A 1153433-nucleotide genomic window follows, 5' to 3' on the forward strand; every position below is an offset into this window, starting at 1 on the left:
TAATCTAAAAAATCTTTGAAAATTTACACAGCACACAGAAAACGAGATGCTAACGTATATATATATATTTATATGTGCTAGGTAGGCGAATTCATATATTTATAAAAATATTATTATAAAATTAGATCTAACATTCAAAAGACACGTACATAATTTTCACAGCAGGTGATGCAAGGCTTAGAATCAACCAAAAACAAGAAAACACGTCAACTTTGGCTGCACCGATAGCGTTTTCTTGAAAAATGATCTAACATTTGTAAAGATATCTTGTCAAGTAAAAAAGTTTTATATACAAGAACTTGATTTTGATCGATCAGTTGGTATGGCAACCATATCCAAATGTCCAACAAAGGAGCAGCTTTTTGTGTTAAAAGAATGTGCGCAAAATTCATCGTGGCACACTTAACTAAGGAGTATCTGGAGGCCGAAAAACGGAAATATTGAAAAAGGAAGCATGGTATTGTGTCATTAAGACAATACACAAATCAATGAAATCGTTAAAATATGTCAATTGGGCTTCAAATTGCTTTCTTATCCACCTTATCTGGCCTTCAGCGATTTTATCCTATTCTAAAATCTCAAGAAAAAAAGTTTCAAGAAAACGGGGAAAAACTTTTAATAAAAATCACGTGGTAATTACCGAGACGTGGGCCTATTTACAAAAAAAAAACACAAATTGTACTCAAAAAGATATTGAAAAGTTGTAAACTCGCTAAAATGGAAATTTAGCTAACTGCTTACGCCACTAGTCTTTATATATGAAGAAGGTCTCGGAAACAGAACGCTTCAATAGAGAATACACTATATAGATATGTGCGGATATAATAGGTCTATTAAAAAGAAATCCATCATTAAGCGGAAGGGATATTTTACATAGTTAGAATGATCCAAGTTAGGATTTTGTTCGATAATTTATTGTCATTTTGAAAGTAATTTCATATTGGCTAAAAGCTAGGGCAGTCGATTTTCACAAGCTTCTCTGGAGGCAAATTTTATACCAGATAGTAATTACTTAACGCCAGATCTGGACTATAAGGTGGATGCATATGAACTTCTTAACCAAGATCCCAGATCTTTTGACGAATAATTATTGATGTATATGGCCTAGCTTTGTCCGGATAAAATATAATGCCTGTCAATAGGATGGCTAAAGCGTCCGGCTTCGGAGCGATTACTTCCTTAAAGACGGTTCAATTCTTGACAGTCCAGGTCCGGAATAAAAGTTTGGTCGTAGGGGAGTCTACTCATAGTAGATGACTATCTGCCAGTCCCACCAAGCAGAGCGTGATGCATCCTAATTTGCGTTTTCGTTTTTATCGAAGAATAACTGTAAAATATGGCACATTTGCTCTTTGCTGGTGTCCATCCATGACGTGTGCTCAAACAATACTGAAGCAATCACCAAACTGTTAAAGAAGTTTTTTTTAGTAAGAAATCTTATCTTTCTAACGTCATATAGCGTAACCCGGTAGTACTTTCACCACGCGAGATACAGATTACTAAAGCCATCTATTACAAAAATAATGCTTTTTTTACTAGAACTTATATTATAACTAAAATATATAATATTAAATATTATTCACAATTATAACATTCAAAATTCTGGCTTGTGGAAACGAATGCTTCGGAAAAACTTCGGTAAGACCAACGTTCTCCAACTAAAATTAGAAGTGGGTAACGCCATTTATTAGCGGACAGAACAAAACGGAAGATTTATATATTGTTTTTAAGGAAATTATATTCAAATCATTAGATAAGAATAAATGCGATGTGCAAGCTGACACGTGAACTGCGTAGAGCGATAATTCAAGGAGAAAGTGTAAATGAAGGTTCATTCACACGTTCCTGCAAACATGATTTGTTAGTCTTTCTCAAATAATTAATTTAAACACATTCAATTAACGGCGATAAATATCATATTTACACACTTGGCAGACAGTCTGATGACGCAATGCAATTTTTTTTTGTGAAATTTTGTTAAATTTGTTGTAAAAACAACAAAAATTCCAGTGGATAACCAAATTGCGTCGATCTCTAGATCTTTGCATATTAAACGCTTTGTATGTGCTAAAATGATTAGAACGTGTTTTGTATAAAAAAATTTATTGAACTCCAAAATTAGTGCACGGTAGAAGACAATTATGCATGTATGTAGAATTTAAATTTCGCAATTGCAATTGTAAAACTTCTACTTCTGGCTAAAGGTAGCGTGACGAGATTGTAGATTAACGGCGGATTATAGATTTTAACAAGTTTACTTTATTAATTAGCTAAAACGCGCATGGAATACGTGCTCGTAAACGGGTGCCTCACGAAGTAAAATTGAGATTTGGTTTTATTTTTTTCCAATATGAATATAAATCTTCAACTAAAGTTATTTTTTGACCAAGAAAATATAAAGGTATTCATGTGATTGCTCTATGATCCAAATAGTTTCAAAACTCGATCATCTTCAAGCAGAGGAGCCTTACCTCAAACACATTAGAAAGTTGAAGCTGGTCTCACTTTATTTACTTGTGACGAAATAAAATTACTTCGGCAAGTTTTATTGGTGCAATAGTCTTTTTGGAAACTACTTAGTTGGTTATAATTTAAATAATTTAGTTGGCATATCGTAGAAGTCCATCTATTATCATCTTTGATATCTTATGGCATCTGTTACATAAGCTTCAAACAGTTATACATCATAAAATATGAAAAATAATAATCATAACTGAAATACTATGAATCATAATAATGTTTTCAATAAGCTCAATTTGCAAATTCGAAGGCATTATTTGCATTTGGGAGACTAATTTCATAAGGCGGATAAATCGCTTATTTTCTTATGCCTTAATGCTTCGAAAAAATGGGTTGGCTCCATCACCTATAAAAAATGTCGATTTCACTGGAAGAAACGGGAGATATTTATTTAAGATATTAAAATTTAAACACCCTGTATAATTGCAAGTTAAAAGCTATATTCGAAAATTATAGATCACTCAGTCGGCGCATGACAATTAAAGCCGAATACAAGATATGAAGTAATAAAACCAGCGCATGTCTGGAGATTATATTTGTTATGTATTGTACTAAAATTGCATATACATAAGTGCTTTATTGGCAATAATGTGTCAAATTCCACAAGTTACTCATACGCCGAGTTGGTCCAATAAAGATATTGGTAAATTAAACACACGGAATCTTTTAATGTTCAACGGAAAATCTAAAATAAGCCAATAAATGAACCAATTGAGTATTTGTTTTGATGGGTTTTTTGCAGCACTTAAAGGCGTCTCAGTACGAGCTTGGGGACTGCCCCAATAACGGCAAAGGTCTGCTTAATTGATTGTTTCTTAATGATATTGGCTTGATAATGCCGTGCGAATGAAGGAAAATATGTTCCGAAATATAGATAACATTCAAAGGTAGCTAATATCACCAAAGGTCGATATAATTTTTTATTTAAATGATAAGAGCCAAGGCAAAGCAGGCTCATTTGGCGACATTGTGATAGCTGAGAAAAACAAGCGGCAATTACCAAATCGAAGAAATGACTGCTACACTTTGGTGGTCTCGACTATAAAAATGCGAATCAAACCGCCATTTGTTTAAAATATACAAGTAAGGAAGGGTTTCGAGAATCACAATTACATACAATTTAATGTTATGGAAAAGAATTTTATTATTAAGATAAGGGTTCGTAATTATGTTTTTAAAATTATTTCGGATAGAGTAAACGTGGTGCAGAAACGATCCATAATAGCTCGAGTTACCGACTCTTTTTGGCGCTTATGTCTACCGAATATTGGATGCAACGGGCGATGCCGGACCATTATTTTGGTAACTGTTACTAAAGTATGCTAAAGAACATGTTTCTATTCAAATTTGTAGAGATAATTCACGCACTGACCGATATATTAGGCACTAAGTTTACGGGAATAATGAAAATCATTATACGTAGTATATGGGGGCTGGCGTTATTATTAGACCGACTTCGCTCATTTTCGGCATTAAACTATAAAAAATCCAGTCTTATATTTTAACTTAATTTCCTAAGATACCATACACATGACCGATATATACTACATAAAACCAACTGGAAGTCTAAAATATATATTAGATATACATATATACAATAAGACCTATGGGTGGTATTTTAGAGATTTTATCATATTTTGGTAATATGACATGTCGTAACCAGAAAATAATGCCCTCTGTGTTTCATTAAGACATCTCCACATATTGACGAAATCAACCTGATATTTGGAATGACAAATATTTAAACGATTTTATCTGTTTCAACACAAAGATAAAATGTCACAGTCATATATTAATCGATATACCATATGAGGTATAAGATAAACTGGAAGAAAAGTATTAACCAGATTCTACCCAATTCGGACAGACCGACATACCATTATCAGGAAAGTATTCTAACCGAGTTTCAATAAAATATTTCACAGATGGACCGATATTTTCGCCAAATTTTCATACGACCGCAGTCCACATATTCGGTATCTGGGGCTTGAACAGTTATAGCCCGATTTTGACAATTAGTATTCATCAGGAGGCAAGTGCGTGCATGTAAAACTCTTTCAGAAAGATGTTAGAAGTTATTCAGATCGAATCACTATAACATATAGGCCCCATACAAGCTAAACGATCATAAGCAAGTGCTTGTATGGAAAACATTTTCATTTCCCGAGATACCTTAAAGAAATTTGGTATTGGTTAATGGCCACAGCAATGCCACTTCTAAAGATATTGTTCAGAACGAGTCACAATAGCATATAGCTGCAATACAAACTGGCAGATCAAAAACAAGTTCTTATAAGGAATCTTTTGTATTTGTGAAGGATATTATAGTTTCGGTGCAGTCGAAGTTAATGTTTTTGTTTTGTTTCTATTTGTTTTCGTAACGAGATGTACAAATTCAATTCACCAATTTCAGTTAAGTAAATTTCGCAGATACTTTTGGAAAATAACATAATTTCTTCGGTTTGAATTAACAATAATTGTGAGATTTTCCACTTTTATATGTGTGAGTATTTACAAAAACACGCCATATTCAATTTGCGTATCAAATTGTTGAGAATAACGTCAAGGATTTATTTGACTAAATTATGACCAATAAAGGTCAGGGATTTACGGTAATCAACTTAAGCATTTGACATGCAATTGAATATTATATAAGAACCTCGTTTGTGAGAATAATAAAATGTACATACACCTATCAGTAACTACATATTTGCACAATGTATTATTTATGCAAAATTCAAAAAAAAATAATAATAATTTTAATAAAACTCACTAAAAATATACAGATATATTAATGTATCTGTGTAACTACACTCACATGAATATATTGCGAATTAAATAATAACGCCAATAAAGAACAATGATAGACAACCCCTTAGTTTTTGCGTCCAAATCACATGATGAAGGTGAAATAAATGAAATGACTGGTGAAAACAATCCCCCCAGAAACACCCCCACTCAAAGACAACGAAAGTTTTTCTATGAGTTTATACGTGCATACATACTATACATAAATATATTTATACAAGTACATATCTAGTAGAAATACCAGACTAGAGAATCATTTGCTGTATGTGGCATTTAAGTGGTCAAAGAAAGGTTCGTTGCTTCACATTCTCCTCATGATCAACTAATATCAAACAATCCAGGTTTTTTTTACAGAAGAATTCTGTTTTTGATGTTGTACCCGGCAAAAATCCGGGTGCGTTTCCGTTACGTACACCCGACTCTCGTGAGAAGAAGAATCCTCGTTACAAATGGCTTATACTCATTACTGCTAAGTGAAATTTATAAAAACAAAACCACATAAGAAATTGAGGTTATGATGGTTTAGTATAACTCTGTTTTGGTGTTTTTTCTTTAATGCGACACTTTCACTCGAAGATCGCGTTATATCAGATATCAATCTCTTCAGGCTTATATGAGCATCAAAGTCCCAAACTGCAACAACATGTCACGCGGATTTTCTAACACTAATGCAGACGCTTTAGAAAGTCGAAATATCCAAAGATACGAATGAAAACGTCCAAAAAATGTATCTGGTAATGCAAGCTAAACACTTAAGATCTTAAGTCTTCTATCGCAGAAGACTTCTGAGCAAAGCTCTTTACAATATATTATGAATTTCGTGGGACACTATTCACACCTTTTTCCATTCACAAAAAAAAGTTAACTTCGCTTGCATCGAAGCTATAATACACTTTACAGGTGAATTTCTTAAAGCACAAAAGTGTATAAAAAGATATGGTAAATAAAGTATTTATGACATGCTATAGTGGTCCGAACTGAACAATAATTGGCAGATTCTATGTTAGCTTTACCTTGGACAATAATCTATACCAAATTTCGTAAATATAATTTGTCAAATAAAAAAAGTTTTCCAAACAAGAATTTCATTTGATCGATCAGTTTGTATGGCAGCAATATCCTATAGTCGTCCGATATCGGATATCGGTTAAGATGAGCAGCTTTTTGGAGAAAAAAGAACATGCTCAAAATTTCAGAAGGGGCATGTTCGCGTATACACAGACAGACAAACGGTCAGACAGTCGGATATAAGAAATTTATATATACATAAGTATATACTTTATATGTTCTTCGACGTTTCCTTTTGCGTGTTACAAACTTCGTGGCAAACTTACACTCCTAATGCAGAAGGCTAATCGATTATAGTTGCCGTTATGCCTGCGTTCGATTGTTATTTGCGGAAGGCTACAAAAGCCAGTCTAATGGAAAACTCAAACTAATATAGACAACGAGTCTAGCTACCGATATTCTCTTGCAAAGTTCAATTTGGTATTTTGTTGCCGAATATCAGCTGAACTCGCGCAATTATAGATGAGGAATATATAGTAATATTATTTAAAATAATATTTCAAATTGATATACGTATGTGCACTGTTATTGTTCAACTCATGCAACTGATTTACCTCCAAACTGAAGGTGGACTTTTCATTTGTGTGTTGATTGACGCTTGCAATGTTTGTTGCCACCCCAGCACAATTTAATATACCATATTTATATGTATATGTATACAATACGGGTATATAATTATATAAATATGTATGTATGTAGATAACCACACGAGATTGTCTTTGGGTGTACTCAAATCGGCTGTGACAATAACAATGTTAAACGGTGGCGAAAAACACGTCACTGTAATACTCGTAGTTAGAGCAAGTTAGAGCAAAATACTTGATATATATTTAAACGTACGATTATTTTCAATTGTTTTAAACACGCAATCCAATTTACTGCTCACACAGTTTATTAGTGACCATTAAAAAATTAATAGCACATTATAAAATATTAAGATACGCCATACAGATATAGGCTCCCTTGACTTGTGCATAATTGAAATTCTTCTTACATACGAATTTTTTTGAAATAAGTTCAACGTTTTTGACTAATGTTGATACTGACTGTTTTCGGGCACACTTTTTTCTTTATCAGTATCATAAAATCAAAATCATTGTCGGAACGCACTTTGTAGTAACTTTTGCTAATGTCGCTGACGAAAGGTAACTCCAAAAACTGTGTCGAATTTTATACTAACTACGACAATCGACAGCTGGGGAGGGCTAATTATGATTTATATAGCATATAAATAAAATAAAATTTATACAAACATATGTACATAAAATACACCCATAACGGGTGTCCCAAAAAGGATGTATACAGAAAGTCTAGTGTGAAATTGAAAGAAATCGCTTATATTTTTTTCATATTTCGATAGTCTTATAAGCTTTTATTAAATATTTCAATTATTTTTTTACACTTACCGTTCAGTTAATCAGCTGCAGCAGTTTATCTTTAAACGCGATTTTCGTTTTTTTTTTCTTTTAATTTGATGCAGTGGTTACTCGGTGACAAATGATTCGACCACTAACAAATTTGTTGTGCATATTCTGTATATAGTTATTCACAAGTTGATTTGGTCAAAAATCGAATTTTTTGTAGCCAAAAATTACCACAATTTTAGGTAAATTTCAACTTTTTTTAAACTGCTACTGTTTTGTCTATTTTTCATTTCTTTTTTCGACCGTAGATCATTGTTCGGCAATATCTTCTAGTAGAATTTTTTTTAGGTTTCAACCACGAAGAAGGCCGGAATCACTGTAGCAGTGGAGGACACTTTTTGTTTAGTCTCGTCGAAGAGGCATAACTCTAAATATATAATATTTAATAGTTTACTTCGAAAATTGTAATGTGTATTCTTAAAATATCTTATTGTGTCACTTGTTTTTTTTTTATTAAATTCTTAAAAATCGCCTTTTTTGGCTTTCATATTAGGAGTGCCCTTCAAAATAAAATATTCAGCCCCTAAATCTGACCGATAGTTAACGCTGTCGATAAATGGGATTCGAATATCTTTTAAATCTTATGTAAGTTTATGAGAAGACAACAGAAACAAAATATAAGATCTAAAGAAACAAAATATAAGATCCCGTAACAGGAAAGAGCTTAAAATGCGGACAGATAGAAAATCTGATAATATAGAATATGTTAGAGATAATATCAATCCTAAAAATACCTATTAGAGCTAGATGCAGCAGTAATGTACCAAAAATTAATGAACCAAAAAATTAAATCATTTACTCGTCTATGAAAACAGGACGAATAGATAAGACAATCTTATTGTGTATGTAAATAAAGACATCAATTTCAGGTATAAACGTTTTCTAAGCCGATTTAGAAATGGTTCTGCTTCACTTAAGACCAGTAATCAAAGAGAAAATCGACATGAAAAAAACTACATTTAATGGATGTATTTATGGCGTATAAATAAATAAAATGAATTTGAAGGACAGACATTACATAAATATTTCATTCATTTTGAGCCGTTTTATTGATTTTGTTCATTTCGAAAAAAATTTGACATTTCAGCGTTTCGTTTTAATTCGATATTTATTGAAGTGCTGTGGGATACACAATATTTTTTGGTTTTTCAGCCGATATGGTGAGTTGGGCGACATTCTGCTCAAAATGAACCGAACATGAATTTCACAGTTAATGGCAGTGGCGCTATCTGTCGAAAATTGGTCGTACAAACTCAAAAACCTTCTTTGGCGCATGCACAACAATTTTGCTAAAGAGCATCACATAATCAAATGCATAGTTTACGATTCTATAAACGACATACAGACAAACATTAATGTTTATATATTATATAGGTATAAGAACATTTATCAGTGTTTACACCTTTGCTAAATTTGGACCGATCTTCTCTTTTCTTTTGTGATCTGCGACTTTATGATATCCGACCAATATGGCGTGCTAAATGCATTGAGCCGCCTCTTAATAACTTGCATTGTCTTTATAAGGATATTTTTCATGGAAGAAATACTTTCGGAGGTTTATCACTGTTTCATGTTTAACTATACGGGGATTTCAAATCGTTTCTAATAGTTCTAATTTTACTTTACAGAATTTCTATAATTGAAATAAGAGATAGAAATTGCTAGTCCAACATTTCGATGACTGAGGGATAGAAAACAAATATGTAGATGTATATTTTTGTTAGTAACAGAACTGGCACGTCTACAAATCCGCAAAAAATAAATTGAGTACGTGATGATATTTTACATGTTCTTTCAAATTTCTGAATTTTTTTTATAAATAAAACCTACCGATAACTACGCCCACTTTCTATTAAAATACCTACAATATACGGATAATTTACAATGTCGCAAATAAATACTAAAACAATTAAAAAAACGTTAACTTCGGCTGTACTGAAGCTAAACCCTTTACAGGTGCATTTCTTTTGTTAGGAGATTATAGCCTTGCCTAACTGATAAGTAAAACAGTTTTCCTCACCAGAATTTGATTCAGTTCGTGTGGCAGCTACATGCTATAGTAATCCGATCTAAACAATTGGTTCGGATATTATGGCGCTGCCTTGAACAATAATCGGACATATGATCAGTTATTTGGGGAAAAATGGATGTGTGCGATATCTCAGATGAATATCTCAAAAACTGAGGGACTAATTCGCTTATATACAGATATTTATATATATATCATATATATACTTTATATAGTCTCCGACATTTCCTTCTGGGTGTAACAACAGTGTTAGCAAAGTTAATATAAAAATAACTAAAAACATGTTATAATATTAATTTAAAACGTTAGGATAAACACCCTAACGATTTGATTTCAAATTCATTGAAACATATATCAATCACAAATAGAAATTTCTTTATAACCAATATATTTAATACTTATTTATTTTCATTTTACATTGTACATTTTACATAAATTACACTGTTTTGTGCCAGCGTACTGCATTACATTAGCATATAGTCGGGTATTTTGTAATTAGCATAAACACCGCTGAAATTTATAACCCAACCAGTGCCATCGTAGTTCAACGTTTTATGGAAGCGAATGCTGAGCGAACTGCGTGTGCTCTTATACATTTTGGGATTATCCTAAAAGAAGGTGGATTATATGAATATTATAAATGATTTAAATATTATACATAGATAATTTATGCAGCATATCTTACCCCGCCACAAAAGCGACGCACAACACCCTCCGTACCATCGTCATCGCGTTCGATAACCTCCAAGTAGTCGGAATGACAAGTGTTTTTGGTGCCGAGATCGAATTCTGTATTGAATTTTGAATAAATTATTTATTATATACTATTTTAAATTTCCACCACTTAGACACGTTTATTATACGCATGAGTGCCACAACTGGTTAATGATGCAATGATCTTGCGATGAACTGATTTTGTTAAACTGATGATGTGAAGTTGACAAAGTAAGATACATATTTCTTTTTAATTAATGAACAAAAAAACACAAGACGAAGGTACTTCTCACTCTAATCCATTAATCTAAAATAGCATAAACGCTCGCAATATTTTTTAATGTACTAATTTACCGATCCACAAGAGCAAACAAGATTTTTAGACGATTAAATTCATTGTAAATGTTGTTAACTGAAGTTGACAATTGTGTTGTCAGATGGATAGATGAAAATTAAAAAATAATGTTTCTAAAGTGGGCGTGGTTTTGGTCTAATATTATTTATATTAAAATGTGATAATTTTTTAGCAAAATGTGTGAACTCAATTTGGTAAATAAATTTTAAATTTGAGTACGATCGTATTAATGGCTTCGTTATTCCAATTTTTGTTAATTTAAAATACCTATCAATGGTGGAATATATCTTTGTATTAAATTCGTTCTTAATTCTCTTAAATGCTTGGTCTTGCCATAAATTACAATCGGACCACTGCCACGTCCACAAAACACCATTAATCGAAAACATATAAATTTTCATACCATTTAAGCTAAAATAACCAAAGTCGCTCAGAAGGTAAAGGGATTTGCGCTTAAGCCCCCTTACCGACAGTGTGAAAATGGATGTAATCTTAAGATAGCCCCGCCCACTTCCCATATAATAGTACCGTTAAAAGCTACTTAAAACGCGATAACGACCCACGAGATGGATTGAGAAGTCCTTATAGGAGTCAAATTGCACGATAGGCATCCACTTTTTGGTGAAATCACATATTTTTAAACCTGCTAAACCGATTTCAATCAGATTCGGTATATAACATTCTTCTGACATTCCTATGTTTCAATGCGAAAATGTGCTACAACTACGCCTACTTCCCATATAACACAGTATACAAATTAAGCACCAATGGATCTATCGGGATAAAACTTCGCACGAATAATGTCTGTAAAGCGTGCCATCTTATGACCAAAAATTGTTAAAATCGAACTAAACTACCGAAAATATCGGTCAATATGTGAGATATATAATTGAAATCAATAGAGGGTCCTTTCCTGATAATACTATGTCCGAATGTCAAAAATGGGTTAAAACGGATCAATACTTTCTTTAGCCCCCTTATACACAATATAAAGATTTTCGAACTTCCGGGTGAAAATGAGAAAGCGTGTTTTACTCATAATAAACTATCGCTGTGCCTGAAATGGATAAAATTGGGCGAAAGCTTGACCTAGCCTCCATATAACTATTATCAGGATTTTTGAACATCCGGCTGACTTTGTCCCATATGTGATGTGGTGATGGTATGTGAGGTAACTTAATAAAACCCAGGGAGTATTTTATTAGAATGTGGCATGTTAATGGTATGTGGTATTCGCAAAAATAGATGAAATCGGGTTGATACTACCCCCAACTCTCGTATACTACTTAAAATGACTTCTAACAAGTTTTATGTCGAATATGTCGGTCACTGAGTATTATTTATATATTGCTTCAAAATATGTCTTCGAGTATAGCTAAGCAATGTCAAAATTAATGCAATCAGCCCGTCCCCTTCTGTATCCCCAATATATCCTTTGATTCTTGCAAGTTGCAAGATTATAAAATCTTCGGTTGCACCCGAACTTAACCCTCCCTTACTTGTTTATTATAATTTGAATTTCATTGAGAATCAGTTCAGTGTTTGCTTTCGCTTATTCACAAATTAGGCTAAACAGATGCAAGCGGCTTCTCCAGTGGCACGTGGTTAACGGCGTTAAAAGTATGCTTTTTGCAGATGACAAAATATTCAGTATTTAAGAAGTTTTTAATAAGCTAAACGACAAAATCTACGCAAAAATGTTAGTCCAAGGATTCTACGTGGTCACCATCAAGCTGATGTAATACAAGTAGTTTGTTGTTGAGTCTCCTGTAAAGGCTTTACACTTCTTCTCTTCTGAGAAAAAGGGGTTAAAACTGGTGCAAAATATTTTAGAAGGCGGGGTAAAGCAATTAAGCACTCTATGATGGAGAGCATTGGAACTTCCAGCTAGATTCTGCTCCAGTACACAAGGCAAAAAACCCAAGGCACCCAGCAGTGGCTTAAAAGTAATATTTCTGGTTTTATATCTGCAGATGATTGGCCGTCTGAAAAATCAGATTTGAATCCAATGCACAATCTTGACTCGTATCGCATACGAAACGGTAATCGTTATGCTGAACCTTCAATATTTTGTAATTTCCATTTAAAACTTTAATCACCATAATATTTTGTTTTGTTATGAAATATGCTAAATATTTCGATTTTCCACTACGAACACAGTCAGTATACAAAACCCCAGTCTTTAAAAAAAAATCAATCTATTATAGCTCACTTCGATTTTTAAATGATAAATGAGTGCACTTAGAAGACTACTAAAATTGTATGAAAAACTTACCATCAAAGGATAATAGGATATGTAGATTCGTAGGCACGCGTATATTCCAACGGCAATCAGAGTTATTCCGCACATTATTCGGATAAAATGGATTGACGATAGTACCACGTGTATTATATATATTACCACCACAACCGGGGCCATCCTGGCTAGCCAGATAAGTAAACTCGAAGCGCGTATAGTAACCGCTCATTTTCAGATGCAAGCGCAAATTATTCGTATGTGAAAAAAGCGCCCTGTCATAGCCGGTATATGAGCAGATCTTTTGAAGTGAACTATTGGTGTGGGAATCAAACACTTCCACATACTCCTTAATACATTCATATTCAGCAAAAGTGACATCGCTGTAGTAAAGACTGAGTGTGTAATTTTGTGGTGCTTCAATGTACACATCACATTCATCCGTTGTATCGGCGATTTGCACGAAGCCTTGCGTGCCGGTGAAGTTGCGGAAACAGCCTGCAGAAGAAGAAGGAGCAAAGTTTTTGCATTTTGAAAATGCGTAAGTGTAGAGGTGTATAGCTACTGCGAGCTACTGTCTTTCCGTCCGTCTGTTACATATATTTCTTGGACCAGGCTCCAAATTAAGCTACAAATCTATAATCTAAATCTACAAAACAATTTGGTACAGAGGATCGCAGTATTAAGAGGTACCAGTGGGCAGGGCCCCGTCTCCTAATAGCTTTAATGTACATATTTATATCCTTGGTACCTCCTCAGGCGGTGCGAAAATGGGTGAAATCGAATTGTAACCACGCCCACTCTTCATATAATGGTTATGCTAAAAGTTACTAAATGCGCTTTATCTCGCTAAAATAATACGTCAGAAATATTAAATTTCACAACCAAGATAGTATAAAGAGCCTTCATAGTATCCGGTTTAAGGAAATCCTATATCAGGAACCACTTGGCCAATATCAATGAAATTCCGTACATACATCCTGACATCTTGTTCTAACAGTGTTCTTACATATTTTAAAATGGTCGAAATCGGACCATAGCTTTTCAAGATCACAGATACCGAACATGTGGACCGGAGTGCCTATGGCCAACTTTTTGCCGAAAGTAGTGGTCAATCTTTGACACAATGAAACTTAGAAAATGTCTTTACAGGTATAAATTGTAGTGGTGCTAAAAAAATGTAAAAGCTGGTCAACGCTTCCCACAGCCGCCATATACTTAATAAATTATTATTTAAAGTTCTGGTTGCCTTTATACCATATATTTCGGTCAATTTGTGATGTATTAAAATTAAAGTCAGAATCTTTTTCTGGTAATATGTCGTGGTAACACAAATGGATAAAATCGGGTTTACACTACCCCTAGCCCCCATATACCTTATATAAAATTTTCAAACTTCCGGTTTTCTTTATATCGTATATAACGGCCAATATGTGAGAAATCTTAGTAAAATTCAGTGTACGTATAAAACTGGATATAATAAGTAGTTTAAAGCCAAAAATGTGTGAAATCGGTCCACGAATTGCACCAGCTCCCATATACTACTTATAATGATTTTCGTTAGTCTAGCATATTCTATGTTACATCGAATATAACAGTCTATGGAAGAGTTATCTTAAATTTCTTTGGCCAACATACCTTCAACAGCGTAGGCATTCAAAGTGAAGCCTGTTTTTTCGATGTCATCGTCAGTTTGGAATTTAATAATCAGCGTATTTCCAGTGGAGTAATAGTCGTCTGGTAAATGGTTGCCGCAATAAACGTGATTGGCGGCGTAATTACTCCATTGATTGGCGCCGATTTGGCCATTGTGAATCATCTCACTGCTATAACCACGTTCCACTTCATATGCATCCTGAAATTAATAGAGCCAAAAGTTATGAAAAAATAGCGGTAGTAAATGTACACAAATTGAGATGTTACCTCTTTACTATAAATGCTCAGTGTATCGCCACCGCATTTGCCGGTGACATTTGAGCCTTCCAAATCGAAATGTTCGAACTTCAAATGTATTGTTTTTGTGCTCTTCAATTTCCACAAACAACTCAAATGTTTGCCATAAAGCTGTTGTCCAGCGTTTGGTGATTTCAAAACCATTTTCTGTGTAAACAGATATAAATTTGTCAAAATTTTGTATGTATGTCAGACGACCACTTGACCGATTAACGAACCCACCTCTTTACTCTTGACCTCCAATTCTATATCACCACAAATTTTCGGTAATGATGAAATCTTCAAACTAAAGCCAGCGCTTGTTTCCGCCGAATCGCTCACGAAACGCATAAATAATGTATTCTGCGAGGACATCATGCGTGTTGGCACAATATGCCCGCAAAACTGGCCAATCAGATCACCGAATGGACCACCACCATCACGCACTTCAAGGAAGTCATCTTGACACTTTTCGCTATCCTCCATATGAAAACTATTGAAATCGGCAAACAATTGGCGACCATGTGTTGTTGTAAATACATAAGCACAATCCAAGTTATTCGCATAACCATTGGCGTATTTCGTGAAATCATAGGTGGCATTGTTGACGTCCAGATGAATATTTTGATCGCAATTAGGTATGAAGGTAATTAAAGCTTTGAAGCCCATTGAATTTACGCTACGATCCGCATAAGTATGTATTAGACCACGATTGCCAGATATATGTAACGGTGGTATGATACCAGTAAGGTTACCGCAGAGCTTCGCAATACGCTCGTTTTCCACGGGATATAAGGACTTATAAATCCTTACGCCATCATATTCACAATTTGTATCACCCTCATAGTCGAAAAATTCAAACTTGATGAGTATTTTATAGTCGTCTGGCGCCGTTAGATTCCAAAAGCATTCGGTGTTCGGTGGAAAACTACCATCCGTAAATTGGCGCGGCGTCTCGATCACCGTTGTATTGTGTATGGTGTAGCCACAGACATTGGTGCTGTAGGCCAACTTGAAGCCACGCGAAGAAAACGAATGATCGGTGCGCAAGATCACGCTCACTTGATCACCACGAAAGCCATGCGCGCGCTGCGTACCACAATGTACGGTTTCCTCGATTTTACCATTGTTCTGCGTGTAAACGGTAACATTGTCGAAGAGGCAACGCGTAATTGGCGGTGACTCGATTTCGAAGTCTACGAAATCCACCAGCACACCAGTTTTGGTGCTCTGCTTTGGTACCACAGTGTAATTACAATTGAGATTGTTGGGGTAGCGCACCGGATAGCCGGGACTGACGATGTATTGCTGTTCGGCTGTGGCATATAGTATGCCACCACAGTTGCGGTCGAACTGCGCCGTGAAGCCATCACCCAATGTGTCAGCGTCTGTGCGGAAAATCAGACGCATCTCTGTGGTGGTGCTATTCACCGATTGTGGCGGTTCACGTCCACAATACCGGCCCAAATCTTCCCATGAACCATTTGTTGTCTTCTGTTGCACAAGTAAATAGTCTTTAGTGCAATTCTTACTCGATTCAATAAAGAAGCGATCGACGAAATGAAGGCCTATATGAAAACCAGCATCAGTCGAAAGTGTCCAAACACATTCGATGTTATTCTTATACTGGTCGCTAAATGTGATCGGTCTATATGGAAAAGTAAGTGTGCCACCGCAACCGCTGCCTTGTTTCAGTGTTAAATTGAATTTGGATTGCGTTTCATAGTTGCGTGTGTAGTATTCCACAAATACACCACGCTCCACCACCATATTCTCCATAGACGATTGCGTGCAAAAACGTCCGAGATGTGGGAAATTCTGATTTGGACCACCATATACTAACAGATATTGATCCTCGCAATTACCCTTGAAATCCGTTGACAATGAGACCTCGATTTGCGTGCCCGCCGACCAGTAATCCAGATCGTCCATATCATCCACACTAAATTCATGATCCGGCCACACGGCCCAAGCGCACTCCAATATACCACTATAGTTGGCCATTTGTGGCTCAGTTATGTTAAGTTCGTTGTAAATGGAGCGTATGCCGCCGCACTGATACATTTTATACTTAAGTTCCAAGTTAGTTAGACGATTGCGTTTATTGCCCATTAACTTCATTGTGACGGGGTAGGGTAGCCGTGCAACGGCATGCGTTTCATTTGTACACAGCAGCTCCGGCAATATCTGCTGCGTGTTCAGTTCCAATTTCAATGGCGACATATAGCCGCAGAACGACACATACAGTGCTGAGGTAACATTTTGTTCATATTTCTCGACTGCCAGCGTTAATGTTTGATTATCTTGCATTTGCAGCATATAACTGCAGTAGATGTCGGAATTATTGTTACGTCGGAAACGCATTACACCCTCGCCATTCGCTAAGTTGACATTATGTTGACACACCTGTGAGTCTTCATCGGAAGAGAAGCGTAGCCGGAAGCCACGATGTTGAGTGAACGAGAGTAGGAAGGCATCAATGGCCATTATATTATCGGTGGAGTAGACCGCGGCGGGTGGATCGGTAGTGACGCGTGCAATTATCGATTGCATTTCGAAGTCATTGGCAAAACTGAGACGTCCACGGAAAGCGCTGCTATGTCCGAATGAGTTGGTTACATTCAAGCCAACACCGATGTCAAAATCAAGTATTTCCACTTTGACACGTTTGCCCTTCGGTACGCGTATCTTCCAAGCGCAATGTGTGGGACGTGTAACGCCCTGTGGATAGCCGGGCGTATAGAGTGTGCCACGTGGTGCGGTAATTGTCTCGCCACAACGTGTACCGATTGCCGTATATGTGAGTTTGAATGTGTGCGTAGGTCTAAACTCCTTAATGTGATAGCGTATAACCAGTTTACTACTCTCGACGATGTAGTGTCTGCCTTTTCGATTGCCGCAGATGCGTAGAGAATCAGTAACATTATCTGTCCCATCATATGAAACGATCTCTTGCAATTCCAAATTACTATCTGCGCTGCAACCTTCAGTATCCGGCAATTCCATTTCCTCCACAGACAATTTGATCGTACTGCCACGCTCCATCTCTATTGTGTATATGCATTCAAAGTCACGTGCATCTTTCACTAGCGCATTATCGGGTGAAACGATTTCACCTTCAGGTTCATAATAAGAACCACCGCAGCGACCGATCGACACAATGGCCTTGAAGCCGACGTGAGGCTCCGAGATATCGGTGAAATATTTTACACGCAACACATTACCCGTCGTAAACTTCATATTTGGTTTTGTTTTACCACAAAACAGGCCGATCGTCGGCATCAGTTCGGTGGCGCCATCGTTCAACTGCACATATTCACGACCACAAGCGCCCGACGGACTGTCGGATGACACCAAATCGAACTCGTCTTTGAATTCAATTGCTATTATATGATGCATTGGCGCCGTCACACGCCATATACACTCCGAATGTGGGTTCGGTATGTTCGGATAATTTGGCGAATTTATTGTTTTCATACGGTCGGAGGGTGTATCTTCACTTAAAACCAACACATCCGAACACTCATGAGTTATTTCTTCGTAATGGAAAGCTGCCTTAAAATTTGGTCCGCGGCCATGTAAGTGGACTTTTATGAATGCACGGTTCGAAGTGGTCTCCAGCACATCTTCGATGTTATTCTCACAATATTTACCCTTACCAAGGAAAGGTGAATCTTCGGCCAAGCCATTGCGTACCAAAAAGTAACTGCGACAATTATTCACTTGATTATCTGTCGCCAAGTAAGACTCCAAAAATCGTATGCGTATACGGCGACTTTGGCGTACGTTTATCTTCCATACACATTCGGTTTGAAATCGATTGGAGCCTGATAATATTTCAGTGAGATTAACTAAAGCCTGTCTGGCAGTCATTACGGCACCGCACTCAACTCTTGCACTAAGTGAGAAACCAGTCTTATTTACACTTGAGTCGCTGACAAAGGATAGTCTCAGATATGGATTTCCATGGTAATCTTTAAATTCGTTTTCCTTCTTGTTGCAAAATCGTGCAGCCTCCTCCCAATTTTGCATGTCACTACTGGTCGAGATCGTAATGTAATCGGCCAAACATTCCGATATATCTTCCAGATCTACCTTAACTATTTGTAGCACGACATGTGTAGTGGGATTTTTCGGCATGAGAACCCACTTACAGTTGAGCGAGGGCGAGTAACCATTGGGATAACCAGGTGAATTGATATGTATAGGGTTGTCTATAGAATATGAATTCCTACCACAAATGGCTGCATTTTCTTCTAAGGTTTGATTATTTTGAAATTCTTCTTTTGAAATTGTTGACCACTCAATTTGGAAGGGTCCTCGATATGACTTGATATAAACTATATTTGTACTTGAGTGCACGTAATGTGTATTGGAATAATCGATTTGAAGTCCTATATCCGAATAGCCATCGTAGATCTGGCAGACATACATTTAGCAAGTAAATTTATAAATAATATTTAAAAGTAAGTTTGATTTATTTAGGCAGTTATATGTTTCTACTAAGCGGCTACTTTTAAATGGTCAATTATAACTGTTAGAAATTCATGATAACTGTATTTGTATTTGAATTTGAACAACACTGGGGGCAATGTTAGCTTAATTATAATAATTTCAATTACCTTAATAAATGGCATATCGACATCTATTATATGATTCAGCAACAGTAGGAGCACATAATCTTTGTCGACAGTAATGCGCCAAGTGTAAGGTTCATCTGTACGGAACTTGGTGGGATAATGTGGTGATTGTATTGTGCCATTTTTGCCCTTTATCTCATTGTGTGTTGCTTTAAAAAGATTAAAGACCTCAGTACTACATATTATAGTATAAAATTTCCAATTATAAACTTACCATAATTATAAGATGCGATAAAACCATTGCCTACACCATCATTATCGCTGCCGAATTTAATCCACACTGTTTGAAGCCCGATTATGGGTGATGGTATCTCATTGCCGCAGAACAACCCCATCAAACGGCCACTCTCCGTGGACTCACGCACTTCCAAGTAATCTTTATTGCAACCGTCTGAAAGTTCCGTATCGAAAGCTTCAATTGTGAGAACAATCGAATTGCCTTCACTCGCCACAATATACCATTCACAATCGAAATTCACCGGATATGAGGACGGATAATAGGGTGAGGCAAATTTACCGCTTAAAGACATGTAATAGCCACCACACCAATTATCCATCAGTTGGTAATATCCTTCGAATTCCGTTGTTACATTCATTGGCACCCTGATGGTAAGCGCATGCCCGTTGGAAATGACAGTCGAGGGATGGGTTTTGCAAAATTTGCTGCGCAGCGGTGCTGTGCGGTCCACGCCATCATATATCTATTTTTTCCGGTATTTTAGATAATTTGATTAGGTTTGTTAAAAATAACAGTATTTAAATATTGTCTTTCAAAAATGTACCTCAACACCTTGCTCCCTGCAGTCCTCTTCACTTATCGCCGACATAGATATTAAGGGACTCAACTGAACATGTATGGGTGTGAATTGTATATGTTTGTTGAGATCCTTCGCCACCAAATGCCATTCGCAAGTTTCATTCGTTATCGCACTGCGACTAATTGCTAAATAGCCAACATCATCGTCAACAATCAAAATATTCTGCCCACAGTTCTATGAATGAAATTACCCAATTATTTAGTCAGTATATATACATAAGTACATGTGTGCAGAGAGTGAATTTTTAAATTCAAAAATTTTGGATTAAAAATTAAATTTTAATGTCAATTCCAATTTTGAGATCAAAAATAACCTTTTTTGATTTTGGGATTAAATATTTAAAATTTCATCTTTTATTTTAGTAGTAAAAATTCAAAATCTAATTTTTAATACCAACCATATTGGATTAAAAATTGAGAAAATATTTGTTAATTTAAAAATTGGAGTAACAAATAAAAAAAAACTATTTTTAAAATGAAAAGAGTTAAAAAGAAAAGATCTACATATTTCTAACTGAAACACTACAATGAAAAGCAATTAAATTGATATTTTACTGAAACTAAAATTTAATTCTCAAATGATAAGCAAAATCGTAGTATAAAGAACACAAACGCTAAAAAGTTTAAAATCCAAAAAAAAAATATTTTAATTTTTTATTATAAACCCGGTATTGGGGATTAAAAATTTAAAAATTAATTTTCTTTAAAATTTTAATTTTTTATTAAAAAAAATATAACAATTCAATTATATTCCTAATGCATTATTTGCAACCCTACATATGTATAGATGATATTAAATAATAATTTTTATTTGTTAAATATGTAATGTGTTTACCTCCTTGTAGCTCAATTTGAAACCCTTCGCTTGTATGCTTTCATCACTTTCAAATCGCACCACAGCTGTATTGGTGGTGGTCACCCACTCGTTCTGCGTTGAATCAGATGCGCCACACTCCTTGAATAATAGCTTTTCTTCTTGCGCCGGCCGATCAATTTCGCTGTTGGCACTTTCGTACCCTTCTACAAAGTCCATTTCGCAAGAGTAATAGTTTTCCATTTCAATTTCTTCCAAAGTCAATGTGATGGTATGATGAACATTTACCTCGATGGTCCACTCGCACCTTGCGTCGCGCGGATAATTTAGCGGATAATTCGGTGATGTAATTACACCGGTTTTACTGGCCAACATACCACCACATTCTGTGAAAAAAAGGTTAAGTTACAATTGATGACACACCTGTGCTCTATTTTTGGTCTATAGATGAAGGAGGTCCTTGTAATTTTATGTGAACAAATAGGGAACTGCTTTACTTTAAAGAGAAACTCTTCCCGGTCGATATCATAAATATTTTTTTCATTTGTTTTAAGGGGACTTTAAACTTATGGGAAAAAATTAATATGCATATACGAAATGGGTGAATAAGTACAGTAAAAACAAAATCTTGAAATAGTGCTTACGTGACTTCAGTATCTTATAGCTAGCATTGAAGCCTTTTCCATTGTGCTCCATATTGCTAATAAAACGCACGAACAGTTGATGGCTCGAGCTCGTGATAACTAAGCTATCCTGTCTGCCACAATGTCGTTCTTTATAATTAGTGCTGTTCACATGACTAGATATCTGCAATTACAGATTAATAAGGTTAACTTTAGAAGTTCTACTTAATACCAATGAATACCAACACTTCGCTAACAAAACAGTTATGTGTTTTTAGTAACGTGGGAAAATAGCTGTTTTCGATCGCGACCTATGAAAAACGGAACGCAGAAATGTTGGCAATATACATTGTCAACAAGAAAAAACGTTAAGTTCGATTGCACTGAAGCTGTAATATTCTTCACATATAAAAAAGCAGCTACATGCTATAGTGGTATATAGCGGTTCCGACAAATGAGCAATTTCTTAGGTAGAAAAGGACGTCTGCGAAATTTCAGCTCGATATTTTAAAAACTGAGAAACTAGTTCGCGTATATGTATATAGACGGACCGACATCGAACCGACTCAGCTGATAATTTATATATATATATATATATATCTTAGGGTGTTCAACGTTCCCTTATGGGTGTTACAAACTTCGTGGCCATATACCAGGTTTGGGGTATAAAAATATGTGCAACAACAAAATGTACTAAAATCACATAGCTGTTTTTTGGAGCTGGACAAGCTTTTAAATGTGTTTTTACAGTTACTGTAAGCTGCTTTAACTCACCACCAACGCATCATTGGTGCAATTAACCGTTTCCTCAATATCCAAATCCGTTACTGTTAATTCAATACCTTGACCTAGCGTAGTTTTGATTTCCCACATACACTCCATGTCGTTTGGATACGGTAGTGGATAATTCGGCGATTTAAATTCACCTGTTGTACGATGGAACACTTGAACACAACCGAACATGGCATATTCCAAACGGAAATTCATCCAAGTAGTGTTCTGTATAATGTTAAGTACATTGCCCGTTGTAGTGTAGTTCTCATTTAGCGATACTAGATGGAATAGAGTTTCATTTTTGCCAGGCTCTTTGAAAATAAGATCATGACCTCCCTCACTCTTCTCATAATGTGAAAATTGTAATACAATTTTATTGCCCTTCGGCGCATGAATGGTCCAGGAACAATTGATGGGATCTTTAAAATAAGGATTACCGTAGTTTGGACTTTCGATAACACCATTAATATCGGTTATGGTTCGCGAACAATTTGCATAGTATGATAGGAGGAATCCACGTTCTCGTTGACTGGCGTCGGTGCGGAAACGCAATAGCGCTTCATTGCTCGTGGTATAAAACTGTTTGGGTTCATCCCTCTCTAGCTGGCATAATTTCGCTAAAAGTGGATGCGTGTCGGTGCGTCCATTGAATATTTCCAAGAAATCATAGTGACAGCTGAACAATTCCTCAATCGACAAATCTTCAATAGTGAAATGTATGGATGAGCCTTTCGGTACTTGTATATGCCAATCACATTCAGCATTGTGTGGATATGGATTGGGGTAGCGTGGTGAGGCGATTACACCGCTATCAGCATTTATATTGCCACCGCAGCCGTTCGAGTATACAGACCAGTGTATTTGGAAACCACGTGCATTGAGAAAATTATCGCTATGAAAATGTATGCGCATCTGATGGGTAAATGATGGTATTTGGCGTGGTATGAGGGTGCCACAGTATTTGTTTATTAGCGGTGATTTCTCGGAGCCACCGTTACTATAAGAGAAAATATACAATTATATAAAAAAGAACATCAAAAATTAAAAATTTTATTTTTTGAAACTTACCGCACCTCCAGCCAGTCATTTTCACAATTATCGCTCGCTTGCAGCTCAAACATATCGAAATCTAGTTTCATTTGCGTATTCTCTGGCGTATTGATTACCCATATGCAGTCCACACCATTTGTGTAGTTGGAAGGATAATCCGGCGAATAGATGCGTCCGGTCGAAGAGAATATTTCTCCACCACAATGTTTGCTAAGATCAAGAAACTCATAAGTGGCCTCGAAGCCCGCATAGCCTTGCGAAGTATCTGAGACGAATTTCAGTGTTAAAAGACGCGAATGGCTTGCGAATGAAGGCGGGGTTTCGCAATATCTATTAAAAAAAAACATAAATGATGGTGTTATAAACGTCGGCCGCACCAAAGCTATAATACTCTTCTTCTTATAGCATAAAAAGGGTTTAAAATGATTGCAATATTTATTTGGATCGGTCAGTTTGGATAGCAGCTATATGCTATAGTAGTCCGATCTGAATAATATGTTCGATGATTCTAGCGTTGCCTTGAAAAATAATCTATGCTAAATTTCGTGAAGATATTTTGACAAATAAAAAAGTTTTCTATACAAGAACGGGATTTTGATCGGTCAGTTTGGATAGCAGCTATATCCTATAAATATCCGATTTCGGTAGTTCCGACAAATAAGCAGCTTCTTAGAGAAAAAATTACGTGTGAAAATATTCAGGCCGATGTCCCAAAAACTGAGGCTCTAGTTCGGGTATATGCAAACGGACGAACAGACGGACATTGCTGAATCGACCAAGCTCGTCAAACTGATCATTTATATATACGCTTTATGGGGTCTCCGAAATTTCCTTTTGGCTATAAAAGCTTAAGAGACTGCTTTACATTCGTAAGACTCCCCAAATATACAATATCATTAAGAAATTACTATAAATTGAAATTCAACATCCGAATATATATAAATTTGCAAAAAATCAACACTTACCTGCCCAAAGGATGCTCATTATCAGCATTCGGCAAAGTATCAAAGATTTCCACATAATCATACATACAATCCATAGTCGTTTCCAAATGAAATGAATTCCAGTTGATCATAATACCTTTGCCTTCCGGCGCCATTATGACCCAGTAACATTCCATATTGTCCAAATACAAATCATTCTCGCCGGTGGGCAGACGTATTTTTTGACCAGGCTTCGTAAAGACGCCACCACAATCTGTTTTACCCATCGGAATGGAAATATATTCCAATTTAAAACCTTTACCCGATGTTGTAATGCCAGTTTTGAATGTCAAAATAAGCATATTTGCTTTAGAGACAAATTCAATGGGTGGTGTGCTATTGCCGCAGTAAGGACCCATAATATTTTGATTGAGACCATCGTTGATCTGTGGATATATACCTTAATATGTGTTTTAGAATTACCACACTCGCAATTACTTACTCTAAGCGAGCTAAAAGCGCAACCGCTTGCATCCACACTGCTATCTTTGATATCGAAATCCAAAAATTTAACCGATATATCGGTGTTTGGTTCTGTGGTAATTTTATAATTACAGAAACGATCAATATTACTCAATGCCGGATAGCCTGGCGACATCACAATACCATTTGGACTCTCATAAGTGTAAGAGCAATCTGTAATTGTGTAATTGTGTGATATATGTTGAAAGTAGCAGTAGTAAAGCCAATTGCCGCTCCACTTACCAGCTTCATATTTTAGTTCGAATTTACCACGTTTGGCAAAGTATTTAATACGCAGACCATTGTATAAGGAGTGTAGAAGGACTGGCGGATTAGAGTTATAGCCACCACAGTACTTAGCCTGCAGTGTGAGTTCGTGCGTACTCGGATTTATATCGAAGAACTAGTACATAAAAGTATATTATAAATACGATTAATAATTAACATAATTTTCACAGATTAATCAATTTTGAAATATAGCTTTTCTAACCTCTAAGCAGTCATCTTCGCCCAGTTCGACTTTTTTAAACTCGATTCTAATCGATTCACTCATTGGCATTTTTATATCATATTCACAAGATATTGAATCCACCAATGAATTCGGTGATGTGATTGTGCCTTGCTTGGCTGTATAAGTGCCACCACATCCTGGCACACGTTCCTCGGTCGAATAGTATATTTGAAAGCCAGCATCCGTGTCGATGTTGTCGGAATGGAAATGAATGATAGCCTCATTGGTAGGTAGCAATAGCGGTGAGGGTGCAGTTGAATTGCAATATTTCACAATGGTTAAGTCGGCAATGGCATCGATGATCTGGGAATTATAGAGATAGAGATAAGAAAATGAAGCGAGTCGAAAAAGAATCCACAAAAAGTTTTTATTAAGTAAAACTTTAAAATTTTCGTTCAAATAGTTAAGGATCATACGGCTATATAATATAACGCTACGCTACCTCCCATAGATATAAAAAATTATATATTTGACTCTTTCGTCTAAGCTTACGGTTACGAGGAAATCGGTCTAGACTATTATTATTTATCAGACATTATAACCGGTGCTAAATATAAGGAATAATAAACAACATGCAACATGTTAAATAGACACGATGGGATTTGCTTCGATGAAGCAGGCGACTAGTCACCCTTGATGTACAACCGATTCACTAACAAGATATGCCAAAATTTAACTTTGCTTCAAAATATAACGGACACTTACCTCCAAGTAGTCGAAATTACAACTATCATGCTTTTCGATTTGCAAACTGAAGAAAGTCAACTTAATACGTTTATTATTCGGCGCCTTCAATTGCCATTGACAATCACGATTCTTCGGATAGTTACCCGGCGAACCGGGCGAAGACACCGTGCCATGCGATTCGAGTTCTATAATACCGCCACATTGCGGCGGCACAGAATTCCAATCCAATTCGAAACCGGCCTTTGCTGTCGAATTATCAGATCTGAACCACAAATACAAGTCACTGCTGCTGGATATAATATTGCCGCCCCTCGGCTTGCGTGTGCCACAAAAGCGTCCAATAATTTGCGCAGCTGCACTACGACCATCATTAATCTGCAGCCAATCAAAACGACACTCAGTGGCGTCTTCCAATTCGAAGGCGCTAAATGTGACATTCAACACCAACGACTCATTCGTACGTATAACCCAAGCGCACTGAGCCATGTGATCATAAGCGGAACCTTCAGGATATTTCAAATGTCCCGTCATACCTGTCAGTATGCCGCCGCAACGACTAAAACGTGCATCACATAAACGTCCACGGAAACCAGGCGCACAACGACATTCGAATTGTGTGCCACCTGTGGAACGACAGCGTCCATTGTTGCGGCACGGGTTCGGTAAACACGAATTGGTGACATCCGTACATGTTGGACCGGTGTAGCCCATTGGACAGATGCAGATGAATTTGTCGCCAGATTCTATACAGGTGCCTCCATTCTATAATGAGAAAATAAAATAAATATATAAAGATATCATTATAAAAAACGGTAGACAGCAAGATCTCTCACCATGCACGGCAGTACATCGCAACGTTGATGTGTATTGTGCACGCAACCATTTAGGCCCACACCACTGCCCACCATGCCAGCGGGGCAAGAACAAACCACTGTGTTCGAGACTTCGGTGCATTTAGCCAGCGGATGACAGTAGTTACTGAGCGCACAGCTGGTCGCGGTAGCGCCGTTGCCATCGATGCTGCCGCTACGTCTCTCACAACTGCGGCCATCACCAACCCAACCGAGTGGACAGTCACCACAATGATAGGAACCCTTAATTGGAAATAGATTACAGAAAAAATGGTACGTCAAATCTTATCTACATGCTCTTCTTCCTGAGCACCTCATACTTACATAGGTATTTATGCACGCCACGCGTGGACTCATACTACAACCGCCATTTTGTGTAGCACATTCATCAATATCACGACAATTAACACCGTTACCGGTTAAACCGGCAGCACATGGACTGCATGTAAATGAACCGGGTAAATTGATACATTTGGTTTCGCATGGCGGATGCGATTCGTTGCATTCATCCACATCGACGGTACATGACGGCGTTAGGCCATTGGTTTTCCAACCCACATCGCAAATACATTTGTAGCCAAAATCATCGTTATTGTTTACACAGGTGCCGTGACCACAAAGCTCCCAAGAGGAGGATTGCATGCAATCTCCTTTGCGTTGCGTACAGTGTATGCCGTACCAACCTGCGGTGCATATGCAATTATAACCGCCATGTTGGTTCACACATTGACCGCCATTTTGACAACCCAAATCGGTGCCAGCGTAGAGAGCACACTCATTGACATCTTTCTGACAAGTGGCGCCCTAAAATAAAATTGAACTCTAGTGAATAGTTTTCTTATACCAATAATCCCAATTTCATGGAAAACCCGTTCGAGGTAACCGGAACGGAGATGGTGTTTTATCTTGCAAAAGACTGTCAGCTCGCCAAGATTCTACAAAAATATTCTCTTCTCTATCATTGAATGTACTATGTGTTTATTATTTATTGAGGGATCGTATCCGAAATCTCAAAACAAAGTCTCAAAAAGATAAACTCGAAGCGCACAATATATTTTTTACCACTGAATATGGCAAACTTAGGAAGGAACGTTTATAAGAGAAAGTGCTCTCGAATAACTTAGTACTTGGGTTGACAAACGAACACTCCAACAGTTTTAAATCGACTTCAGTTTATCTTCCGATTTATCTGGTATTTGGGCTCTATTATATACAAATTGGTGTACCAGTTAACGAACGATATAGTTAAGTTTACAGAAAACCTTCGAAGCTGCTAGTTCGACGATATATGACATTGTCATTCTCACAAATTTATCTCCGCCCCAAAGCGTATTTTTTACAGTGAAACCGGAACACAGAACGATCATACTTTGCCGCACTTCTGGATTTCTAAATAAATAATACCTACTCGTGGTAACGTTGACTTCCCAGTAAGCTTGTTTTGACTTAGCGGAATTGATTTTATTATGAACCAAGAAATGGAGCCCCTACTCTGGACCATAAGAAAATATTAGTGGCAAAATGTGTTCTCAAAATTGTTTAAACGAACCGACAATGATCAAATTACTAAGACTAACAATTTTCTGTCTTAATATATATTTACCCTCAGGTGCAACCAGTTTTTTCCTATTTATGACCTTTTGAAAATACTATGTTTCTCTCCCTCTATGATTATCTCCTATTCTGCCTATTACTCTCACAATTTTCCTTTTTCTCTTAATACATCTCTCTTCCTCTCTCTCTCTCTCTTACTTTACCTCTCTCACTCTTTCTGTTGCAAGTTTTAACTGATGCAAATGTATAGGGTTATTAAATGGATGTCTGAGAAAACGTGAACTGAGATATTATTTTTGAAACCTTAAAGTTTACATCTATACTTTTAAAGGATCTATATTAAATATACAATTTCCCATACATTATGCCATTTAATTAAGAAGTACTCTCACAATAAATTCTATGACTATGTTTCTTTCGACATTTTTCCTTAGGCGCTATCTGTCACTCTCAATTTGTCAAATTGAAATTGTCTCTCTTCCTCTCCTCTCTCGCTATCTCTCGTGGAAGTCTCTCAACTTTACTTACCTCAAAGTTTTTCGTGCACTGACAAAGAAAGCTTCCAAACATATTTATACAAGTTCCTCCATTATCGCAGGGATTACTCTTACAATTATCCGTTTCGAGCCGCTGTTGCAGGCTTTGTACTCTCCGTTCTACGCTCTGTAAACGAGTTTGGAAGCGTTGTAGCGATCGATTATTCATGCGTGTCCTAAGAGCGGCGCCAAAATAAGAAGGAGTTTACTAAAAACAGTTATGCGTCCACCGATCACCGCTTACCTATTCAACATCGTATTCAAACGTCTATTTAAACCATTTGTGCCGAACACATAGCTACGCAATGTATTATACTCATTGGAGAGTTGTAGCAAGTTATCCGCTTCGATGACATCCTTACGTTTTGACGAGGAGCCATTGTAACTGCCACTTACCAAAAGCAGATCCAACAAATCATATTCATCGTTGATATTAATGCGTGAGTTGCCATCAAGACGAAAGGTGATATTGCGATTGAGTCCAGACTCCACAATTAGATTGCCATCTTTGGTTATAATTTTCGGTCTGGTAGCGAAGAAAGCTCATTAACGCACTTAGTACTTTAAGGGGGCGTATAACACATATTTATTTCTTCATTTAACACTTACGAGTTAACAAATCCATCAACGGGATCCTCTAAATATATTATAAATATGATTAGAAGCACTAAGACGCGGCAGGATAATGTTATCCTGTTCAGCGACATGATTCTTCAGCACGCACTTTTCTTCGGCATCAACACTTTTACTGTTATATTTATTATTTTAAGTCACGGTAATCACGAAATATTTTGTTGCTGCTGCACGAGCTGCTGGAGCAATACTATGCAACTAAGTTCAATAGATCGCACGAAATAAATTCGGGGCGTTACATTTTATCGCAAACGTTGTAACGCCCCCTTAAATACCTGCACACGCGCAAAGACATGTATATATATATTTGTAGCACACATTTGTAAGTGAGATAAAAGCTTGAGATTAACTCGTACCAATTGGTTACATGGTCTTTTATCAATATCTGATTCCATTGAACAGGGTATAAGTAAAATGTAGTAAAAAGCAAGCTTCCTAAATAATCATACTTTTTACATCGTGCCCCCTTTTTCCACTCTATGTAAACGAAATTTGATAATTTCTCGAATAGCAGGGCAGTTCAGTAAGTCAGTGACTTTCTTTGACATGTAGAGTTTAGTCATATCCCATCAAAATATTAAATTTTTAGCCTAACTCATTTATAAAGTCATTCGAACCCGAACAGAGAACGATCTCGTTTTAAAAATTATTGTTATTTATTAACAAGTTTTATCTCCATGAAAATTTGTGAAAATGAGAATCTTAAGATTGTAGAAAATTTTACTCATCTCAGTCGTTATCAACCTATATTAAGGTCATCGAAGAAGGAGATGAAATTGTGTCTGAAAATTGTTGTATTACAATTAGAAACAAAATAGAAGCATTCAACATCTTACTCATGCTCAGAAGAGTAAGGCTCTCACCTTACTCAAGCTTAATTTACCAAAATTTCAGTAAATGCTTTGATGTGATGTTTCCCTCTACTCTTATATATACCATAAGTCAATGGAGAAGAGATCATTCAAGCAAGAGGTAATGTGTACAAAATCTCGCTCGAAACAGATAAAATGGAAAAATAGCAAACAGTTAAGGTAATCTAACAGATATAGTTTAAGTATGACAAGAAATTAATTTTCGAAGTGAAAGAGTTTTACTTGCTAACTAAATCACGTTAACAGAACATACAAATGTTAACCTATTGCAATCAGTTTAATATTGTTGAAATGACGTTACAATGGCGGTTTTGATTTTTTTTTTTTGAAAATCTCAAAAATTATGTTTTAAACGTGTATCTTTAAGAGAGAAAAAAGTTTAATTTAAATAAATAATGGAAAATAGGCCTTTTTTTACGACGAAGCCCATGTAACCCCTTAAATAACTCATCGTTTCATTATATAATACTTCAGAGTTTTGTATTAAAAATATTAACGTTAAGAAAAACGCGAATATTAATATGGGATAACATTATTTTAATAATCGCAATTCACACTCGGCTCCCCATATTCGGTATGTGGGTGCCTGAACAGTTATGGTCCGATTTTGACCATTTTTAGACTTGATATGTCATATCTTAAAAGCATTATTTATGCAAAGTTGTATCCCAATAACTTCATTGGTGCATGATTTTTATACCGGAAAGTGAAAGAATAAGATGAAATTTAAAATTGTGTTATATGGGAAGTAGGCGTGGTTGTGATTTGATTTAGCCCATTTTCACGCAGTAATATTAGAATGTTAGGATATTATGATATTTGTGATTTTACCTGTAAGTGATCGCTACCACGCATATTGTCTAATTTTATCAACGGCTCCTATTACGCCCTCTCATATCATCTCGGGTGTAAATTTTAATGTCTCTGAGGCATTGAACGGGGTTATAATCTGATTTCAATCAAAGCAAATTTAGTCGATTTGGCTTTAGTCGTTCGGCAGATACATACATATGTACATTAAAACTATTAAAGGGCGGAAACTCGCCCACTTTTTTCAAGTTTTCAAACCACAAATGCCCATCTATAATGGGATTCGTCTTACCAAATGACAGTCTTTTATCTTATTGTAGCGCTTAGTTATGTCACTTTATAGGTTTTCAACTAACGGCATTTAAAATTCCAACTTTTTTAAACGCCACCATTTTATCAATTTTAGATTATTTTGTTCGACCGTAGGTAATTGTATAGACAATATCTTCTTGTAGAGTTTTTCTTTTAGTGTCATCCACGGCGAAGGTCGAGATCAATGCATCAGGGGAGGACCCGTCGAAGCTCGTGTATAACTCGAAAAATATTTTAATTTTTTTTTCTTCAAAAATTGTACAGTGAATTCTTAAGGTGTATAAATACTTGTATAACATTTAAATTTTAAAACAATTGATACAGTAGTTTTTTTTCTAATTCCCAAAAATCCTCTTTTTTTAGACTGTCACACTAGGTGTGACGGTTAATATTCTTCCAATAATTTTCTGAAAATAGTATTTGTATTAATATCATTTTTCTGCTCTCATTGGGAACCAAATCGACAAATACGGTATTCTTTGAAAGATAAGGATTATCGCTATATGACAAGTATAGCCCTTTTGGACATATAATTTTTGGTGTAATTTTTAAAGTTTGTATTTTATCTAGCAATGTGTTTATTTTGAAAAAACAAAACGTATATATTTCATTTTCATATTTCTTTCGCTCATTTATTTCTTATTTTCACATTTTTACAATTCACACTATAACTATAATATCAGTAAATTATTTTCAATAAATATCATACTTATAATTCGAAAATTCAATAAAGCAATGCAATGAGTATGTATGTACTTATAAATACAGAAATCCATAAGTATGTGTGTATTTAATATTGAACACAATACTTGTAGTAATTACAGTAATTGTACAAATTTCAATATGGTCAAGTGTTCAAAAAGAAAAACAAAACAGAAAGAAGTGGCAAAAAATTTCTTACTAACTTGAGACTAATTACTAAAAAAATAATTGAAAATTAGTAAAAACTTAAAGAAGTTGCAACAAAAACTGTATTTATTATGAAAATTAACTCGCGAAAATTATTGAGTTTAACATAAGTACGCTTGCTGGTCCAAAGTTTGGATGCTTAAATCAAAGGCGATGAACAATAAAAAGGGCAAAACCTATGTTATTTTAAGTTGTAACTTATAATAACACTATATGCTCTGTTTGCAACTGCTCGAATGCATTAAGGAGAGATCAGCAATTCGTAAACGAAAACGTAAACGTAAACTTAATAACGTGCAGGCGATGTGCAGTTTTTACATACTTGTACATACATACACTATACGTAAGACATAAGTTTTGTATAGGTTTCTAAAACTATTAGTATTCTTAAGTGCTTGAATGTATACGTCAGGTATTTCCATATATATATATATTTATATATATATTTAATTCATAAATAATATACTTCACATACGTGTATAATATACATAGATATTATTGTATAATACATAATAAATTTGGCCAACTACACATTACGCCTACATTACTAAAAGTCATATAATTCTATTTGTATAATTATATTGGCATTAAATGTAAACGTAGTCAATATTGAACTAATATGCATTATTTTTTCAATGTTTTTTCAAATTTAACTTGCTATCATAAACGCTGATTTCAATTTTAATTAATATAGCTACTGAGAATATAAATTTCACAAATCAAAACGGTTTGCCTCTATTTACGGTAAATATAAATTAAATGACTGCAGCGCACATTGAGCTAAGTAAGGATGACATTTTTACTTAAATTTTAGTTACTTAAATCGCATATGTCTGCCAACACACGTTTTATGTGTGACATAAATATTCTTAACACAAGTACACTCTAGTTAAAGGGGCTATATCCACTTATGAAGTTCAAGAAATCGATTTTTATATGACGAATGTACATGTTTTAAAATATACTCTGAAAATTTTTGTTTAGTCCGGCAAATATTTTCAGAGATATGAGCGTATTTGTAAAATTTTTTAACATAATGTAATCGGCACTAAAATTTTTAAACGCGTTTTTCTGGAAACGCTGTTTTCAGAAAACGATCTCCGAATGATTGAAAGCATACGATTTTTGATAATTTCGATTTTTTAAGCCACTCTGGAGCGTAAATTTATTTTAAAAAATGACTTTTATGGAAAGCCACTGTTATGTCAAATATCAAAATTTTGATTAGTCTTTCGATCATTCATTACCTGTATTCATCTATAGTATTGTATTTTTTTTTTTTTTTGTTTTCGGATTTGAGATAATTTAAAGCAGCGAAATCTTCGTCACAGCCAGAAACCTTTTTTCAGAGGTCTTCCTGTAGATCGGTTTCGGGATCAGGGGAATCCAATATTTTTCAATACGAATCCCCGAATATTAACGAACATTAATTTCTGTAAATGTACATTATTTTTATATGCTTATTAAATAAAATGACTCTACAAAACAATTCACGCAAAAATGCGTTTTTTCAGACGAGCAAGTGGATATAACCCCTTAACCTCGATCTCTCTTCATGCATTATCAAATTTTTGAGGTTATTAAAATACGTCAACTTTAGATTGTCACTCTAAGCTTTGGTTTGTTAAAAAATACACTTGTGTTTTATATTTAATATCAAATTTGCATTTTTTGCTTCTTATTTGCTCAAATTAAACGTTTTTTTTACAATTATAGAAAATGTTTTACTTTTAACTTTGTTAAACTGACGTTTTAAGGGGATTTTTGAAATAATATTTATGAAATTAATACAATTCTCGCTTTGAATTGACATACGTCTGTTGTTTTTGGTTTTAATACTTAAATCCATTATAATTTGAAATTGCAGTACTCATGACAGCAGACATACATACACATCCACACACAAGCGTGTTTCTTTTTCTTTCTTTTATATAATAATTTTTCACTTTTTCTAAATTTGCTTTTTTACATTACCGCCCGCTTGTGTCCGCCTCAAGTGCTCCTGCTTCTTATAAAGGAATTTGTACTGCGGATGATCCTTGGTATAGCGCTCAAACTCATCTTTTACATGAAAAATAATATATATATGATTAATAAATAATAATAATGGTAAAACTTAGCATACTCACCAAATGAAATGCAGCCTTTATTCGTGCTATCGATGGCAAAGAATAATGCATCGCACTTTTCCGGCGTCATTTTACCTGTATGCCTCAGTATGCGTGCGAAGTTTTGACGTGTAATACGTTGTGTTGACTCCGCGTAGAGCTGGGAGGGTATAAATTAATATTACGCATCAAACACAGCGGGCTAACACCCAAAATATTTTATAACTTCAGATAAAGCAAATGAGTTAGTAATGAGAAATGTTTTTTGTAGGAGACTTATCGCGTAGTCGATCAATAAGCGCATGGTGCATATAAATGTGGTGAACATGAGTTAAGTGTTTCAAATAGTATTACACCCCACGTGGGGTAGTTATAAACATTGGAAGGCAACGGAGCCATGTTATTTATATTCATAATTCGAAGTTACACCAATTTAGTCTCAAGTTATGCTTAAACATGATACAAACATTCAAAACTTAAAAATAATCATATTTTGATGAAATCGTAGCAATCGAATGAAGGGGTAAATATCTTGACTAATCCATTCCTAACGTTATACGATTAAAATTAGTTTTAGAAGGTATGAAAATTAAGCGTGTTTTAATTTTAATAAATTAGAGTTAGAATTTAAGAAGTGGAACTGTTAAAAATAGCAGAGGATCGCAACATCTCCTATGCATCGACGCAACACTCGTTGAAGGCATTGATGGCCATCCTGACCTAGGCTTATAACAAGTGTATGGAAAATTAGTTTAAGAGGGGGTTAGGGTTTTTAAATTTTATTATTTTATTTTTAATTGAATACATAATAGTATTGTATTTCAAGAATTGGACCAAACATTTACAAAGTTACGAGTATTTTACACCTGTCTTATGACATGTTTAATCAAATTTTTAAATGTTCAACTCAGTGTAGAATGGGAAGCCTTTGGGAGTATGTTGATCGGTCGCGGCATCTGTCATTTTCTGTGAAGCGATATTCTCCTCTTTTATCGGTAAAATAGTACGTGGATTCGATAGAGAAGAGGTAGAATCGCGCTTTTGACGTTTCTGCCGTGACTTGACAGAGCGGACACTTAAAGAGGCACGAGTCGGTTTGTCGTTAAAAGTGGTACCACGTTCCAGCGGTTTTTCAATATATGTTTTACGATATTCATCTGGTGATGTTTGAATATACGAATCGCGTCTTCTAGATAGCATTCCACCCATGTTTAGAATAAATAAAATTTTAATAAAATTGCTAAAAAAATAAGAACGGAGTGGTTCTCGATGAGAACTTATGCTGTGAAATTTCTGAACCCAACTATGCTAACTTTTAAAAGTTTATTCCTTTTTATACAAAAATATTAGGATTTTTACTGGTATTTTTAGAGGTTAAAAACACAGGTAGCATGATTAACAAAGACACAACTTAATCACTTTCATTGTGCTTCCATGAAGATAGGTTTTGAATATTTTACCTGCGGTGTGTATATCGGCAGAACGATTAGAATTTAGGTATCAATTTTTAATAAGGCTTTCATAACAATTAGCATAATAATAGAAATTTCCCAGTAAAACTTCTAAACATCGCAAAAACGGTAAATCAGAATAAATGTATGTATTCTTGGTGAAATTATACATTTGTAATTTAAAGTATCTCAGAGATAAAGAATTCCATTAATCTCTTTCACCTAACAAATATACACAAGATTCTGTAGTATAGGTGAAACAACATATGACTTGAAACAATAAAATGTATTTTTACTGAAAATTTTTAATAAAAAGTTGATAATTTAATGCTTTTGGAAGTAAATATTATAATGGATAATATATGGTAAGCGCTAGATGTCGGAGAGTTAGTTATAGTTTTGTTAGAAAATTCATTTTACAATAAAAAGTTAGGCGATTTTTTCGCTAAAAATCGAGTTGTTCTCTTCAAACTGTTCTACAAAAATTAAAAACTGTACACACCAAATATGGGTAACAATTTTAAGGAGCGTCTCTAAAATCAATACGAAAAAACTACCGACAAATAAATGAACACACTCGTACAAATGTAGAAATAATGTGTCAATAGAGGTTAAATAAAACAAAATAAAAGGCTTTTTACTTACATTAGCTATGGCACGCAGAAACACGATAATCTCTTCATTCTTTAGTTTACAAAACTGTGAGCATAAAAGAAAACTCTTCAAATTGATTGTGTACTTGTGATGCTGCAAAAGAAAAACAGCGAATAATTCAAGATATATACAAAGAAGATATTTACAAATCTTACATGATCTAGTAAAGCAAAAAGCTGGAGAAGTTGCGAATTTTTGGGATCGATCCGCAGTAGTTCAGCAAAGGTAAATATGTCTAAACGGTCAGTATTGTTTATGCTAAGAAAATCCGCAACTAATTCTTGATCACGCACGGAATCTGGGAGTAAACTGTAAAAATGGAAATTAGGATAAAGCAAAATTAGCGATTGGTAAAAAAAAATGTTAATATATTATATATATTTAAATATAAAACGAAGGATTAAATTAAAAATTTAGAATCCGAACTTCCAAATTCAATAAAAGAAATATAGGGTAATATTTTTACTTGGGATCGTAACTACTGTAGCTTAATTCGAATTAAGCTTATTTGATATTTTGCTCAGAAATAAGAGTGATCATTATGTGATATACAGTTTTTTTTCATTCCTATTGAAAAACGACAAAGAATATAATTTGGCATGCATCTCCTTAAACTTACCCCAAATTGTAAAGCACCCGTTCAATTTCAATAATATCGCCAGGGAAGGGCACACGCATATCTTTGGCACGACTCATTGTAATCACATCTTCGAAAGAGTATTCTGACGTAGGCACACCAAGCGCTCTTTCGGTAGGATGAAAGATGAAAAGAAGAATTCAAATTAATGAAAATTCAAAATGTGCTAAAATAAACATATAACTGTTAAGTCGTATCTCGCACTTACTTAGCCATAACATCTCGCACATTATTCGCATATAAATTCGCATCAGCCTTTTCCTCCTCAGACGGTGTGTACACCGGTAAAAATTCGATTTCACAACGACTATAGAATTGCGACATTGTCATCCAAAGTAGTTTCAGACTAAAAAGTAACAAAATCAATTGAGTATACATATATATATATATATATATATAGAAAATAAAATAAAAAGGTAAAATGTAAACTAATTACTTATCAAATGGAGGATCCTGTAACTTTAAACGCCGTTTAGAGTGGGTGTTTTTTTTTTATGAAGAGCTTTTAAGTCTTAGAAATAAACTCGGTGGTTCGACCTATCAAGAAAGACCACCTCCATGAACTCTTCGTGTTTCTTGTTAGATTTGGTAAAAACAAATCGGGCTCACAAAAATATAATATTCTTTAAATATTTCCGACCAAAGAAGTCTATAGTTAATTAAGACATTATGTCAATGCCTAGTTAGCCTGAAGGATTGCGGAGCGAAGTCGAAGGTAAAAACAATAACCAAATATAACAAGAGAAAAAGTTAAGTTCGCTTTCCTTACGAGAACTTGATTTTGATCGGTCAGTTTGCATGACGTCTGTGTGCTATATGGTCCGATCTGTAATTCATGCCAAATTTCGTGAAGATATTTCTTTAAATAAAATGTTTATCTCAGCTATATGCTAGAATTATCTGAGGTGACCAATTTCTTCAGAGATTGTAGTGTAGCCTTCAATTCCAATTCAAAAATCTATCCGCACAAGAGCTTGATTTTGATCGGTATGTTTGTATGGCAGCTATACTTGTATGCTATAGTGCTCCGATACCGGCGGTTCCGACAAGTGAGCAGCTTTTCGGGGAGGAAAGGACTTCTGCAAATTTTCAGATTGATATCTCAAAAACAGAGGGACTGTTTAGCGTATATACAGACAGACGGATATGGCTAAATAGACTCAGGTCGTCACGCTGATCATTTATATATATACACCCTGTTCAGGAGACAAATATAATAAAAACCGAACTTTAAAATAAATAAAATATTTAAGAGTCAACTTACACGCCTGGACCGTCCCAAGTCCACGTGAATGAATCATATTTGTTAGGATACTTGAGCAATACTGGTTGTATAGGTACGCCTGGATAGAATGCACCAGGCTTAAATTTAATCAATGCCTTGCGATTGGTACACGTGCCCTCAGAAAAGATAACTACTTGTGGCCACTCCTCTTCAGAGCGTGCACGCTCTACAATCTCACGTATCGTATTCTGTCGAGAATTGGGATCCTCGCGTTGCACATAAATGGGTTGGGCGAAATTAATGATTTCTTAGGGATGTACAAATTAGTATATACGTATATATATTTCGTCAAGAAAAATACGACACATTTTAATGGTGAGATGTACTTACTGCCCAACAGAGGTATATCAGAGGTTTCACGCTTCGCCACAATCGATGGTGGACCAGTTGTTACCACAATGATCGAATCAACATACGAAGAGTGCGGCGCCACCACCATGATGGGTGCTTGCTTCGGTGACGCACGTTCGCCAGTCAATTTGACATGATGAAATGTTCCGGCAGCGAAGAGCGTACGCATGGCGCCGGAGGTTATGCGTTGAAATTGTCTGAAATGTGGCAAATCCGTGAAAACTTTAAAAATACATTTGTAATTTAGTGTTTTCGAAATATTTACCTTCGCCAGCCGGTTATGGGGCTCGCCTTTAAATCGTCGAGCGTCAAACCGTACAAGCCGATGCAGGCAAACATCCATGCGGATAGAAGTGAGAGAAGACAGCCGAATACGCGAATCGGCATCAAAAGCACTGTTAGCACGTAAATCTGCAAACAAAAAACAATAAAAATTGTATAAACAAAGTATAAATAAATTTGATTTGTTTGCTTATACCTAAAATACACTGAATGATTTACAATCAGCTGTTCGAAAGAGTGCTGATTATCGCGGAAGCAAAACATTTGTAATTAAAAGTGATTCTTAGAACACTCAACATCGATTAGATAATTTATTTTAACATTTTTACTTCAGCACTGAGAACCTACGGAAGTGTTTAGTTTTAAACCTTCGAACAGATCTTGTGAAAAGATAACAAGAATTATCAATTTCACTGTGCGGAGTTATGACAATATGTCAAAAATTATATCGTCAATTGGGACGACAATAGAACGCTGAATATACTATGAACAAATACCTGAAACCCATGATTCAATACTAATACTAATGAACATTTAACACGTTTCATACCTAAAACATTAACCAAAATGTGTTAAGTCGAGCCATAAAAGATATTGAGATCCTCTGCTATCTCTCTGATACAAACACCACGATTTTCAAGCACTGTTTCTCTAAGTTTGTTCTTTAACATGAGTTATGACCTTCACTGAATGCTTCGTGCCACTCAAATCTTTGTGTTCGTAATAAAGGAGACTCCCCAAAATACTTCTGCAACAAATTCAAATTTTCTGTATCCATGATTCGGTTTCGCGCACAGTTTAAATGGACCAGTCCGGCTCAAATTTTACCCGATGGTACTTATGTACATGGAGCAATATTTACAAACTTCTAAACTTAGAAAAGTAAAAACACCCCACACCCCCATCATTTTAGGAGTACACCTAGAGTGACTAGCTAAAAAAAGTTTATTTTTTTTTTTTAAGAAAACTGCTGCATGAAATGTTTTAAAATTTTGAGGATATATTTATATATGTATATGTAGTTAATGAATATACTTGTACATACTCAAAAAAGTTAAATTTTTACTGAGCTATTCGCTATTTTCCAAGTTACTTAAAAAGAACAGGTTCTCCACTGCTACAGTGTTTGCCGCTTTCATTGTGGTTAATGGCAAAAAATGGAAAAAGCTATTAATCTGTAAGGTATTGAATATGCAATGAGTGATTGTTAATAAAAATTTAAATTTAACCAAATGACAGACTTTGAAATTTTGTTTGAAAATTAGATGATTTTTGGCGAAAAACTGAAGGGTCCACTATATAGAGAATTATATACAAAATAAGCAGAAAAATCAAAGCGATCGGATGAATTGGATTTGAGTTAGAACTGCAGCCAATTTGAAACATGTGGTTTAGAATAAACGCATTTAAAAATAAACTGATCGAGCTGAGCAGCAAGGCGATAACTCAAAAAATATTTGAAATATTAATTGACAATTTGAGTATGTTATTTTTAAAAATATATACTATCGAAATATACAAAACATTTTTCAAATATCACATTAAGTGTGCCCCTTAAGAATATTAATAACATTCAAGAAATTAATAAATGACAAAACGAGCTCGTCAATGAGTGGGTGTATTTCGCATTTTTTTAAAATTAAATTTAACAAAATACGTATTAATAGCTATTGTACACGACCATACATGCGTTCGTAAATAAGTGAAAGAAATGAAAAATCATTGAGACAAAAACATTTTAAAACATATATACATATGTATGTGTGCACATGTATAAGTGTGTCTAAGTAATCACATATAAAAATATGCACAATTTTTTCCATGGAAAATTACATAAATATTCAACCACTGATTGCAAACCAAATTGCTTAATTCCTGAAAAAGAAAAATTACTCATCGATAAGAAATACATACACATTAGAGCGAGTTGATTTACAGGGAGCCAAATATGCGGGAGATGTACTACGGATCATTCTTAACAACTTTGCCTAAGAGAATATGGGTCTAAAACCGATTTCTCGATTTTTTAGTTGAAATTTATTTTTTGTATCCAAATGAAATTTAATATATAGGTGCATTTTAAAATTCTATTGATAATTTGTCGGAATCGGCCTGATCGGGCAACATATATCCCATACAACTGATTACAAAAACGAAATTTCAAGAAACGACACAAATACTTTCGAATAACGTGCAACTAAAGTTTGTTTGCTATTCTTTTTTTAAATTCAAAATATTTGAATACACGTATTTGGGGCTGTATGTATGCATATGCGTGATATAGGTGTACTCGGAAACCCAGAACCTTAAAATAATATCGAAATGCAAAATTCCCAAAAATTATTGTTATAATACGCAATCTATTTTCTCTCAACAGTGGCATGATTGACAAATGTTCTAAAAAATGTGGGTTTTGACTGCTTTCTCTCGAATCAAAGAGTTTCGTATAATGTCATCCTTGACAGCACATCAATACACATATTGTTTATAGACATGTGAATGCTTTTAAATCTGATTTCACTACCTCAAAGTTTATGTGTGTGCTTTCCGATATGTTTCAACATTATTACGTATGTATGTATGTATCTAGATATGAGTCTTAAAAATTTGTCATAAAAACACTTGCTCATGTATGTGCATTTCGGTATAGAGCATATGCGCGTGCAAAAAAAGTTTTAGAACACATGCACGTACAAATTATAAACTTAAAACAAGACAAAACGTTGACTTCGGTTGCACCTTCACAAATACAAAGGCTTCTTACAAAAACTTGATTTCGATCGTTCAATTTGTATGGCAGCTATATGATATAGTAATCCTATCTGAATAATTGCTTCGGAGATTACATTGTTGCCTTAGAAAATAACTCATGCCAAATTTCGTGAAGATACATCGTCAAATGAAAAAGTTTTCCATACAAGTACTTAATTCCGATTGTCCAGTTTGTATGGCAGCTATATGCTATAGTGATCCGATATCGGCCGTTCCGACAAATGAGCACCTTCTTAGTGAGAAAAGGACAGGTGCAAAATTCCAGATCGATAGCTTGAAAACTGAGGGAGTAGTTTGTATATATACAGTCAGACGGACATGGCTAAATCAACTCAGCTCGTCGGGCTGATCATTTATGTGTATATTTATAGGGTCTCCGACGTTCCCTCTGGCTGTTAAAAACTTCGTGGCAAACTTAAGAGCAAGAGAACAATTACTAAACTGCTTGGACACCTATGGTTTGGAGCTAGAGCAGTTATACTCCAACACTATCGACAATGAAGCCAATATTGTCAAGGCAAGCAAAATACTGCAGGATGTGCTGGAAGCTAGAATCTTGCAAGAGTCGGATACTGCTGTAGATGAAGAAGAAGTATTACAAAGAATAATTGAGTTCGTATTTTCCATAGTAATATGCGTAGCTCATATGCTACAGCTTGCTGCTGATGACTGAAAACAGTTGGTCCTTCATAGGAGGAATGTAGAACGCTAATAAAGCGAGTTCGTACATTAATTCGTGCGGAATGTAGCAATACCCAAATGCCTGTACTAGACGACTTAACGCGTTGGAACTCAACATATGTCATGGTTCCTTCCCTTCAAAAATCTAATGCACTGACATAGAAGATTTTCACTGGGATTTTGTATCGAATTTCGTTAAAGCTTTCCAACCTCTGGCATCTGTGCATGCAAAGCGAACAATATATTTTTTGAGATTTTTACAGAGATTGGTTGTCGTGTCAATTGGAGTGAAGTGATCTTGATACTACAGTCTCATACGCTGCACAACTACTTGATGCCATGAAAACCCGGAAACAACAACTAATGGACAATAATGCATTTATTACGGCATGATATTTATATCCGCGCTTTAATTTTCAAGGCTCTATTATGTTGACTGCACAAGAGAAATTAAATGCCGAGGTATAAAAGTTACATTTTTTAAATTTTTACTAACACAATTTTACTTATTTAAAATCATCTAATAAAAACTTATGAAAATATGCTGCGGCTGCAAGATCACATGCCGTTCAGTCCTCAAAATCGGAATCTACAGCATACTGATCGTTTGCCTTCTACATCAAGCCACTGCCCCGAAAGACATAATTGTGAAGAGCTGATGCAGACGACACGTGAATCGGAAGTAGTTCCAAATTTTCGACATGGGTTAAAGGCATTTGCGAGTGGAAGAAAGCTGTCTTTAGACACTGATATATTGTGCTACTGGAAGACATACTCCCTAGATAATGAGCTCAGAAAACTTGCTGAAGTCGTTTTAGCTGTTCCAGCAACCCCGGTTTCAGTGGGCATTAAGCGCTTTATCACTAATTTTAAGTAAACATGGTTCAAAAGTAAACGATGCTACCGTTAATAATGTACTTATTACAAAACTAAATTTCGATTTGTTGCACTTCACAGAAAATGATATAAATTTGGCTACTTCACATTGCAATTAGTGCTTGTTTTACTTTTATTATTTTACGAATAATAAACATTTCTAATTTCTTCTTATCGTTGAAGCAAAAAAGATGTTTAATTTAAGTTCATAATGTGCATGTGTATTTAATCCGAACATTTGTTAAAAACGCACGTGAGCAAGTGCTTTGTTCACATAAAGGATGTTCGTAACACCTAAACCTAAACAAGATAGTTATAGAGTTATATGTGTTTGTATATAATATAAATAATCAGAATGACGAAACGAGTTGAATTCCAGATTACTGTATGTCCGCCCGCCGGTCCATACGTACAAGCTTTTACTTGAATAAAACTTAAGATATCTTGATGAAACTTTCCTTCTTTGGCACTATAAAAAAAGTCGGTGCAGTAGATGGACGGAATCGGAGTACTGTCCTGCCCATAAAATGCCGTTAATCGAAAAACTTTAAAACGCCATAACTAAGCCGTAAATTAAGAGATCAAACTATAATCGCAGTAGAGAAGGGCATCTGTGGCTTGCCTGCCTAATAAATTTAATGTAAAGGGTGTATTTTTTAGACGTGTAGTTTTCTATGAGATAAATATTTTTTCGGAGTTGGTCCTTATGACAGTTATTTGATGATGGGGTTAGGGATACTCAGAAATTTCAAAAAATCCATTTTTTTGGCATTTTTGTTATGTTTAATATCTTGAAAATATTCTCTGAAAATCCGATAATTATTTTTTGAGTTATTCGACAAATAACAAAGAGCGCTTGGGCACTTCAAAGCGCTCGGGAACGGGTAGCTAGCACTTAAATGCGTTTTTCTCAAAACTATGTTTTTTGATGACAACTGTAACTCGAATACCGCTCAGTAGATTTTAATGAAATTTATACAGCTTTTAGAAAACATAATAAATTCGGGCCTGATCGAAGAATCGATAAAATAACATGATGTAATAGCAAAAACAATTTACTGAAAATTCTCATGTTGTCTTGCCTCTGACTACCCCGAACCCCTTATATTCAATTTGGTTTGTCATTTTATAATGAACAGACTTACCACGGAACAACGGTTGCAAATTGTGCAAATTTATTACCAAAATAATGGTTCGGTTCGCGCGCTAAGTCGGTAATACGAGCAACCATGGATTGGTTTCGCACTACATTTACCCCAGTGGATTAAGCGCAATTTCAGAGATGACGTACAGTGCTCGCCGAAGACGTTATTGCTGCTTTAGGCCATCCGCTTTGTGAAAGATTTTGCGGAAGGATCTTGGTTTGCGGGCTTACAAAATCCAACTCGTGCAAGAATTAAAGCCGAACGACCATTAAGCGCGTGGAAATCAATAGGAAACGCTATAGAGCCGTGTTTAATGACATTTTCGTGCCTGAATTGAATAATACTGATGTGGACGACCTTTGGTTTCAACAAGACGGCGCTACATGCCATACAGCCAACGAAACAATCAATTTATTAAGGGGAACTGTGAGCGCATTGTCTCACGTCGTGGACCTGTCGCGTGGCCGCCAAGTTCGTGCGCTTTAACACCGCTGGACTTTTTTTTTTGTGAGGTCATGTGAAGTCGCTTATTTGCCCGACATCATTAATAACTATATGCGTTTTATTTCTTCTTGAAAAACACATGTCTATAAAACACCATATACATATCTCACAAACTACTAAAGCTATATCAACTAAATTTGCCCTAGAGAATATTGAAAACTACTAAGTCCGATAAATCACCAAATAAAAATCTTCATAGTAGCCGTTTTCAAAGTTGGAGAATTCACCTTTAGGTTCCTATGTTTCATTAAATACGCTAACATTTTCAAATTTGGTGCTTGAAATTTCGAGATCCCGACGCTTTATGCTATACCATAGTGTGAAAATGGCCGAAATCGGTCTACTGCCACGCCTACTTCCCATATATAAAATTTTTATTAAATTCCTTTATTTTACAGTATTCTGGTTATATGTAGTAAAGCCAAAACTGTATATAATGGATCAATGCTACCCCTAGCACCTATATACCTGTATATAAGAACAAGAACTTTTGGCTGGATTCCGACCATATATATCGGTCAATATGTAAGATATTTTAATATATATTTCAAGCCTTATGTCTTCCAAATTGCGGGAGTATATCGCGACTGTTCTTGTTTTTTTGTCCAACACTGTATGTACCATACTTATATAGAATGTATAGTAGAGCTCTTGGTATTCGAATAATCGACAACCGGATTAACCGGATATGGCATTATTCGAATAATGTTCGGTTTGCAGTTCGGTTTCAAAAAAAAAAAAAAAAATCAATGGCTGCTTGAATTCCAAACAATTTTCTTTTATTAAAATGTTCAAAGCAGAGCAACTAATTGATGGTCGTAGTAATCAGACTATTCGAATAGTATTAATCGGTTAATATTCATACGAACGGTTACAAACCGGATATTCGAATAATCGGTTTTCAGGTTATTCGAATAATTTTAAGAGCCCTAATGTATAGCATATACAAGTACGTACAGTATTGAAAAAATAATAGAAAAAAGCTGGTTGAATTCACTGGCTTCAAATATTTTGTAACAAAATTAAAGTAATATTTATTTAATTTTTGTGTTTTAACATAGATATGAGTATACTTCATTATAAGGAATAAAGGAGTTTTTTAATTTTCTGTTAGCCTGTTTTTATAAATTATCTTATTAAAATTCATATGTAATTAATATTTACTGGTGCAGCCTTTATTTTTTATAACTGCATATTGGCACTAGTTGAGGGATCAATGACATAACACTCGCATTTTACCTTTTCCAAAGTTCTTCCTTATTTTTCGGTTTAAAGCCTCCGATTCTTTTTTAATATCCTTCACAAGTGTTCGGATTTAGGTCAAGGGATTGGGTTGGCCACTCCATTACATTAATTTTTTGGTCCTGGAACCTTTTCTTAATAAGTTTTGAAGAATGTATGGGGTCATTAGCCTGCATTAACTCCCATTTGAAGGCCATTTTTTCCTCAGCATATGGTAGCAGCACCTTCTCTAGTATATTAACGTAGTCTATAGAGCACTCATTTTTTCTTTTATCCAGAATATTGGACCAACTTCTGAGGCAGAAAAGCATCCACATAGCATGATATTAACTCCTCCATGTTTGACAGTTTTTATGGTGTGTTTAGGATCGAAGGCAGTATGAATTACTTTTTTTTTTTGACGTCTTACATATATTTTTCCATCATATCCGAACAAATTAATTATAGTTTCAGTTTCAGCACGTCATTCCAATTTGACGTATTATGTGTGTCCAAAGACAATCTTTATACGATATTTTTGTTGCTTAGCAATGGAACTTTTCTAGCTGAACGTGCCTTCACATACTTTTAAATTAGTCTTTTCCGTATAGTCAGACTGGACACTGATCCCTGCAAGGTATTCTTGAAGTCCTTTGATAAAAAAAACTATGTTTTTTGTACGATTCAAAAGGTCATCAAACTTCCTCGCTTCCTGTTCCGTTTCTCCGGTGTGTCTTTAAAGTGAACTGCAGAAAACACTTTTTAACAGAGCAGTGCATTAACTCAGCAATTTCCCTAATTTTTTTTCGTTTTTAAGTTTTTTTTTATAAATTCCGTACTACAACAATATGGTTTTAAGCACAGGTGTGGATGCTTCTGTTATTTTTTCCAACAGGGTATGTATTTATGTACCCAAAAAAATTGTTTTAAAAATAAAATTAAAAAAAAAGAAATATCAAAAGTAAATCCTATATATTTGAGCATATCTACTAGGCATGTGTACCTACATACATACCTTATAGACATGTTTAGTGGTTTAGCTCGTGGCACAGTAAATACATACATACATGAGTCTTGTTTTATTTTTAAAAATATATCAGACTATACTTATAAATATACATAAACATGTGTGTGCAAATTTTTCTTTCCGCTTCGTTCATGTCATGGTGGCATCGCAAAACCAGCCGGCATACACACGCGTAGATATGTATGTACGAGTATTTGCACATTTGCACAATCAATGTCGACATTGAAAACAGCAGTGAAAGACAAAAAGCAGAGACAAATTAAAAAATAAAAATAAATAAAACAAACTTTGAACTCAACGGAAAAGCCCAAGTTTAATACAGAATACCGCCTAAAGGTATGGTATTCGGTGAGTCCTCGAAGGGCTGCTATGTAACGTAATCGGACTTCAACATTACAACAACACTAGCTGAGGCGCTGAATGCAGACAAGTGCATTTGTCGTAAGCAAAGAAACTGGTGGATATTTGCATGCTTAATGCAAGAAATGTGGGTCAAATAAGTAAAAGCTATTTGTTTTTTTTTTCATTTCATTGACCGACATTTCTTATTGCAAACTTGGACTTGGATGCCTGAAGAGATCAAGTGGTTTGGTATTTTCGGCCACTACGAGGTCAAGATATAGAAATATAAACTCAAGGTGGGTACCAAACAAGACCAACAGATTTAATATACCATATATATATAAACTAGTCGCTCGAAGCAATAAAATTTTTTTCTATTTTATATTCGTGTGAAGTTTGATCTCCATATATCAATTAAAGTAAAAAGAGAGCTAACATCAAAAATACGGAATTGTTGAAAATGTCGCAGACGTGTTTTGGGGAGTTTACTTTATCATGAAAACAAGTATTTTATTTGAGTGGTACAAAGCACTCAGTAAGGTCGTGAAGTCGAAAAGGTTAAAGAAACAGTCCAAAAGTTAGCCTAAATCGAAAAAAACAAGCTTCATACAGCCGAGGTTTATAACAAGTGTATGGAAAATTGGATTAATTGCTATATATTATCTGCGAAAACTCTTTGCAAAGTGGGCAAGCTCCCAATCAACCAAAAATAGCAACGAATTTTTGACCTGGCTTCCAGCGACTACTTTCGCTCCTTATGTCTCAAAGGAAAAATAATAGGCAATCGTAGAGTAAGATTGTATGGCAGCTAAATGCTATAGTGGTCCGATATCGGCACTCCGACGAATGTGCAGCTTCTTGGCGAAATTTCAGATCGATATCTTAAAAACTCAGCTCATCACGCTGATCATTTATGTATATATTTTATATGGTCTCCGACGTTTGATTCTGGGTGTTACAAACTTCGTGGCAAACTTAATATACCCTGTTCAGGGCATAAAAAAACTGGAACCCCGACATGATGTTAAGTCTGCCCAGTCAGAACGGATTTTTATCCGGCCAAACACTGTCAACACTGGACTGGATTATCAACATATCTTCTGCCAAAAAATAAGCAGTATGTAACAAGTTATTAAATAAAGTATATGTTTTTTTTTATCGAGTATTTGACCATATTCTTCCAACTGTTAACACTAGTAACTACTGATACTATCATTTTTGTGAACTAAGCGAAACAGCACCAGAGTATATTATTAGCATTTTTATCGTAGACAACAGACTCACCAAGTGGTCTCACACTAGGTGGTCGAACAGTTAGTTCGTTTGTTTTGCTAAATTGCACGGAATTTAGGTGCTTTAGTGAGCTTACCAGATGTTACTAGTTTTGCTCTAAAAAACATAAATAAGCAAGAACAAAAAACGAAAGTGAAAACAACATGCAACAGAAAACAAATCGTATGATCTGATGATGCTAAATCTAATTTAAACACATTAGTGTTAAGCACTCACTTATTAGTAGTCAACGAGGGGTGGCACTTTTGTGTAAGCATGACGAAGTTGCTATATAAATTAACGGTCGCATTGAAGTCCGAGTGCGAGTTTATGATGTCAATGATAATGCAACTGGTGCACATTTGTATTCCTAGTATGAATTTGTCTACTAAATTTAATTGTACCAGCCATTGAGGAAAATATGAAAGTTTTCCTCATTAATTTCGAAATACTAAGATAAAATCGAAAGTGTTTCTGCAGGAATCTCTGGATATACAACAAATAATCAGATAAAGAAATAAAGACGATATGCAATAATTTCTTTCGAACAAGAGTTGAATAGAATACAAGCAATAATGGGTACTATAAATCTCAAAGTATAAAACCGGATTTTTGAGAAATGAAGTCTCTCTGAGACTCTTTGGATACAAGGTGCGTCCTAAAAATAGCCGCAGTTTTTGGCTATAGAATAAAATGAGCATTATACTACCTTTGAGAGTAATTATTGATTAAAAATGGGATCCACAAGACTCAATACAACGTTTGGCACGATCAATAAGAGCATGTAAAGATTTGCTTATTTCATTTATAGGAATGCTCTTCAGAACCTCGGTTACGGCAAGTTAATTTTAAGTTTTGGAAGAGAAAATTGCCACATTGTGATAGATCAGGCGAATATGGCGGATGGTTGATGATGGAAATCCGATCTATCACCAAAAACTCGTTTACTTTTTTGGTCTTCATTTAATTCTTGTGGAACAAAATAGAACAAAACGCGCACTTTTAGCCAAATCTTCAGTTTAAATTCGCCAAATAGCGTTTTTACTTGTATTTAATCCCTCAGCTAACATTCTGGAATTCTGGTAGTAAAATTTGCAGCGATACCAATAATTTCACGGACTTTTTACACCAATTCAGCACGATTAACAGCTGTCATTTAAATCCTCACGACCATTTTTAAATCGTGCAAACCACGTATAAACTTGAGTACGACTCATACACAACATAAACTTTTTTTTATCAATTCATATGTTTCAGCGAATTTTTATTTATTTATTTTTTTTTTACCTTAAAAAACATTTTATATTTGTTTTTGGTAAAAATGGAGTTGCGGTGCCAACCTCATACTATTCTAGTAAAAATGGAACAATTGCACACCTTTTCTTTAATTGAAATTGTTATAACTTTAACATTTGTCCAATTTAAATGACGTTAGGTGCGTTTGAAAGAAGATGAATGTATCTTTTCATCTCAATTTATATGCGGCATGTTGTATGATTTAAATATAAAGTGCGGTTATTTTTTGGACACACCTTGTAGTGGGAAGTTTTTTCCCACACTTTGAAAATAACTACATATATATGTTATCATTACTTAATTATACGTTTTGAATCAACTTTAATGTTATAATGTATATTTTTATATAAATTTTTTTACAAATTACAGAATATTTCTAAAAAAAAATGCTGCGGAATCAATTAACCGATGAGACGGGTTTCTTTCATATTTTAACATAAATTCCTTTCTAATGAAGTACAGCGAGTGGACTTTAATGTTTCACTTTCGTTTACAACTAAAAATAAACGCTAATTTCGCTGAATTTGACACTAAATTACATACAAATAGCTCTATTGAATATAAACAAATAAGAGGCGATGACTCAAATATTTTTTTAACACGCCACTTATGCATAGCATCAACCTATTATTTACTAAAATCTAATTAAATTATCCGAATATATCTACAAATTATGATTAACATTATTAAAACGTACTCACCTTTGCTAAATCGATGTTATTCTCGATTTGCAAACGATGAACAAATGGATTTATGTAGTTGTATCCGGTTGATGACCAAGCATCTTCCTCAGAGTCTGTTTTTTCCATAGTGTGATTTAAGTCTGCGTTATTCGCATCATTGGAAATGTGACCGTCGGCTTCGGCATCGTTGGATGCCGCGTTGTTACGCTTATTTTTAAATGCTGATGTTGTCATACTTTTGTGGTGGGGTCAGTGGTGGTGGGATATTATTTTACTTTACTTTATTCTTCTTTTTTACCGGAACAATGTTTCCTGTCACTTAATTAGTATATATTAGTAGAGCATAAACACACTGACTAGACCGATAGTAACCGAATAAAAACAAGTTTGCAGAAGAATTAAATACTTTAATTTGAATAAACAATTTTTTTTTTGTTTTTCTCAATTTCTTTGTTATCAGTTTTCTGTTAGTTTTTTTGCGACGCGTCAGCACATTTCACTTTACAGCATTCACTACCACGCTAATGTTAATTACTTTCTCATATTTATTAGGCAAAGCTGGCGAATAGTGATTCAACGGCGTCGACACGCCGACCGACTCTTGGATACTGATAACTTTGAATTGCGTTGGCGTCAACTCTTGCCAGCAATGTTATACTTGGTGAGCGACGCTTTGAGTATGTTGACTTCTGGATGGCGCTTGCGCGCTCAGCTATTGAGCGAGAAACACTGGATCTGACTATGATTGCTCACAAGTTTCGCACTAACTGAATGCTCCTCAGCTGTTCTACTATATCAGACCGTTAATCCCTCAGTTGATACAAACATTTACTCTTGCATTGATTCGTTCCGTTTATAATTTTTTTTCTTGGTCCCTGCGCGATTATTTATTCATATAAGTAAGTAGTAACGATTTCAAGAAAACAGCGTCTGAAATACAAAGAGGAATTATCATTGAGTTGAAATTATAAATAAATACAAACAATTCAAAACTAGATTTTTGATAGATATTTTGTTTAAGCTTTTCGAATCCTAAGACAAACCATTATATTCAGAAGGGGCCATTTCAAATTTTACTATGGCTGATATAAAATTTAGTTTTTCGGTTTAGTTTCATAGTTATAAACAATTTGGAAAAATATTTTCATATACAAAAACATGCCACTTTCATAGAAATTTTCTCCATGACGTTTAAATTTTCTCCACGACAATTAAAATCAAGAAAAAATGTTAACTTCGGCTGCACCGATGCTATGATACCATACCCTTCGCAGGTACATTTCTTATAGAATAAAAGGGTATACAAAGATATTTTATTGTTGGCAAACAAAACGCCAAAATTACGCCACTGGTGTTCGAACTAGAAATGAACCTCGAACATTGTTATTAACATCCGATTTGATGAAATGAATTATGCACCCTTAAACAACAATATGTCTGTCAAAAGTCACAAAAGAGTTGATAAGAATTTCAAATAGCGCGATTACCTAGACCTAAGTACGCACGTACTAAAATAAAAAATTATAATATATTTTCAAAATCTAGACAAATTCAGTAAAAATTTTATGCTCTCAAAGAATGACGACAGAGAATAAATGAAAAAAATTATGTTTTTATACATTTATTACGTGCAAATAACCCACGTTGTGCTACAAAAGCAGATTGTACTGTCAACAAAATATTTACAGCCACAAAATAAACTTTGCTAATTGCTATCTAAACTCACAGGGTTGATAAGCAAGCGCACATGTTTGTACAATTGTCGCTATAAGCTTTTCGTGCCTCATAGCATCGATTATTTGCAAATAAAATGTATGGCTTAAAAATTAGCCGACAGGTGCTATTCAGTCACCTCAGTGCTGGAATGAATTATGACGTCTTATTGGGAAATATATACTGATTATTGAATATATACTGATCAATTATACAATAATGCTGACAATTAGGTGACAAGAAAATTCCTTGGTAAACATATAAAAATCCAATGTTTACATTCACATGCATATTAAATTTTCTAAATTCAAAGCACATGTGGATAAGAAAATTACAAAGAAGCACGATATGCACTAATAAACACAAGACCATTTATTTGAATATTTACGATATGTGAATAACAAAACCGCAATCAAATTACTTGTATATGAATCATTTCTTTCATACACCTTAAATTCAATTTTCGCAAATTAAGAAAAAAGAATCCAACTCGCTATCGCCATTGTAGCCACAGCGTCGCCAAAATATTCCAACTTTATTCCAGAAAAATAACGATACTTAATTGTTATTTTTTTAAGGCTAGTGAAGTTTTTGGAACAGTCTAAATTAAACTAGTAATATCCACTGAACTCACCAAATTGTTTAATCTCTTCAATATGATTAAATTATGCTTTCACAATTTCTTCGCATTCTTTAAAAATCAAACACAATTTGCGACATTCCACAATTGTGCCAATCTTTTTCTTGCTCTTGTTCTACTTCTCGCGCTTCTTCCTTCTCAAATATTTGGTAATTTATGCGTTGCCACAGTATATAAGTGGTTAAAAAAACTCAAGTTAAGAATGAGTAATTATTATTTGCAAACTATGTAATATTTAGTATTATATAATGTATTATATATATAATATAGTATTATATAATATATTATATATTATATATATAAACGATGGCCACGTCAAATATTCTTATTTCGAATATTTTTTAGTTCATGAGTTTGTAATACGACAACATACAACACTGCGTAGACAAAACGGCTGTGCAAAAAGAAGAGGAAAAAATCAGTATTGGCAGAATTGTCAGCTGGTGGTGTATAGAAATAGTTGGATGAGCAAGTGGATTTGGGATTGTGTGAAATTAAGTAATTTATGAAAAATTTATTAACTGAGAATAAAACTTTATAAAAGCGAAAAAATTTGAGAAAGAATAAATCGCGAGCATTTGGACATTACAAAACGAATGTATAAAATAGTGGTATTATAATTTATCAAAATTAGACCCTTAAAAACGAATGATAGGAACTGAGGTGAATGTGTAAATCAGTGCTTCTGGTGCTAATTCCCTGTGTGATTTCACAAGAAAAAATTTGTGCATAGAACAACGCTATTAATTAGCTATTCAGCAAAAATTATCAATTGTGCAAGTGAGTATTACAAAAGAGCAACCAACGTTTTTAACCTCCTTCCACTTTATGTATCCGATGAGTGCACTCGACGAATATGCCCATCAATGCTACGTCATAGCTGAAGGTGGGCAACACAGAAACAAGGAAGGTTGTAGCTTATCCCCGTATCGATTGAATTTGTAGTCATTCGTGTTGCATTCTTGTTAAAATTTGCTGCTAATACTAAGGGAATGGTTTTTAAAAAACAGTTTTTACTTTTTGCTAACCTCAAAATAGCTGTGACTTTGTGTTATGGGAAATATAATTGCATTTGCGCTTTACTTGTGGTGTATGGCTTATTAACTATGCCACGCAATGCTTCAACAATTTTACTACGCATATTTATGTTAGTAAAGTCGTAATTTGTTTTCGCTTTGCCCTTAATAAATACCGTGATGAGACAATATGGTCCAATGTCTCAATAACCTACTACGCAGTTGGTTTGATAAATGCGTATAATTCAAAAACAGCAAACCAATAAATAAGAAATTGAAATTATGAAACATATTTAATGAAATTGCTCTTTTAAAAAGCAATACATTTTTTTTAATTTTCTCTTCTCGTTTTCGTTACATTGGTAATTCCCATGATTTATTCTGATCGCTTTTATATTTCCTTAGATTGAGTTTTTATCATCTGCTTTCAATTTCATTATCACACGATTCGATTATTTCGCAGTGTAATCAGTTCGTTTCCTTTTGTGTTGTTTTGCTGGTTCTATGTTTTTACCATCTCTTCTTTATGCTATATGTATGTATATTCGAATAAAATACATAGCTCTGTTAAGCATATGATGAACTATGTAAAAACTATAGTATTGGCTTTATAAATTGATTTTGCTTATTTTTAACTTATTTTCATTTATGCTAGATTTTGCGATTAATAATTACTTACATAAATATGTACTATTTCATAAAAATTATATGTAAATATTTCCCTTGTAATCTGATGCTTGGCAACCCTGACAAAACAGCTGCTCAAATGTTTATCTCCTGCAGTTCTACGCTTAGGCGCATTTCTGTTGTAACATTTCTGTTTACATCTGTTCAGATACATGCATACACCTATACACACTTGCATTTTTTCCAATTCCACCTCCAGCTGTTCTTTGGGTGCTATGTTGGGAAATTTGAAGCCCTTTTACTATATAGGTAGACGCATATGTAGATATGTACATATCTATTTACAAATATATGACTGTACGCTGTTGTTGTGCTCATTTTGAGCTGTTCCATGACTTTTGTTTTTGTTTATTTTTTTCTCTTTACTTCCACCTTACAAGTTTGTCCTTGGTTATTTGCTTTTCCGTCATTTCTCCAGTTTCCAGTATAGAATTGTTTTTATTTCTATTTTGTTTGCCTTTGATATATGTATGTACATATTTATGTATATACATAAGTAAGAAAGGTATCGTATGTATGTATATAAAATATGTTTAATGCCATGTAGGGAACTGTATAGTCTCTCAAGTTGTACTTTCGATCCATTTTGGAATAAGTTCTCCAACTTTTGCTCGTTTATATAAAAGAAAAGTAAACGCTATATTACAGGGGATAAAAAAAATTATCAAGCAAAGCTCTTTATGAGGAGTAATTCTTCAAGCACCATTATTTATGAACCGAAAACTATCAACTAGATAATATGAGGGCTCTTTAGTGAATCAAGGGGTTATATCCACTTGCAAGTCTGAAAATATGAGTTTTTTTAAATTTTTTTTTTGTTTATTGCATTTTATTTAATATATAAAATAAAATACTAACAATGACTTACAGAATTAATTGTACTTAAATAATCGGCGATTTATTTTGAAAAGTTTTGAAATTTTCATTGATACCGTAGCTGATCTACAGCAAGACCTCATAAAAAAGATGTCTGGCGGTGATCAAAATTTGTTTGCTTAAAATTACTGTAGATAAATATATATATATATATATATAAATATATAATTTTTGACAAAATTGCGGCTTCTTCAAAAAAGTCGTTTTATATAAAAAAAATTTACACTTCAGAGTGGCTTAAAAAATCGCAATCATTATTAGCAATCTTACTCCTTCTATTAATTACACGACAAATATGTATATCTAAGAAGTAGGTGTGAAAATTTTAAGATTAATTCGCCGTTTCGGAGCTATTTTCCTCACCGACTATGAAAAAAAATAAAAAAAAAACTTTTTGAAATTCACAAGTGGTACACCTTAAGTGTCACTGAAAATACGTACATATATTTGTTTTTCTCATGTTTGCCTTTAGTTTTCCCTACAGGGTATTTGCTGACATCCAAATTGTCAAACATATCTATATAAAAACATCTGTAGGTACAAATGCATGTACATATATGAGTGTGTGTGTTTGTATATGCATTCATATACACAAAATTACAGAAATATGGAGGTTTGGGCATACACAAAACGTTCAGTTGCTCAGCGCTGCATAGCAAAGTTCAGTTCAGTGTTTGCTGTGCATCGCAACCGAGTCGAGGTGAGTGCGATTCCGAGTCAGTGGATCCAGTCTAGTTTGTGCGCTCGCATTTTAAGTACCCACTGAAATAAATAAATAAGTTGTTTTGCTCTCTGCTCGGTAGCAAAAGAAGTGTATGCTATACAAAAAAGTAAAACAAAGAACTAAGGCTAGAAAATAAAAGCAAAAGCAAAAAGGTAAAAAAACATAAATTAAAATAAAATATATAAAAAAATAGTATTGTACGACTAATATTATCGAAATCTCTGCTGAAATTGCAATTTTAATTGTTGAAAATTAGATTTTAAGAAAATCTAAAATTTGTGTGTTTTGCTGACGTTTGCTTTGTTGCTGTTGTTTTGTATTTCATAAGTGCGAGTATGCAATCGAGTGATCCAAATTGTGTGATTGAGCGAACTGTCTCATATCTTGTTTGTGCGTTTGCACGTACGGACACACATACTTGTGTACATATGTATGTAGGTAAATTTGATAATAAATCCACTTACCTCACACGCATACAAACAGATACGAGTAAACGTATGTACATATGTACCTAACATACTTAGCTTTTCATATTGATACATGCGATTGTTGTTTTTATTTGTTTACGAATTTAAATCTTTGCAATTGTTGCTTTCAAATGCATATTTTACACATAGGCAAACATACATACATTTATTTTTAATTTTGTTGTATACTCAATAAGTAGCGTCTAATCTCGCTTATGTATACGTATACATGTACATTTGTCTATTTATTGACATTTTATTTGTTGCTCCCTTTTAAGGCAACGTTTATGATTATAAATATATTTATTTTAGGCCAGTGTCATCGTTATATTTGTAAGAATTGTTTAATTGCTTTGTCATAAGCAGCTGCATTGAAAACAATAAAATACAATTAGAACTAAAATGGTGAAAACAAAAACACAAAGTCATCAACACAAGTGCAAAGCCAATAAAAAAAAAAAAACAAGAAACAACAACAAAATCACACAAGTAGGGAAAATACACGAGTTGACCAACCCAACGATTAAGTAAAGTACAGGGTTGCCAATAATTGAAAATATTGTATATTCTGTGTCGACCATTACTGCTGCTTTGCAATGCTTTGTCAGAGTCAACAAGACTCACATAAATATTTTTTGTTTTTTCCAAAAATAAACGTACTTTGTACTTTAAATAAATAATGTTTTTTTAAAAAAGTTTTTACGGAAGTACAGAACTTTTAGGTCTAGAGAGTTATATATTACAACACTTATAATAGGTATTTTTTTATATCACAAATATTTGAACTATACCATCCGATCAAATTTGACCCGGACTTACAAAAAACATTTTAATGTATTTTAATACAGATCTTTATTGTCGCCTTTAAAATGGGCTTCTTTTGAGCCAATAAAAGCATGCCAACGCTAATTTTTGGACCGCTAGTCGCTAGATTGTTGCACAGCTCCGACGTCATTGTTATAAATCTACGACTCGTCACTATTAATGATGCGTTTGATGAATTTACGGTCCTCAGCTACGTTGTCACGCATCTCTTTTGCGAATCAATTCGGTTTTCGCGCGCTGCTACAAAGAGAGTAGTCCGAGTCAAATTTGATCAGACGGTATATACAATACTTGTATGAAAGTATTTTAGCCCCCATATTGATATGTATGTATGTCTATACCTGGCAACCCTACAAACTAATCAAACGCAAAATAATGTCGGTTCGACTGATTCTGATATTATTTTGGTTTGGGTTTTGTTTTGTTTTTGCTTCTTGTACATACATATTTATGTATATAAATCCGTAAGATCAAATGCATGCTGTTCGTGCACATATACACTCAGCGGGAGGGCATTTGTAGTAACTAGTGAGTTGCCTTAAACAAAACAAAAAACGAAAACACAAACCAATTATTATGGCATCAATTGAAAATGTATTGTAGAAAAAAGATACAACTAGGAAATATTACTTTTTTAATGTAAAACTATGCACAAACAAAATACCCGCTGATTAGTAATCGCATCAAATAAAACAAAAACACCAAGGCAGAGAGCACAAAGCCAGCATGAGAACGTACTAAACAGCTGAGTGTCAGTTAAAATAAAAATAAATAAAATAGATATATGTACTTAAATGACGAAAAACAAAACTTAAATATGTGAAATAATAAGTGATTAGAATAGAAAGATAGTAAATAATATAGTAATAATTGTTCTGAAATTAAATATAGATGACAATAAAAGTAATTTAATTGAACAATAACGTTTTTCTTCGCCTCTGTCCGTCTTTAAAACAAATCGTCTGATCATACACACTCCACACCGCGTACATAGTTGCACACTTGCTGGGCACTATGTTTCCCCCTGCATTGTGAGCGCGATTATTTATTTTTCTCGCGGCGTAGCTTTTGTTGGCGCGTGGGCTGTTGCGTCTGACTATTCAAGCGTGTAAAACGTGCCTTATTTAATTTTGCAATCGCAATTAAATATATAATTTAATTTCATGAGTGCATGAAGTGCTCATCCACAGCAAGATCTTTATAATATTCGTTAATAATAGAAAAATTATAATTGAAATCCAATAGTATACCTTATTTGATGTTGGGGCGAGGGGGATCCTCAAATTGTATTACAAATTTATAATTCCACATCCGATATACATATGTATATACATATTTGTATGTATATAATAAATTTTCGCTTGTGTGTGCGTGTCTGTCTGCTCTTCCTCCTTGCGCGTTGGTCAAATTGGTTCTTTGTTCGTTGCTTCTTCGCAATGCTTCGCATTTAACTCCACAACAAACAGTCTCTACAGCTGCTTAGCGACCATATGTATGCTTGTATGTTTGTGCATATCTATGTATAACATATATGAATTTAAACTTTTCTGTCTTTTATTATTTTGACTCACTTTTATTTGTTCCTTTTGCATTTAGTAGTGTTGTTGTTTTATTTTATTTAAGTATCTGTACCTTGTCAGCGGTGTGCGTTGTAGCATACTATAAAGAAAATGGGTGAGTTCAATCACTTTGGCCCACTACGCTGTCGGAACAGTGCCTCCGCAGACACGTAAATACTTTGGTATTCGTAAAAGTGTGTAGAAAAACACTCACACATACACATATATATATATGTATCTAGTTAGATGTGTTTGTGCGCAGTTAAGTTGAATGCCCAGTGGCGTTGCACTTTAAGAACGCAGCGCGTCTGGCGTAGCTCTTTCCATAATTTGAGGATTTACTACACCTTTATTGACAAACGACGAAGTTTTTGATTAAATATTATTATTCTTCTGCATTTCAACAGGAGCTTAAGTAAAAGGGCTTTCAATTTGATGATATTTTTTAGAATACGAAAGATTAACATACATCGATTTACCCCTAGCTGAAGCGAGAGAATTTTTTAGTAGTTTCTCTGTTAAGCAAACTGTCATTCCTAGATGTTTATGATTGAAAAAACATATATCGTTTTCATAGAGTATATATAATATATCGATATTTTTGAAATAGTATTTGATAATCTTACATATCGATTAGATTTTTATTTTAGTTTCCGTAAAATGTCGAAAATTCTTGCACTACTTATATCGATATCATGTTGCTCGATAATATAAAATATAATCGATAATTCGATATCATAATAAAAATCTTAAAATTATCTGTACATCGATTGACTTCTAGTTTAGTCGAAATAATTTATCGTTGGCTTCTCCGTTGAGCATAAATTTCTTCTTAGAGACTTATAATTGGAAAAAAGATATACATTTTGGAGTACTAATTAAAGTTACAGTACATGCATATTCATCGATATTTATATATCGAATTTGCAAATTTTACATATCTATTAGTAGTTTTATTTAAATTTCTTCGAAGACAAACGAATACACTATAAAGACTTCGAGTACTTACGTCTGTTTATCAATATCATGTTGATCGATAATATAAAATATCGATATTTAAGTTTAATTTTTTGTTTTAATTTTTTACATTTTGAAGTTTATCAATACTTCCAGTGTTTGAAAAACTCTTATTCCCTGTAGAAATGTGCTCCAAAGTCAGATCTCTACTGAAAGAAGGGCAATGCATAACAAGATTTGCACTTTAGGAGGTTATATTCACTTGTAAGTTTAAAAATAGTTGATGTTTTTGGCTATGTATCGAATGTACATATATTTGAGAATATTCTTTAAAAATTTTAAGTTGATCCAGCAAAAAGTTTCGGAGAGATGAGCGAAGTTGTATGAACTCTTACTTAATGTAATCGGCTCCCAAAACTATACTATTAAGTTTAAACACGTTTTTTTATAGATAGGGTGTTTTCAGAGTCGGTGAGGAAAATTTCTCCAAAACAGTTGGACTCAACTTGAAATGTTCTCACAACCTTAGATATATTTGTCAGTTTTAATCCACACTAAAGTGTTGATTTTTTTTGGAAAGCCGCCATTTTGTCCATAATCAAAATTTTTACTAGTCCATCGATCGTTAATTGTTTTTGGATTTTAGATAAATTTAAGGAAAAACAATTTTTCTCACCGATAGAAGCTTTCTTTCGAAGGTCGGCTTCAGCAGCAAGTATAACATAACCCCTTAAAAAAGTCTTGCATCTTATGGCAAGTCGTTTAAAAGATTTGGTTTGCTAAGAAGAGAGAGCTATAGTTGTAGACAACTCTAGGTCATCTCCATACTAACACTTCTAAGAACTCTACATATAAATTGTATGTGAAAATATTCATAAATGTAGTAACGCTGAGATAATATATGGACATATATACTATATTTGCATGTGTATATATGTACACATTTATAAGTGTGATATTTTGAAAAAGCAACAACTTTCTCAAGTACCGTAGTGCTCTTAACAAATTATCATTGTTGATTTTCTGTAAGGCTTAGAAATAAATTGCTTAGCTTCTTATTCATACATATATGTATATATATATGTACATACATACATATTTAAATTTACACACAGTTAATATGCAACTCTATGGATACGTCCAGATTGGCTATATAATATAATATGACTGTTTACTGCAAATACTGAAGAGTATTTAACCGCATTATTACACATGCTTTTTCTACATACATACAATACATATTGTAACATACATATGCCATTTGTGCGTAGAGTGGTAAGCGCCTATTATAGTAATTATCAACTTACCATTGTTGTTTTTCAACTACATCAGTAGTATGATAATATCAAAAATACACAGACAAGAACATTGTCAGTCTCAGTCTAAAGTTATCATGATTCATTATATAAGCGCTTACCAGCTCAATCATATTCCAGGCATGAGTGTTATTTGCTTAATCTTTTTAACTGCGCACTTATTTGTGTAAAAAAAAAAAATAATAACCGCAACAAAAGTTAAATGTTAATGAGTTAAAACTTCTTTGTTTGCTTTATTATTTAGAAAGGTAGTTCATGAATAAGCACATACAACTACAATTGTGAAAATAGGTATGGTATCGTTTTCGGTAAACAAGTGTTCTAATCATTACTATAAATATAATAACAGTACCATAATGCAGTGTTAGTTTTTAAGTCCTGTAATATACAACCAGCTATCCAAAATTGGTGCCACAGAAGATACACTCTCACACACGTAAATAACCCCACAACTTTTTTTTCGAATCAAAATCTGGACTTAAAAGCAGGAATTACCTGTAAAGTTAATTAAAAGTGATTGAAAATTTAAATAATTGCTGTAACTGGTTACCATGTCAGATCTTATTTCAGCCTTCTTGTGTTTTGCTGTCATCGCTCACTCTTCAAATAATAATGTAATAAATACAGGTATTAATTGGACTAGTAAAAATTTTTACTTTTCAGAAATTTGCGGTTTTCCAAACAAAATGTCGGTTTTTGTAAAAAATAAATTGTACTTGAAAGAGGCTGAAAAAATCGAAATTATTATCAAAAATCGTATTCTTTCGATCATTACCTGACAAATATATCTAAGAAGATCATGCGAAAATTTCAAGTCGATCAGTCCAACCGTTTCGGAGAAATTTTCCTCACCAACCGAACGCGTTTACAGTTTTAGGAGCCGATTACACTAAGTTAAAATATTCTTACAAATTTGCTCATATATCCTAAATTAGTTGCTGGGTCAACTTGAATTTTCGGTGACCATTTTCAAATATATGTAGATTTGATATATAATATATACAAAAATATTAATTTTTTAAATTTACAAGTGAATATAAGCCCTTAAAGAATATAAGTCTTTTAAGTGTTTTGCCATCAGGACTATTCGATTGTAAGTTACAAATAGAAAGTAGGATTTTTAACTTTCATATAAATATGGCAACCGCTGTAATCAGTTGATTTTAAGTTCGAAAACCGCTTTCTTCAAAAAGTAGTTTAAAAAGACAAATGAATTCAATCAAAATGTTTTATAATTCTTTATTAAAGATTCGATAAGATCAAGATGGTTATTAGAAAGAGAAGAAATAAACTGAAAACACTTCTGAAACTAATATTAAAAACTATAATGTTGCAATTATTCAACTCTACAAGTATGCCCGGGCTGTTAAAGTTGCGTTGTTTTTTTATTTCAAAATGTTGCCTTCTAACCTGAAACAAGTGCAGTATTTTTTGCCCTTTCCAAAAAGTAAGCGGGAGAGTTGCCCAGACAAGGTTTATTTTTCGGTTTTAACAGTTATTTTTTTAAATAAATTTTTTTTACTAATTATAATGAATTGTTCAGTTTTAAACATTTATATAATGTTGCCATATAATGAAGCAAATTTTTCATCGAGAAAAGAAAACGCTATAATAATCTTTATTCACTATGGGCTAAGCCTTAGTAAGTTTATAAATAAAGTTTCTTAAATAATATGTAATAAGTTAAAAAAATACAGTTATGTATATGTATCAGTGCGTATCAGTATATGCATATATACATAGTTCTTCATATCACTTCTTATTGTTTTTACTATCTTTCAGGTTAAATTTACATATTTCTGTTTATTTGTGTAAATTTATATTTCTCCGCTTTCATTTTGCTTTTTTTCATACTTCTTTTCTAGTTATTCATTTGCATTGTGATATTCTTAGACACGGTGTCACCTCGTGATTCACGTTGGCCAACAACAACGTCACCAACAATTTATTTTACTGTAACCGCAACGCGCGTTGATTTCATATTACAATTACACTCTAACGTACATACAGCCTACATACTTGCATTCGATGAACTAAATTTTTTTGTGGGCCATAAAATTTAGGCGCGTAATTTTCACAGAAATTATGTGTAAAGGATCTTTTACAAGATACATTTTCTTTAGAGAACATGTATATTATATGATATATATGTATTTATATTCTCTAAAGAAACTTTTTCAAATGCGTTTTAGAACCAAAAATAATTTTTCACTCTCAAAATATATGTATATTATATTATTGTATATACTATACTTATATAATATAATTTCACATATTTCCTATTTTCTGATTTTAAGGCCCAAAATTAAATGAAATTATAATAGTAATTGATTATGCTTTTTTTTATATAAAAAATGTGTTTAATAATTTTTGTTTACAAAAACTGCATATTCTTCGTCAATCAAGCTTCGCAGCCTATAAATATGCTTCAAATTTTATTTTTAGTTCTCTTCCTTCCCACCGATTTGCAGTTAACTTATAATTGCAGCTGTGTGACTTTGCAAAGTCAATCTTCTGTTTGTATGTATTGGCGTTTGCTTGCAGAGTTTTTTTTTCCTTTTTAATTTTCCTTTAACATGCATTCATAGGCATTCACACAGACTCGATTATATATATGTATGTGCAATTTATATACGAGTGTGTGTATGTACATTTACCAACAGCCATGCGCTGACATTTTACATAGAATTTGAATGCTGCAGATTTGGCCTCGTTGTAACAACGTTGTCGTTATTGTTGTTGCTGTCCTCATTTGCTTTTGACCCCATTTTCGAATGCTTAGCGTGCGTTTGTGTGCGAGTGTGTGTGTGCGTACTCAGTATTTCGTGCAACATGCGGCTGAGAAGTTTAATGTTTATATTTTATTTTACAGAATAAATAAATATATATTTTCATACATGTGTATGGTACATACATATGTACATTAGGGTGTTCCAAGGTATAAGGCAAATTTCTTTTTCCGAAAATTAAAACGAAAATAATATGTACATATTGAATTGAAATTAATATGTATGTATGCATATATATTTTTGTACCGGGTAAATAGAGAAATTTGTTAAAGGTTCTAACCGAAAACATATTACTATTAATACATAAAAAAGTATTATTCTTCAAATTTACTTTTTAAGTTTTGTTTGCCATCAAACACTGAAATCTTCTTCTTCGCATCATTATTTGGCTATAGGGACATAAATCGCCCTCGCTAGCCACCTGGCTTGGTGCATGGTACCTGCCTATAAACTGATCTTTATTTCCATAAGAAATAACTACCGGAAGACGCTCTTCTCTTGATTTGCGAACATCTAAAAGAGGCAATAATTTTTAAAGTGAACAATCACAAACTCTGGCATCTCATTTTGAAACCTTGAAACTCAATGGATTCCGCACGCTCTTTGCCTTTTTCGTTGCGAATTCTTTAAATTGAGAACTTAATTATAGGAAATTCATCAGCATTGTATCCAAGTGCTTTAATAGTAGCTTTAAGACCATATACGGTATCCCTCATAATTTAGTGACACATGTCTAGCGCCACTACTAATTTTGGATGATGTCTTTCCACATTGATATTTTGAGTTGCAAGCACTCAACCTAAGTTGAGCAATCTTCTTGCAACGATATTATGTCTGCGTTTGACTTAGATTAGTCTTCTTGTATAAGATCATATGATGTCGATGGTTGACTCCGCGATATGCCTATTTATATCGCCGCGATATCAAACAAATTGTCCAAGTTTCTGACAAACTCTGGTCTTGGGTTTTTGTGCATTTTTTTTTGCAAATTCTTCTAAACTTGATATAAAATCACAAGTTTGTTTACACTATTAGAAAAAGATTTTGTAATAATACGACTTTGTTCCCAATATATAATGCACTCGCGAATACTGATATTTTCATATTCATTTACAGTTAATTCCATTGACGAATCTCGTAGCATAAACTACTAAAACTTGTTTATTAGAAGGAAGTTTTGATCCCTTATTTGAGGTGTCGCATCACCTATTAAAAGTATATTAAATTGTACATTTTTTCACAAAAAACTCTTTTTATTTGTGAAGCCGTCATATTGTCAAAATTAATATTTTGACTAGTCCTTCGATCATTACCTGTATTCATCTGCAGTAATAAATTTTTGGTTTTTGAAACTGAGATAATTTTAAGTCGAAAAATCTTTCTCAACGCCAGACACCTTTTTATGGAGGTCCTTTTGAATATCGGCTACGAATCTTCGATTAATAAAGTACATTAAATTCTGCAAACGTACACTTTATTAAAATTTTTTGTTTATTTATTTATTATATAAAACGTCTTCACAAACGCCAACTTATTCAAATAAAGTTTTGAAGTAATATCAACATTTTCGATTTTCATAAATTGGATGAGAATTATAAAATTTGTTTATATGTGAACGAAATTTTGGTGTAGTATGTCTAGTTAGGTATCTTGGACAAAATGTGATGGGCTCATTCAGAGTTTCAATTTGAACTGATTTCCAATGTAATTTGAAAACCAGACCTTAATGTAATGTGGTATAACGAAATGCGTTATTAATTAATTTTTATTCTAAATAATTTATTGAATTAATAAATGTATTGACTTTTTTTATTAACCTCATAATAATTTTTATAAATTTTTCTAACCTCAAAATGTATTTATTAACCGCAAAAAAACGTATTGTATTGTACAATATTTTACTCATCATTGCACAAAGTATTTTACCATAACATTATGTTGTGTGCATTTTTTTCGCTAAGAAAGTTTATTTTTTTGGAGTATTTGAAGAGTCATGCTCTCTGGTCCGACAATGTAAACACCGTCCTAACGGGTCTTGCAGACGTACCTTATATTTGTTATATTCTTGTGTGCCAGTAGCAACCAAAACAATCACCCTAAATACAACACTTCTTCATACAAATTACTTTTTTCCACATGACTCCTTTCTCTCTTCCTCACTGTATTTGTTTGAATAATTTCGAAATTTCTCTTGACAAAAGTTTAGCATTTGGTTTTTTGCTTCAATAAGTAAACATTTCTCCATTTGTTTCATTGCAGTTTCAACAACAAAAATCAGCAAACTAAAACCATTACAACGGCAGGGCTTATCTGAGGCACGTGCTGAGAAATCGGTTGCTGTAGCTGTTGTTGTTTTGTCGGGACCACCAACTCATTGCACCGATTTCTCATTTTCAGCTGGAGCGGCAGCGGCTTAAGGCGCACTACTACACATACAGTTAAATAAATATTTGCGAGCTGTCACTCACAAGCCGAAGTCGAACACGACAACTGACGCACCACAACGACTTCCCCAGCGAACACTACTTGGCTGCTGAAATTAAATAGCGTTTCTGGTGAAGGCGACCTTGACATTTAGTGTAGACGGAGACGTGGAAGCTCTATAAAGTTGTTGTAAGATGTCCTCACCTAGCGCTGGTAAGCGACGCATGGACAATGACGTCATCAAGTTAATTGAATCCAAGCACGAGGTGACCATTTTGGGTGGCCTAAATGAGTTTCATGTGAAATTTTTCGGACCACATGGAACCCCTTATGAGGGTGGCGTATGGAAGGTGCGCGTCTACCTGCCCGACAATTACCCATTCAAATCGCCAAGTATAGGGTTCGTGAATAAAATCTACCATCCGAATATCGACGAATCGTCCGGCACTGTGTGTCTGGACGTGATCAATCAGGCTTGGACAGCACTTTATGATCTCTCAAATATATTCGAATCATTTCTACCACAATTGCTGACATATCCGAATCCAGTTGATCCGCTGAATCGTGATGCAGCGGCGTTGTACTTGCACGAACCGGAGGAGTATCATCGCAAAGTGGCCGACTATGTGCAACGCTACGCCACCGAGGAGGCGTTGCGTGCGGCGCAACAGGAGCGAGAGAGCAGCGACAGCGAGTCGAGCATGTCGGATTATAGTGAAGACGAGGCCCGTGATATGGAATTATAATATCGGTTTATGGTTAAGCTAATTATATGAATTTGAATTACATTTAAATAAACACAAATACTAAAATACAAAAAGAAAAAAGGAAAAAAAAAACAATACAAAAACATATACACACTCACACGCATACTACCTACTACGTAAACTAAAAACATACACACACACACACACATACATACATGCATACTACAATCCTACCTAGCAACTAAATTAAACGAAGCAAGTGAAAAGAAAATAAAATATACATACATACGTACATATATAATGGATTATGAAAAGGAAATATTACAATTTTGAAAACCGAAAACCGTTAAATGAGATAATGATGTGTATTTGTGTGCGTGCATGCACAAACATATAAGCAATAATGGAGCCTGATTGCCACGCGACAGGCAAAAGCAGCTTAAAGCGCTGCATAGCAACAATAGCAACAACAAAAACAATAGCGACGTGCAGAATTCCAAAACTTTGACATTGTCACTTATACATACACACAAGCCAGCCAGGAGTTGTGCCAGCAAGAACAAGGCCAATGTCAATGTCAAGCCGAATGGCTAAGTGCCTGCCTGGCAGTTAGTGGGCAGCGTGTGGCTACAACAACAACAGCAACAATACCAGCTGCGAAATTTCAGAATTCAATTTAACTGCACAACACGCCTCCCAAGAGAAGACGCACACATCAGAATTGCAGAAATGCAGCGCATGATCCTTGCTTTGGCCAACAAAAACAAAAACACGTAACTGCAATAAACAACAATAAAAACAACCGCAATTGCAAAACTAAGTGACTAGAGTCAGCAGACGATTGCTGCCGAAAGTCAGCAGCATGCGGAGTATGCAGCTAACAGTCGCGAACAGCAGCAACAAAAAAAAACATGGGAAAATAGCAGCAAAAACTACAACAATACCAATACATTTACAAATCCATACATGCATATATCAATCATCACATTGCGCACACAGAAGGAAATCTATGTTTTATGTCAAATTTGAATTCTATTCAATTGTTGTAAATTTAAGCACATTTGGAATATTGGCAAATTATATAATTTTAAGCTCTGATCCTTTGTAACTCGTAAGTCGCCATTCAAAACATTCATATTAATGATTTTAACTTGTTTTTCTTTTATTTTTGTTTTTGTAATCTAATTAGTACATTTTTGCATATATGATTTGGTATGTGTTTGCAAAATGCAACAACAACAACAAAGAAGAAAAGCATAACAAGATATAAATAAAACCAAACAAATGCAAAAAATTATTCTAAGTCTTTCGAAATAGATTAAAAAATAATTGAACAAAATTAAAAATTTTTGTTTGATGTTATTTTTTGTGAAACGCTGTGGATGCCTTTAAGAAGCACTAGGTTGTGGAATGTATTCAAACTAACCGAAAGTCCCTAGTTTTTCCATGATTGAAATTCAAGTTCAAAAAAAGGGAAATTAAAATAATTACGTTATACCCTAAAAAGTATTTCGAAAATGAAGAGTTGCCGCTGGCTTAATAATTGAATATACATACATATGTACATATACATACTGTATACATATATTATTTTGTGAGTACAAAATTCACTAACTTAACTTTTTATTAAAGAATATGATTTTTTTTATTAGTTTAACATTTGGTGTTCTAGAACTAAATGAACTAGAGCGCCTAAAAGATGCAATAGATAAAAATATTTTTATTGCGGTAGTACACAAAGAGCTTGCTATAGTAAGGAATACTTTTAGGTGCATACATTAAATTTTCCCGTATTTTTGCCATATTCCCGGATTTGTTATATATTGTGCAATTTCTACATAACGGACAATATCCTAAAAAGCACTGAACAAAAAGTTTGAAATAAAGTATAAATATGCGCATTAAGCTTTGAATATAAATTGGCCATATGTAGATAATTTTTAAAATACTTAAAAAAAAATTTGCGCCAATATTTAATGTGTATTAAAGCATCCACTGACTTCTTCTATTTTCGTTAAAATATAATTTTTTTACAAACATTTTTTTAATTTCAGTTTTTTATTATATATTTCTTATTATTATTGTCAAAAACCATCCATTTCCATTGATTTGTTCTTTTTCGTTCAAATATGATTTTTTTTTTACAAAAAAAAAAAATAGAAATAAAATAAGGCGAAAGATTTAATTAATACTATTTTTTTTGTTAATTTTATTAATAGACAGTTTTCCAGTTCCTGTTTTTTTAAATTTTTTAATACATTTTTGTCAATAAACATTTTATATTCTCACGCCACATATGTATTATACATACATACGTAGCCACGCCCAAGAAACAACGAAACAAATAAGTAATTTTCCTTTTCTTTTCAAAACTGCTGCTTAACATGGAGAACTTTTACATTTTTTTGACATTTTAATATATTTGTTTGAAATTTTTATATTTTATTATATTTTTAATTGAATTTTAATATTTTTTTTAGCCATTTTTTAATTTTTATTTAATATATTTTTTTTTTAATTTTTTCTTTTTCGAGTTTTTATCTTTATTTTGAATTTTTATTTATTTATTATTGGAATTTTTGTTTATTTAATTTTTTAATTTTGTTTAAGAGTTTTTATTTAATTTTTTTTGGAAATTTTATGGTTTAACGGCAAACCAGAAGACATAGCCAGAACTGGTATTAGCCGTCTCAACAAATTGTGAATGGCTTTGTCGATTTTTAAGGGTGTTATGATCCAGTACATGTACAGGAGCTTTTTACGTACCACAACGAACCGGCATTCACTATCTCAACATAAGCTAATCTATCCTAGTATTTGTTTGATTTAATTTTTTTTTTTAATAATGTTTTAACATGGAAAATCTTCACTTCCAAATATTGTCTTTCTAATGTTTTGGCGATGTTTTTTTTTATTTTTGAAATAATAGTTTTTTTGTTTAATATCTTTTTTCACTTTAATGTTTTAACATGAAAAACTTTCACTTCCAATTTTTTTTTGAATTTTTTTTGAATATTAATTTTTTTCTGAATTTTAATCTTAATGTTTTGTTTTTTTATTACATTAACATTACTAACATAAAACAACGCAATAATGATGATGACATCCTTTATCAACAAAGAAAACGCAAATCAAAACAATTAAAAAAACAAAAACAAGCGACTCAACGGGACAACACTGGATTAAAACAAATATATATGGGTGTATAGACATACATACTTATGTATGTATGTCACGCTCATGCGACTTAATATTAGAATTTTATTAATAACAATAATATTAAATACTTACATATACAAATATATTATAATTTAATTTAATTAATATTATTACATTGTGGTTTAATCATACACAGTTATAGATATTTATAAGCTTAAGAAACTTCAAAACACAGAAGATAATTTTAAAATACAAAAATAAAGAAGTTTTTATTTTTATTTAAGTAAAAGAAACAATAAAGTTAATAATAATTTACAAAATAAAAATAATAATGTAAGCAAGTTATTTACAGTTAGTAGAACCGCCAAATTGTTTAAGCGGAATATTTAAATTGCAGTAAAATAGAAATAGAAGAGGCAGAGAGAGCAAAAAAAACAGTTTTCAAAATAGCAATTATATTGAATTTGAATTTTATTAATGATTCATTGTACTAAAGGAGTACTGCATGTATTACAGATGCAGCCAAACCACACAAATTACAAATTACAACAACTACAGCAAAATACAAAAAATAAAACTCAAATACAAATACCAAAACAAAAACCACACAATACAATAAAACACAAACAGAATACAACAACAAGAAAAACTGAAGTAAATTTACAAAAAATAATAATTAAAATTAAATAAATAACGACATTATGAAAATGCAACATGAATACAAAATGGATGTAATAAGAAAGCAACAAATAATATATATTTAGATGTTAACTAACAGTTTTAGCAATTATATTTAATAAAAAAGTAATAATGAGAAACACACTCACTCACACAAACAAAACAATAAGAGCAAACAAAGAAATATAACAACAACAAAAGACAAAATAGCGAGCATAATAAAATATTGAAACGAAAATGCTAATTACAACAAATGTATAATGATAATAAGAAATTAATAAAAAAAAAAAAACAAAACAACTGTGAAACATACAAACAATTACATACATAAATGAACGAAAGTGGCGATAAATATTACAAACTGATATTTAAAAAAATATATAATTGAATAAAAATTGCAAAATTACAAAAAATATTTACATATATTAATTTTTTATTTATTATATAAAATATTTATATATTTTTTTATGCAATAAATTTTCTCCCTCTCAGCTCTTTTTTTTGTGCTTTCAAAATTTCTAGCGTAGCAATTAGCAGTAGACATTTTTGAAATGAGTTATCAAAACATTTAGATTTCAGAATTTTCTTGCTACTGAAAATATTTTAACATTTTCGAACGACACCAAAAAATGTTGTTGGTCAAGGACACATTCAGCAAGGTCTCCAGGAACTCCAGTCAAATTCAGCTTGTGGACCCCACTTGGCGACAGAACTGCGAAGAATTTTTACGTTGGTTGCGATTTTGCGCTCTTTCATTTTTACCGCTCATATTACAACATTGTAGTAGCTCTGTCCACCGCAATCTTTTTAAGGAATGTTGATATTTTCCAATGTTTTCCATGTCGGGCCTGCTAGTAGTTACGGTATTTTTATGTGTTTGGCTTTCAGCACTTATTCAGCTCAAAAGACTGATAGCTGAATTAAGTGCTGAATACCAAAGCGCCTGGAAAGTTTGTATTTATTTATACATACATGTACTTGTATATAAGAAATATTTGTGGAAGGTTGGTTTGTTATGAAAACCATTTCGTTTTGTCAATAATATAGCAGAGACAGGTCAGGTGCAACAACTATGCTCAATCGTTGCATCGGCATTTCCCTTTAACGAAGCATATCGACTTGTTGTCCTACCTTAACTCATTCAACGGTATATTATGCGAATGAAGTGGAAAAATTTGTCCTACTTGCCACAGTTAACATTACTTTTGCGAGTTTTTTTTTTTTGCATAAAATTTCCATGGAAACCGGAAAATTTGTTTATTTTACAACAAAAGTAGGGTTTCGCTTTGGTGTACCGGAGTGTAAAGGAATTTTTGTGAAATATCGAACTACGCAAAATGGGTGAGTTTGGTTGAATCAGTTAAAAAAAAAAAACTAAAAAAGTTAATACTTTTTGCTGAATAGTTACGTCGATTTTATAATAAAGTTTTCTGTGAAATGATTATTATACTGATGTGAAATATAGATCATTTTATTTTGGCAAATATTAAATTAAAGTTTTTAAAGAATTGGGCGAGTGAACTAACCGCCAGTGAAGGGATTATTGTGTGAATGTATGTGTCGAAAGTAAAAATCAATTTCATAAAAATAGTGAATATATTTACAAAAATCTGTCAAATGCAACGCAAACAAGAAAGCACGTTAACTTCAACAGCATGGACACAAACACCCTTAATAAGTCAATTTCTTATAGCAACTATATGTGAAACTAAATCTGAACACGTAAACATCCAACGGTTCGCATCCAACAGAAAGCTCTATGTTAGCTCTTTCTTGCCACGTTGTTTGATATAAACAACCTTCAGTCAGTTTGAAAGGCAGCTATATGCTATATTAGTACGATCTGAACAGTTTGTTCGGAGTTTGCACCTTTGCCTTCGACACTAATCTATGCCAAATTTCGTTAAGATATCTCGTTAAATAAAGAGTTTTTCCATACAAAGACTTCATTTAGGTCGACCCGTTTGTATGACAGCTATACGTATTCTATAGCGATTCGATGTCGGCGGTTCTGACAAATGATCATCGCACCCTAAATGCGAACACAGACGTGTGCAAAATTTCAATTCGATATCTCAAAAACTGCGTGACCATATACATACAAACAGACGAACGAACAAGAACGAACTAAATCGATTCAGCTGATCATTTATATACTTTATATATTTTATAGCGTATCCGAAGTTTCCAAACCTAATACACACTGTTCAGGCAAAGGCAAAGATTCTAAGATAAGTTTTCAGTAATATAGGATAAAATTAGAAAACCATGTTAAACATAAACAATACATTTTTAGTTCAGATCCCTCATTTGCTTCTCTAACATTTTCCGACATTTTTCTGTTACGTAAAAACTCATAGAGCAGAATTGCTTTGAACGCAATTGAATTTGGATCTGAAAGTGTTTTATTGCTTGACCAGTGCTTTGTTTTCTGTGCTTTTTTATAATAAAAATGGCGACTGCTGCTTGGCAAAGCGTAAAAGTTGAGAGTTGCCTAACATTTTGCTTAGCTTTGCTTTCCATCGCCACGAAATGAACGAAGTCATACAAAAGCATACATCGAACTTATCTGTCAAAGGGAATGTCTGAAGTAAAGCGAGGCAAAAGTTGCATTTAAATTAGCCATAAAGATATTGCTAGTGAAGGTATGGTTTTGGTCATCTGCTAGAAAGAAAAGTTCAATTTCAGACACTAAATTAGTGTTTCATTTTCCTTTTTGAAAGAATAATTTTTGCGAAATCTATGTCCATATTTAAAAGTAAAAGGCTTTGATTAAAAAACAGATAATAGTTGTTGACCCATTACAATATACAAACCACTTACTTTCTATTCGATATAATGGCAAATGGACGAGGTCTTACGGTAAAATATATGATCTACCTTTTTAGCCACATTATCTTCATTGATATTCTTTTGAACCACGCTCTCCATACAAATAACAGCATTCTAAAAACTCTTCGAACAGTTCCATAAAATCCTTTTAATTGATGTTATATTATAAATACCTAAGTAGGATACTAAAGGGTGAGGTTCAGTTATAAGGGTAAATGCTTGTAAAAAAAATCACTGAAACTGCTTTAGCTCCTGACGGTATCTTGAATTACTTACACGTTACAACAAATTTACCAGAACTTCGCTTAAACTGAATATTTTTACATTTAATAAACCAAGATTTTTTTCCAGTGTTAGCAAAATGTTTCTTAACTTGATTTTTCTTTGTTTGAGTGACGTGGCGTATGAGTAACTTTTAATTAGTTTAAATAGTTGGTGATAAAGTAGCAACGTATACGCCACGGTGTCTCTGCTCATATTACAGCTGATATACTCGTACTTACAAAACAACATAATTGCAGTGAAAAATACTTTTACTTTTAGTTTGCGCAAGAAGTTCGGTTTTATTAAAAGTTAAACAATATTTTCACATAATTTAACATCAATATAGTTACTAATAAAATATTAATTTCCTTTCATTCGATAAATCAAATAAACATATATACTTGTACAACTGTAAATAGTACTGTTTTATTCATTTCAGTTTATTTATCACATCCAATCTCCCCACTTACGCACACATACGCACATTTGCAAAGAAGTTTCCAAGTGATTTAATTAATTGTTAAAGTTCGCTAATTAGTTCACACACTCCTACTCCAATTGGACAAAACGTCATTTTCTAAAACACTTCCGACTGCTGTTTACACCGACTGTTGATAGCTTTATTCTCGTATAGTTGAAATTAGTTGCACAGAAAACAGCAAATTAAAAAGTTTAGTGAACCCTGAGTGCTAAGCTTGCCACCAGGTGATGGTGTTGCTGCTTCTAGAGAAGTTTCGAAACTATGACAGCATGAAACCAAACACTTAAGTATGTGTAGGGAAGTGTTTCGAGCAAGTAGCCGAGAAATTAGGCGAACTAATATTGATAAGCATTAGAGTGCTAAGTATTAGAGTATGTATGACTATGCTAGAGGTATAGGCCCAGAAATTAGTGAAGTTTAGTGAAGATACTGCAAGGTTGTCAAAGGTAACTTGAGAGTAAATATTTATATTTGCTTTAATTTGTTTCGTATGTTTTATTATAATATAAATATTTGCACATTAAAGCAATAAAAATAAGTAAACAAATTTTGTTACTTTATTTATTTTAAATTTTTTATACGAAAATTTAGTTATTATGTTGTAAATTTTATAATCTTAAAACATATTGAAATTACTATAAACTAAATAACCGTTTTTTATACATCAAAAGTGCAACATTTAAAAATTACTACAATAAAATTTTTTTAATTTTCTTTATAAATATAGCGAACTTATTAATAAGAAGCTTTTCAAAATGGAAAATATTTAATTCGATGTTATATTTTATAATTAATTTGAAATAGTTTTTATTGAGTTCTCAAAATGTAATTCCATCTTCAGAGTCGATCCGTCTTAGGAAATTAAATCAAATATACAACTCATCGATTGTTCTTTTTATTCGTCAAGTTTTGAAATATGAACTCGCTCGCTTATTTAAATTTGTAAAATGTGGCTTGAGGGTTCATAAGATATTATTAGGACCAGAAACACTTTTTTTCTGAGTAAAAGTATCTGAGAAAACGAACTGCCCTAATAATGCAAGCATATGTCTGCAGAAAATTTACATTTCAAGGGAAGTTTTTTTTTGGTACATAACAAAATTATTTACACACTGAAGCGATCACATGTGCATATGTACATACAACCATGTGTACAATCACTTGTCTGTGCATATGCTAAATGGTTACTTTTTTTCCTTTTCGGTATGAAATCAACAAATTAATAGCATTATTCAAGCACCCGCAATGCATAGTTTTAGGCGGCAGTAGCGAGCCTAGGGCTGTGACTTCTTTTCGTGAGTAGAGGTGCATGTGAAATGTATTCAATACATCCAAATATATGTCGACGGTTGGCGGAGAGGTGTGAGCACCAGCTAATAAAATCATTTACTTTTGCTGCCATTCAATCGTCACGCTACAGAAATGTCTTCATATGGAGAATTAGCATGCTATTTGAAGGAGGCGCAAAGCGGCTAATAGTAGCATGCATATATTTAACAGTTAGGCAGACAGACAATACACATGTGCATGCATGCAGGTATTTAGATAGAATTTGAGGCACTTAGTATGTTGATTAGGGGGGAATTTGTAGGCTGGCTGCTATAAAGGAAGTTTGATATCAATCAAGCGCAAATAGCGATACAATATAAAATCCGAAATATTCATACCATGTGTGGTGGTGTGTGCGGTAGAGCCTGACTTTTGCTTTTTATTGTAGGCGGTTTGTTGTCTGCTGTCATTATTGCATGATTGACGCGCATTTAGTCGATATTTGGTATTGTTTTTGTACATTACTTTCCTGACTTGTCAATTTTTATGCGATTTTTACTTCTTTTTTTATTTGTTCCCCTTATTTTCACTTACAACATAAGCGTATGCATAAATGTATTCTTTGTAACACTTTTTGTAATGTATTTTTTGTTGTTTTTCATTCCTGCATTGGTAACAAAAACAGCTTCAGGTGTGAAGGTTGCAGCTGGAGGTGGCGGTGGTGTCGCCACTGGTAATGGCAATAGCAACAGCAACGGCGCTGCACAACGCACACCAACCGGTGAGCCATCTAACGGCGTACGCCCACCACAGACCGTTAAAGACAAGTCGGCGGGCAAGGAGAAGTCAACACTACTCACCAGCAAATGTATACTGAGGACCATTACCGCATTTTTGGCGAGCAACAAACGCAACTCCTACAATGCACAAATGCGCGCCAAACAGACGAATAGACAACGTCGCCAGCGCAAGATGGACGAGTTGAGCGGCAAAATTAATCCGAAGTTGCTAGAGAATTTACGTAAAAAGACAAAGTTCAGCAAGTGAGTGCAAGTGCAGAGTTATAAAATTTAAATAACAAATTAAAAACATGTTAAGCCTCATTATTATAGCGAAAAAGTGTTTGAAGTAATATGTACTTAATTAATATGTAAAATTTAGGAAGTATGAGTAACTTTTAATTAGTGCAAATAGTTTGTGATGAAGTAGCAACGTATACGCCTTGTCGCTACGGATATTCAGTCAATTCAGGCAATAAAGCGGGTCGATTTACAGGGAGTCAAAAAAACGGAATCGCATATGTGATATTTAAGACGAAGTTTAGCTTTTAGGGATCATTAAAATTTGTTCGTCGGATTTTGAGATATCTGAATGAAATGTAATACATACATATACACATACATGCATTTCGATATTATATTTATCATTTGTCGGAATCGGTCAGATCCGACAACTATAACATATTTCACCCATACAACCGATTATTCAGATTTTTTATTTACTGGTATACTGCTTTTAATTAAAAAGCTAAGAGCACGTAATTTTGCTGAATTTTCCTCCAATACATACTTATCAATGACAGTGAAAATAAACAAAAATTGAACAACTATAACTTATTCCTCTTATACAACTGATTATTCAAATTTTAGCAGCTTTGAGTGTCGGAATAATGCTATAGAATGTAGTGCGAGCTACAGAACGATTAAAAAGTCAAAAAGATAAATGGATTCGGCGATTTTTGAAAACTAAAAAGTAAACTACTTATCAAATGTTTTAAAAATTTAAGGGTATATACGTATTTATATATTTTAGGAATACATATTTAAGATTTTGAAGAATAACATTAAATATTTTTTGAGTTACACTAACAAACAAAGTTCTCCGCTAATGCAGTGATTACAACCTTCTCCGTGGATGAAACTAAAAAAAAATTTTACAAGCAGATATTGTCCGTACAGTGACGGTTGCACCGAAGCTATAATACCCTTCACAGATACAGAGGTTCCTTACAATAACTTGATTCCAATCTAATTTCATGAAAATACCTCGTCAAATAAAAAAATTTTCCATGCAGGCACTTAACTCTGATAGTTCAGTTAATACAAGTATGGCAGCTATATGCTATAGTGATCCGATCTAAACCATTTTTTCGGAGATTACATTATTGCCTTAGAAGAGAACTCATGCCAAATTTCGTGAAGATTTCTCGTCAAATAAAACAGTTTCCCATACAAGTACTTTATTCCGATTGTTGAGTTTGTATGGCAGTTATACGCTATAGTAATCCGATATCGGCCGTTCCGACAAATGAGCTGCTTCTTAATGAGGAAAGGACAGGTGCAAAATTACATATCGATCGATAGCTTAAAAACTGAGGGACTAGTTCGCGTATATACAGACGGACGGACAGACGGACATAACTAAATTAACTCAGCTCATGATGCTGATCATTTATATATATATTTTATAGGGTCTCCGCCGTTTCCTTAAAGGGTATAAAAAAAAACCAAATATTGACAAAATGTCGTAAAATTGTGGTGATTTGGAAAAATTCAATTCTAGAGAAGATGCCTGGTTGGTCAGTGTATTTAAATAATATACAGAATGTGCAGAAAAACTTTATAATGATCGAATCATTTATCTCCGAGTAATCACTGCAGCAAATTAGAAAACTATAGTTTCCAGACAATCTCGAAAAACGGCTACATTTTAGAAGACTGTCAAAAAATAAATTAAATTCTAAACGCCTTAAGATTTGATCAATTCATTTGCTATCTTGTTAAATTGAGATGAGTCATAATATCGAGCACAAATGTTCCAATTAGTTTCGAAATTGAATCCATTAAATGCTGGTGACATCAAAAGTATTCAAAACAAGAGAATTTATTGCCGGAAAAGATATCCCTCATTTAGGTTTTTACATTATTTTCAATTTAAATTCGAAATATAAACTAAAAATTATAAATTTTTCCTTATGATTGCAAGATTTTGATTTCAATTGATGTTACATGGCGTATGAGTAACTTCTGTACGAATATTTAACCGAAAAACTTTTCAATAGACTAGACTAATCCAACTTTTTATTTAAGCTATCCATATTTAAATAAATCTCTTTTGCATTTCCTAATAAAATTTGATCAACTTTTTATTTAATTATTTGCAGAGATGAAATCGATGCTTTGTGTCGAATTTATCGCAAACTCGTATCAAATTGTCAATATGCAGCAAAAACGTTAGCAACCGGCAGCTCCAGTGCGGCAATAGTGAAACCGCATGCAACAGCGGAGGTAGAAATAATCAAAAAACAATTACAATTACCAAGTATAAGTTAAATACATTTTTTTTTTTTAAATTATTTTATATTCAATACTAATAGTCAAAAATGTTAGTTATTTTACAAAGTACTGAATATTATTATATAAGAATCTTATTATATTCTGAACTCCGACAGGGTATTGATCGCATTGTGTTCCGCGAGCTGCTGCACGGCACATTCGATATTGTAACCGAAGAAATTCTCATGGAACGCATCTTTTTTTGTTGGGATCGCGCGCACGAGGGTCTGCCATTGCGTTTGGAGGGTTGGTTGACCGGCTTGTCGATATTCCTACGTGGATCATTAGCCGAGCGCACAAACTTTTGCTTTCGCGTCTACGATTTGAATAGCGACGGGTTCATCACGAAGGATGAGATGTTTACACTGTTACGCAATTGCCTTATCAAACAACCACAAGACGAGGATCCCGATGAGGGTGTTAAAGATTTGGTGGAAATTGTGCTGAAAAAATTCGATTTGGACAAGGATGGCAAGGTAATTTACTGTCGATTAGTTAAAAAATAAACATAATATTTTTGTTATATTTGTATACCATTTTTTTCTTTGTGTTTAAAGTTTGTTTATGTATACGTGTATATCAAATATATAAAGAATTATAATTGGTTTATGGTTTTCAGGTTTCAATAGAGGATTTTATGGGCACTATTGGGGCCGAACCCTTGCTGTTGCAAGCCTTTGGACAATGCTTACCATCTGAGACGGCCACTGTATCATTCTTTTCAACATTACAAATATAAGTTTACAGTTATACTATTCAAATATTTTGAAACAATTGAAAATGTAAAACGAAATGTGCAAGAAACAATTTTCTTAGACTATTACTATAGAAGATAAAAAATGGTAGAGCATTAAAAAACATTTCATTCAAAATGGCAGAACTGGTTTAAAATTTGAAACTCGACTGAATGGAGGAACGAGAAAGAGAGGTATAATGTAAGGGGCCAGGTCGACTGTGGTTGTTTCGTTTTTTCTGCAATTTCCAAGAAAGTGGTGTCAATCTCCTTTCCGGCCGATAGGACAGCCTTCGTATTTTTCGGAGTAGGTTCGCTAGTTTAAGTTCATTGTTTCGACTGCTATTTGGTGTCTGTTCCTATTCCTGTTTCCTCGGTGTTCCCAGAAATTTTATCGGATTGCGTTTAAACAGTGCCACACACTACTGTATCTCACGATTGCGCTTGTTATCCGAAATTAGCAAGCACGGCAACTATCGCCGACAGCTTTCTGACGACCAATATTTCATATAAAGATGTATGCCATTACAGCTATCTCATGCACTTTCAATCGGCGGTCTGTCAATACGAGACCGAGCGCTCACATTATCCTCTTTTGTGGCCGCTTTCGGCGTACCTAGGCTTCGCTTATCAAAAGCAAACTTGCTGTGACGAAAATAAGTACTTGTCGTAGTTTAACCTCTTATTGCTTTATGCTTCACTTCAGTTTTTTTTTTATAGAATCACGAACATTTAATTTTAGTAATGTGTTATGGTATGGATTCGATCCAAAGCTTCCAAGCGGAGTTTTATCCAGTGCTAATCAAACAAAATACCGTAAATTAAATTTTAGATTGAATTAGTTGAGACACCGCATGCCTTTACAAGCTTTAGAAGATTCATGAAATGTTTGAAATTCGTTTACCTACCCTCATTTCATCACAGCTCAACCGGCCTGCAGTTTTTTCTCTATGGCTTAGGTTAGATTTGTTAAAAACAACCTAACCTAAAACGGAGAGAAACAACTTCAGAACAGATTATTTATAATCAAATCGAAAATAAGATAATTTTGATAGATAATCAAATTTTGTGAGATGGGATGAAAGGTTATGTCTATTTTATTATGTAAATTTCAGAATTTTAGAAATATCGTACAAATTCTTCACTCATGTATCGCTTACAATTCAAATAGTACAAGTATAATATTATTTCTCCGAGACGTTTTCGTTACTATTGTTAAGAAAAAAACCGTTAAATATACACCTATTTTAAATAACCAAACTACCAGTAACCAAAAAGTTCATCTGTGTCATCAACAGTTATGCATACTCATTCAACCCCGACGAAAGGCGGCATTGTTGCATGCGTCATGCAAAATAATAAGCGTCTGTTTCAGTGGGGCTGACAAACAACAACAAACAACAACACATAATAACAGCAATATACACGTAAATATTCAACTAGTTATTGCTACATGTGAACAAAGTGGCGCACTCAACAGAGATCAACAGTTCGCAGATCAACACGTCAGAGTGTACGGTACATACACGCCGGCACACATATACATATATGTAATTTATGTAACAATACTAGCACAACAAAGCGGCAAGCATGAATTATTTGTTTTTAGCGCTTTTTTACTACTTTATTAAAGTGTAAATGGAAATTGAAATTGAAATTATTGTCACCTCGCAAATACTTGGTTTCAGTGGGCACGTGCACCTGCATATACATATATAAGTAAATGTAAATGTATATATATATAAATATATAATTTTTTTTGTTTATACAATATGTATCTTTGTATATCACATGTTGCAAGTTCGTACCCAAATTTGTTAGTATGTAAGTATTCAAAATAACTTAGCATACCTCAAACAACTGTTTTGCGTACTTAAAAACATAAATACTCGCGCACTCACATCCATATGATCATATGTAGCAACAAATTTGTGCATTTGAATATTCTCCAAGCGCTTCTAAACAAAGCTTAAGGTGTCGCCGTTGACTGTGAAAGTAAATTTCATGTTAGTTTCACTACAAGTATATTGTTGTTGTTCTTTTTGTTCTTCCTCATCATCACCATCATCAAACCAATCAAAATAAGCGTCACATCAATTTGTTTCTGAATTAATTTCGTATGTACATGTGTGCATGTGTTCCTAGAATGAGCAACGAAAGGGACTTTGGACGCTTGGATTACTAGCCAATTGTTTTATGTTCAACAACAACAAATAGTGAAATTTTATAAAACAAAAACAAAGAAGAAAACCAAATGATTTGCTGCTGCATCAAACCAGATTCAATTTACAAACACAATAAGGCGCGAATATGGCACAACAAAAACAACGTATCAGTTGTCATATATTTATATGTAGGTGTGTATATTTATAGGTATGACTGTATGTCTATGAACATACTATGTACTTGTGTGTAACATGTGCGGCAAACTATTTATAATGCTTAGCATTTAATGGTGATGCAGCCCATTAACTGTTATTAAAAAGTCTGTTTGGTGTTCGCTATTCAATTATGTCACTCATATTCCCTGGGTACATATATATTATATAAGTAATATAAATATAACCTATATAGGCGGACTAGAATGTATTAGTGTCTGAGTAACAGTTTGTCGATTAAATGTTTGAAGCGCATAGAACATATCGTTTGATAACTCTATAACATGTGGTGATACCTAAGCCTCTGAGTAAAGTTGTATTATCAAGAAGCTTCTCATACAATTATAAATTTTCACTCCGATATAGAAACTAGGGTTCATGATTTTAAGCAAAGAACTGGGTCAAGTACCAAATAAAAAGGGAAAACAAGAAAAAAATTTAACTTCGGTTGGTAATTTGCATATATACAGACGGACAGACGGACGCCCGAAGAGGCAGACATGGCTAAATCAACTCAGCTCATCACGCACACAAGTGATAACGCTTCAGCCCTAATGAGTTCCGATTGGATGTCTAAGAACTATATTTGATTATTCTGTAGCTATGATTTTCCACCAACTTGGATTGTGATCGTAATCTTTTTTGTTCCTATTGCATCTTATACGCCTTAAATGGTCTGTAAAAAAACTATATATAGTATTTAAAAAGCCTGATAAATATTAATTTGATAAAATTTACTTTAATTCTTCACTTCACAATTTAATTTGAAGACTACCGTAATCCTTGGACAGATATTGGAGATTTATCACGAAGTCGGAATGCTGCGAAATGAATCGCAATTTCTTTTTGTTAAAAAACAACAGTTTTTTACAAACCCTTTCGCAGGTTTCTATGGAAAATTCCTTTACATCTAAATAAAGAGTATCAAAAGGTGATTCGTTATTATTTATTAATTTTGCAGAAATACTCATAGCGTCAGCTTAACTGAAGATTAAACAGCTTCGTTATACTTATTATATAGCTGTTTCTTCGACTAATACCAATAAATTAAGTTTATAATTAATTGATATATGTGTACTCCGGTAAGTCTTGATTTATGCGTCCTTAGTATCAATATGGATTTGGTTGTACTGTTTATGTATTTTGGTTTATTTTACCATTTTGAAAAATTTTAGATCAAATTCTAATTCCAAAGGTCATTTAATGTTGTTTAGGAGTATTCATTGAGAGCATTAGTACTACAACCAACAAGTTCCTCCTTCTTTTTCTCTCATTTTATTGAAGAAATGTGAGTTTTCTCTTATCTGCGAGTCCTTAAAGGATACAGCTAGTCTGGTTATACTTTTACAAATAACATGCTATTGTAAAATTCTAAATCGATATATCGAAAAGGTTATGAGCTACAGCCTTCTAAAGTGTAGCCACACAGGCGAGTCAGCTGCATCAGCTTATCTTTAAACGCAATTTTCTCAAAACTACATTTTCCAAATCTGCTTCAGTGATTACTACGAGACTAATGATGCGATCACTATCAAATTTTTTCTGCATATTCTGTACATCCAATAGCCTACCAGTTTTTTATCCGATCATAAGCTACAAACGACATATTTGTTAGTAAAATGCAACTTGTTTTAAAAAACGCTGCCATTTTGTCAATTTTTGATTTTTTTCGACCGCAGGTTATTGTACGGATATTTTTTTCCAGTAGAGAATTTGTTTTAGGTTTCAACCACAGAGAAGAACGAAATCCCTGCAGCAGTACCCCGCCGTCGGAGTTCGCGTGTAACTACAAAAATATTAATATTTTAATCGCTATTTTCCAAATTTTGTTCACTCTTTCCGCTATCTCTTCAAACCCAAGAATTTAAGAACTATTTATGTACTAAATGTTTCGACTTTTTATCCTATCAGTGATGAGCAACAAGTTCGTCTAATCATACTAAAGTTAATCTATTACTTAATTGTGATTATATTGGAATATTACTTGAAAAAAAAGTCGAGCTCCTTTCTCTTTCCAAATTTTTAATCATTCCTCAGCTTCAGCTTCTATACCATAATATTTAACCCTTTGAGGGTTTTGTCTTTTATGTCTTACTTTTCTGTTGATTAATTTTCAAGATAGGCAAAAGGTTTCTTCTCTTTTTAATAAGAGTAGCTAAAATGCTTCTCCGAAGATAAGTAAATATGTATTGTTCTGTTCCCACAGAATTGTCGATCTGTAAAACCATTTCAGGATGGGTGATAAGCCTCAAAATGATCGGCCGTATGCACATACATATATATTATTATTATATTATATATTTTTACTAATGAGTCAGCGAGAATGAAGTACAATAACAAATATTGATGATAATATTTCAAATACTTGTCTGAGAGACAAAGTACATGTTACTAGCCTCAACAAATATACATTTCGATATTCTTATCTCTGCGTCTACGTGTCTTTCCGCTTGTGAATCAGTGCATTTGGCACTTTTTTACCAATAGGCGAGTACATTTCTATAAAACGGGTGATTCAAATAAAGGTACTTTTTTCAATAGCCTTTTTTGACAGATAACGTGTGAGTCGTGTCAAGCTGTCATATTGTTTTTATTCAGTATTGTTTATCATTTCTTCATCGAATTACTTACTGCTAAACAACGTTTACAAATTGTTCAACTTTATTACAAAAATTCATGTTCTGTAAAGAATGTGTTTCGCGCGCTTTGCTCAACTTATGTCAACATAATCGGTATACTAAGCGTACTATTCGCAACACCATCACCCATCTTGAGACCACGCATTTATTATTGGATAAAACTCGACCGAATAGGACGCATCCAGCACGCAGTGAAAAAAATATGGTGGTCGTAACTGATAGTGCTTGTGCAAGAACTGAAGCCGCTCGACCTTCCCAAGCGACATCGCTTCGGTGATATCATACCGTTAGACTTTTTCCTGTGTGGATATGTAAAGTCTACAGTCTATGCAGGCATTCCCACTTCAATTCAGGCCTTGGAGCAAAACATCACGCATATCATTCGCCAGTTACCAGCCGAAATGCTCTAACGAGTCATCGAAAATTGGACTCAACGGATGGATCATCCGAGACGGAGCCGCGGCCAATATTTAAAAGAGATAATCTTCAAAAAGTAAATGTCAAAGAATGTTCTTTCGAATGATAATAAACATTCCCCATTAAATTTGAATTTTCTGTTTTTTTTTCTCAAAAAAAAGTAGGGAACCTCGAAATAGATCACCCTATAAAATCATTATAATCATACATATTTATACATTTATACGTCAAAACAAAAATAATATACCGCATATGCATATGCACACACGCATCTGTTGTATCCCTAAAGCTTTTTTGTCGGCTTTATCAGCGTCTAATAAACTTGGGCGTTCCGATTAGAAAACACCGCGAGACGGAAAACTAAAAGTAAAGCATCGCATATGTGAGCTAAATAGCACAATCATAACATACAAGTATATATGTAGGCATATGCACATATGTATGCACATGAAACATTTAAATTTGAAATAGTGCTTTGTTTTTCTAAAGACGCGCGCAACATGACGACAGCGCTGCCTCGTCTTCACACACACACAGAAATGTACTTGTATAAATGTTTATAGCGTCAATGTGCTCGAACGCCGGCTAGCAATGCGAAATGCCTGACATATTCTAACTAAACGCTGACGGTGAGTTATGTGATTGTAGAACTACGCCGCTGCGATAGCGTACGCCGACAGTGCTGCCAATGGTCGCTGCCTGAGCACAACTGAACTGTGTATATATAGACAAATATGTGGCGTTTGTGGTTTTAATTTGATGTGTGTGAGCGGTGCGCGCATTTCTAGATTTTCAGTAGGAATTCTGAATCGGCCGGTTACGGTTTATTGTTACTCTCATCTCTAGAAAATCCAAACATTTAAGAAGGACACGCGGTATCGTATTATCCTTGACGTTCGATCTATTATTTCTGATTAAAATTGTGTATTTAAAATGGTGCAACCGTCGAATTCTTTGAGGTGAGTGCCTGTGTGTGTGTATTTGGTTTTATATGGTAAAGTGTCCAGGGCGTATGAGTATTATTAACGCTAGTGACCGGTGTTCCAGTAGTATTAGCAACAGTGTAAGGAATTATTCATAATGTAGAAACTATGAACTTGAGAATCCAAACAGTTGCGAATTGTAGCTAAAGGCGTGAATAATAAATTATTATTTCACAGTACGCAAGTATGTGTGTTTATGCAGTGTAGTGCGTAAAATTAGATCAAGCGTTTTCATATACATAAAAATAGATGTATGTAAAAAGATGTACAGATATATTGATGTGCAGTTTGAATTATTTATTAGATAAAGCGGCATATGATATATTCAATATTTTTTCACTGTGCGAGATGTAGAAATATAATTGTTTTTGTCAACTGCTAGAATCATTAAAAAACTGAAAATACATACTTGCATACATAAAAGTATAAATATTTTTAATTTTAAATATACAGGTTGATGGAAAAGTTTCTACGCTCAAAAAGAAAAAATACTGTTTTTTGGTACGATATAAATATATTTTTTTATACTCTCGCAACTTGTTGCTACAGAGTATAATAGGTTTGTTCACCTAACGGTTGTTTGTATCACCTAAAACTAATCGAGTTAGATATAGGGTTATATATTATATATATAAATGATCAGGATGAGGAGACGAGTTGAAATCCGGGTGACTGTCTGTCCGTCCGTCCGTCCGTCTGTGCAAGCTGTAACTTCAGTAAAAATTGAGATATCTTTATGAAACTTGGTACACATATTTCCTGTGGTTGGTATTGCAGATGGGCGTAATCGGACCACTGCCACGCCTACAAAATGCCATTAATTAAAAACAAATAAATTGTCATAACTAAGCTAATAAGTTTAATGTGCATATCTACTATACCACTAAAGATATAACAACAAAATTCACTGGGAACAAATGTTTTTAGCATCTCTATCGACGGTGTGAAAATAGGTGAAATCGGGTGACCAACTCCCCATATAACGGTACTGTTAAAAACTACTAAAAGCGCGATAAATCAAGCGCTAAACAAGACAGAGAAATTAAATTTTATCTCTGGGATGGTATAATATGACTTTATAGGAACCACGTTCAAAATTAAATAGTGGGCGTAACACCGGCCACTTTTAGGTGAAAACCCATATCTTGGGATCTGCTTAACGGATTTCAACCAAATAACGGTGCATAACGTTCTTTTCATGTTTCTATGTCATAGTGCGAAAATGGGCAAAATCGGACTACAACCACGCCTATTTCCCATATAACACCATTTTCAATTCCATCTGATTCTTTCACTTTTCACTATGCATATCAAGCAACAATGATTATATCGGGGTAAAACTTTGCGTGAATAATACGTTTAAAGTATGCCACCTTGTGACCAAAAATTGGCTAAATCTAACCAAAACTGTTTAAGCCCTTAAGTACTAAATATGTGGACCCCAGTGCCTATAGTTGACCTTTTACCGAAAATATCGGTCAATCCATAAAGAAATCTTAAATGAGTATACCCTCTGATTTTGCGAGAGTATAAAATGTTCGGTTACATCCGAACTTAGCCCTTCCTTACTTGTTATTCAATATAATCTCCTCTAATGTCAATACACTTATCCCCCAATAATTTTCTACCATCCCTATAATGACTTTCCGAAAACTCTGTAAAAATACCCGTTTACGGCTGTAATAGCTTCTTTCAGGTTTCTGAAGAGGTAGTAGTCGCTGGTGAATACAGGGCATGCCCAAGCAGTTCGTACTTTAATTCGTGGAATTTTGTCATTGTTAAAACACCTTTTTGAGCAGGTGCATTGTCTTGATGAAAAATTATTTCTTTTTGTGCTGCAAACCAGGTCTTTTCTCACGAATTTTATCATCCAGCTGATTCGAAAGGCAGCAATAATATTCAGAGTTGATTGTTTTACCTTTCTATAGATAATCAATCAACAAAATTCCTTTTGCATCCCAAAAAACTTATGCCATAACCTTATTTGCTTGGGACTTCACCTGCTTTGGGGTTGAACAACCGGTTTCAGTCCACTGTAAACGTTCTTGTTGCAATTTAGCATCATAGTGGTAGATCTAAGTCTCATCCATAGTTATAAACCTACGCAAGAAATCGGCATTATTGTGCCTAAAACGCTCCAAACTATGCTGAGAAATTTGTTTTCGATCCAGTTTTTGTTGAATTATTAACGTGTGCGACACTAACTTTCCAAACAGCTTTTTTATATGCAATTCTCCATGTAAAATATGAAGTACTCATTCGTGTGAGATGCCTATGACATTAGCAATGTCACGCTTAGTCAAACTTAGATCTTCACTAACAATAATATGAACTTGCTTAATAATTTCTGGTGCGGTTGCGCCTTCGCGTGGAATTCACCAGCCCAAAATTCAACGGTGCGTTTTGAATGTGAGGTCCCCTTATACACTTCTAACAATTGTTCACAAATTTCCTTTGCTTTTAAACCCTTCAAAACAAAAAATCTAATCACTGCGCGATATTAAATTTTTTCATATTAAAAACCTCTAAACTCTTTAAAATTAAAAATAGTAATAATGCACGTAAATTTAGAAATAAGGAGTATAAAAATTATATTATATAATGTTGCCGTTTCATTTGATTAAATAAATGAAAAAATAATTCATTAAAAGTTTGCCTTAGTACGTGGTAACAAAATGAAAAGTTTTAATTTAGGAATTAATTGAGTCCTCTTCTACACAGTTCAGACTAATGGAGTTTCAAAAACCGATTATTATCAGTAAAAAAAAGGAATAAATACGAGGTATGTGGCTTCTCGACGGACTATGTACAACACGAAGCACATATATAATATTTCTGTTATGTAAAAGCCTCAGACAAAAGTATCGGCTAAAAACTCATATATAAGTATTCTCTAAGTGTTAGGTAACAACCATATGCAATTTTTCTTAACAATAATAATACAAAGGCCATCGAGAGGAAATCGGTTTTTCAACAAATAACAAAAGAACCTTTGCCCTATATATATGCACATATGCATAAAAAGCCTTTGCGTTAATAAATCCTACGAAGTTTTAACTACGAGTATTTATTACATTGATTATTTGCATTCAAGCGTTAAATAACTGTGTTCTCAGATTATTAATCAGATTAATATTGTTTAGTGACTTAGCTTGCATTAGTCTTATTTATTAATCTCAAGGGTTTTATGAAACCGGCCATAAAAATTTAAATTTATCTGCTTCGTACCATCATAAATCGCACTTAGTTTAGTAGTTGGATCAAATTCTTAACAACACGATCTCTACTAATAAGAGCAAAGCTTCAAATAAAAGAATTAAGAAAATAAAATAAATATATGCCTATAATAATAATAGAAAAAAATATGTATAACACATTTACGTCATACAAACAAAGAGTGTATATCGCATACAATATACAAGTATATACATATATTTATTTAAAATTTCCTAATGCATTTTTTAGTACATAATGATTAAAGTTGAATCGATAGCGACCCATTCAGTGCTGATATGAATACCTTATCAATAAATATTATTTTCGTATGAGAATATATGCAGTAAAATGTATTTCTGTGTTCAAAAATCGTAAGAGCTACGAGTTTTAGTAGTTTTGACGGGAGGTGTGCCGTTTGTTATCTCGCTCTAAGTGATCAATTTTTTAAATCAGCTGTTTGGAGGCAGAATTTATTTTACGTATGTCACGCTCCTGTGCTCTAAAAATGTGAGCAGTTCAGCCGAAGGCGTAGGCATAGGCATAGAGCGGTATATAATACCCAACTGGATGGGATTGTGAAGATCTGTGTACAAGTATATACAAAAATAATGAAAATGACATCGAGAGGTAATCGGGTTTTCAACAAATAACAAAAGAACCTTTCCCTATATATATCCACATAAGAATAAAAAATATTCATATTTCTAAATCCGACGAAATCTTAACTACGAGTATTTATTACATTGATTATTTGCATTCAAGCGTTAAATAACTGTGTTTTCAGATTATTAATCGGATTAATATTGTTAAGTGCCTTAGCTTGCATTAGTCTTATTTATTAAGCTCAAGGGTTTATGAAACCGGCCATAAAAATTTAAATTTATCTGCTTCGCCCAATCATAAATCGCACTTAGTTTAGTAGTTGGATCAAATTCTTAACAACACGATCTCTACTAATAAGAGCAAAGCTTCAAATAAAAGAATTAAGAAAATAAAATAAATATATGCCTATAATAATAATAGAAAAAAATATGTATAACACATTTACGTCATACAAACAAAGAGTGTATATCGCATACAATATACAAGTATATACATATATTTATTTAAAATTTCCTAATGCATTTTTTAGTACATAATGATTAAAGTTGAATCGATAGCGACCCATTCAGTGCTGATATGAATACCTTATCAATAAATATTATTTTCGTATGAGAATATATGCAGTAAAATGTATTTCTGTGTTCAAAAATCGTAAGAGCTACGAGTTTTAGTAGTTTTGACGGGAGGTGTGCCGTTTGTTATCTCGCTCTAAGTGATCAATTTTTTAAATCAGCTGTTTGGAGGCAGAATTTATTGTACGTATGTCACGCTCCTGTGCTCTAAAAATGTGAGCAGTTCAGACGGAGGCGTAGGCATAGGCATAGAGCGGTATATAATACCCCACTAGATGGGATTGTGAAGATCTGTGTACAAGTATATACAAAAATAATTAAAATGCCATCGAGAGGTAATCGGTCTTTCAACAAATTACAAAAGAATCTTTGCCCTATATACATATATGCACATGTGAATGAAAAGTATTTGTATATCTAAATCCGACGAAGTCTTAACTACGAGTGTTTATTACATTGATTATTTGCATTCAAGCGTTAAATAACTGTGTTCTCAGATTATTAATCAGATTAATATTGTTTAGTGACTTAGTTTGCATTAGTCTTATTTATTAAGCTCAAGGGTTTATGAAATCGGCCATAAAAATTTAAATTTATCTGCTTCGTACCATCATAAATCGCACTTAGTTTAGTAGTTGGATCAAATTCTTAACAACACGATCTCTACTAATAAGAGCAAAGTTTCAAATAAAATAATTAAGAAAATAAAATAGATATATGCCTATAATAATAATAGAAAAATATATGTATAACACATTTACGTTATACAAACAAAGAGTGTATATCGCATACAATATACAAGTATATACATATATTTATTTAAAATTTCATATTGCATTATTTTTATCACTATAAATGCGTTATTATTTAGTACATAATGATTAAAGTTGAATCGATAGCGACCCATTCACTTCTGATTTGAATACCTTATCAATAAAAATTATTTTCGTATGAAAATATATGCAGTAAAATGTAGTTCTATGTTCAAAAGAAAAGTAAGAGCTACGAGTTTTAGTAGTTTTGACGGGAGGTGTGCCGTTTGTTATCTCGCTCTAAGTGATCGATTTTTGATATCATCTGTTTGGAGGCAGAATGTAATGTATGTATGTCAGGCTCCTGTGCTATAAAAATGTGAGCAGTTCGGCCAAAGGCGGAGGCATAGAGCGGTACATAATTCAATTCCCACAACAGCCGGTTCTGCGATACCGGAATTGACCCGGATTTTATCCGGCCAAGGGCTGTTATTTCGACGATCTAACCCTGTTTGGATCGGTAAGTTTTAGATTAAGTTTGTCGTCACTGGAGCAACGCCTAGCAGCAGGGTTGCTCCGTATCCTCCTGACCCGTGCTGGCATCGAGTCCAACCCGGGCCCCGAGGTATTCTACTGCTGCGTATGCGCAAAAAGGCTCCATCCAAATTCCACCTCGGTTAGGTGCAATACATGCAATGGATGGAGCCACCTTAAGACCTGCTCGGGCCTTAAGACACACAGGGAGTGGACCACGAGTTACGTGGCCCCATGCTGTCAACGCAATAATGCGACATTTGCCTCAACGGCCGTGCAACCTGCACCTTGTTCGCGCACTGCGCTGCCACTCCAGTCGAGTGGCCAAAATAGGACCTCCACGGTCCTTAGGAGCTCACAAAGACAGCACAACTCCCAATCTGACCAACCTCCCCCCCCCCCACCTTCATCCAGCTCCAATCCCCGTGCGAGAACCACACAGCAACTCCTGGTTCCTCGCACAGTCTGTTCCGTGTGTCAGACCATAATACGCCGGAATGTCACATCAGTCAAGTGCAATTCTTGTACTGGCTGGTGTCACTTTCTGTCGTGTTCTGGCCTGCGCACCACACGAGAGTGGAGTGCGTTGTATGTTGCCCCATGCTGTGGGAGTCTGCCCCCGCAATCACAAACAGTGGCGTCGCCAACCAACACCATAGTGCGACAACCGCCCATGCGGATAGCACAGCTGCAACAACCACCACCTACACGCACCCCACTCACCCCTAGGATCACGACTGGACACCCGCGACAAACGCGACTCTTACAATTCAACTGCAACGGACTCCAGAGCAAGATCGAGGAGATAGTTGCATTTATGAGCCGGGAGCGCGTAACGATAGCTGCGGTCCAAGAAACCAAGTTAAACAGCCGCTCAGATCTTCTGAGTTGTGCAGGTTTCAACGTTTTACGTAAGGATCGCGAGCGAGATAATGGTGGAGGCCTAGCCTTCATATTGCACAACACCGTGCAATATCGTCTAATCGATGTTGACATCGACCGCAGGGACACTACCCTAGAATGTCAGGGAATAGCTGTCCGGTCAGGCGATGTCGAGCTCGAAATATTTAATATATACATCCCCCCAGTTACATGTTGCCCAACAGGATATCACCCGAATATAGATGCGCTACTTCGTGGTGAAAACCGTCTGGTGCTAGGCGACTTTAACGCGCATCACGATCTTTGGCATTCCTGCCTGTCAAACGATCGTAGGGGGATGGAGCTGGCGGAACAGATAGACGATTCGACATTCTGCACAATGAATGACGAAGCCCCCACCAGAATTATGGGCACCTGTAATAGCTCGCCAGATATTACCATCGCTAGCGGTGGTCTGATAAATAGTATAACCTGGCGACCTATGCTAACTCTTGCATCAGACCATCTGCCCATAATTATCTCGATCGAGAAACCTCCTGACTTTATTTCTGTGGATAACCGCACCTATGTTAACTTTAACAAAGCTAACTGGGTCGGCTTCACAGAATTTACTGAGAGCACCTTCAACGCACTATCCATTCCTACGGACGTCATCGTTGGCGAGCGTCAATTCCGCAAGGTGATCGCTGCTGCTACAGCTCGCTTCATACCGGCTGGAAGAATAGCGGAACTCCGCCCCAATTTCCCAGCCGAAGCAGCTGTATTAGCAAATGAGCGCGACACCTTACGCCATGCCGATCCCTGTGATCCCCGAATAAGGGATCTCAATTTGGAGATTCGGCACATGGTAAACCATCATAAGCGGACAAAATGGATAGAGCACCTGAAGTCCTGCAACCTCTCCACCGGTGTGAGTAAGCTTTGGACTACTGTCAAGGCCCTGTCAAATCCGAGGAAACATGACGATCGGGTTGAAATCCAATTCGATGGCCATGCCTCCTCGGACCCGAAGAAGTGCGCGAGCTACTTTAGCCGGCAGTTTATACTGCACCCTTCGACCGACAAGGCCAAACGATGTGTTACCCGACGGTTGCGCAAAATGCCAAAAGACTGCGCACCACTTACTTTCACCGATGAGGAGGTTCAGAATGTCATCAAAAAGGCGAAATCATCCAAATCCATCGGCCCTGACGGAATAAACATGCTGATGTTAAAACATCTAGGCCCAACGGGAGTAAACTACCTCACCAAGGTCCTCAACCTGTCGATATCCACTCTTCAAATACCCGATGTGTGGAAAGTCGGAAGAGTGGTCCCACTACTGAAACCTGGGAAACCCGCCAACAAAGGGGAGTCTTATCGCCCGATAACTCTCCTTTCCCCAGTAGTGAAGACACTTGAGGCCTTGTTACTCCCGTCATTCACCCACCACCTGAGCCTAGCAGACCATCAGCATGGTTTCCGTAAAGTGCACAGTACCACCACAGCACTTAGCGTCATAAACGCCCAGATAGTTCATGACCTGAACCAGAAGCCACCCTGCGAGAGGACGATCCTCGTAGCGTTGGACTTGTCAAAAGCTTTTGACACAGTCAATCACGCAACGCTACTTGAGGACCTGGAACAATCAACGCTCCCTCCAGGGTTGAAGCGGTGGACTATGAACTACCTGAGCGGTCGACACTCATCCGTACTATTTCGAGGTCAAAACTCCAAACTCAGAAAAATTAAACAGGGGGTTCCGCAGGGCGGTGTCCTCTCCCCGCTACTGTTTAATTTCTACATTTCGAAACTCCCCCAGCCACCAGCGGGAATTTCAATGACCTCGTACGCAGATGACTGTACGATATTGACGTCGGGCAATGGAATCGATGGCATGTGTTCAAAAGTAAACGGCTACCTCTCCGATCTTTCTCGCTTCTTTTCTGCAAGGAACTTAACACTCTCCCCCACTAAATCCACAGCGACCATCTTCACCAATTGGACGAAGGAGTACAGACTGGACCTGAACATTTCAGTCGATGGCACAAAAATTCCGACAGTAAATAACCCTAAAATTTTAGGCGTCACTTTGGACAGTCTGTGCTCTTTCACTCCTCACACGACCGCGATAACTGCCAAAGTACAGAGCCGCAACAAAATCCTCAAGTCGCTTGCCGGCAGCTCATGGGGAAAGGACAAAGAAACGTTGTTGGCAACATACAAGGCAATCGGCCGGCCGGTCCTCAATTATGCAGCCGCAATATGGTCGCCTGGATGTAGTGACACGCAGAATAAGAAGCTCCAGACTTGTCAGAACACTGCACTCCGGACTATCACGGGGTGCCTCTTGATGTCCCCAATCGAACACCTACACAGTGAGGCCCGTATGCTTCCGGTTAAGGAACATAATGAGCTCCTCTCCAAGCAGTTTCTGCTGGGATGTTTTCGCAGAAACCACCCCTGCAGACGCCTGCTTGCAGCGGAGCAGCCTCCTAGGAACATCAAGAGGTCCTTCCTTGACTACGTCGACGACATCAGACAGCACGTCGACCAGACTTCGGACGCAACTAACTTCAGACAAGCACTGACCGCCATTCACAGTGGAGCCATTAACACCTTCACCGACTCCCTTTCAGTGAATGGCGTAATACGAGTCAAACCACCACCCATTGCAGACACAGAGCTCGAGTTGCCTCGCGAATCTAGAGTGACCCTCGCGCAACTTCGTTCTGGATACTGTAGCAGGTTAAACTCCTACCTATCCAGAATAGACCCCGACATACTAAACACATGTCCTGCATGCAATGAGTCTCCGCATGACACTAACCACCTCTTTGCATGCCCTACAAACCCCACTCATCTAACACCCCTTTCCCTATGGTCCGACCCCGTCGAAACAGCTCGTTTCCTGGGCCTTCCGTTAGATGACCTCGACGACAACGAATCTAGAATTTATCACCCAAACGGGGATTAGATAATCGTTATAACAACAACAACAACAGCGGTACATAACACCCCACTGGATGGGATTGTGAAGGCCTGTGTACGAGTATATACTTGTACTCATCTTATATAGAGAACCTAATCTATATTTGTGACAAGCATTTATTAGATCTACATGTTTCAAGTTTTTACATACTTGTTGAATTGCAATTAAATATTTCGATATACATATGTACATACATATATGTATTGTATTTGTATTTACTGCTAAGTAATTTTATATCGATAACTTATAATTAGATCCACGCAAAACCTTCACTTGCCGCAACCAATTGCTTACATATGTATGTATGTACCCGTGTCTGTAGTTCAAGTTCAATACAATTTTAACGCGAAATAACAGTTCTCTAACAAAGCACTAAGCGCTAGCATTGACATTGGAAACCCTTTCCTTTTAGTATACAGTTTCCAATTACCTATTATTAGGTTTATGATTTTTATTTTATAACTAATATTATGAAACGAAATTGTTGCTGCTTAATGGACCGCGGCAGTGGCAGCAACAATTATATGGTATATAAGTTTGCATATGCAGTACGCAGGCGCCAAATAGCATGTAGACATGCACATACAACTATAATCATTTACTTATGTTTATAAGTTGAAATTATTGGTAATATAACTATTAAATTTAAAATGTGTCTGTAAATATATTTATCTTAATTATAAATATTCATGCTAAATACTTATGTTTGATTTATACTCCAATGTAAAACCCGGAAGCAGTATTACCGTTGGTTAATACTAAGTAGAAATGGGTTGTTCCCCTGCATATTTCTAAGTTTTGGGTTCAAACTTGGGTGATTAAGCGATCCTTCATACATATCATTGGAATAATATTGCCAGTCCGTTTAGATGTTCCACTTTTATCCAATAAGCCCCCTCTTATTCGCAAATATATTTACTCATCATCATCATGGCAGCTTTAATATCGATTAAGAATAAAGATGTGTTTTTTAATCATATTTTGACCAACCGAGAGTTTATCCAGATCTCCTCTTCAGGACAGTAAACTTCTTGTAAAATACTTTAACAATCATCAAGTTTTGAAGATGAAGTTGGAGAAGAAAGAAACACTATACTATGTATGAAGTATCTAGTTCGTAAGCAAAGCTATTTCTGTAAATTTTCTTAAGAACATTTCTTTATGCAAAAGTTTTCCATACAAGTACTTGATTCCGATCGTTCAGTTTGTATGACAGTTATATGCTATAGTGGTCCGATCTGAACAATTACTTCGGAGATTGCACCGATGTTTCGGACAATAATCTTGATTATGTATGAATCGAAGAATCAGTCGAATTTTTAATGGAATGACCCGTATATATTTTATAGGGTCTCCGACGTTTCCTTCTGGGTGTAATAAACTTCGTGACAAACTTAATATACCCTGTTCAGGATATAAGAAAAAAATAAAAGACTTGTATAAAGGAATGCATTTATCAGGGGTACCAACCACGATCTCACCACTCTACCCAACCAACAAAAGGGATCGACGACTGGACACTTTTTTTCGTTCGATCGCCATCGTATGTGCATCTTCCGAGTACTTTCTGCGCCACCCCGGAAATCTATATTTTCACATCGTTTTTCAACAACTTTATAGTTTCAAAGACTATAATAAAATTGCGGATTGGAAAATCCTTTATACATTTTTAACCATATTTGTTCTTATTTATTCGGGAGCAAGTGAAAGCGGTGAGTGTTTTGGTGCAACTTAGTACCCGCTTAATTACTTGGGTTATATAGTAAGTACACGACATAAACAACAAATGTATGATGAATAGTATATGTAATACATATACGTATACATATACATATTATGTATGTATATTATATAATTTATGATATTGTGTTGTGGCTTTAAATTAGCTTGTCGTGTGTGCAATGAATCGCTCGATATGACAGCCTCATGCGCTTGTGCGGCGATTTAGAAATAAAACAAGTTAATTGACACGATTTAATAACAACATGCTAAAGGTTAACAATAAACGATTCCGAGTGTGATTAGAACATATAAATCTAAAATTAAAAAGAGCTGGTCAGTTTTACTACAACAATAAATAGGCTATTAACTCTTAAATGACAAGCTACATGTAAATAACAGGTGATCCAGGCATAGGTACTTTTTTCAATAGCCTGTTTTTGACATAATAATAATCGCGTCCAGCACGCAGTGAAACAAATATAGCGACCGTAGCTGAGAGTGTACACGAAGACTGTGGAGAATCGATTCGGCGCCGTTTGGAGCAACTCGGACTGACGTATGGAACGACTTAACGCATTTTACGTCGTGATCTTAAATTGAAAGCGTACAAAACAGCGATATCGCCTTGCTCTATGGGCTCTTAAAAAGTTCCGAGAAGATTCGACGTTTTCGAGCCAAAGTTTGTTCAGCGCTGAGGCCCATTTCTGGCTCAATAGGTAATGTAAGCAAGCGAAATTGGGACGAAGAGCTGCCATTTCAACTAGAAAAAACGGTTTGGTGTGGTTTGTGGGCCGGTGGAATCATCGGTCCATATTTCTTCAAAAATGATGCCGGTAAGAACCTAACCGTCAATGGCGACCGTTATAGCGTCATGATAACCGACTATTTGACGCCTGAAATTGAAGTTCTTGATCTCGGCGACTTTTGATTTAAACAAGACGGCGCCACCTCCCACACATCATATCAATCAATAGATTTATTGAGAGAACACTTCGGTGAGCAGATAATTTCCCGTTTTGGGCCGGTCCATTGGCCACCAAGATTGTGTGATATCACACCGTTACACTTTTCCACTCCTGGGGATATGTAAAGTCTATGCGGACAATCTCGCTTCGTTTCAGGCCTTGAAGCAAAACCAGTTACCTGTCGAAATGCTCTAACGAGCCATCGAAAATCGGACTCAACGGATGGACCAGCTGTGACGTAGCCGCGGCCAACATTTGAAAGAGATAATCTTCAAGAAATAAATGCCAAAAAATGTTCTTTCGAATGATAATAAGCATTTCTCATTAAATTTGAATTCTCTGTAATTTTTTCTCAAAAAAAGTAGGAAGCTTGAAATGGATCACCTTTTATTATCAATGTTTAAAATTTAATTGCTTGTAAAAGCCTTATTTTTCTGCAAGTCACTGATCAAAGTCTTTGCGTTTATAAAAGGAGAAAAAAATGTTTTTATAAAAATAATTACTACTTTTTAATAACGATTTGTTTTTAAATAATTATATGTACAATCACTTAAGATAAGTGAAGTTGAAGTTAAAATTCTGAGAAGTAAGCTTAGTTAAATAACTTGAAATTAAATTGGTAATTGTTTTGAGATAATAAAAATTAATCTAATAGTTAATTATGTTTTGTCGCAAAACGGTCTAACGGACTATTATATATTTAATATAAACAATAGCAGTCGATATGATAAAAGGCAACAAATATTTAATATTATATATTTAATATAAACAATAGCAGTCGATATGATAAAAGGCAACAAATATTTATTTACAGAAATTAGTAACAAAATTCAATGAAAAATTTTATTATTTTTTATAGTCACAGTTATTATAAAAAAATGCAGTTTTTATTGCTTTTTAATGACTTGCGATTAACGATTATTATCACATTTTCTGATAGTAGCATACGTACAAAAACACGTTTAGCTTAGTTACGCTTATTACGTTAGAAAAAGTGCAGTATTATTGATAATGTATTAAATTCAAGCGGATTTTATAATTTTCAAAATAGTTGGCAACGTGTTCAAAAACCAAATGGCTGAACTTCTTAAGGGGTACAACTAATTTGACAACTTAAAAATGGACGACTTTTGGGAATTAAAAGAAAAACTACTTTAACAATTGTTTTAGAATTTTAATGGTGTACGAGGTTTGTTCAAAAAGTAACGGTAATTAAAATTTCGTTTGTTTGGAATGTCCAATTGATACAATTTTCAGTTGTATTCATTGCTTCCTTTGTCTGTAGGAGCCGCCAAGGTTAGACGTGTTTGCCGATTTTCGTTTGTTAAAAGAAATGAATCAAAGAATTTGTTTATGAATTCTATATAACGATGCTCTTGCCTCCATATTCGCCAGACATGGGCTCCGTTCAACTTTTTTTCATTTCCAAAAATAAAGAGAACTAAAGGTTCCGGACCTTAGTTTTACAAGATAGATGAAAATCGCTGAAAGAGCTAAAAGCTATCCCAAAAATCGAGTTTAAAAAGTGTTTCGACGATTGGATTGAGAAGCGCTAGCAAAAGTGCATAATATCGAATGGAGACCATTTTGAAAGCGGCAACATTAATGTGAGCAAAGCAGGGTTGCAAATTTTTTATTCCAAAAATTTGGAATTCAATTCAAATGTCAATTCAAGTATTTCTAATGCATTATTTGCATTTCTTAGACAAATGAGCAAAATTTGAAAAAAAAACGAAAATTTCCGTAATTTTTTTACACACACCACTTACTTATACATATTTTAAGAATACACAGGATCTGGACCTACTGTCAAACAAGAAAATTTTTGTTTCGAGCAATTCAATTGCTTCTTAAAGACGAGAAATTATTTCAAATACCAAACTGTTTATAATAGAAAACAGTTCAAGTTTTAATAATGTAAGCAAAACGTTGTCAAGCATATACCACTTAAGAGTCATATAACGTTCGAAGTGTGCAGAAAGGTTTATAGAGGTTACACCAAAATAGGTGTCGCATATCAAACAATCTTGTCATATTTGTTGCAATGAACAAATATTAATTATTGTGTCTAAATTTTACAGCTTCGAAGCTCAATAACTTGACAACGCTGTTTTTTTTTTTGCTGTGGTTTCTGACAATGTCTGCTATGTCAACAATACTATTTATTAAGTAGCTGATCAAAGTCAACTTAATGCTATTAATACTTTATTAGAAAACAAATTTACTTTTTAAACACATTTGTCAGACTCTTTAATGCATCAATTTATTACATAGTTGTTTATTATTACTGTAAATCGTTTTCTTTCTCCTCGTCACAGCGCCAATAGCTCCGGCAGCACTAGCAATAATAACAATAAGAACAACATTGATATTTACAATATAGTCACCTTGGTGTTAGACATAGCACTGCTGATATTTAAGTTCTGGATTTCGATATTCGAGTCGATAGTTAAAACATTTGTGCCACAAGAAATCGATGTCAAAGGTCAAACTGTACTGATCACTGGCACTGGACATGGCATCGGCAAGGAGCTCGCCTTGCAGTACAGCGCACTTGGCGCTAAGCTCATCTGCTGGGATGTGAATGAGGAATCCAATCAGCAAACAGTCAAGGACATCAAAGCTTACGGTGGGGAGGCGTACGCTTATACGTAAGTATAGTATTATTTACATATAAATTGCCCTAATTTAGATACAAATGTCTTCCTTTATAAAGGTGCAATGTTACGAAACGCGAAGAGATCAACGCCTTGGCTGATAAGGTCAAGAAAGAGCATGGCTTTATCAATATTGTTGTAAATAATGCTGGTATTATGCCCTGTCATCCAATCCTTGAACACACCGAGACTGAGATCAGAACTATGTATGAGATTAATGTGCTGGCGCACTTCTGGGTGAGTAGTAATATATAACTATTCCTCAAAAAAATATTTTCTTTACCTAACCAAATTGGAACTGTGCTTGATAAAAAATAAAACTGGGAGTTTTAAAATCGTATTTAAAATGATGGTTGACTTTGTCTTCCAAACAACTTTCTGTAAAATTGAGCTTAGCAGCGAGTGAGTCTAAACGAGTTTGTACTTTTATAAACAACTTGTTTAGTTCATAAATAAGTCTTTTATATGAAGTTTGAGTGCTTATAGTGTAAAAAATATATCGATTATCAACCGACTCATCTAGTTTGTAGACTATCCTTTCAATTATAGTAAAAGGGAAGATGGCTTAGTGCCTTCAAGTAAAGTTGCGCCTTACCTAAGATAAGGATCTGATTAAGTCGTGGCTTCCCATAAACAAACCATTGCTCGGTGAAGGCTTTAAGCATGTAGAACCTTCCAAAAATTTGCATAATATAAGACTAACTCCGTCCGTAGCCCTCGCCATTCTCACAACAGTTAGGTGTTTATAACCGGTTTTCCGAGCAAAAACTTTCAACTCGGTTGCATTCTTTTAAACTACTTCAGGAATATTTTCTGCCACTGCTACAACAACAGGAACTTGGTCAAAAATGTTTAAACATATATTTAATTTTTTTCTTACAGATCATTCAAGCCTTCCTTCCCGATATGCTAGCGCGCAATGAAGGACACTTTGTCGCTTTGTCATCGTGTGCTGGTCTCTTCGGACTGCCCAACTTGGTGCCATATTGCGGTACAAAATTCGCTGTACGCGGTCTAATGGAGGTAAGTTGTAGAATATAAGTTTTGGTTGGCCACTTTTTGATATTGAAGAAAGAACACTTTCAAAGTAACGATTCTAATTTTTGTCTACTTCTAGGCGCTGAACGAAGAGTTACGACACAAGAACCCTCAGAATAATGTGAGTACTCATTAAAACCAATGCGTTGACTTTTTCTTTAGATTATTTATATACCATATATGTTTTCTTCAGATCAAACTTACCACCATCTATCCATACATGGTCGACACCGGTCTGTGCAAACGGCCACGCTGCCGCTTCCCCAGCCTGTTTAAGCTTGTCAAGCCCACAGACGCAGCAGCGAGCATCATTCGGGCACAACGCACCAGCCTGGAACACGCCAGTATTCCACGTGATTATTTGTATATAGAAAAAATCGGACGTTTGCTGCCACGTAACGCTTTACGTTTAATTGATAGCTTCCTCGACGTGGGTGTAGACTCAGATAAATGAAAGAGAACGTTGGAACTTTTAAAAGTGATAAGTGATTTTTACGAAAAAAAGTAAAGTTAGGGCGCATTTGTATGCCTTTTTTTTTGTGAAATTACCAAAAATATAGACCATTAAATAATGTTGTACTTCATGGTGTATGTAAACACATATATACATAATTTTCAATTACATTTATAAATTGTACTCGAGTGCTGAGAGAAAAATAAAATAATAATTCTTTCGAAATACTTTCTGACAGCCATTTCTTTTATATTTAAAGATTCCTGAAATACATATAACAATGAACTTATTATAATCTATTGCCGTCCGATATATATTACAATTTTAAAGTTGAAATATTCAACTATAAGTGATATATATTTTTTTATAATTTATCAATCCACTGGCGGGAATACCAGCTATTTATGGGTGTCATCCCTCACCCGGGAAAAAGCAAGGATTAGGGATCAGAGAGAAGCCTTCTCCCATCTTTCTTACATAATAGGCCTTTTCCCTACACAGTTTTCAACCCGCATAATTGTTTTTGCATCGATGATAGTAGTTAAGCTTTATTTGCTCGGTTAACAAAAATGTTAAATACGAGGATTCCCTTTTATATTTTGGGATTTGAGAACAAAAACCAACATTAATAATCGACAATCGCTTTATTGTTTTTCAAGATATACTCCATTAAAATGTTAACACTTTTGCATACATTTCAACCAATTTTCGAAGCACTTTTGCCACTCTGATTGAGGTATCTCCAAAACATCCGTTCTGAAGACATCAACCGCCTTAACAGGTGTCGAAAAACAAAGACAATTAAAGAAGAAATTTGATGCGAAGTCAGCGAACTTTTTTTTTGCGATTGAAAAATTGTGTGCGCTCCAACGTGAAAAAATTTGTTTTACAATCAAATGTTCATGCAATATTGTATGTATGCTGGTCCCAACAATGCCTATAGTTGTCTCAATCTCACGATATGTCAAATGACAATGTTGCAATATCAGTTTGTGCACAACATCAATAGCTTCGGAACAACAACAGATTTTGGACGACCTTCACGAAATTTGTCTTGGATCTACGTCCTTGAATGAATTCAACATATCATCCATAAACACTGATCTTAATGAAACTTCATCGCCAAAAATTTAATTAAGTTAATCCACTTCGAAATCTGTAAAAAAAAATTCGTGCGGAAATGATCGCGTTTCAATTCCAATTTTTGTGCGAGATGAATATTTTAAGTTACTGTAAACAACACTAATAGCGCTCGTTTTTCAAAACGTTCTGAGTATGTATAGCATCAAACATATCAAACTTTACGATGAAGTTGTGAGTTACCAGATTGCAACAATACTGAAATATAAAAGGCAACCTACGTATATATTTTCATAAAAAGTTTATAATCAATTTTAAGTGCTGTAATTATTTATTTTAAAATTTACCTGAACTATTGAGGTACTTACTTAACTGTAAGGCTCCAGAAATTATCCGTAGTGCGTGGCAACCATTTTTCAGATTCATTTAAAGTTCAAATATTTTTCTTTTATTCAATGAAAATATTGAGAAGTTAAAATTTTGAAATCTATTGTTACTCACCTAATCTTAAGGCCTGCAGACCTGCTACCTGAACTGCTGTTGTCGGCCAACGATGTGTAATTTAGACGTTGTTGTACACATTAATGTGTGACAGATAGTCCGGAAGTGGGCTGATCTCTGAAGTGTAATAGTTGTCCTTTAAGTTCATTTAATGCAAAAATAACAAAATATTAAGATTATTTCTTCAGATTAATTTTCTATATCAGATTTTTTATGAGTTTGTTTTTAGCACTTATTCAGCTTATGAGAATGACTGCTGAATGCCAAAGCGACTGGAAGCTTGTATTTACATATATAATATATATCTGTAAGAAGTTGGTTAGTTGTGCAAGCATTTAGTTTTGTCAATAATACAGCAGGTGCAAAGCCGGGGCAGCAACTATGCTCAATTATTGCATCGGCATTTCCCGTTAACGAAACATGTCGACTGTTTGTCCTACCTTAACTAATTCAACGGTATATTATGTAAATAAAGGGAAAATTTTGTCATACTTGCCAAACTTATATTTACTTTTGCCCTGTTGTTTTTTGCATTAAATATCCATGGAAACCGGAAAACTTTGTTTATTTTGCAACAAAAGTAAGTTTTTGCTTTGGTATATCGCAGTGTAGAGGAATTTTTGTGAAATATCGAATTACGCAAAATGGGTGAGTTTGGTTGATTCAATTAGGAAAAGCTAAAAAATACTTTTCAACTTTTTGTTTAAGTGAGTATTCATGGCATCAAGATTATAATAAAGTTTTTTTAATTCATGTGAAATGTAGATACTTTTTGGTATTCAAATTTATATGCAAAGGGGAAAAAACGAAATGAGAATAGTTTAAGTGAACTAATCTTCAGTTGAGGGTTTAACGTATGAATATACATATATACAATCTGTGTGGGCTTGAACCTAAAGTCTTTAATTTAGCTACTCCAATATTGCAATTCATTTCACTTGCTGTTTCTTGGCAAATTTACTCTACAGTAGCAGTTTACTCTATTGTGTAAGTTAGGTCTTTATTTATACAATATGATTTTGTACATTTTGTATAAAATAAAAATATTTACCAAAAATACCTCGTATTCTTCTCGAAACGGGGTTTCAAATTTTAACACAAAATTTAACTTTACTTTGAAATAAAATTTATTTGATATATTATTTAACATCGACCGATTTTTTATTGCATAAATGAGTATAAAAAGGCATTTATTCTTATTTTGATCGGTAAATTTGGATGGCAACTATAAGCTAGAGTGGTCCGATCTGAACAATATGTTCGGTAATCGTAGCAATGCCTTTGATAATAATCTGTGCAAAATATCATAAAGATAACATGGCAAATAAAAGAGTTTTCATACAAGGACTTGAGATTGGCAGCTATATGATATAATAGTCTGATCTCAACAATTTCTTCGCAGATTGTAGCGATGCCTTGAATAACACTCTCTTTCTCTAAGATACCTCGTCAAATGAAAAAGTTTTCTATGCAAGCACTTTATTTCGATCGTTCAGTTTATATGGCAGGTATAAGTTATGGTGGTCTGATAGCGGTGATTCCTGACGTATGCAATATTTCAGATCGATATCTCAAAAACTGAGAGACTTGTTCGCGTATATACAGACGGACAGACAGACGGACGTAGCTAAATCGACTCAGCTCGTCACACTGATCGTTTATATACATATAGATTTTATAGGGTCGCCGACTTCCCTGTTCAAGGTATTAAAAATAGTTGTTGACACTTTTCGATAAACCAAATCAAATACTATCTATTTCATTCTTTAGAAAAAGAACGAGACTTTGCAATAAAAGATATGATTAACCTTCGTAGCCATGCCACTCCACTGAAAATCATTGAATCAGAAAAGTTTCTAAACTGGATTTTTAAGTGTTGGAGTAACGTGGCGTATGAGTGACTGTTAGGTGGTACAAATGGGGTTTCAAGTAGTAACGTATAGGCCATTTCTGCTCATATTACACATTTTTACATATATACAATAAGTTAATTGCAGTGAAAAATAGTTTTTATTTTACCAATAAAGCTAATTTCCTGCCAATCTTACAGAAAATGAAATAAAGTTATATAAAGTTATATAAATCATAAAAATAATTTTTTTTTTTTCACTTTTCAATTTAATTATTGCCACTAATCTCTATTTTTTTACAACCACATACACATATTGCAAAGAAGTTTTCATGTGGTTTAATTAATTGTTAAAGTTCGCTAATTAATTCACCCACTCTAGAGTCAATATGACAAAACGTCATTTAACAAAACACAATACCACTTCCGACTGCTGTTCACACCGTTATACCTAGTTGAATTCAGTCGCACAACAAACGGCAAATGAAAAAGTTTTACTGAACCCAGAGTGCTAAGCTTGCCCCAAGGTGATGGTGTTACTGCTGCTAGTGTAGTTTCGGAACTATGAAAGCACAAAACCAAACACTTAATCGCGCTGCACTAAAACATTTAGTATTGCTAGTATTAGAACGTGTGTAACATATTTATGAATATATAGAATAGATATATGTTCAGAAATTAGTGATGTTTAGTGAGAATGCTGCAAGGTAGTCGAATTTAGAAAACGAATATATAAAATGTATTTAAATAGTTGCACAGTATAGTCATGGAATCAATTGAAATATTTTGTTTTAGTTTCAATTTAATTATATATAAAAATATAAGGAAACTATTATTTCTTTTTCAATGCACAACTTTGTTGTATCTATTATATAATATATGAATATGTGTAAATTCTAATAATTTTTAAAAAATATAAATATTTAAAAAATATTTTGTTACATTTCAATTTTTAAAAAATTAAAAAAACTTTAATAATTTTACATGTCCTGTTTAAAGAAGTAAAAATAAGTCAATTAAATCATCGAAAACTTCATTGTATACAAAAAGTTTGCATTTATATGACAATCCTTTTTAAAAATGCTGAATAAGATTTTTTTTTAATTGTCTTAATAACATTTGGTATTTTATTTTAAATTTTTTAATTTAAATTGTGAAAAAATAAATTTTGTAATTTTCAGACTCGAGAATTTCGTTTCGTTTCGGTAACTGAAACAAAAAATACAAATCATTGTTTGTTTTCTATATTCGTCAAGCGTCAGTGCCCGCAATGAGCAGTGACAACCACCATGCGTTTTATTAGGACCAGTCATAAACCTTTTTTTTATACAACCAATTACCCTAATAATGCAAGTATATATCTGCAGAAATTTACATTTCAAGGCATTGAATTAATTTTGTACATAACAACATCGTTGGTAACCACACCGAAGGCATCATGTGTGTGAACATACAAATATACATATGCTAAAAAGTAGTTTTTTGTTGTAGATATTTGTTTACTTTTTGGAATGGAATCAACAAATTAATAGCATTATTCAAATACTTAATTTGTAAGCTTTTAGGCGGCAATGCTTTTCGAAAGCAAAGGTGCTTGTAGAACGCGTTCAATACAAACGTAGACATGTTTATCGACGGTTGGCGGAGAGGTGTGAGCACCAGCTAATAAAATCATTTACTTTTGCTGCCATTCAATCGTCACGCTACAGAAATGTCTTCATATGAAGAATTAGCATGCTATTTGAAGGAGGCCCAAAGCGGCTAATATTAGCATGCTTATATTTAATAGTTAGGCAGACAGACAATACACATGTGCATGCATGCAGGTATTTAGATGGAACTTGAGGCAGTTAGTATGTTGATTAGGCGGGAATTTGTAGGCTGGCGCGACTCTGATATAAAGGAAGTTTGATATCAATCAAGCGCAAATAGCGATACAATATGAAATTCGAAATATTCATACCCGATGGCATACATGTGTGGTGGTGTGTGCGGTAGAGCTTGATTTTTGGTTTTTATTGTAGGCGCTTTGTTGTCTGCTGTCTGCTGTCATTATTGCATTATTGACGCGCATTTAGGCGATATTTGGTATTGGTTTTGTACATTACTTTCCTGACTTGTCAATTTTTATGCGATTTTTACTACTTTATTTGTTCCTCATATTTTCACTTACAACATAAACGTATGCATAAATGTATTCTTGGTAACACTTTTTGTAATGTATTTTTTGTTGTTTTTCACTCCTGCAGTGGTAACAAAAACAGCTTCAGGTGTGAAGGTTGCTGCTGGAGGTGGCGGTGGTGTCGCCAGTGGTAATGGCAATAGCAACAGCAACGGCGCTGCACAACGCACACCAACCGGTGAGCCACCTAACGGCGCACGCCCATCACAGACGGTTAAAGACAAGTCGGCGGGCAAGGAGAAGTCAGCACTGCTCACCAGCAAATGTATACTGAGGACCATTACCGCATTTTTGGCGAGCAACAAACGCAACTCCTACAATGCACAAATGCGCGCCAAACAGACGAATAGACAACGTCGCCAGCGCAAGATGGATGAGTTGAGCGGCAAAATTAATCCGAAGTTGCTAGAGAATTTACGTAAAAAGACAAAGTTCAGCAAGTGAGTGCAAGTACAGAGTTATAAAATTTAAATAATAAATTAAAAAGATGTTATTTTAAATGAATATAGCGAAGTAATTTTATGTGTGTTGCGTGACGTGGCGTATGAGTAACTTATAATAAGTTCAACTAATTGGAGATAAAGTGGTTACGTACTTGTATGAACCTCGTCGTCACAGAAATTTACATTGGACAAAAATCGTTAATGCCTCATATGTAAATTTTAAATGACAGTGTAAAAAGAAACAATCATCTCTCCATCTAGGCATAGTCAATATCTTTATATCAGCGGAATTTATAGTTGAACTTTAAACAATGTTATATAATATTATATGTTATATTTTTTCGTTTAGAAGTCATGATTTCTGTTCGGGACGTTTATTTCCATACTTACACCGTAGATTCTAGTAAATTAAAATTTATTGCGCGTCATGTCTCCCAAATTTGAAAAATGTTGTTTCGAGAAAAACGCGAGAAACATCGCGGCCACATTTTAGAAGACTGTAACTCAAAAAATATTTTAAATATTCCTTTAAAATTTTAGTATGGAATTTGGAAGGGTATCGACTATCGTAATATGAAGTAAAGTCTAATCGCTTTAAGATGTGCGCAGCTCATTTGCTATCTTGTTAAGTTATTCAAAACAAGAGAATTTACTGCCGGAAAAGATATCCCTCATTTAGGTTTTTACAATATTTTCAATTTAAATTCGAAATATAAACTTAAAATTATAAATTTTTCCTTATAATTGCAAGATTTTGATTTCAATTGATGTTACATGGCGTATGAGTAACTTCTGTACAAATATTTAACCGAAAAACTTTTCAATAGACTAGACTGAAACTAATCCAACTTTTTATTTAAGCTATCCATATTTAAATAAATCTCTCTTGCATTTCCTAATAAAATTTAATCAACTTTTTATTTAATTATTTGCAGAGATGAAATCGATGCTTTGTGTCGAATTTATCGCAAACTCGTATCAAATTGTCAATATGTAGCAAAAACGTTAGCAACCGGCAGCTCCAGTGCGGCAATAGTGAAACCGCATGCAACAGCGGAGGTAGAAATAATCATAAAACAATTACAATTATCAAGTATAAGTTAAATACATTTTTTTAGAAAATTATTCTATATTAAATACTAATAGTCAAAAATTTTAGTTATTTTACAAAGTACTGAATATTATTAGATAAGAATTTTATTATATTCTGAACTCCGACAGGGTATTGATCGCATTGTGTTCCGCGAGCTGCTGCACAGCACATTCGATATTGTAACCGAAGAAATTCTCATGGAACGCATCTTTTGTTGTTGGGATCGCGCGCACGAGGGTCTGCCATTGCGTTTGGAGGGTTGGTTGACCGGCTTGTCGATATTCCTACGTGGATCATTAGCCGAGCGCGCAAACTTTTGCTTTCGCGTCTACGATTTGAATAGCGACGGGTTCATCACGAAGGATGAGATGTTCACACTGTTACGCAATTGCCTTATCAAACAACCACAAGACGAGGATCCCGATGAGGGTGTTAAAGATTTGGTGGAAATTGTGCTGAAAAAATTCGATTTAGACAAGGATGGCAAGGTAAATGAGAAGATTTGTTATATCTTATTAAATATAGATATGTTTTTGTAAAACTTTTTCGTTTGTCCTAAAAAGTTGTTTGGAAAACTTGTTGATCTGTATATTTTTATTTGAAATGTTGCAAAAAATATTAAACAATTATTGCTTTGTCATTTTCAGGTTTCAATAGAGGATTTTATGGGCACTATTGAAGCCGAACCCTTGCTGTTGCAAGCCTTTGGACAATGCTTACCATCTGAGACGGCCACTGTATCATTCTTTTCAACATTACAAATATAAGTTTACAGTTGTACTATTCAAATAGTATAATAGAAACAATTGAAAATTTATGAATAAACGGACAAGCAAAAACTATCTTAGATTGAAAATACTGTAGCCGACAGTTTGAAAGCAGAAAAAGAAACGTGATTTGAAAAAATAAAAAATTGAAAGACCTCTTCGTTAATAGTATATTTCTTTCAAAGTTCGTATAAAGTGAACTTGTTTCTAGTAAGTAATGGTGTAAACATTTCTAGTTTGATCATTTCGGTATGTACAGCTCTCACGCTTTCTGTTTATTATCGGCTCAGACATGCAATATACTGAAGTTGAAAGTCATATGAGAAGCTTCTTGAAAACAAAACCCGATTCGGTGCCTTAGATATCATCAGATATTATTAAAACAAAATAAATAATGATACGCTCTATAGGCTCCGAACATTGAACCAACAGATTGTTAGTCATGCATTTATGCGCTCTAGTGGCCGCCTTCATAGGTTATAGTATATACATACAGTATATTCGTACTATATATGTACGTAGGGCATATAAGTTGCAGAATTTAATCGCAAACACCGAACAGACTTTTTAATAACAGTAAATGGTAAGCATTCAAAATAGTTTGCCACACATGTTACACACAAGTACATAGTATGTTCATAGACATACAGTCATATATATATATACACCTACATATAAATATATGACAACTGATATCTTGTTTTTGTTGTGCAATATTCGCGCCTTATTTTGTTTGTAAATTGAATCTTGCTGCTGCATCAAGCAAATCATTTGGTTGTCTTCTTGGTTTTTGTTTTATTAATATCCACTTTTTGTTGTTGTTGAACATAAAACAATTGGCTAGTAATCCAAGCGTCCAAAGTCCCTTTCGTTGCTCATTCTAGGAACACATGCACACATGTACATACGAAATTAATTCAGAAACAAATTGATGTGACGCTTATTTTGATTGGTTTGATGATGGTGATGATGAGGAAGAACAAAAAGAACAACAACAATATACTTGTAGTGAAACTAACATGAAATGTCGGTAAATAGTTGTTTGAGATATGCTAGGTTGTTCTGAATACTTACATATAGACATAGTGAACACGAATTTGCAATATTTGATACACAAATTTATATGGTATATGTATAAACAAAAAAAAAATAATTATATATGTATGTATGTGTGTATGTATAATATATATGCATGCGCGCATGCCCACTGAAACCATGTATTTGCGAAGTTGCAATAATTTTAATTTACGTTTACATTTAAATACAGCCATAAAAAAAGAGATGAAAACAAATAACTCATTCTTGCCGCCTTGTTGTGCTATTATTGTTACATAAATTACAAATGTACTTGTATATGGTATATGTATGGAGGTGTGTATATACCGCACACCCATGCGTGTTGATCTGCGAACTGTTGATCTCCGTTGAGTGCGCCACTTTGTTCACATGTAGCAATAACTAGTTGAATATTTACGTGTATATTGCTGTTATTGTGTGTTGTTGTTTGTCAGGCCACTGAAACAGACGCTTATTACCTTGCATGACGCATGCAACAATGCCGCCTTTTGTCGGGGTTGAATGAGTATGCATAACTGTTGATGACACAGATGAACTTTTTGGCTCTTAACTATTTTTCTGCGGTCTTGTTGTTCGGCTTTTTAAAGTAGGTGGAGATTTAAAGGGGTTTTCTTAACAATAGCAATGAAAGCCATTTCAAGAGTTAGTCCTCCTCAGGTGCATTTCTTATAGCATAAACCCTACCCTACTATACCCTAGTATACAAACATCTTTATCTTGATTGATCAATCAGTTTGAAGGGTAGATTTATGTTATACTGCTCAGATTTGAACAATATATTCGGAGATTATACAGTTGTCTTGGATAATAATAATGCAAAATTTATTTTAAGAAATCTTGTTAAATTTAAAAATTTTCCCAGACTTTTTCGTGTCTACAGACAGACGGATGTGGCTAAATCGCCTCACCACGTCATGCTGATCATTTATATATATACATATATAGTATATTTTATAGGGTATCTGACGTTTCCTTCTATGTGTTACAAACATTGTGGCAAACTTAATACACCCTGTTCAAGATATAAAAATAGTATATAATTTTTAGAATAGTTCTCAAATAAATTATATTATTATACAGAAGTGTTGCTGCTTCAGCTCTAATGAGCTCCGATTGGAAGATTACCTCTAAACCTATCGGATCTTATAAGTCTTAAATTTAGTACCATTGAAGATAGCGATTACGAGTATACCACTTTAATGAGTTACCCTCAAACTCTCTTGTATCAATTCAGCACGATAACTTTGTTGTTGTTTTACATTTAAATTTTTTGACACTAAAGTAGCGAGCAAAGCTATCGTTCTTTTCCAAAATAATTTCACATTTCGATATTCTTATCTTCATGTCTTTACGATAGTGAATCATTTGTAAGACAAAATAGAAATAATACACTGTCATACATACATACACATTAGTGTGGCCAAAAAAACTTTTACTTTCTTTTTTATTGTATAAACATACTATTAAAATATCGTCTGAAATTATGAAAAAAAAAAATCTGGTAAAAATTGTGCTTTGATATTAATATTGATTTTTGATTTCCCATTTATTGTAAATAACACATTTTTTCGTCTTTTGTTTGGATTTTTAATGCATTTGAACAAATTATTTTTTAGTGAAAACGTAAACTTTTTTTTTATGTAACTTAAAGATCTAAAAAAATTAAATGGTTTTTGCTAAAAGATAATTGTTACAATTTTTTATATTACTTCCCAAAAAAAAGCCTCAAAATCATAAAATATATACTTTTTTTTTAAATAAATTTTGTTGTTTTTATTTGCTAAATTTTATGAAATTTTTTTTTATCCAACATGATCAAAAAAGACATTTGATATTAACAAAGTTGGAAATATTAAAAATATTACGAATTTTATAATGTTATAAAATTGATAATACAGTATCAAGAGAAAAAAATTAAAAGATATTTTTGGCCTACCCTAACAACAAGATGCAGTTATTGCCGTTTTTATTAGCAACTAAAAACTTGTGTATACCGATTAGAAAACACCGCGAAACGGAGGGCTAAAAGTAAAACATCGCCTAAGTGAGCTAAATATCACAAGCATATAAATGTATGCAAATGTGCATATGTATGCACATGAAACATTTCACACACTTTCAAATAGACAAATGTTTATAGCCTCAAGCCGGCGAGCAATATGAAATGTTCTAACTACATACACGCTGACAGTCAGTTCTGTGAATGTAGAACGGCGCTCTACCAACGACCGCTGCCTGAGCACATATATACGAATATGTCGCGATTGTGTGTGATCATTCATTTGGTTCGTGGAGCGGTGCACGCATTTCTAAATTTTGCATAGTTGGAATTCTGAATCGGCCAGTTACGGTTTATTGTTGCTCTGGTCTAGGGAAAGTCCACACAATTAATAAGGATATGCGTTTGCGTATTATTCTTGACGTTACAAATATTTCTTTAACACATACAAATATAATTTTTCATTAAAATTTGTGTATTTAAAATGGTGCAACCGTCGAATTCCGTGAGGTGAGTGCCTGTGTTTTTTTATACCCTGAAGAGGGCTTATTAAGTTATATAACCTATAAAATATATATTGTACATAAATAATAAGCATGATGAGTTGAGTTCATTTACCTATGTCCATCTGTATATATGTCGCGAACTAGTCTCTCAGTTTTTGAGATATCGATCTTAAATTTAGTATATAACTATTTCTCACCAAGAAGCTGCCCATTTGTCGGAATGGACAACTATAGCGTATATACTATGCCATGCAAATTGAACAATCGGAATCAAGCTCTTGCATGGAAAACTTATTCATTTGACGAGATATCTTCACGAAATTCGGAACGGATCATTATCTAAGGCAATAACAGAATCTTCGAAGAAATTGTTCAGATCGAATGACTATAGCATATTGCTGTTATACAAGCTGAATGATCGGAATCAGGTTTTGTGTTTGTGAAGGGTATTATAGCTTCGGTGCAACCGAAATTAACGTTTTTACTTGTGTTTTTTTTTTAATAACCGAAGAGGAAATCTTCTGAAAGATACTGCCACTAGTGGCAGCATGCACAATTCATACCCTACGCTTAGTGCACCTTTTTTGTGACTACGCCCGGTCCATATTATTTAATATGCGGAACTCGCAGGTTTTGACATGTTTTTTTCTTGCCTGTGTGTGTGTATTTGGTGTTATGTGGTAAAGTGTCCAGGGCGTATGAGTATTATTAATGCTAGTGACCGATGGCTAGTAGTATGACCAATAATGTAAGGATATAATTTTATTTAATAAAAAAAGCGTACATTTATCTCCAAATTTATCGGATCTTATAAGTCTTAAATTTAGTACCATTGAAGTTAGCGATTACGAGTATACCACTTTAATGAGTTACCCTCAAACTCTCTTGTATCAATTCAACACGATAACGTTGTTGTTGTTTTACATTTAAATTTTTGGAGAATAAAGTAGCGAGCAAAGCTATCATTCTGTTCCAAAAGAGTTTGAGGTAGTTAGAAACATTTCCAGATGAGTGATAAGCCTCAGAAAGCGATTACAGTGGCGTGATCGGTTGTATGCAAAGCACATTTTTACTAATGATCCAACAAGAAGCACCTTAACAAATGTTCAACGGTTCAATCATTTCATAATTTAAACATAACATAGTATATAAAATATTTCTATTAGAGACAAAGCACATTTTACAAGCGTCTACAAAAATACATTTGATATTCTTATCTTCATGTCTTTACGATCGTGAATCAATGCGATAGGCGCTTCTTTTATTAAGAGGCGAGTACATTTGTATATATAATCGTATATATATTATACATTTGTAAGACAAAATAGAAATAGTACACTGTTATACATACATACTAACTAGCGTGGCCAAAAAAACTTTTACTTTCTTTTTTATTGTATAAGCATACTATTAAAATATCGTCTGAAATTATGAAAAAAAATCTGGTAAAACTTTTGCTTTGATATTAATATTGATTTTTGATTTCCCATTTATTGTAAATAACACAATTTCTCGTCTTTTGTTTGGATTTTTAATGCATTTGAACAAATTATTTTCTAGTGATAACGTAAACTTTTTTATGTAACTTAAAGATCTAAAAAAATTAAATGGTTTCTTGCTAAAAATAATTTTACAATTTTTTATATTACTTCCCAAAAATAAAGCCTCAAAATCATAAAATATATACTTTTTTTTAAATCAATTTTGTTGTTTTTATTTGCTAAATTTTATGAAATTTTTTTTTATCCAACATGATCAAAAAAGAAATTTGATATTAACAAAGTTGGAAATATTAAAAATATTACGAATTTTATAATGTTATAAAATTAATAATACGGTATCAAGAGAAAAAAATGTAAAGATTTTTTTGGCCTAACACGTACAAATATTTATCGCTAATATGCTTAATGTAATTTTAATGACATAATCTAAAACTGTACACACATGTAAATATTATCAGTGTTTATAATTTAATTGCTTGTAAAAGCCTTTTTTTTGCAGTGTTTGCGATGATTTAAAGTAAAATGGAGGAAAAATGTTTTTATAAAATTTATTCCTAATTTAATTAATTCAAAATAAGTCTATGTACAGCCACCGATCTAATAAGTCGGTTTCTGAGGAATAAATTTGCTAAAAATTACCTAATATTCAATTAGTGATTGCTTTGAGATAATAAATATAATACTTCAGTTCATATATTATTTAAATATTTTCGAAAAGTTCATTTGTTTATTATGGGTAAATAAAAACGAATATGGTGTTTCGCTTGGTACTCTGAAAAATATGTTGGTGCTTAGATACCTCTATAAAAATCTCTCCAAGCATTATATAAAGGTCTTTCTTTCTTTTTTTTTTATTATCAGATAGAAAAATCCATATCTCGCTTCTAATTACAATACTTGAAAAATATTTCGTTTCATTAGAAATTAAATGTTCTACAAAATAGTATCTTACAATTTATTCATAAACCTAACCGTTTAAAAAATACTAACGGTTAAAATTTGTTTATTTTAAGTCCAGTTTTTTTTCTTATGAATTTTATAACTCAATGAAAAAAATCATTTTAAATTGTAAAACTTATAGTTTTGTAGGAAATTTGCGTTTACGAGATATCCATCGTCAAAAATCAACGAAAAAATAATAATAAAAAACAAGTAAGGAAGCGCTAAGTTCGGATATAACCGAACATTTTATACTCACGCAAAGTCAAGTGGTATACTCGTTTGACACTTTTTTTATATATTTTAATACTGTTGCCTCAGTTATTTACATTCACAGTAAAAATAGTTAGAGCAATTTGTAAACAAAATTTACCCAAATTGGGATTTTATATAGAATGCATTAAAACTAATTTAGAATATTTTTTGTCACAAGGTATCATACTTTAAACGCATTATTCACGTAAAGTTTTACCCCGATAGAGTGGAAAGTGAAAGAATCAGATGGAATTTAAAATGGTGTTATATGGGAAATAGGCGTGGTTGTAATCCGATTTCGCCCATTTTCGCACTATAACATAGAAATATGAGATATGGAGTTTCACCTAAAAGTGGGCGGTGCCACACCCACTGTCTAATTGTGAACGCGGTTCCTATAAAGTCATCTAATACCATTCCAGAGATAAAATTTAATGTTTCTGGCTTGTTAAGTGCTTGAATCTTATATTTATTTTCAAACTATCGATAGAGGTGCTAAAAACATTTGTTCTCAGTAAATTTCGTTATTATAGCTTTAGCTGTTAAGGAGATATGCATATTAAACCTATTAGGGGGCGGGAAAGGTTACAGCTTGCACAGACAACCAGACAGTCACCCGGATTTCAACTCGTGTCTTCATCCTGATCATTTATATATATATGACCCTATATCTAAGTCGATTAGTTTTAGGTGATACAAACAACCGTTAGATGAACAAAACTATTATACTCTGTAGCAACATGTTGCAAGAGTATAAAAATTAAAAGAAAGTACTGTTTTTTCATTTTAAAATAGAAGTTATTTTTGCTCTATTTATGAGAGGATCTAGAATTTTGGACCCCTCTATATAGTTAAAATGAACAAATTGGCCTTCGTACCCGAAAATTTAACACAGTCTTATTTTTCCGAGTTTTGAGTTCTGAGTACGAAATACACAAATACTTGCTTTCTCAACAAGAGTATTTGTTTTCTCTCTAAGGACAACGCGACGACTGCCATAACAAGTTTTCTATTATATATATTTGTTGATATGAATGAATATGAATTGTTTTATCTTAACTTGACAGCCCGAGACTCAACCGCTTGACAACCCTATTATCCATTTAAAGTTATTATTGTTTACTATGTCAACAATAGTGTTTAAATATGTTTTATATATGCCTGATTAGATTCAGTTAAGTTCTAATAAAACGATAAGGAGAAGACTTATTTACTTTTTTTCTAAATTTCTAAGTCTCTTAATCATTTTACTACATCTACAAAGGTTATGCTGTGTACTATAACTATAAATAATACGTTTATGGGGGTACTTTAGTGTTGTAAAAAAAAAGCAATTAATACTTTTACTCTAAATATTTGCATTTACTAGTTATTTATTACTATCAGAAGAATGCAGGAAAAGCAGTAGCTCAAAAAATTGGCATGTGACCATACCGACGATTCAGCCCTCCTCTCAATCAGAAACCAAAAAAAAAGAAATGTGGAAAACGGTTGGCCTCAAGGGCCATCCCTGCAACTTCCCGCTAATTTCATACGTTAACGTTCAAATTTCGCTTTTCTCACTGCTTTTAAGCTCTTCGAGTTTAATGGGAGTTTAATATAACACTATTTCCCAAATTTCTCAAAGACTAATCAATTTTGGTGATTTCTTTCGTTAACGATTTCTCGCAAGTAAATCAACCGATTTCGGCAAACGATGTGTTTTTTTAAGGTTTAGAACTGATTAGTTTTTGGTGTCGATCGGTCAAGTCGTTTCGAAGTAATTTGAAAAAAAAAACGATTTTTCAATATTTTTATTTTTGAGATATCTACTGGTCCGATTGGGTCCAAACTTACACGAAATTCAAGTGCAATGAAACCCTTTGGAATGCCGTTTAGCTTATTCAATTCGGTTGAGCCGTTTAAAAGTTATAAGAGGTTTACATATATCCACACACACACACATACATACAGACATACGGACATCATCGTAGAAATGTTCGGGGAAGCTTCCTCGACCCTCAGAACGTCGAGATCTGTTGAGAACTCGATTTTTGCAAAATGGGGTGAAACCAATATCTTCCCGATTTTTAGAAAGTTTTCAATTTTTTTATCGGGAAGTTAAAAATTATTGATCTAAAATAATGTCGCAATGTCTGGAACTACCGAGAAGTGTGAAAAACATTTTTTCACAAAATGACGACTGCTTTTTTAAAAATAATAAGACTTGGAATTTGAGGATATGGCTAGTTCCAGCCATAGAGTCTATAAAGCAGACGCCCTTAGAATTTCAGGTAAATCGGTCCAGTAGAACCTGAGAAATCGTGGGTATCGTTTTGAAAACGACAGTTCCAGCCGATCTACATTGGATGCCGGGTCAGCAAAATACCTACTTGTATATCTCCGAAAATAATTTGAATTTTGAAAAATCTTCTTGCAGACATATTCTTGAATAGTTAAACTTTAAAATTAAAAAAAAATCGATATTTTCTTCTAGACAAGAAATACCCCCTTAATCTACCTTAGCACACGATAATTTTACTCTTTTACTTTTTCCTTCCCACAATAGCTCCGACAGCACCAGCAATAATAACAATAAGAACAACATTGATATTTACAATATAGTCACCTTGGTGTTAGACATAGCACTGCTGATATTTAAGTTCTGGATTTCGATATTCGAGTCGATAGTTAAAACATTTGTGCCACAAGAAATCGATGTCAAAGGTCAAACTGTACTGATCACTGGCACTGGACATGGCATCGGCAAGGAGCTCGCCTTGCAGTACAGCGCACTTGGCGCTAAGCTCATCTGCTGGGATGTGAATGAGGAATCCAATCAGCAGACAGTCAAGGACATCAAAGCTTACGGTGGGGAGGCGTACGCTTATACGTGAGTATAGTATTATTTACATATAAATTGCCCTAATTTAGATACAAATGTTTTCCTTTATAAAGGTGCAATGTTACAAAACGCGAAGAGATCAACGCCTTGGCTGAGAAGGTCAAGAAAGAGCATGGCTTTATCAATATTGTTGTAAATAATGCTGGTATTATGCCCTGTCATCCAATCCTTGAACACACCGAAACTGAGATCAGAACTATGTACGAGATCAATGTGCTGGCGCACTTTTGGGTGAGTAAATATTATAAATAACCATTCGTTAAATAACATATGAAAGAATAAACTCCAGACTCCATAAGATCCAAAATAATAATAAAAAATTTTAAAAACGGATTTAAAACAAATTCTGATTTTTCCTTCCAAACCGCAACTGCTCTTAACATTGAGCTTTATAGCGAGCAACTCTGTCTAAAGACGCATCAATTTTTAGTAGAATGCCGGATATTTAGGATGTTGCGTTCGAACAAGGTCCATAGTAAAAATATTCCGAATATTTGAATATCACGAGACAACGCGGGCTTCTCACCTCCATGTAGAACATCCTGTCGGTTTGCCTATTTTTCTTCCATACCCTTGTTGTTCCTGGGGGATGGTTCAGTTTCAGGCAAGTGTCTGTGGGGCCGTTGCGTATATATGGTCTTCGCCGATTTCTTTGGTTGTTGCCAACAATGTTTACTTTTCTTGACCGTAAATGATGAGAGCTATCGGTTATAAGGATTTGTGCAGTCTATGTATTCACCGCGATGCGACCACGACCGTTTTCGCTTGACGTTGTCCTAAGGGATCCACTTTTCATCATCAGTAACCATCTGCTTTAGAAAGGGCGCGATTTTGTTGCGACTCAACAGCGATTCGAAGATGGTTCATGATTCGGATTCTTTACTTTAACTCGTGTGGCACTGGAGTCCATCTTTAACGGGTGCAACCACAAAACTGTCTGAGGAGTTTTTTTAGTACGGAATCTTATCTTTCTAACTCCATATAGCGTAACCCGATCGCGACGGGAGATACAGATTATAAAGACATTTCGTAGGAAAATAATATATTCCTTTTTAACCTTAGATATTTATAAAGTGTATGATGGAGTTAATCATACATAAGGTCTAGTAAAAAGAAATCGACTTTTTACAATAAAAATTTTTTGTACAGATTATTCAAGCCTTCCTTCCCGATATGTTGGTCCGCAATGAAGGACACTTTGTCGCTTTGTCATCGTGTGCTGGTATCTTCGGAGTGCCAAATTTGGTGCCATATTGCGGTACAAAGTACGCTGTGCGTGGTCTAATGGAGGTAAGTGGTAGAAGACAAACAAACGTAGCCCTACGTCGCCAAAGAAGGACAGCTTTTAAGTCATGCTTTTTTGTCTACTTTCAGGCGCTTAGCGAAGAATTGCGACACAAGAATCCACAGAATAATGTAAGTATTCCTAAAAACCAATACGTTGAATTGATTTTTTGTTCTGATTTAGTTTATATACAAAAATGTAAAATTTTCTTTTTCCGTGCATTTTCAGATCAAATTTACCACCATCTACCCATACATGGTCGATACCGGGCTTTGCAAGCGTCCACGCTTCCGCTTCCCCAGTCTACTCCACCTGGTCAAGCCTACAGACGCGGCAGCGAGCATCATTCGGGCACAACGCACCAGCATAGAGCACGCCAGTATTCCACGAACATGGTTGCATTTGGATAAATTCGGACGTTTGCTGCCACGTAACGCTATGCGTCTACTAACTGACTTCCTCGATTTTGGTGTAGACTCAGATAAATAAATGAGTGCGTTGGAAATTTTATAAAATATTGTAAATATTATTTAGTAACGCTGTAATTCGAGATATATGTACATAAACACATACGCACATAATATTTTATTACTTTCGTAAAATGTTTGATATCCGGAAGCTGAGAGTAAAATAAAACAGCAAATTTTTCGTAAAATGTTACATAAATGTGTTGTTTTTTTTATTATTATTAATTTATGTACATACAATGGTACATAACGGGTGATGTATGCCGTTGGCTCTCTATTGAATTTGGAATAACGTTTGTCTTTTGAACATGCAGATACATACATAAATTATTGATTTTGAAAACGAAAAACTCACATGTATATATTTCAATTATTGTTTTGTTTACATATATACATAGATTTGTTTGTATGTATGGTTACATATACAATAATATAGTATTTTGTGTTTTCTTTCGGCAACTTTTACGTTAACTTTCCTTTTGCTATGTTTTATTTTTAATTTTGATGTTTCCTTTTTATTACTATTCGGTTTAGTATTATTCGAGATGGTGGCTACATTCGGAAACTGTCAAACATACATACATATAAATATATATTTCAAAAACTGTCTTAGTTAATATTTGTGTGTAAAAGACATTTCTGGAAATCACAAACCCTCCACTTTTTAACAAAATCACTTACAAATTTAACGATTACGCTACACATACATATTTTAAATAATATCTTTTGCTATAATTTACTATAATGTTTATTTGCTTTTTGTATGCAATTATAACTAATCGCAGTTAATATGGTATTTTGTGTTTTTTGAATTTCTTACTTTCACTGACACCTATAACCTTTGGAATGTTATTATTTTGTTTGTATTTATATATTTCATTATTATTGCAATCCGAACTCTCGAAACTAATACTGGTTATTATTATATTGGGTCAGGGTCATAAAAATAATATCTTCGCATAGAAAATTGTCATATTTCATAGAAATTAATTAATTATCACTAAAAAACATTGATTTATAAACATATATGTACATGTACAAGAGATTTAATAACGGGTTTAAGCATAAATGAGTGTATGGTGGATGCAGTAAATAGGAGCAAAGCGCTTTGAATAATCACATTTTCTTAATATTACCACCTAAAAGTTTAAAGCCATATATAGTCACTTAGTATATACATACATTCATATACATATATTGCGTATATATAATGCTCTTAGAAGTAATATTGTATATTTTGGTTGTAAAATTGTTTTTTTTTTACTACTTTGGTGCTAATTTTGTTTCTTTGCTTGGTTTTTGTTGTTATTTTTTGCTTACAAACACTATTTACCATTGCTGGCGAAGTGATGTTGTTGAAATTGCAAAGGTTGTGGCTTTTCGTATGGTTGTGAGTATGTGGTGTGGAGCTGATTGTTATTACTACTGCCAGCACCGCCTGCTGCAGCCGCTGTTGTTGTTGTCGATGTGATCAAAGTAGTAGCGGCACTACTGTAGTTTGTTGTGCCCGCTGTCGCCGTTGTGTTGTGGTGTGCGCCGGACTTCGCACCAGGCAGTTTTAGCTGACGTATTTCGGGAAAAAATTCGATCATAAGAATTTCAAGCAGTTCCTGTAGTTGTTGGAGTACAAAATGTTACATAAAATAAGTTGCCTTTAAATGCATTTGGACTCACATAAAAAAGTTGCTTGTTGTATGTGGGATTTTGCATTGCTTCAAAGACTTTTAGCACACCATGTTTAGCCGTTTGTGCGCCTACTAGATTGCACAGCACCTCAGGTATATGGTCCATTAGCAAATCCTTTGCAGCGTTGCGTGTCATTTCCTTTATGTCGTCCGAACGTGCGGGATACGAAGAGGCCAGCACGCCACCGGGCCAAAAGGATTTTAATATGGCGGAGAAATAATAATGCATCATCGATTCCTCAAACAAATATGCCACCGATTCCCGAATTTGTCTGCAATGTCAACATTTAGTTTGATTTAAAAATATTGGAATTCAAATTTTTGTTTTAAAATTTTTTTTGTTTCATAAAATTTACGTTTTTCTTGTTTATTTTGTTTTAAAATTTTCTTATAATTATTTATTTAATAGAAATATTATTTATTTTCTTACCTATTTATTGTTCGGCCATAGGTGATCTGCACAAACGATATTAAACTCTTACGCAACCACTTGAAAACACCACCCATATCGAAAATTTCGCCCAACAAAGCATACAAAGGTTCCGCTATGGAATCTTTGCTATCTAAATCGGTCAAAAGTTTTGTGTCCACACTGGGATCCCCCTCCAGATAAGTGGAAATATCCTCCTCATCACGATGTAAGCCCCAGAAGGGATCATTCGCTTTGCTTAATTCACCGGCTTTCGCAGCGTCACTTTTAAACAAAGTTGATAATGAGAATTTCGATTTCTTCGGTGAGGGTAACGTCTGTTTGAGATGTTCTGAACTGGGGCTGAGGAAACTATAAATAGCTTCGCTGCCATTTAAATGATCGTCTTCCAGTATGAACTAGTGTTTCAAAAATAAAATAAAATTTTTTAAAATTTGGCTTTACAACAACAATAATGCTAGTTGTATTTACATTTAAAAATTTCTGTATTTGTCCTTTAGCCTTTTCGAGCGCATGGCGATCATTTTTCAGAAAGAAAAATTTAAAGTTTGTTGGCAGATCGAGCGATTTAATATTTGAATTTACATGCCGTAATTTGCGTTGTAATTCCTGTGAATATTTTTCATTATGCAATAAAAAAATTAATTAATGAAATTAAAATATAAATATCGAAATGATGGCTCATGACTTGCTACTCACATGCACTTGATTTAATGAACGCATCACGACCCAACCACTGGATATCGCACCTGGGCGGGCTTGCAGACCACCAGCTTTACCTGAACTGCTGCTGTTTTCAGCTGCACGTGGCATATTAATGTCCTCATCAACATGCACGAGTATCATGAATTGTAGAGACTCTTTTTCGTCAGAAATCTGTAATTTAACCGTTGTTGTACACATTGGAAATTAGTAACAGAAAATATGAGCAAAAATATATAAAAGAAGAATTAAAATTAAATTAAAAAAAAAATAAAATTAAATTTAAAAAAAAAATTAAATTAAAAAAAAATAAAATTAAATTAAAAAAAAAATTAAATTAAATTTTTAAAAATGTATAAAAATAAATTTAAAATATTTAAAAAATTTTAAGAAATATATAAAAAAAATATAATAAATATAAAAACTTTTATATAAACATAAAACATTATAAAATAAATATATAAAAATAAACATAAAACATTATAAAATAACTATATAAAAACATACAAACACATACATAAATATATAAAAAAAATATATATATACAAATATATAAAAAATTTAAAAATAATATATATAAAAATATATAAAAAATATATATAAAAATTTATAAAAAATATATATATCAAAATATATAAAAAAATATATATATAAAAATATATAAAAAAGAATATAAGAACAAGTAAAAACGAAAATATTATATAAAAAAAATATTTAAAAAAAACAAACAAATATTAAAAAAAAAACAAAAAAATTTTAAACACACAAAAAAATATTAAACACACAAAAATATACTAAACACACAAAAAAATATTTTAAAAAAATATAAAAGAAATGATTAAAAAACTATTTATAAAAAAATATAAAAAAAAATTTTATAAACTTTACAAATTTTTTTTTTTAATAAATAAAATTAGTAAAAAAACTAAGCGTTTATTTATACCCCGCGTACCTCCACGCTTTGCAGCGTCGCCTTCCACTTGCCCAAATGCTCAGTCCACGCATCTGTACGTTTCAGATGTGTCTCCGTTTGTCGTTTTTCATTTTTCAACCACTCCATCTCCTTCTCCAATATCTGCAACACCTTCGACTCAGGCTTCACTGAACATTTCAGCGCATCCAACGCTTGACTTTTCTTATCTATGCGCTCCTGCAGCTGTTCGAGCTTACGACGCGCATACGATGTATGCGCTGCCACATCCAATGCTGTATTAGCACCGTCTGCACCCTCAAGGGCAGTATTTGACTCGTCCGCTGTAGCATCGCTACCGTTGATTGTACGCAGCAATAAGGTGGGATCTTTAAAATCATCCGAGTTGAGCGCCTCACGCAGTTGCCGATATTGTTCGCTCAGCACAAATGAGGCGTAATACTTTTCTTCTAAGCTCTTCAATATATTCTTTTGTATATCATAAAATATATCGGGCCCAGTGTCGCCGAGCAGAAATGTTTCTATAAGTTTACGTTCATGTTTGTCTATCTGGATTTCTGGCTTTGGTACGCGTATGTAAGTATAGAAAATTTCTGTACCCAATTGATGCCAAGCAGATTTGTGCGAATGTTTCAATTCCTCTACGGCCAAATAAAAACCAACGAGTGCACTAGCTTTTAGTGGTTCCAAAAAGAGGGTTAAGTAACGGCGACCAACTGCTGTGCTTAAGACTTCAATGAGTGACAAGTCCTAAAATTGTTATAAAAAAATATATTAATGCCTTTGTGAGATGATAATGTTACTTTACCACATCACTGGTATAGTTGCCGTTCCAACCGTACTTGGACAAATTCTTTTCACACTGCGCTTTGGCGAATGTCAGCTGCTGTACATAACGTTTCAAACGCACAGCGGCATTCATTTCCGATTTTGACAGACTGTGATCGTCGGTGTCAGGATCAAGTCCTAAAAATACATTATATATAAAATATGTTATATATAAAATATATTATATATAAAATATATTATATATAAAATATATTATATAATATATAAAATATATTATATATAAAATATATTATATATAAAATATATTATATATAAATAAATGAATATGTATATAAAATAAATTAAATTTTTTATAAAGATAAATTATATACAAAATAAATAAAATTTTGTAATCACTCCACACACCTTTGGCACGTTGCAAATTTTGTATTGTTGTCGCATGCATCAGATCATTAACTATGCTTTTGCGTATTAGCGACAACTCCTCCAAATTGCCTGCATTGTTTATGATTTTTAAAAAGTCTTCAAAGCTTGCTGCATACTCATAACTGCGTTTACTAATGGCAGCCGCTGCCAGGCGTGTCTCAATATTTTGAACAATTTTTTGATTGATATAATCCGGCGATGTGAGCATTTTTATCAATGGAAAAAATACTGCAAAAGTGACGTCATTTGTTAAAATACTTTAAAAAAAAATTGAATATCAATTTATACAAACTTTTATAAGAGAGTATCTCGCTAAGCAGCATTTTAAGCGGTGGTAGTGAGTAGCCGCGTGGCAGTAACAGAATTATCATAATTTCACTAAGCCTGCGCAGAAACTTCAATTCCGTATCCTCATCCACCATATACGAATTGGTGGAGAACACAAGTGGACTGCCGGTTTCAGCGCTGATAAGGATGAACATAAATATTTATTAAAGTAAGTTTTTTAAGGTAACGTGTACACAAAAGTAGAGTAAAAAAGTAAAACGTTAATTTCGGTTGCACCGAAAATATAATATCCTTCACAAGGAAAAAGAACCGTTCCCACGACAGTCGGGTTTATGTAACCGGAACGGACCCAGATTTTTATCTGGCAACTCGGCAGAATTCTGCCGCTACAACAACAACAACATCCCCATACAAGAGCTTGTTTTTGATCGGTTACTTTGTATAGCAGCCTTATGCTATAGTGGTCGGATCTCAACAATTTCTTCAGAGTTTATATCGTTGCCTTGAATAATAGTTCACGCCAAATTTCGTGAAGATATCTTCTCAAATAAAAAAGTTATTTATATAAGAACTTGATTTTGTATTGCAGCTATATGCTATAGTGGTCCGATATCGACGGTTCCGACAAATGAGCAGCTTCATGGATGAAAAGTACATCTGCAAAATTTCAAGTCGATATCTCAAAAACTGAGTGAGAGTTTGCATATATATAGATAGGCGGACATGGTCAAATCGACTCAGCTCTGACACTGATCGTTTATATATATTTTAAAGGATCTCCGTGGTTTTCTTCTGGGTGTTACAAACTTCGTGGCAAACCTAATATACCCTGTTCAGGGTTTTGTCATAGTAGACAAAGTCGTTTATCAGCTCATATAGACATTAGAAAGTTGCAACTTACGCTCTTGCTTCCGCAATCCGTATTTTCTCTAAATGCACCGTTACACGATTCACCATATCCACAGCTATAATCTTAGCTGCATCAATTTTCAGGCCACGATTGTGTAACTTTTGTATCGCATTCCAAAAGTCTTCGCGTACAATATCGTTCATCAATTTCGGTTGAGTAACCACATGACTAAAGGGGTTAAAGTATAAAATTGCAAATATAGATTTACTTGAACCATAGCAGGTGACATATGTAACAAAGGTATATAATAAACAAAGAGCAATATTTAAAAGAACTCAGTGAAGTATTGAGTCATGCCATTATTGTTTTAAGAAATGTTGGCTCCAATGGCAAACACCGTCACGCTGTTAACATAGCTGTGTCAACCATTGGTATGCGAAAATATTAGCATGGAACATACCCCAGCCAATGGGTCATAAAGTCACGTAGCACATATTCAATAATCTGCTGCAACTGCAAGTCCACAGTTTTTCCAAAGATAAGCGGTAAATTTGATGCATTCTTAATGGGAATGGGTAAATCGAAAATGCTACTCCTGGAATTTAAAAAATATATTATAAATAGAGATATATGGAACATACTTCTACGTCTGTTTTTTTTTTTGTAAAATATGCACTTACTTCGTTGCATTGTAAAGAATATTTGTTGGTTCACGTTTCGGTGGCGGCACTTCTGTGCTCGTAAAAATGTAGTGCACGTAAACTGTGCCTGCCACAGCTGTAAATTAAGAAAATAATTAAATAAATTTTGTATTTTTCCAGTTTGAAGAATGTATGGTAGAAAACAAATGCCGTTAACTAGCAATCACTTCAATTCAATTTAAATATTTTTGATTTGATTGTGAAAGTGATATACATACGAACAGAACCGCAATCGAACAAAAGTACAATTTAATGCCGTGTAAAATGACTGATAAGCATGACAATTGATAGACTAAACAAAAATAAAACAAATAGGGCGTAGCAAAGACGTGTGAAAGTAAATCTACATACAAACATACATAAACTTGTAAATACTTTACACTCACCTGCTATCACTAGAAACGAGGAATAGATGAAGAATATGAAGAAAAAGAAAAATGCCGGGTAGTACCAAATGATGGCTAATAGCGTCAGCACAGCTGCGGAAGTAATTACCTTCCAATTCAGTTGTAGCAAACGTAATGCGCGCGTAGCCAAAAGGAATGCGTTGCGTGTGGTTAGTTTGCCGGTGCTTAGTATGTGCCATGTAGACAGTGGTGATGACGATGTCAACGATGTAGTTGTAGCAGACGTCGGCAGCGGATCGATGGGAAACAACGGCCGATCAAGAGTCATTTTAAGGCGGCGTTGCGTCAACGGCAGCTGACGTGGTGTGACTATATCACAGCAACCTAGTTGTCGGTCAGATGATTAATTGCTACGAAACTTTTTACTTTTTAATATTTGATAATGTTGATTGCACGCATTGTACAAAACGGCCTTGTCACTGTCGATTGTGGATTATAGCAGGTGCAGTGTCACACGTTCGTCTACTAACATATGTACGGACATATTTGCGTTTATAGCAGAACATACAGTAGCAGTATTTCAGCAGACGTTGTGTAGGTTATACAGAAGTTATTTAATTTAATAATCCTTTAACTTAGTAAAATGTAGCTAATGTAAGTTTTCTTCAATAATTTCTTTTAAAACAGTTAGATATTCGCAAGCACCTGTAGTAGGCAACAAGTTGACAACTTGGCACAAGCTGCCAAAACGTTTTGTGGGCGTCGACGCGGACAGCAGTTGTCGTTTGTATCAGCCTCACAGTGCCTCAAAGTAATTATGTACATTCAGATGTATGCATATTTATTATGTATTTATCGTATTAAGTTTCCTGGTAAATAATCTTGAAACCCAGCGCTGAAATATACCGTAAGAGCCAGCTTTACATACTTGGCTTGATTATCCTCTAAATTTTTTTTATTATTGCGTTTTAAATAGCCATTTACTTCCGCTTCCGATTAGAACATAGTTAATTTTTACGTCTAAAGCGTTTATTTGCTCTTTCCGTGTTGCACTTAGATAACAAATCAGAAGTGAATCATTCACTTATCGTCGCAACATAGGTTTTTTCACTTTATGTCCATTACTAGTCCGAATTTTTATGTGCGCACTTCTCTTTTCGTGGGAACTCGCCCAATGACTACTTCAGTGATTTCAGTTACGGATTTAATTGCCCTACCACTTAAAATTCTGATTGACTCCAATAGAAGACGGACTGAAAATTTTTTAGAATCAAGTGATTTGCGATGGACGTACGAAACAAAAACGATAAAATGCGAAAATGTAGTTAACAAGAAAATGTCAGAGAGCAGAATCGATGAGCAAAACGAAGAGCCCGTGTTTTTGTAAGAATTTTCTTTGCAGTCGGATTCGTAACTTTGGCGCCAATTTTCGTAAACGATTTATTTACTTAAGATGGCGCTATTGACCTTGTAATATTGCTTTGATAAGTTTCGTAAACAAGACTAAAAATGTGCAGAAACGGTTGAAATAAAAATTAATTAGATAGATTAGATTGAACCCTGTGCGAAACAATTAATTCTCCAGAGGGCAAAATCAAAATGCCTGGTTATTTTATGACATAAAACGTGTATATACATTAACTTATGCAATTCGACTTACACCTTGTTTCAACACATTCGTTCAACATTTTGTTCTTAACGAGCAATTTAATGCATGATAGCACTGAAAACAACCAATGCAAAAACACGCATAACAATTTTTCCAAGCATTGAAGTCAATAAAATCATATCAATACATATTGACCATAATCCTGGATCGCTTAATTGGTCATTTACTTTGCAATATTGATAGACTACGATCCATATCACAAAATACTTAAATAATTTGGAATTCGCATTGCGGATTGTAGATATATATTGATTGTATTGCCCATTTTGTTTTTAATTTAGCGATACGCTTTATTGCTGCTTTGTAAAAATTAAAAATCGTGGGGTTTTTATTAAAAATACTTTGATTATAAAAATTTAAATCGAAATGATTTTCTAAAGTTTACTTTCCTTTTTTCCATACATACAGCATGCTTCTTATTAGAAACCCCTACAACTCACATATGGGTTAATGTGCAAACATTCATTGCGAAAATACAAATCGAACAAAACTGCGAAAATTGAAAATTTGTTAACAATTATAACTTGCCGGGGAAACAACAAAAAACAATAAATACTTGTACATTATCGAAACTAACGCTATTTTCAACAAGATTCATTCTTTGAAATACTTAAAAGCGTTTGCATTTTATTTAATCCCTAACAAACTGGAAATTTCGCAAATCTGGATGAAACTAGCGAAGTTATGATTGCCGCCTCTGAACCTTTGGTGAGATGATAAATAAAGTAAAATTAATAAATAAATAAATGGAAAATGTTATTTGCGTACAGGAGTTCATTCCTCGGGGTCGACAGGCGGTTGAGGAGCATCCGGGTCCCACCGATGTAAAAGCGCACAATCATTTGTCCACAGAACATGTACTGCTACAACGCATGCAGAATGTGAATATTTCCGCATCGGATGAGCATAATGAATTTTGGTGTGTGCGTGAAATTTTCGAGGATTTGAATGAAGATTTAGCCGGAGTTCGTGGCAATCAGTTAACAAACGGACAGTGCGACAAAGACGAAGGTGACAATAAAGCATATTTGCAGCAGCAACAGCGTGCTGCATACGCGGACGTCGATTATATGTGCGAGTATCTTGTCAATTCCGAAGAGGAGTTGTATGTGAAGAAGAACACAGCAGTATGGACAAAAGGTGGTGGTGGTAACAATTAATTCAAATAATATTACTATTTCTTAATCAATGTTCAATTAAACAGGCATACTAGATGAGAATGGCGTTATGCCGCGTTTATGTTTCACCTGTGAGTCCCCAATCAAATTTGCCTTCTTCTGCAGTAAGTCATTTGTGATTGGTAAGCGGGATGCACGTAGCAAAAATAAAGGTTCTACCAGAAAGTCATATACGGAAGAGAAAGAAGACTTTAGCGCAATTTGCCTAATTGGTAGATAACCTCACATAATAAAAAAAGCATTGTTAGTTATATTTATACCTTTAAATATATATAGATCAAACCGCGCTCCACATTTACTGCAGTAATGGTGAGGATTATCTCTGTAATCTCGAATTTCCGGTGTCGCACGTGTGGCCAACAGCGTTCGGCATACTCTTGGAGAAGGTCGCGTCCAGCGCCATTGTACAGAATCACGCAATTTCCATGCCGCGTCTCTTTTCGCTCGCACATCCGTTACAAGAAATTTGTCCCGTAATCTGTAAAACGGCTACAAATATCGGTTATCTTGTTGAGTCCGACTACAATATAATATACACTTCGGAGAACTCGGAACTTGTGCTGTTATATGACAATCGAATAGGAAAGCAATTTATTTCACGATTACGCAAAGCAACCGAAGAGGAGATACAATATGTGGGCATACAAAATGAAACTGCACTTGGTGGCACTGTTGGTGGACTGCCACAACACTCTTTAAATCGCGGTGCAGGTGGTGGTGTTGGCGGATCAGGTTAAATAATTTAATGTATATATTTTAGTGTTTATATAAAGTTTTATTGTTTAGCTACGCCAAAACATAGCACCGCACACATGGGGCGTTCCAGCTTAGGTAATCCAAATTATTCCGCGCATATTGGCAAATTTTTGTCGAGTGCACATTCCTTGAGTGGAGCGTTTGGAAATTTAAAGTAAATATATATTTTAAATAATTAATTTTTGTTGTAATAATTTTTTTTTTGTTGTATATAGCCGTACTGCATCCCCTTTAAATCATCTGCAGTCCACAATAGGCCAGCACTCTATATCAATGCAAGATATACGAAAAGTGGGACAAGCCCAGCCTTCAAAACCCATAGTACCGGAATTGTGTTTGGAACATATTTGGACTGAGAGCACACTTGGAAAGTATGTTTATTTATTTATACTCTATTTTTAAAAATTTTTATGTTGTATATCTAGTAGCAATCGTGAATTTGGCGAAATCTCAAATCGTGCTTTTATACACACCGATTTGGTAGGTCAAATATACTTTTGCTATTTACTACCCTTCTCGTGCAAGCTACAGCTAGTGCGTCTGGTTAATTATGGCACGAAAGAGTTGAAAATATCGAGCAAAAGCCTAACCATACCAGCCAAGGATGCGGTGTCATTAGAGGTACTCGATAGTTTTGAAATTTTTTTATTTGAATTGCAATAATTTATGAATATTCGAACTGTAGCGTCTGCGCATGATTGCCGTTTTGGATCCATCCGGTAGTTTAATATTGTATACAGGCGCAGTTTTGGTGTCTAAAGTACATGTTGCCGCCGCAATGGGTAGTACTAGTGTATGCACGGGCAATGTGACGCCAACGACAAATGCAACAGCAAGCACGCTGGCCGGAAAATCACCAAACACATCGTTTCCGCGGTAAAATTTGTGAATTTAAGTGTATAAAATGCGGTTGAATTTAACTGCATTACGCTTATATCTTATATATTTTCAGACGTAGCAGTCTTCTGCCCACAATACAAAAACCCACCGATACAACTTTCGAAGAAGAATTACATCTCTTATCGCCTGTACATCCACTACAGCCACAATTTCCAAATCGGTAAAACTGAACATTTTTTGAAATTTGATAGAAAAACTAAAATTACTTCCTTCAGCAAAAACAGTAACATTTGCTTGAGTTTGCGTGATCCGGCTGGTAATCGGTTGACTTTAGTCTACCCATTTGGCAAAATGTATCGCATTGAGTTACCACAAATTAATGAAACAAAATTCATTTCCCGTTGTATGGGTGCGATGCGTCGCATTTTAAATAGAGCACAATTCATGCAACTAATTATCCGTTGGTATGGTGCACGCAATCCACCAGGATCGCGTGATTATAGCAGTGCACAAGAGTGGGAAATTTTCCGAAATGTGCTCATGGATCTCATGGGTTGCGGTGCAGCCACACATGAATTTACCACCAACACCTCATTATCCTACAATGCTGATGAGCCGAAGAAGCGGCGTAAAAACGATGAAATCACCGAAGGTACTGCTGCTGATTGGGAGTTTATGTTGGCTGTACTTAATGAAGATGGCAGCGGCTGTGTTAACGATGCCATAAAAATGGAAACGGAGCCTGTTGTTGCCGCGGCGTGTAATATTGATGTGAGCGCGTGCTTGTTCAGCAGCATACCGGCAATCTTCTATGGTTTACACATATTGTATGAAGACTTTAAGTTGGATGAAACTATGCATGATTGTTTGCTACATTTGGTAAAGGTTAGTTTTGTTTATAAGCGCATATATATTATTATATTCTGAACAGGGTGTATTAAGTTTGCCATCTAGAAGGAAACGTCGGAGACCCTATAAGAAACCCACATCCTTTTCTCCCCATGAGGCTGCTCATTTGTTGAAAACGTCGATATCGGAACACTATAGCATATAGCTGCCATACAAACTGAACTATTAAAATGAAACCACCCCTGCAGTCGTCTGCTTGAAGCGAAACCGCCATCCAGGAACATTAAGAGGTCCTTCCTTCATTACGTCGACGACATTCGACAGCACACCGACCAGACTACGGACGCAAGTCCCCGTATGACCCTAACCACCTCTTTGCATGCCCAAAGAACCTCACTCATCTAACACCCTTCTCCCTATGGTCCGACCCCATCGAAACAGCTCGTTATCTGGGCCTCAGGTTAGATGACGACAACAACAGTGAAACTTATCATTCAAGCGGGGATTAGATTAGATTAGAGGATTAGATAACCGTTACAACAACAACATCACTATGATATTCTTGTATGGAATACTTTTCAATTTGGCAAGCTATATTCAGGAAATTCGGTACAGATTCTGAAAATCTGACTGGTCTAAAACAAGTTCTTATATGAAAATTTTAATAGGTTAGGTTAGGTCAAACTTGCTGTCTGTCAACTAACTTCACCTTTATGCTATAGGATCGGACCACTATAGCGTACAACTGCTATAAAAACTAAATGATCAAAATCAAGAAACAATCCTTTTTTTTTAAGTTTTTTTTTGCTATAGGGAATCCACCTGTGTATGGTATTATAGCGTCGATGCAGCCGAAGTTGACATTCTTTCTTAATTTAAATATTATTTTACTTGTGACAGTTTTTGCATCAATTCGCGCTCGATATGCAGCTGGCAACTTATACATTTCATTATACCCTGGATTATCCACATTTGCTACATTCAACGAAGAAATTGTGTGAGTTTACCGAAGATCATGCCACACACATGAGCTCCAAAGAGCTACTGCAAAGCGTTGCGCCAAGCGTTTATAAGCAGTTGGAGCATATTTTGAGAGGAAGAGACACTGCACAATATACATATGTGGAGGGACTGAACGACTTGAGTCGAAATGTGCTACAGGTATGATTGTATAAAATTTGAAAGATGTACTTAATTCTTCTTTAATATTTTCTTCCAAGGTCATATCACTGATAATGCATGGCACAGAGAGAATAAAAGATTGGATCAAACCGTTAGAATTCGCTGACTCAGTGCATTCCTACTACCCGAAACGACCTAAACGTTTCATATCCACAAATGTACCGCGTGCCGAGCAAGTCATACAAATGCTCTTAAATATGAGTAAGGGTCATAATTTCAATATATATATCTACTTCATACAAGTTTCTAAGATTAATTTTATTACCACCAGATATCACACGTACTGACATCGCACGTCTACCGGTCGCGCTACACCTTATCATCGCCGAGTGTTTGGAGCAAGCACGTCTCTCTCCGCCTATCGGTTGCTCAGCTGCCACTTATGAGTTAATTTTGCGCACAGAACTAGTTGCACATGCGCTGTTGCAAGATAATTCATCATCCAACGGTGTAAGTAGACCTCAACAAAAGTCACATGTTGATGCCGAAGACTCATTATCAGCACGCTGTCCGCCAGCCACGAATGGCATATCACACATGGAAGCCGCACTCGACGACGGCATGGATAATATCGATACTAAGTTGCTGAATTTACGCTTTCCCGATGATATGCGTATTGCCGAAGTGCGCCGGCTGCTCACATCATCAGAACCTGTGCTCATAGATATAGTGCAGAAAGCCGGCATGACTGATCATCGTTTCATTGAGGAGCAGGAACGACAATTATTCGCTTTGTGCAAGCGCACAATGGCGCTACCGTTAGGGCGTGGCATGTTTACATTACGCACCTCCATACCGACACCCACCGAACTGATGCCTATACCGAAATTGTGTCTCTCAGGCAAGGAGCCCATCAAGGGCGCCACAATTGAAATGCAACAAATCGAATTGCCACCAAATATGAGCCTTTGGCCGTCATTTCATAATGGTGTTGCGGCTGGTTTGAAAATTTCACCAAACGCACGTGATGTTGACTCCACCTGGATTGTTTATAATAAACCGAAAGGTCAAGAAGATGTCTCCACAGAACACGCCGGTTTTCTTATGGGTCTCGGCCTTAATGGTCATCTCAAAACCCTTTCATTTATGAGTATTTATGAATATTTGGTGAAATGTGAAGAGATGACGAGCGTCGGTTTACTCTTGGGCATTTCGGCTACACATCGTGGTACTATGGATACTACAACAACAAAACTGTTGAGCGTACATATTGAAGCATTATTGCCCACCACGGCGCTGGAGTTAGATATACCACAGAATATTCAGGTGGCTTCGTTGATGGGCATTGGATTTTTGTATCAGGGCTCCGCGAAACGACATATAGCCGAGGTTTTGCTTCAGGAAGTGGGTGAGTGTTATAGAAATTGTTTTTTTTACTTCCGACTTTTCAAAGCTATATAAGCTAATTTTCAATATCTAATTTCCGCACCGATAGGTCGTCCCCCAGGACCAGAAATGGAGAACAGCGTTGAACGTGAATCGTATGCTTTAACCGCCGGTCTTGCCTTGGGCTTGGTAACTTTAGGTCTTGGTGAATCCCCGGCCGGTTTACTTGATCTACAAATACCCGATACATTGCACTACTATATGGTCGGCGGTAATAAACGACAGCTCACCGGCTCTCAAAAAGAGAAGTACAAACTGCCTTCGTTTCAAGTGCGCGAAGGCGACAATGTCAACATCGATGTAACTGCACCGGGTGCAACACTAGCGCTCGGTCTAATGTTCTTCAACACCGGCAATCGTGCCGTTGCCGAATGGATGAGTCCACCGAATACACATTACCTGCTCGATTTAGTACGACCCGACTTGCTCATGCTGCGCACTATAGCACGCGGTTTAATACTGTGGTCCGATATAAGGTCCGACGCTGATTGGTTATTCGGACAGTTTCCGTCAAATTTTAAAATAGATATTGAACGTCCCTACTACTGGGGTGATAAGTATGAAACGAGTGTTGATTATGAATCCGAAGCGTAAGTTCGATTAACTGATTTTGAATATTTATATAATTTTAAATGTGTCCTTCTATGCTTACAGTCAAGCCTGGTGCAATGTCATTGCGGGCGCCTCATTTTGTATGGGTCTGAAATACGCTGGCAGCGAGAATCAGGAAGCCTTCAAAACCTTACATAAAGCATTAAAAACTTTCATAGGCTTCCAAAGTAAGCATGTATTCGAATTTGCTGGCTATACAACTGTGGAGTGCTGCCTTATGGTTATTTTGATTTCCATATCCTTGGTATTCGCTGGTTCCGGTGACTTGGAAGTTTTACGCATTATACGCTATTTGCGTTCGCGCATCAGTTTTCGTGATCGTTGCCGTGTCAATTATAATCCAAATGTTACATTCGGCTCACAGATGGCTATACACATGTCGCTGGGTTTGTTGTTTTTGGGCGCTGGTCGTTATACCATTGCGAATACGCCAGAAGCTGTAGCCGCGTTAATATGTGCTTTTTTCCCGAAATTCCCAAACCACAGTAACGATAATAGGTATGTATAAGTTAGGAGCAATCGGTACTAGAAAATCTGAAAACTTGACTTGAGCGACAAATAATGTATCTATTTGAATTTTCAACCAAAAAAAAAATTTTATAAACTACATTTATTTTATTTGTATAAACAGTATTAATTTTTTTTTATAAACAATATTGTTTTTTTTTAAACAATATTGTGTTTTTTTAAACAATATTGCTTTTTTGTTTTTTATAAACAATGTTGATTTTTTGATTTTATAAATAATATTGATTTTTTGTTTTTATAAACAATGTTGATTTTTTGTTTTTATAAACAATATTAATTTTTTTCTTTTATAAACAATATTAATTTTTTTAAAAACAAAATTGTTTTTTTTTTAGACAATATTGATTTTTTTTATAAACAATATTGATTTTTTTATAAACAATATTGATTTTTTTCTTTTATAAACAATATTGATTTTTTTATAAACAAAATTGTTTTTTTTTTTTAGACAATATTGATTTTTTTATAAACAATATTGATTTTTTTATAAACAATGCTGATTTTTATTATAAACAAAATTGATTTTTTTTTTATAAACGATATTGATTTTGTTCTTACAATATATACAATATTGAATTTTTTCTATAAACAGTATTGATTTTGTTTTTTTATAAAGAATAATGATTTTGTTTTTATAAACAATATTGATTCGTTTTTTTATAAACAACATTAACTTTGTTTTTATAAACTATATTGATTTTCTTTTTTCATAAACAATATTGATTTTTTATATTCGTATTAGGTTACTTCAGAATTTCTTAATTCTCTTTACTCCTTTTCAGATATCATTTACAAGCATTTCGTCACTTATATGTGCTCGCCGTCGAGCCACGCCTCTTTCTGCCACGCGATATCGATACGAAAAAGTTGTGTCTCTGTCAGATATCAGTGCTGGAGCTGGGTAGCAAGGAGCTGCGACGCCTACCGATGGCACCTTGTATGCTGCCACCCTTGCATACTTTGCAGAAGGTGATTGTGGACGATGCCAATTATTGGCCGGTTTGCTTTGAGAAGGAGCGCAATTGGGCGCAGTTGCTGTAGGTGTCACAGTCCACTTGTATACCCTTTGCAATTAATTTTAAATTTTAAATATTTGCAGCAAAGCGTTGGAGAACTCTGCCTGTATAGACATCAAAAAACGTTCTGGTTGTCTTTCGCATCTCGAGGATCCCGATCGTCTGAAGAGTCTTTTTGCACAAACTCTCACCACCGAACAATATACATGTTGGCATGTCAACGCTACGGCCTTAGAGCGCTTCTCAAATGATTCATTCGTTACTAGTTTCACCGATCGCTTTCTACACATCGATGCAGAGATAATCACACAAGACGAATTGTTGAAAGTACAGCAGTTAACAATGCTCTTCTATAATGCTGTTATCAAGGATAAAATGCATGTGTTGCCCATTTATTTAACTACATTCAATGTGAGTGAAAATTTTCAAATATTATTTTATTCTAAAATTTTTGGTACATTGAAGCGAAGTGCTGAACAAACTAAAAGCGCATATAATACAACAAAAAAATCGTTAATCTTAGTCGCACCAAAGCTACAATATCCTAAACAAATGAAAAAAATGTCCATGCAAGAACTAGATTAGAGATTGATTGAGATTGCCTCGGACAATTATTTATGCCGAATTTCGTGAAGATAGCTTGCCAAATAAAAAAGTGTTCCATACAAGAACTTGATATTGATCTGTCAGTTTTTATGGCAGCTATATGCTATAGTGGTGAGTTATTGGCGGTTCCGACATATGAGAAGCTTCTTGAAGAGAAAACGACTTGTACAAAATTTCAGATCGATATCTCTACATGCAGACAGGCAGGCATGCTAAATCAACTAGCTCGTTTGATTATTGTTTTTATTTTTTTTATAAAAAAATTATTTGAACATATTTTACTAAAAATTTAGAAAAAAATATAAAATTCTAGTACTTCTTTTTTTTCTTTCAGCTCATTCAACGCGTACAACGCAAACCCGAGTGCAATGATGTCTGGCAAATAAAATTAATCGACTTGTATATGGAAAAGTATAGACAGCCACATCTACTCCTGACCAGCGAATTGATGGGTGCGCAACTGGAGAAATTTAAAGTGTTCATCGAAAATACACGTCGTGCAATGGCGCCCTTTTTGCGTAGCTTCATCAGCACCAGTGCTCTTGAGCCAAGTATTATTAGCGAATTGTCAGCGGTGGAGCTGGCACGCCTATATTCCGTGGTGAATTTCTATAATTTAACGCCGAATTTGTTGGTTTTAGTTGATCTTAGAGGTACAGTTAACTACCTAAGGTATTTATACGAGTTCAAAAAGCTCAACTTAGACGTGCAAACTATAAATTGCTTAATTAAAATATTACTGCAAACCAGCAGCAACGAAGCTACTTAAAAGTTCAGTGAATTTGAAAAGTAGCCAATCGTACACAAAAGAAAAAAATATTTTTATCAGTTCGAAGTTGATAACTTTTTTATATTCAAATATAAAAATTTATTGCACATATGTATACTCTGATTTTGCATAAAATCTGTCGCCTTGGGTTATACACCTAAAATTTTGGGCATAAAAAGCCTACTTAAAAGTCTTAACTAGCTTGGTCCCATAACTGATCTCCAGGGGAAACTCCAAGAGACGTGTCGGTGAAAAAATGTTTCTGCTTAAAAATCTAAAACATCAAAAACAAAAAAATATATATAAAAGATGAATACAGATAATATTGGAAGGACTAGTCAAGATTTTGATTTTTCACAAAATGGCGGCTTTCTACAAAACAAAAAAAAAAGTTTTTTTTTATTTACACTTCAGAGTGACTTAAAAAATCGAAATGATAATCAAAAATATTATTTCTTCGATCATTGCTTGACAAATATATCTGAGAAGGTCGTATATCAACTGATTCAGTCCTGCCCATTCGAAGAAATTTTCTTCTCCGACCGTGAAAGCAGTGTTTCGAGGAAAACGCGTTTAAAATTCGATATTTAGAAATTCACCCCAGTGCAGTGAATATAACCGATTAAGGGGTTACATGGGTTTCGTCAAGCAAAAGACGCCCTATTTTCAATAGTTTTTTCTTCAAATAAAAAATTAAAATTTCAAACTTTTTATTATTCCAAAGATACATATTTGATAAAGATTTTGTGAAATTTTCAAAAGAAAATATACAAAACTCGATCAATACGACATCATTTCCGGTGGTCCCTCGGAATAAAGGTGCTTCCGCGTTGACAGCAGAATTTCTGATAGGATCATCAAAAGTAAAAAATACGTGTTTGAACTTGAACGTTTGAACCATTAACTAGAAATTAACTAGGAGAAATCACCAAAGTGACAATTGTATATTTGGCAGACGTTTGTAAAAAAACATGCAAATTTTGGTGAAAATTTCTCGACGTTTTTTGATTTTTAAATCGTTGTAACTGTAAATTATATCTGAAATATCTGTGTACAATTTTCATTAACGTCGTGAAAAATCTTGACAACCGACTTTGAAAACACAGTTTCGAGAAAAACGCGTTTAAAGTTTTAAGTGATTATATAGCTGACCGCAATTTTGAAAACCGCATCTCCTACCACTATTACTGTCTTCAACTTTAAAATTTAGGACTATATTCTAGAGATGTTATATTGTAGAATTAAATAGAACAAAACACTTTTTTTTTTTGAAGCCGTGAAACCCATGTAACCTCTTAAGTGAACATAACCTTACCCTCTCTATAGATATTCTAAAAAATAAGTTGTTGCCTACATTTAAGCTGCTGTTGAATGAGTGTAAAGTTATAGAAAAACATCTAAACTTATATAAAAAGCGCTGAATGTTTTCTAATAAAATAATCTGTGTACAAAATACAAAATGCCGTAATAACAAATTAAAATAAATTTTTTTAAAGACAAATTGATATTTTTACATTTATTTTTCGCAACATGGTACCAAAACAAGTAGTAAATATTTTTGGTTATTGCAATTTGATAAAAATATTGCACACTTTCAGCTAAAGACAACAACATAAAAATAAAAATAAAAAAGACAGGTAAAACAAAAATTTTTGGAAGTACTTCAAGTCTCGCGAAGAATGCTGCCTTCGATTGAGTAACTAAATAGGAACGACTAATATCTATGTGTTGGTGTAATGGCTTGTTGTGACTCTGGCAGGCCATCTTTAATGCCACGCTCAGCACAACGCTTGTAAATATATAAGCCGAGCAGTGGAATTGGCGTTAATATAGCCACGGAGACGGGTATGACTGTGGTGAGATCGGCTTCTGGTTGCGGGAGACTGAAACGCAGTAAGAATATCGCTATGCCGGTGTTTTGGATGCCCGTCTCGATGGCGATAGTTAACGAATCAACGGAATTTCGACGAAGAGCCTTCGCCGCGCACCAAGCCAATATGTAGCCCGCCCAAGGCAACGCCAAACCGGCCACAATGATCTGCAAAATTTCAGAAGCAATTGTAAATAAAGCTAATCGTTTCAAAATTGCCACTTACCTGCCAGGAGAACAACTCAAACAAGTAGAGATTTGTGATGATCGCAAAGATGATAATAAACAGGATGAGACAAGTGGAAATCGGTTTGAGTAGACGCACCAGTACGCGTGTCAGCCGTGGCGACCAACGTTGTATGGCCAAACCGATGGCGAGCGGCACAACCAGCGATACCGCAAAAGTGGCAATGTTTTCATAAGGCACAGTTATATTTGCACGATTGAAAATCAGCTGACCGAGCGTAAAGATCCACAGTGGCATCATGCCGAAAGCGGCGAAATTGCTGATCGTTGTCATCAGCACGGAGAGATTAATATTACCACCCAATATCACAGCCCAGATATTCGATGCGCCACCACTCGGCGAGACGCCCGTAAAGAAAAGACCCAACTGTAATTCTGGTGAATCCGGAAAGATGAGCACACCCAAACCATAGCCCAGCAGTGGCATAATAATGAATTGCGTGAGAAAGCCAATGATGGGCGCCAATGGCCGCGCTAATAAACCGCGCAGCACTGTTACGTCCAAAGCGGCGCCAAAATTGATATACAACAATGATACAAGCAGCGCTACAGAGCCGGTGAATATGTAATCGATAACACGCGTGCGTCGTATAATCGTTAAACCGAGTGTGTTCTCGGCGCGTTCGCTGCTATTGACGCGGCGCACGTAAACTTTGGTGGAGCCGAGGAAGAGCGCATCGATAGTGACGTTGCCGCGCCAAGTGTGTGTAATGGGACTTATAACATCAGCGGGTATTAGATGCTCCACACTGGCAAGATGTGGATTTTCACTTAAGACCTCAAATGAGGCCTCCGTTGGTAGATCTGTAAATGTAAGTAGTAAATGGTTAATGAATGGTGTTGTCAATTCTTCGGTCTTTAGTGAGAGACAAAATAACGGCCCCTAAAAGCTTTTTATAATTTTTATGAATTATTCTACCTAATTTTATCGACTAAATTGAATCATATTATTATTTATATAGATATTTATTTCTAAGTTTGTGGGCATGTCTGTTTATATGTCTGCTTCTAAAACCTTTTGTGGTTAAATGTCTGCACCAAGGGGTTATATCTACTTGCAAGTCAGAATAACGCCTTTTTGAGAATTTTTTTTCAAGAGGCATTTTATTTTATCAATAAATAAAATTAAAATACATTTACAGAATTTAATCTAATTTAATAATCGGCAGTTCCTTGTGAAAATTGTTTGATTGCCTTGAGCCCGTAGTGTCTCTCCAAGAGGAACTAGAAAAAAAGGTGTCTGACGTTGAGAAAGATTTTTCTACTTAAAATTATCACAAACCAAAAATCAAACAATTTATTAACACAATATAAGTAACGATGGAAGAATTAGTCAAAATCTTGACTAATGGCTTCCCACAAAAAAATCGTTTTTGGTGAAAAAATTTGAACTTGATTGATTGCCGAAATTGATCGAAATTTTTATGAAAACTCTTATTTATTCGCACATTACCTGACAAATATGTATACAGCGTCTACTAATAGGTGATGGGATGTATGACTTGATTTTGACAGCTCGTGGCGGACATGTTTGTTTACGGTTTTATGTCAAATTTTGTGAATGGTGTCAGTAAGGCTTGTCATTTTATCATGTCGCGTTTCACTTTGGTACAACGCTTGGAAATTGTCAAAGATTGTTGCGCAAATTTAAGCTTTCCGGTGGCTACTATCATCTGAGATAAGGCCCATTTGTGGCTTAATGGCTTCGTCAACAAACAAAATTGTCGCTATTGTTGTTTCAGAAAACGCAATTGCATACCCAAAAATTGACCGTTTGGGCCTTTTTTCTTTAATAAATCTATGTTGACCGACTTTTTCCCCGGTATTTGATGAAATCGACGCGGACGATCTCTATTTTCAACAAAACAGTTCGCCGCCTCATGCTTCACGTCTAAACATGTACACATGGCGTGCAAAGTTTGGCTACTCGTTAATTTCGAAAAATGGCCCAGTTAAATGGCCGCCAAGATCATGTGACTTAACATTTCTAGATTATTTTCTTTGGTAATATGTTAAATCAAAGATTTACGCCCATCAACCAGCAACGCCCGAGGAGCTCAAAAACAACATTCAGCGTACTATAGCCGAAATGCTGCACCATCATCATCGAAAATTGGCGTAAACGAGTCGAGATATGCAAACGGAGCCGTGGTGGCCATTTGGTCGACATTTATTTGAATCATAAATGGTATAAAATTATCTGCATACCAAAAAAAACAGAACCAATTTAGAGTGGTTTATTTCATTTTAACATCACGTCGTTCTTGCTGGTAGACTCTTTATCTAAGAACATCGTTTGAGTTCAAGTTGATCGATCCAACAGTTTCGGAAAAATTTTTCTCACCGACTCTGATAATAGGGAATCACTCATATCTCAGAAAACTTTTGTCGGATCACTTTTAAATTTTCGGAGAATATTTTCAAATATATTTACATTTAATATAATATATGAGCAAAAAATAATAAATTTTTTGAAATTTACAAGTAGATATAACCACTTCAATTAGATATTCGGTATGCAGACCTATTCGAACTTCAGTTTTGTCGAAATTAATAATTGGTTAAAGAATCCTATATAAACCGGATATGATGCTGATTTTTGCTACACTTGCCTTCGCTACACTTGACTATCGAAAGAGTTTGATACAAATTAGACGTAATCAAAAGATAACTTCTAGTATCTCAAACTCTAAGCTTAGGGCTATCTAAACCTGCGCAACTGATGTTATTTATTTTTTGCTGCTTTTTCAAATATTTACATGGGTATTTATAAAAACAAAAACTGTAATTATTGTTATCTACTGTTTTTTTTTTACAATTCACACTTTCGATTATAAACAATTATACAATTATGTAATTTTTTTTTAACGGCTCGTCTTAAACTATCACATACCCGCGGTAATTCACTCATTCTGTGCCATACATCATATAAATATACGTATAAAATTGTACAATTTTAAACACACTCGTACCTGTCAGTTCCAACAACACTTCGGCACTCGTTCCCATATGCAATTGTAGTTGTTGGGGAGTAAATGTGGCATGCCAGCTGGGGGCTGCTGCCGACAAGTCGCGCTTGCTCTCCGCGCCCAATTTGTAAGGTGTAACTTGTTGCACTGCTGTGTTGGCTGTTGTTGTTGTAGCGAATGTGAAAATTGCAGCGAGCAAAATGCCACAAAAAAATATTGCATGGAAATACATCTTTTGCGCAATTTGATAATTCAACAGGTGATTTAAAGAGCTTGAAATTAAATACATACATACATATGTATATATAAGCACCGGTGTGCGAACAAAAAAAACAACACAAAAAATCGAAACGATCACTAATTCGTTAATTGTTACACTAAAAAGTTTTTAAAGACTTCAGTTGGAGGTGTGTGGGGATGTGTAGAATCACATATACATATGTATATATACCTGTATGTACGCACTGCTTATCACACAACGCAAGTGTTGAGTGGATAACTTGTAGATATACTTATTTTTTTTTATATTTCTTCACATTTCTCAACACTTCTACACCAACTACACAACAATTTCATATTATATACTAGAAAGTAAAAATAATAAATCGTATATAAGTAAAGTGGAGAAATTAAATCACAACACAAAATGCCGAAAAATACGAAACACAACGAAAATGTGTGCAAACACCGACGAAGCCAAGCTAAAGTCGCGACACCAGTAATTTAGTGAAAACAAACATTGAGCGCTTGTACCGCTTCACTGAGCCCGGATTGCGTGTGAGCGCTCGGCGCAAAAAACAAACAAAAAAAACAGTACAAAAGTCACGAAAACAAACTCAACAAAGTCTACTCGTGTCCGACTGCTCCAAGCGTATTTCATGCTCTTTTACTCATATCTCCATCGACCAGCAAGTAGCAGCAGTAAAACGCGAATGAAGGTCTTTGCTATGAATTATGTCGCCACTAAGTAAGTACAGCAGAATTTACCTATATATTATATTATATTATAAAACATTTCTTCGTCACTAATATTTCATGACCACTTAGAACTATTAGTTGCTTTAGTTTAAAAGTAGCGACATCTTCGTCGCGCAACTGCGATAAAACAGAATATATTTTTTCCCGTTCGTTGTTGTTGTATGTTTGCTCAGATAAGATTTTTATCTTCTTGGTCTATTTAAGATCGACAAATAGTATATGAAATGAAGCATATGGCACAAAAATAGAACAATAAATGATTAGGTGAAATTAAGCGCAATTATTCAGGCACACTTCTTCACTTGCCTTTGAACACCAGAGGTTAGGTGCGGATTATGTATTGCTAAAATTACAATAAATGTTTTATTATTGTAAATTATTGAATGAGTGTTTTTGAAAATTATTTTAAAACGATAAATATTTTAGGCAGATGCTTTTTGTCGTAAAAAAACTAAGAGAAACAAGAAAAAGCGTTAATTAACTTCGGCTGCACCGAAACTGTAATACCTTTCACAGGTACATTTATTATAGCATAAAAATGTAGAAAAAATATCTTTATATTGACTTTCATCTGTCAGTTTGAATGGCAGCTACATGCTATAGTGGTCGGATCTAAACAATGAGTTCAGAGATTGTTGGACCTTGGACAATAATTTATGAAAAATTTCGTAAAGAAATCTTGTCAAGTAAGTTTTCCATACAAGGTCTCGATTTTAATCGGTCAAGTTTTATGGCAGATTCATTTATACTACAGTGGTAGATGTCTTTTCAAAGAAACCAAAGTAATCAAAACATACAAATAATCAATATTTAGTTTTTTCGTAAAGCAATATATTCGAGTGACTACCTTTTTGGTTAGGGGAGAGTTTAAAACTGGAATTTTAAGAACTCGATTACAACTTGATTACTTGCTATTATTGTAATTGTACTGCAGGAACTTTTTAACATAAAAATTAATGATTAGTACAATTATTGTAATTGTAATCTGAAAAATGTAACGATTACAATGGCTGTAATATTTATAAAATCTGGAACTTTAAGATCACGATTACATCTTGATTACTTGCGATTACAATTGTTGTAATTGTTATTCAGAAAATTTTTTAACATTATAATTGTCACTGCCGAACAATTTTAATAATTGCGCTTACTGTAATTATAATTTAAAAATGTAATGATTACAATGTCGATAGTCCAGTAATCGTTATTTCCTTTTTTTCAATTATGATCTTTATTTTAATACTTTACTATAATATTAATTTGAAAAGTTTAACGGCTACAATGGCGGTAATCATCAAAGCACGATTACATCTTGATTGTTTTCGTTTACGTTTATTGCGACTGCTGAGAACTTTCTTGATTACAATTATTGTAATCGTAATTTGAAAATGTAATGATTACAATTATTGTAATCGTAATTTCAAAATGTAATGATTATAATTATTGTAATCGTAATTTGAAAATGTAATGATTACAATTATTGTAATCGTAATTTGAAAATGTAATGATTACAATTATTGTAAATCGTAATTATTGTAATCGTAATGATTGCAATTATTGTAATCGTAATTTGAAAAGGTAATAATTACAATTATAGTAATCGTAATGATTATAATGGTGATAATCGTAATTGTCTATATTTTATGTTTTTTTTATCTATGATCTATTTATTTTAATAAAAATTATTCTAAATATAAGTATGGTATTTACTACTAAAATTACAATTACATTACTCGTATTCTTTGAATTTGCTGTATTACAATTAAGGGGTTATATGCGTTTGTGAATTTCAAAAAATTGCATGTATATTAAATATTTTGGAGATATGAGCGTATTTGCAAAAAAATTTTAACTTAGTGTAATCGTCTATCAAAACTTTAAACGCGTTTCTCTAAACGCGCTGTTTTCAGAGTCAGAAAAGTAAAATTCGCCGAAACAGCTAGATCGATAGACCTTAGATATATATGTATGTTTAATGATCAAAGTAATAAGATTTTTAAGCCACTTTGAACTGTAAATTCTTTTTATTACAAAGAACCACTTTTTTAGTAAGCCGCCATTTTGTTAAATTTTAGACAAGTCTTTCGATCGTTACCTGTATTCATCTATAGTAATCATTATTTTTGATTTTTGGATGATATATAATTTTAAGCAGACTCTTTTCGGTGGTCCTCCTCCGAACGGCATCAAGGGAATTTTTAAAATCAATCGCCGATTATTAAAGTATAATAAGATCTGTAAATGTACATTATTATTCTCCATTTTTAAAAATTCTTATTTTTTGCATTGCTTGCATGTAGTAAATACATGTAATGTATGTATGTAGTTATAAACAGAAAACCGGATATTCGCTTTGCAATACTCGTACCAATCGTATAACGTTGCATATATTTAGGCGCCGCTGAATAAATATTAGATTAGAAAAAACAATATATAATTTTATAATAATTAAATAATGTAAATAAAAAAGTGAAATAAAATTGTTAGTAATCACAATAAATTTTAAACGTTAAGTAAATTCAACTGTTATCAAATATTTTTGTTAGTGTTAAATGAGAGGAAGAGATTAAATTCTAGAAACGCACATACATAGACATTGTTTCTAGAGAACTTCATATTTGTGAAGTTGCGGCAAGTGTTAAAAAATGATTACACCAATATGTAAATATTCACTTGGCTTTTATATAGGGACTGAGCGGGATGTTCTATACAACAGTATTCCGTAATTGTGGTTGCACATATTACATACATACATATGTGATTGCGTGATTTTTCCAAACTTCTGTTTGAAACGAGAAACGTGTTTCAAATCCTATAACAACAGCAACTATAAAAACGCTACAATTATTTTGTAGTAAACATTAATTTCTAAATCTCTTATCAATTACGAGACTGTCATCAAGATTTCACTCGTACACTTTATTTCATTAATATAAATGCTTAGCAACTCAAATTACAACAAAACCATTTATGTGTAAACAAAAAAAATTCGATCCATCTAGTATCTGTAGTGATCGGGTTTGAATGGACCAGTTTTTGGCACGCCCAAGTATTTGGATTGATCGTCACTCAATTTTGTTAACTTCACACCCAATTTCTCCAAATGTAGACTGGCGACCTCTTCATCAAGTATTTTCGGCAACATATGCACATCTACGTTGTATTTGTCAGCCTTGGTCCACAATTCGATTTGTGCCAGCACTTGATTACTGAACGAGTTGGACATCACGAAGCTGGGATGACCGTGCGCGCAACCCAAATTTACCAAACGTCCTTCAGCCAAAAGAATAATATGATTACCATTGGTTAGTGTATAACGATCTACTTGGGGCTTGACATTAATCTTCTCCTTGGCGTTGGCATTCAACCAGGCGACATCGATTTCACAATCGAAATGACCAATATTACAAACGATAGCATCGTCGGGCATGTGTAAGAAATGTGCGCCAGTAATGATGTCCTTGCAACCAGTTGTTGTTACGAAGATAGTGGCTTCTTTGCTTGCCTCCTCCATGGTGGTTACTTCATAGCCTTCCATAGCCGCTTGTAAAGCAATGATGGGATCGATTTCGGTGACAATAACTCGTCCGCCAAAACCACGCAGTGCTTGTGCACAACCTTTGCCCACATCACCATAACCAGCAACACAGCACACTTTGCCAGCAATCATTACATCGGTGGCACGTTTAATACCATCAATTAGCGACTCGCGACAACCATACAGATTATCGAATTTGCTCTGCAAATGTACACAAATAATAATTTTTATAATAAAAAAAACTAAGGTTGCTTTTATCCAAAAAAAAAATTATAGTAACCTTGGTAACAGAGTCGTTGACATTGATGGCTGGCACACCGAGACGTCCCTCCTTCACCATTTTATATAAATTGTGTACACCGGTTGTAGTTTCTTCGCTCAAACCCTTAATGTCCTTCAAATACTGTGGGAACTTTTCATGTACCAAATTGGTTAAATCACCACCATCATCAAGAATCAAGTTCAAGGGCTGACCATCTGGGAAAACTAAGGTCTGTTCAACGCACCTAAAAATATGAAAAATTAGGCAAGTGTTATTTATTAAAATAAATAATATTATTTTTTTTATTATTCTTAAGTTTGTCTCACCATAAGTACTCTTCGTCGGTTTCACCTTTCCAAGCATAAACTGGCACCCCAGTCTTGGCAATAGCTGCAGCAGCATGATCTTGTGTACTGAATATATTACAGCTTGACCACTGAACCTGAAAGAAAAAGAAAGCATAAAATAAATAATTTACGAACTGTGTCTAATGAATTGGTACCGATATGGCGACAACAAACAAGAGCATGAACGTAGCAACGCTTTGAACTCTTGGCCTCAACAGATAATCAACAAAAGCATACTTAGAAATGTATAAATACATATGTACGTGAGATCCTTATCTACGATATGTGTTATGAATGAGCGCAATTAGCCTGCACACTTAGTAAACGAAAACAGAAAACAATAGTGATAAGCATTTAAGATTTCCGGTTGAGGCCTGCCTCCCAAAATATTGTTTTACTTACTTCAGCGCCTAATTCGATGAGCGTTTCTATCAATACAGCGGTTTGTACTGTCATATGCAGACAGCCAGCAATACGCGCACCCTTCAGCACTTTTTGTGGTCCATACTTCTTGCGAATGGCCATCAAACCAGGCATCTCATTCTCAGCGATGATGATGGCTTTGCGTCCCCATTCAGCAAGACTAATGTCAGCTGAAATTAATTAAAGTAAAAATGTTAGTTTTGCCTTAATTTTTATATAGCAAGATTTATAAACTCGATTTCGATTTACAATTTGATCCAACAGCTGATAACTAACCGCGAAACTTAACCTACATTGCATACTTACCAACTTTATATTGTGGCTTCATTTTAATTTACGCTGTTTGAGTAAGACCTATAACAAAAGTTTAGTTAATAATTTATTCAGATTTATAACTATACTTTACAAAATATAGATAAATGCACAGAAACTGAGAACTTACTTGCAACCGGTACGAATGTAGATGGAGGAAATAGTGAATTTTTGAAAAGTTCGTCTTTGGCAAGGAACCCAGCACGCGTGTATTATAAATAAACGTACAGGGTTGCATCTGCTTATCAAATATAAACAAAAACTGGTATAAAACAATTATCACAATTATTGTGAAGTAATTTTTGTTTTAACAAATAAATAAACAATTTTAAATGAATGAGAATATAGCAAATAATAAAAAACAATACATGGAAATTATGTGATGACAAAACGTGCACTTCATTAGTAAATCATACCAATATATATACACATAAATTTTCTATTGAAAATCTTTTACATCTCTGGCACATTAAAAAAAAAAAGCTCATTAATAATTATGCATGCAATTAACTACGACACATTTTTATATGCTGTAGATATTAATTAAGCAGACTATGTGAATTAGCCTTTGCACTATTGTGATATCTGTTTATTTAAAATTTATAACAAAATCCTTAAAATTTCTATTTGATGACAGCAACGCAATATGGCAACGCTTTTATTCCAACTGAATTCAATTGGATCGTTGGACTGAGATTGGTGAATAGCAACTGGGTTGCTGTTTAAAATTTTTACAAGTGTTACTATATATTATATCTTATATAATTGACGGTGCTTCTATGTATATGCAACCAGTTTATAAAATGATAACATTTTGTTTTTGACTTTTAAATAATTTTATGATCATATAGCAGTTAGAAATATCTCGACATTATAAACTCACCACACCCAACTTTCAGTATTGCCGTTTTACCAGCAAAGTACTTTTTTTCATGCGCAACGAATTGGAAATATGCGAGCACAATTTGCTCATCCCTGTTTCGCAGTTGTGCGCGAGAAGCCGAATTGATGAGACGTGAATAAATTTTATTGGACGTGAGTGTAATTAGTGCTGGCTGAGCTGCTTTTATAAAATTCTCTGCAAGTAGTGGTAAATGGTTACCACTTTTTAGTGCGCTTGGATTTTTCAACTATTAACAAATCAAATAGTCAAAATTAAAGTGCAGTGTATTGAAATTAAGTTTAGTGAATAAATTAAGCAAACATGTTTAGGAACAAAGTCTGAATCTGTGAATATAACAACACATTTGGAAATAGCAGTTTTGTGTGTATCTTCGCTGCCGAAAAGATAGCTTTCGTTTTAGCCAGAAAGAAAAACAACAATTACACACTACGAAGGATGTGTGAGAAGTCATCAATCTTTGTTGAATATTAGAAAATTTTCGGGTAAATAACTTGTTTTGCTATTATTTTTACGTTAAATATGGTTGATATCCAGTTTTATAAAATATAATATCTGTAATTGTGCGCAGTTGTGTTAGTGTTTGTGGAAAAGCGAGAACAAAAAAGCATGCCCAAACTAATGGCTGTTGCAAGCACTATGCACTCCAATGCGAAAATGTAGCGGTTTTTCATTTCTTTATGTGTAGTCGTTGCCTTGTTGCATTTTTTTTCCAATGAAAAAAAAAATATGCTGACGTGCAATAGTAATAAATGTACAAAAGAACAATAAACTCGATTTTCATAACATAAATTGTATTTGTACGGTGAAACAAATTAATGCTGCAATGTTGGCTTTTATTATAAATTCTTGTTGCTGGTTGTAGTGGTTGTGGCAACAAGCAATAGTACAAAGTTATTGGATACACAACAACGACTACAATAAAATTTATTAAAAATTAAACAATAGCGCAATAGCAACAACGGTGACTTTATTAGACATTCGAGAGAACTAGCATTGCAACAACAACAAAACCTTAAGTATAATTTACGTGCGAAAACAGAGTACGCGGCAATAGAAATGAAAACAAAAACAGGTTTCCACATAAACGCCGACGCTGGCGTCACTGCCACGCTTATTTTGGCCGCTGCGACGACTACCTTTACTACTAGCGCTCTTTAGCACGTTGAATAGGTGGGGCAGCACGTTGCCAGTGTTGCCAAATAAGCTTACACTCTGACCGATACAGTTGCGCGCGCGCTCTCTTAAAAACTTAATTTTGTATTGGTCAAGTTTTGAAATGTTATGATTTGAAATTCAAATTGGCGGAAGAGGTATACAACAAATGTAGATATGGGAAGCATATTGGTGATAAACGAGTATGCCAACTACTGTACTAGTGAAAAAGTTAACTTTTTGTAAGCCATTGCTTGGCAGACAAACAAAAAGGGAGTAACCGCATACTATTTTGTTGACTGATGACGTCAGTTTTGAACTTCACTATTATGTTCGTATTGTTTTAAGCTTTGTTTCGCGTTTCTTAATTAAATAATGAAATGAAATATTAATGTTAATTAAAGTATGCTAATACAAATACAATGTTGAATTTAAGCAAACAAATATAGTTCTCTGTCTGAATTTATCTGCGTTTTGGAATCGATTTTAGTTGTGGTTCTTTAAAAATGTCACGAAAATGTAACTTGAAGAAACACTCTGTAATGTCAGTCCTTGGTGAGATAAAAATGTGATTTATTTAAGTTTTTGAAAATTTGTTTGTGGTTTATTCGTGTATATTATTTTTTATTTTAATTTCCAGAATTAAAAAAATGTATCTAGATTCTCGCAACGGTCTTGTGTCAATATTGCTGCAATTTTATTTTTTTTTTAATTAGACCCAAACAATATAGAATTTTAATTATTAATAAAACCCACATTTTTTTTTTATACATATCTATTAAAATACAAAAAAATATAATTCTGCCATTTTTTTTGCCCAAAATACAATGCATTAATATCTTTTTGCAATTCTTGATCCATTTTTTATAATTTTAAACGTTGTGATACATTAATTGCGAAACGCAAGAAATAAATCGAAAGATTTGCATTTGTTATTGGCTGATCGCGCTGACCTGTCAAACACAGTGGCACAATTTCTATGATATCACCAGTGAATTGTGTGCAGTTTTTGAAATATAAATATGTATATATGTGTGTACAAGTATGTAGGTATGTATGTATGTATCTGTATATTTCAATGCTTATTTGCCTTATTGGTTTAATTTTATCTGACAGTTTGTCCATTAGTTTTGCGTATTCGTTTGACAGTTGATTCTTTGCATGATCTACTTATGTACATGTGTACATTTATACAAAATTGTTTTTCAGCTTCAAACATTTACGTCTGTTTTGTATTTTTGAAGTGAATTCAATTGTTTTTATTTGCTCTTAATTTCCACCCTAAATCATTATTGCAAAAACAATGCAAACTGACAGTCGCCAGTCAGCAGTTCATCTGTACATATGTACATATAAACATACTTACATACATACATACTCAAAATCGAGCCCTTTGTGTCGGTGGCTGCAGCAGCTGCTATTTTCTTATTTATTTTATTTTAATTTTGAAATTAGCTGTTTCTTTTCAATGTTGTGCCCGGTTATTTCTACATTTTTGAAGTATTTTTTCGAAATTTTTTTTTTTAATTACTTAAAACATAGTATGTAAATACATTTGTACAGAGGTATATGCTACTTATTGTATGTATGTATGTGAGTATAACTTTACTTCATACAAAATCATAAAAAAATTTGAAATTTTGCATTTTTCGCAGCGTATTTTTCTAGCATTTTGTATTCATTCAAAAATAATCATCCACTTAACTTGAATCACAAAAAAAAATCATACAAAAATAAATTTCTTCACGCAGTCTATATATTTATAAGAATAGCGACATAAGTAAATATGTATAAAATACATACAAAAATGTGTTTGCTCATACCATAAGATACTCAAAAGATTCTTGATCCACACATCTCGCTGCGAATTTATTTTTATTCGCCACTTTATTTTATTTGTATATACACACATCTATATATACATTCGTATATAGTATTTTATTCAATGTCTATATAATTTATTTGTCAATTTAAGTATTATTTATTCACCTTCGTTTGAGTATTCTTTGCTTTACTTTCTAGTTTCATATCATTCTCGCTATTTGTATTGTCTTCTCTTTTTCGTTTGTCTCTTTTGATGTTGTCTCATTAATTTGTTTTTGTTCGGATTATTTATGAATGCATGTCAGTTTTGCTTTTGTTGTACAATTTTATTCGTACATTTCTGTAGATTTTGAGGTTTTGCGGTCGTTTCGTGTCGCAACTTTTATTTTTCGTCAGCCGTTAGCACACGCACTGGTCCGCGCGCTTTACCACAGCTTGTTTAACACCCGCGTTTGCGTGCCAAAGTGTGCGTGCGTACATGTGTGTGTGTGTGGTAGTGTTGGAGGCACTGGCGGATTACGTCATTTTGTTAGACATTCAGTTGCTTAATTTTAGTGCGCTCACTTGCTTACTCAATAATGCTCCAATGTGCTGTGTTGCTGGTCTTCATAGTTGTAAAAATGTTTTTTCTTTTCGGCAAGCTAAGGATTGAATGAGGCGTCGTGTTTTTGTGTTGTCCTTGAGTTCGCCATAATTTTTTGGTGAGTTGTGGGCACACTTTAAATTTACTTTTCAAAAATTTCCCAGAATCTGGCAGGATTTATTGCTATATAGAGTTGTTGCAAAATCCCGGTCGTCTTCCTGTTAGTTCTTTTCGTGGCTTTTAATTTTGTTTGCTGCAACAAAAAATCTGTTATTTTCGAGCGTATAGCAGTTATATATTTTTGAGAGCAGTTTTTGTATTGCTGCCTGTTTAGTTTTAATCATTCCTTCAATAGTTCTAAGACATTTCGCTGTTCGACATTTCTTTGTCGAAAACTTCGGTTGATGTTGTTGTAGCGACGGAAAAGATTTATCAAATAATTTTGAAGAATGCTGTGGAACCTGGCCGGCAAAAATCTGCGCCCGGTCCGTTTACGTAAACCTATATGTATGTCGTTGTAACGGTTTTTGGTCAAAACAAGATTATTGTTTTATTCATAGTTTCTCTGGGTTTCTTGACATATACATAAGTACACATGTATGTTAAAATAGTTCAAGTATATTTTTTAATGGAGATATTTTGTTTTGTTTTTGACCGAGTCCCTTCTCTATATGTACCATGCGTCTGAATAATATCCGATAATTGAAAAGTCGTACAGGTTTATAATCACCAACGAATATCTGTTGGAAGAATAATGATTTTTTTGTATTTGAAATGCCATCTGATTGAATTTGGCCCAGACTGACAAAATAAAATCGTTTTACGTATTAATACAAATCTTTATTATCGCCTTCAAAATGGACTAATTTTAAGCCAATATAAGCATGTCAACGCTTAATCTAATTTTTTATATACTTGTTACATACAAACCTCGGCTGGGATGGCCTTTAGTACCTTCAGCGAATTTTGGTTTTTTCGGTTTCGGCCCATTTTTGGTGCGCCATTCGCTAGATAGTCGGAAAGTTTCGACGTCATAATCATAAACCCTTGTCTCGGCACCGGTAATGATGCGTTTGATGAATGTCGGCTCTTCGGTTGTCTTTTGGTACGAGTCTAGCATTGACACGTTTTATAGCCTAAATATTAAACAAAACGCGTTCCATAAGAGATGTTGATCCTCTGCTATCTCTGATCTCAAGACGACGATTTTCAAGCACTGTTTCTTCAACTTTCTCGATGTTCTAGTCTTTAACAGAGGGGAATAAATGACATGCATGAGGCAAGTTTGCTATGACTTCACGACCTTCACTGAATGCTTGGTGCCACCAAAATAAACTGTTTTAGTTGAGAAATAATTTTTACTAGTGATCAACCTCTTTTCAAGTTGAATTAAAGATAATTATTATTTCATAATAATAATTCAAATAAAATTGTGCATCAGAAATTCAAAAACAGCGCTATGGACTCAAGATTTTTTCAATCAATAGGCTGCTTCATGATGATGAATCACATGGTTAGAATCAACAACAATACCTAGTCTAGAGCTGTCGATACTACTGCTGATTGCATGTGCTACTGAAGTCAGCACTGACTTCATCATCTTTAGCGGCAACCACAACCAGTTAACAGTAGATTCTAGAACGAGTAATAGAAACCGCAAGCGTTATAAAACACTGAGTAACAAAGTAATAAACCAAGAATAAAAGCAAGCCTAAAAATTATTATGAGTAATGGCATGAGCATGTGCAGTAATACCACTTTAAAACTATATTTTTATACTTTCATACATATGTATGTATGTATGCATGTATACATTTATGTTAGTGTAAGGAAAAGTCTCTAGCTTAAGCTTGACTTTTGTGCAGCGTTTACTCGCCACATCTGCAGTTTCTAAATTTGCACCAACCAACCGAGCGTGACGCGTCGTCGACTGTCAGACAGATAGAGCTAGAATCGGATACATACGACATACATACATACATCGTATATAGTATTCTGAAATGCTGCCAGTTACTTAATTGAATTCAATTCGCTTACATGAATCAAAAATCACAAGAATGAATGATGAAGTCAAAAGCGACGAAGAAGAATAATAACTAAAATTATAAAGGTAGAGCGAATATAACTTGTTGAACGGCTAAATAAGAAGAGAAATATATACATAGTTTACTCTCTAATTAGGGTGGGCCGAAATCCGTTTTTTTTAGAATTTTTATTATTAATACCGAAAATATTTTTCTTTGTTAAAAAAAAAATATTTTCAAGAAAACAAAAAATCGACATCTTAGGCTTGATAAATTCAGTTAAAGTTAAAAGTTTTTTGGAAATTTTCTTTACCTTTTTTTTCTTGAAAATATTTTTTTTTAATATTAACAAAGAAAAATATTTTCGGTATTAATAATGAAAATTAAAAAAAAACGGATTTTCGGCCGACCCTCCTATACATACGAACATATTTATAGATGGCATGAAGTCAGTTAAGGTTCTATTTATCTGGTGTGGTCTATGTTTTGCTATTCTTCTAAGTAAATAGAAATAATATTAAATTTAACATTGAAAGTGGAATACAATAAAAAAGTAATAAATAAATGATTGTATATACTTACATATGTATATATACTTGTATGTATAAGCACTATCTCTGCAAGTAAGCTGCCTTGAAGCTTAGTTGAAGTCAGTAGCGCTTAGTATCTTCTCTAAATAACTGGATGAAAAGGTGATGACCGATAATAACTGCGAAGATATTTATGTTTGTTTGTTTCTGACAAATACGATTATTTAGGTTTTATACGTTTATTATACAGCCAAAATTTAATTAGTTAAAAAATTTGGAAATAATTGAATGTTTGAACTTGAGATACTAGAAAACGATAGTTAAAAAGAAATAGTGATGAGTGCGGTCTACATTAAGGTAGATTAAATTTGGTATAAAGTGAACCGGAAGTTCGAAAATATTTATGTTAGGTTTATGGGGGCTATGGGAAGTGTTGACCCGATTTTAGCCATTTTTGGCACAAGTTATTGTTCGATTTCGACAATTTTTGAAGGTAAGATGAATACCTTGAGGGCAATATTTGTTTTTTTTTTATTATGATAACTTCATTGATGTTTGATTTGTTATCAGTAAAATGAAAGAATCAGATGGAATTTCAAAGTTTGTTGTATGGAAACACGGCGTGGTTATAGTCCGATTTCGCCAAGTAACATGGGTACCAAGTTTTATCACAATATCCCAATTTTTACTCAAGTTATCACTTGCACGGACAGACAGTTACTCGGACTTCAACTCTTCTCGTCATCCTGATCATTTATATATACATACATAACCATATATCTAACTCGATTAGTTTTCGGTCATACAAACAACCGTGAGGTCAACAAAACTATTATACTCTGTAGCAACATTTTGCAAGAGTATAAATATCTTTTTTAACTGTCGTTTTGATCTGCAGAAATTTAGTTTTATGTATAATATTATTTACATATTTTATTTTGACTAACGGTTTTTTTTGTTTGAAATTTATTTGATTTCTGTTATTTAAATACTTTTTTTTGTGATTTTTTTTTATTGTTTTCAATTATTTTAAAATTTTTGTATTTTTTTAATTTTGTAAAGACTAAATTTTTTTCTCATTTTTTCTTAAATATTATACTGAATTATGTTTAATATTTTAATTTGAAAATAATTTAAAATATAAAAAACACTCAAAATTTTCACTATCCAACAAGATCACGTACGATACACAAAATTAAAATGCCAGCTTTTAATACACTACAAATGAAATTGATATCGCATAAATCCAAAAATCAGCCGCCGAGGCAAGTAACTGAGACATTTGTAATATTTATTAGCTAAAAGATGGTAGAGTAATATTATGGGGGAGCATAAAACTACAGAAGCGAACAGCATACGGCAGCACAAGTGGGTGGGGAGCCAACTTGAGTGGCAGAACTTAGCATGATGTCACTTTCTATACGTGGAAAATCAATTTACTTTCATACATACATACCTACGTGTATATATGTATATGAACTAACAAACATCCACTAATGCCGGTGTGGCGTCAAAGGCGCCGGGCGGCAATGGACACGCAAACAAAGTATGGATTTCATATACATATGGAGATATATAGCTGCAAATAGCGCGGTAATATAGCGCTGCAGTGTTCGTTTGCGTATTCGTGTACACAACAAACTTCGAAGTGGAGGCGCACAGGCGGCAGGGCGTTACTGGCCGACAACATTTGTTCGCCTTAAGGAGAATGGCGAGAAGCGCCGGAAGGAAATATAAAGAAAATCAGCAAAATTTTTGTTAAACTCAGTATAAGTATGTATATCCGCAGTATATATAGACTTAATGTAAGCATTAAGCGTATTTACTAGTCGGTACCGGCTGCGTTTTGTATGTATGTATGCATGTCCGTGGAGTAAAAATCGATAACTCGGTTTTTCTTTATTTGTGCCATAACTCTGCGATGGCAAGCAGTGACAGGAGTAAATACGTCAAAGGATTTTAATTCGTGTTTTATTCACTTTTTCGTTCTTACTTATGTTTAATTCTGAATCCTTTGCTTTCTGCTGCTTGACTGCACACTTTTTGTTTGAGATTGAGTTCACATAACCTCAACCATATACATATAATCTGTTTATATATAACTTGTTAACGGTGTAGCATACATATACTTTCATAATGGAATACATAAAAATATTCAAGGACAATATTTTACGATTTTACCGGATATACATTTCTGTAGTCTAAAGGAATTTTGTGTATCACAAATGTTTTTTATGTATATGTATTATGAATGTACTATGTATGTATGTTGCATATATAATATAAAGATTTGATTGCGAAGGAATGGCCAGGCATTTCAAATGGCGTAGGAATTGTTACATTGCTGATGTCCTTCACTTATAGGAGCAGCTTTCTATTTCAAGACAGCACAAAGTTAGATGCATATTATTTATAAATGGAATTATATATTTACAATATTTATTTTTGTTGATTTATTTTCTATCTTTAAAAATCAATTTCTATGCGCTTGTTCGTCTTCCTTTAATTTTTTTTTTTTTGATTCAATTGCGTGATTAAAATACTAATAATAAAATGCAATACCCAGCGCTGCTAATAATATACACAACAACAAAAACAACCACAGCTCCCTATCAGTTCCCACAATTGGAAATGTGTAAATAAATGTTAGAAGGTTAACGTGTTGCCGTTGACTACTACTTACATACATACAAGTATGTACGTTAGACGGAGGGTTGCTCACACAAAAATAGAAATTATTTTCACTTTCATTTATTTTATTTTCTAACCATAGTAAATGACTAATAACCAGCTGCTGTGCGCTTTCCTCGCTTTCGCTCTTGCTTAGAATGTCTACTTTGTTTGCGTTACTACTGGCAGGGGCGGAGATGGGATTGAACGTGTGCTAAATGCGTAATTTTGCAGGTTTAGTGCGTTTAAAGTGGGTGCAATTGGGTGATACGTTATGCAAGGGTGAGGGTTATATTCTCATAGTAAAATGAAATATATTTTGTTCGATTTTTTTTTTTTTTTTTAATTATACCCTGAAGAAGGTATATTAAGTTTGTCACGAATTTTGTATAAACGTCTCTCTGTATATACGCCAACTTGTCCCTCAGTTTTTTTTAGATATCAATCGGAAATTTTCCACACACCCCTTTCTCCTCAAGAAGCTACTCATTTGTCGAAACTGCAGATATCGAAACATTTTGGAATTTAGCTGTCATACAAACTGAACGATCAAAATCAAGTCGTTGTATGGAAAAATTTTATTTGTCAATATATCTTTAGGAAATTTCGCCTAGATTATTGTCTAAGGCAACGCCACTGTAGCATATAGCTGCCATTCAAATTGACCGATCAAAAGATAACCTTCACAAAAGAACTTTTTTCCTTATTAAGTAATTCGACTTGAAGATTGTTTACAACAAATAACGCGGGGAAAGATAAAGATTTTTGTAATTACGTAAATCCTTATTTTTGGCAGTTCTCAACATTTTCACATTATACCCTCCTCCAAAGTTTGTTTTTTTTAGAAACATATATATTGTACATTAACTTATAACAACTTGCTATATTTATAATATATTTTTTTTATTTTAGGTTAATAATTTTAAAAATTACATTTTTTATTTAAGTTAAATTACTTTATATTTTTTATGCATTGTTGTAATTCTTTTTGTATTATTTACATAATTTTATATATAATTTCATTGTATTTTCTTATTTTCATTTTAATTAGTGATATTCCGATATAATTAAGCTTGTGTATTCAAATTTTTCCTTGCATTCATACCACTTTGGTTGCGTATACGCCCCGCAGCACATTCGCTTGAACGTCAGCAGCTAATCCCCTTCAAAAGCTTCTCCACAAATTCTTCTAACGTTAAGAAGCATAAACACAAACTTACCTAACTAACTGTTAATATGAGCAGCCACGCCCACTTCTTCTGGCCAGCACAGCACATTCCATGTGTTTGTTGCTGTAGTTGTGCTGCAGGTGGTTTGTTGTGGCGCAAACTTTTTCTCTGCCTGTGCATACCTTGCAATAATTTATTTAGTGTCGTTGTTGTTGTTTGTTGTGTGCAACCCTCCGAAAACCGCAATTCTATATACAATACATACAGACGCCTTTTTTCGCCCCAACGCCACGCAAACGCCTGCCATTATGCAATCGGCCCGCGCGCCAGCTTGCTTACACGTTGAGTGCATTGCACTTTTAAGTGCCGGCCGGTTTGTGCAGCGAGCAGCAGGTTGGCAAACGGGCTTTGGCGTATAGTTGGCAATTATATTGGTAAGCCAGCCCCCACCATCGTCCCTCGACGCTTCTTGCAACTGCCGCTTAGCGCCACATTTGTACAAACAACAAAAATAACAGCATTTCCTCACCACTACCAGTGGGCGGTTTGCTTGCAACATTGCTATTAGCTGCTTGTGTGTGTGTATATGTGTATTCAACGCTTGCCACTTTAGGTGGCATGCTAGCAATTACATGTAGTTTTATTATTTAATTTTACTTTTTTTTTTTATTCTTGCTTCTTATATTTTCGCACTTTTCTAGCTGACTGCATTCGTTCGCTCGCTCGCTCATTAAATTTAGCTTGAGTTTGTGCTGCTTGCTTGTTGCCTAGCGTGCAATTTTATTATAATATTCATGTGTATGTATGTATGGACTTTTGTTTTTTTCTTCTTTCTCTCCTAAAAGTAGGTTAGAAGTTTCTGCACTCACATGCAAATTCATTATTCAGCCTTGTTATTACCCCAATCCTGTCTACCTCCTCCATCCTCACCTCTTCGTTTGACAGTTGTGCCTTACTATACCGCTGCTGAAGTACACATCTCTGCGCCTGAATTGAATTACTAAGTGCAATGAAGCAGTTTACAACAAAAGTTATTGTATTACTTTTCATATTATATAACTTGTGAAAATGCTTAGCCTGAATGTGCTGATGGGTTGCAGGCTTTTGTTTCGCACTTACCGCGCTGCAAAGGGTGTTGAAGTTGTTAATACTTCAGCAAACTTTCACCTAGACTCGGGCGTGCTTTTCATTCATTACTCGGTAGTTCTTAGTTCGAGTGAAATTTTGGTTTTTTATTTGTTTTCATCTATTGTGTCACTTGATTTATTTTATATGCAACGCATGAACGCTATTCTTCAATGGTAAAGTTGATTCTCTCTCGCATAAAGTTTTGATTACATTTATTGTACACTAATGGGTGTGTCGATGGGGTGGTTTTATTTGAAGGTAGAAGCGATGTAGCATCTGATCAAAATTGATATTCGTCCTTTGCTATCTCTCTGATGCCAATACTTTTTCGATGTTATCGTCATTAACTGAGGTGGTTGGACGACTCGCATGAGACCAGTTTTCGATGACTTCACGACCTTCACTGAATGCTTTGTGCCACTCAAATACTTGTATTCGTAATAAAATTGAGTTCCCAAAACACTTTTCTATCATTTTCCATGATTCCTTAGCCGTGATTTCATAAGAAGCACAAACTTTTAAGGGATTACATCCACCTGCAAGACCAAAAAAATTCGTATTTTTGTGAATCTTTTATTGAAGCGGCATTTTATTTTACGACTTCAAAAAAAAAAAAAGAAGAAAATAAAGAGAATTTAATGTTCTTTTAGAGTCAGCGATTAATTTTTAAAACTATTGGATCCCCTTGTTCCTATAGCCGATCTCCAGAAGGATCTCCGGAAAAAGGTGTATGGCGGTAAGGAAGATATTTCGGCGTCAAATTATCTGAAACCAAAAACCAATGAAATTTAGTATTATGATAGATTAATACAGATAATGATCAAAGGAAAGTGAAAATTTTGATTTTTGAGAAAATGTCGACTTCCCAAACAAAAAAATTAATTTTTTGTGTAAAAATTTGCAACTCAAAGTGGTTTAAAAAATCGAAATTATTGTCAAAAATCTTATTCCTTTGATCATTAAGAATGTCGTGTGAAAATTTCAAGCCGATCGGTTTAGCCGTTTCAGAGAAAATTTCCTCACCGACTCTGAAAACAGCGCTTCGAGAAAAACGCGTTTAAAGTTTTCGGAGCCCATTTCACTGAGTTAAAAAATTCTTACAAATAAGATCATATCTCCAAAGTCTCCTTAAAAGTATTAGACAACTCAAATATTCCTTAATTGTTTCTTGCTATAAAGTGAAGTAATATTTTTAGATTTAACAAAAATTTTTAATTCAAAGCACTAAAAAATCACAAATTTCGTTTTTTTTTAATATCTAGAGTAACCTTAAGACCTTAAGAATATAAAGTTTTAACATGTTCATCGTTGAACAATAAACATTAAGAAAACATCACATGATCTTATGACGATCTTCCAAGTAATGTATAGAGGTTGGAATCCCTAATTTGCTTTAACAGAAATCTGAGCTGTAAAATTTTAAAACGTGGACTATCGATTATTCCATTTATTACATTCTCTACTAGAAATTGTAATCAAAATTTGGTAATAAAATTGTGTGTGGAACTTCTTAGACTCGCTTGAGAACTTAATATTTCATGAGAACTGCGATCTTAATGAAGCCTAAGTGTTTGCGAAGAAAAACGCGAAGACAACTTCTACGAGTACAATGGGCGCCTATACAGCGTGTGTGAATATTGACTTGAAGCGAGAAAAAGGCAAATGCGTATTTTCAGTAAGCGTTTGATTGTGGCAAGTGAATAACATACGCAACAGAGCATTGACACTGTTGTTCATTAAACTTGATGTTAGCACTTTTACACTATTTACAACTGTATTAATCTCTATGCTGTCAGCAAAATGGAAGTTATGGATGTCGACAGACTACCTCTAAGACCTCATTTTTATAGTTAGACATTTCACTATTGTTGCATGTGATATATGTATGTATGTATGTATGTTATGCATGCTAAGGTGGCATAGCTGATATGTAAGCCATGTGCTGACTTCTATACATATCATATGTATGTGTATGTGTGTGTATATTGAGTAACATAAATTTCCAAATGCACCACGAGAAACATTTACGCATGCCCCATATGTCTGTTTGCATGTGGGTTTACGACGGCAAACGGTAATGTTTACCTCACTAATTACAGTTAGTTACCGTATGAGTGGGAAATTATTATAAATGCCGCCATAATATGAAACACATTATTATTAACGACACTAAAGTTACGCATGTATTGTATATACATATTTTGTGTATGTGTGTGATTGTGAGATACAAACGCATTTTCAACAATTAAGAGCCAACACTTCAGTCAAACATAGAAAAGTACTAACAGAGGAGGTCGGATAATAACGGCACTGTGAACACACACTCATCACAGAGTGACAGCACAACCGTTCCCAAGTCAAAGATTGAGAAAATGTGAAAATATACTAACACACATATGTACATACATATATCCATATGTAAGCACACAAACTCTGACATCCCACCAACGTCGGCTTCAAACATATAAATTAAATTCGAAAACGTGCGTATACATAACTAACTCACTTTTGGTGGCAAGCGCAGTGCGGTGTTAGACGGCGGGCGAAAGCACAAAAAAAAAAAACGATTTGGCATTCTCAGGGCGTAGCCGCCGAACAACTCTCCTACAAACCGCATACACAAGCAAGCTGACTATAAATTCATAGATTGATGGCGGGAGCCACGCTTAGATGAGCAGAAGCGACATTCTCGACGGCCGCTCTGCGTTGCTGTCATTGCTGCTTCTGGCCGTTTAACGAACTTATGCGATGATCACTGTCGCGCTCAACAGTTTGCTTAGAATTTACGAAATTACTCATAATTTTTGAAATTTTGCGCTCAATTTGGAATTGTAGAGCGTCTCAAGCTAAACCGCTTGACTAACGTTTTGTGAAACGATGTTTGTATACAAGTATAATATATGCATGTGTGCAAGGGTGTATGAGTTCTGAGGCGTGTTTAGGCTGTCATTTTTAATTTTTATTTATTTCTGCTTTTTTCGTATTTTTTCACCATATTCGCAGTCATGAATAATTCTTCTAATTCCGATATCGATTAAATTTTGTTCGACAATTTTGAAGTTACAGTAAATATTAATTAAATGCAATCGATCTGACAGTTGACCACGCGTTAGTATTTCGTAGAGTGGGGCGTTTATTGTTTATGAAAATATCTAAAGATCTTTATTAATTAGTAATTAATATGAATTGAAAATTTTAAGAAGTGTTTACTCAGTTATAATTCATACTCAATTTTTGACACATGATTTAGACCTTACTTAAGATTCTGTGAATTTTAACTTCTTAACACTATGATTCTTTCTAAAATAACGTTTTTATCACTGAAATGTAAGAAGAAGAAGAAACTGATTATAATGGACTAACAAATGAGAAGGGTCGGAAGAAGTCGGAGTTCTATTAAGGGTTCACTTGTAATTGACACACTCTCTTGGCACTGCTTAAAGGGTTATATCCACTTGTGAATAAAAATAATCTACATACATACATATATTTGAAAATAATTTCGATTTTTAAGCCACACTGAAATATATTTTTTTCCCTTATCGCCAGTAATCTGGTCTTCCTGCAGCTCGGCTACGGGATCAAGGGAATACACAATTTTTCAAAATAAATCACCAATTATTAAAGTACATTAAATTCTGCAAATGTACATTATTCATTTATTAAATAAAATGCCTGTTCAAAAAAAATCACAAAAAACCGAATTTTTTCTGACTTTCAAGTGGATATACAAGTACATAACATTTTAAGAAGAATATAGCAACGATCGCCAAATTTCAAAATTTGGTATTTCTTATACAATTATCTTCGCGCCAATTGGAAAGGGTCTACCAACAAGAATACAGAACTCCTCGAACGTTGCTGGATGATTGGCGTAAACCTTTGATTTAACATACCCCTACAGAAATCTTGGCTGTCATTTGGCTGGACCATTTCTCGGAATTAACAAGGCGCCAAACTGTGCACGCAATGTATTTATGTTTAGACGTGAAACATGAGGCAGAGGCACCGTCTTGTTGGAAATAGAGATCGTCCGCGTCGATATCATCAAATACCGGGAAAAAAAGTCGGTCAACATCGTGTTATAATGCTCACTATTAATGGTAACGACATTTCCTGCCAATTAGCCAGAAATTGGACTTATCTGACAAGATTATTTTTCGGATTTTTGGATTTTGGGGAAAACCTGAATTGGCATTATAACTTTGAACAATTTCCAAACGTTGTACCAAAGTTAAGCGTCACATGATGAAATGAGAAACCTTCCTGCCACCAGTGACAAAATTTGACACAAACATGTCCGCCGCGTGCTGTCAAAATCACGTCATACCTATTGGTAGACCCTGTATATGTAATTCAGTATGTAATGCAAAATTCTTACAACACTAACTGAATAGTCTGTCTTAATATTAACGACACCTAGTATCTCTAACATCAGTAACATCATTTGTAATCGAATATTATATTAACCACAAACAAACAAATCTCGAAAATTCACTGGTAAAAACCAAAACTCTATAAAATTGCACGACACTTTTTGCTCTGGTGTCTGTTGAAAAGTAAAAAGGGCAAACTAAAACATCCAAAGTCAGATGCGAAATATACAATAACATCTAGAAAGACAGCAATTTGTTGTTGACCTTTTGTAGTGTTAATTGACAATTGACAACTGATGTAGTCAAGTAAAAATAGAACAATAATAAAACAAAAACAAGAAAATATTTCAACAAATGTGTAAGCACATATGCTATGTAGAGCATATTCATAGAGCTACTACAAGTAAGTGCAGAGATAGTCAGCCGCTTGGTTGCATGAGTGTGGTCGAAGATGTCTTTGAACGATTTGTACGATGAATATGTTCAGCTATTTCCAAAGCTTCCGTCGTTGACATTAGCGCCGAGCAAGTAATTTACATCAAAACATACCGGGTAGGAAAGCTTATTTTAATCACTTAAGGGACGAAGCTTGTGTGGCCGCTTAAGCAAATGAGATTTCTCGGATTTTTTTAAATTGCATTTTCAGCTAGTTATTCGCTAATTCTCAATTTACTAAAACAGGCCTCCCCTGCTGTAGTGTTTGCGGCCTTCACCAAGGTTAAAAACAAAAAGAAATTAAAGATTTTGTCAGGTATGACTTATACAATGACCTACGATAAGACGGAAATCGGCTTAGCTCATCCCGTTGATCATTCAGATATACATTTTATAGGGTCTCCGACGTTTTCTTCTGGGTGGCATCATCGTGGCAAACTTAATATACTCAGTATAAAAAAGCTGAAGAAATCAAAACGCTTAAATGATCTGTCTTCGAGTTACAACTGCAACCATTTTGAAAAATGTAGTTAAGAGAAGAACACATTTAAAGATAAACTGATTGATCTGAACGGCTACATTTCAGAAGACTGTAATTAAAAAAATTTTGAAATATACATTTATTATTTTAGTATGTCCTTTTCGAAAAATGCAAAAACAGAGAAATTGATTTTTTCAAAAATTCAAACAAGGTATGCCCCTCAAAAAGACACCACGATTTTTTACTTTCTTGGTACAATAAGATTCTCCCGGTTTATATTGCAACAGTTAAACAGTCGAATAATATTGCATAAATCATTGAACTCGGTTAATGGCCTGTCCCGGTTAATATCATATACATTTTTTTTTTAATAAATATTTACACGGGTGAGCGAATCTCATATTATTTTAAAGGTGTAAATGTAAATAGTTTACTTTTCTACAAGGCATGCTTTTGCTTGACACTTGAATGGTTGTCGGTTGGTATGAATGAGAATATTTTGAGCAAATAATCATATAGTCAGTGACGTCGTCAGAGTGTTTGCCAATATTTTGAGTCTGGCTTGGTGAAATAAAGTGTAACCAGGAGCGAGTTATACTATTTCGAACTCGAATTGGAATTTCGATGTGTTTCGATTAAAATGAAACATATGTTGACACTAATAGCTGAGATAAAGTCTAGAAACTGTAATTAATGTTACATATTTACTACAGTCATTAAATTTTGTTATCTAAGATGAGTGAAACACTCCACTACAAGAAGAACATTATGTTGGTTTTGATAAAAAATAATAATTTTAAGAGAGTCCTTTACTATTTTCTTATATACATTATATGTGCAATATTTTCAAAATGACATTGACCTGGAACTATCAGTGTCCCATTTATTGGATTTTTCGTTTAACAATATAGGCTCTACGGTATCTCCCGGAAATGATGAAGAATAATAATAAACACTATCAGATTCGAGAAATAGATGAAATCACATATTTCGCAAACAAATTTCATCTACATTTTTTCCCTTTATTCATTTTCTATTTAATATACTACAATATTCAGCATTCAAGCATTTTTTTCCGATGTTTAATATATCCGTATTGAATTTTTGTTGCTGGTGGTTTAAGTCATTATAGTGTACTATGGTATATTATATTCAACCCACCCCGCCTATACAGTTTATGATAAGCCTCATATTTTTTATATTGATATTCAATTTGTCTGCTTCATTGGAATTCCTATTGTTATATCTCCTTTGTAGCTAATTGCTGCAGCTGAGTCCTGAGCTGAGTTCTAAGTTGAGTTTAATTAATATGCAAAACAGCGAAATCTAGATAAATTTTGACTGAAATGGAAAGCAAATACGGTCGTATAGACTTGATAATTTAGTGAATTGCACAATCAACGTGTGCATGTGTGTAAATTTATATACATTTTCAATATGAAAATGCAAATTTGAATGATCTCTTGAAAAAATGTTGCAGATTTTTTTTACTACGATATTACTGTTTACTTATTTACATTTATAATTTTTAGTTTCTATACGTTTTCATTAAACTATTTATAATTATATATTTATATCTAATATTATAATTTTATTAATAAATATAATTATTAACGTCATATTTTGGAATTTAGACTTAATGTTATTGAAACAATTTCACTTTTGACATTTTAAAGCCTTAATTATTTTAAAATCTAATAAATTAAATTACATAATTTATAACTAATATTAATTATAATGAAAATAACTATGATTTAAATAAAACTGTTTTATTTAATCAACAAAATCTCAATACAATAAATTTGTATAAAATTAAAAATAATTTAATGAAAATTAAAAAAAAAAAATATAGGCTTAATTTTATTGAAATAATTTTACTTTTAACGTTTTAAAGCCTTAATTATTTTAAAATCTAATAAATTTAATTGAAGTAATTTTAACATATATTAATTAGCTATAATGAAAATATCTATAATTCAAATTCAAATTAATTTTTTAATCAACACAATCCTTAATAAAAAAAAACTATAAAAAAATGGAAAAAAAATTAAAACAAATTTAAAATATTAAAAAAAATAATAATTGAAAGTAATATTAAATAAAATTTATATATTGATTTAGTTAGTTTTTCGTTGCCTTAAACAAATTTAATGGTACCGCAAAAATAATTTTAATACCAAGCTTAGTTGTCCTGAATTTGCGAAAATATTCTTTTGCAATAAATTGTCTGCAATGTGCTCCTATTTTTTATTAATTTTTTGTGGTTTCATAAAAAAGATATTGTCTAGACTTAGTGCTCATAGACAGTTTGATGGGAAATAATTTGAAAATCAAGCAGTGACGTCCTTTTTCTTATAATAAATAGATATACATACCTATTAACAGCAACATTTAAATATTATATATATTGAAATCATAAACAAAGTTTTTTACTAAGATTTTTTTTTGATGTTTTATTTTTGTTTAATATTATATTATTATTTTTTTAAATTTTTTTATTTTTTCATTTGATTTTTTATTATTAATTTTTTTATTTACTTAAAAATAATGCTTTTTAAAAAATTTTATTTTATTGTTAATTTTTTTAAATTATATTTTTATATATATTCAGAAATGTATATTTTTCTTTTATTAAATTTATTTTTAAATTCTTTTTTTAATTTTTTTAATATAAAAAAACTTTTTTTTTTAATTTTGGTTTTTATTCAAACTTTTTTTTTCTAGAAAGAAATTACATATATTTTATGCTCCAAATATAATTTTATTATTATTTTTTTTTTTTTTTAAACTAAATAGCAAATATTTACTTCACATCAAAGTAAACATTTAAAATATTTTTATATTTCCTAATACAAATAGTTTATTTCCAATGTCTTGTTATTTACAGATTATGTTGCCATAGTCTTTTGTTGTTGCGTTTATTTTTCTGCTAAGGCGCCCAAGCAATCAACACAATTATTTCATGATTAATTTTTAAAATTAATGTGCTTTAATGTTGTGTAGACTCAAAAAGCCCATTGATGACTGAGCATTCTTATGCAATTAGTCACGAAAATTATTATTGTTTCTGTCGCATATAAAAGAAAATATATTTCTTTTTTGTAGCAAAGATTCAGACTTCACCGCGCTTCACCTCAAATTCTGCAATATTACTCACACACGCACACACACATAGAAAAGGCTATCGAAGCAAAACCGCAAAATAAGTTCTTTTTCTTAATGTGCCTCAGTTGCGGTAGCAAAAGGAATTCAAATTTTTCATTACAAAAGTGCACGAATCAAAGGCGCAGGAATCATTGCAAGACCTGCTTACCGCTTACTTTGCTTGGCTGATTATTATTTTACTTAAAGTTAGTGAAGCATAACGAGAGTTTCATAAGGCAAATAATAAATATTTAACTAAGAAAATGGTTGTAGTTGCCTTTGTGTCATTCGACTTCTCCTATACACAGTAATCGCTTGAATTGGCAAAACTTGTGGGAATTGTAACAAAATGACAAAAGCGTTGATAAAACAACCCATTGCAGTCAACAAACAGACTGGCACACCTTCGATTGCAATGCAAGTGGAAAAAAACAAAAACGAAGTAAAAATAATCTTAATAAAACGCAGAAATTTTAAATTATAACTGGAAACGACAGAAATGATCCTACGCTAGATCTAACTTTTGTAAGTTTTGTAGAAATGTTCAAAAGAGAGTGTATCAAGAGTGACCTTTAACTCGAAAAGTAGAATTCTATCTCAGAATCTAGCAGAAAACAATTCTAGGTGTTCCATAACCTCATCTAAGTTCCCCTATTTTCTAAGTTCTCATGATAGAGCACCCAGCCGCAATAACCTTTCATTTAATTCCAACATAATTAGGTATTTTAAAAAAATCACAATCAAGCAAAGCACACATACAGACCGGTAATATGCAACACTACGCCTTTTAATTAGAGTGGCATAACCATTTACGACAGCATAGCTTGTTGTCGGCACCTTACTCCATACCTTTCAATGGTCATTGAATTGCACGCCAAATAGAGAAAAGTTTCTGTAAACAAGCATAAATCACATGGGCAATCAAGTATAAAATGACAGCAAACGGTTGGAATTAATTAGTCATGTGACTGAGTGGCAAAGTAAAAGTGAGAGTAAAATGCGAGAAAATCAAGTCTTAAGGGAAACATGAAATCGTATCTATTATACATATTTAATAAGAGAAACTATATTAATGCAAGAATTACAATAATAAATAATAAAAACAACATAATACACAAAAAGAAATGCAAAAGAAATAAAATCCAGAAAATACAAAATATGTGAAATCGAACAAAAATTAAGAATATGGAAAAAGTTCTGGAGGTTAACCGAAAGCATTTCTTAAGTAACGATCCAAAACACCTCGGGGGTCGTTCATCCGCCGATTTATTTAAGAAGCTATAACCTCTTGTGAATTTCAAAAACTCGAGTTTTTTGCATATACTATGTACATGTGAAATTTTTACACGACCTTTTTAGTTATATTTGTTATGTAATGATCGAAGGAATAAGATTTTCACAATAATTTAAATTTTTTAAGCTACTCTGAAGCGTAAAACTTTTTACAAAAATCGACTTTATTTTTTGGGAAAACCTCCATTTCGCAAAATTTTAAAATTTTAATTCGTTCTTCAACCATTACCTGTATTCATCTATAGTAATAATAAATTATCTGATTTTTGATATGAGATACATTTTTCTTATCCGCCTTTTTTCGAAAGTTCTTTTGGAGAGCGGCTACAAGATCGAGAGAATCCATATATACTAAAATACAATTCATACAGTTCTACAAATGGACATTATTTTTATTTATTTATTAAACGCGTTTTTTGTGTACAAATCGATAGTAAAATAAAAAATTTCAAAAAAGTTCCAGGCCGGCAAATTGGGGACTGATAAAAAATGGCGTGCCCTGGTGTGCAGGATATCAGGACTCCTAGTAACCCGAAATAGAAATTGTTGAGTGATCCTTAAAGGGGAAGGATGTAGTTATAGCACAAGATAGGATTTTGGAAAAAATTTCACAAAATTGTGGCTGTTTGAAAAATATGTTTCGTTATTTCCCTACTTTTTTTGCCGTTCGGAATCTTTAAGAAATGAAAAAAATATGTTTTCCCAAAATCCTCTCGTAGTGCGTTAGAATAATGTATAAAGAAGCTCTGTATAAAATTTCAAGTAAATCGATTGAAAGAACTTTAGATATGCACACCGTTTCTAAAAAAAAGTAGTTCAGAGAACAATGACTTTAAAGCTGCCAGTCGACTTTGTGGGCGCATTACAAAATGAGCTGTATCTCCGAAAATAATTGAAATTTCAAAAAATCTTTAAGAATTATACTACAATAATATGCCGAAAAAAATCGATTTTTTTTAAATTTCTGAACCAGAATCCCTTAAAGTTAATTTTTTACACAGAAAATGTATTGTTGCACAATGTGAATGAGCTACAGAAAGAAAGTGCGTTTTTTAAGAAGTGTCTTGTCAACAAAATTCTTATTACTTTGAAAACTAAAAAAAAAATTAAACACCGTTAAATTTATAGCAATTCTTGAAAGGGCAGCAAGTTATGCACGCTTTAATAAAACAATCCATTATTACAAAACATTTTCACACTCTTCTACTGAAAGTCACCTCGTGGTACTACAGCATGTCCTTGCAGCCAATTTTCCGCTTTGTTTGCATTCAATTATCCTTCGTACATGACCGAGCCAGTCGCTTGTTGCAGCGTGTTAGCCTTGACCTGCGTTGTAGCAGTAGCAACTGCAGCGGCATCAGCAGCTGTAGCTTATTTAACGGTACTTTACAACAGGTTCTTTTTTTCAATCCACTCTCATTTTAGCTGCATTATAATTTGCTTTATCGCAAAAATTAAAATCAAGCCCATCCAATTGTTATTGGCCTTGAGTGATCCGTATATATATATATATACATATATGACAGGCGTATGTCAGTGTGTGTTTTTGCCACGTGTGTCCGCATTGTTGTCCAAGTGCATATTGTTCTGTTAACAAGTCGTTCGTGGCATTTGAATTTCGTCACTGGTTCAAGGACTCAAGAGCAGCGCGTCTCGTCAGTTCATTGTTGCGAACAAGCAATGCACACTCTTATCTCGAGTAGACTACTTCAGTGTTTCTTTTGGGCGTGGTATTTATATACATGCATTGTCTCTGAGGTGGCTAGCGGCATTAAAGTGCACAAAAGAGCTTTCGATATGCAATTGGAAAGATATTGTGTGCAAAATTGTAATACATTAAGCTATTGATTTTGTTCATCTTGAGTATTTAAAATTTTTTTTATTTAAGTAAATAAAAATTTTACTATTACTATCACTATTAAATAAACATTTTTCTTTCTTTTTCTATTTCAGGTATGTGACTTCTTTGATTCCTAACATCTTTCTGTAAGATCTGTAAACGTAAATGTATCCATAAATCTTACTCTAATTTGTATTATACTATAATGATTATCTTTATACAAAAAATGGGTAAATAAAATATACCCATAACAATTATACAATAGTATCTTCCGATTTTGGGATTTTTTGAAAAAAGTTAGGCCAGGAGACCAGGCGTTTTGCACCAATGAGTGAAATGCAACCAGATATTTCCATGATTAGAGTCTTGCGTAATACATGGTCTAGTAAAATGAATTTCATTATTTTTCCAATGCAATCAGTGCGTTTGGGTTACTCTATTTTGCATTAGAAAGATAAGATTTCCTACTGAAAAAAAAAACTTCTTCCACAGCTTTCTCATTGCTTGATTATTGTTTGAGCACGCGTCAAAAATGAGCACCAGAAAAAAAGTGCCATATTTTAGAGTTTTTCCTCGATAAAGGAGAAAGCACAATACAGGCGGCTTGCAAATAGTATTACTAGCCTTTGCACTGTAACAGGCAATCATACAGAATTTTGTTTCGTCGATTCCGATCCGGTAATTTTAATGTCAAAGATACAACATGTCCCGGAAGGCCAATTGTCGAAAACATGGCGCAAATCGATGTTGTTGTTGCGGCAGAAAAAAATCAGTAATAAAATTATTAGGAATTCTGTCAAGTTGACAGTCCTTGGCCAGATAAAAGTCCGGGTCCGTTCCGTTTACGCGGACCCGACTGTCGTGCGTCAATCGCCGAGTCCGACTGTCATGTAAGCACTACTTCGATTGCCTGGGAACTAGACATCTCGCAAAAATCCGCTTGATACGATTTAAATAAGGCTGGTAAAAAACTCATGGACTTTTTATCCGGAAGAAAAAGTCGATCCATTTCTGAAGCGAATGGTTACTGGTGATGAAGAGTGGGTCACTTACGACAACGTCAACTGAAAGCTGATGTAGTCTAATGTGGTGAACCGGCGCAAACAGTGTCAAGCCAGGATTGACGGTCAACAAGGTTTTGATTTGTGCTCGGTTGCACTGGCAGGAGATTATCTACTAAAAGGGACTGAAGGAAGCAATCGTTCAGTAGCGGAGAGCCTTTGCAAATAGGAAAGGAATTGTATTCCATCAGGACAATGCCAGGCCAAACATATCGATAGTGACTCACCAGAAGTCTCGGAAGCTTGGTTGGAAGGCTTTTATACATCCACCTTAAGGGCCGGATCTGCCATTAATTGATTACCATCTGCTTCTGTCTATGACGAATGATTTTGTTGGTATATTTCCCTCCTCAAGAGAAGTTTTAAGAAAATCGACTGTGCCACTGTTTTTTTTGCTAATAGGGAGTGGCATTAAGAAATTACCTGTAAAATAAAAAACAAGTTATTGAACCTAACCGTGATTTTGACATAAATCGAACCGTGCTAACTATAGTTTAGTTGTCTTTGGACTCTAGAAAGCACCAAAACACCGTTTTCACTATCCTGTAGTAGTTTTAGTGGTAGTTTTATATAGGTAGTGATACTATTTCGTATAAATAAATTATTTCAAAATTTAATTATATTTTTCACATGCACTCTAAAGTAAAAAATTCAATACATTTTCATACAAAACTCATAAATTTCGCAATTGATTAAATTAACAAACGTCTGCCCGCAATCTGACAATCTGTCTCGTATACGTATAGAGCCAATCAATATGTTTTATGTTCTTAATTAACAGAGCTATTAGGCTTCAGCCAACAGCCTGTTTACGAAAAAATGTTTTCCGGTGATGTGGCGTGACGATGGCCGGTACATTGATTCGCTCTTCTTCCACCGGAAACATTTTTCCATGTATCAGCTATCCGCCCAGCCTTCCGCTGCCTGTTTACATTTATTTTCCTGTTGCTGCCGCAGACAAAAATCCATTAAAAAGACCAATGGTTGCGGCAAGCAATGCTGAAAAATACGCTAACGTCAGCAAAAACAATTTGGGAAACCAACTGTCGGCGTCCACATCGCCCCTTTCCGCGTGCGAATTGAGGGGAATACATGGGTAAAGCAATAACAATTACACTTTACAGATTACAAATTGGTGGCAAGCGTCATGTCGCTTCAATCACTGGGTGCATCAAATCACCCCGCCACCCACCGACTTACTCGTCCTATCAAATCGACAGCAAAAGCCGAACACAGCCATTTACACTCGCGATTTCATGAATAGTCGGATAATTTCAACATGCTTGCCTACCACAACCCTACTTCTTTGAGATAGAGAGGTTTGTATGTGGGTAGGAAAAAATCAAAAGAGGAAAATAAAACCTACTTTACAAGTTAATTTCGACACTCGCATTCATTATAGTACACCGGCCGCCCAGCACCCCATCAACTCAGCAACAGCCGAACCAACGCCATCAAGAAAATGAATCTTAATTCGGCTTTTCTATTCTAATACGGGTACTTTTGAATAACTGCCTGACTACACGTGCAATTGCCGTAATGACACCGTCTGCTTAGCAACAAATGGACGGACGGCCGACTTGGTTTAAGAAACCACAAAATTGTCATCGAGACTACCCGCTGAGTGAGACAAAAGCGATTGTGATTTCGAAGTGCCACCAGTAGTAGGTACACTCATTACCCAGTTCGCCTCCTGCCTCACTAAAACAGACTGCCGCTAAACACCCTCTTATTGTTGGTTTTCATACCTTTTTTTTCTAAATTAGTCAATCTCGTGCGCCTCAGCGCGCCGTGTACGGGTGGAAGGGTACTTTTATTTATAGCTTTTGTTGGTAGGTGTTGACAACTGCGTGTGGGTTGAACCTGATTTGCCTGAGACAAAAGCATGAAGTCGTAAAATAGCTTATATTTCTGCATATCTGACTTTTGACACTGATTTCTGTGCGTTCAATCTCTGAGGAAAGCGTTAGAAAATCGTCTTAAAGAAACTTCTAAGCTTGTTAAGCTGGGTGCTGCAAACTTTGGATTAATAAAATAATGGTGTCACTTTTGTTTTGTTTCCTTTAAATATGTGTTAAGTAATGGTTAAGTACCATAAGTACTTAATGAAAAGCTGGAAAGGTGGAAATGGTATTGAGGCTATAATTGTACATTGCTCCAGAGTTATATTATAATCAATTTTGAAAGAATCGATACGCAAAACTGGTAAAAAAGGCAGATAATGGAAGTGTTTATAATCTTCAAGTCTAGCAAAATAGCTGCGATTTTCAAGCATATCGGCTAAGTAATTAAATCTTCAGAGAATGAAAGCATCATGTCTGTACCCTTTCGAACCCTACTAGCCATCCTTAAACGATTGATTCTGGCAATATGTGCTATTCGTCTTAACGTTAACCAAAGGATGGAGTCCAATGACTAGTTACGCCACAAAAAAAAGAATAGTGTTAAGTTTACCCACGATGTCTGACATCTCGTTACCCGAAACGCTCCTGCCCAATGGCACCCAAGTCGCTTGTATTGTTGAACTAGTCTATCTTTATTACAGCTTCGCTGTCGCTAACTAAAGTTTATTCTTCACAAAAAAAAATTATGGCCTTAATAATAACGCTCTTAAGTTTGAAAAACCGAGAGAATTGGAACTTCGCGCGTTTTGTTTATTAAATGTTCCGGTCTATGCCTTTGAGAAGTTATATAGCTGTTTGCAAATATTTTGTATTAAAGCAGCCAGATTAGCGCCGCAATCCTCTTTTTAAATGTAATGCTTTAGGACATTGACGACATTTTTAGGTTATGATTATATAGGAAAGTACAAAAAATTGTAATTATTATAAATAGTGATGATGTAAAACTATACTATAACTAACAACTGTGGTTGTTGTAGCAGCATAAATCATTCTACCGACGAGTTTGGGAAAGAGCTATTAGTTTATCTCGATGTCCTAGGAAGTTTGGTGTTTATTTTTCAAGTCGCTATTAATAATCAGATCTGTTTGAGTATTTGAATAACCTCCTTTTTACGATAATGCAGTATAATAAATTCACACATTAAGCTGGCTTTCAACCAAGTTTCAAAATTTTCAGAGTAAATAAATAATTAATCTAGGGTTCAATGTACTAATAATTCAATTTGCGGTTTATAAGGGGAATATTACTAATATATCTTGTCATTGAATGAGCACTTGATATACATACATACATACATTCATATATACATTTGTACATATAGTTTTATGTAAAAATATTTGTAGGCGTATTCACGATCTCCAAGTCCAAATGTTGTACTGTTATGCTGTCATGGAGTGATAAATTATGTGCTGAGAAAATCATAAAATCCTACGCCTAGTTGAAGCGCATTTGCCATAATTAAGAGCACTAATTGTAATTAAACCCTCATTCGTGCCACAAAAGCGATGGAAAATGCATCTCTGCCAGTGAAAATGGAAGTTAAATGAAGCTAATTAAGTTTATGAAATTCAAAATACTTCTTCTCGATGTTGCATACGAGCAGTATGTGTGTACATACATATGTATATTTACATCATGCAGTTTCTACATAACTAATTTCACATTTATTAAGCTGAGTAAATAAAATTCGACGGTAATTCAATTTGTTCCAATAATTAAACACGCTTATAAACTGTTTATTAATTTAATTTTTGTTTTGAACAACTTCATAGCTTACGCCTTTAAAAAATTTATGTTTGTTTGTTTTTATGAAGGCGTTAAGAATAAGCGTAACTGATACTTTTCAATTGCAAAAGAGTTGAATATAGTTCTGCATTTCTAGTTTGAAGATTATATGGTTTATTAAGAACTGTTACTTAATTTTTACTATATGAGTTTCGAGTTGGGATGCCACGAACAGTTGAATTGTTCTGGGTTTCTATTGCTATCTGCCAAAGGCTATATATAGTTCTACAAATACTCTGCTGATGAAATGGAAATATGTCAATTTTTGTTTCAAGTATTTCTAAAATTTTAAAAGTATAACCTCGATACATTTTCGTGCCACTTTACTCCGTCTAAAAACGTGTTAATCGACAAAATTTTGGTTGAACTGCAGACTTTTCTAGAAAACTTAGTCTTTTTATTTCATTAAGGCGGTTTCGACAGAATACCATCTCAAATCAAAACAAAAAATCAAATTTGGCCCACATACTTATTATAAGATTCGGCTGGGCTAGTCTTCAGTGCTTTCAGCGAATTTTGGATTCTTCGGTTTTAGATCATTTTTGGATAGTTTGGACGTCATATTTATGAAGCAACATCTCGTCATAAGTAATCATGTGTGTGATGAATGTAGAGTCCTCAACTACGTTGTCAAGCATTACTTTAGCGACCTCTATTCGACGTCGTTTATGCAAAAGATTCAGGTCTTTTGGTACGAGTCTACCGATGACACGCTTCAAACCCAAAACAGAAACGAAAATGCATTGAGTCGATCTATAGATATGTCTGCTATCTCTCTGATGCCAATCCGACAATTTTCAAGCAACGTTTCTTTAACGTTTTCAATATTTAACAGAGGTGGAGGATGGACGATTTTTAAAATTTCGATGAATTCACGATCTTCACAGAATGCTATGTCCCACTCAAATACTTTTGTTCGTAATAACGTAGAATCTGGAAAACACTTCCGCAAAATCGTTGTTAAATTTTTTTTCATGGAAAAATCACCAGAAAATTTTATTGCACTGTAAACAAACAGTTGCACTAACTAGTCCGAGTCTAATTCGAAAAGATGGTGCTTCGTTTTTCTTCTTTGGTTAGAATAAGTAGTTGAAGCTCAATAAATAATGCCTGAAAAATATCAACCTTTAAACCATTTAAATTTGTAGAAAACAGTTTATTAACATCTCCTTGAAATATAAAGAGCAAAAGAGAGTATCTCATTAAATAAGCAGCATTTAAAAAATTAAAACTGTCCTGAAATCATGAGATACCATATTTATTGAAAATTTTTGCAACACTTTTTTTTTAGAGGCATCAATAATTCTAAAATAACATTAAAACCTTTCATAAATGATTATTGCATATTAGGGGGTACTAAAATTAATTTTACATGGAAATATTATCTATTTATTGAATTTATTCAGTATATTTAAGCATTAGCATATTTCAGCATAAAATTTTAGTAGCCTTTGACTATGCTTTTTTTTTATCACAAGCAAAAATATGCCTGAAGTAATGCTGCTTCTTACAATTTGTTCAATTTCTCAGTCCCAAATAAAATTTTATTAATTGTAAACATATATTATTTTCCACCATAAATTCATATCAATAACGATATTTATTGGCATTATTATGCTTTCACATCGTTTTGAGCCTTTTCTTTCATTTTCTATTTCCTATTAAACCTTCAATTGTAACCGTGAAAGGAACATCTGCGTTTTGATGCCCAGCTGGGCATTCACCTCAAATATCTATTCGCTTTCCAATATCCGTTAGATATTTCACATTATTAACGGCAGAGGATATGACTTATTTGAGAGTATGTATCACCATGATGAATGCCATTTGCTGCTCTCCCCTACTTTTCATTTGTAATTAGGCAGGAGCTGCAGCAGCAGCACCACTATTGAAAAGGTGAATGCATTCCTGGCTGCTCCCAAATCGCGGTAGTTCAAATTCAATGCATTTCAGCAGCTTGCTGCCGAATAACAGTAGGTAATAATATTTACTCAGGGTGGTGTGTTGTATACTATGACCAGCTGGTTGCATGCTACCCTCCTGTGGCTGCCACTGCACTCCTGCAGTTCCTTTGCTACTTGTTGGAACTGAAACGGGGCAACAATGCCTGAAACATATTCGTACTATTTTTGTGCATTAAATTCACGAATTCATGTAATGAAATTCCCAGCAGCTTGTGTGTGTTGGTAGCTATGTTACGTGGCATAAAAATTCGCTGATATGAAATTTTGCTTTCCCAAATACAAATTTATTTATTTACTTTGCTGCTACGAATCAAACGAAACGTTCAGGTTTTATTTACTCGCTGTGTGTTTGGTGCTGCATGCAACATATGCATGCAAAATCGGGTGACACTCCACCAGTCGGAGAGTAAACAAAGACAGTGGAAAACAATAACACTGACAAAGTAGAAAAAAACAAAGTAAGGACTTTAAAGGGTTCACGCACGCATACAAACAATTGGTGGAATTAAATTCATCGAAAGTATTATATGTTAAAATCAGTGAATGGAACCAAATATTAGAACCTTTGAGGCTAAAAATGTGAAGTGGTAGAAGTAGACAATTTTGTAAAGCATTCTTATTTCTTTTTATTTAATTTAATTCTTTAAAATTTTTTTTTATATTAATTTGTATATAATAGTGGCACGAGCTTGATTAAGAACAATGCTCAAAGAAAACCACTCAAGGTTTGTTTCGAATTTCAATGCTTTTGTTTAACCCTTCGTTTGCCTGTAAATAATTCTTTTGATAAACTTAAGCTTTGTTTTACAGTATTCGATTATGTGGTGAAGGTTTCAAGTTCTATATATCTGCTTAAATCCCTCTTGATTGGCGCTATAATCTTCATAGCTTTGCACATGCCAATGAAAAAACCCCAATTTTTTATAAGCACAAAAAACCTTAAAAGATATTTGTATTACGCAGTGGAGATTCCTTTAAAATATATGTTCCCTTATTTTCAGCTTTGATTATGTTTTTGGTTAGATCTTCCAAAGTATTTATGAAAACTCGGTTATGTAATAATTGGAGGCCCATCTTTTTGTACAACAATTTATTAGGAAATACTGAACATCACGTGGTTCTAGTATAATATTTAAAAAAAAACATTTGAATTTCATCCCATTCAGAAGAGTTTAGTGTGAAAAAAATTTTTTCAGGTAGATATAAAACTGTGGTGTAGTCGAAATAGTCGACATTATATCCAGCCTTTAGGGGGCACACCTAATGCGAAATTAATTTTCTTTCATACTTCGATAGGTTATACTTAAAAAACTAACATACTAAATTTTAAATGAATATCTCATATAGTTTTTGAGTTACAACCTCTGAAGTTTAGCCGCTCATTTCAATCAGTTTACCTTAACATTAAAAAATAAATTCAAATTTTACTGTATATTCTTAAGAAATGTATAAATATACCCTTAAAAAATTAATACAGTAGTTGTTACTTAATTCCCAAAAATAAACTTTAGTTAGGCCGTCACAATAGATGTGCCATAAAGATTCTGAGATTCTCCCCAGGAACTGTTTCATTACTTCTCTTTAAAATGGAAATCGATAAGTTCACACGAAAAAGAAGTTATAAAGGAGGTTATAGGTACGAAAATTCCCCGATAGCTGGCGTCTTAGTCGAATTGTTATCAAAAACTATATTTACGGTCTGATTTGGCTCATATTCAAGACATTTATACTTAATTAGTTAAGAAAAGGGTAGTACACTTATTTGTTAAGTTCGCTCATATAACTATATAAATCATCAGTTGCCACGCCCAGCTTTAACAGTACCGTAAGTTTTTTTCATGGAACTGCATTTCTAGTTCATTTCTCCAAACAATTCTAACAATCATGCAGAGCAACTTTTGGCCATTTTATTTTCATACAAATACTTATCTCGTTGTTGGCGTAGAAATACTGATGTTCATTACACTTAGACTATATAATACAGTCCCAAAGGTGCAAGTAGCCAGCTGACTGGTGACAAGCTTATTATTACTTGAACTTCTAAGTATACTAATGTCGCTGGGAATACTCATAAAGCCATGTCTGGTGAGGTAATATGCAAGCAGGCACACCAAATTTTGGTTTTATCGCACGCTTGTCCAGTTGTCCGTTAACTAATTAGCATAAATTAATAATTAAAAGCATGATATAACACTCAAGCGGTACCTACACACAATAATATGAATATACCCTCAAACACACCACACATTTTTAAAGGCGCTTACTCACCTAGTCAATGCAGTTACTCGTGGGTGCCTGCCCACTGACTCGTTGCAGCATGACGACCCTGCGCACACGAGCATATTTTCAAATATTTCAATTTACATATTGTACATACCAATATACTATATATACATATATAGTCGTTTTAAATGCAAACACAACGTGTGCATTATGCCGCACTTCCGTGACTCGTAGTCTTAAAGCAAACAACCCTTATGAACGATCGGGCGTCAGCTGGCGCTTGGCGCATGCGCGGGTAGTTTCCAGCTAATGACAACCACTATGTACTTTTAAACCCTTCATACTTCCAATTGTCAACTCGAGTAGACTAAATGTGTGTGTGTTTGAGTGTAGCATATCCATTCGTCCACCCCATACGATTAAGAGCCAAAAAGATCACAGCAACTTAAATCACTGTATCGATTTCCATGTTTTTATTTTTTTTTTGTTTTAAGGGTTGTAGTGTTATAGCCTGAATAATTGATTTAAAAACATCCTGTGTTCATTAAAAAAATAAATAATAAGGAAAATATTCATATTTTTTAAGCATATGCACTGTATATGTGCGTGAGCTTGTTCGAGACACCCTACTGTGACTTCGTTGCAGTCAAAAGTCTGTTTGATTAGGGACGTCAATATCAGCGATTTGATCTTTATGTGTTTCCTTCGTCTACATTGCGGTGTGCTGCTGAATATCCAGCTCTTTGATCAATCTCGAAGCAGCCCCTTTTGCCCTATTTTCCTTTCACTGTCCACACGTGCTTAATTTAATCAATTCGTTTGCTTCTATGCGAATATTTCCCATTTTTCTTGCACATTTAATGGTGTAAATTTAATTTGTGGTTTATTTTAATGCCACCACAGGGGTAAGCCATTACTCGCACTTCACATACTATGTACTTATGTTCTCAGTAGCCTAAACAGCATTTAGGTTCCGCTTTAACTGCTTAAATAACTAGCGTTAATTGCGCTGTAAATGAATTATCATGCGATTATCGACAGCTGTGCTGTGGCCGAGGCTGCGTTTGATTATGTGATTAACTTTTTTTTTGTGGAAAATTATTTCTTCTAATTGTAAATCCATTTAAATATTTGTATCTTTGGTATGTTTAGGCCTTCTTTTTACATTTGTAGGTGCCCCTAAATCTTAATTTTTTTTCTTTCTTGCACCGCTTACTTCTTTTCGTCAAAAGTATTTTCTGTATAAAACACCAGAATCATCATTCATTATGGTTATATTCTGGATTATTTTTTCGACCCAGTGATTTTTACCAGCTGAGACGGAAATTTAATTCTGCAGGCAAAGATTATATGTCATAAATACTACCTAACCCTACCTAATCTCGAATTTATAAATTACTTTCTCGGAACAGCCACTCCTAAAAGTAACATAAAAATATACTATATGGTACGAATGGTCCTAACACTGAACGTTAAACCGGGATCACCCTGAAATTGTCGTACGTGAAAAAAATATGCATTAATAAGTACTTCCAACGTGACTGTTATGTTGATCGTCTGACGCAAGCAACCTCAAACAGGATTGCCGTACTCGTAGAAGCACCTTCCTTAACCCTCCATGCAATATAGATGAGCCTAGTTTTCAAAAACTCAACACTCCCTTTTTAAATTTCTTTTTCAGTCAATTTTAAATCGCTTTAAAATAAATAATTTAGTCCTGTCTCACTCCCTTGCGGATTTATATTTGTTACTTTAAATAATATGAGTACATATAACTATACATCTGACTGCACAACACTTTTATAATATAATTTTAAAATAAGAATTTTCATTAAACTCAAATCTCCACTACATAACGGCTGCTGCCAGTCGAACTTATCGAATAGTAACTGTTTTCTGAAATGAAATTATAAAATTAGTTTCAAATATTCCCTAAAGAATTGCCCTACTCACCATCATCACTATCGAATGATAAGAATTTGTCATCGTCTCGCGTCATTGAACGTCGATTTCGCTCGGCACTTCTCAAATTTTGCACTTCTTGCGGCCTGCGCTCTGGTATCGGCGTTGTCTCGGTCGAACCAATTAAACTTGAGGGATACTCCAGCGGCGAACCATATTCCGAGCTTGCACAACTCAAATTCAAATTTGAATTGTTGTCGAAATTTAAAGTTATTCGTGGCAAATCACTATAGACCTTAGACGTATTGCCATTAACCACATTGCCGCGTTGTGTTATTGTAATATTTTCTTCCATCTTGACGGTTGTCCGCTTTGTTTTGTTCACGTTTGTTAAAACTGCAGACAAACTCTCAGTGTCGGATTCTAAAGAATACATGCGTGGTGTATTCGTTGGTGTTGGTGTGACATCACGCTCGGAGTTCGCATTCATTGCGTCCGTTTCTTGTTCACCATCTTCATCCTCTTCCAAATCATCTTCATCGTCAGTGTATTCCTCGGATTCGTCACGCGTCAGACGTCTGCGTATAACGCGCGGTCGTTGTGTCGTATTTGATTGTGGTGTCTCGAAGCGAGAGATGAGCTTATTGACCTTACCCACGTCTGAAGGTTTAACTTGTTCGTTGTACGCCAAACGCAAGGATGAAGTCTTTACCAGCGGTTTGGCGATCCGTGTCATCGATGGCGTACGATCGGGTATACGTGGTGGTGGTTTAGTAGGTGGCATTGGTGGTTTCATAGTCGGTACTGGTGTAGATTCCTCCATCGATTTGGATAGTAAGAGAATTGGTTTCCTTAATGGCAACGGTGGCGGTGGTGGTGATATTGAAGGAGGTGGTGAAGGCGCAGCCGACGGTGGCCTATCATAGTCATCATCTTCATCTGTGTCGACATTTTCATCTCTATTATGTACAATTTTACGCTTCTGTTCGTCTAAATTGGTGTTGAGAACATCGGTTTTAGTGGAACCTTGAGACAACTTAATATTCGCTTTGTTATTATCACACTCCTTTATCTCCTCACATTCTTCGCCCATGACACTCACAGAAATTTTTGTTACTCGCGATGAGTTATCGTCGTCCGCAGCGAACGGCTCTTCACTACTATCCTTCTCAAATGAGGAATCTATGTGCTTCTGAGGTATTCGCAGTATCGGCTCATCCCGCAATTCATCTTCAAAATCATCGAAAGCTGCTTTTGCACCTCCTGTCCGAACGCTAGCTTCGAATATGTCAATGCTCTTCGCTTTGTAGAGTTTCTCATCACAATACGCATGTTGGTGTACTTTCCACGGTTCTTCGTTCTCATCGATGCTATTGAGTGTTACTCCGGAAGCAGCTTCCATTGAGTCTTCCTTGCTTGGCTGACTGATTTTTTTGTTGCGTGCATTGTCAGGTATCCAAGAATCAGAATCGGAATTGGAGTCCATAGACATTTTACGTGTGTGACCACGTGGCGCCGGCAATATGGCTTCAGCGGATAAACGTCGTTGACTCGGCGGAGTTATCTCTAGGAAGTTAGATATAATTTCATTATTTGGTATCCATTCAGCGCGACCGCTGCCAGGACTTGGTGAACGACTTCGCCTTGGGGGCTTAACTTTCGGTGCATCGTCGTGTATTTCCTCTATTACAGGTGTGGAAGGTTTTGATGGTGCGGGACGTGTCACTGCTATTATAAGTGTCGATTCAAATTGATCTGAATTATCTTGATGTATGAGTACGCGTGGAAACGCGACATCGGTTTCGGAGTCTAATGAATCGTTGAGTAAATTTTTAGTAGTCCAAAGAGTACGTGTATGCTGCATATCTTCATTGTCGTATTCGTAGTCACTTTGTGTGAGCTTATCGTTTTTAACACGCTCTTCTCCAGCTGTTTGCTGTTGCTCGTCTTCGGAATCACTTGGCGTATCACGGGCTGCAGCACGTCTGGCAGAAGTATGTGGTCGTACATAGACGGTACGCTCGTCATCTGATTCTTCTTCAGCTTCCACTTCGTCGTGTTTGCTAGCCTCTTTCTTGGTTGCACTACATTCTTTCTCAAGATTCTCCTGCGACTTGTTAAAGAACTTAATCTGTTGCATCTTCTCATTCATCTTTTTAAGAGTACGTTGACGTGCCTGTTCAAAACGCTTTTCAAAGTTGACCGTCTTACGTGCATTAGCATCTTTTGTCGTGCCTGTGGGCGTATTGTGTGCCTCATCCTCTTCAGTGCCATCGAGATCATCTGTAGAATTTGCACGTTTCTGTTGGCGTATATTACGAAGCTTTTTCATTAGAGTGTCCGTGCGTTTCTCCCCTTTCTCAGCATTACGCTCCGGGGAGGTTTCATCACCAGTTTGCGCCTCACTTTCAGTTGGTCTGCGCTTAAAGCTCTTCTTCCAATCTTGCAATTTATTGGTTATGACAGTGCGTATGGGTGAACGCTGTTCTTCACTTTTCTTGGGTGTCGCCTCATCCAGATTTTCTGTGGACGCTTCATGTGAAGCGAACCTGCGTAAACGAGCTGCCAATTTTTCAGTGCGACTGATTCGTTTTGTCTCTTTCTTAGGCGTGCCATCGCCATCCGTGTCTTCTGCCGTATCTGCGTTCGGTTCGCTTTTAGGTTCGGATTCTTGCGCACGCCTTATCGATTTCGAAAAACGTTTGATATTCTGTTTTAAGACACTAAGCGGATTATTCTCATTCACTGTTGCGGCTGGCGCTTCCTGCTTCTCCTCGGACTGTTGTGGTGATAACGGTGCACGTCGTCGTTTTCGCTCACCTAATTTCTCTGGAGTTTCCTCGCTGCTTTGCCTCATATTGCGTAATTTCGAGAGCGTCTTTCTATTCATGGCTTGATTGGACATGCTCTCTGGTGAACTTTGTACAATCTTTGATTTCTGCTGAGCAGCTCGTGGTACAGGTACTTCTTCGTCCTCATCCAACTCGTTATTACTCTCATCAGTTATATACTGCTCCAGCGGTGGATTACGCACCCTAGCGAAACGTGTCGAAGCAATGCCTGGTTTGCGTGGTGGTGGCGTAGCCTCCATGCCACTCTCATCTTCGCTTTGTTCATGGATGTTTTTGGCACGGCTATTGTTCACCTGCGTATGCGACTCTTCAGAGCTTATGCTACGTTTGCTATTATCTGTGTCCTGTCGCGAAAGCTTGAAGTTGAAACGATAATTATCGGCAATCTTACGATCATGCCGTTCTTGTTCGGCATGCTCACGCTCACGTTCCTCATTGTAACGCTCCACATATTGATCCACCAATATGATGTCCTTACGCACCACTGTCTTCTTCGCAAAGATGTGACTCAGTCGAAATTCGCTGATGTCCTTATAACCTTTCTGCAGCTTTTCCGTCAGCGACAACTTGGCAACAGTCGGTTCAACACGCTCACTCTCACCGTCTATTGGACTTATGGGACGCGATAAACGGTCTGGTGCTTGAAATTGCCTTGGTGACGGGTAGTCATCGTCCACGCTACAGGCACTGCGGTAAGTGCCACGTTGCGAGTCGCCACGCTGCTGCTGTTGCTGCTGCTGATGCATCAGCGATGAAACGGTCGATATGTGACACGGTGAGTGATTTATAAAATCAGCAGGTGGTATGGGCGGCTGAGTCGACAGCTGTCGAATGGACTGTTGACGTTCTTGCTCCTTCGTCGAACCTTTGTTGCGACTGAGATCCTCACGCGAGCGTCCAAATATGCGACGTGAGCGCAATTTCGGTAATGACTTTGGCAATTTAATTTGTGGCATTGCTGGCATTGCAGGCAAAGAGGGAATTCGTGCTGAAATACAATGTGAAAGAGAATTGATGTGTGGCTAAATAAATTAATTGACGGATTTGTGATTAAGTGGCAGTGGTTGGGGCTTGGGCGTTCGGGCTGAATGGGCGTACGTGTAGAAAGAATCGCAACAAATGGCTGACGTGTGCGAAAAAATTGCATTGAAATATCGATTTTCACTGGTTGGCATTGAATGCTAAGCTCGACCCACAAGCGCGCTGAGAAATGTAGCCCAGAACGCATGCAACACGCCACGTTTCACAACTAATTCACATCTATACATACCTCGTAAGCTGCTAACGTCGATGTTCTGGCACAAATTCTTAAAATCCATGTTGGCAATTTGAACTGTAGTTGATAGACAGGTAATTTAATATTTTTATACAACAACACGAAATGGTTTACTCCACACTTACTCTAGCGTGCCACGCTCTTTATATTAGACCCTTGTTACTGCCTTGTTCTACACATAAACACAATTGAATACAGATTGTCTAACTTGAAATCACTAGCGACAGCAAATAATTTCCACTGAATTTAGTTTTGCTCCACAAATTATTAAAAAGTGATTTTCATAATTTTGTTTTTTGTCATACTTTAAATTTTACCATCTCAAAGTTAATCTAATTGATGTGCCCAGAATAAATAGTAGGTCTTTGCTGCCGTTCTGATTCGTTTCTGTGCGTGTTTCGGCACATTGTTTGACCGAGGTTTCACAGCGAAGCTTTCAAAGCGCATGCTTGCGAAACCCTTTACTTTCAGCACTCAGTTTTGTCTAACCTTTTTGCTCCTAATTTTATTTCTTAACTGCTAATTGAATTAACATGTAAAATTTTCTCACATTCTGCGCTCGAACTCTTTATTTAGATATACCGATTTGCATTCTTCTTTTCGTTTTGCTTGTCATTTTCGCTTTCGTTTTCTTTTTTAGTTGACTTTGTTGTCTATTAATAGGCGCTTTGGTTCCAATGCATTTCTTTCGTTGGCTAGATTTGCTCTCCTTTTGCACTTCCATCGCTATTCTATACCTCGTTTTATTTGTAAACAGCTACCCGAAAGCTTTTCTTGCATAATTCCATAACTACTTACCCACTTAGCTATTTTGCTTTCGTAGTAATTGCATGGAGGCTTGTCTTTTGTGGTAGGTGAATTCAGTAAAGTCTTTATTACACTGTAGGGCAGTTGGTACTGAGTATAGGCATATACTCGTAGGTTTTGAAAATGGTAGTCGACAAAGTAAGTTCAAACATCTTTATTTTATTTATGTAACATTTAGTTTTATTATAAGAATGCTGTGTTGTCCTGTATCCAAAGTTAGTTCTGGGTTTTCAGCATAAATAAAATGATCTACTAGAAATCTTGACGATCTTACTTTAGGTCTATCAAAAGTTAATTAAAGTTCCATTGGGTGTATCCCAAACTAAGATAATTCTGACAACACGAGTGTTCGTTGCATTAGCTGCTTTAATATTAAAACTCCACTTGGGTTTATCTTCGGAAACGAGGCATTAAGCTGGTACTATGTAGACTCTAGCTGATTTCTTCGAATAAAAATGGTTCAGAGCACCGATTTTGTTAGGTTTGCCTTTTTATATACGATATTAATTTACTTCTACCAGGATTAGTACTGATTTGTTACTCAAAGCCAGTTTTACATATTGTAAATTACAGCGATTGTTTCAAGCAAGATCTTTCTGATAGATAATCTCCAGGTAGGTTCGCAAAAGTTCATTAGAGCAGTCATAGTCAATGTTTTGATTAATTTAATTTATAGAATACAAAAACAATAATATAAGAAAAGTGTCGTCGCAGGATTGTAGGAATCATCCAACAAATTTTGAAAATTGCTTTTATCGATCCTTGCACCATCTTTTATTGTTTCCCTACTACTTTCTTTCGAGAGCACGATTTAAGTATTTGTCTCTACTTATAAAGACCTCTAAATTGAATTTCTCAAAGTTGTTGGCTCGTTGAGAACTGATTTTGAGAAAGTGTCGATGATTTGGTTCTCTTGTTATATCAAAAATCTTCTCTTACCAGGGCAACGTTAAGGGGAAAAAGACGATTTTTGGGAATTGGGAAAATTTTATTGTATCAACTGTTTTAAAATTTTAGTGATATATTTACAGGGCATTACAGTATCAACAGTTCAGATTATCCGAATAATTAATTTGCTATCTTGACGAATTCAGATGATTTGCTCGAATATGATTACCATTATCATATAATATATGTCCCCAATTTCTCTCTTTTATGAGAACATTAATTTCGAAATTACATAAAAACATAAACGTGCAGAACGTAATTCATTCAAATGCCACTATAATTTCAAATCCAAAGATAAGAACTTAGAAACTGAATTCTAATAAAATGTTTACCTTTTCTCTTCTCATTCCAGCTCGCGTGCAAAGCTTGCGACTTACATACTTATATTACCGACTGTTACCGACCGCTTTAGTGTTCTAGTGTTTTGTGCTTAAGTGAATTATATCTACACCCGTCATTTATATAATATATATATTTTTGTTTTTTGGTTTTCAATTTCAATTTAGGTTTAATTTACAAATATATTAAAATTGCATAAGTGTACAGTTATTCCCAAGGACACTCATTTAGTTCGTACATGGAGCACTTAGACGGATTGAATTAGATTCATATAATACGAGTACATTTGTGCACGTATTCCCGTACATACTTTTGTGCAACGTACATATAGCAACATATACACACAAATGTCTGTGCTCCTCACGTAACTACATATTTGCATAGACTGAACATTCCAAACACTGTTCTCTTCCCCCCGAAGGCGAGCGAATAAATAATAACCACAACTACAAACAAGGAACATCAACGGCATCCTGCTCGAATTGCGTGCGGGACCAACATCTATAGGCACATACCTAACCTACACATCAGACACATCCAGGATGGGGCGGCTAACACAAATGCTGGCCGTCCTGCTGCTGGTAGCTGTTTTAGGCTCCACAAATGCAGAGAGTAAAAGTAAGTAAATATTACAGTAATTGTAAGGTTGTAAAATTATGCTTATATATACAGTAAGGCCTTGATATCTACGACTATTAATTGCGAAGCATATTGACTGAATATTTAAAAAATTTATTGAAAAAAGTATTATTACATATAAGTATGTAGTCTGAAAGTAACTAAATTAATTTTACAAAATTCCGATTCTAAGATTTTATTAGCGAAGTATCAAGGTATCACAGACCAAGATAACTTCTTGCAAATGATTAACATTTTCATCCCTATTTGGGGGAGGGTATAATAGTTCCAGTGGCTCGTCGATTTCGTTTCGGTAATTTTTATGTCTAATGTGCACCACGCTCTGGAAGGCCAATTGTTGAAAACATCGGCAAAGTAATGAAAAGTCCGTCTGTCATATAAGCACTGTTACGATTGTCAACCATTTAAATAAGGGTGGATAAAGAAGCTCGATGTGTAATCATACGAGTTAAAGCACAGAAACCTCATGGACCGAAAATTGGTAGAAGTGGTTTTTTGACGAGATCTACCTATTAAATGGCGAGATCATCAAATCTACTATAATGTAAGTCGTTCAAAATAATAGGATGAGGTTTGCTTTTGTGAAAATTTCATATTTGTTGATAAAGTAGAAAAATGCATATTTTGTGTGAAAAATAGTAGGTTTATCAGTAATAAATTCGCTAATAAAACCACTTGCGTTCGTACTTTCTGCTATCTCATTAGCCTCACACTTTTTCTATTATAGTTTTACAATGTTTTCAACCCATCTGCACAATACATAAATTTCTATACAATTGTCGAATATTTCTTTAGTTTTTAATGCACAATATTTCATTTCAATGCATCTCTTCTTTCTAACCTCCTAATATTTCATTTTATTTTGTATTAAATACTTATTTTTTGTTTGACTTCTACTTTCTTTTTTTTCTATCAGTGAAAGTTAGTCATAATTCAAAACAACTTTTCTCACCTACCGCTGCATGTGTTGTAAAAAATTCAAAATGTTTAACAAATGTTATTTATTACCCACATTATTCGGTGTGCCTTCACTTCAACTCAAATGCTTTACAAGCAACTCTGTTCACGGCTTCGAACGTTTGATCGTCGTGTAAACCACATTCATATTCATTGCATTCAATCATTAAAGCTTTGACGGGAACCTCATTTTACATATCGCCCATCACCCATTTGTTTGGCGCAGCATCACTAGTCTCACTTCATTTCGGCTGAGCTCTTCGCAATTGGGCTGCTATCAGTCTACAGACCGTACGTCAAAAGCAAACATGCAGCAGACCGCCTATTTTATGCTTCATTCAATCCGCTGGTATTATATATAGTACATATATATTTATAGTTACTTAGCTATGCTTCACCCCCCGAGAAGACAAACAATTGTCCACGATTTTCTTGGAATATGTGGCGTGAAGGTATTTCGATAGACTTGTGCTTAACATTCATACGAGCTTACACATATGTACATACCCACATACGATGTGAGTGTCTGCCGTCATTTCTCCACTTCAAGACCACTCATCTTTCTTTGCCTCTTTAGTCAATTCGCCTATGCAAAGTGTGTGTTAAATTAATCTATTGTACTTCAAACGGTGTTCCACACATATTAAATGCTATTGTTTTTGTTGTTGTTGTCGGTTTTCAATGTTATTTTGAATTGGATCGTGTACTAGACACATGCATTTGTTTACAAACCTCCTCAGCTATCTTCGCTCTATGTTTGGCATGACAATCGGTCGATTACTTATTTACAACAAAAATGATGATTGCAATTTACTAAAAGATGTAAAGGTACCTATATTTCCATATTGGAATACAATTAATAATTATAGAGAAATTTCTGGCTTGTTGAGTTTAGATTCGGCTAGGGATGGTTGCTTGGCAAGGCCATCAAAAACTGATTCCTTGTGATCTGAGTATAAATAATAGTAGGAGAAATAATAATAATTAATTAAAGATGAAACATACATACAGTTACTGACAATAAAATAGAATCAAATAAATTATTTGTCCGATAAATATCGGATACGTTTTGCCTGTAATCGATTCATAGAATATTTATCTTTTAAAACACCATGGTAGCTCTGTTACATTTTACTGCTATCTTTGTGCTCAAATTAAAGAAAAAAATGTATGTATTGTCGTGACAAAAATAGAATCAAGGAATAAAAATAGCAAATGATATCTCTAAATATCGTTATTTAGTAAAACATTATATTGTACGTATAAAATCTTTAGGATATTTGTTAAAACTGGATATTTATTATTATTTGTAGAAGCAATGAGCCGAGGAAAGCACTGCACACCGGCAGAGCTTAAGCTAATAAAAAATTTGCAAAATAACTGTTATGACCGAAAGGAAATTTAAAAAATAAAAAGTTCTTAAGAATTTGTGTTTACGGCTTTGAAACTTCCAAAATAAATGCGAATTGAGGAGACGGTCACGAAAAACGATGTCTTAGGATGACAATTACATAGATATTTTATCAAAACGCGATCCTTTCAAGTGCTTTGTAACTATCCAAAGAGAATTGGGAGTATAAATTTCTTCGAAAACGATTGCGCGCCGCCTTTTAGAAAATAATATCTTCGGAAGGTTGTTCCGGAAAGTCCAAACGTTGACAAAAAAACAGCGGAACAAACGATTCCTGTTTTGGATTTGGGAAATTATGGACCATTTTCACTTTTTTTAGATTTTAGAAGATGTTTTGTTTCCTTATGCTGAATGGAACATGCCTGTAGTTTGGCAGTTCCAGCATGATAATGACCCGAAGCATAACTCGGGTGTGGTCAAGACTTGGCTATAGGATCAAGGAATCGATGTTAGGACTTGGCCGGCGCAATCTCCGGATTTAAATCCTATAGAAAACCTGTGAAAATCTTTTTCCTAGATTGGTACAACCTTTTTTGTGTTTGTGCGAAGTTTGATCCCCAGTTGTCAATTATTGTGTGTTTCGGCCATTTTTACCATGGTAAAAAATTGAATAACGAGTTTGTTTGAAAATTTGTAACTCCAACGGAATCGTTGCAAATGTTGCAGAATTGTTTGGGGAGTTATAACCACAACCGAAAAGTTATGGAAACAGTGCTTGAACATTGTCGTGTTGATATCAGAGAGCATCGTCGTGTTAATAGCAGAAAATCTCAACATCTCTTATGGATTGACTAACCATTTTGGTTAGGGTTTTGGTTATGGAGCGTGTCAATGCTAGACTGGTACCAAAAGACCTCGAATGCGCCGTCACATTCTAGCATGATCGTCATGCCTTTTTGGCAGTCATCGCTCAGCCACCCTATTCGCCAGATTTAGTTCTCCATGACTTTTTTCTGTTTTCGAATTAGATTAAATCCGCTTCGTGGAATGCGCCATGAGTCCATTGACCCAGTATATAAAAATCGCCAAACAAAGATTTGACGTCGTAAACAAATAGCTTTCAAACACACACTAATTGACCTATGGAGATCAAATTTCACACAAACATCAAACAAGATTGTACCAATCCACCCAGAAGCGTTACTATAAACATTTTGTAAGCCCTCAGTCAAAAAAACCTTTATATATCTGCTTTAGAAACATGGCAATTGTGTGCTGCCGATACCGACACGTTCGTGAAATGCACACACATAAATACTTAAGCAATCTCAACACGTCAAACTCCCATTTTTCACTTCAAAGTATTGAACTCTGCCACCTGATTCTGTTAGTTGGCCTACTTTCCTTAAGTAATTGTATGGACATGCAGTTCAAATTCATTTAATACCACACTTTTTCATGCCAAAGTTTTAAAATAGATGTTTACGTTCGCGAGCATTACGTCGGCATGAATGTGAACAATGGCCGCATTTCCAACTGAGGGTCTGTCTGTCTATCTGTTTCTCTGTCTGCGCTGTACGTTCTGAATGTTCAAGTTCTATTTCGAATACACAGAGTGTGCATTGTATATATGTATATCAGGTGAATTAGCGCATTCACGCCTTCATGAAAAAAGGCTGATCAAAATGTAAACATGCGCCGGTATTTTTAGACACCTGTTGTGCGTGAGTCGTGAAGGGAAGTCATGTATGTTTGGTCTGTAGGGAAAACCGTTCTTCAAGAGACTTGAAATTTTTGTATATTGTTGCCTTATTTTTATTTTATTTATCTGAATCCCCACTCAGTATTAATTCGTTGCGAGAAATTCTATTGAATTTAAATTTACCGTGGGTTCAAATTCATTTATTGTTTCATAAATTTAACAATTTTAGGACCTATTCAAGTCGCTAAATAAATGGTGGATGACGTGATCATATTTCCAAAATTTGGTCATGGCTAATTCGTTTTTTTTTTATAGAATTTAAACCCTCACACAATGAGTTCTGTACTATACTATGTGAAGAAGTCTAAAGCAAATGTACTGGCTTCTATAGGGTGATCCATTTCGAAGTTTACTACTTTTTTAAAGAATTGAACCAAATGTCGCCGAGATCCCGAGCTTCAATTTCAGGCATCACATAGTCGGTTATCATGGCGTGATAACGGTCGCCATTGACGGTTACGTTCTCATCGGCATCATTTTTGAAAAAATATGAAATTATCCCGTAAACCGTATTTAATAAAACAGGTTCCTACAGGGTATCATATAGTATTGTATATACACGTACTTTCTATTTCGAAATTCTTTATTTCTTTTTTATAAGTATTGTACATCTATTTTTTGTTGCCTACCTTATTCGTTTCTATGCGGTGGCATCGTTGTCATCGTGTCGCCTGTTTTCGTTTTTTTATTCCGAACGCATAAAGTGCATTCATGCATTTTCGCTATAAATTTAGTAATGGCTCATTCATGATTTAAGTTCGCTGACTAATATGTTTATTTAGACTTTTATATTTAGTGCCACTCTTTCACATTCACTCCTCGGTGTTGCTGAAAATATTGCTGGGGTTAAAGGTGTGGGATTTTTAATCGCTTTTTGTTTTTATAAATTATGACTCCATAATTTTTATAGCTTCTGCTGAAAATTTCTTGCATATTTTTCAATTTTCTAATTGGTTTATAAATTTAGAAGTTCACAAGAACTGCTCATGGAATTTATGCTCATAAAGTTTTTTTTTTTAATAGACTGGTAAATTTGGGTTTTATATTAAAGAAATTTTCATTAATGTAATATTTAAGGGACACACTTAATGTGACATAAAAAAAAAATCGATTTTTTCATATTTCGGCAGGTTAAACAGGTTAAAAGTTTCGATATCTCAAACAGTTTTTCGGTTACAGGCTTTGTACCATAAAAAAAAAGTTTCAATGGAATCATTAAAAATGTTGCAGAAATATTTTGTCTACTCTTCACGAACACAATTGAAAAAGTTATGGAAACATTGCTTAAAAATCGTCGTGTTGGATCTGTTATGGATCGACTCAGCCATTTTCGTTAATGTTTTGGGTATAAAGCCAATACCGAAACGAAATCATCGCCACCGTATTCGCCAGATTTGTCTTTTTTCTGTTTTCGAAACTGAAAAATCCGATTCGGGGAAGTGTTCATGAGTTCAATGGACCCAATTTATAAAAATCGCCAAAAAAAAAAACTGTAGTCCTCGTAAACTTCTAAATTGCAGCTGCTTTATTAATATTATTATTTTAAACTTTACATTTTTTGTATTTTATAAGTCAGATACTGGCATTTTTCTATAATTACTATAAAAATTATAATGTTTTCCTTTTCCAGTAAATTCACCGCCTCGTATTATAAAACAACCCCCGACAGATGAACTGCTTTTCAAAGTCGCAGTACAAAATAAGGAAAGTGATAAACCATTCATCATCGAGTGTGAAGCTGAAGGAAAACCAGACCCAAGGTAAGCAACAGTCAAATGAATTTTATAAATTTCATATAATTTGCTTACAAAGGACACCCACAGAGTTGATTGATCCACATTATGTATAAAGTGACCCACAATGCAGTCGCTAGTTTAGTGTGTAGCTCACCACTTGTGGTGAGTTGTTGAAAAGGGGTGGTGTGAGTTGGTATTCCAGCGCCAGCAATTGGCGAATTAAATTGCAATTAGCGCAGTAGGAATTTACGCGCTCGCATTTTTTGTAAAAATAATCAAACGAAAGAAGCGATGCGCGACATTTGAAAAAAAATATTCGTTTAAATAAATTTTTTTATTTCTTTCATTAAATTAAAAGGATCTCGCAGAATAAAGCTTTTGAATTTTTTTTATATACTTTTTTTTATTATATAAATTTTTTTCTTTATTTTTTGCTATCAATTAACTTTATTTTTACTCAAGCGCGCCAATTGTTATTGTTAAAGCAATATTGTTGTTTTTGCTTCATTTTGTTTATGAACACTCTGCCCGCCACAGAATGCGTGTTGAAGTAAAAATAATAAAAATAAATAAATGATTTAGTAACAATAGCATAGCGTAGTAGATTCTCTTAGCTCTTCTAGCGACGCGATTTATTTTTAGTTGCACTGTTGGCGGAACACAATTTAGTGACGGTTGTGGAAAATGTGCCTAAAGAATTTAAATATATGTATATAGCAAAGTATTAAAAATTGTTTTTGGTTCTTTTTTGTGATTTTTTTATTTTAAATTTTATTAACTTTCGACACATGTTGTTTTAAATTTTGGCGAGGGGTCCAAGAAGTTAAATTACTATTGAAATTTCTTAGAGTAAAAAATAGAAAGATTTGGAAGCGATATACTTATAGATGTATGTGTTTGCTTGTAATTGGTTTTATTAAAAAAATATGGTTTTTAAAAATAAAGAGTTGAATAAGTTAAATAGTAAATATTTCTGTTTCCTTTTAATTTTTTTTTTAAATATAAAATTAAATAAATTTAAAAATAAAAACTATACGAATTTAAACAATATATATATTTTACCAAAAGTTGGCGCAAATGAAACATTTTGTTTAAATTCGGAACTATTTTTAATAATTTTTTAATAAAAAATGTACATTAGGCTCTTCAGTTATAAATTTAAAAATTTCGGAGTAGACCGTGTAAAAGTTTATATTATAAGTTAGTTTAAAAAAACGTACCTTTTGTTAAAAAAAAAATCGAAAAAATTCATCTTATATCTCATCGGAAAGAAAAAAATAGGCCGGCTAGTTTTTATAATGAAATAATTTTCTTCGTATACGCATATGTTTAAATGTAATTTTTTGGAACAATAAAATTTTGAAAATTCATAATACCAAAATTTTTCATATTGAATCGATATAAACAAGTACGTATCCAATATTTTACTTCCAAGAAAACACTCAAAAAATGTTTTGTACGAAAACATTTTTTGAACCCATATGTATATGTATGTAAGTAAATTATCAGCACGACGAGCTGAGTCGATTTGGCCATTTTCGTCTGAATGTCTGAAGTTTTTGAGATATTGATCTGAAAATTTGCATACATTCCTTTCTCTTCAAAAAGCTGCTCATTTGTCAGAATCGCCGATATCGGACCACTATATGATGTACATAACTACCATACAAATTGACCGCTAAAAATCAAGTATTCTATTCTTTTTATTTGATGAGGTCGGTGCAGTCGAAGTTAACCTTTTTTTTTTGTTTTAATTAAAAAGTGAATATATTGTAGTACAAATATATACAAATTATTCATCAATGACTGTGCCTAAGCATTATTTCTTTATTAATATACCATGACTTTTCCGAATAATATATTCCACACCTTCTACATAAATACATAAGTGTATAAATATATCATTGCATATGTATAAAAATTAAAACATTTTTTGTTGAAAATACGCATAATTTGTTGTAAATATTTTCATGGCAATCAAAATGAGGTCATCTCGCTGACTACAGTTTTGATTTACTATTCGAATTTATTTATGTGTGCTGTTTATTTTTGTTCTTTTATTAACAATATGTTTTCATTTGCTCAAAAGCATTTAGTTTTTACCACTTGAAATAGCAAATTTTTATAGATATATTTTTTTTAATTTGTAAATATTATTTATTTTCTTTCTATATATGTATGTATATATACTAAGTTTCAATATTCTTTCTTCTGTAGTACCTACAAACCACAAAAACAAAAAAAAAAATTGTCAGTCCCCTTCATAACTTCAAAGCTACTTCACCGATCCTTTTGAAATTTTGGAAATTTTTCGAATGTCGTATTCAATACACCATTAGTTTTAGTAAAGAGCCTTTAACTGTGTGGTCACAAAAAATCACAGAAAGCATGCCCGCTTTTGCACGAATTAAGGGCGTATTCTAGTCTAGAGCCTAGAGTTTCAGGTAATTTTTGAAGTGTCGTAATAGAAGCAATTCATATTTTTACTCTCCATTTTTTTATTAGTTATTTATTAACATTACAGAATATAATAATAAGTTCAAGAAATAATAAATAAAGTTAATCATTTCAAAAATTAGCAACTGATGAAGTGGCGGTCTATAAAAATTGGCGCGTGACCATACCCACGATTTAAGCCCTACTAGCAAGCTGAAACCATAAAGGAAAACATTATAAATCTAGAATAATGCCGTAATGTCTGAAACTATGGAGAAGTTGGAAACCAAATTTTTTTCATGAAATGGTGACTGTCTGAAAAAAAATATTTTTGTTTGTGCCACTTTTTTTTTACTGTTTTGAATTTTTTAAAAATGGTAGAAATTGAAATTTGTGGATATTGACTATCCAGACAAGCAAGTATTTAAAGAAGACTAAAACTCTAAAAATTACAGGTAAATCGGTCCAGCTGAACCTGCGAAATGGTGGTATAGTTTTGAAAAAGACAGTTTAAATGCCGTGTCAGCAAAATACCTATATCTCCGAAAATAATTTGAATTTTGAAAAATCTTCTTGTAGACATATTTTGAATAGTTAAACTTTGAAAAAGAAAAATCGATTTTTATTTCTAGACTAGAAATACCCCCTCACCTTAAATCAACCTGACTATCTTCACTTCTAAACAGTATCAAAACTTGCGGTTTATTTTGTTTTCTCAAATCGAAACGTTAACTAATTGAGAGTCATATAATTCTGAACTTATGTTGGAAATTTCTCAATAACTTCTCAACAATTATTTTTTTCATTTGTCTTGACGCTTCGATATAACATAAGAGACGTTTTTGGGTTACTACTTTAATTACTACAACATGAGTATTATTTCAGATTCCTCAACTGAATCTCATCGAACAGTTTACCGTTTAAATCTCCGATTAACTGAATTTGACACTTCTGTTGCCTGCATTTAAATGCATTTTTTCGCATCCCACACACATTTCCTACGCACTTCTTTCGCCATTCGCAATTTAATAAGCACTTTAACCCCATTAATAGCAATATATATCAGTTGCGTCCAACTTTGCACGCTTATCTGTGCCACATCGCAAAATTATTAATAGATCCGCCATATTAACCATTACTGTGACATTTACAAGCTCCACAAGTGCGTGGTGCAGTCTCATATATTCCACAGTTGACCAAAAAAAGCAACAACAATTTTATGTCTAGTTTTATTTTTCAATTTCAAATTCACGGTCATAAAAGTTGCAACGCATTAATATTTGCACGATGTCTGGTATAATTTGTTGGTTTACCGTGAAGAGCAGATCATCGTGCGATAAACACATTTGCCTTCCTTGCCTCTGCACCTACTGTGCGCCGACACACATGCCACACAAATTTCGATTAATCGCCACCGCTGCTGCTACTGCTGCCATCGGCGACATGTTGCACATTGCTGTGGCTGTTGATTTTCGCCATCAAGTTGTTGGCAGCGGTGGGTACTTGAGAGTGCAACGCCGCCAACAACAGCAACAATAACGACTACTGACAGTGTTCTACGCATGGTGCATCATGAGAAATCTGATTTGCTCAAGTGCTGCACACATTCTTACACACGCTCATACTCTTCATATAGACTCTGGGTGATGTGGTGATTGTTGCTATTGTTGTAGTTGTTGTAATTGTTGCTGCGGCATTTGCAGTTACTTGCCGCTGATTATTATTTTATTGCACTTGTGATTAAGTCAAGTGGCTGCAACATCATCAGACAACTGCAACAGCAGCAACAACAGCCGGCGAAGTGTCTAAATGTAGTCGATTTGTTAGCGTTGCAGCAGATACCCACACACACATACATATTTGCACTGACATTATAAGTATACTAAAGTACATGTGTAGCTCGCAGTGTGTACATATTTATCTGCCATCGTGCTGTCATGAAACAAGTGGCAGTTGCCGCGGGAAACTGGCGTGTGGAGAGTTTGGGCATCTTTAGCGAAAAACGAGCGTTGTTGTGACTTCTACAAATTGGCAGCGCTAGAAGAAAATTGCACTTTTAGATATTTCATACATAGGAATATCAATCCTTGTTGTGTTAACACATACTATGTACTTATACTTACATATCTGTATGTATAATATATTCTCTCATTACTATTTAATCTGATAACTTCTTGAAATTTAATGTCAAATGCAATTACTAAGCTACCGACAAATCTTGCGACTGATAAACACGGTGCGGAGCACTTCGAACATCCTTCAGTATATGTATACTGCGTAGATGACCTAAATATAAGATTGACAGCATTTGATCTTGATCTTAAAGTGGCGTCCACTATTTTGAAAGAACAATAATACATTTTCATCGAACTTTTTTAATATCTGATGTAGGCCTTTAACCATTATTCAAGTCCAGTTTTTCAATCAGTGAATCTGGTTCAAGCCTGTGGGTTATATCCACTTATGAATTTCAACATTTCTGTTTTTTTTTCTATATCTCGAATATAGGTACTATATATGTATATTTCAAAATATTTTCTGAAAATTTGAAGTAGTTTCGGGCAAATAGTTTCGGAGATATAAGCATTTTTTTTTTAATTTTTAACTTAGTGTAATTCGCTCGCAAAACTTAAAACGCTTTTTTTCCCGAAATGTTGTTTTCGAAGTCGGAGACGAAAATTTTGAAACCGCTGGAACGACCAAGTTTTCTATTTAAGATAGATTTAAGCAGAAAAATCTTCAATTTTTTTTTCAAATATGTTATCTATGAAAAGTCAAATTTTTGGTATATCCATTTAGTAATATTCCTTTCTATGCATTTAGGCTTACAGATTTAATCGCCTTTAATTTTTTTTTTGTTTCGGACAAGTCAATCATCTGGAATCGTGGTGAAAGTGCGAACCTATTTTTATAAGGCTGGGATGTTCAGAACACTGTAACTACACAATATTTTTAGCTTAAAATTTATATTTAAACTGTCGAAATATATGTTAATAAATGCCAATAAACTTGAAGCTCTATCTCTTTACTGGTCGTAAAAAAAACCTAAAAAATTCCTAAAGAAAAACAAGCCGTCACATGGGATGACCTCCTTAAGCTAAAAAGTAAATGAGTCTAAGTTAACATATGGTCGTATTTAGTAATTCTTAAGTATACACAGAGTAACATTGGACATGGTTTTTTCTTTTCTTTGAGTTCAATATCTGATTTAGGTGCTGTTAGGAAAATCTCGTGAAAGATTTTCTTTGCTTTTTTTAATTTGCTCTACGAAGCAGTAAATATTTCGACAATGAATATTATCGCTGAAACGCACCGCTAATAACACTTACGGCAAGCATCCGGTAATAATTTTACCGCAACTTGTTTTGTAATTTCTTCCATCTGTCCATACTCATACACTATCGGCGCCTGCTATGTGGTACAAGTTAAAACGTGAAAAGCTTACAGTATATTGACCAAATATTGGGACTTGATACAGTTTAAAAAATTGTATTGTGTAAATGGTGGGGTAATTTTTTTGTGAGGTATCTTAGTGGGTTAGTTCAGATAGATCATGTGACAATTTTCCTAAGCTAACTAAGTGTATTATTAATTTTTTACAATTTTACGCAGACAAATTTAAAACGAGTTTTATTAGGAAGTTTTTTTGTATATGTGTAATGAACTTTGAAAAGTAAATGAGTTTAGTAAAATTTAATAAAATGTTATGATCTAAAGGAAACTCTTAATATCTTTTTTGTAAATCGCAGCTTCTGAAATGCATCTGTCAGATGATTCAATTTTTCGGAAACGTTCTGTATACTTTTTTGTCACTTACAACATATAAGAGCGACTATAATGTATTAACAACTTTCAAAGTCATGGTAGACTATTTACCGGTCAACATATCAGACAACTTGACAACAACAAACACGTTATGTACACCTTTAGAGTCATCGTCTTCGTCCAACCGACTCGATTTACCCAATAAACAATTTGGTTATGGTAGAATATTAGATCAGACCATTGAAGTAATTTTTTCATAACATTAACATTTTAAAATTCGAATAGATTTTTTAAAAAAATTTCTTTTAACTTTTGTTTATTTTAATTTCGGATGCGAAACGTTTGTTTGTTGTAATTTCGTGTACGGTGAAAATTATATAAAGCGGAAAATTATTTATTTCTTTTTTTATTTTAAAATACTTTTCGTTTTTTTTTTTATATAGCAGCAAACCTGTTCCAAAATATGCCCAAATTAAATATCAAAACTAAACTAAAAAACTAAAATTCCTTCTTAAAGGAAATTGCTTTAAAAGTAAAAAATAATAGGTGAAGTAATATTATGAACCACTGGCATCATACCAAAAATTTTATTATACCAATGTTGAATCGAAAGAATAAACTGAAACGGACTACTAGTAATTAAATCCACATAAAACTGAATTGGCGGCCAACAAAGCGGGTTAACTGGTAAAACCAGCTCCTGTAATACTTATCATCTATTCATGACCATGTAGTAATGGCAGTATAGTATGAAGGTGATCATTGGAGGTGGTGTAGGACGCAAAGGTGTGGTACTCTAACCCATTGATAGCTAGCATTGGCAGCTTTACGAGCGCCAGCATCGCCTATCTCTTACTATTCTCAGTGCGATTTGCAAGAACAACTTGTCTGCCTTTGAATATTTTATTAATGACAGCAGAGTTCTTCGTTTTATGTGTCGAGTCAATACAAGAACTGTACAGACAGCAAAAAAGAAAAATAAACATGAATAAATAATAAAAGCAATAAAAACGAGAAGAAACGATAAAACTACACAACTACGAGCCAATAAGCGGCGAACTGAATGAAGTTAATTCGGCAAAGGTTACGTAATACGTTTACGTGTTTATATAACATGGCTGATCCGAAGACAACGGGTTGGCATTTATGGTTACATATTTGCACACATATGTACATATGTATAAACATTCTGATCGGCCATGTTTAGCTTTCTATGAAAATTCCTTTACATAATCTGCCGCCTTTTGTCGTAACATAGTTGTCAATTACGTAAAATGAAGTAGTAGTTATTTTGTTTTTCCCCAATGCATCCATGCATATGTACATACTTATACCAGTATGAACGTTTATTAAATATGCTTTTTTATGTATTCATCACAACCACCATTCACTTATTTAGATTGCCACCGCATGACGATGACCACAAAAACCGTTGGAAAACCGCTGCGTAGCGGTCGAAAGGCCGTCCAACTAACGACAGTGTCAACTAGTAGTGCCGAAGTATATACATACATATGTATGGAGTTCGTTTTTGTGGTACACGAGAAACCTGAAACGGTGTTTTTCCTTTTTCTTTACCTTCTCTAACTCGCTAGTCCACGAAATGCAGTTCATGGAAAATTCAATGTTGCAATTTGTGCGTATGTAGTGGTATTCGCGTATGTATACTTCCATGTGGCCGCAATCTAAACGCTGTAAAACGTCAAACATCAACAACCACAACCGCCGCTACAACCACAGTCACGGCAAAAGATTAATTTCCCAATTTACGACAACTCGTCACGAGTTGCCAATGTAAACGAATTCGTACAGATATCTGAAATGGTTTGCTATATACGAACTCTTAAGGCTAAGAACATAGTAGAGCGGCGTACAGTGTGTTGCAGTACAGAACAAAGAGATTGCACTTATACCGAAATCTTGATTATTGTATCTAACATAGTCTTATTTCCACGATATATATATTTTTTTATAAGTACAAGTATTCGGGTTTTGACTTTAGTTTTTAGAAACATTATGCCTTCTTGAGTATAGAGTAGTGTTTCTTAATTTTTACTTCACAGGCACTTTCAAGACAAGTTCTTTTTTTTTTACCGATCCAAACAGTGTTAGATCTCCGAAATAACAACGCTTGGCCGGATAAAATCCGAATTAATTCCGGTGCCGTAGAACCAGCTGTTGTAGGAATTGATTGACATGTTCTCTTATATAATGCCAGTATAGCGCTCAATATGTTAAAATTACCGTATCAGGCGCGTCTATTATAACTTTTAATTTGCCACGTTTGTGTCTTTGCTACACTATGTGCTTAGCCTTGTTCACTTTCCAGCACCGCAAAGCTATTATCTTGCAATATTGGTTTATTTACTTTGCTAATGGCAATTGTCAATCTACGTGCATGTTTCTGCACTCAGGATGCGACAGTGAATTTGCCAATCAAAAGTGTAAATATTGTAGAAACATTTTCAGTGTCTTTCTACAGCTTTAGTTAAAGTATGTAGCACTGGATGAGAGCTGTAGACAAAAACTTTTTTTTTCCAATATGTTATTGAACTGTCGCCAGTTCATCTTTTATATGGTATATCAATTTCCATTAGTCAATGTCAAAGCTGCTACATATTGTGTTGTTTTATGTACTGAGGTTAGATTAGCTTGGGTGGAAATCTGACGTGGCTGTGAAATACTTTTATTCAGCGATTGTTAAATTCAGTTTGTTTCTGGTATATGAATTTTAGAACATATTTAAAGACTTTTCTGTAATATTCGAAATTTGGGATTTATATTATGAATCTACAAGTAAAAAGGAATAGAGTTCTTTTGCTTGTAAATAATAAACTAAAGAATTACATCAAACATTAGACATTTAAGTATCAACGAGAAAATGATTAGCGATAACTAATCCCTTTCTCAAATATCAAAGTTTTAAGAAGGACTACTGTCTGTCTGCCTGTATATACGCGAATAAGTTCCTCTGTTTCAGATATCTTCAGATCGGAACACTTTAACCAATAGTTGCATTGCCATCAAGTTTTTGTATGAAAACTTTTGTGTGAAGGGTATTGTACTTTCTGTGCAACCAAAATTAACGTTTTTTTTGCTTAATATTTCATTAATCTGGCAATTCTCCAATCAATTGTTAGAGTAGCTTTCTACTGTTGGTCTGAACTAAAAAAAGTTTGATCTACTCTAGTTAAATAATCCAATAATTAAAATTCTCTCACGTCTGAAACTGCGTTCGGTGGTATACAAGTATATTAAAATTGGCATTTTCGGCAGATAATAAGCAACATACTAAAAAGAAAATCAACTTCACCTGTTTTGAAAAAGCTGAACTTCCGAAAATAGTATAAAAGACATAAAATAGAGTGCATATTTTACAGATCGTAATTGTTGCTATTCCTTAAATTGATTTGGAAATATATGCCTAGTTGACAGTCTCTTACCCTATAATGCCTCGAAGTCCGTAGCACTCTCGTAAACCTGATTGTTATCGGAACAGAACAGACTGTGGACAAACCTGAAGTTCACAGTCTTTTACCCTTTCCATTATTATTAAATTAGTTCAATCTCTTGTTTGTACTATTTGTAAAACGTTGTAGAGTCGATCAACTAACTAGGGAACTATGCAAACCTTGGGCTGAATGCATATTGGCGCTAACAGAATACGAATTTTCTACTATACATATTTATTATTATTACTTAATGCATTTTATGAAGTTCTAGTTCGTCTCGAAATAAAAATTCAATTTATAATTCTCATAAATAAAATATCTTAGTGGCTCCTTGCCAAAGCTGTATGGAAGAAGGCGACGTGAAATCATCTAGATACTTTCTCCTCGACTGTCCGTGTTTTGCCAGATTGAGATTGAAAGATCTCGGTAGTCACACTTTTGGTGAACCTGGCAAAGTGGCCTGGATTTATATTAGCCGCCTTAACAAATTTGTGGTAAGATCAAATCATTTGGTAATCTATATCTAGGAACTTTGGAAATCACAAAGAACCAGTGTTCACAGCTGTCCAAGTGGAATCTTGCTTTACCATTCTAGCGAGGATCAGCCCCTGAATTGTATGTGTATTAAATATACATAACCTAAAATAGTCAACAAAATTTTATAATCAACTAAACACTCTTATGAAACCTACATTTTATGCAATTATGAGTAGCTTCACCTTTTAATCCACAAAACTTCATAAAACTTTGCTTTTATCGCCAATGAAAAGCAATTATGAGGTGCCCTAGAATGGTCCTCTCAGTGAGCACCTGCCAACACGCCAAATGAATACGTACGAACATAACTTTTTAATCCACAACTGCAGAAATGTGATGTTCCACAATCACTCCACGTTATGCAAGCAATTTAAGGTGTAGCTATAGCGGCGTTCCTGCTATTTGTTCTTGTTGCTATTGCTCTACTGCGGCAAGCGGCGCATTCAAATCCGTTCTCGCGTAAATGTAAACGAACTGCCACAGAATACAGCGACAGAATGCAAAAAAATAAGTGAAAAATAAATAAATGAAAATTCAAAATGAAAACAGTAAATCCTACTTTACGAGCACAACCACCTTTGCCGGCTGCCTCAGGCACACAACGAAAATGAATGCATGTATGTGTGTGTATTTAGTCATGATTTTCAAAGGATTACAATCGCCTTCGCTACATGCAAGAATATACATACATATACGTATATGTATTTACCTACTTATGTACGTGCCTGCATTAATTTGTATTTGAGTACATGCGGAGTTGTAACATTTCCCACCTGCCACGCCATGGGGGTCGTCAATGCATGCCTACGAGAACCACTGACTCAACGGTGTGCAAAACCGTAAACAACTACCAACAACATGACTGCGTGCATTTTTTGCAACAGAGACAACAGCATCCGTCCTAGAGCGGCGCATCCACACAACAACAACTACAATCGTCTTACACGGCACTGGGGAGTCTGCGCACCGTTATTCGCTTTTCAAATTCTACATATTGCGATTTTCATAGTTTATTTTATTTCACTTACGAGGGTAGTTGGTATAATGAATTTTCGATATCACACTTTTTTAAACAAACCAAAAAAAAAAAAAACAAAAAAATCCTAACATAACCGCTTTCGGGCTTGACGGAAAATAAGCAATATTTTTTTTTATCCCACAGCAGAGCCTGATACTGGATTTTCTTTTTTTCTTCGATAAAATTAATTCCTTTTACAATATAATTTGAAGTATTATTATATATATACAAGAAATCAACTTGATTTCTGAAATAATTGCACTTTTGCGAGGTTCTTATACTAGTCTCAATATAATCTCTAGTTATTAACGCATATAACCAAAGCATTCCCCTACAAATTATATCCAGCGTTCCAAATTATACCTGGAACATAGTCCAAATACATTTTTTTAGGTATAATATTTTTATAGGATTTCTCAAATATTACTTCAATATTAATGCTAAGGTTGAAGGCAATTGGATTTTTGTGGAAAGAGAATTATCAGAAACTCTTGGTACTGGTCTTTCAAACTGCCCTTCCACTCCAATGTTTTTTCATTTTTTGGTTGCCAACTTTTGCTATTATTTGATTGCAATTTGTTGCTTTGCGTTCGCATTTCCCAGCACTTAGATACTAGTTTTAGATGTGTTTTTCTCTTGTGCTCTTTTTTGCGGCCAATCCCATTAGTAGAATAGTTTTTTCGGCGGTTGCAACAGCTTCGCTGTTTCCCATGCACTCGTGTAACCACAGCGGTGTGCCGAAATGTACCTGCCACATACCTGTCTAATGGAAATGCATTCCAAATTCGTTGTCTCTGTGGAGATTGACACATTTTTGTTATATGTATACATCTCTTTTTTTTTTTCTCTTTCAAACAAAAGATTATCCAATTACTTTTTCGAACTTTTTTATTTTTATTTTTGTAATTGTTTTAGGATGAAATTCTCGTTTAACTGAAATTCAGTTCATTTTTAATCATACTTAGGGAAATAAAGTAGAATAATGGAGGACTCAACAATAGGATAGGAGCTTATAACTACGGTTGGCATGGTAACTTGATATTGATTTCAACTTGCTATTATATATTCTTAATGTAAATAGATCCTTTTTAGCTTCAAGTAATATTTTGTTTGTTTATTTGACAATTATATATATATTCTTCATAAAATCTATTCACTTAGATTAAAAAAGATGTTACTTCATTATAAAAGAAATATAAGGGTTGCAGAACAGTTATAAGTTGGAGATCTAAGACTTCATATTTCAAATTCGGGTTCTTTCAATTCATTTTCGACAATTTCACACTTAAGCTGCATCTCGAGATCGTTAATGCAATTCGACTCACTACAAGGAGTTTCCAGTTTACCTTTAACAAGAAATGTCATCCTTAAATATTGAGAGAGATATTATTTATAACCGCAAATAACTTTGTTATTGTTCTCAAATAATTTCCACAAAAATTATTATATTTTTCATGTATTCCAAACAATTTTTCCCAAAACTTTTTCAGTTCCATTAGTGAGATCGTCAAATTATGTATGAAAGTGAATCGATATATTTGAAAGGCCATATGTTCATGCCATTTTACCTCAATGAAAGTGAAACTCGATGTTTTCTCCCATAAAAAATGACTTTGAACAACTGAAACAGGTTTCACGTTTGCTGGACAATGAAAAATTCGTTCCACTAGATCTTAGTCTTACTAAAGTATGGAGCTTGTACGTCGTACCGTTGGTCGAACCTTAGCACTTCAATGGAAAACCCTGTGAAAATTAAAAAAGAATCGAAAATCTTACGGCTCTGTCATCGAAAGCTCAGATTTGCTGTCGATAACAAATTATATCAGGAATTGGTGATTTCGTGAAAGGTCTGTAAAGCCACATGGCCTGAACGTACCAAAAATCATATTAAAAGTGCCTTTAATCCATAAATTTTAACAGAACCTATATATGAATTGGGTATATGTATATAAAGTGGGCGTTTTAAAAAACACCATGCAATAAAATTCATGAAATCTAGCAGCGCTCCACACCATATTCCGCTAGAAAATTCGTACACGAAAATTATAGCGCTCATAATTTGTTGAGACACCGCTAGAACCAGTTTCAGTAACCCCATCTAGTTACTAACCAAAAGCGCCAACACAAAAATATTACCAACAAAAAATGAAGAAAAAAAAACACGAAAAATAAAAACAAAAACAAAAATTAGCGGTGTGTCAATGGTGGAGTTGGTAAATATTCATTGTTTTTATATTCATACCTCTACCTATATATGTTGTATATATATTATAATACATATATATGAAGTGGCGACGGCGTGTATGATGTCATTGAATACGTTGCCACCATCAGCTCCCACCACCGCCTGTTGTCATCGTTTTTGTCTGTCATTAACGCCAAAACAAGTTTAGTGTAGCGAGCGCTTGCGTTTTCGTTTTTGCTGTGGCCACAACTTAATGCAAACATATATGTAAATATTATAATTTGTTTTGTTTTTGAAATACTTTAGCTTTGTGTTGTTGCTCGTTGTGGTGCATGGTATAAATTACGCGCACGAAAAAACAACAACACACGAAAATTGGTGCGTGAAATTGACAGCCAGCGAAAAAAGTCGAAAAGCCGGCAAAACGACAACGAAAATATGACACAATAATCGCGACAAGTGAAACACACTCTAATTTCCTACATACATATGTACATATATTTAAATTTTTTTTTTTTGGGTGATTTGTGATTTGTTTTTATTTTTATCTACCATTACCACGAATTTATATTACTAACATACATACATACTAAACTATATATATATTAAAGCATATAATAAACCAGTTTTTATTCTATTTGAATGCGGTGAAGTAATGAAAAACCTATTTGCCATTGCCATTATATGCTATTAATCCTCTGCGCTGACGCTTTCGACAGCTTTTAAATATAGAAAAGTGATCCCTGGTGAATTATTTGATTATGGTAATTAATGTAAAATTATAACAATAAAATAATAGTGCTTAGCTTAGTAAAGCTCTCGGTTTGAAACTTCTATTAATGCCTACAGTAGTGTTCAACTAATTGGACACAAAATGATTTGTAGTAATTTTACAGTAATGGATAAGAAGGCGATAATAATTTATTGCAATTTATTTTATTCGTTAACTAAGTATGGTATTTTCAAAGCTATAGTTTTCCGAAGGACCTCTTAATTTCTTTGGGGGTGGGGGGTCGTCCACCTTACCGGTTTAAAAAATGTTATTTTTTATCTTTCTAATAGAGGAGGCTAAGCCCATGTTGAAGAGCCTGCAATAACCGGTGTAAAACGCGACAAGCGGAATGACAGCTATAGGCTATAATAGTCCGATAGCGGTTCTGACAAATGAGCAGCTTCTTGGAAAGAAAAGAAAGTGCAAAATTTCAGATTGATATCGCACAAACTGAGCTCTAGTTCGCGTAAATTCAGATAGACGCACTTGTCTAATTCGACTAAGCTCGTATACTGATCAGTTATACAAATATATATTTTTATAGGGTCTCCGACGTTCCCTTTTAGGTATAAAAAATTTTGTTGCAAATTTAATATACTCTGATCAGGCTATAAAAATAGTCCCAAAATTTTAACGCGAAGGTAGACGATCTACAGAAGGACTGTAATGTATATGTGGGGTCTGGTGAAATATCTGAACTAATCTCATTTAAGCTGCACAAAGATTTTCAAAAAAACATTGATCTCACATTCTATACTAGTTTAGGATTTCGGTAATTTATAGATAAGAACAGCTACTTGTCAGTGGCCCTTTTCGACTACTCTCGAAAACTGAATTAATATTTACGTTATCTACTGTAAACTTGAAGAGGTCGGTATGATTAAAATCATGTTCTATGAAGATTAGATGTTAATATGATCACATGTTTCCTCTTCTCATATTTTGCTAATACTTTATTAGTGATAATATTATCACTCGAATAGATTGTATCAGTGTTGTGCAATAATATTTAAGTTTTCTCAAAAAGTGAGCGATAAAAGTCTTTTTTAAACCGATTGTTATGAAGGATAAAAAATTATTTCCTTTTCGTTAGTGTTTAGACTATTTTTGCTATGTAAAAAAAATTTAACAATGCTGTTAGATGGGAAGTGGGCGTAGCTACTATCCGATTTTGTCCAGCATGATGGCGATTTGCTTTGTTTTCACAAAACTTTGCCATAAGTATATCTTTAAATTTTTTTTAAGATTTAGCATGTTACCAGAGTATACAAATTGAAAAAATTCTACTTTGAATTACTATTGAATTTTTTAAATAACTCAATGACTCAGAATATCATAATTATAAAAGAAAATACTTCAATTGAAAGTACCAACAGTCGTCTTTCAAAAATTAGAATGATTCACACCAACATGCATTATGAAATTAAACAAAAATATAAAAAATGCTCTTACGCATATACTATGTATTCATATCTACACACATTCTTGTATATATCTTACATATATATACTTGCTATACGTATTTTCATTTGTAGAAATTAAGCGAATAAAGAAAACTGCAAAATTTTAGCAAAAAGTAATTAAAGACAAATGACAATGAGCGCTATACAAAAAAAGCACCATACAATGAGACAAATATGAAGTCATAAGTAAAAAGACCGACTGCTTGTGATGTCATACATATTCACTTTTATGATACATAAATGTTTTTGTTAATTTGTTGTTGCTTTTCACTTATATTTGAAATGAAAAGAGTTAGAAATAATAATTTTAAATCACTGGCACAGATCTTAATTTCAGATTTGTTGCTAAAAGTAGTTTAATGGCTTTAGTATATTTTACGATGATTCAAATTGCTTGAAGAGAAACACTCTCTCTAGCACTTGGTTCACAATAACTATTGTAATCAGATCTTCTTCCAAATCTGCTTAGGTTTTTTTTCTGTTCCACCATCAGAGCGGGATATTTGAAATTGTGAGGTTCCAAGTGTTTCAAGCTTTGATCTTGCAAAGACGGGACAGTCAAGAAGGAAATGCTGAAATGATTCTCAACCTTACCGTGTAGACACTGATAAGATAATGTCCAGTTGGAACACCTACATTAGGTAATATTTAGTTTTACTGAGGGTGAACCAAACCAAAAGCATCTTGTGTCAGGGCATGAATTAATAGTTGACCAGCGCTGGATAAACTTCCGCGAAGGGACTACAAGCAAGCCCACATTTATAACGGTTCTTTTGGATCGAATACAATTTAAAAAGCTAAAAGTATTTAGTTACTTTAAAAATCAGAACAACCCTAAATGGAATATTCTGAGTTTAAAGTAGACCTAATTCGGGAACCACCCCAAACACACAAACAAAGAACGAATAGATAATTATTATGATTTTTATGTTTTCTATTCAATCTAAAATCTTTTTAGCACAACCAATAGCTCAGCACTCTTTTTTTGTTTTGATTTGAATTCTCATAATTTTCTTAATTCCCATGCCCAGTAGGTCAACATTTCCGCACGTTATACGCACATTCAATTGGTTTAATTGGCACGCACAGCCACCCGCAGCCAACGAACACAGTAATCGGTCCGAGCGCGAGCAGATGACGCGACTGCGAACGGAACAGCTCACCCTTTGCGAACTGAGGAACTGACGCGAGGCATGTCTGACACACTTCCAGCAATGCCAGAACTGATTGATCGACAGAGATCGTTGTTGCTTTTGTGAAAAAGAAAATAAAGTGCACCAATAAAAATCAAAAGCAATAATATTGGAAATGAAAAACAAACAAAAAATAGTTGAAGACATGTGCAATAATATAGTATGCCACATAGTCGCTAGAGTAATTTAATGCAAAATAAGAAACAAATCTCAAGAATGTGAAGTTTAAACAAATAGCTGTTGCAGCATCCACCACAAATTCACATGGAAGAATTTAGTTGCGAACGCAAGTGAAGTCAAATGAAGAATTTTGAAAATGGCAACACAAAAGAATCGCACCACAAATTGCACAATCAGCAACCAATCGAACCCACATACAGTTAGTGATGGGTTTCAGTGAACCACCCGTTAACGGTAATGCGGTTATGTGTCCATCAAACGGCACGGAGCCAACTGTAATCAGCGCTGACGCTATTTCCACTATTGTTTTTGTTGTAGTAGCTGCGGTTGCCTTTCACGCTTCAGTTGCAAAGCTATTTGCTATTTGTTATCGAAATTGCGGTTCTACCTCGCCAACCGTGCGTCTATCAGCAGTCAGTCGGCTGGCAAATTGCATTGTTGTTTGCGAAATATTATTTTTAAATATTTTTTTCTTACTATTTTTTTTTTATTACTGGCGCTCATGATTTATTACAAAGTCTTTTACTTATTTTTACAATTATATTTGTTTGTATATATTATTGTATTAATCAGCTAATGCCCATGATCGCATTGCAATGCTCGGCAATAGTCTATATATATATATTTATACTCATATATGATTTATAAAAAATTCCTAGAAATACCTTCATACATAAATAAATACAATGAATGTCATAGAATATGTAATATAAATTTTTCTGTATACATACATACATACATATATAAATAGTCCTCCTGCGTACTACTCCAGCATCATTCTGTAGTAATATGCCCCTAACGCCATATTGCATGAATTATTCCCTCAGTTATCGATCGAGAGATATCGACCTGAAATTTTGCATACGTCCTTCTTTCACCCTAAGAAGCTACTCATTCGTCGTAACCGCCGATATCGGACCACTAAAGTATATAGATGCCAAATAAACTAACCGATCCAAGTCAAGTTCTTGCATGGAAAATTTTTTATTTGACAAGATATCTTCACGAGATTTGTCATAGATTATTGTCCAAGATCATGCTAAAGTTTTTTCTTTTTTATCTACAATATATCAGTTTTCAATTACAAATATTTATCGCTCAATAAATCTTTTTGTTAATGGAGCAGGTATGGTGTTTTTTGGACTAGTTCGGTTTAAGCCTGAAAATTCTAGCTCCAAACTGACATGTGTTTATTAGCATCTCTCAGCATTCCCAGAGTTGCTATTCGATTGATCTCTCCCAATGATCTCACAGTGTAGATAACTGTATGTGTGAAAGCGTTAAATGCAACAACCGATCACCGAATCGATCATAAGCGGCACACAGCGCCAACACACTCCCATACACACCCACACATATGCAATTACAAGCTCTCATAGCGTGCATTATGTCATTTAGTCAGCATCAGTTCGATTCCCTGGTGACGATGGCCAACTGCCACCGGCTGTTGCTGCTACACCTACATAGTCATATGTTGTATATACATATGCATATATGTGTTGGGTGTATATGCATGTGTCAGTACAGGTATATTTGTATGTACGTGCTGCTCACTACCTACTTAGTATATATTTGTATTTCTATGCGAGTCTCTCTTTTGTTGTTGTATTGTTGAAGCATTCGATGTACTGTGTCGTCATAACATTTTATTGGGGCGTTGGCCCAGTTTACCGGCGTTGCCGTGGTGTTACATTTACATGATTTACATACTAAAATAGAACGATGAGTGATTCGGCCTTGTTTCTAAGCAATGTGTGTTGGAGACGTTGCCATTGTGCGACTTTTATTTTCTTCGTATAATCTTTGTTTTAGTATTTAATATTTTTTTATTGATTATTTTTTGTTTAAAATATTTAGCTATTGTCACGTAGAGATATCTGTTTTTGTCATTGAATTCTCCTTGTGTGCATTAGCTTAATTGATTTAGTAATGCGCAGAATTTGTTTTCAATTCAATTTATGTTATGTTTTTATAATAGAACTGAAATAAATTTGCTAATAATTTGCAATGTTTTCAGAGGTTTATGCGAGTAGAAGATTAGAAATTGCATATTCTGATTGATGATGTATTTATTCGGATGTATTTATTCGGATCTCTTGCCCTTACATTGCAGTCAAAGTCATCGCTTTTTAGAGCTCCAGTTGCGATTAAATGTTCTCATGAATCATAAGATCTATTTACAGAAATATGGGCAGGAAATAGCTCGCATTTGCAAGGTGATAGATTATTTATAAAATATGTAGTAAAATAACCTGAGTTTCTTTAATGAATTTGTTTCAATTAAGTCAAATTTAACAGCATTTGTACTGATGTTTCCATGAGTATTTTCAAAGCAGTTCGACAATAGTACTAACTCTCAAAAATCTCTACCGACCTATATATCTATTGTTCTCAGAGGATGCATTGACTTCTCAAATATTGCTGGTTTTCGAATAATCAGATGAGGCGTACGGGAAGGATGCATTGGCCTCCCAATGATTAACTGTTTTCGAATCTTCATATGAGGCAGTCTTCTTTGATAACTTAGTCTACTCTCCGATCTTTCCTTAAACTTATTTTTCGTTACTCAGTCTTCATTGAATCATTGCATATCCTTCTGTGGTTATACTTGTATGAGACTTTGTCAATATTAATAGCGGCTGAGCGGCACTGATGATGACACCGTTTAAATTAACAAAAATAATTTATTTGAACTGCTCTCCCAGCACGAATTTGTAATTGGTCATAATACGATTGGGAAATGAGTTCTGATTGCACTCATGTTGAGATAACTATAATGTTTATTCTAAAATATGTGTACATACATGCATACATGCATATATGTATGTTTGTTCATATTAAAGCGTTTAATGTGTTATTTGTACCTCAAAAACCATTCATTGATTGCTTTCATTCTCCCTTCGCTCAATTATATTTGTTTATACCGCTGTTGAATGCATTTGACCTTCACATAAAGTTTTCACTTCACGTACAGTGATATCATTGATTCTTTTAGCGAACAAAAAAAATAAAAATATATAAAATACATTACATTACAATCCTTATTTATGCGATTAAAATTAATACATTAACTTGTCTACTCAGTATTTACTCAATAGATGGCCTGCAGTAAAATTAATTAGTTAGTTCTACAGTTGTATGAGCTTGAAGCACAACTAGTCAAATAGTAATTGATATTTTTTCATTACACATACAGATACCAAATAGGAACACACTTCTACTAGTTAAATGTAAAAAGAGAAAAATTATAATTAAATTCTTAACTAAAACTGCTAGACTGGGTTTGAAAAATTAATCAATAAAAAATAATAATATTCAAAGAGTTATATCCACTTGCAAGACATAAAAATGCTTTTTTTTTGGAATTTTTTGAAGAGACAAATAATGTACATTTACAGAATTTAATGTACCTTAATAATCGGGGAATCATTTTGAAAAATTTTGGATTTCCTTGATTCCGTAGCCGAGCTCAAGCAGGACCTCCGAAAAAAGGTGTCTGGCAGTGAGGAGATTTTTAAAATTATCTTAAATTCAAAATCAAAAATATATATTTTTGTGAAGAAAATCTAAACTTCAGAGGGTAAAGAAATAGAATTTGTTATTACAGATATTATACCTTCGTTCATTACCTGACAAATACACATGTATATCTAAAAAGGTGGTGACAATTTTAAATCGATCGGTCCAGCCGCTTCGAAGAAATTTTCATTACCGACTCTGAAAATAACGTTTCGGAACAAAACTAATTGGCGGATAAACGAAAATTTTCGGAGAATATTATTAAATATATGCACATTCGAGATATACCATACATACATATGTAGAATTTTTTTTTTACAATTCTCCTTTTTTCAATTGGATTTTTATTCAGGGTTTAAATCGTAAAAAATCGAAATAAAGCTATACTAATATAATTATTAATATTAAATTATTGAAGTAAAATTAGGTAACTTATTAATGAATCAGTTCATAACTGAAACAAGTCTAGTCTTTTCTGGACTACTCAGTTTTCAGTCAAATATATTTTGTTATAAACTGGTGTTTTTACTGACTATTTGCTATTTCACTATAGAGTATTCATAAACATATGTACATATGAATATATACATATATTTAGACCTACATTTTGGGTTTCTTCTATCACATATATACACACATATATGTATATATGTTTGTATGTTAGTTTGTGTCACTTCTTATTTACAAAGTATCAAACTAACAAATTTAAAATGGATTTGCTGTTGGCATATTTAAAACTAATTAATTAAATAAAGAAAATAACACAACGAAAACTTTGTATCCTAACAAATGGTACAACAACAACAACAACGTTTATAGATTACATTTGAAATGTTAATGTTTTAATTTCGTGCGTTTTTACTCCTCTTTCGGCCCCTAAATTTCAAAATGTGCTTTCTAAAAATAAGACACACGAAACTTGCACTTGAAACTTAAGGTCTTACAAACAAGATTTTCAGAAAAATTATATACTTACATACAAATGTACATGTGTGCTTACATATTTATAAATAAAAGCGGCAACTAATTGTATGAAATATGGTTGAAGTACTTCCGTTGCCCCACAGTACAGGCCTCCAGCTAGTCAGCGCTTAATTGTAGAGAGAGAAAATTTAAAATTTAACATTTTTCATTTACTTTTTAATTATGCCCAAGTGGCTCACTTGAAGAATACAGTTCGTATTGCGTGGGATATTTAATGTTTTCGAAAGACTAGCCTCTGTAGACGGCAAATGATGTACCAATCAAAAACAAAGCGAAATTCAAAACTCGCCAAGTGGAATCAAGAAAAAAATATATTATTAAATAATTATAATATGGGATGATCCATAAAAATTGTATACTAGAAATTACAAAAAAAAAGATAATAATTAAAGAATATTGGGAAAATTCGTGCAGTTTGTTGTTCCAATATTTCGTACATGCGTTGGAGAGAGACTGTTCTTGTCCGTCTTTTACAGTATACTTATATGACTTTGATTTAATTCGTAAACAATAATTTTTGTTTGAAAAGGTGTCTAATATGAATAAAACTTTAACTGAAAGTTATCGTATTTTTTGGTGGAAGTTGATGGTGAATTTGTTTTGGCTGAGCGGAAGTGCCAAAAGCGGTTTGCACGATTTAATACCGATAATTTTGGTTTGGAAGACAAATAACTCCCTATGCTTACAAAAAAGTTTTAAGATGATCTTACGATGATCCTAGAGGCGATAAATCATATGTGAAACATCGTCTATTGCCCAGACCTTTCTGACTACTATTTGTACCGGTCGAGGCGAGAACGCTCTCACTGGAATACGATTCACATCAGAACATAACACTGTATTAAAAATTGGTTTGATACATTCTTGGTCGCCAGGCCGGCGTAGTTCTTTTAGGTTATTGAAAGATGTGAAAATGTTATTGTACATGTTTTTCTTGAATAACTTTAAAATTGTGAAAAAAACGCATATACGAGTATATAGTTATGGTATACCCAATAGAAGTTTCAATTCAAAATCCATAAATCCAATACAATTTTACTTTGTCCTATAATTTTTTCAGCCAATGCCTTACAAACATTTGTATGCTGCTCTTTGGCACTACTTCCACATTGACCAACACAAATATATTTTTCGAAAATATCACACAAATTCATTCACATCATTTATCTTAATTTCTCAATTAGCTTAAAATTAATTCGAGTCCATTTCGAAATTTTCGAATGCATTTTTCTCAAACGCCTCATTGGCAATGCATTCACAAATTAAATGCATACAAATACATATGTATAAATAACAATGCGCTAATAGTGAGTAATCAATTTAGTTACAAGAAAAGCTAAAAAATAAATTCGTTTGTACGCATTTATGGGAGTCTAAACAAAAACTTGAAACTTGAAACTTGTATAAAGATAAGAAAAAAAAATTGGAAAAATAAAAACCGCTTTACAACACTATTTGTACGAGCATGCCCTTGAAGGCAATGCCTTATATGTTTGATTAATAATTTGAAGCTGCTTATTGTATTTGGTAATATCATTTGTTGGGGAGAAAGTGAGGTTAAATTGGTTTCTTTTTCTTTTATATTTACTTTGAAAAATGACAGGTATTAAAATGATATCAGTAAGGCAAAATGATGAAATTTAGGGAAAAGTCAAAATTTATGAATGTATTTAATTACAGTGGAAACACTGACATATATCGGTATCTAGAGAATCAACTGTTTCTCATCTTTAAGAAAGAGACCAACAAAGCCAACGTATAGAACTTTTTCATGTTCTGAGAATCACAGTGTAGCTAAACAACGACTATTTCATAGCTTAAGTGAGGGAAGTTTTCTTCTGACCCCTTCCGTAGCCAGAATGTGTACGCTACTGGTACTGTTGGTCAGGTGAAAGTGTTTTGCATAAATTCTGATTTCAGCTGATAACAGCTGATTACCTGACGTCAATTTCATTCATATATAATTTTGGATCCATTTGATATTTTCGTTGTTTCGTGATTACCAATGGTACACAGTTTTAAATTTTTGGAATCAATGAAGTGATTGATTCATGGATTATTTCAAAAATTCAGAATCTTTCCAAATTATTCTTTTAAAAGATACTACATAAGTACTCCTGTCGAACAGTCTAAATCAAAATGTATAAGATAAACATTCTGGAGGATGTTCTCCTTATGTGCGCCTCTTTTGTAAATACTTTAACATGATCTTTCGCGATCGGTGACCACCACAGTAGGGTCTATATAACTGGAACGGATCCGGATTTATATCTAAGAAAAACTCTTTCATAGTTCCCAATACTAATGGAAAGGAATTTTTATGTTACGAAAACAAAAACACTATTAATATATATATTTTTTAATCATGAACCATATATACTGTTTCAGTAATTAGTAACGGTTAATTTATTAAATTATTAACATAAGTTGAAGTTCTTAAATTAATATTTTCTACTTCTACTTCCCCTTTCACTCTTTATTTGCTGCCAAATAACAACTCACTGCATTGCCAGTGACAGCTGGCAACAGCTGCCGGAATTCCCTAACCCCCAAAGTGCGCGTGGCTCATGACCAACGGCTGGAAAAGCGTGGCACTGTCAAAAGGAAAGCATAGTCGAAGAGATTTGTTTTACGAAATATGTTTAGATGCGTTTGTGATAGCGAATGAAATATTATTTCGCTTTCTATTCAGACATTTGTTTATTATTCTACTATTTTCGGCAAAGAATTGTTAGATGTGTATGAACATTTTGACTTTTACCACTTTCATAATGTACACAAATTTGTCGCTCTATACCAGTAAATCGGAACGTCGGATAAGGAAAGTAGCACGCATGACGTCAATCTAATGACTTTTGGCTTGAGACATTCATAAACACTGTCGAATAGTTATGAGCAATCAACCACCGAAGCTACAAAGGATAACAGCAGAAACTATAAATTATTGCAAGTGTAGGAGGTGATTTAACAGTCTTCCTTGAAGGCTACCAATTAGTTTCTCTGAATGAGTCATTTTCTTACGTGTCTAGTATTAAACATATTTTTTTTTGTTTATTTATGAATTTATCCAAGTAATAACGCATAGTTTTTGCTATTTGACTGCGGTCTTCATATAAGAACTGTCGTCAAAAATTCTAATTATCAAAAGAGTAAACTGATTGCTTCAATGGCAACAGATAATCTCAATCATTGGATTGTGTTGGACGAAAATCTGTTAAACTTATATAGACTGGAGATCATGCATGGTAAACGCTATAGATATTATTCAAATCCAATTTGGTGCAACATCGGCGTGGAAATCTCTAAGGACAAGACATGGTGTGATAAATACATTACTAAAGAGCTATCCTCAGTTTAGGGAGAACTTTAAATCGTGTCAAAAAATTAAATTAATCAAAACCTTTACCAATTTTAAATGAGTTAAAACCTTGGAGGGCTCAGTGTTGTTTGAACTATGAAATGGATGAGAAATGAAGATTTCTCAAAACAATCTATAGCCCTTGGATGATCAAAGCTAATAAAAGTTTGATTTTCATTCGTCTAGAGATTAGTTTACTTTCTCAATTTTCAACCAGCAGAGCTACTATATTGTCTTTTAGTGAACACTTTTTTAAAGCACTGTATTTTTTTTATAAGTTTACATGTACGCGGTGGACGTGCTACACTAGAAAATCCGCCGAAAAATGTTAAAAGACCAACAAGTAAATTGAAGCCCCCAGCGCTGCAGGTCTCGGCCTTCTTGCAAAAGTTTTTGCGAATCTTTTGCGCAGAATTCAAGTTCGAACCTCGCTTAAGGCTTTTTTCTTATGTTAAATAATCACTTGGGCGGAAATAATGCAACTTGTCGTTGATTGAATTCCTGCCACACACTCATGTCTTTCCCCCAAAGGGCAAGGGAGTAGCGAAAGTTGAAAATTTGGTTAAGTTAATGGGTGGGGGTTAGGGCGGCGTCGCGCATACTTTTCTACGACCACTTGTCGAACTTCTGCCGTCACTTTGATATATCCTTAAGACGTACACTGGTACATATACATATATCCTATGAGTAAGCACATCAAATTTACGACGTACTAAATGCTTTTATGAGTGAGTGGAACCCCCGTCTGGTGGCATGCAAACACATTGTCTTGCAAATTTGAGACTATGCATATGATGGGGGGCTTTGCGCCTGAAATTGCAAGCGCAAGCATTTTCTGAGACATTGAATTTTGCTCATACATAATTGTTGTTGTGGTGCTGCCCATCTGAATCAATCAAAATTTCGGTGAATGCTAAATTTTTCAACATCACATTAGGCAAATATTTAGGGTGGTTTCGCTGTTTACTTTGTGGAGTTGTGTGATAAAGTCTCTGTTTATGTGGCAACGTAGAACCAACAAGGCACATCCATGCACACAAAGTGCGCTCAAATAACATTAAACGAAATAAAGAAGCGAAATGTAGAATACATTATTGTCGATGCCACCCACCCACCGTTATAATGCATAATTTTTTGATGACTCATTTGCTGCAAAAATATTTAGCTGCTCAAATTTCAATGTGCTTTCTTCGTTTACTGTGTCTAGTCGTTTTCGTCAAAGTCTTTTAAAGCTGTCTGTCGACTGCATGAGCTTTAACAATACTTAGAAATATTTCTTATAAATGAAAAAAAAAAATCAATTTTTGTCACACTTCCGCTCTATAGCTGTTCTTCTGTCTCCTCCTACCTCAATGTTTTGTATTTGAACTTGCCGCCCGCCCACCTGGTTTTCATGTACGCCATATATTGTGTGCCACCGGAAATGACACCAAATTGGCAATCGAACACGTTCACCCCTTACAGCGTCAGTGGCTCAATTGCAATGTTTGTCTATACACCTCTTTCGCCGCATTGTACACGTATTTATGGTGTCACCTGTCTGCTCTTTGTTCGTTTGCCGTTCCACAAGTTCAACTGTTCATATTTACACGCACATGAGTAAATATGACACTGGACGATTTGGTCAGCGTGCTAGTGGTGCTGGTGGTATCACATTTCGCCGCTTAAATCAATATTTTTCTCATGTATTTTTACAAAACTCCATTTTTATATCCATTTTCTTTTTATGCACATTCTTTCTACAATGTTTTGTATATTTTGTTTCGGTTATAGTATTTGACTTGCTCAAATCCATTTCTAAGTTGTATTTTGCATTTGTTTTTCTTTGCCGCTTATCTCCAGCGGGAAATGGTCTTTTACTGCGAGTAAAATTATTTTTGTTATAAATAATAAATTATAATTGTTAAAAATTATGGATATATTAGAAATATCTAAAAGTCGTATTAACGCTGGTTTGGTAAGAAAACAATAACTTGGTGCTGTAACATTCGAAATCTAAAAATCAATGTTCATTCGTTAGATAATGTTTTTCTCCAGGTTTTCATTTTTTGGAACACTTTGAAGAAAAAAACTAGCTTTTTTGTAAAAGAACCGGTTAATATTTTTTATTGTAGAATAACATTTTTTAACAAGTTTGAAAATAACTCTTCGGCGTTGCCTCGTAAATCATGTACAGAAATCGTTCGGTAAAATTTCTAAATATTTTTGTACGATTTGCTTCACTGTGCCTTCAACCAAAGTTGACGTTTGCATTGGTATCGCCTAATCGCTTTTCATTGCAAGTTGTTTGCTGCGTGTCTTCAATTCGCTGTTTTCTGTTTTGTGGGTCAATTCATAGCTTTCAGTAATTGTTTTGAACCTAATGACTTAACGGTTTCTTAACTTTTTTCAAGTCAACCTATTTGATAGAAAATGCAGCATTGTAATTTTGCTTTGGTTTTGCTGGCTTTCGCTTACAAAAAAATATTAAGCTCTTCTTCCACTTTGACTTTGCCATTGTTGTATTTTGTCGGCCTAGAAAATAGGTATGTTTGGGCATTTCTAATAGATATGAGTATATGTAAAGTCTAATAACTAGACTTTTAGTTTTCTTTCTCCATTTCCTCTTCATTTACAACAACTACACAATTCTTTTATATGCCACCTCTTTCTGTATGGATTTAATCGTATATAATTTTCTAGTTCGTTTTATATTTATTTCCCCTATTTTATTAAATTCTTTTGGTTTTATTTAAAGTTTTCAAAGCGTTCAGTAGTTTATCCTGTAATTTAAGACCTTTAATTCTTTTTTGTGTACGATTCTTATTAAATTAAGAACTGAAAAAATTGAGAGCGTAAATTCAAGGTTTAATTAATACACTGAAACCCTGAAATATTTGGTATGTTTACTTACAGGTCAGTTCATCCTCAGTTCAAATGTTCTCAGTAGTATTTTTGATATTTAAAATGCATTGCTTTAACAAATATTTCTGATTTATCTATTATTTTTATAAATTTAGTTTTAAATTTATCTCTCCTCATATACATAAGTATAATATTTAGATCTCGTGATAAATCTTCTGCATTTTAACCTATTTGCCTTGCAAGTTTCCGTGCAACACATTGGTTTTTATGTTTTTATTTTCAACTTCGCCTAACTTTGTTAAATCATGGGTTCATGGTTTTTGTTTTCGCCACTTATTTGATCAAAAATTTTGTTCTCAAAGAAGAAGTCAGCAAGAATGAGGCAGCAAGTTGTTCCGCATTCCGCAAGAAAATATAATATCATTTAAAACTTTGGCCTCATGTTTTGTCTAATCTCTTTTTGAATATGAAAAGTTTCGCCTTAACCAGATGGCAGATTGTGCATGTTGCAAATAGAGCAAAAATGGCAGGAACTTTGGGAGTACCAAAAGTGAGATAAATATGTACATATGTATGTGTGTTTTTTTTAAGTGGAGGAAGTAAAATATTCAATTTTGCAAACCAAAATATGAGTAAAATTGAATTCATTAAAACATACATTTCCGTGGTTTGACCAAGAAGCTATCCTCTTTCGTTAATATTTTTTGATCATATATAATATTTTTGATTTATTAATAAAAGATAGATCTCGAAACTAATGTATTGCCACAATTTACGCGAGGTCCTTAAAAGAGTGACGGGCAAACAGGCTCTACAGATCCATATGTTAGTTATTTAAATCAATGGATCTATTGAAAATATGGACATTATATTGTAGTGGAGATTGGTTCGGATTAATGTTCAGCGTTTGCGATTGAAAAAATTACTACGATAATTAAAAAAAAAAAACGAATTAAAAGAAGAATTCAAAAGCAGTTAAAACGCTCGAATAATTTGTTATCGTATTTCGAAAGTACTTTTCCTAATTTAATATTCCAATATTCCTTTATTATCGATACTAAGAGTTTATATGCTGAACATGTACTGCTGAGGCGTTGTGGCCATATTATGTTAGTTCAAATTCCGATAACGATAACATCCAAAATTAGAAAAGAAACTATATTTCATCTCTCGGAAAGAAAAATTACATTTTTTTTTTCAATTTCAGAAGAACTTTTCCTTGACATGTACCTATTAAGAATTTCATCGATCTCCGTTTCGACAGTTAAAAAATATTTTTTCTAATTACAACGTCCCTCGACAGGCAATGACAAAACTCCAAACGTATTTTTGTATTGTGAAAGGTTCTCTTATAATCCCCATAATCACTTAAAATTTTTTGGGTTATAAAAACTATTAAGATGAAGACTTTTACTAATTAATTCATGATTATATTATACATCAGGGTGTTAGTTGTTCGTTGTGTACCATTAAAGCAATAAAATTATTGAGTTACAATTCTGCTTTATCCAATTAATTGGAATTGACAATTTTCTTTTGCCGAAGCGCCATATATGGTTGATTAGAGTGTCTCTCCTTCATGGACACCCTATAATGCCAGTCAATCGCTTTTATAAAATATTTACGATAAGAAATAAGTAAACACTTAGCGCTATGCAAACATCATTATTTATGTAGCTACTTCAATTTCAGGTGCATTATAATTATTTTTTGAAGTGTTTTAGAATATCTACCGCCCAAAACGCAAATTACAACTTCCTAAATAGGGCATTAAACACAATCCTTCCGTGCACCTTTCCGCCGCATACCCAATTGAGAACAACTCAAAGCAAAGTCATAAACCATATTTTGACAGTTATGTTTTTACATATGTTGGTATATTTGTATCTGCCTTCCTGTGTTTATTATTTGGGGTAATAACAAAAAATTAAAAAAAAAATTTACAGAAGTTTAGAATTACAATACATTACGGGAGCGTTGACAAAAATTTTGACATACATGTGTGTATGTATGTACATATATAGCCTGTGCTGACTATTAAACAGTAATTATCGCATGTCACAAAAGTGAACGGCAAGCGAAAGGGCGAAGCGATGGCATTGCAATGATAAGCCGGCATGGATTTATAAAGTTTACCTGCCGGCCTCCTTGCATGTGTTTGTATACATATAAATGTATGTATTTACATAAATATTAGGGTAGGTAAAAAAATAATAATTTATTTTTTTCACTTTATACATATATCAAAAATACTTTGTTCAAAACGATTCTCTCCAAGTATGAATTCTGATTATTAATAGAAAAGTCCTCCACTTATTAGTTTCCAATTTTTTTCTTATTATTAAATGAAAAATTCATGTCTCAGTATCTACTATTTCAAATTTGAAATTTCTACAAAAATTGTCTCCTACAATTTTTTCGTAAATCTCATCGTTCGCAAAAAATTCAATTTCCTACAAATATAAGAGACGAATTATTTTTTTAAAATAATATATGCTGATATAAGAGTTTTTCATTCCAATAATAAGGAAAAATGTGAGATCCAAAAACGAAGGGTCTTCTATTAATATTAAGAATTCATACTGAGAGAGAATTTTTATGAGGTATCTACCAACTAATTTTTCAGATTTTAATGTGAAAAAAATAATCGATCTTTTTGACTCACCCTAATACATATAAATATTTGTATTTGTATATTGTTTATGTTGGTAAATAAAAAGTATTGATTAATCGTGATAGCCAATAAAGTGCGATAAACCACACAATTTTGGTCATGCGACAACGCAGCGGCGCTTTGTATTTCTTCCACTTTCCGCATATGGTTCGTATGTATGTACATATGTATGTATGTATATGTGCTTGTATTTTTTTCTACGCCGCAATTAGTTTTTTCACCACATGAAATATATACAACTGAAAGCTTTTTGTTGGGTGTGATTTTAATTGGCGTAATCGCCAAAGTTGGTTGCAAATTTTTACAAACAGCGCAATTTTTATTTAAGCGCATACACACATATACATGAATTTGTGCCACATCATTACGAGCATGCCAGTACAACTGTACTCGGTATGCGCAAATTTTATTGAATTGTTTTAGACTAAACAAGTATGCTTACCTACATCCAAGTATATAAATACATACTAACATACATACATATTTAGAAATACAATCATAAAAAAGTTAATCTCCTTTTCATGTCAAAGTAATGGATACACACACAGCCCCCTTAGGACTCCTAATCACCGCAGAGTCGAGGCGTGCGCGCTCATAATTTCCCTTCGGTTATAAAATATGCATATTTTGATGCGAATAAACACAGGTGTATAGGGGAAATGAAGCGAAGAGCACGGTAGTAAAGTTTGTAAAAGGGTGTCACATACATATGTACATATTTAACAATTTGTGTGGCGTTCGTCTTTTCGGTGTAACCAACAAAAGCAAATATTTGTTTTCAATACATGGATGTACCTACTCGCATGCATAAAAATTTGTGTGTGTGTAAGCGCGTGTTTGTCGCACCACGAATTCCTATACGCCACGTTTCCAACGTGCCACAACACCAGCTGCTGCCAGCAATAACAACAAAGCACTTTACTAAACAGTGTTCCAGCGCTTGCAACACCACATGTTACAAAGTTTTGAGGCGGCCAGAAAATTGAGAATTCCTAACAAATTCCAATGCTCTCTACACATACATATGCATGTTCTTGCTTGCTTTTATTGTTGTTATTGTTTTTTTTTATTTTATTTTTTTTATAAACCATTCTGTTTTCACCAGATTTGTGTTTTATCGGGCACGTTCAGCTTGGAAAGAGCGTAAAATTTATTAACGCAGATATTTGCACTTTTTGCTGAGCTGTTGAATGAATGTAATTTTTATACCCTAAACAGGGTATATTAAGTTTTCTGTGAAGTTGGTAACACCCAGAAGGAAACTTCAGAGACCCTAAAAATTAGATACATACATATGTAAATGATTAACGTGACTTGCTGAGTTGAATTAGCCATGTCCGTCTATCTGTCCATCTATAAATACGCACTCTAGTCCCTCAGTTCATGAGTTATCAATCTGAAATTTTGCACACGTCCTTTTCTCCCCAAAAAATTGCTTATTTGTCGGAATTTTCGCATATAGCTGCCATACAAAGTATACGATTAAAATCATGTTCTTGTATAGAAAACTTTTTTACTTACAAAATTTGGCATGGATTATTGTCTAAACTAACGGTACAATCTCCGAAACAATTGTTCTAATTGGACCACTATAACATATAGCTGCCATACCAACTAAACGATCAAAATCAAGGTCTTGTATGAATTTTTTTTTATTTGTGAAGGGTATTAAAGCTTCCGTGTATCCCAAATAACCGTTTTTCCCTATTTTTGGATGCGTTTTTGCTTTTTGATATTATATTTGTTTTTTCTGGTTAACCGAAATTGCCAAGCTTGAACGCCTTTATGGAGTTTGAGTTTGATTTATGTCGTTTTTAAACTTTTTTTATAGCACAGAGCTATGTTATCGCATTAATAGAAGTTTGCATACATAGCGATACTTCGCTTTACACTGTGATTGCACACAGTGATTGAAACAATAATGGCGATCCATATATTAGTATTTCGAAAGTGTGCTGCTAATGCTAAAATTATTTGTGTGCGTAAAACTTGGCGACACAAAAGTGAAAATTCACTGGATGCGTCAGAAATATGGAATTTAATTCCCTCCGCAGAGGAATAAATATTTTTTATTTAATTTAATCGAATGAAAATATTTTACAGGTGGCCACTTTTTCTAAAAAAAATTATTCGAATCTTTTATTTCTTTACAATATTATAATTTGTATTTAGATTATCATAGCCAGCTATAACTTCATTTAAGCTTCACATTAACTTCTAAACTCTCGTCAAGCATAACTTTGTATACAATAATGGGAGTAGATACATAAAAGAAAACAGTGGAGAAAAACTGTGTAAAACGAATAAAACCATAATTTTGCATCACTTAATCGTCCATAAATCTCAGACAGCACAATTTACAATGCTTTCAAAGCCAATTCCATCCCACTTCCACCCACAATTTGTCTTTACCGCTCGCCACAATCTGTCAGCTAAAGAGCGCAGTTACGTCATTACATCACGCTGTCTCACGGTCTCTCATAATAACAGTACATAAATACCGCAGACATCCTTGCTTTGCTACGCGCCTGCGTTTGTTTGTCTCGATTCAGCAACCCTGAATTCCTGTTGCTGCGTACCTTTACAAATTCGCTGGGCACCTCAACATTACATCACATAGCAAGCGCGTTCCGTTTGGTTGCCACATAAATTCTTACTCATTCATTTAGGTTTTATTTACCGGCGTAAAAACGAAGTGGGAATTATTAGTAGTAATGGTTGGATGGCATTTGGAGGACGAAGGCTGCACAGCTTACGCATGGTTTGCTTTTGCTGCCAACAATACAGAGCGACAACTGCATACAGTCAGTCTGAGTCACTCATTCACATATTCTTTGGCTGTACAACCCTGTAGTCTCATCCTCACTCCCTAGATCAGCGCTCGTTGTGCGCCATTGACATACCGTCTCTTCGTTCTACTCCAAGCTACACTTTGTCGCAGCAACCCATCTCATTACATCTCCTCTGCTTACATGACTCTACTCCTCACCTTTTTTCTACAACTCTTCGGCAGGTTTTTGCTTTGCCTTGACTGACTCCGGACACTTGACTCTCAATCAGCATTTCAAAGTGTATTCCCTGCCAATTCAACATTCAACGACGCTGCCGCAGCATGTTGGATGCTGCGGCATTGAAGGTCTTCTGGTTTGTTTAGTTGAGGTTCGGATTACAACGAGGTTGCAAAAGGTCAACTATGGGTTGGGTGTTCGATGTCTCTATTTAAGCGCTAATAGCTTGACGTAATGTGCATGTGTATCTGGAAGGGTATGTGTGTGGAATATTTGACTTTTAGAAACTGGCTGATGCTGTAATGTTTCAAGTCAAGCAAGTCTTAAAGTTCAACTGCCACTTGTTAACGAATGACGCCTTTTTAGTTTTGCCAATTAGAGGTTTATTGTAAGGTTAGGTTAAAATAAGTAAATGTCTTTTCAATTTTAAATTAGAATTTGGAAATATTGGTTCAGTCAATTGTGATAGTTGAGATTTTGAAATAGTTAATTGGTTAATCTTTACCGAAATATGCTTAGAAATTAGATTAATAGGTGTTATTAAAAGGCTCTACTGATACGTTTAGCATTTTCCTAAATCAGTAATAATTAAACCAAGGCCATGAGTTAGTATTTTGGTTTCTCTAGTTATTTGTCCGAAGTTTTGACGAGCAGGCACTCGAAATCACGAGACAAGCGCTGCTTCCCCAAAAAGCTTAATAAAAAACAAAGTAAAAAAAGTTTTTGTTTATTCCGAAAGCCATTTTTTCTCCAATATCTGCCGGGATGATAACAGCTTTCGTAAAAAAGTATTTTTCGTTATACTACATACAATTCGAAAAAATCCATTAGTTCTATAATTAGAGATTTTAGACCAAAATTTAAAGCCACTACATATATGTTAGTAGTCAAATTATCATTAAGCTCTCCTATTTGATTCGCCATGAATATTTATGTTTATAAAATTTTTTTAATCATCATTCAGTTTTTTCAGTGAAACTTATTTAAAGGTTGGACTAAGAGAGGAGTCCCATTACTGTTATTTACTTCGAGGGGTCCACATTAAATTTTATTCAATATTTATGGGGGCAAGATACTAAATTTAAACTTTAATACGTATGCAATTTTCCGGGCAATACGATCCGCCATTGTCCGGTTAATAGGCGTCATTAATTGTATGTTTCTTGCGTTTTTAATTGTGCAAAATTGATTTACTCATATGTTTGTATAAATAATTAGTGCAACGAAAAATTATAATTTTAGACTAATTGCATAATCAATTAATTATATATTTTAGACTAATTGAATATTCAATTAATTATATATACTATTTTCTCTTCTCTTTTTAGGTAAGCGTCACAAACTAGTTATTACGGCTATAAAACATACATATTACTTCCGAAAAAACCACAGGTAACCAAAGAAAACTCATAGTAAAAAAGAAAATCCGCCGACATAACTTTTATGTTGCTTTCTGCCACATTTTTATGCGCCCATTATAATGCAATAGCACCGTTAAACGACATTATTTATACAATAAAAACAGTATGAACACACTCATATACATACATAGTACATAAATATCTATTTCTATGCGTTTTTATCGCGCACTACTGTGTGCACTTCCGTTGCGTAAAATATACGTACATACGTAAATAACAGCATTGCCATTCTCTTGGCCACTTGCCGTCCACTCTGCTGCAATATTTCCGACGTTAATAATAGTGTGGGCCTGAATGAGTACAAAAATAGAGTAAAAGAAGGAAAGTTCCAAGAATTGTCGACGGAAATAAGAAAATCCAATGGAAATAGTATAAATGAACGCTTAAAAGGCATACATAACATGTTACATAAATTTAGATTGATTTTATATCTACAAGTATATAGGACAATAACTAGCAGTATGTACGCCGTTAAATAAAGCACAAACCCATAAGGCTGACAGCGCTGGCTTAATTCCAACCCTTCAAATATTAAATAGCATAATAGAATGTGACGTCCCGGTTTCACAAGGTTTCATTCATTTCAAATCTATTCATTTCATATTCAATATAATGGCTCTCTACAAGGGTATTGTTAAGGATTATTTCTATGACATTTGTGGGGCTTCCATAACCTTTACAATCGTCAGATAAGTTAAGATAGGATAATTTATTATGCTTATAATAATAATTTAATAAAAATCGATTGTTTGCTAAAAATTTCTTTGACGGACCTTGCGGGTTTTTAACCGCTTAAGAATGGCTGATAGATTTGTAAGTAGATATGTTGTTGTCCAAATGATTTCCCAATATTTGTCATCGTCCGATAAATTCATCTAGTTTTGTAACTCCTAACCGATTACTAAAACCCATACTCTTGAAAAAAATTAAATATATTATTGCTAAAAATAGCTGAATTTAGAAGAATGAGGAATATCGGAATCGTGTCATAATTTTGTAATTTTTGCTATCCAATTTTCACCGATTTAAAAGCGACATGTAAACATAAATATCTGCAAAGTTTTACCAATTTCTGTACACTTTGGAAAAGTTCAGGTCTCTTCCTGGTAAATACCCATATCGACTAAAGATATTTCTAAATTGCCGTAGTTGTTTATTATTGCGTTACATTCATTGACAGTCGCTGCCGAACCAAAAGGAAATGGCTGTCACTTAATTATACCGCGAAACATTACCCGGAAGGAACCATCGGAGACCCTATAAATTATATACCTACGATTATATAAATGATCAGCGTGACGAGCTAAGTTGATTTAGCCAGGTCTGTCTGTGTGTCCGCTGATGAGTATCAATATATACGCGAATTAGTCTCAGTTTTTGATATATCGATCTGAAATTTTGCACACATCATTTTCTCCTCGAGAAGCTGCACATTTGTCGGAACCGCCTAAGCGGATGACTACAGCATGTAGCTGTCATACAAACTAGACGAACAAAATCAAGCCCTTGTATAGAAAACTTTTTTATATTATCCAGTGTAACGCTACAATCTCCGAGCAATTATTCAAATCGGACCACTATATCATATAGCTACCATCAAAATGTCCGATAGAAATCAATATAAAGATCTTTTTAAACCCGTTTATGTTATAAGAAATGCAACTGTGAAGGGTATTATAGCTTCGATGAAGCCGAAGATATTGGTTTTTTGGTTTTTCAATTTCCATCCTAATTCCACCTATTAATTTGATTTTGGTCAGAATATTTTATTTGAAACCTTATTTGATATCTAATATTTCTTATTTGCCTTTGTCTTATGTTCTGTTATTATTCTCACACAGCTGGAACTCTTAATTTTATTTCATTAGATTTAATAGTTAATTATGTAAATATTAAATTGTTCTTTAGTTTTATTGTTAATCAATTAAAGCTTTCTATGAATAGACATTTTGAAATATCACTTCATGACTTCCTTCTTCATCCAACACGGTCAAAGTTCACTAACCTTTAGCAATGTCGTTTTATTGCTGTTTTGCCTTTTAGCCGTCACATAATTTAATTAGTCAATGATTCACAAATTCCCCCTTGGCACAGTCATCCGACACTCGTAATGTTCAATCAAAAATGATTTTTTTCCCAGCGTTCATAAAAATAATTCGCATAATTGAATTTAACAATTACGAAATTTTTGTACAAGTATGTACATATGTTGGTCGCTCTCAGTCATAATTCCCACTTAATTATTCAAAAGCATTACATATCCGATATCAAAACGCACAAACGTTGTGTGTTGGTAGACCCTTAAAAAACTTTTCCTGCCTGCTACAATTGTCATACATACAAAATCGTTTGGCACAGTCACTTCATTAGCCAAACAGAGTTCAACAGCTTCCCGCTCTTTTATTGACTTGGCAGTTAGTGGTCCACAGCAAATAGTTATCAAATGTCTGGATCAATGGCCATGGGATGTTGTACATACAAACACACATTCCTTTGCTATAATAATAACTGCATATGTATATAATTATATATTTATTTATACATATATACTTCTACATATCTATGCATTGCACTGTTGCATCAAGAGTTGCTCGTTTCTACTGCATATATGGTATATACGTCACGTACATACATATGTAAGTTTAAATATCAGATTCAAGCCATTCCTCCCGTTTGACTAGCATTTGTTGCTGTCATTTTGTTGTTTTGATTTGCAAAGACTTAAGAGTTGCAATTACTAATGCCACTCCATGACTTCCCATCTCATATACACACACATTTATGTATGTTTGCATATTTTCTCCTCTTCGGCATTCATCACAATTTACGTAATTGAACAATTACCATCTTTATAATGGCTCTTTGCTCATTTATTGAGCGTTTGGTCTTAGGCTGGCGCTGTCGATTCGGTTTTCAATCGGCCATTTGCGACGTTTGTGCAGAGTTATGCATTTCTCCAACGAAGTGTGGACATCTTAATTGGCTGCATTTTGCCGATGCCAGCTGTTGGGACATTAATAACGCCTGTAAATGGAAAAAGAAAATGGAAAATGACGTGAAGAATGCATAAGCAAGCAGTGGAGACTACCTAAATTATATATGGCGTAAAGCTCAGGTTTCTCACTGAGCTACGATCCTGGTTATTAAGATACGTAAGACAATCTGAATTCCAACGTAAAAAGAGCGGGGATGCTAAATAGATCTCAAAGCTGACGGTTTTTTTCCAGGTATTGGGCCGATAGCGTTTGTGAGACGAAATGTATAATATATTCTTCCTTGTCACAGAAACAATATCCCGTATTCTATTGGAAAATCTATTGGCAATAATACTTAAATTTAGATAGAATAAGTCGCTAGTGATGACCTCATTTTCTTGACGAATAGAAACTTGGACGATAATGGACGAGGTTTAAAATAAAATATATTAGGGAAGATCGAAAGACTATTATAACTTTGCTAGTTAATAACCTTTCCTTTTTAACAATATCTCTAATATTGCCTAGTATTTTTTGCGATTCAACAATTATTCCGTATAAAATCATTATGAGAAAAGATTGTGACGTGTTACTAGAATGATGAATTCCTATGAAAATTCGAAAAAATAATTTTTACTTATTAAAATAACATTCTAAAATTTAAATAAATATTTCATGTATTTTTTGAGTTACAGCTCTCTCAAGTGAAGCCGCTCAGTTCAACCAACTCAATCATTTTATCTTTAAACGCGTAACAGGTGTGAGAACTTTTTCAAATTTTAATTTTTGAACAATATTCGACATTTATGTTCAAAGTCCGTCATTTGGTTAGATTTAAATTCAGTATTTCATTGCAGTAGTTTCGAATATTTATACCGTTAACTATATTAAGTTTGCCACGATGTTTGTAATACCCAGCAGGATACGTTCGAGACCTAATAAAATATATAAATAATGTTCACCGTGACGAGCTGAGTCGGTTTAGCCGGTCTGTATATACGCGAACTAGTCTCTCAGTTTTTAGATACCGAAATTTAAAATTACGTCTTGCACACGTACTTTCCTCAGCAAGCAGCTCCTTAATTGTCGGAACCACCGCTATAAGATATAGCTGCCATACAAAACTAATCAATCAAAATAAAACCTTTGCATGGAAAAATTTTTTATTGGCAAGATATCTTCACGAAATTTGCTATAAATTATTGTCCAAGCGAACGCTACTATCTCCGAACATATTGTTCTGATCGGATCACTATAGCTTCTATACAAATTAAACGATCAAAATATTTGTATACCCTTTTATGTTCTAAGAAATATATCTGGGAAGGCTGGTGCAGCCGAAGTTAACATTGTTGTACCAATCTAGCAAAATCTTTTTTTATATATATATAGTGTATACTCGATTTGAGAATTGACATTCTCCTTATATTATAAATAACTCATTAAACAATCGTACATATTCAATGGCTATGACTTTATATGTGAATAAGTGTGGTTTTGTGTTTATAAGTTTATACCAAACTATTGTGGGTATTCACAGTGAATCAAAGCTGTAGTAGCTAAGTTCAAATTTCTATACACCGTTTTAGCATACAAAAATTTCATTTGACTTTAAGAACACTTAATACATTATAATAACCCCCATTACACTGTCATTTCAATTGTTGCTTTTGCCAGCAATTTAATTTCAAAAGCAGTGAAATTAAATGTTTTTTTTTGTTACTTTTATAAATATTTAGACGTCGGCGAGCCGCCATCAACTTTCACTGCCCTCTTGGCTATTTAATTAATTCATGACTCTCTCATTATTGTCGCACACAAAGTACAGGGTGCACTTGAGCAGCAAACAGGAGTATACATGTATTCACAGTTATAAAATAAAATAAAATGTGGAAAACGTGCAAGTAAGTGAGTGAGTACAATTAAAAAGGACGTATGTATGCTACGCCAGGGTGGCTGGGGAACATGAAAATAATGTAAACATTAGCACACCTCATAAAATATTTATAACTGAAATTGTAAACAAGCTGGAAGAATATAAATGAAAGACGTAGACAGAAAGTGGTTAGGTGAGGAAGGTTGACGATGCTCCACAAATTTGTTAGGATTAGGAATATTATTTCTTCGACTTGCTACCGTAGTGTGCGAAATATTAGACTTGACTGAAATTTGGAAAATAATGTATATATATATTTTTTAATTTTCAGGTTATGTGATTCTCGAACAAACGGCGACTATTGTTGAATTATTGAGAGTAGTATAGAAAGGAATAAAATATTCGATGTCTACATAAATACCTATACATATGTATGACAAGTATCGCGTAAAATACCTGCACCCACTGCCTGCTTTTGTGTTCTTTCCATTGCCTTGCAGCATTATGCCGACTGAAGATTTCATTGCAGACACGCGTATGCAATTTGTTTTAACATTTTCCGCATGTTTCTTCCATTCAAAATATACATAAGTATGTTTTTTTTTGTTTTTGCGGCAAAAATTTACATTCCAAACTCCACTTCAAAAAATGAAAAGCACGAGAAGGAATTTTGTTATTTACTCCACAGACATTTTGAGTGCGACTGTCGTTTTCTTATGCATTTCATACAGACTCATGTATTTGTATGAAGTAATGTCAATTTGTATGCACTCACATGAAATATTAATTTGACTGCTGTTCTTGGTCTGGTTTGCCAAAGTGCTCGTACAACATATATACATCTGCATAAGCAAAACAAACACAAATTTTCATATTTTTTATATTTTTTGTTGTTGCATGACGTCAGCCAGTGAAATCAGCTGTGCTCCAGCGCTCATCCTTGACGGCTTTTTGCTGTCAGACAAACATTCCAAAACATTTCGTAGCCGTCATTTGTATGACATTCGGAAACAACACGCAATTAAAGTGACTATTTGTATGTACGAGTATTGCTTGGAATTCCTTTTGGGTGTCAGAAATACACTGTGGCATTGGTGGGAATGATAATAAGAATTTGTAGTATGATGAGTTGGGCGCCTTATTGATTGTATGAAGTTCTTATGTAGAGAGCTTTGCTGTCGCATCTGGCTCATATGCAAATATTTAAATAAAATTAAATAGTAACAAGAAAAAAGGTTAACTTCGGTTGCGCCGAAGCTATAATACCCTTCACAAAAACAAAGGCCCCTTACAAGAACTTGATTCCGAACGTTAAATTTGTATGGTAGCTATATGATATAGTCATCCGATCCATACAATTTCTTCGGAGATTAGATTAATGCTTTAAATAATAATACATGCCAAATTTCGTGAAGATACCTCGTCAAATGAAAGAGTTTCCCATACAAACACTTGATTCCGATTGTTCAGTTTGTATGGCAGCTATATGCTATAGTGGCCCGATATCGGCCGTTCCGACAAATGAGCAGCTTCTTGGGGAGAAAAAGAAGTGTTCAAAATTTCAGATCGATATCTCAAAAACTGAGGGACTAGTTCGCGTATATACAGACGGACATGGCTAAATCAACTCAGCTCGTCACGGTGATCATTTATATATATACTTTAAATGGTCTCCGACGTTTCCTTCTGGGTGTTACACACTTCGTGGCAAAATTAATATACCCTGTTCAGGGTATAAAAAGAAATCTAAGGAAAATAATCAGAATGATCCGATTTAGGTCAAATATGCACCATTTTTTTCGATAACTTGTACCATTTTGAAGGTAATTCATAATGTCACTCTCTTAAAACCTCTCGTCCCTATTGACAAAAACCCAAGGCAGTCGATATTTACAAGCTTCTCTTGAGACAAGTTTATTACCACCAAAATCTTTCACCATAGACAGTAACAGATAGAAGTACTTAGTACCAGGTGTGGACTTTAATGTGGATCTCTTTAAAAATTTGAGTTAGTTATTATCGATATGTGCGGCCTGGCGTGGTCCCGATGGATGGAACACAATTACTCTCCTATTGCCCAAAGCTGGTCGTTTTTGGACGAATCGTTGAACGAACAGGACCTAATTAAAAGTTTAGCGCCTAGTATATGATTCCCTGCCAAACATATAGCAAAACCCTTCTGACCGTCAATCGCGACCGGATGGCGAAACCCCGTTTGCTCCAGATCACCGCGAATCGAGCACGACCGTTTTCACTTGATCTTCAGAAATGGATCCATTAGTATTTAAATTATTTAAATGATTACAAACGGTTTTTGTACACTGTTTAGCTCTTGGGCAATCGAAACAGTGCTTAAAGTGGCCGAACTGGACGGTTTCCTTTATTTTACCGATAACAATTGACCTTCCGGAGCGTGGTGCGTCTTTGACATCAAAACTAACGAATCAACGAAATCGTAACCCATCGCCTGGCGGGTAAACGCCGCCATAAGCAAGGGACCCTTAGGATCAAAATTTGAGCCACCACTAATGGATAGTTCAGCAACTTTTTCATATTGTCCTACGTTATACTAGAGTTTGATGACGAAGGAGTTACTATAAAATCTTTTTTTTATTGATACATATAAGATTTGGAAAACAAGCTGAAACATATTTTTCATCAAAATAAATAATTTGACGCAAAGCTCTTGTATCTAAATTAAGCCAATCTTGCCGCCAACAATGATTGACGTGACTCGTAAGTCAAGAGCCATGCAAACATATCATAAATTATAGAAAATCCTTAATTACATGCAAAACTGTGTGTTGTTGTGCGCTTCTGAGGCGGGGCGTGACATTGCGCTATACTTCAGAGCGGTGAATCAAGAGGGTGGCGTGTAGTACAAGACATTCAATATGTGACTCAGTCAAAATATTTTCGTTAATATTGCACCGTTATTATTTTTGCTATTATAACAGTTTTTACTCTCTTTTCGTCTATTTCATTTGACTAATAAATGTGAGTGTCGACCAACGCTTGGTCACGTGACTGGGATTGACAGCATTTCGGCTTGGCAAATTTATTACTTTTCAAATTTTACTCAAGTGTCTGTACGTATGTATACAAGTGTATGTGTGTTGATCGTAAATTCTATGTTACCACAATTGAAAAGGGTTATAAAAGCAGGCATAAAAGTTTAATAAAATGAAGTTGCGTGCAATGCTCAGGTCTTAAGGGAAAGTGACAAAATAAAATAATAAATAAAATGCAATGAAAAAGTTTCTGTTATGGTTTTATTTATTTTATTTTTGAAAGTCAGCACTTTTTGACATATTTATCTATCTCTTGTTATATTTTTTTCACATAGAGGTTCGCAAATTATATATTGTTACGTATATACGAGGTTTGTTCGATATTTCCGGTCCGTTGTGATACCTAAAACTTTTATCTACAATATTGATCATAAACACCTTCATAAAGCCTTTCACAAATTTGTTGAGACGGTCAGGTGCGGCTAACTTTTTTATTTCGACGAAAGATGCCGAGGTGTTTCAAACTCATGCTTGCGAAAGTGGACAATGAAGGAGAAAGTGTCTGGTTTGCCATGTTTCTGCCTTACCTTCCTCCATACAACATTGACAATATTAGTCTTACCTAATGAATGCCTATTGGACAATGTTCAGTAAGAACTTAAGCCGATCGTTACCAAAACACTAAAAATATCTGTTTCCGCTTCTAAATAATCAATTTATATATAAGCGGTTCCAAATAATTGAATATCAGTTTCAGAGATTTTTCTTTCTTCCTAAAAAACTATATTCGCTTTCAAAAACTTAACTTATAGAACTGCCCTCCTCGTATGTGGAGCAATGTAACATAGCTATATACCATATATAGTATTCACATTGAAACCGCCACCATTGTTGCAGTCAGTGGCGTGTGGCAATGTGGTTAGCAGCAGCGAACTGGAAATTCCCCCGACGTACTTGCGCGCTCCTTCAACACCCAATTATTTTACATGCATACAACAACATACATGCATATGTTTGCACGAATGGCGACCACTAAGCAATTCATTAAATGCCAACAACAATATTATTCCAGCCAAAGTTCGTACGCTGCCACTGGTCGATTCTGCTCAAAGTCTGTCCGTCAACGCGCGCCATGCGTCAGCTAATCCGTGAACCATGAAGCTTTCGCCAGCAACACACTGCTTTGCTTCCGATTGGGGAGCACTGGGAATATGAAACGATTGCGTGCATTACATATGTATGTATGTGTGTATATGTGTATGAGTATATATCTCCTATTTTGCTTGCATGATGTACGTTAATAAATAAAAATGGCACTGGCGTCTGCTTGCTGCGTTAATCTCATTACATCGGAACAAATTATGCACGCACCAAAATTAAGCGCTAAAACCTAGTCTATTTAAGGGCGCTCGATGATAGTCTGTCAGGCGGTTACCGCCGTGCATTCTTGCTCGATAGCTATTTTTTCCACACACACACAGGGTTATGCCTGTATTTTCATACACGTATGTTAGAAATTTTATATACATACATATGTATATGTACCAAATTTCTTGTATGTATGTGTGTATGTTTGCGAACTTGCTGTCATTCTTTTTGTTCTCTTTTTTTGTTTTTGTGTCACTCAAATTTGTTTTATTTTTATATTCACTGTTTCCGCCAGCATTTCTCAGCAGTGTGGTGTAGCAACGCGTGTCGCATGTCAATTTGCATTCTCTTCTCCCTTTGGATTTGGATTTGTTCCTTACTCATTCACCATTGATCGCCATTGTTATTTTATAAAGCTTGAACTTTATGGCTACATCTAATGATACTTTCAATTGAAATAAAAACAGTACATTGATACCGACAATGACCGATATGTAAGTATTATCTACCCTAACAGCCAATCTAGTTTGCGTTATTTATAAAAATGTACTCAATAATAAATACAGAGCCACAAATTCTTCTATTGTTAAATACAATAAAATATAAGTATAGTGTGGAATAATAAAAATGCAAATTTCCACATATACATAGAGGAATTACCACCGCGATAATACCTTCTGATCAAATTTGACCCGAACAACATTTTCATGTATTGTAACACAAATCTTTATTATAGCCACCCGTTGGTTTGTCGGAAAGTTTCGACCTCATATTTCCAAACCCCACGTCTTGTCACCAGTAATGATGCGTTTGATTAATGTGGGGTTCTCAGCTACGTTGTCAAGCATTACTCTACTCGACTTCGTTTTTGTAAATGATTCAGGTATTTTGGTACGAGTCTAGCACTGACACTCTTCATACCCAAAACATTAACCAAAATGTGTTGTGTTGATCCAGTTTTCGATGACTTCACGATCTTCACTAAATGCTTTGTTTCATTTTCAACCAGTAGTCGTAATTCTACTTCGCAAAAACATAAAAGAAGGTTGTACAAATCTACTAAAAACTTATTTTATCGATTCGGTTTGCGCATTATAAATGAACCAGTCTAAGTCAAATTTATTCAGTTGGAATCAATGGGGTGACACTATAAGAAATATTGCACTTCCTACTTCGAAAAAAAAATCACATAAGGTAGTAAATAAGGTTCAGAGCTTTCACTCACTATATTTATGGTGAACTAATGGAATTTGAATAAAATAAGAAGAAATTACTACACTATCACTTAAAATGTTTAGTTTAAAGTCTTGCTATAACAAATCTTCCCATATCGGAAGTACTAGGGAGGTATTTTTAAATATAAGTTGAACGCAACGCCATTAAATACATTTTATGATTCGTATACAGTTTCATACAAGTTATAAGGAATACGTTATTTTATACTCCTTTCAGCTCCTGTAAACAAGACATACATAGTTATGTGTATCTGTATATACCTTGACTCATCTTTTCCTTGGAATTTACATAGTTGCATTTTATTTTTATGACACTTTAAAAAACATTCGCGTGAAAAACTTTTATGCATTTTTCCATTCCGTTGCCTGAGGTGGAAATTTAAGTTTCGTTGACCTATCACCCCAAGAGCTATCGCCGGGCTACACGCAACTTGAGCAGTTTCACAAATACGAGTAAACAAACAAACAAGCAACCAACCGACCGCTTCAGCCCTCTGCAATGTCCTTTGTGACACACTCAAACTGACACTGAGCGCCTGGCCTGATGACACATAGTCACGAAATCCCAGCCATTGAGATGTGGGCAAACAGTGAACTAAAAAGAGGAGAGCAGCGCTTGAAGAGGTTGATAGTAAATAAGAGCAAAGCGGAAAGCATTTAAAGCTACCGCCTGCTTCCAAAGTGTGACCTACACTCACACGCACACCCAACAAATAATGCTTCTAGGTATGAGTGTAGATAGTGCTGTGCTTCCGCAAAGTGAAGTTGCTGAAGTGCCACCAGCAACGCAACATTTACCTGTGTGATGTCCTTTATTGCCTTATCGAAACATATGGACGTAGTTCACAAGCAATTTTGTATGACAATACACCATGAAATAGGTGAGGTAAAAAAAAGTATGCTAATGGCAAATTTCTTTCAGAGATGTGTAGATATGTGTGAAAAAATTGTTTCAAATTTCAATGACATTTCGTTTATTGTCATTGCTCTTCTTCGTATCTGCAAGAATACTGTTTGCACTTGTCGCTGCCAGAGTTCGCAGTTCCCATTTTCGTCGGCATAGTAAATGGAACCAAACTAATAGCAAATAAAAAGACAAAAGGACCATTTTATAGATATCATAGAAATTGAAGAAAAGAAATGCAAACAAACAAAATGACAAAAGGAAGACAACTTATGACAACAATAGGCCGTGACAGCACGACAATCGACAATAGCGGTAATGGAAAAGTCGCATAAAAATGTTGTATGAAGTAGTATATAAATAAGTATGTTGTAGTTTCTGCGGGCTCCATATGTGATTGTGTGAGAAAATTTAAAGGATAAACTTTGTGGGCCCCTTAAGTATGTCCTGTTTGTGAAGCTAACGTTGACTCACTTGTATTACACATACACCTCTTTCTCTATTGTCTTCAGGGCCTTAAATAAGTGTATAATGTCTGCTTGCATGTTTGAACCTTAAACTGAAACCGAGCGGTAAGAAAAAAAATTAAATAAAAATTTGCATAGCTGATTGCATTTTGATGATCTTCATAAAAGTAACAACTTGCATATGGTATATACATTTGTATACCCTGAACAGAGTATGTTCATTTTGCTAATGAACTTTGCAAGACTCATAAGCAAACATCGCAGAACATATAGATGATCAGTGTTACCAACTGAGTCGGTTTAGTCATGGCCGTTTCTCGGTTCGTCTGTCTGTACATACATATATACGCGAACTAGTCCCTCACTTTTTGACATTTCGTTCTGAAACATTGCACACGTTCTTCTCACCCCAAGAAAGTGTTAATTTATCGGAAAAGTCGATATCGGACTACTAAAAGCAAGTCTTAGTATAGAACATTTTTTTATTTGGCAAGATATCTTTATGAAATTTGGCATAGATTATTATCAAAAGCAGCGATACAATCTCCGACCAATGTGCTCAGTTCGGATCTCAATAGCAGTCCACATACAGTTGCCATACAAATTTAACTATCAAAATCAAGCTAAAGAACTTTTTATACTCTTGTGTACTGTAATAAGTGCACCTGTAAAGGGTATTATAGCTACGATGCAACCGAAATTTTTTTTTCTTCTTGTTTTCTCTTATTTTTTTCTTATGGAATAACTGAACGTTGTTCAAAAATCATTCTGAACATACTTTTTTTTTTCAAAGTAACTACTAAATAAATTAAAATTTTTTTAGAGAGTAATTTTCCCCTCCGTCAGCAATGCTATTACTTTCCGATGGCGATTTGAATGAGGCAAATAGAAATTCTCGAATAAACCTCTGTAAGCTCACTCAATCACCCGTTCTAAACGAGAAACAAGCAACATTATTTCGATTATTTTCTCTTTAAAACTTCTGTGAAGATGGTTGGTGGTGGATGATTCTTGATTAGCTCTCTCTGAAGTAGCAGTAATGCTATTATTTTTTATTTTATTTTTGAAAATTCCGTAAAACACTGAAGGGCAGTACATAGGTGTATTCTTTGTCTACCCTATGAAGATATGTTTTTAAATAATATTTCAATCACAGAACATTTATATGAATATTCTCTCTAGAAATCGAACCAAAATATGAAGATTGATAGAAAATTCGATAGAAATTGATAGAAAATTCCTTGGACAAAAGAATTTAAACGAAAAGACCAAACAACATCGTTTTTCGAATCCCCCGCATCGAATATATGGGCAATCGAACTAAGTGTGCGCTGCGCCCGGCCATTGCATGTCTATTTGTAGTTCGTGTCATCGACGTTTGCTCCATAGCATGGCAACGTAGTTGCTTTGTCCCTGCTGTGCCATGTTCCCTCGGCTAGAGGGCGCCCTTGTGCACTTCATGCTGCGTCTAGCCATTTTGGCAGTTGTTTGCCCATTTTACTATATTGTCTGTGCTTTTATGTGTATATGTATGTGGATGTGTTCTTCCGGCTAGCCCGGTTCTTTTGCTATCAACTCCTTTCGTTGTCCTTGCTGTCTTTTGTTGCATACCACAAATGTCATTTCCCATGAGTTTTTCATAAGTTTTCATTTCGTGTTACAATTTTTTTCGACTCCATAATGTGGGTAGGTACATTGCCGTCTACAATGCGGTAAATAATTTTTCTATAAGCTCCTTTGTTTTATTTATATTTTTTTATCGTGAATATTCTCTTTTGGGTGGGTGCATATAAAAAGCATGTCGTGTTACTTGGTCGTTAAGAGTGGGTAACCTATAATGTTGATAACAAATGATGTTGAAATTTACAGCTTGTGTCATAATCCTTACTTTAAAAGGTTAGCATAGGAAAAGTATCCACTATTTTATAGGTTATTATTTATTTGCTTTGCAAACGCTTCTTGTAGAATCTTTGTAGTGAAATACAAAGCGTTTTCAACTTTTTCAACAATGAATTAACCACTTAACGAAATTTCATAGCTAGCAGCAAGGCACATATTTGTATATTCAAACTAGCTAACCTCAATTTTTATGTAAATTTCGTAATATATATTTTCGCCCACCTCTTACTGTGACAAAGTGCCTTGGGCATGTTTGTAGTTTGGCGCATTCATCCTACTTTTGCTTAACACCAGCCTAACCTAAATTTTCCAACATCAGCTAGCTGTCCTATTCATTTTGTCAAACAAAAACAAAAAGTTTTTAACTCATTTTCACTGCAGAGGTTCTTCACCTTTTGAACTGCCAATGGATTATAAAATGCAACACTGTAGGGAAACATACTAATTAGAGTCACTCACCCCTCAACCACTCACTCACTCATCCAGCGAGCAGCTGTCCTGTCAATCCTGCTCAGCGCAATTGTTTTGCAAATAATAGTGACATTTCGTAATTCTCAAACTCGCGTGTCATACAAAAATAAAGTAAAAATGAATTATGCAAATGTATTTACCAACTAGACCGCCTAGACTTGAGTCATCATCATGCTCGTAGCGCACCGCTAAGCTCCTTGCAACTTCCAGGAAGCGCCGCCGTCAGGTGATTACGGTAACTGAAAAGCACCGACAATATTTGCACAAAATGTCAAGCGCTTGCGGCGAGCGGGCGAGAAGGGAGCCAAGCTTGTGCAAACATATGCTACTGAAAGCATTCAATTTGGGTGTGTTTGGCGCCAGTTTGGACAATATGAATGGCAGCTTAGCAACAGCGACGGGCAGGTGTAGTGAAGAATGTAGTTAAATACGCATGCAAAGGGTGAGCAAAGTGTTAACAGTCTGCTGGAGTGAAAAGTGGGAAAAATGTTTATTGTGGGGCACACTTTATGGTCGTGCAACCCCAGACAATTGTGTAGGCACCAACACACATTCGGGCATAGATACTTTGGTGGCTTGGCTGCATTGTATGCTGATATCATAACTATTAGTGCACTAAGTGCAATTTAGTGTGTTGTGGCCCGCATTCTCTATCACTGTAACCTCTTTAGCCTTTCCTTTAAGAGTACATGTGCTTTATAAACATGCAGCTATATAGGACTTAATGGCATTAAAGTAATGTTCAAATTGGTGTTAAAATCTTCATTTGCATTTTAATGGACGCTGTTGTGCATAAATTGTATTTGTATGCTTACTGCATTGTCGTTGTTCGCTCCCTTGTTTTGGCCACTATGGCGAAGCATAACTAGTACAATGTGCTACATTTAGTAGATATACCTTTGGACATTAAGTTATGGTAAACGTATAAATATGTTTTATATTTTTTAGTAAAAAGTAATGTTTTAAGTACATAGTAAAAAAATTTATTTTAAGCGTCACACCTAGAAGTTATATATTTTTACGAGTTATCCCTGATCTCCAACGGCGCTAAAAAATCTAAAAAAATTCTTACTAGCAGATATTGTCCGTACAATGACCTATGGTCGAAAAAAATCAAAAATTTACAAATGCCGTCGTTTAAAAATAAACAAAGCTTTTTTATTTTCCCCAAATTTTGGCCGTTTTTGGAGTGCCGAAGTTCTATTTTTGATGAAACCATTGTATGGAGAACTATATACAGAACATGTAGGAAAAATTTGATAACTGTAACTCTAAAACCATTTGAGATATCGATTTAAAATAGTATGTTATATAAACTATGGTAATTCATTAATACTAAATGCCAAATAGCTTTCCCGATTTTTTAGACAATAGAAAATTTCAACTTCAGCTCAGTTTTACACTTTTCATATCAGCAGCACACACGGAGGATTGTCTCTTTCTGTTAAAGACCACTTCTATTAGAAAAAAATTTAGCCAACAGATCGATTTTCAATTATTTTTTTTAAGTGTATTTTTTCCATTTTTAATGTTGGCAATGCAATTCAAGGTCTGTATATAATGATGTCAAATATTATTTCGATCTTCTAGGGTATTCTATTCACCACAAATTCCATATTTAGTTATAAACTTGTTTTGGTTTTGTGTAGCTTGTCCAGATTGTGAGATCAATCTTTTTATTGAAAGTACACTATTTCAAATATAGGTACTTACACCCCTCTTACGTATCTGTAATAGCACGATTATAACTGTCTTTCGACAACAGTATACCAAAATTTACATTACGATTGTATATCGACAACCTATTGTAGGCAATTGAGTCAGCTGTCATCATTTTGTGTATATTATCGATTACCATCAGCCCTTGTTATAGTATGTAGAAATGTTAAAATCAAGTAACTGATCTACAGCAATTGCCTACACTAATTCACGATTTTCGGATTTGTAAAAAATCATTCATTGTACGATTTATGTAAAGATTTGAGCAGTGGTTCCTACAAATTTGAACTTAGAATTTTTATCTGCGTTTTAAAGTACACTGGCTTCAGTAGCCTTCCACAAATTAAAATCCTGTTATAGTATATGTATATAAAAATGAATGTTTGTCTGTATGTCCTTTATAGAATCGTTAACTATGCATTTGATCAAGTGATGATCTTTAGCAAAATTGTTGTGCATGAGCCAAAGAAGGTTTCTGAGTCGGTACGACCACTTTTCGTCAGCCTGGTATTGACTCCGCATCAGATTCGTCTAGGGCGGCCAACTCGCCAGCTTTTTCGTTGCTGAAAATTCTCCTGTGGTCGGAAACTTAAATTGTGGATAAGTGGAGTTAAACTGGCAATGAGCTTAAAGCTTTCCTTTGAACACGCTGGAATTTTTCTTTCACGACGACAAGGCTAGCAATGTCGCTTGGCTATCTGGGTATATGGTAGCTTTCTGTATCCTCCCGTAGTTATTCAGTAGAACTCCGCAGTCCTCTATACCCAGTACTTCCGCATGGAAGATGTTAACGGGGTTTGGTAGACGGATGGAGAGAGAGTTATCAAGATTCTCGGAGTATACCCCCGGCCATACTCTGCATTCCATTTTGGACCCGTCGGTAGATTGTATTCTCTTCCCCTACTAAACCTCTTCTTCATTTACGTTTAGAGGGTATTCTCATCTGGAAGTCACTAATCAAATCCAGCCTTGAATGAATATAGTTTCATCTATTTAGATTTATTTTTATCTGGTTCAGATTATCGCTATATTCTTAATTTTTTCTGTTTCAATTACCTATCTCCTTGATTCTTATGACAGAAAATGTTGCTACTTTCCGTATGAAAATGTCTATGGGCAGTATATTAAGCGCATCAGTCGGACATGACTTAAAAGGCCCCGGTAACCTTATTGTTTCAAAGATCTATAAAATTATCGACGACTTCATCGACGAGACAATAGATATTTCTTTGTTTCCATTCAACAGCAGACCTAAGGCGTTTTTTCCCATCGATCAACCTGCTGATTGCTCGTTAATTGAGGATGTGTGGATAATATATTTAGACATAACGGCAAAAAAGGATTTTGGGGTTTTAGTTTAAACTCGTTTACAATCGCTGTGTTTTACTTATTCAAAAATTTATCTGTTAATTCGTCGTGAGAGAGTAGAACAGAACCCCTTAAAATTGAGAACTAAAGGCATGCTTTGGTCTGTAATTCTATAAAAAATCTTGTTATATACTATACAAGTTTTAGTATACGATTGTTATGCGCACTTCTTCTAAGTCAGACAATCGATCATAAATTCTATTGCACACTAGTTGTGGCCCTCATTTAACGAATTCTCCGAGTATCTAACTGTCAACACAACAATACAACTTGCAGTAGTATTATTTTTGTAAATAAAGTATATTTATTGTATATGAAAAAGCTCTTGACGATTACTGGTTTCTACAAGACGGTGCGCTATTTCACACTGATAATCAAGTATTTCAGTTTCTGCAACAAAGATTTCTTGTACTCCGAAATCAAATGGAGCTGACATTGATTGGCCACGGATTTTACTTTAACCGACTTTTTATAGCGTTCTTGGAAAAGTAAAGTGTACGCCAACAATTCTTGGATCATTGACGAGTTCAAGGCAAAAATACGTACTAATCACAAATCACAAACTGAGATGTTCGAAAAGTAATGTGCGGGAATAATTAAAGACGAACGATCCTTGAATTATTGTTGTGTTCAAAAAAAAATAGAGTCAAAAATCTTAAATAAAGTCCATAAAACTGTTGAGCCAACAAAACTATTTAAAAATTATAATACAAGTATTTTCTCTTCGCATTCCGCTCCCTCTTCGAATTCGCTGGAAAAGTTGTCGATTTGTCGGCGCAGGCAATCAAAGAATTAATGTGAGTTCAAGTGAGGCTTTAAATAAATCTAGCTTATTTGACTAAATTAATGACTCGTCAGACAGATTGAAGAGGAAAGGAAAAAAATGAATTAAAGTAAGCGCGCAATCATGCAGGCAATCAGACAAATGAGCATGGACTAAATATTCTACTTATTATATTAATTGCAATGGCAAGAAAAACGAATTGCGGGGTTAAAAAAAATGATGAAAAAATCTAGAAATAAAAATGAAAATGTAAAAGATAAACTATAAAAGTCACGGGGTTTAATAAACCTGAAAAGCAAAACAGATGTAAAATGCCGCAAAACATGCCAGCTGTGTATGACATGGATAAATACATACATACATATGTACTCCACTTAGTACGAATATTAAGGAAACTTATTTCTCTGGGCTTGTCGTAACTTTTTATGGTTATGCAAAATTTAGCAACAACAACAACAACGAATATTTATACGAAAAGGCAGGAAACACTCGCGATGATGTTGTCTTAATGCTGCCATAAGCATTTAGTTAATGCAACACAATTCATCATTTAAATTAATTAATTAAAAGCGAATGCGTCAGTGTGAGTGAGTGCCTGTGATGACTAGCTGCCACACCTTTTTTGGCCGGCTGACGCTTAGTGAGCAATTTGTGGTTACAGCTATTCTAGCTTATGCGGTGTTATGAGCACGTAATGAGAGGCAAAATTACAATTTGCAAACTCTTAGAGAAGGTACGAACATTTAACCAAAAGGTACAATCATTTATAAAAAGTTTCAAAAACAAAACAATGATACTTGAAATCATATACAATATTTCCGGGCGGACTTCTAAATATATTGATATCTATTTCCACCGATTGTTTCATTTCTGTTTTCAAAATAAGTCTAAGTTTTGGTTTTACACAAACAACGGTTCAAACAGTAATTTAATTAATTTAGAGTAAAACACGCTGTACTCGTTTAAGTGATACGTCGAAACTCAGTTATATCATGCATTTTTCGAATTCGAATCCTTCACCAGCATTCATCTAAAGTACCACTACTTTTTGGTTTCCAGATCTTTTGAGGTAATTTGTGCTCATAAGACCTTTAAAGATTAAAAACTTTTGTAAGCTAATTGCTCGAGCATTGAAATTGATACACAATACCTCATAGTACTAATGAAAGCAGCTATTCTACTAATCATCCGTCAATTTGGAAGACATTTATTGCATTTGCGTAAAGTTTGCATGATTCTAAAAGTCAATTACGAAAATAAACACATTCTTATTTAAATAGTTGTGTATGCTATAGTGTTTCTTACATAATTTATTTTTACACATGCGTGTTCTTGACATTTTATTGACCCTTTTCGACCTACCCTTTTGTTGTCATATTGTTTTCCATTCCAACTGTATGTGGTTTAATCGTTAGCTCAAACAACTATGTAATATAAATCGCACATCAAATAAATATGTATAAACATTCTTACAGGCCGCATATATACAAAGTTTACATTTTCAAGTGCTTTGTCCTTGCAACATTATAAATTAGCAAAGCGTAAATAATTCTCAACAATTAATGAAGGTTCTAAGTTCACGCGTAAATGATTTTTAGAACCTCACTCAATTATGACTAAGGGAATGCTTCCACGACAGTTGCGGCTATGCAATCGTAAAATTATTTGGTGGTTATCCATTTTGTCTCGTCGAAATGTTACCATTGCCAGATTAAACTCTCCGAGATGATATTCTACCCTTTCTTTGGAGGAAATAGGATACATTATGTTATGTCAATAGGTTATGTTAGTTCAATTAGTTCAGGCAATTAAGTTAGAGATTGTGACAAAGGCTTCGTTGTTCATATATACTAAATTTTAACTTACATAATTAATATAAAGAGAACTTTTAGTTCAAAACAAGAACTTGATTTTGATCAGCAGTTTCTTGGGGAGAAAAGGACACAAAATTTGAGATCGATATCTCAAAAACATACAGACAGACAAACAGACGGACATGGCTAAATCAGTTCAGCTCGTCACGCATATAATTTATATATATGTATATTGTTTCCTTCTGCGTGCTACAAACTTCATGGCACTTGAAATTTTCAGAACCTTCTCTTCATCTAAACAAGTTTCACAGTTTTTCATGAGAAATTTTATACTAATTGGCTAGCAATTAAGTAACAATTATTTAATTGAGCATTCTAGCGTTACCAAATAATTTTTATAGAATAAAGGTTTCATTTAATGACATTATTATATGTATATTGAACCATCTTCGTAAAATTTAATATTGAAGAAGTCATAATCCCATACCAAAGCACGCAAAGTTGATTATCATAAGACCAACTTTCTTAAAATTTAAACTAACTGCGCTCTCTCACTCCTAACTTATTTTTGTTTTCATCTTGTCCTTGCAGTTACCGATGGATCAAAAACGGCAAGAAATTCGATTGGCAAGCATACGACAATCGCATGTTGCAGCAACCCGGTCGTGGTACACTTGTCATCACATCACCCAAGGATGAAGATATGGGTCAATACCAGTGTTTCGCTGAAAACGAATTCGGTACAGCCACCTCAAATTCAGTGTTTGTGCGCAAAGCCGAATTGAATGCATTTAAAGATGAAGTGGCGAAAACAATCGAAACAAATGAGGGTGAACCCTTCTCGCTTAGTTGCGAAGCACCCGACGGTTGGCCCAAACCCATTGTAAACTGGCTGATACAACACTCGTTGGAGGGCACCATTAAATCGATCAACAACTCACGCATGACACTCGATCCCGAGGGAACACTCTGGTTCTCCAATGTGACACGTGAAGATGCTTCGGAAGATTTCTTCTATGCCTGTTCAGCTACATCGGTGTTCCGTAATGAGTACAAAATTGGCAATAAAGTCTTATTGGATGTGAAACAGACCGGCATCAGCGCTGCACTGAACAAACAACAACCCAAACGGCAATATGTGACGCGTAAGAACGAAGTTGCATTGCGTGGCAAACGTGTCGAACTTTACTGTATTTTCGGTGGTACACCACTTCCTCAAACGGTTTGGTCTAAAAATGGAGCGCTCATAGAGTGGAGTGATAGAATCACGCAAGGTCATTATGGTAAGTCGTTGGTCATCAGACAGGCGAACTTCGAGGATGAAGGTTCCTACACTTGTGACGTTTCAAACGGTGTTGGTAATGCACAATCGTACTCGATCAATCTGAAGATTTTGGCCACACCTTACTTCACCAAAGAACCAGAGGTACAAAATGCAGCCGAAGATGAGGAAGTCACATTCGAATGCGCAGCTGCTGGTAATCCCGAACCCACAATTCAATGGATCCACAATGGCAAACCGATTGCACAATCACCATCCAATACACGTCGTAGGGTAGAAAGTAATCGTATTATAATTCGTGATCTCGTTAAGGCCGATACTGGTAACTATGGTTGTAATGCAACCAATTCGCTTGGCTATGTCTACAAGGATGTTTACCTGAATGTGTTGGCATTGCCACCAGAGATACAGGAAGCACCACGCAAGGAAGCCACTGTCGATGGTAAAAATGTCACATTACGTTGTCGTGTGTTCGGTGCGCCCAAACCCCAAGTGAAATGGATACATAATCATCAAGAATTAACTGGTGGACGCTACAACACTTTGCCATCCGGTGACTTGGAGATCCAAGAAGTTGCGTTTAGCGATGAGGGTGACTACACGTGTTACGCAACCAATAAATTTGGCAGCATATCTGCAAATGGCACATTATTGGTAATGAAACGCACCAGCATTATTCATGAGCCGCAGAATTACGAAGTAGCTGCTGGCAAATCGGCGACATTCCGTTGTAATGAAGAGCACGATGAAAAACTAGATCTAGTAATTGAGTGGTGGAAGGATGGTCAAGCTATTGATTTCGAATCGGAGGCGCGTTTTATGAAGACCAACGACAATTCACTAACCATACCAAAGACCGTTGAATTGGATTCTGGCGAGTACACATGCGTTGCACGCACCGAATTGGACGAGGCATCGGCTAAAGCTAATCTCATTGTACAGGATGTACCCAATGCGCCGCGTTTAGTTGGCATCGTGTGCATGGCTAATAGGATTAGAGTCACTTGGGAACCGCAGGGTGACAATCGCTCACCAATTCTATATTACACCATCGAATTCAACACTTCGTTCACACCTGATTCGTGGGATATATCATACGATAAAGTACCATCCACAGAAACCGCTTTCGTGGTTGACTTAACGCCTTGGTCGAACTATACCTTCCGTGTGAAAGCCTTCAACAAAATTGGTCCATCACCGCCATCGGACCACAGTGAATTTTGTACCACACCGCCAGATGTGCCCTACAAGAATCCTGATAATGTACAAGGCATGGGTACTGAACCAGATAACTTGGTAATTTCTTGGACTCCAATGCCGGAGATTGATCACAACGCGCCAGACTTCCACTACCGCGTCTCTTGGAAACGTGACATACCAGCTGCCTCGTGGGAGAGTAAAGATATATATGATTGGCAGCAGAACAATTTGGTAATACCAGATCAACCAACGTATGTACCCTACCAAATCAAAGTGGTAGCTATAAATAAACATGGAGAAGCGAATGTTGCGCCTACAGAGGTTATCGGTTATTCGGGTGAAGATCGTAAGTATAAAGTGGTTTGAATGAACTGCGTTTAATAATTTGGTTTCGGTCATATGTATAATATATACTTTAATTTAAAGGACCTTTGGAAGCTCCTACCAACTTTAGTATGGTCCAAGTAACCGCTGCCACCACTGCCATGTTGCGTTGGAATCACGTTAGTCCCGAATCGGTACGTGGCCGCTTCAAGGGTTACAAGATTCAAACATGGACCGAGAAGGAGGGTGAGGAAGCGTTACGCGAAATACATGTTGATGCCATCTCCGATCAGGCGCTCGTGACACAATTCAAACCCGATTCGAAGAACTTTGCACGTGTGCTTGCCTATAATGGACGCTTCAATGGCCCACCCAGTGTAGTCATTGACTTTGATACACCCGAAGGTGTGCCATCGCCAGTGCAGTCATTAGATGCTTACCCCTTGGGTTCATCCGCTTTCTGGTTGGTTTGGAAGAAACCATTGCAACCAAATGGTAAACTGACTGGCTACAAAATCTATTATGAAGAGGTTAAGGGCAGCTATGTAAGCGAGCGACGTGAACTCGATCCGCATATTAATGATCCGCAGATAACGAGCGCTAAATTAGCTGGTTTGAAGGCAAACACGAAATATAGAATTTCAATAACGGCAACCACGAAAATGGGCGAAGGATCAGAGTGAGTTTAATGGAAACATACTTACATAAATACATATCTAAATGTTTTAAGCTTAAATTTGTATATTAATTATTATTTTGTTGTTTTCCAGACACTTCATTGAGAAACGCACTTTGCCAGAAGACTCACAGATGCCTGCTGTACCTGGATTCATCGTACAACAATTGAAATCCGAGAATAATAATGCAAAATATCGCGTTAACTGGCAGCCAAGTACCGAAGGACATGCCGGCACACACTTTTACACGCAATACAGGTGAGTTATTTAATTTCATATTCTTGCAAAAGGTATAAAAGATCTTTATCTTGATTTTCACCGGTCAGTTTTAATGGCACCTATATCCTATAGTTGTTCGATCTGAACGCTTTGTTTGCATGTTGTCTTGGATAACACTCTATGCTAAACATGGTGAAGATTTCTTGACAAATGAAAAAGTTTTCCCTACAAGGACTTGATTTTGATCTATCAGTTTGTATAGCTGCTATGTCCTATAGTGGTTCGATATTGGTGATTTCGACAAATGAGCCGCCTTTTGGGGAGAAAAGGACACGTATGCAAAGTTTCAGAGCGTAACATCAAAAAACAGAGGGACCAGCTCGCGTATAAACAGACAGAGAGATGGTCATGGCTAAATGGACTTAGCTCGTTACACTGATCATTTATATATGGTATATAAGTAAGAGTTTCCGACGTTTTCTTCTTGGTGTTACAACCTTCATGGCAAACTTAACATACCATGTTCAGGGTACAATTGCGCTCTTTAGTCAGCTCTGACTAGTTAGCAATTATATTTCATAAATTTATCGCGATATCAGATTTTATATTGTTAACCCAAAAAAGTTCATTTCTATCATAAATAAATGTTGATCAACTAAAGACACTTTAATGTTGCGTATTTATCTTTCTCCAACGCAGAATTAAAGGCGAGCCAAACTTCAAAACAGAAAAACCCGAATTCTCTAAAGATTACCAAGAAATTGGTGGTCTCAATCCAGATAATGTGTATGAATTCCGTGTTGTATCTGTCGATGGTGATCATGAAACGCCCAGCGAATTGCGTGAAATCGTCATAGATGGCCCCACCAAAGTGCCCAATCAGAATGTGGCGAATGCTGGCTGGTTCATTGGCATGATGCTGGCGCTGGCCTTCATCATTCTACTGTTTATTATTATTTGTATCATACGACGCAATCGTGGTGGCAAATACGATGTGCATGATCGCGAATTGGCGAATGGACGTCGCGACTATCCGGATGAAGGCGGATTCCATGAATACTCACAACCGTAAGTTGTATACAATTTTACAAAGCAAGAATTTTATGAAATAAGAAATCGTCTTATCATTCAGATTGGATAATAAGAGCGCTGGACAGCAATCGGCTCATTCGGCGAAGCAGCCTGGTGTGGAGAGCGACACCGACTCGATGGCCGAATATGGGGATGGTGATACAGGTCAGTTGAAATGAACAAAAGAAAAATGAATTCAAATATTTCACATAAAATAAAGCCAAGATATTGTAGTTTTAACGTGTTTAAACATACATACCATATAAAAATGCATGTGTACAAATATACATATACATATGTGTATATCTGCCACTATGTACATGTATGATCGTCAAATAGCCACTAAGCACTAAAAAATACTTAATTTTTTTTATTCTATATAATTTTTGTTATTTTATTTTATTTATATGTATTTGTATTGATTGTTCTCTCCAACTTGTATAAAATGCGTGTGATTTTGAAAATGAGCGCAACAGCAGCTGTAGTTAGAGGCGTAGCAAATAATTTACCAACTCTGCACGAACTACAAGACGAGGCTGCCAACGCAGCCGCAAACAAACTTAAACATTAGCCATGAAACTCTTATTACAATAGAAATTACAAATCTAGTAAATTCTTTTGACATTATGTAAAGGTAAAAATAACAATTTTTTGTTTTTCTCCGACATAAGGTTTACTCTAATGCATGAAGTTTATATTATTTATCTATTTTTCGGTTGAGTTTTGTTCATAAAATTCACATTTTTCGCATATTTTATAAAACCTTGTGTTCATTTGAAAGAACATTTTTTTATCACATTTTTATTAAACCATTAATTCTTTAAAATATAAATTTTTGATTGTTGCTAACATTTTGGCGTCATAAAAGTTTTTGGCTAGCTAATTAATTTCGCATATTAATGCTTCGAACTAAAAATTCAGATAATATACATAAGAAAAATTAAGAAAAAAACAAATTTCACGCAGACATCAGGTGCATCAAAAACTGTTTTTGATTTGTCAAAAAAGCATAAAAAGGTTTAACACAATTTCGTTCCTTATGAAAATTTGGCAACAACCTGGTGATTACTTATCTTGCTAATTTCAAATTTTTTAATGCAAATAATAACCATTTTCGTCATAATTTTCGAAAAGAAAAATTTTAGTCAAAATTGCTTATACCAAATACTTATTTTTCTTCTAAATTTTTGATAGGTGTTTAAAAGTATATTTAGATCCTGAAATTTCATTAATATGAAATTATGAAAATATTACCTGCATTTATAAAAAATTCATAATCTTTTGCGACAAAAATGCCTTTCTAACAGTAATTTTGCAAAATATGGCATAATAACTGTAAAAATTAAAAATTGGCAAATACTCACATATTATATTATATTATATAATATTAGTACAGGGTTTTCACAAGTTTCAAATTACTTTTCCTATGGCTCATGTGGGTTTTTTTGCAATGATAAGCTTATATATTCAAGCCTCCTCCAAATGTTTTTCTTCAGAAAAAAGAAATAATTATATTTTTAATTGTAAATCAGTTGCTGTATTTTTCATAATATCGTTTGTGTTATATTATGCCAATTGTGGTTTGTCGATTATGTTTTGTTAAAGTTAATTTGTTGCTTGTTGCTCACATTGTGAATTGTTACTACTAGATTTAAAAACCCGATCTTATTTTTGATACTTTAGAAAAATATGGTTTTCAAAAAAAAAAATAAAAACTTTGCAATATTAATATTCGCAAAATAAAATGTACATATTTTGATGTTCGAATTAGCCTCGTTTGCTGGCTTTCCAAAAAAAAATTGGCATATTTGAAAATGGCTTAAAAACCGAAATTATTATTAAAAATCTTATTCCTTAGTTGATTACTTAACAAATATATGCAGAAGGTCGTTTGAAACTTTCAAGTCGATCGGTCCAGCCGTTTCGGTTAAACTTTCCTTACCGACTCTGAAAACAGCGTTTCGTAAAAAAAGGTGCTTAAAGGTTTGGAAGCTGATTTCACTAAATAAAATTTTTTTTTTACAAATACGCTCATAACTTTGAAACTATTTGCTGAATCTTTCGGAGAATATTCTTAAATAAACTAATCGATTTTTTTTTAATTCATGGTGGTTCAAATTTCTTAATTCATATAAAATATACGATGCTTTTGAACTGTAGCTATAACAGTATACTTGAAAAACATTATATTGCGCCGTCAATTTTCGTAAATAAAACTTTTACTTGCCGCCTTTGTAATTGCAACTATCATTTAATTCATTTCATTAATGACTAGCGGTTGCATCGGCCTTTAAATTCACATTAATTTTTATATATTTAATGTAAGCAGCTCATTTTCATTATCATATGCAGAGAAATAAAAATAAACTGAAAATTTAAATGCAATTTAAAACCATAAAATATTGACCGCAAAACCTATGTCTGACGGTAATTAAAAAAATCAAATGATATAAATAAATATTGGACAACATATACATTACGTTCCACGCTGTTTAAACGGTTTAGCGCTTCGCAGCTGCATATCATATTCAAAATACAATATGTATACATACTCGTATATATACTTACTATATTCATTCAGGGCGATCCATTTATATAGCTATGTGTATGCATATGTGAATATACATATATGTATGTATGTATGCCTTTCTGTCATTATGCTCGCATTATGCGTTGCCTCACATTACGTTTCTTTACACCATTTATAACAGTTTGTTTGTGCGCTCTCACCTCAATAATAACAACAAATTAAACCAAAATCAACTTATTGTTACATTATTGTTATTGACACGTTGTGTTTTATGTTTTTGTTTCGTTCACTTTATAATATCTGTATTTACAAATTTATTTCTATGAATATATGCATGTACATTAGGGTGTCCATTATTTCCCAAGTGCTCGCCACCCGAAGTTTCAGTTTTTGCCCAAAAAAAGCAACCAGTGTAAACAAGCTCTGTATTTTCCATATATTTTATATGAGAATTTTCAACATTTTCCAAAAATTTTGTTTATCAAAATATTCTGCTCTATAAAAAATATCTTAATTCTTTTTTCATATTATACAGTTATCATTATATACAGTTAAAATTATGCATCAAATGTGTTGGTATTCATACAAGTGCTTTATACATTTTGTGTTGCTCATACAACATGGTGTACTGTAGGAATACAGTAACTTTGCTGCATAATTTTGACATCAAATGGTTTCTAAAGAAATGTTTATATGGAAAAAATCAACAAGACCTTTTTTATAGAGCGGACAATTTTGTATTAAAAAAGAGGTTTCCTTGTTTAATGCAAATACTACAAAATCCCATGACATATACATGAACAAAAACATAACTTAGACACAGTTTAAATTGCAAATAAAGATATTCTTTACGTTGAATAATTTTTTTAGGGCATAAACTTAACCCGGCGTTTCCAAAAAAAAACTTGAAAAATAAGAGACACCCTAATATATGTTTCATACATACATATTTATTTTTATGTATTGCATATTTTGTTAATTTCCTTTTCCGTTTATTAAATATATATTTTTTTCGTTGTCATACCTTTCTTTTACTTTTATTGTAAAACACCAACAAACCAACCGACCACCAACAACAACGCATATAAAATCACAATTACAAATATGTAAATACTTGCACTTGTGTTATGCTATGCGTAGGCTTAAACGAAGACGGCTCTTTTATTGGGCAATATGGACGTAAAGGACTTTGATTTCAATCAGTTTAAGTTTAAACCATTTATGTATTCGCAACCGTCGTCGACACAACCATGACATAAAGAGCGCCAGCAGCATTCACGGCTACGATAACCGCAAATTTAGCAACCAACAGCAACAACAACAAGTTTTGATTACTGCCAAACAGAACTCAGCTAGTAGCGAAACATAAAAGTAATAAAAATTAGATTTTTTTTCAAATCAAAACGATGCAGCTCTGAATCTCTCTCATCAAATTAAGCACGAGATATGAAATAAACCGAAACAGATATTTTTTGTATTATACTAAAACAAACTAAACTACTGAAATGCAGACGCGAAACCGTTATTTAATTTTATGGCAATAAGTATACATATATATATATATATATAAATAAATAAATAAATAATAAACTCATCCACACACGCCCACATAGCCACATAAACGCGCATAACCGGATGACAATGAATGCAGCACCGAGTGAAAAATGCTGTGTGCGCCTACGCGTAGACATATTGGAAACTCTCTCTTGTATTTTTTTAACTACATGTAGTTTAAAGTGTGTTTTATAAAAAATTTATTTGTAAAATCTTATATTTGCTTTTATACCGTACAACAATATTTTTAATTTATTTTTATGTTTTTTTTTTCTTTTTTTTATAAAAATGTCGTAAGCGTTGATTTAAATTAAATTTTTTTCCTGTGTTTAGTATTTAGTTAACATATCTGTGTACTCTTCATTTATATTTTTTTACTCTCTCTCTTTTATATATAAAGTTAGTGTTTTAATGCGTAATTTTTAGCATTAGTGTTAAAGTTAAAGAAGAAAACAAACAATCGAATCGTTTTGTAATGATAATGTAAATTAAACAACAACAATAAGAGGAGTAAAAGAAATTTTTTTTTAAAATAAGCTATTTGTGTACCTATCATTTTCGTATTAAACAAACACTTAAAATGAATGAATTTAATAATAAATAAATTAAAACGAAAATGTGTAACACATGGAAAAACAACACACAACACACCTTTTTTGTTACAACCTATATACTAGACCAAATTACCTTTCGAAAAAAGCCAATGGTAAAATAGACAAGAATTACCGCTTACATAACCTTAAATTATACGTATAAAATTAGATATATACGTACATAAGTTTAGTTTTGTTTATTGCTCTGCTATCTGTCAGTGTTATGATTTTTAATTGAGGGATTATTTCCACTTGCACAGTGAATTTTTTTAACAGGCCCTTTGTTCAATAAATAAATAAATAAAAATAATGCATATTTACAAAATTTAATGTAATTTCATAATCGGCAAATCATTTTGAATAATTTTGGATTGGCATGATCTCGTAGCCGATCTTCAGGAGGACTTCCGTAAAAAGGTGTCTGTCGGTGAGGTAGATTTTTCTGCATATCATTTTGACTCACCGACTCTGATTTGGGAGACGATTACTTACACTAAGCTAAATTACTTACACTAAGTTACAAATACGCTCATATCTTTGAAAATATTTGGCGGATCAGCTCCAAATTTTCGGAAAAATTTTTCAAATATATGCACACTCGATATATGTACATATGTATATAAGTTTAACCAAAAAAAAACAATTATTTTTTAAAATTCACAAGTGGATATAGCCCTTAAAATATTGAATCTCTTTTCAGCATTAAATCTTTTAAATACTAAATTCTATAAAAAAAACAGGCATTTGTTATTCGTTAATTCTTTAGGCAGCTTTTTTGAGTTCTGCTCTCTTTTCAAAGCATAAAATTTAAAGTAGTTTGATTGATCTATGAATGTATGTAAATCTTATGAATTTTTGGAGGTTAGAGTTTCAAGGTATCTGCAGGCTTATATTTTTTGAAATTATTGAATATTCACATTGTTAATTAATAAAATTAAGATAAGTTTTCTAATGTTTCAGTTTTTATTTCAATCAAAAATTTAAAGATTTTTGATAATTTTCACTATTTCGGACAATTAAAACTAGTCCGAAAATTATTTTCAAATTTCCATTTTATTTTTTAGCAACATATTAATTTTGATTTCGTACCGCTAAAATAATTTCGCACTTTCGTGTTAATGTTGTAAATGAACATAAATAAGGTAAGCGTTTTAATTTCATAGATTTTATTGTTCCTTAGAATAGATTCGAAAATTTGCATGGCATGATTTTGAGTATATTTTTAATAATTGGTTACAATTCAATGTTTTGTACTTTTTGCTTTTTTTATTTCACTGTTTATCGTAGTTATTTTGTTTTATTTATTTTCTTAAACTTTTTTTTGTGTATATATTATTTCTAATTTTTTTTTTTATATATTTGTTAATTACCATACTAGTTTTATTTTTAATTGTTTTAATTTTTTGTTTTTAGTTTTTAATTATATTATAGATGCATTTTCTTCAGTAATATTTAACAAAACCCATTCTTGCAACCACCAATAATTTTTTAAAAATCTAATAAAAAAAAAATATTAAGAAACACAAAATCACCGTGGCAACGCAAAGATCGCGAACTAATTTCTGTCATCTCCTTTTCTTGGTCCTGGACAACAGTTTTTCACCGGTTCAAGGCTTAACAACACAACTTCCCCACTTTCAAGCTTTATATTAACCAATTCATTACCAACACTCACACACACTTGCATATAAATTAACTAACGCCATTTCCTTCATCTCACCTTGCAGCTCAATTCACCGAGGATGGTTCCTTCATTGGTCAATATGTGCCGGGTAAGCTGCAACCGCCCGTCAGTCCACATCCCATAAATAACACGCCAGCAGCGCATCAGTCGCCAACCGCGCCGCCAGCACCCACACAGGCCGCCACTTCCTCCAATACCCCTGCAGTGGCCACCTATGTTTAGGAGCAACAGCCGCAACAGCAACAACAACCGTAAAGGCATAACGGTAGTAACCAAAGTGCAAGTGAATGAAATTGTAGGTCGGACGAGCAGCGAAATTTTAGTGCGTGACGAGGCTAGAGAGGTTTAATTTGTAGCGATTTCAATTAGGTAAGCGAGTTAAAAAGTGAAATGACTTTGATAAGCAATGACAATTTATCAAATATTCATTTCACTACGTGTTTGTAATAGGAATAACGATGAGTGGCGGTTTGTGAATTGTCTTAAGTGAAATTTTTACGATTGTTTACTGTCGGAAAATGTAGAAAGTGGAAAATTAAAATACCATAATCGAAGGGAAGGAAGGAAGAAAAATATAAGATTTTTAATGCAAGTAATAAGAATAAATACAGTAACTGCTTTTTATGCTGAGTAAAAATAAATTTCTTTACTCAGCAGCTGAGTGGCATTTGCAAAGCAAGAGTTCAAATTTAATTTTGCTGCGCCTAAAATGAATAATATTATATATGTACATACATATGCAGATTGTAGTGCTGCATTTGTCGTCTTCGAATAAATTTGTGTGCTAATGTGTATGTTTTACCTATTATGTATAAAAATATATGTACATTCAGATTTATATAAAAGAAGTAAAAATAATTTAACAAATTCATGCGAGTAATGCATATTATTATCGATATTTTGTTTTATTATTGTACTATTATGAATGTGTTAAAGCGATATAGAAACTCAAAAATACAACAGATAGTTTATATTCAAATTTGTATTTAAAACTCCTAGATAAAAAAAACAATGTCAGAAATCATTTTATAAAATATACTTTTTTTATATTTTGATCTAAATACAAAAGAAATATATTACATACTATTTCCACCTTTCAGACAATTTAATGAAAATAGCAATTTTTTCTATTTCACAAATATCAATTGTAATCAGTTCCACTTGAAAGTCGGAAAAATGCGTTTTTTCGAAATTTATTTTTTAAAGTTAAATAAATAATCAAATAGAAATCATTGAACCTAATGTACATGTACAGAATTTAATGTTTTTTAATAATCGGCAATTCATTTTGAAACATTTTGGATGCTCTTGATCCCATAGCCAAGCTCCAGAAGCACCTCCAAAAAAGTGTTTGGCTTCTTGGTTCTGCTTAAAAAAGTATTTTTTGTGAATAAATTCATACTTCAGAGTGGCTTATTGAAATTATTATAAAAATTCTTATTCCTTCGATGATTATATCCAAGAAGCTCGTATGGAAATTCCATGTCGTTCGGTCCAGCCGTTTCAGAAACATTTTTTTCTAACCGGCTCTGAAAGCAGCGTTTCGGAGAAAAGGCGTCTAAAATTTTGGGATCCGATTACATATCTTCGAAAATATTTGTCTTATTAACTTCTAATTTTCAAAGAATATTCTCAAATATAAGTACATTCAATATATATATTTATTTATTTTTTAATGCAGCACTACAAGCATTATATGTAAGCGGTGAAAGCAACATTAGCATTTATTTACTAAAAAAAAGAATAATAATAATAATAATATACCCACACCACACTAAATCAAATGTACTATTTATTATTAAATGTATTGGTAATTGTAGCTTGTTTAAGCCAATGTTTGCGTTAGATTGTTGTTATTAATATAATAGCAGCTGTAGATTAAACAAAATACTATGAAACGTTTTTAAGTTCGAGTAATTTGCGCAAGTGCAAAAATATATTTTAAACACGCTTCAATAATGCGTATAAAGACCCTCTGAATATTTAATTTCAAGCCAAATAATTAAATATTGCATTATAAAAAAAAACAAAAAAAAAAAGTTTATTTGAGTTGCGTTGTAATAAATTAAATTACTTTGGCAAGCCTTATATGTTGAGCTTACACAAAACAAAAAAATACAAATATTGGGGAAAATTAAAATGATTTCCATTTTAATTTACGCAAAGCCTTTAGATGTAATATAAACCAGTATGTACGTGCGTGTGAAATGTTACATACAAATTAAACGAATCTCAATGTGTGTATGGTAAAAATATGAAAATAATATATAAAAAAATAAAACAAATTCTAAGAAATATGCTCTGTGGATGGAAAATATGCGAATTTCCACATATTTCAAAATATTTTTAACTACCACTTACGTCATTTAAATTCAAAAGAAAACAGTAAGTGAATTTTACTAGTTATCAAAATGAACACAGTTCGCAAAAGCTTATTGTTGTTGGGAATATTATTTGCGCTGCCAGTGTTTGTATTATTAAACAAAAACATATACGGAACAGTAATTTATGCTAAAATCTATATATACCATAGATGTACGTGTATCTAAAACAGTTTTCATTAGTGTAAAAGTATTACATTTTACACATCGTAAAGAAAAAAATATATATATACAAACACAAATTTGTAAATTAAATATCGAATTGCTGTACACAAGTAAATAAATTTAGTTAAAGCGTAATTTAGCTTTTGGTTGCTTGATTTCTTGATAGTTGTGAAAATAGTTTGCAGAAAAATATAATAACAAATAAATGTACACTAAACTTCTTTAACTTCCGATACTACTTAAATTCAGTTTTATGTCAAATAACCTGTAATGCGCTTAAAAATATGCTATAACTAAATATCTAAGGAAAATTTACACGCCCATAAAGCGCTCTTCGTCAGTAAATTTAAAAGGACTCAATATTCTAATTTTCTGTAAGTGTGTATAACTACTAATTTTAATAAAATATAACTGGCATTGACGTAAAATATTAAAAAAAAAAAAACGTATACAATAGTAAATTTACAACTTTGAGTAATATTAATATCCAAAATACACTTCTTTTCAATCGTTTTTTTTTTTTATTATATAATATATTTTTAATTTTCCTATTTAATTACAGCAGTCTTGTATTGCTGCTGTCCTTATGGCACTTATCTAAGCAAACACAATTCAATCAATAAACATAAAATATATATGTGTTTTTACATAAATATTAATTTAACAAATGATATTTTGCTGTAAGGAAAAAAGGTTGATGCAATTTAGATTTAAATTAACAATATTTATAATTAATTTTCGTTTTTTAACACGTCCATAGTTTGTAATCACTTAAAGAAGAAGAAATGCATTTTTTATCTTAATATAAATACATATAAGTAAACATGTAAAATATTTGATTTTATTTTTTTTTTTATCAAAAAGAAAAAATAGTTTAAGCTTGCTAGAAAATTTGTAAAAAGCTGCTTGAAATACAAATAAACGTAAATGCAACAAACTTTTTACCGTTAAAATCAAGCAGCAATAAGTAGCAACTCAATTCTCATATATACTACAAGCTAAGGTATGAAATAGATTTGGTCAGCAAACTTTTAATAGGCACTGTGCTCAACTGGTGCTAGCACACGTGTATACACAACAGCTGATTGCACTGTGAGATAAATAATTTAATAAAAAAAATAGTTCGATTTTTTTACAAATAAAAATTTTACACGTACAATATGAAAAAAATAAAATTACAAAAAAATTTATATAAATTTTTATAAATAAAATTTTTAATTTTTAAATATGTACGCGTAAGTGTAATTAAAGAGAAGTAGAACCTTTAATTATTTTTTGTTTTTTAATTTCCTTGTCATCAACCCATCCAGTGATTCAATTAGATTCCGTTCTATCCACACTTAAACTAATTAATTAATTAAATGTTAAATTTATAATCATTATTATATTACATAAATATACATATATAAAATTGACATATAGGTACTGCAATGAATAATGAAATCTTTAATAATAAAACACTAAAAAATAAAAACCGAAAAATTTGTTTTAATTTAAAATATCCGTAATTCCAATCAGTTATAATATAAATTGGTTAATTTATGGGATCATTTTTTAAATTGGTTTTATATATTAGTGTCACGATGATTATTTGTATATTTGTAAATGTACGAGTGTGTTGCATAGTACATGACATTGTGGTATATAATAACTACATTTTAATAAAGATAATTAACTCAATTTAATAATCAGTTATTTCAAGTGTAATATACATATATATTTTTTTACAAGATTATACAAGAAAAATTTTTGCACCATTGTTTTGTTCTTCAGACTCTTTTAATATTTCTAGACTACGGTTTTTGACCAATATTTTACTTAAAAATGTCAAAAGTCAACATAAAATTTCAGTTACAGCCAGCGCTGCAAATAATGCATTAAAAAATAATTGAATTAACATTTGAATTATTTATTTATGCGTGGCCCATTAACCTATCAGACTAATCTAACCAAATAATTTTGAAATTTATAATCTCAAATGTCGGATTGAAAACTAAAAAGAAGAATTTTTAAGACATTTTTTTAATTTACAAATTTTTGCGTTTGTGTACTTCGTGCTCTACCATTTTGGTTTTCTTTTTAAAAGCAAGGCAGATTTTTAATAACATCAACATAGTTTAGCTCCTTTTGTCTTATTTACATATAATATATTGAATTGTTTTAATTATAGTGTTTTAGTTAGAAATATTTGCTACTTCAATTTTTAATTTTAAAATTTAGTTTCTCAATTTTTAATCCAAGATGTTTAGGATTAAAAATTAAATTTTAAATTTTTTTTATTAGTTCAAGTCTAGAAATAAAAACGAAATCGATTTTTTATTTTTTTTTTCAGAGTTTATCTATTCAAGCATATGACTAGCGGATTTTTAAAATTTCAAATTAATTTCGAAGATATAGGTACTTTACTGACGCGGCATCCAATATGGTTATGGTTAAAAGTTTAAATTTAAATTTTTAATAAGAATCAAAAAATTTTATATAATATTTAATTAAATAATCCTCAATTTAATTTTTAATTCTAAAATTAGAATAACTTAATTCTAACTTAAAACTAAAAATAACTTAATTCTAATTTTAGAATTAAAAATTATAAATATAAATATAATTTTTTAATTCATAATTTTTAATTAAAAAACTCTTAAATTATTTTTTAATCCCAAAATAGATTTAACCAAATCTAATTTTTATTTCAAAATGTTTTAATTCAAAAATTTTATTACAAAATTAAAAGCTTAAAGCGTTGAATACGAAACCTTTAGACTCAAAACTGAATAAATACAAGAAATCAATAAATTCACCTGCACCCTTGCACCCGCATAACCCATCGACAAGAAAGTACGCAAACAATTTATAAAATAAAACTAATACATACACACTAAAGTATATATCGATAATAATAATAGCGGTCTGTGAATGCGAAATATATACAAACATAATTATGTATTTCTGCTAGCTATATATACATATATATTAACTTTTTCACATTAAGAAAAATAAATAAATCAATAAAATAATTAATGTGGCCGCTTAAAGTGTTTGAAATGCTAAGCTGTGATATAAGGCGTAGCAAATCAACTGACAATTAACTTGTCAAATAAATAAATATTACCTTTCTTAAGAACACACGAGTAAGTATTTTCAGCAAATTAAATAGTCAAACTTGTTTGGGCCCACTTGTGTATTATATGTAACATTTATATATGCCTAAATATTTATTTAAATCAAATAAAACGCAACGATTACCCAAACAAGCGTAATAATAATAAACATTAATTATCAATTAAATAATAAATACAGCAATTATGCCCACAAATGCTATATAATACTTACTGGAAACCACAATGTTTTAACACTAATTGTTTAATATAGCTAATATTATTTGAGTATGACAAAAAAATAATTCTAATATCTAGTTTCTAACACTGCCGATTTGCGCAACGCGTACATCCAAAGTTATTAGAAATACTTAAAATATATAGTTCAATAATGTTTTAAAATATTATAACAAAATGTTTAAACAAAGTAAGTATAAGTTGAAAAAGACCAACATACTTGTTGTCATTTTGAAGGCAAACACGCACACAAGTTTATATGGACGTGAAAGGTTCTTCTAAATTAAAATATTTTTCAGAACACCATTGAGACAATGACGGTAATTTTGCTTAGTATAGCAAGGATTGAAGAATTTTAACGTAAAAAAAAAAAATTTAAAGTAATGGATTTCATTATGCTTCCCACTCGCTTTATGAGATATCTTCACTAAAGAAAAAAAAGCAATGCTTTCGGAAGCTTGGAAAAACCACATACATGTTTTTGAGGGCAAGAACCCGAGAAGGCAATATGATTGGAGATAAAATAATACATTATAAAAATCAGCACAGCAATGACTTTCATATTTACTCTAAACCTACCAGCTCAATACTATGAACACCATTTTCGTATTTATACCCCGAACATGCGATATTAAATTTTGCACGAAGTGTGTAACATCCAGAAGGAAATGTCGGAGACGCTATAATACCTATATATATATATATTTGATAAGCTGAGTCGATTTAACCATGTTCGTTTTTTGTCTGTATATACGCAAACTAGTCCCTTAATTTTTGGGATATCGATCTGAAATTTTGCACATGTTTTATCTCCCCAAAAAGCTGCTTATTTCTCAGAACCCCCGATATCGGAGTACTATAGCATATATGTAGCTGTCATACAAGCTGATCGATCAAAATCAAGTTCTTGTATGAAATCTTTTGCCTTTGTAAAGGGTATTATATTTTCGGTGCAACCGAATGTATTCTTTAAAAGGAACCAAGGGTTGGACATAAATAGAGGGTTAAACAAAAATGTTCAAATTAATTAAATGTCTTTGAATAAAAAAGCAACTCAATTAAGAACTACATATAAAAAATACCTACAAAATAAAAAGCAAAATATTTTGGCTGAGCATACATATTTATGGAGAAATATATTTGCATATTTAATACTTGTGAATGCTCGCATTATAATATTTATAATAAAAATTTATAAGCTATTTCAAATTTTAGATTCAAATATATGAATAAAAAAATATCTAAAAATAAAATATATCTGGGAACTAAAGATCAAATAAATTTATAGACAAACTATTTATAAAAGAAAAATCATATTTATAGTAATCCAAACATTCACAAATATAGAAAATATGTAATAAATATCAATAATATTTAAGATTTATATTATAATATACAAATGTATGTTAATTAAATATTCTCCAGGTATCAAATGATGCTGATGAGTTTTAAATAGATAAATAAAGGATACGTTATATATTATTCTCATTCAAAAGACTATTGTAAGTTTTTGTCGTCAACTTTTTGTCTTTTACACGTTTTGAAATGGCTGCTTGAGTTACTCCCAAGGCTTAAGCGGGCTTATCTTATGATTAAAAATCTTCATCGAGTAATATTTCCAGCTACACACCTTCAAATTTTTTTGGTCGCCTAGGATGTGCTTCGTCTTCCAAGCTAAAATTACCACTTTTAAATCGTGCTAACCACGTTTGGCACGATCGCTCAGCTAGAGTTTGTCCACCAAATTATTCAAATGAAAACCATATCTTGAAAAAGAGGCACAAGGACAGTACCCAGCATGTCACGGCTACCCAAACCCCAATATATTGGAAGAATTAGCGAGGAAACTAACTCATCTCACCGTGCAACTCATAAGGTCTGAGCGTAAGAAAGAGATGAACGTTCATACGTAGACAAGAGTTTCGGATAGAATTGCAAATTAGGTCTCAAGAAACTTGAATAGAAGTCTGTGGTAAATTACCGGTGAAATAACCGTTAGCTTACAGGGCAACTTTTCAACGCATGATATATTGGAACAATAATTATAAAAAAATGTTATATTTCATTTTATTGAAATTAAAATAATATGTATATATATATATATATACATTTTGCTTAATTTTTTTTTTGTTCAATTATTGCAACACTGAATTAAACTGAACGAAATGTAATTTTCTTTCGTTAACTGCCGATGACAGTCATGTGATGACTTATGACATTTTGTCAGAGTGGTGGTAGTCGATAAAGCGATTGCTGGAAAATATACAGAAAAAGTAATTTCTTTTAGTAAATTTTTTGCCATTTCGTAGTCTTTTTGCGTGCCACACACAGCAACTTCAGGTGTTAGTCGAACTCAAGTTCAACCAACTCGCAAATATCTTATTAGTTGTAATATCTAATCTCCTGTAAGTCAACTAGCAGAACAAAGAAAGCAGAAAAATGAGTGAAGGTTGTTATTTCAATATTGATGGTGGCTACTTGGAAGGTTTGTGCCGTGGTTTCAAGTGTGGCATACTGAAGCAGTCGGACTACCTTAATCTGGTCCAATGTGAAACTTTGGAAGGTAAGTGCAACTGAAAACTGAAAGTATGTAAGAATACATGAAATCTACGACATTGAGTTTTGATATTCCTCCGCATAGAATAGCAGTTGTAAGGGGGTGGTATTGGTCATGTGACACACTATTAAAGTTTCATGTTTAAGTGTGTGCGTGCGTGCATTTGCAAAGTGAATAAATACTAGTTGAAGAGAACGGTGGGGCGTTTGCAATGTAATGAAATGTCACACTCATGGGAGCTGTCTTGTGATTTATTTTTATTTATCGAAAAAATTGATTTTTAATATTCTTATTTTGTTTGTAGATTTGAAATTACATCTTCAAAGCACCGACTATGGCAGTTTCTTGGCCAATGAGCCATCACCACTTTCCGTTTCGGTCATTGATGACAAACTACGCGAGAAACTTGTCATTGAATTCCAGCATCTCCGTAATCATGCTGTAGAGCCATTGGCCAGCTTCTTGGACTTCATAACTTATGGCTATATGATTGATAACATCATTTTGCTTATTACTGGTACACTTCATCAGCGTCCAATTTCCGAATTGATTCCCAAATGTCATCCATTGGGTAGTTTCGAACAAATGGAAGCAATTCATGTTGCTGCCACACCAGCTGAGCTGTACAACGCTGTATTGGTTGATACACCATTGGCGCCATTCTTTGTTGATTGTATTTCCGAACAGGATTTGGATGAAATGAACATCGAAATTATTCGCAACACATTGTACAAAGCGTACTTGGAGGCTTTCTATGAATTCTGCAAGAAGTTGGGTGGCTCTACCGCCGACGTTATGTGCGAAATCTTAGCTGTAAGCTTGTGATAAATATATTTTTTTTATATAAAGTGTTTAACTACAATTTGTTTATTGTTATAGTTTGAAGCCGATCGCCGTGCAATTATCATTACCATAAACTCTTTCGGTACTGAATTATCCAAAGATGACCGTGCCAAGTTGTATCCTCGTTGTGGCAACATGCACCCAGATGGTTTGGCGGCTTTGGCACGCGCTGATGACTACGAACAGGTGAAGACGGTAGCTGAGTATTATGCCGAATATGCTGCACTCTTTGACGGTTCTGGCACCAATCCTGGTGATAAGACACTTGAAGATAAATTCTTCGAGCATGAAGTTAAACTCAATGTTTACGCTTTTATGCAACAGTTCCACTTTGGTGTATTCTATGCCTACTTGAAGTTGAAGGAACAGGAGTGCCGCAATATTGTGTGGATCTCTGAGTGTGTGGCTCAGAAGCATCGTGCGAAAATCGACAACTACATACCCATTTTCTAAATCACATAATCATATTATTGTTGTTTTTTGGGTTGTTGCTGTCCCTCGTGTGAGTTTTACAAATAATTTCTTCGTTTAAAATAAATCACATTTGTTTTGTTCGACTGAAATATTTCGCTTAAACTAACGCGTGTAAATGAATTGTTAACAGTATCTTTTGCGCATGTATATACAAATATAAATTAATTTACTTCATTTGCAAATGTGTGTAGCAGTAGAAAGAAAATTATATTTCGTTCCGGTATAAACTCAATGCTAAATCTTTTTTGTGAATAATTTTGTTGTGAAAGAAAACATGCCTATACACACATGCATATATTAAATTAATGTTCACAAAGTTCATATAAATATATGGAAATATAATGTATTAATTAACATATTGTGCAAAAATATATATCAAAAATAGATCACCATGAACTACCTATGTATTAATATTAATAAAATTATTTCCAAACATTCCTTATATTCCAAAGGTCTTAAAATAATATTTTAGTTCTTAAAAAATACATATCGGGTGAGATATTTTATAAAATAAGTTATTATTGTTCGCTAGTTCACTATGGGTGGTTGCGACTACCCACGGATTAAGTTATTAAGTTATGTCGGTCATACAGTTCATTGAATTATGCGCGATCGAACTGCAAGGATTGCAGTTTTGGCAGCTCAAAAGACTATCTTATTTAACTATTGTTAACTTATATGCTATTGAATCGTCTTTTTTAATTCCCGGATTAAACATCTTTAGAAGCACATATAATCTGAATTTTTGCTTTAGCTTATGTGCAGTAATTAAATGTTACATTATATCCCGTAATATATTACAAGTAAAATATAAAACTACTGAAATATAATATAAATAAATAATAAAATAAAGTTCATAATAAAACCAAACCAAATTTAAATTTTTCTAATTTCAAACGTAAAACGAATACCCTACTTATATTCTGCTTAAATAAAAAATGTATAAATAAATATAATTATAAATAATAAAATATTTTTTCCCAATTTATTCTCTTAAAATATTGTTTTTTGTTTTTAATTTCTCCAATACTCAAAGATTCCTCTCATTTTAAAAGTTGGGCCTTGTTTTTTCTTGTCTATCAATTTCATATTCGCAAATGGCAACACCCAATGTGCACTGACGATTTGCAACGCAAATTCGTTTTTCGTTGGTTTTCTTCGTCGATGATCGAAGAGGTGGAAAGAAGTTTTATTCATCGTGCGTAGAGACTCACAAAGAAAAATTTTATACAATTTCTCTATTGAATATTGTAATAAAGACATAATAAGTGAATAAATTGTTCTCTGAGGCTAAAATATAAGCGGGCGTGCGAAACCATAGAAACGAAATAAAGTTTTCTTATAACTACAGTGTGGGAAAAAGTGATGTGAAGGAGACCAGCAGTACAGAAAACGACGAAGAAAATTCCAATTGGACTTGAAACTACATAGAAAAGCAAAAGACAAGTCGTCGTCATATGCGAAAAGCACAAATCAAAAAAGTGAACAAGTCAAAAGCAAAACGAAAAACTAAAAGTTTAAGTGGAAGCAGTGAGAGTGGGAGAGTCCAAAAGAAAATTTTGACAGTTGGTAACGATTATAGAAAAAAGTGGATAAACTCATCCAGATACAAAGGCCCGGCTCTGATGTAGAAACTTACATCGTAATAAAAAGGAAACGTTAGTGCGGAAATAATACATATTGGTCAACAAAATTCAAGAAACGAACGATCAAAAGTAAAAGCTTAACAAACTAATCGCCTCATCACATCTTGCTGCTTCTATCGCTGATCTTTGTGGTTATTTAACTCGCAACACTTTTTTAAGGCTTTAACGTCTTTTACATGCTGTAGTATTATTACCCGTGCCCTAAAACACCGCCCCGGAAACAGCGGAATACTCATATCGATTACACACAACCTAGCTCCAATCGTCAACAGCATTGCCGCTGCCAACGTTAAAATATCGTTAGTAGACTAGTTAAAATTCGTGACTTGTTCTTGTGTTAAAATTTTCGCAGTTTGAAGCAGCTGACGAAAAATTTAAAGAATTGTCGTACATTTGTGTGTTACTAAACATAATAAGCCTTAACCTGTATTAGTCGACTTAACATTCACTTCTTCACAAAAGCTCAAAAGGAAAAAAGCGAATAAAGTCGCCCATTAAGCAGCTGTTGCTGTGAGGATTAGTTGACCATTCTTGATATGGCGCTCGATATGGGTTTGCCTGTAAATGGCACTAATGCGCTGACATCATCCTTCACAGCGAAGAAAAAGGATGCATCTAATGCAGCAGAAGAGAATTTATGGTAAGAAATATGAACAAAAAGAACCGAAACATTTGCAGGGTGGAGTAAAGTCTGTATAGACAAAGTGTGTAGCTGAAAGCAATGAATCACACAAGTATTTGATTATGAAAGACATACTATAGATATCATAAAGGACCATATGTGGGTGTAGACAAATATGAATCGGCACTGTAGGCATAACACAAATAAAACGAAATATTTCTGTTTTAACTCTCAGTATTTTTATTAATAAAAATTCCAAAATTTCCATAACAAAAAATGATAAAACTGATGGATTTTGGGTATTTTGCATATAAATTTAATTTGTTTTGTTTTTTTAGCAACAGATACATATTTCATAGTAAAAACAATTCAAAACTACAATTGTGTAGTGCACACATTTTTATTACATACACTTGTTTCTGCAATGAATTTGTTAATGACAACATTTACTGCTCCCCTGCTTACCCCATCTAGATTTTTGTCAGTACCACACACGCGTGTACTACAGTCGACATCATTCTTTTAAAGGAAATTACACATATTTATACATGTATACCCCTTGTATCGGCGACAAACGAGCGAGCTGTAAGCATTCAACGCGCCTTTGGCTAAAAGCAGATTTGCTATTTTTAATTATTCTCAACACAAAGCTAAGAATTGAATGTATGTGTCACTTAAGCTTGAAACTCACACCCGTTTGCTCCGCAGATTTTACCTTTCATAACATACTAATGATTTATGTGTCACTCACTTTTCCCAGAGCACTTATATACGATCCAGTTCGAATGTCGCTGTAGGATTCAACACACTTGTTTTTATTTTATTTTATTTTTTTATTTGTATATTTTCCGCCCTCCTATTTCCAAGTTATATACTATATATACTATACTCACATTTCTACAATACATTGTATTATCCTCTACTTTGCAAAATAGTGCAGCTGATGATTAACTCTCCTTGTTGCTTAAATCTGTAGCCCATTTAAATAACTAAGCTTTAGCGTTGCTCTCTCGCATTGCTGGGCATTGTATTCGTGTCATTTTTCATGGATTTCTACTTCTCCCACTCGTTTTGAACAGGCATCTAGCCAACTAACTGACTTCCAAACACTCTTGTTGCTTGCTGATTAACTTGCAGGTTAGGAAAGCGAAAAATTGCAAATGCAAATATCTCACTCATATGTGTATGTATATCTTGAAAGCCACACACACACTACATACATATGTACATATTCAAACAAATTATAATTTCTTTCACATATTTGCTTTCTACGTTTAAAGGCGCGTGAACATTTTAGCATCTTTGCAGCCCCAATGCCACTCAATGCCGTCTCTGCCAACGTTGTTGTCACTCTCTTCAATGTTGTCGTTTATTCATTTTTTTTGTTTGCTTGTGACTGAAATTTTTGCAAAGTAAAAGCGCAACAATTATTTTGCCATGAACCACTTTGTCGTCGCCGGTTCGTTAGCCAAAATTGTCTGTTACCACTAGCTCTAAGTTCGTGTTTTCATAATATTAAATAAAATTGTTATCAGCAATAATTCACTACTGATTATGCATACTATAGTGATAAATATAAATGTATGTATGGATATTTAGTTTTGCGAACATTTGCCTTTCTGCTGTATTCCAACTTTATGGCAATCACCACTATCATTACTTGGCACCAACAGCCCGAAGACTGCTCCGCAAAAATTGTAATCGTCCATTTTTTGTTGCTGTAGCACCTGTCTAATCGGTGAATAAGTTAAATATTGTTATCAAGTTCATATAATTCAGGCATTTTCAGTTCGTTACAGTTTACTTTTCTAGCTTATAGCTAGCTAAAATATCGTATTTTTCAGACATTTATCGCGAAATTGCAGATTTTCTTAGACAAGGTGGTACTGTCGTTGTTTTTTATTGATGTGACTGTTTTAAATAACTTCATAAGCGTGTTTAGTATATGGGTCATATATATTAAATGTGCTCATTATAAAAGAAAAAATACCGCTTTGATTTTGAACTCTACATGCAGTGTATAAAGTAAATTTTAGTCCTGCACGCGTTACATAACTTTTTGTTATTGCCACATTAAACATTCCTAAAGTAATTTGGATGAATGCGACCCAACTTTCCCCCGCGGGAAAGGTGCTTAGCATTATGCGGAACTAGTTTTAGACGTTTTGTATATTAGAGTCAATGATATCCTAGAGAGTAACCTGCTACAATATTTAAAATGAAATAATGGAAGCATTGCTTTCGAACCGTTGTTTTTGTTTTTGCTTGCACCACAAATCGAGTTTATTTTGAAGAGAAAATGGTCAACGGTAACACCAAGTAGTCGATACGTTCTCATGGCAGCCGGGTCTAAGTAACCGGAACGGATCCGGATTTTTATACGGCCAAAGATTGTCAACACTTAAAATTATTTGGGAAATTATTCTTAATTTTTACTACAAGTTATTTAGTTGTATGAGAAATTTCAATTGTATGTTAAAACATGATAACGGCCGAAACCTATCCTCTAATCAATTTGATTTGAAAATTTATCTATTTAAACTGCGCGCTCAAACTAAATTGATAAAAAATTTTATCTTGAGTTAGTATGACCTGTTTTTATGTTCGTGTAAAGTTTGATCAATTAGAGTGTGCTTGTCAGATGCCAGATTACAGCGCGGAAGGTTTGTCTGGAACCGAAACCGAAGAAACAACGTCAAAGTCGGTGAAAACACAAGGTTCCATAGTGTCACTGGGTCGTCGGTTACATTCTAGCATGATTGTGTTACATTCTAGTATGATTGTGACTGACTTTTTGGCACCCTGTGACTTTTTTCTGTTGTCGAAACTGAAAAATCCGCGTCAGTCCATTGAAGCCATTAAAAGTCATTAGCTGAAGGTACTGAAGGCCATCCCAGCTGGGGCTTATAAGAAGTGTAAGAAAAATTTGCATGTTTGTATTGGCACAAAAGGAGTCTATTTTGAAGCCGATAATAAAGTTTTATATTCAAATACGTGAAAATGTGTTTTTCTTCGTAATTCCGGGTCAATTATAATCAGATGGTATTGATATTGATCTTTGATCAATAAAAATTGCTCAGATTACATTAATTCATTCACACTTACTTCAACACTGTATTTAACTATAACGACTTTTAAAATGACATCATGACTTGGAAAGGCAAAACTTTTACAAATAAACGTATTATATTATTACTAGGTATTATATTTGCTAGTAGCTTATCGAAAAATGTTCTGACTAATCTGCAATTAATGTTATTTTTATACTCTTGCAACATGTTGCTATAGAGTGTAATAGAAAAAATGGGCGTGGCCCCTTCCTTAGAGCGCTTTAATGTATTTATCTCCCATACAATTCAAGTTATATCACTCAAAGTCTGCACAAGATCATTGTCAATCAATCATTTTGACACAAAATAGGTGAAATTGGATTATAACGATGGGCGTGCCACCTCCCACATTTGTTCAATGTGTGAGAATATACATAATGGAATTAGGAGCGAATCCTTTTCTGAGAATATTACATATTTATATCAAAATTGGGTTGAATCGCGTCAATATTTCTCTTAGCCCCCATACATGTTTCTAAAAGAAAGATTTTCGAGCTTAATAAAACTCAGAAAGCATTTTTAAAATCAGGTTTACCTACACCTAAAGTTATTTCTTCGGCTTTGTTCCTAGCAAGTTGCAAGAGCATGAGATGTTCGGTTACAACCGAACTTGGCACTTCCTTATTTGTTTTTTTTAAATATTTTTTATTATTTTTCATAATTTTTTTTTTTAAATTTTTTATTATTTTTCATAATTTTTTTAAAAAAATTTTTTTATTATGATTGTTATATTTTTTTGTATTTATTGTATATATGTTTAAGCTAAGAGACCTTAAACTGAGAGTATTTAAAAAACGCCTTAAATCACCACTAAACAACGCTTGGTAAAATCTATTTAACACTTTTCTAATATTTAAATAAGCATAATCATAAAATAGGAACGTTTTATTCATCGTCGATGATTCATTCACTGCTACCTTCGGAACCCATAACAATTTTCAGTTTATTAGCTGACTAACTGAGCACCGTTCGACGTCGATAACCTAAACGAGATGACACCACACACCAATACAAACATACATGGGCACACGCTCATACATATATATACACACATATATGTATTGGATATATACATATGTATATGTTTGGTATATATTAGTATGGGCCATGAGGCATATTGTTGGTATGGAGATACTAGAGGTGGCGCACTCATTTTTGGTTGGGTTGGCAAATTAAAATTCTGTTTGCGTTTTGAATTCGCCGATGCGGTTGAAACAAGCAAAAAGAAATAAATAAATGTATATACAAAAACAGAAACACAAATGGAATTGTATCTCCACACTCAAGTTCGACTTGGTGGCGATGCTCAGTTATGTACGAATTTTTCAAAAAATTTAAGACACGCTCTTTTGTTGTTGTCACAACAAGTTGTTTGGCGTTGATTCCTTTACTCGAATTTATATACATATGTGTGTATGTGTACACTTTTGTTTTTTGTTTTGTTTTATTTTTGTTGTCACTATGCTTTAAGCACACCCTGATCAGGGTATATTAAGTTTACGACGAAGTTTGTAATATTCAAAGGAAACGTCGGAAACACTATAAAATATATACATATGTAGTATATAAATGATCAGCGTGACGAGTTAAATCGATTTAGCCATGTTCGACAGTCTGTCATGATCGACTGGACCTCAATAGCATATAGCTGCCATACAAACTGATCGCTCAAAATCAAGCCCTTGTATAGAAAACTTTTCTATTTGTGAAGGGTATTATAATTTCAATGCAGCCGAAGTTAACGTCTTTTCTGTTTTTTTTTTTTTTTTTTAATTTTTAAAATTTTTCATATTTTTTGCACAATAGATGATTTAAGAGAAATATTGAAAAATACCGCTTTTATAAGTGGCTTTTGGACCATTCCGTTGAATACAAAACCATAGTGACCAGTTGCTTGGTTATTATTTCAAAGCAACGCTATATAAAAACTAACACTAAAAGAGCGTAGGAAATAATAAACTGTGATAAATGTTAGTTATAAAGTGGTCGATGTCGTCATCGCTATTGGCGAGCCCGAATGCCATATGCGTTACAAGTCGACAAAAGCGTTCGGGGGAGAAAGTAGGCAGACGCACTGACGTTGATTGAGTGCGCGTGAGTACATATAGTATAAACAAGAATGTAAGCGTGTGCGACAGGCATTTCCCTGCTCCATTTCTACAGAATTCAGTGCAATAACAACAATTAGCACGAATTTTTGTTTTGATTTTCAAGTTTTCTCATTTATTAATTTCTTTCCTTTTGATGTTCATCCAAAACTTATCGCTTATGCTGCTTATTCATACATTTACTTCTTTCTCACATTTATCTCATGTCTCAAGCTTACATTTCTTCAATGTAAACATCATCGTCTTCATCTTCATTAATATCATCTTCCGCGCCGTCGTTGTTTTTATCACTGCTCACATTGGATTTTTGTTGTTGCTTTTGCTTCTCAGCTTCAGCTTCGGCTTCCTCTTGTTCTTGCTTATCGTAGCTCGCCTGTATGCGTTCCAATAAGTCGGTTGCGACAAGCGCAAATCCCTCCCAAATCACATCCGGTCGTGTGCTATGCTCAAACAAGCGTTCCTCATCCAAATAGTCGACCAACAAATCACAAACATCATCTAACACTTGCTCCTGACACACATCCGCCACATTGTTGGCTTCGATTAACAGATTCCATAGCGCTTGACAAATAATCGTAGCCAAAAACCAATCCTCCTCCTGCAATGCCGCACCGAGCAGCGTGTACAACAATTCGGCGCCTTTGTGTTGCATGAATGGTGCACGATTCTCCGCATCGCCCAGCAAGTTAACGAGCACGCCAATGGCACAGGCCTTGAAATCGTACGCCTGACTGGCATCGCCAGCGGACAGCTGTTTCACGACCAACGTTAGTCCGCCGTTGCGACAGAAGTAGCGACGTGCCTTGTCGTTGCGTGTCAAATTGCCCAAAACGCGCGCCGTCTCCACCTGTGATGCATCGTCGCGACACGTCTTGAGTGCATAGTAAAGTGCTGTAGCCAAATCGCCGAGCACACATTGCAATGAACCTTTGGCGGCCAACACTTGTGCCGGTGTGCTGTTCTGCTCCTGATAGAAGCACAGATTGTGCAGTGCGCCTAATGTTGCATGCAACAATTCCTGCAGATCGCTTTTCTGTGAATGCAAAGAATGCTTATTTTAGTGAAAATTGTTGTGTTGCGGACTTGCTCTTTTGTAACTTACCAATTGTATGGCCTTCATGTGCGTTATGGCATTCAGTAAATTCAACATAATAACGCCTAGATTTTGCATATTGCCCAAACCGATGCCCACTTCGGTGTTTACGCTCATATTTGCGACGACGCGTATCATTTTGACGAGTACATCGATTACGGTGTCGCCGAGTGAGTTATGCAGCGTCAGCGGCTCCTTTGAGTAGAGCTCCAGCACACGTAGCAAATACTGTATGGCCACGTCGTTGTGGTAAAACTGTGTAATAAATGGAATATTATTTTAGTATGTGATTGTAAAAGAAGTCTGCTGTGAGCAGTGGGTTTATAGATTAGAATATTGAAGAATCATTACTTCTTTTTTTTATTTGAATGGAAAGAAAACGAAAAGAAGTGCTAGATAATGGCCTTTAAAAAAATATTATCTGACATTTTTTAATACAAGTAGGTGTAGTTCTCTTGTGGACCACATAGACACACCGAACAATTTTTGACCTTAATTGTTTCCAGCAGTATCAGTTAGTATATCTTTATTTTATCACCTTTTTTAAATTTTCATTCTTAAGTGCCAAACTTTTATCATTCGAACTTGCCATTAACAAGTTATATTTTTAAAGAAGCGATTATCTCTGGTATAATAGTATAGAAAGTGTTGCCTACCTTTCAGCGCGATAATCAAAAAATTTTGAATTTTTGCTCCTACTTAGATTCTATTCTACTGAAAATGGAAAGTTTCTGGAGAAATAAAACTTTATGTGTTAAAATAATTCGCAGACAAGCATTCATTTAGTACTCAAGTTGGATATAAATTCCTTCTATCGAAAATTTGCATACAAAGTATGCCTACATTTCGGAGCAATGGAACAAAAACTGAGAATTGTACTATTTCAGGGTAAAACTTTACAATGAATCTCGCATATATCCTTAATTTACTATCTAATTACTATGAGTTTAAGTCAATTAAACCACTAAAGCTATTATTCATAAATTGCGTGTTAACTCACCTGCACCCGAGCGTTGTCGTATTTAGCCATTATATTGCCAAGTATGTAGCCCAGCCGACTGAATAGTGACAACAATTTTTCAGAAGCATTATCAAAGATCTCACAACACGGACCCAGCAGCATGCCAATACGCGCTGTATAGTTGACCAAAACGTGACAGCAATCGCTGTCCTCGGAAAGCACACTGCAAAATTAAAAATAATATTCATTAATCATACAACACAAAACCACTTTAGTCTCTTTCACACCACCCACTGCGCTGCACGCCACTTTCACCAAACTCACCTCAGTGTGCGCACAATGTTCGCTTGTATCTCCAGTTCGCCCGTGGCCACCTCCGCGGCACGCACCAAATGCGGACACGCCAATTCCAATTGTATGCTCTGCTGTTGCCTCGTGCCCACATCCTCTGCTGGCAATTCATTGCATCCCGTTGCATTCAAGTCCTTCTCGAAGGAATGTGTCGTCTGTCGCACATCGGATAATGCACGTAATGCGGCAGACAATTGATACAGCGAATGTAATGGTGGACCGGTTAGTTTTTGTGTTGCACCTGCTTCATTCAGTATTTGTAAATGCAGTACCATCAACTCTACAGCGCCGTGACGGGCCAGACGTTCGACAAGCGTGTTTTGTTTGCTTAATTTCTTATAACGATCCTGCTGGGATTGTTCTAGCGCCTGTTTTGTATCGCTACCAGGTGCCGGAGCCGTCGCTGGTTTGCGTGGTAATTCCCAACATTCGGTACAATTACGATTTGTGTCTTTGCTTGGCAACAGCGCTTCGGCATCACGCTCTTGTCCAGTGCTTGTGGTGAGAAAACGTATAGAACCATAGCCATAAATACATGCTTCGGGATCGTCTAGCGGACTAGCGCGTCCCAAACCGTCGATTAACAGGTCGAGTAGGTCGTTGTCGTGGAAAAGTTGATCGTTTAGCTCGTTGCGTGCCACTTTGAAAATTAATTTACAGGCTCCAGTTAAATTGCTGCCGGTAACGCGTAGCTGTACAGTTGTGTAATATTTATTATGAAGAGTAGTAATGAGAGATACAAGCTTTAATACTTACCGCAAGTACCACGCGTGCGACGCCTAGTAATATTTTCGATGACGAACACTCCACCAAGCCATAAAGCCCGCCTAATATGAAACCACGCTTGTAGTGCTTCTCATTTTTGCGCACACGTATGTAGAGCTCGGCAAGGATCTGTAGCAAGACAAGCGAAATAAATTCGATATTAAAGAGCAATTATGTTTAATATCAAAGGATCTCTATAGTGAGTTTTGTTGAAGGACTACTAATATACTGTAGAATACTCTAAAAATACACGAATTATCTTGAATCTGAATGTGATATTCGGGTAGTTCAAGACTATATGCTTTGCTATAGTAGACTGCAGTCACTCTATTTTTTTGAGCCGTTTTTGAATGGTACAAACGAAGTTATAGGAACTTTATTGGTGATCAAGCGTTATATAAACGTTTCTATATTAGTTGTTGCCAGGATACTAATTTCCAAACTAATATGACTTCTCAGTCTTAAAATTAGATAAATATTTGTTATTCTAAAAATTTGTTAAACGCCTTACGGTATGCTTCATGCGTCAGTTAAAAACATTGCCTACATTTCGGCGCCTTGACAAAATTACTATGGTACAAAGTAAAGGTTAAATATAACCCTCAAATAAATAAATGTCATGCAAACGTACCGAATTAATATGATTTGCAGTCTCCTCACTGCATTCCTTGAGACCTGCGTGCTCCTTCAGCAGACCTATCAGCTTCTCAGTGGGTGATTGTGCCAATAAATGACAATTGCGTTGTTGAAATTTGCGTGAACTTAAAATATTGATCGCCGTATTGGAGCCACTCATATCCAAAGAGCTATTCTCACTGCTGCCTTGCGCATTTTTGAAGCGTTCCCTATTCGTGACGGCATCGGAACGTTGCTTCGCTGTAGGAAATATAAGTAAATGTAAAGTGGACACACGTAATGCCATTAGTGGCAAGTTGTCGAAAAATACACACATTTACACACACCCCTACCCACCTTCTAATGCTACGCCTCTAATCTCGAGGGCGGGCAACTTTCTTGGCATTTGTTTCGCTTGACCATTCGCTCCACCTTTACCCCCGCAACCGTCACCCATATTGCCTTCAGTAATATCGCAACGCGCATCCCACGAATTCGAACGTCTTGAAGTGCGTCGCCGCGCTTCTTCTTCAACTTCTGCTTCTTTTTCAAAGTCATTTCCATTTGGTTCATTGACTTCCTGTTGGTGAACCGGTATGGGTTCCAGTGCAGGGGTCATAGGCGCATGTCGTTGATTCTCGTTTTGCAAATATCGTAAACTACGCAGTTCCGGTTAGATGCCGTAACACAAAGAGAGGGTTGGAGGAAAATTGGAAGGAAAAGTAAATAAATTATAAGAAAAACAGAACGAAGAATTAGGCGAACTTACGAAAATGCGCTGGGTGGTCTTCCGGCCAACGCGACCTTGCCGTAGAGTGCGCGTCCAGGTTCACGTGGCGTGATGGGACGACGCGTGCTGACCACTCGCACACCACCAACTAAGTGCCGTGAATAACAGTAAAATGCGAAGTAGTGTAGCACATAATGCAAATAAATTTATTTTATTTCTATTTATACAGCGCGCAATATAGATTTTTAAGCACAATTAATTTATGCGCTCACACTTACTTCCTATGCGATTGCTGTTGTTGTTGTTGCCGCCATCACTGCCGCTATGCGACGTTTTCGACGAAATCTCCGCTAACATGGACTTAGCTTCGCTAATCATTTCTGCTGATGTTTTGCGTCTTTCCAAACTATTTGTGGCTGTTGTATCTCCAAATGCAAAACTTTCTATGATTTGTTGTTGTTTTTGTTGCAACAATCTATCTTCCGCGCGATTATCGAACGATTGTGCGTTCTTGCGGGACTGTTCCACTTTTCGACTTTCACTTTGTGAGCGTCGCTTCTTGAGCAATATCATTATAAAATTTCAAATAAACACCAAACTTTGACTTGAATACCGTTAATCATTAATTTTCTAACGCTTAAACGCACATTTTTCCGAATTTCATTTTTCGTTTTGATGTTTTTTTTCACTTCTTTCGCTCTTTTTGAGAGACACTTTTGCGCATTCACAAATTAAATTGGTTGGAAAAACTGCCAAATGGTTGGTTATCCTGCCCGTGTTACGGCTAAATTGAAAATAACTGCAACTTAGTGGTAATAATAGATGGTGTAGTGAAAAATATTTTTCGTTTGGGCTTTCGTGCACCATGCCAACGCGCACGGGTGTTGCATGTACTCTTTGTAGTTACAACTGTTTGTATGTATGTGCAACTCCTTTTGCCCGGCTTCAATTGTGCTATGTGCGTACAATAGAAAACCGTTGGTGTAAACATGTCTAATAATGTATGCATATGTAAAAATTCACACTGTTGTGAAATATAAATGAAGTCCGTTAAATATTGTTTGGAGAATATTATATTTGCTGTAAATGTTCTCCTATATTATTCGATCTCAAGAAGCTAACGGTCTTACCCTTAATTATGTGTGGATCTACCTTCTTCTTTCCGCCCAAGCTAGCTATCACATTGAGGTACCAAGGGTTACCTCGTAAAAGGTATCTAGAAATTTTCCTTTAGACATGAGAGCAACATCATCTGCATTGGCTATCATCCGACGGCCTCTCTGAGATGCTTGATGTTCGATTTGTATGAGCCCCTAATATCATGCCTCTCGGTATCCTGTCCCTGTGCTGTGTATGCTCTCCAGCGTCTTCAACAAAAACGAGGAGGGGCCTGTAATCCTTGACATAAACATGAGCGCTCTTAACGACCTTCGGGATAAGCGCAGGCTTTGAGAATGTGGGTTAATCTAATACAGTCGCGTAGATGGGGGCTAACCAGCTGCAAGACAACTTTACCGTCCGCTGAAGTTGCGCACGTATGATGCCGTCAGGTCTTGGATGAAAAGTGAGCGTCTAGGATGAGTTTTAACGCCTCCTCGCTGCTCGAAGGATAGTAAACATCCTCTAAGATAACCCATAGAAGTAAAGTTTTTCGCAAGAATGCGCCTAAACCTTGAAAATTTGTGACACTATTCTATGCTTTCGCAGAAGGATTTCCATGAAACTCCTTTGGCCTTCTTTATTTTCGACTTGTATATAGCAAGTCCTGTGTTATACAGCGCCCAGTCGCCGCTAGAACCGCTTTTGTAGCCTTTATTGAACAGTCATTTACTTGAAGATCTTATCTTTGATAGTTTCGATGTGTACCAAAGGCGTTTTCCTTTGCCTTTCTGAGTTTTCAGATGACACGAGCGTTCAAGAGAAGTTCTGCACACTGAACTGAAGACCACATCAATCGCGATGGCTGTGAGTACGAGGCGCAATCGTAAGAACTGATGAAAGCTTTCTGTAGTACAGATCCCAATCCGTGGGATCCGAGATCGAGCGTGCCAGTTCTTTTGAGGCTAGAGTTAGGTCAGTGACTTCCTCTATGCCCGTAGTTACAAAAGTGAAAGAGCTTTCGATATTACATATAAGTAGATCTTCGCTACAGATAAAATCAAAAAGTGACTCCCTTCTAGCATTTATGTCCGAGCTCTCCTGAGCAACTCTGGAAGTGGTTCCACCTCTTGGTCATGAGGCATGTAGGCCGATATCAACCAGAGTTCTATACTACCGACCTAAAAAAAATTGACAAAATGGCGGCGTTTTTAGAAAAGTTGAATTTAAGTCAAAATTTTTGGCTTACCATTTAGTATGTTATTCCAACAGGTATATAGGTCCTATCGAAATATTAAAAAATCTATTTTTTTTTTAATATCACACTAGGTGTTCCCCCTAAAATTTTAGTTAAAAGTGTGGCTCACAACATTATATTACAGTATACGGTTGAAGCTAAAAGTTACCTTGTATGTTTATATTTTTGTCACGAGTGTATTTTATTTTTATTTTAACTGAAAACATTCATTTAAATATATGAAAAATCCAAGTGGTGTGTCGATTTTTAGTGGAAACAATTGTTGTTCACAATATATGCATTTCATTCATATATATATATAAATGCTTACGAGGGTACGTGAATAAGTACGTGAATTATAAATTAAGCTGACCCCATTTGATTTATAGAAAAACAGTTAATATTTTACTTGCGACTTGATTTTACCAAGAAAGTGTTATGTCGAATATTTACGAAGGCCACAGTATTTATATTGAAGATTTTATTTAATTGAAAAAAAAAACTTATGTCAAACCTGAAACTTGGAAGTTGGATTTTATTGTTATTATTTTGCTTATGTCGATATAACTGTTTTCTTTTTTTTAAGAATTTTAATTTTTTATTAATAATTGAGTTTTTGATTATTAACTATAAAGAATCCTTTGAAGTTATAATGCGTTCATAATTTGTTTTTGATTTTCCATACATTTTTGTGAACCCATCTAAATTTGCGTCTCTTTTGGACGCTGTCTATCAAATTTTAGTAAATAGGTTGTTCTAGGTTTGTAACTGCAAAGCTTACGAGCTGACAGGAAAAATCACCTTATCCCCGCTGTCAATAGAATGGGAAGGGATCGAAGCTCCGCTCTCCTCGTGCGTTCGACTACTCGATAGTTGGGCTTTGCGGGAACTTGACCAACGCTGGGTTATCATTAGTTCTGTCACAATAACCTTTTGGTAGAAAGTTGACACCCTGCAAGCGTACTCTTCGCCCTTTATAAGGCCACCATTTCCTAGTTTTAGGAGTACTAACTGGTAATTGCCTCAGCGGTATCTCCGCGGTAAGGTTGAGAATCTTACCAGATGTCATTTGTAGAAGCCTTGAAAGAAGACCAGCTTGAAGCAGCTCAACACTTTCTCATTGGTTGTCCCGCCTTTGCGAGATCAAGGCTTAAATACCTGGCAGCTCACACTTTCAGACATTTATTTCATTTCAGACATTCCGCTGAGCTATATAAGATCTGATTGCAGTAGTTCTATTTGCTGGCTTCACAAACAACTGTATTTAGTAGTACAATATCTAAAAGATCAGCTATTGAACCTAACCTAATCATACATTTGAATTTAAGATGTTAGCTCTGTCTTTTATTATTACCAAATATTTATTCAGTCACCCTCGTAACGGTCGCCACTAGCCCGAACTAACGAAAGCCACTAATAACACGAGTAAGTACACGTAATGGAGCATCACGTTCGTGTTACTCCTAAGTTACAAGGAAACACCTTCAAAAAATCAATAGACGACGATTTCAATTGAAATAGAATAAAATGTTTGTTGAAATAATATACATGCTTCAAATATATAATATATCAAATAGCTAAATGTCGGTGGCGTTGTGAGTGGACATGGCCAGCAGAAACTACCTCTTTTAACTATGTGCTTACAAGTATATATGTGTATGCCACTAAGTGAGTAATACACCGAGTGCGCCTCACTTGAACACCACTATTAGTCCAAGTGCACCCAGAAAAGGATAACTGCGCGTTGAAACAGGCGATAAATAAATTTTCATGTCTTTTGTTTTGCCATTTGCATGTCGAAAAGTTTAGTGGCAACGTTGCAGCCACGCCAAAACAAGTGATTGCTTTGTGTGCTAAAACAGGAAAAAAAACACGTAAAAGCCTATTGTGCGACGAATAAACGGTACATATCTGGAAAATAATAATTGAAATTAAATAAATGATTGACAATTTGCATTGCATTAATTGAATTGAGTAATAATAATTAAATTGAAAGCAATCAACTTTGAAAGCAACAGCGCTTGTGGCAAAGCTTTGCCTCCGCATAAGACATGCGATTCAAACAGCGTTCTCTATTCGAAGAATTCTGCGTTGGCGACGCGACCACTCAGTAAGTTGTGGCGGAGTGCACCCTTTAAAGAGTTGTAGCTATATATTTCACTGCCACTGTCTTTTTCCAAATGTCTACAAGCTGCAATTGCAGTAAAATGTTTAGTATATTTAGTAATTGCTATGTTTTTAACTCTGTAGCTGCCGTTTAACCTAATTGATATTTTATTTCTTTTTGTGACTTTTAAATATTTATTTTGTTGACAATTCAATGCTCAAATTTGCTACAAAAACCTGTGGAATAATTTAGTTTGTAAACGCGGCCTGACATAGTTATATTTTATTGTCCACAATCATTTTCCGAGGATTTGTGCTTTTTTTTTTGTGGAGCCGCATGCAAGTTCCAAATTAGCCGCTACTTGGACAGCTGGCTGCACAAAGTTCTTCGTTGTTGATAGCTTTAGATGTGTGCTTAAATTATATATTTTTATTTTAAACAACTGCAATTCTAAATTTATGGCCAGTTGCTCTAGCATTTGGCAGAATTTGTGATTTTATGGATCTAATGTCGACGCATACTAACTGCTGCTATATCTGGTGGGTGGTCAACACACTGGCATTTGTACAACAATTACTTTACTCAAAATGAGTTGCAACAAGAAAAACCGTTAATTTCGGTTGCACCGAAGCTATAATACCCGTCACAAATCAAAGAGTTTCCATACAAAAACTTTATTTTGAACGGCCAGTTTGTATGACAACTATATAAATGCTATAGTGGTCCGATCTTAAAAACTTTTTGGGAATGTGTAGCGGTGCTTTGAACAATAATCCATGCTAAATGCCGTGAAGAAGTTTTCCATATAGAAGCTTATTTTAATCGTTCAATTTGTATGACAGCTATATATTATAGTGATCCGCTATCAGCGGTTCCGACAAATAAGTAGCTTCTTGATGAGATAAAGGCGTTTGCAAAATTGCAGATCGTTATCTCAAAAACTGTAATGAATAGTTCGCGTGTATACAGACAAATGGACAGACCGACATGGCTAAATCAACTCAGTTTGTCACGCCGATTTTCCAATGTTTTCTACTACACTACTTAGTACACAGGGCATCATAATTTAGTCACTCCTTTAAGTAGTTCCTAGATTGATGCAATTATGTTATTATTAACTCTTTTGTCTTATTTTATATTTGCAGGTCTGCAATTTTGAGTGAAGTACAAAAACAAGGCAGCACAAAACTTCCGTCAAATAAATCAGTACTAGTATTAGGCGATAATGCCACCGGCAAAACCACTCTCATTGCGAAATTGCAAGGTGTCGAAGATCCGAAAAAAGGTTCTGGTCTCGAGTATGCATACATCGATGTTAAAGATGAGTACAGAGATGGTAAGTGCCCACATGCATTTTTTGTATTCAATTTTCAAATTATTAGGGTTTCGAAAATGTGCCCGTAGGATAGTTATAGCATATAATGGTTTATAAATATTAAACAATAATTAGTCGACTTAATTTCCCGATGTCACTCGTCTCTTAGTGTAACATATGTAACTTATTGATCTGAGTAGATTTGCATTGCAAATGGGAGGGATCAGATTATTGCCATTTCCAGTAGACATTGTTATTCAAAATGCATTAGGTGCTATAACTCTCTAACTGAAGACGCATATACGTGAATATAAGAACTAAAATGAAGAGAAATCAGACCATACCTTTCCCTAAACCCCACATACCGAATATGAGAAATATAGGTCAGAAATGAGAAACCCAAAAATGATTAGGAGATAATGTTAATATACATTTATAGTTTATCTAAAGTTTCTGCTGTATTCGAGTATATTTTTTTTTAATTTTTTTCTCTTATAAGAAGTGAATTCGAAATATTACGAACATTTTATAGAAAATTACATTACGTATATAACTTCGGCAACCGTTCTTATGTATGTAATACCATTAACATTTATTACAAATACGTAACTTTTATGATTTATTTTCAAAAAGATACTGATACTGAATTAAGTGTCATTCAGCCTCTTGAATTGGATTGGATTAGCCGAAATTTTGAAAAGCATTCAATCAAACGGTCAAATATTGCATTGATGAAGAATGATACACTCCCTCTTCTAGGTCAATGAAGCAGTTTAACATTTTTGTGCACCTACATTCATAAATTTTTCTTATCAAAACTCAAAAAATATTGAAAAAAAACCTCTCAATTAGAACTCACAACCTTTTCTCCAATTTTTGTCTAACCTTTGGAGAATCGCATTTGCGTTCAATTTAAGTTTACTAAAGTTATCTCAAATTGGAAACTTTACAAAATATTAAAAATGTACGTTGCGAGTTTTCCGAAGTACATTAGTTATCAAATTGAACTGAAGACTGATTTAATTATTTTGGCCATTATTGAGGCTATTTCCGTTACAACGATGTATGCTCACCTTTACATTTTTGCTATCGGATAACGGTGAGTTTCGAAATTATTTTTGAACATATATACCGATTAGAACTTGCGGAAAAGCTTGCGTAAATACTCTGGTGAGCAAATTGCACTGGGACAATTCTAAATTTGCAATTCAAAGTCATTCGGTGGTATACCGATGGCTCGAAATCAGCAAAGACATTGCCCATAGTGGCTCCAAGAATCCGGCTCTTCGTGCGAATGTAGAAATATATGGAAATTTTGAAAATTTTCTAGGGGAAGTGTACGTAATCGGTCCGGTGTGTATGTGTGTGCTTAATCTTCAACACAATTTGTGCAGCAATTGTATTTCTATACTGAACGTATGGTCAGGCTGCACTCAATGCAATTTCGTTTTACGAGATCGTAAAACTAATCTATTAGCACGCAATCGGATCCACCTAATTTGGATACCGGAATACAAGGACTTATGTTGGCGGACGACATAGCACGTTCTTTCTTAGTGGTTTTCTATAACATCAAGGAATCCCGCAAAGAAGAGAGGGCGAGGGACAGCAACCTGTAATTAGAGTATATGGTAGATACTTGTATAAGAATCGTGATTAAGGATGTCAACGTAAACTTGTCTTTTCTGGAAAGGAAACAAAGTGGAATTCTTAGGCGAAAGGCTATAGTATTAACTCCAAACAAAATGTTTTTTTTATAATTCACTAATGTACTTTACCCTTTTTGCGCAACAGACACAACACGATTAGGCGTTTGGATTCTGGATGGCGATCCAGGACACACAAACCTCCTGCGTTACGCTTTGAATGAAACGAACTTCGAACATACCCTCGTCATACTCACAGTATCAATGACAGAGCCATGGGCATGGCTGGAACAATTGAATCATTGGATTAAAGTGCTCTCAGATCACATTGAGAGCCTGAAGTTGGAACCACAAGAGAAACAAGAAGCACGACAACGGCTAATTACTACGTGGCAAAGTTATTGCGAGGTGGGCGATGACTTGGATCCGGGCTCGCCAGTGAAACGTACGATGAGAAATAATTCGATAGATGACGACGATCTACTGCCACTTACCGAGGGGGCGTTAACAACAAATCTTGGTTTGGATATTGTTGTAGTGGTCACAAAGGTATGTATATAACAAATGAAATACCAAAGGTAATGATAAGAGAATTTTTACTCCTAGACGGACTACATGACAACGCTGGAGAAAGAGTATGATTATCGAGATGAACATTTTGATTTCATACAGCAGTGGATACGTCGCTTTTGCTTACAGCATGGCACATCACTTTTTTACACAAGCGTTAAAGAAGACAAAAACTGTGATCTCCTCTATAAATATTTGACACATCGAATTTATGGCTTACCATTCCGAACACCTGCGCTATTCGTTGAGAAAGATGCCGTTTTAATGTAATTATATTTTTTTTTTAAGGAGAATTATCTTCCAATTTATAAACACATTTATTTTATTTCTACCAAAATAGTCCTGCAGGTTGGGATAGCTTGAAGAAAATAAGTATTTTGTATGAGAATATGCAATCATGTAAGGCAGAGGATTACTATACAGACATTATCTCACCACCGCAGTCCAGAAAAGTAAGCAAATACTATTTTACTAATTAATAATTCAATTTCAATATAAATAACTATAATTCTAGACTGTTGCCAATCGTGAAATCGAGGTGCAAACAGAAGACGAACAGACATTCTTATTGCGGCAGCAGGAGATCCTCAAGCAGGGCGGTCAAATGCGCGGCGATTCACCGTTGCGCAGTCAAGGCGGCAATAAGGGCATGCAACCACGCACACCCGGTTCCGGCGGGCAGGGTTCACCAATAAAGGTCAACGCGAAACCAACACCAGCTACACCGGGCAATGAAGGTGTGCTCGCCAACTTCTTCAATTCGTTGTTGCATAAAAAATCCGGTTCACCTGCCACACCAGCCACCCCGCCCAATGCGCCCAACGCTAGCAGTACACCACGTACCAATGGCACTGATGGCGCCATTGACAAGTTGGCAATGCGCTCGGATGCAGCAGCCGAACTAGATCGTCTGACGAGAAGTGCGAAAAAAGAAATGGATTATTCACAAAGCGAGTGTTAAGCAAGGCGATAAAGATTGTATGATTTTGAAACGACTAGCAAGACACAAGTATAAGAACAACAACACCACAGTGCGCTTCTGAACAATCGGAGGGGGGAATGAGCAACAAAAACAAGATACAGTTTTTTTTTATAAGTGAAATGAAATGAGTGAAACTTATATGAATGTAAGCAAAAATGACGTGTGTAATGAAACGTAATCCCAAAGGGTGTGTATAACTAACCCACAACCCCTTTAAACATAAACGAGCGAAATTAACGGATTCATTGAAAAGTATAATTCTCTTAAGTAATGAGAAACTCTCAAGTAGAAGATTAAAATATTTGCAAATTTTAAAGCAAACTTAAAATACATAAAGCTAGCAAGAAAGGAAGTCAAAGCATATTAGACTTATGTAACGCAACAACTTAAAAAAAGAAAAAGAAAGCATATTTTTATGATCGTCTTGCTAACTCTGGCTAAGTTTAAACATGTGTGACGCTTGTATTGATTATTTCGTTGTTTCCTAACATGCTTCTGATTTATAGTAATTATTTTACTTTTTTTAATATATGTTTATTATTATTATTATTTTTTTTTAATAATGCAATAAATGCAATTTGCAATTGATTTCATAAGCGCTGAAATTGCAACGCATCAAATGAATAATATTAATTACGGAAGCAATGTGTATAACAAGCGCAGATAATTATAGCAAAGCTTCTTTTTGGGGTCGGCGCTGGTTCAACATTTGTCTGGCGTCTCAAAAGCGACGTTTAGGCAGGAGCACATTTTTACGCTGCTCAAGCGAACAATCAATCCCTTCTGGCAGCGATTTAGAATAGTCGGCGTCTGCATGTGTTTTATCAAAGCAATTTTAAGACGTTCTCATGCGTTTGTGTTCCAAGTATAAACGATTTTGCATTAGCGTAATTATAAATAAGAGCTTGGCAATATTGGCGAAATTGCCATTCTTATTATTTTTATATGCTAATTTTTATAATTTTTGCTCAAAGCTTAAAGTATACTGTAATTTTATATATATATAAATATTAAATGTAACTTAGAAAACACGATAATTTCAATTCTAAAACTGTGCATAATTAATATAAACTTAAAAGAATAGAGCTATCTATGTAAATTGAGGAGATTCTAAAAGAAGCAAATAAAGTACCGATGAATGCGTAAAACTATTCATATTTGGTCAAAAGCCAAGCATTACCGTGTACGCGATAAGTTTCAAAGTACAGTGGCAACAAGGATATTGGTATCTTCGAAAATAAACAAAAAAGAATAAAATTATTTATATATCCACATATATAAATGCATATGTAAAGATGCTAGTAAGTCCGTTAAACTGAACAAAAGTGTATTCAAAATTCGTTCATGCCACAACTTTCGCACAAAATACCAACTGCAGCTTGATATTGGGATTGTATATAATGCTTTTTTTAATTTATACAAAAGCCTTTTTCGTTGTCACTAAAATCAATACCCTTTTTCAATGGTGTTCTTATTAAGATACCGTCTGGTATATTTAAAAACAGGCTCCTAAACCATGATTCAAATGTATAAGCTTGTGCCGATAGCCCATCAAAATGTAAATTCATTAGAATACACATTAAAAAGTTTTTTGGCTTATTTTATATTTTCAAAAGAAAAAGCAGTCTCTCACGTCACACAACTTATATAATTGAGTCATGTGCTAAAAAATATGTTTAAAAAATACTTTTAATAGCGCTTTTGCCATGAAAAAATTCAAAATAGCTTTTGAGGCACTTTTTTATATCAAAGTAATTATTTGTATATCTAAAATCGAATTATTTCTTCGAAAACAAAAACACAGTTTTTAAGCTCGAATTTTCTGCAAAATAATCAGCTTACGGTCCGGCCAAAACCGACTTTCAAGCTTACATAAATTTACAACAAGCTGAAAGTTAGTGAATATGCTAAACACATGATTAAAAATATCATACTAAAATCTCAATACTCATCGTTTCAATATGTGGAAAAAACTATTCGGTGAGTTGTGTCAAAAAATTACCTTAGACGAAAATTATACATCATAAAATTATCTATGAAAAATGTAAAAAAAACGCGCTAAGAGATAGTGTACTCATATGTGACTTAAAAATGTGTGCATATAACGATCATTATATCTCAGAAACGCTAAGTCTTAGGAAAAGAGTATTCACACATATTTTATAGATAATTTTATGATCTACAATTTTTGTGACCTTTCACCTCCAGTATATTTTTTCCACATATCGAAAAGATGAGGAATTTTAGTATGTTATTTGTAATCATGTTTTTTTTTTTTACATATATATTTACTAACTTCGCTCGTTGTAAATGAATATAACTTTGCTCATATTCTCTGTTTAATTTTGCCGGACTATTATATCTAAAAAAAAACATTAATAACTTGATTGTTAATTGGATCAGTTTATTTATTTGATCTGGTCACTTTGGGAGAAAATTTTACAAAATCATATTTTTTATCTATCAATATGGAATTTATGAAAAGGAATTTGAAAAAATATTTTGGCTGTTTACGCATTCCAAATTACGCTGTAAACCAATAAAAAAACAACTGTGTAGTTATGAACTATTCGTTTTTAAAATATTCTGTTCAATAGTTTTGTGAAATGCCGCTGAGGGAATCTCCTTTGTACTATATAAAAATGTATATCATTCTGCTTACCTAGACTGTTTATCTTAGAAACGATTACGGTATGCGCTTAACGGATTGTGCAACTAGGGCATTCGTTAAATTTGACCAACCAATAGTCGGAATTGCTTTATGTGCGTTTAGAACTTCTTAAAAATCATAAGGCCTTTCAAAGGTAGATACTACCAGCAGAAATTTGGAAGCAGCTCTCAGAAAATAAATTAAATAATAATAATTATAAATTTTAGTTACTATAGCAAAAACTGAATAATTACATGTAATCAACCACACAATGGCTAACACACTTCATTATTTGTTAAATATATTATTGAAATCAAACATTCGAATGATATATACAAATTATATAGATTTAGCAAAATTGCAGTTATATTTGTTGTCAACTTGTGTGGCATGCGAAAGTTCTAAGCGCAACTATTGTTTTGTATGTATTTTGTTTTGTTGCAGTTGGAGTCACTCTGTATACAAAACTGTAAAATGCAGTAAAGCAGTAAAAATATTTGGTATTTGTCACACTTTTTATTACAGTAAAATATTAATACAAAGTTTAGAATTTATTTAATTATTAAAACTTTTTGAACTGAAAATTTTTAAACAAAAGAAATAAAAATACTTAAGGAGACTTTGAAACCACTGCTGTTATAATTTTTTTTTATTAAACACATTTTTAATTTCCACAAAGAAAAAATAAATTTTTTTTTATTAAATTTTAATTTATCATTTGCGAAAACTCAGAACTAGTGTAAAAATTAAAAGCGATAAGTAATTATTTATATATAAACGCAGTGCATCACGTAAAAAGTCGTGCGATAGCTTGTTCCATTTTTCTCCAAGAAAAATTGCTATTACAAGCTTGAGTTTTTGTAATCTGTAAAATAAAAAAACGAAAAAAATCGATCTGAAGTAAAAAATTCAATATAAATATATATATAGCAGATGTAGTGTATTCATGTATTATGCGGTATATTGGTATCTAATACTGAGATTGGGATATATTTTTGTTACAATTCATTATTCGCCAGCCTTTGCTAATATTATTTCAGTTTAAAAGTATGTGCATAACAAAAATGGTCGAATAGTGAATAATGACAAAGAGTAAATAACGCCGATTGCCCCTCTTAATGTATGTATTTATATATAATTTTACTTCTAAGTGTCAACAAAGAATTCAATAACCTAAAAAAACATTTCAAAATCAGCTAAGTAACAAAATTGTCTTTAAAAATTCCACAACAGTTTATTTACTCTTAAAGAAATTTTACAAATAACTACAAAATTGCTACACAACCAACAAACACGTTAAATAAATATAAAAATTACTAATCATTTCAAAACAAAAATTTATGCAGAACAATTAAAGTGAAAAAGCAAAAACTAAACGAAATAATAGTGTTTTCTTTAATCCGGGTATAAACCCAACCTTTGCATAATTCTAGCCTGCAAATTACAAAAATATATGAAAACATATGATTTGTTGAAAATTGTTACTTTTCATCTTTGGGAGAAATGGCGTTGTGTTCTATGTGGCATATAAACTCGACGTCGGGATTAAATGGATAGCTGAGTTGTTTTCACTCACGGTTTCTATTTAATGCTAATGCGTTCGAACTAACTCTGGTCGGATGGTTACATGACATGAATTTTTTGAAGCTTTTACTTTAATTAAACAACTATTTTATTACTTCGGATATGTACATTGGGTTGTATATCAGATAGTTTATAAGTTTTTGAACTATATTTTATTTAACATTTTTGATATGTTTATAAAATTATATTAAACAATATTAATATTTAATTAAGATCAGTTGTAAAATATGTATTTATACCTCAAGTTTCTGTATGGAAAGCTTTTTTTATTTATGTAGGCTTCTGCACAATTTGGCATGGATTATTATATAACCAGCGCTTCAATCGCCGAATCAATTGTTTTGTTCGCACCACTATTGCATATAGTTGCCATATTAACTAATCGAACAAAATCAAGATATAGATTAGCTTACACCTTTTTGGCTAATAAAAATGCATCTATGAAGAGTATTATAGCTTCGGTGCAGCCGAAGTTAACGTTTCCGCCTGTTTTTTGTTTATTAACTTTCGGGTTCCAGTTTTATGTTCATTACCAGTTCAGTTACTCTTTGCATAGCTATTGCTTGCTTCCGTTCACTCATTCCACTTATAGTTTCCACAATCATTTGACCGAAACCTTGTACAGCAGGATTTTGGTTACGTGATCTCAGACTGTCATAATCTTGTTTAATCATTTTTAAAGATGCGTATAAATCATGATTCGCATTCGACTCATAATTTTGTTTCAAATTGTTGTTTTGGTGTGTATGATACGATTTTGCCTTTGGTACCTCTGATTTAAACGTTGGTGATGATTGCCGCGTATCGTCAGGTATGAAAACCTCAACCTCTTCCTCTAATGTATCCGGCTCGGACAAGATAGATGCAGAACTTTTAAATTGTAACGGTTCCGCAATACATTCATATTCATTTGTATCTTCTTGTTCATCCATTGAAGATTCCGCCCTATAATCCATTTGTGGTTCCTTACCTTCAGCCGTAAATATCCATTTCTGACGGTTTCTATCATAAAAACATGGTTTTAATTTAAAATTCATTCTTATGTGAACATTTCCTTACACTCGAGGTATTATGTGTGACTTTAAAAAAGACAATTCATTGTATAGCGGCCATAGGTTTGGCGTAGTCATACCATTATTAGCAAGTGCACTAACCCGACGATTTTCTTTCGTAAATCGTTCCCTCAAATTCGTCCAACGACGTATACAATCCTGTTCTGATTTTATAACATCATTAATGTTGAAATACTTTCAATTGCATAGCGACATTTGGGAGCTATACAATACCATGAACTCCAATCTCACGAGCTATGCGCTGCCAAGCAGCCTTTTTCTTTGAAATGGATTTAAAATTCTTATTACTTTTGTTGTAAATGCAGTCATGCTGTTTAACTAGTTTTACAAGTTTTGAGTCCTCCATTGTCAACTGTTATTAAAATCAGTATTTAAAAAACGATTAGTTAATTAAAGTTTTAAGTATACTTAATGTAGTTGAACTTAATGCAGTGACTTTATGATCGTAGAAAAATTTCTCTTTTGCGTCACGATACGATTTAACAAAGATTTAGAGTTGCTAATATATCTGAAAGTGTTGATTTAAAACTGCAAAAAACCTTAAAATTTCTTTAAAAAATTAAATTAAAAATTAACGCATGATTTCTCTTTATTCTAAAGAAAATTATTCAATCTAATATATTCATTTAAATAGATGTTGCATAAACTTTTATTAGAAGTTAAAACTTTCTTTAAATTTTATCACAACTGGCAATGCTGTCAAGTAGCGTATGTAGATGCTGTAGCCGTAAAACTTGTGAAGCGCGAATTTGTTTATCTATTTACGTGGTTTAAATATATTAACTCCATTGGCGAATAATTTGAGATTTGTGTTAGAATTTAATTAAATTCATTGATTGCTTTTACCAAGGAAGTAGGATCAACTAGTGAAACAGTATGCGACCACCTACAAAACCAGGACCCAAATCATTTAAGAACAAGAGTTCTTCAATGAAAGAAGTGCCAAGACGTCAGTCAGCAGATTTAGGTGAGACAGATACCAGCAGCGAATTGGACCAAGATCTAGAAAGAGTTTTTCAGCCCACCCACAGCCACCACCGAACGAACGTTTCACAAAGACTACGTTCCCAGGGCAGTGTGGTGGAATCAAGCCAAATTGGTCCTCTACAACGGCCAAAGACTAATAAGCCGGTGAAGCGCAGCAGAAAAGGCATTTCGGATCGAAACTTTTTGAAAAGTTATAAGCAACTAGCAAGTCGTGTGGATTTTATGATATCTCGTGCCGCGTTTTCTCGTGTCGTACGTGAAATTTTATTAAGTTTAGGTACGGATGTCCAATATATAACACAAACCGCTTTTGAGGCGCTCCAAACAGCCACTGAAGCTTATGTTGAGGGTCGATTGGAGGATGCAAATTTATTGGCATTGCATGCGCGTAGAGTCACCTTGATGGTTAGAGATCTGGAGCTTATAAATTATCTACGGTCGCAGGAAAGGTAAAAAAAACAAAATATTTCGGAAATACTATGAAATAAAATGTAACTTTCCCTGAATGTGTATTACTAATTATAATTCAAAATATTTGTTTAAGCAGAAAGTTGTCACCTTTAAAAAAAAGTAATTCATTTCGCTTGTTCATGTTAATAAACAAAAATACGTGTTATCATTTTGTTTTCAATTATTAAGAATATGTTGTTCATAAGTTAATGCAGACATTCAAGAATTAAGTAAGTGTAAGTCATATGATTCAGATAAGACGAAATTTTAAGTAGTAAGAAAGTAAGTAATAATTGTCGAATTTCAGAAATGGCGTCATATATGCATTATTGACACAGTGAATGAACGATTAACTTAGTTTATATTTTACTGACCTAATACACTAAATCTTAAACTAATTATTAAAATATTGTCACTTATTATGAATTTTTCTATTCTTTGTTCACCGCTTCTTCCATTTTTATGTTCATTACTATTTCAGTAACTTTTTGCATAGCGAATGCTTGTTTCCGTTCACTCATACTACTTATAGTCTCCACAATCATTTGACCGAAACCTTGCACAGCGGGATTTCGATGGGTCGTTTTTATTTCACCACATACTTGTTTGAACATCTCCAAAGCAGAACTTATCTCGTTCTCAACGTCAGGTTGATAATGCCGTTTTTTGCCCTTTATTTGCTGAAATGCAAATTTTGGCGAAATTGTATGAGGGTCTTTTAGTTCGTTTGTCTGGCCAATAATCTGGTTTTTTGATTGCAGCGTCGAAGAATGCGTTTCGGTTGGAAGAAAAGCTTCCACTTCTTCATGTTCCATCTCATGCTCTGATATTGGTGATTCCGAACCTTTAAACTCGAATGACTCTGTATTGACATATTTACAGTCGACAGTATCGTCTTGTTCCACGATATATGTTTCTTGATCACCATTGCTAGATTCTTCAAAAGCTTTCAGCCCAAAATTTACTGTCTGTCGAATCCTTTAAAAAAAAAAACAATAAAGTAAGTAAAGGAAACACAATTCTGCAACAACTGATTATTACGATCTTGGTACTATATGTGGCCTTAAAAAATCCATATCATCAAATAGAGGCCAGATTTGTGATGTTGTCATATCATTATTTACAAGTGCAGTCATTCTCCTACTTTCTCTAGTGTATTTGTCACGTAAATTTGTCCATCGGCGTATACATTCTGATTCTGCATAAGAACAAAAAACAAAATATGTATATAATATAAATAAATTAAATTATCTTTATTAACTCGCTTGTTTACCATTGATGCCCATCTCACGAGCTATCCGCTGCCAAGTTATCTTCTTTCTGTCTAAATTTTTAAAATCCTTGTTATATTTGTTATAGAGATATTCGTGTTGTTTCACAAGCCTTATTAATTTTACATTATCCATTTTAGTAAATATTTATTACTAACGTAGTCGGTGAAACAGTAACGTAAAGTAAAAGTATTACAGTTTTTCTGTAGCGACTTTCTGTGCGTAAATTTATTTTCACGTCACGGTACGAGTGTTTATTTTATAGAGTTGCCATTATTCTTTGTTTATCATACGATTATGTTGGATGCAGCACATATACACTACAAGGGAAATTTATTTGAAAAATATACCAGTATTTTTTTATATGTGTATGTAAATATGTACTTAAAAGTGAATGCCATTAGCTAATAATAAATAACTGTATATTAATTATATTTATTCTTTACATAAAAGTACAAGTATTAACTGTGTAAAAATATTCCTCTGGTTTTCATATACATATATAATATGAAGTTATTTGCAGTGAATTTATACATATGTTTGTATGTATATAAATAGAATTTAATATTTAAGACTAGACCCGTATTCATATAAAATGGCAATTGTTTAAGAGTTGGTGGGATAAATTAATGTGCTAACGTAGTCAACATTGTTAAAGCTTAATTAATGCAATCGCGCTTTAGCGGTTTCAGTGCAAAAACCGATGTGAATATAAAATAATTATTGAATTAGTTTTAAGGAACCTGGTAAGTTGAACAGATTATTGTATTCTTCATCACGTCTCGTCATTTCTTTAAAACATTTTATCAAATATAAAGTTTAGCTATGAAACTCTTCTCTCTATACTATTGTTCAGGCGAAAGTATTTTGTGCCATTAAAAACAATAAAATTACAAAATATGCTATTGAATTAAACTTGTTCTAAACCGTTAGAATACTGTAGATATAATTGCACGTGTAAGTTACCATAACCGCATAATTAATTTCGTTGTTGTCTTTTTTTTTTTTGGTTGGGCCATGGTAGGTCATTTACACTGGGCACAGAATACTTTTAGTTACAATCGAATATGGGTTTTGTTCTCGGAGTGGCATATAATTCTTCCCAATTAGTTTTGTAGTGTATTACCAATTTAATTGTCCTTACTGATATAAAACCCGTCAGACATGTACATATGTAAGCGGAATGAACCCCAATTTTTATCTGGTCTACAATAAAATTAAAAAGATCTCGCATCAATTAAAATTAATATAAATGATCTGCCAGAATCTAAGCAAAACGTTTCGGTAAATGTATAGTTTAGGCAGGGATAAGTTTAGGCCCCCCAACGAAATAGCCCGCCAAAATTATATATTATTTTAATCGTCCTAGTTTAATGCGTAGATGAAAAATTCGTGAACGGAAAGTGATATTTTTCAATAATTTATATATACTTAACACACTTTGCACTAGAGTTATTTGTATTCGACTAATCGACTAACCTGATTAACCGGATACGACGTTATTCGAATAATAATATTTGGTTTGCACTATCCAGATAGTCGTAAGTCGTCGACTATTCGATTAAGCATTTATTTTCGACTAACCGATTACCGGTCAACTATTCGAATAGTAATAGTTCATTCATTTTATTATTTTTATTGAAATAAGTGAAATATTAAAATAATAAAATTTTGTGCACAAATCAAAGGCTGCTTGAATTTCAAACAATTTTCATCTATTCAAATACTCGCAATAAAAGGACTATTCGTATAGTATTATTCGGTTAGTATTCATACGAATGGTTATAAACCGGATATTTGGATAATCGGTTTTCTGGTTAATCGAATAATTTGAAAAGCTCTACTTTGCACACATTTTTCAATTAACTCAATTGTAATTACACTGTACACATTGTAATATATCCAAATACGAATTTATAGCGCGTGTTTTTAAGAATAAAAAAAAAAAAAGAATAAAAAATTGTATTTTAAAGATTATTAATCCAACATGTTCGAGATCAAAAATTGAAAATATTACTTTTTGATTTGAGTGAATGCGAAATTTTTTTTCAATTAGTAATTATATACTTAGGATTAAACATTTTTTTTATTATTAATTTTTAATCCGGTTTTTGGGATCACAATTTGTTTTTTAATCCGGTATGCGAAATAAAACTTTTTTTAATCCCGTTATGGGACTACTAAATTAAAAAAAAAAATTTAATTGAAATGTTAATTAAATCATTTTTTTAATGCATTATTTGCAACCCTGGGTATAACCAACCGAAATATGAAAAAATATAATTTTTTTAATTGTAATGGGGTCCTTAATTCTTCCGTTCGGTTTCGTAGATTTGACTGTCATGAAGAAAAGTCTGTATTTGACGTTCCATATAAGAAAACGAAAGGACTATGACAAAAGAAAAAATTGGACAAAATATACATATACCTTTTACTGCCGCTATTACCCTTTTTTAATTGTAACGAGTTCTAGGTTTTCTGGAAAAGCCAAATATTATGAAACTAGTACAAGACATTTTTTAGGATATTTGCTTACGTTGGTCTGTTGCTTTGTTCCTTACGCCTTTGGTGGAACAAAAATCATTGTCAGACGCACAAATAATTTTTCGAGGGGTAACAAATATATGTTTATTTATGTACATACAAGGTGCAATTCAAAAGTTTCAGGACTTTTATTAAAAAACGAATATAAATTGTTTTTTTTGAAAAATTTATTGGTCGCCTTCAAAATAGTCTCCTTCCGCCTTAATACAACGTTTTGCACGTTCAGGAAGGTTATCGAATGACTTTTTTAGGTCAATTGTCGGTATAGCGTTGAGGATGGCGGTCGTCGCCTTTTGGATGGCATCAACGTCAGCATACCGGTTTCCTTTCATGGCCAAATGTAGTTTTCCGAACAAATAAAAATCGCAGGGTGCCGTATCAGGCGAATAGGGTGAATGGTTGATGATATGAATGCGATTTTTGGTCAACAAATCTGTCTGATTCTGAGGTCTTTTTCGTGTAGTTTCAAAGTGTGCGGGAAAAATAGAGCACAAACCTTTCTGAGGCCCAAATTTTCTGTCAAAATACGATAAATCGACGCTGCGGATATTGATCATCTCTCCGTTCCTCTTGAAAACGTTTAAACCACTCGTTAATACGTCTACGGGATAGACAATCATCGCCATAAACTTGTTTCATCATTTGATGAGTTTTGGTAAAAGTTAATGTTGGCTCTTTGTTCGATGCTCATTTTCCGACCGACACTACAAATGTAATGTCACATGTAGCGCGATATCTCAGCTGTTATACAAGTCATCTGTTATATAAATTTTATACAACACTGAAGAATACACAATTGAGGGATAACAATTTCAGACAGATGGCGCCACTAGAAGCTGCGTTGTTTAAAAATTCCTGGAACTTTTGAATTGTACCTTGTATACTCTTGTAACATATGTATAAGACATCTGACATTTCATTTGTAGAAAGACAAGATTATTTTTCCATTTTGCCTAGGTGGTACATAGGGCCGCCTCAATAAACAAATTATATTCAGATTTATTTAACGCTCCAATTTCTCTACATGAATGACCGTGTTTCTCCAAAACTTTAGCTATGTGTGTCTGGATATACATATGTACATATATATGTGTCGATCTCCAAGCTTTAGCCAACATGTCGAAGGCACCGCAACCTTTGGATGTCCGATTGCGTATATGAGCTAGTTATCCACCAGTTTTCGTGACAATGCTGCCGAAATAGCAAAACTTAGCGACTTCTCCGAGGGTCGGGCTGGCGATTTGTAGGACTGGCGTTTCAGTTGTGTTAATGTACATAATTTTTTGTCTTTGTGATGTTGATTATAAGTCCTGATTGTGCCGCGAAATCGTTAACACCTTGACGTTTTAAGAAAATGTGTGAGTATATGTGGGTCAACAGATAGATATGGAAAGACAAAAAATTGTATTGTAGTTAAAACTTTGAAGTTTTACATAGCTTCCAAACTACTAAAGCTACATATGAGGTGTATTCAAAGGTAAAGGTGAGTTTTAGATTTTTTATGAAAAGTACTTATTTGTTCATTAATATCTATGTTTTCGCCTTCAAAGTAATGCCCCCTCAAGTCCTCGATGCACTTCTGAAATGCGCTTTTCGGTATGACCATCAGCTCCTTCTTCGATTCTGACAGCAGAAGCAGTTATGACCCGATTGAGCAAGCCCGGATCGTTGTTGACGTCATTCAACAACTCCTGAGGGATACTAATCCCTCTAACATCCATCTAACTAATAGTACAATACTACTAATACCTGCTATTTCCCTAATAGTGATTCCACGATTTTCGAGAACAATTTTTTTCACTGTCTCGATGTTTTCTTCGCTTGTTGACGTGGTCGCACCACCAGGATGCTCATCGTCATCAACATATTCTCGTCCTTTTGCAAAGCGCTTGTACCACTTATAAACACTTTTTTGAGACAAAGTGGACTCCCCTAAAACCATAGAAAAAATTTCAAGTGCCTTGGAGCACTTTTTTTTTAATTTTTAAGGCAAAATATATAATATATATATAAAATAATATAATATTCCATCAATTTCTTTCAAAAGTTAAAAATCGAAGAGCACACAAAAACGTGACTAACAAACTACTAATTGAAATTGGCTCCTACATGATAAATATAATATATGTGCCCCATTATAACAAAAGCAAAATATTGATAATCGAATGTACACAGCCCGCGAAAAATCAAAATTCACCTTTTCCTTTGAATACACCTCGTATGTATATCAAGCAGACGAACCAGACGGAAATCATTTTCTAGCAATTCTTCATAAAATGTGAATATGTATGTACTGCTATGTTGAAGACTATAAAAACTAAAATCTCAGAAGCATTTCATTTAACATAAAGACAGTAGGTACCATGTGAAAAAAACATTGAGAAAATTGGGCAATGGTCGTGGTAACACCTACCTAGGCTGCACTTCCAGCATAATTTAGCCCTTTCTGAACTATTTTGTTCTTTATTTTTATCGAGTGTTTCCTTATATTTTTAATGGACTTAAAAGTAATTAAATAAATAAAACGTTAGCGTATTCTTTTATGCTATTAGTGATTTCCCTATCACCTGGTGAATCGCCGGAAAATGCCTTCGAGGTCTTTTTGTGGTACTCGTAAGTATCGCAGAGGTTCATTTTCCGCTTCTCCTGCTAAGGCAGACACCTTGTCGCGGTGCAGGGGCTTAGTCGTAACGCAAGACCGATTTACCCAATGGGAGTAAATATTCTATAAAAGCTTTATTATATTGCCACAAATAGCTTGCGGACGACGACCAAGAGCTGCCACCTCCTAATCCAGGGTGTTATGCGACTCCCGTGCCCATTGGATGATTTGCAGCCAGGAGATTAATTCGGCTGTATTCTAACGGAGCCTTCCCAACACCTGGCCGCCTTGGGAAGTAACGGTGGCCTTACCGCGTCATGGGGCTCTGGTGCGGTGGACTTTTAGTTCCCCCTAAGAAATAATAGACCAAAATGCTCAACATTACGAGCTAATGGTCGTAAGAACAAGATGAATTACAACGAAAACACCAAAAACTCAAACAACAACAACAACAATAATAACATAAACGACGGGTGCACCCCGTCGGCTACTAATGAATCCCGTTTCATAGACGTCTTTTCAGAAAAAAAACTGTCGCTCTCCGAAGAGCAAGCGAGGGACGACGATATGCCCTCCACCAGTGTGTTGGTGGTAGGAACGCCTTGCGAATTTCCTGCCGCAAGCACGCTTAACGTGAAGAATGATAGTGAAGGGAACACCACAATACCGCCCACTAGCACAACAATACCCTGCTCGAAATCGGTAGAATCACACCGGCCCATTACTGGGAGGGTGTCTAAGAGGAAGAAAAAGAGGAAAAGGGGAGGAAGGAAGCCTCCTCAACCAGCTTTGGGCTGTCCTGGAGGGCTGAACGATCCCCGCAGAGTGGGAATGAGTGGGGCGACCGTCAAGTGGTACCTCAGACACTTGCAAGCGGGAAAAACTCCTGACGAGGCAAATGAACTTGCGCTGGGCAGGAACAGTATAGCAAACCATAGAGAGTCAACTGCCACTAATTGTCAACAAGATTTCAAAATTGTGCCCGCGGTACAGCAAATTATCCCAGTTACCGCAATTTCGGGCAGTGTACTAGGCGCATCGGCGACTTATCAAGACAAAACAGGTCATGCTGAGAAACGAAAAGGCGAGCAGATAACTCCAGAGTTGTTACCCAGTCCAAAAAAGCAGAGACAGTATCTACATCAACAGACGACGCAGTTGAAAGGCGAACAAAACTCTGCTTCAAAACCACATGCGGTCGAGAAACAGCGCAGATGTTTGGAGGTTCAAAAAGACATTCGGATAGCTGTGCTACCTCTTAACTATCCTGCGGAAGCAATGGCGCCGGAACAGCTCACCGCCCTTCAAGATAAAATCATGGACGAGGTGTTAAAGGGGTGGAGGCACGCTCTCTCTTTTTGCGGAGTGTTTTTCAGGTCGGGACTATTACTTGTCGACTGCAAGAATGAAGAGACCGCCACTTGGTTGACGGAAGTTGCTCCGAAGCTTGAGGGGTGGGAGGGCCCAGTGCTCAGTACGAGAAGAGGGGAAGAGATACCACAAATGCACAAAATGACGGCACTTCTATACAGGAGCGCCCACAAATCAGTGGACTTCGCCATAAGTCTAATAAAAGCACAAAATGAGGGCATCAACACCACGGCCTGGCGAATAATTACTAGCGACATTGAGGGCTCAAGTCGAAAACTCATCATCGACATCGATGATGAATCGTACATGTATATTAAAAAACAAGGATTCCGCCTGAACTACCGGTTCAGCGCGATCTCCATGTGGCCATTAAAACCAACATCCAAAGTTGAGAGAGACGAAGTAACCGAATTTGTGTAATGGTGGGTGAGAGGCATTTTCCTCCACTCAGGAGCTCATGAAGGAGCTAAATCTCCAAAAACACATGACATGGGCGCCTATTTTAAGAGGAATCTGTGGACCAGTTCCATGCGTTATCGGTCTTTGCAGGCTAATATTATTTTTGTCAAATGCACCCCAGAAAAAATAAAGGGGCAAAGCTATCATAAATACTATTTTTATTATTAAAAATATGTATAATGTAATATAATATAGTACAATAGGATATGATATAATATAGTATCTGTTTAAAATTATAGAATTTTATAAGTTCAAGCTTTTGAAATGACATTATGTAGTCTAGGATTATTAAAAATCTCCAAAATCACACGACAATTGCATTGCAAGCACAAGTTTTTTCAAATTTCGATCATGTGACTGCATATGAAAGACCAGAACGAATAATGCCTAATAAGCTAGCATATAAAAATTGTCTACTGTTCCCCAATCATCCTTGGAGAGTGGCGAATCGACCACACAATGAAATAAAAAAGTTTTTAATCGCGTTACATAGACAAATGGTGCGTCATTTTTTGATCGTGGATATATTCACTAGTGCTTCGAAGAATATTAAATTAAGGAGGGAATAAGAGAACAATGCTATCGATGGACCCCAAATTAAACACTATCCAAATATTTTTTGGATCTACCATAGCTATCTCGATCTAAGCCAGAATTGTACAATTTAGATGCCTTTAGATATTTCAATTCGCGCAAATCATGCTTTGGCAATACAATGTTCATCTAGAGATGAAGAGGAGGAGGGCGGCGATATCGAAAGAACTAGGCCGCTGATGCACTTGCAAGAAAGAACCAAACTCTTTTTGTGGACTCAGTCAATAATCTTGATATCTGTTTGGGCTGCTGCGGAATGCAATGAATACTGGACTTTGATTATTCGCCGCAAGGTACATGTGCACATATTTCTAATACTAATCTTATTCTTCATTTAAATTGTTTGAATATTCACATTTTCTTATACAATTTATTTTTTCTATTTAGTTGCTTAGTGTAAATTAAGTAGAGATATGAGAAATATTATTCTAACAAAATCTCAATACTGTCTTACATTTTCACAGAGAGCTTTCGTTTGGCGCAATGATATCAACTTAAAGCGAAAACATTCAATTCGCTGCGGAATTCCAAAGCAATTTCAATCTCACCGATGCAACACATTCATGGAGTCGTAATATAAAGGTAAGAACAGATAAAAGTAACACTACAAAACAGCCACACATGTAGATATACATATATATAAATTAATAAAATGAAAAATGATATTGCTTCAATTTACTCTAGTTAAACGAGAGCGCCACAAACGAAAACAAGCGAAGCGAAATGAGCAACAATTGCCCACGACACAATTTGACTTAGAGAGGTTGTCCAAACTCCGAAACAACTTATTGCTAGCGGCTAGCGGACTCAATACAATCAACAATCAGTTGCAATAACGCGTTCAAACGGCTAAGATCGGTACGGAACGGTGAGTCTTAAAGAAAAGTGTTAAAACGATAGAGGCGTATTGGAAAGGGTTATAGGGAATGTATACATACACATATACATATGTATGTGCGCGTTGTTGTTTGTGTGTAGTTAACAAGTGGCCTAGTACGTTTTTTTTGGCATTGCGAAAAAGTGCACTTTGCAATTCAAACAACTTTTTTTTTAAAACCATTTATTGTGAAGAAAACTGTAGTACAAGACGTAAGGAATTTCTAAAAATCGCTTAAATTAATGAAGAACAAAATTATACCAGTTATTTATGATAATTTTCTCAACACGTATACATATGTATACCGCGGTTTTTAGCATTCCTTTCGCCTTGTCTAAAATACTAGTTAGCCGAGAGAGTGCTTGCTAGTTGCTCCTGTTGTTGTGGCTGTTGGCTCAGTCATTCCCATTTAGTTACAAACTAGTTAGTTAGTGTGTGTGTGCGTGTTCTATATACATACATATTTTGGCCGGCTGTCTTTTTTTGTGTTTACTTGATTTTGCTTGAAACTGCGATCACGCTACGGTCGAGTTCATTGTCCAAAACCAACTTAAAGCCCAAACAAAAACTCAACAAACCGTTAGTTACAACTATGCAGTGAGACTATATGGTTATTAGCTACACATAAGTCGATTACTACAAAGTCATATGCACACTAGTACTAATGTGTGTGTAAATATATAAATACATTTGTATATAGTACAAATAATTTAATTTAAAAGAGCGAAAGTTGCGCGTCAGTGAATCTCTAATAAATGCGTAAAGCAAATATATAAAGCAATTATTAAAAAATAATAATAATAATAAATAAAAAATACAGAAAACTCGAGACCTTGCCGCTTTAATCTGCAAAAAAATCCTTTTCTCTTGTGCTATTATTTTCTAGTTAACCTCAGTGTACTAACTTCTGCATCGCAGTAATATTTTATTAAAAGAAAAAAGCGGAAAAAAAACAAAGTCATTAAAAATGGTGGAAACAGTAGTTACCGTTGAACGCACCACTACCTCACAAACAACTGCACCCAGCGGTGGCGGTGGCCTGAGCGCATTAAAAATCAATATCGAATACTTTACGACAGTGCCCGGCATATTGAAACTTGTACAATTCGTAAGTAACTAATCACGTCTATAAATATTTAATTATGCATATGTTGTACATGGTACTGCATAAAATGACGTACATAACGCTATATTGACTCAGCGCGTAGAAAGTGTAATTTGTTTGGCCCCTTTTACGCCGCACCTGCCCGCGTCGAGTCACATGTATACTACATACCAGTTTGTGAATATACTAAACAGGTTTAGTTTCGGATGATAAGAACTGCTTTTCTACTGCGATAACATTTGAAAATTAATTATTTTCTGGTTATTTATTTACAATTGAAAACTACTTTTTGAACCAATTAGAATTTTATTTTTTGCGCTCGTGTAACGTTGAGCAGATTAAAGTCAGTTTTTGAGATAACGATCTGAATGTTTGCACACCTCCCTTTTTCCGCAACAAGCTGCTCATTTGTTGGAATCGCCGATATCGGACCACCATAGCCATACCAACAGATCGATCAAAATCAAGATATTATGTGGAAATTTTTTTTATTTCTCAAGTTACATATATTGACGAAATTTGGCATAGATTATTATCCAAAGCAACGCTACCATCTCCGAAGAAATTGTTTAGATCGAATCACTATAGCTGTCATTAAAGCATTACTTTTTGAAATAACTGAGTGCAGTTCTGAATATGCTAGTATCAATGGCGTATTAAAAATTATATATGGTATATATGTATTTATGTACAAAATGAATCATTACTTGAATGTGTAATAGCTATTGCCGACAGACGTGCTATCTAAAACAAAGAAAATTTTATTTATCATTGAAGTATTATCTTAAATTCTATTTGCAATCACCTAAAACTGCAATCGGATATCATTATGTACACTAGAATATACATAATTATATACCAAACCATAAACATACCTACATTTACGGGTAATGATATAAATTTATTAGGGTGGTACACTTTTTACATGACAAAATTAAAAGGTGAAAACAGTATTCCAGTGAGAGCGTTCTGCATAGACCGGAACAAATGGTAGTCGGAAGGGGTAAGGTCTGTGTCACAGCCGCTGTTTTCCAAATAGTTTTTAACCGGTCTTGCAACAAGAGGCCGATCGTAGTCATGAATCAAAATTATTGCCTCGTGTCAAGTCGCAAAGTTCTTCGACAAAAGCTCGCTTCAATTTAATGAGTTGTATTCGGTAGCGTTCCTCATTAATGGTTTCACTCTATTTACGAAGTGCATATACAGCATTTCCTTCTGATCCCATCAAATACGGACCATGGTCCATAACTTTATGGACATTCGGCTTTGCCGTTGATTTGGCTGGTTGGCCAGATTCTTCGTATAATTCTTTGCGTTTAATTAATTATTATCATATTAATATTTATTAATATTATTTTGTTTTATTTTTATATTGCTTCCAACTATTTGCGATTACATATTTTAGAAATTCGAAATACTAAATTTTTGCGATCTTTTTTCTCATGTAACACGTCAGCAATATTCAAGATTAAATTGCACTTAATATCAACTACGAGGGCTGCTATATATATTTCTGTCCTAATAATGAAAATACGAATATTTATCAACGAAAATGGTTTTTTTGTTTTTTTTTTTCGGTCGATTGCTGTTTTGTGCTGTTTTGTTTCGGACTTATACGCATAGATCCATGATTCGTCACCTGTGACGATCTTATAAACGTCTTTTGAAGCACCGCGATCGTATTTTTTCAGCATTTTTTACACCAATCCACACGAGCCTTTTTTTGAGCGATTGTCAAATTGTGCGGGATCCAACGAGATCTGGAAAGGTGTTCATGCAATATCGAATGTATGCCGGTGGGAGAAATGCATAGGCATGCCTCTATCTGAAGGTATGTTACATGACGGTCTTGCATTATCAGTTCACGTACGGCATCGATGTTTTTTGGCACAACGGCTGTTTTTGGACGACCTTCACGGAATTCGTCTTTGAGCGAGCGTCGGCCACGATTGAATTCGTTGTACCAGTTTTTCACAGTGGTATAGGATGGTGCTTCATAGCCATACAAAGATTTTAGTTCATCGATGCACTCGTGTCGTGATAATCCACGTCGAAAGTTGTGAAAAATGATCGCACGAAAATGTTCACTAGTTAATTCCATGTTTTGGCCGAGATGATTTTTTTAGTTCCCTGTAAATAAAACAATTCACGATTAAATGACAAAACGTTCTGAGTGATGTTATGCTAAAAAATGTCAAACTTTCCAATGGAAATGTCAGATTGCACCTGGCAACACTTAGTGTTGCCTAGGTCAGCCAGCTATATAGCAGCCCTCGTACTACGATATTTTAACATATTTTTAGTGTATCCACCTTAATTTTCATAACATATGTGTACATACATAAGCTTATCTAAATGAGCAAATCGCAATCATGTGCCGAATAGTACGGTGTGTCCACATAAGTGACAACTGTTCAAATATAATATTTCTTCGAGCAAACTCTTTGAGTACCATTTTGTTTATTTATGACTTTTTTTTACCAAAAATTACAAACATATTTGCATGTATGACACACAAACCTATTTTCGCCATTTTTTAATTTTTTGTATTTTGTATTTAAGTGTAAACCCCTTTTTATCTTTTTGGCGTTTTTTTTTTGTGAAAATGTTAAAAATTGGGCTTTTTTACAATAGAAATAGATGAATTACCTCATCTTTCACTAAGAGAATACGTAAAAAACTTAACACTTTGAGCCTTTTTGTGTTATCAAATCTAAAAGCCATTAATAACATGAAATTAATAGACAAGTAGAGATAATATGTATGTTATCACGTATTTCGTGGACTCGGTACATTTCGTTGAAAGTACACGAATTCGGGTTACAACTCACCGTGTGTGTCATCACTATTATGTTTGGGTACATATTTGCCATAGACGAAAAATGTATTTAGGTCAAAGTTATTTTCGTGGTAATTCTGTTAAATACTTGTTAACATTGATTGTTGCTCAATCTTGTAATTGCTTCCTCGGAAATGTCATTAATTTTAGTCGAAATCAGGTCATAGTATTTCAATATTCCACATTCTTTATAATGGTTGTAAACAACTTCTTGATTTGGCGATAATACAAACTTCAAGTAGAGCCAAGTAGCTTTACTTCCAAGGAGGCCTTCGTCCTGAACGGAATAGCCATTGTCAATGTCTCTGCGCCATTTTACATGTTCGGAGTCTAAAAGTGAAAAGTTAAGAAGCTATATGCTTTATGCAACTTGGTAATTTAGAATTTTTTTTTAATTGGAATATTTTTTTCAAGAAATGGAATTAAAGTACGGCTGGCCGAAGACAAATCAATCATATAATATAAAACACTTTTTTGTTTGGGTTTTCTAGCTCAGAATTTATATTGAGAGACCAGAGCTTATGTTGTACGGCTTTTCGCATATAAAGTAAAACGCAGTTTAAAATATTTTATTAAAAATTAAAAAATAAATAAAAAACCTATATATCACAGTAGATGATTCCCTGCCAACCCCACCAAATACAGAGCTAAACCTCTCTGACTGTTAATTAATTTATATAGTTGACCTTCAAATTTAAATGAGGAGTTGTTATTGTGCGCGTGGTATTTGATATGTGCGATTTGTTTACCTAAACACTTTTATATACATCCGTAGATATACATACGTATATTTACTTATAAGCAAGTTATTTAAAAAAAATATATATATGTTTTTGTAAATAAATAGAATTTTAGAAATACGGCATTGTTGGTGAAGTAGAATTCTAATAAATTAAATTTCTTTGTCGCCAAGACAATGTCATTGAAAGCTATTTGTTTGAGATATTTCAGTCTTTGTGTGCATTGAAATTAATTATTTGAACTGACGGCTCAATCTTTATATGTCATTGGTAAATCAGAACGAGATTATGTCAAAAATCCATCGAAGATTTCATTTACAAAGTGACCAGGAAATCACGTCTACAAAAATTTCAATCCTTTGAAAGAATTAGCGTGGAAACTAACACATACACACCGTGCTCTAACCAGTTACTTAACCGATAGGTGGCTTGATGTTTGGTGATTTGTAGACATATATTTTACAAAGCTTTCAAGTTCTTCGGTGCTCTTATTTCTTCATAAAAATTTTAAAAGTTTTGAATAACACTCCACATAGCCATATTTCAATCGTATAGGTCGACCGTTTTATTTTGTGAACCACTATTTCCACTTCTTGTTTTATATTTATTTCTGATGTTAAGAAAGGAAACCTCTGGATTTCAAAATATAATATATCTTCGAAGACCTGAGACCTGAGTTAATACAAGAGTAGACATTTTAGTTAAACACATATCAAAAAGGGAAACGATAATTAAGTATAAATAGCAGCATAAAAATTGCGTTTTTTTATCTAGATTCCAGCGCCATCTAGCGATTTATTTTATATTTTATGCTGCGAAGTGTTGACTTAAAAATATCATACTCGTATGTGATTTATTTTGATTTTTTTTCAAGGCTTTAAAATACATTAATTTTTAAATTGAAAAACAAAATAAATAAACTGAGTTAAAGTTTTACGAATTTACGAATAGTTGAATAAAAAAAATGCCCACGTAGGTGGTTTTTTTTAGGTAATTTTGTGCTATATAAGAATCTGTAATATAAAAAATGTTATACTAAACGGTTCAAAAGTTATGGCATTTTTAATGAAAACCAATTTTTTTATTTCTAATTTATAAAATTTGAATGATCGCAGACACCTTTTAAAATTAAGTTAAAAATTTGCGCTTGCACTGTATACAATACATACATATATGTACAAAGGTTCATGTTAACCCATAAATTCGATAGGTTTATTTTTGTTTTGGCTCAACCTAATGTGCATATACAAATGTTTTTTTTTTGTCGTTTCTTTTTTTTTTTTTGGTTTCATAGTAGAAGGAAGCATCCAAAGCTAGAGCGCGGAACCTACACCCATCTCATATCTTTCCTACATATATATTCATGTAAATGTGTAGCTTTAAAAGTTCTAAAATTCCACGTATTGTTTTGTTACTTTTTAACAAAAAACGTTAGGAATGTGACATTTAATTGCCGATAAACTTAAATATGTAAATTTCATACTTCATTTGTTTAGTAAATGACCAAATTTACGACCTTTACGCCGCGTCATTTGCATATTGCGGGCGTTGCCCATAGTATTTTTTCTTCGTATCTATTTGTTGTGACTAAAAGTACTTTGTTAATAAGTAATTTGAAAATAACAAACATATGTACATATATGTATACAGAACAATGTGCACACATATGTATGTATATATACATGTGTATGTACATACATACTTATGTATTGTATATTATCTAGCGGCCGACTAACAGGTGTATCCATGGTCAGTTGCGTTAACTTGCCACCGGGTCTTCGAAGCGAAAATATAGTATCTGTCCTATATATGTACGTATGTACATATGCATGTGCTTTCAAGGATGAATATATGTTTCAATATACATAATATATATGTATGTTTATTTAGGTGGCCAGCGCTATGGAACAAAAATTATATTTAAATGTTGTTCTCATTGGCGACAAAGAATTATACACGTTCTTTTTCTATCAAAAATTTTTGAGAAACAAGTAAAGTGAGAAAGAAATGTATAAGCAAATGAAGTAGTCAAATTTTGGGTGTGTTTGAAGTTTTTTTTTATTATTATTGCTATGTACCCGTATGTATTATATGAGTGAACGAAACTTTTCTGAATGGTTTGAAATAGTTTCGGTATGCTAATACTACAATGATGAATGAAATTACTCTACAATACATTGCAAATTTTAGAAAATATTTTATGAGCTTTAATAAATCGAAAATTTATAGAATTATTCTGAAAATGTGAGTTTGAATGACGAGTGAATCATTATCTGAGGTTATTTTTGTTTTGGCACAGTTTTGGTTTTCTTAGCTGCGATAATACTGTTCTTTGTGGTTTAAACTTCTGAAAACTGTTGTTACTATATAGTAATGTAAGCGAATAGTATTATGCGAAGAATGGTTAGTTGCTTTAGAGTCAGTAAATTAATATTTTTAATAGTCTTCAAATTAAGATTTACAAACAAAAATTGATGACAGGAAATATCCTTACTCTTTTAAACTGTTTAAAAATCACTTTTCTAAGAATCCCAACTTGATCCGAAAAACCATAAACTTAGTGTGGTGACTTCGCCAAAACAATTCTACATTGTGTATGTATTAAAACAACAAGAGTTTTGTAGAGTAAAATTAGTTTGAAGATTTATAAATTTAGGAAATTTGATCGCTAGATCGTGTCATTCATAGTAAATGAACCAGTACAGTGAGAATATTCTGTACTATTACTATAATATATTCGGTACTTGCTGATAGACTTGCATTAAAGTTGCCGAAAACCTAATGATCAAAGTAAAATTGTCAAATTTCGTTAGCTCTGGCCATATTTCAGGAATTGATATGATTGCTTGTTCACTTAGAAGTTGTATTGATTATAAAATACTCGGTAGTTATGTTTATGTTGCTCTTTCGAAACTCCTGTTCACATCTCAGATAAGCAGTTTAATTGTCTGACCATTGACCATTAGTTTTTGAATTTCTATATTATTTCAGTGCACATATATATGTTCAACTTAAGTACAGCTATTATTCCATAGAAAACATTACCAATAACTGCCCATAAATAATTGATGATATTTATAAGCATTTAATCTATATCAAAAACATAGTCGTAACCACCACAGTTATATAAAAATAAGTACGTACGAACTCTTATTCGAAGCTTTGATTTTTTGTTCTAGCTATTGAACATTAAATCTTATACATTATTTACAAGTTAAATTTGTTTTGCAAACGCCTCCTGAAGTTTGCGTTTTTGCCCCTGAGAAAGTGATCCGACGTAAACAAACTCTGTATTTTTATTTTAACCCGCGCCTAAAGCTTTTTTTTCAGGTATACTTGTATAATATGGAATTTTTTGATATTTTGCATTAAGCAAGTAATCCTACAACTTTGGAAGATTTATATTCAAATACAATTTTTTTTCTCTAGAAAAGAATTCTTATTGATTTTTTTCATAAACACATTTCTTTTATAAATCAAATGCACTGAGGATTGTATTAAAATATCCTACAAGTATTTTCAACTCTTGAAATAACCGACATCCTAATATAGGTACATACATAAATATACACATACATATGGTATGTATGTATAAAAGTACTAAAATTTGTGACAAACAGTATAAATTAAGGGTATTGATTAATTTCACTTTCTAAGACAGAATTTAAAACTCGTACTCCTGTACCGATATATAATATCTAATATTATTATTGAGCGAAAATCGATTCATAACCACTTAAAAGCAACGTACTTAGGTACAGGGTATAGGGTGCGCCAACTTTTAATGCTGTACACATTAAATATCTTAAAACCCTTTTTTAATATCCAAGTATATCCAAGAATCGGTATAAATGTATGCTTTGACCTCCTCTTTCTTTACATGATTTTATAAAAAGAAGTCTGCCGGAGTCAAGTCAGAAAATCTTAGTGGACTATCAGTGATACCCGGAGGGCACAATAGACCCTAGGACGCGGTGCATACCTCATTTTCAATCGATCAGTGTTACCTCTTTTTGGTAGTAGACGTCCAAGGTCATTTTGTAGCACATACTGCAATGTAACATGAGCGCCGACTTGCCCTTCCGGCAGATGTTGTAGTCCAAAATTTTTTTATATCAATTTCAATCAGCTGTTTCGCTTTATTTTTATTAAATATGCCTCAGTTATGGTTGTGGGACAAACGCTGACTCATTCGCTTTTTGTCATACATTAACGTTTCATGGATCTGGAATGGATATTCTGCTCCCCAAAAACTACATTTTGTCTATTAATGAACTCATCGCTCTGAAATGAACTGAACGACGATTTTTAATACTAAACGTCACTTTTTCGGTGTGAAGCTATTTATGATTATATGAACCACGACAAAATTTTTTTAGTAAATGCCAAATTTACTCAATATCTAAAAGACGGCCCACCCTGTACTCAGTGTAGAATTTTTAAAATCTACTTAGAACTACGTACTACTACAGTTGTTTTGATTGGCTAATGATGTTTAAATAATTTACTATTTTATGAGAAACATGTTAGTACAAATTTAAATTTTTGAGTATGTATGTACATATAGGGATACAAGTACTCGTATATGTATCCTCATACAACCGAAGGAGAAAAAGGGAGAGTGAGAATTATGATAACATTTCAGTCAATTGTAATAATATACAAGTAGTCAATAAAGGCATCTTCATAAAAATTGTAGTCATGTGCTACTTACAGTATAATGTCAAAACGTACACTCCAAATAGCAGAAGAAGCTCGGTCACATATTTAGCGAATACTATAAACCTTAAACTGGAGACAATATCCCGTTTTGCTCAAATTCTTTTTTGTACCTACTTACATTCTTTTTGATAAAAATATTTATAAAAATTTGTTGACGGATTGTTTTTACGAAAAAAAGGAGAGTTTTACAATACTTCTAAAAAAAGTTACTGATTCATCGTGTATACTGTATAATATATATATATAATTAATTAGAAAAATAATAATAATAAGTCATAAAATATTATTGATTTAATGTTTACAACTGCATAGCTACATATTTTTAGTTTTTTCTTTCTCCACCTCCCTCCGTTTTACGACGAATATGTCGTTTTGATGACTATAAGTCACTAATGACAGAGTACGCTGACGGCATGTACGCTGAATACTTTCACCTCTTTAATAACCACCCGCTTGCATTGGTAAACATTTACTTTGAAAATCCGGGAGGAGTGCAATAATTAAACAGCAACAACAAATATCGTTTGCACAGTTTGCAGCAGAAAGTTATAGGAATTAGTAATAGTCAATGGGGCAATAAATCATTTATATGATTAGTATTGAGTTCAAGTGTCGAGTTAGACCCTGTCCACTACATTCCCGTAGTTATAAATCACACGAGATGAGTTTCATAAAATGTGAAATGTAGAGAATGTTCTAACCAAAAATTAAAAATATTTTATTAGTTAGGTATATATAATAGAATTTGGACATCAATTACACAACTGAAATAAAATATAAATTATATTATATAATGTAAATAGTATTTATGTAATTTGTATACATACATATGTGTATTTGTACAAAAAGTGACAAGTGTCAGCTTTCCGGCGTTTTCGGTGACAGTCAAAAGGTTAATTAACTCTCAGCTTTAACACTCGTTTGTCCCACTATGTGTGTCTGGGTGTTAATGTGTTATGTGAATTAGTTTTCAAGATACAAACGCATGTACAGTGTTGGCTTTATTGATTTCTGACACCACATACCAGAGTTTATTAAAAGAATTTGCAGGCATCTGAAAATATACTCCTTAAGTTCTTCCGATGCCAGAGCTTATAATTTTCGATTCAACCCGAAAATACTCTTCCTTGCCAGTTTCAATTTTTGTTTTTGTATTTATAATTAATTTGCGTCCTTATTATGGCTCGAGTATAACATAGTTGTCGTTCAACAAGTAAGTAAACCTAAATGTACATTATGGGTGGATATCGAATACCTACCATTCAGCGGTTGCCATAGTCCCTCAGTTTTTAAGATATCCATCTGAAATTTGCACACTTTATTTTCTACCCAAAAAGCTGCTTATATATCGGAACCACCGTTAACGGACCACCATAACTTAGAGCTGCCATACACAATTGTTTTCGAAAGAACATTTATTTCTATCACGTTTCTTATAAAGTTATATAAAAATGTACTACATTAAACCAGTTAATGGTTCCTTAACATATGTACATAAGTGTATATGTCGCACATGAGTGTGGTGTATATATTTGTAGGTATGAAACCACGAAGTTGCAAGAAATAATGCATTTTCATTTCCTTTCCACTGAATGAATGAAGTAATGCAAAAAAAAGACAAAATAAATTTGATTACATGTATGCACATTTTCTTCTGCTGCGAGCATTCAATGAAAACAACTTTTATTTTTATGCAATTATGCAGTTATGCGCTTGTAAATATATATATGCGCATGCATAAATGCAACTACTAACATATAGGTATAAATTTGTGTGTGTATGTATGATTTACGCATATTTCTTTTTATTCATGCTTCTGCCAATGTTTGAGTTATATCGACATTATTACATAAATAGATGTGTATGTGTACATAAATATTCATATTATAAATATGAATACGAATACATATATATATACATATACATATATATATATAAAGTGTATACATATATACATACTTTGTACAAATTTGATATTTACTGCACTGCTCTTTGCACCAAACACTTTTGCAATTCATTTCAACGAAAGCGCACACACTTTGCTAGAAAGCAAAAAAAATATCGCATAACATTTTTTTTTTTTGCCTGACATTTGGCCTTTTGCTTAACCAAAGGTCAAAATTTTATAAGGATAATACTATGACATTGCACTCAGGCTCCCTTACGAGAATTAAAATATTAGTTCATGTAAAATTTATAATGCCTCTTATAAAAGTCATAACTCTTAATTTAGCAAGTAATTTGTAATTTAAGAGAACATGACATGACATTATGTCAATCATTAAAAAATCAAATAAAAATAGTTCCAAATTAAAATAAAAATATTTGTTTATAAAAACGTGCATTTTGTTTATAAAAAAAGTCTAAAAAATTCAACATTTATTTCATTGGAAAGCTGAGAAAAAATCGTAAAAATAGGCCGGCTAGTTATTTTTATATAATTAGTTTTCTTCGTATACGCAAATGTTTTAAAGGTACTTTTTTCAAAAGTTGAAAGTTTGAAAATTCATAACTCCAAAATTTTTCATATTGAGTTCAAATCAAAAAATACGTGTCTACGTTGTCTCAAAGAACACAAAAAAAAAATGTTAATTGTAAATTTTCGATGGACTATTACTGATAAGATACTGATCGATTGGTTATATTTGAGATATATTGTAGAGTGAACTCATAAATTGTATACTTACTTTTAAGTATGTTATAATGCGCAATAGTTATAGGAAACCTTGAGGCGTACCTACTAATGCAATACGTGTATAAAAGCGATCATAAAGCAACTTATGGCAAATACAGAAATCTTCTTGAATTTTTCAATTCGTTTGTGTTTTAACGTTATAAATATTTCTAAACTTTAAATGTGGTACATACAGCACATCACATAGCAATCCGAATATGGTTTCTTGGCACAGCTCATAAATGGAACACCAATTACAATCACTTCTATTATAATGCCATTTCAGCTTGTTTGGCTTTACAATACATAACGCAAGTATGAACAAATATATCGGAATAAAATTTATCCAATGTCACAATTTCTCTCGTATTGGTCAAAGGTGATCGCTTCTGGGTGATTGCTTCCCTCAGACAATACAGGTCCCAATTAGAAGTTTGACAGTAGGGGAGCAGCTCATGTTAAATGATTCCATGCCAATCCCACCAAACACAGAGAAAAACCTTTCTGACTGTCAATTCTGGCTTTAGTTCCGTATGCAGCGGCTCACCAAAAATAAAAAACAGGACTGTCTATATATAAGTATTATTATACAATAAAAAACATTAACTTCGGTTCTTTCGAAACTATAATACCCTGCACAAAAACAAAGTATTTCTTACAAGAACTTTGATTGGTCAGTTTGTAAGGGCACCTATATGATATAGTGATCTGATCTGAACAATTCCTTCGGAGATTGCAGCATATATACACACAAAGGAACGGACAGACAGACGGACATAGCGAAATGGACTTAGCTTGTCACGCTGATCATTTATATATATACCCTTTTGGGTGTTACATACATCGTGGACAATTTAATTTACCCTGTTGAGGGTTTAAAAACCGTGAGATCATAAGAAACACGTTTCAGACTTAATTTAAATGTCTGCCAAATAATTGAATCACAAAACTTAAAAAAAAAATTTATACTAACATCTTCATAAAAAATGTGTGGATAAACGTTCGGTCTGAACCACAAATGCCGTGTCCGTTCCCTTTATAGTCAGGTCTACATAACTGAAGCAAACCACAATTTATATCTGATCAAAGACTGTCGGCGGAAGTCTCAAAATTAGTTTGCACTCAAGATGAAAAATTTTTCAAGAGCTTGAAATAGTGTTTGGTTTATCACCTGCATTAATGGGGAACAACACGGTACGATTAGCGACAGAATTTTAATTGTCCGCCGGATTTAAGTGAATAATAGTAATAGAAGTCGAAGAGATGAGAAAAATATTAGTAAAGTTCTAAATGTGGTCCAAATTCGAAAACAAAATGAAACTTCCCTTTATTTGGACGACAAAGTTGGTTTTCAAATGCATCAACTCTATAACAGTCAAATACGTGAGCAGAGTTTTTAAAAAGTCGAAAATATATTTCAATTATTTATTCATAGTCATATGAACAAAAAGTATGCTAAACACGCCATTCAATTTATGCATATCAGTAGTATTTACCGTTGAACCCTCGTAAAATCTAAGCGTTAGATTTATATAATGGTTGTGCATCATAGATTTCACAGCGTATTAAGTTCAATGACAAATCTAACAAGCACACAAGTGGGTGAATATGGGTGCCAATTTATCTAGATATATATAAATTTGTAAACAAATCGCGCAAAGCTTAGATCTTCAGGCATCCAGGTGGAAAATTCGCAAGTAACGGTCGGATAATTGAAAACGGGTTAACTTAAATGTATATAATTCTTTTCGTGTTTTCGCTTTTAACTTAACAACTTTTAATTTCGATACGATTAGAGATTAGATTAAATAAACTTTTTATACTCTACTCGTTATCTGTTTTTTTTCTGCTTCATTATTCAAACCTAGAAAAATGTATTTAAGAATTCAGAAAAAAAGTTCTTTCTTCGTACAACATTTTAAAATTTACTTCAAAATATTAACGAGAATCGGTTGAAAATATAATATTATCAGATTTTTCGCTGACACTCATTGGTGAATATCAAACAATATGTTCTGTTAACTATTTCTGCCTCAGAGAATCGATAGTATTATCTATGACAAACAATTATTTCTTCAAAAGTTTGAACTATTTCGCAGCTTTTTCTATGAACTATGTCACCAGTCTTCTAATTATAAACGCTAGCTTCAAATTTGCCACATATCAAATTCAATGCGAAAAACTTTTCTACAGGGCTTGCGTGCATTGCATTGTAAGCATGCTAATAATCGTGGAATGCTTGCTGTTGTCTACGATTTTAGTTTTTGTGGTTAATGTTTGTGGGATGGTGTCATCTTACTTGTTATTTGACTACTGCATTTAAAAATATGACAGCTAGGAAATTACATACACACATACTATTTTATTAAACAGGCTGAAATGTTTTGTGGAATAAGTATGATTGAAAGAAATAGCGAATAGAAAGAATCAAGCAAAGCACTGTCGTAAATTTCTCCTATATTTTATTTGTTTATATGAAGAAAAAATCATAAATATAAATAAAGACACGAAACTGAAATGACTCGAGTGAATGAGCTCATCTGTGCGAATATACATACATTAGGGTGTGCCAAAAAAAAAAAATTGAATTTGTGGGTTAAAAAAAAATCTATATACAGGGAAAAAATATCGCTGCAAGTCAGGAATTTCAGCTTAATTTTAAAAGTTGTCGCTGAGCATTCAAAATTTCCCGTTTCAATACCACGTACAAACATTTTTTCATCAAAAATACCACATGTTTTGAATCGTTTACAGTTTTCTATATTTTTTTTTATTAGCTGATAGAAAACTTATATTCTAAATATTTCGTTTTAGAAAATAATACGAGAAAATTTTTGTTGAGCAGTAAATTTCATACAAAACTATAAGTTTTTCGATTTAAGATGATTTGATTTTCACTGAGTTAAAAAAATTATAGGAAAAAAAAAAATTTGCCTTAATATAATCAAACTTCAACCGTTAATTTCTTTTAAATGGTTAAGTTTACGCCAAAATTTGTGAAACGAGATATTTCTTCAAGTAGTTGAGCGCGAGATATAAAATTTTCTGTCTAATAATAAGAAAAAAATAGAAAACTCTAAGACAGAGGACCTACCCGGCACAATTAACAGCTCACACTTAGAGAGGCTTTCTTATGGATGTCTAAGAACCTATTTTTCAGCGTACCAAGCGAAAATAAATATTCGTTTTTTTTACCCACCCTAATGAATATACAACAAATCCTTAATATTTCTATATGTACGTCTGTGCGTGAATATAAATTAAAAATTAAACGCCCAAATAAACAATAAGAATTATATGCATATATCTTGAATTAAATCAATCATTGTAAAGATTGCTTGCAATCTAACACAAAATTTTGGCAACCTTGAACAGGTGCATGACGCACCGCTGACACCCAGCGGGTGTTTATGTTACTGCTGAGCAAAACAGAAAGCGGAATAAATATAAAAAAGTGCAATAATAAGCAGAAAATGGCAAATGTGTATACAACAAAAACAAGCTTGAGACACACGCACATACTTAAATGAATTTTATTAGAGTATTTGAACAAAGTGACGATGTGAGCGGTAATAAAATTAGAAAGATTGAAGTGCATATGTTTTGAAGAAAAACAACATTACTGAAACAAACATCATAATTTATATTTAGAAATTCTGGCGTCGAAAAATATTATCATATTTGCAATGCACTTTTAACGTGTATTGACTCAAAAGTGAGAAGAAATACGCCACTAGTTCCATAGTTTAAAGTCGAACTAGTTATTCTGCTACTTATTTGCTAACGGACGCTAAAAATTATTTATAAGCTGCTGATTGCTTTGACGGTGTATTGCAATTGTCATACTGACAGAATTCTAAATTTTCAAAGTGTTAATAAATACGCTGCTACCGTCTATGCGTCTGGGACTCGTTGTGCGGCCGGATATGCATAAAAGTTGCGTTGGCGTGATTTGTTAGCAGTCGAGAACGAAGAAGAATTGCAATAAAAAGTGACGTTAGACATCGTAGACCTAAATTTTGTAATAAGTTATAAGTCATAGAGAGTTGACTGATATCTAGTAATCCAAAATAATTACAGTAATCTCGTTGAACTAGCGATCATTTATACCGTTTGTTGAGATATTGATTGTAGTTACAGATAAATTTAGTTATTCTTGCCTCAGATACCTTTTTAAACTACACATACAATTTCCAAACTCTATGTGCTTTACTCAGTTATCATTGTCATAAGCTCGCTTAAATGCTTTCAAAAGTTCGAATTATGTATGGCATAGATTTACTCTTACTTACAAAAAGTCTTGATCGACTTAATCCCTCTGTCCAATTTATATAAATATTTATGGGGCAGTACCTTATATTATCCTGACTGTGCATTTAAAGACTTTAAAGTATAAATAGTTAAAATTTAAATAAAATTTGACAATTGTTAACGAAATTTAAAATTCGATAGTGATATCGATAGAGGCTGATGTTAGTATTTACAGTTTGTATGAAAACTCCTTTCCTGTTTTAGAGACTAACTTGAAGAGATCTTAATTGTGTGTTCTCAAAATAAAAAAAAAAAATTAAAAATTAAAAAGTTCCTGTTTTAGAGACTTTCTTGAAGTGATCTTAATTGTGTGTTCTCAAAATAAAAAAAAATTAAAAATTAAAAAGTACGATGTTGACGGCAAATCTTTTCTGCACAATAATATCAACCTCAAAGGCTTTAGTCGTGTCATAACAGTTATCGGGAATATCTGTCGTGCTTACGAATTGTAATACGAATCTTTTTAGAATTTTGCTTGTTTGTTTTGAGGCTATCGTCGTTAATAGAGACGAAAATTCGCTTGCATCAAATTTTCTGTGAACTGTTTACCGATATGACAGTTGACGGCTATAATAAAGCAAGGTTAAAGAGCTTGTGATAGCTGCGAATAAATAAATAAAAACCGAACAAATATTAACTCTTATTATCCAAGTGTCACTCTTAAAATATTTATAAAATGTTATCTCGACTTTATCAAACAACTCGTCCAAATAAGTTATTTAGTGAAAGCTGAGCAGCTATTAAAAAAAAAATCAGTAAATATAACATTTTTACTTTCTGGAAAGGTCTTATCTTAAAATTATTTGTTTGTAAAAGTTTCTTTCAGAAAAAAATTTGTTTAATGCAATGAAAATCAATGAATTTTGTGTTAGGTGTTTCAAAGCTTCCTGATTTCTGATTGTTGTCAGCCCAAAACTCAATAGATCAGTAACCACAAAATGCACACGAGAAAATATCGTATTGGCACTTTATAAGAGTATTCAGAAAAAAGTAAAAGGAGTTTAAAAAAGAGGTTTCAAATGGACTCAGGTTATGCTTATGATTTAATATTCAAAAAGTCCACGATATTTGACATTAATAACACGAGAGAGCCCGAAGCTTGATGTAACAATTTTATATTACTATTTAATACTCTACATTTGAATACATTTTCCGAATTATGAGCTCATTCTCGTTACGCAGATGTTAAATTTGGTTTCATTATGCGGATAAAGACGATGCTTTCAATTTTGACAGATTTTAAAATTAAAATTCCAGTGCAAAAGGTCAAACGCTGTCTCTCCATAATCGTGTTGATATTAATTGTTAAGAAAGAATATACAATACTTTAGTATCTCAGTTTTTGCATTATGAGTTTTTTGCCTCGAAATCCGTAGTAGCAACTTGTTTCAACATTTTTGGAAAACCGCCAGTCCGCGATTATTATACTCAGAGATCGTTGAGCAGTTGTCCGTTTTTTTCGTCAGTTGTGTTTTTCTAATATTATTTAAATATTGCAGCTTATTTATTTTTGTCGCAATTGTGTCAATTGCACGCCCGTCGTGCTGGCGCATGTGGGTGATCACACTTGCTTTTGGCTCTACAAACCAGTCAGACTACGCCATAAGTGCAAACGCCTCTCCCACTGGCGTTGTTAGATATTTTTAGGTGAGTGTGTGTATGTGTGTATTTGTGTGGGAGAGCGACAATTATGTGCAATTCGTTTTTAAGGCATACAGAGTCGTTTAAATATTTTATAATTTTTTTTGTTTTTCGCCATTTGATAACATAAATCTCTCTTCTTCTTAGTTTTATGCGTATAAAACGAATTTGTTTTGAATGAAGTGCTGCTAGTAACGGTAGGTCAATGCGAGTTGAATGGGTAATTTTTTTGCATTTGGAACTGTTGTGTAATTCAAAAAATTAAAACATTAAAAATTTGTATGCCATTTTTATGAGCTGGCATAATTTTCAATTTGTACAGTGCAATTAACTATTATTGAAGCTGCTCAAGTAGCAAGTTAATATTATATTATTACTGCATGATGTACGATGAAAAGTATGTTGATTTTAATCTTTGCTGAGACTACCAGATCCATCAATCGCCAACAAGATTAGAGCGTTTAATATATGGAGGTTAATTAGGTGAGGTTTTGTGAGAACAAGTCAAGGTTGTTTGGTTGACTATTACGTAGAAGGTTATAAGGTTGCAATCGTTTTTTACTGTTTTTCAAATAAAGATAAATACGTGGAAGTTCCAAATGCTGCTAAGAATCATAAATACATAATTGTTTTTAGTTGATTATAAGTTCGCGGGTCAATTATTTTACACAGAGTTTTCGTCATCCTAAATATTTATATATGATTTGGCATATCCAACATCTTGATATTATTGTATTCTTTTGATGAATACCAGCTTTTGATGTTGTTTGAGCTGGTTCACCTGGCCTACTCCACGATCTTTTCCGCTCGATATTGTTGTAAACAACCCATTTTTCATCGCCAGTTATCATTCGTTTTAAAAATGGGTAATTTTCATTACGTTTCTTAAAAAAATCGCCGCTGTAAATGCGTTGCGTTAAATGCGTTTTTTCAGTTCGTGAGGAACCCATGTATCGAGTCTTTGAACATGGCCAAGTTGTTTTAAGTGATTTTCAATGCATGTATGTGATACTTGAAGCTTCTCTGCAATCTCACGTGTTGTACTGTGATGATCCGAATCGTTTATTGCTTTGATTAGGTCGTCATCAACTTCAACTGGACGATCATAGCGTTTTTCATATTTGAGTGAAAAATCACCAGAAGGAAATTAGGCAAACCAATTTTGACATTGCCGTTCTTTTTTGGCTTCGTCGCCATAAACAGCACATAACTTTTTGTGAGCTTGCGATGCGTTTTTCCCTTTGCGAAAATAAAAAAGCAAAATATGACGAAAACGTTTCTTTTGATCTTCCATTTTTCAACGAACGCCAAACGAAAATTACGCAACCGATCAAAAAACTTTTTTTTACTGATTGACAGCTAAATAGCCAACTATCAAATAACAAAATGTGTTTTACATTTGGACCACGCCAGCAAACCTAAAAATATGCATCTCGATAAACTTCATTTTAAGATCATCCAACTGATTTAACATTTTTTTAACATTTGTGGAATGAATTTTCAAAGGTTTTGTTGCAGGTTTAATTAGCATAACTTTGGCTTCTAGAAAAAAAATATTTGTAATGTGACTTGTCTATAGAATTTAAAAAGTTTCAACATTCCAAAAATTAATTTTCGAAAAGTTAGAAAATGTTATATGTTAGTTAAAAATCTTTGCACTAGTTTTTGTTTTGTCGAAGCCTACGCCAATTTTGACTGTTTTTTGACTTTTGACAGTTGGATTTTAACTTGCTTGACTTGACTTAGGGACTTTGTACAATCAATTATTTAAATGATATTCTTTATTCGAATTGGTCACTTTTACTAATTATATTATTTACTTTCAATATTTCATTTCATTATGTCTCTTGATACCATAATTACGGTCATAAAAGCCACACACACCGATTGCGCACTTATTACAACCATAAGTTACTAATAAGCACCAAATCACGTTTCTGTTGCTAAAAAATATGTCTGAAAATTTCAAGTGTTGCCATATTTGTATTAAGAAATTATTCAACTTTAATTTTCGCTACATCCATATCGAATTTTACTTTTTATATTATATTTGGAAAGAGATGTTAATTATACCCTTAACAGGGTATATTAAGTTTGCCACGAAATTTGTAACACCCAAAAGGAAATGTCGGAGACCCTATAAAATATATACATAAATGATCAGCATGATGACTTGAGTTGATTTAGTCTGGCTGTCTGTATATACATATATATACATATATATATATATACACGAATTAGTCTCTCCGTTTTTGAGTTATCGATCTGAAATTTTACAAACGTCCTTTTCTCCCCCAAAAACTGCTTAGATTTCGGAACAGCTTGTATGGAAAACTTTTTTATTTGAAGAGTAAATCGAATTTCGATAGCACATACATATCTACAGGTTGGTTGAAAAGTTTTGAGGTCAAAATGAAAAAAATGTTTTTGGTACGAAATATATTTTTTTATTCAATATAATCTACCCTAATTTCAATACACTTATTCCAATGATGTAGTAGTAGTTGCTGGGAGCCAAATCTGGTGATTACGGTGGATGCTCAAGCAATTCGTACTATAGTTCGTGGAATTTTGTCATTGTTAAAACACCTTTTTGAGCAGGTGCATTGTCTTGATGAAAAATGATTTTTTTGTGCTGCAAACCAGGTCTTTTCTCACGAATTTTTTCATCCAGCTGATCCAAAAGCCTGCAATCATATTTAGAGTTGATGGTTTTACCTTTCTGCAGATAATCAATCAACAAAATTTTTTTTGCATCCCAAAAAACCGATGCCATAACCTTATTTGCTTGAAACTTCACCTGCTTTGGAGCTGAACAACCGGCTTCAGTCAACTGTAAACGTTCTTGTTTCAATTTAGCATCATGGTGGTAGCTCCAAGCCTCATCTATAGTTATAAAATGACGCAAAAATCGGTTTTATTCTGCTTAAAACGCTCCAAATTATGCTGAGAAATTTGTTTTCGATCAAGTTTTTGTTGAATTGTTAACGTGTGTGGCACTAACTTTTCAAACAGTTTGTTTAAATGTAATTCTTCATGTAAAATATGGAGTACTCATTCTTCTGAGATGCTTATGGCATTAGCAATTTCACACTTAGTCACATTTGGATATTCGCTATCAATATTATGAACTTGTTCAATGATTTCTGGTGTGATTGTGGTTTTTGGTCGTCCGTCGCGTGGGTCGCCTCACCAGTCCAAAATTCAACGCTGCGTTTTGCAGGTGAGGACCTCCTATACACTTCTTACAATTGTTCATAAATTTCCTTTGCTTTTAAACCCTTCAAAACAAAACATCTAATCACTGCGCGATATTCAATTTTCTCCATATTAAAAAATTACTCTAACACATCAACTTCAAATGGCTTGTAAACAAAGAATTAATTAACTACAAGTATTGACAGTATGACTTATAACTTTGCGTGTGTTCTCACCACAGGTGTACCAACTTGAGAAAAAAATTGGAGCTAGTAGTGCTATTTCTTGGTGAGACCAACCAACCTGTATGTAGCTGCCTTACAAGCTGAACGATTGAACGAATCAAGTTCTTGTAAGGAACCTTTTTGTGAAGGGTATTATAGCTTCGATTCAACCGAAGTTAATGTATTTTATGTTGTTTAATAAACATAATTTAATTTAATTTTTTTTTATTTTTTCACATATTTCCTGCGACTTTAAATATTGTAAGTAAATTGGAAAATATATATTTTTTAAACAACCACACAGTAATTTAATCCAAATTTCTACAAGCAGGTCGCACCTAAACGGTTTCTATGGAGGGAAAGTTCACGCAGTGGGAATTTATTCATATGAAAGTTATTTATTATGCTATATGTATATATGTACATACAAGTACTATGTAGGAGTTTTGTGAATAATATTGTTGTCGTAGCGCTTTTCTATTTCGTTGTGTATTTTTTCTGCTCCCCAATTAGCTTTACCAACATTTTATTTAAGCGTACGTGTGCATAATTTGCATATTAATTGGAAAATTGGCTATCTGTGTGCTTGAGGGGTTCGGCAGAGAGCGCGTGTGCCGGGCGATGCTATGTATTTTTATCCATTATAAATAAATATGTACATATGTATGTATAAACACTCCCATGTGTGAATATTAGAAAATTCGAAATGCTTCTTGCAAGAGGTCATTCACGCCCTAACGTGATAGGGTTACTTTTGGGAAATAATGTATGCCTAAAGATAATTTCTAAAGTGATAATGCATATAATATGGAGGAGGGAATACACATATGTATATATTATATAATTATATTTTAATTAGGGCGAATATGAAGGTTGTACTAAAAAAAAGCAATGCGAAAAGTCAGTAGGGAAAGTTTATGATGGGCGCAACCAAACTAATAAAAACAAGAAAAAACATTTTGGTTGCACCGAAGCTATAATACCCTTCACATATAAAAAAGTTTTTCATACAAGAGCTTGATTAACCCGTTTGCTTCGTATGACAGCTATATGCTATAGTGGTCCGATATGGGCGATTCCGACAAATGATAAGCTTCTTAGGGAGAAACGGACGTATTATAAATTTCGGCATGATACCTACAAAACTGAGGAATTAGTTCTCTCATATAAGTATACAGACATAACAGACGGACGGACCTTGCGAAGTCAACTCAGTCCCGCTGATCATTGATCATGACAAACTTTATATACTCTGTTTAGGGTATAAAAAAAACGAAAAAGTGAATCCGGGCTTTCGCGCATTTTGCCAATTAAAGCAAATAATGTGCAAAAAAGATTTACGAGAGTATGAAATGTAACAATATATATTTTATGGCGTCTCTGACGTTTTCTTCTGGGTGTCACAAACCCTGTTCAGGGCAGAAATATTGATGATATGTGCATAAGTTATCTGTTGCCCGACGACCGTCTGAAATCTCGCTAATGTAGCATCAAAAAGCTCTGAGAAGTAATTTTGGTCGTATAATTTTATAAGTATTTAATCCTCCGTATACGAGGTGGGGTATAAGATACCCCAGCGGTAAAAATAATCGTTACAATTTAACTCTAAGCTTTTGTAATTTTATTGACAAAAGTCTATTATGTATAAGTATGTATATAAATTTATTTATTGTTATTTAACAGTCATAAAAATCAATTTTGCAGATTTTACTATCTTTTATAATTGGGGTGTAGTAAACTCCACCTAGTGCAGCATAGTGAGATTAGTCACCTCTTATACGGAGTGTTGAAAGTAATCAAATATATGACTTATTTTTTTTAAATAGTTATTTAATTTTTCAACAATTTACAGAAACTGCCAATAGTCACGCACAAAATTAAGTGATTTTTAATAAACTAATTAGTGCTCTTATTTAACATAAATACATTATTTAGGTTTTAAAAAAGTCTCGCCAGATTTTTTGCCCTTCAGCCACATTGTAGTGACGTAAATAGCCGCAATAAAAGCTACTAAAATTTTTATTTTCACTTTTACTTGCTAAATAATTGCCCTGGCATGCTTAATTTCTACGCGCCAAATCGAACTTTTGTTATTTTTACTTTCCAACTAAAGAAGCTGGTGTTTACAGCCACTTGCTATGAAGTATTAAATGTGCCTCGTGGCGCAACGCGACGTGCTTTTTTATGCGTTTATTATTAGCATTTTGGCTTGTGGCCAGAAGTAGCTGCGACTTTGCATTTTGCTTCGAAATATATTTTTAATGCCGATAGAAAGTAAACAAATGCAGAACAAACAATGCAAACACAACAGAAATACAAACAATTTTCTTTGTTTGCAAAGATTTAGAGAAGAATCATATACTTAAAATTGGACGTTGCTACAATTGACAAACACTTTTATACTAAACTTATATATTGTACTAAATAATATGTATTTTTATTTTGTTCGAATATTTTGTGATCTACAAATCTAGCGCACATAAATCATAAAAATTAACTGACGTCATTTTTCATTGCCCAATGCGAAATGAGTTTGTAATATGTACATATATCACACAGTGGCTGGATGAGTAATATTAGAATAAAAAAACCATATAAATATATATACATACAAATATACAAGTACATAGTTATCTATTATATATATTTTTATTATTTTACAGTTAAAGTGTGGGCTGACATTTTTCAGCTACAATTTTTCCCCACTTTTGATCTAGGTCTACGTTATGTTTGTTTTCATGCTCCACTAGCCGCTAATTTATGATATCTACATATGCTCTTCTGATCTAAATACTTAAATGTCTAAGTATCTACAGTTATATACCTACAATATATAATTATAATTCTATAAGTCTTTGTAAATGGTTCCTTTGTTGCAAATATTTACTGTTAAACTCGTTTTTTTATGCGTTATTCACTGACTTTGTTCAAACAATTTTATTTGTTTATATTTTCATTTATGAAACCAAGGAATCGTGTCAAATTACCATTAAATAGCCGCCTACATTCCGTAATTTGACATTCTTATACATAGTATTTAAATACATATAATTATGTATACAAGGTGTGCTCAGAATACACTCAATACAATACACCCGCTCATGTACAATATAATATATTCAAAACAAACGAATGTTTTTTGTCGCTTGGTACTCTGAAAAATTGGTCACCACTAAGAAAGTCTTTCCAAGTATGAGCTCTTAATTTTAACGGAAAAGTCCTCCGCTTTGCAGTTTTTTATTTTTTTTTTTATTATCAGATAGGAAAATTTATATCACGCTTCCAACGATTTGAAAAATATTATATGTCTTTTCATAGATTTTGTAGAAAATTGAATGCTTTATAAAAAAGGCCTGCTACAATTTTAACGTATTTTAAGACAAATTTGTTTCTTCTTTAGAATCTTACAACGTAATGAAAAAAATTGGAGTTAAAAAATTCGTCTTCCAACAGTGAACTGTCCAAGTGAAATCCATCGATTTTAGATTAACTTCTTTTCTCACTTTCCAACAGTGCATAAACTTTAGTGTTAGCAGTTCACCATAGTTTTCTTTAGATTTCAAAATGTGAAAGAGTCGGAGGGAAGCGGAGTTCGATAAGTAGGATAGCGCATAGGGAGCTCGCCATTCTTATTTCTTCGGTTTTCTTTGAGTTTTGAGTACTTACTTCATTTCTAAGAAAAATAAATTATTCTAATCGCAACTATTACTTTCGACATAAAAACAAATGTAGAACCAAATCGAAATATTGATAATTTACTAGTATATGATCAAGACGAGCTTCCATATTCGCCTTACTTCATGAACAACCCTCGTATTTGTAGCCGCTTGCTTGAGATATAAATAAATTGCTTGAGTAGTAGACCAAAACGTGTGAGTAAATAGAAAAACGGAAGGCACAAAATAACTGCTCATTTCTAAGTGAATAAAATAAGTTGTTGTTTTTGTTGCTTTTAGAAACCAGATTTTCCATTGCCCATCTCTGTTTAATTCGTAAATGACAAAAGCAAAGAAAAAGCTTTAGAAAAAGCGGTTAATCGACTTTGAAAATTTATTGCTTGCACTCCATGAATGTACACATACCATGCTTTATATGTGTTTAGAGAGGTATGTAAATAGATTTAATTCACTGTCACGATCGCTTCGTTGCGCAGCACTGCTGTTGACAACTACCCACACACGTTACATGCATTTTTGAAGCGATCGATTAATCGACAAATACTCGAACCAGTATTTAGGTACATAGCCATGCCTCATCTCTGAGTATATTCTCATAAAAGTTAAGCTAGTTTTTACAATGCCTCTTGCTATTACCCCTGAGAGATCTCAAGTGTTTTCCTGGCGTACACTTTATTCAGTCATATTTGATGGCGCTAAATGTTGTGATATCTTTCATTTAGTGTGAATTTCTATCATTTAGTGTGAAATAAAAAAATAGTTTATCAATAGACTATATATACCTTTAAATATAACATAAATTAAGTTAAATCGATATCTCAAATAGTTTTCGAGTTACAACCTTCAAAAGGTTAGCTGCTTAGTCAAAACAAATTTTTTTGAAAACTACATTTTTCAAATTTGCTTGAGTGATTACTCAAAGACAAATGATCCGATCAAATTTTTTCTGATCTGATCGAAGAATCAGCAGATCAGATTTTCGTAATCACAAACACACATCGCCAAAAACGATCAAATTTTTGGGTACAATTCAACTTAATTTTTTGAAAAACACATAAATGGAAAATTGGAAATATTTTTTTTCACGAAATGGCGATTGACTTTTGAATTTGAATTTAAAAATAGTTAAAATTTAAATTTGGGGATATGTATAGTTCCAGACATAGAAAAGTCTATAAAGAGACTTTCTAAAAACTTTAGGTAAATCGGTCCAATAAAACCTGAGAAATCGTAGGTATCGTTTTGAAAAAGACAGTTTTGGGAAAAACGCGTTTAAAATTTTAGTTCCGGCCGAACCAGTTTGAAATCCTTTTGTAAATATATTCTTCCATAGTTAAACTTAAAAAAAAAATCGATTTTGAATAGAGATGTAATGTTTGAAAGAATGTCGATTTTTGGAGGAGATACATTATTGAAAAGACCCGTACTTAATTAACTGTTGATATAAGATATTTTTTGAACGGAAAACTGTCTAGCAAAAAGTGGCCGAAGTGTAATTTGAGGTTTATTATGTTTGTAAACACATTATTTAACTTTTTGCAGACCGCAAAACTTCTTACTTAATTACTTAATCAGCTTTATGTGATTTTCCTATCAATTATGAGAATATTAATCTTAATTGGACTTACATATATTATTTCTACTTATTTACACATTTAGTCTGTCTGCTGGAATTCTTAAAAAAACGTTTGTTTTCGTGCCTTTTTCATATATTTTTTGCAAAAATAACAAATAAAAGTGTGTCATATCCGATTTACGTCATAATTTAATTAAAACTTTATACGTAATTTATTTTTATTTTGTGGTTCACAATTATTGTAAAAAACTTGTTCGCTCACTCAATGTGTCACACAATTGCATACATACAGTTGCTTACATACATACTTAGGTGACTGTGTGTGTATTTGCCTTTAGCATTATTCATTATAACGAAATATACCTTTTTTCGTGTGGAACACCTGCATACCCATGGAAGTGGGTAATTTATTCTAAGGCATTTGACCAACATTTATCACCTGAGCGTTGGGAAAAAAAACTTTAAATTCCATATGTTCATAAACATGCAAAAATTTACTTGGACTGAGAGAGAACGAAGCTTAGTAAAAAAATAAAAAAGTATTTATCAACTATTGATAAAAGTAATCTTAAATGGTTCGATAACTCGGGACGTGCATAATTGAATTCTCAAAAATTCTCTATGACATTTTTAGTCAATAGGTGATTCCTTTTGGGTGAAAAAATAATAAAAATTTTATACTTATTTTATATATATGTATACATATACCATACAAGTATATTGAGGTTCTCCTCGTCTTAGCTTTCCCTACGAGTTTAAATCCTACTCCGAATTACTAATAGGCCTTTCGAATAGCAACTTAATTAAGTAAATTTAGTGTGTAAAATTTGTTTATTTATAGTGTCACCTGTATCGATTTATTTCTAAACGTTATTGCATATGAATATTTAATAATGAGAATCAAAATGTGACACCTACTTCGGGCCAAAGCAATTTTTATATATTTGTAATACGTTTGTGGAAAGGTAATTAAAATGGCTTCCAGCGCAAGGGTAAATCTGAAAGTTTTCCAAAATTATTATTTTTCCCATATATGGTAGAAGATGTCTTTAAATGCAAGTGTTCTTTACTTTAGTTTAATATACAAGCACTATATGTATATATATTTATATGTAAATAAGTAAAATTTCAAAATGGCATGATGTGCAAATGAATCACCTGTCGCATAACTAATTACAATCTTAATGAAGCCTAATTACATAAGTAAAGCTTTCCCACTTAATATTCAGTCAATATTAGTAATATTATCGCTTGTTGATTTTGTTGCTGACTCATTACTCTGCCCTACCCTGAATTTTTTCTAAAACAACCTCTATACATGTAAACATATACTATATACATACTTAGGCTTGAAAAGAAATATTTTAATTTATGGTTTTATCCAGCCAGGCTGAAAAGTTCTTATCGTTTAAGGGCATAATCTAGTCTAGAGTCATGAATTTCAGATACGGTTTCGAATTTTTTGAAAATCGTCAGAATTGAAATTTAGGCTTACCAATAATTCCAGACATAGAAAAGTCTACATAGAAGACTCTCTTAAAATTTTAGTTAAATTTGTCCAGTAGAACCTGGGAAATCGTGAATATCGTTTTGAAAAACCCAGTTTCGAGAAAAACGCGTTTTAAGTTTCGCGTAAAGTTTTTCACAGTCTAAGTTTTGGCTGAACCAGTTTGACAAAATACCTATATCTTCGCAAATAATTTGAATATTAAAAAATCTTCTTGTAGACATATTCTTGAATAGTTAAACTTTGGAAATAAAAAAAAAACGATTTATTTCTATTTCTACACTATAATATACTCGCAGACTATAAAATAATAAAATTGTTGTTCAAAATAATTGTCATCGCAATGGGGACACTGACCATATATAAGAATATTCAAACTCGATACCATTTTCGTAGCAAATGCCAACGAGTATGTGCTTCGAAATTGGCTCAGTCTCTTCATACCCACTAAAAACTTTTTAGTCCAATAAATATTAGTTTAAAAATCTGTTTTAGACTTTTTACAAAATTTTATATGATTCTCTCCGCCTATTTTTAAACAAAAAGTCTTTCTACGTTCTAGGCCTACTTTGTTGTAGGTATTAATCGTTGACCTTTTTGCTGACCCAAAAAGCTTGACTGTCATACTGTTCTCAGCCGGGATTGAAAAGTCAGCAGCATTCCTTAAAAATTTTGGCCGCTACAACAACAACAAGAACTATAAAAATAGCCTAATCTGTTTGCAGGCGTTACAAATATGGTATTTGTAATAAAAATTAGAGTAAACTTTTCCAAATAGTCCGGAACTTATTTGATGAGATAATATCCTTCAGTTTCTCAAAAGATAGTAAAAATATTTGCGTTCTAATCATTATCTTTAAACATATATACATATTGTACATATATTCAAACTGTATTATGATATTTCTTACAATTTGTATATTATATATTCACTTACCTTTGTTAACTTATTTTAAAAACTTAACTACTTTGAAAATGGCAAGACACCGTGGTCGTTTTCCGACTGCATTGTTGTAAGAATAATTATATCTTTGTGATTTACGATCTGCATTTTTTTCTCATAAATGTTTGGCCTAGAAATGTAACCACTTGTTTAACGGTGAATTCGTGTACGTGTGTATGATAAAAATGTTGCGGTCGTTTAAACATTTCACATTCTTAAACCTACAATCACACATTGAAGAACAAAAAACAAAAAAGAAAAGGAAATAAAAAGATATTATCGCCCGCTGGCAAAAAGTTGTACACTTACATACACATGTACCTATGTATCTACTCGTATGTACAAATATGAATGTGCAAATATGGGCACTCGAGTGGGTTTGAGGGAAGCCGGGAATCGGCGTCTAACGCCACAACCGGTTTTTTTTTGACACAGCCACCGTTGCAAGTGTTGATAAAGTTGTTGCTATTCATAAATTAGCAACAAGCTGCTGCTCTAGTTGAAATATTTTTTCACATGCATTTTTACATACATTTACATGTTTGTTCAAGAAATTCTACAGCTATACAAGTATGCACATAACAAAATGTTATATAGGCATTGGTGGCTACTTTGCTCATTAAACGATTGATTCTCTTTTGCTAAATTTATTCAATATATGTGAGTCTAACGACGAAAGCAACGCACAGCTAAAAAACTAGCGTCTCCCCATAATGAGCTTCTGTGATAGAGTTCAATAATAATGCATCCGCTAGATGTTACCCATTCCAGCATGCTCTTCCCTAACTCTCTCTGCATTAAAGTATCGGTTGTTTAAGGACTTTCACATCTGTATGTAGCTCAAAGAAGTCGTTTTCTCTCTCATTTGATTGACACTGCAACTGCTTAATTGAATTTAATCGAGCATATGTACATTAAGTGAAAAAATCCCATATTTTCTAGGCATCGTTCCGAAAAAAATTCAGAACTAGATTGCTTGAATTCACTTAAAGCATTGTTGCGACATAGCATACATGTCGAAAAGAACGTATCATTTTAGAGAAAAGCCCATGCTTTATACCAAATTTCGATTTTATTATTTATCGAGAGCGATACACTCATTAGAGTGATCCTTCAACTCAACGAGTAGTAGCTAATTTCTTTCGTCAACAACCATTCTATTGATCTGGGAATACCGTGGAGCCGGAAGTAATGAGCAACTCAATGCATGCAATTTTTCCATCTTACTTGTATTAATTGGTTGGTGTTACAGTGAATCGGTCGTTTGTGTGCTTGGTTCGACTCCGTCTAGTGTAGAGCCCAAGTAGATCTCATCAAACTACATTTTGGTATCTGCCGCGTTTATCAGAAAATTGTGTTTCTTGCCACACTGAATTCCTCATTATCGATCTCTTTCAAAATATTAACTTTCTTGGTCAAGGTATATCATGGTCGATAATTTTTAAAATCGAAAAAATAATATTTGGATTTAACTAATTGGCAAAGGTAGAGAATATAACAAAAATTAAAGGAAAAGTAATTTACGGTCGATCTGCGGTCGGGAGGTACAAAGCGCTTAATCACGATTTCCGGAAAAACTACAATCTCTATGGAAATAAGTTAAATGGCAAAGTTGTTGGTAATTAAAATATCTACACTTTTTTTACATAACCTCAAAATTTATGTGAAAAATTCTAATATGCAGTGTTTTGGTTTGCTATTTTTTTCATTTTTTACCACGTTCAATGGCTTCAGCCATGATCTAAGATAATACATCTCACGAACCAATTGTACGAAACGATTGAAGGTTAGGTCTAACTACAACATCTGAATTTACTATAGCAGATACGTTTATCTATCATCTAAATTTTACGAATCTCTCTGGTAAGCCACCAAAAATCATAATTCTCTATTAAACTCCAACAGAAAGTTCCTCAAATGCTGTCATCGTAAACGTTTTTGGAAAAGTCATCTTTTAACTTTGGTAAAATATTGGCTGTTATCTTAAATAAACTCTGTTCAAGCTCTATTCTAGTAAAAAATGATCTCATTACGAATTTCTCTCTATTGGTATATAAATATCAGTAAATAAAGGTACATATACCTTTTACTTTATCATAACCTCTTCGCTGTCGAATTTTCATTATTTTTTTCATTTCCATAATCTCAATGAGATACCTAATCAGAGCGTCAACAACCTGCTTGTCAACATGTACATACATACAAATACACACAACTGACATAGTTGTTATACACATACATACATATATAGCAACAACATGATTTTAACACTTCTTGCAGTCATGCTTAGGATGTTTACTTTTTTTGTTGTTGCGTTTATCTCCCCACTATTGTTATTCTTTCATGTTTACACACTGTACGTTTGGTTATTTATTTATTTTTTTTTTTAAGACAAAACAAAAACAAAACTGAAAAATCTTTTGTAGTTGGCGCTACCTGTTGAGGCGCGCGAATAAAGCACACTTGTTTTATCACCTCACATTTGTTGGTGGTTACAACATTTGATTTCGGGTGCGCCAAACGTACTGAAGTTTGTTTTCTTTTGCAAACAATAGCAAGTGTTGACGATTTAAATGCTAATGTGGCCTGTTATGAGTATCTATTTAATTTTTTTCATATTTTTGAACTTGTTGTCTTTTTATTTGTTTAGAACGCTTTTAGTTATTTTTGAGTTGCTTTGTGTTGGCGATCACGCAATCGACATACTTGGCATGCTTACACATATTGGCCCAGAATGACAAATATTTGGATAACTAAATTAGTTAAGCAAACATTTCAAATAAAAAGTTTTTTTATTATAATTTAAAACTGATATTTGAGTTATATTCTCCAATTTAAAATAAGGTTTGAGTTCATATTGTGTCTGCTGTTGTTGTCAAATAAGCAATTCTTAAAATATTTTTTTTTGTGTTTGAATATTACTTTCTATACTCTTTTTTCTAAAATATTAAAAGGGATGATTATTTAGTCACTTCAAAAACTAAGATTGTCGATTTTCATAAGCTTGTTTAGAGGTGAATTTTTCACCAACAAAATCATTTGCCATAGACAGAAACAAGTAGTAATCACTTGGTGCTAGTTCCGGACTATAAGTTGTTTGCATAAGAACTTCCCAACCAAGCTTCCGGAGTTTCTGGCGAGTCGATCTGTGTGGCCTGGCGATATTTTAATGAAACACAATTCCTCTTTTACTGGCCAAAGCTGGTCGTCTCTGGGCAATTGATTTATTTACAGGGTCCAATTGCTGACAGTCTCTTGACGTTGTCATAAGAGACCTCATTTTGTATCCAACCTAAATGGTTCCAAAAATTTTTTATTTTTATTTTTATGTAATTTTAGTTCTTGAGTAATGGAAACAGTGCCTACATGATGATCAGACTCGACGATTTCCATTGGCTCTTCAATCGACGAAAACGAAATTGCGCATGACGAAACCAAAACTATAATGAGTCAAGCACAAAACTGCCTTGGAAGTATGTTGTAGTACGATATCTTATCTTTCTAATGCAATATAAAGTAATCCGATCACAACGCGAGTTACAGATTACTAAGGCTATTTATTAGAAAAATAATATATTTATTTTTACTATACCTTATACTTCATTTAGATTTGAACCCCAAGTCTCCCTAGTGTTGCAACCGATCGGCCAAGTTCTTAATGTTTTACATTGACAAGTATTCTTCTCATACCTTTTTAGCTGCCAATAAAGCTCTCAGAGAGAGTATCTTCGTACTAAATGAAATGCAATTACATCTACATATTATATAGGTATTATTCATATCTACCTCATGACCTATTACCTTTTCTCAAAAGCGCAATGACACTCGAGTTCTAAAGCTTTTTTGACATTACTATGCACAGGCCCATTTCGAAGGTTTGGAACCTAACGCACCATTTATGTAGTAACATAAATCATTTAAAATTAATGCTTTTGGTGGCATAAAAAGAAATGTTGGAAAGAGCTTGGCTACACCCTGTTGTGCTGAAGAAAGTCAAAAGAAAACACTACTGTCAAGGTAATTGTGGACTCGTCGAAAACATATAGGGTAGCGCAGCAATTTTATTGATCTAATATTTTGTTATCAATCAATTTACTTTACCATAATATTTAGTTCTTTATCTATCGATTTTGTTTTATTTTGTGGCATGGAAACACTGAAGTACATGCAGTCTTTATTGTTTGTAATAAAACTTTCAATTTCATTTTAGCAAATACATCGATACATGTAGTATTGATAAGATAAACTAATGATAACCCTAGGCTTAGGTTAGGGTAATTATTATATATGTATGTGTAGACAACAAAATTTGAACAAGTCATTTGGTTAAGAGTGGAAATTAAATTTTACAGTTATTGAAATTTTTGGAACCATTGTTAGAAGTCACTCCAAATTTTTGCGATTCTTACATTTTCGATGAATGCGTACGATTTTTTTAATAATTCAAAATACAAAATTTTCTACTGTATCCCATAATACCTTCTAAATATTCTCTTCCTTTAAGTTTTGTTTTACTCTTAGATAAATTTCTTTCATAATTTTCACCTGGCCTATACACAGCTGTTCGTTTGGATATTAGTAGCCTGCAATTTTCATTGAACATTTGCAACATTTCTTGGAATATATAGTATTGAAAGGTACTTTTATGTTGGAACAGTAGTAGTACTAGTGTTGAATCAGCGGAGTACTTTGAAACTTGTACTTTGTGCATAAATCACACTTGGGCTGAAAATGACCGGGTCTCAAACATAGATGGCACTAGTTTTATTGAATTCACCTTGAGGGCTTGAAAAGTGTTATATGGATTCTGCACCGTCAGTAACCATAATAAAGCGTTGGTTTGTTGACTTCAAACGTGGTCGTAGAGCAACCAATGATGCAAAAGACAGTGCACTTCCAAACGAGACCATAACACCAGAGAATGTTAATAAGAATCATAATTCATTCACATTCTCTGGAAACTTGTTGATGATTCTAAACAGTATTGTAATGTTAGAGCGGCGCTGGAATGATTCTGTTGTTTTTGATGGAGATTATATTATGAATAAACCAATTTTGAACAACAAAACCCGTGTTTTCTTTGTTAGGCCCGGTCATTTTCAGCCCATGTGTTATGTATGTCTGAAATGGTAACTACTTATATGGCGAACACACTCTCTTAAGACTGAATAGCGGCTAATTATTATTGTTTACATCCAATGACGTCAGAGTAAATATTGCTAGTTATTGCTAATCCTTAGAACACATTGTACATGGGGCCTTTGGAGGCTCCCATTTTCAAATATATTTTTATCGATATTAGATTGGTTTCTTTTTGTTCTTAATATATGTACATACACTCTTTATCTATTATAAATCATAAACGCGAATTTGTGTTTATATATTTCCTTTGACTAATAATTCAACTTTTATTCCGATTAACAGATACTTGGCATTATATGTATGGCCTGTGCTTCACCCGCTTACTTTTCGGCCACATCATTCTTCCTCTTTGTGGTTGTCATTTCATTCATTGCGACAATTTTATGGATTTTCGCCTATCTTTTGGGTATACGTGAAGCTCTGAATGTCGCTGTCAACTGGATATTCACAGTAAGTTCAATATATGATAAATATATTATACAATAATTTCCATTTAAATTCTACTCATATACAATAATTTGTAGTATTTAGTTTTAAAATAAGAATTTATTTATTATATTATTATTAGAATAAACAATTAATATAAATTAATATTTTATTTGATATGTTTTTAATAACAATATTTTAACAAATATTTAACCTGAAATAAGTAAATGCGAGTTTTTATAAATTATGCGGGTAATTTTTCTTAAGAACATTTCAGCAGCTCGGTGAATGTAGTTCTCAGTATGTATTAAAACATGCATAATACTGGTTTAATTGGAGGCCAAAACTTTACAAGCGTTTTTCTCGAAACCCTTTTTTCAGAGTCAATGAGCAAAATTTCTCCGAAACGTCTGGACCGATCGACATGAAATTTTCAAACGACATTCCTAGGCCTTCGATCAATACCTGTTTTCATCTATTGTTACAATAACTTTTTTTTCTTTTTTGGATTTTGGATTTGAGAAAGAAAAAGCTTCCTCACCGCCAGACATTTGTTTTTGAAGGACATCCAGATCGGCTACGAGTTCACGAGAATTCAGAATTTTTTAAAATGAATCACCGATTATTCAAATATATTAAATTCTGTAAGAATATGTTATTTTTAGTTCTTCTGATTTGCTAGTGGATATGACCATGACCCCTTAAAGTTTCATCTGTATCAGCTCAGTAGTCATTCAAATTCGTATCTTGTCAAGGGTTATTTATGAAGCATAGATTATAAAAATCGTATCTTAATACTCTGCTTTCAGCATGTCTTCTTATAACTGTACTAACCAATAACCTCAAAATTGTAACTTCTTCTTTTACAAAATTGTACACACCTCCATTTGTCCTTTCATTGCAGGAATTGATCAACACCGCGATATGCGCCCTTCTGTACTTCATCGCGTTCGTCGTGCAGTTGGCCAAGTGGTCGAGCTATCCGCGTAGCCATGCGTATGGTTCAAATATCGCGGCCGGCGTTTTCGGTGTATTCAACTTTTTGGCTTACGCCGCTGGCACATATTTCCTGTATTTGTCACACAAGGGCGCTGCCAGCTATTAGATGAAAGGCGCATGAACAAAATTACTAAAAAAAGCAAATGCAAATTCAACAGCAACATGTAGCTCACCTCAAACCAGAACTTATGCGTACCACCAAAAGCACTGAGCACAACAATACATACATACATATTGGAGCAATGATAAACTGATTCAACAATATGGCAACACCATTGATGTAAAATGTAAGTGAAGCTCATTGCGGTAATTAGTCAAACAACAACAAAGAAGATAATGTTTAAAAAATCATAAATCTAGTTTTTTAAAAACTTCAATTGGTAGTTTTCAACATTGAAAATTCATGGAAACATTAATTTTAGTAATAGAGGATAAATATAAATTTTTATGATTAATATTAACGATATATATTATTTTTGTTCTAATTTAATTAGCTGCGCTGCCTTTTACATACAAACATACAAACATACATCCATATATGCACTTTGCATTTTTGTAAAGTAAAAAATGTGCTTATTAACAAACATAACATTCAAAAGTTTTTCAAATAGAATCTTCAAATCACTAAAAATGAAATACTACTTCAAGTTTTTCTACTTTTATATGTCGTAACGTTTTAAATATAAACATTTGCTCAGCACTAAGCAAACTAAAAGAAATATCTACATACATACATATTTTGTATTCATATATTGTATTTCAAGGCATCAAAATGCCCATAAATTATGCTACAAGCTCTCACACACATAAGGCGGAAAATGCGAAATATCTAAATACAAAACAATGTATGTATATATTTGTTGGTTTTGAATGTTTCACTGAAGAAACTGTTCATTTTGAAGCAATAAGTTTTAGTATCATAATATCAGTAAAGTTGTATGTAACTGTGCAACAAATAATATTTATAATAAAAATAACTGTAATTTCATTGTTTATTATATTAATATAAGTAAGAAATGAAAGATACGCAGATGTTTTTAATTAATAAAGTTATGTTTTAATAAAAGTGAATGAAATTGCATTTTATTTGGATAAACATTGATGGGTTTTTAAACACAAGAGAAATAGTTCGTAGAAAGAACGCAATCTCAATTAATTTACAATACTTTTCCAACTCGATCGAATATCTTATTCAAGGTAAGCGTAGAACATTTCTTAAAGCAAACTAGAAACAACGTTTACAACGGTTGCACCGAAGCTGGAGCTATATGCTGTAGTAGTTTGATCTAAGAAATTGTAACGCTGTCTTAGAAAATAACCTATACCAAATTTTGTTTAAGATATCTAGTGAAATACCAAAGATTTCCATACAAGAACTTAATACTGCTCGTCAGTTTGTATGGCAACTATATGCTATAGTGGTCCAATATCGGCGACTCCGAGAAATGAGCAGCTTTTTAGGTAAAAAAAGGCGTGTGCACAATTTGAGCTCGATATCTCATAAACTGAGAGACTAATTCGCGTATATACAAACAGTCAGACGGACTGACAGACGGACATGGCTAAATCGACTCAGCTTAGCATTTTGATCATTTACATAGATACATATTTTATAATGTATCCGACTTTGTCATCGGAAATCTTCCTGTCCAGGCTGAAATCCATTGAATACGAAAGACGAAATAATAATAATGAAAGGATAAATAATTTATGGGCGATCTAAAATCGGAAAGAAGAAGGAAAAGGACGTAGGTTAAGGTTTAAAAGCGGCTTATCTTGATTTCCCTCCTCCTTCCTTCCCTCAACCCTTTTTTCGCATAACCTCAAATTTATGTAAAAGATTCAAATATCCAAAATTTTGGCTTTTTGATTTTTATCTTCTTTACCTTCTTATGTACCAAACTCACTGTATTTAATTTAATTTAAAATATTTAGGAAACCTTATGTCGACATAAAATCGAAAAATAACTCTAATTTTCAATCAAAAATATCAAAAATTCTCATGTCAAAATGTCAGATTTTTTAAACAAGTCAATATGCTTTACTTTGCTAAAATCTCTACTTTCTGATAGTATAACACACACACATATATACATTATTACGGTAAATTTTCTCAGAAAATGCAATAAAGAGCACACCGAGTACTTATAAATGACATAAAAAATCTATGCATGCGCATTTCATTCTATGTCCAAAAATTTGGATATTTTAAGATAAACTTGTATACAGAAATTCATGGGATGTAAGGAACGTGATCGCTAAGGGCTCTATCGAAAGGACCCATGCTGAAAATGTACGAAAATATTAAACTCGATTTGTTTATTTGTTTCTCTGAAATTCCAAAATCGTAATTTTAAAATTTTAGTTTTGGATCCAATCTGGTGTTACCTAACCTTCAAATGCAAAGAACTGTATTTTTTAAAGTAGAAGGAGGAACAGAACTTTTAGAGGAATAGCTTTAGTGTGGACGGACGATTAGCCAAAATTGAAAATGCAACATCAAACGATGACATGGCGTAAGTATATTCTTGACGGCGATAACAAGGAGCATACAAAAATTACATATTTACCACAAACATGATTACAATAATGCGTAGAAACAATCATTATTTAAAACAATAATTACTAATATATTTAGAAATTATTACAATAAAAAACAAAATTGCAACAAATTGGCCCTTCACCCCTTGGAGTATTAAAGACGAACAGTGCAAGGTATTAAAAACTCAAAAGTCATCAACAATTTAGGTTTAATTAACTGAAAAATATATAAGATAAGTATTTCGAAATTATAAATATAAAAAACCATTAATAATGCAACAACAATTATGAAATGTATAAAGATTTTAAAAAGGAATACGTTTTCATAGCTATAAAAACCTAAAAGCCAAATGAAATACTTCATAAAAAAATAGATAATTACGGCAACGATTGGTAAAACTAAATATATATCCTATGCCCTATGTAACAAAATATCAATAAAACAAGAAAAAACGTTAACTTCGTTTGCGCCGAAGCTATAATACCCTTCGCAAATACAAAGGCCCCTTACAAGAACTTGATTCCGAACGTTCAATTTGTATGGCAGCTATATGATAAAGTGATCTGATCTGACCAATTTCTGTGGAGAATAATTTGTTGCCTTAAGCAATAACTCGTGCCTAATTTCGTGAAGATACCTCGTCAAATAAAAAAATGTTCCATGCAAGCACTTTACTCCGATCGTTCAGTTAATATGGCAGCTATATCATCCGCTCTATAAAATTTCTTCGCAGATTAGATTAATGCTTTAAATAATAATCCATGCCAAATTTCGTGAAGATACCTCGTCAAATGAAAGAGTTTCCCATACAAGCACTTGATTCCGATTGTTCAGTTTGTATGGCAGCTATATGCTATAGTCATCCGATCTATAGAATTTCTTCGGAGATTAGATTAATGCTTTAAATAATAATACACGCCAAATTTCATGAAGATACTTCATCAAATGAACGAGTTTTCCATACAAACACTTGATTCCGATTGTTCAGTTTGTATGGCAGCTATATGCTATAGTGGTCCGATATTGGCCGTTCCGACAAATGAGCAGCTTCTTTGTTAGAAAAGGACAGGTGCAAAATTTCAGATCGATAGCTTAAAAACTGAGGGACGATTTTGTATATATACAGACAGACGGACATGGCTAAATCAACTCAGCTCATCATGCTTATCATTTATGTATATATTTTATAGGGTATCCGACGTTTCCTTTTGGGTGTAACAAACTTCTTGGCAAACTTAATATACCCTGTTCAGGATATAAATATTGTACAATCTAAGAGAAAACAACGTTTTCATAAGAAAAAAATAAAAAGGTTGTTCCAATAATACAGACTTAAAAATAATTTAATTAAGAACAAAAAACACGAAAACATTGCATTTTAGAAAAATAAATACTAAATAAATGCCAACTATTTAATAACATAATTGTTTCATATGCTAAATTCACTTGCACGAAAGGAAAAAATCATCCAACACTTTACGCAAAAATTAAAATCTGGTCACCCTAGCCACACGGAGGCAGAATTTTTCTCGTACTACACAAATGGACAAATCATACCAGGCGCATATAATCGTCTAGTAGGTAGCTCCCGCGATAAACAATGATTTGCTGTAGCCTACCTTAAAGGCGCAATGTGAACTGCTTTACCCAGCGCTGCAGGACACCCGGAAGTGGGGGCTGTTGTCACATTTACACCAATAACTTACGTAATACACAATCGATTTCGTTCACTCAAGCACCCAATGAAAGGGCAAGCGTGCAGCAAGACATTCTGGAAGTAATAAACATTAAAAAATTACAAATAGATGAAATATTTTGGAGATAGTGTGATCGAACAACTTTATGATGAAAAACTAGTAATTTTGTATTTAGGAAACAAGATGAAACAGTTTTCATGTTACTGATCTCTTGAGATACGCTTTGCAAGTGTGGACTGTTATATAACATCACTTCATATTCTCCACATTCAACTATATTACGATTTGTTGAACTACTTGCTTCCAGCTGAATTGCTATGCTATGCGTGTGGGGTGAAAGCAAGTGCATATTACTAATATAATATTTTCACAATGCGATTACCTTACTTTTGCCACCGAAATCATTGAAATCTGTTGAGTTTCGCTAAAGTTATGGCGAATTTGTCGGCAGTACTGCATTACCCGCCATTCCCTGGCGGTGCGTATGCGCCTTTGAGGTATGCAACAGAAATTTGTTTATTTTTTGTGTCAGCGACTTGCTGACCGTTTATGGTTGCTTGGTAGAATTTGATGTTTGTGAGTTTAGACAAAACGCGAGGAAACGTGCTAGAGTGACCAGAAGCGAACTTCTCGTAATTTTGACGTAATTTTATTTGGTGTCAAATTAAAGGGATTTGAGAGAACTTTCGAAAAATTTAATAATTTAATCTAAATAAAAATATGAAAGAATTGAAATTGGAAAAAAACGAGCATAAATTCTAAAAATAAAATTGTGTGCAAACTCACTTTTTGGTTAGAAATAATTAAATAAAAAATATATTTTTCATTTTTTTTTTCAATAATATTTCTTTTGACATATCTATATCCAAAGACTAGTTTTTAATAAAAAAAAATACATGGTTTCTGCAATAAGCAGTTAATTTGTGCTTTTTGACATTTTGTATGAGTTTATTTCAAAAAGAGTATCAATTAAAATTAAATACAGAGATGTACATATGCAACACTAGTAAAATGGGCTAACGAAGATGATGCTTCAAGCGAAGACATACAAAAAAATACCTAAAAGTTGTTCGTTCGCGTGTGCAATGTTCGTAGCATTCAACGAATAATGAAAACTTCTAAGCGCATGCGTGGAAAGCTCGTTCAAATTGCTTGCATGACTGTACGCCTTCGCCCCGCCTAATAAAGACTTGATATCCATGTTAGGCAAATCGAATTGTACTGCGAAGCTCTGGTTTGTCAATATTGTATGCTTGGCTTTGTATTGTTCCAAAAATGCGTCGATGGAGCCGCTCAGAAGTTCCAAAAAGTCATCGCCAAGGCCTGTGAATTTACCTGGAATAGGTGAAAAAATTTGTCAATTAAAAAAAATATGTTTAATATGATATTATATATGTATATATGAAATATGTAATCACATTATTCTGCATGTAGAAATTAAGAAATTAATAAATAAAAAATGAAAATATTTAAGTATTGTTTATGAATAGAAGGGGACACTTGGTGCTAGTCATCCAAAATTTTGTACCTGATCCAGATATTCGTTCCACTTAAATGCGAAAAATTGAAATTTTGAACCTGTTCCATACGAATAGCATAGGAATTCATTATCCAATTATGCTGATGCTTGTGACGACTCCACTGAAATTTTGCAAGCTTAAGCCAAAAAATCGATATTTCTACCAGGCACACATAACCGACTAGTAGGGATATTGACGATCAATTTCATCGAATAATTTCTCTATTTATGCACCCATCGTCGTTGAGGGCTGCATCGAAAGGGACACGCTTGGTAAAAACGCCCTATAATATTGATTTATTTGTTCTTCTTAAATTCAACAAATAAAACCGAAATGGCAACACTTGGCGCAAGTATCCAATCATTTTGAAGTAGTATTTTATTGTGTTGCGAGGTATACAAAATTCTTATTATAAGTACATTTAAGTCATTGTAGCTAAAAGATATATGAAATGTTATTCAAATTCAATAAGAATACAATTCATTATGGCGCAACTGTTTTAATTATTCAGATTTCGCCATTCAGTTGTTGAAGCAACTTACTTCCTTATATGAAGTATATATATTCCAAACTTTTAGTAGACAGTTCGTCATTGGACATTGAATCCATAAGAGAAAATATGCAGAATATTAAATTTTTCTTCGCTCTACTGTGCTTAATTGGGATAACTGCAGTTATAGGTAAAATTATTATTTATGACAAGTATAATTATATAACATTTATTTCCTTAGTAATTTGTCACTATATGTCTTTTACTAAACCTATGTAGCTCAACCGAGGTGCCAGCCGCGTACATTTAACGTTCTGGCTGGTCAAAGAATTTGTGAACGCCTATGTCTTTCGGGACCAGGATCCACTGCAAGTACGCGTTGTGCCACAGCACGTGTTGCGACCAGTGTTACACTCTGTCCGATGAATTGCTGTCGGCTGAGATCGGTTTGTCAGTGGGTTTATCAAGCTTAGATGAATTCCGAGGGAGTAATGTTGACGAAAATAATTTTTGATTTAATCTAGTGCAAATTATTTCAATTCCTTAATTTGTTGTTGCAGACGCTTTTATTCTTATTCAATGTAAAAGCCTTATACTATCCTTTAAATATACTGTGCTGATTTTTTCTTGAAAATAATATTCCTTCATCCATAAAAGTCATTTTAAATCAATTATCCGACTATTTTACATATTGGATCAAATTTATCTGATCGCCAATAAAAATTGCTTATTTCTCAAGGTATTAATTATAGTAAAAAGAGAAGAAGAAAGACGATCTCATTCCGACTACCGAAACAACGGCGTGGTCCACCATTAGCTATGAATATAAGTTAGATGTAATGTACTTAAATCTACCAAAAGTATCCAAGCAAATTCTATATAATCTATATAATAAGGAAAGATGGAATAGTACACTACCACAGCCGATAATGCGAAGGAAATTATATATTGTAAGAAACAGGTCAGCTCACCTCACGGTACTATAGACAACTTTAGTTTCAACAAATATACTGAAACGGATTATACTGTGTAGTATCTCGGTTATGTTGTAGCTCACTTCAAAATTTGCTTGCCAGCGATTGATATCTTTAATAACCACCATATGACATATATGGTTCCTGTCCTACCGGCTGACTATATACATATATGAGAATATGTTCTGCATAGTACGAGTACAGTATAATTTGATACCTAAAATGTAAAAAATGGGACACATTTTCTCCCAATTTCCATATGTTGGTTAATTTTTTTCTGGTCTGGGTGTTTTTCCTTTTGTTGGATATATGCATATTCGATCAGCACGTGGAATATCTTAGCAAAAATCCATTAGAAATCGATGTATACATTTCGACATCTTCAAATATTTCACGCACATTCATACTAATATACTGATAGAGTAACTAATATACGAGTATGTCCGAAATCTTCATTACCTTTTACGACCGAAGTAATGCTCAATAAAGCAGCAAAAATTAGTATGATTTTAAATTTACACATTTTCGTAATAAACCGTTACTTGATATGAGCATTTGTTTTAGAAACATCTTGCTTTAAATATATTAACAGTATTAATAAAGAGAACAATAAAAATTATTGAAATCAAAAGTCGGTTCAGAATCGGACTTTAAGGTGGATGCGTAGTAACCACTCAACCAAACTCCTGGAGCTTGTGGCGAGTCACTATCTAGGCGTTGTCCTGATGAAACACAATTTCTCTCCTATGGCTGAGAAAAAGCTGGCCGCTTCTGGACGGTTGCTTTTGTCAGACGGTCCAATTGTTGACAGTACAGTTCCGAATTATAAGTTTGACCGTAGGGGAGCCAGTTCCATCAAACCTACAGCAAAGCATTTCCGACAGCCATGCAGGCTCACCGCGATTCTACCACGACTATCTTTGCTTGATCCGCATTATAACGCTAATATTTATCGGCTTCAGATTTTTTTGCGATACGCAGATGAAAATTTGGCTCATGAGGTTTTTACGTCACCTTTTACATACAGGAAAGGAAGAAGAAAAAAGGAAAAGGATATTATCATAGTTCACTCCTGTAAAAAATTCAATAGACTCCAAAATGGGCGTATTCGCGAGTTTTAGAAAAATGTGAAGGAGATATGTCAGTCGGTTAATCGATTCCTGCTTTTACAAGAAAATTTACGGGGTTAATTTCCCAGATAAAATATGCGACATGAGAAAGCTGTCGACGGGATGGTTGCTGTGGTTGTTCACTTCACTCACGAAACATGTATGGTTACACACCAGAGACCATGGATCAGTTCATACAGTGTATTTCACGTTGCGAAACTATTCTAAAGAAGGCAAAAACTATTCTTTGAACGGAAAGGTGATCAAAAGGATCACAGAGCTCTTCTACGCCGATCTCCTACTGTGGGCCGATTCCGCGTCGCTTTTCTTCTTATTCGGTTAATAGTCATGGTCATACCATATACATATGATCATAGATATATTATAAAAATTTGAATTTCGAGAGGTTTTGCGGTTGCGGCAAAAAGTTTGATAACAGTTTTCATGTTACTGATCTCTTGAGATACGCTTTGCAAGTGTGGACTGTTATATAACATCACTTCATATTCTCCACATTCAACTATATTACGATTTGTTGAACTACTTGCTTCCAGCTGAATTGCTATGCTATGCGTGTGGGGTGAAAGCAAGTGCATATTACTAATATAATATTTTCACAATGCGATTACCTTACTTTTGCCACCGAAATCATTGAAATCGGTTGAGTTTCGCTAAAGTTATGGCGAATTTGTCGGCAGTACTGCATTACCCGCCATTTCCTGGCGTTGCGTATGCGCCTTTGAGGTATGCAACAGAAAATTGTTTATTTTTTGTGTCAGCGACTTGCTGACCGTTTATGGTTGCTTGGTAGAATTTGATGTTTGTGAGTTTAGCCAAAACGCGAGGAAACGTGCTAGAGTGACCAGAAGCGCACTTCTCGTAATTTTGACGTAATTTTATTTGGTGTCAAATTAAAGGATTTGAGAGGAGTTTCGAAAAATTTAATAATTTAATCAATATAAAAACATGAAAGAATTGAAATTGAAAAAAACGAACATACAGGGTACAATTCAAAAGTTACAGGACTTTTTAAACAACGCGGCTTCTAGTGGCGCCATCTGTCTGAAATTGTTATCCCTCAATTGTGTATTCTTCAGTGTTGTCGTATAAAATTTATATAACAGCTGACTTGTATAACAGCTGAGATATCGCGCTACATGTGACATTACATTTGTAGTGTCGGTCGGAAAATGAGCATCGAACAAAGAGCCAACATTAAGTTTTGTTTTAAACTTGATGATTGTCTATCCCGTAGCCGTATTCACAAGTGGTTTAAACGTTTTCAAGAGAAACGGAAGGACTTGGAAGACGACGAACGTTCGGGCCGGCCAAAAGATGTTGTGAACGAAAAAAAATCACGGAAATTGTGCGTGAACTCATTAAAAAAGAGCCGAAATCATCGCTTAAGTATATGGAATCGGAATTATCAATATCCGCAGCGTTGATTTATCGCATTTTGACAAAAAATTTTGGCCTCAGAAAGGTTTGTGCTCGATTTGTCCCGCACACTTTGAAACAACACGAAAAATACCTCAGAATTCAACATTCAAGAGACATCATTAAAGAGGCCAAAAAGGACCCAAACTTTTTGTATTCGATTGTGACTGGTGACGGTCTTATGTTGGTGTTTTGAAGCTACATTCGGCCATGAAAGAAAACCGCTATGCTGACGTTGATGCCATCCAAAAGGCGACGACCGCCATCCTCAACGCTATACCGGAAAAACGTGTAAAACGTTGTATTCAGGCGGAAAGAGACTATTTTGAAGGCGACCAATAAATTAAAAAAAAAAAAAAACAAATAATATTCGTTTTTTAATAAAAGTCCTGAAACTTTTAAATTGCACCTTGTACATTTTAAAAATCAAATTGTAGGCTCACACTCATATTTTTGTTTTTTTTAGAAATAATTAAATAAATAAAAATATTTTGCATTTTTTTCAATAATCTTTCTTTTGACATATCTATATCCAAAGGTTAGTTTTTACAAAAAAAAATACATGGCTTCTGCAGTAAGCAGTTAATTTGTGCTTTTTGACGTTTTGTATGAGTTTATTTCAAAAAAAGTATCAATTAAAACTAAACACAGAGATGTACATATGCAATACTTGTAAAATGGGCTAACGAAGGTGCTGCTTCAAGCGAAGACATACATAACAATACCTAAAAGTTGTTCGTTCGTGTGGCAATGTTCGTAGCATTCAACGAATAATGAAAACTTCTAAGCGCATGCGTGGAAAGCTCGTTCAAATTGCTTGCATGACTGTACGACTTCGCCCCGCCTAATAAAGACTTGATATCCATGTTAGGCAAATCGAATTGTACTGCGAAGCTCTGGTTTGTCAATATTGTATGCTTGGCTTTGTATTGTTCCAAAAATGCGTCGATGGAGCCGCTCAGAAGTTCCAAAAAGTCATCGCCAAGGCCTGTGAATTTACCTGGAATAGGTGAAAAAATTTGTCAATTAAAAAAAATATATTTTATATGATATTATATATGTATATATGAAATATGTAATCACATTATTCTGTATATACAAATTAAGAAATTAATAAATAAAAAATTAAAATATTTAAGTATTGTTTATGAATAGAAGGTACCTGATCCAGATATTCGTTCCACTTAAATGCGAAAAATTGAAATTTTGAACCTGTTCCATACGAATAGCATAGGAATTCATTATCCAATTATGCTGATGCTTGTGACGACTCCACTGAAATTTTGCAAGCTTAAGCCAAAAAATCGATATTTCTACCAGGCACACATAACCGACTAGTAGGGATATTGACGATCAATTTCATCGAATAATTTCTCTATTTATGCACCCATCGTCGTTGAGGGCTGCATCGAAAGGGACACGCTTGGTAAAAACGCCCTATAATATTGATTTATTTGTTCTTCTTAAATTCAACAAATAAAACCGAAATGGCAACACTTGGCGCAAGTATCCAATCATTTTGAAGTAGTATTTTATTGTGTTGCGAGGTATACAAAATTCTTATTATAAGTACATTTAAGTCATTGTAGCTAAAAGATATATGAAATGTTATTCAAATTCAATAAGAATACAATTCATTATGGCGCAACTGTTTTAATTATTCAGATTTCGCCATTCAGTTGTTGAAGCAACTTACTTCCTTATATGAAGTATATATATTCCAAACTTTTAGTAGACAGTTCGTTATTGGACATTGAATCCATAAGAGAAAAAATGCAGTTTATTCAATTTTTGTTCGCTCTACTGTGCTTAATTGGGATAACTGCAGTTATAGGTAAAATTATTATTTATGACAAGTATAATAATATTACATTTATTTCCTTAGTAATTTGTCACTATGTGTCTTTTATTAAACCTGTGTAGCTCAACCTACTTGCCAGCCGCGTGTATTTAACGTTCCGGCTGGTCAAAGAATTTGTGAACGCCTATGTCTTACGGGACCAGGATCCACTGTAAATATGCGTTGTGCCACAGTACGTGTTGCGACCAGTATCACACTCTGTCCGAAGAATTGCTGTCGGCTGGGATCGGTTTGTCAGTGAGTTTATCAAGCTTAGATGAATTCCGAGGGATTAATGTTGACGAAATTAATTTTTGATTACACAAATTATTTCAATTCCTTAATTTTTTGTTGCAGACGCTTTTATTCTTATTCAATGTAAAAGCCTTATACTATCCTTTAAATATACTGTGCTGATTTTTTCTTGAAAATAATATTCCTTCATACATAAAAGTCATTTTAAATCAATTATCCGACTATTTTACATATTGGATCACATTTATCTGATCGCCAATAAAAATTGCTTATTTCTCAAGGTATTAATTATAGTAAAAATATGACTCAAAAAAATAAAAAACAAGAAAAAAAGTTCCTTACAATAACTTGATTCAGATCTAATTTCGGGAAACGGCAATAAAAAATAACACCGAAGTTATAATAACGATTGTTCAGTTTGTATGGCAGCTATATGCTATAGTGGTCCGATATCAGCCGTTCCGACAAATGAGCAGCTTCTTGGTGAGAAAAGGGCAGGTGCAAAATTTCAGATTGATAGCTTAAAAACTGAGGGATTAGTTTGCATATATACAGACGGACGGACGGACAGACGGACATTGCTAAATCAACTCAGCTCATCATACTGATCATTTATATATGCATTTTATAGGGCCTAAGACGTTTCCTTCTGGATGTTACAAACTTCGTGGCAAACTTAATATACCCTGTTCAGGGTATAATTATATTTTGGTAATTTTTTTTTTAAATAAAATGTTTTCAACGAAATCTGTTTTAATTTATTTAGCTTATTTATTACTATTTTTTGGCTAAATCAACGACATCGCTTTTCTTCTTATTCGGTTAATAGTTATGGTCATACCATATATTAGGTTAAGTAAAAAGTTCGTTCGGTTTTTATCTAAGAGATGGCGTTATTGTCCATAGTACTAGTGTTACGTGCCGCATCATGTCATACTATACGGCGCTGAAAACGTGTTTATTCGCGCTAAAAGTTTGTCTTTGACAGTTTTTCGATTGATTTACTCAGTTCGTTATGAGCGCTCGTCAAAGATGGGCACCAACAAAGAGAAAATTCGCTATATTTTAAAATTTTTCTTCGATCAAAGCGAAAAAGCAGCAAAAGCGGCTGAAAACATTAATTTAGCTTATGGGCCCGATACTGTAAACGGACGTGTAGCACAAAAGTGATTTGCTAGGTTCCGTTTCGGTAATTTCGATGTCAAAGATGCACCACGCGTCGGGAGGCCTGTCTTCGAAAACTGCGATAAAATCATGGAAATAGTGGAAACCGACCATCACGTTAGCACTTATTTATTTGCTGAGGAAGTAAAGATAAGCCAGAAAACCGTTTGGAACCATGTGCATAACCTTGGATTCAAAAAGGATCTCGATGTTTGGGTGTCACACGAACTAACGCAAAAAACATGATGGACCGAATTTCAATCTGCAAATCGCTGCAGAATCGCAACAAAATCGACCCGTTTCTGAAGCGGATTGTGACTGGCGATGAAAAATGGGTCACTTATGACAACATCGAGCGCAAACGGTTGTGGTCAAAGCTCGGGGAAGCGGCCCAGATGATGGCCAAGACCTGATTGACTGCCAGGAAGGTTTTGCTGTGTGTTTGGTGGGATGGGCAAGGAATCATCTACTGCGAGCTCCCCCTATGGCCAAACGTTCAATTGAGCCCTCTACTGCCAACAACTAGACCGCTTGAAGGCAGCACTCCTCCAGAAGAGGCCATCTTTGATCAACAGAGGCCGAATTGTGTTCCATTAGGACAACGCCAGGCCACACACGTCTTTGGTGACTCGCCACAAGCTCCTGGAGCTCGGATGGGAGCTTCTAATGCACCCACCTTATAGTCCGGACCTAGCACCAAGTGATTACCATGTTTTCCTGTCCATGGCGAACGCGTTTAATGGTGAGAAGTTGGCCTCAAGAGCTGCCTGTGAAAATTGGCTCTCCGAGTTGTTTGGCAAAGGGACGCAGTCTGCTACGAGAGGGGTATAATGAAGTTGGCATCTCGTTGGCAACAAGTTTACAAACAAAACAGCGCATATTTGACTTAAATCGGACAAATGTACACAAAGTTATCATATTTTGAAAAATCAATAAAAAACCGAACGAACTTTTTACTTAACCTAATATATATGGTTATAGATACATTATATGGTTATAGATATTTGCCGGTTGCGGCAAAAAGTTCGATAAACATCGACATCGGACCATCAATTCTTTACCACTAATATGAAGTAAACAGATATTTTTGTGCATTTTGGAACGTCTTCATGAAGGGGTTATATGCACTTGTCAATTTCCAAAAATTAATTTTTATTGCTAATGTATCGAATGTGCATACATTTGAAAATATTCCCCGAAAATTGGCAGTTTATCCGGCAAATAGCTAGACATGAGTGTAAGTGTAAAAAATTTTAAAATTGATGTAATTGGCCGCCAAAACTTTACAAGCGTTTTTCTCGAAACGCTGTTTTCAGAGGAAAATTTCTCCGAAACGGCTGGACCGATCAACTTGAAATTTTCATACGACCTTCCTAGTCCTTCGATCATTACCTGCATCCATCTATACATTTTTTTTTGGTTTTTGGTTTTGAAATAATTTTAAGCAGAAAAATCATTCTTACCTTTTTTTGAAGGACCTCCGGATCTACCTGATCAAGAAAATCCAGAGTTTTAGAAAATAAATAATCGATTATTCAAATATACTGAATTATGTAAAGAAATATTATTTTTAGTTATTTATTAAATAAAATTCCTCTTCCAACAAAAACAAAAATCACGAAAAAACGCGTTTCTCCGACTTGCAAGTGGATATGACCATGACCCCTTAAAGTTTCATCTGTATCAGCTCAGTGGTCATTCAAATTCGTATCTTGTCAAGGGTTATTTATGAAGCATAGATTATAAAAATCTTATCTTAATACTCTGCTTTCAGCATGTCTTCTTATAACTGTACTAACCAATAACGCCGAAATTGTAACTTCTTCTTTTACAAAATTGTACACACCTCCATTTGTCCTTTCATTGCAGGAATTGATCAACACCGCGATATGCGCCCTTCTGTACTTCATCGCGTTCGTCGTGCAATTGGCCAAGTGGTCGAGCTATCCGCGTAGCCATGCGTATGGTTCAAATATCGCGGCCGGCGTTTTCGGTGTATTCAACTTTTTGGCTTACGCCACTGGCACATATTTCCTGTATTTGTCCCACAAGGGCGCTGCCAGCTATTAGATGAAATGCGCATGAACAAAATTACTAAAAAAAGCAAATGCAAATTCAACAGCAACATGTAGCTCACCTCAAACTAGAACTTATGCGTACCACCAAAAGCACTGAGCACAACAATACATACATACATATTGGAGCAATGATAAACTGATTCAACAATATGGCAACACCATTGATGTAAAATGTAAGTGAAGCTCATTGCGGTAATTAGTCAAACAACAACAATGAAGATAATGTTTAAAAAATCATAAATCTAGTTTTTTAAAAACTTCGATTGGTAGTTTTCAACATTGAAAATTCATGGAAATTTTAATTTTAGTAATAGAGGATAAATATAAATTTTTATGATTAATATTAACGATATATATTATTTTTGTTCTAATTTAATTAGCTGCGCTGCCTTTTACATACAAACATACAAACATACATCCATATATGCACTTTGCATTTTTGTAAAGTAAAAAATGTGCTTATTAACAAACATAACATTCAAAAGTTTTTCAAATAGAATCTTCAAATCACTAAAAATGAAATACTACTTCAAGTTTTTCTACTTTTATATGTCGTAACGTTTTAAATATAAACATTTGCTCAGCACTAAGCAAACTAAAAGAAATATCTACATACATACATATTTTGTATTCATATATTGTATTTCAAGGCATCAAAATGCCCATAAATTATGCTACAAGCTCTCACACACATAAGGCGGAAAATGCGAAATATCTAAATACAAAACAATGTATGTATATATTTGTTGGTTTTGAATGTTTCACTGAAGAAACTGTTCATTTTGAAGCAATAAGTTTTAGTATCATAATATCAGTAAAGTTGTATGTAACTGTGCAACAAATAATATTTATAATAAAAATAACTGTAATTTCATTGTTTATTATATTAATATAAGTAAGAAATGAAAGATACGCAGATGTTTTTAATTAATAAAGTTAGGTTTTAATAAAAGTGAATGAAATTGCATTTTATTTAGATAAACAGTGATGGGTTTTTAAACACAAGAGAAATAGTTCGTAGAAAGAACACAATCTCAATTAATTTACAATATTTTTTCAATTCGATCGAATATCTTATTCAAGGTAAGCGTAGAACATTTCTTAAAGCAAACTAGAAACAACGTTTACAACGATTGCACCGAAGCTATAGCTATATGATCTAAGAAATTTTAACGCTGTTTCGTTAAGGTATCTAGTGAAATACCAAAGATTTCCATACAAGAACTTAATACCGCTCGTCAGTTTGTATGGCAACTATATGCTATAGTGGTCCAATATCGGCGACTCCGACAAATGAGCAGCTTTTTAGGTAAAAAAAGGCGTGTGCATATTTTAACTCGTTATCTCATAAACTGAGGGACTAATTCGCGTATATAAAAACAGTGAGACGGACTGACAGACGGACATGGCTAAATCGACTCAGCTTAGCATTTTGATCATTTACATAGATACATATTTTATAAAGTATCCGACTTTGTCATCGGTAATCTTCCTGTCCAGGCTGAAATCCATTGAAAACGAAAGACGAACTAACAATAATGAAAGGATAAATAATTTATGGGCGATCTAAAATCGGGAAAGGACGTAGGTTAAGGTTTACAAACGGCTTATCTTGATTTCCCTCCTCTTAATCGTGGTAATATCGTGTGGGGTGAAAGCAAGTGCATATAACTAATATTTTAAAAACTAAGAAATTAATAAATAAAAAATGAAAATATTTAAGTATTGTTTATGCATAGAAGGGGACATTTGGTGCTAGCAGGGAATGTAAATAAATAAATAGAGAAGGCTCAAATGTTAAAAAGTCGAAAAATACAACTTCGATTCTTTTGAAATACACCACGCAATGATCGATACGATTCTTAAATGAATTATGCGCATGCTGATTTACAATTGCATATTAACAAAAGATCATAATTTTTGTAATTTAAAATAATTCTTCAAATTATATAAGAAGATTATTCGTTAAAGCTCCAGAATTCACATTAATATATGTAATTAATAGATAAATTCTACAACCAATTTTTGTGCGTTGCTTGAAAAATAGAAAAAGGATAACAATAAAACAATGACTAAGTGGCCGCGATTTTAGTTTTGCGGTGGCTCAGGTCGTAAGCGTGAAGGAGTTAAGTCATTCTGAATACGAACGCTAACGTTCAAATCCTGTAAATCATAAATCTTGTTTCTATTTTTCTTTTATGTTATTATTTGATATTTTAGCTGATCTAAATTCAGCTACTTAAATATTATATTTTACTCACTGAAATATAATAATTAGAATATTTCAGGAAAATATGTTCATAAACATATGAAGTTTATTGAATATTCCCTTATTATGCGTATTTACACAAATGTGATAATCACACATTCATTCTTAAATACACGTACGCTTGCAGTTTTTCACAGTGCTATCATAGCCATACAGCCGATGGTGCTTCATAGCCATACAAAGCTTTTAGTTCATCGATGCACTCGTGTCGTGATAATCCACGTCGAAAGTTGTGAAAAATGATCGCACGAAAATGTTCACGAGTTAATTCCATTTTTTGGCCGACAAAACGTTCTGAGTGATGTTATGCTAAAAAATGTCAAACTTTCCAATGGAAATGTCAGATTGCACCTGGCAACACTTAGTGTTGCCTAGGCCAGCCAGCTATATAGCAGCCCGTATTATAATATAATATTACGTAAATAAGCCCTAAGATATCAGTATTTCTCTATACAAATTAAACAATATAATAATATGATATAAATCCTCCGTTGAGACGCTTCTGTTCATGTTGGCATGCCATGGAAGTAACGGCGAGTTCCCGCAGAGACGGGGCGGAGCAAAAAAATTGAGTTCTGACAAAACCTTGAAAAAATCCAAATTACAACTTTGCCGACAAACATACATACATACATACGAGCTCGCATACATATTGACGCCGAATTTTGCGCAGCGTCGCAGAGTTGATAAAATTTGTTTGAATCGACAATTTTGTGACAATGTCAGTCGACTATGTTGGCGCGTTTGTCGTTTTTGCAGTGGTTTGCTATTGAAAGTTGACTTATGCTCTTTTGAAATACTACGACTACAGATTGGTGTGCATTTTCATAGCGTCGTATTTAGATAAAATGGGCTAAATCGAAAAACTATGAAATAATGGCAATAAGTAAACATATAAAAGTACTATATGCAGTGTGCTTAGAATATATAGAAGTAGTTAAATATTTCATATGAATGAAAATTTTATATAAATTTTATAATGCATAATATGAAATTAAAATAATATTTCAAATCGCTAAGAGGTCATGTTGCCAATTCTCCTTTTTGAAGGGAACGTCAGACAAATTCTTCAATTTCTGATTTTTAGCAAATGTTGTGAGGAAGCAGCTTGTGGGCAAGGATTTTCAGTGATACAAATTGTAAAATTGAAATTTTAATTTTAATGGTTTACATTTTAGCACAGCTAACATTTGCGCCTTCTCTATTTATTTACATTCTCTAGTGCTAGTCATCCAAATTTTTGTACCTGATCCAGATATTCGTTCCATTTAAATGCGAAAAATTGAAAATTTTCACCTGTTCCATACGAATAGCATTGGAATTATCATCCAAAAAGTATGCAATCTTGCCTGCTGATGCTAGGGACGCGTTCCACTGAAATTTTGCAAGCTTAAGCCAAAAAATCGGAATTTATACCAGGCACACATAGCCGACTAGTAGAAATATTGGCGATCAATTTCATTGAATAATTTCTCTATTTATGGACCGATCGTGGTTACGGACTCCATCGAAAGGGGACGCTTGGTGCAAGTATCCAATCATTTTGGACCTGATGATTTCAAAACAACTTTTTATTTTATTGTGTTGCGAGGTATACAAAATTCTTATTATAAGTACATTTAAGTCATTGTAGCTAAAAGATATATGAAATGTTATTCAAATTCAATAAGAATACAATTCATTATGGCGCAACTGTTTTAATTATTCAGATTTCGCCATTCAGTTGTTGAAGCAACTTACTTCCTTATATGAAGTATATATATTCCAAACTTTTAGTAGACAGTTCGTCATTGGACATTGAATCCATAAGAGAAAATATGCAGAATATTAAATTTTTGTTCGCTCTACTGTGCTTAATTGGGATAACTGCAGTTATAGGTAAAATTATTTTTTATGACAAGTATAATAATATTACATTTATTTCCTTAATAATTTGTCACTATATGTCTTTTATTAAACCTATGTAGCTAAACCTAGGTGCCAGCCGCGTACATTTAACGTTCTGGCTGGTCAAAGAATTTGTGAACGCCTATGTATTTCGGGACCAGGATCCATTGCAAGTACGCGTTGCGCCACAGCACGTGCTGCGACCAGTATCACACTCTGTCCGATGAATTGCTGTCGGCTGGGATCGGTTTGTCAATGGGTTTTCCAGTTTAGATGAATTCCGAGGGAGTAATGTTGACGAAAATAATTTTTGATTTAATCTTGTGGAAATTATTTCAATTCCTTAATTTGTTGTTGCAGACGCTTTTGTTCTTATTCAATGTAAAAGCCTTGTACTATCCTTTAAATATACTGTGCTGATTTTTTCTTGAAAATAATATTCCTTCATACATAAAAGTCATTTTAAATCAATTATCCGACTATTTTACATATTGGATCACATTTATCTGATCGCCAATAAAAATTGCTTATTTCTCAAGGTATTACTTATAGTAAAAATATGACTCGAAACAATAAAAAACAAGAAAAAACGTTAACGTCGGTTGCACCGAAGTTATAATACCCTTCACAGGTACAAAGGTTCCTTACAATAACTTGATTCAGATTTAATTTCGGGAATCGGCAATAAAAAATAAAATTTTTTTCCAAGCAGGCACTTTACTCCGATCGTTCAGTTCATATGATAGCTGTATGACATAGAGATCCGATATAAACAATTTCTTCGGGAATTATATTGTTGCCTTAAAAAATAACTAATGCCAAAATTTCGTAAAGATACTACGTCAAATAAAAAAGTTTCCCATACAAGGACTTGCTTCCGATTGTTCAGTTTGTATGGCAGCTTTATGCTATAGTGGTCCGATATCAGCCGTTCCGACAAATGAGCAGCTTCTTGGTGAGAAAAGGGCAGGTGCAAAATTTCAGATCGATAGCTTAAAAACTGAGGGATTAGTTTGCATATATACAGACGGACGGACAGACGGACATGGCTAAATCAACTCAATTCATCATGCTGATCATTTATGTATAGATTTTATAGGGCCTCCGACGTTTCCTTTTGGGTGTTACAAATTTCGTGGCAAACTTAATATACCCTGTTCAGGGTATAATTATATTTTCGTTATTTTTTTTTTTTAAATAAAATGTTTTCAAAGAAATCTGTTTTCATTTATTTAGCTTATTTATTACTATTTTTTTAGAAAGAGGCGACATTTATTTTGCGCGATTACATAATCGTATAGGTATACAGCGTCCTGCTTCGTTGCGCGCAAAACCTTCACGGCAATAACAGCCCGAGGGTGGCCTAACGTACACCTTGAGACATTCCGCATTTAAGTCACGACAGGTTCTTTCACAGTTCGGTCCGGGATTTAAGAAGATCTCATTCCGACTACCCGTACAACGGCGTGGTCCACCATTAGCTATAAATATAAGTTAGATGTAGTGTACTTAAATCTGCAAAAGTATCCAAGCAAATTCTATATAATCGATATAATAAGGAAAGATGGAATAGTACACTACCACAGCCGATAATGCTAAAGGAATTGCTTGTCGTTAATACACGTTTTGAAATTATATAAGAATAAGGTCAGCTCACTTCACGGTACTATAGACAACTCTAGTTTCAACAAATATACTGAAACGGATTATACTGTGTAGTATCTCGGTTATGTTGTAGCTCACTTCAAAATTGGTTGTCAGCGATTGATATCTTTAATAACCACCATATGACATATATAGTTCCTGTCCTACCGGCAGACTATATACAGTATGTAAATATAGATCAATATTTTAGATATCCTAACAAAATTATGAGAACATGTTCTGCATAGTACGAGTACAGTATAATTTGATACCTAAAATGTAAAAAATGGGACCCATTTTCTCCCAATTTCCATATGTTGGTTAATTTTTTTCCGGTCTGGGTGTTTTTCCTTTTGTTGGATATATGCATATTCGATCAGCACGTGGAATATCTTAGCAAAAATCCATTAGAAATCGATGTATACATTTCGACATCTTCAAATATTCCACGCACATTCATACTAATATACTGATAGAGTAACTAATATACGAGTTTGTCCGAAATCTTCATTACCTTTTACGACCGAAGTAATGCTCAATAAAGCAGCAAAAATTAGTATGATTTTAAATTTACACATTTTCGTAATAAACCGTTACTTCATATGAGAAAAAAATTATATCTGTTTAAACTTTTATAGTAATTTTATGGAAACATCTGACCTTATAGTATAATTTTCATTGAATTTTTGGGGAATTAATTGTATTGGGGTCAAGTTAACAACAAAATGTAATTTTTTTTGTTTGTTTTTGAAACATCTTGCTTTAAATATATTGACAGTATTAATAAAGTGAACAATCAAAATTATTGAAATCAAAAGTCGGTTCAGAATCGGACTTTAAGGTGGATGCGTAATAACTACTTAACTAAACTCCTGGAGCTTGTGGCGAGTCACTATCCAGGCGTTGTCCTGATGGAACACAATTTCTCTCCTATGGCTGAGAAAAAGCTGGCCGCTTCTGAACGGTTGCTTTTGTCGTTGTTATATTATGGTTGGACTCGACGATTTCCATTGGTTTATCGATATTTTCGTTAATTGACCTTTCAGAGCGTGGTGAATCTTTGACACCAAAATTACCGAAATGGAATCGATGACTATAAACACTATTCACATATTCAGGCGATTGGTTTGCGATTTCGCCTTTTGGAAGTAGCACTGAAAATCAATGGCGCATTTTATTTTTTCTGGTGGCGTTAAGCAATCAAAAAACGGTCTAAGAAGTTTTTTTAGTACGAAATTTTATCTTTCTAACACCATAAAACGTAATTCAATCGCACTTATTGTATATTACGCAAAACACAGATTATTAAAGTCGTCTATTGGATAAACAATAAATTTATCTTTACTAGACTTTTTTTATTTTTGAATACATACGAGTATATCAGTTTTCTTTTGAGTATATTTTAATGAAAGATTGAAGATTTTTCACAACCAACTAATTGTGATTTATTAGAGCAACAATTTTATAAAAGACCTAAGTGAATGAAGATCATTTATTTATCGATTCAAAAAGTCCATTATACGAAACTGATTTAACTTTACGTAGCTATGTGCGAATTTTGGATCACTGAAACAATTATACGACTGTGAAAAATATCAAAGAAGCTTCCTCATTATCAGTCCATATATGAAGGGCCTTTTTAATACTACGTACAATTGCCAAGCTACATATATTGATGTATTTTCCCACACCCACATATCCTCAATAGTTTGATAGAATCGATCGTTTTAAAAGGGGTGTTCTACTCTCGATATTCTAAAAATTCGATTTTTTTTTTCATATTTATATATCTAAACTAGAAATTCGAAAATATCTACTTAAAATAATTTTTACAAATCCAATTTATTTATAAGTTATAGCTGTTTTATAATTGTGGTAACTCAGTCTTAACGAAAACTAAAAATTTCTTATTTATAATATTTTTTTAAAAATCTCGAAAAAGTTAAAAACTAATAAAAGCCCTTAAGGAAGAATTCGTCTTTTAGCATATTTTTGAAATGTCTACAAAGCAGGGATCTTGACAACAAGGATGCAGCTTTTTCCAATATACCCAAGTGTTAATAACTTTATCAAAGTTTATTTTTTGGTTAAAATTTATTTTGTTTACTCTTGAAATATGAATACACTATACAAATTATGAAAATGATAGTAAAAATATTCATTGCTTTTTTATTAATTGCCAAAAAAACGCTCGAAATTCGGGCTACTAGCGTTATTAATGTATTTATCTTTACTGGACCTTATACGAGTACTCGCATATCCGTATCCATCACAGTCAACAGAGAGTTTGAAATTGAGGAATACTTTTTTATATTTTCTGTCACAGCTAAATTACTTGAAATTTTCTAATAACTTTTTGTTGTCCCCCTCATACTTTGTTCGGTAGATGACAGGAATTGGCCATGCGACAGCAAGTCGGCGGACAGAGCGCAATAATTTGGCCAGCTCTTGCTGTAGCACAAACAATGGATTGGCCACGGATCGGAATGCAGGATCGTTGACAAACTCTTCGAGTTGTAGTTATTCTAACTGACACCATGCGACAGTAACCTAAAAAAAAGCTTTATGTAGAGAAATATTCGATATAAAATTGTAAAGGTTATATGAAAATATGGAACGCTTACCGAAAGCGGTGGCAGCCAAGCAAAATAACAACATATAAGCGAGTAATTTCATGCTGCGATCGAATAAGTTGAAAATAAATAGTGAAATAATAATGTTAAATATATTTATTAGCGTATTTATAGGGATTTTTTAGTTGAATTCTACAGATTTGTGTTGTTCGAAGATGTTTTTCATTTTTAATTTAATTCATGGAAAACATAAATACTATTTTATAAGAACCCGTAACAAAATAAAATGTATTTAAAGCTTTAGGACAATTCTTCAGCGTATTTATTGTTGTATTTTATTGATATTTATATAATTGTTGTTCTTTCTGGCCTTTCCTTTAAACAGATGTTTCTGTTACAAATGTTTCTTGTTGGCGCTGAATTATGGTAAACAACAACGATTAATGCAATAACCGTATCATAAGGCTTGATATTATTTCAACCATAAAACAGTGAGTGAAAAAAGTTCTTTAAAATAAAATCTGAATCGTATGGTAATATTATTTTCCCGATTTCGAATGGAAATCCTTGAGTCACAGAAATTATTAATTAGAAATTATCAGTATAAAAGCTTTAAAGCCAGATAAGTAAGTAAAACCTTGCGACCATGATATAAGCCTATAGATTACATATGAATATTCAAGTGTATTTAGTCGAAGAACCGTCTTTTTTTATATTGAACATATGTGCGATCTTTCGAAAGATCCTACAAGTATATTGAATATCGGACCTATAGTACTCCGTACATAGACTAAAATATATATTAATTATGGAAATTTCGTTCAATGAAGGCGGATTGTAATTCTACAATGTTTTTCTGTAAGAATTCTATAAAGTGGTACTGAAACCAATTAAATAACAGTTATCAGTCATACTTTTTTTTTGCATTGTAATAAATTAAATCTTATGTAAATATATATGTACTATTCCAGCTGCCGAAGTTCCGCCTATATAAGCACCAACATTTGTCCCAATAATTTCAGTGAATAATCCACCATTAAAACCATTAAGACTAGTACTACTTTAAAATAATGGCAAAATTTTTCAATATAATGTGGCTGATATGGATTCTCAGTTTGACCACAGCGCAAGGTAAGCAATCTTCTTTGCAATAGAATAAGCATAATCTTTTCTAAAACATTACATTTTGTTTTAGCTCAAACCCGTGTGTGCCAAAGAATAGCAATTAATGCCCGTGCTGGTCAAAGGCTTTGCGAGCGCCAATGCCCTCCAAACCGTTTGCGTTTCTTATGCGCCACTGTACGTATAGTGCAAACAATAAGGTTATGCCCACCAAGTTGTTGTCGCATCGGCGACGGTTGTCGTACATTTTAATGATTACATTTCCGGAAATATACTGTTAATAAGCAAATTGTAAGAAGGTTGTAAAATTAAGATACCTTCGTATCTATAGAAAGAATTTAAATACAATAATTGATAAAAAGAAATGGAATATCTTTTACACTTGAAAAATCAAATCGGATTTTGTGAGCTTTGTATGCTTTTTTGGGTGCCAAGAGCTGAAGGAAATTCGTTGGATTAGATCCTGTACATCGAAAACAGTTTTAGAAAAGTCGTCATACATATAGCCAAATGCTGTTGTAGGGTATATAAAATAAATTAAAATATATATGTATATACATATATACTCAAAATAACCAGGTTCTAGTGAGGCACCTAAAAGGGTAAATATAAGGCTTTTACTGTAGTGTCACCAGAGTAATCTTTTAGTCGAAACATAATCGATTTCTCTTTTGAAAAAAGTTAAAAATTTGTGTTTCAAATGATCCTAAATAGTCTGGAGACATTGCAGGTAAATAAACCTAAATATGGGTTCTTTCCATGTATCTCAAACTAATATAGTGCATTCCACTCTTAACACGTTAATCAACGAACTTTTTTCAAATTTAATTTTGAACGCTACAAGTGGCCCCAAGGACATATTTACTTCAGTATTCACAATTCGGTTCATACCGCTCATATCGTTCCACTATACTCGTAGCATATAGCTAACCTTCTTGTATGAAAGACTTTTTATTTGACAAGAGCTCTTCACGAAATTGGAAAGGGATTATTACTCAAGGCAGCGTTACAATCTTCGAAGAAATTGTTCAGATCGGCATCCTATAGCATATAGCTGCTATTCAAGCTGACGATTAAAATCAATATCTTTTTATACCCTTCTATGCTATAAAGAATGCACCTGTGACGCGTATTATAACTCCGGTAAAGCCAAAGTAAACGTTTTTTCTTGTTTTGAGGTTACTTGTACAACATTAATTTTTAAAGAAAATGGCCAAAGGTGTTAAAGCATGTATTTCAATGATCAAAACGAACACAAAATATACCTGCAAACATATTTAGGAAACATGATATAAAAGACAGCAAGCACGAAAATCAATCAAATAATCGTCATAAAGACTTAGATCCACCAATTTTTCACAGTGGTGTTAAACTGAGGGTGCACTCCGGTAACAAGAACATTTTATACATACTCTTATATAGCGAATGGGTTCATCTATTATTGAAGGATTACAATTTAAATTTACCAACACAAACCAACAGAATCAATATGATTTTTTTAAAGAAGAGATTACAGTATAAATAGCACAAGTGAAAGGCTTAACAGAGTCATTACGAAATACGCTCGTTACAGTTAAGATGCCGAAATTTTGTTTACTTTTATTATTGAGTATACTCAGCTTGGCAGTTATACAAGGTAAATGTGTGGAATAAAAACATATTCCATTGAAATTTTGACACCATAAACATAGTTGTGAATAATGAATGTCATTCTTTTACAAGTACCTATAGTTGCAGCTAAATATGCAGGATGCAGGCCGACCACTTTAACACTGCGGCGTGGACAGCAAGTTTGTCACCGAATTTGTGTGAAAGAAGGTGTGCGAAATCAGTGCAATAGAATGAAAATATTCTCTCGAGTTAGCGTATGCCCATTGGGTTGCTGTCAACTTGGCGATAGTTGTGTGTCGCTCATAAGTCGAAAGTTTTGAAATAATATGCCGTTCTGTAAATTTGTTTAGTGTATAAATATTTTGTGTGAGTTCCTTTGTAGTATCTCTCAAACAAGGAAGATGAATAAAATGTTTTTAAAATTTTTGAACAGAAACACTATGTATATTTGAGATGAAATTTTACTTTTAACCCGCTATTTTGGGAACACAACCTGGCCTGGCTGGACAAACTGCTGTCATTATCATTTTGTCATTTTGTTCTCATTGTGTCAACGACCAGCAGAATCAATACGATTTTTTAATTGAAAACACAGATTACTGCATAAAAAGCTCAACTGAAAAGCTTAACAGAGTCATTACGAATTACGTTCATGACAGTTAAAATGTCGTAAATTTGTTTACTTTTATTATAGAGTATACTCAACTTGGCAGTTATACAAGGTAAATGGGCAGAAGAAAACATATTTCGTTGTAATCTTGATTCTCCAGCAATCTTCAACACAGTTGTGAATAATGTAATTCATGTACAAATATTTACAGCTCAAAATGCCAGCTCAACCTTTTACACTGCGAACGGGACAGCGAAATTGTTACCGAATTAGTGTAGGAGATGGTGTACAGAATAATAAGAAAATATTGTACATTCGAATGAGTGTATGTTCATTGAGTTGCTGTAAACTTGGCAAAAGGTGTGTGCCTCTCAGAGGTCGGACATTTTGAGAGAATCATCCGTTCTTTGAACTTGTTTAAAATATATGTTATTTGGCGAGCTCATTTTTAGTATCTCTAAAATAAGAAAGCATAATAAATTTGGTATAAATTATTTAACAGAAATATTATTATATTAAAAGTAATAGTGTACAAGTAGTTTGGAGTTCCGCTTGACATAAACGATTCACACTTGACAGCCAAGGTCAAACGTCCAAGGGTATTTCTGAGTTTTCTTAGTAACTGAATTGAAAATCTTTTGAGGCAATTTTATTGAAATATTGAAGATTTTTCTGAATCTACCAAATGCGATTTACTAGAACAAAAATTTTACAAAAGACATAAGTGAAATAAGATCATTTATCTATCGATTCAAAAATTCGATTGTCTTTATATATCTATGTACGAATTTTAGATCACTGAAAAATTTATACGACTGTGAATAATAGCAAGAAGCAACACCATTATCAAGTCTATATGGGAAAGGACCTTTAATACTACTTAAATCCCTTTCTCGACTATAAACCAAACTTATAGTCTGCTTCTAAAGACCAACGTATTGAACTTTGCTATTCTAGCTATTACTTTTGTAAAGTCCATTGTTGAAATGAGCAGAAACCAGTTGGAATACTTTCTGAGCGAGAAAATTTGTATTGATTTAAACAACTTACCCAGGCAATCGCAGCTTTTGTCTTTAAAACTGCCAAGCTTCATATGTTGATGTATTTTCCCAGACCCACATATTCTCAATAGTTTGATAGAATCGATCGCCTTACAAGGGGTATTCTCTCTCTCTCTCGAAATTTGAAAAAACCGAACTCTTGTTTTTCTTTGATATTTCGATATCTAAACTAGAAATTCGAAAATATCAACCTAAAAGAGTTTCTAAAAATTCCAATTATTAAGTTATAGCTGTTTAAGGGTTGTGGCAACTCGGCCGGTTTAGTCTTAACAAAAACTGAAAATGTCTAATTTATAATAGTTTTTAAAAAACTCGATAAAGTAAAAAAAAATAAATAAAAACCTTTAATGAAGAATTCGTCGTTTAGCAAATTTTGGAAATATTCACAAGGGCAGGGATCGTGGCGACAAATACGCAGCCTTTTCCCTCTCTCCTCTATGAAAATTTATTTTTGGGTTTCTGAAATTTTATTTGTGTACTTTTAAAATGTGAATAAACAAATAATGAAAAATTATAACAGTAACAATATCAATTGCCAAACAACGTTCAAGATTCGGGCTTCTGGACTGGAAAACTTCTTTAAGCGTCGCGTTATTAGCACGGGCGCAAGGGAGTGCGCAATATTTTCGGTGTGACGTTTTTTCATTCTTGGGAACTGCTAGCTTCAGCAAAAATGAGGCTAGAGTTTAAAACCAAGTTGGACCTGGGCATAGTTATGCTATTTAATAGTAAACTAAAACGAGTGGTAATTAAAAAGGATGTCTTTTAAGAGGAAGTGTCTCTGATAGTATTCGAGAGTAGAGTTTAAAGAAGGATTTTGCAATTTCCTTCCAGGAAATACACATTTGAGATTTCCTTTAACTTCTTATTATGGTTATATATAAAATATGTATGTATTATATTTACACTTTTATAAAGCAATAATAAGTCAATGTTTACGAGAGTATAGTCTACAATATATACATATTTTATTAATTTTTGTAGTTAAAACAAAAAATATCTTATCCATGTTTCCACTGATGGCGACACTTTCTTTTTCATCGCTGCAATAAAAATTCATTTAGTCGTATCAAATTTGCATAATATTTACACAATTGGTGCCTGAAATCTGAAATATATAATGAAATGAGAACAATTACCCAAACGTTTTATTAAGAGAAATATATTACTGTAAAAATATTTAAATTAACCGTATAATTATAAAATTAATCTTTTTTGTATAAAACGCAATGCGGAAACTTGAATATAGTGTATTGGAGTCACACACTTCTCAGACTTTCACTTAATATTGTCAAAAATGACAAAATATTTACTGTTTATTTTAGGCTTTACTGCTATCGACATCATATATAATCGCAAATAACTATATTTAGCACAAATCCCGAATTGCACGCCCCTAATCATTCCTTTGTGTCGAAGTCAACGCTACTGCCAACTGAATTGTCCACCAAGATTGCCTCGCTTTCTTTGTGTAACTGCCACGAAGGACATTCGATTACCAGTCTGTCCACATGGCTGTTGCCGTTCTGGTAACATATGTGTTCCAGTGAAAGGACCTGGGTAAACGATGTTTAGCTCAGTTATTGAATTATTTCATTATCACAGAAATATTTGCGGTTAAAACGAATAAAAATATATTTGGCAGCAATTCAAGCTGATTTAAAATTATGAATATTAGTGTATTAACTATTTCCGGTTTCAGTATGAACTTTGTGTACTATATACTTAAAAGCTTTGCTCGTTGTAACTTTTACTTTGAAAGCTGTAAGCTTATTAATGTAATATGTTGAAAAGCTTACTTGTATAATTCTTTCCGTTTGTATATAATATATACAGCGTCTACCAACAGGGATGACGTGATTTTGAAAGCTTGTGGCAGCCATGGTTGTTTACGGATTTGTGTGATTTTGTCAGTGTGTTTAGTAAGATTTGCCATTTCATCAAATCACGTTTTACTTTGGTACAACACTTGGAAATTGTCCAAGATTTTTACGCCAATTGACGGTCTCGAAAAAAGCGCTCATCGATTCAAAATCATATTCTCAGATGAGGCATGTTTCTGTCAAGCAAAATTGTCGCTTTGGAGTGAGTCAAATCCTTGTGTGGTTCAAGAAACGCCATTGCAACCCAAAAAATTTACCGTTTGGTACAAATTGTGGTATACTTGTAGACGCATCATCGGTCCTTATTTATTTCGAAATGATAAATAGCGAGCATTATGACACGATGTTGACCGATTTTTTTCCCCGGTACTTGTAGAAATCGACGCGGACGATCTCTATTGCACACAAGACGGTGCGCTGCTCATGTTTCTCGCCTAAACGTTTACACAATGCGTGCAAGGTTTGGCGACTCATTAATTTTGAGAAATGGCCGAGTCAAATGGCCGCCAAGATCATGCGATTTAACGCCATTAGATTATTCGTTATTAAATCAAAGCTTTACGCTAATGAACCAGTAACGCTCGAGGAGCTCGAAGACAGCATTCAGGGCACTATAGCCGAAATTTTAGCCGATATGCTGCACCATCATCATCGAAAATTGGCGTAAACGAATGGAGATATCCACAGGGAGCCGAGGTGGACATTTGGCCGACATTTTGTTCAAATCATAAATGGCATAAAATTATCTGCTTAACAAAAAAAAAACGGAATACATTTTGGTCCAATTTGAGTGTTCTGTTTTATTTTAACGTCGTTCTTGTAGGTAGACTCTGTATATACATACATGTATATAAATACATATATACTATCTCATTAGCTTTTTTCCATTTATGGTGTTATCTGAGATGATGGAAGAAGTTTTAAGCTGTCTCAGAACAGCTGTTATATTTTGTGAGAAACTTTTTGAGGTCGGAAATACATTCAGAGGTCTGGTAATATCTACCGAAGTACCTCGGAGGATATTAAAAAGTACTTCTGAAGATGGTCGAAAGTTAGAATAATGAGAATAATGAATAATGAATGAGAATAATGAGAAAATATCGTAGACAGTCTCGACTCTCAATAGGCAAAGTTACTTTTTGTTTGTTTTCCATTTTTAATGTGCAAAGCCTTATTTTGCAATACTTCGTTTCTTTTAGAGAATTCAATCGATGTGTTGTCTTAAAAGTAAGAGTGAATTGTTTCTAATCTTGAACATACATACATAGGTTTACATACATTTATTCAAAACATTTCTTCTAGCCAATTATATATACCTCGTAAAATGTTCTATCAAATAATAATAAAGGGGCTAAATCATTTTGATTTCACAATTTACATTGGAATGGCAGTGGCGCTATCTGTCGAAAATTGGTCGTACCAACTCAGAAACCTTCTTTGGCTCATGCCCAACAATTTTGCTAAAGTTCATCACATGATCAAATGTATAGTGTACGAATCTATAAAGGACATATAGGCAAACATTAATATTTACCTATATACATATATAGATATAGATTCGAAACGGATAGAACTCTGTTACTATTATTCCCATTCCGGCTGATTTCAAATGACTGGAATTATATGTTTTCTAAAAGTCGGAATCAGAAAAATATTAGGAATCAAAATCTTCGATTTATTTTTACGGAAAACAGACTTCGGGTGCAAAACAAATGGAATATGAAAAATCTTAACAACTTATTGTTTCAAATTTCAGTATTTTAATAATTTTTGGAAAGATCACTTTTAAGGTGCGAAATATAGGTATAGTTGCTTACAAAATCTATTCTGTGTTAGTTGTTTAGAGTTTAGATGAAATCGCATGCGATTTCGCGACACCAACTTAATCAAGTTCAGGTTAACTAGTGTAGCGTTATAAATATATATTTTGAAGTCTAGTACTATAAAATCTGACTTATTATTTCTACAAAAATATCAAAATTATTGTTCTCCAATATATGAATTTCTATTGTATTATTAAAACCATCAATGACCCACAAACAACTAGATGACCTACTAAAAGTTATTGTTTCTAAAGTATTATGCATATAATAAAGCTGAGTGATACGAAATAACTTCTGCTGCCTACTACTACTGTTTGTATGCATTTTACATGTTTTTAAACTCAGTACTTGTTCGGACTTCGAAAGGTAGTAACTGAATATTTAAAAATGTTTAAGAAATTTTACGCGGCTTTACTAATTATCGCTATCTTCAGTGCTGTTACTAAAGGTAAATCAATGAATTTTTCAAAATTTATATTTGTACATAGATATATATACCTATATATATTTAAATCGATTTGTAGCGCAACTACCAAATTGCGAGCCTGTTCTTACTGTCATAACTAGAGGCCAAAATGTCTGCCAACGCAATTGTGCACCAAGACAACCGGCAAATGACTGCTATAGATCCATAGGTGTTCTAACTATTCGGTTATGTCCCCCGCTCTGCTGTCGGGATGCTAATAATCAATGCGTTGTCGCAATAAGAATTGGCAAATAAAGCCCAACTAAGTAAAATGTATAATTGCCGTATAATAATATAAAACACTGATCTGACAAATGATATTCCTTTTAGTTTTATTTCAATGGCAACACCAGTCAGATGTTCATGCGAGACCTGTATTTTGGATGATATACTATATTAAGCTTAAATGTGTTGTTCTTTCAATTTCAACCATAGTTGGAATAATCAAGATCGATGCTGAAGATACAGTGAAATACAGACCACTGGAATCCAATTCATTCTGAGAAGCTGTGATAGACATTTACGAGTATAATACAAATATGGGACTTAATTTTTCGCATAAAAACGGATTATAACTTGCCAGTTATCTGTGAGAGCGGACACTCCTCAGCAAGTTGTGTCACATATCTGATATAGGAATGGCTTTCAGGGAGTTTTCCTAACTTTTTAGAGGATATTTTTAATTCGCCTCTATTTTTGGAATGTCATTAAATGGACGAGAGAGCTTGGAACATATTTAGTACATCGAGCCTTAAGCGTCATTTATCTCACAAGAGTGGCGCGATAAGTACAAGTATTTACTCTCACCGTCTGATTGGGCTGCTATCGTAGGAAACATTAATTATGGAATCACACTCGTAGTTTTGGAAATGGAAAAAGAGCTACACATATCGATGGGTGTGGCAATAAATGTCTGATCTTCGCCAGGCGAAGCTGTTTCTGAGAGATTTCAATGCAAAACGCTTCAATCATTAATCCAATAGATTTACTAAGAATTTACATTTTATAAGGTTCAATGAAGTGTTTTGATAGAGGCCACATTAGGAATAAACTATAGGGTATAGTGCATTCCTCAACCCTCAATCCAAGCTAATGTCGTTGGGTGATTAAAAAAAGTAACCAGCTAATAAGAGAGTATGTTGAGTGCTTTACTTTCGTAGACTTAGTTCATACCGACCGCATCTCACAATGATAATAAGTACCTGCAATTAATAAAAATGGCGGAAACAATGAGAAGAGCTATGAGCTATGAGATACTCTATGAATCGTGCTTGCTTATGACCATATAAAACCACTGGCCGTTTACTGCTCTCTCCTCGTGTGTACTATGGAAAATTCTTACCCTCAAAGCCTACATTTAATATTAGTAATGCAACGTTAGTAAAAGCTGCGTGTGGTGAAAAGCTTGGTCACTGGTGAGTATATGCGGCGTTTAAAATAAACAAACAATATCAATACCGGTTAAAATAAACCTTTTGAGAGCAACTGGAAAAGCACGTGTGATATTTGTAAGATTTTTATATGTGGTTCATCAACCGACTTTACAAAATTAAAAATGGCAAGCTAAGTATATATGCAAGTGTTTTATCAAATCAAATGCCAGTGTATATTGTGTGTCAGCCCAATTTATAACGATCACTTAAAATGTTGAAATTTATTTACACAGCTTTGGCATTTTTTTCGATTTTCTTCGCTGTTGCAAATGGTGATAAAGAATTAAAATAATAGTTAATCCGGTATATATGCTAACGTATTTATTATTCATGGTGTCTTTTAGCGCAAGCTTTGGTCTGTTCACCGTTAGATATGCAGGTGAATAAGTTTGAAACTGTCTGCGAGCCCAATTGTGCACCGAGAGAACCGGCAAGAACGTGCTTTGTACCATCAAGACCAGCTACGATCGCTATGTGCCCGCCACTCTGTTGTCGGGATAGTAATGGCGAATGCGTGGCAACTGTGAGAATTGGTTGACTGGGAGCATTGTCGAAACATTACACCGAACTGAATGTGACAAGTATTAATGAAAGATAAAGAAGTATATTCATAATTGGTGTATTTATTAAAAAAATAAAAAAACTATGTTTTTCAAAATGTTTCTAACGCATTTAATGACAAGTTCAGTAAGAGTTTTGAATCTGATGGATGAAAATTGACCGCTAAATTTAGCGATATTTTAGGCACGGACGTAATTCTACGGTTAAATAATTGGTTAGAAAACGGGATAACATCGTATGAAATTCTAAGAGACTATAATGGCTCTCTTTTTTTACCTTTTCATAAACTTCCCAGATTTCCTAATAAACCTTAACTAGCTTCTATAGTATTGATACTATCTTGTATAGAAAATAGGACATATTGAGCCTAGACCACAGAAAGTTTTTTTATCTGATCGTTATGGTATTCTCGTGTTCATAACTTTGGCGGCAAAGATCGGTTCAAAAGGTTCAAGTCAACTATTAAGAGATACAATAACCAAATTGCTGAAGGAAAAGTGGGGTTATTAGAAGAAATTTTTAATCTAGAATTATGCTTACAAATAACCTTTCACATAACTGGCAGAAGCGTTACAATTTGATAGTGCAGCATAGCATTTTATCAAATTTGACGCGGACTGGCTTATTGAAACTGCGTGAATCGATAAACATTTTTTTTCTGTCATGACTTCAAAAGTTTATTTGGCGATTTTTACCGCAGAAAAAATTAAACAATGAGCTTGCCGAAAATTTTATGTTTCCAATGGCATCACGGCTACAGAATAGTTCAAATGCTGCAGAAGTGTTTTGGGAAGTCTACTTCATCACGAATACAAGTATTTCAGTGTGACAAAGTATTTGGGTAAGGTTGTGAGCTCATCGAAAACTTCCCTAATCCGGGTCGTCCATCAACCTCTGTTAGTGACGATAACATTGGAAAAGTTAAGAAAACAGTACTTGAAAATAGTTGGTGTCAACATATGATCGATCTTATGGATCAACTCAAAACATTACCTGAATCTTTTGCAAAAACGACGTGGAGTATAAATCGCAAAAGAGATGCTAGATAACGTTGCTGTTGATCCTGAACTCATCATAGGCATCATTACTGCTGACCAGACGTTGAGACTGTCCAGCAATCTTCAATTGGATTATACATATGTTGACATGCTTCTATTGGCTTAGAAACTTATTTTGTAGGCGATAATAAAGATTTGTATTTGTATTAAAATACGTGAAAAGTGGTTTTTATTTTTGCCAGTCCGGGCCAATTTTGATCGCATTTAGCATATAAGTGATAAATATATGGGTTAGCTGCAATAAATGAATGGTAAAAGAACAGTCACATCAGTCAATTCAAAAATAAGAAGATGTACCAACAGAAGCAAGAGCGGACAAGCTCCCAGCCACAGATGGTTTGGATGCGAAAATATCTTTCAGATTTATCAATACGGAGAGTTTACAACAGTTGAATAATTACTTTCGGTTGAAAGGGCTTTGACTTTTATTCTATTTATTGAAAAATTACTTCCGCCTTATTTCAGGTATAAAAACCGAATTAAAAATTAAAATATTGACACTTAATCACCAATCACCACCCTTAAAGATGACGAAGTTTATCTCCGTAACTATAATTTTCTTGTTTTTAAGTACAGCTTTAGTTCAAGGTAGATAAAATTCAAGTAATTGAAATGGGAAAAAAAAACAAAAATTATAATTTTAAATATTTTACCAAATATTATAACTATTAAACTGTATATATATATATATATTTCTAAAAGCAATTATTCATTCTCTGTTGAAACGCAAGGAACTACAAATTGTCAAATTCAACAAACGGTATTCATACGGAAGGGTAATCGTGTCTGTATATTCTATTGCCCACCAAAAGGGGTCACTTGCATAACGGCTATTCGATCCATGCAAATACAACCTTGCATCCCCGGTTGTTGCCGCTCGGGCAATAAATGCATTCCCTTGAGGAAGGGTTAGTCATCGGCCTCAATGAAGGTAGAGGCGTAATAAAGAATGAAAAAATAAATAAATATTTTTTGAAATAAATAAATAAATTACTGAGTAATAAATAATATGTTTTATTGTATTATGTTTCGAATTTGAGTCTTTAAGGTGATTAGACTTTAAACGAAATAACTATACCCTAAATAAGGTATATTAAGTTTGCCACGAAGTTTGTAACACTCAGAAGGAAACCATATAAAAATATATTTAAATGAATCCTAAGATTGTCCAGCGTTCACTGGATAGGCCGTAAAAGATCAAAGGAATCGTCACCCACTTTGCAGTTTTCAGTTATTACTCCTTACACCCTTAAGGGTGTTTTTTAGACATGTGATTTTCAAGAAATGCATATAATTTAAAAGGCGGTATAGCTTTAAAAATGATTTTATCCAAGTGACCGTCGCGGCTGGCACGAGTATTTCCAACCGAGAGGCATAATTTTCGACCACTTTTTGCAGCAATTGAAGCCGTATGTCAGCAATAACGCGTCGAATATCCCAAAAAAAATAGTCCAGCGGTGTTAAATCATGCACTCTTGGAGGCTACGCCACAGGCCCACCAAAAGTTGTCTTCAATAAATTGGATGTTTCATTTTCTGTATGGCTTGTAGCGCCGTCTCCGTGGAACCAAAGGTCGTCCACTTCAACATCCTTCAATTCAGGCGAAAAAGTCATTTATCATGGCCATATAGCGATTCTTATTGATCCAACATTATCGTTGGATCGTTCATTTTTGATTAAATATGGACGAATGATTCCCTCTGCCCATAGAGTACACCAAACAGTGAATTTTTGAGAATGTAATTTATGATGCGATAATTTTGTTTATTTTTGTGTGGAATTCGGGATCGGTGATCATCTCATTATGGGCCCATTCACCGAATGTGGGACGCGCTTGACGGTCGTTCGGCTTCAATTCTTTCCCGAGTTGGATTATGTAAGCCGGCAAACCAAGATCCTTCTGCATAGATTGAATGGGCACAGCTCCAATTGTTGAGTGCGATGGCGGATGGCCTCATTTGGGTATTCTTCGATACTCTGTACACTATAAAGCGTCTTTGAGTAAGCGTATAATCCACTAGAGTAAACGTAGTGCGAAATCTATCCATGAAAGCTCGACTTACCGATTCTGTTGGGCGATTATATTGACCGAGTATCGGACGCAGCGCGCAGTGCCGAACCATAATTTTGGTAATACATTTCCACGATTTACAAACGTTGTTCCGTAGAAAGTCTATTCATTATGAAATGGCAAATTAAACTGAGTATAAATCAAATAACAGCTGTCAAAAAGATCAACTCCGAAAAAAAGTATTGCCTCATTGAAAACCACACGTTTACAAAAAACGTCCGTTATTACTTAGGACGAATGCTTTTTGGCATAGTCTTATAAAGTAAAGAGCCTACCACTTGAACACCCAAGATATATGACTAAGCAGACCGGAATGTCTTCGCTTAGCAAATATTGGGTAATTGCCCGATATTCTTTCTAAAGACTGTTGTATTTAGTAATTTGCGAACTAATGAAGCCAAAATATTAGTTTCATATTACATTAATTTTTCTCTATTTAATATTTTCCTCCCAAGAAGAACCGACCTAGGTGACAAAAACAATATATATATTTCATTGCATACTTTAATCTGCGACCCTAAAGGTTTTGAACTAGGAAATAGAGGTTTAAAAAAAAAACGAAGTGTTAATGAAAATGTGTGCACATGTATCAATGAACCAGGCGTAACTTTTTAAGAAATCAACTGTATACAAATTGACATAACTAAACAATAAATACTAAAAAGTTACAGGGAGTCTTGTTTAAAAAAGTCTTATGCCATGCCATTTCGGTTTCAATTAAGTATAAAAGGCCAGTTCCTCGTTTTTAGTCGACAGTGCAATTTCGATTTAACAATAATTAAGTATTAAATAAATTCGAGAAAATGACAAAATTCGTTTATGCAGCTGTAAGTTTACTACTGCTGGGTGTTGCTATAATTAAAGGTGAGAGTGATACACGTGGTATAGGTGCGCATATGCAGGGTCCATCAATAAAAGCAAACCAGACTTTGGTTTGGAATATTTAAATTATACATACGAGAATCTGTTGCATATGGAATACAAAATCGTTTCATGGATTTACGTGAAATAGAAGAAATTAAGAGGAGGATAGGTGTCAACAACTTTATGTTCTGGAAGTAATTGTGGCAGCTTATATTGATATTTTGTTAAGTAAATAGCAATGGTGACAAATTTTCTACCCCTAAAATACAAATTCTTTTAAAAATTTAGCAGGTTGTCAAAAGAAGATAAAATCAACGATGAAATAGCTTTTTTCCGATTTACGCTTCAAGTATTTATTCGGCGGTCGAGCTTTGGAGCATATCAACGAATTGCGAAGCTATACTTATAAACTTTATATATATGTCTCTTATATATATTTTTTTTTCATTTTATAAATTTTAAAATCAATTCTTATAATATCCATTAGTTTACTACTTCTTAAATATTTCCTACACAATGACTTAGCGTTCTGGTCAACGCATATGCTTACGTAACTGTAAACCACGATCAAGTGCATGTATAACGGCTGTAAGAACAATTAAAGTACAAACATGTTCACCAGGTTGTTGTCGATCGGTCAGTGAAAATTATTTTCTTTTATTAATTTTTAGCAAATGCTTGTATGATTCGGATATTTCTGACGAGTCCCGGTCAACGCATATGTGAATTGAAATGTCGTCCACCGGGACAAATGCCTGTTACGGAATGCTATACACCGACACGCGTTTATCGAGCAGTTGCTTGCCCCAGACATTGTTGTCGTTTGGAGGGACCCATATGTAGAGAGCGTTGAGTCTGTTTTATATACTCGTACAAATGTTCTAAATAACACCAGTTAAGAAAAAAAATAATGGTGTAATAATGTGATAAAAAATGTACAAAGATGTTCACCACCATCTTGAATTGAGAAAATATTTCATTTTAACGATTGCAATGAAAGTTAAAAATTTTTAGGTTTGTCGCGGTAACTCAATGAAATCTGTAAAGCTATTGATGGCATTGGGTGCTTGGTATTTTCACTAAAAAACGCATTAATTCATACTAATCGACCAACAAATAGTTTAGGAAGCAATATGTTTCTAAAGAAAATGTTAAAATAACCAGTAATATTTCGGATTAGAGGGGAAAATGCAATAACCTATTAATTCTAATCCCACTCTGACTTTTTTGTTGTAGTTTAAACATTATTTGATACTTCTCGATACCTCTGAGCAGCGATAATAGAAAACCAAATTATGATTTTGTCTTGAAACCAGGATCTGCGGTCACCTAATTTTACTAATGTTTAAAGTCGTCTTTTGTAGAAAAAAAAATCATAAACAGCAAAGTAACAAAGTTATAAAAATTAAAAATGGCAGAGAAGGAGGTTTGGCGAGAATGGTTTAGATCCTATCAATTGAATATATATAATATATATTACTTGTATAATATAAATATTTCATATATTCAGCATGAATGAAACTTGGGAAACCGTGGCTTATGCTACGGAAAGGGAAAGTATCAGGAAATTAGAGTAGTTTTCAAATGAAACCAGAAAAAACGTTAACTTCGGTTGGGCCGAAGCTATAATACCCTTCACAAATGCAAAATATTCCGTACATGAACTTGATTTTAATCGGTCAGTTTGTATCGCAGCGACTCGATCTGAACAATTAATTTGGAGATTATATAATTGCCTTAGGAAAAATTTTGTGAAAATATCTCGTCAACTAAAATTTGTTTCCATAGTAGCATTTTATTCCGATTGTTCAGTTTATATGGCAGTTATATGATATAGTGGTCTGATACCGACGGTAAAATAAAAAAATCTTGGGGAGAAAAGGACGTGTGCAAAATTTCAGATCGATATCTCAAAAACTGAGGGATTAGTTCGGGTATATACAGACAGACGGACATGGCTAAATCGACTCAGCTCGTCACGCTGATCATTTATATTTATATTTTATGGTGGCAAACTTAGCCACTATAACCTTGTTCAGGGTAAAACGACAGTGTAAAGTCCTTCTGTGTTTAGACGTGTTTTCAATGAGGAAATACTTTTTTCGGAGTCGGTCTTTTTGACAGCTAATACTTGACTTTTACTCAGTTTGATTTGCCATTTCATATTGAATAAACTTACTGCGGAACAACGTTTGTAAATCGTGCAAATTTATAACCAAAATAATGGTTCAGTTCAGGACGCATCGCACGCTGCACTCTGTTCAGCGGTGAAGCTCACTTCTGGTTGAATGGGTACGTTAGTAAACAAGATTTTCGCGTTTGGAGTGATGATACATACACAACCCATTCTTGAGACGCCGTTACATCCTCGGAAAGTCACTGTTTGGTGTGCTCTAAGGGCAAAGCGAATCCTTGGTCTATATTTCTTCAAAAATTAAGCCGGCCATAATGTTACAGTCAATAATTAATGACTTTTTCATGCCTGAATTGAAGGATGCTAATGTAGACGACCTTTGGTTCCAACAATACGGCGCTATACAGTCACTGAAAATATCAAATTATTCAAGACTGCCTTGTGAGCGTATTATCTATCGCGTGGCCGCGACGGTCACTTGGACAAAAGAAATTTTAAAACATAATAGAAAACCTTTATATTTATAATAAAGCTAAATCCTTGACAAACATTAAATTACATGCGTTTTATTTCCTCTTGAAAATCATATATCTAAAAAAAACATCCGTTAGAAGGCTTAACACAACGGTAAGTTCAGCAAAAGATTTCTGAAGAAAATACGGGATAATTAAAGTTGATGTAGGGACCAACATTCTACAAAGTGTCTGACAAATATGAAAATAGCTTTCTGTTCTGGCGTGTAGCTCATAATTTTCCGGGTAGAGGCCAAGAAGTCTCACAGTTGTAGTCGTAAAGTGCTTTGATAGCATTTCAAAATTTAAAGATTGTTGTAATATTTTTAAACGCTATTTAAAACGATTAAATTGATAGTAATTTAAAAAAGTATGTTCATATAATTTAGCTGATCCAATCTGTGCACCTCACAAATCACCATAAAGCTTTTGGTAAATAAAGCTTAAAGTAACGCAAGATAAAGAAAGCCGAAGAAAATGTCTGAAAAAATGATGAATCACTGAACAGTAACAAGCAAATCCAAATTAAGGGGAATAAAAGAGAAAGTGAAATAGCTGTGTTTAGCCGACGGAAATTCACGTCAACTTTGTAACAATTTTTTAAAAATATTTTTCTAAACGTCAAGAAAGTAAAAATAATACAGTTTCTTAGTGTAATTTTTTTTGTACAAAGTAAAATGAAAAAATTAAATCTTTACAAACTCCGTGTAGTCTCACCTGACTTAGACGCGCTTTGTATTTAAATTTGTGGGTGGGTATGTTGTCTTGTCATTGACGCCTGACTTGTGTAGATATTTTAAATCTCGGCAGGCGACTGCCGCCAAATAACGCAACACAGTGAAGAAAATAAAAATCTTTTGCAGCAAAGCTATAGAAAGCAAAGAAGCGTCGAAGGACTTTGCAAACTGAAAAAAACAAGAACGTGGCATCTTACGAAATCTAGCGGTGTAAGAAAATGAAATAAGAATCATCACAGGTAAGCAGCAATAAAAAGCTACCTTGAGTTGAGCAAAATGATTTATTTATTTTGAAATGCGTTTTTTGCTCTAAGCCAAGGTGGCGCAGCGAAATTCAATGGCAACAGTTGCCTCCACTCCTTTAGTCACTAAAATTGATTGCTAAAAAGTTGTTGTTTTTTCTAACCACATCACCAAAGCAAAGTAATATGAATCAGGTTAATTATTCAAGCGCGTTATCAGTGTGTGTATTTGTGTGTGTGGCAGTAATTTGACCTGTAGGTGGATGCGTTGCTTCTTAGAAGCTCGTTAGGCTGTAGAAGAGCGAATGAGATTGCAAAATTTGGCAAATACTTTACAAAATAAAGGCTAACATTTCTAACGAAAAGTGTATGCATGTATGTAGGCATGTACATATATATGATTATCTGACACATTTTGTAGGCTTTTTATGCAAAGTAGATTGACTTATTCATATTGTAAAGCGTTTAAGATATAGACTTTAATGCGGCGGCTGACAAAAAATAAGCATAAACATTCTAAAAGCTTACAGCAAATGATTAATTGTGCGTTTTTCTAAAGAGTAAAGTCAAAATAAGTACGCCAAATATGTTTGAGAAATGTGTGTGTGCCAGAATGTCGTATGAGTAACTTTCGATTGCAGCCAAGTGTTTTTGCTTTTACTAAGTCAGTGGTATGCTTTTGAGGTTAAGTAAGGTAAATATTATGCGTTGTAGCACCTTAAGAGTGATGAAGTACCTCTGTTAATAAGTGAAAACGTTTTGTAAATGTAAAGTCGCCCATTGAAGCTATTAAAAAAGAGGCAAATTTCTTTTATGTATTTCACCAATTTTAGCAGCATAACATAGAGAGAAAAATGAGATTGATTGAAATTGGTCTTAAGAAATTAAAAAAAGGACAAAACCGTTCTCTTCATAAATAATAATTTTTCCATACAAAAACTTGATTTGGATTGACCAGTTGTATGACAGCTGATTTGAACAATCTCTTCCGATATTGTACTTTTATCTTGAAACCTTGAACAATAAGCCATGTCAAGTATCGTGTAGATATCTCGACAAATGAACGAATTTCTACGCAAGCGCTTAATTCCGATCGTTCAGTTTGTTTGACAGCTATATGCAATAGTAATCCATTCTGAAGTATTTCTTCTAAGATTGTATCATTCGTTTATGGGTAGTAACGCATATCAAATTTCGCGAAAATATCTTGTTAAATATATGCTATAGTGGTCCGATATCGGCTATTTCCACAAATGCGCAGCTCATTAAGAAGAATGTGTGCAAAGTTTCAGATCAATATATCAAAGACTAGTTCAAGTATATACCGACATACGGATGGACGGATAGACAGACATGACTAAATCGACTCAGCTCATCACGCTAATCATCTATCATCATACTTGTACTTTATAGTGTTTCCCATGTTTCCTTCTCGTTAAGTAGAAAATATGTTAAATATTTTATGTGTTCATAAATAACTTTGACTAGATGTTTAGATATTTATCCGAAGCAAAGCAATCACCTTCCGATAAAGTGTAGTATTTTAGTAGTAGAGCAAACCAAGACTTAGAAATGGAGGGATTAATCAAGTTATATTCAGATCCAAAATATATCGCAGACTAATTAAGAACTCGCGAGTATGATATGCCAAACATGTAGAGTGAAGGTTCATTGAAGGTTGTACTTGTGGTAACAAATCAAGCGTATGCATATGTTCAATCTCATAGACCTTTGTAAGCGAATTGCTTTTTTTTAGCTGTGAATCTAAAAGCGTTTACCAAAAGTTTAGTAAAATTCAAAAGAAGTACAGATACAAAAATTTACAGATCACTACGTATTTGAAGTATTTAGTAGTTATGTATTTATTCCGATTTTATCTTTGAACTCTTTATTTCATTCCAGTCGCCTCAAAGGTAAACAAGTATAACGGTATTGCGATATGGTGCACCTGTTTGGTCGGGGAGGACAATTGCGTAAGCAGAAGTTTTGTCCAACATGCAGCCGCATCGTCAGGGATAAGATAATATAATAGGATCAGTTAATATAATACATGCTTACAATGTATAAGTGGTATTACTGCGAATGAAATCCTAAAACCTGCATTATCTTGAATTAAAGCGACACTAAACAAAGATAAAATTACCAGCTGCGTAAAAAATATTTTGCATTTTTCCAATGAAGTTGAGCTGGTTGAAGTTCAAGAGGTAAAAAATACGTTGAGATGGCATATACGCAATATTTATATTCGTATTGAACTGGAAGCGCTACCGTGGAAGAGGTCATTAAACTCTTTTAAAATGCATTATTATACATCATTGTAATAATATTGTATTATTGTAGGTTCAATGGCTCTGTTAAATATTTAACAATATATATTTAAAAAAAGCTTTTTAAAACAAAAATAATATTAACGATTATTTGTACAAGTACATATATAATATACATACATACATGTATTTATAAGTTTTAGGTACCTACTTTGGTAAAACATAAGTTGTTTTTCTTCAACGTTAGTAAAAATATTTTTTAGTGCCAGGCAATTGGGAACACAATTAATCAGAATTTCAGTATAAACGGAATTTAGTAAAGTGACTAAAATTGTTCCTAATTGCAAGCCGAAATTATAACATTGAAGACGTCCATATACACAAGAATATATTGCTCAAGCTTCATGAATTTAAATGTTTTAATTTTTGTAACCTTTTTGAACTGATATTAAAACTAAACTCTTGTCTTCTTTGAACGTGTTGATTAAAATGTATAAATTACGTTTTTTACCTTCACTCAATTGAATTGAAGTTTATTTTTACTGTTTCCAAGTTGTAGTTTGTTCCGTCCATTTTATGTATTTGTACAGAATAACTGAATAAATTAGTTTAAAATCATAAATGAAATATTTTTTTTACACATTTTCTATTTTCCATTTTATATTAATATTTTTCTAACCTGCTTGCTAGAAGTTGTAGTTCTTTGACACTCTAGTCAACTCCACGACAATACCGAATTTCAAACCTTTAAAGAAAATGCAATTGCACTGTCCATAATAGGAACCTTAGTTTGTAAGAACAATGGGAACAACTAAAATCTATCAGGGGAAAACTTCGAAAAAAAAGGGTGGAAGAGAAAACTTGCTATCAGCTTTGGATAATATCAGAGTTGATCATTCTTAAAATACTAGTAGCTGAGATCTTTTGTACTCAGAGATTTTGATATGATCTTATGAATGGTTGTTCCCAACCCTAAAATTATGTACACTACTCATATGATTGTTTTTAAGCCACTGAATATATATTATAAAGGTTTAATACTTCTTGATATCTCCACAGCGTTTGTGTTTAAAAGACACCACGTTTTAAAGTCATCTAATTTTTCTTCATTTTGGATTAAAAGCTCTGAGTACTGCTGCTTTACTGTTCGAGAAATTTCAAAATTCTATATGTTCATAGAAAATGTCCCTTAAAAAATATTCATATAATATATAATATTGCCACTGTAGATCTAAAACTGATTCTTGAGGAATAAAAATCAACATTTTGGAACGAAGTAAATATTTGGAAACACAGTTGTCACATCTTGAAAGAACTAGATGAAAGTATAATAATCAAACATTTTAAGAAAGTCGTCTGGAAAATATACAATATTTTGAAGTAAAAGCACTAAAGAAATTGTATTGCAAGGAATTAAGAGGTGTTTTAATTTACACATTTTCTGAAATAAAGTCAACACTTCTTTTTAATTGAGGTTTGGAAAATTATTTGATAAAAATGTTTCCATAAAAATTTCTTTGCCTAATTAATAATATTATTAACGCAAAAAGACAAAATCGTATCCAATATTATATTTTCTTATCTTGGTCATCATTATAATTCTACAGGCTTGATTATGTTTAGGTGTGTAAACCACAACACATCCAGCCTTGTTGCGTCAAGGGAGTGAGATATGTACAAATCTATTTTGTTGTAATTAATACCGCTACATATGAGTTTGACTCGTATTCCATATAGGCCATAATATAGTATAACCTACATCTACCTACACGGATATAAGTATATTTCAACTCATTGAGGCTCACACTAAGAGCCTAATTACTTATATAATTGAAATCGAGAACATAAGAGATGACAAGCGAAATTAGTTTCACTCATGCTTCCGAATACTTCCGAGCGAACACGTATTAAATACCCTTGAATGCGTGTTAAATGGAGGGGAATGTTGACATAAAAATTTTATGACTGCACTTGAAATATGCTTTTAAGGAAAAACTCAAGAGCATGAGTAAACAAGCAAACAAACAAATATGGCAGCCACACCGCCCCCAAGAAGTGTGCAATGAACGCTAAAATTATAGAAAAGTTACAGCAAAAAGAAGATCCTTGATGCTCAGATACTTAAGTGTTGAAGTAAGAGAAATAACCGAAAATCAGCTTGAGCGCACAGAGATTTTCACGCGAAAAAAGTAACACTGTGTGGGTGGCGCACTCAACAGATCTACCCTACACCATATGAAGCACTGTGACAGCGGATTGAGAGGGCATGCAAGAGCGGTTGGTGGAAGAGAAGTGACACTAAGCTGGTGTGCAGTACGCAGCAAAACGAAATCAAAGATAACAACTCATCAACAACGTCATAAAAACGTGACATCAATTTTATTGCTCCGCATAGTGGCTATAGAGAGAGGGCACCGCTGAAAACGAAAAACAGTGTGTAACTCGCCCTGGAATCGCTGGTGATAATGATGAGTGGGGATTAGTGTGAAGTTAAGGAACTAGCACACCCAAAATATGCTCAGTTGAACGCCTGAGTTGTTAACGCTTTTATGTTTCGACCAGACCAGAAATAATAGGAAAAAAAAGGAAACAAGAGAAAAAAACGTCGACAAATTAAGTGAAGTATCTTGAAAAACTTTAACGCAAATTCATAAAGCGGATAAAGTTGGAGCGGGTTAGTTATGTCGTGAGGGGAATTTCGGGGCAAAAAAAGCTTAATTCATTGGTCATTGATGTAGATTAATAAAGAAACCAAGAATGAAGGAAAATGCAGAGAAAAATAAGTGAAAAGTGAAAATAGATCACGCGCTTTGCAGTCTTTAAATATATAGATACATATAGTAATATACATATGTATATAATAAGTGTTTAGGTTTTTATATGTAGTATGTAATGAAATAGATTGAAGAATTTGTGCTTAAGTGCGTGCTGTGCACGTTACGGCTATAACTTTTTACTTACATTTTGTGTTGGAAATTGGTATATTATTGTTGTTGTTGTAAGTGTATCCTTGAGGTATGGCAGCGTAAAGCAAATATCGACCCGCAATCAAAGGTCACACAAAGACAACACAAGCTGCATACAAGTTCACGCAAATGAGGAGCTGTGAAATAAATGAAGAATTGAAAATGAAAAGAAATGAATTACTTCTAATATGTACTATGAGTAAAATTTATATTTATTTGTGTGATATCTATAATCCCAATAACCGAAAAGTATAGAAGCTGAAAAGATGAGATGGTTTGAAGTTTTTGTAGCATTTTAGAGCGAAGGTATCCATTTGAAAAAGGTCTGGACTATAAAGACCTCACAAGCAAGTTTCCAGAGCTTATGGCAAGTCATTATCGAGGAGTGTGGCTTGGATCACAACGCCATGGAGCAGAAATTTTCTCCTATTGTCCAAGCTCGCTGTTTTTGGGTTTTTACTCTTTTCAGACAGTCCAACTGTTGACAGTACAGGTGCTATCTAAGAGCGAAACCTTACTGATATGGTTTTGATGGTATCGAAGAAACCAAAAAGAACATAAACGCTATTCGCATTTTCAACCTTCTGGGTTTCGTTTTCGCCTTTATCGAAGAAAGTCTATAAAGTATGGCTTATCTTTCTAAAGCCATAACCCACCGGCTATTATATTATACTTGTATGTACAACGCGAGTTTCAGTTTACTAAAGTCATCTATTGTAGAAGTAATGAATTACATTTTACTAGACTTTACTTATACAGTGTAATTTATTCTGTGTGGTCTAGTTGGAGAGTACTTCGATTATTACAGGCAAACTTGACATAATCAACATCAGATGATGAGATCAAAGTCAGATGATTTTAAGGATGGCGAGTAAAATATGTACGTAGAAAATATTAGAGATGAGTACTGTATAAAGTGATATGCATGATGAAGGACTCATTTAAAGTTTTGCTTTACCATATTTCTTTATATTATAATCTTTTATATTTTTTAAAATTTCAAGCTAAACGTTCTTGAGGAATTGAGACCTATGACTTTCTACATTCCAAAAACTATAGTAGATTCGGTCGAGTCAAACTCAGCTTGTATATTTATTTCATGGATTGGTAGACTTCGTTGTACATAGTTTTTCGACAGCTTACTGATTTAGTGCTAGAAGCGCAAATATAACCTTGATACATGCCATGCTTAGGTATAGTTCTAACGATTAGAAACATGTCATTAATTTGCCTATTTTCCTTATCTTGTCATAATATGGTTATATCTTAATAAACATATAGTGTATTAATAACTTTCACTGTCGACGAATTGTAAATATATAAAAGTTGTATGCCAAAATCAGCTTTGTGGAAGTAACAAAAACAAAATAAAAAGAGAATTAACATTTTCATTAATTGAAATTTGAACGAAATTATTGAGTTATTTTATTTATATTATTTGCATTGGTTATTGCTGATGAAACGTGGTGTGAAACCGATCCATGGTTGCTCGAATTACCGACTCTGCTGGGCGATTATGTCGACCGAATAACGGGCGCAAAAAATTAACACGATTTGCAAACCTTGTTTCGAAGTAAGTCTGTTAATTATGAAATGGTAAAACAAACTGAGTATAAATCCAGTAGCAGCTGTCGAAAGGACTAACTATGAAAAAATTATTGCCTTATTGAAAAACAAATGTCTAAAAAAACATCCGCTATATTTTACAAATATAGATAAAATCGGGCCACTAATGTGTATTTTTGGTAATATTTCAAATATCGGCCCCCTTTTGCTGGGATTTTTTTACATTTTGAACGAAAACTACAAGCTTCACTCAATTGCAAACAATAAAAGAACTACATTTTGAATGGAAGCGAATCGGAGAACGAAACTATGATCTGAAACAACCTTGTTTTTATATCTAAGCCACACTACATCTTTTCAAAAATAGAATAGAAAAACAAATAATAGAATAGAAAAGAAATATATATTATTTAACAAATTATGAATAAAGAAATAAGACGATGATTTACATTATCAATACTTTTTTATAAATGTTTCGAGAAACAAAAGCTTAAAAGCGCATACTTTCGAATCTAACACCACACCAGATTATTTACGATTTCTTACTTTGATAAATACTCCACCATGAAATACGCTTATATATAAGAGAAAAATCTTCTGCTAATTAGATTTTTATTGAGTTTTAGACAATATTGCTTATTGGGTTATACAATTAAGAAACAAAACTCCAAACTATTCCTAGCCATACGCACTCAATACCGAAACAAATTACACTTTACTGCTCTCTTTTCCCTAAGTCCTTGTGTGATCAATTGGTAGCTGAAACAACACAGATACTCATAGCATAGTCATCGCGTGAAAGAAAACAAACATAAATCCTACGAATTGCCAGTGCAAATTGGTAAGCAGCTTCACAGAAACAAGAACGTAATATAGTAACGTAGAATAGTAACGGAGTTGAAAATGGTGAAAAATATGTACATGCACGTATACATGCATACGCGTACGAGTGTATATGTTGCACAATAAAAATTCTATTGTTGTTTATGTTTATTTTAGCGCGTCTGAATGGCGCCCAAAGTGACGTTGAAACGACGAGTTTCACGTTGAAATCGAATAGAATGTGGCTGATATAGATTGCGGTGACAATGGCGGTGGCAGAAATTGTGAAGAATATGTGCGGAGATATGAGTGAATGTTGAATCTAGCTGATGCTAGAAATAGTGATACTAATGGTGATGAAATCGCGACAATAGCTCGAACACATTGAATATATTTCTCCATTACTTACAGCTTGGAACCGCAGTAAGACATACTTGATAAATATTTTTCAGCTGATAGGTGTTATTTTAGTTTTGAAATAAACGGTGACTATTGCATTTATCTTATCATTTACGGTAACTATTTCACAAATGCTTTGCCGCAATGGGCACCTTTGTAGAGGGTTCAATTCGGGAAAAAAACCGACTTTGGTTAAAGTGATGCCATGCAATGCCGCTAAGCTATAGAGATTTAAAAATAAAAAAGCAGAGTTGTATTTTCAACGGGATATCTTTACACGCCTTGAACCAGTAGTTAAAATTAATATTAAGGGCTCAAACTGTCAGGAATTATTTTTTTGGGTATTTCCAACAAAATTTCAAGAACGGAAACGAAAAAAAAAATTTATATAAATGATCAGGAGGATGTGACGGGTTGAAATTCTTGTGCAGGCGATTACTTGAGTAAAAATTGAGGTATCATGGTGAAACTTACTATATATGTTCTTTGGCAACCAAGCAAATAATTAAGCACTAAGTTGAGATATAAAATTGTAATTTGCTACAGGGGATCGCAGTACGCTGTGAAAATGAAACGAAATCGAATGACAATCACGCCTACTTTCCATATCATAAACTTTTAAATTGTTAATCTTTTACTTTACAGTTTACGTTTAGTATTTCATCTTACGCCAAAATATTGTAGAAATCGGGCCCTAACTTTTCAGTATAAATGCTTGATTTTTTTTTAACGAATATATCGGTCAACCTGTGAGTTCGAGTATTGACAATCAGAGAGAATTATTTCGCGAAGGGCATACTGTCCTTGTGTCGAAAATGGGTAAAATTGGGGCAATACTTACCTAATATATTAACCTAAATATTTTCAAAGTTTCGATTGACTTTATATCGGATCAATCGGTCAATATGTAAGAAATCTTAATGAACCTCAGAAAAAATCTCTTTCTAATAACAATGCAACTGCTTGCTTGTGATTATAAATAATGGATGTAATACTTCCTATTTTAAATAAAAATATATACGGAAGTTCTTTACACTACTTTATCTTGCAAGAGCATAATATGTCGGTTACACCAGAACTTAGCCCATCTTTACCTCTAACTAAATAACTGAAGTCTACAGTTTAGTTTCAAAATTTCAAAAAAAAAGCTAAGTGTTGTGAGGATATTCGAAATAAACCAAAAAAGCATACAAATTTGGATTCAATAAGGTCTAAAGTAGGTTCCGTCCTCTTGATAACTTAATAACTGTGAATATTGTTTCCCACTGGGTAACTTACGCTCAAAATAATATTAAAAACAAATGCAGCGTGTACTGCCAGCGGTGATATTCAGTATAATACGTACAAACAAAAGCACAATAATCACAAATATAGCAACAACAAATTATCAGCAGTAAAAAATTTCATCAGTCAAGTACCAACAAGTAACGAATTGAAAATTTTGAATCTTAGATCTAACTTATCTTATTCGCCTGAAATGTTCATAAAAAAAATAATCTAAGCGATAATCAAAAGCTGGAAAATACAAGCAAAAATCGTGTTTTCGGAGACAGAACAAGTTGGTGACGAATGGTGTTGCCGCGTTCGTTGCTTGATGAATTGAAGGACAAAAAGGCAACGAATCATTTGCGCTTAACACATGTAACTGCTTCAGCGTCGTTGTCGTGTAATTCATCGCGTTCGTTAAGTTTGAGGTTAGGATGCCACGCAATGAACCGTTAACCACGTCAAGCCACTGTTGACATGTTTGCTAGAGAGCGCGCCACTTTAGCTCACAGTCTGTTGAAGATTTACTACAGAAGTAGTTTTTGTTGTAGCAGTAGTATATATGGTGGGTGTGACGTTGTGAATGCTTTTGCTGATGGAAATGCTGCGAAATGACCATAGTAAATGGCGAAAATCAATTTGTGCATGATTTGTATGTGTGTGTGTGTGTAGTGGCTTGTTATTGTTCTGCGCATAATGCCGGACAACAGTCTCTCGTAAGTTGTCATGGATTTGTGTAAACCACATTATGACAATGTGGTTAACAGATGTCGTTGACATTGTTGCTGATTTGATAATGCAATTTATCTTCTATATCTCATTAAGAAGTTCACAAGTTGTAGGGGGAAGGCTCAAAACCACATTGTATATAAGAAAATATGTCAGATATATCATATATGATGTACAGTCCACTAAAACTAAAAAATAAAACGTTAGCTTCGGCTGCAAAGAATTTATACCCTTCACAGGTACGTTTCTTAAATCACAAATATGTATTAAAAGATCTTTTTCTATATCATTCCTCATCTTGAGTTTGATCGGTCCGTTTGTATGGCAGCTATTTGCTATAGTGACTCGATCTGAATAATTTCTAGCGAGATTACATCACTGTTTTAGACAAAAAACCCATGCCAAATTTCGTGAGGATATCTCTTTAAATGAAAAAGTTTTCCATATTCCGCGATTGTTCAGTTCGTATGGCAGCTATATTGCTATATTGGTCCGATATGAGCGATTCTGAAATGAGCAGCGTTTATGAAAGAAAATGATTTGGGTAAAGAAATATCTCAAAAGCGAATGGAAATAGTTCGCGTGTATACAGACGGACAGATAGACGGACATGGTGGAATTGACTCTGCTCGTCACGCTGATATTTATATATATAAGTATATTCAGGGTATAATAAAGGTATTTAATATAAGTAGTTATGGTGCGATAGCTTTCATTTGCAACCTGTGGTAAAAGAGCATCATGGAAATTCCGCGCACTAAGGTAGAATAAAATTAATTGTGAGGTTTGGAAGAAATGACGTTTTAATACAATATGTTTTCATAAGCCTTACATATGTTTGCCCTTTATATGTTATAACTCGTCATGCTGGGAATGTCAGAATTTGCTATAATAATAGGTGATAGTTACTAGGGATGTAAAAAGTTTAAGAAAACCAGGAAATATTAATAATACTTTTGCAAGCAGTGTGCCAATCAGTTAATTATAATCTAGTCGTTAATAATTCATAGAAATAAAATTTTTATTTTTGAAAAATGACAGAAAGTTGATTCTCCACTTATTTTTAATGTGGCAATTTTACGCTGTCATTACGTTATTGAAATTTAGTGCAGTGATTTCACAACTCATCACACAGAAAGTCAAAGTAGCTCGTAACGACCCAAAAAGATGAAACTAACAATTTAGCTTGTGTTAGTGATAGTTGAAAATGTGAGGAAGTGAAAATGGTATGATGGAATTTTGACAGTTTTGATATTTGGTTTTCAGTTCTTTACAATATTATATGAAAATTTAAGAATTAAGTAATAGCTATTAAAGTGACTTTACAAATCTTTTTTTAACTTTCAAGGGTAGAAATACTTTTTAGGGTGGGTCAAAAAAACGATTTTTTTTCGGTTGATACTCTGAAAAATATGGTCATAGAAACTTTTATGAAAATCTTTACAAGTAGGGAATTGAATGGGATTTTTTCGTAAACCTAGTCGTTTAAAAGATATTAACAGTTAAAGTTTGATTATTTTAAGACAAAATTTAGTTTTCTTATGAATTTTATAACTTAATGAAAAAAATCGTTATAAATCGAAACAGTCATAGCTTTTTGGGAAATTTACTATTCGAAAACAAAAATATATTTATATTTTAGCCAAAAAGATGAATTGAAGACCATTCTGTACTGAATTTGAGCTATAAAGTAGTTGAAAGATTTAGTATATATAACAAAAATTGAGTCTTTAAAACTTTTAATATCACATACGTAGACAGATTTGGCGTTAGCTAAAGAATGTGTTTATTTGAGAGTGAATATTGCTAGAAGTGTCGTACAAACTGCGTATAAGTCCTGTCTTCGACAGCGGTGTTTTATGATCTATTTGGTTCTAGAAATATTTTAATTTTTGATAACTATTTTTTTATCCTTGTAGTGGTAAATAAAAGTTTTAAATCAGTCAGTGTTTAGAATTCCTACGAAATACTTATTTCAATAATATACTAAATAGTTCGTACTACCCCGTGCTCAATCTAATATAATAATTTGTGTGTGAAAAAAACCCCATCAACTGCCGTTGCAGCAAAGAAAATAATGACATATGTTCAGCGTAAAAGGATTGAACTAGATTGTCAAAGAACCTATTCGATTGGCTTACAAAAGCGATACAAGAATTGAATTATACATTAATATGTTATATTGTAATGAAAAAAAATGCTTACGAAATATCTACTCTTTACGAAAATGTTAAAAAAGTATTTTTCGAATCACGATTTCACTAAACCAAAAAATAATATTTGGCTATTGTGGATATAAAGTAAATCAAAATAGTTAATTTAATTTGTTGAACTTGATTTAGGGGCACACTGAGTGTGAAAATAAAAAAACACGATTTTTTTCCAAAATTTGATAGGTTACACCTTTAATAGACCAGTGTAGAAGCCTCTGAAAATTAAAAAAGTGAAAGAAATTCGTAGTAAGTTGAAACCCATTGAAAATCAAAGACAAAATAATAAAACGAAAGGAAAAATAGTTTACGAGCGGTTTAAGGTCGGCAAGAGGAAGGAGAAGGACGATTTCCCTCAAATCTACGAGTCCTATATAACAAAGTTATATAGCAAAGTTATAGGTAAAGAAATTATTTATTTATTTTGGTATTAACACCTTTTTCACGTAACTTCAAAATTTAAGTGAAAGATTCAAATATCGAAGTTTTTGAGTTTTATATTTTTCTCATGTCACCAAATTTGGTGTGAATATACAGCTGTTGATAATTGAAGTCTCAAGCACACTGTACTTTTTTATTTAAAATATTAGAGAGGAAACCTTAGTTTGACTTAAAACCGAAAAAAAAAATAGATTTTCAATCGAAAGTTTTCACGTCAAAATCTGAGATTTTTAAAAAAAGTCAGTAGATTTGTTGAAATCTTTATTTTCTGATGCTATTAAAATATGGACACTACTATGGTAAATTTTCGTTGGTCAATATCTTATAGTTGAGAATGTTTTTAGTTTTCTGCCACGGAAAAATCGACGTTTTTGGGCTGTCACACTATGTTAGAAAATAAAAATATACAAACTATGTTTTACCATGGCACTAAAAAGATTTGATAGCTATAACTGCTATTTACATCCTCTTTAACAGCTAGATTAATTATCTATATATTTATTCGGTAACTTTATATCCTCATTTTGAAAAACATATTCGATTTTGAAATTATTGTAGATTAATTCTTTTTATTTTTAAAAGATAAGATTGTTAAATGGCACAAAAAATTGAATTTGTCACTCCATTGTAATTTATATAACCTTTTTTTTTAATAAAATATTTCAAAATTCAACCTAGATACTTTTAAGCCCTTGTACAGCATACCTTCTTATTATGCCAATATGTCGTGATGCCGTTCTTTCTTAAAATCACTCATACCACATGGTGGTCTACTATTTTATATTAGGCACAGCGAAGAATAATGCTCATACGCCATGGTGTACATACATGAATAAAGCTTTTAATATCCGAGTATTCTAGTAGCAAAATTTGCATTTGTTAGTTTTAAAATTAAATTGTAAAGTCTTTAAAAATCGAATATGAAAAAAGCTTAACAGCGCAGCATATATTGTATCCTCTCTCTTCAAATTAGTAAAAACAGTCTGAAAAAATATATTTAAATATTAAATGTATGCTCCTGCTTACGCCAGCGTGTGTGTGGAACGGCTCAGAATTTAATGTGTTTACACGAATATGAGTTTGCGGCTATAAAGTAAATTTGTTTGCTCGATGCGGGTCATTAGAACGCACAAACATGGCGCCAGCGGCACGGTGGTGACGGGAAAGGATTTGTGTGGGAGTAGAGTTGGTGTAAAGGAGAGAGCTTAGTGGTTCCCATCCATAGACAGATTAAGTGGCTTGGTGGCTTGAGTGTTTGGTCATAAAACGTTTTAAAGTTTTGCTCTTTATTGACTTAACTGAAAGATATCACAGCAGTTCATTGAGCGTCTGTGCGGATTAAACTCAGAAAAAATAGTAAATTTTATCACATACTTTCTTGTTGTTGTTGTCTCTTTTTACATATACGTAATGTCTTTGTGGCGAGCAATCAATGTTAGGGCATAATCAATGGCAAAACTTTATAGAAAATATGCAAGCAGCTGCAGGAGGGAGTGTGTGTGTGTGTGCGTATGAGCGTTTGTTTACTCTTGGTGTCTGAGCTGTACTTAATGTCTGCGCCTAGGCAACTGGCTGCTGGCTGCTGTTCATTTTGTCCTTCAACTTGTCGTAATGTGATGTAGGCGTGAACGTATGTACCATATATTTGTATTGGCTTATATTATAAGTATTTGTGTATGTATGTGAATATTCCATAAGTTCCTTTGTGTGTAATTTGGAATTATGTGTAGACTAGTTTAATTTTGTGTTGGATTAGTCTTCTTTTTTTCAAAGTAGGTTGCTTCTCATCCAAGTTTGATGAACTTAACTCCCACTGACTTGCCGAAAAATCAAAAATAGATTATTATTGTATTTGGAAGATCAGATTATGGAGATTGTACAGATATTTCAGTTTTTTTAGCGTTTTTACTTCCAAATTAATTATAAGACAATGTGTTGTATCAAATTTTAACTGAACTAAAATATTATCTGGATCACTTTAAATTTTTATCATGGTAGTTCAAGAACTTTTAGAGACACAAGTTGCTTTGAGGCAAAGTCAAACGAAGATGTGTTCACATGCGGTGGATCTGGCATAGAAAAGTACACAGAGTAAGTATGACTACTACAAAAACCTGAACATACTTAAGTCTTAAGAAGAGGAGGTATAACCGATATTTTTAAATATATTTTTGTCTAAATAAGACATTGAAGTTTATATTAGAAAACATCTGAGAATTGATGACCAACTCTGAATTCTACGCTCAGTTCTTACTATATTTAGTTTTTTTTGTTGAAAATTCGATTTAGAAAACATGTTGAAGAATATATTCAACACTAATACGCACAAGATTAAATTTAAACTGGACTAAACCATTTAAAAATCACAAGAAGCCAATTCTGGCGAATGCAGTGGCTGAGCGACCGCCGAAAAGTTAGTCACAATTATGTTAGAAATTGACGACGCATCAACGTGTGGAAAAATCCATGCACTTACTACCGGTACATTACGACAAATTGCTGCATGTAGACGCTTCAGAATGACTAATTTATATTTCTTGTTGGCCGTTTAACCCTGTGGAATGAGTTCACGAAAATCAAAGAAAACTACGAGCTTAACCTACATTTTGACCTACTTTGACGAGGTGTTTTCAGTTTGGGTACATTTTTGGAGAGCCATTTGCTTGATTGTTGGACAGTTTCCACGTCAAATTTATAAACCCAGGTGTCGTCCACATTAATGATGTGTTTTTGTGTCCTCAGCGACGTAGTCAAGGATTTATTTTGCGACCTCTACTAGACATCGTTTTTCATATTAGTTTCAATATTCAGGCCTTTTGGTAAAATTCTAGGCGTTTACGCGCTTCATACCCAAAGTATTAACCAAAATGTATTCAGTCGATCCATAAGAGATGTTAAGATCTTCTGCTATCGCTTTGATGTCAACATAACAATTTTCAAGCACTGTGTCTTTAACTTTTTCGGTGTTATCGTCATTAATAGAGATGGAAGAATGAATCATTGAATGCTTTACGTCACTTAAATACTTGTGTCTATGACTTCCCAAAATACTTCTGCGACATTTTAAACAATTTTGCAGCCATGGTAAGAATCGCCAGCCAAACTTTCCGCGTCGTAAACAAACAGCGGCCAAACACACACCAATTACCATATGAAGATCAAACTTTCCACCAATATAAAAAAAGGTTGTATTTAGTTAGGAAACATTTTTGTTTATATCAATTCGCTTTGTCCGAGTCATATTTCAGCACATGGAAAATCAGTTGCATTTGACTGAAACCCAACTATGTCCATTCATATCAATGGTCTGGTTGTTAGCAGAAGGGCACATATCTTGCTTAATGCAATAAAAGTCTTCTCTATAAACCTTCAGGCTGCGATTATGCTTATCTTTTACTACTAGAATTCAGTCAGAATGCCCTTGGATTTAAAGCTAAGACTGTTTTATTACCGGTGTATTGCGTTTTGGCTCATTACCGACTACATACTTTCTTATGGCAATAACAGTGGTTTCTTGCTAATTAGAGGAAACTGTATCAAGCTATTGCTAACAAGAAGAAACATATATTCATACATATTAGGGTTAAGGTTCTTTAATCTATGAGCTATCTACGAAAAATTGATGCATAATTTCTAACCAGTGCCCCGTATTTTGACTACATGGTTACTGTGTCATTAACTTTATGTTCGTGTAATTGTGTGGGTTGTTGTCGACACATTGAAAATGTGTTGCACATTACGTGCAGTGATTGCCAAATGGCTCAAAGTTTGTCCATATGCAATGTTTATATGTGTGTATGTGTGCACACGCTATGCCTAATATATGTATGTAGCCGTTAGTTACAAAACTTTTTCAAAGTCATGTCAGCAGGCTGCCAAAGTGTTTCAGATCGCAGCACATTTTTCAGCTGCTTATCGTTTTTGTTGGGGGCGGCAAGGCTGTTGACAATATTTTCTGCTTAAATTGGCGTTCGATAATTTTCATATTATTTTATTTTTTTGAATTTACTTTACAAAGTAAGCAATTAACTGCGAATTTAAGATCAAAGTTTGACACATTTTAGCATAAATTTCTTAAATAAACATAAATTTTAAGTCTTTCTAGACATTATGTTATTATTACAGCATGACGGGACGAATTTTATTTATTAACTTCGAAAAAGCTAGAATTGCACATACCGTCTACAAAGAATACCACAACATTTCCATTAATTATTTTTCAATTTACTCATACGCCATAGAATCTGGCGATGCTGAAGATTGCTGGCTTTTAAGCACATTTTTAATTTAGAATGCAATGACTACTTGCAAGTTATAAACATATTTAAGAATTTTTAAAGGACTTAAAACTGATTAAAAATTTATGTGCGAAAAATATAAGAGTTTTGGTAATTGAATTTATTAAAACATTGAACATCTTGCAGAAATAAACGATATAAACTTAATGCAACCTGTCTATGATAATGAATCGATATAGTCTAAACAGAATAATAAACGTGCTCTAAATATAACATTTATCGATATAAGCCTTTGCTTTGTAATTTATGTAGCTATCACTTGTTTAAAAATATATTTTTTTATCTTAGAAGTTTAAGAAATTTTTGCGAAACATATCCAAAATATTCACTAAAATGATAACTACAGAAGAGTTTGGTTAATTTTTTCTCTGAGAGCTGATTTATTTTAATAATACTTTGAACAGGGTATATTAAGCTTGCCACGATGTTTTTAATACGTCAGAGAATCTATAAAATATGTATATATATATATACCTATATGATCTATGTGACGAGCTGTGTTGATTTAGCCATGTACGTCTGTCCGTCCGTCTGTCTGTATATATGCGAACTAGTCCTTCAGTTTTTGAGATATCAATCTAGAATTTTGCATCCGTCTTTTTGTTAATTAGAAACTGCACATTTGTCGGAACGGCCAATATCGGACTACTATAGCATAAAGCTGCCAAGCAAACTAAACGAGCGGAAACAAGTGCTTGTATGGAAAACTTTCTCATTTGATGAGATATCTCTACCAAATTTAGCATGTGTTATTGTCCAAGGCTAAGAAATTGTTCAGATCACCACGTTCAGATCAAACGTGACCGATCACAATTCTTGTCAGGAATATTTTATATTGTGAAGGATATTTTAGCTTCGATGCAACCGAAGTAAACGTTTTTTATGAAAGTCACCATCTCACACACTCATTCTAAAAAGGTATGAAATAAAAATTTCTGTTAATTAAATTATATGTGTGATAATTTATTTGACGGCCGATATCTGATTTTTACTGAGGCATACTGTTGACGGCATGGAATCTTGGCCTGGTTCTTAGAAAAAATTCTTGATATCCGATCGACGAAGAGTTTACTCCCTTTGCTTATAAAGCTTTTGTTTCAAACTTAGACCCTTAGAAATATATCTGAAACAATTACACGCAAAGGCTAGACACAAATTATTGAGGTAAAATAGGATTTTGTCAATAACAGCTAATCGTTAATCCCGCCGTTGACAAACCCTAGTATACATATGTTCTTTTGATCTGTTTCAATGGTTAGCTGGGAAACTAACTTTAAAAGCTATGATAAAATAAAAAAATAAGTCCGTAATGCTAGACCCTTGGTATACAGTAAGGTATATGCGTTCATCTTGTCTTTAGATAAAGTTCTACCAACTCATGAAATGTTGGAAATCTGTTGAAAAATAAATGATGTGAAAATAACTGAAAAGCCGCCTACTAGGTACAGTCCATCTTAGTAATACCAAAGGTGTGTAAGTCATCAAATGAAAAACAAAGGTATTTCTCCCAACTCATGTAATACCATTTTCTCTATGGTCCGACTCCGACTGTCGCCTGGCTACTCAAAACCTAGCCTTGCCACTCAAACAGAGTTTGGATAACCAATTACAACAACATCAACAACGTTCCATAAAGTATAAATATCCATTAATACAATTTTGGCTGACAGTTAAAAACAGAAAAATAAATGAAATGAACACTAAATTCACATAAATTTTGTGCCAAAATACTAAGCGACTAACAATGAGATAATGATGAAAATACTAAAATTTATGCTGAATAAAGAAACGATTCACTCACAACAAACTAAACAACAAAAGTGAACCTAATAAATAAATTCACCTAAACACCTTGGAACGATAAATGAAACTACGAAGCATTAATCAGCAGAAATGCGAAACCGATTCTTTATGCGGGATATTTCTAATAACAACTTTTTCCAAAACATAAAAAACCGTTGCCTGTAAAAAATTGAAGGCTTCGAACTTAAGATAGTTTACTTGCTATACTATATAAACTATTTTATTATGCTTCGCAGTAGATATCGTTTTATGAGTGGATAGAGATAGTAGTTAGATAGATAGTAGATATGCTTCAGTATGTGGGCAAAATTAAGTCCTTCTTTATGCTTATACTCCTATTGGATCACAAAAGAATATATAAACACAAAAGAAGCTTTTGTGCAGCCAAGATTATTTATGATTTTGCTGATTTGGTACTTTTGTTTGCGGCAAAGGCAAAAAGTATTGAGTTTCTCTGCAGCGACGGTATGGGTAATCAACAATACAAAAGCAGAAGGGAGCCAAAAATAGTATAATGGATTACGGTGCTAAATGTGATATATCTTCCTTAACCCTTTTTATGTTTCTCTATTGATAAACTAAATTGGTAAGTCATAAAAGTCGGGCACTGCTTTGCTGTTTACGGCAATAAATTGGCCATTTAAAACAGTTATTGGTTGTTGTTGCTGTTGATGAAGTAAGTAAGACGCAACAAATTATAGCTAACTTCAACTTAATGGACTCTTAGCTTGCTTGCTTTCAGATATTGCACTTTAAGCAGCTACCGCGATGTTACTTGGTGTTAAAGTGCTTAAGTGTGCAATTTCCGAGTGCAGTTTGTTTGTTGGGGAAATTAATGTGTTAATTATGTGCACAATTACGCTGAAGCAAGCTTATATATACATAAATACATAAGTTCATGTACACACTATAACATAGGTATATATATATTATATATCAAATGGTATATACATATACCTATATACAAAAGTATACTTTTACATATAGCACTTTGCAGTTTTAGTTACGGCCTGAGGTCCTACGCGAGTTGCTGCGCGCTGAAAAGTATGCAATGAACGACGAAACTTGCAGACAGGACGCAAATAAAGTTTTATGAATTGTGCTGAAGTTTCTAGATAATTTCATGCACTTTTACATGAATATAAATATGTATGCAAATACTTTGAGTTTGAAGGTTGCCACAGTTCGCGCAAAGTTTCTTCGTGCCATGCCGCTTACAGAGTTAAATAAAATTTTTTTTATTAGCCGCTGGACTACGCGCAGCTTTAAGTATTATATATTTAATGCCCACTGGCACAATGTTTGTTTTTAGCAAGGCGAATTCGTAAAAATAACAAAAATAGGGTGCGTACAACAAGTAAAGCTACTTGCCACACATTAAACACCACATAAAAGTCAGTAGCTCTGACAGTTTGTAGTAGCCAAGGCGAATGATAGCTTATTGACATTTATGTGATGCAATTTTCATGCATTTTTGGTCCCAACTCGAAGTGCAGCAGCTGCTTACTACCAAGTGTGCCTGCGTATAAGCCGCTGTATATATCTATGTAGTTGCAGAAAAATTTGTATGCAGTCCGGGAAGTCATTGCATGCCAATCTCAGCATATGACTGCATATTTTTGCAACTTCGTGCCACTTAAGCACACCTAAGCACTGTTGATTGACCATCTGTCGGCTGTCGCTCGAATTTGCATCTTTGTTAGTTGAATTAAAAGCATTTGAAGGGTTAAGCTCGATAGGAATGAAATGCCACAGAGTGCAGGCCAAAGTGACTGTGGTGCATCATAAAGAAGAGGGGTTAACAGCACAATGACAAAGCATCGGTAAAATTGAATTGCTTTCGTGAAATTTAGCTTTTTTTTAAACTTGGCATGAATAGGAAATATTTTAAGTATCAGAAAGAAAGAAAATAAAATTTTGTACTGAAATTATTAGGAAATTGAGTTGAGTGGTTTTTGAAAAACATCTAATTTGGAAGTATCTTACATAATTAACTTAATTTTATAATTTATAATATGCTATCTTTCTGAATAAGACGAATACCATCATTTTGTTCGCTAATAAAATTATGGTCAGCTTCATGTATTGTAGTTTTAAAAAGTTGTGGATCGATTCGTATCTGTCAGATAAGATTAGTTGCATGTTATAAACATTATTTGTGCAAACTTGTAACTAACACTGATGATTGAGTTATTTTATGTAAATTAAAAGAAACTGTTGATAGTCAAAAGCCCAATAATTTGTGAGATATGAAATATCTTCTAAAACAGGGAGCTGGAGCAGGAGCTTATTGAATTTTTTAATTGACCTTTCTGTATTAAAATTGTACGTTTCTCAGGTTATTCCTGATTTCTAAATTACATATTTTCACGTCATGTAATCTAATAGTTAAAAGCAATGTTTCCACAAAATATCATCCTAAAAATCTTTAGTAATTTGCTAGATATGTTAAGTAAACTTTTTAGATAGCAATTCCAGGCCCACTTTTCACTAATTTTTTTGATTCGTTTTTGGGTTTTTTAATTATTGGCGTTTTCCTTTCGTAATTTCTTTTATCATTCAAAAAATAACGTTTTTCCTTTGCGCGATCAATTCCCGGAAAACTCTTTTTATGTTTTGCAAATTCACACATGTTTAATTGCGATCACTGGCGCATACAATTCGGTTAGTTTGTTCGGTCTTCCTAATGTGTCACGCCGTGTCGTGAAATAAGAAAAATTTTTGCTCAGTGTAAGAATCATTTTAAAGCTGGCTTCTAACGAAGCATTGTAAAGGTTACATATGGAGTATTAAAACACTGCAAAATATTTAAATAGAAGTTGTATATTTATGAAGGGGCGGTCTGACCATTATGGAGAAACTGGAAACATAGAGGACAAGCCAGGACGAGAAATGAATTATGTCAGATCTTAAGGAGGGAACAAAACTATTGTTCTACTTTTCTAAAAAAGGAAATCACTGCTCAGTCTAAGAGAAGCTAAAAAAGTTTTGTTTAAAAAATGGTTAGTCATTTCACCAAATACAATACGAGACAGACTTCTGGTATCAAACGACGCAGAACTGTAATAAAGAAGCTGGAAAACATCGGCCGTGATTGAAGCAATATAATATTTACAGATGAATCAGCTTTTCTACTAATCAAATTCTTGATGCGTATTAAGCTAAGAAGTATTAATGCTTCTCTACTTATGGTTTAGGCGCTTTGAAGTGCTTCACAGAAAACCTGAACGTCGTTAGAAAGATAAATTGTATAAAAAGAGTTTACTGAAGTCAGTTAAAATGCTTTACGCCAAAAATATGATTGAATACTATAAGAAGATAATGATACGACACATAAGAGCAGACTCTGTACTCCAGGAAACCATAAAAGGGTATTTGGCCATCACAATCACCAGACGTCAATCCAACAGAAAATGTTTCAGATTTAATAAAAGCCAAAATATCAAGAAACAATTTAAGATCAAAAAAATATTTCATTAGTTTATAAAAATTATTATACTAAAATTATGAAAACATGAAAAACGTTATAATACAAATCAAATAATTGATATACTTAACACTTGCTTATACCATGTGGAAGAATTTAAACAGAAATTGTTCACAGCTAATATATTTTGGCAAATTTTACATCAAATATTTTTCTTAGTCAGACGGATCTTTACAGAAAACTTCAACTGCTTTTTTTCAATTAATGTTGATGACTTGATGTAATTTTCTTTCTAATTTGCAGCAAAAACTTGTTGTGTGCAATTCATTGCCAATCACTCATTTCCATTGTGAGCATCATTTGCCAGTTGTGTTTTGATTAGCCATTCAGTTAAGACTCTACACAAGTCATATTTTTAAATTAAACATTGACTACTGACTTCCTAGTCACTAGCAGGTTGTTGGTATATGCTAGAGGTACCATTGAAAATCTCAATTATTGGTGAAAGCAGCTCACTTGTGACTTTAATTAATCAGTAGCATATCAAATATAATGGGGGTTACATTTGTAACACACTGAGCATCTTCTTATTTCGACCTAAATATTCATGACAAGTGTGCAAAATCGAGAAATGCCGATTTTTTTTAAGTTCTTCAGTGTGTGTGTGGTGTGTCAACTCAAAAGTTCAGAATGTTAAAAGATTAAGATAAATAAAAAACAAAACTTCTTACACAGAATTTTTCGAATTCAACTCGGACTGACGTATGAAATGACATGGCGCATTTCACGTCGAGATCTTAAATTCAAAGCCTACAAAATACAGCTTATGCAAGAACTGAAGCCGCTCGACCTTCCCAAGCGACATTCAATGGTTTTATTGAGAGAACACTTCGGTGAGCAGATAATTTAACGTTTTAGGCCGGTCGTTTTCCACCAAAATCGTGTGATATTACACCGCTAGACTTTTTTTTGTGCAGATATTAAAAGCCTTGAGACTATGCGGACAATTGCGCTTCGATTCAGACCTTGGAGCAAAACATCACGAGTGTTATTCGCCAGTTACCAGTCGAAATGCTCGAACGAGTCATCGCATCGAAAATTGAACTCAATAAATGGACCAACTGAGACGTAGCCGCGGCCAACATTTGTAACAGATAATCTTCAAAAAATAATTGCCAAAGAATGTTCTTCCGAATGATAGTAAGCATCCCCTGTTACATTTGAATTGCTGGTTTTTTCTTCTTTAAAAAAGTAGAGAACCTCAAACTGGTTTCACTCTATAGAATGCTTCTGGTAAATTAAAATGCATTCTTATTGGAAGACACTGTATTGACTTCACTAGTTGCAATTATCCTAGTAAAATTTACGTGCAGATTGGCTATGAATATTAAACAGTTGGGAAGAGAATGGACAGTTGCACGACATATTTAGCTTGCGATGGACTAACGTTTCACAATGTAGGATAGGAGCTACATGTTTGTTTAGCAAAGAGTTCCTTAGTCACATATATGAGTTCTTTGTAGTTTATATTGATCTGTGAGCGTGTGTGAATCGACTGTTTTTTTAGTAGCGAAACCCTTAAATATTCATGATTTTCTGTTTGTATTACTATGTACTCGCTTTGAATTTTGCCATTTACTACAATAACACAAGCGAGGATAAGTGAATGGAATGAAGTGACAGTGAACGTATATTCAAACTTGCAGATAGAAAATAAAGTCGGACTAAGATTCGGAAGTAATGTAGATTTTTTTCTCAAAATTGTAGTTATACTCTTTTATATTATAATATTATTAATATTACCGAAATTGGTTCAAAGCCAATATAGTGAGGAGACCTTGGTCTCGGTGGTATCACAATGGGCCTCCTTAAGGCCTAGTTGTGTCGAAAGACATCCACTCTACTTACCGAATCTTTTAAAAGAGAGCTTTACTCACATATACTCTTATGGGGACAAATACGAAATGCTTTTAGTTTACATTCTACGGAAGGCAAGATGGAAAATCTAATAACAGTTGATACTACATACAAAACAGTTATAACAAGTAAGGACGGGCTGAATTCGGGTGTAACATAACATTTTTTACTTACGAAATTTGCAAGGATCAAAGCAGGAGAAATACCTTTAGGCGAAACTTTTATATTAAAAATTGTTGTGAAATAATTCAAAATTCTTTGTTCGACGATTGGTATCTTATTAACATTTAAATATTACACTCATAATTTCATGACAACATTTTGCATGTCCGAAATATTAATATTTTGTGGATCGATCTTACGGATTTTAGCTTACACTTTAGTATATCCAATATTATAGTTTCACTTAAGAGGTCACATGGGTCTTGTAACTTAAAATAAGGTAATTTTTCTGGATATTATTTTCTTATTATACGTATGTGAATATAATGTCAACATCATGTACAAAAATTTGCATACAAAATATTGTAAATTCAGCCGATGGCAGCACCTTAACCAACGTTACCGTCAGAAAAATGTGCTGATATCAAAAAACCAAAGTTTTTCTAGCAGATGATTATAGCTACTGCTTGAAAGAAGGATTTTAAGAAAATTTCACTTTCGGTTCATAAGTTATTGAGAAATTTTGACTACCGATTTCAAAAATGCAGTTTGAAGAAAAATTGCCTTGATTTCATCCACTTTGGGTAAGAGACTGTTAATAAAAAGTAATTCCTTCTGATTTTCATTAAGATGCGATATAAAATCAACCGAGAGCTCGAAAATATTTATAGGTAGTAGATATATTTTACCCATTTTTGACACAAGGACATGCGTCAACACAAAAATATTCTCCCTGAATTTCAATATTGTTCGGACAAAAATCCGCCATATTCACTGGGGTCCATTTATTTGGAGAGAAGTTACCTTGAGAAGTTATAACCTGATTTCAACAATTGTTGGGCATAGAATGAAGTACCTTACGGGCATTATTTGTGCAAAGTTTTATTCTGATAACTTCATTGATGTTTGATTTTTATACTATAAAGTGAAAGAATCAGATGGAACTTAAAAGTTTTTTATATGGGAAGTAGGCGAGGTTGTCATACGATTTCGTTCATTTCCACAGTGTGTGTGATAGGAATATTCGGGTAATCTTACACACCAAATATGAAATTGGTCGAGTAGTTCCTGAGATATATGTAGCATTCCACCAAAAGGTCCAAACTGCTCCTATAAAGCCCTTCCCTACCATCTTGGCTGTGAAATTTACCTTTAGTAGTTTTCAACATAACCGTTATATGGGGAAAGAGCGTGGGTATTATCTGGTTTTACCTATTTTCACAGAGTATGAAGAAGTGTTAAAACTAACTACATAACTCTATATCTATCGCGATTAGTTTTAGGTGATACAAACAACCGTAAGGTGAAAAAATACTATACTCGCTAAGAAAATGTTGCGAGAGTATAAAATCTAAGGGTTTAGTTCGCGTATATACAGACAGACAAACGGACATGGCTAAATCAAATCAGCTTATCAGGATTATCGATTCTCTATATGAGTATATATTTATGGGGTCTGTGACCTTTCCTTCTGGGTATTACAAACTTTGTGGCAAACTTAACATACGGGTTAAGGTATAAAACTCTATTCAGGGTATACACATTTTGTGCAAACATCCATGTAGTCCCACGTCTAAAACAGCTAGACTTTTTTAACCTTTGAAATTTATAACGGCTTTATGTTATTCGTTTACATATCTGTGTAAGGACCTTTAATTAAACCTTACTGAATAACTTAAGCGTTCATAAAAATCTTTTTGCTTAGAATTAAATTGCTTCAGATAAAATATTTAAAACAATTTCACCGGATAGAATATTAACGGCACGTAATACCACTCATTATCGCCATAATATTTTAATTTCCTGTATTAAATTCCGAACATTCCCCCTCACAAAATTTAGCCCTAATTTGTCTAATGCTTTCACGAAAAGCAAAATACAACAACACATTTTATTTGCACTCTTTCTAATTCACTAAACTTTATAGCAGTTTATAACACGGGACTAAGACGCATTTACAGCCAAAAGTCTAATTATGAAATTACTCATCGGCCCATTGGAGCCAAATGCTGTGCATTAACAACAAATTAATTTATGGTTGTATGCTTGCAGAGTTTGTTTATGCACTAACACGCGTATATTTAAACTCTAATTAGCGCAAAAAGCACCGGCATCTAATTCCTTGACATTCTATGAAAAGTACGAAATGGAGTAAAGATAAAACGATGAAAATAAATTCGAAACTTTTAGCTGTCATTTTTTGTTTCTAACAAAGTTGCTGTGTTTTTTTTTGCTTTGGCGAAATGCTGTACTTTTTGTTTTTTGTTCGCTGCTCGTTCGGTGCTGAGCTGACACTTTCGTTTCTAATTATTCTTTGCTATACTTTTTTGGCATTGTCACGCTTTCCGTTGTCATGAGACGGTTTTCTTGTGTGTGAGTTTTTATCTTTGTCTTTTCGGATTGTGTTGGTGGACTGCCTGCATTAGGGCAACGCGTGACTTTAGAGTCCATGCTGGTAAATGTTCGGAATTTTAACAAGTTAATGCCTTGGCTTCGCAATTAGCTGAAAGTAATGAAACTGAGTTATGTTATGATCTTGAATGCATTTATTAACAGGTAAAACTTTTAGTATATTTTGATTAATGTAAAGTGTGCATAAATCCCTTATTAGAAAAGTAAGGAGTTGGTATAAACGAAGAATTCATGGTGAATCGCATCACGGTAATCAAAGAAAGCGATGAGCACCATCTTGATTTTTGACCGATTTTGATGTGGTTTTTTTCGGTCTACTCATTTTTGGAGCGTCATTCGCTAGATTGTTGCACAGTTTCGACGTCATATTCATAAACCCACATTTCGCATCAGCTACATGGCCAATCATTTCCTTTGCGACCTCTACTAAAAAATATAAAGGTCTTTTGGTACGAGTCTAGCATTGACTACCCAAACCTTTAACCAAGATATGTCGAGTCTATCCTTTAGAGATGTGAATCCTCTCTGAGGCCAATTCGATGATTTTCGAGCAATGTTTCTTTAACAGTTTCAAGTTTTCGATGACTTCACGACCTCCATTAAATGCTTGTGCCACTAAAATACTTACCTTCATGATAAAATAGAATTGCTGAACACTTCCGTAAAATTTCGTGACTCCTTAACTGTAATTCTATTGAAAACACAAAAATCAAGCAATCTAACAGTGTGTTAAAGCGGATGCCATAGCAGAGCAAAAAGCCACTAACTGCATGAACCCATTAATTAAGGACGTGCCTAAATTTTCAACTGGGATTTCCAATGGTTCCAAGAATTATATAATATTAATGGTTATGTTTAAAGTTTCAGCAGGTTAAAGGCAAAGTGTTATCCTTCAAATAACTCTAAAGATTTTGCAACAAATAGTGCTATGATAAATATGGCATTAACTGTAGAACTAGTTTAAATTTACAATTCTTTCATATAAACTCACGACTCTCTAGAGAAACTAAAAGGGGATATTTGTTAAGATTTTTTCAACTGACAGACCATCACTAAAAAGTGTTAGTCCATTTTGCCGCTGGTCCTTTGTGATACCCAAAACTCCTAGGTATGGACAACCAGAATGTCACAGATCGATGAGGTATTTTCAGCACATCACAAATTGCTTAAGACGAGTAATATAAATACTAGCAAATGCCTATTAGACAGTGTCTGGGAATTATTCCAACAATTGCGGTTCGATAACCCATGTAAGAGAAAGTAGTTCTGAGGACCTGCTACGTTTCACTCTGAGCCAGAACGATATCGCAGCCGTACAAGTGCTGGTTTTAGAACAGTGGTTAATGAGCTCACGTGAGAGCCACGAGAGCGAGAATCTCGTAAGGTGTCCCAAAGAACATCGTGAAAGGTTCGTAAAATTGGTCTGTCGACTCTAAAAAAATTGCTGGAAATAATTTCTACGTATAACTGTGGTCCGCTAACCAAGTTAACCTCACTTAATATGAGACTTTAAAATACTAAACGAATTATTTGACGATGCATGAGAAGCTGGCAGTTTAAGATGTATAAAAATAAAGTGACTACAAATAATACTGGGACTAATACTTCATCTCAGCGCAACCCTAATGCGTTTTCTTACTGCCTGCGTTTTTACACGACACATGTTGCCAAATACGAAACGCCTACGCGGACTTCTCTACTTTGTTTTGAAAACCTATAATATTTATTATGCTTGTTATTCTTTCTTAAATAAAAAAGTGAAAGGAAACATAAAAGCAGCAAAGTATGAGAGTTTCGATATTTGGCAATGAGAGGTGAGTAAATTATATAAATTAAGTGACTATGTGTGTTTTCATGGCGACTAATTGTGTTAATAAATTAAGTTCCTAATTGAGCTATACATCTTATTTCTAATTTTGAACATGAAGTGAAAGCAAACTAAAAAGTAATGCAATTTATATTTTTCTCAACAAACATTAAATGACTCACTCAAAATATCCTTCGCTTGAAATGAAATAATTCACATAGCAGCACGGTGCCACAAATTTAATGCAATAAAGTTGTAGTTATATATAAAGTCCTTTAAATTCCATTTCCTCTATTGCCATCAATCGTTTGCACAAGTATCACCCGTAAGCTCATTTCCATGTAAACCAATTTTTTGAAAGTTCCACGGGTGCGCGGCGAAAGTGTGTTGCAACGAAAGAGAAAACGCACCTGCAACATGTCAACAAGGACACAAGTACAAGTAACTAAATATTTCACACTCATACCACGGAATGCAATCAAAAAACTTATCAACAGCGCGACAATGCTCGTTTGTCAATTCACGACGCCGCCAACAGTATATATAATATATATATATATATATCTATATGTGTAACCAGCTTACAAGCCAGCACAACGCAACCACAGGCAGCAGTTGCGCCGTTGGTGTCCACCGCCACTATTCGTCCGCATTGACTACTCATCGAAGTGGTGGTGTGCAGGCAAACTTTCCTATTCACAACTTAAATCACACGCAATTTGGGTCAACCGCTGGCGAGAATGCAGTCTTCCACGACGGCTACTCTTCACTTCAGCTTCTCATATTCCTTTACTATTTTCTATTTTTGGCTTCACTTGACTAGTGTTTGGAATGCTTGGCAAACACGAACCGGTTTCGCTCATTTCCGCCACTTGGAGTGCCAACTACTTTGCCCCGAACGGCGATGGTGGTGATGCAGTGGCGATGCAGTGGTGCGCGGTGCCTGGCGGAAATTCAGTCCAATTTGGAAGAGTGCAGCATTCGTGAAAGCGTGGCGTTTGATGTTCTTTAAAGTATATTTGCCATTATAGCTATTAAATTTTTCTAATATTATATACTCTTCTTTTGATATTATAAATGAATATGAGTGTATGTAATGCATTAAATATGTGTTAGTAGTACTCAGCAGCAGCAGTGGCTTATGAATATCCTTTCCCATTTAGTCTATTATACTGTACGTTATTATATATGAAAGGGGTACACATCTTCTAACAGTAAGTATCAAGCTTATACCTCCTAGAGTGCTAACGTGAAAACGAATGCAAAATATCTTCTACGAGAGTATTTAACTTAGAGAATAAAGAAGCAGATAGGCTCGTTAGTTTTGCTTCTAGCTTAAGTAAGATTCGAGTCATAGTACCGTATAGAATGCGTGCTAAATTAGATCACATCCTTTTAATAAAATTAGGTCGTAATTCAACTTTGAATTGAAGAACTATCACTAAACTACCCTGTTGTTGGAGAATCTTGTTCTGTTACAGATTTTAGCTCTCCAGCTAATATCTTGCTATCAAATCAGATCAGCTATCAAAAAAAAAAAAGTTTTCCGTACAAAGACTAGACTGTGATCGGTCAGTTTGTAAGGCAGCTTCGTAATTCGAGTTCAGCGCTTTCGACAAATGAACAGCTTGTTGGAGGGAAAGGGACATGTGCAAAATTTTAGATCGATAACTCAAAAACTGACAGACTAGTCGCGTATATACTGCCAGACAGACAGACTGCTCCGAAATGCAGCTGCCTTAAAAGTGGTGACTATTCAAACCAATATTAGCCTTAAGTTCGCTGACTGCGCTCAAGACTAATGAAAGCTGCCTAGGCTTCTTATCTTGAGAGTTACTATGTGCAAAATTTCATCAGCTTGCTAAATCAGGTACTTCAGTCTCACTAACTGCAGCATGGAAAAATATAGGAGCTCAGCAAAATTAATATTTCAATGATGATAAGAAACTGTACGATCGGTATTCATGTGGCCATTTTAAACATTTTATCGGATACCAGTTTAATCCAGAGTACATCTTAACACTTCCTTCTCAAATGTTGCGCCTATGTCAGAGCAAGGCTAAAACAGGTCGAATCTCATACTTTAAAACATCCAGGTATAATAGCGGGAAAAGAAAAAAAGAATCTAAGCAGATTTGTGATATATTAAAGGCACTTTGTCGTTATCCAATATCCAACCACAGGAGTTTTTATTCCTTAAACAGGTTTGCCACCAAGTTTGAAACACTCAGAAGAAAACGTCGGGAACCCTATAAATTATATACAATATATAAAAAATCAGTATGATCAGCTGAGTCGCTTTAGTCATGTTCGTCCGTTTGATCGTCTGTTCAACTTAAAAAAAAATTTTGTGGTCATTATTGGAGTTTAAAAAAAAGTCTTCAACAACGACATGTTTTCCTTAAGCGTTAAAATAAATTTTGAGTCACATTCGGTAATTTTTATATAAATGTAAAAGTTTAAATCAAAAATATCTTTTTCTTGTCCAAAAAAATTTTAACTCGAAATTTACTTTAAAATTGAGTGAGCCGCCTCTAGATGTTAAAATAATTTTTTTTTTCTTCAAAAAAAATTTTTTTTTTATAATTTACAGATCTTACCCTCATGCTAAGCAAAAAAAAAAATTTGTTTTGCGACCCACCCTATTGTATAAACACGTCTGAAATTTTGCTCACGTCTTTTTCTCCTCGGAATTAAGTGCCTGCAAGGAAACCTTATCATTTAACGAGATATCTTCACGAAATTCGGCATGGGTTATTCTCTAAAATTGCAATTGTTTAGATCGGATCACTAAAGCACATAGCAGACATACAATTTAAACAATCGGAATTAAATGCCTGCAAGGAACCTATTGTATTTGTGAAGGGTATTATAGATTCGGTGTAAGCAAAGTTAACGTTATTTCTTGTTTTTATTTTGATTTCACAAAGGATTGTACATAAATGTCTAAATGTGACACCGTCATCTTGAGAGATGAGCTATCTTATATAACCTCATCTAACCTAAATATTTACAACAGTTTTCCATGATACATGAGGTCTATTCACAACTAAAAATCGACAAATATCCAGTTCCCCTTGACATTTTTTGCTATAGTTACATAATACGAGTGTATTTTAGGTTAATACTTTTGCAATATCACAAACATAAATGCGTATGACTTTCATTATTACTTAATTATATGAAAAGTATTTATAGGGATACTTTTGGTAAACAACATTTTGATGATTTATTATATTTATGTATGGCAGTACTAAAATATTCCTAAAATTATTTTCATATGAGGGAAAAATCAAATCCTCATAGAAATACATATACATATGTAAATCTATAGAAAAATCTGCGTTTATAGCTGAGCGCATTCGCAATTCGATACTCATTCTTTACAATGTTTTCTTCACACATGCTTATGTGTGTGTGTGTGTGTATACAAAAATTTCATAAAAGCAAATACTTGTACTTTATATTAGACATTCACGCCGATTTACGCCCACTCATGCCGCCACCAATTTTGCTCCGCTTGTGGGCTGGATATTTACGCCGAAACGAATTTATTTGCTGTTAACGTAAATGGGTCGTAGAGTTCCATAAATTACGAAAATAATAAAGAAAACAAAAAAATAAATCGAAAAATTATGACAGAGCAACAACAACATAGAAAAGGCCATTGAAAGCTACAATATTTTGCGAAAAGTACAAAACTGAAAGCAAACAAAAAATGGCTAATGCTGCCACATGTTCGTGAGTAAGTGTGAGGATATTTATTTGGAGCTAAACGACTACCTTAACGGCATATTTTCTCAAATTACGACGCATCGATGGCGGAACAAATGAGCAGTGCGAGTGCAGCAGCAGCGGCAATGACAAAACGCTAATGTTTGTGTGTGTGTTGGCAGCAGGTCCACGCAGTACACGGATATTTTTCTAGACCAAAACTCGCCGTGGCAGCCATATAAAAAACCCTCCATATTGCCAAAGTTTCATTTGCAACTTCATTCACAACAAAACCGAGTCATTCGTGCGTAAACACACGCACACACACAAACACGTTTACAAAATGTATATATTATATTGTTTGTTGTTGTCATGGCTTACCGCCTACACAATCATAGTAAATTATGTACATTGGCCTTTTAATGGCCTCTATTATGCGTGTCGTCCGGCCGCGGCACCAACAGCCGCCGCCACCAAAGCCTAGTCAAGCATACATCCCCAGTGACTGTAGCCAGCTAAGCAGTTTAGTTGCTCTGTCTTTTGGAAAATTATATTCAAAATCAAATGTTGTCTACTAAAATGTGACAACATTAACGGCGAACAACGATTAGATGTTGTTTTGGACTTCATTGCCATGTTGATCCATGTATCCATGCCACTCGTCCTGCTGCATCACTGGCTTGCCGTTTATGTGGAAGGGGCTGACAGTCCGATTGTGGGGCTAAATGATTTTGGTGAATGGCCTGTTGATGCGTTCATGCATTAAAATGTACTGGTAGTAATGTATAGATTTCATCGTGATTACTGTACGATTTTTTTTTAAATTAATGCTTTCAGCTCTGATTTAATTCTGTGACAGTTCGTCATTTTAGGCTCCTCACTGCACAATTGAAATTTTGTAGTTAACAGAATTTTTTATATGATGTGTAAGATACACCCCTTTATACTATTGTATATAAAGTTATAGAAATAAGTCTTTTTTGATCTACTCTAAAATTTAAGATACCTAGCAGATATTAGATTCAGACTACTGTGGTTGTTATAGAGTTATATTTACTATGTGTGAGTTTCCTACATATTACGTACGCCCTTATATCCGCTATCTACTAACTGTTGGCTAACAAAAGAAAACCAAAACTTTGGAAGATCTGCGATTTGTTTCCCAACAAAGTTTCTTTGTAGCTTGATTTACTTGATTCCACGATGTACTAAGTTTTTTAACCGATCTGAAATCCACGTTCACTGGAGATCTGTCAAGTAGACATCAAGTGCGACGAAAACTTCTTCATTCGTCCCAAGTATCTGCTTGGCGAGTGTCTCTTTCAAGTTAGGAAACAAATGCGTGCGACCTTTTTTACAGTTCTAAGAAAATGTAACATGGTAATTTCTTTGTTATAGTGGCGACATCGGGTGAAGGGGCTAAGTACTTCTTAAGCCACTCTCCTGGGAAATTAGCATCATTCAACAAATACAAACAAGGAACAGTCCTGAAAAATTAGGAGCTCTTAGTTTTTTAATTAAATGCAGGCCATCGGAAATTAAAATAACTGAATAATCGCTTGTATAGGAGATATGTGATGTAGTTGTCCGATCTGACCGATTCCGATAAATGATTAATAGAATCTCAAAATGTACTTATGTATTAAATTTCATTCGGATATCTCAAAAGCTGGCGAAGAAATTTTTATGATACCGAAAAATTAAATTTCCCCTAAAAAATCGATGGCTCAAAACCGGTTTTAGACCCGTATTCTCTTAAGCAAAATTGTTCAGAATGATAAGTCCCGCTCTATTGGACGTATGTGTACTCTTATCATACAAGGCTTATATTTTGAAAATGTAACTATTAGAAAATTATTTTATATTAGAAAAAATACATGATATTATGCAAATTAATAAAGCTTTGGTCAAAGGCTAATCACCTTTTCCATTTATTCTACGATTTTAACCTTAAGACAAGCTAAATGTGGTCGATGTCCTTTGAAGACTTACAACTAAGTATACCTTTATGGTACGACATTAAAAACTTGGTCAGACACTTTAATACAATTTACATACAAATGGGTTACTCACTGTGGTTTTGGCGGTTCAACATTTTAAAAGTGGTATTCACCCTAGCCTGAATAGAATTAATTAATAGACAGAGATGCAGGCGAGTGTAGAACGAGTGAAAAAATAATAAACATGTAAAAAGTAGGTAAGCGAATGTGAAAAATAAAATACAAAAAAAAGGATTTACACAAAAATACCGCACAGCGAGTGAATATTGTAATTTACCACAAAAATGCTGGCTAATTAATTAGATTAGTTGGCCGTGGGCCACAAACAGGAAGCTGGTGAAAAGTAACAGCAGAGCGCAAAGCGCATGAAATAGTGAATTTAAAGTGAAAATTTAAACGAAGCTTATGAACCACTTAGCAGGTATGTTTTTGTAAAGTATTTACTTTAAAGGGTGTTTTGAAAGGGATTATGTGTGTGAGGGATGCCAAATAGTTCCCAGAAGGATGATCCTTTCATGCAAATAAATACATTTAATCACGTAGTTCAACTTGTCAAACCAACACTCACCAAAGTGAGGGGTAGATTTTCTCTTTGTTAAGAAAAAGAATTCCACTTCTTTACCGCTTGTGTAAAATAACAAGTAAAGTGTAAATTAATTTCTTTACTAACACTCTTAAAAATACCCTGTATACACGTATAGCCAATTGCACTTTATGTTTCATGTTCATAGAACACTTTTCGTCCTGTTCACTTGATAATAAACGGATGTGCTATAGGTCCAACAAATAAAATTATTTCCTAAATAAAATAAAACAAATCTGTGCAAGCTACAGTATTCTAATCTGTGAGAAAACGTAGAAACTTATTCGGAAATCTAAATATTTTTATCTTAATCTTTTATTTTGTATACAACGCTTTCGTGTTGAGGAAGAATTTAATTACGTAGGAGAGGGGAATACACTATTAGCATAATAAACTAGTGAAAGAAGTACACTTTTTTGTTTGCAATAATTTAAAGGTTTACTACTTTTAGAGATATTATTTTAATTTTTTAGTTTGAAAGGGGCATATTAAGTTTGCCACGAAGTTTATAAGACCCAGAATAAAACGTCGGAAACCCTTTATATAATATAATATCTATTATTACTCTCACAGTATACTATATATAAATGCTCATGCATGTCTATCTGTCTGTTCGTATATATGCGAACTAGTCCCTCAGTTTTTATGCTTTCGCAATATGTTGCCACAGAGTATAATAGTTTTGTTCACCTAGCGGTTGTTTGTATCACCTAAAACTAATCCAGTTAGATATAGGCTTATATATATATAAATGATCAGGGTGTCAAGTTGAAAGCCGGGTAACTTTCCGTCCGTCTGTCCGCTTTGCTGTGCAACCGATAACTTCAGGAAAATATTGATGAAACTTGTTCCATATGTTTCTTGGCACACTTTAATATACATATCTTCCAAACCGCTAAAGCTAACTCAATCAATCTTGTGGGAAAAAGTCCTCTTAGCAGTTTTTCATACTCTATGAAAATGAGTAAAATCAGATAATAACCACAACTACTCCCCATACAACGGTTATGATGAGAACTACTAAAAATGCGATAACTCACTGGGGGAAGATCATTATGGGAACAAGTGTGAAACCTTCAGGTGTAATCTCATATTTCAATTCCAATTTTAACCAAACTTGGTATGTGAGGTTACTCAATCATTCCTATTATACACTGTGATCGGATTACAGACACGCCTCCTTCGCCTATAACACAACCATAAATTTCAGCTGATTCTTTCGCTTCCAGTGTACAAATCAAATATCAATGAAGTTAGCAGAATAAAACTTTAAACAAATATTGCCCTTAAAGCATTTAATCTTATGACCAAAATTTGTCCAAATCGGGATATAACATTTCACGGACTCAGGCTTCAAATATGTGTCCACATATATATGGCTGCTTTTTACCGAACATATCGGTAAAACTGTGAGTTTTGAAATTCGGAGAGAATATTTTTGTGACAGCATGCCCTTGTGCCAAGTACGAGCCAGATTTCACGGTAAAAGGAATTTTTATAAATAACTTGACTTCAGGGATACCTGGAAGGTGATTTTCAGAACGCATAATGATTTACGGTTTCTAATGCAGCGGCATCGACCGGTTCCAATTATAAATCTAAATAGTGCCGTTATTAAATCAAACTTGGTTCAGCACACCCTAATAGCGTACTGTCAAATTCAATTAAAATTTAATCTAGTTTGTATGAGCGTTATTTTTTCAGTCCACTAAATGTCAACACGATTAGCATCGAACAAACTCAAAAATTAAAGCTCACTTATTGGCACTTCGCGGAACACATTCGCTGACATTGCTATGTCAAATGACAAACACTCCCTTCTCCTGTCATTCATTATTAAAAATTTAATTAGTGTGCGTGCGATGGCTAAACGCTACGAATTTTGGTTGTTTTCTAGTTTCTATTCACAAATTTGGCGCTTCAAACGGTTGCATTACGTTGTCGTATAATCGATTCAAATATTCATGCGATTCGGCGATTTTTCTGTTGCGTTGCTGTTGCTCTATTTTCTATGCGTATAAGTGCTGTTCATTCATTGTTTGAAATGAGTGGCTGCTTGTTGGCCATTCATTTGATTGTTGTTGCGAAATTATGTGTTTGCAGTCTGTGGTTATTCCAACTTGTTTTTATAAAGTTAATTTGATCCATTAATTGAGCGAAATTTCGGTAAAATTGCAATGAGAAAATGGTTGGAGGATATGTATGATTCGAACAACGTGTTACTGTTTGGTTTGTAGCTATTTAAAATGCATGTTTTCAGCTAATTAACTGATAGTCATGAAATATGGTGGGAAAGTAGTTGCTTGCGTCTGTAGTGCATAGAACTGCGTGTACACACATACATGCTTTTAATTAGTACGGTGTGAGAGTGGGACACGGCGTATGAGTGATATACATTGGAATTCATGCAGTGAATTTAACGTGTATTTATAATACCAGAAAGGCTTTATTTATCAGAATGCCAGACTCAAATCTGTTGAAAACTACTAAGAGTGCGATAACCAGTGAATATATGCGCCACAAGCATTTAATTTCATAATCAAGTTGGAAGAGAAGAGCTTTTTAGGAGCAGGTGTATAAATATTATAATGGGCGTGGCACCGCTCACATTTAGGTGTACCCTATATCTCAGGAACAGCTGAACCGATTTCAACCTAATTTGATGGGTAAGGATAACCCAACATATCATAATAAAAATGGCGAAATTGGATGACATCCACGCCTACTTCCCATATAACATACGTTTTACTTCCATCTGATTTTTTTTACTTTACAGTATAAAAACTAAACATCAAGGTAGTTATCACAATAAAATTTTGCACAAATAATGCCCTACAGACTATAACTTGTCAAGGAGCCAGATACCAAATATGTGAACCCAAGTGTATTTGGCTGATTTTTAGCGGACATATCGGTCAATCTGTGAGTTCTAGTTAAAATTTGGGGAGAATATCATTGTGCTAAAAAAGGCTAATATCGGGGCAATACTTCTCTTAACTCTCATATACCTAATAAACATAAATATCTTCGAATTTTCGCTTGACTTTATACCGCATCTATCGGTCAATATGTAAGAAATATTAATGAAATACATAAAGAACTTCTTTCTAATGAATGAGTTTGATGAAATCAGGGAAACACTTCCCTAGTTTAAAATAAAGTTTTACTAACACTTAGAAGCATTTCCTAGGCTTTGATCCTTGCAACTTGCGAGAGTATGAAATATTAGGTTACACCCGAAATTATTTCTTCCTTACTTGTTTCTTTCATTTCTGTTATTTTATATTTCTTTTCAAATGGGTTTCATTCTACTACGATTTTTTATTTGCTTTCAAAACTTACCTATCCTGGTCTTGCTAATTTACAGCAAATTGTTACGTTTTATAATTTACATATTAAGAACAATATTTACAGTGAAAAATTCAAGTTGATACGTGCAATAGTCTCTGAGTTCCATAGTCTCTCGAAAAATTTAGGATTAGGCAGTGGAACAAATTTTACAAACTGAATAAATTTTTTTGAATTTCTAAAATGTAATTTAATCCCAAATAAAAAACAAAGACTTGAATGTGCTTGCTGCTTGCTGCAGCTTAGGGTTGCCCTTAAAACAGAAAAATATCAAAATATATTTAATCAAGTGACACTTTCTACTAAGGATTGCTACATTCTACTATCATTTGATGACTGGTTTGAAATAAATACTGGTATTAAATTAAAAAAAAAAAAAACAATAATAAACTGTGGTTTTTAAACGAATATTATAAGCAGGCTGTAATGAAGGAAGTATTTTTAAGTAGAGTTGCCATATTGTTATATGAATTTCATTACACATTTACTTCCACGTGTAAATTTTATGACATTTGGCATCATTTTGTACAGAAACTTGGCTTTCATTTGTATTTTAGATACATAAATGTTTATATTTTTATACCCTAAACAGAGTATATTAATTTTGCCACGAAGTTTGTAACACCCTGAAGAAAACGTTGCCCTAAAAATAAGTATATACTTGTATATATAAGTGTTCAGCGTAATGAGCTGAGTCGAATTAGCCATGTCCGTCTGGCCCTCTGTATATTGGCTAATTAATCTCTCCGTTTTTGAGATATCGATCTGAAAATTTTTTTCTTCCCAAGAACCTAATTATTTGTCGGATCTGTCGATATCGGACTACTATAGCATATAGCTGCCATACAAACCGACCGAACAAAATTAATTTCTTGTATAGAAACCTTTTTATTTGTGAAGGGTGTATAGCTTTGGTGCAACCGAAGTTAACGTTTTTCGTGTTTATTTCAAAATTTTGAGAAATTCTGAATTTCTAAATGCTAAGATGACATAGATCCAAAAATATATACACATCTATCTTACAATAGTAAAAAAAGTCCACGTTGATTTATATAAATTTATTCATAGGCACTTTAGTTACTCCTGCACCTGATCTCCGCCTACAACGGCTTATTTAATTCATTGCCGTTATTTATAACTTTATTTATTTGCCAAAGACATATTTCTTATTACAAACCGAATTCGATAATAACACAAAGTATTGAAAACAATTTGTTTAGCTTTGCTTTGGTTATGCGAGCAGCTTATCTGAGCCAGTAGAGCGACAACAGGCCAGTTGCTCTGACTGCCGCCAAAGTGGCAAGCGCTGCCAGACAAGACAAGCCAGGAAGAGCAAGGGCAACCGAGGTTGACGGACACAAAAAGGAAGAGACAACCGTGAAAATGTCACCAGATAAGTAAAAATAGCCGGCATAGCAGCAAAGGGCGAGATTAGAATATAATGTCAATGTATGTGTGTGTGTTGTATGCTGGCAAGAAATTGTGTTTTGCTCGCAAATTTTCGTATGCAGGTCGACACAGTGGCTGCGATGCGCTAAAACTACCAGGCATTTTCAATTTCAGAAATTATTCATTATGATGGCGCTGACAACAACAATACACCATAGTAACCACAACAACAATGAGACTAACTACCACAATGACAATGGTAAGGGTAATTGGATAGCTGAAGCCGAAGCTGCTATTGATGCTGGTGATAGTGGTCAGCGATATTTGAGCGATGCGAACTGAGAAAAAGCACAACAAAATTAGCTGCAACAACAACAAGAGTGTTAACAAGCAAAGCAGCGATGACGTTACTAGCTTTTGCTGTAGTCTGTGCTGACGATGACGATGATGAATAGCTGTCGGAGAGCTGTTTGGTTAGACCGAGAACAAGCGCAGCCAAGCTCAGCAACGGGAAAAAAAGCAAACCAAAAATACAAACGAGAAAAAACGTTAACTTTGGTTGCAAGAAAGCTAAAATACCCTGCACAAATAAAAAATAATTTAATTTTGATCCTTCAGTTTATATGGCAGCTATAATCTACAGTGATGCGATCTGAAAAATTTGGTAGGAGATTGTAGCGTTGCTTTGCACAGTAATATTTTGCACAAAGACATTTTGTCAAATAAAAAAGTTTACCATACAAGAACTTGTATTGTATTTATTAGCTCAATTATTTTGTATGGCAGCTATATTTTATCGTAGTCCGTTATCGGCGTTTACGACAAACGAGTATCTTCTTGGGTAGAAAAAGGCGTGTGCAAAATTTCAGATTGATATCTTAAAAATTGAGGGATTAGTTTGCGTATATAAAGATATACAGAAAAATGTGGCTAAATTGACTCAGCTCGAAATACTGATCATTTATACAAGTATATTATATATTTTATATGGCCTCCGACGTTACCTCTTGGATTTCACAAACATAGTGGCAAACTTAGTATATCCTGTACAGGGTATAAAAACAGAGGCACCAACGAAGAGTAGGAGGACGTCGTGCATTGGCCGGTGACGGGGTATGAATAATTGCAGCTTAGTTGCTTTGGTGAGGGATAGGTTGGGGGTCAAAAGATTAAGTTATGAGGATGAGTTCATGTTAGCTTTTAGTTCTTTTTATGCTAGCCAGCAAAAGATTTGCATTTAAGCAGATTAGCGCATCAATTTACTGTTATCTGCTTGGCTACCAATGGCTGGGTTAAGTGCTTGCGGCGACTGCGTACCATTGCCACAACCAAAGTTTGCGAGCTTCGGGTCTGCAGGAATTTAAGTAGCTTTCCAAGCCATGAAGGTAACACACAGGTGAAATACTGTCAGATGGAGACAAAGAAAGAGAAAGAGCGAGAAATAGAAAGAGATAAAAGGAGAACTCGTATACTTTTCTAACGGTTTGCGCCAAGTGCACAGTAATATTGTGGCAAAGTACTCGAGAAAATGGAAAGTGCGTGTAAGCGCGAATGTTTTACTGCCAACATATGTTTGGTATATATGTACATATGCATGAATGTATGGTTGCGGACAAATATTCGAGAGTGTGCTTTGTGTTTTATGGTTGAACTTCCATTTGCTGTTGTGCCAGAAGCACATAAATTCTTGTCATGAAATGCATTTTAAAGTGTTCTATGTGATGTAAAAAAGTGCGCTGAGGCTCACGGCGGCAGAGTTGAAGTAGTTAGAGTTAGTCTAACAGCTTCGGCTTAAATTTATGCAAGAATAATTTAATGTGCAAAATTTAGCGAAAAGTACGAAAAGTAAAAGCATTCTTAATAATATTTTATAAATTTAGGGCACATCATTGTTAAAGACGACTTTTGAAGATCAATATTTATCTGTTTCAATGAGGCCTTCGAAATTATAATTTTATACTATAATTATATAGTCTAAGTCATTTTATAGTATATTTATAGGTCGGGATATCTGAACGTATTTGAAGATGATCGTATTTGATGAGTAATTAACCGGTGTTTTAACCGATAGGTAACTTGCAGAGACCTCTTCGAATAGCTGGAGCAGGTAATCACAGTGGCACAAAGTAGGGGTGGCAACGCTGAGCAAATATGCAATTATTACTATTATGTTTGGTGCGCTCTTTATCTTTTATGTTACTATTAAACAACCAAGTAACGTCATATTGTTGTCAGGACTATGATTAGACTTTTTTTTTATTATTTAACCTAACTGCAACTTTTATGCAGTTCGCAAAGAAAGTTTCGACTGTCCTTTATTCCGACAGATATTTTATTTAAAATTCGGGATCTAATATAGAAAGAAACAAAAAATTTCACATATTTTCTAGATATTCTTCATGATATTGAAAGGTCACATAAAATCGATTTTGGCTAGAGAGAAAAGTTGGTTAATAAATTCAAATGGTTGACTGACACTTGGCAGAAGCCGTCAAGAGTTCACGGCGGAAAGTCTTTCACCTATACTATAAGAATAATACTTGAACTTTCCGAAAAAAATTTGAAAAATGTATATATTGTTTGTTTAGGTGAAAAATTATCTAATATCTAAATTATTTGAATACTGAACAATCTGAAGAAAACATTCGCCCAGAAGTGGCCAGCTTAAGGCAATAGGAAAGAAACTGTGTTTCATCAGGATAACGCCAGGCCACACATATAACTAGTGCTTCACCGTAAGCCGTAGAGTCCGGACCTGGCACCAATTGATTGCTACCTACCCCGGTTTATGGGGTATGATTTTGCAGATGGCATATTCACCATCAGAGAAGCTTGTGTAAATTGACTGCCCTATTTTTTTTGCTATAAGGGACGAGGGCTTTTATGAGGGTGACATTATGATATTATTTCCCAAACAGCAACAAGTTATCGAATAAAATAATGCATATTAAGCTAAAATTCATTCAAACTAAAAAAACCTTAATTTAGTGTGGAAATAATGTGTTTATTTTTACTAAACCTATTATTTTAACGATTGAAGAATTCAATTCTTAGCCACACACATTTGTAATATGACATTTTGCTATGGTAATTTTCACAAATTTGCAAAATTATTTAATAACACCGCCCACATTGTTAATAACACAACTTCCCTCAAAGATTATAGCCGAAAATGTAAAATGGAGTTATAAGAATGCTCCAGTAAGGGATTCGTTGAAAGAGATAAAGACAAGCATATGGTTGAAGACGATTGCTTTAAGGCAAATTTCATATTTCTCAATCCGCTTGATTGATTCCAAGCAAAACTTCAAATATATTATTAAGCAACCTTTCTAGATACATCTTAAAGTTTAGCAAAATCCAAACTTTCCACGCTTACTTCCACTATTATTTTGAATTCCCACAATTTTTTTTAAATTTCAAATTTTATCACTTGAACATCAGAAAAAAATATCGAAACAAAATGTAGCCAATGTGTAAACTCATATATAAATATATACGAGTATATTGTCCGTGTTATGTGAAAGCTGTTTTGAGAAAATAGATGAAGTCGATTTAAGTATATATTGAAAAAGGGAATCCATATCCCGTCGCTTGATTTTATATCGTAAATATCGATTAATATTTAAGGAATCATAATAAAACTACTATGTGCAGCAAAATATGATTCGTAAAAGGTCGTAAGGGCACCTCCTTAAACTAATATCAATTTCTATAATCGAGAACGATTTTTTCTGCAATAAATGTATTTGCAACTTTCGCTTGTTGGTAAATCGCCTTGAGCTATCAAACTTGATTACATATATTGGCTTCGTTCAACGCAGTCACTTTCAGTGTGCATAAAAATTATACTGAACGCTTTTATACTTGAACGACTTCGGCAACCACTTTATGATCAGAAGTATTTTAAGTGCCAATCATTATCGAAGGCAAACTATTGGCAAAGAGTTTTGGGTAAATTGTTGCATGCAAATGTGCTGAGGAAAAGGACATGGGAAAGGCGTTTTGTAACACGTCAAACATAAAGAGTACACATATATACACAAATGTATATACATACATACAAATATGGATATACAATGGTATATGTGCCTGCGAAAAGTGCAATGGAGAATGCATTTTGTCTGCTGAGTATAAAAAATTTATTCCCGGAGTGAGTTCACTTTAATGAGAGTCCATAAAATTAACAACATGCTGAATTGCTGGCGCGCAAAAGCGCACGAAACCACAAAATTAAGGGCAGATAAGCTGAATATATGATATATTAAATGAAGCAGCGAACAAGTTGTTATGAGCGAGTTTATGTACGAAATAAGAAAAGACGTTAACTTCGACATGCACCGAAGCTGCAATACCCTGCACAAATAAAAAAGCTTCCATGCAAGAACTTGATTTTGATCAGTCAGTTTGTCGGCAAAATCTAAAGCTGCATCCTCTTTGAAGGTGCCGAATGATAATATATACTATAGTATCACAACTTTGGTAGGGACTGACTGGAAACAGTTCTCCCCTGTTGCAGTTGGGAGGTATCTAGCTAAGGTTTAACTTTATAATTGGGTCTTCGTGTTATCTGGCGCCCTATGTGATAAGATAGTCTTACTTGCGTATCGGGGGCTATGTGTAAGCAGACCTACTTTTCTCTACACCTAAAATATGAACCACAAATAAAACCTCAAAGGAGGCCGAAACAGCAGAATCTGGCGTGTAGGCATAAAGCATCATGATGCAGATATTGCTGCTTCTAACAAATTAATCCATCTAACCGCTGACGCAAAGTGGCGGGATGAGTTATGAATTCACGAAGATCAAAACTATGACCTACAAATCTGATGGCGATATTATATACCATTTAACATCGGATATTGAGCTGCTTGAAGTCGAAGAAAATCTCATGGAGTTCTTGCGTGATGTCGAAAGTATTGAGCAAGGTGAGTACTCTTCAGGGTCTGAATTTGTGGATAGACTCTTAAAATTAGATACTGCGAAAGAGATTTGAGGCGACGCTCAAGAGAATAAAAAAGTTATCCATACATAGAGTTGATTTTTATCAGTCAGCAGTTGGGGAAAAAATAACGTGTGCCAAATTTCAGGCCGATATCTCAAAAGTTGAAGAGATAGTTCGCGTATATATAAACGGAAACGCGGACAAATGGACGGTCATTGTTAAATCGACTCAGCTCATCATGCTAATCATTTATATATGTATGGTATATTCTTCATAGGACCTGCGACGTTTTCTTCTTTGTGGCAAACTTAATATGCCCTATTCAGGGATTCAGAACTGCAAAAGAAAAATTAATGTGTCTTGACTTACGCGCTTTTAACCAACTAAAGCAAATAATGTACGATAAAACTTTATGAGAGTGTAAAAATGTAACGAATGCGCGCAGAGTTTAGTTCGGCATGCTGTCTTCTTCGCTACAAATTTGTGGGCGAAGCTACAGAAGAGCAATAAAATTGCATGAATTGCTGAGATTTCGATGAATTGCTGCAGGCTGGCTGCTTACGCACATACACACAGAAGCGCTTAAGTGATATTGCGCTAGAAAATGCATAATGCGTATGCAAAGGAGTAGTAGTAGAATAAGAAGAAGAAGTGATAGAAGAAGGATGCTCCATGCGTATAGTAACATTTTAAGATTTTAATATAAATGGAAATTTAGTGCTTTGAATGTTGGCGATTAGCGCCATCATTCAGTTGCCAGACGCAAACGCAACAGCTTGCAAGCTTGTTGGCAGCTCCTGCTCCCACTCCACTTCCACCCTGAGTACTCTTGTCACTTCGGCCGTGGTCGCTTGCAATTAAATGTCCTGCTGTTGATTTGTTTCTTCGTCTCGAGTTGGCAAATTGAAGGTTTAATTTCACATTTATTCATTTCATTACTCGCTTTGGTTGTAGCTGTTGTTGTTGCCATTTTGTCCGCAAGTGCCATTAAACGCAATTGGTTTGCTGTTGATAGTCATTTATTAAAATCAGCGACATTCATTAAGCGATGCTTCTTCTTGATTTTGAACGCTTAGCAGGCTTTCATTTGTATTTGTTGTTTCTGTGATTGCTGGCGGTTTTCTTCAACATGCCATCAAGTTTTGCCGCAGGCTTTGTTCGTTTGCGGATTTTGTTGTTATTCCTTATAATATTCTCATTTATTTGCTGCTCAGTAAGGCAATCATTTGGTGATTATGAATTTGCTTTTGCTACTCAAAATGTACCCAGTAGGAAAATTTTGATTTTGAAAAAAAAAAAAAAAGAACAGAAAAAAAACACAAAGTAGAAGCAATGGATCTGAACTGCAAAGTTACATTTGATTTGATCTCAGCCTTATTGCCAGCTGCGAATGACTTTAGGTTTATTATATGGCAGGAGAATCTTTATTCTTCGGTAATTTATATTCATTTACCCCGCTTAAGCAAGCAGCTTTCATGTTGACCTTAAATTGTATCTTATGATGATTGATGAGAAATTTTGCGGTATTCATAAAGCCGCATTTAAAATTATTAACAATTTTGATGTCATTAATAGGTTGTCAAGGAACGATGACTTAGTGTAAATCGCGCTGTCGACAGGGTAGTGTTATATTCGATGTCTTGGATATACGAGTATGTTACGTTTAAGTTATTGCATACAATCAAGGAAGTTTGAAAGCAGGATAGTAAGTCAAATGACATTATTGGTAGAAAAGTATAGACTTGGCAGCACTGTTTGCTTGGAAATTGTAATATATGACTGAATATGATGAAGTTCAAATAGCTTCAATAAAGAATTTATTTTGACAGGGAAACCCAAAATCACTTTTTGTTGAGACTTGAAGAATCATGAAACTCTTATTTGGATGCCAAACTCCAAGCTAATATTCTGGTTGAGCAAGAAAACCCGTTAACTTTGGTTGCACCGAATCTATAATACCCTTCGCAGCAACATTTTTTGCAGCATACTCTATTTTGATTTTGATTGGTGAGTTTGAATGGCAGCTATAAGCTATACAGACCCGATTTGGATAACATGTTCGGAGACTATAGCGATGCCTTCGATGATAAATTATTCCAAATTTTATGAAGATACCTTTGACAAATAAAAGAGTTTTCTATACAAGAATTTGATTATGATCGTTTAGTTTGTATGTCAGCTTATGCTATATTAGTCCGATATCGGCAGTTCCGACAAATGAGCAGCCTCTTTGGGAGTAAAGGAACACTTCCAAAATTTCAGATCGATATATCAAAAATTGATGGTTTAATACGAGTATATACAGACAGATAGATGGAGAAACGGGCGTGACTAAGTCGACTTGGATCATTACGTTGATCGTTTATATATATATATAATTTAAAGAATGTTTCCTTCTGGGTGTTACAAACATCGTGGTAAACTTAATATACCCTGCTTAGGGTAAAGCAATTGTTAAAATAGCACAAGTGAAGAAGAAAGAAAATTAACATAAAATTACAAAGACATTTAAGTATTACTCCTTTGCTTCTTGCATAAAAAAGTGAAATTTTCATTAACGTGTGAGTGGTAATGGTCCATAAAGTCTGCAGGAATAACGATTCGCCGACCGATTTCGCACATTTTCGGTATAGTATAGTATTCGATATTAAACGTTCACTTAATATTCATAAAACACCTTATATATTTACTGAAATATACGGTACAAGGACGACCGGAAGTGATAAAGTCAGTCTGAAGTTTGAAATCATTACAATAGGTATAAAGAGGCTAGGGAAGGTATTTCCCCTAGTATACCCTTTCTTGCCACAAGAGTAAATTATTATAAAGAAAATATTCTTTTATATTTTAATTCCAATAATATAACTTACAGATTAACCGATATTTTCGATAAAAAGTCAGTGATAGGCATTAGGGTCCACATACTCGCTATCTGGGGGCCTAAAAAGTTATGGCATTTTTTAAACGTGGAAATGGTTTAATTCCAATCATATGTAATATTTGACTTCACAGGGTGTCACTGAGTACGTGTTCCAAATGTTATAGCGATATGTCAATTTTTACGCGAGACGGAATTCAGCTCATCTAGTTGGCCTGATCATAACTACCATATTATATCATTACTTTTAACTTTATATCTATCACCATTAACCAAACAAAAACTACTAATATATAATGTTGCAACACTTCGGAAGACTTTTCCAAGCAGAATTAAGTGAAAAGTTTGGATTAAATATTTAAAACATAATTTCTAATAAATACACATTGGTAAGGTTAAGTTTGATGATTGATCCATAGATCGTAATAGGAGTACTACTTGCATATGCAGTCTTTTGTAAAGCTATAAAAATGGAACTCCTGTATTCGATCCTATAAGTCAGCAGAGCGCTTTGTGGCCAATAAAAATTTGCTTAGGCGTTTCATTTCTATGCCCACCAATGCAATATTCAGTAAGTCTGAAACTAAAGTTCATATAGAGTTCTTACAATATACCCCTCCACCAACCTTCCCCCCCAAGCTACGACCCATACACAAAGAATCACACTGTACCTCTCCGCCAACATGCGTATATAATTAATAATGTATATCTGTTCGGTGACCGCAAATCTCACCAAAATTTGAGGCAATACTTAATAAATGGTTGTTCATGAAGTTTGTTGCAAACAAAGAACCTACAATTGTGATTAAATTTACTTTTCTACCCAAAATAAAAAGCACCTACTGTTTGTAATGTCATTGAGCTGCTCATTAGTGCCGCTGATACCAACTAAATAACTCGCTTGGAAAAGGTCTAACTTCGCAATCAGCGCTAGTTGGGTCACATATTCAGAGCATAGCGTAAAAAGCTACAAATAACACTTAAGTCTCTTTCGTGGAGGTAATTTCACACAGTAATAGCTTTGAAATTTTCTTTTCAAAACTGAGATTCTTTAGAGCGCAGCACTCGCCTTTTGACTCAATTACAATTCAAGTAATTTTTTTGCTTTGCGTTGCCGTTTTTAAATTTTTGTCGCACATACCATTTGCGGTTATTTACTAAACCCCAACTGCAATAGAACGCATTCCAGCCAATCGGTTGGGCCAATTATAGCATGCCATTTCAGTAAATAGCCCACCATTTGGCGTGTTTTGTGTGTAATCAGTAGCTATTGAGCCACGCAATTGATAGGCGTATGTGTTGTTGGTGTCGTGTATACATATATGTGTGAAATTAAGTCGAAAGTCTAACTCTGAATTCGCTAGTTTACGCACCACATCTGGTTGTTGAGCAGTTTTGTAAGCTGTAGGTACACCACGGCGTATGAGTAATATAGAATGTATGTGCTTAAGACTGATTTTTATAACCGTCATTGGTAAAATTGCTGCTAAATTCTAAGAGCATGCACATGTGACAGCTTTTGCGGCGATTTTCACAAATTCATGTGCCATGAAACGTCACTTGGACGATTGAGAAAATGTCGAAAATGCTGCTAAACAATCAAGTCGCGATTTGCCTCAAGCAGTTTCTTATATAAAATATATATGTATTATAGATGTGTATAGATGTAAGTATATTGCCTCGCTGTACGTCTGCTTGCTGTATCTTCTCACTTTGTCGAAAGTAAAACTTTTCACTTTTCACATTTGTATCATTCGCCTTTGTGCTGACGTTTACAACGTTCCTTTTCAGTGTGCTTATTTGTGTGTGTGTGTGTGCGCTTCTTTTGTGTGTCCGTGATTTTTTCCTAACTGTACAGTGTACTTTATCGAAATTTTCTGCCGTCATCGTTGTGTATGGTTTGTTTTACTGTGTTGGCCACCAGCCATCAGCCGCCGATTGCGGCGCCACAACGACACAATGGAAACTTCGCTATTTTCCTTGCCAATTCTTTGCAAGGGAAGAATGAAGGTAGAGAAATAAAAAATGAAGAGAAAAAACTCTGCTCAAATGCCCAAACGCGCTACGTTGAAGGCGCAGGCACAATGATTTTAACTTTTTCAAATGTTTTCTGGAATTGATTTTGACTGGAAAACGATGAAAGTCTAATTTTTATGCGCAAAGATTTTAATAGTTTTGAATAATATTTTTTTACTGCCTTTCGCAAGAACATTTTTAGTTACTCTGCGGCTAAGACTTGACTATAGAAAGTTTTAAAGCCTTGTTTTTTGTGTGTGTTAGCGGTACAGCGGTAAATAACCGTGTTATATATCAAGGCTATATATAATATATTAGCAGTGAAGAATACAAAGAAGCTTCTATGTATAAATACCAACTGCTTTTTCTTTACGAAAGAAAATCGTAAACAACTCCTTTGTCATTTTGCTGACAGTTCGCTAAAGAGTTGTTAATAAATGATAATGAAAATCAGTTGATGCAACAATCATTATTCAAGGCAAGCAGTATTTTCAAATGCCTTTCTTTGCTTTTATTTATCATTAGTTGTTGTAGTGTTTTGTAATCGTGCTATTGTGAATATTTTTGCCTTTGAGTAAACAGCAAATTCGTATCAGCCACTTCATAGAAAAAGTTTCTCATTTATTACTCGGCTAAGATAGGAGAAAATGCTATTAAATGAGAATTTTTTTCAATCATATGCATTTTTTATATCTGAATGACTGTATGGAGTAAGGTAATAAATTAGTGACCAAGCTTGTTAGTTTGCCTAGTATCCACAAGCATTAGTGAAAAGTTACAAAAGAATACCCATATATCTAATCTGTTGATTGATTACTTAAATTACAATAAGCAGTTTATAGTTTTAACTGTATAATACGCCAGATGTGAAAGCTCTATAGACGTAAACATATTTTGGTGCTTTGGCAAGGTTAGTTTCACTTAGGGTGGTACATTAAAGTATGATATCCAAAGAATGTTGAATAAAATTGATAAAAAGATATTAAAAAATATGGCACTAACAGCAATTACTCGGACATATCTCAGAAACAAGGAGAAATGCGGCGTCCCTCATAACTATGAGCTGGATCATATGAAATTAAAAAAATCAAAATTCATTCATTAGACGGTAGTTTTACCTAGGTTACGCCGGGTAGTATATCTGTCCGGTTTTTGGAACTACTAATATTTATATTTCTTGCAACGCTTTGACTTTAAGTCGAAAACAGGTTTCCTGTTTAATATTATAAATACCAAGTAAGGAAGGGCTAAGTTCGGGTGTAACAGAGCACCCTTAGGGTACTGGCAAAACTTCATATTAAAAAATGTTGTGATAGAATTGAGCATCCATTATTCGAAGAAATTGTGAAGTGAGTTAGATAAAATTATATTAAAAACAAGTTCAAATGATATATATGTATGTGATTTTAACTCGACCTAAGAGTCGAGAGTATATGTATGTGATATTAACTCGACCGAAGAGGTTTAATTTAATGTGTTGAGTTAATGTGGAAAACGAAAACCAGAGGGTCCAAATTCATTATATTAGGGATATGAGGTTTAGACCTAAGTCTAGACTAATTCCATTGTAATGCAGTGCTAAACCATATAATTTTTAAGATAACTTATCCATTTAATATCATTAAAATATCCCATAATTTGACCTACCTGAATAGTTTAAGGTGGAAAGACGGAAATCATCATATGAGGTATATTGTGAGCAGAGAAATGGAGAGGATGATTGTATTAGATTGTACATTGGTTGAAATTGATCAAGTGGGTGCAGAGATGTGTGATTTCCCCTAAATGTGGGCGATGCCACGTCCTCTGTCCAATTTTGACACCTGCTCCTATAAAACCCTTTTGTGTCATCTCGAATGTAAAATTTAATGTCTCTGACGCATTTAGTTACTTATCTATCATACTTTTAGCAGTTTTTAACAAAATCATCATATGTAGAGTGGCCGCGGTTATCAACTTTTTTCACACTGCTGTAAGAAGGGTCCAAAAGATTTGTCCTGTGCAAATATGGGTGATATAGATTTATTGGTTTGTAAGTTATTATATATACAATTAACTTATTATGTGGTGCGGCCGCGCCCACTTTTTAAAGATTTTCAAAGCATCTTTAATTTGATTCATTGCGCCAAATTTGAGATCTGTATCTTAATTTACGACTTAGTTATAGCACTTTATACGTTTTCGATTAATGGCATTTTGTGGGCGTGGCAGTGATCCGATTACGCCCATTTACAAACTTATCCTTACTATTTGCCAAGGAAGACGTGTACCAAGTTTCATCACGGTATCTACATTTTTACCCAAGTTACAACTTGCATGTACAGACGGGCGGACGGACAGACAGTCCCCCGGATTTCAACGCGTCTCGTCATCCTGATTATTTATACATGCATAACTCTATATCTATCTCGAAAAAATTTCGTTAAAAAAGTTATTGTAAAACTTGTATATCTAAATTTTTGACATACATTTTGAGGTTATGTGGAAAAACTGATAATGCAACATCTTTTTATTACCCACAACTTTGCTTTTAACTTTTTTCTATAGCACCCGTAGTTTTGCCGGAAATCAATTTTCACCGTTTTTAGTGCCCAAAAATTCAACCACGCAATTCCTCTGTCGGGTACAGATTGTCCGTAATTTATTTTTGGGGGTTTCAATCTAATATAAATTTCTTTCACTTTTTAGCCTTCTGCATTGGTCTCTTGACGTGACCAAATAAAGGTTAAAGATTTTGAAAACTATTTAAACCTGTGTTTTGGGGTCTTCAAAGCAAATAACTTCAATTTTCATAGCGCCTTCTTGTAGAAACGAAAGACTACTTGTCTAATAGTGTTTCACTTAAAGTAGTAAGAGGTTTGTTATGTAATAAATATTGCTTTAGGTTTACGTGTTTTTTAAAAAAAGAGATATATATAATATATATATGAGAGAAAATAGGAAAAAAGGAAACTGAGTCTTACCAGTTATACGCCATAAAAAACATCGTTATTCTCGATGCTTTACTATGTTTATAGCCTTAATATACACGTGACACATTCCACTTCCTGTGGTGAATAACTTAGCTCAGATGAAATGACGGCTTCACCTGAAAAATACACATACAAATACAAAACGCCTAAATTATCAATGAAATTTGGTTGATTTTCTTAATTTGCAAGCCAGAGTTTCCAAAGTAAGTCGGCAGATAAAAAATAAACAACAAAATTTTAATCAAACAATTCTGTTAAATAAATGAGCGAACAGTTTAATGTAAAAAAGGTGTTCCACCAATGATGACAGCACACACGACAACAAAAATAATGAAAAACCAACACAACACTAAATGCAATATTTGCATAACTGTTAGGAAACGTAGACGCGACGGGTTGTGAATAAGTTGTTTGGGTGGCTGTGCAACGCCTGAAAGCACACAACACACTTAGCGAAAACAATGAGATAAAGAAAACAAATGAAACAAGAGAAATATGCAAACAACGGAGCGAATGATATGTGTGGCCGGAAGGAGGGAGGGGGGCAGTGTGAGGTGGCTTTACGGTTGAGGCGCGTGAATGGGAAAACTAAAGTCAGCTCGCGGCGCTGTTAAGTGTGCTTAAATGTGCATATACACATGGCAAAAAGTGTGTGTGTGTGTGTATGTAGGTTGTAACGGTGAACGTGGTATACTTATATTCAAATTAGACCGTTATGGTAATGATGCTCGAGTATTTCGGGTTTTTCGAGCAACAGCAGCAGCGGCGCACAAAAGTTTTGAGCACCCGACGCCGACTTAAATGACATTTATTTGTTTATTTGTTTTTGTAATGCTTTTTAAACAGTTAGAGTTAAATTTTTATGCCACGTATAAAAGCTACAATGAGGTGTATATTACCGACCGACCAATTTTAAAGCGGATAAGCTGTTGGCGCTATGCATGGCAACCATTTCAGCACGGTCCTAATGGAAAAGAACTGATTGTGCTGCCTCTAAGGAGGACTGCGGAACAAGTTGCTGTTGATAAAATTCTTTTTAAAATTTTACTTTCTAACTGTGCACAGCTTTAAAACGCAATTCCAGCATGTCTATTCGACCGCGACGCCAAACCATTTCGGCCAAGCGAATGGCTTATGGCGCAACTACAGAGGTTCTAGCGCGTGGGTGAAGCTGAGCTGCCGGCGCGACTAACGGTTGGCGAGCGTGTACCAGGTACAAGTTGGTGCCGTTAGAAAGTTTACAACAGTTTGCAGTGGGCGCGTGTTGTAGCTGTTGTTATTGTTGTGGTGCTTGCGCTATTATTGTTTTAGTTTCATTCTTGCGTTCGATAGCCTTGAGCGGACACGGAAATCAGGCCGGAAAATTTATACAATTTGTGCATTATACCGTTTAGTAACTTGCCTGCTGTTTTATTTGTTGTTGTTTTAGTTTCTGTTAGGGGATTAGCAGTTGTAGGTGGTGTTTTTGTTGTTGTTTTTGCTTTTCAATTTTGTTTGAAGAACACCTTCAGTCGACCATAACAGCCTGCTTGTATGCGAAACTTTATAACGGCGAGTTTCGCGAAAGTTTGAAACAAGCTAAATTTTAGTCGGCGGATTTCCTCAAAAAGTATTTGATTTCAAGTAAAGTTTAACAAAAAACTCTATTTTTCTTTTTCAATATGAATCATAGTGGAAACGAAGAGACTTGTTATGGGTTATATATAAATATTAATAATTTAAAAATTTATGAAGGTTTAAATCAAGAAAGTATAAGCAAAATCAAACAAAAGTTTACTTCGACTGCACTGAAGTACCTTTCACAGATGTGCAACTGTATGCATAACTGTATAACTAGAATTGAAAACGTAAACGGCTAACGGTTCCAAATAAAACCAGGTCACTTAATAAGATAAAATATCTTTTATGAAGATTTTGATCGATCATTAATATAACAGCTATATGTTATAGCGGTTCCCACAATAGAGCAGTTACTTTGGAAGAAAAGGACGAGTGTGCAAAATTTCAGATCGCTATTTCAAAAACTGTGAGACTAGATGGACAGACTGATCATTTATATATATACTTATTGGTATCCAAGTCATTTCCTATTGGATATTACAAACTTCGTTTTAAACTTAATAAGCTGTTGAAGGTTTAAAAATTATGAGAGAAAGGCGGCGGCGGGTATGTTCCAGAAATATGTACAAATATTTTTTACTTTTCTATATTCAAAAAAACTTTTGTTTTGAAGTTTTCAAGGAAATATCTTGTTAAGATACTTTTTATATTGGAGGATGTGTTTTCTGATCATTCCAGAGGCATTTTCAAAGTAAACTATAAAAATGTTGAACAAATCTACTATTATACAACTACCTAGGTGTACATTTTGGTATATTGAAATCCCTATTAGATATTTTCCTATTTGCCAATTAACCTTAGTGGATGCTAATTTTTAATTTGCTAAAGTGTATTGAAGTCATATTAAAGTAGCTACGGCAAACAGTTTTATATTCTCGTATCCGGTTGCATACATTATAATAGCTTAATAATTCTTATGTGGAGTTGTATACTATACCATACTTGTATGTATATAATATGACAATTATGACAGTGACAAGACAAATTAATCTCTTTATAGATATCCGTTTACTGCCCGTGCGATGATGATAAAAAAATATTTAATCTTTAGCAAGTGGTTCGCCATTTCTCGAGTTATTAAATGAAGATGCTAAACACCTGCAGCGTTCGCGGCCTTCACCTGGGTTGAAAACAAAAAATTAAACAAAAGAAAACGTTAACTTCGGCTGCACCGAGGCTATAATACCCTTTACAATGGCATTTTTAAAACAAAAAAGCGTAAACAAATATCTTTATTCTGATTTTGATCGATCAGTTTGAATGGCAGTCATGAGCTCAGTGGTCCGATCCACACAATATTTTGGGAGATTGTAGCGATACCTTAGATAATAATCCACGCCGAATTGCGTGAAGATATCTTGTCAAAACCAAAAGTCTTCCACGCAAGGACTTGAGTTCAATCGGTCAGTTTGTATGACAGCTATATGTAATAGTTGTACGAAATCGGCGGTTCTAACAAATAAACAGTTTTTTCTACTTCGCCTATTCAATGATACGTGATTATTAGAAAAAATTAAAATGTAACAAAACGGTGAATTTGTGGAAAAAGTCGATTTTTGCTCAGAGTAGATGACTTTCGCAAAATAAAATTTTCATACATTTGAGAAACTGTAAGACTTTTGCACAGAGAGACAAAAAATAAACAGAAATAAAAAAATAAAAGCGATCGGACGATTTGTCTTCGGGCTACAACTGGAGACAATTTGAAAAACGTAGTTTTGAGGTAAGCGCGTTTAAAGCTAACTATACGACTATAATTTCAATTAAAAAATTTAAGTAGGATGTTTTTAAAATACTAACAAAATATGCAAAAATTAAAAAATTTAATTTTTCGAATTTTTCACACTAAGTTTGCTGCTTAGGTATATTCGAATATATTGTATTTGTTGTGTAATGAAAGACACTGTTTCTGTTTCATTGTATACAGTCATCACTACAGTAGCGAAATACTTCAAAAACTAAAACGTACCGAAATATACTCCACTGGGAATATTCGAAATAAAATGGACTCTTAAAAGTAAATATTTGAATATAAATATTCATATTAAATAATATCTTTATTTTATATATTTATTTTATACTGCGCGAAGCACACCTTTGTATTTGAAGAACACTTTTGTATAGCTGCTTAACTTTAGCATCAATGTTTACGCATTAATATTTAAATTAACCTAAAAACTTTGTCAATAAAGGAAAACAGCATCAGTGCAGCCACATAAACTAAATTTAATCGTTTGTGACAAAAGTGTGATAGAGAAGCAGTTTTGGTGTTTACGGTATGCGAAATGTATAATAAGCCAATGTGAGAAATATGAAATCTCGCACATATAATTCGATGGAAATGCTAAAGCTTTAAAATTGCTTTGGTTTTCTAAGACATTTCGAATATTTTTTATTAGTGGCGAATATGATTATGAGAGACAAACAGAAATAGAAAAATAAATATAATTTAGGCACGGTTTAAATTGAAAATAAACAGCTTGTTTACATTAGATTCTTCTTTTTAGGGCAAAAACTGAAACTTTAGTGGGAAATACCCTAATGTACACACACCCTAGCGTAAATATGTATGTGTTTATAAAATATTTCATAACAGTGAGTTATGATTATCCATTGAGAAACGGATACAAAATTCTGCACAAAAAATATTATGATTAATGTTGTTCATACGCCATGCTGTACCTAAATTTTATATTTTTGGTTTTAAGCATAAAAGCAATGCTTGCTAAAATAAATTTATTTTAAATATATCAATAAATATATTTGGAATGTGTTTATGTTTCCTACATAGTTATTAAAATTTCAATTAAAATCCCATACAATTTATACCAGTGAGGAAAAATATTATATTTGATCGAGAAGAGAAGAAGAGTAGCTTCAAAAACAATCTCAACTGCTTACATAGTGGAGTATATAAATCTGAGCAGCAAAAAGCAAAGCTAGCAATAGTGTGTGCATAGCTATAAATGCAAAAACAGGAAAATAACGTAGAAGATAATCGAGTATAGAAGTGCATGTACATATGAAGAAAGGCCAACAATAATTGGCAGCGCACTTCCCAGCCATAATTCGGTATTAGCAAGCATGTAGACAAAGCACAGCTGCTCTTTTGCATATGCGAACATACAAGCGCTTATACGTCCACGTGGGTGTGTATGATTAGAGGAAAATGTATATTCAATGGATATTTTTAATACCAAGACAACAGCGTTCAGCAATACATTTTCGAGGAAGCCAGCAGCTGCGAAATTTCGCTTACGCGCGCACACAAAGCGTTTACTATTTATTATCGAATTTTGCATAAATTTCCACTTAGATTATTCGCCGGTGCTCGGTTAAGCATTGTTCGACTGGCAGCTCGATTTGAATTCGTTGAATATGCGTTCGATGTGCGCGCAAGTGGACAGACAAATAAGGCGTAGCATGTGTGTAGTGTCATGAATATTTGTTGCGGAAACAGTAGATTTGGCAGCGAACTTGCTATTCTATATATTTCGCTGCCTCGCAAAGTTGCAAAGAGTTTGAGTTTTATGTTTTACTAATGCTCACCCAAGTGTGCCGATTTTTGCGTCAAATTTTCTTCCTGGTCTTGTTTACATGAGAAAATGGAAAAGAAGTGAAATAGAAACAGAATTAATGTATAAGGGGTCACAGACAATTTTCTTACCAACTATAAAACGAATGTCAAAGCCTTCAACCAAGTTTTCTGTATATATTCGGTACAAGATTTCGGGCTAACAAAACTTGATCATATACCACATATCAGAAAAAAAGTAAGAAAAAAAGTTGACTTCGGTTGCACCAAAGCTATAATACTCTTTACAAATGCAAAAGATTCCATACAAGGAATTGGTTTGAAAGGTTCGTTTATATGGCAGCATGCTATAGAGGTCCGATCTGAACAATTTCAGCGATGATTGTACCGCTTTGCTTTGGGCAAATATCCATGCCAATTTTCCTTATGAATGGCATGAAATAGTTTTCCATACAAGGGCTGGATTTTGATCCATCAGTTTGTATGTCCCCTACATGTATGCCATAGTGGTCTGATATCGGCGGTTCCCATTAATGAGCAGCTTTATTCTTAAAAGTAGGAGTTTTCTTTAATTCTCAAAAATCTCCCATTTTTTTAGGTTCACACGCTACATAGGTGTGCCCCTTTCTATAATACTTCTGGAATTCTGAAAGTTTAACCCAATATGTGAGAAATTAAAGAAAATAAACTCTTAAGTCGAAAAAAATGAATAATAAATTATGATGCCTGGTTTTATTTTCGTACCATATCACAACGAAGAAGGAAAGCCTCTCCAAAATGTTCAAAACATTTTACTTGTATTACTATCGCAACTTGCAAGGAACAAAACCTGGGAAATTCCTTCCAAAAATGTATTTTAAAAATGTTGCAAGGAACTCAACATTCATTGTTCAATGAAATTGTGGATAGATTACATTTAAATTTGTATATTAATAACTTATATTATAATTCATAGACTATATATAACTATATTTTACTTCGCGTCAGTTAAAATTTTATTCAAATTATCTTCAAATGAGATATATGAGATATAAACGATAGAAAGTCGAAACTTATTACACAAGACAGGACTATTGGGACTATAATTTTAACATTGCTGATATATACTTAAGATTATATTTGCATGCAATTTTATAAATATATAACTCAAGGTATGTTAAAATAACGAAAATCAATATGTGTAGTATTTTGGAGTTGGGATAATTCGTAGACTAAATTCCCATGTTTTCGGCATTAAACTGTAGTATATTCAATATTATATGTTCAACTAATTCAGGGATAATTCATTGTTGATATACCTACATGTACACTATTTACAAAAATATACTTTATCTAATCTCACAGATTGACCGATATTTTTAGTAGATGGTGAGTAATAGGCACTGGAGTCTCCATATTCGCTATCAGAGGGCTTTTACCGTTATGGTACGATTTTGAAAATATATATATTCGAGATGGCATACCTCTACGTCACTATTTGTGCAAAGTTTTACCCGAATATATTCCATTTCGTGCTTGATTTGTGTACTAGAGGGTGAAAGAATTTAAAATAGAGCTATATGGGAAGTAGGCGTGGTTGTGGTCCGATTGCGTCCATTTTCACAGTGTAACATAGCATTGTCTGGATAGTGTACCAAATTTGGTTGAAATCGGTCGAGTAAGTCCGGAGATATGTGATTTCACCTAAATGTGGGGGGTGCTGCGCCCACCGTCCAAATTTGACCCCGGCACCTATAAAACCTTCTTGTATCATCCTGGACGTAAAATATATTGTCTCTGTTTTAGTTATTGATTTATTGAGCGTTTAGTAGTTTTTAACAAAAATGTTAAATGGAGGGAGAGCAGGGTTATAACTCGAGTTCATCAATTTTTACACTGTCGGTAGGGTATTAGAGCATTTATCCTAAGCGAATTTGGTTATTGTCCTAAGCGAATTTGGTTTTTGTAGCTTTAGTGGTTTAGGTGATATGTACATTAAAACTATGAGAAGGTGGAACGACGACCATTTTTTGTTAGTTTTAGCCCACATATGTCCCTTGCTACTGCAATCCCCTGAACCAAATTACTGTTTTGTATCTTAATTTTCGGCTAAGTTATAGCCTTTTGTAGGTTTTCGATTAATGGCTCAATTTATCGGTTGCAGAGACGGACAGACAGACAGTGACTCGGATTTCAGTTCGTCTCATCATCTTGATCATTTATATACATACAAGTATATATAATAATGTATACTTGAAATACTTTTAGATAGTACAAACAATTGTTAGGTGAACAAAACTTTTATACTCTGTAGCAAGATGTTGCAAGAATCTAATTTATAAATTTATAAACATATTTTTCAAGATTTTTATGCACATAATATGTTGGCAAAGGCTTGAGGTTTATGTTCACCTCTACAGTATTGATATGCTTATAATTATAAAGTACTGATTGTATGTTGCTTGGAAAAGAACGACTCCCTTGTGAATGCGGTATGAGCAAATGATAGTAGGGGGTAGTATATAAATATAAGAAAAACTTTCTCTATTTATAGTTTAACGAAAATCGGTCTACATTTTTGTAGATAACTATCTTACATTACTCTAATTAAGTATACTTATGCCCTCTATAATATTCTCTCCTTCGACGATCTCTCTATGTTAAATGAAACCTTAATAAATGAAACTAATAAAGGTAACGGTGGAAATCCGGCTAGATAACGTTTGAGTAGAAGTAGAAAGCATGAAAAGTGTGACAAGGTATTCCATCGCTATCAAAGTTAAGCTACAACACAAATACATATTACAATGAATTCAGTTCACAATTATGTAACAGTGTGCACTCGTGAGTTTCCTAGAATTGCTCGAAGCGTATAAAGTTTTGAGAAAGGCTGGAAGTTCACATGTGCTTGAATGAGGAGGCCGCAGATAAATCGACGCGGCAAGTTGAAACGTGACTTTTCCGAATTCGACACGCATGTACGCGTGTGAAAACACTTAAAATGATTTTACGAGTCGGCGTGGCAGCGACACCACAGCAGGTGATAAGTGTTGTGAATTCCACATTTTAGTGAATTTTTCTTTACGCACGAAATTAAATTGCTACGTAGTATACGAAAGCGGGAAGCGCAAATAGTATGTTGCTTAATGGAGTAAATAAGAGAAGTTTTCATTTGCACTCAATGCTGCTTCTTTTTCGTAGTAGTAACAACAGAAGAATATTTATGCAATCCATTTCGAAGGCAAAATTGAAGGCCAAACACCTTACGGCAGTCAGTTTTATGTTTTGCCTTGCAGCTGTACTATGTTACTATGTATACCAAGAATTGTAGTTACGTCAGTAAACGTTAGCAGGAGAAAATGTTTTAAGTCCGGTAAATTTTTTCTGATATTTGTTTTTTACGTGTCTTACAATCTATTTTTATTACTATTGTTAAACTCTAAATTATTTGTAAATGTTTAGAAATATTTTTGCTTTAATGATTTTGCTAATTTATATAAATAGTTTTTTCTTCAATTTCCCATTAATTTAAAATTGAATTTAATTTAATTAAACATAAACAGCAACGTCAATTAGAAGTCAAAATCAAAGTAATACAAATATTCATTGAAATATCAACACTAAGGTGAAGCCAAAACCTACACCACTTTTAATGTCAAAACCAATACTCCAACCATTACCATTACCATTATAACTACTATAACCATTACCATTATCATTACCAATACCAATAATAATAAAAATATCAATAACAATACTAATACCTATCGCCAATACCGATTTCAATACTATTACCAATATGAACGCATATGTCAAAACCAATACAAACACTAATACCAATGCCAGAGTCAATACCAAAGCCATTACCACATACAAATACCAATACTAATCCTAATACCAATAATTTATGGTATATGGTATTCACCAATACCAATACTAATTCCAATACAAATTCTAATACATACAGTATAGATATTGATACCAATCCGAATACCAATCTCAATACTAATAACATAATGATATTACCAATATCAACGTCAATGTCAAGTCCAATACTAATTCCTGCACCAATATTTCTACCAATACAAACACCAGTACTACTACACTATTCACAATACAAATAATAATATCATTATTAATTCTCATCAGAGACCGTAATAATTATTAGACTTCTTTTAAAAATCACGTAATAAAGACAATATATTGATTATTATGATTTTCTTCGCCGATAATGATTTATTTTAAATAGTTTCATAAGAAAAAAAATAAAAAAATATACGAGGTGTGTGCAGAAAATAACGGAAAATTTAAAATTTTGCAGGTTTGGAGAGTCAATTGTCAAATTTTCAGTTGTATGCATTGCTTACATTGCCTAGTAGAAGTAGTTGCAAAGGTTAGACGTGTTTTTATGAGTTTGGTGATTTTCAATTGTTAAAAACGCACACTTCGTTGCTTGCTCGTGAATTCTTGGCCGAAAAGAATGCTGTAACGATGCCCTAGCCTCCATATGCCCCAGGCATGGCTCCGTGTGATTTTTTCCTATATCTAATAATACGGGGAACCTTAAAGAGCCGTCGTTTTAGACGTTGGAGACTACTTTGAAGGCGAAGATATTAATGTAGATGAGTGAACAATTTTTTTTATTTAAAGAAACGAAAACTACCGATTTTTTGTAAAAACCTTTATCGATCAGATATTATATATTCAATATTTATGATTTTTGTTTATCTCATAGGTTTTATGAAGCTTTTTGCTGACTTTGTTGCATGTGCTTTTAGAACAAATCTAAAGAATTAAATTTATGTAGTAGTTTTGCAACTCGCTCTTCCATCTCTCTGAATATAAATATCGAATACTTATCTAGGGCCTCAAATTTTCACACACAGGTTATATATCCTAGTTTTTATACCTTTCGGATCCAAAACTTGAAGTTATTTAAAAAAGAGCTTTCTAATACAAAATCTATAAAAATACCAAACTATAACACTAATACTTGATATTCGTAGTACATGACTTTGAAAACTAACAATAATAACAATTCTTATGGTAAAAGTATATATACATATAAATATACCCATAAACAGTTAACGGCTTTTTATTACAATAGAAGGCCTTTGTCATACTATTTAGCTCGGTACTTAACGAGAGCTTAAGCCGAAATCTCTGTTAGTTAATTTTTAAACTACGTTGATTGTTAACGATTAAAGAAATTAAAATTTATAACTGACCGAACAAATTTGATAAGCGACTAAACAAAGATAAATGGTGTGACTAAGTACAAGGGAGTTCATATCGTTTTAAAGGGCACATCTAGTGTGACTGCTTAAAAAATGGCTATGTTTATAAATATTTTATGAATATGCAGTAAAATTTTTGGAGCAAAATATTAAATATTTTTAGAGTCACACACGATCTCCGAGAGCGCTAATAAAGGTCCTAACTGCTGCAGTAATTCCGGCCTTCTCCGTAAATGAACGCTTAAATAAAATTGTTGTTTGAAAGGTATTATCCGTACCATAGTCAAAAAATTTAAAAATTGACAAACTATCGAAGATTTGAAAAAAAAACTTGAAAATTATCAAAAATTTTAGTCATTGTTGGCCTGCCATAATTTGATTTTTGAACAGGTAAAGAGTTCCCGAGTAATTACTGCAGCAAATTTGAGGAATTTTGTTTTGAGAAAGCCTCGCTTAAAGATAATTAATAGAAGGATGTTGCTCATAAAATATTTGATATATTAATTTAAAACTTTAGTATGTTATTTTTAAAGGTATAGCCTAACGAAATATGAAAAAAATCGATATTGTTTCTAATATCACACTAGGTGTGTCACTTAAAGTTCTTTGGTTTTAGGCGAAATATTTTAACCGGGTGCTATATAAGGAAGGCTAGTCCATCTTACACAAATCTTTATAGCATGCTATTTATTTTAAAATTATGTACAACAGTTTGTCTTAATACAAGTATACATATATAATTTATGTGTCATTCTCAGCCTTCATTAAGTGCGTGCATATTAATAATATTGTAATAATAATAATGTGGTTGTTGCTACAACCGATTAACCGAGATTCCGCTTTGTAGTGCTAGAGTTGGCTGGGTGCACTGGACATTAATAAAATGAAATAATGGAGACACCTGGAATGGAGTACATGCACACACACACACTAATATGACATTGTTGTTGTTAATTACAGTAGCGCAGAGTGCCATACTCGATGCCACTTACAATGAATTTACCCACCAGCAATGGCTTCTGGCATTCCCACTTTTCTCCCCACACATATTTTTATTTGCATTCCCGTTTCGCTGGAGCTCCAACACCCATTTTAATTACACCCGCAGCTGTGTGCGACGACTGTTGTTGCCATTGAAACAAATTAATTAACACGCATGTTGAATGTAACCCACGAGCGCTGTAAAAAAGCCGACGGCTCAGCTACTTAAAGGCTCTCGCCTGAAGGTGGGTAAAAATTAACTCCGTCGAAAAATAATGAAAATAGTCAACGAAGTGAAAAAACGCGGAAAATCGTGATAAAGCATACACTACAAAGCCTGCAGTAATAACATTAACAAAAATAATAACAACAATGACCGGACGTGCATCAACTCAGGAAAACCATCAAACAAAGACCCTTTGAAGTGAAGTACTTTGTAGACAACACTGTCAATTCTGTTGCTTGACATTTACTTGCACATGCTTGGAGGTTTCGTCTCTCGACTGATTGACCCGCTGGGGCTTGGACTGTTTTGCCAAAGGCGCAAAGTCCCGTCGGGTCAATTGTGGTGTTATTTCAGGATTTGATTGGCCAATGAGTGAGCTCTGCTCGCTGGTGCTTTATCACGTAACGTTCGGCTTGGTTTTGGCATTTAATCAAGTCGCATAATGCGTTTGCCATGTAATTTACAATACGTCCCAACGACCGGCCAGGGAAACAGTTAATGACTCCGCTACTATGTACCCATTGGCAAGTGTTTGTAATGTATGTTTGTATGCTCACAGGCGCAAACGTGTCCGTAAGTACCAGTTGTGTTGTGACATAATCCATTTAAGCATTTAATATTACGCTGTTAATTATGTAACATTTGCTTAATGTCTTCAAGACACTCGCGCCCAAGTGTGCGGGATGAGACAGAGACAAAGCGAGTATTAAAGTGGGGGTTTAATATCATTTATGGTGTTGTTATAAGCTATGGATCAGCTGATGGTAGGCGACACATAATTTATGGGAAAAGGGGGACATGAGGGTGAACGTAATGTTCAAGGTCTGTATGGAAATAACTACATTGAAAATATTATTGAATAGCTATGTTAAAAATAGAATCGGCATTTCTAAAACTGAAAAGGAATTTCGTCCGTTGGGCTTACGGCACGCCTAATCGTATGTGAAACTTTTCTTTTGAGTGTTAAGAGAGCCTATGATCTCATTTCGAAGTTGGTGACAATGCCAAATCATGGAATAATAGATGAAACGGAGAGCTACCACTATAATTTGTGAGATCAGGCCAAGGTCAATGCCGCTTTCCGAGGTGAATGACCTTTAGCAAATTCAATGACCTCCTTAAACTAATAGATAGTCATGCGAGGTTAAGTTAGGTGTAAAGCAAAGTCAAGTTATAAATTATAAAAAAACACACAAACGATAATTATATCCTGATCATTTTGGTAATAATACTAATATCTATTTTGATAATTAAAAAAAAAAAGACAACGAGCATTTTTTGTTAAAAATTTTCAACAAAATGTTTGGGATGAGTTTAAACTGTTGTTTTTCTATGACACTCTTTGGATATAAAAGAAACATGTTGAACACAACATTCATAAATAACTGGATGTGTCAAAACTCTGTTCAAAATGCATACCGCGCGTGCTTTTGACTGAGAACTGCGTCTCAAATTGGAAGGATTGCATCCATACCCAACATATTTTCAGGATCTGTCTCCCAGCGACTTCAGAACTCAAGTAAAACAGTAGCAACATAGGTAACCGCCAAAACGGAGCCCTATCTGGAATTATGGAAAAATATTAAATAACACATTTTTTTTCTTAAAACTCTATGAGTGCCAAATTCATATTTTGTATTCTAAAGTAATTTTCTAAAAACTAAATAAAATAAAATGTATCATTCTATCTTGTAAAGATTATCAAAAAGTTTTAATCGTTGATGGAGTTTCAGGCAAATTTTTATTTTGATCTTGTATTGGGAAAAAAAGTATTTGTACAAAATTTAAGCTTAATGTCTTAAAAACTGAGGAGTTTGTTTCCGCATGTACAGACTGACGGGGATGGCTAAATCGACTCAGTTCGTAAGTTTGATTGTTTATAAATAGATTTTATAGGGTCTCCGACGTTTCCTTCTGTGTGTTATTATATAAAGTTAAGAAGTTGGGTGAGTAGGAAAATTTCAAAAAATCAACTTTTTTATCTTATGAAAGAGTAATTTGTTCATTGTGTAATAAATGAATGATGCACCTGCTACCAATATTGTAGCAAATCAGCTGTTAATTTTTAGATTCCACTGTCAGAATAAAAGTTAAGACATTACATTAGACTACGATTAGAAGCTATCATGTGATCACGCGAGTGCCAAGCATATTATTTTCGAATAAAAGTATTAATACCAGTTTATAACTTGCTTCTTTGTTTAGTCTATTTTTGGGAGTTAGCTAATATGAAAACCGGAAAGTCTATAATTTTCGTATTTCATAATGGCGTTAATAGTTGGTAGTAGATCTTATTACTGAAAAGGACTATGTCATCCATTTTTTGTATAATTCTATTTTTAAGTAAATTGTTAACTAAAATTCTGTTAAATTTTTCGTGTATTAGTTTTCATTAAAGAGAAATATAATAATATAATAATATTATCATAAATACTAAAAGCTAAAAAATTAAACGTGATTCAGACCGCAGCAAATCAAAAAAATTAATTTAATTTTGAAACTACTCATCGTAAAATAATTACTATTTTTATTACAATTATTATTTTGTATGGGTTTGCTGTGTGCAACGTTTGTATACTTGTATATAGGGTGGTGACTGGCGACGAAAAATGGATCACATACGACAATATCAAGCGAAAACGGTCGTGGTCGAAGGCCGGTGAATCGTCCCAAACAGTGGCCAAGCCGGGATTGATGGCCAGGAAGGTTTTGCTGTGTGTTTGGTGGGATTGGAAGGGAATCATCCACTATGAGCTGCTCCCATATGGCCAGACGCTTAATTCTACCATCTACTGCAAGCAACTGGACCGCTTGAAGCAGGCGATCGACCAGAAGCGTCCAGAATTGGCCAACAGGAAGGGTGTAGTGTTCCACCAGTACAACGCCAGACCACACACTTCGTTGATGACTCGTCAGAAGCTACGGGAGCTCGGATGGGAGGTTTTATCGCATCCACCATATAGCCCGGACGTAGCGCCAAGTGATTACCACCTGTTCCTGTCCATGGCGAATGCCCTTGGTGGTGTGAAGTTGAACTCAAAAGAGGCTTGTGAAAAGTGGCTGTCCGAATTCTTCGCAAATAAGGAGGGGGGGCTTCTACGAGGAAGGTATTATGAAGTTGCCGTCTAGATGGAAACAGATCATCGAACAAAACGGCGCATATTTTAACTAAATCCGATCACTGTAACACTTTTTATAAAGCATTGAATGAAGAGCAAAAAAGCGGGAGGGAGATATTTGACAACCTTATATATATGTATTTAAATAACAAAGCGATTGGAGAGTAAAAATACGTAGTTTGGTATCAATCGATTTTTTTATAAAATGAAATGCATATGAAATAAAATAGTTTCAACCAAAAGTAGTACTTAGGTACAATTAATTAACTAGCATTCAAATTGAAACTTTCTTACTTACACTCGTACGCGTACTACACGGTTATAAATATATTTATTAAATTTATTAGCATTAAAGTGGTTAGAAAAGTGCATTTGGACAGTCGGAGTAAGCTAGGCTACAGATTGCCTAAATACAATGTGTTCCATATCCTATAATATAATAGAAACGACCTGAAAGTGCATCATGCAAATGAACTGGCTACCTCCATGTTAGCTCGTATTGGAACTACACTAGTCTGTTGCGGTTTATTTGAATATTTTTGTACCCTATATAGCTTACTTAAAGTTTGCTATAAAGTTTGTAACACCCACCCAAAACGTATGAAAGCATATAAAATGTATGCGTATATATAAAGCATATATACGGACATGGCTAAATCCACTCAGATCATCATGCTGATCATTCATGATGATCTGAGTGGATTTAGCCATGTCCGTCTGCCTCTATATATGTGAACTAGTCTTTTAGTTTATAGTTTTAGATACGATCTGAAACTATGCACACGTCCTTTTCTCTCCAGGAAGCTGTTCATTTGTCGGACCCCCCGATATCAAACCACTGCAGCATATAGCTGCCATATAAACTGAACGATTAAAATCAAGATAAAGGTCTTTATAAAAGATCGTTTTCCTTATTAAGTAACAGTAATTCGACTTGAAGGACTTTATATCAAATAACTTGGCTAGAAAAACTTGCGAATTGTTTTCTGTTAGATACAAACCGTTGACCAGTTACGTTTTAAGATTTAGTTATATATGTATAAATATAGTAGTTTCTATAAGAAAAGCACTTTTGAAAGAATTATAGCTTCGGTGCAAGCAAAATTAACGCTTTTTCATGCAGTAACCATGACTGGGCCCAGAAACATATACCGAGATATTTATATGAAAAGGAGTGGTTAAGATTTTATAAATAGAGGAATGTCGCATATAGAGATCATATTCGTTTTATGATGAAATCATGAACTGATCATTTGCTGTATAATTTTAACTTATTTTGTGATAGATTATTGCGCCATTTCAATAAAAAGTTTTTCTGCATAACTTCTGCACTCTGTCTAGGTTAGAACATTTACCGCAAATGTTGACTTCATTTTTGGTATGTTGTATATACGGACGAAATCGCATACCTCGTTACAATACACTTGCTAAAAGTATCTAACTCGTCAAATATTCTATCCTTTTGATCTGAAACTGTTGTAAGCCATATAGAAGTAGGCAGTAATAATACATTCCTCGTAACATAACCATATACATCTTCTACCACAAAAATTTGCTAGCAGAGCAACAAACCGCAGCGATGAGGAGAGTGAGAGCTTACAACCGGTTAAAATACCACAAGCAAGAGCATAAACCACAAAATGCTACCATTAAATATAATAAATTATATTTTTTGTCGATTTGGATTTTTATTAAACATTTTTCCATTTTTCTCTTTTTTCGTTGGCTGAAAAGTTAAGTGGTGACTAGCAATTTTCATTGCGCGCTTTCTGTACAAAAAAAAAAAATTTAGCAAATAAAAATTTAAGCATTCATATAAAATTGGTATATTATTTCATAAAAATATTTGAGAGATAGTTTTTATAGCCGTTTTTGGTTTTAGGAAAACGTTTTTATTGCTGTTGTTTTATTGCAATGTTTTATAATTTTGGCGATTTTTTAAGGTCTTACTTTCTGTAAACTTTTCTCACTTTTTATGACATTCACTTATCATTTGCAAAACCATAAAGCATTTCTCAAACATATTTAAATGCTTTTAAGTCCAGCACTCGTATTGCGTAAAACCCTTGATTCTCTTTTTGCTAACTTCGTTAAGCCTGTTCCAAGTATAACATAAAATTAAAGCTCTGTTAACAATCCGAAATTTGTTGTATTTTTTTGCAAAAGCAAAAAAGTTGTCATATGGCCCATAAAATAAAATATTTACGATTTCCCAAATGCTTTTAGTACACATTTAAATGCCGGGTGTTTCACTTCAATCAGAGATAGACCATATATTAGAGTAGGCGACTGTCGCCTATATAGATATGAAAAATATTGTAATTACTTCAGCCTCCGAGTGCGAAAAACCATTGTGAAGAAATTTTATTTCAAAGGAGAGATTTAGTAATGGAAGCTTTTTGAAAACTTTTCCGTTTTGTTCCGTCCCATTGAAAATTCCTTAAAAATTTATTGATGAAAATCTGGGAAGCAAAGTCAGTAAATCAGCAGCCTGACTAATCACATAACTAAGGACAATCATAGTTTATCTGATATTGAAATATAATTTGTATAGTAGAAAATTAGTCCTGTTAGAGATTTCCAACTCGGACTTCAGTTACAGGTTACGAAAGAATTTTATCAGAATAAGACTTTCTAGTCAAATTTGATCACCACAAAGAAGTTTTAGCATATCTTATACATTCTTGGAAGAAATAATGAGACCAAGATATTATTTTCTCACTTGGAATATCTGCGGTAGGCTGGTTTGTTATGTAGATATAATTAGATCTAAACCCGTAATCGGCCAACGGTTTGCATTCAAAGGAAAAACTTTTACTTTTTTGTTCATACAAGTACTAGATTTTGATCGATCAGTTAGTATGGTAGTTATATTCGATAGATTTCTACAAATGACCAGCTTTTTGGGGAGAGAGACCAATGTGTACAATTTCAGATCGATATCTCAAAGACTGAGGGACTAGTTCGCGTATATATAGACAAACGGTCGGATAGACGAACAGACTGACAGAGGGACATGGCTAAATCGACTCAGCTCGTCACGCTGATAATTTTTGAGTATTAAAAGCTTCAAGGCAAACTCAACTTACACTGTTCAGGGTATTATTACACCTGTATTATACTTTAAACTCAGAATCATTGTCATTTATGACCGAGATTTAAAAAAAAAACAGGAGAAGAAAAATAGGTTGTGCTTTTTGATTCGCCAGTAGTGTTTAGCTTCTGTTCCAAGTTCCAAGTAGTGTTACTTACACTTATGTAAAATATAATATCCTGCATTGGAACTAAAAAATTACCAGAAAACTTTATAATACAGATTGGACACCTACTGAAAATCACATATTGTGCTTACAAATTTATATTTCATATTTTCCTTTATTTGGAAAAAAACGTTACGCAAAACAGTCTACCCAGGATATTCGCTCGAAAGCATAATCGTTGAAATGTGTAGTCAACGAAATCACCCAAGAAAAGTTTTATATTTGCAACACATGACTGAAAACATACGAACAACATACATACAATATGTACATACATATGCACAAAAAATACACGTGTTTTTAACTGTTACAAAACATGAGCAATTACATACATTTGTATACCTACCTACACACATATTTACACATAAAAAGAAAGAAATTGTTAACGACAGTGATTTTATGAATAAAATTCAGCACGTGTACGTAATATCTGAAAGCCTTTTGCTCGAGACTCATATACCGTCATATGCTTCCAAACACATAACTGTCGTTATGAGTAATTTTTTGCACAACAACTTGACAACAAGATACAAAATATGTAAATATGTGCGAGCAAATAGGGAAGTACAAATATTTATTTGTAAAATCAACAGACAACTGGCTCCAGCTTTATTGGCAGTAGATGTTGAACTGTAGCCAAGTGTGAGAAACTCGTAGTGAAGTATTCGAAGTGATGCCGGGATACAGTAAGGAACGAAGGTGAAAGTTCAATGAACAAAGCAATTGAAACTAGGTCACTTCAATTGATGGATAACAAACAATTATGGAAAACAAATTTATGCGAAACATATGAGTTTAAACGTGTGTAATTTCAAGCAAGGACATTTTTTAAGTTGCTGAGGTTACAAAGAAGATAATTTTATGGTTACTGAAATGTTGATTACAAAAAAAGTAAGCAACGAATCGAAGTTACGTCGACTTATACAAAGACGTTAGTTCGACTACTCGATAATTTCAATATTTCGCAAAAAAAGACTGGTATTAAATTAAAACTTTTTTTAATGACATATAACTTCTCCGAGGTCATGATTATCCTTTTGAAAAAAATTTAAAAACCTCTACAACCTTTATAACGCCAGTAATATCTTGAGATGAAGCCAACATAGATTTCAGGGAATTCTATCGTTAAATGCATACGGTTTTACAGGTCTAACTACACAACAAGTGTAAAAAAAAATTAAAACAAGAAAAAAATTCATAAAACAAACAATAACAAATAAATCTTTAAATTATTATTATGTATAACAAATACATGTTGAGAATACTTACCTAATTCATTATACAAATTTTGACCTCCTAAAAATTCTGATCAACCCTGATCAAACGATTTTCAAACTCTTCTTTCTAAAATCCTAAACATATATATGTATAATTAGCAGCCGATCAAACCTTTTAAAAAAATTAACCTCATTTCTGATGGCTGGCTTACAACCTCGGCTCACACAAAATACATACTTAGCTGATTTAAGGTAGGTAACTGGGTATAAGCTTATGATACGATCTGATACTGGATCTTGTCTCCGTATAAAGACTTAATTGGTAAGGAGGATGCTGGCCAGATGAGAGTAACCAATTTTTAGCCAGCAGAGAATTATTAGAAGATCCATGAGAAATTCAATGACAAGACCATCGTTATTAAATCTATGAATTTAACTAACATATGGGTCAAAGAGCGGGGCGGGAGCAAGTATCTTTTATAGCCGCTATTTAGAAGATAGACCGAGTTTGTGAGTTATAAGATTTCATTTGAAAACATATTAACCTTTAAATTGACAGAGGACAATTAAATATATTCGTCGAATCACATCGATTTCACTGTGCAAGATTATGAAAAAAAACCTGCTGTTATTATAAAAGCCTATACATCACATTTCATTTTCAAGTCTCTTCTCCAGTTGTCAGCCACTGCGTGCGCATCGGAATTAAATAAACCTTCGTTATAGCACAGTAACCACCACATTTTTCTTTTAAATTTTTCAATCCGGTAGTTGGAATTAAAACTAATCCGGTTTTTGGAATAAAATTTTTTTTTTATTTTTTAATCCGGTATGCGGAATAAAATTTTTTTTTTATTTTTTAATCCGGTATGCGGAATAAAATTTTTTTTATTTATTTTATAATCCCGTATTTTGGGTTAAAAAAAAAAACAAAATTTAATTCAAATATTAATTCAATTATTTTTTAATGCATTATTTGCAACCCTGAGTGTACTATATAATTATTTTGGGAAGTGTAAATGATGGACAAAACACTATCAGTACGTTTCTGTTGAGTAGGAAATAGTTTTATCTGTCTGGTGAAACTGCGGTAAAATGGGGTTCAACGTCTTCAACTAAACTTCAATAATATTGTTTCTGGCCCTTCTATTTGTTTCGGCTTTTTAGAGACCTATGCCACCTATGCCATACTTTAATTTTACTTCATAGAGTGCAAAGTGAGTTATTTTTAGTCTGGCTTAAGCGCAGGTGTTAAATATTAATGGCTTCGTTGGGTTTCATTATGAAAAATAGCACTGCTTGTTACGTAGATAAATACGTTTATAATACAAAACGTATAATATGAAATGTACACACAATACATAATCCATTAATTGTGCCTCCGCTTGACCACTTCCATACCCAAACTGTGTGGTTACCTTTCCGTCAGTCAATTAAGTGACGTCATTTCAAGTGCGTGCGCACTTGACGTAAACGTAAATTTGTGGCGTATAATATAGATGGTATGTACACAGGTTTTGAGGTAAGCTTTATTGCCACAATCAGTTTTACAACGAGATCTTCGTGTCTGTTTGTAACATTTTTTCACAAAATGTACTTTATAATTAAATCTGCAATATTTTCCGGATTATTGTAATTGTCTCTGGTAAACAATAGTTTTATTACTTGCCATTGGGATTCTATTCGTTGCGTATGTGTTCCGTCTTTTGCCACAAACAGGTTGTCAGAATCAGTGTGGTTAAGGTGTCGATGCTTATACCCGTGAGTTGCTAAACAATCATAAGCCTTCCAACAATCAGTACATATGATTGTACTTGGCTCAACATGTTGTTTTATTAGAGGTGTGAGCACCTCCGCAGACCTGACAGGCAGTGACCTACCACCCTCCTGCCTGAAATAATAAAACTACATAAGTAATTATGTATTATTGTTGATTTTTAATATTAGCTTTGTCATATTTTCATTTGCCGGATGTACACACATTTTTTTTGCCAGTGGCACCAATTTTACCTAACTCCTCCTGATGGTCCACTTGGTAGAGTACTACACCTTCGAGGCAGTAGTTATATCAGACACATATGGTAGCGCTGGATAAAATAAGTTTCCTGACTATGCTATTTTTACGCACCTCCTTATCCGACCAATATGATGGGAAGCAAAACATTAGGTAAAATATTTGATTCAAGGGTATTTTGGCGTTCTCGAACCAAGTCTCCTTGTATCGATACTACACTAATTTCACTTTACAGAGCACACTTTTAGTTATTCAAATTCACTTTTAATAAATAACACTGAGTTTAAAATATTAAACACAGAATTATGCATCTTTTATTTTTCAATTATCTTCGAACGCGAACAAAAATCCGAACAGTCATTAGAGCTAGTGACCGCACATGAAATTTTTCTTTTGTCAACTGCGGTGCTTCTGCTTTGATCATTCATGTTCCTGCATAGCGGATCGAATTTTGTTTGTGCTCTTTGTGGGTATGTAAAAAATTGTGAATGCATTATTTGTTCGTGTAATTTTTGTTTTGCTGTGCAATGAGAATTTGCTTTGAGCTTGTGCTCAGATTAGATCCCAGCAGAAAAGTAAAAGGTTTATACATAATAGTAATTACTTATATATGTACATATGTATACTATAATATATGTGTCTATATTATAGTATTTGATTTTTAGAGAAATATAAGTCTGAAGTAGTAATGAAAGAATAAAGTGTTTGTGGCTTAATATAAAAAATAATAAATGAGAAAATAAAAAGAATATTAATAAAGTTTTTATCAGCGTTGAGTGAAGAAACAAACCCGACTCAAAACACGTATGTTTACAATAATTTGTGTTTTTTACTAGATAAATTAATTATACCCTTCACAGGGTATATTAAGTTGTAGCATGACGAGCTGAGTCGATATCTTTTTATATGTGAGTCCATCTGTATTTTTATATGCGAACTAGTTCCTCAGTTTCTAACATGTTGCACACGTCCTTTTCTCACTAAGAAGCTGCTCATTTGTCGGAACCGCCAGTATCGGATCACTATAATATATAGGCGTTATACAAACTGAGCGAGCGGAATAAAATTTTTATATGGAAAACGACGAGGTATCTTCACAAAATTTTGCAGGGATTAATATCCAAGGCAGCAGTTCAAATTCTAAGGAAAGATCGTGAAATCATCGAAAACTTGTCTCATGCAAGTCGTTCGTCCACCTATGTTAATGACGGTAAAATCGAAAAAGTTAAAAAACCAGTGGCTGAAAATCGTCGTGTGGCAGAGGACCTCATCCATCCATCCATAGAAGATGATCGACTCAACACATTCTGGTTAGTTATTTGGGTAACTCGTACCAAAAGTCCTGAATTTTTTGCTATAACGAGTAGAGATCGCAAAAAAGTTGCTTGACAGCGTAGCTGAGGATCCAACATTCAACAAACTACTGGAAACGAGACGTCTGTTTATGAATTTGTCCAACAGTCTAGCAAATTACGCTCGAAACATCAGAGCATCCCAACAGAGGCTTACATTTAACAAGTGTATGTAATAAGTAAGGAAAGGTTAAAAAAAAAATAAAAACACACGCTTTTAAGCACTTCAAAATAAAAAATTTAAAATTCTTTTAAATACAAACTGACAGTCATATTGACCGACAAATACTTGTATAATATAATATCATATTTTTTGCGGGGTGGATGGTTGAAATTTTTAGCTGCATAGTTTCAGGCAAATTTTTTTATATTTTTTTTTCAGCGCCTATCAAGCTTTTGATTCTTTTGTCAGTGCCATTCAGGATCAGTGCTACTGAAAAATGTTACAACTATACATACATTCATACATACATACATTATAAAACTAGACTAAGCGTTGCCATGCTTGTATTTTCTCAAAAGGAGCCTATTTTTAAAGCGATAATAAATATTCGTTTTTAAATAGCCAGGTTCGGTTCCGGGCTAAGATCCGAATCCGGGCCCAGACCAGGATCAAATTTAACAGTTAGTAATAGTGAGAGTGGACTTGCCTTTTATCACTTAAGTGGTTGTTTAACAAATCAATTATATGTTTTTGGGAACTGATATATAAAAAAAACCACTGTAACAATTATTTAATGACTTTTTAGAAAAACCTTGTTGAAAATAAAATAATATTTAAAAAAGTACGAGTATACCTATTTTGAATAATATATCAAAATAATATTATCGACCAACAAAGCACTGATGATGTCGTCATATGTAGGCTTACGTCATTCTGAGTCGTTGTAAGTGTCGAAGGGCATTCAAATATCTCAGCAAATTCACTTGCATGTGAACTCTAAATGTGTACATTAAAACATGCAACAAAATTTTATTTTAGGAAATGCTGTGATTACGATAAATTTCTATTGATAAAAACACGCAACAACAGACGCTTGCTGCTTAAAATCTCCAACAATAATAAAATGTGTAGTAAAGGAGTAAAATATTAATAAAAAAAATTATAAAATAGCTAAAGTGGCATCAACATTGCCACACTCGATAGCTGTGAGGCAATAAGAAACATCCTATAATGTAAATATGTATATGTACAATACATGTTTTGGTGTAATTTTTTATCAAGTATTTTTCGTTGGGATTTTTCGTCACCCGCGGCATTGATAACCAGCAAGTAACGCGAAGCTTAGCACGTGTGCGCGAGTGTGCCTTAAAATATGAGCTGACTTGGCCAGACTAACAACCGAAAACGTAGAAGTTGCGTCCCACCCACCAAGCTCACGGAGTGAACGCACGAATTACGAGGTATTCGTGGCAGTGGCAGCAGAACTTATAAGCAAATGACGCCGCCAAAGCATATTTCCTTCGACGTTTTCTGTTTGCGTTTGCATTTTGTGCGATTTCCCACGCAAATCATATTCACTTGGCTGTTGTGAATGCCAAAAGGTTCGGTAGGCTGGCTGACTACCTGGTTGACTGGCGACGAGGAGCACACGGCGGGCAGTTGGCCAGACAAACAGACCCGCAGTGACTGCGGTCGACTGCCGTCGTGTTTGTTAGCCGCTCACAATCAGGTTGTTTAGTTTAGTTTTGAGTTGTTGTTATAAATGCTTTTGTTGTTGTTCTTACTACCTTGGCAACACCTTTGGTTGCTGCGTACTTTTTGTAGTATTTTCTGTGTGTTCATGTTTTCTTTGGTTAGCACACAACACGCTGACGTTTGGTATGTTTTACTCCTTAGCAGCGATTTACGACAACACATATATTTGTATGTATGCATGTGTTTCTTTGTGTGGGTGTAGTGTTAAATGGCATTTAACACGCACACATGCCCGATGGCGCCAAGTTAACACAAACACAAGCAATCCTTCACTCCAACGGTTGACTTTTTCGCTCAATTTGCCTTTGCTGTTATTTAACAGCGCCGTAACAGCACGTTAAGAGTTAATATTTGTACATTTCACTCATTACAGTAGTAATTACGCGCTCGCGTTTAACGAAGCGCCGCTCATGAAATAAGTAATACTCTCCAGCACTCGGCGAGCTCTTTGTGTTAGAAAAGCTTGTTTTGATTAAAGAAACAACAAAGGAGGAGAGCTTTCAATTTTGAATTTGCAAGGATTTCTTTTGGTGAAAGTGTTTATATCACTGGCCTTGTTGCTGGATTTTAAGAGCTATGGGTTTACATATCTGCTACATATGTATATAACGGTTAGCGATTTTGCCTCGGCTAAGAGGCATGTATATGACTATTATCAGAATATTCATTCATTTATTTGCAAATTACATCGACTATATTAGCTGAGTATATGAATTTCTTTATCAATGGCAGAGTTAATATACGCGGTTGCGTTTGTGTTGAATTTCATGTGAGGTGAGTAGTTATTTATAAGTTGTGTGGAGTAACTGCCAGTCAACTCACCTTTTACATATACAATATTAAATCGAAAAAAAACAAGATACATATCAAACCCTTTACAAATACAAAGGTTCCTTACAAGAACTTGATTCCAATCGTTCAATTTGTATGGCAGCTAGTGATATGATCTTGTTGCCTTGAACAATAACTTGTGCCTTATTTCGTGAAGATATCTCGTCAAATAAAAATGTTTTGCCTACAAGCACTTGATTCCGATTGTTTCAGTATAAGAAGTGGGTGAATAATGTTCTACTCCTTCACTTATTCTCTCTAATGGTGTTCTTGTTGTGTGCCCATACATGGATTTGGAGTTATATATACACATATATAAATGATCAGGATGACACGACCGTGCAAGCTGTAACTTGAGTGAATAATAACGTATCTTGATCAAACTCGGTGCACATGTTCCTCGGCAGCATTTGAAGTTCAATGTCATAATTGAGCGCAAGCTCACAAAACCCCAATAATCGAGAACATATAAGTTGCCGTAGCTAAGCCGTAAATTAAGATGCAAAACTGTAAGTTGGTACAACGATTCACATTAATGAGTACACCTTTTGACGGCCGAACAGACTCTTAAGAAAGGGGAACGCCAGATTTTTAGCAAGGCCAAATGTATTGAGAACTGGAAGGAATACAAGTGCAGCCTAAATGCTTTTAACAAACATAAAAGGTGGCAACACTTCAAGCTGTAAAGCTGTAATTTTATGGCTGTGAACTTTTGTGTTTTTGTTTTACAAAAATCTTCAATTTTTAGTGATTTGATTTTGAATTGCAAGCTAAGTATTGTATATATGTTCTTAAGTTTTTTGCATTATCGTAAAGTTTAAATATTCGTATATTGGTGCCGAGTCAGTTCTTGTTTCATTTTACTTTCTATCTTTATTTATCTCATCTACTTCCCTATCCACAGTTGTGTTGCGTGTATTTTTTTATTTCTTCCAGTGCATCTAAAACTGCTTGCTATATTATTTTTTCAAACTGTCATGCTTTTGAACTTTGATAATAAAATTGCTATTATATTTACGTTTATTTTTAGGTACATATATTATTATTAATATTTTATTAACACACTAATTTATTATATATCTATTTGGTTTTTTTTTATTTACACTTTTATTTGATCTTCAATTAATCTTCTTTGTTGTTTATTATGTCGTGTAACTTCCCCAACTGTGTTATTAAAGGCAGGTATTCATGCTGGTTTTGTGATGGGCTTGCCCGAAAAATTTAGGCACAACGAAAAATTGCTTAAATCTTATCAGTGCTTGAATGATTCTTACGAATTCTCCAAATCTGCTCTTAAGCGTAAACGTCCTTCCGATGAAGTAACACTTAGTTCTTCCTTACAGAAGAGTACGTCTCCTCCAATTGATCCAAAAATATTACGAAGTTATTTGAAAAATATGTTCCAATAGTAATTCTAAATAAAGTAAGAGCATAAGTCCGTGGTTTTCGATAGAGTTACATAAATTGTATTTATATCGCGTAGACAGTATTTTCACCTAAACAAAAAATGTTATAATAATTACTTAAATAAGGTAAAAAACAATATCGTACGTAATCCATAATCTTTTTATGATTTCGTTAACCCCAAACGCAGGATTTCCAAATTTTCGTCCGCGATGAAATACAAATCTATCATTTCAAGTAACAATTATATTATATCCAGAATTTTTCAAGTCAAACTACTGTAATAATTCTTCTAAGACTTTTTTCTATCAGCGCGGGCTGTCGCGCTACTTAATTTAAATAAGTTAAAACCATCTTTTAGTTACGGCCCAGACATGATACCCTCATGCTTTCTAAAAAATAGTGCCAAATATATTTGGCTAAATGAATAACGAATTTCAACACATCATCCCACACACATTCCACGCCAACCCAACCACCACGATTACACCACACATGAGGACATACTACACACCACACCGAAGGAGGTAAAAAGGGGACGACGAGCGACCACCTGCTCTCTTGCGCAACGTCATCGTACGTATCGCTACCTCCGCTATCAACCGTCCTAACCTGTTGCATATTTAAAAATCTTTGCGAAATAAAATTGTAAAGTTATTTAAAAAACATAAAAAACCAATTTGTTAGTAAATTTAAGGTAAAAATTAATGTAAAGTAATAAAGGTGAATGCTAAGGAAGGGTGCGCATAATTAAACATTGGTCCTTCGAGCTTTACGGAAAGGCACTATTAGGAAAAAATAAATAACTAAATCAAATAAAGAACAAAAGTGCGGGGATCAGATGTTTACATATACAATACATATACCTAAAAGAAAAAAAATCAAAAGTGTACAGTGAAACAAACAAGTGCGGTACGAATGAATATACGAAAAATGGGAAAAAAGTGCCGAAAATAGAAATATACATATACAGTGCCGTAATAATAAATACATATATACAAAAAGTGCGGAAAGGTATCAAGTATAATATATAAATCCAAAAAAAATATATATATAATAAAAATAATAAAAAAGTGTAACAAACCTTTTACATACTGTCAACATACATAAAACATTTCAAAACCCGGGCGCGAAACCTACGTTCAATAAAACAAATTAAATGGGCGCGATTACTAAACACAATATACATACCAACATAATTAAATAGTAATCGGGCGCGAAATCAAATATAAAACACAAAACTCTAATACAACAAACTAAGGAACATACCTCCGGGACATAGAACAACAAAAGCAAGCTAGGTAGGCAGTAGAGAGGAAGAAGCGGATTTTTCTGCATTGGCACACCGACACGTATACACACATCTAAAACCCCCAAATACCCTTGAGGCGGTACAAAGTGAGCCGTATCGATTCCTTTTACTTACTTATAATTTGTATTTTTTTATTGTCATATATGTATGTTGAAAGTAATGAAATCGGTTTGTATATAAATATAGCGGTTACGGCTATACAGTTTGGTGCATTATATACATACTTATATGTATATATGAAACATACATATTTATAAGAAACCAAAGCCTATACATGTTCACACAAATTTAATGAGCACAAAAAAAATTTTGTTTTCAAGTACTTGCTAGACCACATTTTCCGGCAATACCCCTCATGCTTAATAAATCAGTAAGCAAGGCAAATTGGAAAAATAAATGAAATTCAAACAATAAAAAAAAACATACATATCTGCACGGTTACTTGCCAAGTTCGTATATTTCCAATCGAACGTTTTGAATACTTGACCTAGTAGGATCAGCCACTTGGCAACACGTAGCCAGTGCCGACAATCCAGCTGATCTAGGTACAAGAGATTCTATCAACCATCGAGGGCCGTTCCACCAGAGGGTGCAAACCCCTGCCCCTTGCCACCACCACCCTCATCTTCCCCACCTTGGGGGAAAAATCGACTCCTTTCACACAACATTGCATGATAATGACATCCTCGAGTGATTTTCCTCGTACCCCCGAGCACTCAGGGTAATCGCTTATATGCTCAAGTTCATAGAGCGACTCAAAATTAAACCTAAAGGGAGTAATCTCATTATATTCCCAATGCGATACATTGTATTAATTATTGACAATTAGACTTACAAAAAGCAAAGGTCGCTCCTATCGCATATACTCAAGCGCGCTACTTCAGTTGCGATATATCACTATTGAGAGAATATAAACCGACTGATAAGAGAAGTCCCCTCTTGGTTCTTAACCCATTTCTCGACACGTAAGGACTTCTTCGTGTGAATAGTCGGCTTGCCAATTCAAGCCGAAGGTATAACGAGCGCCATCCCATAATTGTACCAGCGAAGTCTTGACTTGCCACATTACTTATCAGTTATATCCACATATTAATGCTTCATGCCGAACATCGCCTCATGCAACATATGGCACGCTAGGAATTTGACATTTCCCGACTTAAGCCCTAACTAAAGAAGTGCATGTTTTTGTGCAAAATCTGCACCACGCGTAAGCAAAAAATGCGAACACATATTATGGCAGCACTTCCCCCGGAACGCAGCAACTTTGTTCTGCTTTTCTCCATCACAAGATACAACATCAACGGCCTGCTGCCGCTCCACAGTACCGTCCGAGGAATATAAGGAATGGAACACCTGTACGGCACCGACGGACCAGACCATCAACCGGCCGCTCCACTGGCCTCAGCAGTGTTGTCAACTATAGCGTTTGATAGGTTAAATATTTGCCTAGGTGAGCCGGGACGGTTAAATGAGTAACGAATTTCAACACATCATCCCAAACACATTCCACACCAACCCAACCACCACGATCACAGCACACACACTTAAACTAACACTTATCGATCCAAACAGGGTTAAATCTGCACCCTTCGACCGACAAGGCCAAACGATGTGTTACCCGACGGCTGCGCAAAATGCCAAAAGACTGCGTACCACTTACTTTCACCGATGGGGAGGTTCAGAGTGTCATCAAAAAGGCCAAATCGTCCAAATCCATTCGCCCTGACGGAATAAGCATGCTGATGCTAAAACATCTAGGCTCGACGGGAGTAAACTATCTCACCAAGGTCCTCAACTTGTCGATGGCCACTCTTCAAAACCTAGGAAACCCGCCAACAAAGGGTAGTCCTATCGGCCGATAACTCTCCTTTCCCCAGTAGTGAAGACACTTGAGGCCTTGCTACTCCCGACCTTCACTTAAATCCTCAAATCGCTTGCCGGCAGCTCCTGGTCTATGGTTGCCTGGAGGAAGCTTAAGACTTGTCAGAACACTGCCTTCCGGACTATCACGGGATGCCTCTTGATGTTCCCTATAGAACATTTGCACAGTGAGGCCCTTCCGGTTAAGGAACATAACGAGCTCCTCTCCAAGCAGTTTCTGTTTTCGTAGAAATTAGCCCTTCAGGCGTCTGCTTGAAGCGGAACAGCCTCCTAGGAACATCAAGAGGTCATTTCTTGATTACGTCGACGACATCAGACAGTACGCCGACGGACGCAGCGAACTACATTCAAGCATTGACCGCCATTCACAGTGGAGCCATTAACACCTTCATCGACTCCCTCTCAGTGAATGGCGCACTAGGTGTCAAACCACCACCCATAGCAGACAAAGAGCTCGAGTTGACTCGCGAAACCAGAGTGACCCTCGCGCAACTTCGTTCTGTATATTGTAGCCCACTCAGTTGTAGACTCTCGAAGTGTACGGACGTGTTCGCGCATAGTTGAAACGATTTAGTTACAGTTAGTGAAATATCTGTAAACAGTTAAAAATAAAAATAGAATACAATTGCCTGGCGCGCGTTAAAACGAAGGCCAGAGACAAATAAAGCATTACCGCGAGTAATTGCTTGTAAAAATTGCAGTGATAGTGTTTTCAGTGACAAAACAAACAATAGACTGTGTTATTGCCTGGTGCGAAGGCCAGTGACAATTTAGGCACGTTTAAAACTGCTTACAAACAATAGGCAGTGTTATTGCCTGGTGTGAAGTTTTGTGTGTGTAGAACAAAGGACAGTGACCTTATTGTCCACAAACAGTTCGGGCAGCGGTTTTGTGTGGACCGCAATAAACCTGAAGGCCACTGACAACGTTGTTGTAGTGCAGGTACGCGTTTGTGAGTGCCGATTACAAACTTTTGTTGAATCGCGAGTTTTTTCGTGCTTGTGTGGTGCAGGTACGCGATCGCGAGCGTACCGGTCGGTCGGAGAAGAATGTCTGCGATGATTCGGAAGTCGTAATGATTACGGCAGCGTCATCGGCGGGCGAAGAGGAAGTGGAGAAGCCCCCACCGCGCAGAAAGGCCCGCCTGGGCACTCCACCGTTGGGGAGGTCATGCGAGAGCGCCAGCGAGACGGGAGCGGCGAAACACGTAGCCGGAGCAGCAAATCAGGCAGGAGGAAGCAAAAAGGAAAAGAGGATAGGTATAAAAGGGGAGTTTAACACAAATAAATGGGGTGCTGTTGGGGGTGGCGCTATCATCCATGTTGCAGCTATGAAAGCTGTAACAGCTGAGGTTAGCGCCTTGGTTTTCGGGGGGAAGATCATGGAGAATTCCGATATGAAGGGTCTAATGGAGCTTGCCTCGAAGTACGAGGCACTCCTGATGACGACAATCGCGGAGAACGCGCATCTTCGCGGGCAGGTGGATGCCCTTAAGGGAGGTTGTGGGGGACCGCGAGTGAACAGACCAACGGTGGCTCCCGCGACTTCGGCGCCTGCCCCTCCGGCACCCGTGCTGAAGGCAATAGCGCCGATGTCGCCGAAGCCGGTGGAGACCTGGTCAGTTGTGGTCAGGAGTAAGGGGCCTGCAACTTCCTCTAAGGAAGTAATCAAAAAGGTGGTCAAGGAGGTGGGTCCTTCACTCGGCGTAAGGATCCATGATGTTAGGCCGATAAAGGGTGGTGGGGCGGTCATCCGCACTCCCTCCGTATTAGAGAGGGAGAAAGTGGCGACTAACGCAAAATTCGGGGAGGTAGGGTTGGACGTCAGTGTCAACCGGAAGTTGGGGCCAAGGGTTGTGGTGCAAGGAGTACACACCGAGATCTCCCATGAGGAATTCATGGAAGAACTCTTCAGTACGAATATAAGTCCTGAGGCAAAGAAATCCGACGTTAGGTTGGTCAGTCGCCCCTGGAAGGTGGCGCCAGATGGTAAAACTAACGTCGTTCTGGAGGGTTCGGAGGAAGTAATGTCCGCCCTCTTAGAAGCGGGATGTGCTACATTAATTGGTTTTCCTTCCGAGTGCGACCAGATAGCCCTGTTGCCGGCTGTTTTCGGTGCTTGGGCTTTGACCAACGAGTGGCGCAATGTAAGGCCAAGTCCGATGTCTGCCGTAGGTGTGGTCAGGAAGGCCACAGAGCTGCTAGTTGCGTCAATGCACCACATTGTCGCAACTGTGCATTTAAGGGTAGACCAGCTGGGCATCTTATGATGTCAGCTGCTTGTCCAGTCTACTGTGGCATAGTAGAGCGTGCCCTTTCTAGACATTAATGGGGACGATTTTACAGCTAAATTGTCAGGGTTGTTATGCCGTAATGTGCGAGTTAGGGGGTTGTATGCTAGAGGGTGGGTGCGGCATCGCATTACTCCAGGAGCCCTACGCCACTAATGGTGTGGTTCGGGGTCTACCTGGAGGTTTTAGGGTCTTCACAGACCTTAGGAGAAATGCCGCAATAGTTGTGAATAATCCGAGCTACGACTGCGTAGTTCTGGATTCGTCACAGCTGGGTGTTTGTGTATCCATAGAGGGGGAGTTCGGTAGATTGGTAGTCGCTAGTGTTTATTGCAAATACAGCGAACCTCTAGAGCCTTACCTGCTGTACATGGATAAGCTACTGCTACTTGCCAGTAGTAGCTCGCTTATCCTAGGAATGGATGCGAATGCCTCGTCTTCTATGTGGTTTAGTAAGGTATCCCGACCTTCGTCAGGATATCAAAGCCACACTAGAGGCGAGGTATTAAGCGAATGGGTGGAGGCAAATAGTCTTCACATATTAAACGAGCCAAGCGAGTGGTATACGTTTGATGGGCCTGGAGGTGTGAGCGACATCGATGTGCCCTTCATGAATGAGGCAGCAAACAGGACCTTTAATGTTAGGTGGGAGATTAGGGGAGGGTGGGGATTGAGTGACCATAACTTGATTCAAATTATGGTTACTCCTAAATCTCCTCCCTTGGCGTATGTAAGTCCGTTGCGGCGGTGGCGTAGTTGTGCGGTTAGGGAATGCAAGGATATGTTGATCAAAATTAAAGAGCAGGAGTGGAGGAATTTTGTAGGGGAAAATAGGAAGGACCCATGGGGTCAGGTCTACAAGATCTGTAGGGGTCGTAAGAGGGAGGATATCACCTCTCTCCGCGTTGGTGATACTGTGTTATCAACGTGGAGAGACTGTGCTGGGGTGGGGTGACAGGTATGAGGTACCTGTTCCTCCACTAGATGAAGGGGAGCTGGGATACGCCTTTGGCCTGGTCAGGTGTAAACGATCCCCAGGGTTTGATGGTTTGAATAGAGAGATGTGTAAAAGCATGTGGAAGTTCATTCCGGAATACTTGGAGGCCATTTACAATAAGTGCGTGTGCGAGGGATATTTTCCACGGGAGTGGAAAAGGGCTAGGGTCGTTCCTCTCCTGAAGTCCCCTGATAAGATCAGGAGTGATCCTCGTTCTTATCAGGGCATCAGTCTCCTTCCAGTGCTGGGAAAAGTACTGGAGAGAGTTATGGTGGAACGACTTCAGGATCTAACGCGGGATATGTGGTCGGATAGGCAGTATGGTTTCAGGAAAGGATGCATTGTAGAGGATGCTTGGATGTATGTCCAGAGTGTCGTTAGGGAGAACGTCAACGAATATGTTCTTGGCATATTTGTTGACTTCAAGGGAGCATTTGACTACCTAATCTGGGATAGGGTGATTGAACGATTGGAGGAGCTCGGCTGCCCGGAAGTTACTCTCTGGCGCAGCTACTTTTCGGACAGAAAAGCCTCAATCGTAGGAATGAATGGGAGTGTTGAGATTGGGGTGGCCATATATTTGGAACCTTATGATGGACTCTCTGCTTGGACAACTTGAACCAGTATGCAAGTGTTGTGCGTACGCGGACGACCTTCTTCTTTTAGTTGAAGGTCACTCACGGTCCGAAATAGAGGGAGCGGGAGGACGATTCTTAGAAATTGTCCACAGTTGGGGTGTAGGTGTGGACATATCAATGGACAAAACGGTTACAATGCTGCTTAAGGGCAGATTGTCGCCGGCTTGTCCACCGATTGTCCGTGTAAATAGGGTCAGCATCAAGTACGTGACGCAAGTCAAATACTTGGGGTTGACCATGAGGGAAAGGATGTGTTTCACACCACACTTGGTGAGCGTGAAAGAGAGACTGCTGGCGATTGTCGGCAAGGTCAGGCGCGTTTTACGGAGTGATTGGGGCCTCGAACGTCGTGCGGTTCGTACCATATATCGTGGCTTATTTGTGGCCTGTGCCACTTATGGAGCTGCTGTATGGTGGGAATTAGCCACGACAGTCTTCGGTCGCCAAAAACTACTCTCCGTGCAGCGCTGTATGATGCTAGCCTGTTTGCCAGTGTGTCGCACCGTCTCAACTGATGCGATGCAGGTATTGCTAGGTGTGCCACCTCTTGACCTGATTGTTATACAGCGTGCTGTCACATTCAGGTTAAGAAGAGGCTTGGGTGTGTCCTTGCTGCAGAATAATCTGATTTCCGACCTTGACGTAGAGAGGGAAGGATATCTAGGAAGCAAGAGACTTCTAGAGGACAGGGTTAAGATAAGGTGGCAAGGTTGGGTCAATAGCCCTAACGGTAGGGTGACCTATGAGTACATCCGGGACGTTAGGTTTGTAGAAGAAAACCCAGACTTCCGATTCTGTCTGAGCCTGGGTTTTCTGCTTACGGGACATGGTCCTCTGAACGCATTTCTGCATCAGAGGCACCTTTCTGACACGCCAGAGTGTATGTGTGGGGCGCGTGTTGAAGATTGGGTGCATGTTATTGCGCTCTGCCCGATGTACTCGGACATTAGGAACCTTGAAGGAATGGGGATTAGTTGGACTAATGGACGATTAGACGTCAGCGGTGTGATCTTCACTAGTCCAAATACCGAACAGTTAGGGTCATTTGATAGGTTTGCGAGTGAATTGTTTAGGCGGCGGAGACAATTAGCTGAAAATAGGGGTTAGACTAAGGGTGAAAGATGAGGGGTAGGAATTTAATCCCTGGTCACCAGTACAGAGCAGTATGGAAGCTCAACTGGTAGTAGCTTCGGCTACGAGGTCTGACCGGAGACTTAATTCTGGTACCACGGGGAGCAGGGGCCCTTGGAGTTCGCTCCAACCTGCTCATGCGGACTGGCCCTTCGGGGAGTATCGTGGTGGTTGTGGTTGATGCCCAAATGCGGGAAGAGTGTTTTGATCACTCAATGTGGAGTTGCACTGCAACCGGGTGCCGGACCCAAAGTACGGCAGAGGTGTTAGATAGGCCTCGAACCCCCCCAAAGGTGTGTAGTGTGTCCATTCCGCACTACCAATTTTCACTGAAAAATGCCTGGCATTTTCGGGGCGCTGATCAACGCATTGTATTGATACGCCGTACTTTTGAGCACCGTGAGAAAAGGCCGTCGACGGCAGGTACTCACGTAAAACACACCGGACGCTGTATATTGTAGCAGGTTAAACTCTACTTATCCAGAATAGACCCTGACATTCCAAACATATGTCCTGCGTGCAATGAGGCTCCGCATGATACTAACCACTTCTTTGCATGTCCAACAAACTCAACTCATCTAACACCCTTTTCCTTATGGTCCGACTCCGTCGAAACAGCCTGTTTCTGGGGCCTCCCGTTAGATGACCTCGACGACAACCAAACTATCACTTATCATCCAAGCGGGGACTAGATAACCGTTACAACAACAACAACAACAACACACCACACCGAAGGAGGTAAAAAGGGGACGACGAGCGACCACCTGCTCTCTTGAGCAACGTCATCGTACGTATCGCTACCTCCGCTATCAACCGTCGTGACCTGTTGAATATTTAAAAATCTTTGCGAAATAAAATTGTAAAGTTATTTAAAAAACATAAAAAAAAAAAACAATTTGTTAATTAATTTAATTCTTTGCGAAATAAAGTTGTGAATTTATTTAAAAAACATAAAAAACCAATTTGTTAGTGAATTTGAGGTAAAAATTTAATACAAAGTAAAAAAGGTGAGTGCTAAGCAAGGTGGCGCCTAATTAAACAATATTTACTTGCCTTTGACAAGGGTATTTAATTCCTCTCTTAAACACGGTATATTTCCTTCAATATGAGAACAGTCATTTATAATTCCTTTGTATAAAAGTGGATTTAGGTCCAACATTGAAAACTATAGAGGTATCGCAGAACTATCAGTTATACCTAAACTTTTTGAAGCTATAATCACTGAGCATATAACCTTTTCGATTTCTCCGTTAATTTCCTCATCTCAGCATGGATTTCGTAAAGGGAAATCGACTCTAAAAAACTTGCTTGAATTTGTAAACCAGGTATCATTAGGAAACATAAGCATACGGATGTTATATACACAGACTTTAGCAAAGCTTTCGATAATGCCTGCATAAGCTCTAGCTAGAGGCAAGACTGACACAGTACTAGCTATTAAAAGGTCATATGGGACCTATACGCCCAGCAGAAGAAAGAGCTACCTACGGGTTTTCTACAAGTATTTGCGGATTTTCCGGAGACAATTCGAGAAGTCCAGTGTTAACCTGTGGTCGAACACAAGCCATCTCTCTTCGATTGGATAGTCGCAAAACAGCTCCTCATTGCAGACTAAATCAAGTAGGCTATGGCTTCTTTTGAAAAATACAAGTCCCCGGGCGTGAATGTCATCTTTCCAGAATTTCTGCAGCAGGAGGAGCAAGTCTTACCTTCTTTGGCTGATGAGAGATAGCCTTGCGCTGGCGTACATCCCAGAACCATGGCGCACTGCAGAGATGATCTTCATACCTAAAGTAGGAAGAATTGACTATTCATTGGCGAAATATTTTAGGTCTATTAGTCCAACTTCCTTCTTACTTAAAAGTATGGCAAAGTAGGCAGGGAACGTTCAATACGTTCACACGAGCGGACTTGTGTCAATATATCACAATCCCAAATTCTTTGTACGCGGTGCAAAAAAAAGGTCTGATAGAAGGAAAAAATTAGCTATATAAAAAATTGATGATAAAATTTAAAATTTTAAAAATTTTGTAAATATTAATTTGAAATCAAACTCTATTGCAATCATGGCGAGAAGTTGAAAGTGGAAAGGAATGCCTTTGATTAGTTTCACTTTTTGTTTTCATCGGCAATACAACCCAGCTGAGCCTCACAAAATGGTTCTGAGGATATTTACTTGAGCTGGAATATCGAGATTAGTGTACAATTTTACGATAGTCTAACACTGTTGGAATCCAAAAGAAAAAGCTTATATTGTTATTGAAAAGATCGCTCTTACTGCTTCTTACAATAAAATTCACAATTTTCCAAAAAAACAGAACAAAGGTACATAAGACTGCATTAAGCAGTGTGTCTTCACATCAAAAAAGCTGAGTTCCAGCCGAATCCTCTAAACTCACAACTCATATAATAACTTCCAAAACAAAAGAGAAGTAGCATCAAATTTCAACCAAATCAATTGGAGGAGTCTGAGAGGAAGTTTGAAAAACAGCAACAGAAATTCTCAAAGCACCAGTTTAGTACCTAGCAACTGAATCGATGCTTCTCCGATAGATTCTTCGTTAGGGAAATGTTTTTATAACACAAACATATTTGATGTGCCTTGATTGAAACCTCAAAAGAATTTGAAATCAATCAGAGAAATACCATGCTATATATGTTACGAAATCAGTTCGAATTATATAAAGTTAAGCATGTGAAATAAATATTCCATAAAAAATTGGTTTGCTTTGCAAAATCGCAAGAAATTTACGATTGCCATAGTCATTCATGGTTTGTAACATACTTTTAGGCCTGTTCTGATAATCTTTACAGATAACTCATAAAAGGCCCATAAAATTTCTTAGATAACAACGTTCTCAATTAATGTAACAAAGTGCCGTCCAAAAGTTTTAATTGGTATGTGTGCCAAGCTTTAACCGCTCCTTGATTAATTTTAGTTTTTTAGTTTACTTATTTATTTAGAGAAGACAGTATTTGCATTGAAGTGCTACTTATTCTTTCTTGATCTCCTTTACTCAAGAATTAGTAGAAGAGAATTGTGCGCATCTAGTAAATTCAGTCGAATTTCAAAGAAAAGTAAAGAACGACTTATGTGGTCAATCGGAGGAGAATTTGTTTTCTGAACAGAAAAACTAGGTATAACTTCTTCGGCAGGACGTTTGCGTTGAGGAATAGGCTTGGAAGATTCGTAAAAAACATTAAGGCACTTAAAAGATAGGAATAATTGTTCGCCTACATTTTTCGATGAGAGTTTCAAGATCTAGACCGATTTCTATGAACCCATTGCGCGTCTGCTTATAAAGTTTAAATAGATCAAATTCGATCGAAGTACAATTTAAACAGGACCAACGCAATCCCATATCATCATGAATAGAACCTAGGATTTTGCCAGTCAGTCCCGAGGCAAGCCCATCACAATGCCCCCATGAAACGTTACAATTTGGAAAACTACACAACATATTAAAAAAAAAACAAAGATTCAAAGAAGATTAAATAAAAAAGTAAGTAAAACAAAATTTAATTTATAATAAAATAAAATATCTATAATAATAGTTACAATTAAAAACGCAAAAAAGAAAAGAAGATTAAATAAAAAAGTAAGTAAAACAAAATTTAATTTATAATAAAATAAAATATCTATAATAATAGTTACAATTAAAAACGCACGCAAAAAAAAAATTGAAATTGTTAAAAGTTAAAGTTCAAAACCAAACTCAAGGTAGAGAGCAGTTTTAGATACATTGGGACAAATAAAAAACTACAAAAAACCCAGCTGAGAAAGGAGAAATTGATGAGATAAATATAAAGAAAAACAAAAGAGTCCAAAATAAAGCAAAAAATTACTCAGCACCGAAATACGAATATTTAAACTCTATACTTAGCTTCAAATTTCAGCCAAAACCCTAAACATTCAACAAAACACTAATTAAATATTAACTAAAATTATTAAATTGTAAATTTTCGAAAAATAAAACACGAAAATTCCCAGCCCAAAAAATTACAGTTTTACAGCTTAAAGTGTTGATAAAATCGCAAGTAGTAGTAGCATACCCATGTAGCCCAAATAAGGTTATAGGGCTCCGTCACCTTCCGACTAACTAACCTAACATCAGATTTATTTGCCTCGGGGCTGAACTCCCGTAAGTTCATGTTTAAAAGTTTTTCCATGAATTCATCATGGGAGATCTCCGTGTGCACCCCTTGCACCAAACTTTGCCCCAATTTCCGGTTGACACTCACGTTCAACCCCACTTCCCCGAATTTTGCGTTAGTCGCCACCTTCTCCCTCTCGAAAACAGAGGTGGTGCGGATAACTGTCCCACCACCGGCGTCGGCGCTATTGCCTTCAGCACGAGTCACCATTAGTTTGCTCGGTCGGGGTCCCCCACAACCTCCCTTAAGTGCATCCACCTGCCCGCGAAGGTGAGTGTTCTCCGTGATTACGGTCATCAGGAGGCAACCTCCATATTAGTCGCCCCGAATACCACTGCACTGACTTCAGCTTTTGCAACTTTCATCGCTGCAACATGGCTGATAGCGCCACCCCCAATAACGCCTTCGAGTTATTTACGGACCACCATAACGGTGCCCGCACTATTCGTAAAGAACACGCGATAATGTTTTCACTGTTCGATTTGCACTCGCACCAGGAAATAACACTGCCTATACTATTCATAAGAAATTACACACGATAATGCTTTTACTCATCTCTCCGTTCAAACCATCAAAACATGGGGACCTTTTAGACCTGACCAGGCCAAAGACGTACCAAAACTCCCCATAATCTAACGGAGGAACAGGTATCTCTTGCACTTGAGGTGCCTGAATCCTAGCAAAGAACGCTCCTAGCAGAACCCCCCACACTTTTTCCATGTTAATAACACAGTATCACCAACGCGGCGAAAGGTGATATCCTCCCTCTTACGAGCCCTACAGATCTTGTAGACCTGACCCCAGGGGTCATTTCTATTCTTCCCAACAAAACTCCTCCACTCTTCTTCTTTGATTTTAACCAACATGTCTTTGTATTCCCTCATCACACAACTAAGTTCATACCTTTGAAACTTTCGTCTCAATCGCCGGATAGTCCTACTCTTCACCGTTAACTTTTGCGTCCACCACTTAAGTTTCCTAACTCTGAAGCCTTTGAACTTTTGAAGAACCCTATTATTTACCTCTCCCACTACCTCATATTCGCAATTTGCTCGTCTATCCCTAAGCCATCAAACTCCCTAAGCGGTATTTCCAATACCGTTTCCCTAACACACTGACCATATTGGTTCCAGTCGATACCTAAGGTACACCATCGCTGCAATGAACTTACATGCGCCGAGGGAGGACATCGGGGCCTAACAATAATTTGAATCAAATTATGATCACTCAATCCCCACCCTCCCCTAATCTTCTGCCTAACATAAAAGGTCATGTTTGCTGCCTCATATCATTGGAACTGTTCAAATACAAGTCGGTTAATTTAGTATTAAGACCTCTAACATTTTGATAATAAATGCTTAGCGAATTTCTACCAATCAGTTTTTTATATCGGTGGTTGCTTTTGGTAATTTAACAATGTTTTCCTCAGTTTGACTTCTAAGTTTAGGTTTAAATTCGCGTACAAAAGCCCCAGGTGGCCAGAAAGAACTATCTAAGATCTTTTTGAATGTTTCAAGAGATACGTCTATTTTAAACGATGATATACTTCTATCATAATTGAAGTTAAATTTACGTATATTGATATCATCGATTTTTAAACGTGACGAAATGTAAGATTTAATGTCCTCCACCAAGGTATCTTTGGCAAGTTTTTAGGTGGAATAACTATCAAATTATTAACTGATGCTACTAAGTTAATAGGGGGAGCCTCTGGAATTGTGAGACACTTATTACTATTAGATAGAGCTTTTGGGGAATTGAGCTCTTTGGAAGTTGACGGCTTATCACCTTGAGGGCAAGGAGAAGAGAGATTTATTAGGTCATTGGGAGGAGACGTTCTTTTCTGAATAGAAGAACTAAGTGTTACTTCATCGGAAGGACGTTTACGCTTAGGAGCAGGTTTAGAGGATTCGTGAGAATCATTCAGGTACTTAAAAGATTTAAACAATTTTTCATAGTGCCTAAATTTTTCAGTGAGGGTTACAAGATCACGACCGATTTCGTTAAAGCCATTGCGTGTCTCCCTATAAACTTTAACACGGTAAAAAAATTAATAAACTTCAAGAATTTTTTAAAATAAAAACACAAATGTACACAGCCAAAAAATTACAGCTTAAGAGCTTGAAGTTATGATCTCAATTTGCAGCTTTTTCCGCTCCTGCTACGCTTACGCTCTCCCAAGACCTCCCTAACAGTGGGGAGGCCAAGCGAGCCTTTCTGCGAGGATCCGATGATCCTGCCGTGATCATTATAGGCTCCGACTTCTCGCTCTCGGCGAGTGACTTCGCCCCTCTCCTCCGTGGTGGAGACATTTTTCTTCAACTGATCGGTCCCGACACTCGCTATCTCGTCCCTGTACCACACCAACACGAACAAAAATATAAAAAACACGCGGCGTACCAAAGGAGTTACGGCCGATATTGCTAATCACGCGCACTTCCAAGAAGTACACAAAAAAGTGCGTAATCATTTGAAAGACACGCGACCGCGTATCTGCGCTACAACAATATTTTACTGTCAATGGCCTTTAAGTTTATTACGGACCGCAATAGCGGTGCCTGCACTATTCGTGAACAGCACGCGATAATGTTTCCACTGTCCTTCGATTTGCACTCGTACCAGGAAATAACAATGCTTATAATTTCCGTTCACAATATTAAAAAATTTGCCTAAAAATCACAACGATGCGCACGCACGTCTATTCACGTCGGAATTCAAACAACGAATGTGGGAACCATACAATAATTTATTACTGAGGGAGTGGGTAAGAAACAAGGCAATAAGTTAGTTAGGTGTTAGCTTCACTAAACTGAAGAAGTCCTTTTGCGCCACTAATATGAAGTTGTTTGAAACTTTTAAAGAGGTTTTCAGTGAATAGTTCAGGACATGTGTTACGACTAACTCCAGGGTAGACTATTATTAAGCACAACGGTGGAACTCTAACATAAGTACACTACCTCGTTAAGAGACTCTGAATTTCCAATAACATAGCTAATCTCACAATAAAACTACCACAAATGTCTCTACTTTATGAAAATAAAAGTGTGCAATGTTTTACTCACCCTCAAATTTACTAGCTGTATTGCGAAGGTCATTGTTCTTTGTTTTAGAAAAGAAAAGTTTATTATTTTCAGTTTCTTCAAAAAATATTTAATTTTAACTACTCACGCCTTAAACACTATTAATTTGATTGCTCCTCAACCTCATTATATGTTTTGAAATTTTTTTCTTTTAATTTGAAAACGGTTATATAACCTTGAATATCCGACATGATATTGCTATTTAGGGCTTGACGGTTTCTTTCTAATCGCTTGCGAAAACCGTATTCAGTTGCTTTAAATTGAAGTTTGTCAAGCTTCTTTAAGTGCGTCTGCGCCCAACATCACAGTATCTGTGATAAATTAGTTAAGTTCCATAACATTTTAGTCAGTGCAAGAGCTCTTAGAGAAAAAAGTTAGTCGGTGAGAAAAATTTCTCTGAAACGGCTGAGCCGATCGGCTTGAAATTTACACACGACATTCTTAAATATAATTTTCAAATAACAATCAAAGGAATAAGATTTTTGACAATAATTTCAATTCTTTAAGCCACTTTGAATTGTAAATTTTCTCACAAAAAATGAATTTTTTTGTTATGGCCGCTATTTTTTCCAAAAATCAAAAGTTTCACAACACCGTCGATTATTAACTGTATTCATGTATCATAATACTAAATTGCATTCATTTTTGGTTTCAGATAATTTGCCGCCGAAATATCTTCTTCACCGTCAGACACCTTTTTGCGGAGGTCCTTCTGGAGATCGGCTAAATTAATCGCTGATTTTAAAAGTACATTGAATTCGCTTTATGTTCATTTTTTTTAAGTCGTAAATAAAATGCCACTTCAAAAACAAAAAATTCACAAAAATACACATTTTTTCGGTCTTGTAAGTGGATTTAACAACCCCTTAAAACTTTTTAAGATTTAATATGATATTTTTGTTCAATTAACCAACACCAACAAATAGCGAGTTGGAAAAACATAAAGAACGCACGAATTAATTGAGTGCTTGGTAAGAAATATCGCTAGCAATAAATAACAAGTGTACAACATAAATTAATGAAGCAACAACAATGCGAAAGCTAATTATACAAACAAGAAGTTTGTATGAACGAAATGTATGAAAAATGCACGTGAGCACTGTGTACACGGCGCAGATTTTACTAATTTGGTGAGGTGAGTTACAATTCACCACACCCACTAATAACAAGCTACATGTAAGTTTGCAGACATGGTGAAAATCGGGCAAACAGCATGCTGGCGCCTAAAAGTAAACTACAACAAAGGAAGGGAAGTGCTATTTTTGGTATTTTTGAACTCGTACACGACAAGCGCAGACCAAACTAACGTCTGGATATTGTTGCTCACCCAATGGGTTACGCAGAAAAATACATTTTTGTTGTTACTACCAATTATGTATGCTTGTGTTGGTGTAGTGGCAGTTGAGTTGGTGAACTTGAGTCAATCCGTGACTTACTGCAGTTACTTGTGAGCACTTCGGTGGCGATTCTCACTCAAGCGGTCTCCTGCGCCTGTGAACTGTTCACTGTGGTCTGGCTATGGGCAAGTGAGTGTGAGCCTGCTCGTTTTAGAGCTTTTCATTCGCATTTTCCTATTCATCTTTCAGTCGTATTTTCAAACGCCAAACATACGCAACGTAGCGCGGTTGATACGGTGCCGTAAAAACGATTCACTTTGTTATATTTTGCAGCGAGCAAGCAAAGGACATAAGGACAGTTAGACTGACAGCGCATTGGTGAAGCAAAAAATGTAATTTTGTATGCAGTGAGATAACAGTGTATGTGTGTGTCTATGTTTATGCTGAGGCAAATAATGGAGGAATAAGCAAAAGTGATTTTAAGTGTATAAATTATATAAAAATTACTGAAATAAATATTTTTTGTTGTTGCAGCTGTGTGTGTCATACATTTATATGTGTAGCAAGTAAGAATATTTGAATATATTATAAATGCAGGTGCGTGTACGAAATGCCACATGCAGCTGTTCACAGTCGCATAGGCAGACAAAAATAAAATGAAGTGCCTTCTAATAAAGCTGGACGAGGCAGTAAACTCGATTTTATTGTTTTCATGTATTTTTAGATAGAAAATTTAAACTAAAACAGTTAAAGTGTTCATGCGTTAAATTCAAGCGTTGTGGACAATAACGAATTTTGTGTATTTTATTTATTATTTATTTCGATTCCTTATCCCGTATTGCTACCCGGTCATAAATGTTAATGGTGGCTCTGATAGCCTGCCTGAAGCATATATTTACACACATTTATGCGCACCATGTGATTTTAAGCACACGCTACGCACGCTAGCACTAACTGATGAGTATGCCTTTGTAGAGGCGTGTGTTTCTATACCATGTGTTTGCGTGCCTTGCGTGTGCGTTTATTTGTGGCTAGTATTCGCAAGCCATAAAATATACACCCCTTGGCTATCTGTAAGCGTGTGAAAGTGTGCAGTTAAATGGGCTTTTCGTCCTTTTAAGTTTGTTTCATTTTTTCCCCGATACTTTTATTTTCGCTTTTCCGCTTGAACTGTAAGCACCGTTACTTTTACTGACAATTTATGAAATTTGACCCAAATTTTTTGCCATTTGGTATTTGCCATCTGTACTTTTTATGTTGCAAACACTATTTTTGGACGGCACTTCCGCTGCAGAGCGCACGCCGTGCCGCAGCTAAGTCAGTGGTTGCGAAATTGCAGTAAGAATGCTATAAAGTTTATATTCATATTAATTATTAATCAAAAAGATAATCGTAAAAATGAACAAAAAGCGCTGTTAAATTGAAAGAAAGTGTGTGAATTAAACTTTTGCTTGAAAACAAAAGTAAAAACAAAGCGAAAAAAATTGTGAAAAATAATCCGCTTACAAAAATGCATTCTACCATGCAGTGACAACTACAAAAAGTACATAACGGTAACTCCGTAAAGGCTTTGCCAGTAAAATAACAAAGCGCGCTAAGCATAACAAACCTTAAAACAACAAGACCTTTGCAGCGAGCGCACGATAACAGTGTCAGCGGTCCTTTGGCCACATAGTCTGCATAGCGATATACAACAACAACAGCCATGTAGATTATGTAAACAAAGCGTTAAATTTGTTTTTGCCATGTTCGGCATATTTACGCTAGCCAAGCGGTTGGCCAAAGGGCCTGCTTATCTTGCACCCCGCCCCTCGCACGCTGCATGCCGCGCATAACAGCAACAAAGGTTGTGGCGCAAGTGTTGCAGTGTTACATAAAATAACACGAGGTATTTTTTTTTCAAAAAATGCAATAACAAAAATAAACAAATAAATAAATAAAATCTATCAAAATATTTAATATTTCATTACTTATTTACTTTATTTATTTATTTTTTCAATATTCAGTCTGCAGCTGTCTGATTTCTTTTGGCAGCTCAATACTTTTGTGCTTTGCTTAAAATAAAAAAAAATTGAAAAATTAAAAATAAACGAAGAAAGAAAAACGCATAATCCTCTTTCATGTAAATCGAATACAAGTTACCAGCTTAAAGGCTTAGAGCCGCCTGTGTCAATATAAGTGAAAAACAAATTGTTGTTATTATTGTTGCTACAATTTTGTAGATTTTGGTATACAAAAAATATCACTAAAAAAGCGCATAATTAAAGCCGTAAACTGTACGTGGATTTAAATTGAACAACATGTCGACATGGTGAGTATTTTCATTACTTTGAGGTTTTGAAAAAAAAGCTTAATAATTTGGTAAAAAATTATTTAACTTTGTGTTAGTAACACATCTTGGCACGACATAAATATGATGACTAATACTTGTGCATAAGAAATTTATTTTTACTCAAACTTAATGTCAATTATTGTGGAAAATAGTTTTAATAATATTTAGTAGGATAGTATATATATATGAATATATATGTATGAATGATTTTTATCGGTCAGTTTATTTGTCAGCTATATGTTAATTAGTCAATCGATACAAATAAATTCTGAATATAACATCATTCAAATGGCCTCCACGCCTTCTTTTGCAGGAATGAATTGGATGAATCCAATTTGCGAGTTAATTTTTCCACTAAATCAAATTGTTTGTCATTAATAGCACGTTCAATATTGACTTCTAAAGCTTGAAGAGAATCTGGTTCATTGCTTAAGACCAAGGACTTCAAATAACGCCACAAGAAGTAGTCTAATGGTGTTTAATCACATTTTCTTGGAGGCCATTCAATGTCCCAATTTCTTAAAGTTATCGAATCTCAAAACTTTTCTCGCAATAATTCGGTTGTTGCACGTGCTGTGTGGCACGTAGCCTCGTCATGTGGGAACAGGATGTTGTCAAGATCCAGTATTTCCAATTGCGACTATAAAAAGTTGATCATCATCGATCTATACCACTCTCCTTTGACAGCAACGGTGTCACTAGGTTCAATTCAAAAGAAGTACGAACTGATGATTCCAACAGACCAAAAACCACACCAAACTGTCAATTTAGGTGAATGTAATGGTTGTTCATGAATAATTTGTGGATAAGCTTCGCACTAGAAGGGACAGTTTTGTTTATTTACTGCACCACTCAGATGAAAAAAAAAAATCGTTATCGTTTTGGCTATAGTTCTTGAGTGAGAACTATTTTATACGAATGAAAGCCCCAATCCTTTCTCAAAATCCGTCAGGTTTTGGTTTGAGATAGGCCCAATTCTTGAGAATATCTTGGAATCGACAAATTGCGGTCTTCAGCAACACTTTAGCCCAATCAACGGCAAAACCGAATATCCCTGACGCCAAGATAATGCTCTGTATTTGGTGGAATCAAATAAACGCGCTGTACTAAGAGCTTCTAAAGTCGGACGAAACCATTAATGAAGAATGCTACCGAAAACAACTCATCAAATTGAGAAGAGCAATCCTCTAAAAACATCCAGAATTCGCGACTAAAAGCAAGGTAATAATTTTTTATCGTGACAATGCTCGACAGTAGACAGGTTAAAAAATGTTTGGAAAACAGCAAGTGGAAAATTTTGCCTCACCCTTCAGATCTTTTCCTTTTTGACTACCATTTGTTCTGGTCGATGCAGAAAATGTTAAAACTTCAGATGGGATGTACTTAGAAATAATACTTGATACATTATAGAGTTTCCGATATTCGCTTCTAGGTGCTGTAAATCACCCGTGTATCATCGTATCAACTTAATTTTAATTTTGAAACTTTAAACAGAAAAACGAATAATTATTACGGATTTGGTTTGTATGAATAACTTGATGAACACCTGAGTTGCCAACGACTATACATACTTCGCATACATACAATTTTGAGATTGTCTTTAGTGCTATAAAGTAATATATTCCGAGCTACTTGCATCTCCTCTTTCCGAATGCTAAACAAAACATAAAGAGATTAGATGATTATTGTACCTCATCGTCTAAAAAAAACTGACGTAGTTATATAATGTGAAATATAAGGAAGCCTCACGCTTGTTTCATGTCTACATTGTTAATTTCCAGGGTTTCTCCAAGAATTTTCATAAACATTAGACTATTCGTCAAGCTGACCTCAACAGGAGTTGTCAGTGTATCTTTTGAAGAAAGCTCAGTGAAAATCTGTATACTGTATATTTCTTCATATGAATTTGAAGTAAAGAAACGTAGAAGAATAGTCCAGGCAAATCATTGTGAAAATATGATACACAATACCTTTTAATGATTTCGTCAATACTCTTTGGTTTGTTGCATCGGTCAATCGTTTGGGTTCATTCTCACTTTTTCTATATTCCTCTTACTAAAGTTTGAGTGACATTAAAATTTATATAATTTCAGAGATTTAAGATTTTGCAGCACTCAATTATACAATTGATATATCTAGACTGAGTTCTAAATATCTAAATATCATTTTAAGCTTGAACAAAATTTGAGGCGAATTGTTTCATTTGCTAGAATTGAAGGAAAAAAATTACAAGTGTATATACTATATTATCTGTTAAAATTAAAATTGGACTGGTGCATTTAAACTGCACATGCAAACACAAACGAAAAATATTTTTCCTACACTAATACAACCTTTTTTATGTTCGTGTGAAACTTAATCTCCATATGTTAATTAGTGTGTTGGCAGCTGTTTTTTGACGACTTCAAAAGTTTTACCATGAAGGAAATTTGAACAAAAGTATCAAAGCTAAAAAAATGTTGAAAAGGTTGCAGAGATGTTTTCGGAATTCAAACTGTCCAACAAACTCAAAGAAGTCAACATTTTCTGAAGGCAATTAAGACTATAATAGCCAAGGTTTATAATAAGTGTAAGAAAATTTGTATTAAGCATTGATTTGCTTGTGTTGGCCCAAAAGGAGCCTATTTTGAAAACGATAATAAATAATTGTATAAAAAAGGTGAAAATGGAGTTTTTTGTTAGACCGTGTCGCTCTTGACAATTTTTCAAATATTATATTTTTTTAAATAAAACGCACAGATTAAACATATTCTAATTATTTCCCACATCTATGTTTATTTAACAAAGATCTAACGATAATACATATTGATATTGTTGGCTACCCAATATTTCATATTTCAATTGCTTCCTAAGGCTATCATAAACATATTTGTACAAAGAATTGCTTGCTGCAGTATACAGATGTGTAATATGTGTCATGAATAGATGGCACATCAACTTTTATACTCTACAAATTTACTACCACACCTTTTCATTACAATCTCGCCGTTTTCATAGTCACCGCAACTACCACGACTTTGTTTTGCTGACTGTAGTAAAAGTTTGCAGAGACAAAGTTTACGCCATTCAACCTGTTGTTGGCCATTGGCTATGCGAGTACTTCAAATTTTATTTCGCAATTTTCCACAAAACTGTCCACTTAAACGTTATAGTGGCATTTAATGCAAGTTCGTGCTTTTTCTTTCGTGCAGATATCGAATGATCTCAACTATTTCGTTTGATTTTATGTGGATTTCTTTATGTACCTCTCGCCGGCTCCATCAATGCACTTCAACTATAGCGAAAGTTGTTCACTAGCCATCATAGACTATTAACTCGAGCAGAATTGCAGCTGCAGGCTTCTTGAAGAAAATATATTTTTATTTGCCAATCAATTGAAAGTGTACTGAATGTGGTTAGTTGTTGAAGCAAAACTTATTGCAATCAAAGCAAAAAACTTTTAATACTCATGCCCTCAGTTTGCACTCGTGTAGATGAATTTCTAGAAATTTTCCATCACTAACCTCTATTAATCATGGTATAAAGCTGCGAGTACATTTTTCAATTATTTTCTTCTTTGCTTATTAAAGCATAAACACATTCATATCGATTTGAATTTTATTCCTAAGCGTTGGCTATGAAGAGCGCGCCTGTGGCGCACAGCAGGGCGTATTCGCAATGTTTGGCTATGAGTGTTTGTTTTATGTGCGTGTATGTGTACGTAAATGCGTTGCTTGTTCCATACAGTACAATTTCTGTGCTTCTCTAATGGTTAGTCATACCTGACTGAGCATCAGAATTTGCTTTCTAATGAACTAGTAATGATTTTCGGTTGTTTTATTAAAATTTAAATAAAAGTGCATAAGTCTAAATTAAATAATTTCGCGCAAATTTGAAATTAAAATATTGTGTAAAGCTGCTGAAAATGTTTTAAACATTAAATTGAGCGAAAGAAATTTTTGATATTAAATAACGGTACAAAATGTAATAAAAAGTTTTCGCATTTTCATTTTCTAAACCGAGAAATTGTATACATTAAATAATTTATTATTCAAGGAAACTAATTAAAAATAATGCAACGCTATACTTCTATTTTTTATTAATGAAAAAAATAAAGCCATAAACAAAACCGTTAAATTACTCTTCCACGAGGCACATCATAATACAACTCATTGATGCTAACAACTAAAATGTGAAAAGTGTGAATATTAAATTTTATTTTTATTGTAATTGTGGCTTATTTTAATTTTATTTTTATGGTAATTGCGGCAAATTTTTATTTAACGAACTGTTGAAGTAGCTTGTTAACACCTTTGGAAGCATTGATTGAGTGTTTATGCATACTTAATTTTAGCTACTTGCATAACTTAAAATGTGCTATGTAAATGAGTTTTTGTTATTCAGGGAAGTTCATAAAAAATTCTTAGTTCTTTGTTAAATTTAGAAAACATAAATATTGTTTATTTATTTTAGTCATTATTATTAATTACTATGCTGGCAAGCTAAAAACTCTGTTGCGGCAAAGTTATAAATAATTCTCTAGTGTAGTTGCCTCAGTGTTTCAAAATTCCTAAAATAAAAATCTGAATTGTTACCTATGAAATAAAAAAATGATATTTTCACCCTATTTTGACAGCAAAGCACAGTGTTTCAGAAAAATATTCGTACATTTTTTTCATATTTTATTAATTTATTAATTATACGTCTGTTATATGGCGACCAGAAAGCCAGAAAAGTAAGAAACTAAAAAAATATACGGCAAAACAGTTGCGTGGCCCCACTCTCTAAAATGTTCAATGTACATATCTCCTTAACCATTTAAGCTAAAATAACCGAATTCGATCAAACCAAATTCCTTAAGCACCCCTACCGACACTGTAAAAATGGATCTGATGATAGCCCCACATAATTCTCATATATCAATCAATAACTTAATATGCTAGAGATTTTAAATTTTATCTTGAAGATGATATGAGAAGACGTTATAGGTTTCTGGATCTGCTAGACCGATTTCTACTACACTGAGGTAGACCCCAGTGCCTATAGTCGACTTTTCACCGAAAATATCGGTCAATGTGTGAGAAATTTAATTGAGAGAATCTTTTCCTTTTAATAGAATATTTGAATGTTAAAAATGGGTTGAATCGGATTAGTAGTTCCTCTATATGGCATATATCGGCCAATATGTGAATTATTTCAATAAAAATGTGAGAGCGTGGTTAACTTATAACAGTGCATCTTTGTGCTTAAAATTGATAAAATTTACCGAAAATTTTACTTAGCGGCTGATCCGGCTAATTTTATTCGATATGATTGGTGTTGGTGCGAGGTGTGGTAATGAAACCCAGGGAACATTTTATTAGTATGTGATACTACGTGATATGTGATCGATACTACCCCTAACTCTCACATACTACTAATTGTGATTTTTGATATTCTAATAAGTTTTATGCCGAATATGTGAGTATTATTTATATATAAAATTGTTTCAAAATATGTTTTAAAATTAATGCAATCTTCTTCAATCCTTCCCCAATAAATTAAATTTAACCTCTTCGGTCGAGTTAATATCACATACATATATTTTATTTGAAGATGATTTTAATATAACTTTAGCTAACGCGAACTAAAATATAGCAATAAAATTCAGTCTGAGTTAATTGTCTTTAATAAACGTCTAGAAAATACCAAATTTGATTATAATATATTCATGATTTCTTCAAATAATGAATGCTTAATTCTTTCGCAACATTTTTAAAATAAAGTTTTGCCAGCACCTAAAGAATTTTCCGGGTTTTGATTTTTGTCGCAAGAGTATAAAATGTTGTTAGTCCTTCCATCATTTTTTAATAATAATTAATAATTTTGTTAAGTTCAAGGTAATGTTTGTAAATATATTACATAAATACAAGTACATCGAAACAACAAAAAAAACGTAGCTAACTGAAAAGAAAGACCACTCTTTCAATGAGCGCAAAACTCAAGCTACCTGCGACACACAATACTTTCAACACTACAAGCAAACAGGTACAAAGTGCGGGGCGTACCCAAAGACATGGGCAGATGCAAAACAACTTTAATTAGTTGAAGGTCAAGTAATCAGCATAAAATAGCCGGTGCAACTGTGAAATATTCATTATAGTTCTAACAGCAGTAGTGTACTCATCACGCCCGCGCAGTTTGGGTTGAGCTCTTGTGCATTTTACTAACTTTAGTATTTGTATTATGGATAGTAAGCAAAATACTGGCGCGCTTGCAATTCTAGCAAAATTGGCGAGGAAAGTTATAGTGTGTAATGCACATGAGACACCCGAAACGCCTAGGCCAACAATTCAACGCATTTATATGCAAGATGAGTACACTTCAACGCCGACCACAGCGTTCAAGTGCACCAAAGGCAGACGACTGAACTTTAACGATCCAAAGCTATTAGAAAATCTGTCCGATATATCCGAAGATGAGAGCGATTACGACGATGAATCGGTGCCAAAACAAGGTGGCATCAGTTTATATAGTCTTGGACAAATATTTCGTGAGTGGAGATTTTTTGGATTTGATCAACCGAAAAATGGCAGAAAAACTGCGAAGGAGGAAGAAGAGCAGCAGTTCGATGAGACAAAAGATTATATCGAGTTTTTATCAAGGTTAAGTGCTGAGGAAATGAATATGAAGTTAATGTAAATTTGCCATTTAAAATAGCATTGACATTGCAAATTAGTGAGTAGTTTTTATAGGAAGTTTAGCCTTGTAGTTTATTTAAACAACTCAAATTTTAGTTTTTATATGTAAATTTTTGACGATTTGTGCTTCAATTAATACTTGCTAATATCTGTAAAATTATGCTTAAATTAAATAGTAAGAAAGAAAAAGGATTAATAATGTCAAAATTGTATATACTTTTACGATCTAAAATAATTGTAATATACTTGGAATGTATTCGGCAATATAAGGTTATTAAGAAAGAGGGATTAATGATTATTAATAAAAAGATGAAAAGAAAATTTATATAGTAGTTTTATATTTATTATAATATATATTGATTAACAAGCAAAAATGAGGCTGTTTGTGAAATTTAGGTTAATGAACCCGTGAACAGATTCTCCCCCCCATTTTTCAGGGTTTATGTTAAGTCTCTGGACATGCTTATGGACGCGCTTCGCACATTGCTGATAACATTTAAAAAGTTTAATTATTTAAGTGTTAAGGATTGGTCAATATTCGCAAGTAGAAGCTGTACCTGGTAGACGACCAACTTCTGTATGACAGCTAGATCCTTTAGGTCTAAAGTAGAAAGTAGGAGATCTACTGAACTACTTGCCTCTAGAAAAGTTCATCTTACCGCAATTGTAGGAGTTCTTACTGGGCATCCAATGGTCATTCACGTGGTAAGGTTAAAAAGCTTGGAAGGTTAGATGAAAACCTGCAGGCGTTTTCTCCTAAATTATCTAGTTGAGGTTAAATCCTCTTGGCAGTCATATCTTCGGCGAAAAAGGAGACATAGCCCGGGACCGGCGTTATAACCTGTGCAAGTGAGATCCCTATTAGAATCGATCATTTAATCTAACACAACCTAACCTAAGTTTAACAAGCAATTAAAAACAGTTCCGGGTAAATATTTTCATTTATTTCGAGAGCTTTTAAGAAGGCACGACCCGATATAATACCGATATTTCCGCAATGCAAAGAGGTTCATTTATGGTACTTCAGGAAATAGTTTCGAAAACAGAAAAAAAGAGAAAACATTAATTTCGACTGCATCCAAGCTACTATATACCCTTCACAGGTACATTTCCTTTAGCAAATATCCTAAACTATTGTAGAGCATTCAATTTCCTACAAAATCTATGAAACAAGATATTTTTTCAAGTTGTTGGAAGTGAGATATGAATGTTTCTAACTGATAATAAAAAACAAAATAAAAGACCGTTAGGAGGAGGACCTTCTTGTTACACTTAAGAGCTCATACTTGGAAAGTCTTGCTTAGAGGTGTCTATAAACCAATTTTTCAGAGTACGAAGCTAAACATTCGTTTTTATTTTATCCACCCTAATAAATATACATATATATATACTTGATAAGATTTCCGTTGTTTCTTTCTGGGTATTAGAGACTTCATGGCAAACTCATATATGCCCACTTTATATACAAAAACAAAATTAAAAGAAGTAATTTTTTGTAGGGAAAATTGCATGGATTCAGCAAGAAAGCGATGAAAATGCAATGCTAGTTGAAGTGAAAAAATATATTAAAAGAAAATTGTTTGAAAGTTGAGAAAAGTTGCAGTCAAAAAGTTTCGGTACGAAGGTAAGCCGAAAGCGAAGGGCATCAGAGCGATAAAAGAGAAGTAAATAAGCTTGGCAAGTGGCTTTGATAGAAGCAGCTGATTGACGACAGAACTCAAAGGTAGTAGCAAAAGGAAGCATGGAGAATTAATAGCCATTTGTATGGAGGAAAAAGGCAAGCTAACGTAAAACTATGCCGAAATGCATGCTGATATATATTTTAAATCTTGTACATGCGATGAGCGCAGACAAAAAAATGTCCGACAACTTGACTATTAAGACTGCAGCAGCCAGCTGTGACTCAGAGTCAGCGTATGCAAAGCGAGTTAAGCAGCCAAAGGAAGCTGTAACTATAGTAAATGCATTTACATATATACAACTAATGCTTATATTTCTATGTAGGTATATATATGCAGGATATATGTGTATGCAAATGTGTAAAAATGCAGCAAAGGTGTGCACGCACCCGTTTGAGGCAAGTCGCATGAAAATGTAAACATGCTTTCCAAAGGATTACGCTTAACTACGCATCACTGGAGAAATATACGAGTACAGTTAACATAATGCGATGTGTGGACAGCTGTACAAAGGTAGGCAAATGCAACGTGTAGTTCAATTGCGTTGAAACATAAATAGAGATGAACTCACGGCCTGCCGCAATTTGCTGTAAATTTAATGCAAGCTTTTGTGTGTTGCCTCACAAGCGAATTATATACATATACTTGTACATATATACATACTCATGTTGTTGGTTACCGCTTTGTAACCTGTGATAATGAGCAGCTTTGTTTATTTACTCCAATTTACCAGCGCTCACACATTTACTCTGCTTAACAAGCACACAGTCACGCCACATTTTATATAGACGCACTTGCTGCAATGCCAACATTTAGTAGGTCAGTATTTGTGCGGCATTCAAGCGCTTAACGCTGTAGGCGTTGCTCAAAAATTTGTTTAACACACAGCGCGGTGGCAAGAAATGCAAATGCAACGAAAAAAGTGGGTTAAAATTCAAAAGCGAAAATGTGTTGCAATGAATTTTAAATAATCAAAGTCAAATAAGGCGACTATTGCAGAGTAGGCGTGGTGTTTAATAAACACTAGTAAATATAGCTATATATAGCACAAATTTGCTTCAGGCATGGCGTGCGAAAAGTTTCCCGCTTTTGATTTTTACGTATTTCGCAAGAAGAAGAAGAAGACTAGCTTAATAATGACTGCATTCTAACAGCCGCTGTGTTTTACAAAAATGCGGGTTGCGTATACGCCATGTACTCCTAGCGAATTTTTCATCGAAGCAGACGATATTCAGTGAAAAATTGCGGATGTTTGCAAAAGCCTAGCGCAATATATCTACAGCCCACATATATTTGTCGCATGACACTGAATATGCAAACATTTACATAGTCAGTCATAGCTTTTCTGTATGTGAACGCCATTGGGTCAGTGCCATGGGCGACTGACTGACATTGAGAATTTGAGATTGTTTTACGCACATTCGAGAGAAATGATGATTTATTTATTCGAAATGATAGTTACAGCACCAAGGTGGCTATATTTTTTCTATATTTAAAATTAAAATCGTTTTTCTTTAATACTATTTGATGAAATATATAAAGATTACTACTACTACTTAAAATAATGTAGGCTTTTTCTATGGAGTAAATGTGTGAAATGAGAGCCTAAATACTGCAACAACGCCATGGGTTATTTACTATAAATCTAAATTAATTTTAGTAGGTTTCAAGACAAGCAGACAAAATTGGCCCTATATTCTCTAGCGAATATTGTATTTAATTTAAAAGAGGAGTCATGATTTTAAAAATGATCCTACTTGTAGTCAAACTTCCTGTTACTTCTTTACGGTTTTTTACTAATTTTAATGCAATATTTTTAAAGCGAAGCTGCGAATTTGCTGTTGAACAGATTTCATTCAGTCAAATTAAACTTGAGGGACACACCTATTGTAAAAGCCCGAAAACACAGGCGTTTTTTAGTAATTTAAAAAAAACTGTAATGTACAGCCTTATGAACCATCATTATTATAACCCTATCATAAAAATTTTGGGTACAACACTGCCTACACAAACACTTGCATCAACCAATTTGTAAGCGGCATGCGAATTTTTTCGCCGTTACAACCGTGTAAAAGCGTTGCACATTGGCACTGTAATTCGGCAGTGCTTTGCAGTCAGTTTATTTACATGCAAATAAATTTCTGGGTCAAATATACGAACACATTGCAATATATACATATGTGATTTAAAAATGCATACACATATATGAAAGCGAATGTATGTATATACACAAATTGGTTTGTGTGTTGCAAGTACATATTCAACAATGTGTAATTGCATGTAGCAGCATCTTTGGCACATATAAATCTCACTGCCACTGAACTGCGACACTAAAATAATGCTTTCGTAAGTATATACGTGAACTCAACACATACATATGTACTCATATGTAAGTTGCATGCCTGCAAGCTTTCAAGTTTATATGCACTTTGCATATCTGAATCCGCATACCGCGCAGGTAGTCGCGTGTCATTAAATCATGTTGACTCACGCTCATGGACCGACGTTGTATTAAAGTGTTTGCAAGATTGGCGCTGTGCGGAAACTATCACTTACTAGTTTACATTCACTCTAACGTATATATATATATATATATATATATATATACACATATGCAGATATGGGTATAAACTTACCAGTAATGCGTGAAGGTGTGTATTTCATGAATTCAAATAGAAATATTCCACGGTAGCACTTGAGTACTCTCTAGTGTGCTAAGTGCAATAAAATCGCTTTGTGTTTCGTGTTGTTATCTGGAAAAGAAATTAGTGTAAGATAATTAATATTTTTTGTTTACAAAAACAATAGCGATAAAATTTACTAAGGTCTAGTAAAAGAAAAACTTTATTCTTGCATTAAATTTTAAGTTTTATTGAGCAAAGTTGGTATGATCCGACTTAAGGGGTTACATGGGTTTCGTCGATCCTCCTATTTTCAATAATTTTTTTTTCATATAAAAACTGAAATATTTTATTCAAACTTTTCATTATTTCGAAGATACATATTTGATAAAGATTTTGGAATATTTTCAAAGTAAAATATTCAAAACTCGATCTTTGCGACGTAATTTCCGGCAGTCTCTTGGAAAAAAGTGCTACCGCGTTGACAGCAGAACTTTAGACAGGTTTATCAAAAGTAAAAAGAAAAAAATACGTGTTTGAACTAAGGTATTGGGATGAGAAAAAACAAATAAAGTGAAAGTGTTATTTTTGACAGACGTTTAAAAAAAAAAGGCAAATTTTGGTGAAAATTTATCGACGTTTTTTTGTTTTTAATAATTATATTAGAAAGAAGATAATCATAAAGGATATCTTGAAGACCTGTGTAAAATTTCATTAAGATCGGTTGAGTAGTTTGCGAGAAATCTTGACAACCGACTTTGAAAACACAGTTTCAAGAAAAACGCGTTTAAAGTTTTCAGTGACTATATAGCTGACCTCGAGCGCGCAACTTTTTAAAGTTGTATCTCCAAAACTATTACTGGGATTAACTTGAGAATTTAGGGAAATATTTTAGAGATGTTATAAAATAAAAAGACAATAAATTGTATTTTGTTTTTAGAAGCCGTGAAATCCATGTAACCTTAGGAGGTTACAAGGCAAATATGCAGCGTTTTGTTGGATACTTGTTGACACTTTTAAGGTAATGTTTAGGATGCTACTCTCGTAGAAACCCTAGGTCAAACTTGGGTGGTAAGATTCAAGTTGGTTATCATCGTAATCTTCTAAGGGAGGCCTCAGAAACTTGGAGGGACTCGGTGATATGTTGATGGTTCCACTGTAAAAGGCGGTGTCTAAGGTTTGTTGCGTCCATAGTCTGTTCGGCAAAGTTTTCTTTGTCGTATTGCCTATGTAATCAAGAAAAGACTTGTTGATTCTTCTAGGAGGTGGCTTCACTTCAAGCAGGCGACTGCAAAGCTGGTTTATGTGAAAATATCCCAGCCGAAACTGCTTGAAGAGCCTGGGGGCCTCCCTATGTAAGTGCTCTATAGGAAATATCAAGATGCATACTGTAATTGTACGGAGTTCAGTATTTTGACACGTCTGAACTTTCTCCGTCTGCGATTTAGTAAATCCAGGTGACCATATCAGTGCAGTATAGTTTATGACCGACCGGCCGATTGCCTTGTATGTTGTCAACAACGTTTTTTTGTCCTTTCCCCAGGTCCTGCCGGCTAGCGACTTGAGAATTATGTTGTGGCTATGTATTTTGGCAATAATCGCGATCGTATGCATAGTGAATGTGTGAATTAAGATCCAGTCTTCGGTACTGCTTCTTTCAATTTGTGAATATAGTCGGTGTGGATTTAATGGGAGAGAGTGTTAGGCTTCTTGGAAAGAAAAAGCATGAAAAATTGGAGATCTAGCTATTTAATTTCGAACACATGCCGTCGAATCCATTGCCTGACGTCAATAGTGTACAATCAGCAGCGTATGACAATTCTCTCTGCTTGTTGATGAAGTTTCGAAATATATAAGTTTAACTATAGCGGGGAGAGAACACCACTCACGACAACAGGAATTGACAAGGATTTTATCCGGCCTAGGGCTGTTATTTCGGCGATCTAACCGTGTTTGGATCGGTAAGTTTCAGGTTTTTTAATGCAGAAACTCTTATCTCTTTTGGAAAAAAACTATGACAATCTTTTCTCGAGGCGACTTTTTCACCAGAAAAATCATTTATCATTGGCAGGAATAGTAATAATGCTTGATGACCGGTCTAGATTATAAGGTGGATGAATGAGAACCTTCCAAAGAAGCTACCGCTCCGGTTCTTGCAAGCATATAGATTTGTGCGGCCTGTCCATACATCGAGCTTCCTTTAGTATACAACCTTATTTCAAAGATTTCCAAGGGGTTTTTGTGCAATGTTTAGTCCCTGGGTAATAGTGCTCATATGATGGTCGATCTCGAAGATTTCCATTATATTGTCGAAATCGAAATTGCGTTTGATTGGCAGCTACAGTATCAGGGCAATAAACTTTGTTAACATTTTAGCCGCCTGGCTTTCGCTTTCGCCTTTATCGCAAAAAAAATGTAAAATTTGGCGTCTTTACTCTTAGCTCATGCTCATTTTGGAGGCGTGCTAAAACATAACTGAGTCAAGAAATTACAAAATTGTCTGAGCATTTCTCCAAGTACGAAATCTTTTATTTTCAATGCGATATAGCGTAAATCGATTGCACTAACGGTTTTTCTCCCGCAATGGCACTATTTGCTATCTATCTCTTCTGAGCACCACAAACAATTTAGAAATATAACAATCATACTCACAGAGAAAATACCACACTTAACCTTTTCAAGCTGAGGTGTTACCTTAACCTCGACATTGACTATGCGCCTAAATGCGCGCTTTAAGAAATTCTATTTGACGCCGTAGATTGTCTCTTGTTCCGCCACTTGTGTCCGCAACACAATGACAGACCTTGCGCGCTCACGCTCGTCTAAGCGGCGATGACGGCGTTCACAATGACAGCGTGAACGTCGAGCATTTGGCCCTCTCCCAGGAGCCCTCGAAAGCATCTTAAATGCCGAGCACTTTGGCTGTTGCCATTGGCAACTAACAAAAACGTAAACAAGTAGACGAAAATAAAATGGTGAAATAAAATGTAGAATCATTGGCGACGACGAAAGGAAGTAAGAAGACAATGGAAAAGAATCTGAAGTGCAGCTGTTGGCAACACAAACGACAACAACACCCACACATATGCACCCACACACACACACATACGCATTTGGCACAGTTTGTCACATGAATGCGAAAACAAACATATGTGAGTGCAACGGAGCAGCGCAACGAGCAGTTTAACGTATTTGTGTGTGCGTACGTGTGCTGAATGGAGGATAATGCGTTTTTAAATATGTTTTTAGGTAACGGCTGCTGTGTTTGTTCATCTATATGTGCGGCAGTTGCATTAGCCAAATTGAAGTGCATCGACAAACTGTTTACAGTTAAAGCGTATGGAAACAAGTAGAAGAAGTCAAAGTACTGGAAGCACTAATAGCGAAATGAAGATAGAGATTGCGTGAAATCAATTTGATTGTGAATGTAACAACGGCGAAGGCGAAGGTGACGACAGTAACAACAACAAAGTGATAATGATTAAAACGAGATTTCGAAGTTGCTCTTAGAATCATGTGTGCATGGTCTGGTGAGATTTTTACGGGATTTTTCTTAACAAATATAAAAATGTAGGTGCACATGCAGGGAAAGTCACTATATTGAAATTAGTTTATTCTTTAATTGAATAAATAATATCTTATACAAAAGGGCTAAATCTTACTCTTGAATCTTTTAGCTTTTAACATGGGTTACAATCTAATAATATGCATTTAAACCTGTACTTCATCACTTTGTCTTTGCTCTGCTTTTGAGTTCAGAAATTCCTTGTAAGGAACATGATGAGGCTTTTAGTCATCTTATACAAATTTTATCAGATTAATCTATTTAAAGCTAAAACCGGCTTTTGATTTTGGGCTATTGAAGCCAGACTCGAAATCACCATCGGCATGGTATTATATTCGACCTTGTTAATGTACTCGGGCTAATAATTCATGAGAAATAAAACACAACCTTTTTTATTGCCAGTGAAAAAAAATGAAAAATTGGTTGTATGATCGACGGTTCCAACAGCGAAATCTACGTATTCTCCGACGGATCAAAGGGGAACATAGGCTCTCAATAAGTAACTCGGTTAATACCATCTAGTTACCCATTCATATGGGGATAGGAGGAAATGAAAAGTTAACGAGTTCGCCCGCTCGGGGGCAATTTTCCTAAGCAGCCAATGGACCAGACCATTCAGCTCCTGCAAGGGTTGTTTGAAGCAATGCTCCAACTTAAGATACATTGGGCAGAGTTCAGAGTTCAGAAAATTCACTGAGTCGCTGGATATGGCCCTTGCACCTCCCTTTTCAACTAAGCAACCAACCAATCTAATTAAAAAAAAAATTAAAATTAGTACGATTACCAGAAATACTTTTACTTTAATATTAAGGTGACTAATTTTTAGACGAAAATGAGCTGCTACAAATCCTGTTTCAGCTTTTTACGACTAGATTTATATTACTTTCTAAGCACATAAACCCAGGCTTACATACGTCCATTACATTATTTAAAAATTATTTATATACACATATGGCTCATTCAAATATACATTTACAAACTACCTTACTAAATTATCAGCTTGAACTAAATAAATATTAAACTTAATTCCATATTTTTTTATTTCTTTCAGATCTTCAGGCAACGCAGCAGTTAAAATGTCAAAACAATTATGACAAACGCTACATAAAAACTATACAACCTACAACTTCCCCTAGTCTATATATTCCCTAATTGAATATTTCAAAATAAAATACTCGATCCCAAGAAACATCGAAAGTTTTTAAAAAGAATAACACCAAATAATAAAGAGAAAAAAAAAACAAATAGAAAAAGAAAAATTATTTGAAGAAAATAATAATTTTTGAAAAATAAAAAATAAATATAGCTGCTATCTAGTTTCCAAAAATTCTAGTCTAAAAGAAATAGAAATCCACACACTTCAAAAAGTCGAAAAATTTGTGTTGTGAATACAAAGCGTTAACTGTAGCGTCGCCGCCATGGGTAAAAAGAGTTCCAAATTGAAGCAAGACACCATCGATCGTCTGACGACTGACACATATTGTAAGTATTAACAAAATTATTTACAACAGTACAAAATACCTTCAATATTTGTTGAAAAATTCATTTATTGAACAAAAATTAATAGATTTATCTATAAAAAGGTTATATAGGCTGTATATAAATAACCTTTTCCCCTTTCACATTTCAATTGTATGAGGTTGACTATGAGCCACTGCAATGGCAGGTAGCCTTGATTTAACCACCACTTAATGCAAATGTCAAATGTCTCCCCTGTCAGTGTTAATTATAGCTGATTTAATTGTAATTTACCAGCAGGTGGACATAACGGCTGTGTAATTAAATAAATGTGCAGCAGAAGCTGAACTTTTTGCTTTGTTGCTTTGAGTTTGTGTTTGTATTTGTGTATGTGTGGGCGGTTTTTTGTTTCACTTACCGAAATGATAAATATTTTTGCAATTGCAAGATAACATTTGGTTTATTTAAAGTGAATTCATGTGATCAAATTATGTAATTATTGCGCCATAAAAACCTGTTATCAAATTGTATGAAAAAAATAAATTGAAATATATATAAATAAATTGAAAATAACTTTTGGAAGTGAAAAGTATTTATAAACAGTATTACAAATAGTGCTTTAGATTGCAATTTAATTGCTGGCAGCTGGATAAATATGTCAATAAAATATTTAAATAATATGCGTTTTGTTTTGTATTATTTTACTGATTAAAGACTCTATTCAAATATAAAGACTAAATAAAAGTAAGTTACAGAAAAACTGTTCTATAAGGAAATCATGTATCATATAATTTTCGCCGCTTAGAATAAGATCAGTATTGAAGTCCTGTCTGAAAAAGTTAGTGAAAGTGCAACTCGTTACTAAACTAATGTTTCACGGCCAGCAGGAATGATTATTTGCTTATTTACATGAGTACTACAATTTGATAATCGATAAGAAAATCGATAACACAATTTTATCGATAAATTATCGATTACAAAATTAATCTTTGATTATAAAATGAGATTAAAGAGAAAATGAGTAGGTAATTAAGAACTCCAAGCATTTTCTGACGCTTTAAAATTGTTTAATTCATAAAAATTCTATTATAGCTTGTTTTTTCAAATACATGAATATACATTTGTATATCGATGTAAGTTTTTGTCAAAATAAGGGGAAAAGCGTAGAAAATAACTTAAATATACGTCTGAAATATTAAAGTGATACCATTTTTTTTAAGTTTATCGATTTTTTTAAATTTTATCGATAAACACGAATTCCGCTATAAGCCGTTTGCAATAAAAATAATGTCCGTTTACTATAAAAAGCACGCAAACCCACCCACATTGTGAAAAACAGGAAAAAATATGTTTATTACAAAACTCTATAATAATGTTTATATCGTTTAAATGTTGCAATGTCGATAAGTGTTTAAAATATACTCTTGAAAGCCTTGCGCTTACAAGTAGCGTATAGTAAAAAATATTGAATGTCTCATTTCGGCTAAAACTGATTAAATTATATAATTTTCGAAAATATTTTATGTAATAGCAATAGTCGATTTCAAATAAAATAAAGATATCGACTAATTTTCTCGAATATAAAGTTAATTTTTTTATATTTCTTAAAGCTTTGTCAGAAACAGTAGATCGGTCTTAAAAGAATCTTAATGTCAAAAATTAAATCGAGAATAAGTTTTCGATTAGGAAGGAAGATTTTTGAAATAAGAGTTAAATTTTTAATAAGATAAAAACAAATTTTGATATGAAAGTAATATATAAAGTTTTTGGAATTAAAATTTATTTAAATTCTAATCGCTGAAAATTCATTTTGAATTCATAGGTATATCCTTTTAAAAACATTGATATTTGAAGTTAGCAGCATAAACTTTGAAATTATTTTGAAAATGGTTGTTCTAATAATGCATTTAAAATTATTATTTTGAAGCATCTTATGATATGCTCGTTTCAGATTTTTATCCTTAAAGTTTGGCATTCCAAAAAATCATATAAAATACTCATTATGACTTTTACAATTTAAATTTCATATTATAATATATTATATACAAAAACATCTCATAAATAACCAATTTACTTTTAGTCCACAACCAACCGTACATTGAAATGCAATTAATGTCCTAGGGGATTTTTCGTACGCGCCATTAAGCCTTGCTGCAGGCTGCAAAATGGTAGCACATTTCCGCAATCAATGGTGTGTGAAAAAATTAGTGCAATATAATTTATCAACGTGAAACGGCGAATCGATAAAATTCGCTTGCGCCTAAAAGTATGTCACAACTATTCGGACAATGCTTAAATATGTGTGTATGTATGTATTTCGTAGAAGCTCCCAAAATACGGACGCGCCGCCACAGCATTTTTCCCCTTCACTTACAAGTGCCATGTAGTTTGAAAATAATTTTCAATGCCTAGTCAAAATGCCCTTGAACGCGGCGGCGGCGATGTTCAAAAATTGTTGATTTTCCTTTTCAATGTCATGCAAATATGCATGTAAGTGCGCAGTCATAAGTGCTTATGCAAATGCACAATGTCGGCCCAAGTGCATCATAGTGGCATGCACACATTGGCACGTGGCAACGCGTTGTGCGCGTGTGTGCGTATGTGTATTTGGCCACTCATAATCGGCAAGTTCACTAAGAGGGCACGTTTCTTTGTTAGTTTGAATTACTTACTATATTCAAAAAATATGCTCGATATTATATGTAAGAAACTGCTTAAGTATGTGTTGCAACTAACTAAATTTTATATGCGAACGTCTATACGTATGTACGAGTATGTGTATACTTATGTGTAAGTTGAAGAAGTACTTGCGAACAATTAAAAGGGCACTACATGGCGTATACGTGACATTGATTTTTGCGGCTAGCGAAATTTGTTGAAAATTAAGAAAAAACATAAAATAGCATATTGGGTTATAGACAGCCATTAGTTGAGCACTGAGTGCAGGAAATAAAATTTGAAATGTTAATGTAACCGTTTTTGACTTACGCTGGTTTTATATACTAATCGCTGGTAGTGTATATTATATATGTTTTTGCTTTGTGGAGGTCACAAAATTTTATTTCTCCGGGAAATTCTTTGTTTGATGCAGTTTTTTGTTTGTTGGTTATAAATGAACAATACAAAGCGAAGGTTGGAGATTGTGAATGCTGTCAGATTGCTTCTTATGGATTAGAAAAAGTCAGGTTGCTTAAGTTAGAAGCAAAGCTATCTTCGAAAGGTATGAAAGCGGTTTAAAATGGTAATTATTTATGCTATGACGTCAACTAATACCAGAATTAAAAAAAAAATATTAAATTAAAGAAAAATGTTTATTTCAGTTGCACCGAAGCAAGAAAGCCCTTTACAGATACAAAAGATTATTTACAAGAATTTGCTGTATATGCTATAGTGACTCGATCTAAAGAATTTCTTCGGTGATTGCATTAATGCTTTAGGCAATAACCAATGCCAAATTTCGGAAAAAAACATTGTCAAATTACAAAGTTCTCCGAACAAGGACTTAAGTTTAGTCAGTGAGTTGGTATGGCAGCTATGTGCTTGTTGTCCAATATCGGCCGTTCGTGGTAAATTAATTTGTATACCCTGTTCAGGATAAATTAAGTAACAGTTATAGTTGAGTCGAATATTAACTTTTAACATTAACATTTATAACTAAGAGTTCGTCTACCCTTTTACCCTTTAAATATTCTTTTGAGGCTACAATTAATTTGAATCAATTTAAGTATACACTCTAATAAGCTTAATTAAGGTTAGCCATATGGTAGGAGTAACTTTACCCTCATATGCATAACTTTGTAATCTTTATATAACCTACACAAAGTTTATTTTGTGGAAGTTTTTAATACAATTATTTAATTTTAAACACTTTGCTCGCGTGTTTGAATAATTCAAGTAATTTTAATGGCTCCGTGGAATAGCTGAGTGTTCAAACTAATTGCACATTTTGTGCAGGCTTCGTGTTGCTCACATAACTAATGCCTAACTGTTTTAAATCGTTTGAGTGGCATTGCGTGAGTGTGTACATTAGTGAATAATAAGTGTTATGACATGCAAGTGCTAGGAAGCGCATACATATCGTCCTTTAAAATGTAAAATAGCGTAACATCACTTTTCATTAGTTCACAGGAGAAGATAAAAACGTTATAAAAGAGAAACTAAACATATTGAAACAAAATTTGCATTTTGACTATAACTTGCATATATAATAGCTGAAGTTTAAAATTTATACAATCTTGGTAATATGAAGTAGTGTATCGTAATCAATAAAAACGGAATTTCGGATTTTTGATGATACGTTGATTTGCATTTTAAGTGACGGTATAAACAAGTGACGTGTCATTTCGATACTTATAGAGCGGCTGCAGTGATATGGAATACCTAATGTGTGTTTTTGTTATTTCTGAGGCAACTATATAGTGCGTTTCCAAGCTTATCATATATTATGGTAATAATTTAGCAAAATTTTTAGAATAAAGAAAATGAAGAACGTAAAGAAATACTTGAATAGATGTAAAAAAATATTCTAGATAATTGCACAAATCTAATTAAAATAATATAGGCGGATATTTGCGATATCCAACCAATAAAACTTACGAACACCGAAAGTGTGACAACTTCATTTTTAAAAAATAAATTTTCGTGATTTCGACCTTGCATTTGTGAGTTGATTTAAATAAACTAAATTAGCGTCTAAACTATGTCCTTGTTTTAGATGTAAATTTTTAGAATATGAAACAAAATATCTTTGTTATATAAATAATAAGGATAAAACTCATTTCGACCTTGCAAATACTTTGCTAGTTGAGTCAATTAGGCTATTTGAGCTATTAAACAAAAAAGTTTTGGAAGATTTTTAATAAATAATAGGCTTATAAAAGGCTTTTAGGAAATATATATAACATGTTATAATTAAAAATTTTTATTTAGCTTTCTTGTACAAAATATGCTCGTTAAACTAACGGTAACTTTTATAAAGCGGTAGAAATTGAATGCTAATGAACTACAAGTACACTCGAATCAGCATAATGTTATTCATTTTCATAGTTGTAGCAGAGTGACCGGCAAAAGTTAGAATCGTAAAGAAAATATCTTATTGAAACTTACTCTACTCTAAGTTTAGTTGTTGCCTTGGATAAACTTTAAATTTAACACTGGAAGTCGTGCTAAACCCTTTCGTAATTTGATAAAGAAAACCCGTTTTAAGCACTCTACATTTTTATTGATTGTAATATTAAGTCTAACTTCTATTAATTATGCTGTGATAAAAGCGTGATAATTTTTGATACTCAAGTATCTTAATTAAATACATTTTCTATCAGCTCCTTCTTAATTATTTTCACTATTATTAGAAAGTTTTGTATTTTGGGTGAGTAAATGACCAGTATTCAATTTATTTATAGATATACTAATTTTAACAAGAAAAGGGTTAGGTTGTAATTTGCTAGCACAAGCTTTTTCGATGCATTAAAGGGTCTTTTATCTTCGTGGTTTGATAAAAGCAAATTTTTTAAAAATTTCAAATATAGACATAACTCGAAACATGCCCTATATACGATTTGTTGAAAGCATGTTCTTTATAAGATATCGAGTTCTAAATCCGGATTATTCACATCGCTCCGACAACTTTAAACGTTTTTTTTCCAAAAATAGTGCTTTTTTAGTTTTGGTATCATGTTGACAAAAGTATAGATATTTAAAAGTTGTAAATGGTTACTGATTCACAAAAAATACAAGTTTTTCTGGAATTTTTAGTTTTTACATTCTTTTTAAACATGAAAAACATAACCAAAAATGCATATATCTTAAATCGCTGCCATTTTTTTAAAATATTTAAAAAAGCTTGTGTCATAATTGGGTTTATAAACATTACGTAAGTTGGTATTTGGTTTCAAGGTATATTAATGAAGATAAAATCAATTGCCAGGAAGTCGACTACCTCCGTGGCAGTGATGCCTTCAAGGCATTTAAGAATTAATTAAAAAAAAAAAAAAAAAAATTGTTATGTGTAATCTGTTTTTGCAATCAATCGTATAAAATAGGCTAGAAATTTGAGCGTGAATGTGGGCGACCCCTTAAATCTAGACTCCCTATTCGCAACAGACCATTTTAACTAGAGATACATATGCGATTTTTTACATAGATGATGAATTCGAAAGCGAAGTATTTAATATGGCGCGAGAAAAGTTGAGACCTTATAACTTCTTACTCTACTCTCCTAGACAGATCGACGCTTAGCAAGCTTAGTGAACTTGAACTTCTCTCCATAAATTAATGGTAATGAAAAAATATGGGGAATGTTAATCAATACCTACCCTGCATATGAACTGGATTCTAATTCAGTTTTTTAACTTCTCTTATGAGTATTACATAACTTTTCAAGACGAATATGGATGTAGTTCAATATACATTTATCATAAACGTTAGCTTTTCCATACCGCATGAGATTATGCGATTTTTTCAATGCCGACACATAATCGTGTAGTTGTCATCAGTTTGGCAAAATCATAACTGTTTGATATGATACATTGAGGATTGTAGTTTTGCGCAGTTTTGAGCGGATTATTAAAAGAAGCTTAAGTTAAGTCGCATTAAGAGAAACTTTATGTTTATATGTATCTCCATTAACATATAGCCACAGTGTAAGCGCTGCTGAGCTCCAGCTCGCATGAAGCCTTAACGAAGCTAAGTTCTACTGCTATGCATATATAGAATATATTTTAACTGTGATTTTGGCCATCTGAAAACCTAAAATGTGCACACATTTCACCATCGTGTATTATACATATAAAGAAACATGCATTGCCAATATAATCGCACACAAAACATATATACTTATTCGATAAATTGCCAGTTTCATCGAATGCAACGGGTTTCTTTGTGAAGACACAAAATAAATTGGAAAATGTCTTAAAAGTGAACAAGCGGACAAATCCTGTTATATGCTGACATTCGCACACTTATACAACGATATTACTGCTGCACCGTCTTTTTGTCATTATTTTTTGTCTAAAGTGCTGACATGCACCATTACCATCATATAAAACTGGCGTGTAGATGCATGCACATGCAACTTTTCTTAAATTTTATTTCAAAGATAAATATAATTGTGTGTCATTTACTAGTGCACCATTGCATAATGCATTTGTACATGCATGAGTATGTGTGAGCATTTTGAGTGACAGCAGCTGCAGTAGCGATAATAAACAATTATTTTAAAATAGAAGCAGTGAAAATATTTGCATAAGTCGTGACAGTTATTTAATATTATTTTTGACTGTTGCAGATGCGAAGATAAAAAAATTATATTTTTATGTATAAAACAAATATTTTTGCATAAATCGAGTTATATGTATTTTGATATTTTAATCTGCGGATCAAATTTTTTTCCGGCAGTAACTACAGTGCTTGAAAATCTTCGTGTAGACATGAGAGAAATAGCGGAGGATCTAACGATCTCCTTTGTATCGACTTAACACATTTTGATTAACGATTTGGGTATAAAGCGTGTCAATGCTAGACTTTTACCAAAAAGTCTGAATTTTTTGCAATCAACGACATCAAGTAGTGGCCACAAAAAAGATGTTTCACAACGTAGCTGAGGAACCTACGCTCATAAAACTCATGATGCCTGCAGGAGAGATGTGTGTTTATAAATATGAAGCTGAAACTTTTCAACAACTTAGAGTATGGCGTCCCAAAAATGGGCAGTAAACAAGAAAACCGAATTTCGCTGAAGCCACTGAACGGCATCCCAACTGAGGCTTATAATAAGTGTATGGAAAATTTAACGATGGCAACTTTGTAGTGACTCAGGAGCCTAGTTTGGAGGCGATAGTAAACATTTTTATTAAGATACATGAAAATACATTTTTTTTGGCAGTCCGGGTCAGTTTTGATCAGATTATATTTGGAGGGCTCTTTATATATGTTCCCAAAATTTGAAGAATAACTGTACCTCTTTTTAAAATTTTGCGGAGGTATTCTTAACTTCCAATATGTTTCTTAAAAAAAAATTTTTAGCGGCTTTGCCAATACAAGCTAGAATAAGACGGTTACGTAAAACGTAAAGCGGTGTTTATCTCAGTAGAAAGAGAGCGCACTAGAAAAGGAGCACAGAGAGCAAGAACACAACGAGAAAGAGGAAAAGGTCTTTTAAAAGGAGAGTGGTAGTTCGGATGGATAATTAGTAGGCGAGTGTTTTATCTGGAGCTCTTCATCAACTCTATCTTCTAGATGCGAGATCACTGCATTGTCTTTGAAACGGAGGTGACTTCCATCAAAGTGCTTCAGAGTTTAGTTTGTTTAGAGGTGGCAGTCTTCACTTCGAAAGCAGGGCAGCAACACTGGTAATGAAGTCACCGATATTGCGCTCAAGATGAATTAAATAGTTTCTAGCCTCTTTATACGGCCTAATATTGGACAAATGTAGAGTTCCATTGAGGTCCTGGCTCTCAGCAAAGCTTATTTTTTTCTACTGCTGAGGCTTCTGCCGAGCATTGGTTCCGTGCTATAAGACCAAACTGTGCCGGTTACCAATTGAAAAGTTGCTCGTATATAAGTGAGGTAGAGTCATATATTTATTAGAAAGAGGGATTTTTATAAACGAAAACGTACATATATTTAATAGTCTTTCAACTCGTACAACCTAATAATATTTCAAAAACGTTTTTGTTTTGAACAAATGCGCTGAAGGGAGGAGTAAAGAGAGACAAAATAACCGGTTTTTCACGGAAAGAGTGACGTCTTCTAGCTCTAATAGTTCTAAAGTGATTATCGACATCGAAAAATCGGAGCAATGACTTTCGCTGAACGGGCTTTCAACTATATTCATCGAATGTTGAAAAGTTTATATTTGTATATACCTATTTTCACATAAACACATATATATATATTTATTTTAATATATTTTATGTATAATATATGTAAAAATTCTATCTAAAAATTAAAAGTTGATCTTGCAAATGGCTTTGGGAGATATGAGCGTATTTGGAAGAATTTTTACTTAGTGTAAAATTTACGTAGTTTAAACGCATTTTTCTCGAATCGTTGAGAAAAGTTTCTCTAAAAGGGCTGGATTGATTAATTACACGGTCTTCTTAGATATATAAGTCAGCTAATGTTCGAAGCAATAAGTGTTTATTTTCAGAAAAACCATGTTTTTTCTGACTTGCAAGTGGATATATCCCCTAAAGTGGTTTAATAATTTTATATTGTGAGTTTTGAGTAAAAATTAATACAAAGAAAACGTTTATCCGCCTAGCATATATAGAAGTTATCAAGAATATTTTACTTTTAAAACCTCTTTAACCGTTTAGTAGTATTATTGTCCATTTACAATTTCCGTTTTCTCTCACTACTACCATGGCGTATACGTAATATATTAGCTGTATTACCGCATCAACCACGCCAATACTTAACACATTTCTGCAAGTGCTTTAAATTATTATAGTCTCAATTACTCTTCAACTACCACGAGACTTAACTGCTTTCTAACGGTATTTTGTGGTTTTGTTGCCACAATGTAGTAACACAGCTATGCGCAAGCTTCTGCACGCATAAATATCCATATGCATAAATCTCCCAACCACACAATGCCAGCAGCAAATGCCTTGGGGTGTAATGGTTGTCTTGGGATTTAGATTTAACAAGAAAGAACGAAACATATGGAAATTTGAAAAAATATGCAGCAATGAGAAGTTGGAAGGTTATTGTTATGCTTTGTGTATTCTCTTGCCGAATATAATATGTTTTTACAACATTTATTAAAGAGTTGCCTGCAGGTCGGCAGAGAAAATGAAAGCCAAGCATTTGTAAACATGAAATGTTTATTTTTATGTGAGAAATTGGTAAAGTTAAATTTGTGTAAGCAGCAAAAGAGCTATTTTTATTAATAAAGCATTGCGTTAAGTGCCGAAAGCAAAAAATGATTTTTCTGTGCACAGCATAAAAAAGAGTTATACTTATATATATATATATATATATATATTTGAAAAGTGGTAAGTGGTAAACATTTTTAAATTTGTAGAAAAATGATATGTGTAGAGAAGACCACATATATCTATTTTAAATAAAATTAAAAGGTGCAAACTTCGATCGAACAAATCGTTTAAAATTTGTAAGCGATTTTTATATATTTATGGTAGAATAGTTTATAGATTAGCTGATTCAATCTGAATAATTTTTTACTGTTTGGTGTAATACTTGGAAGGTTTAAAATAAGCCAGACGAGAACATTGCTACCTAATTTCAAAGTTTAGGTAGAAAATAATATTTTTATGTGGTTGTCAAACTAAATAGATTAACAAAGTTAAACATATTTTGACGAGGGTTGCCACTGAATTCAAAAATAAATAAAAATCCGAATTTGAGGAAAAACTTATTATTAAATTGATTATACTATAATAATGGTCTCAAACTAGTAAGGTTTATTAAGACTGGCGTTTGAAAAACTTGTGAAAAGGATTATCGTCTGCTAAAAATTGAACAAATAGATATATATGCTTTAGAGAAATCATTTTAATAGCAGGAGAGTTTTACATAGCGCATTTTAGTTATCACACGGTAGGCAAATCATTTGTAGATCATAGCAACATATTGAAAAAAAGTCATTTTAAGGCGTACACATAATTCTTGTTGAATATTTTGTTAAACCTGGTAAGTTTTTTTCAGTTGTGAACTCAACTGTTATTGTGGACTGTAGTGCCAAAAAATGAACTCATTTTTCCCTCAGAAATTAAAACTAACAACTTCGTATGTATATAAATGTTTACGCAGTGTTTGATTACTAGAAAAGAAGATCTCGTCTTTGAAAAAAATTTCTTCAAAAAACCGATTTTTTACACAGAAAAACAGAAAAACTGTATACGGTTGCCTTTTAAATTTCGGCGTTAGAGAAAAAAAAACATATGTTAATCATCGAAAATCGAATTGTTGTATTTCAAAACATTCTCTATTAAGATCTACCCAATTTCGCATGCGTTTGAACCAATTACCAAAGCAATTTTGTCACTCTGATTGAGGTGGCATCAACCGCCTCTTCAGTTGTCAAAAAACGTTGACCTTTTAGTTTATTTTTCACGTACGTGAAAAAAGTCATTATGTGCAAAGTCAGGATTATATGATGGATGAATCATCAAATCGATGTTTTGAGTACTCAAAAATGCAGCTGTTTCAGTCGATGTGTGAGAGCACGTATTGTCGTGGTAAAGAGTGATCTGTCTTCGGCGTTTGGTTTTCCTAATTTCTTGAAAGACAGCCTTGCAAACAAATGATTGTGTACCACTCAAAATTTACTGTTCTACCTTGTAGTGGTGGTATAGTTGCGACCAGTCCAGTTTTTGTTTCAAAAAATAGGCAACCATTTGCTTGTTAGTCTTCGTGCGCGAACAACTTTTGTTGGATTGAGCTCATTTGGAAACACCCATACATTCGACTGCTGGTCACTGTCGGGCTAATACGCGTAAATACACGATTCATCACCTGTCACGATGTCAAAGACGTGAAAAGGAGTGAGGGAATAGCTTGCGTATATATATATGGACGGACAGAGGTTAATGGACTCAGCTCGTCACGGTGATCATTCTTCTTCTACGTTTCCTTCTAGATATTAATTTTGCCACTAAAAGGATAAATTTAATTGCGCACTCTTGTCACATATGCAATTGCTACAGCTCTTATAAATTTAGTGTAAATTTAAATTGCATTGCTATCTATGAAAACAATCCAAAGTCACAAAAAGCGGTAATATAATCATCGCACACTCCCCATTCATGCGCTTACGTAATATAATCAGAACGTGACCAAACAGTTTTAATTCAACTTTACCGCATCGTTAGCATTTACACAAATAGAAATATGTATTATTAGCGTATATCTGTTATATACACGAGTATATTATAGCAGTAGCTATTATACACAATGACTTGTATTCGGCAACTTGCATGTTGCACGTAAATTTCACTATACTGATATAAATATACAAATCTATATACATATGTATATATGTACATATATATATATATAGATATACATATATGTAAGTGTATATAAAGCACACCGCCCACGTATTTTTGAGCAAACACTTCCATTTTACGACAGATTTATTTAATTAACTGTTTTGAATAGCACTAAGCACTAATTACTTGTGACTTTTGAGTTTATTACCTTTAGACATGCATACGGATACGAGTGGTGGCGAAACTGTGCGAGAATACTTAGTATATATGAAGTGAAATTTAAAATTTCTATTTGCAAATAAATAAAAGAAAAGACATGCAGACAAATGAAAAGTTGAAGGGAATGCTACCTACTGCGTGTGACATTTCCAATGAAATGTTGTTACCCAAGGGCCCTAGAGAGTTGTGGCTTGCAAATAAGAAGAGGTAACATACACCTGTAAATTATTAATTAATTCCAAGAAGTTTGTATCCTTAATAATAAATCATAAAATGTAGATGTTAGGGGAGTTGAGTCGATTTAGCCATGTTGGTGTGTGTGACTGTCGATCTGTTCATATATACGCGAACTAGTCCCACAGTTTTTGAGATATCGATCTGAAATTCTGCACACGTCTTATTCTCCCCAAGACAATGCTCACTGGTTGGAACCGCCACTATCAGACCACGATAGCTAAGAGCTGCCATATAAACTGAATGATCGGAATCAAGTGCTTGTATGGTAATTTATGTCATTTGACGAGGTATCTTCACAAACTCTGACACGGATTGTTGTCTAACGAAATAATGCAACATTCGCAGAAATTGTTTAGAATGCAACAGTATAAGTTATAGTCAGCTGTCATATAGCTGTTTTACAAATTGATCGAACGAACTCAAGCCCTTGTTTGGAATACTCTTTTATTTAGCAAGATATTTTCACGAAATTCGGCACAGATTATTTATCAAGGCATCATTTTCTCTTTTGCGGTGTATGCTATGTAAGCAATAATTTATTGCAATAAAAATTAGAAAAACCACCATATTCTTATATATTTCCCACATAATGAACAAGACCAAAGCGATTCTGGCATTTCTAAACTTCAGTTAAGGGGAATTTCAGCAAAGTTTCACACCAGATATTATAGCTGATAGAAAAATCATAGAAATGCCGATCCCGAAACATGATATTTCGAAGTGGGTTTTTACTTCGCAGATCTTTAGGGGGATAATTTATTATGTAAATTGTATAATAATGACAACCACTTAATTTTTAATAAAATTTCATGAATGTGTGAAACTTAAATAAATCTTTACGTTTAGCAAAGACGCATACCTTCACAAAGCGTATTAAATACATTCCATTATTTTTTTTTGTCGTAGATAGAATGATCCCATTAATGTCAATTATACACCGTTTTATTTATAAGCAAGTTGTTTTTTTAAAATGATTTCGTAATGCCATTCTCATGGAACCCTCGTCCTTTTAGATAAAGAAATGGTGCAGTGGAGTTTCACCAGCTTCTATTGAGGCGAATTTTGCAGCAGCAAAATCATTCGCCATAGGCAGGAACAAGTGATTCTTTCCCGGTTCAGATTATTAAGTGGCTGCATTAGAACCGCCCAACTAAGCTGCCAGAGCTTCTGGCGAACCTTTATCGATGTGTTTCCTTTGAAGGAAATGGCTTCTGGGCGATTTTTTCTTTTTGCCGGTTTCATTGTTGTCGGTAAAGGATAGAAGTTTGGTTATAGGAGAGTAGCTTATAGTAGATGATTCCCTGTCAAGCCCTTCCAACTCCTAGCAAAACCTTCCTCACCGTTAATTCTTACCACGATTCGACGAATTTCGTTTTTTCTGGTGTCTGTCTTTGAGACACTTATTTAATGTGTTGTACATATTATTAAAGTCATCAATTGAAAAAAAATGTTAATTCGTTTTACTAGGTCTCATATAATTATTTAGAGCTTTGTAATTATCATGCACTTAAGTGGGTAGTGTGAAAAATAATGAACCTTCCTACAGGTGCGTGTTAATTAAGGCAGTCGTTCTAAAATCTACTTAATATATACATTTTGTACACAAGGCTTTTATAAGTAGCAGTATTCTAAATATCTTATACAAATAATCTCGAGCAATTCATTCGACTATACGTGGTAACCCTTGTCAAATATAAATTTGTCTTAATTTGTCAGTTACGAAAGCATTCATTTGCAAACAAAACATGTGCCAAACGGAGAGCAAAGTAGCAATTAAAAATAAACCGTTCTCCAAACTTAGTACACATTTCTATAGAATTTATGATGTATATATAAATATTTTTTTGTATGTATAAATAGACATGTAAGATAACATGTGTAGAGTATTTCACTTAGGCAATATTTTAGGCAAGTAAAAACCTTTCACATGTATAAAACTGAATTATAGAAAAAGAAAGATAACTACATATATAGTATTTAGGTATACAACATAAGCCACATTTCATGTAAAAAATTCTAACTCGAGCAGTGTTTATATGGTAGATACATATTTTGTATGCTAAAATTGTATACCTAACCTTTTTAAACCATTATTCAATAAAGACTTTGTTATTTATGTGCTATCAGTGAAACGTGCCGGTTTTCTCAAACCCTTTCATTTCAATCCATTTACCGTCTACGGAATCAATTAGCCATGTCAATCTGGTTTCTGACTGCTAAGAAACCCCACAAATGGCAAATGAATGTGTTTCTATACTTCAACTCATGAGTTAAATAACCTTCACGGTTTGTGGATTAGAAGTGTATGAATATGGATTTGGTGTAGTCGGGCGGCCAGCAGACACACCTGAAACTGAAACTAATTGCAAGGATCATTATTTGTTAAACCTTTCAACCATTTTGTGCTAACAACTCAAGATTTATAGTGTGGTTAGATATTCGTATTTGATTTGATGTTAGGTGTCACAGCTGCGTACGAAACTGGGCATTTTGGGAAAAGGGCGATGAAAGGCATGCAATTTAATGGGTAGATGCTATTTTTAAATTACCAACTATAGGTTCGCCACAGCTCTTTTATTTCTGAGGTTTGTGAGCATTATTCGGCATGACTAGCGCATGCAGTGAGGTGGAATTTTAAGAGAAAACGATTGCTATGGTGAAACAGAAGGAAGATCTCAAGTTTTAGACCCGATCCAAACTTTTTCGGAGGAATTAAGTTCTGGAGTTTGATGTTATAAAATATTCGCATCGAGCTCAAATCCTTTGTAGAGACCGTGGGCACCTCTAATCACTTTTCATCGGCGAGTGTCTGCAGTTTTCAAATATTGATGCGGTAAACGTTGGCATACCGAATATGAGAATTTTATATAAGAGGCTATAGTAAAATAAGTTAGCCAAACGAAGTGACGAAAGCGGATGGAAGAAGGAAATATGGTTCACTACTTAAAAAGAAGTTGAATTACCTTCAGAAGAAACGTTCGAAATATTTCCGAATACATTTCAAAAACTTCTAACTATTCTGATTCGGAGTCAAAGGTTTTAATGTGGAGTTTCCACATTATTGTAAAAGAAAAAAATAATAAAGAAGCGATTTCAAATGATTGGTATTTAAAATATAAATAATGGAAATATTTGAAACAGGGTTGCCACCTTATTGAAATCTCTTAATATTTCGATAGGTCACACCTTTAAAAATAACATACAAAATTTTAAATCAATTTCTGGCATAATTTTTGAGTTGAAGCCTTCGTAACTGTACACGTTGAGGTTAATCAGCGCTATCAGTTTATTTTTTAGCGCGTTTTTCTCGAAACTACATTTTTCGAATTGGTTTCTATATAATCTGCCAGTTTTTAAATGTAATCAAAAATCGAATTTTTACAAGCCAAAATCGACCAAAATTTTTGGTAAATTAATGATTAATGTTTTTCCTAAAATATTTTACTATGTATTCTTAAAACACGTATATACAAGTATGTATATATGCTTGTAATTTTTAAACAAGTGATACAGTAATGTACCCCTTGACTAACCTCAATTTTGAATGATAGCTTACTCCTTGTAAAGTCAAAATTATTCACCGAAATATGTAGAAATATGTAAATTTTGTTGCTTAAGTTGCTCTGCTTCTGATTGCCTACAATTGAGTTTCATGTGTAATTAAACTCACCACTTGCAGGACGAATTCGAGTGTTGAAAATTCTTGCAGGAAGTTCACGAACACGAATAATTGCAACTGGACGTTGCAGATTCCAACGTGTATGAAAGCTTGCATATATAAGTGCATATATGTATGGATGTGTGTGAGTGCAGACAAATTGCAAATGTGTGGCAACCGCAATAAAGCAATGATATTAATTTCAGTTTGATGCCCAAAAATTCAACTTGGCTCATTTGGATTTAAGCCAAAATTGAAATGCGTAAAGCCGCAAATGCACAATAGACGCCAGTGTAGTCTGGCCAGCGGTGCATGAAGAGTGGAGTATGAAGAATGAAAATTGAAAAGGGAATTTCGTCATGTCAATTCTAAAGAAAAATGCAAAGTACTAATGTAACTCGAGATACTATAAAAATGCATATTATGCGCAAGTAGAAAGGATATTAAATTTTACAGATACATACATACATAAATATATATATATATATACATATACATGTATATACATATATGTATTATTTATGGGTGTGCTTCGCAAGTGAGTAAAGTAATCTTCAAAATATGTGCATGTATTAGTGTACGATTTCCATTTATATGGGTGTGAGTGTGCGTGTGAGCCACGCGTGTAAAGCATTGGCAGTGCCAAAAAGCATGAGCACAAAAAGCCGTATGGAAAAAATTATTTGCAAGTAAAAGTAGACAGCAAAATTCAGTGTGCTTGTAAGTGTGTATGTGTATGCGTGGCTTGCGTGTATGAGCGCGAGTGAAAAACCACAGCTTTGCCACAATTTTGCGGTTTTGGGCGCACACTTTTGTAAGCAGCGCCGGCATAAACACACATACACACGTATTTCTGTACACAATGACACATAGGCTAATACAAAAAGAAGGCTAAAGTAAAATCAAGAGTTTGAAAGCAAAAGGTTGCAAAAAAATTGTGAAAAAAGTGTGTGCTTGCAGCTGTGTCGGAACTTTCTTGAGTTTCGAGTGCCAAATGGAATTATTGATTTGACGCACACACGCAGAAATGCGTTGATATTTACAAACACATATCTTCTGAAATATACCAAAAAGATTTTGAGTTTTCACAAACTAAATTTCAATGAGTCAGCACCTTCCGTGAAAGGCGTTGTACAGCCTTAGCTATCTCAAATCTGGGCGGTTGCAATTTCAACTTTGCCTTTCACTTTGTTATGTATGTAAAAATTTATAAATATATTCTCCTGATCATATGTGTAACCTGCTTACTCTTAAAAGTTTAAGTGGTTTTGACTTCTTTCGTCACCTGAAATAATTCATCTTTTATTTCCAAATCACTCAAGCAAAGAAAATCTGATGACTTGAAGTGATTCTCTTGAAAAATGGAAATATTTTGTTTTGACAAAATACAGTTATGAAAAAAAAAACAAAAAAAATATTTATTATATTATGATTCCAAAAAAGATATACATTTGATAATGTTGCCGGTTTTTAAAAAATTACTACTGTAATTTTCAACATCATTACCAACTAGGCTAACAAATTCTTGTCTATAAAACAAAGTTATGCGAATTTCTTGTACTGAGATCTCGAGATAATGCTCGCTGTGAAAAAACTTATTTAAAAATAACATCGAAAAGGTAAAAAATAGCTATATTATGTATATCGCCTTTGATAACAACTATGTATGTTAAATAACTAGCAGATCCCTCCATTTGCCATCACACTTGGGGGAGGAGGATCTCATATAGACGATGAGATGTGAACATTGAACTTCTAATAATATTCATATTCAATTCCGCGCACGATCGCTTCGTAGGGAGCCAACTGGGCGAATTAGCCGCGCTGCACTTCATTTCATGAGATTTAATTTCCTCCCGTGACCCACTTTGCCTACATTCCATAAATCCTTGATATCTTTCGAATGCAATGTCCTAATCGAATAATTAAAAAAGTCTTATAGGTAAAGTTGATAAGACTTGAATATGAAATAATTAATTTTGATAAGGATCAACACCGCGGTATAAATAAGAAGGTTTTACGGAGGCGGCATTTTAATTTATTATTATTAATTTTTTTTTTTATTTTAAATATAGTATAATTATTGTGACGTAACTATAACAGTTGGACTTTTTTGTAGTTAATTATGTGTTTTGCAAAATCGTAGCATATTATTATGTTCTATAATCAATTGTATTCCCAGCGCACGTGATGAAAGGAATTTTTTAAGTCATATTTTTACACCTTGGCTTTCATTATTGACGATTTAGTAAATATCCCTAACTTTTTTTTAATACAGTATAGGCTTTGTTCATAAGGGATAGTGTCGCTTACCAACGGTGAAATAAATTTTCAAATCCGTCAAGCTGTTTCGAAACTTATTCAATTCAAACAAACAAACAATCAAATCTTTCCTCTTTAGAAATAGATAAAATCGAGTTTTTTAAAAAAAAAAAATAAACTCTCCTTTGAAGCAGTACCAAGATTTCAGTTTGCCTGATAAAAAAAAAAACATTTGTTATCGAATCCGCTAAAATTCTAGAAGAAATCTAGATTCAGTATTTAAATGTTCCTTCGCCAGAATTTAAGTGTTTATGAGACTAATTCTTATGCAAGTACCCTGTTAGGGTATTTTCCAGAAGGAAACGTAACAAGATGAGTTGATTTAGCTATGTCCGTCTGTCTGTCTGTCTGTTTATACGCCAACTAGAAATATCAGTCTGAAATTTTGCATATATCCTTCTTTCCCGAAAAAAATACTCATTTGTCGGAAAGACCGATATCGGACTACTATATGATATATTTGTCATACAAACTGATCGAATCAAATCAAGTCCTTGTATGGAAAACTTTTTTATTTGACAAGATACCTTCACGAAACACAATTTGTTTCAAAAGGAAGGCAATTTTGCAAATTAAAAATCTAAATTAAACAGTTTTGTAATATATTATCTCATATTGGCAACTGAATAGCAAATAACAAATATTTATATAACAAACCAAAAACAAAAAACGAAACAAAAAAACAAAAAACTTTTACCAACGCTTTTCTGGTGTGTACATTTGTTTACTTAAATTACATTTACTTTGCCTCTTTGCTTTTGTCATTCTCATTGGTATCCTTCCTCTTGAACTTTTGCGATTTTTTTTTCTCTCAACACACCTACACACAGACATTACTGCCTCACTTTCACAATACCGTCGCAACATAAATTTCCCGACGAAATTGCATTCGCTGTTGTTCGCATTAATATTCACTCTTAATGTAAATTCTGCTTCTTCTTTTTACCAAACTTCGTAGGTGTTTGTACCAGTGCCAGCTGTTTTCGTGGTTTGCACTTTTATGACTTCTCTATGTTTGCTATGGTACTTATTGTACTTTTTGGCTATGTTGGATACCCTTGCAATTTTGTTATGACAGTTTTTTTGTGTTGTTGGCTGTATTGTCTTCTTCTGCGCTCACAAACATAAACATGTCAGTTTGTGTGAAGGTGGCAGTTCACAAAGCGAGAAATTAAAAAAAAATTCATAAAAATATGCATAAACAACGGGAAAACTTCTACTTTTATGCGAATAAAATAGAACAGTTTATTCTGAGCTTATTTCTGTCTTTTATTAAGCTTTTTTTACCGTTATATATGCTACATTCCTATGGCATGGGAAAAGATGAAATGTGCTTTACAAAGTAAGGTGACTGCAAGTTATTAGTAATTGTGGATTTGTTTTTGCCAGGTTCGTTTGATTTCATTTTGGTTTGGATGCAAAGAGGCTTTTAGTCGGAGTACTTGTTCTTCTATATCTAGTATGTATAAATTAGTTATGGTTTTTTTCGATACCGATATAAGTGATAAATTCGAGGTGCATTTAAAGGAGAAAGTGAATTTTGAATTTTTTGAAAAGTACTTATTTATTTATCAATATCTATTCTGTCCCCTTCAATATAATCCCGCTCGAATATATCCATTTGGTGATCTCACCAAAAGTATTTCTCTGGCCATATTCAAGCCCATAATGGAGTTTTGGTATGGTGAAAGCCGCTGGAAAAGACCACGCATAAGAAGAAATAGCCGGAAGATGTACGATCTCGAAAGTTGCTTTACCAGATCGCCGAGCCTAGCTCTGGCAGTTTTTTCGCTTGAACTCACGAACTATACTTTTGAGGCTAGTAAATGGATGTCTCTTCTTTTTATCTCTAACAAGGAGTTTCTTCATGATTAGAGCGATTTACACGCCTGACCTTAGCACAATTGTGGGAAGCCTCAAGGCCAATAAGCTTGCTGAGTCAGGCACTTTTGTCTTTCTTACTAGCTACATGAGAGGAACGGGTAAAAGCTCCACTCTCTTCGCGAGTAAGATACTAGATACTAAGCGATCGCAAGTTCGTTCAGATCCAAGATAAATTGTAAGCGGTCTAGTGACCCTCAGCAAAGTTCTCCTTTCAACTTAAAGCTCGAATATGTGAGTATACTGGCTAACTAAATTTATGTCAACAACGTATATTTTGAAAAAAATAAAATATATTTTTATACTCCTGCAACATGTTGCTACAGCGTATAATAGGTTTGTTCACATAACAATTGTTTATACCATGGATGAAAATGGAAAATAATCTCGCCCGGCCTGTCTACCAGCCAGATGTATTATTGAAATTCGGAAAGAAATTTCTCCGGCTCTGATCTTTGCAAGTTGCGAGAGTATAAAATGTTCGGCAACATGCGAATTTAGGCCTTTCTTACTTGTTATTATTATATTCGATAATAATGTTTAACAATTTTTTGTGGATTTAACTAAAAGTACGATGAAAATTTCGACTTTTCGGGTTTTGATTTAGATTGAACTGAATTTGGGTGATTTTATGGTCTGATGTTGAAAGTAATACGATGTTCGATGCAAGGTTAGAAGCGCTTACGAAGAGCAATTTATTTTTATTGAAAAAAAAGAGCTTTTATTTGATTAGATTTTCCTGTTAAAGGTCGATCACTATTCGAAAACATACTTTACACCATTTTTGTTTTCATCTCTGCCTAATTAAAATCCACGCTTTAACGTACTTCTTTCAACTATTTATTTATTGGAATCCAATTACATCTTATGCAAATATTTTAATCAAGATCGAAAACGAAACCAATGGAATTCACATTAACGAGAACAAAGACCAACATGTGCAGATTATCGCCGACGAAAGCATAATAATCTGCGAGACAGACTGTGTAATGCGACTATTGCGCCGTAATAATCATCATTAGCAGAAACAATCGAAAAGCGAACGATAAAGTTGGACTGGCACAGCGAGTAGGCGGCAACGCGGCTAGTTGAGTGAGAGGCGTGGACGCAGACGCAGACGAAAATGCTATTGTGGTGCCACATAATATCCAGCAAATTAAGCTGTACGCACACAAATGCAAATACAAACATGCAGATACTAATAATGGAACACACACACACATATATACATGCGCGTATAAGTAATTATATAAGCAAATGCAAAGATATTCACAGTCAGTTTTCCGGCGTAATTGCGAGATTTCATTGTGGCGATTGTGATTGCATAGAACAAATAAAGCAGACAAACAGGAAAAGAATAGAAGTAGAAATGCGATTGTGATTACGAATGTGAATAGCGGCATTGCCGATGCCAAATGGGACAGTAAATGAGACGAAAAGACGAGACGCTGAGGGGGGAGTAGCGAGCGGCTGGCATGCGTGGGCTGATAGCTAAGTGAATGCAAGGATATGCAAGCGAAAACAAAGCCCCGTTATGGCATCTTAATTGCACATTCTCATCGTCGTGGAAACTGAGTTGCATGCAACGGAAACAATAAAGAGTGCATGTGTGTGTGTATACATTTATATGAAATTCTTGAAATTTCATTGTGGCAATTAAAGGCAAAACCTGCCCACGGCCAAGACGACAATCGGCTAGGCTCAACTCGGCTTGGTTATTTGCTTGGTCGCTCACAGGCTCACTCGCTCACTCCCTTACTGCTTGTTCGCTGCAAAATCACGTTTAAATTCACATTGCAGTAATAGCAACAACAACAATACCAGAACATGAACTGCAAGTACTAACAGCAGCAACGGCAGGCAAGAGCTCTGTAACGCAAAGTGGACAGTTAAAAGCAAACGACGCTGCCACGTTGACAGCGCAAGTCGCACGTGCCACATGACCAATATTAAATATCTGCATACCTCAAGGCAGCTTCTGAGTTAAGGGAATGCAATTTCCGTGCTGGATAATTGCGCCACAGGCAACTGATAGGCGAGCATGTTGGGCGGCGCGGGATGCAGGCGCTAGCTTGAAGTTTGCGGGTATGAAAAAAAATTTTAAGTAAAGTAAAGCATGCCGGACGCAGTAAGTGGTGGAAAATGAACGGAGAGGATATCGATTACGTGCAGCACGTAGAAGTGCAGTTCGGTGGGTCATCTGTAGAAATAGATATTTAATGAATATACATACATACATATATAATATATTGTTACACAGTAGATGCATTTTTATGCAGCATAGCTGCTTTTTGCAACATTACTTTGCTTGAACATTCCTTATGTTGGGTCATTTCTTTGCCCTTCACTCCACCTCCTTTACTTGTGTTGCACTCTTTTGGCACTCAAAAATGCACAGGACATTTAAGTGGCCTTTTGGATAAAGCGCAGCATGTCGCCTGTGCGCATGGCTTAAGCGATGATACAGGTGCACCAGCTGCTGGTGAAAATGGAAAATTAATTTTGACATACATAAATATACATATTTTATTTTATTTCTATCATTTTATGCTACCGCAGATATTTCTCTTTTCACCTTTCATTGCACGCGCCTTTCATTACGGCATACCATTTTGATGGGAGATTGTACGGGAAATAATTTAAATCACATTAAAATTGCAAAGGTCTCAAAGGGGCTTTAAATATGCGCGTTAATGAGCCAATAGCGTCCTTAAAGTGAAATCGTTTTGAATATAAGTAATTGCGGCAATCAATATTGTATGAATACTATTCGAAGTGGGATATTAAAACTCATGCAATTAAGCATAATTAAAACACGTTGGTAAGCAAATTTAATAAATATACCATATATAAATGAATAAATGTCGAGAAGAAAAACCCATCATATGTTATCTGTATGAGTGCGTAAAAATGCTGTATATGACAAAATTTAAGCTCCAAAGTGCTGGGAATATTTATAGAGTCAGTCGCCCAGGAAACTGTTAATTTGTTATTCAAAAATATCTCACATGACTACTTAATTTTTTTTTTTGATAATTGATAAAAATTCGTGTTGTTTTACAATTGCTCAAAAAAGTGTCGAAAAAGATGGCTTACAGACCAAAAAAGTAAGCCCATTTCACACCCAGAACTCATTACTAAACAGTCCAGAATGAGGATATGGGAAAGAAATATTGTAAAAACAGTAGTTTGAGAAGGTGAATTTTTATATTGGTGGACCGTTTCTTGCCAACTGCTGTTAATCACTGCTATTTATATACATTTTATAATTTATTCTCATTAATGAGCTCATACAAAAGCAAACGTTTTTGGGTTTATTATTTTTATCTTGTGTAAAAATTTATCCTTTCATGAAATTTGGTATAAACTTACATTCTTAGATCTCCAACACAGTGTATATTTTTTTAGCTTAAGTGGTTGCACCGAAGCTATAATACCCTTTACAAATATAAAGGTTATTTAAAAGAACTTGATACCGATCGTTCACTTTGTATGGCAGCTATATGATATAGTGATTTGATCTGAACCAATTCTTTAAAGATTACATTGTTACTTTGGAAAATATCTCATGCTAAATTTCGTGAAGATATCTCGTTAAATTAAAGAGTTTTCCATACAAGCACTTGGTACCGATCGTTTAATTTGTATGATCGATAGCTTAAAAACTGATGGACACACAGATAGACAGACGGACATGGCTAAATCAACTTAGATCATTATGCTGATAATTTATGGATATATTTTAAAAGATCTCCGACGTTTCCTTCTGGGTGTTACAAAATTCGTGGCAAGCCTAATATATCTTGTTCAGGGTAAAAAGTAGTATAAGTTTCATTCATAGGAAAAGTAAGAGAATGTATGAAAAAGAAAAGGTAAAACAATTTACGAGCGATATGAGTGAAAAAGAGGGGGTGTAATTGGCTTTTGAAGAATAAAATAATTACAAGTCATTGGGAAAAACGAAAAATGCCGAAGTTGTTGATAATTAAAATATCTACAGTTTGTTTGGATTATCGGAGAAAACTAACCACAGTAATGACGTAAGAATTTTCGATTAAAAATTGGGGTTCTTTTCCGATAATAAGTCCAATCAAAGTGAAAAAATAAATATTTTAAACCAAAAAATTACGGTGTGTTTGGGACATAAAAACGTTAGTTTACCCCATATTTTCTGAAAGAAAAAAATTGTTTGTAAAAGGTAGAAACCAAAAATCAAAATCTTGATTATTTCAACCATGGTTTAAAATGAGTTTTTTGAAGATACGTTTTGGTAAATTATTCAGTTCGTTAATAAAGAAAAAGTTAAATATAAATGTTTTCTTTAAATTCATTTAATGCATAAAAACTCCAAAAATTACATTATATGATAGTATAGACGACTGCTCAAAACCAGTTTCCTGATTTAACAATTTCTACCTACTATAATAGAGATATTATTTTTAGGTAATTTCCACTAAATGGCGGCTGCCGACTCAGTTGCCTGCGGTAAGGAGTCGATATTTACGTGTAATGTAAATTTCGATACACTGTTGTTGAACGGCAACTATACTCGCGATGGTATAGGTACATAATTGGGATGTGAATAGAGTAAGGTTTTGTAGATCTATTGAGAATATAAGAATTATGCACACAAAACAAAAAATGGCTGATGCTCCGCTCACATAGATTTTGGACAACTATAAATGGTAAAATGGTACAAGAACTCTTTATTTCGTCAAAATTTAATTTTTTATTTCTCAGTTTGTCTTCTAGTCAACCAAAAGAAATACGATTTTTCTTATAGTAAACTTAATAATTAAAAAATAAATTTTAAGGTTTGTTTATAAAGCCAATATATACATAGTTAGAGTTGCATTGTACTTCAATAAAAAATTACCAAATATGTATACACGAATAAAAAATGCATAAAAGCTGAAGAGTTGAGTCAAAAATTTCTAATCATTGTTATTTCATATACATAGTATTCCGAAAACAAAAAATTGAAAGATTGTAATTAACATTTACAATAAATTTGATAATTTGTATTAATTCTTAGTCTCATCATCGACTTTTGGTATGACTTTGTATTACTATCTCTCATTTCCATACCTGTGCGTGCCTACAAACATACGTGTGCACATTAGCACGTCAATGTAATACCTATACAAAACCGTGTAGTTATCGATAAGCGACATGCAACATGCCACAGTGCAATATTCAATGCTAGCTTGTGCTTTTGACATGCTGTGTAATGGTGTATGAATGATTGACATGCTTTCCTACGGTGTGGTTCGGTGCGTATGAGTAACAATGAAAACTCAAGTGAGCAGTGACCATTGACTTAGTTAGTGTTGAAGAGAGTATACATTAACTAACACTTGTATGCGATGTGGTAGGTTGTAATCAAGTGGGACACACACATGGCGATTATATAGTACGTGTGGCATTTGTGTTGCGAATTCATTAATATTGTGTTAGTTAGTGTTAACGGCGCGCTCTTATTTGTTTAATAAGATTTTAAGGTATTTTTTTTATTTTGGGTTACATATATTTGGCTTTTATGAGACTTGGTTTTCGGTAGACGCAGTTCATCTTTATTAAAAAAAAAAAAATAATCTAAAGAAATCAATGAGTCCTTTGGTACTAATTTTTAAAGTACCATATACAATTTTCTCTCCTGCACTTCTCTTTCGAAAATCATTCATTTATTTACTAGTTGCATCAACTGCAAAGAAGAAAGGCTAAAATGCGCACATACTCGCTCTTACGCAATAGGAAAAATGACACAACTTATTAGTGGCGCGAAAACATATGTAAATAGGCGTTGGCAAACGTGTGACAACGCAGCTGCACTTAATTATAAAGAGATATTCATATAATGTAGGCGTACGTCATTGTATAGACACAGCAACATTTATAGGAGGGGTCTTTCATACGATTTTTGAAGTAAGATTGTGTTTTCAAGAGTTCTTTACAGAAGTAAATGTGTTTTTCCTAACCCACAATTCAGCTCATAAGCAAACGTGTTAGAAAACTTCCTTCAAGGGGAGCTCAATCTCTCCTCCTTTATAAAATAGCTTGCTACGCCCCTTTACTTACATATTATATTACCGGCTACATTGCTACGCTTCTATATTAATATAATTGTGCGCGGGAATAAGCACACACGCATAACACTCACACTTCAGCACGACTGCGTTGTAATTGCACACCACAAAGTCATCAATCGCTATCAGTTCAACCAACCGCGGCGGCTTTGAGCGACGCAGCCTTTCAAACACTCATACACGTATACAAATATGGTATAACATGCGACCGCTACAGCGTGTAATTAATGAAATCAATTATGGAATAACACAGTACATACCTACATATGTAAGTATGTACTTATGTATGTGAGTGTAAGAAAAATATTTGCTGTCATGTCAGCGCTTGTAAGTTGGCTGCGGACACATGCCGACATACAAGTGTGCTATGTATGTTTGTGGCTCATTGATTACGCCGAAGAAAGTGTGTTGCTTTTTATAAGGAGCTTTTACTCTGCATTTGTATACTACAACTTTACGGATGTTAAAAGTAAAATTAATTACAGTGCTATACAAAATGTAAAAAACAAATTGATTGTAGGTGCATTTCGCAATTATTTAAGGCTCAAAATGTATGCATTTATCTACAATGCATATGGAATTCTCTAAAGGGTTTGAGATTTTGGTGCTTTGCCTGAATGAAAACAAGTTTAATATTTTTAATTGACATTTGAATTAAAATTTCTGGTAAAGAAAAAATCAGCAGATACTTATCTAGAACATATTTGACAGTGGAAAATGGAAATTCAATAATAAGATAGGATGGACTAAGTTAGATCGTGACATAGGACGGTAAACAGGATACTTAAAAAGTTATTGTGAAACGTGTAAAAATGGTATTTGGGAACGGCATACATTCTCGGTAACAAATTAATATATTCGTGAAAAAAAAATTGGTTTAAAGCCTTCCACCTAGGCTTTAAACCAATTTGGTTAATGAATTATATGTAGTAAACCTTATTCGGCTATCTGACTTATGCTTAAGCTATCTACCTCCAACAAATGCGGTACTGTATTTTGGTACGGGTAGTCGTGGTTTGATGTTTTTTTAAATGTGGGCGGGGTCACGACCTACTAAAGGTGTATCAACCAAACTCGCTATGAACAATTCTTTTTAGCCGTCCACATACAGTGAGAAAATGAGTAAATTCGGCTGGTGACCAGGCTTAGTTACACTATTACGGTAAAATTGAAAACTTGCGATAACACGACATTTTACAACAAAGATGATTCGAAAGGGCATTCTAGGAACACTCGTCCAAATTAGACAATGGGTATGGCACCGCCCACTTTTAGGTGAAATCCAATCTTTCAGGAACTACTCGACCCATTTAAACCAATTTGGATGAGTAACCTTATCAAACTATTCTTATGAAAATGGGCGAAATCGGTATTCAATAACACTTCGATCTCCCATAAAACTTAATTTTTAATTATATTTTTATTAAATTAAAAATGCCATTTCAAGTCTAAAAATTGTCGAGGACGAATCATAATTTCCACGAAGACAGAACTCCCAGTGATCGAATGGGTAGATCGGTGTGACTTTTTACCAAAAATGTTGGCCAATCTGTGAAATTTGTTATTGAAATGGTAGAGTGTCAAAAATTAGATCAATTCCCCTAGCACTCTTATACCTAAAATAAGAATTTTTAACTTCCGGTTGGGTTCATATCGTATATTCCGGTATATATGTATGTTATCTTAGTTAAATTCAGATAATTTTTTTGTGATAATAAGTTTCTAATACCCAGAAGGAAATGCCTCAAACCTTATAAAATATATACACATATATTTGATCAGCGCGCCGAGCTCAGTTGATTTAGCCATGTCCGTCTGTTTGTGCAGACGAGAACTTGTCCCTCAGTTTTTGAGATAACGCTCTGAAGTTTCGTTCTATCAAAAAGGCTGCTTATTTGTAGAAACGGCCGATATATATGTATACAATTTTGTCAAGACTTTCTCCGATTTTATTTTTTTAACTGACTCTAAGATAATTCCAATATGATAATATCGCCGGTTTTTCGAGTTTTTTTGAAATATATCTCTCCTCTGTGTGACCTTTGATATAGTATGTGATTTTAGCAAGCTATCGCGAAATTTTACTGATCTTCTAAATATTTGATCCAGATCAAAATCTAGCCTTTATTGTGTAGGGATGAAAAACTGAATTAAATAAAAATTATAAGAAAAAATTACACATTACTTGGTTGACTAATTTATAAAACTTCTTTTCTCAAAATTATCACATTTTTATTTATTTACGTGATATTTTTTCTTAATTTACATTCTTAATTTTGCAAGTTTTCCATATCCATTAATATACTCGTATATATGTAGGAATATGTAGCCAGAGAATGAAAATATTTTACTGTGAGTGTGTGAATTCACAAAACTCTGCCGCAACTTGAATAATTTATTCAAAAGAGCAAGAAAATGAAAAATGTGTGCCATAAACACAATTGACTTTATTTATTTAAATAAAACCTCATACAAATTGCATATATTTCTCGGCTTTGCGCACCATGCAGCACCGCTGCGTATGAGCAACTTTTCATCAACACTAATGCATGCATACATATGCAAACATGTGTGAGAGCAGCAACAAGTTTTTGGGCACAATTTATTTGCATTCAAATTGTAATCACATGCAACAAAAATTGTGACTGCTATAGTAATGAAAAACAATGACGTTGACAAGCAAATGCAATAACAGCAACATGCAAATGTGTTTACTTGTGAATATGAGCAAGCAAAATCTAAATTCAGTTATTTTCAACAAATTTTTATCTTTTATAGATTTCATGCATTTTTCATGACACAGCAAGAAGCGATCCTTGCCGCTATTGTTGTTGCCATTGTGGACCAGCACATTGGTACACTTGCACAAATTTAATATTCAAGGAGGCTGGCTGTTGTTGTGGTGTGGCGAAGCCATTGTTTTCATATTTTTCATTCATGTGATATTGACTAAAAATCAAATCATCATTCGGAGCAGTAGTGGTAACAACAACAATAGCATCAGTGTGGCAAATGCAGCAGCAATGGAATGCCAGTTGCAGTTACTCACTGGTGTGGCTTTGCCAGCTTCCTTGCATGTTTCAGCTGCAGCAAGTGGGGCGCCAAATGCAAGTGCCACAATGTATGCATATGCATGCCACAGGCAGTAAAGCAAACTGTGCAGGCACAAATACATATGTATGTGTTTGAGTATGTGTATGCGCTCAAGTATGAGTGTAAACATGTTCTATATATACACATAATAACAACAAAAAAAATACGTTAACTTCGGCTGCAGTGAAGCAATAATACCCTCTACAAATGCATTTCATGTAGCATGAAAGTGTAAAAAATAATCTCTATTATAATTTTGATCGGTAGTTTGTACGACAGCTATATGCTATAGTGGTGCGATCTGAATAATTTTTTCTAAAAATGCATTATTTTTTTAAGCAATAACCTATGCCAAATTCCGGGAAGATATCTTGACAAATAAAGAAGTTTTTCATACAAAGATTTAATTTTGCTCGTTCAGTTTGTATGTCAGCTATGTGCTATAGTGATTCGATGTCGGCGTTTCTGTCAAATGTGCAGAAAAGGATGTGTGTTAATTTACAGCTCAATATCTGATAAACTAAGGGACATTTCATTTATATACAGATAGAAGGACGGACCGACTAAAATGGCTAAATCGCCCTTGTTTAGGGTATAAAAATACCTATGTAAGCTTACCTTGATGTTTTGAATACTTAGCTGCACCTCAACTGCATTTCTTTACAATTTAGTTTATTTATTTATTTTTTTCATTTTCCCTGCGGCACACAAGCATACTTAAACTGTGGTTTGTATCAGTATTCCATGTGCATGCGGCGCTGTGGTAAATGCGAAATTATTTTACTGGCCAACCGAGTCAACAGCATGTTCACGACGTTGTCTTATGCATAAGCATTGGCGATGTTGCATCTTTAATACACCGAGGACGGCATTAGTAGCAACAATGATGTTTATGGCAATGTAAGACAGCTGCTTGTTCTTATGCTCCGGACGATTGTTATGATGTTTACACTGCAAAATAAAATGAAAGAAAAATAAAAGTACGATTTGTATATACCTGTAGTTAAATAGTTGTATGATGTTGTAAAGTGGAAAGGTGGGACTTAAATTTCGCTGGCTAAAAGGTTAAGGAGACTGAAACGAAATTTCGAATAAAACTACCTTAGTAAAATACGGTATGAAGTACCATATATTCTAAGGAGCTGGAGCAAAATAATTGAAATGAATTTTGCTATTTAATATAATATTATTATTTTTAATATGCTACAATATACGAGTGTCATATGTATTAGAAATTTACGTCGCTACTTCTTTGTATTCACGAAAATAATTTAACTGTATTTGATAAAAGATTAGTGATTTTATTATTGGTTATTATTGATTATTATTTCAACTAATCTTTAATATCCTCTTAAGAAAGAATTCTAGTCATGATTTTTTTATATTACGATAGCTTAGATATTCAATAACATCTTTATAAAAAGAATTTGCGAAATTACAATTATAATTATAGCCGTTCTAATGTCGTAGCAACTACTTCGGTTCGTTTGAGGGGACCACGAAACTTTAAATGGGTTTTCTTCATTCTTTTATTGCATACTGCACTAACTTAGAATTCATCATTGTTTAATTTTTTAAAAAACCACAGGTGTAAATATTGTGATGACGAAAACGCGGCTAGTTTCCTCTCTTTACTTTAAGGACGCTTAACTTCATGAAACTTAATTTTATTTTGGAACATTTAAAATGCGAGTAAAAAAGTCATTAGCCAAAAAGACGATCGGAATTTGGGCTTCTATAGAAGAATAAACCCTAAGGCTTATTTGATTTATTTACAATTTCATTTTTGAAAAAATGTGGACTACTGATTCCCTCTGCCCATAGAGCACAGTGCTTTATGAGGATGTAAAGGCGTCTCAATAATGGCTTGTGGATTATCATCACTCGAAATGCGACATTTTCGGTTATTAACGTATCCTTGCAACAAGAAATGAGCTTCCTCCCTGAACAAAATCGAATCGGACCGTTATTTTTTTGGTAATAATTGTACACGAATTGGAAACGTTGTGCCGGAGTAAGTCTGTTTGTTATGAAATGGTAAACCAAACTGTCGAAAAGACTAACTGCCTGATTAGAAATCAGAAGGCTTAAACAAAGCAGCAGCATTATATAACACAAGTATACAATAAATAAAATATATCAAAGCTACAAATTTCTGTAAAAATTCAGAAATCTTTGCCATGCATTACTTGGCACACTATACACAGAGGCATCAAATTATTTTAATTGTGGAGATGGCGGTTTTCGATAGTAGCTAAGAAAAAAAACTTAGACTTATACTTGTAGTATCCAATAATGCAACTGAACATTTGCATTTGAACCAACGAAAGATCAAACCGATTTGCAAACGGCTGATTTGAGGATATGGTTCTAGTAGGTCATAAAGAAAAAAATATTACATGAATCAATCAAATTAGTTTCTCTATTAGCGCAAAGGATAAAGCGCAGTCTAAATAAGAATAGAGAGAAAACTACTCAGCTAAGTTTGTTTAAGTTCTTTATAAATTATATAGTAAGCTTGTCAAACAAATTTTTTACGAGACATGACAACATGATGCAAAATGTGGAAATTTCATTCATTGCAATATCTCAGTGCTCGAGCTAATTAAGCGCTAAATAAATGATTTTAAAGCATTCTAAGCAAGCTCTGGCTTTCAATGTTTAAATGAAGTCATATATTGGATAACTTTTATTATTTGTGAAGTTTCCTCTTTGGATCGATGACCAGTAATTTTTAAATAAGATGTACCTTAGTACAGTTTGATCGAATACTTTTGATTACAAACTTAAATTATGTAATACAAATATTTAAATTTTTATTGTATTACTTTAAAACAAAGCCTAATTGCTCTCTATGCATGCCTTTACTGGTTGCTATTATCCATATTTTTCTCGAAAAAATGATGCGAACTTCCAACAAACCAATATATATTTAAATGTTTATGTGCACAGATTTCAAAGTATTTTTATGCTCGTCTCTTCTCTCACTGCAAGGGCACGAAATAAATAAATGGTTGCCAGTCATCGCTCTTTAAGATGTTGATGGCGTTGCCGCTGATTGTTATGTACTCTCGCTTCAATGATTTCCTTACAACTGCTGAGTTGGCTGCTTGCTCATTTTGCTAACCAATTGTCGCATTTGCTCGCCTGCTTAACCAGACGCTCGCCCAAACAGACGAAACGGAAGAACGGACGCTGTGACGAATTGGTTATTTAGTTGATTGGTTGTGTGGCTGGTGAGTCGCGCGGTTGACTGCCTGAACACAACTCTGGCGCTTGTTGCTTGCGTTGTCGCTCTGCCTTTCCTGCGTTCTCACTCCTTCTTCTGCTGCTAAGCTGCTGCTGTCAATGTCACAGCAGCTTGTCATCGCATTGTTGCAATAATATCTGTAGCTGACTAATGGTATGACCCATTGTTGATTGTGTTGACTGCTGTTGGCAATAGTCGCTTAGTGGATTGGTTTGACCATTTCTGTTCGTCTGAATTACCCATACTTGCCTCATGCTTAAAAGCATCCTGGTTGCAATTTGCTCAACTCAAATATACTAACATATTTTATTCAACTCTCACTGGTGCACAAACGCATAGAAACATTTGACACACAAACAAACACACACATACATACTCACATGTACGCACACCCATTCGCCGCAATTCGTTTTGTCCTTATCAATGTTAATGGAGTGCAATCAGTGCAAAGTCAATATTTCTACACAGTCCGTTATAAATAAGTATATTTGCACAGTATAATCGTAAATTGTGTTTGTTGCTGTTATTATTACAAATGTTCAATGAGCAGTGACTAGTCAACGGATAAATGAACTGTGAACGTTGGTGTGGAAATAATTTCGATTAACTTGACGATTCGTTTAGATATAACAACAAGTGAAGAGAAGCGAAGTGCGCTCGGTGCCGAATATATATGTACGAGTATATATTCTTGCGAATTTAAAGAATTTTAAGTGACAAAAATGTCTCATAAAATTTGTAAAATTTGACGCCGGAAATTAGTGTGAAGGATAGAGACTTTCCATTTGGATGTCAAATTATCTCATGCTACTCTTTGTTAGAAAGTTGGATATGGCTTTCCATATCAGATGAGCGTAGTCCGAGTTTCTGAAGAAGTTACTGGTCGCCTCGATTTAAAACATGAAAGGTGAAGTATTCTGAATTTTAATTCGAAAAATAATTTTTGTAAGCCAACTATTGTCAGAGCTTAATCAAGTAAAACTTCTGAAGGCCCATTAATAAAAAATGAGATTCCGGCAATTTTAGAAGTGAATTTGACAAAGGGAATCAAGTGCTTGTGTGGAAAACTTTTTCATTTGACGAGATATCTTTATTAAATTTGGCATGGGTTATAAAACAATTATGCAATTTCTGATAAAATACAAACTTACCGATCAAAACCAAGTCATTGTAATTAATCTTTTGTATAGCAAGGGTATTATGTAAGGGGTATTAAAGATTCAGCGCAACCGAAGTTAACATTTTTCCTGTCTTTTGCCGTTTTAGTATCGCAACTCGACCGGTTTGGTCTTAACTCGACCGGTTTGGTCTTAACTTAAAACTTTAAAGGCGTTTTTCTCGAAACTTCTTTTTCGATGCGGTCGTCAAAATGTTTCAAGCTTTAGTAAGCCGACTTAATTGAAGTAGCTATGAATATTCCTTATATATCTCGCTATAGTATGAACTAAAAAATCAGTATAAATTAAAATTTTTTATTTTATTATATAAAAATAAAAATCGAGAAAATTAGAAGCTTAGTAAAAAAAAATATATTAGTATTTTTGAATAGTTGCCTTTTTATGATATTTTTCAAATTTTTGTGACGACGAGGACTCGACCTTTTTTCAATGCTGTACTCCAAGGACGCATAATAGTAAGAAGAAGTCAACGTTTTTCCTGTCTTTTGCCGTTTTAGAATCGTTGCAACTCGACTGGTTTGGTCTTAACTTAAAACTTTAAACCCGTTTTTCTCGAAACTACTTTTCGATGCGGTCGTCAAAATGTTTCAAGCTATATTATGCTAATTTACTTGAAATTAGCCATAATTATTCCGTAGGGTTATATCTCTTTATAGTATGAACTAACAAAACAGTATGAACTGAAAATTTTTTATTTTATAATATAAAAAAAAAAACAAAAAAAATCACTGAAAGTTAAAAGCTTACTAAAAAAAAATGCCAGTATTTTTAAATAGTTGCCATTTTACGATTTTTCTTAATTTTTGTTGGACGCATAACGTTATGAACATTAATCATTGGAAATTTATTTTGTGCACTTTTGAAATTTACATAAATATATGCCAAAATTCTGGATAATAAGAATTTCTATAATTTTTTTTATCAATGCCAAAAATTGCTCGAAATTCCGACCTCTAGACTAGAATAACTTCTTAAAATGCTTTGATAACTTTTATAAATCGCAAAAAATCTGCAACTGTTAATCGATTATCGAGTTAAAAGAATTAATTAATTTTTGAAGAATTTGAAATTTTTTTAAATATAATTTTTTTATATATATAATATATTGTATAGTTTTGGAATTTAGAATCACTCTAATACTTTTCTAAACGCTTAAAATTAAAAGTATTTTAATATTTTTTCCTTTTCCATTTTCAGTTACAGAAAAAGAAATTCGACAATGGTAAGCCTTTAAAAAAAATTCAATAAATTAAAAAAATATACAATAAATATATACATATAAATGTTTAAAATTATTTTATATAAAATAGGCACAAAGGATTCCTGAAAGACTGTCCCAATGGTTTACTCACAGAGCAAGTAAGTTTTATGTATAAGAAGCCATATTATTCAAGAATTTTTTTTTCATAACGAAAAATTTAATTAGTTAAAAAAATGTAATATATCACACCAAAATTTGTAACTTTTTCTGAGCAACTGCGATCAAATACTACCATATCTTAGAATTTGTGTTCAATTCCTATCGCTTCTGTTTTATAACCTTAATAATCAGATGTGTAGCAAATATGCTCGTATGCTCTTATCTGTTCAGTTATTAATTGACAATTTTTACTATTTACTAAGACAATTGTTGACAAGCCCTTTTTGTGATAGAGATTTTGCGAATGGCAACCAATAAGCCAGTATAGCGAAGGCTAGACTAGTCGATCAACCCCAGTGGGCAACCAGAATGTTGCCTAAGGCTATTTACAAAAAAAGTCTTTAAAATTTTAATAGAAAAACCTTTAGTCGTAGAGTCTTTCATCGGTGAATACAAAACATAAACGTTATTATCGTTAATGAAGCGTGAAATAAAACACCGCTATTGGGGAAGGCTATTAGGTTATAGTTGCCTGTACATTTTCGATAGATATTATGGTAGCATATTATTTTAACCAAAGCTACTGAAGTCAGTGTACTTGATCACAACTCTGAGTTTAAATTTTTCGGACACATGGTTCAAAGTACTTTAAAAATATTTCACAACGAAAAGTGTAAATGTAAAAGTTACCTCAAATATTCATAGTAGATTAGTCAAGATAATTTGTGAAAGCAAAAAAGTCAATGTAGGATGAAATGCATTCAAAAGGAAAGATGAAAGAAAAATATTTACGGGCGATTTAAGGTCGGAACCTCCCCTTGTTGAATTATTAAGGGTAAAAACGGTTTATCGCGACTGCCGGCAAAACATGTCTTATATAAAAGAAATAATATGGCAAAGTTATAGACAATGAACAGATCTACAAATCAACAGCTTTCCACTTAACCTAAAAATTCATGTGAAATTTTCAAATATTCAAGTCTTGGGGTTTTTTATTTTTATCATGTACGAAAAACGTTCGTTCATGATATTTTGTTTGAACTTATCTTCGTATATTCCGAACATACTGTATTTTTTTATTTCAAATGTTAAGAAGGACATTTCATTTCGACTTAAGATTGAGAAAAAACAATTTTTCAAACAAAATACTCACGTTAAAGTATCATATATTTTTTTTCAATTTACTAGACCTTACGTTTGTTGAAATCTCTGCTTTCTGATAGCATAAAAATTATATTGATTACTTCAGCAAATTGTTTCAGAAAATGCAATTTATTCAAATTCCAAAATTTGTAAAATATTGAAACAGCTCAACGTGTTTACTGATTTTAACATATTTACATACTATAGCAAATGATGATAGTAATAAGTGATATGCATAGTGGATATCTACTCGTAATGTAAATTTTGGTATACTGTTATTGAACGGCTACTATACTCGCGCTATTTTAGATACGTAATTGGAGTGTAGGTAAATAAGGCAATACACTTTTAAATCTAGTAGTGTACGCTTAAAATCCACAGTTGTTCAGAAAAGTCTGCATAATATTTTAATTGTAGATTACTACAGTACAGTTAACATATTTATATTTAATTCTACCACATATTTCAGCAATTTACTAATTTTCCATACTTAACATTTTTATTCCCTTTTTCTCTGCTACCGAATAAAATTCATTTAACGTAAAATTAAAAAAACAAAATAAATAAAAAAACAAAAACAATTACAATTACATAATCCAAACAAATAACTTAATTGGCACTCGAACCCCTACTCGCTCGCTAATACGAAACCATAAAACATGTGCAACTTGACACTCGCTGGGAACTTTGCGGCAATAAACAACTGTAATGAACGGAAAATGCAAATGGATGACAATCTAATGTCGCTGATTGACACGTATTTGCGTATGTATGTACGCGCGTGCGAAAAACAACAACAACAACTATAACAATGCTAAAATAAATACGATTAAAATTGTACAACCTTAATTGTCGTTTGGCTGCGGGAATCGACGGCTCAATCGCATGGTGGCAAAACAACAACAAAAACGGATACGTACACATATATACGCACTTGTCTGTGCGCAATTTATATCGCTGACTTATGCTTCTCGTTTGTTTGGTGTTGTTGTTGGCGCCGCGAATACCAACATGCTGCTTGACTGACATCGCGGTCGTCACTGTTGTCGTGTATTTTTTGTTATCCACGCTTTTGCGCGCGCAAACAAAAACAAATCTGCTTTCAATTATACCATCTTCTTTCATTCGAACGCGCGTTAATACAATAAACAACTTTGAAATCAACTACTAAAAACAACATTGTTGCTGTCTTAAAAATTAAACGTATGTCATTTGCTTTCAAATGGTTTGCTCGCATTGCTTTCGCCATCAATCACAACCACCCGCCGCTACATACAATGTTACCCTTTACTATCACCATCACTGTCGTCGCGGGCACGTTGTCATTCCAATCGGTGTCATGTGTCACTATTTTGGCATGCGTTTGCGCGTCGGCGCTCTTCTACAAAACACTTTTCTTAACTCGAAAATGTTCAACGCGGAAACACACACAAACGCGCTTATAAACGTGAAATGAAAATAAACACTAACGCGCGCTTGCATGTGTGTCATATCTCGTTTGGTTGTGGTTTTGTGAAATATCTACTCATGTCACATGCGCTCCACATAACCTCCCCAATCGCTGGCTCATCTGTGCGCCCGCATGCGTTGGCTGCCACGGCGTATACGCAACATTTAATATTTGCGCTACAAAACTGTGACATTTACAAATGCGCGTGTATAATGACTACAAAAACAACAACAACAAAAACACCAACACATATGCATGTATAAATATACATATGTACATACCTTAGGGTTTTATTAAAATCTACAAACAATTCTTTCCGCAAGGCGATCCCAGTAAATTTGCCTCGCTGGTGTTTCGAGTGTTCGACGAGAATAATGTAAGTATATAAATAAGGAAGCACATATGCACTACATATTATATAAATATCTATAAAAAAGCACTGCACATTTCTCAACAAGTGCCAAGCTAAAATTGTATACTTCTATGTATGCGTGTGTGTGAATAAAAAGGACAGCTTATATTTGGATGTGTGTGCGAAACGGATGTAGTGTTTGCATGTGACTTTTCAGCGCAAAGTAGTTGTGCAAGAATGAGTGAATGAATGATGTTGATAAATGAAATAAGTTGATGCAATGAAATTTTGCCTAGTCGAGCAGCATATGCTGCCACAGCATGCACTCTGCGGCGTGGAACTTTGGTGTGTAGTGGTGTTGTGGGCGTGTAACCCACTCACTTGCATGCAATCACAAGGCAAGGCGACAAGAAACAAGCAAAAATAAATGTTTTCGAGCAAAATAAATGCCAAAAGTTTGACTTCGCGCCCCGGATATTATTTGAGTGGATTTGCCACTTAAGTTGCAGCTGCTGCTGCTTGTATGTATGCGTGACTTGTTTGCATTTTGCAACACTTAAAAACATACAACAAAAGTTGTAGCTATTTTTGGCATGCGTTGTTGTAGCTGATTTAAAGCTAATACCTTTTGAATGTTGGACTTAAGGGAATTCGTAAATAATTTGACGATTATTTTCTATTCAGCGAATATGGCGTAGAGGATTATGAAATAAAAAATTGGTGCACTTATATCTTACTCCTGGTCATAAAAACTAGACATTAAAATTAGATAAACCATTAATCCATAACATAAGATTTCGTAAAGAATAATCCATATTTATTCCAATACATGGCTTTATTAATCTGTATTACGCATGGTGCCTACAAGTGCAATCGGGTTGCTATATGCCATGAGAAAGACAAGATGCCGTACTGAAAAAACTGCACAGGTAGTTTTGTAATTTCTTGACTCAGTATGTTTTGAGCACGCCTCTAAAATCAACACCACCAAAGAGTAAATACGGTTTCAGATTTTCTTCGATAAAAGCAAACATGTAAGTCAGGCGGCCGAAAATCTAAACAGTGTGTACGGTTCTGATGCTGTAACAGCAAAGTATCTGCAATTTTGGTTTCGCCGCTTCCGTTTCTGTAATTTTAATGTCAAAGTTGCAAAACGCGCCAAATGGCCAATTCTTGAAAGTATTGACGAAATAGTAGAAATAATCGAGCCCGTTCCTCAATCACCATGTAAGCACTGTTATGATTGCCCCGGAGCTAAACATTACAAAGAAACCATTTGAGAGGGATTTAAATGAGACAAATACAAATATAACCTCATTGTATTTGTGCCACACGGGTAAATTCAAAAAACATCTCTTGGAACGAGTTTATATCTGAAAATCGCTGGTCAAGCGCAACAAGATCAATCCATTTCTAAAGGCGGTGGTTATTGTATATGTTAGATTGTCTGAAGGTAAAAGTCGCCTAGCAGTGGAGAGGAAGTATGTTCCCTCAGAATAACGACAGGCCACACATATCGATAGTGACTCATTCAAAGCTCCCGAAGCTTGGCTGAGATATCTAGCTATTCCTGTCTATGGCGAATCATGTGGCCATTGTCCCAAAGTAGGTTCTACAATTTCACATGATTCTACACAAGTGTGACACACAGTGAAGAAAACTGGGTCAATATTTTTGTGATCGACAGTTTCAATGGTGAAAGCTACATATTCTTCGATGGACCAAAGGTCATAGAAGCAGGAGCGGGCTTCTTCTGTATTAATCCATACTCAGAATGTAGCTTCAAACTCAATGACTACAGTTCAATCTTTCAGGCTGATATTGTGGGCATAACAGAAGGTACCAAGAGGGCTTCTGGTTTAACCAGCAAGTACATAAACCTTCTAGTCAAGCAGAAATTAAAGCTATCCCTAGCGTGACTGTGTTAGGTTATGCAAGCAGGCAATAACTAGACTCTCAAAAGGTAACTCCACGGCTTCTCTTATTCCAACGTTGCTGAATATGGCTTAATTTGTTTACCACCCCGGAGCACAATGGGCCTGGTGATGGCCTAAGCGCGGTCGCTTGTGGTCTAGTGCTCATGCGTCTCCCTTTTCAACCAACCAGCCAGGAAATATCAGCTCGACAGAATTCTTAAATTTTTTACAAAAATGTTCGCAACTTTATTGCAAGCAAAAATTTTCCTTCCACACAGAATTTAATACGTTTGTGATTCTACAATTAAGTCTTTGGTTGAGTACACATTAGATAGTTGAGTATGATGAAGGAAAAAATACAGCAATTTGTTTTATGAGTGATATTTTCATTGTTTGGTTTTCATTTCAACACACTGTACTACGCTCGGTTAGATATTCCACCTTTTTTTTCAAAAATTAATCATAAGTAAAAAACTATGTGTTAGTTCTCCTCTCCATTCTCCTCTGTTTTTCGCAGTTAGAGCTTAAAATCAAAATATGTGGGCCTTTAAAGTTCGAAATTTAAAAAGAAATACTAAAATTAGTCAAAAATTTCTTTTTCGTAGATCCGAGTTTGATCTCTTATTGCAACTGTCATATAAGTTTGACCAAATATTTTTTATTTATGACTCAATCGCTTTAAAGAATTGGTTTGGCCCAATACTCAGAGAAAAAGTCGTTATGCCGTAAAGTGTTATGAGTTAAGGCTAAATAGTTCTCTTTGCTTCAACTAGTAAGTCGAGTAGAGAAATATTTTCGCTAAGCTTTATTTTGCATTTGCTGCTTAGTTATAATTTCAACTCCAAAAGAAAAGAAATTAAAAAATAAAATATTAGTAATAATAACCAAAAGCTTTATAGGCTATTTAAGCTACTTATGTATGAGCTTAATTTCCTAAGCCCCAAAAACTGTTAGACGACCCTCATACAAATACAATGAAACTAAGATTCAAAGCATACTTTTTTGTTAACGCTCATACCTCAGAAACATTCATCATAATATACAAATCTATAATGTCATTAATTAATTTTCAAATACATACATATGTTATATGCATACCGATGTGTATCATTCGTTTTGGCATTTTGCCTTCAATTTCGCCAATTTTCATTTTTATCGTACTCATACGATGTCTCTCTATGGCTGCTACAATTATTTAATTAACTAATTTCATAGTAATTGAGGGATTATCGCCGCAAACCACAAAAGCACAAATACTGCCTTTATTGGCAATGACATATCGATGGAATTGATGAATGGCTGGCGAAAGACCCAGGCAGATAATTGAGAAGCAACAGCAGAAAACGCAGACCGCAATGAGGGCGGAAATAATTAGAGCATACACAAAATGAATGTCGATGTGATACTAAAACAAACGGTGAATGCAATGATAAGGCGGGAAATCGTTAAATATAGATATTTATATTGACGTGGATAATATTATACTTAAAGAGGAGGAAAAAGCTGGCATGGAAGGATTCGTGTATTATTCAAATATAAATAATTTTATGGGTTATTAAGATTTTGTATAATTAATATTTATTTATTATTTACGACGGCTATTTTTGATTGCTTAAGGAAAGTCTTCATAATAAAAAACGTTTACTGAATAAAGGAAAATATATTGTAACTAAGTAATATCTATAGTGGGAGCTTACTTGTAATTCTAGCTATACTACACTTAGGCAGAGTTCAAGCAGAACATCTTGCGTAAAGGTAATAAAAATATATATTATTTTCATATTTCGATAGGATAGCTGGAGATGGAGGATAACATACTCTTATTTTTAATCGATAGTTTTTGACGAATGCTATACCTTCTAAAGTGTAGCCGCTCAGTTCTATCAGCTGCGTCAGTTTATTCTTAAACGAGTTTTTCTCAAAACTACATTTTTCAGATTTGCGGAAGTGATACTCGAAAGCAAATGATGCGATCATTATCAAATTTCTTTGCATACAGTTTTCCATACAAAGTCCTAACAGTTGCTTGATTTGAATAAAAACCAAATTTTGGCAGACAGAATTCAACTTACCTTGTAAAAACACCGCGATTTTATAAATTTTTATTATTTTTTAACTGCAGGAAATGTGTGTACAATATATTCTAAGGAGAATTGTTTTGTTTTAGGTTTTATACACGGAAAGGGTACGCCTATGGAGAGTAACAGAATATACTAAATTATAATCATAATTTGTGCCAAAAAAATATAGTTTTGTGATAATCTACAATCTTGTAGTGAGGTGTAGAGGTGAAGAGTCATGGACCTGCGAATCCCGATTCAGTACTGTTGACGTTGTTTTACCAGCAGAAAACATTGCTCAAATAATTTTGAGGAATATATTTGACGACAATTTTTGGCCTGGTATAAAACAGGTTTATTTGAATGCGGATTGGACCCTAAGTCATCTTCACGACTATATTTTTCACTACGATTTTGTTAATTACCATTATTTTCTTAATTTTGGCGTAGAAATCGCACTTATTTTACCCATAATTTTAATCATCCTCACCTCTAATCTAATAATATGAACAACAACAAGAACTGTTAAGGGAACGATTTCTTCCTTGTCGGCTATAATGATCAACCCTAAATAATTTACAAGAAATATCTTGCTTGCTGGAACTCGTTAAAGCAATATAACTTCAACATATAAAGGGTTTCAAGAAATGTTAAATCAAAATGAGTTCGTAAAGTATAATAAAAATCTTTTGAACAGGATGGAAATAGTAGTGTTTATAAGCAATTCTTACATTCTCATATCTTTTCTTAACTCTGGATGATTTCTGAGCGTCAGTTTAAATATGTGTTTTGAAATATCAGGAGGATGTGGTAGTTGATAATTAACTGTGGAGAGGCAGCATGATTTTAGTCGGATTCCAACAGTATCGAAATGGAAACTATCTATTTTTTGAGAAACTCATAGCAACTATTTGCAAGCCACATAAACTGCGCTTCGCCTTTCTGACCAACTGTACTATATATGTAGGTACAATTGTGATCAAAAAGTAAGGTGAGGTGCACTATAAATTCCTTCCATCGGGCCAAACTGTCAACAAAGAATATTATTTGCGTCAAGCTATTCGACTGAAAAGGCCGGAATTATTGGCGAATGACTCTAGGTTCTTTCATCACGGTAATGCACCATGTCATACTGCATTAGCTCTTCGTGACTATTTTGCTAAAAATTCGACTTAGGTATATCGTTTCGCAACCAACGTATTCGCTTGATTTTGCTCCGTGCGACTTCTGCCTTCTGGCACCAAACCCAAAAGGCTAATGTAGGATGCCGATTGAGGAGATAATAAGCGAATAGAAGAAGGTCTTAAAGGATATACCAGAAAAATACTATTCTGACTGTTTCGAAGACTGGAAAAAGCGTCTGTTTTTTTCGGACGTGGATTCGCTTTTCTTTTTGATCACAGCAGTATACGATATATATACACAAGTAATCACCACAGTAGATTTTGTGGTGGATGACCATAACTTCGAAATTAGTACAATAAAAATGAATATTTGAAACCCTCATCATTTCTAATACCAAAACCACCTTTAAAATCAAGTGTACAATCGCAGTTGTCCAAAGCATCAGCTCAAGGGTTTATAGTAAACCATATTATTTTGTCACTGGTACATTGTGTGGAACCTTTACTCACTCACCAACATATCTCAAGCGTTCGGTCACCTGGGTTAAGTGCACTCAAGCTTAGCTGCTGCTGACTTGTGTTTATTTTTTATTTTTTTTTATTTTTATTTTATTCGAGTATTCGCCGTCGCTGCTGCTGCTGCTGCAAATGCTGTTGCCACAGTGTCTAGGGACATTCTGTTGATTTATGGATTAATTTCGGTCAGCAGAGCTAATTATATAACTTTGTGTGTGTGCACGTTTTTGTGTGGTTCACAGTTTCGGTTACGGCTAACTGACGGGTATTAGTACACATAGCGCAAACAGGGTGACCCTATGATAAGTTTTGTTTCAGCTAAACTTTTTCAAATTTTTGATGGAGCGCCAAATGTAGGCAAAACTTTACTATACATATGTTGCCTACAATTAGGCGCTTTTTTATAGTAGACTTTTAGTAGTTATCATGTTTTATTCTTAAAACTGTAGTAATATGAAGCGAAAACTAACTTTTATAGGCTCTTAAGTGAAAAACTTATCTTTTCAGTTTCATAATTTTATTTTTCGGTTTTCAAATAACCCTTTGTGCGTTTTTTTTTTATGCAAGTAGGAGGAAACTAACATGCATATATAGGTATATGATATGTTATTATAAATTATGACTGGAGTGACATGCTTCTGAACGGTGTGTGGTGAAAGTGAGTTATGCTGCAATTGCTGTTATTTTAATAATGACCAGTACATTGTTTATACCCAGACCATTTCATTCTCATTATGTCACACACTGGCATTTCATAAAATATGATACATAATGTTTCACTTTTTTTTTCTTTTACTTTTTACTCCTTCCACATATCTATTCGCATTTGTTTACGTCCGCAATTGGTGCCTTTGGACTGCGTAAAATCTTCACAAATTGCTGTTATTTGGACACGACAAACACACTCCAACCCTCCACAGGATGGCTCAATAGAATTTGAGGAGTTCATACGCGCCCTCTCCGTGACATCGAAGGGAAACTTGGATGAAAAATTACAATGTAAGTTTATTGCTATGATTGTATTATGCTTTTTCGTGTTTCTCCTTTTATCGCCATCTTTAAGTATCGCTCTATCGATTGCACATAAATATTATTGAAACCTTTGACAGTGAGTAATGTCCAACTGTAGGTGGAGAATTTATTTACTTATTTATGTCTCGGTCATGCCGTTTCATTGTGACAAACATACATACATACATACATAAATTTGTGTATATATATCCAAATATTTCGAGTAGCGTAATCACATTGATTTTCTCTTATTGCCTGGCTTGGTTTTTAGTGAAGTTTTTCTGCGCTGCCTTGCTTGGCGGGCTTACCACTCCAATTCTCGAAAAACCGCCGTGTTCAGTTGTTAATTTTCATTTCTTTTTTATTCCGTTTACATTGAAAGTCGCCTATTCCCGTTGTTGCTGCATAAAATATTTGCTTTTTTTTGATTTATCACACACGAATTTCTGCATAATTTTTGACTGTTCGCACAATTTCACAATTGGAATTTTATTGCTGCCATATTATTGAGTTTTTCTTTTTATGAAATATGGCAAGGTGCTCTTGGGTATAAACATTTTATGTGGGCATAAAAGCATTTTCGTGTAACAGATTTATTTGGCTTTGCGGTCTTTATTAACCAATGAAATTAGAGCAATGAATTTACGAGGCATTAATAATAAAAATTTTACACGACATAAAAGTGAAATTTTTATAGTGAGTACTTTGGAGTATATAATTTTTATAACTTATAGGAGAGGTTAAATACATCCTCCTTTTTTCAGTTTTTATTTTATGATGAAGTGAAAATAATTTTCAAGTTTACACAAAAAATATAGCATTTGTCAGAACATAAAAATATATTTATAAAGTGGACAGTAATTTGGGCTAATGACGTTGATTACTAGATTTATATATTAGTGGTTATGTGTAGATATGAGTACAATAAAAATACTATAAATCTGATTATGAGAATATTATGTATTTATTCACTATAAATCTGGATGAAATATCATTATGCTACCCAATATTCTCGCTTCATATAAAAAATTTATATTGAATACATGAAGGGCAGCGGAACGTTTTATAATATTTGTTTTTGTACCAAATCATCTTCTTTTCAAAAATATATTCATCAAACTTAATTTTTCGATAAACATCGTAGCCAGCCAACCAATAACATGGGGATCAACACATTTAAAATTCGTTTTTTCTATTTTTGTTTAAAGAGGCATTTTAGTTTATAGTTAAATAAAAACATGTAAGGAAGAGCTAAGTTCGGGTGTAACCGAACATTTTATACTGCCGCAAGGATTAAACCCGGAACATACCTTCAAGTGTCTTTATATTAAGCTTAGGAAAGTATCGTCGTGATTTCACCTTTGAGCTAAGACGATGCACTGTTAATAAAAAGAGTTTCTTTCTGAATTTCATTAAAATTTCCTACATATTTACCGGTAGACGCGTTCTAAAGTCAATGGGGATTAAGAAAAGTATTGTCTAAATTATACCCATTCTTGGCACAAGGGCATTCTCTCACCACAAAAATATTCTCCCCGAATATCATTACTAAACCTTACAGACTGACCGATACGTTCGGAAAAAAATCAGCCAAATGCACTGTGGTCCATATATTTAGTGCCTGGGTCCTGCAAAAGACCTCTAATAAGCCATTTGCGAAAAACCTTGCCGGTTTGATAAACGCTTTGAAAGAAGTTAAAACAAACTCAACCTTACGACAAAAACTCGTCTGCACGTTGATGTAATTCTGAATATATGAGAAAATTTTAGTGCGTTTTCTTCCATAGATCAATGCCATCATCTACGCTGAAGTTAGAAGTATAGAAAACCTTCTTGTGGACTTGCAATTTCTGCACGACCAGCGGAAAGTAATTTATAATGAATGCAAAATTGCTGCAGAGAATTTAGAGCATGTCGAGACGATGTTACCATCGGCAAGAAAAAAAAATACGGAAACGACCTACTTGAAGAAGAATTGAAAATTGGAGAACTTTGAATTGCAGGTTTAAAAACTTAATCGTGTTAGTCAACAGATTTCAAAAAAACTTTTTTTTCATTAATTAGCTCCATTATCGTTTGAATGAGGTATTACTGTCTTCTTATTAACTGTCAAGTTTTGCTGTTTCTATATTAATATATTCCAGTATAATTTTTTTTAATGAATGTCTATGTATGAATTGATTCATACATTATTGATTTTCAAAATCGTACAAAACAAATTTGTTCCAGCCAAAAGCAACAAGAACGCAAATTTAGCACAGATGTGATGAGAGCATACAACACTACGACGAATACTTCAAAATGATTGAAGTAGTTTGTAAACGTTATAAAGTATTAGACGCATTTATGTAGGGAGGGATCCCTCCACCTTTTCATCCCTGGGCCCGGTTTTTCTCTCGGCGGCCCTGGATATTTTGAGATTATGCAAAATATAGTTTTTTCATAACTTTAAGGCAAAGTAAGGAGTACCGAAAAAGAAACATGTTTCAATCACAGATGAACCTTTATAAAAGGAAGGCGAAAATTCTTTAGGCTAGGTTATACTAGTAGGATCGTGGACGCCGCATAGACCAATTTTGGTCCTTAGCGATGCCAAATGGAGTATCGTTAGCTTATGAGAAGTAGTCGTACTTAAAATGCCAGCGCTTGATACGAATTTCAGTAATTTCTTTAGAGCAAAACTAAAAGAAATTCAATAAAAAATTAAAGTTTTTTTGTTAGTCTGAGTAAAATGAGATTTTAAATCAAGAATTAATTAAATTTCGGAATGGCTTTCGCGTATACAAAACCCTTCAATCACACACACAGTTTACGTATATGAATAACGCTTCGCTTAAATCGTCCAATAGTAATGTTTTCACTCGTTAAAAGTAATATACGTATACACTTTAATATTATTTCCAATATTAAAAAAAATGTTGTGTCGGCATTGTGCGGCCTGTAGCTGCACTGTGCTGCATAAAATATTTTCTACCCATAATTGTCTTTCGCAGCATTACAATTACATTTTACGCCAACAATTAAACACAACAGAATGTTTTTTACAATAACGGTAATGCTGTCATATTCACATATGAATGTGTGTAGCGTGGATATATCACATATGATTGCGCTCACTTAATCCGCTTAATGACAGTTGACAATTTCGCAAATACTGCGAATTTATTTATTTATTTACGCCAATATTTGGGTTGTGGGGAAAAACTTTACTCATTTACATGTCAGTTGAATAAATATTGAAATAAATATGAAATTACAATATTTTCATATACATAAACAAACCCCGTTCACAGATATGCGCTTACTGAAACTTTTATATATATGTATATGTATGTGTTTATACTTATTCTCATACAATATTTAGATCACTTTATATTTAAAATTCCCATATGTGGTATATCAATATTTTTCCCTCTCTCCCTGTCACTTATATATTCGTTCACTATTATTTATGAAATATTTTCGTTACCTTTTAGGGGCTTTCCGGTTGTACGATGTTGACAATGACGGTTACATAACGCGCGAGGAAATGTACAATATTGTGGATGCAATATATCAGATGGTGGTAAGTTGGGTGCAACCTGTTATAAAAAATTTCAATAAATAATCCTGTTATTGTATTTGTATAAGTGTACATAAGTATATGCATTAATTTATGGGAAATTAAATTGTAAATTATGAATAACGGTAGCTTTAGAGAAAGATCAATTTATAGCAGCTATGAAAGCAGTACTCTGTTTATTTAATGATATGTAAGATAGTACATAGGTGAACGGGAGTGCAAAAAAGTGTAAACACTTTGAGTGTCAAACCGCTTTTTTGAAATCAAAATAATATTAATAGAAAATTATAAGACTCTGCCAGTGGGTAATGAAACATCTTTAGCCTACGAAGATATATAAAATGGATTTTAAAGAGATTATGTTAGGTTATTCTCGTCAGCTGAGACTCCATACATACCTACTGGTCCTTAGTAATGCCAAATGGAGAAGCAGTTCTATTTGAGTTGAAGTATTCGTCATAATTTTAATACATTATCCAGTCCCGTGAACTGCGAAGCTTCTAGATATCTTAGTTATAAATAAGGCTGTACAGAAGCATAGTAGGTGTTCCAGCGTCACTCTCATAACTACTTATCTGCACTTTCTGCATGTAACGTCATTACTTATACATATTCGGCTTATCGTTTTAGTGACATCCGTATTTCTTGTATTGATTCGGTAGCCAGACGCCTGGCTATCGACGTATATGTTGATCTTCTTTATGTTGTTTCCTGCGTTGTTAGCTATGTCAACCGCTTGACTTCCGCTTGGAAGATACTGCTTTACTCCGGAAGCTTGAAGGGTGGCCTGAGATCATATGTATGGATGTTGTAAGTTCCTCTGGCGAGTCGCATGCTCCAGAGGCATGCATAGTCTTTTCATGTAGTTTTTGTTGTTGTAAAGATTACCTAGTCCACGTTTGGGTGATAAATTCCAGATTCGTTGTCGTCGAGGTCATCTAACGGGAGGCCCAGGAAACGAGCTGTTTTGACGAGGTCGGACCATAGGGAAAAGGGTGTTAGATGAGTGCGGTTTGTTGGGCATGCAAAGAGGTGGTTAGTGTCATGCGGAGACTCATTGCACGCAGGACATGTGTTTGGTATGTCGGGGTCTATTCTGGATAAGAAGGAGTTTAACCTGCTACAGTATCCAGAACGAAGTTGCGCGAGGGTCATTCTGGTTTTGCGAGGCAACTCGAGCTCTTCATCTGCTATGGGTGGTGGTTTGACTCGTAATACGCCATTCACTGAGAGGGAGCCGGTGAAGGTGTTGATGGCTCCACTGCGAATGGCGGTCAGTGCCTGTTTGAAGTTCGTTGCGTCCGAAGTCCGGTCGGCTTACTGTCTAATGTCGTCGACGTAATCAAGGAAAGACCTCCGCTACAAGCAGGCGACTACAGGGGTGGTTTCTACGAAAACACCCAAGCAGAAACTGCTTGGAGAGGAGTTCTTTATGTTCCTTAACCGGAAGCATACGGGCCTCACTGTGTAGGTGTTCGATTGGAGACATCAAGAGGCATCCTGTGACAGTCCGGAGTGCAGTGTTCTGAGAGGTCTGAAGCTTTCTCGTCTGCGTGGCACTGCATCCAGGCGACCATATTGGGGCTGCATAATTTAGGACCGGTCGGCCGATTGCCTTGTATGTTGCCAGCAATGTTTCTTTGTCTTTTCTCCAAGAGCTGCCGGCAAGCGATTTGAGGATTTTGTTGCGGCTCTGTTCTTTGGCAGTTATCGCGGTCGTATGGGGAGTGAAGGAGCAAAGACTGTCTAGTGTAACGCCTAAAATTTTAGGGTTGTTTACCGTCGGAATTTTGGTGCCATCGACTGAAATGTTTAGATCCAGTCTGTACTCCTTCGTCCAGTTTGTAAATATGGTCGCTGTGGATTTTGTGGAAGAGTGTCAGACTCCTTGCAGAGAAGAAGCGAGAAAGATCAGAGAGATAGCTGTTTACTGTTGAGCACATGCCATCGATTCCATTGCCCGACGTCAATATCGTGCGGTCATTAGCGTACGAGGTCAACGAAATTCCCTCTGGTGGTTGAGGGAGTTTCGAGATGTAGAAATTAAACAGTAAAGGGGAGAGGACACCACCCCGCGGAACCTCCTGTTTAATTCTTCTCAGTTTGGAGTTTTGACCCCGAAACAGTACGGATGATTGCCGACCGCTCAGGTAGTTCATGGTCCACCGCTTCAGCCCTGAAGGGAACGTAGATTGTTCGATGTCCTCGAGTAGCGTTGTGTGGTTGACTGTAACAAGGCTTCAAGCGTCTTCACTACTGGGGAAAGGAGAGTTATCGGGCGATAAGACTCACCCCTGTTGGCGGGTTTCCAAGGTTTCAGTAGTGGGACCACTCTTCCGACTTTCCACACATCGGGTATTTGAAGAGTGGCCATCGACAAGTTAAGGACCTTGGCGAAATAGTTTACTCCCGTCGAGCTTAGATGTTTTAGCATCAGCATGCTTATTCCGTCAGAGCCAATGGATTTGGACGATTTGGCCTTTGTGATGGCACTCTGAACCTCTCCATCGGTGAAAGTAAGTGGCGCGCGGTCTTTTGGCATTTTGCGCAGCCTTCGGGTAACACATCGTTTGGCCTTGTCAGTCGAAGGGTGCAGTTTAAACTGCCGGCTGAAATAGCTCGCGCACTTCTTCGGGTCCAAGGAGGCATGGCTATCGAATTGAATTTCAATCCAATCGTCATGTCTCAGTAGTCCAAAGCTTATTCACACCGGTGGAGAGGTTGCAGGACTTCAGGTGCTCTAAAGGTGCCGAATCTCCAAATTGAGATCCCTTATTCGGGGATCACAGGGATCGGCATGGCGTAAGGTGTCCCGCTAGCCCGGAGTTCCGCGATTCTTCCAGCCAGTAAAAAGCGAGCAGTAGCAGCAGCGATAACCTTGCGGAATTGACGCTCGCCAACGATGACGTCCGTAGGAATGGGTAGTGCGTTGAAGGTGCTCTCGGTAAATTCTGTGAAGCCGACCCAGTTAGCTTTGTTAAAGTTAACAAAAGTGCGGTTGTCCACAGAAATAAAGTCAGGAGGTTTCTCGATCGAAATAATTATGGGCAGATGGTTTGATGCGAGAGTTAGCATAGGTCGCCAGGTTATTCTAGTTAAATCTTAGAAAATGTGCTTGGGTGAAGAATATGCTTGTTTTATCGTCATTTGTTGTGGACCTGCCCATAACCACAGCGGTTTTAGATGGACTAAGAAACGAAAAAATTTATTATTTTAAATAATACCCTTCAAGAGAAGAGAAAGAATAAATATTGTTTGGAATATTCAATATTCATATAATACATATATTTTCTTGCTTGAGATACAATTTTTAAGCTTTAAAAGAAGTAATTAAGCTGAACTATATTTGGTTAGTGTTAGTCAGATGTTTTTTCCAGAAGCAAACTAATTAATCCTACTAGCTATCACGTTGCAACTTCATAAAAACTAACTATAAAATATTTCCATCACAATTCACTTATTTTTTATAAAACAAAAATTTTTCTTTGTTTACTAAAAGTTTATTTCCAAATTTTTTTTTCCTTCATACAAACAGGGTCAACAGCCGCAATCGGAAGATGAGAATACGCCGCAGAAACGTGTGGATAAAATATTCGATCAAATGGATAAAAATCATGATGGTAAATTGACATTAGAAGAATTTCGTGAGGGTAGTAAAGCTGATCCACGTATAGTTCAGGCGTTAAGTTTAGGTGGTGGTTAAGACACTAATGCCAACGAACGACTGCAAACTACGTAAAAACGAACAGTAAATTTACCAAATAATATTTATGAGAAATGATAGAATGGGAGTAAGGGTCAGCAATAGCGCTGAAAAAAATTTATATAACTTAAAACAAAAATTGAAAAAAAAATTCATAAATGGCTCGCTGCAATAGTTTGCGCTGAAATTTAAGCAATCAGTTTTTTTTACAAGAAACTAAAAAATTTTTCAAAACGCTCTTTAAGTGTTAGAATTTTTACTTTTTGCGTAAATAAAAATACTTTTTTTCAATAAAATATACTTAAAAATTATTTTCACGAAACTTTTGCTATCAAAAAAACTTGCAAAACGAAAAAAGCAACACTTTCAAAAATTAATAATAATAATTAATTAAAATAATATTATAATAAACATACATAATGAGCAATTTAGTAATTTTTATGGACAACATATATGAGATAATAATTTTTTGCAAACAATTTTAAAACTAGCGTATAGTTAAAAAACAGTAATAAATTTATTGTGAAAAAAATGCGTTCATTAGTATGTATAACTTATACACAACAATTGGACAGCGAATAAAAATTTGAAATCAATTAGCAATACAAAGCGAATACACCAATTATTAAGTAATTAGCAACAAAAAAAAAAAATAATAATAAAATCTAATTAACAAAAAATAAATTGTTTTCATGCAAACGAAAGTGTCTAGTGAGAATGTCATAAAACAAGCCTTCATTATATTTATAAATAAATATAAATATATAATTGCATAATAAATAATAATTATTAACCAATCATAAAATTGATTAAACGTTTTAAAAAGTTAGCAATTAGCCTTAATGCATATTAGCATGGCCTTATGGCTTTGGCGCTGAGGAAGATGGTGAGGATGACGAAAAAAGTAGCATACATATAGGCGTTAGGACAATTAGTAGCACAAAATATATAATTCGTAGATATATATTTAAGCGTGAAGTTGTTCAATGGAGTTTTCGAAATGAAGTGCGATATTATTATATATCGTTGCATACTTTTAATATAAGGGAGTAGAGCAAAGTCTAAAGTTGTGCTATGCAAAAAGTATCATACTTTTCAAAGCCAAAAGAATCTTTAGTGGAAAATTTCTTCAAGGCTATAGCACGCTAATGCATACATTTAGGTGATGTGAGTTACGGCGAAAGCGTTTGAAAGTTAGCTTTAGTGTAGCAAAGTGCGGCTCTTAGTTCAACTTTAATGTCGCTTGTGAACTTCTTTCACATTTTTGGACTCTCGCAGACGTACGCAACGACAGCACTGTGTCGAATTCCATCATACTAAGATAATTTCTATTCTATGTGCGGCTCAGCTTTATTATTATTTCACTAAATTGTTAAAAGAGTGTATAGTAAATCAATCTACAAATTGTATTTGAAATATTTATTACTGACAAATAATACCCATGTATATGAAACCATGCTCTACAATATGAAATAGTACATGCTTGAAAGAAAAAAGTTCTATAAAAATACAAAAATAAATTTATAACTAAACAAAAACCTCACCGAAATTCTTCAAAAATACAACAAATACAGTCTGTAAAAAATATGACCACTACAACAGAAATTAAATAAGTAAAAGGTATTTCAGTAAATTTATAATAATACAATTAGTGCTGTTGAAAACAATACAGTGAAATATACTTATACATAATTGTATAGAATGGTATGTAAAAATCGCAATTAATGCAAAAAGTTAATGCGCAAACCAGCTATGGTAAATATATGGACCTAAACATTTTTCATATGTTAAGTATGCACAAAAATTATTCAGTTCAAACTTATGTATATATACACGATTTAAATAATACAAAAATACCACCATTGTGCTTCATGCACATGAAAAACCGCAAATTATCAAAAATTTGTATCGAAAAGGAATAAATATTTCTCACTTGAATATCGTTGGGATCGGCGTACAATTAATAATCAGACACCATTGGTACGATAATATTTGCTGATGAAATTGAATAATCTAGCAATTTTTTCTTATTGCGTGGCACAAGCATGATCCTTTTTGAAACTAAGAATACCAAATACGCCAAAGTTTAACTATTTTTAAAACCTGAAACAATTGGGTAAATGTATTTCGAAATAAAAAAAAACCTCAGATATATAAAAGCAGTAATACAAATCAGTCGCGGTAGATTTTGGTCTGACATTTTGTTTATATTTTTCATATACACTAAGTATGGAGGGTTGCCACTCAGGTTGACCTTGCTGCAGTGAAAACAATTAATTGTCAAAAATTTTTTACTCTAAAGCAATACTTTTAAATTTCGAAACCTAAAATGAACTTTCAAAAATCCAATCCCATGGGTATAACCATTTGTGAATTTAAAATAAATTACAGTTTTTGCATAGATTTGATATTATTCTTCGAAAATTTAATCAGCAAAAAATTTCGGTGATATGAGCGTATTCAAAAAAAAAATGTTTACTTAGTATAATCGGCTCTCAGAATTTTTAACGCTTTTTTCCCAAACACTGTTTTTGGTGTGGGAGAGAAAAATTTCCTCGAAACGGCTGGACTGATCAACTTAAGAATTCTTAGGTATATTTGTCACAGATGATAATGATCAGAGTAATACCATTTTTAGTAATAATTTCGATTTTTTGAGCCGCTCTAAGTGTAGATTTCTACACAAAAATCAAACTTTTGTTGGGAAGCTGTCATTTTGGTAACAATCAAAATTTTGACAAGTGCTTAGATCATTTTCGGTATTCATCTACAGTAATTATAAAACTTTTTTGGTTTTGGATTTGAGAAAATTTTAAGCAAAAAAATCGTTTTTACCGCCGACACCACTATTTTGAGGTCCCCCTGGAGATAAACGCCGCTTTTTTGAAACATTTGTTTATTAAATAAAATATCTCCTTGAAAAATTAATAAAAAGGGCATTTTATGGAATTTCAAGTGGATATAACCATTTGATAAAGGAAGTAAAAATAAAAGTAAAAAATAAATAAAATATATAATATTCTTAATTTAATTTAAATCAGTTTTTTTAAAAGTGCGCTGTTATGCAAAAATTACAAATTTCATATAAATTTCGAAGTATTGAAAGCACTTGGTTTTTTTCAAATTTACAAATCACTTTTAACTACTTTAAAAAAGATGCTGCGTAAAAACATTTAAGCAAATATTAAATTTTTCAAAATTTAGAAATTGTAAAACTACACACTTGAAACCACTTGAAAATAATGCAACTAAATTTAAACAAATTTTCTAAGCAATGGCTAAAGTCAATTCTTATAGTTATTACTATGCTAACCAAAAGTATAAAACACCACAAAAATACTACAACTATTTAGAACTCAGTTACTTATATGTAAACACAAAGCACTAATATACTACTTACTATAACGATACACATTATTAGAAAACTATATTATGTAAATTACATTGCATTATATATTCATAAAAATATATAGTTAATTAAATTTAGTGATGAAGTAAATAAAAAATAAGATATCTTTAAAAGCAATATTTTAAAATTGAACAATATATATACAGTGAAGCGAAAAACAAAAACATATGTATATAAAAAAAATTAAGAAAAATAAATAAAAAATGCAAATAATTAAGTTGAATACATAAAAAAACAATATATTAAAAATAAATAAAAAATTCAATTTAATTATAAACAGAAGAACACCACTTCGAAGACACACTGTGTCCTACTGTAAATGCAATTAAAGAAACCAAGGCAATTTTCTTTCAATTATATTATAAATGTATAAAAAAACAGTGATTATGGTGTCAATAATATTGTCAAATTGCATAAAATAACAATATACCAAACTTACAAAAAAAAAACTTTTTTTTGCAAACAATTCAAACTTTATAAAAATAAAAAATAACAAAATAATTTGCAACTTAAATTAAAGCATATTTATACGGCGAGTGCTGTAGTAAAAATATAAAAAAACAGCAAAAAGTTAATGACAAGTGACGGCACTAATGAGCATTATAAATATGTGCATAAAAATAATAGTAAAGTAAAACACGACAAACAATTAAAATGTAATATAAATACAAACAATATTTGAAAGCGCAACAGTTTAATAGGAAAAAAAATAAAAAACAGTAAAATTTACTATATTAAAACTTATATATATATACAATTTTAAGATAATATAAATAAAAAGCAAACAGCAACAACACATATACTTATATATAGTACATACAAATGTAATTTTCTTATTTTTACTCATTTATTTATTAACTAATTTAGTTTTTTGAAGAATATATTTTGTTGTTAATATATACTATACAAATTACAGTAAAATACCAAAGAAACAGTGTGGCGTGAAATTATTCCGAAATAAAATTTTCTGCAAACATTTATTATTATATCTTTTGACTTCTACTATCTATTACTGAAGAAAATATTACGAGCTGCAGAGCTAAATAGAGAAGGAGCAATCTTCAAAAAGAGTGTACAGCTGCTGGCGCATGCCAATGATATTGATACCATTAGACTCAACTGCTTGTTAAAGACTGGTTGAGAAAGGCAAGCTTATGAAACTCTTTGATAGTCATAACTTTGAAGTCGTAGATAAAGTCATCTATCTTAATATCTAAAATCCAACGTAGAATGACTATCGTTCACAGGTGCAACTTTGAACTGAGTAGGCAATTGCAAAGTAAAGCTTTTTCTCGACGAACTAGATTATGTTGTCCGATTGGATGAGAACACTTCAGATTTGAAAGTACGTAGGTTGTGTTTTATATTACAGCATTTGACAAACCACAACTTAATCACAAAGTTTGACATTTTTGATGTTATACATATTCAGAACGATTTGAAAAACGAGCGCTACTTGTGTTATTTACAGTAACTTCAAATATTCATCTTAATTAAACAACAGTAGAACAAGTCAATTCTGATTGGTACGCAACCATTTGTTTGTCAGTTGTCTTTCAAGAAACCCGCAAACCCAATCACTCTTCACCACGGCAAGGCGAGCTCTCAGACATCGACTGAAACAGCACTTTAGAGCACTCAAAACATCGATGAGATGAGTCATATAACGTTTTTCGACACTTGAAGTGGCGGTTGATGAAGACTTTCACTCCATTAGAATAACCAAGTGGAGAAGGACCTAATTACACTTGGTATCTCCAATTGACGCCTAACAACGAAAAGAAGAAACGACTGGCACGGTGTTGTTAACTAGGCTATTATCGCGCAAGCGGTGCCTGCGTCAGTAAAGAAGAAAAATAAGTAATCGTTCTTAGTTCTCAGCATCAGAGTTTACACACAACTATATAGTTTCTGAAGCTATTTACTTGGTATTACTTTGAAGCAAAACCAACCATTGCAACCATTGATTAGGTAAAGTTTCGAGTGTTGGGCCAGTCTGCAGTCTAAAAAAAGGCCTCACTGTAACAATTTATTCTGAGAGTAAGGAAAACAATTTTTATATTGTCGTATTGATACAAAATGAAAATCAGTGGGTCAATCTCGAAGGGTCTATACTGGCGGGGGAAATTAGAGGAAATTGATCTATTTGAAAAACTGAAGCTAAAATATCCTTCATAGATGGATACCTTATATGTACTATAAATGAGCATAACAATGTCTTTATTCAAATAGGCAACGACAACTATATATTACAGTGGTATACATATAGTATCGAGAAAACGTCGGATGCAAAATGCACTCACCTTAAAAGCTTGGACAATGCAGCTGTCTGGAGAGAACGTCTGTCTTTTTAATGCGTACCAAAGAGACCTTCAGTGAGGGGTGTCTAAGAATCGAGTGTTTAACGATAAATTTGTGGACCAGTGGTGAGCTTTAATCGAAAAGTTTTTTGAATTTCGTATATATTCTAAAGAAAAAATCAAAAGAAAAAATATTATCTTCGGTTGCATCGAAACTATATTACTCTTCACTAATAAAAAAGATTCAAAACATGAACTTGATTTTGCTCGATCAGATTGTATGGCAGCTATATGCTATAGCTATATCTAGTCAAATGAAAAAGTTTTCCATACAACAAGTGCTTGTCCGATAGTTCAGGTTGTATGGCAGCTATATGCTATTGTGGTTCGATATCGGCGGTACCGACAAATGAGCAGCTTCTGTGGGACGAAAGAGTGTATGCAAAGTTTCAGGTCTATGCCTCAAAAACTGAGGGACTAATTCGTGTATATACAGATGATTAGATAGGATAGGGTATCCGACGTTTCCTTCATGGTGTCACGAACTTCGTGGTGAACTTAATATAGTCTGTTCAGGGTGTAATAACAGCTTTATATTGAAAATAGTGTGTGTTACGTAAGGAAAATCTAAAGTGTTTGTACTTTATGTACACCGGATTTTTTACAGCATACTTTGAAGTAACAGCCACCATAAAAGCATAAATAATAGTCAAAGTGTGAAAGAAATCATTCGAAATAGATAATAAATGCATGAAATATATATATGTTTGTATATGTGCTCGTAAGCTGAACTGAATCGAATATATATGGTAGTAACTGAACAGGCAAAAGCTATAACCATTAGACGAAGTTTCACCGGATGACAAACGAAAATAGTCACAGAATGCTTTACATATTCATGGAAACCATTTCCGTTTCCACATACTATATAAATATAGCTACATACCTAACATTATTCAAATGCATTTTCCATACACTTCAATTTACGCGTTGCTACTTTTTCAATTTTACCTTTGGAATGTTTTTTAACGTCCACACATGTGGACCAACCTCACTTCCTGCCCTGCAAATGAAAGTTTTACAACACATACGTGGTATATTGAGTTGTCAGGTAGCGGTAAACTATTACCCAGAGCAGAATTTAGTTTTTGTTGTATTGATACATATGTATGTTGTTGCATTGTAGTGGTCATATGCAGAGTTTAGGGTATATTCACATACAAATAAATTCAGTTTGCCTAGTCAACGGCAATGTTGGTATCCCACTTCCAACCAACACTATTAAATTTATAATGCTGGCCGCTATTGTTTAGTAGACTTACACACACGTGAAGCTCTTGTATGGGCAGTTCCACGTGGTAACAATTGGTTTTCATGCTTCGCAAATTTCTGTGGTCTCTCTAATGCATAGTGTAACACTAGGGTTTTCCTCAAAAATCCAGCTATTATTTTCAGTAATATTTTATTAAACGCAATAATTCATTTTAAAGGGTAAAAGCACAAAAAAACTGTATTAAAATTCAAAACGCAATTGTATAATCCCACAAACGTTTATCAAACAATTCTCGAAGTTTTGTTTTCAAAAATCGGGACTTAAACAAAAACTCGTAGGGTACTTAAATACATAAATTAAGTACAGAACTTTCACCTGAAATACACCTATATTGGTATCGGTATATCGGGGGTGATTAAGTTTAAGATACTGAAGTATGTAAAATTAACATTTGCATGGAAGTTCCCCCCTAATACATACACATCCATTACATGATGTTGAAATTTTAAAGTTTCTAACTTCACTGAACTTCCGGCAACTTTAATCACATAAGTGTCAACAATTTGCATCTATGTATGACTTGATTAAAAACTGCCGCGATGAGTGTATAAAAACTTGAATAAAAGAAGGTCGAATATTCATTTAAAAGTAAGTTATTGCAAGCAGTGCAAGTTTAAAGAAAAATATACTAGCTATCCATAAATTATATTTTCTAACTTTGTTATGTGCTTGAACATGTAAATTTAAAATTGCAAAGGTACGTATGTGTTTTGGTGTTTTCTTAGGTTTAAAGCAAGCTGCCAACGGTTAGCAAAAATAACATAACAATTGAATACTACCCTTTAACCCTTATGTTAATGATCGACTTTATCGACGTCGTTTATAAGTCGTCTACCTACGGATATTGAAAATTTTACTAAAAATTATATGTTTAAGATATTAATAGATTTTCAGAGAAAAAAAAATACTGTCGAATTGTGCATTACGTGACGTCTTTAGAATAAGCCCCACAGAAAAAATTTTTATTTGAATAACTTATTGCAGAAAGTTACAGCGATTCATATCGGCCGTTTTGATATTTTGGGTTCCAGCGAATATTTCATATCACCAATAACACTTAGAGTGTGATAAACCAAAAGGTTCTGGAAACATAAGAGAAAATCCTAAGTAAACAATAGATCGTCGTCAATTCCTGCGTAAATTGAGTGACGTACAGCAAACCTTCAAGCGATGCGCCTTTTCACTAACAAGATTACCGTAGAATTTATTTTAGACATGCAGTAAAACTATTGCACCAAATCATGGTATAGTAGTTCGTCTAGATAAGACTGGAAGAAAAAAATTATAAGATCTTACTATATAAGTATGTGAAATATTAAAAAACTAATAATAATTAAATGTACGCACAATTAGCACGCTTTTGAGTTGAAAAACATCGATCAGCCAGATTAAGAATATATTATAGGTATTTTACATTTTTATAACCGGAATATTAAGTTTACCAAAGTTTGTGATACCCAGTTTGTGATACACAGAAAGTTTGTGATACCCAGAAGGAAACGTCGGAGACCTTATAGAATATATATGTGCTATACATATAAATTATCAGCAAGTCGATTTAGGTATGTCCGTCTGTCTGTGTATACGCGAACTAGTCCCTCAGTCGATACCTCCGATATTGGACAACCATGACATATAACATAGCTAACATACAAACTGACCGATAAAAATCAAGTTCAGATATTGACAAAATGAATGGGTCACGTTGTACTTGTAAAGCAGCTATGCATTTTTGATGTACTTTCAAGGGGGTCTTTTTTATTGAAAAATGTTTCTACCTTACTTTGCCTGACTAAATAAAATAAGTTTTAGATATATATTTTATTTTTCGTGTTTACCATCACCAAAGTTTTAATCAAAAAATCAAACAGAAGTCATGAAACCTTTATTTTGTACTTTTTTACGTAAAAGAATGGTAATCAGGAAAAATATTGCGCCTTATTTTCATTAATGGTTCGTCCCGATACCTTTTAGAAAAGTAGAAAATAACAACAGCTACTTTCCGTCACTTTTATCAGCGTCTTTTGTGGGCAAATAATAATCGAAATCTATCTATAATATACTTGTATAATAGAAATTCCCATCTACATCTTCAGATTTTTTGTTAGTAGCCTCATTAAAAAATCTGCAGACACTGCGTTTAAGATTCGAACGGAGTGAGAAGTGAAAATGGTTTAACTTGCTTTGTTTTATTTTAAACCAACATCTGTTGCGTTTTTGTTTGCTTCTGTCAACCCAAGGTTGCGTATTACATTTGCGAAAAACTTTTGCATCTACCCCTCCCCCTCCATTGGCTCATCCCGTCACTTATTTGTTTGTCTTTTCATAGCACTTTCATTGGGAAGTTGTGAAGTTTTTTTGCTGCAGATTTTAAAGCACATTCATCCGGTTCAAGTAAAGTCAACTGTTGAGGGGTTACACATTGATGGGCGGGTAATTAATTGCGCTCGTATATAATGCGAGTCAACTCGTTGACAGTTTATGTTGGGAGCAACCGGGGAGCGGAAGTGCAACCAATTGCCCTGGGGAACACCACTGTTGCATGTAGCACAAAGTTTGCGAAGGAAATTTTTTATATGTTCGTGTGTAATTATACTTTTTATACTCTCGCAACATGTTGCTACAGAGTATAATAGTTTTGTTCATCTAACGATGTATATCTCCTAAACCGCTAAAGATATAATAACAAAAACCACTGAAACCAAATGTTTCTACCTACAGTGTGAAAATGGATGAAATCGAGTGACAACCTCGCCTACTTCCCATGTAACGGTACTATCAAAAGCTACTAAAAGCGCGATAAATCAAGCACTAAACACGCCAGTTACATTATATTTTATCTCTGGAATGGTATTAGATGACTTTATAGGAAGCACGTTCAAATTTACACAATGGGCGTGGCACCGCCCACTTTTAGGTGAAACCCCATATCTTGGGATTTGCTTAACCAATTTAAACCAAATTCGGTACATAATATTCTTCTCATATTTCTATGTTTTAGTACGAAAATGGGCGAAATCGGATTACACCCACGCCTATTTCCCGTATAACACCATTTTAAATTCTATTTGATTCTTTCACTTTCCAGTATGCAACTCAAGCAGCAATGATTATATCGGCGTAAACCTTTGCGTGAATAATACGTTTAAAATATGCCACATTGTGACTAAAAATTGTCTAAATCGAACCAAAAATCTTCATATCCCTAGGTACTGAATATGTGAACCCAGTGCCTATAGTTGAATTTTTACTGAAATTATCGGTCAATGTGAAAGATATATAATTGAAATTCATATAATAAAATAAATAAATGAAACTCTCGATAATAGTATGTTTTTCTGTTAAAAATGAGCTGCATCGGATCAATACTTGCTATAGCCCTCATATACCTAATATAAAGATATTTGAACTTCCGGGTGACTTTATACCGCATATATCGGCCAATATGTGAGTTATCTCAATGAAAATGAGAAATCGTGTTTTACTCATAATAAACTATCGCTGTGCCTAAAATGGATGAAGTCGAGTGTAAATTTTACCTAGCCCCCATGTAACTAATATCAGGATTTTCGAATATTCGTCTGACTTTGCCCCATATGATTGGTGAAGCTATGGGAGGTACCTTAATGAAACAGTGGAATCATTTTATTAGTCTGCTGCATGTTAGTATAATATTATGTGGCATTAGCAAAAATTGATAAAATCGGTCCAATACTACCCTCAACTAGCATATACTACTTATAAAGCTTTTCGTTATTCTAACCAGTTTTATGTCGAATATGTCGTCAGTGAGTATTACATTTTTTTTTCTCAAACGAGTATACTATTTGACTTCACGAGAGTATAAAATGTTCGGTTAAATCCGAATTTAGCCCTTTCGTACTTGTTTTTTTTTTTTTGGTTTTGTTGGGCTTCCTCCTTTGTAATTAATAAAATGTAAGTCCGCAACAACAAATACACGTTGGGGGTAGAAGTAAAAATGGCAAATATGTGTGAACACTTCGTTGGGCGGAAGTCATTACTCAACATTTTTCCACATGCAGCTTGAGATCTCTTTGCAGCTATAAAGCTGTTACATGCAACAATGTACGGAGAGTGTGGAGAAAGAATGTTTCTGCAATACCAATGTGCAAATTGCATTCATTATTTTAATTTGTTGTTGGATTAAGTGGTTTTAAATTTTTGTTCGAATTTTCTGCATTAGAAGAGAACATTGATTCTGGAATATTAATAAAATATATGTGTAGTTATATTGCTATTTGTGGTGTTTATCATTCGACAATACGCCATGTACCCTAATTGTTGAACATTTTTTTTATAATCTAGTGTATATGTACATGTGGATTTTATGCCACATTAAGTTCGAATTAAAGACGATGCAAACGGTTATCAAGTAAGGAAGGTTTTGCTATGTGTATGGTAGAATTGGCATGGAATTATATACTATAAGCTTCTTTCCTATGGAAAAACTCTTAATTTGAACCTGTACTCGCTAAGAAGCCCCTAACTTTAGCAACAGGAGATAAATTGTGTTCCATTAGAATAACGTCACGTCTTATGCATCCATCTCATAGCCCGAACCTCCCACCAAGTGATTACGACTTGTTCTTGTCTATGACGAATGATTTTCCTGGTGAAAAATTCACCTCAAGAGAATCTTATGAATAGGGAGAAGTTTGGGAAAATATTTAGTACAACACAACCTTTCGTTTGTCAGTTTTTTTTTAACTCAATAATTATACCTTTAAATCATCAGCACTATCTGACATTTTTGTCGGTTGATGTCTAATATCGGTGAGTACGGGACTGTAAAAGATAAACCAACATGCAGTTATTAAGCGACCAAAAGAGAGCGGTGCCCAGAGTGTACAATAGCTCGGCCGTCCACGTCGTTTAGAAGACGTTTAGACAATTCCTAGACGTCTGCATAAAAACGAAATAACATTCCATGCTAAAAAAAACTTATGTAATTTTTCTTTTCCTGACTTTAGGTCATCCGATTCTCTCACGAGTAATCGTTTATGCCGATTTCATTCTGAGAAGAAAATCTCTTGAAAAGAGTATTGAAAAAGGCATCAGAAAGTTCACCATTTTCCACTTTAGCTGTTGGTATTTTAAAACAAGAAAATAAGATTCTGCTGCACAAAAGCTGCACAAACACACATCACAGGTGCATTTTTAATAATTTAAAAGGGTATAACAATATCTTTATCTTGATTTTGATCAGTCAGTTTGTATGGCAGCTATACTTGTGTGATCTAGTGCTCCCATATCGACAGTTCCGACAGATAAGTAGTTTCTTGGTAAGAATAGAAGGTGTGCAAATTTTGAGATCGATATCTGAAAAACCGAGGATCAAGATGGTTGAGGATAGATCATGAAACTTGGCGGTCATCAATTCTAACATGGGCCATGTTGTAGGTATGACACTGGGGTTCAAAAACGTTTTGAGGACTATACCTTAATATGAAAATTTGATTAAATATTTAAAACTTTAAGTCCTCCGTTGGAAGATAAATAAATGGTTTTCTAAATACATTTAATTTTATTGAAAACTCTAGGTGTAGGTTCAATATAAAATCATGGAGCCCAAAGGGAAATAAAAGCTTGAAACTCAAATTGTTCATAAGTATTACTACATTTCTTCAACAAACTCTATTTAATTGGACAATATTAAACTATAAGAATGCTTATTTTCGTCTTCATCCAAACAAAATTTTTGCTTGAACATTGTCTTATATTATATGGATATACTCATACTTACGAACAAATATCCTTTTACCGCAACACCTTCATACACAACATACCTACAAGTAGAATTGTCCTATGCCTTCATATAATTTAGAAAGTTGGCATGACTGTTTTTGTCACCACCTCCGAACAATGTCTTAACTGTCGACCGTTATTTGCGATAAGTTTTTTGAAACTTTTGTTACAGAAAAAGATTAAAAGCCACAAACAACAAGCCAAACTAACAAACAAGAACCAACAAAACACAAAAATAAAAAAAATAAAAACAAGTTTGTGGCCAAACAATGGCAACGGTCAGTTGAATAAGCGACCAGTGACTACATATGTACTATAAATGTATATGTGCTTATATTGTATATAAGCAAATAATGGACATTTATGTGTAAGCGGGATAGGTTTATACTGTATAGGATGTTTACTTAAGAAATTACTTTTGAGAAGCACAGAATTTTATATATAATTTCGCATTGAATATCAGTCTGCCTTAACATATCTTCCCTCTGACTTCGGTATTTATTTTAATTTAAACGCCTGGTTGGCAACCAAAGATTTATGTAAATCCTCAAAAAATTCAAATAGAAAATAAAATAATTAACCCTTAAATAAAGGGAATTCTAATGGAAATACTTCGACAGAATGAGCAATTACTTGTGGAGAGTGTGTATGACAGGAAAGAGCTATGTGCAACTGTCACAACATGAATAATTTGCCTTTTAGGAAAAAGAAGTAAATATATATATACACAATATATAATATAAAATATATACATACAAATTCTTTAAGAATTTAAAAAATTGCTAAAAATTTCTTTGCATTCGCAGTTTTACTCTGGCGTCGAATCGGCTTCAAATAAATATTTTTATAGCGTGCAAATTACGTCTGACACATACCTGCAAGTAGAAAAAATAAATTACGTTAACAAATTTTTAAATTTAATATTTATTTATATAATGCAAATATTTACTAATTTTATAATGCAGATGAAATTAAACTAAAACCACCGTCATCTGAATTATTCTTCCATTAAGCTACAAATTAGGGTATGGATGAAACTTATTTAATACTACTCTTTGGTTGTTAGGCTAACACTAACTGTTGCTCTCAGTATTCCATTTTTGGTACGCTTCTAAGTTCTAAACAATCGATTCCCGAAATTTATTTCTATATATTTATATAACATTTTCGTAAAAATATTAAAAACTACCTCGTGGAAGTACCGAGCTTTTGCATTATTACAATGCATCTCGATATACAAAGTATGTTACTAGCAATCCATATAAAATTGCTATCACTGTTGTAATCATTTTGTATTTATTCAAAATATTGTATTACCCAGCTCTACAAAACTAAATAAAAAAAAGGTAGCTTTTGATATCTCAGCATATTTTGATGTTTTCAAGTGCTCAGTTTACATACAGTTGTACATAGTATTTACTTTCCGAGTCATGATTAGAGTACTGAGCATCTTTTTCCTGCTTTTAAAAGTGTGATGCCCACTCTCAGGCTTCTCCAAATATATGCGCAAACTTATGCGGAAGGTTTTAAAGTTTTAAAAAAATTCGGACGTGAAGATATCTCGACTTACAGTTTTCGAAATGTCCTATTTAAGTCACTGAAGATCTCCCTTTGTATATCAAAAATTATTGGCATGCCCGCAAAAGCAATGATGTCATCGAATTTTCAGAAATCGGTACAGTATGCTAAAGTTATAGTCTGAGTATGAACTCAGTGATTTAATCCGTGATCAAGTTGGAAATGACAAAGCAATTTGTCAAATCTTTGGACGTGAAAAAATACGTAAAAAATTTCCGAAGCCTAGTATGGAAAAGCTGAAAGGTGGAAAATTTGAAGGTCCTCATATACGGCAATTCATGAAGTTTGGATTTTTTTCAAATTATTCCGGAAATTTAAGTTTAAAAAAGTTTTGTGTTGATAGTCAAAAATTCCCTGGAGAATTATAAAACATCAAATTATAAAGAAATTGGGCAAAATATGCTGACAAACTTTCAGTTTCTAGGAGGAATGAGTATCAAGTTAGACAATATCCGCAATCATCCGCATATGAGGTGTGTTCTAAAATCAACGGTAAATTTTGTTATTTGAAAAAAATGAATATTTATTCGTCTACATTATTATTGTCGTTTTTAAAAATGTCCCTATTTGATATTATGCACTTATGCCAACGCTTCTTCCAATCGTCGATTTTTGGGATAGCCTTTAGCTCTTTCAGCGATTTTCATCTACATATCTTGTGAAACGAGGAAAAAGTCACACGGAGCCATGTCTGGTGAATATGGCGGCTGGGGCATCGTTACAGTATTGTTCTTGGCTAAGAATTCATGAACAAACAAACGAAAATTGCCAAGCTCATAGAACTGAAAGTGTCTAACCTTAGCGGCTGTTACAGACAAAGTAAGCAATGAACACAAGCTGAAAACTTATACTATGTTCGCACCGAATTGAAATCCTCTTGAAAACACAATTTGTGGATTGTGGAACCAAAGTCGTCCTGACCGACATTTTGTGTTTTCGATGAGTTATCATGGACAGTTCACACATCTATTTGTTCACATTTGTTGTGTACCCTACAAGAACAGTGACGGTCATCTGATGGGTAATATGACAGTCATAGCTGAAAAAATTTTGTCAGCGCGCAGAACAAAGTTTCTTTTATTTTCTTAGAATGTGTGTGAACAAACATATGTGTGTGAGTTTGCATCTCTATTTAACACATGGGTATTCGAAATTGATTCACTATATATCTATACTGCTCACTCTCATGTCTTCTTCTGAGTCATTGTTGACCATAAATCCGTCATAGCTGAAAATTGTCAGTTATGACTGAAACGCTATCAGAAGTGAAAAATTCTTTTGCGCAGTAGATAATATAATTTTTATTTCTTTAACAAATTTCAAACTTTTAATCAAAATTAGTTATAATAATTTACTTAAATATAAAAAGGAATGCAACGAAAAATATAATGAAATAATAAAATATGAATATATAAAAATAAATTTTCACTTGATGCCATCTCCTCCTCTCAATACCTCTGCGTACGTCTTTCTCCAATCAGTGGATAGTTCTGAATTTAAAAATGCAAATGTAAATTAACAGTACTGACATATCAAATGTGAGTGTATTGGTGAATCCATCAGCAGTTTCTTGTAGGGTACGTTTGGGCCAATTATGGAATGTAAACAAATTGTCGACTGACATTTAGGGCTGGTAAAATATGGATTCTAATAATATCGATTGAACTAGAGCAGGAACCGATTAGAATAAGTGGAATGTAAGTTTTCAAGGGGGTTTCAGCGAAAACTGTGTTTTCGTTTGACAGATTTTGTATGGATGAAAACACAAGTTGTCTATGAAAACACGAATTTTGTGTCGAACATAGTATTAATCGTACTTTAGAAGCTTGTTAACAATTGGAATCTCCAAATATTAAATTTTAAAATTCCCGTTATTGTCTGAACACATCTTGTACATTTTCGTATTAGGAAATTCTAGTGAGGAGCAGTTAGAGCGGTTAAACCAGAAACTAAACGTGGTTAAAGAGAGGTATTAAAGTTAATGGGATAGTTATGTATATAATGACAGATTACTGCTAGCCTTTAAAAAAATATTGAAAACTGGAAAATTATAAAAGAAAACTTTAGTGGATATGCTAGTCTAGAAAATATCCAATCCTTTTGCCATATTAATGCAGTCCGCGCTTCTAAATATATAAAAATATCTCTACAAAGAGATTTTTTAAAATTCAAATTATTTTAAATGTCACATTCATTTTAAAGTTGCGGACTCGGCAACACTACAAGAATAAATCTATTTGGTCAAAATAAAACTGGCAAAAGACTGTTCTTAACTGTAAATGCATTTCAATCGTAACCATGTTTTTGAAGCGTTTGTCAAACATTTTTGGCATATTGATTTTAAGATTTTAAGCTTGATTACATTTCTTCGAATTGATAATCTTAACCGTGACAAGATGGACACGCCATATTTCAACAACGTGTAATCTGGAGAAATTTAATTTATTTGTTATAAATAATTGCTTGACATATTAATAAGTAAATATTGATATTAAAAATATCAGTATTTATATTTATATTGAGTGTCAAAAAATGTTCGAAAGGACTATACAGACACGACTATACATATAATCTTTTAGTTTTGATATCTTAATATTTCAATTTCGTCTTGCTTAGAAAAATGGACTTCAAAATATCTAAATTTTTCTCATATATAATATTATAACACGATTTTGAAATTTCTAAACTGAAGATTTTTTTCATATTAAGGCTACTGTATTGAAAATTTTGATGACGTAGAAAAATCTACAAAATTTACATTCGCACATATAAGAATGAAGTCGACCGCTAAGCTCTGGGAATTAAATATTATTCTTCTAAATATTGATGGGATAACGTAGGAACTTTAGACTAGATTTTGGTAAACTATCTTTAGAATATTTTTTTTTAAACTTTATTTCACAAAAATTTATTTTCCAAAACTTTTTCGGCTTTCGTTCGAATAACAATCCTTCTCCAAATATAAGTAAGAGGTAAATATTTACTCTAAATAATTAATATTCTATTCAAGATTTCTGCTCATTCATAGCCAACTGTATATTCCAGCAACAATTATTTGCACACTTAAAACTTATGTCTATAAAATCTCGTAATATGACTAACTCGTATTAAGTACTACATGTATATATATATATATGTATTTATACAAAAGACCCGAAATGTGTCTGCCCGATATTCTGGGTTTTCAAAATCGCTAGCTAATAACAATAAATTGTTGTTGAGAGACCGTGGGCTGTATAATTGCAAGAAATTTTTATTTATTATAATTGCTGGAAAATGTTTCTTTGAAACAAACAAATACTCACTAGTTTCAAAAAATTTAATTTTTATGAGAATATGAAGTAAAGAATACTTGTTTGCTTACGTTACAGAAAAAGTGTGCGAAAAGAAAAATCGAAAAGTTAATCTAAGAAACATAGATTGTAAACAAAATTTTAGAAACATTTTAATTTTAGTATATTTGAAAACAAGGTTTTGCTATTGATGTTTTAACTTTCATTTTAATAGATTTCTATACCGAGAGAATAATATGTGAAATATATAAATTTCAAACGTTTTGTAATTAAAAAATAATTTTTTCTATTTGCTTTTGTTTATTCGAGCATGCTTAAAATCTATTTTAACCGGGTCAGGCTCAATTTTTTCTTAGATTCTTGTAACCATTAACCTTTCAGATCGGACCACAATAGCGTATAGCTGCCATACAAACTGACCGATAAAAATAAAGTTGTTGTATGGAATATTTCGTATTTGCGAAGGGTATGGTTTGTGCAACCGTTTATGACAAGAAAGGTGTATCTGGTGGTCTGTTTTGTCGATGCGGTTAACGGGCTGAATTAATAAGGGCCTTTCCTAAATGAAATTGCAAGGCAGATTTTTAGGTATATGGCCACCGCATCTAATGCTCTTGAAGACCATTGTGGTTCGACTTCCCACCACTTTTTCAGGCCTTTCCAGAACAATTTTGCAATTTACTTCACGTTCAGTTAGACAAATGGACTTTTGTTAAAGATAGATCGATGGTAGTTTGTAACACCTTATAATAATCCAGATATATATTTCGGGTACTAATTTCCTGTTGGGTGTTCTTCATTGACTGTATTTAAAATTACTTTCCGACATTGCGAATTCGCACATATGTATGTGTGTCGTAACTTATGTGTATCGCTCGTGCATAGAATCGCCAGTGGTTTTCGCTGATCTTACGAGCATAGGATGTTTTCCCTCACTCACCGCGCACAACGTGTCCGATATTTTTCTACAGTTCTGCCGCTAAGGCAAAAACGGTATGTTGTTGTGTTGGTCAATTCGAAACCAAATTTCTCATGCTGCGTATGCAGAGGCGCGTTCGACACCGCTGAGATGGCAATTCAATACATATTCGGCTTTCAGTTCGCGTTTAGTTGGTGTGCGTCGCACAGCGTAGTTTCGTGTTGGAGCAAATCTAATTATTCACGTGTAATGTTAAAAAACAAATATTTTTATTAAAACAAACGATTAATTTATTAACATAATAACTATGAAATACATACAAACAAACATTAATATGCAGATACTTATGTAAATGTGCGTTTGCGAACGATGAAATATATACTCGAATTATGGTGTGATTTGTGAGTGGACTTAGGCGGGAAATTTCAATAATTAGAACGATTAGTAGGGTATATTCCGCTGCGAGCGGTGGAAACAGCAAGTACTTTGATAGAGAATTTGACTTATTTTTTTCGAAATTTTGACTTTTTGAATATTTTTAATATCATAATATCTCTAGGCATATATTCAACTCAATAAGAATTGTATGTATATATCACTTCTGTTATCAATTTTTACAGAAATTCGTATTCAAAATATTTTCAAAATATGTTTAACAGAGGTTTGAATAGATGAAAAGGTCGAATGCCCGTTTGTTATTACTAACAAATTTAATACATAATACTTAAAAAAAATATATATATTATTTAGGAGTATATTAACCAATTTTTGAATATATCGAAATGATAGAATTTAAACAAATTAGATGCTCACCCAACTGATTGATTTCTCACCTCTGGAAATTTTTAAAACAGTTTTGATTCTTTCTGTCTATTTTCCTAATTTTAAAAGCCCTTCTACTTCAACCAAGTACACTCCTAAAATACAAGCAACCTATAAAATAATTTTCAGAAGGTAGTGAAGACAAAGAAAGGCGATGAGGTCTTTGGAAAAAAATAATATTTGAAAATCTTTGCAAACATTTTTCATATATGTAAAAGGTATGTAAAAATTGAAAAATATAAATATTTACAGTTATTTGTTGTCAGTAAATCAGTTGGTGTTTTCATTAATAATGCATTACCGGCATATATGGCTTAAGGCTAACCGAAAGTTTAAAAATCATACATTAGGTATATGAAAGATTGGGATAGTATTGACCCGATTTTATCTATTTTTTTTCAATAAAACATATTTTTAACAGAATACAATGCTCTCTGAGTTCCATTAAAGTACCTCACATACCGTCACCAACATATGTGGTGTAAAATCAACCCGATGTTGGGGTTAGGGAAAGTTTTCACCCGACTTTATTTATTTTTGGCACAAAAATTCACCGTTATAAGAAAAATACATCCATGTTATTTTAAATTTGGGCGGTGCCCAGCCCGTCGTCCAATTTTGACATCTGCTCTTATAAAACCCCTTTAATATCCCGGATGTTAGTTAGTTATTCATTTATCGCAGTTTTAGTAGTTTTTAATAAAACCATTATATGAGGAGTGGGCGGGGTTATCATTCGATTTCACCCATTTTCTATATTTTTTTTGGTTTATATCTTAATTTAGGTTAGTTTATGGCGGACTTACGGATGTGTCTCACAGTCATTCGGATTTCAACATGTCTCGTCATCCTGATTATTTATGTGTATATACATATATGACCCTATATCTAACTTCATTATTTTTAGGTGATACAAACAACCGTTGGGTGAACAAAACTATTATACTATGTAGCAATATATTGCAAGAGTATAAAAAAATTAAAACATAATTTTGTTGTTCGTGATACGAAAAAATTGTTTAAGTTTTGTAATTTCACACTAACAGTAAGCCTTAATTCAAATGAATGTAGTAGTAGAAATTCTTATAAAAGTGTCATGTTTGATTTTTTACCATTCAGCTATGGCAAACTCTTATATTTAATGCTGGTTGCTTATTCTACAAGTATTCGTTACTTTACAAGTTTATATATTTTTCTTAATAAAACCAAATCTTAACTTAAATTTTTTTTTGGAAAATAATTACGGTTTTTCCAAGTAAATAAAAAATCTGATTAAACTTTATTCCAAATAATATTTTTAAAATGTTTAATTATTAAGTGACAAAAGTAATATGAAACTAAAATGCATAATTAAGAAATTTATTTCTACTAATACATTTTTCTTGAAACTCGCTCATAAATGTCTCATAAATTTAAAAAATTGGTATATATAAAATCATATAAACATACATTTCTCAGTATCTATTCCGCCCGGTTTTAAGTAACCGAGACATTTTTAAAGAAATTAAGACAACGTAGTGATGTGCTCATCGATGAAAATGAAAACATGCTTTCAATATAAATAACACGAATTGTTTACAGGTAACTTCAATACAAATAGAAACAGCCATAAATACATCAGCATACTAAAGGAGGTATACGCCATTAGTATAGCCATATATATACTATATACATACATATTTATGTATGAGTAGTGGTATACAAGTGTGTGTATACAAAGTAGCGGCGCATCGTGGCTTTCACGCGTTGCTTGCCACTTGCATTGGCCGTAAGCGAATACAACAACAAAGCGGCGCAAAATTTGGAATAAAATAAAAATCAATCGAGGTGAGTTTCATACGAAATCAAATTGTTCGCATTTCAATACATGCTATAGCTATTGTGGCAGCGCCCGACTTGCGGTTGTCGCGTCATAGCCATATACAAGTACATGTGTTTATACTTACACACAGCGGTGATTTTCTTATTTTTCCTTGAATGCGGCCTGTATTTACTCTACAATAAAGAAATCAGCATTTACTTAGTAGACTATCAATTGAACATGCATGTGTGCATAAATCTAGATATATATATATACATATGTATATTGGTATGTATGTTTATTACAAACTCAGTGTCTGCGAAATGGTTTTGCATTGTCGGCTGCGGGCTAATATTATACTTGCATGACGAATGCAATCCCTGGGGCTCACTGCCGCCCTATTACAGGCGGCCCGCGTTTAATTAAGTTCCCACTTTGATGTATGTTTGTATGCACTTATGTATGCAAGTGCGCATCACCAGCTGACCGGCTGCATTGCTTCGAGGCATTCTGTTTAGTTTACAGATTTACTGCAATTTTTCTAATGAAACGCTTTGCTTTACATTTTCATGGTGGATATTATATTTTATTTTTCTAAATTGTTCATTATATAGACATCAACGATAATATGGAAACTACATGTCTATGTTTATAAGATTTCCTGTCGGGTTTTAGTCGGTTTTAGTGGAAGTAGAATATCATATATTATATCAATTTTGAAAATATATGTACATATATTATATTATATAGTACATGTATATATACAGCCTCAATCTATAAAAACTCTCTGAATCTAGAAAAAATTTCCAGAAAACAAGTTGCAAAAGATTCAATAATTTTTTAATGGGCGCGGTACTGTCCGCTTGAAATGTAAAATGGGACTACAGTTACGCAAACTTCACACGGAAGGCCTTTTTGATTTCTATCAATTTGCTTGTGTCTATAGTATAGGTATAGGCTTTAGTAAAGATTTTTAACAATAACCATTCGCAAATAAGGCTTCTAACAAGTGGCCTTACAGATCCAAAAATTCATATCGATACTTCTATACTTCCACCGCCGCCGTATGTTTAAAATGAGGACCTTAAATTGTGCCAAAATTTATGATATTAGTCCATATGTCAGTTGTTTTTTTACACCGTATACATGCTGAATCTTATGAAAAATTTATGAAATTTCTTTTTCCTCTCTCCAAGTCCCATATGCAGAACAAATATAATGAAATATAAATTTTCCGGATATTAAGTAAGGTATATCAATGAGTCTATATGTACTTATAAGCTATAGAAAAATTATATTTACTGGTTTTTACTTCAAATTGTGAAAAAATTTAATGTTCGGCTGGCCGCGAGCACTTTACTTCCGTACTTATTTTTATACTCTGAATAATATATTTTAACCTTGCCACGAAGTTTGCAATGCCTAGAGGGCAACGTCGAATACGCTATAAAATATGTATGTAAGTAAATGATTAACGTAACGAGCTATTCGTCGGAGATCAAACCACTATAATACTCTATATAGCTGCCATACAAACTAACTCATCAAAAGGAAGTTTTTGTAAAGGAAACTTATTTATTTGAAAAATTATCTTCATGATATTCGAGATGGATTATTCTTCAAAGCAACGCTACAATTTTTGAATAAATTATTGCGATAGGACCACTATAGCATATAGTTGCCGTTCAAACTGACCAATCAATACCATGATAAATTTCTTCATAAAAGATCGTTTTTTCTCAGTAACTAACCTTAATTCGAAGGTTGTTTATATCAAAGTGGCTAGAAAGATCGTTTTCCGATTATGTTATATATTGCATTGCATCATTCTTTCTTAATAAATTTATACTCACACGATTCTAAATATACTATCTGTACATTTGACAACTCTTAGCATTGCATATCATTCAATATATATTAAATTTTATTTGAAGTTGCGACTTTCAAGTCGAACTAAAATCCCAGTAAATATATTTATTCCTAATAGATATATATTTACGCAGCTTTTCTTGCTAAAATGAAATGAGATGTTAATGGCTTAGCACATACTTGTACATTTTAATTGGTATGTACATAGATTATTGTGCATAGGGTTGTTCTTAATATTAGCCGTAGAAATTTAGACGGATAATTAGTAAAATATCGTTATTCCACGCGTTCCATTAACTTGTCATAAATTTTTAAACATTCTGGATTTTAGGCTAGAATAATAATAGTTATGATAGTTAATGAGTATTTTATTCAAGAGGTCCGGACTTCCAAGTGTTTTTTGGAAAATGATAAATGCTCGGAATTGATATTTTTGCTACCCAGTTTTTTATCTTATTTCCATAATACACAGTTTAAGCGAAATAAAATGTTAATATTTTTAAATTTCTAGACTAAATCCCTTTAACGCCTTTGAATATTTACACTTGTGTAATGGAAGAAATAGTCCTATTTTCAGAAGATACAATTAACTCCCCAGTGGAGGAATCAACTCAGAGCACCATTTGTTGACGAAAATGGTTCTATTTCTGATTTCAAAGCTGACAGTAACCGTGCCACAGTACCGTTAAAACCAAGAACCTAGTATTCATAAGAATAGCATTGGTCTAGTCAACTAACACAGGCTTCTCGATCAAAGTTGAGAAAGCTTAACTAATCTCAACTGAGGTGACAGATCTATCCAAATATTGTGTATTCAGGTTATGTGGAACGGCCTTTGTAATGTGCAATTTTCATAAATGTATGATTTTTGTTAAAAAACTTACAGACATATCTTAATTTATGCTGCTGGAAATATCATCTGATCAAATTTTAATCGGAAATGTTTTTACTAGTCGTCCATCCACTTCTCTTAATGACGATAAAATCGAAAATGTTAAAGAAACAGCGCTTGCAAACCGTCGAATTGGCAACAGAGAGATAGTAAAGCATCTGAACATCTATGTACTATAAATCGACTCAACAGATTTTGGGTATGAAATGTGCCAATGCGAAGCTCGTATCAAAAGACATGAATCGTTTACAAAAACGACGTTGAGGCGTTGCTTGGCAATAAAGTTGAAGACCTTATTTTCATTAAACGCATAATTACTGGTCACGAACTTATGACTATGATCTGGAAACTCTTCAATAATCTGAAAAATGGCGCTCCAAAAATGAGCAGAAATTGAAAAAGCCAAAATTCGTTGAAGTCACTGAAGGTCATACCAAGCGAGTATATTACAAGAGTTCGTGTAATGTTAGTCAATCAGGTCTATGCCACAAAAATATTTACCAGTCATTGTGAAGTATTTCTACAATTTTAAGGACATCCTTAATCCACAAGTAAATGTATTTGTGTAACATTAAACACTTGCCACAACTTTGCACAAGACTTTGCGTAAATTGAGCAAACAAAGAGCAGCGAAACCAGCAGCAAATGACAGGGCCAACAGTAATTGCCTAGCAACCTATGGTCACACGGAAGTGTTGTAAGGAAGCGTCAGAAGGAAGTTACATAGAAGTTTACTACTGTTTACAATTAGGTGCTGTTACTAACATAGACATATACATATGTATATGTACATTAGGGTGGGTCGAAAAACGAATGTGATGCTTGACGATCAATATCCCATAAACGCTTGATTTAATCGAAAAATTATATATGCCGTTTTTCTAGAACAGAAAATTTCCTACAAGACTATGAGCTTTGCAATTTAAAAGGATTTGCATTCATTGAATAATATCAAAAGTAAAAACCATTCGGTTTAAAAATATTTCAGCTTCTAATATCTTTTAAACGGTTAGGTTCACGAAAAAGCCGTAAGAGAGCATTTCTAGTGCATTCAAGTTGTTACAAAATATATATAACGATATATAAAGTAGTTGGAAGCGAGATATGAATTTTTCTTTCTGATAATAAGAAAAAAATAGAAAACCGCTAGAGCTCATACTTGGATAATCTTCTTAGAGGTGTCTATCAACCAATTTTTCCAATAAACCCACCCAGCCTAATGTAAATGTATATACAAGTAGCTGAATAAAGTCATTACAGATGTTGACTATTAACTGTTAGCATATACGGCGTATTAAAGCTGAGGTTTTCTTAGTTTAGGTTCTAGGCTAGACACACAAAAACGGCACACCGTAATAGTTACGGTAAAAGCTGGTTGTTTATATATGACAGTACAAACATATGAGTAATTATGTATATATATATTCGTTTGTAACTTTATGCTTTTTCTCGCTTGACTTCATACAGCTTGTGCTCATAGTTTGAGGGCTGAGTTAACGACTTTGACCAATAGAGTGATATAACTACCAATCTACATTCGACTTGGCAGCATTTCCATGCGGATGATGATGATGATGATGCGGACAGTGTTGGTCATGCTGTTGATAACACTGATAGCCATGCAGCTAAAGTAGCCTCATGCTAGAAGAAATCGACCGTTCCAACTGGCAAGTTGCCCCGAACTGCCTGAAGTGCGCTTATCCTATAATCATTTCCTCACACATGCACATACCTTTACATGTGTGCTACCTTTTTATTTAAGATGCTTAAGTCCATAGCAGCTGCACCGAGCTATTTAATGTATTGTTATACATATATGTGTGAGCTTGCAGGTGTGCGCAAATATACTTATTTCAGGCCATTATAATACACATATCCCACACTTGCACATTTACATAGTTAATCTTTCCCATGAGCTTTTGTGCTGCTGCTTATGCCCGGGCTTATAATGGATATTCTTGCTTATTGGTGATCACCGTTGCCCTAACTTTGTTCATACACACACACATGGCTATGGTATTTTCGATAGACTTATTGAAATTTCCAGCTTTAGTGTTGTTAATTATATATGTATATGTATATGTACATATTTACTTATATGTGCATGTATGTATAAAAGTTTGATATTTCTATGGCACTATTATTATCGCTGGCCTCTAAAAGAGTAAGCAGCGAAAGTGCCACACAACAGCAAAAGACTAAGTTACTTCTCTTTACCAACTTTAAAACTAGCAGCCTTATCTCTCACCACAGTCTTGATTTTGGCTGCACAAATATTTGACACTTGTATCGTTTTTCTTTTGAAAAAATCTTCCCACATCTTTATACCCTAAAAATTTTCTCTTTCTCTCCAAGAAACTACACATTTGTCGGAACCGTCAATATCAAACAACTTCAGCATATAGCTGCCATACAACCTCAAAGATCGGAATCAAGTGCTTGTATGGAAAATTTTTTCCTATGACGAGGTATCTTTACCAAATTCGGCATGGAAGTGATCGATCAAAATCAAGTTCTTCTAAGGAATTTTTTGTATTTGTGAAGGATATTGTAGCTTCGGCGCAGACGATGTTATCGTTTTTTCTTGTTACTTGGTTTTTTTTTTGAATTTTTGTCAACATCAGCATTAGAATAATCTGCAAGAGTATTGATATAAACTTCTGGCTGACTTTAAAGATCCCTCATATTGAGGAAGTGGCAATAGTCATACGACCCACTGACGCAAGTTATTCGATTTCTTTGATTTTTTATGGCAAGCGAAAGTCAATAGAAGATATCTCCCGTTTGTGTAATCCGATCCTAATAGGGATCTCACTTGGACATTTGACCTAACCTAACAGCCTAAGTAAAATATGCATATTTTTCGCAAACTCAGCGCTAGTATTGTCGGTCTGCTGTCGAAGTGAATGCTCCCTGAAAGAGGCTGCACTTAATAAGTGGCTGCTATCTTCTGCCTGAAAAACACTACATTGGTCCGGTAGCCTAAATCTGAGATTGTCGGAGAGCTTCTCACAGAAAACTTCGTCTCCACCCTTCCCTCCTAGCCTCTATCCATCCGTGTAAAAGCTCAATGCGCCTCTTCTCCCGCGACTACTTCCCATCCCCATTTCCTTCGTCGGTATGTGAGCAGAGAAAAAGTCGTCACGAGTAGCCTCTGCAAAGCAGTGAACCAAATTTTCATCAATGCAGTCGAAGGAGCAGAGAATATCGACGTGGCTTTGTTTGGACTCCTTGATATATCCAGCTTTCCTGAGCCTTACAACGCACTTTGCAGCAATGCAGCTACTGGCAATGTTCACGGGTGCTATGTGTAAAATGCCATTAAGTGCTATACTCATTGCTACAGAGTGGTGTTTGTTCGTCTTAGTTATATTGTTATCATTTTTATTTGATTTTCCTAAAGGGAATGTTGCGTACTCCAATATACGTATGAATCTCAGGACGATGCCACTCTACAGTGAAACATCAAACAACTTAGAAAAAATACTACAATAAGAATGTTAGAACTAAAAATTCAAAGCTGAAATTAAACTGTTATAAAACGTATACGACATTAACTACCTTTGGAAAAGTTGGTATGACTACTTATTTTGGTGAGTCAGTACTTTTTAAGAAAAATCCAGAAAATGTTCTGAGAATATAAATTATACTAATATTTTTCATTCATTCATATCAAAAAAAGCATATTCAACTATCTACTTAGACTGGCAGTTGGACTTACAGTTGAACTCATAGCTCAACTAGTTGTAACCTAATTTACAACTAGTTGCATTGCCTACAGGTATATATAGATTTACATTTTCAAACAATATAGTGCAGCCACGTCAAGCATTTTTCGAGATTTATGAGTAGCTTTTATTGTTTAATTAAAATGAAGTGGTGAGCATTTTCGGCAAAATAAATACATTTTGTATGTGACTTCGGCTACTATGTTATATGAAAATGGCCGCACAATGAGTAATTTGCTGTGTGCGCAAAAAAGCCGAGCTGTCGTAGACAATAGCGCCAAAAGCAAAAGCTAAAGAGTAAAAGCGGCACACAAATAAAAGCTTCTAAGCAGGCGTAGACAGACACAAAAGAGGATTTTACAAGTTCAACTTGATTCTTACTGTTTTCATTCAGCGGGCGGCAAAAGCTGTTTAAGTAGGGAGTGTCTTTAAACATTTGTGAGTTAGCTGCTTGTCTACTGTTGCTGCTATTGTTGTTGCAATTTACTGTCAAGTGTAAGATTTACATTTTGTTTATGGAAAGTTCGCTTGATTTGATGAGTTGCGCATTTGCACAAATTAATTGTCAAGTGTTAATGATTAAAATCAACAAAAATTAATCTAGGAGCACTACGAGTGCGCTGATAGAGATGAGAAGTGGTGATTTAAGGAGTATTCATGTAACATTTACTTCAATGTAAATTATAAATTGTTTTAGTAAATTTTTGTTCGTTGAGATTATTCCAAGTGATTTTCATTTACAACAGCAATACTGACAAGTGAATGAAGAAAGTGTATATTGGATTTTGATATATAATATATTTTTTTAAAGACTGATTTGAATATCTTCAAAATTAATGCAAACGGAGTAAGAAAAATACTTTTACGGTTATTTTAAAGCTCAAGTATCTTAAGTCAAACTATATGAGAACTCTCCAGACTCTCCTTTCGGTTAGCTAAAAGAAAATTTCAAGAGTTTTGGAAAAATCATGAGAGGCACACTATTTTGAAGAATTATTGAATTATGAAGAATTTTTCAAAATAAATCGCGGATTATTAAAGTAAATTAAATTCTCTAGTGATTTTTTTTTTATTTATTTATTTAATGAAATGTCTCTTAAAAAAAAAAATTGCAAAACAAGCATTTTTTCAGACTGCCACGTGGACAGTACTTTGGAATATCATCTTGAAAGTGTTAGTTTGCAGTGCTTCACGTTGACTTCCAAAAAACGTTGATAGTCATATGAAAAATATTAATCTTGACTTTTCTAAATTTAGTTAACTTTGATATTTGCGATTTCAAGGATCGATCGATCGAGGATTATCAAAGATTTTATTAACGTCAAGTCTTCCTCTGATATATTTTAGGGAGCTGTATTCATTAGATCGATTACGTAATCGTGTCATGGTTACGGAGGCGAATAATCAAACCTCCCAGCATATTTCCTCCATAAAGAAAACCTCTCAGGAAATTCAAAAAGCATTATGAGCTACATTTTAGCAAGAAAGGTTCCTACACAAACTACTATTAAGAAGCAGCTCAGCTATAGGGAAAGATGCAATCTCCAAAAAAATAAACAGAACTCAACATTAGGTGGTGAGAGTAGATTTGACCTATAACCAACTGGAGTTGTTGAGAATAACAAATAAAAAAAAAATTCAGTATTTCGAAAGTTTGCTTGAAGGATATTATCTGAATTGATAAGAATCACGAGACCTTTGGGAATGACCTCCGTATGTATGTATGTATTTCCGTTGCACCGAAGATATAATACCCTTTACAAATAAATAAGTCTTCATACAAAAACCGAATTTGTATGTCAGCTATATGCTATTACAATGGTCCGATATCGACAATATCTGACAAATAACCAGCTTCTTGGAAAGAAAAGAATGTGTGCAAAATTTTAAAAAGATATCTCAAAAACTGAGTGACTAGTTCGCGTATATACAGATAGACGGACATGGCTAAATCAACTAAGCTCGTCACATGTGAAGCACTACCATAAATATTTTTGCAGATTATAAAATATGCTATAGCTAAAACTTGCAAATATCAGTTACTTTTAGTTAGAAATCAGTATGAGCCATCATAAGCGAGCTGCCTGAAAATAATTACGTACTATGGGGTTAAAATAGCGGCGGCTGCCTTTTGGCATTGAACTCATTATTCCATTGTATAATTTTGTACCTATAAAATACAGTTATTTGGCTGATAAATATTGCTTTATTAATTTTCCCTATCGAACATTTACTCGATACACCGACCATTGAGATTTGGCTAAAATTGTACAAGCGTGTTTAAATGAGGTCATTGTTTGTTTACATTTCCCCCTTCCCTTCGGTGTTTTTCCTTTTTATAGCATTGTTCTCCATACAATCGAGTATGTATATGTGTGTGTAGTGGCAATTATGGCTTAGTATTTCTTATTGTTTATTTTATCGTTTGTTTTAATGGCTCTCCTTTCCCCTGGTAATTGAAATTGCTGTTGCTTGCCTGCCTTACAACCTGCTGCAGCAATTAGCTCAGTGCCCTGAGCAATTGGCAATTACCAATCATTGCCGCACCATAAAAAATGTATACTTTTTCTCCTTGTATTTTGTGCTTTTATTGGCATTTTTTCCGTCTATATTTTTATTGTTTTAGCGAGTTGAAAAAAAATGTTGATTTTATTACAATTTTTTACAACTTTTTCTCGCTTTTTCTGTTCCTCTTTGACTCGCAAATTTTCAGATTAGTTTTAAATAAATATTTATTTGTACATTTTTGTGTGTGTGTGTGTATAGGTGCAGACGCAAGTAAACAAGCTGGCATGAAAGGTGGAAAATTCAAAAATTGTAAAGCGAGTGTGTGTATACATGCGTGTGGCTTACGCATGAAATCGGCGGTAATAACCTTAAACATATTACAATTTTTGCATTGCAAAATATAAAAGAACGTTTTTCTTTTCATCCACTGAACGAAACAATTACTTGTATAAATAGACTGATTTTATGAAAAATTTTCCAACCAAATAATAATCCGTAAAAATTTCGGAACTTCGTAAAAGCGTTCTACAATGACAAGTGCCTCATAAACAATGTTCTTAAAAAAATTTTCTATGAGTATCACCGTAAAAGAAATTGTTTGCCTATAGAATAAGCTCGATTTTATTTAGTTACAAGAAAAGTGGGGAGTTCATAGTGTATAACTGACTATGAACATACAAGAATGTTTCTATGTTCCAATTCAGAAGCATACAAGTATATCATGAAACCATGAAATATGAAACATTCTTAAAGTTGATAACAAGTTTGAAATAGCTGTAGACTGTAGAAATCTGCAATAAATATATATCGGCGGTTCCGACAAATGAGGAGCTTCTTGAACAGATAATAACGTGTGCAAGGTTTTGGGTCGATATTTCAAAAACTGTAGGACTAGTTTGCTTATAGAGAGACAGATGAACAGACGAACAGTCAGAAAGCCATTGGCTAAATCGTCTCTGTTCGTCACGCTGGTCATTTATATATACATATATACTTTATAGGGCCTCCGAAGCTTCCTTCTAGGTTTCTTCCAAACTTCACATTTCTTGTTCATATATTGACATGCAGTATGATATGTCTGTGTATAAGAAAACTTGAATTCCTCGAAAGTTGCAATTTGGGGCTTTATCTTTGAAAATGGTGATTGCAACATCTTTTCGGTCAGTAGTAAGTTTTGAGCGGTCTTTGATTTCAATAACGTTTTATGTTAATTAAATTCATCGCAAGCTGAAATCGATACTTTATGAATAGAGTCGACGATCTCGCTGATGTCCACCGAACACCCTGGAGCTGAGTTAGATATTTCGACTGCAATGATTAGTGGTCTTAAAAACTAATACAAAACACGACTTTCAGCAGTTAGCAGAAGGTTCCACCGTGAAGTCTGCCGATAGAAATCTTTGTCAGAAAAACAAATTTCTTGCAGACTTACCAAGTTTAATTAATTTTCTCGTATTTAAAATTTTTTTAACCACCTTATGGACCACCCTAAATATATTGTACAATCGTTCCAAAATACTAAACTTTGCTCCTATTCCGTAGAGTGTAACAAATCTATAAAGTATGTATGTAGTACGTATTTAATGGCAACTTATGTTTACGTTTCATATATACGTTTTTGATGTTAATATGTTGTTGCCTTTTATTGTTTGGCAGAGTGATTAATTTGATTTTCATTGCCACCGCAAATAGTTTGAAATGCAAAATGTTTATACGTAAAAGTATACTTAAATTAATTACGTATGTACTTATGGATGTATGTTGAAACGTGATTGCACAAATGTCTGCCACTTCAAATTACTACTTTCAAAACATTAAATCAGAAGAAATATCACATATTTCAGCAAATTTTCTAGAAACATGCAGAGTATATACAAATAGAAAAGTATATACAAATAATGGAATACATATTTGCATATGTGCATATGCTTGTAAATATGTAGTTGCACATTTTTCTCTGCTTTCCTTACTTTCCACTAACCGCATGGATTTCGCTACACCACAAGCCAGCCCCCTTTCCTTTAAGTTGGCGTTTTTGTTCATTTGTCCGCACACACAGCCGATTGTTCAGCTTTAGTGTTTTACTTTTGCTTTGCTTATTTAAATTACTTGCGTTTTGTATTTTATAAACATACTTTATACCCATGAGCATTTTTTATTGGCCAAAAAATAAAATGCTCATATCTTTCGGCACAATAATTTGAATATCGATTTTTTCAGCACTTTTTATGACCAAGACTAATTTATATTCCTTCTCAATTGCTTATAATTCATCAAGTTTTGCCAGCCGTGTAATGATCTGTGAATATTAGATACTTGTTTACCCTTTAAGCTCTTTAAGATTTAGTGTTGTAATAATTTTCTATACAAATTGGAATTATGTGAGAAAAATCACATCCAGAATAACACACATTAAGAATATATGGAGGCTGTGCGTTTTTCAGAGATCTTAGAAATAAATTGAAATGCTGTTACAGCTTTATAGCTTTCATAGAGATTAATAATTATCTATAGTTTTTTTACCATGCGATGAGTATAGTATAAAGTCAACTAAAGGAACGAACATAGTTATCTTATATAATCAAAATTGACCCTGATGTTTAAGCACTGTTTCTTTAACATTTACTATAATATTAACAGAGGTGTGTGGACTATTATGAGGAAACTGTTTGATGACTTCACGACCTTCATTGGATCTCTGAACGGATCTCTATAACATTTTTAGTGATTCTAGTGGAAACCTAAAGTTTCAAGCAAACGAACATAATTAAGGTTAAGCGCCCAGTTTAAATGAATCAGTTCGGGTAAAATTTTGTGAGATGGTAATTGATGGATTTTAATCAGCAACACATATTATGCTTGTTATAACAATAAGAAATCTTTTGAGGTATACGCTGAGATGTAAAGGTTCTTAACGTCGTTGTAAGGGAGATAGGAAAAAGTATGGAACGATTTCGAGTAATTTTAGATGAGACAAAAAAAAAACAAAAAAAAACGTGTTTTATGTATTATAGAAAATTAATAGTGTCAGATATTATTTGAAAAACATTATTCGCATACTGCTTTGAAATATACGAATATATCAAATTACTTATTAATCTGTAATAAATACTTTCTAAATTCATGAAAAACAAATAAATTAGTAAATCTGGGAAACTGAATCGTGTCCAATCGTGCAACAGGAATCAAATATAGTTCTTAATGGGGGCCAGAATTGCTATTTCCAAGTTGTGACAGAGAAAAACCTTACTGTAAAACTATATATCATAGGTATGTTAGATTCGCAGAAACTTGAAGAACGTCTTGGGCGGAGATGAAATGTGGTATGAAAATGATCAGGAAATAACCAATATCTAAAAATATACTCCCAATTATGAAAACTAACAAAAAAAAAATTACTTTACATAAAATCTTTTTTTTTTTTACATACTGGAGGCCAGTATGCCTGGTAAACACTGACAACTTTCGTAAAGATTCGGTGGAGAAGAACAATATATTCGAATATCGAAATTATAGAACTGGAAGCTTTAACAACTTAAATACTTAAAGTCTCCTTTAGAAACCTTTTATATCAAACTTAAATCTGTACGTGCGGAGAAACTTGTTCGTGCATAATTGTAGCAAATCAACCGAAAACACACAGTGAAATAATGCGTTGGTGTTGTTTTTACTTCATAGTCTTATTTTTCTGGATTTTTGCAAAGTTAGCGGAAAAAGTTGTCGCCATTTTTCCGACATTCGTTTACGCATTGTATGCTAATTAGCGGCTGGTAAAGCAATTTGCAACAATTGCGACAAAGAGATGCGGCGAGTGGAGGCGAACAAAGTGCCACATAGTCGGCAGTCAGCGGCAGTTGCATTTTGTAGTTTAGCACAACAACCGATTACCGTCACTTGCCAATTAGAGCAACGCGACAGGAAGCAAATGCACGACTCAAGTGCGCCCAAGGAAGCTAAAGAAGAAATACCTACTGGTGTAGAAGAGTGCGGTTTGGACGGAAGCGGTACAAAAGCGCAGAAAAACTGACTGAGTGGGCTAAAAAGTTGTTGGGAAAGTGCAGCTATATTGTTTGTGGCATGTGGCACATGCAAATTAAGCAGAAATAAGCCAGTTGTGCAACCGCAAATTCACTGAACATCCACTAGGCCGCCGAATGAATAATGTGGCATGCAAGTAATGTAATGGCGTGCAAAGCATGCAAGGTAGTTAAAGTTTTGTATGCATTTCTTTGAGTTAGGTTTTTGAGCGCAAGTTTTTCGTAAAGGACGACATGTGTTTTGAGGTGCTCTGCGTGTTACAGTGTGCTAATATATAAGGGTGCGAAAAGAGTTATTAACAGAAGGGTAGTAGAAACTGATGGTGGGAATTTTAAAGCAAGTTGTAAGTTAATGCTTTTCGCCGCTGATATATTGTAATTGAACGTGCTTTTAATTACAATTGCATTTGCTTAGAGCCCAAAAAAAAAGAATAATAATAATAAGGTATTGTAATCATTACTAGGAATGAAATTACAAAGTAAAGTAATTTTTTACAATATTAATGCAATATAAAAATTACCACTACAGATTATTCCAAAAATATTATGATTATGATTATTTTTATAACTACTGTTGTAATCGTCATCATGATTACAGACAAATTTGTATAACAAAACTTAAAAAAAAAAACACAATTACAGTTAAACCTGTAGTAAAAATTAAAATTGCTATAACTAGGAATTGTAATCATTATAATAAAGAATATTACAAAAACAAAATATATTTTTGCAACATTAGTTCAATATAGAGCAAAAATTACAAGTTACTTCACAAATATTATGATATATTATTATAATTACTAATGTAATCGTAATGATAAATGCAAAACTTCTAACTTACAAAAAGTTAGAAAATTGTAATTTTCATGGCAATCAATACTTTAATTACGAAAATTCCAAAAATACTGCAACTGCAATTACAGTAATAATTTTAGTCATGATTACAAATATAATTTCGATAAAAGAAAAAGTTTGTTATTTTGATTACAACCAATATTTCAATCACAAGTATTTTAAAAATACTACAACTACAATTAAAATTAAAACTGTAATCATGATTACAGAGTATTGCTCGCAACGATGATTACAAAAATATTTACGAAAAAAAGTTAGAAAATTGTAGTTTTCATTTGTACCAATACTGCAATTACGAAAATTCCAAACTTACTGCAGCTGCAATTACAGTAATAATTGTAATCACGATTACAAATATAATTTCGATAAAATAAAGAATTTTTATTTTGATTACAACCAATATTTCAATTGCAAATATTTTAAAAATACTATAATTGCAATAGTAATTGTAATCATGATTACAGAATATTACTATTAAGGTATCTACATTACTACTGACAAAAATATTATAACGACCAAATTTCATTCAAAGTATTCAATTGTAATTATGTTTGAAATATTGATGGAAACTACAAATACAAATCACTTAAAGGTATCGAATTATTCAAAAAATTATTTAAGTAAAGTTTGAAAGACATGATGAGAACTTGATAATCACAAGTTCTTCTTGTCTGCCGTATTATCAAATAACTTAAGAAAGTTATCCATGATCAAGAGCAAATTTTATGTCAACACTTCAATATTGGAGCACTTGAACCCTGTGATTTCTGTAATTTTTCTCCCGGCTATACTATTTTTGCCACCTAAGTCTCAATAAGTTCAGTTTAAGTTTTCTATTTAACCCTTCTATTCCAACTGCCAATCCTCTAACCTAGCTCAAATGATTCTCTTCATTTTCAGCTTGAACCTTTCTCTATTGCAATGCGGTTTTTCAAATCGTATCTGTCGACTAAGTACTTTTTCCGCAGTTAACTGGCTTCTGTTTAACATGCTTTCTGCCTGACTACTAGAACACCGTAGAAGGAGTGTAGAAAAAGCTGGTTGATGACAGGCTGCTGCTTTCAAATTGCTGTTAATTAGTAGCTACAAGAGACTTTTTTGCGGCAATATGTGCAAGCTGCTAATGCATGTACTTAGGCTCAAAGCAGCCGCACTAGTCAACGACCACACAGAATGCTTAGTTGTGTGTTTAAAAGCTTTGCTTCTGCCGTTTACTGCCGCTTGCAGTTTTCTGTTTTTATGGATGCAGACTAGCTGTGTAGTTGCAGCAGTACTTGCACTTTGTGCCTTTTGCCTCTACCTGGTAAACGTCCTGAAAATTAATTGTAATTGCGGCTCAGAAGTTGTTGGAAATATGGAATGGATCCAGGAAAATAAATAAACCAAAAAGAAGCGACAACATTGAAACATAAATTTTAACCGACGTTATTTTTTCAAGCCAACCCCTCAAGTAAAGATTATGTAGTGTATGGCAGCTATTTTGAGCAACTTGTCATAGTCACCTTTATCGCGTTCAAAAGCAAAACCATACAGACACTCAATTGCCACTACTATGCTGTTCCTTCTTTCCTCAACCCCGCACTCTACTGACGTTATACAACAACAGCTTTGCACATTCATTCAGCCATTCCTGCATTCATTCAAGCTATTATGTACGCGCATACTTTCGTGGGATTCGCTTGATCCTATTATCCTTCGCACTTTGTTCGAGCTTGTGTGTGTGAGTGCGCAAATGTCGTGGTTATTTACTTCCTGTCTGTGCGTGATTTTCGCAAATAAAGATTACTTACTAGATTACGTTGTCCCTAACCGGATATGCGTTGAATATTTTTGATGTTGTTGTTGTTGCTTTTGGGTTCATAAATTATTGTATAATATTATCAGTTGACAAGTTGGAGTTAAAAATGACATTCCACCACTACCTAATAGCGCTTGCAACGAGCATTCAGTGCGCAAAGTATAAAAATGAAACTGTGGGTGTTCAGCGCTTATTTATGAGCGCTACTTTTACTCACTGAGCGATGTGTTGTTTGCATGCTATTGCGTGTAAACTATCGTCGAATGGACATTTGTCATGGCGTATGAGTAATGTGTGATTGAAGTGAGTGAAGATGCGCTGTACATTGTCAATTGTGTGCCTAACTTTTGACACATTTTAGCCGTCGGTATTAGGTGATAATTTTACTAAGTGAAAGTGTATGCGCTTGCTGTACAAATTTTATTAAATAATAAAGTTCGCTCATAACACAACACTTTTCGGGGCGAAATATTACTAATTGCTTTCAACTATTTGCTAATATCTTAAAGAAATTTGTTTATGATTATAATAAGTTTGCAATTTTCACTTGTGCGCTTTTGCTAAAATTTATTTATGTCTTGTTGAAAGATATATTTTATCGAAAATAATCAAAAAGAAAACTTTAGCTAACAATATTCTGCTAAATGTATTTTTAGTAATGGGTATATAACTATATTCGTGCGGCTTGCCCAGCGATAGCGCAAGTTGTTTATTATTCCATTTTCCAATATTCCGCACATGCCTCGGAAAACTATTGTCTTTTTGTGTGTTTTAAATAGTAATTCTTAGTATATGTCATTAATTTGAAACGTAAACAACAATAATTTATTTCAATGAAATATGTCGGCATGTATCTTCATCATGACTTTAATATGAAGGAAACATCAGCTGAGAGTCATCGTATTTTGGTTAAACATTTTTTGAACACGCTCTAGCTAAGCGAAAGTGATGAAAATGATTTGCTCGTTATAAAAGTGATAATTTGGTTTGAAAGACGAAAAAGGTGCTGGGCGGCCAAAAAATTGTAAGCTGAGGAACTGGAAGCACTTCTTTAAGAAGTTGTGTTGCCAAACACAAGAAGGGCTCGCATAATTTTTGCAAAAACCAGTCGAATATATGCAAAAGAAAGGAAATGGGTGATTGAAGCCAATATATTTTGAAAGATGATTTTGCATATAATACGAGTACATGCTGCTTGAACGCAACAAAGAGAAGTCGTTTTTGTAACCAAAATTGTCAGAAATATGGGAAAATGTTATACTTTTAGATCTGTCTTCTGAGCATTTTACACAAGGTTGTTAGTGTTCAAACGCGTTTGTACCACAACAATTTTGAACTTTATTTCTCCACATAATTTACCAGGTAATGCTGGATTATTATTTTTAAATTCGTTAATAATTTTTGTTTAAATAACATATGTTATTAGTCGAAGGGAAATTGAAACTACGAAAAAACCTCTGTCTTACCTAGAAAAACTATTATTTAACGAATGAATCCTGATTATCTGAATTCGGATGATCGAGCATCAAGTTATGAGGGGCACCGCAATACTACTTGACTCCGAGTCACGCTCTAATAATTACTGCTATTGCCGTATTTTCAAATATTTCTGCATGAGTTAACATAAAATTGACTTAAGTTGAAAAGGAAGTGCATTGTCTTTAATGTGTAGTCAGTAGGTTTAAAATAATACTTCTTAGTTTATTATAGAATTGCTGGCTGTGGTGCTGTGTGCACTGCTATAGGCATGTCTACTATGCTGACTACAGTTTTACACCATTCAAAAAATTTTGAAATTTAAATTGCATGAGTCAAATAAGCTTTGGTTTTTTTGTGGTTTACTCTCAGTCAGGCCAGATTGATCCATAACCGCTATCGTGTAGCTCTATATCAGTTCTGCGATACATATAATCTCTACTAAATACGTAATAACTAACTACTGACCATTTGTGATCTACGCTTTTTACCAAATAATAGAAGATGAATGGTGTTTAATATGATGAAAGCCAAGTATCAAGACTATTAACATATAAACTGTTTTACTTCATCAATATACAAAGTATCGAAAAACAGAGTTTTTACTACACAAATTTATGCTTGTTTCTTCAATTAACCAATTTTGCTTTTAGCATTAAATTTGCAAGAAAATTCGAAGCCCGACGGATACAGAAATATAAAAACAACACAAAAGACCTTTACGCTTAAATTATTTAAAATTGTGTCATTGTTATCCGCATTCGAGCAAGCTATTAATTTTTTGCAAAGCATCTTTTGTTTACTTGCTCATCACTTGTAGAACTAGGGCACTTATTTTGCACTGCCGTCCAGTCCCTTGTTAAGCTCCTTAACTTTAGTGGATTTTTTTTAGATTAACTCATCGTCAAGTAGTTTTTGGGCTTTCACTGCCGTGAGAATGATGTCAGGTCAGGCACATAATATATTGCTGATACACATGCACATTTGTTATATGGTATACGTATATATGAGAGCACACATTTATTTACTTACGCATACGATGACATACTCATAAAATATGTAGAATTGAGACTAATTGTGAAGCGCTAAAAAGGTCAGCACGCAAGCAAAATACGAAGAAGACACGGCTTAGCACGGGCTCAGCCTCATTTGACTTGTTGCCTTGCGCTGACCAAGCAAAATAGACTGTTGTTTTATACACCCGCAACATGTCACACAGAGCAAAAACAAAAATGTTCATATAACCGTTGTTTTAACATCTGTATCAAGTATAATTTGAGATATCTTGAGTAAACTGGGACTCGGAAGCGTTTATCATTACGGTTATTGCCACGCCCACAAAACGACGTTTTAAATACACAGATTGATATCGACAGATAATTCGATTTACGAAATTCTTATTATAACTATGAGTAATACCAAAATACAAACACGATAATTTCCAAAACATGCCAAGAGCTTATATGTTATGTCATTAGCTCTGATAGCTCAGATGTTGAAATAAAATACAGCACAAGTGTTGTCCTCAAAGCTTATTAATTCTATTTTTCCACCAGCTAACGATAGCTCCGAATGTTTTTTGAGTATTTAGTCGTGTGTTTGTGAATTAGGATGATTATCGTAACCTTGAAAAGTTAGCTGATAGTAACAGTTCAGATGCACCTTTTGCTTTTATTTTTTTTATAGCAAAAATCGCGGTGATTAAAACTCTCAAAATATTTATGGTGTAATCCAACCTCAAGCACCTCACTCGAAAAACGAGGCTGTCGGGTGACAGTCTACCTTAACGAAGTTGTGCTTATGGTAAAAGAAAAATTTCTAACTACCATCTACGAACTTATTCAAGGCTACCTTAGCACGGTATTGAACTGGGCGAATGGAATCGGCTTAACCCTCAACGAAGCAAAACTGAAATGGTTTTATTTACAGGGAGGTATAAAATCCCTTTCAGCAAGTTTATAAGAGAAAAAAGCTGGGGCTTATCATCGATAGAAAGCTTTCATGGAGACGAAATATTAAGGAGAGAGAAAATAAGGCATCACTTGTCTTATACTGCTGTAGTGAAGCTATAGGGCAGAGGTGGAGACTCTCACCAAAGTTGGTGTTTTGGGTCTACGAAACGGTAGTCATGCTCATAATGTTCTGTGATATATTCGTCTGGTAAAGGGCGCTTAAAAGATTACACTCGCTTAGAAGCTTGAACATCGCGTGTTACATCAACAATAGCACTTAATGCAATTCTACATATAGCACCCCCGGTTATGGCCGGCAGGTGCATCGCTGCGAAGGTCTTTTTAAGTCTCAGGGATGCTGGGTATATGAAGGGGTACAAACAGGGTCACGCTGAAATTCTCTTCTCTTTGAATTGCATTCCTGAAAACTTGGACCACTGTTTAGCAGAAACTACTCCTGGTAGCTATTTATGGACGGTATGAAAAGTCGCTGGAGAAGAGGCGCCGTAAACTTTTTCAATCTTGGAGGGAAGCTTGGAGGGGGAGTCTTCAAGGAGCTTTCCCTCAAGCTAAAGCTAAGGCTACCAGATAACTGTTTTCAGCCAGAAGTGGCTGTTATTAAAATAGTAGTAGACTTACTGCTACGAAGTACAGCTTCTCTCAGGAAGATGAGTATACACTCCGACAGCAGAGCGGCAATAATAGCCTTGAGATCACTAACTGTGCGCTCAAAGTTAGTCAAGGAGCATTTATCCTCATAATATATAGTATCAAGATTCTTCATTATCAAACTTGAATGGAAACGAGTGGGATCTCCATTGTCATCTTGCGTTTTATCATCGGATCTATGGACATGCGTGCGCTGAGCATACGTTGTTCGACGACCAGCTTCTGTGTGACTTCGAGATCCTTCTGTCCTAGAGTAGAATATAGGAGACTGCCCTTACAAAGGTTCAACTCGTCGCAATGTAGGAGTTCTGTACTGTACTTATTGACAAGTCAGAACCAAATCTGACGCATTCAGGTTATATGGTTTTGCAGAATATCTAGCGCTTCGCCGCGCCCCAACCTAACACTTCCCTATTTGTTAGTATACAAGTTTCTTTTCTTGTCTTCCCTCTCTCATTCTCTTTTAAGTCGTTTTATATTTAAAGAGTTAACACGCGCTTATTATGTTTACTGCCACAACTTTGCCAGCAGGTGTTAATGAGTGGAAGTTGCACCTCTTATTTGCCAGCAGCGAAGAATACAATGTAACTAACACCTGTTTTCTCAGCGCAAATAGTACAAAATTATATGAAATGTATAACTGGCAAGCAAATAACGGCAGAGTTGAGGACAAAAAAAAACAAGAAAATTAAAATAAATATTTGCGCTGCCAATGCCGGATAAAAGTGAAAGCAGCGCGCTTAGCGGATACACAAGCCAGCTCATGGAAACGCTAAGCACTTTGTTGCAAGATTTTTTTTTACTCTCTCACTAACAATAACAACAACATAACAAAGGCTATAATAACAGCTGCAGCATATTAAAATAGCAAAAGCAACAATAAATAGGATAATACAAATAGTTTTACGTGACGCGTGGCGAACGCAAATACACAAACCACCATTCCCTCCCCTGCCGTGGCATACTTTTAGGTAACAGGATATGTGCGCTCCGTTGTGGCGGGAAAACACGCTTTTTTGTGTGTGTGTGCGTAGGTCTTTGTTGGTAATAATACTTTTGTTTCACCGAGCATCGCCCGATCATTAGTATGCCGCATGTGTTGTTGCAAGCATTTATTATTATGCGTGCTGATTCGCCGTCATCGCATTTGTATGCGTTGCACGCGACCACTTGATGCCACATGCAAATACCGGCGCAAACGTAAACATACATTGAGCGCCTATATATTATATGACATATACATATATGTATATGTATATAATGCTTAAAGGCGATAGGCGTGAATATTTTTATTAGATTTCTCGTCTTAATTTTGCTCATTCAATATACATAAATTGTGCAATAAAGTTGAGTAGGTATTTAAAGTAATTTGAAATTGAGTTGATATCCTCAGCTAACTAACTGTTACTATTACTGTTATATCGTATAAGCAGTTCTCTGTTATTAATATTATTAGATATGTTCATAAATTTCGTAGTAGGTTAAAGAGTTTATATAAAATTATTATTATATTGTACTTTTGCAACATGTTGCTACAGAGTATAAAAGTTGTTTGTATCACCTAAAACTAATCGAGTTAGATATAGGGTTATGTATATATAAATGATCAGGATGAAGAGACGAGTTGAAATCCGGGTGACTGTCTGTCCGTCCGTCTGTCCATGTAAGCGATAACTTGAGTAGAAATCTAAATCTTGATGAATCTTGATACATATGTTCCTTGACGCCAAAAGGAGGTCGGAATTGCCATTAAACGAAATCCCATAGAGTGTCATATCTATATACTTAATAAGGATACGAAACTGTAATTTGCAAAGGGCAAAAGCGCACGAAAAGTTGCAATTGGAGAACGATTATTTTGCTTATAAAATTGATAGGCTTATAAACGTTGTTTTTGCGTATATTTTTCCACGATCAAGTTGTAAGCATTACTGAAGACAATGAAAAAAAAATTACAGATCATGCCTTATTAAAAATAGCCGAAACTACTCTTAAAAATCATATCAGCCCTATTGAAAAGCCTCATATTAAGCCAACGGTATGTAAACAAATTGTATCAAAATTATGTGTGAAAAAAATTACCAGTGCTTATGTGCAAATCCTTGATCCTTGCAGAAAATATTTAAGCAAAACTGTAATTATTAAAACTTTATGCGCAAATTCGTAGAACTAAAGTTACCAAGCATACTGAAACTATTTTTTGCGATTCACAAATTTTTCAAAGAAGTTATATTAATATCAAATATTTGTGGCCGAAATTGTATTTTTCTTCAACAGAAATAATTTAATTCTTATGAGGACTTATGCCTAGTTTGCTATAGACATCGAAAATCAGAAAATTTTTTTAGAGCTAATATCATTTACAATAAGTCTTCTTATGCACATATATATATAAGTTATTCACACAAATTATTCCGAATAAACATTTCTCCACACAATTCTTTACATAACTACAAACACCGAATAAATTCTTGTTACACGTGACCAATAAACATAAAAACGCGCCGAAAATTATGCCACTGACTCTATTCCTTTTCGTATATAATCAAATCGCCTACCTTTGCATACCAACAAGTATAAAAATATATAAAACATACAAGTGCATACACAAGTTTATGAAGCAAAGTTGGCAAAACTACGAAAATCTATTCTCTCTGGCATCTGTAGGCAAACGCAAATATTCATTAATAAAATTTTATTAGCAACTTCCTGTCAATGTCAACAACATAATAAAGTTTTTTTTTTACCATAAGAGTAGAAATTTAGTAGATGGTAGTAGTAGTAATTTAGTAGATGTAGTAGTATAAAATATGACAATAGTAAAGCCCGCAAATGCGCTGAATAGCTGAGAAAAAATTTTGCATAAGTCCCATTAAGCCAAACGAAACGGGCTAAAAGCTTTCTATGTACCGCTAAAGCTTTGTCACTGTGGTGAATGTGGTGAAAGCTCCGCTAGCTTGGCGCTCTTGAAGAGAATGCCGGTGTGTTCGTAAATATTTTATGATGAAGGTACTTGGCGTATGAGTAACATTTGTAAAGCAATTTTGTGTCTAATGGATTGTGGCAAATAAGTTATTTTCTAATGGAGCTATTATTAGTATACATTTGTCGTGCGTAGAAAAATTATATTTTGATCTTTTAGTTAGTTTTTAGAGATTATTATTACATTATTTTTTAACACGTATGTTCTTGACACCAAAATAGTTATTTAATATAAAATATAAAATTAATCTGAAATTTAATAATGAAATCATAAAATTCTTGTTTAATTCTATGTAAGTATTTAAATTTACCCCTGTGGAATGATACTTTTAAAATGGTAAAAATACTGCAATAACAATCTTCACTCCAAGACCATGGCGTATGAGCAACATTTGACTTGACGTTTGGCATTTATTTTCAAATATTTTGTTTTAAATAATATACGATATTGTTTATGCCTCAACTTTATTGTTGGTCATAGGATCCGTACAATTAGTCTGCTTAATAATAAATTTGACAGCTTTCAACGCAAAGTTTTTGCTGATAAGCGGCGATGACTGGTACAGTTCTCTGGGGAATTCAATAGCGCGATTTAGAAGAAAATTATATTTCATGGTGGAAAAGCTTTGTATAGGTGAATAATTTATGAATTCTACAGAAGTATGGCCACGACGTTGTGCAATTGTAAGTTAAAAGAAGGAAACATATTAATTAACAAAATATTTAATTGCTTGCTCATATACTTTGGAGTATTTTTGTTGCATAGTTTAAGAAGTGTTTAAAATTAAAGATGTAAAAAATAACATTTTGTTGTTATAATACCGGCAGATTCATTTATTGCTATAATTTCTTCCGTCAAAATTTTAGAATCATAGAAACTCTTTTATGGACATCTCAATGATCACCCCTTATAGCATCTAACGCGTACTCCTAGTAGAGGTACTTTTTTCAATAGCCTTCTTTGCCAGATTTTGTGTGAGTCGTGTCAAGCTGTCATCTTATTTTTGTTCAGTACTGTTTGGCAACGTTTAGAAATCGTTCATCTTTATTTCGAAAATTCACGTACTGTAAAGAATGTGTTTCGCACACTTTGCTCAACTTATGGTCAACGTAATCGGCCTACTGTGCGTACTATTCGCAATAGCATCACCCATCTTGAGACCCAGCATTCAATATTGGATAATATTCGACCAAATGGATCACGTCAAGCACCTAGTGAAGAAAATATAGCTTGTGCAAGAACTGAAGCAGCTCTATAGGCTCTTGAAAAGTTCCAAGAAGATCCTACGTTTTCCAGCCAAATCGAGTTTAGCGGTGAGACCCATTGAGTATGTAAAAAAGCAAAATTGCTGCATTTGGGAAGAAGAGCAACCTGGAAAGATTCAAGAGCCGCCATTTCATACAGAAAAAAGAACGTTTCGGTGTGATGTATTTAATACCTGAAATTGAATTTCTTAAGATCGGCGACATTTGGGTGCAACATGACAGCGTCACTTTCCACACGTCGCATCAATCAATGGATTTATTAAGATAACACTTCGGTGAGCAGATAATTTCACGTTTTGAGTCGGTCGATTGGCCACCAAGATCATGTGATATCACACCGTTAAACTCTTTTCTGTGGGGATATGTAAAATCTAAAGTCTGTCTGTCACGCATATCATTCGCCATTTACTAGTCGAAATGCTCGAACAAGTCGTCAAAAATTGGACTCAACGGATGGACCATCTGAAACGTATAGCGGCCAACGTTTGAAATAGATAATCTTCAAGAAATAAATGCCAAAGAATGTTTTTTCGAATGATAATAAACATTCCCCACTAAAATTTAATTGTGTTTTTTTTTTCTTTAAAAAAGTAGGAAACCTCGGGAAATGGAAAACCTTTTACAAATGGATGGGCTAAATTAACTCAGCCCATCATTGTGATCATAAATATATTTTATTGGGCCCCCAATGTTTCCTTTTTTTATGAACTGGATAGAATAATTAAAAATAAATTTATATAAAGTGTAAACAACAATAATTTTTTTTTTAATTAAATATGCTCAGCATGCTTAAGTAGTTTACATGATTTGTAAGTCGTAATTTATGCTTTGAAGACAAAAAAGTTTTAAGATGAGAAACTGGAAGCATCTTTGGATCATGAGAAATAAACATTACTACCCTAAAGGCACAAAATCATATGTGAAACCTGGTCCATTACGCCAAGGTAATGCGTGTGTTTGGTGGGATCAGAAGGCCGTGCTTTATTATGATCATCTAGAATGGGTGAAACCGTTTATAGGGAACGCTACAGACTAAAACTCATCAAATAAAATAAGCGATTAACGAAAAACGCTCAGAATTTGCGACAAGACACAAGGCAATAATTTTCCATCATCTGCATCAGCCTCTTGGCATACAATAAGTCAGTTAATTTTTTACCTCTAGCAAGAGGTTTATCTGGTCTATTTTAAGAGCTACAAGTCTTATTAGAAAATCCGTCTAATAATTCGTTTTAAAAGGAGATTTACTCGACTTCAAAATTCGTAGGTCGTTCAATATTTCTGATTTTGATTAAATATTCGGCGACAGAAGCTTCTAGACTTCACATGAGCAAAACGTGAAATTGCATAGTACAACAGATTTTTTGAATAATTCACAGTGACATCTTCACTTCATGATTTAGTACTTTTTGCTTAATGATACAAGTAACTACACGTAAGCTTCTGCTTCAACGAATCGATATATTTCGCATAAACAAATTTCCATTCTAAATACTTCTATGTTGACGCAAATTTCTCGCTTAATACACTTGCTGTCTCAGCGATTTCGCTTTGGCTGCCAAGAGCACACCTGCAAGCCAAGGCAAAGAAAGTTCATTGCCTGCAACCAAAATAATAAAATTTAGCAGCTAAGTACGAATGCGCCGGCGAGTATATGTAAAATAGAAATACACGAAAGGTTAGAGAGAAAAAAACAGCAACTGCAATAACAAAATACCATCAAAATCTACAATAACACTAAAGCATGCGAAGGACAATACAATTTTTACAAGTATGCGTGTATGAGTGTAGGTGACAGCAACAACAGTTAGGCAAAATGTAAACAACAATTGCAGCCGGCAAAGAGAAGCATAACACTTTTTTTAGTATATGTGGGAGAGAGTGAGCGGGAGCGCATGCAAAAAATTATAAAGTGAATTGAGTAACTGAAAGAACACGGTATTAAATAGGCACTGCAACACTGATAGCGATAAAGGAAAGTAAACAGGTAAAAAATAAAAATACCCACGTCGAAACTTACTCTGGGAGTGTGTGTGTGTGTGTGCGTGCATTTTCGTTAAGGTGTGTGCGATTATGGCGCAAGATATCAACAAGGTGCTGAAGCTAAACTAGCAGCCGAAAGGATATAAAATCAGCCGAAGGCACATTCGCTTTGGCAGTTATGCGGCGAATTGGCATTCGCGGCGAACTCGAGCTTCGTATGCATTGAATATGCTTTTGTGCTGGCAATTGGGCGTTCAGTTGACTTTCTGTACGCGTAGCGCAAACAACTGAAACATTTGACTGCGGAACGCTAAGCGGCGCTTTTGCAGAGTACACGCGTGCGTGGATTGTTGTTGCATAAACAAGAGGCAGTTTTGAATTACACAAGCCTTGAGTACTGCGGCATTTTGAAAATCTAAAGAATTTTATTAAAATCTTTATGTAGAAAATAATATTTTTTTCCGCATTTTCAGTGAATTAAATAACAGTGAATAACATTAACTAAAAGCAATAAATTACAAGTCAGAAAACTGGCTGGCACTTTTGAGTGCTCGCTGAAAAGCCGCTAAAACTTAAGTGTTGTTGTGAAAATTATTGTTAAACCCACGTGTCAATAACGAAGTTTAATCTTTGCATTAACAAAATCAGTGTGTTTAAAAAAATTATACAATATTTTTGCAAATAGCTGACTTGTGCTACGCACTCCTAACTAATTAGCTGTGCAACCCTTCAAATCAAATCAAATCATCAAAAAAAATCATATTGTTTGCTTTTGTAATTTGACTACAATCACTTAGTAACCCGCTAGTAAATTCTAGGCAGTGAATCACGCAACTCACACACATATAAAATTTGTTTTTTTTTTCACTTACAATAGCACTGACGATAGCATCTCCTCACCAATACCACAACAAGAGTGCGTGCAACAAACCTCCACCCTCCGATTTCAGCTTACATTTGCATGTGTTTGTGCAGCAACAAAATTGCCTCGCTTGTTGTTGTTGGCTGTGACAAGGAAGCGTATAAATTGCAAACGGTTATATAAAAATTATTGCGCATAAAAATTGTGCAAAAAGTGTTCTACGGTGCTTTGAAAGGCAGTGCCGTAAGAAATACTTGTCTGCTGAGTGTATGTAGTATGTGGCAAGTTCTTGTTCGTTATAAATAATTTGTAAGTGATGCATTTATATTCAATTATTGAGTGATTTTGCTTATGTATATTAACCAATAAGCTGCAATGCAAACTAATTTATACTGCTGCAGTAAGAATTTTGAATGCTAAATTAAAATATAAAAAACATGAGTTTTTACTTTTTATAACTTTATTTTTGATTTCGAAAATCTACTATATATGTATGTTTAAGCACAAACTTTTATTTTCATCACCTTATTTTTTATTAATATATTTTAAGTTATTTTTACTAAAATTGTCTGGTTCAATATTATGTGGTTTTTCAAATGTGACATATTTTTTTACCGAAAAACTAGTGTAATAAAAGAACCCATATTCTAAAAAATAATAAATTCAAAAAAATTTTCCAATATAAGACATTTTTTTAAACCTAGAACTTTTACTAAAAAATAAAAATAAACAACAAGAAAGTCCGTTAAGTTCGGTTGCTCTAGAGCTTTAGTATCCTTCGCAGTTGCATTGTCTATAGCACAATAAGATATAAACCAATCTCTATCTTGATTTTGAGCGGTTAGTTATATGGGATATAGTACGCCGTTCTGTAAAATATATTCTAAGATTGTAGTGCTGCTTTAGATAATATTATATGCCACATTTGGTGTAGATATCTTATCAAATAAATATGTGTCCATACATTTACTTAAGTTCAAACGTTCAGTTTGTATGGCAGCTATATGCTATAGTGGTTGATATCGGCCGTTCCTACAAATGAGCAGCTTTTTGAATGGAAAAGGACATACGCAAAATTTCTGATCGATAACTCAAAAACGAATGGACTAGTTTGGTTATATACAGACACACAGCCGGACCGGCGTTACGAACTTCATGGCAAACTTAATATACCCCATTCTGGGTATAAAAGGACAATACAGGAAAAAAAAAATGATATGCTTAATTTTTTTGACAGCCTTATCTTTTAATGTGACATGTCTTCATGTGGTCAATTGTAGTTAGTCAACATAGTCAACTACTACGTACAGATGCACTCATATCTAATTTCCCGAGAAATTTGTTACCAAAAAGTAACTAGAACTTGTTAATTTAAACTTTAATATAAGGGTGGTATTCTGAAGGGTTACGTTTCTAAATTATTTTAAAATTCGATTTTTTTTTTTTTTGTTGGCTCATACGATAATAACATTCGTACTAGTCAGGAAACCGTCATTGTTTCAAGCATTTAGAAGTCGTGACGACGCAGACGCGATACGATTGCCAGCTCGTAATTGATTATGTTGTTACATGCATAGTGTTATTTGCGTTGTTTACAGTAACTTAAAATATTCTTCTCAGCAAAAAATGGAATTAAAACGCGAAATTTTTCGCGCGATTACTTTTTTTTATGTATATTAACTCAACAGCAGTGCATCTGTAAAGTTAATTAGATTTTTGACGATGACGCTCTATCAAGGACCAGTGTTTATTAATGGTATGGTGAATTCAATCGAGGTCGTAAATCACTCCAAGACGAATTTCGTGAAGGTCGTCCAAAATCAGTTGTTGTTCCGGAAACTATTGATGTTGTTTTGCTGAAACTGAAGTTGCAAGATCGTCATATGACCTATAGTGTGATGAATCATAGATTTACGCGTATAAGCCCGAAAGTGAACAGCAGACGACTGTATGGGTGTTTCAAGATCAATCGAATCAAACAAAATTTGTTCGCGCACGAAACACTTACAAGCAATGTGCCTTTTTTTTTGAATAACTGAACATGTCGCAAGTATAGCACTAGAACAACGCAGAACAGTAAATTCTGAAAGGTACACAATCACTTGTTTGCCAGTTGTTTTTCCAGAAATTAGGAAAATCAACCACGACAACGCGAGCTCTCACACATTGACTGAAACAACTGCATTTTTGAGCACTCGATTTAATGAGTCATCCACCATTTTGGAAAACCTCAATCAGAGTGGCAAAATTGCTTCGACAATTGGTTCGTAGGCTTGCAAAAGTTGATTACAATTTGTTTTTGTTCTCTAATCCCGAAATAGAAAAGGCAACCCTTGTATAAATAGGCTTTATATGGTCTTCGACGTCTGCATGTGCGTCTCACAAATTTCGTGGCAAACTTAATATAACTTGCTCAGCGCATAAAAAAGAATACTAAAATACCAATTGCTTTTTGTTTTCAATTTCAAAACATAAACCAAAAATAGGGCCTTTAGATTAGAAGAATAAGTATACAACAGAAATTCAACGAATAGAATATCGAATCTTTGGACCTTCTGTATACATAAGTACTTGAAAAAATATATTAATTTAGTATTATATAGTTATAGATAGCAGACTAAAACAAATTCTTGATACTCAAAATTTAAATTAAATTCTACTTATAAAAAAAGATAATATTTACACAAATACTTTGTATCTGATCCGAAATTAATCTTAACAACCTTAACCAATAAACTTAATATAAATAAGGATATAATTTCTAAATTATTGTGCTTGTAAAACACCTTTTAACATTTATGAAATCAAGTAAAGCAAAAATGTATATATTTTGATAAACTCACCATCACATTAACTAGCACTTATCTAACGCATTACTCACCTGAAATAAAGATGAAATATAATTTATTTAAGGTATAATATTAAGATTTTGTACACGAGTATATGTATAATATATTTCGTAATTATAAAATCGACCCTGCTGATAACGTGTAACATTGTCAGCTTCGCTTAAGTTCACTTGGCAGCCAGCTGAGGCACACAATTTAAGCTGTTGTAGCCGGCAGATGTTGCTGTTGTCTCTCCTTCATGCTCGCTGCACAATCGCTTCTGATTTTGCTAAACTATAAAGCCTTGAAGTGCACACTGTGCAAGCATTTTGAAGGCTTTTATTTTCCGATTTTTTTACTCTCTTTTTTTTTTTAAAGTGGCTCACACAAGTGCTAACCAAACAAAGACTACATACTCAAATAGGTAGGAAGAACATGAGTAAGAGTATCTGTTGTATAAGAAAACAATGGCTGCATCGAAATGGTTGCAACAGATGTGGCGCAACATCTTCAATAAACAATAAAGAATAAGTTGGAAGAACAAATAAATATTTGGCTCGCCGTATTCACCTCAGGGATATTATTATTCGCATTCATATATATGCATACATATTTAGAAGGGTGTGCGATCAGGCAAAACTATGAGATGTTGAATATTTAAAATATGGTATCTTCTGGTGAGATTAAGTACAGATGTTGCTACCTATCATCTCACTGTTACTCGCAGTCAGGGTTGTAAACAATGCATTAAAAGATAATTGAATTAACATTTGCATTAAAATTTTATTTTTTATTTTGTAATCCCAAATATGGGAAAAAATTAATAAACTTTAATCCCGCATATTGGATTAAAATATATAAAAAACAAGAAAAATTGTTAACATCGGACGACTCACATGAAGCAAGTATTCGTTCACTGAATATTTCAAAGATTTTCAATTCACTTGATCTTTATAAGTGAGCAATTAGAAAATTATAAAGTAGCAGTTGTAACCATGGACCATCGACAAAATAAGAGACACATTCAAAAAGGTGAAACATTATACCTCTCATCCAAGCAATAAAAAATGCTCACATATAAAACAAATTTAATTGAAACCTAAAAGTATATGCTATGCTTTGGGAATTACAGCGACTGGTTGTATTACATTTTTTTAGGATTCACTAAGCAAATTATTGGTATATTAACTTGGCCAGCTCCTCATTTTCTACCAACTCACAAGACAGACTTTGAGCCATAAAATTGGTTTCTAAACAAATTTATGGATTTTGAGCAGTTATTGAAATTTAATAGACTTTTTGTATTTACACAAGACAATCTTAAAATCACAAAACATCCAAACTGCCTGAAGATGTGCTGACCCTTAGAAAATATTTAGAAAATATTTTAAATTTTCTCTCTTATATTTATATAAGTTTTTTTGCTACCCTTGGCAAACGAAGGGCACAAGTGGCGTCGAGCCCCCGAGTGCAAACAACCAGCGCCATAAACGACTATTAAAAGTAGATAAATACAATGCAACAACTAGATCGTAACACGAAAAGCCCAGAGAAAAATATTAAAGTCAAATAAAACCAACAAAAATAATAAAATGTAACACATATTCACATTTTAAAATAAGCATGAAAAAGTAACGGTAATTGAAAGGCATGAATACGAGCAAACAAAAGCTGCAGTGACTGTAAAAAAAAAACAAAGCAAAAGCACGAAAAGATGCTGAAACTAGAAAAAACGTTAACTTCAGCTGCTTCGAAGCTAGATACCTTTCATAATCTTATAGCATAAAAGGACATAAAAAGATCTTTATGTTGATTTTGATGGGTCAGGTTGTATGACCTTAGGCCATAGGCAATAATAGTCCTATATTAACAATATCTTCGTAGATTACAACGCTGACTTGAAAAATAATCCACGACAAATTTGGTGAAGATATATTGTCAAATAAAAAATTTTATACTTGAATTCGATCTGTCAGTTTGTATGGTCAACTATATGCTATAGTGATCCAATAAAGAGAGTTTCTTCAGATATTATAGCGTTGGCTTGGACAAATTCCATGCCAAATATCGTGAAGGTTTCTTGGTCCGATATCGGCGGTTCCGGCAAGTGAGCAGCTTTTTGGGGTTAAAAATTCGTGTAAATCATTCAAATCGATATCTCAGAAACTGAAGGATTATTTAGCGTATATACAGACAGACGGATATGGCTTACTCGACTCAGCACGTCATGCTATTATATTTCTATTTTATAGAGTCTCCGACGTTTCCTTTTGGGTGTTATAAACACCGTGGCGAACTTAATATGCTGTGCTGAGGATATAATAAAAATAAAAATAAAACTATGAAATGTGAAGTAGAGCAAGAAACTAGCAAAACTGCTCGCAGAGAAACAGCTGAGCCGTCAACAACAGTCAGTGAATACAATTTAGCATCAAGAAAACATATGTTTATATATAAATATATTTATTTGCACTGATCAAGCGAATGCAGTCACGAATGCTCATAAAAGTTGGTTGCATGCGACATGTGACAGGCAGCAGGCGGTGGTTCATAATTCTTTTATTTGCAATGCGCACAAGCATATATTACATATATTTCATATATAACAATATGATGTTTATTTATATATGGCACATCAGCCAACACTCATCCCCGAAACAATGAAGTTGCTGCTCCCTCCAGCTATCCAGCCACCACTTGCCGTTAAACCTTTACTCTAGATTCTTTAGTCATTTCCATTCTACACTTTGTTCCAAGTCACGCTGATGCTGCATCATTTTCATTAACTTGTTTTTGTTTTCATTTACTTTCATATGCTGCATTCAACTTTATTACGGTACACTTTACAATCGATTTTTCTTGGCATCACTTGTGTACGGCGAAGTTGCCATCGGGTTTTATATTTCATATAGGTACACACCGTACATATACAAATATATATAAGTATATATGTTTGCGAGAGTACTTGTTCTTCTCTGATCCATTTTACTGCTCGCTTGTTGCTTCTTAATGAAAATAAAAAGCCCATTATTTGTTTAGAGACCGCCAATTTGGTAGCACTTTTTTGTTGTTTCTCGTAATTTCCGCTGTTTAATAACTTTTTAGCTGTAGAAGAATTATTTTCTTTTGATTCGTATTTGAATGGAGCAGCGCAATAACGCTAGCTGTCATGATAAAGTTAATTATAGAATTTCTTGCTTGCAACTAAAATTGAATTTTGTTGCATTGATGAATTTTTCAATTGAGTCGCTGATCATTGATGACCCGGCGAATTTGGATAAAGAATATTGTCATATTTTCTGTACAATTTGCTAAACCAGCAGATATATTTGGTTTTCTTCGCGAAAGTGATTTTAACTAATATCCGACCTGTCAACAGTTAAAAAAATACGTTAACTTCGGCGACACCGAAGCTACCCTTCAGAAATATTCCTTACAGGAATTTGATTTTAATAAAACTGAGGGACTAGTTCGTATATGTACAGACAGTCGGCTAGATTGGCATAGCTAAATCGACTCAGGACGTCATGCTAATTATTTATGTTATATACATATTTTATAGGGTCTCCGACTTTTCCTTCTAGGTGTAACAAACTTCGTGCAAAACTTACCATAATATACCGAGTTCTGGGTATAAATATTAAACATTCCTGATTGTGGATTGGTAATAGTTTAAAAATAAATTTTCTTAATAATAATTGCAATATATTTTATATTTGAAGAAGGCTAACAACCAAAGATACATACAGATTTAAAATTGATTAAAAAAAATTTTTTTTAACATTTTTTTTTTTTTAATTTTCCTTTTCTTAATATGAGAAAAAATATAAAATATGAATAAAAAAAAATGTATCAGCAAAATCATTCATCCAGGTTATAAAGTGAATGCAATAGAATCTCCCATTTATGGTCCTGGAGCTTCTAGTGAGTGACTATCAAAAGTATTGGACAAAACTTGGCCCTTCTGAACTATTGTTTACTTGAGACTTCAGTTGTTCATGCTACAGTTTCGAATTAGGAGCTTGATTTCATAGTAAATGCAGAGAACATATATGATATGTGTTCTCTGGTAGTGGATTCCAAAACCTTCTTGACTGTCAATACTGGCTTGGCTACCGTTTTAACATGGTAACCGCGATTCAAAACGCTCTTCGCTTACCGTTGTCATCAGCTGTAATCTTGTTGCCTAAAAGCGAATAAACGAACAACTTCATATCGTTCACCAATTTATCCGTATCTTTGGAATGAAACCTGTAATACTCGGGCCCTTTCGGACCCAGCCGTCTATCTGTTAGAGTTGTTGAGCTCTTTAATGTTGAGGCAAAGATTCGCAAGCAAAATTTTCCTAAAATTTTCTGCTAAAAATAGCGTTATGAAACCACAAATATGACTGTGACTTACGGATATGATTAAATTTTCCTTTTTTGGATTTATTAGCATATCTGGGTCTAGGAGCAATCGAGTGAAAAATTGTGAAACTGAAGATTTCTTGAAACTACAACTGCTTACTCATGTAAAATTAATCATAAGCAGTTATTTACATACTTTTATCATCTCAAAGATTAATCGTAGCTAATCAGTGTCATTAAGGCTCAATATAAAGTCATTCTGGCTAATCCAGTATAAATTTTAAAGCACGCTAAAAGCGATACTAATTATTTTGCACTTCAGTCATTTATCTTATAGTAATTATTTTGCACTTCAGTCATTTATCTTATAGTATTAAGAGATAAATACCATTAAAATATAGCTGTAAGCTGCGTCGATAACTAAAACATTACCTCTTTCACTAACTTTATAACTCTTTTGAGAAGCTAACGCTTATCCAAGTGTAGCTTATTTGTAAAAGCATATATGAGCCTATACAGAAATATACCATATATAAACAACTGTTTATGTATGTCAGCAGTACTTATCTAGTACACCTTAGTATAAGCACGAATCACAAAAAAGTCAACTATACTTATAGGTGAAACCACTAAGTGCTTATTACAATAAGACGCCGACGTTTATGTTTAATGGCTTATAAAACAATGCGAAGGAGATAAGGGAAAAATTAGAAAGCCAACAAAAAAGCTACGTCACTATAGATTCAAGTTATAAGCAATAAAAGCCAAGGATAGCATCTAACATACATACCATATACTTGTATATATACACACGTATAAACAATGTTTGTAGTCCGTGTCTATCGGCAACCATAAAAAGTCTATGCCGCACCCACATTATTAAGAAAACAAAAGCAGTATTACAGGAAAGAGAAACAAAAACAGTAAAATGTTAATGTACTGGATATTCTGTAAAGGGGATTGCGGAGACGGGACTGTGGTGACGCGCTGCGATGTGACTTGCAGAAAAGTGCGCTGTAATGCGGAGGGATAGTGTTGAAAAAGCGCGTGTTGCAAAATATATTAAATTTAGTATTTTTTAGTGTGGCTAAAGGTGAACGACTAAATGGCTGGAAGGAAAAAACTAAAAGCAATTTTATGCTATGAATATTGATTTCACCTCTTCAATATTGTAGAGCAGTTTTTATTTGACGTTAAACACATAAAAGAACGCAGAGGACAGCATACCAAAGAAAATAATAAAATAACCGCTGAAGTTTCATAAGCTTTACCATGAAGACTCCGTCGGTATACCAGACAAAAGTGTTTAAAAAGTTAATGTGTGATAATTGATAAGTAGGAAGATATTTCAAATAACATTAATTAAATATAGCTTAACGGTAAATGCTTTTAATTCAGATACTCTTGTACAGAAAACAATGTGATTTCTTGGAGTCTAAAAAAGTATAAGAAATAAAACAAATGCTCAAAAAAAACGAGTAAAGACAGAGCTGCTGATTTTCAGAAATGGAAAGCCTCAATACATCTGGTTGACAAATTTGATAACAATGTTCACCAGATTTATGGAGGACCTATGAAAACTCTTCTAACCTACCACCATATCAAAGTCTTGACACTTGCCTTTTTGCGAATCAGCTAATATGAAAGTATGCAAAAATTTTAAAAATTTCAACTATATAACATATAACGCTAATGCGCTTTGTACAGTTGCCGGAACAAATTTCTTTTAAACGCGTAAGCGAAAACGATAAAATACTTTTTCTAGAATAGTATATTATTTGTTTTAAGATACTTAATAAGTTCCTTTTTTTTGCTCAATGTCACGGATTTTGGAATATGAACTCAAATTCGGTCCCCAGTATTGCCTTCACCTCTAAAGAAAAGTGGGAAAGGGGTGAAGTGGGCAGGAACAGATGGCTAAGTATCTATACGGATGGGTCCAAACTTGATAATCGAGTGAAAGGTATTGTCTTTTTAACAAAATTAGATATCAGAATCGCCTTCCAATTAACGGACCACTGCAATGTTCCAAGCAGAGAACACAGCAATGAAAGAAAGCCTTCTTGTTGTGACAAAAGTGTGCTCACAACAATAAAAATGTTTATATATATAGATAGCAAAGCAGCTTTGAAGTCACTTAAGTATCTTGGGGTTTCATCAAAGGTAGTGAAAAAACGCCCTGATCTATTAAGGGTCTAACATCCTATTTCAAGGTAAACCTGCGATTTGTAACAGAACATAGTAATATTCCGAGTAACTGTTAAGCAGACGAACTAGCCACAGCAGGTATCATGCTACAATAAGATTCCGATAAAGGGAGAATATATGTGCCTATGGCAACTTGTAGAAATTTAATCGACAGACATACATAATATAGATAAAGCAGATAAACCTGAAATGAATGGCATATGGGCCGCTTACTATTAAAATTCAAAAGGATTGACATAAAAACATTTATAGGAGAGCTAACAGGTCACTTTCTTATTGGCAGACACGTAAGCAGACTATTGTAAAAAGTGTCAAGAGGTAGAAAAAGAAGACACTATAGAACATCTCCTTTGCGAATGCAAGGTTCTGCATTGGAGAGGAATCACAACTATTGGCAGAGGATTTCTTGACGATGTCTCGGAGGTTGCACAAATAAAACTCTTTATACTGAAGAATTTCATCAGGAGCACAAGGTGGTTCAGAGAGGACTCAACACGTTTTGGTTATGAAGCGTGTCAATGCTGAATCAAAAAAGAGATGCTTGACAATGTAGCTAAAAACCCTACATCCATCATCACTAGGTTACGAGACGTGTGTTTATGAATATGACATCGAAACTGTGCAACAATGTAGCAAATCGCGCTTCAAAAATGGCCCGAAACCGAAAAAAACAAAATTCGCTGAAGGAATTGAAGGCCATCCGAGCCGAGGCCTTTAACAATTGTTCGGAAAACTGGATTAAGCGTTGGTATACTTGTATTGGCTCAGAAGCCTATTAGGAGCCGATGATAAAGATTTTGTATCAAAAAACTTAAAAAAATTTTTCAGTCAGTCCGTGTCAAATTGATCAAATGGTACACTAATATCCTTGAAATCGAATGAGGGTCGAGGCAAGCATACACATTAATTTATTAGCATCGTAAAGGAACGTACTCTTGTCCAACGTGTAACAATAAACAAGTTATATAGTAGTTTAGATATATATAAGAATATAATTTTATAAAGCAGTCGAGAATTTGAAGTAAAGCTTAAGAACGTACGAAATAAATCGAAAACAGTTGCGTAATATGGCCCTATTTTCGTACAAAGTCTCAACATATTTTAAATTTTTATTACACAAAAAGTTGTTTTGTTCATTTATAACTAATTTAAGGGATTTGTGTAACTCTATCGTCGAATTTACTGAGAGAGAACATGTTTAGAATAGCATAATACCACAAAAATAATTTAAGTACATATTTTTAATCTATACTAAATACTCAATTATTGTCTTAATTTATTTATTTTCCTAAAAAAAAATTAAGTTTTGTAGACTCAAAATTCAACAAAAGAAACAAAGCCAACTGTGCCAAGTAATAGAAGAACATCTTGACAATCAGCATCTAGGTTATGTTCACATCAATGAAAAAAAATACGAATACAAGTTAAATTTATATATGGAAACTGAAGAATAATCTCATTAGACTTCGCATCCTTTTTATTGAAGTATAATATCAAAATTATTAACTTTGAATCCCTTAATATCAGCCCTAATGAAAGGGTCACACTAATTTTGAGTATTAATTATAAATAGTTTGCATTACAGAAAAATTTTGATTCCTGTTTTCAATTCTAACTAAGCTTAAAAAATGAAGCCAATAAAAAATTTCCTTTTATACTCAATTCGTGCCAATTTTATAGGATTCAAGCAATTCTCAGCACGTTTTTCGATTACTTTCCGTGTACATTTAAAGTTTAGCTACAGGCTAAGGCGCGCCTTACAACGATGTCAAGCGATTTCAGTAGAAAAAGCGTCAATATTATTCATGCTATAACTGCCACTACCGCACACACACATATCAAATATATATTATATATATCTGTCTAAATAACGAGATTATCTATTGACCTTTCACAATTTGGTCGAGTAATTTTTGTCAACATTGAGTTCCGTTAGGCATTTGGAGCATTAGCTCAACTGCCTTGCCAATTTATTGAGACAAAAAGACAGAGTTGATATTTTGCCATATTAGTGGGCTGTAAGCCAAAGATAAGCCGCTAAAGGCGACCTAAAATAGAATGAATAAATGGCTTCGCTAAAGTAAAGCTAGAGGGGCTGTGTGACAGTTAAGCAGCAGCAGGGTACCGTGCTATTCTGGCTTGTGAATATTTTTGTCCATTTCGATTCAAACAACTTTATTTACATGTGCACATAAACAAGCGCATATACACGTCATGCTGCTAACTCATATCCAATTTAATTTTACAACGTAATCAAGGTCAGCTGCCGAGGCACACCAACTCGTTGAGCCTACTAAAAGTATACGCTAAGCTAAGTAAAACTGGGGGGGGGAAATAAATAAATAAAAATTCGCAAATGCTGACGCAGCGTGCTTTAAGCATCTAACGCCGAAAGCACGCTACGCAGTGTGCTAGGACTGTGAAAAGCTGGCGAAAGAATGTAGGGAAATAAAGGAGAATATACGATGTTAATATGCGAAACGGCAGACAAATTTTTGGGCTTGCGAATAAATAGCGAATTGTAGAAAATTTTCGTGCGCCATGCAAATGTGTGCGTTTAAGTGTGAAGCATACAAAATCTAAAAATCACTGTTGGTATTCGTGGAATTTATTTGCTTTTCCATTATTTGGCAGGCATTTGGTTATTTTTACGAGTTTAAGTGAACATAAATAGTTCTCAGCGTAGCTGTGGATAGAAATTAGCTAAAAATGAAAATCTTGTTAGCTGCTGTAAGGTATGGCATACATTTGGACGCTAATCAGGTGAACGTACATTTAAATTATATTTTTTATTTCAGCAGCATACTTTGTATTAAAATGTTGTCAGTAAATGTTTAATATGTCATACGATTCCATACAAGAACTTGATTTTTATCGGTATGTTTTCGTATGGCAGGTATATGCTTTGGAGGCCCGATCGGAACAATTTCTATATATCTATAATCTCCGAACACCGTCGTTCTGGACAGTAATTCTTTCAAAATTTTTAGAGGATACCTCGTAAGAAAAAAGTTTCCCATACAAGGGGTTGATTCCAAACGTTCAGTTTTTATGACAGCTAACTAATTTAAGGATCCGATCTGAACAATTTCTTCGGATAGTGTAGCGTTGCTTTAAATAATAATTCATGCCAAATTTCGTGAAGATACCTCGTCAAATAAATAAGTTTGCCATACAAGGACTTCATTCCGATCGTTTGGTTGACGGTAATAAACTGTAGTGGTCCGATATCGCATATCGATATTAGCAACGATTTTTAAAAGCCGATTTTGGTATGTTTAAACCCTCGATAAACTGTAAAAGCAAATCAGTATACGTCCTTAGAGATCTTTACTATATCAAATACAGTGACTACCAGGGCGTATAAGCAACATTTCATATGAATTTTAACAACAAAGAACACATAAACGCTGAAAATGGGAAAAATGGGATACAATAACTAGTTTACAATTTGTTTTCATTACACAAACTGAGAGGCTGGGAAGTGTATCGGTTGTGGTAAAATTAAGTTAGAGACTGAGGCTAACCTCTGGACCGAAGGAATGTAGTTGGACAACTTCAGACAATCCTTTTGTGATAAAAAATTGCTTGAGTTATCTTTAAACCCTAATATAAATGAGATTTATTCCAACTTTAAGCGAAGATTTATTGTTTTATAGAGAGATTTTCGAAAGAAGAAATGATGAGAGGACTCTATCTCGCCTTCATCAAAAACTGCAAGAATTGACAATCGGTGTTAAGTATAAGGTCTACTAAAAACAAAGCTATTGTTTTTGTATTAAATAAAGTTTTATTATCTTTATACAAAAGTTAAATTTTTGGGCATATCATAAAATAAAATACCTAAATAACCACCCCTATAATTCTTTCTTTTTCTACAATACAATGGTAGTTTTTAACAACTTTTTTATGCTTATTATTAATCAAAATTTTAATAAAGCAAAAAACCACTTTTTTAAGAGCACCAATTTAAATATTCTTTAATTATCCTGCACATTTAAAAAAACCGAAAAAAAAAATTCGCGTTACGCGAAAAGCAAACTATCGATTCAAGAAACACATTTGCGCAATCAGCTGCCGCGAGCCTACACCACCACATGCTGACTACATCCAACTAACTACTTATGTAATAAAGCAACTCACGCTGCAGATATATTTCGCCTACAGATTTGCACACTGCATATTTAAGCTTAAAATTTCCATAGTGCAGTGCATAATGCATTGCCGCCATGGCGTATACGTAACCAATTGACTAAGCTAAAGCGCCTGCCATAGAGAACTATTCAACTTAACTGAATGTCTACGTCAGCCAACTGCCAAGGCGTCGACGTCATTGTATTGCCCTCAGCCCGCAGTTTGACCCAGCCGATAGTCGCTCAAGCCAAAATGCCACTTGAGCAGCGCAGCGTGCTATTTAAGTTAGTTTCAGTGTGGGTAGGCGCATATGTATGTATGTGTGATTTGTTCAACTCAACTTGACTTTGCTTGTTTTTCATACACTTGAGCTGCCGCCACTGCTTTTGCCTTTTGTGCTCTTGGCATTCATTTGCCGGCATTGTTGAAGCTTTTGCATAGTTTATTCTAAGCACTTGTTATTGTTGTCATACACACGCACACACACACATACAAACATATTTGGTTACTGTATAACAATTTCAATTTTAGTGGAAGTTCAAGTAACATTGCAAAATCGCAGGTAAGCAGTGGCAAAAGCGGAAGAATATGAAATATTTACATGTATATACACATATACATTGATATATAAGGCTATATATGAATGTGTGTGTGTGTACTCGCGGCTTTACGCTGCTCACATCTCCCACAGTTTCTCTGTTGTCGTAGGCGGAATATTCATGCCGCGAAATCTTTTATATTTCTTCTTCGTTAACTATAAGCGCAACCAGGAAAGTTGATCTGCGCATGTGTGTGTGTGTGCATGAGTGTATTTGTGCGCTTTACGTAGATAAACATAAAATTGTAATGAAAGTTGTATAAATTTACATGCATACTCATCAATTTTACGACTTCCACGAAATTTCTTATTAGTTTAAAGGCAAAGTGGTCACAACTACATACATACATATACATATAAAGTTAACGATAAAAGGCAGCAAAAACTTGCGATATTAAGCAGGCAATTGAAAAGTTTATGTCCGCCATAATGCTTGTTTTCTTTTATTGAAATATCTCTTTCATCTTCTGTATATTTAAACATAATTGAGTGGCTTTGCATTGACATATATAATCGAACATACATACATATATATAGATCATACTGACATTTGTGCATAGATAAGTTATCTTTTCTTGTAATTTGACCATGGCGACAAAGCCAAATTAACGGAACCAGAAGTTATCTCTGATAGTGGGCTTATGAAAATTAATTAGAACATATAAAAGGCAGTGGAAGAGAAATCTCTTCATTTATATTTGTTTTGATCATAAAAATATGATAATAAAATTTTGCTATTTATATATAAGCACCAGTAGTTAATTCTTCTGAAAATATTTGCGGAGGTTTACTAAAATATATTTAAGGGGTCAGGCTAGTTTAGAGCACAAACTTTGATAGTTAAAATTCATGTGAAATCGAATATGGGATCACCTTTATATGGGTTAGCCATACTAAATAGCACTACTAGCTCCAAATTTTGTTTTTCTCAAATTGATACTTCTGTCATGAGAACACATGTCATTCTGTCAATTAATGCTTTGCTTACTAGCCGTTTTAAGTTGACGTGTCAGAGTATTTTTTAATATGGAAAATATTGAAGATCGCGCAGCGGTTAGATTCCTTGTTTGAAAGGTTTAAAAGCAAAGGAAATTTATGAAAAATGGTTAGAAGTGTCAAAACGCACCGTTGGCTTGAAGACAATCCACGCGAAGAACGACCAAATACCGCAACCACACCAGAAAGCATTGAGAAAGTTCATAATATTGTTATTGAAAATCCAAGTTTGGTTAAGCGTGAAATTGCTTAATAGACATCTCTCACGAACGAGTACTTAATATTTCACATGGAGAATTACATATGAAAAAGCTGTTTGGAAGTGCTGGTTAGTGTCGCACACGTTAACAATTCAACAAAAACTGGATCGAAAACAAATTTCTCAGCATAATTTGAAGCATGTTAAGCAGAATAAAACCGAGTTATTGCGTCTTTTTATAACTATGGCTAAGACTTAGATATTCCACTATGATCCAAAATTGAAACAAGAATGTTTACAGTAGACTGAATCTGGTTGTTCAGCTCCAAAGCAGGTGAAGTGATAACGATCAGCAAAGAAAGTTATGGCATCAGTTTTTTGGGATGCAAACGGAATTTTGTTGATTGATTATCTGCCGAAAGATAAAACAATAAACTCTGAATATTATTGCAGCCTTTTGGATCAGCTGGATGAAAAAATTTTTAAGAAAATACCTGGTTTTCCTTACTTTGCAGAGCTACCGGAAAGTCATTATAGGAATGATATAAAAGTATTTGAATATATGTATTGAAGTGTTAGGAGAATATATTGAATAAAAATATATATTTCATACCAAAAACAGTATTTTTTCATTTGGAGCGCAGAAACTTTACAACCAATTTGTATATATGCTTCTGGCAACGTGTAGATATTTAATCGACAAACATGTTAGAGATATAGCTGAGTCTCGATAGAAACTACCTTGCAATTGTTTAAAAGCACACAAACGTGACATGGGTGGAATATGGGCCGCACAATCCGACTATTGAAATGCAAAAGGTATGACATAAGAACTTCAGTTGGTGTGCTAACTGGTCAATGTATTAGTGGCAGATATGCCAGCAGACTAGGGATACCATACAAGTATTATTATCGAAGATGCCAAGGTGTAGATGAGGAAAAGAGTGCAGAACATTTTGCATACGAAAGCAAGGCTTTGTACAGGAAAACTTTTGGTCTAAGGTTTCTTAGCGATATCTCGAAAAGTTGCACATATAAAACTTTTTAAATTGATAAAGTTCATCAGGAGCACAGGGTGATTGAGGGAAGTCATAATGAAATAAGAGGATTATGGTTTCTGTGGTTTCATTATGGGCTTCCTAAAGGCCTAGGTGCGTCATAAGGCCTACTTACCTTATTTTAGCCTTTGTGGTAGGTACTCATATCAGCTGTTTTTCCAAGCTTACAGAAATTAAAGTCTGAGCAGAAGTAGTCAAACCTCGAACAGCTTTTATGAAGAATAGCTCACTGATATTCCTTGTGAATATACAAATTTTTAATTTTTCCAAATCAAAATTATATTAGATATGCAAGGGTATTTATGCAAGGAGTGAATGATTATCATGTAAATGAGAGGCCCCAAAGGTATAAAGAAGAAACTAGCGGTTGATAATTATATTAAACAAAAAAACTCTTCAAGTTGATAATTATGACAAAAAATAGTATAATTATTGAGTACATAACCATATCCCTAGATAAAAAAATAATTATTTCTAATAAAACCGTTAGTGAAGTTAGAAGAACTATTTTTATACAGTTAAACTTTTTTTAGTTACTCTTAATTTCCAAATAATTTGATTTTTTGCTAAAAAGCATATTTTCAACCAACGTAAAACATTTTTGCCCAACAACAACTTGATCCACGCGTAAGTGAATAACTGTACCTTGCGTTTACCAAAAAAAAATCGAGCTTTGGTATGAAAGTTTGCTATAAAAAAGTTTACATTATCACTTTTTATACATCTACCCAAAATGTTGAAAATGACATCTTCGCTTACAAATATTTTTCTTATAAGAGTAAAAAATCGAAAGTAAAATTCACATTCAATTTGTGCTCGGAGAAATTGCTATTCAAATGTCCACATTAACAGCAGAAGTTGTGTCACGAAAGCAAATATAAAAAGCAGCTGTTGAACGTCAATTCAAGCCAACATTTTTATATTCGACGCGGTATATTATATATATATATATAGGTGTGTGTCCTTATGCGTTTTTTGTGTGCTGACACGCTACGTGCAAGTGATATCCCGCATATTTGTCAAAACTGTCACGTCATATCATACATGTATGCGTGTAGATATACTTATGGCTGTGTGCATACAAATAATAAAAATAAATGTTTATATATGCATACATGTGTGTGTATTTTATGTTCTCAATATATGCGTGTGCTATTCGTTCAGAACCGAGAAAATTACATGTTCGCATTTATGGCAATGCTTTCATTCACAGCTCAAACACTTGCTCTGGACAACAGAAATAGACATGTCTATATATTTTGTAACTAACAGTTAAAACAAAAATTATGCGGGCACACCAAAATATTTTTAAGATGAAAAAATTTTAACTTCGATTGGAGTGCAGCTATAATATCCTACACAAATACAAAAGTTTCCTTAGAAAGACTTGATTTCGATTTTTGAGTTTGTACGATAGTTATATGGTATTGTGATCCGATCTGAACAATTTCTTTGGAGATTGCTTAAGGTCTGGCAAATATTATCTCTAAATTGATTTGTGTATTAGTAAAGAATTATAGCCAGGTACAGAGCTAAATCTGGAGAATACGGTCACGAAACGATGCAAAAACTTCTTCTGATTGTGCTTAAATAGTGTTATACACTGTTATGAAATGGTCTCGTTCTTCAGAGTGCAAAATATTTCATGTAGTCTAGCCGTTTTTGGAGCCACTGGGAACGTTTCATCATATAGCGATGTGTGGCCACTTTGAAACTTTCTAAACTAAATTTTGACAGACGCCAACGAAGAAGAATAATCAATGTTTACATCATCCAGCCGATCTTTGATATGAGTACAGGGTTTCACTTCCAAATTATTTAATTTTCCTAAAATCCGTGAATACGATAAATTTCTCATTAATTTTCTGACTCCCTTGTAGCTCGAAATTTTAAAGCTATGCACCCACACTCACGGAATACAATTTCATTTTATGATTCCATATTACATTATGAAATCTTCACCCCTTTATACCATTATGCGGTTGTAATCTCGTAACTAATAGTGCGATATCTGTCTATTAAAACCCTGTCTCCAAAAATAGTTGAAATAGTTCCTTTCCTAGACTTAAAAAAAAACGTCCTGTTTCACGACCTGCGTTTGTCACATAAAGGTCATTATTTTCAAAATAAGTTATTTAGTAGATAAAATATATTGTAATTTGATACCAAAGTATATTATGAGAAATTGTGCCTTTCAGTTATCAATCTTAATGAACCTAACGAACCGAAGCAAAATGTGATTCGAACGCGAATATAGATTTACCGATCATATATTCCTCAAGGATCCAAAATATTTAGAATCTGAAAAATAAATACTCGAATTTAAAGAAAATTTACCGACACGCTATTTAACTTTTTTATTCAAAAAATTTGTATTACCATAAACGAAGTTGTTGGCTAACAGTCTGAATGTGATATCTGCCTTGCTGAGGTATCAGGTATCTAACCTAACCTAACATCATTTCATCAAAAAATTTAATATCTTATGTTTATATATACATATTTAATATAATATATGCATAATATATCCAATTTTCCATGAGAACTTTATAGATCACTGTATATTACAATTGCATAAAGATTTCATTTTGCACTCGTACAAGTAAAATATACAAGTTATAGTTATCTACATGCATATATTTTTATATATAAACTTGTGTTTGGTTATCACAGTTTTATTTTTTGTCTATTTTCTTGCTATGCTTCCTTAAATAAAGACAATGTCAGCAGTCGTGTCTATGTGATATGCATTCCAGTTAGGAGTGGAGCAACGGAGTGAAAAATGTCTAACCATAAACGGTGCTAACCTAACTTCAGCATGTTTTGCTGATTTCGCCATATTACGCCTTTACTCTGTAGCAGCATACATATTTATATAAGACTTTTTCTTACTCATTCGTTATTACAATAATTTTTCGCCTTTATTTCCTGTTCTACTCATTACTTTCGCCTCTTGAATTTCCTCAACAACTGTGCTGATAAATTAGTGCGTTAAGTCACACGATTCTGTAAGAAGTGGTCGGGTGTAAGTGCGAGTGTGAGTGCGTGAAATTTCAGGAAAGACTCATTTTGCTGATTAAACCTGATTACAAGTTGTAATCGTTATCTTGGCAGCATTTCGGAGGCAAAGACAAAGCACACTAAGCCAGAGAGCGCAAAAGAATAGTCACGTTCGTGAAATTACTTCTGCGAATTCGTGATGTGCTGGGGCTTTACTGCCAGCGTGAAATTGTTCTACAGCTTAAAAAGGTAATGATGACATTCCAAGTTGGGTGGGCTTACATAGTATATTAAAACGTTGATAAAACAATCTGTGAAACTCGCACGCATATATCAGAAGCACGATATATTTTTATATTATTTTTCTATTTAATTTAACGCACTGTAAAAACTAAACTGTTCGCTCAGAAAATGTTAAAAATGTGGCTTGATTCCAGTATAATTGCAGCATGAGAATTGTAAGAAAATAAAATTTGGAATAACTGAATCCTTTTTTTTATCTATAAACAAGACAAAACGTCAACTTCGGCTGCATCGAAATTAAAATACCTTTCACAGCTGTATTTATATGGACATTCTATATAATACCATACAAGCATATGATTCTGATCTGACGGTTCCGACAAATGTGCGGCTCCTTGGGCAAAAAAGCCGTGCGTAAAATTTCAGAGCGATATCTCAAAAACTGAGGGACTAGCTCGCGTTTATACAGACGGACAGACAGACGGACATGGCTAAAATCGATTTAGCTCGTCATGCTGATCACTTATATATACATTTTGTAGGGCTTTTGATGTTTCTGAATGGGTATTTCAAACTTCATGGCTAATATCTGGATATTTGAAATCAGGTTTTAATCTGAATACAGTGGTGCGAGAAAAAATTATTTTTGAGAAACTCTTGACCCCAATGCTCTTGTAAAAATGATAGATTGCAGCTGTATATGTATGTAATTAATATTTATGATAGATCCACTTAAGACAAGATAAGGGCACCCTGTCTTTATTTTGGTGGAAACTCCTGTGACTTGTTTTTTTATAGGAGACTGTTCGGCCGGTGATTTAGCTATGGTAAACACTTAGGTTAGATTATGTTAAAAGGTCGATCCTAACATGGATCTCACTTGAACAGCTTATAGCCGGTCTATTGTGGTATATAAAAATCCTATAAAATTCATTATAAAGACGGAGAGCTCCATACAGAAGTTTCCCTCTCCAACCTTCCCTCCTAGGTTCGACCCATTCGTGGAAAATCTTACTGCGGCTTTTCTCCAGCGACTTGTCTTCATCCACATATGCCTCGTTGGTATTTGAGCGGAGAAACAGCCACCAGGAGTAGCTCCTGCGACGCAGGATTCAAGTTCAAAGAGGAGAGAAGTTTTGCGTGAACTTGCTTGGACCCCTTCATATACCCAACTACTCTGAGCCTTAGAGCGACCATCGCAGTAATGCACCTGTACGAAATGTCTACAAGTGCTATATTTAGAATGGCATTAAGTTCTATTGTTAGTGTAGTCCGCAGATGCCAATGGGAGCCGCTCTTTGGACACCTTTGGCTTGACTACTCTCTCCTTAATAAATGGAAAATATTTAGTTTGCTTGCTATTTTTATGGAAAGCTATTAAAATATGTTTTTCGCAATTTATTTGACCGATACGTAAGAAAAAGAGAAGAGATGATGTCGATAAAAAAAAATCGTGAATACTGTAAGCTCATAGAAACTCGCAAAGCTTCGAGGTATCCACATATTTTACTGAGCCTATAAGAGAACTTACAAACTATACCATATAAAGGCATTTGCCACCAATACTTCTTAATAAACATATGTAGTACAAGAATAAGCCAGCTTTAATTGCAAAATTAACCTCAAATGAAAGATTAAACAACGCACGCAAGAAAGTACAAAATTTCTAAGAACAAAATTGCCATCATTAAAGTATTAATGTGGCTGTGTGGTAGTAGCGAATGCAGCAGTGCAGCTTCTTAACGCCACTTCTCTGCATGCGTTGCCTCGCTATTGCACTTTGACAGCATTTTTCTCAACTGCCTTGCTTCCCTTCCCGCGCCATTACCGCCAGGTTACGCAATTTCGTAAAACTTCAACAGCTTGCCACTTGGCTGCAAATGGCAACATTACTGTTACTATCATGCAACATCAGTTTTGCGCTGCTACTTTGTGTTGTTGCCGTCAAGTGCAGATTTCTCGTGGTGAATGAATGCTTCAGTGAACCCTATAAACTGCGATTTTCCATAATGCCCTGCTAATGCTATGTTCGCGAAGCTGGTAAATTTTCGAAAGTCACGTTTCATCAATGAAATGTAAAATTTGCCATCAACACTGCAGCAGTGTAGAGTGTGGAGTGTTGGTTGTTGAGTGTTGACACTCACCGACATATTTTACAGCATGGAATTTATTGCGCTCGTGTTGCATTTGTAAGCTTGGAATTACGCATTCAACACTGTAAGATTTGCACATTTGGAGATCAGCGTTATTTTAGATATTCGAAGTCTAATCTATCCAATACGAATAATCTAGTCACTTCCTTATCGATGGCTCCTACCGTGTAAATATTCCATAAACCATGAAATTATCTCTCTCCCAGTCGACCAGCGTTCTAACTTATGAACGGTTTCTCAGAAAAAGTCATTATGCTGATAAACCCGTGAGGAAAAGTCTTCGCGAGTTCAGAAATACCCTCGTGGTTGAAGTACCTTATTCTTATACTTCTCGTTGGTCGACCACAACTCACCTATGAGTTTCAACATGGTTCTCTCTTTCTCTCAGAGAGCAGTAGTAAAGGTTGAGCGCCGTTCGAACTTACCTTTGTTTTCAGAAAACACTGGCAATTCTACGAACTTTTCTCGAGTTTGGTAATCTCTATGATATTGAGGTACCGGATTCCCCCTTGCGCAATGCCTACAGCTAAGTGGACGACAACTCACCGATGATTTTCAATATGATACTCTCCTTCACTAAGAGGTTAGTAGTTAAAGAAATTTGTTTTCAGGAAAGACCATTACATTGATAATTCTCGAGTCCGCAAATACTCCACATATTAAGGTGCCCGGTTTTCACAATCTTGAATTCCTTACGATTTTATTTGGGAATTCTTGATCACGAAATACACGACCTACATCTCTAACCATAAACGTATCCAATATTGTATATCGAATGAAAGGATTTTGAACCACTTCAATTTCTTGGAACTGAAATTATTTAAATTTCGTTAGTTTTGCATTTATACATTTCAATTTTTCATTACATTTCAGCGTTTTCTTTTAATTTCTTTATTTTATGTGTCAGTGTTAAATGAATTTTGAGTCACCGCTTTCCACTTGAATTCCTCACCTATATTTGCATGAAATTGTAAAAAATTATATTCCGGCACAGCTGTGCGCCACCGACACTTGTCAACGCCCATTCGTTGCTGGGCGATAAAAACTCGTGCACCGTAACGATAACGAGCAACAGACGTTGAAAGTCTACAAGTGGAAGTTGCAACTTATGACTTGACAGCGGCAGCCGCAATCATAGTGAGGCAGTTGACAGTAACAGAAGTGTCGACACATTCGCGTTGGTGCTACATAGTTTCAGTCTTAGTTTACGTGTTGGTGTTGAAGAAAGCCCCAAAAGGTACCAGCATCCTGTCGCTAGGTGCTACATACCAACGCATATGACATGCAAATCTTATCTTTCCTACGGATGCGGACAGAGGTGAACGCAGGACTATTTTGTGACCGAATGTGTGGAAATAAATTTTTTGATTTTATTTTTGTGTTCCTGCGTGTTGGCAGAATATTCCCTGTGCCGACTGATAGAAATTAAATTAAATTTCTGATTTGTGCTTTTACATGTTATGTAAAGAGAAAAAGGTTTTGAAAGGCGAACTCGCCTTTCTAAAATTCATTTAGAAACTTTAGACAAAATAATACTTTTTAGTAAGCGACTGTATTGTGTAAGAATAAGATGTAATAATAGTACCATTGATTCAATTTGAATAATTTAGATATACAAGTACTTGACAAGTTGAGGACTGACAAAGCCGATATCGGAAGAGCACATAAAAATTTCACAGGTATTAGAATATAGATTATATATAGAGATATAGTGCGATATTTTACGACGTGTTGACAAATATTTATTTTTACACCCTGAACAGAGTATATTAAGTTTGCCACAAAGTTTATAACACCGCTTCAGTGCAACCGAAGTTAATGTTTTTTCTTGTTTAAACTACTTTTTTATAGTTCTTCTTCAGGTTGTAATGGTCGAGTTCACTAAACTACTTGAAGTGAAATTCGAAAAACTAATCTACTTTCGATGAAGCCAACTACTTTATGGATTTTACTTGTCAAAACTGCTCGAAATGAAATTGGGCCTAAATGTTACGAAAATTATTTTATTCTTATAAAGTTTAATTTTTTTCATATTAAAATCTAAAACTGACCTCGATATTTATTGGAATCGCATGTATTTTGTGATAGTCTACTTCTTATGTTATTATCCTGTGAGGTACTAGGAATAATCTAAAGAAGTATCATATAAAAGGTAACCTTTATATTGTTATATACTTTAGACGTAAAACTGACATAATGACTGACTAAATCAGATTTAGACTTTGCCATAATATGGCAAACGTATCAAAGATAGCTTCTAGATTCTGGGAGAGCATCAACTGAAGAGTCCAAACAAAGAAACTGTTATATATTTAATACAGTTAAGTAAACATCTTTCGAAGTTCTACAAACAATTTTTCTTTTGATACCAAACTTGTAATTAATTTTGCATTAAAATGAATGAGAATAGTAAATACCCGATTTAGGTAAATTATGCACCATTTTGATCGAAAACTTCTTACCATTTTGAAGATATTTTCATATTGACACTTTTTTAGAACCCTCGTCTCTATTGATAAAAAAACTAGGATATTCGATTAGATTACTCAAGCTTTTGTGGAAGTAAATTTTTCAACAGAAAAATCATTCGCCATAGTCAAGAACACGTAAGAATCACTTTACGATGTTTCGGACTATAAGATGAGTGCATAAGTGTCAGATTCGGACTATAAGGTAGGTGCATAAGAACCTCCCAAGCCAGCTACCAAAACTTCTGACGAGTCAATATTGATGTGAGTCGCCTGATATTATCCTGATGGAACACAATTCCTCTCTTATTGGCCAAATCTGGTCGCTTCTTTGCGCACACAGCAAAACCTTTCTGATCATCAATTCTGGCTTCATTCCGTTTTCGCTTGACGTGGTCGTAAGTGACCCACTTTTTATGAGCAGTAACCATCCGCTACAGAAATAGTTTGAAATTTTGTTGCAATTCAGCAGTAATTGCAAATTAGAATTTAAACTGTAAGGACCATAAATACTGTTTAAGTATGGTTCTGCTAGAGTTCTCATTTGACATATGCTCAAAGAATTCCGAGTCAAGTAATCATAATACTTTCTAAGAATTTTTATAGTATGCACATATACAAGGCAAGTTTTAGATTACTAAAACCTTATTTGGGTAGATTATTTTTATAGGAATTCGAAGGATCTTTAAAGTAAAAGCCCTCATCTAAGTGATATGACAAAATTAAACCGAACAATATTCGAAAGTTCCTCATTTAAATCAAAAATGTCATTTTATACAAGCGAAAGTCAATATAATCAAACGCTTAAACTTTGGTTTTTGCCAAGAGTCGCTGCTCAACTGATGCTTGTGACTTAATGAAGCGTGACTCAAAATGACTGATAATGTGCCCAATTATCACGGGTATGGAATATATAGCAGAGTCAGTTCACTAAGAGGTGCTTCAGTTGGAATTCATATAGAAAATATGTTATAACTTTTTCATGGCAAACGATATATTGTATATAAAGATATCATTTATTAATAAAAAATTGTCAACAAAAAAAGATAGAACACAAATTTAAACACCCTTTATTATACATAAGAGAAAAAACTCAAGCTCACAAAAAAAAATTTAATATACATTTTTTTGTTTGCTGAAAACTTGTGGTATGAAGGCACGACTGATCTTTCCAGCCGAATAAATTTACTTGCACAAAATAGGTGTACGTGTTTAAAAATGTTATAAAACAGTTATGTGGCGATATAGCACACGCTCTCGAAAGTTCGTGTGTCAATGACGCTGTAAGTGTGTGCTGAAAATAAATCACGTGTGACAAATTTCTATGCAGCGAATATTTCGCCGCTACGAAAAATAAAAACAAAATCTAATAATAACGAATGGAGAGCAAACACATACACTCAAGGCACTCAAACCTACATTTGCAGACAATATGAACACACACACTTTCGAAACAGCTGTTGACATTTGGCAACGCAGGATGCAAAGTTACGCTAATATTATGCCCTACAGTTCAAGTATTATTACCAATAACACACAACGCTACACTTATGTGCATGTGTGTAGGCGTCTCGACAAGTTAACTAACCCCAGCCATGGCAGGTAGTCAGATGTCAGGTCCTATGGCGTGGCAACCCAAAAGTATTAAATTTTAATGCGACAAATTCAAATGACATTGACTTTCTTCTAGGCACAAATCATCGGATGTGCATATGTGTGTTATTTTTTTGTATATATAATATAACTGTAATATTTATTGGTGTATATATTTGTGTATATGAATTACAACACCAAACCCTCAAAGAACAAATATCTTATTTATAAAATATGTAAATGGCAAAAAGCTAGAATTCCAATATAACAACAAAGTGGGGTTATTTAAACGTTATTGTGAGCTTTTCTAAGCTTAAATGTTTGTAACAATATATATATATATATGTATGTAAGTGTAAATTTACATTCTTTTATTTATTTATTTGCTATGTCATTTTAGCCGCAAAGAAAGAAGCCAATCATTGTGAAAGGCAAGTGAAGGTACGCTCACCTCAGCCGCAGAGTAGAGAATCAACCACAAACCGCAAAACGAACAAATTTGTGTGCAGTTATATAAGCACGTTTTACACATTCTCAAGTTTTTATGTTCCCCGAAGCTAAAAATTCTAAACGACCACAATTTGGCAAATACTTCCCATTTCCGGTTTACCCTTTTGACTTTTACCGAATTTATGGTTATCGCATATTGCTTGAAGGTATTCTATCAACACATGTGACCGTGTATGTATTGAAATAAGATCAACGTATGTTGGTAATCAGGCAATAATTGAGTAGCGAATTTAATAGATGACTATGTAGATGTTTTTCGCTAGTATTATTTTTTCATTTCTGGTTGTTTAGATGAGAATGGTGAAATGAGAAATATTGCAGTTCAGCATTGAAAAAGGCTCACATTTTAAAATTATAATTAATATATATTTACTACGAAAAACGACGGTCGCACTATATAAAGTAATCTATATGGTGGTTTACTTAAAAAACATATTCAAGCATGAACAATATTTTTGTCCTTCTGTTAATATATTACTTCTTTTGTTGAAGCATAATTTATAGATGGCATTTTCATTGGTAAATAACGTCGTGTGATTATATTAACTGATTGAAGCGTCGTGAGTATTAGTCGTCGTATCGTTAAAAGACTGTTTTGCTAGATATGGTCGTAAAATTTGTGTCAAAGTAAATTAAAACTAATTTCGGGAGGCGTATAATTCGCCTTTTAGCGAAAACTTTATTCGTTGGTGCAAGCCTGAGGATATTACTGTTACTGTACATATTTATTTTGAAATGAAGAACTCGCTCTAAAGGCAATGGTAAACCAAATACAACATTCTGGTTTGTTATTTTGTAAGTGCAGCAAGCTTAATCCACCACCACCTATAGCTCAAGCTTTCATTTGATCTGTCTGTATATTATGAGCAATGAGGTAACAAAACCTTCAAAGCTTTGGAACAGAACTAAGGGGGTGTTCTAGTGCAGAAATAATATATATTTTTTTAATTTTCAAAGCTTAACTCTTGAAGAATATGTTCCTAAGAGGGCAACCAACGATATAGATATATAGATATAAAAGTTTGTCAAGATTTCTGAAGAACTACTTATTACTATTACTAATCATAATTTAGACCAAACTGATTTTTATACTCTTGCAACATGTCGCTATAGAGTATAATAGTTTTGTTCACCTAAAGTTTGTATAAATAATGAGGATGGCGCGACGAGTTGAATTCCGAGTGACTGTCTGTTTGTCCGCCCGTCCGCGCAATCTGTAATATATTGAGTAAAAATTGAGATATCGTATATACCTATGTATAGCTTGGTACACGGGTTACTTGGAAACAATGGGCGTTAACGGAGCACTGTCACACCCACAAAAAAAATGAAAGAAGCACTTGTGGCTAAAAATTAAAAAAAAATGAGCATGGCCAAGCCCGCTAAGAGGTATATGGCAGATATCTCCTAATAAGATACAATAAACAAATTCACTCAGGATAAATTTCTTAAGCTACCATACCGACATTGTAAAAATGGATGAAATGGGTTGATAACCGCACCCGAGATAATACAAGAAGGCTTTGTAGGAGCCGGTATAAAAATAAGACGATGGACGTGTCACCGCCTAATTTTATGTGTAATATTATCCTGACTTACTTGTGCAGTGCGAAAATGGGCGAAATCGGACTAAAACCACACCTACACAATTTTAAATTTCCTCTGATTCTTTTATTTTCCAGTATGCAAATCAAGTACCAGTGAATGTATAGGGATAGTGCGCTTAAAATAGGCCACCTTATGACCAAAAATTGTCAATAGCAGTTAACATTTAATCGAAAATGTCGGCTAATCAATGAGATTAAAATTCGATTAATCCTTTCTTTAGCTCGTCTTAGTTTTAATATAAAGTTTTACCAACGCCTGAAAGTAAGTCCCCGGCTTTCATCCTTGTAAGTTTCAAGTATAAAAGATGTTCGGTTACACCCGAACTTGGCTTTTGATTACTTGTTTTAACTACTTTTAAAAAATTCAGAACATTATTAAAAAACATATTACCAAGTCCATCTCTTTTTTCCATCCGGAATTTATCAACAATGAAGTTATCGGTAGTTTTTCGTAATGATTATATGAAGATACCAGTTTCATATATTAAAAAAATAAAAATAGTATATTTCATTTAAAAGAGACTATAATGTTTTTTTTGAGTATTATTAGTAGTTCTCATTAGTTTCATTTATTAAAAAATGAAAATGTTGTATTTCATTTTAAAGAGACTATGTTGGTTTCTATGAGTATTTATTATTTCTCAATACAAAATTGAAATGTTAGATTCTAAGAGTATTATTCTATACTTTCTCTGCACTCGTGCGTTTTTTTAAATACTTTTAAAAATTAACGAAAAATGCATTTCTAAAACTCTAATAAAAGAAACTAGTATTTTTGTAGCCCTTAACATATGTTTATTACTCATACGCTACGTAGTACTAAGGTACTACCTGCAGGCTGATAGTCTTTGTTTTTTAATAATTTCTTAAAAAAATGCAAGTCTCACTGTGCGCTTTTATAATATAATACAACGAATTCTATTGCAGTAGGGTATGCTGGCTCCCATAAAATATATAAACACCACTACAAATGCAAGAGCATATATTTCTCTATATTGTGTGCGCTACATTCAAATTCTTGCTACTCAAACATTGAATATGCATATTTTTGCATATTTATAACGTTAAAAGTCACCTACAATTACCTGCGATTTGTTTGTGTTATCATATATTTATAAACATCCATATTTACTCGACGATATGCGACTTCACATGCTACGGAATTTACTTACTTTATTTGGTTTGCTAAACTAGAATGTAGTTTTCCACTTTATATGCAGTTTGGTTGCTTTTTCTATTATTTTTAGCTGAAATGGTAATTAACAAAATTTCTGAAAGAGAAGTATAGGTCCGAAAAAATGTATGTATGTGCACCTATAAATCACAGGATTCTCGCTCGGAAAGCAGTCTACTATTCAGTAGCAGTTTTGCTTCCAGCGTTTAGCTATGTATTTCAACACAGCCTGGAATATGCATGTAGCACCAAATGTTTTATACTTCCACTGAAATTTAATTTAGTGCGTAAAATATTGAGAATTTCTTGCATAGAAACGCAACTGAGATTGTGATTAGGCGACATCATGAAGTCTTGGTTGAGTTTGTAACTTAAATAATGAGTGTTATACAAATTGGTAAAGAATTTATTTTCAATTATATAATATTAAAAGTTTTCAATGATATTTTAAGCAGAATATATTATGTGCATCTCGAACAACCTATACAGTATACAAATAAATTATCAGCGTGTCGCACTGAGTCGATTTAGCCATCTCCGTCCGTCTGTTAATATACGAAATAAACCCTCAGTTTTTGAGATATCGATCTGAAATTTTGCACTTCTCCTTTTCTAACCAAGAAGTAGCTCAATTGCCGAAGTGGCAGATATCGGACCACTATAGAAGGAATAAAGTGCTTGTATGGAAAGCTTTTTGATTTGACGGAGTATCAAGAAATACGACGCGGAAATTGTTCAGATCGAATCACTATAGCATATAGTTGCCATAAAAACTGGCCGAGTTTTAAAGAATTTTTTTGTACTTGTGAAGGGTATTTTAGCTTCGGTTCAACCGAAGTTTCGTGCTTTGTTTTGCTTTCACTTCTCCCTATTTATTGACCCAGATCGATTTAAAAATAGTTACCGAAACCAAGACAGCTGCTTATTACTCGTATTTTATTCGCCAACGGAGCTTTAGAATGCTCCAAGCATTGAGCATATAGTTGGAAAAACTGATAGAGATTTATTCTTGACACCTGACCACTCTATATCAACATTTGACCAAAGTTATGTTCCCAAAACTTTTTTTTTGTCTCAGTTTGCATATAGAAGACATTTCACAAGGCTAGATCACTATGCCAAAACTTCGACAGCAGACACTTTATCAATATAGATATAGTTACTTAAACAATTGGGATTTAGTAGTATATTTAGATGGATTTAATAGTATATTTTGATGCTATAATGAAATTAGGCTGTTAGGTGATAGAAACTTTCAGGGTTATAGACTTGAATCCAACTTAAACAGTTTCAGATTACCCACCACCTCCACCTTTAGAGCGCACATAACTATGGTATTTCGGAAAATGGCTGCGTTCCGCAATAAGCGAGGACATGCACCATTTCTTTTGGTAAAAAATTATATTAAAATATTGAAATGAACTTAGGTAATATTCGTAATACTGAGATATTTTTTTATATACACCCCTATATTTTTATATACACCCACAACGCCTCTAATCACTCTTCTCTATTTTCTTTTTCAGAACGCAATAAAAAATTACATTTTGTGCTCACCAAAGTGTAATTTTGATTCTGATAGTTATACCAAAGCCTTAAGTAACTAAAGTGTAAAGTGTTAGAAAAAAATCCTGAGATATATAGTGTATTCAAGCAAAAGTAGCTTAAAGTACATCGCAACAACTAAAACCAAAATAGTGTACACACACGTAAGCGGACGGCAGGAAAATGGGCAAGAAAAACTCGAAATTGAAGCAAGACACCATCGATCGTCTAACAACAGCCACATACTGTGAGTACAATAATAATTTATTTATATACATATATGTTTCATATAAATATGATATTTATCTATTCGACTTTACAAAACCTTGGCAGCAATTTTCAAGTTTAAAGTGCACAGAAATAGAGTTGTGCCAAACTGCAATGTCATTGAAAACGCTGTTTGTCAACAAAAAAGGTACGAATAGAAAAAAATTTCAAAAAAGAAAGCCCAAAATACCCAAAGTGCGGCACATAATTGCTTTGCGCAGTGCAAAAGGCGATTTGAAAATAACGCGCCAAAACTCCACTGTTTTTCCTTTATTTTTGCATGTGACTTCGCATAAGTGTCCTCCAAAAAGTTTCCAAATTTAAATTATAATACATTGCTGACATTGCGAAAGCTTTCAAGGCACCGAAGCAGTGCAAAAGCAAGCATGGAGAAAAAAAAAATAAAATTTGGCAGCAAAATTTTTGCCGAAAACATAAACATTTATAAATATATTTTTCTTATTTGCTAAATATGGGTATAGGTATACTCGCACATTATATGGATACAGACATGAGTTCATTCCAAATGCACGAAACAAACTCAGACATCAGAAGTGAACTGACTTGGAAGGCACTTTTGCGGTATAATTTCTTCAAAACTTTTCTTGACTCTATATTGAGATTTTTTGGCAAAGGCATTCTGCCTCAATTGGTTGGCTAACTGCTGCGCCGGATTGCGCTAGGGAAATATAAAATACAACAGAGGAGCAAAAGGCGGAAAATTGCAAAACAAAAAACATTAGTAAGCACACAGACGACAAGTGAACACAAATTACTTTTATAAAGATTAACGAAAGTTTTTGTTGTTGTAGAGTGCAGTAATTATAGTCACTTTAGAAATGAAAAATAAATCCTAACATTTTTTTGAATTTAATTAATTCCGTGATATACTTCGGATTTTCGAAATTCACATGTATCACTAGAACTCAACAGTTTATTTAATTTATAGTTACGTGTGTTTTAATTATTCAAGTGACTCGATCTGAACCTCAGAGATGGCATCATTGCTTCAGGCAATAACCCATGCCAAATTTCATGCAGATATCTTGTCAAAAGAAAAGGTGAAACTGCTACTGTGAAAGTTTAAATTCCTTATTCGCTATTTTTGCTGTTTTAACTATTTTATCGGTTTTCATGAAAAGAAAATAAGCTGAAAGACCTCAATATACAAACAGTATAAAGATGACCCTTTCAGCGGCTAATGGGGTAAGTGTTAGAAGATTAGCTTCAATGAAAACCTTTCAGCAGAAACTGTTCGTGGCTTAGGTATTCATATTACTGTGAATTTCATGAATTGTATAGTACTTTTTCTATAGTTTTAAGGTCATAATAAAATTGAGGAAGTTTCACTTTGATGAACAGTTTGTTTCTAAAGCTACTAATAATAATAATTTTAATTACCATAATTTTTGTTCACCAACTCTATATTAGTAATAATTTATGTAGGATTTTTGTACAATTGTCTTAGTATGTACGCTTTTTCTGATAAATATATTTCAAATGTTACACTTTTTTCGTATCTCATACAAGTGAAATTAAAAATTTCAAATTCCGAAAATATTCCCAAATTCTCAAAAAAAAAAAAATTATAGCCTTAACAGAAATTTGCAATGCAAAAATATGCAAAGCTTCTGCGGCGTTGCAAAAATTTATTCGATAGTGGCTCTCGCTGATATACATACAATTATAAGAGAACCCGCAGAGTGTGCACTTAAAACAAGTAGCTAAATAAATAACTGCGATGTATTGAAAATGTACTTTACGATACTGAATTGAGTGCTTTTTGATTATTGTCGGTTTAAATTTCACACGAAATTCAATGAAAAAATTAAGAGGCGCCAATTCGAGTTATACATGTAGGTATACATATACACATGCATATCTATGCAACATGCTGCTTTGAAAACACTCTACATTTTCGGATTTTGGTAAGAGTGTGGTAAACGCTAAGCTAAAATATGTAATTGAATTTTACGATTGCTAAGTGCATAGAATGTAGAATAAATAATGAAATCAAATAAAAATTTAAACTAAATGGAAAGTATTAGTATTTTGTTTCATACTATGAATATACCAAAGAAGGACTAAAGATTTTTTGTTTTTTTAAAATTGTTTGATCTAAAGTATAAATCTATATGAGTTTTCCTTCAGCTTTTCATATAAAGGGAGTAATTAAGAAACCATTTCCGCTCTTAACAATGTTTTTTGTTTTTTTAATATACGCAGATAAAGTTATGTGTCAAATGTACTGTATTCATATAGTACACCATGTCGTATGAGCAATACAGAATGTATAAATCAGTTGTATGAATACCCTGGTCATTTGATGTATAAATTTAACGGCATATAACTTCTAAAAGAAATGTCCCGTCAAAAACCATTTTTATAGAGCGTAAAATTTAAAATTAGTATAACTATTTACCTAAGCTGTAGATGTATTTGCTTAGTGCAAAATATAAAGAAGATCCCTCGTAAAATATATGGAAAAAGTAAAATGATTGTATTAGCAATGCTAACCATTGATAGTAATGTTGCCTCCATCTACAATTTTCAAAATTTAAAAAAAGTATGGACCTATTTGAAGTGAAAAATGTTCCACACAATAATTTTTTCTAGATGCAAGGGAGCCTGAAAAGCCTATTAAGAATTGATCACATTCTAAACACGACAAATTTTTTCTTTATAAAATATTTATAAAATATTATAACTACATACAAGTACATATGTGACACAGTAATATTTCGAATAATATTTGCTTTTCTTATTTGATTCCATGCAACTACGCATTTTTGTCAACGGGTTGCAATGACATCACAGTTCAGCTTTTTCCTTTGGTACATATTTCGGAATGCTTTAGCTATTTTTCAATATTTAAAGTGTTAAATAAATACCATACACATGCCAATAACAACTGATAGCATCTTCTATGTCGAATATGAGACACGTGTTTCGTTGTTTGTCGCAAATAGTTTATGTCCTCTTATTGTGGAGGCAATGTTTACTCTTTTGCGGTATTTTGCGACAACCATGGCGCCACTGTCGTTTCGTTTAAACATCATATTCTTGCTTTGCTTGACATCACGACTGGTTGACTCCACGCTTTGTGGCTCATGCGACTGTATATTAGCTGCAGTGAAGATTCACATGATTGAATTTAAGCGATTAATTTTATTATTTTTATGAACCAGTGTAGGTGTTACGGATATGATTATAAAGGTCTATGATTATGTAGGTCCTGGCTTCAGTCTCTGTTTGAGGAACAAAGAAAAGGATTTTTATTTTCTTATGGCCTCTCGATAGGCATTAGTAACTTTTGTACTAATGAAAATAATTTTCAAAACATGTATTTTATGGCATGAAGTTCACTTAAAATTTGTGAGTCCTTTTCTTGAACGAATCAAGATTCAGACCAAAGAATTCGATTTTATGCCAAGAGCGTGCTGTACAATCAATAAATGGAGCTAAATATCGGATACGGAAATTATTATTATTTTTTCCTCATAGTCACAGTTATTGTAAGATATTTGTTCAATATATCTCGCAGCTCAAAGGAAAAGGTTACGTTATTAACATTGAGTTAAGTCTATAATTCATGGCATTTGTTCAAATTTTGGTTTATTTCACTATGTGATCTTTTTGGATGCTCCCAGTGTCCTAAACACGACAGCTTTTATATGCAACACTGTAAGTAGCTCAAAAATATTCCACTTCCTTCACAAAAGGATCCTTTGCAGACGAGCAATATTAGTTAAAACAAATTTAAATCATTGCTGTGCACATTAGGCACCTTCGAAAAATTTCGTAGACATCGAAACTACAACAAGATTGGCAGCATATTTGTGATTGTTTTTAATGTAATTATTTTTCTTTCGCGAAATCCCTATTATTTTATACCATGTAAAACCTCAAAGTGAAATACCTGTTTTAAATGGAGACCTAGATTGAAAAAACTGCTCAGTTCCCCGAGGTTCTAAATATGGACTGCTTATTTGTCATTTCGAGATTCAAAGGGTTAAAACTGGGTTCATAGTTCATTAATGTGAACCACATTTCTCAGTAAGCAGCATTTCCTTCTACATACATACATATATACGTTGTATCTGTAGTTGGGTAAAGGATCATTCTCTGTATGACTAATTTATTCCAGACTTGCTAAATGTTTTACAAGATAATTAAGCACCTGAACTGTTCGATAAAATTGTTTTTCCTAGACTCGCAGCTACGAAATTGTTTGGAATGTTGCAGAAGTTTATTGGGGAGTCTACTTTATGACGAACACAAATATTGGAGTAGCGCAAAGCATTCAGTGAAGGTCCTGAAGTCATCGAAAACTTTCTGATGCGAGTCGTCCATCCACCTCTGTTAATGATGATTACATCGAAAAAGTTGAAGTCATAGTGCTAGAATCGACATTTTGGCAACAGAGAGATGTCAACAATCGACTCAAAAATTTGGTTAATGATTTAGTAATGAAGCGTTTCAATACTAAAGTCGTACCAAAAGACTTAAATTTTTTCCAAAACGACGTCGAGTTGAAGTCGCAAAGGATATGCTTGATGATGAAGCTGAGGGACGTAGGTTTATGACTATGATGTTGGAACTTTCGAAAAATCTAGCGAATGGTGCTCCAAAAAAGCCGAAACCCACAAAAATCCAAATTCGCTGAAGGCGCTAAGGGCCATCCCAATCAAAGCTTATAACAAGTGTATGGAAAATTGTGTTTAGTGTTGACATGCTTCGCCTTCAAAATAAGCGACCAATATATTTGAAGGCGGTAATGAATATTAGTATTAAAATGCATGTAAATGTATATTTTGTGTCAGTCCATGAGTCATTGATCAGATGATAATTCAGGGAATAATTTCTGGATCGGAATGCAAACTTGAACTCGACGTAGTGAATTTATTTTATGCATATGAATATATAGTTCTTCACAGAAAAATCATTAAAATAGCTGATTTCTCTAAGCAGTTATAATAATCTATAGTCACTTCCTTAGTCTTCTGCAGATCAGATAGAATATATTACTTCCTACACATTTTATACAGATTGAGTTGCCATTTGTAGGTTAGGAATGTAGAAATAGAGAAGTTTAGTATTTTCATTGAGACGTGAGGAATGATAGATGTGTGATCAGGCCATTTGGCAGAATTTAGAAGTTATACTCAGAAAGAAGAATTTCAACGAATTACAATGAAACATTTCAAGCCATTTGGGCTAAAATTATACTGTCATTAAATTTAAACTAACGAATGTTTAGTAGAGAAACACTAGATACCGCCAAGCTCAACTGAAGGCATTAATGCAATCACTTGCCCCCAGATGTATGTATTCTAGTTCTTCTGCCTTTAACCTGTTGACAAACCAATCTACTTTCCTTCTGCTTTTATTATTGTCATCTCTAATGACTACAATGAAGTTACATACACACATCTATGACCTGTGCCCCCAGCATAACCGCCAGCTTGACATCTTGCTATAAGTTGCATGCCACAGACACGCATAGAAAATTATGTCATAATGTCCAGCAATGTGGTCCGGTCGTTAGAAACTGTTAGCACAAACAGAGTTGCCACAAAAGCCGACAGTGAGTAAATTATGACAAATGAATTGAAATGCAGACAACCGGAGCGTGCAAGTTGGCATTTGTGAAAGGAAGACAAGCAAACACGGAAAAGAAAGAAAGGCGAAATGAACAGAAAATATGGAAGAAATGCTTTCAAGTAATGAAAATTGCGTAAAATCAATATTCAACAAGCCTGGCCGGTTGCACAAAAACGCAATGAATAAGCGAACGATGCAAATGCAAGCACACATACACACACACACCAATATGTATGTGCTGGTAATAATAAAGCAATGCAATGCGAGTCGACTTTGTTGTTGTTGTTGTGCATACATATTTGCACTGGACAAATACAAACAAGTCGGTATTTGAGTGCTGGCATTTCAAGTGAAAAATATCCTTTGCTATAAAGCACTGCTGGCATCATTTGAAAGCTGACTTACCGCTTGCTGTTGCTTTGCAAGTGACATGTGTGGTCTGGGATGTGAGTTTGTTGCGTATTACACAAATTGCAATGCAAACTAATTATTTTACAAGAGCGCATACGTGCTTCCCTTTTGATACTTCAGAAATTGTAACAAAAAAGAAAAACAAAAACAAGTAGACAAATCATAGCTGCTAGAGAGGTAGGAAAAGGTGGAAATTAAAAATATCGGTTAAGAAAGTTGGATTATATATTTTATGGTTTAACTTCTGATCTATCGATACTTTTCTGTAACGGATCTTTGTAACTTTTTAACTATTCTCCACTATGTATGCATATCAGTTCTGAGAATTATCAAGTGACACACGCAGTGTGAAATTTAAAAAAACAAAACAATGTCTTTCATACTTCGAAAACATTTTGTATTTAATATTTTGAAAAATTAAATTATAACACTTTACATCGATACTTTAAAAAGCTTTCTAGTTACAGTATTTTAGAATGCAGCCGTCAATGTATTCAATTTAGGCAATAAATTCAACTTAAAATAAATTTTCCTCGAACAGCATTTTTAAAACAAAATTCAACTCTTTTGACGTAAAACCACTTTATCGAATACTGCATTTTTTTCAACCGTACGTCATAGAATCTTTTCTTTAGGTTTCAGTTTCCTTCTTTTTGAGTCAAGGAAAATCAGGGGTAACTCGCAAAATATTAAAATTTTTCTTTCCTAACATACTTAATATTTATACATTAACCTTGCAAAGCAATTGAAAGAGCAATTTTTTTAACTCCCAAAAATCGCTATTTGTTAGGCTTTCACACTAAGTATGCCCCTGAAATAAATAGTTAGATTATCTGTTATGCTATAATTAGTAATTATTTTATAAATGCAGTTAGCATCGTTGAGAACCCTAAGTAAATTATCTGAAGATTAAATTTAACAATATTTGTTTCGAATTTTACAAAAATAGTCTTTAATGGCAGTCTTCGTTATGCCATTTCTCTGCTCGCTATCCTTCGACGATAGTCTGTTATAAAAACCTAACATATAAGGCAACAACAATATTAGTGAATTGAATTCGATACATGGCAGTGTGTGGCTAACCTACTAAAGTGGTACAACTGCATCTTCACCGCTATCACGTTTTGCCTTACATAATAAATACTAAATTAACTATTGTGAATGGCTTATATGACAAATTACGGTAAAATTTAGTAATAAAATGACTTCATTTCAAAAACTAGAAATGTATAATATTGATTCTGTTTGAAATTTTGCACACTTCCTTTCCTTCCCAAGAAGCTGGTAATTTGTAGGAACTGGTGATATCGGACAACTATAGCATATAGCTGCCATAAAAATTGAACGATCGCGATCAAGAGTCTAAATGGAAAGCTTTTTCATTTGAGGAGATATCTTCACAAAATTTGGTATAGATTATTGTCTAATGCAATAGTGTAATCTCTGAAGAAATTGTTCAGATCGGATTACCATAGCATATAGCTGCCATACGAACTGAGCGGTCGGAATCAATTACTTGTATTGACAACTTTTCTATTTGTGAAGAATATTATAGCTCGGTGCAACCGATGTTAATTCAAAGATTCTGGTTGCATCAGAGAGCAGTTCTAAAATATAAGATTGTAGAAGTTAAGTTAAAATATTTGATAAATAATATATACTAAATATATATATGTTTACATAATTAGCCATTGAATTCTAAGTACGTTAAACTAGCATAGCTCTTAAAGCATTTTGAAATTTTTTTAAATATTAGACTCTAGCGTAGAGCTTCCAAAGTAAAAGAAAATTATGCAAGTTTATAATAAAATTTCGAAAAATGATTTCATAAAATTTAGTAGTAAGTGATCTTAAATTATAGCAACACTTTTTTAAGAAATACTGATTTTATTATTAAAGTAAAATGTCAAATATTTTTGAAAAACTTTTGTAATTGCGCTGCTTGTTATATTATTTTAAGTAAAATATTCACAAAAATATATAGATATTTGCTGCATATGAATATAAAGCATATGTTAATTATGGTGCGCTTAAAACAATAACGACAAGGATTAAAATGTGTACTTATATTATTATAAATATGAATTTTAGAATTAAATACAATCCCACTGATGTAGATTTCTTCGAAAATTGTATGTTCTACAAAAATTCGCAATGTAAGAAGGGATATCATGAACGGTTCAAACGTTATGATGTTTTAAATGTCAACGGATTTTTTACTTATTGTTTATATGGGAAACTTTAAATGCTCACCGAGACCTTTTCAAATTAACCTAACATCTTTTTTTTCAGAGATATTTTTTCTAGGTGTATGCTCATTTTAACCCATGAATTCGATGGGTTAATTTTAACTCACCCTAATGTTTATATATTAATTTTTATTCCTATGCAGCTAGATTACTGTATTCAAGTTTAATATGATGGCTGAGACTTACAATAGTACAAATGCCTTCTTAATTCACATGGCAAAAACTTTCCTAGAAAATAAAACAAAATTAATATTTTTAGCTAAACATCACTTTCAACTATGTAAAAAAAAACTGATATTCAAACAAAGAAGAATCTACAGAAAATATGTTCAATGTTATTGTTATGCACAAAATATTATACAACCAACAAAAAGTACTTTATCATCTCACTTAATTTAAGCAATCAAGTAAGAATCTATTTCACAATTCACTTGTCCGTCACACAACAGCTGCTTGCACCATTAATATAAAAAAAAAAAAATCTCAAAAACTCAACAAAATGCAACTTGAGAGAAATGGGAAAACTTTCAACGCATAAATGAATGAATTTGAAAGAATGAAATAAACTACAAACACTCTATAACAAGATATAAATAATTCTAAATAAGGAATTTTTTAACAAAGTTGCACAGTGAAACTGCTATTTTTGCACTAAAACTCTAAAAACTATGAACTATAGAAAATTAGATTTCCACGAAAGTGTGCGAGCGCGTGAGAGAAAACGCAATATTTCCGCTGGAATGAACATAAAATGTTAAAAAATAAACTTTCTCCCGGCGAGATAAGTTGTGCTGTGCCGAACAACAATTACAACAAAGGCACTGCCTGCGTCAGAATATTCAATTTAATGCGAAAGGTATGCACAAAAGGCCATTAAACTTGAGTAAAACAGTGCAAAACTAAAACAAGTAAACAAACAACGGGTCAACCAAATGAGCAACAACAAAAAATGAACAAAAAACAAAAAAGTGAGTAAAAGCGCAATGAAAAGCAGTTATTTCCCCTCAAAACACCACCAAATTCGCTATGCTCACGCGTCCACTTTAATGCAAAGGCAGCATCTTGTTTACGTAGTAAATGTGAGTGTGTGTGTGTATCGTAAATGTGTGTATGTAAGTATGGTAAATGCGTGCTTAAGCGTCGCAGCTGCCGCCGGAAATGGTGCGCTGGTCGCTTGATGCAATGTCCAGCTGGGCCAGTTCAAAGTTCACCACAATATTTATGTTACGATCGATGGCGACAACACACAACGGTTATATAAGATAAATGCTTCTGCTTTTTCGTTGGTTTTACTAGCGTATAACGGTTAACGCTGTGGGAAGTACATTAAAAATGACTCAACTTTAAATTGCGTGTGACCATGTCATACACAATTAAGTAAACGCTTGTGTCAACAGCAGCTGCCATCGGCCATAAAGCGGAGATAAGCGCGTGAAGCAACAGGCTCAAGAGGAATATAAAATCAGCATATAACTGTTGTGCAAAGGCATTAAAAGCAGCGGATAAAACGAAAATATATTGAAAGTGTGCGAAGCTGAAGTGAACTTAAAGTTTGGAAACATAACTATAGAGATTATTATATGCATAAAATATGCTACACAGGAATAAAATAGATACACAAGGGAGATCGACATTGCAGATGCGCGTCATCGGCCCACTACCACGCCCACAAAACGCCACTAAGCAAAAACCTATAAAGTGTCATAAGTATGAACTAAATGTATATACAGTAATTTGGGACAGAGGATCACAGTGGGCTAAAGATTGTTTTTAAAGTGGGCGTGGCCCCACCCCATAAGTGGTTGAATGTACATATCTTCCAAATCGCCAAAGCTAAATCAAGCAAACTTACTGAAAAGAAGTATTTTTAGTATTTCTTCATACGATCTGAAAATCGATAAAATCAGATAATAGCCACGCCCACTCCCCATGCAACAGCTATGTTGAAAACTACTAATAGTGCGATAACACACTGTATAAACGCGCCAGGAGCATTAAAATTTCACAATCAAGATAGTATGGAGGGCTTTTATTGAAGCAGTTATAAAAATTGTAATATTATATCTCAGGAACAACATGACCGAATTCAACCAAGATTGAGGTTTCCCCAACATTCCTGTTATACTCTGCGAAAATTTGCGAAATCGGTTGAAAACCAAGCCTATTTTCCATGTAACAAAATTCATCATCATTTTACAGCATGCAAATCAAACAGTAATGAAGTTATAAGAATAAAACTTTGCCTAAATAATAACCTTAAGGTATTTCATTCACCGCCCAAAACTTGTCGAAGTCTCAGTATAACTTTCACCAAATATGTAGACCCCAGTGTTTATGGTTGATTTTGTACGCAACATATCGGTCAATCGGTTGATTACAGCCGAACTTAGCCTTTCCTTACTTGTTATGATATCGTTTAGCTCTTTCAGTGATGCGATATTAATCTATGCTTGTAAAAGACGGCCCTTTAAGGTTCCTTTTATTTTTGGAAATAGGAAAAAGTCCCACGAAGCCATGTCTGGCGAATATGGGGGGCTGGGGCATCGTTACAGTATTGCTTTTGAACCAAGAATTCACGAACAAACAACGAAGGCTGAGTAGGAGCATTATTTTCATACGAAAGCCATGAAGTGTTTTTCGAACATAGCCGGGCGTTTTTTGTTTTCGAATTGCTTCATGCAAGCGGCGCTAAACTTGTATGATATATATATCATGATGCACTATGCCATTAAAATCGAAGAACATGGTAGGCACTTCTCGTTCAAAGGGTTGGTCTTGGCGAGCCAGAATGCTTCCACTGAGATGATGGAGCCTTAGTTTCAACGTTTCAGTAATTCTGAATCGTTGTTCACTTTCACTTCATTTAGTGATTCCTGAAAAGTTTCCATTTTTGCTGCCACGCGTTTCATACCCAAAACCTTCGCAAAAAAATCGATATGCTAACATTATCGCCGACTTCTCTGATTGTAATTCGGCGATCATTCATACCCATTGCTTTCTTTACACATTAATAATTAAAAGGGAGAAAGGTATCAATGACCAATCTCCAGTTTGCAACTACATCAAATATCGTGTCAAACTTTATTTATAGGTCATAGATAGTTCTATGCTTAGACTTGAAGACCTTGGTGGTAAAATCCGACGAGATTTTTTTTAAAATTATTTATTTTTAGCCTATCACAAAGAAATTAAGTAAATTAGTTGAAAATTTAATATTCTAACAGAAATAGTACAACTCCAGTAAGAAACGCTATTATATTCCAAATTTTACAATTAAAAGTTTATTTACAAACTCGTGTATCTTGAAGGTAAATCAAACCATGATTTATTATATGTCTTCGACTGGTATCGCTATTCTCTAGTAGGCCTATTGACAGAACATAATAATAATAATAACAATAACCCAAAGATTACCCTCCTTCCGCCCAACTGACGCGAGGAGCACAATCCGAATATGTTTTAACTAATTATGCGTATTTTAGAGAGGGCTAAGGGGTCAACAATAAGTCTAAGCGTTTTGGGTAGATATCGTTGAAGAATTGAAATATAATATTTGCTTACAGTGCCCCACAGTTGGAGTAGCCTTTTACAATTACAGCACTGAATATTGTGTAAAGGACAGGTTCCTGAACACTGCCCTATGAAGTTTATCCTTCCGTTTGAACATAAAAGTGTCGACTGTTTAATATGAGGAAAAATGGAACATGAAACATTTCATTCTCGAAACCACTTATAATTGTATGCACTACATGATGGCATAGCTTCCTAGATAGTAGATTTTCCGACGAAGTGCGGTAAGAACAAGTCTAACTTCCATATGGATTAATAGATCTACTGAGCTACTATAACAGTAGAAAGAAGGCTTAAAATTGTATCTGCTTAAACATAGAACCGTGGTTACGGCATTGCAAACATTTGAGTAATATTCCATATTCCAAACACTACCAATTTCAACAAAGTTTAGTCATTTTCAGTTTGTCCCATTTTCACAATTTGAGAATCGCAACGATATACCGATTACCCGTATGACACATATTACTAAAATATTTTACTTCACAATAAATATCTCAATCATCGCTAAAAATATCGAAGCAAAATGTATTAATAATAATATTTTTTATAGCCGGCAGCTTTCATTAAAAAGTGAGCGAAATCGGTGAATGTCAATCAAATGCCGAATGTGCGATCATCCATGCCCTTTTCGAATATTCTCCAAAACCTAGTTTGGTTTGATAAAATTTGTCCAAGCCTTTGCCTAGTCACTTTATGCCTAATGGAAAAAGAAATATGACTTTGGCGCGGTTTAAATTGAAAATAAAGAGCTTGTTTACATTGCCCAATCGTTTAAGGGTAAAAATTTAAACCTCAAAGTGTGTCCGCAAGAAACACAAATCGATATATTATTTTATTATACATATTAAAAGCCCCAACTAAAAGTAGACAGGCGTAGGCAAATATTGGCGTACGAAAGTTAAGCGGAAACGAGTAAACTGATATTTGGACAACAACAGCGCATTCAACCAAAAAAAAAACAAAGCAGCGAAAAACGCAGTAAAGTTAGCAACTATTAGTTTTATTTACATATTTAATTGCCTATAAATATTTAATTTTATTTTATAACTTTGAACTCTACCTGAGTAATACTCAAACACTTTTTAACCGCGCACGTTCATAATTTATGTATTGAAAACTATGAAAATAAATTGATTGGAATTCTTGAATTGACGTAAACCAGCTGTATAGTCAAGACTACATATATATAGAGTGTAAGCTTGTAAGAGATATCATATTAAGCTTAAAATAAAAGAAGTTCGTAAAAAATTATTTAAACCTCCGTCTAAATTACTATGAAGAACAGTTAGCAAATACAAAAATTTTCTAACATATTTAAAATTAATAACATTTCAATACAAACAATAAATTTTAATTCGCATTTTAACATATAGGTGTCTTCCAAACTGATCGGAATCAAGATCTTGTAAGGAATCTTTTGTATTTTTAAAGGGTATTTTAGCTTCAGTGCAACCGAAGTTAACGTTTTTTCTTATTTTCATATACACATATTCTATTTACAGCAAGCGAATAACTCTCGCCAATGGCACAGCATGTCGTATTAGTAATGTTGCATAATCCAATAACGTTACAACAGTCATACATGTAGAGTATTTACACATGCTCATAGTTGCTGAAGTACCCACTGGCTTACGAGGGAGATTATAGCGCTCACTAATACCATTATGTTAGGAAAACTGAAAACGCTCATGGCGTATGAGTAACATGCAGTTCAGTAAATAAGAGTTTAAGCTGTTTAAACAGAATTGTAGTACTTATGGTGCAACCTTGCGGTAAGATGCCTTTTAAAAGATGTGCAATTTTGTTGTGCTTTTTTTTTTTAGTGGATGTTACGAACAGTACCGTCTCACGTTTATTGTGAATAAATAGTTGTCTGCAAATAAATACTACTTTTGTATAGTATCGATCATATATTTTTGTTGGTCGTGGCTCAAGACAAAATTTCTGAATATATGAAGATACTTCGCTCAAATACAATGACTTCGGAATTTAAAAGATAAGGTCAGATAAGAGCCCAAAAAGCGAACCAAATTTTACAATTTACTGTGGGAGTAAGGACAAAGGGATCAAATTCTTCTTCTAGCTTTATCAAAGGAACATTTAAGATCTCGACCTTGATTACACCCTCTTTGCTCAGAGTCTTCACATACCAAAATATACTTTAGAGATATATTCAGAGTGTCCATTACCAAGATCAGTCAAAATCACTTTATAATTTGTTTTGGCATGGTCTTTAGAGAATTTATATAGAGTTATTCTGCGTCACTAATATACACAGCTTTTATATATTACATTATACAAAAGAAATACTACAGAGAACGATAATAATATGCGGGTCTTGAAAAAAAGTCTTTGTTAAACAATATGGTAATATATTTGCTTCTATAATGAAACTTGTCAGCGAATTCCTAGCAAATTTGTTTAGCTAACCACAAATTACAAAAGACTGTGGAAATAAACATTTTGGAAAAAATTCTCTAAAATAAACTTCACCACACTTTTACTAAGCGCCCATACATTGTAAAAGATAAATATAAAATATTTTATTATAATGACATAATAAGTCCTGACTAACAATAGCTGTAAAATGAGCCTAAAAAAGCAAACAAAGTTAAGCGGAAACGAGTAAAGTGATATTTTGGGCAAAGCAAAATAGAGAGCATATTATATACAAGCATTACGTCACGTGAAAAGGTAGCGGATTTCAATGTAAATAAAATACGTATGTATATGAATATGCATATGTTTTATATTATAAATGTAAATTTTAACTTTCTCTAACAATATCGCAGCATTACCTAACTGCACATTGGGGACTATGAAAATAAATTGACTAGAATTTTTCGTTGTTTGACGCAAACAGGCCGTCTACAACTCTGCGTAGGTGTGGGGATGTAAGCTATACCATTTGAATAAAATAAAGATGAGATAAGTGAGAAACGGTGGAAACCTAAACCTTGTAATTTTATATTAAGAAATTCATTTATCAAATCCAAAAATAAAGATATAAAAAACATTTTGTCTCAAAGCGCTTACTCTAAGTGGATGCTGCAATACCGAAGTCGTAAAAGTATTTGATTGCGTTGCCAGAGATGAAATTTAGTGACACTTAACATTTGTCTGCTACATGGATGATTACCAAACGCTATTGATTATATTTTGTGACAAATTTTGTGTTGTAGAGATTAAAATATAATCATTTTAATTATTAAGGAAAAGAAATTATACTTTTTGGCAAGTAAGCAAAAAAATACTGTTCTTTTCACGTTGGCAAAAATAATTTAATAAAAACGGTTAACTTCGGTCGTACCGATGCTACTATGCCCTTCACAAATAAACAAGTTTTTATACATGAACTTGATTTAAATCGTTCAGTTTATATGACAGCTATATGCTATAGTGACTCGATCTACATAATTTCTTCGGAAATTGCGCTATTGCCTTAAATAGTAACCCGTGATAAATTTTGTGATAATATTCGTCAGAGGTAATAAAGAGGTTGTACGGTGCCACATCTAAAAGATACTGTAAATAAGGTAGCAGTTTGTCGTTTTTGGCAAATGGAACTATTTTTTCTAAAATACGTTTAATAATTCGCCAAAGTAGAGCCCTGTGACAGCTTAGCCCTTCTCCATACAAAACCTCTATCGAAACGGTTAATAAACGATCAAATTTGATCTAGGTTCTTACAAGTTTGAGTGTGTACTTTTATTTCTCGAGCTTTTTTAAATATTATTGAAGTTATTGCATTCATTATTGAATAGATTGAAGATCATTATAATAAAAAAAAAAACTTATTATATGTACTTAAAAAAAATGTACCCAACCATTTGATATGCAGTGGTTAAAAACGCAATAAAATTCATGCTAAGTGAATGAAATTATCCATAAACACTCTAATTTGGTTTATGATATTTCAAGTTTCTGAAAATTCTCATCACCTAACATCACATGAGCAATAAAAAAATATTTGGAAAAGTACATAAACATTAAATGTCGATTTAATATATCTCTACTTTAAGTGAAATTTTCGAAGTTTTCATGCGTAAACTAACATTTTAGTGTCGTTGCTAAAAATTTATGGCACAGCACAGGAATTTCTCATTATCGCACAACACCCGTATTCGACGCGTGTCGCTACTATTTTACTCCACCAGCAGTAAAATGTATACCCAACACCAGTGTGCATGCAGCAAATATCAACGGGTATGCATACAGCGCAGAAGTTGTGCAAATACCACCACAAGCGTGTTTGCCCGTGCGATTTACGAGGCAGCAAATATTTGTCTTTATTTGTGTGCTATTTCATGGCGTTGCGAATGCTTTGTTCTATTTGGATGCAGGCGCAAGCTTTGTACGTGCTCACGGGCACTTGCACGTGCACAAAAGCTCACCTGCTTGGCCCAAAATTATTTCGAATGCGCTGCGGGCGCTAAAAACTCAGTTGCAATGCCGTTGTTAAAGTTGCATCACCAAATGCTTTTAGCCAAAGTTGTCACTTTTAATCGCATAATTATATGTGCACATATACCACATATACATATGTGTACAAAGACTTCTGTATAATATAAAAACTTATGCATCTGAGTATATAGAAGTTGGATTAAATACAAAATATATGTTGTATATAAGCGTTCTTATCTGAAAATGGAAAGCTTTTTTAGACCTTTTATTAAATTAATGAAAAACTATAGAGTTTTATATATGAAGCACTAAAAACAGAAAAATTGTCTATTTAGGTATCGAATCTATAACTTAAAGGGTTATATCCCCTTGAAAGTAAAAACAAACCAACGTTTTTTTAACCTTGTCAGAGATTCATTTTGAAAAATTTTGCATTATGAAAAAAATTAGTATTGGTATAAATGAGAGTATATGCAGTAATCTCACGACTACTTAAAATTTTGATTTTTGACAAAATGGCAGCTTCTCAAAAAAGCTGTTTTTCATAAAAAAATTTACGTTTACTTTGCAGCTTAAAAACTGGAAATTATTATCAAAAATTTAAAAAAAAATTCTGACAAATATACTTAAGTCTCCGAAACTATTTGTCGGATCAATTCAAATTTTCGGAGAATATTATCAAATATATTTACATACAATACGTATGCAAAAATCGATTTTTGGGAATTCAAAAGTGAATATAACCCCTAAAGAAAGACCACAATAATGTTTAAATAATTAAAATAAAATAGCTCTAAGCACATGCCGTTTATGAGAATAAGCAAAAAGCAAAGACCAATTTAAACGCGTTCAAGCAAAACAGCTGTCAAAAAGTAACTAAACATTCAAAATGGCCGACCTTGTCAGCAAAAGTAAGGAATATGAGTATCAATATAACGCAACAAAACAATCGAAAATCGAATACACGTAGCCCGCGAAAATTCAAAGTTTGCGATACTTTTTAAACAAACCTCATATGTCTTTCGTGACCTGGTATAAAAATATAGCAGCTGGTTGATATTTCCATTTCCTCTTATTACCGACTATGTACATATATTATATTTCTATACCACACGAAGGTAGCCTTTCTTCACTCTTTTATGTATGCCTGTGCGTCGTTCGCAGAAATATCTTTGGTATTTGCGTTCTCTATTTCAGAAGTATAGTTACGCTCGGTTTTGGGAGATTTTACTCTTATACAAAATAGTGCAGCTTTCAAAAACTACGTCTTAAGTTTCCTCAATCTTCCTTTAAATTTGAGTTCTTATCTTCTATTACTTTTTACTATTGACTAATCTCTCACCTTCTTATTCTATGAGATATTGAATGCTCTTCATTACTGTTTTCTATAGACTCTATTATTCCTATATGGCTAAGAGTTCTCAAGTCCACCTTGTATGCTACGAATGTTAATATTATTTTTACCATAAATGTTCCAGGCCGACTGTTCACTCTATGATCTTAATGCGATTTCGAATTATTTTTATATTCTTGCGAGATGTTGCTACAGGATGAAATTGTGTTATATAGCTTAGCAACATTCACTGAAAGTATCATATAATAGTTTAATGCTGACATTGTTTCACAAATTGCCTAAACCTATTATTTACTACATACCTTGATTTTCGTTGTTCTAACAAACCTTATGCACTTGAAGGTATTTCACTGGCTTTGATCCTGGCAACTTGAAAAAGTAAGAAATGTTCGGTTACCCCCGAACTTAAACCTTCGTTTTATTTTACCTCAACTAAGTAAGCAATCTGTACACTGAAGACCATTAAATATCTCTATATGTATATATATCTTAAAACTAAGCTTTCATTAATCATAACAACTTTTTTGGTGTTTGACTTTTAAAAATAATAAAAAAGATTTCATCTAATAGTGTTAGTGGCAGAGAGAGAAATATCAACAGCAATCTTCGAAGTGAAAACTTCAAAAAATAAACCCTTTATTTCCTATTTTCTGAGATTGTTTCGTCCCTTTACTTTTTTGTGCAGTTTGTTTAATAGAGATTCAATACACATCAAACTAAAATCACTCTTTTTTCATTGCAACGTAGAAACTTTCATAGAAATTACTTAAAAGTGGAAAAACAACAAAAATTTTCGATATTTTTGTTTTAAAAAAATACAAATTTGTTAACCAAAATCCATCAGAAACAGCAGTTCGCTTCTACTTCAAGACGAGTTTAATTAAAAAGGCATTAAACCAAGCTGGCAACAAGCAAAAGTACTTCGTTGAAAGAAGAAAATGGAAATGGCAAAAAAAATTACACTAACGGGAAAATTTAGTACTCCCCAACTTTATTTCAAGCAGCTAACCGAGGTTAATGATTTTTATTTTGCTTTAAAAATACTAACCCTCAGAAGTCCTACCGAAAAGCAAACAAAGTGAAAGATAAAAGAAATTTAATGGACATAAGACCAGTGCTAAGGATAAGACTTAATATATTCTTATCAGAGAATTTTTTTTTTTTTTAAGCAGCAAAAAGTTAAAAACTTATTTAAAGAAGAAAGTTTAAATAACAATAGGGTATTGAGGAAAGCTGCGGAGGAAACTGAGAAATTTACACACACATTTGTATATATATATGACAACTGTTGACTGTATATAGCACATTGGCGTTTATATCTCAGCATTTCAGATAACAGTGACATGTTTATGTGTTGCACATATGACAGCGTTGGTTTTGATTTATAGCGAAACCTTTCACTTTGGTCAGCGCTTACACATTTGCACGATCGTATAACAACAAGCGTCACACCAACCTGAACAATCGCAAAAATAAAACTGAAAAATTATTGGGATTACCGTATTGAAGGCACTATGCAATTTGCGAGCCGCATACGCCTTAGCACCCATTAACTGTTTATGCTGATATTTTTCTTCTATTTCTCATTTCTTCGCATTGTAGTTTTTTATACTCTTGCAACATTTTGCTACAGAGTATAGTATTGTAGTTTTGTTCAAATAACTGTTGTTTGTATCACCTAAAAATATTCTAGTTAGATTTAATTTTTATATCATCTGTCCAACTGTGCAAGCGATAACTGGAGTAAAAATTAATATATCGTGATGACACTTGGTACACAACTAGTAAGTACGAGTTTGTAGGTGGACGTAATTCACTGCCACGCCCACAAAACGACATTAATTGAAAACATACAAGTATAAAGCTATATAACTAAGCCCCACATTAAGATATAAAACTGTAATTTTGTTCGCATTAGATAGAATCATCTGTGATTTGATAATTTAAAAAAAGTGGGTGTGGTCCACTGATCTCACAACCACTAACAGACACAAAATAATAAATCCATATCAACTAAAATTGCTTAAGAAAATATTTTCAGCACTTCCTGCGACACCGTGAAAATAAGTGAAATCAGATGGTAACTCCAACATCTCTCCATATAACAGTAATGTTAAAAACTCTTAAAATTACAATAACTCACAAAATAATGTCTACTTTAAGGTAAACTCCACCAATTTCAGCCAAACTCGGTAACCAATATTATCCTCGCATCCTTATCCCAAAGTGTGAAAATTGGTGAAACTTTATGCATTACATATAACACATCTGATTTATTCATTTTACAAATCCAATATCAATGAATTTATCGGTATACAACTTTAGCCAAATAGTGCTTCTAAAGTAACTTGTCAAAATCGGATCATAACTTTCCATGCCCCAGATGCTGAGTATGTAAAGCGCAGTGCCTATGGCTGATTTTTTACAGAAAATGTCGGTCAAACTGGTATAAAATTGTTGTAAACAGGTCGTAGCTCCCATATACCTAATATAATATATATATTTATAAAACTTCCGGTTGACTTTATACTATATAAATATCAATAATTTTTTTTCCATTAATAAAGCAGATTTTATGCCCAATATGTGGGTCAGTGGGAGAATTATCTCTACCAAATTGTGAGAAAACATATGCTCGAATATACCTGGGGAAGGCTAAACGTTGATGTAATCAGTACAAAGCTTCCCCTAGTCACAATATACCCTGATTTAGCATAATAATAATAAAGGAAATGTTCTAGAGACGTTAAATTGCATGATACCGTCTTGTTGGAAATTGAGATCGCTTGAGTCGATTTGATCAAATTCCGAGAAAAAAAGTCTGACAATATCGTGTTATAACTAGCTATTGATGGTAACGGTATCTCCTGCCTCATTTTACCACAATCCAAACCGAACGGTCAATATTTGGGGATGCAACTGAGTTTCTTAAGCCACGCGGGAATTTGACCAAATAGCGACAATTTGGTTTGTTGACGAAGCCATTCAGCCAGCAATGGGCCTTAACTGAGTAGAGGATTATTCGAATTTCCGGAGAACGTACGTTGTACCCGAGGGAAACATGACATGATAAAATTGCCTTACTGTACACACTGACAAAATTTGACACAAATAAGTAAAAACTCACGAGCTGTCAAAATCACGTAATCCTTATTGTTAAACGCTGTATACTCGTATATAAATACCGTGTGGGTCGTGTAAAGTTGTATATGCTTCTGCAGGCGTATTGTTGTTACTAATACTGAACACATGGTACATGGTGGGTCATGTGAATATGGCATGTCTAAATTCACAGAGTTGTAGTTTCACACGCTCACATATAGATAATTAATATGTTCAACCTGTAGGATAAGTTCATTAAACAAAAATATACACATATATTTGTACATAAACACGAGTTTAATGTGACATACGCTGGCTCTAAATAAAAAAGACGTATCTGGCTAATAGGTTTCCCAAAGAACAGTATAGCTAGGAACTTCTTTCCAAGCTTTACTTTATTCAGTTGTCGAAAACTATTTGTACATGAGCTGAGCATGGCGCTACATTGTCGAAATTTGCATTTTTCACCCCTGTCCTTTACTCAAATAAACTCTTAGTTTACGAATATAGATTCAAGCTTTGTTTTCATCTTGACCATCTCCTGCCATTTATCAGTCAGAGCTCAAGGTAGAAGTTTTAGTTAATTTTCTAGTGGAAATGATTATGCAGCAAGAATTGAGTAAAGTTTTTTAATTTCTCAAAAATTGTTTACCTTAAATTAAGAGCAATGCATTGAATGGTGGGAAAATTTCTGCCACAGAAAGGTATCGTTGTTAATGCTTTCCTTGTGAGACTATGGAACTCTAAAAACTACTCAAATGGTTTACCTTTATAACTTCAAATATAATACAAAGTTGCTTTACTTATAAAAAAAATTAAAGATATGTGCACTGGGAAGTGAGACCAATAAAATTACAAACAAGAAAAAACGTTAACTTCGGGTGCACTGAAGCTATAGTACCCTTCACCGATATATTTTTTATAGTACAAAAGCATTTTTGTAGCATAAATAAAAAGATATTGATTTTTATCGGTCAGTTTGTATGGCAGCTATTTGCTATAGCGGTCCGATAGCGGCCGTTCTGAAAAATAAGCAGCTTATTAGAGAGAAACGGGACGTGCGCCGAATTTCAGATCGATATCTCAAAAGCTGAGGGACTAGTTCGCGTATATACTTGTATAAACAGACGGACAGACGGGCATGGCTAAATCAACTCAGCTCGTCACGCTGCTCATTTATTTGTATACCTAATAGGGTCTCCGACGTTTTCTTTTGGGTATTACAAACTTCATTTAATATTGTGTGGTATATCCACAACATTGTCGAATGCATAAGGTGTGTGAAAAAATTGTCAATGACTGTAAGATTTATATAAATTTTAAAATCTCTGTTAAGCGTTAAGTTTCTACCAGTAACCAATCAGGTGAGTCGGTAGATGTAAATTTTAAATCATTTCTTTACGAAGGAAAAATATTTTACGTGGACTACGAGAGCAAAATACTCTGCTTGTGGATTAAAACATATTGCTAATTATTATGACCTCCTCGTATACATGTAATCGTGTCTTAATAAACTCATTAAATCTTAGAAAATATTTACTCCATTATAACCAACCGATTTACTTTGAGGAAAGAGCAAGTTTTTCAATTTTCCATTTTCTTTGCCTTAGTTATATGAGACACGATCGAATCGTTATTGCTGTACTCCATCATTTCACTGTCAGGCACAATACACAATACAAACATATGGTACATATAGTATATTTGATTTTCTTACTTTTATTACAAAGGCAAGTGCTTGGGTCTCAGTTGCAAGCTAACAAACACGAGCATAAGCTGAGCGAAGTAATAAATATCTACGTAGGTATAAAAAGAATGCAAACATAAGGCTATTTATTGTATTTATACATCAGCAGGGCACAGTTGCGACATTTCTTGCTGGTATTGAATAGGACGAAATCTACGACAGTGCGTATGAGCAACTTGCATTCAAGCAAGGATGCTTGTATGGTTTAATATAAATATGTGTACATGTGTATATGCAAGTAACATATATACACAATTATACATTTTCTCAACCACACTAGTATATGTAGTAGTTTATATAAACACATCTATGTTTGTTGCAATAAAAGCACTGGCCATGCATTTGGCTGCGCTGACACATACTTTGCGACACCCTCATTCCATTTTTCTCATGTTTACTTTTATTTCAACTAAGTTTCTTCACGTATAAGTTACCGTAATTTCGCACAGTAAATGTCAGCGCTGTGTGGCGTATAAAGGCAACAGCTGTAATGATATATGAAAAGATATATGCGCCTTTATCACCACATATGCATTTATATAGCAGCACTTGCCGCAGGTCTTATGCTGTCCCACATTAGAAAAACTTAGAAAAACGTACACTCACATATGTAGTTATGGCGCTGCTAATCTGTAAGTTTACTCATCTGTATGTGCAACTGCAATTTGTATTACATAAGTCATGAGACTCAGTGGATTGCTATGAAATAATGTTTTGTGGTTGTGCAGAATTTTTATGAGCAAATGAAGAAATAAATAATATTCTTCACATTTCAAGAAATTGTTAGACATTCTTACTTATTGTTTGCCGCCTCTATACGGTTATGGCACATATCGCAGAAAAGCACAGAATTTCAAGTGTTTGCAGTAAGTGACCGTTGTGTGCGAAGGGGATAGGCAATATCTTAACTTCATGCTTTGCTGATTTTAAAAGAAAGTTGGCTCTCGGGATATATTGCATTAGTTTTTGAGTAGTGTGTATTAATAATCATAAATTGTGTTCCATATGTATTTGTGTAAAACTGTATTGCGTATTAGTCCAGAAAAAGTGTTTATTTTATAAATCATATTTTTGACTTACTCACTCTCTGCGTTTAAAATTTTAAATCAATTACTGCTTCAACGACGGAAAGTTGGCACTATTCCGTAAAGATTTCGATTAATGGTATTCTAAAAAACTTCCAGATATTCAACATTGTTTCAAAAGAAGCTGTTAAATGGGCTTCATAAATAGCTTTTCATATTAATATAATTTGTAAAATTATTGAAGCTATAATTAGCCAACCTCTCGTTTATTTCGTTAATAACCGCAGCCAAATAGTATGAATACTAACCTTATTCTCCTAACATTCGCTTTAAGGCGTTATACCCACTTAAAAAAAAACTCGAATTTTTTGCTTATATCATATATTTGAGAATAAGTATTTTCCAAAAACTTGTAACGATTATTTTCGGAGACATGAGCTGGTTTGTGAACATTTTTTAACGTAGTTGAATTGGGTTCCTAAACTTTAGATGTAGTTTTCTCGAAAACTGTTTTCAAAGTCGGTGAGAAAAAATTTTACAAAAAAGCTGAACTGCTTGAAATTTTCATACGTCCTTTTTATACTCTCGCAACCTGTTGCTACAGAGTATAATAGTTTTGTTCACCTAACGGTTGTTTGTATCACCTAAAACTAATCGAGTTAGATATAGGGCTATATATATATAAATGATCAGGATGAAGAGACGAGTTGAAATCCGAGTGACTCTCTGTCCGTCCGTCCGTCCGTCCGTGCAAGCTCTAGCTTGAGTAAAAATTGAGATATCCACTGCCACGCCCACAAAACGCCATTAATCAAAAACAAATAACTTGCCATAACTAAGCTCCACAATAAGATACAAGACTGTTATTTGGTACACAGGATCACATTAGGGAGAGGCATCTGCAGTTAAAACTTTTTTTTAAAAAGTGGGCGTGGTCCCGCCTCTAATAGGTTTAATGTGCATATCTCCTAAACCGCTAATGCTATAATAACAAAATTCACTAGAAGCAAATGCTTTTAGCACTTCTATTGACGGTGTGAAAATAGTTGAAATCGGGTGGCAACTCCGCCCACTCCCCATATAACGGTACTGTTAAAAACTACTAAAAGCGCGATAAATCCAGCACTAAACACGCCAGAGACATTAAATTTTATCTCTGAGATGGTATAAGATGACTTTATAGGAACCGCGTTCAAAATTAGACAGTGGGCGTGGCACAGCCCACTTTTAGGTGAAAACCCATATCTTGAGATCTGCTTAACCGATTTCAACTAAATTCGGTCCGTAACGTTCTTTTCATGTTTCTATGTCATAGTGCGAAAATGGGCGAAATCAAACTACAACCACGCCTACTTCCCATATAACACCATTTTAAATTCCATCTGATTCTTTCACTTTCCACTATGCAAATCAGACAACAATGACTGTATCGGGAAAAAACTTTGCGTGAATAATGCGATTAAAGTATGCCACCTTGTGGCCAGAAATTGTCGAACCAAAACTTTTTAAGCCTCTAAGTACTAAATATGTGGACCCCAGTGCCTATAGTTGACCTTCTACCGAAAATATCAGGCAATCCACATAGAAATCTCAAACGAGTATACTATTTGACTTTGCGAGAGTATAAAATGTTCGGTTACATCCGAACTTAGCCCTTCCTTACTTGTTAGATATATGTTCAGCTAATGATTAAAGGAATAAGACTTTTATTAATATGTTCGATGTTGTAAGCAATTCTGATCTGATATGTAAATTGTTTCAAAAAAATAGGTCATTTGTTAGAAACCAAAATTTTGACTAGTCCTACGTATTCATTTTAAGCAGAAAAATCTTCCTCACCGCCAGACACCTGTTTTTGGAAGCTCTCCTGGGTATCGGCTACGTGAGCAAGGGAATCCAAAATTTCTTCAAATGTATCATCAATTATTTAAGCACATTAAATTCTGTAAATATTTATACATTATTTTTATTCACGAAAAAAAACGCAATTTTTTAATTGCAGGTGAATGTAACTCTTTAATGTTATTAAGCTTTATTAAAAACGGTTTGCTAATATATGGTATGGTTACGCAAAGAATCTCATAAACCGAATTACCATCTACGTATCGCTGCTGAATAGCAAGAAAATCGATCCATTACTTAAGCAGATGACTGTTGATGGATAACGGGTCACTACGAACCTGTAGACCAGAAGTGGTCAGCATTGGCCAATAGAAGAAAAATTGTGTTCCATCAGGACACACACATCGATAGAAGATGGCCAGAAGTTTCGATCAAATCGATTGTTTAATTTTTTCGTTTTTTTTTTGCCAATAGAGAGAAGGGTTTTCATTCTAACTATGCTAATTAAAACATTAAATTTAAATAATGGATTTCTCTTTATTAAATCTATTATTACATACTTTTGGTGCACCCTTGTTTTTACAGGCAATTATAAAATACAGTAAACAATCCTTCAAGAAAAACAGCAGGTGGTCAACTTTAGACAAATCTAAGAATAAATTAGTATCCCCATTAACGAATCAAATAGATATTACAAAATATTAATCCGATTGTTATGTAAGACAATTAATCCGCAATTAACACATTCGAAACAAAATTGAGATACAATAAATCAGCCAATGAATGGGACATAATAACTAATATTTGTTTTCATATTCCTTCTTCAGTTCCATTAGCTTTGAAAGATAATAATAAATTAAATTTTCAAACTGCTTGCCACCGAGTGCGCTCCTTCTGCGTTAACAAATAGAATAACTTAATGAATGATTCTTAATTATGCTAATTAATCTCCTTGGAATTTTAATGTAATTACACTCATATGCGCGTAAATAAACCAAAAACGGCGCATCCTTACAGATAATTGCCCACAAACACAATTGCGCTGAGCCGCCATAGCAGCGCATATTTATGCATACATACGTCCATCTGTATAAATTCAGAAGAATTATCTTCACTTGACCGAAGACAATCACATGCCATTGTTGGGTTAATGGCGCTATGTGAATAAATTCATTTAATATTAATATCGTGAGGCAATGAGGCATAAAATGGGCGACACAATAAATTATGCAAACGAAAATGTTGCTTTATAACAACAAACAACTTGCATATATATATTTGTATGGAGAAATACATATATTTGTAGAATATTACAGAAATAAAAATTATTTTTTTTTAATAATATATCCGACACGCAACCTATTGTTTCTGGGTGTGTAATGACAAGAGAAATGTAATAAATAATGTCTTAATTAATTACCGATATAAATACGGTATATACAAAGCATTTCTTATGGAAATTCATTTGGGTTAAAATTATTTCAGTTCATATATCACATATTTTTAAATGTATGTATAAAAATGCACAGTTATGATTTCATTAACATAATTGAAATCGGTTAAATTTCAATTGCACCCAATTGCATCCATTTTGAAATTAATATCAACATGCACATATACATACATATGTATATATATTAGTACAGTACAGGTATGTAACTTTGTATATGTATTTATGTACAATAATCATTCCATTTAAATGATATTTCGCATATTTTATAGTAGAGCATACATACAAGTACATGCAGATTTGATAGGTTTAAGAAAAATTATAATATTATATAACTCAGTATATTATAATTATTATGTATATGCGAACTATACCAATTAGATCAGGTAGAGTAGGTCTTCAAGCAAAGCAGCTAAGATTAATATATATGGAACATGAGAAAAAAGTCAAAGGTTAGGTTAGAGGGCTCATACCACAGCGTGGCGGGGGATCACACTTAGGCTGTTATATACAGTGCTTTGTAAAGCCAGACGAAAAACTCTTACAATTGGATATCAACTATCGGCGAAAACGCCCTTAATCTATCGCAAATCTGTTTAATTTTTTATTTAAATTTCCGCTGTTTCACCTAGAAAATATGTGGTCCGAGGTTTTTTTGCATTTATCTGGCAAATATCTCACCTTTCTCCAGACAGCTGATGCAGCGGTCAACCGGCAAGTTATTCAATCTTATTGCATGAATCCCGATCGGACAGTGTCCAGTTAGAACTCTTACAACCATTTAAAGGTGGCCCTTGCTGAGAGCGAAGAGTTTCCTAAACTACTTACGTTTTACCCTGAGCCAGGAGGAGCTTGCGTCTGCACTGCTACTGGAAGATGACCAGCGCTTGCTAATTTGGTCTTAGACTCAACATTGCAGTAGTGAATCACAAGAAGCCAATAGAGCTCTTTCCCATACCCATTCCGCAGTTATTGAAACTTAAGTACCTGTCTTAGCAAGCTCATCAGTCTTACAGTTTCCTGCAATACCACTGTGATCAGGCACCCAAATCAGTCTAATTATAAAATAACTCGATGCTGGTGATAAGAAATTTAACCTTTCTCGAAGGCTTGTGATCAGAGAAGCTACAGTTAGGGCTAGACTCGTCGACATGGTAATTTAAGTCCAAAGAATCACGGCATGAAGTCAACTGAAATAACGAAAACCATTATATACATATGTATACCAAGGAATACATGCACCATAAAGATACAATATCTTAACGAATTTCAACTCGTCTCATCATCCTAATAAGAACAAGAAAAATATTTAGGTTCGACTGCATCGAAGCTTTAATACCCTACATAGGTGCATTTTTCAAGTCACAAAAGAGTATAAAAAGAACTTAATTTTATTTTGAGCGGCCAGTTTTTTAGGCAGCTATGTGCTATAGTGGTTCGTGCGAACAATTTTAGCATCGCCTTGAAAAACAATCCATACCAACTTTCGTGAAAATAACTGGCCATATTAAAAAGTTTTCCATAAATGAACTCAAGTAATAATACCCTTAAAGCCTCATTCAAATAAAAATTATTTTTAAAATGCGATTTAATTTTATTTCTTTATCCAAACATGGTAAACTTTACCCCATAACACCTCAAACTATTACACACACACATTCAATTTAATTTTAAAATAGAAATATACAGTTGTGGATGACATAGTAATATTGTAATTGTGATGTGCCAGAGCAACGCCGTAACGCTACGGTACATCAAAATCAATGAGCTTCACCCTTGTATGCTTCAGTGAGCGTAAAGTAGCAGTGACAAACCAGTGGCACAGGCGGTCAAGAGTCGAGGTGTGAAACCTTTTAACCAAGCAATGGCTCGCACATGCCACACAATTACTGTGGCCGGTGAATGGCAACAAAGTAGCAATATATTGTTTTAGTTCACATACATATGCATACAAACATACTTGTATATATGTGATTGCGTAAAGCAATGGCAGCTAAAACAGTTGGCTCGGTGTCGGGCAACTGCATAGTTTAACTGCCGTTGCAGTGATGCGTGCAACTGCGTTACTGACTCTAATACCCACATACCTGTACATATACATATAAGTATATATACATTGGGAGCTACTTACAGTGAACGTTACACAATACACATAATTACACATAACATTACTTCGGTCCACAAGCAAATGTATAATATTCTATACATATATATTTATATACATAAGCACACTTAAATGCGCCCTTCAGCGAAATTGCTTTCTAGCTATTTAAATACTTCACAGGCTGGTAATTCACTCCGAAGCACTTTGCAGGGCATTTCCCATGATTACTGCTGTACAAAGTAGGGAAGAAACTGTGTTATTTAAAAAACAAGAAAAAACGTTAACTTCGGTTGCAGCTATAATACCCTTCACAAATAAAAAAAGATTCCTTACATGAACTTTGGTAAAAATATCTCGTTAAATGGAAAAGTTTTCCATACAAGCACTTTTTTCCGATCGTTCAGCTTGTATGGCCGCTATATGTTATAGTGGTTCGATATCGATAGCTTTTAAAAATGAGCAGCTTCTTGGGGAGAAAAGGACGTGCGCAAAATTTCAGGTCGATATCTCAAAAACTGAAGGACTAGTTCGCTCATATGTAGACAGACAGACAGACTAGACAGACAGATGGCTAAGTCGACTGAGCTCTTCATGCTGATTCTTTAGAGATATTTTTTATACCATCTCCGCCGTTTCCTTCTAGGTTACAAACTTTGTGGTAACCTCAATATACCCTTTTCGGGTTATATTGTAATAAAACTCTATTGAAATTTTGAGTGACTTAGCTCTTGTGAAAATTAACCACTATCTTACCAATTTCTGAAAAACTTATAAACTGCACTAGAATATATTTTCTAAAATAAAAACTAAACTAAAATAATAATGCATAGTCTACTACAATTATTTATATATATTGACATAGGCGGCTTATAAGTGTAACCCTAAAGGCAGGCACTGCTTTTTTGTCATTTTGGCTTCTTTAATCAGCAATCCATAATATATTGTATAAAAAATAAAAACCGACAAGGTTTTTTTAGGACAGAGCCAAATCTTCAATAATGATGAAACACAGACCAAGAATGAAGCTTTCGTAAACTAATGGTTTGGAAGAATATAGGTATACCATATACCGTATACTTACAGGCAAAGTACTCAAATTGAGGTAATATTAATTTACCCAATGAAATATATATAATATATATAAAAAAGAAAGTGTGTGTGTATGTTCCGTGTAGGCTCCGAAACGGCTGTACCGATTTCAATGAAACTTTCAGAAGTTGACCTATTTCAGCCAAAATGTAGGCTACAGTGCCGAATGTTAAAATTAAATAAAGAAAAAATTGCCTACAATTTGGTGAAATAGAACAGAATTAGCTTTGGCTAATTGTAGGCAACGTTTTCTTTAATTTTTAGTAATATTCGGGAAAGCCCCGTGAAAAATTTTTAAATATCTTAGAAATATTATATATTATTAGGTCAAGTAAAAAGTTCGTTCGGTTTTAATCTAAGAGATGGCGTTATTGTCCATAGTACTAGTGTTACATGTCATACGCGCTAAAAGTTTGTCTTTGACAGTTTTTCGATTCACCAACAAAGAGAAAATTAGCTATATTTTACAATTTTTCTTCGATCAAAGCGAAAAAGCATCCAAAGCGGCTGAAAACATTAATTTAGATTATGGGCCCGATACTGTAAACGAACGTGTAGCACAAAAGCGATTTGCTAGGTTCCGTTCCGGTAATTTCGATGTCAAAGATGTCCACCACGCGTCGGGAGGCCTGTCGTCGAAAATTGCGATAAAATCATGGAAATAGTGGAAACAGACCGTCACGTGAGCACTTATTTAATTGCTGAGGAACTAAAGATAAGCCAGAAAACCATTTTGAACCATTTGCATAACCTTGGATTCAAAAAGGAGCTCGATGTTTGGGTGTCACACGAACTAACGCAAAAAACATGATAAACCGAATTTCCATCTGCAAATCGCTGCAGATTCGCAACAAAATCGACCCGTTTCTGAAGCGGATTGTGACTGGCAATGAAAAATGGGTTACCTATGACAACATCGAGCGCAAACGGTCGTGGTCGAAGCTCGGGGAAGCGGCCCAGGTTGTGGCCAAGACCTGATTGACGGCCAGGAAGGTTTCGCTGTGTGTTTGGTGGGATGGGCAAGGAATCATCTACTGCGAGCTGCTCCCCTATGGCCAAAAGGCTCAATTCGACCCTCTACTGCGAACAACTGAACGCTTGAAGGCAGCACTCATCCAGAAGAGGCCATCTTTGATCAACAGAGGCCGAATTGTGTTTCATCAGGATAACGCCAGGCCACACACGTCTTTGGTGACTCGTCAGAAGCTCCTGGAGCTCGGATGGGAGGTTCTAATGCACTCACCTTATAGTCCGGACCTGGCAGCAAGTGATTACCATCTTTTCCTGTCCATGGCGAACGCGCTTAATGGTGAGAAGTTGGCCTCAAGAGAGGCCTGTAAAAATTGGCTCTCCGAGTTTTTTGGCAATAGGGACGCATTCTTCTACGAAAGGGGTATAATGAAGTTGGAATCTCGTTGGCAACAAGTTTACGAACAAAACGGCGCATATTTGACTTAAATCGGACAAATGTACACAAAGTTATCATCTTTTGAAAAATCAATAAAAAACGAACTTTTTACTTTACCTAATATTATGAATTAATAATAATGGTTCAAAAGGAATTGAAATATTAAGAATAGGTGATAGGTCTAGCAGCAAATATTTTAATATTTTCTCATTACCCAATATAGGTTTGCAAAATTATTTTAAATTTAAAACTACAATATTATAAATAGTTATAAAAATAAATAGCTTTTTACTTGGAGTAAATTAAATCATTATCAACAGCGGCGACTTATGCTTCCACAATCTCTTCCATGTTTCAAATTCACCAAAGCACATTTTTTGGGATTGATTAGCTCTAATGTGGGTCGTAATAAATTAACATCCACAAAACTACTGGCAAGAGCATTGTAAGTGGCGGCGACTTCAGCTTTCAGAAAACTGAAGTCAATATCATGATCCCAACTTACATTGTTAGCTCGTTCAATAGTTTGCTGAAACATCTCGTTTACTTTTCAATTTTGGTTTCTCGATTCAAATATATTACATCTGGATAGGGGTTTCTCGAACTCCATCTGTAAACGAAACAACTTTTCTTTTAGTAAATCATTGTGAGCAAGCTTGTTGTTTGAAAAAACCTGTTGAGTAGTCGCTCTTGACAGGACCATATTTTATAATTACTTTCTGAAACATTTTTTAAAAGCGTTTTAAAACAAAATAAATGTGTGAAAGTAAGTCAACATAAACTTGTCTATATAATTTTTGTTTTGCTTAATAGAAGTTATGTTCCTTGCCCTAAAGCGGCTATGTTACAATTATATTGGAAGACTGTCTGGTCTATTTGATATGCCCTTGGTGAACGCTAAAAATAATTTTTTTCTTTTTTGGTTGTGATTTAGTAGACAACAATAAATTGAGGCATAACTTCGAATAAGTGAAATTTATTGTTTCCTAGAAACTAATTTAGGAATATTTCAGGCTGGAGAGAGTTTCTGACGCCAGGAAGCCCAAAATCCACACTACACCAAAGAACTTTATATCAAAAATGTATTCTAAGAAACACTCAAGCGACTATTATTCTACTTTGAAAAATCAGTTTTCTAACATTACTTTTAGAGAATATAATAATTAGACATATTAGAATCCAGAAGTATCAGTGGTTAATTCTTCCGAAAATAATCGGAAACCTTATCTTATTACAGTTAGAGCTTGAAAGGTGCAGTGAAACTAAATTTATTTGAGTATGGACGAAGAATAACAGAAATTTAATAAACTTTTTAAGTATATTTTTGAATAATGTAATGAATTTATAAAAATTTTAAAATGGTAAAATCAACAGACTACACAAATTATGCACGAACCATTGAAAATTATGTCAAGTTATATTTTTAAAAAACGTTTCACGATTAACTAATCGAATAACTCACTCTTTGATCGATATATTTATATAGAATAACAAAAAATAAAATCTGAAGTATATGGGAGCTGATTTACTTCATGGACCGGATTCACCGTTCATCGACAACAAACTCAAATATATATATAATAAGTTCATTTAATTTTGTCACGATATCTCAAAAATTGGTCGATATATCCAGTCCAAAGCCAACCGAAAGTTTGAAAATCCTAATATGAGATGTATGAAGTGCCATTCTCTAGATTTTTATACCGCTTCGATGCCATATTTATAAACTCACGTTTGATGTATCTTGGGGCCTCAGTCACATTGTCAAGAATCTCTTTTATGACCTTAAGTCGTATTTTCAAAATGTTCAGGCCCTTTGGTCTGAGTCTACCATAGACACGCTTCATACACAAAACATTAACCAATGTAAAGTCACCAAGAGTCGAGAGCTATCTCTGTGATATCAACATGACGATTTTTAAGCACTTTTTCTTTACATTTTCAACTCAAAGCGTCGCAAACTAATCGCTCTTAAACACATAATAATTACATAGGAAGTTCAGACTTCACACGAACATTAAAAAACTTTCTATCAATCTACCAAAAAATCAATTATCGATAAAGCGCGCAGTTAAAAGGATCAGGATCAAATTTGATCAGATGACAAAGTCAGTCGGAGGTAGTGAAGTGCACGTACGGATTTATACCCGAATTTTATGATTTACCCGGATTTTCTGGGTTTTGACCGTTTCATGTAAAAAAAATGTATAAAAAATTGTCTTTACTTATATAATATGAGTTCGGAAGAAAAGCATCCCAGTTTCTTTTTTCAAAAAGCGAATATAGAAAACAACACATTATTTTGCTGGGTCGATAAAGAAAACTGAACGCAGTCGAACCTCTCTACTTTCGCTTGCTCCCTTTTCTTCTATCTTTCTCGCAATCTCTTGCACTTTTTCAATGTTTGCAGTATTCGAGGCTTGATTATCAAAAATTTGCAATGTGGAAAATTGAAAGCGTTAGGTCGAATAATAGGAAAATCAATCAACACTTAAGAATCAGTAAGTATCGTTATATTTTAGGTTAAGTATATATTATAGCCGAATGGAAGACAGTAAGTAAGAAAGTAAGTTTCTGCTATTTTTAAAAGAGGATAATGTCGGTAAAACCGATGCGAGGTTTATAGAATTTGGAAAAATTAAAAATTGGGCCAAAAGACACTGTAAAATTAAAGCGTCTTTTAACAAACCCCAATTCTAATTCTAATTGTGACATAAAGAGATCGATTCTTTTCTTGAAATATGTAGGCAATTTTACATAACTTTGGCTACAGAAATAAACAAGCGTTTCCCATTTTCTGAAAAATATGTTCAGTTGAATAAAACTAAAAACCGCAGAAATTTGTGAACAGAGACATCCTCAGCAATTCTTGCAATTCTTCTATGTTGATGGACGTTAAGTTTAAATTAGTATACTCTGTTGAAAGTCTGAAGGGGGAATAAAGATTCTAAAAATTCAAAAACTTATTCGATTGTTCCAAAGCGATAATAATATTTATAGTTCTCGATAGTACTTATTAAATTTTTCTTGCCTGGAGTTTGTGTAATATTGCTCTCTAATAGACCAAGCAAATTATGAGATGTATAATTATGATGAATGAAATGATTCCCATCAAAATCGATTTTCAATCAATACTGAAAGTAATTTCGTTTTTCGTTTTTCTACTAAATGTGAGTTTTTACAAATTAAACTCTCATTTTCACCATTCCATTTTAATTATTAAATTCATCATCACGTTCTTAACTAAACAGTAAGTGTTTTCCAATTCCATATTATAAAGCATTTAATTTAATTCCGCAATACCAAGAAGCGTCATTTGCACATTTCTATGGAAAACGCTTAGTGAAATGGAATTACTCGAGAAATGTGTGTATAATTTTTATGATTAAACCAGAACGAAATTCACAGAAATGCTTTTGTTTTTATTAAATGACCCGATAATATGAACTCTTGAATGTCGTCATAGCCACCAACATAAATGCGGTTACTATAAATATACATATAATATCTACACATATCTATAAGTATGTCGTATGGTGTAGCAATTGACAGGAGTCCCAAGAGCTTGGCGTGTGTGGCTGTTTACAGTGAGCGAGCGCGCATTAATTTCTGCCCGAGTGCACAACTGGGCTATTAAAATATTTAACTACTACTAAACCCACTGCCACCTCGAAACGGAGCAAGTAATGCGACATTTACGATTATGTCCGTTATACTGTGGGAGTTAAAACACATATCAATATATGTAGCTATACATGTGGGGAAGCTAAGCAAATGAGAAATTATACTCATGAGTACAGATGTACATTTGTGTGTACTCACATCCATAGTAAATACAACATCAGGCTTTTAACAAGCTGTACATATTTGGACCAAAAGGTTATTTGACAAGCCTTTATTGTATTATTCTGGACATACACATATACACATATGTTTGACTAATAGATTGTGGAGCGCTGCAATTGAAATTGGCAATTGAAATTGCCAAATGAATCACGTTCCCTAATGGCTGTTAGCAAAATCTTTGTCGTACTTTTGACTCTCACATACTAAGGTACATATAATTTAGGCTAGAAAATAGGTTGATAGATATATGTATGTACATATATCATTAAACTGGTTTCATATTTGAAGACGTTTCCTTAGCTACTATTCACAGGTTGTATACTACATATTTCCTCAGGTAAACAATTTATGAACTTCAGGGCTATGGCTTTCTAATTTTAAAAACTGAAAAGTAAAGTATTCTATAACAAGTAAGAAAGTGCTAAGTTCGGATGTAAACGAGTATATTATGGCACTGTCGTAACTTGCAAAGATCAAAGTAAGAGAAATACTTTCAGGTGTGGGCGAAACTTTATAGTAAACAAAAAAAAACGTTAACTTCGGCTGCACCGAAGTTAGAATATCCCTTACTAATAAATAAGTTTCTATATAAGAACTTAATTTTGATCGGTCAGTTTGCAGATTTATGATATAGTGGTAAGATCTGGAAAACCTCTTCAGATATCATAGCTTTGCTTTGGAAAATAATCCATGCCGAATTTCGTGAACATATCTCGTTAAATAAAAAAGACTTCCATACAAGCACTTAATTTTGATCGTTCAGTTTGTATGACATATATACGCACTATAGCAGCGATACCGACAAATTAGCAGTTTTTTGGAGAGAAAAGGACATATGCAAAATTTTAGATCGATATCTCAAAACTGAGGGACTAGTTTGCGTATATACCGACAGACGAACGGAAAGAACGGACATGGATAAATTGAGTCATGACGAACTGATCATTTATATATATGTATATACATGTATTCTGAGAGGCATTTATATCAAAGTCGACCTAGTTAACTCAAATGAGATATATGTGATATCAGCCCAACCACCAATACCATATACAGCGCTAAACCACATAATTATTAAGATAATTAGAATTTCATTAAAAGATCGCACATTTTAACCAACCTAAACGGTTTAAAGTCAGGTGGAAAGTTGAAATACACAATATTGCGTATATTGGGGCTGCACTGATTGCATTAACCTTTTCTATTACTAAAATATACTCAAGTCTATGCAATTTTCAAAACTGACGAATAAATAGGGCGCAAAGTCTGCTAGAATAAAGGAAATCATTATACAAGTAGGCAACATAGCAGAATTTGGAAGGCCAAAAATTACCAAAATGTCAAGTTTGTCAAAATTCAAACTTTTTTTTACAACGTGTGATACTATTTTGCAGCGCAGTTGGAGATCGTGTGTAACCCGAAAAGTTTTTAATTTTTTACTTTAAAAATGTTACTTTGCGTTTTTAGAAAATGTATAAAAAAAACCCTTAAAATTTTAAAACAATAAGTAGTTTTTTTAAAATCAAAATCCGCATATATATTTTTTCTAAAAAGAGATCCATCGATCTCTATCCGACTAGAACTAGCACAAGCTTAAATCGCTATTTCAAAAATCAAATTTTTTCTTATTCTGACTCTCATATATCAAAGTATTCCGCGGTGGTTTGGCACAATTAAGGTTGTAAGCTACATATGTGGTTAAGCTAACATATTTCCTCTCTCGGATGAATTTTATGGAAAGAGACAATATGCACTAATCTTATTTTCGCCACCATGTCAACCAAACTTTATCTGGCAGTAGAATATCACCAATAAAATGTACAAAACAAATTTCAAATTCACTACAATTCATTCTATGTAGTTAACTCGCACCAGTAGTCAAAATTACTCAGAACTCATAACATAAATGATTATTTGATTCAATTAGGACGGAAAGAAGTTGATAGCCAATATTGGCAGACACTACTGCCTATGACGGTATAGAAGAGAACTAATTAATTACCTCACACAATATTAAACTCGTCTTAAAACTCATAAAGAACTCAGCTGTTGGAAAAACATTCAGTTGCTTAGCTGCAAAGGAACGCATCCTTAAAAGTGAGGCGAAATGTTCGGCAAAATCGTTGAATTTCCAGTGTCGTAGATTTGAAGGCAAAATAATTCTTAAGGTTAGATTTCGCATTTCAACTAGGTCAGTCCAAAATGTAGATACGATTTAAACTTCCGACAAAGAAATACACATTAGATGATCGTAAGGTTGAATCAGAACTTCTTGCGCGGCTCCAGTTCTAGTGACATGCATTAAGCTAAACTTCTTCGGTATAGCTGACTTGATTTGAACAGAAATTTTAGCATGGACTTACCTATCAACCGATGATCAATTTCAAGAGGCATTTTTCAATTTAGATTTTAATCCTCAGGCCGACTATCCCACACTCTTGCAATACTCAGTAGCGCATGGCAAAACCCTAACACTCACTGTTATTCATAGAAAACAAGGCGTAACAAACGTTATTTAATTAATTGTCCGATAATTAAGCAAACATTTCCAACAGCACAGAAAAGTGAGCGCATATTTATAGAAGTATACTCTTTAATTGACTTAATCGAATCGAGACGCCTCATAGCGCAGCCTGTCAACTTCAATTACCCGCAACACTTACGATTAAACGAGCTTGTGGCAAAAGTTGCGAATTCACAAAAATAACCAACCGTCGACCAACAGCCACTCAGCGCTAACCACAACTTGGAACATTTTTGAAATATCTCAACTAAATTAGGTAAAATAATTTTGGTAAGTTCAATCCGAACACACACTTACACAACCTAACTGTGAATAACAATGTGAATGAAGTACTTCGTAATTCTGTATTGGAACACCAGAGTAAGTTTTCCAAGCGCACACACACACTCTGATGGACGGACAGATGATACGTTGTACGTGGAGCCAACAGCTACCAGGAGTTACAGTGCAGCCAATTTGTGGCTTCAGAAACTTGCTCATGAAAATAGGAATATTAGAAGTTGCCAAAGTGAACTACTAAGCAAGGACATTCGACTGCGCTTGCTGTGTAGGTAGATTTTCAATTGTGGCAAGGAACTGCTGGCGATTTTTGGTAAATGATTTTATTGTTAGATTTGTGGCACGTTTCCTCAGCTTTACATGAGCAACAGCGACAGCAGCAGAAACTTTGTTGCTTTAATTTAGAAAGATTATTATATTTGAAGTATACTTTTACCATGAAAGTTACTGTGAGAAAGTTTATTTTGAAACTCAAGCAAAATGTAGAGGAGCAAATGAAGAAAGGATATAAATTGCCAAAATCAGATATGAGAGTACCGAATTTTCGGACATATTTAGTTTATTTATATTCGTAATTGTTTAAATGAAAAGATAATAAGGACGGTAGGACTAAGTTCGGACGGAAGCGGGATACAAGTTTATTTTATGAAAGATACGTTGTACACAAAATAGAATTTACGAGAAGCTTCGAAGGTCATTGTCAGTCGAGAGGCGCCTGCTGCTGTAATAATATTTATACTCGTACCCTGAATAGGGCATATAAAGTTTGCCACGAAGTTGGTAACACCCAGAAGGAAATGTCGAATTACAATCAATTCATAAAGGTATCTCACCTACTTTCACCAATATATAAAGAGTAAAATCAACTAGATGCGTGAAAATTTTGATATTAGTTATATCGGCGCTAGGACGAGTTTTAACCCAAATTTATCCATTTTAAGCACAAAGATACAATAATATTAGAAAAACACGTAATTTTAATATCAATAAAATAGCTCACATATTGACCGATATATAAGCTATATACATACAGCCATACTATTATCAGGAAAGGATTTCCTCCGAGTTTCTACAATATGGTATGTCTCGATAAAATATGATATTTTCGATAAAAAGTTCAAAATAAACATTTTTTTTTGTAATATTTTAAACAGAAGATGCACCTCCCTAATGCGATTCCTTATAGCAAAGAACCGCCCTATATTTAATTGTAGAGCTTAGTTATGGCAATTTATTGGCTTTCGATTAATGGCGTTTTTTGGGCGTGGCAATGGTTCGATTACCCCCATCTGCAATATCAACCTTCTTATGCTGTCAAGAAACATGTGTATCGCGTTTCTTTAAGATATCTCAATTTTTGCAAGTTTGCGGATTTCATTTCGTCTTTTCATCCTGATCATTTATATATAAGTATAAAACACTATATCTAATGCGATTTGTTTTAGGTGATACTCTGTAGCAACATGTTGCAAGAGTATACAAATGTAAAAATGGAACTACAATTTTAAAACTTTGTAATTGAAATAGTAATAGGAAATAAGGTACAATGAATGATTATACAAGTATACGTTTTTTTTTTTTTTTGTGGAATTTGAGGGACGAACATAATAAACGAATGACGACGATGACCAAGAACGAATTCAGACAAGGTCTATTAGTGTTGAATGAGTGAAGAAAATGTATGTTAGTTAACGGTGGTCATTATAAGCCACATTCTATGGTCTCATGATAAAAGCAGACAGAAACACTGTGTTGGAGATAAAGAATTGAATACAACACGGAATATATACAGAGTTTTAAATGCCATATATAACAGCAAAACTTATCCTAATTTGGATATTGAACATTTAGTGGAACCTCTTCAAAAGCATTTCTAAAAGAGATACAGTTTTTTTAATTATTTTTGAAATCTAAAAATACTGATTTTAGTGCATTAAATTTTGTACCACTTACCTAATTGTTTTTTGCTATTGTTGTACATTAGCCACATTGACACCTACAATAAAAGAAATATATAGTATAAGTAATGGTATGAGTAATGAAATTAATTTAAAGTTCAAAATTATACATAAAATTATTTATTTCCTGTGCAAACTCGTTTTTAGTTGAAGTGCTTTTGTTAAAATCAATTATCTCACTTCATAACATGTCAAAACGAAATGCAGAAAATAATTTAGTCTTCCTTGTGAACTCTTAGATTTCAAATACAAAAAATGTTTGTATTATAGTTGCAACTGTATTTCCATAAGCATATACATACATATGTATAGGTATACTAAGTTCTTGTAGCAGCCCACTTTTTGCCCAAAAGCGTAAATTTTTAATTTTCCAACTCATTACCCCAGCTTTTTTGGCTTCCAAACTGCCAACAGTTCGACATGGAAGCTGTTTGTGTGTGTATTTATTTAGCAGAAGAATGAGCAATTATAACAATATTCAACCGAAAGAACGAAAAAAGTTAACACTAGGAAATATTAATGTATTATGAAGTTGGATATTTGGCGAACGAAAAAATGAAGAGACTTTATTTTTCAAGAAGGCTAGACTCAAAAAGTTTGAATTTTACTTTAATAGAGTCGCAAAAGCAAGAAAAAATGTGAACTTGGTTTACATTGAAGCCACGTATGTATGGTATGTATTCTACACTATTCTACACAGTTGCATTTCTTGTAATAACTAACATATATACTAGTAATATGTACAACAAAATCTGAAAACGTAACTACCCAACGGTTTGCTAGCTCTTTTAGCCACGAAATTCGACAAAAAAGCTTCAAAATATCTTTTTTGAAGATTTATCTTGATTTAGATCGGTAGTTTATATGGCAGCTATAAGCTATAGTGGTTGTTGCTTTAGGAGGAGAGCTATAGAACGGGAACACAAAAGTTTTTCAAAAATCTTCTTTTTACCATAGAATGCTGCAAATACTTTATTACAATGTATAAGGTGGCAAGCTTTTAAAAGGGAAATATAAAAAACAGAGATAATATTTTGGTAATATCTATTCACATCATATTCTCTCGCTTCCGGTTATTAAGACCAAAATGAATATTCGTAATTTTAAAGTGGAATAAATGTTTCATCACCTGTTGTCTTCGAAAACAAAAATATCTATATACAAATAAATACGAATGGCCACACCTGCAAAAACCTAAATTCCACTTTACGCTCAGAGCGCTCACTGAAAGATTTTAGTTCTAATTTCCATCTCATTTTATTGATGTTAATATAAAAACTTTCAGCACTAAGCACAAATGGAATTATAATGCATTAGTCAAATATTAATAGTCAAGAACCTCAACAGCATTTTAACTAAGCGTTTAATAGGATTATTTCAATTTCTTCAGAATACGCTTCATATTCTTGGTTGATATTTGCAATATCTCCAGTTTGCGTAAATATTAGCTTTTACGTTCTATTAGTTAAGCAACACCTGGCGCTTTCTGTACTTAACACAAGGAGCTTAGGATTTATGCTAAGTTACATAAAGTGTAACAAATGAGCTGAGGACACGTTCAATATTGCTATTGATATTTATTTAAGCATACTTATAGACTTATGTATATGAGTGTTTATGTAACGAATGATTGCATATTGATATGTATTACCCTACAATCACTACAAACACACACAAGCAATATTGAGCTTACAGTCAAATCTCCTTTGTAAATCACTTTCCAAGTAGATTAGTTACTCATGCGAGCATATTTAGGTAAGTGGATACAGTTGTGCGAATCTTAAGTCATACAAATATGATATACCCAACAAGCATAAAAAAGATTTCTACAACCTTTGCAAACTTTATAATTTTCAAGTTAGTATCTAACATCCCTCTCGGATTATTTTCTAACTTTCTCTAAGAGTTTTCTATTTATTATAATCTAACCATCATAGCAGTGGAAATCGACATATTTTATGGCCGCCTAGTTTTACAAATCTTAGAATCAGATCAAAAGATAACTATGATATTGTCAGTAGCCCATTATTATTTCAGCAACCAACAACTTAATACCCAATGCAATACAAAAAGAGCAAAGATTTTTTTGCAAAGAAAATCTTAAAAAGTTAGTAGTTTTTCAACTTGACAACTGCCACAAAGCCCACTTCCAGCTCCAACAAAGTTTGGTTGATGTATTGTAGAATACCTAAAAATCAGCAATCTCATTACACGAATTTGACTCCGCGATTGATACAATAACGAGCAACCTAATAAGACTATGTAAAGCCTAGTCTTACTTCCTCCCAAATAACAGCTCCGGAAAACCGCAAGCTAGCTTTAGTATTACGAGTTTAAGCCTCTGATCCGGCTATCTGTATTTATTCTTACATGAAAAGATGTCAGAAATCGAATTTTCTGAACACAGCAGCTATTTTAAGCCAGTTTTAAAGATAACAAGCTTTATACCTTTAAAGTCTATAGATATAGTCGATAGATAAAACCAGAAAGAACAGTTATTCATAGTAAAACCTTCTTCTATACGTCATCACTGCTGACTGTGACTGAAAATAAAACTTAATCCTTAAAATAATACATTGCTGCTAACAATACTGAAAACATAGGGCATATCCCTATTCAACATCAATGAGTTACTAAACCTTTATTTGGCGCGAAACCAAGCATATCTCCACCAATGAAAGAAGCGCAGTCTATTTGAACAGCTGGTATAGATTGTTCGTTTCGTTACTCTCTAATGCATAGATAATTTTATTTTTTAATAAATATCTCTCAATGTCCTACAACAATCTTTCAATAACTTGGAGAGATTTCGAAAAATACTGACCCACATCGAAATGTTTGCTGGGTATATGTATGTAACATATATAGGTATGAAAACAATGTTTTGATATTTCCACATTTGCCAATAGCACGAATTGGTATCATTTCACATTTATCGAAACAAGGAGGAGGAAAATCAACTGACAGCTTAAACCCTCTTTACCACAAACACAACTGAACACACCACACATACGAAATTAAACCAACGTGTATTTGTATATAGGTATATACTATATAACACACACATACATATATACATATATATGCCCATCACCTGTCAATTTGTCAAATTCCATATTGCGAGTCAGTCCTGATTGCTTACATGTACAACAACGAGTTGTTGTTGTGTTATGTTCGCTTTATTGTTTGCCGTCACTCAAATGCGATTGAAGGAGTTGTCAATTGCGGTTTAGTGGCACTTGAGGTTTCAAAAAGTGGGTGTTGTTAGTAATTGTGTATTGTCATGGTATGCCAACGTGTTGATAAAGAGTATACATTACACAAGCAACACACAAGTAGCGGTTTGAATACGATGCAGCTACTATTGCAGCAATTAATGATCAGAATACATATATCGAGAAGGGATCTGTACAGAGTATACCATTTTTTGCATATATTATATTATATATTCAATACTTGTACATTAAACCTTGTCAGAGTTGTGGCTTGTTATTTCGAAGTACCGCAAAATGGAATTCAAAAAACGATATTCGCTATTATGTTTCGTTAGTACTGATAGCAATAATTTTTGTGACAGAATATGTCAAAATTAGTCTGACAATGAAAATTGGAAACCTGTTAAAATTCTTAACTATCTTCATATTTTGGATAAATTAACAAAAAACGAAACAATAACAAAATGGAAAGCAATGATATATTGCCTTAAAAACCGCAAAGTCGATGAGCTAGCTCACAACGGATTGGGAACGAGTCGGATCTGCGTTGTCTTCTTGCGCTCTAGCAGTGAACCTATTGGCCTCTCGTGCGCTTAGCAGACGTTGGTCGGCGACTGCGAGGTCCTTATGGCTTAGATTAGAACGTGGAATATCTATTGAACTGCAGGCCCTTAGCTTCTCACTGTACATTGTCTAATAATCGGGCACAGATTGTGAAAGTTTTATGAAAGAAGGTGGAGTGGAAACGGGTTCACATGAGAACGATGACGATATTTCATGAATTGGTCTACCAAATGATAACGCAATATGAAATAACATTCGTGCTCTTTTCAAAACAAAAAGTGAAAAAGGCAACACAAAATTTGAATCCCGCATTTGTGTAAATAGATATTAGCTGCTAGAGGAGGTTCTCAGGAAAACGCATATCGGATTTATAGTTTTTGGACTACTTGTATTCACAAGTCCAAACATTTTAAAACTAGTGTAAAATTCAGGGTTATTCATCTGGTCTTACGCTTCTCCACAGCCTTTCTTTCGTCCTAAGTTTGAATTGCTATTGTGGCTCACTGTTTCATTTTCGCCCCCACCAATTTTGATTGCAGAATGTGACTCACAATTTTCCTGTAGAATAACCATTTTGTATCGTCAGCGTGGCCGAAACTGTGGAGATACTCCCTGAAACAGTCATGGCCCGACCAGTGCGTCATAACTCTCCGTGTAATTTTCCTTTTTGTGTAGCTTCACTTGCGATTTGTTGAGTCTCGCCTGTCTCTTCTGTTTCCGCTTGTCAGCCGTTAGACGCTTATTCATGTTTTTTTTTAACTTCTGCCAAGTTTACAAGCCACTATATTTGGCGGTATAAGGCCGTATGTGATACTGACCGTTTTAAACGTGCAGGCAACTCTAATAGGGTATAGCTTGGACACTGCCTTTGCCTTATTGGCATACATTTTTCGACGCAGAGCTTGCCTCCCTACGGGAGCCGCGTACATCAGTGTTGGCAAGCTGAATTTAGCTAGTAGAGCTCTACTACTTTGGTAAGGCCCACCACGCCATTATTCTTGTCAGGGTCGCGATATATATATACGACTTGAAATTGAGTCTCACATCGATCATAACGCCAAGCTACCTTAACGAATTTTGCGTTGCAATGTTGTAGCCATCGATATTCAGGGTGACCGTTTCTAGTTTTTGTCTGCTCGTAGCACCGCTACTATTTTTTTCCAGCAAGCTGCAGCTTAGTGGTCGTGAGCCTGTCCTTAATTTTCGTTATGATCTCATTGCAGATATGATATTCTGGATGTGAAAAGGATCATTTGCAACAATCGTAACAGCAATGCAGTCTCCCTGGACAATAACAAATGCCTAATTTGGTGAAGATATCTGATTAAATGAAAACGTTTTCCTCACTAGAATTTAACTTCGATCCTTAAGATTAAGGGATGTAAAATTTTAGATTGATATCCTAAAACTGGTGGAACTAGTTCGCATATATACAGAAAGACGAAAATGGCTAAACCGACTCAGCTCGTCATGCTGATTACATTTATATACATATATATGGTACTTTATAGGGTCTTTGACGTTTCCTTATTGGTGTTACAAACATCGTAGCAAACTTAATATACCCTGTTGAGGGACAAATATTATTTTTTTTAAGAAACGCACAATAAACCATCAGATCGCGGCGCCAAAGAAATCGTAATTTCACCAGAATTGGTGATTTATTGTACTAATATTATATTAGTTAACTAATTTATTTAAATACTTACCTATTGTACATTCTATATGCGACGAATTAAATGTCTTTTTTTACTTACATAGTATGTATAGGAAAACTACGAGCGCACGATCGAATTACACAAAAACGAACATTTCCAGGCGCTTAACGAACGGACCCGCAACATTTTTATACACTTAATTTATTGCATATTTTTACCTTATTCACACTTTACACATATGCACATAAGTATATACTAATTGCAGGACTAATTTTCATTTAAACACTTTACACTCAATCTCACATTTTACCACTTCACTTTTTGCTTAACACAACACACATCACTAATTTCATTTTATCGAACACACTTAAATTTCCTTTTGAGTAAGAAACACCAAGCACTTTGATTAAATACACTTTTCAATATTAAACATAACGTTTAACACACATTTTAAACACAACTTTTATTTTATGTATTAATCAATTCACTCCGTACGCGAACAAAAATCCGAACACACTTTACAACCAGAGACCGCACATGAAAAATTTCTATTAACAACTGCGCTGATTTCTGCTTTGATCATTCATGTCCTTGCATAGCGGATCATATTTATTTTTGTGGGCTTTGTTGGTATGTAAATTACGAATGGAAATGCGCACCTTGTTTGTTTGCACGAATAAAGAAATGAATGAACACGAGTTCTGCAAGCGAAGTGACAACAAATACTGCGCTTTAATGCTTGTTCGTGTAATTTTTGTTTACGCATTAATTTTGAGCAATAAAAATTACCTCTGAGATGATACTCGGTAAAGATCCCAGCAAAAAAATGTACATATGTAAGTATATTGCATTTTTTTCTGGACATTGTACTCTAATGTACATACATATGTATATACATACTTGTATGTACATTGCTATTTGTACGCATTCAGCTGCGTTCAAAATAATAGCACGGTTATAAAGCGCCGGTAATAAACGTTTGACAAATATGATCTTGGGAGCTGTTTAACTAACCAGTACAACAAACAGGATTATTTATCACTAAGTAAAATCAGTATTTAATACCTTATAGAAATATTGCGATACATTAATTGTCAACTGCAAGAAATTCACTCGGTCGTAAAAATAGCACCTCCACTCGATTTTTGTATTTTTAAGTAAAATAATATAATAAACATGTATTCATTTTATATTATTTCAATTTTACATAAAAAAAAACTTTATTCTAAAATTTTTTTGCATATCCTTTCTTCGCAATAATAGCGATACATCGCGCTGCCATCATGTCAACTAAATTCTGACATCTTTTGACGGGAATCGGATTTTAAGTCCGCTCAATAGCAGTCCCTAGCTCAGTATTGTTTTTCGGCACGCCTTTCATTAAATCGGCCCAAACCTTTTATATTGAGTTAAGATCTAGCCATTGTGGAAGCCAGTCCAACAAGCTTACCGTATTATCCTTGAACCACTTACACGTCTTTTTACTGGTATGGCTTGGATCACTATCCTGCTCAATGTATAAGTATATGAACATATGTATGTATGTATATTTGAGTCGATTAAGTCTATATGCGTCTGTTGTCTGTCCGTCGACGTGTCCATCTCTTTGGCTGTCTGCACGTCTGTGTGTTTATACGCGAATTAGGTTATGAATTGAATAAGGTAAACAAATTTTAAAATTAACAAATTACTCTTGTAATTTGCGAGGATCATAGCCGGCTTAATACCTACAGGTGTTGGCAATTATGAAAAATGTAGCGAAAGTGTGCAACAACATTGTTCGACGAAATCGCGAATGGATTAAAATCAAATTATTTTGAAGGTCAGACTCCTTTAGTTTTATTGCTATATTTAACTTCCCACCAGCAAAAAGTATACTTAGATTATTTCTAACACAAGGGTTAATGAAACATTTTCCCAAATTTCAATAATACATCTCACAGATTGACCGATATTTTCGGCAAACAGTCAGCGATATATACTGGAGTCCAAATATTTGGCTACAGGGCTCTTGAAAAGTCATAGTCCGATTTCGACAATTTTTATGCGTAAGATGAAAAACCTTGACTACACTGTTTGTGCAAAGTTTTATATGGATACATTGATTGGTTCTTGATTTGTTTACTGGAAGGTGAAAGAATCAGATTGAATTGAGTTTGTGTGATATGGGAAGAGCTACGAACTCGTCCTTTCTTTTTTGCCAAGAAACTTTAGTACTCGTGACAAATCTTTATTATGATATCCCAATTTTTACTCAAGTTACAGTTTGCACGAACAGACAGACGGACTGATGGACGGACCGATATTCACCCGGATTTCAACTCGTCTAGTTATCCTGTTCTGTTTAGGTGATTTTTAGGTGATACAAACAATCGTGTACAATACTGAAACAATATGTAGCAACATGTTGCAAGAGTTAGTTAACTTTGGTTGTACCGATGCTATAACATCCTTCACAAATACAACAGAGATTAGATTTCTTCTAAGTGCTTAATTCTGATCGTTCAGTTTGTATTTTAGCTATAAGCTATAGTGGGGCGATAACGGCCCCTTCGACAAATGAGCAGCTTCTTGTGGAGAAAGTGTGCAAAATTTCAGATCGTTATTTCAAAAACTAAGAGACTAGTTCGGACAGACGGGCATGGCTACAGGATATCCGACGCTTCAAACTTAATACTCGTATATCCTGATCAGGATACAAATATCACATACAAAATAAAGCACATAAGGCTAAGCAACAAGTGAAACATAGTACTTTGAACTTTCTCTCTTAACTCTACTAGATAAATACTTTAGGATCCATATCATTACTGAATGGTAGATAACCAGTTTTTGTGCTTATAAGGATAGCTCAACACCAATTCTTTGCCAGCAAGGGCATAATTAATACCAATCAGCCTTCATATTACCAACATTTAGAGTGCGTTGCGAATGACACTCAAAGAGTATATGTATGTAGATATTCTAAGCTCCACTGTAGTGGAAGTTATACTAAATGTTATGTATTGATGGAATCAAGGGTTACACTACCAACTAAAGTTATAGTATACGCTTATCACTAGGCTCGCAAACGTTTCATCAACTGCCTCACCTTGGTCTGCTTCGTCGGCATACAGACAGGTTCATTTCCACATTTATCTTTCTACATATATAAATTTATTGCCTTCACAGCACTTATGATTTATGATTCAATGAACTTGTATGTACGTTTGTAAGTATTTATGCATAAACATTGTATTCGATATACATACATGTACACCTGCTTACATTTCTGCGTCATAAATCTAATTTTAATACATTCTAGGACTGCATAGAATTTAAAATTATCACCAGTTGTTTTCTTATAGGAGCTATAAAATTTTGATGATATCAATGTACTACGTGATTGCCATTCAAACAAAAGCATTATCAATATTCACACATATATTTCAAGCAATAATATTGGTGAATAAGCAGACATTGATAAGTTTGTGAATTGGAATGGAATTTTGGGAATTTTCACAAATAAATATTTCACCATATTTGAAGTTATGTCGTTCACTTAAGATTTAAATATTTAACTGCGCTTGATTTCAAAATGGAAGTTGTATTAACATGAATATATGCATACATATGTATGACTTTTTGAAGACGTATAATAAATTTAAATGATTTAGTAGAAAATTTAATGAATGCAGAAAATTTTAATCAGAATCGGAAATAATAATGTCACGTAATGAACTGTAGCGGCATATAATTAAAAGGACTTCATAAATACCAACTTTTTGTTCAGTTGCAAAAGACATAAATAATTGTGACAGATGCTACATCATGAAAATTTCACATTTTACGTTAATTGTGGCAACAACAACAACTTTCTATAACGCGCATAAATTACAAAAGTGAGGTTTTGTTGCTGTTGCGTAGAACATACTGCCAACTCAGCCACCTGGGGTTTGCACTAATTAATTTGTGACTTTTAACTAATTTCTGCTTTTCTTAGCTCTTTTAATTGCTGTCTCTAATACATACATACATATAAATGAAACAATTAACCTCATCCACAGCATCCACATGAGAATATGCGAAACAGAATTAGTTGCATATTTTTTAATTTCTGCATAAACTTTGACAGACCATATAGGGTGATCTATTTCGAGGTTTCCTTCCTAAAAAAAACACAAACACAGAAAATTCAAATTTAATGGGAATGTTTAGTATCATTCGAAAGCACATTCTTTGGCATTTATTTTTTTCAGATTATGTCTTTCAAAAGTTGGCCGCGACTACGTCTTAGCTGGTCCATCCGATGAGTCTTATATTCGATGACTCGTTCGAGCATTTCGATTGATAACTGGTGAATGACACGCGTGATGTTTTGTTTCAAGGCCTGAATCGAAACGGATTGCCTGCATAGACTTAAGACTTTACATATTCCCAAAGAAAAAAGTCTAACGGTGTGATGTCACACGATCTTGGTGGCCAATCGACCGACTCAAAACGTGAAATTATTTGCTCACTGATGTGAATAAAATAATATAACAATAAATGAATATACCAAGAAAAAACGTTAACTTCGGCTGCACAGAAGCTATAAAACCCTTCATAGCGGCATTTTTTAGAGCATAAAAAAGTCAAACAGATTTTTATCTTGACTTTGATCGCTCAGTTTGTATGGCACTATAGTGGTCCGATTTGAATAATTTGTTCAGAGATTCTATCGTTGCGCCGGGCAATAGTCTATGCCAAATTTCGTGAAGATATCTCGGCAAGTAAAAAAAATTTTACATACAAGGACTTTGGCTATATTGATCAGTTTGTATTACAGCTATATAAAATTATTAACCGATATCGGAAATTGCTACAAATGAGCAGCTTCCTGGGAAATGAGGATCGATATCTCAAGAACTGAAGGACTAGTTCGCGAATATACAGACAGACAGAAGGACAGATGTACAGACACATATGGCTAAATCGACGCAGCTCGTCACACTGATCATTAATATACTCGTATATACGTATATTTTATAGAGTTTTAGACGTTTCCTACTGGGGGTTACAAACTTTGTGGCATATTTTATAAACCCGGTTCTAAGTATAAAAAAGTATTTATAAATTTTTGCGGTAAAGAAGATATTTTAATATAACTTTGTGGTATAATAACTTATTTAGTTGGGCCTTCTTAAAACCTTTTTCAATCGATTGCCCTTCCAGCAACCTTCTGACAACGTCCTCGATGAACTATGATCTACAAGAAGTTGAAAAAAGTGAAGTTTTTTCAGTCAAAACAGGTAAAATTTGATAGCCGACTAAATATTGTATAATTCCTTTTCAAGAACAATTTCGTACACCTTCGTATATTGTTAAATAAAAAAATGTGTTCAAAATATACTGAACTAATTCTTTCATCCAAAAATCATTGAACATTTAACAAAATTTTACCTAACTACTTGACGACAGAACAATATGAACGTTAAGACAACTTAGGGTTTCCGGTGTAAACCTTGATTTAATTCCAGCCGATTTCTCTTCCAATTTTAGGAACGTTTAATTTATGTATATTTTACTAATATCAGAAGAGAGCTTGATGAGATTTATTCAGACTCTGAGCAAGGCTAAGCAATCATTCGTTAGAAGTTTCTATAAGATAGAGGCCATAAGAGCGCCGAAGACAATGACTCCACATACTATATTGCTTTTGATTACCGTAAAATGAAGTCAATGGACATATCATTTATGCATATAGAAAAACTCTGTGCAATTTGGATGCCATGAGCTGCAAATGATTAATATTATCATTAAGCATGGAGAACTTAAACTGCTTACACCTTCACCGTTTTCTCTGGTTGTGGTTCCCAGTAATCTCTTCCTGTTCTCAGATCTTAAGAAATCGCTGTCAATTCAATACTTTAACTCATCTACACTCGCGCCAGTAGCTTAGTAATTAGCAAAAACTCATAAATAATATCAAAATAAAGAAAGAATAAATGTTACAGATATTACGCAACTAAATGTTGCTGTTTACATCCGCTACACTCTCCTGCCAGAGGCATGTCCGCATATTGCCAATCGGTTACACCAATTACTACTCTACGATTCCACAAGCGAAAATTAATTATCCTGCTGCGAAACTTTATTGCCATGCTGCGGGCACGAGTCCTGTCGTCTCCTTTGTGGCACAACTTGACTGTTTGACTGCTGACTATTGCTAAACTGAAAATAAGTACACTCCTCTTTGTTGGTCAGTCAGCAAATTAACTTTTTGCTGATGAAATTATGCTCATTTGCAAAATGTCTGCGTTTGTGGATTTAATTGAATCAAACTCACAGACATGCATGCCTTGCTATCGCTATAGTATATGTGCGTGTGTATTTGCATATTCAAATGTGAGGAAAACTTTGTTCAGCAGTTACATTTTTCCGTTATTGAATTAATTGTTGCGCGTATGTTTGCTTGTATTCTTGTATGCAATTAAAGTTTGTGTAGTTTTTTCCCTTTTCATAACAAAAATATGCTGCGTTTAATTAAGCTAGACCTATGCTAATGTAATAAAAAATTTTACGCGACTTTAATTGCTTTCACTTGCAGCACAGAGTTTGGGGTGCGAAGGGTTTTCAAAAGGGTTTTGTTATATAAAATATAAGTTTATGATTGTACTTCTTTCAAACATCCTTCGCTCTTTCATTAACTAAATACTTAAGATCATGTATTTTCATTGCTTCGTATATGCATAAGTGTAGCCTACATTTAGGCACTTTGTTATATATCTAACTGCATATTACATTAGTTTTCAAAGCTATCTAAACCTTTTATTTCTGCATCCTGGATATAGCAAACTAGAAAATTATTAAATATTTTGTAAATGTTAAAAAAGTTTATGGCTATAATGAATTTAATAATTTTTACGCAAAATTTTATAAAAAGGCAAGTCAACAAATGCAATTGTTAACTGGAGATTGCAAGCAAGCAAATTCTCACGTATTCACTCATGTATTCCAGTTCTAAAGGAGAACTGAATGTTATTAAAGAATATTAAATTTCAGCGGTAGAAATATGTCTGGCGAAAGGAGAGCTCGGAGAGGTATATATATCTGAAAGATTGTAATAGATAAGAGAGGATGGTACTAGCATAGAAAGATATGTATTTGCTATTTAAGTAAGGACATTCATCTGAGGGCCTTAAAATTGTTAAGTACTAGCTACTGTCACATGAGCTAGGTTAATTACATTAGAAGCATGCTAACCTTTTTATTTTTAGCAGACGAAGGAAGAACTTCTGTTTGTGTTCTAGCAGTAGGCTCGGTTACATACAGTTTGGGTTGGCATATTGTGGGCTTATAATATAAACTACTTCTCTTATGGGGCAAGGTAAAGATAAAATGTTTTTCCTATACAGGGTTTACCAATAAGAGTGAAATGATTTTTTTTCCACAAACAAAAAACACACTAATTGTTAGGGAAATTCAAATGTTTTTTACTTAATGTGAAGTACCATCGATACAATTACATTTTGAATACAACATTATTCAAATGATCGCTTTGACTTCTTTTGCAGGAACGAATACCAAGTCGTATATTAGGAATAGCAACTTCAGTATTAACTCCTATAGCTTGAAGAGAATCAGGTTTATTGCCAAAGACCAATGACTTCAAATAAACACACAAAAAGTAGTCTAATGGTGTTAAATTATAACTTCTTGGAGGCCATTTAAAGTCAGAAATTCATTAAATTATCGAATCTCAAACTTTTCTCGCAATCTCTCTTCGGTTGTTGCACGTGCTGTGTGGCACGTAGTCCCGTGCCAGATGCTGTCAAGATCAAGCTTTTTCAATTGCAGCCATTAAAAGTTGGTTACATCGATCTGTACCGCTCTCAATTGACAGTCATGACACCGTACACCAGCTTCATTTCGAAAGAAGTACAGACCTTGATTCCACCAGATCAAAAACCACACCAACCTGTCAATTTAGGTGAATGTAATGGATGTTCATGAATAATTAGTGGATTTTCTACGAAATAGAAGCGACAGATCATTTTCAAGTTGTTCCAAGGCAACAGAAGGCTTCAGTTGTTGAGTGAGAACAATTTTATACGCATGCAAGCCCAAATCTTTCCTCAAAATCCGCCAAGCTGTGGTTTAAAACAGTCCCAATTCTTGAGAATGTCTTGGATCGACAAATAGCGGTATTTAGCAACACTTGCCTGAATGACAGCAATACTTTCATTCTTCGCTGTGCTGCGTTTATTTCAGCTACTTGCCATACATAGAGTACCTTAAAATTGCAAAGAAATATTGTCTACATTTAGTCTATTAAAAAAGTTTTTGATTAGAAAATTAGCTATAGACTTAAACAGGTCGAACTATAAATTTAACTTGTATTAAAAAGCTTGGCAATATATTATAGGGGTTAGGATGTATGTAGATCATAAAGGAAGAAGAAAAAATAAAATAAAATTGGATAATCAACTTCTATAGAGGATTTAGACGTTGTATGTGAGTTTGATTTTCTAAGTTTTGAGAGCTTCCATATGGTAGAAAGCAAGTACATAATTGAGTTGACTAAAATTTACATAAATTTATTCTAAAACAACACATTTTCTGATACCTCTAAATTTCAGTTCTCTGATCGATTGTAAATATAAATTATATATGCAACCGATATATGAATTATATAAACACCGTGTAAACATTCGTAGTTTTTACCATGTTTTAACTATTATTCAATTTAAGCTCTTTAAAGTATGCACTTTTGTATCCCTCAAAAACGCAATAGTTTTCTAGAAAGAATTTTCAAAAACCAAATATTCGATTCACCTTTCTTATATTCTATCACCAGTCACAACACTACCGGGCCTATCAATAGCATAATTTCTTGATTTCAAACATTTTCCGAATGCATTTTTCTTTCTGAAAAAAAAAAATTTCTTACCAAAGCATCGATTCCTTATAGAAAATTGCACCGTTGTGAACATTTCATTTATTGCATTTTCTGAAAACAATATGCATAAATTTCACCTCCAGCACATGTGCCATGTCTATTAGCCCATATTCGAGGCACATTTTCAGCACTATCACTAACACAAAAACAAATATAATTTTGGTGGTATGAGGTCATGATTGCAATTGAATGGAGTGAAATGTTGAAATTTCATGTAGCAGAATATTTGTTATATAACGACACTATGACTATTAAACTGGCAACGCAATAAGGCCAAAACATTTTTATTACCAACATTTCTATGCAAATAAAGGTAAACATTCATATCAAACAGTGGGAGAAAGGAACTTTTATGCGCATACATATGTTTCTGTCTATTTTAATGTGTAGAACGGACAGCGTACAAATTAATGGGTTGTAGAAGAATTTTATGTGACTTCGCTGCAGGATACTCGAACAAATTCATGCATATCTATGTAGACATACATATAAATGTCTGGTTGTCGCGTGTCAGTAAAAATAATAACTTTTTTTAGTAATGGCTTTTGGTAACATATTTCTGAATATTTTTTTCTGGTTTATTTTGTTTGCGCAATTTGCATGTAAATTTAAACGAATGTGTGCGTATTGGCTTGCTGTGATGGGGAATGTTTGTTTAAATAAGCCCAAAATGTGGTAAATATAGCTAACGTGAGTTTGACGTCTGCTACAGCAGTGTCAGTCATGGGATCAATGTAAAACTACAAACTTTAAAATCATAGGTGTATAATTTATAAGATATGTACGAGTAAGTCCTTTTTATTTCAACTTAATACAGTAATATATAATAGTTAATATTGCCTTTTATATTTCGGGATTTGGCAACTCTAATGTTGCAATCTGGCAACTCACAAATCGACAATTTGACATTTTTGATGTTACTCAGAACGTTTTGACATGCGTGAGTTAATTTTTGTGTTATTTACAGTTAAGTAAAATATTGATCTCGGCCAAAAAAAGAATTAGATCACTCTACTTGTAAGATGAACTTGTTGAAGGTCGTCAAAAATCAGTGGTTGCTTTGGAAGCTATTGATGCTATGCGCAAACTGATATTGCAAGACCATCATATGACCTATCGTAGGATTGAAACAACTATAGACTTTAGTGGGACCAGCATACATGCGATATTGCATTAACAAAAGATTTAGTAAAATTTAATACGTATGGAATATGTGGACATGAAAGGGTCTGATCTAATCATTTGTCAAAGTTCTTTTAGACGAATAATGTGAAGCCATTGATTCACAACATATTAGAAAAGACCTGTAGCAATAAGCTTTATGGTTTTAGTTCCCAGCTTGAATTTAAGTTTGAAGACAATGAGCCCTAACACAAGGCTTCTTTCATTGGCTGTTATATATTATATGTACTTACGTATCGAGCAGAATTGAGTGCATGTTTACAAAACTGACTTTCATTACCCATAAAACCATAACCAAACAAGTAAATCCAAAAATTTTTTAGTATTATTTTTATTATGTAATTCGTAGCAAATTCTAATAAAAAAACAATGTTAAATAAAAAAAATTCTAATACTTTGAATGAAAAAACGAAAGAAACTCGATCAGTTGGATCTGATTAATATGTTCCGAGATTGTAGCGTTAACTTGGACAATAATATATGCCAAACTTTGCGGCAAATTTAATATACATGTTAAAGGTCGGGTTTCAAGCGAGTTTTAATTAGGAAATTGTTTAAAAGAAATTCTTTCGGACTAACAGCGACAAAATATACAAAAACAAATTCAAGTATATTTTTAGCTGAAAATCGCTTATGAAGAAATATTTCCTTTCCTACAAACCGAACGTTTTACGACACAACAAAAAATACGTGCTATATTACTATTTATGGAAGAGCGCACAACCCTCGCAATGAATTTCAGCCACGAATAGCTGAAGCATGTTGATTCCCTCAGAATGACTGTGAATTAAGACCTTAAAAGCAGCAAAACGAGACACAAAAAACACTTAAAAGCTCCCCAGCCCATATGTTATTGTATGCACATTAACACAGAGGTATGTTTTTTTTTAATCAGAATAACAACACATCTATCTGTGGGAGTGCCAATAACCGCACCTAAATCAGTTTCGCTAGTGTGTGTGTCGTGTCACCTGTGCGCAAATGGTTGATTTCAATGAACCGGCAGTCGAAAAGTTTTTACTGCCCAGTCATTCCTTCCATCACTGTTTACCAACTTTGTAGCCACGCAATAAAAAAACAGCTCGAGTCAAAAGAAGCTCACACAAAATCTTCTTATCGGATTTCAATGTCCGCTTTTTCTTTCTGTGTGTGACGCCGAGGGATTAATGACGATTTCAATATGGTTTGAGTTTGTGTGTGGTGTGTTTTTTTTTTGTTTTGAATTCATTTCTGTTTGAATGCGTTTATTTATCATTCATTTCTTTTGGCACAGGCGCTTCACTGGGCTTGGTGATAAATGGCATTTAACTGAAGTTGCGTATACGCAGCGCACAACTTGTGTATTTATATACCCAATAGCATTGTGGTTTCTATTATCGCTTGTGTATTTGTGGTTTGCAGTAAAGTTTGCAGAAGGCATAGCAATGTGAATTGCGGTTTTGTTAACTTTTTTTTTTAATTTTCAACAATTGATTAAAATGTATCGAATTTGAGAATTCCATTGGTGAATTGAAATTTGTGCGTGCTTAATGTTGTTTTAAATAGTTTTTTAAGGGTGTTCAGTCACCTATAAGAATGATTTGAAAACAATTAAAACCAGGTCATGACAACACGGAGAGTACAAAAGAACTACGGCTGTATGATATACATTTCTATGTTTTTAACGATGAGTACAACAAGGAATTTTCACTGTTTCTCCCTCACTACATTATTTTATCCGATTTTTTAGCACTGAAAAATCAATAAAGTTGCTGAGGTTCCAGTATATGGTCCAAATATTTTCACTAATGGTTTAAAGTTGAATGTCGATAGTGCTCTGCAGTGTTTTAGACTACATTACGGGGTACCATTGTCTTCAAATTTCTGGCTTATTTTTAATAGAGAATTGCACAAAAACTACACATGATTTATGCAGGAATTTTTTCAATCGTTAATTAATGCCTAAACTTTGATATTGACACAAAAAAAAAACCCTGCGTCCTTGAATAAACCACTGCCGTCGCGACATAGTCTACTTCTTGGCAATATATTTCTGCTTCAGTACACGCTGAAAACTAATAAAATTTTTATTATTTAATGTTTATAACTCAAGTAAGGATAACACATAAGATATTTTGAATATTCGAATATCTGATAAAATGGGAAAAAGTTTGAAAATTTGATAAAATGGCTCAAAAACTGTAGAAAGTCGAATGTTCGGAAAAAACATTCGAAAATCTGATATTATGGCTAAAAACAACTTTAAAGAATCGAAAAAAAATGTTTCACCAAAAACTCGTGTCTAAACATCTCGAGATGTTTTGAGAATCAGAGTTTGAACATCCTTTATAGTTTTGTCATAAACGCGCCAAAATTAAAAAAAAAACTCTAATTTTGGAAAAGATATCTCATAAACCAACATACTTTCCATCAAATCCTTTATAGGGCTTGTTTTTATTTGTGTCTAAATGATAAATATGAAAATAAAAATCTATTTATTTTTAAACCGCGAGGGTAGGCAAGCTTTTTTCAAACTACATATATTGTGGTAGTTAAGTGGCACTTAGGTATTTAGCATTCATTAAGTCGAAGTTAATTTGAGAAACTTGACAAAGTATCTTTAATATTAGATGTATTTGAGTATGAGCGCAGTCAGTGGAAACATATATATCAGAAATTATATATAAATTAATGCATTTAATAAAATGTTACTTTCATATCGATTGCTACTTTAAAGTATTTTTTAAAATCATTAAAAGTATTTAAATATAGAATATTTATTAAACAATATTAAGGGAAATGAAATATTTCGATTCTTCTCCCCAAATAATAATAATACTTTTGTTTTGAAAATTAATAATGATATAAAAGTACTGTACTGCTATTTTTAGACCTGATTATAATACATACTTACATTCAGCTATACATACATATAGCTCCTATATAAGTCCGCCACTTTATATCAGCTGCCTATGACTTCATTTTGCCATTTACAAAATGCAAATAGCTTTGCATACCAAATTGATAGCAGAGCAATCACACAACACATCACACACGCATGCACAACCACATATAACTGCAAAGCTATAGACACCTGAGTAGCAATTTAATAGCAATGACGCCATGAATTGAGCACTCAAGCAATTTTCCCCCCACACACCAAGATATTCAAGTTAATTGTATGAGTGACTGTATAACTGAATTGAATTGACTACTTCGCAACAGAAGCAACACAAAATCAAACATTTAAAGTCGAAAATGTTCGCTCGTGGTTCAAGTATTTTGATTTTCTTTTCCTTTCAGTAAGAAGTCATACAAGCGTTCGCATTGCATATTTATTTATTTATTATGTTATGCCATTGACGAGTGTCCTTCAATTAAGTAATCAACAGTTGAAAATTTTGAGGAATTGAGTTATTTTAAAATATGGAATTTCATTTTTGCTTTTGAATTACTTAATTTAATTGGGAATAGTTTACATTTGGCTTATAAAAATGTTGTCATATTCAACCACATGTTGAAAGTAGTTTCCTTTTAGAAGGATTGTTATTATTGAAAATATATTACAATGAGATGTTGATTGTGTTGACTTAGCAAAATATATAAAATAAGTGTACTTGATAAAACTGTTTTGGCAATACAACATACTGTTAACATAATAAAATGCAAATTGAGATGCATTAAAGTACCTCGCATACCGTCACCAACATATATAAAGTAAAATCAACCGGATGTTTAAAAATTCTGTGATTAGTTATATGAGGGCTAGGGCAAGTTTTCACCCAACTTTTCTTATTTTAGCACAAAGATACACAGTTATAATAAAAATTTGATATTTTTATTGAGATGACTCACATATTGGCCGATAATGCGGTATAAAGTCAAACGGAAGTTCGAAAATCTTTATATAAGGTATATGGGGATTGGAGGGTATATTAGCCCAATTCAACCCATTTTGACACTCAGACATACTGATATCAGGAAAGATTCTGTCCGAATTTCAATTACTTATCTTACACATTCTACAATATTTTCGGTAAAAAGTCTACTATAAGCACTTGGGTTCACATATTTTGTGCCTAGGGGCTTAACGAGTTCTGGTACGATTTGGTCATAAGGTTGCACACTTCAGAGGGTTATTAATGGAAAGTTTTATCGCGATATATTAATTGGGGCTTGATTTGTATAATACAAAGTGAAAGAATCAGATGGAGTTCAAAGTTATGTTGTATGGGAAGTAGGCGTGATTATAGTGCAATTCCTCACCATGATAGGGGAACATCAGAGTATTGTTATAGGCGGAATTTGATTTAAATTAGTAGGTCCCGATAAATGTGATTTTACCTAAATGGGCGCCCTTTGACCAGTTTTGTCACCGGCACCTATCAAATGTGCAAAATTCAATGCCTTTGACGCAGTTAGTCGTTTAAAACTGTTATAATGAGATTGTTTGGGGTTTTAAATAGATTTTATCATCAAGAATACCATCTCCGTTGGCTGTCGTAAAATATGTATACCAAGTTTCATCAAGATATCTTAATTTTTACTCACGTTATGGTTTGCACGGACGGACAGAAAAACAGTCACTCGAAATTCAACTATTCTCGTCATCCTGTTCTTTTATCGTTTTAGGTGTTACAAACAACCGTTAGGTGAACAAAACTATTATATGGTACTTTGTAGCGATATGTTGCAAGACCACAAAATCAGTCCTTCACTTTAATAGTGGGAGTAAGATAGATCGCAAAACCGGGCAATTTCACGAAAACATTTTCTACTCCCTAATACGAGCATATACAATTTTAGGTTAATCAAGTTTCTTCCCTTAAATAAATATGTTCCCCATATAAATTTGGATTTTTCTAAAAACTATGATGTTTAATGGCTGCTGGTGGTTTAAACTTTACATACTATTTTTTTTAAATCATACTAAAAAATATAAATATATTATATATTTTTAAAATTTCACTAACGGTAACATTATCTCTTCTTGTCTCTTTACAGTCACAGAAAAAGAAATCAGACAATGGTGAGTAAGACATAATAAACGCAATGCTTTTATAACAAGTTATTCAATTCACTTAAAAATCACCACACACACTTAGTCAATATTGAGTTTCAAAAAGCGAAAAGAAAAATTGCGAAAACCAGCATTAAAGTAAAATTTACAAATTGTCAAGCAGTCAAATGAACAACAGTTTCTCTGGTAATGTCAATAAAATTCTTGTTTCACAGAAAAGCCTCATGAAAAATTATACCAAAACTCGACAGCAGGCATTTAAAAAGAAATTCCTCTAGTTTCTGGACACATTAATTTTCATTTGCGTGTATGTGTGTGTGCACAATTACGGTGTATTAAACAAGCCGCCACTGGCATTAACAATACATTACATTCATGTCACAAGTTGTATGAAAATTTACCGACCATAGGCGCACAAAAACAACAACAACAGCAAGAGCAAGGAATCAAAGCAAAGCCACATATCATCCAGCTGCTGCCTGTTAAGCCTCCTTCTGAAAATCTTTTGCCCACACGTTGCTTATTGCCGGCTTGAATTAGTGCTCGAAAGCAGATGGTATTATTCAATTCAATCGCATTAAAAAACACATGCGCACACATACACAGCCGCATGAATGAGTGTGCGTGTGTGTCTGCCCCAAAACAACTAAATACAATTTTATTTAAATGAAAGATGACAGCAATTTTTTACTTCATTCCACACAGACCCAATTTGGTTGCCGAAAAAGTGTGGCAAATTACTCTGCGTCGCTTTCCTCACCACTTTGCCTCTCACTGGCTTGCTCTGCACAAGCAAACAGGTGGATTAGTCATAAGTAGCAGATTATGCGGCTTTATACTTACATTATCTAACGGTATCCTTGTGTACATTAAACCCACAGACACAAGTGTGTTTGTTGTTATGCAAAGAGCGACAGCCGAGAAATTTTTGTGGCAAATTATTCCAAATGGAATTTTAATTAGTTTGAAAAAGGCATTCTCTGTAGATTAAATGAATTTTAATTACCAGTCTTGTTGCTGGCACCATCGGTTGTCATGGCGGCGAAAACAATTTTCAAGTCGTCGCAAGTAAACGCGAATTTACAGCGGATTTGTGTATTAACACGGTAAATTGCTGTAAACAATGCCGAAGTATGTTGAACAATATTTACTCGCTTAATCTTCTTGGAGCATTGTTCTGACCCAAAATTTTAAATCGTATAATAAATTCTACACAAGCTATTTTAAGGTTTTAAATAGTAATAAAAAAAACAAAATCTTTGGTGCACTTCTATGAACTCTTTGCAAGATTCGCATCCCAACTTCATATTCTGGAGTATAATAAAATGATAATTAAATTTATGTAAAATGGAAAGTTCATTATTATATGGCAAAAAATAAATTCTTCTTATGATTTTCTTAAATTAGAAAAGGCTTTTGGTAATATACTTCTTTTTATACCATGAACAGGATATATTAAGTTAGACACGAAGAACACCCAGAAGGACACGTAGGGTCTCCGAGGTTTGTCTGTCTGTATATACGCGAACTATTCCTCACTCAGTTTATGAGATATCGATCTGAAATTTTGCACACATCTTTTTTTCTTAAGAAGCTGTTCATTTCAGTCGGAACCACCTTTATCGGACCACTTTAGCATATAACTGCCATACAAACTAAACGATCGGAATCAAATGCTTGTATGGAAAACTTTTTCGTATAACGAGATATCTTCAAGAAATTCGATATGGGTTATTTTATAGCGTAATTGTGCAATCTGCGAAGAACCTGTTCATATCGGATCTTTATAGCATATAGCTGTCATATAACCTAAATGATAGAAATCAAGTACTTGTATGCAAAACTCGTCATATGACGAAATATCGTCAAGAAATTTGGGGCGGATTATTACCTAAAGCAATAATCGAATTTTCGAAGAAATTGTTCGGATCAGATCACTATAGTATATAGCTGCCATACAAACTGACTGAACGAGATCAAGTGCTTTTATGAAGAACTTTTTCATTTTACGAGATAGCTTCACGAAATTTGGCATGGGACAACATACATATATTTCTTTAGTGCAACCCTATTCTAACATGTCTTTTGGTCCATTGTAATTGATTTTAAGTTTAGACTTAGGTTAGAAACTAAAACTAAGAGGCAATCAAAATATTTTTTGACAAAAAAATAAAAGTTTCTCTTTAAAAGGCAAAAGCGTAACACAAATGGATCAAAAGACATGCTAGAATAGGGTTCCACTAAAAAAATTTTTGTATTTTTCATTTTGTTGAACTTCTTTCATTTCCTCTTTTGCTCGATTCCCAATTTCCAACGCTTGGCGTATCGATACAGCTATTATTGCTCAGCCAGTCTTGTAAATTTTTTTTCAACTTTACAATAACCAATAACTTCAACTTATCTAGAGAATTTGTTTCCCAGTAATGTGTGCAAGGAATCTTTAACTAACATAGGAAATAGTCTCAAATTTCCAAACTGTGAAAAAGTTAATGATTTTCTTGCTTGACCAAACCATTGTAGTTTATATTTAGACGAGCCGATTCTAGCAGAAACTCTAATAAACATATTTTGTATAGAAAGATTTGTAAAATTATAGTTGCTTGATATCTACTTGATTACATTTAAAACACTTAATAAATATTTACTTATTTTCCTACCCTTCTTAAAGGCACAAAGGTTTTCTGAAAGACTGTCCGAATGGTTTGCTGACGGAACAAGTAAGTAAAGTCAATATTAATAAGTAATATTTCAATTTAATTTTTACACTACATACACACATATTAAGTAATACAAATTCAATTATTACGCTCATCGTATCAATTTTCGAGTCAAATGTATCGGAGAATTTAAGAAAATTTAGTGAACTGGTTTCTAGTTACATGATTTTCACGTACAAAAAACTAATTTGAAGATAATAGATAATACAATTCATATAGATTTAAAAAGTTCACAGAGGTGATCTGCCTTTTTGGACTTTTTCTGAATGCAGAAATTTTATTTGATTGAAATTCGTTATGTATGACTTTGCCCATTCATAATAAATCATTTATTTAGGGTACCAAAAGTGATGTGGAAATAGATTTCCTAAAACACAAAATTGAATTCAATAAACACACTTGATTTAACAAAAAATCAATAACTCGAGCAACAATAGAAACATCACAAAATACCATATATTTTGAAGTTAAACCTAACTCTCCGAATTTGCATTTTAAGGCAATGTTCGGTGAAAAGATAATGCCTAATCTCAGTCTTATTTTCATACAAAAGTACTACAAAATCGTTTTCGAAGCTTTGAAAAATCGATACTAACGGTGTATCGTCCCGTTGGCAACAATAAGTCTATACGATAAATCGCCTCTTTTTCTGGGTATTGGAGCAAAAGACATTTTGTGAGAGATGACTCAGTCCCAGTAAAAAAGTATTTTCTCCATTTTTCAAGGTTATCCGCCAAAATTAAAATATTTGTCTTCAATTTTCGAAATTATTCTTATTGAAAAACATTGTTAATCATTTTACAAAAAAAAATCGGATCATTCTGCATATTTTCCTTTCATTACAATGATATATAACATTTTTCAATCAGGCTTATATAGATTACATAAGGAGTCAAAGTCGGACATTCGAAAAAATTATACTTAAAAACAAGACCGGTTTTGCGAAATTTCTTACCGCTGATCGTTATCGTGATTAGGTATCGAAAACCCAAAGAATAATATGCTCTTTCAGTAAAGCAGTGTGTAAATTCACCTTTTAATTGCTTGTTTCATCTGATCTAGCTTTTAGCTAATTTTCCCAACCTGTATGGAATGGTCTTTGAATAGGAATTGTTGAAACTAAGTCATATTTTAAAGCAAAAAATCGATCGTTTTACAAAATTGGTATCGGAAAGTTGAAACACTATTATTGCTTTATCGCCACATATTATAAAAATTAAATGGAAATTTGCCAAAAAAATATATTTTTTTTTTAAGCAATACCAGCTTTTTATTACTACGAGGTATCTTAACATACTCTCTTGAAAATATATGTATATTTGATGAAACTTTTTGGTTCTCAGAATGACTTGAGATTCTATATACGAGTACATATAACATCATTTAATAGCGATTATTTCTTAAACCAATACCTCAGTGCAACATAGCGAATATTGATTTCCAACGCAAATTTAAACTTCAATTCATATCGAGTGCTAGATTATCTGATATTTTTTTGAAATATTTATTTCACACAAATTTTATCATCGTACTTTATTTGCCACAACTAAGTTACTGAGAAATTTTGCGAAACAAAACATTCATTTGCTGGCTAATTTGCTATGTGAGTAAAAACGCAAAATCCGACAAAAGCATAAAATTCAGCCAATATGTGCAAGCTGCCACAAAATTCAGCTGCAAAACAAAACAAAGCAGAATACAGCACAAAATAAACAAAAAGTTGTTGTGGTTAACACCATAAACCATAACGAAAGATTTAAATTTCTACTTATTCCTCTGCTTCCGCCGCACTTTATAGTGCTGGGATTTGCAACTTTTACGAGTAGCAGTAAACATATACATTAATTCGAGTATGTACCTACTTACGTAACCACTTGGAAAAAAAAGAAAAATATTATCTGACAGTAGTTGTTTTTTGTTGTGTACGAAAAACATTTAATGCCCCCCATTTCCATTGAATTGGTTGCTTTATATAACGAAAATATAGGTATATATTTTCAAGTTACATATTTGCAGAAGTGTTGATTCATATAGTAGTTGTAGTTGGATGAGTAGTGGTCTTACAACTGTCAACTTCAAGTAACTAAGTGTACTAACTGTCAACTTTAAAATCTTAGAAGATTACTTAAGTTAGGTTATGAGATCGGCCTTAGGGATATCACTTGGACAGCTTAGAAAGCCGGTCCGATTTATTACCTAAAACTCCTATATAAATATCATAACACACTTACAAATCGACAAAACGCTTGGAGCCTATCACAAATTTGTTGAGACGGCTAAAGTCAGACATAACTGTCTCTTTGTTCGCCGACGGTTAGGCTGTCTAGATGTTTCAACCTCAGTTTTTAAAAACTAGATAATGGAGGGAAAAGTAACTGGATGTTTCCACCTCACCCTCCACAATACAACTCTAACAACTTGCGTCCGTCAAGATTTTTAGTTTTCCGCAGGAGTGCCTATTGTATAATGTCCAGTATGAACCCTTATAGTTGCGGCAAGATAAACTTTGCTAAGGCAAACAGTTCAGGAGATCTTGTAGTCGCACAGGAGCCAGTCGTCGACTAGCACGTACTAAGTGTACGCGAGGTCTATTGATCCAGTGCTAGAACGCATCATGTCAATGGAGATTCCAGTTATAATGGCCAAGGGTGCTCTCTAGCTACCTCAGGTACCACCAGAGCACCGAAAAATATACGTATACTAGAACATTGCACTTCCAGCTCCAATTTCCTCAGTAAGTTTTAAAGTTTTTCATCATGATTTGATCCCCAAAACCCTCAACAATTTCGACGAAAAACTGTTTCATGTGAACATAACCGGCCCCGATATGAGGTCTCATGGACACCGCAATGTGAACAAATGCACAGCTTACTGAATACCTGAAAATTTCTGGTTATAGATATTTATACCCTGACCATGGTATATTAAGTTTGCCACGAAGTTTGTAACTTCCAGAAGAAAACATTGGGGTCCTAATAAAATATATACCATATGTATGTATATAGATGATAACTGTGACGTGCTGAGTCAATTCAGCCTATCCGTTTGTATAATTACATATATGTATTTTCAAAAATACTGCAATAATACCAAAAAAATGTACCTCAATTAATTTTGAATTACAACTATTTCTTCGTACTCACATAACTATAAACCTTTTTTGACTGTTTTGCTTTTTTTTTTGTTTGTGGCATAGTACAGTACGAGTATATTGCTAAAAATTTCATATGTTGGTGTTATTGTTGCTACTTTAGCTTTGAGGCATTCGGGTACCCTGCGTCAGCTGTTCGCTTTATGGTTATATTTTATAAACAGCACATAAGCAGACGCCCACGACGCTAGTCGACAGTTATAATAATAACAACAAATGGATTTTCTCCACTTCAATGACTTAGCGCCGAAAAGTATGCCTAATAAATACAATTTATGATTGCGAAGTAGTTTAAGTTGAAGGATAACTACAGTGGTATGAATCTAAATTCGGAAGTGAAGGCCGAAAATGTTTACTTTAATTTGTAGTGAGAATTTATTGACACATATATCGTAAATAACTCGCGAATGGGGAAATGTTGTTTTGTTATTGAAAATGGAAAAAAAAAAATTTCTATTTTAGTATTTCTGAATTTCGAAATTATTTATAAGAGAGGCTCTATATATGGTATGCTGAGCTATTACTGGTATTAAAAAATTATTATGTTACAAGTTTTTGATACATACATATGGCTCCCCTTTAATTACCACACATTTAATCGAGAATAAATAAATTGCAGTACCTCGCACCAGATATAATTAGCAACTAATTATGGCCTTACCTGTAAGTATAAAAATAGGGCAATTGTAAATTATAAACACGTATAGGATATGTTACAAATATGTATAAAAAAGATTAGAACAATATGTTTTGTAAATAATAAGCTTAAACTGTAAAAGCATCTGTAACATTATTTTGTTTACTTCTTCGAAAACTCAATTGATATATGTTTTTTTGAACTATAAACTAAACTACGACATCATTGCGGTAATTAGTTGCAATAGCGTTTTACTTCACTGCAAGTCGCAGTTTATACCTATATTTAAACCTAATTTTAAATTAAATTCTGCCTAAGTCTCGACTGAGAGATTTCACACAGTTTTCAAATTCTCAGAATGTCACGCTCTTGTGACAATCCAAGTTTTCGAAGTTTTAAAATAAGTGGTTTTTTCTAAAACTCTTCATTTGCCCGTGATCTTTTTTCGGTTTTGACCTCCCTTAAATGCAAAAAAAAAAACAATGTACTTCGGTGACAGCAGTTATACTTGAATATTTTTGCTCTGGAGTCGTCAATAAAAAAACTTAGCAACGTCGCTCAAATGACTTGATCTAATTATTATCGTTATATCTTGAATCTCTTTCTGTCCTTTTATCTATTTTTAAATTTCAAAATACCCAATTTTTTTTCTTATATATCGAATGTGCATATATTCGAAAATATAACACCGGTCAATATTATTTTTGGGCACGAGTTATACACTTTATTTTTGCTGCTTTTATACATCAAAATAAGAATAAGAAAAAAAAGTTCTGTATTTACTTTTATATAAAAAAATGGAAAAATTCAACTAAATAAAATTACACAAAAATTTTATATATAAATAGTTTATTAAGTGATACCAGTCATTCATTTTGAATTCATTCTTACAATATACATTTTAAAATAGACTCTAAATGTTTAAAAACGAACAGCATCTTTAGGGACATTCTATATCCGAAGATGGAAAATTACGTAATCATGTCAGTGATCAACTCGTCATAATTATCAGCACTATGGTTTCCTAGGAAACCATGCACTACTGCCTTGAAACTATTCCAGTTTTTTTTCTTTTAAATAGAACCCATTAAAAAATAATAATTTGTTGACCTGTGTAATCCGAAAAGTTTCTGTTGAGCGTATTTGTAATTTGAATGTTTTAACTTAATGTAATTGGCTCCCTAAACTTTTAATGCGGTTTTCTCGAAACACTGTTTACAAAGTTAGTGGGAAAAATTCCTCCGAAACGGCTGAGCCGATTGACTTGAACTTTACACACGATCTTCTTAGATATATTTGTCAGGTAATGATCGAAGAAATGAGACTTAAATAATAATTTCTATTTTTTAACCACTTTGAAATGTAAATTTTTTCACAAAAACAAGTCTTTTTTTGGGAAGCCGCCATTTTATCAAAAATCAAAATGTTATCTAGTCCTTCGATCATAACCTGTAGTCAGCTATTGTAATAAGAATCTTTTAAACTTTGTATCTGAGATCATTTAAAGCAGACAAATCTTCCTCACAGCAAGACACCCTTTTTCGAAGGTCCTCCTCGAAGCCTCGAAGGATATCGGCTACGGGATCAAAAGAATCCAAACCTTTTCAAAATTAATCTAGGACCCTTAAATTAAATTATAACTTGTAAATATTTAATATTTTTATTTATTAACGTAAGAAAGTGTATCTGCAAAAATAATTCACTTTTAAGTGGATATAACCCCTTAAGTCCCAATCTGTCGACCTCATATGACTCTGATATTATTAACATAGCAAGCATAGCTTAGTTTTTTGGAATAGGTATTATAGGAAAAATTAGCCAGATGAAGTCGTTTTTTCGACCTTAAACCTGAAAAGAGTAAAGTGGACTTATTCTAAAAATGGTTGAATATCCGATCAGTAGAAATCGTGCAAGCAACTTTTTTGTTGAAAATCAGATTTATTAATTATTAATCACAATTTAGACACTACTAATTTTAACCGGATTTACTAAGTTATTTTGTGTTGTACTTAACAGCACCAACACTACTCTGTATACAACATTAAATTGCTTAATTTTTAAAACCAATAACTCTTAACAACAATAATAACTGCAACAAAAGTAACTGTTGTTAAACCGAAGCAGAAAAATGGAGAACGCGAACGTACAAGCTAAAAATAATAATAATAAAACAAACAACATGGCGCCACACTTTGCCAACTTTCATGTTTTCCTGTTGGTCATAACTCGATTTTCACACTCACACAGCACCAACACACACGCCGACACCTACATATGTATATAAATATTTTTTTTGCCGTCCACACCACACCCACGCGTGACAGTTGCTCTGACTTTGCGCGTGTCCTACCAACATGTCAAGATTTGTTTTTATTACTTGTTGTTGTAGTTTTACGAATTTCATATTTATGTGGTTTTTCACGCTCATATCTTCGTTATACTTTACAGGGTTTTATTAAAATTTACAAACAATTCTTTCCGCAAGGAGATCCAAGTAAATTCGCATCGCTGGTGTTTCGGGTCTTCGACGAAAATGAGGTGAGTAATGCGCGGAGCATAAGCCAATCACATATACATACACACACACACACAACCTCACAAAAATACATACCTATAAGTATAGCAAATAATAATAAAAATGTTGAATGACTACAAAAGCAACAACAAAGGCGCTATTTCGCTGCCGAGGCTATCCATGCTCGTCTCTCACCTACACATAGCTATGCTTTTGTGTAGTGCTGGCAGAGAACATTGGTTTCACCGTTGCTTTTATTTGAATTGGCAGCTCATTTATTAATACAATCGACTTCATGCCGCGCAATTTCAATTCAATTTTATTCAATTCGATTGAATGCAATCAATTTAGTAAAGAAAAAATGTCTTCAATATTTCACGGAACACATGAACACATTTATAGAAACACTAACTTACTCAAATTAAATAGTTATTGTGCTTTTAAATTAAACATCAAGAAAATGCACTAACATTTTCAATTTTCTTTTATTTTTTTAATTTTCTATTTCATTCTTAACCATCGCTGCCTATTCGTTTTCATCTTTTCTCCGCCACGTGTTATTTCTCTCTCTTTTTCTTGTTCTTGTTCTTGTTGCTTGTCTTTGTTGTCTATTGCATTGCAGGATGGTGCGATTGAGTTTGAGGAGTTCATACGGGCGTTATCGATTACATCACGTGGCAACCTGGATGAAAAGCTGCAATGTAAGTATGAATATTTGCACACATGTGTTATACGAAATTGTTTATGCATTTTTCACACAGTTATTTGTTAGCGTAAATATGAGAGCAAAGATCGTTAAAGTTTGTGAATAGGATAATATATACATTTGCTCTTCTAACACTTTAAGTTTAGGTATAGGATTGTAAATAAAAACGCGGAGAAGCGCTTAGCAATGAGTAAAAGAGAAAAAGTCAATGTAGCGAAGCGCGCCATACTACCACTATTGTCTAAGGTCAACACAATCGAGAGTTGGTGAGAAAGCTCTTCAGTTGGCTCTTACTAATCTCCCAAAATTCTAAGGCCAAGCCAAGTAGTTTTATAAATAGTAATGAGCTCAAAAGGTGTGTTCCAAAAGTTCATAATTCTTGTGTATATACAGAATTATGTTTAAAATAAAAAGCTCTCAAATGCTCTTGTTAGACCTTTGTGTCACGCAAACAGCTATTTCAAAACGTTTAAAAATAGCCGGACACATTCCAAAGCAAGGAAATTAGATGCCATACGATGATTTTGCATGCCAGAAATGCTGCTTGAACGCTACAAAAAGAAGTCGTTTTTGCGTAGAACTGTGACTGGCAATAAAAAATGTATTAATTATGACAACCCTAAATCAAAAAATGCATATGTGACACCTGGCCTACCAGTCAAATCAATGGCAGAGCCATGACGCCTTCTAAAACCGGGTGAAACCAAATGCCTAGAATTTACGACTAGATACAATGCAATAATTTTCCATCATGGCAACGCTCGGCTTCATGTTGCAAGACCGATTTAAACATATTTGGAAAACAGCTTCTGGGAAGTTTTGTCTTACCTAATTTGTGGTGTAGTCCTTGCCCCTTCTGACTACCATTGGTTCCGGTCTATACATAATGCCCTCACTAAAGTACGGTTCTCATCAGAACAGGGTATCAATATAAATAAAATAAATGTCAGTAAGATGGGAAAATGATAGAGCTTTAAATACGCAATACTTTAGATGATTTTTTAAATAAAGGATGCAATTCTGGAGGAAAAAAACGCATGTAGTTATAGAGCCAATAGTAATCTCAGGATGGCTGGAAGATTGTACGCAAAAACCTATAATATTTAAAAGTTACACAAAGTAGTACACGAGTACTACACCCAACTACGACAGTCAAGAAGAGTCGAAAGATACGAACATATTTTGAGTAGGAGCTGGAGTCAATCTTATTTGACTATAATTCCTTGTTTAATAATAATTTTAGCCTTATTTGGAACGAATGGATAAACAAACATTTGACATTCGCGATGAAACAAAGGATTGGCCAGAAAAATTGATATTAATAGTAGTTGTAATTTGTTGATTAGATTTATTGATGTAGACAAGCTTACTGTATAATTTATTTGGTAATCTACAACCGATTTAGCTGAAAATAAGACAGTTCTATTATCTATCCCTTAATACGCTATCAGATTTTTCATATATGTAGGCATGACTTTAGCTATATAACACTTTTCATAAAATATAAGGTTGTCATATATCTCCCTTCCGCTTTTTTGCTCTTCATTCAATGCTTTATAAAAAGTGTTACAGTGATCGGATTTAGTTAAAATATGCGCCGTTTTGTTCGATGATCTGTTTCCATCTAGACGGCAACTTCATAATACCTTCCTCGTAGAAGCCCCCCTCCTTATTTGCGAAGAATTCGGACAGCCACTTTTCACAAGCCTCTTTTGAGTTCAACTTCACACCACCAAGGGCATTCGCCATGGACAGGAACAGGTGGTAATCACTTGGCGCTACGTCCGGGCTATATGGTGGATGCGATAAAACCTCCCATCCGAGCTCCCGTAGCTTCTGACGAGTCATCAACGAAGTGTGTGGTCTGGCGTTGTCCTGGTGGAACACTACACCCTTCCTGTTGGCCAATTCTGGACGCTTCTGGTCGATCGCCTGCTTCAAGCGGTCCAGTTGTTAGCAGTAGATGGTAGAATTAAGCGTCTGGCCATATGGGAGCAGCTCATAGTGGATGATTCCCTTCCATTCCCACCAAACTCACAGCAAAACCTTCCTGGCCGTCAATCCCGGCTTGGCCACTGTTTGGGACGATTCACCGGCCTTCGACCACGACCGTTTTCGCTTGATATTGTCGTATGTGATCCATTTTTCGTCGCCAGTCACCATCCGCTTCAAGAATGGGACGAGTTCGTCCCGTTTCAGCAGCATATCGCAGGCGTTGATTCGGTCCAGAAGGTTTTTTTGCGTCAAATTATGCGGCACCCAAACATCAAACTTTTTTTTGTATCCAGCCTTCTGCAGATGGTTAAAAATGGTTTGGTGACTAACTCCCATCTCCTGGGCGATGTCACGAGATGCCATATGCCGGTCTAACTCGATGTATTCCATGATTTGATCGGTATTTGTCGTCACAGGTCTTCCGCCGGCTGGCTTATCCATGGTGTCGTTTTCACCGGCTCTGAATCGTCGAAACCATTCCTCCACGGTTCGAAGTGATAGAGTACCATCCCCCAAAACACCATTAATCTCACGGAACGTTTCTCTAGCGGATTTGCCTTTAACGAAGGAAAGCTTTAAAATAGCGCGAATTTCGGCGTTAGTGAACTCCATGTTTACACGTTTATAACTGATGAACGCAATATCCAAACTAATCATGCATAGCGTTGTTTTGTAGGTTATGTCAAGACCTTTCAAATTATGTATAGTGTTGCCAGATACGAGCTCTGTAGCGCTTTGTACATAGCCGCGAAATTCAAAAGACAAAAAAGCGGAAGGGAGATATATGACAACCTATATTAACTTCACATACGGATAATTGAATTTATGTAGAAGAGGTTTTTTTATTCATAAGAAGTAGATTAGAGTGTTTATATCTTTTTAACTTTAATAGTAATTAAAATATATACATTTTTTTAAGGGGCATTCCGACTCTACGATGTGGACAATGATGGCTACATAACGAGAGAAGAAATGTATAATATAGTGGATGCAATATATCAAATGGTGGTAAGTAAACTAAATTGATTTTAGAAACCAATTTAAGGACATACTACATTTTTACCAACTACCTTATTTGTAACAATTATTTCAATAAATTTTTTAATTCGATACAGTTTTTTTTTACCCAACTATTATATTGACATTTTTGTGTAGAATAGAATAGTACCTCGTATTAACCTTACCATATTTTATTTATTTTTATTTGTATTCTTTTTATCCATACACTTTCATAGGGTCAGCAGCCGCAAACAGAGGAAGAGAACACGCCGCAGAAACGTGTGGACAAAATATTCGATCAAATGGATAAGAATCACGACGATCGTTTAACGCTCGACGAATTTCGCGAGGGTAGTAAAGCTGATCCACGTATAGTGCAGGCGTTAAGTTTAGGTGGTGATTAACCAAAAGAGACTTAGTTTAATTCTGCTATAGATTAAACGAGGAAACTCAACGGAAATAAAAAACAAAAACAAAAAATAGTTTAAAGTACACTGCAGGAAAAAAAATAGCAAAGTAATTGTAATTACAAAATAATAATAAAACAGAAGGAAGGCATAGGTTGATAGAGGTAAAAAATGTATGAAGAAAAGGGTGTAAAGGCAAAAGAGAAACGCACTTTATACGCACACAGCCGTACATACATGACTGCTTTGGTGGCATTAGACTACCAAAAGCGCTTAATACACACACACTTACATGTAAACACTCATATGCATACATGTATATGTACATACACATTTGAGGAAAATATCACCACAACTACATGACAGTTAGGTTAATGATACAAAAATATATGCGAGAATAGAGCAAGCGGTAGAAAAGCTTCGAATACCGATTATGTTAATGGTTTGCAAATACAAAAACCAAAAACACATTTACAAACAACCAAAACAGTAAAAGTAATGCAATTTATAAAATATACTCATTGCAAATGTAGGAGAAACGGGTTTAGCGTAGTTAAACAAAATTCAAGCTGCAATCAATAGACATAGGCGTACATGCATTAAATAGCATACATATGCAATGTACACAAACACACGCACACACATACATGCAAACATATAGTTTATAGTGAGGTCAACGAAACGGTAATCAAAATCTGCCCACAAATATGACGGCTATACACTCGTAGCGTCAAAGCAGCTCACAAAATACAAAATTTATTGAAATACTTGTACTAAAAAAAAAGAGAATAATATTCAAAATTCAAATTAACTTGGCAGCACACTTGTATAAAGTTAAGCTAAATTTCTGTAGAAAACGAGGCGAAATCAAAGTAAATTACTTAATATACAAAATTGCGAAATTGCATGCAGCCACAAAAGGTCGAATACAAAGGTGCGTTTTGAATAAAAAAAAAAAAATTAATGCTAATAAACAATAACAAAAACATTTGCAAATATTTCCAAGTAAAACGTAATTTATATGCAAAATAAGAAAATGATTTTTAAATATGCTTATAACAGTAAATTTAAAAATAAAATAAAATATACATACATATATACACACACCAAAATTACGATATATGGTAAAATGCGTTAAAAAACTTGCTTAAATTTTTGAAGGCATGCAGTGCTCAAGTAGCAAATTAATTGCTGCAGCTGCAAATGAGAGTCATGCTTTCCTAGCGTTATAATACAACGCGAAATAATAACTGAGATCATGTATTTGTAAATATTAGTCAAACGAAATTGTTATAAACAATGACACCAATTTAAAATTTATTACATAAAGCTATTAGAATATTCCAAAAAATTACAACTTGAACAATTTACCTTACTAATTTTATTTGAAACTTAAAACTCGTCCTTAAGACGTTAAAAACTTTGAAATAGTATATTACTTATAAAAATTAAAATTAAATAAATATTGACATTAGCAAATTCGATTAGAAAACAATTTTATTGCTTAAAAGTATCGTAGAAAGAAGCATAGAGATGTGCTTCGAAAAAATAAAATTTTAATTCATATTTGAAAATTTCTTCTCATAAACTTTTAACAAGCTGTGGCTTTGTTTCGATTTTTTAACATAAACCTAATAATAACTCATAAATATATACAAATTTGTTTATCCAGCGCTTAAATAGTCATAGATATGGAAAAAGTCAGATAAATATTCAAAAAATTTTATAATATTTTCTAAACTTCTAAAGCGGTTTTAGACTAGTGCAGCAGCCTTTGAAAATGGTAAAAAGTTAAAGAAATTCATTGTAGAAGGAAACTCCTTGGAAACGAAAAATAAAGTAACAGAAATGAAAAGAAAAACAATTTACGAGCCATCTGTGGTTGGGAAGAGGAAGGTGAGTGACGTGGTTGAATTTTTAGGGGTCAAAAACGGTTCAACTCGATTACCGGAGAAACTACGAGTTCTATAGAAAAAAATTATATGGCAATGTTGTGGATAATGTAAAAATCTATAACTTCTGTGTCAACCCCTTTTTCACATAACCTCAAAATTTATGTAAAAAATTCAAATATCCAAATTTTTGGGATTTTTTTTATTATGTACAAAAAAAGTTTTTCTTGACGAAATTGGGAGTAAACTTACCTATATGTATTTTATTATTTCAAATACTACAGCGGCAACCTTATATCGACATAGAATCGAAAAAAACCGCAATTTAAATCAAAATTTCTTACATCAAAATATCAAATTTTTTTAAAAAAGTTAGCAGACTTTATGTTTGTTAAAATCTCTGCTTTCTGATATTTTATAACTTCCATAGGATTTTTAGTTTTATCGAAAATCGAGATAAACTGTTTTTCACCCTTAAAAATGAAACAACTTTCTATCATCCCGACCTCAGATCGCCCTTAACTTATTTTTCCTTTAATTTTCGTTATATTATTTTTCGTATGCAATGAGTTTCAATCAACTTACGATGATTTTTTTCAATTTGAAAAAGCGCCAAAAAACTTATGAGCTTTTATAACTAAAGCTCATTCCATTTCTTGCAAAATATGGTAAAGTAATACAAAAATATTCTTCTTTCTAGTACCCAATATACTATCGAGAAATGTCAAATACTCGACCTTAAATTTTATTTTCTTGCAAAATGATACACCTTAGAGTTTACAGAGTAGGTATAATAATACTGTTTTTGATTTTTATCAATAAAAGCTTAAAGTTTTCATTACTAATTGGTGGCATAAAATCATCTTAATCTGCGAAAAGCTAAATCGGTTTACTCTTATCTAAGAATGACAAAGATGATGACGATAAGGGTATCGATCTCTTAAACTAAACAGTTCAACACTAAAGTAACGACATTTTTGTGCGGTTATGTTTTTGGAATGCGTTTGACAGAAAAGTTATTGGTTTGTGACGTCATGACCGAAAACAACGGAAGCGTCTCTTTACAACTATGAATGAAAGTCGGTCATATCAAACCGTTACGGATAACTTAATTAGAAAATTGTTATAGTACTGGACATTTTTAAAAGTTTTCTTATACTTTCAGTATTTGTATCGTGAATAATGAATAAATAGAAAGTTAAAATTAAAAAAAATTAAAAGTTATTTTTAATGACTATTTTCAAAGCATATAATTATTTAATTTATTTATTTCAACTTTTGTATTTTATTAAAAAGTATTCGAAGTCAATTTTAGTAATAACTTCCATTAAAATCGTTTAACTATATCTTAGCAACATAAAAGTTTTTAATTATTAAAAATATATTCCCATTGGTATACCCAAATTATAACGAAAGTGAGTACTTTGTTCAAAATTTTTCAAACTTTCGCCATTTTTATATAATCGTAATAATATACGCATGTTTTTTCTTTGCAAAATTTTCAATATACTATATACGTAAATGTTAGTCAAAATCTAAATACTTTTTAAATTTTTGCATGCTTGAAATTTTTATTCGTTAAACACTTTTAATAAGTTACAACATTTATATTTCACAAAAAATATTCACTATTAAAGTACACACAATGAAATTTTAAATAAAAATTTATAAATTTTCTAAATACTTATACAATTTATCCTTAAACTCACACTTGTACTTTCTAATGTTCATATTTTCTAAAATTGTATAACAGTGGTTTCAACCAACATAATTCAATGACTATATGATTACACTAATTTTAATTAAAGAAAAAGTACAGAAAAGCACAACTTTAAGTGACCTCCGAATAGCAGTTTTGTGGAGAGTACTGACAAGGCATAATCAAGCATTTGGCTTTTATCATAACCTCAAAAAGAATGCGCTATTTATGGTTTTTTAACTTCTTAAAAATGCTCTTTAGTGTGACGTCACAATAGCGTAGTTTTATAGAGATAAACTTAGAAAAAAAGCTAGGACTAAAGATTAAAGCTGTAAGAGAATGTTGTGGTTTCTTTTTCAAACTTTTAACTAACTAACTTTTAGTGACGTCAGAATAGCTTTATTTTGCAGGAAAGTAAGGAAACACTCAATCGTCAATATAAATGTGACTTCAGTTATTTTGTTTTAATTTTCCAAATTAAAAAGCTTGTCAACGTCAGGTCAACACACATTTTAAAAAGTTTAGAAAGTTGTTAATTGCGAAGTTCTACTTAATTTGTTTCTTAAAATTTTAACTTTAACTTAATAATCCTCTTGGAAAGCGTGATTTGGTGAAGCAACTTAAACAAAATTTTTAACATATACAAATTATATCCTTTAGAAGCGAATTTGTATACTCAATTCGTTATATTATAAGCAGATTACTACTTAATTTTTTGTAGAAAATTTTCGAAAAGAGTTCTGGAGACAAACCAGAGCATTATTTTGGCAACGATACTACTATATTTTCACTCATATGTGAACAAAGCGTGCTGTTATGGATTCTAAAGACAGCAAAATTAGTTGTCGTGTGCTGGCATACATTTCCGAATTTATTTACTGTTATTTTACATACCTTCAACTTTACATTTATACTTATTCCTGCACATTCAACACTAGTTTCTCTCTTTTGTATTACTTATTCTACGTCCTCAACCTTTTTCAGTGTATCACCAATCTAAAATAATTTCTGTTTTATATGTGGTTCAGCTTTATTCTTATATATAATACCAAATAATAAATTTAATTAAATAATTACTAAGTAAAAAAAAAATTAATAGAATTGTTTGTTTAGCCAAAATATCCATAAATGAATTGAATTACATTATGCGAATAAAAAATATTATGAAAAAAATGCAATGTACTTTAGATAAATTAAATAAAGCAGTTTGTACACATAGCCTGTTTAAGTCGAATTTATGTCGTAAACTTTAAAAAAAAACTTCAAATAAATGAACTATATGCATATTCGAAGCAGCTAGTTTTATATTTTCTATATTTTCAATACCTATTAATCTTTATATACACATTTAAATTAAACAAAATTAATTTACTAATCAAATTTTCGATGCATATAAGTGCAATAAATTTTGTTTGAAATATTTATATTTTATAAAAATCTAAAATATCTAACAAACACTTTAAACACCTACTAATTAAAATGTATACACTTGCAAGCCTTATAACTGTACCTTCTGTTTCTCTAAATTTACGCTTAGACGTTCTCATGGTGCTGGGTCACAGTTATATTGTATCTACACATATATGTATTTGTAAGTCATAAGTACCTCTTGCCTGCGGCCTGTTAACTATGTATGTATGTATGTAAATAATGTTAAAATGCCTTGCTTTAGCATTTACTTTAGCTCTAGTCTGTCGCTTTCACTTTAACAACAAAATGTATCTGCTAGTATGTGTATATGTATTAGCTTGTATGTGTCATATCCTTTAATAAAGTGGATTTTTTTTTCAAATATAATAAATTTTTGTCTATTAATATATTGTAACTGCATATCTACCGTTTTATTATGTTATTCCCGCATTTGATCTGCATTTTTATGTCTTCTATTTTATTTTACGTTTGCTAAAGCCTGTCCTTCTTACAAGTATTTGTTTTTGTTTAGCGTATACAGCCTTAGTATTATATTATTTATTTATATTTTTGTTTGCCTACTTTAATATTTAAACACGCCGTAAAATTGTAGATGATATGACGCATAAGACCAATCTTAGCTCACACATTTGTAACCGAATTAATTGTGTGCAGTATAAGACGTAGGCATACTAAAGATTTGTATGCAAATTTTATGAAGCTAAAGAATATTAATAATAAGAAGTCTAGTCAGACTAACAATACTCGGATTTAATTTAGATTTTATTTATAGCGTTGTCTAATTTTGGTATTAAAATATTTGATTTTATCAAATTTGATTAGTCGCTATGTTTCTGAAAGTATCACCAGAGTGTAAATGGGAAATTCATATTATGAAAAAGTATTTTATACTATATATTAAAGCAATTAATGCTAAAAGAGGAACTTAAAAACTTCGCTTTCGTTTACGAGAATACGAATATATAAGGTTTAATAAAAACGCAACCATTATTTTTGCATTATGTTAAAGGTTTTATAAGCATAATTAGAAATTTCTAATTTAGGTCATATATTTATGTTCGATAACTTATTGCCAATTGTTAGGTAATTTTACAATGCCACTCTCATAGAAACCCTCGTAAGTATTTTTAAAAAATTGTGACAGTCGATTTTCACAAGCTTTCAGAGGCGAATTTTTCACCAGCCCAAAATCATTCGCATAAGACAGGAACAGAGAGTAATCACTTGGTTTCAGGTCTACATTACAAAGTGAATGCATAAAAATCCCTTAACCAGGATCCCGGAGCTTTCGGCGAGTCACTATCGGTGTGTATGGTTTTGCCTTGTCCTAATGGATCACAATTCCTCTCATATTGACCCCTCCTGGCCGATTTCTATCCTCAGGCGGTCCAGTTTTTGACAGTACAAGTCCGTATTAAGAGTTTGGTGAGCAGATAATAGTAGATGAATCCCTGCCAATTTTAAACACATAGCAAAACCTTTCTGACTGTTAATCTTGGTTCGGTCATCTTTAGAGTGGGGTTGCCCTGTATTAATGTTATTATCATCTTAAAGCATCCTTGATATAAAGCGATCTTACTTCAAATATATAGTTTTAATAGAATTTTTTGAAACCAATCATTTTACAAAGAACTACTAGTATCTAGCACAAACAAGCAGTGATTCCTTACTATACCCACCAACATCGAAAGCTACGGTTTCATTCACAATTGAAACATCTAATTTCCTTACCCAAAACAATTTCGAAAATTCAAGAATTTATATTTCCATATCCCAACCTTGTTTGGTTCTTCCAGTGAGAATGCTAAAAAGGCTAGCAGAAAGCTTAACTTCTCACAATTCCTAAATAGTTATAGCATTAGCCATCCTATACAGGAACTAGTCGCTCATTCAAATCATGGAGAGAGAGTTCCCTATGCGTTTTATGCAGGAAATTTAATTCAAATGGAGAACACTAGCATATTAGCGTCATATTGTGTAATGAAAGAGAATTTCTTACTGTGTAACATAACCTCAATATAACTTCAACTACGAGAGAGCAGTGCGTATTAAAAACAATTTTTTAGTGATGTCGCTTGGTATCTCCAGTTACTAAGGGTCATTGTTTACATCGATCTCTCATGATAGTGCGAAAAATATTGCTCATTCCAGAGTATTCCATAAAATGTTTCGTCTTCCACGCGCCAGTTAGGCTAAGCAACCTTCTGTGTATTAAATTGATAATACCGTCCTTAACTTGAGTCCACCGATATAACAACAACAATATAAGAACTTAATAACTTTCAGGTAATTATACTCCAGTTTCCTACATATATTTATAGTGAAACAATTCTATTCATTTTCACTACTCACTATCAATTTATGACTACATATTAGCTACAGTTATTTGATATCTGAGTATTTGTGGTGTTCGACTCTTTTAAGTTTTATGTACTTAAATATCTACCCGTCGAATTGAGATCTGTTGATAAGGCTACATATATCTTATTAATATTAAAAGTCATAATTGTTTTAAGCACTAAGCTTCGAATGTTTAATTTTATAATAGCAAATTCTTAGTACTAACGAATAAAGAAAACTATTCATATTTGTAGCAATTTGAGCTCAGTAAAAAAAATTTGTAAATATTAACTGATAAAAGACTAACATTAATATATAAAAATGATATTCAATAGAATTTTTTTGGCGTCATAAAATCAGCCACATTTATATCGGTATTCTAGTCTAGAAATTAAAAAAAAAATATTTTTTTTTATACGTCGATAGTTCAAAAATATCTCCCTAAGAAATGATTTTCGAAGTTATAGCCATTTTAGTGTCTTCGCAACTCGCCCAATTAAGTTTTAACTTTAAATGCTTTTTTTCGAAACTAGTTTTTTCGAGGCGGTCGTCATGACTTTCAAAAATGTCCTAAATTTGGGCCTCTAGACTAGAATACCCCCTTAAGGAATGCACCCAATGTGACAGCCTAAAAAATAGCGACATTTGAGAATTAACAAAAACAAACAACTGTATCATAAAATTGTGAGAGTATTTTGATCACTTTTGAAGAATACACAGTAAAATTTTCGAAGTAAAAAATAAAATACTAGTCGAGTTACTCGCGATCTCCGACAGCGCTAAAAAAAATTCTCCCCTGCAGCAGTGAAACCTGAAAAAGTTATCTACTACAATAACTGAGATAATGCTGGACTTAGTGACCGACGTGCCGCCCTTCCGTATTTACCGTCCGTATCAAATGAAATATGTCAAAAGTTATGCCCGTACTAACAACGTAGAAATCAGTTGTTCCCTTTTGTTCACACTTCACATTGAAGTCTATCTATTTTTAAATAATAGTATGTGACTGCGATTTTGAGTTAGTTTAAGAACATTTCAAATACATTCAACTTTACTTGTTAATTACTTCAAAATATCGAGACTGACAACCGTGCGTTGTAAGAAAGCACTCAGCTGACCTGTTTTCTAATCCAATTTTCGCGGATATCCCACGTTACGGGCGGTAGAAACGAACGGCAGTAACGGTAGTGAGTGGTAATTTTCATTGTCCTCTCATAGGTCGTATCAGCTGATACGGTATACAGTTTTGCGTCTGTCACTAATTGATGCAATACCGAAAATATTGCTTGATTCAATTTTTGATCAGATCAAAGTACTAGTGAGTCATTGGAGAGCTATATATGTTACATAGTATGCAGAAAAATCGATCGATCGGATTATTTGTCTTCGCGTAAACACTCAAGCAACTTTGAAAAAAGAAGTTTTGAGCAAATCGCTCTAACAGATAAACTCATAGAGCTAATTGAACTGAGCGTCTACAATTTAGATAGCTGTAACTCAAAAATATTTGAGATATGGATTTAAAATTTTAGTATTTTAAATTTAAAGGTATTACTTATCGAAATATGAAAAATAATCAATTTTTTTTTAAATTTGACACTCGATGTGCCCTTTAGGCAAATTTTTAAAACACAGCAATTACTCGTAGTAGAAAGCACCGCTCTGTACTAAGATTCTATAGAAAATGCTTGTATAACACCAAAAAATACACAAATCACCAACAATTTGCAAATTTTATTAGAAAAGCCTTGCTTATTAGATATTTATTGCTTATAAAACATATATATAAACAACAACAAGTAAATAACAAATTTATATACATAAACTCACAGGTATTAAAAATCTAATTAATTATAAAACTGTGACAACACTTAGCTGCAAACAATCAATTTTAAGCGCTTACTTTACACTAATAACAACAACTAAATAACTATGCTGTTAAATATTTATCAAATTTACCACAAAAATAAATTTATTATAGTCAATAGTAATAAGCTATTACTATCAACATAGAATTAATTTATATTCATTCAAGCACTAAAAAAAGAACTTAAAGAATTTCATACAAAACATAATTTCAAAAAATTACAAATGATGATCAATGTAAAAAAAGTTGGATTTATAATAACATTTCCACACAATGTTCCATTTAACGAAGAAATTAAATACAAACAAAAACAATTTTAAATAAAATATTCAACTAAAGTTTTTATGTGAAGTGGCGAGAAAAACACAGACGAATTGTAAATAAATAATGTAATTACTTGAAGCGTCGACGAATAATATAAAGTTATATTTAAATAGCAAAAAAAAAACAAAAAATATACATTTCACTGCAATATAATTATAATCCAGTTAAACAAAATATTCCGCAAACAGTATTTTTAATTGCTTTGTTAGTTTAAATACATATGTATAAATATTGTTTTTTTTTTTGTTTTTTGAGCTGATAACAATTTGCTTTATTAGTATGCGTTAGAATTGTTATCACCTAATTGTTCAGAAATAAATTCAAATACTCCAAAAATTTTGCTTTGTTCTAAAGGGTGTTTTGTTTAGACAAGTAGTTTTCAAGAAGAAATAAAACGCATATCATTTAATGTTATGTAATAAACTCCAGCCGAGAAGCCAAATTTGCGATCACTTTTTGCGGCATTTGGCGCCGTATGCCAGCGCCGAATATTATTTGCCAAGGCGTCAATTGTCGTATATCGTTGTCTTCTTGAAACCAAAGGTCGTCCACAACAACATTATCAAATTCTGGCACGAAAAAGTCATTAATCACAGCTCTATACTCTTTCTTATTGATTGTAACATTATGGCCGCCTTGATTTCTGAAGAAATATGGACCAATGAGTCCCTCTGCCCATAGAGCACACCAAACAGTGACTTGTTGAGAATAAAACGGCATCTGAACAATGACTTGTGGGTCACTTCAAATGCGATAATATTGTTTATTAACGTACTCCTTTAACCAAAAGTCAGCGTCATCGCTGAACAAAATTTTCTTATGAAAATCGGGTGGCCATCTCGTTTGATAATAAATTTGCACTATTTGCAAACGTTGCTCCGGCGTAAGTCTATTCATTTTGAAATGGAAAACTAAACTTAGTATAAATCAAGTAACAGCTGTCCAAAGGACCAAATCCGAAAAAGATATTGCCTCACTGAAAACTACTCCCTTACATTTGCTTAGATAAGACTAATCGCAAACATTACTTTTTTTTTGAAACCAAACCAATATTTTCGAAAGCCTGAGACATAAGTAAACAAAATCTTTGCTCTGTTTTTCGAAATAAGCCATTTGAAGTTCGAAAAAAAATCTTTACTATTATTTATTATAGTATATGGACAGGAAAACTTTTTTTCTTGTTTCAATGGTGTATACAAATTCTCGGTCAAAGTTATATGGGATCCAAGTTGGATCTACGAAAATAAATAAATATTATTTTTATTTTTCAGGAATACTGGCTTGACTTTGAAACCTTGTAGCTTCTGGCATAAAGGCTAGACCGAAATATGTTATACACCATTGTAATAAGAGGAAAGGTGGATGATGCCCACATTTTTACCTGTTTAGGGACTGCGTTAGTTTATATTAATAATGAGCATAAGCTAGAATTAATAATAATTTTTTCATTAAACAAATTAATATCGAAATTTGAAGGCAAATATTTCTATTTTGAGAGCTAAGTCTAAGAAACTGATAAATGACTTTTTTGCTTATGACTAAAAGTCTGGAAAAAAATATTATGTGGGCCAGCACTCATCCGAGTACAGTACAGTGTAACGTATAATCGAAGACCTTTCGGTATACGCCCTTAAAGCCATTACGACCTTAACCGACATTTGAACCCTACTTTCAATCAATTATTCGAAAAATGCCTTCTATATTATGCATTTTTACCAGGGCTCATCTGGTGTGAAAAGGTCTTTTAGAATCAAACAAGGTTCGCAGCACGATATATATTCCTTTTCCTAATAATGTTAAGAATAGTCGTTATTTAAAATCTTCAAAAAGCTGATTAATAAAGTACTGCCCATGGGAATAGACGGCGCTACTATCACAAGAGAAATTTCATATCTTGTAATGCATTTTCGTGGAGAATTACTGTCATAATTTTAACAGAATTGGATTCGTAGTTTTCTTTCGACAGTGTGGAACCGTGGGCGTGTCCGTGGATTTTAGAAAAAAGGAAATAGAGGAACTAGATTCATAATTTTCAAATGTAACATGCCTAAAGCAAACTATGCTGGGATACGAGTTACAAATGTTTAAAGTTTTCGATTAGCTTTTATAAGTTAAGTACTTATCGAACCGATCTGGTATATGTCTAGAAGTGCTTTTTTTTGTGAAAGAGCTTTAAACTTCCTGCTTTTACACTTTCATTATCTTCAAATCCCTTATTCATAAAATGTATGCATTTATTTATAAAAAGTTACTTCCTGTTAAACTTTGAATCATATTATGACCTGGAAAAGCTTGTTTCCAAAAACATAAAATGTAAAAATTAAAATCAATATTTAAGCTAAATGAAAACTAAAAAGATAGTCAAAGCTAATGGGTACTATTTTTTGAAAGCTTTTTTATATGCTAATTCCAATATTTTTACCTTCAATTCTATACATTTTTAAATGAATAAGGAAAGAGTACTCATGTAAGCTAATTTTGCTTGAACATTTCTTTACCCATTTTTCTATTTTCTTCAAGATTTATCGAAGACTTTTTCTCGAAGCCTTTCCTCACAATTTTTTTTCTGAAAACATTCTCAAAATAGATCTCATATTTGGGATCTTGATGTTGACTAATAAATGTTTTTGTCCCAGCAGGTATCTTAACCAAAGGCAACAGGATGATATTTCCAACGTAAGAATTATGTAAATTAAACTTGACCACAACATTTATATAAAGGCAAATTGATTTAATACAAACTATTTTTTATATGCATTTGAATTTACATTACTGCATAGACTTGGATTATACAGTTATCTCTAATTATTAAAACTACTACTACACACTAAGTTTTTTTTCATTTTCCTTCGCTAGATCCCTTAAATAACGGCAGATTTCAAAACTCGCTAGTAATAAATTTGTATAAAATATTTATATGCATATATACTTACATATGTATATATACATACATATGTATATATGTTATATTTGAAGCATTGTGTTTAGACGCATGCAGAGCCTAAAGCGTAAATATTAAGCAATAAATTTTGCAAATTTCTAATATATAATTGTATATATATTTAAAAAAAATTATGCAAAATATTTAGTATAAAACGAAAAACTAAAATCGCATAAACAACATGCATAGATTATTATTAACTGTTATATAATAAAAAAGCGCCCAATATCGGCTAAGCTATATACTATATATATATCATACATACATATAGACATGTACACCAAAAGTCAGCAATAAACTCATAATTTTTGTTAAAAAAAAAACAACTAAAATAATGAACAAAACCAAAAGCAGATGAAATAAGAACATCAACAGAGCATAAAAACTAAAAACTCGAAGCCACCTTTTTGTTAGTGCAAAATAATAATAATTTATTAATATTTTTAAGATAAACACACATAAGTTATTATACAACAGTAAATATACCTATATACATAATTAACTCTGAAAAAATTAGTAAAATAAATGCTGTAAACATATATACATACAAGCCTAAAAAAATGTAATTACAGTTATATCAAGTATGGTATATATAATAATAGTTATTAAACTTGCTAAAAAATTTTGAACATACAATTCAAGCTGATAATATTATAAATTATAAAATAATAAGAGAAAACATTTTTGAGTGCAATTTGCAATTAGTTGAACCATAAGTGAGGTTATGTGGTGCAGCTTTGTATGTAAGCGTAGTTTTTCGAAAAGTTTTAAAGCGTTTCATCGATCGCTCCGATCAGCAAAAAATTAACAATTGGATCATAAACGTTAAGGCAAAATGATTACAGATATACAAATAAAGAAATATATTATATAAATAAAGAAAAGTTCATCAATAAAATAAATATTTTGGTGTGTTTTCTTCATTTGTTCATTTAAATTGCAAGAGCCTAAATAAATAATGCTAAAATAATAATAGTGATGAAAAACACAGTTTTTATTGAAAATATTTCAAGGTATATTGGCTAACCATTGGACAACCATACGAGAAATACTTTCTTTCTAGGGTAATACTGCATCCAGTATTTTCTCCGAATATTCTTTAGAGGTTATGAACTTTGCATTACCGCATGATTAACAGAGATTTGTATTCAGAATATATATATATATAAGTGATATGTATCACTATAATGAGAGCACGGAATATGGTAGAATGCCGTAAAGCAAAGGGAGGCAAAATAATATATTGAAAGTAGGCATGGTTGAAGCCCAAATGCATCTTTATTCAAAATGTGCCAATATTTGAGTTTATAAGGTATTAAACTTTACTTCCAAGTGAGTCGCGCCCGGGCCATTGTTAAAACACTTCAAATGCAAACTTGCTTTTTCCACAATTTCGTTAAATTTTACATTTTATTTTTGAGGTTATCTTAAAGAGTTTTTGGAAGTGAATAGCTTATGACATACATACATTCAAAATTTTAAAGGTCGGAAGATGTTAAAAATGACACCCTATTACAATTTTTATACTCTAAACATAATATAATATATTAAGATTGTCATGAAGTTTGTAACACCAAGAAGGAAACGTCGGTGATCCTACCCTGAGTAGATTTAGCCACGTCTGCCTGTTTGTCTGTCTGTCTGTGTATACGCAAAATTAGTTTAACTATTTTACTCAGGTTTCGTGATTTCGATAAGCAATTTGTTTACACGCTCTATTTTCCTCAAAAAGTGAATCATTTGTCGAAACTGCCGATTTCGGATCACTAAAAAAAATTTATATAAATATTTTAGAAGTCAATTTGTCTTATCATAATGATCATTTTGGCATAGGTATATAATCCTGTATCTATTTCGATTAGTTTTAGCTAGTACAAACAAAAGTTGCCGTAGTTGAAAACAATTTTTTTACCCTGCGCTACATGTTGCTAGAAATAATAACTTATAACATCTATACAGACCTATAAACAATTGTTAATAGAGTGGGACTAGAAATATATTGCTCGGAGCTTCCGGAATACTCTTCCAGGCGGAAGTCTTTAGGATCAGGAAAGCGGCTGAGATGATCATATAAGGATATACAGTGAAATTTCCGAAAGGTCTGACAGACGAACCAGGACGAGGAGGAATGCAGTAAGGACGATCGTGTGCAAGAGGCCTGAAGAAAAACAAGCATGCTTCTTATTGACACGGTCTCGAAAGGACTGTAGTTGTTGGCCTAATGACAGGTCATAACCAACTGGGAGCGGGATGGATGGGCATAAGTAACGACGATACATGCAGAAATTGCAGGGAGGTAGGTATGAAAGAAACGCTGGAACACCTTCTATGCGTCTATCATTACTTAGAACCCGTCGTAAATATTTAGAAAATTTGCAGTTCAAGGGGCTAGATGAAGTATCAAAATTAGATATCAAGTCGCTCTTAAAGTTTGCAAAAAGCGTTGACGTTTTGCACGACGAATACTTCAAATCATACTCAACCTCCATCTGGTATTATTAGTACAGCCAGCCAGTTTAACCTAACCTAGCCTAATATTAAATAATCCACTTATTCTATTGAATTTAGCAAAAAAATCAGAGCGAGCAAATGGTCTCAAAATTGAGTTTACCAGCGCAATAATTGCATAATAATATTAATTTATCATTTTCATTTTATAATTACGTAAATAGGCAGCACACACACCCACATTCACACACACGATTTCCTAATGCAAAATTTGAAATTCATTAAGGCAAATGCAATTACCCAAGGTAAATATTAAATGTGTATGCATTTATTAGATTTGTGTTTGTATTTGTATTTAGCTGCTAAACATTATCATTATGAGTATTATATATTAACTCAAATTATTCTCACGCACACTTATGTATGTACAATGTGTAGCATACTACATATAAATAAATAAAGCTTTAACCATGCAGTTGTTACACAACAAATTCGAATATACAAATATAGAAGTTTGCTGCTGTGGTCCTTTGAAATGCTCCTACATGTACTTATATATACAGACTTTGCAAGCATTACATGCCATTAAGCATGCGCTGATTAAATGGAAAAGGTAAAATTAACCGCTTTCAACGTTATGCGACCGGAACGAAACGCAAATTGTTGTTGCGCACACATGACGAGCATCACCAAGGTCGCCAAACAAGGCCGTCGCTCGGTGGGAAATCAACATCACCACAATCGCCGCCTTCATCACTCTCACCGTCTGCCATAACATCAACGCCATCAACATTATTGCTGTGATTATGCAATGCCTTGCGGGTGTAGGGATGCATTCGATGCTTGCCGTTGGCTGCCGCACGCGCTGCCGCTTCCCAAATCCGTTCAAAGTTGGAAACCGCCGAAGCGGATATTTGCATTTGTTGGTGTCGGTTGTGTGCTGTTGTCGCTGCTAGTGGTGGTTGTGGTGCTGCTGCTGTGGTAGCCGCTATTTTGCTTAATGCCGCGGCAGCTTCCGCTGGATGTTGGCGAAATGCTGTGCCGAATTTTTGGTAATGCTCATTTAGGTTATTGGTCATTCGGCAGCCGGCGATTGGTATTCCCACAACCGGCTGCGGTATGTGTGCGGTTGCTGGAGTGGTCGGTGCATTGGCCGTAGCCGCGGCGGCAGCTACTGCTGCTGCCATATTTGGCACATAATTCGCAATATATTTAATTAAATCGCCATTTACATGTTTATTTTGTTGATCGTATTTTTGCAGGAAATGTGAGACTTCCACAGCGCAGTGTTGAAATCCAGCCCAGAATTTCTCCATATTCAATGTGTCGGTGTGGCGTACAAAGAGTCCGTTTGTCTCACGCAACCGATGCAGATGCCGCACTGTGAGCTCCAAAATGTCAGCTTTCTCTAATTTTGAGAGATTTTCGCCATCCTGGAATTGGGATAAGTAAAGGAGTCGAAAGTTTTAGAATTAATTCCAGTATTTCATTTTAAATACAGTTGTAAGACTGGAGATCATTTTTAAGGTGTTCGATATTCGGGCCTGATTAATTGCACTTCCTCTATTCATTTGAACTTCTGCATAACTGTTAAGACAAAAAGTATTTCCTCAGAACCTATCTTCCGTCATTCCTAGCCTAAAATATTATATAGTACTAAGTGCTAACGTTGCAATACGAGCAAGCTCTTTAAGGGAAATAATTCTGAGAAAATGAGTAGCAATGGATGAAAATCCGTCGGCTCGCTGGCGGTGCCACATTTTCCGACAGGTCTTAAACACCTAAAAGCTGAGTCGCTTTGAGACGGAGAATATTGGTAGTACAAGGGTACATAGTACATTATGCAAATAAGTACTTTGACAAACTCAGCGTTCTAAATCTGGGTAGCCAATAAGCTCCTGCGACTCGTTTGAGCTCGGCATTAACATGAACCAAGAGGTAGAATTTTACTGAGAGCTTTGAGCAGAAAGTGAATTGATATAAAATTTTGGTCTACCAATGAGGATGCCGTAATTTTGACAGTTCGTGGAGGGCAAGTTTGGTTACGGATGTGTATAAAATTTTGTCAGTGTGTTCAGTAAGGTTTGCCATTTCATTAAGTCATGTTGCACTTTGGTACAACGCTTGGAAATTAACCAAGATTATTACGCAATTATTATTTCTCGAAAAAAATGTTGAAAAAATATTCATCGAAAAATCATATTCTCAAAAGAGGCCCATTTCTGACTTAACGGTTTCGTAAACCAACAAAAATTGTCGCTATTCGGGGGAGTCAATCCTTCGTGGAGTTTACGAAGCTCAATTTTATCCCCGATTTTTATTTCCAACCAGACTGTGCGCCGCCTCATTCTTCACGTCTAAACATGGACACATTTTGTGCAGAGTTTGGCAACTTGTTAATTTCTAGAAATGGCCTTGTCAAATGGCTGCCAAGATCGTGTGATTTAATGTCTCTAGATTATTTTCTCTATTATTATTATTTTAAATAAAAGGTTTACGCCAATTAACCAGCAACGCTCGAGGAGCTCGAAGACAACATTTAGCGCTCTATGAAATGCTGCACCAAGTCATCGAAAATTGGCGTAAGCGATTGGAGATATGCAACGGAGCCGTACTGGCCATTTGGTCGACATTTTGTTCAAATCATAAGTGGCATAAAATTAATAACACAAAAAAAAAAAAGCAGAACTCATTTTGACTAAATCTGAATGTTTTATTTTATTTTATTTTAACAAAATGTCGTTCTTGTCGGTAGACCTTTTACATAGAGCTTAACCGAAATATTCTTTGACTATCGAATCACAATCAATCTTCGAAGGATTGATGAGCAAAGTCATATGTGAGATAATCAGAAAGTGAAGCTATGTTAAGGATGTAAAAGAGAGGCCGTGGACTCTAAATAAAAAGGTTAACCTAACGGCAGTCGATTCTATACAGACAACGTAAAAATCTTAATACTTTTCCGAGCTGCATAAGGTTCTTATAAAAATGATACTAACAGCCGCTTTAAGGCGACTTAAAGGAAAATACCCCATAGTTGTCTACGTTAAAGATAAAATATGTTTTGTGAAATGAATTCTTAGACATTGTTTGCATATAACTCAAAACTGTAACCACTAATCTGATAGTTGCTTTAGTTTTGTGGTGCCATCAAAGGATTACTGAATAGTTAACAAACAAAGCGCCGAAACATCTTAAAGCCTTGCTGAATAGTTAACAAAACGGTTAGGACATTTTCATAATAAAAAGGGGTTTGTGAGGAAGTTGTGAAACCTTTTCAACGCCTAATTAAAGTGTTCCCTCAAAAATCAGATCGGTGGAATATTTTTTTATTAAACCACAACTTACCGCTTGCAAAGTGCTGGTCATTAAATCCTTCAACTCATCCAAACATTTATTGATGCGAGCACGCCGTTTACGCTCCAACATCGGTTTCATGATTTTACGATATTGGTATGTCCGCGAGACTGGCTCCAGCGGTAAGCCATGCAACATGAAATGATGCGGATGATGATTTGGCGCCATTTTCGTGGGATAACTCATGCATGAATTCACTTACGAACACGATGTTATAAAACACAGTTATTTTGTATGTATGTATTTATATGTGCAAATCTTCACTTCATAAACATTGGTCAATATATGTATATTATATATATAATATATATATAGTAAAAATATAATATACGAACGATTTTCTTTAAAATGAGCTGCACTTTTCAGATATCACTTGTTTGGGTTAAAAACTTTTTAGAACTTTTCACCTGCTTTAACTGCTTTAGACGCTTTATTAACTTTTCACCGTCCTTATTACGAACTTAACTAGTGCACGTTGATAGCAAAAATGATCGTGAGCGCGCGATAAGTTGACTTTTTATTGGAGCTCCCCCAATATAAATGCGCTCTCGCCAGCAATTGTACTCGCGCGCACGCTCACTTCCCATTCGTTGGTCCAATGCGCTATGTGGGCCCGTCCGACAAGTGCGACGACCAATCGTCGCGTGCGCCACTTGAAGAAGCGACCGCTCCAGCCCGATACCGCATACATGGAGCTCGTGCACGCTATCTTTCAACACGATCGTGCATCACTCGCCGCTGATCACCATCGATCACTTGCGAACCTCGTTGTTGTAGAAGGCAGTAGTAGTTGTAAGTGTCTGCACAGCGGGAGCTATTCAAGGCACGAGCGTCATGTTTAACTCCAACTTTATTGCTCACATCGCCGCTCTCTCCAACTCTCTGACTGGTCAACAGCAATAAACATAACTATTGTGCTCTCCGCAACCGCTTGGCAGAGATTATTACACAGTCAAGCAGATAAAGTTTCATGAATGAAATTCCTTCGCTGCACAATAGCATTTGTATGTAAGCGTGTTTGCTCATCGTATGAATGAATTTAATACACAATACGGTAGTCAACAAAGCGTTGCGTGGCAAAGTCGCACGATTCTGTAGCTTCTGTTGTTGTTTGGGTTTAGTCAGTAGTGGCGTCAAAGTGACAAAGTGTCTGCCTATGTGCCATTGCACGAGTGTGGCAAGCAACACTCGTGGGACACAGTTGACTCAGCATTGCGTTGCATGCCTCTATGTGAATGCTAAGCGCTGTGTTTATATTTATTTGTAGGTTCATTTGTTTTTGGTTTTCTACAGCGTTTACTAACTGACGTTAGTTGTTTATGTTTCGATTGTATTCCCTTCTGTGCGACGTTCGTTTTTCTCCCGAAGTTCTTTCTGCCGCGCTACTGTATCTTTTCGTATTCAAGTATTCTGTGAAAGCCCACCATACATACTTGTACTCATACATACATATCTAAGTAAGTCCATATAATAGTAATTGCAACGGCAACTAATAAAAATGCTGAATTGCGTATGTGAGTGGTGACAGCAAGTAGTCAGTACTGGCATTGCGCTAATCTCGTTATGAATGCCATTTAGTTGTTTTTCTTTATTAAAGAAGGAATCGAAAAAAGCGCAATAGTGTGGCACAGTGTTCTAAAGCAATATTTAATAGCATAAATATTGTTCGAGCTTATCGAGATACTATTTCAATTGACACATATCAGAAACTTTTTTGGAAGGTATCTTTCAGAAAAAACAACTAGGTGAAATACAATTTGATTATCTTACCTTATTATAACCTTCAAAAAAAATTGACACTGAGTTATTATAAGCACGTCAATGCTTAATCCAATTATCCACACACTTGTTATAAGCATCTGTTGGGATGGCATTCAATGCCTTCATTTACGACCAATTGCTTCGCGTTGACACCTCAAAACGGCCTAGTAGTATTCCCTATTGACCGTTGGACCTGTAGAACGAAATCATTGTGAACCCCTTCAAAAAAGATGACGTGGCACGCCTTGATTCCTCGATTCCCACGACAGTCAGTTCTACGTTACCGGAATTGACCCGGATTTTATCCGGTAAGGGTTGTTATTTTAACTATCTAACCCTGTTGGGATCAGTAAGTTTTAGTCTAAATTTGTCTTTACTGGAGCAACACCTAGCAGCGAAGTTGGTCCGTATTCTCTTATCCCTTCTAGCATTGAGTCCAGTCCGAACCCAGAAGAATTTTTCTGCTGCGTTTGCAGATTAAACTCCTACTTATTTAGAACTGACCCCGACATGCCAAATATACCATCATGTCCTGCGTGCAATGAGTCCCCGCATGACTCTATCCACCTCTTTGCATGTCGAATGAACCCCACTCGTCTAACACCCACCTCCCAGTCCGACCCCGTCAAAACAGCACATTTACTGGGCCTACTGATAATGATAACCAACCTGAACCTTTCCACCCAAGCGGGGATGAGATAACCGGTACAACAACAACAATAACCTGGATTTTTGCCCGTCTTTAATGTGGTTTTTCAGTTGCGACTCATTTTTAAAGCGCCATTCGCTAGATTATTGTATAGTTTCGACACCATATAAAAAACACATCTCGCCACAAGTAATAATGCGCTTGATGAATATAGGGTTCTCAGCTATGTTGTTTGGCATCACTTTTGCGACCGCTACTCGATTTCGTTTTTGCACAAGTTTCAGGTCTTATGATACGAGTCTAGCATTGGCAGGCTTCATACCCAAAAAAATTCAACAAAATATGTTGAGTTGATCCATAAAAGATGTTAAGATCCTTTGCTATCTCTCTGATGCCAACACGTCGATTTTTAAACACTGCGTCTTAAACTTTTTCCAAGTTATCGTCATTAACAGAGATGGATGGACGACTCGCATGAGAAAGTTTTCGATAACTCCACGACCTTCTCTGAATGCTTTATGCCACTCATATAATTGTGTTCGTCTTAAAGTAGACTCTCCAAAATACTGCTGTAATGATTCCATTGGAAACACAAAATATTTAAGAAACTCGTAGTTAAATATTTTTTCCATGATAAAAATCGACATATAATATTAAAAATCAATGTAGGCAAATATTTTTCATCGATTCAGCTTGCCCGCACAGTTTATATGAATCAGTCCGGGTCAAATTTGATGCAATGGTATGAGTATAAAGCTTAATTAGGTATTTAAGCTAGCGATCTTTCAGAAGGTCGTCGAACAGTCGAAGTATCCTCACATTTACATATATAAATTGATGGCACTCATACTGTGCTCAACTATATTATGAATCTTTCGCCCATTGGCTCCCACAAGGTAAAATATTTCGTTTATCCATTATTAATACCGAAAACCACCTCATCCCAAAAAATTTTTTTACTATAGATTCATAGACCAGCACGAAATGCCAAAAATGAGTAGGAGGTCAAACTGACCTTAACAACATAGTATTAATAATTATAACTCTACTTTTAAGCCGCCTAAGGAATGAAAAATGGATTAACAGTTTCCACGTGTAAGTATTCATCTAAAATTAGAGAACGAGTGGTGTTACCAGCGATTTTCATAATGGGAGAAAATCCGGAATTTAACTACTGAATTTTTTACATTAATTTACTTCCAACAAATGGATTATGGTCTACGGATCTTCTGAGTTCAGATCATAGATCTTAAGATATCCTAACAAAAATAAGCAGTTAAATTATTTTTCATCTCAATACACAGAATAAAGGTTAGGTTGGGTTAAACGGCCAATCCTAATAAGGATTTAACTTAGGTAGGTTATAGCTGGTCCCTTTTGGTTCCAAGAACCCCCATAAATTTGATCATTGACTTTGTGCCAATCACAAATTTGTTGACTAATGTCGATTTCGGCTATGTCTACTTGTTCACCGAAGTTATGACTGCCGAGATCTTTCAACAGTCTTAAGAGATCTGGAGAATGGAGGAGAAAGTGCTTGGATGTTTCCATCTCACCTTCTTTCATACAACTTTGACCGTGTGTCCGACGAAATTTTTATCCTTACAGCATGAATTGGCAATGTCCAGTAAGAACGCCTACGATTGCGGAAAGATGAACTTTGCTAAGAGCAAGTAGTTCAGTAGTTCTCCTATATTCTGCTCTAGGACAGAAGGATATCGCAGTCGCGCAGGGGCGTGATTTCGATTTTGAAATGGTCCACGACCTATTTTATATATTTTTTTTATTAAATAATTTTAAAAACATTTCTTATATCAAATGGATGCACTGTACGTACGTGATGTTCTCGTATGTTAATGTAGTGGTGGCGCGCATAAATATGAGTAAATACGTCAACGACTCCCGTGGGATAGTTGACACCATGGGAGGCTGCTGTCACTGTCAATGTCACTGCCGCAAGTCTAGTTGTGTGCTGTTGCAAATGCCGCTATTGACGCACTTTTTGTTTGTGTGTTTTAATAAGAGATCGCCGCACAGCGCTGAATAATAATAATAATAAAAACATGAGCTTAAAACCAAACAAAAACAATGGAATGCAAATTATGAAAAAAAAACTGTAAGCGGATATGACAACAATGCGGAGAATATAAATATACTATGTACTATATATTAAGAAATCAAAGCACAGGCAGGAGAGACGGCAACATAAATCCACTTAAACAAAACAAAAAATAAAATAAAGAATTAGAGCGACGCAAAAATTCTTCAAACAGAAAATGAGAAAAGAATAAAATATATAATTATAAATATATAAAGAAATATAAATACTTATTTACAGAGAATTTCAAAAATTGGACACTTTCGCAGACACCCTCTGAAGTCAGAACCGCGCTGGGTGGCTGTGAAGATAAAAATTATCAATATTTCGTCACTCTTTTAGTTAAACCGCAGGCCATGCGACCTGGGCCGTTGTTGTAGTTGAGGAAAAAAACTAACCGGAGAGACATTCACAAGGTGCTAATTTAACAAATTGGCAAATTACGACCCTTTGACCTCATAAAGACGTTGTAATCTTACATGCAGCACGACTGGCGTTTGGCTGCTGCTGCAACAGCAGCAACAACAATAGCATGTTGCACTCACGCGATAGCTTCACGTGGCAGTTACAGCAGTAGCTCTATTCAAAGCACAAAGAAAAATGTAAAAAACAAGATAAAACAACAACCAAAAGGTTAACGCTTCAGCTCTTTCCGTATATTTCCTATAGCGTTTTCCTCGACGTTGTTTTTTTTTTATTCAGTATTCTATGGCTGCGCAACAGTAATTCCCACGATCTGAATTGAAGCTCACGGGCTCGCGCGAGCGCACACATACACGTCGTTACAACTCCCATTGTTAATCGAGTCCAAGTTGGTGCCGACATGTTATTTTTGTTTTTGTGTTTGTGTGTGTGTTTTTGTTTTTTTTTACTTTGCAATGTGATCACATCTTTGCGGCAATTGGCATCCGTTGTCGAGAGCGCGCGCAACACATTCATAGTTATTATTGCCTAAGCGACATCCCGCATATGCTGACCCAGCAATTGGCTACTTCAGTGGTGAACAACAGCAACAGCAGCAGTAGCATCATCAACAGTAAACATAGTGGAACATGCACACAAAATAAAAATAAACACACAAACACACAAACAACTTGAGGCGAGATGAGCTCGCAACAATAATAACAACGTGGTAGTGGCAGCTGAGGCGGGTAAAATTACGCGCCGCCAGCAATTCGCACATATTTCTCAGCCAAAAAACGGGCAACATTGAAGTCAATTTGTGTGACAGCAGGAAGCAAATGTAAACAAAAATTGTAAGGATAAAAACTGGAGATTATTACTGAATCGGGTTCGGTAGCCAAATAAACAAGTGAGCTTTTAAAAAAATATGACTCCTAAACCAACGATTTTCAACATGTGTCTTCCTAAAAAAACATCTTTACAAAAATGTCTTCGAATGCCCAAATTTTACTTTTCACGATGGACTGTATAGCCGTAACCTTGAGCGCCACATTTCCCTCAATATCCATTAACTCGAAAAATATTCTCCACCATTAACCTTTTCGGAGTCAAATTTTTAGGGCCTCGATTTCAAACAGAATTTCCATAACTACCCCTACCAGTGGCCTAACCGGATCTTAAAAAAACAATTTTGTTATGAATAGATCGAAGAATGGCCTAAGCTTTCTGAGTTTCATGAATATAGTAACTCACATAATGACCGATATACACAGTGTAAACTCAAATGGAAGTTTTAAATTCTTATATTATGTATATGGGGTATATGGCACTGATTATTTTATATGATTTTTTGGCACACATTGTCAAGAAAAACATTCTCTAAGTTTTATCAAACAGATTGACCGATATTTTCAGTAAAAAGTCAACCATGCGCACTCAGGTCCAAATTCGATTTTCATCGATCAATTTCGACTATTTTAGACATGACAAGGCTACATTAAGAGTACTTTTTGTAAAAAGTTTTATGTCGGCTTCTCTATTGGCACATGATTTATATACTGTAAGGTGAAAGAAACGTACTGAATTTAAAACTATGATATATTATATGTAAAGTAGGCGTAGTTGTAGTCCGATAATATAAGAATGTCCAGATAATGTGAATAACAAAATTTAGTTGAAATTCGACGAGTATTTTCTGAGATATATGATTACACCCTATGTAGAGCAGTTCCATGCCCATAGTCAAAATTTTACATCGTTTTCTGTGAAACCACTAAGTGCGAACTCAATTGTAAAATGTAACGTATTATTGAGCGAGTTATCTCTTCCAACTAGCAGAGGGTAGATTATGTGATGTAAATTCCAAAACAATAAAGGTGTTCATACATATATTTAATAATAAAGTTCATAACCTTGAGAGGCTTAGATCCTATGACGGGACTACTATATACATACAAGTATATATTATTTGACATAAATGATTCAGTGCTGAGTGAAACACAATTATTCTTATTCAAATATTCACGATAAGCTCACAAAACTCTACTCGCCCCTTGTCATTAGCTGCACGACTATTTGCAACGCCCAAAGCGCAAGCCAGTGTCCCCAAGAAGTACACATTCTACAATGTCAATACCAACGCTACATTGTAGCAATAAATCAGTTGCACTCTTCTATGACGACGCAATGAATTTCAAATGAGCTCAGCGATGGCGATTGTTATAATTGTAATTGCATGTGACACAGCGTAGAAATGGTAGAACGCTAAGGGAATACATAAAACGCAGCAGGAAAAAGTGTATAAAAATAGTTGAAAGCTGCAACAACATGAAAAGTGTAACACTTGTCATCAACAAAGTAATATTTATGAAATCACATACGAGACTGCGGTGTTGCGCACACCTGTTGCAACAAATTGGAATGTGCAGCATTTGCTTTCCCAAGCCTCGGAGACGAAATCGAAGCGAAGCAAATTTCAAAAGGCTGATGAATTGACAGTCAGGTAGCTGGTGACAAACAGAATTGGTAACTGACGTTGGACTCTATAACAATAAGTAGCTATGAATTCATATTTATGCAAAAAAATGCGAAAATAAAAAAATACATAATATGACCATACATATGTACATGGTGTGTACTTTCCGTTATAAATTTTTTGTTGGCAATTCGGTTGAATGACAAAGCAACATTGTAGCTTGGAAATGTTTCATCTTTTACTAACATATATTACATATTTATTAATAAAAACATTTACACCTTTTCTTGTAGGCAATATCCTATGAGAAAGTCACAAAGTAGTCATCACGTGCGTGCTGCAGGCGACTGTAAGTTGTTAATCCGGTCAGTTAAAATCACATTAAATGCATAACATACGTAGCTACATTTACTAAATATCCCTAAAATAGCAAAGTATAGCATTCCAAACAACAATGTTGCCACTGGTTGACTACAAGGTGATACTACGAGTACTCTACATTAAGGAAATTTACTACAAAAAAATTACTACACTATACTATTGTACTATACAGAAATCAAACAATTATATAAACTCGAACCCGTATGTTTGTTCTGTATCTAATTTCCCTTATAGATAAATGTAAGAGCAGCTTTTATGGGTGCCCAAAATCTTCCCTAGTTAACCAAAAGAAGGAACAGGTTGTTACCAGAAAACCCAATACCACACCTATCTACTTTGTAATTTCAGTTCATGGACCTTAGAAGGTGCTTAAATACAAGTATTTTGTACGAAATGTCGACTAATCATTACATATTCAAATGTACTTATGTTTGCTGGCAATGCTATATCAACCCGAATTCATCTTTAAACACATTGGATCAGTTGCAAAAGCAATTGAAACTCTTCATAGGGTTTCCGTGCATTTAAAAAAGGAAAAAAAATGTTTCCTGATAGTTTCGGTGCAGCAAAAGTTAATGCATCTTCTTTTTTTCATTTTAATATCCACGCGGTATTTCTTGCAACATGTTGCTGCAGAGTACAAAGCTTTGTTCACCTAATGATTGTTTGAATCACCTAAAACTAATCGAGATAGATACAAGGTTATATAAATGGAAAGGATTATGAGACAGGTAAGATATCTTTATACAACTTGGATAAACAGATTTTCGAACCTCCGGCAGAATTTATACCTCAAATATTGGTCAATACTTGTATGTGACTTATCTTAATTAAATACGTGTTTTTCTTCTAACGGTCCATATTTGTGCCTAAAATGGATAAGACAGGTGAAAACTGGCCATAGCCCCACATAACTAATGTCAGAATTTTTAAATATCTGGCTGACTAATTGTACATATATTGGTGATGGCATGTGTGGTACCTTAATGAGGTACCTTTTTTGTTAATAATATGTAGTAATCCCAAAAATAGTTAAAATGGGGTCAATGCTATTCTTATATCCCAAATACCTAATATAAGATTTTCAAACTTCGAGTTGGCCTTATACCGTATATATCGGTTAATACTTGTATGTAAGATATCTTAGCAAAATTAACTGAACGTATAATATTGGATAAACTTTAATGCCGAACATATGTGAACTTGGTCCACGAATGTAATGATTTTCGTTTTACTAACAAACCTTATGCCGAATACGTCGATCAATGTATGAGTTCCAAATTTATAAAATTGCCTTCAGATATTTTCTCGAGTATACCTGAGTAATTTCAATAGTTTATGCAGTCATAACTGACCCTTTCTACCACCATTACACCCTATATAGTGGTTTCCGAATTCCCAACTGTCTTTAAACCGTTTAAGTTGGCCAAAATGTATGATACTTTAGTGAAACTAATGGAATTGGCCTAGACCTTGGTTCAAACCTCACATCCCTAATGTAATAAAATCCGATCCTTTGGTTGACGTTTAATCCACTCAGCATTACGTCGAACAATGAGTATTGAAATCTTTCACAATATTTTCAAAATCAAGTTTTACCAATAGCGAAAGGAATTGCCCCGCCTTAATTCTGTCAAGTTGCAAGAGTATAAAATGTTCGGTTACATCTCTTCCTAGATTTACTAATAACTTTGCTTTGTAACTTTTTTCTATTGGACTCGTAGTTTTACCAGAAATCGATATAAGCAATTTTTAACTCTTAAAAATTCTTCCATCCCCTTCCGTTTCTCTTACCGAGCTCAGATCTCCCAAAAATTTATTTTTCTTAAATTTTTTGTGATTATTTTATCTTCCTTCCAGAAGCATGTGTGGCACCTGGTACAAAATAATATATCCGGTAGTAACTTCATTCTTGCACCTGCATAGATTCCTCTCTTTCATTTCCAATTTTAAACTTCTATATAACCTGATATTACTATTTCGGAAAGCTCGATCTTTCCAACATTTTCAGCATGGGTTTCTCGCTTACGACTTTAAGTTACTTATTATGTTTTTTTCACCTCTTCTTGGTTAACCGATTGTAGATATAGTGTTACAATGCAACAACAGCAAATATTCACAAATATGTATGCAGAAATCATCAAGATTCACATGAGCTTCACCAGAAAGCCACGCTTGGTCAACTCAATGCTCATCGCAAATCTTGCGACGCATTCTAATCTCACGCATATCCATTAATTCATTCATAAATTCAAGCTTTACTTTGCTCGTTTTATTATACTTGTACATATGCATATTTTTTAACCACATTGACTTATAAAAAACAACAAAATATATTTGCATAAGCAGAGGCTGCGCTACTGCTGAATGATAAAATAATAAACTCGGCGTAAAGAAAACATCACCCAACGAAATTCAGTCAAAAGTAAATAAACTTATCAATAAATTATTCATTGCAGCCGCGCTGAGGCAGGCAGACGCGTGAGCTCCATATTCACCACAACCATCTCAGTCATCCGGCTAACCAAACTGACAGATCTGCGCGAACGTGTTGCGCATGCCAAGTGTAAAGGCCATCGCGGCGACCGAACGCCAAACTGCAGACGGCAGTTGAAAAAGATAAGCAAAAACAATTGAGTTGTGTGAACTGGAATTGAAAGACGTGCTGCGCTTGCGCGTGGTCCGTCGCAAGCAATGCGCTGGCGTTTGATGTCTTGTCAAGTTAACTGACATCCGAACGCGTACGCGCATTTATGAATGAAATGCATGTGACGGTGGCAGCAGCTTTGTACATTGATATCTATCGATCTGGGCTATGTGCACAAAATAATCTATCCTTGTGCAAGGCAAAGTACAGGCTTCATATCAAATGATCACCAATATTGTCATGCCTATCACGTATGCATACGGAAAAAAAGATTAACAAAGGAGTTTGGTAGTTGTAAAATTCTTAAAGATTTCGTTCTTTTATCTAGATTAATAAAGCGGTTACGACGGTGACTGAAATAGCAATAATTTGGAAACATAAATCTCTTAATAAAGGGATTTCAACCACATGTTAATTTAGAAATAATATTTAGAGAGAAAATCAACGACTCAATGCTTATTGTTTGTTTGAAAATATTGCATTTTTTATTGAAACGGTTCTATTCGAAATTTTATCATCAGAGGGGGGAAGTTCGTGACCCATTTTTGAGAATATTCAAACTTTTTTGTCGAAATACCTATTCAAGTTAGTGTATATCACTCACCCTTTAGTGGACATAATTTAAAAGGTAAGATTTAGGTGATTTAAGGTTTCAGCTGGTTGGCGGATCATAATTCCAATTAGACCCAAATAAACTTTTTTGGAGTGCCACGAAGCCCTTTAAACGAAAATATTTCGAAAAACTGTTTAGCAGCTATGTACTTAACTGGAACCTGTAAAAGGCAAGTACAATGAGAAGACACCGCTAAAAATTATACCTGCAATTCTTTACGAGGTTTTAAGTCATCAGATTCTTTCAAAAAATCAAAATAAACAACCTGGACAGAAAAAAAGAGCCCAACAGTGTCCTTAAATGTCAATTTTCAGAAACGCGTCAAATTAAGAACCTACATAGTTCTAAGTACATTTGCTTTGTTGCAAAAAGGGAGAGAGAACGTCACACAGAAGCATATTTTTTTTAATGACTGGGCATACATACAAGCTCAGCATAATCAACTAGTAGTTGCGATGTAGTGTCTAAATCAGAATTTGAGCTAATTTTCAATATTCACTGAATCTCCTTTGTGATTTCGAGTCATTAAGAAATCATTCAAAGTCATGAGCCTTCCAGTGTTGGTTCCTAGCCTGAAAAAGCGCATGTTAGCGCTATCAAGCTCTTCATATTATATGAATACAAATATGTAAGATATAGTTTTTATGATTGTGGTATACCAACAATATTTGAATGATATTGGTGGTTACTGGACATTAGGGAGTAGGAAATCTGAGTAAGATCGGTTGACTGAACTGGTTTATATTGCTAATATCGATTGGATTTTGAAGGATTGAGCCATTGTGAAATTTTTTCTCATACTAAAAATATCAGATGAAATAATTCTAGTGCAGTTGTTGAACTTACATAGATTCTTTCATATCTCACACACATTTAGCAACGCCTTACAATAATATCCTATCTGAGTCAATATTGATATCCAATATGCAGGAATACATAAGGACCGTACCGTTGGAATGGTTGAGTGAGCCCTTGATTGAAATGAGATAAGCGAATTTGTTCACACTATTCGATGAGTAATAAGACCAGTTTTCGAACTTTATTTTTAACTAAAGGGATTTGAGTTTCTTCTTTAATTTCTTCTTCAAGATACAATTCGACAAGACCATACCAAATGTTAAAAAGTTTCGAGTTGTTGGACTACATACCTCTCTATTGGATATTAAATTAGGATGTCGAAAGAAAAAAAAGCTATTATTACCATTTTCATACTTAACTCTTAATCTGTAATGTTAATACTCATCACTATACCCTAAAAAGGATATATTTAGTTTGCCACGAAATTTGTAATACCCTGAGAAAACGTCGGAGACCCTCTAAAATATATACATAAAAGATCATCATGATGAGTTAAGTCGATTTAGTCATGTCCGCTTTTTTCACCGTCTATCTATTTGTCTCTCTCTCTGTATATATGCGAACTACTCTCTCTATTTTTGCGATATCTATCTGAAATTTTGCAAACGTCCTCTTCTTTTTTTATCCTAAATATATCAATGACTCATCAATATTAACGTTAGAGTAAAAGTATTAGCCTTCACACAAAAACTCACTGAGAATATTTATAAAAAACCAAATATTTTCTTCCTATATGTATAATACAAACCCCTAACACTCTAAGCATCTACTGCTTCATATTGATATTGACATTAATCATTAAAGAAGTTTAGAATTTCAGACAGCACATTCGACAATAATTTTTAAAGCGCTTAACGTGACACCAACACCGCCTCCAACGGTTGCCAACACTAATACGACGCTTGCAACAAGTGAGGCTCTTTCAAACTAGCTGCACATAGAGCTGCATACATCAAGTGCGCTAGTTGTTGTTGTTTCTTCTAGCAGTCAATAGCAAAGCTGTTAAGCTTATCACAGCTGCAGTGGCTTCAATTCTCGCACAAATGCGCACGCCCGTTGCACCGGCTCTAATTTCAGTATTTTTTATTGCTCCAAAAGAAGAGCAACAGGCTTATACCCCGCAACACCATCTGCCCCCACTTGCAAGATGTCGCATGCAATTGCTAGTCTTGTCATCATCACAATTTGTATTGTTGTTGCTAGCAATTGTTATATAGTCTTATAAGTTTGTGCTATTGCGCTAGAGCAGTTGGTGTCCAATACATGTCTTCTTTGTTGTTATTGTTGTTGCTGTTATTGTTGTCTTTCATCATTGAACTGCAAATAGTTTTGGGATTGCGGCGTACCACAGTTTCCCACGATTGGGAGAGATGTTGCACGCGCTCAATGTTGAAAGAGTTTGTGTTACCACATGCATACAAACTCATGAAGCTCTGTAAGTACTGGAAGCTAGACAAAACAATAACAAAAACCAATGTGAAGAACACCAAATTGACAAAGAGACAATAATACAACAACAAAATAGTGGCAATTCGTACACCCATTTCAATTCTACAATGCAGCCGGCTAAACATCTGCTGGTGTGGCTCTTGCTGACGTTGGGTGCTTCTGCTCATCTCCACTTTTGCTTTTGGTGCTTTTCTTTGCTTCGATTTTTGCTTCTTCATTTATTTCTCGCTTCGATCTGCTTGGCTTTAATCTTATACCCGCCCCACATCAACTCTTCAACTTCTTCATTGACGTTTTTGTGCTGTTCGTTTCAGGCTCCATCTTCTTTTGAACGGTTGTGGCTGGTTGCGCGTGCGCAATTTACAATTCATTCTTGCGGACGCTGGCAATCTAATCTAAATAGCTGTCGCACTGCTTGTCACAACTTTTTTATTTTGCTACTGCATCTCTTCTCATTTTACTTTGATTTTATGCCAACTTGCGATTGTCACGCATATTATTATGGCATAGCGTGTTGCGGCATCTTGTGCTGGGCGTTGATGCTACAAATTAAAATTAACACCCTGTCAGGCGCATGCAAAACAGAAAAGCAAAACATATTTTATTCATTACTTGCACGTGGACTCAAAATTCTCCTCAATGTTATGTATTTAAATTTATTTATATGGCTTTATATTAAGTTTACTATTTCCTTATTTCATCACATTTAGGGAAGTTCTTTAAGTACTTGCTTATTTCAAATTTGTACGCTTTGTGCATTGCTTGATGTTTAAAAAGCTCTCTTAGAATCTTTAAGCAGTAATTTTTTTAACATTAGAGTCCTTGTTACGCATGCTTCAAAAGCTAAAGACTGTTGAGCAGCCAATAGTTTCAGAGTTCTAGAGCTTGTATCCATTCGCTAAAGTATCTAAACTTCCACAAATCACTTTTTTCTATTCCATACGTCGATTCTGTCCCTAAGCTTACATAGATTTTTATTATACGAGTATACCTGGATTATAGTGATTCATGTCGCAAAGGCACATTGGTCCAAATATAAATTTTGGTATTTTTCTAGGATATTACCCAAATCCTAAAAATATCATTCATATGCATATGACTTGATTTTTACATCAGATCTAAATGCAGATATTACTTCTTTATGCTAGTACCAAATAAACAAAAAAAATCGAATTGTCTATAGTTTCAGTCAACGTGATCTTTTCACTGAGCTACGTTTTATTAGAATGTGTTTACTTGTTTAGAGAATAGTTCGTCATATACATGTCTACTACCTAACTATCAATCTCACTTCTTTAATGAATCTATAGAACGAGATACTTCTTGTTAGAACTCTTTTAATAGAAATACATCGTTTGAAATTAAATTTTTCTCAAATCCGAAGCAGTAAGCGATTAGTGAAAGTTCAACAATGAGATATCGACCTTTCGAGGCAAGTCAGATAGACGATGAGTATTTACTAAAAATTTTGGACCCCGTTAAATCTTTGAGATAGTTCAAATATATCAACACTTTCAGAGAATTATAAATAAGAACTTATAGAATGTTTATGCAACAATGCATCATGCAACACTACATCAAAGTACCTAAAGTCTCATTTTCTCAGAAGGGCAGCGCTTTCAACACTAGATCATCAGTTTGACAGAATTGAAACTTTGGATTGAAATATCTCGAAAACAGCTGGATCGAATTTAACCGCATTGATTGCATCGTAAAATAATATTTTTTTACAGCGATCTCTATGGTACGCATTAAATTGAAGGGTGCTGATATGGAAAATAGTCCTTATGTTTTTGTTTTGTTCATCATATTCATTTCCAATTAATTATTTCAATTGCGCCTGGATAGTGTAAATTAAGATGGCTCATAGTATTCTCGTGGTTATTTGAGTCTGCTAGAGAGCTGTTATTTCTTATCGCCAAATAGAACTGAGGAACATGAAAATATTATAGTGTGAGTGCTGCAATTAGAGTGTACAAACTTTTAAGAAATAAAGTGTCAAAATGTGTCGGTTATTTTAGAGAGTCTCCGCTTATGGTAGGTACTTACAATAGAGTAAGGAGTTTGGAGCACAGTTTTTTTTATGTTTAACGGTCTCCTTTTTCCAGCAATGATACGTAAATCCACAAAATGTAATAAAATATTAGATAAAATCATCGAAGGATATGTTTATGATTTTCAAGAATATCGGAAAGCCTTATTCTCATGCTAAATGAAATATTTATTTTTGGAATAATATAAATATTTGAGATTGTCTAAATATCCGAGGGTTGCCTTTTAAATTTCGGGATTAGAGAACAAAAACAAATATTAATCATGAAAAATCGCTTTATTGTTTTTCAAAATATTCATTATTAAGATATACCATATACACTTTTTCATGTGTTTGAACCAATTTTCGAAGCACTTTTGCCACTCTGATTGAGGTGCCTCCATAATATGCGTACTGAACGCATCAGCCGCCTCTTGAGGTGTGGAAAAACGTTCAAAAGGTTGCTTTGAATTCACTGTTCTGCGTTGTTCTAGTGATATGGATGTGACATGTCCAGGTTTTTCTAAATAAAACGCACAATGATTTGATTGGAAGTGCTTCGTGCGCGAACAAGTTTTGTTGGATTCGTCTCATCTGGAAACACCCATACAGTGGACTGCTGTTGACAATCGACTCGAGCCTTTTTTTGAGCCATTGACAAATTGTGTGAGATCTAACGTGAACAAATTATTTTACAGTCAAATCGTGATGCAATGTCGAATGTATGCTGGTCAGACATCGTTGTCTCAATCTCACGATAGCGTCAATAGGTTCCGAACAACAAAAAATTGGGACGCCCTTCATTAAGTTCATTTTTGAGTGATCTACGACTCCGACAGAATTCACCATAGCATCGATAGACAATAGCCCTTTATGGATCTTCATTCTTAAGTTCATCGATGCACTGTTGTTATGTTAATCCACCTCGAAAGCAAAAAAATATCGCACAAAAATGTTCGCGTTTTAATTCCATTTTTTTGCCAAGATGAACATTTTAAGTTACTGTTAAGAATACAAATTACACTCGTATATCAAAAAAAATGTCAAACTTTACGATTATGTTGTGAGTTGCCAGATTGCAAAACTAAGATTGCCAAATCCCGAAATATAAAAAGCAACGTACGTAACATCTCATCAGAATTTGCTGAGAATAACTTTTACGTTTTAATCTTCAGAAGTTATTGTTTGTTGTGGAGACCATAATCGGATTGTTGGATACTGTACAAAGAGAGCATAATATCCATAAAACTATACATGTTTAGTTTAGCTGAGAAATTAAATGGCGAAAACGAAGTGAACATAGGCACATAAGTTCGTATGCTAGTGTTAAAACTTTGTGGTTTTTGTCTTAACCCCACTCAATCAGAAGCGTCCATCTACTTCAATATTACGCAATATCAATTGACGCCTATAGCGGCAAGAGAACTTCAGTGTAATCGAAAAATCACATTGTCGGCTTCATCGTTTGTAACAAAAAGTGGCGTGGCATAACATAATAACGGTCATAAATAATGGAAGTTTCGTTAGCGCAAAATTCATAAATCAGTATTTTTAAGTTACAACAAAAAACACGCGCAGAGGAAATTGAAAGCATGCAAACACATAGTTATAGTCACTTAATGCATAAGCACTCATAAAACCCAGCAAGATTTGGTGTCAACGGTAGGAGTGAGAAGAGAGCCCATTAAGACAGCGCCGTGCACGCGAGTCGAGGCAATAATTCAATTGCAACTTGATCGACGACTGTAAAGGTGCCAATGTGAGGCGGTTGATGGAAACCGGCAGGCGTAGTAAAACGCCAAACTGCAGTGGCAACTATTGGCAAGTAATTAGAAGCATGCAACACAGCGCCAACATAGCGGTTACTTGAGTCCTACAAAAACAAACAATATGCTGAAAAACCATAGAAAATATATATGTGGACACATATGTGTATGTATAATGTAGGTGAGCACAGCTTGTTCAGCGCACGAATTGCCGCGCAAATTGATGTTGCATGCAACAGAACTAACTGCTAACTGGCACATGCACAAACACTGCCATGCTGGTGAAAAGTGGTGTTGCAAGCGTTGTAATTGTGGAGACACGCGAACTGGGCACATGGGAAAAACTCTCGCACCACCAAGGGTAAAGGCTGGTGGACGCGCAGGGGTTTGACAGCCGGACAGCCGTTTTGCAAGTGAGTACGTGTGTGTATGTGTGTGTGAATTAAGTCAACGCGCGCCACGCTAAACTTCTTCTGGCTGACTGACAGCCCACTATTGAGGCAATTGCTGTTCATCAAAACGCTGTTGCGCGAAAATTGTTGCAACGGCAACAACAGCAACAATGGCCGTTAATGTTTTTATTATTTTAGCTGTGGTTGCAGTTGCTATTGTACGCTATTATTTTATTAAGTTAAGTGTACAGGCACTGGTGGGCACCAAAAGCGTGCGAAACACAACAACAACCACTTACAATCAAACGTAGACTACCCACTTGCTAATGCGGGCCACTTGCTATGCGAGCACATTTTTCCCAAGCTAATCGAATTCAAGCTGGCAGACAGGCAGCAGCAGCCATCAAGATTTATAATCGCGTACATTGTTAAGCGAAGCGCTATTGGCGGGTGGCGCAGGCAACATACCGTTTCCCACGTTAATTGTCAACATAAATCCGACAGTTAGCATCCACATCCGTACAGAAGTCGCCAAGTGAAGTAATATATGAACTCAACAAAGTACACCAAGTCATAGAAAACTTTCACCCAATTTTCTAAACTAAATAGCTCCATCAAAACCGCCGGTGCAACACCGTACCTTACAACTGATATTTTCTAACATTTTGTAAATAGGAAATTTATTTAAACTGTGTTATTTGTTTCCAAGTGTTCCCAAAATAAAATGAGCTTCATTTATTTAAAAGCAACAGAAGCAGTAAGGTGGCAACACTTGTTAGCATAATAAATATGCGTGACATTCAAAGAGGAAAACAGCCGTTTTCGAAATTGTCACACCTAATCTCTTACCAACACTAATGGCAACTAACTTCCATCATTTAAGTTGCATCATGGTACATACTTATTTTGTTTTTATACAGACTATCTGATTAATGTTTTATCGCTCTTGTAGTTCACTTTCATCCGCTGTCAGCAGTAGCAGTACGGAACAGTAATTGCTAGCTGTTGCTCAAGCGCATCAAATCACTTCGCATCAGCTCATAGCACCACACACGCGTTCATCGCTATATGCACAGTGGGATGTGTTGATGGAAAACGAATTTAGAATTTTTAAAATTACTTTTATTTTTAATAATGATCCATAGTTTTACAGATAAATCAGCATCTAGTGGATAAGTGATTAAAGATAAATATAGGAAACTGTAAAGCGTCATGCGACATGCGACAAATGGACGAGAAAATTTAAGATGATATATATTATATGATATATATATTTCAGGCTGATTCAAAATAAAATATTTATATATTGGATGGTTGAACCAAATTATATTCTATAGGAAATTTGACGCTCTACAAAAAAGTCCCTGGAAAATATTTGATTATCTTAACCACTTAGAAAATATTCAAGAGCAAAGTTAAAGTTACTAAAAAAATTCCATATTTTTTTCAGATTCCCATGATATTATCATTTTTTTTTAATATTTTGTTCTAAATCACATTTTATGGTGTGTTTTTATATATAATGGATTTAAAAAAATACTTCGTCGGTGAGATTCACTAAAATTTTGTTGATCGAAAATTACCAACAAATAAAGAGGTTCTGTCTGTATTTGTATATCAACATTCTATACACAGGCTAACATTAAAACAAAGTGCTTCCGTTACATTAAAAAAGTTGAAGATAAATGGTTGCAAGATCATAAGAAGCCAAATTTTGGAAAAAAATAAATAATATCAATAAATAGTAAAAAAAAGATGTGATTTTTTTATAATTTTAAGTTTGACCTCGAATATATCCTAAGTGGTTAAGATAATCAAAAAATTTCTTAAAAACTTTTTTGTAGAGCATCAAATTTTCTATAAGAATATAATTTAGTTTAACAATCCGTTAAACCGGTTCAGAGTTGCAGAATTCCATAATTAAAGAAACATTTTTTCCGTGTTATTTCAATGGGAAATAGAAATCTGCGATGCGCGACCTCTTAGAATTAATATTAAGGGCTCTGATTTTCACAGGCGTCTTTTTACATCTCCACGAAAGTTTTTACGTGAGGATTTCGAAAAAAAAAATTAAATATTTTTTTTGAATCAGCTTAATATATATATATAAATAAGCCCCAACTTTATTAGTAATTAATGTAAAATTATAATGCTGGAGACCAAATATATGAAACGGCATTAGTTTTTACTATGGTTACAAGTATATTTAATATAAAGTTAATTTGTCACTGGTTATTGGTTATAACCGGTCAAGAATTTCTTCATTTTATTTCTTTGGTCACCTCCAAAGAAAGCAATTTTTGAATATTCGAGCAGCCTTTTTAAAAACCTTTGCAAACTTTCTCGCAATAATATCACCATAATATATTTCCTATCACATACTTAACATACGTTCCATACAATCTTTGCTTGCTCAACTGAGAGCAGAAATTTTCATCTTTATAACTCTTGAAGACCTTCGCTCTCTCCCAAATCTTTCTACCAAAAAAAGAGTCTGTTACTTATGTATGTAAACTAGCTTTAAGGTTGTCATTACTTGTGATAGGCTCAAAAAATCGGTTTTTTTCATAAATTGCTTTCTCAACCTCTAAACCTCTTTTTAAAAAATTCGAAGTCGTTTTAATGTACAGTTATAAGAAGGAGCTTTTCGAAGCGCTGTGTGGACAGTCGGTGTCTTTAAACGCATTTTTCTCAAAACTGTGCTATTCAAACTTTCCTCCATCATATGTTACTTCACAAACGGCTTGACTGAAGACTCGAAATTTGTATGGCACACTCAGCACATATAAACGCATGGATGAACTATTATAAATCAAAATTTTTTTTTATAAAAACAATAACAAAAACAAAAAAAACGCAAAACTCATAACTTTTTTTTTCAAATATCTATCAAAAGTCCAATTTTTGGTATATTCATTTGATAATAGTCCATTCCGTGTATTTAGGCTTACAGATAAAAAAAAATTATTTCAGATAAGCCAATCACTGTAATCGTGGAGGAAGTGCGAGCCCATTTTTTCGAGGGGAGTTCAGTAACTCATGTTCTGCACAATATTTTTAGCTTAAAGCTTATATTTATACTGTGGAAATATTTGTTAATATTTTTTATAATAAACTTAAAGCTCTACCTATTTACTGGTCGTAGAATAAATCTAAATCTCTGGTCTAGAAAATCTTTTAAGTAAACCTTGTATATTCGTTGTCTTAAACAAAGCAACAAAAGTCCTACGGAATCGTTGAAACTGGCAAAAAGCATTCAGCGAAGGTCGTGAAGTCAACGAAAATTTGCGTCAAGCGAGTCGTCCGATCACCACCGCTTATGACATATAACATCGTGTTGGCATCAGAGAGATAGCAGAGGATCTCTACATCTTTTATGGATCAATTCGACACGTTGTTTAATTTTTTGATCATGAAGCCTGCCAATGCTAGCCTCGTTCCAAAAGACCTACATATATATTTTGCGAAAACGACGTCGACTGGGAATCGCAAAAGAGATGCTTGACAAAGTAGTCGAGAACCCTACTTTCATCAAACGCTTCATTACAGCTGACGGAACGTGGGCTTAAAAATATGACATCGAAATTGTCCAACAATCTAGGGAATGGCGCTCCAACATTGAGCCGAAACAGAAACAATCAAAATTAGCCAAATGCACTGAAAGCCCTCCCAGCCGAGAAGAGAAAATTACATTAAACATTTGTGGGCTGCTATTGGCTCAGGAGCCTTTTTTGAAGGCGATATAAATATGTGTATTAAAAGACGTGAAAATGTTGCTTTTTTGATAGTCTGTGTCAAATTTGAGCAGATGATAAGTTGTTCGAGATTGCTGACACGCTCAAGATATCAAAGGATCGTGATCGACATACCGTTTATGAATATTTGGTCGCATATCCAATTTCTATTTAAATTGAGTGCCATGTGAGCTCACAATCGAGATAATGTACCTGCTCTCAGGTCAACAAGACTATAGCACAATTACTTTGAATAGTTTTCGCCTTAATCGTGTTTTCCGCCAGATCCGGACGCTTTCCGGAAATAAATTTAGCAATGTAGAGAGAGGTAACCAATTTTGAAGCAAATAAGTATGTCTTCTACTAGAAAAATTATATAGAATTATTTCTTCTTTTCTATGTATTTTGTGCCACAGTACGCCAATGTCTCACAATAATTTAGCACCTAACACAGAATAAAAGTTTCCCAGGCTTCCCATTCCATTCAATTTCTACCAGCGACGGCTGGGTGGCTGGACCATCAGCTACTATTGGAAATGTGTTTTTTTTTTCTTACTATCTAAGTGACAATGAATGGAACTGACGAGGCTTGAAGAAGATGCAGATCAAATATTGTCGACACACACGCACAAACACACTCAAGCTTGACACTTGTAACACCACCAGTTGCACGTGCACTTTGACTACAATTACTCGTTTGTCCATGTGTATGGATACGTATATATGGTATACAAGTATTGTGTGTACATATGTATGTATCTTTTGTATTGTATGCATGAGTGTGTGCTTTGTTACTTGAAAATGCTATTTACGACCGACACTCGAATTAATAGTCATTTAAGCAGGTTGGCTTGTAATTGCCTTTATGAGGCTACACTTAATGGCATTATATGGTGCGGTGATGCTGCTGATGGCTTCAGTGTGACAATGAATAATTATCGAACGCGAAAGTGAGGTGGAGGGAGTAGCGAACAGCGAACAGCGAGCTGTAGAGCAGACTGCTGTTGTGTTTATAACGGTTTGCTGCATTTTACGCAACTTCTAACACAAATCCAACAAACGAAAATTGAAATATCATAGTTTAACTAATTAGTTCAGTTGAGTAATCGCTTTTATTTATGCCCAAAGTATTTACTTTCGAATCGTTTGTAAATCAATTCTAATGCAATTAAAATATTAATTAACATTTCAAATTGGCTATACATTTTGATTGGCGTAAACAGAAGTGTAATCAAAACTGATTCGGAACTATACACGTCAGCACTTTCCAATAATAACAGCCAAATATGCAAATAATCCTTGCAGCATTTATTAGTTGCATGCAACCGTACGTAGATACTTATATTTCTATGCGCACTTCGCCATAAGCGTGTTAGTGCATTTATTCCACTCGCTCTTTGTTGTTGCATTTCATTTCACAGTGCTTTTGGTGTTCTTGTCTTTATTTGCTTATGCAAATTTCCTGGCACCACATGCACTCTACACTAACACATGCATACTCACACAATTATGCGCCAACTAATAACACTCGTATGATGTGAAAAGAGCATTAGGATTTGACGGTTTTGGGCCGAGTTTAACACAAGTAAATATTTAATGGGAATTTAGATGAGGCTTAGCAGCTGAGGTTTATTTCCTCTTTCTTTTCCTTTGAATTTACGATTAATAAAATTATAATCAGTTCAATCCGTAAATTCAAGTTAAAGCTTCGAGGAAGAAGCCTGAAAGTCTACAGGCATATGTGAACACATTGGCATATCTAAATATACGAGTACTCAAGATAAATATTTCAGAGAAAACAAGAACTTATAAAAAATTACCTTTCATAGCAAAAACCTGTACTTCTGGAAAGACCATATATTTTATCAACATCCACCTAAAACTTGTGGAATGATTCAAACTCAAAAGTTTATCAAACAAGAAAGTACATAAACTTCGGCTATAATACCCTTGACAGGTTGCTTATAGCATAAAAGGGTATAAAAAGATCTTTATCTTGCTCAGTTCAGTTCATCAGTTTGTATGGCAGATGTATGCTATATAGTCCGATACCGGCAATTCCGAGAAATGAGCAGCTTCTTAGGAGAAAAATGGTCGTGTGCGAAATTTCAGAACGATATCTCAAAAACTGAGAGCCGCGAACTGGCGTCTATATAGACAGACAGACAAACATGGCTTAATCAACTCAGCTCGTCACGCTGATCATTTATATATACACTTTATAGGGTATCCGGCCTTTCCTATATTATAATAGTTCCTTAGTATACCCCATTTAAAGTATAAACATGTGTAAGAAACTCGATAAACTCTAGGAAGGAGAAAAAAAGAACTATGTCACTCTATTTTTGGACAGCTGTCCTTCTAACTAATTAACTGAAAATTGGCATCATCTTTAAACTGCGGTATGGGACATTCACTCATTTTCAATTGTTAATAGTCTCATTTGTGTCGTTTAATGCTCATCCATGCAGGATGCATAACAATTCGAGGGTTAGGTTTGGTTCGGTTAGGTTAAGAGATCGATCCAAACAGTGATCTCGCTTGGACAGCTTAGAACGTCCGTTGCGTTACCTAAAACCCTATATAATAGATCATAAGGCCCCTACATTAAGACCCTTACATATCGACAAAGCGCTTTGAGTCTATCACAATTTTTCTGAAACGTCTAGTGTTAGTTTCGACTATGTCTCCCAGTTCGCTGAAGTTAGAACTACCGAGATGCTTCATTCTCAGTCTTGCAAAGGCATCATCCTATTTCCAAATGCGTCATCCTATTTCCAATTTTAAGCCTTACCACATAAATGCCAATTGCACAATGTCCAGTAAGAACACCTACTATTACGGCAAGAAGAACTTTGCTAAAGGCAAATTGTTCAGAGAATATGCTGCATTCTAGTCTAAGCGAAAAGGATGATGCATTCACACAGGAGCGGATCGTCAACCAGCGGCTGCTAAGCGTATACAAGGTGCATTGGTCCAGTGAATTCAAGGTAACTATGGCGAATATTTTAACTTTATAGACAACATATTTAATGACTTTCAACAACATTAAACTGAGTAGACTTAGAAATGTAGATATTGTCGTTAAGCTGTCTATACTGACTAGGACAATGCATTCAAATTAATTTCACTGAAAAAGTATATTTTAACCAAAAAAATTTCACTTTTATGACGGTGATATGTTCTTCCATAAATAGGCATTCGATTCCATACATTATCAAAAATAAAATAAAATTAGGTTTTCCTAGGAAAAAATTAAATTTTTTTAACGTTTATATACCGACTAGTTGCTGATGATTGACCGGTAGGGTTATCATCTAATTAATACAGCTTGAAAAACGTGCTCCATGCGCAATATCAAAAAAGTTTTGTATATAGGCTCTAAGCTAATAACTGAGAATATATTTTACTTCGAATCTGTGTTTTGAAACCTGTTCTATAAGCTCTTATAAGCTATAGTTATCGCTATCGTCAGTCATTCATGCTTCGCTGACATTCAAAGCTACACATGTACGAGTATATAATCCTTTACCCTCGTCCTTTTGCAGACAACGGACGGTGGGCTGTCTGTCACTTGCATGCAGAATGCTCATATTTCTCACAATATAATTCCATTAAGCAGTGCAAATCACAACATTTGTTTGTGTTTCACTGACACTCTAACTAAATATATGCATTCTTATTTGCATATATAGGAAGTTAGCTACACATTACATTTGCTTACTACTTACATATGTATATTTCCTTGTGCGTTGGTTCCTGCCTTCGAGTGACGAGATAGTGTAATGAATGCGGCGCTGGATGGTGTGAACACGCTATAAGTGTTATACATCCATCAAAATAGTGACTTCGCTGCGAAGGGGTCACTTACAGCCAGTAAAAATTGTTAGTGCATAGATACTATAACATATATACAAACGTGTGGCTATATATTTTTATAACTGGCGAAATTTAAATCATTTTAGTAAAAAAAATGAACTTAGAGGATAATATCCACTAGCAAGTAAGATGAAACGGGTTGTTTCGCGCACTTTTTTAATAGACATTTTGTTTAAAAGATTCATAAAAATAATTCACATTTACAGAATTTAATACACGATAAGCTCGTGCTTTTATAATCGGTGATTTGTTTTGAAAAAAATTTGGATTCCATTGACACGTAGCAGACCTTCAAGAATACCTCCGAAAAATATTGTCTTACGGCGAAGAAGATTTTTCTACTTTAAATTATCTCGAATCAAAAAACTAATGAATATAAGTATTTGACGAAAGAAAAGTCGAAATTTTAATTTTTGACAAAATGGTGGGCTCCCAAAAAAATTAATTTTTTGTAAAAAAATTTAGACTTCAGAGTGACTTAAAAAACGAAATTTTCCACAACGACTCTGGAAACAGCGTTTTGAGGTAAAAGCGCTTAAAGTTTAAATTCGATATACATGTAAAAAAAATCGATTTTTTGAAATTTACAGGTAGATATAACCTCTTATAATAAGAAAAAATCTTGCCTAACATTATACTGTGGCTATTTTAAACCATAAGTTTGCTTATATACAGTATGTATAGGGTGAGCCATTTATCCCTACTTATTAAAAAAAACAAAAACAGAAAACTCAAATGGGTCTCATCGCTGAACAAAATTTGGCTCGAAAACGTCGGATCATCTTGAAACCTTTCAGGAGCCCATAGAGGCGATGTCGCTTGGGAAGGTCGAGCGGCTTCAGTTCTTGCTGTATTTTGTACGCTTCCAATTTAAGATTTCGACGTGAAAGTCGTTTCATACGTCAGTCCGAGTTGCTACGAACGGCAACTCTCCACGGTCTTTGTGTAGACGCTCAGCTGCGGCCGCTTTATTTTCTTCACTGCGTGCTGGACGTGGTCTATTTGATCGAATATTAGCCAATAATGAATGCTTGGTCTCAAGATGGGTGTTGTTGTTGCAAATAGTACGCTCAGTACGCCGATTATGTTGGCCATAAGTTGAGCGAGGTGTTGAACAATTTTCAAACGTTGTTCAGGCATAAGTCAATCCATGAACAAATGCCAAACAATACTGAATAAAAATAACATAACAGCTAGATACGACTTATGAGTACTTGGATCACCCGGTATATACACATGTAAGATTTCCATGTGCAATTATTACATTTATGCATTTAAGTTCGGGTGACCGCGGTAATTTAATTTTATAGAAATTTTCATTAAAGCCAATAGCTTCTGGCACCTTTTTAAGTTGCAACAAATTGTCCTGAAACGTTGGTTTACGATTTTAATGGAACACGACGAGTTTAACTTAATTAATTAAAAATTCACATCTGTAGAATCTGTTGGTGTAGAGTATTTGCAAAAAAAAATTAAATATATTAATATCTTATTCGCACATTTTCCTTACGGATTTCAAGAGCTGTCCCAAGACCTGCATAGTTTAAAAATTTATTTGTTTAATTTTGAAAAAATTAAAAAGGGTATCATATTTAATAAAAAAAGTATACGCGGGCGTAAATTAGTGACAAAAATTATATAAATATTAAATTTAATTTATTATCCGAATATCAGAACTAAAATTGATAAAATACTTTTTTTATTAAAAAAAATTATTTTCAAAAGGAAATGTTCCTAACCGAAACACTAGAACTTAATTTAAGTAAATTTAATTCAATGTAAATAAGACAAAAAGTGTTAAACTATTTGAGAATTCAAAAAAAAAGTTTTTTAGGGAATTTTTAGTTATGAGCTCGGAATGAACATTCCTTTTTATTTTTCAATTCTAAAATGAAAGTTTAAATTTTAATCTAATTTTTTGCATTAACAATTGTTTTTTAGTTTTTCAAGAGATTTAAATTTGGAATTAGAAATTTGGACATCTTTTAATTATTATTTTTAATTATGATACAAAATTAAAGAAATTGAATTCAATGATATTGTGAATGCATTTGCTGCAGTTCCAACGTGTCAGTAGTAAAGACGGTGCACCACGTATTTTCGCATGCACAACTACTATCGATTCAAATAACCTGAAACTTAGGTGGTAACATATTCAAAAAGGAAGTGATATTAACTGCCTACTTGCTAGTCCAGACTTTTCCTTATACACTTTTTTTTCAGGCGTCATAAAAGTTAATTGTTTAACATCTGTCTAGAAGTTAACGAACAAATTGTCTTTGCCGAAGTGTCAATATGATAAATGACATCATTTATCATTTATAATGAAGTGAAGCAAGCAAATAACTTATTTCCTCAATTTTCACTTTGTTAATAAATAAACCAGCTTTTCATCGTCTCTTTGTTCCTCTTTCGTTTGAAAAGTAATTCGCATGGACTGCTCAGAAACAATGATGTCGCCAAACACCCAGATATCGGTACGGCCTACCAATGAATAAGAGCGTAAAACGTCTACGTACATCAAAGTTATTCCCTAAAAATGAACACAGTGATTTAATACGTGATAAAGTTAAGAACGATATAACAATATGCCAAAACGTTGTACGTGGAAGGATATTGTTTTAGTGACATTTGTAGAAAATAAAAAAAAAAGATGAAATGTGGAATATTTGATTCATTAATTACTGTAAGCTGCAGATTTTATCATAAGTAGGATATACAGATTTTCTGGAAAGTGAATCGTGGAAAAGTTTTGCGTTGATGGTCGAAAGGTTCATTGGTAACCATTAAATACCATGTTATAAAGAAGTTGTGTAAAATATGCTGACAAACTGTTAGAGTCTAGGGAATTTTCGCAAAATTTTGTAAATTATAGTGACTGGCAAAGAGAGCAGTTCAGCCAGGCTAAAAGTGATGGAAGAAAGGTATCAATGTTCATTGGATCGTCACATGATGGTCGTTTACTGCTAGTTCCTAAAAAAGATTGTCGATAGGAAAATCATAAAGGAAATCCTCACAAAAGGCGTTTTATTGAAATATTACATATGTTTTCGTTATTTGCCTCTCTGTTTACTTCTATGCAGCCTAAGTTGATGGATCAACATTAATATTCGAATCACATTTAATTTGTTTGAAGAAATAAATGAATTTTCCTTAACACAGCGAATTATATTTGTTTTGACAAACGCTGTTATTTTGCGCTTTCTGCCACTATTTCAATCTGGGGAAGCGATTTAACTACTTGCTCAATACTTTTTTTTGGAAACTTTATGTAAATTCGCTACTAAATTGTTAATATGCTCTCGAGCTTTTGGGTCGCAGTCATTATTTATAGCAATGGAGCTCTACAACGGCAGTCAAACTCCTGCGCAGCCGTAATTTTCATTTCATTATATGCTGAACAGATTAAGTTTGCCACTAAAATCAAAATCAAGTCCTTGTATGAAAAACTGTTATATATGACGAGATATCTACACGAAATTGGACATAGATTATTTTTTTTAAGACAAAGATACAATCTCTGAACAAATGTTTCATATCGAACTATATCTAGCAGTCTGACAAACTGACCGATACTTGCATAAAAAACTATTTTATTTGACAAATTTAGTTAGGTGGATTTAAAAAAAAAAACGTTTTTTTTTTATTAAGTAGTACAGTAACATTGTTATGTTTAAAAAATTAGTGAAAAATTTCAAATCGATCCGAGTAAGATCCTAAAACAATCTCTTACCCTTCGGAAGTTCCGCCCATTAGGCCACTTCAGTGCAGAGCTTCGCGTTTAACCGCGTTTACCTCAAAACTCAATTTTTTAAGTCGGCGAACATGATTTCTTGAAAAGTTATGAAGCATTTTTTTTTTAATTTTGCACACATCTTTCAAGTTATTGAACGCAGGATTTTGTTTTATTAAAACTAATTTTTGCAGGCCCATACTTGGCGAAAATTTTACCAAAACTGTGTTCTTTAGTTCATCGTCTGTCAAAAATTGAAATTTTAGTTATTTTTCCTTCATTCAGTAACGAGATTTATCCATATTTTTGGTGTTTTGATTTTAGTTTGAACCAACAATGAGTAATGCTGTCCACGGCAAAATCAGTATTTTTTTTTGTGGAGACGTCAAGGGAGAAGAAGTACCAACGGCTGAGTTTACGGAATTTTTAAATAAAAATTTCACAAATTACTGTTTAAGTATGTATCGTTGATATGCTGAATTGTTTAAATAAAACATATGATTGTAGATATTTAAAAAAAACAAAATTACCCTTTTTTGAAACTCTCTGAAACCCAGCTAACCTCTTAAAGAAATATTTCATGGTTTTTGATTGTTTTCGAATTGTTCCTTTTAAAAATTTTTGAATATTTATTTTCTAATTCTGGAATCGTTACATATTCTGAAAGCTCAGCTGGGTATAGGATATATGTATTTGAATATATGTCTAACTATAAACACCCAAAAAGTTATTCTACTAGCAATATCTTATGTCGTATATATGTATATACCTATGTGTTATATTTACTATAATAGTAGTTATATGTATATATGTTTTTAATTAAATCAAAATAAAAGTATTTAATCCAAATAGTGAATAAGCATAATTAAATAAATTCACAGCAATTGGGATGCTGCCACATAACGGATTAAATAGTTGCCACATTAAATGGCCAGTACTTAACTAAAATCGAGCGAATTAGCAAACACACATTAAACATAAATGCAATTATTGCCGCAATTTCGTTGTCATTATAGCAATTTAAGTGGCATCAATGGAAATTTGTCTAAATAATTGCTAAAAAAAGTGTACATGTATGTGTGTATATGCCAAATTTGAGGAAAGACTGGAGAAATTAAAAAAAAAAAAAATACAAGTGGAAGGCGGCAATTAATGTGCAGGTAGATGTAAGTATATAGATAAATATGTCTATATGTGAGAGTAACTTAGTCGCACGAGAACACACACACCTACATAAACACAGGCATACATATGTTCATATGTAATTGCAGCAGATGTCGGGCATGCGTGCCTCAGCGGGTGGTAATCAAATATAATCAGCGAAATATGACAATGAAAAGACAGCGATGAAAAAACTCAATAAAGAAAGAAATTAAAAGAAGAAAAACTGAATGAGAAAATATGTGCAAATAAGGAAATTAAGCACATGCGTGTGTGTATGTGTGTATAAATATGTATGTATAGCCATAAATTGGAATTTATTCAGGCATTGCGCAAAAGCGCAGGCGCCACCGACTTGAGGCGGCCAACTTTAATCTGTGCTCGTATATATTTAAAATTGTTGCTTTTTATATGTATTGTATGTGTGGTATATAGATGCATTTTTATGTGTGCGTGCCAGCGTTGACTCCACCTCATTATGCGCGACAGCTATAAGCACACGGTGGCACAGCTATTCACATAACAGTGGCGGCACATGTGTGAATGACGGACGAAAATGACAGCAGACGAATTACTACACAACAGCTTCACTCTGCACCTCAACCACCGCCTGTTTTCCGCACCTTCGTCGAGCGAGCGTATTCTTCCGCACGCTTGCAGTACAACGCTTGATTGATGTTGCTGTTTTTATTTGTTCATAGCAATTTACAACAACATAGATACGTGTACTACCGTTGACGGCGACTTGATCAACAACAATAACACCAACCGTAACCGTAACAATAGCAACACTATAAACAACAACAACAACAACAAATCAAGCTTACCGCTTGTCATCGCTGGTTTGGTGGGCCAAAAGGGCGACGTTGCGACGCTTGCGCGACTCGGGCCGAGTTGTGTTGCCTTTTGTAAGCGTGGGAAACGCTCATTTGTCGAGTCACATCACAGACACAGACGGACAGACGACAACGACGACGACGACGACGACGGCACTTTACTTAACTATATATGTATGTGCTTCTGCTTCTTTAACAGCCACTGTTTCAATTTCTAGCTACAAGCACAGCTGTTTGACATTTTGCTGTTCAACTGACAGTTGTTGACATTTGGTTGTCTCTCAAGAATACAATTCAGAGCTTTGCTGTTGCTCTGTTGCGGCACGGCAGCGCTACTACACCTGTGCCATGCGTAACTAAGTGTGGTAAACATGAAAACAAGAAATTAATAACCTTTATAAAAAAAGGCAGGTATATAGCCGTACAACAACACTAACAACTGATAAAACCATGAAAGCGTAAATATACATAAACAGAAACATATATATTATAAAATTATAGCAAGTGCGTGGTTTGTTTACGTGTAGATCCGACAATAATGAGGAATAATTTTAACAACCGACCTTCATATGGGAGGAGCAATATGGGTTTGTGTGTTTCGCTACTCAGGGTCAAAGTGTTATGTAAGTACGCCACTAGTTCACCCATTTATTCATAGTTGTTGTAAAAAACTACATTAAATGGAGCTAAGTGAACATCGGTAGTCAATATTTATATACAGACAGGCTCACGGCATATTTAAAAAGTCATTAAATGGTCTAAGTCACACTGAAAATCAAAAAAACACCAAAAACAAGAAAAAACTTTAACTTTGGGTGCAACGCAGCTACAATACGCTTCACAAATACAAAAGATTCCTTATAAAACTTTGGTCGCTCAGTTTGTATGGCAGCTATATGCTATAGTGACTCGATCTGAACAATTTGTACGGAGATGGCACCGTTGACTTGGACAATAACCCATGCCGACTTTAGTGATGATATTTCGTCAAATGTAATAGCTTTCCATACAAGCACTTTATTCCGATCATTCGGTTTGTAGCTTCTTGGTGAGAAAAGGTCGGGTGAAAAATGTCAGGTCGATATTTAAAAAACTGAGGGACTAGTTCGTATTTCTATAGACAGCCGGACAGAAAAATAGAGAAACATGACTCGGCGACAACATGCAGTGTTATCTATTAAAAATTTCCAGCATTAAAAATATACACTCATCCTCTTTCATCCTGGCTTACACGATTTAAAAATGATCGCGAAGATTTAAATGACGACCAAAAACCAGGTCGTTCCAGCCACTCAAGTAGCCGTAACCGAGATGCTGAAGAAGGTTTCCATAAATGAGATAAAAAAAAATCTGTACATGCGCTGCTTGATCGTTCCAAACGTTGTATTGGCGCTAATGGAGCCTATTTTGCATAAATAACTTACAAAGATAATATAACGTGCCATTTTATACCATATCCAAAAAGTTCGGATATTTTTAGGACACCACTTATAATTATACTTTTTGTGGTCTCTGACGTTTCCTTGGGTGTTACAAACTTCGTGGCAAGCTTAACATAATATTTTAATGGAATAACATGTGCAATCCATCATCTATTGATTAATTGGTAGCGTAACCTAAACTCTTCAATTATTGTTTCCAATTGTTTTCAACATAAAGCTTATCAATAAAATCTTATTTATTTGATAATTAATTTTTCAGCTCGAAGTATCAAATAAATCGAATTACACTTGCACTTTAGCTTTTCAACTCAAAAAAATCCTTTCTATATCGATATTTACACCATTTAGTTGCACACTGAGTATTATTGATGATAGCGAGTTAGAGTAATATGTCTCGAACATGACAAGATCGAATATGACAAGATCCGTCTAGGTAAAAACGTCTACGAAATGGCATTCAACTTTGATATAATGGCTGTAGATCCCAACCTTAAAAGTCTATACTGTCTAACCATCTGCTTGGACCATTTATTGCAATACTATTTTTTAATAATGCTTAATATTGCTGATACAATTATTAGATCCCTGAATCTATATCTAACATATTAAAATAATTTGAAATTTTATTCAAATAATTCGGTGTAATTTCTTTAAATTGTTAAATCTCTTATATTAATTTCGTGCAATAGCAAATTAAGTTCAAGTTAAATAAACTTAACTACCCAGGTCACACTACTTAACATATGAATCTACAACGCTCTAGCGTTCAGGTAAAGCTAACTGTCTGTAGAACACCACGCTGGTTGCAATTCAAAAGTCAATGAAGCAAGCATAACGAATGGTATGAATATCACATAAACTCTCAAGAAATTTAAGTGGGCTGGCGTGTGCTCTAATTACACCAAATCGATAAATGTGCATAGGTATTATGAAATTAAATTCTAATGAAAGGATAAAAATCAGTATTAACAGAATATATACAAAAATATATTAATGTTGCAGGCGACAGGTCAAAACAGTCAGAAAGGAATCAAAGTCCAAAGTCCAACTATCACATATATAATAAAATATTTGCTTAAGCGAGTTTAGTTAGGTTTTTGCGTAAAGTCAACCTCGGTGATAATCTTACCATTTTCAAATTTAATGAGAAAATCGATACTTCTCTTTCATTCTTACTTTTAATATGGTCGACGTTAGAAATTTTGAATTTCTCAATACCTGTTAACAATCTGAAGGTATCGGAGAAAGTAAAAAATAGTTAGATGCAAATACTATCTGATCAAATATGAGCCTGACTGGTCCATTTAAGCGGCGCGAGCTTCTCTTTGGGAAGTATAATTTATCACATACACAAGTATTTAAGTGGCACAAAGCATTCAGTCAAGGTCATGAAGTCATTGAAAACGTGGCTCATGCGAGACGTCTGTCCACCTTTGTAAATGACGATCATAGCGAAAAAGTTAAAGAAACTGTGCTTAAAAATCGTTGTGTTGGCATCAGAGAAATAGCAAAGATTCTTAACATCGCTTAGCGATACACTCAACCCCTTTTTCTTAATGTTTTGGATATGAAGCGCGTTATTGCTCGATTCGTACCAAAAGACTCTGAACAATCCAGCGAAAAAGGTTCCGAAAATGGGGCGGAACCAAAAGTAGCTAAATTTGTTGAAAGCACAGAAGACCATCACAGCCGAGACTTATAGCAAGCGTGGGAAAAATTGGATTCATTTAATGAACTAACTTTTCGCTTTTTAGAATTTGTCTTCGTATTTTATAAATACCTCCGAAATTATTTGACATTTTAATACATTTAATTGTTTATCTTTTTCAAAGACCGAGACCATCAAAACTAAATATATGTTAAGTATTATTCACATATATATACACTATTATTTTGCTAGTTCACGTTCCACGAATAAAGAAGAAAATAAAACTGGTTTAAACTGTAAAAATTAGCCTATATCCGTATTAAATCCACAAAAATCTATGTGTATTCTACTTAATAGAATTTTAAAATGCGCTCAAACGAAGGGTGAAATGATACAAGCGCAGTACAAGGGTCTCAGTAGTCAGGGCCGACGAGCGCTTCAAGGCTTCATTGTCTCAGAAAGTTGGCCAACAGCATCAACTCAGCTAAGTTTTAAAGGATTGACTGGTTCATTTGCTTCGCGAGCTGATGTTTAGGTAAATTTTATGTGCCACAAATGAGTATGTATGTATGAACTTACCTAGCTGCCACTTCCACTGCGCTTCTTATTCTCACACACCCACCAAGTAATTGTGCACCCCAAAGTAATTACAAATGAACTATACAAGTGCGAGTATGTGCCCCACATAGATTAACTTGAGGATTACACTTGACACATATTCATTACAAATACAAAGTACATGTAGCATGTGTACATACATATGGTATGCATATAGAAGATTATATAAAATACCTCCTACAAATAAGCGGGTATAAAGCTGCAACTATGTTGGCATCGCGATGGAAAGCGACTGCAGCGAAAATATGTGGCAACCCAAGATGCGATGACTAAGTAAATGAAAAATAAACTTGTATATATATTTATGTAACACATATGTATACCGCATAACCGCATACTCTTAAGTACTGGTTAAATATTGCAGAATGCTGTCGTAAACCATTTGTGGGAGGGAGCTAAAAAGTTGTCCACTCTTTCTTAGAGGTAGTGTCTCATATCTGAGGTTAAGGTTATATTTTGATGTACATTTGGAATAAGGAACACTTAAATTGTATGACAAGTTAATGACTTGAGTTTAGTTGAGCTTATCTGTGGACTATGTATGAGTATGTATGTATGTGTACGTTAATGAGATTAGTTTCTTTACGTCTCTACGTTTATAAAACAAAGTGTGTTTCTTAGACATGTGGTATAAGAAGAAATAAAACAAATATAATTTAATGTTGTGGCCAAGAGTTTAGATTGATTATAAAGATAAGGGTTAGACATTATGTTTTAAAAATGATTTTGGGCAAGTGACGAAGTGGCTCGAACAAACTGCAGCAATTGGGGCAGACAAGCGACAAGCGACTTCTCATAACCCCACACAAAATAGTTCAGCGGTGTTAAATCATGCCATCTTGGACAGCGCTAAATATTGCGCTCACCAAAAGCTTCCTTCTATAATCTGATTATTTCGTTGGCTGTATAGCATGTAGTACCATCTTGTTGGAACCAAAGGTCGTCCACATCAACATCCTCCAATTCAGGCACAAAAAATTCATTATTCATGGATCTTAACGTTCACCATTGACTGTAATAAAATGGCTGGCTTCATTTTTGAAGCAATGTGCACCAATGATTCCTTCTGCCCATAGAGCACACCAAACAGGGACTTTTTGAAGATATAACGGCATCTCAATAATGGCTTATGGATTACCATCACTACACATGCGACAAGTCTTGAGGCTTGACTAAAAGAAAGGAAGATCTCGTAGGCTCACTGGTGCCTTGAACAGGTGCTTGTGTTTGTGAGTGCCAACAGCACTGAACTTTAGTGAAGAAGGACAAGAACTACGAATTATTAAATGTCCGATACCTTACAATAATCATTCCCTTTGCCGGAGTAGTTAAGTTTCCCTGATAAGCTCGCAACCCCTATTTATGATATTATAACGTTAAATTTATTTTAAATCATCTCTTTGATGAAAGTATCGAAATAGCTCGACAACGACAAGGGTTGTAATATCATTTTCCGTTGCATCAAGCTCTATCATAAGAAACTTCAAAATGGATGAGTTAAAATCGAAATAATTAAAAATATGATATCTGGAAGCAAGCTTTAAGTAAAGAAACTAAGAAACAAACATCGACTCGAATCTTTGTCTAGTCGTTTCTTTTTAATTCAGATGGTAAGCTCAGTCGCGCAAGAAAGGTAATGAAAAGCGAAAAACATCAAATTGAATACTAGCACATTAATTTTTCCAACATTGTTGATGGCTTCATGCCTGCGTCTGTATTAGTATTTGACTTAAAAACCATCGTAATGACTTTTTTAAACTCCAAGAGCCTTCTAATATCATCAGTATATCTTAGCTAATCAAATCGGAAGGGATGTACAAACTATGACTTTATAAGAATAGATGCGCACACATACACACATATATTAAGTTTGTCACGAAGTTTGTAACATCCCGAAGGAAAGTCCAGACCTTATTGAGATATAGATTTGAAACTTTGTACACGTAATTTTCTTCCTCAGAAGCTGCTCTTTTGTCAAAATCGCCAACATCGGATCATTTTAGCATATAGCTGCCAAACAAACTGAACAATCGACATTAAGTGCTTGTATAGAAAACTTCTTGATTTGACAAGATATCTTCACGATATTTGACGCGAATTATTCTTCAGGGCAACGCTATAATCGCGGAAGAAATTTTTTTGATCGGACCACTTAAGTATATAGCTTTCATACAAACTGGCCGATCTAAATCAAGTTCTCAAATAGAATCTGTTGTATTTGTGAAGGGTATTAGTTATTAGATTATAGTTTCCAGAATCAAAACTAAAGGTAGACTCACAAAGCCACGTTAAAAACAAGTAGTCTACTGACTCTAAAAAAAATACATATTTCATGATAATCTCTCTTTGCATAATTTTTCTAAAAAAAATTTTTTGTGTGCCAATAATAACGTAAATACATCGAATAATGTCAAGCTAGTTTTTGACAAACCATCGCTTCCTGAATCCTTTTTATCGCTGCACATCAAAGTAATGTCTGCTCTAAACTCCATCGAAACTATACGCACGTACATATTAATTTGTATATTTATTTTTAGTGCACTCATATCATTTTAAGTGTTATATTTAGTATTTCCAATGAAATGCAGCGCCACTCAGCAAGCGGCCAATCTGGCAAAGCGACTATAAAGTAAAGAGTATGGTGCGTTTGCTGTATGCAACAAATGTACTCTACGCGCACTATTAGCTATTTTTGTGCTATTTATGTATCGAAAACATATGTACAAACATTTGTATATAGCTATACATCGCTTGAATTCACATGTACGCCATAGAATTTCGAAAGTAATGTTTAGATTTTCAATTTTCCGCTTGAAACATGATTTCTGTGGCAAATATAGCACATTTTATGCCAGAATGCGAGCTAATGTACTCGTTTATATGCATATCTACCATATATTATATGTGTACAAGCTTAAAAATATCGTAGAAAGTGTGAGTTGATATATCGCTGCGAAAGATTTGAGCCGAGTTTCACACATCAATTTTTAATTTAAAATAATATTTAATTTCGAATTTATCTGCAAGCTTTATTTTCTCATACTAATAATCAAAATGCTCCAAAGTTATTTTGTGCATCCACCGCACTGTCTACACTTCCAAATGCCACATACTTAGAAGAACTTACTACAAGAGCTACAAAAGCAGTGCGTTTTATTTTTGGAAAACTAATATTGTTATGGCTTGTGGAAATGTGAAGTTTTTGGAAAAACATTTGGTTTGATTAAAAATAGATTTGTTTATCAACGATGGAAATAATTTATAGGTTTTATTGTAAAATGAGCGCGGCTGTAGAAGAACTTTCGGAGCAATGTGTAAAGTTATTGCTATAAATATTTATATGAGATGCCATTGTATTTCTGTATGCATTTAGATAGATATGTTGTGAAAATATTTTGGGGGAGTTAGTGCTTTGTATGTACATACTTGTACATTAGTGCTATCTATAAATATTTTGGGGTTACTTATACGTCAAGTGTATTTGAATAACTGTGTGAGATATTTTATCAAGCGGGATAGCAAAATTCTTTTAATGTATTCATTAGTAATTATTATTGCAAATTATGTATGAAAAAAACATAAGTTCTAATTGACATACATGCATGGATATATATGGTATATAACTTGGCTTATATATATATTACTAAACTGAGCAAAATTTCCCTTGAACAATTAAATGTAAAGAGTCGAATACTGTCCCCTTAAACAGACTGTTTAATTTAGTAAAATGTTATTATCAAAATTAATTTCTTCATTTTTTACTGTCTATATAGCTCGATTACCGAGCCAGTTATGATTTAAGTAATTATTTTGTGCGTCTGGGAAAATACGGCCAATTAATTAATTTTGTCCGTGCAGCTGGAGGCGAATTACATCAATGGGGATAGCATAAAAGCCTTCTCTGTGAAAAATACATATACACACCAATTTTCATATTGGTCGGTTCATAATATACACATCCTTCTTTATATATATATAGATATATACAATATTAGGATCCGTTTCTGTCGACTATCAGTCAGGCCAGGACCTGAAAATTGATATTTACATTATTGATTTGATAACTTAAATTAAATTTTTAACAATTACTTTAGTTTTAGTACAGTTGAAAGGAAAAAAAAACATTATACAAGTTCCCGGATTTAGGCAAGTGGCAAGTTTTGAAGAGAGTTACAACGGCACAGAGATAATGATTTGGTTGTGAGAAATGAAGAACGTGGAAGACCACCAAAAAAGTTTGCTTGCAGATATTGGATGAAGATGATACTTTGAGTCAAAAGGAAATGGCAGCCATTTAAATTTTGCACAACAAACAATTACAGACCGTTTGAAAGCAATGGGGAAGATCCAAAAGTGTGGAAAATGGGTGCCACATGAATTCAATGAAAGACAAATGCAAAACCGAAAAAGTACTTGTAAAATTTTGCTTCAAGGACACGAAAGAAAATTAGTTTTGCATCGAATTGTCACTCTCGATGAAACATGGATATATTTTAAGAATCCTAAACGAAGAAAATAATGGGTTAGTCCGGGATAACCATCAACATCGACAGCAAAAATAGATCGATTCGGCAAGAAAGCAATAATTTGTGTTTGTTGGGATCAGAAGGGTGTACTATATCATGAGCTTCTAAAACCTAGTGACACTGTTAATACTGATCGCTACAGACAACAAATGATCAATTTGAACCATGCATTGATCGAAAAGCGACCAGAATGGGGCAGAAGACACGGCAAATAAATTTTTTTACACGACAATGCACAATAAGGATAATATTATCTTTGATTTGGCTAGGGATACAAAAGATACCCTAAATTAATTGTGAATGACTGAATTATAAAGATCGGTTTTATAGATTATTCATTTGTGGAAAAAGTTGCCATACACAATCGATTTTACAGATTTTGATTTGATATCGACGTTTAAAATACACTGAAGTATAAGTATATAAAATATTATTCTTTATCCGCAGTCTAAATACTTATTCACTCTATAACTTTAATATTATTAAATGTAAGTAAGCATATAGTTGCTTCTGCTCATACATATTAATTCGAAATATGAGTTAATAGCGCAAAGCAGTTAGCAGTTGTCATCACCTGCGGAAACCACGTCATCACCTGAATGATTTGCTCAACACGTACAAGCTCAGCACATATGCTGCTGGTTCATTAGCGACTTTTCTTATATATATAAATTCCGCCAAGTCTTAAAGTCGCATGCAATATATTTTGTAATTTGTTATGTGTGAAAATTTTCAATGAATTTAACAAATCTCATCATATCATACATATGTGTGAGGACTTACAAGCAAAAGTGTCAAGTATACACCCAATCGGAATTTCAAAACAGATACGCTAGACATTTGTTAAAAATATTCAACAAAATATTGAGCAGATCTATATTTTTAAAAAAGAGAAAATATATTATTGAGGGAATGTTCCCATAACACAGGTTCTCTTAAACTGTTCGTTTCGATATGTGGCAATACAGTGAAAACAAAAGCAAATTATCAGATGTTGACTCTGTATTTAATACGAAGTTTTAGTGAGCAAAATCGTTGGACTTGATCAAAAAGTTCTAGTAAATAAAAGGTTATCTTTAAAGCAGGGAAATGGCAAATCGAAGACAGCCAAGGCCGCAGTTACCACCCGACCATCTGAATCACATTTTAACAAGTATAATAGAATGTAAATTAGGTGCTTTAACAAAATGACTTTAATTCCATAAAAGAAAATCAATTCCAAGCAAAAATATTTCTTCACATTTCTTGCATCACTAGTTTTTCCTACAGGGTATTTAATGATGAACTGAACATAGAAACCCACATTATCTTTGAGCAGTTAAGTCTTACTCATCTCTATGCGTTTACTTAGTGTCTGTATTTAATATACAGTAAATATGTTAATTAATTGGGTGCTTTGTACAGACATACATACATATATAGGCTAATGTATAATTACTTACGTTGCAGACACACTATGTTAGTATTTTCAAATAATTACCAGTCTTTCGTTACATATTTGTACCTACATACATACTCGTATATGAATGAATGCATTTAATCAGATAAGTGGAACGGGTATATAATTAATGTTTAATCACTAGTCAGCAATTTGTTTTGCGTGATTGAGTGCAAATTGGCATCAAACGTTTAAACAGGCTGTATAAATATCTGTGTGTGTGTGGTAAAGATATTTTAGAGTGTGATTAATGGGTTCGAAATATCCACGTTGGTGTTGACATAACACGTCGACACTAATCTTTACAGCAATAGTGGTTTTCAATAAAGATTAAACAGGGAAATCAACCATATTGGAAATTATAATAATGCTTACCAATTATATTCTTGTCCTTTCCATTTAATTTACATAATTTAATTGGACCATCAAAAGCAATTCATGTGTTATTAAACTCTACATATGCGAGTAATCTGAACTTAAGCTGTTGTACACGTACTAAATCAGGTTTTTATATATAAAAAATAGCTAATGGCATTTAAATAAGGTATTAATTTATAGATCATTAGTTAGATTAAGTACATTTTAAAGTGATATAAGAACATAGTTTTAAAAATGTATCCATTATTTGGAACTGGTTTATTACATGGTTGATATGGTCAGTTAGTTATATATTAAACAGTCTTAGAGAAACAAAATTTGTTATGTCAATACGGAATCAATTCTCTTTGGAACAAAATTTTTTTCTAATGAGACAAAAATTAACAATGAATGTCTCCAATAAACGGTATTGGGTAAATAGTAAATTCCATGATTATTGACAGATTTTTTCTATTTTCATACTCACACCATGATTTACAAAATTATAAATTCTAATAAATATACAAAAAAACCAATAAAATGATATCTCAAAAGTGGAGCCAACGACTTTACATTTTTAAAAAGTAATCGTGAACGTCCACAATTATGGTATATGTAAGATGGTAAACTAGTCAAAGAATTTTAATTTAATTATTTACATATTTCGTTAGTTTAGATATTCAAAACAAGAAAAACTGTCAGCTTCGGTTGCACCGAAGCTATAGAAACCTTCACAAATACAAAAGATTACTTACAAAAACTTGATGGCAGCTATATGAATGCTATAGTGACTCGATCTGAACAATTTCTTCGGTGATTGCAACGTTGTTTTGGATAACAACCCAAATTTCGTGAAGATATCTCGGTAAATAAAAAAATTGTCCATATGAGTCAAACTAAATATATTATATTATATACTGTTCAGGGTATAAATACCCTTCTTAACATTTTCTTCTCTATAAACTTACACAAAATCTGATATTTCAAACTTCTCGAACCGTTAATAATACTAGTGTAATTAAAACTTTCAAATTGTGGGAAAAGAATTTCTGCTGAATGCCAAATAAGCGAACAAGCAGTAACAACAGTGAAAACAAGAATTCATACCAAGGATATTTTACCACTTGTATAAGAAGAACTAACTAATTGACAGATACCGACAAGAACAACATAAAAAAAAAAAAAACAAGAAATACACTGACAGCAACAACATTCCCATCAACTTTGACTCCAACACCGCCCAGAAATAGAAACATAAAAGCAAGAGTACGCTGAAAGCATACGAATTATATGGATACGTGGATATACGAGTACATATATGTACATATGTATATATATATATATACAAATATGTGTATAATGTGCAGCTCAATGTATTGCATTACAAGTGCGCGCTCCTTATCGCAAAGTGTTAAATGAAAAGCAGACGCCCTCTTCAAAAAGGGGAGCACCACCAGCGACCATAAGGCGCAAAGTAAATGAGGCTGCAATGCAAAAGGAATGGCATGAAAGTGATCGAAGTCTGGATAGGGATAATCAATTTCTGCGGGCATGAAGTGTATCAGAGGGCATTTAATAATAAATACCGTGTATATTTAAGAAAGAATTGGGCATGCAAATGTGCCAGAAAAATTTCAGAAATTTCCTACTTACATACATATGTATTGTGCACATGCGCGTGTGTATGCTCGTGGGTCATGTTGTGCGCTGTTAAGTTAAAACATATGTTAAATATTCCCATGAAACCAAAAATAGACACATATGAAACGGTTATGAAAGCAAGCATACAAAATATGCAGATACACACACACACGTGCGCACGCATACAGCGAATAGCACTGACATGCCTACAAGACAATACAAACATAAAAATGCGTTGCAAGTCAAACATACACACACACATACAAGTACTCACACGCACATATGAGCATAAAAATAAGAGAAAACATATTTTAAAAGTGGCTCAATGAGTTCAAGTGCAGTGCATTTGCGTCGCACTGATAGCAGCCACTCAGCAGCAATTAAAAAAAAAAAGCGAAAACCAACAAGACACACATACACACGTAGTTCGTGGGGAATACAAACATGTGCGGCCCAAAAGTGCAGTAAAATCATTATTAGAACATTATGAAGTAAGTGCGGAGCGGGGAAGGAAATAAATAAAATAAAATATATTGTGATGCGACAAGCGCGCAAAGTGTCTTCCCGGCAGCTATTTTTAGCGCCATCATCAAGGCATAGCGCATCACTCATACATATGGCATTGCTGGGCGGCACATTAGTGGCATTCACAAAGTGTCGCTGCGCTCGCATTCATAATATGCAAGTATAAATATATGCACATATCTATGTACGTATGTATCTTTATGACCATATGTTCAGCGGTGCGTGTGACAAGTGAAAGACCAGGCAGCGTTTATGGCGTAGCCTGAGCCAAAGGTCGTGCAGCGAATAAACGAAATGTCAGTTGCACGTTTGTACAATGCAAATCTGAATTGTCAAAATGTGTTAAGAACTCCATTCTTGAACTTTATGCACATCACCATATATGATTTTGTAAAATCCCAAAAGTTTACTGAAAACGTTACTAAACCTTTATTTTCTATATGAAATTCAAAAGTATAAGGTGCCTGCAGAGTGGACGCTCAAAGTGCTCAAAGCGTTCACGCTGCAGAGTGTGCATTTAGCAAACTAGTCTAATATCAGTATCTTAATTGTCAGGTGATCTACAATATTTTCGGTATCCTTGACAACGAAAAATATTTTCTTTTGCTGTCACCATTCACCTGAATAAAAAATCAAATGTGTACTGTATTGTCATCCAGAGTTGCAAATTATGCATTAAAAAAATAATTGAATTAATTTTATTTTTATTTTTTTGTAATCCCAAATACGGAATTAACAAAACAAAAATTTAATCTCACATACCGGATAAAAAAATTAAAAATAAAAACATTCTAATCACAAAAATAAATTCTTCAGCCCAACTACCGGTTTTGAAAAAAAAAAATTTTATCTTAAGAGTAACTCACTCTTTGTTTCAGAATGTTCTCCGAAATTTTTAAGCTGATCGGGCAAGTAGTATCGGAGATATTAGCGTATTTCTAAGCATTATTTAACTTATGTAATCGGCTCCCAAAACTTTAAACGCGTTTTTACGAAACGCTGTTTTCAGAGTCTGAGCAGAAAAGGTCTCCAAAACGGCCAAATTAGTCACCTTGAAAATTTCACGAGACTTTTGTTCGGTAATAATCGAAGGAATACGATTTTTAATAGTAATTTCGATTATTTTTAAGCCAATTGTGATTTTTCAAAAAAACAATTTTTTTGCTTTTATTTTTTGGAAGCTGCCGCTTTGTCAAAAATCAAATTTGCGACTAACCTGTATAATACCTGTAGTCGTTCATAATATTTTTTTTTTTTTGATTCAAGATAATTTAAGGCAGAAAAATCTTCCTCACCACCAGACGCCTTAGTCTTCCAGAAGATCGCCTATCGAATAAAGGGATTACAAAATTTTTTCAAAATAAATCACCGACAATTTAAAAAATTCTGTACATTATTATAGGATTTGGAGAAAACGTAGTCCGTTAAATCATCATCAAAAACCTCAGTACTGAAGTCACTGCCATAGTCCGCAAACAAAATCATAATTTTATGGGGCAGTGTTGCATTAAAAACATACTGATAACTGCATAAAACACATTGTCCCACTAGGAAATTTTGAGATGGTTTAAGAAAAAGAAACAGAGAATAAAAATTGTATTTTTCTAAGTGAAAATATAGTGCTATGTTCTATGTCGATGCATACAGAAGAAGATCTCTAAATCTTTATCCACTTTTAAATCACAACAAAAATTAATGTTTTCAGCCACAGGAGGCTATACTAAAATATTTTTTCTCTTGGATTAGATTATAAATGAGTATTACTCATATAGTTCCACAATTGGATCTGTATGATACATGAATTGCTCGACTAAAGTGAAATATACTCTGTTAATGTTATTGTGCTCAAGTCAAGTCAACCTAACCATGGGCAGCTAAAACGGAAACTAGTACATGCATTCGCATACCGACTTTACTTGAATTGTTCCAACGATTCTCAAAATATCTGAAGCCTACCTATTCCACTGCATCTTAAGGTGACATTACTTGTCATAAAGGCTTCATAAAATGTTACTCTGATTTTCCCCAATCCCGAAAATCAGCAAATAAATTAACTTAACTTTTCATTCAAAGAATATTTAAAAAAATTTATTCATATTACAAAATCTCGTATTTAAAATTAACAATGAGAAAAATGCAAGTCAGTCATGATAATTTTTACTACATGATCTTTGGTTTTTCTCTACAGGGTGCATAATACCTATTTATGATGCATGTGCTGCACGCGTGTATTTGTTGTGATTTATTTTTAGTCATCACAGACGCAGACGCGGAACATGTGTTTCTGTGGCATTGTTTCACTGTATTCAAAATGCAGATGTTTTTATTTTTATAACTCAATTCTTTTTTCGTCTCAATGTTGCCTTTCAAAATATTGCTTTCGGTCGCGATAATGTATGGAATTATTAAAAATGTGGCGTTAAAATGAGAAAATATCTCAAAATAAAACCGAAAATAAGCCTAAATGAGCAGAAAAGAAAATAATAAGAAACTGAAAAGTTTTTGAAGTGCAACGGACAGAAAACGATGCAGCCATAGCTCACTATACCTACATATACAATCTGATGCTGCTTTAGGAGCAACTACAAGTAAAAAGAGAGCATGCAACATACTGGTGGCGGAGGAGTGATGCGTGGTGTACGTATTGAAACGAGCAGCCGGAGCAGCAATACTGAAGCAACGCTGGGAAAATTGTGATTGTTGCTGTTTGTTTGTTCAAATATATTTTTGGGCGGGAAATGTTTATATTTTTTCGTTTTCCACACAAGTGTGTAAGTATGTATGTGTGTATTTTTATATTTGACTGAGCTGGTAGCAGCAAAAGAGCACTTGGTGTGGGTATAAGGATAGTGAGTCGTTTGAAAATCTCGACATTCTACGCGCAGATTTTGTAGTGTACGGAAGGATTGAAAGTGCGGGCGCTTGAAACAATTTATTTAACGATACAAGTGCACTTGCATACTGGTTGTGCATATAGGCTAGAAAAAAATCAAAACAAATCAAACAAATGGGCTTAACATACAAAGCATTGAAATACAGAGATATCAAAAAAAATGTGACCAATGCAAAGGCGGGTGGAATGACTGTCGGTGTCGAAACCGAAGAGACAATAGCACAACAACAAGCAAATACATTGTCAATAGCAGCGAGCACAGTACAAGTGAATACAACAACAACATTGCCGGAAAATCAACAACAATACACTGCTGATCACATAATGAAATTGTGCTTATTTTTGGCAGAAAAGTCCAGGGCTAAGGTGAGAAACTTGCAGTGAAATTGGCGGAAAGCAGTTTTTTTTATGTAAAATGTGTGTGTTTGTAAACTTTTCACAATAAACTAAAGATAAACACACATTTCCAAAATTTGAAAATTAAACAATAAACAAATCAAATCCAGGAAAACAACAAACCAATATTTCTTATTGGAAAAATTTTAAGTGAGAATATTTGGAAATAATGAGTGTACGAAGTGTTGAAATTTGTCTGCAAAAATTCGAAACAATTGAGAAAACAAAAATGTAGCTATTTAAAAATAAGATAAAATATTCACTTCGCCTGCACCGAAGCTAAAATTCTCTTAACGGGTTCATATAACATAAAAGGGTATAAAAAGATCTTGATTTAGATCGGTCAGTTTAAATGGCTTTTTAGTGGTTTAAGTTCGTTAAAAATATCATTTCAAATAAATAAGTTTTCTATATGACTATTTGATTTTGATCGCTCAGTTTGTACGGCAGCTATATGCTATTGTGGTGGTATAGTCTTGAAGAGAAAAGGAATTGTGCAAAATTTTAGATCGATGTCTCGAAAACTCAAGTACTAATTCACGTATAGAATAGACAGATGGACTGAGCGACATGGCTTTATCGACTTAACTCGTCATGTGTATCAAGTATATATATATAATAAATATTTTACAAGGTCACCGACGTTTCCTACTGGGTATTAAGAACTTCGTGGCAAACTTAATATACCTAATTCAGGTTAAAATTATCTTGCTTCAATTAGATAGACTCGTAAATAGTAAAGAACGTTTTTATCCCAAAAATGATGTCCATTATTTACAAAAGCTAATATTTACCTCTTCGGTACAATTAGTTAAAAAAAACTTCATATTACTGTTTCCTAATTCTCTTCTCTTGTATTTGTTTTTTATAGCAACTTCAACAAAGCCAACAAATGAACGCCCGCCGATTTTATGAAAACTTTCTCCAAGAAACAACTGAGAGTGCCGAGGAGGAACAAATCCTCTGCAACAGTGATGCCGATACTTTCCAAAACCATTTAGAAAATTTTGAAAACAAATTAAAATCATCAAAAACCAAATTACACATATCAACCGCCCAACAAACGAGTCCGCGTACCATAAGACGAACCAAAATAAAATTGGAAAAACACATTAAACACTCTGTGTTAACAGATAAATTTTCAACCTCTAGTACTTCAAATTTTCTTAACTATAGCACACTTCCGGATGTATGCGAGAAACCATATGAAGACACACCAAACTATTACCAGCAGCAGCAACACCAACAAGATAAACGTGATATTCTATTAAAAATACGACAGCAAATTTTTGAACGTAAACGTTTGAGACAAGTGCTGAGTGGTGGTCAGCGACCGAATGCACAATATCCGCTCGGAACGCAACAGCATCATCAACAACAACCACAACAACAACAGCTTGAAAATGGCTACAACAACGCACAGTTGCAACAACAAGTTGAGCTTCAACGTTTGGCGGATGTTTGGCGTCCTTGGTGAGACGCAATCGTGTGTGTGTCAACAGTATTTTTCGTTTCGTTAAAATAGAGTTTTGCATTTCGAAATAGACGGTAACTGCTTTAATAGGAAATATATGAATAAAATTTGGGGTTCGGGCAGGAGATCTTATCCAAAGACTAAATATACGGTACATAGGTATACTATGCTTATTTTATACGCTTACAGTTAAGTTTATACTAAAATTCAGCTATAAGTGTGTGTTAACTAACTGCTTCCAATATTGTGTATTACAAATGTATATTGACTAAGATATTATAAATGTTTATTGAATAAAATACCAAAGACTTTACTTATACAACAAATAAAACTTTGACTTTCTTTGAAATTTTTTAAGTTAAAAAGGTGGAGTATAGAAATGAATGAATATTGCTGCACCAATTTAACCACTACCCCCTCAGTTTTTGAGATATCAATCTGACAGGATAAAGGACCACTATAGTATATAGCTGCTTTACAAACTGATCGATCAAAATCAATTCTTGTTAAGAAAACTTTTTTATTTAACAAGATGTCTTCACGAAATCTGGCACGAATTATTGTCCAAACAATTTTCGGATACATTTTTCAAATCGGACTTCTCTGAACTATAGTTGTCATACAAATTGAGCGATCAAAATCAAGTATTTGACAGAAGATCTTTTCGAAATTTATGAAATATTATTTTCCAAGGCAACGCTAAAATTTTGGGGAAAATATTTCAGATCAGATCCACATAGTTATTGCTGCCATACAAACTAATCAAACAAAACCAAGTCCTTGTATGGAAAACCTTTTCATTTGAAAAGATATCTTCAAGAATTTGGCACAAAGAAATTTTTTGGATCCGGCCACTTTAGCGGATAACGGCCTTACAAACTAATTGATTAAAATCGAGAAAAAGAATTTGTATATAATTTTATGCTATAAGAAATGCACATAATGTGAAGGGTATAATATATTTATATTTTTTGCAATAATATAATATAACAGTTTTAACTAATTGAAACTAAATAACAAATATACAAAAGTAGAATGCAAAGTTTTAAAATAAACTCACCTGATATAAGCAAAAATATAACGGTTTACTATTGTTGAATAGATTTTTTTGTCTGTATTAAGTTCATTTTCTTAAAATTAACCGAATTTTTAATTTAAAATTTTCTTTGTTGTATAGAAGTAGATTGAATTTAGTACAGTTTTTTAAATTAACCGATTTTTTTTTTAATTATTGTAGAACTACTAACATAGTAATTTTCATTTGCTTTTACAAGTATTAACTTGCCTTATTTTAAGTATAATATGTTTTTACAATCCATTTTTCTTAATGCCAACTCTTGATTTAATCATATTTAAACACATTTTTGCCTTTCAATTAATTTATTGATGTTTTTTTATTTTACATCAATCCATATGCCAGACATTTTTTTAACCCACTTAAATACTAATTGCACTTGAGCGATAATTTTTTATTTGAACGTATCGTATATAATTTTTTTATATAAGTTAATAGTTATTTCATTTATATATATTATTTGCATGTAATAAAGTTTTATTAAAACAACATTTTGTGTAACTGCTTATAAAATAATCTATTCGAAGCTAGCACAAAAACCAATAAGTTTGAAACACTGCTATTACCTCCGCAAGGTTTCGTAATTTGGTAAATGATTTTAACAATGGCGGCACCAATTGTACCTTTCATTGGTTGAATAAAAAAGTCAGTTAATGTCACAACGGTTATTTGACGTATTAACTCGTTTTGCAAAGGTTCAAGTTTTAGCTTTTTAAAATAAGTTCGTACCTCTTGCTACTGCCAGTGTCATCTAGCGGAGTTTTGAGCTTTACCATGAATGCAAATTTCACTCTGAACTAAAAGCTCAGCAACTATTTTGTATGAACTCGTGGCTCCTTATTTCAGAAGTTTTGCATATTACTAATCTCTTGTTATAGCATCTTTAAAAGCAGAAGTTTTTATCTTTAAACTTTTCATATCAAACACACAACACTTTAAACACTAAAACAATAGAATTCTTAAGATTACCTAACACGAATTTAAAATACACTAAGTAGTGAATTTTTATTACGACCGCGCACTCGAAGTTCAAAATACTGAGTGTTCGCATATTCGCTAAATTTGCTCGGCAGCTTTTTGGAAGTTTGAATGTTGGGAATATCACAGCTGCCTTCGAACGGATGTTTACTCTTTGTCGTTGACACTTTTCTTGATTTCCGTGTAAACCGGAAAACTACAATAATTTTAATTATTTATAATAATCTTATCTATAAATTCTTCAATCGTTAATATCAAATCTAAACTAGCTAAAAATTATTATGAATTGAGGAAAATGAAGAAAATTATGTAGTAGTTTACATGTAAATAAATAATATTATTTTGCTTTTAAGTGCGTAAAATATTTTTATTCGGCTTGAAGTGCTGGAAACTATTATCACTTCTTTTGCTTTAAAAGATATTAATAATATTTTAAAAAATCTTTCATTAAAATAACACATCAATTTTATTTTTACAAAAAAACATAAATTTAATTTCTCATATTTTGTAAGATCTAACATATACAAAACTAAGGTGAATTTAGTTTTTTAAACTAGTTTTTTCAAGAAACATTTAAGCGTTTTGCTATATGCTTAAAAGAAAGATTATTTCGCAGCTCTTAAATAATATATATTAAATTATTTATTATTATTAATATATTAAATATATTTGAAACAAGTAAGGAAGAGCTAAGTTCCGATATAAGCGAACGCGTATACTCTTGTAATTTGCCAAGATCATTCGTTAAGGTGTTGTCAAAACTTTATATTTAATATATTTATAGATGATCGTAATTCATTACATGAGTGTTATAAGGATTTGACCAAGGCCTTAACGTTCGTCCGTTCATATAAAGCGCAAAGTCACATAACTTTTAAGAAAGGTTGTCCATATACCATATCCAACAACACACATTTTTACCTATCTATACGGTTCAAAGAGAGGTGGGAAATCGCAAATCAAATAGGGTATATTGGGGCAGAAAAGGTCTGGGCGGATTGCACTAACTTTTTATTGCTTAGCTATACATAAACATATTTTCAAGCATTATTTAACTCATACGCTGTCATATGTTTTGTTAGAATAACGAAAATTATTACATGTAGTATATGGGAATCGGGGTAATTCGTAAACCAATTTCACATATTTTTGCCAATAAACTATAGAATATGCAATATTAAACGTTCAGTTAATTTTGCTAGATATCTTACATATTGACCAATATACATATGTATAAGGTATATGACCAACCGGAAGTTTGAAAATCTTACATCGTTATATGGGAGATAAGGGTAGTATTATCCTGATTTGACCTATTTTTGGCATTACTACTAACGTAAAATAAGAAGATGTGAAGTAAATGAAATAAGCTTTTAAAATAATGAGCATGTGGTTTGGAATAATTAAATAATACAAGCAAAAATCACTCAGTTGAAGTGAAAATTAAATTAAAGTAAAGCCTTAGGTGATGCTGATAGCTTAAGGTGATCTCTTTTATATATAAAACTTGGAACTAGAATTTTTCAGCGCAACTTTTGGCTTTGCGCTGAATTCACTTATTTCCTTCACATGGCTGCATTTCCAATTTCTTTAGACTCTTTCATTGCTATTGTCCGAGTATTGGTGAAATTGAAAAAGACGTATATATAATTTTATCATGTGATTCTAATTTATTATTCAATCTCTTTATGTTCTGCAAAAGATGCACTCAGATAAAAAGCATTGCCTTTCCGGCCATTTTTATTGAGTTGAGTCTATTGCTATTCTATTGGAAGTCTAACAGTCAGGTCCTCGGGGATCATTTTTACTTAAGACCATTTTCGTTTATGCAAATTTTTGATAATATAAAATAAATGGATATATTCTTGAAAGAAATATTTCAGATTATTCAGAGATAATGATCCCGACTTTTGTATTATAATTAATATTTCTACCTATCTAACCAAATTGTAATGCACTTAATTACATCTTTTATATATGAAGAACGTATAACGTGTGGGCCGGATTTCAAATTTTGGATTAAAAAGATAATTAAATTATAATTTGAATTAAATATTTTAATATTATGTTAGCTCAAATACGGGATTAAAAATTCACTTATCATATCTTGGGGCTAAAAATAAAAATTTCAATTTTTACTATTTAATTAAAAAATTAAATTTTAAATTTAAAATTTTTTGAATTAAAAAATTCGCAAGACGGGCGTTGGGATAAAATAATAAATACGTACATTTAAGTCAAGCATTTATGGGTAATGATTTTTAATATTAATACAGTGAAATTATTCATAATCGGACACCCACCGTCGCAATATTTTTGTCCGGCTATGAGAACTATGGTAAAAACTTGTGTTTAAAATGTATTCTTAGAGTCACAAAATGACCAGAAGTTGTAATTTATTAAATCTTGTATACTTTACGAAATTATTTGTATTTAAGAAAGACATACATATATGGTATATACATATATACATATTTATATACTCGTAAATGGATATGAATGTGTATTATATTCATATACTTAAGTCCGGTTATTAGAGTTGGCCGTATTGGGAAATTTTACTGTAATATGTTCCATAAATGATATGATATGATATGATTCTGCAGTGTTTTCATCAAACAACCGAAATTCTAATAGTGCAAAATTTTGTAATCATTTAATGTTACAATTATTAAGTTGTAATTTTTTTTTTTGAATTTTTAAAATATATCGATACTTTCGCTTTTTCTTTTTCCGGTTTCCAATTAATTTGAAGTCGTGGTAAAGTAATCTAATGTAATAAATAATAGTGTTTTCTTATTTAAAGTGTTGTGTGTGTGAAGTGTAAAGTGTAATAAATAAAAGCTTTTGCCTTAAATGTGAAAATATGCTGAGGCAATTCAAAGTGCATGTGGTGCAGAAATAAGAAGCCACTAGTGCATTCAAAATGGCCGCTCAGGAAATGTGGGCTTATATTGGAAAAGAAGAGCCAAAGTTAGTGAAGAGTGCATGATAAAATAATGTGCAAGTGTTTTTTGAAAATTCAAAGTGCTAATAAAAATTAATACCAAATAATGTCGGTAAATCGGTCGGTTGAAACAAAAATTAATGAAATAATAAGTCTCACTAAAAGTTGCGTTAGATGGCGCGAAACGCATTATACTATGTGGTTCTTTGCGATAATAAGCTAAGATTTAGCTTTGTAAACTTAATTATAGAATGCAGGTAGTGTAAGCAGAAACCATAAAATATACTTCATATGATTTGGTGTGAGAATCGACTAATTGCTTGTTGAGAAGGAAAGTAATCCATTTGCATAAAATTATCTCCGATGGCTGGCTCACCTATGAAGTGTTAGCGTTGTTTCACCGGAGAACATAAAAGAACGAGAAGGTGCAGTTCTTCTAAGTTCTCTGGTTTCACACCATTATTTATACCAATAATTTTAAATAAATTAAATCATAGTTATTGAGTGTTTGATAAAGTTTTAATTAAATTTTAATTAATGAATAAATTTGTGAATTTAATAGTTGAATGAGCAAAATAACCAAATGAATGAAAATAAATAAAAATATTACTCGTATTGTAAATATGATCACTGAGTCTATTCATACACATCCCAATTTTGGGATTAAAAATTAAAGATTTGAATTTTGATTTGATCCCAAAATCAGAATTAAAAAATTATACAATATTTTTTAATTTAAAATTGGAGTAACGAATCAAACAGAACTTTAAATTAAAAGCTCGAATGAAAAGGGATAAAAAGACAGATTTAAATATTTTTAACTGAAAAAGAAAAAAAAAACGGTAACTTCGATTGCACCGAAGCTATAAAACCCTTAACAAATACAAAGGTTCCTTACAAGAACTTGATTTCGGTCGTTCAATTTGTATGGCAGCTATATTTATATTACAATTTCTTCGGAAATTACACTGTTGTCTTAAACAATAACTCGTGCCTAATTTAGTGAAAATATTGCGTCAGATAAAATTTTTTTTATATTCAAGCACTTGATTCCGATTGTTCAGTTTGTATGGCAGCTATATGCTTCAGTGGTCTGATATCCGCCAATCTGACACATGCGCAGCTTCTTAGTGAGGAAAAAACAGGTTCAAAATCGAAAGCTTAGCAACTGAGGGACTAGTTTCTGTATATACAGACAGAGAGACGGACATAGCTAAATCAACTCAGCTCATCATGCTGATCATTTATGTATATATTTTATAGGGGCCCCGACGTTTCCTACTGAGTGTTACAAACTTCGTGGCAAACTTAATATACCCTGTTTAGGATATTAAAAGTAAGGAAGGCTAAGTTCAATTATAACCGAACATTTTATACTTTTGCAACTTCTAAGGGTCACCGAGGAAATACCTTCAGGTGTTGACAAATCTTTATATATAAAAAAATGTAGCGAAAGAATTTCACTTCATTGTTCGACGAAATGGAAGGGCTGATTGCATTAATTTTTGACATAGTTCAGGTATACTGGAGAACTTATTTTTATTAGATTTGAAAACTAGTTCCCATATTAACTGATATATGTGGTATAAGATCAGTTCGAAAATCTTTATAAAAGTGTATGGGGGCTAAGGGAAGTATTCCGATGGGACCCATTTTTGACATAAGAGTATATTATTATAAAGGAAACATTTTCCTCGAATTTCTATAACTTATCTCGCAGATTGAGCGATATTTTCGGCAAAAAGTTAGCCATACCCCAGATCCACATATTCGGCATATGACGGCTTGAACAGTTATGGTCCGATTTTGACAATTTTTAGACTCGACATGGCATACCTCAAAGGCACCATTTGTTTAAAGTTGTATTTGAATATATTCATAGGCGTTTGATTTGTGTACTGGAAAGTGAAAGAATCAGTTGGAATTTAAAATTGTGTTATATGAGAAATAGGCGTGGTTGTAGTTCGACATCGCTTATTTTCAAAATGTAATATAGGATCGTCAGGATAAAATTGTGAAATTGTGTACCGAATTTGGTTGAAATTTATCAAGCAGGTCCCGAAATATGGGCTTTCACTAAAATGTAGGCGGTGGCACGTCCGTTATCAAATTTTGACAGCGGCTTCTATAAAGCCCCATCCTATGATCTTGGGTTCATTTTTGAAAATTTTGAATTAAAAATTTGCAACCCTGGTCAAGCAAAACTGAAACCAAATTATTAGTTGAATTGACTGATTCAGCTGTACTTACAGTTTCTGCATTAATAATTAATCAAATTTATTCACAATACAAGTTAACAAGGACTTAGCCATATCCTTATAGGTATTATATACCTAAATTGGAAAAAACGCCAGCCAAAATTTTAAATGCTTTATCTTTATTTAAATTTTATACATTTGTATATATATTTTTTATGGCACATTTTAGATACATTCTTTTAACTGATACTCTTAGATCTAAGTATTAGCTATGTATATACATTCATATATGTAGTACGCAGTTTGACCATGTAAGTCATATAATTTTCAGGAATATGATATATAAATAATAATAATATGTTGGATCTCACTTCATATTCGGCCGATTTATTTATATATTAAATGGTTGTTTTAAGAATTTAGTTAATAAATAATAAAAAAAAAATTATATAATTTTTAACTAATTGCGTTACATCAGTTTTTGAAATTTTAAGTTCAAAATTACTTTTTAAAAAATAAAATATCATTAAATTAAAATGAATTAATTTTTTTTTCGAAAAATTTCCTTGTAATTTTCTTAAAAAGATTTCGGTACTTCTATGCATAAAAAATGATATGTGTAAACCCAACATAATAATATTTTTTTTTTTTCAAATAAATCGAGCAGCACCTATTTTGTATATTAGGTTACTTTTTTTATAATTTTCTTCCAAATTATGCCTGTTTTCGCATGAGCAATTTTAGTTTTCAAATATACATATGTTACTACATACTATTTTAACTTTATTAATTATTAAAATAACAACTATTTATTATTTACATAAATTTACTATCAACAAAAATGAGTAGCATGTTTAACATAATAATTGTATATTTGTATATCTTATATATATATTATCTTATTAATATATTTCTTAATTCTTTAAATATTTCTAAATGCTAAGCGTTTTTTAATTAACTGTCATATTTAAATATTTTTCGCATAATATGAACACAGATTATGATAAGAAAAAGTTAATTTGATAATTAGTAATTATTAATTACACTTCTATGAATAACAGCTAATTTACGCTGCGCGTTGAAATATTAACAAAAAATAAATGCCTAATCAATATAATTTTTAAGCTAGTGACATCAGTATTAATTAGTTCTGTACAATTATTTACTTATTTATAAGAAATTTAATAAACACATTATTTATCTTTATTTAAATATGTATATAATAGGTAAATATTTCTAATATTTAATTGTTCAAAATTTATTTCTACATTCTGAATTATTTACTTATGCTTCAATTTAAATAGGAATTATCATAATTACATTCGATATTTGAGTTACCATATATATATGTATATCTATATGCATATAATTATTTTTTATTACAATGCTATGCAAATAACAAATCAAATGCTACTTGATCGCCCCATGCCGGTACACACCCCCGATGTCGTCGTTATATGGTGATTCCGTAATGCTATTTTGTTGAAATGCATTAAGGGTGTTGCTCTTGCATTTGAAATCTGTAAGTTGAAATAATGACATTAATAATTTATAGTTTATATCTCAAATACTTTAATTACTTAAAAAACAAGAAAAATTGTTTATATTAATACCATTCACAAATACAAAAGATTCCTTACAATAACTTTCATCGTTCAGTTTGTAAGGTAGCTATATGCTATAGTGACTCAATCTGAACAATTTCTTCGAAGAGTGCATCATTGCCTTTTGCAATAGTCCAAGCCAAATTTCTTGAAGAAAACTCGTCAAATGAAAAAGTTTTCCATGCAAGCACTTTATTCCGATCGTTCAGTTTTTATCGCAGCTATATGCTATAGTGGTTCATTATCGACCGTTCCGACACATGAGTAGCTTCTTGATGAGAAAAGGACTGGTGCGAAATTGCAGATCGATATCTCAAAAACTGAGGAACTGTATACATATGTACATAACCATTCACATATTTACATAAGTCCTTCGTAACCAAAATTGAAATGATATGGATTTTTCAAAATAATTGCCACAAATACTATTAATGCCTGGCCTACTTGAAGTCATAAGAATTATAAAAACATTACCGAAGCAGTTATTACTAATAGTGAATTTTATTTAATATTTTAACCCACCTCATCGACATGATGACACATTTTCGTTCTAACCCAAGGCCATTTGATGGTGCGTATCAGCGTATTTCGAAAATCTTCACTGAATAAGCAATATATGTAGAATGTTATAGAATAGTTTGTGAGTTCCATCAAATTGGCCAATGCTCGAAACACCTGCAAAAAAAAAGCAAATTAATTGATTTAGAAATTTATATTGTTTGGTACCAGCTACTAAGTACACACCTGAAATGAAAAGTTCGGCAATACTTCGGAAGCAATCGTCATATGTACAATGGCCATAGGGGACACGCAAACGAGGAACAATATTGATGTACTACCTAAAACGACATGAAAGGGTCAGCGCTGATAATTTTTTGCTCTAACTTAATACCTCATTTTTATGTTTGTTAGACCCATTGTATTTATGACTTACCTAGCAATAAGAATAACCTTCGTTCTTCGGCGAATTTTCTTGGATCCTCATCGCGTACACAGTTCGAGCGTGAAATTAGCATCTCACGCCGTCGTTGACAAGTTTTTCGATACACCAACATAATGCGCATATTTAATCCAGCGATTAATACAGTTGGTATTAGTTTGAATATCACCTCGAGCATTACTTTGTAGACCTATAAAAAGAATTAGCAAATATTTTTAAATTGTTACAATAATTTTCGATTTTCGCATTTACCGAGTAAAAAAGCGTCTTTAGGAATTCATTATTATCACGTCGAAAGTAAACATAGTTGCCATCTGAGTGTAATATACACTTGACTAGGACGCCACGAAACACGCTTGGCGTGTAAATGATGAAAGTGACGAGAGTGGTTAGGAACACAACAATTCTAGAAATTACAGTAATTATTTACAAATGCAAACATTTGGCTATAGCAAAGCATTTAACTCACCCAGGTGGTCCCATGACGGGACGTGAAAACCCTGGATGACACACGGAGACATATCTTTCAATGGTTAGCACTAGCAGCATCATTACACCCACACCTGCACATGTTTATAAATTTGAGTTCCAGTGACATTTTGAATTAGATAGCGTCTTACCTAGGCAACCGTTACCGAGAAAAAGCTCCAGATGTGCTGTATAGAAGGCGGGTCCGAATTCTTCCCAACGTCCGCGATCTTTATGCACCAGCATGCGCATACCGAAGGGTATGGCGAATACGATGGCTAATAGTGCTGCAGTAGAATAGGCTGTAATTCGAATATTTTTTATTAATAACTGATAATAGAGCGATTACAGAGATGTTTTATATTATAACCAAATATTACAGATACAAAAGTATTATAGATAAAAAAAAGATCAAATATTACACGCTGTATATGCTGATATAAAATCTAGATGGTTTTCAATTAATTATACTCTTCTCCAAAAGGAAGCGTCGGAAGTGGATTTAACCATGTTCGTCTGTCTGTCTGTTTTCTCCCAATAGGCTGATCATTTGTCAAAACCGCCGATATAAAAAATCGATCAAAATGAAGTCATTGTAATTTCCGAAGAAATTGTTCAGATCGGATCACTATAGCATATAGCTGTCATAAAAAAAGAACGCTTGGAATCAAGTGCTTGTATGAAAGACCTTGTAATTTGATGAGATATCTTCATGAAATTCAGCACGGATTATTGATTGAAACAATTATGTAATATCCGAAGAAATTGTACAGATCGGATCACTATAGCATATAGCTGCCAAAAAACCGCAGTTCTTGTAAGGAATATTTTGTAGTTGTGAAGGGTAACCGAAGTTAAAATTTTTTCATATTTTCAATTAATGTTACTGTCCTAATCGGAACCCATGAGCTGCTTATGTCTTATGTAGAAAATGAATAGTGCTGCACTGTCATAAGGAAGAATTATAAGGTTAAAGGATAAGGAAGAATTTGTAATGCTATTTAGACTTATGCTTTGTCACTCGTTTCCTTGATCAATGTAAATCAGCCGACATAGAAGACAGAGCGAAAGTTTCTGACTTCAATATGACTGCTTAATACCAGGAGGCCTGTAATTTATTGTATCTTTTATTAGGCTTGGATGCCTTAGTGCCTTGTGTTTGTTGCATGCAAACACAATAAGCAATGGAAATGTGAAAACTCACATATACTTGTATAAGAAAATACTTGTAGTGCAAGTCAAATACAAAAACCCATATATTTAGATATAAGTAAGACCTTGTAGGAAAGTTTACTGTAAGTAAAAGATTTGAAAGAAAGGTATTTTTAGGAATAATTGATTTTTGTTAGATACTACGGAAAAAATACTGTTAACTTAAATACTATATATATTGATGTCCAAGTATTTTCCTTATAAAATAAAAAAATTGTTTTTTTTTATACATACATGGAAAGCGAAAATCAACACACATGTCAGAATAAGTTCATTTTTCCTATAAGCGTCAACGAACGACTGAGCTGTTGCAAACTTTGTAGCACACGTATAAATCTTATATAGCTTGTAACATTTCTTACTTGATTGATGATGGAATTTCTGGCAATTACAGTAAAAATCTCGACGCATTCTAAAGAAACATCAATATTCACAGATTCCCACATGAATATACACTAAGCAAAGACGAAGCAAAAAAAAAAAACCGTTTACTTCGGCTCCATCGATGTTTCAATACCCTTCACAGGGTATTTTTTAAAGCATTAAAGGGTGCAAAAAGATCTTTATTTCAAAAATCCCAGCCAAATTTCTTAAAGATACCTTGTCAAATAAAACAGTTTTCCATACAAGGACTTAAGTTAAATCGGTCAATTGTATGGGCGTTATATGCTATAATTGTCCGATATAGGCGGTTTCAACAAATAAGCAGTTCCTTGATGAGAAAAGAGGGTGTGAAAAATTTCAGATTGATATCTTTAAAATATATCCTTATATACAGATGGACTGATCAGTTAGATATGTATATACTTCAAAATGTCTCCGACGATTCCTTTTGGCTGTTACAAACATCATAGCAAACTTATTAAACCCTGTTCAGGGTGTAAGCAGCAAAAACACATCGACACATGTGGCACATGGCTGACTGTATTGTGCAAACTCTAATCTTCCATAGGCTAGATAACATAAGAAACTAAAGGAAAGAACAATAATTTTTTCGCAGACATGTTGCATATGTTAGGGAGCTTATTCTCACAACTTCGTAGTCTCCTTCATGACGTCGTTGCACTTTTTTGTTGTGTTGATGCTGCATTGTCTGCCGGCTGTTTATTGCAGCTACAGTTCGTTCCAAGTATTCGTAAATTTACGTACAACTTTCATGGCCTCTTCTTTTGTTGTATTTTGCGCACAAACTTTATAACCTTTCAAGTTAAGTGAACGAAATGGGCGGGTAAGCAAATGTAACAGAGAAGATAATATAGTCGTTACAGGTGTGTGGTATGCAACACTTATTTCATATGTGTAAAGTAATTGAGCTTTGTGTTATGTATATTTATACTTTTGCAACATGTTGCTACAAAATATAATAGAGAACAGAAATCGAGTTATGTATAATATGTATTATATATTGTATATATGTATAAACGACGAGTTGAATTCCGAGTGACGGTCCATGCAAGCGATAACTTGAGTAAAAATTGAGATTTTGTGATGAAACTTCGCACACAAAGGAGACTGGTATTGCAGATGGGTGGAATCGGTCCATTGACACGCCCAAAAAATGCTATTAAAAAAAACATATAAAGTGCCATAACTAAATACTGAATTAAGATAAAAAACGGATATTTGGTACAGGAGATCTTAGTAGCCAGAGACACCTGTGAGATAAAACTCTTTAAAAAGTGGGCATGGCCCCGCCTTCTAAATGGTTTAATCTAGATATCTTTCAAACCGCTTAAGCTATATAAACCACACTTGCTGAGGATAAGCACCTCTTCAAATTATGTAAAAATGAGTAATATCAGTTAATAACTACATCCGCTTCCTGTATAGCCGTTATATTAAAAACTACTAAACGTGCTATAACTCCCTGAATAATTCATAAGCCTAGATGGTAAGAAAGGGCTTTATAGGTGCCACTTTGTAACGCAACTATAGTGTTACTGTTGCCTTAAATGAACACATCACGTCGGTACTTTCCCTAGTTTAATATAAAGTTTTTCCAACATCTGAAGGTGTTTCCCGGCTTCGATCCTTGGAAGTTGCAAGAGTGGAGAATGTTCGATTTAGGTGTAATCTTAGCTCTTTCTTACTTGGTTTTAAATAGAATTGAGCACCTTACATACTAGGTAGTATGAAAGCGGTGTGTAACTGTAGAACGCTAAGAATCTGCTAATATAAATTTAATATGTTCACCTTTCAAATTGAGAATGAGAATTTTCAGTAATTTTTTTTGCTACTAAATCATGTTATTTTTCAAAACTAGTAATATGGCATTATTATACAATATTTTAGTTTGAACGAAAATTAAAAAAAAAAAAAACTTTAACTTCCAAAGTTATAGCAAAACAAGAACCTTGCGGTGACAATCATAAGTCCTGAGAGATTCTGCTAAAATCGATCGGATGAAAAAAATTAGTTTTATAAATAGATAATCCTGGGCCTGATCGAATATTTTTTATTTTTTTTCAAAAATTAACAAAATAGCGGCCTCAGAAAATTTTTTCTAGACTTTTGGGAAAAAATCAACAGTTAATTAGTCTTAAAAAATCGAAATTCTCGAAATCCTCCAATCAGCCCCGAGTTTGTTATGCATTCTAAACGGTGTATACATTTCATTAAAATCTACTTAGCGGTTTTCGAGTTGCAGTTGTCACCAGTTCAAAAAACATAGTTTTGAGAAAATCGCATTTAAAGTTTTGCCTTGTACTTCCAAGCACTCTGAAACGCCTTTTCAAATGTGCGTGTAACTTCGAAAACATTCACTGGAACGATATGAAATTTTCTGTGTGTATTCTTAAGTATAGGTACATTAAGAAAAAAAAATAAAAAAAAAAATGATTTTTTAAAAATTCTGACCGCTTCTATTCCTTTAACAACAATTAGTTGAAGGTAAAATCCTTGATACACTCAAGATCAAATATGATCCGGACCGGACCATTTAAACTGCCTTTGCAAAACGATACAATTTTGCTAGATTGGTGCTAACTTTTTTTTTCGTGCGAAGTGTGATCTCTACATGTCAATTAGTGTGTGTTTGGCAACTGTTCATTTACGACGCGAAAAGTTTTTCTGACGATTTTTACCTTGAGACAAAAAATTAACAAAAAGTTTGCTGAATTTTTGTGTTTCCAATGGAATCACGGCTACGGAATCATTAAAAATATTGCCGAGTGGGTGTGGCGCAAGGTATTTATTGAAGGTCATGAAGTCAGCCTCATGACTTGTCCATCCACGTCAGTTAATGACGATAGCATAAAAAAATTTAAAATATTCTCGTTTGCAGCAAAGAAATAGCGGAGGATCTTAACATCTCGTATGAATGAACTCAACACATTTTGGTAAATTTTTTAAGTATGAAGCGTGTTAGTGCTACAGTCGTACTAAAAAACCTGAATCTTTTACAAAATCGATGTCAAATAGAGGTCGTAAAGCTGAGGACCCTAAACCAAAAAAAACACCGATTTTCGCTTAATGCACCCAATCGAGGTTTATAACAAATGAGGATCCGGAGCCCATTTTAAAGGCGAGAATGAAGATTTGTATTAAAAAGCGTGGTAATATACTTTTTTTTGTCATTCTGTGTTTACCGTACCCAGGTACTTTCTTTTCCATCATCCAGCCTTTGCAAGATTGAGGCTCAAACATCTCAGCAGACATACCTTCGGCAAACCAAGAGACATAGCTGAAACTTTCATTCAAATTAATGTAATCGGTTCAAACTTTTCTTTGCGCTATACACCATATATAATTATTTCCTACAGTTTATTATATTCCGAAATATGTTGCACCTAGTTTTTTAAGGCTCCATATTTGATTGTATGACTCACATTTATAGCATCAATATGGAAAATGTCTCAATAAAAAATATATAGAGTAGATAACATCCTTATTGTCGCGCTATTAACGAAGCTAACAATAAATGTTTTACATAAATGACAAATATCATAATAAGCTAAAGCTCCTCCTCCAGTCAACACACAATCAACACTACCTCCGATCACTTAGTTTTTAAATCGTAAAATTGTCAAATTACAGATTTAATCAAATTTAAATGTTTGCTAATTTGTGTTCGAAAAAAAAAGTGTACAAATTAAGCAAACACCATTCATGCCACACTCAATTCCAGCCAATTAGTCAATTAAGTGTATTCAACAACGGAAAAACTGTATGCAAAGTGGCTGAACTTTTTCCACGTAGTGATGTTTTATTAATTTGATTATCATTAATTGTGATTAAATATTTGCGCTGAAATGTATTTATTTCAGAAGCAAAAATTGTCATTTAAGGAGAGAAATATTGCACAAATAATTGCTGTCATGGAACATACATACAATATAACGAGAACATGAAATAGAAGCTGCTCAATGAGAATATCTATTTTTCACTAAAGCAAAGCTTCACAATATTTAATAAATATAATATGTAGAGTCATGTGGCATTATTCAATGGCTAAACCTTTAGCGCCTCATCCACTCACCCACACTGCATCACGCGTTAATGCGAAATGATTTAGCGTTATGGGATTTTAATATTTCCATTTAGCCATTTTGTAAATACTCAGCAAACCAGTGGTGGACGCACGACGTCGCTGATTTTGCAACATTTTATTATTATGTGCGAATAAAAAGCCCGAACCTTTGCTGGTGTGGTTGGAGTGTGAAGCCTTCGCACACAGCTACTATTAAAAATTATGCCATTAAATTTGGGATTTTACTAAATAAATTGCTTTTACTGGGTCAGACGTTGGGTCGGCTGTGTGCCCTTCATTGGTCAAATCTACTTTTAGCCACATTTAATTAGCGTAATTAAATGCGTGGCCACTTTTGTTGGTTTTGATGTAAAAATAAATGGGAAAATTTTTACGAAATATAATAACTGTAATTAGAAAATTTTATCAATATATGGGCAGGCATTGATTTTAAAAATATTTACATGCAACAAATTTGCTGTTTAATATTTTATAAATATATTTAAGAATAAATATACATATTGATATAATAATCAAAATTAATTGATAGAAATTAGATAATAAATCTTAATTAGTAGTATTGTGAAGGGCGACTTCCTGTAGTGATTGATTGACTTTACGGAAACCAAGCAGCATTCCTCTTCTGACCAACATCGTATTACATATGTATATGTTGTGGTGTGATCGATGTGGTGGCAAAGAGGACATAATAAGGGTCCACTCTAAACTGACACTAATAGCTGGATAATTATGTTGTAGGTAGGTAAGTAGGTAGAAGTGCAGTCTCCCCAGTCCTTTATGTTCTTACTATCTCGTTTTATTGTCGCTTTCAAACCATTTAGTGCTCTCAATGAAACTGCTTATATCCATTATGCTTTTTGTAGACAGCCATTCAATGTTTGGTGCCTGATGAATGCTAAGTGTTCTATGACGGATTTGTGATAAAGCTGGGCACTCACAGAGAAAGTGGAAAACTGTTTTCTTGTTCCCTTCTAGCGTGCAGCCGCAGAAAATATTGTTATAAAGCATACTCATTTTTAGCGCTTGCCCCCAAGTGATCAGTGCCCCTTTATAATAGTGGTAACTCTGTATATATATATCTTGGACCCATTTAATAAGTCCCTAGTTTATAGTCTTGGTATACTTAGGCCATATCCGCATATTATAGACAAATAGACGACCTGTTAGTGAGCTTAAAGCTTCTAGTATATACTGGAATTAATCTTTGGCGTCAAGACCGGTAATGCCGTGTATATGGTTGCTGTTTTGCATCTTCTCGTAGCTATTCAATAGAGCTCCACATGCTTTTTCTACAATATGTCTGGTACTTCCGCTTGGCAGATACTGGCTGAGTTTAGCACGCTAATAGAAAGGGAGTTATCAGGATTCTTGGAGCATGGCCCCGTCGGTATAGATAGATCCTACTCTCTTACTAAACCTTTCTCCATTCACATCTTCACTAGAAAGTGATTATTGAACTCCATTCTTGGTGGAATGAAAATTTAGCTGATTCAGGATATGTATATCCATATCCCTTTCGGTTTCAGCAACGTAACTTCTTAATTCTTATTGCAGAACATGCTGATATTCTCCGAATGAAGACGTCTATGAGCAGTTGGTAGAGGAGCATATTAAGCCCACCAGTCGGACATGACTTAATAGCTACGCTGACCCCTGCACAGGCTGCTTCACTTAATTTCTTTATATTATACTGTTTCTTAAAAGCTGACCACCAAATCACTGCTGCATATGTATGTCGGAGTTGGTCTAATGCCGGCCGTAGACATTCATATAATTATATTTGGTTTAAGGACCCAGTTCCTGCTAAGTATTCTCTTGTAGTTGCAATAGGCCATATAAGCTATATTTATTCGTTCTTCAATGTTCCTTTTCGAGTTCACTTTGGTATCGATTTCTAGCCCTATGTGGTTAGTTGTGGAGACAGAAAAATTTTGTTAACTAACTAAACTATAGTTTCATATTAGTATTGGTGTGCCCTGAAATAAATGACGTAGGTTAAAACAGTGAAAACAAGCCTTAATTTTTTCGTTCGGATAACTGATGATCCTCAAGCTTCTATCTAAACACCTTGGATTAATTTTTGGGGCGCCATTCTTTAAATTGTTGAATAGTTTGGCCATCATATTCATAAACCCAAGTCTCGTCACCAGTAATGGTGTTGAGTCGATCCATAAGATATGTTAAGATGCTCTACTAACAATCTGATGCCAACACGATAATTTTCAATCACTGTTTCATTAACTGACATGGATAGAAGTTTTCGCTGACTTAATGATCTTCACTGAATGCTCTGAGTCACTAAATAACTGTGTTCTTGATAAAGTAGACTCTCTAAAACGCTTCTGCAACATTTTCAACGGTTCAGTAGCCGTGATTCTATTGAAAACATAAAATTTCAAGCAAACTCGTTGTTCAACTGACAGATATAGATCAAACTTTACAAAAACATAAAAAATATTGCATTTAATCTAGAAAAAAATATATATATCGAATCTCAGTCCGTATCAACTTTGATCAGATGGTATACGTACATTAGCAAAATAACGGTACATAAAAACAAACCTTTCCACATTCCGTTTTAACTACCATACAAGTATTTTTGTAAACACCCATTCGATTTAACCTCCAAACTTGAAACGCTTGGCTGACGTCCAATGATTGTTTCACATTTAAATCGGTACAATGTACGAAAACCTAAATTTACATACAAGCAATCACATATTTGTGAATGTAGCAAGTATTTTCGCACGATTTATTGAATGCAATAAATAATAATAAAAATGAGAAGTTTGTTTGGAAATTATTTTTGACAATTCATGCGAATTGAGAAATTGTTTCAGTGTGAAAGGGTGAATTGATGAATAGTTGTTGTGACTTATGACCGAATGATATACATATTTGTACATACTGCTACATACATGTATAAATCTCACATGCGTTACTAAGATTATATTTGTTTCTATTCAAGGGGGGTTCTAAAATCTGCAGTATGGAATGGAATGAGTGAAAACATATATACTACTTCAAAATATTTGTCTGAGCTTTTTATGCTATATCAAAAATAGAAAACATTTTATGTAGAAATATAATAATAATAACCCAACGATTACCCTCCTCTCGACCAACCGTGCTACAGAAACAAAAACTTCAACAGCTAAGATTTATGGTTAAAATATAATAAATTGTAACATTTTTATTTATTAAGAGCAACAATAAAGTCTTGTTAATTTTGAAAAGAGAGTCTGATAAGTCAAATGTGCTGCAATGAGAATTAAAATCATGGATCATACAGGATTTTAACCGTAAAAGTCTAAACTACCTCGAAAAGCGAACCGAGATATTCAATTTAATTTCAGACAGGAGAAAAGAACTGCAAACTGTTCCATTCAAGATTTTCACTAAGAATATTATGCCAAGCATTTCCCTACGACTAGAAAGTGTAGGTAGATTAATAAGTTTTAAACTACTAGTGTATGGAGGTAGACTTAACCTAGAATCCCATCGGAAATGCCCTAAGGCGAAAAGTAAGAATTGTTTTTGAACAGATTCTAACTTGTCCGAATGGATTTGGTAGCTAGAGTTCCATACAGCAGAGCCATATTCCAATATAAGTCTAATCAAAGTTGTAACAAGTGTTCTAGTAATATGCGGATCTCTAAATTCTTTAGACCAACGTTTAAAAACACTGAGTACAGCTTTGCTTTCAAGGCTATGGTATCAATATGGAGACTAAAATATTAACCATATTAACTCCCAAATCAAAATAGTTAAAAACTTGCTCTAGACTATGGTGTTAATCCGTGTACAGAAGCTAGAAGTTTGATGATTACTATTCCATACATTGCTTATGATTTCGACAGATATTTTCAAAGCAGGATGTTACGAGTCCTCTGGTAGAACAAGAAGATTACTCTGAATAACGGAACAACGTATACTAAATCTAAGCATTTACCAAATTTATTCGGAATCAAATTAATTTGGTTGGTAAACATGACCGATTGCAAATCTGTGCGATATAGTCATCGAAAGCTTTCCACGAAGCACACGGTAAATTAAAATCTCCTAAACCGATTATTGAAACTGCATTATTTACCATCGAGGTAGCACAATTTATTAAAGAAGCATGCTGCATATATAAGATAAGTCCGAATGGGGTGATATATAAGTTGGGTTAAATAAATTGTAATTCAAATGAGTCGGTTCCGGAACAAGAACATCTTCAGATGAGATAGAGATCGATTCTGTTCAGTCGATCACTTCTAAATATTTGAAATTCGCTGTTTAAAATCTAATTATCAAAAATATGTAGGTTACCATGTTTCTGTAAATTTAATTATAAGGAAATTAAGATTGAAATATCGAGAAGCTCTTAATAAAAATTAAAAAATTTGCATGATACTTTCAATTCGTTATATTTTATACACAAGGCACAAACAATGAAGACAGTTTTCTTTTTTTAAGTGGTTATTTTAGTTAGTTCCTACCTTATTTAAAAATCTTCACGAAATTCGACATAAACTATTGCCCAAAGCAATGATATTACTAAAGATCGGGACACTATAACATATAGCTGCCATAACAACCGATCAATCAAAATCTAGTTCTTGTAGGAAAACTTTTTTATTTATGAAGAGTTTTATAGCTTCGGTGAAATCAAAGTAAACGTTTTTCCTTGTTTTAAATTGTCAATGCCAAACCTTAGCTAAAATTGTCAAATTATTTAAAATAATCTGCTTAAAAGGATTCAATGTCGTTAAAAATTAAATACCAGAAGCGATTGGCAGAATTTAACAAGACTACATTTGAGTGTAAAAGTCATCGTAACATTTGCAACACCTGACAATTCTTTACCAAGCTACTTTTACAAAATATTGGAACCGAGATTTACGACAAGAAAATTTACGACTACACTTAAAATGAAATTAATTCACTTCATAAATTATTTCATTACACGCTAAAGTTCAACGACCTCAGGCCCAGTCAAATTAGAGCTCTCCTTTAATATGATTAAATATCGCTAGCAAACAGCGTAGTACAACACCTGCAACGACTTAACACAAATCCTTAAATGAAATAAATACTTGTATATTTTACATATAGAATACACTCTCAACATTAGAATTCAAATCCAGTTGAGTGCGCCAATTAAAGTGCTGGAATGGGTGTCACATATACCTGGAAGTGGAGCACAACGATTCATGCTTACACATTGGCATATACGATTCATTAATCAAAACATCTTCGTGGGAATTTCCGTTATACCCTGCACCATTGGCACCGAACAAAAGGTACCAATTATTACAAAGAGAGTGAAATGTGCGAATATGCAGCTTATAAGCACTAAGTCCTAACAATACTAGCACTATGGGAGAGCACGTGTATAAAGGGTGTTACAAAAGAACAACTAGAACGCTTAGAGGTGTTGGGAAGTAATACTAGATAATATTCTAGAGAAGAATTCACGCTACGACGTATTATCTTAGGTTAGGTTCATCGAAAGGATGTAATAATATGTTATAGAAAGATTGAACTGAGGTAGGTAATGTGATAATAATGTATTGTTGGTTTGCTACTAAATTTTCAAGCAGAAGCCGATATCCCATTAAAATTATTAACTGTGTAAATTAACTTTTCTACTTCTTTGCACTCTCCTGTATACTAATGGTTTCAAGTAACTTAAGTACTGCAGAAATGACTATGTTCTTAAAAAAGATTAGATTGGTTTATCTCAGTGTTAATGAGTTATGAACAACTAAGTATAAGTCCGTTTTTCTGTTATGGCTTAGTTTTTGGAACGTCAAGGTGTGTTTTGATAACTCTCTATACCTGAACCTACTCAACCGAACGTAGCCCTTCCTTACTTGTTTTTATAACCTGAACAGGGTTTATTAAGTTCACCACGAAGTTTATAACACCCAAAAGGAATTGTGGGAGACTCTATAAAATATATATATTAGATAAATTATCAGCATGATAAGCTGCGTTGATTTAGCAATGTCTGCCTGTATATATACGCTACCGATCTGAACCGATTTTAAGCTACCGATCTGAACTTTGGCACCTGTTCTGTTTTCACTAAGAAGCTGGTCATTTGTCGGATCGGCCGATATCGGAGCACTATAGCATATAGCTGCCATACAAACTGAACAACCGAAATCTAGTGCTTGTATGGAAACTTTGAAGTCAACGTTGTTTCTTTTTTATTTTTTTTACTTTTATGACATTTCACTGTTTAGAAAATCGTTTTGTTTTCCTAACTGGCTCGAATCTATTTATAATAGACCCCTGAAGAAAGAAGAAAATATTACATCCAAACTTACAACAATAATTGTTACAAAAATATCGATTTCGACGCATTAAAATATAAACTCAAACGGGATCCTTCCGAGACAACCCTTTAACCACCCCAAATACACGTTTGGCCACGTTGAAGCACCTCCCACCACTACCATTTGCAAGTGGCATCATTTACTATGAAGTAGTCGTTTCTGCAGTGCCACTTTAAATTACAAAACAACGAATGGGCAACAAGTACACACAGTTGGACCAAGTGTAGTAGGAAGTATTGGTGCAATCAGTTTCAGCAGCTATAGTAACGGCTTGTTGAGGGCTTTGTTTTCGCATTTGAATGCGCAACCATTCACTAGGCGGGATGTAATAAATTGTCACAATAAATTATAATGCACAGAAGTATCAGCAATCAGGCGTGTAGCAAGCAGACGTGCCGTTATGCATACATACATACATAAGTGTGTGTGTATTTGTGTGGGTGCAAGCATGAAAATGGGCAAGAAGTGTGGTAAGTTAGCGCGAACGATTCCTCTTCTGCTTTCTCTCTCTTTCTCTCTCTTACTCTTCGTCGTTTTTGCACTGCAGATTAAGCAGCAAATTCTATTATTTTCAGTGACCATCCGCGCTTTTGTTTTCCTTTCTTGGTGGCAGTATACTCGTAAGTGTGTGTGGCACACTCTGCTTTATCGTTTCCCATCAATACTTCATTGATGTTGCGCTCACGTTTCGCTTTTGTTGTTATTTTAAATTTTGTGTTTCGTCTTTGCACTCCTCACTTCATGTTTAATATGCTTTTTATGCGGTCATTTTGTTTGGTGTTGCCACAAACAACTTTACATCCCAACAACCTCCGCGTCAATATTAATTTTACCACTCCGTCTCGACCGCCTTCGCATTATTTACAGTTTTTGGAAATTTACAATTCGTCACACCCTGATCAATTGCTTGGAATGTAAAATCTGTTTTGACAAGAAATCCCGCAGTATTTACAAAAAATATGGAGCTTTCAGTAGGGTAGCTCGGAAAATCCATAAATGAAATGCGCAAAAAAGCAGCTAACTAAAATAAACAAATAAATAAATGCCACAAGCGTAAAGTGTGTTTGTGCAACGCACAGTCACATTTCACCGCATCATTCATGTGCCATTCCTTTTCTTACTTATTTTTATGCACAATACTATAAATATATATTGTTTTTATGCATTTTTCAATGAAACCATTTGCGTTGCATCCATTCAATTCTTGCTTACCGTCGCTCTTCAGCTCGACACTTTCTCATCCATGTTAATTAAAGTTTACCCATTGCTCTGGGGCCCGGCACAGTTCCTCGGCAATGGCAAGCGTGCAATCAATGAATGAATGCTGGTTTGACAGGGTGATGAACCAACCCACAGCTTGCCGAGCTTTACAATTCCCACTCGGCGATATTTTATTCATGCAGCACTTGTCCCTTGCTCACTTGCTACTGCCTGCAGCTGTTGAATTGTAATCAATGAAGAATTCATTCCATGTGAATTCAATTGGACTACAACTACATTTGTTTTTGTATTTTCGTAAATGCATTCACTTATTTTGGTCGAGATGGGGTGGTGGCAATACAAGCTGATTTGAAAATTTACAAACTAGTTTCCGGTTTATTTAAGTATTTGTAAAAAATAAAAATTCGATCTAAATAACTATTTTTGAAAAGCTTAAGTTGTTGTCGTTCTTTTTTTACTGCTTTTTCTCATTTGAACACCATCATCTTAGATATTTTGACTACAAATCTTCAGTCAATGAAGGAAACTCACTCTACGTAACTATTGCCTAAAAAAGAGTTCAATTAATATATAAGGACTTAAAAAATCGTTTGCTTGTTAGCAAAAACTGCTAGAGTTTATAATATGTAAATAGTAATTAATAATTTATTTATCGTTTAAGTATAATATAAGGTATAAGTTATAAATTTAAAAATACGTAAGGAAGTGCTAAGGGCTCGGGTTTAACCGAACAATTTATACTCTTGCAATTTGCAAGAATCAAAGCCTGGGAAATTCCTTCAGGTGTTGGCAAAACTTTATAATAAAAAATGTTGCGAAAGAGTTGAGTATCCATTATTCGAAGAAATCGTGAATAAATTCCAGTCAAATTTGGTATCTCCTTGACATATATTGAAGGTCACAAACTTAGACTTAGTTTAATTGCAATATTTGAGTTTGTGTCAGCTTAAATTAATATAATAAAAACACCTTAACATGAGATATATGTATATGACATTAACTCGACCGAAGGAGCTAAATTTAATATTAAGAGTTGATGTGGAAAACGTAAACCAGAAGATCGGAATTTATTATATTAATATATAAGGTTTAGATCAAGCTATAGACCAATCCCATTCTAATTTAGCGCTAAACCGCGTAATTTTTAAGAAAATCGTCTATTAAGTTTCAATAAAATATCACACATTTTGACCAACCTGAGCGGTTTAAATACAGGTGGAAAGACGGAAATAATTTTATGATGCATTAATTTAGACATCGCTCATGCAATATTATATATAAATAATACTCACTGACCGACATATTCGGCATAAAATTTGTTAGTAAAGTCATTATAAGCAGTATATGGAATTTGGGGATAGTATTGATCCGATTTTTATTTATATTTTTGCATACTATTAACATGTCACACACTACAAGTAATGAGTTCCATACTACAAGTAATGCGTAGTTCCATTATGGTATCTCCCAGACCAATACCAATCATATGGAATGAAGTCAGCCGGATGTTCGAAAATCCTGATATTAGATATATGGGGGATCGATAAATTTTTCACCCAATTTTGTCCATTTTGGGCACCAAATACCCTGTTATTAGAAAAACAGGTTCTCTCATTTTTATTGTGATAACTTACATATTGAGATTATTATTTATATATATGTATATAACCTTAAACTTGTATCTATCTCGATTAGTTTTAGGTGACATGTTGCAAGAGTAAAATTCAATTTTTTTTTTGTAAAAACGCTACTATATTTTTCAACCGTAGGTCATTATATGGGCAGTGTCTTATAAAACACTGATACAGTCGATTTTTACTAAATTCATAAAAATCACCTTGTTTTTTTCTGTAGAACTAGGGGTACACCTAAAAGAAAGAATATTTCCTGACCGTTTAAAACCGATCGAGGTTTGCATGATTTTTTTCTTAAATGAATAATTCGAACTGCAAACAAATCGCTCGGGTAAAATAATTATTATAGGCACCACCAAATCACCATCAGATGATGCATTGGTATGATAAGCAATTTATAGGTGATGTCCACTCTCAATTAGCAAGACTGATGTTTAAGGACATGACGTCAATATAGTTAAGTACAGTAGACGCTACGTTTGCTAGAATATTTCGCTATGATCTAATTGGTGATATTTTAACTATCAGGTAGTCAGTAGTCGGGGAAGAAAGGAAAAGGGAAGTTTGCGCAAAAAAAAAAAAAAACGCAGCCCAAACCATTTAGCACAGTGAATAAAGAAAGAGATGAAAGAGACATGAAAAAGCTATTTTAAAATCGATTATATATAGAGCACCAGTTCCTCTGATAGTAACATAACATACATTCAGGAGACTCGTTGTCCATTTACGCTTTTTATTATAACTTAACGACTTCTTTCTATTACTGCTAAAAAACGAAGTATGCATTTTTCGAAACCAAAAAAAAACAGTGAAGGATTTTTTTTCACAGAAAAATGATCGAATGAGAATAATAATATAAATATTACGTCGGTTATCACTTTATGATAAAGTTTGACATTTTTGATGTAAGAACGTTTTGACATACGTACGCGATTTGTGCTGTTTACAGTAACTTAAAATATTCATCTGGGCTAAAAAATTAAATTAAAATGCAAATATTTTCGATAAACATGATTAAATTTTTGGCGAAGAAGCTCCATCAAGGACCAGTGTCAATCGATGGTGTGGTGGATTTAATTGAGGTCGTAGATCACACCAAAATTAATTTTGTTAAGATCGTCTTAAATTAGTTGTTGTTCCGGAAACTATTGATGCTGTACGCACTCTGATATTGCAATATCCTCATCTGACCTATCATGAGATTGCGACAACTATAGGCATTAGCATACAACAGCATACACTCAATTTTGCATGCAAATTTTACCATAAAAAATTTGTTCACGTAGGTTCCCACACAATTTATCAATCACTCAGAAAAAGGCTCGTATCATTTGGTCGAGAGAAAAGTTAAAAATAAACAGTGCTTCAACACACGTCTATGACATCGTCTCAGGTGATTAGGTGATCGTGGATTTACGTGTATAAGCCGAAGCCAAAAAAGCACTTCCAAATAATTGGCTGCCTGACTAGAACAACGCAGAACAGTAAATTCTGAGTGGTACACAACCATTTGTTTGCCAAAATTGCCTTGGTTTAAATGGAAAATTGGCAACCCTCGTATAATTGTTATCAAACCAAAAATCGGCAAGAGCTATAATCAGATAAAATTTGAGCTAGATTATTTAACAGTCAATATTATTACTTTCTTTGAGCTTATAACGCCTACGAATGTACCCTTTCACTCTGAACAGCAAAATAGCGTTTAATGTTACTCATACGCCACGTCGCTCTTAAATTCATTCTGTTGAAATTTATATATTATACAATAGTATATGAAATTTACTAGCTTTTTCTGAATGAAAAAAACCAAATGAAATTGGTCACTTAGAAAATCACATTAAATTCATATTATATTCATATGTTTTAAAATAGGTATGTGTATTAGAGTGGGTTGAGTTTCAAGGAGCCATAAAAACGGAGAAATCACGTATGGGTAAATATTATAAATCAGTTTGAACATCTTTGCCTAAGGGAATATGGGTCTAAAACCGGTTTCGAGTCAGCGATTTGTCAAGTGAAGATATATGTTATAGTTGTCCGATTTTCTCCATTTTTACTGTCATTGTTAGGTATATATAAGAGAACAGTTCTGCAAAATTAAGAGCTCTTAGCTTTTGAATTAAAGGCAGTAAAATAACTCAATAATTGGTTGTATGGGAGATATGCCATATAGTTGTCCAATCTGGCCGATTCCGACAAATGATCAATAGCATCTCGAAATGCACCTATGTAATAAATTTTATTCGGGTATTTCAAAAACTGACGAAGAAATTTGTAAAGTCCCGAAAAAGGAGCTTCTATAATCGCTAACTCGCTGACCGGTTTTAGACACGTATTCTCTTAGGCAGAGTTCCTCCAAATTATAAGTAGAATATTTCCTGCGTACGCGATTTTTTGGAAAAAAAATCGACCTGCTCTAATGTGAATAGATATATGGTATACTATATATGCATTCACACAAACTCCAATGAGTATTTTTACAGTTTATTTATCCACATTTATAATTTATTCGCCACGCATGCTGGCATAGAATTTGTTTAACTTATTTGGCATTAATTGTAAAACTAATTTGCCTAATTGAATGGCAAATAAAAAGTCCTGCACACTTACGCACATATATGTATTCGCTCATTTATGTAAGTGAGTGAGCGTGTATATATTAGTGCAAATAAAATTAATTTAATCGCAGCGTTGACATATGTTAACCCAATTTTGTTCTATGTTTCTATCCCTGACATATATATGTACAATCAACATGCTTTTCACGTGTTTGAAACGACAAATTAAATATTTGATGTGCAAAAAAACAAATTAGCGCCTATTCGCAGCCACCAGTGTAGAGTAAAGGCCAGCAAATGGCCATACTTAAAACAAGACAAATATTCTGCAGACGTACGCAAAAGTGGGATTTAAAAATTTTCTCATTACATTAAAAATTTGTTTGCGAAAAAGCTTTTACTAAAGCCATAAATATCGCATGTTCCAAATGGTTTGTGAAAACTTTTAATGGGAAATATGATTTATTACCACATTATATAAATAGGTGCTATGCGACACAGGAAAAGGAGCAATTAAGCCCTGATATGTCACAGCTCTCACAAAATACCCTGTTGGCAATAAAATATAAACTTTTTTAATGAATGAAATCTAAGCATATTTTCCTCCTACTTAAAATTGAAGAAAAGTAAGTTATAGCACATTTTTGCTTTGATAAAAATTAAAATAAATTTTACACAAAATTGCTCTACAAATATATATATATATAAATATCTTTTATACAAGATTAATTATTCAAGGTGTCTAATTATAATTTTCCCCACCGGGTAGCCATAATACATCAATTTTATGTTTGTTTGTCCTATAGCCGTCGTCATTGCTTAATTGTGGCTTCTTCGCAGGTGTTTCCGCTCAAGTGTGCGAAATGTAAATTTGTGGTTATTACTTGTTTTACATATGTATATTAAGGTTGGCTTAGTACGTCAATAGGTTGTTAGAGTTGTTGATGCATATTTATTTCATCAGGCCATTAAGAAAACTCAACTAAAATTATTAGTAAACCGTGATATACAACGGTTCAGAGCTCGACTTTTTCTTGAAAAATATTTGTTTATATACTCCATATAAAACTCAGTTCTTTTACCATACCTATATGCGGATTCTTCGTCGTGGTTGTATTTTTATAATTTTAATTTGGAGGATAATTCATTATGAAAGAAGCACTTGGAATAACAATTTACAGATATTCTGATAGCCTAAACGGGGCATATAAAGAGTGCAACAAAGTTTATAACACCCAGAAGGAAATGTCGGAGACCCTATAATATAATATTATATATACATAAATGATCAGTAGTATGAGGAGCAGTAATGCCGAGAGACAAACCGGGATCAGCGGTAAAAAGATAAGGGCCATCTCTCTACCGGAATGTTTCTAATGCTCTATACATTTTATAATTATCTTCCCACTTCACGAAACTACCCGCTGTTTGTCAATAGATGGTTCAAATAGTTAGTGGTGATCGATTTTGATATACCCAAAATGTAATAGAGTTAAGGGGTTGAGGTACATGAGTTTAGTCGAGAAAAAAACGCCCTATTTTCAATAATTTTTTTTTTCATATATTTCCAAAGATACATATTTAATAAAGATTTTGTGAAATTTGAAAAGGAAAATATTCAAAACTCGGCCATTGCGACGTAATTTCTGGCAGCCCCTCGGAAAAAAAGGTGTTTCCGCGTTGACAGTATAATTTCTGACCGGATCATTAAAGGTAAAAAGAACAAAATACGTGTTTGAACTAAGATAATTAACTAGATAAAGTAAAAATTGTATTTTTGGAAGATGTTTTTACAAAAAAAATTATGGTGAACCTTTCTTGACGTTTTTGTTTTTTTAAATATTTGAAAGTGAAAAAAAACCTCCGCGGCAAAACCTTGTAAATTATATCTCAAAGACCTGTGTAAAATTTCATTAATAGCGGTTCAGAAATCTTAACAACAGACTTTGAAAACACAGTTTGGAGAGAAACAGTTTTAAGTGACCATATAGCTGACCTCGAGCGCGCTACTTTGCAAGCTGTACCTCCAAAACTATTACTGGTATCAATTTGAGGATTTAGGACAACATGCGGAAAAGGTGGCAACACTTCAAGCTCTTAAGCTATAATTTTTTAGCTGTGTACATTTGTGTTTTTATTTTAAAAAATTCTTGAAGTTTAACTGATTTTTATTACCGTGTTAATACAAATTTTTAGTGATTAAACTCTCAGTTTCATGATAAGTATTAAATGTTCTGTTTTGTGCGGTATTAAAAAGTTTAAACTTTCCAATTTTTGGTGCCGAGTCAGCCTTTCTTTCATTTTGTTTTATTTTATTCTATTTTCTTACTTTGTTTATCTTATTTACTTCTTTATTCACAGCTGTGTTGCGTTTAGCTTTTTATTTGTTACAGTGCTTCTAAACCTGCTCGCTATATTGCTTCTTCAAATTGTCTTGGTTTTCAACTTTGATAAAAAAAAAAAATTGTTCTTAATTGAATTTATTATTATTAATATTTTATTAACACACTAATTTATTATATATCTATTAAATTTTGTTCTACCTACTCTTTTATTTGATCTTCATTCTTGTGGTTTATTATGTCTTGTAACTTCCCCAATTGTAACATTACAGGCGAGTCAGATCGCTACGTTTCATGCTGGCTTTTTGATGGGCTTGCCCATATTAAATGTTCTGTACTGACTGGTAGAATCTTAGATTCTATTATCGACTGTAAGGGATTGCGTTGGTCCTGTTTAAATTGTAGATCTATTGAAATCGATCTATTTAAAGTTTATAGGGAGACACGCAATGGCTTTAACGAAATCGGTCGTAATCTTGTAACCCTCACTGAAAAATTTAGGCACTATGAAAAATTGTTCAAATCTTTTAAGTGCCTGAATGATTCTCACGAATCCTCTAAACCTGCTCCTAAGCGTAAACGTCCTTCCGATGAAGTAACACTTAGTTCTTCTGTTCAGAAAAGAACGTCTCCTCCCAATGACCTAATAAATCTCTCTTCTCCTTGCCCTCAAGGTGATAAGCCGTCAACTTCCAAAGAGCTCAATTCCCCAAAAGCTCTATCTAATAGTAATAAGTGTCTCACAATTCCAGAGGCTCCCCCTATTAACTTAGTAGCAACAGTTAATAATTTGATAGTTATTCCACCTAAAAAGTCTATATTTATTTCGAGACTTGCCAAAGATACCTTGGTGGAGGACATTAAATCTTACATTTCGTCACGTTTAAAAATCGATGATATCAATATACGTAAATTTAACTTCAATTATGATAGAAGTATATCATCGTTTAAAATAGACGTATCTCTTGAAACATTCAAAAAGATCTTAGATAGTTCATTCTGGCCACCTGGGACTTTTGTACGCGAATTTAAACCTAAACTTAGAAGTCAAACTGAGGAAAACAGTGTTAAATTACCAAAAGCAACCACCGATATAAAAAACTGATTGGTAGAAATTCGCTAAGCATTTATTATCAAAATGTTAGAGGTCTTAATACAAAATTAACTGACTTGTATTTGAACAGTTCCAATTTTAATTTCCATATAATTGGATTTACAGAAACTTGGTTAAAACCTCACATTTTTGATAATGAGATTTTAAACAGCGAATTTCAAATTTTTAGATGTGATCGACTGAACAGAATCGGTGGAGGTGTTCTATTTGCCGTGCATTCCTCTATCCCATCTGAAAATATTCTTGTTCCAGAGACCGACTCATTTGAATTTAAATGTATTAGAGTATATGTTAATAGTTGCTTTATTTATTTAACCCTATCTTATATACCACCCCATTCGGACTTATCTGTATACATGCAGCATGCTTCTTTAATAAATAGTGCTACCTCGATGGCAAATAATGCAGATTCAATAATTGTATTAGGTGATTTCAATTTACCGTGTGCTTCGTGGTAACCTTTCGATGACTATATCGTGCCGATTTGCAATCGGTCATGTTTTAATGAGTTTTTCGAAAAAATGTCCGAGTTGGGTCTGAACCAAATTAATTTGATTCCGAATAAATTTGGTAAATGCTTAGATTTAGTATACGTTGATACCTCTGCAAAGTGTTCCGTTATTCAGAGTAATCCTCTTGTTCTACCAGAGGAATCATATCATCCTGCTTTGGAAATATCTGTCGAAATCTCAGGCATTGTACGGGATAATAATCATCAAACTTCGTGCTTCTGTACTAGGTTTAACTTTGCAAAAGCTAATTTAAAAAAAATTAAATACAGAACTTTCTACAATAACATGGCTTAATTATAATGGTGACATTGAATTGAGTGTCTCTCATTTTAATAACATTATTATGAAATTATTTGAAAAGTATGTTCCAATAGTAATTGTTAACAAAAACAAAAGTATAAGTCCGTGGTTTTCGAAAGAGTTATATAAATTGAAAAACAGAAAAACTCGAGCCTTTAAACATTTTAAAAAAACCGGTTCACTTGTCGACTATTCTAAATATTCTCTATTGCGTCGACAATATTTTGACCTAAACAAAAAATGTTATAATAATTACTTAAATAAAGTTAAAAAAAATATTGTAAGTAATCCAAAATCGTTTTATGATTTCGTCAACTCCAAACGCAGGATTTCCAAATTTCCGTCCGCAATGAAATACAAATCTATCATTTCAAGTGACAATGATATTATATCCAATATATTTGCAGAATTTTTCAAGTCAAACTACTGTAATAATTCTTCCAAAACTTTTTCTTATCAGCAAGTGCTGTGTTCGAATACTTTAATTAACGCTCCAATTATTTCTGAAGAAGACGTCCTTTTTAATTTAAATAAGTTAAAACCATCTTTTAGTTATGGCCCAGACATGATACCCTCATGCTTCTTAAAAAATAGTGCCAAATATATTCACTTGCCTTTGACAAGGATATTTAATTCCTCTCTTAAACACGGTATATTTCCTTCAATATGGAAACAGTCATTTATAATCCCTTTGCATAAAAGTGGATTTAGGTCCAACATTGAAAACTATAGAGGTATCGCAGAACTATCAGTTATACCTAAACTTTTTGAAGCTATCATCACTGACCATATAACCTTTTCGATTTCTCCGTTAATTTCCTCATCTCAGCATGGATTTCGTAAAGGGAACTCGACTATATCAAACTTACTTGAATTTGTAAACCATGTATCATTGGGTTTTAGGGAACATAAGCATACGGATGTTATATACACAGACTTTAGCAAAGCTTTCGATAAAGTAAATATCTCGATTCTCATACATAAACTTGATCTGCTGGGCTTTCAGCCAAGATTCCTTCAATGGGTATCTTCCTATCTTTATAGAACACAACGAGTGATATTTGAGGATACACCTTCAGATACAATTAATGTTTCTTCTGGTGTTCCGCAACGTAGTCATCTTGGCCCGATTCTGTTCTTGTTGTTTATTAACGATATCTCTTCAGTAATAGAATTCTCAAAAATTTTATTATACGCTAACGATGTAAAGCTTTTTAAATCATACACTTCAACTGAGGAAAGGTGTCTGTTGCAAACAGACTTAAACAATTTGGTTGCATGGTGTGATAGAAATGATTTGCCATTGAATCTCAATAAATGTAAGACGATGTTCTTTTCCCGTAGATCTGTGCACCCCTCTTCTTATGTAATAAAACACCATATTCTAGAGCAAGTTTTAAACTATGTTGATTTGGGAGTTAATATGGACCCTAAGCTTAATTTCAGTCTTCATATTGATATCATGGTCTTGAAAGCAAAAGCTGTCCTCAGTTTTGTTAAACGTTGGTCTAAAGAATTTAGAGATCCGTATATTACTAAAACACTTTATACAACTTTGGTTAGACCTATATTGGAATATGGCTCTGTGGTATGGAACCCTAGCTACCAAATCCATTCTGACAAGTTAGAGTCGGTTCAAAAACAATTTTTACTTTTCGCCTTAGCGCATTTCCGATGGGATGCTAGGGTAAGTCTACCTCCATACACTAGTCGTTTAAAACTTATTAATCTACCTACACGTTCTAGTCGTAGGGAAATGCTTGGCATAATATTCTTAGTGAAACTTTTGAATGGAACTGTTTGCAGTCCTTTTCTCCTGTCTGAAATTAAATTTAATATCCCGGTTCGCCTTTCGAGGCAGTTAAGACCTTTACTGCTAAAATCCTGTAGATCAAATTTTGAACTAAACGAGCCATTCCGCCGTATATGTCATGATTTTAATTCTCATTCCAGCACATTTGACTTATCTGACTCACTTTTCAAAATTAAAAAGACTTTATTGTTTTCTCTTAATAAATGAAAATGTAACAATTTATTATATTGTAACTTTAGATCTTAGCTGTTGAAATTTTTGTTTCTGTAGCTGAGCAGTTTTAGATCTCAACACTTAAAAAACTCTCTTGCCTTTTCTGACTCGGCTAATTCCGCACGTATGCGGATTGCGCCCCTCGCGTCGGTTGGGCGGGAGGAGGGTAATCGTTGGGTTTATTATTATTATGTGATAGAATTCAATAAAGCAATAACATTTGGTTTTTTTTTGAAGTCGTGAAACTCACGTAACCACTTAACCTAACCTTTGAAAAGGAAACTGCGTTTTCACATTAGTAACTTTGTTTATGTCTCATATACTGGTTGCGCAAATATGTCCGATTTCTTTCCAAATAATCGTAATTTGCAGGGAAGTGTTGATTTTCTTCTTTCGGTCAAAGAAATTGTCGGCTAAAGCATATCGAGAGGAGGTGTTGTCCCAAATGAAACAACGTGCCGTGATTGGTTTCCTCGCTACAAAGACGGCGATTTCGATATTAACGACCGGCCGCGGAAAGAAGGCAAAAAACCTTCAAAGATGGTGACGTCTCACGTTGCCAAACCCGCTAAAATCTACCTGGAAACGCTTAAATGAGAAGTCCTACCCCACACGAATATTCCCCAGATATTGCACCGTTCGATTATTATTTGTTCCGTTCGATGGCACATGGTCTGACTCAAAAGCAATTCCACTCACAACCGCATCGAAAAATGGCTTGATTCGTGGACAGCATCATAAGAAGAAGCTTTCTCAGAGAGATGGAAAAAAGCTGTGACTAGCGATGAGCAATACTTCGATTAATTAATTTGTAACTATTTCCTTACAATAAAATTGCGTTTTCTTTAAAAAAAAATATCGAAAACTTAGTTGCGTACCTAATATGAGGTATTTATTTTAAAGGAAATTTCTTCTTTAAAGTATTGGAATATACGAGCCTCTTCGAAAACTGCGGGCCCAAATTATTAAGGTTAAATAAGTAAGCTCAATTAACTAAAAAATAATATTGAGTTTTTGGATTAAAATAATATTTATAAAAGCAAAATTTAAACCCACTTTTGCAAGAAATTAAGAGTGTATTTACTACAGATATGACTTAGGCCTAATTGCACAACTTATTTGCATGATAAATTTTAAGTCAATTATTATCTATTAGAACACAATATTATCAAGAATTCAGGATACCTTTGTTCTAAATGGGAATTAGAAACCTGACATTAATTTTCTTTGATCAGAATCCATTTTCAACTTAAATAAATGAAGTCATTGGGCTACGCTGCGAACAAAAGAATACCCACAATTTCTATTAAAATATTGTAAATTAATATACGAAACTAAGCAAATATTGCAGTTTATTTTTAGTTGCAAGAAATGCGAATACCAAAACGAAGTATTGCCCACTGAAACGCTGACGCAGATAAATCAAACGAATTGGTAAATTATGAATATAACTGTAATTTAATGATTTGCAAACAATTCACATTTGGCATACTCATTTGTTTGTATACATATACATGTGTGTTTCGCATGTCAGCATGTGTATGTGTGTATATATGTGACTATAAATAAAGGAGTACGTATGTATGAAGGTACGCTAATGTTTGGAATAGCATGCGACAACAACGCGTGAGTTTGTTCGATTGGTTCTGCCAATGGAGAAAATAAAGCGTGGGCAGCAGTGCCGAATTTCGTCAACGTCACGCTTGAACTGGCGCTGCTACAAACAATTTAAGCTGCCTACTGGCACATAGGCTGGTGCTAAGCCACACATATATACAAGTATGTACATATATTAATGTAAGCGTGTAACTAAGGCGTGTATGTTAAGGATTTTGTGTGTCAGGCGTAAGCGCCACGATTAAATTTGATTTTCCATATCATTCCCGTCATAGAGGCGCACAGCAACAGTGACATTCTTTAAAACCGACACGAAAGAGGGCAGCTTAAGTCATCGAAAATGGCTGAGAGCTGCTTGACATTGTATTACATAATGTCTATACCTAAATATTTATTTACAGTGTGCGACATGAGTTGAGCTGAATGCAAGGAAAGAGTAATTGGAATTAATTAATTAGGTAATCGCCGAGTTGAGAGTTAGTCGTTTGAGTGATTTTCTACAACAAATCATAATATCAGTTTTATTATGCCTTGAACAGGGAATACTAAGTTTGTCACGTAGTTTTTAATACTCAGAAGGAAGCGGCGTAGACCCATCAAAATATATATATAAATAATAAGCGTGAGGAGCTGTGTCCATCTGTCCGTCTTTCTGACTGTATATATGTGAACAAGCCCCTAATTTTTTGAAATATCGATCTAAAATTTGGTACACATTTTTTTCCCCCAAAGCAACTGCTCATATTGTCGGAACCGCCCATATCGGACCATTATAGCATATAGCTGCCATATAAACTTATCAATCAAAATCAAGCCCTTGTATGGAAAAATGTTTCATGTGACAAGCTATCTTCCCGAACTTTGGCACATGTTATTGTTAAAGACACAATCTCCAATGCAGTTGGATCCTGAAGACATAACGGTTTAAACGCGTTTATAGCCCACTCGAGAAAGTTCTTGAAGCTCTCCAAGGGGTACTTCTTTCGTAGATAGGTTTAGCAGAAAGTTAGCGCCCAGGCGTAGCCATAGCAACTCCTCACTACTCACAGCTCAGTTTTCAGACTCATCTCTCAGATACCCCAATGGGATAAATCCTTGCCAAGAAGACGCCTAAACCTAAAGGATTCGTGACATTCCTCTACGCTTTCGCAGATGGCTCTCCAGGAAGACCTTTTGGCTTTCCTAATATCAGTCTAATAAATAGCAAGATACAATTTATATAGTGCCCAGTCTGCATTACATCCGTTTTTACGGACCTTATTGTACATTCTTCTGTTTTAAGATCTGATTTTCGATATCTCTTGTGACCACCAAGGAGGTTTAAATTTTCCTTTCTTCAGAATTGAAAACTTCGACACACTTATCGATTGCTCTGGTAGGTAGCCTTGATCTTCGACTTGGCGTTACTGGAAGAGCTGATCGAAGCTTCCTGCCGTAAAGGTCCCAGTCCGTGTGTCTAAAGTTTCTATATGGTTCTTTGACCGGACCTACTCTGTTTAGGTTAAAACCAATATACCTGTGATCAGAGAAGGAATGGTCATTACAAACTCTACATCTAGAAAAAAAGGAACCTATTTCCTTGCATATCAAAGTGAGGTCATGGACTTCTTTCTTGCCTGCAGTTACAAAGTGATTTATAAGATAAGAAAAATTTTAAAAAGTATTATATGAAATGGTGTGCAGCTAAGAAAATGTGGCACATTATCTGCGCAGACATGTGACGCCAACCAAGACAATCTCATTTGGAATTCGCACAAAAGTTATGGATGATGAATAAATATGGCTCGATAGGGCTATTCAGCGCAGGAAACGCTAGGACATAAATTCGTAACAAAATCAGATTGATAGCGTCGATCATCAAAGACGAATTTTCATGTGCGTGAGAATGAGTAAAACTAAGTTTGGAACAAATACAAAATAAAGCAATCAATAAGTACAAAATTTTTTTTGTATTCTTCTTATGTTGCTATACAATTTGCCTAGCACAGATACACGCGGACAAAATCGCACAATACATAAAATTATTTCATATTGGCGGAAATTGTCGCCATTGATTTAGTGTAGGCTCTTAAAGCGGCAGAAAATGTCAGCTATGACATTTTTGCTATAAGATAGCCATAAAGTGCCGCAGTGACAGCGTTAAGTGTGTTTATGATTTACACGAGGCGACTACGTGCTTGAGTTGGCGCTGGCGTATACGCAACATAAATATGCAGATAATCGAAATAAATGTGTGTTATGCGTGCATTCCTAAAAACACAATATAAAAGTGAAATTAATGAAGAATTCATGATTTTTAAACGGAAAGCTTTATCGACAGCAATAATTGAATAAACCTCATGAAGGTGTGTACGACCAAAAAATGAAAGGAACACCTATTGTATTTAATTTAGATAAAAAGTGTGTGATTTAAGCGAGCTTGACGTGAGAGGAAATCATTAATTTTCGCTACTTTTGTTAAATACAATAATTAATATTGTTTCCATTTTAGGAAATCGTTTGTCGACACGCGAATTTATAGAATATTGCTGGTTTAAAATATGAGATTTAACACCCACTCGCCTTAAAATTTGTGGAATTTGTGTGATATCTTAATTATAAAATAACTAAGTGACGTCATTGATGATTGTAGGGTTTGTCTTTACTTATGTATATATTCCGTAATATGCGCAATGACCTCCAGCGTTTTTGGATGGAAGTCTAAAAGTTGAAATATTCTATTAACATAATAATTGGTGACTGGATTTAAGCATACTGCAAACATTGGTGCTCACATTAATTGAATGTTAAAGAACACATTTTCAATTAAATAGCTATAGTCTATATCGTTTAATACTCCTTACTGTACTGTACTGCTTACAACGAAACTTAAGCTCTCTGGAAAGTTCTTATGCTATATAAGTCATTTGTTAAAAAAAGAAGATCGAACCATATATAATATAATATTTTTACACCAGTTTGTTCGATAACTTGTTGCTATTATGAAAATTATTAATATAATATATGTATAATGCCACTCTAGAAACTCTCGTCCCTGTTGACCAAAAACTGGGACAGTCGATTTTCATAAACTTTCTTTTGAAGCAAATTTTTCACCAGCGAAATCGTTTGCCACAGATAGGAATAGGTACTAAACACTTGGGGCCAAATCCGGATTATAAGTTGGATATTAGTGATATGTGTGGCTTGGCGTTGTTCTGATGGAAAACAATTCCATCTACTACTATTGGACAAAGCTGGCCGCTTCGGGGCGATTGCTCTCCTATCAAACATATAACAATATCTTCCTGACAACGACAGTTTTCGCTTGACTTTGTCGTAAAATACACATTTTTCATTACCAGTAGCCATCTGCTACAAAAATGATTCGATTTTGTTGTGATTCAGCAGCGGTTCGCTGATGGAAACATGGTACATAAGATTTGTTTGTGTAATATCCATGCATGGAGCTGCTGCTTTTTGTAGCCAGTTTTGTTGAAATGGTTTCAAAAGTTTTTTTGTGCAATGTTTAGCTCCTGGGTAAACGAAACATGACGATCAGACTAGCTGATTTTCGTTATTTTATCGATAATTTCGACAATCGACGAAACTACAATTGCACGTGAGTGATGGTTACAGTAACAGGACCATTCCCACTTTTCTACCGATTGGAATATTAAAAAAAAACAATAATAGACCATCAAAACTTTGAGACACATAATTTTATGAGTTAATACTATGCAGATGTACGCCATTAATGGGGAGGAAAAACGCCAAGATCATTAATTCCACTAAAAACGATTTTACTTTGAAATCAATGATAAAAGTTTTGTTGATTTAGAGAGCTTGGCTCCCGAAATTTGGTGGATAATTTTGGTCTTGAATACAAGGTAATTTAAAACAAGTTTATTAAGGGTTCGTTTAGGTCATTTAGTTTGTTAAAATCATTAAAGTGTGTTAACAAATATTATGTAAAGCTTTTATTTACCCGTTTCTGGGTTTATACCAATTCTTATATACAATACATAAGTAGTAGTTATACTTTCAGATCAACCTATGACAACTAATTTCATATATCAATCATTTTGGTTTTCCCGTTAAATGACCTTGAGAACTAAAAACATAATAATATATATATACATATAAATGTGCATACAAGTATATATATATATGTATGTAACGTCGCGTGGTAAAACAATATTAATTTTCAGGTGTTTAATGCACAACAGCGTGTATATGTACATTATATGGGATTACCTCTCCATTACAGTAAAAGCGATAAAAATATAATTATACCTTATTCATACCTTGGATTCCTAGTACATAATTTACACATTGTAATATTTTTTATACTATTCACTTTTCAGAAAGGCTCTGTAAAATTAGTTATTAAGGGGCCCAAATGTTTAAGAAAACTAATATTAAAATTATTTCGCTATAGCTCTGTAAATATTATATATCCAATTTTATTTAAAATTTTTTATGATATTTAATTTTAGAACTGTTTTCGATTTGTAAAAAAGAGTGACAAATGGAATAACCAATTGCTATATACTAAAAAAAAAATCGAAATTACCTTTTGAAATAATAACTCTCATATGTATTGTAAACGTTTCTTATATATTATACTTATATTATATAATCCAAAAAAAAAAAAGTGATTACTACTCAAATTTCTATAGTTACAACTTTTAACCAATACGTTACTACACCACAACTAGTTACCATTAGTCTTAGGAGTTCTTATTTGACTACAGGGTCTAGCAATAAGTTGAAACATTCGCTTTGTTTGCTTTGTAGTCGTGCCTTAACCTTTTTAGCATGCAAGTTATAACCTTTTTTGTTGTAATTGTTGTTGGTTTGTGGTGGTGTAAATGGCGCAATTAAAGGTTGTTGCTTAAAATCCTTCCACTGGGTCAATTGGGTTTTTAAACGCTGATTATAACACTTAACATGCATGCTATGTCAATAAAAAGCACGAGTAGCTAGCGCACGCTATGATTCAAGTACGTTTTATAGACTAGAGCGATATTCACTTATACTTGTATATGTGCGTAAGTGTATACACTTTTATAGAAATATGTAAGTATATACATTTTGTGGGAGAGGTGCTAGTAAGCTTATTTAAATTTTACTTTAATTTTATATAGCGTAAAAGTTTGAGACTGTTGAAGAAGGAATAAAATTATGTTGGTACTTATATGTATAAAATTTCCTAATATAAACTATATAAATATTTTTAAAAGAAGAAAACGCTATCTTACTCAAGTCCTTAACTCTAGGGACACCATAAAAATTACCGAAAGCCGACTGTCTTGTCCCTCTTAATCACTACTTCACGAATGAGTGTTGTGTTGCTCTAAATTCTTTGGAAATACCTTATATATTTAAATTACTAAAGGCAAAAATTTCTATTGTAGGTATATTTAGGTTTATATAGTCTAGGAAAAGCCGTGAACCGGTTTAATACTTTTTGTTTTCAAACCATATTTTTTAATCTAAGAATCCCCAAAGTGTAATACCATCATTTTATTTGTGAGCCGTTCTCAATTATTTTATCAGAAATACTAGCTGTGCTGGGATCTAAAATTATCTTCTATGGGAAATTCCGATGCTTGAACTAATCCATATGTAAATCCGATTGCGATGTCCTCATTGTCAAACTAAAAGTTTACGGCATTATTTTTTAGAAAGTTATCGCACTTTTAGCAAGTCAAATGGCATACTTGTACTTGACATACAAACTGATCAATCAAAATCAAGATAAGAATATTTTCATACCCTTTTTTGTTATATGAAATACACCTGTGAAGATTCGGTGCAGCCAAGAAACTTTAACTTCATTGGTTTCGTTATTAAATCATCTTTACGAATCAAATTTATCTGAAATATACACTAAAAACTTATAAAATATGTATATAAGTTTTGAGTTAAACGCTTTAACAACCTCTTGAATGCAAAACTACTGGGACTTTTCAAAGAAAAATGTCATATTTACACAAATAACAAAAGCGCAAGTGCAATTCTAAGCAGTGAGCTACTTCATGCACCTCCACATATGTATACATACATACAAGTATGTGTTTATAGAGTAAGCTTTGGAATAATATTTTCTTACGTATATAAATATTTGTCTCAAACTACAACGACTAAGTACAACAAGCTATTGTTGAGCGAGCATCTTTTGTCGTTTTGATGTCACGAAAAGTGAATGCGGCATTTGGCTATTGTTTTTTATGCGAAAAACTTTTTTGGCAGCTGCAACTTTGCCATAAGTGTAAGTTCAAGCATGTTGCAAACATTTTCTTAGTACATACAGCTGCGTACATTTGTATTGATATGCCCATATTTTGGAATGTCATCCATTTTTTAAAATATATAGTTTCTACATATATTCATTGAGGTCTTACAGTTTAAAGTTAGACTATGAAATGATCTTTCAGAGTTCCTCCAATAATATGAATAAAAGAATTGAAGGCTGTGAATAAAATTGTCACGAGACGTCAGAATTAGTGGCGTATTTTTTATCGCATTTCAAAAACACAAAATCAGTGTTCAATTTCCATAGTATATAAGTATGTACGTATGTGCACTATTTTCGATCTGTTACAGTGACTAAGTATTTCTAATGTACTTACAAACATCAACCATGACAATAAGGAAAACAATAACAAGTGACCATTTTTCATGCGACAGATAAGAGTTGTGGTATGGTGAAGGCAGAATATGACTAGCAACTCATATGTGAAAGAATAATAATAATAAGAAAAAGTTGAGAGGTTAGGTTAAGTGTGAACAAAGAAAATGAATTAAGCGGTCACAAACGAATGAAGTATAGTGAGGTCATAACTTAACAATTGAAATGATTAATTTTAATTTCAGCTAGTTCATATGGATGAGTTAGGGAGTTTGAGTACAAGTTCTTTTATCTTAGTATCGCTAAAGAATTATCTTTAATATATATATTTATATATATATGTGGTACAGTAAGACAATCACTAGTCACCAGGAACCATTAAAACTAGGGAAGGCTGGAACTAAAAATTACTTGGATTTGAAAAACCCGAAAAATTAATATACGTTACCATTATATTCGACACCATATGAATGAAGTAATGTAAAACTATTGGTTTTAAATGAAGCCGGCTCGATGTTCGTGACCTACAGCGGTCATTTGAGGTTGTATGTGTTATATATTTTTTATATTATGTAAATGTTGCAAAAAGATGGCGGCTAACATTGAGCATATTGCCAAAAAAGTGAGCGAAACGCCGAGGAATCAATTACGATGGAATAAGTTTTCTGTCGATTAAGTGTTATTTTTATTATTATTATTCGATTTACTTTATATCTTGAATAGAATATATTGTATTAAGCTTTCCACGAAGTTTGAAACAACAAGAAATATTGTAAATAATCACAGTGACGAGCCGAGTCCATGGTGCCATGTCCGCCCGTCTGTCTGTATATACAAAATCTAGTCTATGAGATTTTGCAATATAGATTTGAAATTTTTTCCATGTTCATTTCTCGCTACTGATTTGTCGGCATCTCCGAAACATTGTCAAGAAACCCTCGACAGATAGTTGTAGTTATTTTTCTATACAAAGCTTTGCATTCGCAGTCTCATATTCTTCTTCTTCTTCTAAAATAGTCATTATATGCTGTTGTCAATCTGATAATTAGATAGTGTCCTGAAAGCACTCCTACTAGAGTTCTTAGTCATTCCTTTTGAATTCTAATAGTCGCTATTTACGGCCCATATTCCATTCATGCAAGGGTTGCCTCATTGTTAGCGATTGACTTCACCGAGACTCAGCTAAATCTATCATATGTTTATCGTTTAAATATCTACAAGTAATCAGAGCCATATAAATTCGTTTTTTTCGTATCTAATTTTGCTGAAAAGGCACCCCATCCCCTTATTACATACGTCTAATATTTGTAAGAAGGATTCCCTCAGTCTTAAAGCTGCCTTCGCTGCTAGTTGATTACAACTATCTGAAGGTAAGTGGAACTACTCGTAACTAGTTTAATGTTGACCACCGAGTTTGACTGTTGTGTGTATGGTGCAGAAAAGCGGCGAAGATGGATGTTAAGTTTTGAATCGGTTATACGGTATATTGAACCTTTTGAAGAGTGAGAGATAATTCATTAAGTGCTCTATCTACCAAACACTTGCAACAATTTTCTAAAAATTCTTTTTTCTCAGTTAAGTTTATCAAACCATTTGTGAGAACACACTCCTCGCATTTAACATATTATTCAAGCTTCAAGCAGAAATATCCATAAGCCTTAAATGGTTTCGCATTTAATTCGAAATAAGTGTAAAAGAATGTAAATAATAATAACTGCTGTCAAATAAAAATAGAGAAATCTGCAAAAACAACAAAGTGGCAAAATGTCAAAATTAAATGAAAGACGCCCGTTTCCACACATCTGGAAGGCCTTAGCAACAAGCTGGCAGGCAACGTGCACTCAAGAACATGAATAATAGCTAGAAAAATGGTGACATTGCTCGCTTGCCACAGTAATGAAGTCAGTCGGTGGCAACAACCTTTGCAAAGAGCAAAGGCGTGCTATATTAACAAGATGTTGTGGCACTAAACACGTTTTGCCGGTGGCATAAAAACAGCGGAGAATTTTGGCAAGAAATTCGGGAATCGAGAAAATATCATATACTTGTATACTGACGTATGTGTGTCTGTGTATATGCAATACAGTTATATATGTGTAGAGCACATGATATGTGTGTATGTTTGATGACAGCAAATTGGTGTCAATGACTTGGTAAATAACCGCAAAGAGGCGTGTGTTCCAAATGTGTCTACACTTACTTAAATATATATGAATTTCCTATGAGTGTGTTTATTTATTTTATATGTGTATGTGGAGCGGCTTTGGCTTTACACTTCCTGTACTAATTTTTTTATCGCTTTTATTGACCTAAATGGCATTTACTTAATTGTTTAACCAAATAGTAACAGAAGCACATGCAAACAAATACGATCCATAAACACACACAAATACATATACATATGTATATCTATTTTCAACCTCTCTTTATGCCTGCGTTCACTTGTTAGTTGCTTCCTTCATGCTCAACAAATTTCGAATTGTGAGAGATTCGAAAATTTATGATCTTCTTGCTTGGCATTCGAGTAGTTTTTTCCCAATTAATCGCTACATGTGATTCTAATGATCTTAGTAATGCTTACGATAATGATAATATATTCGCACATGTTCTGATAGTGAACTCATCACATGTGCTTGCATAAGAATTTTTTCCGATAAAAGATGTTGAATTTTGTGAAGATTATTGCTTATGCATAATATACCTATAAGTTGTATGAGCTTATGCGCTTACGATTGACGTTGAACATATAAGGAGGAAAAGTAGGTACAGGTTTAGATGCAAATTTGCTGCAGGAAATGATACCAAAGATGAGAGACAGTAGAGATATAGAGCTGGTCATTATTTATATACATTTTTCTTGAATATATATAGGCACTTTAATCATTTCGGCCTTATACCAAGCAAGACAAAGCTTATAAAACCGACTTTCCTCTACTAATGACATTTAACTCTAAGTATTTTGCCTTCAAATGGAATCAAGAAGACAAAATAGCTTTGCATCTCTTCATGAAACATTTCATCAAGAGCTCAGGCCTCTATTCTATAATGCTTATTATGAGAGCAGAAGTTTATGGAAGGGGGAAGATAATTTCACCACAACAAATAAAGGCCTTAAGTGAAGATATACCATTGACCCTTCTTCCGAGGGATGACATTACCAAAAAGGTTTAAAGTTTAAAGCTACATTCGGTAGTAAGCCCGAAACTCCACTCTATGTACATTGATGGCTTGGCCACGCAATTATCGCAAAGAACGTATTGCTATATTCAGTGAAAGTCAAGTGGTACTCAAAGGGATCTCGGCTTACGAGCGTAAAGAAGGCAGGAAAAAATATTGACTAAAATTTACAGGCACAATTTGACGCAGAATCAAGACCTTGAATTTATATATTCGAATTGGGAATACATCGGAATTCATTAGAGTGCTAGCCTTTTGTAAGTCTATATAAAAGAGGGGAGCGATCTAACCTAAAGTCCACACCTCTTCTGATGTAATGAAGACGAAGTTTAATTATGGGGGCATACATTAAATATTATGCGAGATCAGTCAATACAATTATTCGGAACTTATAAAGTTGCCATCAGTTCATAAGATCTAATATAAGGAGTATACAAATTTAGGACGTGTTCTATAGCTAAAAATAATACAAGTAGTAACATAAAGTACGTTTACTTTGCGGCCGCACCGAAACTGTAAACCCTTCCCATGTGCATAGCACAAATGTTATAAAAACGATCTTATCTCGATTTTAATTGATCGGTTTGTGTGGTAGCTGTTTGCTATAGTGTTCCGAAAGAACATGAAACAAATTTCAGATCAATATCTCAAAAATTGGGGAACTATTACATCTCTTTATGCTACGTTACAAACGGTTCATTTTACTTTATAATAGGTAACCCTAGATTCATTCAAAATATTACAACAAATTTTATATCACATATAGTGCCTCTAAAATTTCGCAATTTTATGGTGCTAAAAATTGTCGAAATTAGTCCATAACTTTTCTAGGCTTTTTACATCATATATGAGGACTTTATCTGGGTTTTATTTCAGACGGAATACATCAAGCTAAATTTAAGATGTTAAAAAAAAATATATATAAAAAAGTAATGATAAAATCTTATAGTCGGCAAATGTTAATGTAATCGATTCAATTTTATTTTTAGTCCCCACATATCACATATACCCAAATCATAATTTTTGTTTCAATGATTGACTCAGCATAATTATTAATAAAATCGATTTAACTATGCCTCTAAACATCATCGATAGTATAAAAGATAAGAGAGACTACATTTGGAAAAATATTTTGCTATAAAAATCATCAAATTATTATTTCTAAAGTCCAGTAAATACAGATGTATGTATACAATATGTTTGTGTGGCTGTATTTAATATCTCACTTACCTCTCATGTAAATATAAGCCGTTCCGCGCATATTTCTTCGCGTCAGTACAACTAGATTAAGGACGTTGCCAATGATGCCAAGCGAGCAGATTATTGGTAAAATAATGCCGTAAGAGTACTCACGTAAAGCCTCTGTGCGTGGATCCTCAGGGAACTGTATAAGTAAAATGGATAATAAGCACAAAAGAATATTACGGAGGAGAAGAAAATGAATAAGTGAAAACGGTGGAGATTTAAATATATGTGATCACTGCTGGAAATTTTCTCATTCTCATTCTCATTGGAAATACCTACAAGTGCATATAGGGCCGTATATAAATAGACCTTTATTGTGAGAAACAGCGAAGAAAAGGTATGGTCGCTGTTAAAACTGTCATTCGCAATAAACAGCGGCATTAAATGGCCTTCCAAATGCTTATGCATATAAACATTTATCCAGTACAATAAAAGCTATTACAGTTGGGTATGCAAAAACAAGCATATACATATACACATATGCGGGCGTATGGGCGAATAAACATACCGTAAGCCTTGCCGCATATCGGCACGTTCTGTTAAACGAGCGAATGGAAATTTCAATGAAAAGTAAGAAAAATTGAAAAGAAGCTGGGCAAAATATTGGCAACAAAGTGCTGCAAAAATGCCAAAAAAAAATGAAATGAGGAATATAAGTCAGCGCTCAAAGAATGACTGTAAAGAAAAGCAGAAGGTTGACATAATCTATGTCATTACTATGCCCATTCATTGCCGTCTGCATGTCCTACTCGGAGCTTAAAGGGTGGCACGAGCTGCTCGATGCTCAAGTGAGTTCGACCGTGTTCAAGTCTCTGCTGCATGACTGTGTCTACCAATGTCATTACATAGCGCCTATCGCCACTTTTACATGTTGCCTACTACTGTGGATGTTGTAGCCGTTGCAAGTTGAGTACTGCTGACATTCAGCGCCCAGCGCCCAGCGCCCATCGCCCATTACCCACTTCGTGCTCTTGCTCACTGAAATTAGTATTAGTATTTGTATGGCAAATCAATTTCTTCTTCTTCGCCATTTCTGCTTTTCCCACTATCGTTGATGGGTCTGCAGTTGAATGAGATGCGCTCTGTCATCTTCTCTGTGAATGGTGCTAGGGCTGCTTAGCATAACGACAGGCGCGCCGAGGATTTACAAATAAACAAGTATACTTTTAACAAATGTACATATTTTGTATATATGGTACATACTACATATCTCTTAGTTATATATGTAGGTAAGTCTTTATGTTAGGGTCGTCCTTGAGTAAGTTACGAAAAATTTGGCATTAGGCAGCTATATACTATAGTGGTCCGATCTACAAAAATTATTTGAAGATTGTAGCATTGGCTTGGGCAAGAATCCATGCAAAATTTCGCGAAGATATTTTGTCAAATCAAAAAGATTTCTATACAAGGATTTGATTTGGATCGGCCAGTTTGTATAGTAGCTATAAGCTTTAGTAGTCCGATATCAGTCGGTTTCGACAATTGAGCAGGTTCTTTGAGTGGAAAGAATGTATACAAAATTTCAGACTGATATCTGCAAAACAAATTAAATGTACAGATAGATGGACCACCCACGACAGTTGGGTCTAGGTAACCGGAACGGACCCGGATATTTATCCGGTCAAGGACTGTCACCCCGGCATCATTCCTCGAAATTACTTTAGGAATGTTTTCTGCCGCTACAACAACAACATGGACAGGCAGACGGGCATGACTAAATCGACTCAGCTCGTCACGCTAATCAGTTATATATACATATCACGATATTTTTTCACTTTTTCATGTATATTAAGTTTTTGGATCACCCTAATGTATGTTTACATTTCCCTATATACTACTTATTTTATACCTTGTGCTCATTGGTATTTTTTTTACGGACAAAATTTAAATATTCAATTTTCAATTTGCTACTCAAATTTACATATATGAATATTGCAAAAGAACTTCTATTAGCTGTATGCGTTGATAGCAGCCCAATAGGGCCTTGGCTACACGACCTTGTTGAAGTTTGGTGCGAATATTCAACTTATTTCCATTATAAAAAAATTTGTTAATTTAAATAGCTGACGTCGAAGTGGAGGAAAGTAATTTTTGTGGTTATATTTATATGTTAGTAGTGTCAAATATCTTATAAATTTCAGAAATTTTAAGGTACTGCAAATTTAAAATAGCTTTTAGTTAGGGGGCATGCTTGTATTTCGACGCAGGTCAGATTCAGCTCAAAAATATTTAACTAATTTAATACACAGTTAATGTAAAGAAAATCTCACGTTTTATAATTTTTAGTAATGGAAACTTAGAGAATTAATTAAGCTAACGAAAATTTCTGCTACTTTAATGTTAGCACATTAAATCACAATCTCTGGAAAATTTTGGTAAATACGCTTTAAATCACTAATATATAATATTGCTTAGATCAAAATGCAATATTTTTTTTTATATATATAAGTTCTGATAGATCCATAAAAATATATCTACCATATATATACGAGTATATATAATATATAATTATAAAAATTCCAAACTGATTGATCAAAATCAAGAAAATATCTTCATAAAACATCTTTTTTCCTAATTAAGTAATCTTAATTTTATCTGAAAGTTATTTATAGCAAACAACGTGGTTAGAAATAATTAAGAAGGCGCTTTCCATTGGCTGCAAACCGTTAGTAGAATAAATTTTTCGATTGAGTTATACATAGGTATGGACTATATAAAATGCTCCTGTGAATGGTATTACAGATCTGGTAAAGCCGAAAGTAATGTTTTTTCTTGTTCTATGGGAAGGCGCCAATAGAGTTGCACCCATATAGTTTTTATTCAAACCTTAACCTTTAAAAGACAAGTCTATAGATCGTCCAAAACGTACAGTTATTTAACTGATTTTGAGTAGTGTTTCGACTATTGAATCGTAATCGATTTCTTAGTCAGTGGTTGAAAATAATCACCATTATGATATTTCGCTTGAGCTGTCAAAGTGTGGAACAGTCAACTGGCAAGGTGTTGGTGTATATATTTAAGGTTGTTGTGTGGAATAATTTTAATAAAGGGCAAAACGCTTGATCGCCATATACAATAGAAAATTCTGTGTTTGATGGATTTGAAAATTTGCAAGAATTTTCTTCCAAAGGCTTCCATATTCAACGTATTCCACTCATTTGACCACTAGAAACTTTTACCAGCTCTTAGATCTCAAAAAATTGATCGCTGGAAGGAAATTGAGTGACTATGAGGTAGTTAGCGATGTATAAAAGAAGTATCGATCACGATGGCAACTATGTTAAATAGTAAAATCGATTTGTGATTTGCAAAGAAGCAAGGATCTTCACAAACAGGGAGAGAGCTATAATCTCTCATCAAAATAAAAATGTTTAAAGTAGAAGGGTACAGGCATATCAAGAGGAGGTAACAGGACAGATATTATTGAATGTATCAAAATTAGCTGTGTAAATTTATTATAATTAGGTAAATTTTTGGAGTAAAATTTTCTTATATTAGATAGGAAAGTGAGTAACATGTGGGACCAAATGCCACATAATATCATTATATAGTGGGGCCACACACTTTTGGCTTATTATGAATTAAAATATTACAGCAAAACAATATTTCCCCTAAACATTTGTTTCTTCTTTGATATCTCATAAAATGAGCGCCTACACCGACGTTGTAACATCTAATTTAAAAATAATGTTACAATAAAGTCTCACTTCGTCCACGGCAAAGTTATGCATATTGGCAATTTTCATTCATCAATGGAAATCAAGCGGAAAAGCAACTGAAAAACAAAAGTGAAAGAGCAATCAGCCACCTTCCACAAGTACTTACGTCGTTGGCAATGAAAAAATCGTCACGTAAACTACTGCCGCCAGCACCATGCACAGCAGCGCTGCCAATAAGTATGTCTGACTCTGCGACGCCGACACCTAGCGCACTGCCCGCACCATAACTGCTGTGTGCACTGTATAGTGTTGGTGTAGCACCAGCTACTGCGCTACCAACAAGCGTCGTCTCACCATCCTCATCGATTTGTTCGTTCGCATTCGACGCATTTAAGTTTCTGCCCCAAATTAACGAACAAAGGGCCTGGTCCTCCTCGGTGTTGTACAACCGTGTTATCATGGCGTGCTGTTGTGGCCGGTAGGTAGGTAGCTCTAAACGCAGCTTTATTTAAGTGGTATGGCGGGCAAAGGGCGGCAGCGGCGGCGACGGTGTCAAAAGTGTGAAACTTTCTATTAATAGAAAATGAAATGAAAGGGTTGAAGCGTGGCGTAGCGAAGGCAATTTAAAGGTGAAAGCCGCTGACGTCGCTATTCAATGTTTTTTTGTTAATCTTATGTTGTTGTAGTTGTTGTTGTTCTTTCTTTCAATACTTTGTTTTTGTTTTCTGCTTAGTTGTAGTATTTGTAGTTACTTTTTGTGTGTGTGTTTTTGTTGCGCGTCAATTCATTTGAATTGCAAATAGTTGCGCCGGCTGGTGAGGTCGCGCCATTCCATGCAACGTTACGGCCGTTGCCAACGTCAGCCGCGTAACACCGCACGTAAGCGACTGCAGTTGTTGTAGTCGTGACGGCAGCAACTCGAGCAGCAGTGATTTTTGAAGGCAATGTCTGTCTTCTTGTTGAAAGTGCGAGGTTAAAGCAGCAATAAGAATGTTAACGGAAAATGCCACGCTTCTGCGAAACGCACGGTAGCTGCAGACTAAAGTGGAAAACCAAAAAGCTGGAGGCAAAATAACGAACAGTGCTTGCGCTGCGGTTATTTTTAGTCAGTTTAGTTTTGTGTCTTTTGCTGCCTCAAAACTTTTTTGTTGCCTTTAAATAATCTAAAATTATTTTAAATAACTTCAAATCAGCTCGCTTCGTTTAATTTTTCGTTGCTGTTCTCACTTTAATCACTGTTGCTGTTTTTTTGGCGTTTATTCCACTTCCTTGTTGACTTAATTGTTTGTTGCTTTTCACATAAATTTTCTTGCACCGCAAATATTTCTTTCACTTATACACATTCTTTTTATGGCCACAAAATCCGACAGGAATTTTCCACTGCTCTTTCCGCTCCGCCACATCAACACCCAATGATTTTCCACCTGCTGTGTCTGCTTTAATTGCTTTTGTTGTTTTTCCAACCTAATTTTTATTAGATTGTTAATTTTATCGGCATTATTATTGTGATTATTTTTAGTGTGCAACATAATTATTTTATTTTGCTTGTGGCACATTTTCGCATGTTATGATAGCTGTCGCTGTACAGACCAGTTTAATACCTGAAATGAAATAAAACTGTACGTTAATACAATATTTCCAAAAAATTTTAACAACACAAAAAATATTTTTATGTTCCTCGCGTGTAGGATATTTATATTAATTTATTGGTTCATATTATTTTTAATTTTGGAGCCAGAACCTTAGTGCTTAGTCGACTTTACGGTAATGTGCTACATACAAGTACTACCTTCTCATATTTGTATAAAAAAAATAAGAAATTTTTAACACTGTTCCAAATTGAACCAGTTTCATACTTAATACTGCATAGGGCTCAGATTGGACTATAATCAATTTAAAATCTTAATAAAATTGCTATATATAAATAATGGAGAAACTTCAAAGCTGATTTTATAGACTGGCATCTGCTTTCTGAAACCAATATTCTTTCTGACGTTATGACATATTTATAAGCAAAAATAATAACCAGACTTTTACCGATATTGATATAGTTTCATAAAATTGTGATTTTACTCAAACAACGAAGATTTTATGCCGTCTCTCTAATTTATATGCCGCCAGAGTGTGTGATGCGCTTATCAGCTCCACAAGTGACTATTAAGTAGCGGTTTTTAGATAATATTTATATTTCATATGAAGTGCTGAAAATTAATTCCAGTTATACTTCAACGATCGATAAATGCTGACCGTATGAACGAGGCCATACCAACTAATCAAATTTGACTGGTACATATGAATTTTTTACTCGATTGGTACCACCTTTTTCTATGTTAGGGTGAAATCTGATTTGCATATGAGCAGCCTGCCATAATGTCACGGTCCCATCTACCTTAATAACTTCCTTCCATCAGTTTTAGATCCATTGAAGCCCTCTCTCTGTTTCTCAATTATATATTAATTATCTAAATTCTACGAAAATATATCCGGTTAGCTGTGGATATAGTCTTACTTTATACTCGTATTTGCTTTTGGAATTTTAAAGTTGGTCAGAATATTTTGCACAATTCTTTCATAATTTTGTGTTTTATGGTTACCTAGGAAACTTTTGAGTGTTGATAAATTTTTCCAAGCTTCACTTTCCTGAACAGTTATAACATTGATCTGTATCTCTCATGAATCGCGATATTTGAGGAGCAACAAATAGTTCACCTTTCAACTTTTCTATATCTAGTTTGGGAAATTTTCTATAAATGTAATTTCAACAATGTCCTTCCACATGCAATGCTTTAACATATTGCTTTATCATTCCTAAATTGATCACGTATAAAAACCATTAGTTCATTTTGAGAAAATAACTTTGGTGTAGTTGTTTCAGCCTTCCTTTCAGTACTACGTATAGATTGTGCCGATTTCTGGGAAACTTAGAGAGGTTTTTATTAAATAATACTGAACATTTGGTAGAATCTAGGTTTAGAAAATCAAACGTAGAAATTGATTTTTATTGAATTTTAAAATCTTCCGCATAATTTTTCGCATATTTTATGTAAGGAGCATGAGAGTGCGGATCCCGTAATGTCTATACAAGTATGCGCGAAAAATGTACAGAATCCTAATCATGACTACAAAAATAAATTTCATTGCTAACAAGCCGATAATTGATCAGTAGAGCTGTGTAATTGAAAATCTAGTTTTTCTCAGTCCGGGTCAAATCTGATCAATTGGTATATTTGTAATCTTCATTGCGTCCTCTTTCTTACAAGTTCCGTGGAATATTATTTATTTCGACGAACGAACCATGAACTGTTGTATGTGTTCCAAGCCCGACAATGACCCCAAACAAAACGAAAGCTTATTAAAGTCAAAGATATTCGATTTTAACATACCAGCATGGGTTTTTATGCAGTTCAAAAGGTATAGAAACCCCCTTAGACTAAAGCTTAAATTCTATGTGGTTGCAAATACTAGTTAGTAAATGAAATTTACGTTGATATTTCTATGAACCTGTAGAAGTGTATGTTATTCATTCCTCTTTTAACTCACCTCAAGCTCTTAAGGACATGCTTAAATATGTTTTCTTTTTAAATCAATTACAGAATTGATTACCGATTAATATTCTCAGCGTCTTAAATTACGCTTTTATCACTATTTGTGAGTATTTTCAAACATAAAGACCATAAATGCCGCCAACATAAGTGACTTATAAATTATACAATATATGTATGTTGCTCATTCGACATGGTATACTGTATGCATGCTCAGCCAATTGATGCAGAATTTTTTAAAGAGTAGAAGTAAAATTGAAATTCAGGAGGCGTCAGAAAAAAAATCGTCTCGGGAAATAACGGATACCCTAATAAATACATAGGTTTTGTCATAAAACCTTTTTCAGACCCTTGGCCTAAAAATACTGTTTTTGAATCATCGATACTGATAGAGATGCAGTATGTCTATGTAGGAAGTATAACTTTGTTAAGAATTTTTTAAAATTCATTGGATATCGGTGCTTGCAACAATAATCACAATGATCGACGACCCGCTTCTGTGTGACTGCAATATTCTTTTGGCCTAGAGTAAAACGGAGGAGATCTACTGAACTGCTTTGTCTTAGTAAAGTTCATCTTGCCGTAGTCATAGGACTGGATATTGTTCAATAGGCATTAATGCGATAAGGCTAAAAATCTTCTCGGACGCAAGTGGTCAAAGTTATATGGAGTAGGATGAGATAAACCCATCCAGGCACATTCATCTCCACTGTGCAGCCTTTGCTAGACTGAGGTTGAAACATCTCTGTAGTCTTAACTTCGGCGAACCAAGAGACATAGCCGAAATTGATTTTAGCGGTCTCAACAAATTTGTGATAAACCACTTTGTCGATTTGTGAGGTTCTCATAATCTATTATTAACTTTAGGTAAGACAACAGACCGGCGCTGTAAGTTGCTTAAGTGTTATTTTCACTTAAATTAATTTGAACGAAATAGCAACAATATGCGTACTATGTTATGGAAATTCATTGCTCCATCCAGTTCTTAGTATTTTTAAATTTAAATGAAAAAGGTTGATAGCAATTGACCCAGTAACCCGTTATTACTCCAGTCATAGCGCAGAAAGACTGACGTAAAACATAAAAACAATAAGCAAAGAAGCTGAATTGAATTTCATTTGAAAACACGTAAACTTGTTAAGTACAACAAAAGACGAACTTGTAAATAATTTCATCGGCAATTACTGAAACGAGGTGAGTGAGGTTAGTGAACTAAAGTATCTTCGTAGAAACTCAGCTGTGCGCAACCACAGACTACTTTAAATAAGCGCTATAATAAATTGAACATCGAAGTTGCGTATACGCAGTGGCCTCAACTTGTATGGCATATGAATGGAGTTTATAGGAGTTTCTTTAAAGTTACACTTTCCTCTTTATGCGTAGCGGCAGAGGACGATGTAGAATGAAGAGAAAAGCGACATGACCATAAATGCATATGGGAATAATGTAAATAAAATTTACAATGCCAGTCTCTGAAGACGGATGAACCTATTCACCGCAAGAAGGTTGCGTAAATATTTGCAGTTTGAAATAAATGTAATCAGCAAAGAATAGCAGCAGGCGAATATATACATATGTATATATGTTAAGAAAAGCATATCAATGCCACATAGCTTCTTATGAATGAATGCTTACATGTAGTAATTTCGCTGGCATAAGAAGAATAGAATACACATATTAATGCGTAAAAATAGTTCTTTACAAGGATGTTCATTTACATGTCTGCTATTAGGTGTGGCTGAAGTCGGCTTGTGCTTGAGGCAGGTACCAGCAGCTGTCTCCGTATGTGTGCGTTGATGCGTTAAACCAAAAGTTGAAGCCAACTTTTAAATATACATGTATGCAGGCGTATATAAAAATTTCCCTGTAGGAAAGTTTTAATGTTAGGAGGTTATTGTTTCAGAGAAAACTTTTTAAATATAAGATATATGCAGTATGTGGCGTTAGAAAGATAAGGTTTTGTACTTCTCAGACAGAAATGTGTTTGTTGGAGCACGCGTCCAAAATGGTCACCAGCAAGAAGGAAATACGCCATATTTGACAGTTTGTCGTCGAAAGAGGCTAGAACGGAAGCCAAGCAGCTGAAAATGTGTATTTTATGGTTTTTCCTTCCGTTCCGATAATTTTGATTTGACGTGGTGCACGTTCTGGCTGATCAATTGTCGAAAAAATCGATAAAATAGTTGAAAACTTCGATTCCGATCATCATGTAAGCACTGTCAATTACGCAAGTGACCGAATTTCCATCTACGAGAATCTATACATTACTGAAGCTATATGATATGAGTTTGGTACGATTGCAGGGAATCATTCATTATGAGCTACTTTCTTATAGCCAAAGTCTTTATTGCAACCATCTGAAGACAGCAATCGCCCGGATGCGGTCAGATTTAGCCAATAGGAGAGAAATTGTATTCCATCAGGACAGCGCAATGGTAGTTTTATGCATCCACTTTATAATTCGAACCTGGTATCAGGTATCCTGTTTATGACGAATTACTTTTTTAGTGAAAACTTCGCCTCCAGTTAAGTTTGAGAAAATCGACCGTTCCCCTTTTTTTCCAAAGCGAAGAGGGTTTCAATGAGAGTGGCATTATGACACTACGCTCAAAATGGCAACAGGCAATCGAACAATAAGGTTTATATCTGACCGAAATAGCATTCTTACTATGACAAATATAACCTTCTATTTATTGGATTTATTTTTACAGCTTTGATGTCGCAATATTTCATCTTATTTTTGTAAAAATCGTATCGATATATTTTACAAAAAGGGGCCAACTTCTCATATAGTTCAGCTGCTTTTCCATTATTTATTTTTTAAATAGAATAATTTCTTATAATAAAATTATTTCGCTTTTGTTTTGGCCATTCTAGAGTATGTGAACACATATGGTATACAATTTTCGCATTAACCAGAATGCTCGAAGCAAAACAAGGAGCAGCATTAATCTATTGTCTTTCATTTGACACCAAATTCATTGTTAACGGTTGGTTTTTTGCTTCGTTTCCAATTAAGAGTTGTCATTCTGACGCATAAATATCAGCTAGTACATAAATACATACATATATAATATATATATATATATATATTATTCAAGTACAGATATTCCCTACAGGCTCTTTCATATTTTTCTTGCAGACGCGTCAATTACTCGAGTTTTGCTGCTGCACAGTCATCGTCTATGTAATTGCGGCAAACAGCTGAGATTTTAGTGGTGTTTATGTGTGTAAAATCATATGTACATACATATATGTATATATGTACGAGAAAAAGTCAAGAATGCACATAAGTATGCATGTAAGTTTCTCAACCACCTTAAATGTCAAGCAACCAACCAACCATGCCACATTTGTGTTTACTTCAATTTCATTGCTTGCCTTCATTCCTTTGAGCATATTTGCTTGTCCATTTCACAGTCCGTTTGTTTATCCAATTGTGCGTTTGTTCCGCTATTTGCTCGAACAAGTGATGGACCAACGCAAGCTTCAAACTCACACACATACTTCAATATGTCGCCTTACACATGTAAATATGTTTTTTATAAAATTTTCATATGTGTTGTCATACGCTAACAAGCCAAATATAAAATTAATGTAGAGATTGTCTTGCAACAAAAAATAAAAAATAAATAAAAAAATTAGTGATATAAATTTTATTCACCCAAATAAAGTTTCGTACGTTTTTCATGAGTTTCGCAGATGATTTCGATTTGATGGTTGGCAATGAAATTGACCGTTTTTGAGGTCAAGTGTGAAAATCAAAAATCGATTTGGCGTATGTTTTGGTAAATTTTATTCTGCGAAGTGCCTACTTATTACCTAGTTAGATAATGTTGGGATGATACCCTTTAAGTGTGCATTTTTTATAGCACCTATATAGTCCATAAGTGGTGAACGTTTTGTATCCAACGGTAAACGTTTTGTTAGTTCTTTCTAGCCTCAGTTTTTTATATAAACAACCTTCAAGTCGAATTAAGGTTGTTAACTGAGGAAAAAAGATATTTTATATCGATATTTATCATGATTTTGATCGGTCAGTTTGTATAGCAACTATATGCTATAGTGGTCCGAACTGAACAATTTGTTTGAAGCGTTGCTTGCACATGTAAAAACTTGAGGTCCAAAAGCATATGGCCAAAAAATAAAACTACTTTTCTTATTGCAGAGTCCTTAAGGAACTTAAATTTTTTATATTTTTTCAACCTTACCATATATGTATCTTTCTTATTTATTTGTAATATTTGAAGAAGGAACTTTCTTAAATAAATTTACTTATGCTTCCCTATTCGTTTTTCTACTAACAAAGTGCCGCGCCCTATTCTTTTAAATTGACATATATAATATATGTATAGATTTTTTTCTGTGAGTGCCTTTGTCAGTTTCCACGAAGCGTCAAGGAATTAAAACTTTTTGCCACTTTTCTTTAAGGGTGAACTTAAAACTGTCAAAGCTTCTTTTCGTGTTTTTTTTTGTTTGTTTTCTGTGTTTGGGTATTTCTATACTTTATGTATTACAATATTCCCCCCTCTCTTTTTATAATGCTTTAATAATGTCACGATTTAAACACATTAAGTATGCATGGTTGGGAGGGGCTGTCCATGGAATTATTCTATAAAGCTGGCAACCAAAACTTAACGAACTGAAGTGTTATAATTTTTTAACTTCTTTATTTGAGTTTATAATTTGTTAAACAACTCAGTTTTTTTTCGCTTTAACTTGCAACTCCATAAATATTTGTAGGCAAAATATTTGCATGCCATTGACCTGATTTTTGTTTTAATTTTTTCTTTTTTTTCTTTTTTTTCTACCAAAAATCTGTTAACTATAAAAAGAAAAAGGATATTGATTTTTATTTCCAAAAAAATATATTTTCTCTCCAACATCCTTCGCAATTTCCGCATATCCATCATTTTGGTGATACCATCTTAATAGCTTTACGTTGATGCGTCCTACTTTTTCTTCCTCTTTTTTCTCTATCGAAGTGATTAACTCTCTACTTTTAAAGTTTATAAAATTGCTTGTTACACATTTTGTTGGCCAGATAAAATCTTTTATTTTAATAAGATGGCTCAGAGTGAAGAGTTTATTCAACTTTATGAACTCTTTCTTATGAATTTTAGTGTTGTCATTTTAACGAAGTCACTTTATGCTATGTTGCAATACAAACTGGTAAGGAATCTTTAATTTCAAACTTTGTGCCTGACAAGTATTTTTACGGAGATTTCTACTTCGTAACTTTAATATGAAGAAAACCTCAACCACAAGTCAGCGTATTTTGGTGCAAGTCTATGCTGAATATGCTCTAGCTGAGTGAACGTGCTAAGAGCGATTTCCACGATTTGAAAATAGTGGTTTTGGCTTGGAAAACGATAAACGTCCAGACCGTCGATGCAGAACGACCTCACTAAAATAAAAATAAATTGGCTTATTTTATTATTGGCTGCCAAGCCCACGCAGCTCTTTTAGGATGAAATCTACAAATGCCTAGAAAGATGGGAATACTTTGAATAATACTAACGTGTAATAACTAAACGTTTAAATTAAAAAAAACCGCACAAATATAGTTATACTTAGACACTTGATCTCTGAATTAGCTATAACTCGTTATGGTCTGCTATGATGAGCTTCTCGTATAGCCAAATATCATATGTACCAAGCTGGAACGGATTATAAAGGGTGTTTTTGTTTTGGACATGAGGTGTGAAGAAGAAATATAATGCTTATAATTTAATGTTGTGGCCTTGAATTGATCCTTATTATAAACCTAAGGGTTTGCCATTACGTTTTAAAACTGATTTCGGGTTCGAGTGATCGCCGTGGCTGGCTCAAATGGCAGCTCCAGCCGAAAGGCCTAATTTTCGACCAAGGCGTCAATCGTTATAGCTAGACCCATTTTTGAAGAAATATGGCCTAATAATTCCTTCTGCCCGTAGAGCACACCAAACAGTGACTTTTTGTGGATGTAACATGGTCATAACAATGGCTTGTGAATTATCATCACTCCAAATGCGACAAATTTGTTTATTAACCAACCAACTTAAAAAAAAGTGAGCTTCAATGCTGAACACAATGCGAAAATGGGGTCGGTGGTCATCTCGTCTTTGCACGATTTGCAAAGATTGTTCCGGAGTTTATTATAAAATTGCAAATCAAAATAAGTATAAATCAAGTAATAGCTATCAAAACGACCAACCAAGAAAAAATTATTGCCTAATTGAAAACCACATGTCTAAAAAAACACCCGTTAGAAGCTAGTGCTCTTTGCAATTTTAATAATTTTAGCGATATGTTTATAATTTAGAACTATTAATATTATTTTTTTTGACTTTTTCTTAAATTCATGCTTAGGTAACGATTTTGACAAACTATATATTATATATAGTTTTTCATCCCAAAAAAGGTCAAGCCATTATTATATACATGCGGATGTACATTCCCGTAATCAAGTTTTAAAGTTTATAAAAGTTAGAATTTTTAAGTTTTTTTTTCAGTTCAGTTAAAGCAATTTGCTTCTGCTTAATTGCCCTAACTTTAGTAAACAAGAAGTACTTACTCGCTAAATTTTAACTGTGCTGCATTAATTAGTACAAACTTGAAAATAAAAACATGTGATTTGACTTACAATACAATAGTTGCTACTCAGAAAAATTTTGCTGTAAAAAGCTGTAAAAAAAAAAAAATTATTTGCAAGGCTTTCAAGGAATGCCAATAACAGTGAGTAGCAGCAAAGATTAAACTACAATTTATAACTTAAAGTCATACACACACAAGAAATAAACAAAATACAGTGCAAACATAAAACTTTATAAACTGAAAAAGTTCAATATCGAAAAGTTTGTGAAAAGCGCAAATAAATTGAATAAATTATTGGCAAATCAAAGCGTTAACAATAGTCGGTAGCAACTTACCCCTTCACATACCATACCTGCCACAACCACTGGACAGCTATGGCATATATACACACACATATTATTCGCAAAGGCGCATAATACAAAGTGGACCATGAAAAATTGCAGACAATTTCGAATGTTTTGTATCAAATTGTCGAAGTTGCCGGGCCAACTAAGGAAACAGCATAAATTTCGCAAACAACCCACCGGCTGCTGTTGCTGCCTCTGCTATCAGACACACATACTGTTTAGCAACGCTAGGCAGCTGGTGATAAGTGTGAGCGAAGATGTTGTTTGCTCGTTTGGAACTGTCACAGCTGAATAGTCGGATAAAAGATATGAAGGTTTCTCACAGATTTCACCAATATATGCAGTTTGATGTATGGTATATTCATTGTGATGCGCAAAATGTGTGCGTAATAAAAAATAAAATGATTCTTTATGCGCCAGCTAACTACGTTATTAGAACATAATTAAATCAGAAGCTTGAAAATTGTTAGAAATTATAATGATAAAAAGCCAACGAAATGCAAATATTTTGAGTCGAAGTATTTTGGTTTTCATATGTGTGCAGTATTTCCCGGCATATTAGGCAAATTCCACAATGTTTATGGCTCTCAGGCTTACATATTGTAGATGCGTTGTTACACATACATATACCTATGTGATATTATGTTCGCTAAGCTGGCTGAATATTTCTTATTGAAAATTAAGTTAGGACCTTCAAATTAAAAACCTCCATTTCCTAAGGACACCGACATAATCAGCAATAAACGGATGGATTCGAATGTTAGTAGCTGTGGAAACATTTGTCGAAGGATAGATTATGGAGATATGCATAGATTTTGTTTAGCTTTAAAACCAATATTTCAATTCAACTTTTTAAGCCCTGCTTCAAATCGTAAGTTTACGAAATAAATTAAATAAAATAAATTTTCTGAAAGCTTACGTTTATTTTATCTCCCACATCTATGTGATTTAGTATTGAAAAACTTTACTGAAGCAGTGATATACACATTTTCAACCAAGATCGATTTGATCAAAAGTCTTTTAGCCCTTTAAAGGTGTCTTTCAGTTTTTAGGATTCTTTATTTTTTCGAATAAAGGGATTCTTTAAGGTAAGTTAGGCTTAAGACTTAAGACGTTTTATCTTAAGTTATATTCATATACTTCAAATATTTTTCTGCTTCTTTAAAGTTTGACGCTCCTTTTGAGCGTTAGTACGCTTAATCCAATTTTCCATACACTTTGTATAAGACTAGGCTGTGATAGCTTGAGCAGCGATTATATTCACTAACTGGACGAAGGAGTACAGACTGGATCTTAATTTCACAGTCGATAGTATTAAAATTCCGACGGTTCACAATCCTAAGATTTAAGGAGTTACATTTGACAGCCGGTGCTCCCCCACGCCAGGCGGCAGCTCCTTAGAAAATGACAACGAAACGTTGTTGGCAACATACAGGGCAATCGGTCAGCAGATTCTAGCACCTACTTAGCTTGTTTCCGGGTAAAAACCACAATATACTCTGCTCCAAACTGCTTCAGCTGGGATGTAGTTGTTTACATAAAGCGGAGTGGGCTCCTAGGAGCTGCAAGACGTCTTTCCTCGATTACGTCGACGACATCGAGCAATACGCCGAGTCTGTGCAGACACAACAAAGTTTAGGCACGCAGTGACCGCCATTCATGGTAAAATGATTAACACTTTAACCGGCTTCTTCCTAGTCGATGCCGTACTTAGAGTTAAACCATAACATACGAAGAGCTCGAGAATCTAAAGTGATCTTGGCACAACTTCGTTCTAGAAACTGTACCAGATTAAACTCCTACTTATCCGGAATCGACACCGACATACCAAATATATGTCCTAAGTGCAACGAGCTCCCGCATAACTCTAACCACCTTTTTGCATTTCACTCACCCAGCACCCCTCTCCATATGGTGCGACCTTTTACCGAACCTTACCACTAGAAGACTAGGTAGCCGCTACAAGAATTACAATAATAAAGCATCATTGAGCATCACCTAGATTTTTGGCCGACTTTGACGTGTTTTTATAGAGTTAGAGAGTTTCAACCCACATCTTGGCAAGTAATGATGCGTTTGATGTATGTATTATTGTCAGCTACGTTGGCAAGCATCTGTTTTTCGACCTCTACTCGACGTTGTACTGCCAAAAGTTTCAGATCTTTCGGTACGAGTCTGGCATTAACCAGTTTTCGATTCGGTTAGAGCGCTCAGTCCTTAATGTACTGACAGCGAGAGAGAGCGAATTTGTAAGCGCTTGCCTACAACCGTAGGCTTGCGTAACACAAATTAATTCAATCACATGAAAATACGAATAAAATTTAATGAAGCGAATCGCATATGTATGGGTTTGACTGGTTTATAGCACAATTATGCACAGGCATATTTTTATTTGTAGGTAACATGCTTCGAAGCAACAAATAATACGGTGATTTCATAGATTAACTGAAGCCAAAACAAGACTAAGCTACATAATTTGAGGAATGAAATGACTCTGAATGTGTGCGTACTATTTCTCTTTTTATACCCTCAACAGGGTATATCAAGTTTATCATGAAGTTTATAACACCCCGAAGGAAAAGTTGCAGACACCATAAAATATATATACGAGCTGAGTCGGTTTAAGAATGTCCGTCTGTATATACGCGAATGATTCCTTCAAAAAAAAACAAGAAATTTGTATTTTCATTTGTCATTTGAACGATTCGCAATAGTAAAGTGAGCTAAAATATGCAAAAAAAAAAACTTGAAAACATTAAAGATAGAAGTTATACCACTTTAATGAAGTATCCGCGTACTCTTTTGCTTCAATTCAACTCGATAACTTTGTTGTTGCTTTCACATATAAATTTGTTTAACAATAGATTAGAAGATTTTCTTTTCAGGAATGACCAATCGAAAATAAGCGGTTTTTTACATGTTCTTTCGCTTGTATTGCAGATATATACCAATTGTTGGTATGTCAAAATATATCAAAGTTTCGTAATACCTAACTAGTAACAGTGACTGTCGGCAACGAAGAGCAAATGCTTGCATAATGAATGACTGGTTTAGTAAAATTTAGCAGTCTCATTAATTAGTCTTGTCAAAAAGTTGCAAATTTCAACGCCGCATTTCAACACCAAACCAAATATGCTCGTACTTCTTTTAGTTCCCTTCCCGTTTGGTTTCTCACAGTCAATAAGTGTTATAATTGCATGGCATTACACTTAACATCGTGCAGAATATCGTGAAACAATTATGTATGTGCTATTTAAAGCGCTTGGTTTTGATATTCCTTCTCTTATTTCTTGTAATTTCGGTTGAATTCACGTTGCTGCTGTTGCTGAGCACAAAAAAAAAAAAAAAACAGAAATCAGCAAAAATTGTCCTTCAGTGTTCTGCGTCTAAATTGTGTTACTTTTTATTGAATTTCTTTTGACTTTCACGTCATTAAAGTGTAAGTAGGTTTTAGAGCAAAAGTTTTCTTTCGTTTGGTTTTTTTTTTGCACTTCCGCTTTGTAGTAATTTTATGTTAAGCGTTCTTATGGCAAGATTTCTTCAAAGTTTCAATATAAAAGTTTACTAAACCTTGAGCGAAGCAAAGCCAAATTTATGTGTGAAAAATAATAATAAGAAATATGTAAGTGTGATATTGACCTTATCGTAATTTCTAAGTAAAAGCAGCTTTCATTTTCAATTTAGAACCAATATGAATACTGGACGGTGGAGAGCAAGAAATGAGGAATTGAGGCATTTTCTTACAAACATATATACTTACATATTTATTACATTACTAGATATTTTTTCTGCCCGTCAAGTTGCCGCCGAAAAGCAAACGCACATGAGCATAAAGGAAAGATTACATCAGTAAGAGTATAGAGGTCAAGCGACGATATATACATACATAAACTGTTGTCATATTTCGATTATAATCGAACGATTATATACCAATTTTAGACACACTCAAGACAACTGGTCAGTTTACGCATAGAAGGGGTGGTTTCTAAAGAGCGTTTAACTCCGCGCAGAGAATTCCAAAACCAATGAATTTCTTGCTATGTTTCATAAAAATCAATATTAATAATAAATTAGCGCTCACACTAATTAAAGTACTACATAACATGTAGTTCAGTGTGTAATAAAATTGAAGTTCGGGAACTTTTATGCATTTAGTTTAATGGAATATGATTCTTTGATGAATAAGATAAGAAGCATTGATATCGACTACAAATTCTAGTCGAATGTGAGTAAAAAAAAAAAACAATGTATAAGACCGTGTGACATTTTCGTATTTTCAAAATAAAGAGAACTTTAAAGAGCCATCGTTTTTAAAGATAGTTGAATGTGAGGTATTTTTGCGAACTTATGTCAAATAATTGTGTTAATCGTAGTATTTTTTGGTGCCAAAAACAACTGAAATCGGTACTAACAACGCCACTAATCAATGGAAGTAGACTCTGAACAATATATATTTGGGTGAGATCTATTGGTAAAATTAAATAAATATGTTACTAGATATTTTCATATTTTGATTTGGCAATATAAAGAAATAAAACCCTTGTGCCCATATTAAAATTTAGTCACTCTGAATAGTAGTTATGAAACTAATTACACATTTTGGCTTTGGCTTATCTGTTTACCAAAATGCACAACCAAATGTATATCCTATATAAAATACACAATCCATCTTGTTTAAAAAAATTTCACTTTCTTTAACTAAACCGCCTTCCCTCAACACACTGTCATTGGCTAGCACGTGCATGACTGACATTTCGATTAGACCTTCGTGTTCGACAGTGAAGCAGTGGATATCTTGGCTATGGCAACATTTTTATAGGCACGTAATTGTATGGCTTAAATTTGTATGTACAGTTACTAATAAACATTCATACAAACATTCAGACTTGCTGTTCGTCATTATGCGTGTTCTTTAATTTCCCCTTGTTTACTTTGGAGTTTGTTGATTGTTTGCTCGTGTTCTTTGGCTCTCATAATTATTAATAATGTTTATTTACATTTTAATTGTTAATTCAGCGCACGAAAATGCTTACTCATGTACTTCAGTATGCTTAGAAATACACATTATATAAATATATACTTAGATACTTTAAGCGTTTATAATTCATAATTTTGGTTAGACAATAATTTTTGCTGAATCTTTTTTTCTTTCTTTAAGTAATTGAGATGTGAAACTGGCATGGATACTTCGAATATTGTATTTTATTTTTTAAAACATAGTTTAAGAAAATGGAACTTGTTGAATTTTACCTGCTGAATTTAAGTAATCTTATCCGAACTTTTTAATGAAAAATGTTTCGAAAATGAGCGGTCAACTTAACCTCCCACTCCTCTTGAAATACTTTTTTCAAAGTCGGTGAAAAAAATTTCAACCGATGCACTGGAAATTTTCACACGATTTTCTTATATATATAATATATGTGCTGTAACGATCAAAGGAATAATATTTTGATAATAGTTTAAATTTTTTAAGTCACTTTAGAATGTAAATTTTTACAAAAAACAAGAACTTTCTTTATGCGAAGCCACCATTTCATCCAAAATCTAAATTTTGGGTAGACTTACGTTTATTACATATATAAATTCTTATACGAATTTTTTTTTGATTTACGAATTTGAGATAATTATAAGCAGAAAATCTTCCTTACCACCAGAGAGTGGTTGGAGATCCTCCTGCAGATCGGCTACGGAATCAAGGGAACCCAACGTTTCCAAAATTAAGCGCCGATTATTAAAGTATATTAAGTTCTGTAACTGCACATTTTTTAAAATAATTAAATGATATGATGAATGACGAAAGAATTCACAACGAAACGCGTTTTTTTGGACTTATAGGCATAATTCCTCCATACAAGGATTCCAAAGCAGTCAAAAACTTCCGAAATTTGAATACTAATACTCTTGCAAGTTTTGCAACGGTTGCTTGTATCATCTAAATCTAATCGAGATTGAGATATAGAGTTATGTATATATAAATGATCAGCTGATGAGATGTGTTGAAATCTGTAACTCGAATAAAAATTAAGATATCTTGATTTAACTTGGTACACGTGTTCCCTGGTCGAGTCGGTAGCAAGAGTTCGTAGACAAATCGCCATTAATTGAAAACTTATAAATTGCCATAACTGAGCAACAAACTTAGATACAAAGACGAAGTTTGGTATAAAAAATCACAATAATAATTGCATGATAGCCACGCCCACTCCCTATATAACGGTTATACTAAAAGTAAATCAATTACTAAGTACATTAATATTTACATTTAGGATGGCTTTAGAGGGGCAGGTCTCAAAATTGGGCGATGGGCATGGCCCCGCCCATATTTAGGTGAAATCACATATCTCCTGACTTATTTGACCAATTTCAACTAAATTTGATGCTTAGGATTATTTTGACATTCCAAAGTTACAGTGCGAAGATGGGCGAAACCGGACTGCAACCACGCCTACTTTCCATCTACCACAACTTTAAACTCCAGTACACAAATCAAGCACCAATTATTATATCGGGATAATAATTATCAAGTCAGGGTTAATAATTATCAAAATCGGAAATTGGGCTAACCCACACCTATTTCCATTAACCTAATAAAAATTTTTCAAACTTCCGGTTAGCCTTATACTGTCAACATGTAATAAACCTTAGCAAAATTAACTGAACGTATAATATTGGATGTACTTTAGTTTACGGCCGAAAATATGCGAAATTATACAATATTATGCTACATACAGTAATTTCCCTTATTCTAACAAACCGTATTATATTAATGGCTTAGCACTGAACGTGAAGGCACTTTGGTCTTAATCTCATCCTAATATCCTCAATTACAATCTTTTGGTTGACGTTTTGCACATCAACAATGTATATTAAATTTAGCCTGTTCGGTTAGGTTTATGTCAGATACGTTATATGTCGTATATCTTATTTTAGAATGAAGTTCTCGACTTTTTTATACGCCGCAACATGTTGCTACAGAGTAAAATAGTTTTGTTCACCTAACGGTTGTTTGTATCACCTAAAACTAATCGAGTTAGATATAGGGTTATACATATATAAATGATCAGGATGAAGAGACGAGTTGAAATCCGGGTGACTGTCTGTCTGTCCGTCCGTGCAAGTTGAAACTTGAGTAAAAATTGATATATCTTTATGAAACTGACATAAACCGCTTAAGCTATAAATACAAAATTCACTGAGGTGACAACCCCGCAAACTCCCCATATAACGGTACAGTTAATAACTACTAAAAGCGCGATAAAAAAAGCACTAAACACGCCAGAGACATTAAATTTTATCTCTGGGATGGTATGAGATGACTTCATAGGAACCACGTTCAAAATTGCCCCGCCCACTTTTAGGTGAAAACCCATATCTTGGGATCTGCTCAACCGATTTGAACTAAATTCCGTACATAATATTTTCTCATATTTCTATGATATAGTGCGAAAATGGACGAAATCGGATTAACACCATCTGATTCTTTCACTTTCCACTATGCAAATCAAGCAACAATGATTGTATCGGAGCAAGTCTTTGCGTGAATACTGCGTTGAAAGTTTGCTACCTTGTCACTAAAAATTGTCTAAATCGAACCAAAACTGTTCAAGCTAATAGGTACTGAATATGTGGACCCCAGTACTTATAGTTAACTTTTTACCGAAAATATCGGTCAATGTGTAAGATATATAATTGAAATTCATATAATAAAATAAATAAATTAAACTCTCGATAATACTATGTTTATGTGCCAAAATGGGTTGAAACGGATCTATACTTCCTCTAGTATAAAATTTTGCCAACATCTGAAGTAATTTCCCGGGCCTTGATCCTTGCAAGTTGCAAAAGTACAAGTATGAAATGTTCGGTTTCGGTACTCTAACTTTGCCTCCTTAGCCCTCTATGTTATTATCATATATTCATGCGACCGTATGAATATAATTTATAATATATGATAAGCCAAATTTTCCATATAGTTGATCTGTTTACCCTGTATATTAACAATTTTAATTTTCTGACTTTGGACTTCTGTCCACAAATCACATTTAACTTGACAGTTAACAAACATGTGTCACCGAAAATTAAATTTCGTTGTAGATTTTGGCGGATAACGGGAGATGTGTGACCTCAACGACTGTTCAAACACATACATAAGTGCAAGTATATACTTACATGCGAGAGTTTCAAGGTGCGTACGTGTTCATAATATTTCATATAGTTACGCAAATAATTAAATAAATGTGTCTAGTACACACACTCAAATATACAGCAGCTACTAGCATACATAGTTGGTAGTGAAATGCGATCATTGCAAGCTGCTAGCTGCTGTAAAGTACTTGAAATTGAACATTTTTTCGTATGTTTATGGAGGATATAGTTTAAATTTATATATTCTGCGAGTAACAATGAAATTTACGTTAATTTCAATTTTTGGAATATATGGTCAAGTGCTTACAAATTCATTATTTTTCTAGCAGACGGTTTTATTATTCGGTAACTCACGTTGTATAAGTGAGATCGGATTCGGCTATAAGGCATTAAAGTGGTAAAACTTTGTACTAAAAATACACCTCAGACAATTTTGTGATTAATTCTCTTAGTATTGCTTGAGCACGCATCAAAGATGGACACCAGTATAGTGAAAATACTCGTACGCTATATTTTGCAGCTTTATTTGATAAACGCGAAACTACAAAAGTTAAATAGAATTTATGGTCCTGATACTGGAACAGTCATGTTCAATTTTAATAATCATTTTGTTCATTCCAATTCGAAAATTTTGATGTCAAAGGAATACCACACTCTGGAAGAGGCTAAACATGGCACAAAACCTTTTGAAATCACTTAAATATTGCAGGATATAAAAATAAGCTTTATGTATGGGACACCCGAATTAACGTAAAAAAACTCTGGATGTATTTCCATCTGCGAACGGCTGCTGATTCGCAGTAAAATTGTTCCATTTCTTTAGCGGATGATTACTGCTGGTGAAAAGTGGGTTACTTGCGGCAACTTCAAGCAAAAACGGACGTGTCCAATTGAGGTGAGCCGTTGTAATTGGTGGCTAAACCAGAATGGATTGGCAGGGAATCTTTTACAATGAGCTGCTGCCATAGAGCCAAGCTCATAATTCGGATTTGTAATGTTAACAATTGGACCGTCTTAAGTAAGCACTCGCCCAGAAGCGGTTAGCGTTGGACAACAGGAGAGAAATTGTTTTCCATCAGAACAACGAAAGGCAACACTTATTGGTAATGACTTGCCAGAAGGTCCAGAAGTTTGGTTGTGAGGTTCTTATGGTGATGCACCTTATCGTACAGATCTGGTACCAAATGCTTTCTACAGATTCCTGACTACATGAAATGATTTTGCTGGTGAAAAAGTCGCCTTAAAAGAAGCTTCTGAAAATTCACTGCACCCCTTTTTAGAGGGTTTGTATAATGCGGATCAATTTAACTATGCTAAAAACATTAAATTTTATAGGGTGCGCGACAAAATGATAAGGTCACTTCCTAGTTAGTACAGTGTTAGAAAACGGGAATTCCTTGAAAATAGTATATATAGAATTTTTTTAATATGGTTACCATTTTCAAGGAATTTCCGTTTGCTTATATTGTACTTACTTCGAAGTGACCTTATTATTTTTTTATTATTAAAGTTTTATCGACGACTTTTGATTTATACTTGTAGCCTCTTTTTGGGCTACATGTACAAATTTGACATATCTTACTTTTTATCATATTTACATCACTTGCTAACCAATGCTTAGTGGACTATTTTAAAAATTTCTCTCTTCATTAACCAATAATCTCATAAAAAAATTAAAAGATATTTACAAATCATTATTTACTTCACAAAACACCAATTATAAGTAATACAAAAGTGATGCCTTTATGTATACGAGTAAAAGGGACGATTGCTACATTGACAATGCACGAGACATATAAAACAAAGTGCAGTTTCCATAGATAGACCCAGTTTTGTATGCCACTGGTTAACTTTAATTTATAACAAATACCAGGGTAGGACCAGACCAATTAAGGTCAATTTTGTTCTAATCACGTACATTGAAAATTTTTGCTATGCTAATTTGAACTTGAATCAATAGAAGAATTTCATTTGTCTATCTTGCCATTAATGATTATGAAAACATAAAAAGTTTTCCATTTTTTTGTTTCTTTCTAGCATCATTACTATAAATAACCGAACTATATAAGTGATATAAATGTGTGTGTGTGTGTGTTAAAAGCGACTTCTTTCCACTCTACTAAATTCAATATTTGCAATAATTTTTCAACTTGAAAGTGATACAAATTGACAATAAAGCTCTTATCACATTTAGAAGCTATTTGCCATAGCAGGGCCTTCAGTGAAATTTTAATACGTTTGTACAAAGAGTTTCCTGAATAATAGATAAATGTAAAAGGAAAACATTTACTTTTGAAAAATGATTAATGTATTTGTTTACAAATATTTCAGGCATGCAGATTTGTCCGTACAAATTAACGGAGACCTAGGAGAGTACACCAGCTTTACAGTTATAAATATTTGTATGTTGCTGCAAGAATTCGCGCGTTGGTGAAGCGTTACTTCCGTAACAAATCCACTTTTTAGCTATCTTTTGCTACCATCCGTAGCAATGCCTTAGAGTGGTTGACTATCCTTCACACCTAAATTTGTTTGTACTCAACGTATTGTTGGGGAGGCATTGAAAATTTCCATTTATACTTGAGCTAGTATCTATGGTATTTGTATTTATATAAAAGAGTGTATTTTTTGTGTATGTGTGAAAAATTGCGTGATTTTCAAAAAATTCTGAAACGAAATTCTATTGCAGTGGGGGCATGCTGCCTTGCACAGAAAAGGGAAAACTTCCCAACCGCGGCTTCCCAAATAGTTTTCAACCATTTTTGCAACATGAGGCTGAGCGTTGGCCGTATGGAAAATTATTGTCTCGTGGTTAGTCTCAAATACCGAGCGTTTTCGATGAGTTGGTTGGTGTCGGTAGCGTGTCCGGCTATTTTTAAAATTTTAATGGCCCAGGGCATTTTTCGTCTTTGAAGCCAAAATAAACACATTTATTCGTGCCAACGACTTCTGACACGTTCGTTTTATAATAGCAGGTTCACCATAAACTTCCACTAAAAACACCGTAACAACACTTCAGGTACAAATATCGATATTTTCGATTAAAAACCAAGAAAAAACGTTAACTTCAGTTGCCCCACAGCTCTAATACCTTTACAAATACAAACCTTTTTATTACGGTTTGGTTCGGTTATGACAGCTATATGTATGCTATAGCTATCCGACCTAAACAATTTCTGCGGAGATCGTATTATTGCCTAAGACATTAACCCATGCCAAATTTCGTGAAGATATCTCAAGCGCTTGTTTACGATCGTTCAGTTTGTTTGGTAGATATATGCTATAGGAATGCTTTAGAAAATAATCCATGCTAATAATCATGAAGCTATCTCGTCAAATGAAAACGTTTTCCGTGCACTTGGCGATATCGGTAGTTCCGACAAATGAGCAGCTCCTTGGGAGAGAAGGTCATGTGCAAAACTTCAGAACACTATCTCAAAAACTAAGGGAATAGTTCACGTATATACAGATAGACTTACACATGGACAGGCGAACATAGCCAAATCGACTCAGCTCATCATGCTGATAATTTATATATAGACTTTACAGGGCCTAAGACGTTTTCTTTTGGGTTTAACAAACTTTTTGGAAAACTCAATATACCCTGTTCAGGATATATAAATTATTGTTGTTTGAGCTTCACACATTTGACTTTTATTGAAAAAAATGCACAAGGAGAGTTAATTTCTAACGCATGTTCGGAATGTTGGAACAATATAATAATAATCCATAATAATTGCTTCATCTCTTGGCAAATCGCACGATTGTACTTTTGGACCAATATCTAGAATAATTATAAAATATATTGCAAGAGATTCTATTCAATGAACAACTTATTAATCGACTTGAACTTTACTTTTTTATTACTCAGATATTTACAGAAATTTCGTTCTTGTCCATTTCCGATGTCAAGCTTTTTTGTATTAATTCCGCTTTTATTGCGTTTTTGAAAAAGTATGATTTGCAAATGTATGTATAATAAATGTATGCTTACTGTTTCGCCCTTATATTATGCATATCACTATTTGAGACCAGCATATTGAATACCTTATTATTTGCCTTTATCAAATTTCATCTAGTCGCCCCACCTATGCGTACGCCATCTAACATCTAGACTAATAAATTTGATGAGATTTTTCGACACGCTTCGAAAGCATTAAAATTTTCTCCCAGACAAAATAAAAACTTTTTGACTAATTCCACTTACGTGGAATAGAATATATAGAATACGATATATGTATGTAGTATGTATACATTTGGGTACGAGTATAATCGTTACTTCCACGCCCTGGTGTACGTGACATAATGCCACAACTTCAAATTTTTCTTTTATGAAGCGAAGTGAAGTTCTTTGTTTGGTGTGAAGTTTCGTGTTTCTTTTGTTTATATATGCATAAATATATATTATCGTTATGTACTTATATTATATATATAGCGTGACTTTCTGTTGTCAACGCTCAATTGCTGACAGAGCGAATATATTGAATTCCAAGGCTAATTATTTGTAAACAAAGAGAGGTGCATTTTGGGGTGTGGGCCGAGTAAATGAATACATTTTGAGTGTTCTGTTCGACAACTAGTCACAAAGAAATAATAATAAGCTCAATTGAGCTTGACAATAAATAAGCTTTGGGTATTATTTGGGTGCGCGGTAATTTGATGTCTTAAATGAGTTTTTTGTTTGATTGCTAGAAACTTTAACTTTTCTCGGCATACTTATAGTTGTGTAAGCTTGATAAGTATTGGAATGAAATTAAAAATAATGTAATAATATTTAAATTCGCCGAACTGAAGTTTTGGAAAAATATATAAAACACAAACACCGAGAGAGTAAGAGAAAACGGAAGTCGAATTTCACTGTACCATAGGTGCTTTGATGGAGTGGACTCCTTCCTTTACTTTCCCCAAAGCTGCCTCCCTTAATTGTTGAAAATTATTTTGATTCTTCACAGAAGAGGCAATTACACAAAGTTTTCAGAAGTATTTATGTTTGTGAATTTGTATACAATGACAGCATGGCAAGCAATGTAAGTATATAAATAAGTACGTAATGATTAAACTGCTAGAATAAGCGCAAAGATTTTTTTTTCATCAGAATGAAGAGCTTTATCAAATAATTAAGAAATCACTCAAAGTGTCAGAAAAATGCCTAAATAATGATTGGACTTTTTGTGAATGCTATCCGTGTAGATAAAATGAGAATATCTTTGTAAGTATGTAAAGAAGGCTAACTCTAATAACTTTTTTAACTCTCTTTAATTCTTGGTAATTTTAAATAGTTGTCTTTTCTCTTAGTTTGAAAAATTCAGCAATAACATATAACTCATTTTAGAAAACATATATATATCAAACGTCTGCGAAAAAAACTATATATACTATATACTATTTATATTCTGATGTGCAGACCTTTGACCAAATTGCAGTCTAATAATTTAGCTATTCAGGTATTCTAGTCTAGAGGATTTTTAGTTTAGTTAGTTATGTTAAGTGAGTTTTGCTAGTTAATTTTTGAAGTATCATAAAAAAGACAACTAATATTTTTACTATCCATCATTTGTCATGTGACCATAACCACGATTTCATTATCGTATCGTTTTGAAAAGGACAGTTTCCTAAAAGACGTGTTTCAGGTTTCGCGTAAAGCAGAACCAGTTTGAATGTCAGGTATATACCTATATTTACGAAAATAATTTGAATTTTGAAAAAACCTCTTGTAGAAATATTTCTGAATAGTTAAACTTTGAAAATACAAAAAAAATCGATTTTTTTTTATTCTAGACTAGAATAGAGATGTGCTAAATTTCAAAAATTTCTGTATAGCAACTAGAAAATAAAAATATTAGGTAAAGTAAAAGTTCGTTCGGTTCTTTATTGATTTTTCAAAAGATGATAACTTTGTGTACATTTGTCCAATTTAAGACAAATATGCGCCGTTATGTTCGTAAACTTGTTGCCAACGAGGTGCCAACTATCATTATACCCCTTTCGTAGAAGACTGCGTCCCTATTGCCAAAAAACTCGGAGAGCCAATTTTCACAGGACTCTCTTGAGGCCAATTTCTCACCATTAAGCGCGTTCGCCATGGACAGGAAAAGATGGTTATCACTTGGTGCCAGGTCCGGACTATAAGGTGGGTGCATAAGAACCTCCCATCTGAGCTCCAGGAGCTTCTGGCGAGCCACCAAAGACGTGTGTGGCCTGGCGTTGTCCTGATGGAACACAATTCGGCCTCTGTTGATTAAAGATGGCTTCTTCTGGATGAGTGCTGCCTTCAAGCGGTCCAGTTGTTGCGCTCTATGTTGTCATAAGTGACCCATTTTTCATCGCCAGTCACAATCCGCTTCAGAAACGGGTCGATTTTGTTGCGATTCTGCAGCGATTTGCAGATGGAAATTCGGTCCATCATGTTTTTTGCGTTAGTTCGTGTGACACCCAAACATCGAGCTCCTTTTTGAATCCAAGGTTATGCAAATGGTTCCAAACGATTTTCTGGCTTATCTTTAGTTCCTCAGCAATTAAATAAGTGCTCACGTGACGGTCTGTTTCCACTATTTCTATGATTTTATCGCAATTTTCGACGGCAGGCCTCCCGACGCGTGGTGCATCTTTGACATCGAAATTACCGGAACGGAACCTAGCAAATCACTTTTGTGCTACACGTCCGTTTACAGTATCGGGCCCATAAACTAAATTAATGTTTTCAGCCGCTTTGGCTGCTTTTTCGCTTTGATCGAAGAAAAATTGTAAAATATAGCGAATTTTTTCTTTGTTGGTGTCCATCTTTGACAAGCGTTCACAACGAACTGAGTACATCAATCGCAAAACTGTCAAAGACAAACTTTTAGCGCGAATAAACACGTTTTCAGCGTCGTATAGTATGACATGATGACTAGTACTATGGACAATAACGCCATCTCTTAGATAAAAACCGAACGAATTTTTTACTTGACCTAATATAATTCACCTTTTATGTCTGTCTAGGGTTGCTAGATCTGGTCAAAGCTGTAAAATTAATGATTTTATTTAAATACACAAGTTTTGTGGAAAATATATATTCAAATACACTCTTCAATAATTTTTTTATTGTCGAACAAAAATTCTATTTAATAGCATTAACACGAACGTATATGTTGTTCTATTTTACAAGTTCAAAAAATAATAAATTAAGATCAAAATTATGACGTTTTGAATGAGAAACATACATTTAAATGGAAACCTGCGAGGGGTACTGACCATTAGACCATGTAAACCATTTAAAATAGTTTATATCATACAAATAGTTAGTACCTCGAACATCAATATAGTGTGAATTTTCGACTTCCTTATTTTCTGCTTTAATTTCTGATTCGGTGTTGTGGTCAGATTGCAAATAAGAATCATCTGAATCTAAATCACTCATATAAGAATACATTTCTTCTGCCTATTTTTCAACTGTTTCTTCAAAACTCTTTTCTCCAATTTTAACCCTAAAGGATTACTTCGGCAGTTCATTTATATATCGTGAAACTAAAACATAGAACAATTACGAATGTTAAATGAAAGCACTTACCATAGAGTTTTTTGTAATCGCAAAACAATAAAATAGTTACGCGAACTTAGAGCTCCGGTAATTTTACCTATAAGAATATTTTTTATTTTTTTAAATTTTTTACTACAATATAAAAATTTTTAAAACTATAACAATGTTTGAGAGCACTACAACTAGTTTTATAAACTAACGAACAGTTTGAGAGACATACTTGTATCTCTAAGAGGAGAATTCTCGCTTCCTCATTCACATATTCATTAAGTCTTTTGTAGCGGGCCTCTGCCTGAAATCTCATATCTTCGGTCGCGATGAATATAAGCATTTGTGACGTACCAGAAAGCCTTAACAATACTCCTTAGCACCTTAGTTTGGAAACGTTGAATAATAGTTATGAATATATCATTGGCGCAACCCCACAGTTATGTACCATATTACCAGACTGGCTTGATATTTGGTTTGTATACAAGTAATTTGTTTTTTATGGACAGGTATTTGACCTTCGTCCAATTAGCCATTCCCTTTTTGACAAAGGTTAAGTTCAATTCCTAACATCTTAAAGTGCTCTTTCCAGTGTAATTTAGCATCGGGCCTAATGCCAAGATTTTTGGCTGTATTGGAAAATGGTATGCAGACATCAAAAAGGTTTGTAGGGTGATATTTATTAATTTGGTCGTGAAATTCACATGAACCGACATGTCGCAGTTTAGTTCTATTCTCTATTCCTTGGTCCATTTGACTAAGAAGTTGATTGCATGTTGCAGATGTATCGCAGCTTTTTCTGCTGTGTTTTCGACGCATAGTATTGCCGTGTCATCAGCAAAAGTTTGGTGCTAACGGTAAATCTCTGGTTGAATATTACTGAGGAACGTATTTTCACTACTCTCAGTTTCAGCTAGGCGTGTTGCGAATGCATTTGCTTTATCACAATCACTTATAGCCCATATACAAGTACTACTGTTAATTTTTAGTGGCAGCTTTTTTTTTTTGTCACCCGATAATTGAGATAAGGGTATGTGTATTGACCCATTCTTAATATGAGTAATTTCTCAGTATATTCAGATGTTGCTCTATTAAGGTTGATTTTATCAAGTGGTGAGTGTGTTTGTTGCCATTTCCGTTGAAGCTTTCTTTACTTTAGGGTAATTTTAACCAACAATTTTTCGCTTCATCTGCGAAGTATTATCCCAAGCAGCTTTTTGAATTTCTTTTGTTAATCAGCCAACTTCTAGCTCTAGTTGTTCAATTGTAGTGATTTGAGGAGAGTTTATTGTAGGATGAAATACTTGTCTTCATGAAGTCCAGTGCATATTTTAGTTGTGTTGTTTCAAATTTAGTTCTTTTTTTCATGACTGTTTCACTTAGTGTTATATATATATATATATTGGGGAATGATCAGGGCTTAGATCTAGCCCGCTTTCTATTTCGATGAAATTTATTATTTAAATGGATACTTTTCATGTCATAAATAAGTCTACTATATCGGGTATTTGTATTCGCATGGGCAGTAAGTTTGTCTTCCGGTCGATACAAACTCACATCCTGTTTCCTGAGCCACCTGGAATAAATCTCGTCCTTTTGATGACGTTAGGCGCGGTACACAGTAGACATGCATAATAAGCTTGTGGATATGCATGTTGAAAAGTTGTTTATATTTATAAACGAAAATTTTTTTCCTCGGCTGGCAATATGTTGCAGTAATTGATAGGGGTTGGTTCATTATTTTTAATGTAATAGTTGAGGTTTGAATTTTGGTCGCACTGGTTTTTCCATCCTCATAATATATTTAATTTTGTTTAATATTGTTTTTAATAAGAACAGCAATGTGGCCGTGCTTCGTAAAATTAGTTTCAGATATTAGACACACATACGAGTTGTGTTCCAAGGAAAAGGTTCATTTTAAATTTTTTTGGAAAGTACTTATTTATTCATCAATATCTATTTTTTCCCCTTTCAAAGTAATCTCCCTCAGATATAATACGCTAGGGCCAACGCTTTTTCCAATCCTTGAAACACTTCTGAGTTGCGATCTTCATTCTTCGGTATGGCCTTAAGCTCTTCCTTCGATTCTGACTTGATCTCATCAATTCCGGCGAAACGCTTTCTGTTCATTGGTTTCTTCAGTTTTGGGAATAGGAGAAGGACGCAGGGAGCCAAATCTGGTGAATTCGGTGGTGGAGGCATCATTACGGGTTTGTTCAACAACTCCTGTACGATACTAATGCGACATTGCTTTTGCTCAAAATTTAGCAATTTTGGAATAAACCTCTCTGCCACACAGGTTTTATGCCCAATAGATTCGAGAAAATTGAATAAATGAGCCGATTGATTTGCCCGCGAAAAATCAAAATTTACTTTTCCTTTGAACACATTTTTGTTTTATTTTTATTTTTTTCGAGGTTATCTAAACGACTGCAGAGATTAAAATTGAATTTTTTTTGTTTATGGTATTTAACATATCAAGCGCTTGATTCAGTAGGTCTGCAGTCAACTTGAGTGTCTTTTCACAACTTCGGAAAAAGAATAGTAAATAATGTCAAGTGACAACTAAGTTCAGCAGTATGGGAGATGATGTTAAATCGAGAACTTCAAACACTGTTGCTTCAAAATAGTGAACTCAGAGAAACATTAGCTCTAATTTACATTATGACCAGAAAGTTTCCGGAAACATTAAAACTATCCGCGCTGAATATTTTTCAGCACTTTTTTCTTTTGTTAAGTTGATAGTACTGTCTTCAATTACTCTGCCAAAAATGAGCGTGATCTGTCAACCAGTTTGTGTGCAGCAGCTGTTGAAATCAGTCCAGCTCAGTAGTGATTTGCAATTTTTACAAAGGAAAAAAATATTGAACAAAGATTTTTTATAAAATTTTGTTATTCGAACCAAATTTCCTGTGCGGAATCGTTACAGATGTTAGAAAAGGTAGTATCGAAAACCCAAATCTACGACTAGTACAAAGCCTTTAAGGATGGTCGAGAAACCGTCGAAGATATGCGTCGTCTTTCAACGTCTATCACTGACGATAATATCAAAAACGTAAAGGAAATCATGCTCGAAAATTGTCATGCGAGTGTTAAGGAGATAGCGTGTAAGCTAAATATAGTTCGTGAAGCGGCTCATTTGATTTTGACCGATAATTTGCGCATAAGACGCGTCAATACTCGGCTTGCTATCGTGTACAAGTGTCTTTAGACTAAAACTCGTTCAATACCATCGATCAGCCACCGTATTCACCGGACTTGGCCCCATGCGATTGTATTTTGTTACCAAAACTGAAGTTACCACTCCGTGGAACCCGTTTCGGCTCGATTGAGGCCGTAAAAGAAAATTCGCAGAGGGAACAGAAGGTGATTCCGGACAGCGCCTTGAAAAAAGAGGTGGCATATGTGTATCGCTTCAGAAGCAGTTTATTTTGAAAGCGTCAAAATAAATATTGATGAAGATTAAACATTTTTCGTTTTATTTGCAATTTCCGGAAACTTTCTGGTCTTAATATACTTGTGTGTATACAAACACATTCTGGACTATTAGGTCACTATGCTACATTACCATTGAGGTTTTGCGGTTTTGTGGTTTTGTGGCTTAGCGGTGCTAAAGCAATTAGACGTCTCATGGTCACACAGACACACTTGTATATATACAGACAGATGAATACTCGTATCTATGCGTATCCAAAATATTATAGTGGCCATTATATAAAATATTTATGTGTGTGTTTGTCGGAGTCTGCATGATAAATACAACAATTTTCAATGTCATCCAACTGTCTATACGTCTATGTGCAAGTATATGCGGGTACATTCATGCATAAGTAAACACTTGGAAATGGATGCTGCTGGATTCATTGCAATTCCATAGAAAATGTATATAATTTCATTGTAAATTTCCTGTACTTAAAAGGTATATGTGTACAGACTCTGGTTCATACATACAAGTAGATACTTAGATGTATATACTTGTATGTATATATATAAATGTTATGTAGCTCAGATTAGCAAGATCTTCGAAAATCAAATTTTAAAGCTGACAATATATAGTCAAAGAAAGAAATCTACATACACCCTTCGATTTTGCGATTTTAGCAAATCTGTTCCGAAAATCAAAAAGTCGTATTTACGTTATTATAAAATAAATGCAGAGTTAGTTATGTGGTTAAAAGACGCACTGAAATTAATTTCTGTTATAAAAAAATACTGAAGTAATGAAGAATTGATGTTTTTTTATGCTAAATGAATTATGTAATTAATTTTTATACTTGAAAGTGAAAGATTAAGATTAAAAATACATATATTGAAAACAAATATTCATTATTTGTATACTCTTGCAACATGTTGCTACAGAGTATAATAGTTTTGTTCACCTAACGCTGGTTGGTATTACTTACAATAATCGAGTTAGATAAAGGGTTATGTATATATAAATGATCAGGATGAAGAGACGAGATGAAATCCGGCTGACTGTCTGTCCGTTGGTCCGTCCGTCCATCTGTGCAAGCGATAACTTGAGAAAGATTGAGATATCTTAATAAAACTTGGTAACAGTTTTGTTAAAAATTACTAAAAGTGCGATAAATTAATGGAAGGAATTGTTTCAGATTCCTGAAGAGGTAGTCGTCGCTGGGAGTTAAATCTGGTGAATACGGTGGATGCTCAAGTGATTCGTACTTTAATTCGTTGAATTTTATCATGATGTCAACTGATCTATCAACTGTCTTGATGAAAACTGATTTTTTTGTGCTGCAAACCAGATCATGTCTCACGAATTTTTTTCATCCATTTGGCGTGGATCGTCTTCAAGCCTATTACAATCACGTTTAAATTCACCACCCCAAAAATCAACGGTGCGTTTTGAAGGTGAGGACTCCATATACACTTCTCACAATTGTTCATAAATTTCCTTTGCTTTAAAACCTTTCAAAACAAAGAGTCTAATTACAGGGAAAATCAAATTTTTAACATATTAAAAAAATACTCTGATACGTCAACTTCAAATAGCTTGTAAACAAAGAATTAATTGACAGAATGACTTGTAGCTTAGCATGTGTTCTCACGACAAATCTACCAACTTGATAAAAGAAAATTTGGAACTAGAGCACTACTAGCTTCTTGGTGAGAGCAGAAACTTTTTAACCAACCTGTACATTGTATGTTATGTCGTATTGGATAGGATAGATAAAATTGGGTCAATACAATCCCCAACTCCCATATACTATACATAATGATTTTCGTTTTTCTAAAAAGTTTTATGGCGAATGTTTCGTTCAGTGTGTAAGTTAAATATTTAAAAAATTGCTTGAAAATATGTTTTCAAGTATACCTGAGCAATGTCAAAATTAAGGCAATGAGCATACCCCTTTCCCTATCCCCAATATACTCCATAAAATTATTTCCGTCTTTCCACCTGTATTTAAATCGTTATGGTTGGTGAATATGTATGATATTTCAATGAAATTAAATGGGTAAGTTTTCTTAAAAATTATGTGGTTTTGCGCTGAATTAGAATGGAATTGGTCTAGACCTAGTCCAAACTTTATAACTTTATATCCCTAATATAATGAATTCCGATTCTGGCTGACGTTTTCCACATTCCACATTATTATCTTTGTATCTCATGTTAAGATGTGTTTAATATCATTTTAGCTGGGGCGAACTAATATATAGCAATAAAACTACGTCTAAGTTTATGGCCTTCAATATAAGACAAGAAGATGTTAAATTTCAATTTATCCACGATTTCTTCAAATAACGGATGTTTAGTTCTTTCCCAACATTTTTATATAAAGGGCTTTCCGGGCTTTGATCCTTGCAAGTTGCAAGAGTATAAAATGTGCGGTTTCGACTGAAGTTATCCCTTCCGTATTCGTTCATTTTGTATATTTGAAATACTGCGATACAAAGGTGGTTGTTTTATGAAATAACCCTGCAAAAGTTAAAGGTCTGGTAAAAATAATTCCAGTATATTTTTGCATTAAATAGAAGATCCGATATGCGCCGTTTCATTCGATGACTAGTTACCATTTCATAATACAACTCTCATACAAACCATTGCATCTATTGGCAAATAACTAAGACAGTAGCTTTTTACACGCCTTTCTTGAGGCGACTTTTCCACCAGGAAAACAATTCGCCATAGACAAGTACTGGTTGCAATCACTTGGTGCCAGATCCACACTATAAGGTGGATGCATAAGAACATCTCCACCAAGCCTTCGAAGCTTCTGATGTCTCTATCAATGTGTGTACCTTGGCATTTTCCTGATCGAATACAATTGCACTCCTATTGGCTTCTGGGCGATTGTTTCATTCAGACGGCCAATTGTTGCTATTACAGGTCCGAATTATGAGTTTAGCTGTAGAAGATTAGTTCATACTTGATGATTCTCTGGCAATCCCACTAAGTACATAGCAAAATCTTTCTAGCCATCAATTCTAGCTTCATCCACGACCACTTTCGCTTGACGTTGTCGTAAGTGGCTCGAGGATTTCCAATATTTTATCAATATTTTCGACAATTGTTCTGGCACTACGTGGTACAACTTTGACATCAAAATTGCTAGAATGTAACCTCTCACTGAAGTATATCAAAAGCCTTATGAATTTTGTGACAGATAATGTCATAAATAATGCCTCTGAGTTGTGGTAAAGTCTTTCAATAGAGACGAACCAATTACATAAAAGTACATACATATGTCATCGTAGCAAACTTTACTTAAATCGTGAGGATCTCTGATAATAAAAGGCCATTTCGAGGATCACTTGCTGGTTTTTAGCTGCTGAGATGCCGACCGGTTTGCATGCTATCATACCATCAGTAAAGTATCCCACATATCATATCTTATAAATTGCAGTTTCACACATAACTGTGCTTATCTGCCGTTTGTTGTGCGTAAACTTCAATTTCCTCTCTTGCGCATACCCTGAAGAAATATATATGCACATTTTCAGACTCACAAATAAGCCTATGTAAATAGTACAAAAATACACAGCGCAAGGCATTCATGCAATCATTTGTAATGGGGTGTGTTTGCGGTTATCCGTAGAACGTGGACACGCACTTAATTTCCCAGTTGGCAAACAAAAGCGGAAATGTTCCTCCGCTTCAGTGGTCAGTCAGCATGATTTAAGGCAATAAGGCTTCACTTAGCTGTTGCTTCTTCTTTTCACACATTGTTCACACATAGTACAGTATTATGTGTGGTTATTTTGGGTCTCATTTGCGTTGGCAACTGTATCAGATTAACGTCAACTTTATTAAAATGTCATATTATATTTCATCCATAAATAGAGAAAGTAGAAAAAAAGCGGTCACACTCAATGTTTGTAAGCGGTTCCCTATCCTTGCATTTAAATAAGCATACAAATCTCTTGATGTATGCAAAATACCCGAAAAGGAGCTGTTGCTATAATTAAGTCGTATAAATGCCTTTTTTATTTATTTGCAAGAGACTGTTGATTTAGTAATTTCCGTTTGAACTGCATTTTTTATACCCTGTATGGGGTATATTAAGTTTGCAGTTATGTAACATCCACAAGGAAACGTCAGAGTACCTATAAAGTATATGTATATGTAAATTAGCAGCGTGAAGAGCTGAATCGATTTAGTCATGTCCGTATGTATATATGCGAACTGGTACCTCAGTGAGATATCGATATTAAATTAATTAATTAATTACATGCGTTTCTTCGCAATAAACTGCTCATTTGTTGGATATCGGCTCATTATATGATATAGTTGCCATAAAAGCTGCTCGATCAAAATCCAGTTCTTGTAAGGAAAACTTTTTGATTTGACGAGATGTCTTCACGAATTTCGGTGTAGAATATTGCCTAAGTCAATGCTACAATATCCGAACAAATTTACAGATCGGGTCACTGTAGCAATAAGCTGACATACAAACTGAACAATTAAAACTGAGCCCTTGTATGTAAGACTTTTATATTTGACAAACGACTGATCAAAATCAAGATAAACATCTTTTAAGATCTTTATATATGCCATTAGAAATCAGCTTGTGAAGGGTATTATAACTTCGGTGTGGCCGAAATTAACGTTTTTTTCTTGTTTACTCAGTTGGAAGTCATATTATGATGTTAATGTGTTTGTCAGTTCAAATAAGTATAAAATTTGTATAATAATTGTATCAGAAACGCTAATATCACATTATTACTATGTTAATTAGTAGTATTTAAATTACCGTCAGTTTTGTTTTATTAATTATATGTATACCAATTTCCACTTTCAGCTAAATTTTCAAAATTATGGCATATTTTATAACAGATATGAACATTTTGAGCTGAAATATTCTAAAAACAAATATTCGCTATATGAGTGCTTGTAAGTAAATATACTTTTTTCTAAATTGCTTTCTCCTATTCTTTATTTAACAAAGTATATATGTTAATTGTATATTCTAAATCGCTTTTTGGTAAAGCCTTTTATGAAAACCACTTTATGAGTACATACATTTTACTAGATAAAAAGTTTTTTGTTTCACCGTAATTAAATCGTATACGCGTAAGTGTTGATCTCTTTTGAAAGTTTCTCAAAAGCTTTGTTTCCAATTTTATCAAATACAAATCGGTCTTCATACATTCTCCAACGAAATCATGTGATATAGTTCATTTACACGTCAAAACCATGACCTTAAATTAAATTCAGTTTTTATTTACTATTATTAGCCAAAAAGATGTCAAATCCAACCTGCAAGTTCCTCCTTTGGTATATTTAGCTTGATGACAGACATTCTATACATCAGAAATGATTTTATAAGATTACACCAATATGGCATATCATGCTTTGCACGCTTCTAAATGTTGCTATAGTTAATTTTGTCTAAGTCTTGTCAATTTTTAATTCTATTTGTAATAACAATGCATTTCCGAACGCTGATTCCGATTTAGCCTTTTTTCGTGTTTTTGACTGGCACATTCTTTCAGTAAGTCGATTACTATAGATTATACAATTTCATTGCATAAATATAATATTTCTAATCGGCAAATATTTAAACCCACTAGCCAATTCCGAAATTATTTTGCTAAATGTTTGAACGGTATATTAAAAACAGCTTCCATTTCAACAATCCGGTACTTCTTAAGTTTCAAGGTATGCCTAAAAACAGGAGCTCTCTAACCTACTCTTTACAGTATGATTTTACCTAGAGTTGGATAAAATACTTTGGTGAATTTCAACCTCGCTGCTATGATTAAACCAAGAAGCAGTTGAGTCCGATGAAAGAGGGCAACAACAAATATCTCGATATTATATGAACAATCTGTGTTGTCGCATACTAGCTCTTGTGATACTATTGTTTTCCTTTATAATGAAATATTATCAATTCTACGTCACCGCGATCGAACCGGATGAGGAGAAAACAGTTCAATGTAGTGCTAATGTGTAGACATATCAAACGCTTTATTTCTTTCTAAAACAAAAATAGTACTTTATAAGTATCTCATCATGGCAGATTCGATGAAAACCGCTTCTTCTTGGAAATCCTAAATGGAGAGAGTATTGACTTAGTTTGGAGTTGCGAAAAGTCACCAACTGCCATGCTATACCCAAATTCATCTTTATAGTTAGTACACAGACAAGAAAAATATTAGTTTTCTCAATAATAAAAAATATTAGTCAACTCGGTTTAATATTTGGCCTGAAGGCGCTTTATCGACAGATAAGATATATTTTCTGACATAAAGGACTGTATATAGTACGATTGAACCTAATCTAACCTTCTTTAACATTTCAGTTAGAATAGTGTAACCGCAGTGAACAAATATTTTAACTTCCATATTCTGCTCACAATAAGTTTATAATGTCGCAATTAATTTCATTTCTCATCCCAAACGAGACTTAGATGCGAAAATAGTTTTCCTTGCCCACTAAGTAATTTAATCCTTGGGCATCATAACAACTTACAAACTGCAAAATAAATAAAGCGCCGAATAACTTCGAAGCAACTACATGACGGTATTAAATATAATTGACCGTGGTAATCCGTTTTTCTTGGTTACAGTAAAAAGTGAGAGCAATTTAGCACGGAAGTTAAAAAAGGAAAAAATGGCAGCAACCAAATTAAATTCATACCTTTCTCAAAAAAAAAAAAGAAAATCAGTAGAATATGCCACAAGGCAACAAGACAGTAGCGCTAACTATGTGAAGAGAAAAGGCCTCTTGTGTAAGCTAGACAACGGACGAAGGATGTACGGAGACGGCAGACTAGCACAGCAGCCTATATAAATTTTTATGCGCATATGTTTAAGTAATGGCGGTTACACATTTTTACACACAAGTATATGATATATAGTCCAAGCAATTCTACACTCTTCTTCCGAGCTTTTTTTCCATTTACTGCGGGCAACTACAACTTAAAAACACTTAAAGTATTCGCGGCACGTAAAGAAGCAACAAACGAACCAAAGAAAGGACGATAAAAAAATTTGGAAATAACGAAAATGATGATAAAAAGTAAATGCGTAAAGGCATAAACGAAAGAATGTGAAAAAGAAATCTGCGAAAGAAGAAGTATCTGGAACGCAACGGCTTAAAGCGTGTGCTACACGTGACAAGTGAGCAACTTTTATGCGTGTATAATTCTGTGTGTATGCGTGTAGTATATCAAATTCGCGGCAATCACTTGCGCTACTGGCGGACTACAGCTGCTTAACGGCTATACAAGGTAACAAGCACGATTCATCATATATGACATAAGACGAAAGCGGTAAAGAACTGACAGCTGAGCTGTATTTCTAGCGGTTGCTTGTGGTATTTAATGTGTCTGTGTCGGTGCTTGCGTTAAACGCCTGTATATATGCAACAAATGATAATTTAATATTTTTATATTTTACGACGAACGTTCCTACATTACTGAAATTTTTAAATTCATCTTTCATGCATATCAGTGTAGAAATTTAAATATTAAATTATCGCAAGTTTATGGTTAACATTACTTTGAAGCAAAATGTTTAGGATAAAGAATAATGAAGTAATAAAGTTATTTAGGAATTGTTTTTTAACTGCAAATGTTACTTAAAAAATTTCATCAAAATTTGCAAACACTTTATGCAATAATGATTGTTATTTAAATATGTTTTTAAGCTAAAAGCTCAAAGATGTACGAGTTTTAGCCAGAATCTTAAGATAACAAACGCTTAGCATATTTATTTAAAATTAACTCAAATGAACAATCGGTTGTAACTCTTGAATGCTATCAAACTTATTTTAGACCATGTTAGATAATTTTTAAAAAGAAAAAAAAAAAAACATAGTAAGAATTTTGTCATTTTTCTGGGAAATATTAATATACCAATATATAATTTTTATACTACCAAAAAGTAGAGATTTCAGCAAATATAAAGCTTACTTACTTTTTTAAAAAATCTGAAATTTTGACTTGAGATTTTTTAATTAAATATTAGGGTTGTTGTCGATTTTAAGTCGAAATCAGGTTTCCTTCTTAATATTTTATTAAAAACAAAATACAGCGTATTTGGGATATAAGTAGGCAAGTTTACTCCAAATTACCACAAAAAAAATAGTTTTTGTACAAGATAAATATAAAAAGACCAAAAATATGGTTATTTGAATTTTTCTTATAAATTTTGAGGTTATGTGAAAATAGTCTGTGCACAAAAGTTATAAAACTTTTCATTGCCTACAATAGTGTCATAAAACTTCTTTCTAACTACAATTTTCAAGAAACTATCTACGTCGTATATTCACTGAAGATCTGTGTCTCCATGCTTACAAAATTCAATTAACACAGCAACTGCGATGCGAGTTTGTTGAATAGATTATCAAGCATTAACAAATGGATGCTGACTTTTCGAGCAAAATCATTTTAAGCGATGTCACTGTTTGGTGTAGAGTTTGGGCTGGCGGCATGACTGGACCACACTTTTTTGAAAATGAGGCTGGTCAAGCAGTGACTGTTACTGGTGCTCGATATTATATATGTATAGTTCTTTTTGTAGAAATTGGATGTTAGTGATGTGTCCAATAGGTGGTTTCAACAAGACGATGTCACATGTAATACAGGTCGTGAAACATTTCAATTACTGCATGAGACATTTCCAAGTCGTTTACTCTCTCGTTTTGGTGATCAGAATTGGTCCCCTAGATAGTGTGATTTAACAACATTATATTTCACAGGTTGAAATTTAGCCATATTTATCTAAATTCGTATATTTTCGGCTTTAAAATATAGTTATATATATACATATATATATTATAATATATATTATAAATATTATACGTTAAACCATAGTATATCCAATATTGTTCGTTCGGTTAATTTTTCTAAGATATCTTACATATTGACTGACACATATGGCATAAGGCTAGATAAAGTTTTCACCGATATATGTGGTATGAAGTAAACCGGAAGTTCGAAAAGTAGGCGTGGTTGTAGTCCGATTTTGCTCATTTTCTCATTTTGTGTGGGATTGTTAAAATAATTTTATGTACCAAATTTTGTTGAAATTGATCGAGTAGTTCAGGGGATATATGAATTTACAACCGTTACTTTTAAACCCCTTGTGCCATCCCGGATGTAAAATTTTACGTCTCTGATGCACTTAGTTATTGATTTATCGCACTTTTATTAGTTTTTAACAAAACCGTTATTTAGGGAGTGAGCGGAGATATCATCCGATTTCATCCATTTCCGCACTGTTGAAGGAAGTGTCACAAATTTTTTTTCTGTGCAAATTTGGATTACATAGCTTGAATGGTTAAGAAGAAATATATATTCCACTTTTTAGGAGGCGGGGCCACGCGCACTTTTAAGACTAGAATACCCCTTCAAATCGGAATAGTGATAAATTATATCGATATAGCAATATTATACGTCTTTCTCGTTATAATATATCAAAATAATTTAGTATAGTATAACTAGTGTAATTACGAAAATACTCACCCACTAAATTAGACTTCCGGCATTCAATAAATCTCAACGAATACGCTCAAAGTCACAATTTATTAACTGCTACAAATTTTAATGCGGAAAAGTCGCTCATTGCGAATAATTGTAGTTCATGAAAAGTTAACTGTTAAGGAGACAAACTGTTTGTATATTTATAATATTCGCCTGCATTATTATTATTTATTTCAGAAATTTAATATAATTCATTACTTTTCACACGTATTCACTGAATTGTCTTACTCACTCAATTGAGTGCACCTTCACACTTTGAACTTTTTCTATGATTACCACTGGTGATTTAAAATTTTGCTTCTTATACTTTTGCTTCACTTGAAGTTAACTTGAAATGTTAAACTTTTCGTACATTTTTGGCACTCAACTCATGAATTTCATAATGAACTGTTGCAAGCCGCGGTTTTGGTAGCAGCTGGAGCCGTCAATAACTACAGTCGGAGCTGCCACATATTTGATTGATTTTGATAAGCTCTTTTTAGCGCGCCCGTTGCCAAGGCATGTTGTTCGACTTGTCGTACGCTTTGAGTGCTGGTGCTTAAAAACACTTTGGAATTAAGTTGTACTTTGATTTAAATTCCTTGGCAACTACATTTTGTTGCCTTTAAATTTTTATGCTGACATTTAATTTGAGAGTTGATTTTGAAGCTTTCTACTGAGATGCTACAATAAAATGTTTGGAAAATGACATATATATAAAATATTTTTTTTAAATCTATATTTCTTTTATAAAATAATATTAACGTAAATTGTATAAGTTTGTAATTTTTTTTATAAGTATAGCTGTTTTCGTATTTCACTTGGTGGTTTTTGAAAAATATATTACAAAAAATTAAATTTTGGAAATTTATGTTTATTTACTTAAATTTTTGATTTTTTAAAAACAATACAATATTTTTTAGGATTTTTTATTTAACGTTATTAGCATATTTTGTTATTTAAAAAAGAATACCTTCTGATAAAATTTTTTTACTTTTTATAAATAGTATTTATTATATTTACTTATTTTATTCATATTTACACATTATTAAATATATTTTTATAGTTCTTTGTGTAATATTATAATTTTTATTATATATAAAGTAAATTAATTAATTTTAACGATTTGCCGAATCGGAAATTTTTTTTTTATTATTTCAATAAATACTCGTTCGTTTATTTTTAACTTTAAACATTTTTTTATTATAAATTTAGCACTTCATTGTGTATATTTATTTTAAACTTTTTATATTTTTTTGAAATTTTTATGTTCAAACTTATGGTTACTGATATTTTTATCTAAATCAATTTAAAAATATTAGATTGTTATTATCTATCATTTTGAATATATTTTAATTTTAAACTAATTGATTTCTTACTTTTTAAATTATTTAATTTTTTAATTTTTTTAAATGTTATTTATGTATTCTATTAATATTGACAAATTAATTTTTTTATATCAATTAGTTTGAGGTCTCATTTTATAACTTTATATGTATATTTATATATTTTTCCCTTTAATTTACCATAAATAATTATGGAATGGCAAAGAAACCAAAAAAAAAACTTTTTTACTCAACTATAGTAGTATTGAAAACTGTGGATTGGATTATAATACTTTTTTTCAGTTTTGGTTTTGGCTTAATTAATTTTTTTAAAAAAATAAAAATAAAAAATTATTTTGTAGTAATTAATTTTGTTGAAAATTAATTTTTTTTTTATTAATAATATAGTTTATTATAATGCCATAAATTTCGTATGATTTTTGGTGTCTCACTCCACTTGCATCTCACCATATGTGTGAATCCTTCATTGCTATTTTGCCATTCTTCAGGCTCAAGTTCATTTAGTTTGTTATTGTTTTTCGCACACTTTGTACCCGAAAACTTGTTTTTACCGTAAACCACAACTTTCCATTACGAATTCACTTCCACAACTGATTAAAATTGTGTAGAAAGCGCGCGTTATCAAGTGCTCTTAGACAGCGTAGCACTTGGCCGCGTCCTTATGCAGGCTAACAAAGTAATCATTGCCAACGCAGCATAACAATGTCCTGTTACATACTCGAAATTCGTCTAAGTCCTGTACATAACAGTTCGAATGGCATTTGTTTGGGTTTTCTAGCAGTTCTCCATATTCAGCGTTCTCTTTGCGCATGCGTTTGGCATCTCAAAATTATGATTTCCTTACGCAAAACCAAACAGCTGTTCGTTACTACGACAACACTTCCATTTGCAATTGTGTGTGTACTTGGCTTGCAGAAGCGTAATATCATAACAAAACATTGAAAACAAAGCAACCTGTTTTCGTGCAGAATAATTCATTCATATCAGTTTCGCTGTAGTTGACCCACACCTGCCGTGAGCGGTTGTGCCATGCGCTCGCATTTCAAATGCGCATCAATTTTTTGCAAGTTGCTGAGGAATACTTCTGTGCTGGTTGCGTATTTCCAGTTAGGCCGCAAATATTACAAAATATTTGTGTATTTATATGTCAATATGTGCGAGTTTTTTCAGTTATTATAAGCATGCAACATGTTGCTGCAGTGTATAATAGCTTTGTTCACCTAACGGTTGTTTGTGTCAACTAAAACTAATCGAGATATATACGGAGTTATATACATAAATGTGGTGATTACGAGTTGAAATCTGGATGTCTGTCTGTCCGTCCGTCCATCTGTCCGGCTGTCAGTACATATCTCCTAAACCACTTAAGGTACAACAACCCACTTCGCTCAAGGCAAATTTCTTAAGCTACTATTACATATACATACTGATTTTCGTTGTTCTAACAAACCTAATGCACCTGAAGGTATTTACATGAACTATTAAAACTGGCAAGTTGCACGAGTATACAATTTTCGTTTACATTTGAACGCAGCTCTTCCTTACTTCTTGTAAAATAATTTTTGTATGTCGTTTTTCAGTTTGTTGAACACCTGTCTATTTGCCCATCCTGCCACACGTTTATCTGGTCTATTGTGATTTAAATTTTACGCTCGTCCACATTTGCTTTTGTATTTTTTTCCTCCTCCCATCTTTTACGCTCTCGTCTATTGGCTACCGCCCATTTCATAACAACCGGTCTGAAGGCCGCACGGGGATTCATTTTGTGGCCTTAATTTTCATGGTATCGACACACAGACATTGTAAAGAATAAGAAAGTCATGTTTTTTGGCAACAACGTTTGTTTCTTGTGGTATCGTTGCCGCAAATGAATAAAAATACAGCGAAGCAGATATAATAAATGTGAAAATGCAATTAAGCGAGTTACCTGGCGTAGGGGTAGATTAAATGTTTAATTTGACAAGGACATCACCATTTTATTCAGTTACTAGTCATATTCTGATGTTGCTGGTAATAAGATTATACGAAAAAGTTTGGTAGTAGAAGTAGTCGCTTCTCAAATACGAAAACGACACATTAACCGGGGAGTATAGAATGTAATGTACAGAAAATATGAGATATACATCGAATGTACATATATTTAAAAATATTTTCTGAAAATTTTAGGTGGAATCAGCAAATAAGTTTTTTCATAAAAAAATACTTTTTTTTGGGCAGCCAACATTTCGTCCAAAATCAAAAGTAGTTCTTCGATCATTATCTGTATACATATATCGTAACAATACATTTTTTTTGTTTCAATTAGGTTGTTATATATCTTTCGAAAAATTTATAGCCAATTAAACATCAATTGTATACAGAAATGTATAATCTGCTTTAATTTTAAAATGCGAGTGCTTTTTGAGGGAGATCAACCTTTGGCTACATGCTATATTATCGAGTTGCTACAAATCTTTTTGAACTTTAGAGAATATTATATTAAAAATACCAATAAAATGGGTTTGTTACATACAAATTTACAATCGAAGTATTCATGGTCTCAACATACAATGCGATAGGAATTATCTTCCTTTTCTCCGTCATAAAAATACAGTAACAGAAATGAAACTTTATTGAGCCACTATAAGTATAACTTAATAACTTAATTGTTATAAGAAAGATATTTGAATGAACCTTATTACTTGGAACCTTATTATTGGAACCTTCTGAAATCAAACGATACATTTTCAGAATCAATATACTTGCTAAAACACAAATTGTGCTTGTCCATTATGTTATTTATTAGAAGAAGTAACCATACATAACATAGTGAAAACAACTTCCTCTCGGCACACTTTTATTGGAAGACTTTTATTGTGACAACTTTTTGGCACTTCAACGAATAGTTAACAAGAAAATGATATTAAAACAGCGAGAAACATCAAAACTTGTTTGACATTAATAACAAACAAGATAAACAAAAAAAAAATAGTAACCACAGCAGAAGTTGATGATATTACAAACTTTTTGCTATACCGAAAAGGGCAACTTGACGTATACGCAACATTTGACGCCTGCTGTTGTAACTGAGCATCCACCATTTGACAATGCAACGGCCAGTATACATGCGAAGTAATAACGAGTGAAGCAAGCGCTATCTTATGGGAATATCCTGTCTTTTTATATGGATATACACTGATCCTTTTACTACTATAATTATAAATATCTGCATACATTTTTTATAGACTTCTTTTTTGTAAAGAAAGGCTTGGTGTTTTATTTCAACATTTCAATATGAAATGGATAGTAACTTTGTGTAACTTTTAAATTACACTTTATACTCTGGGGAAAAAGTATATTCAAAGATAAGAAACTTCTATGCAACAATTCCTTTTTTTTAATTTCTTTAAATAGCTATATTTTTGATAGGATGGTAGTTTCAGAGCCATTTTATTATGTTTATAATACATTTTCGTCATTTTACGATAGGCTGTGGGCATTATTAGTTCAGTAGTTCTCTTTCCTGTAGTAAAATAAAAAAAACGACTGTATCAATTATTTTAAAATTTTATGAATGCATTTATACATAGCATTTTAAGAATATAGAATGAAATCTTAAAAAAAAATTATTTCTTTTTCGATTCAAACTTAATCAGCGACGGCGCTAAAAATAAAAGTCCTCCACTACTGCAGTGATTCCGGGCATATCCGTGGATGAAACCTGAAAAAGGTATCCATTGGAAGATATTGTCCCTACACTGACCTACTGTGAAAAAATTCAAAATTGATAAAATGATGGCGTTTAAAAAAAAAGTTGAATTTTACCCATGAAATTGAATAATGGTTTGTCTCCGAGTAATCGCTCAAGAAAATTTGAAAAAAGTATTTAAGTGATTGAGTTGAACGGCTGCAAAAGTTTGTAACTCAAAAACAGTTTAACTTATCGATTTAAAATTTTAGTATGATATTTATAAAAGTATAACCTATCGAAATATGAAAAAAATTTTGATTGCACATACCTACTGTATATCAATGGTTTTAGTCATAAATCTCAGCAATAATTCTCCATAAATTTTATTGAAACAGGTGGTTATTAACGTACCAGTCAAAAAGTCTATAAAGTTCTTAATACGGAGAGAAGTATTAATTTTAATCTTAAAACTTAGCCACATAAAACGTTACAAAAAATAATTTTTTTTCGAGAAAATGAAATCAAGAATTTGCTAATTTATATAATACTTATGGCATATTTCGTGGCCTATAAGCACCCAAAAACTAAAATATTATTAATAACAACTGGATAGATCTAAATTCTTCCTTCAAAATCTGAACAAAAATTAGGAAGAGGAATAAAGTTAAACTCAATACTGGCTGTTCTCATTAATGGTTAGACTTTGAGTTACTTAGAGCCTTATAGAATATTATCCAATTTAGTTTTGTACCACATTTTAATCACATGGTTTCGCACAACAATCATCTTTCGTTAAAAAAGCAAATATGAGGAATATTTTACCTAAAAAATTTCACCTAAAAAAAAAACAACTCTAACTGTCTAGCTGTGTTTTTAGCGCTTTGATATTGTGCAATAAAATTATGTTCCGAAATGCGCCTACTAGTAGACAACTTTTCATATTAAGGAGGCTAAAAGATGGGTTCAAGATTTTAAAATTTTCAATTGAAAATACTTCATCTTAAATGTTAAAAATTGCTTGAAAGTTTCTTTTAATGAAAAAAAAACAGGTTAATTAAAAAAATATCTTTAATTGAAGCATTTAAATGTTGCATAAACGTAGGCATCTAGATATAGTTATGTACAATAATTGCTTTGTCTGTTGTTCTTTTTTTTTTCGTACTTCTTTTCCCACCAAAGTTTTACAGACTAAAACAAATTTGTTATCCGTCGTACCTTGCTTGTTTCGCCCCCAAATAGGCGCGACTGCCTATAGATTATGCCCATCTGTATTGCAGAAATCCACTTATATGATTACTCACATGCTGTCAGTTAATCCAAATAACCATTAAAAGCAACAATGACATGCCAGCAACAACAAAAAGATATCGTATAACAAATAGACATCTTCCGCCTAGACCAGCTGTCACCTGTAGTCTCTGCTGTTATATACAATCGCATTTAGACTTTATCTTTTTATATGATATTTCATCTTTATTGGCTCTCAGAGGGGCAACAGCAGACTAAGTAGGAAGAGCAGCAGCAGTCCAAACTCAATGCTCTCTGACTGTCAGGTACTGCAGCATGTCAATTCCACCAACTGCTGCTGCTATTCACTTGGTATCCCTCAATTCTGATTTCACTATGATTGTGATTGTGGAAAGAGAGAGAAAGAGTGCGGGTGACAAGCGTTTGATGTGTGTAAAAGGTAGATTAAGGCGTGGTTGGTTTAGATTAGTTTAGTCTGGGATGACGCACTTTGACGCGTCTTTAATGGGAAATACAACGCTGCATGTAAGTGAGCAACTTTTGGAAAAGCAATATATATACCCTTGTACATGCCTTTTTTGAGCTCTCCCTTATTACCCATATTAACTTGTCTTGTCTGCTTGTTTCGATTTTGCTCACCTACATTCCTGCTTAAATATATGTCAGTTTGATTTGATTTCGCCAATGCGAAATGTGTCTACAATTGTTAGACACAACAAAAGTAAAATCAACCGAATGCGTAGGCGAGGGCGAATAACTGCCGTAAAGATAAAACCAAAAAGGATTAGTCAAAGGAGAGGATGCTGTGTTATTTCGACAATACTTGATTGGCCAAAGGAAAACTTTGTTGTCACACGAAAGCTGCAACAAAACGTTTTAAGGATTTCTTTATTTTGATTTTTTTTGTTTATTTTATGCTGCTTATTTCAATTTTCCTCTTCGCTACGCATTCCTACGCAACTATGACAACAAGAAAAATATAGGTCAGACATTTAAGATGCACGTATTTGCGGTCTACGCTTTGTCCAACCGTTGCGGTTGTGCTTTAAGGCCTTCGGAAACCACAGCAACTCTGTGGGTGGGGCATACTCCGATGTATTTTTATTTCTTAATGTAGTAGTGGGATCAATAAATCATATTTTTGAAAAATTTTATGTGTGTTGGCAGATAAGTAGCCCCAACGCGTTTACGGTAAATTGAGAACAGGTATAAAATGGGTGGAGGCGCTCAGAACAGGCTTACACCCACTCGTGCATATACAGCTTGCTTCGGTTTATAAAAATAACTTTTTAATGTTGTTTTTCATTTGTTATTCTGCATACTCACTTATGCATGTTTTTCTGGCATATCCACTTGTAATTTTTCTAACGGTATATGCATATCTACATAATACCTACCTCTGCAAGTGTCGCTCAATTCATTCAATACTGTTTACCATAAATACTTGCAATGTAACCAAATGTTTTGATATATTTATTTCCTTTTTTTTAACAAAAATATAAGCTTAGCTGTACTTAAATGTGTGGGTGTTGGTAAATATGTTTACGCTTGCACTTTTTATTTACTCCGTTAGCCTGGTATTAGTCGCATTGTTACTGAATCCTCATGAATCATTTATTTATGTGTGATTTATTTTCTTGCCCCAATTTTCAAATAAATACATTTCTATGAATGACAATTTATTGCACACGTGTTTTGTGCAGCCATATTAAGTAGTAAGTGCTCGATTGTTAATTTTTCAAAGATTTTTTTTTTTTTTATCACGGGATAAAAATGTCAGCTACTTAACAGTTATTCAAATGATTGTTGACATCTCGTATTAGTGTCACTGATTAATTATGTGATAATGGTGTAAATGGTACTAACATTGAATAAATAAGTAATTATCTGTAATGTCCATTTTTCAAAAGCTTTATGGCGTAGTCATATCCTTTTCTAACACAATTTTATTTTACATGCTTTACATATGTACATGTATAACTACAAAAATATTAGAAAGACACTAAATACTAAACCAAACCGATCAAAAATAATTAATTAACATCTGATAAACGAAATGAACAATCAAGATGATATAAATCTATTACAAAAAGTATTGACCCGATTTTACCCAGTTTTGACAAAGAGTCACATTATTATCTGGATATTATTCTCTAAGAATTTTAATAATATGACAGATTGGCCGATATTTTTGGTAACAAGCCCAAATACTCGGTATCTTGGGGTTTTCAATTTGTAGTCTGATTTCAATATTTTTTTCTGTCCGTTTGAACTCCGTTCCGTTACTCATTTTAATGAAATTAGCTGCATTGGACACCTATAATATATAGTTTCCAGACACACGATTTTTTAGATATACCACTTTATAAATATAGCTTTGACTCCCCTAATTAAATAGCTAAGAAAACCCGTTTGCTTTCTAACTTAGTTAATTGCTCAAATTTTCTTAATTGGTACATTACATAATTTTTAAGACAATTTCGTTTATGAAGATAATTTAAGAAACACCCACAAGCCACTGTTAAGACGCCGTCATGTCCTCAAAAAGTCACTGTTTGGTGTGCTCTATGGGCATTCCCTCTGCCATGGTCCATTTTGCTGCAAAAAGCAGTCGAAAATTGGGTCTGTCGGCTGGAATTTATTTGAACCACCTGCGCGCTCACTTGTCCGAAATAATTTCTAAAACATAATGACAAACCCTGATCTTTATAATAAAGCTAAATTCTTGCAAAAAAAATTAAATTGTTTGCCTTTTATTTCTTCTTGAAAACTATGATTTTCCTCAATTTCGAAGAATTTTTCTTGAACAATACCACATTTGCGAGTGGTTTAGTCATTTAAGTATTAAAGTCGGTGATTGATGATGCCAGTGAAGTCAACGATTTGGTAATTGCATAAAGGCCAATAATACAAAACAACTTTTTGCGAAATATATATGCACGTAAGCACATATGTATTTGCTAAGTTCAATGACTTTTACACGTGCAAAGAAAAATGCTTTTACAGAAGAAGACACATGTTCTCTTATTTAATATAGAATTCCATACAAATCCTTGGTTGAATGACATTACGCAAAGAAAATCTAAGCCAATAGCCGAAAACACTCATGTAATCGCAATCTAAAGGCAATTCGTCATTCGGCTTTTCACCAGCGCTAAAGTTAATCAGAGAATTTGTATATAAATTTTCATTTGCTTTTTTATTTCCAACGGTGCTTGCTTTTATTTCATATTGTTTAAGAAATTTTCACATAACATTAAATTCAAATTACCTATTTTTTCTGATAACAATGAGAAATAATTTTATATATTTTATTGCTTTCTGATATTGAAAATAATTAAAAAGTCTCTCTTTCTACAATATCTGAGAGTCATACCACTATTGATCCATTTGCTCGCAAAGAAGCTTATCTCTCTCTCTCTCTCTTAATAATCCGTTGCCATCAATTGTAACATAGCAAAATATTCAATTATTCCCCGTTCAAATTATGTTCCTACTTAAATTACTATTGCTACTAGAGGTAGCTTAGTCTTCAAAATAATTATTATTCATTATATAACATAAATTATTTACAATTTGCGGTGTTGAAACGAAATTTTTTCCCGAAACTATAAAACCTTATTTTTCCAATATCTAGCAAAAAATCTGTAAGCGGAAGGCCCTGTGCTGACAGTTGTTGTTGTGAAATATAATTATTTAATACGAATTTCTTGCTGTTACTAGAATTAAGTATGTTTACACATACATTTAAAATCAAAGTTGGCCCGGACAAATCCATGTAAACTTCAACTGAAAAGTCTTCTTAAAATCTTTTTTTTGACCAAATTTGATACAACCTTTATTTATAATATATTCAGCTGAAATGAAAAAAAAAATTAATAAAGAGTTTGCTTGAGATTCTGTGTTTCTAATATTGTACCAGTCTAGGCAAAAACAAGTAAGGAAGGGCTAAGTTCCAGTGTAACCGAACATTTTATATCCTTGCAACTTACAAGAATCAAAGCCGAGAAATTCCTTCAGGTGATAACAAAACTTTATATTAAATAAAAAATGTTGCGAAAGAATTAATCCATTAGTCAATGAAATCGTGAATAAATTAGAATCAAGTTTGATATCTGACTCATATTGAAGGCCATAAACTTAGACTTAGTTTTATTGCTATGTTTGAGTTCTCGTCAGCTAACATTATATTAAAAACATATTCAAATGAGATTTATGTGTGACATATTACACTCGACCGAAATGATAATTTTAATATATTGAGTTCATTATATTAGGGATATGTGATTTATATCAAGGTATATATATATTCTTTTCAAATTCAGCACTACACCATACAATTTTTAAGAAAACTTGTCCAAAATAGCCGAAGTTCGAAAATCTTTATGTAAAGTACATAAGGGCCCGATTCAACCCATTTTTGACATACAGACATACTATTTCCAATTATATTATATTATATATCTCACACATTGACCAATATTTTCGGTAAAAATTCAACTATACGTGCTGTGGTCACTGGGACATATTACGGTATCTGCGAACTTGAATAGTTTAAGTCCGATTTGGACAGTTTTTGGTCACAAGATGGTACACTTTAAAGGCATTATTCGTTTCATACCGTTATATTCATTGGTGCTTTGTTTGTACACCGGAAAATGAAAGACTGAGAAGGAATTTAAAATTTTGTGGGAAGTAGGCATGGTTGTAGTCCAATTTTATTCATATACATACTGTAACATGGGAATGTACGAGGAATCTTATGTACCGAATTTGGTTGAGATAGGTCTAGTAGATATCGAGATATGGGTTTTCTTCTAAAAATCTGCGGTGCCACGCCCATTGCCCAAATTTTGTCATGGCTTCTATAAAGCTTAATCTACCATCCTATGTGTAACACTCAAACTTCATGACTTGTTTATTTAATGAGTTATCGCACTTTTATTAGTTTTAATTAAAACCGTTATAGGGGGAGTTAGCAACATTATTGCCCGATTTTACCTATTTTCACACTGTCGGTAGGGGTGCTAAAAAGATTTTTCTTGAGTGAACGTGGTCATTATAGTTTAAGTGGTTTACGAGACATGCGCATTAAACCTATTAGAGGGCGGAGCCACGCCCACCTTTTAAAAATTTTAAACTGCAGATGAACCATCACAATGCAATTCGTTGTAAAAATATCAGTCTTGTATCTAATCGTGGAGCTTAGTTATGGCAATTTATTGGTTTTCAATTAATGGCATTTTGTGGGCGTAACAGTAGTCCGATTACGGTCATCTACAATATTAACTTTTATACGGTACCTAGAAACATGTGTACCAAGTTTCATAAAGATATCTTAATTTTTACTCAAGTTACAGCTTGCACAGACGGGCGGACGGACGGACAGACAGTCACCCGGATTTCAACTCGTCTTTCGACATCGACATTTGAACAGAAAATGGTCGGGACGATAACGGCACATATGAGCTTAGTAAAATGCTTTGGAATAATTGTGAACGTTCTGAAGAGTAAGAATTAAACAAAAATTGGTGGAGTATGACCCATATATAACACTCTTTTTGCTCTACCTAAATAAATTTGGACTTATGTTTGTTTTCTATTTCAACTAAAGTTGGAATGTGAATGCTTTTGGAAAGTTTAGGTTTAGTATAGTTCTCTCATAAGCGTGAGCGTTGGTTGGATCAGGTCGACGCTGGTTATACTAAGCATGATCGTAGTATTATACCGGTACTTAAGTCTCAATTCACAGTTTACATGATCTCCAAACTTACTTATGGTTTATTGGATCTATTACTAGTCTGATTTTAATCTACATATATATCTTTAAAGAATATTTGAGGGCACAGAACAGTTGAATAATTCGATTAAACAGACGAGCTTAAATATGTATCTTTGGCCCTTTTTTTTAATATGTGAGTGATATATTAATACTATCCATATATAAGTATGTTGATAAGCTCGCATGCTACCAATTTCAGTTTGTTGCAATTCAACACGGTCCTCCGACATTGCAACGTGCTTGGCATTTTGAGTCATAACACAATTCTTCACACGCTTATATGAAACTACAGTTAGTTTATTTGTGAGCAGACGTAAATACAATGTACACATACATATATATAAGTATGTCTGTGGCTGCATTTGTGGAATCAAGGACATAACAAGATTGCAAGGATTCCACGCAACGCACTTGCATACTAACTTATTCCAGCATATGTGCATATAAGTGTAAACCCATATACCTTCTACGTCTGCGTCAAAGTTTCAATAGGAGACTGCGCGTATATAAATATATATTTAAATATGAATTTGTGCTTTTAAAGCGAAATTCCATAAATTCTCCTGGCAGCCATGCTATTTATATATATGTATATAGCTGGCCCAGCAATGCAGATAATCTCAACCCAACAGGTGTTCTACAGCCCCTCAACTTCGCATAGTTCCTACTTATAGTTGGCGCCTGTAGGCAGCCGTTTGTGGCTTGTTTGTTGTTAGTTTGTGTGCGCGATTGCTGTTCAACAGGACGCTAATATTGTGCAGCTGTTGCTAGCGCCACGCTTCAAGTCCTTGGCGGCTACAGTGTCGAGTGTTAAGAGTTTTAATATTATAGTGTGTGTGTGTGGTAAATAGTGTGCTTGTATTTATATAATATATATAAATAATTATAACTAACTGTGTATTTGTATACTTATACATTCCCTTCAAGCTGTTAATAGCTGAATAAAATTTTGTATTCGAGTTGCTTTAAGTTGAAATTTTATTTTTAAACACCACCTTACCGCGATGCATTCAATATTGCTTTAAATATTTATTCAAAATCAGCAAGTAAAAATAAAATTTCTTGGAAATACGTGGCATTTAAGCATTTATCGCTTGTCGGGTCCGCTTTTGGCGTTTATTTTGCGCAAGAAAATTTTATAGATAAATACATACATACATATTATACAGTAAGTACTTGAAATATGGCGAATAGGGAGAGTTTTGTTTGGGTCATATTGAGTACGGATTTGAGGGTAGAAGAATGCAGAATGTATTTCAAATTTAGACACTATGACATGAAAAATCGGGCTGTGTGCGAATATATGCCGCGTAAAGTCTATAAGCATCTTATTTGAGACTTTTACTCGACGTTGGATTTGCAAAATATTATATATAGTTATTAGGGTGGGGCGAAAAAAATTTTTTTTTTTTGCTTAGCCTAATTAAAATTTTTGGAAAACAAAATTTTTTTTTAACATCCAGAGGGCTGCCTCTCACGTTTACGTAAATTTTGAGTTAATATTTTTTTGGAAAAAAAAATATTTTTTTTTTGGTTTAAACTCTTCACATTCATATAAAAATTACCGAATTTGACGGTTTTTGACTCAAAATTTATTTTACCGCGTAAAGAAAGCATGTTGTCGTTAAACACTTTTTTATAACTCCAATAACGACCACAAAAAATTTTTTTAAGTTGATAACTTTTAATTGGTCGGAAAGAGGTGTCTCCACAGCTTCTTGGACACTTATCAAAAATTATTTACGAAATAAAAATTTTAACTTGAAATTTACTTTAAAAGTGAGGGGGCCTCTAGATGTTAAAAAATAATTTTTTTTTCACAATTTTTCTTTTTTTTATAATCTTTAAATTTTACCCTCAGGCTAAGCAAAAAAAATTGGAGTGAGCTAAAAAAACCCTTATAGTTAATTAGGCCAATTCTGTCCTGACACGCTTCATACCTAAAACATTAACCAAAAATTTTTGAGTCGATCCATAACAAATGCTGAGCTCTTCTGAATGCTTTATGGCACACATGTGTTTATGATTAAGATTCCACAAAACACTTCTGTAACATTTGCAATGATTCCGATTCAAAAAATACTCATTGTTAATTTTTCCCATGGTAAATTGTCAGACAAACATTTTAAAGTTACTCTCAAACAAACAACATTTGGCATATAGAGATTAAACTTCACACGAACAATAAAACAGGTTGCATAATTCCAAAAAATTTGCCGATTCGGTTTGTATTCGCAGTTTAAATGGAGCAGTCCGGGTCAAATTTGATTAGATAGTATTAACTACAAATAATTACCTTGAATTTAAATATTCTAAAATATTATAAAAAAAATCTATCCTCTTATCTAGCCAGTATTGAAAGGTAGTGTTCCTAAATTTTCTAATAAAGAGATTTATGGAAGATTTTGCAAAAGAATAATGGTTTGCGGGCTTAACATACAAAACCCAACTCATGCAAGAATTGAAGAGAAACGAACATCAGGCACGTCGCACGTCCGGTGAATGAGCTCAAAACGAGATGGCCTTCAATCCCGATTTTTTTGTCGCAATTGGAGTGACGATCGGAAAGAGCTACGGCGCTCAATTGCTCAATATCCTTTTTAAAACATAATGAAAAACCCTTATCTTTATAATAAATATAAATTCTTGGTCATAACATTAAATTATATGCGTTTTATTGCTTTTTGAAAACCACACGTCTAAAAAATCACATTTTACTATCGATAATGTATGGTATAGTAATCACATTGTAAATATACTAAGACTCATAGACTATTAATCTTATTAATCCGAAATTTTATTCCGTGAATTTTACATTTCACAAACATAATGATTATGGTAGATATTTATATTTAGGCTTGAAAATAAGTTTCCATAAATTTTGGCAAGGGTTAGTAACCTTATTAGGTCTCTAGGAATTATGACCCCAGCGTTGTGTCTGGCATTGGAATAATTGATACTTTACAAAGTTTGCATTATCCATCCCAACTGCCAAACTAAATTGTGTAAAGCAGATCAATTAATTTAAGCGCACACGAACATTAGTTTCATTGCGAAATCCAGTTAGGAAGCTAATTGAAAAATGGTCTACCAAATCGGTACATAGTGTAGGATGTTCATATGTAAATATATTTTATCGCCCCAATAAATGGAAATCAACACAAAATAAATCTGCGCCAAATCATTGAGGTGGTGACCTTTTCACCAGTTACCCATATAACAATTTATACTAAGCCTATCTACAATATTTCAGTTCAACTTATATAATACCTACCACATGTAGTATGTATGTACATACACGTGTTTGAAGTTGCGTTGAACTCTTAAATACGAAAATATCATTTTGTCGTAAGCCCGCAGAGATTGCTGACCTTTTAATTACGCTGAAAGGCTGCAAACCATTACAACCCACTTCCTGCGCATACATATGTACATACAAACTTCTACATAAAGATCTACCCACATGAAAGTAATACATGTTTTAGGTAATTAGGCTCGGCTGTGAAGCAACGCCTGTTGGAGTTATCGGAGCAACGAACCTGGAGGACAAAAAAGTTCGAAAACAAAAGCAACAATGTGATCCGCAACATTTTATGGCAACATAAATATAATATTTTACATTAATTACAGTCGCTACCTGTTTGCTTCTATAGTGATTTTGCGGTAACAAATTGTTGCTGCTCCTTTGAGTTGTTGTTGTGCCTGCAGTTGCTGTGGCAAACCCCACCCAAACGACCACATGTGGTTAGACACCCCTGTATATAAAAATACCTGAACAATTTTTAAGGACTTCTATTGAAAAACTTTGATATCGTGCAATATATACTTTATTATATAGGGTGACCTGAACAGGGTATATTAAGTTTGCGCGAAATTTTTAATACCCAGAAGCAAACGTTGTAGACCCTTTAAAATATATACATAAATGATTAGCATGGTGAGTTGAGTTGAATTAGATATACCTGGCTGTTCTCCAGACGCTGCTCGTTTGTCGAAACCGTCGATATCGGAGCATTATAGCATTTAGCTGCGTGAAAACTGAACAATCAAAATCATACCCTTATGTGGCAAACTTTTTTATTTGAAGAAATATCTCCACGAAATTCGGCGCTAATATTTGCTTAAAGCAACGGTACAATCTTTGCTGCCCTACAAGCTGATCGATCAAAATCAAGTTCTCATATGAAATCTTTTGTATTTGTGAAGGGTGTTATAGATAGTTTTTTTTATTTCCCACAAAATACAAATTTAGAATATTTACCATTTTAGCACAGTTTTAAAAATATGATCAAAGCAATTGCATCTTATGGTGACCCGTCGACCCAATTTGCACCACTTTTTTTTCAACCCGTCGTGGCCTGGTAATAAAATCGTTCTTTCATGTTCACCCAAAATTATTTACTTTTTGAGGAAAATATTGGCTACTCGCTTTCCATACACGAAGTGATTTTTGGAAATAAATTTTAACGTTTTTTAGATGCTATGTATTTATTTAATATATACTATATAAAACATTAACGTCAAACATTTTTGCTTAATTTAACAGCTGGTTTGACAGCTATCCTTCTAAGAATTTCAATTATCTTTAAAAATACCCTATATAGCTGTATATAACGAAAAGGAATTACTTATATATTCCGCAGCAAACTCAGATTTAATTTATAAAATGGATTTGTAGCTTAATAAGTGCTTAAAAATTTAAATGTATTTGCCTTATATAATAAAACGATTTTCCAAGAATTTGCAAATATTCAATCTTTAAGAATTTTTCGTTCTTTGAAAACATACCGCAATTTTTTCGTCCATTAAGTTTAGCCATAAAAATTGTCACAGAAAATAATTTAAGTTCTATTTCAGTTTTATGACAACATGAAACGAGTTGAGTGCTGAATGTGAATTAAATCATTTGAAAGAGTGCAAGTTCATTCTAAATACTATTAAAAATTAATGATGCGCATTTAAATACTATATATTAATGTGGGTATTTAAAATTGTTTTGGTTTCAAATTGATAAACTAATTGAAAATTTCCGAAGCTTATCTTTCATTGTGGTACAAAAAAAATTAAACTTTTCATTTAATGAAATATAATGGAGAGACAAAACACTTCAATTGGTAGGTTGGCTCGAAAAAAATCCTTGTAATGCATTTCTTTAACGAGCAGAAATCAGAACTCAGTAAATTTTTGTTTAGGCGAGACAAGCAGAAAGAAGATAACAGAAAGGCTGGTAGCTAGGTTTATTCAAGGCATCATTGCTTAGACTTAGTCTGTTTGTTGTATTTACCACCAGGCACTGTGTATCCGCTCTAGGATACAAATTGCTGATGCAGGAAATCGATGACGAATTCTCCCTGAGTGCTTTTAAACTTCCTAAATACTTGCCCACAACTTCATTTTTAAAGGGCATATTTTGCTTTCTAAATTTAATGATGTTCCCTTAGATGGAATTTGTCTATTAAACAAACAAAATGGCGTTGTTCGAGAATACACGGCTTAGCCATATTAACGAATGTGTTAAACTTGACATGTGTTTATTTACTTCTGAAAATTTCCGAAATCGGTCCACATTTTTGTTATCAAAACATAACCCCCATATTTTCGTTTGACTTTATAACAAATATACCACCGGGTATATTAAGTTTGACACGATGTAACACCCAAGTGTTAACATCAGAGAGAGACATCAGAGTCCCTCAGTTTTGAGCTATTTATCTGAAAATGTGCACCAGTCCTTTTCGCACCAAGAAGCTGCACATTTGTCGGAACGACCGATATCAGATCTCTATAGCATATAGCCGCCATACAACCTAAACGATCGGAATCAAGCGCTTGTATGGATAACTTTTACATTTAACGAGATATCTTCAAGAAATTTGGCATGAATTATTGCCGAAGTCAATAGTGCAATCTCCGAAGAAATTGATTAGATCGGTTCATTATAGCATATAGCTGCCATGTAAACTGATTTAGCTTCGGTGCAACCGCCGTTAATGTTTTTTCTTGTTTTTGAAAATTTTGTCTGATGATTTTTACCATGAAAAAAGTTCAACCAGGAGTTTGTTTGAAATTTTGTGTTTCCAATGAGATTAAGGTTACGTTGCAGAAGTGTTTTGGGGCGTTTACTTTATCACGACCACAAGTATTTGAGTCGCAAAAGGCATTCAGTGAAGATCGTGAAGTCAACGAAAACGAGTCGTCTATCCAACGCCGTTAATGACAATAAAGAAATTGTGCTGGAAAATCGTCGTGTTGGCATCAGAGAGATAAAAGAGGATCTCATATTTTTTATGAATCGATACAATATAAATTTCTACCAATGAGTACATGGGTATAAATTTTCCTTAAAAAGAATTTCATATTTATAAGCAATATATTTATTAAAGGAGATTAGAAGAAAAGTCCACACAATTCTTCATGCTTGGGCTTTATAGAATTACTTTTTGGATCTAGTTATAGTAAGAACCAGTATAAGCAATATTGACTAAAACTTCCATCAGAAATAAATCTCCCTGAAGTAGTATTCTATAACACTCCTATCCTTACAACTACTCGTGGTCCTCTTCAGAAGCATGCCTCTCAACAACATTTACATTCTTATCAAGAATGCTGAGTGAGCATCATGCAAATGACATTTATGTATTTACGAGTAACTCGCAAGGCACAAGAATGTCATTTGAACATTTTATTCCCTTGCTGGCAGACGCTTTTACACATTTATTATATTATTATTATTGTTGTTGTTGTTGCTTTTGTACTTATTCGTCGTTGTTGCTCTTGTTTTTGCTTGCAACTGGCGGCCAACGAAGGATATCATTGCACTACAGAGTTACTTATGCATAATGTGTAATGATGACACAACTATTCAGGGGTCTCGAGATAAACAGCCGCCAGCCGAAAGCCACCAGCCTCCGCTTATGCAAGTCTCTTCACTTTCAAGTATCATTGCTACTGGTCGCTCGCTTGTTAGCTGTTTTGCTGTGACGACAGCATAACTGCTTATACATTTATTTGGTTGTTGTTGTTGTTATTATTATTGCCAGTTGTATATCTCGGTTGTTATGGTTTAGATGGCATAGTTCTGTTTGTGTTGTTCACTTGTTGTTGTTTTCTCACACTAACTGCAGAATTGCCCTTGTCGGCAGCTCTGGGGATGACACACACACACATACATACAAGTTTATTTGTTTGTAGCTTTGTTTCGGCGTGTACAAATGCTGACTGAGTATGTTCGAATGCATGTAACGGTGTAGTTCATTGCTGTTCATGTCATTTGGTCGCCACCAGTCGCCACCAGTCACCATCAGCCATTTGCGAATTGCTTGCAGCCTCAACCGAGTCCCAATACACTGTGCTTGGTTGTTGTTGTTTTTATGTTTTGCATTACTTTTGGCAGAGGAAGTTCACATCGCTGGCCAAAGCTGCCGATGAATTATGATATAGACCCAGTTTTAATGCGAGAATTGGCGTCAGCCGAGACCACTACGTGGCGCGTAAGTCGGTCGCTTGGTCAACAGTTGACGCCAATTTTCTGTCGCACTTTTGCCATATTTCCGACATGCCATTGCACCGCAATGTAAAGACACGGCATAGTTCATGTTTGCCCAATGCACCTAACGTTCTGCTTTTAGTTCATGGACATCAATTGCAAGTGGAGATTGTGGTGCATTAAGCTTCGGACCTCCTGATGATAATTTAGTGCGAGTCATCAGTGGAACAAGTATTGTAGAATGTTTATAACAGCCAAACAGATGCTTGGAATAGTTTCTAGCCATTTTCAAATATCCTTATAAGTAGTATTGACTGATTACGAAAGAATGATATTGTTGAAGGTGAGAGTCTTTATTACTCCACAGAGTTTGGGATTGAGAGTAGTTTCCGCAGAAGGTAAAAAAATAGTTTCTTAGCATGCTTTAGACGATTTATGAGTTTGGGTCAAAAGCTGAACAGAATAAATTAAGTTTGCCACTAAGTTTGCAACACCCAGAAAGAAATGTCGGAGACCTTATAAAATATATATATAAATGATCAGCAAAAAGCTGCCCATTTGTTGGAACCGTGGATTTTGGACAACTATAGCATATAACTGCCATAAAAACTGGTTGATCAAAATCAAGACCATGGAAGAAAAACTTTCTTTTTTCACTAGATATCTTCAAGAAATTTGGTATGGATTAATTATGGACCCCAGAGGGATTGAGATTAAAGATAATACCAAGAAGCTGGGATTAATTTTGGGTATCAAACTGAGGTGGGACTCAATGTGGAGGGGCGAGTGAAAATGGCCAGTGGTGCCTTTATGCATGTAAGAATATGCTAGGATCAATATCGGGTCTATCATTTGACCTCATGCATGGGTCTTACACAGCAGAAGACGAGCCAGTCTTGCTTTACGATGCTTTGGTGTAGTGAACATCTGCCAGAGAAATCTCTTACAGAAAGCCGATGGAGCGGATACAGGAGCTCGTTATTCTCTGCATAACAGCTGCGCTAAGGACCATTCCAACGGCTGACTAAAAAATTTACGCAACCAACCCCCAACCGACATTGCAGTGAAAATCAGCAGCAAAATCAGCTACATGATTGGCGTCGTTAGGTGTATTCTCCACAAGCACCTACGGGCATAGCTCAATAGGTTGGTGAATATAAAAGATCACATACTCTCATGCTTTATTTGGGAGAGGCTTCAAGTCACACTAAAAGAGGGTGAAGAGCGCAGGAGCATTCGACTCGCCAGCGGAATTTATAACGTCTAATGGAGTGGGTGCCAAAATATATTGCTCGGAGCTGGAATTTAGGCAACACTACAAACTTCCGGAGTACTGCAGAATATTGCAGGCGGAAGTCTTTCTGGACGGGAAAGCCGCTGAGATAGTAACAACGCAGTTAACAATTAAGGCAATAATTACACTTCGCATTGCGTGAGTGAATGTCCTTAGAAACAGAGAGGCAGTAGATTGACTAGCTACCGGAAGCGGCTGCATGTATACCGTGTTCAAGTTCACAAAGGAAATATATCTTTCAACAAATTGGCTCAAAATGTACACCATTGCGTCCAGCTAGCTTAATAAAGCTCACTTACTCATGTCTAATATATTTTGGACACAGCATTTCGCCGACTACCGTCAAGAAAAATATTAATGCTATAAAATCAGAAAATAATAGAATGGATGCAAGCATTATTTAGTACAACATAACCGCTGACAAAAATCAATGCTGCATGCAACACCCTATTCATACCACATACCATTGCATCCGCAAACTATACAAAACTTGCGGCTAGTTGACAAGGAAACGACAACAGTGCAGCATGTGGCATGCAATGTGTAATCTTGTGTAGAATCTAGTTTACTATGAAATTGGCCAGAAACTTGGTCCAGCAAATCATAATTATTCAGAAACTACTCACCATTTACTCACAATCGGCTCAATTCGTGCAAATCACGTAACAGTGATCTGTCAACCATTTCAGCATAACTATGTATAAACAAAGCATAGCATATATGTATGTAAGTTTGCGTATACTTACTGACAACAAATGCCACAACGGCAAGGATACTCGCTTGAGTGTCGATGACTATCAAAATGCGGAAGTTTCTGACAGCGGAAATTCACTTTGACATTTACCGTTCTCCGGTTGTCTGTCGCACTGTCACAGTGCTTGTTAATATTTGTTGTTGTGCTCGTTATGTAACGGCCACTTGCTTTGGGCTTTCGTTATCAACTTCTGTTTGAGTTTAGTGTAAAGGAAAATTGGTCATTACGTTAGTAAGTAAATGTTTCAGCAGTTTCGGAGAATTTTCGGATTACTTGTTGGCACAGTTTCTGTGTAGTTGTTGTTTTGTGTAAGTTTCTGTAAAATCTGTAAAATACCAAAGTTTTTAATTAAATTTGTTCATTTAAAAACAAATTTATCTTAAATTACATGGAATTCGTTGCATTCCTTACAAGGCTTCTTATTGCAATCATGTTTTGATAAAGCCAAAGACTTTAGTGGTACTTCTTCAGCGTACATATTCGATAAAATTAAAAAATTAATAAAATTATTTTACAAATAAACAATTTTTCAAATACAAATGACAAGATTTCGGAATTCAGAATATAAGCTAAGAATACAGCTAATATTTTTCATCTAATTACTGTTAGTTTCTAAGGCGCAGCTTATCGCCAAATAGTGTATACAATATACCTCTACTGATTTATTGTTTTACAATAGACCTTTACTGGCTTAAATAGTAAAAAGTTTCAAAATTAATTGTTGAAAGAAGGAATATTAAATAGTATAGTTGCTATGATAATGGGAATACGACGTCCTGTTCTATCAAAATTTTACGACTAGAGCAGCGACTACTTCCTCAACATCACAATTTTAAATTCCATATTCTTTTACTTCCATATTTTTCTGGCAGCTTTTACTTGATTTATACTCAGTTTGGTTTGCGATTTCATAATGAACAGACTTATTCCAGACCAATGTTTGCAAATCGTAAAAAATTATTATCAAATTAAGCGATGCGTCGCGCGTTACGCCTAATATTCGATCGACGTAATCACCCAGCAGGGCACTACGTTTACCAATGTTCACAACTCTCAAAAATTTGTCTCACTAAAACTCCAACAAAACCGCAAAATTATTTATTCAATTATAAAAATGTTTATTAATAGAAATAACAAAATATTATTAAAGTAATTATAAACTTTAAGTTGTAAATACAAAAAAAATATTTTAGCAAACATTTTTCACTATTTTAAATTTATTTGATCGAATAGTTCAAGTATCTTATCTTTTTTGAATCTGCTAAATCTAGATGGCAAATTTCTCGAAAAAAACATTGTAACACAATTCGTCGCAATAAATTGTCAGATCGTAAAAAATATAGTCGCCCTAAAATTTGTTTCGCTTTGTTTTACTACGCCTCGATGTGAAAGTATTCTATTCATATATATTCTGTAACCTAGTTAGTATACCCTAAACAGGATAGATTAAGTTTGCCACGAAGTTTGTAACACCCAGAAGGAAACGTCGGAGACCCTATAAAATATATACGAAAATGATCAGCATGATATGCTGAGTTGATTTAGCCATGTCCGTCTGTTAGTCTGCCTGTATATACGTGAACTAGTCCCTCAGTTTTTAAGCTATCGATCTGAAATCTTGCACCTGTCCTTTTCTCACAAAGAAGCTGCTCATTTAGCGGAACGGCCGATATCGGACCACTATATCATATAGCTGCCATACAAACTGAACAATCGAAGTCAAGTGTTTGTATGGAAAACTCTTTCATTTGACGAGCTATCTTCATGAAATTTGGCATGGATTATTACTTAAGACAACAATGTAATCTTCTAAAATTATTCAGATCGGATGACTATATCATATAGCTGCCATACAAATTAAACGTTCGGAATCAAGTTCTTGTAAGGGACCTTTGTATTTGTGAAAGGTATTATAGCTTTGGTGCAACCAAAGTTAACGTTTTTTCTTATTTTCATATTTTTCAGTTAAAAAACTGAATATTTAATATAAAGAAAGACGTTTACTTTAGTGAATAACACCTCATGATTCACATCCTCAGACACGGCGTACAGTGCGCACCGAAGACGGTTCTGCTGTGGAGCAGAATACCGAACAACCATTAAGCGCGCTCGAAAGTTCATTGAAGGGTCTCAAAACGAGATGGCCACCACACCAGATTTTCACAGAAAATTTTGTTCAGCTATAAAAGTTACTTTTAGTTGAATGGGTACCTTAATAAATAAAACTGTAGCATTTGAGGCAATGATAATCACCTGAATTGAAGAATGTTGAGGACGATCTTCAGTGGCGCTACATGCCATACAACCAACGAAAAATTTATTTATTGAAGGAAAATTTTGGTGAGCGTATTATCACGCGTCATTAGTCTGTGGCATGGCCTCTCGGTTCGTGTGATTTAACACCTCTGAACTATTTTATAACGTTATGTGAAGTCGCTTGTCTACCCAGATAAGCCCGACACTATTGACTCCTTAGAAGTGAAAACTGGGCGAGTATTGCCTACGGCCTCAAAGCCTCTCGGCTGGAATTTATACGAGCCAGGCGCGGCGGCCACCTGCCTGAAATCATTTTTAAAACATAATGGCAATCCTTTATCTCTATAAAGAAAGTAAACTCCTATCCATAACATTAAATTAAATACGTTTTATTTCTTCTTAAAAACCACATGCCTACAAAAAACAAACTTGTACCAAAACTGTTCAAGCCCCTAGGCACTGAATATGTGGACCACAGTGCCTATAGTTGAATTTTTACCGAAAATATCGGTCAACATAGAACAAGGCGGAAAGATCCACAAAAAAATCTAAAACGAGTATACCATTTGACTTTGCGAGAGTATAAAATATTCGATTACAACCGAACTTAGCCCTTCCTTACTTGTTTATATATCAATTGAAAAAAATTAAATAAAGAATATATCAATTAGCATTATATCCTTCAGTAAAAAAAAGTATGGTTATCGAAAGCACCGTCCCTAGTACTAATTTGATAAATACAAGGAACAGGGTATATTAAGATTCCCACGAAATTTGTAACAGCCAGAAGAAAGGCAGACTATAAAATATGGCATATAGGTATATAAATGAACAGCATGACATGCTTAGTCGATTTAATCGCTAACCAGTGAATCAGCTGAAATATCGATCTAAAATTTTACAAACGTCCTTTTCTCCCCAAGAAACTGCTTCGGAACCGCCGATATCGGAGCACTACAGCATATAGCTGCCATACAAACAGAACGATCGGAATTAAGTCTTTGTATGGAAAACTTTTTCATTTGACAAGAAATCTTCACGGTACAATTTCCGAAGATCTTCAATTAGATCCGTCAGGCGGTGTGCGTGATTTATGGTTATCTTGTACCCTGCTTATATTTGGAAAAGAGAAAAAGAGTACAAAATTTCGAAATTTTTGCAACAAAGACATGATATATAAATCTGGAAAAAGTAATAAGCCAGTTTCAAAAACATTAGACCGTTAAAAAGGTTTCTAAGTAGCTCTACTCCATTCTCCTTTTAGAGCAAACAATCTTAATTATTAATGGAAATACTCAAGAAAAGATAACCAAGGCATCCAAATTTGTTAAATGATGAGCAAACAACAATAACAATAACATTATCTGTAAATGCATATGTGTAAGGGCTCAAAACGCCAACCAATTTGACTGCTTTCAATGTCAAATTACCTTCACAGACGAAAGGTGGGGAAGAGCAATATTTTAACGTAAAGCAGACCACAAAAAATTATTACCGCAAACATTATGACCCAGAAGGCAGGCAACATGATACTCAGTTATGTCAGCTAACGAGCAGAGGTAATGACATAAACCCATTGGGTAACCAATTGTGGGTGAGCCTCTTCGAACTGTATGAGCGTAAGTTAATAAAAAAAAAGTTAACGAGGACGACAGCGACAAGGGCAGATGGCTTACGAAGTTAGACACATTTGTGACTTTGTGACGCGACAAATGCCATTAGTCGGGGCTAAAGCGGCGACAAGTGTTAAACAGGCTGAACGTAAACCCGCACATATGTATGTGAAAAGCAGATGAGTCGGGCCGAGCCAAGTAGAGACGAAATGTGCCAGACGGAAGAAAGGCACGTCTATTTTGGCGGCATTCTTAAAAATGTGGATGATTGCTTCAGTATTCCTAACAAAAGAATGTTCTACACGCCACTCGGCACGCAAGATACACGTCAGCAAAGCAGCTTTTAACAACATTTTTATCGATTTCAATAAAACCAATATGAATATTCTTCGCTCTTAAAGCAACGTTAAAATACCAATTTTGTGTTCATTTTCTGGAATTGCCAGTAGGCAACAAAACAAAAAAACAAAAAAAAAACAGAAATGGGTCACACTCGGCAGGCAATAATGCAGTAGTACAACGCTACATCCGTTAAAACTTCCGTTCTGATTATGTTGTACTTCAACGCTATCAACCACGTTTCTTAAAGCAATTTGTAGCCTCAGTGTGAATACACATTTAGTGAAGAAGTTAAAGCAACTTGTAACTGTTATGCCGTCTACCTAACGAAAGTGTCTTACTTGCTCCTCTTTTTGCTCTCCATGCATCTGCCTGGAGCGGTTTAATAAATAATATTATGAATTATATTTATAGTCCGCGTTATTTTTAGCACATCGCCTTGGTGTGAAAGTCAGCGGAAACCGGAAGATAGCGCCAGTCTACCGACAGTTGGGATGAGCGTAATACAGTTACAGCCAGACAGTCTCATTCCTTCTATATTATGTACATACATACAGAAAAATTACTGCAGTAGGCTGTCATTATGGCGAACAGTGAGAGCATAAAATACATTTGCAGCGTAATATTTCAAAGAGGCCTGTCGCGGTCGTTAGGCTTAATGTTTATTATTTGACTATAGGCTTATTAGTGCTTAAAAGATAGTAGTATATGTTTATGTACGTTTGTAAGATAAACTCATAAAGGCCTAAAATAACAATATAATTAATAAGTGGTTTCTGAATTCTGTCATGTTGAGTCTACCTCGCTCTGAACTATGGCTTCAAGTTACGGAAGTTGCCGTGAATGAAAATATACACATTTTAAGAATGCACAGCAAAATTTCTGTAAAAACAACTTAAATATTTTTTCGACGACACTAAAAAATGTCCTCTACTGCTGCACTGATTCCGGTCTTCTTTTAAATTTGAAAACTTGTGTATGTTTTTGGCCAGCCAAAATTAGATTTTTGATAAGATCTAAAACCTGGTATAACATTGTATGAAGAACTATATAGAGTACAGACATTTAATGACGATCGAATCATTTGTCTCCAAGTAATTCCTAAAGTAAATTTAAAAAATGTAGTTTTGAGAAAAACGCATTTAAAGATAAACTGTTGGAGCTTATTGAACACAGCGGCTACACTTTAGAAGGCTTTAACTCAAAAACGATTTTACAGTAGATATCAATATAGATTTTTATTTTTTTTTTGTTTAAGGCATTACCTAATGAGATATCGTGAATTTATAATTTTTATTTCACATTAGGTATGTCCTTAGAATCATACTTAAAGAGTTGTAAGTAAGTTTCACATCAACTAGTACAAGAAGTAACTAGTTCATAATAACACAACGATTGCTAGTTAAATTTAATTCAAATGTTTAATAGTTCCTACAGGTCCGCTTCGGTTCTATTTATATTATGGTAAGTGTTGCTTACTTTTCAGAATTGCTGAAACACAAAGTTGGCATGTTTTTTGTATGTCCTACAATTAAATACTCTCACTCCAAATTTTTGACATTTTTATTACACTAGCGATTCTACAACCTTTTGTAGTATTTAGAAAAACCAGTATGAGATACATACATATTATATCTGGCCAATCTCTGAGGATATTAGTTAAACGTTTATGTGCGTGACGATAAGCAAATTATCCATTAATTGTTTTTGATGGATGTATTATATTGAAGTACATTTAAATTTAATTTTCAAAAAAATTCCAGTAGGGCGAAAAAGCTTGCAAATTTAAGGTAAAAGATAATTTAATTTGGGATGCAATATTTTAAAGATTTATTGCTCTTTGTACTATGTGCTTTGATAACTAATTAAAATGTCATCAATTCTCTTTGAGTTCAGTTTTTGCTTTTCTTTAACTCTGCTTCTACACGTTCCCCTCAACTTTTTCAAATAATACATTTTATTAGAAAATCGGTTAGAAATTGGTGTAATATAAGGTATACTAAAAAGAAATCCATTAGGTTGCGTTAAATTGAAGATTTTATTTCCGATTTAAGTGAAATATGTACTACTTTTTTGGATAGCTTGTTGTCATTTCGCAGGTTATTTCATAATGCCACTCTGAGAGAAACCCTCAGCCTTATTGGCAAACAATTGGAACAGTCAATTTTAACAAGCTCTCCTTAGCAAAATCATTCGTTATAGACAGGAACAGATAAGAGTCACTTGATGTCAGATTCAGGTTGTAGGAGGATGGATGCTTAAGAACCTCTTCATTCAACTTCCAGAGCTTCTGCCGAGTCACTATCGATGTTATATTCTGATGGAACATAATTGACCAATCCCTGACCGCTTCTGGATGATTTACTGCTTCAGACGATCCAATTGTCGACAGTACATCTCCGAATAAATCAAACAACTCATAGCAGATAATTCCTTGCCAATCCAACCCCACACATAGCAAAACCATCCAGACTGTCAAACCTGGCTTCGCCTGCTCGACAGACACTTTTCATCAGCAATAAGCATTCACTTCAACAATGGATTGGTTTTTTTGCGCGTGAGGTTTTCTTGTGTATACTCGTGTGGCACCCATAGATTAAGTTTCTTTTTGTATCCAGTCTTTACATACGTAAATGGTTCCAAATGGTCTTATGTGCAATGTTTAGCTCCTGGACGATTTCCATTATTTTTTCGATATTTGCGGAAATTGGCCTTCCAGAATGTGGTAGATCTTTGCCATTAAAGTTAGCGGAACAGAAACAACGAACCCAAACATACGCATGATTATAACAGTAACGGGAGCTTAAGCACTTTACACAATTTTACACCTCTAGCTTGCCTCTTCACTTTATAAAAGAAAAACTTTAAAATATGATTAGTTTTCTATTTGCTAGTGTCCAACTTTGACCCGTGCTTCAATTACTTTACTTAAATACATATATAAGTATTGATAACATATCGTCGTGTTTGAAATATTAGTAACTCATTAATATTAGGTAAAGTAAAAAGTTCGTTCGGTTTTTTATTGATTTTTCAAAAGATGATAACTTTGTGTACATTTGTCCGATTTAAGTCAAATATGCGCCGTTTTGTTCGTAACGAGAACCAACTTCATTATACCCCTCTCGTAGAAGACTGCGTCCCTAGTGCCAAAAAACTCGGAGAGCCAATTTTCACAGGCCTCTCTTGAGGCTAACTTCTCACCATTAAGCGCGTTCACCATGGGCAGGAAAATACGGTAATCACTTGGTGCCAGGACCGGACTATAAGGTGGGTGCATTAGGACCTCCCATCCGAGCACCAAAGACGTGCGTGGCCTGGCGTCGTCCTGATGGAACACAATTCGGCCTCTGTTGACCAAAGCCTCTTCTGGATGAGTGCTGCCTTCAAGCGGTCCAGTTGTTGGCAGTAGAGGGCCGAATTGAGCGTTTGGCCATAGAGGGGCAGCTCGCAGTAGATGATTCCTTGCCCATCCCACCAAACACACAGCAAAACCTTCCAGGTCGTCAATCAGGTCTTGGCCACCATCTGGGCCGCTTCCCCGAGCTTTGACCACGACCGTTTGAGCTCGATGTTGTCATAAGTGACCCATTTTTCATCGCCAGTCCGCTTCAGAAACGGGTCGATTTTGTTGCGATTCTGTAGCGATTTGCAGATTGAAATTCGGTCCATTATGTTTTTTTGCGTTAGCAGTCCAAAGTTATGCAAATGGTTCCAAACGGTTTTCTGGCTTATCTTTAGTTCCTCAGCAATTAAATAAGTGCTCACGTGCGGTCTGTTTCCACTATTTCCATGATTTTATCGCAATTTTCGACGACAGGCCTCCCGACGCGTGGTGCATCTTTGACATCGAAATTACCGGAACGGAACCTAGCAAATCACTTTTGTGCTACACGTCCGTTTACAGTATCAGGCCCATAAACTAAATTAATTTTTTCAGCCGCTTTGGCTGCTTTTTCGCCTTGATCGAAGAAACATTGTAAAATATAGCGAATTTTCTCTTTGTTGGTGTCCATCTTTGACGAGCGCTCACAACGAACTGAGTAAATCAATCGAAAAACTGTCAAAGACAAACTATTAGCGCGAATAAACACGTTTTCAGCGCCGTATAGTATGACATGATGCGACTCGTAACACTAGTACTATGGACAATAACGTCATCTCTTAGATTAAAACCGAACGAACTTTCTACTTGACCTAATACTAAAAATATTTTGAGGTAAGGATATTTCAATAGCAAATATACTTCACTTGTTGCAATCAGTAGGAATGAGTAATGTTAAATGTACATTTATGACTCCAATAAAAATAAAATTCAAAAAAGTAGACGAATTTTAAAACTGATATGTGTGATTTACATGTTACACTTTTAAAATGCTCTGCACTTTTTAAATGCTCAGCAGCGCTTGACATGAATATTAATTCCAGCTGCCACCAACTCTTTATAATGCATATATTTGCATTTTTTTTTTGTGTCTTTCTCCCATTCCATTTTACCGTGGTTTTCCGATTGCCACTACTTAATCCTTAAGTGCTGCATAAAATCTGCTGCTACCGCAGCGGCAGAGCTTTAGAATACACAAATGATTGGAGGTGAGGTATTTAGGTGTGTCTGCTTATAGAAGTGTATGTGTATGTGTGTGTGATTAAACTAAAAATCTATGCACGTACTGATAGTCCGCTGTCAGCAGTGCTTTCGTGAGTTTTACACTTTCACTTTAGTGTTCTACATGGATTTTTCGCACTTGCCCCAAGAGAGCAGTATTTACGTAAGCTCACATGCAAAGTCTTACTTACACACTATACAGCTGAATAATGAATGTAGTGCGCATATGTAACATATTTATTAGTGTAGATGGTTCAGGTAGCGGTTTAAAGCACTAAGTAGCAGGGAATTAACCGTTTAAATGGTCGAAGTCGGCAGAATTATTTACTGGTTTTAGTAAGAAATATTAGAGCTGTAGCAAAAGCAATTATTTGAAAATTAATTTGACGAGAAACAACTTCAACTTCGGCTGCACCGAAGCTATAATACCAGTCACAGACGCATTTTCCTTAGCATAAAAGGGTAGAAAAAGATCTTTTTCTTGATTTTCATCAGTCAGTTTGTATGGCAGCTATATGCTATAGCAGTCCGATTCGAGCAATAGGTTCGCAGATTGAAACGTTGTCTTGGATAATAACCTATGATAAAATTCATCAAGATATCTTGTTAAATAAACAAGTAAGGAAAGGCTAAGTTCAGGTGTAACCGAACATTTTATACTCTCGAAACTTTCAAGGATTAAAGATGAAATACCTGGAGGGCTTTATTTGTGCAAAGTTTTATTCTAATAATTTCATTGATGTTTGATTTAAATACTGTAAAGTGAAAGATTAGATAGAATTTATAAGTTTGTTATATCGAAAGTGGGCGTGGTTGTCATCCAATTCATCCCATTTTCACTGCGTATAATAGCAATGTTTAGGTAACCGTATACATCAAACTGGGTTGAAAGCAGTCAATTAGTTCTTGAGATTTTTTTTACAAGAGGCGTGGTACCACCCTCTTTTACTTGAATTATATATATATAAAATTTTTTCCCCCAAATCTATAAAGTCTTTCCCTACTACCTTGGTTATCAAATATAATGCTTCTGGCGCATTCAGTTAGTGAGTTATTGACTTTTAATAGTTTGCAACATAACCGTGATATGGGGAGTGGGAGTGGTTATTATCTGATTTTACCCATTTTCAGAGTGTATGAAGAAGTGCTAAAAACACTTCTGATCACATCAGATCATTTGGTTGAGTTAGTTTCAGCGATTTGGAAGATAGCAGGGTCATGTCTACTTTAAACAATTTTTTAGCCCACAGGTTTTCCTCGCCACTGCGATCTCCTGTACCAAATTACAGTTTTGTATCTGAATTTAGTGCTTAGTTAAGACACATTATAATTTTTCGTTTAATGGCGTTTTGTGGGCGTGACAGAGGTCTGATCACCTGCATCTACAATACCGGCCTCCCTTGGCTACCAAGAAACAAATGTAACATATCTCAATCTTTATTCAAGTTATCGCTTGCACGGACAGAAGAACGGACAGACGGTCACCCGGATTTCAACTCGTCTCGTCAACTTGATCATTTATATATAACATGTTTATATAACTCTATATCTATCTGGATTAGTTTTAGGTGACATAAACAACCGTCAGGTGAACAAAACTATTATACTCTGTAGCAACATGTTGCATGACTATAAAAAATGTTCCTTACAAGCACTCGACTCGAGTAATCAGTTTGAATGCAGCTATATGCTATAATCGTCCGATATCGAAAAGGTTATGAACAAAATTTTAGAGCGATATCTCAAAAACTAAGGGACTATTTCGCTTATATGCAGACAGGCAGGCAGACGGACATGGTTAACTCCACTCAGGCAAATTCATTATAGAGTAGCGAAAATTAAATCTTCTTGTGGCGAATTCTTTAAATATGAATTAAGAGATTCAACTCAAATGCCGTTATTTCATTTAAGCTTACTGCGTTTAGGCATACAAAAATTACCAAGAACTTTCGTGTAATACAAACACCAATATTCTTCGCGTGTGTTTGATATGTTCTTTAGTGTTTTTAATTAAATTTCTGCCTATTTTTTCATTCAAGCGCCACAGCCGGACCAGGTAGTCATTAAAGTTTTGGAACGATTTTCTTGCCGATATCGGCCTTATTGAAACGCAACTCGTTTTAAGACAAAAAGCTAATATTGGCTCACAGCGGCAGCTCTCTGTTAATGTGCGCGCATAAGTAATAATATCAACATCAGCAGCGGCTGCTTTGAGACCCACGAGTTCACACATTGGCCACAAGCCAGCTAATGAGCCTACAAACACAGACAAAGGCACTATTCCTCTACCAATCCCACGTATATATTATATAATTGCCAGTATGTGGCACGTTTTCGCTTAACCGCAAACCAAATCGATTTTCATGGCACCTGTGGCTCCTTTAAGTATTAAAGAGGAGGGCGCCGTTTTAGCTACTTAGTTTCTGTTTTCATATTTAGTACTTAGAATTTTCACTTTGAAGTTTCCAAGGCTGCTTCAGGTGTGTTTAAGCAATATGGTTTTGAATGAAGATATTTGCTTTGTTGAGAGTGCCTGAAGCGCGTAATACGAAAATTTATTTTAATACCCTGATAAAGCCTTTCTTTTGTTAAAATATTTCTACTGTAATTTAAGCTTCAACTTCCCAGAAAGAGAGACTGCAATAGAGTGTAAAATATCGTTCAATTTTAAACTAAATGCTAGCCAAGCCAAGAAAATAAAGTAAGCTGTATTCTTAACAAAATAGTAAAATACGTTTCAATTTAAGCCTCTTTAGCTTAATTTTGACTATTAGCATCCTACTAAATTGCTGAATAAAAAATGTTCTTGATAGAAGTGTTGAACTTTAGCAATAAATCTTACTAAAGGCGAAATTTGTAATGCTTATTGGCATGGAAATTTTCTATTTGATAGGCTTTACCATCTGATCAAAAGCGAACCGGATTGACAATATATTTTTATGTAATTTAATAGAAATATTACTTATTGTCTTCATAAAACTAATACAGTGTCTAAAAAATTTACATATACCTATTTGTTATAATCCTCGGCTGTGATGGTCTTCAGTGCCTTTAGCGTATTTTAGTTTTTTGGATTCGACTCATTTTAGGAGTATCATTCGCTAAAGTGTTAGAAAGTTTCGAGTGTAAGAGTGACACTCTTCATACTCAAAACATTAACCGAAATGGTTGAGTCGACCCTTAAAAGGTTTTGAGATCCTTTGCTATTTCTTTGATGCCAACAGGATGATTTTTAAGCTCTGTTTCTTTAACTTTTGCCCCGTCATCAATAGAGGTGGAAGGAAAACTCGCATGAGACAAGTTTTCGATGATATCAGGACGTTCATTGGCTGCTTTGAACCACTCAAAAACTTTTGTTTGTAATAAAAAGGACTCCACAAAACAGTTCTGTAAAATTTTCAATGATTCCGTAGCCGTGATTTCATTTAAAATACATAATTTAAAGTAAACTTGTTGGTGTAAATTTTTCGCGTCGTAAATACACTGCTACTAAATACACACTAAAAGACGTGTGAACATCAAACTTCATAGGAACATAAAATAATGGTTGTATCAATCTAAGAGAGTCACAAGTTGACACTATTTTCATAGACCAATTACAAACATTTGATATTTCCAATGCATTAAAAGCCTTCCACTTTCTGTTGGATTTGAAGACTTTCTCACTGATTCACTGATGCTTCGAATCCATATTACACACATACAGCATACCACTTCGGTTTTGTCACTATATTTTTCAGTTATTCGTACTCATGTAACACAGAAAGTGAAGACGGAAATTTATAATACCTATTGTCAAATTAAAGTGACGTAAAAATAGCCTGGGAGTATAATTTGAGAAATGAAAAATTTTAGTCACATCAACTATGTTTGCTTCCTTCATCACTTCGTCATACAGCTTTCACATTTTTGTGCGTTAATTAGCGTTTGACAGAGAGTAATTTCCCATATAATATCAGTGTTGTTATTTTGTAACGCTTCCAACTACTACATTCCTAGCGTTACTAACTATATTACACAAAATTAATTATTTCACATTAAACTGTTCGCTCTTCTACAATACGATATACTTGCTTCGCTTGCGCCATATTTTAATAAATTTCAATTTCAGCCAAAACAACCACTCACCAAAAATTAGCAAATGTAGATACCATCGTAATTTTATTCTAGGATACACATAAATATTAGGGTTAGAATAAAAATCCGGCTACGTTTCAGGTTCGTAGAAAATACTTCCGAGAGAACGAATGCCCTAACCATCCTCTCAAGCGGCAACTATTTAGAGCTTGCAAAATAAATTTCAATTTTTATCTACTTACCACATTCAGGAACACCCTCATACAGAAACTATGCTGTAAAATAAGTTCTCTAGCGAATTTGGAACGGCAGTTAGCAACTCTATACCCAACACACAATAAAAGATGAAGAAATTAAATAATAATTGAAATGGCTTAACTTTGCTTAAGAAATTGTAACTTTATTTGGTTAAACAATATTTTTTTCGTACAATATAAAATCAAAAACATAAATATTCAAAATTTTTCCTAGATTAAAATAAAAATAAAATAAAACAAGAAAAAAATTAACTTCGGTTGCAGCGAAGCTGTAAAACCATTCATAAATACAAAAGTTTTCTAAACAAGAACTGGATTTTGATCGATCAGTTTGTATGATAGCTATATGCTTCAGTGGCGCGATATCGGCGGCTTCGACAAATGGGCAGCTTCTTGGAAATAAAAAGACGAATGAAAATTTTCGGGTAGATATATCAAAAACTGAGAAACTAGTTCGTATATGTATCGACAGATGGACGAACAGACAGACGGACAGACACACATGGCTAAATCGACTCAGCTCGTCATGCTGGTCATTTATACATATATTTTACAGGGTCTCCGACGTCTACTTCTTGGTGTTACAAACATTATAACTTAATATACGTTGCTCAGGCTATAACTATGGCCGGCATGGTACAATAAGGAGAACAATTACTTTCAGCTACAAAAAATTTCATAAAACTGTACATCAGGCAAACTAAGTTGAGTTCTATACATACTTACCACACCGCATGCTGTTTGAATTAAGTGTGCGGCCAAGTTGATGGTCCAGCGCGTAGCTTGAAGTTAGTTAATGAGACAATGAGTACTGGCCACATAATTTATATTAATAATATTACCACACAAAACTGGCAGCAGATGGCGAGTGGGATAATTTAACTTCCAAGCCAAGAATGACAAGGCAAATGATAACAACTAATTTTTTGTTGAGAGAAAAATTTAAAGCAGTTATAACGCTGTCAGAAAAACTGGAATGAAACATTTAAAAGCTCTAAGCAAGCAACTGCAGACTTTAGTATGTAAATATTTCACCTAGTAGTAAACTGTCAATTATTTTGGTTTAAAATGGCCAATGATAGAATTTCATTTCGAACGTCAAACAGAAAATTTATGATATAAAGATCCTAAATTTACCCGATTTGAATCTTGCTATGAGTCCTTATTAGTATATTTCTATATAAAGAATTTTAACTTGCAACGTAACAGCGCCATTTCATGAAGCATTTAAATGACCTGCTGATCCCTGTCAGAAATGTCCACAAGATCGCAGTTACTGCTACGAATAGTACTTGTAGGCTCAAATAGTGCTGGTTATAGTACACTCAGTTTTATTGGCAACCACATGGGTCTATATTTTTGCTTGCTCTCAAACTTATTCCGTTGTTCTTATGCTTAGGTAGTTTTCGAAGCAAATTCTGAGATTTAGTAGCTGTAACAGTAAAAAGATTCGATAAACTGGTGTTTTCATTAAAAATCTCTCCAATCATGTAGCCCACAAACTCACTCACTTTATTTTAGCTACGAGAAAATTAATTAAACATTACTTCTAAATAAGATAATTGTGACATGTAGGTTCAGGCTTGGCGTTGAAATAGTAATAAATTGTGTAATAATAGAATCATATGATCAAATTTGCCCTACCCAAAACTTTAACCAAAATGTGATGAGTCGATCTATAATTTCACTGATTCTTTAACTTTTTTGATGTCATTTTCATTAACAGAGGGGGATGGATGGATCCCTTGAGGCAAGTTTGCGATGATTCGGTAACTGTTTTGTGGTACGCAAATAATTGTGTTCGCCTCTGCAACATCTTCAATGATTCCGTAGCCGTGACTCCATTGAAAACACAAATTAAAAACACAAAATGTCAAGCAAACTCGTTGCTAAATTTTTTTCATATTAAAAATTGCTAGACCAACTTTTTGCGTCATAAATCAACCGCTGGCAAACGCACACTAATTGATATATGAAGATCAAACTTCACGCGAACATAAAAAAGGCTACATCAATCTAGAGATTTGACATTTTTTTATCGATGCGATTTGTGCGCGAAGTTTAAATGGACCTCTCCGAGTCAAACAAATTTCGGTAAGGTTAAATTTATTGACATATATCAACTAAAAAAGTAGCGAGAGATTACATATGCACAACTGTAATCCTCTTCCCATAATATCGACATTTAATAGAATCACAAGTTTATCAATCACTTGTCGCAAGTCCAAACGAGTTAACAAAAATACAAAAGCCTGCCACTTATGATATTAAATTATTTATTCTAACCACCGCCCCAGCAGCGCAGTACTTAACTACTTTTCACTTTATACACATTATCTTCAAACGAGTAATAGTTCGAGCACAAACGCTCCTTAGAGAGAAAGAAAAGACGAAAACTCCAACAGAGCGATACAAAGTAGCCCCAGCTCAGCAACATTTTCCTTTGGTTCAACAACTACATAAAGAGGGTGATATGGCTTGAATATAGCAGGCATGCTGCGTTGCATTTAGATTAATAGAAGAAATTCAGAATGGCGTATCGCCTGCGGCCGCCTGTTTAGCAGACAAACTAAAGTGAAAGTGACAGTTATTGCACCGAAAAATTTTCGCATACCCCCTGCAAGTCATTTTTGTAATACATATATACATATATGTAAGGAAATTCTGAAGCCACCGCGGTTATTCACATAAAATCCGAAGATGAAACGGTAAATTATTTTTAGTTTCATACTAAAGCCTTTCGCTTCAAAAACTTTAACAATATGCTCGCAAAATGGTTAGATCTCTGAGTTATTTAAGCTCGAGCGATTAAGCGATTTGCTAATCCAAACGCTTGAAAGGAGTACTGCTAATATAGATGCAAGCATCATTGTAGTAAAAATGAAATACATAGCTCAGCCCTGTTTAATAAAATTCGCAACTTCGCAAGCATTGTTGACTCGCATAAAGAAGGAATGCTACGCGTGCTCAACGCTCGTTCTTATCATTCAGTTTTGTTGAGAGCAAAATGACTTAGTGTTCCCTAGTCACCTATTGCTTTTGGTTGTCATGAAGTTGTCTGCTAATAATGTGTGTATGTGAATGCATGTTTGACCTCGCCACCTTACACGTCTACAAGACCAAAGTTGAAACACGTATACGTACATAGTGTTCATGCCCTGCAAGAAAATGCAGGAAGTTGATAGACAGACTTCAGTTCAGAACGAACTAGAACATACGGTTGGTTGAATTTGTTCCTTATAATTATTGCTTTGTTACCTGATTATTATTATTATTCGGTTTCACCGAAGATATAATACCTTACACAAATACAAAATATTCCATAGAAGAACTTGATTTTGAGCAATACTTTAGATTTTTAATTCATGCCAAATTTCGATCAAACAAAAGTGGTTTCCATACAAGGACTGGCTTTTGATCGATTAGTTTGTATGGCAGCTATATGCTACATAGCGATCCGATCTGAGCAATTTCTTTAAAAATTTTATTGTTGTCTTTAGTAATAATTCATCCAAAATTTCGTGTTGATATTTCATCGAATAAAAAAGTTATCCATACAAGGACTTGAGTTTGATCGTTTATTTTGTACGACAGCTATATCCTATAGGTTCCCGATATCGATGATTTCGACAAATGAACAGTTTCTTGTGAAGAAAAGGACGTGTGTTAAATTTTAGCTCCAGATCTCAAAAATTAAGGAACTAGTTCGAGTATATACAGAGCGACGGACAGGTAGACGAACATGGCTAAATTAACTCAGCTCGTCATGCTGATCATTTATAGATATATTTTATAGGGTCTCAGTTGTTTTCTCCTGTCCATCTCTTACGTCTTCAATAAACAAATAGATGCTATTTTATTTCATAAGTTATTAAAAGCAATAAATAATTATTTTTGGTTAGTAAAGATATGTATGTTTTTTTAATTTTTGACAGATGTGTAACATTTGAGCCGCAAATACTTTTTTTAACTTGCTAAATTTGTCATTACTTTCAAATGTAAAATTCTTTAGAGATAAGAAAGGATTACTCTAAACAGAGAGCAGATAAAAAGTAAATATAATTCATTAATGAGTTTTCTTATAGGGTTCCCATGAACAAACTTTTGCTGATTGCTGTCTGACGCTATGAATTTTCACTTATATGTACAACGGCATTCACGCACATATAGAACCAAAAACTTTACCCTAATAAAACGTAGTCAGCTGATTATTGTTTAGTTCTTTTCGTAGTGGTATCGAATTTTCCCACTGACCTAATTTGATTTTTTTTCCGAATTTTACGAACTGAAGTACATAATGTATGTACAATACCGCAGCTAGACTCATGTATATAAATAAAATATAGAAGAAAATATGTCATGTGTATGCGTTAACAACAACAGATATTTGAATTAGGGGTCACCCCTGCTTTGATCAGTAGTCTCAGCCTTAATCACATCCCCAACGATTGTTGCTACTTTATCGCTGCTGCTGAATCTCTGCGTTTTGTTTGTTTTCGTCATTTTCCTCTCACCACAATCGAACTTCATTTGTGGTTAGCTCTGTATATTATACAATATACAAGACAAACCACTAAATATAAACAAGTAAAGTAGCTTCAAAGCGCTCACAAATTCAGCTAACTAAATTAGTAAATTTAGTTTGTTACTTCGTAATTAAAATATTTGCACTTGGATATATATTTCGTAGAACGAAAACTTGTATGCTATAATAGGATAGAATATATATACATATGTACATATATATATATACTTGTATATGTATAAATATATATTATCAAAGTAAGTTGCTGGAGAAATACAGTGTTTAAGATGTCAAGTATATACCATATTGTAGTTTTTAGGGTTTGCAGTCAGAACCAATTAGAATAATTCAGCTTTGGGCCTGAATGAGAATGTTTTTGCAATTTTCATGTTTATTTTGGCTTTTCTCATACTTTTATGGTTCTAATTTAATTCAATGAAAAATTTTTGAACGACAATGATATTTGATTTTTGACGATTTCAGGGAAGAAAGGGCTTTAGTCATTCACTGAGAGATTAAAATTTGCTGGATACAGTTAATATTTATAAAAAAAACTAATATCTACTGAAGTAGACTGCTAAGTTTCAAACGGAAAGGGCATCCTGAATTGAGGTTCCCTCACGCCAGTCATTTTAAAATCCCAGTCTAAAAGAAGTCGAATAATAGAATTTCAAGATGTTAATATTTTATGAATTATTTTTAAATATAATACTTTCATTAGTTATACTATTATACCATCTGATCAAATTTGACCCGGACTGGCAAACAAATTATATTTTCAGGCATATTAATACACATGTTTACCATCACCACATTAATAGGCTCCTGAACCTTCGAAATCCAATTTTTCATACCCTTGTTATAAGCTTTGGCTGGGATGGCAAATTTTGTTTTTTTTTCGGTTTCGACTCTCTTTTGGAGTACCATTCGCTATATTATTGGACAGTTTCGACTTCATATTCATAAACCCATGCCTCGTCACCAGTTCCGTGTGATGAATGTTCGGTCCTCAGCGACGTTGTCAAAACTCCAAGTTATTTGGTACCAGTCTTGCATTGGCACGCTTCATACCTAAAACAAAAAGCAAAATGTGCTGAGTCCGACCATAGCACATGTGGAGATCTCTACAACTTCGCTAATGCCAACACAACGATTTTCAAGGGATGTTTCTTTTATTTTTTCGATGTCATCGTCATTAAGAGAGGTGGATGGACGAATCGTATGAGGTAAATTTTCGATGACTTCACGACCTTCCCTGAATGCTTTGTGATTCATGGATAATTATAATGAGACGACCCAAACACTTCTGCAATATTTTCAATGCTTCCGCAGTTGTGAGTTCATTGAAAACAATAACTTTCAATCAAACTCGTTGTTAAAGTATTTTTTCTGTGGTACAAATCGCCAGACAAACTTTTCGCACTAATTGATACATGAAGATTAAACTTCACACGAACATAAAAAAGATTGTACCCATCAAAGAAATATTCTTTCTTAATTTCTTTCATTTCAATACACTGTGCAGCAAATAATAAGCAACGAAGTAATGGAAACTACTAACAAAAACAATGCTCACATATTCATACTATATACATTCAGTTATTGTCCGTTTCAACTCAACAGAGCCAGACTTTCCGCAATTGGAGTCCATCGCATATCTGCGCTTATCACTTTATTAATTCCACGTTTGGATTATCCCTCAGTTTGATAAATAACGCTATATAGCAGGGAAACCCAAATGAATAATCACCAGTGGGAAAATGTCAAATGTGATTTAATGTTGATTGAATGATGGAGTTGGTGGACAGTTGCCGCTGACTGGTCATGCACTGTTACTGCAGACAGCAACTTATTTCAATTGCATACTACTTTAAATCATTTGCCAATTTTACTTTTCCCTAGTTACTTTAATGTGGGTTTAACTTTCTTACCAGAATTGTCATCAGTTGAAGTAATGGCTTCTATCAGTTGTTTGGTAAAGAGGAATCGTATTCGACCGTTATCGCTCCATTATTGATGAGTTACAAATTTCATGTGATGAATAGTAACTTGACAAACATATGCGTGGAATACAAAATTGACATACAATATATTATAATATATTAAAGTACTTTATATGTATTTGTGCCATCTACATAATACATAAGAGATAGGAAAGACTTGAAGTTATTCTATAGATATTAATTAGATATATTATATTTCATTTATACACCACTGCCTGTTACAGAAAGGGTATTATAATGTTACTTATTTAACCGTCGTTTGTTTTTACATCATTATGTGTTCTAGATAGTCCCTTAATTTAGTCAACTAGTAACTTGTCATTATGAACACAATAAATTTATAATTACTTTGTTTAAGGGATTGCTTTAAGTGGCTATAACGCTGCTGACATGCCGACAAGCGATTCGAACTAAAGGTGACGAAACCGCTAATAAAGTTTTATAATTGATTCAATGCTATCGCCGAAAGATTTTCAACGGAATTCAGAAGGAGTCTACTAAAGTCCTTCTATTAAGGGGCGCAACTGGTGTTCAGTTTTAAAAAACTCGATTATTTGCATGTTTTGATATGTTATCCCTTTAAAAATAACATATATAATTTAAAACGAGATCTCAAATAGTTTTGAAGTTACAGCCTTTGAAGGTGCAGCCGCTCAGCTTATTCAGTTCCATTAGTTTATCCGACGTTCAGACGCATGGCAATGTGACACACGGAACAGACTCTGCCTGTAACCAGTAGTAGCAGAGTTGTTTTTCGGGGATTGGAGCGGCATGAAGGTTAGGGGGACTGATCAGACCGGGAGTCATGCTGCCTAGTTGAGCTTCTTTGAACCATAGAGTTCCTTACGCAGTAACCCTGCTGCTAGAGGTTGCTCTAGTTATGACAAACTTAACCTAAAACTTATCGACTCAAACGGGGTTAGATCGCCGAAATAACAGCTCTTGGGTACATACAATTGGGGTCAATTCCGGTAACGCAGATCCGGCTGTCGAGTGAGTTTGAGTATATCTTTAAACTCCTCACAAGCCGATCACTATCAAATTTTTCGCAGAAACTGTTACATTACATTATTATTGTGTTGATTGTTTGGTTAAATCCGAACGCAAGTTTCCTTACTTATCCTTCCATTATGAACACATATATATGACTCTTACGACTTACTCCCTTTTACTCCATTTAACCACTTGCAGTAACATTTATTGTTCTTTTGCTTACGAAGCATCAGTAATAAAATTAAGCCTCGTTAACTGATACACACATAAAAATTTACTCGTATGAGAATTTGACAGATTTTGACTTGGTTTCGTTTTTGCTTATTTGTGGGTGACAAAGCATACCACCAAAATAAAATCAAAAGGCATGAAAAAACATATTTTTTTTCTGCATTTCGCATTTATAAAAAAAATACAAACATATGTACAATATTTATGTACATATACATATATATATGCAGAGATATGTAAAGAATTCTGTATATGATAACTAGTCAATTTAAGCCTTAGTGACTTTTTTGGATTAACAGTATGTTATTAAACAGATACACATTGGAAGTTAAACCTTTAATGGCCACACAAAGGAATAGCAATTTGAATCCATTAAAGCGAATAATAAATTATGTTAATAGAGTTTTATGGCATGTAAATATATATATTTACATATTGTTTTTATGAATATTACATCCCGATATTATAAATCAACGCTAACTATGATTTATAACGGAAGAAATATTAAATTTTTTTTGATGATATATTTTTTAAATGAAGATATATAGGATTAGAACAAAAATATTGAAAAAATATTGACTTTAAAAAACAGCTACTAAAGAAAAAACTCCGTTTAAAGGAAAATGGGAGAGCTAGGGGAATACTTTTTTACATATATACATACTTTTTTTTCAAATTTACATGTGTAGCTTTTAATAAAATCCTAAAAATTATGTTGTATCTAATGTGATAGATGGTATTAATTTTAATTTAAGCCGTCACGAAAAACAAGTAAGCAAGCGCTATGTTCGGGTTAGCCAAATATTTTATACTCTCGCAATTCGGAAGGGTCAATGTGGGAGAAATACTCTTAGGTATTGGCAAACAATTGTTGCGAAAGAATTTCATATTGTTATAATTATTTCTACCAACTGAAATCTCTATACATATCTGTGTGGGAAGCTATACACCAGTAACCATAATTTTTATTACCGAATAACTAATTAAATAAGAAACAAAACTATTATACTCTGTAGCAACATGTTGCAGAAGTATAAAAATACCCTTTCCTGATTCATAACATAAAAGGTATAAAAAATCTCTCTATCTTGATTTTAAACGGCCAATTTGTATGGCAGCTATATGCTATAGTTATCCGATATCGGAGATTCCGACAAATGAGGAGTTTCTTGGTTAGAAAAGGACGTGTGAAAAATTTTAGAGCATAGATTATTGTTTAAAAAAATGTGGCCAGTTAAATTATTTATCATATTGACACAAATAAAGGGTAGAAAGTTAACTAGAAAGCCGGAAATGAGTTTGGCAAATGTATGGGCCTGGGGAGTGCATTAACTCGATTTTGTACATTTTTGACTTCAAGACACATTATTACTTTGAGAAGATGCTCTTTGAATCAGAAATCAATATATATTGTAGAGTAATCGCTTTTTACTATCGCTTTTGCATGCATGAACAGACGGACGGACGGTTATAAACGACAGTTAGGTAAACAAAACTATTATACTCAGTAGCAACTTGTTGCATGAGTATAAATGCAGAAGCAATATTAAATTTTAACCTTACAATGTTTCACAATATAGTCTCTCATTGAAAAATCACCACAAAAACTATATGTAAAGCTTATATGTTACTTATCAAAATCCAATTTTAATCGCCTTGCTGACAATACACGCGTATTTAAATAAAATTACAAAAAATCGCGTCACATCAAGCTGTCATGTATTTTTAATAAAAACCTATCCAGCTTTTTCGGCACTCAGCATAGTCAAAAATAATTCCATTTAAATGCAATCAACGTTTTGCCATCAAAATCACAGCAACGATTCGACACAACACAATGTGAATTCGTTAACAAAATCACCAAAAATGTTTGAATACTATTAAGAACAGTTTTATACCCACTGCATCAACGGCATGCATGTCACATTTTATTGCATTCATTCAAAAATAAATTTCAATCGCAAATTACATGCACAATGCGTTTAAATGCATGTAGAATGTACGTACTCATGCTAGAAATCACGTATACGCCACGGTGCTATGGATTTTAGTTGACGGCGCAATGATAACGCGTTGAAAGTTTGCTTTAAATCATGCAATTGAGAGCAATTCAGCTGCATGTAAAGTGTGCAAGCAATTGTCTCCTTTTAATGGTTTTCATTGGGCTTAAATTTTTAAATGGGAATAATGATGAGATTTGGAAAATGAAATTTTGACAAAGATTGACAGACATTTATTTTGTATATATAGTATTTATACTGATACTAGTGCGGCTATATAAGGGTGAACTAAATACTAACTTATCGTATTTGTGGATTAAAATGTATCTACAGATAGCAAAACCATATTCCTGCATGGCAAGGTTTTTAGCTTTACTTTAAAAAGTGTCGGTGGGCATTCAAAGTTTCCCATTAAATAGTAAAAAAATCTGTTTTCATTAAAAATACTATAACTTTTGAACCATTTAGAGTAACATTTTTCATATCGAAGATTTTTGCAGAATAAAATAACCTAAATCTTCTTTAGGGTGAACAGGGTATATTAAGTTTGCCACCATGTTTGTAACACCTCGGCGACCCATTCGTCTGTCTGTATATACGCGAACTATTCATACAGTTTTGGAGATATCCAACTGAAATTCCTTTTTGCCCAAAAAGTTGCTCATTTGTCGGAATATTGGGTCACTATAGCATATAGCTTCCATACAAAGTGAACGATCAAGTACTTGACCTTGTATGGAAAACTTTTTAACAAGATATCTTCAAGAAATTTGGCATGGACTATTTTTTAAGGAAATGGTGGAATTTCCGAATAGTTCAAATCAGATTTCTATAGCTTATATTGTAGCTGCCATAAAAACCTATCTTTTTATACCCTTTTTTGTTGTAAGAAATTCACTTGTACCGAAGTTAACGTTTTTCCCTGTTTTTTGTTTACCATACACGTCTTTAATTATATTTTGATATGCTTTTAGTTTGGCTCACCCTAATATACATACTATATATAAAACTAATAGCAGAAAAGTTTCGGTCTCCATTAAATTTCCTGTAAGCTCAAATTACCCTATTACAGCACTTATGTATATAAGAATATTGGCCTCTTGACTCAACTAATCCACAGCCTTATCTTTCGTTCATTTATACTTAAGTTATTGAGTTTTCACTATCTTCACTTCCTTCCCACTCTCATATTGTGTATTTAAGCTCACTTTCATATGTCAACAAAATTTTTGTCACCTAACTAGTTAATATCCAAAGCAATTTGCCTAATCTACTTATAGCATTGTTTGCTCAACTGCTACCAAATACATATGTATTACCAAATATATCCGAATACACTCAGGGTCATCAGCACAGACACACGCTCACACTTGCACTTCCTTTGCATTCATATATATGGGTATGTGTGTAAATAGCCAGGCGTAAATATATTGGCGCTCGGGTTTCAGCAAAGAGCCAAAAGTCAACCGATCTGTGTTAAACATAACAATTGTTCGCCTTTTGTTTTCAACTTTTAGCCATTTAGTCGCAGCAAATGTTTTTTTTTTTCCTAAAAAATAGATGAGTAGTTACGTGTGTCTCTGTGTATGTATGTATGGTGTACGTTTAGTTTCGTAGACGTCATGACCTACTTGGTAATTGGCATTTAACCCTTTTCATTTCTTGCAATGTAAATGTGTTGCCTGGCTGTCGGCAGGCTTATTTTGTTAACCTCATATGCGACACATATTTTATTTTTTGGCGCTGTTTGTATTTTGGTTGGCTAACACTAAACTAAACGTGGCTTTAAGCAACATAAATAATAATCATATATGTATATTTACTAACATGTTTAGCTTAGCATATAACTTCTATTTCAAATAAATCACAGAAAAATTAATAAAATTACAAATATTTTTACTTTATCGATTCGAAAATTTAACGAATTTCAATATTTGCGGGTATATGTCCACCTACTACTCACATTGTGAATCAAATTTTCCAGCGTTATCTAAGCAAATAAATTCGAATTTCCATTCTGAAAAGAGAAAGCATAGACCATTGGCGTATCGTACCGCCCTTTGCTGTAGAGTCTTCTGAAGTAAAATCACATTACCTAAATGAGAACAGCGTCCCAGGGGGAAGATGGTACTCTTCCAGCCGTGATAAAAAATGCATCAACAGCGCTGGTACCATACCTGATCACAATATGTGAAGGATTTTTAAGACTTAACTATGTACTAATGTTTTGGAGAGAGGCGAGGATCGTATTCATACCGCAGACGTGCGAAGGAGTCCCCATATATTCGAAAGACTATGGATCAATAACTCTAACCTCATTCCGTTTGGAGATGTTTGAGAAAATTCTAGACTCCTATATTAGAGGCAAGCTTTTATTGGCTAACATATCGAAAGCACAGGAGACCTATGTAAGTCTAGAAATATTTCCCTGAAGGTGAATTTGTACACTGTAGAAGAGTTTGTAGGTAAACCCTAAAAAATATCCTATTAATTTCCAAAAACCTACACGTTAGAATTTTTTTCTGTACATCAAATCAAGAAGTAGAAATTCATACCTCAATTTATTCAGCATTTGATTTGAGGGGCCTATCACTTTTCAAGCAACACTCTAAAATCATTTTCTATTACATCCTCTATGATATTAAAGGTAGCTTTTATATAAAGGTAGCCAACGTATATATAAATATAAGTTTGTGTGTATGTATGCATGTGTTGCTACTTGTCTGGTGGCGGCCTGCAGGAGACGCTGAAAGATTTATTTACAACTATAAATCGTTCGTTGAAACATGTTTGTCTCCACAGCAAAATGGCAACACCAACATAATGTCTTCGCTGCTGATTGATGATCAATAGTGTGAGGCATGCAACTTAATCTATCACTGTGATCACACCTTAACTGACAGCGAAAGCGACGAAAAATAGAAAATCTCATTTTACAATCATACATACATACATATATGTATACCTACATACATAAAATTTTACTTCTATGCTTTTATGTAGCCTCATACTTGTACATAGGTACATACATATACTAGAGTTGGAGCAAATTCAGCTAATGTTAAGCATTATAAGTATTAGCTAATATGATAAAATGTGCATATTAGCACATACTTGTATATATTATATATGAATACATATATAATTTGACAAATATATAGCTTGGGTTACACAATTTACAATGCTTGAGTGTTGCCTTGTGTTGGCGTTGACGTCTGTTGACGGTGCTGTTTCTCATTTGTTGGTGATAATGTCACTTTACTGATAAGGGTTTTGGGTCGCTGCACGTATGAAAGCGTTAAAGTGGAGAGTTTTAGTTGAGTTGATTTGGTATCCTTTTTATTATTATTAAATGTTAACTTATTAATGCAACGAGAGGAATATACAGAAAAGAAAAACTAGATTAACATTTTCAAACATTTAATTAAATAATGCAAATAAAAATTACAAAGCTGAAGACTTCGAATTGATATAACCTAAATAAAGGGTTTTTCCATAAGAGTAAAAAAAATAAACACACTATTTGTTAAGGAAATTCAAATGTTTTTATTTGATGTGAAGTTCAAACGATACAACTAAGCTCTAAGCACATAACATCATTCAAATGACCTCCATGACTTCTTTTGCAGGAAAGAATTCCATGAATCAAATTTTCAAATCCTTTTTCCACTAAATCAAGTCGTATGTCATGAATAGCACGTTCAATATTTACTTCTAAAGTTTAAAAATCGAATGGTGTTAAATCACAACTTCTTAGAGGCCTTTCAATGTCACAATATCTTGAAATTATCGAATCTCTAAACTTTTCTCGCAATAATTTGGTTGTTGCACGTGCTATGTGGCACGTAGCTCAACTTCCAAGCTTTGTTGGAACCAGATGTTGTCAAGATCAACTTCTTCCAATTGTGGCCATAAAAAATTGGTTATCATCGATCAATACCGTTCTCCATTTACAGTAACGGTGTCACCAGCATCATTTCGAAAGAGATACGGATATGATTTAAGGTATGGAAGAGTTCCCTTAAATTCTCTTTTTCATTTAGACTATAACTCGAAGAAGTTCTCTCTTTATTGAATTTACCGTTAGCGATAAGCGAAGCACTTGTTTAATTTTAAAAAGACTTCTATGTTTCATTCTCTATCATAGAAAGGGAAAAGGTTGCACATTTACGTATTCACAGCTTTTAATTTTTGAAGAAAAAATATTGAAATATTCCATTTTCAAATCTCCCCAATAACTTCTATTCCCGCTTGGGTTATCTAAATTCCATTTTTTTCATTTGGAAAATAAAATAAATCGCAGAAAGATATGACAAATATAAAAAAGAGCCGCATTCAACATGCATTATTCGATGAAATTCTGAATAAATTATAATTTATTTTTTGGTATTTTATGAACTTACACTGACTTAGTTTCATTAATATATTTTGCTTCGGTTGATTTTTCTTGTTGTTTGGTAATGGTTTCACACGGTTCACATGATTTTTTTCTCTTATTGATCTCAAAGCCTCACTTGGTGCTCTATCAGACCGGTACTCGAAAAACTCAACTTGCTCATAATTATATTTCCTTAGCCGTGTTTACCACGGTTCAAGAGCCCACATTTAGACGCTGTATATTTTTTACACTCAACAACGATGTCGGTGGACTGTTTTCAATTAATGTTTGTTAAAAAGATTTATTTGGTTGCTTTTATAATAATGTCCACATGTAGCTGCGTGTGCTTTTTTTATTTTATTTTCTAAATACAATACAAGTATATACTTTTAGGCGTAATTTATAAAAAAGTAGGTATATTTTACGCGGTTAGGTGATATATATAAAAGTAATTATGATATATTATTGTAAACTGTAAATTTCCAAAACTTTTGTAATGAAAATGGATATATATATTATATTATATTATATATTATATTATATTTATAATAAATTGCCATGATAAAACATAATGAAAGTTTTAAATAGGATAATTAGACCGGTGTTCCACTTTTAGAGTGGTTTTTTTATGAAAATTAAATATTAATTTTAAATGGGAAAACAAAAAAATTTATTCAAAGTATTGACCGTTGTTTTCTACACATTTTGAACACCTTTCTGACAATTTGTGGTTACCATGCCAATAGAAATGTTTGTCTTTTGAAGAAAACGGCGGGTGGAGTAGCAGCTCCCAGCCAAGTACTTTGCTTGTATCCTTAACCAATTTTGCTTTGGCTGCATTATCGTGTAACAAAATTACTTTGCCGTGCCTTACCCAATCTCATGATCACAAACAGAAAAAAAATTAAGGCTCGTTCACAACAAATCTTCCCTGCCAACACATTTGTATCACTCACTTTATACCGGTACACCAGACATATTGAGACTTAGCTATTAAAAAAAATTTTGGTAGCTCAAAAATGTGTGATTTGGAATAATTTCAGGAATAATTTGCAAAATTCCAACCAAGTATGAAAAATACTCAAAAAAATTCAAGCTAATCTCACTAGGTATCTTTAACTTCGTGCTCAACTACACAGCCGCAGTTCCTCTCATGCCGACCACTGCCCTATCATCTTCTTACATGCGTAGGGAGACTTTTTCACTCTCTCCTTCACATTAATTTTTCACGTTATATATATACATATTGTCTTGTATACTAGACTGTAATTTTGCAACTGGCTAAGATTTAGCTTTCTTCAAGCAACCCTAGCGCATAATTCAATTTCTAGTTCTCTAAAAAGTTTCAGAAGCTAATGCAAGCGACTTTTTAATGTGCAATTTTTTTTTTTTTTTTTTGCAGGAGTTGCGGTTTCCAGTTTGATCATTTAAGTTGAAAGTGTACAACTTTATTTTACACAATTTGCCGTTTGTTGACTTTCTACTCCATTTGTCCTACGTCAAACGGGCTTTGCATTTAAATAAATACAAATATTATATATACTTACAGAAAAATTTAAGAGAGAAAACGTAGCAGCAAAATCCTTAAATAATTCTGATATTTCGCTCACATACACACATATATACATACCATGCACACGTTTTATATTTTTATAAAAGCTGGTTTGTCAGTGCGTGAGCACAAGCATGCGTTTCACTAGCTAGCCATAACTAGAGCACGTATTTCAATTTCACTTATTTTTAAATTACATTCATGTAAAATAAAATCATAAGGATGTGTGAACAGAGAGGAACAGGCAAAATATTGCCAACTTATACGCATCTTGTTCCAAACTAAACGATATACATAGTACATAGGTATGTGTGCCCTTTGCTTTGGCGAAATAGCAGCAAATAAATATTTACATATCAAACATTAATGCTTAGTATATATAGGTTTATTAAGGTGGCTCTTATTATTATGAATTGTATATAGGTTTTTAGAAATACTGAATTAACCAATAAAAAAGTTATTTAAAAGCCGATAATAAATTTGCGACCAGTAAAAAACTGAAATACATTCCTTGTTGTTGATGAAATAAAATGACAGAAAAAACTCTTTGGTCTTAAGAAAATTTTTAAAAGGGACACCTAGTTTGAAATCATACACAAAATTTCATATATTGATAGGTTATACCTTGAGTAAGATTTTAAAGCAGTATCTCATATAGTTTGTGAGTTACAGCCTTCTAAAGTATAGCCGCTCAGTTTAATCAGCTCCAACAGCGTTTTTCTCAAAACTACATTTTTCAAATTTACTTGACTACTAAAAGACAACTAATCCCCACACTATCAAATATCAAATTCTGTACTGTATGCAAATTGTTTTCAATACAATAACCTACCAAAATTTCGATCTAATAAAATTAGAAATTGGGCAAACCAAAAGCAACCAAAATTTTGGATTAAATTCAAACTTTTTTTAAACCGCCAACATTGTGTCAATTTTTAATTTTTTGTCGTCCGTGGGTTAACGGACAATAGCTGCTAGAGAATTTTGTTTTTGTAGGTTTCATTCACGGAGAAGGGCAAAATCACTGCTGTAGCGGACATATAAATTTTTATTTCTGTCTTTCCTCTGGGACTAAGATATTTTGGTTCGAAGTCAGAAATGTGCTCGAAATTCTCAATTTAAAAATTTCATGGTTTTGTATGGAGAAAGTATAGTTAGCTGACTAGTAAGGCTGATTTTATAAGAAGGCAGAAAACGAAACTGCGACAAAACGGTGCACACTACTTTTTTTTTTTATAACAAGGGGAAGCATTGAAAGTCGGAGTGCGGAACGTTAATCAGCTAAATTAAACCTACTTCCATCTCATATCTCTCCCATAGAATTACTGAGCTAAGTATTACTTTATGGAAGAGAAGAAGACATTTAAGTCTACTCTATGGTTACACCCTAATGAATGTGTTTGCGTGTGCATACTCGTATTTCAATATCAAAAAAGAAAAAACGTTGACTTCGGCTGCAACGAAAATATAATACCATTCACAACTTCAAGTTTTCTTACAACAACTTGATTTTGATTCGTCAGTTTGTATGACAGTCATATACAATAGTGGTCCGATCTGAACAATTTATTCGTTTTCCTTACAAGAACTTGTTTTCATCGTTTAGTTTGTGTGACAGCTGTAAGCTATAATAGTCCAATATCAGCGGTTTCGACAAATATGCAGCTTTTTGGGAAGAAAGGCACGTGTGCAAAGTTGTTAAGGGTATAAAAAAAAGCTGCATACATGTCACTTGCATATACATACCATGTATAGATATTAGTCGTGCGAGGATGTACTGCTTAGACTAGCTCATTGGGAGAAAGTGCAATTTTCTTCGTACTTCATACAAATTCATTTAAAGTCAACCGAGTTTTCACTTTAGATAACTCTGCAAGTGCATATGTACGGGTATTCAAGCGCGCTCTAGTGATACCAAGTAGTTATATGGCTGCGTATGTTGATTTAGTCAACTTCATAGAAATGTACAAGTGATCTGCCATGACAGCAATATCCTTAAAAGAATACTTACTCCCCTTGCTTCATCGAAATTTGCAGCAAACATATGCACACACACACACACATAAACACATGCATACATAGAGATTGCAAAGCCACCAGTTGTTGTTTTAGCCTTGTTGAAGTTATTTTCTGCTTATTTTTACTCAAGGTGTGCGCTTTTTGCACGCACACTCATACACACATACGCATGTACTTATCTGAGTTTACAAAATACGTATGTACTGTATTCTGCTGAATTGAATTGATATCACATAACATTTATTGAAGACGTTACTAGGACGATATTCTGAACATGTCTGCGTAAATATGTATGTATTTCAATAGCTGACGACAATCAAAATATTACAAGTTACAATTTGGTTGCTAGTCGTTTTATTTGATTAATCAGATATTCAAAAAACTTTCAATATAAAAACTGGTCGTGTGTAAAGAGTCTGGTCCATTGACTCAACGATTCCCCACAAAAAGTAAGTTAACATAGTCAAATCACGTGATCTAAATGGCACATCGCTCCCAGTTTTGGACACAACAATGCTTTTATTCAAAATAAAAAACTCAGAGAGCTGCCAATGTTGAACTGTAGCCTAAAAAATAAGTATCTTTAGTTTAGTTTTGAAGAGTGTCTCTTTTCTAAGAGAACGCTCTTATATTTATTAATGGTCAAAATATTTCACTTGTTAGCTAGAAACCATATGAGAGTATCTATAAAGTATGATTAACAATGATAATTTGGCCGGTATTGCTATGTTTTCATCGGGATAATCAAATGCTCTAGAATATCTGCAATTAGCTTAAATCAAAAGTACTTCATAGGTTGTTAAAGTAGAAACTGATACATACTTATAAATGTTAAATTCGTTTTTTGTTCCACTTTTGGTCTACAGCCGAGGGTTGCTTACATATTTCAGGTGGGTATGACCTTGAATTTTTTCTTACAACCAGTTTCTGTAACTTCTTACTGCTTAGTCAAGGTGCTATTTAATTAAATGCAACACCTTTCTTAGATATATATATATATATATATATATAAGTATACTACTTGTTATATATATATATATATATATTGTGTATATATAGGTAATACATATACATATGTATAGTATGTATTGTAATAAGTACAAGTGTTAAATGTTGAAATTAAAGGTAAGCAAGTGTAAACACTTTTACTCCTTGGCCAAGCAAATCACTTGATTAATCGTTGATGGTGACAGCAGTAACCCGTAAATTAATTCATCAAAATCAAGCACAACCGGGCTCGTATATTATATGAAATTGCTACATTTGAGAAGAATACAACCTGCAGTAAATTTGAGTGAGTCAGAAGTGGTATTTGAGTGGACTAGACTAGTATTAGACTTAAGCAATAAATGATTTAAGCAGAAGCGAAAGAATCGTATGAAATGAAAGGAAGAACAATTAATAAGCAAATAGGATTGGCTGGAGATTATGAACGTATTCGATTCGATATTTCTGACCGCAGCACTAGTTTTACAAAAAATAATAAAAAACAAAAGTTGGCAAATTAAATTCAATACAAAAGATTATGCGAATATCGTATTAAAGTAGTATAATCGCCCTTTTCAAGTTTTGTTATGTAAATTTTAGACCAGTTTTACTACTGTGAATAACTAAAATCACAAAATATTTCTCAAGTTGAATATATGTATAAAGATTTTTATACCCTAAATAGTGTAGGTATATTAAGTTTGCCAATTTGCCACCATATTTGTAGCACCCAAAAGGAAACGTCGCAGACCCTATAAAGTACATATATAACTGATCAGCTTGACGAGCACAGTCGATTTAGCAATGTCCGTATATACACGCACTAGTCCCACAGTTTTTGAGACAGCGGTCGAAAATTTCGCACACCTCCGTATCTCCTAAAGAAACTGCAAAAAGGTTGGCTTGTTTGAAAAGACATGTTAGCACCCGATTGCAGCGCAAGTGCTGTGAGGTTGTTTGAACAATTGGTATACTTTTTTCGATTCACCACTCGCTAATGCTTGACGAAAAAAAACAGTTTATGTTGAAACTTAACGTTTGTCATATTGCAAATCAAATTGCATGTTCAATTCAATACGAATGGATGACAAGGTGCTCACATGATGAAATTATCTAGCAAGTGGGTTCTTAATCTCTGTAAAGTTTTTTAAAACAAGACGGCGAACACTAAATTATTCACGACTTATGCATTTTAAACAATTTGTTGAACAGTTAAAATAATAAAGCAAAAATTGTGAGCTGTATTTACTGTTGGGTACAATTATGCGTTTTTGTAGTGCTGAATGGCTAATATACAACTATACGCATAGTACTTATAAATTGCAGTAGATGCTTAGGTAAGTGTGAAAGATGGATAAAAAAAGGATAAAGATATTACGAGTGCTATTTTAAGTGAAATCTCTACACATTCGTACACACATATGTAAACAGCTTCGGTTTTGCAATGGACAGTTAGGGCTTGTTGGCATGTATCATCATTAATACTATTTAGCTTTAAATATTTGTAATTAAAATTATTCATAACCACAGAATTATGGGGTTGCTTCAGTCATTTGATAAATATTTTAATTAAATGTTTATATTTCAACTTAGTAGAGGTCTGCCACATATATATGTGTATTGAAATTTCCACTGCATAACTACCAACTAGGGTATCATTTTACCTTTTGATCAACGCTGCGCGCGTAAACCGAATCGATGAAAAAAATGTCTTAGATTTGTACAGCCTTTTTTATATTCATGTGAAATTTGATCTCCATATGCCAATTAGTGTGTGTTTATTTACGACGCAAAAAATTGTTTAGACATTTTTACCATGGAATCACGGAGTCAATGAAAATATCACAGAAGTGTTTTGGGCAGTCTACTTCATTAAGAACACAAGTATTTGAGTGCATCAAAGCACTCAGTCAAGGTCGGGAAGTCATTGAAAACTTGCCGCATGCGAGACGTCTATCCACCTCTGTAAATGATGACCGTATCGAAAAATTTAAAGAAATAGTGCTTGAAAACCGTTGCGTTGACATCAGCGAAGTATTAAAGATCTCTACATCTGCTATGGTTCGACTCAACATATTCGGGTTAATGTTTTGAGTATAAAGCGTATAAAACTATAAAAGTAGCTTCTAAAACGTCAATACCAACTTAAGATTTGTTTCAGATGGATATTCAAGTCTGTCGGTTATGGTTACTATCTGCTATAAGCCTTTCGTTGATATATAATACCGCTGCCTCTCTCGTATAAGTTTTTCGATGATTATTGGTTCACTAGTAAACATGTATCTACTGAGATGTCCAGTGGCGGCTTACTGGGTGAATCTGGAGAGAGAAAAGCCGCACTATATGTATTTCTTACGCTTCTAAAAACTGTATAATAAACTATTAACTAGTATACCAGTTGTGATGTTTAGTGATTAATTAGATTTATGGTTTTGGTATGCCGGGGAAAGCCTGCTACAGTATGAGAACTGCAATTGTACAGGAGTTATGCATGCTACATGGCCTCGAGCATTTTGGGTTCGATTTCTAAAACCGATTTCTGAATAAGAGAGCTTGTATAGCTATTCTCTACAGTAGTTAGTGTTTGTAGTTGTGATTTCAATGACCTACTGGCCCAGAAATTTCGACAAGCGTGGTGTGGGTCATCTTGTATTTTTCCCAAGTGCTTTCGACTAATCATTTAAATTAGGGTAAAATTATTAGGTTAAATACGATGCTGACGGCGATAACCTGAAAATTTTATACTCTAGCATTTCGCCTAAAGTTAAAAGTCTTTATATTAGCGATATGGAAGCTACGGGAAGTATTGAACCTAATTTTACCATTTTCGACAGAAGGGAACATAACTATCGGGAGCATGTTCTCTTTCTCTTTCAATTTCAACAATAACTATCATTTATTGACCGATATTTTCGGTAAAAAATCAGCCATACGTACTGTGGTTCATATATTCGGTATCTAGGGACTTGAACAGTTGTGATTTGATTTCGACCATTTTTGGACGTCAGATGGCATGTCAATTGTACTTTTTTTGTGCATAGTTTTATTCTGATAATCTTTTTGGTGCCTAATTTATATACTGTAAAGTGAAAGAATCGTTGAATCTGATTGATGTTAGCTGTTAACAATAACCCTTATTTTGGTTAGGCGAACAAAACAATTATACTCTGTATAAACATGTTGCGGAAGTGTAAAAATTATAAAGTTATAACTTCTTAACACATTGCAAAAAAAAAAAACAAATGTTTTCACTCAAAAGTCTCTTCGAAAATTGATAACTGATTGCAGTTGTTTTAATATATTTATTTTTTTCAGAAAGTCATACTTTAAACTTAACTGTTTTAAGGTCAAAAGCTCATATATTTCATTTATTGTTCAAACAAATATGAATAACTTCAGTGAGCTTTTTTTTAAAGCTGAATTCATTATCGGTAAGCTTGCGGCTGTTTATAATATCCTTTAACGAATATCCTATAAAGTAAATATGTATGTATATGGTAAAGTGGGCATATTTCGACTAACATTTTTGTAGAGCACATAGTGGTAAATTTTACTGACCATCATATGAGCAGAGAATGTTAATGAATTTATATTCATATTCATTAACATTCTCTGATATGAGGCCAAATATTTTCTGTAAAACCCGAAAATATCCTTTTGCATTTACACTGCGCTCAGTGCTATAAAATGTCAGAAAAGGCAGTGTAGTACTAAAAATTTGTTCGAATGGTTGCATATCATTAACTTTTACTATTCAGTAATATGACTTTTATATCAACATCATTATTTTCAAACCACCAATCATAAGATGATAATATTTTGATTAATACATTCTTATTTATCACTTTATAACTCATTCGTTTTTAGATTAATAAATTATAATGTATCACTTTGTATTATTCGAACAGTTTCTATTATCGCAGACATGAACCACTCATTTTTTATAGCGACACAAGAAAGGTGTGTGTCTATGAAAATTTACGATATATTTATATTCATACAAATAACGTATATTATTTACGGGCTCTGCGCGTGGGTTCATGACTGCAATAAGTGTTTTAGCCCGAAACATCACCAGAGTATAAAATATATTTATATTTGTGTGTGTTTGAGCATCGTAGGGTGGTCGGCACACATTTGTTAAACCAAGTTCAAAAATATTGTATTATATGTAAATTAGAGAGTCTGAAATCTAAATTTGAAATGTATATTAAATTTGCTATGTAAGGTTCTATGTATTATATTTTTACAACCCTTCGACTATCATCAAACAATCTTACGGTCAGCAAGGCCTTTGATTCATTTAATGTCATTTTAGAACACACTTTTCTTTCACAGCTATTTTATTCAGGAAAAAGGAGGTCTACGCTAACCATGCGATGAACGTGGCAAATTGAAACTTAAGTATGACATCTGTCATATTAAAAAGCATATTGTGAGAAGAGAGGGTTCTTCAATACTACCAATTCCGGTTTCCATTTCAAACTCTCGCCTTTTAAATATCAAAAAGCAGATTTTTTTTTTAAATATTTGAAAATAATTAATAGAAGAAAACACAACACCTTTTCAATTTTGCTTGTCTAGTAAGCGATAGAGGCGATTAATCGTGTGACAATTATGCTCTTAACCCTTAAATGTCATACACATAGCTAAGTAAATAAGTTGAAACAAAGCAAATCGATATATCTTTATCAAACAAATATTTACTTAGCCCACTCATTCATTAATACAGAATTTAATCGCGCTAGAGTACTCTGTGGCCACTGTCTTTACCAACTTTATGTGATTACAAGCAATAATATTGACATTTTACATTCATGTGCGATTAGTTAACTTACCACGAGCAACTTGTTTATATGCTTCTCATGTGATCAATAAATCGGTTGAAGTGTGACACATTTTAATTGATTTGTAGTAGAATTTATAAGTGTTTATTTTATGAATATTAAAATTTATTGATCATAACTAGATTGTTCATTACAAAATTTCTACACTTAAGAGTTAAAGCGTCTTTCGTACAGTTTACTGCCTTTATAAATAACAATTTCATATATATAATTTCTAAGGTTTCTCATTAAAAATATATTTATATACATACATATGTACAATGTTCATATGCTTTAATGGGCACACCTAGTGTGAAATTTCGAAAATATATATATTATTTTATTTTTTATATATTGTGTGTCGATATTATAAAAATTAATTAAATTAATATTTCGAACATTTTTTGAGTAACAGGCTTTTAAAGTGTAGCCGTCAATAGTCAATATCTCGCATCTCTCGAATTTATCGAATTTTTTCTAGTGAGCATGCTTTGTAAATGGTTCTCCATACAAAGAACTAACGGCTTTTTAATCTGACCAAAAATCCAATTATAGCAGGTCAAAAATTACAAAAATTTCAAGTTAAAATCAACTTTTTTTTTAAATGCAGCCATTTTGGCAACTTTTGAATTTTTTTGGCAGTTTTTTTTAGGTCATTGTAGGAACAATATCTTTTCAAGTTTCATCTACAGTGAAGGCCGGAATCAGTGCAGCGGTGGAGGGCCTTTTATAACGGCGTCAGAAATCGAAAGATATATAATTTTTTCTTCAAAAGTCTTGCTGTAGACTCTTAGAATATGAAAAATATATTCATAAGATTTTAAAACAATTGAATTAGTGTTTTTTGTTAATCGTCAAAAATCTGCTTTCTTTAGGCTGTTACACTGGGTGTGCCCCTTAAAAATTTTAAAAAATTAACAACTAACTAAGTATGTATGTACACTTATTTATTAAAATAAATAATTTTTATTAATAATAAATAAATATTATAATTATTAAAATAAATAATTATTATACTAAGCAGCTAATTAATCACAGTAGGCATAAAAACGCACAATAACTATTTAGCACAAGCACAAAATTTCTTTTAATACATACATACATAATATCATTGCGTTAAAAATTCTATAATTTGTTGGGTGAGCTAACTAATAATATAATAATTTATAAATTAAGTGTGTACAAAATGTTTCAATTTTTTTTACAACAATAAACAACAACAACTTATCTGCTAAATGCGGGCTGGGCATGATTTCCATAAATATTTTTTGTTTTATGTATAATGCTCTTATACGCCTAAATGAATGCAATAAATAAATAAATAGATAATGTGATGCATACTTTGAGGAACTCTAGCCTATCACTAGGAATTGTGCGCTTAAAATTATTTAAAACTAGTGGTATGTTTAAGTATTGGACCTCCTTATTTATAATACAACAGCCCAGCCAGGCAGGCATTCACAAAGCCTTTATAAAGGCTACAGCAGGCATAGCTTCTTTTAGTTACACTATTAATGGCACATACTGGGAAAAATTCTTTTTACTACTACACTAATACAATTATGCTACGCGCTCACGCTGTCATTAACAACTCGTCGCTCATGCCGTACGACGCCTGCGCAGAAATATCATAACCCTGCAAGTCGGCTAGATCCAACCATTGACTGTAGCTGCTCTCATCACTGTAGCTGGCGCCCGATTTGGCAGCTGCTCTGTTGCCCACCTTCTTTTTGGTCGCCTGAAATTGACGACGCACTATCTGCAACATATGTTGCACGAACTTGTTGTAGCGTTGTTTGGCGAAACGCAAATCTTTCGCGTCCACACCTTTCTGGTCTACGAGTGCCTGGTCATTCGAATGGAAATTCAACTTCTTTTGCATTTCTTCGCGCGTAACGGTGCGTATTTTCGCTTGCGGATTTACAATGAGTATGGCAGATTCCAATTCGCAGAGTGTACGCCGCGCGCTGAGCAACAGTGCGTTGAGTTCGTATGTGGTGGCGCCGATCACTTGCTGATTTTTCAGATCCCAACGATATTGTTTCACACCCAAGTCGGCGAAGGAGGCGACAAATTTCTGCATGGCGTGATGCCAGTGATGGAGTTCGATCTGTAATGGAAGAAAAAGCGGAAGGTAATGGTTAGTTGCAAGTTGATTGTAGGTTTCGCTTTAGTATGTGTGCTCTTATAAGCTTATACATATACAATGCCTTTTGCCTAATGATCATATTTACTTTTTCTGGATATGCATTTTCTATAATTAAATGTACCGTAAAAAAAAATTCTTAAGCATTAAAAGCAAATATTCCAGAACTATGCTAAAAACAACCAATTTTATTCAATTCTTCTAACTCTGTACCTGTAAGCCCTGACTCAACTTCCTGCAATAATAATTTGGCGAAATGTTGGGAAAATCCATTCTAACTGCAAATCTAATTTGAGGGGAAAATCCAGAGTGAAATTTGATATGTGATAAGCGTACGAGCCTCCAATTTTCGACAAGAAAAGTTTTGTGAGTACAAAAGTACGAAAAGAAAGAAGAAATAAAAAAATAACAATAGTTCAAAGCTAACAACCAGAATTTCGCTAAAAAAACAATAACAGCAAAAAAAAACCATAACAAAAGCGGCTGCTAAGTGATAGACAAGCAGACCAAGCTCTATGCATACGAGCGTCAAAAACACAAGAAACCCAAAACAACCGAGCGCCTTATATGCTGTGATAAAAGCGCACACAAACAGACTGTGCTATATATTTCATCAGTTGTGCCGACACACACACATATATATATGTATGTATATAAGTACGTTTTTATTAAATTTCAGTGTCTAGCGGTCTGCGGTCGTGCATACCCGCAGACTTTTGAGTCGATACGAAGTGACTAAACTTTTGTATTAGTCATCGGCTTGTTCGTTTATAATGTATGCATGCAAAGCGAGCGAATACAAGACGTCACTACGTCACGCAATAACGAAAAAAGAAGCTAACCTAACCTAGTGGAAGCCTGTTGTGTGTTTGTTTGCATGTGTGTATGTGTTTGTATAATTTGCTTATTAAGTATAAGTGATTGTCACAATTGGCGCAAGCTTTCAACGAACGCCAAGCGAACAGCTGGCCGATCGTCCACTCGTTTTATCAGCTGAATGGTTGGATGGCTGGTTTAATTGGAAAGTGCGGCGCATGCATTAAAAATCGGTCAGCAGCGCAACGAAAGTGCTTCATATCACACGCAAACATACATTCATGCTTATGCATCGAAATACAGATATATATATGTATATGCGCTCGCTGTTATTTGCATTGCTTGTTGTTGTTAAAAAAAAAAGAATATCATCATTTTAATTTTGCAGAACGCGCTTCATAAGTTTCCCAGTAATCAATAAATTGTATGACGTCTAATACTTTCATATTTTTGTGCATGAATAATTATGTGTTCTTATTTAATTCATAAGAATATACATGTCTACTCACTTTGGCTGTTCGATTCAATGTTGGCAGAAATTTATATTTCCTACTATGCTTCCGCCAGCTGAACATATCGTCGATATTGATCGTATGTAATGCATTAATTGTTGTATTTTCCGAACGCAGCGCCTTCTTAAGCCTTTTCACTGCTTCTTTCTTGTCCATCATATGGCTGATGCTTGCCATCGCATTCTCCACCCTCTCATAGCCGCATGCATTCATCCACTCAAGTGGCGCCTCAGCCTCGTTTGCCACATTTGCTATGCTTTTCAAGCGTATACCGTCGTTTTGGCGCTTGCGCAGTCGCTTTCGTCGTCCGTGTTGTGCCGCACCTGCCGTGCTGTCGAGTAATTGTTGAAAGACGGCGCTTTGTTGATTGCTAAGCGCCTCGGCGGCGTTTATAGCTGGTAATGCGGCTGAGGTGTACAGGTGAGTGGCTTGTATGGCGGCCGCTGCACTGTTTGCAGGCATTTGTGTTAATACTGTTAGCACTGTTAACATTAATACTGTTAATGTTGTTAACTGTTTGGTTCGTTGGCTTTGCTGTGTTTGTATTGCGCTTATTTTAGCCATTTTATTGTCGCTTGTTATTAGCTGAAATTAATGAAAAATAATTTGTGAAAATTTCTCGATATTAAATTATTAATTAGTTTAGTAAATAATATTAATACAATAACACATTTTGTAACAAAAAAATATTATTATTATACTCTGTATTTTGGAAAATGTTATATTTATTATCATCTTAATTTTTTTAGAATTTTTTTGATTTAAAATATTATTATATTTTGTATTCTCAAACGGAATTTTAAAGTTCAATATATATTTAGAAAAATTTTATTTTCATTCTTATATTAATTCTTTTCAGCATCAGTAATTAATTTTATATTAAATTTTTGCGATTAAAGATACATATTATTGTACGTGAGAGGTATATAAAATATTCTTTAAACATTATTGATTTGTATAATATAAAAAATTTTTTAGAAAATTTTTTTGAAAATCTTTTATTAGTAAGATGTGTATAGTAAAAATTTTTCAATTTAAGTTAAATTTTTTTAAGTCAGTTTAAGTCAATTTAAAAATTATTTTACTCAGTATTTAGAAAATCAATTATATTAAATTATTATTTTAATTGTTGAAATCATATTATTTTTAATTTTATACCAAAACTTTTATAATCTAAAACAATGTTATGCAAATATTTTATTAGTAAAAGAAAAGATAGGGTAAACATTTTTTAATATAAGTTAATTCTATAAATTTAGTTTTCGTTTATTATTTTTTAATATCATTTTATATATTATTTTTTATTTATAATTATTAGTTTAATTATTTTTTTTACATATTTAAAATTTTTTCAATTCTTTATTTCTTTAATTTTATATACATATACATATATATATATATATATTTTTATATTTTATCTCATTTGTTTATGTTTTGCGCAACCCATAAAACATAACTCAACTATACAAACCAGTTGCTGATGTATCTTCTTAAAAGAAGCAAATAAAAAATCTCCCTAGTTGACATTTGCAACAACTTATCGCCGGCAATAAATCCTACAAATATGTTAATTAATATTGCAAAATGCCTGCGAGGCAGCAATATTAACATATTACGATACTAAACTAGTAGTTGCAACCTAAACGGTAGGCAGACAGCGCTTTCAACAACAACAACAACAAAAATGCAATAAACAAGTGTCATTCAAAGGCCTAAAACAACGTGTGGCGCATGCGCTGCAACAATAACAAAAACGAGGACGAAGTCAACAGCACTCACTTAGCAGCAACAGTTACACGAGGCTCAACTGTCAGTGAAAAATGCAGAAATTCCACACGCGCACACACATACATTTGTAGTTTTGTGCAGCCATGCCGGATTGTTTAGTGTCTGCAAATTATAAGTTGCGTCTAATGCGGCAGCTCATAATCACCAGCAACATTTTCAAATTCAAACACATATATATATATATTATATATATGTAAATAGCTTTGCATAAAACAATTTTGGAACTTCGCTTGCGGTACACATGCGCGCCAAACGTTCGACGTGTCTGCGATGGCGTGCCAAAAGGTGGCTATAAAACACGTTGATGACGTACCTGTATGCTGTACAGGTGTGCATGCGTATGTGTGTATGCGTATGAGCGCGCGTTGTCACACGCTCGTAGGTGTATGCCACCAAGCTTATAATAACCATGTCTTTGTCATTAAAATGGTATGAAAGGTCGTTATTGTTTTGAAGTTACTCTTCAATATTTGTTGTTTTGGTTTTTAATTTCTTTTGATTTCAATTATTTCTTTTTTTTTTTTAAATGATGCAGGCACAGTTTAAATGCTGACCTATATCATCATATGTATTGTGGCTGTGACGACATAATATCAGAGAGGTATATATATATATATGTTGTGTTTTTTTGGGCAAAAATTCTTGAGGCTACTAGTTTTTAAAAAAGGTTTAAAAAAATTTTTATAAATATTTTACTTTAATTTTGAAAACTTTTTATGTTAAATAATATATTAAAACCATTAATTATTTTTTTTGGCATTGTTTCATATTTACTTCATGACATTTTATATATTTTTTCCTAAATATTTTATTTTAATTTAGAGGCATTTTTATTTTAATATTTGAATAGCATTAATTATTTAAAAAAAAAATTTCATATTAATTTCAAAATATTTTATATTTAGTTTTCATAAAAATTGTATTTTAATAAAAATATTTACAAAAAAAAAATTAAAATTATTAATATACGATTTTTTTATAATTTTAAATATATAAAATAGTTTTGGAATTTAAATAAATACTAGTACAATTAATAAATGCAACTCTGCCTTAAAAAAAATCCTTTCAAATGCCTTTCAACTAGTCTGAAGTAACAGCACCATGGCTAATGTTTGCATATTATAAATATTTTTTATATTATTTAATTCATGTTTAAATTTTTTTCATTAATTCTTTTGATTTTATTTCATATTAAATATTTTTGCATTTTTATTTATTATATTGAACATTTACTTTATTTATTAAATTAAAATACTAATTTCTAAATTAAATCTGTTGCATTTTGTTTTTCTTATTATATTATATTGTATAATTCTTATTATATTTCCATCTATTCATATATTTTATTTCATATTAACTATTTTTATACTCCTATTTATTATTTTAAACAATGCATATCATAGCTTTTTATATTAAATAAATTTTTTATATTAAAACAAAATTGCTTTGTTTTGCCTTTCACAATTTTTATTAACTTTTTTCTTTATTCTTACCTTTTGCCTCTTATAAAAAATACTGTTAGTTGCTGCTTTTGCACTGGAAGCCAATTTGCTGCTTCTCTTTCTCACTTGTGCTGCTGACTGGCAGCTGATTTGTTGCACTTGTGAGTTAAGTTTTTGATATATTAAAACCAAATTTTTTTTTCGAATACACACGTGCTTTGTACACAGCCAAATTTCGTATTCTTGGCTATGAATTTTGTTAAATCACGTGCTTTACAATAAATAAATTAACAACGAGCTTAATAATATTTATAATTATATTTTCACAGCGCTTTTCAATCGACTTTTAATAACGTATTAATAATTTAATAAAATTTTTTTACTTAATACTTTTTTCGTTCGTTTCAATTATTTTATTATTTATTATATTATTATTATTGTTTTGCTCCGAGCTGCGTGTTGCTCATTTGTCGATTTAATACTTAATAATAACGTTGCTTGCGTTTCGCAGTCTTTATATGAACTAACTAAAAACATTTGAATGCCGACTCTCTTATGAGCTTGTTAACGCCGGCATGTAGCGTTTACACACAGTTACACACACACACGCCAATAAGCAACGCGTTAGTCAGCGCGATACGTTTACTGCGCTTACTTACGGGCCGGCTTGAGTCTCCCTCACAATTATGAATAAGAGTTACGAGCAATGAGTTAGAAATTAACTTCAATTGAGTCAAATTTTAAATTGCCAAAACAAAAACAACAACCGTTAAACAAGAACAATCACAGCAAATCGTAGCAAATGGGTAGGTGTTTATGGTTGTTTGCGGATATAAGTATAAATTAATGTATGTATGTGTGAAAATATTGTGTGTAGGTGCGTGTGGTTAAAGAGCAATGCTGTATGTCTGTCCGTCTGCATTCCAGCCAACTGGCGGCCAAAAGAACGAAGAAAAACGCGCGCACTTTGCAATTACTCATCGGCATTTTCCGCATGCAACAAGAGGACGGCGATGAGCAGATAAATGCCATGGTGAGACATACATATACATATAAAATATACATTTATTTGTCAGCTTGTGCGTGTATTGGCCACAAAAAAACGTAAGAATCACAGATAATCGCACTCCATTTACACTCTTCAGCTATGGAGACACCCCTAGGGCACAAGCCCCTTCGCTATGAACGCAGCGCATGCCAGGTATATGTTATACATGTGTGTGCGTGTATATACATATATACATATAATTGTTTGTTTTGAGACCGAGCCTAAGTTTGTAGCTTGGCTGCGAGCATTGAGTGGGCTGGTGAGTAATAAACTACTTACTTAGCTACTCGCTTACAAGCAAACACACACATATACAAATATAGATGTACATTTTACGCTCATGCCACGCTTGAGTGAAATGCTGTGCAGCAGAAAGGTGTTGTAAGTGCTGCTTACAGGCATATAAAATCACATTTATGCTCAAAGCGTAAGTATGTATGTGTATTCTATCACTGTTACCTGCGCTAATCACGATTATGCACGTGGGCGTTGTAATTGCATTCCTAATGCATGCGCACACACACACATAAGTGTCTATTTGAGTTTTTTTGTCGATTGTACCATATGCATTTCAATTATGTACTAGTGACGTCGCTGTGGCAAGCAGCCAATGGGCATTTGTATTGACAGCTGGCAGCGGTGGCGGGGCGTAGACATTTCGATGCATACTGCAGCCTTCAGTCATATTTCAATCTATTTACCTTAGAGTATTGAGTGTAACCGCGAATGCAGAATATATACATATGTATATACATATGTGTGTCAGCGTAAATATTTGTTTACTCCCTGACGTGTTTAAAAATAAAATGCAATTAAGTTCCCCTACTTATATTTACTTTGACGGTGCACTTTTGAAATTTTTTTTCAAATTTTGTTATAAATGTGCAGTCAACACCCTCATTTCGCAATTTGCCATATTTAGAAATTTCAGAATTTTTACCGTTTCATCAAGTAATGACGTCTTTAAGTGTGCCACTGTAGTTTGACTGACTGTGAATAATCTTATGTACTATGCAAATATTTCGTAGGTTCGGTCATGATATTCTTAGAAATATTGCTAAAAATAGCGTTATTGATGGTTGGATAATACCTAGAAATCGCTCTGAAGTGCTTTTAGTCTAAATTTTTTTTTTAATTATTGGTTAGTGACTTTTTAGCCGGCTTGCTTATGCTGATTAAGTACATAGAGTTCACAAATAAATCTTTTTTATACAATATCTTATAAAAGTCCACACATATTGTATTTTCAAGGTTCTCTTTTATTTCCTATTATATACCCGCAAGCATGTTCCAGATAAATCAATATTTCTTTGATATAAACCTTCAGATGAGAGATGACTTTACATATTTAGTCCTACTGAGATTTTCATATTATGCCTACACACTTGATTTAATTTTAAGGAGGTGTTCTTGTCTAGAGATGAATTTCAAAGGTTAGATCTTAAAAATATCACCCTAATGGAATTTTTTGAAATTCGAATTATTTCTGAAGTTATAGCCGTTTTAGTGTCGTGGCAGCTGGACCGATTTAACGGAAGATGATCTAAAGGCATTTTTTTCAAAACTACTTTTTTGAGGTGATATCTTAAGTCTTAAAAAAAGAGAGCAAAGAAGTGTTCTTTCAAGTCGACGCCATATTTTTTTTCTTTCGCAAAGGTCAATCCCATAGCGACACTAATGACGATTTACTAATGAAGAATTTTTGCGAATTCTTTATTTTAAATCACATCAAGGGTTGGAATCATGTCAACCAGGAAGCACGGTTTTTTTTACAGCCCTGACTTCAAGCAAGCACTAGCCTGTAATTCGACAATTTTTTGATATTTTTATATTATTTAAATGTTAATAAAAATCATATAAAATACGTAAGCAAGGGCTAAGTTCGGATGTAACCGAACATTTTATACTCTCGCAAAGTCAAATGGTATACTCGATTTAGATTTCCTTGTGGATTTTGCCGCTTTGTTCTATGTTGACCGATATTTTCGGTAAAAAGTCAACTATAGGCACTGGGGTCCACATATTCAGTACCTCGGGGCTTGAACAGTTTTGGTTCAATTTAGATAATTTTTGGTCATAAGGTGGCATACTTTAAACGTATTATTCACGCAAAGTTTTACGCCGATATAATCATTGTTTCATGATCTGGATACTGGAAAGTGAAAGAATCATATGGAAATGAAAATGGTGTTATATGGGAAATAGGCGTGGTTGTTATCCGATTTCGCCCATTTTCGTACTATAACATAGAAATATGAGAAGAATATTATGTACCGAATTTGGTTGAAATCGATTAAGCAGATCCTAAGATATGGGTTTTTACCTAAAATGGGCGATGCCACGCCCACTATCTAATTTTGAACATGGTTCCTACAAAATCATCTAATACCATCCCAGAGATAAAATTTAATGTCTCGTTTGATTTATCGCGCTTTTAGTAGTTTTTAATAGTACCGTTATATGGGGAGTGGGCGGGGTTGTCACCCGAGTTCACCCATTTTCACACCGTCGATAGAGATGATAAAACATTTGTTCCCAGTGAATTTTTTTATAATAGCTTCAGTGGTATAGGAGATATGAACATTAAACTTATTAAGGGGCGGAACCAAGCCCATTGAAAAAAAAAATTAAACTGCAGATGCCCCTCCCTAATGTGATCCTGTATACTAAATAAGAGTCTTGTATCTTGTTGTGGAACTTAGTTATGACAATTTATTTGTTTTTGATTAATGGCGTTTTGTGGGCGTGGCAGTGATCCGATTACGCCCATCTGCAATACCAACCGACTTACGGTACCAAGAAACAATTTTTACTAAAATTTTAGCTTTAGCTAAGTTTTTAGCAGACAGACAGTCACCCGGATGTGAACTCGTCTCTTCATCCTGATTATTTATATATATATAACCCTATATCTAACTAGATTAGTTTTAGGTGATACAAACAACCGTTAGGTGAACAAAACTATTATACTCTGTAACAACAATGTGAGAGAGTATAACAATGGAAGGTAAAAATGTTTTTTAACTTAGTTTGAAAAATGTTTTAAGTTTGGGCAAGTAAACCAGAATAGCCCCAGAAATATTTTTGTTATTGAACTAAAAAAATATTTTTCTAATACAATTGTTTACAGAAGGAAAACTACTACTACCCCTCAAGTTTATGTTATAAACCTATTTCAGTTCTAAAAGTTTTTTATGTATTATATGGGTGTCCAAGGAACAGTTTCATGAAAATTGTGTAAATATTTGTAATATGTTAGTTAACCAGCTTGAATTTCGCTGAAATTGTGGAACTACCATATCTACTCCATATTCACAAAGAAACGAATTACTTTTTTTTGTACTTTTACACCTTTTCATCCTTGGCAGATCAAAACCTAAGATATGGGCCTTATCTACATATATATTTGGTAGGCCAATTGTCGAAAATAATGATATAATAGTGTAAATTGTCTAGTGCGACCATTATGTAAGCACGGTTTCGATTGCTCAGAAGTTCAACATTGCACAAAATCCATTTTAGAACTATTTAAAAAGGCCCGATATATGGGCACCACAAGAGTTAACGGAACCTCATGGTCGAGTCGCGGCGCATACGTTAGCTAAGCTTGAATTTATGGTCAGGAATGTTTCGCCATGTGTTTGGTGGGATTAGCAGGGAATCAACCTACTATAAGCTGCTCTTTTAAGGCCAAACTATTAATTCGAACTTTTACTATCAAAAATTGGACCATCTCAATGAAGCATTTGTCTGGTAGTGTTCACCTTTGGCCAATAGGAGAGAAATTATCTTCCATCAGGACAACGCCAAGTCACACATATAGATAGTGACTCACCATATCTCCAGAAGCTGGATTGTGAGGTTCTAATGATTTCAGCTTATAATACGGACCTGGCACCGAGCCATTAATACCTGTGCCTGTATATGGAGAATTATTTTGCGGATGAAAAATTTGCCTCAAGAGAAGCTTGTGAAAATCGACTGTCCCACTTTTTTTGTTAATAATAAATTCTCTGAAAGTATAATAAATTATTGAGCGAAACGTTGCACATTTCGACTAAATCGGTTAATTGAAACGAAGCCAAATAAAATCTTTCATTTAATACAAAAATAAAGGATTTCTTTTTACTTCAATCTTGGATTTGAACAATACTTAAATTTAATTACAAATATGTAAAGATAACCCTATGTACAACTAGACTAAACATTTTTCTTGAATAAACGACATAAATGCGGCTCGAAATTCTGAAGCCTGAACTTTGATGATTTGATTACAGAGAGGATTTTTCGGTGTTTTATGGTTCACAACCAAACTGTGCCTAAGTAGCTGTATGGAAAGATGTTGGCTTGACCCGCGAATTGCTTGTCCGTAGTGAAATTGTTTTCACTACTAAACTGAAAAACAAACCATATTTTCGAAATTTTGAAAAGTTCCGTTTAAGATATGTTTTTTTTTATCCCAGAATAGAGGAGAGAAACTAGAATAATAGTTATGGTGCAGGCACAAAAAGCAGACGCATTACTTTCATGGATAGCGCTCACTCAGATTCGTCGTTACAGATATATAAATAGAAAAGAGTGCGGTGTAATATTGACCTTGGCCCGAATATCTTCTGACCTAAAACCATTTAGAGACTATCCAGTGTCCATACGAAGCCACCAGGAAGAATATATATACATAAATATAATGATATAAAACATACTATTGCAAGCCAAGTAAGTAGATAATATGATATGACAGAAAATGAGCAGAGTAGACACTAAAAAGCGAAAAAAAGTTTTCTAAGCTCAAATATACAAATAAATTAGGTCATAAGTTCTGCGTCATCAAATTGATATCAGGACAGCTGAGTGGAGACCCTTTAAGCTATATACATACGTAACTGGTCAGCGTGATGAGCTGAGTCGATTTAGCCATGTCCGTCCGTCCGTCCGTCTGTATATACGTGCACTAGTCCGTCAGGTTTTGAGATATCGATTTGAAATTTGCGCACATTATTTTCTCCTCAACAATCTGTTCATTTGTCAAAACCGCCGATATCGGACCAATAAAGCATAAAGCTGCTATCCAAACTGATTGATCAAAATAAAGTTCTGGAAAGCTTTTTTTATTTGATAGCATATGCTATCTTCACAAAATTTGGCATTATTTTTGGATTATTTTTCAAAACAGCGCTACAATGTCCGACTATATCGTATAGATCGGATCACTATAACATATAGCTGACATACAAACTGACCGATCTAAAGCAAGAAAAATTTGTTATGTACCCCTTCATGCTAGAGCAAAGGTAATATCCTGTGAAGGATATTGTAGCTTCGGTGCAGCTGAAGTTCATAAATTTTTTTTAATATTAAACTAGTGTTTAATTACCTGTTGAGGTAAATAAATAAAATAAACCGTATTTTTACTCTCAACATTATTATTGTTTGCACTACCACTCATATAACATAAATAAATATATAAATTAAATAAATATTGATGACAATTCTCGTAACGTATTTTAGTTACACTTAAATATATATATATGGCACATAATTTACTATCACTTAGTTTCATTAACGTTTTCACTTAAAAGCTAAATACAGCATTATGCTCTTAAATTATAAATAAAATAATTAATTTAAATCACAGTTTCTTATTTGATTGGTTTTTCAGTTTTTCTATACTTTGTTCAATATTATTTTTTTAAGTAATTTTAGAATGTTTTATTTTAAATTCGCATTTTCTTTCTTCTATTCCGCAGAGTCATCATCATCACCACCATTCAAAATGGACACATCCTTTTCCAAACTTTTATCGAGTATGGTCGGGTGAGTGTTCGTCTCACATGTATATGACATTTGAATATGCCTGGGATGACGCGGTAGTATTTTCCAAATTCGTAGCAAATAATTTTGATAGAAAAATGTAACAAAGCGTAAATCTGTATGATGGACACCATGTTGTGCGGCAACATTGGCAACATTTCTATTGGTGTAGAAATTAATTTGTGCAAACATTTCAGCATGTGGAATGCTAGCAACATGTCGGCTACTGCGTGGAAAGCAGCCATTGATGTTCGTCTCAATTTCGCAAAGTATACGCTTAGCGCTCTGCAGTAATTCCAGCAGCTCGCGTGTGATGGCACTCTGTGTATGTAGGTGTTGTTGGTCCCATTGTTGTTGGATTTTATGCAGATAGTCAAATGAAGCAATGAATTTTTGTAGGCTTAGATGCCAGCAAACGGGAGCAATCTAAAAATTACAAAAAGTAGGAGAAGCATTTATTAATAAACGTTGACATACGTTAAAAAAATTATTAATAATAAATAAATTTTTTATAAACAAATAAGGAAGTGTTAAGTTAGGGTGTAACCGAACATTTCATACTCTTGCAACTAGCCAGGATCAAAGCCAGGGAAATACCTTCAAGTGCAAAAGGTTTGTTAGAGCAACGAAATCCAATAATATATAACTCGTATGGTAGTTTGGGTAACTTGTGTGTAGTATATCCAATATTGTATGTTTAGTTAATGTTGCTAAAGTATCTTACTTATTTGCCGATATATGCCATTTAACGTCAGCCGGTAGTTTGAAAATCTTCCTATAAGGTATATGGGACAAGGTGAATTATTGAACCGATGCAACCCATTTTTGACACATATTATTATCAGAAAAGTATTATTTTCGTATTTCAATAATATATCTTACATATTGACCGATATTTACGATAAAATGTTCGGTGTAGGAACTGCGGTCCACATATTCGATATCTGGGGCCACATACCAAATTTGGTCGATATCGGTGGAGTAGGTTCTGAGATATGGGTTTTCATCGACATGTGGGCGGTGCCACGCCCATCGTGCAATTTTGCCTCGGCTCCTATAAAGTCTTCTTGTATCATCCTAGGTGTAAGTTTTAGTGTCTTTGGCGTATGTATTTATTGATTTATCGCGCTTTTAGTAGTTTCTAACACTACCGTTAGATGGGGCGGGGTTATCACCCGATTTTTTTTTTTTAATTTTTACAGTGTAGGTAGGGGTGCTTAAGGAATTTGTCTTGAGTGAATTTTTTTGCTGTATCTTATGTGATTTAGGCTCTCTTATCAGGCGGGTCCACGCCCGTTATTTTCAAAATTTTTAGTCCACATATGCTTCTTGCTACTGTGATCCCATGTGCCAAAATTTTATATCTTAATTTAGTGCTTAGTTATGGCACTATAGAGAGGACGTGGCAGTAAACCATTTACGCCCATCTACGAACTCGTTCTCACTTTTTTTGCCAAGGAACATGTGTACCAAGCTTCATTAGCATATCTCAATTTTTACTTAAGTTCACAGGCAGACGGACAGACAGACAACCGGACTTCAGCTCGCTCCTCATTCTGATCATTTATATATATCTCCATACCTATCTCGATTAGATTTAGGTGATACAAACAACCGTTAGGTGAATAAAACTATTATACTCTGTTGCAACATGTTGCAAGAGTATAAAAAGCGTGCATTCCTCAGCAAGCACTACTCATGTATGTATGTGGAAAATTTGGCCTGCAACCTTTGGCTTTGATTGATTTATCGTGCTGTCGCAGCCACAGCCGCTGCAGAAGTGCGCAGCGGATACCATTGCTTGTGCGCGTTGAAACCTCTTTTGACTTATGCAAATCATCGCATTGCGCCTTCAAGCACTAAAATGTTGCTGCAACTGGTTTTGTGCAACAGCATACATTTTGAAGTTGCAAGTAGTGCAGAAAGCTTCGTACTTAGTACTCTTGTCGGCAGTTTACCTTCAACGCCTCTGCCACCGTTTGTCTTCATCACCCTCATGCTTATGCTTTTCTTATCTAAATATCTCGGTATCCTGCGCTGCCTTTTGAGCACCTAATGAGAGCGTAATCGTATGCTCCAATGGCGCGTGGTAAGTGCTCGCGTCAGCACTCTCATAAAGCCCTGAGGGCGGTCATTGTCAAGTTAACGCTTCAGCTGCCATGCAACATTCTTGCTATATGTATTTTGAACTGCAGGATCGATTGGAAGTTGCGACAAGTAAAGGGTGGGTTACAAGCAGTTTCTCGGTGTGGGTACCTTTTGCTTAGAGTGAGAAATATTTTCAGTTTGAGAAATCTTGCAGTCTCTTATTTAATGATTATTGTTTTTTTTGTTTTTGATAATTTTGAGTTCAGACAGTTGTCTTGTACGATAATGGGATTTATACTCGAGGGTATTTAAATCATTGATGAAAGCGTTAGGCTTTGAGGTCTAGGAATTTATTCTTATCAAACTAGATTTCTATGCAAACAGTATATGAGTGGTAAGGTTGCTAATAAATATAAAATGTTGCAATAACCTTGAATATTCTGAAAATAAACAAATTATTACAAATTCGTAATGGAGAAAATTGGACTGTATATACACCTCTTCCATATCTAACTTCATAGGTGAACTCTTCAGCTACCGCTCTTATGTAACACTCTGGCTTAACATCTTCGATAGTCTCTCTTCAAGGTAAAAATTCTGAAAGCTATCAAAAATTACTCCATGACAAACAAGCCCTCACTTCAGACGATCCCTTATTCCTCTTTTTGCTGGTGATAATTTGATGCGTCATATAAAGATGTTTAGTAAAGACTAAAAACTCTGGATTATCTTTGATATGTTTGCACAATTTATTCGCACAAATGCGTAAAAGTTTTTCCATATTTTACTTTTGAACATTTCCATACATACATACAAGTATGTATATGAGCACACATCTGCTACAAATGAGAAGTGGAGCGTGCCATGGGTACTTAGAGAGGTGTGTAGTAGACAGGTAAAAAATCCCCTGAAGACACACTGATGACACCACACACTCCAGAACGCCCGCCAGCATATTTGTTCATATAATCAGTTTAGTGCCGGGTTTTTTCGCAAAAGCCCCTAGTACTGTTGACAACCACCACACATGTATACGTAAGTGTTGAGGAAATTTTTTTTTAACAATTGTTTGGTCATGAGCGTGATTACTTGTATGACGCAAATGCTGAGATATAGTGTTTGAATGGAAAATTGTAAAATAAAATATAAAATTCATTGCAAATCCCGCGGTAAAGCGCATACATATGTATGTACATATGGCGAATAATTACAACACAATTCGCATCATGCGATATGTGGCGGCGTCTAAGTGTCTGGTAATTTATTTTCCATATAATAATTTGTTCATGCCTACTTCTATGCACATGTACTTTCTGTGATGGGGTTATTTGGCGCGTGGCGATTTTCAGCCGAACACCGAGTACGTCATGCACTGCAACCCCTATGACTGAACTCATTTCACGTAAGTATACGTCTGGCGAGTGTTCTTAGTCATCGGCGATTATGATAGCGATTGAATTATGTTTGTTACTCGACTTCTTACTATACCCGTAAAGACGTAATACAATTTCTTTGAATAGTGAGACTTTCATTTTAAATTTCTGTGGTGAATGCTTTTGTAGGTTTCACGATTTTATATAGTTTATAGAGTGGATATCGCTTACCGTAGCATTACGCTCCAAAGTTGGCAAAAATTTATATTTCCTTTCATGTCGGCGCCAGGCGCGCATATCGTCGATGTCAATGTTGGGTAAAGCATTGCGCTTGAGGCTTTTGTATTCCAAACGTATCGTCTCACGCAGATTTTTCATGTACTGCAAAATAATAAAATGTTTATCGATTAGATGTATTCCTTCATTTTCAGCCAAAATATAAAAATTTGTTGTTATCATTATAATCGTGGATAAGAAAATATTTTAAAAGCGTTGTTTCTCTCTAAAATATGAATTCATCGAGTAGAAGTATTTCTTTGATAATATTTTTCTTGGCTAAATTAATATAAAACGCTTATCCCATAATAAAAATATTTCATCGATTAGATGTATTATGAAAATAGTTAATTTTTAGCTTAGTTATTGCAATTCGTTGTTATCATTATAAAAGTAGATGAGAAAAAAGGCGCTGTTTCACTGAAAAATTAGAATTCGTCGAAAAGATGTATTGCCCTGCCAACATATTTCTTGGCTACATTCATACAAAATACTTTAAAATTGCAAATACTATACAAATATTCAAATTCATCGTTTAGATGTATTTCGAAAATAATACATTTTCAACCAAATTATTGAAAGTCGTCGTTATCACCTAATAGTATATGAGAAAATATTTTAAAAGTGCTGTTTTTGTTACAATTTAGAATTCAGCTATATATGTTTTGCTCGTATAACTAAATCAGTGAAAAATACTTTAAAATTGCAAATACTGTAAAAAAAATTAAATTCATCGATTAGATGTATTTCACAAATAGCAAATTTTTCGTCATATTTGTATTGAAATTCTTTGAGAAAATATTTAAAAATTGCTCTCGCTGTCAAAAGTATGAATTCATCGAATGGATGTATTGCATTAATAACATATTTCTTGGCTAAATTTTTTTAAAATACTCTATTATTGCTAATATTATAAAAAAAATTAAATTCATCGAATCGATGTATTTTGAGTAAAACACCTTTTTGACGAAATATATGTATTTTAACTTAATTACTGTTACACAAGTTGAAATAAACTCTTTGAAAACAATTAAAATTAATTAGAAAAACGTTAGAGTTTTTCTCTACCACTTTAATTTTGAGAATAAAACTAATTCTTGCTAGTATTTCTTTTCTTAATAGAAGTTATCCATTATTTTTTTCGTTTAAATGAAAAATTTTTAATTCATAAGTCTTATGACAATTTATAATCAACGATTACTACGCATATATTGTATAAATAATACAATATATGTATGTACAATATGTGTATTCACTAACTTTCACCAAATTTTAATGGTGTCCTTACCAATTTGATATAATCCTGACTCAGATCCTCAGCCAGCTCATCACCACTCCAGCCGCTATCACGTCCACAAACATTGTGCCAAGCCGGCTCGTCATTACGCATGTACAATGCCCTGTGGGCATCGTGTCGCTTATAGACACGTCCTTTCGCATGTTCGTCATCAACATCGCCTGCTTTATGTTCGTGATATATAAAACGTGCCAGCTCATGCAAGAGCTCTAAAGTATCCTCCGCAGATTCGAATGACTGCGAAACATCGTGCGTTTGCTGTCGCAATGCGGCGGCAGGGGCGTGCTGTGGAAATTGCGCCAAAATCGCCAACACCACGTAAACGAAGAGTGAATAGTCACAAGTGCAGCGTTTCGTTGCAGTAGTGAGGCGACGTGGTGGGCGTACCTCATATGTGACACAAACATCTTTCACCTGGTGGCAGTAATCTGTAAACGATTTTTTTTTAATGTTTTAAAAGTGATTGCAATAACTGGGAATTTTCTCGAATCTAATCATAGAGAATAAATTGTGAAATTGAAACTAAAATTATGAGTAAAATGCTATTAAACAGCATAGTACGTGTACAAACACCCAGTGGGCCAACATGCTAGTGTTGACTACAGTTGAAGTGAAAAATCCCCACACTCTATTTCATAAGAATAATTCTTCATTTAATATCTCTGCGAATGTGTCTCTGGTTTATCAGCGTACTTACGATATTAGTTATGCATCAGTTAAGCAGAGACATTACACCATAAAAAATTCCCAGGCGGCCAGCAACAATATAGCAATAGCACCCATACACCACCCCACACACAAGCAGTAAACTAGCAGTAAATATTTGCTTGAGTGAAAGAGTTCTTTTGAGCACTATTGAGCGGAAGGAAAAGAGACACACACACAAATAACATGCATACACGAAAAAGCAAAGTGGGCGCGCTGGAGGCAAAGCAAATGAGCAAAACTAAGAGCAAACGAATGAAAGTAGCGCTCACACATACACAGCGGCACGCAATGCGCTGCTCATGCACTTGTAGAAAGACTCAGCGTAAAGGTATTTTTATGAATGAAAATTTGCACAGCTGATTACTACTAAGCACGCTTTGGTGGTAAGGGCGAGGTGTGGTCGTGGGTTATTCCAGTACATGCCTACTTACTCGCACATGCTCGCGTATTTGTGAGCACTGATATACTATTATTTGCTTTTTAATTAAAGCGCGCGGCGGGTGTGAAGTGCTGACATGTGAAATTATTTGTGCTTACAGTTAGCAGAACATATTGGAGAATTACTCAAATTTTAACTCGCTTGCTTAATTGACTCTCTCATGTGGCAATTTTTTTGTGTTGCTTGCATTTTTAGTTGGATTTACTTGATTTTGCTGGTTTAATGTATTTAAAATGATTGTTCTGCGCTTTTATCGATATCAATTAACTACAATCTAAGTAAATATAATTTATATTAATTTACATAATTTAATAAACTATTAAAAAAAAATGTGGAAAACGGTTGGCCTCAAGGGCCATCCCTGCAACTTCCCTCTAATTTCATACGCTAACGTTCAAATTTCGCTTTTTTCACTGCTTTTGAGCTCTTCGAAATTTTTCGTTTTCGATATCTAGCAAGTAAATTAACCGATTTCGACCCGGTTTGCGGCAAACGATGTGTTTCTTCAAGGTTTAGAACTGATTAGTTTTTGGTGTCGATCGGTCAAGTCGTTTAGAAAACGATTTTTCAAAATTTTTATTTTTGAGATTTCTCGAAATCTACTGGTCCGATTGGGTCCAAACTTACACGAAATTCAAGTGCAATGAAACCCTTTGGAATGCCGTTTAGTTTATTCAAATCGGTTGAGCAGTTTAATAGTTATAAGAGAGTCACATACATCCACACACACACACATACATCCACACATACAAACAGACATACGGACATCATCGTAGAAATGTTCGGGGAAGCTTCCTCGACCCTCAGAACGTCGAGATCTGTTGAGAACTCGATTTTTGCAAAATGGGGTGAAACCAATATCTTCCCGATTTTTAGAAAATTTTCCATTTTCTTAGCGGGAAGTTAAAAAATTATTGGAACATTTAATTTAAAATTTTTAATAAATTTTTTAGATTAAATATAAGAAAATTAATTAAACATTTTTAAAATAAATTTATAAAGACATTCATAATTTATATTTAATTAATTAATTAAATTTTTTACTTAAAATTTTTAATACTAAATTAATTATTTTAATTTTAATGTAATTAGTAATAAAAAAAAAAACAATTTCATTTCCCATTTTTAAATTATTCTGCTGATTATCAAATACATACATTAATTAGGTCAGTTGCATGGTTAGTTATAAGAAATTGCAATTCAATTCTTTAATTTCTAACCATATTTGGACATTTGTCGACACTGCTTAACTCAATCGCCTACTTAATCGCCATTCAATCACTATGCCACTTCACTGCCAAAATTAAATCTATTACTCATGTTTGAGTACACGCCAGATGATACCTTCTCATCGGCGTCTAAACGGCCAACTGTTGCGGTTGAAGAGCCTGCTTTTATGGTCTTGTATGCGTTTATTTCTGCTCAAATTGAAAATTTCATTGTTTGCTTTTGAATCATCAATAAACCCCAATAATTGGCTTATTTTTAAAAAGGCGTTGTTCTTTCTACATGTTTGCAGATTTTGTTTGAAGATTAGTGTACAATTGAACTTTGGACCGCAGAAATAAATTTCGAATTTGTTAACGAAAAAATGATTTGCTTGTGATTAATCTAAATTGAAAATGGCAGTTTTAATTGATGTACGAAATTGGAATCACAGAAATCATTAAATCCAAATCTGACAGCAATTTAGGAAGACCGAAAAGTTAAAGCTTTTGAGCTTGATGTTATAACAGCTTTGAAATTTGCAAAAATCTAAATAATTAAAGGGTATATTTAGTTTGGAACACATACATGTATAAATGATCAACATGACCAGCTGAGTCGACTTTGCCATGTCCGTCTGTCTGTATATAACCGAACTAGTCCCTCAGCTTTTGAGATATCGACCTGGTATTTTGCACAAATAATTTTTTCTCCAAGAAGCTACTCACTTATTAAAACCACCCATATCGGCCCACTACAGCATATAGCTGCCATACAAAAGGATCGATCAAAATCAAGTTCTTCTATGCAAAACTTCTTTATTTGACAAGATATCTTCATAAAATATGGCATATATTATTTTTCAAGACATTGCTATAATCTCTGAAGAAATTATTCAGATCTGACTATCATAGCGTATAGCTGCCGTAAAAATTGACGGAGCAGAATCAAGTTAAAGATACGCTATAAAAAATGCACTTGTGAAGAGTATTATAGCTTCGATACAGCCGAAGTCAACGTTAACGTTTTTGTTCTGCTTTCATTTATTTTTTTCACAACTAATACACTCCATTTCTGCAATTAACAATTTTTAGAAAGCAGCTGTGAAATATTTAGTGATGATGTAAGCATATTTTTTGTCATTTCAAAAAATAAATTTCTTCTTTCTAATCTAAACCGGATATTACACAATAATTTATAAAATTCCACTTAATGATATAGCATAATTCAGTATGTTTATTGAGAGAGTATGTTTTCGTCATTCACAAGTACTTGTGATAATTTTAACACTAATAGAAATACTAAATATTTAAATGTCATACTTAAAAATAAATGAATTTCGTCGCTTAACAATTCTTTCACACCTAATAGACGCGTAAATATTTAGCGACAATATAGCTATTAATAAATAGTCGGTAATGAATATGCGAATATTTATTCATATGTAGGTGAGCACATAGCTTCCAGCATGTGAGCTAATAATTACTTCAATTTCACACAATTAGCGGTCGTTCATTGGCTTGTAACTTTTCTATATTCAACGCAATAAATAAGCTTGTTTAAAGTTTATTAGCACTGCTATAAATATATTGCGGCCAAAAGATATATACACATGTCGGTTTTTGTATACACAAATGTATGTGTAGTATAAGGCAATGGTTGAGTGAGATGTTTAGGCGCACACTCAATTGATAGCGAAATTATTCGGCACGCGACAAGACAAACGTCACAATGCGCAATTGAAACAATTAAATTATAAATCTACACACACATAAATATTATATGTATATGTATGTGCTGCGCTCCTTCCACTTCCGTACTTCCTTTCCACACAGATAGACGAATGTCACTCATACAACATGTAGGCCAGACAGCTAACCATTTTAAGTGGTGTTTACAATTCGTAACACGCACACTGACACATATGTATGTATGTGTATGTAAGTCACACTGCACTGCTTGTTATCAGCTAGCGTTGGTATTAGTACGTTTTTTGTATGAACCAACTCTACACCTACATTTTAATACAGATGGGAGTTTGCTAATAAAGTGTAGCGTCATTTCGATTGGGTGCTGAATAAAATTCGCTTGATGAGCGTTGGTTGGAGCAGTTACCAGCGCAAAGACAACTTCTCGTGAATTTCACCAGAATTTCGCATTAGTCACTCCTCGGTATTTGCTGACGAGCGTGTTGTAGAGCAAGTTGCGGTTGAGCGTTTTAGAAACAAGTCAAGCAGTCAGGCAAGCGGCGAAGCCAGCAGCCAGCTAGACAAGCAATACAACGTGCGTAGCTGTACAAACAGCTGACAACTTGCATTTTGTAGGTGTTGGGGAGCGACAATTTAAGGGCTGGTGCAGATATAAAAATTTTTTATTTTTTTGTGCTTTTCGAATTTTGTTGCTTAAACAATTTGTGATGACTCGTCGCTGCGTTGAATGCAAATTAATCGAATAAATTGGAAGAAGAATCTAATACTGAGAAAATTTATTTGAAAAGTTTACATAATGATTTATTAAAGAAAACTATGTCAGTTAGTTATAAATATGTATGTATAAGCAATAACTGTTATCGTTCGGGTTTCAAAAAATACTTTCTAATTGATGAACAATTTGGAAGTTCGTTAGCAAATGTATAAATCTTAAAATATCGAAAAATCGGGACTGATGAATTCCGAGATTGCTGGATTATTAAATGATATTATATTATATTTGGTGGTAATAAATACCATTTATTGCCAATAAATAAAAAATATTTTCGAAATCCCGAAAAATACAAATCCAAATATCAGAGTACCTACATTTCGGGATTATTAAATAGACTCCTGATAATGAAAATTTTTCCGTTAAAAAGTTCAACAATCTCAAAATCCCGAAAAATCGGGATTGAAGTAAAAATTTCGGGATTCTTAAATGTTATCAAATTTTGGTTGATGATAAATATTGTAAGCTTAAATGTAAGTTAAAAATTTTAAAAATCTTAAAACACAGAAAAATAGGTTTTGAAAACCTGAATCCCGAAATGTCCGGCTTTCATCAACTTATGTAAATTTCATATTTAAAGTGTATATTTATGACACATACGATCTAATATAGCCACACTCATTTGTCCAAATAAGTTTTTAATTATAATTATACATATAAAATAGAAGCTATAAATAGCAATAAACACTGTTTTGTCTAAAATTAACCACAACTGAAATTTGATGCGGTTGTATAATTTCGGTTGCCAAGCTCGTAGGCCGCCACCCACACAGATATTTAAAAAAAAATCAACACAGTTTAAATTTCTAGGTCGTCGACGAAACGTCATCGTTAATGACGTGTTGAAATTTGGTTCACATGGGTCTACATACATACATACGTACAAGTTATACTAGCAGATACATTTTTTTTTGTTTTCACTACTCATCACTCTTCATTCGCTTCATTAATATTTGTTCCAGCTGTTTCCCTGACGCCTGTGGTGTGAGTATTTCGATTTTATGTGGGCGCGCCTGCCGAAATTTGCATACTCAGCACAAAAGCAAAGCACAACAAAAACACAAAAAAACTTTATTTTTGAGTATACTTATGCATATGCATATACTTTGTGTGTGTGTGAAAAGAGCGCCAATTGCTAATTAAGCTATTAGGTGGCAGTGAACGACACCGGCAGCTATGGCAAAAACAACAAAAAATGATGACAACTTAAAAATTGAGCGTACACTTATATAATTTTGTGTTGCTATCGGAAATGTTGTCGTAGGTCAGCAACGACATTGACTGCTTATATTGAGTGTTTGATTGTGGAACGGTTTATTTTAGTGCGATAACATTTTTTATATTTTTTACATATTTTATGACACTTTATATATTTTTTATTTTCATTCAAGCGTATTTTGTATGTGAGAATTTTTAGATTTTCATTTAAAGTATCCTACTTCAGTCAAATTATTTTTAGAAAATATTTTTTAAGTTCATATAAATTTTTATAAATATCTTTGAGGTATTATCTTTGGAAAATATTTTTTTAAATTTTTTTATTGAAAAGTTGTTTAAATTTTTTATAAATTTTTTTTTAAAATATTAACAAGGTTTTGCTTTCAGAATGTACGCGGTTGATATTAGAATATTTGAGAAAAAAACGGAATTTTGTAAGCAAAAATAATATAAGTAAAGCAAATTCGGTGCAAAGGCACGAAGTTTGCGCGTAAGAAAAAACGCTTCACAAAGTTTTTTATCTACTAATTTCTTGGATTTAGTCTTAAAATGAGCTACTTATATATGTAGTTACGACGTAGAAAACGATGTCAATACAATTGAAATGTGAAGTTAAATTTTTGCTGAACAAATCGAAAACTATTTAAAATATCATTTTCAGAATTAAAATTTATAGATTATATAAATAGTTGCCAATTAATCTAAATTTCGAAATTGGCGGACTTTCGCAAGAATTTTGAAGTTTTTTTTTGTAATTTCGCAAGAGTTGCTATGCTTTACCGGACCCACAGTTTTTCATCGTTTAAGGTGCACAAGTTATTAGGTAGTTTGAGCTGATCCTCGCATCAAAAGTAACGCAGGATCCCACTTAGACGGCTCTGAAGGCTGTCCCATTGCGATTCCCATAACTCTAAGATATGGTTCACCAGATCCTTATAGATCGAGAAAGCGTTTTAAGCGTACCACAAATTTGTTAAAGCGGCGTCGATGACAGTGTACCGTCAGAACAACTACCATTTCGTCAAGATCAGCCGTGGTAGGAGCAAGTAGTTCAGCGGAACTCTTGCTTGCAGCCGCACAAGTTATAGTTATTGACCAGCGCTTGTCAAGCTCAAGGAGCTCTATTGAACTTGAAGTTATTATATACAGTAAAACATTGTGAGAAATTTAAAAAAAAAAACTCAACACATAAAAATTACGATAAAACCAATATTTCACAAACAAAAAAAAAATACAACGCTTAGCTTGCTAATCTGAAATAAAGTACGAAATTATATGAATATAGCTTTCTATGACTCACCAGTAGCTGTTTTGATCTCCATTATTTTCAATAGAAGAAAAGTTTCGGTTTGTAAATAAAAATTGTTTTTGGATAATTGTAGTCACAGAAATTCTGCCGCTTCCAAACCCTTTAAATCTGCTTACTTCCACTAAGTTCTTCAAATTATTTTACGTATTAAAAGCCGACTGATTACGGATCGATTACTATTGACAGGAGTAGTTAACACTTTTGATCTGAAGCAACTGTTGCCGATATCACTACCGACCAATGTATTTATACTCATATAGAATATCGATATATCAAAAAAAAAGAAGATAAATAAATAAATTATAGAAGTATATAATGGTATATATATTTTTTATGCCCCGTATTGGTGTTTTTATTTTTGTTTTTGTTATTATTATTAGCAGTTTTACCGTTCTTCACAGGCCCGGATTCTTATCAGAGTTATAAAGATTAAACAGTAACGTTTACATATGTTTGTACGTATGAACATTGTTACGTATACACTGACATACCTACATGCTCACGTATGTAGAGAAAAATCAAAGTGAAAGACAGAGTACTTTTATAAAAGTCCCGAGCTACTTACTATACTTTTTTTGTTTTTTTTTTCAAATGCATGGGCGATTGAGTTGTTTGATAAGGCAAGCAGAGGAAGTGTTCGCCAATATTTACTAATAGACTTAGCTCAAAGAACGGAAGTTTCAGTCAAGCACGTAGGTCACATATACATATATCAGTTTAAGCCCCTGATGTACTCGTAAATCATTAGCCTTATTTTGTTGCAAATTCTTGGAAATCAACATTTCGGTAATTGCTGGGAGAAGTATCAATACACGTACATACATAGTGTTAGAGGTACATAAAATATCACCGAAATTGCGCCAACTCGCTAGATTAATATTTGCTTCAAAAGAAATACTCATGTATATATAACTTGTAATCTTTAGTAAACATTTGTATATATGAAGTGGATTAGTAGGTGCAATTGCATAAATTATCGATCACTACTTGCTATAAATAGAAATTATGATATCATATGGTGGCACCCATGGGTAGTATAAAGTAAAGGTTTAAACTCTATTCTAATTGAGATTTCCTCTCGCAAAAGTTGCTTATATTGAAACAACTTCTAGAAGAAGAAAGAAGCCACATTAGAAGTCATTAGTACTTTATATTCTTGTAATAAAGACATATATGGTTATACTGTAACAAGTCAACCAAAGCCCACAAACATTACTCAACTGCATTCAATGGAATACAATCGATTATGTATTTGGCAAACAACATTAATACCTAAATGAAACAGCCAGTTGGCAAATAAGCAAACAGAAGGGCCATAAAAAATAATAAATAAAGCGAAATTATGCTGAGTTACTAATTTGTTAATAATTCTATTTGATTAAATATTTTAATGAATCATTTTTACCTTTTTACTGAACTCAGCTTACACACGTGTTTACGCAGAGAAAAGTACAACAAATTTATAAAAATTACATGCAAACATATGTGACAAATATGTTAAGTTGAATAATGTTTACACTGTCTAGAACCATAAAACTATATAATTTGAAAGAAATAACGTGAAGACTTAGTTTACAGCCTTATATGGTACGTTTCGGAAGAATTGTTTTTCCACAGCCCTAGAATTTACATTTCATCAATTACATATATACATATGTATACATACATATATATATACATATATATATACATACATATGTATGCAACAACAAAAATCATATAAATGAGTCAATAATCGTAAATTTTGAAAGGGACGCTTACAAGAAATTTAGTCGCAGAAATATTTATATATATATTTTATAACGTATATTTCAGTATAGGGTATTTCGAAGTTGATCCGGCAAATAGTTTCGGAGATATAAGCGAAGTTGTGAGAATCTTTTAACTTAATAACCGGTTCCCAAAACTTCAAACGCGTTTTTTGCGAAAGACCGATCGGATCGACTGGGAATTATCACTCGACGTTCAATAATATATTTTGCAGTGATGATCGAAAGAACACGTTTTTTCATAATAATCTCGATTTTTTAATAAATTTTTTTGATTTTTTTATTTGAAATAATTCCCAGAATTTTACTTAGCACGAGACGCATTTTTTCAAAGTCAAGGGAATGCAAAAAATTATAAAATTAATTGTCGATTTTTAAAGCACATTAAATTCTGTAAATGATTATTATTTTTAATTAATATTTAAATAAATTGCTTCTATACAAAAACCGCGTTTTTTCTGTGTTGTAAGTGAATATGACCTTTTAAAAAAAAATGTATTTTCTATCGCGATCAAATGTTATTCACCACTGACTTTATACTTGTAAAGGCTTTTCATAAGAGAGTTTATACTTTCCTAGCAAATCATAAAAGGCTCATTTTTTTAGCTTGGCTAATGCAGTAACTAAACTGGAATCAATACTTCACTTAATTAAAAACTACACTCGCTTTTCATATGTAGCCTTCATGTATTTTGAATTTCTACCCCTGATCTTGTTCAGTTTGTAATCTAAGGGACCAGTGTTAGCTTTACAGCGATTGAAACTTTAGTATACAAGTATATTCCCCACAGGCAATGGTTTAGACTTGCGTCCGCCCTGGGTTAATTGTACGTCAGCACGCCGAATGCTAGCGTAAAATAAGTTTCAATAAAGCATCTTTCAATAACATTATTAACATTTATTGCTTATCCCACACCGAATAATCCAATTAATAATATTATACGTAAGACTTTTTTACAAGTTTATGCCATCTATATTCATTTACTGTAAATACTTTGACGTATGACTTTTTTTACGTATGTCTTTCCATGTGTGACATATGTACAACTGTACGCTTCCAAATACATATATGTACGTATATTTAAATGCTAACCAATTGAAATGCTTTAGTATAGCCGCCGTCACGGCTAGTGCAATCGCTGATAATTCAATTGATAATTCAATGGAGATAAAACAAGTAATGTATATGAATATAAATATTTATATATAAATGTATAGCTATTTAATACAATATGGGGGCAGGTCTGCATATGCAAATATAAAGATATGCACTCGATGATGCTCGACTTATCTCTTTATGGAAAAATCGAAATTAATAATAAACGAATAACTAGGGATAACATGATATTTCCTGTTTGGTCTGTCACGTGACTATTTTTAGATCACAATATTTTTTACATATAGTATATTCTATTATATAACTAACCACCATAACAGGTAGTATAAGGCAATATTTTGAATTCTTTCCAATATATAACTTAGTGAGAAAAGATAATAGTCCTTTTATAACTCAGAATTATATAGTTTTCAAACTATCGAAGCGCTTGGTGACTTGAATTAACACAAACTCTTAGTAAAAAGTCCATATGTGGTGAAATTGGGAAGCACAGAAAATTTATAACAGAAATTCTGTAAGGTATTGTTAGACGTCAGAGGCTATGCGACAACATTTCGAAGATGCCAATAAAATACATATATGCTACTGACATCTTAAAAAAACGAAGTTAATAAAATTGCAAAAGCAACATACTATAACCAATAATGCTCACGAAATGTAATGCATGTTGCGTTACCTTATTTGGCCATGACGTAAGTGAAAGTTTGCTCGGATTTATTTGGACTTAATTAATTTCAGTTCGTTGTGGTTAGTTGCTGTCGCAATAATTGATAATCTGGGGCAATATAAATATATATATATAGCATTTCTATCGCTAAATGGTTTCGACCCACAATTGTTTGCAAAAACAGCTGTATTTTGCGTTATCACACACGAATATACTGATTACGTGGCTTTTTGTCCTTTCGATTGGCTTTATATTAGGTCTAGTAAAAGGATGGCTTTTGTAATCTGTAGCTGTGTGTAGTATAAGTGCGTCAGATAGTAGATAAGATAATATTTTCAATACAAACAAGTGAGGAAGGGCTTAGTTCCGATGTAAACGAACATTTCATACTCTTGCAAATTGCAAGGGTCAAAGCCGAGGAAATACCTTCAAATGTTAGCAAAACTTTATATTAAGCAAAGTGGCGAAAAGGTTCCAACTTCATTGTTCGACGAAAGCGTTAATGGATAACAATCAATTTGGTATAATATTAACTTATTTGAAGGTATAATATTAACTTATTTGAAGGTCATAGACTTTCTTAGATTTATTACTATATATTACTTGCCGTCAGCAAAAATTATACTAAAATCATTGGGAGAAGAGAAATGGAAGAGTTGAATGCATTAGTTTTTGACATTACTCAGGTATATAGTACTTGAGAACTTATTTTCAAGCAATTTTATAGATTCATAAATATAAATATATATATGAAGTTAAGTCAGCCGGACGTTTCAAATTTGTGAATATCTGTTATATGGGGGCTAAGGCAATTTTTCACCCGATTTCATCCATTTTAGGCACAAAGATACACTATTATTAAAAAAACATGCTCTCTCAATTTTGTTGAAATAATCCCCGCATTGACCGATATATGTGGTATAAAGTCAATTTGAAGTTCGAAAATCTCTATATTAGGTATATGGGGGCTAAGGAAAGTATTGACCCGATCCAACCCATTTATGACACAAGGGTATATTATTATCATGGAAACGTTTTCCCCGAATTTCAATGATATATTTCCTTTACGCACTGAAGTCCACATATTATATTTGGCGTCTGGGTTCTTCAAAAGTTGTAGTCCGATTTTGACAAATTTTGAGATGAAATAGCTTGAAGGCACTATTTGTGCAAAGTTTTATTCGTATACATTGATTGGTTCTTCATTTGTATACTTGAATGTGAAAGAATCAGATAGAATTTAAAATTGTGGAATTTCAGGATTATATCACATACCAAATATCGTTGAAATCGGTTAAGTACGACCCGAGATATGGACTTTCCTAATATGGCGGTGTAATGCCCATCGTCTAAATTTGACACCGCCTTCTATAAAGCCCTCTAGTGTCATTTCGGGTTTAAAATGTTATGTCTCTGAATCCTTTAGTAGTTTTTAACAAAACCATTATATGGGGAGAGGGCGGGGTTATAATCCGATTTCATCCATTTTCACACTGTCGGTACGGGTTCTTAAGAGATTTGCTCTAAGTGAATTTGTGTGATATAGCTTGAATGGTTTAGGAGGTATGTATATTAAACTTACAAGAGGGCGGGGCCAAAACTATGCTTTTATATCTTAATTAAGTGCTTAGTTTTGGCAGTCTGGCAGCAGGCGTTTGGTTGAGATATTCTTATGCGCCGGTCGTGGATATAGTTTAAATCTGACATCAACAGATTACTATCTGTTCCTATCAATGTCGTATGACTTTGCTGGTGAAAAATTGGCCTGAAGAGAAGCTTATGAAAATTGACTGTCCCAGTTTCTCTCCAATAGGGACAGGCATGTCTAAAAGACTGGCATTATGAAATTACGTTGAAATTGTCCACAAATCATTGAACAAAACGGTGACAAAAACAAAAATTCACCTAAATCGGATAGTAATGACCATATGAAATGAATCCTTTAATTTACTCGAAAACACGAAAAATGGTTAACTTCGGCTGCATCGAAGCTATAATACGCTTCACGAACACAAAATTTCCTTACAAGAACTGTGATCGGTAAGTTTGTATTGCTGTTATATGCTAGAGTGATCCACTCTGAACAATTTCTTCGTAGATTGCATAATTGCCTTAGATAATACGACAAACTTCTCGAATTTATCTCATTAAATGTAAATGCATTCCATACAAGCACTTTATTCCGATCGTTCACTTTACTATATGCTATAGTGGTTTGATATCGGCCATTCCGATTATTATGTATTAATTTGAGTACGAGTTTATCAAATTCTGACACGTATATATATGTATATATATATATATATATATATAGCACACGCCTTTAATTACAAACTTTGTGATTATATAAAGTTTGTCTATACCCAAACGAAGTTTGTTTGTTGAAAGCTACCGATATTTGCCCTAAATTAAGTACTCTCATTTAATACCAAGTACTTGAAAACACTAACTAATTGTTTCTAATTAAATGATAATAGGTGCTTTTGAGTTTATTTGTATACCTATGTAAGCTGTCTTCGATTCGCCACTTATCTGCTCGCTATCTTTGCGGGCTGTACTCTTGTCAAAAAAATTACATGCACAAGCAACAATAAAGTTATCGAGTTGAATTAGAAACTCAATTAGGTTCAACAATGGGTCTACGGGTGGGTGGAGAAAAGTACGACTTTTTATGCTTTTCTTTTCTCGCTACCTTTCTACTCGTCATGATTACAAAGTAAACAGTTACAATTTCAAAATTATTTGCAAGAAATAGATTTCATGAATACTTAGATAACCAGCTGTATTCTCAGCTATTAAAAATCTCTAAGTAAAATCGTTAACAATATTTTTCCCGTAAAATTCACCATAAAATGCTGCTCATTTCACATTAAGTAACACGAATTCCGTTTAACATAAATTAAAAATTAACAGCTTTATTACACCATATCATGTGATTGGCGCTTAATCGCAGGCTGTAAGCTTTGGCACACGTCGAACATGACTAATCGCGTGCCCGTTAGACGTCATTTGGAATTATGGTTTACAAACGACAACCCACTTTATATACATATATACTTGAATATTTATCATGTCTTTAAATTTTTCTATAATTACTGTCAAAGTTAAGCACATACATATGCATATAATTATATAAACATATTTTATAATTGTACGGTATCAGAGTTCCCACGCATATCTATCGACAATAAAGATTGTAAAACGTGGTTTTTGTACAAGAAGCTTCCATCGCTGGGTAACGGAAATAGCAGTAAAAGGGGCCATAATATTTATGACTAGTTCCAAACTGTGACCAAATAGTACTGTAAACGGCGCAACAGTTGTCAAGCACTAACAGCAACAATTAACAACTTTATAACTATAATAATCACTAACACACTACATTTGTAATATGTCCGATGCGTGGTCAGGTTTAGGCAGCTGAGCATGAATTCAGATTCGCTGAATCATTGTAATACAATAACGAAGCATAAAAAAATATCTACAAGTATATGTACTTGTATGCAAAAACAACACGAGAAAAAGTGTTAAAATATTGATGAAATGAGATGTGTTACCCGGGTCAATATAACGGCTCGAAGATAACATTTGTTTCAGTTGTAAATATTTATGAGGAAAAATTATTCAAAGTTCATTGAAATTTTTTTATTTGCCGAAATCTCTTTTTTGGCTCTCTGCTTCGGTTCACATGTACTCGTACATATAATACAAACATGCTGCCTTCATAGTTTACAACTTCAATAATACAGGGTGAGCTGAGAGCGATATATCAACAAAGCCATAAGGAATGAAAAACGAGTTAAAATAATAAAAAGTAAAATAAAATAAAATAATTTAAAAAAAATAAATAAAATAAAATAAAATAAAATAAAATAAAATAAAATAAATTAAAATAAAACAAAATAAAATAAAATAAAACAAAATAAAACAAAATAAAATAAAGTAAAATAAAATAAAATAAAGAAAATTAAATAATTTAAAAAATAAAAATTAAATTATTAATAAAATAAAATAAAATTAAAATAAAAAATATTAAAATAAAAAATTAAATAAAATAAAATAAAGTAAAAAAATTCAAATAATTAAAAAAATAAAAATATAATTAGGTAAGAGTAAGAAAATCAAGTAATTCAAAAAACAAAAATTAGTTAAATAATAAAACAAATAAAATTAAATATAAAATAAAACAAAAAAAAAAATATAAATATATCTGAATATAATCTCCGTAAATTTTAAGTTGAAGAAAGTTTCTTCCCAAATATATTTGTCAGTTAAGATAGAAGGAATACGATTTTTACTAATTATTTCGATATTTTAAGCCACTCCGAAATGAAAAAATTTTTACAAGAAATAACTTTTTTTTATAAGAATTTTGACTAGTCCTTCGATCATTACCTGTATTCTTCTATAATAATAATGAATTGTTTTGATCTTTCGATTTCTCAAAAGAAATCGCCGAATATTAAAGTACATAACAATCTGTAAATGTACACTAGTTTTATTTAATTATTAATTAAAATGCCTCTTCAAAAAAACTATAGATCTTTGTAGCTTACAATTGTTCAAGCTCAGTGAGCTTTGGAGTAAGTACGTTGCAAGTAAGTAAATTTACGAAGCTTGAAATCTGTAGTTTTGCAAAATGCTTCTAACTGCTTAAATTCAATAAAAAAATCTCGGTCTTTGAGAAGTAGCTCAACCATAAAACAAATATCACGCCTAACCATATGAAATATACTACAATGGGCTGATCAACTTCATTCTTCATATCAAAAGCTTTATTTGTATTTGGAAGTATTACTAAAAACTTCTTGCTAGATAATTTCGCTGACCGTATATTATCAAATGAAGGTATTCTTTGGAATTAAGTGATATCTCAAGCCAACAGAGGTTTCTGAAAGCTACGACAACGAGTTGGATGATATAGTGGTGCTTTAAGAGCTCAAAGATTTTTTAATCTACACAAAATAATGTTGACATTAGTTGAGAACATGAAAGTGAAAAAGAACTAATTTCTTGATGTGCTCGACATAGATATATTATATACACATGGGTTATACAGTATTATTTTAATATATATGGTAATTATTTTTTTTTAGGGAATATTTTTTTTTCAATATAATTTTTTAAGTTCCTTTCTCATATGATTTGATAGAAGAACAACTTTCGTAACAGTTTTAAAAACGGGACCGTATAATATTAAAAAATTAGGTATCCTCCACGATACACCCTATACATTTTATGACAAATCGAAGTGACGGATGAATACATACATACATACATATGTATGCAAGAGTTTGTATTGATTTTGGTTTGGCATTTTTTCCGCCAATCTGCCCGCACACCCGCATTCTTTACGCCAGCATTCACAATACAAAAACATAGTCATCATCATAATCATCATCATGCTCTCTAAAAGGTTGCGGACTTTGTTGTTGCTGTTATTTTTTCTGTACATACACGTTGTCCTCATGGTAACAAGAGCTTAAATTAATTTAACAGCAGCTTAAACGCTTAAATGAGCCATTCTGAAAGCGAACCGCCGCGGACACTTGAGCGGCGTTATATTTTTGTGCGTTTGGTAGTGCTAGCGCGTTGGGATGTATATGTGTATATGTGTGGCATAAGCTGCTGTGAGAAGATTTCATTCAAATTCTCCGCATTCGTAAGCAGAAAGGTGTTAAGCACATACATACATACATATATGCAATTAATATATGTGTTGTTGTTAATTTGAGTGTGGGTAAGGTTGCCGCCGCTTAATCGCCAGGAATTTCATAATGAATGAAATTTAATAGCCACACTTCTTGCTGTTGTTTTTATTGTTGTGGTAGCTTCAGCGATGTGTCATCGCATCGCTATGAGCCGCAGTATCAGTTCAATTCACATTACGCCCGCTTAGCCAATGCCTCTGTTATTTGCAGTGATTTTTGTTTCGAGCGTTGTTTGTCACGCTTAAAGCTGCCGATTTGTTTTGTCTTTTCATAAATTAACATGTTTCATATGTGTGTAAATATGTTTAGGCCAGTAAGTTCGATGTATTATATTGCTGTACATCTTTCGATTTCATCACAGACTTTCTTTCAACACAATTGAAAAGAAAACGCAAGTGAACCAGTAAGCAAGTAATCAAGTAACTGTACACTTACTTAGTCGATAGTTCAATCATAAATCGGTTTTATGGCGTATTCCAGTAAAAAGGCCTAAAGTTAGTTAAAAATTATATTTTTACTAAATATTTCTTCATCACTTATACATTAATATTTCAAAAATTCATAAAAACTTTAAAAAATAATTGTCAAAATTACACGTGCTTAAAATAGAGGTGAGAAATGAGGCGTGCCTATCTTGTTACGATTTCTACAATACTTTATTGGTCATGTGAAAACAAAACAAGACTAAACGTTAACTTCGGTTGAACTCAAGTTATAATACCCTTCATAAATACCAAATATTTTTTACAAGAACTTGCTTTTCATAGGTCACTTTATATTGCAGCTATATGCTATAGTGACTCGATTTGAACAATATCCTCGGAAATTACATCATTAGAGAATAGCCCATGCCAAATTTCGGGAAGATATCTCTTCAATTGCAAAAGTTGTCCATATAAGCATTTGATTACGATCGTTTGTATGTCAGAGTGGTCTGATATCGTCTGACCGACTTCTTGGGCAGAAAAAGAAGAGCGCGAAATTTCCGATGGATATCTCTAAAACTGTAGAATTAACTCGCGTATATACATACAGATGGACGGAAGGACAAGGCTAAATCGACTCAGCTTGCATTTGCTGATCATTTATATATGTATATATTTTATAAAGTCTCTGATCTTCCTTTTGGATGTTACAAACATCGTGGCAAACCTAACCCTGTTCAGGGTATAAAAAAAAATAATAAGAACAAACGTTCCGAACAATTCTATCGCTGCCTTGGAGAATAATAAGAACTTGATTTGGATCGGTTAGCTTGTATAGCAGCTATATGTTATAGTAATCCAAGATCTAACAAAATTCTTGAGGAGAAAAGATCGATATCTCAAAAACTCATAGACTAGTTTGTGTATATACAGACAGACTGGCTTGGCCAAATGGACTTCGTGGCAAACTAAGTATATCCTGTCCAGGGTATAAAAATACTTTTTCGCAAAGTTATTTTTACTTTACTAGCAATGTGCAAGTTAAAAAGGGTAAATTCTCAATCCGAGCATAGGGCGTTATAGCGAGATGCATAGAATCATAAAGAAATATCGATTTTTTCATTAAATTTAAAATTTTATCTCAATATATTACACATTTTGATTTTTTATCACTTTCCATCAAAAAAAGCTATATGAGTAAAATTCATGCAAAATTTCAAATAAATCGATAAATCGAGATCAAAATACTGGATTTTGATTTTTTTTATCCCAGAAAGCAGTAAACTTTTTAAATTCGTGTCATATTGTCATATTGTACCCTTTAGCTCCACGGGGGAAGAAAAGTTCCACAAAGTGAAAGTGAATTTATTTTTTCTTACTCTCACAATTAGACCGGTTTTGAAGGCTTTGCACTCACATAACCCCTAAATGAATCAGTTACAGACGTTGAGGCAAAATTCTATGAGCAACAACACATTTTTTTTCTGTTGATCAGGTCACCAGTACCTCACTCGTTTGTTACTTTTGAAATTTTTTAAAATGATTTTATAATTATCTAACATCTTATTTTTATACAACAACCGTAAAGAATTTTATGAAATTGCTGATAAGAGTACAATGGAAAACAACGTATCTTCGAAATATTCGAAATTGTTTTTTTTTATAGACAAACTATATTATATTACATAAGTTATAACAAAAATTCAAGTTTAATTTCAACATGAGTTGTGTGTATTGTATTTCAATCGTTTTTTCTTTTTCGTGAAAACTTATGAAACGTGAGTTACGTTATTTTGCATTTTAGGTAATATAGGTTAGTATTTTTAAATGTATTATTAGAGATTGTGTTTTTTTTTGTTTTTGTTTATTGTCTGCAAATACCAGATGTGCTATCTATATAAAAATTTTAACTGTAAAAGTGCTAAATTAGGTCCTAATTTATTTTTAGTTTGGGACTTTACTTATTTTGTAAATATATGACTTTTAGTTATGATAATTAAAAGGTGTGTGTTATTATGCGGCAGCTTTTGAGAGCATATAAAATACGATTAATCAAGTAGTTATATATTTACATATACATCGGCATATAATATCGAAGATCGTAATACTTTTTTTCATAATACTAAACCTTCCATCGTCTGATGTTGCGAATGCAGGTTGCTAACTCAGCAAAAATCATCTGAATCGTAAACGAATTTGAATTGAGGACAGGCATTGCAAAACTCACACCGTGTAGTTTGCTGACACAATTAGTTTCCCTAGAGAAATTCAAAGATGCAATGCAATTCAATTTTTATTTTTTTTGCAAATTGAAATTTTATTTTTTGCAGCGATGTGTGAAAGATTGCAGGTGGCTGGAGTGATCATATATATTATATACATTTATGTATGTATGTATACTATTATATATATAAAAGTTTACAGAGGTACGGATCTTTATTTTACACTTGATGGGTTCTGATTTAACTCACGTATAAAAAAAAATTTTTTAATTAAAATTATGATGAGGATTTTATGATTTTAAGTAATTATTTTGAGAGTGGCTGAATAGCGGAGATTTTCGTATACTAAATATTAATCATACTTTAATCATACTCTAGCATTTCACATAATCTGACTAAGTTCTTAAGATATTTATTATTATTTTCTGATTTTACATATTTTTCCAAGAAAAATTGAATAAAAAAAACACGTTAATTTCGGTTGCAGCGAAGCTATATTACCCTTTAAATGCAAAATAATCCTTACACGAACTTCGATCGGTCAGTTTGTATGGTAGCTATATGATATAGTGATTCGACTAATTCATTTCTTCGGAAATTTTAGCATTGCCTTAGGCAATAATCCAAGCTAAATTTCTTGAAGATATCTCGTTAATTTCCATTATCTATCTAAATATACCCTGAACAGTTTGCCACGATATTTGTAACACCCAAAAGGAAACGGAACCCCTAAAGGTATAATTGGTATATAAGTGATCAGCGTGACGAGCTAAGTCGATTTAGACATGTTTGTAAGTTTGTCTGTCCGTCTGAACGTCCGTCTGTACACATACGAACTAATCTCTCACCTTTTGAGTTATCGTATTTTACATCCGTCCTGTTCTCCGCTAGAAGCTGCTCATTTGTCGGAACGACTATAGGATATAGCTGCCATACAAAATGAACGATAATGCCGATAATGTTTGCATGGAAAATGTTTTCATTTGACAAGATATCGTCACGAAATTTGGCATGACTTATGCCCTAAGGCAATAATGCAATCTGTGAAGAAACTGTTCCGATCGGCTCACTATAGCATATAGCTGCCATACAAACTAAACTATCTCGAAATAAAGTACTTTTAAGTAATGTTTTGTATATCAAACCTAACTGCAATTTTTACTACTGTTCCGCACACAACTGTAACACAAAAAAAAAAAATTAAAGAAATACAACAAAAAACGGTTGTTTACATCTTGGTACTCGCCATTAAACTATTACACCACAACTTGTTGTTTTTATTTACAACTTACGGTCACTTGTTCTTATTGCTGCGACTTTGCCACACGATACCTTTGTACTTGAAAGTGCTGCGCCCAGAGACCAGCGTAAACGTTCAGTGGCATAACGTGAGACACTTAATATTTTTTGAGGCAATATACTCTTCTACCATAAGAAACCAAATGCCATATATTAACTATAAAAAGCATTCTGAGCAATACTTGTACATATATCCATCCATATTTCGAACCTCTAGCAATTGCCGACATCAAAACAACGCTTCTACCACAGTAATCGTCATAATAGTACACTTGCGTATATCGATATATATATGCATATTTACATGCATACATATGTACATATGTATGTACTTACGAAGTGGCGCAGTAACAGAAACTTAATAATCATAATTTTTGCATGATTGACATTTCTGCGCATGCGTTCAGTACTGTGCACGCTACACTGGCTATTTATGAGACTTGCCACACTTTAAATATATATTTGTTTGCATGAATGATGTAAATGCTATACATACTTACGTTTACATGAATACAATACATCACGTGAACATATATATATATTATATTGAGGTATACTGGTCCATTACTTAGCTCGTTTGCAATCGTTATTACAATACATCTGACACTTTGGTCGCACAATGTCGCAAAACTGACATTTAGCTTCGATTATGGGTATTCACATGCCACTTGGCGATTGTCGAAGTTGTTAGCTAATTTAATTTTCAGGCGACTCTAAATGTGATCTCGATTTAATTGAATTATTTAATGTCATAAGAAAAATTAGCCGAAACTGTAAAGTTCAAATATCAAAGTTTGTTCGAAAGTTAGCGGTTCCTTCGTCTATAGAGACTAGGAGAGTTAAACGGTCAATTAGGAGTGATACTTGTGTAACTCTGCGCTAATAGTGGGAGTTGTGACAATAATTTCGTTTACAATGCGATACCGTTACGTTCAAGCCTCATTCTGATGGATTTTTTCATAAAACTAGAAAAAGTGCCAGCAACCTGTATACCAGATCTATTTCAAAACAACTTTCGAAATTCGATTTAGCCTCTGAAAAAACATGCGCTGAAGGAACTAAACGATATTTCTGGATTTCAAAATTAATATTTTTAGGGCTGATATGAACTCACAATCAACTATGAAGGTAATACATAGAATGATTTTTATTAAATATCTTGAAAGTTTGGGTTTTTGAAACTACGTTAGTGTAAGTAAAATAAATGTTTAATCGTAAATTCAGAACTTTTTGAAAGATTCGGCGAAGAATTCTCTGCACAGGGTACATTAAGTTTGCCATAAAGTTTGAAACACCCAAAAAAATATTGGTGTAGTAAAAAGAAATCGATTTTTTCCCAATAGATGGCGTTATTTATCTGTATCTCGCGTTGTATAAATTCGATCTGGATTGGCTAGATGACATTAGAAAGATGACAATTCGGTCCAAAAAAACTTTTCTGACAGTTTTGTGATTGGTTGATTCAGTTTTGTTTGAGCGCGCGTTAAAGATGGACACTAGCAAAGAGATAAAGGTATATTTTACAGTTTTTCTTCGATAATGAAAATGCAAGCCAGGCGGCTGAAAATGTGAATAGCGTTTATGCTCATGATACTGTAACAACCAATCATGCGCAATTTTGGTTTCGTCGCCTCCGTACCGGTAATTTCGATGAAAAAATGCACTACGCTCTGGTAGACCAATTATTGAAAAAATCGATCAAATAATGGAAATCGCCGATGGTTATCCAGGACCTAAACATTGCACAAAAAACCATTTGGAACCACATAAATAAGGTAATAATTATAATTAAAGCGTTCAACTTCATGCAAAAATAATAGATTTCTTTTTACTCACTTAATAAATGATCAACGAGACGAGTTAAGTCGTTTTAGCAATGTCCGTCTGTCTGCTTGTATATATGCGGCCTAGTCCCTTAGCTTTTGAGATATCGATCTAAAACCTTGCACACACCATTTTCTCTCCAAGAAGCTACTCATTAGGTGAAATGGCCGATATTGGATCACTATAGCATATAGCTGTCATGCAAAGTAATCGATCAAAAACAGTTCTTTTATGCAAAACTTGTTAAGTTGGCAATATATCTTCTTGAAATTTGGCATAGATTATTATTCTAAAAAATGCTACATTCTAGAAGCAAATTGTTTAGATCGGATCATTATAGCATATAGCTGCAATACAAACTGACAAAGTAAAATCCAGTGCTTATATGGAAAACTTTTTTATTTGGCAAGATATTTTCATGAAATTCACAATAGATTATTGTTCAAAACAAGACTGCAATCTTTAAACATATTGTTTAGAACCGTCCATTCTAGCATATATGATAGCTGTCGTTCAAACTCACCGCTCAAATTTCAGCCCTTTTATGGAATATTTTGAATGCTATCATAGCTTCGATGCAACCGTAGTTAATATTTTTCTTGTTCAATAATGGAATTAACAATTTATTTTATAACTGTATCGACAATCTGTGAACACACCCAATATTAAAAATTTGTACAATAAATTTTCAACTTTTGTAATATAAGTGCCTTCATAGCTGCACGCTTTACTACTGTTCTATAATGTGTACATATTTGGTTTCTAAAGCTATTACGGTTATTAATACATACGTACATACATATATGCATACTTTACAAATTTCTTATTGCATTTTATTTTCATGTTAGTTTTGCAATTTTCGCTAGTTCAAGTATTGTTTGTGTTTTGATTTTGTAATGGCACACAATGCACCGCCAAACACCTGTTACACACCGCATATCGCTACATACATGCACACATACTACAATGGTTGGCTTATGTTACAAAACCAGTTGTTTGGACAATGCAGCCACGCACACACATATACACACATACATATGTATATGCACATATCGAAATATAGCTGATGGTGTTGCTCGCAGCATTGTTGGTGGCATATTACATTGCAATGCCGTGCAGTAGTTTGTTGTCAAATTATGACACGTTGCAACTACAACAGCAACAACTATGTACACCACAACAACATCAACAAGAACATACATGTGTTTTGTATGTGGCAAGTTAAACGCATCAAGCCAACAGCCGTCATCAGTAGTACAGTGAACCTTGTCATCTGAGCAGCCGCAACTAATGCATTTGAATGTTGCCTCCAACAATAACAAAAAACAACAAAAATCATTGGTTACTATTAATGCAAATATCAGCAACTTAATGAATGCCACATTTGAGAGTGTTTTCGCATTGATGTGTGTATGTGTGTGTGTCTGTGCCACCTACCTCGTTCAAAATGTGACTTTGGGCAAAGCTTTCAACCTCTACTTGACCAATGATGCTTCTAGTGCTGTGGGTTGACGTTAAATGAGTTTTACTCTTAAATAATATTTCATGAAATGCATTCACACATATAGTTTAGTATTGTTAGATTGTAGTGAATATGAATTCTCGCACAACAGTTATTATGTGTTTGGTAATTTGATGCCTTTGGCGTGCTCGAAATTGCATTTTATGGAAATTTAGACAAGCGACCACATTACTCATTCTTATTTACTACGAGCTACTTGTGATATTAATTATATAAAAGATTTATATGATTGCAAAATTAGAACTTTCATTGTGATAAAGCCGCATTTGTCACAATAATGAAGAAAGGTAAAATAGAGAGTATAAGAGTAAGTTGTGGAAAACTACATTAACACACATTACACAACAATAACGGATTCCAGAGCCAAGGAAAGTAAACAAAGTTAATATAAAACCAATAAAATAGCCAAAATACGAAAAATATCTGTAATGTATATGCATAGCTAATGCATTTGAGTACTGATTTCCATATCGAATGGATATGCAGATTGCAGAAAAACGTGAACTTCGGCTACACCACAGCTATAATACTTTTCATAGGCGCTTTTATCATAGTAAAAATGGTATAAAAGGGTATAAAAGGGTATAAAAGGGATCTTAATTTGATCGGCTAGCCAGTGTGACAGCTATATGCTAAAGTGTTAATCTTAACAAGAGATTGTAGCTACAGATAATATTCTACGCCAAATTTGGTGAAGATAATTTGTCGAATAAATACAATTTCCTTTTAAGGACTTCATTTGATTGGGCAGCTGGTATTCCAATAAATGAGCAGCTTATTGAAGAAAAAAGAACGTATACAAAATTTCAGATCGATATCTTAAAAATTGCTGGTTCCTCAATGCGTATAAACAAAAAAAAAATACAAAAAAACCGAAGGATATATCTTAACCGACTCAGCTCGTCACGCTGGTCATTTATATATAATATAATTATATATATATATATAATATATATGTATTTTATATTATTATATTTACATATTTTATTACCATATATAGACATATATTACACGGTCTTCGACGTTTCCTACTGGCTGCCAGTCCGTCTGTCCGTTCATGCAAGCGATAACTTGAGTAAAAATTATCTTGATGAAACTTAGTACATGTGTTCCCAAATGGGTGTTGGTACTGCAGATGAGCGGAATCGGACCATTGCTACGCCAACAAAATCTCGTTAAGCAAAAACTTATGAATCGTCATAACAAAGCAACAAATAAAGTTATAAAACCATAGTTTGATACAGAATATCAAAGTATGTATGGGTATTTGTAGTTTAAAACTTTTCAAAAAGTGGATGTGGTTACGCCCCCTAATAGGTTTAAGATATATATTTCACAAACCACTTAAACAAAATGGACCAAGTGCTTCCAAAATCCTCTCATACTCTGAAAAATTTAAAAGTTTCGATAATGCACAAGAGAAATACACTAGAAGAAAATCCAAACCCGAGATGTTACTCCCATAACAGACTATTTAGTTTTTTTAGACAATTTAAAAATATCATTTAAATTGGTTGCATTCTTATGTTACGTTGAAAACGGGCGAACTTGGTCTACAACCACGCCTACTTTCCATATAACACAATTTTTAATTCCATCTGATTCTTTTACTTTACACTACATAAATTAAGCACCTATAAAGACATCGGCACAAAGTTTACACAAATAGTACCTTCAAAATATGCCATATCTTACTCCCGATTGTAAATATTCAATACCCAGATACGAAATATGTAAAACCCTCATGGCAGATTTTTTCCCGAAAATATCGATAAAGCTATAAAATTGAAATCCCGTAAGAATATTTTCCCGATATTTGTGTACACTTTTGTCAAAAACTTATAAAATTGGGTCAATACTTCCCCTAGCCTCCATATACCTAAAATAAAGATTTTTGAACCTTCGGTTGACTTTATACCGTATATCGGTCAACAATATACACAAGTTATACTTTAGTTAGTTACCTCAAATTTGTGAAATTGGTCAACGAATTACCCCGTCGTTATTAAAGTAGACTTTAGGCCGAATATAACGATCAGTGTGTGTGTGTGTGAATCATATTTTCGAGTATATTTCTGTAACGTTAATACAATCAGTTCAGACCTTCCCCTAGCCTCAATATAACTGATAGATTGGGTCGTTCACTAAGTAGCTTCGTTTTATTTATGTGCAATTTAAACACAATTTTTTTACTGTGTAAAATAGTCTACGAAATTAAGATATTGTATGAAATTAAATATTATTCACATATATATATATATATATATATATATAATTTGGATAAAATAAAGTCGTACATATATATATATATACATCCCTCAAATTATTATTTGACGATTTGCAACGACCAACGACTTTATTTTATCCACATCGGCTTCAAGAGGCCTTCCAGGATGTGTTGCATCCTCAAGATCGAAATTGCCGAACGAGATTTTGCAAGACTAATTCGGCAGTGGCTTTCGGTTAACACATCTTCTCCGTACACACCACATAATTTTCGCCTCGCTTGAACTTCGTTTTTAGCCTTTTGATAGTAAAACAGTAAAATATGCCGAAAATGTTATTTTCGAACTTCCATCTTAAAAATGATATTTCGAAAAATTAAAGAAAACTTTTTACAAAAATTGTGTCAAGCATTCTTATCGTGATAATTAATATTACACCTACATGTGGCATCAACAATTAGACGGGTTTGACTCCATATCCCGACATATTTCGTAGAAGCAACAAATATTGCCTGCTAAAAGACCTAATACATAAGAAACATGTTTGCAGTTGTCAAGCAAACATTCTGTTTCCTATTAGTTACCTCAAACGGCAAGTTTTAATATAAAAATCACCTTAAATCTATTTCGTCATATGCGCCAAACGTATGACAAACACGAAGCATAATTTGATAGATAAAAGTTCATATAAACGTCATATCCGAGTATATAAATAAAATATACTTCCTTCCTTTCCATAATCTATCGCAACTATAACAAATGAAGAGCATAAAAAATATAACTTATCTCTGCTCTAGCTAAATTAAATAGACCAATTCGAAAGCAATATGCAAGATAAGAAATTTTAAATAACCCAAACATATAAAATTATATTGTTATGCGTAGTGCGTCATAAAAAATATAAGTACTATAAATAAATTCAAACATTTGATGACGTTTTCGAAGTTATCAACATTGTCGCTAACATATTTGTTGCTTCTGATAATTATTTAGGTTGCCGCTTCGTAATCGCTCTGCTATTGGACAGCAGCGAATGTTATAACCTATTTATAGCAAATTTATGTTAACTTAGCGGCGATAATTTTAGGATTGCAGATAGATAGTAATAAATTATCGATATCTAATTTCCGTAATAAAGTTATGAATAAATGATTGGTATTTATTTCCAGGTGTATTCCTCCAGGTACTATAATTAGCATTAATTGTTCCGTTTAAATGGTTGAGATTCTAGAAACATAGAAAAGTGAGTTTATTTCATAAAAAAGCAAGCTAAAAGCAATATGTAGATATTTCAGCAACTTTTTATGTATCAGTTATATACTTCCAACGCAAGTTGCGTCTATATTTCCGGCTATGAACCTTAAGATCACTTTCAATTTTGGGCGAATAAGAACTGTTCAACAACCAGTTACTACAAGACTAGTTGGCTTGTGCCAGAAAATCATTAAATTAAAAATAGACGGTTTTACTATATAGCTGAAACTGTATATATTACACACACATATACATATATATGTATATATAATATATCTATAGGTAATACACATAATATATATTCTACTTCCACGCATGCGCCTGCTTACATCAGTTCATTTAGCTATGCTTCAACTGATTATGCACCGTCACAACTTCGAATAGTCGGCAGAAGATTTTAAAATTGTCTGTAATGGGCCATTAGGTGAAGAATGGTTGTCTGTTTTTTGTAAAATATGTAAGCAAAAGAAAGAAATCGGCAATATACGTGTCAACATTGAAATCGCAAAATAAAGCGTATACATACATATTCGCAAAGTAGAGGGTACATTGATAAACAGAGTTTGAGTATATCGGAAAGAAAGCCTATTTTGCTATCTTGACGCTATTTTAAAGAAAATATATTAAATATTATTCTAACTTTTTTTAGTTTAGGATTTCCAAACATTAATGCGATGTCATCTTGCTTAAAATGCACCCCAAATAACTCCCGCCCCCGCCCGTTGTTCCGCCATTGATTTGCATATTTCATTTGGGGTTTGGTCTACAGGGGCGAAGATCTTACTAATAAAATTGGGTACGTCAGGTGCGAAAAGTCTGATCAACGGTTCGAGGTGGTAAAAACGGTATAGACTTAACAACAAAAAGTAAAACTATATTGTTGCACTCAAATCATTGATTCCTTAGAAATTGTTGCAATATATCTTAATAACAACTTAGTGGGAAAGTTAAATTTATTTTTTCATTAAGGCCAATTTCGTCATTATAAATATTAAATTGCTCCAACATACTTTTGCCGAGAGACCTTATATTCAGTGGTCAATGGAAAACTTTTTGAGCGCCATCGGAGAACGCGTGGAACTCGAAAAATATTTACTTTTTTTTCCTTTACTGAGTATATTTCAAGATTGAGAGGACTTTTTTTATTCCTAAAATTTACCTTTTTTAGACTGTCACAGTGGGTGTGTCTCCAAGTTGAGCCATGGACATGCAGAGATCCTATTTACTCTATCAAAGCTAACAAACTTCTTTTTAGCACAATTTTATGTGTTGTAAGATGGACGGCTTGTATCACAAGAGTTTTCCCTATCTAAACTAAACTCTTTAAGTTATTTATGTATGTATGTAATTGCTTTTCAGTAAAACAGACTGCCCATAAATATTTTTCCGTATCTAATAATTCTATAGCAGAAATAACGTTTTTGATCAATTGAAATATTTATGTAAATAAATTTCAGTTATGTTGCAGTAACAAAATCAATAATTTCGTGCGCAATAGTTGGAACTGTGCCCATCTACGCTCAAGCGCGTCGCACGTTCAGTAAATGGGCCCAAAATGATATTTCCAGCGGATCCCGATTTTCACAAAAAACAATTGTTCAGCGATGATGCTCACTTTTGTTAGAAGGGGTACATTATTAAATAAAATGATCGCAATTGGAGTGAAGATAATCCACCAGCTATTGTTGAGACGTTGTTACATCTCTGTTTGGTGTGCTTTACCGGCAGAGCTATGTAATCATTGGTTCATATTTCTTCAAAATTGAAGCCAGCCATAATGTCACAATGAATGGGGAACGCTACATACAACTAACAAAACAATCAATTAATTGAAGAAACCTTTTGGTGAGCGCATTATCTCGCGTCGAGAGCCTGTGACATGGCCACCAAATTTGTGTAATTTAAAAAGTTGGGATTTTCTTTGTGAGGTTATGTGAAGTAATTTGTCTACGCAAATAAGCCCGCGAGGATTGACGCCTTGGAAGAGAATATTCGACGCGTTATTGCTGACTTATGGCTCACGGTCTCGATTGCTGCTAAAAGTGCTTTCCAAAATAATTTTTACTCATAATTATAAATCTTATTTTTATAATAAAGCTAATTTTTGACCACAAAATTAAATTATATGCTTTTTATTATATTTCTACTTGAAACCCACATGTATAAAAAAATGTTATTTATAAGTTATGCATATGTATATAGGTATGTATGTATATGCATTTGTAAAAAATATGTATGCGCAAAATATTAACATTTAAACAGATAAATTTACAATGTGATAACTCAATTACAACAATTCCCACCGAGCATGCATAATTTCAACACAAAATCAAAAAAAAAAAAAATTTCCACACACAACAATGTGAGAGTAAGTGAATAATGTAACATATTTATTTACGGCAATTCGCCCCAAAAATTGCTATCCCACTGTGCAGCACAAAGCCTATCATGTTTGCTACCTTTTGCAACAGTGTTAAATTGAAATGTTGCAAGAACAAAACAATCAAACAAAAAATACAGTAAATGAAAATAAACACAAAAAAATCAAATGCAAAATGCAACAACATTAACATTTTTTTGGACATGCAAACGACCAACATCATCGTCGGCATCCACCCGCACTGCTGGCAGCCTTGCAAACTGTCCAACTAACTTGACTGATGGCTCGGCCGCCTGCAGCCTGTCGGCTTAAATGAAAGCATGGCAACACTGCAGGACATCCGCCTCGGCTGCCACAGTCCAAACGAGCATTCATTTAAACGATGCTGCCGTGGCAAAAGGTACGAAAAATGGCAAAAACTACAATATAATTGCAAGTAACGCTTAGTTGCGAAGTGGAAAATTGAATGTATTGGATATATTTTGGCCAACAAAGCATGGCCACACCACCACCACGGAAGGACTGACTGTGAGAGTGCAGCATTGTATGCGATTCTCTACGCTGCCACCAGAGTTGGTAAAATATTTTGGTTTCTCGTAACACGCCTATTTAACGGTGTACAGCTACTAAGCATCTAGCACGTGTGAGTGTGTGTGTGTGTGCGAGTTGACGCGCGCATTTAGCTCATTTCACTGCCAATTGGCGTAGCGAATGCCGAATTTTACGCTCAATTGGAAATGCGATATATTGTGGAGATGCGCATGCGCAAAACACACCTCTGCTATTTCGACCTCAGTTTTGGCCACAGTAGTGGCTCCGTTGCATGTCATACATACTTGTGTTTTCACTCTGACGATTGTGTGTTTGTATAAATGTAGATGTTTGCTATTTCACGCTTATCTGATTTTATAGGGGTGTTAAGTTCAATCGGAGGCGATCGATGCGGAAAAAATACTTTTATATATATCTACTTATGTATTTATTTGTGTACAAAGAAATGCCGTACTTACCAAATTTTGACTAGCAGCGCTTTGATTGCAGGAGTGATGCTGAGTTGTTTATTATAGTGGCAATTTGCGATTTAACAATTCATAAAATTCTGGATTTGTTATTGCAATACTTTGGCGCGATTATAGCAAACAAAGCGATGTGAAAATTTATTTTTAAAATATTTTATGAAACCAAGGACTTATAAAGCAGTTTTTGACTAGAAACTTAAGGGGATATGCTAGAAGCATGAATTTAAGGTGTTTTCTCCCTTGCTATAAATAAAAAAAACAAAAATAATTTTTACTATAATTTTTATTTCACCATTGAATGAAATCAGGGCCTATAAAGAAGCTTATAAATATAAACTTAAGGTGATATTTTAGTCTAGAGGCATGAATAGGATGTGTTTTCTCGTGTGCTATAAATAAAAAATTAAAAATATAATTTAAAAAAAAAAATGTGGAAAATTTAAATCTCAAAATATTATTACTGTTGAAGTGTGAGGGTGGGAACAAATTGCCGCGTAAAGTTAGTCCCGATTGCAAGTCCCCAAAAGATTTGTAGAAAATCCAGAAAAAATGTTAACTTCCATCCAACTGTCTTTCCATACAAAAACTTGATTTGAACGATCATTTTGTATGGCAGCTATATTCCATAGTGGTCCGATCTGAACAATTTATGGATTGTGCCATTGGCTTAGAAAATAATCCATGCCGAACCTCCTGTGAAAGAATAAAGTTTTCCTTACAAGGACTTAAATTTTATCGATTAGCTTATATGACAGCTATAAGCTATATAAGTCCGATCTGAATATTTTCTTTGAAGTTTGCAGCATTGCCTCTGAAAATAATGCATGTTGAATTTTATGAAGACATCTTGTGAAATAAAAAAAAAATTCTATCAAAGGATTTGATTTCCATCGTTCAATTTGTATGGCAGCTTTGTGTAATAGTATTCTGATAGCGGCGGTTCTGACAAATGAACAGCTTCCTGGCGAGAAAAACACGTCTGCAAAATTTTAGAACGATATCTCAAAAACTGAGGATTTAGGTCTCGTATATACAGACATTTACGTTACTTTGTACCTTAGAAAATTATATGACACAATAATGTTAACCGGATAGTTATAATAAATATTTATTAAATCAGGCAGACGAAATGAATAGACTATTCGCTGAATTCCTGAAGTACAATATTTATTTATGTTTTTTCAGGAGATACGAAGCGTGGTCTTTTAAGAAGAGAATATTTTTAATATTTTCCCGCTTTGTTAGTATTATATAAGTATGTTTGTGCCGAGTTGCAACAGCGCTTTACAGTGCTGCTGATCAGACATCAGGCAGCCTTAGGTTTGCTCAATATAAGAATAAATTTATCGATTACAGGGGCATGAGATTCATAGGGGTTGTATGTCGGATGTGAGATAGCACTGAAAGTGAATTTCTCTGGCTTTCGAATCTGAAACTAAGCCAAATGCGTCTTTTAATGTATTACTTTTAAGTTTCTCCATGACTATAGTGGATTACTGGCAGTACCAGATAGATAAATAATTTTCATCAGAATTATGAGTGCATAGTTAGGTTAGAATCAATAAAATATTTGGTTTAAAATGGTCAAAGAATCGCTGGTAATATAATAGAATAGAAAGTAATAACCTATAATATAATACATAATAATGTTTTAGAAAACTTTCTATGTGTCGTAAACTTAGCAAGTAACGAAGTTTTTTCGATAATTTTTTTAAGTTTGTAAAGTCTCTTTGACAAAAGTAATAAAGTAATAGATTAATGAAAGCTACACGAATTTTTGTATGATTTATTTTAAAACGTATTATTTATGCTAATTCCATAATTTTTTAGAAAACTTTTAGACAAATTTAGATTCTATTACTTACATGCATTTTATAAATGTCGTCAATAAAATACTTGTAGCTCCAGAGTGTCTTGATTTGAAACAATCAACCTTTTCTTTATTAAAATTTAAAATAACTGGTAGATTAGCTGTACTATCGACTTTCTTGCCCATAATTAAAAGGCGGAGTCTGACATATCTATATATGTTCAAGTATATACTGTGTGTATAGTATATGTTTGAGCTCTTTTTAATTTTTTCTTCATTCCCTCATGAGCATTGATTTCCTGCATTCGTTGCGTTCTTCTGCACCTTTGAGTGAACACACAGATTATCCTGAGCACTTAACATTGTTGGCATTGTCATCACCGCCATGATAGCAACCATTGGTGGTCATTTTAGTATATATGTCTATATACGCATATATATGCATATATAAATATTTATGTAGTGTACATATATTTATATTGCTCCTAAATGCACACTGAAACCAGTTTTTAATGGTGATTGCACTCAAAAATTCACTCAAAATTTTTGCTTCTCTATACATACATAAATGTACATAGTATTTTATATATTGCCGTATTGGTGTATTTTGGCATTGCAGGTATTTATAGAATCTAAGGAAGGTGTATCGAAAAAAAATTATTCGTTCATGTTTTAACATGTCTGGTATGGATAACACATCGACTTTTACTTGAGTAATATTTACATTTGGGGCATATGGCAAATGTGGAGTTTTGTCTGTATATTTAACAAATTTTAAAAATAAAGAACATACCTTCATAAACTAATTTTTGGAGAAGTTTCATGAATATGACAAGCAAAATATTAAAATATTTAAAAGCATTACGAAATATTGCGAAATTGGCAATTTTTATTTGTTTTTGCTGATTTTATTTTACCCGTCAAGTATTTGAAATTCTTTCGACTTTAAGTACTGTCTAAATAGTGCAGTAAGTTTTTCTTCATTGTTTGCAACTATGATAAGAAATTTTTGTATAACAGCTCTTTTAATTTAAATATGTATGTGTATACTTCGCTTTAAGTCAGATATGAACTTTCTGAATTGTTTGACTGATAAAAACCTTTGCAGATGCTGAACTTCATTTTTTTACAGTTAGACCGGTTAGAATAAGCATAAGCTCAAACGTATTTCGTTAAAGCTTTGAGGCTGACCCACGAAAGCGAGAAAGCTTAAGAGATTCAATACACTTTCAATTAGATATAGTACATAATATATAATAAATAAAAAGTATAAATTGACAAATTTAAATGTACTCTTATAACCGCCAATTAATTTTGACAAATTTAAATGTACTCTTATAACCGTAGCCAACCTCCAGGAGAACCTCTTAAGAACGGTGTCTGGCGGGTAGGAACATTTTTCTGCTTAAAATTATACAAAATTCAAAAGAGATGCAGGTAACGATGAAAGGACTGATCAAAATAATAATTATTTTTGTCAAATGGTGGCTTCCCAAAAAAATATTTTTTTTAATTAAACTTAAAATTGGCTTAAAAATCGAAATTAGTATCTGAAGTCTTATTCTTTCAACTGTTACCTGACAAATATATAGAAGAAAGTCGTGTGATAATTTCAAGTCGAACGGAGAAATTTTCCTCACCGACTCTGAAAACGGCGTTTCGAACAAGACGCGTTTAGTTTTGAGTGTCAATTACAATAAGTAAATTTTTTTTTAGAAATACGCTCATACCAAACTATTTGCCTATATATTTGATAGATATGCAAAACAAAAAATACTTATATTACAACGAAGTCTATACTTATTAAAGATTTTTACTTATAAAAAATTAATTCTAAATGTTTAAGATTTAGCGCTCGCATACAAGTATATTTATATTTAGTATGTATAATTTTTTTTTCAACCATCCGTACTTACATAAGTAAATATCGCATCATTAACTCTTTACATTACATTTTTAATTCTACTCATAAAAACTGTGCCTTAACTACTTACATATGTACATAAGTATCAACTCAATCTTCAGCTTGAGCACCATGACTCCCGTGCTACAGTGGCGGGTATAGCCTTCTTGCAATGTTTTGTACATTTTGCAGCCTTTCATAGCCACAATAAATGTGACAGTTTAACAAAATGTTAATTTCCTCGCCACAATGTTTAAAGATGTTGTCCCATAAAACAGCTAATAAAATGTACGAACAGATATATATATGCAGACAGACATAGGTGGCGGCGTCGGCGGCGGCTTGCAATGGTAATGTGAGTCCGCGGCAAATCCATCCGTTGGCCATGAACGCCGGCGAAATTTCCGGACACAAAGGGATTTATATGTAGTTTAACGCGGTGTTATATTCATATGTATATATATATATATATATATATATATATATATGTGTGTGTGTGTGTGCATGTATGTAAATCGCATGCATTTGCTTCAACCAATCTCAAGTTGCTCTATGTCTGCCTGTGCGTCCGCTCGTATTTCTGTGCCAATTTTGCTTATCATCTTACTTGCGTCCCTTTTATTTTCAGCATTTTTGTTGTGTTTTTACCATTCAAGATGCCGTCTTATTTATTTTGTCTTTGTACACTTATTACTCTTTTAATTTGCCTACTGAACGACTTGACAAAATATTGTAGCTTTGTGGTATCTGTTTAGTGGCTTGTTAAGCAAGATAAGATAATTTTAATTAAGCGAAGGTGGTTGACTAGAAATGTGTGTGAAGTAAAACCTGTCTGTCTGTCACAAGCAATAAATGGTGTCTACAGTGTTGCCACTATTTCATCTTCTGATAAAATAAATTTGCAAACTGGAAGCCGCATTTTTTTTTGCTTTCGCAATTACAACTATTTTAGTCAGTTGAAAAGACTTTCATATAAGACTATGAATTTCCTATATTCTTTAAGATTTAGATTACAAATAGAATATATTTATATTATGTCCGTATATCCGTGAGGATATCTCATAATGTGATGAATAAGTAAAAAATATATCCATTCATCATCTACCACATGATGAAGAATTTTCATTTGCTTTATAATCAGCCATTATAAAAACGCTTCTTGTTATATGGTAAGTACCTTTCCGAGCTTACTTAGTAACCAACTGAAAGCGGCTTGGCTCTCTTGAAAATCTGAATTTAATTGGTGTCGTAGAGAATAGTTGTTCTCAATAGCCACTTACTCAACTCACAGCTAAAACTTTCAGCCATTGCCAAGCTCCTGAATTCATTCTGGTCCACTAATTTTCTTGAGAGCTCAATATGGCAAGAAGAATCTTAACAGTAATTAAAAAATAAAAGTTTTTTCGACGATTGTTGTTGTAAGAATTTACCAAATTCGATAAAAATTGATAAGCTTAATTTTAATTAAAAATTTGGAGTAACAAATAAAAAAAAGGTGAAATCTGAAACTTGATTAAAAAGAAATAAGAAAATTTGAACCGAAAAACTATAACTAAAAGTAATTAAACGTAAATAAGACAATAATAACAAAGTCGGAAGTTTATTAAAAATAAGCTTTCATTTTCCAAGGCTAACCAAATTGTAGAACACGAGATAGCGCGAAATAATTTAAAATTAAACAAGTAAGGAAGAGCTAAGTTCGGGTGTAACCGAACATTTCATACTCTTGCAACTTGCAAGCATTAAATCCTCAGACTTACTTTGAGGCATTGAAAACCTTATATTAAAACTAACGGGAGCTAGGGGAAGTACCATATTGACCCGATTCTACCCATATTTACCATATAGGTATATTATTAACAGATAACGGTTTTTTCTGAATTTCAATCTCACAGGAAGATATTTTCGTTAAAAAGTTCGCAACAGGAAGCCGGGTCAACATATTCGGTATCTGGCGGCTTGAATAGTTGTATTTAGATTTTGGCAAATCTTAAAAGCACTATTCATGCAAAGTTGTATCTCGATGTATTCATTGGCGCTTGATTTGTGTACTGGAAAAAGACAGAATCAGATGGAATTTAAAATTTTGTTATATGTAAAGTAGGCGTGGTTGTTATACAATTTTCGGACTATAACATAGAAATTGACGGACGGATGGACAGACAGTCACTCGGAATTCAACTCGTCTCATCATCCTGATCATTTATATATACATAACCCTTTATCTATATCGATTGGTTTTAGGTGATAAAAACAACCGTTAGGTGAACAAAGCTGTTATATTATCATTTTTTATATTTCTATATACTCGCAACATGTTGCATAAGAGAGAATAATATTCACCTCACCGAAAACTAAACGAGATGGATATAGATATATGAGGTTAATTTTGAATTTTTTTTTTTTTTGAAAAGTACTTATTTACTCATCAATATCTATTTTGTCCCCTTCAAAGTAATCCTCCTCGGACTTGTGTCACCCTTTTTCTAATCTTCAAAGCACTTCTGAAATGGGCTTTTCGGTACGGCCATCAGCTCTTTATTCGATTCTGACTTGATCCCATTAATTGTGACAAAACGCTTTACTTTCATTGGTTTCTTCAGTTTTGGGAATAGGCATGCTTACGATTTGGTTTTCATTCATTCCACAACTCCAGAATGATACTAATTTCGAAACAAACTTCATTGATACACGTTTCACGCCCAAAATATTTGAGAAAATTTAACTTTAATTTTAACAACTTTCCTAATAGTGATTCGACGATTTTTCAAGTACAAATTTTTCACTGCTTCGATGTTTTCTTCGCTTGTTGACGTGGTCGCACCTCCAGGCTGCTCATCGTCACCATCATAGTGATCGTCATCAAATGGTGCTTAAGAACCTTACTGATAGCGGTATGAAAATTATATCACGGGCACAGCACCGCTCACTTTCATGTGAAATCCTATATCTCATGAACGACTCGACCATTTCCATCCCTATTCCGTACATAACATTGTCTAGACGTCCTTACTTCCCATATACCACAATATTAATTTCAATATGATTTTTTCACCTTACAGTATACAAATCAAGCAGCAGTGAAGATATTGGGAGTAAACTTCACACAAAAAGTGCAATTAATTTTTATCTTCTCGCATCTAAAAATTGTCGAAATTAGAATATATGTATATAACTTCCTTTGCTACAGATACTGTTATGTGGAGCCCAGTGCCAATAACTTTTTACCGAAAATATCGATTTATCTGTATATTAGAAGTTTAGAGAAAATATTTTCTTGATAGAAATCTACATTTTTTCCAAAAACGAGTAAAATTGGGTCAACATTTCCTTTAGCCTAAGCATACCTTATATCAAGATTTTCGAATTTTAGGTGGACTTAATACTGTGTATATCTGCCAATATATAACAGTTATATTAATAAAACTCAGAAAGCATTCCGTTTTAATAACAGGATAATTTCGTATCTAAAATGAACAAAATCGGTCCAATATTAACCCTGGGTCCCATATACCCAATATAAGCATTTCAAAATTCCGGTCTGCTTTAAATATGGATAAATATGTGGATAAATCCATCAATATGTCACATATCTTAGGATAATAAAGTGAATTTACGAGTATAACGCTAAATATACTACATTTTAATGTCGAAATATGTCAAATCGGCATTTTTATTGTTTAATAAAGGTTAAATAATCTCATCTTTTTTTGTGAGCAAAAATAATACTCTCTTAGAAAAACTAACCCTTAAAGACATTTTTGATTTATTCTAAATAGAAATCTGACATTCAAAAATATACAATAATCTCGAGATCAATAATCTGTCTAATAAATTCGTTACGCAATTTGAAAATATTTCAGTTGATGTAAAAATATCACTAATATTTCGTCGTTTACGGCACACAGTGCACATTGGTTTTCAATATCATTTACGAGTATGTGTGGGTGTCAATGAAGTAAAGCGCAAAAAATTTGAGTGTAAAATTTGCAAACACTTGGGTGGCGCGTGGCTTTGATGAATTTCATTAAAATCTTTGCACCGTTAAAATAACAATAAATACGGTTTAACGGGTTTAATGGCTACAAGCTATATTCATACATATTTATCGCTACTTATCTTGCATTATTTACTTTCTTACTCAGCATCACACTTTTCCATTGCGTGCAACGGGACCAAACCTAAAAGAAATTTCCAGGCAATAAGCCATAATTAAGTGATACCAACAACACTTGAGGGTGTATGTGAGTAAATGCACGAGAGTGTAATGTAAAACAAAAATTTTACTGCAAAGCAGCGGCTCAACTCAGCCCGCCTCACCTCACCGCCTGCCTGGTGTTGCATTAATACGTCAATTTTATTTGCTACCTTCCTTATATGTATATATATGTGTATGTGTGCATGTGTGTGCTTGTTTGAGCTTTAATCGCTTTCGCAACAAGGATTAATGACATGCTATAACAACAACAATAACAACAACAACAACGAAATGCTTACAAGTTGTTTCAGATAAATATTCGCATTGTCTGCTTTTGTCTGCCAAAGTGGCATTCACACTACTTTTCTGTTTGTTATATGTTTCATTTTTATTGTTTTTCTTTTCTTTCTTGTTGTTCTTTTTGCTGTAGCTGTTGTTGATTGTTCACAGGCGAGCTTGGCGCCTGAGCATCGCCTTTTAATGAAACAAAGCGGGAATTTTAAATGAGCCCCATAAAGAATAATAAAAACACAACAACAACTGCAACAATACCAACAACACAAATCAAAAACAAATAGAATGAAAATTAAATTATATGAAAGAAATAGCGCGAAAAAAGTGTGCGCCCGCAATGCTGTCGATAAAGATGAACACCGCTGTCGCTGTGTGGCTGCCTTGCCAATCTGTCCATTTATTGTATAAGCACATGAATGTATGAATGTATAGACATACTTAGGTATGTGGCTGTGTGTCCGCTTGACCGCTTGTCAGCTCATTCAACGGCGGCTGTTAACATGTTAAACAATATCAATGTGTTCTGTGGAGTTGCGGCATTTTTGCCTTTTACCTTTATACACACACACATACACATATGCGTGTACGACACACATAGCTATACACAAATGAGGTTTTACTTTAATTTAGAGCTTATTGCGTCTGCCTTCGCGCATCCGTAATTGGGTGCTCGACTTAATGGCATTTAAACTGCCTTATCGTTATACTTATTTAAATGATTTTGTTACTACAAGATAACGAAATCATATCAAAGAGCAATAAATGTGTTTCAATAGCACCCGCAGACAACGTAAGGACAAACGCTTGCGCGTAAATATATCTCGAGGCTTTGAAATGAGTTCAGGAAATTAGTGTTTAAATGAGTCTTTATATGTTTGTATGTGTTTGTACAATATGTTACGTGTTAATGAGATGTGTGAAATTTTTGAAATATAAAATGATGTGATAATATACACACTTTTCCACTTATAAATTAATACATACCTATAAGTTTTTATTAATGCACTTGCATATGTAAGTAAATATATGCAGCCTTTGACTTGGTCTCTCATTCAACTGCTGATTATTCAGCGCGAAACAAAAGACTTAAGCGAGCAACTCGCTTTCAATTCCAATAAGACTGGCCTTAAGTATATGTATAAAATGGTGAAAAGCATGCGAATTTTAATTAATGAGAAATTAATTGCATTAAATTACGTATTCTTACATCTACCATGTATGTAAATAAAAATTTTAACGAAACTTAAAATTTGAATGTAAGAAGTGGGCTCAGTATAAAATATTGTTATCATATGAGTATAAACGTATGAAATAACTTTATTTTTTATCATGGAAATCGTTTCTTTCACAATCGTAGAGCTGAAACCTAGTACCAACAAAATAATTATTAAACAAGCGAAAATTAGTCACTCTCAAAGTTTGTAATAATTCAAGTCGGAATTATTTTAAAGCTTTATGGCAGCACACCTATTGGGAATTTTCGAGAGAATCAACTTTTTTATTCTGGCATATATCGAAGGGCTATACCTGCAAACTTTTAAACAAATATTTCAAAAATACAAGCTTCGAATAAATTGTTCAGATCACAACACTAAAGCATAAGTGTGCCATACAAACAGACCATTATTTTTTACCCTAATTTTGCATTGATCTTTACCAATAAAAACACCGTTACTTACTTGATATTTAAAGCTTAAAAGCTTTTTACTGATAATATCAATTTAAAAGGTGTCTAAAATATAAAATATTTGCTATGCTAGTTAACAATGTGTAAGCATAGAAACTGAGAGTTAAATTGCTTCCTTGCTCTTAGTCAGGCAGCAAAATATAATATTTCGTATAGAGTTTTCAACTGTAATTATACATGAAAATTTTAATATACATGATTTCATTAATAGAAAAAGAGAAAAGTAGAATTAAACTTCTTGATTCGACTTTAGAAAAATGGGGCCAATGCATTTCACTCAGAAAAGTAACTTGAGAAAAAACTTAATATGAATGGCCATGGTATAGATTAACCGTAATGAGAGAATTTTATCTGAAAGGCAATCTTTGATCTATAAAAATATGTTATATGTGAATATTAAAGCTGGTCAATTCATAGCAAAAAAAAATAAAATTAATAAACACAAATGCGGAAACTGTGTACGGATTCTTCCGAACAACTTCACTTTAGAAACTATGGGTCTGTTATCGATTTCAAACTAGCGATTTTTGGGTAAAGTTTAGTTTTTAGTTATTATAGAAGATTGCTCATCAGTTTTTAAGATCATCATCATAATCTTTTGACGCTACAGCTCCTTGTGAGCTTTGGCCTGCTGCACATGTGCCCTCCAAACATCTCGCTCATTTGCGGTTTCTTTATAATTTTGTATGCCAAGCTTCTTCATGTATTCCACGAGTTCGTCAGTCTATCCTGGTCGCGGTCTTCTCCTTGCTTTACCATAGTGGTGAATGCTGTGGTCTCTATAATTTTCTTCTGTGCTCTCTCGTTGTCTATTCTCGTTACATGGCTGAGCCATCTTATTCGCTGCGCTTTGATAAAGGGATAAAGTTATGACATTTTCACCTTTTATAAGCTGGTTCTATGCAAGTCTAAATCCGTGTTGATATTTAGGGAGGACTTTCTCTGCATGGCTTATGTGTCTTCCCTTCACAATCCTCGCAAATATTTTGTATAAGTGTTGAGCAGGGAATTTCCAAAGTAAGTTTTCGCAGTTTGTTTTATCACCTTTTTTGATAAGGAGTAATATATTATTATTGCTATATTCCAATCATCTGCCAGCGATTCACTGTTCCAGATCAATCTCGTAAGATGATGAATTCTTTCAATGAACAGGATGTTTGCGTTTCTAATGAGCTCAGCTGTTGTATTATAGTCCTCAGACGACTTGAAGTTTTTCATATGTTTGATCGCATCTCGTATTTCTTGCATTGATGGCAGTCGTAATTCATTTTACGAATTTCTTCAAAATTCTTCCAACGTATTTCTTGGGGAGCCACGATGTTCATCTCTCATTTAGTAAGTTCTAATTTAGTAGCTGCGATTTCATTTAATTTTGCAGCTTGTAGCATAGTTCTTATATTAAATGAGCCGAGTTTCCTTTCATTATCCTTTTTTCGAATTTTCCGGCCGTCAATGTTGTTTTGGGTTGTTCTCCGAAGCACTTGCGTTGCATTCATGACAAGCAATCACGGTCGAGTGGGTTGTCAGCCCTACGTCGACAAGGCCGAACTCCAACGACGTGGTAGCATTTTATGCCTTAAGCAGTCAATTTGAGATTTATTTTTAGGAGCCTCTTTTGTTATCGGAGCACCGACCTATAGGTGCGGCTGACGGTTGAATAGGAGCGGCATTATAATCGCTATAATATTGCGACCCCTGAGATATCATATTTAACACACAGGTGCACTGCGAGAATTGTATTTTTAATTTTTCAGAACGAACAACAATACAATTTATCTCCTATGCAATCTATTGTTCAGATTTTTTTCCGGTATAATGTCTTTAATTAAAAAGTTAAGAGCACACAATTATTTTGTACCCTGAACTGAGTATATTAAGTTTGAAACGATATTCGAAACACCCAAAATTAAGCTTAGTTACTATAGCATAGAGCTGTCACATAAACTGACCGTTAAAAATCAAGGTCTTGTAAGGAATCTTTTATATAATATATGCGAAGGGTATTATAGACGTATAAACGTTTTATCTTGTTCGCATATATTTTGTTTAGTTGTATGAGACTGTAGAGTCTGTACCATTAATGCTTTTAAAAGTTTCAGAGTTCACAATCATATCTATTAACGCAGATGCCGATATGACGAATGCTTTAAGCCAATATTTAAACTCATTATATTCAACTCTCTTGTACAACGGTGCCTATACAAAAACCTTGACATTCCGAATATTTCTTTTCATATTTATTTTCCGTATTTTCCCTTCGATATTATTGATACGTACTACCAAAAGTATGCCAACTATTTCCTGATGACACATACACTGGTTAAACAATCTTAGCCAAATATTCGACAAGGTAACGCTTAAACCTCAAACAACAAACAACAAATCTCTGCATGTGAACTTTGTAGCTAAAAAAATAATATTTTCCCACACGAATCATGCTAAAAAGAGAGGACAAAAATGCAACGGCAACAGATGACAAATGGGGCATCAACTAATACAAGTTCCGCAATATGCCACCGTGGTGGTAAATAAAAACCGACAACAGTGTAATATATGCGCGTACGAAGACTTTTTATTACTCATACCCGAAATAGCTGAAAAAACACGCATTAAACGGCGTGCGCGAACACTCAAAGAAGACGCCGCCAGCTGAGCAACATACACATATATACGCTAATGAAAAAGATAAATATATAATAAGAGCAAAGCGAGTCAATTATGAATTAAATGAATGAGCTACAACTGGCTGAGAAACAAAAAAAACACCAAAAACAAAAACATTACAATACAGACAAAATCACTTGAAAAGCTGTGAGCAATCATTATGTGAGTGAAGTGAAATGTGGATAACCGCAAGGCGAAAATATTTATGGAGAGCATTACACGAACTTGTGCTATTTGCGAAACGTGTAGCGGAAATGCCAAAGAAATTAAGTAATTACGCACACGCAGTGGGTGGCGCACAAATACACACACACAGATGCGCACATGCATACAACGATATAACAACAAAATATGTGGAGCAGATTTTAGTACTCCTTTTCATTTTATTTCAATTAAAGCAATACCGATGATTACAAAGTAACAGCGAGTGTTAGCGCGATCGCGATCGCTATACTCAAACGGCTTGGCAAAACAAAAGACTTAAGGCACAAACGCGCTATGCGATGCTATCTGCCTTCCGGCAATGGCACACAGCGCAGTGCAATGCAATTTTGTCGCAGAAGTCATTGACTTCGGGCAGACACGAGTTGGGCATTTTGAAAAATTGACAGCATCAATGCAAATAAAAAATGCTAACCAAAGTAAAAAAATCAGAAAAATTAAAAAAAAAAAATAAAAATAAAAGAAATCAAAGAAAGCAAGAAAAAAGCAAAACAAATAAAAGCTGCACTGCCATCAAATCACAGGCGCTTGCGCGGCTGATTATCCTTTAACACGTACGCCTTTCAGACACAGCAATGGACACTCACTTGATGACGACAGTACTTGCATATGTGTGTGTGTGTGTGTGTGCATGTGAGGTATGGCTGGGTTGCGGCTGCAGCTCCTTTTATTGCCGAAATGACTACAATGCAATGTGCATAAAGTACAACAACAATAATAAAATATACAAAATTGCTTATAACAGCGCAAAAGTAACAGATTAAAAGCGACAGGCGGACAGACAAGCAGCGAATAAGACGAAATTCTGTGAGGCGCAAAAGCAAAAACAATTGAAGGAGCGTTATTGAAGAGTTACAAAAAAGAAAAAAAATAACTATTATACCATGCACATATGCATTTCTTATAGCATAAAAGGGTATAAAAAAAACTTTATCTTAATTTTGATAGGCCAGTTTGTATGGTAGCTATATCTAAACAATATAGTGGGAGATTTTAGTGTTAGCTATGTACAATTATCTATGTGAAAAACAAAAAATTTCATACAAGTATTTGATTTGGATTGGTCAATTTGTATGGCAACTACATGCTATAGTGGTCCAATATCAGCAATTTCGACAAATTAGCAGCTTTATAAGGAAAATTATATTCTTTTAAGGTCTCCGACGTTTCCTTCTGGGTGCTACAAACTTCATGTTTAGGGTATAAATATAAAAAAAAAAGACAAATCAGCGCCGCCTCAGCGTCGTATGCGCCGTTAAGAGGCACTCGACGCTTTAATCATTTAATAAAAGAAGAGCGAAAATGCGCAAATCCGTGACTTCCTTCGCTGCAGGCCAAAAGCGCAGTTAAGTTGTGTTCTGTTGGCTCTTTGCTGTCAGTAGGCATTACAAAAGCAACACTATTGTTATAACTGTTGTGATTTTGGGATGTTGTTGCTGCTGTTGCTGCTACTACTGCTGCTATCAGTGCTACCTCCTTAGCTGTTGATGGCTCATTGACTATATACACACATACGCATGCAAAGAACCAACCGTATAAGTAAAGTGTTGCACTGCAACAAATAACAACAACATCAGCAAGAGTATTAAAAAGATAATGGCAATGGCGAAGCATCAGCAGAAGCGACGATGGAGGGCATCGAAGACGACAAAGGCCACCTCCCGCCATATTATTAACTTATTTATAACAATAACAAGGCGTTCGCCAACAAAGAGGCCAAAAGGCGTACACTCTCGCACACACACTCATTATACACTTCCATGGTACGGATCTAGAGGAACTGTACTTGCCGCATGTTGCATTTGTATGCATCGCCAATGGCTATGTGCGTGTATGTGTGTATGTGTGTGTGTATTCTATAGGCTTTGTCGAAGTGCCGAATATGTTTCCCACAACTATTAAGGCGCAAGGAAAAAAGACAACCCTAAATAGTGGTGTGAGTATAAGTAAGCGCCGCAAGTTGCCAGCAAAAGGAAAAGTGTGAAGCACAAAAACTATAGTAACAACGATGTGGAGACCTTAAGCCATTCTAACAAGACAGTGTTTTGAAATAGATCAATTACCTACAGATAAAATAAACATCTTTTGATTAGTAGCTCTACTTTTTTGTTTTAAGTTTCTAATTTCGAAGTACATAGCACGAAGCAAACTAATTTTCGAGCAGTTTATTTTAGTCCAGATGCCTGAATTTCGGGTATTTTTTTAAATAGCAAGGGAAAATAATAATAATAAATTTATTTTCAGGATTTTAATTTATATTTTTTTTCTGTAATTTTATTAACCTTTTCGTATTGTTTAAGAATAGTAAAAATTTCAAATTTTTTGTTTGTCACTTCCTGCCATAAGAGGATAAATATTATAAAGAAAATTCATGTAAAATTGCAAGTCAATCTCTTGTTTAAATTAGCACCCCCAAAAGCTGTTTCGCGAAAAATCGTTTAAATTTTCTACAGCCGTTTATTGTTAGTCTAGATCTGCCTAAGCCGACGGAATTGCTCCGACGTTAAAATGACTATAACCTAAAAATTAATTCAAATACTAACTAGAATATTCCGTATAGATTGACCGCAATTTTGAATTAAAATGTCAACTTATGTTTAATAAATCCAGAAGAAGAGAGAGATGAGATTACTTTCTCCTAAATCCTTGGTGTCGAAATAAGGAGTGCTCACAATTTGAGGCACTTCTACCATCTAATCAAAGTTCACTAGGACTAGACAAAAGTAAGCAGAAATCGAAAAAAAAACAATTAAGGAAAGGCTAAGTTCGGATGTAATCAAACATTTCCTACCCTTGCAACTTGACAGGATCAAAGCTAGGGTAATACCATCAACCATCAGTTGTTTGGGTAATTAGTGGGCCAATTTCACATATTTTCGACATTAAACTATATTATATCCAATAGCAAACGTTGAATTAATTTTCCTAAGATATCTTACTTATAGACCAATATATGGTATGCAGTATAAAGCCATGTGAGATAGAGGTAGTATTGCCCAATCTTATCTATTTTTAGCATTACTACATATTATTTGCAGAAAAATACGTTTTCTGAGTTTTGTTAAGATATCTCACATACTACCACCAATATATAAGGAGTAAAGTCAACTAGATGTCTGAAAATCCTGATATTAGTTATATGGGGTCTAGGTCAAGTTTTCAACCGATTTTATCTATTTTAGGCACAAAGATACACTGTTATGAATAAAACCATCATTTTCATTGAGATAAATCACGTATAAAGCAACAAAAAGTTATTTTTAATTTTTTTTTTTAATCAGTGATATATCGGTTGAAAAGCTTTTGGAATATATATAGTTTTTATATCGAATTTAACACACGCCAATCTGGCATCAGTTTAACCAAGTCAGGTTAATTTTCGAAAAAACTTTAAACCTTCGCATTTTAAAACACTGTACCGCAACATCGCCGGTGATGACGGTAGCGAAGGTGGTGTAAAGCTTTGACGGAGCTAACCAACAACTAACTAGCCAGTTAAGTTAAGCATCAGTATATGTGAGGACATATGTGTAAGTACATGTGTGTATGTGTGCGCATATTGCGTCCCTTTAACATGTGGGCAGGGCATTGATTCGCATCATCAATTGCGTTTCTGCATGACATGACAAGCCGCATGTACTTATGTATGTAGTTATGAGCGCTCACCACAGCGTATGAGTGTGTGCATGTGTGTTTGTATTTGCATGCGCCGCTTTGCCGCCTCTCTGACAATGATGAGTTCACACAATACGCGCCACTAAATTGCAGATTGCTGGCATATCATACCTACCTTAAGCCATAGCGCACTTTTTTTCGCTTGCGTTTTCGTACATCAAATCCGCTTTTTGGCGTTTATTTTCCTTTACGGCATCCCTTAAGCAGTGTTTCTTTCGCTTCAGCGCCTCAACATTTTTACTTACACTTTTGGCATTTTTTTTTTTGTTTTTTGTTTGCTGATTTTTGGTTAACTCTTGCTGTTGCTTGCTGGCTGGCTGTGTATAGTTGGCGGTACGGTTTACTTAATTCGGCTTCATCAATCACCGCATTTTATGGAGATGGCGGCGTTTGCTTATTGTTGCTTTTGTTGTGGCTGCTGACCAGCCAAACTGCCTGCGCTCGTCGTTGCCGTACCGTTGCTGTGGCTGCTTTGTTTGCCTGCAATCTCGGCGGCCAGCTAGTCAGCCAGTCGGTCGGTTAGCCATTTGGGCAGGATGATGCCTTGCAGCGGTTGCCACCACTGAGGAGTATCTTCATCACATGCAGCAACAACAACAATAAGAACAACAACAGCAGCAACAAGAACTCCGTCAACAGCAATGAGAACATCCAGCGGCAGCTTAAGCAAAGCAGTAAAATTAATAAATGGCTTTTGCGGTATGTTTTCCCTTGTTATAGCCGCTCAAAGCATGTTGTTATACGCATAACTACTACTTATGTGTATTTTGCCGTTGCTTGTTGCTGTTGCTGTTGCTGTTCTGTCTTCCTGTATGCATTGCCGCTGACACGTTGTTACTGCAAACGAAGTTGCTAATTTTTTAATCACCGCCTTCTTCGTCGCCGCCGCCTTTATTGGCAAAAATTTTGCAAGCCATCCGCCAAAATACAAAACATTCACATCCACACACACACACACAAATATTTTATAAGCTGTGTGTTAAATAAAAATGTTTCAGGGTTAACTGGCGCTAGTGCTGCCTTTTCGGCTGCATCTTAACATTTTGATCGTATTAATCTCATATTTCACATTTCCGCTTACTCAACTGCATGTGGCATATGGGTTATTTAATGCGCACATATGCAGATATGTCTTTATATGTGTGTGAATGTTGGCAAATTATTGTCAGTTATTAATAATTTCAATAATTTTACGGCATTTGTGATGATTTGTTGGCATTTGCATTCAAGAAGAACGCCCACAATTTGGCTAGAAATTCAAAGTTTGAATTTGCTGTTGCGTGATATATTCGCTCAGTAAATTGAAAGCGGAATGTGAAAGAATTCATGTCAAGCTCTTGCAGCGTTTGAATTTAAGCTAAGCTTAGATGTTAGATGTTTCATTTAGAAACAAGAAAAAACGTTAACTTCGGTTGCATCGAAGCATTAATACCCAACACAAATACAAAAACTCTCGCAAGAACTTGCTTTTTATTGGTCAGTTCTTGAATAAATTTGATAAATACATCTCGTTAAATAAAAAAAGTTTGCAAACAAACATTTGATTACCATCCTTCAGTTTGTATGACAGCTATCTTGAAAACTGTGGGACTAATTTGCGTCATGCTGATTATTATATATATTATATATTTTACATTGTCTCCGCCGTTTCCTTTTGGATGTAACAAACTTCGTGTAAAACTAAATATGAATAATAACAATAATGCACAGACTATAACGCTTTATTTCCGATAATTCTGAAAAATGTTGATTTTTTTAGAAGGCACATAGAATTTACAATTCCACAAAATTTTGTATTTAACCATATATGGTTGAGAATCTTGAATTTTCACATTTGTAAAAGCTGACTTTTATAAGTTGAAATAAAGAAAAAACCAAGTCCAAAGAGCACAACATTAAAAAAAAAATGAATTGAATAAAAATGTGTTGCTTTCTCACCTTATATAAGTCGCGATTTTCAGTGAATTATAATATGGAAAAAATCGATAACTTAGAAAAACCGTACCGGATTTTGCCGGGACAAATATGGACACCTAAGTTTAGCGCGATATACGATATGTCCATTAGAGTTGACATTGATACCGTCATTCTACGTATTTACGAGAACTCCTGCTCCGAAAAATACGTTTAATATATTCATAATTCAGTTTGGAACAACTTTAGTTAAATATTTAAAGGATTATACCCACATGCAAGACGAAAAGCTAAAGAAAAATTTTATTTAAATTTTATATAAACAAAACGTTCGGCTGCAGCACCGAAGCTATATAACACTTTACATATAAAAAAGTTTCAAAACAAGAACTTGATTTTGATCGTCCACTTTGTATGCAGCCATATGCTATTATAATTTAAGCTGAATATTTTGTTCAAAAATTGTACTGTTGCCTTGGATAATAATCCATGCCAAATTTCGTGAAAATGTCTCATCAAATAAAAATGTGTGGAATGCAAGAATTGGTACTGATTGATCATTTTGTATAGCTGCTATATAATATAGGGGTTCCGACATATGAAGCATCTTGGGGAGAAAAGGGTGAAACATTTTAGATGGATATTTCAAAAAGTAAGGGACTAATTGCGTATATACAGACAAACAGACGGACATAGCCACATTTATATCCATTTTATAGGACCTCCGACGTTTCTTAATGGGTGTTGCAAACTTCGTGGCACACTGAATATACCCTGTTGGTACAATAATGTACATTTGTACGGTGTTGCATTGTACTGCCGTTAAGCAGGTTAGAGAAGTGTTCCCTCCATAAATTCAGTATGCTCTAGATATCAACCGCTAGATCATCTTTTTAGTTCTTACAATGGAAGGCTCATCCTTGAAACCTTCCGCTAGTCAGCGAATCTTTTCGTAGAATATTCGACCATTACTCTTGTCGATTAGATTCTTAAGCTCTTCATACTCACACATCGCTAATGTTGTGGTTGATCGTAAAGCAGTCCGCTTTTTTCCTCTACAACATGACAGTCCTCATCGTATCAGTTGTTCTTTCGACTTTTTCGAAAACCAAAAACGTAAGGAGCATAAGATGCCGTCCCACTGTTCCCTGAACATTTACCGAGTTACTGATGAGCACTATCAGAAAGCAGAAGTGCAAGTCGAGTAGAAAACCAAGAGCTTTCGGTTGTGACCGTAACTTTTCGACGTTGTAATGGGGTGTATAGTTAAAGTCACTATACTCAATTTCTACTTTTGCACCCTCGTCGCACACCCTGTAAACCTGAGCAACCCTTATGTCAGACGCGGTAACCAAACCATTGCGGAACTTAGAGGCACGGCTAAAAGAGAGGAAGCTTCAGTGTAGCCGCTCCGATATATTCGATTTAGGGAATCGCTGCAATGCAATTACAGCGTCTTTTTACTAAAAGTGTATCTGCTAACGGGCGTCAATCTTGAAGCAAGCAGCTCGCTATATAAATGTCTACAAAACTTCGTACTACACACCTGACGAGGTTGTGTGCTGGGTTTGGCAAACGGCACGTAGAAGTTAACTCTAATGAAAAAAAAGTTGTGTGAATGAAGAAATATTTTTTGTATAATCTCAACGAGTCCTTAGGTGTTACAATTCAGCGAACATGAAGTAAATGTCAGTATTCGCCATTTTATCATGTCTTACCATATATTATGCAATTAATGCTTGCATTCATCGATAGAAGTGGCAAATAATACACAAAGAACTATTATTCTTACCGCCCACAACTTTTTCCAGACGACATCGATTTCACACCGTCTATTTGGCGCCAGAAAAGCCATAAAATTGCGTCTTAACTCTTGAAAACGAAGTGCTCGAAATATTACTTTTACATTTTATTCACAAAAAATATACAAGAAAAAATAAAATAACATACAATGAAATAAAAGAATATTCGTATTGTATTGTAAGCTAAAAATCATAATTTTATTGCTTTTTCTCACCATTCTGCGGTGGCCCGAAAAGTCGAACGACAGGAAATGCACACCACATCAACACACAACGCATACTTAATATATATATACAAAAATACATATACTCTTATATGTATAGGTTTGTGTGCAATGTATTAACTTGTTCACATGATCTAATAAAATCTGTCAAAATACACTCAAAAGGCATGAAATCGATGGGAAAATATTTACGTTGGCAACAAACGTACACACACACATTCACATGCATGGTACGCACAATAGCACACAAGTGCATTGAAAAACTTGTAAGTGGAACAATAAAAATAAGTATAATCCTTAGCTGACAATTCACAGTTATATTTTCACTGCCGAAACGAAAAGCAAACAAAAAGCAACAAAAGAACAGCAAAAAACAAAAGGCAAAAAGGTAAAGCTACATGTTTATGTATGTATGTGTGCGTGTGACTATGGTACAACTCTATTGCCAGGACACAATAAATGCGCACGAAGAGGCAGCGGCGAAAAGGATCAGCTGCATGACCATGCGAATCCTGTTGTTGGGCCTACAGTGACGTTGCGCTATTGTTGTTGCTATTGATTGTGTCTTTATTGTATGTAAACGTGCTAAGTGTGTGTATGTACATATGTATGTTTGTATATGTGTGTTGGCCTATTGGTTTATTGGTTTATTGGTTACATGATTGCTGGTGGTGTTGTTGTTGGTATTGGCGGCATTGGCGGCGATTGAAATGAAGACATTACAATGAGTGAATTATGGCCTTGTCTAAATGCGTGTAAAAACCGGCATTGAAGATAAGCATAGAAAGATTACATTGTGTAGAGAGCGCAGCGCATAAGGATAATGTAGGAACGCTGGCAACAACAACAGCAACAGGAAGAAATTGTTCTTAAGAATGAATGCATAGACATGCATATGCATGTATGTAAGTGTGTGCATTTATTTGTTATTGTGCTGGTGTTTAATGTTTGCATCCGCCTCCTTGTTGCCGTGCGCTGCCACCACTCTGTGTTCTAGTGTCCTTCGCCCGGCTGCTTTCACTGTCGGTTAATTTTTGGCTGTCAGCCGTTGTGGCTGCCAAAAATCAGCTGTGTGCGCCTTGCCTTGACGATTGTAGGCATTTAAGACATCATTTATTGTCTGAATTTATTTTATATTCTTATTTTTTATCGTCCTTCTTGTGTTTTCGTACATTTTGTTGAATGTGTTGTATGTGGCGGCACGCCATTTACAAGATGAAAGCGCAATTATTTCTACTATTTTCATTTAAGCAATAAAAAAAGAAAGCAGCAGCAAAAAAAAAATGTTCTTTAAAGGTTACACACACGCATAAATACATGCATACATACACTCCAAATTATAGTGCTATTGTTATTGTTGTCTGATCGTGCAATTGGTAACTTGTTAGCAACGTCCAACGCTGCTGCTGTCGATCAGGGTGGCAGTGAAAATAAAGTATATTTTCTTCTTAGCTTCTCTCCTCTGCCGTGTCTACAACCTTCTCATATAGGTATGTATGTATATAGGTGCGTAGTTGGCGTTTCAGTGTTGCCTATTTGTTACGAGTAATCTGTGTGTTCTTAATTCCAGTGAATTTTTTCGGCTCGTAAGTGGATTTTATGTAGCAGTTTTTCTTCAACTTTTTTCACCTACTGACCGTTTTGAATCAAAAAGAAATTGAATTTTTTTGTATATAAATATATTACTCTTACCGCTCTGGGAAATGGGAAATGGAATATATGCGCATGTGAACCGATTACTTACATGCAAACACGTGTGTATTTGGTTGCATGTGCTTGTGTATAAAAAGTCTCAAATTTTATTAATTGGCGGACTTTTACTTGGCTGCACAATATCTTCGTCTCATCGCGAGACGTGACAGGAAATTTTAATGTCCACAAGGTGTTAATAAATTATGCCGCCAAGCTGTATTAGCCGGCTGACCAAGTGGCTTCATAAATTGTAAAGAGTTTTCCTTGGGAAATCTATAACAAAGAGTATATATATATAAATAATAGATCTAAGTAGAGCACGTACAATTCTCGATTTTCTCTTAAGTTCTAATTTATGCCATTCTCTTTGAATATGTTTTAATATTCTAAATTAAATAGCGTACAGCAGACTTTAAGATATTTATAATAGTTATATAAGTAAGGTCATGTCTCGATTTTATGTAAGAGTATGTCTTATGCAATTAGAAAACTATTTTTATGGAAATTTTATGATAATTTTTGACCAATGACAGTCCATAAACAGACTTAGCTGCAAGTACAACCGGCCGAAGGATTAAAAGGGAAGGCTGGCTTGGGCTAAGAGAAAAATGGAGGAAGCTCAAGGTAGCTGTCCGCTGAAGGCACAACAGCAGAGCCAGACAAACGGTCGAAGCCAAAGAACGACGCTGCCAAGCTAAGTGTCAGGCTAGACCAGGAGAAACCTTCAACCACTAGCGCGACAGTTACAGTTAGTGAGATAGCCAAGCAGCACTTAATTGTGGTGTTTAAGGGGCAAATATCACAGGAACAGAGAAAAACAGTGGAGGTGATGCGCTCCTCGCGATAATGGATGACAACACGGGCACGCCTGTGCCAAGTTTTCATGGTGCTGGCTGACTTAATGGAGTACAAATCATAACATGTAAAGACTAACACGTTCTGCTATGGGTAAAGGAAGTGCTGGTGATGCTTCAAGGCCTGTGGGAAGGGGTCGTCCTCAAGATAGTGGACCGCAGCTGCATTCCGATTATTATGAAAGGGATGTGCGCCGACTCCTCCAAAGGCAAAATCGTGATTGGAGAGTTTAAAGGTCATCAACTCTGACAAGGATGATGGTAGCTTGAACGACATCCTCTAAATAAACAAGTCTGTCGAGGACATTTTGCATGGAAGGTTCGGCCTAGAGGCCACCTCGAAGATCCGTCAGGCAGAGGTGAGTGATTTAGAGATTTAACCCGACCCGAGAAGAAGTCTAACCTCAACTCCCTTCTCAATCTAGAGAGGATAGGCTACGATGCGGCTTTAGCTCAGGAACCATGGATAACCTTGGAAAGATGATATCTGCACTAAAGTTGCCATCATACTACACATACATCCAGAGAGCAACAAAGAACGTAAGAATTGTTGTACTGGTAAGGAAAAGTATGCAATTAGTACTAGTTCAGGTATGCTTAAAAAAACGTAATCCTATTTCCGAGCACATCTCAGGTTCACAGTACATCTTTTAAAATGGGAAATAAATATAAAATATTGGCCTAAAGGAATAGACCGACGAATAAATTGATCGTAAATACCAATATATTATATTAACTCTCCGAAGATGAAAGCCGCATCAAGTCTAAATATAAATCTCAAATAAGTAACACATTATAGTTTAAAAAATCTGTTTAACTTTAGTGAAAGAATGTAAAAATTCACGCAATATCAATAGGTAGCTCTTAGCTACTTAGCAATTATTAAGCACTTATTTAATACAAAAATTTTACATTTTGTTGAGGTTTAAAAAATAATAATAAATAAATACCCCTATCTGATTTTTAGTTTATTACTATGCTTCCAAAACTCACTAAATAAAATTATACTTGTATATATGTATAATTAATATATACTTGTAGTCTACATATGCATGTATGTTGCTAATTTGAGCAAACTAAAAGATATTACAAAAAAATTTGTGGAAAATTACTTCTTAGTGTACTAAAAATGGTACAATTTTAATAATAATTACAAATCATTACAATTGAAAAGAATTTTTCGTTTTACATAATTCGCTTTCAAATTAATTTCGATTTTAAAAAACTATATATATATTTGTCAATGCGCAGAATATTAATATAAATTAAATGCGTCGAATAATTACATGCGATAAATTAATAAGAAGAACTTTTACTCACGCACTCTCATTCATACATGAATTTGTTTGCGACAAAACTTCGCGCAACAACACCTTACATTCACCGTTATATGGTGACACAAATAAAAGCAGCTTCAGCAGCAGATCACTTGTTATGCGGCATTTTTCGCGTGCGGTCATCGGTGAAAATTGCCTTAATACGTGATAAGAAAATTGAAGAGTTAATAAAAAGTAATTATATTATTTATGTATATAGTTTTTCCAAATTATATTATGAGCTTAGTGTTTATTGAATCAAAATTGTAAAGGGTCAAAGTGTAAATCATAAGTGGAAATTCGCAAATGTTAAAAGAAATAGTGCGTATTTTTTAATGTGCTACATACATAATAAACAAATTTTATAATTTAATAAATAACTTTAAATTGATTAATTTATTATAAAATTGTTGCAGTCTTGTGTTGACACACTCTCTTTAAAAAATTTTCAATCTGTTTCATTTTTAAATTTTTAATATACAATTAAGGATGATCAAAGTTAGCATGCAGCCGAACATATAACATCATATCCTTATAGTTTGCAAAGGGCCAAAGACAGCATAATATTTTCAGCTATTGGCAAAACTTTACATTAAAAGCTTTTGCCTACAGTATTTTTGAGATCGAAAAGTTCTAGAACGATTTCGAGCATTTATACACTTTGAAAGCTCTATGCGTGTAAAGTTTTATTCTGATAACTTTATAAGAGCCTAATTAAAATATTATTAAGAAAATAAATATTTATTAATTTCTATAACCATAAATTAAAAAAAAAAACTAGACATGTTTTATATTATTAAGGAAAATCTGTAAAAGTTGATTGGTCGTAAATGAAAATTATTTAATTTTGAATAAAATTGATTAACCATTTAAATTAATACAAACTTTCTTTATGGCATAATTCTCATTGAAATAATTTCGATTTACTGAAAAGTACCTATATATATATGCACATTACTTATGCGTATTATGCATCAATTATACTAACATGTATATATGGTATGTATCATGCAACGAATAATTGCATGAGTCAAATTTATTGCATTTCGCTTTCGTGGTTTTGAGCATGGTGGTGGTGCAATTCAAAAGTTTCAGGACTTTTATTAAAAAACGAATATTATTTGTTTTTTTTTGAAAAATTTATTGGTCGTCTTCAAAATAGGCTCCTTCCGCCTAAATACAACGTTTTGCACGTTCAAGAAGGTTATCGAATGACTTTTTTAGGTCATTTGTCGGTATAGCATTGAGGATGGCGGTCGTTGCCTTTTTTTCGGCCTCCGCTCCTCTGAAGACTGCCACTTCGCACCTTGACACTTGGTTTCGGGCTCATATTCAAAGCACCATGTTTCGTCACCAGTTACAATCGAATACAAAAAGTTTGGGTCCTTTTTGGCCTTTTTAATGATGTCTCTTGAATGTTGAATTCTGAGGTTTTTTTCGTGTTGTTTCAAAGAGTGCATGACAAATCGAGCACAAACCTTTCTGAGGCCCAAATTTTCTGTCAAAATACGATAAATCGACGCTGCGGATATTGATTATTCCGATTCCATATACTTGTATATGATACTTGTGATAAAACTTCGCCCAACAACATCTTACACCCACCGTCATACAGAGGCACAAATAAGAGTAGCATCAGCAGATCAGTTGTCAATCGGTATTTTTCGCGTGCGGTCAGCGGAGAAAATTGGTTTAGTTCGTGGTAAGCAAAATGGAAGCGCTATTGAAAATTTGATACAAAAGCTTTTTGCAAATTATTGTGTGCGTTGTGTTTTCTAAATTAAGCGTGTCTAGCTTAAATACATATGTATGTGCTTACCAATTTACCTCAAACGTAGCAGCATAACCTTAACGAAACCGATTTGTTTGCAGCTAACGACTGTCACCTCAACAGTAAAGGTAGACTGTCACCATATAGCTCGAGTTTTATGATACCAACAAAAATAGTCGAAGAATTTTCAGTGTTCCATTTTTTCTATGGTGACTTAATCGGGTATCGCTTCATTATTACATTTTTTATAAAATGGGTAGCGAATTTATGTTAAATAACCGCAATTATGCATTTTATTGAATTGCAATGAGAGTAGTTAGCGAAATGCTATGACTGTTGTTACATAAGTGATTACATACATTTGTAAATTTGCATATACAGGCAGCTTTTTCCCATGGCACGATATGCACGCGTGCGTATGAGTCAGTAGCGCCACAGCATGATGTCTGGCACTTTTGAAAAGCATCCACGCATTGTGCCATTGTGTGAGACCCGAGTGTGATCACAATCAAGAAATGGCACATAAGAAAATTGTTCAAAGGATTTGGAAAAAAATATATATTTTAAAGATATTTACATATACATATGTGTTCATGTGTATATATCCAGCTTAGTGGCTAACCGGAGTTGGTGAATTTCGCAATGGCAATTTTTTTTGTTGAACCGCTTGACTTTGGCGCATCTTCTTCAGCGACAATGCGAACAATGCATAAATAAATATTACACATACATAATCAGCCGCAGTCAAAGGAATAAAATGAGAATGAATAAAATACACTATATAATCACAACAACAATGCGTTTAATGTGTGCAATAAATGCAAGTTGGATCACAATAAACAAACAATTACGGCTCTGTGTCGCATCACGGCCATTTGTATGGGCCCGCTGTGCCGCCATTGGACACACTACATACATACATACATACATACATATGTATATCCACCACCCCTCAAAAAAGTCAAGAGACACCAGCGAAATATGAACAACAATGGCGTTCAGCAAAAGTCAAAGAAAAACTTTGCAACGCATGTGCCAAAAACGATCACCAATCGGTTAAAGTATGCGCGCCACAGGGTGCCCAACCAACCAAGCGACGTCGTGCAACCACCGCTGTCAATCGTGGCAAGCAGCCATCTGACTAACAGGCTACGCGTAAGCGATTATGCTGCGATGCATAAAGTGATATTGTGCAACATTCATATTCATTGTATGAAAAAGTGCTCAGCAACCGTTGGAGTGCTGGTGGTGGTGTGTGCCAGTACAGGCGTTGAGGGAGTTGTTTAAGCCAAGCTTGTTGCATACTCAATATATGCGCGTGTATGTCGACTTTTTTGCCAAGGTGTCGGAATGCAAATTTTTCGCCACGCCACTGTTACATCTTGTCTGGCACTTATTGAACTAGCAAATACTTATGGGCATACTTAAGCAAATAAATGCATGGAAGTGCGAAAAATATGGACTGGCGCTGAGTTGAGTCGCACACAGGGGGTAATATTGCAAATTGTTGTGGCACGCCTGCTGCAACATGGAGGACATTTATTGGAGCTAATGTAGTAAGCTATCTTAACAACTCAGTGTAGACTTTGAAGTTATTGTGTGTGTGATAGTGAGGTTAACACGCACAAGAACAAGGAATTATAATAATTAAATAATTAGTGATAATTATTTTTACGTAAAATTAAATGGTTTTCAAAAAAAAGTATTTCTTTGCATTGAAAAGTAGTAGACTAAACAAAAACAAAAAAATTGTAATTTCTGTTGCACCGAAGCAATCCTTCACCGATGCATTTTTCTACACCAAACAGGTTATATTAAGTTTGTCACGAAGCTGTCTTGAACAATATATTGCCATCTATGCCAAATTTCGTGAGGATGTCTTGTCAAATAAAAAATTTTTCCATACTAGGACATGTATGTGATCATTCAGTTTGTATGGCAGCTATCTACTATAGTCGTCCGGTAGCGGTACTTTCAACATATGAGCAGCTTATTGGAGGGAAAAGAACGTTCAAAATATTAACCAAACAATAAGCAAAAGTTGAGCTCAAAAACATTATCCATTCGCTGTCAAATATAGATTGTTACACAGCTTTATATTACCAGATCGAAGATATCAGCGCCAGGGAATATTCAAAAGGTTTTTAATATGAAAAATTGCGATACGAAAACTATCGTTAGTATTTAGATCATTATGATCTTCACAGAAATATTTTACTATAGCTAATACCTCAGACACAGCTCCAGAGACTGTCTTTAAAAATGCACCAAGCTACCCAAATCCGCGAAATGCGCCTTATTTTCTGCATATATCTCCACAATATATTGCTGTTGCCTTCTGTGGAACCTCCTTCTCACAATTCTCGCCGACTAATGAGTACTGATGGCATGCTGCGCGCCTGTTGTGTGGCTGCACGTTTCCGTTTCTACTTAATTTAGTCGCAACACCCCCACAAGTGCGCAAAGCATGTTAAACAAATAATGAAGCATGCGCATTACGTGGTGGCATATTCCAATTTGAGCAATCGCGCCGCACGAGTCCTTAACGTTCTCCACCAAGCACCGAGCAGAAGGCAACCAACACAGTCAGCGAGACATCAATCGACCGGATGTCTGCCGCATACCATAGAGTCCACTTTTGAATTGCGCGCGCGCCTTCGTCACTTATATGTCTACACATACAATTTGGTAGTTTTACGACGGGCTGCTACCCCTAGAAGATCAAAAACACAAAGAAAGCATCGTCGCCACACATCGCTTAATAAACGGAATACCTGTCTTTCGTATCTATCTCAACTCATCCCATTCAGCTTAAGCGGCTTGGAAGGATCTGATGAATGATCTCATGTCGTTTTATGTGGCCAACTAGGCACTTTTATTGCTGCTGTTTGTGTTGCTTGCCGCGCTGCATTTGCTGTCGTCGTTCATGCCTCATACAAGTGTTGGTGTTGTTGTTGTTATTGTAGTTCTTACTGTTGCAGCTCCAATGGTGTGGGGATCGACGCTTTATGCTCTGTGGACGCATAAGGGCTACATTTGTACTACGTGTGCGCTCAACCTACTAAATGAGATCAAATGCGATAGCGCCATTGTGTATATATGTACCTGTGTATGTGTGCGTAAGCAAATGAATGCCCATGCCGTGGTTCTAGAATGTACAATGTATATATGTGTGTATGCAAGTGTATAGTTATGCGGTGGCCCTTAGCGTGGCGTTGAGGCTGACAATGAGCGGCGGTGATGATGGCGAGCGCCTCGTTTCACGGATTCCCGCTGTTAATGCTTCATTGCCTGTTGTTATACTCGCATTATAACTATGTGTAGTATTTATTACTGTTGTTGTGGCTGCTGGCAATTGCTTACTTATTTGGTCAGCTCGTTTATTCGGTGGCTCCTCTGCTCATTTCGGTGGCTCTTGGCTATAATTCAAGCTTGTTGATGAATCCCTTACTTTGTTTTCGGTTTACTTACACTTATTCCTTGTGCTTGCAGACAATTAACTCTTAAGGATAGATATATTCATATTATGGTTGGATTCTTCCGCTATGAGAAGTTGTTAATTTGCTTAAGAATGCTCTAAGACCCCGTCTTTCGACTTTCTTATGTTAGTCAACCTAATAAAAATTTCAATTTATAAAAATATATATGGGCAACCGTAAGACCACTTCATAGCAGTGTGTGACGCTATTTAAGCGCAATCCGAAGAAGTATCTCATCGACAAAACATGCACTTCACCGACGAACATGCTTCGAAAAGAATGCGGAAAGAGAATTATTACCGTTATCTGGGATTCATTGGGTGTGGTCTAAATGAATTATCTGGACAAAGAAATAACGATCACATGGCTCTACTATGGTGAATCCTTAAGCTGATTGGATGACTAATTGCAGAAAAACGTCCCCATTTGGTCAAAAAAAAATATATTCCAGCATGGCGACGTATCGGCTAAGACCGCGGCCGTCCCTGATGGAATTTGGCTGAACTGCTATCCACCGTATACTTCAAACTTGCCTTCATATGACATAATTTTGTTTCTAAACGCGAAAAAATTCTTCGACGAGCAGAAGTTTAAGTCGAAAGAAGAAGTCACTGCCGCCACGAATGTCTTTTTTTTAAGATTCGTACTCTCACTTGAAAGGCACGTATTTCTTAGACTGGTTAATGAAGTACGAGAATCGCTAAGTTCAGTTTTTCGAGCTAAAAGGAGACTGTGTTGAGAATTATCATTTTTCAAAAATTTTGGTTTTTTTGTAGGCGAAATAATTTTTGGACCAACCTCGTACTTTTTCTGCCAAAGATTCCAATAATAGGAGAATGAGAAGATGTTCTGTAGCACATTTGCATATTTCTTTATAGCCTTAGTTCCCTGTTGAGAGCTCCAAATAATTAAGAATTGGTATAAAGCAGTCTCATGAAGTCTCTTAAATCTCTGAAGCGGGTCATTTTATAAAAGTTAAATACATGAATAAAAATGGTTATATAAATATGGGATTGTAATACATAAAAATATTTAAGTATGTTTTGCATTTCTGCTGCCTCCTTACACCGCCAATTGGTTTCATTTTCACTCATCTCTTCAGTACATTGTGAACTTTTATTACTTTTGCGGTACAACATTTTTGTCGACATTGTCATTGGGGAAATTTATTGTTTGAGGTATTTGAGAACCGCCAAAAATTCCACGACTAAGCAAAAAACAATAGCGATGCGCCGCTACAACAAATCGATTGAGCTGACGCAATGCGAACGATTGTCTACCGAAATTCATGCAAATGAAATTATACGCATTAACATATAGATGTGCATATGTATATGCAGAAAAGACAATTCCGATTTTGAGCTGTCACGGCACTTTTTCGACCACGCAAGAATTAAAGGCTTGTATAAACCCTTCTTTCATACTTTTTTATGTTTTCTTTTCAATCACGAATAGTGGCGGCAGCTCGATCATTGTCGGTGCGTAAAAGACCCGAAATTGTTGAATAAAATTCATAACACAAACGAGAATAGTTCACACAGAGGCCAAAAAAAAAAAACATTGCAAAACATGCGCCAAAATCAATAAAAAAAAGGAGAACTGTGAACCCTGCCAAAACATGAATGAATCTGTTGAATGGCTTGTGAAGGTATGGTGCTCGTAACCAAATTGGCAACACGCATGCGCAGACAACAACCACGGCTACCGCAACTATGCCGGCGGTGCGATCCTGTCGCGCGCGTTGTCTTCTTCAAGTGGCGATTTACTCCACCACTCCACCAGACCATTGCCAAGCTGTCTTGTTTGTGGTTGTAGAATTAGTTGTTGTGGTTAGTAAAACATGGTGTAAATTCGCGCACCAACTTGAATTGAATTGCTCATCGTCAGCGGAGCTATTTTATTTTATTATTTTGTACTGACCGCCGAAAGTCGCCATGACCGTCGTTGAAGTTTCTGATCCAATTTTTATATGAAAGCATCACAGTTTCACTTCCTTCGGCGCATTTTTACACTTTTTTAATTTCATTTTTGGCTCCACACTTATTTCGGGCTACGTGTGGTATTGTTTGTTATACGAGAGCGCTATAATAGCCATGTATGTATGTATATAGTTATTGCTGTTTCAACAGCCCCGACTCGGTCGCGTACCAAAATTATCTGCTTATCTTGTCTTGGCTCACTTTTTGATCGAAATGCAACTGCTGCTACCTTTCGGTTACTTTTTCACTTTTTCCTTCAATTGGCTGTAGTTGTTGTTGTTGTCGTTGTCGCCTGTTTTTATTTCGTAGTTATTTAAATTTATACGCTTTACGTGACACTTGTTAGCAGCTGAGTGGCACCAAAGCTACAAAAATCCACCTCAAAAAAAAAAAATCAAAGCAACAACACCAAGAACACGTCTTCAGCTTCACGGATGCGTTGGTCGTCGTGGTTTTCGCGCTTGTCATTGCATTCACTTTATGATCTTCGACTGCACATATAATTTAATACACATAGCCGACATTGCATTTGTATGTAGCCGTTGCTATGTAAATTATGTTCTGTAGCACTTTGATGATTTTATGCAAATTTTGTTGATATTTTTGTGACATTTATGCGCTCATTTTGCCTCCTCTCCCGTCTATGAAAATTTCGTAAATATTTTTGAATGTAGAGGCGCACCTTTAACATTGTAGCAGTTAATGGTATTTAGCATATTTTTCTTTTTTTAACCATATTTTCAATAATATCTCCGTATAAACTTTTATATTTTATATAAAACGTTTTAGTTATTAGTTTCTTTATAATACATAGAACTAATTAAGACTTGTAGATATAGTATTACGTAGATAAAACAAAAAAATGTTAACATCGCCGTCACAGAAGCTATTATGTTATACCCTTCACCTGTACATTTCTTATAGCATATATGTACTGCTAAATCTGAAAACGTAAGCGGTCATTCGGGGATAATAGCATTATTTTGGAGAATAATGCATGCAAACTTTCGTTCAGATATCGTTTTTAATAAAAAAATGTTTCTTTTGTTTGACTCAATCAGTTTGCAACGCAGCTATATCCAATAGTGATGCGATATCGGCGGTTTCGACCAATTCACAACTTATTGGATGGATGGACGTGTGCAAATTTTCAGATCGATAGCTCACAAACTGACGGGCTATTTTCAGCATATATAGTGAGATAGACATATGGACATGGCTAAATTGACTTAAGTAGCTCGTCACGATATCTTTTGTATATAGGTATACTTTCTAAGGTCTCCGACGTTTCCTTCCAACTTCTTTAAACTTCATGGCAAACTTAATACAGGCTATAGTCAGATATTCAGCCGAAATCGGATTATATTACCATGCCTAGAAAATGCCGTTAATCGATTTATTGCCAATACTATTATTAGCATTGACCTGCCAATTAAAATACAAAACTGTAATTTGCTACAAGTGATTGCAAAAGAGATAGTCATGTGTGAGCTGAAAACTTTTAAAAAGTGGGAGTGGTCCCGACCCATATTGAGCTTCTTATACATACTATATCGCGAACCACAAAAACAAAATCGACCAAATTTGCTAATAAGGAGTCTTTTGGGCTATTCCTCATGCATTGTGAAAATATGCGAAATCAGATAAGAACCCTGATATAACATTTTTGTTAGTCTCAGAGAACGACTTTTTCTAGTAATAATATTTCCTGTTGCCAAAATTAGAATAAAATAGGTTCAATGCTTCTCACAGACTCATATACTTAATTTAAGGGTTTTTAAACTTCCGTATGACTTTAGACCATATATACCGGCCAATATGTGTGTTATCTTAATGAAACCCAGAGAGCATATTTTAATGATAATAATGTGTTTTCATGGCAAAAAAATATATATATACCTAATAAATGAGTTTCAAATATCCGGTAGGTTTTATACCGTATAAATCATTCAATATGTAAGATATCTTAGCAAAATTAAATGAACGTATAATATTGGATATAATTCGTATAGTTTATTGCCGAAAATGTGTAAAATCGGTCCACGAACTACTCCTAGCTTCTATATACAACAATTAAGGGTTTTCATTATTATGGCAGACTTTATGTCGATATGTCGGTCAGTGTGTGATTATCTATATAAAATTGCATCGAAGCAAGCTCTCGGGGATACTTGAGTAATGCCAAATGTTAATGCAATCAGTCCAGACCTTTCACCAGCCACAATATACACGATATAGTGATTTCGAGCTTTCCAACTTAATTGAAACGGTTTAGTTGACAGTGTGAACAATTTTTCTTAAAAATGTTGTAGCTTTCCACTGAGTATGAAATAAATTGGTCTAGACCTTAGTCTTAACTTAATATCGCTAATATATAGATTTCGTACCTCCGGTTGATGTTTTCTTAATATACCCCATATATTAAATTTATTCGCTTTGTTCGAATTTATATCACATATTTCTCATTTTAGTCAATTAAGTTGATTCCAATATAAATATTTCGAGCATGCAAAATATAATAATTAAAGGAGTCATCCCATATGATAGGCAAAAAAATCGATTTTTTCCATCAATTGCTTTTTTAACATATTAGTATAGATACATATTAGACGGTAGTAAAATGATTTTGAAAAACTCGAGGTCGTTGTAAGGATATAGCAAATTTTTTTCTTAAAGCGATAAGATATTTCTCAAATAAATTATTTTTCACCTATAATATGTGTTAAATTATCCCTGCTCTGCTTTTTCTTCTTTTCGTTTGCAGCATATATATATGCTATATATATATAGATATCATTCTGTCAACCGTATTTGGTTACTGCTGCCTTATTAACACATCAGTAAACTTTCAACATCAGCTGCCACCAATCATGCTTACCAGCATGATGGCCAGCATAAAGCATACGGTCGCCAAGTGCGAGTTTTATCTAAAATGGCAACAAAGTTGGCAGTTGGTCAGGCTTCTTTCCGCCACGATTAGATTTCACACGCGGCCTTTTTTGGTTAGTCGTCCGCCTTCATTAATTTCCAACTCATTGCTTGCGTGCGACTGGCGCTCGTATGAGTGATTTTTTTTTCACTTAATATCAACCACTTGCGGTGGCGGTGATGGTAGGTATTGGTGTTGATGACGAAGGTGATAGTTATGGTGATGGTTCTTTCACATATGGCGCCACTTGAAACGCTTCTTAGTTAAGCGTTGTTGAGTGGCGTTGAGCGGTGTTAAATGACAAGTTCAAATCGATGACGCGCGCGAAGTTGAATAGGGTTGCCAAGTAAATACATTTATGATCGTAGCTAAGTATTAGAAGTTAAAGCAAAGAAGAATTTTTTGTTTGGTAAACTCAAACATCGGAGCAAATAGTTATTCTCATTTTTGAGTCGGCTTAAAGTGATGGGGGAAATTCGGCACAGCTTGCTTTTGGAGAATATTAAAATTTTTAGATTTTGTCATTGATCTGAAAATTGTTTTTGTGGTGTCCTTGGACATGCCATCAGCAGATATTTAGTTCATAAATACCAAGTACTCCAGCATTCGTGTTTTTTACCCTGTCAGTACATATGGGAACTAGTTACTCAGTTTTTGAGTTATCGATCAAATGTTTTGCACACATTCCTTTCTCCCAAAAAAGCTACTGATTTGTCAAAAATGCCGATATTGGAATACTGTATGTAACTGGTATAGAAACTGATCGATCAAAATCAAGTCCTTGAATATAAAACTAAAATCTCCGGACATATTGTTCAGATCGGACCAGAATAGCATATAACTGCCATTCAAACTGACCGATTGAAATTAATCTATTTTTATACCCTTTCATACACATATGCACCTATGGAAGGTATTTTAGCTTCAGTGCAGCCGAAATTAACGGTTTTTTTGTTTATTAAAAAAACGTTATACTTTTACTTGGCAACACCTATGCCGTCCGCATGCAACGGCCAATCAATCCTTCAGATCAATGGAAATTTAATGAGAGAAACCTTACAAGTTTGCCAGTGCATCAGTATAAACAACAAAAAAAAAATGCGCTTGAGTTAGAACCAACGCCATTTTGTCGAACAACACATGGAGACCGTCTGAAAGCCACATATGTATATTCATACACATATGTACGTACACACACGTATATACCTATAACGTTGCTATGCAAATGCTGGAAACCTGCTGTGCAGTGGTTTGTGGTCACATCATTTGCGCCATCTTTACTTTGGCAGTTTTACTGTCTTTTGTTTTTTTTTAAATACTTCTCAGACAGTCAAAAATACCACCAGCAGGCACTGACGCATGCGCTATGCCCGAAACACCGACAAATCCACCAACAAGTTGCTAACCGATCAACTGCTCCACCACTTCTGCAGAGCTGAGCAGCCAAGTGTCGCGCACGAAGCATTGCACAGATGGAATTCTTAAGATTACCGAGGTATATCCATCCATTCAAAAACAGAGGACAAATACACTTTTACTTAATCACTATGATGAAAATATTCGTCTGTTCTGACGCTGACTAAGGTATGCATGCATAAGCATGTGGGAGTTCATGTTGACTATATATGCATATGTATATATATATATGTATATATATATATGTATATATATATATGTGTGTATGAGTATCTTTGCGCCTGTTGCGTATGAATGACTTATTCCATTGCTTAATCATCGCTCGAGCCATCGCCCTGCAAACTTTCGTGAACTCAACGAACGAACCACCAAAGGGATCTCAACTCGCAACTTGCCAGATTTTCATATCTTCCGCTCATGTATGCTCGTTTGTTCACGGTAGTAGCTGTATTGTGGCATTCCTCTTGCCACTTGATGCAAGGTTATGCTCTGCGTTTGATTGAACTTCTCAATGAAATATGCAAAAATTTCGATTTATTTCCTTTTTTTTGCACTCTTTGTCTGATTGCGCAATTTTTTGTGCTTTTAATCAGTTGTTGTCCCGGCGCGACATATACTCGTATGTATGTACATATGTATGTAAACATATTCTTGTATACATATACATATTTCACTTGTTTGGGTATGCCAATCGGGCAGGCGTCATATTACTGCGATTACTATGCTTCTATGGCAGCAGCTTCACCATACAAGCTTGTATATTCACTTACATTCTACAGACATATTTCGCAACCCTGTCAAATCAGCTCAAATATCCTGCTGGTGGATAAAAAATCGAAGAAATTGAATAATTTTCTTTGTTGTCCAGTTTCTATGGCCACTAACCACTATCCGCTAGCTACTATCATTTTTTCGTTATTCATTCATTTGCAATGCCACTCAGTCGGTACACTCCGATTGAGGCATTTTTTTTTTTTGTTTTGCATTCGTCATGAGTATTCCTGGCGGCGGTATGCAATTTATCGGATGCTGGTAAGTCACGATTTCGTTGCTTCATGAATACATCGTTTGGTAAAAATTTGCCCTGCATATGTTTGTATGTACAGTGCAGTGTAAAAGTAAATAATCGCATGTCTATAGTGCATTTATGAGCATATGAGTTTGATATGTTGGATCATGTACTACTATATGTGTTTGGTACTCGTTTTATGTAGGTACTTTTGGTTTCATTTCAGTAGTCGTCAGCAGTCATCTCAGCTATTAATGCGTATAAAATTATTGAAGTACGAATTGGTATTTTCTTCGTTATTATTCTGTTTTAAAATTAAAGCACTAAAAGCTAAAAGTTATAATCTGTGACTTCGACAGTCATTATTTTCATTAGTGTATGGTATATTGAGACTGCTTTTTAACTCAATCCTGAAGAGTTTCTATATTAAACAAGAAAAAAGTGGTTTACTTCGCCTGGAAATTATAATACCCTTCACAGGTGCACTTATTCTTACATAAAAATGTATAAAAAATCTTTATCTAGACTTAGATCGGTCAGTTTGTTTAGCAGCTTATATGCAATAGTGGTCTGATCACCATACTTTATTTGGAGATTATAGCGCTGCTTTGAGCATTAATCTATGCCAAATTTCGTGAAGATATTTTGTCAAACATAAAATTTTTCCATACAAGGATCAATTTGTACGACAGTCATATGCTATAATGGTCTGATATTGGTGGTTCCAATAAATGAGCAACATCTTGAAATCAAATGGATGTGTGGAAAATTTCAGATCTATATCTTTTAAAGAAGGGACTATGGCATGTGCATATACAGATAGACAGACCAACATGGCTAAATCAACTCAGCTCATCATGACGATCATTTGTATATAAAAATGTTATATGGCCTCCAACTTTTCCCGCTGGGAGTTATAAACATCGTGACTAACTGTATATACTGCGTTCAGGATATAAATATCAAATATTAGCTGAAAGGGTAGTTTTTAAAGCAGCTTGTTGTGAATGAGACATAAGACGATTGGAGAGATTTTATTGGCCGTAAAAAACCGGTATATCCTTCTACTCATGGATATCGAGCTTTTAAGATTTCAACTTCAATTGCTATTGCTATGTGACACAGTTTTCTTACGTTTAAGTTTGTCTGTGTTTTCAATGTTTTTTATACTGAGCTGGTTAGATATTTCAAAAAAAATCAATTGATTCCTTCTCCACTTTCTGTAATTGTGCATCAAATCCTAATTTATTTTCAAACCACTTTATACTTTCAATAATTGTGTAAAAATCAAACCTCATCATTAAAGGATGTTTCTAGTCCCATTTTAGTAAGATTCGTATGTATCCTTAGGACTTTTATAAAACCATTCTAATATAAATAAAATTTTATATCTTTTGTCAAACTGACGTAATACTAAAAATATAGTACATATGTTTCCATACTCTAACATCGTACTTCATTAACTAATGTTAAGCAAAGTTCATTGCCACCATATCTGGTATACTAACCGAATTATCTGAATCTACGCATCTGATGCCAATGATTGCGCACAGGAAACAAATTTATATGCGATAATATTGGCGCTGCAATAAATATTTCCTGTATAGTCTGTGCATCTATATATTATATATCATACATATGTTTGTTTTGCATTCAATTATTATTACATTGTATGTGCAGAAAAATTAATTGGTGTTATTAAAACGCACCATTACCATATCTTTGTAACTAAAAATGTACATATATATTAACAACATATAAAGTAATCAATGAAATGCATAACATAGAAGTCTATGTGAATATATTTATTTATTTTTATTATTTGCCATTACGGTTTCAAAGCATCTTGGCCATAACTGCCGGCGTCGCAACTCTGGCTAACGATTGTTTGGTGATATCGGCAAAACATATCTGATGTAATTACTATTGGCAATTGTATTACAATTCGCAAGTATATGCTGTTATACAAATAGTAAAAAGGTAATACTTGCATAGAGACTTTGTTTTTCAAAACTAAATTAGGGCAATCGTTTCAATTCCTTAAAAATTATTTAAATTTTTTGGAAATTAAACTAATGTTAATTGAAAAATAAAATTTGAAAAACTTGTGGTTCCAAGCGTTTAGTTGAATACATGCTAAATTAAGTTTTTTTATGTTGAATAGTAATTGTGTAAAATATTGAGTTTTTTATGTGTGAAAAATTTATTAGTTTTCAATTTGGTAGTTAAACTTAAAAAGCGCTTCGGGACCACAGCGGATTAGATTTTGATATTTTTGCGTATTTTAGCAATTGAATTAGAACCCTAAAGTACATTCTTATGGGTTATATGCACTTGTGAATATTAAACAAACGAATTGTTCGCATATATATCGAGTGTAAATATATTTTCAAACACATTCCAAGGAGTCGATTCGGCAAAAAGTTTGAAAATCTGAGCGTATTTTTAATAATTATCATACTTAATGAGCCGGTTAGGCTGTTTTATCTTAAACGCGTTTTTCTCGAAATGTAATTTACAGAATTGGTTGGGAAAATTTCTCCGCAATGCAGATTGAAATTCTCATACGTTCTTGTTAGATATATTTAATAGTAATAAAAATAACTTTTTTCAGAAGCCGCCATTTTGTCAAAATCTAAAACTTTTATAAGTCCTTTGATCATTACTTGTTTTCATCTATAGTCATATATATATGTATACTTTTTTTTAATTTTTTTATTTGAAACAATTTTAAGTAGAAAAGTCAACTTTCAGACAACCTTTTTGGGAGCTTCTCCTGTAGGCTCACACATAACTTTAAGATTATTTTCGCTTACTTTTATTGAAAATATATAAATATATATTGGATTGTTCACTAAATAACTTCGTTTGATCAAATTTTCCTCGATTTTTTGGAATAGTTTTTGTTTGGTGCTCTATCGAAGATGGAAGATCGAAAAAGGCATTTTTGGCATATTTCCCTCTTTTACTATTACAAAATGGTCAAATGCAGTTCAAGCAGGGCGAAAATTATCTGGTGTGTATGAAGAAGATGTGTTGACCGAACGCCAACGCCAAAATTTTTTTTAAAAAATTTAGTTACCACAATTTCGTTGCACCACATTTTGGAAAGACTCTTGAATCAGATGTGGATAAAATAAAGTCGTGGTCGCTGCAAATCGTCCAATAACAACTCGAGAGATATCTGAAAGATTAAATTTGGCTAACGCGACCATCTAGGATTATTTTCCAAGCTTGACATCTTGACATCATCATAAGTCTGTTCTTACAGAACGAAATTTGCTTCGTCAGATTAACGACTGTGATTTGCTTATCAAACTTCAAAGAAGTGATCCATTTTTTGGTTGTTTACAAAAATGTAAGGCGCAAGAGATCATGGTCTTAAAATGATGAACCAGCTGAAACCATTTCAAAGGCCGATAGTCACCGATAGTCACTGTTTGGTGCAATTTTAAAGGGATCGTTTATTTTGAGCTTTTGACCGACAATATCACGATTTATTCTGAAGTATATTGTGATGAGCTGGACAAATTAAGTGATGCGAGTTCAAGATTACGAGGGATTGACCTTCAACAGACCCGAAATTATTAAAATTCTCATTAATAAACTTTTGTCAGTTTACGAATAAACTTGACTACAAAAATGATCGCCCTAATCCATTTCAAACGTCAGTTGCCGCAACCTATACGTAAAATCAGTATTTGATTGCTGTAGAGGCGTGCCATACGCAATTGAATATAGATCAACAACAACAATAATAAAGTGAGTAGCCAAGGAGTATACCAATATGCTACTGCAAGTGCTACTTGCATACGTTTGTAAGACAATTACTAAACTCGAAGCCGTCTGCGGCAGTAAGGCAATAATGTGTTCGACGATCCAGCCAACTCAAGAGGTGCACTCTAAGAGCACTCTGCATTGCCGGTACATTTTCGCTTATGCTCGTATCCATGCCAGTTTAGCTACCTGTTGGCGATTTATTTGCGTACACACTCGTATTTTATACATAAATGTTACACAGATTACATAGTGCCCACAATTGGCCAGTGGATTGGAGTTGATAATATCATCAAAATACTCTATGATAGACAGGCTGGCATATATTTGCGTTTGTGGCGTTAATTACGTCTATACTGATCACTTGCCGGTGCTCATATCGTACAGGTAGACATCGCAGTGATTTGGAGTTGTGATTTTTTTAAAATCTGTATATATTTGTTTGTTGTTTTCTTAAAACGATATTTACTAAAATGTCTTTGAATATGCATGCAGTCAATATATCAACTAAATTAAATTTATATACAATTTCACTTCACAAGTACTAAATTTATCATTAGGAATTTAAATTCCTAAATCGTTGAGAAATTTCGGCAAAGGTCAAATGACGTCACAAACTCACTTGGGTTCAAATACTTAAAAGCACTTATATAATTGATAAAAATAATAATAATAAAAGTCCACTAAAAGTTAACAGCACTGCTTACATACGACTGCAGATACGACAGCATACGTAACTACCATGCGTACGAGTATATCAATTTTCCACGACCGCCTCAATTGTTATGATAGCCTATTGTTGTAGACATAGACGCAACAGCAGTAGCGGTAGTGAAGCCAGCTGCTTTGATATCGACATGTTATCAATTTGACGGTGGTTGCATGTATCGATTTACGCTAATAACGATAGATATGTTATGCCTCTAACTCAAACCAGCACAGAAATATATGGACTACTAGTAAGCATATTTCCCATGATTTTGGAACTATTTATGGTTTTATTTTTTTCAGTCCCAAAATAACCAAAGGTGGATAAAATTCAACCTTTTATTTTAAAGCGCTGCAATTTTGTCCATTTTTGAAATCTTTTGACGGTAGGTCATACCTTTACGGACAATATCTTTTAGTGAGAACTATTTTTTAGGTTTCATCCACGAAGAATGCCGAAATCACTGCACCGTTGGAGATCGTGTGTATCTCGAAAAATATTTAACTCTTTTTTAATAAATTTTACTAAGTATTTTTGAAATATGTATAAATATACCGTTAAAATTTTAAACCAATTTATATAGTAGTTTATTTTTATTTCCCAAAAATCGCCTTTTTATTCCCTGAACAGGGTATATTAAGCTTGCCACGAAGTTTGTAACACCCGGAAGGAAACATCGGAGACCCTAAAAAATATATACGTAAATGATCAGCATGATAAGCTGAGTTGATTTAGCCATGTCCGTCCGTCTGATCGTCTGTCTGGATATATACAAACTAGTACCTCAGTTTTTAGGCTATCGATCTGAAATTTCGCAACTGTCCTTTTCTCACCAAGAATGACTGTTTTCCTCAGCATCAGTGAGAAGTTTTCTGGCTTTGGTTCAACTCGCATTTATTTCTACTGCGTTAAGTGTTGGCCATTAAAATCATTTTATTGCTATGAAACGACCAAAATCGAGTTTTGCTGAAGAATGTGGAAGAATTTCAAATTCAAAACCAAAATTCACACGATCGTATTAAAAATGTATGCTGTTGAACCGAATATATTCAAAATTTAATTTTAAAAAATTAAATTTTAAGATATTTGAACCTTTCCACTTGGGGCATACGTGAATTTTTATGAACAACTCATATTCGCAGACGCTATGCTAGAGTTTATACAGCGCTATTTCTGTGTCTGAGTTTGATGGCATTATTAAGTCATCGAGGCAAGGAGTGAAAAAAATTCACATTGATCAATCTACATATAGTGCATGTGCCGGCGAATATTTGTTCGAAAACAAGTTCAACTGTACAACTATATCTCTATGTATCACATTCATATGTATATCATTGCAATAACTTACAACAACTATTGTTGAATCTCAAAAAAATTGAATCAAATTGGCCAAACAGCTGACGTGCATAAGTATAATTATCGATCGTTGAAGGAGAATATCTCAATAGCAAGAGGAGGTTTTGAATTCGCCTTGCCTTGCGTATCATTTGCAAAACTAGCAAAAGCAAAGATGCATTTGTTGTAGACGTAATTTCGCACATAAAAATACATATATATACTACAAGGTACGTAATAGTGTATTGCATAAGTTCTTATTACGTTTGCATTGTTAAGTTGTTTTGTTTATAGGGGATTTCCTTGTTTTGCTTAATGCCTGTGCAAATACATATATATATGTGTATATATAGGCACATGTATATATTCACTCCTTATTTTCTATAATGATTGTTGCTTTGTTCACGTCTGATATAACCAGTTTTTGAATAGCATTATAATACTTGTATATATTCTTATTTCCATTGTATTGGAACATTATATTCGTGCGTATTTTTTTTTTCAAAATCTCACAGTTCATTCAAGAAAAACTTGTACAATAGTATTATTCAAAGTATTGCCCATCTGAGGCTGTAACATTTTCCAAACTTTGTGACAATTTGCGTATTCCATCTCAGAAGAACTGCACCAGCTTGACGGCCAATTGTGATTCAACCAAACTTTTGATGCACTGTTCTGATGTGAACTGTATTCCATTGAGGGTGCTCGGCATCAACCGAAACTAAAGTTAGTCAGAAGGGGCAAGGTCTGCGCTATAAGGCGGGTGAAGCTTCCCAGCCGGTGTTTTCCAAATAACTTATAATCGGTCTCGTAACATAAGATCGAGCGTTGCCATGATAGCTTATTATTGCCACGTGTCTAGTCGCAAATTCCGGGCGTTTTTCGCCTATCGCTTACTTCAATTTGATAAGTTCTTGTCGGTGGTGTTACCAATTAATGGTTTCATCCGGTTTTAGAAGTTCATAATACAGTACGCCTTTTTGATTTCAACAAATACTGAGCATTACCTTGACGTCGTAGATATTCAGGTTTGGCGTTGATTCCATTTTTCATCACCACTCATAATCCGATGCAAAAACGACTTCTTTTCAAAGAGTTTAAGCCGCATACTATATCATCTTTCATCGTCTCTTCAATTCAACTTATACTTATGACACCCAATCTCCTTGCTTTTGAATATGCTTCCAGCCTTTCTGCCATTTTGTTGAACCTCCACAAAAATCTGTTTGCATGTTTAAGACACTTTATGGAATGTTAAAGTCATAAGTTTAGTTGCCCATGTCCGAATATTTTCATTATAAAGACTGAGCCAAATTATCGATTTTTATATTATCAGAAAGAGCTGAAAGGCTCATAAAATTGAAAGCCTCCTTAAAGCGGGAGCGGGGGAAATCTGATTTACGCTCATAAAAGCATTTTAGATTCAATAATAATCGATATATACATAATCGATAAAAGCGCATGACAATATATAATTATTTGTTCAAAATCAACCAGTTTTGATTAACCTCGGGACAGATCTTTTTACACGTGTATATTTACAGAAAACATAGCTTCAATATTTATATGTCATACTTCCACATTCATTCAATAAAAATGAAGGCTTCATAATTTCTGCATATCCTCAATAACAACCGCGCTGAATATACCTCAAAACAAAGGATAAAAGTGTAGAGAACAATGCGAATTCCACTAAAAGACTAAAGAGGAATATTTCAAAAATCTATCAAGGCTTATTGGCTGCACATTATATGTATGTATGTATATACACATGCAGACGCTTACATAGCCGCCAGTCCGTTGAGGCATTGATCATTTGTCAGCCAGCCCAAATGTCTGCGTCTCATAAAACATCGCCGTAGGTCTTCTAAGCAAAGATCTCAATTATATTTTAATAAACTGAAATGTCATGATTTCTTTCTTTCATACAAACATCCATACATACTCGTATATACCTTACATACGATAACTTCAGGATCGCTCTGGTTCTCGTTTTCATTTGATTGTCATATCGCATTTATACTTTTGTTAATTTCTTTTTTTGACATTTCTTCCACATATTTGCTGTCATTTACTTGTTGTTTTTGGTTCTCTGCAACTGTCAGCTCGGGTGCGTTGATCCATTCCATATATCCTACTTATCCTCAACCAGCCGGTCGATCAGTGTCCAAATAGCTGTTGCCGACGCCGCCGCTGGCACTATATTTATATATAAGGTTGTGTTGTTTGGTTTTTGTGATCTTATAACCTTTTCGAACTGCCGAGCATTGCGCTTCATGTCAACTCTTCTCTTCCCTACATTGCCGCTGTTACCACTTGGCTGTTTGTTGGACCCCGGAATTATGAATTGGCATGTTTTACATGTGCGGGAGGTCTCAAATTTTTCAACGTCTGCCTCGATGCTCTTACTGGCGTTTGTTGTTGTTGCAATTTTTATTGTAATCCATTTATCAAAGATTCGTTTTCATCCCAGCGCCAGTATCCTGTCTTTACCTGTTTATAAGCACTACTCGTTCGTTTACTATTTTTGTTAATTTTACTGTGTTTTTCTTTTTGTTTTCAATGTGATTTTATTTCATACCTCAATTGTATCTGGAATTTGAACCTGTCGCATTGCCTTAAATGCTGTGAAATCGTACACTTAAAACAAAAAAAACACAAAAAAAAATGAAGGACAGCATATTAATGATTAACGAAACCAACATGTAGGCACCAACCCACACACACAAGTATATATCCAAATTAAAAAATAAATGAAAGCGAAAAGAATTATCATTGGAAATAAATACCAATCACTCAACTTACTTATCATTTTCTGCTTCTCGTGCCTTCCTTGCTACCTCCCTTCGTAATCAGAGATGTGCTCAAATGCCACCGAAGAAGGTTGTGTGTCGATCGCGCAACGTACTCGACATGTGACAGTGTGAGGTCCTCTAATTGGTCTGCAAAGGCAGAACATAACTTTGGTTATGTAGTTGTGAATATGAGTAATGTAAGGAAGTGTGGGATAAAGATCACGGACGAAGTGGTCACAAGTGTAAATGGTTCTGCCCACAAATTTAAAGTTTTAAATGCTTACTAGAGAATTTTCGACTTTATGGTAGTCTATGTGTTTCCATCTTGTGAGTTATATTGGTTTGTTAAGACTTTCCTCCATTCAAAATCTCGAATGAGGCCTAGTGCATTACCGAACCCTCAGCAGCTCGTTGATAAAATTACGAGAAAACAAGAAAAAACTTTAGCATCGACTGCAGCTAAGCTATAATACCCTTTTTAGGTGCAATTATACTTGTATATATGACTAAATCTGAATCTTTGCTAACTGCTATAATATTACAATCGGATCAATTTGTTTCTAGGTTGCACCGGGGCCTTTCAATGCATTGCGGAACCTTCTCTTGGCGGTTGCTTCTCTGCTCACACACCTGCCAGGTATATGTGGGCGAACGGAAGCTTCTGGAGAAGAGGTGTAGTGAGCTTTTTCACCTATATATCAAAGTTAAGGGCGAGGGTAGAAAGTTGAGACTTCTATTGGAAGCTTTCAATCAACTCTAGTTTTAGGCTACCAGACTACTGTATGGCTAAATCAACTTACCTTGCAAATTTAATATACCCTCTTCAGGGTATAATAACTCTTATTCTGTGAATTGTTCGAATAGAGCACTGCTTCAAAGAAGATATTTAGTTATACATTAAGTCAGCGCCACCTACCGGATATTTTAAGATACTCCTATGTGTATGGGTTCAATGAGTTGTGTAATTTCTAAAAGTGGCATTCAAAACAATATTCATATCAAAATTACTTAGATAATATCAATACTGATGATGGCTCTTTGCTGAAATAGTTCGGTGGACTATAAGCCAAATGACGTCACTTTTTCTGAACGCCGAACTGCATTGGTAACGTCATCTTCAAGGTGTTAATCAAAGATGCCGACTGCTTCAAAAATTGGTACGATATTATTATATATATATATATAAATATGTGTAATTATATGAGCAATCATAAATGTGTCAGTTGAACAACAGGAATTTTTATGCCACTCTGAAATACCAAAATACTTTCACATATGTTTGAATGCATACGAGTATCTACACACACGAACAGTATGAGTATAGCACTCTTGATGAATGAGTTGACATTAATCCTCACACTAATCTCTGCCGGCAGCGCACAAAAACACCAAAAGGCTGCACGAAATTAAAAATAACAAAAAATTCAACAAAAAGACAAATCTACCAAATGATTTAAAGATATACATGAAAATCTGATATTGATCTTGTTCAATAATCACCCACATAAAAACACACGTATGTACATATGTGTATGTATATAAAAGTACCCATGTGAGTTTGTGATGAGCGGATTTTATGCCGTTTTGCTGTGTAAGGTTGGGTGTCGACAAAGGAACGGCATTGGCAGTAATGAAAAATTATTAAAAAATATTTTTTTTAACACGCGTATAAATGGAGCCTGCATTTGAGAGGTCCGACCTTTTTCAAAAATCCAATTGAGTACACATTTATCAGGTTGGCACGTGACCGTACATGAGGTAGTGTTGTTCTTAAAGTTCAAAAAAGCTTCTTTAAAACTAGTTGGGGTCCGAGTCCACGCTGTATGTGAAACCCAATTATAAGGAAAAGGTTCGACAGTCAAAGTTTCATGACAACATAAGAAAACTAACAAGCAGATAATACATTCTTAACGGGTGAGTGATAATAACTCATATATATATAGACTATTAGAAGTGGGTAAGAAAAAGATTATACATAGGTCTAATACTATGATAAAGAAATTTAAAAAAGACCATTGGCGTATGACTAAAAAGTTCACCTATGGAAATTTATATTCAATTGTAAAAACAGTGCACTAACCCCATCCTAATATCTTCAATCATTTAGCATATTATGTATAATATGTCGGGGTTCTAATGCGCCAGTATAGTTAGTTCTTATAGTAGTATTTACTCTCATTAATTTTTTTCTTCCATCGACTCGACAGATCTACTCATGTCAAACTGTGCTAATTAAAGATTCAATTTTAGACAGTATTGTTTCAGTGGCGCGAACCACTTTCTATCCGAAGAAATAAATTTGAGTTTTGTTGAAAACATTTTTTCTAACATAATTGTTCTGAGCGACAACATACATCTTTTCGAAAATAACAAAAGACAGACCTCATTTGCATGATGCCGATAGCGACTTTCTAATCGACATTCTTAGGGGTTCTTGAAGCCATGAACTCGTCTAGGTTCGACTGCTGTCAAATTATAGATTTTCTGGGTTTAATAACAGACTGCAATATTTTAATAAATATGAGCTGCAGTACTTGATTTTCTAACTAATATTAGGCTTTATGTATTTTTCATAATTTTTGTATTCTTATGTGGGCCGCGAAGTCACAGTTGTCCTTTAAAAGCTAAATTCAAATACATATTGGTAAAGTGCATAGGAAACTTTAGTCGAATCTAAACTAATCAAATATTCGGCTTGTACAGACTTCAGATAAAATTTTTCCCATGAGTTGTTTTATGACGAACTATTTTTTTGGGAAGTGAAAACTGTGTTAATTATTTGTTTGCATTTAAAACTTCATGTATGTGCATGTGGTCTATATGTAGGTAGATATATATTCATACATTAAATTATATCAATAATATGTGTCTATGTTATATATCATTTTCTAAACAGTGAGTCATCTCCCTTAAGTTGTACTTCCGATTGTACTTAACATCGACAGGAAGCTAACGTAGGAACACATAAGAACTTATTAATTTAATCAATTACCATTAATAATATGCAAAATGTTTGGGAAAATATTATTGTTAATTAACTTTAAATCAGTTGTGAGCCGAGAGTCAATAAACCATTAATTAAACCAATAACTACTCAATAGGCTTTAGTTTCGAAACGCCTTTGATATCTTAATTTATATGTTAACAGTTATGTGGGTAATACGCAGAAGAGCCTATAAAATATTTTCATATTATGAGTCATATATGAGAAATCGTTTACGCGTTATAGATAATAATTTCTTAGTGGAAAAAAATAAATTGCCAAAACAAGTAAAAAAATAAAAAAAACGTTTTCAAAATTGGCAGTGGATCTTTAAATACATATATTATTTCTTTTTTGATTATTTAGGTAAATTTTTTATAATACAATATGTGCACATATAATATCTGTATCGCTGGTAGTGCAACTGATTTGGCTTAAATTTCAAGCAACTTTAGCAGGTTTTGCTATTGTATTCCTTTAGCAGGACTTTAGGACTATAATCAAATAAAGTTACTATATATATATATACGTATAAGTGCATGGGCATAATTTATAGCGCCTATTTCTTCGTTCCGCAGTCTTGTCTAACTTCTAAATAATCCAAAAATACAGGGTGGCTTTCGAATCGTGCTACAAAAATAAACCGTAATACTTTTTTTTAATCAATTTCATTTATTTTTTTTTTTTTGTTGTATGGCAATTTTTATTTTATATAATTAATTTCATTTAAAAATTATAGACCGTAAATGACCTCCATGCTCAGCCACGCATATGCAACACCTAATTAGAAAGTTATTCACTGCGGCCTGAAGTGTTGAAGTCGGGATTGCCTTAATGATCAGTTTAAAGGACTGCTTTAATTCAGCCAGATTTCTGGGTTTTGTTGTTGTACACTTCTTGCTTGAATAAAGATGCATAAAAAAGGCTGATGCAATCAGGTCAGGTGACCTTGGGTGCCAGCGGAAAATAAAGTCTCTTAATATTAATTTGTCTTCAAATTTTTGTAGGAGCTCCGCAATTACCGGTCTGGCTATGTGTGCAATTGCTTCATCGTAAGGAAACGTTCTGAAAAGATCGCTCCTTAAAGGTTTTATAGCTATGTTGAGGGTATTAATCAAATTAATAAGATATAACAAATATCGTAAGTCAAAGATTTAGCTTATCAAATGATAGATTACCTTCTATACCTACAATTGTAAGTATATGAGTGCAAACAAACATATCTAACAGTTGTTTTAGTTATTAACCGTCAATTTTTTTTACCGATATATCGGGAACTTAAAGTGAATTTATACATGTATTTGTACGCATTTTGATAAGAAAGTACTATAAAAACTGTAGGGAAGCGTTGTCAGTGCAACAGTTCAAACTTATTATTCTTAGTGAAGGGTTGTTAAATGTGATACCATAATAATATTTTTAAACCTTAGTTGAAGTCGTTGTCGAAATGCCAAAGGAAAATAAATCAGGTGAATAATCAAAACTTAATAACTTCGGTGAAAAATAGTGAAAAAAACGAAAATTTATTTATTTTCAATCGACAATCCTTCTAGTGGAGGCACCACATGTGTACTTTTGGTCAGTTAAACGACATCAACAACTCCTGGAGAGTGTATTAAAAATATTAAAAGTGTGAATTATAAAATTCATTATATCAATGTTGTGGAAAGGTGTGGATATCAGAAAATTCACCACCAAATCGGTAATGAGAATATTATCGTTTATTTTTTACTCGATACCCAGCTGCATACATATAGGATATGGCAAATGAGATATTATCGATAAATTATATTTTCGATACCAAGATTATACGTTCACAAAATTTTGTAAAGGTGTTTTACATATTAACTGTTATAAAGTTTAGCAGAACAAGGATAATCGTTATATTAGGTCATTATATCAGAGAATACAAACATGTAGAAGTTACACATAAAGTCACAAGTCACAAATTAACCGATCTTTTCGCTATAAAATCCGATATAATCATGGAGATCTCATTTTCTCTCAGATCAGTAGGCTAAACAGTCCGATTTCAAAAAATTTTATATTAGAATAAATAATCTCTATTTCTGTTATTTACTCTATATATTCATTGTTATTGTATTTTGTAGAAGATTTTATTATAGTCCCACCGAATATATTTCAAAATTTTTCCGACCAACAATCGTGTTCTAACCATCGTTTGCACTGACATTGTCATAAGTGACTTTTCATCTTATTAGTTTGATTTCATTATATCAAGTTGAAGTTTTGTGATGTATATTTTTACATATTGAATGAAGGAAATCTCTTGAATCGAAATATCATTTGAGAAAGTATATTACAAATTATCAGAATCGACTTATAGAAAAAAACCAATTACGACGATTCTGTACGCATATACATTTGACAAGTTTAGAGCACAGAATTGATAAGCATAAGATTCGCCGAATCTATCTTGCTCTTCGTTAATATTGTAAATAGTGCTCAATAACGACATTTCCTTCGACTCAATGCCACTTACGGCTTTGTCTTTCTCTGCTGAGCTCTCACTAGAGTAAATAAGTGGGAATCGCCAACTTCACTGATTTGGTACAAGCAAAGAGAATCACGACGCTACGCTTATTGTGTTTGCCATGCGCGCTTATGAGTAATCATGATTGTGATGAAATTACACTTGACCTCTGAAGACGTTCGGGCAAGGTGCTAGCAATTGGGCTAAAACAAATTATTTTTGAGTATTTATTAATTAAAATAAATTAACCAGACTCAAGTTAGTAGTAAACTTAACTTAGACTTACTTAGCATAAAATAACTTAACTTAACATAACTTAACTTAGTATAACATAAAATTATATAACATAACTTAACTTAACTTAACCTGACTTAACTTAACTTAACATGACTTAACTTAACTTAATATAACATAACATAAATAATATAACATAACATAACTTACCTTAACTTAACATGACTTAACTTAACTTTTCTAATTCTTATCTTAACTTAACTTAACTTTAATTAACTTTACTTATCTTAACTTAACTTTACATAACACAACATAACATATCATAACTTAACTTATGATATAATGAAGGCAGAGAACCGGAGCAAAATACTACTATTTAAATTGAAGAATAATAAATTTGCTTTAGTACGATACTACAATGAGTCAACTGCTGTGCATACTTCAATACACTTTTTCGCCGCAAGTCATATAAATTTTGTTTATATACTGATTGATTTATTTATTTAATGAAGTTGTAAGTAAATAATGATGAAACTTCTATGTTAAGTTGAGCATGACGGACAATTACTTGACATACCCACAACAGTTAGAGGTGCACGCGCTCTCTTAGGCGTTTATTTACACTCGTTAGTCAAAGTGAAGCACCTTTCACTTCATATGGCTTCATCTTCGTAAATATATGTAGACGAAAAAAAAATTCTCTTTAGTAGCCTAAAAAAGTGCTCTTCGCATGATGAGTAAACCTACGTGTAATGTATATAAATGCAAAAGTGAGTAAGCGCCAACTTGTGTGTGTATTTGTTTCTAATTTCGCAAATTGACAGTATATCAAGAGTATTGAAAGTGTAAACACACGCTGTTAAGCCGGATAGTCTACGTATTTTTCCGCAAAGTTACTTTAATTTTTTACCGAAATAATATTATTTTGAAATTTGTGCATATTGGATACATTTAAAGAATATTGTCGATTATATTAGCCGAGCATGGATGCTGGTGCGTATACTTTATTTTTTTTAACAAGTACACAATTATATACATATACTATCATATGTTAAAAATATTTTGATATAAGTAGATTTGCCTTAATATAACTTGAAGACAATTCAAAAGTGAAATCGAAAAACTTTTGCGAAAAAAATAAAAAAACACAAATACCATGAACATCTGTAAAAAATGGAATTTTAATTAAAAACAAAGTTACTTTTTACCCGAATTATAAAAGCTTTGACAACCAGTTAATCTTAAGGGATTTAAAAGATAATATGCATGCCTTTTATGCTTTTATGGGTATTTCTATTAAGAAATTTTTAAGTTACTAAGTTTATGAAACCTGGCTCGGCCTATCAACTGGTAAAATAATATATACTACAACTAAGAACATTAAAAATTGTTTAAAAATATTCGCAAAAACATTTCAGAAACGATAACAAAAAGCTAACTTTGGTTGTATTATCTTTAGAGTCACAGTGTCTTTAATTTAATAGTAAATTTATTTTTGTTTCAATAATCTTATAATCATTATATAATTTATTAACTATAATTTGGTGGATTCAATTAAATTTTTTTTATGTCTTAAGTTTTTAAAAGTAAAAAAATTTTGTTGTATGTCAGCAGTAGTTAGTCGTTTGAGCCATTTACAATAATAGACCTTGCCTATAAAACCAAACTTGCGGAAAGATAATGAGTATATAAACGATTGGAAGACAATCCCATATCTTAACTATAGTTTAATTCTTGCTTTATTATTTTAAAATCATTAATGAAAAATACTTGTATTTCCAGTATTGATAGAGAATTGCTTTTAAAGCCATTCACAACAGTAAAACTAGTATAAAATTTCGTAGCAGTGAAATTATCGGTTACTCTCTTCGAATCGCTAGCTTTGTTGCTGCCTTTAGATATAATTTTTCTACCATGAAGGGTATATTAAGTTGCCACGAAGTTTAGTACACCCAAAAGGAAACGTCGAAGACACTATAAAATATATATATAAATGATAAGCATGATGAGCTGCAAGTTTTTCTAAGAAACCTTTTGTATTTGTCAAGGATATTATAGCTTTGATGCAACTGAAGTTAAAGTTTTTTCTTGTTTTGTTAAGAGAACAGCGCGCAAAGGTAGCGAGTAGGGAAATGACAAATCGAAGACAGCTATTGTTTCATATTTTCACTCCGCTGATAGATTTTTCGTTGCCATTCAAATATATGTATGTGTATATGTATGTTGTATTATAGTAAAATATTTAAATATTTATTGTTGCCGCTTGATTAAACGCTTCAATATTCACCGTATTCGCCATGACTATATACACTTCTCACAATTAGGCCCAACAACTTAATTCAATTACACAACAAATGTTAATTTAATAAACAAAATTTCATAACACACTTAGCAACTGTACACATCGAAGACACCTGTCTACTTACCAGAAGACACCTGTCTCTAGCCAATGAAAACCACAACGAACTCGCTACAATTACACAGTTGTCGAGTTATAACCGGCATATAACTAAAAATTCTGGTTTTTAATGAACCAATACGCGTTGACGGTGGCGACATGGTGTCTGCTAGTGTTCAATGAAACTAGAGTTTGTAGAAAAATATTTATGAATAATTGGCACGCTTCGTCACTTTAAAATCTATTTTATTCCCATTAACTTATAAACAAGTATAATAAGTATTTTCGTTGGAAAAAATCGCTCGACGCGAATATATTCATCTATATAACGTATAATAACTAACTAATTAGCATCAAGTAGGCTTTTATCACGTTGCCCATAAATTTCAGCCGATATAAAAGTCAGTAGCTGACACTATTTAACCATTCAGAGGTAATATTTTGACTAACCCAGTGTTGTGAAGTGAACTCTCCCAGTTCCATAGTTTAAGGTGAGGTGTTTTAAGCAATCTTATATATATGTAATATTTTATTGCTAAGATAGAACAGGCAGAATTGCTTTTCAGGACCACACTACTGTATTGCTTGTCACGTGAATTCTCCTCCCACTTCCTGGCTTGGCATCTACTTTTCCAGTTTCTCCACTATGATCAGACTACCTCTTCACAAATATACAACTCGTATTTTAATACTTTGCAGTTTTTTTAATTGTCCATTTGAGACCTTTAGAATACTTAATGCTTCAGAAAGGCTGCTCCAAAACGTTTCGTATATTGAACACCCATTTTTCTTATTTCACGGCACAACGTGACACATTATATAGATCGAAAAAAACTGACCGAATTGTACGCCTCAGTGAACTCAATTGAACATGTGTTAATTTGCAAAAAAAATAATGACAGTTTTCTGCGAAAAGGTAAAACGTTATTTGTTGAACTCACTGTAGTATTTCTTATTGACTGTTTGGTCCTGTAGAACAAATTTATGTTGAACCAAATCACGGTATTCGAAGAAAACGACGAGCAACACCAGCCAACTTTAACATGATTCTTTCGGTTTCGGCTCAATTTTGTTGTACCATTCGCTAGATTGTTGGAGACTTTCGCCGTTTTATCCATAAATCCAGATCTTGTCACCATTAACCATGTGTTTGTTGAATATAGGCCCCTCAATCACGACCAAATTGTGTTGAGTTCATCCATGAGAGACGTCCTTTTATCTCTCTGATACCAACAGAACGATTTTCAATCAATGTCTTTCAATTGTATGGTCATTATAATATATAATATATCAAAAACGTAGGCACAATAATATACTTTGTCTCGCTTAAAAAAATAATGACAGCGATTATTACTCACAAAAAAAGGTAAATTACTAAATTGAAATCTTGCAGCAAACTTTCCGAAAAGATTTGTATTACAAATTCAATTGAGGTTCCAAATAATATTCATTGATGGAACTATCTTTTACAGCCAATTAAAGGAGTCGCGCAGCAAGAGCTTTTGGAAACATGTAAAAAAACTAGCATTCGCCGCTATACGGAAAAATTACATAGACAACTGGATAAATTACGTTAATAGCGTAAATATCAACAAATCTACTTAACAACATGTCTATTTGAAGTAAAAGGTATAAACTAATTGATTTGAAATCATCAAAAAGTTTCTCTTTTTTTACAACTCTATTAAGCATCTGCTTCATCAACTGTGGAAAAATATTTTTACGATCAATTGCGAGTGCCGGGAAAAAACCCCAAAAATTTTGCCAAGCTTTCACATTGCCTCCAGCACTTCGCACGTCAATTGTGAACGCAACAATTACTATATATATATATATTATATATTATAGATAGTTATTAGCGTTATGTATATGAGACGTTCTAAAATTTCTACCAATACCAATTCCAATAATGACCACAACAGCGCTAGCACGCGCTTATGAGGAAATTCCATGCCCGTTCTGGGGTTTTCCCGCATTCGGCAGCTACCTGTTCACACAGCTTGCGGCAAGTAGTCAGTCGTTAAAATTTTTTTTTTTTTTGCTTAATGCACAATAGTTGAATTCAAATCTTTTCGTTTAATTAGTTGCAAATTAAATGTTAAACTCACCTTCGTCGCGTGTCCCAACCCCAACGCCCATCTATATAGCAACTAAAATCAGTTAATTTTCACTAAGAAAAGTTTATTACTCAATCGCATTAATTATGATTGATGTATTTTTGTTTCTATTGCAGTAACTGGCGCTCAACGTTCAACAAAAATTCTAGCGCGCTTTGTCAAGTATAGAGGTGACAGCCAATCAATCGGTATGTGTTCACGGCGTGCTAAGACCCGCAAGCAAATGTGGATTAAAAGCGATGCAAAAAGTGATAATATAAGCGCAAATGCACAAAGTAAAGTTGTTGAATTGACTATGCAAGTTTTAGTGGCGGTTGATAGTGATAATACTACAAATGCTAACGAAGTTGCCAATATTTCGAGTTTGCCGAAGTGTCACATACTAGCGATTACGACTGCACCTATTACTACTAGTCAATTGCTCACAAATCTGTTGTCCTTCGCTTTGATGACAATGCTGTACTTAGTTTTATCTTTGCCTGCTTCGAGCTTAATAGAAGCAGCTCCAACACCTTGGACTAACGCTTGTGGCTATACGCTCGAATATGACAGTGCGAATAAGCAACATGTAAATAAAACAGTGCCACGTGCGAAGGTAAGTCAACTGCCAGTAAGAATAAATACAAAAAAAAATTTGTAAAAATTAAGTTAGTGTATTTGAGTACTGTTTTGAAATATTATATTATACTCTATGAAGTACTGAGAGTATTTCAGCTCTTAAGGGGCACACCTAGTGTGTTCGCCTACAAAAGGTGATTTGGGAAATTTCTTCAGTGAAAACTACTACATGAAATGTTTTCACATTTTTATTAAATATCTACTATTAATCAACAACTACTATCCAGAAACATAAATATCATATATGTATATTTTCAGCTACTTTGCGAACTACGTGGCAACCTCACAAAACAAAATAAAGGCCTAAAACCTTATATGGGAGCGAAAAATGTCTCAAAAGTTTATTCCAAACATTCATATGCCTTTCTAAAAGTAGCCGCAAGAAAAAATGTAAGTAACTTAAATTTAAAGCGCTATTGAACATATTATATTTATAACTCATTTTCGCTTTCTTTAACGCTTTCATATTGTGATGGTTTCAATAATAATGTTATCTTTTTGTCTTTATTCGCCATTTTGCTACACATTGCTACATTAAACATTTTTACTAACTGCATATGCATCTTCTTTCGCTTACGTATTAATAGTTCAAAGTTTATAATAAGTAAGTTGATGTAATCCGTGAGCTGTCGTGTTTGCTCGTTGCTAAAAAAGCACATAGAAGCTTCGTTTGTACAGGAATAAGTTACTTGTTACTAAATTATATATTAACTAAAGATCAAGTGCAAATGAATATGAGGCACGTACAAATAACATAATCAATGCTGACTCTTCTCAATAGTTTCAAAAGCTCCAATAGCAGTACCGATTGGTTAAACAAAGCGCACTAACTCATTCATTAAAATTGTGTAAAATGTACATATGTATAATTGTGAATTTGATAAATAACGTGTGATAAGTAAACAATCAAAATTAGTACCATTTTGAGCAAAAGCTTGCTGAAGCTATAGGCAAAGTCAAAAGCTTTACACACCCACTGTTCAAATTCTTATCAGCTTATCCTACTATAAACAGTGCAAATATTTCACAAAATTAGGCGAAAAAAATTGTTTGTGAATATTTTTATCAAATATGCATTTTTAACAATAATTTTCATAAATAAAGTATGTTTGAATAATTACCGAAAAATCGAATGCACAAATTAACTAAAAATTTAGTACTTTGTAATACTAAAAATATATGATCAGAAAAGTTCAAAAGTCCGTTCAACCGATAATTTGAATAAAAGTTTGAGATATTTTACCAACTTAGTGCTTCCTTGCTTCTTTTATTCAAATTCATATATTTTTATATCTGGAACAGGGTATATTAAGTAAGCGGGTAATGCCCATAAGGAAGCGTGAGGACCTGAGTCAATTTAGCCAAATAGATATATCCGCATATACGCGAACTAGTCCTTCAATTTTTGAGATATTTCGTCTCAAATTTTGAGCACATCCTTTTCCCCTCTAGAGGCGACTCATATGTCGAAACTGGCGATATTGGACCAACGTAGCATAACGCTGCCATACAAACTGACCGATCAAAATCAAGTCCTTGTATGGAAAACTTTTTCATTTAACAAGATATCTTCATGAAATTTGGCATGGGTCACTATAGCATATAGCTGCAATAAAAATTTCTCTTATCAAAATCAAAATATTGATTTTTTGTACGATATTATGCTTTAAGAATTGCACCTGTTTAGGGTATCATAAATGCGGTGCAACTGAAGTTCATTTTACTTGCTTCTAATTGAAAATTAATAATATTTCTATAATGTGTTTTACTCTAACTACATAATTTAATAGTATGATATGTATGACTAACACACTGTGCAAATTGCTAAAACAATTTTTTGTACGCTATTATGCTTTAAGAATTGCACCTGTGTAGGGTATCATAAATGCGGTGCAACTTAAGTTCATTTTTACTTGCTTCTAATTGAAAATTAATAATATTTCTATAATGTGTTTACTCTAACTACATAATTTAATAGTATGATATGTATGACTAACACACTGTGCAAATTGCTAAAACACACAGAGCTTAAATCTATTTGCACTTTCACCCACAGATGGCTCTATTCTTTATGCTACTTTGACTCTGCATATAATTTAGTTACATTTTCTTGCTGCTACAAATTTTAGTGAACTAATTGTGATTTTCCTGGACTAAGTGAGTTGGGTCACTACATTTACTAATAGCTAGAATTTGCGCGCTCGTCCAATTTCTAAGTATTTTCAATACTGTCTATAATTCTTTGCCCGTAGCAATATTTGTCTTTTTGTGGGAGAAGAAATTTGTATACTACAATAACTATGTATGTACGTATATATATTGGAATTCTGCAGAAAAATTCGAATGCCCGTGACAATGTGAGAGATATGTGTGCCAGCGCCACTACACCTTCCCCGAACACGAACTAAACATGCAGCTAGTAGCGACCGGTAATTGATATCAATCAGGCGGGCTTTTCCAAACGTTACATATATATTTACACTTGTTATGAGCACATACGTCTAAATATAACTGATTGTCTGCGTTTCTAATGCAAATACATAAACAACATGACAATGATATGTACAAAATACTAAAACAACCACAACAACAAATTCTATTTTCCTTTCCGCTCTGAGTGATCAGCGATCGCCGGCATGCGACAGACGACAAGCACCCACCAGGGCGTATACACGTCATCGAAATTTCGTAGAAATCTTAATTAAATTAACTTGCAAACGTCACAAAACCGGAGCAAAAAGCAAATATTCAACGAATTGTACAAATAAATCGAATTCTTCAAACATGCACACACGTACGAGTATATGTGCGTATGCATGTATGTATGTATTACAGCTACGAGTACGTCTAAATTAACTTATTGAAAGCTTAACAACTAAAAATGCTAACTAAACACGCCGTTAGCAACTGATCGCTACTCTGTTGTGACTGTTTGTGAGTGTATGTCGAGTTTCGAGCGTTTTGCCGCGCCTCTGCCCAAAGCGTTCAGCGTGCGCGTTCAAATTTTATTTTCAGCATTTGCATGAATCAGACACAGCGCCGGTGGAATCCCCGTTAGCTTATGCGGTTGCGGAGAGAGCGTGCGGCTGTGAGCGGCAAGGTCGGCGCGCCGGCATATAAGCACGTCAGCAGCTCTAAATTTATTTTAAAGCTTTCGTACGAAGTGACGAAAAAAAGATATTCGCTTATACTCGTATAGCAATTGCTTGTAGCCAAAAACTGACGAAGAAAAGTTTGTGTGTGAATTATTAAAATATCTTTACGCTTGACGCTTAATGCTTACGCGTATACTCAGTTGTAACAGGCTAATATAACAATTCTTATACAATCACTTTTTTCTGAGAGCATAATCGGGAGATAGACTCGGTGTATAGCAATAAATTGTTCAAATTTGTTGAAGTCGCGTACACAGAAACAAGCCATCTAAAGAATTTAGAAAACTTGAGCGTTTGTGTGCGGTACAGTTTGTTTGCTGAATATTTTTTGTGTGGTCTTAATTGTTTATTGTTCGCAAATTCTGATGATTAGCAACATATTTTTTTAAAGAAGGACATTTATCGGTGGAGTTAATATTTTATATATCTTCTACGATCGACACATATTTACTTTTTCATATATTAAACTAAAAATAGATGAAAACAAGTAAGGAAGGGCTAAATTCGGATGTAACCGAACATTTTATACTCTCGCAAAGTCAAATGGTATACTCGTTTGAGATTTCTTTGTGGATTGACTGATATTTTCGGTAGAAGGTCAACTATAGGCACTGGGGTCCACATATTTAGTACTTAGGGGTTTGAACAGTTTTGGTTCGATTTAGACAATTTTTGGCCGCAAAGTGGCATACTTTAATTGCATTATTCACGCAAAGTTTTACCCCGATATAATCATTGTTACCTGATTTGCATAGTGGAAAGTGAAAGAATCAGATGGAATTGAAAATGGTGTTACATGGGAAGTAAGCGTGGTTGTAGTCCGATTTCGCCCATTTTCGCACTATGACACGTTATGCACCGAATTTGGTTGAAATCGGTTGAGCAGATCTTAAGATATGGGTTTTCACCTAAAAGTGGGCTGTGCCACGCCCACTGACTAATTTTGAACGCGGTTCCTATAAAGCCAATTTATACCATCTCAGAGATAAAATTTAATGTCTCTGGCGTGTTTATTGCTTGATTTATCGCGCTTTTAGTAGTTTTTAACAGTACCGTTATATGGGGAGTGGGCGGAGTTGCCACCCGATTTCAACTATTTTCACACCGTCAATAGAAGTACATTTGCTTCTAGTGAATGTTGTTATTATAGCATTAGCGGTTTAGGAGATATGCACATTAAACCTATTAGAGGCGGGACCACACCCACTTTAAAAAAAAAATTTTAACTGCAGATGCCCCCACCTAATGTGATCCTGTATACCAAACAACAGTATTGTATCTTATTGGGGAGCTTAGTTATATCAATTTATTTGTTTTTGATTAATGGCGATTTGTGGGCGTGGCAGTGGTCCGATTACGCCCATCTGCAATACCAACTGTCTCACGGTACCAAGAAACATGTCTACCAAGTTTCATAAAGATATCTCAATTTTTACTCAAGTTAGAGCTTGCACGGACGGACGGACGGACAGACAGTCACCCGGATTTCAACTCGTCTCTTCATCCTGATCATTTATATATATATATAACCCTATATCTAACTCGATTAGTTTTAGGTGATACAAACAACCGTTAGGTGAACAAAACTATTATACTCTGTAGCAACAGGTTGCGAGAGTATAAAAAGAACAAACGTTGACTTTGGCTGCTTTATTCTTCTCTAATCTAAACTGAAAATTTTTTCGGAAATTGTACCGTTGTCTTGGATAATGGTCCGCGCCAAATTTCGTCAAGATATATATTAAAATTTAAAAGTTTACCATACATACACAAGGATTTTGACCGATCAGTTTGTATGGCATCTAAATGCTATAGTGATTAGACTGTTTTAGCCAATAGTCCGTGCCAAATTTCTTGAAGATATCTCCTCAAATGAAAAGGCTTTCCATACTTGATTTTAATCGATCAGAGTGTATGGTAGCTATATGATGAAGTAGTCCGATAAAAGTCGTTGCGGCAAATGAGCAGCTTCTACGTATGCAAAAATTCACATTTATATCTCAAAAACTGAGAGAATAGACAGATGGACAGGGCTTAATCGACTCAGCTCGCGGATCTTTTATACATGTAAATAATTTATAGGATATCCAACGTTTCCTTCTGGGTGTTACAAACTGCGTGACAAACCAATTATATTCTGTTCAGGTTAAAAAAAAAAAACATTTCCAACGTAATTACTGATATTTACTAGATCTTTTTCATTACTCATGATCACTACTTAAATCCTTTTAAAAATTTTAATCATTTGCATAAACAATTTTGTTTATTTATTCATTGAACGAGACTGCTATTTACGTGATTTCCATAAAACCAAAAAAAACAAAAAAAACACAGAAAACTAAACACATCCCGTCAACAAACACGTTTTTATTTGCATTACATTTTATTTGCATTACTCTACAGTAAACTTATCTAAACCCTGCAAAATTGGACAAGTCGGGAAAGAGTTTGCAATTAGTCGCAAAGCAACTTGTCACTAAAGGCATCTCTGTTCTTTTCATATGATACGAGCTGTTACCTTTATTCGAGCATATTCTATGAAGAGCTGAAGCCCTTTAATTTTCGAAATATTACAAAAAGAGACTAGTTGTTTTCAATCTTCTGTGGATTAGGCACACTTTCTACTCTAATTATGTTACAATCGGTTCCAACATTTGTCAACTAAGCAATCTCTCATTATACTCGAAAGATATTTATGTAGGTCTAATGAATACCTATTTATATCCGAAAGGAGTTTAATATATTTCCAACTGTACGCTATAGAGAGTAGTCCGGGTGTAGTCTGTTTCACGTTTCCTCCCAACATTTGTGCTTGTTAAATATTATATATACAAACAACTTACTGTACAATGTACATGCATACATACTGATATTTAGACACTTGCTTCTGCTCGCTTTTGTATTGATTACTTTGAGTATATACATACAATGTGATGTCGCTCGCGTAATATCATTATTAGTATTATTACTCGTATTGTTTAACATGCGGCTTTGTGACTTGTTAAGTGGGCTATCAATGACTTGGAGTAAAGGCAAAAACAATGCAATAACAAAAGTAAAATAAACAAATAAAAGCTTAATTGTATAAATGAACAAATAAAAATGTAATATCGGCGTTTTCACTTTCCGTTTATATTTCTAAGCGATTTGCTGAAGAACACGCGCGACACATATAAACAAACAAACTTACACAAATGCTCACGGGCTATTTATAGTGCTTACGGCTTATTATAGTTATTATAAAATTTGTATAAATTAACTTAATTGCTGTCAAACTAATTTGAACTTTATAAGTAATTATTTTGATTTGAGGTTATCACTAGAGTCAAAAGGTTTACATACAATTCAAACGATTGATAAGGGATATAGGATCATATATATTATATAAAAAGAAAATATCGTCTTAGGTTTGTCAAAAATAAATTGGTATTTAACACCAATACAATTATATGATAAGATATCAGCATGATTAAGAAATAATACAAATTTTTGAATTGAATTAGAAATATTTAGATAAATAGTATTCAAAGAAAATCAAAACAAAAAATCGCGAAACAAAAGAAAATTCAATTCATCTTGACAGTTGCCACAACCTCGCTGTATTTCAATAAAAGTAAAAACACAAAGTAAGTAAGCAATTTAATTCTCACTTACGCTCTCTATATATGCGCATGAGAAGCATACATAATTGGTTCTGCTCGCACTGTAAAATTTCACACCGGGTACAAAAAAGTCCCCAGCCAATTACGAATGCAACGCATGTATTGGGTTTGCTTGACTTATAGCGTAGAAAATTGCATATCTTGTCGTTTATGAGTTCAGTTTTCGATAAATGAGATTTATTTATGGACATAATTTTAATTCAATTTTCTCGAGCGCAATTATAATTAACTTTTCTTGTGCGAATATTGAAAGTAAATAATTTATTATGATTTAAGTACTGTAAATTACTTTGTAATCATTATTTAATGACACCTTAAGTCATTTTATTATTATACCTTGAAAAGGTTATATTAAGTTTGTCAGGAAGTACGTTACATCTAGTAGGAAACCTCAGAGACCCTGTAAAATATTGTATATACATACGAGTAAATGATGATAAGCTGGACGAGCTGAGTGGATTTAGTTAGGTTCGTCTCTTCAGCAGTTCTCAATTTAATAGGATATGTCTGTCATACAAACTCAACGTCAAAATTTTCATTTAAACCTTTGTTTTATGAAAAGATATTTTCACGGAATTTGGTATGATTATTGCCCAAGACAGCAGTATAATTTTCGAACAAATTCTTCAGATGGCACAACTATAAAATATAGCTCGCTTACAAGCTGATCAATCAAACTCAAGTTTTGTATAGAAAACTTTTTTATTTAACAATTTACCTTAACAAAATTTGGCATAAAATATTGCCTAAAGCGAAGCTACCACCTCCGATAATATTGTTCAGATCGCACCACCATAACATATAGCTACTAAACAAAATAAGCGATACAAATCAAGTCGGTGTATGAAAAACTTTTTCATTTGACAAGATATCTGCACAAAGTTTCACATAGATTAGTATCAAAGATAATGTGAATATATTACTCAGATCTGATCACCCCGACCAAGATCCTCATGATAGATATTGCTTCCTTACTAAGTAAACTTAACTCTGCTTGTTGAAGGCTAGATAAAGCCGACTATTGAAAGATTTCAAGTGTAAAATTAGTTCAGACAAACCTCAAAACCTTTTCAAAACAATATATATTGTACTTAGTTAGATCACTTTATCTGTTGGTCGTGGCTGTCGCTTACTTTATGGTAGTCTCGCATTGACTAATGTTTATATTAGGTTTCGAAAATTTATCAGCACAAAAATATTCTTCGAAGCACTGTTTCGTATTTGGCATTGTGGTTATGGTATTTATATCTACTTTATGTATTGTAACAGTTTGGTTTTGGTTGTATGTATCTGTATTTCATCCCACTCATTTATTTCACAAATATTATACATCTCAAAATTACTTAGCTAATATTTTTCTTACCATTTTGCTTAAAAAAGTAAAAAAGCAATATTATACTTGTTATGGTCACAATATCAATAATCCGTTAGGTAATAACATATAATAAATAGCAAAAAATAAATCCCTGAAAAACAATCAATTCCAGATCACCTTAAGCACTTGGCACAAGCATTTGCAAGTTTATGCGCTTACCGTCAATCATTTACTCGATCACGTTTCAAATTACAAAAATTTGCAAAGCACATTTAATTCAAATAAAAGTGACAACATAACTAACAGGAATTGGCAACGGCTAGAGCATCTCAATAACTCTCTTCGTGGGATACTCTGCGATCTCGAAATGGCTGCCAGTTCATTAAAAGGTCGTCCTTTTAATACAACAATAGATGTTGTTGCCGCTGAAGCGGAAATACAACTTAGTTCGGATAAGCGTTCGCCTATTGAAGGTGTTGATCCAGTTGATATTGATATAGTATATAATAAATTACGAAAGTTCTTATTGAACATGAGAAGACACATAGAAGAGAAAATCCCATGTCGTGGAAATAGAAAGCGAAGAAGAAGGATGCGGGTAAATAAAACCAATAGAATGAGGAAGAAGCAAAATCATAAAGCAAATTCGCATAATCAACGAAGATTACAGTCTAAGCATAATCATTCAAAAAAGTCATAATATAGTTATATTAAATAATATGTATACTTATCATAATTATAAGACAACTTCTCGAGATATTCATACCTCAGGCATTATTATAGACACATCACCGTTAGAATATAATTAATATTTTTATAGGCAACAAATTTCTCATTTGTAAAACATTATAAATTGGCGATTTCTTTGACCTTTCATATTTCAACATTTAATTTCGAAATTATTCGGTAATTTTCAAAAAAAAAATTTTATATTGCTTTATAATTGTTATTAGTTATATAATTAACAATTTTACTTATAATTACATCATTTTAGTTTGTGTATAAATTAATTTCGAATATTATTTTAAACATTTTGAAAGCAAAATTTTCAATACCTGAAACATTTTTTATCAACAAAACATATCAAATTCGAACGATTTTAAAATTGAATTTTAAAGTTTTTTATTAAAAATAAAATAAAATTAAATTTTTAATTTAGTTTAAAACTTTTTTTATAACAAAACATATCAAATTCGATCGAGTTGAAAATATTAATTTTTTATTAAAAATTAAATAATTTTTATTAAAAATAATAAACTTACATTTTAGCCCACCAATTATTGGTATGGCTAAGCCTTTAAATAAGTTGGAAATTTCTAATAAGATTGCTTACAAAATTATTGTGGAAAATTTTTAACTGAAATATTTTATTAATAACTTATTTTATTTAAAGCAGTATTATATGTCATTTGGTAAGAATCATATATCAAATTAATTATCTTCAAAAGAGCACTAAATTATTATTATATTATATTAGGCTGTGATATATCAAAATTTGAACAAAATTTAATTGTATTGTAATTATCTAAGTATTTATTCGACTAATTTATACCTTTAATAATAATATATACAGAAAATATCGATAACGTTGTTTTTGTTTAATTGTGGTAAAAAGTTAAAGCCAGAAAAGTAAAAAAACAGAAAAGCTATTCATTACCTCTGAGGCAGTCGAAAATAAGTGTGAAATAAAAGGCTATGAAACTTTTCTTTCATTGACAGGTTTAAAATCAATAAAAACGAATTTTAATTTTAAATTGTTAAAATTTATTTTTCGATTTCACAATTTTGTATACAACTATCAAGATACCTATTACTTGGAGTATACTCATCTGCATAAATTAGACCCGACTGACAAAAAAAATAATTTTCACATATTTAATGCAAATATTTATTATCAACTTTGAAATAGGCCCCTTTTGAGCCAATATATACTTCCTATAAAACTCGTCTAAGATGGCCGTCAGTGTCCTCATCGTATTTTGGTGTTTTTCGTTTCGACTCATTTTAGGAGCGCCATTCGCTAGATTGTTTAACATTTGCGACATCATATTCGTAAACCCACGTCTCGTTAACAGTTATAATGCGTTTGATTAATTTCTTTTGCGACTTCATACCCCATACCCGATGACTTCGTGACTTTCACTCAATATGTGCTTTGTTTCGCTGAAAAAATTATGATCGTTATAAAGCAAACTCTCCAAAACATTCCGTAGCCGTGATTCCATTGGAAACATAAAATGTTCCAAATTTCAGATGGTATAGGCCAAGTGCCTTCTATCCTGCTGGAATTAATACATTCTGGAAATTATCTGATGTTTTTTATTAGGAGACAATTATGAGAAAGTTTCACATGGTCGCTTTACGTTTCTTTGATAGTCATATTCAAGGCGATCGCTTGTTTATGATCATCCGAGTGCAACAACTTGTCGAGAAGACTTGCGTCGTGTAAAGTTCGCCGACGATAATATATTTTGCATTTGGTTTGTAAGGGGCCAATATTAAGGCCATGAACCCTCATATCATTATTTGCTTAATGATTACAGTGACGGTTTTACGATCTTAACTTGCTGACAAGCCATTTAGAACAACAGTAAGATTGTGCCGGTTCTATGTTTTGAGTATTGAACACAATTAATGGTAACCTGTCGTCTTGATCTTTAAGATGATATTATATCCTTTATTTCTTTTTATTGATCACCTTTTAGATTGCACACAATGCACAAATTTAATTTTTTTGAACAGAGTTGCAAATTTTTAAATTCAAAAATTTTGTATTAAGAATTAGATTTTAATTGTTTAATCTCGATGTTGGGATCTTGGATTAAATTTTAAAAATATTACTCTTTGGCTTGAATGAACACGAAGAAATGGTAATTCTAAAACAAATGAATTAATTAATAAATCTTAATTATATGCTTGAGATTCAAATGTTTCTTTTTTATTTTTCAATGTGGTAGTTGGGTTATTTTTTTTTTTTAAACCGGTATGTGGGATCAAAATTTTTATTATTTTTTCCCGTATTTGGGATTACAAATTTAAACAAAATTTAATTCAAATTTAAATTCTAGTATTTTTTTAATGCATTATTTGCAACCCTATTTTTGATACATCGTGCAGTACAGTCACTGTAGTCCTGCACATACAGCGCTCATGTTGCATGTATTCACAGCCATATGGCGAAGGCACGCAACATTGCAACATAAATCTCGATTGGTTTGTTCTGTCCACTCATTGTCCGTCCATTCACGCATCCTGGCCACACAGGCGCCAGCAATGCCATTTATTTATTTGCCGCCACTACTTCTATTCGAAAACAATTGGTCTATTGTTATGTCCACTCCACCTTGTGCAAGTACTCTTACAACACCTTTACTGAATTTTCACACACAATGCAGCCGGGGCACATACATTCTCGTATTAAACACTCCTCTAGGCATTTGTCATGTGTATTGATGTGGACCCAACCAATTCAAGCGGACCCTTGCACAGTGTAGCCTCTTCAAAATGCCAACAATCATTTTGCTCATAATGAGCGTTATAAATCTGCGTGACCTTTGTACTGTCACAAAGCAGCGTGGTCGACTTAAAATGATTAGAACAACAACAATAACAATAGCTGACATACCTCAAAATTAAATGTGTTTCCGTCTACACATTTTGTTGTTATTTTTTTTTTTTTCGTTTGACCACTCCAATCTTTGGGTCACTCCATTGTCAATTAAAAATCGAATTGATTTGAAGCCGTACATATGTAGCAGAAAATAATCAATATGTTCATTATCATGGAATCACACATTTGAATTAAATACATTTGTATCTGCAACAGCTTACTTGCAACCGATATATCAGCTGCTGTTATCGGCGAGACGTGCCGCTTCTGTCCTCTATCTGTATCAAACACATCAGGGGGTACCTATAGGTATATCGCATCGAAGTATATGAGTGTGTATGCCGATATTTGATTGAAGGTGTGCGCAAAAATCTCTACTTTCACGCCTTTGATATTGCACCGACAATGCTCGTATTTTTATCGACAAAATTGCCGTTATTGTCAATTGGACAATGAAGACTTCTACGTGAACAATACAGAAGAAAAAAATAAAGTGACTATAATTTATAATTAACTTAGGCCTACTTGTGTGAATTGATTAAGATTTAAAATTATGAAAGCAAAAAGACTGTTTCCAAACTACAGCAAATTTATAAGTGGGAGATAAAAGTGTCAAGTAAAGTTAATTTTTTATACCACCCTACAAACACGCATAAGTATATGTTAAGGCTGATTTAGCCCAGACCCTTGCAGTCTCAGGATCCCCCCAGAGCGGTTAATTCGAACTTTTTCTCGATTTCAAAAGTGAGATTGCAGTAACTTCTTACACGCCCATGCAAGGTTGATCATAATATTGATGATATTGTATTATAGAGGTGTACAGATCATCTCAGCAAATTGAATCGATAAAAAATTTTGGAAAGTTGGTACCTCTTCTTTAATGTTCGTATGAAGTATCTATACCATATGTCAATTAGTGGGTTTGGTAGTGGTTTCTTTACAACGCGACAAGGTTGTCTGACGAAATAGAAAAACAATGCAAATCAAATCAGGGGCTCTAGTCATATCAGGGTTATAGACTCATTGAAAATATTGCAGAAGTGTTTTGGGAAGTTTACTTTATCATGTACACAAGGATTTGAGCGGCACACAGCATTGAATGAATGTCGTGAAGTCATCGATGCAAATATGAGTCGTCCATCCACCGCCGTTAATCGATAGAGCGACGATAACATAAAAAAAAACTTAAAGAAACAGTGCTCGAAAATCTTCATGTTGGCATCAGAGACATAGTAGAGGATCTCAACATCTTTTATGGATCGACTCTGCATTTTCTAACATATTTTGGTTAATATTTTGGGTATAGAGCGTGTCCATGCTAGACGAGTACCAAAAGACATGAATTTTTGCAGAATTGATGTAATAATTTGTCGCAAAAAATACGTTTAAAATAGCAGCTGAGGGCACTATGTGAGTGATGTTCATCCTTTTATATGATTGCCGTGCTTCGGTTCGCAGTGAATTCATTTCACTTGATCAGACGTTAAATAAGGAATATCAGTGGGCCATTTTGAGGTTTATACGTTATTAAAACATAAAACGGCCATCCCAGCCGAGGCTTATACCAAGTGTGTGGAAAATTGGATTTAGCGTTGGCATGCTTGTGCTGACTCAAAAGGAGCCTATTTTGAAGGCGATAATAACGATGTGTATTGAAATATGTGAAAATTTTGATCAGTTTGTATATATGGCTGTCCTAATATTAATATAAAGTTCTAATGGCTCCCTAAAATTCTTAATCCTTTACCTCTAGGTCTGTGTGGAAATTGTAATTGATTATAAACCCAAGCAGAGTATGGCACCACTTGGGAAGGTAAAGTACATACAAAAAGAAGTGGCGCTTATGAATATATAACTAAAGATTTTATATTATGAAAATCACCAAAAGAATAAATGGTTTTCTTCCAACTTCGCTTACTTATTTTTTTTGTTTCAGACAGCAACTATCAGCTCAGTCTGTCAGCTGTCTTTCACATTACTCAATCTCGTGGTTTTGTATACCCGTATTCTTGCTTAATAGCTATATATACATAATGCATGCAAATATATATATATATCTACATTAATTTCTTGCCTGGTGATAAATGTAAAATAGAGAATATTCAGCAATTTAGACCGGTGTTGAAATATTGAAAAATTGCACTACGTCGCTGCTGTTGAAAAGCTGACGGCTCACTATAATCATACGGAGATGCATACATAAACTCTGTAATAAGAAAACCAAAAAAAAAAAGAAATACTACAATAATCATTTCTGCTCGAGTCACTTCTCTGCGCAAGTGATGTTTATGTTTGGCATCAAATTCTTTCCCCAGTGAAAATGCTGTGCCGAGCAATTATCATGAGAACATGTTAAAAAATAGGTGTAGAAATTCTAGTGTCGCCAGCAGCTGTCTAAATTCAATTAATTTACAAAATTTATTGCAATATTTTATTTATATTTTTGTTGAAAAATCAGCAGAAATCATCACGAAATTCGTTGTGTTTATTTTATAATTTAAATTTATAAACAACAAAACGTCTGATGGTTATTCGTTCTTAAAATTTGAATCCACTAATGATGACTATTTACGCACTTGAAAGACTCAAGTGTGGGCATGCCAGGTATACTATACAAGTATCTTTACATATAAGTCGTGGATTCTATTATAATTTATATAAGAAAGAACTGTCAAGATATCGGAATCCATGATATTTTTCAAAACTTTTTAACCACAGATATACACTAAAGACGTTCAAACTTATGATACATTAGTATCATATAAAATAGTATTTGTAACATAAGTATGCAAAAGCGTTAGGTAAGGAGCTTGTCTCAGTTCCATCTACATATATATGTCTCATATACATATTAATGTAGTAGCCGAGCTACGCACACAACAAATTCATTATAAAATATCTCACCTCGCGGTGATCGATATCGCATCGCCGGTGCCTAAGAGTATTTCTGTCAATCAAGGCTTCTCATTCATTTCCTCCTACTAGCCCCAAGTAAAGTGATTTGGCATGTCGATGGCATACTAATTGATAGATGAATTATCAAAGTTAGATATCAAGTCGCTCTTAAAGTTCGCAAAAAGCGTATGACACATGCTTCAGCTCAAATTAAACTAAACATCCAACTGACATTATTAATAAACAGTAGGTCTATACATATATGGCGTGACAGCCGACAAGAATAACCTAACTTTACCTAACCTTCAAACTACCATGAATGTTGAAGTTTACATCCTCTCAACTAACTTCATTCATGTTGGGTTTCTCAGTAATAAAAATATTAGTGGTGGTAGAGTGTCGAGTAGATTTGACAAATTCTCAATACGAAACTACCCATATTCTTCTAAATCCATTGCTAACTTAATATGTATACGCACTAGAAAATCTAATTCGTTTGAAATAGGTAGATATATTGTATCAAATTGATGCTCCATGGTGCAGCTGAGCTCCACATTTTTATTACCTCACTCTGCCCATATTAAACCAACTCGCTCGGAGCTCTTGCAGTAAATGGATTTATTGTAAGTTCACAGTTTAAGAAACTGCTCGAATTAAAGTTTTACCGCGTTTGCTAAAAAATGAGCACAACGAACACTAAGCAAGTTATTTGTGCGCGACAATCCTTTTCGGCGCCTGAAACTATTCAACAGTCAAGTGTTAACTGAAATTTGCCTAAACAAATAAAAGCGTATTGTTACAATGAGCGGGTATATTGTGCCTATATTACGCTATTCTTTTATTTACTTTATTGTTTATTGTCATGTGCGATTTAAAATGCAAATTGGCCCACCCGTAAGCAGAGTGGCTGCTACTGTCAATATGAAAAGTTGTAAATATTCAACTACTATACACATAAATATGCATGAAAATACTAATAAATATATATTAAATACAAGTAAAATACTGTATGCAATACTCTACTGATATTTAAAGCATGTAGTTAGCTAAATACTCCAACTTATAATGGGTTAAAATGGTTAATAAAAAAACCTTATCTATCCGTTGAGTTTTTCCTTTTTTTTTTTTGTCAAAAACATAAAATAATTATAATGATCCCTTAGTTTCTAAACAGAATCAATCATGTATTAACAATATCCGTGAGCCATTATCAAATGCTATTAACATATGGCGCTTTCTGCCGCCGATATTGCTGGCACTTACACTCTTACCACGTTGACAGCGTTGACGCCATCACCTAACTTCAATGGCCAATTTTGATTGATGTGCCACCAATGAGTGGCAAGTGCGCACGTAAAGATTTCAAGTATACATTTTTAATCTTATACTTACTTACCGTAATTTAATATTGGACCTAACTCGGTTTTTGCCGTTAGTTATTTGATCCTTTGCAAACGCTTCAGCTCAACAACCAACCGCAGCGGCTTCAAAATTTGATACTATGCACATTTTTTTACAAAAATTGTTGTTATTGTGTGTATTTATCATATACTAGCATTTAGTTTTTTTTTTTTGGTTTTTTTTTTTGGTTGAAACCTAAGATGGCGTTAAAATATCCTCCAGAAATACATGTAAAACTGAAATAATACGGTGTATGTTTATGCTGTCCATACACTATTCAGAATACTAGTCACACCAACGCAAATGGGATGTTCTCTTGACAATTAGTTAACTGATCGTCTTTCTCATTCTTTCTTAAAGCCATTATTTATCCTTAAATGTTGCACGATTTTCGAAAATGTGCCAAAATTTGTCTTAAAAGTATACAAACTCAGAGCTATTTTCCAATTTGCACTTTCTGTAAAAAAATTTGAAGTGGAATTAAATAACTTAAAACAATGCAAATCCAACGCATATACATACATACATATATATGCAATTTGTTAGAAATGTAGTTACTTGTTCGATTATGTGGGTATCCTTTATCCTGTTTAGAGTATTACTAAAGCGTACCCGGCAGAGATAGGTGCAATTAACTATTTTTTACTCAATTACAACGATTACACAGACAACAGAATAAACCTTAAGAGATTATATGCACTTATGAATTTCCAAAAACTGATTTTTACAGATGGGCGTAATCGGACCACTGCCACGTCCACAAAACCATTAAACTAACTAAGCACTAAATAATGATACAAAACTGTAAGTTGGTGCAGGGGTTCACAGTGGTAAGGTGCACTTATGGACTAAGCATTTTTTTAAAGTGGGCGTGGCCCCACTCTCTATTGGGCTTAATGTACACATGTTCCAAACCACTAAACCTATCACAACAACGGTTAACAACCACGCCTACTCCCCATATAACAGATTTTTAAATTACATCTGATTCTTTCATCTTACAGTATACAAATCAAATATCACTCAAGTTGTTATGGTAAAACTTTGCACAAATAGTAATCTCAAAGTGTTGTATATAATTATTAGCATCTAGAGGCGGCGCACTCAGTTTTAAAGTAAATTTTCGAGTAAAAATTTTTATTTCGTAAAATTTTTTTTATAAGTGTTCTAGAAGCTGTGGAGAGTCGTTTTTCTAGCCAATTAAAAGTTATCAACTTAAAAACATTTCTTGTGGTCATTATTGAAGTTTTAAAGTAAAGTCTTAAAGGAAAATATGCTTTCCTTAAGCGTTAAAATAAATTTTTAGTCAAAAATCGTCAATTCGGTAATTTTTATATAAATGTGAATAAATTTTGAGTTTACAATATATCAAAATTCTTAGAATGGCGTTTCAGAATTTATGAAAAATCGGCTTGAAATTCCATAATTTACCTTAGCATTTTCATTGAATCTTCTTTATACAACCTCAAGATAGGCGGAATCGCACTACTCTACTACTACTACTACTACTATGGTTCTTTTTATAAAAACAAAAGAAAAAATATATATAAGGAATTAGCACAATCGATCTAAACTTTCATTAGCAACCACATACCAAATGTGGAGATTTCTTTTCTTCCGGTTGAGTTTATACCACCTATATCACTGAATATACAGGACAATGTGACGTGAAGTAAAAACATGCATGGAATTTTTTCATATATTCCTCTAGCAATCGTGAAAAAATCATTTTAATTCTTCTCCATTTTCATGAGCTGAAGATAGCCAGATGTTGTCTCCGGTTGCTTTACTAACCAAAATATAACATTTTCGTTAAAAAAGCTTCTCCCATGTCTTTCGCACACAAATGTATTTGCCGTAAATTGTATGCCAAATCTATTCGACAGCCAGATGCTTTGTTTACACAAATATTTCGACCGGCGCACAATAAAGTAAGTCAAAATAATTAATCATATAGCGACACTAAATCAATCAATGACCTGAGTTTGCAACTTTAATCCACTGACAACATAATTTATTCTCACATCATCAGCGGGATTTTACCTTATTTTCATGTATGTATATGTTGCCACATGAAAAAAACCAGCCTCACATTGACTAACTTGCCGCTCGTTATTGACGAATGATGTACATTTTATCACGGGCAATGTAACTGCAAATGACGAGCGTGCAACTTGCCAACGATATGTGCATCTATTGGCGGCACACATACGCATATTTGTATTTATGTGTATATATGAATGTAAAAATATGTAGCAGTGTATGGAGTGTAGCGATAATTTCAACCGCCTCTCGATTTCGCACACGATTTTCATATATTGCCTTTCATTTGGCTTTTTCACGGCGTTCCTTTCCAATTTGCCAATTGCCGCCCCAAGGTATCCTCTGGTGCAGCACATAACGAGGCATTACAATACATGTACACACACACACAAACACAAACACACACGAGATCCTGCATAGCATCACACAAGCTACACAAAGCCACCGCGCCGCACATTATTCCACGCCTTACCGCGCCCACTTGATGAGCGACAGCGCGAACGTAGTTTGCCACAAAATTATGAATGACTTTGGGCAAAGTGAGATCTCCATGCCGCAAACTGTGACTGCCACGACAACAAGTCAACAAGCAGCAACACTGCGCCGAAACAAAATCAAAATACATATATATATATATATACACATATGTATGTATGTATGTATAAAACAACCGAAACAGATACAGTAAGCAGTGCGCCGCTTTAGTTGCCGCAGCCGCACATTTGTAAGTTGACACGAACTGTTGCACTCAATGAATCTCGCCGAACAACATACTTCATCATAAATATGTGCAAAGTATCGGTGGCGCATAAGCAGCCACCCGGCGGCGGCACAACACACACTTAAACGAACATTGCCCACAAAAACAGCGGCATCGGTGGCAAGCAAACGCAACGGCAGCAATTAAGTTGGTGGTGGTTTCCTTGTCGTCTACCTTGCAACTTGTAGTTTTGCGCTTGGCGGCCGAAAAGGCTGAAACACTTCACAACCAACAGCCACGAACTTAGCGGCCGCCACCGACGCCTTGTGGCTGGAGTGTTGAAAAGTAAAGAAGCTTTAACAAATTACCGCCCAGACGCATCAGCGCAACGTATGACTGCAGCGCATCAGCAACACCAACAACAATAAGAACCTCACAGCAAACATAGCGTATTAGTTTAAAACAACAGAAGTAGCTTAATGCACATATGCACATACACTTGTATGGTGTAGACATGCGCGTAGGGTTGTGTCTGGACAGTACTACGAGCGATGCGTCTTAAATAACAACGGTGCCGACAACGGTGTAATCCAAAAATACGAAGTTGATGCAAAACAGTGGTCAAAATCACTAACACTGGTTTTACAAACATGCCTTAGTAGCACATACAGTTATGTGCTTTTGTATTGTGTTGTTAGTGAATAAGGTGTAATTTAGTTAGAAGTAAGAGTGGGCTGGGAGCGGCCTTGCCAAAAGCACTGTAACAGACTAAGAAATAGTTGACTGAATCTCTATGTTGTAGCTGTTGTTGTTGTAGCGGCAGAATTTTGCCGAGTTTACGGTTCTTGGCCGGTTACAAATCCAAGTCAGTTACGATTACGTTGACCCGACTGTCGCGTGAACGGACTGTAACTCTCTCTCCCGGATTGACTTTGATTAGAAAGTTTTCTCTAGCTAACAAGCTTCTCAGCGACCGTGTAGGACCACAAAAAACTACCCGTCGAGTTACAAATTGTTACTGGTGATTTCTTTCTCCGAAATCATAGTTATATTCGTAATCAATCTATTAAAAAATGTTCTCTGACTACACAGAACCAATCGAAATAATCTCAAAACTGGTTAAACTTTGACTACCAACCTTTTCTTTGTCCATAAGACAATGGGTTTTTTTAATTATATTGGTCGAACCTTAAAACCTGGAGGCATTCGAGATTGGCTCAATATACATCCACTCATCACGTTTCAAATGTGTACATAAATGATCAGCGTGACGAGCTGAGTTGAATTAGCTATGACCGACTGTCTGTATACACCTCAGTTTTTAAGATATACATTTGAAATTTTTCACACTACCTTTTCATCCCAAGAAACTGTGCATTTAGCTGACATAATACTTATATTTGTCAAACTTTTTTTTTTTTGTTTTGGAAGAATAAATTAGTTTTTTATGGCAAATAATGATTTTTAGCCCACTGTACAATCTAGACAGAGACGCACCGACGGACATACAAGCAGTTGAAGAGGCGGAGAGATAGCAGCCGAATGGTGCATTTGTGGCCAGCGGCTGCATACACTACTGAGCTACAACACGCTGAAAGCAGCCAAATGACGAACCGTCAAACCGACTAGCAGACTTACAGCCGATTTATTGCTGAGTAATTGCAGGAGATATTTATGCGAGGAAGCGTTTCTCTGCCACTATCGCCAAAGTAAAGGCTTTCGTTGATGATTACGCTTGTGTCCGTTGTTGTTGTGCCCGTAGCCGTAGCTGTAGTTGTAGCTGTAAGCAAAGATCGGTTTACGGCACTCGCACTAGCCGCATAACAAGGCATACCGCAAAAGAGCGGCGTATTTGCTGTCTTTCGGAATGTAAATCATGCGCTAAGTGCCCGATTTAGGCGGCCAACGATCGTCCGGACGGACCGCAGCTGAAGCTCAGGCTGTAAACTTGAAAATTTGCGCACTGGATGTGTGTGTGTGTGTGTATGTGGCTAGGTCTGTATGTATGTAGATATAAAAGCAGCGTATATCATGCGTGCAACAGCTCGGCTGGCGGACAGCTTTCAACAACAACACCACCAACAAAAGCAGCAACAACAACCACAGCACACGCAATGAGGAAAATGTAATGCAGCGAACATAACTCATCGCACATAATGAGACTGCAATAATTCATTTGTGCAGCAACAACAACAATAATTGTGGCAGTGACAAAAACACCAACAACAAGAAAGATAACAATATTATTGCACATCAACGCACATCACATTTCGCACAGCACATCCAGCGAGTCACAATTTGCTTTGCCAGCATAAAAAACACACACACACACACACAAAAATACATATACGAGACGTGCGTACCTTGTTGGTGACACCAACGAACACGGCCAGTTAGTCTTCCTGCCACCATTATCGCCAGCGCTAACCGAGTTGCGTCTTAAGCTCACGCACCGCCTGCAATGTGTGTTGTTGCAACATTGGACTGTGGCATTGTCGCTTTGTTGCATCCGTACACGTTACTGTTAGCATCTATTTTTACCCACTTTTTCACCTTCGCACAGCATCCTTGTAGCGTTCGCTTAGCTTAGCGGCGTTCGATTGGCTCGGTAATTAAGTATAATGAGCGTAATTGCTAATGTACTCGTACTCTTCGCATGCGTACATACCACAGGCACATTGTACTGGTCCATCATGCCACCACACATAGTTCGATTGCCACACAGTGTGTGAAGCGTGCAGCATTCGGCATGCGGCGTACAGCGTGCGGTATAATGAAGCTAGTAGATCGGTAGTCATCAGCGACGTTACCGCCTTAGCATTGCGCTCGTTCTCGAGCGAGTATAAATGAGCGAAATTAAAATGTATGACAAAGTGCGTGCAATAATTCGTTCAAATATTTAATGAAGCCGACCGCAATGTGGATAGTTGTCGTCAAATTACTGCCGATATGATACTTTAATTGAGGCTACGCTTAAGCAGTTGGGAAAGCTTGGACGATAGCCAGTAAGCCATATGGTATGTGTGATAGTTGTGCCATTGCAAAAAATATATCCGGAGATGTATTATTATTTGATTTGATATAAAATGAACCCTGTTCTAGTATACAGTAAAGTTGCGAGATCAAAGCATTTACTTGTATTGCTTCCGTATATCTCTTTTTAGCTCCGCAGGGTCTAAAAGCTATACCAGTTTGGATCCGCCAAACGAACGGAAGCTATCCATTTTACACTGCTACAAATAGTTGAAAAATAGGTAAAAAGTTTTGAATTTGAAAGTTTAATGGGTGAGAAGTGATGAGAAACCTAATAATTGTTTGACTGCCAATTTATGGTCTAATTTCATATTTGGCTCTGTGGGTAGGATATTATTACAATATTATATACACTTACACTGAAACAGCAGTTTTATACCTAAAAGTTGAACAGTCTCACTTTAAGGGCTTAAGTCCACTTGCAAGTCATAAAAAACGTGTGATTTTGTGAATTCGATGGCTGGATAGGAGAATGGAGTTGGACGGGGATTATACTGTAGGCATAAGGCAAACTTTTAAGCTGTCGGACCACAGCAGTATATTTCAAGCAGCGGTATTTGCTATTGGGAAATCCGTAGAACTAGTCTCTAATGCATCAGCAGACAACTCACGAGCTGACAAGCAACTTTACTTCTACCAAGTGCCAGGTCACAAAGTCATCAAGGGCAATGAGATAATGGACAAGATTTCCAAGAGTAGTGTATGGCTGTCACCCGGAAACGTGAATAGGGGAAAGGAAAAACAAAACGGGATGAAACGACCTACCTGTCTGCAATACTGCAAAAGTCATGAGTAAAACGGTATTTCGGAGATACAAAAAGCTCCTACTAGCATTCGATAGAAGCAACTGTGGAAATATGATTGGAACACTCACTGGCCGCTGTCTGGTGGTGACACATGCCTGCAAAAAGGGGCAGACAGATCGAGAAGACTGCAGCAAATGTCTAGAGCAAGGCACCAGGAAAAAATGGAGCATCTCTTGTACACTTCTCCCGCATTAGCCAGACTACGCTCTAAGCATTAGCGGGTGCCGCGCTAAGAGACACAGAAAGAGGTACCGTTAGTGAGGCCACAGAGTTTGTTGAAACTCGAGTCCGGCGCAGGCTTCCTAAAGTATGACTACACCTCATAGACTTCGTAACGGAACTCCATTTGGTACCGCAAAGGACCAAAACTGGTCTATGCGTGGTTCATTAGCCTACCAAATTAATCTAACGTAACTTAATATTCAGCGATTCATTTTGAAAAATCTTGAATACCTTTGATCCCATAGCCGAGCTCCAAGAGGATCTCCATTTAAAATTTTCTGGCGGTAAGCAAGAGTAAAGGTGAAACGGTGGTTTGAAAAATCGAAATTATTATTAAAAATTGTACTATTTTAATCATTGCCTAAAAAAATATATCTAACAAGGTCGTGTCAAAATTTCATGGCGATCGGCTCAACCGCTTCGAGGAAATTTTCCTCGCCGTTTTTGAAAACTGCGTTTCGTGAAAAAATGCGTTTAAAGTTGTAGGAAAGAAAGTTAAAAATTTCTTACATATTTGAAACTGTTGTATTTGCCAGATCAACTTCAAATTTTCGAAGTATACATATTTTCTATTGTATGAACCTTTGATATATAACCCCTTAAATAAACTGCCCATAGATCGCTAAAATCCTCAAATTTTTACAGCTTATCTGCGACTTCACAGCATTTTTGGCACCACTTTAAATCAGCACATCACATACACCTGTACACTCACTATAATATACTCGTACTACAACATCGTGTTTATGCGGTGTTAATGTCTCATTTCGTTATCTGTTTTTGCGACTTTATTTCAGCCCAGTTGGTTACCAAAATATGCACCTTTTAATTTGTTGTCTGCCTTTACACTTACGATACGACTAAACCAAAAAACACGACATGAGGTTGCATGCAACACACAGCTTGTAATCTATTTCAATTGCTCGAAATGTTTCTTTGTCAGAGCACACAGTTTCTTTAAGAGTTTGGTTGTTTTGTTGTTTGGTTTGATATATTTTCTGCTCGGTCATGTCGTTTTGCTCAGCTCAGCTGGTGTGGCAATAATTTTTGGGTGGTCCCGTTGACCTCCACAGACGTTTTGTCTGTTGTAAAAATGCACAAAAAGAGGCGAATACATACTTTTACCTGTATAAATATATTTAAGACATTTCTTGTTATTTAATTGAGTTGCTTATTTGGTACTCTTTCCTCTTTTTATTCCGTACATCTTTAGCAGGTCACTGTGTTAAGTCCATTAACACTTGTCTGTTGTTCAGTGGATACCGTAAGTCAGTATCGAGTTTCTGTGTAGTGTTTAACATTTTTAGAGCGTATTTTTGTTATCAAAACTAAGCCTCGCGTTGTCTTCACACTTTTCTTGTCTACCAGAGAATATATAATACCAGAGCTAGTAAGCAGATAGCCAATATTTTCGCAATAGATGGCTTTAGTGAACCGTACCTCGTGACGCTTAAGTGTGACCGGGCTATAATATGTATATTGCGTTAGAAAGATAATATATCGTACGAAAAAAAATTTGCAGAAATTATTGCTTAACTCACTAATAATTAAGCACGTGTCAAAGATGGATACCAGCAAAGATAAAATACTCGTACACCATTTTTTTTTAGTTTTTCTTCGATGAAGACGAAAGCGCAAGCCAAACGACTAAAAATGTGGTTTTAGTATTTTCGCATCATTTACAGTAATCTTGATGTTAAAGGTGAATCACGCTCTGGAAGGCTAATTGTCATAACTAGCGCAAAAATAATGGACATTGTCGAGTCCTACCGATCTAACCATTGCACAAGAAACCGTCTGAAACCATTTAAATAAGGCTGGGTACAGATAAAGGACTCGATCACATCACATCAGTTAACGCAAGAACACCTCACAAGACCACCTCCTCTCCTCAATTTCGGCTATCTTTGCGCAACATCTCTAAAGCAACCAACATCGTCTAGTACTAAAACAAGCCACTTAACGCGTATTGCCGCACGGGAGATTTTGCTTTCAAGTTTTGTCAAACAAGAAATCAAATAATTTTGATGATTTCGTGTATGTTAAATGTTAATGCAATGCAAACAAATAAACAAGAGCGCATTCACGCGTACTTTGTTAAAGACTTGAGCACATAAGAACTTGGCAAACAAAATTTTGTTAACTAAGAACAAACATACATACAAATATGAACATTAATATATAGGTATATATTCAAGCTCTTTTGGTACAAAAACTGAGAAAACGAGTATACAAATTGAACAAATAACAAATCTGCATAATCATCAATGGGAAATAAAAACAACGAATAAGTCATTGGTAATGCAACGACAAGAAATGTGTAACAATACAGACAAACAAACGCCAAAACAACAAAATAAAAAGAAGGAAAAAACACAACAAATGCAAACAAATAACTTTGAGATAAAACGATTAAGCGGCGACAAACTCTTTCAACGGCGTTGCACCGCAACACGAACTGAGCCGCAGCTAACACATTCCAAATGGGTTTTGGAGCAATTTACCGCTGTAGCGTACACGTGTTTGCATGTACTTGAACAAAATGGGCAGCTAATCCGAAGAAATGCCCAGAAAGTGCACCGAATGGAACTCATTCAGTAAGCGCGAATACCGAGTTCACGCGGAATCGCTGCTAAAGTGGTGAACGCCGCGCGCAAAGTGGACAAACAAAGGCGCGAGAAAGCACAATGAAGTACAATAAATTCGAATACAAAGCAGCTATGAAAGCAATCGTTGTAATATTTTGCTGTTGTTGTTGTGTTCGTATGTGTATGTGTGTATGTTTTTTTTGTGCTCAACGCTGACTGCACAATTTCACAGCAGCTTACTTTTTTAAAAAGGTGCTACTTTGTGCCTTATTTAACTGCATTGCAACTCTCTTTATCTTTTGTTATATTTTTTTCCGACTTTTTTTTTACTTTTTCCACAATCAATATTAATTCTTCTTCGCACCATTATTGCGGATGCCGCGTACGCATCGACTTGTGTTTGTAAGCGCGCATCCATAGCGCCGATCACTAATCGCCACTGAACGATCAATGATCTCGATATCCCAGCTCACGCTCACGCAAATACATACACACACACACAGCTATATCTCGGCACAGCCACTGCCACTGCCACTGCCTCCATCAATTCAATTTGAATCAATTTTGTTTGCGAATGCAGGCAAAGCTGGCAGTTTGTAGTTGTTGTTTTGATTGAGGGTCCTCGAAAGGGTATAAACATCATATCAAATTATTTGATTTCTGTTCTCTGCCATACGTGTACATTGTTGCATTGTTGGGGCAGTGTTTGTTTGTTGTTGCAAGTGGCCGCTTTAACAAGCGGGCGGTACAAATCACAGACACACGTCTACATATGTTAAACAATTAAATGTTGCACTTCAAAAAAGCGAAAGCAAAAAAAAAACAGAAATTGTGGAACAGAATGGAAGCGCTGTGAGTGTGCGACAAGCATGACGTATTGAACATTGTTCTCAGCGTTACACGGTAGAAATCAGTAATCAGGTGTTAGTTCTATAGCAACAATTTTTTCGGGAAAGTCGAATTCAGCAAGCGATTACTGTTATCTCTGCATATTTGTATCATTAAGGTTTGTAAGGTTAGGAAAAAAGCCCGATCTTGTCACAATCTTCAACTGAGATCTCAACAGCTTAAAATGCCGGACCGTTATGATACCTAAAACTGTCATATAATGAACATAAAGACCCCATAATTAGAAAAAATCCTTTGAGCCTATCACAAATTCGTTGAAGCCGTTAATATTAGTTTCAGCTATCACTCCATGTTTCTACCTCCTTATTGAAAAGTTGAAAAATGGAGAAAACAGTGCTTGGATGTTTCTACATCACCTTTGTTCCTACAACTTTGACAATAAGTTTTTTAGATTACGATTGTGGCTAAATCTAACTGAACATTCGTCCCGGGTTGGCAGGGACAGTCCGGGCGCCGAGTTAAGCGTCCCGGCTGTACCGGACTTAGAAATTAAAAAAAAAGAAAGAATCAATTGAATAAAATTGTGTTGCTCTCTCATTTATTATATGTCGCGATTTTCAGTGAATTATAATATGGCAAAAATCGATGGCTAAAAAAAAACCGGGACAAATATGGTCACCTAAGGCTAAAGCAAGAGGTTTAGTGGATCTCCAGTTTAGTGGTACTTCTCTAGAATCTCGCAGTCGCACAGGAGCTGGTTATCAACTAAAGCCTGCTAAGCTCATTTGAGGTTTAGTACGAAGATTTAGTACGTTCCCACTCCGATGTAATTGAGATAAGGCGATTCCGCTTTGGCCCAAACGAGTCTGATAATAAATGATGCTATTATATGATAGTGAGCATAGACCCTGCCCGACGTTGAGCGAACAATGAGCGAGCCTCAACAAAAAATGTAGATATCCAAATGCTCTAAAATATGTAATTTGCTATAACAGTTAATTAAGACTTTCAACGTGGATTCGTACCAAAAAGACCTTTTTTACATTATTTGGTCGAGTGATATTAGTGAATACTGGTAATCTAAAAAATTAATAAATAAATATCAAAGCCAAAAGGAAGAACTATGTATCCCCAAAAACGAGCCTCAATACAGGTATTAATATCGGATTTAAGAAAGCTTTACAGCAGAACTAAAATATCACATCTCAAGAGTTTCTGTCAGTGTAGCGGTAATCAGCAATCTTTTAGACAAACCCTAAAACGCACGCACTCTCCTACTTAATCAGTTTTATTTATTATGATTTTTGATTTTCTTTCACCTCTAACGACGGCGGCGGCAGCCACATCGGGCACTCTCCTAGCGTGGTTGCCATAAGGAGAATAATGCTGATGAGCGCTGATGCGGCCAAGTTGATGGCGATGATGATTATCACAATATTAATGTGCATACTCACAAGGGACATATATACATACATACATACACAAGCTTGTAGACATGTGCATACAGGCGATATAAATACATCAATGCTTATGCGGAGAGCGACACTTGCTTTGATCCGTAGCTGCCAAGCGTAAATGCTTGGCGTTTCATCTACAAACACTGCCAAACGTGTACAAGTACCCATGTAATCATCAATGCTCCTGCTGTCATGTTGTTATTGTTGTCATTTCATATAGTTGGCATTGTTGTCGGCTGGCTGCCGTTGCAGTGACTAGCTGCAGCCATTGTTGACTCAACGCACTGTCAAGTGCCAGATTACACGCTCACATGGGCTTGCTTGTTGTATGCCACTTATGGCAGAAGTAAGCGGGAGCGGTGTGCAACCAGCCGGTTGATTGGTCTACTGGTGTGGCAACGATGATGACCGCTAACTTTGCATTAGTTTGAGTTGTTCTTGTTATAGTTTTACTTGGCTTTGTTTTGCTTGTAGGTGATGTGACTGCCGCACAGCAGATCGCAACAATATGTCAAAAGTGAGAGAGCCTTTAAGAACAAAACGCCGAAAAAAAGAACACACAAGCAATTTGAATAAGTAGAAAAAGTCGGCTTTTGATTCTTGTTTGTTCTTCAGATTTACTACAGTATTTGTTGTATTTGTTTGGCTTCCCAATATTTGGAACACCAATGCTGTTCCACTTCAGCCACGCGATGACTTGAAATAATCGTAATAAGTTGATAATTGTCTCACAGCGCGTGTGTGTGTTCTACCAACAAACTGCAGTCTTTTATAATAATATCTTTAGCTTTTAGAATTTAAAATATAAAAATATATTGTACGTATATGAATTTTTATGTCAATATTTTGATAGTTATAGTGCGCTAAGCAAATATAACCTAATACAGAGATAATAAGAAGCCGCATTCTATTGTGTTGAGCAAAAGCTTTTCCAAAAAGTTTTCTTCCAAAAAATTTTTTTATTGATTTAAAATTGTTGCTTACTATTGCGCTCTGTATGAATATCATAATTTCATTATTTCAAACATTTTTTTTGCGAAAAATGTCAAAAAATCAGGTTTTTTTATTTTGAACCCTGTTATAAATAAATTTTCTATTGCCACAAAGTTTGTAACACCTAGGAGTAAGCAACGGAGACCCTATAAAATATAATATATGTATAAATGATCAGCATGACGGGTCGAATCGATTTAGCCGCGTTCGTCTACCTGTCCATTCGCCCGTGCGCCTGTCTGTACCTACACGAACTAGTCCTTCAGTTTTTGAAATATCATTCTGAAACTTTAAACACGTTCTTTTCACCCAATGGAGCTGCTCATTTGTCGGAACCACCGATATCGGACCACTATAGCATATAGCTGTCATACAAACTGATCCATCAAAATCAGTTCAGGTTATTGTTCAAGACAGTGGCACATCCTACGAAGCAATTGTTCAGATCGTTCAAAATTCATGAAAATCAGTTAGCAAACCTCTCTTCCTCAAAGATATCAAAACAATTTGTTAATGATTATTTTTGCTGATCTTTTAGGAAAATATCCCGGGGGCACACCCATTAAAAGAATAATTTAAAGCTCATGATTAATTTAGATATGAGAAAGGTAAGCAATTGCTTTTTTCCAGAGATTTTCTTATCCCACCATTGTATTTTGATAAACTACAGTTCAGCTTTTACGAAAAGTAAGGGCGATTTAGTGTAGGCATCGATGTATAAGATCTCTTCACCCAGAACCGATCGAATGACTCTCTGCAAACTTGCTTTTTAATTTATACAATATTTGATTTCTAGGCAAGCTTTGAGTTTCTGGTATACAGAATGCGGATATATATATGTTACTTAAATGTTAAGTGTTTTGGTAGTGACAGTTATAAACACTTTAACTTATGGCTAAGCAATGGCGAAAGCACTTAAATTTCGTATCTTCATCAATCCATCAGCTGCACTGTTAATTAATTTATTATAGTATGAATTATTGGTCACAAATTTAAACAATGAATTGGTACGCAACCAGTTGAAATGGATCTTAAGGAGTATATATACAATAAAAAATGCCGCCGCTATCCGGTAAAACAAGATCTATATATACAACAACATTTACATATTTATATTTTATCACTGTAGCTTTTGTGACTCCCACTTTTTGTGTTCAGAAATTCATTCAGATAACGCACTTCTATGCTCCAATAAATGGTTTTAGAAATATGTAGCTCGCATTATATAAAAGCGACCGAGTTACGCTATACGGCGTTAGAAAGATAAGATTTTTCAGACAGTTTTGTGATTGCTTGACTCAGTATTGTTTGAGCATACGTCAAATATGACGAAAAATCAAGACAGGTGTCTGAAAATGTAAATAGTGTATATTGATCAGATTTATTGCAAAATTAATGGATTTATTTTTACTAGACCTTATATATATTTATACCCTAAACAGTGTATATGAAGTTTGCCACGATGCTTGTAACACCCAAAAGGAAACGTAGAAAACCCTATAAAATATGTGTATAAATGATCAAAAAGAAGTCCGTGTGTCTAGGTCCTAACTTTTTGAGATATTGCTCTGAAATTCTCCACACGTTCTTTTCTTCCCAAGAAGCTGCTCGTTTGTCGGAACCGCCGTTGTCAGACCACTATAGCATATAGCTGCCATACAAACTGAACGATTAATTGTAAGCTCTTGTATGAAAAAATTTTTTATTTGACGAGATATCTTCACGATGTTTGTCATGAGCTTTTGTTCAAGATAACGCTACAATATTTGAAGAAAGTTTTTGGATCGCACTCCAGCATCATATAGCTGCCGTACAAACTGCACGATCAAAATTAAATTCTTATAAGGAAACTTCTTTGTTTGCATCCCAATTTCACGGTTTTTCTTGTTTTCCAACATTTTGAAAAACAACTTTTGCCACTGTAAATCATAAATTTTTCGAATACGTACTTTATATCTTTAAAACTGTGGAGATTCTCATTTCCTTATTTATTACTCCGAATATTTGTTAATGAAATCTTTATAGAAATATGAAATTAAGCTGGCAATGTGTTAATACGCCTCAACCTACAGTATTTGTATTTGGTTTTTCACATATAATCACTAAGTCTATTAACAACGATTAATATTATATAAATCGTTGAGTTTCGAGCTTACGAATCAATAAATGCAAAGCTATTAAATATTTAATGGCAAGTGATGCGAGCAAACCTGAAAGCTACAAAGTAGTACTAGTTATCAAATCACATGATTCCCATACACACACTTAAACATACGTGTATGTTTTTATGTGTTAACTGAATTTCGTGTATTCACGTTTTTATACACTCACACACACGCCTCTAGCTGAGTCAATAAGTGGCAGACGTCAACGAAATTCAATGAATTTATCATAAAATTGCGAGAAATCGGTGCGAATTTCTGGGAAAATTTATAGTGCGACTCAAACGCAGACGCTGGTAAGTTGGCGCAGACGCAAAAGCGTACACAATCACAAGCAGCATGTTGCGACCACTCCTCTCCAATACACCGCACTTCACCGGCTTTTGCCTCATTTTGTCATTGTCAAGTGTTTTCCCCGACGACAGCAACAAACAGTACCGTACGCAGTAATATAACAACAACAACAAAAAACAAAAAAAACCATATTTGGTAACACAGCCTATCGCGTACGAACCTACATACATACATATATAATATATATATATATATATATGCATACCATACATATGTATGTATGACTTATACGCCGATGTATTTCGTAGCTGCTTTGCCTTGCTTTTTGGTGCGGAACTTTGGACTCGCTCATCACTGTGCCTCGTAGCGTTTATTGACTTTTGCAATGGCTCATCGGGTTCGTTGTCATTTGCACACACACACACATACATACATACACGCGCGTGTTCATATTTATGTATTTATGTAGATATAACGCGTTTTTGACGCTCTTCTGTTCCGGTTACTTCTCGCTTGGAGCTTATTAACTAAGCAATATGGTGTGAACCTTTTCATCGACACGCCGTTAAAAAGAAGTTCAACTCAACTGCTTGTACTTAAATATAAATGTCAGTATGTACGTACATGTGTATATGTATGTACTTATGTATATATACTTTATGACGAGCTTAAACGTTGCTGTGCATATAATGTTGTCATTAAAGGCAGGCCGCCGGCGTTTTGATGTTAGGGACCATATTTACAGGTCATACGCATAAACTTACTTACCCATCAAGAAATGCCATACAAGAATTGCTCCTGCGTACTTCAACTTGCGCTGACTTTCTGTCGTATAGCATGGTGTTTTTTTTTTTTTTAAATAATAATTTTCGTGCCGCAAACTGAACAAACATGTTCTTATGGTCAGAATTTAGGCTAGAATAGATATCATATTTTGGTTTCCTAAAGACATTTCGACTACTCATGCTATGATATAGGATATCTATAACCCCAAAACGATAAAAATGCATCAATGGCACTGCCGTTCGAAAATTATTTACTACAGTTGCCATCTTAGAAGTTTTCTTTCAAGCAGTCGATATTCCTTAAAACTATATATGAAGCAAGATGACGTCATCTAGGTTTATTAAGTTCTCGTTGTAGTCGAGGGGATTTCGTTAGAAAGTGGTGCAGTATCTCACACTTTGAGATATGGTAGTACGGAAATAACAAATTTTTTACAAGTATTGAAAAGACCAAGTGAATAAACTTTTGTTGTTTCTCTTGATTGAAATGTGTAAACTATTCTAGTATTAATTAAACTGGCTCTATTGAGTTTGTGTCGACCTAAACACTTCATGAACTTCACTATAGGGAAGCTAATCTATTACGCTTATAACTGCATTCATAAATATGTTTCTAAACTTATGCTTGGTAAAGCTTTAGATGTAAAAAAAAAGCTTGTAAATAGACGTAGCAGCATTTTTGAACCCTGGCTTTTTTGCTGCCCTGTTGTTATGTTATTATTGTAAGAATTATTTTGGTTGTTACTTAACTTAATAATTCTTATTTGATATGCGCTAATGGTTAAATTGCTTTTTATACCCTGAACAGGGTGTATTAGGTTTCCCATGAAGTTTGTAACACCAAGAAGAAAACGTCAATTTTGTCATGTCCGTCTGTCCGTTCATCCATATGTTCGATTTTATATACCCATCCTAGTCTCTCAGTATTTGAGATATCGATCTAAAATCTGGCACACCTCCTTTTCTTTCCAAAAAGTTGCTCATTTGTCGGAACCGCCAATATCGGATCACTAAAACATACAGCTGTCACACAAGCTTATCGATTAATATAAAGCCGTTGTATGAAAACTTTTTAATTTGACAAGATATCTGCATGAGATTTGGCATCGCTTATTTTCTAAAGCATCGCCACAATTACCGAGAAACTCGTTCCGATTAGATCACTAAAGCGTATAGCTGCCCTACAAACTGATCTATCAAAATCAAATTTAAAAATTGTTTATAACTTTTTATGCTATAAGAAATACTCCTGTGAAGGGTATTATAGCTTCGGTGTAGCCGAAGTTGACGTTTTTTCTTGTTGTCTCATGTTATTGTTATTATTTCTATTTATTATCTCTTTATTTCTTAAACTGTACCTCACAATGTTATTATTTACGCAGTCACTGTTGGTTCACATCACTTAAGCATTTAATTTCAGTGTTTCTTCTAAGCGTTTTGGTAGTCAAGTTGTCATATTTTTATTGTTGCACGCTTGAAGCGACAAGCGGCATATCGTAGCAACACCTTTTTCAAAACGCTTTTTTCATATTGCTTGGTCAGTGGTGTTGTAGTCAGTGTAGAACCGGATGAGCTGTTTATGTCAAAATCTTGAACCTGTCTGTGTGCTTACAGTCATGTCGTCAATGTACTTATTTTGTTGTTGTTGTTATACAATATAATACACTCATATTTATGCGCACTTAAATGTAGTTAAACATATTTATTTTTTCTTGTTTATAGGTTTCTTTTTTCTTTGGCTAATGGCAAATACTAATATTTTCTTCCTGTTACATTTCATTTCATCCATTCATTCCTTCCACACTACCAGCCTACTCTCGCTACTTTCATCTTACCTCTTTGATATTGTCCGGTTTGCTGGGCAAATGGTCAAATAGCGAACTTAGAAATCGTACCATAAACGATCATATAGTCAGACAGTCAAACAGTCAATCAGTCGGTATGACGTCGTCAAATGGTCGGTCATTTGGACAATCAGTCATTTAGGCAACATGTACAAGCTATTGGTTAATAAGCTCGCGCCCATTGTTCGGCCTTTTTAACCTTTTCGCCTCAACACATTTATTTGTCCTAGCCATACACACACACACACTCACATACAAATATACTTGTTTGTTTTTATGTATGTGCATCTGTCATCCGTCAAATCCGCCCGCTCTTTCTAGTGCGCCTGCGCGTCTGCTGTGTCAATATACGCATAAATACTCATATGCATGCACTTGCCCATATGGAAATTATTTGTTGCACTTTGTTGTTAATGTGTTAAAACAATAAACGCCGTTTTGCATATATTTACCAATCACATACTTGCGTTACATGCGCATTCAAATGCCTGTAAGTATGTACATATGTGCACATGCGCATGCGCATGTAAATGTCAAACTTATAGCGCTTGTTTGCTTCCAAGCGTGAGTGAGTTGATGCATCGGTGCCACTTACACAACGTGTGGCACATTTATTCAGCCAGCATTAAATGGTTTACATGCCGCCCCATGACATGTATTGTTGTTTTTGTTGTTGGTCTTTGTATTTATTGTTGCATTGTACTTGCAGGCTCGTAACTGTATGTGTGGTAAATCTCAATAATTTGTCATGGAAAAATTGAGCATAAATTACAAAATACTTAGTAAATACTTATAATGTTTGTCAATCGACATACATACATACACACATACATATATCTGAACAAATATGCATTTGCTAGTTTTCTTCAACATTTATTGACTTTTTCATTTAGGACTGATTTATTGTATTGTATTGGCAACACTGTTGTTAGCGGCGGTTGCATGGTGGTCTAAAATACGGCATTTTAATTGCCTTGTGCGTTGGTGAAAGATTTTAATAAGTGAATAATGCATGTGAGTTTTCCTCTTTTCTACTAAAGAGGAAAACCGAGCGAGAAATTTTTTCTAGGTGCCTTCCAGTGGCAGCTAAATAATAATTGATTTAGTCCAATTGCGCAGCGAAACCTTTTCCAGCCTAGAAGAAAAGAAGCGAAAGACCAAGTACCTGGAAGCCACCCATAAATCTTCCTACGTTGATATGTAAGTTGAGTTCTAGATAATGCTGGACATAGGAGGTATTCCAGTGTCTCTCTCATGCCTAGTTCCCTGCACTTTCTGCAAGTATCGTTGGTACCGTGTGAATAAAAAGCCTACGTGTTTTCCTTTGGGGCTTTTCCACATGATCTTGGCGATCCTGCATGTCCTTAAGCCATTCCATCTCTGCCTTGTTTCCTATCTCAGCCACTTTCCTGACCGCAAATACTTCCGTCGGGAAACGACGATTCCGGCTCCCACTCCATTGGCCATTTTTGATCCGTCTCTATAAATGTTGTAAGTTCCGCTGGCGAGTCGTGACTTGAAACCTTCTCTCCCAAAATGACAGTATGTGATCTATTTTATCCATTAACCCCCTGTTTATTGAGGTGTGCCCGAAAGTCCTTGAAGAGAGTTCATCTAATCTTCCAGCTGATTTCGATGCAGAGCTTTTCACTGCAATGTCCATTGGTGGTAGATAACAATTCTAATGCAGCCATTGGAGTGGTTCTTAACGCTAACGTTATGCAGAGAACAGCGAGTCGCTGTATCCGCTCCATCGGTTTTCTGTAAGAGCTTTTGCTGACAACGGTCCACCACATCAAAGCACTGTAAAGCAAACGGTAGTCAAGTTTTGTAACACCAATGCATGAGGCCAAATGATAGATAGATAGAAACTTGATTTTGATCGATAAGTTTGAATGGCCGCTATATACTATAATGGTTCGATATCGGCGATTGCGACAAATGAGCAGTTTCGTGGAAAGAAAAAGACGTGGGGAAAATTTCAGATTGATATCTCGAAAACTGAGGGACTAGTTTGAGTATATATGGTATATAGTAGACATATGGACTGAGAGACGCTTATGACTAAATCGACTCAGCTGGTCACGCAGATCATTTATGTATGTTTACTAGACAGTAGACTAGTACAGAGGACTGCAGAGTGCAGGAAGATGTGGGCCGGAATTCTTAGGCGAGACCATTGCTTTATAATAATTTTTAGGAAATTTTTTTCTCTAACAATTCACAATTGCACCATTGTGAATTCCTATATTCCATAAGAATATTTCCTGGTAATGTTTTAATTTAAAATTATGTTTCCCAGCGGTCATCATCAAATTGAAAAATTAAATTTTTTGAGATCAGCTGTAATATTTCTTCAGGATGGTTTATGTACTTGACGACACCAAAAGCGAATTTCTCGATATTGAATAACAGAAGTCTTCATTGTAAACTCGGTTTTTATCTCCTAAACTGCTAACATTACTATGGAGAAAAGTGCAAGCGACATATATATAATGTACTTGTATATAAGTATTTATGTATATCTATATAATATATAAATATATATATTAGTTCTTGCACGATCGACCTCATAAATTCTTATGCAACCAACAGCATCCTGTCCAAACGACATTAATACTTCTACGATTACCTTGCTACTCACAACTCCCTCCCGAAGGTACTCGTTTAAATATATTATGAACTTGTCTAAGCATTTTACGACTCTCAAATAAAATTTTATTACCTTCAAAACTCTTCATAACTATTGTTATTAAATTTTATCAGCAACCAAAAATCGCTACAACGTCTCTGCAGCATCCTTTCACCGTGCAGCGCACTTTCTCACATTCCTACCCACTAACAGCAAAAACAACAACCAAAAACCGAGTGAAGGTAGCAAAAAAGTGAACAATAAAATTGGAAAGGTGAACATATTTAAAAGTTACGCCCGTGCAACACAGAACAAATACTTATGATAATAAAACAATGAAAGTATTGCAACAAAACAAAAAAAAAAAAAAAGAACAACCAAGAAATCGTTATCACACACGCATCAGCAGCACAAAGTGGCGGTCGCACAGCGACAACTTGCCACAACAGTACGCTACAGAGTAGCAGCAGCAGCACCTCCTTTTGTAAACGCACACCAATAAATAGCCGCCTCTTGACCCTTCCACAGCAGCAAGCGCAACGCTGTGGCGGAGGCTATTTGTTGTTGTACTGCGTACGTGTCACATGATTTGTCGCTTTGGTTTTTATTTTTACTCACCTCAGTGCGCTCTCCTGCACATACTTGCATTAGCTATTGTTGCTGTTGTTTTTATTGTTGTTGGCGCTGATATTATTTAGGCTGCGTTGGCAGCAATTGTTGCAGTTGAACAATTTAATATGCAAGTGATGCAACTGCACTAAAGATCTCTTATCAATTGCTGTGACCAGGGAGAGTGAGAATGATGCTGATGCGATCAAATTGGGTTCGCTCGTACCGCGTAAATATGCACTCGTGTATGTGTGCATGTATGCATATATACTTGTATAGTCTGGTTACAAGTATGATGTGTTCTATGAACCGCACCGTTGCAGCGTGGCTTACTGGTGAATCATTGAGGAAAAATTGTAACGCCACCATCATGGTGTTCTCAATTGTTGGGTAGAATTTTAAAAACCAACTAATGCAATTGTGAACTCAGGTGAAACTTTAGACAATATCCAACTCAGAAAATTTTAATGAAAGATTTTGAAATCAAACCACTGACTTTAAATGGCATATGGTAGATTATACAGCTCTACAAAAAAACTATATTTTTTTTGTTGCTCTGGATATCTTAGCTAACTTCGCTGGTTTCCAGTTTACAAATACATTCATGAAAGTATTGAATGCGCTCCTGTTTTCAAGATATTTGCATTTCTAATATTTTGACCAATTATAGACTTATTAGTAATAACATTTTTTTCCAGTCTTGATTAGGGTTTTGCTCCCTCTTTTTTGCGCATAAACGCTTCACGTGATTCTCACTCTCAAGCTCTTTACTGAAAATATGCTAAAAATTCTGCGGAAGGTTTGAAGGTTTATTAAAAGTCAAACTTGGCGATACCTAAACCTACAGTCTTCTAAACGTCCAGTTTCACTCAATAAAATTCTCTCTTTATGTTTCATGCGATCGAAATGTCGCCAAATTTTGCAATCGGTACAATCTATCTGTAGAACTAAAGGTACGGTGAAATACCTTACCTTATTTTTTCAAGATTAACTTGGAGGTTTTTTACATGACCAATATAGGAATGATAAAGCAATTTGTAAAAGCATTGGATATGGAAAGACATGCTTTTAATTTATACATGTATTTTTGACATTTTTCTTTCTGTTAACTTCCATGCATCGCACCACCACCAACGCAATATGAGAATAAAGATTTGAAAAAACACTCATGAATTGTGAGGACACATATATCGCAATTCGATCTTATAACTAGAGCAACAAAACCACTGTACATACGAACATTCCACTATAACATAAAGCTGTCCAAAAACTGATATCCTCACGAAATTTGGCATAGAGTCAAGGCAACGCTACAATCATTGAATAAATTGTTCAAATCGGATCACTTAAGCTTATATGACCGATCAAAATCAAGTTCTTGTGTGGAAAACTTTTTTATATGAGATGATCAGTGGTGTAGCAATACGCAAAAATCATCTTTGCTAAGTTATATATCATATTTCGGGGATCATTGTCAAACGTCGCGGGTCTCTAAGGGATTTTTTTGCATATATTTTTTATATTTATATATACATAGCTAAAATATATGTATACATCGTTCCGATGTCTGTTAAATTTATCTATTCTTAAAAATGGATATCTAATTAAAACAAAAATTACAAAAAATTAAAACTAGAAAGTGAACAGTTTTATCACAAGAGAGAAATTCATCTTTTGAAATGAAACACATCGTTTTTTAAATTATTGGGCATAGATCTCTTCTATATAAAGATCTTTAGTGAAATTGTTTGTAGCATAATTTTTTTTTAGACAAATTTATATTAATATGTCCTTCCCAAGCAAGTTATAATGTAGATTTCTTTAATACTTTTAGAGAAATAAAACTTTAAATACAGCGTTCCATTCCATTTAATTGCTGCTTATCGATTCAAACGCGGTTGCATCGCCGGAAAACAGCCCTAGGCCGTATAAAATCCTGGTCAATTTCGGTATCGTAAAACTGACTGTTTTGGGAATTGAATTTTAATTTTTAATTTAATTAAAATTTTTTTTTAAATTTAATTTATATTTTTAATTTTTCTCCACGCAACTATTCATTGGGTTAAAAAAGTAAAACGGCAACATAAAATGTTTTCCAATTGATGTGAACGCCTCTGTCCACTCTGCACCTAGTATATGTTGGCTACTGTAACATTTCATGTTGGGTGCCACACGTAGTTATTTGAAACTCGAAACATTTTTTATGTTGATGATCAGTTGTCGGCTCACTACTTTTGCTCTAAATATGGGTATATGTATATGTAATATTTTAAACTACATAAGACACTATTATAATATAGTGTCAGGTAATCTTTGCATCTGACAAATTCTTTAAACTAAATTTCACCAACTTAACTTTAACTAGCACACATACATACATAAGTATTTATATAGTTCAACAAGCACAAATCTGCTCCAGTACGTGTGCTCCACTGAGCGGATGTGATGTTATGTCGCTACTCCTGTGCCCATTTGTAATGTACTTATGCATCGTATATGTACCGACTATGCAGTTATTACACGGTGGCGCTCAATGAACTCGAAACATATCCACCGACTACTGCTGCAGAACACCCTTTTTCCTGATTTTCACACAAATACGAGACAAATACGAGTACATACAAGTGGTACACTCGTTTTCATGTTTCCTTTGCACCTTGTGCCGGACAAAGTCGATTCTAATCTTTATGTTTTATTAGTTTTCTTTTTCATTAGCTGCGCGGACGTGCAGTAATTTGTTGACAATTTTTTTTTGTCTTTGTTTGGGGCTTCACCTCACAAAGTCACCAAAGTTTGAACCAGAAAACCTACAATAACCACATACAAACACATTTTACATATTTACAAGCACAAGCGCGGATATAATCTCGAAAATGTGCTCATTCGCCAACAATTAATTATGAATATCTTATTTCTATATTGGATGTGTCCATGTATGAGTTGAAGTTATACAGTCTATGGCAGTTGAGATTTTTATTATATTTTTGGGGACATGTAGCTGCCTCTCATTCATTTAACTTACACACTTTCGTATATCGAAATGTACAGACACACGTCTTTTATCTTGTTTGAATGCTTATAAGATTTTTGAATTATAGTTTCCGCTACTGATTATACACCCTTGATAATGAGTTTATATTTGCTTTCTGATCTCTTCGTTTTTTTGTCTTTGGTGGTGTATTTTATGATTTTTATAGTCCTAAACATAAATGGAATTTTTATGTTCATTTAATGAACTGAACGCCAGCTTTTATACAATATATTTTTTTTCGTTTTATTTAACTCGAATGCTAACCTTACTTGACTCCTTACGCTGATTATTAACGTGATTATGAGCTATGCTCCTTGAATATAAAAAGTTTCAGCATAAAGAGAGTGAAGCCTATCTAGTGTCGAATGTCCTTAGAGAGTAAGGTAATATAAAAAGTTAGATTCATTTTCAAGTCAGAAAAAACAGGTATTTTTTGTGATCTTTTTTTTTTAAGTGGCATTTTATTTAAATACAAGTATAAATCAAAGAAATTTGTATTTTAGAGAATTGAATGTACTTTAATAATTGGCGATTCATTTTGAAAAAAATTTGGATTCCCTTCATTCCTTAGGCGATTTCCAGGAGGTCCTCCGAAAAACCGTAGCTGGCGGTGGAGAAGGTATTCTGCTACAAATTATCTTAAATTCCAAACACTAAAAAATTACTATAAGTAAATACGGATTATGATCGAAGAACTAGTCAAAATTTTGATGTTTAATAAAATGGCGGCTTCCCTGAATAGGGTATATTAAGTTTGACACGAAGTTGGTAACACTCAGAATTAAACGTCGGAGACCCTATTAAATACATATATAAAAATTATCAGCATAACAAGCCAAGTCGACTAAGCCATTCGTCTGTCTGTCCGTCTGTATACCATATACAAGAACTAGTCCCTCACCATATATCTGCTGTCATACAAACTGAACGATCGAAATCAAATGCTTGCATAGAAACTTTTTTATTTTACGAGATATATACACGAAATTTGACTTGTTCCTTAAGAGCTGAAAAAGTAAAATTTATGCATAAAACTTTTCAAAATTTAGTTGTCTTAGAAGGTGGTACGTGTTTCGAAATTTCTTCGAGAAAAAATCTAAAGTTTTATTGGAGTTTGGGCCTTGCCAGACAATGTTAAAACTTTCAGAGATATACCTCATATACATAAAATGATTGACAATCTAAAATAATTATAAAACTTTAATTAATCTTTAATAAAAAGCAAATTTCATTAAAAGTGCTGTTATTAAATGCTGAAGATTGTGTGTGGTAACGAAAGACGAGAACAAAATCTTTGAACTAAACTCTTAACTCACTAATCAGACTGTTGATTAAAATTCCTGCTTCTCAATAAGCTTTAGGGAAATAATATATAAACATATACTAAGATATAAGTAGCTTTCCCAAAGCTGGAAAGTTTTTAAATCCGATCTCATCCGAAAAACGAAGAAAGTTTACATGACACAACAACAAATAAATAACAAAGCATACCACGCGTTAATGTCCATTCGAACGGAATTTGCTAACCAATTAAAAATTTCGAAATTCTAAAAAACGAAAAATTGATTGGAATGTGTAACAGTAATTTTACAAATTTATTATGATTTATCGTGACTTCTGAAATCTTACCACTTATGTATACCATACACTTACAAATGTACATACACAAGAATCTCCAAAAATGCCAATGCCCGCACACACACCTCAAATTTATATGGACACATGGCATTTTGTATAACTTTATTTATTCATCTGAGACAATTCATATAATATGTTGAATGGTGTCTACGACCAGGCCGGCGATCCTCCATCACCACAGTGACACAAGCACATTCCCACACACATACAAGTGAAGGCATTTTTCAAGTACTTATTGTTGTTTTGCCACGCCAAATACATATCGATGAGTCGACATTGCACAGAGCGGAGCCGATCAAAGTCATTCAAACATGAATGAAGTTCATTAAAAACTGATCAAATCTTTTACTTGTGCAGACAAAAGAGTGTCTAACAAATAAGAATTATACGGCGACACGTTGACAAAAATACGCACAAACACACGCACACACATACACGTGCATGCTGCAAATGCTTTGGTGTTGTTCTATAAGGGTATAGAGTGACACTGCAAAGCCACAGCCGCAATGGCATCCCATGGCGGAGCAGACTCCATAGGCAGCATAGGTGAATATTATTCCAATCGCCAACGCCTGTTGTTGCCGAGAGGAAGTAGTTGTATGCACACATACACACATACGGTTCAATGAAAGGCGAAATGTTGTTGTAAATACAAATAATCCCACAATTCAATAGTTTTTGAAAAGAAAGACTTTAAAAAGCCAAAACAACAACAACAACACCAACAAAAAATCAGGACATGTGTACCGCCAGCATATGCCAAGATAATTTTCAGCCAGTTTGTGTGCAGTGCAAGCGACATCTTGATTGTGTCCTGTGCCTCCAATATTGCAGCTGTTTGCAATGTTCTATTTTCCACTGGCATTTGGAAATGCCACAGCGTTGAGTGTGTTTTTGATTTCGTTGTATATATGTATACTCCTCCAAATCAAAGCACTTCCCGATATTTGTTCGCTTGTCATTGGCATTGTTAGTCTTTTAATGCCAACACCTGACAAATGTGCAGACAAAACAAAAAATATCAGCAACAACAAATAAACAAACATTATAGTCAAACGGTGTTAAAAACAACTGACAATGTGAAACGAACCGTTATGTTACAGGACCTCACCTGGCGCTATTGCGCACTTCTAATTATCCGTGTCCCGGTATAAAAAAAGCGTTTTTTTGTGAAAATTAAATACTAATTTTAAATGGGAAAGTAAAATAAATGTATTAAAAGTATTGAACATTGCTTTTTACACATTTTGACCACTTTTGACCTGAGAATTTGTGGATACCATGCCAATAGAAATGTTTGTGTTTTGACCAATCAGTCACCCAATTTTCGACTTCTGCGTAGAAATGAAAGCGCTGCTCAGCCAATGCCTGCCCCATCGATGAAAACAAATGGTAGGGGCCAAGTCTGGTGAATACTTCGGGCGGGGTAGCAGCTTCCAGCCAAGTTCTTTGATTGTATCTTGAACCGATTTTGATTTGTGTGCAAGTGCATTGTCGTGTAACAAAATTACTTTGCTATGTCTTCTGGCCCATGCTGCTCATTTTTCAAACAATACATAGTTCAAATTGATCACCTGTTGTCTGCAGCGATTAGTATTAACAGTTTCACCAGGTTTTGGAAGCTCATAATATACCACACCTTTCTAATCTTACCAAACACAGAGTATTGCCTTCTTACCGAATCTATCTGTTTTTGCAGTCGATGTTGACAGTTTCCCCGGATATACTCATGATTTTCTCCATTTACAATTCTTTGAATAAATCCTTTTTTCATCGCCAGTGACAATTCGATGCAAAACTGGTCTTTTGGACTGTTATAACCATCTTTTGCATGTTTCTTTTGATAGAGCATGATCACCATATGCCTCGAAGCGATCGATGCGTCTTTGCAGTACATTTCTTTAAATGGAAACAAAAAATTAATGCTTTCCGCAAATTATCACTTTCCGGTACAGAATATTACATCTTCCACGAAATGAAAAAATATGATGTTGTTTGTTCAATGACTGTAAGGTTACTGGATATGTTTGACAGATTTCATGCCAACCAAACAGAACAAAAATTTAAGGCTCGTTCGCAACAAATGTTCCCTACCGAATGTAACACCGAAAGGGAAACCTCTGAGATCCTATAAAGTATATATGTATGTATAAACGAGTTCAACGCGCTGAATTGATTCACCTATACTCGTTTGTTTGCCCGCCTGTGTATACGCGAACTAGTCCTTAAAATCAAGTTCTTGTAAGGAATATTTTTCATATATAAGAAATGAGAAGTTGTTTCAACAGATGTTCGTATTTTGGCTAATTTTTTTAGACCACAAACAGAGTTTGCACTGCATAAAGTAATCATGTGATTTATTGCATTAATTGGCTCAGCAGTTCACACAATGCGTTTATACCATAATATTAATTTGGGATTTTAAGAAATATAAAAATGCTATAAAATTTGCATGACATCATAAATCCCTATCCATAAATAGCTGCTCATGTGCATTTATTTCTGTTTGGGATGCATATTTTTTGCGGATCAGCATCAAATGAAAATATGACCTTGACAAAACGTTTGCGTATGCGCAATTAACCCTTAGATATTGGTTTTAAAATTAACTTCATTTAAAAACAAATAAATGTCTCCAATATGTTACTTATAGGTAAACTTGAAATTTTTCATTAAAAAAATTTTGTGTTCAACAAATATGGCTTTAATAGCATACTCCAGCTTCTTGTTGTAAAATTTGTAAAAAAATAAACTGTAACATAATCAATATAAAATCGTTCTGAACACCCAAATTGAGCGCAAGTTGCAGCCCTTTTATATTATTATCGTAAAATAACAAATAATCACAATTAACATAACGAATGGAAATTTTCGTATCGCACGTTGTATTCTTCCACTCAAGCATCTATGCATATTAACCAATTAAGCGCTATAATCCACGTGAAGCTGCCAGTCAAAATTCACCGCAATAAAATACTATTTACCTGTCAATAAACACAACAATTAATAGACAATTCATTCAATCGTTACGCTAATTTTATGCAGTGTGAAGATAATATTGTTACTAAATAGCAGAAAAAAGTAGGTGTATGAAAATATTTACATTTCTGTGTGTTTAAAAATGTGAATTGCACAATATATTTATCAATATGTGATTGGCTCCAGTTTTCGAGATATTGGTATTTGGAAATCGCGAAGGGACTAATATAAAAATTATTTATTTGTTGATTACTTACTTTTATTAGTTAAAAACCTTATCTATGAAATAATATATAAATTAACAGTTTTTTATTATCGGCGAAATAAATTGAAACCTACTCCGTTCCAAAATAAAACTAAATGGAAGTTACATAATTAAAGCCGCCTCTATAAGAAATAATACCATAGCATTCTCTAATACAATTATGTTAGGTACTTTGGCCATTTTGTATATCACGTTGTATAAGTACGATCTGGTTTTGCTATATGGCGTTAGAGAGATAAAACTTACGCCAATCAAATCACACAGAATCGACCAGTAGAAGAGCAATTGTATTCCATCAAGACAACACAAATATCGATAGTGATTCGCCAGAAGCTCCAGGAGCCTGGGAAGGTAGTTCTTAAGCAACCACCTTATAAGCCGCATCTGGTACCAAGTGATTATTACGTACTCCTGTCTTTGACAAATGATTCTGCTGATGATCGCTGCTATCGAAGAATATTCGAATGAGTACATCCGCCATCGCGCGCGAAAATTGGAGCTGTGCTCATCCACTTTATGGAAGTTTTTGTGGAAAAATCTTTGTTTTTCGGGCTTACAAAATCCAACTCGTGCAAGAATTGAAGCCAAACGAACATCAAACGCGTCGCACGTTCGGTGAACGGTAATGGATTAACGAGATGACCACCGATTCAGATTTTCACAAGAAGAATTTTTTCAGCGATGAAGCTCACTTTTGGTTGAATGGGTACGTTAATACACAAAATTGTCGCATTTGGAGTGATGATAACCTACAATCCACTTGCGAGACGCTGTTAAAACCTCAAAGAGTCACTGCTTGGTGTGCTTTATGGGCAGAGCGAATCATTGGTGCATATTTCGCCAAAACTGAAGCTGGTCATTATCTTACAGTCAATGGAGCACGCTTTAAAGCCATAAAGAATGACTTTTTCCAGACTGAATTTGAGAATGTTAATGTGAACAACCTTCGGATCCAACAAGACGGCGCTATATGTCATACAGCCAATGAAACTTTTGTTGCGCGCATTATCTCGCGTCGTGAGCCAGTGGCCCATCCTCCAATATTGTACTATTTAACACCGTTGTATTTTTTTTTTCAGCTGGGATTTACTCGAGCCAGCTACGGTGGTCACTAGCCCGAAATAATTTTTAAAGCTAAATTCTTGGAAACAACATTAAATTATATGCGTTTTATTTCTTATTGAAAATCTTATGTCTAAAAAACACGCTTTATATAATATCATTGTGTTTTTGTCGAACCAGAGGATAGATCTACAGACACAAGCCGTAACACGATCATAACTAAAACATTAAAGTGACAAATTCTTTTTGTTTTACTATAATTTTTATTCAGATAATTTAATTTCATATGAATAAATATTAAACATAGTGCATACAAGGGTTAAGACAGCACCGCGCGCATTTATCGCGCTTAAACCCATAATTAAGTGCCGCTGCCACAAAAATACACCCGCTTTATAGCTTAAATTTCTTACCACTTCTCAACTACCAAGAATTGCTATTGATTCGTATGCAATACTTTGGTGAGCGATCATTTCAATTACTAGCGGCAGTAGCCATAGGACGCTGCGTGGTCACGGCGCTACCTCAGCGACTGAGCAATGCTACCGAATAGCACACCGCTGCGCAGCAATGAAGTCATCGTTCACGCGTACAGTAAACAGTTAACAGCGGGAATCATTTATATTAACTAGTTGACTTGGTGGAAGACTAATCAGCAAGGCGCAAGAAGCTGCGCGAAGCAATTTGGTTGTGCCATGCGCGGTAAGCCATTTCCAATTATGCGCTTGTGTTTGTGGAAAGTGTCACAACAGCTTCTAATAACCGCTATGCTTTGACCACATTGTGTCTGCCGCACACACACACGCTTACACGCACATGTTGAAGGCAACTTTGTTTAGTTTCAGTTTGCAGATATTATTGTGTCTAAATAATGTTTTTTCTCTGCTTTCAACACACCATAACATTTTTATGTGCACATTTTTACGGTTATTCCGTCAAAGCATTATTGTATTTGTAAACATGCATAGTTGTTAGTATGTGTAAAAATTTTATTAGCATTTCCTCAGCCGGGTTGCTTTGTTTACCTGTTGGCGCATTCGCCACGGCAGCCGCTGAAGATGGCGGTGTCGGCGGTCAGTGTGCATTATATTGATTATTTTCAACTTTTGTTGTTATTTGCTACCTCACAAGGTAATATCCTTCTTATCGCCTTCGCCCGCTTTGCAGTGCTGTGTGTGTAGGTACACACTGTATACATATGTGTGTATTTATATTTTTACGAGCTACAAAATGCGTGTCACGCTCAAATTGAGGCGTCGATTAGCGTTACTAATCGTAATTATACGCTCGCGTCCCTTTTCGCGTCAAAAAGCGACAAAGAACGTTTAGCACCACAACCATCGCTTGTTGCACTTACGTTGCACATCCTGTACTGGGTCCGCGTGTGCTCATTCACGCACACGCAGAAAATCAGAAACGTATGGCTGCGACCGCCTAGTGGGTGCCACGTCAGCACAAGTGTGTGCTTATGCCACCACCTATGCCAAATCTTTTGCGCATGCGCCGCCACAACATGAATTTATTCTCTTCTACTACCGCTTGTACCGTTTGATACACAGTTTTCACAAAAGACTATTCTTTGGTTCGCTCGCGCTTGATTTACCGCTCGGCTGTGCGTTGTTTCGATTCGCTTGGTACAAGTTTAAGTAAGGTTACGCCTTTCTATGCTGACTTCGTCGCATGCGTTGGATTTGCGTGTGCGCGGCATTAAAGTTTGCAAACAAATCGTATTGAGCATGAAATGCGTTACAAATTTTCCATTTTGGCACCAAATGTTTGGATATCAGTGAATATAAGGCATATTATGTTTTTCACGGTATGAACAGATAAGGCGGGATTTAAAATTTGTTTGTACTATTTTTGAACTCGTCTAATTATCCTGATATATTTATAATCGCGTCGACTTGAAATACGACTCCTCATTACGGACAGTTTAATACTTTTTGAGAAAGGTTTTTGATTCCAGCCAGCTGGCGCGGTCAATTGCCCGAAATCAATTTTAAAACATTAAACCATTATCTGTATAATAAAACCACATGTTTGGTCATTCTTGAAAACACCTGTCTAAAAAACGCACGCTTTATATTTTATAGTGATGAGATACTGGCGATAGATACTGGGCGGGTTTTGTCGCAGTTGCGAGACCTAAGGCAGTTTCGTGCAATATGCCTTCTTAAAGCTAATTGCCCAAATCGATTTTCGTTCGCTAAAGAATGTGAATGCCATGCGTTAGATATACTCATATTAAGCATATACTATGTGAAGATAACCCGCCACCATTTTTTACCACGAATACTAACGTGATACAATGCGATAGAACCGTCCATACCGCTCATGCCCTTATTGTAGTTTTAAAATAAGTGTGGAATACTCACATTTTAATTTACCCCTAAGCTCAATTGTATCGAAATTGGTTCCTATTGTGCACATACTATTATCTTTCCACCTTATCACCAGTAATTCATTACTGTTATCGAAACGGTAGTCATATTCAGCGCTAGATGACTTTTTCATGTTGTTTTAAAACCAATTTCTTTCAAATCTCGCGGTAAATCATAATATGTAAACAAAATTGTCAAAATAAATTGTGTGTTCCTCAGGTACCGAAGGCATTTTAATAACAGAGACTCGCCACAGTTTTTCCACAATATATTACATATCAAAGTCATAGCAGTAACCATTTGAACTGGTTGCCACTCTGTTTTTGTAACCAAATCTAATTGGCTTTCCTCTGATAAACTGTTTGGGGGGATAGTGATCATAATATTTTATTATAGATTCATCGATTGAAATGTCATTGTGAAATATACCTTTTTTACAAAACTTTCTCATTAGCATGTTACAAAGGCCTGATTTTGAACATCTTATCATTGGAAGTAGATGCAAGGCTTTTATCAACTAAGTGGTTTCTCTTAATATCCAGAAATCGTTTTCGTGACATACAGTTCGATACAAAAGGAAGTCCAAGATCTTCATTATAACTGCAACTTAACGTTCTTGTCGTAGTCTATCCTGATAGGTTAAGGATCCCAAAAATTCCTTGAATCTCTTCAGGTTGTTTTTTGTATGTTTACATACCCATTGAGCCAGAAATGGGCCTCATCGCTGAACAAAATTTGGTTCGAAAACGTTGGATTTTGTTGGAACTTTTCAGGAGCCCATAGAGCGGAGCAATGTCGCTTGGGAAGGTCGAACGGCTTCTGTTCTTGCATAAGCTGTATTTCGTACTCTTTCAGTTTAAGATCTCAACGTAAAATGCGCCAAGTCGTGTCATACATCAGTCCGAGTTTCTGCAAACGGTACCGAATCGACTCTCCACGGTCTTCGTGGACATTCTCGCTACGGCCGCTATATTTTCTTCACGAACTTTGTCTATTCGGTCGAATATTATCCAATAATGAATGTTATCCATCTCAAGATGGGTTATGGATCAAAATCAGTCATCAGCTGTTACATATGTTTACCTATAATCTTATCTAAAGTGAAGATAATATCATAAGGTGACTAATAATCAAAATAATTTCGTTTCAATAGTATAAGTACTCTTTTAAGAGTGAGTTGAAGTGGTGTCGTTTAGTACAGTGGGCGCAAATGGGCTAATATACCATGTTCAGGACATAAAAAATTACTACTATAGTATAAGATCCAATTCAAATGCCAGTAGATATCCAAAATCATGGATATCATCATATATTAATAAAATTACGCACAAAAAACTGTTAACATTCTAGCACAGAGTAAACCCAAATAACTGTCGTTTTGCAAATGTCATTATTAAAATGGTGTTAATATTTAGTATTGCGTACTTGGAATGTTCGGTATATTACCAATATAAAGTTCGCATTCTTAAATAATTGGAAACATTACCTAAATTTATTTTTCCTAAGATCCGTCACATTTTTCACATAATGCTGTTATTTTTCAGGTCACCTATACGAGCAACGACAAACATATGACTTTCAACTTTCAATTTTCGCGTTGACTTCGACATTCCGACTCGTCGCTACGTCAAACATTGCATTAAAATATGAACTAACAACCGATGCATATGTTTGTATGTACATACATATGTGTCTTCGCGAGTGAAGTGTGAATGAAGAATGAGTGCACTTCATTGCCGTTCCAGAAATTGCAACCAAAAATACATAAATTAAGGTGGCCTACCGAAACAAATCACCACAATATAAATATGTAAGTACACATCTATACAGATATACATATTTATATGTAGGCATGTATTTATCTAAGGACTTAATAGTCAAAATAGACACCTCAAGGACATCACACACCAACACATGCATATTTATCAAATGCATTGTACACAACACCACCATTAACCTCGACAAAAGGACAAGCAAAACAAGAGGTGAACAAATAGAAAAGAGATAAACCAAAATATGCAAAAGCAATAAAGTAAACAAAGCGCAACATAAATGCCCAGCAAATCCTTGAAATTTTGTTAGTCTTTATTGCTGTTGCACTTTTTGTAAAGTGTTGGCAGTTTACAGCGTCTTTTGTTCGACTACATACAAATATAACTGTGCATACAAACTTGTGCAACGCCCACAGCAAAAAAAGGCAACGTCGTTCTGACGTTTTGTAAAATGTCAGAACAACGAAGGCTACGCGCTGCTGAAGGTTAAACCTAATAACGATGATAATGTTGTCAAGACGAAAATGTAGAAATGTTTAAATATTTGTTTTTATTGTTGTTATTTTCATTTTACTCTTTGTTGTGTGCATTTTTTTTTTTTAATTTTGCAATAGTATAAGTATGCGCGCAACAGCGTGAGCGGAAGCCAAAGCCAAGTTTGTTGACTACCACAAATGCGACAATTGACAAAAGCCAAATTCGGTTGCACTGCGCGATTTTGAGCTGAGTTCAGTATTGAGCTATGACCTATGCAATGTTTATAGCTATGGTCTATATTAGCATTAGTTTACCAAGAAAAAATACGAAATTGAGTTTTTTGTTGTTACGATTCACTATATCACATTACATATGTATATACCATCTGATCAAATTTGACCCGGATTGACAAAAAAAACTACCACATTTTCAGGTATTTTATTACAAATAAAGATGCTTTAAAATAGAATCCTGAGCCAACGCTTAATCTAATTTTCCATACATAAGTCACAAGCCTCGGCAGCTGAGATATGAAACGCCATATTTTATATTGTTGAACAGTTTCGATGTCAGCACCAGTAAAAGTGCAGTTGATGAATGTAGTGTCCTCAGTTTCGTTGTCAAGCATCTTTTTTGCGTTCTCTACTAGACGTCATTCAGGTTTCTAGGTCATTCAGGAATCTAGCTTTAACACGCCTTATACACAAAATATTAACTAAAATGTGTTGAGTTGATCCATAAGGGATATTGAGGTCCTCTTTTTTCTCCCTAATGCCAACACGACGATTTTCAAGCACTGCTTCTTTAACTTTTTCGATGTTATCGTCATTAACTGCTATAAATGGACGACTCGCATGAGGAAAGTTTTCGATGACTTCACGTCCACTCAAATACTTGTGTTCTTGAGAATATAGACCCCTCAAAACACTTCTGCTACATTTTCAATGATTTCGTAGAGCCGCGATTCCATTGGTAATACAAAATTTCAAGCAAACTCGTTCAGTTTTCTTCATCGTTAAATCAAAAGACGAACTTCTCGCTTCCTAAGCAAACAACTGCCAAATACTTACTAATTAACATATGGAGATCTAACTACAAGCAAAAAACTTCAAAAAAAAATTTTATATTCGATAACCTAAAATTGCTTGAAGTGACTATCAGTTTAATGTTTTCAAAAGTGCTTCTATCGTTTGTGACTTTTCAGAATTTCAAAATGCTCTTTACAAAGCTCGTTTCTTGTCTTTATTTTTCAAAAATTAAAGCCGTTTTGCTCACAGCAAAGACACGAATATACAAACTTTCATTATCTTTTTCGCGATATATAAATTTCTGCACAGGTAGTTCTAGTTTATGCAAATAAACGAACAGTAGTTGCACATGATGTTTTATGAAACCCTCAGACTCTAAAACTCTAATACAGATTTACATCTCTTTGAAAAGTAAGTTTAGCTAATAACCCGTAAGTTTTAAATATTTCTTTTAGTCTTATTTGTCTTTATCTAAAACGTTCGAACGAAACGAATGACGCTATTTTAAATACTAATTAAATAATTATGTTCTTTCTGTTAGGGTCTGAGCTATACACATATAAGCTGCTGGCTTTCAAGCAAATGTAAAACATAATATCTCCAATAGGCTATTATTATAGAATGGCAATAATAATTTGGTTCATATCGAACATAAATTTTGTGAGATACGAAATTTCATATAAAAATGGGCGATAGACTCTTAAGCTACTCTATCAAGCATATTATTAAATTTAATGTTTAAAACTATTTTTTGGAGACTTATCGCAAATTCATTAGTTAAGAAAATAACTTTAATTTTGTATCTTCCAAGTGTACCAATTTTAGAATATGCTTAGCTCATTTAGGGATTATCCCTTTCCCTTTGAAAATTTAAAAAAGTCGAAGTTTCTCTAAAAATTTTCAGCTGATCCGCAAATGGTCTTCCCGCACGAGCTTCTTAAATATATTTGCTAGGTAATGATTTAAGGAATACTATATTTTATAATATGGATTTTTTAAGCCACTCTATGTGTATGTAATATGTTTTTTATACCCTGAAAACTGTATATTAAGTTTGCCACGAAGTTCGTAACACCCAAAAGGAAACGTCTGAGACCCTATAAAATACATACTTGTACATAAATGATCAGTATGATGAACTGAGTTTATTTAGCCATATCCGTCTGTCTGTATATATATAAACTTGTCCCTCTGTTTTTAAGATATCGTTCTGAAACTTTGCATCTGTCCTTTCCTCACTAAGAAGCTGCTCATTTGTCCCAACAGACTACTATAGCGTAAAGCTGCCATACAAACTGAATCAAGTGGTTGCATGAAAACATTTTTAATTTGACAAAACATCTTCCAGAAGTTTGGCATTCATTATTGCCTAAAGAATGGTCAATCTCTGAAAAATATTTTCAATTTGGAGGACTATAACATATACCTGCCATACAAACTGGACGATCAAAATAAAGTTCCTGTAAGAAAACTTTTGCATTTGTGAAGGGTATTATAGCTTCGGTGCAACCGAAGTTAAAGTTTTTTCTTGTTTTTATTTATTTATTAAGCAAAATACATCTTCAAAAAAAATTCACAGAACAGTACTTTTTTTCTGATTTGCAAGGTGATATAACGCTTTAAACATATTACGGGGCAATGAACCCAACTTTTTCAGAGCACACAGGTACATATGTAGGTATATACCAAGTATCGTCAACGAGATATCTTAATTTTAGCTCAAGTGTTATGTCAATAAAACGATTAGGCTCATATTAGCATATTACGGGATTATAAAAATAGCAACATTTCCAAATTACTCACTAACCCAATTGAACTTGTACTCAATCTAATATACTTCTTTGCATAATCAATTCAATCTACTTGTATGGAAATAGAATAAATATATGATAAACTCCACTTTCATTGCTCATGATCAATAAATTATCGTGTATACTTACATTATTAATTATCATAATAAATACAAGAGTTATATCAAATAGCGAAATTTATTTTTATCTCCATCGAAAATTAGTAATAGCAACCGAAATAAATGACCATAGATAACTATATGTTAGCTTTTATATTTGACAAGCGTCATCGAACGCCAGCTCATAAGCGGAAGTTACACATTACCAACTGTGTCATCAACTTTGGCGCCATATACTAGTATTTGCTTAAAATAACTCAATTATGTTGTGTATCTTAATAGATTATGAGCAGTATGTGTAAGCGGATGTAGCGTATGTGACGTCACTAACATTGACATTGACACATATCCCCAACTGTATGACTGTATCGGCACTACTATGGTATTTGCGATATGCCAACATATTCAGTATGTATGTTAATAATAATTTATGTTAAGTATATATATACTTGTATATATGTATATCTTATCTAAAGTTGCTCGCCCCGTTGTCAATACGTCATGAATGGAATTTCCGATAACCAACGAACGGGTTCATTATACGCATAGCAGAGCAAACGCAAGCGCGCTTTTACACTTACGCATGCCTACAAAAACTCAAATTGAGAGTACAAAGGTTTGGGCGAGAGTAGACATACCGTACATATACCGCAAATGATGAGTGTGCTAAGTAGCGGCATGCGGTTAGAGTATGTGTAGCCAACGGAATTTTTTTTTATTATATATGTATGTATACACAGTATCTGAATGATTAGCTTTTGATTAGTTAAAAAATGATGTATAACTGCAATCGAACAATCGTTCAAATGTGAATCCAATGAACCTAACATTCTTTGTTTCAGACCCAAAAATAGTTTTACATTCTTTCAGGTACACAGTTGTAAGATTTCTCCTAAGTGTTCTAATATTTTAACCTTGATGTGTGGAAGCTAAAAAAGTTAGTGGAAAGATTACTATTAGATTCTAGATTTGAGAGAACCTTATAGAGTATTCAAAGCGGGAAAGAATTTATGGAAGAGGCTGTTGCGCTGTATGAGTAATTCGTTGTTATTATTTAGAGCAGCTAACAGTTTAATTACTATGTAGTTCCAATGAGTTTCTTTAAAAAAAAATAATTTTTATACTCTGGTATTAAGTTTGCCACAAAGTTTATAACTCACAAAATGAAAACGTCTGTTGTGTTTTACGTGGATGCTACGGTGCTCAAGAGCACAGCAATCTAAAATCTCTGGGTCCTGTACCACAATGCAACTGCACATGGTACTGACACAAGATCAACTCTCTCCATATTTGGGTTTAAGCCACATCTGCCTTAATATTCCCTAAAGGGCTGACCGTAATGAGCAGATTGTAGCGCGCTCCAAGGACTAACTGCTATTCGCGAACTAATACTATAAATACACTTAAATAATTTTACTAACTTGTATAAATAATGGATGTGTATCGTAATGATTTTAATAAACTGATTCACATAGGCTACTCACAGCACCGCCGATCCAATTAAAAGCTTAACGCGCAAATACGTTAAAAACAATTCATAAATTCGGTTTTAATTACCAAACTTCAAGTCAAGCATTGCAATATGAGTATAAGCATGACTCTGATTTTATTCATATTTAATTTTCTTTGTGCACACATACATTCATACATTAAATTTATGTAGTTTTTTTAAATTTTTTGCGCCAGATTACCCAAAAAATGTTCTCATATATATGTATCTATGTATATGAAATACACACATATTCAACAGCTGTTGGTTTTTAATTACTTTCGTGTAGTTAAAAGAAAAATAATTCTGCAATTAAAACTAAAAAGGCTACAATAAAAATACAAACAAAAAATATTTATACAAGAGATAAACCAAAAATTCAACTCATAAATGTTGCTACCGCCGCTTGTCAGTTCAACGACATTTTAATTAAGCCTTTACCACACACATTTAAGTAATAAAGATTCTAAATACCAGCACACACACACACATGCAACATAGTGAATTCCTCACAAGAAGCGAACCATAATTTGGTTTTATACTTATTACGCGGGGTGCTCTTGAAATTATATAACTAGTATTTAATACTCGTAACAAGTCGCAGTTCTCGGCATGGTTAACAACCTAGTAAACCACATTTATGCAAGCGGTAGTTAAATTGTGGTTACATAAATACCTTAATACTTGAAGAGGCCGCATAGTAAAGTTGAGAGGAGTTTGACCAAATAAAAACAACAATATACAGACATATATTGCCTATATTTGAAAACTTCGATTTTTATATATAACTTTGTGACTTCGTTAAAATTATAAATGAGTACTAAATCATCGCTTTTAAACAGACTAGCCAGATTTTCCTTTTAATCCAATAATATTTTTCAAATAAAAAAACCATTTCACAAAACAAGCAAACTTTTCTACTTTTACGTTAGCAGCCTTTTGGCAACTGTCGAAAAATTAAAAACTAACTATACTATTCTATACTATATACTAGTCACGAATTTCAGCTGCACCACAACTATAATACCCTTCTCAGGTGCTTTCCTTATAGCATAAAAAGACATAAAAAGTATTTATCTTGATTGGTCAGTTTGAATGGCAGCTATATGCTTTAGTGGTCTGATCTGAACAATTTATTCGTAGGGTGTAGCATTGCCTTGGACAATAACCCATGCCAAATTTCGTGCAGATATCTTATCAAATAAAGAAGTTTTCCATACCGGAACTTGATATTGATCGGTCAATTTGTTATATAGTGATACGGTGGCGGCGATTTCCGACAAATGAACATTTTTTGTGTGGGGGAAAAGGACGTGTGTACAATTTCAGATCAATATCTCAAAAACGGAGGAACTAGTTTGCGTATATACAGACGGACAAACTGACATGCCTAAATCGACTCAGCTCGTCACTCTGATTATTTATACTGTGTATGCTTTATAGGGTTTATAAAAATATTTGCAACATGGATCGACCTAACTGGATTGACTTTCATTCAACTTGAAAACTCAACTTCTCCCAGACTTGCCTTAAAAACACATCCGTGAAACTATCTCTAAAAACGGCGCCTCCGAAATCGAACTTATTACTTTGTGCAAAAGATACCTGTAGTTTTTTCAGTTGACAGCACCTTTTAGTCCTTATAACGATAGATCTGTAGTTAGTTTTACCGAAAACAAAAATTATATATATGAAATATATTTAGCCAGTTTCGATGTTTAGAATTCTTTATCAAATTTGGTGAAGGATATAATATAGAATTTTATTACAGGTCTAACCGCCATCTTTGTTGTTCCGATACTGCTTCTCCAGAGGTCCCTGCTTTTCGCCCAAAAAAAGAGAAATTCTCTTAACTATATTTTCTTGTCGAGTGTAGACATAAGTATTGTATAATGATTCTTCTACTCCTTTTTCATCTTATTCACTAGATAAACCCTATTCAGAAGAACTTGGTGATTATATGTCTCAGACGTGCCGAAGTCACCGAGCATTATGTTAAAAATCACAACATTAATGCCTCATTACAATATATTTTGTAGGATTTAGCATTACTTCTTCTGCACAATCAAACCACAAAGATCTAAGCATTAGCCTAGTGTTCTATAATCCGCTCTATACCAAGTACTCAAAGTTGAAACTCAATATTATTATACATATGTGCATGTATTCGTATATCCACCTGGTATTTCAATAGGCAAATTGCGATGCAATGACTTGTGCTAAATAATAGCACTTAAGCACATTGCAAATTTTACAAGTACACCACAGAAATCACTGCCAAGACCACTTGCTATAATCTCCCGGTTTAGTGTGTCTTTTACGAAGTCTACATAAACAAGACATTGTATGCAAGCAGGGAATAAACAAAAGCAAATTTGCCCAAAACACTGAGCTAATTTGTTTATTTTAGGGATCGATGCGGAATAATGCGAGTGGTTGCGATGAGTAGCAGCTATAAATATGTATACCAGTATGTAAATAGCTTTAAGCTGATTTAGGCAAATTCAGGTGCTAAGCCTTGGCCTTTATCGGCTGCGAAGAGTCGTATTTGCGAAAGAATAGACACGAATATTTAAGTCGGAAATGGTCAAGTCATTCAATAGATTTGAAGACAGGACTCCACTACACGTGTGTATGAGTGTATGTATATGTATACAAGTGTATGTAAACATGAATTTGTTGCAGATTTATGAATTGGCAATGAGTGGCAGCAGGACAGTGAGGTATACACATTGTTGCTTTTCCACTGCCTACTGTTCTAGGGTTATATAAGGATGTGCTTTGTGTCATTTGTATGAAGTAACGGTATTAGTATTTTGAATTGTTAACCTGCGAAACCCGTAAGGGATTGTTAAATGCGGGAGGGATAAGAAAAAGAGACATATATATATATATATATTGAAAAGGTATATATTTGACACGACTGGGTATATTTTCATAAATGGGGGTATGCTCAGGGGTTGCAAAACAATACTAACATACATCTCACAAATTCAATAGGCAAATTAAACGCAAAAATATTTTTGGTATGCATGTATGTAAAAATATCTTATATATTACGGTATATATAGCTATTCATACTTATCCTGAATATATTTGTAATTCATATTTTCTTTTCAACTCACTACAATGACATTTATTTCACTTGTTGTTGCTGTTCAATGTCAAACAAACAGAAAACAAAATGCACAACAAGATTAAAATCTACCATAAAATATGAAGAATGTAATAAGGACAATGGAACATGTGACCACTCGGTTGATCGCCAATCGAACGATGTCGATTTGGGTATTTAAAAAAGTTAAAAAAAAACTCGGAATTTAGTGTTAATGATTTTAGGTTGCAGTCGGTATCTTTCAACATTTTATAATTCTCTCATTGTTTCTTCACACAGGAAATGCTTCGTTTTTTTTCTATTGTACAGTAAAATTTTAAGCTGCTTATTGCTGATAAGCGTATTTGAGAAGTGTTGTTGAGTGTGAAAAGGACATTATTAACATACAACTGTTGGCATGTGCTGCCTTATTTTGTTTACATAAATATTAACAACTCATTCGCTAGACGATTCATATATCTGTTTTGATGCAGTAGTGTCAAATGTCAAGCAGTTTAAAGGTTTTTTTTTTTGTTTTTGGTAAATGGAACCACGGCTGAGGAATCTTTAAAGATGCTACAGAAGTGTTTAGGTGAGTCTACTTTATCATGAACACAATTATTTGAGTAGTAAAAAGCATTCAGTGAAGTCCGTAAAGACATCGAAAACTTGTCTCATGCGAGTCGTCCATCCACCTCTGTTAATGACGATAATATCGAAAAGTTATAGAAACAGTACTTGAAAATCATCGTGTTAGCATCTGAGTGATATCAGAGGATCTCAACAACTCCCATGCACCGACTCATTCATTTTGGTTAGTGAATCGATGGTTAAGAATCCTGTCAGTACTAAACTCAAAAGAGGTGCTACACAGCGTTGCTGAGAACCCTATATTCAACAAACGCATCATTACTGGCGACGAAATGTGGTTTTATGAACTTGACGTTGAAACTTTCCAACAATCTAGTGAATGGCGCTGGAAAAATGTGCCGAAATCGAAAAAACCAAAATTCTATCTTTAGTGCCTTCATCCGATGCTTATGCCTTGGCATACTACTTGTATTGGCTCAGGTGCCTGTTTTGAGGGCGATAATAAAGTTTTGTATTAAAATACGTGAAAATGAATTTTTTTTGTTTCTCAGTCCGGCTCAAATTGGATGAGTTGGTATATCTTCAGAAAGCTTCATATATGCTTATGCTCCTGGTTTCCGATCTACATTCAACCCCTCAGTAAATGAATAATGTCTGCGTCTACAAATTAACCCGAGGACAGCTTGACAGCGATTTGAGGTGTTGTGACAACAAGCCCTCAATAAATTGCAAAGGAATTTACGCTACAATTATTACTAGTATTACATAAGAACGTATATATAAATATGGAAATATGGTAGATACATAGATATATTCACAATGCAGCTTGCACTATTCAGTAATATTCTCTTCATGTTTAGCTTTAACAAACGGTGTTTCTAAATTCAAATATCTTTCATAAATAACGGAAGAAATTTGTGAGTCCCCGCTTACATTAAACTGGCTTTGTGTAAATCACCGCACAAATAGAGATTTGAATAAATTCATTGCATTTCTATTGTCTATAAATAAGATTTCTGGTTTTCTTACAATGATATCTAGTCGCTTAAGTGTGTCTGCTGTATTTGCTGTATAATTATTACTCAATCATAGCGAGTTGCGCATCGTGTAAATCTCATTTACGAGCATTACAAAGCTGGCGAAATCACTTCAGCTAAATTAAATAGTACGAGTCTCACAAAGCATTACCGATAACTTAAGGGGGCACGTGAATTTCGCAATGTCCATTCCTGAGTGGGGCATAAATCAAACAAGTGTGTAAATACTGATTGCTTATACGATTTAATTCATTTTAATTTGCTGTATAATTTATTAAACATTATGTATGTACATATGTATGACTGTGTGCATATATAGAGAAGAGCTCTTCTGGATTTAATTATCACTTATAATATGGCGCTTTCGAAGTGTAAAAAATTAAGATATTTAATTGGATTTAAAGTAATACAAGTAGCTCACGTGCCTAGACAGTTGCATTTATTAATTATTATTTACAGTTAATACATGAATATATCGTGAATATGAATACTACATACTTTATAACATCTGATCAAATTTGACACGGACAAAAAAAATTACTTCACAAACACGCCTCAAAACGGTATACTCTATTGACCGTTTGGCCCTGTGGAACGAGTTCATGATGAACTATACCACGATAATTAAAGAAAACCGTTAGTATCTCGTTGATTTTTGACCGAGTTTGACGTGTTTTTTCGGTTTCGGCTCATTGTTGGAGCGCTATTCGGTAGATTGTTGAACAGTTTCCACGTTAGATTCACAAACCCACGTCTTGTTATCAGCAATGATGTGTTTGACGAACGTGGCGTTCTCAGTTACGTTGTCAGCATCACTTTTTCGACCTCTACTCGACGTCGCTTCATACCAAAAACATTAACCGAATTGTGTGGAGTCGATCCTTAAGATATGTTTAGATTCTCTTCTATCTCTGTGATGATTTTCAAGCACTGTTTCTATACATGTTTCGACGTTATCGCCATTAACAGTGGATGGACGACTCGATATCCACTAAATGCGTTGTGCTATTCTAATTTTTGTTTTCCTGATAAAGTAGACACTTCTGCAACATTTTCAACGATTGTTTTACTGTGATTCCATTAGATACATAAAATTTCCAGCAAACTTTTTAATCAATTATTTTCCCAGGGAAAAATCGCCAGACAAACTTTTCGCGTCGTAAACAAACAGACACTAACTAACATATGGTGATCAAACTTCATACGAGCATGAAAAAAACTTATAAAAATCCAAGAATATTTATTCTATCATTTGGGTTTGTGCAGTTTAAATAGACCAGACCTTTGATCTGTTCGTATATTGTATATTCATATAATAATGTCATTGGTGTTTTGTGTGTTGTGTTTACATCCTGTATACTAAGTCATCTTTAGAATTGCTACTTAGAATTTATAGAGGCTAACTTAAGTTTATAATTTCACTCAACTCTCGAGTAGGAATTGAAATGTACTTCCAAATATCTTTGATAATTTCTTCATTCAATTAGCATAAAGTTTCAGACAAATTATATAGCCCTACTGTCATAAATTTATGCCATCGGTGGAACAATTGAGAATATAATACAAAAAACCCATTAGCAAGTAACTTTCCGACGGCTACAATCAATATATAATACTTGTATAAGGAAACCCCGCTAAGCATCCCTATCGATTGTGTGAAAATGGATGAAACCGGCCCATTCCCCATAAAACGGTTTTGTTAAAAACTACTCAAACCACGATAAATCAATAAATAAAAGCACCGGAGACATTAGACAAAGAGCGTGGTAGCGCCGACTTTAAGTGAAATCACATATCTCAGGACTTATTCGACCAAATTCGGTAGTTAACATCACCCTGCTATTCCTATATCCTGTCCTGTGCGAAATTGTGCGAAATCGGACTGCAACTGCAATTCCTACAGCGAACATGTTATCGAAAATATCGCTCAATCTCTGACATATGTATGTATTGAAATTCGGAGCGAATCATTTTCTGGTAAGAGTGTGCATGTATGTCAAAAATGGGTTCAATCTGTTTAAGACTTCTCTTAGCCAACATATACCTTATTTAAAAATTTTCGAACTTCCGGCTGACTTTATACCGAATATATCCGGAAATATGTGAGTTATTTCGGTAAAAATTTTACTATTAATAATATATCTTTGTGCCTAAAATGTATAAATGAGGTACCTTTTAATGAAAAATTATTAGTATGGGCCATGTTAATGGTATGTGGTATACGAGTAGCCAAAAATCCCTATCTCGCATATGCGTAATATAAAATTTTCAAACTTTTCCGCAAAACATTCCTTAGAACTTAGTATTGAATTTTAAAAGACACTCAAATATGTGTGCTCTTAAATAAAAATAAATTGAATTTCTTTATATTTTACAAAATTTTAATAGTTTTATTTTTCAAAATTTTTTTAAATTTGTAATCATATTTTTCTTTATAGACAATTATAAATTTAAAAAATACTTAAAATTTAATTTTTCACTTAACGACTTAGCTACTCTTACAAAAGTTGTTGTTTTTTTTAGTTTTGCTTAACAATACTAAATATAATACTATTTTTTTAAGTATAGACCTACTTCGCAAGTTATTTAATTTGATTCGGTTTAACTTTTTTACATATACAATATCACAGCGCAAAAGCAAATGCAAATGAGCACTTGACTGAATGAAGTTTATCTTTTATTTTAGTTTTTTTTTTTAATATTATTCTTTGTGTCTTGTTTTGATTTTTTGCTCTTTCTTATTGCAATAATAAATAGATGTATGTATGTATGTATAAATATTAATTGAATGTTTACACTCAATGATATACATTAAGAAATGCAAGTCATTTACACATTTTGTTTTCAGATATTTGTGGCTTAGGTGCTAATTGTACACACTGACATAGAGTTAAGATAATAAATTAATAAATAGAGAGTGAGATAGTATTTAGAGAAAGAGAGCTTGTGAGAGTTTCTGTGTGTAGTCTTTCATAAACAGTTTTTCATTTGAATTCGAAATGTATTGAGTAATCGTGAGTATGCTTTTGGGTATGGAAGTATTTATTATATTATATGATAAGCTTACGAGCAGAGACCGCGTATCGAGGAAGGTAGAGGCGTAATTTTATTATTTTATTTTTTGTAAAGCTTAAACAAGAATATGAAAAAGTTACGTGCACATTTTTATACAGGGTGCTCAAAATTTTATTTTATAAAAAAGATTATAAAAATTTTACATGCACTTCAAAATTTGCCATTTCAAAAAAAATTTCCATAACTTTTATATAAATACCCACTTTACATTATTTTGATAACTGCACATTCTTGCTTTTCAATCGATAATTTTGTAATTGAAATTAATTGTCCGGCATTTGACTCATTAAAAGCAGTTATTACTTTTGCGCCGCTGCTAGCGCTGTTTTTATCTCGCATATGGGTGCTCACATGCCGCGCCTCTGCTCACGTGCTTATAAAGCTTCTTAAGCTTATACATGTATGTATATGTGTGATTATGAATTTGTGTTTAATGCATGCATTTTCTGTTATAAACAAGCGTTTATAATAAAAATAATAAAGTGTGAAAAAAATAGGAACCAGTCAAGCAGCTTGCGCCACTTGAATGTTAATATAGCTAGTCTATATGTACAGATGTATGTACTTAGATGTATATTGAATATAATAAGAGCTTATTTATACATGTTAGGTTGTATTTATGTAGATATGTATGTGTATGCCTGGTGGTGCTGTTGATTGTGATTGTGGGTGTGTGCTCAGTTATCAAAGTAATTGAGACGGTTTGATGTGTTGACTAGAATGCTACAACTATCAATTTGTGTTTGTTTACTTTTCCATTGTTGTTGTTGTTGTTGTTGTGCATATGAAACCGAAAGTGAAAAATGAAAATGAAAATTGAAGGCAAGCAGCAGCGCATTTGAAAAATAATTTAATGGAAATTGCTTTTTGATTTTTCATGTTGTTTTTGTTGTGCTGTACATTGAACTTGAACTTGCGCAATTGTAAAAACAAACGCACGTTGCACTGCGCGTTTTAGATGAAACGGAATGTTGTATAATAAATAAATATGCTTGTATGTTTGTATGTAACTGGCGAGATTGCTGCTTATATTACGTTGTTGTTGTCGTTATTGACTTAATTTCGCATGCAAATAATTTAAAATTAAATATAAAATTGTTTTTGTAGTGTATTGCTGCAATACTATACTCTTAATACTTGTTTGGCATCGCTTAAGTAAATGCGTTCAAAAAATATTTTTGAAATTTTTTTGTTGTAGATTTGTGTTATTAACATTACTGGAATGCAGTCACTGTGCGCTAAAGAAGTAGCTAAATTCTTATACACGTTTTTTGCTTTAATACTAATAAACTCAATAATATAATATAGCTATGTATATTTGGAAGGCAGTGCTTGGACCTGGCATGTTTATACGTATGTATGTATCGTATGTATGCATTTAAGCAACACATATCTAGTATGTAAAGCGAAAATTGCTTGAGACTCAAAATGCCAATTTCATATATGCAACTATGTACAATGACATATAGATGAAATTTAAAATCTGCCTTTCAAGCACACGCTGGCTCACCGCGTGTTGCGCGCATGCACTAAACGTCTTCTACTACCAACCCTTCTACCATGCGAACTTTTCCGCCTATTCGCAGCGCTTCTGCTGCTACCACTGTCACTAGGTGCCGTCACCGCTGCAGACATTTTAAGTGGCGTCAAATGACTTTTGACACGCTTGTTTTTGCTAATGCTGCCAAAATGCTTTTCCACCTCATTGAACGCCTTTGGATTGGCCATCAAAGCAATTTGACCGCGTCGCTTTGTTTGTTGGCGCAACACCTTCCACATGGTCTTCAAAAATTCGTAGTAATAATATTTGACCCACATTAAATCGATCGTGTTAGCCTCCTGCACAATATGCGGATTGCTTTCGGCACGTCGCTTCGTGTAGAGCTTTAAGCGCTTATTCATTTGTTCGCTTGTCACTTGCGGTAGCGTGCTGCCGCGCAACATACGCGGCGCGGGCATTGTGCCATTGATGGCCGTCTCCAGTTCGCACAACATGTTGCGTGCGCTGATAAATAAGCGTCGCAGTTCGCGTCCTGTACTATTTTCACGTTGCAATTTAGCCATATCCCAGGCGCGTTGTATGCTGCGTAAATAGGCGAATGAGCCCACAAATGATTGCATATTACGGTACCAGCGTTTTAGTGCGATCTGCAATGGAAGTTTAAGTAAATATTTTTAGTTAAAATAAATTATATTTAGAATTTTATTTTTTTACACTTTTCTGTGAGAATTCAAAATACATCGACATACATACAAGTATTTATGTACCATATATACCAACTGATAAAATTTTATACGTGAACTTGTTACTCAGTTTTGGAGATATCAATTTGAAATTTTACACACGCTTTTTTATCACTAATAAGCGGCTAACTTGTAGAAACTACCGATATCGGACTACTATAGCATATAGCTGCCATACCAACTGTACGATCGAATTCAAGTTCTTCTTCAGACCCGTTAACTATATATTTTATATAACATATAAAAAATGTATGGAAATTTGGATTAATCGTTGACATGCTTTTATTGCCTCAAAAGAAGCCGATTTCGGTGGCAATAATAAAGAATGTAACAAAATATGTACACGAAAATATTGTTCATATTGTGAGTCCGGGTAAATTTTGATCCATATAATATTTCAATTTACGGTAAGCAACTAAACAATACAATTTTATCGCGCGCACTATTAAACAGTCTATATTTGCAACCTGTTCACTACAACAGCTTTCATGTTCACACATATGTACCTATCTATATACATATATGCATGGGTATGTGCGCAAAAACAACCGTGACCTACCGCAACTTAAATGAGAGAGTATACGAACACAGCGTGTGCTATAAAACAGCTGTTATCGCGCTACGAGGCACAGCGGAGCGTATAAACGCTCAGCGCCCACAACCGCACGCTCTCCAGTTGTGGCGTCATCGCTTCCTCTTTTATAAATTGGACGCTAATAAACGCGTTAGCGCGTCGGACAAGCGTTTAAGCTTTCAATTAAAGATTTATACATTTTTGTATTCACATATACATATGTATGTGTACATATGTGTATAATGTATGTACCATATATGCATAGACACATTAATAGTTTTGTTTTTGTTCAATTGCGGTATTTATTTATAGCTGTAAAATGATAATTAAAATGCGCGCTCATTGACACCTTTTTTTTAACAAATAATTAATATGCACCTATTTGTGCATGTAGGTATGTATGTGCTTGATTTGCTATATACCGTAATGTCATACGTGATGTTGATAAGTTGCCAAAGCCAAACAGCCCGCTTTTATTCAAAAGCGCTTTGCTGTTGGCGTGAGAATTATCGTTATTTAAGACTATTATTAATATTATCGCACGCTATAATTTGTAGCACCTGACCACAATAATTACAGGCGTTTGATTGAACGGGTTTTTTCAAAAAATATTAAACCAAAAATACAGTTGTTTGCAATAAATTTTTATGATTACCAATAAAATAACAAAATTAATAACTTATTGTAATCATTAATATTTACACAATTAATTTGTATAATATTAGCCCTAATTTCATGCACACCAGCTGTAGTTTAGCATACTAATATTTTTTTTTATTTAATCTATTTCTCAGTTATTCATTTTCTTGTCGCTCTTCGCCACAACCACCCCATTTCAGTTTTTTTTTTGTTGTGTTTTTCTTTTTTTTTTCAATATTCTTTCACTTTCTTATTTTATTCGCTTAAGTCATTGATTTGCGGACACTTGTTGTTTCTCCAACAGACATACATACATACAATATGAGATTTCGCCACGATGGAAGATAGCCAACGCACGTCGGCTACATTATGAATCATTGCAAATAAAATGTCAAACAACAACAACATCAAAATCGGCACAGACAACACAAGCAAACAATTTCAAATCGCGTTTGGTTTTAACATTTGCTTTTTCATTAGACGCGTCTAAAACTTTCTGTGAATGTACATACTTGTATGTATGTTTGCCTCTCCCTCATTCGGTACAATTCGTGATGTCATAATGACTATTTTTCAATATTTATGAGCAATGGGTCGCAAAACGAATTCAATTTAGACTGTGTATAACAGTGGCGTAGTACAGTTAGGAATTGGAGCACTTTCCATTAGTTAATTAATTACTGATTTTACCAAGTAAAACTGGGGATATATCTTTCTTTTGTAAATGTTTTGTTTTTCTTTTGACCAGAAACGACAAGAAAAAGCAAATAGACAAAAATATATAAATAACGGTGAAATTGCTTTTAATGAAATTTGTTCATATTTAAGCAATTTTAAAAGATTTTTGTTCACATTCAAGCATTTTTTAAAAATTTTCACAGCCAAAATTTTATCATGCTTTCATCCCCACTTTCACAAAAGCTTGCCTGCGCAACTGTCACATGCAAGTCATGCGATATTGCGATTGATAGCAACACGCGATCGCTTGGCATCGATCACACGCTTTAGCGCATGCGCACATATGTACATACATACAAACGTATACACCTTACCCATATATTTACGGAAGTTTTCTACTTAGCCAGCACTTGTGATAAGATAACATTCTCAAGCGATGAATGAAAATGACTAGACGCAATGATTATAATAATAATTATTGCCATTTATGACTTCACAACCTACCAAATACGTTAAGTGAAAGCAAAATGCTTAGTTAATGTGCATGTAAATATACATATGTATGGTGTATGAATAGCTTTTTGAACTAAAAAAAAAATATTCTTCTTCTTTCTTATTGTTTTTCAGTCAGTTTTCATTTTTATGTTCAAAAAAAAAGTTCGTATTTATTGCAAAAACAACTGCATAACGCATTCTTTGCGTATTACAAATGTTAAATACACTACTTAAATGCTACTAACGCGTACCTTTTAAGTGACTCACTGGCAACAGTTTATTACTAATATGTCTATTAGAAATGCCTTTGTCGCCAGACATGACGACAAGCTGCCACTTTACATACATTCATATAATATATATCTACCTATATGGTATATATACATATCATCTAACTTTGTTGGGTTAAACATGAGATCTTTGCCAGCGAAGTGGAACCGTATCAGAATTGTGTTTGTATACATATATACAAACATACATGTGTATATGGTATTTTAGAAAATAGCGTACGACTAGTTGCATCAATTTCACACGATACTAAATACAAAACATTTGTATCGGAAATACCTAAAGGTGCGCACATATTCGGTATTAGAATATACCATATATTAATAATATATAATATTATAATTATATTTTTTAAGTTTTAGAGAGTCACGAAAACCTACATACATACTAATAAATATCAAAAAAATGTTAACTTCAACTGCACCGAAGCTATACTACCCTTCATAGGAGCATTTCTTATAGCAAACGTGGTTATAAAACGAGCCCTATCTTTACTTTAATCGGTCAATTTGCATGAAAGCTATATGCTATAGTGAGCCGATCTGAACAATATTATCGGACATTTTAACGTTGCCTGGTACAATAATCTATGTAAAATTCCGTGAATACATTTTATCAAATAAAAAAGTTTTCCATACAAAGCCTTGATTTTGATCGTACAGTTTATATAACAGCTATATGCTATAATAGTCCGATTCGAGCAGTATTTGCGGAGATTATAGCCTAGTATTGTATAACAATCTATCCAACATTTCGTGAAGGTAGCTGATTTTTAAAGCTCTTAAACACTGAAAATTGATTTCAAAAGCTTTCGAGTTTAAAAATGTTTTAATTGTGGAAATAATATTATTGTTTTTTAATTATACAGCTATTAAAGTATTTTTATTTTTTTATTTTTTTTCCGTTTTGCGTTTGGCTTTTCAATGTATTTGCATACGATATAATGAGCAACAAAATGACGTGCAGTTTTTGAATGATTTTGTTCTTTTTGTTGGCTATTTTTCACGCAGATATTTCCGTTTACTATTAGCAACACAGCAGCGGAAATACCAGACTAATTTTTGTACGCCAATGAAATATAATATGTAATGTATGTATGTGTGTAGGTAGATATGCGTGTATGCATTGAGAAGCTTTACAGAACTAAATAATATTGTGCAGAATTGCAATAAGGACTATGTACATGTAGATAAGTATGAAACATACCGTTGAGTTGAGCTTCAATTTTGGCAGAAATTTATAAGTCTTATTGTGCAGCGACCAAATATGTATATTGCTTATATCAATATCTTGTTGACCGGCTTTCAACATCTTGTACTCATTGCCTGCCGACTTTTTAAGCATGTTGAAAATCTGAAAATATACGAAAAAGAAAAAAAATTTAGTTACAGATATATATACTTAACATATATATTTAAAAATATTTCCAAAAATATTGCTTAAATTTTTAAAGTAATTATAAATATTTTTCTTGCCTTTTTTTTCAAATTCTACTAATTTTTTGCTTTTTATGCTTGCAAATGAAAAGGTCTACTCTTTAAATTTTCATTTTATTATATTTTCACTCAAACCCACCTGTTTTGTTGGGTTCTTCCGTCGCATGGCACTGCCACTCTGCGTCGCCGACGGCACATAGAAACCACCGCAAGGATTCACCCATGGCAGATCTTTTGACGTATCAATATTCCAATTACTATGACGCTTGCTGTGTCGTTTCCGTTTCCGTGAACCCTCGTTGGCTGTTTGCGCCATCGTATAGACTATACCGCTGCTCACATCTATCGTATTTTGCGTTAACGTCACACCCACCGCCTTGTTCTTTGCGCTTGTGCTGGCTTTTCTTGTTGCCGTCACTGTTTGTGTGTGTGTGGGTTGTGTATTATTGGCGGGGCTATTGGTGGTTGTTGTGGGCGCTGCTATGGCGCTTGTGAATATTGTTACTATGATCATTATGAAAATGAGATTGTCTGTACGGACGCGTTGGCTTCGTCTTTTACTTCGGCTGCCGCAATTTTTCTGCACGTACGTGGCTTTTTGTGTTGTTTTTGTTAATACGGTTACTTTTGTTATATTTGTGGGTGACCGCACGCTGAATGAAAGGCGTGGGTGCGTTTGGGTGTGTGTAAATTCGCTTTGGTTCGCCGTTTTGCTGGTTTTATTGGTTGCAAGAGATTTGCAACCACCTGAGTGGATGAAGATGCAGAGAAATTATTATTATTATTATTGCATAGAGATAATTGAAAAATGTATAGCCTAACAAAATGATAAATCAATTTGAATTATAAGAAATAATATTTGTTACAAAAATGTCCTCAAACGGTATAAATAATTTATGATTATTAGTAAACATTGTAACTAAAATAATTAACTTTCAAAATTACGATATTCTTAATTAAAAAAAAATACAAAAATCGTTTCTAATAAATACGTATCAGTAAGTCAGTTATCAGCCGAAGTTAATGCTTTTTTATTCTTATTTTGAAAAATAAAAAAATGCTGTAATTAATTCCATGCTTAGCTACTTTATGTTTCGAGTATCAAAATCGGTTTATAAATACTTTTTAGCAGAAAAATATTACAAATATAATTTCAATCGCTTCAACGCGATCAGAAATTCTAATACTCAATATAATCGTCTAGTTAGTAAACCATATAAAAATGTATCACCAACAAAATGGTAAAATCCGAATTACAATAAAAGAGAAAAAAATTAAATTTGTACCAAAACAATACAGATGCATTTCTAATAGCAATTAAATGCATAACTAAATCTGAAATAGTAACTGACTAACAGTTTGCATCCAATGGAAAACGCTTTACTATTATTTAGTAAAGTACTACAAGTATCTTGTTAAATAAAAAAAAACTTTTCCAAACTAGAATTAGATTTTGATAAAGCAGTTTGTATGGCAGCTATATGCTATAGTGATCCGATCTGAACAGGCTATTCGTAGATTATAGCGTTGTCTTGGACAATAACATATAGCAAATTTCGTGAAGATATGTGGTCAAATCAGAAAACTTGCCATACAAGAACTTGATTTAAACGTTCAATTTGTATGGCAGCTATACGCTATAGTAGGCCGACATTGACGGCACAAAATTTCAGATCGTTATCTCAAAACCTGTGAAATAATATACAGACAGACGGCGTTGAAGGTATAAAATTATATAAAACTTTCAAGCTAACAGATTTTAAAAGCTAAATATATGTATAAAAGCAGTATTGCTCATAATATATAATATTCAAATTTTATTTTAGAAAAAGGCAATAGTGGAGCACTTTATATATTTAATTTAATTTAAAATTCTTTTAAAATTGGTAATAGGCTTTCTAACTACGTATACATTCGGAGTTTTTGATTATAGAATTGTATAAAAGTTTAAAGAAAATGGTTTGGTTTCTATATTGGGAGCGGAAAGGCTTAAACGTGACAATATTACAAATAATTTTTCGAAAGCTGTCCTATATATTTCTAAAGAAAGGATGCATATCTATTTTTCTTCATGCATGATCTAAATCTGAGTCGAAGAACTTTTAAAAAGCAATCTACGTAATCTAAATCTGAGTCGCAGGACATTTTTGTATTATGCGGGTGTAAATTTTTATAAACGTACGTAAATGGTTCATTAATTAAAAAGTACTGTTTGCTTCATACAAATAATTTTTAGCACAATTTATGGAAATTAAAATTTTTTTATTAACACATTTTGCTATTTTTTTTTTTAATAATAATATTATTGGAATTTGAAACAACTTTTTTAAGTAAACTATTATTATTTTTATTTGTTTATGTAACTTTAATTAAGTTTATAGAAATATATAGAAAATAAAAATTTTATGATTATTAATTTCTTTTTATTTATTTATGTGATTTTAATTTAGTTTAGTAATTCCATAAATTATATTTAAAATTAAATTAAATTACTTTTTATTCAATATATAATTTTTATTTTATATTTATTTTAATTTATATATTATTTCCTATATATATTATATTATTATTTATTTTATTTTTTATCCCAGTACCTAATTATTAATTCAAATATTTATTTTCAATTAGACTGCTTCCATTACTTTCTTCAGATTTATACTTTTAACACACGTTCAGCTATCTATTTACTTTAACGTAAATTTTTTTTAATAAACTCATTGAAAAACAACACAAACTGATAGATAATTTCTTGTCATGCTCATAACTTTTTCATACATATGTACTTACATAGCTACAACCCAACTTATCAATGAATAATAGCTTGAACACTTCAATTTTGTATGAATGCACTTTCTATGAGCTGATAAGCTAAATATGCTCATAGCCAAAAATAAACTACATTCGAAGTAAATAAAGATATAAATAACTTTGCTTAGACGATTAACTAAATGACGTTATGCGAAAAAAAACTTAAATTAACAACAAATCAAAAGCAATACACACACCGCATACTAATCCAAGTAAATTCGAGTAAATTCTGCTTTGCTCATCCACGTGGGGTGTTTGGGTGGGCTGCGCTCGTTGGGTGCGCTATTAGCCAAATATCGGCGCGCGGCGTTCGATAAGTGACTAAGGCGTTTGCTGTTTAAAGTGGCACGACACTTCACTTAAAGACACGTCGTCGCGCACAATTGCCGGTAATAATATTAAGTACGCGTATTTATACTTTCTATATATATATATGTATGTATGTAGGTTTGGCTTGTTAGTTTCTGCTTTGCTTTTGTTACAACAAATCTTTTAAATTAGCCAATTTCACAAGAATGTGCTAATTTCGCGAATCAAGCAAGGTATTGAGCGACGCTTTAAATTTTTTTTAATTTGGCACAACGACGGCAATTTTGTTATTGTCGTATTCGATTTGATGATTTTTTTACTTTCAACTTTATACAGTTACTTTCGCTCGCTCATTGACTTAACACTTTTTTATTATTTATTTATGCTTAATGAAGTAATTTTCTTTTTTATCAGTCTTCTCGTCATGTCATGCACACGCACAAAAATTTTAATTTTACTTAAATATTTAACGATACTAAAAAGCAATCGAAATCGAATCGTTAATTTTTTATTGTATTTGAACTTTGTCACTGCAGCTACAATTTGCTTTTATTGCTATTTATTATATGTATTATGGTAGACTCTCACGTCTACCGGTTGTCTACAGGTATGCAAATATATGTATTTTTGGAAAATAAAAATACTTTTCAAACTTTTTCAAGTGACTTCCGTTCAGTAGTACACACTTCCTTACAGCACAAACTGTTGAATCAGACTGATCAAACCTTAGCCATAAACGTCGACCGTAACTTTTCTTCGTCACACTGCCAATACCGACACAGCTACGACACTACTACTACTAATACCAATACCACTACCACTGTGGCAAAAATAACAATAACACCAGCAAAAGCAACGACATCGGCAACAACAACGGCTATGATTACGCTAACTATTATATGTACGTATGTATGTATGTATACCTATGTGATATGTGCCTTTACCGACCAAGCCAGCAGGCCGGGCAATACCAGACCAGACAGCCGACTATTGCTGATGACTAACGTACATACATACATACATTCATACATTACGCGATCGCTCATAAAAAAAAGCAACAACGACACAGCTACGCGTACCTCACCGAATGTAGGTATGTCTGTCTATACGCCTCCGGTAGGTGTGTATGCATGTGTTTGTTATTACGGTTCTTCTGTCCATTGTTATTTCCTCACCTAATCCAATGATCTCATTTGTGCTCAATTTACCCAAACCCATAGCAATGCAATCCGCTCAGCAAATATACTAGCATACATATGTACACAAACGAACACACGTATTTGGGCCAACTGGCCGTAACGTCCACTGAGTGAGTAACGTTCACTGAGCATTCATTCGCTTTTCCACTCACTTATCAGTGTGCGTGCTTAGGGTAAGGTTAGAGCGGGAGGCAAATCGAAAATGCAGATGGCAAGTGAAGACAATCCCAAACAAATGTAAATACATACATACGTTTATGTATATAATTCGGCACTCATGCTATTTTATGTTGGTGGTTCTTTAGCGCGCACGCTTTCTCTCTTTCCTCCGCACCAATAAGAATGGTATACGCGTGCATAACTGCCTGCTGGCCTTGTCTGTTGGTAGTTTGTCTCTCATTCGTCCGATAATTTTATATACCTGTGAATAGATTATTAATGATTTTCGGTAGTGAGAGTGTGGGTGTGCGCGATACGATGATTATGCTTTTTAGAAGATGAGCACCACGCATGCACATACATATGTACATCTTTACATAAATATCAAAATTTGTATGTAATTAAGTTGCTTCTATGTATGTACGAGTATATAGTTATTTATAATATACATATGGAACTTTGAAATTTTCATATACATTTTTTTTTACGAAAACTCAATGCAAAACTATAACGTTCTACCAGGCTTGTTAATAAAGCATTAGCATTAAAAATAATTGTCTTACCATATTAATAAAAAAAATTAAATTTTGTAATGCCAAAATTTAATTTAAAATTTCTAATCGCAAATACCGTATTGAAAAATTAAAAAAAAAATCTAAAAAACACAATTTCTTAACTACAAATAAATTAAATTGTTTTTAAATTATACACAAACTTCGGATTCAAATTTATAAATGAAAATTGTAATCCCAAACACCGGATTGAAAAAAAAGTTTATAATTAATTAATAATTTAAAAAATTGAGTTTTTGAAATTTAAATTACTACGCGCTTGCGTACTGCGTGTTTTACCATTTTGCCGACCTTCGTAAACGGAAAGCTTATTTTTGATAATTTGTTAGCACTATTTGTTTTATTTAGATTAATTATTATTTTATTTACATCAATAACTTTTAATAATAGTGTTTTAGTTAGAACTAAATAAATTTTGTTATTTCAACATTTTAACTGAAAAATTAATTTTTTATTTGCTACTCCAACTTTGTCAATAAAACATATTTTTATAAATTTTTAACAATTTTTATACCCTGGACAGGGTATATGTATTAAGTTTGCCACGAAGTTTGTAACATTCAGAAGGAAACGTCGGGGACCCAATATAATACTATATTCACGCATACATACATATGTATATAAAGCCTTCATGTATCCGTTATTACACTCAGTCGTACTTCTCCAATATGAACTTCAATGAAGTTTTATTTATAAGAAATTAATTTCCAGCACACTGCAATTTCCTTCAATTCACAACATGTTTTGCTCTTCTTATAACGAATTCGCTTATAATTTCTCTTACTATGAATTTTTTCTACTCCCACAACTCGAATTTTGATGCGTTCCAAATATCTCAATACATTACTTTTTTTCGATTTTTTTTCTTGCCAAACCAAATGCAAGAATGTATTTAGGGGAAGTCCCGAATTCAAAGCTTGATGATATCAATAAACAAAATGTTATCACTACTACTGTCATGGCGGCTTGTCATATGGCAGATAAAATGGCTTTTAAATGGTTGTACATACATAGTAATCGCGTGCCATTGATACATTTTGAACTATTTCGAGATTTCCGGTCCAAATTCGGTAATTAATCGCCTCTCTTTATATAGTTTTTATATTTTGGCGTGTTACCATAAAAGTTAATAGTTAAACACTATTAAAAAATATTTCTATCATGAATTTAGTCGAAAATTTGACAGTGACTGCTGTGGGTGTTTGCGGTTTGCTGAGATTCAGCGTTTGTGAAAACTTAATATTACTTAGTAAAATATTTAGTTTTGTTAGCAATATTTTCTGAAATGGTGATCTCTGCTAAATTTTATAGATATTTTTTTTAAATATTGAATAAATTAGAAATGTGTAAGAAACTTTAATTATGCTACATTTAAATTTCGTATGCATTTTTTTAACTAAAATACTTCATGGAAGTCATTTGCCAATCGCAAAACAAATGCGCATGCGTCGAAGAATAGTTAGCGCATGGTTGCATCGCAAGGGCTACCAGTCTATTGAAAAAAAACGAGAATAGTCTGTTCGATTCGCCACTCTGTAACGCTTGGCGACTCAAGGACATGCAGCGTTAATCTCAGAGAGCAACCGTAAATCCTTTATCTTGGCTTATCCTCATTCATCTTTATTTTAGATGACTTTTGTTGCACTAATAACACCGTGACGTTGCACATTATTAGAACAGGCATACAAATATAGTCGCTTACCTGTCTAAATATATTTATGTATATATGTGTTCGTGTATATATGTATAGTTAAGTATGTATTTACACCCAATCAGTAAATTCACAAAGCAATACAATTGCAAAAACAATAACCAACACCTCCAACTACTTAAAATTTGACAACTCAATTTCCTTTTATTATTCACATAGACATGTGTGTGTTTGTTGTTACATTTGTATATTTCTTCACTACTAACAACACGTTTTATCACAACACTACAACTATTTTTATAGCAATTCTAATACGATATCATGTTTGTGAATTTTCATGCCTACTTGGGCACACAGTCACACCTCTGCACACACAGACACACACACAAATACTCCGAGAATTGAAATTTTGCTGAGGCGTTGTACATAAACATGCAAAATGTTAAAATTGCTTGTATGTATATGTATGCGCATAGGTGTATTTGTGTGATTTTTGGTTAGCCTTTAAAATCCGTGGCAGCAAAGAAAGCAAGAAGAAGGACAACTGCTGGTGATGTCCTGTGGCGTTAGCGTACTTTTTGTATACCGACAGCAGCAGCAGGAGCTCATCAATGCAATTATCAATGTTTTTGTTGTTGTTGCAGTGGTGTGTTTGCGTGACAATGGCACTGGCTTGGTTACAAATGTGGTTTATGCTGTTGTTGTTATTGTTGTAGATGCTGCTGTTGCGCCGTTCAGCTGCGAAATAGCCAAACTAGCTCTATTTGACTGCCCGTTTGTCTGTTTAAAATTTAATTTTCGTTGTTGTTGTTGTTGTTTTGTGCGTCTTTAATTGCTTTTTGTTTTCCCTAAGGAAGATGCCAAACTTATTTTCACTTATTGTTACACCATTATCTGCGTATTGTTGTTGTAAACATTTTTATTAGACCCTGGCTACCTTTGACTATAAATAAAGTTGTACCCATACATATGGATATGTACCTATGTAATTGCAATGAATAACTGATATTCGTAGATTGCCATCTCAGATATCGTGCACTGATGGTGGCACTTTGGCGGTGGAGATCAAGCAATACGCCCCACTGTTCAGTGTTTTATGGGCAAAATGGCTCACATAATGGTCGATAGTGTTCGTAGATGCTTGCAAGCAGCTTTCTATTGTGTGGATGTGTGCGTGTATGTAGTTGTAGTAGTGGTAGTGTCGCCGTTTCGGTCATCGCAATTGAGAAGAAATAATTGCAGTTGAAGTGATTTTGAGAAATTGCAATAATATTTCATGATTTTTGACATTTCGAAAGGAAATGACTGAAAAAATGCTGAATTCTAAAGGACAACCGACATACAGGACATACAAATATATATATGTATATATATATTGATATATGCTCAAGAATAATGTGTTAAATTTTCTTATAAAAAATGTTGCATGTACATTCAACACGCGTTACTGGCAGTACTTTTGAATCGGTAGCCATAATTTTAAATTAGTTCAAAATAAAATAAAAATAAAATAAAAACAAAAAAATATAATCAAATTAGCGCATGCTCCCTCAGTTTTTGAGATATCGATCTAATATTTGGCACACGTCCCTTTCTTCTCAGTAAACTGCTCAATTATCGGTACCGCCGATATCGGACCACTATCGTATTTAGCTGTCATACAAACTGAACGATCAATTTAATGTTCTTGTATGGAAAGCTTTTTTAATTGGCAAGATATATCCACGAAATTTTACACAGATTATTTTCCAAGCCAAGGCTACAATTTCCGAACATAATATTATTTTCGAACTACTGTAGCATATAGCTGCCATACAAACCGACCGATCAGAATCAAGTACTTGCATAGAAAATTTTTAACTTCCCGCTAAGAAAATGGAAAATTTTCTAAAAATCGGGAAGATATTGGTTTCACCCCATTTTGCAAAAATCGAGTTCTCAACAGATCTCGACGTTCTGAGGGTCGAGGAAGCTTCCCCGAACATTTCTACGATGATGTCCGTATGTCTGTATGTATGTGTGGATGTATGTGTGTGTGTGTGGATGTATGTGACCCTCTTATAACTATTAAACTGCTCAACCGATTTGAATAAACTAATTCCAAAGGGTTTCATTGAAGTTGAATTTCGTGTAAGTTTGGACCCAATCGGACCAGTAGATTTCGAGAAATCTCAAAAATTTTGAAAAATCGTTTTTTTCGAATTTTTTCCAAACGACTTGACCGATCGACACCAAAAACTAATCAGTTCTAAACCTTGAAGAAACACATCGTTTGCCGCAAACCGGGTCGAAATCAATTGATTTACTTGCTAGATATCGAAAACGAAAAATTTCGAAGAGCTCAAAAGCAGTGAAAAAAGCGAAATTTGAACGTTAGCGTATGAAATTAGAGGGAAGTTGCAGGGATGGCCCTTGAGGCCAACCGTTTTCCACATTTTTTTATTTGACAAGATATCTTCACGAAATTCAGCATGCAATTTTTTACTAGGCAACGCTACAATCTCCGAATATATTATTTGAATCAGCTTACTATAACATATAGCTGCCATATAAACTGATTGAACAAAATCAAGTCCTTGTATGGAAAACTTTTATATTTGACAATATATCTTCACGAAATTTAGCAAAGAATATTTTTCTAGGTATAGCTATAACCTCCGTATATATTATTTGGGTCGAAACCATATAGCATATAGATTACATACAAACTGTTAGATCAATATCTAGGCCATGTAGCATGAAATGCGCCTGTGAAGGTCAGCCGAAGCTAATATTTTTTCAAGTTTTTAATTTAATTTTTGTTGAGTAATAAAATTTTATATAATATATCTAATAACCTCAATTTGTGGCTTTTAGGCAATGCCAACCTCCTCAGAAGATCAATACATATATATGTATTAGGGTGGAGCGCAAAAAAAATTTTTATTTCGTAAACAGTTTTAGATTAGTGTTCTAGAAGCTGTGGAGAGTTCTCTCTCTGGCCAATTAAAAGTTATCAACTTAAAAAAATTGCTTGTGGTCATTATTAGAGTTTTAAAAAAACGTCTTTGAGTCAAATTCGGTAATTTTTATATAAATGTGAAGAATTTAAACAAATAAAATTTTTTTTTTGCGCTCCACCCTAATATGTATATAATAACTCTATATAGTATATTTGTTATAATAATTATTTATAGTTATCAAAGACAATTGTTAAGTGAAAAAATGTATTCTAAAGTCTTCTAAAGCTTCCATTGCATTGCAAATAACCATGCCTTTTACTCTGCTTGTTGAGGCGTTTAAGCTTAGTGGCAAATTCTATAAGGGCCATAAGTCAAGCGATTTTGTATTTTCGCAAGGATAGCCATAGCAACCAATAATTTCGCTATCTTAACTTATTTTTATCAACACAAATGTTCCCTAAACAAACAGAAAATCGAACCTTGAACACAGCAATTTTCTGCATGTTTTGTAATTCACCAATTGACACAATGACAAAATTGCTGTAGTTTTTTTTTCATACTTTTTGTCTCTCCCAAAGATGTGTGCAAATTTTGTAACCTAATGTCATTGTCCAATTGTCCAAACTACATATATATAGAGTAAATAGAGTTGACAATTTGACAATTCAATTGTGTCACGCCGCCAACGGTGCACCCAGCAGGTTTCTCAAATTATTTACCGATATGGTGTATTTAATTTCCACCTTTTTTGTTTGTATTTCACCAACTTTGGTGGTCCAACGCTCAGCGGTAGCGGCACTAGATAAACGATGAAAACGATTGTTAGTTCTTAACCTATAAACATATTTATTGTTTTTACAAAGTTTGGTAATTTTTTGTTTTTTGTTTTTTTGAAGACAAATAATTTTATAAATCGCAGCATTGAATACAGTAGCGTTAGTAGTTCAGGTTAATTCGGTTGGGTAAATGTGTTGATATCTCGTGAGACCACGAAAAATCCCAATTGGACAACTAGAGACGCTTGTCCGATGTAATGTCCAAAAATTCTATATGCATATACGCACAGGTGTATTTTTTATAGCATGAAATAGTATAAAAATATATAAATTTTAATGTTGATTTATCAGTTTGAAGGACATCTAAGTGCTATAGTTGTCCGATCTGGAAAATTTATTCGAAGGCTGAAGGCAATGGCCTTGGACCATTATTAAATGCAAATTTCGTGAACATATCTTGTCAAATAAAAAAGTTTTCCATACGGGGTATTATAAAACACCCGGACTCGTGGCAAACTTAATGTACCCTGTTCAGGTTATAAAAACCGGTTAAATTTAACTGATATGTGAAATCTTTAGCTACTCGGCCATAAGCAAAACAGAAAGAGTAATGTATATAGAATTAATTCTTACAGCTTTTGATAAATGTTTTATTGAGCCGTGAGAGTTCTGAAACTGAAATTTTGCATAATATACTAATCTGCAGTTACTTTAATTATAGTTTTTACATGGGGATAAAGACGTTCTTTAAGTTACCTTATACCAAAGTTTATGTAATATATGGATGTATGTATATCAAATTTTCCCACAATGCTATGATGTTGATTTCCAGTTATAAGAAACGTTATACCGTTATATAAAAAGCTGGTTCGAAGTCTTTTAGGGACTAATTTCTATATCATATAAATGTTTGTAGTTTTATTGAGACTTGCAAAGGTCTCGGTGGATCCTAAATACTAAGTATTTATGTATACATACATATACATATCTAATTAAATTTTCAAAGAGGTACTCTTCATTCAAGGGATTATATCCTTTTTTGCTTTTGAAGAATTATTTAATAAAATATGCTTTCGAAAATTTTTGGAACCCCATGATTCGGTAGCCGATTTCCAGTAGAACCTCCCAAACCCTTTTCTGGCAGTCAGGTATATATTTCAAATCCAAAAATAAAAAATGCATCACTTATATGAATAATGAAAACCACATATGAATATTTTCTACTAAAACTTTACCTTGTCAAATAACCGCAAATAAATAATTTCATCATCGCATTTCATCACAACCACAAAATGCTCCAACAAACAATATTTACGAGTGAGCATAACAGCTGTAAAATTCAACTCAGTGCTCAATGTACTCCAAACTAATACATGCAAACATAACAAAAAGTAAATGAAGTAAACAGAATGAAATATACTCAACAAGTATATAGGAAAAATAGGCGTTGCCAGTGACCAAAAGTGAAATGTATGTGTAAATTGTCAAAATTTGATTCGTAGAATCATCAAACTGAGTTGCACTCTCAAAAAAGACTCAACGCAGAAGTGAGTATATAAATGGTTATATGGAGTTTTATACTTATATACATGCATAGATATAAATATGAGAACTAAAACAAAAGACAGAGAAAGAGAGAGAGAGAGTAATGAAGTAATTCACATATACTCATTGATAAATGCACAGCTGAAATACTCTCAGCCACACAAGTAAACAGTCATGCACTGAGTCGGCTGAGTGATATTTGGCGAGCTACCGTCGTGAATATAGAAGTGTACGACCTTATAAGGGCCGTTACGCTCTTAAGATGTACATATTTTTGTATGTTCATTTTTTCATTCATAAAATTGTTTTTTTTTGGTATATCAGCTGTGCGCAAGCCATTTTACGTTATTCATTCGTAAAATATGTATTTAAAGGGATGGTATACAATTTAATCTAATAATTTTTATATGGTTGTGTTAATGTACATATATATGTATATATATTTGTTAAAATGTAATAATAATTGCTAGTTTTACTGAACAACAATGCAATTAGACACTATGGTATGAATCACGCAAAAGTGAGCTTGCGTTTGAAATAAGTAGATAAAAGATATTGCTTGACTTACTAGATTACGTGTCCAGTGATGTTATTGCTGATTTTAGCCAACACTTTAATAATATTAATATAATATCTTTATATAAGTATACATAAATTCAAATTACTTGTCACGATGTTTGTCCGCTCATAAACTTTTGAACTGATTTAAAAAAAATTTTGTTGAATCAAACCGCATACAGTGTCGGTTTGATCCAACATACAAAATAGTATAGCATTTATCCCAATTCATACGAGTATGTGCTAAACTTTTTAATAGCAAGTTATTTGTTTAATAAATGAGAAAGAGTTATAAATGCACAAACGGGTTTGGGTTCAGGTGAATTTTCTTAATAAAAAAATTGGACTAAAAATATAATTTCTATTTTTATACACAAAAAATATTTGATCAAGTTTTAATTGCGATTTTGAAAAATAAATTTATAATTATATAAGAAATTGATAAAATATTTTTAAAATTTTAAAATGGGAATTTGGAAATTTTTAATCCCAAAATCAAAAAAAAAAAAGTATACATTATTTTATTAATTTTGATTTGGGTATCAAAAATTAAAATAAATAAATATTTATTTTAGTATCAAAAAATAAAAAACAATAAATAAGAATTTGTTTTCTAAAACCAAAAACAAAAATCGTGACAAAATGTTTTTTAGTTTAAAAGTTGGAATTTGGAAATTTATTTTTAATTCCAAAATCAAATTTAAAAATTGATAAATAATTTTTAATTTAAAACTTGGAGTAACAAATAAGAAAAAATATTTTTCAAATCAAAAGCTGGAATGAAAAGGGACAAAAATTAAAGATTTAAAATGATAAGATTTAGATCTTAACTGCAACAATATAATTTAAAGTAATTATCTGGATATAAATAAGACAAAGAATGGTAAACTAATGTGTTAAATAAGTGCGAAATAAGTTAAAATGCAAAACCAATTTTTTTTTTTAATTTTCAACTTTAAACTTATCTAGTTCTAATATTTGATATATTTTCGATCCGAGATGTAGGATTAAAATTTGCATATATAATTTTTCTTTAGATTTTCGGGATTAAAAAATTATTTATAATTACTTGGATCATAATCTGGAATCGTGATATATTTTGCGGCCAAATTCCAGATACTCTTGTCTGGCGATCTGATGTCAATAGTTACTGATGCTGATAAAAATGAAAGTGTAAATTTTCCAATTGAATGTCTTACGTCTCTAGTATTACACTGAATGCCATCACATAATCTTCGGTTGAAAATTGGTCCACCTATTATTCTTCTGCGTAATTTTAACTCATCCCGATTATAGAATGGTAAATGGTTGGTCATCGAAAAGATCACCAGAAATGTTCTTGAAGCAATCATATGGACTGAAAAGTTTAATGGAGAAATGGTCCTGTTGCCACGAATTTCAAGAACACCTTCAGTTTCTTCGTCATCTACCTTTGAGCAGGCTACAGTTATCCAATGTCTACAAGGAAGTCTCTAAGACAAATAATAACTATTTGCGGTTTAGATTTGGAAAATTCTTCCTTTTTTTCTATGGGGAGAATTTGGATAAATTACTTTCAACCATAATGTCGTCGGTTCTCATACTGGCGGTAATGTTTTCATTTTTATTCGTGCATAATAATTTCACTGTATTAAATAGTTTGTAATAATATTTAATCTATGCCTTAGCCACCGCAATGCGTGTTCAGATCTTTATTATAAATGTGATTTTTGGAGGAAAGTTAGAAGGATCTTATATTTCTCTATGCCCCATGTATGATATAAAATCATTATTGCCGTTCTGGTCGTTCCATTTAATTCTTAAATAATAACCATGCATACCTCACAGGTATTTTTTTCAACTCTTTTCAATTTTTTATTAACTTTTCTTTTTAAGAAAAAAAGAGAGATTGATCTTTTATTCTTAATTTTTTGTGTTTATTTTTTTGTTTTGCGTGTAAGTACATATGTATGTATGTGTAATGCGTTTTTGAAATTGAATACCAAACCTGTGCCTAAAGCCTTACAAGTGCCTCTTCACCTTCATGATATTCTTAAGGCCAGAACTTTTCTGTGGTTTGGTGTTCTTTATTCAACAAGTGCATATTTAAAATTTGATGAACTGTCCGCAGTGGTTTATAATGCTTCAAGTACCGTTATCGAATATATAACGGTTATTTATGGGCTGAAGAAAACAGATATTCGTACAAATGTGCCATATACAAATATGTATATTTAAGTAGCTACAAATTAGTGCTACAAGTTCACTCATATATTTTTTAGGTACCTTATATGTGCCTGCAAATATACATAAATGCAATACAGTTTACCTGCATACGCCCATAGCGCCATATCAGTTTCATCAGCAGCATAAAATTTGCGAAATCGGAAGAAGACGACGATATGGGTTTCGGTCTATTCGACTTAACAGCTCAAGACTAAAGTTACTTAAGAGAAAAGAAATGTGCTGGATGCAAGATGCAGACATTTCTGTCTTAAATTTCATCCGTCTTTAAAACAAATTACAAGCTAGTTATATGTACTGTTATACTTTGACATTTAAATACTTTGATTCTCTGTCATGTATACTTGCAACACTGAAGTTCCACTGACAAACACCATACATTATAGTCATTTAATTCCCATTTGATTTGACAAAAGACGCGGCTAATATCTTAATAAGCATCTTTTAACCATATGTATGCCATATTTATTTGATGTTTACGAAATAATTTATTTTTTACACACACTCAAGATCAAATTTGACCCGAACTGGCCAATATAAACTGCGCACGCAAACCGAATCGACAAATTTTTCTCTAGATTAGATGGTAGTTTTTCACCGTAAGCGTTACGCAGTTTAGTATTTGAAAGATAAGATTTTCGTATGTACTAAAAAACTTCACTTTTTTTGGACGCCTAAACAAATTAGATTAATTAATAATTGTGTATATATTTTACAGATAAATTCGATTTATTTTAATGAATTTTGTTTTTACTTTACAATCACTTTTGGCATTTACACATCTGCATTTTTATTAGTATTATTTTATAGTAATTAATATACATATTTGTTTTCTTACACTGTTTTATTCATACTTGTAAATATTATATGCGTATTTGCGAATAAATTCAAGATTTTTTTTCTTATATATATATGCATTTTTTTGTTGTTTTAGTTTTTCTGATATATTTTTATTTAAAACACAATAAATAATTAAATAAATTATTAAACCAATTAATTATTATTAATATAATGTTTATGTACGTATGTATGTGTGTCCAAATCCACATAACTGAACGAATTTCCGACTAACAGTTAGGCTTTCGAAGACCTATTATTTATTATGGCTTTAGTTTTAATTCGTATAATTTCTGTTAGTATTCTAAATTCTCTTTATAATTTGATACTTAATAGTCTACTTTTATGATTTTTATTCAGTTTTTATATTTTACTTTAAGTACATGCATAGCCAAAGGGTTTTTATTAACCATATTTTGTTGTCATATTTGCTTGAATTTTAAACTTAGTTTTTTTTTTTTGTAGTCGTTTGGTTTTTTAATTTTATATGTGTGCATGTTCGAATTGCAATGTCACTTTGTTTATTTATTTTTAACATTTCGATCAGCTCATTACATGTAGTAAGTACAACAAACAATTTACGGCTCATTGGGTAAGTTTAGTTTTCGTAACAACATCCACATACATACTACATACTTACATAAATGTGATTTGTACAAATGTAAAAAATAATTACCATATATTAATGCAACATAAATTAGTAATTAAATATATATACATATATACATATATACATATATATATATATATATTAATATGAGTAGTAAAATTGCGACACAACTAATCTTTCATAAATACAATATGTAAGTGAAGAGCGATAAAGTATTTTATTAAAACCGTTAAGATACAGTGCCATCATTAGCAGCTGACTACAATTTTCATATACTTTTCAAAACACAACATTAATCATTAAAAGACATGGTGGTGATAAGGCTTCAAATCATAAGATTGATATTTTGCTTTTTAAGTTGTGATATATGTTAAGTCACATGTCCATTTCTGAAGTCTGTTAACAAAAATTGTTTTAAATTTTTCCAAGTGTTTTTTAAATATTAAACAAGTCAACATGTGGTGTCATATAATTTCAAGTTACGCAAACATATACCATATATCAGTGATGTTATATCAATATATCCATTACCAAACCTATGCATATGCCATATAACCAGCAACAGGCGATGTGATATCAAATCATATCATCATATGCATATTTTCATGGTTTGTAAACACACGTGTTACTACATCCTTCAGTGTTATTCATATGCCACAAATCACATCATACGAGGTTGTGTCATGTAGCATTGCATTATGCGATGTGATATCATAACAACTTATGATACACGTTGTGAACACTACTGTTAATAATACTCTAAACGAACTGATTTAAGTTATACAAATGCGTTGAGACTCAGCAGCAACATGTAATATTGTTGGATACATATGTATGTATACTTGTATAAGGTTTAGCATACCATTGACATGGCCTGTGATATCATATGCCATAATCACTACCGTCTTTCCTCTCATTTTTTCCGTTGACTTGTGTGTTCTTGCGATTTTTATGACAATTTGCTTTCTACACTTAATTGCTATGAGTTTTTATCAAAAAAATAAATAAATAAATAACGGTTTTACATGTTTTTAGTGTTTCTTTAATGTTTTGCTGTAATTAATAAATATTTTATGTTTATGTGTATAATTGCTTATAAAATATATTATAAATAAATAAATAAATAAATATATAGTGTAGTTAAAATTTGTAATTATTTTAATTAATGCTATTACATATACATATATAATTACATTATACGCTGGCGTTTCTAAATTAATAAGCTTCATTGTTGACGTTTGTACATATTTTACAATTTCTTACGTTTATATTAGTATATAATTTTTTTGTAATTTTTGGTAACTGGTATTTAAGTGTGAAATATTTTTAAGTATGCTGTTACTTTCAATATATGCTTTGTTTAATTTCCAATTTTGTATGTGTCACGAAATATTTACTGGTGGAAAATGAAAAACAACAACTCATTACTTCCATTGCTATTAATGTTTTTGGTGTTTTTTTTGTTTTGTTTAAAAAAAAAAACTTGTTTGCCAGCGACTTAATGTTGCATATATCTTTTTTTCATTTTTTTAAATTTATTTTTTATGCCTCATATAATCATTCTTTGGAATAAAAGTTGTTTTCAAAACTCAATACAATATATAAAACGAAAATTTTGTGCGCACTCGCACCGTCAAGCTTCTAACAAACTGTGTTTAATTAAATTATTAAAAATTAATTATAGGAATTGGAAAATTATCATAATCTAGGAAAGCAAAAGCCTTTTTTTATAGTATTAAAATATAAGTCATAGTTGGGTTATACATATATATAGAAGTCTTTCGCCAAAAATCGCACACACTGAAATTCTTTGTAAATCTGTATGAAAAACATTATTCCGCCTCATTGTTTGCTGGTTTATGTATTCCTTTACATATTAGTAATGAATGGGTGTGACGGCCTCTTAGGCATATACATATGTACATAAGTACATATTTTTTTTGTTAGTTTGCTTTTTTTGTTTTTCTTGTTGCGTTTATATACATTAATTGCACATCTGCATCAATTTTTCGCAGAGGTTGATTAGATATTCGAAAAAGCTAAGGCTTTCCACAATTATCAACCATTCTCTCACCTGTGCGGTTCTATTGTAATTGGGTGTTATGGTCTCATTAATAATCCGTAAATAAGTGCTTTCATTGAGTGCACTTATGGCAACATTTTTATTTTGAGTCAGCTCGTCGTATGTGTGTTCCAAAAAGTTGATTAAGGTAGCGTATTGATAATTATATGTATTGTACCAATTCTGCTTGTTGTTCTCGTTTACAATTTCTTTGAATACGATTTGCAAGATTTTGAATGTTCTAATTATGTTACTAATTTCTTCAACGAGCTATACGAAAAAGAGAGTTAACAAGAAAAAAAGGAAAAATTATTAGTTTTCATTACATTTACATTATTTTAAACTGTTAAATTTATACAAAAATGTTCGCAAAAGTTGCTATTAGATTAGCTATACTAAATAAAATATTCCATGCTCACCAATTCTTCGCTCATTTGCTTTCCTTCTAGATGGGGAAATTCCGTTTTTGAAATATTGTGAAGGGTGTAAAAATGCATATATGGATGTTCTAAACTTAAATTATGTTTGCTCCAGGCTTTGAAAGCTTCCTCCGCTGTTTGAGTGAAACGAACTTTAGTCTGGAAAATAAGAAGAATTTCGTTGAATTAAAGTAAAGTACATTTTCTATTTTTATATATTTGTAGTTTTTAATAAAATTTTAATTTTTTAATTTTTGAGCTTGGTGAATATTAGTTATATTTCTATGTTTATATAAATCAGATTATAGTATAATTTTACTAAAGTCATTTTTAAAATTATATATTTTTTTAAATTAAATCATTTAAAAATAATTTTTTTTTAAATTCCATTATTTACAAATTAAATTTTTTTTCATTTCATTAAGAAAATTAGTGCCCAATTGGGAAATGTTTAAATATCTTAATTTCTACTTTCTTAAACTATATACTCGTATTACTATTGCTGTTACTTACAAACTCATCAATCTTGTCCATAAGCGTTCTGCGCGACGTGTTCGCTTGTTTTCGCATACTGTCTAGAGCTGAGCACGTCGTCATTTTAGTCGAACGTACGTTCAAGTGATGACGACGATGCAGTTGTACACCATGTATGGGCGATAATTCACGTTCGTACTGCATTACTTGCTTGTGATGTTGCAGACGATTTTCTAAGGAGTGTAGAATTTGTTTTCTTCCGTGTAACGTTCGACCGGAAGTAGTGGAAATTTGCGCCAATATGACAATGCAAATGATTGGCAGGAGTGCAGAGGATTCTGAAAGCAGAAAAAAAATAAAGAGAAATACATGAGTAATGGTGAATTTGAAACTGATTTGTATAAATATATCTAATGGAAAACACAAGATTTAAAATGTTCACTTTAACAAACTTAGTTTCCTTTACTCATATAATTTATTTTTGAGCCCTAATACATACATATGTATACACACACATATTTGTGCCTATATTGATATGCTAGCATAAGCACATATCAAAGCACGCACTACCACATGCACACAGCGCTGAAAAGCTAACGCATACAAATACATAGATAAACACACCTGAGCGAATCGCTTCGGCCAATTGCAGCATACACCAATGAACGCTGCGAAATTATCGCACACTATAAAAGCCAGCGCTGCCAGCAAATGCGCTAAAAACCAATGCAAAATTCGCAATGGCAGCGTTGTTGGGCTGTCAAGTAGCGGCTAAGAAATTTCTGCTGTGTTTTTATATATAATATGTATCTATGCGTCAAAGCAATGTACATATATCATACATTATATATTATATATACATAGATGTGCAATTAGCGCAGCTAAAGCGTACACACAGTAATTTGTAGAATTTATAAAAGAGCACAAGCTGCTGCAACAAAATATGCTGTAAACGCGCGTGTTGGCATGTGGCATACGCATTGATCGATCGATCTGCAGTTTACCGCTTTTGAGGATATGTAGATGTGGATATGTGTGCGATTGTGCTTGACAGGTGGTCTAAGTAATCTAGTCAGACTTTGAGACTTAAACTGTCTAGGCTTTTTTCAAGATCAAGGCAAAGGCCGCCAACAATAGAAATTTACTGCCGCCTGCTGCCGTTTGTTGCTGCCATCTATTTTATAATTTGTTGCTGTGTTTTTTTTCTTAGCTTTGAAAGGAATTTAGTAAAGCGCATAGCGCAGATGCGTCGCCTGCAATTTTCATTTGCTTGGCTGTTTGTATGTGTGCTCATATGTGGCAGACATAGCTGAGTATTAGAAATTTGTTAATTATCATTCGTAATTAAAAGCAACGCTTTTAATGTGAAGCGATCTTGTTGGTTGTTTTGAAAGGTGTATATTTGTATGTAATGTATAGCAAATGTTGTATTTACTTCGAGAGCTATGTGTGTGGTCGTGCGGTCGAGTAGACCTTTCATAGATAGCAGTACTAAACGCAATGGCTGATAAAATAATATATATGCATATATGTATATACCAATTTTTATCGTTTGGGTTTTCATTATCTATGTATACATAGTATATACAAATAAGTTTTTTTAACCAATTGTTTTGAAAAATAATGCTATACGAGTATTCATAGTAGCTGCAAGAAAATGTATATTGAATACACATATATAAGTTTTATACTCAGATTATATAAAAAATCAAAAGTCGGAGACGCTACATATACATATACCCTATATATATGAATAAATGAGCAGCATGACGAGTCGATTAATCCTTATCCGTTTCACTGTTTGTATATACACGAACTAGTCCTTCAGTTTTTGAGACATCGATCTCAAATTTCGCATATGTACTTTATTCTTCAAGATGCTGGTAATTTATCGGAACGGCTATTATCGGACTACTATAGCATATAGCTGCCATACAAAGTGAATGATCAAAATTACAATATTTTTATGCGTGAACAGTAAAACAGCTTCGGTGCAGCTGAAGTGTGCATTTTTCTTGTTTTTAAACTTTTTTAACAGCCAAATCATGATCCCTATATTTCTGTTTGTATGTCACTAATTGCCATAGTTTGTAAGCACTAACAATATAATATTTCTATCAATGTTATGTGTGAAAATATGTGCAGTATTGATGAATTATATTTTGTTTTGCTATTGTTTTGATTTTTAAAGCAAGAATTTATTTGTTCATATGACTAACGCTAATGCTTGTATGTAAATACAAAACGAAATGACATGGGCATGTGTGCCTGGTTGTAATGGTACTGACAAGCACCGATGTGTATTTGCTACAATTAGTTTGCGAATAGTTTTGATAAAAATTTTGTTTACTATACTAATTTGATTTATTATATTTTATATTTAATTTGTTATTTATTTAATTTTATTTTTAGTCAATAATAATACTCGAAACATTTTTAAGTTGCAGCTACTTGAGTTTTTTGCTTAGATACGACTATATGGTGAAGCTCGAATAGCACTCATACATTCATATGAATATATATATATATATGTTATTTTTATTACTATATATATATAAATGAATATATATTTTGATATATATTTAGTTTTGCTTTTTATTTAATTTTTAATAATTATTTACTCCAATTTATAGAAATATGTGTGCTTCGTTGCCATTTCTTTAATATTAATACCCGTCATTGATTCATTCATTAATACGTTTCGTTACTTGCTTGAATTGTTATCTACGTGCACACTCACACACACACACAAGCGCGCGCGACACGCACCGCTTACATAGTGCTTCGTTTGTACACAGTGGCCACGTGTAGGCGGATGCGCGTTGACCTGTAAAGGAAAATCATTGAAGAGTATCCTGTTTGCTCGCTACTTAAAACAATTGAGCTAAATAACAGTTTCGCATTTTCCACGTGTGTGTGTTCGTGATTGTTTGTGTCACTCCTGTTTGCTTTTTAATTATAGCAATCACTGCAATTATATTTATTTCATCATATTATTATTAATTAAGCAGACATACTATATATCGCCATTTACATACATACAAACATAAGCAGCATATCATAGCTAAATGCACTCCGTATTACATACATATGTATGTGTGTGTATTTTTGCCACCTTGTATATTTGTATGCTCATTTAGTCTAGTTAAGCTGTGAGTGTGTAAGGCGTATTGCCATTGGCTACCACTTAGTTAAGAAGATGTTAAAAAAAGATTATCAACATACAATATATGTATATACGCGTGTATGTAGGAGGTAAAAATACATTTCTAACGAAATATATCAAGGAGAAAAAATAAGGCAAATGTTAAGCATTCGCATTATTTGTTGCGCTACTTTCGTAGTTGGATTATTGAAGGTATTGAGGTTAAATTAATGTTCGGTATATGTATATGCCAAATCTACTTAAGTCACATCATCCAGCAGATTTATCATTTTTTGCGGAGTCAGGTAGCAGAATCGTTAATATTTTAATTAACATATTTCTTTATATAATCAGAAAGATCTAAAGTCAAAAAAAAAAGATATGCATAGAAAATAACACAAAAATTTTTTTTTATATCTTTACATAAGTTAAAATATTTTAATTTTTTGGAGTAAAATGAGTTGTAAAATTGTGTTATTTAATTTTAGAATTCAAATTTAAAACTTAATTCGTTTTTATGTTAATAAAAATAATAGTGACATAATAAACAGCATTTCTCTTTTTAATATTATAAGAAAATTTTAATATTATAGAAAAAGAGTTTGAAAATTAAAATGACAACCATTGCAATATGATTATAACTTCTTTATGGAAAAGTGAAAAAACTTAATTATTAAAGTTAATATGAGAAACATTGCAACATTGTTAATTTTAAAATTATTATAATTTCTTTTTTACAATGAAAAATATTGCAATATTATATTTTTTTGTTTTGAAAAAGTAAAAAAAAAAAATTAAGTATTAAAATAACAATGAAAAATATCATAATTTTCTTTTGGGAATTTAAAAACAAAATTGATTATTAAATTTAAATGAAAAACATTACAATATTATTATAATTTTTTTGAAAAGTAAAAAAAAATTTAATAATCGATTTTAAAAGAATTTTTGGTTTTGCATAAGAAAAGAGTTGCAAATTTTTTACTCTTTATAAAATTTTTTTTAAAAAGTAGTTAACGATTTGCGTGCTTTTCGTACAAATTTCCCCCTTTTCATTTCAATTTTAAATTACAATTATAAAAACATAACACTAAAGCAGTAATGCAATATGCTTACTCAATATTATTTCCGTTCTTTCTTATAAAAAAAAAGTTAAACCAACTATTATTTGATAAATGCCAGAAGACATTTTTACTTAAGCAACAAACAAAAAACTTAGTTAAACAACTTTATACAAAAACGTGGTAAGAGAAGGCCAAAAGGCTCTAAAAATCACGCTCGTAGTATGGAATACTAATGCCTATGCACAATCGATAGCTTGCAGTTTGGGTACCCTTGTTATTTTTATTACTTATTATTTCCTATATTATTTGTTCGTGTAATTTTTTTTTTCTTCTTTTGTATGTTTGGTTGACTTACTCATCATCGGCATCCTTCTGTGGGAGCGCGTTTGGCAATTTACTGCAGCGCTTTGCATTTCCGCTGTTAAAGCGGCTTTCGTCGCTGACTTTTGGCATGTATTTCCAATGATGAAATCAATTGAACTGTCTAAACGCGTAAGTCCGCTGTTTACAACAAATGCGTTACTTGTCGATGGCACTTTCACAGTATGCGGTTGTTGTTGCTGTTGCAAATGTTTTGTATTAATTGTGCGTACTGTGCGCGATTCACAACAATCCAGTGCACTATTAATTTTGTTGCTTTTACTGTACACTTGTGTTTGAGACATTATGGTTGGTTTTGTTTGTTAAATTTGTTTAACTTTTTTAATAAAAATTATCACAGAATAATGCACACGAAATGAAAATGGCGTTCTTTCGTACACAATTTTCGCAATTTGGCGTTTAGAAAGTCAGACTTGCAAATTATAAAGTTTAAATATTTTTCTTTGTTTTTTTTACGCTTGCGCAAAGTTTAATATTTAAACAAAAATTTATGTGTTTCAGTCGGTAAATAAGAAAATACTATTTATAATTGTCCTGTTTTGCAACAAGTGTTGTTTAGCGAATATTTAAAGGCTTTTTGCTTATATTTATTTAAGTATTTTTTTTTTATTTTTTATATATGCTCTATATTGGCAATTTGAAATTATTTACAAATTTCTTCAACTATTGTACGAACTTGTTCGCTATTGATTGCGGATTGTAAGTTGAGTCTTCAATCGCAAGCTTTTAAAGCGAGCGCAAACCCCACAAATTCAATAGCATACGCTCATACAAACGCTCGCATTGAGTACAAGAATTGTGTGCTCATGCACACACCACACACACGCGCGCGCGCATACATGAACATACAAACATCTGCCCACACATACGAATGCGCGGAGAAAAGCAACAGATACGTTCGTCTTAACAGTTAGGATCTGAGCAAAGTTCACCTAGTCAGCCATAGCGGCACGACGCTAGTGTGTGTGTGGCCTGCGTCGCAGTGACAGCAATAACGCGTCTTGCGCCGGCGACTACGAAAACGAAGTTGACGAAGGCGGCAGCCTCAATGCCGCCAGTATTGAATTTCTCAATTAATCGTTCAAGCGACGATCTTGGCCAAGAGCGTGCGCGTTGTTTAGAAAGAGCGCCATGTCGCGCTCAACAACTAATTGGCGAATATTGACATAACAATGGAGTGGCGATATTAAAAAAGTTAAAACAAAATGGCATTCAAGAAGGGTTTCAGTTGGGTAGTTCAGCGCGTGCGAAAGATGGAGCATTATAATTGTTAATGGCGGGGGTTGTTGCTTGTATTGTACTAAGATATATGTAAACAAGAAATATGGAAAATTGCTTAGCACGCGTCTAATCGCGACAGCGCTTGCCGCGACGCATGGCGTCGGCGTCGCAGTCACAATCGCAGCAGCTGTCACGAAGCAGTTAGCGCGACTGCAAACAACGCTGCCGTTGAGATATTGTGCGAGCGCACGTTTAATACAAAGTCACTCTTTTAATACATACAAAATGCGACATTAATGCTCGCTTATCTAAAACAGAGTTTAACGAGTATAATCGGCGAGATTATAAATGTATGCGCGCTACTCTATACTCCACACACACTCACACCCACACCGAATGCGCCTACTGAGCATTGTATTGCATTGGTGCGCGCCAACCCAGCAGCCAACTACAAACAACGCATACATATGTAAGCGGGGCCGGGCGTTTCGAGTGTGAGTGTAAACTAGTAAGTGAGCGCTTTTGTTTCAACAGAACGGTCGGCGCGCGCTCACCGTTTGTACGCCGGTTCAAAAAACCGAATATCACGATGAATGGCTCGTGCAAATGCTGCATTTACAACGCGTGCCAAACATGCGCCGCTGCTGCCACTGCAACGGCAATTAGTGCGCTATAAGTCACACTTGTCGGCGCTATTTGTTGTATAATTTGCGTGTGTGTTAGTTAGTGTTTCGCCTCATATATTGTATGTGTTTTGTCAGCACGCGTACGCGCGCGCCAACTTTCAACTGATGAAATTTCATTTTGACGTAGCCCATGAGTCAACAGATGAAGCTTGGGTTTAACTTACAATTATGCACACACTTGGTTACTCGTCGTCAAATACACCGCTGACCGCTTAAATGCTACTGTTTGGATATCAGCCACTGACTACATGATAATTTGGCGATTGAGCGAAAAAAAAGCACCAGATCGCTTGGGTGACAAGTAAGTGCAGAAGAATGTGCTGCGTCGCTTTTGTTTTTCTCTTATTACTATTATTATTATTATTATTTTTTATTAATTGTTTTGTAAGTTGTGACGTCAAATTCATAGCAACTTAGTTAGCTGCATTTACTTGTAAATATGTGTACATACATGGAATTGCAGCCACCAATAAACTGCTTGGAGCACAATTAAAATCGCATCGATGAATCACAGTGATGTGTGTGCGCTTCTATCGCTCTAATTGGCGGCTTGTGCCGCTGCGAAACACATAATTCTCTATGTTCTTCTTATGAAGCAAACTAATTTCGTGTTGGCCCACTGCTTGTACTTTTTAAATTCGGTACTTGGGGTTTTCCCAAGTAATATATACTGTTATTATTATGATATGAGTATTGGATTGAAGCATGCTTCATGCACTATTAAAAGATATATGAAAATGTTGTGAGCAATCTTGTAGAAAGAGCATTTGTGTACTATATTTCGTATGCGATGTGCGTTCGCCTTTGCGCATACACAACCATTTATATATAGTGCTTGTGTATATATGAAAATTACATGAGAATCATTCTAATCTATTAATTTGTAACTCTAATTTACATAAATAATTTATTGAGGATTAATATGCTCATGTATTTTCAGCACAATAGATAATGATTGTAGAAAGCACTATATTATATATGGCACGTATTTTTTACTACACCCCTAGACACCTGCTTCTAAATTTTGCATGAGATACATACATACAAGTAATTCACATCTTCGCTGAATAAAGAATGAAAATATGAAATCTCGCAGCGGAATAATATTTCGCTTTTTAAGAATAGATTAATATTAACTATTTACAATACAAGAAAAAACGTTAACTTTGGTTGCCTTTCACAAATAAAAAAGGCTCCTTACAAAAACTTGATTCCGATCATTCAATTTGTGTGGCAACTATATGCTATAGTGATCCGATATAAACAATTTCTTCGGAAATTACATTGTTGCTTTAAATAATACCTCGTGCCTGATTTCGTGAAGATACCTCCTCCAATGAAAGAGTTTTCCATACAAGCACTTGATCGGTATCTTCCGATTGTTCAGTTTCTATGGCAGCTATATGCTTCTTCGTCTACCAAAAATACAATTTTCACTTTATTAGTTTTTTCTCCGTCCAATACCTAGTTAATGGTCTTTGTTCAAACACGTAATTTTTTCTTATTACTTTTGTTGATCCTGTCAGAAGTTCTGCTGTCAATGCGGAAGCACCTTTTTTCTGAGGGACTGCCGGAAATGACGTCGTAATGACGAAGCTTTGAATATTTTCCGTTGAAAATTTCACGAAACCTTTACCAAATATGTATCTTTGGAATAATAAAAAGTTTGAATAAAATATTTAATTTTTTATATGAAAAAAAAAAATTATTAAAAATAGGGCGTTTTTTGTTCGACGAAACTCATGTAACACCTTAAAGAATGATTATCCGATCTTCTTACACTATATATACAATATACATACGTATATATGTTCTGAGCATCTGAAATTTATTTTTTTTGTAACTGATTCCAAATTTTGTGTGTATGCTGTATTGATATAAAAAATATATATGTTTATTAATATATATGTATATTACTTCCTTTCATATATGTTCCTATATAACTTTAATCATACACGTATGTACCTATATATATTTTCAACGTAGGAATTAGTGACGTGAACGGATATAGTAATAATATTTTATCGAAAATTATAACCACAAACATGAATAATATGAGCAAACCCAGTTCCGGAGCTGCTGCTCTTGTCTCGAATTATAATTCATTTGCTGAATGAGCGGTCTTAACGGTTAATTTGTACATGTATTGTATTGTATATATTTATATTTAAAACTGAAAAAGAAATTGTGGGTATAAGCCGTAAATACTTTAATTTCGAAAAATAAATGATTACGCAAAATAAACAACATAATTTCTTTAAGTTGTCAACCGGAACATATTATAATTGCCACTTTAAATTTGTCATACCACACTCATTGTTTAATATGTGTGCAATAATGATCAGCGGTTGGAGCATAGCTTTTGTTGTTTCAAGAGCATACCTTTAATTCACTGGTTTTCAGTAAAAATAACTTATAGGTTTGCCATTTGGTATAGATATCGATCAGTGTGCTATATAACATAAGTATTGGTACAGATCACTCAAAGTTCTAATATACAATTAATACGAGAATTGCCTGTTATATTTCGGTATCAAAAAATAAAAAACACTATTAACCATCGAAAATAGCTGTATTTTTTTCCAAATATTCTCCATGAGTATTTATACACTTCTGAATGTATTTGAACCAATTGTTGAAGCACTTTTACCAAGTATCTCCAAAATATGCTTTCTGAACGCACCAACCGCCTCTTCAGATGTTGAAAAACGTCGACCTCTTAGTTTATATTTTACGTGCGGGAATAAAAAGAAGTCATTTGGTGCAAAGGACTATACGGTAGATGACTTTTGAGTTCTTAAAAATGCAGTTGTTGTTGGGTGAGAGCCCATGGGGAAGAGTGATACGTCTTCGATGGTTTGTTTGCCTATTTGCTTGAAAGACAACTGGCAAATAAATGGTTGTGTACCACTCAGAATTTATTATTCTGCGCTGTTCTGGTAGTATGGTTGCGACATGTCCAGTTTTCCAAAAAAAAAAAAAACAATAGCCAACCATTTGCTTGGAATTGCATCGTGCGCGAACAACTTTTGTTGGATTCTGCTTATTTGGAAAAACCCATACAGTCGAGTGATGTTTACTTTCGGGCTCATACGATAAAATCTACGATTCGCCACCTGTCACGATGTCATAGACGAGTCTCGAAGCACCGCTTTCGTATATTTTTTTGAGCGATTGACAAATTGTGTATTGGATCCCACATTTTTTTTACAATCAAATGTACATATGTTGATCCCACAAATACCTATAGTTGTCTCATGACGTTCATACAATATCAGTTCGCACAACATCAATAGTTTCCGGAACAACAACTGATTTTGGACGACTTTCACGAAATTCGTCTTGGAGCGGTCAACGACCTCGATTTAATTAACCATAGCCTCGATAAAGACTGATCCTTGATGGAGCTTCTTCGCCCAAAATTTCATTAAATTTATCGATGCATTGTTGCTGAGTTAATGAACGTCGAAAGTTATAAAAAATGATCGCGAGAAAATATTTGTGATTTAATTGCATTTTTGGCCGAGATGAATACTTTAAGTTACTGTAAACAATACAAACAGCGCTTGTATGTCAAAACGTCCTGAGTATGTATAACATCATAAATGTCAAACTTTACGATAAAGTTGAAAATTTCCAGATGGTAACAGTAGGGTTGCCAAATCCCGACATATAAAAGGCAAGCTACGTATGACATTTATTTCATTTTTGATGGACAGAGCGAAAGTACGAGTACTAAAAATAAGCATTTATCTCTTATTGTTGTAACTAAAATTAGATTAGGCTAGCAATTTTAGAAAAAAATTAATTGACACGTGAATAAATTCAATGGAGGAGCTCCGCATGCGAAAGAATTCGTTTTATTCTAGGAATCGCTTTAAAATTTTAGATTTCGGATTCTAAAAATCGAGAACGAGAAATAAAAATATTATAAATTGATTATTTTTAAAATTTGATTTGCTAGTAGTTACCATAAATGATACGAGCTAAGCAACATTTTTATTGAAAATAAGTGTTAGTCATTATAAATTTGCATATCATAAGTACATATGAGGTAGCGTTCGGCTCACTTAAATTTTTTTAACTCAATTCAGAGTGATGAAGAAGCTTTAAAAAAATCGGCAAAATCTTTCGGCTCCAGTTTTTGTGTATTCATAATTACGAAATTAGTCACCTCACAGAAAACCCAAAGGTTATTGCAGTGAAGTACATTCATAAGCAACTGACCGAACCATTTTTAATTGTATTTGTGGCCAAGAAAATATGTCACGAATATGGCAATACAGGAATTAATTGAAAACTGAACTGAAAGAATAAAATAAGGACCTACATAGCCACACATTTAAGTGTAAAAAGGAGCAATACAACAAGATTTGTTGTTATTGCCAAAACTACATTTGTTATCGTCTGCAATGCACATTCATATATATTTGGCTTAAAAGCACGCTCAATTAATTATTGAGTAATCGAAGGAAGGAGAGTTATTGCGAACTTGTCATTCAACTCGAATGCAATATATCGCATTATTTATATCATTTTTCGTGTGTCAAAAAAAAAAAAAAAGTTCCATGTATGATGAAATTCTTGGCGCGTTAATGAAGAAGCGCTCGCTGGTTTTACGCTTCTTTTCCGACGCATTCAAACACTCACAAGCTCACCAATGCTAGTATTCTTGCTTGTAAGCATTATTGTGCTCACGTGCTTTGCGATTCTCCTTCAACATTTTACACACTTTGCAACTTGACTTTTTCACTTTTATTATTTTCTATTCGTTGTTTTTTGTTTTTTTTTTCAGTGCTTAGTATTTCATTCATTAGCGATTTTGCACAAAATTTTTTTTATTTTCTTTATGCCCACCTGTTTTGGCGGCCGGTGTGTGTGGCAACGCATCAAAACGGAAGTAACTCCGCCGCCTTTGCGGCTGCCACAGTAGACGCAACATAATGTTTACCTGCCTTCCTGCTTTGCTACCCACCAACGCCGTTTATGTACATACATACATGTGTGTACGGATATGTACGTATGTTTTTGCATACTTGCAATGCGCGCAATCGCATTTGCACATTGGCGATTTGGCCGATATGTTATTTTCTATGCAATGCACAGTGGTCGGTTATCAACAGCAAATTGAATTTTTAGCCTATTGTGAAATGGTGGACGTTTGTTGTTACGAATTATAGAAAGAAATTGTAATCCTCTGTAATGATTTGTTGTATTTTCTTTTGTCGGGAAAAATAATTATTTTTCCATGTAATTTTTACATTTAGTTCTCATTCAAAATATAAAAAAACTTGTAAGTGTTTTGCCACTTTATCTAAGGCTAATGTCTTACTGCTAGTAGTTTTTCATCTAGGTTTAAAGTTTCCGATACAAAAAAGTTAATGAGTGTTTCTGGAGGTCTTCTAGCCAGCTGAAAATTTCAAAGCATAATTTCCTGCTTTTATAAGTAATGTTTTCCTTTTCATTAAAACCAATATTTGACGATATTTCGAAAACTTAGAGAAAGAAAATTTTTCTTATTAGATTAATGTCACAGTTAAATCTCTTAACCGATTCTGGTAATCCACTTTTGATGTACATACATACTTATATAACTGTAAAGCCTATACTATAAAAAAATATCATATTTCAATAGTTTAAACCTTAGTAAATAACACACTAAAATTTTAAACAGATACATCAAATAGTGTTTGAGTTACAGGCTTTTCAATTGTAGCTGTTCAGTTCAATCAGTTGAAAAGTGTTTTTCTCAAAAATAAAGTTTCAAATTTGCTTGAGTAATTACTCGGAGTAAAATGATCCGCTCACTATCCAATTATATATGTTCTGTACATAGTTCTCCATACAATGACCTATCCGTAGTTTGAACTGATCACCAAGGAACGATCAACTGAAAAACGACCAGAATTGTGGGTAAAATTCAAATATTTTTAAAGCCGCCATATAGTATATTTTTTTATTTTATTTTTTGTCCGTAGGTCATTGTACATATAATATCTTCTAGTTACAATTTTTTACAGCGATTTGGCAGGACGCAACTTGCCAATGTTGCAATGAGGTAGATAAGGATGAATATCTAGACGCTTTCTCTTCCACTGTCCAGCTTTCGCCAGACTAAGGTTGAAGTATCTCGGTTGCTATACTTTTTACGAATCCGGCGAATTGGCTGGAATTTGTTTGAATTGTGTGATGGTCTTTTTCAACCATACCTAAGAGTTCTGAGCATCACAACGGACAAACATCTCTAGCATCGTCTCTAGCAGTTCAAGTGGGATTTTTCGTTGGCTCACGAAAAATCGGCCTATTTGCCTAACCAAACTTAACGTTGGTTGACACTTTATGTGTTTCCCTTAAAACTTATAGTTTCGCATTTAATTCTTATGGTTGTTAAGACTCTTTATTAAGAAAAACAATATTATTTTTTAGACAAACGCCGATCATTCATTCATCTTATAGTTTAGTAGTTAGAAGCCATAGAATTCCATTCGGCATAACTGTGATTTGAGTAAATTGTTGGACATGAGGCAGTGTAAACATTTACTAACTTTTCTTATTTGTGCCCACTGTGCGGTAGTTGATACGAGTTTAAAAAAAAAGAAAAATATTATTATTTAACTTTATTTAAATTTTCTTGATCATATGCCACATTGAAGATCGTAAAGTTGATGTATTAATCACTTTAATATCTTTTTTTATAATACTTTTTATTTACGTTTGCGGTCTGCGTTCTTTCATTATGAATTAACCGTATTTAAGCGTTATATGCAATTGCACTTCATTTGTTGCAAATACACAATACACATATTGCACAAATATTTATTGCATTACAATATATCCATGTTAACATTCATACGCACATATAAATGAATGATGAAATTAATATTTTTAAACCAAATAAATGATTGGCAAAACTTTGCACGCCGGTAAAGAAACAAAAATATATGCACTCATGGCGAGGAAAAAAAAACTATTATATGGTATAATCACTACCGATCAATTAATAAACCGATCGAAGCAGAAGAGACAAAGCAACTAAAATAGCGATTGGACTAAAGAACACAACTAAGCGGATTTCAAACGCAGGCATAATGTGGCAAATATAAGTAAAATAATATTAAAAAAAAACCGTAAATAAAAAAAAGTCGTGATCAAAGCGCCCAAACGTCAATAAAGTCAATAGTAAACAAGAGACGAAAAACGGATACGAAATTGCAACAACGAAATGTACGAAAGAGTGTACAACTAAATATATGCATGTGATTAAGAACTGCGGAACAGCTATTACAATATTTACTTGTCACCATGAGGAAGGTGACGTTTACGCACTCTCTCCAATCATCACACATATTTACTTGAGTATACGAAATACAAAGCAACTGGAAAGAAGAGAACTTGTGTGCGTGTTTTTAACTCTTTGGTAAATAAGTTGCAACTTTATAGAAAAGTTCTCTTCGAACTCTACAAAAATAAAAAAAGGCTGAATAATTGTATAATAAAAAAAAAAATAACAAGTAGGGAAGCGCTAAGTTCGGGTGTCACGTAACATATACTCTTGTAACTTGCAAGGATCAAAAGAATCAAGTGGAAGCAGTGGAAATACCTTCAGGTATGGCATAATTAACATAAACAACATAATTAAAAAAAAAAATTGTTTATTTAATGTCATTAAAATATAACTTTTTGACCAACATGAACGGTTTAAAGTCAGGTGGAAAGACGGAAATTATAATATAGAGCATATTGGGAACAAAGAAATGGATGGAATGTATACTCCGGAACATATTTTGCAGCAACTATATATATAAATAATACTCACTGCTCGACATATTCGGCATAAAACTTCTTAGAAAAATTAAAATCATTATATGTAGTATATGAGAGTTGGGGGGTTGTATTGATCATATTTTAAATATTTTTGTCAATACCAGAAAATATTAACATGCTACAATATAAGAAATTCTCCCTAGGCTTAATTAAGGTGCATCCATCCATCCAGATGTTCGAAAATTCTGGTATTAGCTATAAAGGGGCTAGGTCAATTGTTTACCCAATTTTAGCAATTTTAGGCTCATATTGACCGATTTATGCGGTATAAAGTCATCTGGAAGTACGAAAATCTTTTTATTAGACTTATGAGGATTAAGAGAAATACTGACTCGACTACCCTTTTTGACATGCAGGCATACTGTTATCAGGAAAGGTTTATTTCCTAATTTCAATTTTATGTCTCACAAATTAACCGATATTTTCGGTAAAAAGTCAATTATAGGCACTGGGGTCCTTATATACGCTTCTTAGGGGCCCTAACAGTTTTGGTTCGATTTGGACATATTTTGGTTATAAGGTGGCACATTTTCATAGGCACTATTCGTGCAAAGTTTTATTCCGTTATATTAATTCTTGCTTAATTTGTATGCAGGAATGTGAAAAAATTAGATGGAATTTAAAAGTGTGTTACATGGAAAGTAGGCGTGGTCGTAGTCCGATTTCACCCAAATTCGCATTGTAACATAGGAATATCAAAAGAATGTTATATACCAAATTTAGTAATCGGTTGATCAGGTCTCGAGATGTGTAATTACACCGGCTCCCATACAGTCCTCTAGTGTCATCCCGGTTGTAAAATTTAATTTCCCTGATGCATTTAGCTATTGTTTTATTGCACTTTTAGTAGTTTTCAACAAAAACGTTATATGGGGAATGGGCAGGGTTATTATCCCATGCACTTATTTTCACACTATCGGGTTGAAATTATTTGCTGTGCAAATTTGAGTGATATATCTTTATTCGTTTGGAAGATATATACATTAGACTTACTAGGGTGCAGGGACACGCCCACTTTTTTTAAATTTTTAAACCATAGGCGTATTTTAATATACAGCTTAGTTTTTGCACTTTTATGCGTTTTCGATTAATTGGGTTTTGTGGGCATGCCAGTGGTCCGATTACGCTCATCTACGAACTTGTTCTCACTCTTTTGCTAAAGAACATATACCAAGTTTCAACACGATATCTTAATTTTTACTCAAGTTACAGCTTTAACTTACAGCTCGATTACTTTTAGGTGATACAAACAACCGTTAGAAGAACAAAACTATTAAACTCGGTAGCAACATGTTGCAAGAGTATAAAAATATATTATTTTTCATACTATATAAAATGCTTGCATTGTTGTTGAAATGTTTCGATTAATGTAAATTTATCCTTAATAACAGACTAAATTATCAATCTCGAGTTGAGCAAAAATTATTTAATAATTTATAAAATCGTCAAAAAATTCTATCACTTAAGAGACACACCTAGTGTGACAGCCTAAAACAATACTCTGTTCAGGGTATACAAATTATTTTCCAGAGAAATTGCCGCCAATGACTAAAAATCGAAAAATATTGCAAATTACCGGAAGCCTTTTTTAAAAAAAGTTTAAATTTTACACAAAGTTTTGTATTTTCGGCGTGCAAAAATTCGGTTTTTGAGCAAAACAAAAAAAAAACCGGCAGGTCATCGTATGGAAAACTATATATCACGGATCATTTGAAAACAGTAATTTTGACGAAAATACGCTCAAAGATAAATTAAGCTGAGAAGGCTGTAACTCAAAAACTATTTGACATATCGAATTTTAGTTTTTCATTTTTTAAGGACCTAACCTAACGAAATATAAAAAAAAAACGTTTTTTTTTAATTTCACACTGGGTGCGCCACTTAATTTGCATTGAGCTTTCTAACCCAGGTCAATAGTAAAAGTATTCTGATTTCACAAAACCAATTTAGGTTAATAGGTCAAACTTACAATAGAGATGCGAAGCATTTTAAAATGATTGAAATAAATAAAATACTTCACGTGCATGCCACTCTTTTAGATATTTCATTAAAAACCGCTAAAGCTTTGTCATTAGTTTGCTAATTATTTTTCATTGGTTTATTTTGGCACTAATTAGCAGTTGGGGTTGTCCATTTGTTGTTTTCTTATTTAGTCCATTGAAATACCGAGAAAAACTAAAATAAACTAAACTTATGTATATTACGGTTCATTTTGAGGGTTATTTCCGTTTGCTATGGTATCATAATAATTCTTATTACTTTGTAGTGATTGTGGTTTGACTGGGCTTTATCAGTGACGTATTTTTTGGTCTGATATTCAACACTAAATAAATCTTAAGTTGAGTGCTTTTAACTGAATCATGTTAAATGTGGGAAATTAAAAATGTATGCGGATATTTAAATAAATTTCCAAGAATACAATTTCATACGCAAATAGTAAGTGGAAGCAAAAACCAATGATATTCCCCAGCTTTTGGTAATTTTCTCAAAATCCGGAAGTCGACGCATAAGTTAGTAAGTTTTCATTTACGTTTGCTCTGGTTTCAAACACATCGGACTGAGGTTTGTAGAAATTATAGCGTAGAAACAACTATATATTGTATATCTATATTTTTAAATGAATTATATAATTTGGCTTTGCTCGAGAACAAAAAATCGAAAAATTTGTTCAAATGAGTATTTTTCGGATAACACTAAGGCACAAGAATAAATTGTGTAAGAAATTCAGCGAAAGCAAGAAGTTACAAGTATTGCCACCACCTCTTTAGTAAAAAATAGTTCTAGAAGTGAATTTTCGTAGTTTCGAGTTCTGCAAGTTGGTGGCTTGCGGTTACCGTGTTAAAAGTTTTGATTACGTTTAAAAAAAAAAACATTATTTCAGATATATTTGCTAAATTTATGTGAGAACTAGTTTTTTTAATAAAAATAAAGTTATGTTTTGAGACATAAGCATATATACTATCTCCTACAAATTGTGTTCTAACAAAATAAAGAAAACTTAAGCTCAAAACCCGCCCACCAGTACATGCAACCCATGTGTGAGTCAGTTTGCATGCAAAAATCACAAAAATTTCCCTTTTCCCACAACGACATGCAATTCTTGCAACCCGTCAACATTGTCTCCATGTTATAACATGAGAATCTAACGCGTGTCACAAGCCGCAAAGCGCATGTATGCCGCGTGACGGGCGCTCAGCGACCAAACCGCACGCAGAGGCATGAGTTAGCCGCAAGTGAAAAAATCCACTGCTTGCGAGTCAAGTGCCAAAAAGCGCTTGATATATGATTAAACAAATTAGTACTGTATTGCCAATCGCGAATGTACAGATAGGCGATCATAGGTACACAGATATATGCTTTTCTTTGTGTAAATGGCAACGCTAAGCGTTTTGCAAGCGCAATCAAAAGAGCGTGTCAAATCGTACTAGACAAAAACATAGATAATCACACATACAATATACACATACAAATGTAGAATAGTAAACGCGCTCATAGCGCTGCGAAATCTTATGCGCCTTTTAACACATAGCAATATTTTCAAGACTCGATCCGCGCATATAAATCGTCACACCTACCCCATGCGCGCCTCCTCCGCTCGACCAACTAAGTTATGAATGAAAACGTAAACGTAAAACCCCCACAACAGTGTCAGTATGTTACGTGTGTACGTATGTTGATATGTATGTCAACTGGTTGTTTGGCGGCTTGACAAGCAAGTGTAAAAAATACTTAATTCACTTCGTAAAACCTGTTGAAGGCACAGTGCGCGCGCGCACTATCACCTCAGCGGCTTAAGTCAAGACGGGTTTTATTTTCGCGTGGCGTCGCCGCTTTGCGCCGACAACAAACCTCTTATTTATTTACTTTTTTATGTGTATAGTCTGGGGTTTTACAAACAACCAGCCTTTTTAATTTTTTTGTATTTATTTATTATCATTGCTGTTAAATTACATCTTTGAATTTCAATTAATTTCACAATTTAAAGTAATCGTCACAACACGGCATTTAGCGCGCTAACTAGTTGTAATATACTCGTATGCATGATATGCTAGAATTACAGTTGGAAATATTATATATACAAACATACATATATTTATATGTATATAATTAGTTTGAAGTTTGCGATTGTGTGGCTCAGCAATTATGTCAATTTTGAAATTTGGTGAGCGTGCCTATAAAAAACTTTTCGGACTTTATTTTCATTAAACTTTATTGTTGTTGTTGTCCATATTGCCACCGGCTAATCTCAAAAACCAGTTGCACTTCATTTGCGACTGCTTAACTACTGGCGTTGTCAGTGGCCGGCTGGCTGTCGATGACGCGCTGTTATTTAGCTTTAATTTTCACATATTTCCGATGAATGAGAAAAGCAAAACAACAACAGAAACAATGAAAAATATAAAGTGAAGGCGACAGGTATGCTTTTTTCGGTTCTATTGTGATTGTAGTGACGTCAGTAGCATTCACAACTTTTTTTTACTAATTTGTTTTTTCGGTTTGTGCTTTTATCTGATTGACAATGCCGTTACGGCGCAGACAGTTGTGAAGAGATAGCAGCTCACTGTCATTTTTTAACCAATTCGAGTAGCATGCTCGACACGTTTACATACATAAGTACATACTTGTACATACATACATACGTCTGGATGAGTGAATATAAATTTATTGGAAATGTATGTAGTTCATAAAAGATTAATGTACAGGTACTTACCATCAGATCAAAACTGACCCAGACTGACAGAAAAAAAAAAACACTTTCACATACAAATCTGTATTATTCCTTTCAAAATAGGCTTCTTCTGTTATAAGCCTAGGTTGGGATACAGTAACGTATGAAACGAATTTTGGTTTTTCGGTTTCGGCTAATTTTTGGAGCGCCATTTGCTAGATTGTTGTGAAGCATCTCTTTTACGACCGCTACTGAACCAAAATGTTTTGAGTGCATTCATAAGATATGTTGAGATTGTTTGCTATCTCTGTCGATTAACAAGCACTGTTTCTTTAACTTTTTCGATGCTATCGTCATACAAAACATTGTGGATGAACGATCCGAATGAGGCAAGTTTTCGATTACATTACGATCTGCTTTGTACCACTTAAATAAAGTAGACACCCCAAAACACATTTGCAACAATTTCGAACGATTAAGTAGCCGTAACTCAACTGGGAACACAAAATTTCAAGCACACCCGTAATTCAATTTTGGTTTTTCATGCGGAATGTCAGACAAACTTATCGCGTCGTAAGCAAGCAGAGATATCAAATTTTACTTGAACATAAAACAGATTGTACCAATCTGGAAAAAAAATTTGTATCGATTGATACCAATCCGGATCATATTTGAACAGATAATACATATGTACTCGCATATTGTATATAAACTTCAATTTAATATTTTAGTAAAGAAACTTTGTTTTGTAACAAATTAATTATCCTCATTATATAAATTAAATTTAACTTTTATAAAATTTCTCTTTTCGAAAGAGACGTTTTCTATTATGACCCTAGTACCACTTGTGATCAGTATTAGTTATAAGTAAAATATACTAAAAAAGTCTAGTAAAGTGTTTACATCAAAATTTTGCGAATACTATTGCGACGAAGTATTTTAATTCTCGAATAACCACCTTAGTTAAGTTTGGCCGTTTTTTTATTCAAGAGAATGAAATACCTGCAAATATTTTTGCCATAAAGTATTCCTTCTTTGCAAAATTTGGCGTTGAAAGTAAATAAGAAAAAGTATTTTCATAATTTTTAAAACTTATAAAAATGTATCAAACTTCTTAGAATTAGATATGAAAGTCGAATATCTATATCCATATATGTATATTCCCTATTAGAAAGAAACATATTCTTGAATATAATTTAATAAATACTTTTAAAATTATAATTTTTTGGTCAATTACTCATCATTTGCTTCACTCGTCGTTGCAATATTATCACCATGTTACCATCTTATTATTACGAATCTTAAGCAAGCTACGTAGCATGTCGTTCATACCCCTTAGTACGCATTCAAGATTTAACTAAATAAATCATGCAATCTCTTCAAACACCGCATATGAACTTACGTGGAACAGTTAGTAGTTAGTTGCATAGCAGTTAGTTGATATTTTAGCGATTTGATCACATGATTGTTAGTTCAGCTACTTACAGCTGCTGGAATGGGCTGGGACAGTCCCCCACTCTGTCGAATGACGAGAATTCTTTGAAATTCGGTGCAATAAAATGGGAGTCATGTATGGTTTCTGGGGAACCGCCATAGTAGATCAACTGAAAATACTTATACGATGACGTCTTTTTATGAATATATGATTGGAATTCAAATAAGTTAGTAATAATTGCTGTGGTTTTATGGTCTGGCAGTAGGTTTTGATAAAATCCTATTTGACAATTTTAACTGTAACAATGATTAAATGTATAACTGTGAACATTCTAACAGGTGTGTTCTTTCTACATAAGGGAAAGCATGAAGCATAAGTCATACAAAGTTCGGAAGAAGTATTGAATAAGACACTGCGTAAAATGCAAATATTTCAAAAAGCAATAAAAAATACTTATTCCGAACGTAAGCCAGTTTGGGCTATGTAGTCTCGTATAATATAATATAAATTGGTGCATGCATAAATATAGCGCACCAATTTGGTTCTTACCGATGAGTAGCACCGATACTTGTAGCATATCTACAGCAGGAAGCTGAAATTTCGTTACAGTTTGAACTTTCGCTTAAGGAGTTATATGCACTTTTAAATTTCCAAAAATCGATTTTTTTTTTGCTTATACATATAAGGGTGGGGGGAAAAACATTTTTTTTTTGCTTAGCCTGAGGATAAAATTTGTAGAATATAAGAAAGAAAATTTTTGGAAAAAAAGTTTTGTCCAAAAAAAATTATTTTAATTTACTTTAAAAGTGAGTGAGTCTATTTGTTAAGTCAGGCTAAGCCAAAAAAAAAAAAAAATTCGCTCCTCCCTAATATGTATGTATATGCAAAAAAAAAACGATTTTTGGAAATTCAAAAGTGCACCACCCTAATACATATATCGAATGTACATATGTATATTTAAAAATATTCTTCGAACATTTGAAGTTAATCCAGCAAATAGTTCCGGAGATACGAAGTACGCATTCTCGCTAACAAGGTTAGGTTATCGGCTTCCAACGATCGACATGAAATTTTTACACGATCTTGAAGAAATAATATTTTTGATATGCTATAGCAATATATTTTATTTTTTAAGCCAATTTGAAGTGTAAGCTTAAAAAAAAAAGCTTTTTTGGGAAACCGCCGTATTGTCAAAAGCAAAATTTTGTCTAGTCCTTTGATCATTTCCTGTATTCATCTAATAAAATAATAAATTGTTTTTGGCTTTTGAATTTAAGACAATTTTAATCAGAGTAATCCTTACCGCCAGAGGCCTTTTCTCGGAGGTGCTCCTGTTGATCAGCTACTAAGTCAGGGGTGTTTATTATGTAAAATGCCTCTTTAAAAACATTCATGAACAGATGCGTTTTTTTCTGACTTATAAGTTAATATAACCGCTTAATAAAGTATATTTATAATCTAAACAGGATATATTAAGTTTGCCACGGTGTTTGTAACACGCAAAAGTAAATGTCGGATATCTTACAAATATATATATATATCATCAGCCTGATGAGCTGAGTTGATTTGGCCCCCAGTACGCGAACTAGCCCTCAGTTCGTAATATATCGAATTTTGCACATTTCTCAGGAAGCACCTGATTCATCGTAACCGCCGAAATCGGACTTCTATAGCATATAGCTGCCATAAAAACTGTACGATCGGAATCGATTGCTTGTATAGACTTTTTCATTTGAGAAAATATTTTCACGAAATTTTGCATGGATTATTATTTGGGGCACTGGTGCAATCTCCAAAAAAATTGTTGAGATTGGTTTACTATAGCATATATATAGCTCATCGATCGGAATCATTAATAAACATTGCAAAAGTTCTAATTGAATTCTGTTCGAGGTATTAAAATATGAGTGTTTTTACAGTGAATTTATTTATAAATTTGTCAAGATAAAACTTTGATGCATAAATGGCAAGTTAAATGGAGTCTTACTACAAAATAGTATATAAGTTAAAATAGGACAATAATACCAACATATAAGTATACAATTGAATAATTTATAATTTGATTTAGCTGAAATGTTCATCAATATTTAATAAAGCGCAGTCTGAGAAGAATTTATTATTAATTGACGAATACAAAACCCTGAATCATTTCACCCCATTTGAATGTATGTACATATAATTACATATGTATATAACTGACTTCACTACTTGATACTAATTTGATAATGCAATTTTTTAATATGCCAAGGCGCGGCGTAAAATCAATCTCACTTTACAAACTATAGTACAAATCGACAACAGACGCTAATCGCTAATCGTGCACACCCACAGGAGCTACTATGCGTCAGTAAACGACAGCTGAGCAGCTACAGCTGCCTCAGATGCTGTCGTTGGACCTGGCCATAGTTCAGCAGTAGTAGTGATATGCACATACATACCTACTCACTTTCACACCTCATAGAATTTGAAGAATTCTTTGTAATAGCTTGAGTGAGAAATTCCTTGCGAATTGTAAGCATCTTTTATACCGAACAAAAGTCTCGTGAATTTTATTATCAAAATTATAAAACATTAAAGGCATCGATTGTGTGTCGGCGAATAGCCTGCGAGCACGGCACAGAAACAATTTTTCCCAAGCAGTTATTTTCAGAAAAATGTCTGAAGGAAATCCCATCAGCATAATCAACAATCACACAATAATTTCACTTTCAGCTTTTTGCAACGAATTACAAACACACAAGAAAATGCACAACAAAAATATAATAATGAAGTAAATATACGGAAACAAATGAAATTCAAATTGAAACAAATTAATAGCCTCATTGACAGCTGCCTTGCTGATTTGATAAAAAGTGCATTGTTCGTGACGGTTCACGAGTTTTTATAATCAAACAAATACATATATACATTTGTATGTACATGTATACTTGTGCTTTATTGAAGGCGTACACAACGCGCCCACTGTTTGTTGTACACAATCGTACCCTGCAGGAAAATGCATTTTTTGCACTTGTGCTATTATCACGTGCTCACCATTTACACAACTGCCTCATGTAAGATTAACCATACTATACGAATTATTATACATGCGGTACAATTAGTTTCAAATCTTAAGTTTTGAAAATAATTTTAAAAAAATTGTATTTTAATTTTTGAGAGTGGTAAAACTGATTTAATATGTGTAAAACAAAATTTGCTGGCATTGAGGTTAGCGGTTATAGCACTTTAATGAGGTATCCGCAAACTTTCTTGTACAGATTGAATTCCATAACTTTGTTGTTGCTGTCACGTATTAACTTTTTGACAAGAAAGCAGCGCGCAAGGACAGCGAACAGAGAAATGGCGAATCGAAGATACCTAAAATAATAATATTATTTTGGCAAATTTTATGAAATTTGGAAAGCCGAATAAATTAAGAAGAAAAAAAGATAAAGATAAAAAAAAAATAGTACGAATACACCCAAAATTTACGTAATTTTGAAATATGAATTCATTAGCTAATTAGTTCCCATTCCTGCAGTGCAACAACAAATACACATATACATATACATACGATGATGATAAGTACACGAGGTAGACATTTTCAATGCAGTTATTGTTTACAAAATTATGTATATGTTGTGTACAAAAACAACAACAAATGCAATTATTATCAGCAACACAATCTAATCAATGCATCGATAAGCGAGTGCATTGCCGAATGATCGGAGTACACTTGAAGCTTGATGCATTGCATATGCAATTGTTGTTGTTCCTACAATTAAATATTTCGCGAATTCGAATATGTTTTCTCGCAATACGTGCCAATGCGTGGTTTTCCCCACATAACAAAGCTTCCAAGCAAACATCATTAGTTCTACCACATTAAACACACACACACCGGTTTGCATACACACGCATGCGTTTGCGCTGAGAAGTTAGCAACGACAGCGGCGTTGACGTTAGCAGCTAAGCTAGCGTTGGCACAGGCGCGAACAGCAAAGCTGACAGAACCGCTTACGTTTATGGGCATACAATTCTCGCATTTTACTCTTTGGCTATGCGCACCGAAGTCATAGCTTGCATGTATAACTTATGTACCATATATGTACATAAGTATGTACATATGCATGCATGCATGTGTAAAGTTTAGGTATTTTCGACTAAACTTCCAATTAACTGATTAGTAATCTAGAACAGCCAAGCGATTGTTAATCCAGTTTTTTGCTTATGATTAGTTGGGCGGACATTTTTATGCTCAAAGCCTGTTTCCTCTCCCCAAATACTATACTATTTCAATTCAATTCTACTATCCCGATGATATAGGTTTCAGCTCAATATATTATTTGTACTCAAGATCAGATGGACTGCAATAATATTATAATTTATAAACGACAGTCCTGAACTTGAACTACCATTCCAGTTACCTAAACCTGGATGTTGGGAAAATATATTTTGTTCGGTTCAGTTATAATTATTTGGCGAAGTAAAGAGCTGTATAGTTACCTGTCGCTGGTCTTAAAAATACTCATATACATTTTAAAATATTCAAGTTATAAAAATTACAAAATTAAAAAAAAAACTGCAAATCGATGGTAAAAACAGTAAGAAAAAGTGTTGCGAAGAAATATCTTTCACAGCTGCATTTCTTATAACTACTATATGTAAAATAAATTTGGAAACGTAACTGGCAAATTTTTACATCCAACGTAGAACCGTTTGCCAATTCTTTCTAGTCACCTTGTTTGATATTAATAACACTCAAGTTGAATCAAGGTTACATAATATGAAATAAGGTATATTATTAAGATCTTAAGCTTGATTTTAATCGCTCAATTTGAATAGTAATTTTTAGACCAGAGTAGATAATTTTTGAAAACAAAAAAAAAAAAAATCATAGTAGGATGAAACACATCGGAAATAATTATAAAAAATCAAACATTGAAGGAAAAATAATTTACAGCCGATCTGAGTTCGGGAAAAGGAAGGGGAGGGGCCTGATAAAATTTTTACAGGTCAAAAACAGTTTAACTTGATTTCCGACAAAACTAAGAGTCCTAAGGAAAAAAAATTATATGGCAATGTAAATCTATAACTTTTGTACAGTGGCTTTTTTCACATAACCTAAAAAAGCTATGTGAAAGTTTCAGTTTTTTTTTATTTTTATTGTTATTAAAAAGTAATTACTTTTCGTTCAATGTCTTGATTTTGATCGATCACGTTGTATGGCAGCTATATTCTAAAATGTTCCCCTATCGGCGCTTCCGACAAGTGAGCAAATTCTTGCGGAGAAAAGAACGTGTGCAACTGTTCAGATCAATATTTTAATATCTGAGTAGACAGACGGTCATGGCTAAATTGACTCTGCTCGTCACGATGGCAATTTGTATATACAAAGGTGGTCAAAAGTATTTAAACTACTTTTGGCGAATTCCTACGAATTACAGTTTTGGTACAACGTAGTAAGATAAACATCCCCAAAACATCACCGTGCTACCTCCAAATCTGTTTAGTGGCTGAACTGCATGTTTCTTTTTCTCACGTGGTGAATGCATAAAGCGTTTAATAAACAGGCCGCGGAACTGAAATGTAACCTCATCTGTCCATAACACGTTGTACCAAAACTGCGATTCAGTGGAATATGCAAAAAAAGTTCATTGTGTAAGTACTTTGGACCTCCTCTGTATAACCGAATGTTATAATTTTATTTGTTAGTCACTTATACTTGATGTAATGCTTAGAAATAAAAGAAGCATTTACATTTAACATTATAAAATTTTTAACACTTTACAGTTGGGGCTCAATCCTCTACGTCACATAGTTAAACATAATGTCGAAACCCGTATATCTGACGCTGACTATTTGCGCTTACACTTAACAGTTTGTTAACGCCCTCATTAGTAAAAAGAAATATTACAACAAATACTATTAAAAAATTTTTATTTTCAATAAATACCTCTTTCACATTATGGCTCTGCACATATGCACATATGAACATATATAGATAAGTAAAATTGCGCCAACATTTTAATACGGCAGTAACGAGACTCTTAAGGACGGCCGTGACGTATGATGAACTTTTATGTACGAAGCTATGTAACACTTGACATTAAAAAAAAAGTTTGTATACAAGAGCTTGATTTCGATCGTTCAGTTTGTACGGCAGCTACATATATGCTATAGTGGTCCGATGACGGCGATTTCAACAAATGAGCAGTTTCTTGTGGAGCAAAAGATGTCTACAAAATTTCAAAAACAATGCCAGACAGACATGGCTAAATCGACTCAGCTCGCCACGCTGATCATTTATGTTTTATACCATTTATGGTATATTTTATAACGTCATCGACGATTCCTTCTGGTTGTTACTAACTTCACTGCATGCTTAATATTTTCCATTAAGGGTATAAAAATAGAATCGTTGTAGATGCTATAGTGATATTATCTATTTAATAATGATGCAAAGCAAGCAAATAGAAGTAACAATAATAATTACGTACTCATTTATTTACCTATGTCAGCATATTTCTATATTTACAACATGTGTATGTACGAGTATGTTGTTGCTTTCTTAACACTTTCACGCATCACTAGTTGGACCAAGACGCATACTAGCTTGTTCTCATGACTTTCAAGTACAAATTCTGCTATGACGCGCTTGTCACCCACATTTATGAGAGAAATAATTGTAAATGTATAATTAAACGGAGGTACACACAGACAAACCAAAAGTGTTTGACCGAAACATTTTTATATACATTCTTACAAATAGAATACACTATATCTATTTATTTGTTTAGCATGTTTAACCGATTGTTATAAAAGCTATTTCATACTATTTCTGGAATAGAGTAAAACAAGAATAAGTACAAAAAGAAATATTACACACTTTTTGCCACATTGCCATGACATCGGTGACAAAATACAGTTTGGTGCAAAACTTGCTATCACATTTCCAAAATTTTGATCAATGGTGAGCAATTGAGTCAGACGAGACGAGGCGAGGCGAATAATGAAACACCATTAGAGAGATATCGTGGTAAAACAATACAAAGTCTTGTAAAAGTTTTTAATTACCAATCTGATAACAATAATAGTGTAATAGTACTAGTTAGTAAAAATAAAATTGTAATAGTAAAAGAAAAAACAAGAAAAAATGCTAATTTAGGTGCGTCAAAGCTATTGTACCCTTCACAAATAGCTTCCTTACAAGAATTTGATTTTGATCTGTCAGTTTGTATAGCAGATAAACGCTATAATGATTCGGTTGAAGAATTTTTTTTTCTTATATTGCACCTGTGCCTTGGATAGTAACCTATGTCAAATTTCATAAATTTTTCCTTACAAGGACTTGGTACTGATAGATCAGTTTATATGACAGCCATAATAAACCGAGCTGAACAATTTTTTCGGAGATTGCAATATTGCCTTAAACAATAATTCATGCCAAATATTTTGAAGATATCTCGTCAAATGAAAAAGTAGCAAGCTGTTTAGGATATGATTACCACAATTAATCGAATAAGTTTCAAAGAATAAAGTTTTAGGTTTCAAAGAAATACAAAAAAAAAAAGAAATTATACCACACTAGGGCGCTTAAAAATATTCGAATAACTCGACAGCCGCTTATTCGAAGGTTCGGTTTATAACCGTTCGTACGAATTTAACCGTATAGTAATATTCAAATAGTCGCTTTGTTACGACTACTAACGCGATTATTCGAATAGTTGCTATGCTGCGTGTATTTGAATAAATGAAAATTGTTTGAAATCCAAGCAACCTTTTATTATTAATTTTATTTTTTTTGTTTTGAACGCTTTTTGTTTCTTTTTTTGTTTTGAACGTTTACTATTCGAATAGTTCACAACGAACGATTAACCAAATAGTCGAAAATGAGCGGTTAATCGCATAGTCGACAACTTACGACAATCCGAATAGTGCAAACTGAATATTTTTTTTCGAATAAGGCTCTATCTGGTTAATTCGCTTAAAAGATTAGTCGAATACCAAGAGCTCTATATCGCACATAGCTGAAAGCTATTTATTTTACAAGATGCATTTGTTTGCACTATTTTAAAGAACTTTTTGTCCATAAAGTATGAAAAAAATCAAATTTGGTTAAATCATTGCACTCAATAATCTTTTATAATTAGCATCAAAACCGAATACTCACTTGTAAAAACAAAATGTAATGAGTAAAGTGGAAAAGTGCCACGTTTGCCGTTCGTGTGCCTCCATCTGTTGTGTTTCGTCGTCTTGTAAAATCGTTTCTATTTCCAGTTGTTTGCTAAAAGTTTCTTTTTACTTTTCAGAGTTTTGATTTCTTTGCTTGAGTGTGTGTGTGGGTTGACTTATATTATTTTCAATTTTTATTTACTTATTTTCAGAAACAAAAAAAAACGGAAAATATTCAATCAGTTTTATAAACGAATTTTTGCCACGATTTTGGACCAAAACGAAAGAGAAAATGTACGAATGCGTTTGATCTATTGCCAGCCGAAGCGCCTGCGTCCAATATTCACTTGTAATTTAACACGTTTTCGCATACAAATCTAATTCTTGCAACGATATTGTGAAAGTCTTGTCAAAAAGAGGAATTTAGATTAAAACTTTTTTTATTGATATGCGGTTTTTGATGTCTTAAGTCTAGTATTTTGCTACCGTTTTGTTTCTATAGCCTTTTTCGCTCACTTTGTTTTGTGTTTTCGTTTTTCCTTAACTATTAGTCACTAAACGACTTTCGTGACAGGTACGCTGCGTTTTTATCGATCTTTCTCTTGTTTTTGTTTTTATATTCGTTCTTGTTTTTGTCTATTTTTTTTGCTTATTATTTATTATTTATTAATTATTTTCATATTTATTTATTTTCGTCTTGCGATTTCCATTTGAGTCACGTAAATATCAACTTACAAGGTTTGTTTTTCTAATCGTACGTAAAACTTCTTTGAATATTTCTGCTCGTTTTCAAGTGTTATAAAGAGAGCAGTAAGATATTTGTTTTTTTACATACATTACACACATACGTTTGAGAGAATGTTATTTAACTAAGTTGTATAAATACGCATTGTTTTTTACACCAAAAGGAATAACAACCGATTTAATAATGGAATAACTATATTGCTTGAAAACAATTCAACCCCGTTGTGCATAAAATAATAATTAATTTCCAACTAACCATAAAAATATAAAATATTAAATATTTGTATTACTCAATTTCCATGAATAATGAACTCAAAAAATGCTGAAGTTCAGGAATGTTTCTATATCAGTTCATAGATTAGTTTGTTTAAATTAAGTATTCTCGGAAAATGTTATTTCTTAAATAATTCCAATACTAATATATTCAAGTTTTTTTGAGACTAAAAACAAAAAACTTCTACAATTGGTAGTTTTTAACTAAACGAAAAAAACACATGATACGGATTTTGGCCACAAAAGCTTTGAGCATTTCAAAGAATTTCTTTTTATGACTTCAAAATAACAATATTTAAAAAAAAAATTATTTCAAATAATAAATTATAAATACATATAAAATTCCAAAAACGCATCTTTTATAGAAACATATTTTTATTATACTGTCTTCTTAATTGGTCTAATGAACTTTCAACTAATTTTTCAGAGCAACTTCTTGGCAGTTTTATAAAACGTCTAAAATATTCAAAAATTTAGTACATCTTTATAAAAATAGTTAGTAGCACAATTATTAACTAAACGTCGAAAAAAGACTAAGGAAAAATGTGTGTAAAAATTTTTGTAACTTTTTATATGATGATCAAAACACGCCGGCTTATTCATTACATTACTGTATATTAAAATACAATATGGACAGAAGTGCTTAACCAAGTTTTGCAATATCAATGAGCATCATCTAAATCATCATCTAAAAATTGGGAGAGAAGCAAAAAAAAAAGTGCTCAGCAGATAACATAAGTCTTGTTGAGCATGTGTAACTGGTTCAATCTGAAATCTTTGACGTTGTTCACCTAACGTGTTCTTCAACAGTAAAAGTATTCATTCATAATGACAGCTGAGTGGTAAAAAGTAAAAAAAAATATCTAAGAGTACCAGTAAAATTCCATAATTAGGTTTTATTATACCAATTGAGAAAGTAAAAAATCTTTTTTTAAGTTAAGAAGTAAAAATCCATCTTCGATTCATGGACTGATATATAATATTTAAACGTAATTCTTTACGTTCTTTTATATATATATATATATGTATATAAAAAAACACACATCACACACAAATATAATAATATCACTGGTTAACAAAATTTGAAACAATTTTTGTCACATGAAAATTCATATAAAATTTTTAATGTACTAGTTTCCACTAAACAATAGAATGTGAATAAAAAAAAATTTACCCGTCAGGTTGTTTCAAAACATATATTTAGAGAAATTATTGCTTAATATAAAAAATACTTATGATAGATTATTTGACCTCTGTAAGGTCTTGTTTAAGTCTCCAACAATAGTAAGCTAGCATTTCTGCGCCTCATTTCCCAGCACCTAAATTTGATGGAAAGAAATCCAGATGAGAATCCAGCATATGTATTTTTAATGACTTATTACACCCCAAAACTTTATTTGACATAAGTTCATTTATTAAGTCCTTGTAAAGTTCCGATTTATGATTTCCTAGGAAGTTTTGGACAACGTGCATAAAACAGTTCCAGCCGAGTGAGTAGAATCCTGCTTTTCTGATCAATTTGGAAGCTTTGGCACAGGCAGTTCGGCACTACGTCCGATGGGTCTGTTGACTGAAGACAAGTTTGGATTTGGATACTCGTAAGATTGGGTTGAAATTGGTAAAGTTGGTCCAGAGATACGCGATTTCACATAAATGTGGGCGGTGCAACCCCCGTCGTGAGGTTCAATCACGTTATTGTATATTGTAAATGAAGGTATATCAACATAAAGAAAAATCAAGGCAATGTTCGTATGACAAAAACAGTGTTTACCAGTATAGTAAATAATAAAAAACAACGTCTTTTCAAAGTTTTATTTCTATATACCATCTGATCAGGATTGACCCGGACTAAAAAAAAAACTACATTTTCACATATATACAAATCTTTATTATCGCCTTCAAAATAAACCTTTTTGAAGTAAATACAAGCATGCCACGGTTTAATCCAATTTTCCATACACTTGTTATATGCCTCGGTTAGGATGGCCTTCAGTGCCTTCAGCGAATGACTGTTAAGGGCATAAACTCATGGCGCGTTCAGAGAAGCGATTTTTCAGTTTAGAAAACAGAGAAAATCACAAGGAGCCAGATTTCTCGAATACGGTGGCTGAACGATAAGTCCCGTTTCGGTTTTGGCCAAAAAGTCAGTCACAATTATGATAGAATGTGATAGCGCATTTTTTTGGTGAAAAATACATGCATTTTCTGCCCACAAATCCGGTCGTTTACGATGGATTGCTTTACGTATAAGCCGCAAAATGGTCCATTAATGTTCCCTATTGACCATCCATACTAAAAACATCAGCAAAAATGTGATAAGTCGATCCATTAGAGATGTAGATATTCTCTGAGAGATAGCCAACGCGAGGGTTTTTCGATAGCACTGTTCCTTTTACTTATTCGATATCGTCATTAACAGAGGTGGATGGACGACTAGCATGAGGTAAGTTTTCGATGACTTCACTGAATGCTTTGCACCGATCAAATATCTGCGTTCGTGATAAAGCGGACTCCCCAAATCCCCATACCTGTAACATTTTAAACGAATCTGTAGCCGTCATTTCATTGGAAACTCACCATTCCAAGCAAATCCGTTGTTCAGTTACTTTTTTCTTGCCAAAAATTGCCAGACCAACTTTTCGCGTCGTGAACATACGCCTGCCAAACACACACTAATTGATAAATATATGGAGATCAAACTACACACATACAAAAAATACACTATTTGAAATCCTTTAATATATAATGACGTTTTAAAAAAATATGTATATAATCATCTAGTTGCATATAATTAACGCTGAGGTGTTTAGCTATAAATAGTCACTTTTATATATATACAAGTATATTTTTTTGATGTTTTTTCTTACACATATAAACTCAACTTAAAGAAACTTACCTTAATGGTTGTTTTGCTGTGTTTTTGTTTTATCTAAAACGAGAGAAAAAATCGTGTAAATGAAAAAATTCCAGTAGTAAACTTTAAAATATAATACTATATGTAAATAACAATTTTTATAAAAAATATTTTACATAATATAAAATTATTCAATCCGTTTAATAATATCTCTATTTTCTATAGATGCCATAAAACACTGATTGTGAAACCATTTCTATAATACATTAAGGTAAGGCATATATTTATATAATAAAAATATTTGAATAATCAATATATTTAAATTAGATTTAGAGTCACCTAAATCAAAATCATCCCACTGTCTTCATTATAAACGCTTTAATAATGAGTTATTTTACCTAATAATTTTCATAATTGTGAACCGATATAATGCAGTTAAATACTTGAAAATATATATATAATATTAAATATGTATATCTATTTAATGCCCAGTATATGCCTATGTTAAGTGTTGTCCAGTGCTTTCTTTGCTCTTATATCTAACTATTGTAAGATCAATATTTTTTTGTTCAAATTTCGTATCCGAGACTTGATAGTTGATATTTCGTGTGATATCGCTGAATTAAAAAGTCTCTTAGTTAAATGTTAGGTTGAAAAAGGAGGCGCAGAAGACTCATTGTACTCCCTGATGATAAGCAAATTAAGTCTTATCCAGCAACTTAGTGGATTTGGTAAAAAACTTGATTTTCTGCCACCACAGCTGCCCTATGTTTGTTAAGTTGGAGCATTGGAAGCAGCGGAAGATAACCCGTCTCAGACGGCTGATGGCTAGGCATTCGCAAAGTTAATGTTCCAGCGTCTACCCATTTTCCGCGCAAGCGCTGCATTCCACCGAATCTACTTCTCACTTTTTCAATTTTCTAAAGGTGGAGTCTTAAGAGTAGGTAGTAGTCCAGTGATGACTCCTGCAATATTACCAAGCTCCCTTTTACCTAGAAGTAGGACCCTGAATGGTCTGGGGAAGTTTAAAAGAAATGTGCTCCTAGCTGTCCCCGAGCTAGCCAAATCGTTTGCCTTTTCTTTTAATTCTATTGACCTATATGACTGGATACCCAATAGCAAAACCTATTGAGATTCTAGTTATTTCTAGTTATGGCAGTGAAACCTAATATAGGCACTACGGGTAGCCTTAATTGCTGCTTAGTTGTCCACTAGAACGCTTATGGGCTTGTTGGTTAGAGCAGAAGCATATTTGCTCCTTCTGTTATGCCAACAAGTTCGACTTGAAAGACTGTATTGTAGTAATTTTTTTTGAAGTTACCTTCTGCGTATAGATTACTGCAGAAAAAGCCCGTTCCTAATCCTTTTTTCCCTTTTGATTAGTCACAGAACCACTGGTCTATTCTTCTCTACTGGGGAATCAAAACATTGTGTTTAATTCCTCATGGATTTCTTTTTCTCGGTTGCATTGGCAATTTAGTCCGAGTTCATTAACAAGGTCGAGTATATTACCCACAATGGTGCCGAGTCTGGCTCCGATGGCTTAAAATCATCAGCCGGCTGGCCGTGATCATTTCATCTTCTTCACTAGAATATGTAATGGTCGGATATCGAAGGTAACCGCCAGAGCCTTTGTTGATGTAATTTTTATTGTGCCCATAATCCTTAGCAAGCAAGCCCGTTGCACCTGTTCTAGGGGCCACCATCTGACACTTGTGTAGAACCAATATACCATGGAGGATCTTCTGCAGGAGTTTCAGATTTAAAAATCTTTGCCAGTTTAATTCCCAATGTGTTCTCTCCGGCTCAATTTTTTATCTAGGCTAATTCGGATATATTTGACAGAGCTCTTGGTTATATAAAATATATTTAATCAGGTTGAAAACTAAGCTTGGGTTTCATACAAGATTTTAACAACTTTTAGACAAACTTTTTCTTAATTTTTAATTAATTTCGTATTAGATAATCGTTTTGTCTAAAACTGGTCACTTCATACTTGACTATCCCTAGCGGCATTACAATAAGCGAACTCGACTCCACACTAACTTATGAGTCGTGTTACATATGAGTAAGCCATACAATATTATTCAAATATCTTACAGAACTGATTACTGTGTAGGAAATTTCAGTTATATTTTTTGTATCACGCGATTGTCGGTTTACCGCCAAGACATTTGATTTGACAAATTTCGGTATTACATAGCCGATCAAATCACTATAATTAATATTACAAATTTTATTAAAGTGACTAACTTTTGCAAAAAAGGTAGAAAAATAAAATATTATATTTTATTATTCTATGGTCCATGCCAAAAACTATGAATATTAAAATGTTTTTTGAATTAAGTATTCACGCTGTCATCAATTATAAAGTCAAATTATTTATATATATAATATATGTGCCGGAGGGCTTGCTTAAAGCAACTTGACGTTACAAAGTATGTGATTAAGATCATATACATTTTGACTCATTTATTATTGATGACTAAATATCGGTGCAGTTGGAAATTTCTCACATGACGTTACGTTGTATTATTGGTTGTAATTGTTTTTACTTCGTTCTTTTCACAATCATTGCTTTGTTTTTTTAAACCATGCACCAATCAGAATTCAGAATGAAATTAGTAAATTAGTTATTAATAAATACTAAGTATAGAGAAATCTTTTATCTAGACAAACTGTGGGTCAAAAAGTATAAAAACATCTTTAGTTATTTTCTTTTCTTCAAAACTACTCTGCGTCCCTGATAATTTTGTGCAAAATATATTTTATTCTATTTATCCATGAAAGAAATATGTATATGTAATTATATATAAGTCTGATTTGCATAAAAGCAGTGACATCATTTTCAAGTTGTTGAATGTGAGTTTATCAATAAATACTGAACTTTTTTCAATCATCCTTATAGTTTTGATACTTGTTACTCAAGCTTTCTCAAGCAAGAATATTTCGACTTGCATTATGTGATTACATTTAACTTGAAATATCTTCAAATTGTTCTAGTCATAGGTATAGATTTTTTATTATTTTTTAGATCTTAGGACTGAATCTATATTGAATTTAGTTTTAGTCTTTAATTTTCAATAGCTATTACCCATACCATCTGATCAAATTTGACTCGGACTGGTCAAACCGCTCAAACCGACTCTAAAATTTTTTTTTCCTAAATTGCTACAACACTTTTTTACATTCGCGTGCAGTTTAATCTACATATGCCATTGAGTATGTGTTTGCCAGCTGCTTGTTCACGACGCGAAAAGTTTGTCTGGCGATTCTTACCATGAACAAAAAAATTTTAAATACGAGCTTCCTTGAAATGTTGTGTGTTTTCAATAGAATTACTGCTACAAAATCAATTTAAATGCTGAAAAAGTGTTTCGAGGAATCTACCTTAACACAAATCGAGGTATTTCAGCGGCACAAAGAATTAGGTGCAGGTCTTGATTTTATCGAAAACTTGCCTCATGCGGGTCGTCCGTTCTGGCATCAGAGAGATACCAGATTATCTCAACTCATCATTACTAGTGACGAGATGTTACATTAATGATATGACGTTGAAACTGTTCAACAATCTAGCGAATTGTGCTCTAAAACTGAACCAAATCCGGAAAGACCGAAATTCGCAGAATGCTCCGAAGTCCATCCCGACCGAGGCTTATAAAAAGTGTAGATAAGCCTATTTTCAAGGCGATGATAACGATTTGTATTAAAATACCTTAACTTGTATTTTTTTGCCAGTCTGGGTCAATTTTGATCATCCAGTCGAATTGTGTGCTCAAAGCTAGTCAAGGAGTGTCAGTCATCAGAGTCGTTTGGGTGCCTGGTCATAGCGAAATCGCTGGCAACTGCAAAGCCGATGAGCTAGCCAGAAGGGGCACCCTTGCCCCGCTTTCGCCGGAATGGGTTCGATTTGGATCTCCAATGCCGTGGAAACATCCAGGCACTTTCTTCTCCAATGTCAAATCCTTGCAAGACCGAGGCTAATATATCTTGTTGGTCTTATTATTATTTCAAGGAATTTACAATACTGTACATACTTGTATAATACATACGTATGTGTATGTTCCCCCTTTCAACATGATACTTTAAATCAATTCCAATATTCTTATTCCAATTTTAAATCATATGCAAACTCATTTATTTGCATACATAAGTATAATTCTTATATATATATATATATATATGTATTAGCTAGATACAATTCTATAGCTATATGCATATGTACAACGATATATGTATTTAATATGTAAAATGAGAAAATAGTTGTTGCTGCGCGTATCTACGGCAGCAATGCCAACTAGGTTCATTTTTCTGTTAATAGTCACTAAAATACATCCGCTTTGGGTGGTTTCGTAGGGCGGTGGTGCCCCTTAAGTAATTTATCATCACTTAGGCATTTATATATTATATGTGTGTGTATAAATGTTTTGTAAAGATGTGGTTAAGCTTAGATCCGTCTGTTACGAATGCAGCTGGGAAGAAAGTACAATTTTTTTGCAATTTAGTTTTACTATCATCGTCACGTATGCTCATAATTTTCTCCATTTGAAATTCTCACTAACAACTGATCAGTAGGTTGTTGTATTTAGTAATGAATACTTTGATTTTAATTATAAATATATGTGCATACATTTGTAGTTTATGAACAACATATACCTAATTGCTGGTATATACCTATGTACATATAATATGTAAACATATCTATATGTTAATTATAAGGTATGGTGCGCATATAATATATAAAATTAAACAAAAAGGTCCTAAAACTTAAAAGTGCATAAAATATCACCCTAGATATAGAGATCGATTTTGTATATATTTCTGCCCACTATTCATGAAACTATCAATCTTTTTGTAAGATTTTCTCTCGTTTCTTTTAAAATCTTTATTTTTATTTTACATAATTAATATCCGAAAACATAAACTGATTATTGTAATATGTGATTTTGTTTTTACAAATTTAAATTGATTTGATTTCAATTATTTCCAAGTCTTTCTATTTCATATCGAAACAGCTGTCTGCAGCAAATGACATTTAT

The 1153433-nt window shown here is 33.9% G+C and overlaps 31 protein-coding genes, 14 long non-coding RNA genes and 1 pseudogene across 74 annotated transcripts; 26 read left to right on the plus strand and 20 right to left on the minus strand.

Annotated features, from left to right (window-relative positions):
- Positions 1–10220: 10220 nt before the first annotated feature.
- On the minus strand, positions 10221–30171 carry Cubn (Cubilin). Its single transcript, XM_014232946.3, has 23 exons — positions 29998–30171; positions 29633–29914; positions 29381–29564; positions 27623–28102; positions 27281–27541; positions 26466–27209; positions 25740–26063; positions 25493–25652; positions 25230–25423; positions 24770–25173; positions 23823–24134; positions 22755–23751; positions 22002–22164; positions 21379–21743; positions 20509–20718; positions 19941–20427; positions 19709–19875; positions 15330–19505; positions 15078–15254; positions 14793–15009; positions 13194–13652; positions 10535–10638; positions 10221–10457 (listed from the first exon to the last, which is right to left on the minus strand). The coding sequence occupies exons 1-23, from the start codon at positions 30093–30095 to the stop codon at positions 10314–10316; spliced, it is 11109 nt and encodes a 3702-aa protein (XP_014088421.2). The 5' UTR covers positions 30096–30171; the 3' UTR covers positions 10221–10313.
- A 4699-nt stretch (positions 30172–34870) lies between these two features.
- On the minus strand, positions 34871–53987 carry LPCAT (lysophosphatidylcholine acyltransferase). 2 transcript variants are annotated; one of them, XM_014232939.3, is made up of 11 exons: positions 53859–53987; positions 51530–52441; positions 39676–39821; positions 39390–39607; positions 39039–39306; positions 37983–38120; positions 37757–37882; positions 37293–37446; positions 37129–37230; positions 35054–35192; positions 34871–34985 (listed from the first exon to the last, which is right to left on the minus strand). In XM_014232939.3, the coding sequence occupies exons 2-11, from the start codon at positions 51743–51745 to the stop codon at positions 34876–34878; spliced, it is 1617 nt and encodes a 538-aa protein (XP_014088414.2). In that variant the 5' UTR covers positions 51746–52441; positions 53859–53987; the 3' UTR covers positions 34871–34875. The 2 variants fall into 2 exon arrangements, with proteins under 2 accessions (XP_014088414.2, XP_014088415.2); XM_014232940.3 differs by lacking the exon at positions 53859–53987 and adding an exon at positions 52555–52679.
- LOC138857305 (uncharacterized) lies at positions 42820–44140 on the plus strand (annotated as a pseudogene).
- Positions 53988–54286: 299 nt separating the features above from the next.
- UbcE2H (ubiquitin conjugating enzyme E2H) lies at positions 54287–69557 on the plus strand. 3 transcript variants are annotated; one of them, XM_014232914.3, is made up of 2 exons: positions 54287–54644; positions 67340–69557. In XM_014232914.3, exon 2 carries the CDS (start codon positions 67699–67701, stop codon positions 68248–68250), a length of 552 nt encoding a protein of 183 aa, XP_014088389.1. In that variant the 5' UTR covers positions 54287–54644; positions 67340–67698; the 3' UTR covers positions 68251–69557. The 3 variants fall into 3 exon arrangements, with proteins under 3 accessions (XP_014088389.1, XP_014088392.1, XP_014088390.1); XM_014232917.3 differs by lacking the exon at positions 54287–54644 and adding an exon at positions 57093–57143; XM_014232915.3 differs by lacking the exon at positions 54287–54644 and adding an exon at positions 57150–57319.
- Positions 59084–60400, minus strand: LOC138857616 (uncharacterized). Its single transcript, XR_011396772.1, has 3 exons — positions 60031–60400; positions 59710–59975; positions 59084–59655 (listed from the first exon to the last, which is right to left on the minus strand). It is a non-coding gene; the product is annotated as an uncharacterized lncRNA (long non-coding RNA).
- A 3508-nt stretch (positions 69558–73065) lies between the features above and the next one.
- Positions 73066–81072, plus strand: LOC106616295 (calaxin). Its single transcript, XM_014232890.3, has 5 exons — positions 73066–73389; positions 77580–77937; positions 80058–80181; positions 80346–80705; positions 80849–81072. The coding sequence occupies exons 1-5, from the start codon at positions 73386–73388 to the stop codon at positions 80966–80968; spliced, it is 966 nt and encodes a 321-aa protein (XP_014088365.3). The 5' UTR covers positions 73066–73385; the 3' UTR covers positions 80969–81072.
- Positions 81073–87144: 6072 nt separating this feature from the next.
- Positions 87145–103982, plus strand: LOC106616302 (17-beta-hydroxysteroid dehydrogenase 13). 2 transcript variants are annotated; one of them, XM_036365919.2, is made up of 6 exons: positions 87145–87355; positions 101924–102247; positions 102313–102490; positions 103136–103276; positions 103371–103412; positions 103485–103982. In XM_036365919.2, exons 1-6 carry the CDS (start codon positions 87330–87332, stop codon positions 103743–103745), a joined length of 972 nt encoding a protein of 323 aa, XP_036221812.2. In that variant the 5' UTR covers positions 87145–87329; the 3' UTR covers positions 103746–103982. The 2 variants fall into 2 exon arrangements, with proteins under 2 accessions (XP_036221812.2, XP_014088373.2); XM_014232898.3 differs by having other exon boundaries at positions 87146–87355; positions 101915–102247.
- Positions 103983–108920: 4938 nt separating this feature from the next.
- Positions 108921–111831, plus strand: LOC106616296 (calaxin). Its single transcript, XM_036365918.2, has 4 exons — positions 108921–109797; positions 110736–110859; positions 111022–111381; positions 111541–111831. The coding sequence occupies exons 1-4, from the start codon at positions 109394–109396 to the stop codon at positions 111658–111660; spliced, it is 1008 nt and encodes a 335-aa protein (XP_036221811.2). The 5' UTR covers positions 108921–109393; the 3' UTR covers positions 111661–111831.
- Positions 111832–115018: 3187 nt separating this feature from the next.
- On the plus strand, positions 115019–124184 carry LOC106616303 (17-beta-hydroxysteroid dehydrogenase 13). Its single transcript, XM_014232899.3, has 6 exons — positions 115019–115246; positions 120487–120810; positions 120876–121053; positions 121972–122112; positions 122197–122238; positions 122336–124184. The coding sequence occupies exons 1-6, from the start codon at positions 115221–115223 to the stop codon at positions 122594–122596; spliced, it is 972 nt and encodes a 323-aa protein (XP_014088374.1). The 5' UTR covers positions 115019–115220; the 3' UTR covers positions 122597–124184.
- On the minus strand, positions 122751–131022 carry snz (sorting nexin snazarus). 2 transcript variants are annotated; one of them, XM_014232943.3, is made up of 13 exons: positions 129763–131022; positions 129356–129452; positions 129136–129270; positions 128727–128903; positions 127830–128002; positions 127517–127765; positions 127131–127288; positions 126344–127072; positions 125389–125565; positions 125161–125298; positions 124690–125087; positions 124249–124531; positions 122751–124184 (listed from the first exon to the last, which is right to left on the minus strand). In XM_014232943.3, the coding sequence occupies exons 1-13, from the start codon at positions 130049–130051 to the stop codon at positions 123900–123902; spliced, it is 3288 nt and encodes a 1095-aa protein (XP_014088418.2). In that variant the 5' UTR covers positions 130052–131022; the 3' UTR covers positions 122751–123899. The 2 variants fall into 2 exon arrangements, with proteins under 2 accessions (XP_014088418.2, XP_069965962.1); XM_070109861.1 differs by having other exon boundaries at positions 126335–127072.
- An 855-nt stretch (positions 131023–131877) lies between these two features.
- Positions 131878–142615, plus strand: shtd (anaphase promoting complex subunit 1). 4 transcript variants are annotated; one of them, XM_014232926.3, is made up of 18 exons: positions 131878–132100; positions 132163–132541; positions 132597–132782; positions 132847–133302; positions 133357–133480; positions 133542–133697; positions 133752–133947; positions 134012–134202; positions 134279–134386; positions 134442–135051; positions 135916–136176; positions 136236–136398; positions 136469–137545; positions 137633–138173; positions 138238–138693; positions 139506–139760; positions 139823–140150; positions 140680–142615. In XM_014232926.3, exons 1-18 carry the CDS (start codon positions 132077–132079, stop codon positions 141112–141114), a joined length of 5946 nt encoding a protein of 1981 aa, XP_014088401.2. In that variant the 5' UTR covers positions 131878–132076; the 3' UTR covers positions 141115–142615. The 4 variants fall into 4 exon arrangements, with proteins under 4 accessions (XP_014088401.2, XP_036221809.2, XP_036221810.2 ...); XM_036365916.2 differs by having other exon boundaries at positions 133755–133947; XM_036365917.2 differs by having other exon boundaries at positions 132163–132532.
- LOC106616300 (ileal sodium/bile acid cotransporter) lies at positions 142600–147144 on the minus strand. 4 transcript variants are annotated; one of them, XM_014232895.3, is made up of 4 exons: positions 146651–147144; positions 146203–146471; positions 143211–144034; positions 142600–143152 (listed from the first exon to the last, which is right to left on the minus strand). In XM_014232895.3, exons 2-4 carry the CDS (start codon positions 146429–146431, stop codon positions 142829–142831), a joined length of 1377 nt encoding a protein of 458 aa, XP_014088370.1. In that variant the 5' UTR covers positions 146432–146471; positions 146651–147144; the 3' UTR covers positions 142600–142828. The 4 variants fall into 4 exon arrangements, with proteins under 4 accessions (XP_014088370.1, XP_036221805.2, XP_036221807.2 ...); XM_036365912.2 differs by having other exon boundaries at positions 146203–146783; positions 147036–147143; XM_036365914.2 differs by having other exon boundaries at positions 146203–146783; positions 147041–147137.
- Positions 147145–150077: 2933 nt separating this feature from the next.
- On the minus strand, positions 150078–152298 carry Ahcy (adenosylhomocysteinase). The gene is made up of 6 exons (XM_014232894.3): positions 152190–152298; positions 152054–152101; positions 151727–151917; positions 151304–151419; positions 150996–151221; positions 150078–150916 (listed from the first exon to the last, which is right to left on the minus strand). The coding sequence occupies exons 2-6, from the start codon at positions 152073–152075 to the stop codon at positions 150176–150178; spliced, it is 1296 nt and encodes a 431-aa protein (XP_014088369.1). The 5' UTR covers positions 152076–152101; positions 152190–152298; the 3' UTR covers positions 150078–150175.
- A 685-nt stretch (positions 152299–152983) lies between these two features.
- On the plus strand, positions 152984–268981 carry Nrg (Neuroglian). 6 transcript variants are annotated; one of them, XR_004977154.2, is made up of 10 exons: positions 152984–153094; positions 192842–193292; positions 199014–199143; positions 254411–256647; positions 256728–257304; positions 257396–257560; positions 258221–258589; positions 258654–258757; positions 264997–265322; positions 265404–268981. XR_004977154.2 is itself a non-coding variant. In XM_036365905.2 (9 exons), exons 2-9 carry the CDS (start codon positions 193217–193219, stop codon positions 265173–265175), a joined length of 3837 nt encoding a protein of 1278 aa, XP_036221798.2. In that variant the 5' UTR covers positions 153019–153149; positions 192842–193216; the 3' UTR covers positions 265176–268981. The 6 variants fall into 6 exon arrangements, 2 of the variants coding, with proteins under 2 accessions (XP_036221798.2, XP_036221802.2); XR_004977153.2 differs by having other exon boundaries at positions 153019–153149; XR_004977156.2 differs by lacking the exons at positions 264997–265322; positions 265404–268981 and adding exons at positions 259069–259226; positions 262263–263322 and having other exon boundaries at positions 153020–153149.
- PIP82 lies at positions 186261–190998 on the minus strand. The gene is made up of 4 exons (XM_014232908.3): positions 190706–190998; positions 190575–190637; positions 186504–190292; positions 186261–186446 (listed from the first exon to the last, which is right to left on the minus strand). The coding sequence occupies exons 2-4, from the start codon at positions 190621–190623 to the stop codon at positions 186388–186390; spliced, it is 3897 nt and encodes a 1298-aa protein (XP_014088383.2). The 5' UTR covers positions 190624–190637; positions 190706–190998; the 3' UTR covers positions 186261–186387.
- Positions 268982–273037: 4056 nt separating the features above from the next.
- VhaAC39-1 (V-type proton ATPase subunit VhaAC39-1) lies at positions 273038–275149 on the plus strand. Its single transcript, XM_014232893.3, has 3 exons — positions 273038–273394; positions 273693–274201; positions 274268–275149. Exons 1-3 carry the CDS (start codon positions 273271–273273, stop codon positions 274682–274684), a joined length of 1050 nt encoding a protein of 349 aa, XP_014088368.1. The 5' UTR covers positions 273038–273270; the 3' UTR covers positions 274685–275149.
- A 700-nt stretch (positions 275150–275849) lies between these two features.
- On the plus strand, positions 275850–296834 carry Dlic (dynein light intermediate chain). The gene is made up of 6 exons (XM_014232937.3): positions 275850–276991; positions 292294–292484; positions 294258–294658; positions 294716–294945; positions 295020–295131; positions 295194–296834. Exons 1-6 carry the CDS (start codon positions 276888–276890, stop codon positions 295638–295640), a joined length of 1485 nt encoding a protein of 494 aa, XP_014088412.1. The 5' UTR covers positions 275850–276887; the 3' UTR covers positions 295641–296834.
- On the minus strand, positions 282284–287763 carry LOC106616324 (armadillo repeat-containing protein 2). Its single transcript, XM_014232936.3, has 9 exons — positions 286985–287763; positions 286746–286854; positions 286334–286635; positions 285993–286237; positions 285353–285490; positions 284570–285288; positions 284285–284468; positions 283294–283539; positions 282284–283224 (listed from the first exon to the last, which is right to left on the minus strand). Exons 1-9 carry the CDS (start codon positions 287277–287279, stop codon positions 282406–282408), a joined length of 3057 nt encoding a protein of 1018 aa, XP_014088411.3. The 5' UTR covers positions 287280–287763; the 3' UTR covers positions 282284–282405.
- Positions 296835–298834: 2000 nt separating the features above from the next.
- LOC138855629 (transcription factor Adf-1-like) lies at positions 298835–301466 on the minus strand. Its single transcript, XM_036365902.2, has 4 exons — positions 301377–301466; positions 301182–301320; positions 300955–301111; positions 298835–300897 (listed from the first exon to the last, which is right to left on the minus strand). Exons 2-4 carry the CDS (start codon positions 301312–301314, stop codon positions 300396–300398), a joined length of 792 nt encoding a protein of 263 aa, XP_036221795.2. The 5' UTR covers positions 301315–301320; positions 301377–301466; the 3' UTR covers positions 298835–300395.
- A 191-nt stretch (positions 301467–301657) lies between these two features.
- Positions 301658–302571, plus strand: LOC106616327 (histone H3.3 type c). The gene has a single exon (XM_014232941.3). The coding sequence runs from the start codon at positions 301845–301847 to the stop codon at positions 302406–302408; it is 564 nt and encodes a 187-aa protein (XP_014088416.2). The 5' UTR covers positions 301658–301844; the 3' UTR covers positions 302409–302571.
- Positions 302572–302698: 127 nt separating this feature from the next.
- LOC106616297 (transcription factor Adf-1) lies at positions 302699–304490 on the minus strand. The gene is made up of 4 exons (XM_036365895.2): positions 304420–304490; positions 303679–303996; positions 303447–303603; positions 302699–303383 (listed from the first exon to the last, which is right to left on the minus strand). Exons 2-4 carry the CDS (start codon positions 303809–303811, stop codon positions 302837–302839), a joined length of 837 nt encoding a protein of 278 aa, XP_036221788.1. The 5' UTR covers positions 303812–303996; positions 304420–304490; the 3' UTR covers positions 302699–302836.
- On the plus strand, positions 304140–311150 carry LOC138857243 (uncharacterized). 3 transcript variants are annotated; one of them, XM_070109397.1, is made up of 3 exons: positions 304140–304422; positions 307275–307578; positions 308773–311150. In XM_070109397.1, exon 3 carries the CDS (start codon positions 309231–309233, stop codon positions 310611–310613), a length of 1383 nt encoding a protein of 460 aa, XP_069965498.1. In that variant the 5' UTR covers positions 304140–304422; positions 307275–307578; positions 308773–309230; the 3' UTR covers positions 310614–311150. The 3 variants fall into 3 exon arrangements, with proteins under 3 accessions (XP_069965498.1, XP_069965499.1, XP_069965501.1); XM_070109398.1 differs by having other exon boundaries at positions 304141–304422; positions 309334–311150; XM_070109400.1 differs by lacking the exon at positions 307275–307578 and having other exon boundaries at positions 304142–304422; positions 309334–311150.
- LOC106616321 (CKLF-like MARVEL transmembrane domain-containing protein 4) lies at positions 310927–363307 on the plus strand. 4 transcript variants are annotated; one of them, XM_070109404.1, is made up of 6 exons: positions 310927–311539; positions 311711–311828; positions 311931–312114; positions 313010–313231; positions 346705–346872; positions 362745–363307. In XM_070109404.1, exons 4-6 carry the CDS (start codon positions 313091–313093, stop codon positions 362943–362945), a joined length of 510 nt encoding a protein of 169 aa, XP_069965505.1. In that variant the 5' UTR covers positions 310927–311539; positions 311711–311828; positions 311931–312114; positions 313010–313090; the 3' UTR covers positions 362946–363307. The 4 variants fall into 4 exon arrangements, with proteins under 4 accessions (XP_069965505.1, XP_036221787.2, XP_014088409.3 ...); XM_036365894.2 differs by lacking the exon at positions 362745–363307 and adding an exon at positions 347753–348923 and having other exon boundaries at positions 311238–311539; positions 311931–312104; XM_014232934.3 differs by lacking the exon at positions 362745–363307 and adding an exon at positions 347753–348923 and having other exon boundaries at positions 311240–311539.
- LOC118681435 (uncharacterized) lies at positions 354091–354735 on the plus strand. The gene is made up of 2 exons (XR_011396317.1): positions 354091–354286; positions 354376–354735. It is a non-coding gene; the product is annotated as an uncharacterized lncRNA (long non-coding RNA).
- Positions 358203–533859, minus strand: LOC118681431 (uncharacterized). Of its 2 annotated transcripts, XR_011396319.1 has the most exons (5): positions 533532–533859; positions 498453–498569; positions 441843–441967; positions 394743–394884; positions 358203–358616 (listed from the first exon to the last, which is right to left on the minus strand). It is a non-coding gene; the product is annotated as an uncharacterized lncRNA (long non-coding RNA). The 2 variants fall into 2 exon arrangements; XR_011396320.1 differs by lacking the exons at positions 394743–394884; positions 441843–441967; positions 498453–498569; positions 533532–533859 and adding an exon at positions 358779–359170.
- On the plus strand, positions 359255–359892 carry LOC138857244 (uncharacterized). The gene is made up of 2 exons (XR_011396318.1): positions 359255–359450; positions 359540–359892. It is a non-coding gene; the product is annotated as an uncharacterized lncRNA (long non-coding RNA).
- LOC106616304 (uncharacterized) lies at positions 366903–367548 on the plus strand. The gene is made up of 2 exons (XR_001330671.3): positions 366903–367100; positions 367190–367548. It is a non-coding gene; the product is annotated as an uncharacterized lncRNA (long non-coding RNA).
- On the minus strand, positions 370888–371569 carry LOC106616307 (uncharacterized). Its single transcript, XR_001330674.3, has 2 exons — positions 371378–371569; positions 370888–371303 (listed from the first exon to the last, which is right to left on the minus strand). It is a non-coding gene; the product is annotated as an uncharacterized lncRNA (long non-coding RNA).
- On the plus strand, positions 372200–372813 carry LOC118681433 (uncharacterized). The gene is made up of 2 exons (XR_004977128.2): positions 372200–372457; positions 372522–372813. It is a non-coding gene; the product is annotated as an uncharacterized lncRNA (long non-coding RNA).
- On the plus strand, positions 373928–375117 carry LOC106616306 (uncharacterized). The gene is made up of 3 exons (XR_001330673.3): positions 373928–374084; positions 374171–374781; positions 374881–375117. It is a non-coding gene; the product is annotated as an uncharacterized lncRNA (long non-coding RNA).
- LOC118681430 (uncharacterized) lies at positions 379766–380222 on the plus strand. The gene is made up of 2 exons (XR_004977124.2): positions 379766–379884; positions 379961–380222. It is a non-coding gene; the product is annotated as an uncharacterized lncRNA (long non-coding RNA).
- On the plus strand, positions 381297–382017 carry LOC138857541 (uncharacterized). Its single transcript, XR_011396644.1, has 2 exons — positions 381297–381607; positions 381680–382017. It is a non-coding gene; the product is annotated as an uncharacterized lncRNA (long non-coding RNA).
- On the plus strand, positions 383458–383962 carry LOC138857404 (uncharacterized). Its single transcript, XR_011396463.1, has 2 exons — positions 383458–383542; positions 383686–383962. It is a non-coding gene; the product is annotated as an uncharacterized lncRNA (long non-coding RNA).
- LOC138857360 (uncharacterized) lies at positions 463216–471296 on the minus strand. The gene is made up of 2 exons (XR_011396427.1): positions 468473–471296; positions 463216–468417 (listed from the first exon to the last, which is right to left on the minus strand). It is a non-coding gene; the product is annotated as an uncharacterized lncRNA (long non-coding RNA).
- Positions 485079–559645, plus strand: LOC106616003 (frequenin-1). Of its 3 annotated transcripts, none has more exons than XM_014232446.3 (9): positions 485079–485712; positions 487153–487457; positions 503054–503484; positions 538539–538563; positions 538652–538700; positions 541581–541670; positions 548183–548261; positions 551750–551838; positions 555371–559645. In XM_014232446.3, exons 3-9 carry the CDS (start codon positions 503421–503423, stop codon positions 555536–555538), a joined length of 564 nt encoding a protein of 187 aa, XP_014087921.1. In that variant the 5' UTR covers positions 485079–485712; positions 487153–487457; positions 503054–503420; the 3' UTR covers positions 555539–559645. The 3 variants fall into 3 exon arrangements, with proteins under 3 accessions (XP_014087921.1, XP_036221765.1, XP_069965502.1); XM_036365872.2 differs by having other exon boundaries at positions 485079–485538; XM_070109401.1 differs by lacking the exon at positions 541581–541670.
- A 14588-nt stretch (positions 559646–574233) lies between these two features.
- LOC106616001 (frequenin-2) lies at positions 574234–713083 on the plus strand. Of its 5 annotated transcripts, none has more exons than XM_014232443.3 (9): positions 574234–574382; positions 576540–576785; positions 634281–634546; positions 695058–695082; positions 697742–697790; positions 704027–704116; positions 704716–704794; positions 707714–707802; positions 708030–713083. In XM_014232443.3, exons 3-9 carry the CDS (start codon positions 634483–634485, stop codon positions 708195–708197), a joined length of 564 nt encoding a protein of 187 aa, XP_014087918.1. In that variant the 5' UTR covers positions 574234–574382; positions 576540–576785; positions 634281–634482; the 3' UTR covers positions 708198–713083. The 5 variants fall into 5 exon arrangements, with proteins under 5 accessions (XP_014087918.1, XP_014087919.1, XP_069965468.1 ...); XM_070109367.1 differs by lacking the exon at positions 576540–576785 and adding an exon at positions 575028–575176 and having other exon boundaries at positions 574307–574382; XM_070109366.1 differs by having other exon boundaries at positions 574319–574382; positions 576417–576785.
- A 10325-nt stretch (positions 713084–723408) lies between these two features.
- On the minus strand, positions 723409–727259 carry Hesr (HES-related). Its single transcript, XM_014232449.3, has 2 exons — positions 726491–727259; positions 723409–724575 (listed from the first exon to the last, which is right to left on the minus strand). Exons 1-2 carry the CDS (start codon positions 726683–726685, stop codon positions 723829–723831), a joined length of 942 nt encoding a protein of 313 aa, XP_014087924.2. The 5' UTR covers positions 726686–727259; the 3' UTR covers positions 723409–723828.
- A 45021-nt stretch (positions 727260–772280) lies between these two features.
- Positions 772281–774655, plus strand: Him (Holes in muscle). The gene is made up of 2 exons (XM_014232451.3): positions 772281–772820; positions 773722–774655. The coding sequence occupies exons 1-2, from the start codon at positions 772569–772571 to the stop codon at positions 774325–774327; spliced, it is 858 nt and encodes a 285-aa protein (XP_014087926.2). The 5' UTR covers positions 772281–772568; the 3' UTR covers positions 774328–774655.
- An 8156-nt stretch (positions 774656–782811) lies between these two features.
- LOC106616006 (probable G-protein coupled receptor B0563.6) lies at positions 782812–865561 on the minus strand. Its single transcript, XM_014232450.3, has 11 exons — positions 865425–865561; positions 863635–864315; positions 824752–826186; positions 820912–821065; positions 784687–784836; positions 784536–784629; positions 784319–784472; positions 784061–784256; positions 783871–783965; positions 783649–783801; positions 782812–783042 (listed from the first exon to the last, which is right to left on the minus strand). Exons 3-11 carry the CDS (start codon positions 825043–825045, stop codon positions 782926–782928), a joined length of 1407 nt encoding a protein of 468 aa, XP_014087925.1. The 5' UTR covers positions 825046–826186; positions 863635–864315; positions 865425–865561; the 3' UTR covers positions 782812–782925.
- Positions 865562–921967: 56406 nt separating this feature from the next.
- LOC106616002 (uncharacterized) lies at positions 921968–929486 on the minus strand. The gene is made up of 3 exons (XM_014232445.3): positions 928629–929486; positions 925345–925932; positions 921968–923983 (listed from the first exon to the last, which is right to left on the minus strand). The coding sequence occupies exons 2-3, from the start codon at positions 925909–925911 to the stop codon at positions 923447–923449; spliced, it is 1104 nt and encodes a 367-aa protein (XP_014087920.1). The 5' UTR covers positions 925912–925932; positions 928629–929486; the 3' UTR covers positions 921968–923446.
- A 5698-nt stretch (positions 929487–935184) lies between these two features.
- On the minus strand, positions 935185–947844 carry LOC106616000 (uncharacterized). Its single transcript, XM_014232442.3, has 4 exons — positions 947823–947844; positions 940462–940898; positions 939129–939278; positions 935185–935862 (listed from the first exon to the last, which is right to left on the minus strand). Exons 1-4 carry the CDS (start codon positions 947842–947844, stop codon positions 935362–935364), a joined length of 1110 nt encoding a protein of 369 aa, XP_014087917.2. The 3' UTR covers positions 935185–935361.
- A 73228-nt stretch (positions 947845–1021072) lies between these two features.
- LOC106615999 (uncharacterized) lies at positions 1021073–1036705 on the plus strand. Of its 2 annotated transcripts, none has more exons than XM_036365868.2 (4): positions 1021073–1021171; positions 1027062–1027540; positions 1027822–1027953; positions 1035868–1036704. In XM_036365868.2, exons 1-4 carry the CDS (start codon positions 1021150–1021152, stop codon positions 1036393–1036395), a joined length of 1161 nt encoding a protein of 386 aa, XP_036221761.2. In that variant the 5' UTR covers positions 1021073–1021149; the 3' UTR covers positions 1036396–1036704. The 2 variants fall into 2 exon arrangements, with proteins under 2 accessions (XP_036221761.2, XP_036221762.2); XM_036365869.2 differs by lacking the exon at positions 1021073–1021171 and adding an exon at positions 1023268–1023423 and having other exon boundaries at positions 1035868–1036705.
- A 37128-nt stretch (positions 1036706–1073833) lies between these two features.
- LOC118681429 (uncharacterized) lies at positions 1073834–1077800 on the minus strand. The gene is made up of 2 exons (XR_004977123.2): positions 1077461–1077800; positions 1073834–1077069 (listed from the first exon to the last, which is right to left on the minus strand). It is a non-coding gene; the product is annotated as an uncharacterized lncRNA (long non-coding RNA).
- A 12225-nt stretch (positions 1077801–1090025) lies between these two features.
- Positions 1090026–1100702, minus strand: upd1 (unpaired 1). Its single transcript, XM_070109844.1, has 4 exons — positions 1099804–1100702; positions 1096940–1097547; positions 1096571–1096717; positions 1090026–1092594 (listed from the first exon to the last, which is right to left on the minus strand). Exons 1-4 carry the CDS (start codon positions 1099808–1099810, stop codon positions 1091953–1091955), a joined length of 1404 nt encoding a protein of 467 aa, XP_069965945.1. The 5' UTR covers positions 1099811–1100702; the 3' UTR covers positions 1090026–1091952.
- A 12440-nt stretch (positions 1100703–1113142) lies between these two features.
- Positions 1113143–1120844, minus strand: LOC106615998 (uncharacterized). The gene is made up of 4 exons (XM_036365866.2): positions 1120509–1120844; positions 1115984–1116282; positions 1115471–1115629; positions 1113143–1115321 (listed from the first exon to the last, which is right to left on the minus strand). Exons 1-4 carry the CDS (start codon positions 1120816–1120818, stop codon positions 1114974–1114976), a joined length of 1116 nt encoding a protein of 371 aa, XP_036221759.2. The 5' UTR covers positions 1120819–1120844; the 3' UTR covers positions 1113143–1114973.
- Positions 1120845–1144515: 23671 nt separating this feature from the next.
- On the plus strand, positions 1144516–1148786 carry LOC118681428 (uncharacterized). Its single transcript, XR_004977122.2, has 3 exons — positions 1144516–1144817; positions 1148620–1148665; positions 1148722–1148786. It is a non-coding gene; the product is annotated as an uncharacterized lncRNA (long non-coding RNA).
- The last annotated feature ends 4647 nt before the right edge of the window (positions 1148787–1153433 follow it).

Source organism: Bactrocera oleae, chromosome 5 (assembly GCF_042242935.1).
Source record: "Bactrocera oleae isolate idBacOlea1 chromosome 5, idBacOlea1, whole genome shotgun sequence".
Taxonomy (NCBI): Eukaryota; Metazoa; Arthropoda; class Insecta; order Diptera; family Tephritidae; genus Bactrocera; species Bactrocera oleae.

Excerpts from the sequence above, each read along its gene's own strand:
- LOC138857243 (XM_070109397.1), top strand. The coding sequence starts at position 309,231 with ATGAATTACAACGAAAACACCAAAAACTCAAACAACAACAACAACAAT.
- LOC106616006 (XM_014232450.3), bottom strand. The coding sequence starts at position 825,045 with ATGATAACACGGTTGTACAACACCGAGGAGGACCAGGCCCTTTGTTCG. Across the intron at positions 784,837-820,911 it reads GGCTTATATTTACATGAGAG|CCTATTCTACTGCAGCACTA; the intron begins GTAAGTGAGATA and ends TTCGAATTACAG. Across the intron at positions 783,966-784,060 it reads AAGGTTATTCTTATTGCTAG|GTAGTACATCAATATTGTTC; the intron begins GTAAGTCATAAA and ends ATGTCGTTTTAG.
- LOC106616303 (XM_014232899.3), top strand. The coding sequence starts at position 115,221 with ATGGTGCAACCGTCGAATTCCGTGAG. Across the intron at positions 121,054-121,971 it reads ATGTGCTGGCGCACTTTTGG|ATTATTCAAGCCTTCCTTCC; the intron begins GTGAGTAAATAT and ends TTTTTTGTACAG. Across the intron at positions 122,239-122,335 it reads ACAAGAATCCACAGAATAAT|ATCAAATTTACCACCATCTA; the intron begins GTAAGTATTCCT and ends GTGCATTTTCAG.
- Nrg (XM_036365905.2), top strand. The coding sequence starts at position 193,217 with ATGGGGCGGCTAACACAAATGCTGGCCGTCCTGCTGCTGGTAGCTGTT. Across the intron at positions 199,144-254,410 it reads GAAGGAAAACCAGACCCAAG|TTACCGATGGATCAAAAACG; the intron begins GTAAGCAACAGT and ends TTGTCCTTGCAG. Across the intron at positions 258,590-258,653 it reads TTCCATGAATACTCACAACC|ATTGGATAATAAGAGCGCTG; the intron begins GTAAGTTGTATA and ends CTTATCATTCAG.
- Him (XM_014232451.3), top strand. The coding sequence starts at position 772,569 with ATGGGCTTAACATACAAAGCATTGAAATACAGAGATATCAAAAAAAAT. Across the intron at positions 772,821-773,721 it reads CAGAAAAGTCCAGGGCTAAG|CAACTTCAACAAAGCCAACA; the intron begins GTGAGAAACTTG and ends TGTTTTTTATAG.
- snz (XM_070109861.1), bottom strand. The coding sequence starts at position 130,051 with ATGACTCTTGATCGGCCGTTGTTTCCCATCGATCCGCTGCCGACGTCT. Across the intron at positions 128,904-129,135 it reads TTTATGACCCATTGGCTGGG|TCATGTGGTTACTCAACCGA; the intron begins GTATGTTCCATG and ends TAACCCCTTTAG. Across the intron at positions 125,088-125,160 it reads AAATACAGAAATTTTTAAAT|TTCATACTGGAAGACGATCA; the intron begins GTAAATACAACT and ends TTGAAACACTAG.
- LPCAT (XM_014232939.3), bottom strand. The coding sequence starts at position 51,745 with ATGACAACATCAGCATTTAAAAATAAGCGTAACAACGCGGCATCCAAC. Across the intron at positions 39,307-39,389 it reads TGATATACCTCTGTTGGGCA|AAATCATTAATTTCGCCCAA; the intron begins GTAAGTACATCT and ends TACATCCCTAAG. Across the intron at positions 37,447-37,756 it reads CGGGTGCTTTACAATTTGGG|TTTACTCCCAGATTCCGTGC; the intron begins GTAAGTTTAAGG and ends CCATTTTTACAG.
- LOC106616300 (XM_070109862.1), bottom strand. The coding sequence starts at position 146,488 with ATGTATTTAATTTCAAGCTCTTTAAATCACCTGTTGAATTATCAAATT. Across the intron at positions 144,035-146,202 it reads AGTGTTGTTGGAACTGACAG|ATCTACCAACGGAGGCCTCA; the intron begins GTACGAGTGTGT and ends TTACATTTACAG. Across the intron at positions 143,153-143,210 it reads TTGAGTTGTTCTCCTGGCAG|ATCATTGTGGCCGGTTTGGC; the intron begins GTAAGTGGCAAT and ends GAAATTTTGCAG.
- LOC106615998 (XM_036365866.2), bottom strand. The coding sequence starts at position 1,120,818 with ATGTCTCAAACACAAGTGTACAGTAAAAGCAACAAAATTAATAGTGCA. Across the intron at positions 1,116,283-1,120,508 it reads CAGAAGGATGCCGATGATGA|AATCCTCTGCACTCCTGCCA; the intron begins GTAAGTCAACCA and ends TTCTGCTTTCAG. Across the intron at positions 1,115,630-1,115,983 it reads TGGACAAGATTGATGAGTTT|ACTAAAGTTCGTTTCACTCA; the intron begins GTAAGTAACAGC and ends CTTATTTTCCAG.
- LOC106615999 (XM_036365868.2), top strand. The coding sequence starts at position 1,021,150 with ATGCCAAAGGAAAATAAATCAG. Across the intron at positions 1,021,172-1,027,061 it reads GCCAAAGGAAAATAAATCAG|TAACTGGCGCTCAACGTTCA; the intron begins GTGAATAATCAA and ends TTTCTATTGCAG. Across the intron at positions 1,027,541-1,027,821 it reads AAACAGTGCCACGTGCGAAG|CTACTTTGCGAACTACGTGG; the intron begins GTAAGTCAACTG and ends GTATATTTTCAG.
- LOC106616321 (XM_070109404.1), top strand. The coding sequence starts at position 313,091 with ATGGTGGAAACAGTAGTTACCGTTGAACGCACCACTACCTCACAAACA. Across the intron at positions 313,232-346,704 it reads TATTGAAACTTGTACAATTC|ATACTTGGCATTATATGTAT; the intron begins GTAAGTAACTAA and ends TCCGATTAACAG. Across the intron at positions 346,873-362,744 it reads CTGTCAACTGGATATTCACA|GAATTGATCAACACCGCGAT; the intron begins GTAAGTTCAATA and ends CTTTCATTGCAG.
- upd1 (XM_070109844.1), bottom strand. Across the intron at positions 1,096,718-1,096,939 it reads GGAAGAACCCAACAAAACAG|ATTTTCAACATGCTTAAAAA; the intron begins GTGGGTTTGAGT and ends GTATATTTTCAG. Across the intron at positions 1,092,595-1,096,570 it reads AATTGAAGCTCAACTCAACG|ATCGCACTAAAACGCTGGTA; the intron begins GTATGTTTCATA and ends CTTCCATTGCAG.
- Cubn (XM_014232946.3), bottom strand. The coding sequence starts at position 30,095 with ATGTCGCTGAACAGGATAACATTATCCTGCCGCGTCTTAGTGCTTCTA. Across the intron at positions 26,064-26,465 it reads GTAATTTCGACTACTTGGAG|ATCATCGATGCCATTGCCGA; the intron begins GTAAGTGTCCGT and ends TATAATTCCCAG. Across the intron at positions 25,174-25,229 it reads GCGCTTTTAGCTCGCTTAGA|ATCAACGATGGTCTCAATCA; the intron begins GTAAGTAATTGC and ends ATATATCCACAG.
- LOC106616296 (XM_036365918.2), top strand. The coding sequence starts at position 109,394 with ATGTATTTTTTGTTGTTTTTCACTCCTGCAGTGGTAACAAAAACAGCT. Across the intron at positions 109,798-110,735 it reads AAAAAGACAAAGTTCAGCAA|AGATGAAATCGATGCTTTGT; the intron begins GTGAGTGCAAGT and ends AATTATTTGCAG. Across the intron at positions 111,382-111,540 it reads ATTTAGACAAGGATGGCAAG|GTTTCAATAGAGGATTTTAT; the intron begins GTAAATGAGAAG and ends TGTCATTTTCAG.
- LOC106616000 (XM_014232442.3), bottom strand. The coding sequence starts at position 947,844 with ATGGAGATCAAAACAGCTACTG. Across the intron at positions 940,899-947,822 it reads GGAGATCAAAACAGCTACTG|ATTACTGCCACCAGGTGAAA; the intron begins GTGAGTCATAGA and ends AATCGTTTACAG. Across the intron at positions 939,279-940,461 it reads GTCAGGATTATATCAAATTG|TACATGAAAAATCTGCGTGA; the intron begins GTAAGGACACCA and ends ATTATTTTGCAG.
- LOC106616001 (XM_014232443.3), top strand. The coding sequence starts at position 634,483 with ATGGGCAAGAAAAACTCGAAATTGAAGCAAGACACCATCGATCGTCTA. Across the intron at positions 704,117-704,715 it reads GGGTCTTCGACGAAAATGAG|GATGGTGCGATTGAGTTTGA; the intron begins GTGAGTAATGCG and ends ATTGCATTGCAG. Across the intron at positions 704,795-707,713 it reads CCTGGATGAAAAGCTGCAAT|GGGCATTCCGACTCTACGAT; the intron begins GTAAGTATGAAT and ends CATTTTTTTAAG.
- LOC106616002 (XM_014232445.3), bottom strand. The coding sequence starts at position 925,911 with ATGGCTAAAATAAGCGCAATACAAACACAGCAAAGCCAACGAACCAAA. Across the intron at positions 923,984-925,344 it reads CATTGAATCGAACAGCCAAA|ATCGAACTCCATCACTGGCA; the intron begins GTGAGTAGACAT and ends CTTCCATTACAG.
- Hesr (XM_014232449.3), bottom strand. The coding sequence starts at position 726,685 with ATGAGTTATCCCACGAAAATGGCGCCAAATCATCATCCGCATCATTTC. Across the intron at positions 724,576-726,490 it reads TGACCAGCACTTTGCAAGCG|GATGGCGAAAATCTCTCAAA; the intron begins GTAAGTTGTGGT and ends TCCCAATTCCAG.
- Dlic (XM_014232937.3), top strand. The coding sequence starts at position 276,888 with ATGGCGCTCGATATGGGTTTGCCTGTAAATGGCACTAATGCGCTGACA. Across the intron at positions 294,946-295,019 it reads GAGAAAGATGCCGTTTTAAT|TCCTGCAGGTTGGGATAGCT; the intron begins GTAATTATATTT and ends CTACCAAAATAG. Across the intron at positions 295,132-295,193 it reads CACCACCGCAGTCCAGAAAA|ACTGTTGCCAATCGTGAAAT; the intron begins GTAAGCAAATAC and ends CTATAATTCTAG.
- UbcE2H (XM_014232914.3), top strand. The coding sequence starts at position 67,699 with ATGTCCTCACCTAGCGCTGGTAAGCGACGCATGGACAATGACGTCATC.
- LOC106616297 (XM_036365895.2), bottom strand. The coding sequence starts at position 303,811 with ATGGATAATGTAAAATTAATAAGGCTTGTGAAACAACACGAATATCTC. Across the intron at positions 303,604-303,678 it reads TCGTGAGATGGGCATCAATG|AATCAGAATGTATACGCCGA; the intron begins GTAAACAAGCGA and ends GTTCTTATGCAG. Across the intron at positions 303,384-303,446 it reads CCACATATAGTACCAAGATC|GATTCGACAGACAGTAAATT; the intron begins GTAATAATCAGT and ends TTTTTTTTAAAG.
- Ahcy (XM_014232894.3), bottom strand. The coding sequence starts at position 152,075 with ATGAAGCCACAATATAAAGTTG. Across the intron at positions 151,918-152,053 it reads GAAGCCACAATATAAAGTTG|CTGACATTAGTCTTGCTGAA; the intron begins GTAAGTATGCAA and ends AATTAATTTCAG. Across the intron at positions 150,917-150,995 it reads TCAACGACTCTGTTACCAAG|AGCAAATTCGATAATCTGTA; the intron begins GTTACTATAATT and ends GTACATTTGCAG.
- LOC106616003 (XM_014232446.3), top strand. The coding sequence starts at position 503,421 with ATGGGTAAAAAGAGTTCCAAATTGAAGCAAGACACCATCGATCGTCTG. Across the intron at positions 541,671-548,182 it reads GAGTGTTCGACGAGAATAAT|GATGGCTCAATAGAATTTGA; the intron begins GTAAGTATATAA and ends AACCCTCCACAG. Across the intron at positions 551,839-555,370 it reads ATGCAATATATCAGATGGTG|GGTCAACAGCCGCAATCGGA; the intron begins GTAAGTTGGGTG and ends TCATACAAACAG.
- LOC106616295 (XM_014232890.3), top strand. Across the intron at positions 80,182-80,345 it reads AACCGCATGCAACAGCGGAG|GGTATTGATCGCATTGTGTT; the intron begins GTAGAAATAATC and ends GAACTCCGACAG. Across the intron at positions 80,706-80,848 it reads ATTTGGACAAGGATGGCAAG|GTTTCAATAGAGGATTTTAT; the intron begins GTAATTTACTGT and ends TATGGTTTTCAG.
- VhaAC39-1 (XM_014232893.3), top strand. The coding sequence starts at position 273,271 with ATGAGTGAAGGTTGTTATTTCAATATTGATGGTGGCTACTTGGAAGGT. Across the intron at positions 273,395-273,692 it reads CCAATGTGAAACTTTGGAAG|ATTTGAAATTACATCTTCAA; the intron begins GTAAGTGCAACT and ends TTTTGTTTGTAG. Across the intron at positions 274,202-274,267 it reads TTATGTGCGAAATCTTAGCT|TTTGAAGCCGATCGCCGTGC; the intron begins GTAAGCTTGTGA and ends TTATTGTTATAG.
- LOC106616324 (XM_014232936.3), bottom strand. The coding sequence starts at position 287,279 with ATGATATTGCTCAAGAAGCGACGCTCACAAAGTGAAAGTCGAAAAGTG. Across the intron at positions 283,540-284,284 it reads ACGACAACGCTCGGGTGCAG|TTTTACCACAACGACGTGGC; the intron begins GTGAGTTAACAC and ends TTTATTACACAG. Across the intron at positions 283,225-283,293 it reads ACATGAAGGCCATACAATTG|AAAAGCGATCTGCAGGAATT; the intron begins GTAAGTTACAAA and ends TTGCATTCACAG.
- shtd (XM_014232926.3), top strand. The coding sequence starts at position 132,077 with ATGATTGCCGCCTCTGAACCTTTG. Across the intron at positions 132,542-132,596 it reads ATGGACAAAAGGTGGTGGTG|GCATACTAGATGAGAATGGC; the intron begins GTAACAATTAAT and ends TCAATTAAACAG. Across the intron at positions 136,399-136,468 it reads ACAAATGCTCTTAAATATGA|ATATCACACGTACTGACATC; the intron begins GTAAGGGTCATA and ends TATTACCACCAG.
- LOC138855629 (XM_036365902.2), bottom strand. The coding sequence starts at position 301,314 with ATGGAGGACTCAAAACTTGTAAAACTAGTTAAACAGCATGACTGCATT. Across the intron at positions 301,112-301,181 it reads TCGTGAGATTGGAGTTCATG|AACAGGATTGTATACGTCGT; the intron begins GTATTGTATAGC and ends TTATAAAATCAG. Across the intron at positions 300,898-300,954 it reads TCACACATAATACCTCGAGT|AAACCGTCAGAAATGGATAT; the intron begins GTAAGGAAATGT and ends TTTTTATGATAG.
- LOC106616327 (XM_014232941.3), top strand. The coding sequence starts at position 301,845 with ATGCGACCACCTACAAAACCAGGACCCAAATCATTTAAGAACAAGAGT.
- PIP82 (XM_014232908.3), bottom strand. The coding sequence starts at position 190,623 with ATGGATTTTAAGAATTTGTGCCAGAACATCGACGTTAGCAGCTTACGA. Across the intron at positions 190,293-190,574 it reads CGACGTTAGCAGCTTACGAG|CACGAATTCCCTCTTTGCCT; the intron begins GTATGTATAGAT and ends ATTGTATTTCAG. Across the intron at positions 186,447-186,503 it reads ATCATTCGATAGTGATGATG|AAAACAGTTACTATTCGATA; the intron begins GTGAGTAGGGCA and ends ATTTCATTTCAG.
- LOC106616302 (XM_014232898.3), top strand. The coding sequence starts at position 87,330 with ATGGTGCAACCGTCGAATTCTTTGAG. Across the intron at positions 102,491-103,135 it reads ATGTGCTGGCGCACTTCTGG|ATCATTCAAGCCTTCCTTCC; the intron begins GTGAGTAGTAAT and ends TTTTTCTTACAG. Across the intron at positions 103,277-103,370 it reads CTGTACGCGGTCTAATGGAG|GCGCTGAACGAAGAGTTACG; the intron begins GTAAGTTGTAGA and ends GTCTACTTCTAG.